The following is a 976,530-nucleotide window of genomic DNA, read 5'->3' as shown; positions in this document are numbered from 1 at the left end:
AGTTTTAAAAAACTAGCCATGCTAAGACTGTTTAATACAAGATTACAGTGAACTGAACTGTATGTGCATGAGGTAAAGGCTACAAATTATTAAAACTATAAAATAGAACAGAAAACACTGGGATAAAAAAAACTTGTCATATCCTTTCTCCAAATCCTTTGTTTGTATTTTGGGTATTTTTAGAGTTTAAGCTCTTTGGGACAGGGATCTCTTTAATATCTATCATACTGTCACTATCATACCTTAGGACACTTTACAGAAATAGCTAGACACACAAGGTATCCCCTTAGGGCACACATGCTTCTAAGACAGTGGATATTTATGTGAGGAATTGTGGAACTAATACATCTGAATTTTTCATGCATCTTTAACTCCCTTCAGCTGCACTCTGCCTACTAATCCATTTCTTCATGGACTACTTTTAACATTTCAAAACCAGAGCAGCTTCAACAGTCAGGTAATTCATTAAAAATACCACAAGTTGAACACATTCTCAGCTGACTCCAGTCAGATCAATACTCACCTCTTTGCCAAAGCCTTCCTTTAACAATAGAGACTATTGCCAGCATAATATGGGGGATAGCAAAAGACGAGAGGAAGTAGAAAGAAACAAAAAAGAGAAAAAGAAAGAAGTGGATAAAAACTGGAAATGGGGAGATATAGTGGGGAGAGAAACTGAATTTTAAATATAGATATATACAGCCCTAAGGGGGGCGGGGGACAAAAAAACCCTTTTCATTCTTTCATGCCAAACATATACAGCCGCATGGCTCAGGACAGGCAATATTCATTCTTGAACCAGAAACAGGTATAAGGTCTGGTAACAGGTGAGTTAGTAGGGATAGAAACATCAGAATACTATCAGAAGGCTAAGAATCCTCTCTTTCCAAAACAGCAAGACTTTTTGTTTAGCTCCAAGAAACTGTGATATATGGAACTTTTAGAGACATAGATTATTATGCACTGTTTAGAAAAGCTATGTTTGGTAATTTTGAATTGTTTCAATACTTCATTAGTTAGAATATTCCTCTTCCTCTGCATAATGAGCATTTGGCCTTATGATACTGAAAAAGCCTGGCTTTAAAGGTAGAGAAATATGAAAATTAATACCAATAAAAATTGTAAAACACTCCATAAATACATTTAAAATAGTCTCTACCTGTAAAATATTTGGCATATACCAAATACCTGACCATGGGATGTGGTATAATGGTCTTCATGAGATTCATTTAGGATCATTTAAATAATTCACTTGTGGCTTCACAACTTGTGGGTAAGTTGGCCACGCCAAACTCATGCTATTATGATAAAAAACTATTTGTACTGCACCATACTACCATGTATTCTCTCCCTATAAGTAAAACATGTGACAAATCCCCAATTAAAAATCAGTTTTTATAGGAAGCAAGTCATATTTGCATAGTTGGATTCTCCAGTTGATAATAAAACAGATAATAAATGCTTGAGATGGCTGATCTGGTACGGTAGCAGCCATTTCAAATATGGCCTGACTCTCAGTCCTGATACCATTCTTCCAGCAAATCCACAGCCCCAGAAGCAAGTCACGCATCAAAAACTACTCCTTCCCTCTGCTCACCTCTGTTCACACATGGGTCCTTCCACCTATACCTATTACTTCTCTCTCCATCCCCTTCCTCCACCACATCCCCAGAACCTATTCTCCCACTGCCTCCCCCAGCTCAGCCCTCTGTTCACGTCCATCCATGAGCCAAAGACTCTAAAGGTAATCAATATCTGGATTTGAATCGATCAGGAATACTCACTATTTATCTATAGAATCCCAAAATTATATCCCTAATACACGGCACAGTGATCACACTTCAAAAGTTTCTTCAATTTTGAAATATGCTACTGGTTTGGGAGATAGTCTCTCTACTTAAAACCGAGAGTAGCAGTGGAACTAGCAATCTCTCAAATCATAAAAATATTTTCACTGCACTTTCACTGTGTACCTACACAAAGAAGTTAAAATAATTCATACTAGTAATGTATTATATGTAGTCAGATTATTTTTAAATGGCTGCTGTAATGTACAGTATGGCCTTTTCAAAATATAATCTTGAGCAGTAGTCTAATTTCAAGGGTTGAAGAGTCATGCAGACTGATTGCTTTCATTTACTTTCCTGTCATTCGTGTACTGTCTGCAATTGATGACAGGATGATATTAATTACACTGGAATCAACCTCATCTATTAATAAGTTGCAAGACATAGCTTTTGAGTATGCATATGTATGTGCCTGTTCCATCTGAAATTCTCCCATTTTGGGCCTGTAAAATATTTCTTTTTAAAATTTGGGAAATGGAAGGGTTGATATGAAAAGGATCAGGAATTAATGCAAGTACTGGCAAGAGTGGGGTTTCCAGTGTACTCTGGGTAGCTTTCAACACAAAAGCTTACAATTTAACTACACTGTGCCATGCTTTTTTGAGTATGGAAAACAGGGTACCAACACTCCAACGTTCGCTAGAAGCTCAGCTGAGATTATTGTATTCTCCACCTTTTATCTGGCATCTGTTTGTAATTACAATGAGCTTTGTTTACTGTGGATAAGGACAGGCTCTAAGGAGGACCTCAAAGGTCAGTGACTAATTCAGTAAACCACGCTGCCTCTTCATGACTGCCAATTGTTCTCCTAAGTAGCTGCGTTCTCTACATTGCAGGCGACTGACTATTCATGACAACTATTCTCTTCTCTTATGAACCAGCATCTCATTGGTTACATAGTGATGGATTCAGTACTGGTGCTCAGAAACAGAAATCCAGTAAAAATTGCATTTCCCCATGTTGCCTGGTGAATTTGGAAAGATCATAAAGGGGAAAGGCCTTGCACGAAGAGGCTAAATAACCAATGCCCATCATAATAGAAATCACAGCCTGCCTTCACTATTCAAGTAACTAGCTTATGAATTCCTCTCACTATAAAAATCTAAAGTAGGAATTCAATCTGTTGTTACTGAACTCTGCATTTGATTGACCACAAGTATCTGTATAGGCACAATAAGCTATCAGGTTAAAATAATATTTCTTGCAACCACCAATATTCTCTAATCCATAACTTTCTGAAAATTTCCCCCTTTAGGTTGAAACTGTCCATGCCTGATCATCATCATAAACTGGCTACATTTATTGAAACCACTGAGTTTAAACCAGGGGAGATATGCAACATTTGGTTGCACAACACTATTACTCTACAGTTTTAAGAGTTAAGCTGCTCTTGCACTCCTGAGATCTTGACTCCATGAAGTCAATTGCAAAACTCTCATTGAATTCACTGAGGACAGGATTTCACCCTCCGTCTTGGTCATGACATCTCTTAATCACTAGTCTATTACCAGAACAGTTTCTGTGGGACTGCTCCTTTCTGACAGGCCAACAATTCAATAGTTCATGTCCTTTTTCTCCATAACATCACCAAGAACTGAAGACAGATAAATCACATGCTTTCATGAATGGCAACAATATGTATTTTCTCAAATAAAATTGACAGGTTCAATCCAAATGAGATAACAATACATTTAAAAAAACAGAAAACCATACATAAAACTCAAGAGATTGTCTAAATGATTCCTAAAAAATGTCTGATGCTAACTGAACCCATAGAAACATTGGTTACAAAAGAAGGGTCTAAAAGGCTAACATATTACAGTCTCTATTTGACAAATGAGCTTGAGTCTCCTAAAGCTGCACTATGAAGTTATACATCTCCCCCTCTCTATAGAAAAGAATTTTGGGCTGGTCCAGGCCAGACAGAGAACCTCAAACTACTTTCATTCAGTAACTTGATGTATGTTCTTAATATTCCCATGTCATGGAAGTGATTGTTTCTAAAATAGATTAATTAACTCTACATACTTATAATGGAGAACTAGCACTCTCAGGGTAAGGCATTATAATTCTATTAATACAGATAAATCAAGTATGTAAAACACACAACTCTCAGTATTTTGATGTGGAGTTTTCTCCCATTTTATCCTTTCCCCAACAAATGCACAAAATAAAATTAATGCAAAAATTATATTAAAGAAACATTCAAGTTGCAAATGAAAAGAAGCCAGGAAGAAGTCAAGAAATAAAAAGGTTAAGGGTTTCGTAAAATGCTAGTTCATTCATGTTGCACATACTATATGCAGTATTTTAAAGTGTTAGGTCAATTGTTAAGCACGTAACTTATCTGTAGTGCACAAGCTGTATGGATCAGTTCACTATAACAAAAAGTAAAGGTTGTATAGTATTTTCTGATTTTGGTGTTTATTAAAAGCAATATGTTAAGGTTGTAAAACTAAAGCATTGCTTAGAACATTCTACCTTATTAATTAACCTTTACATAGGAACAAAGATGTCAATACATGCTGAAGTCCTATGGATATTAATTTACCCTCGGAAAAAGATCACAGTGGTTTCTTCTTCATCTCTCACAAAATGTTTAATTAAAACCTTTGTAATACAACAGTCTTGTACCAAGTGTAAGGGCTACCTTAGGTCTCAAAAATATGTTGATACAAGACAAAAAAAAACTATAGGTTTTTTTTCCATTAAATAAATTAAAAACTCAAAGTTGTGGCATCAGATGAAGCAATCAGTACAGGAGGCAGCATGTCTCAGCTGAGTGCCCTAGCCACCGGGCTGTTCAATCTCTCAATCTCTCCTGCTGATACTGTTCCGTTTTAAATAAATAATGAAAGAATCATTGGAGCAGGGGCGACCGGACCCTGGGTCTCCCACCTCCTAGGTGAGTGTTCTAATCACCAGGCTACAGAGTCATTGTGATAGTTGTGCACAACAGCTCTCTTCCCCACCCCCACTGAGTCTCTCATTATTTAATCACAGTGCAACAGCTTCAGCATAGGACCAGAGATTTTAGGCTACAGGGTTTGGGGGCAGCTAAGCAGCATTTTTGTGAAAGTGACAGTTAGGTGCCTAAGTCCTTTTGTGAATCCAGCTCTTACTTCTTAGCACCTTAGGAATCTAGATAGTAGAAAATTTCTCCAACTTTTTATCAAAATCTGGGATCTCAACCACAAAGATAGGCTGTAATTTGAGTTAGTTTTACAGCCCTTTAGTCTTTCAAGATTTCCGTAATTAGTGAGTAACTATGACCTTCCTTAAAAGCTTTACAAATACATTAACACCAGGGCTATTTAGAATGTTCTGCCTTTATTTGATCAGATGGGAAGCTAGCTATCTGAATGTCAAATTAATTAAGGTGGGACAAAGATCTTTGAGCTAGGATGGAGGAAATTGTCATGTATGGAACAAACCATTATGGGTCAAATTATATTTGGCCCTGTGTGGGCAAACCCAGGGGAGAGTACCACAGCCCAGCACAATCCTGAAGGAGGCCAGCATCAATTGTCTGACTATACTGCATGGGTGGATGAGAGCTAATGGTCCAAAGCAGATGTGCCTAAGAATGATCATGGAAGGCCATGGTACACCTAACACTAGACAACACTGGAAGGAAACTTGTTACACATTTTAACCTGCTTGCCCACATCCCTCTGTGCTTCCTTCCCCTACTCACTGAACATCTCTGCCTTTTACAGACATAATTTAGCCCAAGCCTAATAAAAAGGAATAATGGATAAAAGATATCCCCAAATTAAGGTTAAATTAAAAATAAAATTCAAGTATCTATACACAAAAACAAAGAGCATAGGCAATAAATCTGAGGAATGTGGTCATGTATGTGAGAAAGTAGACAGAATGATGCCTAACATACATAAAATATGATAGGATAAATTGACAGAAATGGAATTTCATTATTTATGGATAGAATCTATGGGCCTGGGGCAGGATGATGACTCACTGGCATAGTGCTTCCTGCTGGTTGTCTCAGGAATTAGCTCTTCCAGCCCAGAGCACCCTCTGCAAGCCAGTGTCTCGCCTGCTGCTGGCCCCTCGTGTCCCTCCCAGACTCCAGTGCCCCTTTACATCAGGGTTCTGCCCCCAGCAGCAACTCACAGGCTCTGGGTCTCCCCTCCCAGGGGAACCCCCAACCCTCTATCCCCACCTTGCCTCAGTGGCTACTGCCAGTCATCATCTAGCCCCCACTCCCTGGGGCAGACTGCAGTCTGTAAATCACTTATCAGCAGGGGAGGTTGGACCAGCTGCCTTTACCTTTCTCTGGGCTGCCTCTCTGCAGCCCCAGTACCTTTTGTAGGCCTTTAACCAGGGCTGGTGCAACCATTTAGACGACCTAGGTGGTCACCTAGGGTGCTGGGATTTGGGGGGCGCCATTTTCTTCGGCAGCGACCGCGGCTGCCGGATCTTTGGCCGCCCCGGTCGCCGCTGGCATTTAGGCTGAGCGAGCTGGGGCAGGGGAGCATGGGGGGTGGCCACCTGCAGCAAGTAAGGATGGGAGCGGCATGCAGGGGAACTCCCGGCCCAGCTCACCCCTGCCCTTCCTCCTCCCTGAGCATGCTGTGGCTGCTTCACTTCTCCCGCCTCCCAGGCTTGCAGCGTCTAAGCTGATTGGTGCCGCAAGCCTGGGAGGTGGAAGAACGGAAGCAGCGATGGTGTGCTCGGGGAGGAGGCGGGGCAGGGGTGAGCTGCTTCACTTCTCTTGCCTCCCAAGCTTGCGGCGCCAATCAGCTTAGGCACTGCAAGCCTGGGAGGCAGGAGAAGTGAAGCAGTGACAGCATGCTCTGTCACGGGGTGCTCGTGCGCAGAGCAGGGGTGAGTTGGGGCAGGGGGAGTGCCTCAGGGCGGAGGATGGGGAGCTGCCTCAAGGGGGGCACTTCAGGGCGGAGGGAGGGAGCTGCCGTGAGGAAGGGGAGGGGCTCAGGGCAGGGGCACGAGGGGGGCACAAGGTGGAAGTTTCACCTAGGGCACGAAGCATCCTTGCACCTGCCCTGCCTTTAACTAGGCCTGCAGCCTGGGGTTATGCTAGGCTGGAGCTCCTCAGCTCCCTCTGCCCTTCCCCAGCACTGCTCCACCTCAGGTACCCTGCTCAGCTCCCAGGCAGCCAGGTCTTTCACTCTCAAAAGGCTAGAGAGAGTATATTTCAGCTTCTGGCCCACAGCCCTCTTATAAGGGCCAGCTGGGCCCTGATTGAGTTGGCCACAGCTGTGGCTGCTTTCCCAATCTTTCCCCCTGCCACAGCCCTCTCCCAGGGCTGTTTTAAGCTCTTCAGGGCAGGAGCGGGGTGACCACCCCGCTAAAGGGTCAATTCAGAACTTAGTTTTCATTCAGTCCATACTTAGGCAAAACTCTCAATGAAATCAATAGAACGTTCAGTAAAGATCTCAGGATATGACCCTATTGGTTAAAAAAAAAATGAAAGGGTTGGGATGCATTTATATTTAAATTATCGGTACATGTACTGACATAGAATTGCCTTTCAGAAGGAAAATGCAACAGTAAATCTTTATGAATTAATGTAATGTAGGAAAAGCAAAGTGGATGGGTGACAAACTGCCACAAATCTGACTCAAAATACATAGGGGCAGGGGTGAAGAGATCATTCTAGAACACACAAACATGATGAATATATTTGCATAAAAATTGGATATCTGTGGACTTCTTGAAATATTTGGAGAATAATTTCTTGTTCCAAAAAGTAGGAAAACATACCAGAGATATTGCAATTTTAGATTCAGCCTTGATATAACAAACAGTAAGTGGAAAGACTAATGCCATATGGAAAATATATATATTTAAATATTATACTTAAGAGTGGAGAGGTAACAATTCTTGCATTCACATTACTGAAAAGACTTCATTGAGGATAGCATGAAGTGCTTTGAAGTGATAAAGAGAGAAAGCAAAGAAGGGCAGTAACAGTAAGAAAGTTGGAAGGTACCATACGAGGAACTAGGTGAAAAGGAGACATTGCTTATACAAACCAAAAAGTATATATGAACTCTCTATACCCTTTTTCTGTTTTAAACAAACCAGGTGAAAGAGGGGAAGACTTATTCAAAGTTGACCAGGGATACATTCAAAGAAGTAATGGTCTTCACCTAAAGAAGAACAAGTTAAGATTAGATACCTGGAAAAACTTCCTAATAAGAGCTATTACTCAATGGAACAGCCTGCCAAGAGAAGCCACAGAGACATCAGAGGAAATACTTAGAGAGAGATTAGATAATACACTCAGTTTTGGGCCCCACACTACAAGAAGGATGTGGAAAAATTGGAACAAGTCAAGTGGAGGGCAACAAAAATGATTAGGTGGCTGGAGCACATGACTTATGAGGAGAGGCTGTTTAGTCTGCAGAAGAGAAGAATGAGGCGCAATTTGGTAGCTGCTTTCAACTACCTGAAAGGGGGTTCTAAAGAGGATGGATCTAGACTGTTCTCAGTGGTAGCACTTGACAGAACAAGGAGTAATGGTATAAAGTTGCAGTGGGGGAGGTTTAGGCTGGATATTAGGAAAAACTTTTTCACTAGGAGGGTGGTGAAGTACTGGAATGGGTTACTTAGTGAGGTGGTGGAATCTCCTTCCTTAGAGGTTTTTAAGGTCTGGCTTGACAACGCCCTGGCTGGGATGATTTAGCTGGGGACTGGTCCTGCTTTGAGCAGGGGCTTGGACTAGACGGCTTCCTGAGGTCCCTTCCAACCTGGTATTCTATGATTCTATACCATTAAGCCACTCACACTATTTTAGTTCTGCCTTGTAGCAACACCCTGAGCAAATTAGATATTCAGACTACCTCATCCTTCCATAATAATTGTCATTTTAGCAATCACCACAAAATCAAAGTATTAAGCTTAACTATGCCATGGTTACACCAACTGTGGGTTTCTTTATGTTCACATGCCACCCACAGAAAAGAAAATGCCTACTTACAAATTCCCGATTGAACAAACAGCACACACCAGGCAATCATTCCCCAGTCCTCTTTCAGGCCCTAATACTGGGAGCTACAGAAAGCACTTAGAACTTTGCTTCTGGGCCCTACAATTACATATTAGCCACTTATGCAAGCGTCATTAGGCACAGAAAGCTTGCCTGCATATATCAGAATCTTGGTCCAGATCATGAAATCAAAGCCCTTGCAATAAAAATATGATTGTTAAATGAAGATTGAGCAACTCACTTAGTATTGGTGACTTACATATGAAACTAAATATTCTATGTTGCCAGAATGCCTGCAGCAAAAAGAAGATAAGAGGCCGATATCTCTACAGTACCAGAATTAAGATAGCTTGTCTATCTTACTTGTGCATTCCATCCCTTTAAATATTTGGGTTTCTTTTTTAAATCTAGCTTTAGACTCTCTGAATTTGCATATAGGCCTGTGTGTTGTCTGAGCAGAGAGAAAACAGACCATAAGCTTGAGTAGGAAACTTGAGAATGATCTCTTATTCAGTGGTCCTTCACTTTATCAAGACCCTCATGCAACACATCCTGGTCCTCTCTAAGAACCTGAAGACCAATAACTATCAATTCAACTTAACTCCACAGATTTGATTATTTCTAGTAGTCAATTGGCCCATCCATGATGGAAAAATTGTCACATAAGGAGTTTGAAGAATAAGGCACTGATGTGATGTTTTGCCATAGGATATATTATTCACAGAAGCAGATATAAATGGCAAAGTATTGACAAACATGAAGCTTAATTAACTCCAATGTCTAAGAAAACTTTTCTGCTTCTAAACTGATATTTAGGTACTGGAATGTATTCATTGTCCTAAAGGCTCCATTACCCAAGCTCCAATATTTGCTCACTTAAATGTTTATTTTCCCATATTGCTTAAACACCTCTCATTATTCTCTCTTTTCCAATAATGTTGGGAGTGTAACTGAAAGGAGAATTCAATATAATTGCTCAACCCTTTATGGTAATTGCTGTGACTCTTATTTTTATGAATTTGGACAAACTACCAGCTGTCTTCAAAAGCAGAACATGATTGCACTTTCCTTTTAAGCAGGAATGTTTAGTTTAAAGACAGTCTTAGAATTATGCAGTTTGAAGAGAAAAAGAAAAGTTTGCTTTTGCTTTTGGCCGGGGGAGTTATAAGGGGACTGCATTTTTACTGCCTGTGAGGTACCAGGTTAATCTAAAAATATTAGAGTTCATATAAAGAAAATCCAGGAAGTAAAAGGAACTTTTATTCTCTCAGAAACAGTCCTGTTCCTCTCACCTTTCTATCATAGCATATAAGCTTTCTGTATGTTTTGGCACCAAAAAAGTACTTTTTTTCCCTTAAAAGCACAGGAAATTCTCTCTCATGGAATATACACTATAAAATGAAGCATGAAAATGGACTTAAATCTTTAAACAGTTAATTTTATTTTACATAAACAGCTGCTACTACTGTCAGAGGAAGCTAAATATACTGCAATTGCCATACCAAAAAATGAAAATGAGCCAAATGTGCCCTTGCTAAATACACAGTGAGATGCATGTAAATGAAGCCATCTCTCTTAAAGGCCTGCCTCCTTCCATTTGGAAGGCAGGGGTTTAAAAGTGACTTGTACCATTTAAAAATAAATTAGCTCTAAATTACGTGCTAAATACCTGGGAAAGCAAGGGTAAAAGCACCATATGCTGAGATCCCATCGTCCGTCACTAGCTAAGCAGGAGTAAGATTGGTCAGTATCTGTAGAACAGACTCCTGTTAAACACCTAAGTGCTGCAAGACATAAACTTGGGTGATGCAGTAGAAAGTACTCTTCTCCCTGAGTGCACAGGAAACCAAAGGGCCAGCATGGCTCCGGACTAGAAGACCTTTCCAGCCCTACATTTTTAACTGGAGAGATGGTTTCATGTCTCATCTAAAACACTAAGGTCCTACCTGTTTGTGGTTATTGATCCCATGACAATTTTCAGAAGGGTACAAGTATTATCCCTTGTCTCCTAGCTACATTCAAATTCAGGTAATTACTTTCTGCATAGCTACATTTACCTTGCAATTTCAATCATGTGTAATTATCAGGGGCGGCTCCAGGCCCCAGCACACCAAGCGCGTGCTTGGGGCAGCAAGCCGCGGGGGGCGCTCTGCCAGTGCCGCTAAGGCGGTAGGTAGGCTGCCCTCGGCAGCTTGCCTGTGGAGGGTCCGCTGGTCCCACAGCTTCGGAGGACCTCCCGCAGGCATGTGCTTGGGGCAGCAAAATTCCTAGAGCCGCCTCTGGTAATTATTCACTTCTTTACTTGTACTCTGTGTACCACACCTGAATGAAGTTTAGCACCTGCTGTGTTGCCTTGCTGAGGTGCAGAGATCTTTGCACAAGAGACAACATTTTCAGAAGTGAAATTCAATAAGAGTTCAGACACTTACGTTCAGTCAAAGGTGTTTAGACACCTAGCTCCCATTTCTATGGGAGTTAGGTGCCTAATTACCTTTGAGGATCTGGGCCTTAGGCACTTTTCAAAATTTTTGCCTGCATCACTGTAACAAAATGCAAACCAGAGCCTGCTGTTCATTTCAACCTGCAGCTCACCCTCTGCAGTTCAGAGCCATTTCTTCCATGACGGAGGGTAAACTTTGGTCTCTGCAGCAATGTCTAACATCCTTCCACAACAATTATCACTACTCAAACACACCTGCCATGTTATACACCAAAGGTAGTTATGTTCCTTTGGTGGGTAAAGTGATTCAAGTATAAAAACGTACTTTAAAATTCTATAAAATGTTTTGTAAAAGCAGCAAAGAATTCTGCGGCACCTTATAGACTAACAGACGTTTTGGAGCATGAGCTTTCGTGGGTGAATACCCACTTCCTCAGATGCATGTAGTGGAAATTTCCAGGTGCAGGTATATGTATGCTAGCAAGCAAGCTAGAGATAACGAGGTCAGTTCAATCAGGGAGGATGAGGCCCTGTTCTAGCAGTTGAGGTGTGAAAACCAAGAGAGGAGAAACTGGTTCTGTAGTTGGCAAGCCATTCACAGTCTTTGTTCAATCCTGAGCTGATGGTGTCAAATTTGCAGATGAACTGTAGCTCAGCAGTTTCTCTTTGAAGTCTGGTCCTGAAGTTTTTTTGCTGCAGGATGGCCACCTTAAGGTCTGCTATAGTGTGGCCAGGGAGGTTGAAGTGCTCTCCTACAGGTTTTTGTATATTGCCATTCCTAATGTCTGATTTGTGTCCATTTATCCTTTTCCGTAGAGACTGTCCAGTTTGGCCGATGTACATAGCAGAGGGGCATTGTTGGCATATGATGGCGTATATTACATTGCATCTGAGAAAGTGGGTATTCACCCACAAAAGCTCATGCTCCAAAATGTCTGTTAGTCTATAAGGTGCCACAGGTTTCTTTGCTGCTTTTACAGATCCAGACTAACACGGCTACCCCTCTGATATAAAATGTTTTGATTCTTGCAAAAAGCTATACATAGCTTTATAAAATCCCTACATGAGACTAAAATTTACTTTTTTTCATTCTAGGACTTCTGCAGTCATGGCTGGTCAGATCACAATGCACTTTGACACACCAGCAAGTACATATCTTTTTGGTTTGGCCAACCAGGATATTGGAGCTGAAGGAATGTTGTTTGTTTGTTTCTGTGGTATGGATGTTTCTTTCCTGAGACGCATGTCAGCTTGAGGTTTCTTATTATTTCCAGCAAATGAGAAGATAATTGAAACCCTTTCTGCACTACAACCATGTTTCCTGTCCCAAGAGAGATTGGGAGATCTAGTAACACAGAGGAAGATGAAAATAAGGAATCATGTGCTCAATACTCCGTGTTTAAGGCTTACCTCATATCCATTCATATTGTTGCTGCAAAGACCATTCTACCTACCCATCATTTTGACGTGTAGCACTTCTTTTTGAACCCCGCCATTGACTCCCTCTTCTGTACTGCATAAAACAAACTGCTTGTTTTGACTTTCCTGACCCTTTACAGTCAATTTCCGCCCCCCACACCTACCCACCTATCTCTCTCATTTAGTATCAAGCAGTTGATTCTTCCTCTGATCAGCCCATGTCAGCCTTCACTACACTACCCACAACAGTCTATCATGGCAGTCGTTATTGTCTCAGTGTTTCCTTGTATTCCACTCTCCCCCAACTGTTTATATCCATCCACTGTTTCTTGATCTATACTTAGTGTAAGCTCATCAAGCAAGGACTGTCTTATTGTTCTGTGTTTGTACAGCACCTAGCACAATGGGGTCCTGGGCCATGACTGGGACTCCTAGGCACTAAATAAGAGCTCATAATTAATAACAATGATAACACAGTGGTCTGCCAATGGTAGTGACAAGGTTTGTTTGTTCTGCAGACATCTGTCCAGTGAAAAATAAACTGAGATCACCACCTTGGGAACTGGTTAGATTTCTGGCAGCTTTTTGGTTGTCTAAAAAGATGGGGGATTCTCTATGGGGCCCATCAGCTTTGGAATTCAGCCCTTAGCTTAGGCTTGAGGTAGCAACTGTGTTGACCATCTGGATACACTGCAAAGTCCATCCGTAAGAGCTGGTTTTTGGGGAGGGCTGAGATAGGGGCAGACTGCATTTTTGTTTTGCATGATGGGAGTGTCATTTGTCCAAACTGAAGTATGTCACGGAAACATTGGTTTAGACAAAACTTTTCTCAGGAAAGGTTTCTTAGTTCCAGGATAGAATTTCTGGTAAAAAACACAGTGACATACATCTTAGAGTAGTTGATAATCTGGTGGTTAGGGCACTGAGAAGGGAGGCTCAAGTTCAATTCCCTTCCCTACCTGATTCTGAACCTGGGTCTCCCACATCCTAACTAAGGCCCTTACTAATCAAGCTATTGACTATTCTGGGAGTTTCCTCATCCTGCTCTCCCCTGCCCCCACAGTCCTGGGCCTGAGAAACCTTCCCAGTGAAATTTTTCCTTAAAACATCTGTTTAGATGAAATGGCATTTTTCAACAAAATGTTTTCTAGAAAATTTTTCTATCTAGGATCAAATACAAACCACCACCTAAATGTAGCAATGACAATAGGACCTGCATTTCCTATCTGTACTTTTTTTATTCCATTATTAGATACATAGTCAAACTGGTAAGGATCTAAAATGAGAACTCACATCAAGCAAAATTGCAAACATTTATGAAAGACATAGCAGGGTAGATTTTTGAAAACAAATGGCACTTGGGCACCTAATTCCCATTGTCTCTAAATGGCTATCGAAAGCCATCTGTGCTCTTGAAAAATCTATCCCAAAAATCTATTTTGCAATTAAATGGAGGGTGAGGAGAAAAACTCTTTTCCTTTCCAATAACAACAAATCAGTTGGAGCAGTAGTTTGACATTGTGAAGATAGCTTTCTGAAGAAAAAAAAGAAAAAACAGTACTGACTGTTTTTGAATGAACCTTTGGCCCTCAGGAAGCCGGGGATATTTGCAAGGCCATTTCCAGGCAGGACACAATAAATTAGAGAAACACTTTAAGGATCACTCAACAACAAGATCTGTGATCCCCAAGCATGCATAACAGAATCTGTCAACAGCAGGAGAGAGGCAGAAGATTTTCAGTGATGCCCCAGAATTGCCATTTCTATAACCTATAATTACCAAAATAATATATAGTCTATCATCAAATGCTTTTGCAGAGATAGATTTTTTTTTTTGCTCTTTTCGAAAACAACAAATTGACTGATGTCAGAAACCACAGCAGGGTGGGGTTACTGAAGCTGAGCTGTCAGTTGGCATTAACTACCAGAAACTCACGGGTCAGATTTCATTCATTTCAATATCATGGGTTGAAGTCTGAAAGTAGTCTAAATCTTTGACCCTGAGTTTCCTCCCATTCCATGGCTCTTGCCAGAGGGAGTCAGCTGCTCAGTTCCCAAAGTCAGTGCAGCATTGCAAAGCCTGCAGAAGTGCAAAGTCCTAAGAAGCCTCTTGCATTACTTGTGCCTAAAGCCAACAGAAAGTTTTTAATGATTATTTGTGTTTCTCAAGCCATCCAAACTTTAAAAATGTCACCTCTTTATTTAGATGCCCCAACTCCTAGCTTCTCAAGTCATAGCTCTGAAAGGGCATTAAGAACAGAATGCATAGCCCAATCTGTTCTTTCCAAAGGATAGCAATCTTCCTATACAACATGAGCAGAACCAGAGTCTCCTGTCAGCACAATAGCCATGCACCACAATATGCTGGTTTAATTTGCTTTACATATGGAAGATTTTATACAGTTTAAAGTGTACTGAACACAGTTCCAAGCTGCAGCTGAATTTTATGGCAAGATTTACCCAAAACATATGACTAAATGATAAAACAATAGTGCTGTTTCCGAGGTATTCATGATGGACTTAAGGTTTGATAATTTTCTTTGCATAAATAAGAACAGAAATAAGCTTGCATAGCGGAAGATGGCTGTGGGAATCAAACACAAGCAACAGCAAAATACCCATCTCAAGACTTTTGATGTGGTTTGCAAGCCCTGTTTTAAATGGTTACATATGCAATATTACAAACTAATGCTAAGTATTAAAGATACTTCTGAATACTATGTATTACACAGAGCACAGTAAAGAATCTCTGCAATGCACTGGAAAAGTCTATCAATAAACACTATACTGCAACCCATATTATTGTCTACCTTCAATATCAGCCCCAGCTCCAGCTCCTACAAATATGCTAAATAAATTTCCTAGAACAGAATGTGCACAATTTCCAGAAACAAATAAAAAGCATGTAGAGTGGCATACTATCCTAAATCTACATGCAGAGCTTCCACTGATTTTAATGGGAGTTGCATGTATAGAATGTATCCCTATAGAAACAAACAGCCACAACCCTTACACATTAATCAGAAAAAATGTTAAGGTACTGAGTGTAACTTGAACAGATAGCTATCCTAGGCTCTCGCTCATTAACCAAAAGTCAGGCACAGGGCCGGCTCCAGGCCCCAGCATGCCAAGCACGTGCTTGGGGTGGCATGCCGCGGGGGGCGCTCTGCCGGTTGCCGTGAGGGCAGCAGGCAGCTCCAGTGGACCTCCCACAGGCATGCCTGCGGAGGGTCCGTTGGTCCCGTGGCTCCGGTGGAGCATCCGCAGGCACGCCTGTGGGAGGTCCACCGGAGCCGTGGGACCGGCGAGCGGCAGAGCACCCCCTGCGGCGTGCCGCCGTGCTTGGGGTGGCGAAATGGCTGGAGCCGGCCCTGGTCAGGCAGTCCTATTCTTTAGTGTCTGTGCAGCAGCAGAATAGTTTTCATGATTCAAGCCTCTGGGTCAAAGAACTCTTTAGTCTATTGAGAACCAGAAAATGATTTGTAACCAGTTTTTGCTAAAAATAATTCTCTTTGCTACTTGAGTTGCCCATCAGGCAGTGTTACTTAGAGTACTTTATAACTGCTAGCGGTATGGTGTCTTAACAAGCCAGTGGTGAGCACTTTTAAGTTCTTCAAAAAGAAATTACTTCACAGATTCCACATCTGCTATTGTAATTTATACCACAGTGAAAAAAAGACTATCAGGGGAGGTAGAGAGAAGGATTAGTGAACCAGTGTATTACACACCAGCAACTTCATTCTCCCCACCTTCATCAACCCACTCTCTTCTCTCTTAAGTCCCTCAGTGTCCTTCTCCTTCCTCTCAATCCCTCTTTTCCTTATTTTCATTCCCTCCCCCACCCCCTAGCTCACCTCTTTGTATCAAAGACATAAATTGTAATGGGACAGGAGGCAACCAGCTCACTAGATTCAAGTTTGCCCCACCCATTTCAAAGTTTAAAGAAGCTAAAGAACAGATATTTCTCTTACTGCTCAGCTGTATTTATTTTCCACTGCCTGCAGCACTACCATTGTCCTTCAGATCTGTTTATTTTCCATCCACTGCTTGCCTAGCAGCAGCAGCAGCACAAACACAATCTAGATAGAAAGCTTTGCCCCTGTCCATCACAGCAGGAGCCATCCTCAGTGTCTATTGGGTTATGTCAACGGAGTTACAGGTGGGCAGGCCACAGAAAACAAACTACTATAGAAGGTCTAGGATTGGAACATACATAGCAGAGTCAGGCACAGAGAGGACTGGAGATGGCAGTCAGTTTCATTTGGTGGAAGAGGTTGGGAATATGGAAAGTAGTAGCAAAGAGAGGACAGTTGCAGAATTTGGGCTGGGTTAATCATAATCTCTTATAGTTGCTTTTTTGTTGTTGTTTTTACAGCTATTGTCATTCCTCCTTTTGATTCTCATGTATTCAATAATTACTGGAGAATGGCTCTGGACTCTATGAGTCATCTTCATACGGTAAGATGGATTCATTGCCTGATATTTCTGCTCAGATCCAGATTGGAGAATCCCTGTTCAGATGAGGAATGCTTATTTGCTGGCTGACCAGGCTCTCCTCCACATTTGGAGATGACAAGATTAAGAGCCTCAGGGTATGGCTACACTTACATTTGTGCAGCACTGGGAATTACAGCTGTGTTCGTACAGCTGTGTAGGGACAGCACTGCAGTGTGGCCACATTTGCAGCATTTGCAGTGCTGTTGGGAGTGGTTCATTGTGGTCAGCTATCCCACAGAGCACCTCATCCCATTTTGGCGCTGTGGGTTGTGGGAAGGGGACGGAAGGGTGCGGGTCATTCTGCTTCCTGTACCAACACCTCGTGGTGCATCGCTACAGATCCCAGCAGTTTGGCACCATTGTGAGTCTGCAGCGCGATTTCTGTTAGAAATGGAGCCCGAGCTGCTGAGGACCTTGCTGATGAATGTTGTCAGCACATCATGTTTGGCAGTGGAGCTATTCCTTCAGCTCCAAAGTGACAGTGAGGAGTCAGACGATGATATTGATTCGCCTGATGCGCAAGACACTAAATTGCTTGTGGCAGTAACAGACGTGCTCAGCACAGTGGAACGCCGCCTTTGGGCTCAGGAGACAAGCACTGAGTGGTGGGATCACATCGTCCTGCAAGTCTGGGATGACGAGCAGTGGCTGCAGAACTTTCGGATGAGAAAAGCCACTTTCATGGGACTGTGTGAGGAGCTCGCCCCCACCCTGCGGCACAAGGACATGAGATTGAGAGCTGCCCTGCCAGTGGAGAAGCGGGTGGCTATTGCAATCTGGAAGCTGGCAACTCCAGACAGCTACTGATCAGTCGCGAACCAGTTTGGAGTGGGAATGTCGACCGTTGGAATCGTGTTGATGCAAGTTTGCAGGGCCATTAATCACATCCTGCTAAGAAGAACCATGACTCTGGGGAACGTGCAGGACATTGTGGATGGCTTTGCACAAATGGGTTTCCCTACCTGTGGGGAGGGGCGATAGATGGGATGCATATTCCTATTCTGGCACCACCCCACCTTAGCATCCGAGTACATTAATCGGAAGGGGTATTTCTCTGTGGTTCTCCAAGCGCTTGTGGATCACCCTGGGCGTTTCACTGACATTTACTCAGGATGGCCTGGAAAGGTGCATGATGCATGCATCTTTTGGAACAGTGCCCTGTTCAGGAAGCTGCAGGCCGGGACTTTTTTCCCAGACTGCAAGATCACAGTAGGGGACATCGAAATGCCCATTGTGATCCTTGGAGACCCCGCTTACCCTTAATGCCATGGCTCATGAAACCGTATACAGGGAAGCTTGACAGGAGCAAGGACCGGTTCAACTACAGGCTGAGCTGGTGCAGAATGACTGTGGAGTGTGCTTTCGGCCGTTTAAAGGGACGCTGGAGGTGTCTATATGGGAAGCTAGACTTGGGGGAAAGCAGCATCCCCGCTGTTATATCCGCGTGCTGTACCCTCCATAATATTTGTGAAGGGAAGGGTGAAACATTCAGTGAGGAATGGACCTCCGAGGTTCAACGCCTAGAGGCTGAATTTGCACAGCCAGAGAGCAAGGCTACTAGAGAGGCCCAGCACAGGGCTTCAAGGATTAGGGATGCCTTAAGGGAGCAATTTGAGGCTGAAAGCCAACAATAATGTTTGGTGCCTTGCACGGGTGTGAAGTGCAGTGGTTACAATGATTTGCAGTGCCTGTTTTTCCCTTGGGGTACAGTATTTTTCACTTTCTGCAATAATAAAAACTGTTTTAAAAGCCAAGAAATCATTTATTCAAAATACAGTACATAAAAGGGCAGGGGGGTAGGGTGGTGAACTGTACATTCAGAGGTTTGAATATGTCCTGCCTGGATTGCTGTGCAATGCCTGCTGCACTTCAGGATTAATATGCTGCATGGTGATGGGGGTTGAGTGCATAGGGTAAGGGTTGTAGTTCTCAGGGCTGGTAGGTGAACGTACAGGTGTTGGGGGCAGCTGGTGGTGGTAAGAATCAGGCTGCTGGAGAAAGGTGTTTTGAGCAAACACTGGGGCACAAGGGAGAGAGCTTTGGGGGAGGGGTTTAGCTCGGTACTGATCTGCCTGCATGGCTACGAGAGACTGCATACAGTCCTTTGGCATGCCAGGAGGCTTATCAGCTTCTTTGTGCTTTTCTTGGTAGCCAATTCCTTTCTCCTGCTTTGTGTTTCCCTCCACAAATGCATTTTCTCTCTCCAGTCCTGCAGCCTCTTGCTCTCTCTGGCATACTGATTCATAACTGCTTTCACCAAATCTTCTTTGCTTTTCCTTGGTTTACACCTCAAGTTCTGTAATTTTTCAGCAGGCTGTGATAGGGCTGGAGGATTCAAGGACACTGAAAAAAACAGAAATAGAAACATTTAATACAGAGGCTGCATTGTTTATTATCACAGTAAAGGAGTTTGTAGACTATTTGTAGCATCATTTACACATAGCAAACATAGCACAGAGAGGCCACAGCAGCGAAAACATAGTGAGTAATGGGGTGAGTGTTTCTGCCGCGACTCACCTGGGAAGGGGAGCTGCTTGAGTCAGGGCTCACTGGGGTTTCTGTGCATTGGGGAAAGCAGAGAGCAGCTGGGGGAGACCTGCACTGAACACTATCCCTACATTTTCAACAGGATTTTCTACTGCCAGATATATCACTGCTGCGTGTTACCTGGGAAGAGAGGGAGGGTCTTCTACAGCAATGTGGATTCCGCCCTGGTCCTTATGCAGCTTGCCTGTGTGCAGCAATGATCCCCCCACCCCTCGCGGCACAGTGGCGCGGACGCGTTAGCCTGACTGGGACAAGGACCACGGTGGCTCTCCCTATAAACTTGCGCAAGCGCATTGCCCACGCTCTGGCTGAAACTTTTGAAGAGATTACTGAGGCTGATTACACAGACGTGATAGATCAAATCAATGGGCTATTCCACATCTAGGCATGCATGCATGCAGCCATAACCCCCCCTCCTCCTCCTTTTCTCCCAAAACATTTCCATCCTTAAAATAAAAGCTGCTTACCAGAAACCCACTCCTCTGCTTCTTCTTCACCAACAAGTTCCAGCTGCTGTGACTGGCTAGCTTCCTCCTGGCTTGAGAAGAGCTCCTGGCTGCATGCCTCCTGGGACTCCGGGGTGTCTCCCTCCACCCCAGTAGCCTCACTCTTGGCTTCCTCTACACCCTCCCCCACTTCTCCTTGCTCTGAACTCTCCATCGTGGTCCTCAGATTGGCAGTGGGGTCACACCCAAGTATGGCATCCAGCTCCTTGTAAAAACGGCAGGTCGTGGGGGCAGCTCCTGAGCGGCAGTTTCCCTTACGGGTTTTGCAGTAGGCACTCCGCAGCTCCTTTACTTTTACCCTGCACTGCAACGCGTCCCGTTCATGGCCCCTTAGCAGCAAGGACTTTGATATCTGGCCATAGGTATCATAATTTCTATGGCTGGAGCGCAGCTGTGACTGCACAGCTTCCTCACCCCAAACACTGATGAGGTCCTGCAGCTCGGAAGTGTTCCATGCTCGTTTGGGGCGTGGAGGCATGGTCACTGATTGATTGATTGCACTCCACACCTGGCTGAGCAAACAGGAAGGGGATTTTTAAAATTCCCGGGGCATTTAAAGGGCGGGTCACCTGAGCCCAGGGCAGTGGAATGTGAAACGATGAGCAGAGTGGCTGAAAAGGTATGCTGGGATACCTCCTAATACCCTGGAGGCCAATAAAAGCGCTTTTGATGGCCACACTTAATGACTAGCACTGCATCACCAGCGCTGGAATCGCTACACCCCAAGCAGAACAGGTGTACAGCCAGCGCTGCAGCCAGGGAGTTGCAGCGCTGGCCGTGCTTTGCAAGTGTGGACACAGAGTGAGTTGCAGCGCTGTAACCCCATCACCAGCGCTGCAACTCTCCAGTGTAACCAAGCCCTCATTCTTCCTTTGAGCATATGGTTTCCATTGATGTCAACAGAAGCCTCATTCATACTTCCACCAATAGAATTTGTCCTTTAAAGGGTAAACATCAATTTGTTTTCAAAACTCGTAAAACTTTCCTCATTACCAGTGTAAAGCATTATTATAAGCAACTACTTAGCTCACTGCTCCTGTAATAACATTTGCTTTGACATGCAGCACCAAAAACTGGGAAAGGTGATGCTGGACTGGTCCTTTAATTTAAATGAATTCCAAATCTTGCTGTACCAGCAAATTAGATCAGCTTTACTGCCTATCATATTTTCATCTGGAAGTTTTTTTAAAATGTATATTTTAGTTAATTTGTCATTTTCACATAACGTGTTTTTGGAAATTTTCATGTGAAGTTTTCATATCATGTGTCACTTGGACTGCATTTTCTTTGAGAAACCAAGTTTTCCAGTCTCAACCCTTAAGATTCAATGATTGTCACATCTGGCCAAAGGGCACCAAAAGTCTACAGCTAGCCTAAAAACACGCCCAACCTCCCGCTGCCCCCACCAAAATGGAAAAACATATGATGCATTTCTTTTCTGTTCTACTCAATCTACCAACATCTTTAGGTAGATAACAGATAAAGAAACTAGTGGATGATTAGAGACAAAGATTTGTATATACTCACTAGCAATGTACAATGTGAAGAAGGTCTGAAAAGCCCAGGCTATGTTCTCAGAATTGACAATTCACAGCCTCTGTGTTTACCTGGACTCCTCACTGCTTCTGGACATCCAAACAGGCATAGCCACATAAAAAACACCCTATTACACCATTCCATTCACTGATTCCTGATAGTTAAATTCAAGGTTCTGAACCCCATCTTCAAAGCCTTCTGTGGAACTGGCCAAATTTACCTGGGGAACCACCTCAACCTGTATGATCAGGGCCTCCCATGACAGCTACACTCCACTGAAACAATGGGACTATCAATTTCAAAAGGTTAAGCTGCACACACAAGAGACAGAGCATTTTGGTGTGTGGCCCACAAATCTGGAACTCCCACCTGGAATTGGTCAGAATGACCATGACCTTCAAAGCAATATGCAAAACCCACTTCTTAAAGCTATTAAATAGATTTTATATCTGATTCTGTGAAAACTCTGAGAATCTTTTTGTTCCATGTAAAATCTGATAGCAGCAGTTTTATAGAGAAAGAATATGTGAACATGTGCGCACATACTACACAAACCACATTAAAGTTGCGCAAACTGACAAGCCAAGCAATTTTAAGTTAACCGACACTCCATCCATAGCTCACACCATTCCTGTTTAAAAAAAAAAGAAAAAAGAAAAAAGAAAAAGGCCTAACAGCTCTGGAGAATGAAATATTAGCCTTAAGCTTGAAGTCCCTGGATTGTGTCTGTTTGCGTCACCACCTAAATTTCTGTGGATTTAGTTTCACAGACTGAATTTCACATTATTAGATGCATGTTTGTGTTCTGAAGTCCTTGCTTTTCTTTAAAATAAATGGTGGGGAGAATGAAGAGTAAAGTACTCCTCAAATAATAACATTAGAGAGCTGAGTCCAGAACAATTACTCTTGTATTAGAAGGAAGCCTATGAGGAGAGAAAGAAGATTTACAAATGCAGGCCGAAGAAGTGGTTAGATTTCTGCTATTGTTTTCAGGGTGGGTTTCATTCCATAAAATACAAAGTAGTTTGATTAATTAGACACATATTTGGATGTGAGTACCACTCTGCCACCTCCCTTCCCATCAAGTTCAGCCAGATAAACCCTCCAGGTCAGATCCTCAGGTGGTTTAAGCTGGTGCAGTTTCACAGGATTTAACTAGAACTATGCTGATTTCTAACAGCTGAAAATTTGGCTCTCCAGATATAAATTCAATAGTTAAAGTCTTTTAACCACAACTTTTTACAGAGAATTATAAAGTGTACAGTCCACCATCTATCCGATGTGATGTGACCCTCCACAAAAAACATAGTGTCTGATTGCTGACAGGCACAGCTGTGCTTTCATACAAATTGAGACACGATTACCTCTAAATTCAAGTCTTACATTCCAATCGGAGTGTCTCATTTCTATGCTACTCCTGAAGCTTCGGTCCACTGATGACCTACATCAGCCATTTTGGTTATTCAGTCCAAGCTCCACCTGTGAATCCTAGACAAAAATAATTTAACACTCTAGAGACAGACTAGTGACAAAATTCAAACAAACTTGAATGTCACATAAATGCTTCCTGTGCCACTCAACAAATGTCCACCATATAGATGATAACGCAATTTCTTGCAGGCCATACATTAACAAACCCAACCTAAACAATACCCGTTATGTTATTTACCTTCTCTGGTCCACCACATAATGTTACCTAGTGGAAATTATACAGAAATTGATACAGAGCGACTTTGCACCTGAACTAAGCAATATCCTTTTTTGAGCCAGACAAGTATCCCCCAAAAGTGGTTCATGCTTTCATAAAACCTGTCTGATGAGTGGAAAGGCCAGTGGGACAATGAAGGAAGAGGAAGGAAGAAAAAAAGACGTGAGAATGAATAGATAATGCATTCTAGGGGTGATCCAGAGAAAATGGGAAGTGGAGCGATAGCAAATATTGTTCTCTGCAATCCCTTTGTTTTACATTGTTCACATTTTGGAAAACAGAGGTATTTGAAAGAACTTGCACTCTGCTCTAGAATGAGTGAGCTTTAAGGGTCTCTCATTAGAGGCTCCAGTCAGGATCAGAGGCCCATTGTGCTACATACTGTGTAAAGCGAGAATCAGAAATGAAGGACTGTAAGGGATCTCAAGAAGTCTGCAAGTCCAGACCCCTGCACTGAGGCAAGACCAAGTAAACTAAGACCATCCCTAGACATACATAAAAAGACACTGAAGAGCTTACAATCTAAGATGGGCACCAATTAAATGAATGGATCTAAAAACGTGTTTTTATTCCTGACTGGTCTGGTTTGAACTGACTGTCTCTGTGATGACAGAGCACAAGGGAACACCAAGGATTATACTGGATTCATTGATTACATGAAGGTGGTCATCAATTGTAACAGTTTCACAAGTATTAACTTTCCCCTTTAATTTTTAATTTGAAGGAGGGGGGAAGTCCCACCTAAGGAAAACATTGAAAACCAGCACCCTATTCCAAAGATCACTCTACCCTTCATTTATAATTAGGGTAGGAGCAAGGTGATCCTGACCCCCTAACACCTGCTTGTGACTCCTACGTTGAAAACTCCTGTCAAACCCTTCCCTGGAGAGAAGAGCTTAGAGCAAATGAATGCTGCTCAATGTAATATTCTGCAAGGGCAGAGGCACTTTCAACAAGAAAAACCCCAACCACTTCTCTGAGCTCAAACTTTTGATTTAAAACTTTGTCCCTCTCAGCATATAAAAAGAATGAAGAGGCATGCACTGGGCTTATCTTTATCAAGAGTTCACAATGTACAGCCTTGTCAAGAACTTTTTCAGTTCCATTAGCATCCTCACCACCACAACATTTTTCCCTTCAACAAAAAATGGTGTCCAAATGTCTCAGGGTGAAATACAGTCTAGTTGCAAGGCCACAGTGTCAACATCAATGAAATAACAACACAGCCATACTAATCAAGTCATGCTGCAAGAACTGGATTCTTAGAAAATTTCCAAAAAAAAAAATTTCCTCTGTAGCACTTAGATTAATAGATTTCAAGGCCAGAAGAGACCATTAAATCATCTAGTCTGTACTCCTGTATATAACACTGGCCAAAAAATTTCATCCGGTTACCTCTGTATTGAACCCAATAACTTGTGTTTGACTAAAGCATAACTTTGTTTGGCTTCCAGAAAGGCATCCAGCCTTCATTTGAAGACATCAAGAGATGGATAATCTATCACTTCCCTTGGTAGTTTATTCCAATGGTTAATAACCTTCACTGTTAAAAATGTGTGTCTTATTTGTGAAGGAAATTTGTCTGGCTTCAGCTTGCACACACTGGTTCTTGTTATGTCTTTCTCTGCTAAATTAAAGAGCCCTTTAATACATGCTATTTTCTCTCTATGAAGGTACTTATCTACTCTAATCAATCACCCCTTGCTCTTCTTTTTGATAAGATAAACAGATTGAGCTCTAAGTCTTCCACCGTAAGACATTTTCTCCAACCCTAGTAACATTTTTGTGACTCTTCTCTGCAGCTTCTCTAATTTTTCAACATTCATTTTAAATTGCAACACCAGAACTGTACATAGTATTCCAGTATCTGCCTGACCAATTCCACAAGCTGAAGTAAAATTCACCTCCCTACTCTTAATCACTACTCACCTTTCTATTTCTACATCCAAGAATCACATATGCACTTTTTGCCACAGCATTACAGTGGGTGCTCATGTTGAGTTGCATGTTCCCGCTGACCCCTAAATCCTTTGCAGAATCATTGATTTCCCACATACAGTCCTCCATTCTGGAGATATGGCCTGTCTTCTTTTTTCTTAGATATATAACCTTGCATCTGACTGTATTTAAACATATTTTCTTTGAATAGACCCAGTTTACCATGAAATTCAGATTCCCCAGTCTGGCTCCTCATTATTTACCACTCCATCAACCTCTCTCTCATCTGAAAGTGCAGATTTTGTATTTACTTCTAGATACGTGATGAAAATGTTGAATAGTCTTGGGCCTAGTGCCGATTCTTGTAGATCCCCAGTAGAAACATTTAGTGTTAATGTTAGTAGCACATGACATTTTGATTAACAGTTAAATGCCTTTCAAAAGCCTAAGTCTATTGCGTCTACCCAGCTACATTTGTCAACCAAACTTGTAATCACACCAAAAAATGAAATCAGGTTTGTTTGACCAGACCTATTTTCATAAAACCACATTGACTGGCATTAATTACATTCCCACTGTGACTGTGTACCCCATAAGGCTTTATGGGGGGTGCTTGCAAAGGTATATATGATGTAACTGGAATAGAGTTTTGCTACATATGCCATGTAACATATCTATGTAAAGGTTATGATCTACTGGTTATGTTCATCCTAGTTGTATGCAGGCACCATGTGTGTGTTCAGAGTTATGAACATTGGCTGTATAATTGCTTGATTTCTAAGTAGCTTAGTTAGAACATTTGGTCACTTCTTGGGAAAGGAATGTGCTCCATCAGGAAGCATTTAACAGACAAAAGAACTTGGAAGACTCCAATCCACATAAGAAGTCTACCTGAGGACATTCAAGGTAGCATGTGGGTAATGGCTGCTCTCTGCAAGTCCTGAGTCATGCATGGGCAGGTGACTTGCCCATGCGGTTCCAAATCTCCATTTTGTGACTGGATTCTACACAGGGGGAGGAGGGGGTCTCCACCCACAAGAGAGAGCCTATTTAAATCCCTAGGAGACCCCTCCAAAGGAGCTTCAGATGGCTAAAGAAGGAGCCTCTCCACCTCCCACAAGATACTGAAAGGAAACTGAAACAAGGGACAGTGTGCAAGGGGTGTGAGTGATTGCTGGACCCAGGCTAAAAGGAGATTAGCCTGTAAAAGGGAGCATTCTGGAACTGGTGAGGAATTGATCTGTATTTAGTCTGATTAGACATAGATTTGCACATTTTATTTTCTTTTGCTTGGTGACTTACTTTGTTCTGTCTGTTACGACTTGGAACCTCTTAAATCCTACTTTCTGTATTTAATAAAATCACTTTTTACTTTTTAATTAACTCAGAGTATGTATTAATACCTGGGGGAGCAAACAGGTGTGCATATCTTTCTATTAGTGTTATAGAGGGCGAACAATTTATGAGTTTATAATGCGTAAGCTTTACGCAAGGTAAAACAGATTTATTTGGGTTTAGACCCAATTGGGAGTTGGGCATCTGAGTGCTAAAGACAAGCACACTTCTTTCTGTTAGCTGCTTTCAGGTAAACCTGCAGCTTTGGGGCAGGTAATTCAGACCCTGGGTCTTTGCTGGAGCAGACAGGAGTGTCTGGCTCAGCAAAATGAGGTGCTGGAGTCCTGAGCTGGCAGAGAAAACAGGAATAGAAGTAGTCTTGGCACATTGGGTGGCAGTTCCCAAGGGGGTTTCTGTGATCCAACCCGTCACACCCATACTTGAATTCTTATTGATTGAATCCCATATCAGCTTTTCCATTATTTTACCTGGGCCTGATGACAAGCTGATAGGTTGACAGGCCTATAATTCCCCAGGTCATCTCACTTGCCCTTGTTCAACACTGGCATGACTTCAACAGTCTTTCAGTTTTATGGAATCTACTTACTGTCAGTGGACAAACAGCCAGTCCTCCTGTCTGGGTCCTTCCCATCCATAGTAGACAAATGTTATAAATTGCGCATTTGATATCTAGAGTTTCATCCAGTTGTACTGAATAATGCCGGCTCTTCTGAACTCTTCTAGGCCGCTGTTCCTGAACTTCTCTGAATTCATCAGCTGACTGCATCATTGGAGAAGGGCATTGCTTTGACTTGACTGGTAGCAGCAGATCCTGACATAATAATAATCACATTCATTCAAAACCTAGGCAAACTCAATGTTTCTTCAATTATAATGAGAATTGGTGTCTTTCACATGAAGTATGATGCATGGAGGGCTCGCCTGTTTACAGCATCATTACCATTAATAAAACAGTTTTCTGATTTTGTTTGAAGACTTCATCGGTTTTCTTTCATAAAGATGGATGGTTATTCTCCAAATAGCTCAGTGCGCCTTCATTTCAAGGGTTGTATGCGTGCCCCAGAATCCTTTACTAGCTACTGCAACAACTCTTTTGAAGTATCATGGTACTAGACAAACATTTTGGTTTGTGTTTGGTCTGAGTTCAACAAAAGGGAAGAGGTGGATCTACCGAAGGAAGAAAGAAAAGGAAGGTGGTTGATACCACCCTACGTAACTCCATGGAACACAACAGGGAGCAATCACTGAAATCGATTAGTTTCTCTTTAAGGAAAAGGAGGAGCAGCTACAGGCAGGTCCTAGCAGAACAAAGAAACAAAAACATACCCGGTTGCTTGGCTATAGGAAATTGGCCATCTCCATGACATATATGTTCCATTTCTAAATGCTATGTCTGACACATTAGACTGTCCTGGAAAGAGGAATAATAAAAAAAAAAATCTTGGAAGGCATTTGTTAGCCTGGAAGGAAAATGTTCTGAAATGTACAAGAAACTTTTGTCAATAGATTTGAATGGAGGAGCAATGCAATGGTTAAATTTAAGTACATAAATTTTAGTCACACATATAATCTGTCTTTAGCATTCTGAATTAATTGCAACCTATTCAAAATCTGGTATTTTCAATTAACTGAAGCTTATTCACATCTGGCAAGCTAGCAAACAGAGAGAGAGAGAGAGAGAGAGAGACAGAGCTTAGCATTTGGACAGCCTGGGAGAGCATCAGTGTCACTCTGGGAATGTTCCTGGCACAGTAAGAGGAAAACATCAAAGACATTGCAGATTTAAAACTACCTCCAAGAGTGCAATCTGTAGTGACAGGAAATGGAAAAATCATCCTCCAAAGAGACTGTGAAGGAAGAGGCTCTTCCAAGATGATAGTGGGTTCTGCACATAAAGCTTGTATCCTGTCAGAATTCCACTAAAGGAAAATGTTGTACAGCTTTGGCCCTAGCTCAGAAGCATGTCTTCAGGGCAGCCCAGAAACCACAGGAACCAAATCAATTTTGGAAGGCATAGTTCAGTAAGGATGTCTGGTCACTTGCATGGCACATCTAATATATTAAAGGATAGGGTAATCAGGACACTAGCCTGTGACAACAACAAAAGGCTAATAAGGGTCTGAGATGGAATCCTGAAGAGCTATGAGAAGACAAAATCAACTAGAATAACTATCAGAGAGTCGTCTGAAACCATACCGAGTGTGACAAAATAATACTCATAGTAACCCAGCAGTGTCCCTTCAAAGTTTATGTTGCCTAAGCATGATTGATGGAATCAAAAGCTGCCAATAAACACAAGAAAAGCAAGACGATAGAACTTTGATACCAATGTAGATAGAAAACCTTTATAGTCCATGCACGTATTCTGTGTGCAATGCTCATGCATAATGCACAAGTGAAATTTTTCAGAGAGTACGTGTTACTGAGGATTCATAGGAAGTATTAATTGACATAAGCTTTTGATATCACAAATTCTGTGCATAGCATGGATTTTTGTAAAGTAGGGAAATGGCTTCATAAGCAGCTACGTATTCAAAGCCTAGCAGTCTGGCTATTAAGAACATACCAAAATCAATTATATTAAAATACTCACAATTAACAGATGCAGAGAGTACCAAAGTGAGAAAATTCCTAAGTAAATCTGTGACAGCAACCCTGCCTCACACACGTGGTCTATACATTTTGATACTGCACAGACATCTGAGAGGACTCTAGTGAAATATAAACACTAGATTATTCTTATTAAACATTTATATATTGCACCAGCAAAGTGTACTGAGAATGAGGACATGGGCTTTGATCCTTGTTTACATCTGAGCTGAACTTGGCGCAGCTCTGTTAAGAAGGCCAAAAATTGCCAACTTTATAGCTTCCTTATCCTGAGGCCAGCCATGGACTGATTCAGTCCCTGATGTAAATTAGAGCACATGCTGAGCTGGTCTAATTTACACACATCTGTCCATAGCCCCAAGGACCTGTTCCAGCTAGTACGGATCAGCATTAAACAGACACAAAGCAGCCATAGCAAGGCTGAGAATATGGCCCATTGTCACTGACCTAAGGATCTTACAGCCTATTCCTATATAAATTATAATATTTACTAGGGCTATCAAACAATTTTTTGAAATAATCACAATCGCAAGATTAAAAAAAAGTCTTGATTAATCGCAGTTTTAATCACACAGAAACAATAAGAATACCAATTTAAATGTATTATGAATATTTTTGGATTTTTTCTACATTTTGCAAATATATTGATTTCAATTACAACACAGAATACAGAGGGTACAGTGCTCACTTTATATTGTTATTTATATTACAAATATTTGCACTGTACAAAATAAACAAAAGAAATAATATTTTTCAGTTCATCTCATACCAGTAATGTAGTGCGAGCTCTGTCTTGCCAGTGTTCTAATGTGGTCTGCACTGACTGGCACTGAAATAGTTTGTCTTAATCTGAGTGATTTGGTGCATTACCTTAGTCAACCTAGCAATGTAAAGCTTGTCTCTTTGGCCATTCACTACCATTACCCCTACCAATACCCTCATTATATGGTCTCCATCAGAGATGGACCTAAACCATATATCTAGATGTGAACATCCCCCATATTTGAGAAGTCTGGATGCGGTTCTATCTTTGCTGCTTCATGCCATCTCTTCATCTTCAGAGAGAGACATTTACAGACTTTTTCTGCTGTAACTTGCAATCTTTTTGAAAATGCTTTCCATAGACTTAAATGAAAATGTGTTTATCTTGTGCATTGCAATACCATCATAGTGAACTTAATGACATTTTTATAACAAGGCTAATTACTATTTAAATGAACAAGTAAATGAATGACATTAATAAGTTGTGAAAGTTACTGTAGCATGTGTAGTTCTTTTCACACTGATGTCTTGGCCAGATAAAAACATTTTATAATAGTAAGTTATTAAATATAAATTGTTTTCTAAACACGTGAAATAAAAAAAAGTTAGCAATAGAATATTACACAGCCAGAGGAACTCAGGCAAGGGATTGTAGGTGACTTATGTTATCACTGATATTAATTTTTTGTTTTTCTTCATATTTCTGTCATTGTAGTTTGGAAAGAGGTCCACTGATACAGAATGTAAAGGGAACTAGTTCACATTAAATGGGATGACATTATGCTGCAATGTAACTCACTATTAATTAGGGAGAACTTTTTTGAGGTTGCAAGGGACAAAGATACCCATTGGAACAAATTCAGAGGTAATATGTAAAGTTGTCTAAAACAATCTCTCACACTTCCTTAGATATTAGTAATAGATTTAAGGGAATCCTAACTGATTTGACTTATGTGCAGGAGAGCTCTAACAAGGAGTAAGGAGATATATACTGAAGTAGCACCCATGAGCATACCTCTCCTGCCTCCTCAGCATGAAAGCATCACCATCTCAGATTCCCTTATGCACTAAATCTAGGAGAGTTTGAAACAAATTCAGACATGACTAGGAAAGGCTAGAGAGTTTGGTGCAACTTACAGTCTAAGGGCACAAGAAGAATCCATATCCTATACCAGTTTAGACTCTCTCTAGACTTAGACTCTTTTACACTCGGATTTAATTTTTTTTTTATTCCTTTAGACATGCCAGGTCAATTTTAGAGGTAAAGTGTAAATTAGAGCCCTGAATACTAACTAGACTTCTTTAGGGCTGCTTTCATTCATTCTACCGTAACATACTCCTCCTTCTGACCCCTTCATGGGTAGGCTATACTAACAGACTCTCTAACACATCAGCAGAGTGGATGTAAGTAGATCTAAGGGATTTTGAATGAAGTGGAACCTAAGTTTGTGCAGAGGTGTAGCGAATACAGACACCCAACACACTGTGCTTGGGGTGAATGTCAGACAGTCTATTTCCTGTTTATACAGACTTATTTCCTTGCTCTTTGCCCCCTGGTGGCCACTCTAAACATACAAAACTAGTACCACATCCCTCCTTCTGGGAAGGAAAGGCTGTTAAAACCTTTATCGAAACTTTACTTTAAACAACATACAACAGGAACAATATATCAAACACAAACCAAGAATAAAAAGGTCTCTGATGGACAGAGTAGACAGCCTGACCCTTCATTAGGGATTTAATCTGCCTTTACATCAGGGATTTAGTCTGACGTTATAAGACATTTGGCTATTAATCCTCTAAGCATATGCTCTGGCAGGTCTTACCAAGCTAAGAAGGTGTCAAGCTAGCATCCAAGGTAGTAGGAAGGCCAACTATACTTCTATTGCTCTAGGACAACCAGCCAAAGTGGAGGGGGCTCCACAGCTACAGGGCACAAGGGCTGGCACCCTGAGTGCACTGCTGCAAAAATTTTCTGCCAAACAAGCTACACAAAGAAAAATAAACCGGGAAACTGAGCACAGACTCATGCATCATCCTGACCAACGCTAACAACCTGGGGTAGCAAAGGTGAAAAACAGAAAATGGCTAAAAGAATAGTCCAACTATTTGTTGTAAGTCACAGCACAAGAACACTATCATCTGATCCATACATTGATACTTACATTGAGGTCACAAAAATCAATAAAAGCGAATGTCATCAGGATATGCAAAACAAGAAAAACAAAATACCTCATTGGTCAATGGGAAAGTAGAGAGACAGTATTCTTAGGAAGATCATTTGACAGTAGAGCAAGGACTGGAGTCACTGGATTCATTGTCAGGAAAGAAACAGTCCCAAGGATAGTGAGCTACGGCATTATATTACTCTGAATAGCAGTTCTCACACTTCAGATGAAATGAAGGAGAATGATTAAAATTATTCAGGTATATGCTTCCACGCAGCAAGTGGAATATCGGCAAAGGACACAGCATAACTGGAGAACAAATTGCGGCAACTGCAAACACTTTTGCATGATATTGGGTTGGAAGTGAACATGTCAAAGATGAAGTGGATGCGGAATGAGCATTGTGTAGCTGGAATCATCACTGTAAATGGGAAAGTAATCAAGGAAGTCAACAAATATATTTATCTGGGTCAGAAGTTGAACAGAGACAACTTATTTGAAGGGGAATATAGTAGGAGAAAGATGGGGTAGGCAAATTTCAACAGAATAAAGACATCTTTAATGGATGATGAACTGCCCATGAAGAAAAGGAAAAAACTATTTAACTCCACTGTTCTGCCAGCAATGATATATGGAGCAGAAAGATGGTCAACGATGAAAGCAGAGGAAGAAAAATTCACTGTCAACAAGAGAGCAATGGAAAGGCGAATGTGCAAGATATCGCTCTACGATCATATATTGAATGAGGAGATCAGAAGGCATGCAGAGATGGCTGATGTAGTGCAGGCAATGTATGATGCAAAGAGAAGATGGGTGGGTCATGTAGCTTGCAGGCAAGACAATAGGTGGACAACCCATATCAGTGACTGGATCCCCAGAGACCACAAGCGACAGCTGGGCAGACCAAAAATGTGCTGAGCCAATCCCATGACAAAACTCTTTGGCCAGAAATGGAAAGAACGTGCTCATAATGAAATGGAGTGGTGTGGCATTGACTTACGTTCATGGAGGGACAGATGAGGACAAGCTGGACAAAGGTGACTTGAATTCTCAAGCTCTTATGTAATCCTCCAGGAAAGCAGGAGTCTGTCTTTCTCTTACTGAATATCCAGATTATTCCCCAATTTTCTGCCATGGCTTGTCTGGCAGAGCAGACATTAACAATGGTTCTAGTGAGCTGATTCTCAGGCAAGCACAAATATCACATATTTCAATTCTGTTGTAGTCTGCACTCACCTCAGCACATGCTTCTGGGTTCTCAGTGCTTTCAGGCCTCTCTTCTGCCTGTTTTACGATGGGGCAGCTCTTTGCCTGTTCTGGTTGGGGTGGAGGCTTATTTTTCCATTTTCCTTTCCCTCTTTTCCTTCTTTGCAGAGACATTCTGTCTTTTACCTAACTCTTACCTCCTTGCTTTGAGACACATAGTGGCTGCTCTAAACATTCACAACTAACAGCACAGGAGTCTAATATACCACATGGTTTCTGAATTTAGCTCACTGACGCCAGACTAGGTGTTGGGGGTGATTATGCCTTTTGACACTTACTCATGTTTTGAATACTGTCAACAGTCAACCCCTTCAAAAATGCTGCCTGTAGCGGGGTGGTTACCCTGCTCCTGCCCTAAAGGGCTTAAACCAACCCTGGGAGGGGGCTATGGCTGAAGAAAGCAGCTCTAAAGGCTGGGCTGACTGGGGGAAGTGGCTGAAGCTGGGACCATGCCCCAAACAGACTCAGCTGGCCCTATAGAGGCGGAGAAGCCAGGGACAGACAGAAAGTCTCCCTCTGCCTGTAGAGCGAGATGGGCCTGGCTGCAGAGAGCTAGAGACAGGGTAGCTGAGTGGAGCAGGGCTGGGGAAAGGCAGAGTTGCTGGGGAGCTCCAGCCTGGAAAGCCCCAGGCTGCAGCCTAACATTGGGCTAATAGGTACTGGGGGTTGCAGAGGACAGCCCAGGGGTAGGCCAAGGCAGCAAGTCCAAACCCAACCTTGCCAGTGATGAGTAGGCTGATACTGCAGTCTGCCCCAGGGCGTGGGCCTAGACAATGACTGGCAGTAGCTTGGTACTGAGGCGAGGTGGGGATAGTGGGTGGGGGTTCCCTGGGGAGGGGAGACCCTAAGACTAAGGGAGCGGGTTACTGCCAGGGGGCAGCCCCCTAGTTAAAGGGGCACCAGGGTCCAGGGAGGGACACGGGGGCTAGAGGACAGGTGGATCACCGGCCTGTAGAGGGCACTCCGGAGCTGGAACAAGCTAATTCCCTGAGTCACCAGCAGGAGGTGCTGAAGGGGTGAGTCCGCACCTCTACAGGGCCATTTTGCATTTACTGAGGGTAAGTCTATGCTACCTGCCAGATCAGCAGGCAGCTATCGGTCCAGTGGGGATGGATTTTTTGCGTCTAGTCTAGATGCGATAAACTGATCCCCGAGAGCTCTCCCGTTGACTCCTGTACTCCAGCGCTGTGAGAGGCACAGGCAGAGTCAATGGGGGAGTGACAGCAGTTGACTCACCGCGGTGAAGACACTACGGTAAGTTGATTTAAGTACGTCAACTTCAGCTATGTTATTCACGTAGCTGAAGTTGCATAACTTAGATCGATCCCCTCTCCCTCTCCCTCTCCCTCCCCCCAGTGTAGACCAGGAGTTAGGATCTCTGATAATTGAAGCTCTCACTGGTTTCAACTAAATGTAAGAATGGGCATAGCTGGTATATTATTAAAGTTAGTGGTGTCCTAATGACATTCAAACCAAAATGTTTTTTTCTTACTGTCATAAACAGATAGTTAAGGGTTAATGTCTCTTTTACCTGTAAAAGGTTAACAAACAGGGAACCAAACACCTGACCAGAGGACCAGTCAGGAAACAAGATACTTTCAAATCTCAGTGGAGGGAAGCCTTTGTTTGTGTTTTTTGGGTTTGGCTTTGTTCTCTCTGGGTCCTGGAAGGAACTAGACATGCAACCAGGTTTCTTGCCAATCTCCCTGCTACAGTCTCTTATATATTCAGAATAGTGAGTATTAAGTAAAACAGGCGGTTATAGTCTTTTGATTGTTTTCTATATTTGCAAATGAGTATCTGGCTGGTAGAGTTCTAATGTGTATTTGGCTGGAAGTATTTTAAATTGTATTTCTGCTGGAGAAGGCTTTTTCTCCAGTTTCTATAAGCTGACAGACCCTGTAACTTTTACCATCTAAATTGCAGAGATAACTTACACTTTTTTTCTTTCTTTTTATTAAAAGTTTTGCTTTTTAAGACTTGTTTGATTTTTCCCCTTGTTGAGGCTCAAGGGAATTGAGTCTGTACTTAACAGGGAAGGAGAAGGGAGGGGGAGAGAAGGGGGGGACCCACCTGATTTCTCTGTGTTGTGATTCAAGGAGTTTGAATCACGGTGATCTCCTAGTGTACCCAGGGCAGGAAAGATCTAGGAGGAAGAAAGGAGAAGGGGAGAGAAATGGTTTATTCCCCTGTGTTGTAAGAATCAAGTAATTTGGGTCTTGGGGTCCCCAGGGAAAGTTTTTGGGGGGACCAGGGTGCCCCAAAACACTATATATTTTTGGGTGATGGCAGTGTATCAGATCTAAGCTGGTAATTAAGTTTAGAAGAATTGATGCTGGTACCCCAATTTTTTGGACTCTAAGGTTCAGATTGGGGAAATATACTATGACACTTACATTAAATTAATGAAGAGGGTAAATCATAAATACCTGTGTCTTTCATTAAAATATAACTGTAAAGTTATTGGCTGTATATTTTGTACAGGTTTATTTGGGATGGTCTGTATAAGCTAGACAGAAGCCACTGATAAACATTTTTTTAAAAATCTTTACTATACCCTTTTGTTAACTGAGTAAATTTGAAATTTCTATAATGAGTCAGCCATGCTAACAGTGAATTATTTTGGCAAACTGAAGTGAATGTTCATCACACACTCAAATAATGCTCACATCAAGCAATACTTCACCCACCCAAACGAACTTCCTCACTTTTATTTGAATATTAACTTTCTACTAGATCACACAAATTAGAAGAAACAATATGAAACCTATGCAGAAAATTAGAAAGTTAAAAATATGAGGGACTGGATTGTGCATGATATTCAAATTGGGACTGTGATGGGGTTTCTACCTCACAGAAGACTGGAAGGGGTTAAGATGGCCAGGTGGGCCAATTAACTCCGCAGATTTCATGTGGAGGTGGGGTCAGGGAATTAATTGGGAACAGGCTCAACTTGGAAGGAACAGATGGGGCTTCCATAAAGTCCAGAAGATGACAAAAGAAAGACTTCAGGGAAGTAGGCTGCAGTCACTCCCTACGAGAAGGGAGATGCATTAGGGGCTACAGGATAGTCCACAGTTGCTCCTTGAGAAGAAAGAGTTGTTGTTAAATATCTGCTGTTTGGACTGGTATTGTGTTTTGTTCAGACTATTGCTGTCCAAACTGATTCATAGTTTGTACGCATTTTGATTGAAAACCTATCTGCTTGTCTTGCTTAGATTGTGTTTTGGGGATTGCTGTTTTGGGGCACATCAGTACTATAACATACAAATTTGTAATAATTTTAATGATACATTTTTGTTTCTAAATTAATTTCTGTCTATATTAGATTGCACAGTGGTTAGAAAGAAAGGTTACTATAAACTGAGTCTCATTAAGAAGTAGAGAAGTAAGATATGTCTTCAACCATGTCACCAATAAGTAAAGTTACCTAAGCCTGGGGTCACCAACTTGTGCAAACATTGTGGAATAATTACAGTATTAGCCCATCTGACTGGAGGGCAGAGTATTCTCTTGCACTGTAGTGCAGCATAAATACACCATTGATTAAATCCTCTGCTAGTATAAATTGGTACTTGTCCACTGAAGCCAAGAAAGCCAAGTCAATTTATACCAGAAGAGAATTTGGCCCTATATTCTTTACAATTTCCTTTAAAAATCATATACTTGCCATATGGGTTTTCATTAGTCTAATTCATCAGCCTGACTTTTTATAGTTACACTACCGAGACAATAGCACTGAGTAATTCTATACCATTGAGTAATTCAAAATTATTAGAAGGCTACAACTATCTTCTACAAACATAGCTCCAGCACTGCATACTAATTTAAAGTTATTGGAGCACAATTTATTTTTAGGACAGATTCAGTCTTCCATATTGGAAGTCCATATATTATGTTCATTTTGATTGCTGCAGCTAATTAGCAGTTTGAGGTAAATAGAGGAGAAGCAGAAAGACAGCATATATTAACTTTTATTTACATGGCTTGAGGGAGGAAAGAATTACCCAATACTTCAATGATATTTCCATGAAGACCTAAATTAAGAAATTGATTCATGGATACATTTTAAAAGAACAATTTACAAGTAGAATTGTGCCGAATGAGTCCAAAGTAATTCAATCACCACAGAAAAATCACTGTACTGCTCACTTCAGAGGAAATGGTTATGATGTGTAATTTGATATGAGAGAGGGATCGAAATAGGAACCAAATGTCAGGGAAATACAATGTGGCTGCTGGCAGATAGATTTGGTTGAGATGGTAGCCGACAGAGCGGGCTTGGGAATGATGCCTGAAAGAAGGGAGCAGCGGGAGCTGTTCACTGGCAGAGTGAACTAGTTTTAGGAAGAAGGGATAGAGCATAAGGAACTGGAATACAGTGCAATAAAAAGGGCCATAAACAGCTGGCCTGGGGAAAAGCAGAACTAGTTAGAAGTTCGGGAGCAAGGACGGCTGATAGGGATGAAGATCATAAGAGCTGGCAGGGTGACAGTTATACTATTCCCGCAACAGAATGAGCCGTAACTAACAAGGAGAAGGAAAACGTTGCAGGGGCTTTTAACAGAAATGCTGCTGGTGCAAAGAAAGAGCATAACAAGAGATCTGGCCATAGGTGGGTATCAGCAAACGAGAATGTAAGTGGTCAGGCCTAGTGTTCAGAGTCCGAATGCCAGAGCCCAGTGTCAAGGGAGGGTCAGAGCCAGGGATTGGAATCAAAGGTCAGAACTGAAGCCAGAGTGTGAATGTCAGAGTCAAGGATTGAAACAGAACCAGGAATCAGAACTGAGGGTCAGAGCAGGAGTCATGGAAGGCAGGAGCAAGATGTAACATCATTGCAACAAAGCTGTGTAGGACAGGGTCTAGACTGGAGTGAGGGTGGGTGCAGGGCAGAACAGGACTTGGAATGATGCACACAACGGGAGACAGAGAATCTATAGACATGTCTGTTGAGCAACTTCTGATCCTCTGCAGCTGCTAGGCTTAAGAGCAGGCCACCTGATTGACTTATCCAATCTGATGACTGGGCAGGCACAACTGCAGGCCCCCATTCCTGACAGTGGGCTACAATGGGAAGTACTGCAGTGGGAAGGCAGTAGAGAAATCTGTTAGGAGAGCAGGACTCTGCTTTTGGGAGGCTGAACAAAGTCAGAGGTTTTCTATCCTTTGGAATTTCCCTAGTAATGGCCTGTGAAAAATCAGTCATTGTCAGGGACATACAACAAAGCTTCCCTACTTCATAACACTATTGAGAGGCTGAGGTAAGGCTTGGCTCAAACAGTCTCATCATTTTGAAATAAAAGAAACGATAAGTCTATTTTTGACATTGAGATTTTGCATCTGGAAAGGAATCTGGGGATCATAGTGGATCACAAGTAAATATGAGTCAACAGTGTAACACTTGCAAAAAAAGCAAACATTGTGGGATATATTAGCAGTAGTGTTGTAAGCAAGACACAAGAAGTAACTCTACTCCACGCAGGATTATTGTGTCCAGTTCTGAGCTCCACATTTCAGGAAAGATGTGGACAAACTGGAGAAAATTCAGAGAAGAGCAACAAAAATGATTAAAGATCTAGAAAACCTGACCTATGAGGGAAGATTAAAAAAAATTGGATTTGTTTAGTCTGGAGAAGAGAAGACCGAGAGGCCATGATAACAGTTTTCAAGTACACAAAAGATTGTTCCAAGGGAGAGAGAGAAAAAATGTTCTCCTTAATGTCTAAGGAAAGGACAAGAAGCAATGAGCTTAAATTGAAGCCAGGGAGGTTTAGGTTGGACATTAGGAAAAAGTTCCTAACTGTCAGGGTGGTTAAGCACTGGAATAAATTGCCTAGGGAGGTTGTGGAATCTCCATCATTGGAGATAAAAGAGCAGATTAGTCAAAAACCTGTCTGAGATGGTATAGATAATAGTCCTGCCATGAGCGCAGGGGACTGGACTAGATGACCTCTTGAGGTCCACTCCAGTCCTACCATTCTATGCTTCTGTGTAACCCCGGTTTGCTCAGGGTGGCACCTTGTTCCCCTCCAGTGGTGGAAAAGCCAGCTAGAGATGGATGAGTCTGCGACAGCCTTGGCTAAAAGAGATGCGTCTTTTAGCTCAAGTAGTAGAAACTCATGCATTAAACTCAAGAGGTCATTTCTGTTTCATCCCCATTGCCAACATTCCTGAGTGGGTCATCATTACAAGTGGAGGTACCACTAAGATAACCGTATGGGGTCATCTCAGCAAGAGCAGCACTGAGAGGTGGAGCCCATAGCAGAGTGTGGAAAAGATCCTATTGTCAGTGGTTAGCAAGTTAGCAGACTCAAACTGTGTAAATGGAACCTATGTTGATACCTCCAAAATGTGGCGCAAGGACAGAGAACAGTTTAACAAAACTGCCAAGCAGATTGTGCAGAAGTCCTTTGGGCTTTAAAAAGAAAAACTGCAATGTTTTGTATTTCTCTCTAGTTGACAGAGAGCAGTATTTGGTGCTGATAATACCAAGGTGGCAGGTTCAAATCTTGTGCGGGTCACCACTTGTAACACTGACCCACATAGGGGCATCAGCAGTGGGGATCAAACCTGGATGAACCTTTACTGCCTGAGCTAAAAGACACATCTCTTTTAATCAAGGCTGTAGCAGGCTCATCAATCTCTAGCTGGCCTAACCACCACTAGAGGGGGACAAAGTGCTGCTGTGAGCAAGCAGAGTTAGAGATAACTTATAAACCCCTGCAGCCTTATTAGCAAACTTTTTTAAAGAAGTATCCTCAAGTATATAGATGATTTCAGGTTTGCTGTACCTTTATTAGAAGACCAGTTCCATTAAGAAATCAATTTTTGGTAAGTCCCTCGAATATCGCTTAAGATAAGTTTTAATATAGTTTGTAAAGCCTTCCAGCAAAAAGGTGCTACATTAATATATTAACATCATACCCTTTCTGCTACTCATGTAGCAAGCATTTGCACAGTTCCATCTTTGCCGGTGTCTAAAATAGCCTATCTAAAGTTTTAAACTGAATTAGTTTTAAACTATTTTCCTTCTCACTCTGCTTCACATGAAAGGGATAGATATAAAATATATAAAACTTCATGCATCATCATCAGAACAATATCCAGATTCATTTTCCATTTAGCTGTTATACTCAGAGATGAAGGGGGGTTACTTACATTAATTAAAGTGGAAGTTAAATGAAGCAGAAACACTTGATAAAATGGAGAACAGCTTGTTGGGAACATCCACTATCCACTAAGATTATCATACACACCTGAGCACAGTTTTTGAAGTTTTCAATGTCAGGGCTGCCCAGAGGATTCAGGGGGCCTGGGGCAAAACAATTTTGGGGGCCTCTTCCATAAAAAAAAATTGCAATATTATAGAATACTATATTCTTGTTGGGGCCCCTATGGGGACCAGGGCAAATTGCCCCACTTGCCCTCCCCCCTTCTGGGCGGACTTGTTCAATGTTGATTTAGGTGCAGTGTATATTTTTCTCAGAATTGTTGGAAAAAATATGAAATCCCATAGGTACCACTATAAGTTTCAAAAACTGACATCACATTATGTTATCCATTTAGAGAATATCATCATGCCGTCTGATTGGGAGATAATATTTTGTAATTCTCCTCTCATGGGTTAGATATACAATAGAAATCAAAGAGCTTCAAAGCTGAAAAAGGGTCATCCCAGTTTCATGCTGCCAAATGTCCAGGGCAAACCAATTTATGAAGCCACAGTTCTCCAAATCAAGTGCAATAAATGGCAACTGTGGTCAGTGGGAGACCTCGCCTTACGCATTTTGTATTCATGCTTGCACCATACTCTGTTGAATAAGTAATAAGTTAATTATCTCAGAATGTATGCACATGTGCCTATTGTGTTCCCATTGGCTATACAAGCCATAGGTCAAACAGAAGCGAAGGTGGTTTATTCTGCAGTTTGCCTGCATCTGTGTTTGCTGACAGACTATATAAAACAACATCTTAAGAGCTAATGCAGAAGTTTACAAAAATGTTCAGAGTACACAACTGATCTCTAAAACCCCTTGGATTTTTTCCTTTTTGTATTAAAAGAAAGTTTAAAAATTGTTAACAAAATCCAAGTGGACTTTTCAGTACCCAACAAACCTACTGTCTGTCTTAAGAATGAACAATACCTAATGATTTTAACTATACTTTATATCTTAGTGACCATAACACATATGTGAGAGATGCCTCTCCAAGGGCTGCAAGTCCCTGAACTGTAGGACAGAATGCTGCTAATCAAAAGGTGCAACAAAGGATGTATTTCCACTTGGTTTCTCTGTACGCTCTCTGAAGAATAGAAGCAGTTTATCTTTGGAGCAGCTAGTCTCCAACAGCTAGTCTCCTCAAAGGCTTTATCCGATTCTGTGAAGTTGTGTGGTTTTCCCTATTTCTCCTAGAGCAATAGGTAGTCCATTCTCACCATGTTTCTAGCCAATAAACATGGATTTACCAAGAAGTTCTAACAAATGCATCTGTAACCCCAAAGGCACTAAACACATCCTATGAATCCCACTGACAAAGCACACTGGGCCAACATTGGTACAACATCACTAACTGCTATTTTCATTTGATTCAATGGAGTTACATGGGAGATTATTTGGCTCATTATAACAATTGTGAATCTGTTCCACAATATCCCCTAATCTTTGTTAGCAGATGTCTGCCTTTGGACCACATGCCGGGTATAATTCTTCCATTGCTATTTCAAGTGCATGGTGAACAATTTAGCAACTGTCTCCTCCTGTCTGAGGAGCATCTGGCACAGGCAGATGCATACTGATCTTTTCTAAGAAAGAATTGGGTATCTTTAATGAATTATGGATATCAAAGTATTTGCATTTAGAACATGGTGATACCTCCTTTATCAATATTTGCATATTTGCTTCTAGATGTTTAGCCGCCTATATGCTTTATAGGAGTTTCATAATATAAAGTAGACGTGACTGAATTTATATTGACATTAGAGAAAGAGCAGTTTCATAGTGTGAAGGTCTTTCTCAAAAAACCTCAATTTAGCTTGCAAGACTGTCTTATTCTCATCAACTATATCTGTCACCCTGAAGCTCTCATCCTACAGTGGTGTAGTTCTTGTACTCTGTGTCACTATGTATAGTTTGGAATAATGTCTCAGACTAAACCTGTCTCAGGCCGATGCTACAATTACTTTCCAGTCACTAGTCACGCAAATACCTGAAGAAGAGAACAGTGGAAATGTGTGTAGAAATTTAAAAAAACAAGACTGAATTAATAGCAAAGTTAATGTTATAAAAAACTGTTAAACACAAAAAGTGTATATATTGAAGGATTTGTATATTTTAAGCGAAGCTGATTAAACATATTCTTCTTTTGCAATTCTTCCAACCATTTTCCACAGATTTTGAAAGTGAATTTCTTTCAGCTTTTCAGTAGCTCATTCTTATGGGTGAAGGTAAACTTAATTCAGCTTTACTCACATTACTTATTTGTTCTTCATTTCCCCTCATAGTATATCATTGAAGCTATAATATTAAAGGGCCTGATCCTATGGTCATTTCAGTCAATGGCAATAATAAATAACAGTCTTTTTAAAACTCAGATTAGAAATTAAATTTGCCTAACCTGGATCAAATTCTGATCTCTCAGGTACAATGATGCAACTCCAGAGTAATTCAAACTTCTAGTGAAAAGCCAAAATAATGCCAAATTCCACAAACTTCAGTGGAATCATTTCACCTTAAACACTGATATAAATCAGAACAGAATTGGGCGCTGTGCTTCAGATCCTTCAATAAAGGATTAAATTTGAGAAATGCATAAACTGGGGGCCAGATTCTACACACCATGAGTATGTGTGTTATATCTTGGCACAATGTGTTTAACAAAACACAGTTGCCTATACTTCAATCAATTGATGGTTCCAAATTAATTAACAAATTAAAAATTCTAGATTGCCATTAATTTGTTCGTTTCTAATTAGTGTGGGGGCAAGACAATCCATGGGGGAAGGTGACTGAGAAAGTGTCTCATAACCTTGTTTCCTTAGCAATTTACACAGCAAATTAAGGTAATCTGAAATGTCAAACTTACAATATTTACTTTATTGGACTTTAGTTTCCTTTTACTCTTTTCATATTAGGAAACTCTTTCAAAACCTCTGTAGTTTCTTTGCCTCTTTCAAATCCCTCTCTCTCTACACTCTTCGGCATATATTAGATTTTAAGTTTGCTACATGAATTAATTCCTTGTGATATGGTCCCACAGTTGGCATTTTACTGATCTAATAAAACCACAATAAAAATATTGTATACAACTTAATATTGAAACCCAATTATTGATTTTTAGGGCTTAATTTTCCAAGAAAAAGGTGGCAGTATGTTTGAAATTCCTGCAACCAGAGCTCTGGCAGAGTACCAGCTAGTCAAAGGGACATACTGTTAAAACATCACATTTTCCCTCACCACTAACAGAGCCAGGAAATGATGTGTGTTTTATATATATATAAAATAGATGTCACTCAATCATCCCCCACCTTGCTAATTATTTTTATTCAACTGTTACTTTTTCAAGAACAGAGATGCCAAGGTTGAAAGCAGGACAATGGCTTCACCGTGTTGACGTCTGCTATGGTTTCAACCCTGACAGGCAGGCCATTTTTCAACACCATGATTTGGTTTCTGGGCCAAAGTGACATTTCTCTGGATTCCAGAACAACTTTGGGAAAATATTCTGATTTGAAGATGAAATCAGTGAAGAAGTCCAAATTTACACAGGTGTAATGGATATTGGAATCTCTCTGGCTCTATCTGTCCTATGATATTATCACCTGCACCATTTTTTGCTTCCATATGTTAGATGGTTTGACAGCAATCCTGACATTCTGGATTTTTGGGTTCATCAGGGAGTTCATAATGTAATCACAGTGTTTTTAAAATAAAAAATGAGGGGCTGATCTATACTTTTCCATCAACATCATTAACCTTTGGAACAGTCGCATAACATACTACAATCATATATTTGATTAATGAGGGGGTTGTAATATGTTATTTATTGAATATTTTTCTGTACATATAGGATGTCAAGCATACAGAAAGCACCAAGCAGCAAAGTAAAGCAAATCCAGAGAAAAGTCCAAAGAATGCCTTAGAGCCCCGCCTTTTCCAGTAAGATTTTAAAAAAGAAATACTTATTTTCCATTTTCCTTCAGCCTTATGAAAACAACTGGATACACGAAGAGATGGCATAAAAGAGCTTGTATCAGGAAATTGAACAGAAAAAAGTGGAAGGAAGAAAACAATGGATGACTGTGCCCTATCTTATTTCTAGGAAGTCTTCCCAAATGTCTGACACCTTCCCAAGCATTAAGGCATCTAAAGAGGCTACTTTATTCCTATCCAATAACAATTCCTTAGTGGGGATTCCAGGGGGAGGGCTTTGCCATTGACATGGCAATATCATTAAGCATAATGGCACTTTTTACCTAATCATTGAGTTTATCAATGTCAGTAAAATCATGCAACAATATTAAATTATTGGCATAAGCATGTGAACAAAGGATCTTGAGGCAATATTTGAGATATTCAAAGCAAATTATGTGAAACTTTTCACAGATTTGTGTGAAGTACTGTTTTGTGTTACAGAAAGAAGATGGAGTAGATGTGATATGTTTTGCATGCAACTTCTAAGAAGCCATTATCATATATTTATCTTGTAATTTGGTTATGTAGAATAGGCAACAAAAAAACTATTGATGCTGCATTTGCATTTAACTATGCTGTGGGATCAATAACTGTGTGGAGGGCGGGGGTGTCATATTGTGTCTTGCTTCATGGGAGACTCACCAAAATAAAGTTCCAAGGAAATCTTTTGTCTTGAGATAAGTACGCCGACTGTCAGTACTCAAGAACAATAGAAAGCAACAAAGTATGACAGCTATTACTTATTATAGAATGGTACCTAAGATATTTGTTAGATCTTAACTCAGGTGCTATTTTCTCTGTTTAATAAATTCAAGAGTGGCCTGCAAGTCTTTGGAAGTGATTTGCTTTGTAGACCTATCATACCATGTTGTATGATCTTAAATACTTACCTTTTCTGCATTCTGAAGACTGTTTTCAGTTGACTGATTAATTTCCATCACTTGGAGAAAAAGTTTAAAGAAAACTAAATTATAATATCTCAAAAATCTGGTTCTCCCCCATTCAGGATACAAATTACAAATCTTAACAATGAATTCCAAATATGAAAACTGCCATATAATTATTCTGATTAGGACAGATTCAGAACTGTTGAAAAGCGACATTTAATGAAGGGAATATGATAGAGGGCTACAAAATCATGAATGGTGTGGAATAAATATTATTTACCACAATACAAAATCAGGGTTCACACGATGAAATTAATAGGCAGCAGGTTGAAGAGGAAATACTTTTTTACACAACATATAGTTAACATATGGAACTAATTGCTATGGGATGTTGTGATGGCCAAAAGTATAAGTGGGTTAAAAAAGAACTAGATTAATTCATGGAGGATAGGTCCATCCATGGCTATTAGCCATCACGGTCAGGGATGCAAATCCATGATTGGACAACTCTAAACTTCTGAATTCCAGAAGCTGAGAGGGGAAGATGGGTGGATCTCTCCAAAGTTGCCCTGTTCTTTACTGGCCACTGTCAGAGACAGAATACTGGGCTCGAGGGACCATTGGTCTGACCCGGTGTAGCCATTCTTATGTTATTATGAAATTGATTTTAACTCAAGGCTTTATTTATTGCTCAGCAGTATTTGAAGTCTTCTTCTGAATTTGAAAAAGAACATCTATAACCTGCTCATGATGGAAAAGACAGACCAGCAGGCTCTCATCTACATGCAACAATAATCCTAAGCCATAAATTTTGAAGATATTCGAACAGCAAGAGTGATTTACCAGTATTTTGACTTTAAAAATTGCCTCTCAAATTGAAGTAAGAAGACTGTGAATGCACTGTATAGTACCATACTGAGTAAGCAGTATAGATAACAAATATGCAGTATGTCTGTTCTGATGATGAACCCAGACTGCAGAGCGATAACACCATGTAGTCTCTCACAAAGCTAAGAAAATTACAGATTGCAGCATGCAAGATTACACTGTGCTAAGCAGTGTCAAACTCCATTGGCAGTTTTCACCTGTCAAATGTGTAATTACACGAGGATTATTGTTAGAAAAAGCACAAGATCTGGATAATGTGATCTTATTACCAACTCAGTCAGCCATTCATCTGAAAACATTTAGCAGATGAATGTGCATTGGATTAAAATAAATTAGTTTTTCTCTTTTTGTGATGTGGCACCACTACTGTCCTTGTTTACAGAGATTAATAAAATCTTTGTGATACTCTTCTGATATGAAAGCCTCATCTCATAACTGGTATGGATGAGAGAACAGGCACATCAAAGCTAAGTAGTCCTGGCACACTGTGCCAACACCTGCCTGATAGCAAGACATAAGACAGCTCCCACTTCAAATTTCCTTGTAATGCTGTTTTTTAAATATGTTCTTTATATGTATTAATCTGATTACCTTAGTTTGGAAGAAGGAATGAATTATCTCATCAGTATTCAGAAACATTATCATAGCATGAAAAGGAAAACTAATACGAGGATGACTGGATTTAGGGGATTGATAACAGGGCATGAAGCCTTTTCTACCTAAGCCAACGGCTCAAATCTGGCAAAGGCCAGTAATATCAGAAATTCATTGCTCTCTGAAGGTCTGTAAAGCAACATGCATATTTATGGTGTTGTACAAATAATTGTGACTTTTCAGAGACCTGTGTGGTGATGGTCTCAGTCCAGTTTCTAATAGTTAGCTGTATATACCCAGTTACTGTTCCTTTCTTTGTCAAATTATAAAGAAAATATTATGGTAGACAATCCAAATCATTTGTAACAAGTAACTGAAATGATATACATTGTTTTGTCAGTGACTGATGGCATTATTTGGTTGTAAAGAAAGTAATAAAAATATAATGTCAACGAAAGCTATTACCAACAATAGAACCTGCATCCTTGCCAGCATTCTTAAAAGAGAGACAAAGTATCAGCAATAACTACTGAAGTCAATGACTACTCAACCCTATTTTGAGACAGGGGTAACAACTAGAACCACTCAGGAAATTTCAAGATTTTTTTTTCAAAGTTTTGAATGTCAGTGAATAAAACAGATCAACCTTTTAGCAAAAATGTCAACTCATTTTTCAGCTTGACCTATATAGCATTAACTTTTGTTAATCCTTTTTTAATCCAAGTGACAAGAAGCAGAAAACAAAAGTTCATTCGGAGCCCAACACTCATGTTTCACACCATTACATCAAACTCAAGTCACATCATGTACAAGCCACATAAAACACAACAAGAAGGGGAAGAATAAAAGAACAATGAAAATGAAAAGGTTTAACTGTGCTGTGGAGTTTTTCCTCTTCCAGTCCTCCTTAAATTAAAGAATGCACACACAGCATGTCGCCTAGTCACAGGCATAACTACCTGCATACAGGTTTCCTAGTGGTAGCCATGTTAGTCTGTATTAGCAAAAAGAACGAGGAGTACTTGTGGCACCTTAGAGACTAACAAATTTATTTGAGCATAAGCTTTCATGGGCTAAAACCCACTGCATGCATCTGATGAAGTAGGCTCTAGCCCACCAAAGCTTGTGCTCAAATAAATTTGTTAGTCTCTAAGGTGCCACAAGTACTCCTCGTTCTTTTTACCGGTATACAGTATCTATATATAATTGGCTGATTGGGATATTGCAGATGGTATTTGCTAGCTAACTTGAAGCAAGACCAGACAGATGGGATCACCCACTTGTTTCAGAAAAAGGTTTTATTACTTTAGCCGTTATTCTATCCTGCTGTCATAGATGTCATGTGTAGCCAGCTACTTTAGATCCTGCTGGATTATAATAGAAAAGCTGTTGGTCTTCATGTTTGTAAGTGTGACTTAGTCAGTAAAGTGATAATGTAATATAGCACCTTCTGCCTCCTTTTAATGTGTCAGACCCATCACTGCTTACAGTGCTGAAAAAATAGAATTTAGTTGATGATGCATAAAACAGATTACAAAGCTTGTAAGTAGATTTTAGTCTGATTTATGCATCATCAGTAATTTCATATTGCAGAATTGTTTACTGTGATGATGCAAGAGGCAACATTTCCGAATACAGCTGGATTCAGAGATTCTACATTGAGTCTGCAGGACAGATCTGAGGGAGAATCTTTTAACCTGTAAATGGAAAACGTTTGCTATGGAATCATAAGAAATAAAAAGGTTACTTTCTCCAGGTCCAAACTAAGTTCTTGTTTTTCTGCTTCTTCAGACAGTCTGACTTCCAGCAGATTATATTTGGGTAATAGAAATACCCTCCATCCCTGATGGAGGAGGATAACACTATTTGTTAAACATAATCAAAACATAATGCTCTTTTAGCCCTGATCCGAAGCGAACTGAAGTCAATGGGTGTCTATCCTTTATGGCTGGGGGCCATGGATTGGGCCCGTATATCACGTTTCAGTGTAGAAACTTAGAACATCTCAAGCTGCTATACTCAAGGCACATCATTTGTTGAAATGAAAGGGACTTCCAAGGAGCTGTTGAGGCCTTTGCTAGGTTATGAGATCTTTATGTGCACATTCTTCATGTCCCTAGCAAAGTCTTAATTCTGTTAACTGAATATGGGCTTGTTTACACAATAAATGGAGACAAAGTAACAATTTATTGTAATTCACACTTCTAGTGATTTCAGTTCAAGTCTGTGGGCTGGTCCTCACTACGGGGAGATCAACTCTGCTGCAATCCATGCAGCAGGGATCGATTTAGTGGGTTTAGTGACGACCCACTAAATCAACAGCAGAGTGCTCTCCGGGTCATCCCCAGTATTTCAACTCTCTGAAAAGAGTAAGAGAAGTCTACTGGAGAGCGTCTCTTGTTGACGCAGTACAGCAGGGCCAGATGATGACATGCTGTGGCCTTAAGCTATGTCAAGTGTAAGAGGCTCCATACCATAAAAAAAAGATTTTATTATTTTCCACAGAAAGGACACTGAAAATATAAACATGAAAGCTTTATATTTGCATATATACGAAGGCAAAGTTGTAAAAGTAGAATAATAATCTTCATTTTCAGCAGACCTCTCTGTAACGATATGACAGAAATAAATTTTATACAAATTATTTGAGCTAATTGCATACATAAGTAAAGTAGAAGTAAACAATACAATATAAAAACTACAAAATAAAAAAATATAGTAAATAATACAATTTACTAGAAGAGTTCTCAGGAGATTATTCTTCTCTGTTGGGGCATTTAAATTGTGGAATTCCTTGTCTGAATACCCAATGAGACGCTGAGAGGATATTAGATGGCAATAGAGGATACAAGAGGCAATAGAGGATATAGAATATGGATAACCCACAAGCTTAAAGCTCAGCTATTAGTGTTATTGATATGAATTACACCCAGGTAATAAGAAAACCATCAGAAAATTGTATGCAAGGTGTATTTTTCCAATATATTGATTTGTTTTTATAAACAGTTATGCTGAATTACCTAATTTTGGTACCAAAATTAGTAGCAGAAAGTTTTTATTTAAACAAGCAAAAAATGCTATATAAATCTCAATATTTATAATATATCTATACAACAAATTATTTATATATGCCAAAAACCTGTATTATTTTACCAGGATACTTCTGTGAAAGTGCTACTTTGTCTATGTTCTCACAAGAAAACAAGAGCGGATATATAATTTTTTTTACACCATGAATAAGGAAAATTATCCTTCTTTTCATAGAAAAAAAATGAAAAAATGTTTGATTAATTTTGTTAGGGAAAGACAAAGTTTATCCAGACTATATAAAATATATTTACAAATGTTTGTTCTGGATTTAATTTTTGCTATGAAAAATGAATTGCTGGAATTTTTCTTTTGTCTTACTATAAAAATACAACATATTATGCATATGATATGTGATTTATAAGTTTATATAAGACTTTTTACATAGCATACTACCTAAAATAAATTATCTTGTGTGCTCCAAATCCAGCTAGCAGAAAATCCCAGTCTTTTTTCAGGCAGACATCTCTCTTCACGTTTGCTTCTCTATCCTCTGTCTCCCCAGGACCACTAATTAATCTCGAATAAACACCTTGGACACACAGAATGACAACAAGCTATATGCATGAAAGAGAAAAAGAATTTACTAGAAAAAAGACTGGTAATCACTAGAAGGGCATTGAGAAAGTGAGAAAAACTTGTCCATATTCAAGCAAATATAATGAATATTATAGGCTTTAATAGCCTATAAATCATATATGCACATAGTTTGAAAAAACTTGCTCACCAAGTACTCAGAATATTTTGATATACATGTATATCTTCCTTCACTTCTCTCAAAATCCTCTCTTTATCCTTTGGTCAGCACTCTCTGATATCTACTGTGAAGGTTCCCGAAACTAACGAAGGGAAGCCAACACAAATTTATCCTCCTGAGGATCCACTTGACCCAAGTCCATAAAACAATCACTTGCAAACTCAGTCATGTGAAGCATGGATAGTGCATGAAGCAGAAAGCGGTGTGCACATTCAAGTACACAATTGTATGTATGTACAGATCAAAAGAAGAAAGAACACACTAAGATACAAGTAGGAACTTGGCAGGATTTCTTCATGACACTGCCATCTCCGACCTCACATTTTTCCTGATTTTAATCGGCAGTGTGATTATTTATTTAAATAGTTATGAAGGCATGGTCAGAATTTTACCAGTAGTACCTGACCAACAAAACACTGCCTTAGGAGACTGATAGCAGACTTACTCATAGAAATACTAATTTTAAAAGTGCAATTATTTTTTGTCAGCCCTGGCCTCCCACCTGTCAATAACGAACAATTAGTGAAGGGTAAGAGTAGAGTATGGGTATTTGTGTAGCCAGATGTGCATATTTTTGCTATATTTGAATGAAAATGTTTACATTTAGAGAGAATCTTCTTTTTCCCATATCTCCCTTATTTATCAACTGATTTTGATAAAATGTGAAATGGAGTCAGTTTTTTCTTTTTTAGAGGCCCCTCATATTGCTGTATCTTAGTCAGCTTATGCTTTAATCCAGCCCTGCAGCACAGGGAAGACACCGGGGTAAATCAACCTAAACTACATTGACTCCAGTAGCGTAACTCAAGTCAGCTTACCCCCATAGTGAAGACAAGCCCTGTGTGCGAACACCTCTTCTGGAGTAAGAGTGCTCTGTTTTGATATAAATTGATTTGATTTTTATTGCTGACTTAACGCTTGACATTTCTCTGTTCCATTTGCCATTTATACAGGGTCAGATGTGCCCATGGTTTTTCGCCATTCCTTCCGGTCCATGGCACAAGTTCATAGGTCTTGGAGCTCATCCTTTTCTCTTGATAGAGTCTTTTAATCATGTCCGCTGTCTTCCACATCCTTTCTTGCTGTCCTCTTCTTCTCATGCTTTCTTTGCTGGTTGTTCTTCCATTCTTTTCACATGCCCAGCCCACCTCAAACATACACTCTCCCACCCATCTCCTTTTTCACTGTTGCCATGTACATTGGATTCTTCTTTTCAGTTCTCCAGATCTCTCTCCTTTATACTTCCCAGTACACAAATACTTCTGATTCAGCTTCTCTCCTGAAACTTCAATCAACAGCTCTTCTTCCGCCTTCCTTACTTGCATAAGTTTTCTTCATGTTTACCTTCAAACAATGGTCTTCAAACATAGATGCCCACTCTGATGCCATATTTACAAATTTCTCTCTGCTGTCAGCCAAAAGGGCCAGATTGTCAGCACACATTAGTTTTTTGTGTCTCCTGATAATTAACTCCATAACTAGGAGGAAGAGAAGTGAACTCAGCACACTGCCTTGTCTCAATCCCATCGTCACATCAAAGCTCTCCAAAATTCCACTTATTGGTATCACTTTAGCTCTTGATCCTTGATACAGCTCCTCTATCATTACCATATCTTGAAGTCCCCCTCCTATCTGCCTCAATACTCCAAACAGCAGCTCCTAAGGAGCCAAGTCAGATGTTTTCTCAATATCAATAAATGCTGCATAGCAGTTATGCCCTCCATTTATCATTCTTTCAAACTTTTGTCTCATTGCAAATAATGCATCTATAGCCGGGGTCCTCAAACTGGGTGTCGGGACCCCTCAGGGGGTCGCAAGGTCATTACGTGGGGGGGGGTCACAAACTGTCAACCTCCACCCCAAACCCTGCTTGCCTCCAGCATTTATAATGGTGTTAAATATATTTTAAAAGGGTGTTTAATTTGTTAGGGGGGTCACACTCAGAGGTTTGCAATGTGAAAGGGGTCACCAGTAAAAAAGTTTGAGACCCACTGATCTATAGCACTCCTTCCCTTCATAAAGCCGTGAGTTTTCACTGACTTAAGTTACATAGAAATGGGACACTCTTAGGACTTGTCCACATGCAAAAGTTATACCACTATACTGATGTAAGCAGTGTCAGGATAAGCTCTACACTGACATCTGGTGGAAAGAATTTCAGAGAGTGTATTTGCATAGGCACGCCTACCCTATCCCAGACTGCCGAGCTGTGGGACTGCTTGGTGACAAATGACTCACCCTCAGTTGGGTGGTACTTGCTAGACAAGGGACATGGGTTCCAAAACCCAGAGAATTGAGAGAGGTTGGGGACAGGTATCTGTGCCTGGTGGTGCAGGCTCCTTGTGGAGCCAGAAGCACCAGTTCCACCCCCTCCTCTCTCCACTGTGGAATGTTAGAGTTGATTTTTTTTATTCCCTTAAGAATCTAAATACAGGTTACTGAGCTGAAATCACTTTGGGCTAATGGTGCACTAGCACTGGGGCTCCCCTACTATGAGCTGGAATCACTAAGAGCTGAAAATCACTAAAGAGCTGAAATTACTGAGCTGAGAGCACTGAGTACTGTGCTAACTAGTGGGGAGCCCAAAGCTATACTGTGGAACAGAGCCGCTGGCGGAGTGGAGCAGTTTGTGGGGACGGCTGGTGGAGCAGAGCGGCTGGCAGAGCGGAGTAGCTGTGAGACGGGTGGAGCGGCCCACAGAGCGAGCAGAGCCAAGCAGTTTGCAGGGACAACTGGAGCAGCCCACAGGACAGCTGGTGGAACAGAGCAGCTGGTGGAGCGGAGCAGTTTGTAAGGACGGCTGGAGGAGCAGAGTGGAGCGGCTGGTAAAGCGGAGCAGTTCATGGAGAAGGTGGGAGCAGAACCCACGGAGAGGCAGGGCAGTTGGCCCCGGACCACGTAAGGTGCCCCTTTCTACCCAGGCTGGGGGGTGGGGGACCTCTGCAGATAGACTCTCGAACTTTGGGGCTGCACTGACCCAGGACAGAGACTTTTGGGATTGTGGGACTTTTGGGACTGTGGGTGATTTGGGGGTTGCTGGACTCAAGAGCCCAGGAAAGAGGACACAGCCCAATTTCCTGGGGTGGGTCTTTGCTCACGGTTTGGTCTATGAACTCTAGTTGAGGTGTATTTCCCAATTTAGTGTTTGTTGTTTATCTCATGTATTAAACCTTTTCTGCTACACCGAGACTCTGTGCTTGCGAGAGGGGAAGCATTGCCTCTTTGAGGCGCCTAGGGGTGTGTGTAAGATTTTCCCAGGTCACTGGGTGGGGGCTCGAGCTGGTTTGGCATTGGGTTATTGAAACGGAACCCCTGGATACTGAACCCGGCCCTTGTTGCTGCCAACTCAGAGGGGCAGAAGGGTTACACTGGTATACTTAAAGGGTACAACCCTCCAAGTGTGGATGGAATTATATTGATATAAAGGTGCTTTATACTGGCATAATAATTCCCATACAGGGAGGGGGAATGGCTATACTGGTATAAGTCACCTTTATATCAATATAATTGTGTGCTCCCCAGGAGTTACTGTTTACACACTGGAATAACTATTTTTTTAAAAAATTGATAAAAAATCAAACCACACCCCTAACCAAAGCAGTGATACCATTGCAAAAGTGTGTGTAAACCAGAGTGTTTATGTGAACACCTGGAGAGAAATAATGAAAAAGGTGTTAATTGCAACCAATTCAGTCTCATTTACTACACAGTATGATGCTCGCAGTCCTGTGACTTACCTCACATTTGGTGCTGTGAGTCAAATCCATGGCTTTATAAATAGGGCCCTACCAAATTCACTGTCCATTCTGGTAGAATTTTTAACATCACAAATTTCATGTTTTCATGTTTTCAGCTACGTACATCTGAAATTTCACGGTGTTGTAATTATAGGCATCCTGACCGAAACAGGAGTTGGGGGGAGGTAGCAAGGTTATTGTAGGGCGGTTGCAGTATTGCCATCCTTACTTCTGCTCTGCTGGTGGCAGCTGTGCTGCCTTCAGACCTGGGTAGCTGGAGAGCGGCAGCTGCTGGCTGGGTCCCCAGCTCTGAAGGCAGAGCCACCGCCAGGAGCAGTGCAGAAGTAAGGATGGCCTGGTATGGTATTGCCTCCCTTACTCCCTTACTGCTGCTGCCTGCAGAGCTGGGCCATCAGTCAGTAGCCGCTACTCTCCAGCCATCCAGCTGTGAAGGCAGCACAGAAGTAAGATAGTAATACTGTGACCCCCTTAAAATACCTTGCAACCCCCCTGCAACTCCCTTTTGGGTCAAGACCCCAAACTGAGATATGTTGGTCTCCCCCCTTGAAATCTGTATAGTATAGGGTAAAAGCACACACAAGACTATATTTCACAGGGGAGACAAGATATCACGGTCCGTGATGCATTTTTCATGGCATGAATTAAATGAATTTGGCAGGGCCCTACTTATAAATCTTTCATGTAAACTAATGCCATCACCAGAAAAACTCACAAAAATGTCACACACACACAAAGAAACCTGTGTCTGATGTGTGAACTTTCACAATTTTAATCAAAGGGAAGGATTTTGATAAGGGAAGGTTTTTTTACATTTCTTTGGAGTGAGGGTTAAGCTACATAAAATACTGGAAATGATAACAGTTTGCCCTAGATTCAGCATTACAAGTATTACAAGTCTATCAGTTTTTATTTCTAAATAAACACAAAAAAATTGATAATTTTGCCAACATGAACAAAAGATTTTCCACCTTTACAGTTTTCAAGAATGGTAAGAGATATGGGCTGGCTCAGTTTGTGTGAAGAACAAGATTTACAATGATTATCTATTAATAGGTCTGACAGCCTCACTGGTCTGTTGGAATTGTTTTCTATTGAAGGGCTTCATCCTGCTATTACTCCATGCATCTAACTCTCACAGGGATTTGCACATCTGGAGTTGCTACAGGATAGGGATTATATTTCATAGGCCACTGTGGTTCACTTTGATTTTGAAACTTAGTTCCCCTCACAAAAACTCTTGCAGAACCTGCTGTAGTTTCACTGGACCATATTGAAGGCCCTATTTCAAGAACTTTAGTTTCACATTTTTGATTTTTGAAATCTATAAAAAGTTTAAAACAATTCTACAGTGTGTGAGGGGAGTATTTGTTTTAGCTGGGTTTTTTCCCCCCCCAACAATATTTAGCATTTTTTCTCCTACTAGTAGCAATTAGATCTGAGTGAACTGAAAAATTTAAAAACAATTTTTTTGGTTCAAACTGAATTTTTCAGTGGGGGACGGAAGGAAGACACAGGTGATTTGGGGTTATTTCCAGATGTTTACACTTTTTAAAAAAAAGAAAGGAAAAAAGCTAAACTGCTAATCAAAATGCCATTTCAAAATAAAGTCAAAAGGATTTGTTGCAAAACAACCAAAATAAACCATTTTGACTTTGAGCTGAATTCACCCCAAATTCATAAATAGTTTAGGTGACACAAAAAAATGCTTATTTTAGTGAATATATTATTTGCCATAAAAACGTTGCCCAGCTCTAGTATCAACCCCAGTGCTGTTTTGATTACCCTGACCACACTGACTTTACAAATAATACCCAGGTTCAGCTAAGTTTGGTTTTTGTTTTTAATAAAATCATGTCCTGGTAAAGCTACTGCTGTAATATAGCCTATGTTTCTCTTTTAGTAAGGAGACTATTCACAAATGCTGAAATCTAAGGGATTTTTCAACTGTTGTGCTGAGATTCAGTGACAGAATTCTTCTCTAACAAATTTTTAAAAAGGTTTCTTCAAGCAGTTTCAGATAAACAGTAATTAGATGAGGTCGTTAGTGCTTTGGCAAATAACCTGTTGGGGCCTGACAGCAGCTCTTCTTAAGAGAGAATAAAACATTCTGATAGAGTGAAATAAGAAGGAGAAAAAAAGGAAAACCATGTTAAATATTTACAACTTGTCTGCATGCCAGAAGAAAGATTGCCGGGGTTCTGGAAAAGGGCTCTTTTTCTAAATGGCTTGCTGAGCCTTCAGATAGACTCTTTCTGTCAGCATATTTCAACAGTTTTCTTTGTGAAGTCTGTCTGGAGCTAGGGGAAGAAGTACTCAAGTTGTTCTATCCTGCATCGTATGAACAGCCTTTAAAAGAAAAGAAACCCCACAACATACTATTATGTGCAATCATTTAGACAGCACTGCAAGTTTACACACCACATTCAGAATAAGATGCTTTCTCTGTGCCAAAGAGTTTACATGCACACTTCAAAAAAAGCCAAGCTAAAAAGCATGTCTATTGCACTTTTAAAAATTGCAGCAGCAACTGATGCCCCCCAACAGCAGTAATGAATAGGGACTGATGTCCCAACCACCGCTGCAGAGAGCGCATAGGTGCTGGAACTAGGGGTGTGGGGATGCTGCAGCACCCCCTGGCTTGAAGTGGTTCCCATTATATACAGGGTTTATAGTTTGGTTCAATGGCTCTCAACATGCCCACTGTAAAAATCGCTCCAGCACCCCTGAGAGAGCCTGTATCAGCTGTGGCCCCACCACTTGATTCATGTACTTCAGCTCTTTAATTCTATAAAGTCTTTCAAGCTACAGACTTTGAATCCCCTTATATTTAATTCCCAGCTTCAGTTTTCCCATGTCTCCAGCTACCTGCAGTATCCTCAAGCTTCTCCTCTGCAATCTCTAGTTCCAGTCTTCCTTCCTAGCTACAAGTTTCCAAGTTCCTGTCCTCTTTTCACACACTCTCCCTGTGCTCTGCTAGCACCTTTTCTAATGACACCTAACACTCTTCTAGCTGTTACTATAATGCCTCCAAAGGTCAGTAACCCTCCCAACTTCCAGCTTCTTCTGAAATCATACATCCTATGACATTTCACCTAGACCATAGGTTAGCGAAGCTTGACTTATCTAGCAAGAAACTACAGTTGCTGGCAAGGACTGGTTTCCATTCCCTCTTCAGAGAAAGGAACTGACAGACAACAAATCAGATTCATTTACTGGATGCTGTGAGACTTTGGGTTGAGCACAAAAGTCAGATCTAAACCTTTTGGTATTTGAAAAAAGCACAAGCACCACTGAAACAAGAACAAAACACTGGAGGCAATTTACAGCACTGATTTTTTGAAAGCAGAGGAAGTGGAAGATTTAATAATTTGTTACACTTCTCTCAGAAGCCAGTTCTTAGTCTTTTTCACAATAATTAGATCTTTGTAGTCTAGCAAAATAATTCCTGTGAATTAAGGGTGGAGGAAAGGGTCGAGCCCACAGGAATGGAGGAATGAGTCTGGTACACCATAGAAAAATTAACTGCAGCTTACCTGGGGATGGTCATAGGGACAGACACAAGCAAAGCAGCTACTTGGTGTCCCAGGTTCCTGTGCTCCAAACGCTTTTCTTCACTAGGAAATCTTATGTTTAGCTACTGTCACATTTCATGATGTCAGCTAATCATGGTTAAACAATTCTGAACTTGACTGGTCCTTGTCTACACTGGCCAATCAGTCACGGTCAGCACCATGTCAGCTAAGTCTTCCCCTAACAATTATGCTTACGCACAGTATGTCCACTGCAACCTTCATGTTGGGGTCTTTGTGCAGCTAGTTGGGGCGGGGGGAAGTTTATTGATCCTTTTAGGGGCTTCCTTACAATGTGTAGGAAGAAGGGAGAAAATCTAAAGGGATAGACAAGAAAGGCAGGATGCAGATGGGACCAGGTCAGGAGAAGATTGCTGTCTTTGTGCTTAATGGAATTGTGTGTATGTGTGTGTGTGTGTGTGTGTGTGTGGGAGGGGAATTTATACCTCATGGAGCCCTAGAGAGGCCTTCTTTTACCTGGATCGGGTCAGATGACCAGTTCTTTTACCTGGATTGGGTCAGATATCCAGTGCAGGCACTTGACATGGAAGGAATACAGTTAACAGATCAAATGTATTGGGAAAGGATGTAAGGAAAAGCAATCCTTAAGGGAGGTGAGGAAGGGTAGCTCCGAGCTCTTACATCTGGAACAGCTGTGAGCTGACACCTCTCTTCTCTTAGCCCCCTTTCACCTCATATGAGGTGAGGGCAGCAGGGTCCCAGCAGCAAGAGGGCTGAGACCTGGATGGTGATTCTGTGGAGATGATTAAGGAATGATGATGATCTGCACTCTAAGATGTGTTGCTGGTATTTTAAGTGAATAAAGTTGTGGCCTAATTAAACCACTTCCATTGCTTCCTGTCTTCTTCCAGTGTGGCAGATAATATTTCCTAGCAAAGAAAAGCTCTAACAATTTGCAGCCCCATAAGCTAAGGCTACTTCTGTGCAAAACTAATTATTTTGTTATTTTCTCTTCCCTGCTGCATTTCATAACAAATGAAAATAAGTGTTCCCTCCACTCCTATACAGAGCTGTACGACATGTTTTTCCCAAAAATAGCAAATTTATCAAAAATGCACTTTGAGGGGACCCTAAACTATTTGTGAATTTGACTTAAATAAATGGAATAATATCAACCCCCAAAAAATGTTTTTGTGATTGAGGTGGCCATGCACAAAATGGCCAGAAAAGGAGGAAGTAGTAGTAGTGCCTCCTTTAGAAGCTTTAGCTCGGTGGTTAGGGCACATACCTAAAGCAATTCCCCACTCTTGCTGATGTGAAAAAGGGGATCTCCCACATTACAGACACATGCTCTAACCTCTGAGCTATGGGATATTCTGATGTAGGAGTCTCTTCTGTTAAAGTTGTTCCACTGTATATAAGTAATTAAACAGTTACTGGAGCAGGGTCTCCCAGCTCCTGGGTGAGTGCTTAAGAAGAATAGAGTCTCTCTCTCTCTCATTGACTAATTATTTATTCAAAGTGGAACAGCTTCAGCAGGACAGACTGAGAAAAACCCACCCCAGACTACCCTATGGCCTGCAGGATTAGGCCACTATCCTGCTACAGTTCACATCCCTTCTCTGCATCAGGCAGAGTGAGGAATTAAAACCACATCCCAGCAGAGTGCCTTAGATCCTGGATGAAAACTTATCAAGGAGACACCATCACCTCCTCCCTATGAATCTAGCCCTTTAAAAATTCCCGGAAACAAAATGTTTCAGGTAGAACAAAAGATTTCCTCAACCCAAAATGGACTTTGATTCAGGAAACATTTCTGGAATTTTCAAATTTGGTTTGACCCAAACTGGATTATTTTTTAAAAATGTGATGCTGAAAATGCATCTTTCACCCAGCTCTACTGCCATATGTCCCCCTTCTCTATAAAAAATGTTCTCTGGTTGAAGCCATTGGAAAAATTCTTATTAACATAATTGGGAGCAAAACTCTGCCAACACCTCTTTAAAGTAAGTGTCCACATTGATTTAAATGGAAAGCTTTCAACTGATTTATGAAGTATGTCACAAAATGTCATTGAATTTATCTTTTTCCACAATATTCAACAAAAGTCCTAGTTTAAGTGATAGGCATTTCACATCTGTTACAGCAATTAGCAAAAGTGAAAAGGGATATCCTGGAGTATCTGGCAGGTATCATACATCCATAGTACTGACAGAGCTTCCTGTAGCCAGACATTAACAGGGTGTTGTGTTTGGTGCCCACTTTCCTGGGTCCCAGGTACTTTCAGCCTCCTGAGTCTAAACAGAGTGCACTACCCCTGGGAGAGGTTTCTAGAGACACACTCGGTGGGCAGATCCTTTGTCTAGCAACCACTTTTTGAGAGCCGAGACCCCATGATTCAACTACCTAGCCCTAATACTAGTTATAGCTACAGCAGAATTCCTGATAGCTTAAACAGACCCTCTCCTAGAACTCAAGCCATACTCTGGGTTCACAGTTTAACTTTTCAGGGTCACATGATAGGTAAAAGCAAACAGACACACAGGCAGACTTTGCACAGAATTCTGTTGTTCTTTACCTAGATAGAATGAGAAACACACACATATACACAAAAATACATCTACCTCCATTTCACTGCCACAGTTTCCTCACCACTCCGAAACAGTCTTTCAGTTCACACTCCTCTAAGAAGTCCCAGATCCTTCCTTTCCTCCATGCCCTTGGCTTATCATCCAGAACATGGATTCTCTGGTCTGGTCTAGTTCTCTTCCATCCCTCTCCCTCAACTTCTTCTGCTTCTGGTCTCTTCTCCCAATATCTGGGGAGCAAGAAATGGTCTCTTTTATAATCTCACACCCCCTTTCTCAGGTGATCTCTATTTAACCTCATTAGGTGATCAAAGTCCCTCATCAGATGGTCTGTTGCTAAGATTCAGCTCACCTGGGCAGATTGGCTGCCACACAGAAGAACTAATACTTTGTCCAAGGGTGCTTCTGTCTGAATAGAGGGTCACCAAGATGTAACAGTCCTCTCTAGTGAGTCCTGTGCCACCATCTCTTGGAATTTCAGTCCGACATGGAGATCAAAAGACAACAGAGAAGGAAGCAAGCCCCGTATTCAAAATGAAGTCTTACTTGTGTACACATGAAGAGCTCCCAGTACCAAACAGAACTAGTAAATTTTGTATAGACAGATTCCCCAAATCACCACAGCAGGAATAGGAGGTTGCTGTGTATTTGTTTCTTTAAAAATACAAAGAGAAAATGTACATTTTACAGATAACCCTTTTTTGGTAAATATTTTTCTTCAGCTTTTCAGTCTTATATAGGGATCAGAGTCTCTTACTAGTGTTAGTTTATTGAACAGAGGCATCCCCTTGAGAAAAGATTTTAGCTGTATACTGCATGGCCACTGTTAACCCCAACTACTCCCAGTGCAGTAAATCTGATTCCAAATTCCATTTTAAGGACTATTATTTGCTTTACCTCCTACCTAACAGGGTGAGGCAACAAGTCCTCCCATAAAAGAACCTAATATTTTACTCTTGCATTCAACATTTTAATGGCTAAGCCTAGTGCAAACAGAATGGCACTTATGTTAGAAAAGGCGTACCCTTTTCGTGATTCCTACATTTATATTAGCAGACCAAAGAAAAGTACCAGGACATTGTTTAAATGTGCTGTTTTTACTAAACTGTTCTTAATTAATTAGGCATTTAAAAGTCATAAAAACCTAATGCTATATATCACGATACAGGCCCGTTGTAATTAACATACTGTTTAACATTTGAGTAAAAGTGAAAAGAGAGAGATGAGATGCTAGTGTCTGGCTCATTTCAAATACAGTAAGTCAGGTTCAAGAGAGAAGAGTTTGTGTATCCTCAAGAATATTGTTAAACAATTACTAGGCTGTGCTCTTTCAACCAATTATATAATGAAGAATGTTGATGATTTCTCAAAGTAACTGTTGCTGTTTTTTTAACTCAGTAATGTGTAATAAACACACACAAACAGCTATGTCCAGTGCTGTGCCAGCTGATAAAAGGAACCATCATACACATAACTGACCATAATACAATTGGCTGTTTGCTCCAACTCCCTCTACCCCTTACTTCATGTTCTCCAACCTCTTTTCACCCACTCTCTTCCTTAGTCTTTCAATCTAGCTCTCCTAATATAACCCCAAAGCAGGATCGAAACACCAGAGCAAAAACAAAAACTTACATGACATTTGCTGATCATCATCTGTTCAGTCTGCTTGTGTGTTATATCCCTTTCCCTTTGTCTGCTTTGTCTATTTATATTGTAAGCACCACTGGGCACGAATTCTGTCTTATTCTGTGTTTGTAGAGCGCCTAGCACAACTGGGTTCAGTTCTTTCCTAGGTACTACTATAATAAACATGGGTTTTTTTTTAAATTAAGAAGCTGGAGACAGTAGGTGTGTCTATCTTTGATAAATGTGGTTTTGGTAATTGGATATGGTGTAAACACCTATGATACTAGCCATTTTGTATTGGTGAAAAAAGTAATTGCACCTTAATTCTAGGCTGAATTTGTAGAGTTTCAGCTTCTAAGGATCTTGTGATGCCTTTGTCTGCTAGATTAAAATGCCTTGTCACAGAGAAAAGTAAAACAAGATCTAATGGCTGGTGGCTAAAGCTAGACAAATTTAGACTAGATATAAGATACATTGTTTTACTTGAGATGGTAATTCATAGATTCATAGAGTTTAAGTTCACAAAGGAACATTAGGTCATTTAGTCTGACCTCCTATGCATCACAGGCCATTACATTTCACCCTGTTACCCCTCTCTTAAGCACATCTTCCAGAAAGTCATCCAGTCTTGACTTAAAAAGAATTCACCACTTCTATTGGCAGTTCATTCCAATGGTTAATCAACTTCACTGTTAAAAATGTGCCTTATTTCTAATTTGAATTTGCCTGGCTTCAGCTTTCCATCATTGGTTCTTGTTATTCCTTTCTCCACTGAGTTAAAAATCCCTTTAGTACCTGGTATTTTCTCCCTGTGAAGGTACTTATACACCATAATCAAGTCACCACTGAGTCTTCTTTTTGATAACAAGCAGATTGACCTATTATGTCTTCCTTCTCCCTTGTTGTTAATATTAATTGTGTGGGCTATCTGGTCACCATTAACCTTTTTATTGAAGACTGGAGCAAAGTAGGCTCTTGAAGCCATCAGTTATGAGCTCTCTTTCCTGGCTCAGTAGAGTATCTACACTTTCCTTTACCTTTCTCTTGCTCCTAATGTACTTATAGAACCTCTTCTTATTACCTTTTATGTATCTTGCTAGCCTTAACCTTTCTGACTTTGTCTCTACATGCTTGTGCTTTTCTTTTGTATTCCTCCTTAGCAATTTGTCCATGTTTCCATTTTTGTAGGGTTCCTTTTTGATTTTCAGGTCATTAAATAGCTCCTGATAGAGCCACATTGGCCTCATAGTATTCTTCCTTTTCTTCTCTTCACGTCAGAGTAGTTGGTAGTTGTGTGATTACTACGGTCTCTTCAGAAACTGCCCGCTCTCTGCACCTCTTTTATCCCTTAGATTTTCTTTCCATAGGACATTTTTTGAAGTCTATTGTCCTTATTCTGTTGCTCTCAGTCCTTCCTTTCCTTAGAATAACGAAATCTATCATTTCATGATCATTATCACCCAAATTGCCTTCCACCTTCAGATTCACAACCAATTCTTCCCTGTTGGTCAGAATCAAGTCTAAAATGGCTGTCCCTCTGTTTACTTCCTGCACTTTCTGGAAAAAAAAGGACCAGTCAAGTTCAGAATTGTTTAACCATGATTAGATGACATCACAAAATGTGACAGTGGCTGAAACATAAGATTTCCTAGTGAAGACAAACCTTTGGAGGACAGGAACATGGGATGCCAAGTATATCCCTATGATTGTCTCCAAGTAAACTGCAGTGAATTTTTCTATAGTGTACCAGACTCATTTCCCCATTCCTATGGGCCAGACCCTTTCCTCCACCCCTAATTCACAGGAATTATTCTGCTAGACTATAAAGATCTAATTATTCCAAAAAAAGAGTCTAAGAGCTGCCTGTGTGAGAGAGGTGTAACAAATTACTTAAATCTTCCACTTCCTCTGCTTTCAAACATTCGATGTCCTAAATTGCCTCCAGTGTTTTGTTCTTTTTTCAGTGGTGTTTGTTCTTTCTTCAGATTCCAAAAGTTTTAGATCTGACCATTGTGCTCAACCCAAAGTCTCACAGCATCCAGTAAATGAATCGGTTTTTTCTCGGTAGTTCCATCCTCTGAAGAGGGAATGGAAACCAATGTCAGCAACTGTCGTTTCTTGCTAGATAAGTCAAGCTTTCATTAACGTATGGGCTAGGTCAAATGTTTGTTTCTGAAAATCTTTACAATGTCTCATCTGGGCAGCCAGAATTTTAGGCTACGAAAATCACTACTAGCATTTGAAAATTTAGGCTGAATAGAAGTAAATCATAATTGTAAATCATATTTTCAAATGTGTATGTCAGCGTGCTCATGTTGAAAATTGTTTCCCTTTGAACTTTCATACCACTCAGCTTAGTACAGTAGTATAGCTTGCTATTAAAACAAGTACTAGCTTGTTTTATAGATAAAAGGAAAAAATCACTTAGTACTGTTCCAGACCTATGCTTGGAGGGCTGGCCCCCAGATTTGCAACTTCACCAGCCAACAGGATAGTACCATCTGTGTAAAACAAGAGCAGGTCTGCCTCTATTAACCAAGGAATGATTGCTGCTATGCTGAGACTACTCTCATTGGGTGTTGGGTGCTCCTTTTCTTCTCTTACAGCCCTATTTGAGCTAGTTTTTGTTCCCATAATTGGGTACAATTATTCAGTGGCCAATCTGAATGTAAATATCTGTCTTTACTGGAACATTTTCCAAATAAACAAATCTGCTTTTAGAATACTAATGTAAACATAGCCATATTTCCCTCCTTTCTTATTCCAAGTACAGTGCAAGAAATTTGAAATTACATCTTTAAGAAACCAACATTCTTTTGACAAATGATATATTATTTCTTCATTAACATAAGTACTCATGCATACGGTAAATCTATAACAGAATTAGCAGGTGTTTATGAATGGATATTTGCTTGTGGATACAGCATTTATGTTTAAACATGAGAGCTGCTGCATTGTTTATTTATATATCTTCTCCTGGGTTTTTCATTTCATTTAGCAATGCAGAGATTATAATTATGATTCTCCTCTTGCTTACACCACTGTAGACTGGGAGCAGCTCTTTTAAAGCCTATGCAGTTACACCAATGTAAGACTGGTATGATTGAGTGGAGAATTGAGGCCCATGTTTCTAGCAACTGTACATATGTTCACAATGCATTACAGATGCTTAATATACTTTGTTCATTTTGTGAGTATATATTTAGAGTCTTGACATACAAAATTATATACATGAATAATTCAACAAATCTCTTAACTATAATTTAGCTGAAAGCTGAAAGAATACATCATCAGCAGAGCTAAATTAACTGGGCTTTTATGACTTTTAAGATTAAATTACTGACATAAACAAGATCTGAAATTCCTCCACATAGCATACCACATAAACATCAGCAGAGCAAGAGGTTGAATATTTTCTTATACTGATTGTATGTGAGTGCAAAGATGATTTCTCAGCTATGGTCATGTCTCATTTTCATTCACAAGGATAATAAGATAATAAGGATAATAATATCGGTGTATTAAAATAGCCAATTAATTCAATTGCTGACCTTGAGATACTGGTGTGAATTTATATTAACAGGTTAGCTAATTGTCTCACATAAAAAGGATAACAAAAAAAGCAGTTTACTGAGATTCTGCTAATGCCAGTTTCCAGCAAGAAGTCTGCAGCTCACAAGAGTTGTACTTTTATTTAACTTTACCTGTCTTGCTTTTAATTGGTCCTTGAGGAACAAGTTACCAAGCAATGGATCCAGTCACCCCATAGGTCCTGTAACTAGGAGTGCAGAGTTCAGCCTTAATTCTATGCTTCATAATTAAGCAACCAAGATGAATACACATACACAGAGTGAAACACAAGATCCCTTTGTAGTTTCACATATTTCCAAAGTACATTTTGATGTTCAGTGATGTACAGGGGGCCTTTTCTTTCCCTTCTATTATATGAAATAACAGAAAGATGCAGACATTTTGAAAGCCAATGTTCTGTTGTCAGGGGCGGCTCTATGTTTTTTGCTGCCCCAAGCACTGCAGTCAGGAGGCCTTCAGCGGCATTTCTGCAGGAGGTCCGCTGGTCACACGGATTTGACGGTGGTTCTGCGGGTGATCTGCCGGTCCTGCGCCTTCAGAGTACCCGCTCCCGAAGCCACGGGACCGGTGGACCTCCCGCAGAAACACCGCCGAAGGCTGCCTGACTGCCACCCTCATGGAGACCAGCACACAGCTTCCCCCTCCCCTGGCTTGCCGCCCCAGGCACACGCTTGCTGCACTGGTGCCTGGAGCCCCTTCTGTCTATTGTATGTGTACAACATGGAAATTAAGTTAAATACCAAGCTTTTTAGGGTTTATGACAGTATTTTTTTAAAAAAACAGACCAAATCCTGCTGTCAGTTACCTCAATGTGACAATCTGGAATAAACCCACTGCCATTTCTGGAGTCACTCCAGATTTTCACTAGTGTAACTGAGTAGAATTTGGTCCATGTGGTTTAACTGTGTGTCTTCCAGTTCAGTGATTTTTATTTTCATTGTGTTTTTACAGCATGCCCCTATTTATTTTCATAATTTTTTTCATTGTTCTAATTCAATCTATACATTTCAGAGCTAGATCTAGCCTTCAAACCCCATAAATGTGGGGCTGTTGGGATCTGTAGTCTGAGCTAGGCCAAATACATATAAAGAAATTGACCCATCACAAAATTGGATCTAAGTTTAAATTTCAATTCCATAATGCTTCTCTTTGAAGTCTGTATTATTCAGGCCTGGAGTTCTAATTCACATCCATCTCTAGTTTAGCCCCTTTTAATTTTTTTTTTAGGTCCTTTAGTTTTTCTTTTATGGTGTGTTCAGGAAGTTTATTTTTGTTAAATAGTGAGTTATAAATAAGAATTCCAAACTGATTATGGACTCAAAGATAATAAAAAATATCCAGGCTGTATACCCTTCTATTTCTTGGTGATAACATGACAAATCCGCTAGCTAAAAGTAGAGGTGGGGGCACATTTATGTACCTCTCTCATACAAATTGAAAGAGTAGCATTAGTACTAGCAAAAACAGAACACATTTAGTCTTCCAGTTCCCAATATAAATTTCACTTTTTGAAGGTTTCAGAATTAAAGGCAGGAAGAAAAGATTACTCATCAAAAATGGTCCATATTATATATGTATATATGTTACAAACATATATAAAATGTGTGTATATGTAGGTACATAGATATATATATATACACACACACATGCACGGACACACAATTTTAACCTTTTAATTGTAATTGTAAAAAAAGTCCTCTGGGAACAAAGAGGCTGGTCTTGTGAAACATGAATGGCAAACTTGTTTTCTCTTAAAAATATCTTTGGCAATTCTATAGTCTTTTCTTAAGAAAATAATGCCCATCTCCAAACTATGTCTCTAATTTACAACAACATAATAAAAAAGATAAAAAAATTATTAGCAATGGAACAGACATTAAGAACGAGACAGAGAGAGAAAGAGAACGTTTGCCTTACCTAATTAAAGTTTTTGGAGACTAAGCATGCACTTTGTGTAACCTTTAGCCATACTATTCTTACCATTTTGGTTTGGGTATGTTCCAGAGTTTTGCTAAAAGAGTTTATTGTTCTTACATTTAAAAGAGAAAAAATGGTCTTTAAAGCACAGATTTAAAATGAGAGGTCTAAGGCCAACATTCCTTTTTATTACATTGCCCAAAGACTGCCTCTTTGTTGCAAAGATGATAACGCAAAAGTAGATTAGCAAGAAAGACTAACTATGCACTGTGGAATAAACAATCTGTAAATCATTATTATTATTATTATTTGTATTAACATAGTGCCTAGGATCAGTTGCTTACACATTTTCAGGGAATATTTTATGTTAAACTCTTCTAACTTAGATTATTTATATTCTTTTGCCCTTTAGGAAAACAGCAAACTTTGCTGACCATTGCTTTCAACCAATTTCATGTCTAAATGAAAAGTAACAATTACAGAAACATGGGGTGTTTTTACCCCTTTTAATGAACCATCTTCTGTTTGTGAAAAAGACAAGCTTTCAAGATACACAGAACTTCTTTTCCATATCTGGACTCAGGCTATGTCAACACTGCAGCTTATATCGATAGAACTTACGTTGCTCAGTGTGTGAATAAACTATCCCCCTGAGAGACATCAGTTACACCGACATAAGTGTCAATGTGGACAGTGCTAAGTTGGCAGGTGAGCTCTCTCTCACTAATGCATAAAATCAGTCTAAAGTTACTGTAGTTAGACTATTGCTTGTGCATACTTCGTTTCTTGCTCACCAGGAGTGCTTGTTTCCATGCACACTACAGTGCACCGTGGGTAAGTGTCTCAGTGTGCAACCAAGGCCAGCTCCAGCAATTTTGCCACCTCAATCAGCAAAAAAAAAAAAAATAAAAAAAAAAAAAAAAAAAAGACACGATCGGCTCTACCGCCGCCACTTCATTCTTCGGTGGCAATTTGGCGGCAGGTCCTTCACTCCGAGAGGGACTGAGGGACCCGCCGCCAAATTGCCGCCAGATGTGCTGCCCCTCTCCATTGGCCACCCCAAGCACCTGTTTGCTGCGCTGGTGCCTGGAGCTGGCCCTGCGTGCAACTTGCCACCATCCAGAACACTGGTTTTTGGAGAACTTTCGGCAATGCAGGGTAGGGCAGAAATGAGATGCACAAAAGTGACTGAGACTGCAGAGTCAAGTTCCCATCATGCAACTTTTTCTATCCCATAATTTTTGCACCTGTTTTGAAAATCCCACAAACCTGTATGAGACTTGCCACCATTTCTGACAGAAGCATGGGAGCTGCACGGTTCAGCACTATTGTCATGAGTGTTGCAAGAACACGAGGCACAATCCTCCAGTATTTGCAGAGCTGCAAGAAGAGCTGGGGAAACATGATGGTTTCCAGGAGAGCAGATTGCTGTGGGACATAGCAAGGACCAAATCAAGACTGTTGGTGATGTTCACAGAGTAGCTGCAAATGGTAGAGTGTTGCCTCTTGGCCCAAGAATAGAGCACTGACTGGTAGGATCGCATCATAATGCAGGCTTCAGATGACAAGAAACATCCTATTGCAGTGGATGAAATAAGGCTGCCATCCCTAGAAGCCATCAGCAAAGGATTGGAGAGTAACTCCATGAAAGGTTCATCGAGATCTGAGGAGGATTCAAGGGACATCTTTGTGTACCTATACAAACCATGCTGTATCCTCCCTCCCATCCCCCCCCCCACAATTGTACAAGGCAATGAAAAACAGATAGCAACTCTACCTCTCTTTGTTGTACTGCTACCTCTTCTAGTAGCAGTAAATTAATAAAAAGTCAGTAGCTGTGTCCTGCTAAGTTGGGGGCACCATCCCTATAATGGGAAATAAAACGTACACACTTACCCAAGTTTCCTTTCACTGCACTGGGTTCACCCAGGCTCGACTGCCAGGACTGACTGGACAATACTGGAGACAAAAATAGGTCCTGATTCACGGCATAGCTGTAACAACACAGTCACAGATCCCCCATCCTCCTCCTCCTCTAGTTCCTCAGAGGTATCCACAGTGGTCTGCAGGGTGGTGGTGGTGTCTCTGCCAGGGATGGCATGCAGCTCTTGGTTAAAGCAGCAATCTGAGGCTCAGCACTGATTCAATTGTTGACCGCCCTGACCTTCTGGTGTGCCTATCACTGTAAAAATCTGCAGAGCTAGAACCTGGGACCCATTCCATATCACCCACTTTGAGGCTTAGGCTTGGCATTCTTGAGAAAACCCTGCAAAGCTAGGCTTGGCAAGAAGTACCACCCCACACGGCGTGAGTGGCAGCCCCTCACAGCCCACTGACTGGCCGATAACAGTATGTAAGCCAGGAAGCCATGATGAGGAGCTGTCTGAGCAACAACACAGACTGCCTGCTTCTTCTCCATGCACTGCTAACAATAGGCCCTAGATACCAGCTTCAGGCCTTGGCTCATCCTTGATCTTGCTTTCCAGTTGTCTGTAACCTGGTGCCTGACCCCATCCTGGTAACCCGACTCTGCATGCCTCCTGACACCTACCTCTCCGTTTTCTCTCTGGCCTGTCTCAGACTCTAACCTCCTGGTAACCTGACCTGTCTGCCTCCTGATGCCTGACTCCCAACCTGCTCTCTGGCTTCCTGGTGTCTGACCTGGCTTGCCTCCTGCTCTGACCACTAGGTCAGACTCTTCATGTCCCAGGCATGATAGTCACAGTTCCTTCACTTTCATGCAGCACTCTTGCTGATCCCTGTCATACCCCTTCTCTTACATCCCCTGTGCAATCTAGTTGTAGATGTCACCTTTCAATGACTGGTCCATAGCTGTGTTTGCACAGCCTTTTCCCCGCACAGGCCCAGGAGATCCAGTATCTTCTTATCTACTTGAGGCCACAGCACATCTGGAGCATGTAGCTTACATGGTCAATTGGGTAATTGCTAGGGTTGCCAACTTTGGTTGGACAAATTCCTAAAAATTTCATCAGATGACATAATCTTTAATTAAAAGGTTAATCTTTAATTCCTGGAGACTCCAGGACAATTCTGGAGGGTTGGCAACACTAGTAATTGCACACAACGCTGGAGAACTGCTAGTTGTGCCCACCAAGATGGACAATAGGGAAAAGGCATTTCAAAAATTTACGGGTTTTAAGAGTGGGAGAGGGTCTCCTGATCTCCATGACCCCTGGGGATTCACAGACCTGAAGAAGAGCTCTGTGTGGCTCAAAACTTGTCTCTTTCACCCATAGAGGTTGGTCCAATAAAAGATGTTACCTCACCCACTTTGTCTCTCGAATACCTTGGGACCAATGCAGCAAACAAAAAGCAACAATGACATTTGTGTAAGAAGAATCAGCTTAACGGTGTTCAATACTTAAGTCCACTGCATTAACAGATGTCATTGGTTCAGATTATCCAGAGTTTAGTACACCTCTACCTCGATATAATGTGACCTGATATAACACAAATTTGGATATAACGCGGTAAAGCAGTGCTCCGGGGGGAGTGGGGCTGCACACTCCTGTGGATCAAAGCAAGTTTGATATAATGCAGTTTCACCTATAATACAGTAAGATTTTTTGGCTCCCGAGGACAGCGTTATATCAAGATAGAGATGTATATAGAAGTTGCGCTAGGTTGTGTTCCTTATCTCATTAATGAAAATCTTACAAGTACTTTTATTGTATGAGCCTGAGTGGAGCAAGGATACAATTTATAAAACAGTATCTATGAATGTGAAGCTGTTTTAGTATTCTGTGGATCTCAAAGTTACTCTTTTCCTTTTCACGCATTCAGCAAGACCTCCGATAAACCACCACAGTGGCAAAGCTATTAGTTAAAGGAAATGTGAACTTCCACATCATAAGGTAGGGTGTATAGGTGATCATGAAACAATTTATACAAAGATTAATTGTTACTGTAAGACAGGTAAAGCGAAAATCAATCAAGAGATATCTACTGGACAGTATTAGATTTTTATTAACAGATGTTTCTTTGAAGCAACTTTAAAAGATAAAGCTTCCCTGGAAAAAAAAGTCATCCTAAGCCATGTGTCCTTAAAAGTTTAATTTACATTTCTTGGATATTAGTGCTAACAACCTATAGTAATGAAACCATATTTCTATTTCACTAGATACTAGAGTTTCAGAAACATGAGTGTCTTACCTATGGTAAATGCAAGCACTTTATTAAAGAACAAGACTTGTGTGTTTAACTCATTCATTTAAGTCATTTCTAATTTTTTTAAAAAGTCTTCTTCCTTGCATTCTTTAGCTGGATTAGTGAAAGCAAACATGAATAATAGCAGAACACAATTACTGCAGGTTTGAAACACAGCTGCAAGCAGCCAAAAGCAACACAAAAGGAACAAGTACAGATCAAATTTCTGGAAAAAATAATTCTAACCACAGTTGAAAAGCTAATAGTCTTTCCCTGGGTCAGATTTTACCACCATAACAGAAAAATTAGTAAAACAAATTAAACTTGTACACCTGTACTTTAATATAGTAACAACTGAAACCGAGTTATTTTTAAATTAAAAATATTTACAATTAAGTGTTACCTGCCATTTTGTAATGAAACTCTAATGATACCTTGATAAAGCTGGTTTTTAAGGTGGTAAATCAGTTATCTAACTTTGCAGGGAGAAACTGCTATTCTTTTTTGGCCAATTGGTAAATCCATTTTGCCTCCTCATGGTTTAAACAGCATAAGTAAATTCATGTCTAATAAAACTCCATTATGTCTTAATGATGTGTGTATATTGTAAAAGTTACTTAATTCAGAAGAACCAATGAATTTCACAAGATTTGTTATTCATTTAGGGACAGATATCACCAATGGTAAAATCCTACTTTTTTTGAGGTCAATGTCAAAATTCTCACTGATGTCTTTGGGGCCAAGGGTTCACCTCATGAGTTGTGATTTCAACAGGACAACTGACGGAATACGGTCTTTGAGTTAGTTGATCTGTCTCCATAATCCCACTGTTGGGGCCCAGCATTATTTTTTCTTAAGAGAAAAGCTTGCAACGACTAGTCAAATAATTATACTGACTCTTTCATTAAAAGATAATTGAAATAGAGAAGGCATGAGAAACTAACACATATTTGGCACTGCTTTTAATTAATCTTTCTACTGTTGTACTTATTTTTCCATTGCTATTGCCAGGAAGGCATGAAAATGGTGAATGCAATTCTGTGTTGTAAGTACAAGAGATTTAAGGCTGAAAGGCAATGAAGCTGCTGGTGTTTGTCATTGTAGTCTCAAACATATTGTAAAACTCTTAATTGCAACACTACTGGGGCTAATATATTCTACATTGGCACAGAGTTCCACTCTCATGGAGGATTCAGAGTAGCAGCTGTGTTAGTCTGTGTCTGCAAAAAGAACAGGTGTACTTGTGGCACCTTAGAGATTAACATTTATTTCAGCATAAGCTGTAGCCCACGAAAGCTTATGCTGAAATAAATTTGTTAGTCTCTAAGATGCCACAAGTACTCCTGTTCCTCTCATGGAGGAGTTAGCAAGATTGGGGCATATGACTGTAGTTTAATTTTTAAAAGGCTCTAACTGGAGAAAAGTAATAATCTCTAATAATAATTACATGCAATATACAATGTATTAATATGCACTAGTCAACAATGCCAAAGTTAGGCACTCAAAATCCATATTTAGATAGCTAATAGGTGGCTTGAATTTGGGTTGGAATTGTAGATGGTTCAGCACCTCTGAAGTTCTAGTGACCCCTCTAGCTGCTTATAAATGGGATTGGGTGCCTAAAGTCAGGCAGCCATTTTTGAAAATGTTAGCCAATGTACAATGAATGGACCATTACTTCAAGATATTTGAGCAAAACATAAACTGAGGGCTTTAAATAGTAGATACAATTACTGATCAGCTCAATGATATTTTCCAGTGTCAGAATGATTTATTCATACGGGTTCTTATTCCATGAGACAGATTCTTCTTAAAAGAGAACAGTGGGAGGCTTAATGATTGTGGATAGCTTTGCTAATGGGTGTGTCTAAACTAAGTTTCTCTATCCAATTCTTGTAATGGAAATCAGTGTTTTGGAGAATGAAGCTGCACTGAAGGAAAACCCACACAGTATGAACATTTATTCTATCAAATATATTTCAGTAGATAACACAACACAGTGGGAGATGAAAATGGATACAACTTTCAACAGGAATATAGAGTTTCTCTCTCCTTATTTGTAGGGATCTACTGTTTACAGTATCAAAGTGAGAACTCTAGGAGCAAAGTAACAAGACTTCTCAGTTTCTGTATCAACTATTTTGTGCAATACAATTACCCTGGCACTGCAGCTGATACACTTGGCCGACGTGCTGCTCACCACATTGCAACCTGTCTACAGTATCTTGCACGACATACAGGGGAGAACTAAGAATTGAAAGCGGGTTGCTTTTTCCTCTCAGATTTGGTTAAGTAATCTAAAATAATAAACCCTTAGAGTGGCAATAGCCGTCTTTTAAGGTTTTTCCCATACATATCCAAAGCTCCTAACATTTTCCTTTCTTTTGTTCTTTAAATCTTATGTAAATTGTAAAGAGTAACTCAAATTCATGAAATGATGTGCTGCTTGTAATCAATAACGTTTGGACAACTTGTCATATTCACAGTAGTAACTTCTTGTTGTTGGCAGTATAGAGGTTCCCGTTCCTCCTCAGGAAGCTCCTACCACTTGCCTACTATTCTACCCTTCCATCTGTTATTTATTTATTTTTAAATAATGATTCCTGCTGATTCCAGCTCCAGCAGTACTAAGGGGATGCCATTAGCGAGGAGGCACTAAGAACAACCACACTTTGACCATGTTCCTAGGACTGCCTCTGCACAAGGGCTTTATTAACGTCACATCAGCACTTACCATTGCTGTGCAGTACTTTAGTGTGCTACAAACTATCGTCATTTCTAGACCATTCCCCAAACCCTTTATGACCAACCTTTGAATTTGCAAAAACAAATGAGTGCCTGTCTTGCAGCTTGGGATTCCCAAATGCCACAATTTATTTGCTGCTCTTAAACATGGAACAGTGTTGGTGAAGCCATAGAAAGTGGTGTGGGTCATGAGCATTAGGAAGGCATGTACCTGCAGGAATCTGGAGCTTTGTGAAATTTATGAACCCATTTCCTGTAAATAAGGGTCCCCATCCCACCCCTCCTGGGTGGAGTTTTTTTCCTATAAAATGGTTTTCCTAGCCAAAGTGAAGCCTGTGCAATTTGTTATAATTAGAAGGCCAAGCACTAAAAACAAGGCTAGTATGTGCCCTATATAAAACCATATGCAGCATACACATTCCCTTTTCACCAAGAGAGCTTCAATTCCTAGCAAGCCACCTAGCCATTAGGTTTACACTCTATTATCCATTTTTGCCATTAGCATCTCTACTGTTCAAAGAAGTGAGCTGTAGCTCACGAAAGCTCATGCTGAAATAAATGTGTTAGTCTCTAAGGTGCCACAAGTACTCCTGTTCTTTTTGCAGATACAGACTAACATGGCTGCAACTCTGAACCCACCATGGTAAGTGCATGTAAGTATGTCAACTTCAGTTATGTTATTCACATAACTGAAGTTGAGTAAGTTAGATCAATTTACCACAGTAGTGTAGACCAGCTCCATGTAACAGAGAATTCTGGACTTCCAGTCCTCAGCACATAGAACTAGGGAGCCCCTTTAGTCTATTCAATAAATACTGATATTATTACTTTATTTGTGGTGTACAGTATGCAGTGATAAGGCTTCTCTCTATAGACTGCATTTTAGGAGTAGAATGGGTCCTCGGGTCAGTCTGTAGAGAAGTCCCTTTGAGCTAATTCAGGATGGCTATTGATAAAGAGGAGGCACAAGCACTCTACTCTCTTATGAAGACTTCATTTTTCTTCAAATCTAAAATATCAATCAGCAGTGTAGTTGCTAGGGCACTAGATTGGGATTTTGAAAATCTGAGTTTAGCCACAAATGTGTACAGTGATCTTGGGCAAGTCACTTCACCTCTGTGTCTGTTTTTTCTTCTTCCCTTTCTTTGTCTGTCATACAGACTATGTTCTTTGGGACAGGGACTGTTTAATCTCTTACTATGTGGGGTCTACACATGGTACTGTAACACAAATAATAAGGCAACTGAATTGAAAGTATATTTCTTCTGTGGAAATGTCTATGGAAAAAACAATTTACTGTATATTGCACCCAGAAGAATACCACACCACTTTATTACCATAGGAAAAGATTATCTGCATGGCACAATTCATTTAGAAAAGAAAGTGAACGTTAATGATAAAGCCATCCACTCCTCCTATAAATAATCACGCTGCTTCCAGTATGACAAGACCAATCCGTGACACAACACATCAAAGTTGCTAAAGCCATTCGGTTCCTCTGGCTATGGCTATTGCTTCCAAGATGTACAGAGGCCAGGGTTAATGCATCTATTTTTTGCTGCCCTATTTCTCCCTTATTTTTAAATTCTTTATTGACTTCATCTCACCTTAGGCTCAAAAGATATAATACAAGATTACTTTCCAGGTGACTTCCCCGAGCTCTACTAATTAGTCGAATTCTTTCTTTGAAGCACATACAAGCCATCAGTTAAGCCATCAGTTGAATGAAAAAACACCAGGCTAATTTATGTCAGTTTTATGATGCTGTTTATTACTTTCTGTATTATCTCATTTAGAGATGAGGCTTACTGTGCACTTCAGGTAATCCATGTGGATCCTTATTCAACCAAATCAAGGTACATCAAGGTTGCATGATGTTAACCTACCATTTTGGTTCTGATGTATGGGAATGCACGTGTTTTAGGGAAATTACAGCATATAACAAAACTAACATGTCTTTATTCAACAAGTTCACTTGCAGTGGTTATATCTGCACCTCAAACACTTTAATAAGAAATGAAAGTTAGGACCTAGTCCTTGAGTGGGAATCAAAGACATGCTCAAGAGTGCATTTCTCAAGAGGCATCCAGAGCTCTGATGCACTATGTCTGATTAGAGACATAGTGTGCAGCTATCACAAGCTATTCAATTCAGTGGGATAAATATTCTTCTCTGATGAGAAAAAAAACATTTTGTATGCACAATACTGTTTGCCCATATCAGGCACATTTTATTTTTGAATGCTTCTTTTTCAAATCTGATGCAAGGAAAGGATGGTAGAAGAAGTCTCATTAATGCCTGAGCAGTTTTGATTTTTTCAATAGCCTAAGCTGACATTGTAGGCTTTCAACAGTACAACAAATAGTGGATGCAGATGTTGACACATACACGTCAAAGCAACTTTTGCCAGTTCCCAAGCACATTTTTACGCACACAGATCACATATGACCTCCCATGTTGCTCACTAGGCAGTATTATTGCTTCACAAACATTATGGGATGTATGAGTCAAGCACCAGATATGTCTGCTTAGTTCATATCCCAGATCACAAAAGAGTCAGACACTGAGAAAGATAGCCTTAGAGCTACTTCTGTGAGAAGGCAGCTTCCACACAAATCCCTCGAAAGCTAAAGTTTGATTTTGCAGAGAAGCAAATAAACAAAAATCTAGCATATATTTACAGTATAATGTTTTGGAAAACAATGAGCAACTTGAAAAGAAAAAAAATACTGAGTAATAAAATCTCATTCTCTCCCACTCCCGGCATGGAAGAAATGCAACAGCCATTGGGTTATTCCCTACTTACACTACTTCTTTCAGAAAAATAGTCGTAGTTTTTCCTTTGATTCTTAGGATGGATAAATTATTCATGGAGTTCATCAGAAGCCCTCCCAGTATTAATTCAGCAATGCAGTCAAACACGTTGTGACTGTTCAAAATTGCTGAACAGTTTTTACTGTGGACACTAAAAAAAGTGAGCCAAAAAACCCCAGTCCCCTTCAATCATCTCATAAAAAGGGTCAGAGAACAACTGCCTTGAAAAATCCAAACCAAGTCTAACACACATTCCTCACATTTGCAGCATTCCAGACACAATTAGAAGGAGAATAGAGAAGAGAATTGACCAAGTGCAGTATAAACAGCAATTACCAAAATGACAGCCAAGTTTATATCCCACGAATACATGATAAATAAGGCTATGCCAGCTAAACAAATCCATGTGAGGCAAACAAGTTCTTTCATGAGCCATGTTATCTCTATTAGAATGTTAAGAGGAGCAAGAGATTCCCTGAGCCTGAGGTCATCTGCAAGCTAAGGGAAAATAGTCATCATGGAAATAACACCTTTTTATCATCAGTTTCCAGCCAGAGAGTTTTATTCAGAATAGCCATTAAAAAAAAAAACAAAAATCAAGACCCTGTTAATCAAGGAAGGGGAAAAAAATATTCTACAAGAATATAGATAAATGTTATACTTAGTCTGAAAGCAGATCAAAGAATGGCAACAATCCTGTTTACACTCAAAAAGAATTTGCAAGACCCTATGAAGGGAATGTTTCAAAATATGTTGAGAGGATCCTTTAAAGTATTTGATGTCTGTGTAAAATTACTTTTGCAATGGGATAAAGTTGCTACCTGGTATTGTAAAAAGAGTGCTAGCCACATGTTTGGTGTCAAAATTCCCTTCCCTTCACATCAGGAGCTGGAAACTCCACTTGAAACTCTTTGGGTTTACACTATCAGTCAGAGTATTCATAGCAAATGTGTGTCCAAGGACTCCTTATGCTTTCCTCCAGTATATTCATGAAAATATTTCATTGACTAAATATTGGCCTATAATTTATGAGCTATTTGTTGCAAGTATTCAGGGTCCAAAATTCTAACTCTCTGGATTGCTTGGTAACCTGGGCCAATTCAAACAAAATATGCTTTAATACAGCCAAATGCAATGTTATGCATTTAGGAACAAGAAATGCAGACTGTACCTACAGAATGGGGAACTATAATCTGAAAAAGCAGCAACTCTGAAGAGGACCTAGGGGTCAGAGTCAGGAGCAAGCACTGGAACCTTAACAGAAGTGGGGGGGGCATGAGCCCCTCACCCCATGGCCCTGCCACTGCTTCTGCTCTCCCCACTAAGGCCCTGCCCCCTAGTCAGGCTGGAAGCTGGAGCTGGGCTGAGGTAATTGCCACCCAGGGAGCCTGGGCCACCACGGGGAGCCCCAGACCCTGCACTTGCCCTGGGTGGGGGGGCTGTGGTGCCTGAGAGCAGCCCATGTCCCCACTTCCTGGGACACACCGCCTAGGGCAGGTGGAAGGTCTGGGGCTCCCCAGAGCGGCTCCCTGGGCAGCTCTGACCACGGCCTAGCTCCAACTTCTGGCCTGCCCAGGGGGTGGGGCATTGGGGAGAAGAGGAGGAGCAAGGGCAAACCCACAGAGAGGGGTGAGGCCTCTTGGTCAGGGGCAGGGGGCACTAATGCAATCCTTGGTTATATAAATAGAGGAGTAGAGAGTTGATTTTACCTCTGTACGCAGTATGAGTGAGACCTGTACTGGAATACTGCATATAGTTCTGGTGTCCACATTTTGAAAAAGGATATTGAAAAACTGAACAAGCTACAGAACAGAGCAACAAAAATGATTCAAGGGCTAGTGAAGATGCCTTAGACTAGAGAGCATCAAAGAACTCAGTCTCTTTAGTTTATCACAAAGAAGGTAGAAGTTATTTGGTTATACTGTATCAGCATCTTCATAGGAACTAAAAGGGATCTTTTTTCTGGTTGCACAAACTAAAAGCATAAAAGAACCAATGGCTAGAAGCAGAAGCCAGGCACATTCTGAATTAGAATTAAGGCACATGTTTTTAACAGTGGGGACAATTCATCATTGGAACAAACTATGAAGGGAATTGGTAGATTCTCTATCTCTTGCCCAGACCAAAGAGAACTAGCTCACTCACTGCAAATCTAACTCAACAAACTTAGCAAAAAATAAAGACATAAATCAACTGTGAACTCTGTGGCTCAGAACCTAAATTTTCAAGACACTCCTAAGATGGTAACATGAAAATCAATTTCCTCAGGAATGTACTTCTCAGTAAGGACTATTTCAATGCCAAATTTCAACTTTCCAACCTCACTGGTTTTGGCTGTGGTGCTATTAAAACAAAACAAAAAAAATTTAAGAATAGGAAAAAATATTTCCCTGATTCATAGGGCTGAATAGTTTTTAAAAATAATCATCTTTAAGAAACAAAGCCTAGAATATTATAAATTAGAAAGTGAATGTTTCAGAAAGTTGAGTTACTAAAAATAGAGCTTAAAACTATTAATGTAATAAAGTCTGGAGCTACTCAAAAGAAAATCTATATGTTACAATTACACTTTTAAGTGTAATTCTAAAAAAGATCCTTCAGTTGGGGGAGGCCCCAGAAGCAGTACAAGGGGTGAGATTCTCACCCCCACTCTGACACCTTTATGCTGGGCAAAAGGGCCAAAGCAGAGTAAAAAGCCTCAATCTGGCTATGAAAGATAGCCTGCATCTGTCTTCCAAGGACCCCATCACAAACCCTGGGGTTTGGTGGGGTGGGGATGCAACATACAGCACTGCAGAAATTCCTGGCAGAACTAAGGCCAATTGAGCGGCAGGGTGATGCTGCCAACAGGCTGTGCATAGCTGTCTAAATTACATCAGGGACAGCTCCAGGATCAGGAGAGTGCAAGGATGGTTTAATGCTAGCTTAGATCCTCTCCCGCTGGGCTGCAAGTTCTGTGCCTCTTGCGGTACGTCTCTGTGGCTCACTTTTTCTGGCAGCATGTAGTGCACATACCCACATAGGTCCCCTAGCACCAGTATAAATAGCAGCATAGCCAGTGAGAGACTGCTCAGGCAGGTAGAGTAAAGATAGGCCTGAAGAGTGAGGGTATGTATGCATGCAAGTACATACCATACACGCTCTCTATTCGCCCAAGCCGTGCCTCCCCGTCTATACTGCTATTTTTAGCACTGCTGCTAGTTGCCCAGGTACAAACCCATCCAGACCTCCTAGGTACATACTCGGGCAGCTAACCTGAAAGGCTACCCATGTTACCCCAGCAACCCTGCTATTTAAAGAGAGCAGAGCTAGCGCATATGTCTGGCTATGGGTACGTCTAGACTACCCACCATATTGGCGGGTAGCGATCAATGGATATCGCATCTCATCTAGACGGGATATATCAATCCCTGAACACGCTCCTGTCAACTACAGAACTCCACCAGCGCAAACGGCAGTAGCGGAGTCGACAGGGAGTCCATCCCGCGTCATGAGGACATGAGGTAAATCGATCTAAGATACTTCGACTTCAGCTACTCTATTCATGTAGCTGAAGTTGCGTATCTTAGATCGATCCCTCCCCTAGTGTAGACCAGCCCTATGTGTTCCCAGCTGTAATGTAGACGTAGCCCAAGAGGTGTAGTACTGAGTCTCACCATTCATGGTGAGAAACATCTTCGTTTGTTTGTTTGGAGAGCAGGAAAACAAAAGCAGGAAGGAAAAGAAAGTGAGTAAAGAGGGAAAGCAAAGGGAAGACAAGCAGATTTGACAAAAAGCCCATGATTTTTTACTGTTCCTTAGCCTAAAATTTTTCATTGCAACCCTGGAGATAAGCTCAAAAAATTGACAGGACAGTTACAATTTATCACTCAACTTTAGAAATGCCAGGCTGCCATTTCTAAGGTTTACATAAAAACAAAGCTTTCCCCTGATTTTAATTTCTATTAGTTGCAAGTCAAATTTCATTAGTAATCTATTTCTTTTAAAACAGACAGAAAAGTCGACTCTCTATTGCCTGAGGCGAATTTGGTTCATCCCATTCCAAATTATTCTGTCCAACAAACAAATCCATAAATCCATTTTGACAAATGCCATCAGATTAAACAGTGGCCTTATGCATTTTTAGATCAAGAACTGTCCTTAGAGGAACCATGGGAGTTGAAGTTAAAAAAAAGGGGAAGAGGGAAAGCAGCTTTGAAACGTCTGAGAAAGCCACTGACGTTGCTCCTATAAAAGCAGCAGAGTTTAATCTGAAATGGTTACCACCTGGAGGAAGTTCTTCCTCATTTCATATGGAAATATAAATTCCTTCCCAACTAGGTAACTCTAATGGGTTTTAGTGTACCTGCCCCTTCAGAGAATGTCCTTCTGGCAGAGAGCTTCTCATTCTCTCATCCATACATGTGTATGGGGACAATCCCACAAATTACAGTTTCATCTCTGGGGTCAGGTGAGAAGGGAACCTGGACCTCACACCATGGGGGTTTCCCAGAATGACAGCAGTAATTCACACTGCACAGTGATGCTTCACTGAATGATCTGTGCACGTGCGTACTATGTGGGTAGCAAAAACTACAATAATGTTTTATTATTTTGGGGGGAGCTGCCTAACACTTTCCATTCTACAAGATTTATGCAACTTTTTTTTCCTGAGAGGTTCCAGCAACTCCATTGTTTGCAGCAGCCCTCGGTGATGCATGCAGCAGGGGAAAGTCCTTGGGCTAGAGAAGAGCTTTTTCTTTGTGCCATGAAATTCTGGTCAGATTTATGTGAGATGAACTTTTGACAATCTGTATTCCCTTTCTCTCATTTGCTTTCCTCAGGAAACTTGTGGCAGCATGCTACAACACACTCACTAGAAACATTCTGACGTGCTACGCCCATACCACCACCGAAAAGGGAGAGTACTGAACAATGCTAAGCACAACTGGACCACCCTCAGACCCTGCATATAGCCACAGTAGTCCCTGGTACTCCTGACCCACAGTAGCTCCTTGAACTCCTGGAGAGAGAGAGAGAGAACGTGAGCAAGCACAGGTTTGTGCACCAGGCTGCACTCCCCTCACCACTTCTTAGGGCCCCAGCTGTCTGTCTTGCCCCCACCCCACCTCCATCCCCAACCTTCTTTGCCCTCTACTGTAGTTATTTCTGTTACTCGAGTGGTAGAAGCTTTAGTGGATGCTAAAGGTTCAGAGTTCAAATTCCACTAACTATACACGAAGGAGGAATTGTTACAGTTGTATAATAAACTTTGATTTTACTCTTTTCCTTTCAATACAACCTAGTTTTTATACACAGATTCCCTATGTTAAAAGAACGTTATTTCACTTGTAAAGTGAATCACTTGAGTTGCAGGATTTAAGGTTGCCTGTGCAAAGAATCTTCTGTATTACAAACAAGGACACTAAAACTTCCTTCTTAATCAGTCTCTCCTTCCCTCTTAGTTCTTTACTGCCAGATAAAGTTACTTCCAGCTGTATCTGTGGGAAGCAAATGGTGTTATGCAGTGGCTAGCTAAAAAGTACACACCTGCCATAAACTTGAGAATATCTCAGAGGGGTGTATTGTACTGTGTTCCCAATTTGCCATGGAAAGATACAATGAAAAAAAGAATTGTGTGTCAACTACCATATGTTTTCAAGCATCTGTAATTTTGTTATATATATTGTGCAGATGTGTAATTCACAAAAACACACAGTCTGATTGCCATTTAAATTAGGGCCCCTTTACATTGCTTTGGCAGTATAAAGGGGCCTTAGGGCACAAATTACATTTACACTCATTCCAAAAGATCTTTTACACAGCCAGAACAGTCTAAAGCAGCCACAGTGTAAGTGAGAATCATGCCCACAGTATTTTGAAGGAGACTCCTGTAAGGTATCGAGAACGATTTATTTGCTCTTGTTCAATAGAAGAAAAGGGAAAAAGTTTTAATTTCCTTAAAGCAACATTTGCACTTTGCATAGAATAAGTCTGCAGATAACAGATTAGGTTCAATTCATACAAACTATGCATCGTTAAATTGTGATTATGATTCATTTGCTCACGTGGAATGCAAAGTATTCAGTGATGTGTTCCTTATCCAACACCCCATTCCCACCCCCCACATACACACACTCCGACCCCCAACAGTGAAAGCTTGAGAAAAACAGAGTGTTTTCTCTACTCATAGCAGCTGTAGTGTGTCATCCTCTGATCAGAGTAAAATATAATGAAAATAATCATTCAGCAGTAAGAAGGTGGTATCCAGTGAAGATAACTGGGAATGAAAATAGACAAAGGGCCTGATCCTGGTCCCAGTACTGTTAAGGGCCTCCAGGGCTTGGTTCTCAGATCCACTTGTGGAAGTGAGCAGAGGGAAGCTGGCTTAGATGAATCTAAGAAGCCTGCTTGCCTAAGCAGAATCTCTTGGTGGAAAAGGGATAAAACTGCCATAATGTGTTACTTCCCTCTTGGCCCCTGGCAGAAAGGGTATTCTCAAGAAAAAGAAGCAGGAGGCCTGAGCAACCCCATACCCAGCAGTTGACAGAACTGTGAGCACTCTGCATGGTGCTTATAAGAGCAGCAGAAAACGGATTTAAGATCTCTGTATGCCATACCCAAGCAAATTCCTTGCTACTAGAGATCTGCAGTGAATCAACGCCCGCCATGAATGCACAGTTTAAGCCCAGTGAAGCAGCATTTTCTAAAAGAAAGAATGTCAATTTTACAAAAGGTAACATGACTCAGTCCTGAAATCTGCCCAAAAGCGACTCACCTAGACTTCTAGAGGACTAGGTCCACATGCATGTTTCAAATAAGCTATTCCTTTTACAGGGCCAGGACTGTCTTTTTACTGTGTGTTTGCACAGTGCCCGCACAATGGGGCCTCAATCCTGACTAGCAGCAAAGAATCCTGTGGCACCTTATGGACTAACAGATGTTTTGGAGCATGAGCTTTCGTGGGTGAATACCTACTTCGTCAGATGCATGTAGTGGAAGTTTCCAGGGGCAGATATATATACGCAGGCAAGCTAGAGATGATGAGGTTAGTTCAATCAGGGAGGATGAGGCCCTGTTCTAGCAGTTGAGGTGTGAAAACCAAGGGAGGAGAAACTGATTTTGTGATTGGCAAGCCATTCACAGTCTTTGTTCAGTCCTGAGCTGATGGTGTCAAATTTGCAGATGAACTGAAGCTCAGCAGTTTCTCTTTGAAGTCTGGTCCTGAAGTTTTTTTGCTGCAGGATGGCCACCTTAAGGTCTGCTATAGTGTGGCCAGGGAGGTTGAAGTGTTCTCCTACAGGTTTTTGTATATTGCCATTCCTAATATCTGATTTGTGTCCGTTTATCCTTTTCCGTAGCGACTGTCCAGTTTGGCCGATGTACATAGCAGAGGGGCATTGCTGGCATATGAGGGAGTATATTACATTGGTGGACGTGCAGGTGAATGAACCGGTGATGGTGTGGCTGATCTGGTTAGGTCCTGTGATGGCGTCGCTGGTGTAGATATGTGGGCAGAGTTGGCATCGAGGTTTGTTGCATGGATTGGTTCCTGAACTAGAGTTCCTATGGTGCGGTGTGCAGTTACTGGTGACAATATGTTTCAGGTTGGCAGGTTGCCTACCGACTGCTATGCCTACCTTCATGCCTCCAGCTTCCATCCTGGGCACATCACACGATCCATTGTCTACAGCCAAGCACTGAGGTCCAACTGCATCTGCTCTAACCCCTCAGACAGAGACCAACACCTACAAAATCTCCACCAAGCATTCTCAAAACTACAATACCCGCACAAGGAAATAAGGAAACAGATCAACAGAGCCAGACATGTACCCAGAAGCCTCCTACTGCAAGACAAACCCAAGAAAGAAACCAACAGGACTCCACTGGCCATCACATACAGTCCCCAGCTAAACCCTCTCCAATGCATCATCAGGGATCTACAACCCATCCTGGACAATGATCCCATGCTTTCACAGGCCTTGGGTGGCAGGCCAGTCCTCGCCCACAGGCAACCTGCCAACCTGAAACATATTCTCATCAGTAACTCTAGCTCAGGAACCAATCCATGCAACAAACCTCGATGCCAACTCTGCCCACATATCTACACCAGCGACGCCATCACAGGACCTAACCAGATCAGGACCAGACTTCAAAGAGAAACTGCTGAGCTTCAGTTCATCTGCAAATTTGACACCATCAGCTCAGGATTAAACAAAGACCGTGAATGGCTTGCCAATCACAAAACCAGTTTCTCCTCCCTTGGTTTTCACACCTCAACTGCTAGAACAGGGCCTCATCCTCCCTGATTGAACTAACCTCATCATCTCTAGCTTGCCTGCATATATATATCTGCCCCTGGAAATTTTCATTACATGCATCTGAAGAAGTGGGTATTCACCCACGAAAGCTCATGCTCCAAAACGTCTGTTAGTCTATAAGGTGCCACAGGATTCTTTGCTGCTTTTACAGATCCAGACTAACACGGCTACCCCTCTGATACTTAATCCTGACTAGAGCATCCAAGTGCTACTTTGACAAATATAGATGTACCCTGTGTTTAAAAAACCTGTACAAAAGATTTATAGTTTTCCATTTTCTCAAACACAAATCCATTTAAGTTCTAGTTACCATTCACTATTTTCCCCCAAATTTTCAAAACTATTTTCTTTTCACCATCTGTACTAAATTTAGACTCTAGTTGGAGAGAAGCAAGTCTACTGGGTTCATGGGATAATTATTAAATTTAGTAAAGATTGTTTATTAGCATAAATATTATCTGTGTAAATGATACTGTACTAGTTGGTGGGGTTTGCCTAACCTTGCCACTCTCCATGTAAGCAAGTGATAATTCAGCTGGAAACAGAGGGTGGGGGGGGAGGAAGGAGCGAGGTTCCTCCTCTGTGTTGCAAGTCATTCGCTACCTTGCCCAGAGACAGGGAGTAGAGAGTCTGTGAGTGTCACTCTAAAGCAGGGGTGGGCAAACTATGGCCCAGAAGCCGCATCTGGCCCTTCAGACATTTTAATCTGACCCTCCTCACTGGGGAGTGTGGTCTGGGGCTTGCCCCAGTCTGGCACTCCAGCTGAGGAGCAGTGTTGAGGGTTTGCCCCAGTCCATGAGGCTCCCAGAAGCAGTGGCATGTCCCGCCTCTGGCTCCTATATGTAGGTGCAGCCAGGGGGTGCTGCACTCTGCCCCTGCCCCAAGCGCTGCTCCCACAATTCCCATTGGCCAGGAACCGTGGCCTATGGGAGCTGCAGGGGCAGTGCCTGCGGATGGGAAGCACCCAGAGCTGCCTGGCCATGCTTCCATGTAGAAGCAGGAGGGGGGGACATGCTACTGCTTCTGGGAGCTGCTTGAGGTAAGCATCGCCCAGAGCCTGCACCCTTGCTCGCCATGTGCCCCAACTTCTTGCTCCAGCTCTCTGAACCCCTTGGTCACAGCCTGGAGCACCCTTCTGCATCCCCAACCTCTCATTCCCAGCCCCACCCCAGAGCCCTCACTCCCTTCCACACCTCAACCCCAATTTTGTGAGCATGTATGGCCCGCCATACAATTTCCATACCCAGATGTGGCCTTCAGGCCAAAAAGTTTGCCCATCTCTGCTCTAAGGAGTGGACTGAGCAATCTTCAAAAAGGAGCCCTGTGAGCAGCAAAGCTGGGGAGAGATTTGGGCTGAATTTCCTGATTCATTTTGAGTTCCTTTTATAAATAAATGCCAACTCCCAAGAAGAGAATAAGTCCTGGCCCTCTTCAAAGTGTGAGGAGCAGCAGACACCTGAAGGAAGACACGTGTTCACAGGTAGCTAATGCAGAAACAATGATGGAGATATATGCATAAGCATAATAGAACCCAGGAGACACCAAGAGCTTGGCTACAACCTCTATCCCACTCAAGAATATGATATAATGTGTCCTACAAGTAAATGTCCATGCTCCACCCCACTTTAAGTGGCCACAGCTACAAGTTGGTTTCACTCAAGTCCATCTGAGGTTCTCTTTCCTCTGCCCTTTATTTTTCCCACACCAGGATTTCTTCTCTCAACCCTTCCTTTCTTTCCTACATTCCTTAGTCATCTTCATCTTGCCTGCTGGTCTTTCCCATCACCTCTCCATTTGTCCTCCCCCAACATTTTGAGAGATTTTCATCCACTTCCTATTGTCCTTCCACTCCTCTCTTCACCCCTTCCCCTGCCTCTGCCAGAGCTCCTCCCAATAGCAACCCCTGGATTTTTTTCCTAGACTGTAAGCCCTTCTAGAAGAACATAAATTTCCCCAAACATTAGAAAAATGTAGCAATAGACAAAAAATATGAGCAAAAAAATTCTGATTTAATGACTCCACAGAACTTTCATTCAGCTCTACATCATAGCACAAAAAACAATTCACTCTTCAGAACCACATAACACAAGGTGTGGGACATACATATCCGCAGGACTTCTTTACAAATGACTACACTGAAATCTGGTGGAATGGCATTGGAAAGACAAATGTTCATGTTCATAAAGATAGATCTGTCAGCAGAATTTGACAGTTGGCCACAACACATTGCAGTTTTGCCTGAGAGACTCGGTAGGATAAATGGGACCATGAATGCTGGCTCTGAGCCTTCTTTGCAAGCAGGTCACAGAACTGTTCCTCTAACTGCAGGATGTAGCGCCCTGAGAGCACACACCTGTAGAGTCCCATAGGGCATAATGCTAGTCCCCAACCTATTCATTCAAACCTGTCAAACTACCAGAAGAGACTGCAAGATGTCATGGGCTTGATGCCAGCAGTACACAGATCACACTCAAAATCTACTGCTCCACATCAAACAGACAGCACCATCATCCAGCTTTCCCCAGGCCCAGACAAGTCACACTTCCACATGAAGTGAAGCTGTCTGAAAAACAAAACCCAAGTAAGAGAATGGTGATTGTGGTGGGAAAAAAGTCTTGTGAGCAACTGGATACAACCATCTCACCCTCCAATGAGATCATCGGCGCTCTAGTTGTCAAAGTAGTGCATAGCCTTGGGGTCCTTCTGAACACTTCACTGCTCTTGGACACTCAAGCAGCAGCAGAAAGGCTGTTTATAATCAGTGAGAATAATGGCCAGACTTGGCCCTGTGAACACACGTTGAGCACTTACAGAGTACAGCAGCAGTGAAGCCTGCATTTGAAGACTAAAGTTACTAACACAGTGGAACTCCACAGGGTGAAGTAAGCTGCAGTCTTTCCTCCTGAGAAACATGAGGTGATTAGAACACACCAGCCTCATGCCTCATACACTGCACTGATTCCCTGTCCAAACTGGATCCAATGTTAAGTCTTGAACTTCAAACCATCAGTGAGCTGGACCCTGGCTTTCTCAGCAATCATCTCTCTCTTCATGACTACGATCTTCCATGGCAACTGTAATCATTAAGGAAGCTATTGCCAACTATGCCTAAAGTTAGAGTCACAAATGCAGGGGGACTGGGCTATCTTGTCATTTGGTCCATGGTTGTGGATTCCCTATCACTATGTTCCGAATGATATGCAGAACCCATCTCTTTACATTAACTTGCTTCCACTACCAATTCTAGAGGTGGAAGAAGGAAAACAAACATTTCAAAATGTCAGCTTCGCAGCATTACTTGACGAAAGCAATCACCTGACTGAATGGTTGTCTTAATTCAGCTCATTCAAATGGATATCAAAGAGATAGGCAGGTTAGAACTCTAGATCATATAAGGGATATATAAAATATTTACCAACAAGCAACATAGAAAATATCTTCTTCATGAAAGTTTATCTAGTGTGTAACATTGTTGAGTGTAATGGCAACTCTGGTGTTGATCCACAGCATGCTGTATTTAGTAGTTAAAAAAATAGAACTTATATAATGTGTTTTATGAGGGGGAAAGAATAAGCAAGCAAACATACTACAGTCTTCTTCAAATCAGTGGCAGAGTCAGGATTAGGACTCTGAAGGAGTTGCATCTTATTAATAAATACAAGTTTTGGAGTTTGAATACCTCATCATAACTAAGCTAGGCTAATTCAGATATTCCTTGCTATGGTCAATTTGTCTCGTGCATAATGTCATTCAAAATAAGTTATATTTGTTTTGCTTACAGCAGCTGAACTTGTATAGACATACATTTTGCCATCATCTTACCATCATAAAAGACGTCTCAAGAGATCTGCACTCACAGCTTCATGGGCTGACTGATGACACTACATGTCCCATGCAAGGGACTAGGGAAATGGTGAATTCACATTTTACAAGGAAGCTTATGAGGAAAAAAAAAGTTTCTTCCAATCACTTTTGCAATAAATATCTCCACTGTTTGAAAATATTTTTCAGTTTGCAAGAGGCACTAGTAAAACCAACTGCCTAACATTAAATCTTTAGTGGGTTAGCTATTTCAGCTTTTTCCATCATTTCCCTCATCCTTCTCCCACTTTATTTTTAATTGTAGGAATTATTTTTAATAGACCATGTGCAAGTTATATGTGGCATGACAAGAATGTTGGTTAAAGACCTGTTTTTCTTTGCGTGTGCTGGCTCGCATTATTCTAAATTTGAATTTGCTATATTTTTTTTTCCAAAAAGAGAGAAAGCATCAGAAAATAAGCCACTGTTTTAGTACACAATGGTTTTACTAGAAAATGGCTTAATCTTTAAAGAATCGTTACCTTCAGTTTAGTGAATTATAGGTTAAACTAAGGGCTTACAAAGACAAAACCAAATAATGTATCCCTAGTAAATTCACAGACAAAAAAAATTGTTAACTGGAATTAAAATGGAGAGAATGCCATAGTTATTAAAAAAACATGCATTAGAAATCTTGAGTTAAGATTAAATTTTAAACTCCTACTCTATGAAGTGGAAATACACAGTTAAGACATGGAAATAGCCTTAATTCTGCCCTGCAACAATTCCAGATTATAATTCTTCCTGTGCCTTTCATACCAAGGGCCATCCCTTGAAAACTCTTCATGTAATTCATGGCTTGCATTCATGGCCCCTATATTGTTGGATGTGTTAGTTGTGGCTCAATGGATTTTTCTAGAAGTCTGAACTTTAGACCCATAAGTATAAACATTCTTGCCAAAAAAGCATACGACTACAGAAAAGAATTTAAAATATACCGTATATACTTGTTCATAAGCCAATTTTGGAGGATAAAAAAGTGAAGCATGAAAGAGCAGGGGTTGGCTTATCAACAGGTCTACACCAAAATTTGATGATTTTAAGCTCTATTGAATTATTCAATTGAATATCTAATACATTGTCGTTTTGTTTACCTGGAGCGTTCACAGGCACGGAGCCTCTCAGTTCCCAGGGGTCACAGTTCGCCGTTCCCAGCCAATGGGAGCTGCGGGAAGTGGCAGCCAACGGGTCCTTCGGCCCGTGCCGCTTCCTGCAGCTCCCATTAGCTGGAACTGCAAACCGCTGCCACTGGGAGCTGAGGGGATCTGTGCCTGCAGACACTCCAGGTAAACAAAATGCCCCAACTCGCCAGCGGCTTACCCTAACAGGCCTGGAGCCAAAGTTTGCTGACCCCTGTTGTAGATCACTGATGATGGAACATCAATTCTGGATTCATTTCTTTAAAAATTTGCTAACATTTTATTTTTACTTAAATTGTATATTTGTTATGTTATAATTGAGATAAATGTGGTATTAATATAAATAAAACATGGATATCCATTATAAAAATTTCTCAATTCATGTCCATGTAAACAAAGCACTTAAAAACACGTGCTTCCCTAAAGTTCAATTTTCCTAATACTAGCTGTTTGCTTTTCCTAGTATTGTTCTACTACAGGACTATATTATAATTATTTTTATAGCGCATATTTATATTGATTGTAAAATAATTTATTGATGTCAATACTGCAGCCATTTGAAGTTGCAAAGACTTTGTTTAGTGGACTAGATTGGCTTGAAATGAATGCTAAATGAGCACTGCTGCAGATCTGCATGACATTTGACCCATGCATTTCACAAAATGCTACACCTTACAAGCCAATCAGAAAAATACAATGAATGATAGTACTATGAAACTGGTGTGAGTTCGCTACTGTGTAATTTGATCTCTTCATGCATTTCTACCAATGGACCTCATAAGTCACGAGCCAATCTGAAAATATAACATGCAGAATCAATGGAATCTGTAATATAAATTTAAATAGCCTATCGCCACAGACATGCCAATCTACAGGGCTGCTTTGAAATAAAGAATAATAATTTGACAGTGATAAAGCAGGTGACAGTCTCATATAACTAAATTATTATAAGATTTTCATACCCGTATTTAAAATGAACAATGGTGAAATCAAAAGAAAATGGTCTGCTTATCATGCAGCGTTCAAACTTAAAGTTGTTGAATATGCAGAAGCAAACAATAATTGCATAGCTGCTCATGAATTCTGTATAAATGAAAAGCAAGGAAGAGACTGGTGAAAAAAGAAAACACTAAAAGACATGGCAAGAAGCAGGAAAAAATGTCCAACGAGGTGCGCTTCATTTCCTGAGCTGGAGAAAGATCTCAATGATTGGGTTGTTGAATGTCGACAAAATGGGTACATCGTCATTAGAACTGGAATTCGTCTGCATACTCTGCAAGTGTTGAAAGGTGACAAATACTGGTCAGTAAAGCTGTCAGTGTTTGTTGCATCAGCAGGTTGGCGTACTTGCCTCATGAACCGTCATGGTCTCTGTCTTCATCAGCGAACAAAGATAGCGCAAAAGCTGCCGAGAGATCTGGAAGAAGAAAAATAAATCTTTCCAAAGGTTTATTATAAAACATCGAAAGGAATATGCATTTGACCTGTCACAAATAAGAAATATGGACAAAGCACCGATGACATTTGATCTCCCGAGCAACAGAACGGTAACCAGTGTTGGTGAAAAAACAGTTTAATTAAAACCACTGATCATGAAAAAATCCATTTTACGGTGGTTTTATTGTGTTTGGCCAATGGATCAAAGCTCCCTCCTGTGTTTTTAAAAGAAAAACCTTGCCTAAAAACCATGAGATTTTCTTCTGGTGTCATCGTACGTGCACACGAAAAGGGATGGATGGATAAAAGTGGGACTATTGAATGGCTGGAAAAAATGTGGAATAAGAGACTTTCAAGAAACCTGCTATGCTTGTCTGGGGCGTGGGGTGGGAAGACAGAGGGCTCCGCACATTTCCCTTGCCTGCAGGCACCACCCCCTGCAGCTCCCATTGGCTGGGAAAGGGGATTCGCAGTCAATGGGAGCTTTGCGGGAGGTACCTGCAGGTGAGGGCAGTGCCTGGAGCCCTCTGCCCCACCTTCCAGGGGCCTCAGGGAAGTGGGACCAGCTGCTTCCGGGAGCAGCGCAGGGCCAGGGCAGGCAGGCAGCCTGCCCGAGCCCCACTGCACGCTGCTGCCACCCCAGAGCTGCTCCAGGTAAGTAGTGCCAGGCCAGAGCCAGGACCCTGAACCCTTCCTGCATCCTACACCTCAACCCCCTGCCCAGAGCCCCCTCCTGCACTCCACACTTCTCCTCCATCCCAACTCCTTGCCCTGAGCCCCTTTCTGCTCATCGCATCCACTCCCACATCTCCCACACCCCAACCTCCTGCCCCAGCCCTACATTCATAGCCTTGCACATAATTTCTCCAGCCAGATGTGGCCCTTGGGTTTAATTCTGTAATAGTATACTTGTCATAAATACTGATAAGAAGGACTGAAGTACAAATGACAACACAGCTTTTCAGGGAGTAATCATAGCAAGGGTTAATATTGTGAATATATCATTAGAGTCAGAGGAGGGGCATATCCCAGAACAAAGAAATAAAAAGGCAAGAAACTAATGCAAGACAATTAGTTTGGTTAAGTAGTATATTAGTCCTCTTTGCTCCTTTGAGTGCTTACTACTGTAAAGTTAATTGTTGTTGATATTGGAAATATCAAGATTTTGTGTATTTTCATTATGAGAATATAGCCATTCAAACATATGGGGGGAGGAGACACAGACATTTTTATTAAACAAGTCTCAAAACTTTATAAACAAAAAAGTATGTAGTCTAGCCACAGGGCTACAAACATTCACATAGACGGGAATCAGGGGTCAGATAGAGAGCTGGAAACAGAGCGTGTTTGGCTTTACAGCAAAAACATGAAGGGAAAAAAAATTTGTGGTACATTCTTCCTCATCTGATGAACCACTTAAAATTATAGCTGTGGTATTTAGTGAGAATAGGTCTGCACAAAAACACCAAAGGAATAACATTCAAGAGTCCTAGTTTCTCCTGTCAAGTTCAGGCCTGCGTAGATAGCAACAGTGGGATTTTTTTTATTCTAATCCGACTAGAGTCACTCACCCATCTCTCTAAACAAAACAAGTTCAGAGTTGCAGTATTCTTTGAGTGACTTTAAAAAAAAAAAAGAGAGAAGGTCTAATGGTGCAAAGTAGTAGCAGATTAGGTTGAGGGGGTAGAACAGCAGGAAAGGAAGGAGGAGGGGGTGGGTTTGAAGCCATTCATGTTATAAATATGTCATCCAAGACATTTCCTGGGGTTCTGAAGGGAATAGGAAACCATAGATGGTAGTCAAGTGGTTTGCCATCAGAACTCCTTACCAGATGTCTGACTCTATAACGTCTAGTTTATAGAAATACATTGCACTGTATAGAGCCTTCAAATTGGATGTTCCCATGCAAATACTGAAATCCACAAAGACAACTCTGAATTGAAGGGTGGACAGTGGACACCATGAATTACAGAACTAGTTGGAACCAATTGACACCACCACTTCAGCAGACAGCACCAATTATTTGCCAGTTTACTAAAGGGATTAAGCCAGATACCAGCCCAGCTGAACTGTGGCAGGGGTGTGGGGGAAGGTGCCTTTGAGTCTCCAGTCCTCAGCCAGTTTAGCCCCCCTATATGCAGGGCCAGTTCCAGGCACCAGCAAAGGAAGCAGGTGCGTGAGGCGGCCCATCGAAAGGGATGGCAGTTCATCTGTTGTTGGGGAAGCGGCGGCAGCACCTTAATCTGTCTGCTTCAGTCTTCGGCGGTGGGTCCTTCACTCCCTGTCTTCCTGTTCGATGGCCCTTTGGCATCAGCTCAATCTGTTTTTTCCTTTTTTATTTCCCCCGCCCCACTGCTTGTGGCAGCAAAAAAGGTGGAGCCAGGCCTGCCTATATGCCATTTAGAGCAGCAAGAAATTATTCCAGCAGGCAGAGTTGCTGGAGTTCTATGCCTGCTTTTCCTCACATATCATGATCACTGGGACGAGGAGGGGATGCGGTATGTAAGTTTTGCCAAGGGGACCTATCTGGGAAAAACACCTATTTAACAGGAGAATACTGCTCCAGCTGCAGTGAAGAGAAGCTTGGCAGGGTAGCAGACAGTAGGTTATAGTAGTTGTTGAAATACAGGAGGGGACAGAAATGAGCCAAACTTTTGGGAGGCTAAGTTTCAGTATGAATTTCTACATGCAAATTCAGGGTAGCAATCAACAGAAGGGGCAACATGAACACATAAAAACCCTGGCACATACTGAAATCCAGGGTTATTCCAATATTATATGAAATCCAGTTTCATTCTTGTGATTTATAAGGCCTGAGCACTCTGTGGGAAACCAGACCTACAGTGGCAGCTCCCCTGGAAAATTCTGCAGTACTGCGCACATTAGCTGAATTATGCCAATAAAATGATTATTAGTGAAATAACAGACATTTAATATGTCATCTGAGTTTCAGGCATCCACAACCCACTGAAATGAATGAGAAAGTTCACATCTTCCCAAACGATTGTTTCAGGCTGTATAACAAAACTGAGGCTGATGTCACTTCATCAGTTAATCTTCACAACCTAAGGGCAAGGAGCCATTATTTTCAAATGAAAGTGGAGATTCTAGAACACAATACCCTGACAAATTCTGCAGCTGAGAAAACAGAGAATCCTGTTTAAAAAAAAGTAACTGAACTCAGATAAAGTAACACCATAATATCCACTGTTGTCTGTTTATTCTGTATGTTAAATAGGCTACTTGCCTATTAAATATGTATTTTACTTTCCTCCTAAGAAAATATTTTAGTAATAGGTTATCTTAGAAGGTATCACACATGTTAAAGAGTTACAGATATACTTTTTGCAGCCAAGAAGCTCGGATATTGATAGATTGTAACATTTTGGGAAGAAGGACTGTGGTTCGTACATGAGCCTCGGACTTGGGAGACCTGAGTTAAGTGTTTTGCTCAAGGTCACCCAGGAAGTGTGTGGTGCAGCAGGAACCTTAGCTTCTCTGTGCCTCAGTTCCACATCCATAAAATGGGGATTAATGGTACTTTCCTATCTCACAGGAGTATTGTGAGGATAAATACATTGAAGATTCTGAGGCGTGATGGGGGTCATATAAGTAACGGAAAGAGTGATGTGATAGTCATGCATATGCGGAGGTAAACATCATGAAACACTTTTCAAGTTCAGAATTTACAAAACTAGTTTAAACTCAGACTCCTCGCCCCAGTCCATCCCCTCAACCCCCTCTCCTGCTCACCCACCCCTTCCCCCTGGGGCTTCAATTTAAAAAGAAAATCTTTTCTAGTTGGACGGAAGACTGAGCTATACATTAGACAGAGATTAACCACGTATATCATAGTTAGGGTCAGCCACTAGTGCCATGCTAGTTTGCGGCAGATTATTTTCTATTTTTGCATTTTAATTTCTCTCTCTCTCTCTGCCTGCTCATTTTTTCACTTTCCCTTAGGTAGAAATGAAAACACACTGCTAGAACTTTACTCAAACTTTTAGACTCATGGTGATCAAGTGGGTTCAAAATTAAGCAAAATAAGTTCATCCTCCTTTCCTGCTGAGAAACTCAGACAGACTCAGTCTGTCTGCCCCTCAGCTAACTCAAATTATTTGCTTGTAGCCAGGCTCCTTCTGGGCTGTCCATCCCTGCAACATGCCTTGCACAGTGGGATTCTTTCCTTCAGTATTGGTCTTTTTGGCATCATCTGGTACTACTAACCTTTGTCTACCAGAGGTGCTCTGACTTCAGACATAGAATCTTACTTCATATTGTTCCTGCTGAATGCTTATTACCAGCTAGAATGTGGAAGTAAAAAAATCCAGGCAAGAATAATTCAGCACCACTGAACCATAACATGCAGAAACTGCTGAACCTCTACTACATACAGAAGACAGTCACAGAGTCTGAATCTTGTTGGGAACTTCCAGCTAGGGAATACTTCCTTAGACCCAATTACTGTTTCCTGAAAGAAGAAACGCCATTAATCAACTCTAATAACTGACATCTTGTCAGCAAGGGAAACAAGAGGAAGGCACATACTAAAGCAGAAATCTGTCCCTCTATGTATATATGAACTATTTTCCTATGCATGCCTAAAGGTTTACCACTAATACTGTAGTATTCACAAGGGGCACATTAAATATTATAAAATTAAAGTTGGAATTATTGGAAAATAGAGCTGAACAAAAGTCAGAATTTCCATCCTGTGGGAAATTCTGATATTCTGACATTTGTTTTAGTCCCAAATCAAGATAAAAAAATGAAACCAATATTATTTCATGGAATGAAAAGATTGACCCAATCTGAAATTAAACTGCATCTGCCTAAGGTGCCATGGGGCCTCATAGGAGTTGTAGTTAGGGTATCTTGTGCCCTCATTCTTCCCAATGAGTTGGGCTTCCTGGATAGACAACTCTCACGATTGATCTACAGACTCATAGTAATGTAAATGCCAATGCCCTGGCAAGTGACATCTTTTTCTGGCTACCTAACTTACCCCAGCAGTTTCAGGAATATCTTTCTCTGTCTTTTTCCTCTCCTAAACTATTGTGTTGCTATGTGCTATTGAACAGGTACATCACATTAGAGTGCGAGGAAAGTAAAAAATTGATTGGATGACCCGGTAAGGTCTAACTTCTATGACATATTTTGTATATCAGTCTGTTGAATGGGTAAAGAACTTTGGGATTCTCAGGATTAAAGGCACTATTACAGATGCAACCTATACACTATTGAGTAAATGCAGTCAAGTCTGGCACCAGAACCTAAGAATCTAACACTCTTATTCACTCCCAGGTGAGGAGGGGCTATGATCTCTTTGCAGATAACTTGACTGAGACAGCATGCCTCACATTTTTCTGTAGTTATCCCTCTGGCCACTGGAAGGCGGGAATGCCACAGAAAATCACTGATTAGCTCTCCTCAGTAGATCACCACCACATGTGGTATATAGGTTTGTGGATAGAAGGAAGAAAGTGAGAAGTAAGGTGGAAATTCTGAAAAAGTAAATGAAGTAAAAAACAACATTTACAAATATCCAACGAAGAGGGAAAATCTTAGTACAATTACAACCATAATGGTTCAATATGAGGCCATGAAGAAAGCAACTGAATAGAAAATCCACTGTTAAAATTCGTTTTGAGATTTGAAAAGAGAATTTTTCCACTTAATGCTCATTGATCTTCTGAGCCTAGTTTAGTAGGCTCTCTTTTTCTCTTGACATCTGAGGTTTCAAGCCTTATTTAATTAATAAAAAGCAAGGACCAAGCTTTCAGATGTCTAAAAATAAATATCTTCTAGACAGACACTTCCAAAAAAATAATCCCTGTTCATATTTTTTGCTGTTCTCATGTGAATGCTAAAGGTTACTGATTTAGTTTAAACATAACATTTTCATGGTTCATAAGAAAATCTGTATTATTTTACATTTTTGGCAACTTTCATTATTCCCCAGTGCTTCCTAGAAGTACTTATACTTTCCTGCTGGTGAGAGAGACTTTCCATGAAACATTATAAATATAGTAATTATTAATTGTGTTTTGTTTTGCTAATGTAGAGATAATATCCTAAAGGGAGTAAATCTATTCAACATGCAGCCCTGTGGCTACATTTTTCAATGTGAAATTGTTAAGTTACAAAGTAGAAATTTAAATAGGTATTACAGGTCTGGCTTTATAAGAAAGAATACTACTAGTTAACTGTAATGGCTCTTCATCTCTCTCATCTGAGAGAAGTCTGATTCAACTTCTTGGGAATTGCAAGGGAGGTTGTTCATTAGAGTGTGGTTACGCTTTGAAAAATAACTCAGAATGGAACTATGAATGTGTAGGGCCAAGGCTACGCTTTAGAGTATTGTAAATATCAGTATTTACATGAGGTATGTAGAGCGTGACAGTCACTATATATGTAGGTGCTAAGATTTACACTGTTTAGTCTTTCATCTCAAAGTCTGCACAAAGCATAGACCCTAGTTTGCTAATTCCCACCCATGTGTGCAGTGCACTTTTTCAGGACTGGATCCTAAACACACAGAGGGGAAAAACCACTCAAATGCAGCTTCCCGGCTGTGCAGAACAACATCTCATCGACACAGAACACGTTGCACAACAGTGGAGTGAAGGACAAACTATTACTCTGACAAGTACCACCAATGTTTTCAACTCAGGGGAGGAGCTGTCATGACCTCCTTTTATGGTCTTGATTGAATGGATCACTATACTACAAAGGAATTATAGAGAAGTAATAAATCTCTATCTCAGAAGAGTTGAATTGACCTCCTGAGATCTGAAGTGTGTAATGCAAGAAATCTAGAATTTAAAACAAACACTTTAGGCTTAATCTGCTTAGCCATCTCCTATTGCAAATGCCAAAGAGATGATAGTTTCTTGATCTCATACATAAAATAAAGCCTAAATTCCATGGGCCTTCATTGAACAAGACTCCCCTTGCCTCCAATGTATGTTTTACTCAATTAAAAAGGACCACAGAATTTGGACCAAAGCAGCATTTAATACTTGCTCTAACAGTGGAGTAAAAGGTCTGTTCTATTCTGTAACTGGACTTCTGCATCAATGCTTCCTCTGAAAATAGGAAGTTGCTCTTTTGACCAACAGCTCACCAAAACGGTCAGTTTTTAGAAAGATGCTGTCAGGTTAAGAAACATTAAAACAAAAAAACTAAATTTCCTTGTTTATTTCATTCTCTTATTTCATTCATTATTTGCCAGGAGTCTTACTGAAGTCAATAGAGTCAGCCTGTACTAGTAATACTGCAGGACTGGGGCCTAACAGTGTGCACAGTCTGTTTGTGTAAGGATGTGCATCAGAGTAATTTTATCTGCTGGAATTTTGGATGTTAATGAGAAAGAATTGCATGCGCAGCCAGATCTTTAGACAAGCCTCATCTCAACCACCATTTTTATCTGCACAAAAAATTACACCCACAATTTATCACTAGCAAACAATAGTACTTGTCAGCTTTTGCTTAGCAGTGCTTGGAAGTACTTTGGTTCAGGCTTCAGGCCTCAGATTGGGCCTCTGACATAAGAGTTTATATTTCAGGGCCTCATCTTACTATAGTACTTAGATGTAAAATTACCTTACCTTCTTTGCAGATATAAAATTAAATACCTGTTTATGACAACTAACATTTTTGTCTACTATTTATTGCTAGGGCAAAAAGTTTGTGGGGCACACTCCCCAGAAGAGAGGCCCATTTTAATTCCTGGTGTGTCTAAGAAAGTCTAGGTCAGTCACAGTATTACTATAGGAAATTCTCCGGATGCTAGACATTTATATCCTGAAGTACAATATTCACACAATTTAGTAGTCTACTTTTAACTTATTTCACAATTTTCTCAAAGTCTGGTAATTGAACTAGGGGATTCTTTACAAGACGGGAAGTATACAAAAAATTGTACAGAGAGAGTATTAACATATAGAGATGGCCACTGGTATGACAGTGTGGCAATTCTTGGAAGGTATACAGAGTTCCATTTGCAACTAAGAAAGGTGACAGTCCATATAGAATAGGCCTGAGAATATTTTACAGTGTGATTAGAAGTCTAGAGAATAATCTGAAAGAAAGTTAACATTAGAAAGTTAGAAAAGGGTTAGCCATTTTTATGGCCAAGTTAAACAAGTCAGCTTGCTTTCCCCACAGAGTTCCCGGGGCTTATGAGTCCTGGAATCTGGGTGAGAGAAGTCAGCTCTGATTATGTATTGTTTGTGTTGGCCATTTAAAATGACTATCACTTTTCAGATTGTTATAAAGCATAGAATTAACATCTTTACAAAGTTGACCTTTTTTCTTATTTGACTTTTTTGTACATATTTTAAATATTTTATGATTAGATATCACTTATTTCCCTTCCTCTGTAATGTCTCTCTCAGTTTGATATGGGTAGACATTTTAATAATATCTTAATGGAAATATAGGCAGTCTGCATACAAATCAACTTTTTTTAATTCATCCTCCTACATAGTGCTTAATCTAAAAGTGTAGTCAGTTATTGCAAGGGGACTAATGTGCAATTGTCATGAAACAAAGATGTAGAAGAAATTATGTCTAACTATTAAATTAAAAATTTCACATTTTCTGGGTTTTAGAAGTTTGAGTTTTTGCAAAGCTTGAAATTCTGGAAGGGCACAAGCTATAACTGGCAATCTTAATTTTGTATTAAGAAGGTTTTTTTTTTAAACAGAAAGAAATGTTTGTTGGTAGCGGTTAGTTGTAATTCTCACCTAGGTTTGCAGTTGATATGCTACTATGGCTAGGTACTAAACAAGAGACCTAGCTTTTATATAGTGCTGTATAGCAGTAGCTCTGCTATAATACAAGCATTTTATCACTGTACTCTCTTCTGAAATGGAGGCCTAGGTCACTTTTTTAAGTAGGTCTCAGTTCCTACAGTTCTGAGGAAAACAATGCCTAAATCCTTTTTCGAATCTGGGCTGAAATTATTTACTCAAGTCCAAGATGAAAGTCATTCCATACAGCCACACTGGAATAAAAGATCCGCAGCAGAGCCACAGCTGGGCCAGGTCAACTGACTTAGGCCCACAGGCCTCTGGATGTAGGGCTAAATATAGCTGTGGGAGCCTGCAAGCCCACATTTGTACACAGCTATTTTTTAACCCTACATCCTGAGCCCCATGAACCTAAGTCAACTGACCTAGGTCAGCCATGAGTGTGTGTGTGTGGAAACATGCAAAGAAACAACAGATCATCTAGTCTGACCTCATGTATGTCAGAGGCCACTAAACATCACCCAGCTACTCCTATGCCAACCCCAACAACCAGAAACAAATCAAATATTACAGCTCTCAGGAGACTAAATGATCATGTTGCACAGGGAAAAAACAAAAGGCAAAGAACTGAATCCAGATTCCTCAGCTACCAGTTGAGCAACCTACACAGTGCAAAGACAAGTTTGTGTTTACTTCTTCATAAACATAGTTATGCAACTAGTAATGTAAAGACTCCTGCCTGTGTATAAAAAGAGAGACATCTAACATTTGTTAATGTTATCCTGACTATAGATTTCGGAGGAAATCTTGTGTAGTTCTAGCTACAATCTTGTAAATATTGTCCAAGGCTCTCTTTGGACAGCTAACAGAAGTTTCCAGATCACAGGCCCTGGTTCTCCTGGGGGACTTCCACTGGGAGAGCAATACAGCAGAGCACAGACAATCCAGGAAGTTTTTGGAGTGTGTTGGGGACAATTTCTTGGTGCAAGTGCTGGAGGAACGAACCAACTAGGGGCTCTGGCTCCTCTTGATTGTGCTGCTCAGAAACAGGGAAGAAGTGGTAGGGGAAGTAGAAGTGGGTGGTAACCTGGGCAGTGGTGACCAGGAGATGGTTGAGTTCAGAATCTTCAAAAAAAGGAAGGAGAGCAGCAGAATATGTACCCTAGACTTCAGAAAAAGCAGACTTTGATTCCCTCAGGGAACTGATGGGCAGGATCCCTTGGCAGGCTAATATGAGGGGGAAAGAAGTCCAGGAGAGCTGGCTTTATTTTAAAAAAGCCTCATTGAGGACACAGGAACAAACCATCCCAATGTGAAAAAAAAAATAGTAAATATGTCAGACAACCAGCTTCGCTTAACAGAAATCTTCAGTGAGCTTAAACATAAAAAAGAAGCTTACAAGAAGTGGAAACTTGGACAGAGGACTAGGGAGGAGTATAAAAATATTGCTCAAGCATGCAGGGGTGTAATAAGGAAGGCCAAAGCACAATTGGAGTTGCAGCTAGCAAGAGATGTGAAGGGTAAAAAGAAGAGTTTTACATGTATGTTAGCAATGAGAAAGTGGTCAGGGAAAGTGTGGGACCCTTACTGAATGGGAACTTAATGCTTTTTTCCCCTTGGTCTTCACAGACAAGGTCAGCATCCAGAGTGCTGCACGGGGCAGCACAGTATTTGAAGGGGGTGAGAAGCTCTCAGTGGTGAAAAAACAGGTTAAGGACATGCACAAGTCCATGGGGCCAGATGCAATGCGTCCGAGGGTGCTGATGTGATTGCAGAGCCATTGGCCATTATCTTTGAAAACTTGTGGCGATCAGGGGAGGTCCCAGACAATTGGAAAAAGGCAAATATAGTGCTCATCTTTAAAAAGGGAAGAAGAAGAATCTGGGAAACAGACCAGTCAGCCTCACCTCAATCTCTGGAAAAATCATGGAGCAGGTCCTCAAGGAATCCATTCTGAAGCACTTGGAGGAGAGGAAAGTGATCAGGAACAGTCACCATGGATTCACCAAGGGCAAGTCATGCCTGACCAAACTGATTGCCTTCTATGATGAGATAATTAGCTCTGTGGATATGGGGAAAGTGGTGGTTGTGATATACCTTGACTTTAGCAAAGCTTTTGATACGGTCTTCCACAGTATTCTTGCCAGCAAGTTAAAAAAGTATGGATTGGATGAATGGACTATAAGGTGGACAGAAAGCTGGCTAGATCATCAGACTCAATGGGTAGCGAGCCATTGATCAATGTCTAGCTGGCAACCGGTATCAAGTGGAATGCCCTAGGGATCAGTCCTGGGGCCAGTTTTTTTTCCCCAACATCTTCATTAATAATCTGGATGAATTGCACCTTCAGCAAGCTTGCGGATAACACTAAGCTGTGGGGAGAGGTAGATACGCTGGAAGGTAGGGATAGAATCCAGAGTGACCTAGACAACTTGGAAGATTGGGCCAAAAGAAATCTGATGAGGTTCAACAAGGACAAATGCAGAGTCCTTCACTCAAGATAGAAGAATCACATGCATTGCTACAGACTGGGGACCAACTGGCTAAGTGGCAGTTCTGCAGAAAAGGATCTGGGGATAACAGTGGATGAAAAACTGGCTATGAGTCAGTGTGCCCTTGTTGCCAAGAAAGCTAATGGCATATTGGACTGCATTAGTAGGAGAATTGCCAGCAGATCAAGGGAAATGATTATTCCCCTCTATTCAGCACTGGTGAGGCCACATCTGGAGTATTGTGTCCAGTTTTGGGCCCCACTCTTCAATTTGTCCGCATCCTTCTTGTAGTGAGTGCAGCGGAGGGCAAGGACTTATGAGAAGATGCAGAAGGAAGTGGTCTTATTTAGTCTGCAGAAGCAGGGCTGCCCAGAGGATTCAGGGGGTCTGAGGCAAAGCAATTTTAGGGGCCCCTTCCATAAAAAAAATTGCAATACTATATTCTTGTGGGGGGCCCTGCGGGGCCCAGCACAAATTGCCCCACTTGCTCCGCACCCACGGGCGGCCCTGGGGAAAAAAAACCTTCTGCATCTCAGCACAAACCCAGTTTTGAGAAAACTTCTTTACAAGATATCACTGGTTCTCAGCATCAGCTAGTGCTAAAAGGCACTAAAGCTCATTAAAAGGGCTGGATAAATATTTTCTGTCAAAAACTTTCTGGATCAAAAACTAGGGGTTTTTAAAAAGCAGGAAAAAAATCACGGACAATGTCTGCTTTCCTTCAAAATTTGTTGTGGTTTTTTTTAATTGTAACGCTGAAATTAGTCTGCCAAAACCTGAATATGGTTTGAGGTTTCAGAAGTGTGGGCCAAATATTTGACTGTTTAAAGAAACAAAAATTCTGCTTAAAAAAATCCAAAAGACTTTTGAACCACCTCAGCTTGTGACCAAATGCCTGAGCCCATCCAGTCAGAGTTTTTTCCAGTTTCTGATATTCTGCTGGCTTCCTTGACTCATAATCGGTCTCCATAACTTTGGGTTCATTTATGTTAGAACATAAGAACAGCCACACTGGGTCAAACCAAAGATCCACCCAGCCCAGTATCCTGTCTACTGACAATAGCCAATGCCAAGTGCCCCAGAGGGAGTAAACCAAACAGGTAATGATCAAATGATCTCTCTCCTGCCATCCAGCTCCACCCTCTGACAAACAGAGGCTAGGGACACCATTCCTTACCCATCCTGGCTAATAGCCATTAATGGACTTAACGTCCATGCATTTATCTGTTTCCTAGAGACTGGCTCCATGGGGTCCCTCACAAACTGAAGACAGTTACTGTGGGTTTGTCTTTAGTATAGACTATGTACATAGTCCACGAACTGAGCATTTGAGCTTGTTCCAGAATCTGGGATGAGCCTATGCTGTGAAAACTGAATTGCTCAAAATAGCACATGCATGTGAATGGACAGAGGGTGCTAAAATTAAATTAACCCAGGGGTTCTCAAACGGGGGGCAGGACCCCTCAGGGGGTCACAAGGTTTTACTGGGGTCACAAGCTGTCAGAACTCCACCTCAAACCCCGCTTTGCCTCCAGCATTTATAATAGTGTTAAATATATTAAAAAAGTGTTAATTTATAAGGGGGGGTTGCACTCAGAGGTTTGCTATGTGCAAGGGGTCACCAGTATAAAAGCCTACTTTGAAGCCTCAGGGAATGCATGGGGGGGGGTCTCCCTTGGTAGGGTTGGGAAGGATATTGCTCTTCTCATGTGATCCCTCCCCCAGTGGCTAATATTAAATGAAGCTACCCTCCCCTGACATGAATCTCCCTATGGCACTGAAATTAAATATAGACTGTAATTTTGCATTTGAGAAGTGCAAAGGGACAGTAGCCCTAATGGAAAAGCTAGCAGCTTGGCTCTTCTGCAAGCCTCTAACTCCTGAATGAGCTTTAGGGTAGGGAAGGCTGTGCCTCCAAAAACAGCCTGGCCCTGCCCCCTATCCATCCCCCACCCACTTTCTGCCCCATCCTGCTCCTTGTCCCCTCACCATCTCGCAGAGACCCCCACCCCCAACCACCACCCCAGGACCCAACCCCTGCTCCCTGTCCCCTGACCCTTATCCACCACCCACCCTCTCGCTGAGTCCTGACAGACCCCTGGAACACCCACAATCCAACCCCCCCATTCCCTGTCCCCACCCAACCTCTGCCCCCTCCCTGTCCCCTGACTGTCCTCGGGACTTCCTGCCCCTTATCCAACCCCCTCGGCCCTGGCCCCTTACCCCCAGCTCCCCGCTCACCCGGAGCCTCAGCACATCCAGGAGCATCACTTGACAGTTGTGCAGCATGGCTCTGGCAGGGCCTGAGCTCCGCCCCGCTTAGAGCCACGTGGTAAGGGGGTGGGACTGCAAGATCCAGCAGGGCCTGTGCTTCCTCCACTCAGCCTAGAGCTCACAGCCCCGCCCCCCTACCATGCAGCTCTGAGTGGGGCACAGCTCAGGCCCGGGCGGAGCTATGCTGCGCTGCTGTCGAGCAAAGCTCCTACATGAGCCGAGGCTCTGGAAGAGAGGTGGGGTGAGGTGAGGTGAGGTCGGGCTAGGGCCGGAAAGGGAGCCTCAGCCATTCTCGTGGGGGCCCCTGTAGAGCCTGGGGCAAATTGCCCCACTTGCCCCCCCCTTTGGGGGGCCCTGTGTGGAAGAGAAGAGTGAGGAGGGATTTGATAGGAGCCTTCAACTACCTGAAAGGAGGTTCCAAAGAGTATGGAGCTAGGCTGTTCTCAGTGGTGGAAGATGAAAGAACAAGGAGCAGTGGTCTCCTTAGAGGTTTTTAAAGCCCAGCTTGACAAAGCCCTGGCTGGGATGATTTAGTTGGAAGTTGGTCCTGCTTTGAGCAGGGGATTGGACTAGATGACCTCCTGAGGTCTCTTCCAACCCTAATCTTCTATGTTGAAATAGAGAGCCTTCTTTCCTTCCTAAACTACAGTGTGTCACATTGTTTAAATGTGTGTCATGGTATAATTCCCCACTCTGAACCTTAGCGTCCAAAAGATGGGGTACCAGCATGAATTCCTCTAAGCTCAATTACCAGCTAGTACTTGTAGCGCTGCCACCAACCAGGAATTCCAGTGCCTGGTACACTCTGGTCCTGCCAAAACCTTGCCCGGGGACCCCCAAGACCCAGACCCTCTGGATCTTAACACAAGGAAAGTAAACCCTTTCCTTCACCGTTGCCTCTCCCAGGCTTCCCCTACCTGGGTTACCTTGGAAGATCACTGTGATTCAAACTCCTTGAATCTTGAAACAGAGAGGAAAATCCACCTTCCCCCCTCCTTCTCTCCCCGACTCTCCCTGAAAGAAAATAACCTCTCTCTCCCCCTTCCCTCCTTTCTCCCCACCAATTCCCTGGTGAATCCAGACCCCGTCCCCTGGGGTCTCACCAGAATAAAAAAAACAAATAATCAGGTTCTTAAACAAGAAAAGCTTTTAATTAAAGAGGGAAAAAAACAGTAAAAATTATCTTTGTAAATTTAAGATGGAATATGTTACAGGATCTTTCAGCTAGAGATACTGGGAATACCCTCCCAGCCTAAGTATACAAGTACAAATTAAAATCCTTTCAGCAAAATACAAATTTGAACTCCTTCCAGCCAAATACACATTTGCAAATAAAGAAAACAAACATAAGCCTAACTCACCTTATCACCTAGTACTTACTATTTTGAATCTATAAGAACCTGTATCAGGGAGATTGGAGAGAAACCTGGTTGCATGTCTGGTCACTCTCCGAACCCAGAGAGAACCACCACCAAACACTAACAGCACACCCAAAGACTTCCCTCCCTCAAGATTTGAAAGTATCCTGTCCCCTGATTGGTCCTCTGGTCAGGTGACAGCCAGGCTCACTGATCTTGTTAACCTTTTACAGGCAAAAAAAGATATGAAGTACTCTTGTTCTATTAACCCTTACTTATCTGTTTATGACAATGTGCTTTAAATGTTTTATGTTGAAGCAATGTCTTACTCATTAATACAAATAGGAGTTTTGAAATTAACCTGTGTTGGCTAAGAGCAGGCTTGAAGTATTTTTTATCTGGAATAAAAAGAATTAATGCAGACCCATTTCTCTGGTCAAAAAAGATTAAAGAAAAAAATTATGATCTATTGAGATGTTCCAGTACACTATCTGTATTCCAGATTTCTGTTTGCTAGTTAAAATGTTTCTACTGCTCTTAATTTTCTATCATTCCTTCTTTTGGGACCACTTTGTCAGGACATGTTAAAGAAGTTATGCTTATTTATTGACATTATTCAGCCTAAGCAGCAAATTCTGAACGTGCCAAAAAATTCAGACAGGTTCATTTAGATATTGTTCCTGCTTCAACATTTTTCAGTTGATTCAAATCTCATGTACACTGTGCTTTAATTTTTGAAGCCTATTTGATTTAATGTAGAATCCAAACTGAAAGTTTTACACCTCCCTCCAAAAATCATTTAATCTAATGATTGATCTTAAATGTCAAATAGCTGGAATGAAAAATCACCATTGCACATATGATATAAACTATTACAATCTACTCCTTTAGAAATGTCACTAGAGAGAAATCAGGAAAAAATCTTGGAAATAAAACAACTCAGAAACTTTACATGTTACATTCATAATGATTGCCATAACCTAGGTCATAGCACTGATGAAAAGAACTCTGTATTTAGCTTGAAATATGGTAAAAATGCAAAGAACTATCAATTTGTTAAAAATCAGTTAGCCAGAATATAGTAAACATGGAGGCCCCAATCATGGATGTTACATTGCACAAGTGGACACCCACTGTAATCTTTTGTAACTTACATGTTGAAATGTTCCCCATTAATATTATATTGTTAAAGATAAGCATGCAATAAAACCCAATTTAGTTTTCAGGTTCAAACCTCTAGGTCAAAATTTAGTTAGTAGAGGACCACTAGACAACAATTTGAATGATGCAACTAAACTTTATTTTAAAAGAAAATGATTAATTAAGCAAACAGGAATGCAACTACCACTTATACTATTTCATCTTTGAGTGTATCAGAGGATGATCAGTCCACTGACAAAAGACTGAAGTATGGCCTTATAATCATGAACCTAAACGTACCCTTCAGATGTTAATTGGAGTTCTCCCTCAATTTAGCAAGGCTACTTCTTTTATAGTACCTTTGTAATACTAATTAATATTAAACTGTCCGATGGCATAATTATATTACCACCACCTCCTTAGTGCTTCTTTACTTTACACATTATTTAAAAAACTAACATGTGCTTCAATGTCCTTTCCTATTATGAATGTTTTATTAAAATTCTTTTTGATTCCTTAAGAACACTCAAAAACCATGCTCAAACCAGTTATAACCAAGACATAACCAGGGCTGGTGCAAGGATGTTTCGTGCCCTAGGTGAAACTTCCACCTTGCGCCATCTCCCACCCCAATCCCCCACCCTGAAGTGCCTCCCCCACGGCAGCTCCCCCGCTCTGCCCTGAGGTGCCCCTTTGCGGCAGCTTAGGCGCTGCAAGCCTGGGAGGCAGGAGAAGTGAAGCAGCTATGGCGTGCTTGGGGAGGAGACGGGGCAGGGAGTTCCCCTGCATGCCGCCCCCCCCCTTACTTGCTGCAGGCGGCCCTCCTCGTGCTCCCCTGCCCCAGCTCCCTCTGCCTAAATGCTGGCGGTGACCAGGGTGGCCGAAGATCCGGCCGCCGTGGTCACTGCCGAAGAAATGGCGCACCCCCAAATCCCAGCGCCCTAGGCGACAGCCTAAATGGTTGCACTGGCCCTGAGCATAACCCTAGATGAGAGGTCGGCAACCTTTCAGAAGTGGTGTGCCGAGTCTTCGTTTACTCTCTAATTTAAGGTTTCGCATGCCGGTAATACATTTTAAAGTTTTTAGAAGGTCTCTTTCTGTAAGTCTATAATATATAACTAAACTATTGTTGTATGTAAAGTAAATAAGGTTTTTAAAATGTTTATTAAGAAGCTTCATTTAAAAATAAATTAAAATGCAGAGCCCTCTAGACTGGCCAGGACCCAGGCAGCGTGAGTGCCACTGAAAATCAGCTCGTGTGCCGCCTTCGGCATGCATGCCATAGGTTGTATACCCCTGCCCTAGGTAAAACACTTGCTAACTCTTACATTCCCATAACACTCTGTCTCCAACTTATCTCTAACTTTCTCACACTAGCAATTTCAATTTCCCATACTCCTCTATACTTAGGCTAAACCTAGCTCCAAAACCTAAATTCTACTTGTGATGGGCTAAATCACAGAAACCCCTTGGGAGTTGTCAACTGATGTGCCAAAACTACCTCTGCTCCTGTTTTCCCTGCCAGCTCAGGACCTCAGCATCCTGTCTTGCTGAGCCAGACACGCCCATCTGCTCCAACACAGACCCAGGGTCTGAATTACTTGCCCCAAAGCTGCAGACTTGACTGAAAGCAGCTTACAGAAGTGTTCTTGTCTTTAACACTCAGAAGCTCAGCTTCCAATGGGGTCTAAACCCAAATAAATCCATTTTACCCAGTATAGAGTTTATATAGGGTAAACTCAAATTGTTCACCCTCTATAACACTGAGAGATCCACAGCTGTTTGCCTCTCCTCCTCCCCAGGTATTAATATATACTCTGGGTTATTATAAATTAATAAGTAAAAAGTGATTTTATTAAATACAGAAAGTAGGATTTAAGTGGTTCCAAGTAGTAACAGACAGAAGTAAATTACTAAGTAAAATAAAAACAAAACAAAACACGCAAATCTATGTCTAATACAGTAAGAAACTTAATACAGATAAGATCCTCATCAGTTCCAGAATGCTCTCTTTTACAGATTAATCTCCTGTTAGTCTGGGTCTAGCAATCACTCAGACCCCTTGAAGTCACTGTCCTTTGTTCCAGTTTCTTTCAGGTATTTTTGGGGGTGGAGAGACTTTTTAGCCAGCTGAAGACAAAATGGAGGGGTTTCCCACAGGCTAAAACAGACTCTCTTGTGAGAGGAGACCCCTCCTCACTCCTATGGAAAGTCCAGCTCCAAGATGGAGTTCTGGAGTCACCTGGGCAAGTCACATGTCCATGCATGACAGTTTTCACAGGCAGAAGCCATTACAAGATACCATGTGGGCATGTCTCCAGGAAGACTTCTTATGTAGATTGGAGTATTCCAAGATGCATTTTTCGTTAAGTGCTTCCTGATAGGAATTAATTTTGTGAAGTGCCCATTCTCTAGGAACTGACCAAATGCTCTACTAAGATTATTTAGAAATCAAGCCATACTTGGCCAATATTCGTAACTGAGTACAAAAATGATACATGCATACAAATAGGATTAACACATTCAGTAGATTATAACCTTTACATAGATGTTACATGGCATATGTAGCACAAAATATTCTAGTTATGTCATATATGCATAAAGTATATTTCCATAAAGCCTAATGGGGGGCACAGTAACACTACTAATTTCTTAACCTAAACCACCCTGTAAGCTACCCGGAGCCCAACTGCACAGAATAAATTGCAAGATTAGGGCATAATTCCAAGCTTGGATTTTATCAGTTAACATGCAGGAAAGGATATTTGGTTTTATACAGTGATTTGCATACATATGAAAACCTCAATGTTCTTTACGAATTGAATACTTCCAGGGTTATAACTCCATAGAAAAAACCCAGCAGAAATTAAGTGCTCAGCAATAGTTAACATATAGCCTGGGATAGTTGAAGAACCTTCTTTTATTAGAAAAAAGTGTGAATTTTAGCCAGACCTACTCTTTTTAAAGGATATTAAGCTTCTCCTTAAGCAGGTTGTGGGGTACCACTGGCTTTTTTCCCCTGATGATCTGCCCAAACTTCTGAGAAAGCTCCCTTTTTTAATGCTATGAACATTGTTAGGAATGAAAGATGATACGGCATACATCAGCTTCAGCCTCCCTGAAGCTACACCTCTGTGTAGTGTTCTAGCTAAGGTCATGTGAACTCCAGACACTGGAACCATCATGTTCATGCAATCTAAATGGAAATCAGGCATGGAGAAATTGAATTGTGTTCCACTAGCACAAATTCTGCCTGTAAAGGGAACCATTGCAAGAATTGAGAGGCGCCTCCATCTGAACACACCCATGTTAGAATTCTGTCTCATCCCTGCCCCCTCCCTCAAAAGGCACATCAGCCTCTCCCAGAAGCTGATTCCTCCTACATCTCACTAGTGAGAAGTGACTCAGTTTGACCCTGCCCCTGGAAATTCTTCCTTCTCTCCCCAGGCTGCAGGGCCATTGGCTAGCTACTACATAGTGTTGGTTTATTCACCCTTAAAGCTCCCCACCCCTCTAGATTTTTCCCTGCGTCTGTGGGGAGAGACTACAAGAGGAAATGTTTTAATAAAGAACTTACTACTGAAATTCTGGACTCTGGACCTGCATCTGTTAGACTGCAGTTTCTGGCAAGATCATTCAAGCAACTGAGCAGCTACTGAATACTGTCCTTAACAGTAAAAGTCCCTGGAAGCTATAGCATAAATGCTAATTTTCAGCTAACAGACCATCTTAAGCTCTTGTAAAACTGTGAAGCTATAAATCATTTCTCTATGTGCTGTTATAAAAAGCAGTAATATATAAATTAGCATTACAGTTATAGAATTATTATGCTCCATAAATTATAGAGCAGGCCCTCTGACACACATCGCTGCAAGGCTCTAGGGTCTTCTAAAGAAACAGATGTCTCAGGGGAGATTAGAAAGTTTTTCTAAACACAAGATTTTGGGTGGTTTTATTGTGTGCAGACAAACTTGTTTTATCTTCTGAGACATCATCCAATGTAGAATGCACAAGTGGAGATATGGTTAAGGGGTGGGTAGATGCACTGTAGTTTAAGTTATGGGTGCAAAGTTCAGAGAGCCTAAACCTGGCTTGCATCTTTGACAGGAGGATGTTTATATTGACACAAGACCACAGAAGCCTGGACATGGGCAAGAGCTAATCCCTAGAGTATGAGTATTAGAAAAAGAAAAAAAACGAGTTGCACAGGTTACTGAGGTGGCTGCAGGCCAGACCCCTGCTTTTCATCATGATCCAATAATAGAACCCCCAGAGTGCAGGCTTTTCTTGCTTATCTACTTCTGCTTCATCAGCCCTGTGAGGCAGAGACAGAAGTGATGGGACTTGCCCACAGTCATAGCCACAGCTAAGAAGAGAACCTCTGGTCCCCTGATCTGTATATATTTCATATTCTATCTACTGGTCACTGATTCTTCTAAGGCAAAGTGGTTATGTGATTGGCCCAAAGGGAGTCAGCATCAAAGCCAGAATTAGAACTCTGTTTCCCCATCCTGTGGGTAGGCAGGCCTCTTCTGGTAAAGTTTACTTATGTTTTATAAATTCATTAAATACCTGACAAGGGTATACAATGAGCAACCACTTCTGATGTACACAGACACACTGACATACAGACAGTTTTAGAAACTAGATTTCCAACAAAGTCAAACATGAGGGCCTGGGGATATCTGCTGCCAAAGGGACTTTGCACTCTTCTGCAAAAATTGACTAAAAGGGAGGAGTCATTAGAAAGGAATGGGGTTCACCTGAATAAATCCAGAGATCTAATATAAAAATCTGCCACTCAGCAGTGAGCCCTTAACTGCAACTTTAACTTAGCAGTGAGTTTTTCAGAAACAGATCACCTCCTCTTACCATGATGACAGGATGCGGGTATCTGGGGAAAAAAAATAGAAATCCAATATTCCTTTTCATTTTTTGCCTTTACATTGTTAGGCAGCTGCTGAAATTCACTGTCTAATAATAGACAGTTACCTGTGTGTTCTGTATTTTCCCAACAGCTGCCACGTCCTCCGCACATTCATAATTCTCCTTTTCCTGCCACAAAAGGTAACTTCTCCACATGTTGACACTATCAAGGAAAAAGGAGACTGAACAAAATATATTTCTTACTTGAGTTCAGAAGAAATGAGGGTAAAATATAGAAGGAATGTTGCAGAGGATTATGGATTTACTTCTATCAGAAGGCTCTGTCTTAGTCTGGAATCAGTTTACTCTATAACTTTATAGTATAATCACTCAGAGCTATACACTTATTTTAACGAGTAGTGAAGCTCAGGTAAAATGTCAGTCCATAAATTTTAGTGATAGTAGCTTGACTGTGCAGTTATAGGTCTTAAAGAGCTTTCTTCACAATTTGCTAATTATTATAATTATGTTATTTTGATAATTTTATATTACTCTTTTTATAAAAGAGTACAAATAATTTTTAATTGAAGTTTTACTAGAGTTTAGGCAAAAAACATTCGGCACTCACACAGTAGCTTCCAGGAAGCGTTACTATTTAGGACAGTACTCAATTATTCATTTGCTTGACTGGTCAGACCAGAAATTGCAGTCTTCAGAAAGATACAGTCTTCCAAACAAAACAAATGAAGTGAAGATAAAAAAAAAAACAAATGAATAGGAGTTCAACAGCCCCTTTTCTAAAAGAATGTGTTTCTCCTTGCCATTCTTTGGTATTCTACTGGAAAGCAAGAGGAAGACCAAGGACAGGGTAGGCCCACTGCTCAGTGAGGAGGGAGAAACAGTAACAGGAAACTTGGAAATGGCAGAGATGCTTAACGACTTTGTTTCGGTCTTCACTGAGAAGTCTGAAGGAATGTCTAACATAGTGAATGCTTATGGGAAGGGGGTAGGTTTAGAAGATAAAATAAAAAAAGAGCAAGTTAAAAATCACTTAGAAAAGTTGGATGCCTGCAAGTCACCAGGGCCTGATGACATGCACCCTAGAATACTCAAGGAGTTATTAGAGGAGGTATCTGAGCCTCTAGCTATTATCTTTGGAAAGTCATGGGAGACAGGAGAGATTCCAGAAGACTGGAAAAGGGCAAATATAGTGCCCATCTATAAAAAGGGAAATAAAAACAACCCAGGAAGCTACAGACCAGTTAGTTTAACTTCTGTGCCAGGGAAGATAATGGAGCAAGTAATTAAAGAAATCTGCAAACACTTGGAAGGTGGTAAGGTGATAGGGAATAGCCAGCATAGATTTGTAAAGAACAAATCATGTCAAACCAATCTGATAGCATTCTTTGATAGGATAACGAGTCTTGTGGATAAGGGAGAAGCGGTGGATGTGGTATACCTAGACTTTAGTAAGGCATTTGATACAGTCTCGCATGATATCCTTATCGATAAACTAGGCAAATCGAATTTAGATGGGGCTACTATAAGGTGAGTGTATAACTGGCTGGATAACCGTACTCAGAGAGTAGTTATTAATGGCTCCCAATCCTGCTGGAAAGGTATAACAAGTGGGGTTCCTCAGGGGTCTGTTTTGGGACCGGCTCTGTTCAATATCTTCATCAACGATTTAGATGTTGGCATAGAAAGTACGCTTATTAAGTTTGCGGATGATACCAAACTGGGAGGGATTGCAACTGCTTTGGAGGACAGCGTCAAAAATCAAAGTGATCTGGACAAATTGGAGAAATGGTCTGAGGTAAACCAGATGAAGTTCAATAAAGACAAATGCAAAGTGCTCCACTTAGGAAGGAACTATCAGTTTCACACATACAGAATGGGAAGAGACTGTCTAGGAAGGAGTATGGCAGAAAGAGATCTAGGGGTCATAGTGGACCACAAGCTTAATATGAGTCAACAGTGTGATACTGTTGCAAAAAAGCAAACGTGATTCTGGGATACATTAACAGGTGTGTTCTAAACAAGACACAAGAAGTCATTCTTCCGCTCTACTCTGCGCTGGTTAGGCCTCAGCTGGAGTATTGTGTCCAGTTCTGGGCACCGCATTTCAAGAAAGATGTGGAGAAATTGGAGAAGGTCCAGAGAAGAGCAACAAGAATGATTAAAGGTCTTGAGAACATGACCTATGAAGGAAGGCTAAAAGAATTGGGTTTATTTAGTTTGAAAAAGAAGACAGAGGGGACATGATAGCAGTTTTCAGGTATCTAAAAGGGTGTCATCAGGAGGAGGGAGAAAACTTGTTCACCTTAGCCTCTAATGATAGAACAAGAAGCAATGGGCTTAAACTGCAGCAAGGGAGATTTAGGTTGGACATTAGGAAAAAGTTCCTAACTGTCAAGAGTAGTTAACACTGGAATAAGTTGCCTAGGGAGGTTGTGGAATCTCCATCTCTGGAGATATTTAAGAGTAGGTTCGATAAATGTCTATCAGGGATGATCTAGACAGTATTTGGTCCTGCCATGAGGGCAGGGGACTGGACTCGATGACCTTTCGAGATCCCTTCCAGTCCTAGAGTCTATGAATCTATGAATCTATAAAAGGTGGCTGCCTCATGTGGACCATCCTAACCTTCCATCAAATTTAGTGCTTTCTCTCCCCTCACAGCAGAGATGAAAGTAACTTAAAGGACCTACCGGTACGCCGGAGTCCTGAGCAGGGGGCGGGGCCTCAACTGGAAGGAGCAGGGCCTCAATCAGAAGAGGCATGGCTTTAAATCCCTGGGCTCTTTAAATTGCTGACAGAGCCCCAGGGCCTCCCAGCTGCCACCTCTACTCTGGGGTTCAGGCGGAGATTTAAGAGTCCTGGGGCTCCACTACCGTAGTGGCGCCTGAAGCCCCTGGCCCTTTAAATCACCACTAGAGCCCCGCCACCACTACCCCAGGGCTTTGACAGCAGGACTCGAGCGGTGATTAAAACGTCCCGGGGCTCTGGCTGCCACTACCGCCCTGGGCCCTTTAAATTGCCACTGGAGCCCCTGGCCACAACCACTACCCTGGGAGCTCTGGCAGTGGGGCTCCAGGGTGATTTAAAGGGCCCATGGCTCCCCACAACAGCCAGAGCCCCGAGCTCTTTAAATCACCGCCTGAGTCCCCAGGGCAGCAGCGGCAGCCAGGGCTCTGGCAGTGATTTAGAGGCTCCAGGTCTCCCGGCCGCCGCTACTGTAGCGGAGCCCGAGACCTTTAAATCACTGCCTGTCATAAACAGATAGCTAAGGGTTAATGTCTCTTTCACCTGTAAAGGGTTAACAAATAGTGACCTGCAACACCTGACCAGAGGACCAATCAGGAAACAAGATACTTTCAAATCTAGGTGGAGGGAAGCCTTTGTTTGTGGGTTTTGGGTTTGTGCGTTGTTCTCTCTGGGTCCTGGACGGGACTAGAGATGCAACCAGGTTTCTGCCAATCTCCCTGCTACAGTCTCTTATTTACTTTGAATTGTGAGTAAGAAAACAAGGCGGTTATAGTCTTTTAATTTGTTTTTCTTATTTGCAGATGTGTACTTGCTGGAAGTAGCTTAAATTGTGTTTCTGCTGGAGAAAGCTTCTTTCTATTGTCTATAAGCTATAAAAAAAACCCTATATATTTACCATCTTGATTACAGAGACAATTTTTATGTTTTTCCTTCTTTATTTAAAGCTTTCCTCTTTTTTAGAATCTAATTGATTTTTTGGCTCTCTTTTATAAGATTCCAGGGAAGGGAGTCTGCACTCACCAGGGAATTGGTGGGATAAAGGAAAGGGAGGAGGGAAGAAAAACCTGCTCTCGGCGTTTATCTCTGTATCTCTCTCCGGGGAAAAAGGGAGGGGGAAGGGGTGATTCAAGGAATTGAATCACGGTGGTCTCCTAGTGTACCCAGGGCAGGAAAGAGCTGGGAGGAAGAAAAGGAGGGGGAAGGGAAATGGTTTATTCCCCTTTGTTTTGAGACTCAAGGAATCTGGGTCTTGGGGGTCCCCAGGGAAGGGTTTGGGGGGGACCAGGGGGATCAGGCCCCGAAATTCCTGCTTGGTGGCAGCGCTACAGAATCTAAGCTGGTAATTAAGCTTAGGGGAATTCATGCTAGTACCCATATTTTGGATGCTAAGGTTCAAATTTGGGAATTATACTATGACACTGCCCAAGCTCCAGAGCTCCTGGATGCCTCCGCTGCCTGGGGCCCTTTAAATCGCCGGCCTGGGAAAGCCGGTACGTCATACCAAACTGTATTAGCTTACTTTCACCTCTGCTTCACAGTAAGTCCCATGTTATGGTGTAAGGGGTGGATGCTTCCCCATCAAATTATGGGTCTGACCATTGCCCACCCTGACACTGAAGTTTCCACTCTTTCCTCTGTTCTCCTAGGTAGATCCCAACCTCAGAGAGAGTTGTATGCGTAGTCCCAGGCAGGAAAGTAGATGGATTTTAGGGTCACCGATCTGCCATATAGGAATGATTAGGGGGGGTTCATCACAACTTCTCCTCTGAGGAGATTACTTTAAACAAACCCTATCAGCGTGCTTATGCCTGGCATTGACACTTGTACTGAGACTTTCTATTTAGCCCTTATCAGCATTACCAGGATCCCAAATAGAATACACCGAGCATTACTAATGCTAGCACTTGGTGATTTTGAATAGCTACCCCCACTGGTAGTAACTGATCAAAGTGGCAACCCAAACTTTCCCCAGTAAACAAGTCTAGATAAATTGCACATACACGCCTGACATCCTAAGGCAGACGCTTGTTCTTGTTCTTTGCCTGTAAGACACTCACAAGTTTGCCAAATTAATTTAAGATCAGTAGGCTCCTAGTATAAGATTTAGCATCTAGAACAAAAATAAAATCATAGATTTATGTGTAGAGGGCAAACAACATAATTACCTAATGCCTTCCTAATGAAACCACAACAAAAAGAAGTTGTGGAACTAACACAACATTTGCCACCACCACATCGTTCACTGCCCATGTGTCTTATCGCTTTCCTGTACCCTTTGGATGTCTTATCTATTTAGCTCTTTGCGGCATGGACTGTCTATTACCCCCAGCACAATGGGGCCCCAATCTTGGCTGGTGTCGAGTCACTACCATAAAAAAAAAATACAAATAGTACTAATTGCTCAGTTCAGACAACACACACTTCAGTGCCAGGGATCTTTCCAGTACAACTGAATTTACATAGAGCCTTTCATTCAGTGTATTCTCCAGATGGTAATTAAGCCTCATGAGACCCACTGTGGAAGTAGATACCTATTATACCCCTTTTACAAAAGTGGGTAAACACAGAGGGCTCTTATAGGCCATAACCACAGAAAGGGTCAGAACAGAGGGACACTGACAGCAAAAGTTCCTGGAATTATTCTTCCTTTGCTGAGGTGAAGCAGGGGAATGCTTCTAGGATCCTTGGAGGAAACATGTTCAGGAACTCCTCCTTTTTGGAACTGCAGTATGTACTCCCTTCTGGTCTTCAAAACAAAATAGGGTCCAGGACTCTCTTGCTGGGGGTGTCTAGAGTTGTAGGATGCACTACAATTTCCCTAATAAGTGAGAGAATCTAGATGTGCAAGGTGGTGGCAAAGCAAAAAGGCTCACTGTGCCCTATGAACCCTCTTGTGCACCCACAATCTGGTCCAGAGCGGTTGAAAGAGACTTACCTGTGTCATATACTCGGTTAATTTCAGAGATGTCAGGAGCCCTGATTCCCCCTCCCCTAAACTATAGTGATAACAGTACTACGAACTGCATATTGAATGCTTCCAATGAATTTCCCTCCCCCCCATTGAACTGCATGGATCAGAAGAAATTGAGAATCATGCAAGATGTTTCTTCTCCCACCCAATTCCCATCTACCATTTCCCTGTCAACCAAGTCTATTATTTTCTGCTATGACAGTGTGACTCTCTACTTACTTCTGTTGTTCCCACTCATTAGAGAAAGAAAATGAATGAAGTCTGATTTTTCAAATGAGTTCAAAAGGGCCTAAGCCTACATTTCTCACTCAGATATATAGTCCCATTCATGCATCACATCAGTAAGGGCTTGTAGAAAACTGACTCACTGGCTGGCACAGTCTCTGGTAGCTGGATGCAGCATTGAGACACCTTCCATCTAGGAGCTATTTAGCCCCTCTGATGGTCTGGTGTTTCTAATGACTCCACCCTCAAGAAAGGTCACATTCAGTCCCACCGTTTCTTGACTAACCCAAACCTCCAAAACAGTAATTCAATGACCTTACACCAGGTCTTTGGCCTAACTTTGTGCTCAGTAGTCTTTACACTCCTTATCTCCAGGTCCCTTTTATGCCACCCTCCTCAGTGGTGGGTAGGGAAACCCAGGCCTTCACTCCAGTTTCAGTTCTAATCCAGGGATCCTGTAACTGCACCTAAGATCTGCTTCTTCAAACTCCTTCTTGCCTATCTGGACTTACTTCTTACCTTGGGCTGTCTCTAGGCCCTTTTCCTGCCCGAGGCTCATTCCTTCACAGGTGCTTTACTCTTCCCCAGGCTTTGCAGAGGCTTTTCCTGATCTTGTATTGAACACCACATGTTAGAGGGCTTTCCCTTCACCCTCCTACTTCCCTGGTTCTTGTCACGCAGACAGCAAGCAGCAAGACCATAAGTCTGAAGTGCAGACAATGCGATGTTTATTGGGATTAATTTCCAATAAGTATGATTCCAGTTTCCCACCCACTTCCTGTTTGACCCCAGTTTATATACTAATATTCGCAGCTATACCTTAACCAATTATTTTACTGAAATTTAACTAATCAGTCCTAACATAGTGTAACATTATTCTCTAACCAATTATATCCCACTTCCCTAATTAACTTATACCTAGCAAAACTACATTATACAGCAGACAGAAACAATTAGAGAACCAGACAGATTAACAATAGAAAAATGGGGGCCACAAGGATAAAACAAGGGTTTCACAACCACCACCATTGATAAGTGATTTCTTGCCAGACAGGATGCTATCAAACTAAGTTTTCTTTAACCATCTTAAGATCTGTTTCTTTATCTGGTGGTAATGAGCACTATCAGGACAGGATCATTTTCCTAACAGCCCAATACCATCTTATTTCATTATAAAATAAAAGTTAAGATACTTCAATTTTTCCCCCATTGTTTGCTTAAACTAAAAGAATGAAATTTATTTATGCTTGGAGAAAACATGGCTAAGTAAAACAAAGTTCTGGCACAGCCTATTGCCTTTAACAAAAAAGGCCAAAAGACAGCAAGCTTTGATTGAAGACACAACCATGCATCAATAAAATAATTGACCTGTAACATGAGATTTAAAAATCCAGTTCTCTCTTGTGGCAGAGCTCTGACCTTGCCTCCATGGGTCCTGCACTTCTGGGCAGCTTATGCTAGCCTCAGTGGCTCACTGTGACCCTCTACATAGCCCTTCTCTCTCTAGGGCCAGGGTTACAGTCTACTGAGCCCTTTTCATCATAGGCCAGGAAGGAGGTTGGAGAGAGAACTCCCATAGTCTCTATTGTCCATGGGGGCTTATTTCAGAACAGTTTAGCCTCCTGTCCTGACTTACCCTCCCAGGAGATGTTCCTGTAGTGGTGGGTTGGGGGGAACCTGGGCCCGCCCTCTACTCTGAGTTCTGGCCCAGGGACCCTAATGGTAGCAGCTGTTGGCAGCCAACCTTTCACTGCCAGAGTTGCTACATTTCCCTAAGCCACTTCCCCACAGCTCTCCTGCTTCTCCCTTCTTCATTCTTACCTTAGGGCTCTCTTAACAATGGTTTGAGGGTGTCTTCATTAACCAGCCCTTCAGCTGCACTTCCTCTCCCCTGCCTGACTGGCGTAAGCCCTTTTTATAGTATCAGTGAGGCCTTAGAGTCAGGTGGTCACATTAGCTTAATGGCCTCACCTGACTCTTTGCAGGGTAGAGTCAGGTGTTCTCATTAGCCTGGAGCAGCCCCTGCTCTGGTCAGCCAGGGAACAGAAAACTTTGTTGTTCATTAATACCAAGTATAAACGAAATTTCCACTACATGCATCTGACGAAGTGGGTATTCACCCACGAAAGCTCATGCTCCAAAACGTCTGTTAGTCTATAAGGTGCCACAGGATTCTTTGCTGCTTTTACAGATCCAGACTAACACGGCTACCCCTCTGTTACTATACCTTCTATTTTAGTCTCAGTGCATATGGTCAGATTTGGTCTCTCCCAAGGTTAGCTGCAATGGGAGACTAATAGGAAAAGCATTCTGAACATATCTGACATAACCCATGAAAGTAAGTGCCTCTGAAAGATTCTAGGCATTGGTTAGAAAGACTTCATCACCGAAACAGCAGCGTGTTTCCACCAGAATCAGAAGGAAGCATTAGATATATTTGGTGCATGTATTCCAAATGTGAACACAGACTTTCACATGAAGCTATCAAATGGAAACCAACTGGTGAGAAAATGAGGTCACCCAAGAGAAACTAACCCTCTGAAGGGGGATGGAGGGGCAGAACACTCAATCTCAGCACCATAGAGCAAATAGAAGCAGCATAGAGAGGAATGGAAGAATAGATTTGTTCTTGTGCACCAGCATGGGCACAAGAGTCACTTCTCTATTGCTTAATTCTTGGATTGTCCTCATGGATTTTCTTTGAATCCTCTGCAATATAAAAAGATTTGTTCAAGAAGATAGGAGAAAGTTAGTGTGTGCCCATTGTTGAAGAGGACATGTTAATTCCTAATATGTTGGAAACAGTTCAAGGTTAGTTCATCTTAACAGAAATATGAGCCCTGGCTAGTTGTGATACAATGGCAGAGCAATTGCTGGTGGAACAAATGGGAAATGTTTGTAGACAACTGCACACCAATTGTTGAAAGAAGTGTATTCACCGGGTAAATTTTTTAATATAAGTTATAAAAATATAAGTTTAGATGTAGTGACAAATGAAGTCCATTAATAGTAAAGTTGAACTTCTTCATTTATTGTAACTAGCAGAGCCCATCTTACTAAAATGTCTTTATAACCAGTATATATTGCCTGGAGAATGGAACAAGTCACAGGAAAACAGTTGTGAATATGGGAATTTACAGTTTATTAACAAAGAACAAACCTATTTTGTGTCTCTTCAGTGAGTCATTCATTGTAAGATATAGATTGCAATGCAAAATGAGTAGGAGCACCCCAACTAAAGTTGTGAGCAATGGAATAATTACTAGACACATAACAGATGGCCACTGTGACAAGGGGCACATTAGTTTCATGTTTATATTAAGAAAGAGGAGGAACTCAATGGTTATGTGAGGGAGTTGTAGGAAAGAGCTCAAAAAAAGCTATGGAAAGGTGGGGAAATTGTAAAGATTTGCAAGTGTTTATTCAAGTGCCAAGTACAGTACATTGGTGAAATGTGGTAGAAATGGAAAAAGGGAGGGGAGGGAGAAACACCTGATGTAAGCATTACTGAGTTCATTTCACTAGTACAGAGTATTGATTCGGTTCATCTGACTTGACCGACAACAGCACCACCCCACAACTTGCATGTTCATTAGCATCAGTTGCACAAATGAGATTTAGATAAGAGGCCAGAGGAAGAAGATTACATGTGCAATTCCATTCAAAGTGTAAACAAAGGTGGCAGTTCATCTTCATAACAAGGATGATGAATTTCAGAAATAATTGGGACTAGGGAAGGGCTGTCAGTAATGTACTGCTACCTTTTACAACATCTTTATATTTAAAAAAACTCTGGCTATGTTTATACTGCAGAGTTAACCCAGGTGACTGGCACTCAGGTCCAGTGATTTCCCTACACCCCCCCCCCCCAGTTTTGTGAGCTAGTTACATACCAATTCAGTGACTGTTTGGAAATCTGAATTTAAACTGAAACATTAATACACACTTCAAAAGCTTATACAGTGTATGATAAAATGTGTATCTGAAAAAGTATAATAGATTTGAAAAGTATGAACATAGACTAGCTTCCTTATACAGCTGTTTTTTATGATGTCAATGCATTCATTTCGGTGATGTTGTCCAACCTAATAATTTCAAATGATGATTTGTAAGCAAAGTCTAAATGAGCTCTCCCTGACAGCTAGTGATGAGCTGGGGCTGCGGGGAAAGGTTTCAGGGCCAGATTATATTTCCATTCACACCTAATCTACCTAGGTATCTAGCAAACAGAGCTGTGTTGTCCAAGTGATAGATTTTGGCTGGGGTTGGGTTACAAACCACTCGAAGGTGGGGGGAACGAGGGATGAAATGTTGTTCTTATTGTATGAGTAAAGGGCAGTAGAACTGTAGCCTGTGATGATTTGAAGACATCGAGAGAGGGTGGGGACCTGTCCCTCTCCACTGTTTAAAGACAGAGCTGATTAGGCTCCATAGATAGTCTTTTGTTCTGTTAAGTGACCACTGCAGCTGAAATCACTGACAATCAGGTCTAAGTGCTTAGTCCTGTTGTGGGGACAGTGTTCCTGTGGGGACAGTGTTTTTGTGTAAGAGACAACCCAGACTGCACTAGCAGCAAGCGAGGTTCCTGCACTGAGAGCTCAGCTGAAATCACTGAGAGCTGGTGGAACCTCAAGAGACCAACTCGCAGAGGTCACAGTGGCAGGTGGCAGCCGAAGGTGACTGTGCAGGGCCATTGGAAACAGAGTGGTGGAGTGAACAGTGGCACAACGAACAGATGTGGCCAGAGCGAACAGTGAGCAGCTGGAGGAACAAGCAAAGTGCCTTCTTGTCCCCTACCTGGAAGGTGTACTCACGTGAAAGCACCTCTGAACTCTGAGTCTCCATTGACCAAGGACAACACCGGTGAGTGGAGTGCGGTGGAGGGAAAAGTGAGGGGCATGTTAAATAAACATTTGTTTGTTGGACTACATTTTAGTCACTTTGCTCCAGAATGCTAGATTTGTGACTGGGAATGGAAACTTATATAAATATGTTTCCTAGTAGGACAAGATTTTTAAAATGCATTATTTGCCAAGGTTGTTTTCTCACATTGTTGCTATCTTGGGAGGTCATTATGTTGGGGAGTTTCTGTACTAAACATTTTCATTATTATAATTAGTTTTTACATAAGAATGGTCATACTGGGTCAGACCAATAGTCCATATAGCCCAGTACCCTGCCTTACAACAGTGATCAAGGCCAGGTGCTTCAGAGGGAATGAACAGAACAGGTAATCATCAAGTGACCATCCTGTTGCCCATTCCCAGCTTCTGGCAAATAGGCTAGGGACACTCAGAGCATGGTGTTGCATCCCTCCCCATCCTGGCTAATAGCCACAGATGGACCTGTTCTCTAGGAATTTATCTAGTTCTTTTTATAATCCTGTTATAGTTTTGGTCTTCACAGCATCCCCTGGCAAAGAGTTCCCTGGGTTGACTTTATATTGTGTGAAGAAGTACTTCCTTTTGTTTTTTTAAAACCTGCTGCCTATTAATTTCATTGGGCGACTGCTAGTTCTTGTGTTATGTGAAGGATTAAACAACATTTCCTTATTCACTTTCTTCGCACCAGTCAAGATTTTGTAGACCTCTATCATATCCCCATTAGTCATCTCTTTTCTAAGCTGAAAATTCCCAGTCATTTTAATCTCTCCTTCTGTTTCATACCCTGATCATTTTAGTTGCCCATCTCTGTACCTTTTCCAATACATATATTTTAGGCTGAGTGACCAGATCTGCACACACTACTCAAGGTGTGGGTGTACCATGGATTCATATAGAGGCAATGTGATATTTTCTGTCTTATTATCTATCCCTTTCTTAATGATTCCCAACATTGTTTGCTTTTGTGACTGCTGCTGCACATTGAGTGGATGTTTCAGAGAACTATCCACAATAACTCCAAGATCTCTTTCATGAGTGTTAACAGCTAATTCAGATGCCATCATTTTGTATGTATAGTTGAGATTGCTTTCCCATGTGCATTACTTTGCATTTATCAACATTGAATTTAATTTGCCATTTTGTTGCCCAGTCAGCCAGTTTTGTGAGATCCCTTTGTAGCTCTTTGCAGTCTGCCTGGGACTTAACTATCTTGAATAGTTTTGTATCATCTGCAAATTTTGCCACCTCACTGTTTACCCATTTTTCCAGATGAATTTGTTGAACAGTACTGGTCCCACTACTGACCCCTCAAGGATACCACTATTTCTCTCTCTCCATTCTGAGAATGGATAATTTATTCCTACCCTTTGTTTCCCCATCTTTTAACCAGTTATTGATCCATGAGAAGACTGCCCTCTTATCCCATGATGGCTTACTTTTCAAAAGTTAATTTAAATTAAATCCTTTTTTTAAAGAAATCTAGATCTGTTATGTGTTTTGGTGTAACTTGCATTTTCCTTATGTTAAATTTGCATAATCCTAACAAAACATTTACTTTATTCATATATCTCATTGGACCTGACACCCTCCTGTAAATTCAAATACCACCCCCCATTTCAATTCCTGGGGAAACCACTGCTCAGGTCTGACCACCTAGATTACAGCTGAGCCTGGGTATGCATCCCTACTGCAAAGCCCCACCCATCTTACTGTTGTCTGTTTCTGCACTCACCCCTGTGGGTGGGAATTCCATGGTTCCTTACGCTGAAACACTGTAAGGGACTCTGTGGAAAGGCATTAGAGGACTATCAGCATTTGAGACATGTTGTCTGCATCTTCACTGCCAGTTGGGTAGCTTCCAGTGCAGAGGTTCTGCAGTCTGACTGTCCTAGGGCAAGGGTGTCAAATGTACTGCCCATAGTACAGTTTCATCTTGTCTGTAGACTTCCCAAGAATTTTCAGACTTGTCTACGTGACCCTGGAATCTGCACTATGGTGTGATTTTTAGAGTGCAACAGTGTTTTGCACTCTAACTCCCCCATGTAGACTCTGCTAGCATGCAACAGGACTATATCAATGCACATTAAAGAACAGTTAGTATGCACCAGCAAGGTTCACTCAGGAGGAATTAGAGCACAGTACACTGGTGGACTCTACAAGCTGTACCCCCATAGCCCAGATTCCGGCACAACAATCCTACAAAACCTCATGTGCAGCTGTAGAATCACTTTGATGCATTTAGCAGTCCCTGGAGAGGTATAAATCTGGTAGAAGCTGGTTCATGTCCAGACAAGGGGCAATGGCAGTGAAGACTGCTTACCTGCTGGGTAGAGAGTAGATACCCCAGCCTGGCACGTCAAAGAAAAGGAAACTTCAAATAAGTCAAGGGTGAATGCTTATTGCAGCCAGTAGACTCCCTCCTTTACATAAAATAAAAAGGGGAGAAAACACTTCCCTTCTTTCATTTCTTTATTCAGCTTGTGACAAGTGGCCCTCATCTTTTTCAGGCATTAGCCGTCACTAAAATCTAAAATAGAAGTTATTGCAATGTGGTTTCTCTATTTTTATCTTAATTATTGTTGAATATGGCGCAGGCCAAGTTACAGGGTATCAAGCCTGCCATATGAAATGAGTTTGACATCCTGTCTTACAACAAAAGGGAGGGAGACATTGGTATGGCACTTGCCCTGACCTGAAAAAAAAACTGCTGCAGGGATTTTACACAAGCTCTTGTCACAATTGCCCAGGTCCTGCCCTCATCCTGATGGACATGTGCAATATTTCTCATCCTACAGACATCTAACTGGACAGCCAGAGGACACAAATTACAGCATTTTCACTCTAATGAGAGAGCCACTATGTGAGACAAGATCACTGATCAGCAGGGATCCTAGAAATCTGTTTGCCAAGGGAAAAAATGCATAATTTGTGTTTACACAAAAAAAAATCTCTCATTTTTACATTTTGTAAAAACATATATTAACAAAATTTTATTGAAAGTACCAGTGTCATTTATTCAGTGTGCACAATCTCTCCCTCCTGTGGCGGGGATTGCTCTAACTTGCACCAGCACACAACGAAACAAGTTAGAGCCATAACTGGTAGGCAGTTCTTAACTTCTCTCCCTGCCACCACCTCCTACTCTACCAGCATCACTCCTTCTGTCTCCTGGATTGCTGTGTGCAAAAGTGGGAGCCTTCATTACTAGATGCCCCTCCAAGGCTCAGACAAAAAAAAAAAAAAAAAAAAAGAAAAAAAGTTAAGTTGTGATCCTACTTTTCCTGGTGCTCCTGAAGCAGACAGAGCAACTCTCTCCTCTGTGTATTGCAGCAGACAGTGGGGGAGGGCTACAATTTACCCCCTCTGGGCTGACAAGTAGCCCCTATCCACATGTTGGTGCCCACACACACTCTAATAGCACTGTCCATTACCCGTTTACTGGCTACAGATAGTTGATTAACTCTACTTTTCTTACCATAGACAGTAGCACCTTCTAATTTCATTTTAAAATAAATGGCTGACAGAATTCATCAAGGAACTCTAAATTTCACTGTCAGATGAATGAGATGGTAACATCCCAGCAGGGGGGGGGGGAGAAAGAGAATTTTTGCTAAGAATTTGTTGTCTGAGTGGCTCCAAAATTAGGATAGGGCTAAGTACAGTACAATTCTGAGTACAAAAAAAGATTTGTATGTGGAAAAAAACTCATTGACTCTGACAGGAACAGATTCAGGCTCTTTATATTTGACATGCTAATTTCTAGCCCAAATTAGATTATAAACCAAGAGTAATTCAAGGGAGTTACTGATAAGTCTAAAGAACAGTATTCAGCTCACTATGTAAATGAAAACTGGACTAGACATTGTACACACTGGACTTCCAGTAGTCAGTGTTTGTCACTTCTCTTCCCTCTAAATATCCATGTCAACCAAAAGTTGGAAGCTTTATGTACATGTAAGCAGTCTTAGATTGCATGTGGCGGTGAAAGCATATCAGAACCAGAACAGTATGTATTAGTTTATTCCAAATCCCCAAAACAGTAGTTAAAGATTCTAAAACAAAGTTTTTCCCTATAAAATCTGTGAAAGATTAATATCTGAAGCTAATCACACCTCAGCTCTGGTCCTCCAACATCACAAAAGCAAAATGTAAAAAAAAAAACTTAACAGTAAAGATCAAAGGGAGAAGGAGGATACATGTGCCAGCAGGAAGCCATCTTGCTCCATCTCCAGACTCTTCACTCACCTCTTCTTTTGAAGTTAAAATAATCAAAATGGGGCTCAAAAATCCCATCAGAAATGCTAACTAACCTAAAGAGGGACCTCTTTGCTTTCCATGAGAATCCAAGCCAGCTGACTCAACTAAGTCAAAGACTGAAGCAGCTGTAGTTCTGCAGAACACATCGCAACACTGAAAGAATTCCTGAGACTTGAGTGACAGGGAGATTGGATACAATTTCAATATAGATTAGCGGCCTCTCTCGGCATCTACCATGTTAAATTTCATTTAACAATTACAAAACAAAACTCTTGAATCTAAGGAGTGAGGTTACCACTCTGAAAAACAGAACAGACAAAAGCAAAGAGACAATCTGTTCCAACTCATATTGAGCTCAGACACACTGCTTCCACCATTACAGAAATTGGTCCAATAAAAATATTACTTCGCCTATCTTGACCCTCATATCCTGGAACCAACAAAGTTAAAACAAACATTGCAAATACAAAGAGCAATAAGATAATCTGGCAAACAGATTTAGGAGAAATGGCTTTGGTATGAGAATCATGAAAATACTTGTTGGGAAAAATACAAACTATTTTTCTTCAGAAGTTCCCTCCTGACATACTTCACCAGTAGCTCCTTTTACTTGATCTAGAAAGCTCAGATGGTATTAGGCTGAAAAGAGTTGGAAAGGGACAAACCCAGATGCATTGGGCCTAGTTCTCCATCACACTGAACCTTACACAGCCATTTACACCCATGCACATAGATGCTGGAAATGATTTCCATTATATACAGGGTTTACAGTTTGGTTCAATGGCTTTCAGCATCCCCACTATACAAATTGTCCCAGCACCCCTGCCCATGCAAAGTGGGTGCAAAATGTTTTCAAACTGGAGTGTTTATATTTTACATCTGTTCTGCACAGGTATAAATAACTAACTACGCAAGCCAATGCAGATTAAGGCCAGTTAAATTTCAGCTGCTAAAATTAATGATAGAATTAAAAACAGTGCCAGGAAAGTAGGAGAAATTGCCATTAAATCTTGTATCTCCATTTTTCCTGTTTTTAACCTGAACTGTTTCCCCACCCCCAGAATGGAGGGCCGTGGGGAAAGGGATGTATTAAGATAAAAGGAGATTCTCAGAAACACCAAACTGGACACTGTCTCAAGTATCCAGCTATCATAGTTATAGACTCAGACTCTAGGACTGGAAGGGACCTCGAGAGGTCATCGAGTCCAGTCCCCTGCCCTCATGGCAGGAACCGGGCGAGTTCTGCAAGGTACCAGCAGAAGTTGGCTGTTACTTGAAACCTCAAAAACCAGTAACACCATAAATAGTACATTTTTAAGTGACATTTAATATTCATCCACAATACTCAATATCTAGAAAATACCAGTGTCCTTATTAAAACCTGTCATAAACAGATAAGAAAAGTTAATAGCACAGAAGTACTTTATATCTCTGACTGTAAAGGGTTAACAACTTCAGTAAGCCTGGCTGTCACCTGACCAGAGGACCAATCAGGAGACAGGATACTTTCAAATCTTGAGGGAGAGAAGGTTGTGTGTGTGCTGTTAGTTTTGGTTGTTCACTCTGGGGGCTCAGAGGGAGCAGATGTGCAACCAGGTTTCTCTCCAATCTCTCCGATACAGGCTCTTATAAGTTCAGACTAGTAAGTACTAGGTAGATAAAGCGAGTTAGGCTTATGGTTGTTTTCTTTATTTGCAAATGTGTATTTAGCTGGAAGGAGTTCAAACGTGTATTTTGCTGAAAGAATTTTAATTTGTACTTGTATACTTAGGCTGGGAGAGTATTCCCAGTGTCTATAGCTGAAAGACCCTGTACCTATTCCATTTTAAATTTATGAAGATAATTTACTGTTTTTTCTTTCTTTAATTAAAAGCTTTTCTTGTTTAAGAACCTGATTGTTTTTTATTCTGGTGAGACCCCAGGGGACTGGGTCTGGATTCACCAGGGAATTGGTGGGGAGAAAGGAGGGAAGAGGGAGAGAGAGGCTGATTTCTCTCTGTGCCAGGATTACTTTCTCTCAGGAAGAGTCTGGGAGGGGGAAAGAGAAGGAGGGAGGAAGGTGAATTGTCCTCTCTGTTTTGTGATTCAAGGAGTTTGAATCACAGTGATCTTCCAGGGTAACCCAGGGAGGGGAAGCCTGGGAGAGGCAACGGTGGGGGAAAGGGTTTACTTTCCTTGTGTTAAGATCCAGAGGGTCTGGGTCTTGGGGGTCCCCGGGCAAGGTTTTGTGGGGACCAGAGTGTACCAGGCACTGGAATTCCTGGTTGCTGGCAGCGCTACAGGTTCTAAGCTGGTAATTGAGCTTAGAGGAATTCATGCTGGTACCCCATTTTTTGGACGCTAAGGTTCAGAGTGGGGAATTGTACCATGACAAAACCAGAGGCCAAGATTTAAAAGAAAGCTTAAAATTTACCTTCCTATATATACTTATGTCATAAACAGATAGCTAAGGGTTAATGTCTCTTTCACCTGAAGCACCTGACCAGAGGACCAATCAGGAAACTGGATTTTTTCAACTTTGGGTGGAGGGAAGTGTGTGTCTGAGTCTTTGTTTTCTGCCTGCCTGCTTTCTCTGAGCTTTGGAGAAGTAGTTTCTTTTTTCTAGTCTTCTGTTTCCAAGTGTAAGGACAAAGAGATCAGATAGTAAGTTATATGGTTTCTTTTCTTTGGTATTTGCATGAATATAAGTGCTGGAGTGCTTTGATTTGTATTCTTTTTGAATAAGGCTGTTTATTCAATATTCTTTTAAGCAATTGACCCTGTGTTGTATCATCTTAATACAGAGAGAACATTTGTACTTATTTTTCTTTCTTTTATATAAAGCTTTCTTTTAAGACCTGTTGGAGTTTTTCTTTACTTCAGGGAAATTGAGTCTGTACTCACCAGGGAATTGGTGGGAGGAAGAAATCAAGGGGAGATTTGTGTGTTGGATCGCTAGCCTGATTTGCATTCCCTCTGGGGGAATAGGAAAGTACTTTTTGTTTCCAGGATTGGGAACGGAGAGGGGGAGTCCCTCTGTGTAGTTTCACAGAGCTTGTGTCGGTATATCTCTCCAGGAGCACCTGGAGGGGGGAAGGGAAAAAGGATTATTTCCCTTGGTTGTGAGACTCAAGGGATTTGGGTCTTGGGGTCCCCAGGGAAGGTTTTTCAGAGGGACCAGAGTGCCCCAAAACACTCTAATTTTTTGGGTGGTGGCAGCAAGTACCAGGTCCAGGCTGGTAACTAAGCTTGGAGGTTTTCATGCTAACCCCCATATCTTGGACGCTAAGGTCCAAATCTGGGACTAAGGTTATTACATGGTGGCAGCGGTGGGATATAGACAGAATCCAGAAGCCAGTAGAAATATTATATTTTTCTTTTCTCTGCTAAGGGCTTTTTAGCAGAGAGAGAAGCAGTTGGTTTTAAAAGGGAACCAGAGAGAATTTTTTTTTTCTGCTCTCTCTCGCAGTTTGTGGCTTGCATGTTAAGGGTCTTTTGTCATGCAATTGCCCTCCCATTAGGAGGCAAGTACCAGCACTTATAGGCATGCAAATAAAGTGGTTTTTCTGGTTTCCCTTCATTGAACATTAGCTAGAGAGAGAAAAGGAAAATTAGCTAAAGGCACTGTTGCTAGGCAGACTTCAGGAGGCAACAGAGAACCTGCAGTTCAGAAGATAAACACCGGAGGGCACCCCAACACAAGAAAACAGGAACCATGACTTCTAAGGCAAAAATTGAGGCCGAAGAACAAATCAAAGAAGCTGAACACAGGCGACAACTGGAAATAAAACAAAAAGAGATGGAGATGAAAGAAAGAGAAGAACAGATCAAAGAGGCAGCCTACCAAAGAGAACAGGCAGCCAAAGAGGCAGCCAAAGAGGCAGCACACAAAAGAAAACTAGAAGAAGAAGAGGTGGCCTACCGAAGGAAACAAGCAGAAGATGAGTTGGCCCACAGAAGGAAGCAAGAAGAAGAGGAGGCGGCCCACCGCCGAGACATGGAAAAACACCAAAAAGAAATGGAAAAACAACAAAAAGAAATGGAAAAACAACAAAAAGAGAATGAAGAGAAGGAAAAACAGAGAAAACATGAACAGGAGATGGCAAAAGCTGGGCTGCCTGTGCCAGCCAACCCTAACAACCTGGCGCCAAATATTGCTCCACAGCACAGGAAATTTCCCACCTACAAGGCAGGTGATGACACCGAGGCCTTCTTGGAAAACTTTGAAAGAGCCTGTCTTGGGTACAGCATCCCCGAAGACCAGTACATGGTAGAATTAAGGCCACACCTCAGTGGACCTTTAGCAGAGGTGGCAGCTGAAATGCCTAAGCAGCAAATGAATGACTATAAACTTGTTCAAACCAAGGCCAGATACAGGATGGGGATAACCCCAGATCATGCCCGTCGGCGCTTCAGAACCCAAAAGTGGAAACCAGAGGTGTCATTTCCCAAACACGCCTACTACATTGCAAAAAACTATGAGGCCTGGCTAACAGGAAACAACATTCAAACCTTGGAAGAACTGAACCTCCTCATACAAATGGAGCAGTTCTTGGATGGTGTTCCTGAAGACATCACACGGTACATACAAGATGGAAACCCCAAGAATATCGCTGAGGCGGGGGAGATTGGAGCCAAATGGATGGAACTGGCAGAAAGCAAGAAAGCTACTGTCAAGGGGAACGATTACCCCAGGGGGCACACAGACCATAAACCCTACAACCGAGGACAGCCAAAGACCCCACATACCACCCAAGTAAAGCCACAGATACCCTACCCTTCAACCTCACCAGTCTCCAGTAACTCACCTCGGCCCAGTGACCCATCAGATGGAAGATGCTTTAAGTGTAATGAACTGGGACATATCAAGGCCAAGTGTCCCAAGAACACCATGCGAGTGCAATTCATTACACCACCATCACACCAAAGATCCCCAGGCCCGGATGCCTCTCAAATACCCTTGGAGCGAAGGGAAAATTTGAGAGTGGGCGGAAAGAAGGTTACTGCGTGGAGAGACACGGGGGCACAAGTGTCAGCTATCCACCAATCCTTCGTTGACCCCAAATTCATCAACCCAAAGGCCAAAGTTACAATTTACCCCTTCATGTCACAAGCTGTAGACTTGCCTACAGCTCAACTGCCTGTCCAGTACAAAGGCTGGTCAGGAATGTGGACTTTTGCAGTCTATGACAATTATCCTATCCCCATGCTACTGGGGGAAGACTTGGCCAACCAGGTGAGGCGGGCCAAAAGAGTGGGAATGGTTACACGTAGCCAAACCAGGCAAGCTTCCAGACCCATTCCTGTTCCTGAACCGTCCACAGAGGCCCCGTCTGTGTTACCAGAGACCCAGACAGAGGTAGAGGACCCGGATTCCATGCCTACCACTGAAACAGCCACAGCATCTCCAGTCCCAGGCCCGGAACTGGAACAGCAACCAGCACCAGCAAGTGCAACTACATCTTCAAACTCAACGCCAGAGGGCGCCAGCGAGCCAAAACTGGCAGAAGCAACAGACAGCCATACCCAAAAGGCTCAGCCAGAGCCTGAAATACCCTCAGGTGCACCAGCGGAGAGCGGTTCACCAGCAACGGAAACAACCCCATCACCTACATCGCTTCCAGAGGGACCAAGCCCAAGTCCACAGTCTGAGGAAGAACTGGTGACCCCAGCCTCAAGGGAACAGTTCCAGACTGAGCAGGAAGCAGATGACAGCCTTCAGAAAGCTTGGGCGGCGGCACGGAACACCCCACCGCCTCTCAGCTCTTCTAATCGATCCCGGTTTGTTATAGACCAAGGACTTTTATACAAGGAAATTCTTTCTGGTGGACACCGGGAAGAATGGCAGCCGCAAAAACAGTTGGTGGTTCCAACTAAGTACCGGGGGAAGCTCTTAAGCTTAGCCCATGATCATCCCAGTGGCCATGCTGGGGTGAACAGAACCAAGGACCGGTTGGGGAAGTCCTTCCACTGGGAGGGGATGGGCAAGGACGTTGCCAAGTATGTCCGGTCTTGTGAGGTATGCCAAAGAGTGGGAAAGCCTCAAGACCAGGTCAAGGCCCCTCTCCAGCCACTCCCCATAATTGAGGTCCCATTTCAGCGAGTAGCTGTGGATATTCTGGGCCCTTTCCCAAAAAAGACGCCCAGAGGAAAGCAGTACGTACTGACTTTAGTGGACTTTGCTACCCGATGGCCAGAAGCAGTAGCTCTAGGCAACACCAGGGCTAACACTGTGTGCCTGGCCCTAACAGACATCTTTGCCAGGGTAGGTTGGCCCTCTGACATCCTTACAGATTCAGGGTCTAATTTCCTGGCAGGGACCATGGAAAAACTGTGGGAAACTCATGGGGTGAATCACTTGGTTGCCACCCCATACCACCATCAAACCAATGGCCTGGTGGAAAGGTTCAATGGAACTTTGGGGGCCATGATACGAAAATTCATCAACGAATTCTCCAATAATTGGGACCTAGTGTTGCAGCAGTTGCTGTTTGCCTACAGGGCTGTACCACATCCCAGTTTAGGGTTTTCACCATTTGAACTTGTGTATGGTCACGAGGTTAAGGGGCCATTACAGTTGGTGAAGCAGCAATGGGAGGGGTTTACGCCTTCTCCAGGAACTAACATTCTGGACTTTGTAAGCAACCTACAAAGCACCCTCCGACACTCTTTAGCCCTTGCTAAAGAGAACCTAAAGGATGCTCAAGAAGAGCAAAAGGCCTGGTATGACAGACATGCCAGAGGTCGGTCCTTCAAGGTAGGAGACCAGGTTATGGTCTTGAAGACGCAACAGGCCCATAAGATGGAAGCATCATGGGAAGGGCCCTTCACGGTCCAAGAGCGCCTGGGAGCTGTAAACTACCTCATAGCATTTCCCAATTCCTCATTAAAGCCTAAAGTGTACCATGTTAATTCTCTCAAGCCTTTCTATTCCAGAGACTTACAGGTTTGTCAGTTTACAGTCCAGGGAGATGATGCTGAGTGGCCTGACGGTGTCTACTACGACGGGAAAAAAGAGGGTGGCGTGGAAGAGGTGAACCTCTCAACCACCCTGGAACGTCTGCAGCGGCAACAAATCAAGGAGCTGTGCACTAGCTTCGCCCCATTGTTCTCAGCCACCCCAGGACGGACTGAACGGGCATACCACTCCATTGATACAGGTAATGCTCACCCAATCAGAACCCCACCCTACCGAGTGTCTCCTCATGCCCAAGCTGCTATAGAACGGGAGATCCAGAACATGCTACAGATGGGTATAATCCACCCATCTACCAGTGCATGGGCATCTCCAGTGGTTCTGGTACCCAAACCAGATGGGGAAATACGCTTTTGCGTGGACTACCGTAAGCTAAATGCTGTAACTCGTCCGGACAACTATCCAATGCCACGTACCGATGAGCTATTGGAAAAGTTGGGACGTGCCCAGTTCATCTCTACAATAGACTTAACCAAGGGGTACTGGCAAGTACCGCTAAATGAACCTGCCAAGGAGAGGTCAGCATTCGTCACCCATGCGGGGGTGTATGAATTCAATGTCCTTCCTTTCGGCCTTCGAAATGCACCCGCCACCTTCCAGAGGCTGGTAGATGGTCTACTAGCTGGACTGGGAAAATTTGCAGTTGCCTACCTCGATGATGTGGCCATTTTTTCAGACTCCTGGCCCGAACACCTACTACACCTGGAAAAGGTCTTTGAGTGCATCAGGCAGGCAGGACTAACTGTTAAGGCCAAAAAGTGTCAAATAGGCCAAAACAGAGTGACTTACCTGGGGCACCAGGTGGGTCGAGGAACCATAAACCCCCTACAGGCCAAGGTAGATGCTATCCAAAAGTGGCCTGTCCCACGGTCCAAGAAGCAGGTCCAATCCTTCTTAGGCTTGGCCGGATACTACAGGCGATTTGTACCACACTACAGCCAAATCGCTGCCCCACTGACCGACCTGACCAAAAAGACCCAGCCAAATGCAGTTAAGTGGACTGATGAGTGTCAAAAGGCCTTTACCCAACTTAAGGCAACGCTCATGTCGGACCCTGTGCTCAGGGCCCCGGATTTTGACAAGCCATTCCTAGTAACCACAGATGCATCTGAGCGTGGTATAGGAGCAGTGCTCATGCAGGAAGCAACAGATCACAACTTCCATCCTGTCGTGTTTCTCAGCAAGAAACTGTCTGAGAGGGAAAGTCACTGGTCAGTCAGTGAAAAGGAATGCTATGCCATTGTGTACGCCCTGGAAAAGCTACGCCCATATGTTTGGGGACGGCGGTTCCAACTACAAACTGACCATGCTGCACTAAAGTGGCTTCATACTGCCAAGGGGAACAACAAGAAACTTCTTCGTTGGAGTTTAGCTCTCCAAGATTTTGATTTTGAAATTCAACACATCACAGGAGCTTCTAACAAAGTAGCTGATGCACTCTCCCGTGAGAGTTTCCCAGAATTCAGTAGTTAAAAAGTGTTCTTAAAATGTAGAAGTCTGTTAGTTATATACTTAGGAGTATATGTAAAGGCCTATGGGTTGTATTAATCTGTTTATTTTCAAGTTCTAGAAGGAAATCGCCGCCAGTGAGCTTCCCCACTGTCTGCAATTTGGGGGGCGTGTCATAAACAGATAGCTAAGGGTTAATGTCTCTTTCACCTGAAGCACCTGACCAGAGGACCAATCAGGAAACTGGATTTTTTCAACTTTGGGTGGAGGGAAGTGTGTGTCTGAGTCTTTGTTTTCTGCCTGCCTGCTTTCTCTGAGCTTTGGAGAAGTAGTTTCTTTTTTCTAGTCTTCTGTTTCCAAGTGTAAGGACAAAGAGATCAGATAGTAAGTTATATGGTTTCTTTTCTTTGGTATTTGCATGAATATAAGTGCTGGAGTGCTTTGATTTGTATTCTTTTTGAATAAGGCTGTTTATTCAATATTCTTTTAAGCAATTGACCCTGTGTTGTATCATCTTAATACAGAGAGAACATTTGTACTTATTTTTCTCTCTTTTTATATAAAGCTTTCTTTTAAGACCTGTTGGAGTTTTTCTTTACTTCAGGGAAATTGAGTCTGTACTCACCAGGGAATTGGTGGGAGGAAGAAATCAAGGGGAGATTTGTGTGTTGGATCGCTAGCCTGATTTGCATTCCCTCTGGGGGAATAGGAAAGTACTTTTTGTTTCCAGGATTGGGAACGGAGAGGGGGAGTCCCTCTGTGTAGTTTCACAGAGCTTGTGTCGGTATATCTCTCCAGGAGCACCTGGAGGGGGGAAGGGAAAAAGGATTATTTCCCTTGGTTGTGAGACTCAAGGGATTTGGGTCTTGGGGTCCCCAGGGAAGGTTTTTCAGAGGGACCAGAGTGCCCCAAAACACTCTAATTTTTTGGGTGGTGGCAGCAAGTACCAGGTCCAGGCTGGTAACTAAGCTTGGAGGTTTTCATGCTAACCCCCATATCTTGGACGCTAAGGTCCAAATCTGGGACTAAGGTTATTACAACTTATTTAGCTAACTGATGGATTTTTGGAAGCGCTGAGCGTGCACAAGGACACATTCACTTCAATGGGAGCCGCCGAACACAGAGGTTTTAACAGGCATTTTGGTGCCCAACATTAAGGCACTACAAATTTTAATCCTAGTTCACTAGAGCTGTGGCAGATTGAGGCCTAGCAGAAAGACCATGTACTAGAGTCACACACACGCTGTACTCCACCAAAAAAAATTGACAGTAGAGAAAGTCTGCTGTTTCTGGAACTGCTCCAACTCTAATTTCTAATGAGACAAGCCCCCACCCCACCTTCTCAAAAAGGAAGGCATCTTGCCCAGATTGACCATTTGTAACCAAATTTTGGGTTCATTAATGGTCAAAGATGGAAAAAACTCACTGTCTTCCAGCATATCAAAAACCAGTTGCATCCAAATCACCCCATTTAATCCACTGTACACTCCACTTACAGAAAATGATAGCGCCCCATTTACTCCACTATATTCAGAGAGTAATGGCAGATTCTTATTAAAAGAGTGAATTCACAGGTCCAATATCCAGAGACTGCCTAAAGCATGGATCCTGCAAACTATTTGCTTTAGTGTATCTTTCAGGAGTTTTGTTTGTCTGTGCTTCAAGATGTATTCTCAGTTTAAAATTTGGGTAATTGTATAACCACCATTATAATAAAATGGAGAGTGAGAACATTGCAACAGCAGACTAGACAAACTGCTAAAAGCAGCACAGAATCACAATTCCTAAGCAATAGAAAACCTTATACAAACATTCCTAAATATATATATCCAAACAATGGCTGACTATAGCCCAAGTGGTCCACACCCAGTTGTGAAATAAACATTAATAAGTTTTAGCAGCCACAAGAACTTGGAAGCAAATAATGATTTCCCCCCCTCAGGGCAGTTTATTGAAAATACACTTCATAGCAAAGGCTGAAGACTATAATGAGCTCAAGACTGGAGCTCACTTGCAGCTATAAAAAAAGCTGTAGCTGTTGTCAATGTATTTTCTTCAAATTCTACTCATAACTTCCTAGCTGAATTCTCTCTCTGTACCCACAGGCTTTATTCTGCAACCATACTTTTGTCAAATCCAGAAAACCAGCTCAAGACTTCAGAAAATATTTGCTACCCCATCCCATTTGTCTCAATACAATAATATTTTTGGCAAGAGCACAGGCATGATTGTTTTCACTAGTCCTCCTTAAGAAGGTCTGCCCAGCATAGGAAAATGACTACAAGAACAAATCCTCACTTAACTGACAACATCTGTACACTCTAATTTTGTGGTTACTTGTTCTAGCATGTTTCATTACACAGCTGAAAATGAAGGAGCTCAAGCATATTGCAGAAGGAAAACTTTTATATTTGCTGTGCCTTAGAATGGCAGCAATTCTTTGCATTCAAGTGCCCAATGGGCGGTATTTTGCATTGTAGATGAGCGGACTCACCCTTGCGGCACCTCCAGCCACAGCCCCCTCCCAGGGCTATTTTTTAACCCCTTCAGGGCAGGAGCAGGGGTCCACCCTGCTACACCCCCCCACCTCAAGAACCCCTCCACCGGTGGTTGCGGTGTTGTCTAGCTGCCCAGCTTCCTCCTCAGCGGGGCCTGCAGAGAATCCCTCTCTGCTTGCAGGCTGTCCATCTTTTAGAGCCACCTGCTTACTTCCTCTATTGTTTGGGTCCCCACTGTAGACCTCCCTGGTCCTACATGGGTCCCCACTTCCATTTGGGTTCCCACATTGGCCCTTCTGGCCCCTATGTGGGTTCCCTTTTTTAGGTGGAGCCTCTCTGCCCCAGCCCCTTTCTCTCTGGGGGCCTCAGTCTGCACTACCCCTTCCTGGCAGCTAGTCCCAGACTGAGCCTTAGCTTCTGACAGTCCCTCTCTCTGCCACAGGGGGAATGTCTCTTTAGGTGGCCTTTGGTGTGGCAGTGGAAGCACCCTTGGCGCTTTCCCCCTGTCACGGCCTTATCACAGCCTGTTTTTGTGTGGGCCCTAGCCCTTCCTTCTGGGCTAGCCCAGGCCTTGAGAGCCCTGTAGGGGCACTCTCTCCTTAGGTGTTCCCACTCCCCACAAGCTGCCCCCCCCCATTACTCTCACAGGGGGCACCTTGTCTGGGTGAGGCCTCTCTGCCCCAACCCAGTAGGGACACTCCCTTCTCCAGCATCCCCGTCGCTCACAGGCAAAACGGTCTTTAGGCTCCATACTGGCCTCCAGCCCAAGGTGCCTGACCCCCACTGCGGTCCATGCGCCCTCCCCCACAGCAGTTGAGGCAGCCGCACTTGCTGCTCAGCGAGCCAGGCCACGCAGGCTCTCCAGTAGTAGTCACTTTTAATTTTCTCCACTATCTCAAAGTCCAGGCAATAGTCCCACAGTCCTTGTCCTGGCCCCTTGTATCAGGGGCAGATTGCTGTGCCCACATTCTCCACCACATGTCGATAAGCAGACACTCCTGTGGCACCTCCTGCTGCTGACTCCTGGGAATTAGCTTGTTCCAGCTCTGGAGCACCCTCTTCAGGCTGGTGATCTGCCTGTCCTCAGGCCCCCATGTCCCTCCCTGGACCCAGTGCCCTTTTACATACAGTGCTGCCCCCTGGCAGTAACCCCTCCAATCTTAGGGTCTCCCCTCCCCAGGGAACCCCCCACCCTCTATCCCCACCTTACCTCGGTATATGGCTACTGCCAGTCATCATCTAGCCCCCAAGCCATGGGGCAGATTGCAGTATCAGCCTACTTATCACTGGCAAGGAGGGTTTGGACCTGCTGCCTTTCCCTACCCCTGGGCTGTCCTTTGCAACCCCCAATTCCTATTAGCCCAATGCTAGGCCACAGCCTGGGGCTTTCCAGGCTAGAGCTCCCCAGCTCCTCTGCCTTTCCCCAGCCCTGCTTTACTCAGGTACCTTATGTCCTGCAGCCAGGCCTATCTCCCTCTATAGCTAGAGAAAGACTCTGCTTCTGGCTTCCCTGGCCTTCTTATTAGGTCCTATTGCCCAGTTAGGGGCATGGCCCCAGCTGCAGCCACTTCCCCTAATCAGCCCAGCCTAAAAGCTGCTTTCTCCAGCCACAGCCTACTCCCAGGGCTATTTTTTAACCCCTTCAGGGCAAGAGCAGGGGTCCACCCTGCTACATGCATGATCAATATTTTTATATTTAAACCTTAGGGGCACTTGACTTTTCACACACTGAGAATAGTATGTCATTTAACTAGAGTTCAGAATGCTAAAAGTAAAGGGTTTTTGCTGCAGCTGGTGATGACAATTTCCGGTAGTTAGACTGACAAGTATGAAGAACACTAATTAAATCTAAACCACCTAAGGGCACAATCATCTAGAGATTTTATCGTGTCTTTTACAGTCTATGCAGGTGTTTCATCCTTTTCCCCATGAGTCTTCTACCCTGTAACATGAATAATCAATTGTATTTTCTCTGTGGCATTCTGCCAGTGAATGCCCAAAGTAGGCAACATACTCATGAGTGAACCTCAAAAGGATCAGAGGTGTTTTTGGTTTGGATAATCGTCCAAAAGTTTGAGGTCTTTAGTCCCATATTGAGTCTACCCATGTGACCTAAAAATCTGCCAGATCAGACATGGAAGAAATGTCTGGCACTTTTAATTTCAGAGATGTATGAAAGTGCAATTGGGAAGGGGAAAAACACTTTATTTTTCAAACCTCAACATTTTTTGTTTAAGTTTTACCTGTTAATAAAGATATGGGATTTATTTTATCTAAACCCACTAACCTTTGCCTTCCATAGGTACTTGAGCATTTCAGATTTTTTTTATTCCCATTCGGAGATAGCACAGTGTTCACTCCAGTGTATAGAATGGATACTCTATCTTGGGTAAACTGTGTAGACTGTCAGTCCTTCATCAGTTAAGACTGAGCTGATCACAACATGTCTTCCAATCTTCTCTCGCTCTGGCCATCCTTCTCCATCCTTGTCCATATCTCCTTGTTAGGAAGTCATCCCACCTCTTTGGAGGCCAACCGCGTGGTTGTTTCAGTTCTTGCAGATACCACTCAGATATCGCTGCAGTCCATCCGTTGTCACTGAGTTGGGCCACATGTCCCACTCACCACATTTTGCATTTTGGATACCCTATCTTACTATAGAAAATACCTGTGTTTCAAGAAGTTCCTATAACCATCTCCCACGGAAGCCAGTTCTGTCCTCTGTTATACAAGTACAACCTATTCAGCAGTGTAAAAAAGGGCAAGGTTTGCTTCATCATAAAGATATAGGAACTTGTTCTATTATATAAAGAACCATCTCCCTCCCAACAATCCTTATCCTCCATCCTGAATCAGTCCCAAATTTCTCTGAGATTCTGAAATGTTTGGATAAGTTTGTCACTGCAGATGTATACTTTCTGCTGAACATGCTCACCTCATGATTCTTTGCATTGGTAGGAGATATCCACAACTGTAGTGTGCCTCTTTTCTTTAAAACATAAATAAATAAGGCACGGCACTTAATAGGCCTGATCATGTTCCCCTTGGCTTCAACAGTAAGATCTGGCCCAAAGATTTGATTTAAACACTGAGGATGTAACAAATGGGCCTTCTCTTCAGCTTCCAAAGTCCCCCTGCCATACCTAGAGTTCTTTGCAGACAATGTATTTCCCACATAGAGGTGGAGGGAAAACCTACTGTCCCTCAACCCGTGGACTCGCAGTGTTTCCCTCCCTCACAGGAACTGCCTCCTGCTCCATAGAGCTCTCTGACTCAGGTGCCCTCTTTAAAACTTAATTGGGATCAGCTGACCGGGCACAGGTGCTCTGACCCTGCACCCTTTTAAAGGGACAGTGTCATCCTGTGACAGAAGGCTACACCACCTGTACTTTACTTGGTGTGAAGAGAGAATAGGAGATTTAAAATGGCTTCAGTACACTGCAGGGATCAAATGGAAGCAACAGTGCAATTTACATACCAACCAGTTAGAAGAGGTGGGCTGTAACAGGGGGGAAAAAATCAACCTGAACAAAGGGCAGTTTAATTATATATCATTGTGCAGCCTCTTGGTGGTTATTTTTCCTACCAGCTCCACCCTTCTGACCCCACAGCATGTAAGTTAAACCTTTAGGTGGTATAAAAGTCTCTTAATTTGGTGCAAAAATGCTTTCTGGGGGTAGTGGGGAGAGTTAGGAAAGATACTTTATGTTCACCTCTTACAAGTGATCCAGAGAGGGGAAAAAGAAAATGGAAGTTTGGTATTTTTTCCCCACTAAATTTGAGTCTAAGCTCTACTGCAGGTGGACACCAACATGAAGTGTGACTTCCTCATTCCCTGTATGTGTACAAAGAAATACAAAACTGCAAAGCAGAAGTCATACTACGTTTGTTTAACAAATTAAACATAGATACTCAAATGAAACGAAATGATCAGCTCTTTGTTATTGCAGTAGATCCAAACCGGTGTAAAAATCCATAGAATAAATAATCTATATAATCCTCTGGATAAAGTAATTCAACAGAATAACTTGTATAAACTCCAAGAATTTGCCTATGCTTCTACACACAACTAAGTCCTCATCTTTAACTTGAATGGCAAATACACAGGACATGCTGCCTTCTTCCATAGAGCTATGCTATGCCTGGTCAGGATTGTAGACACAGGGGTCCATGGCTTCCAAAGAGGTTGTTGCTGTCACACAGTTCTGTTTACAATTTCAGCTCCCATTTTCATAATTGATTTCTTTGCATTAATACATTCAAGCTTTACTTAACCTTTGTTCAGAACAGAACATTTTCCGTGGTATTGTGGGTGCAATAAATCCTATAGTCACACGGCAAATATGATTATTTGCTCCCCATACATTTGTTAGTACTGAAGCCCAGCCCATTTAAAGCAATCCTGAGCCCGCCCTTTTTTAAAAAAGCTAACAACATTCCCCATTCACAGTTGTGTAATTTGAATTATGGACACTCAAATTAGCTGGAAAGTAACCTTTACATTCACAATGCTGAGTCATGTCAAGCACCAGCAACTCCCACTAAGGTCAACGCGAGATGCTGAGCCTGAATAGGCTGGATCATATTTCCTCCTGAAATCAATTGACGTTTTACTATCTGCTTCAGTGAGAACAAAAGCATGGTCATAGAAAGTTTAGAAACAAAAATTGTTTTGCTATCATCGCTGCTGTAACCAGAAACTTAGTTTGCAACAAGTTCCACCTCTCAACAGCCACCTCAACTGTTTGCAAACAAAGGCAATAGGAACATGCCATCCCATGGAATAGCCATATATCTGAGCCAAGTAGTCTGACACCTAATTAAAAAAAAACCTATTGAACACTATGGGTCAGATTCCAGATTATGTACCATTTATACTATATGCAAGTGGATATGCAGAGTGTAAACCAGCATAGAATTTAGCCCCATAAGTACATGTTGACAGAGATGTACTATTCTCTTCAGTTAGCCTGTGGCTATCCTTGCTCTTTTTGTTGTTACATACAGATACCAAGAAATGCAGTACATTTTAAGAAAAGTTGGCCTTGACTTTTGGCATTTCTTTTGGTTTTTGTTTTTGTTTGGGCTTTTTTTCGTTTTTTGAGGCGTGAGCTCACACAAGGGGCTAATTTCATCTTCTGAGTTATTATTATTATTAGCTATAAGCTATTATTCTGTGCTTCCTTCATATTTCTCATAGCTCAACATTTTCAAGTCAGTTACCGGCCTTTAATACATAAACATACCAAAGAGCAGTTCTGCTTTAGCATTCACTTACCATTTGTGAGCTTTGACAGTCTCCTGGCGGACATATTGGGGCACTGAAAGCTCTTAGTACAACACACATACATAGTACAGTATGAAAGACAGAACACTTTAAATAAGGGACCCTTGTAGACTTCTCCCCTAGAGTCTGAAGCATTTTACACACACACACACACACAGCATTCTGTGCACGACAGCTCATTAACAAAGTCTGGGAAAGAGTTACTAATAGAGACTGAGCATGTATTTCCCTCAGTCTGCGCCAGTTGCTGTGTGGTAACTCTAAAACCCCTTTTCAGAGTGTTTGCCCCAGCTAAAAGGGCGGTTGTACCTGGCCCTGCAGAATAGGAGAGGTCAATAGCAGGTACAAGGGACATTTCCTTTCCTTGTGTCATACCCCCGTACAGGGCCAGGCACAGTTCCAATCCTTGCCCACTCTGCCCCTTGCAGAATTGGGGTGAGCCTCCCAAAAGGTTGTGAACATCCTCAAGTCTCACTGAACTGTAGTTCTGGGAGCTGAGCTTTTAAGATGCTCAGGCAGCCTCTCTACCCACATTGCTAGGAACTCCAAGTTGTGTTGAGTGGTATAAGAAACAGGGGACATGGCACGGCCACAGAAGCTAGCCCAAAGCAGGTGGAGCTGACACCACATTCTGCAAAGTGGTATTAATGGGGTAACTAGTGCCTGCATGCCCCAGGTGATCCCTTGGGCGTACCATCTTTCTCAGCACTCCCCCAACTCTGTGCTTTTAGCCACAATTTAACCGTAAGCAGGTGTAGCAACCATAGCACAGCCTTCTTCTAACACAGAAGTTAATGACCCACGGCTGTCTCATGTCAGCTGATTCAGGCTTTTGGGGGTCAGGCTAAGGGGCTGTAATATTGTGATGGGGAAGGGTCCTAGAACCCAGGCTCCAACTCGAGCCTGAACGTCTGCACCGCTATTTTACAGCCCCACAGCGTGAGCCCTGTGACCTTGAGTCAGCTGACACTGGTCAGCCACAGGTGTCTAATTGCTGAGTAGACATACCCTAAGTCAGTGGTTCTCAACCAAGGGTATGCGTACCCCTTGGAGTACACAGAGGTTTTTCCAGGAGGTACATCAACTCATCCAGATATTTCTCTAGTTTTACAATAGGCTACATAAAAAGCACTAGCGAAGTCAGTACAAACTAGAATTTCATACAGTTACTTGTTTATGCTGTTCTATAAACTATACACTGAAATGTAAGTACAATATTTATATTCCAATCGATTTATTTTATAATTATATGGTAGAAATAAGAAAGTCAGCAGTTTTCAGTAATAGTGTGCTATGACAGTTTGTATTTTTATGTCTGAATTTTGTAAGCAAGTAGTTTTTAAGTGAGGTGAAACTTGGGGGTACACAAGACAAATCAGACTCCTAAAAGGGATACAGTAGTCTGGAAAGGTTGAGAGCCACTGCCCTAAGTGACGTCTATGTCATGGCTCCCTGTTCTAAAATCCTGACTACAGTGGAGAAAGGAAAAAAAATCAAAGTTTTTACTGGCTTTAAAGTTTTTAAGACATTCAAAACTCTTCTCTAGTTTATGAAGAAAATCCCGATTTGCTAGAGCATTTCCAGACATTTTGATAGAAGACCCAGTCAATCAACTAGCGAGAAGGAAAACTGAATTCTCTCTCTATTTTACAGTAAATTGAATAGACACTCTTGCATAAAGCTGTTCAGCCTATTTCCTAAAATGTATCCTTCACTTTAGAAGAGTTTTAAATCCGCACAAGAATAAGGAAAACTAAGGTGGGTGAGGTAATATCTTTTATTGGGCCAAATGTTGGTGAGAGAGATGAGCATTCAAGTTACACAGAACTGAAGAAGAGCTCTGTGTAAGCTCAAAAGCGTGTCCCTCTCACCAAGAGAAGTTGGTTCAATACAAGATATTACCTCACGCACATTGTCTCTTTAATATCCTGGGGCCAACATCACTGCATATAAGGACACAAAAGGCAGACAAAACTAAGTATTTTCCTCACTGTTCTAAAAATAAAGGAGATACTTTAGAGAAGTTGTATAGCAAATAAACTAGAGAATTTCCTTTCTTTAGATTATTCTATTAATAATGCATAGGTTTTATTTATTCACCAGATGAGCAAGTGAATTTTATTTAATAGAAATACTGTATAAAGTATCAGTTATATATGGTCTATCTGCTTCACGGGCCAAACCCAGAGCCCCAGTCCACTCCAGTTAGCCAAACCAGGTATATGTGTGGTGACACAGGGAAGAAATCCTCTTCCCTAGGACACACAGCAGCTGTGGAAGCTGCTATGACAAGGCTGCTTCAGCCCAGTGACTGAAGTTTATGTAACAGGCTCAGTTCCTCACTGCCTTAACATTTCATGTAGTCACACCAACGCAGTAGGAATTCTGCTTTAGTGGCATTCTCTGCTTCTTTACATTAGTGCCAGAAATTTACACTCCCTTTACAAAGCTATACTTGACTACACAAGTAGTAAGATACAAGGGTAAAGCTCCCAGACTTACAAAAGGGGCCCATTCTGTTCAGCTAAGGGTTAGTTTTTAAAGGTGCCTAAGGATGCAGGTAGGTACATTTGAAAAATCCTGCTGGTTGCCTATATGCATCATTAAGTGCCTAAATAGCTTTAAAAATCTGGCACCAAGTGTTTCAGATATCATGGGAAAGAGCCACTGAGGCAAGCGTAGCCTAGCTCAGTGGTTTTTGAGCATTAGCCTGCTAAACCCAGAGTTGTGAGTTCAATCCTTGAGGGAGCCATTTAGGGAACTTGGGTAAGAAAGCTGTCTGAGGATTGGTCCTGCTTTAAGCAGGTGGTTGGACTAGATGACCTCCTGAGGTCCCTCCTAACCCTGATATTCTGTTCTGTAATACCTCAGAACAAAGAGCTGATTTAACACTGTAGGATGTTAACAAGTAGTTCCACTATGTCCATATATTCCAAATATCATCCTTTAGCCCCCTAAGTGATAGTTTTGTCTATCATACTTGGAAGCTCCATTCTACAAATAGTAGCACTAACTACATGTGACGGGATGCTCAACTCATTACTAGGACAGTGCTTCCTTCTTGCCATTCTGGGGATTAGCTTCATGAGGTTGATACCTCTTCCCGCAGTTGCACGGTGTCTCTCTTGTGGTCTACAGCCCCTCTCTTGTTCCACAAGCTGCTGCTGTCTCTTCATGACTATAAGTGCTGGAACTAAGGGTGCTGGTAGTGCTGTCGAACCTCCTGGCTTGAAGTGGTTTCCATTATATACAGGGTTTACAACTTGGTTCAATGGCTTTCAGCACCCCTCCTATAGAAATTGTTCCAGCATCCCTGTTCATGAGTTGGCCCTCCAGCCAGGTCACTGTGGGCATTTTCCTCTTCTGGGCACAAAAGTCTTCCTTCAGCAGTCCTAGGCACTCTTCCCATTCACTGCACCATAGTGCCACTCCCTCAGTCAGTGGCAGGAGACCCGAGAGCACCCTCTACTCTGGGTTCCAGCTCAAGGACTCTCTAGTCAGCAGCCAAGGACTGTCCCCTCCTGAAACGTGCAGCCTTTTCCTGAGCCTCTTCCCTACCTTCTAGTTCTAGAGTTGCCAACTGTCTAATTGCACAAACCCAGATACCCTTGCCCCATTCCCTGCCCCTTCCTTGAGGCTATGCACTTGCCCTGCCCCTTCTCTGAGGCCCCACCAACACTCACTCCATCCCCAGCTCTTCCCCAAACTCACTTACTTTTACCAAGCTGGGTCAGGGGTTTGGGGTGTGGGCTCTGGGCTGGGGCTGAGGGGTCAAGGTGCAGGAAGGGGCTTTGGGCTGAGCCTGGGGAAAAGGATTGGGGTGCAGGAGAGGGTGTGGGTACAGGCTCTAGGATGGAGTTTGGCTGTGGGAGGGCCAGAGGGGAACCAGGTAGTGCTATGAGGCAGTGCAGGAAAACCCAAGGGCCCTTGCGAAGGTCTCCAATATCCAGAGGCCCATCCGCTACCTTTGGAAAACACAAGGCTGGCAAAAGGCAAGACCTGTAGTTGATGGGATTCTAACCTCTGTGGGAAGCACCCAATGGATTTCTACTCCATTGCCTTCACCTGTGTGTGACTTGGTTTACACCCCAAATCCTGCAAGGCCTGACCCCCTGACCATGAAGCACAGCTTTCCCTCCCTTTCTTGCAGCATCACGTCTCAGTGTCTTTCCACATCCCTATGGTGGCTGAACATACCTTAAGATGGCAGGTGAAGTCATCTCAGGACAAAGCACTGAGACTTAGAGCCGAGAAGAGCTGGTCATTGCCATGCCAGAAGTATGCCAAAGCTTGTAGAAAATGACTTGGCTCAGCTAGTCAATAAAAGAGCCTGTCTGCATCCAGAGTGGAGGGCCACACATGGTCTGATGGTGGCAGTGTCCCGCAGCAGTCCTTGGCCAAGGCCACAAAGGCTCGCTTCTTCTGTCCCATATGAATGAAGCTCTCCATGGTGATATGTTAGTCCCTGCAGTGCCATAACAAGGGCAAGGTGAGTGAGGCACTTGTCTCGGGAATGCAAAGCAGAGGGGCACAGTTCTACCACGATCGGTGGAGGGTCCCTGAGTCCCTCTCAGAGGGAAGGACCTGCCACCGAATTGCCAACGCCGCTTCATTCATTCTCCTGTGGCAATTCGGTGGCAGGTCCTTCTCTCTGAGAGGGACTCAGGGACCCTCCACCGATCGTGGTAGAACTGTGCCCCTCTGCTTTGCATTCCCGAGACAAGTGCCTCACTCACCTTGCCCTTGTTATGGCACTGCAGGGACTAACATATCACCATGGAGAGCTTCATGAGAGGGACTCAGGGACCCATTGCTGAAGAGCCTGGAGCAAGCCCTTGCCTCGAGTGCAAAAATTCCTTGTTATGGGCTCTGAGCCTACATCTTATCTGTCTGCTTTCACTAGCAAAGATGGTAACTTGGTACCTACCCCAGTGGCCTAATGGATAAGGCACTGGCCTTCTAAGCCAGTGATTGTGGGTTCAAGTCCCACCTGGGGTGCTCTCTTCTCAGATTTATGCTTACAGCCCTTGGCTTGACAAGAAAAGGCAATTGGAAACTCCTCCAGCTGCCATGGCATGCATCCAATGAAGTGGGTATTCACCCATGAAAGCTCATGCTCCAATATGTCTGTTAGTCTATCAGGTGCCACAGGACTTTTTGCTGCTTTTACAGATCCAGACTAACACAGCTACCCCTCTGATACTTGGTAGCTACTTGGCAGCCTGTGGGAAAGTGGGCAGCTTCCTGAGGCCCTGGGAGACCCTTGAAGGCAAAGCAGGTGTCTCTCTTTTCTCACTCTCCTGCCTCCATGGACTGCAGACAAGTTGGGCTTTCTGGCTCTCTTGAGTCTCAGGGAAAGATGGCCCCCAAGCACAGCATGACTGGCAGAAAGACAAAAGAGCGACCACCACCCTCTTCTACTTCAGGAAGCCCTGCTGGGGAAGGGCCAGATGGCAACCAGGCAGCACTGTGTGGCATCGCAGGAGCACCAAAGGGCCTTTTTCAAGGTCTCTGATATCTGGAGGCCCATCCACTACTTTTGAAAAATACAAGGCCGGTGAAAGGGAAGGCACGTAGTCAATGGGATTCTAAGCTCCGCAGGCAACACCCAATGGATTACTACTCCATCTCCTTCATCTCTCAGCCATGAATACTCAAGCACAGCTGCTTTGCTGCCTACATGCCAAAACCTGCATGGACTGACCCCCTGATCATGAAGCACAGCTCTCCTTCCCTCTCTTGCAGCATCACGTCTCAGTGTTTTTCCAAATCCCTACAGTGGCTGAACATGCCATAAGATGGCAAGCGAAGTCATCCCAAGACAAAGCACAGAGCCTTAAAGCCGAGAAGAGCTGGTCATCACCATGCCAGAAGTATGCCAAGGCTTGTAGAAAATGACCTGGCTCAGCTAGTCAATAAAAGAGCCTGTCTCCATCCAGAGCAGAGGGCCATGCATGGTCTGATGGTGGCAGCGTCCTGCAGCAGTCCTTGGCCAAGGTTTCTTCCCTTCCATACGAATGAAGTGCTTTGTGGTGGGTAGCCCCTGTCTCATCTGTTCACTTTTCCCAGAGAAGATTATAGCTTGGTACCCACCCTAATGGCTAAGGCACTGGGCTTTTAAGCCAGGGACTGTGGGTTCAAATCCCACCTAGGGTGCTCTTGTCTCAGACTCTTGCTTGTGCTTACAGCCCTTTGCTTGACAAGAGAAGACAAGTTAGCAACCTCTCCAGCTACTATGACTTTGTATCTATTTGACAGTCTGTGGGAAAGTGAGCAGTTTCCTGAGACCCTGGAAGGCAAAGCAGGGGTCTTTCTTTTCTCGCTTTCCTACCTCCACGGACTGCAGACAAGTTGGGCTTTCTGGCTCTCTTGAGTCTCAGGGAAAGATGGCCCCCAAGCACAGCATGTCTGGCAGAAACATGAAAGAGCAACACCACCCTCTTCTACTTCAGGAAACCCTGCTGGGGAAGGGCCAGATGGAAACTGCTTAGTGCTGCTTGGCATTACAGGAGCACCAAAGGCCCCTTGTGAAGGTCTCTGATATCCAGAGGCCTGTCCACCACTTTTGAAAAACACAAGGCCGGTGAAAAGGAAGGCGCGTAGTCAATGGGTTTCTAAGATCTGCAGGCATCACCCAGTGGATTACTACTCCATCTCCTTCATCTCTCAGCCATGAATATACAAGCACAGCTGCTTTGCTGCCTACATGCCAAAACCTGCATGGACTGACCCCTTGATCATGAAGCACAGTTCTCCCTCCCTCTCTTGCAGCATCACGTCTCAGTGTCTTTCCACATCCCTACAGTGGCTGAACATGCCTTAAGATGGCAGGTGAAGTCATCCCAAGACAAAGCACCAAGCCTTAGAGCCAAGAAGAGCTAGTCATCGCTATGCCAGAAGTATGCCAAAGCTTGTAGAAAATGACCTGGCTCAGCTAGTCAATAAAAGAGCCTGTCTGTGCCCAGAGCAGAGGGCCATGCATGGTCTGACGGTGGCAGCATCCTGCAGCAGTCCTTTGCCAAGACCACAAAGGCTCGCTTCTTCTGTCCCATACGAATGAAGCTCTCCATAGTGAGATGTTAGCTCCCATCTCATCTGTCTGCTTTCCTCAGAGAAGAGCATGACTTAGTACCCACCCCAGTGGCCTCATGGCTAAGGCACTGGCCCTCTAAGCCAGGGATTATGGGTTCAAGTCCCACCTAGGGTGCCCTTGTCTCAGACTCTTGCTTGTGCTTACAGACCTTAGCCTGACAAGTCACTTTACAACTCCCCCAGCTGCTGTGGCTACTTGACAGCCTGTAGGAATGTGGGTAGCTCCCTGAGGCCATGGCAGGCAAAACAGGGCTCTCTCAACAGGTGTTACTCTTTTCTCAGTCTCCTGCCTCCATGGACTGCAGACAAGTTGGGCTTTCTGACTCTCTTGGGTCTCAGGGAAAGATGGCCCCCAAGCACAGCTTGACTGGCAAGAAGACTAAAGAGCGACCACCACCCTCTTCTACTTCAGGAAGCAAGAGCCAGATGGGAACTGGGCAGCGCTGCGAGATGTCCCAAGAGCAACAAAGAGCCCTTGCAAAGGTCTCTGATATCCAGAGGCCCATCCGCTACCTTTGGAAAACACAAGGCCAGCAAAAAGCAAACCCACATAGGGGAAAGAACATAGTCAACAAGATTCAAACCTGCACATGCAACACCCAATGATTTCTACTCCGTCACCTTCACCTCACATCCACGACTACACAAATGCACTTGTGCTACAGCTTACCAAGGAGAATCTGGAAGGCCTGCCCCTTTTACCATGTTTCCCCCCGCACCCAGGTATCTTCTCTGAGCCTCTCACTTGTTTTTACTGCTCTTCCCTCAAGAAGACAAAGCGGCTTTCAAGCCCCCACTGCTGGCATCCTTTGACTGGCACATGCTGCCCCCACCCTGGAATTTTGTAGCATGTCTCTGTCCCTCACATACTCTTCCTGTTTGGCCTCCACGGCCAAGCTTCCTTGTCGAGCACCCATTTGGAATGCTGATGGATGCCATGTTCAGGAGGAAGTGTTTAGACAAGAAAAATGAAGAAGTGCTGGGCTGCTTGTGAACATTGTACAAGTAAAACAGGCCTTTTTAGTCAACACTCAGCCAGGGTAAAACACACACTGCTCCCTCCTGGAGCTGTGGTTTCCTGTTACTGTGACCTACTCTTACTTGTTGCTGCCCCAGCCTGATTCAATGGTTATTACAGAGCACAAAAGAGGGAGCCTCCCTCTGATCCATTGCAATACTGCTCCATTCATTGGCCAGCAAGGTGCACTCACCTGGGCCAGATCTAGGCACCAGCAAAACAAGCAGGTGCTTGGGGAGGCACATTTCCAGGGGGCAGTATTCTGGCCATCCTTTTTTTTTTTTTTTTAACTCACATCCTCCCCTCTCACAACCTTGCAGAAGCAGAGCCATGGAGCAGCTGGGGATCCAGCATGGGAGCTGAAAACCCATGGGCCCTGTAGTTCCTTGCCTAGCTCCCTGCCTACAGAGCTAGCCCTGGAGCAGGGAAAGAAAAGACGGTTACTCACCTTTGTAACTATTGTTCTTCGAGATGTGTCGCTCATATCCATTCCAGTAGGTATGCGCACGCCGCGTGCACGTTCGTCGGAGACTTTTACCCTAGCAACACTCGGTGGGCTGGCAGGGCGCCCCCTGGAGTGGTGCCACCATGGCGTCGGTTATATACCCCTGCCGGCTCACCGCTCCTCAGTTCCTTCTTGCCGGCTACTCCGACAGTGGGGAAGGAGGGCGGGTGTGGAATGGATATGAGCAACATATCTCGAAGAACAACAGTTACAAAGGTGAGTAACCGTCTTTTCTTCTTCGAGTGCTTGCTCATATCCATTCCAGTAGGTGATTTCCAAGCCTTACCTAGGCGGTGGTGTCGGAGTGAGACGTTGCGGAGTGTAAGATCGCTGAGCCAAAGGCGGCATCGTCTCTTGATTGCGCAACGAGTGCATAGTGAGAAGTGAACATATGCACTGATGACCAGGTAGCTGCGCGGCATATCTCCTGGATGGGAATGTGTGCCAGGAAGGCGGTCGAGGAGGCTTGAGCCCAGGTAGAGTGGGCGGTGAGACGGCCAATCGGGACGTGGGCCAAGTTGTAGCGCATCCAGATACAGGACGTTACCCATGATGAGAGCCTCTGAGAAGATATAGGCAGACCTCTCATATGCTCCACCACCGCTATAAATAACTGGGGCGAGCGTCTGAAGGGTTTTGTCCTCTGGATGTAAAAGGCGAGGGCTCGGCGGACATCCAGGGTGTGAAGCTGTTGGTCCCTATGTGATGCGTGCGGCTTCGGGAAGAAGACCAGTAGAAAGATATCCTGATTAATGTGGAAGGCAGAGACCACCTTGGGAAGAAAAGCCGGGTGCGGGCGTAGCTGCACCTTATCTTTGTGGAAGATCATATATGGAGGGTCTGCCATTAAAGCACGGAGCTCCGAAACTCGCCTGGTCGATGTGATAGCTACCAGGAAGGCCGTCTTCCAGGACAGGTACAGCAACGAGCAAGTGGCTAAGGGCTCAAAGGGTGGGGCTGTGAACCGAGTCAGAACAAGGTTGAGATCCCAGGTAGGGAAAGGAGGCTTAACTGGTGGGTAGAGGCGCTCCAAGCCCTTAAGGAATCTCGAAACTATCGGGTGAGAGAAGGTGGAACTGTTCAACTCCCTTTGATGGAAGGTGGAGATGGCGGCTAAATGAACCCTTATTGAAGAGAGTGCCAAACCTTGTTCCTTGAGGTACCACAAGTAATCCAGGATAATAAGGATCGAAACAGCCTCTGGAACTAGGGAACGTTGTGTACACCAAAAAGAAAACTGCTTCCACTTGGCGAGGTATGTCGTCCTCGTGGAGGGTTTCCTGCTTCCCAAAAGGACCTGTTGAACCTGGGCAGAGCAGCGGAGCTCAGATTGGTTCAACCAGACAGTAGCCACACTGTCAGGTGCAGGGACTGCAGGTCTGGATGGTGAAGCCTGCTGAAGTCCTGCGTTATAAGATCCGGGCAGAGTGGCACTGGTATCGGAGTCGTTAGGGATAGGTCGAGCAGCATGGGATACCAGTGCTGCCTCGGCCATGCCGGCGCGATCAGAATCAGTCTGGTCCTGTCCCTGCGGAGCTTGAGCAGGACTCTGTGGACTAGAGGAAAGGGTGGAAATGCATAGAGAAGATGTCCCTTCCAGGGGATCAGGAACGCGTCCGACAGAGAACCCGGGGAGCGGCCCTGAAGGGAGCAGAACACCTGGCATTTCCTGTTCTACCTGGAGGCAAATAGGTCTATTTGGGGAAAGCCCCACTTCCAGAATACAGAAAGAAGGATGTCCGGACGGATGGACCATTCGTGGGACAGGAAGGATCTGCTCAGGCGATCTGCGAGAGAGTTCTGGACTCCCGGAAGGAAGGAGGCTACGAGGTCTATCGAGTGGGCTATACAGAAGTCCCACAGTTGCATCGCCTCTTGGCAAAGGGGGGAAGACCGTGTGCCCCCTTGTTTGTTTATGTAATACAGGGCCGTTGTGTTGTCCGTGAAAATCGCAACACAACGGCCCTGTAGATGGTGTTGGAAGGCCTGGCACGCCAAGCGGACCGCGCTCAGTTCACAAACATTGATATGCAGAGTCAGCTCTTGCAAGGACCAAAGGCCCTGGGTGTGAAGATGCCCTAAGTATGCACCCCAGCCTAGGGATGAAGCGTCCGTCGTTAGCGACACCGAAGGCTGTGGTGGGTGGAACGGGCGACCGGCACACACCAGGGAGGGTGTCAGCCACCAGTTGAGGGAGTCCAGGGTTTTTGTTGGGATTGTGATTATCATGTCCAGGGCTTCCCTGCTAGGACGATAAACTGAGGCAAGCCAAGTCTGGAGAGGGCGAATGCGTAGTCTTGTGTGCTTTGTCACGAAAGTGCACGCAGCCATGTGGCCGAGTAGGGCGAGGGTGGTACGGACAGAGGTTGTTGAGAAGGCTTGTAGCCTCTGGATGAGAGAGATTATAGCCTGGAACCTCTGTGGAGGTAGACTGGCCGTTGCAAGATTCGAGTCCAGCATGGCTCCGATGAATTCTATTCTCTGCGTAGGAAGAAGAATGGATTTGTCTAGGTTGAGGATCAGACCTAGATGGGAGAATAGGTCCTTGATGACGTTTACGTGTGCGGTAACCTGAGCCTTGGAGGTCCCTTGAATAAGCCAGTCATCGAGATATGGGAAAACGTGAACTCGACGGCAGTGGAGGTAGGCGGCGACTACTGCCAAACACTTTGTGAATACTCGAGGGGCCGAGGAGAGGCCGAAGGGAAGGACCGCAAATTGGTAGTGATGACGGTTTATCACGAAACGAAGGAATCTCCTGTGTGAGGCGTAAATTGCAATATGAAAATATGCGTCCCTCATGTCGAGAGCAGTGTACCAATCTCCGGGATCCAGGGAGGGTATAATGTTTCCCAGGGATACCATGCGGAACTTGAACTTCGTGATGAATTTTTTCAGAGCTCGCAGGTCCAAGATGGGCCGGAGGCCCCCTTTCACCTTGGGAATTAGAAAGTATCTGGAATAGAACCCTCTTCCCCTTAGGTCCTCTGGAACCTCCTCTATAGCTCCCAGCGCAAGGAGTCTCGAAACTTCCTGCAGAAGGAATTGCTCGTGAGAGGGGTCCCTGAAGAGGGACGGGGAGGGAGGGTGGGAAGGAGGGGACGAAATAACCTGAAGACGGTAGCCACACTCCACCGTGCTGAGAACCCAGCGGTCCGATGTTATCTGGGACCAAGCAGGGAAGAATGCGGCCAGGCGGTTGGCGAACTGAAAAGGATCCTGGGAGGGAATTGGTACAGTGCTCCCGAGCTCACCCTCAAAAGTTTGGCTTTGGTCCCGCCGGTGGTTTGGCGGGGCCGGAGTTATTACCCCCTTGCGGGCCAGACTGGCGTCTCCGGGGGTTACAGCCTCTCCTTCTGGAGAAGTCCTGTGTTGGCCGAGCTGATGGATAGGGGCGCTGAGGCAGTGGGCGGAAAGGTCGCCTCTGAGTCTCCGGTGTATGCATTCCTAGCGAACGCATGATCACGCGGTTGTCCTTTAAACTTTGGAGGCGAGGATCCGTCTTTTGGGAAAAAAGGCCCTGACCATCAAATGGTAGGTCCTGTATAGTATATTGCAGCTCGGGTGGTAGACCCGACACTTGTAACCATAATATGCGCCTCATAGCAATCCCGGAGGCGACCGTTCGAGCTGCAGAATCAGCGGCATCTAATGAGGCCTGGAGGGAGGTCCGTGCAACTTTTTTCCCTTCCTCTAGGAGAGCCGAGAACTCCTGGCGGGAATCGTGTGGGACTAGTTCTACAAACTTCCCTACCGACTCCCATGTATTATAATTGTATCTACTCAAGAGGGCTTGCTGATTCGCCACTGTGAGCTGGAGGACCCCCCGGAGTAGATCTTCCTTCCCAACAAGTCCATGCGTCTGGCTTCCCTCGATTTAGGCACAGGGGCTTGTTGGCCATGGCGCTCTCGTTCGTTAACGGATTGGACTACTAACGAACAAGGGGGAGGGTGTACGTATAGGTACTCGTACCCCTTGGATGGAACATATATTTGCGCTCTACCCCCTTGGCTGTAGGTGGAACGGATGCCGGGGTTTGCCAGATTGTATCTGCTCGAGCCTGTATGGTACGAATAAAGGGGAGGGCCACCCTTGTCGGAGCCTCCGCTGATAGGATGGTGACCACTGGGTCTTCCAACTCAGGAACTTCTTCCACGGGTAGATTTATATTAAGAGCGACCCAGCGGAGGAGGTCCTGGTATGACCGAAGGTCAATTGAGGGCGGTCCAGCTGTGGCCGTCCCCGCTACTGCCTCGTCTGGTGACGAAGAGGAAGAGACCTCGGGGACCAATGGGTCTTGAAGCGACTCTTGGTCCTGTGGAACGTCCTGGGGTGGGTCTTGCACGTCCGAGACCTGTGCCGGGAGATGTTCTGTACCCGCTGGAGGAGGTCTGCTCACTGTGGCCTCTGGCGCCCTATGTTCGGAGGGCCCCGAGCGCAGCGGTGGATGTGGGGCACCTTGGCTCTGATGGTAGGCCCAAGGAGTCCAAAAGGACCACTGATGAGGGTCCTGCTGATTGTCCGAGTCCCCATAGGATGCCGATCTGGCCTGGGAGGAGACTGATGGCTGATGAGATGGCCATGGCGGGGCGGAGACCGGGAAGTGATGGTCTCTGCGTCCACTGGAACCGTCCCTACGCGGTGCCGGGGAGCGGTGCCGAGAGCCTTGACGGTGCCGAGATTGCGACCAGGACCTGCGACCAGCGCGGTGCCAGGAGGTCGACCGGTGCCAGGAGCCGTAGTGCCGAGATCGGCTGCGGGAAGCCCGGTGCCGCGAGTGCTGACAGGACCTGGAGCGGTGCCGGTTGTGTCTGGACGGTGACCGGGACCTCGAGCGGTACCGCGAGTATGACTGGTACCGCGCCGGGGAATGGTACTGGGACTGCGAGCGGCCGCAGGATCGAGATTGATGGCGGGACCGTGAGCGTCTGCGGGACCTGGACCGGGACCGACAGTGACGAAGTCCCATGGTACCAGGTGAAGGAGGTCTTACAAGGGCCGGCTTGCCGGCGGATTGAGGGACCCGCACCGGCGGGGCCGGGGGTCGAGGCAGCTCAGGCTCCATTAAGGCGATCAGGTCCCGTGCCGTGGAGAACGTCTCCGGAGTGGAGGGCACGACAAACTCAACCATGGCCCGCGCCTGGTAGCTGGTAGGCACCGGACTAGACGGCTCGTCCGAGGCCAGAGTCAACGGTGTGGCGGAAGTCGACGCCGCAGCAGACCGGCCTGGCTAAGCGCTCTGACTGCGGTGCGGACACAGCAGCCACAGGAGGCTTGCGCTTCTTGCTTGAAGGTGACATTGAGCGGTGCCCGGTAGAAGCTGGTGCCGGAGAAGGTCGGTGACTCGGAGTCTTCACTGAGGAGGTATGTTCCGGTGCTGAAGAAGCAGTTGATCTCAGTGCCAAAGTCGGTGCTGAGGAGGGGGAAGTCAGCGCTGCCTCCATCAGCAACTGCTTGAGACGACCTTCCCACTCTTTTTTAGTTTGGGGCTTAAAAGCCTTACAGATCCGGCACTTATCTGTCAAATGGGCCTCGCCCAAGCATTTAAGGCAGGCTTCATGCGGGTCACCAGTGGGCATCGGCCGACGACAGACAGCGCACGCTTTGAAGCCCGGTGAGCCAGGCATGGGCCCAGTACCGGGGTCGGGGATGGGGCTAACCCCCAATCCCGTCGAACTATCTACAATACACAAACTCAACTACTAAATACACTAACTAACTACAATTAATCGAACTATATACAATATAAGAAAAAGACGAGTGAATCGCTAGGGAGGTGGAGAACAGCAAACTGCACTCCACAGTTCCAACGACCGACACGGGCAGTAAGAAGGAACTGAGGAGCGGTGGGCCAGCAGGGGTATATAACCGACGCCATGGCAGCGCCACTCCAGGGGGCACCCTGCCGGCCCACCAAGTGTTGCTAGGGTAAAAGTCTCCGACGAACATGCACGCGGCGCGCGCATACCTCCTGGAATGGATATGAGCAAGCACTCGAAGAAGAACTACATTTCCCAGCAATCCCTTGGCTGCTATCAATGGGGAAGGGAGGGGGCAGGGAGTGAGGTAGGTGTGTCATGCTGCAGCTTGCTGTGAGTTGAAAGGGGTGGCAGTGTGAATGGGGAACAAGTGTGCCCAAGGAGTAGAAGGCTTTGGCCCAGATATCCCCTTCAGAAGACATCCCCAGACTGGATTAGGGATACTGCTGTGACCTCACCTTGCAGCCCCCAAAGAAGGAATTGGGTGGACTAAAAAGACAATGCCCCTCTCTATCTGAAGCCTAGCAAGGCAGGTACGGGGATCCCACTAGAATTTAAAATGAAAAGTAAGGGAAGGAAGGCCCTGCTAGGGGACTTGGCAGCTTTAGTTACAGTACCAGGCACGTAGCAGGATTTCCACTTCTGAGCCATGGAAGCAGAAATTGACTTTTCCTTTCCAGATTTAGCTAATATTCAGAAAGGGAGTATAGCACCTGCCTTCCAGATTTGAACACCCTCAAAATTCAGGAGTGCTCAAGCTCAGTTTGGGCAGCTGTTACTTCATTTCTCCCAAATCAAATAAACTGATCCACTGTAACTTGCTGTAGCAAAAGTTGGATAAAATTGAGCAAGAAATGCTTCCCAGTGGTTTTTAGGACTGGAATTGCTATTTTCAACAGCCATTGCCTTTTTTTTTTTTTAAGTTTTATTTGTTTAAAAGGAAGACAGTGATACTGCATTGGCAAGTTTCCCATAGAAACAAAGAATGGAACGAAAGAATAATAAAAGCATCTCAACTTTTCCTCATTTATGTAGGACAGTCTTATAATATGATAATCTCCAATCACACAAGCTGAAAATTGTTCCACTTTACTGCAGTTCAGTAACCATATGGGAACATCCTGTCTGTGTTCTATGCACATCCAAAATTCCTGAAGAATGACCCGCCCTGGGAGCAAGTTACCAGTGACCCAGGGTTGGGACAGCAGGAGGGTGCAGGTTGTGGGGGAGAGCCCAGGGCTAGGGTGGCAGGGGAGTGTGGGTGGGGGTTGGGGGGAGGGCACTGGTGGAGGGTGAAAGGAGGGAGCCCAGTGCTGGAGAAGCAGGGGGTGTGGGTGGGGGGAAGCCAAAATTTTTTTTGCTTGGGGCAGCAAAAAACCTAGAGCCTGCCCTGGCACTCACACATCAAGGAATTAATATTTTCGAGGCAGACTGGCCCCAGATACTGAACACACCTTGGCTTTTCTTTTAAAAGGCTTCTTATTCCGGAGTAGGTACAATTTTCAGTTGTGCCCAGACAGATAAAAATACAGGCCATTTACTGAACAGGTGAAGAGACCAATAGGGAAAGCTGCACTGGGTGCAGATCTGGCTTTGGGCTGCTGGTGAGATATGCAATGGTGAGGAAATATGTCCACTGTGACCTGTGCTTATAGCAGTCTGGGCTGTGACCCAGTTCCTGACACCCTTCTCTACGAGATCGGACCATCACCTCTGTGATATGTCCATCTAGCCACTATAACCATGGCATTGGCATTGTCTCACACTGAAGCACAGCATAATCTGATTTCACAATCACCACAGCCATATACTTTCTTCTGTCTCCACACTTCGGCAAGTGGGGCCTTTCCTGGCCAGACGTCAAAGGTCATAGAACCATAGAATTAGAAGGGACCACCAGGATCATCTAGTCTAATCCCCTGCCAAGATGCAGGAAGTGTCATGCCTCTTATCAGCTGTCATAACATAGCTTCCCCAACAGAATGATACTTCCTGCATGGGACTTATACAAACACGCCATGCTGCTATAATCCTTCACCTTTAAAGGGGCATAATCACAATTTACTCGGCAGAATTCAGCAGGAAAAATGATCAGGTATAAGACAAACTAGTCAGGAAGCAAACAATAATCAATACTCTTCTTAGAAAAATAAAAATCATAATGTAAAATATAAAAAACAGAAATCTTACAATGACCCACCTCACCCCCCCAAAAAAAATAGCTGTCTGTCTCCCTCATATAAAGGCCAGAGAAAGGGTGGTTTCTGCTTATACAGAGTTAGATGCTATTGGTAATTTAACTTCTAGATAATCCATCTCTGTGGTAAAGTCATTCTTTGTTTATACCTGAATTCTTTTATTCTACGATGTGTCAGTGTGAGCGGCAGCTGTTTATTCTAACCACAGTCCCACTGTGGAGTGATGGAAAACCCTCAGTATCACTTTTTTGAAAAACAGTAATTCAATTTTATGTCTTTCTGAATATGTTTCATGCTATTAAGCCATTGCAGTATCCATACTTATGTTACAATTATTTTTTAGGCCATTTTTTTTCAGTATCTATCAATAAGTTTATAGGGATGTTAAAGGATTGTGCAAAAATTAATGTGGCACCTACAAGAATCATACAAGCCTTTATTGTCTACGTACTGTTCTGATAAGCAAAAATAAATGCATTACTCTATAATATCCTAACTCATATCATCTAAAAAAAAATAGTAGGGAGCGCAAATATGCTTGCTCACCCAGGGCGCTAAAATGCTCAGTTACAGCTCTGGGCAGAATGTGCAGACACCCTGAAATGTGCAGACAAGCAGTGCTTTGAGAAGGGGACTGCCAGATGCATCTCTACGGTCTAACAAGCTCCACTGTTCTAGGAAGCCCCACCCACACTGCCCTAGCACACGACTGTTAGAAAGCAGAGTCGAATGCAGTGAGCCTGCCCCACTCACCCACCCAAGATATATCCAGTATGCTGGTACTACTAGGAGAAAGAGTCGGAGGGGAACCCCTCTATTGACCCTAATGAAGAGAATCCACTGCTGGTACTTGATGGAAAAAGGGGATCCCCATGCCCTGCCTCTGTGGGACCAGGTGGGCTTCCTTGCTAGCTCCACTCCAAGTTGGGAGAACGGCCCTGGTGTGGAGGCAACGCCACAGGAGTCTTCCCTTTTCATAAAGTGCATAGGGCTTTGCTTTGTCTTAATCTGGCCCAGAGTGCAAAAACTATAACAAATGTAGTGCAGTCTGTGGCTGCGTTATTATTAATTATTATTATTATTGCCTTCCTGATGTAAGCAGAGACAGGATGAGCTCTACCCTGACATCCGGTGGTGAATTATGGGAAGTGTGGAAAGAATTTCAGGAAGTGTGAAATCTCAGATATTTGCATGGGCACACCCAGCATAGCCCAAGGCAGCCTGGGATGGTTATTTTGACAGCTCTGGGATCCCCAATTTCTTTGTTATTGGGGCAGGATAAATAAAGTGTTGCCACCTGATTATGTGAATGAGGAACTACGAGACTGCTTTATGACAGAGATGTCTCAATATAACTTAAGTGACACTTGCTAGACAAGGGACATGGGTTCCAACCCCCCCCACCACCCAGTGAATGGAGAGAGGTTGGGGGAGTGATGGTATGGGCCCCCTTTTGAGGGCCTGGAACACCAATTACATATTCTCCTCTCTCCACTGTAAAAGAGTAGAGCTAATTTTGATTCCATTAGGAGTCCATCTAGAGACTGCTGAGCTGAATTCATATTGGGTCAATGGTGCACCAGCACCAGGGCTCCCCTACTAAGAGCTGAAATCGCTGAGTGCTGTGTTAACTGGTGGGGGAGCCTGAAGACCTATCGTTAAGCAGCTGGCAGAGTGGAGCAGTTTGCAGCATGTTGGAGCAGCCCATGGAACAGTGAGCGGAGTGAAGCGGTTTGCAGGGATGGCTGGAGGAGCGGCACAGTTGGTGTAGTGGAGCTGGTCGTGGTGAAGGCTACAGCAGAACTCCACGGAGAGGCGGAGCAGTTGGCCCTGGCCCACGTAAGGTGCCCCTTAACACCTTGTGTGGACTTCCCCTCCCCCATTTCCACCCAGGCTGAGGGGGTAAAACTCTGCAGATAAACTTTTGAATTCTGGGGTGGCACTAACCAGAGACTTTCGGGTTGTTGGACTTTGGGGTGATTGGGCTTAAGACCCTAAGGGGGAAAGGACATTGCCAAAAGTACTTGGAGGTGGGTTTTTGCTTATGGTTTGTGTTATAATCCTGTTTGTGGTGTTTCTCCAATGGGATGCCGCATTGTTTCCTTCCTTTATTAAAAGGATTTTGCTTCTCTCAGAGTCCGTGCTTGCAAGAGGGGAAGTATTGCCTTCTAGAGGCGCCCAGGGGGGTGTGGTATGTAAGTGTCCCAGGTCACTGGGTGGGTGCTCGAGTGGTTATGCATTGTGTTATTGAAACAGAACCCCTGGATACTGAACCCGGCCCTTGTTGCTGCCAACTCAGAGGGGCAGAAGGGTTACACCATGAAGCAGCCAGATTCCCTCAACACTGCACAGCACTCTCTGGTGAGTGTAACCAGGGGGAGGGAGGAAACTGTGCTGGGGAAGTGGCCAACTTTCCTCTCTGTGTAGGTCACTGGTCTCCAAACTTTTGAGAGTTGTGCGCCTTCCCACCCCCATTCCCCTTGTCCATACCCCTCTGCCTCCACCTCCCTGGAGCAAGGGCCAGGAGCCGGGCTGCAGCTCCTGTGGGGGAGCAGACAGGGGGAAGGGGACTGAGGCTGGGGTCACAGCTGGGGGTGGGGCTGGGGACAGAGCCACAGCCAGGCCACGATGGGGGCAGTAGCCGGGCCCAGGACTGGCAGCCAGGGCCTCAGCTGGGTGTGGACCCATCTCGAGGCTAGGGACAGGGTCAGGCCCAGGGTCCAGGACTGCAGCTGGGTGCAGGGCTGGAGCAGAGCTAGGGGCATGGTGGGGTTAGGTGGCACCCTAGGGGAGTGTGCCCCACAGTTTGGAGACCTCTGGTGTGGGTCATGAAAGACTCACACTGAGTTCGTTCAACGCTAGTTTTAAAAACTTATTTATTAGCATCTGAATAGTACAGGAAATCCTCTAAAAGTGTTAGGGACAAAATACATACATTTTCCCTACTAATATTTTCTCTTGCATGCTTATGAGTTTATATTGTAGGTGCTTTCAGTTATATCTAGGCACAATATAACAAAAGTCATCAATGGCCAGTGGATAAATCTTGAACACCCTGTTTTATGGAAGGACATTTGCCTAATGCCCCCAGAAAGTGATGTTTAAAATGAAGGAGCCCTACTGTAATTGAAATCATATGCGCTAATGTAGTGGGTCTCAAACTAGGGCCGCCACTTGTTCAGGGAAAGCCCCTGGCGGACAGGGCCAGTTTGTTTACTTGCCACATCCACAAGTTTGGCCAATCGTGGCTCCCACTGGCCATGGTTCGCCACTCCAGGCCAATGGAGGCTGTAGGAAGCGGCGCAGGCCAAAGGACGTGTTGGGCCAGTGGGAGCCGTGATTGTCCAGATCTGTGGACGCAGCAGGTAAACAAACTGGCCTGGCCCGCCAGGGGCTTTCCCTGAACAAGCGGCGGCCCTAGTTTGAGAACCACTGTCCTAAGGTATGAATAGGAGGATTCTCATGTGCTAATCAGGAGGGTGAAGCTAGTTAGCCATTGTATAAACATGGACATGTATTTATTGCTTGAGGAATGAGCAGGACATTGTGCACCATTGCTCGTAATATATACACTTGCTTTATCTCAGGGGTTGGCAACCTTTCAGAAGTGGTGTGCCGAGTCTTCATTTATTCACTCTAACTTAAGGTTTTGTGTGCCAGTAATACATTTTAACCTTTTTAGAAGGTCTCTTTCTAGAAGTCTATAATATATAACTAAACTATTGTTGTATGTAAAGTAAATAAGGTTTCAAAATGTTTAAGAGGCTTTCCTTAAAATTAAATTTAAAATGCAGAGCCCCCGGGACCAGTGGCCAGGACCCAGGCAGTGTGAGTGCCACTGAAAATCAGCTCGAGTGCCGCCTTCGGCAACTGTGCCATAGGTTGCCTATCCCCTGCTTTATCTGTTCCCTTCTGCAACCAGCAAGATTAAAAGTGATCAATATTCTGGCATTTGCTGAAGTTGCACTGTTAGAGGGCTGTCCCTCAACCCTCCCACTTCCCTGGTTCTTGTCACACAGACAGCAAGCAGCCTGAGACCAGAAGTCCAAAGCGCAGACAATGCGATGTTTATTGGGGTTAGTTTCTAAGCAAGCATATTCTGAAGCCCTTTACACCAGTCAGGCTTAGAGTCTGTTCCCCAGTGTTCCCTGCCCAGCTGTGATGCCGCAGAGCGTTTACCCCACGTCCTCTTTCCCGGCTCTGACACCACAAAGGATTTACCCAGTGTCCCTGTTCCCTATTCCCTGTTTCCTGAGAACAAGGCCTCAGACTATCCTAGTGAGAGAAGGCCCATACACAGACGGACGTGTGAGTATGATTCTTTGTTTTATACCTCTATAACTAGCTAAGTGATAAAAATACACCTAAGTTTTTTAAGTATAGGCCTTTACACTCAGACCTGAATATCTATATTCTAACAGGCACACTCTCACATTTAATAAAATGAAACGGTCAGTTTTAAGTGGGTTTGATCCAGCTACCAGTGGATTTTTAAGTGCACTGTTATGTTTGTCATAACTGTCCTACTCAGATCTGAACCTTAGAGTTCAGAACATGAGAAGCTAGCATGAAACCTCCAAAGCTTAATTACCAGCTTAGATCCGATAGCGCTGCCACCAATCAGGAATTTTAGGGCCTGATACCCTCTGGTCCCCCCAAACCTTCCCAGGGGACCCCAAAACCCAGATTCCTTGAGTCTCACAACAAAGGGGAATAAACCATTTCCCTTCTCCCTCTTTACCTCCTCCCAGATTTCCCCGCCCTGGGGACCCTAGGATACTCCCTGCTTCAAGTCCTTGAAACACTTGTACCGAGAGATCTAATCTCTCTTCCCCCTCACCCAGAGGGTATGCAAAGTCAGGCTTAGTAAATCTAACACAAAGAGATTTTCCCTCTCCCTTCGTTTCTTAGCCTTAACCAGTGAAAAACACTTAAACAGGTCTTAAAAAGAAAGCTTTATATAAAAAGAAAGAAAAAGGACATAAAATGGTCTCTGTATCAAGGTGACAACATACAGGGTCATTTGCTTAACATAAAAAATGAATAAACAGCCTTATCCAAAAAGAATACAATTTAACACATTCCAGCAACTACACACATGTAAATACAAAAAAACAATATAAACCTATTGTCTTACTATCCTTGTACTTACAACTTGGAAACAGAAGATTAGAAAGCCTGGAGATTCCTGTGGTCACTCTCAGAGCCCAGAAAAAGAACAGACCACGAACAAAGGACTCACACCCAAACTTCCCTCCACCCAGATTTGAAAAAGTGTTGTTTCCTGATTGGTCCTCTGGTCAGGTGTTGTTTGTTACCCCCTTCCAGGTGAAAGAGACATTAACCCTTAGCTATCTGTTTATGACAATGTTGTGAACAGGAAGCGCTGCACAGGATGGAGAGCCTTTGGTCACACAATTCTTCAGTTTTCATCTCAGAGCAGTGCATATTTTAAACATGATGGCAACAAGCAGGACAATATTATTTAACGTACTGAACCACAGCCTTTAATGCCTTTTAAATAAATATACATCCCTTCTCCCAAAAAAAAAGTCTATTTTCACTCTTCTGTCTCTACAAGAGCATTATGTTCAAAGAACAAGAATGAAAGTGAAGCAAATAGATTCCCAGGGACCTCTGGTCTATGGAATTTTTCATCTGGTAACCTCTTGGTTGGAGAATTCCCATACTTAAAAAAAAGGAGAGAGAGAATTCACAAGTACTGACACGCAGCAAATACTTGGATTTTAGATGACCTAGTTATGCAACCCGTGTCCTACTTTGCTGAAACAATATGCTCCTAATTTCAAAAATGAAATTCTTAATAAAAAGTCCATCTGGATATATTTAAGAGACCCACATAAAACAGATGGGTGGGAAAGCTGGCAGTATTTTGATTTTAGCCGTATATAAACAGTCATAGCAATTTTTGTGTGTTTATTCATTGTAATAATCAAGGCATTCAGCATAGTTCTTGTTGATCCAATTAGAATGGATTTACATTAACTTAGTTGTGCTGTGAGCGTAACATTTTCTAAGTTCCAAAAAGTTCTGCTTCGGTTGGCATGCTAGTGCCTTTTGATACTCCTGCCAAATGAACAATGCCTCATACTGGGTGACTGGAAGCAAGTGTAAGAAATTCCAGAGACACCATGCAAATCTTTGCTAGATAGGTAATTTTAGACCGTATAATCGTATTTCTGTTGTAAATTAACTTCTGCAAGTACCAGATTGTGCCTCCAAGATCGAAACCCTCCCATGCAGAAGTGGGTGGGACGGGAGAAGGTCAGCTGCCTCTGCAGCATTGTCCTTCTCTGCTTTCCAGGCCACCACATGGGGTTGGGAAGTGCCTAGAGCTGAATTACCTTTCCCACAGATCCCCCACCACAGCAGGGATCCTCCTTTTTAAGAGAAGTAACAGGGGTACCAGTGGCTCAGAGTGGGGGTGGGGGAGGTGCTTGGTGTTGCCATGGCATCAAGGGGAAGAGGAAGGCATGCTGAGGGGCCGGAGCTATTGCAAAAGTATGGTGCCTCCATGTGAAAGGCCTTCACTGGCTATTGATCCCCTAGTCGGTGGCCAAGTATACTCCTAGTCTCTTAAAAGTTTTCTGAGCCACGAGACACAAATCAGAGGCCTCCTATGGGTTTGTTTTGAGACCTGAGCTCCAAACCCTAATCTAATTCTAACCTGGATCTGAAGAGGATCCTGTGGCCCATTTTTTAGTATAACTCACTGGAGTGGCAAGCACCACTTGGCATCGAATTAGTAGACTATTGTACAAATGGTTATTTTTAAACAATGGACTTTTTCAGGCTACATATCTATCTGCAACGGTGCGGCTCCCATCACCATAGTATCCCAGCACTTCTCAATCTAATGTATTTATTCTATCAGCCATGAAGTAGGGAAGCAGATGGGAAACAGGCTAGGTGAGTTGCCCAAAGTCACACAGGAATTCTGCGGCAGAGCAGGGACTTGAATTTCCATCTCTCAAACCCTAAGCTGGTGCCCTGACCACTGGACCAAGGTGGTCCTTTGAGGCACAGCATTTTTTTTAATACCCATTTCAAACATCTGTCATTTCCCCTTTTATCAGGCACTAATCTGATAAAAAGTGGTACCATCCCCATATTGGGGGATGGGTGGATGCAGAGGAGTTTTGGCTCTTACCGTTAAACAAAGCTGGGGAATTTATTCAGTTTGTCTCCTCCTACTCTTCCTTTTCCTTATGCTTGCTGTTCCGCTGCCATCTGCATCCTTTAATCCCCTCTCTCATAGTCTGACAGTTACATCTCCTCTGTATACACAGCCTAGGAGGAAAGGCAGGCAATTGTCTGAGGGGATTAAGATTTATACTGAGCAGGAGGGCTGCCTGACTTCCGCAGCCTCCTCACGTGGACTCCTGCCACCTCTTCTTTGTGTGGCACTGCTCTGAGCTGGAAGAGATACTGTATCAGTGTCAAGGCTGAGGGACAGAATAAAGAAAGATTTTGTTTTTTTTTAAATCAAAAGGGCATCAAAGGCAAATCTGGCTGGCAAGTACACATCAGTTAAAGTTGGAGTGACACTGGGTTAAATTCTGCACTCATTCATATAGTGTGAATCTGGCATAACTATTAGTGTTGTATTAGCCACAGTGAGGTTATTCAGATTTGTACCAGTATAACAGAGAGCAGAGCTTTGGCAAAGTCTAAGTACAGAGTGAGTGCAAAAGTCCAGAGGTGGGAGGCACTCATAAAAACTGAAAAGATGTGGGACTTTTAGTGTTCAATTGTCCTTTTAAAATACAGACCTTTAGCAATGGGACGTGACTTCTGTTCATTGACATGGCTACAGCCCTTTGACTGCACTGGAAACTGCACTCTTGTACTTGGGTGAAACATTTGAATCTGTGCCAGGATTTAAAAAAACAAACAAAACAAAAAGCACATTTTAAAGGCCCATCCCATCATCTTTATCTTAATGTCTCTTATAAGACAGGAATGTTATTCATGTGCCAGTATTTATACAAAAGCTTCTACTAACAAATGAAGGGTTCAAATTCCAGGTTGTTAGTGAGAATTATTCCAAGGACTCTACCTGCTGCCTGCAGCTCAGGTAGTGCTGAACTACTGCTCTGTCCTTGCTTCAGTCTGACGCAGGTGGCTATTCCCTACTGAGCTGAAGTACTTGTCTTCCCTTCCCTGTCAGTTATTCACAAAGTAATAGGCCAGGTTTGAACTTGGCTGCCCATTTCTCCCGGACCTGCTGACTTGAGAGACACAACGTTTACTTTATTTAAACCAGAGTTGTCTAGAACTAATAGGGTTGCATTGACATTTTTATTTCACTTGTCAAATGTGTGCACCTGACTCCTTAGTTATTCAGGCTCACTGGGGAGAGTTCTCCTTTTGTCCAGGAAAATGAATTTAGTGCTGATGGAAGGTACCAGATTGACAGCCTTAGAGGCTGAAGACTCCAGTTTACGTGCAGCACATACACTGCATGGGTGGCATCACTGCATGCTTTCCCACACTGCCAGGTGCTTCAAGAGATTTATGTTCAATGTTCATGGTGACAAAGGCCATGTAACCACTTGGCTGGGGAGTGACAACATCTGGGAGTGTGAAGCTAACTTACAGTAATCAGACCTATGATCCGCAAGTCACCTTGAAGTATTCCAACTGTTACTTTCATTATGCAAAAGCAAAGATCATAGACTTCCAGTTGTCATATCAGGTGTCTGAGCAAGTTTTGCATCATTTCCACTGCTTTATCTAGTCAAATTCAATTCAAACCAGGGTAGAAATCATACCATATTTTCCCTAAAGGACTACACTTTCACCCTACCCAGTTACCGCCAAGACAACGAGTAATTACTCTGGAAATCATTGCTTCCTTATTAGTGCTTGTGGTCAGGGGAGTCATTTAGTGCTCAACAAAGATGTGTGGTCAACATCTTTGAAAATCAGGCACAAGGGCCAGGTTTTAAAGATATTTAGATGACTAGAGATGCAGATAAGGTGTCTTGCGGGATGTGCTTTTGAAAGTCTCACTAGGTGCCTATCTGCATCTTTAGCCACTGAAATACCTTCTAAAAAATTTGCCCTTAGGTAGCCCGAGTTGGGCACCCAGAAGTGAAAGCACTCCTAATTAGTGAACATTTTTGGAAAACGTAGGGCCTCAACACCACTGGGTGCAAGTTGGCCCTTAGTAAAATGGAGATCATATTTCTTCTACCTCACAAGGCCATTGTGAGACTTCATTCTTTAGTGTTTGTAAAGTACTTTGGCCCAGATCCCCACAGTTAGGGGCCTAACCTTTGGGGATCTGGGTTGTTGGACAAAGAATGAAAAGTGTAAATCATCTATTATCTTCCTGTCCTGACATAGCTTTCGTCTAGCTACCATATCCTAGATCCTCCTCTACAGTCCTTATTTTGACACCATATTATGAACATAAACTGCATCTACCTCAAAGTTTCATCCAGTGCAGTTATAACCACATTACAGCTGCTATCTGCATTTTCACTTGTGCTTTCACTCTAGTGTGACCATAGTCAATTGTAATCCCTTGTATTTATAGAATTCCACTACTATTCAAGTTAGATTTTTTATACTATGGTGATGGGCACAGTGTAAGAACCTAAGTAAGACAGAAGACTAAAGAAGGTGGGTGGGATTTTTGGTGTGTTTGTTTTATTTTGGTAACTTCCTAATAATTTAAATGTTTTGGCAAAGGTTGAAATGAAATGTGTTGCTTTTGCACATGATCCTGTGAACTACCAGACAGGACTAACTTGCTACTACCACCTGCTTTGCAGTGATAATAACAGTAGGCTCTTATAAAGTGTTATTTATCCATAGAAAGTCCTAGCAAGATCAGGCCCAGTATTTCATAGCTCTGTTCTGTTTTTAACCTTACTGCACTGATTACAGCCTGCTAAGTTGCTGATAGTATTGGAACCAGGACCATTAGGGTACATCTACACTGCAATTACAAACCTGAAGCTGGCCGGTGCCAGCTGACTTGGGCTCTTGGGCTAAGAGGCTGTTTAATTGCAGTGTAGACATTCAGGCTCAGGTAGATGCCCAGGCTCCAGGACCCTGTGAGGTGGGAGGTTGCCAGAGATCAGGCTGGAGCCCGAGCCAGAACATCTACACTGCAATTAAACAGCCTCTTAGCCTGAGCCCCATGAGCACAAGCCAGCTGGCATGGGCCAACGATGGGTGTCTAATTGCAGTGTAGACAGAGTTGTAGTCTTTACAAAGATTACAAGAAAGCCTACTTACAGCTTTCCTCTGAGCTCCTGAACAGGCCCAATTTTCCCTACTGTCAGGAAACTGAGCCAACAGCTCCATTATGGGGGTATACTTTTGCCAGCTGTGGAACCTGGCTGCCTGAACAATGCCTTGCCTGGTTATTTATTACTGGCTATGAAGTAGCCTTTGGGTGTAAGGCAGACTTGGTTGCTCATCTCACCCTTTTAGAGCGTCAGGAAGAAAATGAGGAGAAAAGCCACGTGACTCTTCCCCATTCAATGCCTGATGTCCCCAAAGATATCAAATGATTTGGTCCTGCAGTGAACAGAGTGTTTTTGCATCAGTAACCCCACTTGGCAGACCATTGCACACATTTATTTTCTGCATGAAAAAGTGCTTTCTAATCCAAAATTATTTTCCCTTTACCTCTTTTGATGGCGTCTCCACTGCTTATCTCTGCCAAGTTAAAAATAGTAGCTTGAGCTGAGATGGTCTTTCCCTTTGATGAACTAAGAACTTTTAAAGTTTAAATTAAAGCTTCTTTCAGGAATCTTTTTTAAGAAGCAGGATGAATTTAGAATGTTATTAGCAAGACTTCCTACTTGCTGCTTTAAGTACTACAATAAGTTATGAAGGCTGCTACTCAGCTAATTCGATAGTAAATAAGTTAGGCAGGAAGGAATTTGCTGTTAGCAACTGGGAATCGGGACTTCTGGGTTCAGTTGCCAGCTCCATCACTAACTTACTGTACAGCCTCACCGAAGACTTAGCTTGACTTTGCCTCAGTTTACCTATCTGTAAAGTGAGCATATTGCCTACCCAGTTGGTAGGGTCTAGACAGTTTTGGCAATTTCCTGGATTTGGGAGACCTGATTGAATTAAGATTGGGATCCATTATCTTAAATGCAAAGATGATGTATTATTGTAGTCTGGGTTTGCGTGTAACCTTGCTAATGGGAAGATGTGATGTGAGGCCTGGGCATTCAAAGGATGACGCTGAAATTGTGTCAGACAATAATGGACTTTTGAGACACTAAGTGTGAAGTGGATTTCCTAGAAAATACCTAGGGAGAGATTAATGCAAATCCCCACCGCCACCCCCTGGTTATGCAAAACCCCAGCCTTTTGAAGCTGCACCCTGAGAAGTAGGTTTTTGTTTGCTAATTACCTGTTCTTGAAGATGAGATCACAGGCCCAAGCTGTATTAAGAAACAACTGAAATGCCCTGGGTCTGAATCTGAGTCAAAGAATTTGTAACCATGAAGAAAACTCACTTGAGGGTTTAGAAGGACTGACACCTACCAAGAGCATTAGAATTGGGGTGACCTCTGGTAAGATTTTTAGCATGCATGTATGTTCTTTTACTTTTAATATGTTTTCACTGTAATGCTTTCACTTTAAGAATAAATGTGCTTGCTTAGGCCTTGTCTACACTACAGAGTTTTGTCAACAAAAGTTATGCCGCTTTAATTAAACCACTGTTGCATGTCCACACTAGCTGCTTGTTTGGGCAGAGTGCATCCACACTAGCAGCTCTTGCATCGCCAGAGAGAGCAGTGCACTGTGGGTAGCTATCATACTGTAAAATGGCTTCAGGGTGTTTTGGGAAGGGTTTGCAGTGCCTCATCGGGCAGGCACAGTGTCACATGATGTAGGTGTCTCAATCCCATCATTCCATGGGCATCCTACTATGTTGCTGCTTTTCAACTGAAGTGTGTGTGTGGGGGGGAGCATGTGACAGGAAGTGTGTGTGTGGCCGGGGAAAGGCAGAAACAGAGTGTATGTTGGGGAAGTGTTTGAGAGATTGTGTTGGGGGAGAAATGTGTATGTGAGAGAGACAGAGCTTGTCTTGGGGAAGTGTGTGTGTGTGTGTTGAGGGACAATGCTGTCTCTTTAAGTTCAGCAACCAATCCCGAGGGAGGGCAACCCCCCCCCCCAATCAGCCCCTGGTTCTGCACAGCACAGCAGTCTCTCTCCCCAGCTCCTCCCTGCAGCAGCACCCCACTCTACCTGCCTGCCAATTCCACATTAATGATTCGGTGATTCTCTCTGAGTTCTCAGACAGCCTTCTCAGCTGCCAGGAGCGCCATCCTCAGCAGCTCTGTGAGATCTCCAGGCTGAGGAATGTCAAAACTTTTCAGAGCTTTGAAAGGGGAGGGACGCATGCCTGCAGGGCAGCCAAGTTCAAAACAGTGAGCAGAGCAGTCACGGTGGGCCTTGTGGGATACTGAGGAAGGCCAGTTATGGCAACATAACAAATGGTAGCATCTACACTGATGCTTTGTCACTTTAACTTTGCCGCAAAAATGGTTTATACCTCTTGTCGAGGTGGTTTTAGTTTGTTGGCAGTCTGACTTGCTGGGAATATGACAATGGAAATCAAGGAGCAGAGCAGCCTTAACATCCCAGTCAGTAGGGGAAAGAAGCAGGTCTTTGCCAAAGGGAGGTGATGGCTGAGGAGCTGAGAGCCTAGAGTGGGTGCTCTTGGAGGATCACTACCGGAGAATATGGGGGCAGTTGCCCTGAACTGTGACACATCACTTCACCCCTCTATAAAATGAACATATTGCCAACCTATTTAGAAAAGCTGGACACGCACAAGTTCATGGGGCCAGATGCATTGCATCCAAGGGTGCTGAGGGAGTTGGCTAATGTGATTGCAGAGCTATTGGCCTTTATCTTGGAAAACTCGTGATGACTGGGAGAAGTCCTGGACGATTGGAAAAAAGACAAATATAGTGCCATCTTTAAAAAAGAGAAGAAGGAGAATCCAGGAACTACAGACCGGTCAGCCTCACCTCAGTCCCTGGAAAAATCATGGAGCAGGTCCTCAAGGAATCTATTTTTAAGCACTTGGAGGAGAGGAAGGTGATCGGAAACAGTCAACATGTATTCACCAAGGGCAAGTCGTGCCTGACCAACCTGATTGCCTTCTATGTTGAGATAACTGACTCTGTGGATTTGGGGAGAGCGATGGACATGATAGCTATCGACTTAAGCAAAGCTTTTGATATAGTCTCCCACAGTATTCTTGCCAGCAAGTTAAAAAGGTATAAGTATGCCCAGTGGTCTGTGATGGGATGTTAGATGGGATGGGATCTGAGTTACTGCAGAGAATTCCTTCCTGAGTGCTAGCTGGTGAGTCTTGCCCACATGCTCAGGGTTTAGCTGATTGCCATATTTGGGGTTGGGAAGGAATTTTCCTCCGGGGCAGATTGGCAGAGGCCCTGGAGGTTTTTCGCCTTCCTCTGCAGCATGGGGCATGGGTCACTTGCTGGTGGATTCTCTGCAGCTTGAGGTCTTCAAACCACAATTTGAAGACTTCAATAACTCGGACATAGGTTAGGGGTTTGTTATAGAAGTGGATGGGTAGGGTTCTGTGGCCTGCTTTGTGCAGGAGGTCAGACTAGATGATCATATTGGTCCCTTCTGACCCTAAAGTCTATGAGTCTATAAGTATTGATTGGATGAATGGACTATAAGGTGGATAGAAAGCAGTCTAGATCATCGGGCTCAATGGGTAGTGATCAACGGCCTGATGTCTAGTTCGCAACCAGTATCAAGCGGAGTGTCCCAGGGGTATGTCCTGGGGCCGGTTTAGTTCAACCTCTTCATTAATGATCTGGATGATGGGATGGATTGCACCCTCAGCAAGTTCGCAGATGATACTAAGCTGCGGGGAAAGGTAGATACATTGGAGGGTAGAAATAGGGTCCAGTGTGATGTAGACAAATTGGAGGATTGGGCTAAAAGAAATCTGATGAAGTTCAACAGGACAAGTGCAGAGGACGGACGGAAGAATCCCATGGACTGCTACAGGCTGGGGACCAACTGGCTATGTGGCAGTTCTGCAGAAAAGGATCTGAGGACTACAGTGGACGAGAAGCTGGATATGAGTAAACAGTGTGCCCTTGTTGCCAAGAAGGCTAATGGCATATTGGGCTGCATTAGTAGGAGCATTGCCAGCAGATCGAGGGAAGTGATTATTCCCCTCTATGCGGCACTGGTGAGGCCACATCTGGAGTATTGCGTCCACTTTTGGGCCCCCCACTACAGAAAGGATGTGGGAAAATTAGAGAGAGTCCAGTGGACGGCAACGGAAATGATTAGGGGGCTCAGACACATGATTTATGAGGAGAGGCTGAGGGAACTGGGCTTATTAATCTGCAGAAGAGATGAGTGAGGGGGAATTTGATAGCAGCCTTCAACTATCTCAAGGGGGTCCCAGAGAGGATGGAACTTGGCTGTTCTCAGTGGTGGCAGATGACAGAAAAAGAAGCAATGGTCTCAAGTTGCAGTGGGATCTCAAGTTGAAGTCTAGGTTGGATATTTGGAAAAACTATTTCACTAGGAGGGTGGTGAAGCACTGGAATGGGTTACCTAGGGAAGTGGTAGAATCTCCATCCTTAGAGATTTTTAAGACCTGGTTTGACAAAGCCCTGGCTGGGATGATTTAGTTGGGTTTGATCCTGCTTTGAGCAGGGGGTTGGACTAGATGACCTCCTGAAGTCTCTTCCAATGCTAATCTTATATGGGTATGGCTACATTTGGAATTTCAAAGCGCTGCCGCGGCAGCGCTTTGAAGTGTGAGTGTAGTCAGAGCGGCAGTGCTGGGAGAGAGCTCTCCCAGCGCTGCATGTAAATCACATCCCTTACGGGTGTAGCGTGCAGCGCTGGGAGCCGCGCTCCCAGCGCTGCTGCCCTGATTACACTGACGCTTTACAGCGCTGTATCTTGCAGCGCTCAGGGGGGTGTTTTTTCACACCCCAGTTGCAGCGCTGTAAAGTGTGAGTGTAGCCAAGGCCTATGATTCTACTTTGGGGTGTTAAGAGTGATAATCTGTCTGTGTTCGCAAAGTGCTTTGGATAGAAGGTGCTAAACACAATTAACTTGTTAATGGCAGGCTTGGGGCCCCATGCAATGTGAGAGGTCAGTGATATCATGATCCAGTGTTAAAACACCCTGTAGCAATACACACATTTTCCTTTCTTTTCATTAATCACCACACATGCCAGGAAACATTCTTGTCACCACAGCATGGCCTTTGCCAAATGGGAGAGGTGGTTCTCAGGTAGGCCACACTCTGCCTTGCTCTTTCATTCTGGAGTACACACCTGGATTAGCTCAGTGTGGCAGGGCTAGACTTTCTTGAGTGGTAACAGCTAATTTAGACTCCGTCATTTTTTATGTATACTTGGGATTATGTTTTCCAATGTGCACTACTTTGCATTTACCATCAATGAATTTCGTGTTCCATTTTGTCACCCAATTTTGTGAAATCCCTTTGTAAATCTTTGCAGTCAGCTTTAGACTTAAGTAGCTAGATCAGACCCACCTCTGGGAATCTCCTCCAGCTGCAGGAGGCTCTGGACCCCAACCTCACTTCCTGCCCCCATCACTCCGCAGCCATGTGGGGGGAGGGGTCACTGCAGAGGGAGCAGCCGTGGAGTTTCTTGCAGCAGGAGGAGGTTTCCGGATCCAGCTCCAGGACCAGCCCCTGCAGGAGAAGAAAGTCCTGTCTCTCCCCAGTGCAGCTGAGCCCAGCGCACAGTAGGACCCCCAATCTGGGGCACCCCCCAGCCAACTGCGCTGGAACCGGGCAGGCCAGAGGCCCATACCTCTCCCCCTTTTAACATAGGCATAGTTATCAGCTCCCTCACTAAAAAGTGCAGCCCCTGCTTGTTTTGGTGCAGGGATGGGGAAGGGAATACAGAAGGAAGTGGATATTGGCCTAAGTTTAGAGTATATTTGTTAGGTATATCTGCCTCTCACACTCCCTCATGAAATTTGCTACCTGTTTGCTACCACCTCTGGTCCCTTGTAAGTTGGCTTTTTAAACTCTCCATTCTCCCTGAGTTAGCTCCCTCTTAGCTAAAAGGATCAATTGGGCCCTGAGCTGCTGTTTAACCCCTTCTATCCCAGGGTGGGGTTTATACACCACATCACACTCAGAGATACAGCCAGTTTGGTGGCCATCCTCCGTCGGAAAAATAAAATATAACAGAATTCAGTAATTGGGCTAGGAAAGCCCCTCTCTATGCCAGCTACAGGGACCCAGGCAGCTCAGAATTGAGGTGTTCTAGCAAAGCTATAAGGGGAGATGTGCACTAGTCTGCCCTTTCTACAGTACTTTTGATTTTTGTCCTTCACTTTCCCCAAGTCTTGAATTCAGTCATTACCAAGAAGAACAAGGTGTTAAGCTGGCTCCCAGTTGCAACAGCCATGTGATGAACTGCTGTTCTACCAGCCCAGGCAGCAGGAGTCCAACAATCATTCTGATCTGGGGATACCACGTGATGGCTTACGCTACAATCACAACTTCAGGCTGACTTTTCCTTTTCCAGTGAAATTAGTTGAAGGTATGAGAGAGGGAGCTTTGCCTTAACTAGGAGCCTCTACTACTTCCCTTTCTCTTTTACTTGTCTCAGCTTGTAGTTACTTGTTGAAATGTTACAGCCACCAGTTTTGCCAACATTCTCCTTTCACCACCCATCTATTGGTTAGGCCAAGTTTCCTTATGGTGATCAGCTACCGTTTTCCCATCTTCTATTTTACCAATCAATTAGTATCCATACACTGAAGATGCTACTACTTTTGTAATGGCTCCCTCTCTTTCAGGTGCCAATGCATAGTGGAAGGTAACCAACAGAGAAACAGATTCACTGTAGCATGACCTGGATAATAAACTATTTCCCTTCAAAGAATGCTGTCACACCAGGAATTTAATACTTCTCCATAAGGCCTGTAAGAGGGCTGTTTGATGTTAAGATAAAAAAGAGTTACCCACCTTTTGTAACTGTTATTCTTTGAGATGTGTTGCTCATGTCCATTCCATTTTAGGTGTGCGCACCCATGCATTGGCATATCAGGCACCATTGGCCCTACGCTCTCTTGGTTCCTTCTTGCTGACATCTCCAACAGAGGGGTAGGAGGGTGGGTAATGGGATGGACATGAGCAACACATCTTGAAGAATAACAGTTACAAAAGGTGGGTAACCATTTTTTCTTCTTTGAGTGCTCGCTCATTTAGATTCCATTCTAGGTGACTCACAAGCAGAATCCTCGGAGGTGGGCTTGGAATTTACCATCTTGCAGTTTGAAGCACTGCTCTGCTAAAGCCAGCATCATCTCGAGCTTGCTGGGTCAGCGCATACTGCGATGTGAATATGTGGACAGATGACCAGGTCACAGCCCAACAGATTTCCTGGATCGGCACCTGCACCAGAAAGGCTGCCAATGATGCCTGTGCCCTAGTTGAGAGAGCTATCACTATCGCTGGTAGAGGCACTTTAGCCAGTTTATAGCAGTAGCGAATGCAGGCCCTGATCCAGGATGAAATTCTCTGAGCAGAAACTGGGCAACCTTTTATCCTGTCTGCTACTGCCAAAGACAACTATGTCGACTTGCGGAATGGCTTCATTCTATCTGTGTAGAATGCCAGCACTTTCCTGACGTCCAAGCCGTAAAGTCTGAGCTCCTCATCTGATGCATGAGGCTTCAGACAGAAGACGGGTAAGTATATGTCTTGGCCCATATGAAACTGGGAGACGACCTTGGGCAGAAATACCAGGTGTGATCGTAGTTGAACCTTGTTCTTGAGGAAGACCATACAGGGCAGATCCAAGGTGAGTGCCCTGATCTCAGACACCCTGCAGGTTGAGCTTATAGTGACCAGGAAAGAAACTTTCCAGGAGAGCAGCAGGAAGGAGCAGGTAGCCAAAAACTCAAAGGGGGCCCCATGAGCCTGGACAGCATGAGGTTCAAGTCCCAAGGAGGGACAGGGTCCCGGACATGTAGATAGAGGTGCTCCAGACCCTTTAAAAGCCTTGCTGTCATAAGATGGGCAAAGAAAGACCTGCCCTGGAGTGGAGGATGCAGTGCCGAGATGGCTGCCAGGTGGACCTTGATGGAAAATAGGGACAACCCTTGAAGCTTGAGATGCAGCAAATAGTCCAAGACATCCTGCAGCAAGGCCTGCTTGGCCTGAAGCTGCCGCTCCGAAGCCCAGCACGTGAACCGCTTCCACTTAGCTACATAGGCAGTCCTGGTTGAGGGCTTTCTGCTGCCTAGCAAAACCTGTTGGACCCCGGCCAAGCATGCCTGTTCTTCTGTGCTCAGCCACATAGGAGCAAAGCTGTCAGATGCAGCACCGCCAGGTTTGGGTTCAGGAGGTTGCTTTGGTTCTGAGACAGCAGGTCTGGCTGAAGAGGGCAGTTGTTGAAAAGTCCAACAGCATACCGAACCAGTGCTGACAGGGCCACGTTGGAGCCATGAGGATAATCTCTGTCCTGTTTCACTTTTACCAAGACACTGTGGATTAACAGCACCGGTGAAAAGGCATACACGCGTGCCCTCAACCAAGGGATGAGGAAGGCATCCAAAAGGGAACCTCTATCCAGATCTTGTATGGAACAGAACCCTTGGCACTTCCTGTTCTGTCTGGATGAGAACAGGTCTACCTGGGGATTTTCCCATCTTTGGAAGATTACATCTATGACCTCTGGATGGAGAGACAATTCATGGTGAGATGAGAAAGTCCTGCTGAGCCGATCTGCCAGGACGTTCCTGGAGCTGGGTAGGTGGGCTGTGACCAGATGAATGGCAAGCCGCACGCAAAGTCCCAAAGGCTGAGCGTCTCCTGACAAAGAGTTGAGGATCTGGCACCTCCCTGCCAGTTGATGTAATACATTGTGGCTGTATTGTCCATCAGGACCTGCACCACTTTGCCTCTCAGGTGGGCAAGAATGCCTGGCAGGCCAGGCAGACCACCCTGAACTCCCTCACATTGATATGGAGGGCTAAGTCGTCCCGCAGCCAGCGGCTCTGTGTGCAGCGCTCGCCCAGGTGATCTCTGCAGAGACCAGGATTTGAGACAGGGATGGAGTCATGACGGGGACCCCCTTCGAGCACTGACTGGGGGTCCAACCACCAGTGCAGGCACAGTATGACATGGTTCAGTACTCTGACCACTTGGTCTAGAGCGTGTTTGCTTGGGGTATAGACCAGCTACGCTTGGAGAGGCCGTAGGTGTAGCCGAGCGTGGGGAACCACATTGGTGCAAGTGGCCATGTGACCCATCGGGCATAGGCAGGTGTGGGCCATACTGAGCAGGTGGTCCCCTATCACACAGATCAGTTCTGACAAGGCCTGAAAGCCTGCTTCTGGAAGAAAGGCCATGGCTCACATGGAGTCGAGAACTACCCCAATGAACTCTATGCAGTGCCACAGTGCCAGCGATCGGGACTGGCGTTGAGACAATGACCTGTGGGATGGCAATTTGTGCTGGTAGTAGGGGGACCAGCGCCTCCCTCTTGGTGAACTGCGTTGGGACGAAGGTGACCGCGACTGCAGTGCCAGAGATCGATGGCGAGCATCTGTCAACCTGGACGTAGGCTCCAGCATCCATCAGTCTGGAGGTGGAAAGCATACCGTTGTCTCAGGGGCACTCCACTGCTCCCTCAGGAGCCTTATTGGTCGGCTTGCCCTCTTGGGGAGCCTTTGCAAATGCTTGTGGCACCTGCTGCGCTAACTGCCTGGATGGAGACCTGAGCTGCTTCGACGCCTAGGAAGCACATGTTGGTGACGGTGCCATGAAGGAAGATGTTCTGGTACCACTTGCAGGACTCGGAGGAGGACCTTTTACTGGGCTAATGGCCCTCACTGGAGAAGACTGACTGCAGGGCTCTGGGGTGAGTAGACAGCCCAAGGCAGTTCCTTTGCCCACTGCCCTCTGGCCTTTCTTCACTGGTTCCAGGGAGCAGTGCTTCTGCACCTTCTTTTTCAGTACCGGTGACAGGGAGCGGTGCTGGCCGGTGCACGGTGCCGGTGTACTTTTTACTGATGCCAAGGTGCTCAGTGACTCATGCCGAGAAGGCTCGGACACTGGACAGAGGACGTACTTCATAAGGAGAGTCTGGAGCCGAATATCCCGCTCTTTTTGCATGCAGGGCCGAAAGTTCTTACAGATACAGCACTCGTCTTTGACGTGTGCCTTGCCTAAGTACTTGAGACAACTGCCATGAGGGTCACTAACAGGCATAGGCCTGATACAGTCTGCACAGGTCATGAAACCCAGAGAGCAGGGCATGCCCTGCTGGGGGAAAAGGCCCAGCTGGGACCTTAACAACTAAACTATTAATGGGTACTTAACACTAATTACTAAGGCCTTGTATATAGTTATTCTTAAGGCACAAAGTCCAAAGGAGAAAACCCGCTAGTCCTTGTCGAGCAAGAAAAGGCACTCTAACTGACCCCCCCCCCGGGGCAATAAGAAGGAACTGTGAAGGCATAGGTCTGGAGGCACCTGATATACTAGAGGATGGGCATGGCATTCAAGGGGGTGCCATAGCTGGTCCTATGGATACCGCTAAAGCAAAAATCTCTGACAGCCACACACGTGAGCGCGCACACACCTAGAATGGAATCGACATCAACAAGGACTCGAAGAATATTTAATGTGATAAGGAATCATTCGCTGTGCTTCTATATTGCACAACAGAATGAGAGTTAAGGCATTAAATGGAAATAAAGTTAGTCTTTAAATCAGTTATTCTTTAGCTCCCATTACAAGAAAGTCTTCTTGCAGCTTTATTGTGATCTTTTACATAGGCCTAGTTTTCTCTACTGCCAGGAAAGTGGGCCAACAGCTACATCATGGAGATGAAGGAGCACGGTAGGAGAGAGACTAGAATCACACATACTGGTACCTTTTCCAGACGACAACAACAGACTACCAGTCACACAATAAGCAGCTCTGGAAAGAAGGAAACCAGAAATTTTAGCCTGTCTTCACAAACTCAAGTGCCTAAAACTAGATGTCCACTTAGGCACCTAAATAAATATCACGATGTTCAAAACATGTTGAGCACCTGCAGCCTCTACTGATCTCTCACTAGAAGCTGGGTTTCTAATGTTAAGCACCCACGGTGACAAATTTCGCTTCCTTCAACTATTGTCAAAGGCAGGGAGCTGTGGCTCCATGACAGGCTCCCCTTAGCTCACAAAAATGTCCAAATCCCACATCCTTGGGTTCAGTCTACAGATTAGATGAGACTATATCTGGATGGGAAGAATTAAGAAGCAGCTGTATTCTACAGTTTATGCTCCCTCCAGGACCAAAATATATACGGAAACCCACAAAATAATTAATGCTTCTCCAAGCAGTATTAGTCTGCGGAAAATCCCTTCCCTGTTTTATACTGCACAACTGTATGCAAGATCTCAACAGAACCATGCAGCAGTGTGGGAAAAAGCTGTAAGGGATTGTGAAGAGCAGGTTGCCCTTCAGAGGTCCTGGGAGCAGAGTTCTCCTTACATGCCTTTGGGGACAAGTCCAGTGCCCCTTCTGCTGCTTCAAAGAGGAACATTCAGAGGAAATACTTTGAGGTGACCCTCTGTCCCCATCCTGCAGACTTTGCCACAGGAGGGTATAGTATGGGTTTAAGAAAGCTCAGAGCCTAGAAAGAAAACATGAAAGAAATCTAAAGCATTACAAAAAACTGGTAGATATTGATAGTAGTTTTATCAAAGGCTCTAAGGAAGAGCCAACACAGTGACTCAGCTAGGACTTTGACTTCCTATTGGGAAAGATACAAGATACTAAAAGATAGAGACCAAGTCAGTACGGGAAAAATGAGATTTTTTTTTTTACTTATTTCAGGCTAAAATGGCGGCAACCGTACCTGCTTCTCCTTTGGACTTTGCTGGTGCAGGACCCAGGAAACCTCTATGCCCCACACTCATTCACCTCTTGTTATTGATCCCTCCCACCACCTTTGATATTCACTGTATAGTTTAGCTATTGATGTTGACACATAAGAATTGGTTAGATAATTAAAATTATTCTAGATTTTGCTACAATACGCAAAAGCCCTGAACAATAGACTTCCATGGGGATAGAATCTGCTCTTTGATTGTGTTAAATCAAGCTGATAAAAACGGAGACTCTCTAGTTTATTTTTTTTCTAACATTGGAACAAGGCAACTGTGTTTTAATGTTAGTTAAATTAAATAATTAACCAGTGTTTTAATGTTCATTTTATGTGCTACTGTAGGCACTTACGCTTTATAGCCCTATGGCCACACAGTCTGACCACTGGTTTTCAAGTTGTTGATGTGATTTAGTAGTACCTTATCTGTCTAGCACATGAAGGTAGCTGTGCCTCAGATTTTCCTTTCGGCTTGATAGCTTAGTCCTGCAGCTGAACTGAAAATCTCCACCCCTTTCAGGGATAATTAAAGTCCATACTCTTTAACCAGTCTCTTTCCCTGGTTTTCAACCCCCACCCTGACAATCTCAAAATCTTCTCCCTTCAAAGTACAACAGCAACACCATCTTGTTCCATCGGAGAATAAAAGGAGCTTGCGCCTTCTCAAGTTCCAGCATCTGGCCCTCAATATTGGAGCAGGTGTCAAGTCGGACTACCAGCTCCCCCTGCTAGTGACCCCTCCTACCTCCAAATACTTCCGGCTACAAACACTTCTTTCTCAGGGCACCTCAACCAGCTCTTGTCCTTTTTTAGGTGTCTTCACAGGGCTTTCCTCTGGCTTTTTTCTGAAGTTCCTCCTGCAGGTTCTTTTTCTAAACACTTTGGCTAGAGAAACCTAGTCACTTTTACCCCTTTCCTAGTCCCCTTCCAAAGACTAAATGCAGATCTTTCTCCTTTCCTGATCCCTCTTGGACTGAGGGAAGTACTTCCTTCTATCCCTGCCCTTTTCCCAGCAAGCATGTCTGTGAGGCCTACAGCTCCCAACTATCCCTGGGAACTAAAACTCTCAGAACACATAGTGTGGGAACAGGATACTGTTGGATATAGGTCTGCCTTTAAAGGGGCCAGCACACCTGTTACAGTTCTAAACTGGTCTCTGTTCATTTTATTCTGCCCCATCCAGCTGCAGTTAATACCCAGAAATGAGGTGATCTTCGGCAAGTCAACAAAATTTGTTCTGTATTTATTTTCGGCCATGCAACTGAGTATTGAACTACATGAAACCAGGGACGTCTTGCAGATTTGGTTTGTGTTGCCATCAATTTGCATCAATTCCAAACACACACATGCTTGTTATAATCTCGCGTGTGTGTGTGTGTGTGTAAATATTCTCACACACGCACAAAAGATGCAAAAGAAAAAATATTTTCATGCGATAGAATAACCACTGAACATCTTTCTCTGAAAAATTCTTTAAATGTATCTGCTTCTGTATTTGGAAAAGGATTCAATTTGAGGACTGGATTTCTATAACACAAGTCCCTCTCACAGGATAGATTATGCTATTATTGGACCTGAGCTGAGGTTTCATCTATAGAATACAGCTGACAGCAGTTAAGTGTGACGTGGCTTTGAGATTATCTAGAATTCTTGAATTGGCTGGTTGAAGCCATTTTCCTATTGTGTCTATGCATCATATGTAGTCTCTTTTTATATTTCATTCTCTTTTCTATTATTTTTGGTTCACTTCTGCTCACAGTTCACATTTAACAACAAACACGTGCCCTATAGTTGCACACAGTCTATAAGCAGGAATCTGTCTCTATGACCACCCGCTCACAGTTGTAATGCAGTGCGACAGATTTCTGTTGTTGCAGAAGGCCTAGTTACTGGAAACTCAGATTTTTTATTTAAATGTAGTGTTCATGAAAGGAGACAGTCCGCCTGACAGCATCAGGGACTGCAGTCTTTTAGGTATCTCCAGTGGATCAAATTTTGCTCACCTTTACTCTGGTAGATATTCCTATTCATTTAATTGGGAATATGCACCTGAATAAAGGCAGGCACTTTGAAAACTACTAATAGAAAGTGCTATAGAAGAGCTAGGTATTATTAGGATCAACAGTGGGGATAGCCCCACACCACTTACATGTCTTAACCCTGATCAGGACGGATGCCCATTTACAAGAGAGAAGACAGTTCATTGCTAAAGGTGACCATGGCTTTGCTGGGTGTGTTCACCAACTATCAACTCTTTTCCCAAAGAGCACCAACCCATCCATCAGATGGTAACTTTGAGTTGCTAATGACCTGGGCTGGACTCAAACTACTGACTCAGAAGTGAATATTACAGACATGTTTTTGTGCCATGTGGACACTAGTTGAGCAGCTGCTGGAACACAAGATTCTAAAACAAAATAAAAAAATCATGGTTATCTTTTTCAATTTCAGCATCATAGGGTGTGCTTTGATTGGTTGCTTAGTTTTACGTACGTGTGTAAGAAAAAGCCCAAAGTCAAGACCCAATGAAGACAATGGATGTTTTCCCATTGACTTGCCTGGGACCAGGAGCGAACCCTGGAGCAGCCAGCACATTCTTCGGCCCACGCCACTTCCCGCAGCTCCCATTGGCCTGGAGCGATGAACCGCGGCCAGTGAGAGCCACAAGTGGCTGAACTTGTGCAAGTGGCAGGTAAACAAACTGGCCCAGCCCGCCAGGGTGCTTACCCTGGCGAGCTGCGTGCCAGAGGTTGCCGACGCCTGATTTATATTAATGGCCCAAAGCTTTCTAACTTGGGTGCCTAAAGTTAGTAGCTAAAAACCATAGTTAGACCTGATCAACATTAGAAAAGTTGCACTGCTTTAATTAAATCTTTTAAAATTGATCTTGTTATAATCTTATAAACCTCATATACAGATGTACTTGAACCAGCTTAAACCTTGCATAAATCTGTTTAGTTACACTGAGTTAAGCCAGAGTTATGTGTCTGACTTAGAAGCCTAAAGGTATGTCTACACAGCAAAAAAAAATCATGGCTGCCCCATACCGGCCAACTTGGGCTTGCAAAGCTTCGGCTGCAGGGCTGTTTCACAGATGTATAGACTTCTGGACTTAGAAACCCAAGCTCCAGGATGCTCTCACTTCACAGGATCCGAGAGCTCAGGCTCCAGCCTGAGCCCAGAAATCTACACAGCAGTGAAACAGTCCCGCAGCCCAGGCCTTGTGAGCCTGAGTCCGCCAGCATGGGCCAGCCAAAGTGTCTAGTGGCTGTGTAGGCATACCCGTAGGCATGTAGGAACCAAGTCCTATTGATTTTCAGTGAGACTAAGTCACCTTTGAAAATGCTCCTACGTAATTTAGGTGCTTTTGAAATTTTTACCCAATAATAATAATAATATTAATAATAATAAAAATCACTGACATTTATGGGGTTTATTACAATAATTATTACAACAAAAGAGCAAAAAATACTGCAATGCTTTTGCTTAGCTTTTATTCCATCATTATGGCACAGGATAGAACTTCAAGACAACATCATTGAATAAGTCTTCAGCTTCATTAAAATTAAGACTAGCATGTTTTATAAAAATCTTTTTATATGATACATTTTCCCTTATGTGAAAAAAAAATCCTCTTAAAATACTGAAGTACATTGCCACCTGCTGGTCATAAACATTTTTGCAGTTTAATAACACCAGAACTTGTGTAACAGCAACATTTAACAACGTAACATATAGTTATTCAACAAAATACATTTCCTCAAATTTTGGCACAATATTTATACAAAAAGCTGTGAACTTCTCCAAATGGCATTTTCATTTCTAAAACACTTCATGTGACTCTTCTATGAAAATACATGTAAATGCTTGCTTCGATTGCTTTGTTTTTTGTTGTTTAAAAGGAAAAGCCATATTTCTTTCTATTGTGTGCCTTATTTATTTATTTTTTTAAATTTGGATTCCAGTTCATTTTTTTAAAACAATATATAAAATCATACACCTATAAATATATATTATATATTATATACTGTATATATAAGATTGTAGTTGATCTAGAATGGGAGGGTAAATTTTTGCACTAAATCTGTGAGTTTGGTTTAGGCACAACCTTACTCTTGATTGATTAGCTGAACTGCTTCCTAACAGAATCTAAAAAAAATATATATTCTTTTATAGCATTGTATCAAATTTTAATTTTGTTCACAAACTTATATTTATAAGAAAAAATATTTGGTAAATAATTTCTCCCCTAGCTTACTACTACCCTTATAAAACATATGGCTTTTCATGTTTCATTCTATTTTAATGTTTTTTATAGGCAGTGAACAGAAGGACATTTCCCCCCTTAACAAATTGTTTAAAAGCACAGAAACCAGCTTGTGCACTTTCTATAGAATTCCAACGCATATTATGGTAACACAAGTAAGTGCAGTGATTTTTTTTTAAAGGCAGTCCTGATTGTCATTTGTATATGAACACATAATATATGATTATCATATATAACCCAGACTATACAATCATCAAAACTGCAGACATATAAATACACCTTAGCAACACCAAAGCAATAGTTTTATCTTACACACAGTTTATGCATACAAAGTTGTTAGACTGAAATGTTCATCTCATTTTTCTCTCTTAAAAGCTTGCTATGAAACAGGAACATACTGCATTTGTAAATGGACTGCTTGACAGTGCTATTTAAGATTTAAGGTGAACAAAATTTAAAAAAAATGAAATTTACTTGGTATAAAACAAAAAAGTTTTCTAATGTCACTAGTCTTTCCCTATTCAAGAGAAGCGTAGGCTTGGAGGGCAGTTCTCTGTTAAGAGTCTGATCATACAAGGGTTTCAGGGAGGGCATCTGGGTTATCAGCTGATAAAAGCTCCCAAATTTGCCACCGCTCTCTTTGCCAATCATGCCAGTCTGGCTCTGATACATTTTTATTGTTCTGATTATTGGCTGGAGTGGAATTGGTGTTACCCACTTTGTTCTGTGAGGCCTGCCACTGCTGACTGGAGGTGGATTGGTCAGTTGATTCAGCTGCTGGTCCTCCTGCTACTGTGGTCCCTGAACTTTTTTCTGGTCTTTGAAGTCTCCACAATGAGTGCACTGTTGAAGAGAGAGTTGGTCGCTGGGACAACGTAGAAGTTTGTTTTTTTGGGCCAGGATATGGGGGTGGTGGCCTCTCCTTTCTACTTATATCTTCTTGTCTCAGGTATGAAGGTTTAGCTGTTCTCGGCAAACATCCCACATTTGAGTCATGCTCTGTAAGGTCCTCTGCACTACTGAAAGTCAAATGCCGCTCAGACCTTGAATTGGACTGGTCTGAATTCCTCCTGCCACCTTCAATTTGCGAAGTACTGCAAACGCGAGACACTGGGGGATGAGGCCTACATTCAGGAATGGCAGCAGCAGTCTGACTCCTTCGGATTATTTGCTTTCCGTTATCCAATTCTGTGGCACTACCCTGCCACCGAGGCCAATTCAATGATAGGTTCCCTTGGGAAAGAGAGCACTGTCCAGGTCGCAATGAGCTGCATTCATAAATGTTTCCATATGAACCTGAAGACCAGAATGAGACAGAGAACATCAATATGACACACTGACATTTTACAAGTTACCACTGACTTATTGCATCCTATTGGCAAGGTCGGTGTTGGACCTGTATTATCTGAACTGTACCTGTTATATGAAGTTGGTGGCTTTAATACTTAGCACTGACACAATGCCATATAACTATTATACAACATTCCTGTGAGGTAAGGAGGTGCAGATGGAAGAAAAACTGAGGACAGGAAGTTAAGTGATTTGCCCACGGTATACAAGGTGTTAGTAGTGGAGTCAGGATTAGAATTCAGGCCCCCTGCCTCCAACGGCTGTGCTTAAGCCCCTAGCATACACTGCCTTTCAATTCTACTGTTCTGCTTTAAAGGAGATGAATTTCTATTACCTTATCTTGCGGCTCATTTTTAAGTGTTGTGCCTCTCTTTACCTGATATATTTGTAAAATAGTAAAGTAAAAAAACAAAATGGGAAGCAGAGGAATTGTTTAAAACTCCCTAAAGATGTGTCTAGAATGAATATCCATCATTTAAAAGCATACAAATGAAGGCCATTGATCTTATAAACATGCATGCACATGTTTAATTTTATGTACCATGAGTAGTTCTATTGGCTTCAGTTCATAGCGCATATGAACGTGCTTAAGCCTTTGTAAGACTGGGGCCTAAAAAGTATCAAAGAAATGTCATACCTGTCATTCCTTGATCTTTGGAGCCACATTTCAGTGTTGAATGCCAGGTGCCCCAGATATTGAAATGATCCTCTGGAACATCTACAGAAGAAGTAAAAGAACATGAAATGATCCCTTATAAGCACTTAATAGAAACACATGACTGGAACAATAAATAAATTAAAGGTAAAACTTTAGCCAGCAGCACAAGATAAAAGAGCAAACATACTGATAAGCTGGATTTCCTGTACACCAGAGACAAAGAGCCAAATCTTGTTCTTAATCATTTAGGCTCAAATCTTGCAATGAGATCACTATGGAGACCCATGAGCTTGCATGGAACCCACTGTAGAATTGGGGCCTTCCTTAAGTGTGTGACAAAGACCTCCCAGCAGCCAGGATTTGGGGAGGCCTAAAGATGCAGATAGATGCCTAGTGGGATTTTTAAAAAGTGCCTAAATGAATTAGGGGCATCAAACTCCCATTGATTTCAATGGGAGCTAAGCACCTAACCTGTTCAGGTGTGTTTTGAAAATTCATCTGGCCACCTGTCTGCATTTTTAGGTGTCTACAGACCTTTGAATATAATGCCCCAGATCACTATATTTCCTCAATTTACCCATTAAGTACTCAGCAATTTTGATGTGAAGAGCCTTCTGGAGTGCTGGCAGCATACCAGTACTGGAGCATGAGCTGTAGTCCTTCACAGAAATAATCAATCGAATGGAATTTATAACTTGAAAGAATGTAATCGTTACAGCTTGAGGTGCCATCTGGTTACAGAAACAAGCAGTTAGACAAGGCCTGCACTATAACCAAGTGTGGGGAACACCCCTGGGAAGATGGGAAGGACAGTGGCAGTGCAAGGATCCCTACACTGTTCTGCTAGCATGGCAGGATTGAAGAGCGATGTGTGATGAGTTTTACTTTCGTAAATGGTGGCTTCAGCTTTCAAGAGTTTGGGAAATGCTACACTCTAATGAGCACAAATGCAGCACAATGGTATGGGGGCAGCCAGCAGAGATCACAACGTGGGTTGAGGAGCAGAGCCTTATGGCCCAACTTGGAAGGGAAGATGTCAGCTGTTCATTATAAAAGTAATCTATTGCTCCATTATATTACTCTTGAAGCATAGCACTCTTTACCATTCTAGCTGCACAAGCACCATGCTCTCGCGTATCTAAAAGGTCAACAAATAGTGAATCCTCCATTATGTGGTGGGGAAGGATCCACAGGATCCTATATGGATCCAATTTTTATCACGGCTCAAGTACAGCGAGAGAAATTACACTGCTGGATAAGTAGGTCTGAAGAGGAGGAAGCGATTCTGCCACAAGGGGGAGAAACAACACACAACACGTCCTTATAAACAGCATGTGAAACAGACAGCATTCAATGAGCAAAATAAATACGTGCAGGTCCTACTTTACCTTTCCCAGCCCATGATCCAGGCGAATTCTCTCTTGATTTAGATTGCAAATGGCCAACCAACATGTATTGTTCAGGTACCTTGTACAGCTTATCTGAACTGAGGGCAACATCTTCTTGCATTGCCATCAATGACCGTTCAGACAGTACCGGTGAGTTGTTGTCATAAGGGGAGACATCTCCGCTTGAGGCTTTGTTGGAGTCCGTGGAAGAATGTCTCCCTCCCATAGAGTATGAACCTTCTGATCGCAGCATCTCAGGGCTTCTGACAGAATTTGATAAACAAACATTTGTTAAGGTACAGTATTCTGAGTCCATTAGATAAAGCTGCATTTTGACAACATAAAGAAAGGATGTGGTCATAGCTGCTGAAATGAAAACACTTTACAAGCAATACGGAGGAGACTTTTCCACAAATTTAAGGGATTAAAACTTGCCACAAAATGGCCAGCAGAGGCCAATAAACTTCAATGGATGTTGCAATTTAAAACAAAAACAAAAAACTGTACAGCTCACCCCTGGAAAAGAAACACACTGAATAGATTCCTTATATTACCTTGGCCATTTTGCCCTGATTCTGAAACACTTATGCTTAACATGAAGCATGTGGGATTATGCACATATTAAAATGTTTGCTGGATTAGGGTCTAATTAAAGTAAGATCTGGGAAAAGAGGGGTTATACATCCAGTTAGCTATGGCAAGGTAACACAAGAAACAACGAGGGGGAAAAGAAAGCAAATGATGTGAGAACATAACTTTAGTTATATGTGAGCGTCATATAATGTCTTACCTTGAATGATCTTTGTTATATTCTCTCTCTTCTTGATAGAGTTCCTGATAAAGACTTACTTAAATGGAAACTGTCATGTTTGGAAAGGTCCATATTTTCACTTAAAAAAAAAAAATCCCTTCTAGCCCTTCTAGTATAGAACAACCCTACACTAAACCAAGGTATGGACAAATAGAACATGCAGAACACTTTGGGGGTAGACATTTAATTTTCAGCTTCCAATGATTTATTAAAAACAGTTTAAAAATATGATTTGTAAAATACCTTGAACCATGTTCTATTTACTATGCTATAAACAAATAGCAAACTACTTCATATTCTTAAAAACAAAACTTCCAGATCTGTTTCACCTAAAATGATCTCATTAGTAAGTGGATGTTTACTGAACTCCAGTATTTGCTTTCACTTATGTAGTTGTGGCACTCTCTATACTTAGATAGGAAAATGAGGAGGTTATCTACTTGAACTGGAGGTTCTTTGAGATGTGTGGTCCCTATCTGTATTCCACTGAGAGTTTACATGTGCACACCATGCATCTGGAACCGGAGATTTTCACAGTAGTAGGGTCTGTTGGTCCATGCATGAGTCCTTTTCTTGCCTCCTGGTTTTGTCTGATGTGATAAAGGGCGGGGTGGACCAACCCCAGGTCTCCAATTTCTTCTCCACTGTAAATCGAAGAGATCCGCAGCAGATGGGAAGGGGGGCAGGAAGTGGAATACAGATAGGGACCACGCATCATGGCAGGTGGCCGTGGTCAAAGGCTGGGCTCTCGTGGAATGGGCCCTCACCCAGCGGGGGGTTGGGAGGGAAGGGGGAGGCAGGAGAAGGCAGTCCCAACAACTGATAGAGTGTAATACACCCCGAAATTCCCTTGTAGATTCTCTGTGAAGAGACTGCCTGCCACTTAATACTCTCAGCTATTGCAATAGACAATTTAGAAGATTTCTTGATCGGTCTCGTTCTCTGCAGGTAGAAAGCCAAGGCATGACGGACGTCGAGGGAGTGAAGTCATCATTCCTCTTCCGAGGTGTGAGTCTTCAGAAAGAAAGCAGGTAAGTGGATGGGTTGGTTCAGATGAAACCAGGGATGCAGGCACAGGGAAACTTTATCCTTATGGGAATTAGTGAAAGGAGGCTCCGCCATCATGGCCCCAAGTTCACCTACCCTTCGCCAAAGGGCGGTTTCATTAGTATCAACAGAACTAGGTTAAGATCCCACTTGGGGGGCGATAGGTTGTATGGGTGGGAAGGTTCTGAGGAGGCCTTTCCAAAACCAAGCAGTCAATAGGTGTGTAAATATAGAGTGTCCTCCCACGGTGGGGTGGAAGGCACTAATAACTGCTAGGTGGACCTTGAGAGACTTGAGGGTGAGACCCGATGCCTTCAAGAACAGGAGGTAATCCAAAAGAAGGGAAATCTCCACTTCTGGGAAAAGGACTTTCTGTTGGGCCCAGAAGGCGAAGCAGTTCCACTTGGAATGGCAGGAACACCTAGGGGGCTCTTTCCTGCTGCTTGAGAGGATGTCTTGCAATTCTGATGAAGTCTAGGGACTGTTTGGTGTCCAAAGTTGATTTTTCAAGGTTGATGCTGGAGCAGGGGTGAGTTCAAATGGCTGGACTCTGTATTGAAAGGGCTGACAGACTACCGTGAACCTCAGGAACTGTTTGTGGGCCAGATAGATGTCTTTGTGAAAATAAATGTCCTACATATCGAAAGCCGTTGCTTTCTTCTAATGACGGGATGATGGCTGCTAAGGTGACTACACAAAACTTGGGTTTGCGGATGAAGCAACTGAGATGATGGAGATCCTGGACTGATCTCCACCACCCTTCTTTTTTGGGTATCAGGAAGTAAGTTGAATAGAACCCCCTCTTGATAGTCCAGAGGAACCCATGCTATTGCCCCTCTTTGTAATATGGAGTCCACTCCAGGGTGAGGATGCTGTTGTGAGAGTGGTCCTTGAGGAGGGATTGGGGAAGGGGTTATGGACGAGGCAGCATAATGAACTCAGTCATATAACCACAATGGAGAACATTTAGCACCCGCTTGTCCATTGTTATTGCACTCCAAGCTGGTAAAAAAAAGAGTGCTAACCATCCCCGAAGGAGGTGGGGTGGTGGTATGGCAGCAGACAATGTTGCTGATGGGTCTCCAGTGTTCCTCAGAAATATCTCTTCTGTGGGGGTTGCATCTGGGAGGAGGAAGATTGCGAGGATGGTCCTGAAGAATGAGATCTTTGAGTCTTCTGACTCTTCCTTGGTGGTTTGTAAGGCCATTGATGGAAAAACTGGGAGGTTCTGTAACACTGTGCGGACTATCAGCAGATGAACTTACGTTTTGGTGCTGGTACGTAAATACCCAAGGAATGGAGTGTAGCTCTAAAATCCTTCAGGCTGTGGAGGAAATTGTCTGTTTTCTGGCTGAAAAGATGGGATTCATCAAAAGGGAAGTCTTCAGTGGTATTTTGTGAGCCACCACTCCCTCCTCATGACAATGCCCATGGCCAGTTAGCATGATGAGGTATCTGCCACATCTATTGCTGATTGGAGTGAGGTCCTCACTACCAGGGCCGGCTCCAGCTTTTCTGCCGCCCTGAGTGGGGAAAAACAAAAAGCTGATCGATGGCAGTTCAATCGCATCGTTTCATTCTTCGGCAGCAATGCGGCGGCGGGCCCTTCACTCCCTCTCTTCCTCTTCGGCGGCACTTCAGTAGCAACTCAAAGAGAGAGACAGGGACTGAGGGACTCGCTGCCGGATTCCCGCTGAAGACCTGGAGGTACCGCCCCAATACCGGACGGACTGCCGCCCCTTTGTATTGGCTGCCTCAAGCACCTGCTTCCCTCGCTGGTGCCTGGAGCTGGCCCTGCTCACTACCAGTTTCTCCGCCTCAATTATTGCCTAGAAACAGGCTCGGTTCTTTTGTGGGAGTTTCTCAGCAAAGTGCCACAATTTGCTGTAGTTCAGGAAATCATATCTGACATGTAATGCCAGATAATTTGAAATCCTGAATTGAAGGCTGGCTGAAGAGAAGACTTTGTGGCCTAAAAGGTCCAGTTGCTTGCCCTGCCGGTCAGAAGGGGCAGAGCGTGGATGCTGTTGCCCAGCCCATTCTATCGCTGCCTGGACCACAAATGAATTGGATGGGGTATGAGAACAGAAACTCAGACCCCTGGCCAGATACACAGTATCTTCCCCCCTGCCCCTGCTTTGGAGTAGGCATACATATCATTAGTGTATGCTAAATCATGCAAGCTGGCTCAAGGATAGCATTGCTGATTGGTAGAAATACTCTGCCTGACACTGATGAGTGAAGTATATCCAGCAGCTTACGCTGAGCTCCTCCAGGGGAGTGTGAATCTCTCCAGCCATTCTACGCAGGAGATCCTGGAATTGGTGGCAGTCAGCAGGAGATGGTGGGTTCAGGTGGTACTACTGGAACCGGACTGGGTGGTTCACCTTCCATTACAGGACCTAAGCATCTACTTGAAGGCACCCAAGGTGGTGAAATAGGCAAAGCCTCCCCGATGGAATGGATGGGTTCCAAGGGAGAGTATTAGCGCCAGGATCCCCCATAGAGACAGCATTACGGATCTGGAGAGCGCTGAGGAGGGTCCCACAGTGCAAGAAACAGGTGGCTCCATGGCAGCTAGAGTGAAGGATACTGCCATGATGTAGAAGGCCTCTGTTGGTACTTGTAGTGGTGGGAAGGGATGGAAAATCACTGACTCTCATCCGAGTCCACTGAAGATGTAACTTGGAGACCAGTTCCATCAGCTGTACCACTGGAGCCAGCAGAAGCATGTACACTGCCAAAGCAGGGGAGTGAGGAGTGCCTCAGATGTAGCATGTCTTGTCCTGGAGATAATGTCTCCCTGGAAGCAGAGGCTCCAGAAGACATGGGGACCTTGGCTCTCCCAGGGCAAATGCTTCCTGGGGCTCTGGTGCTTTTCCCCAACTTTCCCAGAGTCAAGGGCACTTTTTCAGTCCCTGGAACCGGAAAAGCAGCAATGGTCTTCCCAAGAGTGGATGACTCTCTAGCTCTGAGAGATGCCAGTGTTGACTGTGTGTGCAGGTCTACACTCAGTGCCAGTGGATCTGTCAATTTATGCAGCTTCTTTTCGTGCTTGTGAGCTTTAGGGTGCACTCCGTCCCCATGACTGGAACTTGTGGAAGGACGCTCTCCTTTCGTAGGCTTAGGGGAAGACTTACTGCCATGCTACATGCATGTTTCCTTACCTCCTGACTAGGCCCTAGCATTGGGTCCCTAGTGGCGGTACAGTTGGTGCTGACCTTGGATTCCATAGTTTAAGGCACACTCCTCGCAGCCTCAAACTGATGTACAGGGGATTGCCCAGCCAGGGGCCAAATGAGATCTCATGGTGACTTCCATTAGGTACTTCTGGAGATGGAGAGCTCAGCCTTCTTGGGTATGGCTGGGGAAGGACTGGCAGATACTGCACCTGGATGAAATGTGGGCTTCTCCCAAGCAGTAGAAGCAGGGTTGATGTTCATCTCTGACAGAGACGGAACACGGGCAGCAGGCACAGATTTTAGAGCTTGGGGTTTTCAGCATAATCCAGTATCCACACATGGGTACAGAGGGAAAAAGGGGAGTGTTCCTAGGGAACAAAACTCCCCAAAAAGGAACCCCCATCCTAATTCTAAAATAGCAAACTACTAAAACCTACCATAAAACCAATAAAAACGTAAAAACGTTAAAAGTAACTGTACAATTGTATATTTTTAAAGTTTGTCACATGCAAGAGGACACTAATAGTTCCAACCTAGACCATACAGTGGTGAGAACGAACTGGAGATGTGGTCGGTCCGCCCTGCCCTTTATCATCTCAGACAAAACCATGAGGCAAGCCAAGAGTGTATACACGGATGAACGGACACTAGTACTTTAAAATTCTCCAGCTCTAGATGCATGGTGTGCATGTGTAAACCCTCAGTGAAATACAAAAGGGACCATCAGTTGAAGAAGAAACCATAAAATACTTTGATGAATTTAACTACTGCCTGTGTAATTAGCAAAATTTTAATGGCCCCTGCTGTATTAGCTTCTCTCCAAAATTGCAATCTTGAATATATTACAGTTCTTAAAGTTAAATTAACAGGAAAAACACATTGTCACATACGATAAGTAATTAAATGATCATATGCTTTCATGCCTGATGTTTCAAACAGATTTTTCTTTTATTTGCTTCATTCTGAGAAAGACTTTTAAAGAAAAACATGCAAAATAAGTATGACATAGGTACATTATATGAAAGAAAGGCAGATTATGGGGTATTAAAGAGATAGTAAGAAGAATCTGTATCATTAAAGGAGGATGGGTAATGGGAATCCCTATAAAAATATCTTTTACAAGTTATGAACTACGTGAAGGAAAGAATAAGAAAAATGAATCATAGCAAACCATGCCATAAAGCACAAAGTAGAAGATGTGCTAAAACAATGACACTACTGGCATCAGATCCCAAGCTTTGAAAATCCACTAAGTTTGCCTATTAAAGACTAGTTCAAAAATACCATTTCAGATTCCAGAGCAAACATGAAATGCCATTAAGGAGCCTTGTTCATTTCCTCGAAGGGACTGATGTCCTAAATTTATGTAATGTCACTCAGATACTGCTAGGATGGCTGCATTATAAATACTACTACTACTAATAATAATAATAATAATGAATCATTCTACTCAGGATCCATTCCTATCTTCCCACTGGAATCAAGAGCCATAAAAACATAAAAACCTAGACAATATGTTCGTCTGAGCAAGGAGTGTCTCTCTCTCTCTCAATATTTTAAGGCTTCCAAAAAAGAATAATCATCATTCTCTCTTGCAAGAAGCAACTCTTATATAGTGCAATGGTGTAGCAGCATCTGAGACTGGAATGAACTCCCCCAAGAACTAAGAATCATCACAAATCTCACCATCTTCTACTGCAAATGTAAGGCACAGTTCTTTGACCTTGTCTTTTCTAACATAAACAAATAGCAACAGATACAAAGATACACACAACAAAAACAAGACACTCCACTGCACATGCCTCTTTCTTTGGGGAGAAGATGACAGAATAAACATCAGGTGACGATGTGTAGTCATACGGCTTAATGCACTACTTCAAGGCAGATATTACAGTGATGAGTGCTGTATGAAAACGTATACAGAATAAAATAGAGAATACAATCTCTAAGTATTATAGCGAAATCTATATTCCAATTCCAGTTGGAGAGGGATTGTATGACTTAACATGCAACCTTTCACCTCTATGTCACAGATTAGTATTGATTAAAAGCTAGGGCTGTCAAGCAATTAAAAAAATTAATCGCAATTAATCGTACTGTTAAACAATAATAGAATACCATTTAAATATTTTTGGATGTTTTCTACATTTTCAAATATATTGATTTCAATTACAATACAGAATACAAAATGTACAGTGTTCACTTTACATTTATTTTTATTACAAATATTTGCACTGTACAAAACAAAAGAAATAATACTTTTCAGTTCATCTAATACAACTACTGTAGTGCAATATTTTTATCATGAAAGTTGAACTTACAAATGTAGAATTATGCACAAAAAATAACTGCATTCAAAAATAAAACAAAGTAAAATTTTAATGCCTACAAGTCCGCTCAGTCCTATTTCTCGTTCAGCCAATCGCTCAGACAAAAAACTTTGTTTACATTTGCAGGAGATAATGCTTCCCACTTCTTGTTCATAATGTCACCTGAAAGTGAGAACAGGTGTTCTCACGGCACTGTTGTAGCTGGCGTTGCAAGATATATACATGTCAGATGCGCTAAAGATTCATATGTCACTCCATGCTTCAATCACCATTCCAGAAGACGTGTCCATGTTGACGGGTTCTGCTCGATAACAATCCAAAGCAGTGCAGACCGACGCCTGTTCATTTTCATCATCTGAGTCAGATGCCACCAGCAGAAGGATGATTTTTTCTTTTGGTGGTTCGGGTTCTGTAGTTTCCGCATCAGAGCGTTGCTCTTTTAAGACTTCTGAAAGCATGCGCCACACCTTGTCCCTCTCAGATTTTGGAAGGCACTTCAGATTCTTAAAGCTTGGTTCGAGTGCTGTAGCTATCTTTAGAAATCTCACACTGGTACCTGCTTTGCGTTTTGTCAAATCTGCAGCAAAAGTTTTCTTAAAATGAACAACGTGCTGAGTCATCATCCGAGACTACTATAACATAAAATATCTGGCAGAATGCAGGTAAAATAGAGCCGGAGACATACAATTCTCCCCCAAGGAGTTCAGTCACAAATTTAATTAACACATTTTTTTTAACAAGTGTAATCAGAATGGTGGCTGAAGCATGAAAGGGCATACGAATGTTTAGCATATCTGGTATGTAAATACGTTGCAATGCCAGCTACAAAAGTGCTATGCAAATGCCTATTCTCACTTTCTGATGACACTGTAAAATGAAGTGGGTAGCACTCTCTTCCGTAAATGTAAACAAACATGTTTGTCTTAGCAATCAGCTGAACGAGAAGTAGGACTGAATGAACTAGTAAGCGCTAAAGTTGTGCATTGTTTTGTTTTTGAGTGAGTGCAGTTATGTAACAAAAAAAATCTACATTTGTAAGTTGCACTTTCATGATAAAGCGATTGCACTACAGTACTTGTATGAGGTAAACTGAAAAATACTGTTTCTTTTGTTTATAATATAGAGTGAGAAGTCTACACTTTGTATTCTGTGTTGTAATTGACATCAATATATTTGAAAATGTAGTAAAACATCCAAAAATACTGAATAAGTTTCAATTGGTATTCTATTGTTTAACAATGCAATTAAAACTGTGATTCACGCGATTAATTTTTTCAATCGCCATTAATTTTTTTGAATTAGCCGCGTAAATTAACTGTGATTAATCAATAGCCCTATTAAAAACCATTATCTAAAGAGAACTTCAAACAAAAAAATCTATCATTTCCAAATATTTTTACTCTATGATGACTACTTAAAAATGGTAAACCATAAATGGTCTTAAGGAACTATTTTTATTTAGAGATAATTTAGATTTGATTCACTTTGCAGCTGGAGACCCCAAAGCTTCATCGTCATTAATGCGAAGTACAAAAATGTCAGGGAAATTATCCAAAACATCTGATGTGGTAATTAGTGCAATGTTAATGGTAATTAGCACTTCTCAATGCCCAACCCTATTACCTTTCCCTGATGTTTCATACAAGATACTCAACTCTTAAGAGAAGTGGAAAATGAGGAAACTCTGTTTTGTCTGCCTTTGAGGAGGAAAACAAAGAGATTGCTATGTCATGGCTAAAACAGAGTCAAGAAATTTTTCAGTGGCATTAAAAACATAGATGTGGAAGGCTGGTCCAGTGCATGCACCAGTTGTAGTAGCCACAGGATAATTTGCATGAGAATAAAATGTTGAAGTTGGTTTCATAGCTTAGTGTGTGAGAACAATTAATTTCTTTGAGAATGGAGCTTGTCTATTGAATTATTAAGGAATATGTAAAGTTTTCCATCCCATGGGTCCAAATTGAAATCCATACTCAAGTACATGGTCAGCAAAATCCATTAAGGAATGTGGTTATATTTTGGAGGCTCATTTTGATTAAATCTATGTAGACATCTCCCTTGTTCTCTACTAGCTCCCTCTTCTCGCAGGAAAAATAACCAAGATATATGTAGCCAAAAAAATGCTCCCATGTCTTTAAATGGAAATTATTTTCTGCAACATACCCATCCCTTAGAAACAGCACATCCCTTGCATTAACACTGAGCCAATATTCTTAGCCAAATTCTTACCCAAAAGTTTCCAATCACAGCTGAAAACATACTTGCATCAACATAAATAGCAAAGAAAAGTGAGTCTTTCATAAATCAGTTGGTAGCCAGGTAAAAGAAAAACGACAAAACATATTTCTATTCTCAGGGACATTTTAATATTCTATTTTTTAAAGTACAACAAACAGGTAGTACTGCACCTATTATCTCCTTCTGTCACTGAAAACCTTTCCTTGAGGGGTGGGAGGAGGAACTTGTGATTTGCACAAGATATCCACTGTCCCCTGCATGTGTGCATGTTGGCTGAAAAATAAGGATGCACAAGGAAAGATCAATAAGCTTTTAGAGTATTCAGTGAAGGATTTAAGAATAAACCTTCACATGCACAACGTTTTGTAACTTAAGTCTATGATGAATCAGAACATGTATCCATACGTGAACACAATCATACATCTCTATATACTAGGGGTAGGCAACCTATGGCATGGGTGCCGAAGGCGGCACGCAAGCTGATTTTCAGTGGCACTCACACTGCCCAGGACTTGGCCACCAGTCTGGGGGGGGCTCTGCATTTTAATTTAATTTTAAATGAAGCTTCTTAAACATTTTAAAAGCCTTTTTTACTTCATATACAACAATAGTTTAGTTATATATTATAGACTTATAGAAAGAGACCTTCTAAAAATGTTAAAATACATTACTGGCATACAAAACCTTAAATTAGAGTGAACAAATGAAGATTCGGCACACCACTTCTGAAAGGTTGCCAATCCCTGCTATATACCATAGATGGTGAGGTCTAACATAAAGGCATACATTGGCATACATCTGAAATCATGTGACCGTACGACACCACAGAAAAATCATTGTTAGTGGATTTTAGAAACTTACTATTTATTCTGGAAGCAACCACAATGTGCTAGGCACTTTCCACATCCACAAGATACAGTCAGTCCATCCCGTCCCAAATAGTTTTCAATTTAGGAAACTCCTAAAAAATTATCTTAAATAGCTTTACCATAAATAATAATGTTATGATTTTAAGGTCTGATATCCTGGGACCTACGAGGGCTAGAAGGAATCCTATTAGAAAGCTGGCAGTCTCACTATTCCAAATATATAAAGTTATAGCATCAAGGCACATGGGCATAGGCAGGAGTAGATCATGTATTTAACAGAGAAGAATATGAATATTTTGTGTACCATATTTATTCCGGTGAGTGGCAGGGTTGTTTTTTTTCCTGCCCTTCATTAAACACACCGCTAGATCTGTCCATCCACTGTCAATACACTTTCTATTATAGCAATCAGAGTGTTAGCAATGTCGTGTCTACTTCGGAAGCTTATGAATGTGTATGATAGGAAGAGGGCAACAGACTGGTCAAACTGCCAGCCATGATTCTGTTAAGGCACTGCAGGGTATATGTCAATGATAGTGTAATACATGTGTTGTGTTACCAAAAGCACAAGAGCACAACAAACACAAGACATGTACCAGTGGGTTACTAGGCTATAGTGCATTGAATATATTTATGTACACCTAATGGTATGTTCTCTGCAGCAGTACACAAACCTTTCTTAGAAACAGTAAAATTTTGTCTTCAGAAAACAATGTTGAAGAGGTGTAATTTCTTTGGAAGAGTCAATGTCATAGGGAGCACTCTCTGACTCCTTCAGAGAATGCAAAAGAACTGAGGAAAACTAGAATCTTTTGAACACTTCCAATGGAAAATGAAAATTCCCAGCAGGAACAGAGATCATGAAAAAACATATTACTCACGATGACTGGGAAGCTTTCCTTCTCAGCAAATAGTCCACAACATCTGGGTCAGTCTCTAACAAACTAATTAGCACTTCATTCTGTAGGTCAGGGGGAACCTACAATGAAAACAACATTAAGAAGTTAGTTGCAGAAGAATATCCTACAGTGTATTTTCATTTTTTATTATGCCCATTTTAAAACATGAGACTTGTGCATGAAAATAAAATTGTGCACAATTATATAAAATACTATGTAAATATAAGTTGATATAATAACTATGCATACATAAACTCATACATAAGAGAAAAATATATATAACACAGATGTATATAGGACTAAAAATCATCTTGTATGTCAGTGTTAAGTGACCACTATCAAGTATCTCACTGGTTTCCAGTACAGGTCTGGACAACACCTATGGATTTCAAAGGAACTACTTGTGGTAGTACAGCTCCAAAGCTCTGGTTTAAAGAACTCACATTTCCACTGAAAAAGCCAGTGGAGCTTATAAAATCCCCAAACAAATAACTGGATTTCTTTTCTTTTAGAACCTGGAAAACTAAATGTGAAATTCTATACTGGAAGGACAGAGTATTCTAGGGCGTTTTTCTTATATATTTCCCAATCCCCTTTTGTTTAGAAATGAGAACATGGTGGTTGTACCTCCACACGTGTCCAGGCTTGCACTTGCTCTCTCTCTCGTGTGTGCATGCATGGCATCTACAGAGCAACATTCCATAGATGGAGTTCTAGGTCCATAAGTCATTTCAAGGCCTCCTCTGTGACATTGTGGATATCATCCAATTCACCTTTGAATCCATATTTACGACACTGCAGCATGATGTGTTCAATGGTTTGGATATTCTCACCGTAGTTGCATGAAGGGGAGTCTTTGATTTTTTACTTCAGCATCAAGTGGCTGCATCTTCTATGGTTTGTTTGGATGCAGTTCAGTGTGGTCCAAATTCTGCGTGGCAGGTTAAAATCTGAAGGGTGGTTTGTTGGGTCAGTAGTACAGATGCTTCCCGACTTACGCAAGCGTTCCATTGTGGAACGCCTTGCATAACTTGAATTTTGCGTGTCGGAAACGTATACCCGACCATTACGCAAAAACACAAAAACAAAAAAACCTCCTATTTCTAGCTTATGGAACTTTTTCCATAAGTGAGGATTTGCATAAGTCGGGTTTGCATAACCCGGGGCGGGGGGGGCGTTTGTAATGTGCTTGTTTAGAATGGTAGATGATGTGCACACACTTTGCCATTCCCTGGCCAGATCCAGAGGCATGAGGTGGTCACATGTTTTTTTCAATTTCAGGCATTGTTAGGGTATGTTATCCATAACCGTCTGAATGGGAAGTGCTGGGTAATCTTTGGCATGTTTAAGTTCTCATGCTATGGCTCTAACTCAATGGATAGCTGGAGATTCAATGTTTGCTAATAGAGATAGCCACAGTAGAGATGCTGATTTTAAAGTTCTCATGATGATTAGCATGGTCTGATTCAGCTGCTTACCCACAAGTTGGGTATGGCAGCTTCTTGCCTACACCGATGCACAGTACTCTGCAACTGAGTACAGAAAGGCCAAGACCAATGTTCATAGCACTGGGACAGCTGATCCCCAACTTGTTCCCACTGACTTCTGAATAATGCTGATGGGAGTCTTCACTTTAGAGGCTATTTTTTGAGGTGGTCATGAAAGGTCAGTGTGTGGTCAAGAATGATACTGAGATAGATTGGTTTTGGGTCATAACGCACAGTTTCACAACAAAACAGAGTGGTTTGTGCAATTCTGTTGTCTAGGTGGAAAGTAGAGACTACTGATTTGCCTGAATTTGGTCTCAGCTGCCACTTTTGGAAGTACTCCTCCATGATCTTAATGTCAGATGTAAGGGTCACTTCAAGTTCTTTACAGATATGGGGCTGAGTTGCCAGTGCAAATCATCAGCATACACAAATTTCTGCACTATTGTTTCAGGCATATTGCTTGTGTATACATTGAAGAGTGTTGGAGCATCTACAGAGCCTTGTGCTAGCCTATTTAATCTATGAGGTATATGTACATCCTTCAGTTGCTAAGCATGCAGTTCAGCAGCCTGTGAATCCGCATGCAGGGGATCACTTTGGCCAGTTTCAGTAGCAGACCTTCTTTCTAGGCTGTGTCAAATGCTGCTGACTGATCAATGAAGGCTGTACCAGTCTTGAGTTTCACTGGAATCCTGCCTCGATGTTTGTAGTGAGGGCCAGGACCTGGTTGCAGCACATTCTTTGCAGTTGAAAACCAGCTTGCTTCTTGGGTAGGCTGGCGTCCAGTGGGCCTGATTCTGTTCAGTTATCCAATTACTTAATTTCAATGGGAGCTGCTCAGTGCTAAGTACTTTTGAAAATCAGGCCATTTATTTAGGAGCCTAAATCTGGATTATCAAAGGGGCCTAAAGAAGTTAGGTGTCCAACTTTCACTCAGGGGCACAAGTGCCACAGGGCAAAAGTGGGACTTCAGTGGTGCCTAGGCCTTGGGAACTGTGCACCTAACTCTGCTTAAAAGAGAACTGGATAAATTCATGGTGGTTAAGTCCATAAATGGCTATTAGCCAGGATGGGTAAAGAATGGTGTCCCTAGCCTCTGTTCGTCAGATAATGGAGATGGATGGCAGGAGAGAGATCACTTGATCATTGCCTGTTAGGTTCACTCCCTCTGGGGCACCTGGCATTGACCACTGTTGGTAGACAGATACTGGGTTAGATGGACCTTTGGTCTGACCCGGTACGGCCATTCTTATGTTATGCCTTAGGTCCTTTGAAAATCTCAGTCCAAAAGCCAGACTTTAAGCATCCATTTTGTTATACAGTAGCTTTTGGGTGCCTTTGATACGGCTGACCATGAAGCACTCCTGGAACAGCCAGAGTTGTTAGCAGAGAGAGCTAAGCCTTGTTTTGGAATAGCTCTTATTGAAATGATACACAGGATAATATCGTCAGGCTGCTTATCTACCCACAAGGTCCTCCCACATGTGGTGCCATACGATTCTCTTCTCTCCCTCCCTTCTGTTCAGCATTTTCAGGGGCAGATAGGGTGAGGATCTGAATATTTCTGTCTCATGTTTGTGAACGATAGCCGACTGTCTCTCCATTTCATCAGACCTGGCCAGGGCAGTTGTTGACCATCTTACACAGCACATAACTAAGACTGTGACTTGGATGATGGTAAGCTGGGTGACCGTCTATCTGGTCAAGACTGAGTTTACAGAATCATAGAAATGTAGTGCTGGAAGGAACCTTATATTGCCCCTGCACTGAGGCAAGACCAAGTAAACTCAGACCACCTCTCACAGGTGTTTGTCCAAACTTTTCTTAAATCTCCAATGACAGGAATTCCATAACCTCTCTTGGAAGCCAATTCCAGAGCTTAACTACCCTTCCAGTGAGAAAGATTTTCCTAATATCTAAGGTAAATCTTTACTGAAGCCCATTTCTTCCTGTACTACCTTCAGTGGGCCTGGGGAACAACAGATCACTGTCCTCTTTATAACAGCTCTGAACATACTTGAAGACGTCAGTCTTCTTTTCTCAAAACTAAGCATGCCCAGTATTTTTAACCTTTCCTCAAAGGTCAAGGTTTCTAAACCTTTTATTACTTTTGTTGCTCTCCTCTGGACTCTCTCCACTTTATCTACATCTTTCCTAAAGGCTTTTTAGTCTTTAAGGATAGTTAAGAGGCTGTGCCATCTTCTTTTGGACTTGGACCTCGCCACAGAGACACATGACCTATCACCTCCCAACTGAATTATTGCAATGCACTCTACATGGAGCTCAACCTTAAAACCACTTGGCAACTTCAACTGCTGCAGAATATGGCAACTTGTCTTGAGGAGGTAGCAAGGGTTCGCTCAATGGGAGCATGTTGCACTAGTACTCAAGGATCTGCGCTGGCTGCCAGTGTGTTTTCCAGGTGCAATTTACATACTGAAGTTTTATCTACCAAACTTTAAATGTGTTGGGTCCAAATTACATCAGATAATTCATTGCTCTCCATGCAATGCTGTAATGGAGAAATCACCTGAGGAACCTGAACTAACCATGTCTGGTTTGTTCGTGATGGGTGGATCTGGAAGCAGAACAGTCTCAGGGGGTGGCTACAATGAAAGACGGGCAGCTGGCCTGTGCTAGTGAACTTGGGCTTGTGGAGCTCAGGCTAAGGGGCTGTTTACTTGTGGTATAGATGTTCAGACTCAGGCTGGAGACTTGGCTCTAGGACCCGGCAGGGGGTTGGGGTGTCTCAGAGCTCAGGTTCCATCCCAGCCCGACCATCTACACCACTATTAAACAGTCCCTTAGCCCGAGCCCTGCAAGCCCTAGTCAGCTGTCATGGGCCGGCTGTGGGTGTCTAATTGCAATGTAAACATACCCTTAGTAAACTATGCAGTCTATTTCTGGCCTCAGTTTGTCAGAGTTAACAATCAGTTGATGTTCAGGTCAAGTTGCACAGTTCATTTGTTCTCCCAGGCATTTACTGGGAAATATGAATAGGATTCCTAATAGATTCCTTGGGGATGAGGGGGTGTTTGGGGAAGTATTTGGAGAGACATCATTTGTATTTCTTTGGACTATGTAGTAATTGTCATAAAACTTTAATATTTATAAATGCACTCAAGGCACAGAATGGGCACAAGCTTGAACAACAAAGGAAATACTGGTAATTGGAGATAAATAAATGCTCATTAATTAAAATAGATATAAAATCTTTGTAATAATTGTGCATGTCCATGCACAATTTTCTCTTTTGCTTACATTTTGGGTGTTTGTTTATCAGTCCTTAAATAATCAATCTTCCTTCTACAGGAGTGCCCTTTTGGAATCCTACTGCCATAATCTAGCCTTGTGACCTCTCAATTTATGTGGCCTTTGTGAACAATAGATTTGATTCTAAAGAAAATTTTAGGGGAAAGCAGAGTTTGCTTCCTCCTGCATACTACATTGAGTAAGTAACATCAAGTTGCTAATCATAAAAATATTCAGTAAACAGGACTTTGGCCAAAATAAAAAAAAGTTTGAAGTGTCAACATTTTTCCTTACAAATATAAAACTAAACAATTCCCTGAAAACTCTAATAGATTTATGGGAAGAAAAATCTATAAAATGAAAACAGCCGGCTATATAATGTATGTAGAATTTTAAAAAGGGTGAATGAAGCAACTTAAGCCTTGATCCCACAACTGGATTTAGGCTGGTGGACGTTTCATAACACCCAAGTTTTGTTTTTCTTCATGTATAACATTTTATGCAAATATAATTCAGTTGCATACGTGTGAATGATTTGCATACAACTTGCTGAGGGTAGGTCATGGAGCTGCACAAAACTTGGCAGTGGTGGTGGGAATGCATAGAGATGGAAGCTGTGAGGTTGCTGGGGCTGTTGATAATGCTGGTGGCTGCTGGGAGGAAGGTGGGTGCTAGGGTTCCAGGAGGGCAGGGGACTGTCAGAATACAAGATACATGGTGGTAGGGGCTCTACAGGTAACTAGGAATGGTGTAGCTGAGGAACCCTGGAGCTGTTATGAGGTCTCATCTTGTGCTGTCTCCCAGCTGCCCATTCTTGACTTAGATCTAGCAGGAGGACCATGGAGCAGTGTTTTTCAAACTGTGGGAACTGGCCAGTGGGAATGGGGGTGGGGGTGGGGCAGTGCTTGTGGGCAAGAGTTGCACAAATCTGCTTTGTGCCTCTGCCTGAAAGTCGGACCTGCTGCTGCCCGCTTCTGGGGTGAAGCGCAGTCCGCGATGCCAGGACAGGTGGGAAGCCTGCCTCTGCACCCCGGCTGCGCCGCTGACCAGGAGCCGCTGGAGGTCAGTCTGCGCCCCAACCCCCTGCCCCAGCCCTGAGCCCTCCCCACATTTGGAACCCCTTCCTGAACCCCATATCCCTCATCCCTGGCCCCACCACAAGCCTGCAACCCCAGCCCAGAGCCCTGACCCACTCCCACACCCCAACCCCCTGCCCCAGCCCACAGCCCCCTGCCACACCCTGAACCCCTCATTCCCAGCCCCACCCTGCTGCCCTCACCCCTGCACGCCAGCCCTGAGCCCCTCCCACACCCCAAACCCCTCATCCCCAGCTCCGTTGGGTCACGAGCATCAACAATTTTCTTCAACTGGGTTCCCAGAAAAAAAGTTTGAAAACCACTGCCATGGACAAACGGTGGCTGGTGGCCTGCGCAGTGAGTGCCATAGTGGCCTCTATCAATGACAATTGGGAACTGCAGGCAAATGCCTGCTGCCTCGCTGCAGCTGAGCTAGATATGTGAGAATTCACCTGAGATTCAGGGGTGTGTATCGGGGGTGCTAAATGCATGACACTTGGCAGCTTGGACTCCTGCACCCATGCAGAACTCCAATGGAGTCAATGGGACACGATGTGGGTGTATGAGTCTACCTACTGGGATCCAGTTGCATGACGGGGGCCTTAGTTAGGGAGTTGGAGAGCAGCAGTCTTTTATAGGCCCCTATCCTATATAACTGCACCTCTAAATCCCACTGCAATCAAAGGGAATTTGGGAACCAACATAAATGCACAATTGAGCCTGGACTGGTGGTAAGGATATCTCTACTATAGTAAATTCACTTTAGATTGCTGGTATTAATCTGAATTGCTGGAATCTGTTTTAGAAAACTAAGCATAATTATCTGGGTTCCTTCTGACAAACAGTATCTTCTTGACCCAGAAATAACTCAAAACCATTCTGAAGTCTGTGGTCTGGGCCAAATATCACATTGTTTCTATTAGATTTTATTTCACTAACCTTGCTCCACTCTCAATGCTGAAGCCAGTCATACTGTTAAAAAAAACAAACTAAACCAAAAAAATCACCCTGGCAGTAATGCACTATATGTTATATACTGTGGCTGCATGCTCTAGTCCAGCTGTTTCTCAATTTGAAAGTAGTACAAATGTCAAACAATAACTATAAACAGCAGTCCTGGCATTCCCCCACTCCCTGGGGTTTGGCTAACAATTTGCTGCTGCCTGATTGGGAATCATCAGAGTTCTGCTACAAATAAATTTACGGGTCTGTTCCCAGCAACCCAGCAACTTTGCAAAGGATACAGTGTGCTAATTTCACAGAGAACAAAAAAACATTTAATTGAACCCCAACAGTGACATTAACAAAATGAATATAGACCCATGGTGCTCCTATGAAATAATAAATACAAGACGTTTGAGACTACTAAAAACAACTACTGACATGGAACGTAGTTTCAATCCTGAAAACAGGCACAAGAAAACAACAAACCACTCTGTATGTTAAACCCTGGGAAGAGCAAAATCTCCAGAGATGCTTGTGTGCTGTACATTTCAGAATGTTTCAAACCAATATACTTTAGTCATATAAAGAACATTTGGGTAGGTATAGTTTCCCCCTGCATCCAGCTATCCATCTAGTCTGGCATTCAGATACACAGACTTTAATTTCACTCCAAAAACGGAAAAGCTACTCCAGAAAACAAAAGAAAATTATTTCTGTTTTCCCTGCACTGAGTTTAACCTTCAGATAAAAATGCTAGCACTGAAGAGATAAAGGAATAAAACTGTCACAATTAAAAGAGTCCACATGTAGGTTAGTCAATCCCTAAACCCCACCCTTTCCACTTTAAAAATCTGAATGTGTGCCTAGAGGGTTATGTGCTGAAATGTGGCTGTTCCATAAAATGTTCGTTCAGCGAAACAAAAATAATAATACTTCAACATTTGTTTTATGTAAACTTGCTGTAACAAAATCATTATTGCCAGCACTGCTCCAAGGAAGCAGCAGCTCTCACAGGAGCATAGCTCCATCATTTTTTTCCCTAGAAGGAAAAATATACCAGAAATGTTCCTGAACTGTAAAAGCAAAAGAAAAACAAATGGCTGAATGTTTCACTGGAACAAGAATAAAAAATAATGCACAGGATGTAATGGAAGGAAGTGCAGTATGAGAAAGACAGAGCAGCTCATCTGATGCTGTTATTGGACCTGGCAAGCAGTGTTTACTCTCACTTTCTCATGCCCTTCTCTCCCCAGCTATGTCCTGCCCTGCAGTATGTTCCACATTGTGTTACATTCCTCAAACCTATGCTACCACATTGCATATTTTCCTATCTTCTCTCCAGCTCCCATCTATGCTCTATCATTACAGGTCCCTTTCTTTTCTCTTCCTGTTTTGAGAACTGATCACCAGCAGTGCAATGAATGCTGCTACTTAGTTATAATGGAAAACAAAACAGAACAGAACAGAACACACAACTATTCTTACCTTTCTAAGACTTAAAAAAGTTTTCTTTTTCTTCATGACATTTCTGTGAATTTAGTCTCCTTAAAATGAAGGAAAGATACCACTGACAATTCAGACCTGCACTAGCCTGTTATTCCAGCCCAGAGGCTCTCTTAAGCCAAGATCATAAATCATACTAAACTGAGTGATAGTTTTGTAGACCATAGGAAGAAAGACAAGATGCCAGGAATGTGATTTAACTAGGCCACAACTTTATTAAGTAACACATCTGGGAACTATGCAGCAATAACTTGTCCAGTGCAGGTCATCCTTTCTTTATAATCCAAGCTTTTCTTTACAGCCCAGAATGGTGCCCTTGGGCAGAGAGAAGGGCTTATAACTAAGGCTACATTTTAGTCATGGGTATTTTTAGTAAAAGTCATGGACAAACCACAGGCAATAAACAAAAATTCACAGCCCGTGACCTGTCCATGACTTTTACTATATACCCCTGACTAAAACTGGGGGGGGGGAGGAGGGGAAGAGCAGCCTGAGTGCTGGGGGGGTGGGGGGGATGACATGGTGCTCAGCCTGGGAACCACACTGGTGCTGGGGAGGGGGAGGCCGGCAGGCTCCCTACCTGGTTCTGTGCATCTCCCCCCGCAGCAGAGAGTGGGTGTGGGAGAGGGCAGGGTGTTGGGGCATAGGATGGGGGTGAGGCAGGCTCTGGGCAGTCTTACTTGGGGGGCTCCACAGAAGCAGCAACATGCCCCTTGCTTAGCTGCTAGGTGGAGACATGGCCAGACAGCTCTGCGCGCTGCCTCCACCCCAAGTGCTGGCTTCGCAGCTCCCACTGGCCGGGAACCGCGGCCAATGGGAGCTGCAGGGGTGATGCCTACAGTCGGAGGCAGCCACGTCTCCACCTAGCAGCTGAGAAAGGGGGATGTTGTCACTTCCAGGGAGCCCTCCAGTTAAGTGCCGCCCAGAGCCCGCCTCACTCTGTCCCGTGCCCCAACCCTGCCTCCACCCACCGCCAAACTCTGCTGCTGCTGGAGGGGTGGGGTGGGGTGGCCCGAGACTGCCTAAGCTGCCCCTGAGCCAAGCTCACTGCCACTGCAGAAGTCATGGAGGTCACGGAATCCGTGACTTCCGTGACAAACCCACAGTCTTACTTATAACTTCTCCTTTTGGATGCCTAAGAACAAATAGGCTTATGCTGCACTCCTTCTGTCCAACAGTCAGCCTACTAAGAGCACCCCTCAAACCTGTCTCTCCTCAAGTCAATGAGGGGTTAGGGGCTGGCACCAATCCTTGAAGTGGCTAAAGGTTTCTCTTTCCCCTCCTGGCTCAGACAAAGGAATTTTCATTAATTGTATTACACTGCTGCATTGTTTAACTCACAACTTAATAAATAATTCAGTCCCACAAAAGCAGAAAAAATCATCTAGGAACTAATTTAGCATCTTCTTCTAGATATATAAATATTTTGTGCAGCTTAAACAAGTTTCCTTCCTAAATCTTTAGAGAACCTGATCAGTCAGGATACATTTGCCCTTATGTGCAAGAACCTTTTTATCTACCCATTTTTAATGCTTAAGCCTCATTACAAAGCTCGCTTCCTAAAGTAAGAAGATGTAGCCTGCTTACCAATTGCATTCAACCAATGCTAATCATTCCTTCATATAACGTTTGCTTAATTTATTTGAACGTAGTTCAATTCAACTTCTCGGTAACACCGTCTAGGATATCCTGACTTGAAGAGTCAAATGCAAAATCAGTTGGTGTAATATTAAGGAACATTCACCTACCATGAAAAGGGTTTCATAGTTTTCAATCATCTTTTGTACAACAGCAATGATTGCAGTACTCTCCTCAGCTCGAGCTGAACTCTGAACTGTAAATTCTTTGTCTGTAGACTTCTGCTTGTGCAACAGGTTAGGCCCAAATATCGTGGCCAGATTCAGTGATGTCATTTTGTTCCCAATAACCTAGAAGAAAAAGAATATAAATTAGGGACATGTTTTCTCTGGCTGTCCATCATTAGTTGATACTCTCTCTCTCTCTTTGACCTTAAAGAAGTTCATTGCTTCCAAAACGTTCTCCTCTCACAAAGCCCGGAAGTAGAAGAATAGGACCTAACATCTAACCACATAGCCCCAGCAAAGTTCTACCGCTTTAGGCTAATTCCATGGGGGTGGGGAGGGACAGTACTGCTACTCTTACTACTGTGCTGCTGCTGGTGGTTGCCTTCAGAGCTGGGTGCCCAGGCAGCAGCAGCCGCTCTCAGAGCCAGACGGCTGGAGACCAGCTTTCACAGGTAAGACCAGCTTTCACAGTCCGTGACACGATTTTCATCACCGTAAATTTGGTAGATCCCTAATTATTGTGTTTGTACTTTTCCACCAACTGCTAGCTGAGTGTGAAAATAGCAGTATTTTGGATGGGATTTTTAAAAATGCCTAAGTACCATAGTACTATTGACGTTCAATAGGATTTGTCCTCCTAAGCCATTTTAATGTTTGTGAAAATTCCATCCGCAGACATCCAAATATCTGATTGCACTAAAAATTGTTTAGGGTTCCTCAAGGAGCTACAGCTAGAAGCCATAAATAATTAACAATAAATAATGACTGTGTTTTTCACCCAAACACCTCAAAGCGCTTTACAAAAGTAAGTGTGTCATGGGGTGGGATCCACAAAGATACTTGGCACCTAAACCCCAGGCCTAGGTGCCTAAGTCCTGCTTTTGGCTTTACTTCGATGATCCACAAAACTCTCACTAAACACTGTGGGAACCTAAACTCACTCAGCACCAAAGTTTATAAAGTAAATTTTCTCTACGTTTCTGCCTCTAGGCTTGTGCACTGCTGTCTCCTTTAGGTGTCTGGATACCTGTACCCCACACAAGCCCCAGAGCAATTCACGACCCAGGGAAAGAGAGGCATTCGGTCATCTCCGTTGCGTGCTGGGCCTGATTCAGTAGGTGTCCTCTGCGCACACCTACTGGATTGGGTCTCATTCAAAATCTAGACGGTGGAGGCGCCCACTTTATAACATTTATTCTAGTGGTTAGAGCACTCACCTGGGATGTGGGAGACCTGGATTTAAATTCTCTCCTCTGACAGAGGGAGAGGAAGGATTAGAACAGGGGTCTCCTCTAACATTGAGCTAAAAAAATCAATGGAGGACCCTACTCCTCGGGCCATTTGATGTGGCAAGCCTAATTCCAGGAGAGGGGTTCACTAGCAGAGATAGGCACCTAAGTCCAAGCTGCAGGGAAGTGCTCATCTCTGAGAGAGGGGAGAGGCTTAGCATACACCCCTCTCCTCAGCTTCTCCCATTGGCTAGTTTAGGCAGCTCCCTGCATAGCATTCTGGCTTTTGTGGGTTGCATTCTTAGGCACTTATCTCTCCCTATTCATTGTATAAGGAGCCTGGGTGCCTAGCTCAGGCTTTCAGGGTTGCAATGTTCTTCTGTGATTTTTCTAGGTGCCATGACACTCAGCACTGCAATGTTTAAACCTCTTCATGGATCCCACTCATTATCCCAATTTTATATATGGCAAACATGAGGCAGAGAGAGGTGAACTGACTTGCCCAATGTCTCACTGCAAGTCAGTGGCAGAGTTGGAAATGAAAGGCAGGTTCTTTGACTCATATATAATATAATATAATGGGATGAAACGAAACTAGGAAAAAATTAGGCTAGATTGAATTAGCTATTTCTTAACAGCGAAGTCTATTAGGCTCTGAATCTCCCACAGGAAGTGGTGGATGCCTCATTGATTGAGTCATTTAAAAACTACAATACATAACAGTCTCAGGAATATACTGTTGTAAACAACTGGACGGCAAAGGGGAGGGCAATATTAAGTCAATTCCATCTTTAATGTTTATGATTCTAGGCTCTCAGTTTCTCATCTTTTATAAATATGTCCTTAGAGCAGGGAGTAATGGAAGTGAAAGAACATGAATGATATGAACCTACCTCCTGGCCATCTTTGTCTGTGCTGTCTTCCGCATGGCTAGCCACCGTAAAGAGGAACTGCAGGAGTCTGTGTAAGGTGTCGCAGTTACAGGGAGGTAGAAGATAAATAAGAAGCTGTAAGGTGCTTAGTTGTTCATCTGGCTCTAATACTAAGAGGAAAAAAGAAAAATCTGAGAAAAACATTGAAACTAACCTAAATGGAATGCACACACACTCTGTAATGCTCCAGCTAGAAGAATAATATAAGAAAAGAATTGTATAAGGAGTTCACTGACCATGTTTCCCATACATTTTTAAAGGTAGGTTGATACAACTTCAAATACATAGCAGTTGCACAAAATATTTCTGTTTTATTCTGTGATCCTGTCTCAGCCAATAATGGAGTTGTAGAATTAATAGTGTCTGCTGTCTCAGATTTAAATTCTGCTTAAGTTATGGAAACAAAAGTAGGGTTTGACCTAATGTGCCTTACTGTCACTTTACATATATATATATATTTATACTGGATATTGGTGGATGCATGTACAGGCATCCAGGAGAATTTTAGTTTTAAAGTATTCTATTTGAATTTATGCTTTAACCATTTTTAATTAGTTTTCTTACGACTTTCTTTCCTAGAGCATGACTGGGAAACCTGAAAAGCAGCAAGAAAGAGCACATAAATTCTGCACTGTTTGTAGTCAGTTCATACATCTAAATGCAATGTTAATCAACAGTAGAGATGGGCCTGAGACAGGATCTCAAATCTGAATCCCAAAGAAGGATCTCAGTACACATATGAGTTTGCAGCTTGAACATCTTTCTTATATGGGCTAAATTTAAACACTCAGAAATCTGGCAGAGCTTGAATTCAGATTTTCAGCTTGAGACCTCGACAGGCAGGAGTATTTTGAACCATGGTTGTGAGTCCCGTGAATTATCATGAAGTTTGAATCTGGGTGTAAAATTTGGATCTTGGGTTTTGGCCTGTGTGATGGGGTGGTGTCCAGTGGTCAGTCCACCTAATCACGTAGCTTGTCTCTTTAAGGTTTGAAAGGTCCTTATATAATAGGGGTTATTGACAGAGAGGACTCATTCCTGGGAATAGGTGGTGCTTGGGAGAAAATCTCAAGGAGACTTGTGGAGGTGGGAAGGCAAGACTCCCCTCTCACTTAACCAACTGGGAATGAGCTAGGAGAAGGGGACCATTAATGCTATTTCCTCCCTCACAGCAGGAGAAAGCTGCCAAACTCTTTGACTCTGAGAATTAGGTGGGGCCAACTACGGGAGACGTCGGCTAAGGTCGTACAGTAAGTTTAACTATTGCCTGCTCCAGGAGGACAGATGAGGATTCCTGGCTTAAGGAGTGAGTTGAAAACTGCCTGAATTACCCAGCTCTAGAAGGAGGGAGGAGGTTCCTGTCTTACAGAGAAACAGTGTCTTTTGAAGTACACCTGGTCCAGGAGGAGGGCTGCGGAATCCTGGCTTAAGAAGGGGAGTGATAACCACTTGCATTACCCAGGCTCCAAGGAAGAAGTCCTGAGGCCCAGTGCCACACCAGAGGAATAAAGAACTGTGAGCTGAGGAAGGGTGAAAAACTTTTTGTTTATGTTCATGTCAGACTGCTGTTGAAGGGACTTTGAGTACCCCAGGAGGGGACTGAACTTTCAGGTGTGCAGGCCAGCGGCTAGGCCAGGGAAGATCCAGACAGGGGTGACCGACAGGAGAAGGCGACCCAGAGGAAGGCTAGCAATCAGGCACCCCACCGAGGGCACTGGACAATGAGTTCCTTTTGGACATGTGGGGTTCACTCTGGGCCAGGGCCCCATGACAGTCTGGGTTAATTCCAGTCAATAGCTGAAAAAGTTAAAAACCATTTGTAATGCCTCTAAGGCAAAACTCCTGCAAGAGGAGGCAGGAGAAAAGAAACAATTCTTTGGCATGATTATTTTTTTTAGAGAGGAGCTGTATGTCACTGCTCAGAGGTTTGGAACACTAGAAATAATCCAAGCATTAGTGGATTAGTGGGCAGAGTGGTAACAAGTCCATGAAAAATGTGGCATAATCAATGGCTCTGTCATTTACCTCATTACTTCATAAAGACCCCAATCCAAAATTTGGATCTAATGAGGGAGATTCTTCCATCTGAGCAAGCCTTGTTCATTTTAATGTGACTCTGCATGAGCATAACAATCTGCCTTTGCTGATCCAATTACAGAATCAGGGCTTAATATATTACACGGATACCACCACCATGTATATGGTGTGTGTATGCACGTGGATAGATAGAATGTGATTTTCTATATACACTGAATAACCTCCATGTTGCTGAGAAATTTTTTTCTGTGCTCTTATCTATCCAGCATCAAAAGCAAGTAAAGCCCTTTGCAACATATGAGAAAATCCACAAATATTTGTAATGAACTGGAAGTAGAGGGGACTAGGGCTCTTAAATAAAGTGTTATTAGTGGCCTTGTGGCGCCTGTAGAACTGAGCTTGTGGAAAAACACTAAAAGAAGAGGTTGTAAAGCTCACAGAGAGTGTTGATGAAGGCGGAGTAAAGTTCTTTGGTGAGAAGTGGATCTGGCATGTCTCGTAGAAATTCTTTTAATAAAGCAGCAACATCATGGATGCTGTGTTCTTCTTCTAGCACAACATCTACACCACGGTCAAACTCTTCCCGTAACTGGAAAAAATCAGGACAAAAGAATAGTCACACCACTGCATCCTCATTAGTATAGTACATTACCTAAGAGAACATATTTTTAGATATGGATTTACCCACATTAACATTTCATGTTTGCTGTTCCTGGGAAGGATAGGCACACAACTCACACTTAGTTGCGACTATTTCCATTATTATACATAATCCCCGGTATGTGCCAGATTCATTTTTTTTAAAAGGGGAGGGTGATATTTTTGTTTTTCAATTAATTTATAGTATTCTTTTATCAAAAACAGAGTGCAAATGAACTTAATGCTCATGAAAATAAGAGAATAATATACTTGCTGGAACCAGTTATAATAAGTGTATGTAGTACTCCATACAGCCTTGCTCCATTATCCCTACTATTCAGCTCCTGTGCCCTTCAGGAGCAGAGACTATAAGTCATGCTGCATAGTGTAGCAATTTTCACAATAGGACTAAATAACTAAGAAAAGGCCAACAGTCAAATTTCTTGTGTGACTGGAGATTGCATTAGAAACCAGATGTCTAGAAGCAAGAAGCCAAGTTTGCGAACACATTGTGGCACCTTGCTCTGCTATTTCCTGCTTCTCCTAACCATTTATTTATCTTCACAAAATGATCACCATTAAAAAGTTAACAAACAGCAAAGTGACTTCATCACAGAATCTGAGTTCTAGGGTTGTTTCTAGTCACAATCAAGAGCACAAGAAATGAGCAGGTCCAGAATGGCTGGCAGCAACAGATTTGCCAAAGGGGATATGGTGAGTCCATGGGCTTGTCTACACTACCATGCAGGATCGATCTAAGATACGCAACTTCAGCTACGTGAATAGCATAGCTGAAGTCGACGTACTTAGATCTAATTACCACAGTATCTTCAGCGACTATAGACTAGTATAGACACGATAAATCGACCCCCACTGGATCGATCGCTGCCCACTGATCTGGTGGGTAGTGTAGACAAGTCCCATGTCACTTGCCCTGCCTCCTACTTATACACTGCCAATTTTGCATAGGGAGTGCACACTGAACCCTGTAAAATATTGTCACAGTCCCCTTTCCAGTATGTGTGCTACTCCAGCACCCACTGAAGTATTTTGCACGTCTTCTTCAAACTGAATGCTCCCCGTTAGTCTTGTATTCAAAACTGAAATAGTGATTTATGAAATTACGTTTTCCAGAAGTACAGTACCAAATCTTTGCTAGTATGCAGGGGAATTTCATATATTTAAATCATCCCAATGACTAATTATAAGAAAATGTGGCTCAGAACAAAAAATGAGGGCTCCTCTCCCCCCCAACCTACTTGTAGTGGGACTGAGATGTTTAAAGGAAATCACAGACAGAAGAGCAGGCAAATCACCAGGAAAGTATATCCCTGCATTGATCTTAGTCTTGAGCAATGGAAAATCATGTAAGTGTAGATGAGTGTGGAAAATGCCACATTTTCTAATGAAAATTTGGTTCAAAGGTTGACACTTTGGGAGTGTTTAAGGGCCTGGTGTAAAAACTGTGGGTCCTCCTTTCACTGTGAGCCTTGCTATTAAGTGAGTGGGCATGAAGCCTAGACCAGCCAATTTCTTCTTAATCCATTATTACACTTCCCTGTCCATGAGACCCTGCTTTGTGGGTATCATTTTTCCAGCTGACGACTTCAAGGGATTCCATTCACAAGCCAATGCCAATCCTCAGATTGTGTGGCAGAGTTACCATCGAGCATCATAAATAGAGCTGAGCGAATAACTGATTTTTTCGGTTTAATGGCCAAATAAAAAAAAAACCCCAAAAAACCCAAAGGAACCTTGTTCCGGTTTATTTAAATTAACATTTTCAAAACAAAATATTGATTTGAAATGATATTTTCAATGAACCCCACATGGTGAGGCAAAGCATTACCATTACTTCTAATAACACCACCTAGCTCTTATATAATGCTTATGGATTTATAGTACACAAAAGGTCACCAGGATGGCCTCCAAAGGGATGCTGTAATTAACAGAACATCAGACATATGTTGTCCATGGAATTATTTCAGTTTGAGATATAATACAAGAAGTATAAAAAGGCAATGTCTTTCCATTTCTCATTAAGAGATCTCTCAGACACATTGCTTTTAATTATAGTGTTTTCATCAGACTTTAGGAAACATACCTGGTAAGCATTAAAAAATGGCTTCCAACTGAGGTTTAAGAGACTACAAGTAAAATGGTTTATATATTTGCCATTGCTCTAATACTTCCTTCCCCGCTCAACAACCCAAACAAATCCACTGGCACACACATTTCTTTGTTCTTTGCAAATAAATTCACCTGAAATAGAAAACTCTCACTTCAGAAAACCCTTGTCCATCTTGTATGCAGGAAAGCCTGTGAACAGCTGTAGAAGCACAACTGAAAAAGTGTTTTGCAAAGCCTTCTACGGTACAGAAAATGGATAGAATTTTAATTGAAATCAGACCCTACATATCCCCCACTCTATCTTCATGATGACAGCATTTATTATTGTTACTGCAAAAGGTCCAGGCATTTCCATGTTGTTTGATAAAAACATAAGTTGATTTAATTAAAAAAAATAGTTTTATTTAATACAAAAATACCAATCTGTTTTGCCTTGCTAAGTTTTTGAAAGCTTGGTAAAAGGAAAAACAGGTAGTAAATGACTTTCAAAGTGGAGGTTAGCTCATTGCCTAGTTAATGACTGCCCAGCCTCTGGTTCATTCCATGGGAATGATATGATTGTAGGTTTGCACTTGCCTTTCCTTAAACAACACATATTTTGCAGTTAAAGCCTGTAGCTCAAATGGTAACTTATTTTTCCATGATTTTGCCAGTTTAGTGGGTGATCTGTAAGCTATCCGGGAAGTATAAAAATATCTAACTTCTTGGTACATAGCTCAACTCAGCTGTCAGAACTGGCATACAGGAATCTACATCTCTACGGGATATTGAATCCTGCCTTTCAGAATGCAGACAGCAGAGCTGGATTACCCACCGGAGTTCACCTTCAAGAGGACCAGCCCTGTGTCATGCAGGACCTCAGGTTTTCAGGATCTGGCTCATCCCGCTCCTTCTTTTTGCTCTTTTGTACCATATTGTTTACTTTGATACCTCCCTGTAACTGCTCTACCTCCAAATTTAGTATAACGGGTAGTGATCAATGGCTCGACGTCTAGTTGGCAGCCGGTATCAAGCGGTGTGTCCCAGGGGTTGGTCCTGGGGCCAGTTTTGTTCATCATGCTCATTAATGATCTGGATGTTGGGATGTATTGCACTCTCAGCAAGTTCATGGATGAGACTAAGCTTGGGGGAGAGGTAGATATGATGGAGGTTAGGGATAGGGTCCAGTGTGACCTAGACAAATTGGAGGATTGGGCCAAAAGAAATCTGATGAGGTTCAACAAGAACAAGTGCAGAGTTCTTCACTTAGGAAGGAAGAATCCCATGCACTGCTACAGGCTGGGGACCGACTGGCTAAACAGCAGTTCTGCAGAAAAGGACCTGGGGATCATAGTGGACAAGAAGCTGGATATGAGTCAGCAGTGTGCCTTTGTTGCCAAGAAGGCCAATGGCATATTGGGCTGCATTAGTCAGAGCTCTGCCAGCATATCAAGGGAAGTGATTATTTCCCTCTATTTGGCACTGGTGAGGCCACACCTGGAGTATTGCATCCAGTTTTGGGCCCCTCACTACAGAAGGGATGTGGACAAATTGGAGAGAGTCCAGCGGAGGGCAACAAAAATGATTAGGGGGCTGGGGCACATGACTTATGAGAAAAGGCTGAGGGAACTGGGGTTATTTAGTCTGTAAAAGAGAAGAGTGAGGGGGAATTTGATAGCAGCCTTCAACTACCTGACGTAGGGTTCTAAAGAGGATGGAGCTAGGCTGTTCTCAGTGGTGGCAGATGACAGAACAAGAAGCAATGGTCTCAAGTTGCCATAGGGGAGGTCCATGCTGAATATTAGGAAACACTATTTCACTAGGAGGGTGGTGAAGCACTAGAATGGGTTACCTAGGGAAGTGGTGGAATCTCCATCCTTAAAGGTTTTTAAGGTCAGGCTTGACAAAGCCTTGGCTGGGATGATTTAGTTAGAGTTGGTCCCGCTTTGAGCCGGGGGTTGAACTAGATGACCTCCTGAGGTGTCTTCCAACCCTAATATTCTATGCTTCTATACCTAGCAGAGGTTACAAGGCTATCCTCTGTCACCCATCCTTTAATGTGTGTGGCTGCTGGGAGGGAGTGAGAGAGTTAACTCCCAGCTCTGTCTTTATCATTGGACCCACCCCCAGGGTGCAGAATCTTTGCTTTCTCAATGTTCAGCTGACACTGGGACTTGGACGGGAGAGACCTAATTGAAATTAATAGGGGTAAGAGAGGTGATGCTTAGGAGGAGGAATTTGGGGGTTGAAGAGGTTGATTTCTCCGTATATAATTTAACATTCCGCAACTTCTGTGCAAGATATTTGTAATTTGGGTTTAATTTGTGATCATCAACTCTTTCTGGAATCTTAGATAGAACTGGCAGCCAAGAGTACTCCCCCTCCATTCAGTCAGGTGTTTGTCAATTTTTTTTTCAAACCTGAATCTTGTCACTGAAGTCTACTCAAATCCCATGCTCTACACTGCTTCTTCAGGTGTGAGATGATCCAGACTATACTGAGTTTGCTAACCTGATGAGACCTTGATACCAATTTCACCAAAGGTGAAGGTGGGCAGTTAACATTGGGCAGAGGGAGCAATTCTTATTTGACCATTTTTGAACTTGGAAAAATCAGCTTTGGTTCAAGATTTAGGTTAAAATTCTTGTTTTCGTTGAACTATTTTGCTCCTTCCTGACCAGAAGAGGACTGGGGAGCTACCATGGATAATATCCAAATACCATAAAGTCACTTCCACAAAAAGCTCTACTTTCATCAGCTCTGAGGAGGAAAAAATAATCACATTACTGGAAATTCTATAGGTGAATCATCAAAAACAGTCAAGTTCATGTAACTAAATGTCTGCTCACCTGTCTGACTCTCTTTTTTGAGCTTCCAACTCTGAATATTCCCACTGTCTGGAGACCTGCAAGCATAGCATATCAGTAGCCTGTTTCACTGTTTAAAACTCGGTCAGAAGCTGCATTGAAACAAAAGCAATCTGAGCTATGTGCATTAGTACCACAGTAGAGAATAAAAGCATCTTTTTAAACAGGTGTTTACCCAGCTCAGGAAACTTAAGGTGCCTTGGGACAAGGAGTTTATCAATTTAATAAAACTTTTGGATTACCTGACCTGCCTAACTGTAGCTCAGTGCCACTTTTTGTGCTATCTTTTCAGGAAATGTCAGTGCTACATCAACAGACAGGCAAATAGGTGGATGTTGTGGTGGCAATTTTGCTTCAAGGGGCAGCACACCCAGGAGTGATATCATAGGAAGGAGAGAGGCAGGAGAAGTGTCCACAACTAACAGGGCTGGGACACTGGGGGAGGGGCACAGAGGATAGGTCTTAGGACACTTCTGGCAGTCTGGGATTTTAGGATTCCCCCCTGGTTTTGTGTGTGCCTCTGAGTGTTTTCCTGAGGAGGCGGGAGAAGCAGGACATTTAGGCTGAGCAAGAGCTGAGACGAACTTGACCTGACGGAAGGGTGACCAGACAGCAAATGTGAAAAATCGGGATGGGGGGGTAATAGGAGCCTATATAAGAAAAAGACCCAAATATTGGGACTGTCCCTATAAAATCAGGATATCTGGTCACCCTACCTGATGGTAGATACAGCAGAGACTGGCTGGGGAGGAGGTTTTTATCAAAGGGGAAAATGAAAAGAAGTTGTACTTGTACTTTTGGCAGGCTGCTTTTTAGTTGTTAGTCAGTCTGGTCACTTAGACTGTAAGCACAATGGGCGGGGGCCTTTACGTGTTACCAGAATACAAATAATTAATATTTTGCTGCTATATGAATATTCATGAGATATTGACTCACAAGCTAGCGAACATCAGTAATCAAAGAATTTGTCAACAGGTCTCACTTTACAAGCAGGTTGTTGTTGAGTGATAAGAATTTGAGATCATAATAATAGTTCATCAAATGCCTAGGTAAATAATGTTATTACCATGAAGTGGGTTAAAATATACTATCAATGGGTTAAATATGTGTATCACACTAAACATTAAAAGAACATGTGTATATATGCTTCTCTGGGTATATAATGTTTAGCTCTACATATATGAACCCTAATAACAAATGTATCTTTCTACCTAAAGCAAAATGAAATACACTTACCATGTTTTTCTAAATGCTGGCAGCAGCTATCTACAAGCCGGGGAACCTGTCTATAAATAGGGTTCAGACTTAGTTTCTTATCCCTTGCCTTTTCTTTCTTGCTTTGAGCTTCAGCTGGCAAAGAGAGTTGTAGAGCTTCTAGCAGTCGGGACTGATTGTCATCAAGATCTGTAATAGAGTCCACAGACATTGCGCCCTGTAAAGTACACATACATGTACAATCAGTAAGGATGGAATCAACTAAACAGCTCCCTTCCTCCAAGAGCATATATAATGAAGTCTTATATATTAAATAACATACATACAAAGTGCCCTTGATTCTCCACTTCATGACACTGTTTTATACCAATGGAGTTATACCAGTATAAAACCCGTGTTCTGGAGTGGAGAATCAAGCCCACTATAAAAAGAAGCCCAATTCACTGTTACTCTGCACTTTGTGTAATCACCTACACTAGCGCAAAGAGGGTATAAAACAGTACCAAATGTTTTACCCCTGCTTTGTGCTCATTTTTACTAGTGTAATTGCATAAGTGCAGGACAGTTGTAAATCAGGCCTAATGTATGTGTATGTACATTATCTATATAAACATACACATATGTGTGTATGTGTATATTCACACTTTTTTACTGGGCGCACATCACTATTTTTTCTGCAATTGTGTAATAACCCCAGTGAAAAGGAATGCAAAGTATATTATACACACACACGCTTTATATACATAGACACATCTACAGTACTTCAGATAACTCTGCATGTATTTTTACTTTTGAGTTGTGAAGGACCAGGGATAGGCTCTCCATGGAGCTCTTTGACAATTCAGTCTTTTCTATTCTAAATATTTTTAAAACATTTAACATTTTAATAAAATCTTTAAATACATATATTTTTGAGCTAGAGGAAGGCACAAACTCCCATGCACTGAAAAAGGCTTAAGAGGTAAAACACTTCCAAAATTTGACACCTAAAAATGAAGGTCAACTATTCTCAAATACGAAAATTATTAATATCCCTATGCAGTGTTGCTGTAGCCACGCTGGTCCCAGGACATTAGAAAGACAAGGTGGGTGAGGTAATATCTTTTACTCGATGTTGGTTCAACAAAAGATATTACCTCACCTACTTTGACTCTCTAATATTTCTATAACAGTATTACATTTGATAGACTCATCCTGTTTAAATTCCTAGGCAAAAATCTTTTGGGGATACAGTTAAGCTTGTAGATCACAATTAAATTTTTTTTTAGTAAGTGTTTTAATTCCATTGACATTTATTTGCAATCTAAACGGTTTCTTAATGAATGTTAGCATAGTAATTTCCTTTTTTATTTACAGATTATTTTAAAAACATATATAAAAATATAAAAACATCTACTGTAAACATCTACTGTAAATTTATATCTACAGATGTGATGTGAAGGAATTCAGAACATGTTGTTCTATGGAACATAAGCCACTGTAGAATTCAAATCCAATACTCTGCTGGAAACTCTGGTAACCTCTTTAAATGCAAGATGTTCTGCTGACAGAGTATACAAATTCCACAACCTGCACTGGGGGAATATGTAAGCCCATAGAACCTCAGCAGTTCAGATGACAGAAGTTACTAATTCTGCTGGTACAATTCTCTATCAGTCCATGACTGAACTTTATAAATATTTCTTGCCCTTGGACAAACTTATAAAGTCCACTGGGATCTGACTGAAAATTAAAATCTTTAATAACATCTAAAATAAGCATATGACCATCTCTGAAATAGTTCTTTTTCCTGGATCTCATAGAAGACTTGTGAATAAAAGAAGCTCGAAGTTGCTAGACTGATTCTTTTTTGAGATTAAGTTTTACAAAAATAATGATAAGACCTTTCACAAAGTCAACTTCACCTCGATTTTCAGTTTCATTTCCTCAATGTCTGACTTCCCTCAATTCCTCCCAAAGCAAACAAACACACACACACACACACACACACACACACACAGATACATTAGCTACTGACCACATATGTAAACATGCATGTGGAAATGACTTTTTTTGAGGATTTTGGACACAGGGGGTGTCAAAATTGGGTTTACAATGGAGATCTTCTTTTAAAACACCAACAATGTAGAATGAGATTTTCAAAACATTCAGATTTGGCTTAACTCTGCTCCTGCTGAAGGGCATAAAGAAATTCCTATGGACTGCAATGGCAGCAGATTTCAGTTAATGCTGAGAGCTACTGAAAAACCCCACCCACAGTCACTACTGCAGATCCAGAAATACTGCTTGACATTGCCATCTCAGGAGAGTTTATTCCCCCTACACAACTTGCTTAATAAAAGAGATGGGACTGTGCTCACACTATTTAACAGAGCATTTTGGCATATACAACGTATTAACATAGGGCCAGAATCATCCCTGGCATAAGCAGGTGAAAATCTATTGAAGGCAATGGAGTTGCACCACCTAATGACAATAGCCCTTTTGGTCCACAGACATCTGTAGGATTCCATCATAAAGTTCCTACAAAGAAAAAGCAACAAAGGTGGGTCTCAGTTAGAGACTAATGACTAATGTCCATGTCCCATCGCCACCATAACTGGCATGGAGCCTGAGCTGAGAGGCCAAGGATTGACTATGTAAAATTAATCACCCGCTCATTCCTTGCAATACTCCCTCCAAGTCAGGGTTGAAGCACATTAGCAGGTGGTGCTGACAGGATTGCACTGCTGCTTTCACCTTCAATACACATTTGAACATTTACTTTTATATATTTAATGAGAAAAGAAACTTTGGGACTCCCAGAATACATTGCCCAGGAGGTAAAATGTAAGAGGCGAGTACCCAGAGTCAGTATTATGGAATGGAACAGTTTCCAATGCTTTCTCTTTTCATCTGTGATGCTGGTAAAATATCTTCCAGAAGAAAGAGTGTGGGAGTAATAGGACAAGAACACCCCTGCAAGTTTACTTCTGCATCAGAGCATGTATTTCAAAATCTGAAGTCGGGGGTGCAGTATGAAACTATACCATACTTTTCTGTAGGCCCAAGGAGTATCCAGTCAGAAGTAAAATACAGTATGTGTCTCTAGGGATGACCGGAGAAGGAGAGTGATAGGCTACTACCAAATCTGAGGAAAGCAAAACTACTTAACTATATTTAAAATATGTTTGCAACATACATAGATATTTGGAAACTTATAGAGGACTTGGCTAAAATCCAATATATAAATCTATCTATCCCATTTTAAAGGATATTGAATGAAGAAGAGACAACATAAATCAGTGTCGTTAGAACACAATCTGAAATATGGTAACAAGAGTACTATTTCGGCAACTTCACACAAAAAAACCTCCCCAAATACTTCATAGGTTTCTTGATAGTATATTTTTCATTTTCACTAAGCAGTGACTGAGAGAGGACACAACAGCCAACTTCAAATATCTGTAGACTGTTCACAACAAAGGGAAAGGAATTATTTATGGTAGAGATAGAGGTAATGAGATAAAACTAAGAGGGGATATCTAGACTGAATATTAGGAAAAACTATTCAATAGCGAAAGGCCTGAATGTGGAATAGTCTCCCACAGGAAGAGGTGGTAGCTGCATCAGTTGCAACATTTAAAAGTGGGTTAGAAAAAGCACTGGAGAATATCCTGTATGGATAACGAGGAGTCCTTGTGGCACCTTAGAGACTAACAAATTAATCTGGACATAAGCTTTCGTGAGCTAAAATCCACTTCATCAGATGCAACCTAGCTTATGCCCAAATAAATTTGTTAGCCTCTAAGGTGCCACACCGACCCCTCGTTGTTTTTGCTGATACAGACTAACATGGTTACCACTCTGAAACCTATCCTGTAAGGAACACTTCAATAATGGCTGGGGAATGGACTAGACTGACTTAATGAAGTGTAGAAGTTAAAGACAGAAGAGAAAATGTGAGGTTGTAATAGTTAATCATTCAAACACACTCTAATTAGAAAATTAGGGCTGCTTCTACTTCAACTGCTTGCCTTGGGCTACACTTTTATTTATCTCTGAGGTGAATGGTATGATATTACATCACCATGATTGTGTATTGAAACTTCAGCCACAGCACTCTGCAAGCTGAAATACTGGCTGCCATCTCTCTTGTTCATGCCAACAAGGTGTCAAAAACACAGAAAGCTAGGAACTTAGCATGGGGGGGGGGGAGAGAGACACATTTTTAGATGAAAGATTAAACCTAGGTTTCTTCTGCTCATCCCTGATGGCAGTCCAAGTGGAAATTAAATATCTCAGAGCACTTTTTGAAAAGCAGTAGGGGATGGCTCCCATCTCCTGATCAATAATTCTCTCTCTCACTAACACAGATTCCAATAACTATGGCTGAAATAACATACTACTGAATTACTGTCCCACTTACTGTAATTGTTTTGTAATACTGGAATCTAACTTATTGCTTGTTGTACTTTGGGATACATTGTATTGAATACTGCATAAAATTCATTTTTATTTTGTTAACCGTATACTTTACAGAGTCCCAGAAGGTACTTCCCCTAAAAAGATTTGATGTGGGGGAGGTGGAGAAGAGTGAAGGCCGCTGAGGATTCCTTGGGGATGTTTCTTTTTCCCTTAGATCCTCTGGTATCCCCAACACTTAGATTAGTTAGCAGGGTTTAATTTTTCTCCCGATTTTTCCACATAAAAAGGTAACGTGAGTAGCATTTATGACAGCTTGTTACAGTACCTTCTGGGTTTTTTGTAAAGAGCCCAAATTGTGACATTATTTACTTTACTGCAATGTTGCATCAGTTCAGAGCACGGCCTCAAGTTATAAAGCCCAAGGGATGAAACCCCGCAAATAAGAGGCTTATCAGATATCCATATCATATGCAGGAGCAACATTCTATTTCAATTTAGGCATTAATACTTAGATCTGACTCCCACTGACATCAGCACTAGTTGGGTCAGGTCCCAGTGCTCAAATTCTCTGGCTAGCACATGGCCTGAGGAGCTGGGCTGGGCATTACACAGATGTGAGCAGCGGAGGGAGGAATCTTCCTTTGCAAACATCATCTTCTGCACTGCATGGTGATTGCAGACACCTGTGCTGCCCCTAGACTTCTGCCCCCACCTCATGCCACAGAGTCACAGTTGTTCTGCTGCCAAGGGAGCCCTCATGAGCTGAGGCAGGGGCCTGATTTGCCACCAAGGGCCTGATTTGGATCTCACACATGGTTTATCCTACTGTTATTTTCACTAACTTTAATAGAATTGCTCCTGATTTACTCTGAGGTATGTCACATCTGAATCAAGCCATAATTATTTTTACTAGTGGATGCTAATAAATAGATTAATTAATTTCTGGTTTTTTGGACTCTAAATTAGAATATTAATACCTATGAACATCAGTCACATATGTGTAGTCCATCTACCATCACCAGTTGAAAAAAATACACAAGATCAGAACCTGCAGAACTGGACGGGCCAATTCAAACCAAAGTAGAGGAAAACTGAAAGCCTCGTATTCCTTATGGTGTTGTAATAATCATGCAGTGTCCATCTTATTCTCTCCTATCTTGTTCCCAGTTGGGAAAGAAGGCTGACTATCAAGATTACAACTTCCTCCATTAACCAGGGCTGGCTCAAACCACAACCAGCTTCATTTAAATGTGGTCAGATACCATCACGCACAAGTTTCATTTTTGGTGCTGAACAGAGTCTGAGGCCCCTGCAAGTTCCGCAAGTGTGCATTAAGCTGTTATGGGCAAACTTACCCTTCTCTTGGCACGTGGTGCTGGCTCTGGTGTATTAGGGGAAGTGGACTCATTTGGTGTTTCCGAGGTCGAGCTAAGAGATGAGTTACTGCTTGAGAGTTCTTTGTTCTGTCTTTTAGTTCCAAATGGTAAGAGAGAGGCTACAAAGTCTGACACATCTTTCTGCTCTTCTCTCTGAGAATCCTGCTTGAGTTTGTAGGCCCGGTCATTAGCAATTACTTGGGACAAGGGCATTCCAAAAGCCTGCGGTATGAATTCTGCAACAAGAATAGAATTATTTATTTGTTAAATTTGTTTCACTTTATGCCATACTTGTAAAAATAGTGATCATCCCAAGACTCTTGATGTCTTTGACAATTTTCAACTATATAACAATGTCTTTAAGGTAACAGCTCCCTCTCAGTAATAACTCCCAGATAACTATATACTAGCACAGGGGTTGGCAACCTTTCAGAAGTGGTGTGCCCAGTCTTCATTTATTCACTCTAATTTAAGGTTTCATGTGCCAGTAATACATTTTAATGTTTTTAGAAGGTCTCTTTCTATACGTATATATTATATAACTAAACTATTGTTGTATGTAAAGTAAACAAGGTTTTCAAAATGTTTAAGAAGCTTCATTTAAAATTAAATTAAAATGCTGATCTTATGCCATCAGCCTGCTCAGCTTGCTGCCAGCCTGGGGTTCTGTTCAGCTAGGTCAGGAGCAAGCTGAGCGGGGCCTGTGGCCGGGACCCCAGATCTGGGGGGGGGGGTTTATTCAGGGGTCAGAGAAGAGGGCTGGGGGTGTGGGGGGGTTCAGGGCAGAAGGTTGGGTGTGGGGGGGGTTCAGGGGTCAGGGCTGGGGGTTGGGAGGTGTAGGGAAGAAGGCTGTGGGGGGGGATCAGGGGTCAGGGCAGAGGGATGGGGGCTGTGGGGGTGCAGGGCAGAAGGCTGGATGTGTGGGGGTTCAGGGGTCAGGGCAGAGGGCAGTGTGAGTGTGGGGGGTGTACGGCAGAAGGCTATGTGTGTGTAGAGGTTCAGGGGTCAGGGCAGAGGGCAGTGGGGATGTGAGGGGTTCAAGGCAGAAGGCTGGGTGTGTGTGGGGTGCTCAGGGGTCAGGACAGAGGGCAGTGTGGTTGTGTGGGGGGTCAGGGGTCAGGGCAGAGAGCTGGGGAGTGTGAGGGATGCAGGGCAGAAGGCTGAGTGTGTGTGGAGAGTCAGGGCAGAGGGCTGGGGTGCTTGGTTTGTAGGGGTGCTCCCAGCCCCCTGCCCTGAGCCGCTCATGGCAGGGGGCTGGAAGGGATATGCCCTGTTCCACCCCTTCCCCAAGGCACCCTCCCTACCTCTCTCTGCCTCCTCTATGGAGCTGTGTGCACGCTGCCGCTCTTCCCCCTCCCCTTTGCTAGGGCCATCAGCTGATTGGTGCAGGGAGGGAAGGGGGCGGGGCAGGAAAGCACCATGCTGGGGGAAGAAGCAGGGGAGGGGGGAAGCTTGGCTGCTGCAGGACCAAGCTTCTGCCTCCTGCCCCCACAGGAGAGAGCGGTGGGTGGAGGGGCTGAATGGGGCTGGGGGCCAGGACCGCGGCAGTGTGCCACTCAAAATCGGCTTCCATGCCGTGTTTGGCACGTGTGCCACAGGTTGCCGACCCCTGTACTAGCAGCACAGTGCAGAGGAAGCATAGTCTGTGGTTAAGGCACTATAATAGGCTTGCTGGGAATCTGGATTCTGTTCCCAGCTCTGTCATGTACTCCCTAGGTGACGCTGGAAAAATAATTTCAGCCTAGTCTATACACAAAAGTTGTATAGATTTAACTATGCTGGTATAGATAAAGCAGTCTGACCCCCATGATGTGGGCGCAGCTATACTAGTATAATGGTACTTTATGTTGCTGTAGCTATTTCTATATGGATAGAGGAATAAGCAATAGTAGTATAAGGCACCTTTATACCAACATAACTGCCTCGGCACTGGGGGCTTTAACAGTGTGTGAGGGGAAAATATCATCCCCTAACCAACATAGTCATACTGGTAGCAAAATGGCATAGACTAGGCCTTAGCATGAAATTTTCAAAAGTGCCTAAGATGTTTTGGCTAAAATGATCAGCAGTGAATTGGTTAATAACACTGTCATTTAAAGTGTTGTTGTTAAGCTTTAGAGCTACGAGCCATTTTAGATTAATGGAGTCAGTTCATTTGTCTATTAGAGCTATTGGTTCAGTCCAGTTTCTTAAGTTACGTAAAATACTATGCAACTAAACAGAGTAAAATGTTTATTAAGTCTTTGAGACCAATTCATCCCTGGTGAAAATGGGTGCAACTCCACTAAAGTCATTGGCTTTGAACCCACATATATCAGAGCTGAATTTGGCACACAGACAACACAAACAGGGATGCAGAGGAAGCTATTCCAGCTTTAAAAACAAAGGACAAGCAGGAATTCCTATACATGCATTTTCTGTCACACTTTTTAGAAATACCCTGCTTCTACCAGATTTCCTATTGGGACCAAATGCCCAGCTGTATTTTGTAGAACACCTTTGTAAGTCTTAGCATTTTCACTGAGATTAACAAGGCATTGAAAAAAAAAAAAGTGTACTCCCTGAATCTTGAATTAAAGCATTATTGTATTATCATACCTAAGGTCACAGACTCTGTTTAGCTCCAGTTAGAGTCATTATCACTACACTTTAGAAGTAAAGCATGCTAAGATACAAACCAATTTAGTGACCAGACTAAGCTAAAATTGGGAAGCTGATCCACCCACATCAAGTGAGTTTGGAGGAGACTAATATACTGAAAGACATCTCAAAACAACTTGCTTTCAATTTAGAACAAGTAAAAATATCACAACAGAATATTTAAGTATTAATTAAGCCGTATGTACTGTTACTAATTCACCCCTAAATGAGATCACCTTTAAAATAATAAGATGTTAAAAATAAACACATGGTATTGTTTTGGGTTTTCTTCTGATTTTTTCTCATTTAGGGACCCCAATTTGGAGAAAACCATTTCAGGCTAAAAGTTCAACTTTAAAATGCACACACACTAACACAGACCTCCCTTCTGGTGTTTAATGGAGGACTTCATTTAGCCAATTGTTAACACCTATGGTTGTGGAGCTGTCATTCATTCCTTTCCCGATTTCCATTTCTATCCCTCTCCTGTCTCTTCCTCATTACCCCAACCCCTTTCCTGCCCCCTACATTCTCCTTCCTCTCAGTATTTCACCCGCCTGACTTTGCCTCCCTGCTTCCAAGGTTCCCTGCCTCCAAATTGTTCTCTCTGCTCCCATGGTGACCCTTACACTGTGTCATTCTACTGTATCTACAACGTCCTCCTCCACCTTCCTACTGCCTCCTTTATTCAGCTGCCCTTCCCTTTTCTGGGGAAGGTCATTAAGAAATTGGTGTTTGACCAACTCCAGCAGCCAATGAGACCTTCCAATTTTTGGCTCCCACTCAGTCATGCTTGGCATTGGGATGCGATATAGAAACAGCATCGATCTCTTGCCCAACTATCTCCTGGCTACGGAGGTCAGATGATACTTCTAGCTGTACCTTAACACTGTTGATCATGGAGTGCTACTAATCTGAATCAGTGACCTTGGCTGGTCTGGAAAGAATTGCCTTAAAATGGCTCCACTCTTTCCTGGTCACAAAAGGTACTCTGGGGCAACACTCTTCCTCCTCCAGGGCTGCCAGCTGTGGAGTTTGATTGTGTCACCCCACCTGTTCAATATGTATGTGCAGCTACTAGGGGAGATTCTCGAGAGCTACAGCTATTGTGCCATCAATAAACTGATGGTAGTCTGCCGTATGCCTTCTTCTCAGAAGATATTAGCCACTTATCTGATTTCTCAATGTGTGGCAGAGGTGGGGACCTGGATGAAAAATCAGCTGGCTTTGGTTCAGGCTAGATAAGAGGAAAGCGATGCTGGCTGGCAGTAGGAATCGCTTTAAAGAACTGGCAAAACCAGTAAGTTCCTCATTTCAAGAAATTAACCTGCCTGTTATCAAACTGGCTCACAAGCTCAAGGTCTCATTAGAGCAGGAGTAATCAGAAAATATTTTTCTTTGCTAACCAAGAGATGGTGCCCATTACTCTCAGATGCAGACCCAGCAGTTATCTATGCCTGTGTTACATCAAGGCTAGACTAGTGCAATACGGTCTACTGCAAAAAACTACCCTGAAGATCAATTGGAAACTTCAGCTTATACAAAATGTGGCCGTAGGGGGGCAACAAAGAAAGCCACCTTCATAGACATGCTTAACAGAGAAGAAGTTGCTAGCAGCTCAAAGTGGGGACCCAACATCTTTGCTAGGACTAAATTTAAATACTGTGGTACCAGGCTGTGAACCTGGGGGTATGATCTGAGCAAATCCTTTAGAAATCTGATGGACACAGGATTTGAAAAAACTGACTGGTCTATGGGAGGGTGGAAAGCTGAGATAGTTCCCTCAGAGTCCATTTGCAGCTAAGAGCTAACCCTTGTTGTTTCAGAAACAAAGATAGTCCAAGATATGGTAAATCAGAGCCATAGTTGGGAGGACCCTCTTTGTATGGACCAAATGGAGAAGCTCTTCCATTTAGCAAGGTAAGTAGACCAAATTGAAGGCTTCCTACTATTTAGCAGAACTTCCTGCACCTCCTGAGACTCCAGAGTAAACTCATTCTGAGGTTGTCAGCCTTGAAGCATCTACACTGTCAGATCAAGGGCCTTAAGGTCAGGATGAAGGAAGCGGCCCTGGTCTTGGGAGATCACATCCACACCTCTGAGGAGTGACAGCAGAGGTCTGACCAATAGTGTTAGCAGAGTCGAAAACCAACACTGACAGATTCATGCAGGGACTATCAGAATAAGGAAAGCAGCATTTTGCTTGACCTTGGACAACACTTTGAGAAGGAGAACTTGCAGGAAAGCATACCGCAGACCTTTTGACCAGGATAGCAGGAAGGTACCTGTCAGTGAAACTGGACTGTGACCTGCTCAGGAATAAAATAGATGACTTTTTTTTTTTCTTTTGTTGCAAATAGGTCCCACCTGGGGAGTTCCCCACAGCCTTAAAATGGACCTGGTCACATTTGGTTGAAGAGACCACATGGAGTGACCTGCAACAACCTGCTCAGGAGATTTGCCAGAATATTTTCAACTCCTGGAAGGTAAGCGACTCTCAGGTTGATAGAACTGGCAATGCAGGAATTTCAAAGGAGGATTGCGTCTTGATATAACTTTAACTAATGCCCCACCTCTGGCCCCTTGTTTCTTTACAGAGAACATGGCTGCTGTGCTGTCTGTGCGTACCAACAAATTCCATCCCTTGATATGTGGAAGGGCCAGCACACAAGCTAAACAATGTCCTGAAGCTCCCTGCTATTTATTTGGAGACTTAGATCCTGAGAAGACCAAAGGCCCTGAGTGTGAAGCGGACCTAAGTGAGCTCCCCAACCTAGATCCAATACATCTGTGACTAGAGTGGGTGACTGTTGTGGTGGGGCAAAAACAACTCCCTCACAAACATTTGCAGGTTCTTTGAGGACACCAGTCCAGGGAGGACAAGACCTGAGCAGTCATTTGAACTATCATATCCATGTAACAATGGGCCTGTGAGTACACCGAGATGAGACACCTGTATTTCTCTGAGGTGTAGCCTAGCATGCTGCACCACATAAGTGCACGCCGCCATGTGCCATAGACGTTTGAGGCAATTCCAAAACAAAAATGACAGGGCATGCCTTTACATCTTGAGCAATGACCCACATTGTTTGGAACCTCTGCTCCGGCAAGAAAGCCCTGGCCTCTGTAGAGTCCACGACTGCCCCAATTAATTCTGTTCTTTGAACAGGTGTTAGAATAGATTTCTCTGTATTGATTAGGAGCCCCAGCATGTTGAAAGTGGACTGAACAGTGGCTATATTGGAGAGTTCTTGAGACCTGAACCAGTCTCTCACTAGCCAGTCATCCAGGTAGGGAAACACTTGGACTCCTGATCTTTGCAAGAAAGCTGCTACTACAACCATGCATTTTGTGAATATGAGACGGCTGTTGACAGGTTGAAAGGCAGTACTGTGATCTGCCAGTGGGATCCATTGACCATGAACCTGAGAAATTTTCAGTGGCTCTGGTGAATCGCCAGGTGAAAATAAACACCCCTTAAGTTGAGAGCAGCAAAGCAATTGCTGGGACCTAGGGAAAGGATAATGCTAGAGTAGCAATCTGGAATTTTGTTTTCTTTAGGAACTTGTTTAGCTGCTTCAGAACTAAAATAGGCCTGTGATTCCCCTCTGCCTTCAGGATTAGGAAGAAACAGGAATAAAATCCTTTCCCCCTGAATGACATGGACACTTCCTGTATGGTCCCCCCAAGGAGAAGAGACTGGATCTCCTCAGTAGCACACTCGCGTGAGAGTGGTCCCTGAAGAGGGACAGGGAAGAAGTGGGAAGGGGTGATAGAAATAAATTGAAGGGTGTATCCCAGTTTCACCATGCCTCAGACCCCCTGATCTGTGGTGATACAGATCCACACACTTAGGAAGTAGTACAGGTGGTTGGCAAAAACTGAGGTGAAGAAAGATGGTAGTTTGGTAAGTGGTTGACTGCTGTCAATGACAGGTCAAAATGATTGTTTAGACTCTTTAGAGGACCAGTTTGCCAGAACTGGCAGTTGCAGAAGAGTGTGGAGGTGGAGGTGCCTCTTGTAACTTCTGCTCCTCCTTTTGGACAGGTCTTGGGAATGCAGTGAGAAGGACTTAAATAGTTATGACTGCTGTGAGAGGAATAGTTTTCTTTATGTTGCCAGTGTATAAGTCCCCAGAGACACAAGGGTCACCCTTGAATCCTTAAGGTTATGAAGTCTCTTATTTGTCTTATCAGTAAAGAGTAGGGGGCCTTCAAATGGGATGTCTTGAATGGTTTGTTACACTTCCAGGGAAATATCTGTCAACTGCAGCCAAGATGAAGATCACATAGTGATGGCGGAAGCTATAGCTTGAGCCACACATTCCATGACCAGGCTGATTAGCAATGTTGTTTTGGCAACTAATTTGTCCTCCTCCAACATCATAATGAACTCCTGATTTGTCTCACCAAAAAGCTTGTCTCTGAATTTCAAGATTTATCCCAAAGGCTGAAATCATATTGACCCAGCAGAGCCTGCTGGTTCATGATCCTAAGCTGTAAACCTCCTGTGGAATAAAGTTTCCTGCCAAACAGATCTAGACTTTGTGTTTCTTTCCCTTTCAAGGTAGAGGCATGATGTTCCTGTCTCTTTTTTTCATTGGCAGCAGCATCTACCAGGGAGTCTGTAGAATGGTGATTATAGAAGCGCTCAAATCCCTCTGAAGGGACATAGTATATTCTCTCCATGCTTTTAGCACTGGAAGGTAGGGAAGATGGAGTTTACCATAAAAACCTGACAAAGTCCAGGACAGCCCCATTAATAGGGAAAGCTACCCTAGAATGTCCCGAGCAAGCTAAAATGTCCACGAGCCTGGGTGATCTTTCCTGTACCTCTTCTGGTTGAACATCTCCAGGTACAGCCAACCCCATCAACAAGTCTTGATGAGCTCTGGAATTATTAAGAGCAGGACTAGCAGACTCAGTCACTATCTTCTCATCAGGCGATGAAGAAGAACAGACTAAGGTTTGTTGAGGAGCTCCCTTCTCCAATTCCTCCATAGGAGAGTCCCTGAGCACTCTGTCTCCCCTGCACAGCCCTGATACGGGGGAAGGGAAGATAGTGACCTTGCTGCAGATGCTCCTGGCACCTAGGTGATATAGAAGGGTGGGAAGGGAGTAGAAAGAAGACTCAAGAGGGCCACTGACATGGAGGCGGGACCCAGCTAAGTGCAGGCCATTGGTCCTTAGAGTGCTGACTACAGAGGAGCCGACCCCATTGGTACCAGGAAGACTAGCAGAGAGTCTGGAGACAGGGGGACCAGCAAGATCATCACTGGCATCCCTCTAGATGGCACCCTATAGAGAGGAGACAAGTGTAAAAGCCACCGGTACCAAATGGTGCTCTGGGGCTGAAGCCACGACTGTGGGAGAGTGCACTTACAATCTTGGTACTGAGCAAGATTCTTAAAAAGCAGGGGAAGCTGGCCCACAATCTGGCTCCCTTGAAAGCCTTGGGTGTAGAGGACACCAGAAAGGGCTCCGGAGTCTGCAGTACCAAAAAATGTATTGGTACTTCAGGGATTGGGCTCAGCAGACCTTTCCCAGGCTCCAGAGTCAGTAATCCCTCCTGAGTGACAGACGGTGTCTGGGGATGTCTCCTCTTTGAACACACCTCCAGGTCCCTGCCTCAGCTCATTGCATTCACTGTAAACTTTAAAGGCCCTGGTACCAAGACTTCGGGAGATGTATGTTGTTTCTTCTTAGGTACTGGCGATGAGAATCTGCCTCTAGACTCAGTTAGAAGAGGGAGAGCACTCTTAGCCAACTCATACTTGCTTGGTTCTCTTTCCGAGTGGGAAGGTTCCAACAGCAGGCAAAGCGCAGACTCCTTAAGCTGATACTTGAGTCTGGCAGCCCTGTTCTTTTTCAATTGGATTTTGAACGCTCTACAAATGTCACATGTCACTCACATGCACCTCTGCCAGACACTTAAGGAAGCTGGGGTGTGGGCAGCTCACTGGCATAGACTTATTACATTACTGACAGTCTTTGAAGCCAGGTATTAGTCCAGAACCAAGCCCAGTATCCAACTAGGAAACCACTCTCGAAATTTAAGATCCTAAACTTATTATATCTCAATATGTACAAACACACTACACGAGATCAAAAACTAACTCTACAGGTATCATATACACTATAAGAGGGAAGACTTGGAGATACAAAGATCAGAGGTCCAACAACTGTCACTGGTGGAGGAAGGAACCGAGGGAGATTGGGGTCAGCGTGGCCCTTTACACATGTGTCGTGGTGCCAGGGCCCAGAGGGCATTTCTGCTGCCCCGATGGATAGTGCTGAGGGAAAAAATCTCTGACAACTGTGCATGAGGTGCACACACACCTACAGTGGAATGGGCATACACGATCACTCAAAGAAGAATTAAATTCAAGAGTCTGAAGACTGGAGGCAGGGTGAAACTCTGGCTTCACTGAAGTCAGTGGCAAAACTTCCACTGACTTCAGTGGAGTGAAGATTTCACCCAAGATGTTCTCAGTGAGGGATCTGCAACTGGAACTTTGCTAGCTGGTCTAAGATCACATGGCCTTCCACCATGCTTTGATTTAGTAAGTCTTTTTCTGTGTGAAGGATTTTGATTTTTTTAAATGAAGAGTCCCTTAAGCCCTTAGTTGACATTAGTACAGAAGTGACATAATGTGTTTTTTAAAATTGCTCAGATGCTTAGAGATCACAAGAGGCACGTTTTAGAAATGTAATAAAACAAAACACAATAGGGCACTGACAAAGCCTGAAACAAAAATACTATAATAAAAAAAACTTTTTGTATTTATTATGGAACTCTTCTCTTCTTAGAATAACCCAAGGCATACTGACAACATTAGAGTTAATTATTACTGAAGCAGCCTAAGTGTAAACATAAGAAATACTTTTAAATTCACAGAAAATGTGTGGAAAATAAGCATGGAAGAAGAATATTTCCAGAATTTCTGGCTGCAAAGACCAATCAAATATTTATTCAAAGAAGTGCTTTTTCTCTAGAAATAACCAGCAATGCCCTTGGTCAAAAAAATCCACCAGGTACAGCCTTCTTGATGTTCAGGAGGCTGAATTGGGCCCTAAATGTTTACATTCCACACAGAAACACAGGCAAATCAGATAATTCTCAGTTGCTGAACAAATCAAGTTTAAAAGTTTCATGGTCCATCTCTAGTGTTTTTTGAAAGCATAAAATATTTTAAATAAAACGGAACAATCCTACTGTACCATATTCCAGAGACTTAAACTCCCACAATGATGCCACTATGCATGTACCTTCTGAATTTTATTAAGTGGTTCTAGTTTAGTGTTCAAGGAAAATACCTCACTATATGTTTTTAAGAGAAGGCTGTGGGAGAGGGAGCGAAGAATCAGCTCACTGATAAAATCTTGCAGGAGAAATCCTTTTGAGGAGGCATCTATCTCTGGAATGCAAGGGTGCACAGTCAAAGAAGGGATGCTTAAACTAACACCCATATCACTGTCTAGGGACAGATGAATGGCTCTATTTCTCCTGTCATCAAAATTAGAAGTGAATTTGTAAGGAACAGGATCTCAGCTGTCAGCATGCCAGGCATCCCATTCAGATCAACACTGACATTTTATTACTCGCCCGAACTGAGCACTCTCACTGTCAGCAGCAAAACAGAATGTTTGGAAAATGCTTAGGGACACACACAGACAACAAGAGGGATGGCCAGAGTGACTATAAATACAAGGAGGTGGAGAAGAAAAAACACTGACTACAATGTTTGGGTGGGGTGCTTGCTCTAATGTTTAGCTTTTCACATCCGGCAAGGTTTGTTGTATCCTGCTGTGATGAGTCACTCAAAGTAGTTCAAACAAACAAAAATGTACTTAAGTTTTTGAACCTTTTCCTTTTCAGTTAAATGATGATAGATGTAGCTGTCAAAAATGACAAAACACTGATATAAATCTAACTAAAGAACATGCAGTTTTCTTTTGCTGTCTGTGATGACCTTAGAAAACACTGGGACTTATCTGGCTACTGATACTTTCACTCATGCAGAAGTAATAAAAGTATATATCTATTTATATATAGATATAGATAGATATAGCTATAATCTGCTAAGTGAGTAGAACTAGATCTGATCCTGAAATATCAGTGATTAAATCACACAATACCCAGTAAAGTATGTGTTATTGTGCCCCATTTGATAGATGAAGCTAGACTGTACCTCTAGGGCACTGCGATTTGCTGAGGATAGTGCAGGGATGCACCATCTGGGAGAAATCAAGCAGAGGATGCACCTCTTGGAAAAACAATGCTTCCCAAGCCTGCTTCCCACAGTGTGCCTGCCCTTCCCTAAGGGCTAGCGCAGAGGGAGAAGTCCCCGAGGGCAGGGAGCAAGGCCCCACCTTCTCCCTTCCATCTGCTGCCCCTTTTCAGGCATTGTTCATCCCCGGGGAATCACAGAGGTAACTGTGTTTGGGCTCCTCAAAGCGCAGGATCTGCAACTGCAGCAGGCCCTGCTCAGGGGATGCTCCAGTGAAGGGAAGGCTCTTTGCACCAACATAAAGGTCAGCCATAATCTAGCCCATAACGGGTGTTCTGGAAACCTAGACACATTGCTCTACCTGTGTTATTTGCTTCCTTGCCCTAACTGTGCCCCCTTCCCAGCCCTGAAGAGAGGAGCTACTAGCCCAATCTCTTAGGCTGGGTCACTAGTCGCAGGAGAACTTGGGACAAGTAACCGTGAATGAGTGAGTGCTCGTGACCCGTTTTTGTGTGTAGTATGGCCCACATCCATAGAGCTGAGTGTTTGTTTTGTATCAGTTGCGCTATATTGGGAGACATTCTCTTTATAAAATAAATGGTAGAAAGTCTTGTCAAAAAAACATCACACAAGAGATGAGGATAACACTCTGCTCATTGTGAAGCATAAAAGAAGGGAGGTTAGCTGTGACCTGCACTCAAGTAACACAGAGACCATTATTTGGGGGATTGGCTCATTAATAGTCATCACAGTGTAATCACATCCTCACAGAGGGGAACAATACCAAGAGGCACATTTTAGTCACTGGGGCTCATATACTGCATGTGCAGTGGAGAGGAGAGCAAATCCACAAGGGAAACTATGGTGAGGACCTGCAGAGTTGGAAAGTGATTAAGCCTGATGGTGGCCCAACTCCTCCCTTGGCCACATCACCCACTCTGCTAAATATAATATACTGCTAAATATACACAGACAGCCCTTTCATGCCTCAAACCTGCAGCCAATCCACATGTAACAGCAGCAAAATGGCTTTCTAAAGGGGCAGCATTACTCCCAGTGAGTGCTTTGTGGTTCCCTTCCACAGAGTCACAGCTCAGGGCAGTGGCTATTGTTCTTGCAGGCCGGGGAGGGAGCTGCATGCAAAGCAGTGCAGGAGGGAACCCTTCTGTTCAGATGAACATACTCCACAGCTGGGGACCAGGATCCTTACGGTCTCTTGGGCCTTTGCTCACTTTTTCTACATTATTGCCTACCTATCTGCCAACTCCATCAATCCAGCAGCCTCTGAAGAAAGAAGGGAAAATGGGGACTCTGTGGCTCATATAGAACAGGAAATTTTCTCCACACATTTGTTCCCCTGTATGTTATTTTTTGCAGGAGTGGAACATATAGGCTTCTGGTATTGAACTTCAAGACAGAGTGTTTGGAAAGGGTGGGGAGGTGTTAAGCGAGACACATTTGAAACAGCCCAAAGGGGAAAAAATAAGAAATTAAAATCCATAGAATCAGCACAGAAACAGGTAAAAATGTGTAGTTAGAGTTATTATAAGTATTACAGAACACCAGGAAGTAAGTAAAAACAAGAAGGAATAAGCACAAACAATATGTTGCCCTTTGCTTGTAGTAATGATTCAGCCCTATGTAGCAAGATACATTCAAAAAAACATATCCAATAAAAAGCAAAAATTCAGCCTAAGATATGCTAACAGAATGGGAATTGTTGGCAGGTAACATGCTACAGCTAAGAAAAAAATCTGAAGAACAAATACCTTATATAGAGAAAAAAATATTCATAAGTATCTAAGCAGTACTGTAAGAGCCTGCCAGAGTCAGTGGTTGGATGAAACAAACTTATACACAACAAAGAAACATTTTAAAAGGCTAGAGTGATGAAAAAAAAAAAGATATTGTTTAAATGATTTTTTTCATAGTGAAATATGGGGAAAAGAGTAATCCTAGGGCAAGCATTTACATGTAACAAAAGTGAGAAGTTTTCTTTTCATAAGAAAGAAAGAAAGAAAAGAGGCATTGAAATAGCTCTGGAAGTACAATTCTGGAAAATAAACGTTTTTGATGGTACTATAAAAGTAATTGAACTGTTACAAAATACATAATTCATCTTTACAATCAGCTATTACACTAGAGAACAGTACACCCGCTAAAGGACAACAAGGAGATAAAATTTATTTAGGGCTTGTCTACATGGTGTGTTAGTGTGCACTAACGTGTCACACAGTGACTATCTGAGTGGATCCTGCTAAAAGTTCCCTACTGCACATTGCCATAGTACTGTGACCTACATCAACAAACACTAGGGAACTTTGAGTGTGCCTCAGCAGGGTCCACACACAGAGTGTGCCGTGGAATTTGCATCCCAGCCGGTGCACATTAATGCACTACACAGACATAGACAAGTCCTTAGACTCTCAAAAAAGCTTGAAAATAAAGATTTTCTCAAGACTATTAAAGAAGCTCAAAACCCTGTGATGGAAGATAAAATCCTGCCACACATTCAAAACTAGTTAAGAGATAGAAGACAGAGTGTAGGAACAAGTGGCCAGTTCCTTGTGCATAAGGAGTTTATGGTAAAAAATGTCACAAATCAGTTCTAGAATCAGTGTTGTTTACTATCTGTTTATTAACTAGCTTGAAAATGGGATGAATAGCAAACAGAATTTTCTCACAAAACTAAATTACTTAGTTTACTCAAGACTAAAGAAGACTGTGAGGGAAAAAAAAAACCCTAGGAAGCTGAGCAACATGGTAGGTGATTAAATTTACTGCAGTCAAGTGCAAGGTAGCACACACTGAAAGAAAAAATTAAAATATGGTTATTCTTTGTTCAAAAAGGAGAAAAGTATCAGAGTTAAATAAAATATAGGAATAAAATATCAGCGTTATGAGCACCTGAGGAATGGAGGTTGTTTGTAACTCTGAAATGTTCGTAACTCTGAACAAAACATTATGGTTGTTCTTTAAAAAGTTTACAACTGAACATTGACTTAATACAGCTTTGAAACTTCACTATGCAGAAGAAAAATTCTGCTTTCCCTTTATTTTTTAGTAGTTTACATTATGCACGTTAAATGTAAACTACTAAAAAATAAAGGGAAAGCAGAATTTTTCTTCTGTACTGTATTTGATTGTTCCCCCTCTGCTGCCTCTGTATGTGTTCAATGTTACATCTGCTACGCTTAGTGACAAACGTAAGGTTTTACTAATATTTCTTCTCTTATCACTCCAGAGTGACACTGCTGCAGGAGAGTAAGCTAGATTCTATTCTGTCAAATGAATCATCAACAGGTGTTTTTTTTTAAACCAAGTTCCAATTACAAGCAGTTAGCTCTCAAGAGCCTAAGGATTTTTGCAGGCAAGTAATCTAGTCTTAGAGTCATGCTGTTGAATGCAATAGTTTATAAAGTGTCAACTATCCACAATTCAGTGGAGGATGAGACCCCTCATTTTCCATGTACTACCAAGACCTTGTTGGATGATAGTCTTTTGGCGCAGTTGCCTCCACCTGGTTGCTGTATTCAGTGTGTGTGTAGACTGCTTCTATATGGTCCTGAATAGTTCAATGAATAGAACTATAGTCATAAGAAAAATAAAACTGAAATAAATTAATACTTCACTCTGTTGTAGCATGTAATAGTCTGCACTGCACTATAATTTGTTCAATTGTATTTTAAAACTGAATTTTGGTTATAAGAAACTCCTGGAAAAGTATGGTGATTAAAAATATGGGTAAATAGATAAGGCCAAAAGCTGGAAATTTGACGAAAGGCAAGGAAAATTAAGTGTATTTGCATTAACTTATTCAGGAAATAATGCTCATAATTTAGTTAGGCTATTGAATCACCTAAATCAATTAGAAAAACTATTACAAAAATCTTTAAAAATAAACATGACATAGGTATTTCATTTTTTTCTGAAATTTATCAGTAATCTTAATGTGATAAAGCTTAATTATAACGTTTATTCACACACGTTTCAGATCAACCTGGAGCCTTATTGATGAGTCATTAAAAAACGAACAAAACAAACTGAAACAAACATGTGCCCTTTCTAGAAATGCACAAATAGTTAAAAAAATTACACTGGCTCAGTAGCTATATTAGTTACAAAATGTCATTTCAAAGCTCCATTCTTCCAGTTAATTAGTATATCAACATTCATGTCAGAATGCTAAATGCCATTAATGCTCTTTCATAACTATAGTTTTTGATTCCAGGCCAACTTTTCTAGACCGTCTTCTAAAACAGTGACTGCAATGTTAGACACACAATTATCTACAAGCACAAAACTGTGGGTGCAACTTTAGAGTATGGTTTTAGGTGTCCTCACAAATTTGGCTATATATGTGTCACCCTGAACTTATCTGAAACTGACTGTACAGTAGCAAGGATAGTTTGCCATGTTTTAAACAATAATTTCCGCTTGCTAGGAAAAAAATATTGCTTGCGTAACAAAAGTTTATGTTGCACAGTGCAGCTAGATTATGGCAATGACAAAAAATACAATATAAAATATAGTATTTTTTCTATTGGGGAATAAATGACTAGATAATGTATTAGTTTAGGTAACACAGTCCTATTGCAGAAGATACCCATTTCAGTATACAAATTTCATAAAAATGTACAGCTATTAGATACATATGTACTTCTTTAATCTTCACTGTACCTTTATCTCTGTTTTTCTCCTTCCCTAATGAGTCCAGTTTCTTTCTTAAGGATTTTTTCCTCTTTTGTCCATCTATAAGAGAAAGAATAAGAAATATGTGAGGAGAAAGAATAGTTGAAGTAGTGTTATCCATAAACTAGAATATATACGGTTAAATTGTCAATTGCATGAGTGGGCACACTGAGAGAGGAAAGGGTATAAGGAGCCTTTTACGTGTACGTATACGTGTGTGTGTGAGTGAGAATGAGACAAATGCCAGGGACAGTCACAATCCTTGAGTTCAGGAGAGCACTGAGACTCTTTCCATTCTGTGCTCCTAAGAGGGTCTACGGAGGAGGTGGGACCATAGTATGCACATCCACCCACACACCAGTTTGCACAGTGGAAAGATCTCAAATGATATGTAAGTATTAGGTTTCAGAGGGGTAGCCGTGTTATTCTGTATCAGTAAAAACAACTAGAAGTCCTTGTGGCACCTTAGAGACTAACACATTTATTTGGGCATAAGCTTTCGTGGGGTATAACCCACTTCATCAGATGCATGGAGTGGAAAATACAGTAGGCAGGTATAAATATACTGCACATGAAAAGACGGGAGTTGCCTCAACAAGTGGAGGGTCAGTGCTAACAAGGCCAATTCAATCAGGGTGGATGTGGCCCATTCCCAGTAGTTGACAAAAAGGTGTGAGTATCAACAGAGGGAAAATTATTTTTGTAGTGACCCAGCCACTCCCAGTCTTTATTCAGGCCTAATTTGATGGTGTCAAGTTTGCAAATTAATTCCAGTTCTGCAATTTCTCGTTGAAGTCCGAATTTTTTGTTGAAGAATGGCCACTTTTAAGCCTGTTATTAAGTGTCCAGGGAGACTGAAGTGCTCTCCTATTGGTTTTTGAATGTTACAATTCTTGATGTCTAATTTGTGTCCATTTATTCCTTTGCATAGAGACTGTCCAGTTTGGCCAATATACATGACAGAAGGGCATTAATGGCACATGATGGCATATATCATATTGGTAGGTGTGCAGGTGAACGAGCCATTGACGGTGTGATTGATGTGGCTGGGTCCTATGATGGTGTCCCTTGAATAGATATGCGGACAGAGTTGGCAATGGGGTTTGTTGCAAGGATAGATCCCTGGGTTAGTGTTTCTGTTGTGTAGTGTGTAGTTGCTGGTATTTTCTTCAGGTTGGGGGGCTGTCTGTAAGCGAGGACTGGTCTGTCTCCCAAGGTCTGTGAGAGTGAGGGATCGTCCTTCAGGATATGTTGTAGATCCTTGATGATGCGCTGGAGAAGTTTTAGCTGGAGGCTGCAGGTGATGGCTAGTGGTGTTCTGTTACTGTCTTTGTTGGGCCTGTCCTGTAGTAGGAGACTTCTAGGTATCCTTCTGGCTCTGCCAATCTGTTTCTTCACTTCCCCAGGTCGGTACTGTAGTTTTAAGAACACCTGTAGGTGTTTGTCTCTGTCTGAGGGATTGGAGCAAATGTGTTTGTATTTGAGGGCTTAGCTGTAGACAATGGATTGTGTGATATGGTCTGGGATGAAAGCTGGAGGCATGAAAGTAAGTATATTGGTCAGTAGGTTTCTGGTATAGCGTGTGTTTATGTGACCATCGCTTATTTGGTACTGTAGTGTCAAGGAAGTGGATCTCTTGTGTGGACTGGTCCAGGCTGAGGTTGATGGAGGGGTGGAAATTATTGAAATCCAGATGGAATTCCTCAAGGGTCTCCTTCCCATGAGTCTAGATGATGAAGATGTAGCGCAAGTATAGTAGCGGTACAAGCTGAGGAAGCATTGTTCTAAATCAGCCATAAAAATGTTGGCATACTGTGGGGCCATGTGAGTACTTACAGCAGAGCTGCTGACTTGAAGGTATAAATCGTCCCCAAATCTGAAATAGTTGTGGGCGAGGACAAAGTCACAAAGCTCAGCCACCAGGTTTGCCATGACATTATTGCAGATACTGTTCCTGATGGCTTGTAGTCCGTCTTTGTGTCGAATGTTGGTGTAGAGAGCTTCTACATCCATAGTGGCTAGGACTGTGTTTTCTGGAAGATCACCAATGTACTGTAGTTTCCTTAGGAAGTCAGTGGTCTCGAAGACAGCTAGGAGTGCTGGTAGTGTAGGGCCTGAGGAGAGAGTCCACATAGCCAGATAATCCTGTTGTCAGGGTGCCAATGCCTGAGATGATGGGGCATCTAAGATTCCCAGGTTTATGGATCTTGGGTGGCAGATAGAATCCCCTGCTCGGGGCTCTAGGGGTGTCTCCATGTAGATTTGTTCCTGCGCTTCTTCAGGGAGTTTCTTGAGCATATAGTGCAGTTTCTTTTGGTACCTCTCAGTGGGATCAGAGGGTAATGGCCTGTAGAATTTGGTGTCAGAGAGTCGTCTAGCAGAGAGTTGCTTGAGTATTAGGTGTTATTGTTAGACAAGCAGAAAAACCAGACTCCACAATCCTACTACTTATGCCTCACCTGTAGTCATGGGGCTATATTTCAGTTACACTGATACACAGCTAATATCTTGGGGACAGGTAGGGAGAAAAACAAGACTCAAGGAAGAATACTGATAGTCATGTCAGATGGTTGCTATTTGACCAACTTCAAAAACCAGATTCATCAGACAACGAGTTTTCAATCTGTGTATGTCCAGATCAGTTCCGATGGATAAGAATTTTAGAAGAACAATTGTTTCAATATAGTACATTTAAAAAAAAAATTCTATGAGGTATTAGGCACTGAAGAGTTCATGCTGCACGGTAGGCAGGTTTCTTCTTGACTCAAATATTTCAAAAGCCTGGCTACCATTATTTTCTTAAGAATATAATGAAAAGTCAACAAAAATGACATTATAACAGGTATAAACTCAATGCTCTAGGTTAAGTTATGTGCCTGCTTTAACTTGTCACTTTTTTGTGTTCTAATATCAAAAAACTATAATAGACCTATATTGAATGTAGGCACTACTCTAGCTAGTGATTAACGCATGTTTACTCTTAACATGCTGTTTTTGTAATACACAAAAGAAAACATATACTATATTTGTTTCATTTGTATGGTAGCAAGAGCAACAAATATTGCCTCAGCATGTTTTCTTATACAAAGCAATTTCACAAAGAGGCTTTATGATTAGGGTTATTCAGCAGACATCTTACCATATAACAGTATTATTCATACTTTTTACCATTAGGTAGACAGAGCTATTTTTATGCACTTTCAAATATAAATCTGAATACCGTCCCTGTTAAGAACAAAAAAGCATAACAGATTTTAGAATAAAATGTCAAATTCTGCTCTCAGATACACAGTGTAAATCAGAAATAATTCAACTCAGGTTCAGAATTTGCCCCACATTTGGAGATATCCTCCATGTGAATTTCTTTCTTTCTTTCTTTTTTTTTTTTTTTTTTTTTTATAAATGTCTACTGATTTTGGTATCTCTACATTTTAGACATTGAAACTTCCATTCTATAATAGCGTTGCAGACAGCCAAAAGACATGCTTTCTGCCCAAATAACATTATGAAAAGGACCATATTTAGAGCAATGCTGTTTTACTCTCAATACACTCAGCTGAAAGCGGTGTCAAGCACTGGCACAAGAAATATGGGCAAAATTCTAAAAAATGCACGAGTAACACTTGCTGCACACAAAAATTCAGGATTGAACACATGCAAATGTATGTACGCACGCAAAGCCCCAATTTACACACGAGTGAGCCTTAGCTTCTACATCTTTGTGATGTGCCTTTGCAAGCTGGGACATAGTGCACAAGTTGTCAGGACCAGAGAAGGGGTTTGCATCAGAAAAAAGGACCAGTTTGGGGGGCGGGGGGAGAAAGAGAATTCAGAGAAGAGTCTTTAGCAGAGTGTATCCTTCGGGAACAGAAAGAAAGCCTTAGAATACCAGGGGAAAGTTACTCATCAGGTAGTGTAGGTCATCATCCATTCCTTTCCTTTGAACTTTAGCTATGAGTTGATGGTGGATATAAAGGAAAACCTGTGAAATGGGTTGAAGAACAAGTGGTGGGAGAACAAAGTGAAGGATATCCAACAACTTGCCTACACCCATGACATGCATGGATTCTTCAATACTACCAAAGCCCTCTACAGACCCCGCCCCCAAGGGTTAACTCTCCTTCGATCCAGGGATAGAGTCAACATTTTCAAGGACAACAAAATCAATCAATTCATGATGGAAGGAACCCTTTGAAGACCTCCTGAATCGTAACTCCAATGTTGATGAAAACATCTTAGATTTAATCCCTCAACATCCCTTCAAGGAGAACGTTAGAACCCCATCAGCACTGAACAAGATAAAGAAAGCCATCTAACAGATGAAAGGCATCTGGAGCTGACAGAATCCCTGCCAAAATCTTCAAAGGAGAAGAACTGGCTCGTCAGCTTCACACCCTAATCCTCAAGATCTGGAATTTAGAAGCAATCCCAGCCAACTTTAGGGATGCCATGATTGTGACCATCTTCAAGAAAGGAGACAAATCAGACTGTGGAAACTATAGAGCAATCATCCCATTGTCCACCTCTGGAAAGATCCTTGCCAAAATTCTCCTCAACTGACAGTTTCCCATTGCTGAGGAAACCCTTCCAGAATCATAATGTTGATTCAGACCATTTTGGAGTACCAGCAACATGATCTTGACTACCCGCCAACTTCAGGAAAGGTGCTGCAAACAACACTGACCTCTAGTCAGGGCCTTCATCAATCTCATGACAGCATTCGACTCCATCAATCATGAGGTCCTGTGGAGAATGCTCCTCAAATTTGGATGCCTGCCAAAATTTGTTGCCATCCCCCAACTCTTCCATGACAACATATCTGTGATGGTCATCAGCAATGGATCCAAAATGGACCCTTTCTTAGTCAAGACAGGAGTCAAGCAAGTCTGTGTCATCACTCCAACCCTTCTCCATCTTTCATCACTGACAAGCTCCCCTGCAGACTTGACATCCAGTACAGAATGGATGGCAAGCTATTCAGCCTCAATCCTAGACAAAGATTTTGACTAAATCAGTCACTGTAGTCCAATATGTGGATGACTGTGCTCTGTGCGCCCACTCACAATATCTTAAAAAAAAACAAGTCAACATTATCTCTGAGGCCTATAACCAGCGAGGCCTCACACTCAACAGCAACAAAACTAAAACAATGAGGAGTCCGGTGGCACCTTAAAGATTAACAGATTTATTTGGACATAAGCTTTCACGGTTAAAAAATCCCATTTCTTCAGATGGGTTTTTTACCCACAAAAGCTTATGCTCAAATAAATCTGTTAGTCTTTAATGTGCCACTGGACTCTTTGTCGTTTTTGTGGATACAGAATAACATGGCTACACTTCTGATACTTAACAAAACTAAAGTGCTCCACCAATAAGCTCCAAACCACCATCAATGGTGCCTCCACTATATCTTCCAAAATAAGAGGGATGACCGACGCACCAACCTCAGCATTTTGTCCCAAGCCAAAACCTCCTGCATTGAAGCTATGTTGGGCTGGTCATGTTCTTTGAATGCCAAACAATTGGCTCTTAAAGCAGGTCATGTTCTCACAACTGGGTCAAAGCCAATGGATGAGGAGAAGGCAAAAAAAGCACTTCAAAGAACCCTCAAAGCCAACATGAAGAAGTGCAACATCGACATAAACTCATAGGAAACCCAAGCCTTCATCCGACAAAAATGGAGAAGGATCTTGAGGAAAGGAGCCCAACATTTTGAAACCCAACAAAGAGAACAGGAATTGGAGAAATGAGAAAGGAAGAAAGAACACGCTGCAGCCCAACTCAACAGTCTAGATTCTCACCATCCACCAGGAAATGTCTGTTCCAACTTTGGTAAGATCTGTGGATCCCAGAATGGTCTCATTAGTTACCTGCAGATCCACCGATCACAACTGGCTATCATTTTATGGAAGATAATCATCCTCGAATTTCGAGGGATCACTGATCATAGATCTATCATCGGACCTATGAACCGGTACAATAGCTGAGGATCTGCCTCAAAGACAAGAAAATAAAGTGTGAAGGTTCAAGTGAGACAGATGGAAAAGTAAGACCTTTGAGAATTTTATTGAAGAATCTGATGCTAGTAGCTCTATTCCAGCCAAGGGGACGGAAAATCAATTTTTTCCCATCAGAGCACATGATTAAATCAAATATATTTAATATGTAAATAGTTTGGTAGCGATTTCTGATGCATTCATTTTGGTTATGTCAGGCATAAGGCATTCTGGAAATATTTGCAACTACTTAGGGACTCAGCACACTAAGAAAGCTTTGGAAATCTTAACCTTAACATTCTCCAGTCCACTAACAATAAATAATAATGTTTTTCATTTATGTAGCACTTTATTTAATTTCTGTATAGTGCTTTGAGAATAGAAGTAATCCTCAAAGCATTCCCCAGAAATAGGTAAGTATTATTATCCCCAAGCAAAATTTACTCATTCTCCTCACTGTAGTGCTTTGAAGATTAATTAGCTAATATCTGCACAGTGCTTTGAAAGTATAGTGCTATCTACAATGAAATATCGTTTAGTATTCTAACCTGCGGTTAGAAGGTGCTTAAACCACAAAGCAACCCCCATGCCCATCCAGCTATTATCTAGCCTTCAGCATATATCAGAGGTCGGCAACCTTTCAGAAGCGGTGTGCCAAGTATTCATTTATTCCCTCTAATTTAAGGTTTCGTGTGCCGATAATACATATTAAAGTTTTTAGAAGGTCTCTCTCTCTCTAAGTCTAAACTATTGTTGTATGTAAAGTAAACACGTTTTTAAAAATGTTTAAGAAGCTTCATTTAAAATTAAATTAAAATGCAGATCTTATCAGTTTAGTGCAGTGGTTCCTAACCTGGGATGCACGCACCCCCTTGGGCAGGGCCAGTGCAAGGATATTTTGCCACCTAGGCAAAACTTCCACCTTGCCCATCAGTTCATTGAGGGGCAAATCCCCAATGAGCCTTTATAGACCCCAGAGGCCAGCCATGCCCAGGGGCTGCTTCCCAGACCAGGTTCCTCCCTCACCGCCCCCTGAACTGCCCTGGAGGGTGCACAGCCCCCCTGCGAGCCCTCCCAACCCCACCCAGGTGGTCCTCGCTCCGAGTCCACTCACTGGCTTTGTCGGGCTTGGGCCACTGCAGCAGCTCGGCAGGGAGGAGCCACCTTCTGGAGGCACCAGAGAGCCAGTGCGTCCTGCTTGCGGCAGCAGAGAGCCCCAGCCATGGCGGAGCCGGCGTGGTGCAGGGGGCAGCAGCCCTGCAAAGGTGGCGGTGGCACTGCTAGCGGGGAGCAGTTGCGCCCTCCCACTCCTCCTGCCCAGGCTGTGGCCCGGTGCCCCCCCGGGGGTGCCTGTAGGCTGCAGTGGATGTATGTGGGTACCAGCCCCCATGCGCCCCCTGACTCCCCCCTCGCCTAGGGTTACCATATTTCAACAATCAAAAAAGAGGGGAGAGACCTGCCCTAGCCCCCATCCACTCCCTCCCACTTCCCACCCCGATTGCCCCGGTCAGAAACCCCCTCACACTCCTTGTCCCCTGACTGCCCCTTCCTGGAACCCCACCCCCTACCTAAGCCTCCCTGCTCCTTGTCCCCTGACTGCACCCTCCTGAGACCCTCCCACCCTAACTGCCCCCCTAGGAACGGACCTCCTACCTGTCCCCTGACCGCCCCAACCCTTATGAACACCTCCATCCCCAGACAGGCCCGCGGGGACTCCCATGCCCCATCCAACCACTCCCCACCCCCTGACAGGACCCCCAGAACTCCCAATCCATCCAACTCTCCCCCTGCTACCTGACTGCCCCCCGGGACTTCCCTTACCAGGCCCATGCTGGTGAGTCGCTGGCTCCACATGGAGTGCTGAGGCAGTGGGGGAGCTGCGGGAGGGGGAGCTGCGGGAGGGGCAGCGGCTGCTCACACTTCCAGGAGCCGCAGAACCCGAGTGCGGTGAGCGGGGTGTCGGGGGGCGCGCCTGCCCGGGCTGCAGACTGGTGCCCCCCGGGGAGGGGCTCCTGCAGTGGATGCATGCTGGCAGTGGGCCCCGTGCGCCCTCTGGCTCGTCCCTCGCTGCACTCAGGCTCTGCAGCTCCTGGAAGTGTGAGCTGCCGCCGCCCCTCCCGCAACAGGCTCAGGGCCCCGTGCCCCGGAGGCTCACACTCCTGGGAGCTGCAGAACGAGCATGGTGAGGGGGGAGCCAAGGGGCATGCCTGCCACCAGTATGGGGTCCTGGCCGCAGGCCCTGCTTCACCCAGCCAGCTGCGCGTGCTGAGCGGGGTCGCCAGCCGGGACCCCAGCTGGCAGCCATGTGCCAGGCAAAATCGGCACATGTGCCAAATGCCATAGGTTGCTGACCCCTGGCATATATTATCAACATTTTATTTCTATTCTCCCTTTGTCTATGATGTATTAATTTATATAATTTTAAAAGCTAAATTAAAAGAATACTAGGGTTGCAAGGTGAAGTACTTAAAAAATCAGGAAATGACAAAATAAAGTATGCCTGCTTAATTTTATTCCCATGTGCTCATGCATTATGAGAGTCATTAATTATACCACCACTTTTTTGCAGAATTCCTGCCTCAATGAGTGTGCAGGTCAGAAGGAGCACACAAATTAATCATTTGTTCAATATTTGTTATTTTGCATCTTTCTGCCTCATTCACTACCCAATTCTATGTTGTTCACTGTCCAACAATGCATGCTAAGGTCAACATTTTGAAAAATAAGAGACTAAGCCAGGCTGACTAGTCTATATTAATAAGTGATCTTTTTTATCAAAAGTGCTTTATCAAAGTCAGCTGCAATTATAGTCAATTGGTGCTGTTGGGTTTTTGGCATTTTTGAAAATCAGGTCACCTATGTATGAGTCCGTGGTTCTGAACCAAACCCACTGCAGTCAACTGGAGCCTTTCTATTGAAGTCAATGGAATTTGGACTAGGCTGTAAATAAGGTTTTAGGAACCTAACTTCAGGCTCCTGTTTTTGGAAACATGGGAAATTTATGCCTAAAAAGTGAACGTTAGACAAAATTATAAGCATCTGAAAAAATTCTGCAGACTACAAAGTTGCTTAAGCAACTTTATCTCTAGGTATCTGTGACACAGCATATCAGCCCCACACTGACGAGGCAAGGATTCAGGAGCTGCTCTGGACACAGGAAGCCTCCTCAGCTCTGTTGGCAATGCTCCCACTGGAGGGAGCATTCAAAAGGGCATGGCTCAATCTGGGCTGAACAAGAAGGAGAAAGTTGTGTACAGCAGCCTCCTGTCGAGAAGCCACCAGAACTCCAAACAGCCAGGACTGGGCCTCGCAGCCAAGGCACCGAGAGCTGAGAGTGGCGACTTGCTACTGCCAGGGGAAAGGGTTCCAGAGACAGACCAGAGAGGAGCTCGCGAGGGACCCCAAGACCTATTTATGGTGATGACAGAGACTAGAAAAAGGGTAGGAAGTGACTCACGGAACATGCATGAGAGTACAAGAGCATAGGCCATGCATAAGTCTACTGTTTTGAATGGCCCTGGGTTGGAACCCAGTGAAATAGGGTGGGCCCGGGTTCCAGGATGTTTGGGCTGACACTGGCCAGCCATAGGTGTTTTATTACAATGTAGACATACCCTAAGGGTCACATTCTGCTACTCTTACTCAGTTTGAGTAGTACTTTACTCCTCTTAGGGAAATCAATAGGTCTTTTTGAGATGATATTGTGGTTAGAAGTTGATAGGTGTTTGGCTGTGTGCGTGTGTTCCCTCTGTGTGCCACCACAGCCCTGAGCAGACAGCTTGCACGGAAGACCTTGAGCGAACCACCCAATGAACACAAGAGCTTTTAAGGAACGAAGGCACTCAGCCTGGTTTATTGTCGACAAAGCATGGCACTAGTATCCCCCAGACTCTGCCAGACCACTAATACATGTATGACCGTAACAATGGACCAGCTCAGTGAACGATGGGACTTTCCATTCCTCCCTAAGGCCAGAGGACGATACTCTGAGATACATCTTTATACCTCGATATGAACAAGTTAGTACTGCCCCCTGACGTCACTAGTTATCACCCATCATCTTGTATATGTTGGTTCGATCAAAATGTCTCTATTATGTACTGTCATCCTGACCATATCTTTTAGGAAGGGTCAGTGCATTCCTGTTATTCTTGGGGAATGTTTTTGTACCATCCTTGATATTGGGATATTCTGGTACCACTTGATATCGGGATGTGTTTGCGTAAGTACTCTGTCCCTAGCACTTCTTAGGAATGTGTATTTCTGCAATATCAGCCTTGTTCTTGCCAAATTTTGTTAGCAGGTCCTGACTCATACCAAGCCTCTAATACAAGGGCTTATGTCTTAGGCTCTCTTCCTACTACAGATAATTTTTTCACATCTAAGCTCATAGATTATATAGGATATCACAATCAAGCCTGAAGGGACTTGCCCAAGATCCTCCAGCAAGTCAGTAGTATAGCTGGGGTTAAAGTCCAGGAGTGCTTGGTTATCTGGAGTTTAGGTCATTACACTATTCAGCTTTAGCACAGCCCTCCATTATATGAAATTAATTTTTAATTAAAATAATATACAGTAAAATGATAACAGCATTAGTACCTGCCATGTTATGTTACTGAGAAAACAAACTTTCTACTATTATATGATATGATAGAATTATTCCCATCATAATAAGTTTCAAGCAATTCTAAAACAAGAATATGATCCTACCACTCCTATTATTCTTATGCAAGGTCTGTATGAATAAGCCACATGACAAGTCTTTCTCAGTAGGTCATATGCAAAGAAACTTGAAGAAAAGGAAGAGGTGCTTTTTTCTTTTATGAGCACAGAGTTTTACAGAGCCTTTCACTTATTTTAATTCTTAACTGTTTTCAACAAAGGAAATATTCTCTGTCCCTTATGGGGCTACTGAGTAAAGAAATAAACCCATTTATTTGGTATCTTTCTTTTTCTATAAGATATGTGTTTCTTGTCCATTTATGGAAGAAAACAGGGTTTGTTCTACAACAAAGAGCTATTTTCATCCAGTGCAGAGGGAATTTATCTGGGAGATAAATATCATACCCATGGCTTATTCAACACAGAAGAAGATGATAAATCTGTAATTGAAGGATATGTGATTTTTAAAAATATGGAAACAATTTAATATTTCTCTATAGGAGCTGTAAGCACGGTAATTTTAATTTAATGGACTATTACTAAACAAGTAAATTTATTTGTAAAAAAAAAAATAGGGTGGATTTACTTGAAGTGCAGTCCTACTCTGAAAAATGGCTACAAATGGTTTCATGAAGCAAGTTTGTTGTCTTATGGATTTCCATACCAAATTTGCTCATTAAAAATTATTCTGTCTCTATATGCCAGCCCTGAATACCCAGCCAGGGACCAAAAGTCTTGTGATTTGTAGATCATCACTTAGAATAAAGATTCTGAAATCAAAAGTTAATTAACAATTTGGTTGACAATGCATGAAAGAGAATAGAGTCTGCCACACTTTTCCATAGCTGTACTGTGTTTGGAGCCAGAAACTTTTCTATTGGTCACTAAAAAAAAAAAGCAGATTTGCACAGTCATTTTTCTGACCTTAATTGCACTTTAATAAATCCTCCTTGCAATGTTTATTTAGATTAATACTGTTGAAATGCAAAGTCCCCACGTAGTAGCTTTCAAAGCTCTGCCAGCTGTAACACAGATGGAAGGTGAATATTTTCATCTAGAAGGTCATGGGCTAAAGTTTTTGGGATGTGGGGCATAAAGCCATTAAAAAAATTGAAACTCTGAGCCACAGATGTCCCCAGGCTGCTTCTCCTTCTTCCCTCCACCAACACAGCCTCAGAACCCGAACTCGTTGCGTGGCCAACTTACATTCTGCACACTCTTTTGGCCTACATTGTTCTATGTTTATATTGTGTTGAGTCTAGTCCCCCCACTCTGTGCCTATTAACCTGGCACACTTTCAGACTTTCCTTTTACACTGTAGAATAGCTGTTAAGCAGATAACTGTATTTAATGCCTTTTGCTATGATCTTTCACATGTTCTGTTGAAAACTGCCCCTCAGCAATGCTAGCTTGAAATTGTTCCCTTTGGTCTGGAGGAAGGTGTTTAAGAAAAGAACCAAATTTTGCATAATTGCAGATCAGTGCCTGCTAATTCATGATATGGAATTGTAGGGTTGCCGATGAGTAAGATTTTCTCTATAGAAGATCTAGGAACTTCTGGTGTCTGTCATTTGGAGTGGACTTATATCATTGTTGTTTTCCCTGTTTGTTCACTGCATCAACTACCAGAGAGTTGGGTGGAGGGTGAGAAAATAGGAAGTTAGAGTCCTTGGTGGGATCATAATACATTTCATTGGCTCTCTTACATTTAGAAGTTATTGTGGCCCAGGCTTGCCAATGGTTTTCGCAGGTTTCATCAGGGCCTCATTGATAGGAAGGGTAACTTTGGATGGTGTCACAAAGTAAACATGGTCCAACAGTTTGTTGAGATTCTTTGACATACTCTAACATATATCGTCCTCATCACTGCATGAGGCTTCCTCTTCCATCTATGGCTGACAGCTTTTCAAACTGCCGAAAATCCATTGGCCATAGACGGAAGAGGAGGCCTCATACAGTGATGAGGAAGATATGGTAGTCTGAGGGGTAGCTTTTATCTGCCCTGGCCTCCAGATGCTCAAATGTTTCCTCCTGTTGCTGAGGAGGAAAAGCTTGAATTTCCCTAACATCTAGGAGAGTGTTGCACCGAGATGCTACAGAGCCTCAGACTGGGAGTACAGAGGAGTTCGCCTGACCTGGTTTCAAAATGGCCCAAAGGGAGTGCTTCATCATTAACAGTTGCAGCTTGATTCTCCAGATCTTCTATGCCCTGGATCTGAGGGCTAAACTCACTTCTGTGAGATATGCAACTCCCCTAAGCAGCAAATGCACTTAGTGTGTCTGCTGCTGACCAGGATCACCTGTCTATATGTGAGGCAGAGTTTAAATCCCGGCAAATAGTGTATGGCCCTCCTAGGGAGGATTTCCCTGGAGGAAATAAAACAATCTTCCAAATAGCTCCCTTTTATGGACCCAGCCACCCAGTTAGCTATAAAACCCCTGCGAATAGCTATTCTCTACTTGCTTTACCTGTAAAGTGTTAAAAGAAGTGAGTTGGCATCTGGCCAAAAGAGCCAATGGGAAGGCTAGAACTTTTAAAAATTGAAACAAGACTCCTCTTTGTCTGCCTGTGGTTGCTCTTGGAAAGAAGCAGACAGAAACTTGGAAGGAAACTTGGGCCAGGTATGAAAAATTATCGGTATCATACCTAGAAACTACTCAAGTGAAATCCCAGATATGTAAGTAGACCAGGAAATGTCTAGGAAGATGCAATTAGGTTTATCTCTTTTTATTTCTTTAAGGCTTGTGGACTCCTCTGTATGAAGCCCAAATGCTTTTGTTTTGCTTGCAACCTTTAAGCTGGACATCAAGAATGTTCTTCTTGATGCTTAATTCTTGAAACTTGTTTTTTTTAATCTAGAAATAGCCTGAGTTTCCAGATATATTTTCTTTTTGTTTTTAATAAAATTTACCTTTTTTAAGAAAAGGATTGGATTTTTGTGTCCTAAGAGGTTTGTGCACATGTTGTTTAATTAGCTGGTGGCAACAGCTGATTTCCTTTGTTTTTCTTCTCAGCACTTCCCTGTAGTGGGGATGAAAGGGCTTGAGGGTACCCCACAGGAAGGAATTCCTAAGTGCGCCTTCCCGAGTTTTGCACTTGGGTGGTGGCAACATCTACTCCTTCAAGGTCAGAGAAAAGCCATAACCTTGGGAGTTTAATACAAGCCTGGAGTGGCCAATATTAATTTTTAGAATCCTTGCAGGCCCCCACCTTCTGCACTCGAAGTGCCAGAGTGGGGAATCAGCCTTAACAGGGGCCAACTTTTGTAACTGAGGGCAATAGTGGGACTAATGTTGTGAATTGACAGGGTCACAGTGTAAAGTAGTTGACGAAACAGGAGTAAGACTATAGTCACAGAATTATTATTTTTAGATTGGAGGAGTGTCCAAAGTGTGCTAGGAATTTTCCCAAACTCAAAGGTGGGCAAAGTTCCTCTTCCAAAGAGTCCATAACACATTAGGGACTTCCGCACTGCCACTGATTTTAAGTGGAAGACATTCAAATACTACGGTGATCAGTGGCAGTATAAAACCCAAGGACACATAGAGCACCATCTCTCGTAACGGGTAATATGAAATGTCAAAGCTGTGTACAGTACTGCATCAAGACAAATTGCAGTACAAGAAAATATTTCAGTTGTGTTCACAATAAGGAGGAGCCTTGCTGCTCCAGATGACTTTAAGAGGAATACAAATTACAACTCTAAAACAGCTCTCAGCTCATTATAAACAAAAACTAAAACTTGTAACTGTCTGCTGGCTGGCACTGACTGAATAATAATAATAAAAAAGGTTTTACAAATCTTATGACTAGAAATTATATTATATTAAAATATAAATGAAAGCAGTGTTTAAAGTGACTCTCAGTTTGATCATAAGAAGATACTTAAAATATACTGAATTGATGAACACACTTATTATGTCTCCAAGTTTGTTTCAGTTCTGTGGTTTCTAGAATGAGGCTGATCTGAATACAGTTCGCTCTCTCCCTTGGAAAATCCCACAGCAGGGGTTCAGGTGGAGAAGAAAACTCCATGAGGTTTCCCTTGCAGATTTTCCTCAAATTCTTCTCTTCATGAACAGGGTTTGCTGTGAGAGAGTCTCCAAACTCTCTGGATCTTGAGAGATCTGCCAGAGGTTAGAGATTGCTTCCAAGAGCAGTTCCAATCCTCCCTTTTCTCCCTGCCTGTGGCTGCAGAGTTTCATTGGCAGAGACCCCCTCATCTGCTGTTGCTTTTGGCATCTCCCCTTAAAGAAAGAGCTTTATAGGAAAGATAATACAGCATCAGGCTCATTCCCCGCTGGTCTGATGCACATCCCACAAAACTCACCCTATTCCTTCCCTAGGTACAGATTCCTTCAGAGCTCCCTTGGGCATGGGACCCAATGAGATGGTAGTGCTTGCTGCAGGCAAGGGGGATTCATGTACAGAAGACCCCTTCTGTACACAGGTCTGGGGACACATTACAAACCCTGGCAATTTAGATATTATTCTTATGTACACTTGTTGGCATTTATTCTCTTTATCAGCATTTCATTTCAGTCATCCGTAGCATCCATCATATTAATAATGCACAAACATTATAGAATCATAGAACTGGAAGGGACCTCGAGAGGTCATCTAGCTAGTCCCCTGCACTCAAGTATTACCTAGACCATCCCTGACAGGTGTTTGTCCAACCTGCTCTTAAAAATCCCCAATGATGGAGATTCCACAACCTCCCTAGGCAATTTATTCCAGTGCTTAACCACTCTGACAGTTAGGAAGCTTTTCCTAATGTCCAGTGGCAGCTCCAAGCACCAGCGCTCCAAGCATGTGCCTGGGGCAGCAAGCCGCGGGGGGCACCCTGCCGGTCCCTGTGAGGGTGGCAGTCAGGCAGCCTTCTGTGGCTTGTCTGTGGGAGGTCTGCTGGTTGCGCGGATTCAGCGGCAATTCGGTGGTGGGTACACCGAATCCGCGGGACTGGCGGACCTCCCGCCCGCAAGCCACCGAAGGCAGCCTGCCTGCCGTGCTTGGGGCAGCAAAAAAGCTAGAGCTGCCCCTGGTAATGTCGAACCTAAACGGCCCCTGCTGCAATTTAAGCCACTTGCTTCTTGTCCTATCCTCAGAGGTTAAGAAGAACAATTTTTCTCCCCCCTCTTTGTAACAACCTTTTATGTACTTGAAAACTGTTATCATGGCCCCTCTCAGTCTTCTCTTCTCCAGACTAAACAAACCCAATTTTTTTAATCTTCCTTCACAGGTCATGATTCTAGACCTTTAATCATTTTTGTTGCTCTTCTCTGGACTTTTTCTAATTTGTCTACATCTTTCCTGAAATGTGGTGCCCAGAACTGGACACAATATTCCAGTTGAGGCCTAATCAACACAGAGTAGAGCGAAAGACTTACTTCTCGTGTCTTGCTTACAATACTCTTATTATCTCTTATAGGGTTTTTTTTGATATACAGAAATCTGTATATGGATCACACACACCTCATGAAAGCTTCCAAATTCTGGTGCATTTGCTGTTGGAATTGCTGTGGGCCATCTTTATCCTGAGGCTTTCAACTGTATTTTCACTTTACAGTACTAAAATAATTGTTGGAAAAATGACCGCACTGAGGTAATGCTAATTTCTGATTAGTTTGATAATACGGAAAAAGTTACTTCACAGACAATGTCACTGACATATATAATTCAAAAATATAAAGGAAAAAAAGGTCTCTCTTCTACCAGATCTTTTCAATAAATAAATCCATCTGTAGTCATCTTATCTTCGCTAATCAGCATTTACAGACTGAATTCAGACTTATAGCACCAACTAAAGCTCCTCCGCTAAAACTGTCCAATGAAGAAACTTCAGAAATTACTCATATACAAGGGATGCAAGAGAAATCCTCTCCAGGAATATTTAATTTATGTATTTAAGACAGATGTTTAGAAGTCACATACAAAGGTGATAGAAATAAAATTGGTATTTCAGCTAAATTACAAAGCATAATATGCACTTCAAAGTGGGAGATCTTGGCAATCAGTAAAGCAGAATATGTAGAAGAGTAGTCAAAATGCTTCTATAGATGGAGATGCCAGTGTTATTAATACAACTTCACAGGTTTCCCAAGTGTAGTATATTTATTTTTGTTTTATTCTTTGGCTTTGAAGATAAAGAAGAGAACTATAACAAACAATAGTAATTGAATAAGAAGGTCACTACAAAAAGGTCACCACACAACTATATGGATCACTTTGCAAGGACTGAGTCCACAGAGATTAATATGTCTATGATCTCAGCCCTTTCTCAGATTGTTAACTTTATGCATGACTAGTATCACCGATTACTGACAGACAGCATGTAAATATAAGCGTGTGTGCATATTTTTGCAGGATCAGGCCTACATCAAAAACAAAAGACATTTCCTCTGACTGCCTAAGTCTTGGAAGACAGGGAATGAAGAAACATAGCTCTCTCATCTGCTGTATGGCCAACACCAAAGCTTTAAAAAAAACAACAACCCACAAATCATCACTTAAAAAAGAAATAAAAATCCCTAAACCATACTTTGGAATCCTTGTAATTTGCCTTCTGCCTTTCGGATGCATTCAATTCATGTTTTCAAGCTTTTCTCCACAACCACTGATTTTTTTTTAAATGAAAGTTGAGATTCTTGTGTAAAATTCTAATAATGAAACACTAAATTTATTTTCGTTACCTTGTATCAATTGTAGATGTAGAAAATCTACCTTAAGTATTGTTAAGGAATGATGTTGGAGAGGATTTCTCGTGATTATCACGAGACAATTTCTAAAGTCAGTGGGCTCCATGCAGTTATAAAAGGTAGGTGTGCAGGGATCACTGCAGGATTAGGATGTACATGAGCACTGACCCACAAAATCCAACCTCTAAGTGAATAATAGGCAGATCCAGAATTCATGGTCATGATATAAGCTCATGCAATTCAGTTTCACAAAATGGTGAATAAACCTGTTGTATGGAAACCTGGATCATCATACGTCTATCTACATGTATATTTGGAGCATCAGTAAGATCTCTTCCTGCAGTAGCATGCCCACTGTGAGGTAAAAATAGTTCATAGAAGTCATTTTTGAAAGCTAGCAGTCCCACTCTCACAGCATACCCTGTATTTTATTATCTACATAAGTGTTCTCATGACCCTGTCAAAAAGGCCCTCTGACATCTCTATCCATTCTGTAGTTGTACGGTGCCTCGTGCAATACGGTCCTGGTTGATGACTGGTGCTCCAAGGCAATACCAAAGCACAAATAATAGATAATAATTAGAAAGACAAAGGTTCCCCTTCAGGCAATGAGGCAGAAGACATTTCTCATTGTGAATAGATAAACAGAAAGAGCTTTGGATCTAAAATGCTGAGTCTGTCTAAAATGCTAAGGCCTGAGGGCTTGACCCTATACAGTGCTGGGAAAAGTGCTGCTTGCATAAACACAAGGTTAAAAAGTGATTAGTGGGACAGGGAGAGCAGAGGAAGTCAATCTGATGAGCACGGCAGACAGTGCTGCTGCTCTGCCTTTGAGTTAGACCTGCCTAATAGTGGGAGTAAGACTTTGGCATGTAGCTAAACACCTCATAGACTCAAAGATTCATAGACTTAAGGTTAGAAGGGACCATTATGGTCATCTAGTCTGACCTCCTGCACAACACAGGCCACAGAATCTCACCCATCCACTCCTGTAAGAAACCCCTAACCTATGTCTGAGTTACTGAAGGCCTCAAATCGTGGTTTAAAGACTTCAAGGTGCAAAGAATCCTCCAGCAAGTGACCCGTGCCCCATGCTGCAGAGGAAGGCGAACCTCCAGGGCCTCTGCCAATCTTCCCTGGAGGAAAATTCCTTCCCGACCCCAAATATGGCGATCAGTTAAACCCTGAGCATGTGGGCAAGACTCACCAGCCAGCACCCAGGAAAGAATTCTCTGTAGTAACTCAGATCCTATCCCATCTAACATCCCATCACAGCCATTGGGCATATTTACCTGCTAGTAATCAAAGATCAATTAATTGCCAAAATTAGGCAATCCCATCATACCATCCCCTCCATAAACTTATCAAGCTTAGTCTTGAAGCCAGATATGTCTTTTGCCCCCACTACTCCCCTTGGAAGGCTCTTCCAGAACTTCACTCCTCTAATAGTTAGAAACCTTCGTCTAATTTCAAGTCTAAACTTCCTAGTGTCCAGTTTATATCCATTTGTTCTTGTGTCCCCATTGGTACTAAGCTTAAATAATTCCTCTCCTGCCCTGAAATTTATCCCTCTGATATATTTATAAAGAGCAATCATATCTCCCCTCAGCCTTCTTTTGGTTAGACTAAACAAGCCAAGCTCTTTGAGTCTCCTTTCATAAGACAGGTTTTCCATTCCTCGGATCATTCTAGTAGCCCTTCTCCCTACCTGTTCCAGTTTGAATTCCTTTTGATGAAGATAATGATGCCCATATCTCCTCAGACAAGCCCATGCTCCCCAGCCTGCCTTTAAAACACTGCATATTAGCAAGCAGAGCTGGCTGGAAAATGGAAATCTAAATTTTCAAGGGAAGGAATTTCCAGGAAAATTCCAACTTAGCAAAACCAAAACTACATTTTTAGCATGCCTGCCTGTCTGAAGGGCTCTTATTAATTTCACTGGTAGCAGAAAGTAAAATTCACAGCCTTTCAGGCAGGCTGCAAGAAACTGAAAGCCCAGGCTCCCTGTGTCTCCCCAGACCAACTGCCAGAGAGGCAGCTGGCCATGTGGACAGCAAGGGCACTCACCCTCCCTGCCTCCCCTCAAGCTTGGCTGCAGCTTCCCAACTGCGCACCTGTCAATTTTTCTCCCTCCTTCAAGGCAAAAAGGAAAGCTGACCAGAGCCTTCCAGGTGGGCAGCAGTCCTTTAGGTTTACCTGACAGAAAAAAAACATCAAAATTTTTCATCAGAATTTAAATTTTTCCCTGGGGAATTTAATTTTCTATTAAAAATAATTCTGACAGAAAATTCCGTACCAGCTCTGTTCACAAGTCTGACAGGTGAGGAGCAGATGTGAGCTAAATGTGAAGGATTATGCCTAGTTCTTAGCCTTTTGTCTCCATTCATAGCTTCCATTAACACTTGCTTACACTCTGCACAGGGACTTACAGGACCATAGTGCAGATATTTTTATAGGATACAAACAGGGGCAGATGGCAGCATTGATGGAAAGGTGGTCATAAGCATCTGCATTTACAGTGTATTGGTTATGCTAGCACACATGCATTAATGTCTTTAAAGTTGATGTCAATCTCAATAACTACAAATGTCAGAGTACAGTTTACTTAGATGCTTCCACTGTTTTAATATTTTAAAAATACACTATACCACAGTCAATGATTAGAACACAATGACCAAGTTGGAGCACTTACAAAAATGCAAGCAGAGATAAAAATCATTGTCACCCTCATGTTAAGGAAAATGTGTAATGAAATACAATGAACAGTAATGTAAACAAAAAACTGGTTCAAAAATCTACTCCCTGCCAAAATAAACAAAAAGCAGAGAACACATAATTCTGGATACCCATTTTTATTCATAGCTGAACAGAAATATGCTGGACACAAAATGAAGTACCACACAATAAAAGTTCTGAAAGCTAAACAATCTACCTTTGCTCCATTTTAATGACAGGGTCTTGTTTCAAAATTTATGTTTTATTCAAATAGTGCCTTGATTCAAAGCAACCTAAAATACTCAGTCACTTCATAGCTGCGTAATTCCACCCTAATTAAAAGTTCTATATTACTCCATAGTATTGATTTTCTGTGAGCCGAGATGCAGCACCTCATAGCTTGTGAAATCAGTTACCAAACATGCATGTAAAATCAGGGTTGTTTAATTTACAAGCTACTCAGCCATGTGCAGCTGCACATAAAAGAGCAAGATACGCTACAGTCTCCTTCTCGGAAATGCAGAGGTTTTTTTCCTTAGCTCTCCAAGGCAAATTTAGATGCTTTCATTAAGTCAAGATTAATTTTAATGATGATTAATTCGGTGATCTGCAGACTATATTTTATAGGTATTATTCAAAACATCAAACATGATAAACTTCCATTAGCAATCAGGCTTGCTTCCCAGTCCCCGCCCATGGTATACTACTACAGTATAACGAGAAATTTGTTCAAAAACCTGATATTATTTGCTGTAATTACTGAAGCTATTATATGCTGCACTAATTTTTGATCAAGTACATAATTAATTATGTTGATAAACATGCTTATTCTATGCAGAGGTGACACTGCAAAAATATATTGGTTGAGACAGTTCATCTTTTTTGTCATCTTGATGATATTGACAGATAGTTTGCAGTCAATTTTGGAAGAATAAGAAAATTCTACAGCTCACATTGGTACTATTCTTGCATTTTTTTCCCAGCACATTTTAGATACACTGAAATGAACCCACAAGTACAAAGTAAGCATATGGTGCTATAAGTATAATGTAAATTTACTTTGGAAAGCAATGCATGTTAAAACACAAACACTACATAAATAACACGAAGGTTCTGACACAAGCCAACAGAAGCAAGAATATTCATTGCTGAGACTGACATTCTGGTCTTAACTCAACCTGTTGCATCCAGGTATAGAAAAAATCTAAATTTTAGGCTACCATATAGGGCTCAAAATTAAAAATTGGGTATATCAATCTTTTATTTTAGTTGGAAATTGGTCCTGCTTTGAACAATGGGTTGGACTAAATGATCTCCTCAGGGCCCTTCCAACCCTGATTCTACGATTCTACGATATTTGAGTGATCAGATTGGTGCAAAAAGATGGAATTAAACACTTAAATACTTGATTCGTTTGAAGACTGGGCCCAAAACATTTGCCGTAATGCTTTCCTTGTAAAAATGAAATCTCCACATAATTATATAATAATAATAATTTTTGTTGGCTCATAATCTTAGAATGATATTGGGTTGTTAATAATAAATAATAATAGATTTGAAATAATAACCTTCTGATGGTCTTTTTTATTTTTATAACCTCTAAACTGGGTGTATCTAGTCCTTGAAATATTACATTGTGAACAAAAACAAAATTGTTCTCAGGTAGATATCCTGTGTTCCAGGTGTTTTGGGCCAGAATGCATTTTATAAATGCCTCTGCATTTAAAAGAAGGTGTTTAATGAAAACACTGACACAAGAGTAACTGAGCCTGTGCCACCCAAAAAAACACATTTCTCTAGCTGACTCAAATTTTGCACTGTTGAAGCTAAATGTATGTTCCCAAACAATCAGAACAAATCAGAGGTCAGTAGGTGGTTTATCCATTTACTTCTCTCAAACTCCTATCGGGGACTCTTTCCCCTATCCCAGTCTCAAGGATCCTCCTTACCCACTAGCCCTGGAAATCTTCATTACCTTAAAATCTTCTAGGGGTTTTGCTTAGTGGCCTGAAAATTGGTTCCATGTAGGGTGACCATATTTCCCTACACTGAATACAGGTAAAATTACTCGCATTCAGGCGAGTTCAATGGCAGTCAAACAGAACTATGCAGTATAAACATTCAAATTTAACAACAAGTTGACTGAGCCCCTGTTAAAAAGAAATACTGTGCAGTTGAATTCTTTTTATCTTCTTATCTTTAAGGCTTTAGGGCAGGCCTGCACAACATGTGGCCCGCGGAGGCTCACTGTGTGGCCCATGATGAGGAATCAAAGGGCTCTGGGCTGCCCGCAGCAACGGGGAGCCCAGAGCCCTTTAAATCCCAACCATGGCCAGGAATCAAAGGGCTCTGGGCTGCCCGCAAAGATTCCTGGCCGTGGCTGAGATTTAAAGGGCTCAGGGCTCCCCAGCGGCTGCAGGCAGCCCAGAGCCCTTTGAATCCCGGCCTCGACTCCAGCGGATGGGCTAGGGCTGGGATTTAAAGGGCTCTGGCTCCCCTCCGCAGCAGGAGCTCTGGTCCCTTTAAATCCCTGCTCCAGCCCCGCAAAGCTCTGGTTTCCCCCAGCCACCGGAGCCCTGGACCCTTTAATTTGCCCCTGACAGCTCCCAGCCACCTCTTCAGCAGGGAGCCCCTGATTGATTTAAAATCAAGTATCACCTCCCCACCCCCAACCTTCCTTTTTGGCCCACAGCTGTTTTGGTGGGGTGGCACTGGGGAAGGAGGGTTTGTTTCTGCAGGCCTGGGCTGTGCTGGGGTGGGGTGTTTCCGTGGGCCGGGAGGTTCTGGAGGGGGGGTGTTTCTGCGGGGCTGCGGGGTTTCGGCCCTCAGCTGTTTTCTTTGGAGTAATGTGGCCCTCGCCACTTTACGAGTTGTGCAGGCCTGCTTTAGGGTTCACACAGGGAGGGGTGACACACACATCCCTACCCTCCGATACACACACACACACGGTGAGGTGACACACATACACTCCTGTATACCTCTCTCACAAGGGGTGGATGACTGACCAAGCCAACTTTCCCTGCCCAATGCTCTCCACCCTCCATGCCTGGTAGGACTCCTGGGACAGACCTGCCTCTCCTGGTACCTGGTGGCGCATCTTCCAAAGGCAACACGTGTGCGTGTGTGTGTGGGGGGGGGGAGGCAGGGTCACATGCCCCTCCTCCCAGATTTCTGCCAGGGTTACCAGACTGTGGCCAGCAACAGCTTTTTGGCAATGTGAGGAAGGAAAGGGACGGGAGCTGCTTCCAGCTGTGGTGGGGGCAGAAGGGGAGAGACCTGGCCTGTGTCTTTGCAGAGCTCATCTCTTCTTCTCTACTTCCCTCCCCACTCCCTCATGGCTGCAAGCAGCTGGTCCCTTCCTGCTAGCACAATGTCAAAAGGCAACTAACAACTCCAGACTGCTGCTGGCCACCGACATAATCCAGTCGCCTTCTGTTCCCCGGCTACAGCGTGGGCAGGAAGGGGTTAAGCCCTAATGATGCATTGTGCACCAGGGCACCCGACTGCAGGGGCTTCAGCAGCCTCAGAGCCCAGGAGCAGCTCCACACTCCCTGGGGGCAGGATCCGGGGGGGGGGGGGCGGGGGCAGGTGAAGAGGGTGCTTAGCCCCTGCCCCGGGGGCTACTGTGGAGCCTGCAGGTTCAGGGCTTGAACAGGCTGGAATTCGCTTTGCCCCCCACCACTCCAGAGCTTAGCTGAGGGGTGGAGAGGCTTCCCTGTGCCAGTGCTGTGCAGGACTTTGGCACATGCAAGGCTCAGCTCCTCCTGACCAGTGCCCCGAGCCAGAGGGTCTTGGGCTTTCCTAGGGTGCCAGCCCAGCCAGAGGCAGTGGGGGAAGGAGCCGCTCAGCCGAGACCAGGAGCTGGGCTGGAGGGAGCCGCTGGTGAGCTGATGAGCTGATTGCTCTGACCAGAAGCTTGTTCTCCACACAGCTGTGGGAATGGGACGCCCCCCACCAGGGGGATATGGAGGAGCCAAACGTAACCAGCTCACAGCCAGTGCTAGCCAGAATGCAACAAGGGGCGGGGCCAGTGATGAGCTGCCAAAATATTAACAACAGGTTCCCTCCTCCTCACCCCATGAGGGGGTCATGGCCGCCCCCGCCCCCGAGACTCCTGCCCCATCCACCCCCCCACGTTCCTTGACACCCCCCCGGGACCCCTGCCCCATCCACCCCCTTCCCTGTCCCCTAACTGCCCCCTGCTGCCCCATCCAAACCCTCCTCTCATTCCTGATTGTCCCCCGGGACCCCTGCACCATCCAACAACCCCTTCTCCCTGTGCCCTGACTGCCCCCGTCACCCCATCCAACCCCTGCTCCTTCCTGACTGCCCCCCCAGGACCCTTGCCCCAGTCAATCCCCCTGTTCCCTGTCCTCTGACTGCCCCATCCCTATCCACCCCCCTACGATCCTCCAAACTCTCCTGCCCTCTTCCAACACCCCCGCCCTGCTCCCTGTCCCCTTACCATGCTGCTTGGAGCCGCGGGGCCGGGACCAGCACCGGCACCACGGGGCAGGAGCTGGGACCAGCACGAGCATCGCGGGGTCTGGGCCAGAGCCGCGGGGCCAGGACCAGCACCAGCGCCGCGGGAGCCGGGCCAGAGTCGCAGGGCCAAAGCTGGGGGCACTCGGCTGGGGCTGGGATAGGATGGGGCTAGGGGCACTCGATCAGGACCAGGAGCCACAGGGCCAGAGCCAGGGGCACTCGGCTGGAGCTGGGGCTTGGACCAGGCTGGGGCTTGGGGCGCTTGGCCAGGGGTGCCAGGCTGGAGGGAGCCGCTCAGCCGAGACCAGGAGCTGGGCTGGAGGGAGCCGCTGAGCGGGCTGCACTTCCCCTCCCCTCCATGTCCCAGCTTACCTGCCTGCTGCTTGTTTCAGGCTTCCTGCGAACATCTGATTCGCGGGAAGCAGGGGACGGGGAGGAGAAGGAGGTGGAGCATTCAGGAGAGGACGGGGAAGTGAGCTGGGGCCAGGGTGGAGTGCCGGAGCTTTTGTTAAATAAAGCCCTTATAGAACCGGTTGTCCTGGAACAACCGGTTCCAAAAGGCCTTCTAAATTTAACAGCCGGTTCCTGTGAAACAGTGCGAACCGGCTCCAGCTCACCACTGAGCAGGGCCCTGCTGACCAGCCTTGCACACTCACCCTATTGTTGGCCACAATACCCTTCCACTCCCCACTGGTGGGTGGGTGGCTGGCAAACAGGGATCAGGCCAGCAGCAGGACTCACCGGTACTGATGTGAGTGAGGCAGAATATACGGGACAATTTGCCTGTTTTTAAGAAAAAGTCGGGACACCTGCAGGAGGGCTTAAATAAGGGACAGTCCCTTGAAAAATGGGACATCTGGTCACTCTAGTTCCATAGGTTTTACGGCCTTCTCTGACCTCCAAGGTTCACCAGCTGGGTATGGAGGACTTTTGTCATGGGCGGCAGATACCATAGGCTGAGGGAAGCTGTGCCTCCCCAAACAGCCTGGCATGGCCCCACTCATCCTCCGTCCCCAGGCTCTCTCCTGCAATTCCCAGTGCTCTGCCCTGGCACAGGCTGGCTGGGAATCAGGCCAGCCAGTCTGCTGCGGGGACTCGGGGAGGCTGATGCTGGGGCCAAGCTGCCCACCCAACCTTCGGACTGTGCCCTGGCGCTCCACGGCTGGGGGCGCTGCTGCTGTGCCATGACTCAATGACCTTTCAAGATCCCTTCCAGTTCTATGAGATAGGCGTATCTCTATATAAAAAATGGGAGAGGGGTAGCTCAGTGGTTTGAGCACTTGCCTGCTAAACCCAAGGTTGTGAGTTCAATCCTTGAGGGGGCCATTTAGGGAACGGTGGTTAAAAAAAAACTGTCTAAGGATTGGTCTTGCTTTGAGCAGTGGGTTGGACTAGATGAGGTCCCTTCCAAGCTTGATATTCTATTATTTGGGCACCCAGCTCTCCAGGGGTCAACCCAGCCACCTGCTGCTGGGGCCATGGAGGTGGGGCTCTGGGTTCCTGACAGGGACAGGGAGGGGAGAGACTGCAGGCAGGAGAAGAGGGGCCAGGGTCTAACCTCCCCCAGCAGCCAGGTCTCCAGCCACCCATGACTTTTAGGCAACAGGAGGCCTATACACATCTAGCAGACTGATGTTACCTCAGTGGCTCTGGGGATGCCAGGACCATGAGCCCTTGTGTTAAGTTGCTATGGAAACCTGAGGATTTACCTAGCTACAGACTGAGCCATTTAGTGAACACATCTTTTCACTGACACCTGTGCATAAGGGTCTATGGGGAATTTCAGTTCGAGAACAAGTAAGGCAGTTGAAAGAGTACTAGTGTTCCTTGGATTGCAGCACCTGTCTGCAAATGGGAGGGGTAATGGCCACATCAAGCAATCCTCTGTCATCAAAGACAAGGGTGCTGTCAAGGCTGACCACCCTGAAGCATCAAGGAGAAAAAGTGTGGGTCACTCAGCCCCAGACTATGTTGAACTAATAAGGAGGGCAGGGGTTGTGGGCTACCACTTGAGAACTGCATCTCCCTCAAAAAAACCCAAAAAATAAAAACAAAGACAAAGCCAGACATCACAGGTAAGGAATGGATTCTCTGACCCACAGGTAAGATGGCCCACTGGTGATCAAGGAAGAAAGGGCTAAGGAGGTAACTGTTAATATTTGGAGTTCAAATACCACCTGAAATAACAGGATCTCTGAATAACATTCCCATTCCCAATCCTAACCTCACTGGAATACGAGTTTCCTCTATAACACATCTATTTTGAGCAAGTTATTAGAAAACTAATTCTATGTGCTTTTCAAATAAACCTGATACTTTAAAAAAAACCCCACAAATATTTTACTTAAGGGGTTGTATTTCCATACTGTATGGGACTCCCATAAACATCAATAAAACCGTCACCCACCTTAAATCTCTCCCTTTCTGTGACGTTTACAAAAGCTTTGACAAAAGTTAGGCCACTGGCTATTGTGCTAGTTGATATTGTTTTCTTGTACTCTCCCATCTGTGTGGCTGTATCTATCTGTTGTCTCTTATATTTAGGTTGTAAAGTGTTTGGCATTGGGACCATCTTTTTTGTAATTTATTTGTACAGTGCATAGCACAATGGGGTCTTCATCCATCATTGGGTCTCAATGTGCTACTGCAATACAAATAATAATCAGAAGAAAAAATTGCCTATAACAATATAAAGCTTTAAATTCATTTAGAGCACAGAAGAATAATGAGTGATCTGCTTATATTTTACTATCGACCTACAGATTTCTAGGACAAAGGCATTGTCCTGGACCTTCAGCAAGGTCATTTCAGCGGTGCTGCTATGAAAGCACATGGTATTACTCGTACGTTCAGCTGCAAATTTAAAACATCATCCGCTCTCTAGGTATATATAAAAAGAGAACTTATTTTTCAGTCTCAATGCAATAATCATACGCTGCCTCAGACTGTCAAAACTAATCATAAATGAAACCAATATACAAAAAGCCATTAGTCTTTGTGTGCATCGTTGTTTTATTCTCAAGTGAATTTTCAGCTTATGAAATGTGCCAAATAGAACTGTAAAGCTTGGACAAAAGCAGTATAAATGTCTCCACAATAGCCTGCTCATACAGCTCAGTACCCACACAGAAGGGCCACCTTTACAAGTGACAAAGCCACATACTCTTCATGCTCATTCAAGGTTGAAATACTAGTGTGATGCTTACTGATCATGTCCCAGTGCTCTGTGGTGTGGAGGAGTGCAAGCCGTTTCACGCTGCTGAAGAGATCTATGATAATAGTCACTTAAGCTGTCCCTGGGAGATCAGGATGTGTCATCCCTTTTTGCAGCAGTCCCTTGAGCATGCTGCAAATTCCTCTTTGCTCTTCCAAAGGAAGCTTCCTTCTGCTATTACCCTAACTTCCTCTGCACACAATTGTGGACACAACTTCTATTTCCTCCCTCTGGCACTCCACCCAACCCTTCACGTGAAAGAACTTCCAGATTCATCTAGTTTGCACAGTAATTTGAAGATGATGATTGGGAGAAGTCAGTCCTGGCTGCCATCAAGACTCTAGATTCTCACAGGGTTTATATAAGACAAGACCATTAAATTGTCTAGTCTGACCACCTGGTTAACACAGGACTTTAAATTTCACCAAGACATCCCTGTACTGAGATCAATAAGTTGTGTTTGACTAAAGAATATCTTCCAGAAAGGCATCCAGTTGACTTCAAAAGATGCAGAATCTACCAATTCCCTTGATAGTTTGTTCCAATGATTAATCACCATACTGTTATTGTTTAAAAATGTATGGCTTATTTCTAATTTTGAATTTATCTGACTTCTGCTTCCTGCCATTGGTTCTTGCTTTTCCTGCTAGATTTAAAGACTGCTTTATAGTATGTGGTATTATCTCTCCTCAATGGTGACTGTAACCAAGCCACCTCTCAATCTTCCTTTATATAAGCTAAACAGACTGAGCTCTCCAAGTTTTTCACAGGAAGGCATTTTCTCCAGTCCTTGAATAATTGTTGTGGCTCTCTCTTGCACCTTCATTTTTTCAATATAGTTTTTAAAGGACACCAGAACAGTATGTAGTATTGGGGTTACCAATGCTATATACAGAGGTAAAATCACCTCCCACCTCCTATTCACTATTCCCCGGTTTCTACATCCAAGGATTGCATTCGCTTTTTTTGCTACAGCATCGCACTGGGAGCTCATGTTGAATGCTTGTCTGCTCTGACTCCTAAGCCTTTTCAGAGTCGCAGCTTTCCAGGATATGGTTCCCCATTCTGTAGGTATGACCTGTGTTCCTTGTTCCGAGATGCATAACTTTGCACCTGGCTACATCAAAATGTATTTTATTTGAATAGACCCAGCTTATTGAGAGATCCAGATCACTCTATATATCCTTCCATCTTTGTGTCGTTCACAAAGCAACAATGATTTTACATTTACTTCCAGACAGATACTGATTTACTTGCTAAAAATACTGACTGCTGATCCCTGCGGATCCCCAGTAGAAACACCCACTAGAATCAACTATGATCCCCCCCGACAACAACTTTTTGAGATCTGTCAGTATCATAAACAGATAGTAGGAGTTAATAGAACAGAAATACTTTATCTCTTTTGACTGTTAAGGGTTAACAAGTTCAGTGAGCCTGGCTGCCACCTGATCAGAGGACCAATCAGGGGACAGGATACTTTCAAATCTTGAGGGAGGGAAGTTTGTGTGTGTGCTGTTAGTTTTTGGTTGCTGTTCTCTCTGGGTTCCGAGAGTGACCACACGTGCAACCAGGTTTCTCTCCAATCTCTCTGATACAGTCTTTTATATGTCCAGAATAGTAAGTACTAGGTAGATAAGGCAAGTTAGGCTTATGTTTGTTTTCTTTATTTGCAAATGTGTATTTGGCTGGAAGAAGTTCAAATGTGTATTTTGCTGAAAGGATTTTAATTTGTACTTGTATACTTAGGCTGGCAGGGTATTCCCAATGTCTCTAGCTGAAAGACCCTGTAACATATTCCATCTTAAATTTACAAAGATAATTTCTACTGTTTTTTCTTTCTTTAATTAAAAGCTTTTCTTGTTTAAGAACCTGATTGTTTTTTTATTCTGGGTCTGGATCCACCAGGGAATTGGTGGGGAGAAAGGAGGGAAGGGGGAGAGAAAGGTTAATTTCTCTCTGTGTTAGGATTACTTTCTCTCTCAGGGAGAGTCTGGGAGGGGGAGAGAGAAGGAGGGGGGAACGTGCATTTTCCTCTCTGTTTTAAGATTCAAGGAGTTTGAATCACAGTGATCTTCCAGGGTAACTCAGGGAGGGGAAGCCTGGGAGAGGCAACGGTGGGGGAAAGGGTTTACTTTCCTTGTGTTAAGATCCAGAGGGTCTGGGTCTTGGGGGTCCCCAGGAAAGGTTTTGGGGGGACCAGAGTGAACCAGGCACTGGAATTCCTGGTTGGTGGCAGTGCTACAAGTACTAAGCTGGTAATTGAGCTTAGAGAAATTCATGCTGGTACCCCATCTTTTGGACGCTAAGGTTCAGAGTGGGGAATTATACCATGACAGTCAGTTAGCAAGTTCTTAATTCATTTACTATGAGCTCTATAGATATTGTATAATGCTAATATTTTAAATCAGAAAGTCAAACACCTTACAAAAGCAGACTCAGGACTTTTGGTGGTGCTGCAGCAGTAGGTATCGTAGATGGTACTTCCTTTGTGCGACTGGAAAAGTGGTGTTGAAAGAGACTAGAGGAGCAAAAGAAATGTGTCCTGTTCATATTCCTTTACATAAAGGTAAAGGAAGATGGTAACATGCTCAATTTTGGGCATTACAGCTAGTGGCACCAATTGAATGGTCTAACAGTACTGTCCAGAACTGCTTGAACCGGCTCTAGTGCTTTGCTTCTACTGTGAAGCCCCTTGCTCTGTGCTCTGTCTGGGGGCAGATACCCTGTTTGCAGAATCGTGGAATTCAAGGCCCCATTTTTATGCCACTGTTGACTTTTCAGACCACAAGCCAATAGTTGTATTAGTTCATCTCCAGAATATTGGAGGGAACACTGTATGTGATGGAAAGTTTGATACATGGTTTTTATTTTGCAGCACATACACACAGAGAGAGGGTAGTTTTTGTCTCCCCAGATGCCTCTTTCATTTTGTAACATGAAATCTGAAAACTGACTACAATCAGCTGGATTGTTATCACGGTAATAACACGATCTGCCTAATTGCACTGAGATGTTTACTGCGCTGTTATGTTGCCTATGTGATTATGGTATGCAGCCACATTACCAGTAAGAAATATAATTGAGCAATTTGGGGGCAGCCAAGGGACTTATTCATCTGACTCTGCACAAAATACTGTGAAAACATCAACTAGTTTTCATACCACAGTATTGTTTGTAGACTCTACAAACAAAACATTTCCTATTTGTGATGTCATAGATTCAGTTTAGGGGAGAATCAATGGCATAGAGGAAAAAGTACAAGACAAAATATTTTTCATACTGGCCCATTTGCACAGGGCAATTTCTCCAAAAAAAGCTGGATTCAATGCCACTGAAGTCAATAGAAAGACTCTCACTGACTGCAATGGGCACTGGATCAGACCCAAAGATGCCAAGTTTATGCCTGGCCCTGAGTGGTACATAAGTGCATGTGAAGAGGGCATATGGGACCTTTCCTTCTTTATGCCCCTGCAGGGGCAAAGCACAGTGAGGCAAAGGAAAGGGCAAAGTGGAATTGAAGAGCCATGCTTTTACCCTAGCAAACTGCAGCAGCGGAGATGGCTGGTCCCAGAAGGCAGCTGACACTTTACCCTCTTAAATAAGGGCACAGTGACTGCTATTTCACAGAGCTTGAGTACGAGCTGTTTCTGCTTCAGGCACAATGGATCCTGGAGCTCCCACTAGGACTCTCTAAGATGAAGTTGTGCCTTTGAGGCAAAATAGAGCCCAAGCAGTTTTCCAGAATTAAAGTCCCTGCACTGTTTCTTCCATTCCAAACGGTGTGTGTTTAAAGTGGAAGTAGAAGATCATTAGAATAAAAAGTCCAGGCTAACTAGTTTGATCAATTGCTTCTTTACAGCTTGCTAGATCAAAGAAAGAAAGGGGAGGGGGAGGAAAAACACAAAAATAAAAATAAAAAACCCTAAGGCCTGAACCTAGTAGTCTCCACTTTGGCCCTTCTCCCAACTCAATATATTGCCATATATCATTAGTCTTCCTTTAAGGCCTTCAGCTGGCATTCAATCCATGTGACAATGCACACATCCAAGCCAAATGGAATTCTTTATGTGATTTTCATGTGACTTTAAATTGTTTACTAAAATTCAGCTACATGTAATTGTGACTACATGTAATTTTTGGTAGGAATGTCCCCAATTCTCCATGACTTTTCACAAAAAAATTGAGTGTTTCAATACATTAAACAATGAAACAAATGCGCATCGTTCAGATTTGCTAGTATGTACACAGTACAGTATTCCATTTTTCCAGGATTCTCTCAGCTGTGGTTTTTTCAGCAGCTGTATTTATGCAAGCTTCATTAGTTCCTAATTGCCCATATATTTCCTCCGTACTTATCTTGTTAAAGACCAATTACAAAAAGCATTTCAATAGTTTAGCCATTTGTGCTCAGATTACACATTGGTGGGTGCTTTATAAATACGTTGATAGTTTTTAGAATTAGCATCAATTTCATCTTCTTAATGTATTAATGGGCTTGCTTTCTCTCCATTAATTATTACATGTTATCTCTATTGCTTAAACTCCCAGATTCCCCTTTAAGTTTGGAGATTCTTTGTTCAGGACTACACAGTCACTGCCCCCAAGGAATTTACCATCTACCATAACATACTCCAGTGTTTCCATTCCCACTGATATTTGTAAAAGTCCTTCTTATTCTCCATAATCCACTTAGCTATCATTTACTTATGTTGCTGTCTTGATGTACTCTTTACTCTGCGAGCCTTAACTGTCTTTGTATATTCTTGGTTAGCTCCCTCTCTCTTCTCTATTTGCACGACAGGTTTGTTTGGTCTTTTTTAATTTCACATTTGGCCAATCTCACATGACGCTACATTGGCTGCTTCTTGGTTTTTGCATGTTCCGTTTCACAGGAATTGTAGATTACTATGCACCAAAGATGGTTACTTTAAGACTGTTAAGATATCTTTCAGACTCATGCACTTCAAAGTGATTTTATGCTTGGCTTTCTCTCCCCCTCATCCCTCTTGCATCCCTTCTCCCTCATCATACAGGACATGGAGGGTCATTGCTCCCCACTGTGGCAATCAGACCATGGAGATCCTTCACTGCCCCCCACATCTCAGGTATCTGTAAGGCCCCAGTTTAGGAAAACAGTTAAACACATGTTCAAGCCCATCCCTATTCACCAGAGCACTTATGAACAGGTTTAACTTTTACCACGTTAAGTGCATTGCTGACTAGAGATGGTCTACTGCAGGCATAGTCAATTATTTTTTGTCAAAAAGTCCAAATTTCTTGGTCAAGGTATAGTCAAGGTCCAGACTCCAGAGAAACATTTTTCACCCTGCCAGTGCCCCTGTTCAACAAACGCATTCAATGCTGTGCAAAGTACCCAAGGCCTATTGCTTATATTTTTAGTGCATTAAACGAAAAATAAAATCAAACCACTACATAACCTCCAAGAAAGACATAATAAATTACCTCCGAGACTCTGAGAAAGCACATAGCTAAAATGTCAAATAGATGGAAATATTAGTATTAAAACACTTTCAGACAACTGTTTAAGCTTTGAATTTGTTTTCAGTTTACAAGGAGTATTAATTCTGATTTTGTCAAATAAAATTATTGTAGGCATATTACCCCCTACCCAGCTTAGGGTAACTATATTTCAAGTTCCCCAATAAAGGACACTCTCAGCCGAGAGGGAGTTGGGGAGGAGGGGAAGAGCTGAAGAGGAGAGTACAGTTTGGTGGGTGCTGGAGGGGATATTTGGGTGGTGCTGGAGGGGTGTGCATGTACTGGGAGGGGTATTTGGGGGATGCAGGAGAGGTGTGTGTACTGGGCAGGGGCATTTGGGGGGTGCTGGCAGGGGTATGTGCAGCCTCACTCTTGAGGTAGGGAGCAGTGTTGCTCCCTGTCACGGTGGCAAAGCGGTTGGTGCAGCCCATCAGTCTGCACCTCTCAGCAGGCCTCTCCCCCTCCCCAGGGCAGGGAGCCAGAGCCTGGCTCTGTCACTCCTCTCAGACAGGCTCTGAGGCCCTGTGACTGGCCAGGAGGTGCATGGCAGCTCTGCTTCCCTGATAGGATGGGTGGCCCAGCTCCTCCCAACCCACCGATCACCCACCAACTTCCCACCACCCCAACAGCACCTGCTTGTTTGCCCACATGGCCCACTTGCCCCATGGGGATTACTCCTGATGGCATTCTGCACCAAAAAATTAAAAATTCTATACCAAAAAGTTAAAAATTCTGCACTCAATATTTTAAAATTCTGCAAATTTTATTTGTCAAATAAATGTGGAGGCTCCAGCATGGCACTGGGGAGCGCAGCCCATTGGCTGCACAGACGTGGGAGACCACTTTGCAGCTCCCCCTGGGTCACAGATTCAGCAGTGAGGCTGCACCCAACCCTGACATAGTGCAAGGATCAGGCCTGACCCAGAAACACACAAGAGCCCTGTCTCTCTATGCCAGGTGCACCAGGTGTGGGCAGGCAGACTCAGCCCGGCAGTATCCAAGTGTGGAGGGGCTTAGTGCAAGGGGATCCAGGTGTGAGTTGTAAGGGTTCTGTGTGGGACAATCTGGGTGTGGGCAACTCAGCAGGGGATCTGGATGCACAAGGCTTCTGAGTGCAATGGTAATTGGACTCTGCATGGGGGTCCAGGTGAAGGTGGTTGGAGGTCAGCAGGAGAGGGGTGTGATGGGGATAGAGCTCGGCAGGGGGGTCTGTGGGGAGGGGGTTAGTGGGGTTCAGTGGGGTGAAGATCCAGGTGCAGCTGGTTGGGGCTTGGAGAAGGGGCAGTGAGGCTCGGCTGGGGAGGTTCTGGGTGCGGGGGGTGAGGCTCAGCAGGAAGCTCTGGATACACGGGGGTTTGAGTGGATGGGCAGCAGCATCCCGTACAGTGATCCTTCCACCTGCAGCTGAGGAACGACGGGTGCAAGAAGTGGGGAGAGTTTGCAGAGCTTCCTGCAGCCGGGGGAAAAATCTAGGGGTGGGTCTGACACAGTCCTGGATGCTGTGCAGGGGAAGAGGAAGTATCATCCTCTCCAGCCCAGCCAGGACCAGTACCCAAAACATACTGCTGGGGAGGGTCGCATGACTGCTCTTGTGGCTTCCCTTTGCTTCCCGTCAGAAAGTCATTTTTCTGTGGGGAAGCAAAGTAATCTGCAGGGGACATAAATTCTGCATATATGCAGTGGTGCAGAATTTCTCCCGGAGTAGGGAATGCACCTGCACAAGCAGTTGCCTGGGGACAGTTGCCCTGCAGCCCGGCCCATCCATTGGCCCCCTGGTGAGGGAGACCTGCGTTGGGGAAAGGGCATGGCGCCGCATGGCTCCAACCATCGCTTGGCATCAGCCCATTTGACCTTTGCAGTCCACTCAAAGGTGTTGGTAATCTGGATTTGGCCCATGGCCCACCTATTGACTACCCTCTGGTCTACTGAATCTGAGCCTAGGGAGGAGTCAGTTGAGACCTTGTCTCTCTAAAAGTGACATCATCTGAGCAATGACAGCAGCCCCTCACTCCAAGCAGGAAATAGACGTGGGAAAGGCAAATCTGGTCTTAAAAAAAAAAAGGGAAATTTTTTTATTTTTTTTTTAAATATACTGGGGTGGAGAGGCAGGGACAAATAATCCAAGGACTTCACTCTCAGGCTGTGTTTTCACTGCAAAAAAATAGGTGCATTTTTACACTGCAGTGACTAACTTGAGCTAGCTATCTCAATGTAAAATCCCAATGGATACAAGGCGCAGGTAGTTTTTAACCTCAGTGTAACTAGTAGAGGTAAATGTCATATATACATGGACACTGGAGGAAAAAAAACTATCCAGAGGGCTGCTGTTTGAAGCACAGATTCTCCTGCCATGGTAATTTTTCATAGAATATTAGGGTTAGAAGGGACCTCAGGAAGTCATCTAGTCCAACCCCCTGCTCAAAGCAGGACCAATCCCCAGATTTTTACCCCAGTTCTCTAAATGGCTCCCTCAAGGACTGAACTCATAATGCTGGGTTTAGCAGGCCAATGCTCAAAACACTGAGCTATTCCTCCCCCTAATAATTAGAGATATACCAATCACCTAGAACTGGAAGAGACCTTGAAAGGTTATTGAGTCCAGCCCCCTACATTCACTAGCAGGACCAATTTTTGCCCCAGATCCCTAAGTGGTCCCCTCAAGGATTGAACTCACATCCTGATGGTGAAATGTTGTTTGTACAAGGAGGCAATGTGACCTAGAAGAATAAACACTGAACTGGGATTTAGGAGACCTGGGTTCTAGTTCTGGCTCTGCCAATACCCTGCTGGGCAACCATTCACTTCACCTCTTGTTCCTCAGTTTCCCACTCTGTAAAATGGGACTATTGATACTTGCCTCCCTTTGTAAAGCAGTTTGAGATCTACTACCAAAGAGCAGCATACCATTTTCTATCTTTGCAATCATCAATAAAGACTTTTCATAAATTCTCACACACATACACACACTTATACATACATACTCTTATATGTAAGTTTGTACTAATGAATGTTGTGTTTCTGTGTAAACATCAGCATAGAAATAGATAAAAGCTGTTCCCTTGTGGATTCTCAACCTGCAGTGCCCAGAGTTCACGTTCTCCAATGCCTGGTATTACCAAGTTGGTTGGTTCTCCTCACCATCTGTAGACCTTACACAGGAGCACAGGAAATTGCAGCAGGGTGGGCGTGCAGAAGCTGTAGCAACTCCACAAGGTATCACTTCAGCTGCTCACAAGGCTGCCTGCACTTTCACAGCATTCCTTGCTGGTAATAGTGAGCAAGGAACAAGAGTACTATGCAGATGCTAATTTTCCAAATGAAACATCTCAAGGTATTTGAATATTAAAATATACTCCGAAGTCCAGGATGACATTTCCTGTCTCGGTTTATATTCTTTACCACTGGAACTGCAGACAGATAATATTGCAGTGTTGGTGGTATCATTTGAATGATCTGTAAAACTATATTCATATCCCTAAATCTTTTTTTGAGAGGGCAAGGGAGCTGTGGTGGTACTCAGAGAAGCTGACTGTATCTATCTGATGACACACTCATGCAAAACTGCTCCGGTGTTGCTGGTAATTCTGGATTTATCAACCTGGGCAGGGATTTGAGGCAACTTCTGTATGTAAGATTTTAAGAAAAGTCAGGCTGATGTCTTTCATCTTGTTCATATACAGTTTATTATTTGTACTGATTAGTGGCATTTTGTGTTTTAACTTCAATCAGCTTTGATATATCAAAAAATTGGTCCTGTGGCATCCCTACGCATGTGCTGCTGCCATATTTATGAACAACATCTTGAGCTGAATAAAGCTAAAGGTGTGAATTTAGATGCTTCTTTTTATCCCTTAAACAAGTGCAGAAAACATGAAGAAAACAACAGATAAACAGGTCTGTAGATGTATAGGGTCTTCAGAGTCCACTGAAGGAAATGGTAGTCTTTCCATTGGCTTCAATAGATTTTAGATCTGATACACAGTAACAAAGACAATGCTTTACAAGGGTACACAGCATCTCAATTCTGAAATCCCCCACCTTACAGCACCCAAGGAAAAGTTGAGCTAACAGGTCAATTTTTCAAAAGCGACTAACGATTCTGGATATGTCACTGTTTCGGTGCCGAATTTTAGACTCCTCAAATGGGCCTGATTTTCAGTGAGCACTAAGAACGCACTTTCAGGGAAATAAGGACAAATTGTGGAATTACAGACCAGTCAGTTTAACTTCTGTACTCGGAAAGATAATGGAGCAAATAATTAAGCAATCAATTTGCAAACATCTAGAAGATAATTAGGTGATAAATAACAGTCAGATGGATGCGTCAAGAACAAATCATGTCAAACCAACCTGATAGCTTTCTTTGACAGGGTAACAAGCCTTGTGGATAAGGGAAAGCAGTAGATGTAGTATATCTTGACTTTAGTAAAGTTTTTGATACTGTCTTGCATGACCTTCTCATAAACAAACTAGGGAAATGCAACCTAGATGGAGCTACTATAAGGTGGGTGTAAAATTGGTTGGAACACTGTTCCAACAGAGTAGTTATCAGTGGTTCACAGTCATGCTGGAAGGGCATAATGAGTGGGGTTTCAGAGGGATCAGTTCTAGGTCTGGTTCTGTTCAATATCTTCATCAGTGATTTATATAATGGCATAGAAAGTACACTTATAAAGTTTGAAGACGGTACCGAGCTTGGAGGGGTTGCAAGCGCTTTGGAGGAGAGGATTATAATTCAAAATGATCTGGACAAACTGGAGAAGAGGTCTGAAGTAAACAGGATGAAATTCAATAAAGACCAATACACAGTACTCCACTTAGAAAGGAACAATCAGCTGCACACATACAAAATGGGGAATGACTGCCTAGGAAGGAGTACTGCAGAAAGGGATCTGGGGGTCATGGTGGATCACAAGCTAAATATGAGTCAACAGCGTAACACTGTTGCAAAAAAAGCAAACATTCTGGGATGTATTAGCAGGAGCGTTGCAAGCAAGACACGAGAAGTAATTCTTCTGCTCTACTCCAAGCTGATTAGGCCTCAGCTGGAGTATTGTGTCCAGTTCTACGTGCCACATTTCAGGAAAAATGTGGACAAACTGGAGAAAGTCCAAAGAAGAGCAACAAAAATGATTAAAGGTCTAGAAAACATGACCTAGGAAGGAAGATTGAACAAATCGGCTTTCTTTAGTCTGAAGAGGAGAGGAATGAGAGAGGACATTATAGTTTTCAAGTACATAAAAGGTTGTTACAAGGAGGAGGGAGAAAAATTGTTGTTCTTAACCTCTGAGGATAGGACAAGAAGCAAAGGGCTTAAAATACAGCTAGAGAGGTTTATGTTGGCTATTAGGAAAACTTCAGTATCTGAATCGGGTTACACAAACATCTGTCAGGGATGGTCTAGGTGATACTTAGTCCTGCCACGACTGGACTAGACGACCTCTCAAGGTCCCTTCCAGTCTGATGATTCTACGATTCTGAAAACTAGGACCTTTTAAGGTCTCTCAGTTGGATACCCATAAACTGAGGCACTCAAAATCACTAGTTACTTTGCAAATCTTGATAACTTACAACGAGGTTGTTATGATCAAGGAAAAATATAATATATGATCATGCCAAGCAGCGACCAACATACTATATTTTTCTTCCCATGTTACTGTGACATGTAGTTTGTGGTTTACCAAACAGATGTTTAAACTTTCACCCTACTAAATAGAAATAATTGATGGAGCCTTACCTTTGGGAATAGTAATCTGACAACCTAGGTCACAGTCCTGCTGCAACTGATAAAAAGCCACTTCCTGTAGTCGGGCACGCTCCAACTCCGAAAGGCTTTGAACAGGAACTGACTTCAGCCGAACACTGCGTCCTGACATGCTGTTCCACGTGAAGTCACCCTACAGGAAATCAATTGGAAAAACACAAAGCATCATATGCACAGTTTAAACAAACATATCCTTCTCTTTTATCGGTAAGAAAAACTACACAGGACCTTTTCCTCAAAAATTCACTTCTTGGATAGTCCTGACCTTTGAAATATCATCTTTGTTTTCCCAGAATCAATTAATCTATGCAAAAAACTAGGGCTGTCAAGCAATAAAAAAAAAATTGTGATTAAATCGCAACAACAACAACAGAATACCATTTATTTAAATATTTGAGGATATTTTCTACATTTTCAAATATATTGATTTCAATTACAATACAGAACACAGAGTGTACACTGCTCATTTTACAGTATTTGCACTGTAAAAAAACAAAAGGAATAGTATTTCTCAGTTCACCTAATACAAGTACTGTAGTACAAACTCCTTATCATGAAAGTTGAACTTACAAATATAGAATTATGTACCAAAAAAATTGCATTCAAAAATAAAACCATGTAAAATTTAGAGCATGCAAGTCCATTCAGTCCTACTTCTTGTTCAGCCAATTGCTCAGATAAACAAGTTTGTTTACATTGGCAGGACATAATGCTGTCCCTTTCTTGTTTACAATGTCACCTGAAAGTGAGAACAGGTGTTCTCATGGCACGAGATTTAAGTGCCAGATGCACTAAAGATTCATATGTCCCTTCATGCTTCAACCACCTTCCAGAGGACATGCATCCATGCTGATGATGGGTTCTGCTCGATAACAATCCAAAGCCAATGCGGACTGATGCATGTTTATTTTCATCATCTGAATCAGATGCCACCAGAAGAAGGTTGTTTTTCATTTTTGGAGGTTCGGGTTCTCTAGTTTCCACATTGGATTGTTGCTCTTTTAAGACTTCTGAAAGCATGCTCCACACCTTGTTCCTCTCAGATTTTGGGAGGCACTTCAGATCCTTAAACCTTGGGTCAAGCGGTGTAGCTATCTTTAGAAATCTCTTTAGAAATCTCTTCTTTGCGTTTTGTCAAATCAGCAGTGAAAGTATTCTTAAAATTAACAACATGGGTTGGTCATCATCTGAGACTGCTATATACAAAATGTACGGCAGAATGCAGGTAAAACAGAGCAGGGGACATACAATTCTCTCCCAAGGAGTTCAGTCACAAATTTAATTAACTTTTTTTTTTTAAACAAACGTCATCAGCATGGAAGCATGTCCTCTGGAATGGTGGCCGAAGCATGCAGGGGCATATGAATGTTTAGCATATTTGGCACATAAATACCTTGCAATGCTGGCTATAAAAAGTGCCATGCAAATGCCCAGTTCTCACTTTCTGGTGACATTGTAAATAAAAAGAGGGCAGCACTATCTCCTGTAAATGGAAACAAAGTTGTTTGTCTTAGCGATTGGCTGAACAAGAAGTAGGACTGGATGGACTTTTAGGCTCTGAAGTTATATATATTTGTTTTTTAGTGCAGCTATGCAACAACCAAAAAAAAAAAATCTACATTTGTAAGTTGCACTTTCACAACAAAGAGACTGCACTACAGTATTTATATGAGGTGAATTGAAAAATACTATTTCTTTTATCATTTTTACAGTGCAAATATTTGTAATAAAAATATACACTTTGATTTAAATTACAACAATACAATGTATACAAAAATGTAGAAAATCATCCAAAATATTTAATAGATTTTGATTGGTATTCTATTTTTTAACAGTGTGATTAAAACTGCAATTAATCGTGATTCATTTTTTTAATCACAATTAATTTGAGTTAATCGCATGAGTTAACTGCGATTAATCGACAGCCCTACAAGAAACCCAAAACAAAACAAAAGCCCACCACATAATATTTACCTGAAAACATTTACCTATTACTGTTGCAAAAACATTAGGATTCCTAAAGAACCCAGGGTGTGGCGTGGTGTGGAGGAGGAGAGTAACTGATTTTCCCAAGTTTCGTTTCTTTGGGCATTTAACAGCACTTTTTGTATACTCATTTCATACCGTTTTTCCTGTATAATCAATTTAACATACAGAGAATTCACTGGACTCTTTAAAATCCATGGTTTATTTTCCATAAGTGCTGATCCCTTTATGTTGGTCTGAAGAGGTTGTACCAACAAAACAAACCTCTTCCCTACATATTCCTTCTCCTCCTCATGGTATGTCATGCCTAGGTTTATGCTGATTGAATGACAAGTTTCTAAACATTTGTCTAAACAGTCCTAATCAACGTGTGTTAAAATAAATATAACTATACAACATGAAATGCTATATATTCAATAAATACCCACAGAGTTAGGAAATCTAATCAAGAGATTTAGCTATTCTGTCTCCCAGCTTTGGTGATGAATCTAAAATATTGGTCCACAGGCCAATATTTCATTATGATGAAGTAAGTAATTTTTTTTGTCAATGAGTAATAGTGAAATATACATATTTGCTTCAGGGTTAGCCATGAAATTCAAACTAAAGTTTCACAATGGAAGCAAAGTCTAAGTGGACATTTTAGTGGCATTGGGGCAGAAAGAATTCCTTTGGTTCTTGAACAAATTCTGACCAAATTAAAAACAATGGTCCAGTTGTTTGAGCTGAGACTAGATGATCACAAAGGTAATTTCTGGCTTTATAATCTCTAAATCTTGAACACACTAGTGCGAACAGGGACAGCTGCCAGTGAGCATGATGCCCACCCCGGTTGGCAGGGCTGGGGGTGGTACAGACATGCCAGAGGAGCTGCCCGCTGTGGTTCTTGGTAGAGGTTCCTGCGATTCCTGCAGCTCCACAGATATCCATAGATATGCATTTTGTATACATGCAGGACTCTACTACTAATGAGAAGTATTGACCACTATCTTCTCAGACTTCCTACAAGACTATCAAATGTAACTGTCTACTAGGACCAACTTTTGCCTCTGCAGAGACAGACCTTGGCAGTAGAACAAGAGCAGGTCTGCTATGCAAGGAGGGGAATAAGATTCTTGGGATTCACACTGTGTAAGGCACAGCTCTGTGAGTGCCTCCTGTACTGCAGACCAGGGCCATGTAGGGGAGAAGCAATGGACAGGCTAGGAAAAAGGCACATATCAACCTATTTTACTCCCATCCATATGGGGAGGCATACTTGAAGTGATCCAGCCATTGGGTGAAGTGCCTCCTTGGAGAGGCACCACAGCCAGCTACTGTGGAAGATTCCTCTCCCCCTACCCTGAGCATCTTCCAAGGACTTAGCTCAGTTACTTGCTGTTGAATATGTATACCTTACACATACATATGCATGCACACTTTACTTAATTTGTTATAAAGCGTTTGTCTACATGGAGATGTTAGTGCACAGTAAGCTATGGTGTGAATTTAAAGCACATTGGCTACTCCATACTAATGCTCCAAGTGAACACTCTTCTACACACTGAAAGTGCCCTTAGGTGGTTTAGCTTAGCACATTTCCAAGGAGCATTAAGCTAATGCACGCAAAAGGCACTCTTAGGGTATGTCTACACTTGCAGTTTTTGCGTTGAAAGTAAATCGCTGGTTTGTGTACTCGCTTAATTCCTCAAGTGTCAGAGAGTGTCAACATTAGCAGCACTTCCATTGCAGATGAGAGCAGCACCCTAGGGCACCTATCCCACAGTGCAGCTCTCTCCATTTTTACAATGGGTCTTGTGGAAAGGGGGTGGTGGTGATTGCAGGGCATCCTGGGTCCCTGCACAGCCTCCTCTCCCCAAACACTGATCAACTCCAGTAGCTAGGCATTGCTCCAAAGTTCCCAGGGCATTACAGGGGGAGGGGTTGATGTCTGTTTACCTGGCATCAAAGCAGCAGAGCTGCTGGCCAGAGTGGTCACTTGGGCACTGTGGAATATCCCCCAAGCCTAAAAGCTGTGTGAAGAGGAAGAAAATATCTTCACTTGCATATCCCCACCAAAGCATCACTGGTAAGAGTTGTACGCCTCTCGTGGAGGTCGTTTTCTTTTTGTGGTGAAACTTCTGAGTCTCAAGACTTGACAAATTCTTCAAGGGATCCAGGATTATGATTTAGGTTATTAATTGCCTACAGCAACAGATTGTGGGTTTAAAACATGTAGCAGCTGCAACCACCAGGAATCTGAGGTGTGCACAGTGTGCCGGATGTGGCCCCTAGTCATATTAGAAACTGTAAATAATAATTTTGATATAAGATTAGAATGATGATTTTATACTACAGCATTATTGTAATAGGGAATGGCTTTACTCCCTGCCATGTTTATGTTACAGGGTATACAACAAAGACTGTTACTATCAGCTGTACTTTTAATTGGTCATTTGTTCAAGTCCATTGGAGATACTTAAGATCAAAAGCAATTATGCTGGTTTGGTTTTTCTCCTGAACTACCAGTGGTTTGCTGACCGTGGTAGTGTTTAGAAGTGTATTCACTGTAAAATAATTAAATATTTTTGCACATTATAAAAATTACACTGTGGAAAACACGGCACATGCTAGATATAGTCTTACACAGTTTTAACTTTCTTTCCTTAATTACTTCTATAAACTTGGGAAACTAAGTATACAACTGCCACTATGTAAACCTTTGGCATACATTGGAAATTTATTTCAAATCCTTCCAAAATTGTTTCCAGGCCTCTCAACCATAGGAACTTTAGATTTTGACAGTTTATAGCCCCCTGACTCAGCTTTCATGTCTGTACATCTAATCCCTCTTTTCCTCACTTTCCAGTCGTTGCCATTTGTATGGACCAATAAAAATACATAAAAGAAAGCGAATAATTTCAGTACAACTTTAGTCCTACCACGTAAAATCAGTATACAGAATACTAGACATAAAATAGGAAGTGAATGAAGAATTAAGAAAAAGGAGAAGTAAATATTACTAAATGTCCATTATAGCACTAAATGAACATTAGGACCAAATCCTCTGTCCCACTAGGTACTTAAAGCTATTGTAAGTTTTTCCTTTTGGGCTTCTCCAAGTGTGCAGGAATGACTGGGTGGTGTAAAGGTGGTGTTCTTTTTTGGCATCACTCTCTCTTAGCTTCCCCTTGCATAGGGGCAATGAGGAATGCTCAGAACTCTGGGCATCCCCTGGGAGCTGTTACAAGCTGGTACAACTCAGAGCACTGGGGTGGCCCTCAATTGTGCAGGGTGCCAAACTGGCCCCAGTATAGTGGGAGATCAAGGAATGATGAAAACCCTTCTGAATGCTGAGACTGCATATTAACAACAACATGTGGGAAACTAAGGGATACTACATAGCCCAGAAACAGACCTCGTAAAAGGTCTGAAAACCAATACACTAAGCACCAGGACTCTTAATTATTATTCAGTATGAAAGTCTGACTTTACTAATGACTTCAACAGACAGGGTGAAATCCTGACCCCACTGGAAGTCAACAGCAAAAATCCGATAGACTTCTATGAAGCCAGTGTTTCATCCACAACATTTAACATCATGTTATAAACATCCTAGTACAGAGTCTCCCATTATGATCAGAGGCTTTGCAATCAATACTTTTCTTATGACATTATTACATTTTGAAGTTCTGTGCTGATATTGAATTATCTCACCCTATGGAGCTACATAAATAGTTTACCTAAACACAATACACAGACTAATATTCTGTCCATTCAGCTAGGGAAATCTGTTAGGCCATGTCTACACTACCCACCAGATCGGGGGTAGTAATCGATCTATCAGGGATTGATTTATTGCGTCTCGTCTAAATGCAATACATTGAACCCCGAATTAACGTCCGTACTCCCCCTCGGCAGGAGATGTAAGCAGGGTCAACGGGGGAGCTGCAGTAGTTGGCTTGCTGCCGTGAGGACAGCCAGGTAAGTTGAACTAAGATACTTCGACTTCAGCTATGTGAATAGCATAGCTGAAGTTGCGTAACTTAGATTGATCCCTCCTCTAGTGTAGACCAGCTCTTCGATTTGGCAAAAGATCACACTTTACAAACTATTGTTTTAGTTGTCAATTGTTTTCAAACAGTAGTTTGAATGTGACAATTTTAAAACACACACACACTCAGAGTTATCTTCCTCTTTTGCTAAATGCTCTGAACTGCCAGCTGAAATCAGATGGACACAGGATACACGTTGCTAAGTTCTGCACAGCAAGACAACATGTGTAGAATACTGGAATGTTGACATCACCCACAGAGGAGAACAAATTCACACCCACACCAGAAATACATCGCTAAGCAAGTCGACAAGACCGAGCCCCAGGGTACATAAATATCATAGTTATTGACTTTCAGTCATCATGAAAAAAAAAGTGTCCCACTAACATTAGTATAAGAATAAAGAAGGATTTGGGAACATAGCCCAGACAAGGGGAAAAGTGATTTCCCATTGTCTTTGTCAATGATTTCCCAAAGTCATCAGACAGCTCTGAGCTGTTTCTTTAAGTTTATAAGTAAAAGCATTTTCATCACAGAGGGCAATTATGGGCTAAATGCATAATTGAGAAGTTTTCGGATACGGTCCTTCCATTTCCAGACAAAACTGTTTATGATGTAAAATAGATACAGCCCTGTATCTACTATTGTTAAGCCTTAGCATAAAGATAATTCAGGGCTTCTGAAGACTCCATCTGAACCACTGGTCCCCAACCTTTTTCGTCTGGTGGGCGCCAGCCGATAAGCCACGGAGGACCGTGGCGGCCAACGAGCATTAACTGAAACGTCACCGACAAGCGGCAACGTCAACAGGCATTGCCACCAAAGTACCGCCAGCAAGCAGCGTCATCCAGAGGCGTTGCCGCCGAAAATCGTCAGCATTTTGGCTGCAATGCAGCTGGATGCTGCTGCTTGTCGGTGGCATTTTGGTGGATGCTCATCCATGGGCCAGTACGCAGGCACACTTAGACGCCCTGGCTGGTGCCATGGTGCCTGTGGGCACCGCGTTGGTGACCCCTGATCTGAACTGTCCAAATATTTGTGAACCTCTTGTCGGATCTAATATTTATTTATAACAATAAATTTCAAAACAATGAGTCAAATTCAACAAAGCTGGCCCAGCCAGGAAAGCCCATTGCAATAGATGGGAGAATTCATCTCTCCATAGGGCTTCCCCCTGCTTTGAATGGTTATTCATCATTATTATCTGAGTCACTCTTGTAACAACAGAATTGATGTTTTTCAATACATCAATGCCGATACATTATCTGACGTCATTTTTCTGAAGCTTGAACCTGGTCACATACAACTAAAGCACATACTTTACTTTCAGAACAAGAGAGAGTGGTCACCATTATGAACGTCAGTATTTATTAATCATCTCCAAACAGGGGCATCTGAGATACCATTGTTGTGTCTTTACCTTTAAAGCAGGAAAACAGCCATAGTGCCTTAGTCTACATTATCATGTCACTTAGGGGTATGAAAAAACACCCCCGAGTGACATAAGTTACATCAACAGAAGTGCCAGTGTAGATGGTGCTATATCGGTGGGAGAGTTTCTCCTGCTGACATAGCTACTGCTGCTCATGGAGGTGGTTGAGCTCTCTCCCGTTGGCATAGAGTGGCTACATAAGCAATCTTACAGCAGTACAGCTGTGCACTATACACTCATTAGTTTAGACATGGCCTTAGATCCCTTCTGTTTAGTAGATGTTGGCAAATGTTTAATTTTTAATGGCACTCTTTTGTCCATATATAATTGGATAATAGTTCTTTATTAAATGTACAAGTGGTGAAGTTTCCATTTTAAAATATTAGTAATGTGAACTCTTCAACTTCTGTGGGTTCTGGCTCACCATAAGAACACAAGAACAGCCCTACTGGGTCAGACCAAAGGTCCATCTAGCCCAGTATCCTGTCTTCCGATAGTGGCCAGTGCCAGGTGCCCCCAAGGGAATGAACAGAACAAGTAATCATCAAGTGATCCATCCCCTGTTTCTCATTCCCAGCTTCAGGCAAACAGAGGGTAGGGACACCATTCCTGCCCATCCTGGTTAATAGCCACTGATGGACCTATCCTCCATGAACTTATCTAGTTCTTTTTTGAACCCTGTTATTGTCTTGGCCTTCACAACATCCTCTGGCAGGGAGTTCCACAGGTTTACTGTGCGTTGTGTGAAGAAATGAGAAACCATATGAGAAACACGGACATAACAAATTCTGCTTGTTCAGAAATTAGCTTGAATACCTTTGTGGCCCAACACCACTGATAACGTGGTCTCAACTTTGGAGACAGTATTGGTTGGTTATTGCTGCTTGCAGAGCCAGCAGAAGATGTACACATTTTGTGGCTTAGTGGACACAGCAAGACCGGTGCCCACTTTTTTGGTCTTTAAACTTTCAGTGATGAGTAAGATTTAAACAAACAAACAAACAAAACACACAAAACCCTAAAATTAAATTTAGAATACAGAAGGGTTTGTTTCTCCTCCCTTAGTCTAATCAGGTTAATTTTAGCTATATAAAATGTGAGGCCTAAATAATCTAGGCAGTGCTACTCTAATAAATTCTCCTAAATAAATACAATCATATGTAGATCATGTTGTGTTTACAGCTTTACTTGTCCTGGTGTAGTAGTAAAACTGGAAGAAAATGTGATGCCTCAGGATCAGGAAGGCAGATATTTTAAAATAAATGTGGATAATGCATAAGGTGAGCTATTATTACTGCAACTTTGCATACAATAAGAAGTTACAGGATGGTTGCATCAAAGGCTGCATAAGAACATAAGAACAGCCCTAGTGGGTCAGACTAAAGGTCCATATAGCCCAGTATCCTGTCTTCTGATAGTGGCCAGTGCCTGGTGCCACAGAGGGAATGAACAGAACAGGTAATCATCAAGTGATCCATCCCCTGTCGCTCATTCCCAGTTTCTTGCAAACGGAGGCTAGAGACACCATTCCTGCCCATTCTGGCTAATAGCCTTTGATGGACCTATCCTCCATGAATGTATCTAGTTCTTCTTTTAACCCTATTATGGTCTTGGCCTTCACAAACGTCCTCTGCCAAGCAGTTTCACAGGTTGACTGTGCATTGTGTGAAAAAATACTTCCTTTTATTTGTTTTAAATATGCTGCCTACTAATTTCATTTGGTGATCCTACATTCTTGTGTTATGACAAGTAGTAAACAACACTTGTCTACCTTCTCTACACCAGTCATGATTTTATAGAACTCAATCATATCTCCCCTTAGCCGTCTCTTTTCCAAGCTGAAAAGTCCCAGTCTTACTAATCTCTCCTCATACAGAAGCCGTTCCATACCCCTAATCATTTTTGTTGGCCTTTTCTAAACCTTTTCTGATTCCAATATATCTTTTTCAAGATGAGGTGACTAGATCTGCAGACAGTATTCAAGGTGTGCACATACCATGGATTCATATAGAGGCAACATGATATTTTCTGTCCTATTATCTATCCCTTTCTTAATTATTCGCAGCATTCTGTTTGCTTTTTTGACTGCCGCTGCACATTGAGTGGATGTTTTCAAAGAACTATCCATAATGACTCCAAGATCTTTCTTGGAACAAGTAGTATAATCTCCAATACTACTACATTCAGTGGGGAAGAACTGGCAACCCATACAAACAGGACCTAGCTAACCTGCTTTTATCATGTGTGCGCACAATACTGCCAAAATCAAGTTTTAAAAGTCATGAGATTTTAAAATTAGTACATTTGGAGTTCTTTATTTATTTTCAGGCTTTTGAGCCTAAAGGTTCATGTTTTCAAATTTTTATCTGCAATCACCTGGATTAGAAATTTAAATTATTTAAAAAAATGAAAGCTAAGATTCTCTTGTAATCTCATGACTCCAAGAGTTGGGCCTTTAAGAAAAACATCAAATATCACAAGACTCACAATAAGATTGGATGAGTTAGTAATGTGTGTACTGCTCTGTGTACTTATATACAGGGATATCTGTGCACTGTTCACGCATCTCTATTTAGCAGAATAAATTTATAAATGAAAACAATCTGCATTTGCCAATTTAGTCCCTGCTATAACTCAGTTGCATGAAAAATGATTATATCTACACTATTCATGTCTACTTTTTCTCTTACCTGATCCATTACAATAAAATGTTGGATCACTCAACTTTTTAGCAGCCTTTGAAACCTGTAATTCAATATAAATCACTCTTTGTACTGTATCAGTGACCGCTCCCGATTCAAAACAATACTTTATGTAAAAATCTGCCATCGTTTAAAGAAATGACCTTGGGACTTAAAATAAAAATTAATTTGTTGGTCAAATGAAAAAGCTATAGTGCTAATCTATATGCTAGGGCTGGCTGGAAAACAATTCTGTGTAGTTGGGTGGGGGGGACGGACGGACTGATTCCAAAATTTGTTTTTCTTCTATGGCAGAACAAAAAGGAGACCTGAAATTTTTTGCAAAAAACAACAAGTGCAAGAGTTCCACCCCAAGCGCCTGGTAGTTCAGGCACTTGCCTGGCATGTGGGGAACCCAGGTGCCTGCTATGATTCAGGAAGAATAGAGACTTGAACCTCCCACCTCTCAGGTGAGTGCCCTAGCAACCAGGCTATTCTGGTGTCTCTTGCATTCTCATCTGCAACTTGAGAAACCTTTCTGACAACATTTTTGTTGAAACCAGTATGTTTCACAAAACCCATTGGTTTCAACAAAAGAGCATTTTTTGATTGGAAAAAGTTTCATCAATTCTTTAACTAGATCTACCGTGCCCCTACGTTACAGGTTATGCATTCCATCCAGACTGGATTTCTGCAATGCCCTGTAAATGGGGCCAATTTTGAAGATAACTGGAAACTTCAGCCTGAACAGTACATGGCTACTCACTTATAAGATGCTCCTTACGAGAAGTGGTGTATCAGTTGCTCTGCAATTGACTAGCTTCCAGTTTGTTTCCAGCTGCAACTGAACTCTGCAATTCCTCTCCGAAAGATTTTATGTTTTGCTAACCTTCAGGCCTGTTGCAAGGTCTAATTATTGCGTCAGGTTTGCCTCTGAGTTGCGGGAGTGGGAGGCTGAGTTTTGAAGAAGGCTTTTATGGTAAGGGGAGGTTTTTTTGAGTCTATTTGAGTTTCTGCTGTTATTTACGCATATTGCAATTATTTTACAACAGATGTACAGTATAGACACCTAAAACTGGTAACAGGCACACTTCATACATTGGAAAAATAAATAAATACCTCTTACGGATGAAGAATTTTTCAACTCATAGGCTACATAAATGCTCTACCCATTCATCTTTGTTTCACAGACTGTTCTCACACCTATACTGCTCATGTGTTCTCTCTCTTTCTCACATCCCCCCAATCTGCCCTGTCCTGCTAATTGATTTATAAAGTAGGAGGCTCTTGGATAACAACTGAGAATTGTAACACTCTGAGTAGTCAGTTGCAACCTTTTGACAAGGTCCCAATGTATTAAATTATTTGGCACTGCCATATCTTCTGTATTCCAATTCCCAACCACAAAAAGCAGATGCTTTAATGATTACACTGCTCAAAAAACCCCTCTCAGAGCAGAACTTAAACTGAAAATCATAACAGTGGCCATTAGCGCAAATATAGAGTGAAGGCTGATGGGCACTCACAAGTGCTCCCATTTTATCAGTTTCCCCTCATTTACGTATTGAATTAGTGCTGGCTCCTTTTGGGCTGATTTCTCCTGCATTTGGGGATCATGCAGCACATATGAAATGTCACCACTTCCGTGCTACTTGGTGAAAACATGTTTACAAAATTTTATCTGCTTATTTGCAGTTGTGGGCATGACACTAAACTAGTTTGATGGCTCACTGTACAAATATTTGCTCTGACACTAAAGCTGATAGTGTTCCTTGATTTTCTTTTCAGCATATAGTTCCATAAAAACAACATGGAAAATTAAAAATAAATACAAATAAAAACATTATACATCAGCAGGAAGTATCAAGAGAGGAATCTTTTATAAATTACCCTCTAATCTCAGGTACCTCAAATTCAGACTATGTGCCTGCTAACTCGGCTGCAATTTCATCCTTTGCTTTAAGCAGCCCATTTGTTTTGGATAGGGAGAGGGAAAATTAGCCCATAAGTTCCCAATGTTATGAAAAACAGAAACAATTGCTAGAGTTACAAGCTCCTCCAGGACTGAGCCAACAGATGAACAGCTCGTATTCTACACAACAAATCATTGCAACTAACTGGAATTTAGAGAGACATGAAGGCAGTTTAGCTAGTCTATAAAACACAAGGCTTACAGTATATAGTGTTTTGCATAAAGGAATCTTTGCAGTTATAATTGTATATTTTGGGGTTACAGAACCTTCACACACACTTAGAAAAACAATAAACTTACACAGATTTCAAAGCAGCTCAGCATCTGATTAAGCCATTTAAACAAAATCAACTGAAACATACAATGCCATCGATGGTTACATGAATTTTGCTTCTCTCAGGCTAGCTATGAAAACATGCACGATCATGAAACTAGTCTAAAAATAAAAGGTCTTTGAGAGCCTTTAGTTTGTTGATGGAATAGATTTCAGAGCTTGGTAAGTGGTAGGCACAAACTAAGTGCCAATTTTTTTCTTACTAAGCAAGAAGTGTTTGTTTTCTTAAAATTTAGCTACAGCAAATAAAAATTAAAATGCAGGAAGTTAGAGTCATCACAAACACTCCATTTCAGTTATCTCTAGCACACTACATATATATACATTTTGTTTGCTTACCCATTAACTAAATTCTGCTGTGTCTCCAGTGTCTTTTCTAATTTGATCAAGCCACACTTGGAACAAGAACTCGGATTTAGAATTTTTGTAAAAAATAATGCAGTTTTCCTGAAACTATGTATCAAGTGTCTGAGAAATAGTCCAGCTGGAGCAACTATGACTCCCACAGTCTTCTACTATCACTAATCTTAGGAAACCAAAAACAAAACAAAATAAAATAATCTTTTCATTTCTCTGCTTCAAAGTAAGCTCAGCAAGTTCAGTGAGTTATGCCATGAAGTGAGCGTGTGTGTGAGAGCGAGTGACAAGAGAGAGAGAAGCAGACAAATTGCAACTGGATTCCCTGTTTCTTATTTCAATGGGATTGTTTTGAAGAAGTACAAGGAGTGGTTAAGAAGGGGCATGTCTCCCTCCTCTCCCTCCCCCCATTAAAAAAAAATCCTTCTTCCACATGGCTGTACAAACTCATAACTGGACTGTAACTGTGCAAGCTTTCCTTATTAGGAATAGACCAAAGAATGTTGGAAGCATCTGGTAAAATCACTTTGAGCATGTTAAGAAGCATTTGATGTTTTCCCTGTCTTTCCAAGATAGATAGGTTTTTTTAAGAATTGTTTTCTAAACCTCCTCTGCCCTAACAAGCAAAACCTATACCCCAAACATCTTTTAAAAAAAAGCAACAAAGAGGCTAAATATTTTATGGTTTGCTAGGGGAAAAATTCCTTAATAAAGATTTTGCTTCCTAAATAAACTCTGTTGTATTCACAGTCTATGAGTACTATACTGCCATTTATAAAATGGAGGTGGGAGGAGGAGGAGGAGGACTAATTAAAAACAAACTCTGAATCACCAGTTATGTTGATTGCAGTTCTATTCCATATGGCAACTTACCAAATCACCATTATAAATGACATCTTTGTTTCTCAGCTGATATGACTTTAGCTCATAGAACTGCTCTCCCAACAAAAGGAAGACAGAGATTCCAGTTCACAGGGATTGGCTGATTGTATATCATCGTCAAGTTATTTGGTATTGAAATAAAAGGTTGTTTGTATGATTCCTAATCAAATTCAGAGCCCACCCCAGGCAAAGCCGCACTGTTAAGACTGTTAATGCACATCAGCAATTTCAGGGAAGAGAGAATAAAATAACATTGAAGGATAAAATGACATTTTAAAATTGTAAAAGCAGCAAAGAGTCCTGTGGCAACTTATAGACTAACAGACGTATTGGAGCATGAGCTTTCGCGGGTGAATATTCACTTTGTCGGATGCATGATATTCACCCACGAAAGCTCATGCTCCAATACGTCTGTTAGTCTATAAGGTGCCACAGGACTCTTTGCTGCTTTTACAGATCCAGACTAACAAGGCTACCCCTCTGATATTTTAAAATTGGAAACCCAGGATCCTTTAAAGTTAAAGTAAAATATTTTTTAAAAAAATCAACAACATTGGAAAAGATGGACATACACCCAAATGTTGTTAACACCATCCTCCAACACTGCCTTGAGAACACTAGAAAATTTGAAATTACCTTATTCATGCAGAACATACAGCTTCAGATTATTAGTGACCCTTTTAAAAAAAAATCCTTCTTTTTGTTGTAAAAGAGCCCTGCCCTCTGAGGAAGGCAATTTGACTATTCAGACATTGAAAAGGCAGCGCAACAGAGGCAATAATGCCTCACTGTTTGCATAGGGTAAAAGTCATCCCTGTGCAGCACCAGACCTATGCACCATTCAAGTTTCACTTCAGCCCTGTTTCATGAGGCCAAGGTACCAACATCCCACTTGAGCCCTTTGGGTATTATGCAACAAATGTAAGCTATCATTAGACAAAGAGCCAGCATGCAGTCATAATGCATATAAAACCTCAGACAGAGTATAAATCATTACATTAGAGGTGGCTCAAAATCTTCCAACAGAATGTTTTTCTGTCAGAAAATATCAATGTATTGAAATGCTCTGAAAATACTTAAGAGCTAAGGTGTAAAGGATGCTAGCATTAGAGTTACCTGGTTGCGTATCTTATGTATTGCTTTTGTTTAAAGGATATCAACATAAAGTTTATCTCTAGCTTGCCTGCATATATATATATATATATATATATATATATATACACACACACACACACACACACACACACACACCTGCCCCTGGAAATTTCCACTACATGCATCTGACGAAGTGGGTATTCACCCACGAAAGCTCATGCTCCAAAACGTCTGTTAGTCTATAAGGTGCCACAGGATTCTTTGCTGCTTTAACATAAAGTTTGACTCAGGGTAGGAGAGGAGGCTGCTTGAAAAATAATTAAGGAACTGGCTATCTTAGAAGGATGCCTGACCTCTCTGCTATACTATTAACACTAGCCTCAATCACCTTGCTCTCCACTTCTGCCCCAAGCATCTTCATGCATCCTTCCATGTACCTCTGTATGTGTGGAACATTTTCCCCAAACTTATCAATAAAGACCTGTCCTCCTTCAGAAGACCCAACCTAGGTCAACATTTTAAAATCTGCCATGCGCTTTACACTATAAACTGCTTTCCAGTAAATTACCTTTCACCTTCACTAAGTATTCTATTGTAACAGCCTATAGAGCCAGTTAGGACTGCATGGTTTTCACTGTGCTGCACACTATGGTCACTAATTCATGCACAGAAACATTAACGAGAGAAACAGAATCCTTCCATCCAAGAGCATGATCCAAAGCCCACTGAAGTTCATTGACTTCAATGGCTTTCAGGCAAGCCCTCAAAAGCATATGGTCCCCCAATTTGGTTTTTAAACGAGACTCTGTTTTATCTATAGCTAAATAAAAGCCTTTGAAACACAGCTGAGAAGTTCTAAGACCATTCAGTAAAGAAGAGTAGTATATGCATACACAAACTAGCCAAGCAACAACTTAATTCCATTGCAATTAAGGTTGAACACCAACCTTTTTGAAATATGCCCTAAAAGACTGTTTAAACCTCAAACTCAGCCAAAATCATGGAAGTTTCAACTAAATAATTTATCTCATCCTTCAGATTATTGTAGTCAATGATCACATTCCCTGCTAAGCTATATGTATGTAGTGTTTTAAATATTTCCTAAAAAGCCTTCCCCATCCAATTAATCTTTTCTTGTTAGTCTTCGAATTTTCTCCAATTTCTAGAATTCTGTTATTCAAATATCCAGAACTGAGCACAATATTCCAGCTAAGGTCATTTATAGTGGAACTATCATCTCTCTGGTGTGTATTGTGGTGCCTTTGCATACAGAGACCAATAATCACACAAGACTTTTATGCTATCAGATTTTCTATGTTGACTGCAGAAAGATAAAACAGATATGCAGTGAATCATTCAATTTAGCAACCCTTACTGAAGTGATTAACTATGAAAGCCATCATCTTCACCTTGAACTTGTAATCCAGTTACTGGAAGCTGGAAATACATCTTAACAGCAAAAAATAAAATAAAAAAATAATTAAAAAACCCCTCCTTCCTAATCACTCATAGGTTCCAAGGTATTAATACCTTTTGGCTTAAATAAAGATCCCATCATATTCAATAGTTAGCAGTCTACATGTCAAGGTATTTTTTGGAGAATGTCGCTATATCTAGATGAGTTTATCATTACATTCCTTGTTCTAGACATCATCATATTTGAGAAGGGTTCTTACACTCCAAACTGCTTTTGTTTACAAGTGGCTCCTAGCTTTCTGAAAAGTTTTCCATTTGGGGTGAACTTTTCCCAGCACAGTCTAGCCCTAAACTTTGAGCAAAATCCAACAATCCAGTTACAAGTTCTGTGAACAAGAAAGAAAATACACTTTCTCCATTATTTAGATTTGGTTCTTTCGCACTCAGACTCAAAACTATTTATCCTTAAGACTTGAAACTGAGTATGTGGCTAGACCTCGGTAAGTAAATAATATCACTTTAAAATGATTAAACTAGTCTCAAAGTTCTAAAAGTTGAAAACTTTATTTTTGTGAATGTGCACTATATAACTTTTCACTAATTTTGAATTGTGCAAAATTCCAAGAACCAGTCCAGAGCCAGAATAGGGTTGACAAACTTCCAGGATTGGCCTGGAGTCTCTCAGAATCAGCACTGATCTCCTGGTGAGTATTGAAAGAAATCCGGGAGATTTTACTAGGATATTTTAAGAAAATGACATTACGTTCTGTTGGGAAAAATAAAACCTTTGGGAATAGCTTTAGTCAGAGTTGGCAACCTTAACTCCCACTCCAGAGACGTGAAGGAGCTTATGCAAAGGGTCAACCCACTCTCCAGTGGCCTCAGGGGAATAAAAGAACAGCTTTAGAGTAGTATTGGTCTAAAAATTTCCGTCAAAGTTGTTTTACAATGGGAAACTGGGTTTGCAATTTAAAAAAAAGTGTGTGAAAAGTGCCTGCTTTCCATGAAAAAAAAAATGTATTTTGTTGAAGAAATAGACAGCTTTTGGCTGAAAACCAAATGTATTTTGATTCAAAATGGCTCTGACATGCCTCATGGGACTTGAAGTTCAAACACCTTATGCTAACATACTTCCCGAATGAGTCTGGCTCTCTGACCAGACTACTATTCCCATGATGAACCATGGCCAAGGATTCCTAGGACTTATCCCCACCCTTCACCAACAAGGAAAAGAGTGGTGCATCATTGAAGATGCAGCCTGTCCAGAAAGCCTGATCCATAGGAAAGACTGGGAGCATAATGAACCCAAACTACAACTCTCATGAGGCATGACAGCACCATTTTGAATACAAAGATTTCAATTTTTGATTTAAAAACCCACCATTTTCTGACCAGCTCTATTTCAGAGCCACCTTAGCGCTAAGTGAGCAGTGGTGCAGCTGAGGATCTGGCCTAAGGGTGCACAGGAAAACCATGATCACACTAAGTTATACACATTTAGTTCTGATGGAGTTCACAATTATTACATTCAGTCACTCATTCAAAAAAAAAAAAAAAAGCATTATTTATGAGCCCTATACAATATTAACCTTCGTGGGTTAAAATAAAAGAGTGAAAGACACCTGTGCATACAGCAGAAGCAATGTCAAATCCACTTAATATAGCTAATCAGTTTAAATGTTTACCAATTACTTGCTTTCAGAATATACACTGTCAAATTTATGAAAACTGTTAAGTAGTATATTTATATATCTTTGTAAAAAAGAGATCTTTTCTTTGAGTGTACCTCAATACCCCTCAGTCAATTGATACAAAAAAGATGAATAATGTGGACAACATTTGATTTAAACAAGTGCTGCAATGTCATCTTGGCATCAGTGAATATGCATGAGGTAGGCTGGCTTACTCTACAAGATAAAAGAATAATTTATTGAGTCATATAACTGCATACATTGTATAATAAAACACTTATTTGTCTGCTTCCAAATCAGCAATTACTGGAAAATACCTACCACCCTAAATTAAATACTGAAAATTGAGCTCAAAGTCGGTGGTTAGTTATTTACTTACTAAGATGCTTTACCATGGAATTTGCCTTCACTGTCTGCAAGAAGCACCATTATTTTTAACAGATGTCATTGTGCCCTAACTTATTGTACACCTTTTTTCACAATGTGGATAGGCATCAATGTATTTTTCATGTGTCCCAGGACACCTCTCAGTAGGAAATACTAGGATTCAGTTGATAATCTTTGGCAAACTATTTTAAATTAATAAGTGAATTTGAGAGAAGTTTTTATCTCTTAAGTAAACTTCTGCTACACTTTGGGTTGTCACCTTTCTAATTGCAGAAAACCGAACACCCTTGCCACGCCCCCTGGCACAAGTCCCGTCCCCTTTCCTGAGGCTCCGCTCCCCACTCACTCCAGCCCCCCTCCCTCCATCGCTTGCTCTCCCCAACCCTCACTCATTTTCATTGGGCTGGGACAGAGGGTTGAGGTGCAGGAGGGGGTGACAGTTCCAGCTGGGTGCGGGCTCTGGGGTAGGCCAGAAATGAGGGGTTCAGGGTGCAGAAGGGGACTCCAGGCTGGGGCAGGGGGTGCAGGCTGTGGCTGGGGATGTGGGCTAGAGGATGAGGGGTTTGGGGTGCAGGTGGGGGCTCAGAGCTGGGGCAAAGGATTGGGGTGTGGGAGGTGGTGTGGGCTCCGGGAGGGCATTTGGGTGCAGGAGGAGGCTCAGGGCTGGGTAGAGATGTGGGAGGAGGTGCGGGCTCTGAGAAGTTGCTAAGGGATGGGGTAGGAGTCTGGGGTGTGGGCTGAGGACTCTGGGAGGGAGTTTGGGTGCGGGAGGGGGTTCCGACCTGGGGCATGGGGTTTGGGGTGCGGCTCTAGCTTGGCAGTGCTTAACTCAGGCAGCTCCCAGTTGGTGGTGCTCCTGGAAGCGGCTGGCATGTCCAGTCTCTAGGAGTAGACATGGCCAAGGGGAACCATGGCCAATGGGAGCTGCGGACCCGGCACTCGGGGCAGAGGCAACGCGCAGAACTTCCCTGCCCACCCCTGTGCCTAGGGGCCGGACATGCTAGCGGCTTCCGGGGAGCTGTGCAGAGCTAGGGCACACAGGAAGCCTACCTTAGCCCCACTGCGCTGACGACCGGACTTTAAATGGCTTTAGAGCCTACATGTCCACTCAGTCCCACTTCTTGTTCAGCCAATCGCTAAGAGAAACAAGTTTGTTTACATTTCCGGGAGATAATGCTGCCTACTTCTTAATTACAATGTCACCTGAAAGTGAGGACAGGCGTTCGCATGGCACTGTTGTACCAGCATCGCAAGATACTTATGTGACGGATGCACTAAAGATTTATATAATAGAATCATAGAAGACTAGGATTGGAAGAGACCTCAGGAGGTCATCTCGTCCAATCTCCTGCTCAAAGCAGGGCCAACCCAACTAAATCATCCCAGCCAGGACTTTGTCAAGCCGGGCTTTAAAAACCTCTAAGGATGGAGATTCCACCACTTCCCTAGGTAACCCATTCCAGTGCTTCACCGCCCTCCTAGTGAAATAGTTTTTCCTAATATCCAACCTAGACTTCCCGCACTGCAACTTGAGACCATTACTCCTTGTTCTGTCATCTGCTACCACTATGAACAGCCTGGCTCAGGGCTCCCAAACTTGGTTTGTGGCTTGTTCAGGGCAAGCCCAGCCTGTGCCGCTTCCTGCAGCTCCCATTGGCCGGGAACGGCAAACCACGGCCACTGGGAGCCTTGAGCGGTCGAACCTGTGGACGCTCAGGTAAACAAAGCATTTCACGGCCTGCCAAGTGCTTACCCTGAACAAGCTGCGAATGAAGCAGGAAAGATGTGTACACAAAATGCTTAGGGATAATGTTTTAAAAAGCAAGGCCCGCTGGCACACACAAACATGAGAGCATTTTTTGCATGCAGACCTCCAAACTCTCTTTCTGGAAACTGGCCCCTTAAAATCAACACAGCTGAATGAAAGGGTAAGCAAATAGGGTGGCCACATTTACAAAGCATTTGAAGCAGAAAAACAACACCAACATAGGGGGCAGACTGAAAATCTGTTTTTGCATAAAACACAAAAGCTTTCTGATGTTCTCTTCTCTCCCTTTTACAATTTGCTGTTGCTGGTGTGCCGGCTAAGTGCCCTCTGCTCCTATTTAAACTCTCTAATAGCGAACTAACAGCTTTCTTTAATCCAATTATTTTAATCTGTCTGTGTGAGGCAGATGCAGCAGCTGCTTAGCTCCTCTTACCACTCTTATTAATACCCTAATTAAAACATGCATTCATCAGCTGAAAGACCCATTCAAACCTCTTTAAATCTTACTTTCCATTATGGCTTTATTAAGGAAAGAGCTTAGTAAAAAGAAAAAAAATCAACATCCTAGATTTTAAGAGATTGACAGTGGCTGAAAATAGGCATGCAAAGACAGGAAGCTGAAGAGGTTTGTTGCAATAGCCTTGTAACAATTAATTATCTGGAAGAAGAATACAATTTGTCTCCATGTCCTGCTGTGAGGACAGAAGAACTGAACCCTTGGCACAACAACACAGCAAAGTGTGAAAACCTCTGTCAAAGCATAACTGCATCAAATAAATAACAATTCAGTACAGCCCAATACTTCTATTAAAATATAAGACTACAAAACACTATCATTTTGGAGATTATAATAGCTATATATTTCTCATCAGCATTATGTCCTTTACTAAGAAGAGTAATTTATATATTTAGTTGATGTAATATATTTTATTTAAGATAAACCAAGATAGTAAAGCATTTAAAGTCTGCATTTTAAAGTAGCAAAATCATAATGCTGTCTATAGTTATGTAAAGTCATGATTGCTACATGCCTATAGCGCACCAGGAATGGTTATGCTGGTGTAGGCCCCATTTGCTGCTAGTCTGCATACACAGGACCAGCGTGGATTTCTGTGGGCGTTCCATGCATTGGAAGGCTTTCATCATTTGGCCTTTTGTCTATGTAAAGTATTCTCACATTCTTTAGTTTGATTAGTACACAAACATATGCAAAACAAGATCATTTAATTCCTGTCCAGAGATGGTGTTTCTGCAAAAACATATTGTTGGGCCAAATTATCTGTTGGTGTAAATTGGCTTAGCTCCATTAGCTTCAATTGGCATAGCTCCATAGGTTCATTAGCTGCTCCTTGTGGGGAGAGTCTGGGGGTCCAGGCTGGGCCGGGGGGATGGATTGGTGGGGGGGACACATGACCAGCCACATGACATCCCCTTTAGATCGTGCCCCCACCCCAGTATGGAGAGGCACCAATCGTCTATGGCAGGATGTGGTTGGGGGAGGGGGCAGAATGGGAAAGGAAGAGACGGTATAGGGGCAGGAAGAGGTGGGGTGGGGCTTTGGGGGGGTGGGGGTGGAGTCAGGGTACGGCCTGAGATGGAGCAGGGTGGAGCACTCCTGGGAAATGAGAAAGTCAGCGCCTGTGGCCCTAAGTGTTATTTACTCACATTGTTCAAACCCTGCACTGAATAAAGAAATGTTTGTTTGTTTTTTAAATGGTGTCTTTTCTGTGTCTCTTCTCACTATACTATATGAGTGCTTCAAAAAAGTTAATGAATTTTCCTCAAAAAATCCCCAGGAGGCTAGAAAGACATTTAACAGAACCATGGCAGGGGGTAAGTAAAGTAAAGATTTGCAAGTGTCCAGAAATTCTGAGATTCTCAATTACTGGCTGACCAAACTGAGATACGAAGGGTCTGATTTTTTAGAGAATCTGAGCACCTACAGTTCCCTGTGGAGCTCTGAACTTCTGAGGTGTCTCAAGCTGTGCACCAACAACATGAGAAAAACACAATTAGTGGCCACCTCCAAACATTTCAGTTTAAATTCACTGCCCGACATTACATAGGAACTCTGTGGCAGAGCCAGAAACATAACCCATTTCTCCTGGATTCCAAACCAGTTCTTTAAACAACATCCTCATTCTTTTTCGTTGTTGTTGTTCGGTCGTTTTAAACAGACACACACCTTCGTGCCTCATTCACACTTTTCAATTTGTGAAGCAAAGGAGGCAGAGATTCAACCACTGCATTCAATGCACAACTATCTCATTCAGACTCCATCCAGGAGACATAGAAATAGCCTTGAACTTTCCACTCCACAAGAATTTACTTAATTTTATTTCTGTTACTGAAAATGTCAGCTGGAGAAGAATCTATTCTTGCTTAGTGCATCGCCTGATGTAATTCCGTTAAATCTAATTGTCATCTATAGCAGTCAGGCTGGGTGGAGTCATGGACTCTATCCCTGCGAAGAAGGAAATTACAGATTGCATTCTTCAACTACTGCAGGATTATTCTCTCGTAACCACTGAGTGCAGACTCTACAGCTTCACATCCTAACAGGCTCATAATTCCCAAAAGAAAGCAACTTTACAGGCTCATTTGGGCTGGATAAGCCTCTTAATATGATAATGAAATATGCTAGGCTGTGTGCGTTTCTCTCAATTTTTAATTATGCTAATACTTCTTCTCAACCTCAGTCTATTTTGGTGCCAACCTCTGTGAAAGTAGTTCACAGCATCATTGCAATTCAACCTTAAAACTGCTTCCTGACGATCTCTGGTACTAAAGGCATGCACTGGAGTGGTATATTTGTCATTTACTTCAATGGGAGTAGGATCAACAACAAGAGCCTCTGAAGTAATAGATACAGCAAAAAATACTTTAACAAACATTAATAAAGTTTAGGCAGGGAACGTGTGTTAATCTATTATTGTGAAGCACTGTGTTGTTAAACAAATATTATCTTAAACTAGTCTCGTCCTTTGCTGCCTTCCATTGTCCTCCCACCCAAAAATTATTCCTGAAGCAGAGCTTCTGTAACCCCAGCCAGATGCTGCTTTAAGTCCTCTAAGGAGTATGCTATTGCCAATCTATATTTTGTGAAAGGGACTTTGATACTATGGTGATAGGCAGCATACAATACAAAATGGAAACAGATACCCTCTACAGAATGCAAAAAACATGGTCAATATTGCCTCATCGCCAGACAGAACAGAAAACAATAATAAGGATAGCATCCATTATTTCATACTTTCAGGAACAAAATTAATGGATTTAAAAGAAATGATGTTTCTTGGGTCTTACTTACCATTATAAAATTCCATTTTTTTCCTACTAGACAACAGGTTCTGCTGAATTTTCTCAATTTATTGGCAATGAGAAAGAGAAAGTCAGTTATAGCCTTATTTTCTTGTATAGGACTGAAATAACACTTTTTCCAGATTTCCACAGAGAACTAAAGTTTAGTGGAAAAGTGCCCAGTAGCCAGAAACATTTGGAAATCAGTTTTACTCTTTCCCTCCCAAATAGGGTCTTCTGCAAATGTGCAGAAAAGAATTGTTTCCTTTTAACAGCAGGGTGCACTCTTTTAAAATATTTATTCAAACATTCATTCCGGGGTTTGAAATGTATATGTTTCAGGAAAAAGTGTATAAATAAATCCATTATACAATATTCCAAGCTTGCATGAAAGTCTCAATCAAGACATGCTTGGTTTTTGACTCTCAAGAAAATTAGACTCAATAAGGTGCAGTCCTGCTAGGTCACATAGTGGAAAAATAGAATGGATGAGTTCACTATCATATTTTTATGATGTATTATTTATATTGTCCTGTACATAGATTGACTGTAAACAAAGGGATGGAAGCCTGTAGGGGGAAAATTTCTGCTGCACAGAACCAGAGCTACGAAGTAGGTAAGAGACAAAGGTATCAGCTATGTGTAAACTTGCATTTTCTAAGTATGAATGTGTGCCCCAAATTCCTGATTCTGTTAAACTCTTCCAGCAACTACACAAGTACGCCTAAGCTCTGTACATCATGTTTCATGCATACCTTTCCACCAGAATCTCTCTGGAAATGTGCATACTTTTGTCATTCTACCATAAGTGTGAGGTAAGAAACAATTCAGTCTGCAAAATAAATGCTTTTTAAAAAAAACTTTGGCCTGTTCAAAACACATTCCTGCACAATATTATTTATATATATATATATATATATATATATATATATATATATATATATATATATATATATATATATATATATATATATATATATATATATATATATATATATATATATGTTTTAGAAAAAAACAAAACACAAAAGCCACATAAAAGGAACTGAATCAGCTAATTTACCCTACCAGGAAAAAAAGAAAATTGAGTGGGTTATGGATTAGCAGGTATAGTATTTAATACACAAATTGCATTGTTTTCTGCTCATTTGCCACAAACAAATCTGAACTAATTTAAGAGAAATGTTGTTTAATTTAGCAGTGTTTCATCATCCTGTAAAACAAAATTCTAACATGCTGTCAGTGTACCTTTAAGAAAGTGCCATTCCATGGATACAGGAAACTCTGGCTGAAGTGAAGAGTTGAAAAAGGTTGCATTTAGTGCTTAGTTCAGGGGAACGCCTCTTTCTTAAAGGAATAGCAGTTTCCCATGTACCATGTCTTGGCTCATGAAATTATCAGCCAAACTCTTTCTGCAGCCCATGGAGATTCACAGCCTTATGTAGAGTGCTCTCTACTTAAAAACTCTGTAGGAGAGATGAACTGTAAAACACTGCTTCATGCCCTTGCTCTTAGCATACTGTGATTGTATGACCTCACTTCAACTGCTTGAGTTTGTTAAGTTAGCCTTCCCAAGAACTCCGAGTGTGTTTAGATAATTTCCCCCTATCTTTCTGACTAAAATAGTTAACTTACTCATTCTCCATTTGCTAATTACATTTTATATTCACTAAGCCTGCAATAATTCTGCTGAAATAAACATATGCGGGTATACATAACTTCTGGGAGAAGAGGGTTATTTTTGTTTGCTTTTGAATATACTCCATGTGTTCTCCATTTTCTCCTCGATCTTTTATCCTAGGAACTCAGAAATAAAATAAGGGGAATGTATTGAAAAGATAGTCAACTTGAAATTTCATCAACTTTCAGGTATGAACCTGCCCAGAGTCCTCAATTTTTGAGATTTTAACATTTTTCTATTGTTTTAAAATATTTTCTTTATTCCTGTTGTTGTGTGCAAAACCCAACACAAACAGAAAGGGAAACTGACTGAGCATCCACAGCAAACAGTAAAACTGATTATTCTCAAAGACCTACCAAACACATAGAAAAAAACAAAAGGGCGAAAAATAGAAAAAAAGATCTGTTCTTCAAATGTCGCATAGTTATTTGAGATGTTTCTTGTAACAATAGTTAGTAAAGGATTTCAGAGAACATTATGATTTTTAAGATGACAGTGCCCCTAGAACAGTGCATGTTCTTTTTTGACTCTGCAATCCTAAATCATGCTCTTCTCTCTTCGTAAGGTGCTCGAGCATATTCTAGCGGATAAAACAGAAGTATTCATCTTCACCCCCCCCCCCAACTAGAAATACTTCTTTTTCATTACAAACAAAAGATGCACAGATAGCCTCGACTGCATGTTAAATCACTTATAGCATACCTACAGCTGCTTCTGTTTACATTAACTTGGTATGAAATGCACTGTTATTCTTGAAGTAAATATTGACTGAGCAGCAAAGAGTTTTAAACACAAAATGCTTGAAAGGTCAGCTGCTACATTACAGTTAAAGAGATCACATTATTAATGAAGATGGTATTGAGCATTTCATCTGAGCATTTCATTCCATATTTTAGATATATGTCTCAATTTTACTATAAAAAAATACAGGGCTTTCGTTTTCCATAGTTCTTACCCCAGATTTGATCTCAGTTATACTAGTTTGAATCCAGTGTAATTCTATTTTAATAAATGGAGCTATTCTGGATTTATGCCTGTGTGGCTGAGGTTAGAATTTAGTCCATTGTCTTCTGAGATACTGCAGAACATCTCAAAGCTGCCAGAATTGGTATAAACTCCACCAGGTAGACACCTACCTTGCCAAGAACATTTATTTTAGGTTAGGCCCAGTTGAAAGAATTTCCATACCTTGTTGACAAATACTACAGATTTTTAAGCTTCAAAAGCCAAACAACTTCTGTCGATATGTATATGTAAAACATCAAATACACTCCCGCCCTCCACACATCACCATTGTGTCTGAGCTTTGGAATTCTATTTTGTAATTCTTGGGACTTTGTTTCCCCAATAAAATACTACACAACACTAGCATTAGCAGCACTGCCATCCTCAAGCATCCAAAAAAAAAATCAAGAGTCAGCCCCAAAACTCACAAGATATTTAAAAACAAAAATAAATGGGTTCGGTTTATTAGCCTTCTGGTTCCTCAGACTTTTGGATACATGCTTTCAGGCTTTTTTCCACAACCATGAGAGCTGAAGTGTTGTTTTTTTAATGGAAGTTAGGAGTCTCACTTAATGACCTCTCTAAAGGAACTGGGGATTTAAGGGAAAAAAACACCAAATACCAAGCTGGCAACTCTGTGTTACTATAATGTAAAGTTTTAAATATCAAATAGTCCAAAAAAATAAGGTAATTCCTGCAAAATTAACTTGGCCACCATGATAGCCTGTATCATTTTCTATTTTTGTATTCCTTCTTAATGTGGCAAGGCACCTTCTCAGTCTCCCCAGCCTCCGCTGCTTTTAACCCTGGTGAGACAGGCTTGGGTAATCTGGTCCCGCTTGGGACACAGAGGAAGTCTGTTCCTTTCCTCCACCAGTCCTTTTAGAGCATAGTTCTCCCTTGTGGGAGAGAATACTGCCTCTCTTCCTGGTGAGGCTCGCTGTCTTGCTGCTCCTAACCTCTTAGCAGCAGGGCTCCTTCTTTCTGTTCTCTCTCCCCTCCTTCCTCCCAGGGAGGGTTTAAAAAGGTCTCAGGCAGCCCTTAGTTGGAATCAGCTGATCCTAATTAACTTCAGGTAGCTCCCTCTCAGCTGATTCTAACTGATACCTTGGCAACCCCTTCTCAGCTGGACCTGACTGACCCATAGTTACCCCCCAGTTGATAGGGAGGAGGGCCTTTTAACCCTCTGAGACTGGTTTCTACCCCTCCCTTGTAGCTGTCTGGCCTGAGTTTATCACATTAAATACAAACCTTATGTGTATTATTGTTTATATTATTAATGTGTGTGATGGAAATGGAGCTGCTCTGTAATTATTTATCAATATTATACACTGATGTGGTTATTGAGCTGTTTACTGTATGATTATATTGGTTTAGTTTAATAGTGGTCTGTAAGAAAAAATAAACAGGACAGAGAGAGCAGGTCAAAACAATCCTCCCCTTAGTAAACTTTCTAGGGTTGTTATGGGACAATGGAAGACCCACTGGCTCCAAAGCCTCTGGTCTGGCTTCTGCTGATCCTACCAAACTGGTTTTGACAAGTAGAACCAAGGCCCAGGAACTGACAAGAACAAAGAAACGCTGTTTGGATTAAAAGGGTTTCTCTCTCTCTCTCAAATCGTTGTTGGGGACCCGTTCAAGGAAGTCAGACTGATACACAAGCAGTTCATTGGCCATCTTGGAACAATTACTCTCCCACAGATGCTTTTTTGCTCTTACGGTGTGGTGAGGCCAATTAGCACCCAAGAGTGTTTCTCCTCTTGGCCTATTCCCTGCTACGCCCTGGCTAAGTGTCTCTAAAAATCTGGGACCTCTGCACTCTTTCAACATCCTGTAAATGTCAGCTGGCCTGTCCACCTTTGTTCCCATAAGGGTAGACCCATCTTACGTGCCCCTCACACCTATAAATCCTGCATCCAATCAACTGGATCATAGATCTCCACCTGTTTTTATGCCCAGGCCTGTCCCATTGTTGCTGTGGCTGCCAAACCTCATACCAAAACTTCTGAGTCATTGGTGCAACTCCGTGGACCAGCTTAGGTCAGACATATCATGATGGAGGATCTGGTAGGCATCGCTCTGAACTGTCATCCCTCCATGATGGCAGAGGATATCTTGGATCCCACTTCTAGTACTACGTGTTAATGGTTGCCTTTGCTCTGCAGCACTGTCCCGAAGCGAAACCCATGAAGCCTGCCTCAGTTTCCCTCCTTCTCTGAAGGATCACTCACAATCCAGCCCACCTGTTTGTCCTTTGTCACAACCATAGCCCTCTGGCTAGCTGTTAGACACCCTTTCCCTTTTCAGGGTGCTAAGAAGTCCATCTGACTCAGGGGGTACAGTCACTGGCTAGTGACTGGTTAGTTCACTGGTTAGTTCACTTGCTCAAGGCCTTAATGGATCCTCCTGTTAGGTCTGGTAGGCCCAAGCCCACCCACTTGCTGGGTCCCAGTGGTTGGTGCCAATCTCTCAAGCCCCAGCCTGTTTTCTATTATGGTCCTCTTGCAGTGCATTCCTCAGGTTCACCTTATGGTCCTCCCCACCCCCAATTAGTTCTCTAGCTTGGACAGTTCATCAGGCCAGCCTTCTGCTGATATCTGCCCAGTTGAATATCTCTTGAGGAATAGAAGCTGCTGCTAGAGACCTCTCTACCACCCAATAGGAGGCAAAAAAAGGATCAATTACATCAAAACGATAAAATCGAAAAAGTTCTGTAAAAGTGAAGCAGAACAGGCAACTTGTGACATGTAAGAATTTTCTGTACTGTTTAGGAATGCTGGCAATTATTCCTGGTGATTTTGTTGTCAGTTAATGCAGATGGGCATTTTTCACTCCATGCTTTTACCATAGCTAATTACCATCTAACCAAATGACCATCCATCTACATCTAGTCTCACTTGCTTACTGGAGAAAACTATCCTCAACATCTAATTAGTGAATGCTTACAAAACTTTGAAATTACAAGCTACACAAAACCTCTGGCTTCATTTACATTACTATTGCATTTTCCAATGGTAACATGCCTCAACATCTAGGCTTCAGGAATCTTTATGTGGTCTCTGTGAATGAAACTGCTCATATTGCCCTTTCATATGGTGAACAATACTGTATCAGACAGATACATTTTTCTTCTGATTTCCATATTTTCCCCCTCCAGTAAAATTTGGCACTGGCTCCCTGAGTGCCGTATAGTGTTGCCAAGCACACAGTTCAACTGGGTCAGATGCTTAAAAATAGAAAGCTGTTTGGCCATGGACTGATATGTTGGGTCATCTGCTCTGACCCTTCTGAACAGATTCCTAGGAACAATCTCCACTTACGTAGCATACGTACAGCTCAGCATATCCTCTTGTGCCATTTACAAGCAGAGTGGGTAGAATGGCTGACTGACAACCAGGACCATTCCATAAACCAGTGGCGACTCACTGTGATTATAATTGGCAAAATAACATTCTTAAACTGGAACACTTTTAGTCAACTTATTTGTTCCACAGACATCCAATCCAGATTTTTTTTCTGAGTGCTGATTGGCTGCTTTAGATGCGAAAATGGCTTAAATTGTGCAGAAGTAGGAAGAGTTCTAAAGCAGGAAGTAGGAAGAGCAGAACCTGTACTCATCAGAGTATTCTAAAGATAAGTGTGACCCACTCATATAATGTTTTTTATAGCAAATTTAAAACTTAAACCTTCTCATAGACCAATTTAAGTAAGCTATTTCTTGTTCTGTATTTCCTCTGATGTCATACTGTTAAAACAGAGCAACAACAACAAAAGGAAAAATATTAGTGTGTGAGTTCAGTGACATTTTGGAAACAATACCAACCCTGGATTCTGGTATCTGATAAATTTACTTTTTAGAAGTAATTGGAAATAATTAGAAGTATCGGCAATTACATATCGGTAAGTGTAATGTCAGTACTGGGCAAAATAGCTGAAACAATAATAAAGAATAAAATTGTCAGACACGTAGAAGAACATAAATTGTTGGGCAAAAGTCAACATGGTTTCTGTAAAGAGAAATCATGTCTTACTAATCTTTGAAGGGGTCAACAAACATGTGGACAGAGGGGATCCAGTGGATACAGTGTACTTAGATTTCCAGAAAGCCTTTGACAAGGCTCTTACATAAATTAAGTTGCAAAGAATCCTGTGGCGCCTTATAGACTAACAGACGTTTTGGAGCATGAGCTTTCGTGGGTGAATACCCACTTCCTCAGATGCATGTAATGGAAATATCCAGGGGCAGGTATATATATGTGTGCTAGCAAGCAAGCTAGAGATAACGAGGTCAGTTCAATCAGGGAGGATGAGGCCCTGTTCTAGCAGTTGAGGTGTGAAAACCAAGAGAGGAGAAACTGCTTCTGTAATTGGCAAGCCATTCACAGTCTTTGTTCAATCCTGAGCTGATGGTGTCAAATTTGCAGATGAACTGAAGCTCAGCAGTTTCTCTTTGAAGTCTAGTCCTGAAGTTTTTTTGCTGCAGGATGGCCACCTTAAGGTCTGCTATAGTGTGGCCAGGGAGGTTGAAGTGCTCTCCTACAGGTTTTTGTATATTGCCATTCCTAATGTCTGATTTGTGTCCATTTATCCTTTTCCGTAGAGACTGTCCAGTTTGGCCGATGTACATAGCAGAGGGACATTGCTGGCATATGATGGCGTATATTACATTGGTGGATGTGCAGGTGAATGAACCAGTGATGGTGTGGCTGATCTGGTTAGGTCCTGTGATGGTGTCGCTGGTGTAGATATGTGGGCAGAGTTGGCATCGAGGTTTGTTGCATGGATTGGTTCCTGAGCTAGAGTTATTATGGTGTGGTGTGCAGTTACTGGTGAGAATATGTTTCAGGTTGGCAGGTTGTCTGTGGGCAAGGATTGGCCTGCCACCCAAGGCCTGTGAAAGTGTGGGATCATTGTCCAGGATGGGTTGTAGATCCTTGATGATGCGTTGGAGGGGTTTTAGCTGGGGGCTGTATGTGATGGCCAGTGGAGTCCTGTTGGTTTCTCTCTTGGGTTTGTCTTGCAGTAGGAGGCTTCTGGGTACACGTCTGGCTCTGTTGATCTGTTTCCTTATTTCCTCGTGTGGGTATTGTAGTTTTGAGAATGCTTGGTGGAGATTTTGTAGGTGTTGGTCTCTGTCTGAGGGGTCAGAGCAGATGCGGTTGTACCTCAGTGCTTGGCTGTAGACAATGGATCGTGTGATGTGCCCGGGATGGAAGCTGGAGGCATGAAGGTAGGCATAGCGGTCGGTGGGTTTTCGATATAGGGTGGTGTTAATGTGACCATCACTTATTTGCACCGTGGTGTCAAGAAAGTGGACCTCCCGTGTAGATTGATCCAGGCTGAGGTTGATGGTGCCAATTACAGAAGCAGTTTCTCCTCTCTTGGTTTTCACACCTCAACTGCTAGAACAGGGCCTCATCCTCCCTGATTGAACTGACCTCGTTATCTCTAGCTTGCTTGCTAGCACACATATATATAACTGCCCCTGGATATTTCCATTACATGCATCTGAGGAAGTGGGTATTCACCCACGAAAGCTCATGCTCCAAAACGTCTGTTAGTCTATAAGGTGCCACAGGATTCTTTGCTGCTTTTACAGATCCAGACTAACACGGCTATCCTCTGATACTTGACACCATGCAAGGCACTGCATTTAGCCGTATGGAATGGAAATCCATCAACCCCATGAAGAAACTTGCACAAATACAGACAGATATCATCTTCCTTTCCAAATGCAAACGGATGGACATCATACCAAATGGACTAAAGGTAAAAAATCCACTGCTATCTACATACTACACAGACCACAGTGAGAGATTATGTCATACTCTATCAAAAAAACTGAGGAACCACCTGATCAGCATCCTATACAGCAAACAGGAAAACATCAAAAAAGAGCTCTCCAACCTGGAGACTCTCATTAATAACCAAACTTCTATACAAACGGACTTCACTAGAATAAGACAGGAGATCTACATTACTCACTTCACCTCTCTTCAAAGGAAAAAGGACTGTAAGCTGTCTAAACTCCTACCTGCCACATGGGGCCACAACAGTGGTACCCCTAACCCACCCAGCAATATCGTCAATCTATCCAACTACACACTCAGCCCAGAAGAAAAGTCTGTCCTATCTCGGGGACTCTCTTTCTGCCCTGCCACCCCCACCAACATGATACAGTTCTGTGGCGATCTGGAAGCCTACTTTCGCCGTCTCCGACTCAAAGAATACTTCCAGGACAACACTGAACAGTGCACTGATACACGGGTGCCCTCCCACCAACAGCACAAGAAAAAGAACTCCACATGGACTCCTCCTGAGGGTCGAAATGACAGCCTGGACCTATACATTGAATGCTTCCGCCGGCGTGCTCAGGCAGAAATTGTGGAACAACAACATCGCTTGCCTCACAACCTAAGTCGTGCAGAACGCAATGCCATCTACAGCCTCAGAAACCACCCTGACATTATCATCAAAGAGGCTGATAAAGGAGGTGCCGTTGTCATCATGAACAGGTCTGACTATCAAAAGGAGGCAGCCAGACAACTCTCCAATACCAAATTCTACAGGCCACTTCCCTCAGATCCCACTGAGGAATACACTAAGAAACTACAGCATCTACTCAGGACACTCCCTACACTAACACCAGAAGAAATCAACATACCCCTAGAGCCCTGACCAGGGTTATTCTATCTGCTACCCAAGATCCACAAACCCGGCAATCCTGGACGCCCCATCATCTCGGGCATTGGCACTCTCACTGAAGGACTGTCTGGATATATGGACTCTCTACTCAGACCCTATGCCACCAGCACTCCCAGCTATCTCCGCGACACCACTGATTTCCTGAGGAAACTACAATGCATTGGTCACCTCCCAGAAAACACCATCCTAGCCACCATGGATGTAGAGGCTCTCTACACAAACATCCCACACACAGATGGAATACAAGCTGTCAGGAACACTATCCCTGATGATGCCACAGCACAACTGGCTGCTGAGCTCTGTGCCTTTATACTTACACACAACTATTTCAAATTTGATGACAATCTATATCTCCAGATCAGTGGCACTGCTATGGGCACCCGCATGGCCCCACAATATGCCAATATCTTCATGGCCGACCTGGAACAACGCTTCCTCAGCTCTCGTCCACTCACACCCCTTCTCTATCTACGCTACATTGATGACATCTTCATCATCTGGACCCATGGGAAGGAGACTCTGGAAAAATTCCACCATGATTTCAACAGCTTCCACCCCACCATCAACCTCAGCCTGGATCAATCTACACGGGAGGTCCACTTTCTTGACACCACGGTGCAAATAAGTGATGGTCACATTAACACCACCCTATATCGAAAACCCACCGACCGCTATGCCTACCTTCATGCCTCCAGCTTCCATCCCGGGCACATCACACGATCCATTGTCTACAGCCAAGCACTGAGGTACAACCGCATCTGCTCTGACCCCTCAGACAGAGACCAACACCTACAAAATCTCCACCAAGCATTCTCAAAACTACAATACCCACACGAGGAAATAAGGAAACAGATCAACAGAGCCAGACGTGTACCCAGAAGCCTCCTACTGCAAGACAAACCCAAGAGAGAAACCAACAGGACTCCACTGGCCATCACATACAGCCCCCAGCTAAAACCCCTCCAACGCATCATCAAGGATCTACAACCCATCCTGGACAATGATCCCACACTTTCACAGGCCTTGGGTGGCAGGCCAATCCTTGCCCACAGACAACCTGCCAACCTGAAACATATTCTCACCAGTAACTGCACACCACACCATAATAACTCTAGCTCAGGAACCAATCCATGCAACAAACCTCGATGCCAACTCTGCCCACATATCTACACCAGCGACACCATCACAGGACCTAACCAGATCAGCCACACCATCACTGGTTCATTCACCTGCACATCCACCAATGTAATATACGCCATCATATGCCAGCAATGCCCCTCTGCTATGTACATCGGCCAAACTGGACAGTCTCTACGGAAAAGGATAAATGGACACAAATCAGACATTAGGAATGGCAATATACAAAAACCTGTAGGAGAGCACTTCAGCCTCCCTGGCCACACTATAGCAGACCTTAAGGTGGCCATCCTGCAGCAAAAAAACTTCAGGACCGGACTTCAAAGAGAAACTGCTGAGCTTCAGTTCATCTGCAAATTTGACACCATCAGCTCAGGATTGAACAAAGACTGTGAATGGCTTGCCAATTACAAAAGCAGTTTCTCCTCTCTTGGTTTTCACACCTCAACTGCTAGAAGAGGGCCTCATCCTCCCTGATTGAACTGACCTCGTTATCTCTAGCTTGCTTGCTAGCACACATATATATACCTGCCCCTGGATATTTCCATTACATGCATCTGAGGAAGTGGGTATTCACCCACGAAAGCTCATGCTCCAAAACGTCTGTTAGTCTATAAGGTGCCACAGGATTCTTTGCTGCTTTTACAGATCCAGACTAACACGGCTACCCTCTGATACTTGACATAAATTAAGTTGTCATGGGATAAAAGGGAAGATCCTTTCATGGATTGAGAACTGGTTACAAGACAGGGAACAAAGCGTAGGAATAAATGGTAAATTTTCAGAATCGAGAGGGGTAACCAGTGTTGTTCCCCAAGGGTCAGTCCTAGGACTTATTCAACTTATTCATTAATGATCTGGAGAAAGGAGTAAACAGTGAGGAGGCAAAGTTTGAAGACGATACTAAACTGCTCAAGATAGTTAAGACCAAAGCAGACTGTGAAGAACGTCAAAAAGATCTCACCAAACTAAGTGACTGGTCAACAAAATGGCAAATGAAATTTAATGTGGATAAATGTAAAGTAATGCACATTGGAAAAAATAACCCCAACTATGGATACAATATGATGGGGGCTAATTTAGCTACGACTAATAAGGAAAGAGATCTTGGAGTCATCGTGGAAAGTTTTCTGAAGGCGTCCACGCAGTGTGCAACGGCAGTCAAAAAAGCAAACAGGATGTTAGGAATCATTAAAAAAGGGATAGAGAATAAGGCGGAGAATATCTTATTGCCCTTATACAAATCCACGGTACGCCCAGATCTTGAATACTGCACACAGATGTGGTCTCCTCATCTCAAAAAAGATATATTGGCATTAGAAAAGGTTCAGAGAAGGGCAACTAAAATGATTAGGAGTTTGGAACAGGTCCCATATGAGGAGAGATTAAAGAGGCTAGGACTTTTCAGCTTGGAAAAGAAGGGACTAAGGGGGGATATGATAGAGGTATATAAAATCATGATGAAAACCACAAAACCAAATAAATTAGTGGGCAGCAGGTTTAAAACAAATAAAATAAAGTTCTTCTTCACACAGCACACAGTCAACCTGTGGAACTTCTTGCCTGAGGAGGTTGTGAAGGCCAGGACTATAACAGGGTTTAAAAGTGAACTAGATAAATTCTTGGAGATTAAGTTGTCATAAACAGATAGCTAAGGGTTAATGTCTCTTTCACCTGAAGCACCTGACCAGAGGACCAATCAGGAAACCGGATTTTTTCAACTTTGGGTGGAGGGAAGTTTGTGTCTAAGTCTTTGTGTCTGTCTGCCTGCTTTCTCTGAGCTTTGGAGAAGTAGTTCTACTTTCTAGTCTTCTGTTTCTAAGTGTAAGGACAAAGAGATCAGATAGTAAGTTCTATGGTTTCTTTTCTTTGGTATTTGCATGAATATAAGTGCTGGAGTGCTTTGATTTGTATTCTTTTGAATAAGGCTGTTTATTCAATATTCTTTTAAGCAATTGACCCTGTATTGTATCATCTAAATACAGAGAGAACATTTGGATGTATTTTTCTTTCTTTTTATATAAAGCTTTCTTTTAAGACCTGTTGGAGTTTTTCTTCGCTTCAGGGAAATTGAGTCTGTACTCACCAGGGAATTGGTGGGAGATCTGTGTGTTGGATTGCTAGCCTGATTTTGCATTCCCTCTGGGGGAATAGGAAAGTACTTTTGTTTCCAGGATTGGGAACAGAGAGGGGGAGTCTCTCTGTGTAGTTTCACAGAGCTTGTGTCTGTGTATCTCTCCAGGAGCACCTGGAGGGGGGAAGGGAAAAAGGATTATTTCCCTTTGTCGTGAGACTCAAGGGATTTGGGTCTTGGGGTCCCCAGGGAAGGTTTTTCAGAGGGACCAGAGTGCCCCAAAACACCCTAATTTTTTGGGTGGTGGCAGCAGGTACCAGGTCCAAGCTGGTAACTAAGCTTGGAGGTTTTCATGCTAACCCCCATATTTTGGACGCTAAGGTCCAAATCTGGGACTAAGGTTATGATATAAGTCCATTAGATAAATTCTTGGAGATTAAGTCCATTAAGTCCTGTCTATTAGACAGGAGGGGTAAGAAATGGTGTCCCTAGCCTCTGTTTGTCAGAGAGTGGAGATGGATGACAGGAGAGAGATCACTTGATCATTACCTGTTAGGTTCACTCTCTCTGGGGCACCTGGCATTGGCCACTGTCGGCAGACAGGATACTGGGACGGATGGACCTTTGGTCTGACCCAGTATGTTCTTGGAAAGCACAGATCAATATCTTTGATTAGTAAGAAGGCCTGCGGTACATATCTAAAATAATTCACAATTGAAGATTATTATCCTTATATTTCAAAACAAATTTTTAACCTAAGATTGTACAGTTTAATTTGGCAAAATGAATTACAATAATTATTCTCTTACGTATTTTTTTTATTTGCCCATCGCTGTGGTATAAGCCTTTACATAGCCTAAACTGGGTTCTTTAATTATTTCAAATAAGAAGAGTGAAACACTGCTCCTCTCCAGCTGTAAAGGCAAGAATGAAGAAAGACCTAACCATTTGGCTAAGAGTCCAAGATTTCACAGTGGCGCTCACAGTGAATGTAGTTTGTAAAAGTAGATGTATCTTGCCATTCTTTTTAAATGTGGCCAAATTTATGCTTTAATGTATTTCTTTCAGAACTGACTTTCATTGTGTGAAATATCTTAATTGAGGAAGAAATATTTTAATTGAAATCCCTATTCTTAATGCATAAATAATGTATAAAACATGTTCTAACACTGAAAACTTCTGTCTTGGAGAAAAAAATTTTTTTAGCATCTTAATTCTGCACAAGTAAATACTTTCAGCTCATGGAATTCTGAATGGTTTGTGGTGGAGAGGGCACAACATGTAGTACTAACAGGAGAAATTGTTTTTAGGATTAATGCATAGCAATAAATTCTAAAGCAATGATTTGGCCATTTCTCTATTCTAGGATAAAAATAAATGAGAAGACAAAATAAAACAACTAGCAACAGCAGAAGAGATTCAGCTGTTCTAGTGAGGGAGCAGTCCCCAGAACAGCTTTTCAAGAGAAATAATTCTATCAGTTTTTCTCACAAATCTCTTGAGGGTTTTGGAACAACACAGTTGTAAAAATTCAGCATAGCAAACTTTAGACTTCAAACTTTTTTGCACATTCTCCATTTGCTAAAACCTGGTGTTTTTTGTTCGTTTGTTTGTTTGGGGGGAGGGGGGAGGAGAGGAGGGTGTTTTTTGATTGTTTAATTACACCAGCACTCTTGTCTGAGAATCTTTTAAAAGTGTGTTGGCAAGTTCTGTTATGTTACTTTTGAATGACATTCAGCCCTTATGCCTTTAACTATGATGAATGAGGCTTCAAAGTTACAGGGAAGTGCCTGCAGAGATCACAGAAGTCTTGGAGGAGACAAAAAAGGTTCAAATAATCATGTTCTGTCTCAAAATGATATACAAGATCCAAAGGCATTATATCACTAAGATGCTGTTTCCACCCAATGCTTAAAAATGAATGACGTAACTTTCCAAATGGTCTATAGAAGACTTACCCTTGACAGTTACTGATAGTTGAATATAAAACAGATTCAGATGCTAACATGTTTGCACTGGTCTTTTCTGGTAGAACTAACCAGTACAAAACACTTTCCCTTCACATTTCAGGTACTGTACTTTGAAAAAGATGGAGGGTTGGACCTTGGTCACTTGCCTCCTAGGTTTCAACATTTGCTGTACTAGTGAGTATTAGATCAGCCTGTAATTCAGTGCTCAATTCCATTGACCTTGACAGCAAGTAATATCTTGGATTTGCAAATAATGAGTGCAACATTAACACAAGTATAATTACATATGTACAGGCTTTATACAGGCAAACTTCACAGAACTAAGGATTATTAATTTTTGTAAAACACTTTGAAAAAAGTCTAAATCACGTAAGTCAGTAGTTCTCAAACTTTTGTACTGGTGACCCCTTTCATATTGCAAACTTCTGAGTGCAACCCCCACCTTATAAATAAAAACACATTTACACCATTATAAATGCTGGATGCAAAGCAGGGTTTGGGGTGGAGGCTGACAGCTTGTGACCCCCAATGTCATAACTTCCGACCCAGAGGGGTCCCAACCCCCAGTTTGAGAACCCTTGACGTGATACATATTATTACTACTACTACTACAACATCTGGAAGAAAATCCTGCTTTCTAGTGGGTTACTCTATCAGTCCTGACTGAACTGCTAAAAAGAGACTGGCATTGTAATTGAAAATCCATCCTCAGAATGCCTGAAATACAGCATAGGTATGGAATGCCATGGAGGTATGCTGAGGGAATTGGCAGCCACTCCAGGCCAAAGATTTGGATTCCTTCCCCTAAGCTCTCAAACCCCAGTTTATGTGGTCTTTACATGGGAATGAAGGGGAGGTGGCAGCACTGAATTAAACCCTAAGAGCAGGAAGGCTTGATGTAAAAATAAGCCTTCTGAGCATGACTGCAGATAGAAGGCAACTTTAAAATTTAGCAAATCACTTACACATATGCTTAATGTGACTTGTTCCATTGATTTCCATGAGGAAAGCAAGAAAGAAAGCAAGCAAGAAAGAAATTCTGTCCTACTAGTACAGAGTACTATTTTGCATGTCTGTGTATAGCAACATGTAAAAAATTACTGGATACTTGAAAAGGAAGATCTGTTCCAGAGAAAATATGACCATGGCATTAGGAAAAGAGAATCACAACTTTGCAGTTTCCTAATCTCTGCTTTTTCTTAAAAGTATACAAATATTTTCAATTCCTCTGAGACTCACTGGCTTTACATTTTAACCACAGATTGCAGCATAAAAATAGGAAGGCTGGGGATGCAGACTTAAATGGTCTTCAGTATGCACAGTGTATTTAAATCTCTATCTGCAAAATGACCTAATCCTAAATTATGGAACTGAACAGTGACACTACAGCATATTCAAGCATGTTACTGTCTCTTGTTAGTTTTCAAAGAGATAGCCGTGTTAGTCTGTATCAGCAAAATCAAGGAGGAGTCCTTGTGGACCCTTAGAAACTAACAAATGTATTTGGGCATAAGCTTTTGTGGGCTATAACCCACTTCATCAGATGCATGGAGTGAAAAAAAGTAGGCAGGTATAAATATACAGCACATGAAAAAATGGGCGTTGCCTTACCAAGTTGGGTGGTCAATGCTAATGAGACCAATTTAATCAGGGTGGATGTGGCCCATTCCCAGCAGTTGACAAGGTGTGAGTATCAACAGAAGGAAATTTAGTTTTTGTAGTGACCCAGCCACTCCCGTCTTTATTCAGGCCTAATTTGATGGTGTCAAGTTTGCAAATTAATTCCAGTTCTGCAGTTTCTCATTGAAGTCTGTTTTTGAAGGTTTTTTGTTGAAGAATGGCCACTTTTAAGTCTGTTATTGGGTGTCCAGGGAGACTGAACAGGAGACTATTGGCTTTTGAATGTTACAATTCTTAATTTCTAATTTGTGTCCATTTATTCTTTTGCATAGAGACTGTCGGGTTTGGCCAATGTACATGACAGAGGGGCACTGCTGGCATATGATGGCATATATCACATTGTTAGATGTGCAGGTGAACGAGCCCCTCATGGTGTGGCTGATGTGGTTAGGTCCTATGATGATGTAACAAGAGATCCACTTCCTGGACACTACAGTGCAAATAAGCGATGGTCACATAAACACCACTCTATACTGGAAACCTACTCACCACTATACTTACCTACATGCCTCCAGCTGTCATCCAGACCACATCATACAATTCATTGTGTACAGCCAAGCACTAAAATACAACCGCATTTGCTCCATTCCCTCAGACAGAGACAAACACCTAAAGGATCTCTATCAAGCATTTTTAAAACTGCAATACCCATCTGGGGAAGTGAAGAAACAGATTGACAGAGCCAGAAGGATACCCAGAAGTCACCTACTACAGGACAAGCCCAATAAAGAAAGTAACAGAACCGTCACCTACAGCCCCCAACTAAAACCTCTCCAGCGCATCCTCAAGGATCTACAACCTATCCTGAAGGATGATCCCTGACTCTCACAGATCTTGGGAGACAGGCCAGTCCTTGCTTACAGACAACTCCCCAACCTGAAGCAAATACTCACCAGCAACTACACACCACACAACAGAAACACTAACCCAGGAACCTATCCTTGCAACAAACCCCATTGCCAACTCTGTTCATATATCTATTCAAGGGACACCTTCACAAGACCTAACCACATCAGTCACACCATCAGGGGCTCGTTCACGTACAAATCTACCAGTGTGCTATTTGCCATCATGTGCCAGCAATGCCCCTGTGCCACATTCAGAATGAGATTGATCCTGTGGAATGTCATTCTCACCAGGCTCATGTAGTCCTCCACTTGGGCCTGGGAGCGGCTCTTGATCAGCCTGTCATCTAGGTACAGGAATACTTGCACTTGCCGCTTCTGCAGGAAGGCTGCCACAACTGACATGCACTTGGTGAACAGCCGAGGGGCCACCTAGAGGCCGAAGGGGAGGACCATAAACTGATAGTGGCTGGTGTTAACCATAAAGCAGAGGAATAGCCTGTGAAATGAGATTATGGACATATGAAAGGACACATTCTTCAAGTTGAAGGTGGCATACCAGTCCCCTGGATCCAAGGATAGAATAATGAAAGCCAGAGAGACCATGCTGAACTTCAATTTCATTAATCTCTTTAGGTTTCACAAGTCTAAAATAGGCCTGAGCCCACCCTTGGCCTTTGGGATTAGGAAATACTGGGAGTAGAACCCTCTGCCCCGAACTCCAGAGGAATCTCCTCTAATGTGCTGACTTGTAGGAGTGATTGCACCTCCTGCATTAGAAGTTGTTCATGAGAAGGTTTCCTGAAGAGGAAGGGGGAAGGTGGGTGGGAAGGCGGGAGGGAACAGAGCTGGAGAGAATATCCCAATTCTACCGTGCTCAAAATCCATTAGATAGATAATTTCATGGAGGATAGGTCCATCAGTGGCTATTTATCAGGATGGTCAGGGATGGTGTCCCTAGCCTCTGTTTGCCAGAAGCTGGGAATGGGCAACAGGGCATGGATGACTTGATGATTACCTGTTCTGTTCATTCCCTCTGGGGCACTACATTAGCCTCTTTCCAGTCATCCGGGACCTCCCCCGATCGCCATGAGTTTTCCAAGATAAATGGCCAATGGCTCTGCAATCACATACGCCAACTCCTTTATCACCCTCAGATGCAGCGCATCCAGCCCCATGGATTTGTGCTCATCTAGCTTTTTTAAATAGTCCTGAACCCTCCTCCCCATGATGTGCTGCCCAGTGCAGCAGTCTGGGAGCTGACCTTGTTCATGAAGACAGAGGAAAAAAAAGCATTGAGTACATTAGCTTTTTCCACATCCTCTGCCACTAGGTTGCCTTCCTCAATCGGTAATGGGCACACACTTTCCTTGACTTTCTTCTTGTTGCTAACATACCTGAAGAAACCCTTCTTGTTACTCTTAAGATCTCTTGCTAGCTGCAACTCCAAATGTGATTTGGCCTTCCTGATTTCACTCCTGCATGCCTGAGCGATATCTTTATACTCCTCCCTGGCCATTTGTCTAGTCTTCCACTTCTTGTAAGCTTCCTTTTTGTGTTTAAGATCAGCAAGGATTTCACTGTTAAGCCAAGCTGGTCGACTGCCATATTTACTATTCTTTCTATACATCGGGATGGTTTGTTCCTGCAACCTCAATAAGGATTCTTTAAAATACAGCCAGCTCTCCTGGACTCTTTTGCCCCTCATGTTATTCCTCCAGGGGATATATCACTCCCAGTGCTTTCCCCATATCAACAGAGCCAGTTATCTCATCATGGCATGTACAGCTCCTCCCCCGCCCCAGTTATGAATTACACAAATTAAATTAAAACAAAAACAAGTTAATTAACTACAAGAGGTAGATTTTAAGTGATTATAAGGGATAGCCAACAGATCAAAGCAGATTACCTTAGGAAATAAATAAAAAACGCAAATTGAGCTTAACACACTAGATAGGTATGATATAAATTAGCAAATTCTCACCCTGAGTGAGAAACAGGCTAGCAGATTCTTAAGACACAAGTAGCCTTGGCTTTCCCAACTTTTCTTACACAGGCTAAAGATCCTTCTAGCCTGGGACCATCACTTCCCACAGTTCAGTCTTTGTTCCTCAGGTGTTTCCTGGTGTGTTGTTGTAGTGAGCATGAGGTCCCCCCATAATGTCATTTTCCCCCTTTTATATCTTCTCCCCGCTTGCTGGAAAGCTCTTTTGCTGTGACCTGGGTCAAACAGTTCCCATTTTGTAGTGCTATATCTGAGAGGTTTCCATTATATACAGTTCCTGGGGTAATCCTTGTGCTTGTGTGCATTTCCTCAATAAACCATTAACTTTGTTTGGTCTTTTTACTGGTGTACCTGAAAGGCTGCTTGTGGGTGTTTTCAACCTCTGGACACGTTTCAACAACACATTCATAGCCATATTTCACGTACGATGATAGCACATACAATCCAATGAGATATTATTGTCTAGCAGATCAAGACTTTTAGAATGACACATCACAAGGCATACTTTGCATAAGACATATCCCAATTACTTGACAGTGGCGAATATTGGGGTGTCAGGATATTATGCCTATTAAAGGAACTGTGATGGGAAATCCCTTGGCAATGGACAGAAGAACTGACCCAGCATAACTGACACAGGCCTTGTGTCTAAACAGAAGCTGCATTTGTTTAAAGAACTTGAATTAGTTATTTAAACCAATAGAAACCTCTATGTGGTCACATATCAGTTTACGACTGGTTTACATTCGTTTACTTTATATCAAAGCTAGATCATTGTAAGTTTCAAAATAAATTTTAAATTAAATGAAGGCAGTTTGTATGAAACACCAGATCATAGTGCCATAAGACATGCCATACCAGATAAGGCCATTCTTCTACCCTGCCAATGGCTGATGATGTTAACTGGTATTTCAGAGGAAGACAAAGAAATCCCATCATACATCTAGCAAATTGTGCAACGCTGTACAAAGAGAAGAATATATTTTCCAGGACCTTGTATCTTGGATGAAAATGTAAACAAACTGACAACACAACCTTTGTAACAGATACAGTTAATAACATGCTGTCCTAATATGTTTTAAAAGAAAAAAACCCATCCAATACAGTATACTGCTTCAGAAGGGCAAAAGAAGAGAGCAGTCACAAGTGAGTTGTTTTAAAATCTATCTACAGGTGATTGACATTCTAACTGCATAGCATGTTTTTGCAATTTATACTTTTTTAAAGTCGTATTAATTCTTTTATTCTAAATATGAGACTTCCACTCTTGTCATGCCTTAGAACCATTTCTAATCATTGGCATTAAAAAAAAACCCCTAAAACTAAAACTAACAAAAAACACGCGCACACATAACCTACCACTACTGTGTTTATGTATGAAGCTGGTTTTAATTTAGTTCTTTTCTCCTCTTCTTTCAGGATTAAAGAGACCAGGAAATCAGAAAAAAGCAAAAGTATTCTAGGCATTTTCACTTGCTTTCAAGAATCCATCATTCCACTGCAGTCAATGATGCATGCTTCCATTAACTCTACTTCTTAGTGAATGCTATAGCACCCCCCCCCCGCAAAAAAAAAAAAGGAATAAAAAAGTACAACTAGCAAACAATAAAATGTTTAAAAAATATTAAAGTGCTTCTGTGTCTTTTTGTTGAAGCTAGAGCTTAAAAAGACAAGCTCTTGACACACACATATCAAGAATAATGTAATTATGGGATGTCACTTTTTACAATATATATAAAAAGAATGGAGTTCAGTATAAATTTTAACACCTAGAAAACATCTACCTCTGTTTTGAAAAAATAAGGCACAGTGCTCCAAGTTTCATAGAATGATCTTGTAAGGGTAACTTATAACTTCAAATAAGATGCAGTTAAAACAGGCGTGTGTATCATATACACAGTAAATGTCCTTTAATGAATTTGAATTGCACTATGTAATTTTATACAGAGAGAATTTGACACACACTGCTATGATGCAAACTGCTTAGAATGCAATTATGATAAATGCAGCATGAGGATTGAATCTTTGGAGACTGTTTTCACAGATTTGTTTTTGCAAATGATTTTAACAACCAAGGCCAGATCACATGCATTCCCTTGAGAATAATACGCATGTCTGAATTCCTGTTTTCTGGAACAATCAAAACTGGAGGGAAGTAAAATCAGTGGGTTAAAACCACTGGCTTCACTCACTCTTTTCCACAAGAGACCATGATTCCCACTGTGGTGATCTAAAGCTTAACGTATACATTGAAAATTAATGTAAAAGGGTTAATGATTCTTCAAAAAGCCAATTAAGGTTCCTGCAGTATTGCCAACTCTTGCGATTTTATTGTGAGACTTGTGATATTTGGTGAGTTTTTTTAAGCAACAGCTCCAGGAGGCAATGAGATTTAGCACTCATGGTTGCGGAGAAAAGCTTGAAAATGTGATCCGATCATACCCTTAAGGCTCAGAAATTAGAAGGCAAATTAAAAGAATCTGAAATCAGTTATTTTGTTTTTTAATCTCTTGATTTTTTTAAGCCAATCTTGTGATCTTTGGGACCTGACTTACTACTTTTAAAGGCTTATGGTTGGCAGTGCTGTTTATTACCCTTTAGATATACATAATCACAGGGAGTTTTATATGCTGGTGTTGTAAGTGCTAAACACACTTCACTAATCACACAAGGGCAGATTGTGGTCTGCCCTGTTTGCTAGCACAAGGGAGTAAGGAGACATAGCCCCTACCCCTTACTCCCTTAAATCAGCTACCATTACTGCTGTGTTCAATGCAGAAAGAGAAGAGCTGCTACATTCCCCCACAGAGGTGAATGGGGAGGTTCAGGGGATAGGAGGAGCTCTACCCCCAACATGCCAAGCAGCACAGCTGCTCAGCTGTTCTGATGCATTGGACAACATATGCTAAGCCAGGTATAGACCCATTACTCCCTTCCCAGAGCAGCAGGAAAGCCAGGAGGAAGACTGCAACTCTGAAAGTTAAAATCACCCACCCAGGCAATTCCTGAGCAGTGCAACACCGCTTGTCCCTTTACTCTAGGCTCGTGGCAAATTGAGGACTGAGCTCTAAAGAGAGTGGACAATTAATGAGTAGCACCTGCCCTGACCAAGAGCCAAGAACTCTTTAGTTCTAATCCCAACCCTGGCTTGGGCAATCTTAACCTCCCTATGCCTCAGATTCTCAAATGGAGATAATAATATGTACCCATAGTATGGGGGAGTTTATGAAGATTAGTTAGTCAGTAACAAATACTTAAAAGTACTTTCTTATTTAATACGATGAATGCATTATTTAAGTGCTATCTTGTCTCCATCTTGGGGTGGAGGGAGCCGAACGTCAAGGTCAAGGTCAAGGTCAAGGTCAATGGAGAGGGCCCTGTTGACTTAAATGGGATGTGGGCCCACCCAACTTTCCACACATATTTGATGAAAGGCAAGTTAGAAATATTTGCCTTTCATGTCCAAATTAACCCTTTGTACTTGCTTTTTTACCTGAAAAATTCCATAACAATTTCAAAATAATAGTATCATCCTGAAAAAGAGAAGTAGTTAGCTGCAGTTGCCTCAAAACAAGTCCTGTTTTTCCTTATCTGACCCAGTGGACACATGATCTTTTTGTATGGTTTGAGAAAAAAACAAAACCACCTCCTCATACACACATTATTTCTGACACACATGATGATTTTTTCCCCTATACATTGAAAAAAGTCTATCTGCAGGAATGCCTGCATTGAAAAAAAAAAAAAAAGAAGCAAGAAAACAAGGTTCAACTTTTTAAAAAACTGCACCTACAATTACTCCTACTCATGAAGCTCAACATTTACTAATGGAAGACAACGTACAGAATCAAATGTGTTTTTGCAAAGCACAGGTGTATAAGCCGCACAAATGAAAGAGTCAAGCTCTGTAAAATGCCAACATGATGTAGGACCCTAAGCCCCTTTTGAAAAAGTGATTTTGGCCCAGATTTCTGTAGGTGTTGCTCCACTCAGCATTGCAGCACTTAAGTCTCATTTTCAAAAGTGACTTATGCGCTTGAGAGTCTAAGCCTCACTGAAAGTCAATGGGCCGCAGGCTCTAATGTGCTGTGTCAGGAGGTAGGGTTCCTGGGGCTGATCTAATACGCTCTAACTTGCAAGTGTAGCCAAGGCCTTAGAATGGGAGACAGAGGAAGACACAGAGGAAAATGGGGCAGAAGTAGGGTGGGATAAAAAAGTCACGTTTTTCCCAGTTGGAGAAAAAGAGGGGAGAATCCCTGGGACTATCACTAAGAGAGGGAGGAAGCGCCTCCTGAAGGGAGCTGTAGAGGCACATGACAGGAAATCTATGCTCTACTGAAAGCCGTTAGAGGGCAGAACAGGCCAGCTGAGTTGTCGTAGAGATGTGAGCGGGGTAACAAGCAGGTCGGATGTCTTCTCTTACAGATAAAATGAGGAACAGAACCTACAGTTGTCCATTGAACAAACTATAGGGATAGCAAGGTAGAGGCCCCTCTATAAAAGCAAATACAATAATGAGTGCTTCAGAAATGGGGGGTTGTGTGGCATTTCAAAGAACTGTTGGTCTTTGTGATGAACAGCCTAGATGCTTCTCTGAGTCACAGTGTTTTTCAGGCTCTTATTAAGGGATTCTTATTTATTAATAAAACAAAAAGCTCTACTTTAATGCCAATTGAAGACACAACCTCCAGCAGCCAGGGACCTGTCCCCTCCTTCTCAACACAGTTTACTTGCAAAATTGTCCCTGAAACTTTTTTAAAATGTTGGCAACTATGTCTGACATTTTGATTTGCTCAGGATGCCCCTGCTTCCTTTCATTTCCTGCTATCCTCTTCCCTGCTGCTCTACTCTGCTCTGAGCGGCCTAGTGGGATGGTAAAAACCGTCTAGAATCCTGATTTCTGAAGTGTTTGGTGCCAGCATTCCAAGCTAATTTTTTTATTTGAATTCATTCTGCTGCTGCTAGTGAGATAAAGCCCACTGAAGATGGGGGAGAAAGCTTCCATTGCCTCAATGGAGAGAGCAAAACGTGAGGAAGTAAAATGGAGGAGAATATATGTGGCATGTAGCACATTGTTCATAGAAGATACTTTGAATTTTCATAAGGACAGCTGCCAACTCCCAAGCAGAAAAAGGGCAGGTTTATAGACTTCAAGTGCAAAATATTAAACTCAGTTTTTTTTCAAAGTTTGACAAAGACACGCTCCAGTTCAAGACATGCTCTAGTAAGTTCAAAGAGCTAAAAATGACACACACCGGGCTGAACTGAATTCAGTTTACAATTTATTTAAATAACTCAACTCAAAATCAATAAATCCTGGAAGACTTTTGTATCAAAATAAATATCGGAGAAGTATAAGAAGCATTACATCTATGGTCAGGAATTGATAACATAAACTGCAAACATGAAAGGAATTAGATTTCTTGGAATTCAGGCTGGGTTAAATTGTGTTATGCAGAAAATTCAAATTATCAAGTCCTGGTTTTAAAGGAACAGCTTCAACTTAACTATTGTCTCTCTCCACTTCCTTTCCTACTCCCTTGGGGTATGTCTACACTACCCGCCAGATCGGCGGGCAGTGATGAATCTATCGGGGATCAATTTATCGCATGTAGTGTAGACGCAATAAATCGATCCCCAATCGCTCTCCCATCGACTGCTGAACTCCAGCTCGGCAAGAGGCAGAAGCAAAGTCGACAGGGGAGCCGCAGCAATTGACCCTGTGCCGTGAGGACACGAGGTAAGTCGAACTAAGGCCTGGTCTACACTACGCGTTTAAACCAAATTTAGCAGCGTTAAACCGATTTAACCCTGCACCTGTCCACACAACGAGGCCCTTTATATGGATATGAATGGCTCTTTAAACTGGTTTCTGTACTTCTCCCCGACGAGAGGAGTAGCGCTGAAATCGGTATTGCCATGTCGGATTAGGGTTAGTGTGGCCGCAATTCGATGGTATTGGCCTCCAGGCGGTATCCCACAGTGCACCATTGTGACCGCTCTAGAAAGCAATCTGAACTCGGATGCATGCCAGGTAGACAAGAAAAGCCCCGCGAACTTTTGAATTTCATTTCCTGTTTGCCCAGCGTGGAGCTCTGATCAGCACAGGTGGCAATGCAGTCCCAAATCCAAAAAGAGCTCCAGCATGGACCATACGGGAGACACTGGAGCTGATCGCTGTATGGGGAGACAAATCTGTTCTATCAGAGCTCCGTTCCAGAAGACGAAACGCCAAAGAATTTGAAAACAATCTCCAGGCTATGATACAGAGTCCACAGCACAGTGCTGTGTGACAAGCGTAACGGAAAGCCAAAGAATCAAATGGCCGCTCATGGAGGGAGGGAAGGGGTACCGAGGACTCCAGCTATCTCACAGTCCCCACAGTCTCCGAAAAGCATTTGCATTCTTGGCTGAGCTCCCAATGCCTGTAGGGTCAAACACATTGTCCGGGATGGTTCAGGGTATATCTCATCAATTTACCCCCACTCTCCCCCCGTGAAAGGGAAAAAAATTGTTTCTTGACTTTTTTCAGTGTCACTATATGTCTACTGCATGCTGCTGGTAGACGCGGTGCTGCGGCACTGAGCAGCAGCATCCTCTCCCCTCCCTTCCCTGGTGGAAGATGGTACAGTGCAGAAGGACTGGTAGCCGTTGTCGTCATCAACCCGTGCGTGCTCCTGGCTGGCCTCAGGTGAGGTCGGCTGGGGGTGCCTGGGTAAAAATAGGAATGACTCCCGGTCATTCCCGGCAGATGGTACAAAACGGCTGGTAATCGTCTTCATCATAGCAACTGGGGGCTGAGCTCCATCAGCCCCACCCCTCTTTCATGTCTAAAGAAAAGATTCTGTACTGCCTGGACTATCATAGCAGCTGGAGGCTGGGCTCCTCTCCCCGCCACCGTTTAATGTCCTGCCTGGGCTATCTTAGCAGCTGGTGGCTGCCTCCCCCTCATTTTATCTCACTAAAAAGACAGTGTTTCTTATTCCTGCATACTTTATTACTTCATCACACAAATGGGGGGGACACTCCAACGGTAGCCCAGGAGGGTTGAGGGAGCAGGGAAGCAACGGGTGGGGTTGTTGCAGGGGCACCCCCTAGAATGGCATGCAGCTCATCATTTCTGCGGGATCTGACACGGAGTGACTATGCTCTCTGGTACACTGGTTCTCTAGTACACTTGCCTCATATTCTAGGCAGAATTGACTCTATTTTTAGATACAACATAAAGGAGGGAATGACTCGAGGAGTCATTCCCATTTTTGTCTTTGCGCCCCCCGCTGACCTCAGCGAAGGTCAGCCAGGAGCACCCGTAACAGCAGCAGACAGTACAGAACGACTGATAACTGTCATCTCATCGCCAATTTACAATGGCATGGCAGATGGTACAGAACGACTGATAACCGTCTCTGCTATCTTGCAAAGGCAAATGAATGCTGCTGTGTAGCGCTGCAGTACCGCCTCTCTCAGCGGCATCCAGTACACATATGGTGACAGTGACAAAAGGCAAAACGGGCTCCATGGTTGCCATGCTATGGTGTCTGCCAGGGCAATCCAGGGTAAAAGGGTGCGAAATGATTGTCTGCCGTTGCTTTCACAGAGGAAGGAATGAGTGACAACATTTACCCAGAATCACCCGCGACACTGTTTTTGCACCATCATGCATTGAGATCTCAACCCAGAATTCCAATGGGCGGGGGAGACTGCGGGAACTATGGGATAGCTACCCACAGTGCAATGCTCCGGAAATCGACGCTAGCCTCGGACCATGGACGCACACCACTGAATTAATGTGCTTAGTGCGGCCGCGTTCACTCGACTTTATACAATCTGTTTTACAAAACTGGTTTATGTAAAAACGGAATAATCCCGTAGTCTAGACATACCTTAAGATAAATCAACTTCAGCTATGCTAGTCTCATAGCTGAAGTTGCGTATCTTAGGTCAATCCCCCCCGCCAGTTTGATAGACTTTAGTTTATCTGGAATTAACCTCCATCTAGAAAAATTCCAGTGGGAGCCCCTGGAGCACACAGTCTTCATTCCCCTGGGCTGGTCAGTGTGGAATGGGGTGGAAGAAACACCACAACTCTCATGTTCTGTTGGCAGAGACTAGCACCACCATGTGGACCAAACCTGCAGAATCCTTGGACTCTCTGAGCACACAGAAGCCCACTGAGCTGGACCTCACTACGAGTCACAAAGGAAGGGGAGGTTACTTGCCTACAGAGCTATCCAACCCTTTCTTTTACTCACTACACTAGTCTAATAACCCACACACTGAAATTTTCATGCCAGCCTTTTACTTTTAAGCAGAATGACAAGCCAAATTTCACCTAGCATCAAATATGCAGACTGAATCTCTCCATTTGTTTTTGTCACCTAAAAATCACAGCAAAGCAAGGTCTGAGTGCTCTCCACTACAGAGTCCAACGGAGGGCAATGAAAATGACTACAGGGCTGGGGCACATGACTTACAAGGAGAGGCTGAGGGAATTGGGGTTGGGGTTGGACTAGATGATCTCCTGAGGTCCCTTCCAACCCTGACATTCTATGATTCTATTTAGTCTGCAGAAGAGAAGAGTGAAGGGGGATTTGATAGCAACCTTCAACTACCTGAAGCGGCGGGGAGGTTCCAAAGAGGATGGAGCTCGGCTATTCTCAGGAGTAGCAGATGACAGAACAAGAAGCAACAGTCTCAAGTTGCAGTGGGGGAGATCTAGGTTGGACATTAGGAAACACTATTTCACTAGGAGGGTGGTGAAGCACTGGAATGGGTTACCTAGGGAGGTGGTGGAATCGCCATCCTTATAGGTTTTTAAGGCCCGGCTTGTCAAAGTCTTGGCTGGGATGATTTAGTTGGTGTTGGTCCTGCTTTGAGCAGGGGATTGGACTACAAGACCTCCTGAGGTCTCTTCCAACCCTAATATTCTATGATTCACCAGAACTGGAGACAGAGATTTTAGGGAAGGGGCCGGGGGAGAGGAAAGCCCAGGGGAGCAGGGTGAGTTAATATCTTAATTCTTCCAGAACAAAACTCATCTGTTAACACTCACAGCTGACTGTCAAATCTCAACTTTTCCAAGCTGCAGTGAATGCATTCTATGCTTTATTGTTCTTGTGATAAATGTATATTTCTATTAGCAGAATATGTACAGACTGACCGTGAAATGTTTCTAGCAGTACGTACTATACTAGTTAATCAACAGAATTTACACAGTCATTCTCAAAGCACTGTACAAACATTAGTTAATCAATGAACAAAGAAACAAGGAAATGTAATGTAGGATTAATGTTTCCAGAATTATACAGAAAGTTAAAATATGCATGGTAAGAGTTTAATTTATATGTTTGATTTTACCACTTAATAAAATTTGATCCCTAAGTCATGTCATCTCTCTGAAGGTGATGTTGGGGGAGAATCAGGAAGCAGCCACTGACCCAGAGCCAGAATCTGCTTGACAGTAAACAAAGCTGCTTCAAAAGTGCTTACGGTGTGCAGGCTGTTCCCAGAACTCCATCAACAGACAGACAATTCCCTGGAATCTATTCTGGGTTAAGCAGGACGCTACTGTATTTCTGAGAGAAGTTGTTGCATGCTAAACAGGCAAAGTAAGCCCAGGAACTGGGCACACAGCAAAATTAAACATAAAGCTTAAAAAAAAGTGTGGACTCTGACCAGGTCTGTGTTATTTTAAAACAGCTCTGAAGTTCAGTCTGCTGCATCAGCCCCAACAAATCTCATACAGTAGAACCTCAGAGTTATGAACACCTCGGGAATACCTCTGAAATGTTCGTAACTCTGAATAGAACATAATGGTTGTTCTTTCAAAAGTTTATACTGAGCATTGACTTAATACAGCTTTCAAACTTTACTATTCAGAAGAAAAATGCTCTTTTTTCATCTCCACTGCTGCCTGTTGTGTACTTCCAGTTCCAAATGAGGAGTGTGGTTGACTGGTCAGTTTGAAACTCTGGTGTTTGTAACTCTGAGGTTCTACTGTATCAGACAAGAGCAACAGGACAGCACTTCAACCATCCCTCTCCAAAGTACACTAACTGTCTTGTGGGGTGGGAGGAGTAGAGCCACCTCTGTGTCAACCATGAAACCTCCCTTAGACTAGGGTACTTCCCAAAGCCAGTCAGCCCCTTTATGCTGCCACAGCGGTGTACGTGACCCATAATGGACTTGTAAACCAGGGACATAGACCCTGAGGGTTCACAGATCCAGGCAATCTATGATAAGTATATGGCCCCTATTATTGTAGTATCTGAGCACATAATCTTTAATGTATTTCTTTTTAAACACCCCTGTGAGGCAGGTATTATCCCCAAGGTCACACAGGGGCTCTGTGGCAGAGCAGGGAATTTAATCCAGGTCTCCTGAGTCCCAAGCTAGTGTCCAAATCACTGGATCATAGTTCCTTCCATTTATTGAGGAAGGTCCAAGTCAAGCAGTTCTGCTTAAGCAATACTGCATGAGGAAAGAAGTGCTCTCTCAGATAACCAGGTCCCAAACCAGTAAGTGCTTTATATGTTAGCTCTTAAATTAACCTAACCTCTTAAATTTCACTTACAAGCTGATAGCCACATGAGATCACAGAACACTGCTGTAATGAGCTCTCAATACAAAACTGCAATTAATAAGTGTACAACTGCCTTCTGCACTATTTACAACTTTCTAATGGTCTTAAGGGTAGCTCTATGCAGAGCACATGGCGTTAGTCTAGTTCAGTGGTTCCCAAACTGGGGCTCAGGGGGTTCCCAGGAAAAAAATCCCTAATGGCGGACAGGGATCCTAGGCAGCACGAGGCCAGCAGCTTGGAGCCCCATGACTTCCAAGAGCTAAGCAGATCAAAGCAAGCATATCTATCTCACTGAGGAGATTTAAACTTCAAGACTCCTTATAAGAAATGGAAAGGGAGGTGGATATTTTTTGCTGTTCTTAAAATTAAATAAGCAGCTAGCATTGTTTTTAAAATTATTATGAAAAACAAGTTTAAGCTTTGTTGTAACATGCATTGTTTGTCTGGACTGCTCAAGCCCTGAATGCTTGTGTAGGAGGAACTCTTTGGATTGGCTTCTTAAATACCTTCATGCTGTTTCACATCTGATACTCCTTGATGAACCATAGGAGCCTTGTCTTATAACAGGCTTATTCCAAGTGATACAAACTACAAAAGTGAGATCATGGAAGAGTGTTGCCGTTTTCATAATGTATACATAAGAACATAAGAATGGCCATACTGGGTCAGACCAAAGGTCCATCTAGCCCAGTATCCTGTCTACTAACAGTGGCCAATGCCAGGTGCCCCAGAGGGAGTGAACCTAACAGATAATGATCAGTGACCTCTCCCCTGCCATCTGTCTCCACCCTCTGACAAACAGGGGCTAGGGACACCATTCCTTACCCATCCTGGCTAATAGCCATTAATGGACTTAGCCTCCATGAATTTATCCAGTTCTCTTTTAAACCCTGTTATAGTCCTAGCCTTCACAACTTCCTTAGGCAAGGAGTTCCACAAGTTGACTGTGTGCTGTGTGAAGAACTTCCTTTTATTTGTTTTAAACCTGCTGCCCATTAATTTCATTTGGTGGTCTCTAGTTCTTATATTATGGGAACAAGTAAATAACTTTTCCTTATTCACTTTCGCCCACACCACTCATGATTTTATATACCTCTATCATATCCCCCCTTAGTCTCCTGTTTTCCAAGCTGAAAAGTCCTAGCCTATTTAATCTCTCCTCATAATGGGACTTGTTCCAACCCCCTAATCATTTTAGTTGCCCTTTTCTGAACTTTTACTAATGCCAGTATATCTTTTTTGAGATGAGAGGACCACATCTATACACAGTACAGACACATTTGTTGACCCCTTCAAAGAACTCTAATAGATTAGTAAGACATGATTTCCCTTTACAGAATCCATGTTGACTTTTGTTCAACAATTTATGTTCTTCTACGTGTCTGACAATTTTATTCTTTATTATTGTTTTAACTAATTTGCCAGCTATTGACATTAACTTACCGGTCTGTAATTGCCAGGATTACCTCTAGAGCCCTTTTTAAATATTGGCATTACATTAGCTATCTTCCAGTCACTGGGTACAGAAGCTGATTTAAAGGACAGGTTACAAACCATAGTTAATAGTTCCGCAACTTCACATTTGAGTTCTTTCAGAACTCTTGGGTGAATGCCATCTGGTCCCGGTGACTTGTTACTGTTAAGTTTCTCAATTAATTCCGGAACCTCCTCTAGTGACACTTCAATCTGTGACAATTCCTCAGATTTGTCACCTACAAAAGCTGGCTCAGGTTTGGGAATCTCCCTAAAATCCTCAGCCATGAAGACTGAAGCAAAGAATTCATTTAGTTTCTCCGCAATGACTTTATTGTCTTTAAGCGCTCCTTTTGTATCTCGATCATCCGGGGCCCCACTGGTTGTTTAGCAGGCTTCCTGCTTCTGATGTGCTTAAAAAACATTTTGTTATTACATTCTGAGTTTTTGGCTAGCTGTTCTTCAAACTCCTTTTTGGCTTTTCTTATTGCATTTTTACACTTAATTTGGCAGTGTTTATGCTCCTTTCTATTTACCTCACTAGGATTTGACTTCCACTTTTTAAAAGATGCCTTTTATCTCTCACTGCTTCTTTTACATGGTTGTGAAGCCACGGTGGCTCTTTTTTAGTTCTTTTGCTATGTTTTTTAATTTGGGGTATACATTTAAGTTGAGCCTCTATTATGGTGTCTTTGAAAAGCGTCCATGCAGCTTGCAAAGATTTCACTCTAGTCACTGTACCTTTTAATTTCTGTTTAACTAACCTCCTCGTTTTTGCATAGTTCCCCTTTCTGAAATTAAATGCCACAGTATTGGGCTGTTGAGGTGTTCTTCCCACCACAGGAATGTTAAATGTTATTATATTATGCTCACTATTTCCAAGCGGTCCTGTTATAGTTACCTCTTGGACCAGATCCTGTACTCCACTCAGGACTAAATTGACAGTGGCCTCTCCCCTTGTGGATTCCTGTATCAGCTGCTCCAATAAGCAGTCACAAAGTTTTTTTTTAAATTTTGTCTCTGCGTTTCATTTGATTCTAATAAAAATACTGTAACGATAAATAATTAATAATAAATAGTGTGTAATAAGCATGTCACAAAAACAAATTTTATATTTCCAAGATCACTGATTTTATAATTTATACTCAGGTAAAGGAGAAAATCCCTGGAAATATTCATTTTTAGGAGAGGGTTCGCAAGACTTGACATTTGAGTGACAGGTGTTCACAGGTTGTTAAAGTTTGGGAACCACTGGTCTAGTTTCAAAAGTGACAACTGTAAAGATACCTGTACATAGGCAAGCAAGAGAAAAGGACAAAATTTTCTCACCAAATGCATATGGCAAAAAAGTGCCCCTGGCTACTGCAGCTACCTGATTATCCATAAGCACACGTGTGTCTACGAAGCTCCTGTTTAGACAGCCAACCGGCATAGTACGTGATGGGCACATTCTTTAAGTTGGTTTGTCAATATCATCGTCTTTTCTAGCTGCTTCTCTCAGCCAACTAATAATATGTCTTATCTAACTGAGCTGCAATTTACTCATCCACTTCTGAGGCCCCATCTCAATACAAAGGCTTGGTCTTCACTGATATCAAGGTAGCTCTTTCCAGGAAGATCACTAATAAGTGATAGTTATCTCACTGTAAAATCCTAGTGGAAATAAGACATCTGTAGATTTCACAACCAGGTAAATAATACACTCCCCACCCATGTATGATCATGCCTGGTTTTTACAGATAACAAAAATAATCATTAAAACGGTACAAAATTAACTTAGCCAGCAAATCAAAGCAACGTCAGAACATGAGAATGGCCAGAGAAGCTTCTTTCTACGACTCACTGCCTCTAAGAATACACCCTTAACCTTCCATAAAAACCCTGTCAAATAAAGGGCATTTGCAATATCTTTTGCATATCTTGGATTGTAAGCTTCTCAGAGCAGAAGAGGTCTGTGAGACACCATGTTAACTTAAAGTGCTATGCTTTATAAATAATTAGCCTTAATATTAAATTATTAAAACAATAATAGCCCAGATACTCCTCAACTCTCCAAATGATTGTCAGGGCAGAGAGAGTCCTCTCCAAAATCTCTAAGGAAGGGGAAAGACTCAGACAGGATGGCTGGTATAAAGAAAGTGCTACTTTCCATGGCATAGAAATTTAAAAGGAGTGGCAGAGACTCCCATCATCAACTTAAACCATCATTTTAATTATTTTTCTGTTTTCATCAGAGTAAGCCAAGGATGAGTTGTTATTTATTTAACCCAAACAGTACTCTGTGCTCTACAAAGCTGTAAATATCGGCGGTAGGCCAAATTAAAAACAGACACCACAGTTGGGGTGTTTTTAAAACAGGAAAACACCTTCTTCTCCCCGTGGTCCTTGTTTCACTACACTGAACAAGGCAAGAACAACCCTCCATAGAGGTTCACTCCTCAAAACAGTTTTAAAGAAACCCACAACTGTGTGTCAATACATAGATTTCATAAAATAGCAGCAAGACCAGGTCCCTACTCATCTAGGGAAAGGAGAGCAGGATTTATATCTTCTCTCATCTCTATACCTCCTTGCCAAGAAAACTACATGTCCCAGCACTGTGCTCCCTTGGCTCCCAGAGAAGAGACAACCAGGAATGACTTCGAGCTTGCCTTGTCCCATACCAATGAGAGAAGAGGAGTTGCAGTCAGCATTGCTCATGGAACCCCAGTCTTGGGGGCCTAAAAGTAGAGTCAGCAGTAATGGTTTTCCACCAACACCCTCGTGAGTATGTTTTAAGAAGCAAAATCTGAAACAGTGTGGTACTGGCCCACAGATGTTCCCTCATAAGCTTCAAAGAGCTGACATACTCCATTAAAGTAGGTTTGGTCCTTGCCTTGAAGAGCTTTCAATCTAGTTCAGACATATTTAGTATAGTGGTATCAGTATGAGTTCATGGTGCGCAATAAAGTAGCAATGAACCGTTTTGAAAGGCTCCACAAAAGAGCATTTGGAAGTGGAGATTGATTGAACACGGCTTTGTTAACATAGAAAGAGAGAGCAAGGAAGCATAGGCTCCATGGTATCTGAGAATGGCTGAGCTAATTATGGCTACATACTGTTTCTCCCTACATGATTAACATTTTCACATGTGGGTAGCAGGACTTGGATTTGTTTATCAAGAGGTTTTCAAAGTGTAATTGTAGTTTATCTTTTCCTGCCAATTCTGGTCATCTGGTTTTGCAGATGGAATTTCCAGTGAGTGTCAACCCCTCTGTAGCAAAGCTCTTTTTAAAAATAGGCATTGTCCTTTTTAAATAGTGAGAACTAAGAAAATTCTTTCATTCTGACTTTACGTGTGTTTAATCTAGAGAGCTGTCATACTATCTATGCTGTTCTGGTGAGAGAGAAAACCTGCTGCCTAGCCCCTACCCACATTGAGAACAGAAGAAAGTCAAGATAGAACTTAAACGATTTCCAGACTAATAAATGTAGTCTAGCAATGTATTGTAAAGACATAACAGACCACATAAAGCTCCTGTTACGAGATTCACAATTAAAAGTGTATCTTATTTTCAACGTTGTCTGTAACTTTGTCAGAATTCCCACCTATGATGTGGACTGAGTTCAAAAGAAGACTAAGCCCCATTTAAAAATATTGCATATAGATATTAATTTAAAATCTTGAGCTGCACGATTGGGCCTGTATATCTTATTCAGGCACTCAGAAACCCATAGATCTGAATTCTGCACATGCTGAGCATATTAACTTTAATCAGAATTAATGGAGTTTGTGCAAACGGTAATTCTCAGGAGTCACAGCACAGAATCATAGAAGATCAGGGTTGGAAGAGACCTCAGGAGGTCATCTAGTCCAAATCCCTGCTCAAAGCAGGACCAAGCCAACTAAATCATCCCAGCCAGGGCTTTGTCAAGCCAGACCTTAAAAACCTCTAAGGATAAAGATTCCACTACCTCCCTAGGTAACCCATTCCAGTGCTTCACCACCCTCCTAGAGAAAAAGTTTTTTCTAATATCCAACCTAGACTTCCCCCAGTGCAACTTGAGACCATTACTCCTTGTTCTGTCATATGCCACCAAGAACAGCCTGGCTCCATCCTCTTTGGAACCCTCTTTCAGGTAGTTAAGGCTGCTATCAAATTCCCCCTCACTCTTCTCTTCTGCAGACTAAATAAGCCTGGTTCCCTCAGCCTCTTCTCATAAGTCATGTGCCCCAGCCCCCTAATTATTTTCGTTGCCCTCTGCTGGGTTCTCTCCAGTTTGTCTACCTCCTTTCTGAAGTGAGTGGCCCAAAACTGAACACAGTATTCCAGGCGTGGCCTCACCAGTGCCAAATAGAGCGGAATAATCACTTCCCTCGATCTGCTGGCAGCACTCCTACTAATGCAGCCCAATATGTCTTTAGCCTTCTTGGCAACAAGGGCACACTGCTGACTCACATCCAGCCTGCCGGGACTCCAGTGTGCCATTGAAAATACTGCCGACGCGGCAAGCTGCAGGGTCCGCGCTCCCGGGCCGGAGTACCGGCCGAGCGCAGCAAGCCGCCTGCCCCTCCCCAACCTCGCCTAGAACCCTGCCGCCGCACGCAGCGCTCTGGGGGCTGGGGCTGCACGCTCCTGTGGGGCAGCGTTTGGCTCCGTGGGGAGGGAAAACCGCTCCCCGCTCATCCGGAGCCCTGCCGCGGCGTGTGCAGCGCTCTGAGGGGTGGGGCAGGGCTGCGTGCATGGCGGCAGGGCTCCGGATGAGCGGGGAGCCTCATGGTAAGGGGTCCGGGGATGGAAGGGGGGTTGGATAAGGGGTGGGGGCAGTCAGGGAACAGGAAGCAGGGTGGGTTGGATGGAGGGTGGGATCCCGGGGGGGTGGTTAGGGGTGGGGGTCTCTGGAGGGGGGCAGTTGGGGGGGGTGGATGGCGCATGGGAGTTCCGGGGTCTGTTGGGGGTGAGGGGTGGATAGGGGTCAGGGCAGTCAGGGGACAGGGGACAGGGGGCAAGGAGGGTCCTGGGGGACAGTTAGGGTGGCGGGGTCTCTGGAGGAGGTGGTCACAGGACAAGGAGCTGTGGGGTGTTGGATGAGTCGTGAGTTCAGGGGGGGGGGCTGTCAGGAGGTAAGGGTGAGGAGAGGGGTTGGGGCAGGCAGGGAGCAGGGGCAGTTGTATGGGTCCAGAGTTCTGGAGGTCCTGTCAGGGGGCGGGGAGTGGTTGGATGGGGCATGGGAGTCCAGAGGGTCTGTCTGGGTGCGAGGGTGTGGATAAGGGTTGGGGCAGTCAGGGGACAGGTAGGGGGTACGGTCCTAGGGGGGCAGTCAGAGGACAAGGGGCAGGAAGGCTTAGATATGGGGTGGGGTCCCAGCAGGGGGTAGTTGGGACAAGGAGCGGGGGTGGGTTGGGGGTTTTGGGAGGGGAAGTCACCCAGCCCTCTGCCCTGAGCCCTGCACTCCCAGAACCCCACAGGCCCCTGCCCTGAACCCTGTACCACCCTCTGACTCCTTCACCCCCTCCCATGACCCCAGCCCTGATTCTGGCACCCCCACACATCCCCAGCCCCCTACCCTGACACCTGCACCCCCTCACATGCCCCCAGCCCTCTGCCTTGACTCTTGTACCCCCTACATCCCCAGCCCCTCCACATCCCATGCACCCTGCACATCCCCACCCCCACCCTGACCACCAAACGGGAGCTCCTGCACCCCCACTCACATTCCCACCTGCATCCCTCACACCAAATGGGAGCTGACCAGGTAAGTGCCCCCACACCCAAACCTCCTGCCCCAACCCTGAGCCCTCTCCCCCATTCTAGCTCCTGGCCAGACCCTTCACCCCCACCTCTGTGCTCGGTCCACTCCCACCCTCAGCTCAGTGCAGAGAGAGGAAAAGAATGGGCCAGAACCAGGGAGAAGGTAGGTACCCACTGTATGTGGGCAGGGCCGGGACCCCAGACCGGCAGCGGGCTGAGTGGGTCCGGCAGCCAGGATGCCAGCTGGCAGGATCTGGCGGATGGAACCCCTGAGTGGCAGTGGGCTGAACTGCTCAGCCCGCTGCCGGTCTGGGGTTCTGGCTGCCAGACCCTTCCCAGCTGGGGTCCCAGCTGCAGGCCCCACTCAGCCCACTGCCGGCCTAGGTGAACAGAACCCCAGATCAGCAGCGGGCCGGTGGCATAAGATCAACATTTTATTTTAATTTTAAATGAAGCTTCTTAAATATTTTGAAAACTTTGTTTATTTTACAATACAACACTAGTTTAGTTATATAATATATAGACTTGTAGAGAGAGACCTTCTAAAAAAAATTAAAATATATTACCGGCACACGAAACCTTAAATTAGAGTGAATAAATGAAGACTCAGCACACCACTTCTGAAAGGTTGCCGACCCCTGCTCCAGTGTATCTACCTCTCCCTGCAGCTTTGTGTCATCCATGAACTTGCTAAGGGTGCAATCCATCCCATCATCCAGAACATTAATGAACATGAAGAACAAAACTGGCCCCAGGACCGACCCCTGGAACACGCCGCTTGATACCGGCTACCAACTAGACATTGAGCCATTGATCACTACCCGTTGAGCCCAACGATCAAGCCAGCTTTCTAGCCACCTTACCCAATCCATACTTTTTAAACTTGCTGGCAAGAATACAGTGGGAGACTGTACCAAAAGTTTTGCTAAAGTCAAGATATTTCATGTCTACTGCATTTCTCACATCCACAGAGCCAGTTATCTCATCATAGAAGGTAATCAGGTTGGTCAGGCATGGCTTGCCCTTGGGGAATCCATGTTGATTGTTCCTGATCACCTTCCTCTCCTCCAAGGGCTTCAAAATGGATTAGTTGAGGACCTGCTCCAGGATTTTTCAAGGGACTAAAGTGAGGCTGACTGATCTATAGTTCCTGTAGCGAGGCGGTGAGACACCCCAGAGCCCCTCTGAGGGACAAACCTCTCCCAATCCCGCTGTGGGCGGAGCCGCTGGGTCCTGCGCTCGCCCCTCAGAGGTCACGGCGCAGACATGGAAGTATAAAAGCTGACCTGCAGAGCTCAGTAGTCCCCCAGCCACCGCCGGGACCAGACGTCTGCGGCCGCTGCCAACTGGCGCTCACACCCAGCCAGCTGAGCCTGCCTCATGCTTGCTACCCCGAGGAGGACTGGCCGAGCCTGCCTCGTGCCCGCTACCCCAAGGATGACTGGCTAAGCCTGCCTAGTGCCCACTACCCTGAGGAGGACTGGCCGAGCCTGGCCCGCACCAGCTACCCCAAGGGAGGGCCGAGCCTGCCTCTTGCCCGCTACCCCGAGGAAGGGCCGAGCCTGCCTCTGGCCAGCTACCCCGAGGAGCCGCTGAGCCCACCCTCACACACTTACCCAGAGGAGCCAATGGTGTTCGAGTCCTCGTAGCGTCACCAGCGGTCTCAGGTACCCAACAAGTGGGAGAGTGGAAGTAGCCCGGGGGCAGCCGACCCCGGTCTGGCTGCAGCACTGCCAGAGCCAATGCCAGTGTGTTGCGGCCAGGATCCCCACTGACAGCAGCGAGTTTCTGCCACCGCTAGGGCCCCGGACTGGGACGCAGTGGAGTGGGAGGGCCTGCGTCCCCCCTGCCACTCCTCCAGGGGTGGCAGACTCCCCCTCTCCCTGGCCTGAGGAGGCCAAAACCTACTATTATTGACTCAGTGTTTGTTGCCCCGCCCTGACCTAGGGCTAGGCTTAAAACTGTTGCTGCTCAGCCCTGCCTGAGGGCTGAGCATATTGACTCAGTGTTTGCTGCCCTGCCCTGACCTAGGGCCGGGCTTAAGACTATTGGTAGCAAGGCGGTGGGATACCCCACAGCCCCGCTGAGGGACAAACCGTAGCCGAGCCACGCTACACCTGGTACCAGAAGTGGGGACTCTGCCCAAATGTGGGCACGAGCCCTTGACCCCTGTGAGAAAGGGTCTGGGGGAGAGTGATCCCCCACCGGAGACGCGAACTTGGCCAAGCTCTTTGCCTTTTTGACGGAGAGCCATGAGCGACAGCAGGCGGCCCGGCTCCAGCAGCAGCAGCAGCAGCAGCAACAGGCTGCCCAGCTCCAGCAGCAACAACAGCTGGTCGAGCAGCTGGGAGCCCAGCAGCAGCAGCTGGTTCAGGACCTGACAGCACAGAACCAAGAGTTCCTGCGACAATGTTTACAACAGTGGGCGACGGCGCTGCCCCGGCCCACACATCTCCAGCCGGGAGGCAGGGACGGACGGACCCCTCGGCTAACCCCGCCCGTAAGACTGACCAAGATGGGCCCGCTGGATGACCCCGAAGCCTTCTTGGTGACATTAGAAAGGGTGGCCCAGGTCGCCGGGTGGGCCCCCGACCAGTGGGCCACCCTCCTGGCCCATATTTGACGGGGACAGCGCAAACAGCGTACTGGGGTCTATCCATGGAGGATGCCAGGGACTATACCCGGTGAAGGCAGTGATTTTGGATGCCCTAGACGTCAGCCTGGAAACCTTCCGGCAGCAGTTCCAGAGTCTCGCCTACAACGCAGGCGCCCGCCCCCGCTTGGTAGCTCAGGAGCTGAGAGACCTGTGTCAGCAGTGGCTACAGCCCGACAGGCGGAACCTCGAAGAGCTCATGGAACAAATTGTCCTGGAGCAGTTCCTCCACATCCTCCCGTCGCGAGGAAGGGCTTGGGTCCTCCGGCACCGGCCCCTGACGGTCGCGGCCACCATCACCCTTATGGAGAACTTCCTTGCAGCAGAAACCCTGGTCGGGCTGGGTACGCGGGGCCACCCTCCAGGGCTCGAGTGCCCCAACCCCAAAAGGCGGGAGAACACCCGTGCCGAGCCACGGACTCCCCCGCGGGGTCAGGGACCCCGCTATAGGTGTCCCGAGGGTCCGCCTCGACAAACCCCTGTGGGCCCCGAGACCAGAGCTAGCCGCACCCAGAGGAGTCCCGCTACGAGCCAGAAGAGTGGTTCAACCCGGCCCGGATGGTCCGAAATTGGGCCGTTTCTCCTGTGGGAAGCATGGCACCTCCAACGGGACTGCACGGAGATGGAGTGCAGCTTTGGACACGTCTGCTGCAGAGAAAACCGGGCCCAACAGCCGCAGGCTGCCAAAGTCACTGTGCCTGTAGTCATCGGGGACTGCCAGATGCGGGCCCTGGTTGACTCTGGCTGCAGGCAGACACTAGTCCGCCAAAGCCTCGGCTTCCCTGAAGACCCTCAACTGGGGATCGTCCAGCTGCAGTGCATACATGGCGACGTTCGACTGTACGCCAGTGCCCGGGTCCCACTTACCATGGACGGAGTCATGTGAACCATCGTGGTCAGCCTGGCCCCACGACTTGCCTACCCCATGATCTTGGGGCGGGACTGGCCAGAGTTTCCGGACGTCCTGAGGACACATACGCAGGATAACCCGGAGGTCACCCCCGCGTTGGAAGGGGACTGCCCCGAGGACCCCACAGAGGAGGCTGAAGAGGCAGGGATTAAGAGGCAAGAAGGCGTGTCGGATGACCTCCTGCTGACGCCCACCGACAACCCCCTGATCGACACAGACTTCTGCTGGGACCAGAGGGAGGACTCCACCCTGGGCCAGGCGTACGAACAGCTCGCAGCGGTGGACGGCACCCCAATTGATACAGCCCGGACTAAGAGCTGGCCCCACTTCGAGCTACGTCACGACTGCCTCTATCAGGTGGATCGAGATTCCAGCACCGGGGAGGTCCAGACACAATTGTTGGTGCCTCGGTGCCACCGACGAGCAGTAATGCAGCTTGCCCACGACATCCCTGCAGCTGGGCACTTGGGCCAGGAGAAGACCCTCGCCCGAATTCTGTTTCGTTTTTTCTGGCCCGGGGTGCACCAGGAGGTGCGGAACTACTGTAGCTCCTGTCCGGAGTGACAGCTGGCCGCTCCCTCATGGACAGCCCTGGCCCCCTTAATACCCATGCCCGTCGTGGAGACACCATTTGAGTGGGTGGCGATGGACTTGGAGGGACCCCTCTCGAGAAGCCGGGCCGGGTTCCTATATATTCTCGTCATCGTGGACTATGCCACCCGCTTCTCTGAAGCTGTCCCGCTCCGGAGCATCACTGCCAGGACTATTGCCGATGAACTGGTTAAGGTCTTTACCCGGGTGGGCCTGCTCCGGGAAATCCTTACCAACCAGGGTACCAATTTTACCTCCTGGTTGCTGCGGCAGGTCTGTGAACTCCTCGGGATTAAGCAGCTGCACACCTCCGTATACCACCCGCAAACTAACGGCCTGGTGGAGCAGTTCAACCGGACCCTAAAAAGCATGCTGCGCAAGTTCTCTCCAGAAGACCTGCGCCGATGGGACCAGTTGATCCCACCATTGCTCCTGGCCGTCTGCGAAGTGCCCCAAGCCTCCACCAAATTCTCCCCCTTCGAGCTGCTGTATGGCCGGCGTCTGAAGGGGCTCCTCGACTTCATGAGGGAGACCTGGGAGCAGACCTCGTCCTCAACCCAGGGCCTTCTACAGTATGTCCTCCAGCTGCAGGGCCGTCTCACCCGTGCTGGAACACTAGCTCGAGAGAATCTGAAGGCGGCGCAGGAAGCCCAGGCCCAGACCTATAACCGAGAGGCCCGGGCTCGCAAGTTCCAGCCGGGAGACCGCGTGCTGCTTCTCTTGCCCTCTACCGAATCCAAGCTCCTGGCCCGGTGGCAGGGGCCCTACGAGGTGGTCCGGAAGGTCGGGCCAGTCACCTATGAGATTAACAAGCCCAACCGCTGGAGGAAAACTCAGAGGTATCATATCAACCTCTTGAAACCCTGGCGAGAACGAGAAGGCCTCCTGATCAACCCCTGCCCCCAGAGCCTGAATTAGGGTCCCGGGCTACCCCGCCCGAGGACCCCACGACACCTCAGCTCAGGGGGTCACTAACAGAGGAGCAATGAAAACAGACTAGATGCCTCCTACAGGCATTCTGTAAGACGTTCACCGCCCAGCCAGGCTACACGACCCTCGAGCACCATACCATCCAGACTGAGCTGGGGGTGGTGATCCGAGAGTCAACTAGGCCCTTACCCTATCAGATGCGGCAGGTCATCAAGGAGGAAGTTCGGGCGATGCTAGAGCTGGACGTTATCGAACGGTCGCAGAGTGAATGGCACAGCCCCGTAGTCCTGGTTCCCAAACCGGACGGCACCCAGCGCTTCTGCATCGATTTCTGCCATGTCAATTCTATTTCAAAATTTGACGCGTACCCGATGCCACGGGTAGATGAGCTGCTGGATCGGTTAGGCAAGGCCCGTTTCCTCACGACCTTGACCTCAGCAATGGGTACTGGCAAATCCCCCTTGACCCAGCGTCCCAGGAAAAGACCACGGTCTCGGGCCTCTACCAATTCACCTGGATGCCCTTCAGTCTCCGTGGTGCCCCTGCAACGTTCCAGCGCCTCATAGATCGCCTCCTTCGTCCTCATCAAGAGTACGCAGATGATGTCATCATTTACAGCGATCGCTGGGAGAACCACCTGGAGTGTGTGGCGGCGGTCTGGCGGTCCCTACGTGCTGCAGGGTTGACCGTCAATCCCAAGAAGTGCCATATTGGGTGGCAGGAAACCACCTACCTGGGGTACGCTATCAGGAGGGGACAAGTGATACCGCTCGTGGGAAAGGTCCAAGCCCTAGCCGCATGTCTACCCCCACCCCATGAAGTGGCAGGTGTTCCAATTTCTCGGACTGGCGGGCTACTACCGGAGGCTCATCCCCGACTTCGCATCCATTGCAGCCCCTTTAATGGGCCTCCTGACTAAAACCAGTCCCCGATGGGTGGAGCAGACCCCGGAGTGTGACCGTGCCTACCGGGCCCTCAAAGACTGCCTTTGCCGCTAACCCGTCCTGTACAGCCCTGATTTTTCCCGAGGATTCATCCTCCAGACCGACGCCTCGGAAGTGGGATTAGGAGCAGTCCTGTCTCAGGAAGTGGAGGGTGAGGAACATCCCGTCATATATCTCAGCCAGAAATTATTTCCGCGAGAACGTCACTACGCCGTGATAGAGAAGGAGGCCTTGGCCGTAAAGTGGGCCTGTGATGCCCTGCGGTATTACCTTCTGGGGGCCCCCTTCCTACTTGTCACCGACCATGCCGGGCTTCGCTGGCTAGCCCAAATGAAAAATAATAATATGCAACTCATGCGGTGGTATCTGGCGCTACAGCCGTATGCTTTTACCGTCCGCCACAGGGCCGGTAAGGACCATGCTAACGCGAACTTCTTGTCCCACCTGGGGGAAGTGGATGGGTCTGACCCCAGCGGATGGGAGCCAGTCTTGAGGGGGTGGGGTGTGTAGCGAGGCGGTGGGATACCCCACAGCCCCGCTGAGGGACAAACCTCCCCCAACCCCACTGTGGGCGGAGCTGCCGGGTCCTGTGCCCGCCCTTCAGAGGTCACGGCGCAGACCCAGAACTATAAAAGCTGACGTGCAGAGCTCAGTAGGCCCCCAGCCACCGCCGGGACCAGATGTCTGCGGCCGCTGCCAGCTGGAGCTCACACCCGGCCAGCCGAGCCTGCCCTGCGCTCACTACCCCGAGGAGGACTGGCCGAGCCTGGCCCACACCAGCTACCCCGAGGGAGGGCCGAGCCTGCCTCTGGCCAGCTACCCCGAGGAGCTGCTGAGCCCACCCTTGCACACTTACCCAGAGGAGCTGATGGTGTTTGAGACCCCTGGTGACGCTACGAGGACTCAGGTACCTGACGAGGGGGAGAGTGGAAGTAGCCCGGGGGCAGCCGACCCCGGTCTGGTTGCAGCACTGCCAGAGCCAATGCCAGTGTGTTGCGGCCAGGATCCTCACTGACAGCAGCGAGTTTCTGCCACTGTTAGGGCCCCAGGCTGGGACGCAGTGGAGTGGGAGGGCCTGCGTCCCCCCTGCCACCCTTCCAGGAGTGGCAGATTCCCCCTTTCCCTGGCCTGAGGAGGCCGAAACCTACTATTATTGACTCAGTGTTTGTTGCCCGCCCTGACCTAGGGCTGGGCTTAAGACTATTGCTGCTCAGCCCTGCCTGAGGGCCTGAGCATACTGGCCCAGTGTTTGTTGCCCGCCCTGACCAAGGGCCGGGCTTAAGACTATTGGTAGCGATGCGGTGGGATACCCCACAGCTCCGCTGAGAGACAAACCGCGGCCGAGCTGCACTACAGTTCCCCAGATTCTCCTCCTTCCACTTTTTGAAGATGGGCACTATATTTGCCTTTTCCAATCATCCGGGAACTCCCCCGGTTGCCACGAGTTTTCAAAGATAACGGCAAATGGCTCTGCAATCACAAAAGCCAACTCCCTCAGTATCGTTGGATGCATTAGATCCGGACCCATGGATTTGTGCATGTCCAGCTTTTCTAAATAGTCCTTATCCTGTTCTTTCACCACTGGGGGCTGCTCAACTTCTTCCCATACTGTGCTGCCCAGTGCACCAGTCTGGGAGCTGACCTTGTTTGTGAAAACCTTGTCTGTGAAAACCAACATTAGCTGAGTACATTAGCTTTTTCCACATCATCTGTCACTATGTTGCCTCCCCCATTCAGTAAGTGTCCCACACTTTCCCTGACTTTCTTCTTGTTGCTAACATACCTGTAGAAACCCTTCTTGTTACCCTTCACATCTTCTGCTAGCTGCAATTCCAAGTGTGATTTGGCCTTCCTGATTACACTCTTGCATACTCAAGCAACATTTTTATACTCCTCTCTAGTCATCTGTCCAAGTTTCCACATCTTGTAAGCTTCCTCTTTGCACTTAAACTCACCAAAGATTTCACTGTTAAGCCAAGCTGGTCGCCTGCCATATTTGCTATTCTTTCTATACATTAGGATGGTTTGTTTCTATGCCCTCCATAAGGCTTCTTTAAAATACAGCCAGCTCTCTGGACTCCTTTCCCCCTCATATTTGCCTCCCAGGGGATCCTGCCCATCAGATCCCTGAGGGAGTCAAAGTCTGCTTTTCTGAAATCCAGGGTCCGTATTCTGCTGCCCTCCTTTCTTCCTTTAGTCAGGATCCTGAACTAGACCATTTCATGGTCACTGCTGCCCAGGTTGCTACCCACTTCTACTTCCCCTACCAATTCTTCCCTGTTTGTGAGCAGCAGGACAAGAGGAGCATGGCCTCTAGTTGGTTCTTCCAGCACTTCCACCAGGAAGCTGTCCCCAACACTCTTCAAAAATGTCCTGGATTTTCTGTGCACTGCTGTATTGCTCTCCCAGCAGATGTCACTTGGTATCTTGCAGGTATCAAGTTCACAGGGCCTGATTTTCCACTGCCTTGTATCATATTCATCTGTATAAAGCACATTTAAAATTTCAGCACTCACCCACTTTGCATGAGAGTAAATGAGTACTGTATACGTACTGCAGGATAGAGGAGAATAGGGCCCATTTTATCACAATTAGCAATTGCACCTCAGTCCAGCTTCCCTTTGAATAAGCACAATGTTATATCTGCTAAAAACTGTGCTTGCAGAAATTGTGCCTACTGACCCTGCCGTTAAGATAACTAAGCACATGGTTACACATGTAAATCAAACACTCCGTCATCTAGTGGTAGGATTTTGATTTGCAGAACGCACAGAGGGAGGCAACTTCTGAAAATGAGGGCCATAATCTGCTTTCATAAATAACATTTTTCTCTGCCCTTAAAAATGCTGAAAAACGGAATGCTGCTTATTTATAATCAAAGATTAGCATCAGCCTAGGAAATAAAGATTATTTATATTTTAAAATATGTAATTCAATCAGTATTAGAATAGTCAAACCCCTGTTCAGCGCTATTTTGAAAAAAGTCCTGCTAACTATATTGAGCCATTCAAGATGCATCAGTTTTTAAACACAACTGTAATTTCTTCAATAATTTTGATCTGGAAAAAGGAAGAGAGTTCTTCTCTTTTATATTCCATATGACAACATATGTATTTACTATTGATTATCTTAAATACGGTCAAGAGCTAGCCCTGGGTCACAAAGTGACTTGGGCAAGTCCAGTCACTATATGCTTGTGATGGGATTCCCCCATCTCCGGTAGAGAATGGGAAGAAACCCAATTAGAGACATGCTCCATGCCTGTGGGGTGATTGACTGGTTACCTCCCAGACAGAGAGGGCAGAGCTGGGTGAAGATCCATTAGACACCTGGGCCTTATAAGCAGGCTGAGGAGCTTAGGGAGGGGAGACAGCAGAGAAGAAAGGACACTTTTGCGGAATCAAAGGAAGCAAGACAGACTCTTGTGAGGAAAGTCCTGAGGGAGGACTGAGAGCAAGACAGACTTGTGAGAGAAGAACTGAGAGGGAAGTTGGTGATCTGGATGTAGCCCTGCGAAGGGGCAGAGGACCTCCTTGTTTATGGTCACTGGAACTTATAAAAACATTAGACTTTTGATACCCTGAAAGGGGATTGGGCTGGAAAAATAACCTAGCTGGAGGGGTAGGCCACAAAATGCAAACACAGAGGGTAAGCTGGAACAGTATATAGAAAACAGCCAAAAGTGGGAGCTAGAGGTGCAGATCAGTTCAATGCCATATCTTGATTGAGGGAGGTACTACACCTGAGCAGAAACAATGATAATCATCCTTTTTTAATCTCAGATTTCCACAATTATCACCATCATCAGTATTTCTATCTGTTTCATTTGACCACCTGCAAATAACTTCCCTTTTTTTTTTAAGCTGTGGCAAGACTTCCTGACATGGACTTTCGAGCTAGAAGCCTCGGTGCATTCTGGGAGCAAAAGAAAGTTGGACATGGATGGCTGAATTGGATACTGCAATACTAATAAGTTAAATAGTTTGCATTTTATTTATCTCAATGTTTGGCTAGCCAGAATTTTACAAACATACCATATGCCTGTAACTTCCTTAAATGTTGCTGCCAGCTGGCTCAATATATGCTTTGTTCAACTGATTCAATCAATCCTTTGTAATTCCATACAGTAGGGGTCCCTGGACTTTTCATTATAATGAACATGTTGATATGATTGAAGCCCAAAAGTCAAACCAAAGATTGATATGGCTCATCAAACCCACCTTTGAAAGGGACCAAATAAATCCAAAATTATCTAAAAGTTCTCCCCGATATGAGTACGCCCTACTCCAAAAATAGTATTAAAAATGTAGAAGGCTTCCTCTAAAAGACATGTCAGAACATTTGAGGAAAGTTTACATGCCTTCAAAGAAGAAAGTGCCCCTACTGTACTTGTAATCATTATCTGATAGTATTCCTTGCAAAAATATTAGGGTAGCTCAAACTATCTATTCAAAAGTGCTTTTAAATTATAATCAAAAGGAGGTTGGTTTCATAAACACCTTTCACGTTCTCAGTACCCTAAACTGCTTTCCAGGCAAAGAAATATTTACCCTTCACCTTTAACCCAAGAACTAAGACTATTAGTCAAAGCGAAAAAAATATATTTAATGAAACTTACTATTAGGACAGGTTGAATAGCAGAAGAAATATTCATTGACTATATTCAGCAAATCCTACTGGTATTCATGTAATAATACACTTACCAAGTAGTATGTGACTAACTATATGGCTGGTCGAATATTGCAAAGTAGTATTTGTCAGATGACTTAGCTGATGACCTGCGAAGTTAATCAAAATGCTACCTTCAACGACTGCTACTTGACAACTTCTATTTACACCTCTCCTGGTTCTGTTACATACTTTCCCATTCTTGCTTGACCTCAATTTTTCTTTTTCTTTCCGTTCCTGAAGACAGAATGGTCTTCAGTGTTGCTTTAATATCCTCTTTCCCTTCCTCTCTCTCTAAAACCCTTTCCTCTCTCTTTTTCCACCTGTTCTCTTTCTCCCCTGTATTCTCTCTCTTTTTCTATTCTCCCCCACAAAATGTATCTGTTCACATTTCCCTTTTCTAATATCACATCATCTTTTCCCTTCTCTCTTGCCTAAACACACCCATCCATAGACCCACTCACCCATGTGAAATTTTAACAGATACGTAATAGTCAAATGAATAAATACACCAACCACAAATGGATTGGGGACTCTACTGTTCAAGGGCAATGTGAAAGGGGGCAATCCCCATTCTTTCCTAAGTTGCTGGAAAGAGATGGTGAATGTTTTCTCTTATTATGCAGTATGGCTCCAAGCCTGTTTCCCACTGAAGTCCAAGCTTGACTTTAATGGGAGTAGGATAGGAAACATCATGGATAAAACTAGAAGGTTCGAATCTTGCTGGGGCCTGGGTAGAGCTCTCTACCTCGGACTCTCCTTACTGATGGCTCTTCACTCCTTCCTCAGTGACTCATCACTCCTCAGCACTAACCTACCTCTTCCGTCTGCTGAGGGGACCTGTTGCCTGGCTGTGTAGCTCAGGCGGTTAGAGTAGTCATCCTAAAATACAGAGGTCACAGGTACAAATCTTGCTGGATCTGGGTAGTGATCTGTGCCTCAGACACTTCTTGCTGGTGGCTCCCCACTCCTTCCTCAGTCTTCCCTTTAAATTTAAGGGTCAGAATCTTATCTCTATTACAGCAGTGTAATGTAGAATAACTGGAGTTACTCCAGATTACATTAGCGTAACTGAGATGAAAATCTCTCCTTTAAGAGTTGAGTTAATTAATGTATAAAAATCCATTAATCACTTCTAATTGCCCCACTGAAGTCATGGTAAAACTCCCACTGAAATCATTGGGAGCAGAGATAGCCCAATGCTGAACACTACCGAAATCCCACCATTAAATTCTAAATACCCCACTGTATGTTGAATATCAGGCCTGTCTGTATCTATGTATTTATACTTTTAAAAATATAGTGGATTTACATATATGGGACCTGATTCTGCAACTCCTACACTAGCAAAACTTCCACTTATGTTAGTGGAAAGCTGTGCCTGAATCACTGTAATGGTTTTCACTGAGCAAGGTCAGATGTCAATTCAAAACATAAGGCTTTCAGAATTTCCGTGCCTATCCATCCATGCAAGCCAGTTCTGACATATAACTTTGTGAGCACACGGAACTTGGAAGGGCTTGCAATGTTCTAGTCCCAACCCAACTCTCTCCAAGCAGGGTTTCATTACTCCTCATTTGCCACATAATGAACAACAAATGATAAGCAAATGATTGTTTCACAGTAATAGGAAAGAGTTTCTAAAACTTGCGCAGAATACACACAAAGTCAAAGGGAAAACAGGAAAAGCGAATCACATTTAAAAATAGTAAAAAACAAAACACCCCTGGCGCACTTTCATTCAGTTCTAACATAATTTACTCAGGCAGAGCAAGGAATGCATTTTTTTCCTTGTAAAGTATGCTTTTCGAGATTCTTGAATCCTAGCTTTCCGGTGTATAAATAGATCCCTCTCAGCTATATCCATAAAGATCATACAACCTCACTAATATGGCTGAGTTGAACAAAAGAAGAGCCATTTCTGGGTTGATCTCAAATTATGTATTGTATTTTAAAAAAATTGGAAAAGTCTTAAAAAGGGGAAGCTGAACAACTCACAGAGACTTCTTACTGTTATTTATCCTAGCATCCATAAAAAGTGTAGTTGCCTTAGCAACTGTTACATCATATTCTACATTCCTTATCTCTAAGACACAGAACTTTCTCCTAAACATACACATGCAGATGCAGCAATTAGCTATTTGAAACACATGAACTTTGGTTCTTTTACAACGTTTAAAAGGAAAGATGTGTTAGAATAAACTGATAATCCTTCTCAGTGCTGTTGCTCAGTTTATATCTTCAGAGAGATATATTTATTAAACTATTCATTTCAAACAGAAACAAGTATCTGAAACCCTGGCAACATGCAAAAGCAGCAAAGAATCCTGTGGCACCTTATAGACTAACAGATGTTTTGGAGCATGAGCTTTCAAGGGTGAATACCCACTTCGTCAGATGTCAGAGTGACAGTACCTGGAAAACTGCACACTTGCATTTTTATCAAACTATATAATTATATTTTACCAGTGCCTCTGACTATTCAAAAAGTTTAAATTCTCAGTTTCTTCTTCCCTGGCTTTACATTTCTTTCTCTGTTACTCTTTTACTACCTTAGACTTTGTAGAGAGTTCCAGTCTACATAGGTCCTTATACTGCATTCATAACTGTAGAATCTGAGCACATTCCAGTGGTTCATTAAGTGCTATGCCTAACATCTGTCATGTGTTTGTTCTCTCATCCTCTTCCCATGGGAGAAGTGCGTGCAGTGGAGTATTTTGTTTTGAATTTTTATATCTTTATACACACATACGTATATGCTTATGTCAGAGAAGGCCAGGTCAAAGAAATGCGCACTGCCCTTAAAGTAGAAGACAGTGAAGTTTGGAAGGGTACCTAGCTCCTCTGAGTGTTCATTCCATCGTCTTAGGCTGGCTGCTGAGAAAGCTCAAAAAATGCTATAGGGCAGACCACATTCTCATGAAGCAAGTCTCATGAGAGGGTTAAAAGATATTTTTCTCCACTGTGTGACCCTCCAACACCACGGATAACCTGAGAGCCACTGAAAACTGTTACATATGCCAGGACAGCACTAAAGCATCTACGTTACAATTCTGATCCCACTCAGTACTCGGACTCACTAACCAGGGATTTCACCCAAAATATTTTAGCATGTTTCCCACCCCACCTGCCATGGAGCCAAACTGGGGCTGTTCAGTAGTATTACATCTGACTTAAGAAAAAAATAAAAGAGAAAAGCTGATAAGCTTCCTGTCTACAGAAATGGGTGAGACCATTTGGCCTGACAGAAAGAGAAAAATTAAACTGTCTGAAGCTGGCAGATGGGCTATTTCTGGATACATATCGGGGCACAGCAAGTTTCTCCTCAGAAAGACGAAAAAAAAAGAAATATGTTATGCGTCATTTGCTGTAGCATAAGCTTACAGGTTATTCTCTCTGGGTATTCTTTTAAATTGTTCCTGCAATAAATACGATAGCATTACAAGAAGTGTTAATGACTTAGGCATGAAACAAGGAAATGTAAGAAAACCTCCCAAAGAAAGTTTCCCCTTCATGGTCACCTGAGCATAATTCCATTTAAAAATCAATGAAAGCCAACCGCTTTTTTATTGTTCTGCTCCTTAAAATTTCAATTCCTCCAGTTTCGTCAGAAGCGGCTGCTACTGAAAGCTAATGCACTGTAATTACCCAAGTTCCTGATTCTCTGTGAAGGTTCAGCTCTGAAGGAGACAAAAATATAAAAGCACAAGAGCAAACGACCCTTTTGCAAAGGAAAGATAGGAAAAATAGTAAGAGGCCAATATGGCTCCATCAGGAGCATTTGACTGACCCAAAAATCAAGAAGAAATCCTACAAATAGAGGAAATGTGGATAAATTGCTACAGATGAGTACAAAAGAATAGCACAAGCATGTAGGGACAAAAATCAGAAAGGCTAAGGCACCAAATGAGTCAGACCTAGCAATAAGAAGAGAATCTATGAATACATTAAAAGCATGAGAAAGATGAAGGAAAGTGTAGGTCTTCTACTTAGTGGCAAAGGACAGTTAATAATGGATGTCATCAAGAAGGCTAAAGAGTTTAATGCCTATTTTGCTTTAGTCATCACCAAAAACCTTAATTGTTTCCAGATACTAAACACAATTAATATTTACAACAAGGTGTAAGGAACACAAGCCAGTATAAGGAAAGAACAGTTAAAGAATATATAGATAAGTTAGATGTATTCAAGTCAGCAGGGCTTGATGAAAGCAATCTTGGACCAATTAGCGATTATCTTTGAAAATTCATGGAGGATGGGTGATGTCCCAGAAGACCGGAGAAGGCAAAATACAGTACCTATCCTTATAAAGGGGAGCAAAGAGGACCTCGGCATTAGAGATCAGTCACTCTAACTTCAATACCTGGAAATATACTGGAACAAATTATTAAACAATCAGTGGATAATAATATCTGGAGATATACCTATCTCATAGAACTGGAAGGGACCCTGAAAGGTCATTGAGTCCAGCCCCCTGCCTTCACTAGCAGGACCAAGTACTGATTTTGCCCCAGGTCCCTGCGTGGCCCCCTCAAGGATTGAACTCACAATCCTGGGTTTAGCAGGCCTGTGCTCAAACCCATCCCCATCATTGAAGGTTTTCAAGAACATGTTGGACAAACTTCTGTCAGGGATGGTCTAGTTATATTTAGTCGTTCTTCAGTGCATGGGAGCCGGATTAGATCATGTCTTAAGTCCCTTCCAGCCCTACATTTCTCGTAAAACTGCCTTCCCCAGATTGCAGTGAAAAATTTTACATTGAAACAAAAAATTCTAATAATAAATATAATTTAGATTCAAAAGAAAGCACTTTTATAACTGAAAGCAAAATAGAATATATTTTAAATTCTACAAATTTCCAGCTACAAGCATAAATTATCTACCAGAATATCTACAGAGTATTCTAACAGCCTTCAAAATAAAGAATCAACTCAAAGTAATATTATATACATTGTATTTTTGTAATCAAAGAACATTATACTCATATTAATGGGAAAATGCACTAAAACCATTATGTGGTAAATTTTTGTATAGTTATTGCAGCAGTTAATACAAAAGACTATAAGCTTTCTTTGATCAAACTTTCTCTTAAAAAAAATAAAAGTGTGTGTGGGGAAAATCTATTCTACTATCTATGAGCAGAATAGAACCATAGTGTCACTTGAAATTAATAGTGAATTTCCCAAGAAACTCTACTATATGTTGATAGACAAGCTGACGACTGTTGAGCACAGTGCATCATGGGATGCCAACGCAATGTTCCCATTCTCCCCTGTGACAATGTTTTGGTCCCATGAGACATTGTACAAACTTCCCAAAATACATTGCGGCAAGTTGCACTTTGGGATATTTACCCATGATGCACTGCTTTGTGCATCAATGCAGGCACTGCTAGTGAGGATGCACTTCATCGAGACAATGAGCATGGTGTGGCCTCACACAATCAACTTAATTCAGAGGCTCAAGGTCAAATCAAATAAAGTCGACTTAATTTTATAGTGTAGACAAACCCTAGGTCTGGGCTGGAAGGAAGCACCTGTCTGTTTGGGATCCACAGCGGGAATCCTCTCCTGCAGTCAGGCACCGAAGCTGTTTCTTGCAAGAAGGGTGGCAATGCATATCTAACTCTACACTAAACAAGGGGAAGGGGGCAGAAAGGGAGGCAAAGTGTTTCCTTGTTGCCACTAGCCCAGTAAGAAGGGAAATCCCAATTCAATTCCCCTCTGCCTGATGAGAAGAAATGGTTTTAACATAGATTTCCCTCCTTTCAAGTGAGAGCCCTAACTACTGGATTATAGTAGTATATCACTCTCCCTGGCCCAACACATATTTAATTATTTATATATAGTGGAATAGCTTCAACAGGAGAGACTGAGCGCCTGCACACCCACCTCCATCAGGATATCCCTTACTCTAGTGGTTAGTGCATTAAGTGGAGATATAGTTGTTCAAATCTCTTCTCCTTGGGCAAATGAGGAAACTGAACTGGGGTCTTCAATCTCCCAAGTGAGCTCCCTATAACCACTACACTAAAGTTTATAAGAGAGGCCAACTGGCCCTCGAGCTGGGACTATTTTTTCAACAGCAGGGAGGCAGAAGTGCTGTTCTTGTGGTCAGTGTTGTTCACAGCATGCAGCAGCAACATGTTGGAGCCACAGTTTAGGAGCAGGGGAACACTCGGTGACCAGCGTGCACTTCCACCTCCCCACCTAGGCTGTGGCTGTATGGGTTCCAAGTGGCAGCAGTACTAACACTGAACCAGCCACCAAGTCCACAGCAGGTGAGTCAGGTTGGGAGGCAGGCACCTAATGGGAGACAGGAAGAGAAGGAAGAAAACATCTGCAGGCATAGGAGTAAACTGCAGCAGTTGAATAGTTCCAAACTAGGGTTGCCTTGTTTTTAAATATCCACAAAACAAGACTGGGAACTGCTGAGTGCTGCAAAAAGCAATAAGAAATACTGCTGGCGAATGTAGGTGAGTCCTACTTATTATTAATAATAATATCATCAGGAGGACGGGTGGGATGAGGGTACTAAGAATATAGTCCTTTATTTTTGAAATAAAAACTTGGCAACCCTATATCAGACCCAGCACTGACTCCTGCAAGACCCATTCTAGGTATGCTCTCCCAGTTTGAAAGCAAATCATTGATAACCACTCTTTGAGTATGGTCTTTCAACTAGGGCTGTCAAGCATTTAAAAAAATTAATTGAGATTAATCACAATTAATTGTGCTGTTAAACAATAAGAGAATACCATTTATTTAAATATTCTGGATGTCTTCTACATTTTCAAATATGTTGATTTCAATTAAAACACAGAATACAACGTGTACAGTGCTCATTTTATTTTTTTTAATAGAAGTATTTGCACTGTAAAAAACAAAAGAAATAGTATTTTTCAATTCATCTAATACAAGTACTGCAGAGCAATCTCTTTATAATGAAAGTTGAACTTACAAATGTAGATTTCTGAACAAAAAAATCTGCATTTAAAAATTCTACTTCTTGTTCAGTCAACTGCTGAGACAAAAAAGTTTATTTACATTTGCAGGGGATAATGCTGCCCCCTTCTTGTTAACACTGTTGTAGCCGGTGTTGCAAGATATTTATGTGCCAGATGCACTAAAGATTTATGTGTCCCTTCATGCTTCAACCACCATTCCAGAGGACAGCTTCCATGTTGATAACGTGTTCTGCTCGATTAAAATCCAAAGCATTGCAAACCAATGCATGTTCATTTTCATTCTTTGATTCAGATGCCACCAGCAAAAGGCTGTTTTTCTTTTTCGGTGGTTCGGGTTCTATAGTTTCTGCATTGGAATGTTACTCTTTTAAGATTTCTGAAAACATGCTCCACACCTCATCCCTCTCAGATTTTGGAAGGCACTTCAGATTCTTAAACCTTGGGTCGAGTGCTGTAGCTATCTTTAGAAATCTCACATTGGTACCTTCTTTGCATTTTGTCAAATCTCCAGTGAAAGTGTTCTTAAAATGAACAACATGGGCTGGGTCATCATCCGAGACTGCTATAACATGAAATATATGGCAGAATATGGGCAAAACAGAGCACGGGACATACAATTCTTCCCCATGGAGTTCAGTCACAAATTTAATTAACATAATATTATTTTAACAAGCATCATCAGCATGGAAGCTTGTTCTCTGGAATGGTGGCCGAAGTATGAAAGGGCATATGAATGTTTAGCATATCTGGCACGTAAATACCTTGCAATGCTGGCTGCAGAAGTGCAATGCAAACAACCGGCTCTCACTTTCTGGTGACGTAAATAAGAAGAGGGCAGCATTATCTCCTGTAAATGTAAACAAAGAGCAGCGTGTCAGAGATTTACTGGATTGTATGTGAACCCGTGTTATATCAAGTCACGTTATATTGGAGTAGAGGTGTATATGAAAATGTAGAAAAACATCCAAAATATTTAATAAAATTCAATTGGTATTCTATTGTTTAACAGTACAATTAAAACTGCAAGTAATCATGATTACTTTTTTTTAGTTAATTGCGTGAGTTAACTGCAATTAATTGACAGCCCTACTTTCAACCAATTGTGTACCCCCCTTATTGTAATTTAATCTAGACCACATTTCCTCAGCTTGCTTATGAGAATGTTATGTGGGACTGTGTCAAAAGCCTTATTAAAACCAAGATCTACCATGTCTACTGCTTCCCCCCATCCATCAAGCCAGTAACCCTCTCCAAGAAGGTAATTAGGTTGGTTCAGCATGATTTGTTCTTGACAAACCCATGCTGACTATTCTTTATAACCCTATTATCCTCTAGGTGTTTACCAATTAATTATTTAATAATTTATTTCAGTATCTTCTCAGGTTTCAAAGTTAGGCCGACTGGTCTACAATTTCCTGGGTTCTCTTTGTTCCCTTTTTTAAAAGACTGTATACTCTCATTGAACTGCGAGTAGTCCCACTGACGTGGACAACTCATATTGGCTAAAATTAGGCACATGCATATGTCTTTGCAGGATTGGGGGCCTATGTTTGCGTAGCATCTGAATGGGCTCTTATCTGGTTGGTCTCTAGGTACTACTGTAATCCATGCCCACTTTGTGTGACACTCTGTCCCACCTAGAAATTGATGAGTCTGCTGCAACCTTGGGTAAGAGCCAGGTGTGACAGGTTGCTCCTCCCTCCCCTCCCCCCTGGCATACCACCCAATGTACTGGGGTCCCACTGAGCCTGCCCGTTCCTCCCGCCTGGGCTCCCTCACCCTGTCCTGCTGTGCCAGGCTCTCAAGCCTCCTCTAGCACACACACAAGTAGGGACACACCCAGCTGCAAAGGCACACAGACACTGAGATCAGCTCTGTGTGGGAAGACTCAGCTCGGGGATTGCCCAGCACTCAAGTGCGCACCTCCTTTGGGCTACAAACCCAAAATTGCATTGTCTTGCGCTGCACAGAGAACTGTACAGTGTAAGCTCATGAAATTCACACTCTCCCTCAATGTGAAGGAAGATATGTACAGCTTCCCCCCCAGTTATGAATTACACAAACTGGTTTTAGAATCAACAAAAAATAAGGTTTATTAACTGCAAAAGGTAGATTTTAAGTGACTATAAAGGATAGCAAACAGATCAAAGCAGATTACTGAGCAAATAAAACAAACAGGCAAACTAAGCTTAATACACTAAAGAAACTGGCTACAAATAATAATTTCTCACCCTAAATGTTGTTTTAAGCAGGTTACAGAATTTCTTTGGGTACAGACAGCTCTTGTTTGCAGCTTAAAGCTTCAGATATATCCTTCAGGGGCCAGACACCATTCCAAGCCCGGGTTCAGTACCCCCCTCCATTCCCTTTTGTCTTTGTTTTTTAGATGTCTCAAGCAGTCATCCTGGGTGTGGATTCAGTGAAGCAGAATCCCTGGTTAACTCACTCCCTGGCCTTAAATAGGATTTACATATGGGGGGAATCCTTTGTTTCCCAGTTGACCCTAACCCCCTTCCAGTGGAAAAATACCAGCAGTCCAAGATGGTATCCCGTACCAGGTGACATGATCACATGACCCTGCAGTGTCAAAGCAGCATCCCAGGAAGCTTCTCAGGAAGGTGGGAGATTAGTATCTTCAAAGTCCTATTGCCCTTCCTAATGCCCTTTCCACGTTGATTGCCTACCGTCTGGTGGGCGTTCCCCAGATGCAAACACTTTTGTAATTGATACATAGTCCATATTCCTAACTTCAGATACAGAAATGATACATGCATACAAAAAGGATAATCATATTAAATAAATCATAACCTTTCCAATGATATCTTACATAAAATATCTTAGTTAAGCCATATTCATATCATAATAATAACTCTATGAAGAGTAGGGGGGGTGTAGTGCCACATCTGCTCACTTTGAGCTCATGCAGTAGAGGCTCATACATTTAGCTCCAGAGCTCCCAGGTTCAGTCCCACTCAACAAAGACAGGGGTCTGTCAGTGTTACACTACCACAATACAAATGTTTAATGATAGATGAATTGGTGTAAACTGAGAGCAGAGTTTGGTCCATTGAATTAATTACTACTGAAGATACTTCAGAAATTCAAATACCAATAGGATTTGTTAAACATAAAAGAGGGAAAGAAAGGGAAAAGGTACCACAGCTGTGCTATCGTATATTAAATATCAAGTTATGATGTTGCTATAGCATCTCACTTATGAATGCATAGCAACATAACATTCTATGATCTGGCTTGATAAGTTTTCTTTCACGGTTCAGAAAGGAAATGATCTCATCACAAGCCTTCCGTAAATATTACACTCAGACAGCCATAAATTCATTGTGAAACTGTATGTGACAAATATTAATTCTTGTACATAAAAAACACCTTCAATGGGGAATATGCTGTAAATGAAATTAAAAGAAAACAATCTATTAGTAAGAGGTATGTATGTATGTATGTATGTATACTGCTGTGTAATTTCAACAATACACACAAGAATGTGCGCTTCTTAGTCCATTGGCACACACCAGAGGAATGAATGCTCGTAAAATATAAATGAAGAACTCATCTGTAGAGTTACAGCTTATATTTTAATAGCTTGCCTGTAATGAAATGACTCCAGATTTACATTAGTGTAGCTCATAGGTGAATATCACTCTTTTTAAAAAAGTCATTTTTTAAACCATAATAGTTTTCTATATGTTGTATGTTAGACAAAAATAAGCTTGTACATATTTAAGAAATATTGTGATTCCCTGCTCTCTAGAGTCTCAAATACTGCTGATGCTATTGCTTCTTCCTCCTTTTTGCTAATGAAAAGAAGTGTGTTTGAGGCCTGGTCCACACTACGCTATTAAACCGATTTTAACAGCGTTAAATCGATTTAATGCTGCACTCGTCCACACTACACTGCTCTTTAAATCGATTTCTGTACTCCTACAAAATGAGAGTAATGCTAAAATCGATATTACTATATCGATTTAGGGTTAGTGTGGACGCAAATCGATGTTATTGGCCTCATTCTTTTACAGCAGCTACCCAGAATGCACCGCTCCAGAAATCGATGCTAGCCTCGGACCACGGACGCACACCACCAAATTAATGTGCCTAGTGTGGACGCGCACAATCGACTTTATAATATCTGTTTTATAAAATCGGTTTTAGCTAATTCAAATCTATCCTGTAGTGTAGACGTAGCCTAAGTTGTCAGAAGCCCAATGCTGCTTCCCTCTTCTGCTTTGACTAATTCAATTTGACAGGTACAGTGCTCCCATTCTGGTTGGGCCTTCATAGCTAACTCATTTCAGTGAGGTCGCTGAATAGCCAGAGATTGGAACTGGCAAGCTATTGGTGGAAAGGCTAAATGTCCCATTAGCAGATCAGTGAGTCATTCTGTCCCCATTCTGTGGTTGTGTTGTAACATTAGCTTGCATTGTTTCAGCAGAATGTAACCTGTAGGTGGGTGTGTGAGTGCAAACAGTACTACCTCTAAAAACATCTTCAATTCTTTTCAGGAGTGAAAGGGAAGAGAAGTAAAATCAACAGTTGAAGGAGAAGTGTGTGTGGAGTAAGCTGAAGCAGTATAACAACAGGAGCAGTGAGGGGAGGATGGAAAAGCACTAGTAAGAAAAGCTGCGATAACAGTGGGTTTAGGGCAGCTGCATCTGTGCCAACACAGGAGACGTTGGTAACTGCAAGTACTATAGCTACATCCTTTTGGCAGAGCTTCAGATGAGAGGGCATGCTTTGAATCTTTACATTCTTTGATCTACCAGACGGCTCCCAATGTACCCCTAAAGTGGAGAGGATGACCTAAAAGGCCAGGAAAATAAAAGAGCAAATGGACTGGAACATATTATTAATTGGAGCTTATTATACTTATTAGAAATTAAAAATTTCAAGGAATTCAACTATAACTTTTTTAATTTCATGGTGGCCATTTATAACAGTTTAAACTTTTTAGAAAACAGTTTTAGACTTCACTTAATTCTGACTTATAAAAAATGCAACATAAAGACCCATTTCCGGGTTGGGCTTCAAGCGTTGATGATGCCAAATTCAAATCATTTTGAAAATACACGGTCTAGATGGGATATATGCTTTTAGCAATAATATTTTTAAAAAGCTATTAGGGGTCAGCATAACAACAGATTCACAATGAATTTGATTACTCTCTTTATTCACTGTGGACCAGTGCCCAGAACAAAAAAGAAGAGATACATTTAGGAGGATTGTCTCTAGACAGTCAAAAAATAGCTCCAGTAAGTGACAGGTGCAAGGAAAACTGCAGAAATAGGAACAATGTTGTCATACTACTTAGTCAAAACAATAGCCTCGTTTCACTATCTTCCTCACCCTGGAAAAGAAAACTTCTGCATAAATACTCATTCCTAAACAGCCCCCAGATAGCCACATTTCTCACCAACTTTGTAGATCTCTACTATAATCTAGTTCCTATAGCATAGGAAGTTGCTTGTTTTGTTTTTTTTTCATAAAGTTTGAAGTCCTGCAAATAAAGAGTATTCTCAATAGAAAGTGGTGAGATGTGTAAGAGTTATGAAGAGGTCATCAGGGCTTAAAGTCCCTTTCCCCCCACATTCCAAATCAGCAAATAAACCAAAAACAAACCTACGTTTATTTTTTTGTTCAGTGCCTGAGTTGAAAAAACCCAACCCTAGGTCTCTTTGCATGTCATATAATAGGATACGTGCCAGTCCCTATTCCTCCACTTCTCAGAGAATGTGGTAAGGAAGGGATGCTTATTCTTTCAAGTCAAGCTGTGTGTGTGGCTATGCACTCAAAATGACATTCCCATGGTGGAGACATGCACAATTTGACAACATTCAATTATGTTAAATAATCTTAAAATAGACAGAATGAGAAAAACACGCAGTGCTGTTTTTAGACTTGTTCAATAGTGCTTTTCCATAGTGTGGCTTTTTTGTTTTTTCAATGTGGGATGTATTAGTTCATGTTTTAATGGATCTGTGGTCATTTTTGGTTCCACAGCCAAGTTTATAAAAGAGTTGCAAACTCTATTCCCCGCCTCGGGGTGGTCAGCTTCCCTTTAGCATCTGGGGCCAGCTGGGAGGCAGTGGTGAGTGGTGTCAGGGCCAGCTTTAGGTCGATTCGGCCGATTCCAGGGAATCGGGCCCCGCGCCTAAGAGGGCCCCGCGCCTTAGGCACCTTTTTAATTTTTTTTTTCATTTACCCCAATCCCCGGCTGCGGTCTGCTCCGGGGTCTTCCATGGTCCCGCTCCTTTGAGCGAAGTGCCGGTAGGAGCGCGGCGCAGTCCCGCTCTTCCAGCTAGAGCTCCAGCCAGGGCGGCGGGGCTTGCTGCGCTCCGGCCGGGGCTCCAGCCAGGAGAGCGGGGTGGCGGGGCTTTGCCGCTCTCCGGCCGGGAGAGCGAGGCCCGGCGGCTTTGGCTGGAGCGCGGCAAGCCCCGCTCTCCCGTCTGGAGCTCCAGCCAGAGTGTGGCAAGCCCTGCGACCCCGGCTGGAGCTATGGGCCCTTTAAATAGCCCCCAGAGCCCTGGGGCAGTGAGGGGCTCCGGGGGTTATTTAAAGGGCTCAGGGCTCCAGCTGCCTCTGCCACCCCGGTCCTTTAAATAGCCGCTGGAGCCCCGCCTCCTCCATGCAATCCCCAGCGCTCCCACAGCTATTTAAAAGGTCCGGGGCGGGGTAGAAGGAGGTTTGGGGGCTACTTAAAGGGCTGGGGTTCCAGCTGCCTCTGCTGCACCCCCTGACCTGCCCACACCAGTCCAGCCCCCCCTGCCTGCAGCCAGCTCTGCACCCCGTGCCCACAGCCAGCCCCTGCCAAACCCCCTGTCCTGTCTCCAGCCAACCCCTGCCACACACTTCTGTGGCCCTGCTCAAAGACAGCCAGACCCACACACAGCCCTGCCCACACCAGCCCTGCACACCCTGCCCGTCCTGCCCACACCCATCCGCGCACCCCCTGCCCTGTCTCCAGCCAACCCCTGCCAGATACCCCTGCAGCCCTGCCCAAAGCCAGCCAGCCCCACACACACTGCTGCCCGCACCAGCCCTGCACACCCTGCCCTGTCTCCAGTCAACCCTTGCTGCACCCCACTGCCTGAAGCCAGCCAGTCCCGCACTCCTCTGTCTTCAGCCCTGCAAACCCCTGCTGCACCCCCCTGTGGCCCTGCCTGAAGCTAGCCCGCCTCACACCCCCTGTCTCCAACCAGCCCCACACCCCTTGCCCTACCTCCAGTCAGACCCTACCTCCAGCCAGCCCTATGTCCACTGCTGCCCTGCAGTTTCCAGGGCAGTAACCCTGCACACCTGCTTCAATGAGAGGGGCAGGGAGCAGCTGGGACCAACACATGTGCACACCCCCAGGGAGTGGCGGGGACCCACACATGTGAAACGGCAGTCATTAATAGCCAATCAACAGCATATATGATGCAATGTATATAATATATAATTTTATTATTCATATAGTTATGGAAAGTAAATAATACATGACAGAAATGAAAGGCTTTCTTTTCCACTTTTTTTTTTTAAGTCATCCCTGCCAGGGCCCCACCAAAAATGTTCGAATTGGGCCCCGCACTTCCTAAAGCCGGCCCTGAGTAGTGTGGTAGAAGATGTTGATAACTTCCACTCTGCCAGGGAGCCTTCATAACTAGGGTGACCATATGTCCTGATTTTATAGGGACGGTCCTGATATTTGAGACTTTATCTTATATAGGCGCCTATTACTCCCACCCCGTGTCCCGATTTTTCACACTTGCTGTCCGGTCACATAAAATGGGTGCCACTACCTGGGGTGAAGGCATGGCCAGGGTAGCCAAAAGAGGCACTATGGACCCCTCAACAACCTGTACTGCCTGGGTTCTTAATAGAGCTGCTTTAAAAAAAAACAAAAAAACATGTTTTCACAAACCCAAAAGAAGGTCTGCACGTTTCAAAAATGAACTATTCTTCATTTGTTCAAAAAAAAAAAAAAAAAAAAGTCAGGTTTTGATTTTTCCTGCCTTCACCCTTTTCTCTCCCCCCATTTCCTGCCTCAATGCTGCCATTATTCTGCTTTCTCCTTAGAGGAGGCCAAAATGAGGGAATGGAGAAGGCAAAACCAAAATAAAAAAAAACACAACATCCAAAAAAATCAGTTTCACCAAATTAAATAAATAAATAAATAAATAAAAATTAACATTTAAAAAAAAATTAACATTCAGTGACAAAAATCTGACACCCCTCTGCTCCAGTTAGTGTTAATCAGGCCCAATGACTATAAGTAGGCCATCAGAAAGCGAGTACTATGGCATTTTCAGCAGCTGAACTGCCATTTATTTTTATAACAATGTGCTGAGTTATGGAACTACAGATAGGAACATATACAAGCATGTGTACATCAAGACTTCCTCACAGTATTTAAGTTGGTGAAAATGGATCCATCTCAACTTTGCTCTACACGGATCATTCCCCCATGTTAGCCCACACTCCCATCATCTTCCCCCTCATTCAACTTCCACTATCCCCCGCCCCATCCACCCTCAAGTATCTTGTGTATTTGTCAAACAGCATAGAATAAAAAAACAAACATGGTATGGAACAATATAGAGGAGTAAAAACACGTTTGAAAGTGGTGCTGTAATTGATCCAAAAGAAATTGCAGAGGATTAAGCTGTGTTGTTGACTTTTCTATTCAGGTTTCCTATTTCAATATTTTTTTTTCTGAAAAAGGAGGAGAAATTTAAGCACAATAGATGTAACCACTATGTCACTTACATACGGGGGCCACGGATCCTTAGGGCTGCCAGGAACAAGTTTCGATTCTTGCTCCCAGCTCAGCACCTCATTCCAGGGATCAACCCCCATGATGCCACCGTGCCCCCCACCTCCTCACTCAGGGGATCAATCCCCTTGCCTTGCTGTGCCCCTGCCCCAACCCCTCCGGGGACCAATCCCCTCCTCTACCCTGTCCCCCACCTAGGCAGGCAGGCAGGCTCTACGTCAGCTCCTCCCAGCCCAGCTCTGCAGGCAGCAGGTGAATCCTGGGACGAGGAGGGAGCGAGTGAAGTGGCTGGGGTGGGGCGAGCGATGGAGGGAGCTGAAGAGAGGAATGAGTGGGGGCAGGGCCTGGGAGAACGGTCAGGGAGGGGCAGTGGTGTTGAGTGTTCAGCAATTAGAATGTTGGCAACCCTAAAGATGGAGTGATGACAGTACCATAAAACTGCACTTCAATGCTCACCACATTTCTTCATCTTTTAATGAAAAACAGTGATGAACAGTAACTACCTGTGCTCTTCAAGAGACTGGAAGGACTAACATATAATGCTAAAACATTGAGCGGATCCTCACGTGCTGCAAATTTCCTCAGCTGGTGTAAACTGCCACACAATTTACACCAGCTGAGGATCTGCCTGCAACTGCTTTACTTTATATAATAATTCTGAGGCATCACATGAAGTAGAAAATGTTAATTAAATGCTATTGCCAAAGTGATTTGTACATTTCATAATTTGCTCAGTCATGAAGTCTTACATGTCTGCTGCTAAAATGTGATGCATTTAGCAAACAGCTGAAGAGGCTGTCCAAAAGGGAAGGAAACAGAATGGGTCATTTAATCCATCTTCCTCTTTTCACTATACTCCCCATTGGATGGGGTGTAAACAGAGTGCCACAGCTATAAATATACCTGTTTTATACAATGAACACACCCTTTTACTGCTTATGATGAAATTTCCACAAGAAAAGAGTTAGAGAGAAACAAAGCAGCAACGGAAAATTATTTTAGTAGCAAATGTGTTCTGGTTCCTTAAAACAGTATAAGAAACTATCATCTTTTATTAAATTAAAACTGTAGTTGTATAAAGGTAAATCCTGAGTTTTGACCAAATTAATGTAGTATTTTCATTCCCTTAATGTAAGGTTTTTATCAATTATATTTGCAAAAGGAAAGCAATATATGAGTTTTCAGCTCAAGCTGATTTAACATCATATCCATCAGCTTGTCCAGATAAGTGAAAATAAGGAACTTGACAATTAATTTTTTCAAGTTGGAAACAAGCTATACAGCTAACTTCATTTTTAAATTACAAATCCTAGTATTGATATAAAGTTTGTTCTTGATATAAGGCACTATGTCATGGAAACAGTTTGATCTGTTTAACTCATATAATGAAACTTGAGGCAACAGCATTTCCAGAAACAGAAACTTAGAGAACTTTAAAATAATGCAGCGAATTCTTTCCATAGCTGGAGTGAGGTAATAAAGTAGTGTAATGTTGAAAGGACTGAAGGTTTTAACCTTCTAAAAGAACCCTTTCCAAAACAATAAAACCTTACACTAAACTAGTAATCTATTCCAGAAGCATTAAACTTTCTTGAAAGGCTGACATTCATCATCTAAAGCTCACTTAGGCCAGAGAGAAACATACACTGTAAAATTTAAATGTTCTGATGCCATTCCAGGAGAGAAAACAGTGTGTGTTTATGAGACAAGAGAAATATGTTGAAACAATAATTTCCCCCATGATCCAGTTTAGTTATTAATTTTGCGAGGCATGGAATACAAGGATCCTAATTATTGCTACTGTATTTTCACCGCTAATTAGTAGAGAGAGAGAGAGGTTGGTTTTGGCACTCTGTATGGAGGACCACAACCGATATTCCTTTTTGCTTCACAGAATGAAAATGCCATTATGCAGGCTCTCACCGCTTAAAGACAATAGAGGTTCATTTGCAACCATTAACTGTTTTCCCTTCAGATAATATGCTGTAATACTAATTTGTAAGAATCACCAATGACATAAAGCCTGATCTTACGATCCTTACTTACAAATAATCTTTATACGAGTAGTCCCATTGACATTAGTAGGGCCACTCACACAAGCCAGAATTAGAACTGGGCCCTAAAAATCTAATAAAGAGATTGAACAATCTGATAGATCTTACTTAGTGCCATACACAGAATCAGAAGTCTTTGGCAATCCAACTGGCTCACTTTCAGTCAAGGTTAGCAGCGCAAACTTGAAAAAAAAAAAAAAAGGGAGGGGAGAGAAAAAGCTCTATTCAATGCACAAATCAGTTTCTGTGGAAGCAGTTAAAAAAGAACAGAAGTCATAAAAGTAAACACGGGGGGGCGGGGGGTTTGCTAGGAACAGAGAGAGAGAGCTTCTTTTTCCGAGGGAGGGAGGAATTATTCAGCACTCAGATATCAATGTGATTACACTGTGGTATAAAAATCTTGGTGAGCAGACAGAAGAAAAGCCTATTCCGATGGGATAGAATTCCTCTGCCTCTCTATTACACTGTTTCCCTTTCTCCTGTCTTGTTTCTTACTATCCTCATCCTTCCTCTGCTTTTTACATAGTTTTTTCTCATATATAAGCATTGTCTCTTGTTTCTGCCAATCCTGATAATGTGTTATCATGAAGAAATGAAGCACTTCAGTTGGAAACAGTGCCCCCTTGTAGTGGAGGATGCACTGCATCTAAATGACTACATAACTCAGAGAAAGTTATGAAAAATGCCTGTATCTTCCGGCTTCACTTTTCGAAGAATGATTTGCTCATTAGAAGCTCTAGCAAGGCCATTCGAAAAGAGGTTCTTTCTGGATGTGGTCCTGTGGATCTTCTCCACCTTCCAAAAAAGGAAAATCCAACATATTGCAGACATTATGCCTATGATTTTTTCCCTTCTTTAAAATACTTTATCAAAAAGTTCTTGAGATTTCAGGAAGCCCTAAGCTCCTGGCTCCCTCCACCAGCCCTTTTGATTTATTGCTGTTCTTCAGGTTTAGTTTTCTGCTCTCAAGGGCACTTTTGCTGCAGGATACCAGGCTTCAGTAAGATATAAACTTGTCCAGTATATGGACAGGTTGTTGATATTTTGTTTGATGTGCACTGCATGTTCTCAGGAACCATACTGCACACACCTGATAGTGTATATAGCACATCCAAAACATCTGATAATGCTGCCTAGCTGAATTTACTTAAACGTTCATATTATACTGGTTCTACCTCCTTTCTTCTTTTTTTTCCAATCTCTTTTTTCTCTTCTTTTTCTTATGTTTGTATATCTTCCTCCAGTCCTCTCCAATTCATACTGCAAAATCTGACAACACCGGGGGCCAGATTATGGACCATCCTGTGCAATGATGCAAGGGAGTAAAAGAAGAGGTATCCCCTAATTCCACTGAGGAAATGTACTATACCACCACTTCTTCACAGAACTGCCATGTCTCCCAAAATACAGGAAAGGGGCAGGAGATTGGGAGTGGGCAGAGCCTTGACTCTGCCCCGTTCCCATGAAGCTGGTGGCATAATTACACTAGTGCATTGGAAAGGGTATGCTGCAGCAGGTCTATACCAGACGTGCTTATTCTCTCCTTAGAGCAGCAGGAAGACTGGGAAGCTACTCTAGGACAGCATAACAACATGCTACCTCTTACTCTAGGCTGCATCACAAACTAAAAACCTAGCCCTTAATTCTTAAACTGTGTGGCCAATTTTAGGATCTCAGCACCTAGTTTTTCTCATATTGACACAGCAGCTTTGTCACCATATTCACTTATGACTAAAATACAGTTCATACGTAAAGGAGCATTCATCTCTTGAGTTTCTCTCAGCGGCAGCATGCAATACCACTCTCTCTTTCTTGCCCTGGTGCCCTCTGCAGGCTGCTGGCCAACCTCGGTGGGTCTTCAGTGGCTTGGCCCTCCAGCCAACTCACAAAGTCCTAACAAACCCCTTCCAGCATATTAAAGAGTCCTATAACTAACAATCTATTTGCCTTTGCTGGGATCTTCTGCTCTGGCTCTGGAACCTTTAAACTCAGCTCTTTGTTCAGGCTCTCAAATAAGTTCTGTCCCCTTCTTGGAAATTACACCACTTTGTCTGTGGCTGGTGGGCGAACCCAGGCCCACACCTCATGTAGGATACAACCCAGGTATCCTATACACAGCAGCCACACAACTTTTGCTATGAAAATAGCGCAGCTGAAGTCAACATACTTAGAGCTACTTACCGCAGTGTCTTCTCTGCGGTAGGTCGACTGCTGACACTCCCCCATCAACTCCGCCTATGCTTGTCACTCCGCTGGAGTCAACGAGAGCATGCTCGGCGGCTGATTTATTGTGTCTTCACTAGATGCAATAAATTGACCCCTGCTATGAGGCCCCAGCAGCTCCTTTTATCTGAGGCTGCTGAGCTCTGATTGGCTGTTACCAGGCCCTCTAGTTGTGGGCGGACCAGATCTCTGTGGTTTGTAAAGATGGCTGCTCCAGAGAGTCCTCTCTAAGCAAGCTTGGCGGACCCACATTTGTTGCTCTTTTCCTCTCAGCTCAATGCTTCTTGGAATGAGGTGTACTAGGACAGTGGGGCCTCCACCAAGGAACCGCAAAGGCTGAAAACCCTCGTCACAGCATTAAAATCTCTCAGGAACAGAAGAGGCCCAGACATTCCACTAACAATATTATGTAGCCAATTTTTTTACAATTGTTAATTACAAGAATTTTTTTAAGATTTTCCCAGTTAAGCTTCCTAATGCTCAGCAGCTTTACAATGGGTGCCAGCCTCATATCAGCTTGCTTGCATTGTATAATAAAGTTATAATACAGAGACAGCACTGCAACAACTATGATGGATGCATGTGCTCTTATTAATAGTTCACGTGTTATTGGAATGTACACATTTTGGCTGTAATACCTTTAATTATAGATTATGTACTACCCAAACATCAAAATATATTCCATGTGTATGGAAACAGCTATGCCACGTTTGTCTTACTTTCACATCACCTTTACCCCAATCACTTTTTTTTTTTAAAATAGAAACAGGTTTGTATGTATAGGAATGCATCCTAGACCATAATCTTCCATTGGCTGTATGGTATACAGGATTGCCAACTCAATTTTATAGTGAGTCTCGTGATATTTTTTGTTTTTCTTCAAGACTCATCTCAAGTCCTGTGACTTTACGTGAATCTCAGCTTCCATTTAAGAGGGGGGAAAGTTTCTAGCCCTCATAGTTGTGGAGAAAAGCTGTGACCTGAGTGTACCCTATAGGCACAAAAACCAAAGGGCAAATAAAATTAACCCCAGAATTTTTTTAATCTCATAATTTTTATGTCAATTGCGTGATTTTTTGAGGCCTGACTTGATTTGCGAAGACTTGAGGTTGGCATTCCTGGATATAGAGGTGAAAAGTTTATAGTAAATTACAACCAGTAGATACTGCAGACCACCAGCATACGTTAAGTGTATCTGAGTGCACACCTTCTGTTATTGCACAGGATGCATTACGTTCCCCTTGGTTTGAAAGGTTGATGACAAGGGTCTTCTCTTTAAGGAGTTGTTAGTGGTGAAATTCATATATACAAATAAATAACTTCACTCATATGAGTGAGTACTCATGTTGATTTCAATGGGACTATTCTTGTGAGGAAAGTTAAGCATGTTCCTAATTTTCTCCAGGTTTCTCCATGACTGGGGCTTACATTCCCCGCTATAGATTTCAGAATATTTGTATTACACACACAAAAGTGTGTAATATAAGCCATTTTTACTTCAGAGCATTGTATACCAAAGCTGAGAGTAGTAAAAACTAAGAACATATAACGCTTTTAAAATTCTACATCTTCAGTTCTACACCAGCTTTGCCACTTATATTGTGTAAACATTATTAATGGTGGAGAATCAGGGGTAGTTCAGAATGTTTGAATACTCCCTCAAGTACTCCCATGAGTTCTGCTATGAATGACAAATATGTACCATGGCAGCATTTGAGGAAAATATTGTTAGATTCATAATGTCTTTAACTCTGGCAGTCAGAAATATAGAAACCTAGTATTATACAAATATATAAAACAACAGCTAATTCTCTCAAATAACTGCATAAGAAACTTTCCACTTCTTTTACTGACATGGGTTTCAGGATATCTGGAGGACCCTGATCCTCCTACACTTTCTCCCCGAGTGTGCACTCAACGGTAAATGGATGCTCTTTTTAGATTTCCAGATGCTCAGATAATACGGTAGTGATCATGGCAGAAATGAATAGATGGGCTAGATCAGTGGTCACCAACGTGGTGCCCGTGGGCACCATGGCGCCCGCCGGCGCATTTATGTGTGCCCGTCTACTGCCCAGCAGGGGAGAAAAGCTGCGGCCCCGTGCCTGACGGGGACAGAGAACTCAGGCTGCAGGCACGGTGTTCTCTGTTCGCGGCAGGTGCGGAGCACCACCTGGTGCCCAGCAGGGGAGACAAGCTGCAGCGCTGTGCCTGCCGGGGACAGAGAACTCCGGGGCTGCAGGCTGTGGGCGCTGGTGTTCTCTGTCCTCATGGCTTCTCTCCAGCTTCTCTCTTGATTCATATATTATGTAATATTAAATGTGATGATTTTCATATTATTTAATGTACAAATACAAAATAAGCCTTGAAAAATTGTTGGCACCCGTCACACTCTTCTGAAAACATGAATGTGCTACTGGCCACAAAAAGGTTGGGGACCACTGGGCTAGATGCACTTAGGATGGGATTCATGCAATGCTGATTTCCACTCCTGGTTTATATTATACAAACTTCAAGCTTCAGGTCTCACACATAATTCTAGCTCAGGGGTTCTCAAACTGTGAGTTGTGACCCTAAAGAGGGTCGCCAGTGCTGGTGTTAGACTAGGTGGGGTCCTGGGCTGAAGCCCAAGCCCCACCTCCTGGGGTGCTAGGGCTCAAGCTTTGGCTTCCCCCTTTCTACCTCCTCCCAGCGGTGGCTCCAGGCACCAGCGCTCCAAGCGCGTGCCTGGAGCAGCAAGCTGTGGGGGGCACTCTGCTGTTCCCTGTGAGGGTGGCAGTCAGGCAGCCTTCAGCAGCTTGCCTGCGGGAGGTCCGCTGGTCCCACAGATTCAGTGGCAATTCGGCGGCAGGTACGCCGAAGCTGCGGGACTAGAGGACCTCCCACAGGCGCGCCACCGAAGGCTGGCTGACTGCCATGCTTGGGGCGGCAAAAAAGCTAGAGCCGCCCCTGCCTCCTCCCCCACCACATGCCTGGGGAGGTGGGGTCAGGCAGCCTCAGGCTTCCCCTCCTAGGGTTGTGTAGTAATTTTTGTTGTCAGAAGGGGTCACGGTGCAATGAAGTTTGACAACTGCTGTTCTAGCTGTTTCAAACTCAAGCTGACCTCAGACAAGTTAAGTGTATCTTAGCACCACTCCTCCCTAAAAGCTGTGAGCTTCTAACAGGTCAGGTTTCTAGCACTTGAGAGGAATGATGGTTCAGTGGCAAGGATGCTAGGCTGAGTTCAATTTCCTGTTCTGCCACAGACTTCCTGAGGGTCAGTCATCATTCTCCCTGAGCATCAGCCACGCCCGCTCCCCATCTTCCTCCCCCCATAAAATGAGGATAATAAATGCTGACCTCTACAGATAATAATACATTCAAACACGCAAATAGCTCACCTACCATGGTAATGGGGGCCATAGAAGTACTTAACATATAGACAGAACTCTCCTCTAGAAAGACACCAAAATCTGCATCCTGCAGATACTTGAGCAACTAGTTGATACATTCTGAATGTAACAGGACTACAATTATTACTTCTGTCATAATGATATTAACCTGTGTTTGTGGTGCTAAAATTCCTACTCTGGTTAATCTAGTCTACCTACCTACATCCTCCCATAATTTCAACTCATATTATTTTTCACTTCTCCCGACAAACCCCATTGTTGAATGTTATGACCTGCCCCATCCACGAGATGGGCAAAATAATCTTTGCATATTTTGGACCAAATTAATTTGCGATCTAAATTCTTTGAAGCCCAAGATGAATTTAACCCCTTAGAGTCTTAGGGTCATTCAAGAGAAGAGTTGAACTCTGTATAAACATATTGTATGATTATTATTGTGATTTCCCTCAGCACAGAATGGAATCTAAACAAGCACATACAGTTTAATGAAAAGCTATTTCATAGTAGCTAAAGCGAAATCTCCATGTGTACTCTACAAATTACATTAGTTAATCAGAATCAAACTTAACACTGTATTTCTCTGACAAAGGTCTCTGTGGCATACAACTGCTTTAAGCATTTTAGTAAATGCATACAATTTCCAGTTCTAATTATCAAAACCATTCATGAATCTCAAAGCATTAAATGATATTTTATGACAGCAGATGGCATCATTTAGTTATTTTTAACTGTGATGCTTTGTCTGTTTACAGTACAGCATAATTTGTTTTTGGAAGGTTGGCAGATGTGATGTCAGCAAACAGTATTCCGGCCCAATGAAAAGATATGCATCAACAAAGAAGAAAACAGTGATTAAACCATCTCATTGGCCTACCTTTGGTTTAACTTCACAAAATCCTTACAATCGATATTATTTATCTCAGTTACACCTGACATTCCATGATGCATCCTAATTTTCTGATCCTGCAAGTAAGCCCCCTAGAAGCCACCAGCTGATTACATTCATATCTTGACATGATCAGTTTCAGTAATGTCTGCTTTACCAAAACATAGGAGACAAGACCTCACCTCAATGGTAATTTATGGTCTCCTTTTCCCACCTGTTCCCACTGGGATCATTAACTATTAGAACCACATCAATCTAAATTGCTTTATAATACCACATTTAAACTGCCAGTTTCTAGGTAATTCTCTTTAGAAATATTCACAACATTTTTCCTGGTTATACACAAAGCAGAGGATATAATGTGCTATTAAGACACATTTAAGAAATTTGTACGCCTCAGCCGGAATAAAAACTTTAATCTTTGCAAAAAAGAAAAGACCTTGTGAAACTGTGGGAATTAAAAATGACACTAATTCAGATTTAAAGAAACAACTGCAATTCACATAATGGTAGGAAACTGTCTCAATTCTTTGTACTCATTCATCGTTAAGATGGAAAAACAACTTATGAAAATAGGGAACTGGAGACTACGGCAGCCTCACAAGTGGCTGAAAAACAAGATCTGTTATTCAGCTTATCTTTTTGTAACTTCTCTCTTGGTATCTGACCACAATGATGTGAAAAAAGGCAAAAAGATAAACACATTTTTGTCTTTTCGAGGATAAAAACTTTGAAAGGGGGAGCAGTAAAAACAGAGAAATCTCTGCACAGTCTCAAACTGTTTTTGAAGAAATGGGGATTGAGAGAAGGGAATGAATTGGGCTATTTTCCTTTGCAGAAGAATACTAAAAACATTATGATCCATCACATGGTGTCTCTAACGTGCCCATCACTGTGGTTCCCAAGATCTCTCTCTATACATAACATAAATAGTTATATTTTTCCAAATGGGTCTGCCCTTTTTCTGCATAGTTACACAACAAAATTAATAAATAGAGTGGTTGGTGGCTGTTTTCAGCATCGGATTGTTTTCAGGTAGCCCTTTTGGAACCTGCAAGGCTTGTAAGAGTTCTGAGACATTCCTCCCAGAAATTTCTGATTGTCTGGCTATTTGGTTTGGTGTTGGTGATTCTTAGGCCAGGTCTACACTACAGACCTATATTGGTATATTACACGAGGGAGGTGAAAAATCCACACCCGAGTGACGTAGTTATGCCAGCCTAACCCCCTGTGTAGACAGAGCTGTGTTGACAGGAGGGAAGGTGGAGAGAGAAGCTCTCCCTTCGGCGTAGTAGCATCTTCACTAAAGTGCTATAGTGCTTCACTGCACGTGAAGAAAAGGAAGCCCTTAATCCTTGCTCATCAGGAATAGTTGGGATGTTACTGAAAGTTTCTACCTTCTTCAGCCTGCATGCCAGCCTGCATGCGACCAACTTGCCTGGCTCTACATAATTCTACTTTCTATTCAAGAGCAAATTCTCTCTCAACCACCAATCCTACAAACAGATATGCCAGTACACACTCTATGACCCACATGGAGTCCCAATGAAATTAATAACGCTGCCTGGATGAGCGAGGATTCACACTAGAACAGTTGTTTGCAGTAGAGGAGCCTTCATAAACTCAAATTTATGGTGAACTAGTTTCTGCTCTGTAGACTTATTTCTCTCCCCCTTCCATAAATGAAGAGAGGCTGATAATTCTTCCCCAATGTAGGACTTGAATGCCTCCCATAACATGGCCCAAGAACAGTCAGATTATAACCTGTATTTGGTATTCTGATAACATCTGTATATACCCAAGTGAAGACACTAGTTACTTGGTATGTATTTAATAGCAGCTGTATTCATAGGCTTATATGTCTTCTGCCTGTTATATGAGATCTTTAATAAAGATTTAATTATGAAAGCCAACATAGTAAAATAGCTTAGTTGCACAAGTTATGGATTTCAACAGAAGAGTGAAAAGGACTAAAGAGAGTATCAAACACTTGAATTAAGAAAAAAGATTTAAAAAAATTAAACATTTTGTCTTAATTTTTTTTCAAATCACAATGATAGCATGAAGCTCACTATCAAAGCATTTATCCTTTATCTACTCAGAGCCGGACAGGAAATGTGCTTTTTCAGCCACTCTCAGTGCATGCTGTTATACTTCTGAAAGACAAGCTAGGAAGTTTGGGGAAAAAAAACAAAAACAAAAAACCCTAAATCTCTGACATGTTGTATAACCACACTGAATTACAGGATTCCCTTCATTTTTTTTCCTCTTTGAGTTCGTCATTTTAAAGAGAGTATCAGCACTTTCTGTTTCTAAGTATTTCATATTTCTTGGTCTGATGACATATTCAGATTTTTCCCCCCCACTGTTATACCAACATGCCTGAACCCAAAATTGGAGGGACCACTTCTAAGGTACAAGGTAGTGTTCTTTACCCATTTAAACCATGTATTTTCTCCTGAGTCCAGTTTAATATGGCTACTGTTCCAAAAAAGTAATGGACAAAGATTATAAACTAAACTCACACAGCCAGTCATCCACACTGGGTATCACTACAATCATAACTGTAACCAAACTAGATAGACAACTGTATCACTTTTCAGCAGTTCTCAAACTGGGTCAGGACCCCAAAATGGGTCGCAACCCCATTTTAATCGGGTCACCATGACCAGTATTAGACTTGCTGGGACCTGGGGCTGAAGCCGAAGCCTGAGCTCCACCTCCCATCCGGGGTGGTGGGGCTCAGGCTCTAGGGTGACCAGACAGCAAGTGTGAAAAATCGGGACAGGGGGTGGGGAGTAATAGGAGCCTATATAAGACAATGCCCCAAATATTGGGACTGTCCCTACAACATCAGGACATCTGGTCACCCTGTCAGGCTCTGTCCCTCTCTCCCCTAACCTGGGGCGGCGGAGCTAAGACTCTGGCCCTCCCTCCCTCCCTCCACTTGTTGTCAGAATGGGGTTGCAGTGCAATGAAGTTTGAGAACCACTGACTTAGGTGCTTTGTTTCAGAGTAGCAGCCGTGATAGGGTAAGTCTACACTATGAGATTATTCCGATTTTACATAAACCGTTTTTTAAAAACAGATTGTATAAAGTCGAGTGAACGCGGCCACACTAAGCATATTAATTCGGCAGTGTGCGTCCATGTACCAAGGCTAGCGTTGATTTCCAGAGTGTTGCATTGTGGGTAGCTATCCCATAGTTCCCGCAGTCTCCCCCGCCCATTGGAATTCTGGGTTGAGACCACAATGCATGATGGTGCAAAAACAGTGTCGCAGGTGATTCTGGGTAAATGTCGCCACTCAATTCTTCCTCCGTGAAAGCAACGGCAGACAATCATTTCACGCCCTTTTTCTCTGGATTGCCCTGGCAGATGCCATAGCATGGTAATCATGGAGCCCATTTAGCCTTTTTTCACTGTCACCATACGTGTACTGGATGATGCTGACAGATGCGGTACTGCAGAGCTACACAGCAACATTCATTTGCCTTTGCAAGGTAGCAGAGACTGTTACCAGCCCTATTGCACCGTCTGCTGCTTTGGAAATTGGCGATGACGGTTACGAGTCATATTGTACCATCTGCTGCTGTCATGGGTGCTCCTGGCTGGCCTCGCTGAGGTCGGCCGGGTGCGCATGGACAAAAATGGGAATGACTTCCCAAGTCATTCCCTTCTTTATGTTTTGTCTAAAAATAGAGTCAGTCCTGCCTAGAATATGGGGTAAGTCTACTAGAGAACCAGAGAACACAGCCGCTCCGGGTCAGAGCCCCAGATATCCCGCAGAAATGATGAGCTGCATGCCATTCCAGGGGGTGCCCCTGCAACAACCCCACCCATTGCTTCCCTCCTCCCACACCCCTCCTGGGCTACCATGGCAGTTATCCCTGCATTCGTGTGATGAAGTAATAAAGAATGCAGGAATAAGAAACACTGACTTCTTAGTGAGATAAAATGAGGGGGAGGCAGCCTCCAGCTGCTATGATACTCCAGGGAGGACATTTATATTACTCATTAGAAGGCGGGGGGGAGAGGAGCACAGCGTCCCGCTGCTACGATAGTCCAGAATCACCATTAGACATAGGAGAGGAGCTCAGCCTCCAGGTGTTATGATGAGGACGGTTACCAGCCCTATTGCACTATCTGCCAGGACTGAATCCCCAGGACACAAAGCTTAAAGAAGGGAATGACCGGGAGTCATTCCCATTTTTGCCCAGGCGCCCCCGGCCGACCTCACCGAGGCCAGCCAGGAGCACTCATAGGATGATGACAAGGGCGGCTATCAGTCATATTGTACCGTACCGTCTGCCACCGGGGAGGGGAGGGGAGAGGATGCTGCTGTTTAGCGCTGCAGCACCCCGTCTACCAGCAGCATCCAGTAGACATACGGTGACACTGAAAAGAGGCGAGAAATTATTTTTTTCCCTTTTCTTTGAGGGGAGGGAGGGGGGTAAATTGACGAAATATTCCCTGAACCACTGGCGACAATGTTTTTGACCCTTCAGGCATTGGGAGCTCAGCCAAGAATGAAAATGCTTTTCAGAGACTACAGGAACTGTGGGATAGCTCGAGTCCTCAGTCCCCCCTCCCTTCCTCCATGAGCGTCCATTTGATTCTTTGGCTTTCCATTATGGTTGTCACACAGCACTGTGTTGAGTCCCTGCTGTGGCCTCTGTCTATCATAGCCTGGAGATTTTTTCAAATGCTTTGGCATTTCATCTTCTGGAACGGAGCTCTGATAGGACAGATTTGTCTCCTCATACAGCGATCAGATCCAGTATCTCCCGTACGGTCCATGCTGGAGCTCTTTTTGGATTTGGGACTGCATGGCCACTTGTGCTGATCAGCGCTCCACACTGGGCAAGCAGGAAATGAAATTCAAAAGTTTGCGGGGCTTTTCCTGTCTACCTGGCCAATGCATCCGAGTTCAGACTGCTTTCCAGAGCGGTCACAATGGTACACTGTGGAATACCGCCTGGAGGCCAATACCGTCGAATTGCGGCCACATTAACCCCAATCCAACATGGCAATACCGATTTCAGTGCTACTCCCCTCGTCAGGGAGGAGTACAGAAATCAGTTTTAAGAGCCCTTTATATCGATATAAAGGGCTTCGTTGTGTGGACGGGTGCAGGGTTAAATCGGTTTAACGCTGCTAAATTCGGTATAAACGCATAGTGTAGACCAGGCCTTAGTCTGGATCTGCAAAAAGAACAGGAGTACTTGTGGCAGCTTAGAGACTAACAAATTTATTTGAGAATAAGTTTTTGTGGGCTACAGCCCACTTCATCATCAGATGCATAGAATGAAACATATAGTAAGGAGACTACACCTCTACATCAATAGAACACTGTCCAAAGAATCTTACCACATTATAGGTGAAACCGTGTTACATCAAACTTTCTTTGATCTCCCAGAGTCCACAGCCCCAACCCCCTGGAGTACAGCTTTACTGCGTTATATCCGAATTTATATTATATCAGGTGGCGTTATATCGGTGTAGAGGTGTATATATACACATACAGAAAACATGAAAAGATGGGAGTTGCCCTACCAACTCTAAGAGGCTAATTAATTAAGAGAAAAAAGCTTTTTTAGTGATAATCAAGATGGCCCATTACAGACAGTTTGACAAGAAGGTGTGAGGATACCTAACATGGGGAAATAGATTCAATGTGTGTAATGGCTCAGCCATTCCCAGTCTCTCTATATTCAAGCCTAAATTAATTGCATCTAGTTTGCATATTAATTCAAAGTTCAGCATTTCTCATTGGAGTCTGCTTTAGAAGCCTTTCTGTTGCAAAATTGCCACCTTTAAGTCTGTTACTGAGTGACCAGAGAGGTTGAAGTGTTCTCCTACTGGTTTTTGAATGTTATGATTCCTAGTGTCAGATTTGTGTCCATTTATTCTTTTACATAGCGACTGTCCGGTTTGGCCACTATACATGGCAGAGGGGCATTGCTGGAGGTATATGCCTATGTTACACTCTTGCCACAGTCTTACTTCAGGCTCTTATAACTGGTTTATGGGGTGTCACTTGCAGCAGCTCCAGAAAAAGTAATTTTCTGCTCACCTCTTCTAGCACTTTGCCACAGTGACATGATGCAAAATCGAAGAACTATGTCCTCTTTTCTCCCTTCTCCCTGCTTTTAGACCTGGTGTGGGGAAAGGTGGAATGTCTCAGTATCCAGCTGTATCAGTACAAACAAAAACCAGACTCATTGACATTAACCATACAAACCAAACTGAAAGGCCTGAGAACCTTTTGGCTGGAGCCAACCGTCAATTAAGCAAATCAGAATAGAAAAGATGCTCAGCACAATCATATGTTTTTAGCTATTATACCTGTTCAACTTTCTGGTCTAAGGCCCCGATTTCCAGGACTAAACTTGTCTAGAGAAGGGCTTTGGAACTTCTGGTAAAAAACAAAAGGCTGAAACAACTGTTTTAATGCAACTATTCTCATTTTAAATCCCTGGAAATCCCACCTTAAGGATATTGTATGCAAAACATACTGCTGTACTTACCACTTGATCTGTGCATAATAAATATTATTACTGCTTATACAAACAAATGGCATTTGAAATTCTTCATAAACATATTACGGTACATTGCTATTTATAATAGGTGGGGTTACTGTTTGCGTTTTACCACTGTACTTCTTACTAAATGGTACTAGCTCCAAGCACCAAAGCCTGAACAATATTGTTACATTAAGACTAATCATGAAACCTAAACATTAAAAAAAAAAAAAAAAAGACAAAAAACAAACAAAGAACAAGTTTTGTACCTAAATCTGATCTTTCTAATGGTAGTCTGGGAATTAGAAGAAATTTTTATTGAGAGTAGATGGCAGATTAAATTACAAAAAAAGTTGTGTTTGAAAACAAAAACAGTGTTTTTCTAAGAGAATTTTCTCAGCTAGCTTACATATTCTAAACTGTTCAATATTTGTCATATAAACGTACACAGCTTTCTTACTTTCAAATTTTCCTGATGATCATCTTAACCTTATTTGATATTAATTTCACTGAATATTATAAACATATAGAGCAGAATATTTAATTTGGGGTATCCTCTGTTAGCAGTAAAAAAAAAAAAACAAACCACTTCAAAAACAAAAATCGACCACCCTTTGGTGTCTTGGACAGCATCCTAATGTCCAAAAGCCAGATAATGATCTGGTACACTGCTGTAAATTGAGAGTAAATCCAATTTAAATTGATTTATTCTGGATTTAAATAAGTGTAACAGAGATCAGAATCGGGTCGCAAAGCTAAGCGTTGAGCACATAATGGTTTCTGATCCATTTGTCTATACTTTATTTCCAGAAGCTGATCCACATTTATAAAACCAGTTGGGATACCTTCAGAAAAAACGCTGTTATACAAAACGCACATTTTATTCATATTGCAATTTAGCTGACAGAAAACTTTTAAATGTGATAATGACTGAGAAGGAAGCTTTGACTTGGGTTTTTAATTTAGCTAGTCATTTACTACCAGATAAGCGTGGGAGTCCCAGGAGACCTGTCAGGGGGCAGGGGTGTGGATAGGGGTTGGGGCAGTCAGGGGACAGCGAGCGGGGGGAGCTGTATAGTGGGCGTGGATCCGGGGGGACAGTTAGGGGTGGAGGGGGTCCCAGGAGGGGGCAGTCAGGGGACAAAGAGCGGGGCTGGGGGGTTGGATGGGTTGGGGATTCCGAGAGGGGCAGTCAGGGGGAGGAAAGTGGGAGGGGGCGGGGGCCAGGCTGTTGGGGGAGGCACAACCTTCCCTACCCAGCCCTCCATACAGTTTTGCAACCCCAATGTGGTCCATGGTCCAAAAAGTTTGCCCACCCCTGCCCTAGACACTTTTCAAAAATTTAGCCTTAATGCATATCATCCTGGCGAAGCTCCAGAAAGTAGAGAAATAGCCTGGTTACGATACCACATTTTTTAAGGGTCCACCATCCAGTTTCCTGTGTGCCTGTAAAATTCTTTGGCTGGTTTGGAGGGATTGGGCAGGTTAGCCTCAATGCAGCCCTTGTACTACCCAGCCACAGGATCCAGCTTCCACACACAGTGGCATCTTATACTTTTTCTCCCCACTGTGCACCCATGTAAGGTCAATCTTGCCCTTAGAGAATACTGTGTATGCTACTTTCACTTAAAGAAAATGATGTTATCAGTGGTAGGACCAGCACTACAACTCATTTGTTCTAGTTCCATTCTTTATTCACCACTAAGCCTCATGGCCTTCTTAATTGGCTGGAGGGCCTGATGATGAGTGATGGGAAGAACTCTCTGCCAGAGCTAAATAGGCTTTGTTCCAGTTCATTGCTTTTCTTATATAGTCTTTCATGGTATTTATATTGGAGAATCAACCAGCACTTAATAATGCCTCAAAAGAGCAACACATTTCCAGATTGCCAGTGGTCAGGTTCCTGGGTCTTTGTGCATTTAATAAGGCTGTCAAACGATTAAAAACAATTATTAAGCAGTTAAACAATAAGAGAATACCATTTATTTAAATATATTTGGATGTTTTCTACATTTTCAAATATGTTGATTTCAATTACAACACAGAATAAAGTGTACAGTGTTCACTTTATAGTTATTTTTCTCACAAATATTTGCAATGTAAAAAAAAAGAAATAGTAATACAAGTACTGTAGTGCAATCTATCATAAAAGTTGAACTTACAAATGGAGAATTTTGCACACAAAAATAACTACATTAAAAAATAAAACAAAATGTAAAACTTTAGAGCCTATAGGTTCACTCAGTCCTACTTCTTGTTCAGCCAATCGCCCAGACTAACAAGTTTGCTTACAGTTTGCAGGAGATAAATGCTGCCCGTTTCTTGTTTACAAAGTCACCTGGAAGTGAGAATAGGCATTCGCATGGCACTATTGTAGCCAGCATCGTGCCAGATTCACTAAAGATTCATGCTTCACCCACCATTCCAGAGGACATGTGTCAATGCTCATGATGGGTTCTGCTTGATAACGATCCAAGGCAGAGTGTTCATTTTCATCATCTGAACACCTGTTCTCACTTTCAGGTGACACTGTAGATAAGAAGCAGGCAGCATTATCTCCCATAAATGTAAACAAACTTGTTTGTCTCAGTGACTGACTGAACAAGAAGTAGGACTGAGTGAACCTGTAGGCTCTGAAGTGTTACATTGTTTTGGTTTTGAGCGCAGTTATATAACAAAACAAAAATCTACATTTAGATTTTTACACTTTCACGATAAAGAGATTGTACTACAATACTTGTATGAGGTGAACTGAAAAATACTATTTCTTTTGTTTATCAGTTTTACAGTAAAAATATTTGCAATAAAAATAATAATATAAAGTGTGTATTCTGTGCTGCAATATAAATCAATATTTGAAAATTTAGCAAAAACATCTAAAAATATTGAATAAATTTAAATTGGTATTCTATTGTTTAACAGCGCGATTAATTGTGATTAATTTTTTTAATCGCAATTAATTTTTTTGAGTTAATCATGTGAGTTAACTGCAATTAATCAACGGCCCTAGCATTTACCCTAAAAAAGTGACTTGACTCTAAAAAAATCAAGAACATCAAAAAGGAGCTCCAATCACAGGTGAGGGAGAATTATGAGCAATTCCAAGCAGGTACGGCCTCTTTTGGATAAAACCTTGAATTCTTATGCTAGAGATAGTAAGTACCATACACTGGCACACAGTAAGTACTAAATGACAGGCACTAATCATGGGCCCAATGCCATTATACTGCAGCTGAGTGAAGAATGCAAGGCCTTGAAAAGTCATTAACAATGCAGAAAATAAGCTTAGACTAAGGAATGTCAATTTGGTTAGGAGAAGCTAAAACAATCTTTTCTGAATAGATTTTGAGAGTCTGGAGAATACAAAGGTTTGATTTTCCTTTAACAATGCATTTCTGCTGCTATTTGTGTAGGTATTAGAACCTCTCAGCTTTTGTGAAGTGAAAACATGTCTTCCGTGTCTATTTTGAAGGCCAAGTTAGTAGCATAATATTTAGCATTTTTTTATCTCCAAAGCACTAAAAAGATGTCACCTAATACACTGACCTGCCTACACACACTGTGATGTAGCTTATTATTACCGCCAATTTACAAGTGAGGAGACTAAGGCAGAGAGGTTATGTGACTTGTTCAGTGTTCCAATGGGGAGCCAGTGTCAGAGCCAGGGCTAGAATGCAGGAGCCATTAACTACCAGTCCTGTGCTCAGACAACACCTGCTTCTCACTGTAGAAATGGGAATGTGGTTTTCAGGGTTCAAGACTACATTCCCATTCTGCTCCAAATGTTTTTAAGCAATTTTTCAGACTTGTTGGGGTGGGCTACGATATGTGAGGATGTTGTATAGGTTTTTTTATGTTAATTTCAGGGTTCATTTAAGCAACCAAATGATTAAGATTCTTTCTCCCTTGGCTGCTTAGAAACGGACTGATTTTAGTAAAGGCTACAATAAACAAAACAACAAATTTGTTTGAGGGTTCAAATGCTCAGGAAGCCTTTTGCTGTCTGTGGTTCAATCTGTTTCCTCTTGAGATGTAGTCTAATATGCAGACTTCCTTGTTACAAATTGGCGTGCATATGGAGTTTTATATTTTCAATTAGCCCTACAAAGGTTTGGGCTGGGGAGAGGTGAGGGAGGGGTGGTGGAAATATCTCCTTTCATGAAACATGGAGTTTATCAGTGGGCAAGTCATGAGCTGATTAATGTATATGCACAATGCAAGAAAACAAGAGATGATGTAAATAGGAATGGCTAGAAATAATAAGGTTTTGATACTTTATTCCGTTTCGCTTATAAAAGAAGTCACTAGAAAACTAGGGTGAACTTCATGCCCTGCTGAAGTCAATAGGAGTTTTGTCATTGACTTTAATAGTACCATGATGTTATCCCTGTGGTTTCTTAATAATTTCTGGCATGGTTTCCACATCACTGAAATGTATATACCTTTGCCTTCCTTTCTAATTAAACAAGGGCCTTGGGGAATTACTCCGGTGAAAAAAAGTTGATTCCACTACAGCAGTGTTTCTCAAACAGGTCTGTGGACTCCTGGGGTCTCCCAGAGGAATCGAAAGGATCCGTGGACCCTGCTGAGAAACTCCTCTCCTTCCCTCCCCTCCCAGGTGCGCCTCCAACATGCTGGGGAACAGGCTTGTGTGTCCTGGCTCCCTAGTGCTCCCGGAAGTGATGAGCATGTACCTGGGGCGGGGAGGCCAGAAGGTCTTCACATGCTGCCCCCACCTCGAGCACTAACTTCACACCTCCCATTGGCCAGGAAATGCAGCCAATGGGAGCTGTAGGGCGGTGCCTGCAGGCAGGAGCAGTGTGCAGAGAATCCCTGGCTCGCCCACCTAGGATGTGCCAGAGGGATGTGCCAGTCACTTTCAGGAGTGCCCCAAGGTAAGCGCCACTGCCCTTACCTTCTCCCATACCCCAACCCTCTGCCCCAACCCAGAACCTGCACCCAAACTCCCTCCCAGAGCCGGCACCCAGAGCTCACATCCCCTTCCACACCCAGATTCTCTTCCAGACCCACACCCCGCAACTCTTCCGCACCCAGACTGCCTCCCAGAGCCTGCACCCCACAACCCTCCCGTACCCAACATCGCTCCAGGAGCCTGCACCTCCTCCTGCACCCAACCCCCTGCCCCAGCCTGGTGAAAGTGAGTGAGAGTGGCGGAGAGCGAACAATGGAGGGAGCGGGGCTGGAGGGAGCAGGGGCAGGACAAGGGCATAGCCCCGGGTAAGGGGTTGGGAAGGGGGCAGGACAAGGGCTGAACAGGGGAACTTGGGGTTCCATGTAAATTTTTAAATAAAAATTGGGGTTCTTAGGTTACTAAAGTTTGAGAACCTAAAAGGAAAAGCTTGGAGAAATGTAAAGTAAGTATGTGTGTGTTGGATGTATGAAGGAGGCCACAGAAAAAGAAATAACATAAGCAGGCAGAAGATTAAAGAGGGAAAATATAAAAGATAGGGGATGGAGGAATAGCAGAGAATGGACATAAGGTGTTAACAGTGGAGAGAGGGAAAAATAGGAGTAGAACATTATAAAAAAAATAAGGAAGTGCTTCCACCTAAGTGAATGACAACATAATATACAAACATCCATCCAAACTAGCCAAAATTTGATATATATGCTTTTTTTTTTGGTTTGCTGATTGGAATTAAAAATCTTTGGCAATCCCTAACTGTGTAACAGCCTTTAGATAACAATTACCATAATTAGAGAAGCCCTGGAGCTGATAAAACTTCCACTGGGAGTTGAACTGGCCTCTGACTGACTCCAGGGCCAGAAAAGAGCAAGGGTGGTGTACTCTGACTTCTCCACCTACATCCATTTAAGTTATGCACAGAGCACTACCTCTGTGCTATGCAGAAGAAATCTTTCACTTCTGTGCTGTTTGTTACAGCTTTGAACTACACTCTGTGTGTTGGATTTCAAAGAGATATAAAAAACTATACTTTTACATACGAAAATGTGAACTCATCTTTATATGAAACATCGCCCTCACTGAAATTACACTCAGGTTGTTGATCATATCGGGTGAGATTCTAAAACCTTTATTGTCAAAATCAACAAGTATATTTGTGAAGTAAGGCACTATTCAATGTGAGCAATGGTGTCAGAATCTGGCCCACTGTAAATTCATGAATATCAGAAAGGATCACAAGATGCAGATTACAAATGCCTATTTTAGAGTAATTCTGGGAAGCATCTTCTCCACGCCCTAACCCCAACCTGATTGCTTGTTTTCACTCTTCTATGTACAAGCAGGTTCTCAGTGTATAAGGAGTTCCTTTGAATTATCTCAAAGCTTAATTAGAGAGGAAAGCAGTTTATCCAATTCCTTTATTGAACCCATCACTAAAAACAGAATTTTTTCAGTCCGGACATTGTAATACTCCACAGCAGGCGTTCTCAACCTTTTTCTTTCTGAGCCCCCAACATGCTATAAAAATTCCATGGTCCAGCTGTGCCAGGCCCAGCGTTAGGGAGTAACACAGGGGGCAATTGCCTGGGGCCCCATGCCACAGGAGGCACCACAAAGCTGCATTACTCAGGCTTTGGCTTCAGCCCTGGGTGGTGGGCTTGAGGCCCCACCCTGCAGTCCCACACTGTGGGGCTTCAGCTTTCTGCCCTGGGCCCCAGTGAATCTAATGCCAGCCATGTTTGGCGGAGCCCTTGAAACCTGCTTAGGGCCCTGCCCCCCTGGTTGAGAACCACTGCTCTACAGGTAATTAACACGGTTGCAGATGGACCAAATTCTATGTAAATTACATTGATATGTTATCAAGATAAAGTCACTGAAGTTAAATGAAGTTATTCCAGATGTACACCATTGTAACTGAGAACATCATTAATTGCTATTTATATTGCAGTAGTATCTTTTGTGTATGTATACTGTGATTAAAAACAAATAAAAGAGAGGCACCAAGTCTCAAAGCCCAGCTCAGTTGACTAAGGGCTCACAGGACTCAGGCTGCAGCACTATAAAATTGCAGTGCAGACTTTCAGCTCCAGCCAGAACCTGGTTTCTGAGACGCTGCGAGGGGAGAGGCTCTCAGAGCCCAGGCCTCAGCCCCAGCTCAAATGTCTACACTACAATTTTATAACCCTGCAGAACGAACCTGGCCTGAGTCAGCTGACCCAAGCCAGCCACAGCTGTACCACAATTTTTTTTATCGCAACATGGACATATCCAAAATATTTTAGGAAACAAACACAGAAAAAGGCTCAGTCTCTTGCTCTGCAAAGCATACCCTAAAAAAATGTTGATCCAGTGCTAACCACTAATAGGACATTGTGAAAAAAATAAAATAAAAGTCAGAATTTGCACCTATCTGATTTCCAATGAATACTAAATCGTTCTGGAGCACCTGAACTTTTATTTGAAATTAAGAGGAAAGTTCAAAGGAAGAATAATTTCCATTTCTGCAACAGCACAGAACACAGTGACAGAATTCATTTGGTGCATTAATCTTAACATTCCTTACAAGTGACTCAGGCCTGCAGGGGAAAACATTCCCACTATCTGATCAGAGATACGTCATGTTTCCCAAACAGAATGGCTGACAAAAGCGCTAGCTGCACAGTTTTACCATTCTCACTCTCTTGATACGTCTGTTTGCAGACCTCCAGCTGTTCAGAATGTCAAACAGCTAAGGAAAATAATGTTCCATATACCAGGAAAATTAAACTAGTCCACAGACAAATAATTATTATAAGCCAGAGAATTCATAAACAATTATTTAATGATTTATAATCATGATAATCCTGAGTGAAAGCTTTTTAAAGCCACAAACAGCAACAAAGTAACAGAGAAAATATTTTTTCCATAGCAATATTGGTTTAGACACTGAAAATCCATAAATACATGTTATATTGGGGCAGAACTTGAAAAAGCCACTCAACAATAGAGAATAGGAAATTTCCCTGGTGACTGGGGGAATACAGAAGGACAAGAAGCCATCAATTTTTGCGCAATTGAGCTTTCACAATTACCTGCATAAATGCTACTGTATATACTTGACTATAAGCCGTTTGTTTATAAGCCAACCCCCCAAGATAGATAAGTAAAAATAGAAAATTTTTATAACTTGTTCATAAGCCGACCCTATAATTCAGGGATCAGCAAACTGGTTCCTGGGCCATCAGGATAAGCCGCTGGGAGGCCAAGAAGGTTTGTTTATTTCATGTCCGCAGGCACGGAGGTAAACCTAAGCAAACAAAGTGTCCTGGCGTGCCAGCTGCTTACCCTGATGGGCTGGGACAGCAACTGGTGGGGAAATTTTTTTTGGCGGGGGGGGAGAAGCTGGGAGTCTGGGGAGTAACCCGTGACCACCCCCCACATGACCTCACTCCTAGCCCGGGACCCCCACACTCTCCCCATCCCATCCTTCCCACCTTAGCTGGGGCAGGCCAAGGGAGAATGTCTCTGATTCAGCTAGAGCTGCTCCGGCAGGCTGGGCAGTGCGGCCGCAGTCTGCTCCAGTGGGCCAGACCGGGCGGCACAGCCGCAGCATGTTCCAGCAGGCTGGGCCGGGCGGCACAGCAGCAGCATGCTTTGGTGGGCCAGGTGGCGCAGCCACAGCCTGCTCTGGGGGGCGGTGCTGAGCGGCACAGCTGCAGCCTGCCAGACCCAGAGCTGCAGCTGCTTCGGAGGCTGGGGGGAGAGAAGCATGGCCAGAAGTGGAGAGACTCTGGCCCCGCCTCTTACCTTCTGTCTCTGCTGGCTGTGCTGCCTCTCCTTGCGCTCTCTTTTGGGGGGAGGGGCTGCGTCCCACCTCTCCCTCTCTATACCCGTTCATAAGCCTATCCCCTTCTCTGGTGCTTCCCTTTTTTACTAAAAAAATTTGGATTGTGAAAGAGTATATATGGTAAGTATTTTTAATTAATGTTAAATTTTACAGAAGTGCTGAATATATGCAATTCTCATTAACTTTCATGGATGCTGAAGGTGGGTATCAACTGTTAAAATAAGTTTCTAGCCCCTCTAAATACAAATGTAAGTTTCATATGTGACACAATGCAATACTACTTCTTCAGTCTGCTTCCTCATGTGGAACTAAGATGAAACTGACAAAACTGGATCTGGTTTCACTGCAGCTAGTCACCCCTCTATAGGCAGCTGTGAAATTGACAGGAATCATATCAATTTCATGCTATAGCTTGCAGAAGCAATTGGAAGTGTTATATCCTTGGGGGCAGCCGGTTTAGGAAGAAATCACTTGAGGCCAGAGAGCAGGCAGATAACAAAGCTACCATTTATTTACAGACACGGAGCTCACCTAACCGGCCGAAGCTGGCTGGGCTATCCCCTAATAATCTAACTCAGTTGCCATAGGAACAAAAACCATGACAACCAAATACACAACATATTCCTCCCCCCCAATAAGAACATCCCCTAAATAAAACACACACTAGACTAGAGAAGGAGGGTAGACTGCCTCCATTCCCAGCTAAACTCTGGGGATTATTTTGCCCCATAACTGTGGGTTCACCCTAGCTAAAGATGCAGCCGATGAGGAGGCCTTCTGTCTCTAGGTGAATTACGGTGAACTTCTGGTATTGTTGCACCCAAAAGTACCATGGGCTCAGGGTCCGCAGCACGAACGGGTGAGAAGATGGTATTAGCTCGTGCTCGGCAAAGGGGTATCTCAGCCGCCAGCAGTAATGGAGGAGAACAGTCAGGAACAGGTGATTCGTGATTCGGTGTCTCACCAGAAAAGGTGAAGTCAGACCACTCAACTGAAGGTGTGTCCTGAGGACTGGCAGGACCTGACAACAGTTGATCTACATCTCGTCGCCAGGTAAGATTCTCTGCAGTCTGGACTGTGTAGGAAACAGGTCCTGTTTGAGAGATGATTGTGGCAGGGACCCATTTAGCTCTGGAAGCATAACTCTGAGCCAAAACTGGCTGTCCCGGGCTAAAGGTTCGGCCTTTTGCTCTGGGAGCCCGTCTGATGACTTGATATTGTTGCTGACGTTGCACAATTTGTCGGGGTTCAGAAGGTTTCAGCAGATCAAAGCAAGTGCGCAGCTGTCGTCCCATCATTAGAAAGGCCAGGGATGCCGTGGTCGTAGCATGAGGCGTGTTTCTGTAGGAAAGTAAGAAGGTATCCAGACGCTTTTGAATGGAGTGTTGTCCCCTTACTGATTTCAAAGCGTGTTTCATTGTCTGCACAAAACTTTCAGCTAATCCATTGGTGGATGGATGATATGGTGCTGATGTGATGTGGTGTATCCCATTTGCCTTCATAAAATTTTGAAGCTCCTGAGAGACAAACTGCTGTCCGTTGTCGCTCACAAGTTGTTCTGGCAGACCAAAACGACTAAAGAGTCCTCATAGTTTTTGGATAGTACTCTCTGTAGTAGTGGACTGCATTATAGAGACTTCTGGCAATTTAGAACGGGCATCTACGGCCACCAGGAACATGCTTCCTTAAAGGAGGCCAGCGAAGTCAATGTGAATACGTTGCCACGGGTTTTCAGGCCAGTCCCATGGGTGTAGGGGTGCCCACTGGGGTGCATTCCTGACACCCTGATATGACATACAAGCTTTTGCCTTTTCTTCAATAGCACTGTCCAATCCAGCCCACCAAAAATAGCTTCGTGCAATTTCCTTCATGCGCACTATTCCACAGTGACCGGAATGTAGCTGTTCTAACATCTGTGATCTCAGTGGTGGTGGAATAATGACACGTCTCCCCCACAACAAACAACCAGATTGGACTGATAACTCCGTCCTCCTGGACATGTAGGTAACAAGGTCAGGTGAGACCGGACAGGTTTGTCGAGATTTTCCATGCATCACCAGGTCCATAACTTAGGACAATACTGGGTCAACGCGAGTTGCCTTCTTTATCTGAGTAGCAGTGATGGGTGTATTCTCTACCTGTTCAAAGCAGAAGATTTCCTTTTGGGCCCTATCTTGATGTTTGACCACCAAAGGCAACCTTGAGAGGCCATCTGCATTGCCGTGCAGAGTGGATTTCCGATATTTGATTTCATATGTGTGTGCTGAAAGTAACAATGTCCAACGTTGCATACGACTAGCAGCTAATGGAGAAATGCCTGTGTAGGGTCCAAAAATTGACGTCAGAGGTCGATGATCTGTGAGAAGAGTAAACTTCCATCAAAACAGGAACTGATGAAACTTCCGAATTCCAAAAACAATTCCTAATGCCTCACATTCGATTTGGGCATAGTTAGTTTCTGCTTTGCTTAGAGTGTGTGAAGCAAAAGCAATAGGTATCTCTTCTCCCGAAGGCATAACGTGTGACACGACTGCTCCCACTCCATAAGGGGAGGCATCGCAGGCCAATTGTAGGCATAAGGATGGACCAAAGTGTGTTAGAACTTCAGAATTTAGCAATGCATCCTTAGCTTTGTTAAATGCAACATCACAGGCTTCAGTCCACTTCCAGGCCTTGTTCTGCCCAAGGAGCTCGCAAAGTGGTTTTAGCAGTGTGGCTAACTGTGAGATGAACTTTCCATAATACATTAGTAGTCCTAGAAATGAGCACAGCTGGCTTACATTTCGAGTTGGGGGAGCCTCCACAATAGCCTTAACTTTTGCAGGGGCCTTATGAAGACCCACAGAATCAATGATGTGTCCCAAATATTCAACGGAGGGCTGGAAGAATTCACACTTGTCTTTGTGAACTCGTAGGCCATACTCTTCCAGTCTTTGTAGGGTAGCCTCTAAATTCTTCAAGTGATCCTCTTCATTCCTTCCAATGACCAGGATATCATCCAGATAGCACTGAACTCCTGACAAGCCACACAAGATCTGGTCCATAGCCCTCTGGAACAGGGTGGGAGCAGACGTTATTCTGAAGGGTAGGCGACAGTATCGATAAAGCCCCTTATGAGTCACAATAGTCAACAGCTCTTGGGACTTTTCATCGACATGCATCTGTAAATATGCTTGACTCAGATCAGTCTTATTCAACTTTTGTCCTCCAGCCAGGCCTGCGAAGAGGTCATCGATGCGGGGAAGCAGGTATTGCTCTTCACACAACACTGGGTTGACAGTGACTTTAAAATCACCGCAAATCCGGAGACAGACATCTTCCTTCACTATTGGAATGACAGGAGTGGCCCATGGGCTATGGGTAATTGGTATTAGGACTCCATGGTGACCTGGCACTCCAGGTCTGCTTCAACTTTTGGCCTGATGGCTTATGGCACAGTTTGGGCATTCAGATATTTTGGTGGACTGTCAGGTTTAATGTTCAATGTCACAGTGATTCCCTTCATACTTCCCAGATCCTCTCCAAAAACAGCAGCATGTTTCCTTAGTATAGAGGTTAGACTGGTTTCTTCTCTAGTCATCCGGTGCACTTCTGCCCAGTTCAGCTGAATCTTCCCAAGCCAAGACCTACCCATTAAGGTTGGGTAATTATCTCTCACCACAAAACAGTGGCAATTTAGCAGCCTGTCCATTGAGCTCCACCTTAACATCAATAATGCCCAACATGGGCACAGTTTCTCCCGTATACGTCTTCAGAACAGTTTTTGTTGCCTTAAGTGGAAGATGCTGTAGATTTTCTTTATACAGTCTCGGAGATCAGCGAGACGGCTGCACCAGTGTCCAGTTCCATGCGTATAGGTTTGCCATCCAACAACGGGGTTACCCAGTATTCATGTGAGCCCACTGCCAAAGACAAAACATGCAGTGGTACTTCCTCTTGCGATGAGGTGTCACCTTGATCATCCTGGGTCTGCTCTAGGGTATGTAGGGTTCCTCTTTTTGTCGGCCAGACCACAGGCCTCTTTTTCTTTTGTTTACTGGCACACTCAATGTGTCCCTTTTTGCCACAGTGTCGACACACGAGGTCCTTACACCAGCATTCTGATGCAGGGTGAACCGGCTTACCACAGCGGTAACATTCCTGACCCTGCACAGTTTTGTGGGTGTAGATTGCCACGTACTTTTAGGGGCGAAAGAAAAATGCAGAGCTGTTATTTACCAGGCTGCACGTGGCAATAGACTGTATAGGTAAGGGATGCAAGGAGGGTCTGGGTCACGATGCAAACTGCAGGCACGCACACAACTAAAATTAATTAATTAAAAGTTTTATTGGGGATAGTTACAAGGGGTAGGGGAGCAGCGTATGATTAGCTAATAGGGTTAATGGAACTTAAAACATACAATGGCTAAAGTATTTACTATTAAACAATATTTATAAACAAAGATGCAGTAAACAATATTTATAAACACAGATGCAGCATTTAGTAATAACCAATACTTACAAATACAAACCAACTCATAACGACTGGCAAACGTAGAAACTCTGCTTAAAACACATGAGCTGAGAGAGGCTTCGAGATGATCAGGCTCGGTTACGGGTGTGCACAAGGTACACAGGATTCGTTTTTCTTTCTCCTCTTCTGCCTGCACATGGCAGACCAGCCTAAAATACCCACTATGACATCATAGAAGTGTCATAGGGGACGGGGCCCAAAAACTGTGTGTGTTCGTTTCTGATTGGTACAAGCAAAGTTTACACCAAGTAGGGGAGCAGGTGCCTGAAAGTCTGGCTTCGCCCCCAAAAGGTGAGGAAATGCATATAGTTCAGAATGCCTTTAACACTGACTGACAAAGGAAGAGGCCAGGGCAATACCGGTATGGGCAAGTCTTTTAGGATGCAGACAGGAACTTATCTTAACATGCCCCCGTGCCCTGGCCGAAATAGTTTGGCCGAAAACCTAAACTTCCGAGTCCGACTCCTCATTCCCACCTATGACGGGATGCGCTTCGGGGGTGGAAGCGATGTAGGCCGAGGCAACAAACTTGTGAATGCAGGCTTTAATGAAGGCACATCCGAGACAGAGAAGAGCGAGCCCAACCAGAAGGGACACAAACAGGGATTGGAAATAGGATTTGTAGGGCACAAGGCCAAACCAATCGAGCCATGATCAAAACTGGAAGGACTCTCATGACTCTTTGACAGTAGAGCTCAACGCTTGCAGGTCTTTAACAATTGAGGACAAATTAGGAGAAATAGAAGGCAAAGAAACACAACATTTATCAGCAAACTCGGGATATACTTCAGCAAATTTAGTACAAAATGAGGGAGATTGTAACAAATATTGAATCATTAATCTATTTTGAATACTATACTGAACAAGGGAATTTAACTGCTCATTAACTAAGGAGAGGCCTTTGGCCGTAGTATTAGCAAGCATTTCAATAGCAAGGGATTGAAACAGCACTTGATCACGTAACATCATATAACCGACAGGGTTAAAACTAACAACAGAGGAGGCGAGGGAGGAAGCTGCTGTTTGCAAACGAGTTCAAAACGAGTGGGTACTACGACGGTGTCGGTGGCTAGATGGCAAGGTATAAATACCTCCCCCCTGTAGATACAGGGTGCCAATGGTACATATACCCCGGGGGTTGGGAGGAAGCACAGCAAATGCGACATTACCGCAAATCCAAAAATGACCGGGTCTTAAGGAAGAAATTGTGGTATGGCTCCACCTATTATTGTCCACGGAGAAAAAGCTGGATGCACGATTGATACATGCAGCCTCAGCATGATGCATATGCTGGGCATGGAACAGATACGTATGTGTTATGGAGGTATAAAAGGTTCCAAAAAGAATGTTATAATTAAGACAATAAGAACAATTAAGGGGAGGGGGGGTAGGTGTAAGTAAGAGTGGGTTTAGTTTGGGAGGTATTAGCATAAGAGAAACTCCACATAGAACAATTAGAATAAGTACCCACCCAAGTAGGGGCTGGGGTTAAACTATTACCAACAAAAACCCAACAATGAGATGCTGAACTCTAATACTATCAATTAAAGGAAAGCTATGATCACTTCGACCTGAAGCATTAAGAACTGGAAACACATAAGAATTAAATTGTGAAGAACAATTATTCCAAACACTAGAAGCAGCCCATTGCTCATAGGGGGAAGAACAATTTACATTAGACAAATTAAATGAAGAAAAATTATAAACTATTGGTACAAATTGAAAGGGTAATGGATATTTAGGTGAGAACTGAGTAGAGCAAACAAGACAATCTTCTGGATTCAGCGCTGACAGGGACTGGTTTCCGCTGACCTCCTGCACCCAGTAGGTGGCGAACCATGTTTGTAGTTCACCTTCTCCTAAGGGTTCCGTGGGCAAAGATGTTGTGAGGAAGGGCAGTATAACCTGTAAAACAGAATAATAGGAGCCCTGCTCAGGGGCATTAGTTTGTTTATTAAGAACTACATTTGCTGAGCCAGTTATGAACTAGCTTGTTACCGGGGGTACTTGTAGCCACTAAGTAGGTGTTAGGGTACTTGCCGGCCCGGAGAATGGTGGTTTTTATAAGTTTTCGACGGCCAGAGGCTTGGAGTTCTGTAAGCCAGACCTGTTGGCCGATGTTAAACATGGGGGACCAAGGCGGCTTAGGTGTAGGTGAAATGTGAGGCCAGCGAGAGTAACTTTTGTTGAGTGCAATAAGTACCTGGGGTAAAAATGAGCTCCAGTTTTTTAAATCAGGGTTGGGGTTTGCTGTTCGCAACATAGTTTTAAGGACTGCGATTTTTCACTCTACTCTGGCAAGGGTCCTATTAAGTCAACTTGCCACGTACTACCTGGGGCAAAGTGTTCTGCAGCGTATTCAGAGCGCTCATATCGGGGACGATTCATAGTTTTTACCTGCACACACTGCAAGCAGGACTGAACAATGAGCTCGCACTGACTGCGGCTAACGTCAGGCTTTTGGTTAGAAAAGCTAGATAACAGGCCGTACAATTTTGTGGGTGGTAAGTGTCCCCATTTTTCGTGGAGCCAGCGCAACAGCGGGTCTGCCTATACGGCGGGATTTGCCATATGAACTTGGGAGAGCTCTCTCATTCTTTGATCAAGACTGGAATGCAGGGGGTTAGAGTCTGGTCGATGGGAGGGACAGTGCGTAACGAACCAAGGGTGAGAGAATTTACGAATTAGGGCAAAAATTTGGTCCCACAATTTAACAAAAGCTGAGGGAGAGGCTTGCTCAATTAAAATGTCTAAACAAAATTGAGAATCGATACCTAAAACAACTTGCTCGTTGGCAGAGTGGGCATTAGCAACATGTTGGGCAGCTAAAAGAACGCCCTGCACCTCGCATTCTTGTGCAGAGCAGCAGGGGGGCAGCAACTGCACATTAAAGTGATTACATGTGGAACAAAGAACTCCTGCCCTAGGGGATGGTGAGGTGCCCCCGTCAGACACAACCCAGGGATCATATTTTACTTCAATGCATAACGGTTGGTGAAGGGGGGGGGGCTAACATGTTATCGCTGGGAGTTAGGGTCCATGCCTGCCAAGCTACCTCAACCTGGAAACATAGAAGCTGCCAGGTGCGAGTAGTGCCATGAAACTCGGGTGGAGGGGTACTTGTAAGCCACGGGATTAAATGAACACATGGTCCAGACAGGGTACCTGGGATAGGAAGTTGGGACCAGTGACATGCACTGGATGCAGCCAGTAGCATTTTTCCCACTAGACCATAGTTGTACTGGGGTCCAGACAGGCGATGGGCCCAATTGTAAATAGCATTACCATGTTGCAGTACAGTGAACCCTACATGGTGTTTTGTAATAAACAAATTAATGTTGAAGGGTTCTTGGGAATTAAAACGGGCGAGGTGGGGGTTAGAGGCGAACCAGCCAGCTAGTTTCTCTAAGCTTTGTTGTGCTGATGCGTTCCATACTTCTCGGGAGCGTTTAGAAGAGAGAGAGCTTTGTACAATTTCTAGGTTAAAAATTAGCTGTGCCGGGATATATTGGCGGTGATAATTAAGGAGACCTAATAGCTGCTGAAGCTCTCGTTTATTTTGTGGAGGGGCTTCTGTCCAAGGGTCTAATACACTGGCTGGGGCTTAGGTGTGAGTGGTGGGAGTGAACTGGAGTCCCAAGAATGAGAATTGCAGGCTGGCCTGCAGGTGGCTCTTTGTTTTGTTAATTTGCCACCCATCTGCTTCTAATGCATCAATTATCATTTGGGTGGTACTTTGAACTGCTTGTGGATTGGGCCCACAAATGACAATGTCATCTACATAGGTTAGCACATGCACATCCTGAAGGGGTTTTACCTTTTGTAATGTGATATTGAGATGCAAGTGCAGGAGAATTACAGAACCCCTGTGGGCAAACTTTCCATTTATATTGGACGCCCTTAAAAGCAAAGTTTAAGATTCCTTGTGTGTCCTGGAGTGGGATTTGGTAAAACATATCTTTTAAATCAAGAGTACATGCCCACGGATTACTTGCATCGCTTAGTTGCCGCTGTATTTCGGGAATGGTGGCAGAGCTGGAAAATGCGATAGGCTTTACACGGCTGTTAGCTTGTCTGTAATCAATGACAAGGCGATGTTTAGAGGGATCGCCAGGCTTGGGAATACCCCAACCCGCAGAAAGAAAGGTGGATGCAGTGACCCTTTCTATTTTTTTTTCTTCTAGAAGCTGAGTGAGCAAAGCTTCAATAAGGGGAAGCCCTTCGGATTTTGTGGGAATAGGGGAAAATTTCTATGGCTGGGAGTTAACTACTTCGGGGGTATAGGGGGAATGATCGCCTACGGTTATAGGGAGGGCTTGCAGAATTTGATTATGCAGTTTAAATTTTTTAATATCTGAGACACCTAGCAGATTTTTTGATCCCAACAAGGCTTTTATTTTTCTTAGGTATTTTCCGTGGGCAATTTTAACCCAAACCATGGGTTTTTCTTGTACTGCATTGAGACCCTGAACAAACATAAAGGAGCCAGTAGGACAGTGGGGAACATTGGGCTCAATAATGCTAATTCGAGCTCCAGTGTCTAATAAAAAGGAAGTGGGGGTGTCACCGTTAACTAACAGGGTGGCGTATGGGCGTTCATCAGTGGGATCTTTAATTTGGGCCGGGCAGCATCCAGCCCCTATTCGTTTTTTGTCCTAACATAGTCCTCCCAATTTTTCCAGCCTAGCTGTTCGGCTACATTTTGCTGCTCTTGGTTTGACATTTTACGCAGGGCTTCTTTGGGGATCCCTTTGTTAAGAAGGAAGCCGAATAGTGCCCGTTCAGCTTTAGTTCGCTCAGGATATTTTTGGGGATTAAACTGACTTTTTGGAGGGTTTTTTGGTGGTGAATCAACTGGGAGAACAACAGGAGGGGGTGGCAGTAACAACTTAATTTTACTAACCACTTCAAATAACGTTAAGATGGGTCTGCGAACGGCCGCATGCAAGTGCAGCATGGCACCGGTGTCAGCTCCAGGGGCAGCTTCTAATGCCAAATTAACCGCCTCTGCTGAGACAGGAATTTGGGTGGGATCAGTAACGTGTATAAAGGGTGTGGCCACCAATTGCTGTTGAATAGTTAAATTAAGTGGATTTTGTATTGGATCCCACAGGGCTATGGAAGCTCCTGCAATTGCTCATATTAGATCGTGTGGAGTAACTAAAGTTCCCGGAGGGATATATAATCCTTTAAAACTGCCTTTCATTGCTAAAATGGCAGCTGCCGGGGTGGTAAGTGGCTAAATGCGATTATTTAATAAAGCGTGACCCGGGAAGCCTCGTGCCCAATTGGCCGTTTTGGCTAAGGTGCCGGCCTCCTCGCGGTCCACCAATTCTGCTCCGTGTTCTAAGGCTAGCCGCCCGACCCAAACCATGGGTGCCTCGTCGGCTTTTCGTTGCGTTTCCTTTAAAAACTCTTTAAGTTCGGCCTTAGTACGTGTTCGCAGTTCAGTAACCTGCGTGGTGTTGCCTGTTTGTGCGTCTATTTTAGTTTTAGTTATTGCAATAGGCAAAGCTTCTGCTACGGTTTCAGATTCTGCAAATTCTGGGGCTGTTGGCAGAGCTGGATACAGAGGAGTTTTAGGAGCTTCATATGGGGGTGGCAAAATTTTCCGAGAGGGACTTGGGGGGGGGGTAGTGATGGGCTCTACCTTTTCTGTCTTCTTCTCATTATTACCTTTAGGAGAGCCTGGGGCTGCCTGTTTAGCTGCAAACATTGTGCCTCCATGGAGGACAGAACACAGATCGAGGGCCTTGCATATCATGCTAAACAGGACGGTGGAAACATCCTCAGATTTACATTCATCGGGTCGCAATTTTTTGGTTTTCTTAATCAAATTTAATTCTTTTATCATTTGGCATAATAATTTATGTGCCGGATCAGCAGGTATTACCCGAGGTGGGGGAATTAATTTGGAAACGGTGCCTCCAGATTTTTTAACAATGCGGCTACATTCTCTCCAAAGTTGAGAGGGATCTACAGCACCGAGGTTTTCCACAGTCTCCGTGCACTGAGGCTGCAGGGAACAATCGGCTGGCTGACTCCTAAAGCTCGGGTGGCATTGAAGGAGGCATCCCATATCTGCCAGGGTTAATGGTACAGTATAACCTTTTAGAGTTTTGCCCGAGCCAAGAGAACAGATCCATTCTATTTTTGGATTAGTCGAATTTTGGCTAGAAAGAAGGTGAAACTGCAAATGTTGGAACTGTTCAGTTTCATTATCTGCACGATCTGCAGTGTGCCACGGGCATGGCCCAACCTCCGTGCATCCTGTTCGTGACACCATGTAGATTGCCACGTACTTTTAGGGGCGAAAGAAAAATGCAGAGCTGTTATTTACCAGGCTGCACGTGGCAATAGACTGTATAGGTAAGGGATGCAAGGAGGGTCTGGGTCACGATGCAAACTGCAGGCACGCACACAACTAAAATTAATTAATTAAAAGTTTTATTGGGGATAGTTACAAGGGGTAGGGGAGCAGCGTATGATTAGCTAATAGGGTTAATGGAACTTAAAACATACAATGGCTAAAGTATTTACTATTAAACAATATTTATAAACAAAGATGCAGTAAACAATATTTATAAACACAGATGCAGCATTTAGTAATAACCAATACTTATGAATACAAACCAACTCATAACGACCGGCAAACGTAGAAACTCTGCTTAAAACACGTGAGCTGAGAGAGGCTTCGAGGTGATCAGGCTCGGTTACGGGTGTGCACAAGGTACACAGGATTCGTTTTTCTTTCTCCTCTTCTGCCTGCACATGGCAGACCAGCCTAAAATACCCACTATGACATCATAGAAGTGTCATAGGGGACGGGGCCCAAAAGCTTTGTGTGTTCGTTTCTGATTGGTACAAGCAAAGTTTACACCAAGTAGGGGAGCAGGTGCCTGAAAGTCTGGCTTCGCCCCCAAAAGGTGAGGAAATGCATATAGTTCAGAATGCTTTTAACACTGACTGACAAAGGAAGAGGCCAGGGCAATACCAGTTTGGGCAAGTCTTTTAGGATGCAGACAGGAACTTATCTTAACAGTGGGGAGGTTCTTGTGACACTTTTTGCACCCTAGGGGATGCACCAATGTATTGCGCCTCTCTTGTAGCTAGTTCCATGGAGACAGCAATATCAACAGCCTTCTGTAATGTAAGCTGAGCCACTGTCAGTAGGCACTTCCATATAGCTTCACTGTACAGGCCACACACTAACCTGTTACGCAGGGCATCATTTAACATCTCTTTAAATTCACAGTGTTCTGCTAGCTTTTTTAAAATTGCTACAAATTGTACAACTGTTCCATCTTCTTTCGGGTCTCTTTTGTGGAAGCGATATCTTTCAGCAGTTACCAGTGGTTTGGGGGAAAAATGGGACCCCAGGACTTCCACAACGTCACTGTAAGATTTAGTCTCAGGCTTAACAGGGTGTAATAAGCTGTGTAGCAGGGAGTAGGTTTTAGCCCCTACAACACTTAAGAATATTGGCACCTTCTTGGCTTCTGTAATGTCATTTGCAATAACAAAAAGCTCAGAACGCTCAGTATACACATGCCTCTGCTGTATATTCTCATCAAAAGGTTCCAGTGGCCTGGTCAGAGTAGCCATGATTTTTAGTTTCACTTTCACAGTCAGTGCAAACAAGCAGTTTTTTTTTTTGTTTGTTTTTTTACCTTGACTTCTACTTCCTTCTGTTATGGGAGCAGCGCCGGAATCCCATCCATCATCGCCACTTGTTATATCCTTGGTGGCAGCCGGTTTAGGAAGAAATCACTTGAGAGCGGACAGCAGACAGCTAACAAAACTACCATTTATTTACAGACACAGAGCTCGCTTAACCGGCCAAAACAGGCTAGGCTATCCCCTAATAATCTAACTCAGTTGCCACAGGAACAAAAACCATGACAACCAAATACACAACAACTAACATGGCTACCCCTCTGATATAGTGCATAATCAGCTGTAACCCAAATCACAGGATGCAGACTACAAACGCTTATTCTGGGAAGCATCTTCTCCATGCCCTATCCCCAACCTGATTGCTTATTTTTACTCTTCTATGTACAAGCAGGTTCTCAGTGTATAAAGAGTTCCTTTGCATGGTCTCAAAGCTTAATTAGAGACGAAGGCAGTTTATCCAATTCCTTTATTGAACCCATCACTAAAAACAGAGGTCATTTCAGTACGGACATTGTAATACTCCATAGCAGGCGTTCTCAACCTTTTTCTTTTTGAGCCCCCAACATGCTATAAAAATTCCATGGTCCAGCTGTGCCAGGCCCAGCGTTAGGGAGTAACACAGGGGGCAATTGCCTAGGGCCCCATGCCACAGGAGGCACCACAAAGCTGCATTACTCAGGCTTTGGCTTCAGCCCTGGATGGTGGGCTCGAGGCCACAGCCTGCAGTCCCACACTGTGGGGCTTCAGCTTTCTGCCCTGGGCTCCAGTGAGTCTAATGCCAGCTATGTTTGGCGGATCCCCTGAAACCAGCAGTAACCCAAATTTAGGTGCATAAATTTAACAATACACTTTAGATCAGGGATTGGCAACATTTGGCACGCAGTCGGGTTGGTTTGTTTACTTGCTGTGTCCACAGGGTCGGCCAATCGTGGCTCCCACCAGCCATGGTTCGCCACTCCAGGCCAATGGGGGATGCGGGAAGCAGCATGGGACGAGGGATGTGCTGGCCGCTACTTCCCGCAGCTCCCATTGGCCCAGAGCAGGGAACCGCGGCCAGTGGGAGCTGCAATAAGCCGAACCTGCAGATGTGGCAGATAAACAAACCGGCCTGGCCCGCCAGGGAGCTTACTCTGGCAGGCTGCATGCCAAACATTGCTCATCTCTAGTTTAGATATTAGCATCCAAGTATTCAGACATGTTTACTAAAGTCAAAAGGCATCTAAACAAATAGTAATGGAACAGCCAGTTTACAGAAGCATGTTCCCTTTAATAACCACTGTAATTTACACTAGAAAAACCTGCAGAAGGATCACATACGACAGGTGAACTCACCTAGGAGTGATTAGGAGAACTTCCTGTGATAGCCTGGGGGAAATGTGTAGCTAGAGGGCATTACAACAGTTGGACTAAGCTGCAAAAGGTCTCCATTCCTTTTCCTATAGACCAGCTCTCCTCTTACCATCTGGCTCTCCATGGGACTTGAAGTATTTATGATTACTATTATGTATTATTTGTATTACAATAGCAACTAGGAGTCCTTAGTCTTGATGGGGGCCCCATTGTGAAGGGCAATGTACAAACACTCACACTGAAATCCTGTAAAAGCAGCAAAGAGTCCTGTGGCACCTTATAGACTAACAGACGTTTTGGAGCATGAGCTTTCGTGGGTGAATACCCACTTCTTCAGATGCATGTGGTGGAAATATCCAGGGGCAGGTATATATATGCTAGCAAGCAAGCTAGAGATAACGAGGTCAGTTCAATCAGGGAGGATGAGGCCCTGTTCTAGCAGTTGAGGTGTGAAAACCAAATTGATACAGGTAATGCTCACCCAATCAGAACCCCACCCTACTGGGTGTCTCCTCATGCCCAAGCTGCTATAGAACGGGAGATCCAGAACATGCTACAGATGGGTATAATCCGCTCATCTACCAGTGCATGGGCATCTCCAGTGGTTCTGGTACCCAAACCAGATGGGGAAATACGCTTTTGCGTGGACTACCGTAAGCTAAATGCTGTAACTCGTCCGGACAACTATCCAATGCCACGCACCGATGAGCTATTGGAGAAGTTGGGACGTGCCCAGTTCATCTCTACAATAGACTTAACCAAGGGGTACTGGCAAGTACCGCTAGATGAACCTGCCAAGGAGAGGTCAGCATTCGTCACCCATGCGGGGGTGTATTTGGTTTTCACACTTCAACTGCTAGAACAGGGCCTCATCCTCCCTGATTGAACTGACCTCGTTATCTCTAGCTTGCTTGCTAGCATATATATACCTGCCCCTGGATATTTCCACCACATGCATCTGAAGAAGTGGGTATTCACCCACGAAAGCTCATGCTCCAAAACGTCTGTTAGTCTATAAGGTGCCACAGGATTCTTTGCTGCTTTTACAGATCCAGACTAACACTGCTACCCCTCTGATACTGAAATCCTGGCCCTCCTAAAGTCAATAATAAAACTTCCTTTTACTTCAGCTTGGCCAGGATTTCACTTTTAGACAGTGTCCGATCTCCAAGGGTTTACAGTCTCAGGGCAGAACACATAGGTGTAGTACACAATGGAAAGGTTACTGGCGGAATGGAAAAAAGGGCTACCGCAATACACACACGTGGTTATATAGACTATCAACATGCAAAACATGTAGCTATACATTTAAGTTAACGAGAGAACAGAACTACTGTAATTGCCATAAATCAGTTTAGAATTTAATGTAGGTCTAGAAAAGAAACTTGTGATTCTGAGCTGTGATTTGAAGGGCAGGCTACAAGCACTCGCAAATAATTTGAGGGTGCATACGATGCCTAAGGAGCAGCATGGAAGTAGGCCCAAATATGTTGGTGGGAAAAGCAGACAAATAGGTGATGGCAACATTCATCATTGGTAGGTCAGAGGGGACAGGTCACAAAGCAGTCAGAAATAGGCAGGAAGATGCTAAATTAAAAAGCACCGTCTTGTAAACCTCAGATGGCAATTTAGTCACCTTAAAATATTCCTCAATGCCGTTATTTGAGAGTTTGGCTCTGTTCTAGTTTTATTCTTCTGAAATGATAATCTTCAATTCAGAATGATTTCCTCTACTTTATATACAACCATTTACAATTCATGTTATTCCCAGAACGTTTTTCTCCTTTATTGCAATCGGTGCCTGAATGGAATTAATCATTTTCATCCAAACAGGATTTCTCTACAATCAATCTTTTCAGTACCAATTTTAACCATGGACCAACATCTATATGAGGTAATCTACTGAGACTACCAGATAAGGATGAATTTTATTACCAATAATTTTAATTGCAACCAAATAAGTCAAATTATAAAAACTAAAAATCTTAAGGAACATAAAGCCAGTTCCTTCTACTATCAACATTATTTTTGTCTTTTGTATATGGCTAAGCATTTTGCCACTTTACGCTGCAACAGAACAGAAATGTTTACATGCATATAGTGTTCTTTAATCGTTTTGTTTCTCTTGCCCCACACATCATGTCAACAATTCCACTGCTCAAAATTTCTGCTCAAAATTTACACTCAGAAATCAAGATATACCAAACTGAAAACACAACTCCAGGATGTAAGACATTTTGCTATTCCAAGGAAACTCACACAGCTCTCTTGTGCCTGTTTCTCACACTACAGCTAATGACCTAAGACAAAAGGATGAAATCTGAGCAACTAACAATGTTTTTCATTTATCTTCAATCTGTCATTCTGGTTCACTAAGCCTTTCATCTTTTTTTTTTTGGGGGGGGGGGGTTGTTGCTGTTGAGCTTGGCACAAGAAAAGATAAAGCATCTCCAAGCCATGGCTTATTATAAGCTTTCAAGGAAAACAAGAAAACTGCCTTAATAACAAATTATATATCTGAAGCGAACAGACATTTAAATGAAAAAAGAAAGTGCAGGTACCCAGCTGGTATTCATGTTAATAATCTCCCTGTCAACAGGTAAAATAGAGAGACAACATTATAAAGTACATCTGCATTAATCAGACTATGTAGTTGCTAAGGTGATTTTCAAAAGGGCTAATTAATGCCTGTTTTACATACATAAATTATATAGATTAAAAAGCTAGTGTGTAGGTATGTGTAAATAAATTAGTTATGATGGAGTTATTCCCAGGTAGAATGCAACAAATCAAGTTTTGTCTAATGTTGTTCTAACAAAATTAAGGAAGATGAGGAGCAGAAACTTGAAGGCCTCACTCACTTGCTTCTCTTCATGTTGTCTGTGTCCCCAACAAAAGAGAGGAGGAAGAGACACTATTCTGCTCACTTTATTCTTTATTCTGCTCACTTATCCTACTGACCCTTTTTCTTCTCAGATCCACAAACAAACAAAACACAACACTGATTCACTGGTATCCGGAATAAGGTACGCCCTTATATTGTGGAAAGAAGTTCAAAATTTCAGCAGAAGGGAAATTTTGACTTTCACAGCATGTCAATTTCAAGGAAAAGAAAGCATCTAACAAAATTAAGTGGTGTTTATCCCTGATGCAACTATTTTGTACTTTTAATTACCTATCCTGCACACTGCCCAGGATCCATTCAATCCAGAGCTACTATGCATCTTTCAAACCTCTGAACAACTTTCATATATAGGATAGTAATGGTCAGACATGGAGACCGATTAGCTAGAAACCCCCACAAATAAGATTTATTTCTTTCACTAAGGCTATGGCTACACTAGAGAGCTAACAGTGGCGCTGCTGTAAGCTCTCTAGTGTAGCCGCTCTAAGCTGAAGGGAGAGAGCTCTCCCATCAACGTAATTAATCCAACCCCAACAAGCAGCTCTCCCGCCAACATTGCAGTCTCAACACCGGTACCTAGGTTGGTGTAACTTATGTCACTCAGAGGGGTAGCTTATTTGCACCCCGAGCATCATAAGTTATTCCAACATAAATAGTAGTGCAGACATAGCCCAAAACATCACACTGTTTGGTTATTCATAAAAGACAATATTCAATCCTGAAAAAGTAACTATTTTAAAGTCAGATTGTACATAACTCATCAAGGCAGAAACGCAAACCGTACATCAATATAATGTTTGGAGTTCCCACTTTTCTAATTGTCTAAAGAATCTGTACTGTATTCTGGTGGTTGGCAAAGATACCTGAACTTCAAGTCATTCTAATGTATCCTATAGTACAGTGGTCACCATCCCATCAATCGCGATCAACTGGTCAATCCTGGAGCTTCTGCCAGTCAATTGCTATCTCCAGGCCGCTAAAAGTCCCACAGTGCAGCGGGGCTCAGGCAGGCTGCCTGCCTGCCATGGCTCCATGCCACTCCCGGAAGCAACCGGGCTATTACCATGTCTCTGCAACCCTGGGTGGTAGTTGGGGGGTAGGCGGCTCCCCGTGCTGACCATACACCTAGCACCGTCCCCGTAGCTCCCACTGGCCAGGAACCAGCCAAAGGGAGCTGCAGGAGTGGTGCTTGTGGGCATGGGCAGCACATGGAGACCAGCTGCCCCCATCCCAGGGGCCGCAGAGATGTGCCAACAGCCAGCCACTTCCAGGAGCGATGTGGGGCCACGGCAGGCAGGCAGCCTGCCTGAGCCCTGCTGCATCACAGACCCAGGAGCCACCTGTGGTAAGCACCTCCCGGCCAGAGCCTGCACCCCACACCCCCTCCTGCACTCCAACCCCCTGCACCAGCCCAGAGTCCACTCCTGCACCCAAACTCCCTCCCAAAGCCCACACCCCTCACCTTCTCTCTGCACCCCAACCCTCTGCCCCAGCCCAGAGCCCCCTCCTGCACCCAAACTCCCTCCCAGAGCTCACACTCCTCACTCCTGCACCTCAATCCCTTGCTCCAGGCTCAACCAATGCACACCCCAAAGTGGAGAATGTTACACTCATTTGTGACAATCCCTGAAGGATTTTGGATCCATAAGCCACAAATGACACAAATAAAAAGTAAAACTCATGAAATGTCCAGTGGATTCTATGAGGTTAGGTGCAGTGTGCACCATATGACCTCTGAACCCAAGCTTGCACTCCTCCCAGAGCTTGCACCCCAACCCTCTACCCCAGGCTCAGCCTGAGCCCCCACACACTCCGAACCCCTCAGACCCTGGCCCAGAGTCTGCATCCCCTCCCGCACCCCAACCTCTGCCCCAGCCCGGTGAAAGTGAGTGAAGGTGGGGAAGAGTGAGTGACGGGAGGGGGCGGAATGGAGTGAGCGAGGTAGGGCCTCGGTGAAGGGGCGGGGTAGATCCTGGGTTGATCTTAAATTCAAAAAGTGATCATGTGCATAAAAAGGTTGGAGACCACTGATACAGAAGAATTGCTATAGATAATGTATGGAGAATTTTTTTTTTAAATACTTTTTCCTGTCACTCCAAGTTCTTTTCATAGAAAATATAGAAACACAGCTTTCATTGGCTGAAGAAAATGAAAAAATTATGCCAAATATTCTCCTTAATTTAAAAATAGGGGAAATTTGCAGCACTAAAAATTAGATGAGGTGCCCACAGAAAGTCTGGCACATTGCCAGAAAGAGAACTCAGGTCTCCTTACACCTCACCCTGGCTTCACCACAAGACCCTCAGCCTTGATCTGAAAGTAGTAAAACTTTGTATAGCTGCTACGGTTTTTTTCACTCTGAATTTAATTTTAAATTAACAGCTGTCAAGCTGCTGTTACTTATGTTGGAAAAGATGCTTTTTCAATAAACAATGTATTGACTGAACTGGAGCTCTGAGAACTTTAAATCTTAAATAGCTGGCAGTGATATATTTTACAGTCTCTCTACAGTCACAGCTCATCCAACATATTTGCATTGTGCATGTTCCTATAATGGTAAAGAAGCACAAACTGAGGGTGAAATCTTGGCCCCATTGAAATGAATGGGACTTTTGCTATTAACTTCAATGGGGCCAGGATTTCACTCTTAAGATTCCCATTATACTCCAGTTCACTTCTAGTTTGGATTGTCCAGCATGACTACTTTCATGCAAGATAAATGGTATCATCCTTTATCACCTTCATTGGCTTCCTCATCTCTTTGACTCCATTCCAGACTGCATTCCTGCTTTTCAAACTCCTCCAGTGACTCAGAGACCCCTGACCCTAAACCTATTTGCTCCACTGCTTGCTTACTGTGCCACCCTGGGCTTCTTTTCTGTCATCTCCCAGTGATTCACTTGGGCTGCCCCATTGGTCTAGAACGCTCTTCCTTTCTCCCTCATCCCTTCTTCATTCAAACCAAGCTATCTGCCTTCATGTGTCATTTGTGTCCTTTTCCCACACCAACATCTCTATCTACCCTTTCCCTGGAACTCCCTTCCTGACCCTGCCCATGTCTGTCATGCCATCTCCCATATGTCAGGCAGACCCTTATTAAAACTCACTAGAAGGTTCTTAAAAACTATAGCTTCTAATATATAGACCCCTCCATTCTAATATATAGACAAAAACATGGTTAGTTTCAAGATGCCTGCAATGCCTCCCAATTGCCCTCACTGACATATTGCCCATGTCCTTCCCCTCTCCTAACCCAACATGTGTTTGTCATGTCCTCTGTTCTCACTCTCATCAGAATGTAAACTCTTCTAGGCCTCATTCATTCTCATTTACACTATGGACCATTTTACACCACTTATGCCATGTAAACTGTATTCCTGTGGAAATTCTGTGACATTGCGCATGTGTAGAATTTATGTCTCCCGCAATATATCTGCTTCTCTGCAGAAAAATGATTTTCTGATAGGGAAGCCACAAGAGCAGTCATGCATCCCTCCCCAGCCGTATGTTTTGAGTGCCCAGGGCAGCCGGCAGAGAGGTAAATCACTGTGGGGCAGGACTGGGGAAGACACAGATGATGGCTTCTACCCTGCGCCAGGCTCAGGCTGCTAGTCCCAGCTGGTTTGGTGAGGACAGGACTTCCTCTTTCCTTGCAGAGCATCTGGGGACATGTCAGACCCACCCCCAGATTTCTCCCCCCGCTGCAGGAAGCTCTGCAAACCACCACCATCCGCTCCATGCTTCCTGTGCCCATCGCAACTCAGCTGCAGGGGGAAGGATCCCTGTACAGGGAGCTGCTCCCCCATCTGCCCAACCCCCACGGATCTAGATCCCATTGTACCCAGACCTTTCCGCCAAGCCTCACTCCCCACGCACCCGAATCCCCCCCAACAAGCCCCACTCCCCCTACACCTGGACCACCCCAACAAGCCACCTGCACCCTGTTCCCCACTCTACCGAGCCTCAACCAGCTGCACCTGGATCCCCACCCCACTGAGTCCCACTTCCTCAGCATCTAGATCCCTTACACACACCCAGATCCCCTTCTGAGCTCTATCCCTGTTGAGCCCCAACCACCTCCACCTGGACCCCCCTGCAGAATCCTATTGCCATTGCACCCAGATCCCTCCTGCACTCAGATCCCCCACTGAGTCACCCACACCCTCTCACCCCACACCTGAATCCCACCTGGATCTCCCTCCACATTTGGATCCTGTCTTGCTGAGCCTGCCTGCCCACACCTGGTGCACCTGGCATGGAGGGCAGGGCCCTGGGGTGTTTCTGGGGCAGGGCCAGTCCTTGCACTGTGTCAGAGATGGGTGCAGCCTTACTGCAAAGTCCATGTCCCAGGAGCAGGGAGCTGCACAGTGATCTCCCACCTCTCTGTAGCCAGTGGCCTGTGCTCCCCAGTGCCATGTTGGAGCCTCCACATTTATATGACAAAATGTACAGAATTTTGCAGAATTTTAAATATTATGCACAAAATTCTAATTTTTTTTGGCGCAAAAATTTTTTTTTTGGCACAGAATGCCCTCAGGAGTAAAATTTACATTCACTTTAAGGCAGTGATTCTCAAACTTTTGTACTGGTGACCCCTTTCACATAGCAATCCTCCAAGTGAGACCTTCTTTATAAATTAAAAACACTTTTTAATATATTTAACACCATTATAAATGCTGGAGACAAAGAGGGGTTTGTGGTGGAGGCTGACAGCTCCCGACCCTCCCTGTAATAACCTCGCGACTCCCTGAGGGGTCCCGACCCCCAGTTTGAGAACCCCTGGTGTAAGGTCACTTCACGCTGCCGAAGCAGTGTAAAGGAACTTTTGTGAAAATGAGAATCAGGCCCTTTATATGTATTCTGAAGTGTCACTCATCTATGTCACCACATAAGAAAATACATAAATACCAATAATAATAATAATCTTCCCCTCTGAGCCAGATTACTTTCCTCCCTTTCCATCTCACATGAACACCTTTGTCCATTTATCTTAAAGCATCATTCTTTGTGAAGTATTTGTTTGCTTTGTAGGAAGGAGGCTACAGAATACTGTTTGTCCTGTAATAAATGACAATGCACTATGACATTTATATTTACTTTAGTTTACTAAGAGTGTCATAGCTGTTTCTCTCTTTCTAAAATTCTCCTTCAAATTAGGCTTTTAAAAGGTAGACAATGCTACAAGAACAATAAATTAATTTGAATGCAAACACACTGAACAATATGGGGCAGAAAGCAGTTTCTGTGCTCCCAATAGTTGCAACGGGAGCTACATGGCCCTAAAGAACTTTTAATAGAAAAACATTACTACTATTATTTATTATAAAGCAGATATTTCCACAGGCAATATCCAGCCAGTCTGTCTGTCTTTGTAAAGGAGATAATAGCCTTCTTAGCAAGGAGATGCAAACAGAGCAAAAATTAAATTTCCCAAGGAACAAAGGCTCAATCTTGCAAGGTGCTGAGTGCCTGAAGGCTCTGAGTGCTGTGGTTGCTGAACACCCAGCAAAAGTTCTCAGTACCACCCAGGACCATGCCCCAAAATAACTTTCTTTAGTGCCAACATTTTTAGCATAATACTGTCTATTGGATTATGTGTTTTCTGGGAAGTGAGTGTGGTGTTCTGTCTTCGAATAAACCTTTTTAGTCATAAGCCTGAACACTGCTTTTCATGAATAAACTGTGACTTAACAGTAAAAAGCTAACTTGAATGTCAGAAATAATTGACTAGAGTTAAATAAACTCCTCAAAATGTAAAGCCCAGAATTATATGGAGTCTCTCAGCGATTGCTCCATCTCGTATTGGGACTGCGTCATCCTCAGAGCCCACCACAGCTGGTAATCCCTATTGTTTTAAGAAACAAATGAGAAAATTCCAAGCTAATGACTAAAAAATATTTTGAACGTTATGTCCATACGGATGAATATAAGAAAGATGTACATGATTGGGTGTATTATCATTGTAAAAATTACTCTGAAAATGTATATGACTCACCAAAATGAACATTTTGGGCTAGATTCACAAGGGGGACAATGAGACTAAAAAAATAAGCATGTGTTAATTTCCAGGTGGTTACAACACTCATCTGGGAGATGGGAAACCTAAGTTCAAGTCTCTGATTCAGTGATTAAGTCTTTTATACAAAGTGGAACAGTTTCAACAGGAGAAATTGAGAGCCACCCATCCCAGAATACCCCATAGCCTAAGGCAGGGGTGGGCAAAAACAGCCCACTGAATCCGGCCCATCTAACATTTCTGTCCGGCCTCCTCTGCTCCCTTGCCATCTCCAAGTCCAGGCTGCTAAAAGTCCCGCGGCACAGCGGGGCATTCAGGCAGGCTGCCTTTCTGCCGTGGCCCCATGCTGCTCGTGGAAGCGGTTGGCTCTTGGCATGTGTCTGCATGGCCCGGGGGAGAGGGGGGAGGGTGGCTCCGTGCATTGCCCCCCGCCCCCCAGCACCATCCTCACAGTTCCCACTGGCCGGAAACAGGCCAATGGGAGCTAAGGGGGTGGTGCCTGCGGGCACAGGTGGTGCACGGACACCAGCTGCCCCCCCCCCCCCACAAAAGGCGCTCTGAGACATGCCAGAAGCAGCCAGCTACAGCCGCTTCCAGGACTGGCATGGGGCTATGGCAAGCAGGCAGCCTGCCTGAGCCCTGCTGCGCCGCCAGCCGGAAGCCACCTCTGGTAAGCGCTCCCAGCCAGAGCCTCCACCTAGCACCCCAACCCCCTGTCCCAGATCAGAACCCCCTCCTGCACTCAAACTCCCTTCCAGACCCACACTCCCTCCTGCACCCCAATCCCCTGCCCCATCCCAGAACTCTCTCCTACATCCAAACTCCCTCCCAGACCCACACCCCCTCCTGCACCCCAACTCCCTGCACCAGCCCAAAGCTCCCTCCTGGACCAAACTCCCTCCCAGAGCGCACACCCCTCACCCTCTCCTGCATCCGGACACTCTGTACCAGCTAGGAGCTTCCTCCTTCACCCAAACTCCCTCCCAGACCCCGGACCTCCTCCATTAATATAGTAGAAATGTGTGGCCTGTGATGACTTACCAAAATTCATGGAGTGGCCCCCCTGCAAAAATTATTGCTCACCCCTGGCCTAAGAGTTAGGGCACTCACCTTGAAAGTGGGAAACCTGAGTTACAGTCCCCGGTCTAAATCAGGCAGAGAGGGGCAATGTGAACCTTGATATTCCACATCCCAGGTGAGTGCTCTTATTACGGGGCTACTAGGTATAAAAGGACCAGCACCATCATTTTTTGGACGGGTTATGTCATACTCTGAGCATGCCTACCAGATAGGGCCCTGCCGCAGAGATAGGTGGGGAAATGCATAGTTTGTGAATTCTGCTGGCATGAGTTAGGCACTGAGCTGCTCGGCACTGTCAGGCCGATTGTGCATGCCCACCAGCAGGGCCGTCCTTAGGATTTATGGGGCCCTAGGCAGTATTATTAAACTGGTGCCCCTATGCCGGATGGCAGCCCAAGCTCACAGCCTGGTGGGGGAGGGGGAGGAGGGACTTGACAGCAAAGGATAATGAGATGCCCAGCCCGCCTCATGGTGGCGGAGAGTCACAGTTCCCCGCAGAGACTTCCATGCACTCTCCCTCATGCAGAATGGACATGAAGAAAGTACCTAATTAAAAGCACTAAAATTTGGGAATAAAAAATGTCAGTCACAGGTTTTTTGATATGCCCTGAAGTTTGTCAGAGATTTATTTGCAAAAACTTCATAGTAAGGGTGAGTCAGCTCTCCTGCTGAATACATTACATATAATGGAATACATGATGCAGCTCTTCTCTGTTTTACATTTTCTTATTCAGTATTTCTAAGTTGAATTTAAATTTTAAATGTACTCAAATCTTAAGCCAGCGTTCCAGATTACTACATATTTAACTCACTGAAACAAAGACATTCTTTTAAATTAATCAGAGAGGTTTAGTGTGTTCATAACAATGTTCATTGCTTTTAGAAAAAGAGAACAGTAATTTACTTTGTGTGATCTCCATAACAAGAGACATGGTTATGAAATTTCCACCAACTTTAAAAAAATATGTTTCCAAAGATTTAGGTATAACAAGGATTTTGTCTTACTAAGGTACTGATTTTGCTGGATGGTTCTTTTAAAACTAGTTTGTCGGATAGTCAGAAGTAAAGAAAGGGAACTCTTTGTCCAGCTATCTGGAAGGGAAGGACTGTTGTCCCTTTAAGGGCTCTCTTCAGTGGGGAGTGGGGGGAGAGGTGGTGAAGGGATGGACAGAAAGGACAGGAAGACTTGGAAGCACTTTTTTTTTTTTAACTATAGTAATTAAAATATGTATTTTAGATAAGGGAGGTCTTTTGAAGGATTTATTTAAAAAACTCTGTGTGAAGATCCACACATTTAAGGCTAAAGATGATTGTGCATCTAAAACTCTATGCAAGCATTTTTTAGAAATGTGATTTTATAATCTTCACCAGCTCACTAATGAAATATTTTTAAAGCAAATTTTAAACTAAGGTCCTGTAGACTGACATGTTCTGTGTAAATATTACATTAATGCACAACTGTTTTTGTCAGTAAAGTCAGAAACTGACAGTATAAAAATTTATTTGGGCATAAGCTTTCGTGGACATCTGATGAAATGGGTTCTAGTCCACAAAAGCTTATGCCCAAATAATTTGTTAGTCTTTGAGGTGACACAAGGACTCGTCCTTGTTTTTGCTGATACAGACTAACAGGACTACCACTCTGAAACCTGTCAGTATATACCTTGGGGTTGGCAAATGCCTGTTAAATGGCTTTATTACCCCTTGAATGTCTCTTTAACAGTTTCAATGTTGTGCTAATAGGTCTGGCAGGCTGGAGGTTTTTTCACTTTTAACTACTAGATTCCCTCCCAAGGAAGACTCACCAGGCTAGAGCAGCCATCTGTGGGAGCCTGCAGGAAGCGTCAGAACAGGGATAGGAAAATAAGAGGGTGGACACTAAGACCCAGTGGTGCCCCAAATTTTCAGATGCCCTACGCAGCTGCCTATGTTGCCTATGCCTAAGGACGGCCCTGCCCATCAGCAAAAATGGGAGTGTCTAGGGACTGTAGAAGCTTACAGAGTTAGGCAGCAGCTGAAGCAGGGGTTTTGTGAATGTCAATGGTGCTTAAATGTTGGACTTAGGCTCCATTACTGGTATACAGCTTAATTTTCACAAGAGGTCTTATTTTGAAGTGTGAGGACTTAGCCTTTGAAATGATGGCCAAGGGTCAAGCTGGCACACAAAAATGGAAATATGGGCAGTTCATCAATACATCTGAGAACTCTGGCTAAATTAACAGATGGTTGTGCCTCAGCTTTTCTCACAAACTATGAAAAATGAAAATGTTTCTCTTGAGCAAGTGAAGCATCTTCAAACACCACCTCTCTCACTCCTCAATTCCTGCTTCCCATTTGTGTTCACTTTCCATATCTCTGAACTTTCCTTTTCCTCCTGCATCTCATGTATGTGTAAATATGCCTTCCACACTATTTCCATCACGTCACCTCTATCTGTGCTCAAATCCTAATCCCCTCTCTCCTTTTGAAGTTAACTGCAAGAGCCTCCACAAGTCTAAGCTTTCTAGCCTCCAGCATGTACACAATAGTGCTTAGTAGCAGAAGAACTCATCTGCAGGATGGAAGACGATCAAGGGTTTATAAGGAACTGTATCATCAGGGGACATTTGCAAGAGAAGATTAGGAAATGGTCTCTCAAGTATGCTGGGAAACCAGCATATCTCATCTTTATTAAGTCCAGGGCAGATAGTAAAGAATCCCAGGGGGCAGAATTTCTCTTGGCCTGGAAGGATTGTCAGCGGAGGATTTAAATGGTGCAGACTAGAACTTCCATTTGGTGCTGGGAATCTGCCAACACATAGGGAAGTCAGGATATGACCTCAGTATCTGAGCCTTAGGATTAGTTGAGCTTCTTAAGATTTTGTACAAATGCAATTGTTTTCATTGTGGTTCTGGCCTTTAATAAAACTTCAGCTTTTTTCCCCCACAAATCCATGGCATCATCATTCCACTGTGTCTTGAGGCCGTGTCTGCACTTTCTGTGTGAGCTCTTGCTCTGCTGTAGCAGTTAACTAGCAAACAGACTTATTTTCTACCAGGGAGAAACAACTAATATAGTGTTAGTACACAGCCAGGTTCCTTGAAGCATATACTTCCTTGCTAATATCATCCATGATGATGCATAGACAGAAACAATCAAAAAAGCAGATATTGTCTTATCCCACAAGAAACTTCAGTACAATAAGTACTCAATCTCCTAGGCACACTAGGTTAAATTTTCAAAAGCACATAAGGGACTTAGGCTCCTAAGTCTTGTTTTCAAATATTCTTAAGGTTCCTAAAGTGACTTAGGTGCTTTTGAAAATGTTACTCCAGCTTTATGTGTGGAGTGGGCAGAGAGCTAGGCTCTAGCACTTTTGGCAAAGAGAAGATAAAATAAGTAAGTGAATGGTGGGGTGGGGAAAGCTACTTTCTAGTTTCAAAGGAGATTTTACACAATGGATAGCAAAAACAGAATCAGAACCTGTAATGCTAACTGATGAAACTCGTAAGATTTTGCATCTATAGTAGTAATTATTATCATAGCCAATCACTAAAACATTGTGTCACTTTCACGGTTAACTGAAGTGTCTGGGAGTGAGGGAGTCTGGTCTAGGCACATTGGAGGAAGTTCTCCCAAAGCTGCTGGCTGCAGGCCACACAAGCACTCCACTCCAGGTTATCGCAAGGAGTTTACACACACCACCATCCAGTTACACTGAGTGCCCATTCCCTTGCCTTCAGGAGACCCCGCAATGTACATCAATCCCCTGCTTCCGTGGAAGCAGTGCACCTATTCGCTGACTTCAATTGAGTTCAATATTCTCCTTAGCACAGGGCAATTAGATGTGTCAATAGTAAAACCAAACAGAAGTTTATTTAGCAAAGCTTAAGTTAAAGATTAAAATAAAAGGATCTGGAAACATAAGTTTCCAGGTAAAAGATAACCATAAAATGCAATCTATAACCTACAATTATTAAGAAGTTATTTTTCTGTCTAATAAGGTAATTCTCACCCAGTGGTCAGTCTGAGCAGCACTTGTCCAATCCAGGCAGCTTGAATTCACATTTCGTGAGATACACTGATAGAGTGTCCCCTCCATAATGGATAACATCTTGTGGCCTTTTCCTTTCTTTTGTATAGTCCCAGGACTGCTGTCATAGTATAATTCCCCACTCTGAACCTTAGCATCCAAAAGATGGGGTACCAGCATGAATTCCTCTAAGCTCAATTACCAGCTTAGAACCTGTAGCGCTGCCACCAACCAGGAATTCCAGTGCCTGGTACACTCTGGTCCCCCCAAAACCTTTCCTGGGGACCCCCAAGACCCAGTCCCTCTGGATCTTGACACAAGGAAAGCAAACCCTTTCCCCCACCGTTGCCTCTCCCAGGCTTCCCCTCCCTGGGTTACCCTGGAAGATCACTGTGTGATTCAAACTCCTTGAATCTTAAAACAGAGAGGAAAATTCACCTTCCCCCCTCCTTCTCTCTCCCCCTCCCAGATTCTCCCTGAGAGAGACAGTAATCCTAGCACAGAGAGAAATTAGTCTCTTTCTCCCCCATTCCCTCCTTTCTCCCCACCAATCCCCTGGTGAATCCAGACCCAGTCCCCTGGGGTCTCACCAGAATAAAAAACAATCCGGTTCTTAAACAAGAAAAGCTTTTAATTAAAGAAAGAAAAAACAGTAAAAATTATCTTTGTAAATGTAAGATGGAATATGTTACAGGGTCTTTCAGCTATAGACACTGGGAATACCCTCCCAGCCTAAGTATTCAAGTACAAATTAAAATCCTTTCAGCAAAATATAAATTTGAACTCCTTCCAGCCAAATACACATTTGCAAATAAAGAAAACAAACATAAGCCTAACTCGCCTTATCACCTAGTACTGACTATTCTGAACTTATAAGAGCCTGTATCGGAGAGATTGGAGAGAAACCTGGTTGCACGTCTGGTCCCTCTGAGCCCCCAGAGTGAACAACAACCAAAAACTAACAGCACACACAAACTTCCCTCCCTCAAGATTTGAAAGTATCCTGTCCCCTGATTGGTCCTCTGGTCAGATGACAGCCAGGCTCACTGAACTTGTTAACCCTTTACAGGCAAAAGAGAGATGAAGAACTTCTGTTCTATTAATTCTTACTTATCTGTTTATGACAACTGCCCCATCCTTCATCTGTTGAGCTGAGCATGATCCATGTTAAAGCAATTTGTGACCAGATAGTACCACCAGTTTGTTCACTAATCGGTAATGTTGATATTATTTAAATAGTGAGCTGTATTGTAATAAGGTTTAGTATTTCAAAGTATTTCATGCTCCTGAATGTTGTTTGTTTGCGTGCTTTTACAGCTAAATGTTCCAGTTTTAAAATATACCTTCTCCCCTATTGTGTGACTGAAAGACCCACAAAAACAAGAAAGGAAATGTAGAGGTGACCTAGAGAGTGAAACTGACTATGCACAACTGCTGTCAAATGCAGAGATAGATAGAAAAAAAAAATTTTTTTAAGTATCCCCCAATCTCTTTTAGTTATAAGTCATCTTAGATACTACTTGTAAGAGTGGTAGGTATATTTTAATGCAAAATTGTGATTTTTAAGTTGTGCGCCCATTGATGAGTTGTCCATTGCTTAATAGTAGAATATTCTGCAATTTATTACTTTTATTTTTCACTCCTCTTGAGTGAAGGAAAATAAAATACTTCATACATTTTTTTTCAAAATCAGACAAAGAGAAGGTTTCATCTATCATAGTTCACTAACAAGCACAGAAAATACAAGTAGCAACTTTTCCTTCTCAAAAAATACATTAGTTCTTTGTGCTATTTTTCCCAACTCTTCACCATTATTGCTAGATTTTAAAAGGGTATCAACATACAGAACAAATTTTTTTTAATGAATGGTAAATAATCATATTTTTACAATAAATAAGTGCCCTTAGGGACTATTAGGAAAATCTTAAGAAAACAAGTTTGAGATTAAGTGTTCTTGCATCTTCTTTTTCATTAAGTGTTCTTGCAACACAAGAAAATGCGCTGATCATTTTCAGCTATTATACCTCATTTGAGTGTGGCCAATTAAAGATGCTGCCAAAAGCTAAAAGTCTCTTTCAGGGGGTGAACAAAATATGAAAAAACACACTACATAGTAATGCTGGTCTGGGCTCTGAAATCAGCTTAATATACTATATAAATCATAAAGTCTTAAGAAACTGCTCCCTCATATATAGAATATTTTATTCTAAAGTTGGGTCCAACTCACAAAATTGGAATTTGGATCCGGATATGAAGTTCCCTAAAATGTGTGTATAGGAGAGGATTCAAAACGTTGCTTCACTTGGGTTACTTATTTCAGAAGGAGGCCTAACACAAAGACTTTCAGCTGTGGAATCTGGAGTTCTGGTTCAGAACCAAATCTAATTTTTTTTTTTAAATAAAAGGAAGTGATTTTGGAAATACCAAAAGATCTTATACAATCATGAAATAAAAGTGAGCTAGATCATCTCATTAATGGATTATCTCTGCATAGGTACAAAAAAATTACAGGAGATGGGGTTTGCTGTATTTCCTTGGAAATTTGCCTTCTAGTCTCTCAGTATAACTGATAGGAGGCTTCACCCCTTACTCCTGGGAGAATTCTGTGCCACTGCACGCATGCAGAATTCTTTGCTTCCCTGCAGAAAAATGACTTTCTGTGTTCAGGCACAGGCAATCCATACAGAGGCAATATGCCTCTGCCCAAGTCAAGTCTCTTTTGGTCTCTTATCAATATGCTCCTATACAAGCTCTGCTACAAGGGGCTTCCAACAGACTTCTGTCTTTGGACTACCCTTTCCCCGAAATGGGGATTCCAAACTGCAGAAAGAAGAGTGGCTAAGCAAGAATTTACCTACAAATGATGCATAGATTTCAGTTATGATGCTACTACACAGAATAGTCAGGAAATGAGCTTCTGCAGGGCTAGAGAAAGAAAAGCACATGCCACAGTGGCTATTTTTCCACCTCCATTATTCTCAGGGCAGGATCTCTTGAATTCCAATCTCCTTTGACCCATTGCCTTTTAAAGTTTAGCAACTATTTAATTAGGATATGGTTAATACCCTGTAGCCTAGGTATAGGTATTTACTAGGTGAGGCAAAGGTATAAGTTAAAGCAATAATTCAATGAGCCTATAACCCTCAAGGCCTGTAAGACAATTAGTTTACCTATAATTAAGGCATAAGACCCAAAAAGCCTTTGCATAAGCAGCTAAGCAAGAGTAACCCTAGATCATAACATATCGTAAGATAGACTGCTCTAATGACTACACTGCTGGTAGGTAATCACAAAAGATGCTAATTTCTACCAGCTTGGGATATGTTTAGTTAGGGACATCAGCAAATGTCTGACCACAAGGATGCCAAGATAACTAATTGGCGTATATGCTAATAAGCTTGAAGTAAAAGGATTAATATCCTATGGGAGAAGGGCAACCCAGCATTAGTAAGTGAGGAACTACAAATAAGGAAAAGGGACTGAAACCACTACTGAACATGCATTAGGCATAGTAGCATCAGCATAACACATTATAAAAGCTGTATCCCAGCCGGTATGATTTGGGAGGGAGAGATGTAGCTCTTGGGACATGCCAGGATGATGGTGAGGGGAAAGATGAAGATGATAACAACTAATATATCAGGATATTTGGCTAGGCATGCTATAAGCATGTGGATGTTTAGTTCATTCTATATTATTTCTATTTACTTGCTGGGTTAGAGTTAATAAAACTATTACAGTTAGTTAATATAACTATTATAAATACAATATGATTTCAGAAGTGTGAGTGTTGCAACCGTGCACGTTGGGGCTCCCAGCTTAACAGTGATTTTGATAATATTCTGCCTAATCTTGGGCAAGAACCTACTAAAGTTCAGAATGCTAATTAGAGACACTAAATCAGTAATGTAATAATAGACAATCAATAAATCAGGCAACCTAAAATCAAAAACTGTAGTGCAATGGGGCACATTCATGCTTGCCATAACTGTAAAAGTGTAGGATCATGTAAAATAGATAAATTTATTCTGCTTCCTGAGAGTTTTCTGCGACTACAAATGAAGACAATGGAAATAGTTGCATAGTCACAGCTTTGGTCTTAGAAGAATACCAATGAAGCCATCTTCAGTTGCAGAAACGGACGGTAACTAGACAATGTTTACACTATGATGGATTTCCTGACATACTGTGAACCAGCAACATGAGTAAAGAATGACTTTGAATTTGATCCAGTTGAAATGAGCAGTAAAACTCCCTTTTACTTCAGTAGGATAAGAACAACCTTGCTGGATCAGATGAATGGTATCCTGTTTCTGACAGTAGCCAGCACCAGGTGCTTCAGAGTGAATGACCAGAACAGGTCAATTTAGAGTAATCCATCCCCTATCATCCAGTGCCAGCTTTTAGCTTTCACCAGTTAGTCCTGGGGTTTCATACCTGACCAGCTTGGCTAATAGCCATTGATGGACCTATCTTCCATGAACTTATATAATTCTTTTTTGAATCCAGTTATACTTTTGGCCTTTACAATATCCCACGGCAAAGAGTTCCACAGGCTGACTCCGTGTTGTGTGAAGAAGTACTTCCTCTTTTCGGTTTTAAAGCTGCTGCCTATTAATTTCATTAGGTGACCTCTAGTTCGTGTGTTATATGAAAGGATAACCAACACATCCCTGTTCACTTTCTCCACACCATTCATGATTTTATAGACCACATATATCCCCCCTTCATCGTCTCTCTTCTAAGCTGAAAAGTCCCAGTCTTTTTTACTTTCTTGTCATCCGAAGCTGTTCCATACCCCTAATAATTTTTGTTTTCCTTACCTGCACTTTTTCCAATTCTAATTTATCTATTTTGAGATGAGGTGACCAGAACCGCATGCAGTATTCAAGGTGTTCACATACCTAATCCCTTTCATAATGGTTCCTATTAGCTTTTCTGATTGCCGCTATACACTAAGCAGATGTTTTCAGAGAACCATCCACAATAATGCAATATATTTTTCCTGAGTGGTAACAGCTAATTTAAACCCCCATCATTTTGTATATATAGTTGCAATGTGCATTACTTTGCATTTATAAACACTGAATTTCATCTGCAATTTTGTTGCCCCCAGTCACTCAGTTTTGTGAGATCCCTTTTTAACTCTTCGCAGTCAGCTTTGGACCTAATTATCTTGAGTAATTTGGCAGAGCTAATCCCCAGATGCAGCCAGAAGGAGGCACTCCAGCAGCGAATAGAGCACCCCATAGCAGTCATGCTTTTTGATATCCACAGAATACGTCTAAAAGAAGCCCTTCATATCATATGTAGAATGAAAAAAAAACACCATTATTATTTTATAACATGGTCTGTTGTTCCAGGGCTTGATCCTGCAAGGTATCCTGTGCTACAGCCCCAGTCTGGCAAAGTATTAAGCACATGCTTGTTGCTCTGTAACAAAGCCACACATTGAACAGGAATGGTGCTAAACCTAGGAGATTCATTCTAGTTATTCAATTCTTAAACCAAGAGCTTGCACTTAGTTCTCCTTCTATTCTGTTGCCTATCATACGGTCAAATGTCACAATTAGTGATGCAAATAACTAGCCTGCTGGAAGGAAAGCTAAATGCAGGAGGGATAGGAAAGAAAAGGCTTGTAAAGCACATAGAAAAAAATTCAGTGCATGCAAAAACAACACCCAAACTTTTCAGTTTGTTCAATAGCTCAGACAATTTCACTGCTACAAAATAGCCATGAGCTAAGAGAGCATTCTGTGTAAGGACAGGCAAATGAGCATTATAATATACTACTCAATTACTGGTTATCAAATCATATAAACTGAAATCTAAATAGCCTCAATTATTACTTTCATTAATAATTCATGGAAGCTTATTACTGCCTATAAAACACGTTCAGGTCTTTCTTTAAGTGACAGCCTCCCCAGTCTTGTACAAATGGGAATATATTCCACTACTACCAGAACCCACTTTGAGGCAAAGAAACTGTAATATGCCTCAATTTTTCTGGCTGCTTTCCATGGCGCTGTGCTTCTCTGCTCTTTTTTTCTGTTCTCCATTCCCCTCCAGTCCCTCTTGCATGATTCCATTTGCGTATTTAATGATTTATATAGCACCTATAGCCTTAGCAATTAGTTATACTGCTTATATTGCCTTAAAAGGACATGTTTACATTTGTGTTTTTTTCCCCTGTGCTCACTATGTCAAAGTTGTAAGAAGCCAGCACTTATTTCCCACCTGTGTTTTAAATGTGAATGATAAAACAGTCCAAATGCTGTTTCTTACTCAATTCAGATTTTATTATATTATTTGAAGTTATGAGATAGAATATGAATCTTGGTAAGACACAGCGTGAGAACTATTCTATAATTTTCACTTAAAAGGAATTGGGGGAGGGGAGGAGAGGATTCGCTCGCTTCTTACAAACTTGACATATTCAGCACACACACATGCAAAAATTTAAACAAGTCCTTTTAAGGCTGCATAGCTTCTGTCTTAAAAAAAAACTTGACATATTCGCTGAACTGGGTTGCTAGCGCTCTCCAGCGCTCCTCGTCAAGAGTCAGGCTGTTCTCAACAACCCCATGCGAGGGGACAGAAAAGCTCCAGTCATTCCTTTGCCAGGGTGCAAGGGATGGCTTTCTGGTTGACTGATATTCCCTCCACGCAGCAGGAGCCCTAAAACAAAATAAATATGCTTTCAAACCACCATTTAAAACACATAAAAGGAAAAGAGTGTGAACTGGATTAATTACAACAATGAAGGAAGACTATTTTCAGCCCATTTTCCTTTTGGTGCAAGTGACTCTCAAACTAAATTGTTTGGTAACCGTCTCTCTTCTCTATACACATTGCCAGTAGACCAGTGGTTCTCAAACTAGGGCCGCCACTTGTTCAGGGAAAGCCCCAGCAGGCCAAGCAGTTTGTTTACCTGCCACATCCACAGGTTTGGCTGATCATGGCTCCCACTAGCCATGGTTAGCTGCTTCAGGCTAATGTGGGCTGCAAGAAGGTCGGCCAGCACGTCCCTCAGCCCGTGCTACTTCCTGCAGTCCCCAGTGGCCTGGAGCGGTGAACCGTGGCCAGTGGGAGCCGCCATCGGCTAACCCTGTGGACACGGCAGGTAAACAAACTGGCCCGGTCCACCAGGGGCTTTCCCTGAACAAGCGGCAGCCCTAGTTTGAGAACCACTACACTAGACGGTAGTCAATCTAACCCCTGGATTGCCAGCATATACAGTACTCTTACTCAAACTCAGGACCCTGACTATTATAACATGCTTTGGTATTTTGTAAATTTTGAAACGGCTGTTGATGTGGACAAGCATGTAACAATTGCTGGAGGTGAAATACACTTCCCCATTTTCCCTTCCTTGCCACATTTTTGACTCCAAGGACTAGGGTGACCAGATGTCCCGATTTTTAAGGGACAGTCCCGATATATGGGTTTGTTTTTTTTATGGGCTCCTATTACCCCCCACCCCGTCCCAAATTCTCACACTGTTCATGGGGTTTGCATTGATTCAGAATGTACACAGCACTCAGGGTACTTACACAGCACAACACAAGTCCTCTGCATGGTCTATAAATAGACTATGCATTTAAGTATTTCAAGAAGCAAGACCAATTATTTAGTATGTGTGTTATTTCACAGCTTTTAAACACTCATCACATTCCAGTGTATGGGGTTTTCTCAAAGGAAGTTTTCAAAAATAATCTTTTTCCAGTATCTATCCCCAACCCATATATGGTCTCACTGTATATAATGGGTAGGTATTGTAATGCAAATGCTTTCTAAGAAAGGATAAACTGGACTTCATTCTAAATTACCATGGACTCAAAAATAAATAAAATAAAATACATTGCATTATATTCTAGCACAACTGCCAGAATGGCACTATTCTTGTATAATTCCACTGACTACATTAGGCTACCATTACAGTACAAGACCAAAAAAGCATCTAATGCTCTGAAAATGAGAAATAGTCTTGCAATTTGACAGAGTACTGCAAATCTAGTAAGTGCTGTAGAGGTCAAATATGCATCTAATTCGCTCTTCCTTTTGGCAGGTAAAGTCTGGCACCCTGCTAGAAGGCACTTTTTAAAAGAGACATTAACGGCACAAAGAGCAAGCTATATCAATGCATAGAAAAGACTGAAAGTATGTTAAGAGACCACCCTGCCTTAACCAGGAGATCTTCAGTGATCTTAAACTCCAAAATAGAGTAATACAAATAGTGGAAACTAGGTCAAATGACAAAGGATATATATAGATATATATTATAGGTCAAATATATCTATCTATATCTATAGAGATAGATAGATAGATAGATATTATAGATATATCTAGATATAAAAACAACACAAGCATATAGGGACAAAATTAGAAAGGCCAAGGCACCAAATGAGGTTAAACTAGCTAGAGGTATAAAAGGCAGTGACAGAGCATTTTACAGATACATGAGAAGCAAAAGAAAGACAAGGGACTGGATAGGCCCATTACTAAACAAGGACAAAGACAATAACAGAAAATATAGAGATTGCTGAAATGCTGAATGCCTGTTTTGTTTTTTTTCACCAAAGAAATTAGCAGTGACAATGATTAACATAGTGAACATCAGTGAAAATAGGTAGGATCTGAGGCTAAGTAGGAAGAGAACAAGTGAAGCATTACTTAGAGAAGTTAGATGTCTTGAAGTCATCAGGGCCTGATGATACACATTCTAGAATACTTACAAAACTGCCTGAAGACATCTCTGAGTCATTAGGGATTAGTCTTTGAGAACTTATGGAAGATGTGGACAAATTGGAAAAAGTCCAGAGAGCAACAAAAATGTCTATGGGTCTAGAAAACATGACCCATGAGGAAAGATTGAAAAAATTGGGTTTGTTTAGTCTGGAGAAGAAAAGACAGAGGGAGGACATAAGTCTTCAAGTACATAAAAGGTTATTATAAAGAGGAGGGTGACACATTGCTTTTCTTAACCACTGAAGACAAAACAAGAAGCAATGGATTTAAATTTCAGCTAGGGAGATTTAGGCTGGACATTAGGAAAAGCTTCCTGGCTCTACGGGGAGTCAAGCACTGGAACAAAATAACCCAGGGTTGAGGTAGAATCTCCATCACTGGAGGTTTTTAAGAGCAGGTCGTAATACTTAGTCCTGCCTCAGTGCAGGGGACTCAACTAAATGACCTGTTGAGGTCCCTTCCAGTCCTACATTTCTGTGACTTCTATGATTTAAAGAGAGCTCTATCAGAAAATGGATTAATTTTAAAACGTCATTAAAATATAAATTGACAGTGTCCTTTTAACATATACATCTGATATTAAGACATAAAAATTATCACCATTATACTGTACAGTAATAATGTTATGTACACACAAGGGGGATAAGTTTCAGTTGCTGTGGGAACCATAACTTGTGGATGAAACATCTCAAGTATGACATTGTTTAATATAATCTTATGCTTTTAATGAATCCAAACTGGAAAACTAGGAACAGATCTATGTATGCCTTATTGTTTAGAGCAGGGGTCGGCAACCTTTCAGAAATGGTGTGTTGAGTCTTCATTTATTTACTCTAATTTAAACTTTCGCGTGCCAGTAATACATTTTAACATTTTTGGAAGGTCTCTTTCTAATATATAACTAAACTATTGTTGTATGTAAAGTAAATAAGGTTTTTAAAATGTTTAAGAAGCTTCATTTAAAATTAAATTAAAATGCAGAGTCCCCCGGAACGGTGGCCAGGACCTGGGCAGCGTGAGTGCCACTGAAAATTAGCTCACATGCTGCCTTTGGCACAAGTGTCATCGGTTGCCTACCCCTGGTTTAGAGTACTGGTATTCTGTCTCTCTGCTACACCCTCTTCCCCTGGGCATTACAGTTTTAGTACCACTTAGCAAAATGTGCAAAGGAAATAAATGCCAACATGATTTCAGGATACAACATTGTAAATATAGCATGAGCTATTTTGAAACAGTGACTCATACAAAGTGTTAATAAATTTGTAGAGAAATTGCTTGCAACTACTTTAGTTTAACTACAAAAGGGAAGAAAATTTCTTAAATGCTGGTTTTATTCAAAATCAAGATTAAAAGTGGATCTGTAAACAACTTATTCATCTGTAAATATCTGTCTTAAATAGCAATCTACCTTCTATAAGGTCAGATTACCTGGCTGTGTGTCAGTTTTCTGATGGTACAATCTACAAAAGACTCCAAGAGCTTAACGATGACTGTGAAGTTCACATTTTACTTTTGCTAAGAAATTTTCAAAGTCATTGCTAATAGATTCTGAGTTAATTAATTAACTCAGAGACTTTCAAAAGGTCTGCCCTCCCACTTCAATCTCAATCTCAGTGCAAGTGTATACATCTTTGATAGACAGTGTAACCCTCCTCCCTTTTTTCCCCTGCTTCTCCTTCCTGAGCAAGCTGTACCATTCTATACCAACATTTCAGGAGTGTGACAAGTTCACATTCGTACATTTACCTCCAGGAGGGGCCTCTCTGCCTGGACCAGAAGGATCAATGAGAACACTACCTGCACATAACTCCTTTACCCTTACTCACAAAGCCCTGTAGTCACTTCTGATCTGCTCAGGGTCACAACTTGCAGCATCATGAGTGCCCACATGGATGAGCAGCATGAGGTAGCAGTCAGAGCACCAGCTGATCCTCTGCAATCCTTCTGTAATATCTCAGATATGGGTTCCTGACAGGCAATACACCTCTCAAGATGCCAGGTCAGGCCTGCAGATGCATGCCTCCATCCCCCCTTAGATGGGATCCACTGACCTCCACACCAGCCTTCATTTCTTGGGAGTGCTGGATGCGATTCTCTCAGCCTTAGGGGTACATGGCTGCTTCTCCTCCTCCACCTTTTGGGGGAGACTCCTCATCTCTCCTTGCCTGGGCAGCATACCAGATTTTTCTCTCTATGGACGGTGGTGCAAAGGTGGAGCACTGTCTGCTGCCACAGGAAACCAGCAGCCAGGTTCCTCCCAGTGAAGGAGCAGTTTCCTTCTGCCCTGGTGGTGCTACCACAGTCCTCTCTAGCTAGATTTCTTCCTTAAACTTGAAGGTCTTTAATTAATGCATATTTTCAATTAATTCCTCATGTGTATGCTCTTCAGCCTAGCTACCTCCTTCCTTAGCTCTTACACCTGCCTCCTGAGAGATTCTACCAGTACGCACTTCTCACACAGCATGATCTCCCCCAACCCTGCTTTCTATGACGGGGAAATGCAGGCCACTCTCTACAAATCATATCAGGACCTGGGTGAGAAACCATGGGTGGGTTCTCTGTCTGAACGTAGGCGAAGGAGCCAGGAGCAAACTGGCATTGCAATGCAGCCTTTCCGAACCATAATGATTTTATTCTGCCTCCCTTCTTCAAACTCCCCTGTTAGGTAGTATGTCTTGATTTTTTTTTTTTACATCCTTTAAAAAAAAAAAAAAAAAAAAAAGCTAAGTTTTTCTGCTCCATTGCCATCCCTTATAAACATAGGCAAAGGGGAAACAGTGAAACTGTCAAAACAAACAAATGGCGGTGGGAGAGCAGAGAAGTTTATGTAATTTCTTCCAGTTACAGTCTTCTTAGATGGTACTTGTAAGTATGGTGGGTACAAAATATTAAACAGAAGTGTAATTTTCATGTTGAAAATGTTCCTTTTACCGTTGCTGGGAAAAATTTTTAATTCCTGACTTTCATACATACAGCGTGCAGGAGTTTAATTCCATTTTGTTTGATGTAGGGCAAAGAAGATTGGGGGTAGGGGTGAGAAATCTCTCCTACATGAGTGGAAGATTCCAAAATTTTAGCAGAGTGTTTTAATTTATTATTAAACAACATTTGTATTTCAATAGCTCCCAGAGACTCCTTCCAGAATTGCTGTACGAAGCACATGGAGACTAAGGGTAAGATCCCTGACATCAATGGAAAGGGGGATTTCACCTTACAGCTCTACCCAAAAGAGCTTACAGACAATGCTTCTGAGAGCTCAGAATAATCTCTCTGTTTATTTCAACTACTCCAGTTGTACATTGCACTTGGTCCCAAATTAATGAATGCTGACAGTGGGCCTCCTCCATGTATCCCCTTCTCTCTGATACACACTTTGTCAGTCTTCTCACTCTCATTGTGTCTCCCACTTCTCTAAACGTTTTTTTCCTATTCAACCGTGTCTCAATCCTCTTTTTTCACAGAACCAGGCCTGTGCTACTACCTGCTCCTCCTACACATCACACTGGGGGGTAAACTGCAGCAGTGAAAATGATGACATGTTAGTTTCATTCTTCTCTTCTTATTGAGGAAACAGCAGGTCAAACTCTGTTCTCCCTTACACTCTGGCATCCCACTATGTGCAAAAGCAGGACAACCTGGTCAGGATTCTCAACTGCTGTTGGGAAGTGTGATGAGAAGGCTGCTGAGAAAAGACAAACATGTACCTGTTCCCTCAGCCTGCACACACTGGCTTCCCCAAAAGCAGTGGAGAATCACCTCTGAGGTTCTGCTGCTCCTTCAAAGACACTTTCTCCAAAGAAGCAGCAGAGTGACACTGATTTAGACCTAAGTTCCATCTAAGCTGCGCAGCCGCACAACAGCCTAATAAGTGTCACGCAGACACTCAGGGCTGCGGCAGGAAGAGATGCTTCCCCCAGCCTTGGACCTGCCGCGGCCAGGAGTGACGTCTCTCCCCACCAGCCAAGCCCCAGAACTGCCGCAGCCAGGTAGTGAGGCACCTATCCTGCGGCCCCAGCCCAGGTGCTGCTGCAGGGAGAACAAGCTGAGCGGAGTCCTCTCTCTTCGCTGTAGACCCAGGGCAGCCTGCAACCCAAACCCTTCAGCACCACCCCAGAGCATCCCCACCCCACAGCTGGAATCCTCACCCCCCCACACACATCCCAACCCTCTGCCCCAGCCCTGAGCCCCCACCCACACCCTGAACCCCTAGGCCCCACCCCTGCCACATGAATTTTGTTACGTGCACCAATATAGTGCACATAACAAAGTTCACTCTGCACATGGGTGGGAAAAATTAGAGGGAACACTGATTAGGCATGCATGAGTTTACTCTGCTGAAGCTGTGCCTCCTGCAAAAAGCAGTAGCATACGTGTAATCCAAACCTTCATGGAAATGTCAAATCAGAATGCAGGGTGATGGGAAAATGTGGAATATAATAATAATATTTAACATTTACAAAAGATTTTTCATTTTTCACAGCACTTTACAAAGATTAGGCTGAATCTTAGAGCTGTTCTGTACTCGAAGCTCTTACTGAAATTTAGAGGCTGATTCTCCAGTGAAGCCTCACAACAACTTTCATTGAACTGTCGCCATTTTACAGATGAGTAAACTGAAGAAAGGAAGTTAAGTGATTTATGAAAAGGGCAAAAATACCTTATAAGAATATTTTAGAAAATATCACTCTTTGTGCATTTGATTATGAAAAATTCCAAGTATTTGAAGCCCCACACTGACACATTAAAAATGTAATCACCTAAATACTTTTAAAAATCTGGCCCTAGGCAGTGGTCTACATTTTTAGGCACCTAAATACCTTTACAAATATGGCCCTGTGTCCACAGCAATTCTGAAGTTTTTAAAGGAATTCATCCAAACATAAAACAAATGACTGGATTATTTTATCCCCATCTCCAGGCTCTGATATCTCATAAATATTGGTCAAATGGAATTTTGCTAACCTTTTCAAGGGAATAAACAACTGACTTTCATCGTTAGACCCAGTATGACAAATTCCAGCCCAAACAATGTTTTTTCTCAAAAAAAAGTTAGAAAAACCTGGAGAGACTTAACGTACGTGCCTTCTGAAACCACTGGGAGCAGGATAGGTCCACTAATCTGCAAAACACATGAGTAATAATTGCACTAGTTTGTTTCCAGAGTGTTATATTACTGTGTGCTACAGCCATTCTTCCCAAAGAGGAAAAAGACTCCCAGGGGAAACAATAAATACATCCAGTCAAGAGGTCACTTCCCTTTTGTCTAAAGAGCCCTGCTAATAGCTGTAAACCTTCAGGAAATAGAGTAAGCTGCTAAGTATGCTCCCGCACAGAGGTGCTTAAGCTTTATTAACCAAATTCAGACAGGATGTGTAAAAAGGTGTAAGTTCGATCTACATACACCTACTTACATTGACTCACCAACAAGTGAGCAGGACAGCAGATTAAACTAGTATCAGTAAGAGTGGGATGAAGATGGATATTAAAGCAAGGGATGACCTACAGGAGAGTAATAATACGTTTATTGATTTTCTTGCTGTGCTTCACTCTGTGTCTGAATTACACCAATTTAGACTCTAAGGGAATGTCTACACTTTGAGCTGGAGGTGTATATTCCAACTTGAAGGAGACATCCACCCTAGCTCTGACAGAGCTAGAACACTACAAATAGAGTCCACCTGCAGCACAATGAGCAGCAGAAAGGGGTTAGCCACTCCATGTATGTAGCCAGTGTCTTGAACAGGATCATACTCAGGTGTCTGGTGCTTCCTGCTGCTTGTGCTGATGTGGATACACGCTATTTTTAGCATGCTGGCTCAATAAGATGTAGAGCAGATACGTCTCCTCGAGCTGGGAATTACAACCCAAGCTGAAATGGAGACATCCCCTAGAATCAATGGGCCAGATTCAAGGTGGTTTGGGAAAGACCGTAAAGTCCATACTGGCAAGTGGGTGTAAACCTCAGTCAGTGTAGGGGAGCCAATGAACCATATAATGTTTGATATCCAAACACGCTGGTCCATACGAAAGAGAAACAAAGAGAAAGGGAGAAACTAGGATTTAACAGGGATGAAATCCATGGGGTTGCACAGTAATTACTGTAAAACCTACATTTAACACACAGATTAATGTTGGTGTTGTAGGGTTTTGACCCATCCTTCAGAATTCTATTGTAAAGATGTAATTATCAATTAAATTACATATACTAATGGATGAGGGGGATACAGAAAAATGATCATTGGCTATTACGTTTTATAGGAATTTTCCTTAAGGGCTAGCAAACATTGAACAACCAGTTCTGTCCTCACTTACATCCTTGCAGAACTGATTGTAATGAAGTTGAATAATGCTGAGAACCCAATGTATAGTGAGTATTATGATTATTATTTACTATTTGTATTACTGTAGCACCTAGGAACCCCAGTCATGTACCTGTCCCTCATTGTGCTAAGTGCAATGGAACTGATTGTTGATTATGTGACGCTGCGAGACTCAAAATAAGGCAACGTATATCCATTCAACAGTGGAACAGTTGACACAAGTATACTTAGTTACATTATAACACCTACTGTACCCCTACCAGTACCTCGTAGGTATAAGTGTTTTCGCCTGGGTGATGTAGTTGTCTATTCTCAGTAGACAGTGTAAGTGTCCCTTTTAGCTTAACTACTTCTGCAGCTACCACCATTTTTTAATGGCGTTAAATACACTTGGGGTTAAATACACTATAAATGAGATACTTATACTTAAAGGAAGAAGGATTGTAGAGAAAAGAATTTCACAAAACCCAGAGCTGAGTTAAAATATTACATGTACTGAGTGCAGCATAACACTTTTCCCTGGTCTACACTATGAGTTTAGGACGAATTTAGCGGCATTAGATCGATTTAACTCTGCACCCGTCCACCCAAAGAAGCCATTTTTGTCAATTTAAAGAGCTCTTAAAAATCGATTTCTGTACTCCTCCCCAACGAGGGGATTAGCGCTGAAATCGACATCACTGGGTCGAATTTGGGGTAGTGTGGAAGTAATTCAACAGTATTGGCCTCCAGAGCTATCCCAGAGTGCTCCACTGTGACCACTCTGGACAGCACTTTGAACTCAGATGCACTAGCCAGGTACACAAGAAAAGGCCCGGGAACTTTTGAATTTCATTACCTGTTTGTCCAGCGTGGCGAACTCAGCAGGAATGTTTCTACGCTCCCCCTATCATCTCCGTCCCTGAGGTTATCGCAGATTAGAAGGTGAAAAAAACACACATGATGACATGTTTTCTGAGCTCATGCAGTCCTCTCGCACTGAGAGGGCACAGCATAATGCATGGAGGTATTCAGTGGCAGAGGCCAGGAAAGAATTGCTGTGTTTGCTTAATGGCAAAAGTATCATGCCTCTCTAGCAATCCTGCCTGAGCCAGGTTGCTGTGTCACATGCACTCCGTGCTGTGTCAGCCTTGGGTGGGGGCATGACCGCTTTGTGAGCAGGAAGGTCATAGATATAGACATTGCATTAGGTAACTTCTGTAGCTAGAGAAAACATTCCTGTGAATTCAGCAAAGTCTGTGGCAAAAAAAGAGAAGCCCTGTAGTGTAGTGGTTATCACGTTCACCTAACACGTGAAAGTCCCCAGTTTGAAACCAGGTGGAAACAGGTTGCTGTTCCTTTTTCTGACTCCCCTCCTGCATTTTTAGTCTTAGAACAGACCGTACTGTGAAATTTTACTTTGAATTATATCAATTACGAGTTAAATAATATGGAAGCTCTCTCTAAGTAATAGTCCCGGGTTCCTTACCCTTTCAGCTGCTCTGATAAATTAACATTTTTGTTAGAGTCAGGGAAAAATTTTCATGAAGCCTTTTATAGGGACTAAATGCTATCTAGGACTCTGAAATAATCTTAATGTGGCCCATAGAGTGCAATCCTTCATTCTGGATTTGTCATTCCACAAATTGAACTGCTCCTTACTGCTGTCCAGACTTCATGAGCCATGGGAGCAAGGGACAGGCTGGGGCAGGTGCGACCACACAGTGCTGATTGCTGGGAGAGCAGCCTCCAGCTCGCATGTTATTCCAGGCAGGACTGAATCTCATGAGACGAAACTTGAAGAGAATGACCTAGAGTCACTCCCATTTGGTGCTCTAAGAGGAAGATAGCCATGCCTGTCCAGGCACCCTTGATCAACCTCACCGAAGTCTTCCAGCTGAGTGGGGCTGAGCGGATGGAGCCCCAGACCGGAAGCAGGCTCAGCCCACTTTCTGCCTGGGGTTTCAATCATCCAGGCAGGCAGCGGGTTAAGTGGGTCCAGCGGATGGGACTCTGGAAAAAAGGCGCAAAACGATTGTCTGCCGTTGCTTTCACGGAAGGAGGGAGGGAGGGGAGCCTGACAACATGTATCCAAAACTACTCACAACAAAGTTTTTGCCCCATCAGGCACTGGAAGCTTAACCCAGAATTCCAGTGGGCAGCGGAGACTGCGGGAACTGTGGGATAGCTACCCACAGTGCACTGTTCTGTAAGTCGATGCTAGCCACGGTAGTGAGGACGCACTCTGCCGACTTAATATACTTAGTGTGGACATACATAATAGACTGTATAAAATAGAATTCTAAAAAACTGACTTCTATAAAAACGATCTAATTTCGTAGTGTAGACATACCTCTAGAAATTACAGTCAGGCATTATACTGACAAATCTAGTTTTGTCTAAGCACCTCACAAGCTTCTATATTGTCAAAAAGATAATATAAGGCCTGGTCTACACTACGCATTTATCCGAATTTAGCAGCGTTAAACCGAATTAACCCTGCACCCGTCCACATAATGAAGCCCTTTATATCGATATAAAGGGCTCTTAATATCGATATCTGTACTCCTCCCTGACGAGGGGAGTAGCGCTCAAATTGGTATTGCCATTTCATAATAGGGTTAGTGTGGCCGCAATTTGACGGTATTGGCCTCCGGGAGCTATCCCACAGTGCACCATTGTGATCGCTCTGGACAGCCATCTGGAGTCGGATGCACCGGCCAGGTAGACAGGAAAAGCCCCGCGAACTTTTGAATTTCATTTCCTGTTTGCCCCGCGTGGAGAGCTGATCAGCACAGATGACCACGCAGAGCTCATCAGCACAGATAAGCATTCAGTCTGAGAATCGAAAAAGAGCTCCAGCATGGACCGCACGGGAGGTACTGGATCTGATCGCTATATGGGGAGACGATTCCGTGCTAACAGAACTCCGTTCCAAAAGACGAAATGAAAAAACATTTGAAAACATTTCCGAGGCCATGATGGACAGAGGCCACACCAGGGACTCAGTACAGTGCCGCGTGAAAGTTAAGGAGCTCAGACAGGCCTACCAGAAAACCAAAGAAGCAAACGGAAGGTCCGGGACAGGGCCACAAACATGCCGCTTCTACGCTGACCTGCATGCAATTCTAGGGGGGTCCGCCACCACTACCTCACCCCTGTCCGTGGATTCCGAGGTGGGGGTAATCTTAGCCTTGCCTGAGGATTCCCCGGAGGGGGACGATGAGGAGGAGGAAGAGGAGGACGAGCTTGCAGAGAGCACACCACACTCCATTTTCCCCAACAGCCAGGAGCTTCTTCTCAGCCTGACAGAAGTACCCTCCCAGCCCTTCCAAGCCACTGTCTCAAACAATGAAGCCATGGAAGGGACCTCTGGTGAGTGTACCTTTGTAATTATAAAACATGGTTTAAAAGCAAGTGGTTTTTAATGATTAATTTGCCCTGAGGACTTGGGATGCATTCCCGGCCAGTAAAGTTATTGGAAAAGTCTGTTAACATGTCTGGGGATGGAGCGGAAATCCTCCAGGGACATCTCCATGAAGCTCTCCTGGAGGTACTCCAAAAGCCTTTGCAGAAGGTTTCTGGGCAGGGCAGCCTTATTCCGTCCTCCATGGTAGGACACTTGACCATGCCATGCATGTAGCAAGTAATCTGGTATCATTGCATGAAAAAGGCCATGTCTACACTTACAGTTTTGCAGCGCTAGTAGTTACAGCTGTGTTCGTACAGCTGTGTAGGGCCAGCGCTGCAGTGTGGCCACACTGACAGCTACCAGCGCTGCAGTGTGGCCACATTTGCAGCACTTGCAGCGCTGTTGGGAGTGGTGCATTGTGGGCAGCTATCCCAGCATTCAAGTGGCTGCAACGTGCTTTTCAAAAGAGGGGGGTGGGGTGGAATGTGACAGGGAGCGTGGAGGAGACAGACAGAATAGATTTTTGGAGTTGACACTGTTCTCAGCTCCCTGCCTTGCAAGTTCTAAGGACTGGAAGATACACAGTGCCTACCTTCAATCATTTTAAAAGTTCTAACTCCCTTCCCCCATTCCTCTCTCATTCACTAAATGCAAATTATGTACTGCTAAATACCCGTCAGACCAGATAAGCAACTGCTCAACACGGACTTCCCCCTCCCCCTTTGCTGTGTGAGCGTGCTGTTTCTCTCTTCAAGCAAACAGCTGTGAACATTCCAAAGTAATTCCCCTGCCTGCCTCCGCTCGCTCAGCAAACAGGAGCTGTGTTTGTTTTAAATAAGTAGTTTGGCTGAACTCCGAGCTCTCCCTTTCTTCCGGTTTGTTGTGGACAAGAATTCTGGGATACCTCCTTATACCCCGGAGGTCAATAAAAGCGCTGGGGGGCATCCACACTTGCTGACCAGCGCTGGAATCCCTACACCCGAGGCTCGACCGGGTGTACAGCCAGCGCTGCAACCAGGGAGTTGCAGCGCTGGCCGTGCTTTGCAAGTGTGGCCACATCCTAAGTTGCAGCGCTGTAACCCCCTCACCAGCGCTGCAACTCTCTAGTGTAGCCATGGCCAAAGCCTAGCTGCATATGGTCCCAGTGATTGCTGGCATTCAAGCAACATCCATTCTTTATCTCGCTGTGTTATCCTCAGGAGAGTGATATCGTTCATGGCAACCTGGTTGAAATTCAGAAATTTAATTAAGGGGAGGGACAGAGATGGTTGGGCTGTTTGCCTGTGGCTTAAAAGAAATCCTTCCCTGCATATAGCCAAGCAGGGGGAGGAGTGGAGGGGGAATTGGCGCTGAGCTTTTTCGTGTTTGGCTAGCTGGGATCTTCCCTGCTACCAGCCACGCGGTGGTGGGGAGGGTGGCTAGCAGGGATCTTCCATGATACCAGCCACGCGGTGGGGGCAGGGGTAAGTGATCATCCCAGAGAATTACATGGGGGGAGGGGGTGTTCTGGTGCTGCACGTTAACAGGAAATAAGCAGCACTCAACGGGCTTTGCTTGCTATTTGGGAAAGGAGGGTGCTGGATATATGAAGGCTGCAGAAGCCGAAAGACAATGGCTTACCATGGCCGCATGCAAGCTGAATTCTGCTGCCCTGACCTGCGTCTGTGATCTCTAACATCAAAGCCGCAGACACTCAATATTAAGATGCAAAATGCGAACTTGTAATGAGATCACATGTGCTATGTAAGGAGAATAGTGTTGTTCACCATGAAAGAGTATAACAACCATTGTTCTGTAAAACGTATCTTTTTAAATACTTCTCTCCCTTTTTTCCCTCCCTCCTGCAGCTGCAAATTTTTCAAGTCTCCCTCCTCTGTCCCAAATGCTATCTCAGATAAGGCGGCAGAAAAAGAAGACGAGAGACGAAATGTTCTCGGAAATCATGGAAGTGACCCGCAATGAAAGAGCTCATCTGAATGAGCGGAAGGATGTGGTATCAAAGTACAGGAAAGATGCCAGTAACTGTGAGGACAGGAGGGACCAACGTGAGGACAGGAGGAACGAATGTGAGGAGAGGAGAGATGCTCGAGTTCAGAGGTGTAGGCAGGAAGATCAGCGGTGGCGGGATGCACCGCTGGGGCTGCTGCGTGATCAAACTGACATGCTCCGGCGTCTGGTGGAGCTTCAGGAATGGCAGCAGGATCACAGAGTGCCGCTGCAGCCCCTGTATAACCACCCTCCCAGCTCCCCAAGTTCCATAGCCTCCTCACCCAGACGTGTAAAAACGTTTGGGGGGAGGTTCCGTGAACCAGCCCACTCCACCCCAGTGGACAGTCCAAGCAAAAGGCTGTCATTATTTTGAAAAAATTTTAGTGGCCTTTTCCTTCCTTCCTATCCTCCTCCCAAACTGCACCCAGGCTACCTTGTCAGTTCTCTCCCTCTTTTTATAATGAATTAATAAAGAATACATGATTTTTAAACGAGAGAGACTTTATTTCCTTAGGAAGCAAGCAGAAATCGAAGGAGGAAGGTGGGTGGCTTATAGGGAATGAGTCAATCAAGGGGGTGGGGGCTTCATCAAGGAGAAGCCAACACAACAGTCACACCTTACCCTGGCCCGTGATGAAACTGGTTTTCAAAGCTTCTCTGATGCGCACCGCTTCCTGGTGTGCTCTTCTAATCACCCTGGTGTCTGGTTGCGCGTAATCAGCGGTCAGGTGATTTGCCTCAGCCTCCCGCCCCCCCCTTACTCTCACAGAGATTGTGGAGCACACAGCAAGCAGCAATAACAATGGGGACATTGGTTTGGCTGAGGTCTGAGCGAGTCAGTAATGTGCACCAGCGCCATTAAACGGCCAAATGCACATTCTGCCACCATTCTGCACTTGCTCAGCCTGTAGCTGAACAGCTCCTGACTACTGTCCAGGCTGCCTGTGTATGGCTTCATGAGCCACGGCATCAAGGGATAGGCTGCGTCCCCCAGGATAACTACAGGCATTTCAACATCCCCAACTGTTATTTTCTGGTCTGGGAAGTAATTCCCTTGCTGCAGCCGTTTAAACAGAGTAGTGTTCCTGAAGACGCGAGCATCATGAACCCTTCCCGGCCATCCCATGTGGATGTTGGTGAAACTTCCTCTGTGATCCACCAGTGCTTGCAGCACCATTGAAAAGTACCCCTTGCGGTTTATGTACTGAGTGTCCTGGTGCTCCAGTGCCAAGATAGGGATATGGGTTCCATCTATCACCCCACCACAGTTAGGGAATCCCATTGCAGCAAATCCATCCACTATGACCTGCACATTTCCCAGAGTCACTACCTTTCGTAGCAGCAGCTTAACGATTGCTTTGGCTACTTGCATCACAGCAGCCCCCACAGTAGATTTGCCCACTCCAAATTGATTCTCGACTGACCGGTAGCTGTCTGGAGTTGCAAGCTTCCAGAGGGCTATCGCCACTCGTTTCTCAACTGTGAGGGCTGCTCTCATCTTGGTATTCTGGCGTTTCAAGGCAGGGGAAAGCAAGTCACAAAGTTCCATGAAAGTGCCCTTATGCATGCGAAGGTTTCGCAGCCACTGGGAATCGTCCCACACCTGCAACACTATGCGGTCCCACCAGTCTGTGCTTGTTTCCCAGGCCTCAAATCAGCGTTCCACGGCTAGAACCTGACCCATTACCAGCATGATCTCCAAAGCGCAGGGGCCCGCGTTTTGAGAGAATTCTGTGTCCATGTCCTCATCACTCTTGTCACTGCGCTGCCGTAGCCGCCGCCTCCTCGCCTGGTTTTGCAAGTCATGGTTCAGCATAGACTGCACGAGAATGTGCGAGGTGTTTACAAAGTCCGTGACTGCTGTCTTGAGCTGAGCAGGCTCCATGCTTGCCGTGCTATGGCATCTGCATAGTTCACCCAGGAAAAAAGGCGCGAAACGATTGTCTACTACTTGCATGGAGGGAGGGGTAAAGCTGGACCCAGAACCACCCGTGACAATGTTTTTTTGCCCCATCAGGCACTGGGATCTCAACCCAGAATTCCAATGGGTGGGGGAGACTGCGGGAACTATGGGATTGCTCCCCACAGTGCAACACTCCGGAAATTGACACTAGCTTTGGTACATGGACGCACACCACTGAATTAATGTGCTTAATGTGGCCGCGTGCACTCGACTTTATACAATGTTTTAAAAAACTGGTTTCTGCAAAATCGGAATAATCCCATAATGTAGACATACCCTAAGTAACTGAAGATAAACAGTAGTTTCTCCCTCCATTGTCCTTTACAAGTGGAATGCTGCAAAATGAATTATACAATTTGCTCTCAACAAGACAATTTAAATACCTTCTAACAAGAAAGAGCTTTCTAACTGTTATACTCTCCAGGGACCATTCAGCCGGATATCTCTCTCGGATGTGGTGGTAGTTATGCAACTGCCATTACTTGCAGACCAATCATAATGTGGTCACTGGATAATCTTGTGGATAACTTCAAGAGAAATATTTCCAACAAGAAGTAAAGGTACAGCACATAAACCTAGCATCAAAATGAACACAAATATGTATTACAGTGTATTAGATTACATATGTAGATAAGATGTAAAAACAGACAAACGCATAACTGTAAGTTTCTCTTTTCCTAAATCAGCAACTTCTTAGCATGGGTCCTCACTAGCAAGAAAGGAAGGTATTGTTATCCAATCAATTTGTAAGTACATAGAAGACAATAGAGATATAAGGAATAGACAGCATGCATTTGTCAAGAATTAATCATACCAAACCAATTAAATTTCCTTCTATGACAGGGTTATTGTCCTAATCGGTGGGGGGGAAGGAGAGGGTTAATTGTAGATGTGATATATCTTGATTTCAGTAAGGCTTTTGACACCATCCCATATGACACTCTCACAAGGAAACTAGGGAAGTTTCTAAATGAAATTAGCATAAGGTCGGTGCACAACCGGTTTAAAGACTGTATACAATGAGTAATTTATAAATGATTCACTGTCAAACTGGGTAGATGCAACTAGTGGGGTCCTAGTTGTCTGTATGGAGTCCAGTGCTAATCAGTCCAGTGCTGTATGGGGTCCAGTGTAATATTTTCATTATTGAAATGGAGAGTATGCTTATGAAATTTGTGGATGACACCAAGCTGGAAGGAGTTTCACGCGCTTTGGAGGACAGGATTAGAATTCCAAATGACCTTGACAAATTGGAGAATTGATCTGAAAATCAACAAAGTTATATTCAATAAAAACAAATGCAAATTACTATACTGAGGAAGGAAAAAAAAAGGAATTAACAACTACAAAATGGGGAATAAGTGTCTAGTCAGTAGTACTGCTGAAAAGGATCTGGGAATTATGGTGGATCACAAATTGAATATGAGTGAACAGTGTGATGCCGTTATGAAAAAAGGCTAATATTATTCTGTGGTGTATTAACAACAGTGTATATATAAGACATACGGAGGTAATTGTTTTACTCTACATGGCACTGTGGGGCCTCAGCTGAAAACAATATAAGGTTTAGAAAATACAACCTATGAGGAAAGGTGGGAAAAAACAAAACAAAACCACAAAAAAGTGGGCTTGTTTAATCTTTAGAGAAGATGACTGAGAAGGGACCTGATAATAGCCTTCAAATATGTTCAGGGTTGTTATAAAGTAGATGGTGATAAATTGTTCTCTATATCCACTGAAAGTAGGACAAGTAGTAATGGGCTTACTCCACAACAAGGGACATTTAAGTTAGATATTAGGAAAAACTTTCTAACTACAGTATAAGGATAGCTGAGCTCTGGAATAGGCTTCCAAGAGATGCTATGGAATCCCTGTCATTGGAGATTAAGAACATGTTGGCCAAACACTTGTCAGGGATGTATAGATTTACTTGGTCCTGCCTCAGCTCAGGGAATGGGACTTAACGACCTCTCGAGGTCCCTTTCAGCCCTACATTTCTATGATATGATTCTACCAAGGTACCCCTACATTCTGGCCTGGCATCCCTTAAGGGCAGGTTGTAACTTCTATGATGCTCTTCTTTACGAATCAGCCAATACAAATCAACATGTGGGATCTGGATTTGAAGAACTGCTGAAAGTGTGTGTATATTGTGTATATATAAAGTGTGTGTGTGTGTATACATATATATATAGCCAATGCAAAGTACAAGTGTTGTGTAGCACTACATTCTGTACTAGCAGAAGGTTCCAGATGTTTTTCATGGTTAGGCCCAAGCAAGCAGCATTGCAGCAATTTGGCCTTGAGATTACAAGGCCATAGATCGATGTGGAAAGGTCTCTATTAGAAAGGAATGGTTGCTGCTTCTAAGCTAAAAAGTGGAAAGAGAGACTGCATGACACAGCTGTCTGATAAGAATCTAGGAGCAGGAATGAATCCAAAATTATCCTGATGCTGCAAACTACATTAACAGATATCATGCCTGCACTGAAGTGGTATATACCTAATAGCCATGTACTTCTGAGTTCTCCATATCTGAGCAGCTCACAACCCTTGTTCCGTCTTTTAGACACTTCCTACTTAGAATAGCTTCCTTCTCATTTGGGTTGAACCTAAGCCAGTTTCTCCCATCTTCCATCCCTATTTTTGCTAGACACAGGGAAGAGCACAGGAACTGTGATATTCATAAGTTGTCACTCTGACATATATACGTACTGGTGACAGTGCAGGCCAAGTCACATCACAGTCTCTCCTAGCATCTATTTGTATTCACTTAATAAGGGGTGATGACAAGCTGGAATCCTATGGAAGCTGGATACGAAAGCCCTCAATGAGAAAAAGTAAATACACAATACCACACTTTGCCATGTCTGAGAGAGAAAGGAACATAACTAGTGAAGGGGCTTCCCCAACCACTGACACCGAACTCTGCTGGCAAACATACAAAACCTCATTAATTATGTGGCCACTTCCCCAGTACTTACATTTTGCTCTAAAATAAATCATTTGTTATTTAAACCTAGTTTTTTCAGGAAAGCTTCCAAAGCTCAAAATGAAGCATCCACTAAAGGGAAATTTAATTGTACAAATACTAATGGCAGTGTGATATGATATAGGTGGTGAACCATTTAAAACAGAAAAAACAAGGAAACCTCTAAGGTCATGGTATAAATGAAAGGCAAGAAGTCAGGTTGTTTCATCCAGAGGGTCACTGGGATGTGAGACAGTTTGTCAAAAGAAACCGAGGGAGCAGTTAGCATTACAGAATTTAAAGTTGGCCTGTATATCCATTCAAAGACCTACAACATATCTTGGCAAGACAAGGGATGATCTAGATGGGGCTATAGTTCTCAAGGTCCCAGTGGGTTGTTTTTCCATGTACATGCATTAACATATCCCAAGTGCTTTAATCAGCTAATATTTCTCTCTGTCAAGTTTTCATCTTCAGATTCTGTTTTCACTTTAAATTGTGTTTAAATACCAAATTATTACGCACAATTTACAAAATGGCCTAGAAATTTTTTTTTTAAAAGACTGCTCTGGTAAAAAAAGGGTCCAGCCTGCATTGACATGGAGATGTACTCAGGGATGAGAGTATAAAGTTTGTATTGTACATTATCAGGGATTTGTATACGCTGATGGAGGAAAAAGAAAAACTCAGACTCTCTATTCAGTTTTATTCAGGCTTGATAAATCAAATTTAACAATGTATCCTGACAACTATTCACAATGTGTCTTTCAAATACAAACTTGAAAAATATCACTTTTCCATGTATTGTAAAATAATACATCAGGATTTGTGTGTTCTGCAAGAATACTGCACACTTTCAGAAATATAGACATTCAGGCCAAAATTTTCAAACTTGGGTGCCAGAAGTTTGGTGCCTCAATCACATTTATTCAAGTGCTTAATTTCAGAAGTTCTAATCGACTGCCATTGAAGTCAATATTGATGATAGTTTGTATAAATTACAAGTTGATCAGTAAAATTATTCTAGATTGATATCTGTTATGTCTAGGTAAATCAGTCCTGCAGTGTATAATCGGGATATGACATATATAGAATTCAGGCACTTGAAGTTATGTACCTGAATTCATATTTAGGCACCAACTAGCCTGCTTTTCAGAGATTCTGAAGTCAACAGAGCTAATCTGGTTTTACATCAAAGTAACTGACATCATAATCAGGCTCAGACTCTAAAAAGTTAGCACATTCCAAAACAAACAAAGCAACATACAAAATAATCTTTAAGAACAAACAAATCAAGTGGGTCATGAAGTGTCAGACAGTATAGGCTCCTGGTATCACTTCTAAGGTAGGACTTAGACAACTGTTAACAAAAATGCAAAATTACACTTTTGGAGCAACACCAAACTCCATTTTGTATAGTTATAACGGACACTTACACTTCTCATACAACCGCAGTAAACTTAATTCACATTGCAGTACTGTAGAATTGTTAGAGGCAATCTATAAAAAACGACTTCTTTAGTATCCATTTTCACATCAGCACTTTCTAACACCCCCTTTTTTGATTTAGTATAAAATATATGCAGGAAACCCTTTTTACTGTCTATGGTTGATAAAGTTTTACATTGCAATCATTACTATGGAAACCGTTCTTATTTTTCTTTTTTAAACCAGTTAAGCCCGATAAGGCACAGGCTCTTCCTCAAGGGAGCTTTTGGAGGTAACACTCCCATAGAGCTCGTGAATACTAACAACATGGATGTGTCAGCCAGATTTCGCTTTACAAAGGATTTTTTATTCCTTTTGTGATGAGTACATTGCATGCGCACCTTCTGTATTCCCTGGATAGATGAAGCACTTTTATTTCCATTCTTGTATCCTTAAATACCTTTAGAAAATGATGAACAAGACAAAACATGAACTCTAAATGTACCTCATCAACCCATTAAAAGTTCAGCTGGGCCATCACTATGGAAACAGGTATTGCATTCAAACACAAGAAGAGAACTGTATTTCCATGGAGGACACTAAGCAATGGATAACAACCAGAGGTACACTGGTAGTCAAAACTGAGGAAACACAAACTATGAAATTAAAGTCTTCAAGAGACTTAGCTAAGCATATCAAATAGAATTGGTTTGTTTCTTAAGGGGATACTGTCAGGTCTATTTTGACTCAAAAAGAAGATTTTGTATAAATAAGCTTTTTCAAAAGCTGCAACAAAAAAAATGCATCCTGTGTGTATATTTCTATTTCTGTTGGAATTTATAAAAAATATTCCCCTGCAGTCTCTGCAATGCATGCATTGCAGTATTGTGTTAATAAAGCATGAGACTAGGGGCTTGTCTACACTTAGGCTTTGTCTACACTGGCACTTTTGTCGCTCAAACTTTTGTCGCTTGTGGGGTGAAAAAACACACCCCTGAACAACAAAAATGTTAGCAGCAAAAAGCACCAATGTGGATAGCGTCGGTGGGAGCCGCGCTCCCGGGGATGAAGCTACCAGCCCTTGTTGGAGGTGGTTTTATTTTGTTGCCAGGAGAGCTCTCTCCCGGCAATAAAGAGTGGCTACACAGAGCACTTTACAATAGCGCAGCTGTAGCGGCACAGCCGCATCATTGTAAGGTGTGCAGTGTAGACGTAGCCTTACAGGGCTGCAACGTCATAGATGCTCTGGAGTGCTTAATGAAGATGATACCTACGCCGACAACAGGAGAGCTTCTCCCATTGGTGTAAGTTCTCTACCTCCCCGAGAGGCGGTAGCGATGTCTTTACTGGGGATTAGGTCAATATAACAATGTCGCTCAGGTGTGTGGATTTTCCACACCCCTAAGAGACCTAAGTATACCAACATTAAATTGTAGTGTAGACCAGGGCTCAGAAAGTGAAAATAACCAGCAACTAACAACAAAGAAAAATTGCACTGACTATCTAAATACTTCTATGGCACCGATCGTCATAAGAGTGAATAACTTCATTCTCCAGGCTGAAAGAAATGCAAAAACTAAACAATAAAAAGGTCGCAGCTCATGCCTGATTCCTGGGCAGGCACTGCTGACCCAGATGCAGATTTAGAAAGTTATTAAGTTCCAGAGGAAAAAAACTGAACCAAACTGATAGATAAACGCCAAACTCACAGAGTCTATTATTTTTATTTCTGTCACATCACCTTAGTATCTGAGCACCTCCCAAGCATTAATGAGTTAATCCCCAAAAACAGCTCCCTGAGGCAGGGAAGTATGTTCACAGGAAAACTGAGGCACAGAAAGGTGATGTGACTTGTCCAGAATTATATGCGGAATGTGTGGCAAAGGCTGGAATAGAACCCAGATTTCTCAGATCCCCAGCCTGTGCATTATCTACAAGGCCAACTTTCCCTCCAGGACTAAGCCTGTACTAACCAACTGTGAAAGAATCTGCTACTTGCACAGACTTCCACAACACTGTGCTTTAAGGTTCATTCACAGAGCAACGGTGTTAATGCAGGTTGGCCAAATCTCCCATTAGAGATGAAACTATACTGAGTTTCCTTTGTCACACTGTCTGGAGCAGCCCAAGACTGTGAGTGCCTACCTCAGGGCCAGGGGTGGCTCCAGGCACCAGTGCACCAAGCACGTGCCTGGGGCAGCAAGCCACAGGAGGCGGTCTGCCAGTTGCCGTGAGGGCGGCAGTCAGGCGGCAGTCAGGCTGCCTTCGGCAGCACGCCTGCAGGAGGTCCACCGGTCCCACAGCTTCGGCAGAAATTTGGCGGTGGGTACACTGAAGGTGCAGGACCAGCAGACCTCCCACAGGCAAGCTGCCGAAAGCCGCCTAACTGCTGTGCTTGAGGTGGCAAAATACATAAAGCCACCCCTGCTCAGGGCAGACTGCCAGAAAATAGGGCAGATATCCAAAACAGGTGGTGGGTTCTATAGTTAGATTTCACCCAGCCAGTAACAAACGCAAACTCCTGGATCACTGTACCAGTCCCACCATGGAGTCACCCTTGACTCTCCAGTCCAGCCTGCCACCCAGACAAACTGGACCTTGTGATAAAAGGTCAGTCAAACCAAACCACACAAGGCTGCTCCCAGTACCAAGAGACCAGTCACTCACCCCAGCTTAACTGGCACTCTAGATCCCACACCAAAGACAACGCTGGTAGCCAATTCCACAGTAAACCAACCAAAGGTTTGCTAGCCAAGAAAAGGATACGAGAGTCACTGAGAGGTTAAAGCAGGCAAAACAATTGCACAGGTGAGTCAGAGCTTACAATTCCGAATGGTGCTAGCCGTGCAATAAACAGCCAGTTTCCCAAAAGTCCCCTCAGGGTACCCAGATTGTCTCTGGGGAACTTTGCTTTGCATCTGGTACACTTCCTTGTAAGAAAACAGTCCAGAGATGCCATACCTTTCCTTGAATCCATACTTAACAGCTTCTCACAGAAAACAAGTCCACAATGTCACTACCCACCTGGGCTTTTTCTTTGATGACAGAGTGAGGAATGCATTTTGAGTCTTTGACCTCTGACACACAATAGCCACTTGCTTTAAAATAAGAACTTTCTGTTAAAAGTTCTTCATTTGCATTACACAAGGCTTATTTCTCACTTAATGGCTCGTTTAATGGATTATTTATTTACAGGGGTATACACAGCGTAAATGTTTGCTATTACTTGATAACAGGATACAGGTAAGTGAAAACAATGCAAATAACATCCCACTAGTTTTCATGAAATTTAAAAACCAAATACACTCGTATACATTTAAAAATTACTTTGATCCATACAGTCAAACTTCAGAGTTACAAACTCCAGATTTACAAACTGACTGGTCAATCACACACTTCATTTAGAACCAGAAGTACACAATTAGGCAGCAGCAGAGACAAAACAAAAACACAGAACAAATACAGTACAGCACCCTGTTTAAGCATAAACTACTAAAAAAAATTAAGGGAAAGGTAAAAAAAGATTTGACAAGAGAAGAAATCCGTTTCTGTGCCTGTTTCATTTAAATTAAGATGGTTAAAAGCAGCATTTTTCTTCTGCATAGTAAAGTTCCAAAGCTGTATTAAGTCAATGTTTAGTTGTAAACTTTTGAAAGAACCATAACTTTCTGTTCAGAGTTACGAAAAACCTCCATTCCTGAGGTGTTTGTAACTCAGGTTCTACTGTACAAATACACAAGTGAATTGACTTGGGGATTCAGCTTGAGCTGGCACCTGGTCTTATAGTGTCACAACCACATTTTACTAGAGTTCTGGATGGTTGCATGGAAGTTACGAACTCCTGTGCCTATTTGAATTGATGTCCTTAAGCTCAGCTCAGAAACAGATTTATTAAGCAATACCTCAGTAAGGACAATTCTTCAGCCACAAAGATTATAAATCTCACTGCAATGATAAATTATCCAATATAAGGGCAAGAGAAAATTCAGTGAGTTGTGTCTCATAATATCTATACTACCAAGAAGTATAAAATTCATACACATGGGCATATGCAGAGCCAAGACTACTTAGCATTTTCACTGCATGGTACAAATATTAACTAACTAATTTGAACTGAATTGTACTTTCACTCTGAAACTTTCTATGAGCTTGTGAGACACACAAGATTTTATTCTGCTCTCTGCAATAGAGGAGACCTCTCCTTCTTTCAACTTGGCTTCTCAATGGTCAGAGTCACTGAAACTTTCCATGATCGATGATACATTAATAGACTTCAGTGACCATAAATATCATTCTAAGCTTGACATACGGTTCATTGCTGAGTGGCACAATTTTAGCAGAGAAGCCACTTCCCAGTCTTATGATTTTGTAATGTGAATCACTGCTGTCAATGGGAATTCGCCCCCCAGGTGAAGAATGCGAGATTGGGCTCAATAATAATCTCAAATCATGATCTATCATTTTTCTCCAGAACACAAACAACCCACGCTTTTTCAGACAATAGGATCTGTTAATCTGTAAAAACTAGAAGCTTAGACCCAGAAAAACTGTTGCTAATTGGGCTAGCTAATCTGCTCATGCAACGTAGCTGAAAATATTCCTTGCATCCTGAAATTCTATTAATTTGAAATAGCAATGTGAAAACAGTTGAATACTCCTTTGATTATTTGAGTAATTGAAAAAATTGCTACTATCTTTTTAAAAAAAGAAGGTTCAAAATTATCATTCCACTAAGATAAATTACACTTGGGACTTACTATAACCACTGAAATAAAAGAGAGACAGACGTTTGTAGCACACCGTTCTATTGTTTCAGTCTGGGAACGGCTTCAGACACAAGACATCAGATAACATACCTTCAAACCAGAAGTACAAGCAACTCTATTTAAAAAATAAGTCTAGGATTCTGCAAAAAGAAATTCTTAAGTACTTCGACTTTCCTCAACCATGGATTTTTATTGTCCTAGTCTGAGTTTTAAAGGATCCTTCTAACTTAAATATCACATTTTTTTTTGGAAAACACTGTGTGCATAGTCAGTCTGCCCTGTGCACAGCAACAGCAGAGAGAAATATTTAAAAGCACAAAAATTACCAGAGAGTCTGTGAAGGTGACACAGCAGTTAAGTGTCGATTGACCAAAGACTGGGCCAGAAAGAAGGACATGACCCCACTGCTGAAAAAAGTCGCCTTTTCCTTAAAAAAAACCCACAGTGAAATAACTAGACTCTCTCTTTTCCTCAAGGTGAGAGAGAACACGCTTGCTCCCTCTCTGTCTCCCAAGCTAGCTGAACAGTTGGAGTTTTGCTAGCCAGGGCAGCCACCTCCAAGGCCTGCCTTCTCCTTTTATCTCTTGTCCTTCCTGGTAACTCCAGCCTCTCCCTCCAGGCTGGCCACTTCTGGCATATGTCTCAGGGCAGGGATGATTTAAGTCACTGTCTTCAGGCTTGACTCTGGCCCATTGGAGGGGTTTATACCCCCCATCACAGGAACTTAAAAACAGGTGTAGTGCCTGAAATTACCTTTAAATCATCTTTAATTGACTAGATTTAAAGTTGGCAATGACCTTTTACAAATAATGTAACTATTACAATTCTGCTTAATAAGTATTTAAGATAAAAAAAATGCTACAGCTCCATTTTTTTTAATTGCTATTAAAGATTTCAAAAGTTAATATAAATTTAAGAACAAATAGGCAGAGGCTTCCCATCCCATATCAGGGAGGTGACAATCCCCCTTTATTCAGCTCTTGTGAAACGGCACCTGGAATATTATTCAGCTCTAAACCCCCTCAATACCAGAAAGAAATTATTAAATAAGAGGGGATTCAGCAGAGAATAACAAAGATGATTAATAGGTTAATAGGACTGGCTTGGGAGGAAAGATTAAAGCATCCTACTTGGCTAGATGGCAACAGGCAAGGCGAAATAAGCATCTTCAAGTATTTACAATACCGTAATGATGTAAACACCAACTAGGGAGAGGAATTATTTGGGGTGGTCCAAATTATATAGTTAGAAAGTAATAATGGAATAAAGTTAAAACTAGAAAACAGGGTGAATGTTAGAACAATAGTGGAAGAAAAACCATTCTGACTGAAACATCAAAATTTCCCATTAGCTGACTTTTAAAAAAAACAGATGTTCCAACTAGTTGACAGGAATAAACTGTTCGCCAGTTGAAGTGTTTTTTCAGTGATAAGGCTCCAGCATTAAATTCAAAGCATAGCTGTGAAATAAGAAAATAGTTGGCAATCTTGCTCCCACTGAAATCAATAGCAAAATTCCAACCAACTTCAAAGGGAGTAGGATCAAACCCGATAACAGTCACGTGATCCGAGAAGGCAATCCCACTTTCCATATTATAATATTAGCTTCAGCTAAATAGTTACACCTGATTCTTTATGGACAACAGCACGAAGGTTACATTTTTATACCTAGCACATGCTTAGAAATATATCATGAACTTTGTGAGTTACAATGGTATTCTGTTATTTTATTCCCTTTTATTTTTTAAAGAATGGCACGTAAGTAAAGAGTCCTAATAAAAAACCAGAAATATTGTTATATAGTCCAATAATAAATATTTGTGGCTAAACAATACTGTAAGAGCACAATTTTTATTTCATATCATCATTAAGATAATCCAAGAATTTGCTTTTTTATTTAGTCCACACAACTATTTAAAATTTAAAAGAAATAGCAATAAGTGACATTCAAATAGTAGTGAGTAAGGCCTCAATCCAACAAAATACTTAAGCATGTAAAACCCCTAAAGTCAACTACTATTCACAGGCTTAAAGTTAAGCACATGCATACGTGCTTTGCTGGATCAGGATCTAAATTCTTGCTATCAGTCTGTTATCTCTCCTTTGTATTTTTCATGCAGACAATAGAGCTCAATTAAACATTAGGCCATTTAAAGGTAAATTTGATTAATTTATTGATGTTAACTTTATTTTTATAATTACATTTTCTCCTCTACCAGATGCAGAATAATTCAAACAAAACAGCACAATTACAACAGGTGTCGTTCTTGCCACTTATCTGATGTGGCTGCTTATGGAGCCTGCTTCTTTGCATGACAGCAGACCTGAACTTTATGGTGGCTGACTGCTGCCATGAAGATGGAACTAGTGGAAAACCAAGAGAAACAATAACATGGTTCTAGCTGGTAGCTTCATGGTGGGCTTACAAACATGATCGCAGGAAGCAACAGAAGTTGTAGTATGATACAAATGTTGTGTATGCAGTGTTGTTGTCACTGTGTTAGTCCCAGGATATTAGAGAGACAAGGCAGACTGAGCTAATATCTTTTATTTTATACAGAAGTTGGCCCAATACAAGATATTACTTCACCCACCTAGTCTCTATAACCTTTGTGTCTGTTTAAGAAACTTCTCCAAATATTAGTGGGGCAATTGTCCTAGTAAACAAATAGGACCCTGTATGTATCATGGTAAACAGGTACTGTATATACAGTTATCTTAACCAAAAATGTAAAAGCAAAGAAAAGAGTGAAATATGAGATTGTCAAAGGGACTGCTCATTTACTGACAGTAACAAATACTTCAGCAGATTTATTACCACTACAGAGAGCTGGAATAGATTAAAAATATTCATACAGAAGCAACCAGCTTTTAGAATCTTCTTCATTAGCTGAGTCTACTAAGTACTATCTGTGATGGAGCAATACTATGGTTGAGTGGGTATGAAAATATTTTCAGAACCGCACACTCAGTATAAAAGTACGTAACTGAAGAAAAATGCAAACACTACTTCACTCCTGAATGTTCACTTAAACTTTTCATTTAAACAAATGTGCAACATAAAAGTTGTATAATAACAACTGCTGAAATAATGTGGGGGATGAGCCCTAGTAATTGAAAGTGCCACATTCTGTCTCACAATTGGACATCAGGCTACATGGAAGAGGGTGTCCCTAGTTTTCCTAGCAGCGGAATTCCAATACTGATAAAAGTTACAGGCCCAATGTTGCTGTCACTTATACATGATTTACATCTAGGTGACTTTAACTGCAATAGAATTATTCCTGATTTACACCACTGTAAATGTGAGCATGTTCTTAATAATTCTATCTTCTGCATATGGCTTCAGGCAATAAACAGAGTGGAGACAGTTGTTTTTTTCACCCAAACAGAGAAAATGTTCCTAATAAGGCTAGTAAAAAGGAAGTGGTTTCTCAAGAGATCAGCTCTTGTAAAGTAAATGATACAAAATGGTCTTATCACATAAAATGCCGGAGAAGCAGCAAAAAAATCAGTAACTGAAAATGACTTCAAGTACTGGCAATTCATTCTTCCATTCAACTTGTTAGGGAAAAAGGACAAAATGCCAATGTAACTGTGAAGCAGAGTCGCATCACTTCTTTAAAGAACATTATGCAAGAACAGCCCAGTTCTAAAAGCTGCCTTACTAGAAGAAATGAACTGGTTATGGCTTGTGCATATTGTATTAACAAAGCTAGCTTTTAAAAACTTCCTTGTGTTAAGTTTAAAAATAACCACCTCTCACCCTTTCCTCAAAAAAGGCAGTTACCCCTCATACAAAGAAAAATCTCTAGTATTTTAACCTATATAAGTTCTTATACTGTACCCCATCATCGTGTCATCTGAGTACAGCACATTTACATAATTCTCACAACCAAATCTCTTAGTAAGCAACGCTTTCTGCTGGTTCTAAGGAGCTGCATCCTCCCTTCCCTGCACTTTATTCTTGGCAGCCAGGAGAGCTGACCAACTCCAGTGCTGTTGCACACAGTGCCGGCCTCTCACAGAGAAGGAAAGATAGAGGAAACCTTGAGGGATCCCACGGAATGCCACACCCAGACGCAACAACCACAACCCCCCTTTTTAAGTGCATCCGTATGAAAAGAAATGTCTTAAAAAACCTCCCCGACCACCCACTGCCCAAGCAAGCACTGGCCCTACTTCCTGACCCCTCACAGCTCATCAGGCCCTGGAGAGGAGCCGCTGCAGCGTTGTGCCTGTTCTCCCAGCCTGCTTGCCCGAGGGAGGGGGCGGATTAAGGAGGACAGGGACCAGTCCCCCACGCCCAGCCCCCGGAGGGGGAGGCGGCCGGCCGGCCCTGCAGAGAGCCCCGCGCGGGGCGAAGCGCTGGCCGAGAGGCCCCCGGGGGCACGGACGGGCTCGGCCCGAGCAAGGTGCATGGCTGCCCGGTTACCGCTCTCACGTGCCTTCCTCTTCCACCGGCGGCCCCAAAGGCCCGTCGCCGGGAGCGATGCTACAGGCGTGAGGGGCAAGTCACCCAGGCGCGCCCAGCCCGGGACGCTGCAGCCCAGGCAGCTCCCCGGGGAAACGGGCCGCGCCCCTGCCAGAGGGGGCCCGCGCACTCCTCACGGGACCCCTCAGCGCATCCCCCCGGCTGCAGCCCCAGCCTTACCCGGGGCATCCACTCACCGCGTAGTACAGCGCCGGCTTCTCGTTAAACACCGAGTCTCCCATGGCTGGGGACAGTCACCCCCCCGCGGCGGCGGCAGCAGGCGAGCGCGGCTGGCCCTCGCCGCCCCCTCACAGCGCCCGGGCAGCAGCAGCAGCAGCAGCAGCGCCCGCGGGCTCCAACCCCGCAGCCTCTGGCACCATCCTGCAGAGCCGCCTGCAACTTCGTGCCGCGCTCCCGCCCCTTCTGCTCCGGCCAGCCCCGCTCGGTCCCGGCGGAGCAAGGGGGGGCGGGGGTTGGTTCCTTCCGCACTCAGCGCTAGCCGGGCTTTGCAAGACAGCAGCTCCGCTCTGAGCCGGCAGCCCGGCCTCCCCTGGGGCTGGGGCTCGGCCGGGGGGCGGGAGCAGGCGGGGCTGCGCCCGCCTACACCTGAGAAAGAAGCAGGGGAGTGCAAGGGACAGTCCCTTCCCGGGATTCCCAGCCAGCGGGAGCACATTGAGCCATGGTGCAAGGAGCGCCGGAGAAAGCCCCCCTCCCTGTCTGCCTCCTGCAGCCGAAGGCTCAGTCCTGGCAGGCCCTGCTACCTTGGGAGGGGGCACCGTGGGGGGACGGCTGGAGCCCGGGAAAAGAGGCCTCGTTGCTACAGAAGGGCGAGGGGGGCAAGAGAAAGGGTTTGGCGATGCAGGATTCAGCAGACGCAAGAGAAGGCACATTAGAGGGGGGAAAACCAGCCAGGTGAGACCCACCTCAGACAGTCCCAAGCCAGACGCCAGAAGCATCTGCTTCCAGTTCAACTTGTATTTGCATGAGGGCACATCTGCCTGCACTCCATCCAGCAAACAGTGTTTAAAGGGGAGTGACAATCAGACTTTCTCCTAGAAATCAGGACTCTGGCAATCCCAGCTGGGAGCCTATTCTAAAATTTTGGAAGTATTAGTTTTAAGAGCAACTCACCCACAATTTTCAGAGTGGTACCCGTGTTTATCAGCAAAAACAACTTTTTCACCCACAATTGTAACTGAAGGAGTGCCCTTGCCCTAATGCCATGTAATTTACAATATCTATCTAGGCTTAGAAGGATTAGATTTTTATCAGTAAATGTCAATAAACGTCAGTTTCACCATACACACAGAAAACAACAAAAAAATTTCGATCAATAATCAAAATTTACATGGAGGCAAAGTAAGAAAAATGCTGCTTGAGAACTTAGAATTGGATTTAAGGCTAAAAATTGGACATATGATATTGACAGTTTGTGTTTTAATGATTATAATACTTTAGCTCTTTGAATCTCAATGTCTACTGTCATTAAATAATTATTTTCACCTCCATAACTTCCCACAACTGTGAACATTTCAACTGATAAAAATTAAATGAAAATGCTTAAAAATAAACATTGATATTCTCCATCTAAATCATACAAAAATGATACAGGGCAGCACTTTAACATCAGCTGTGTAGATCTACCCTAAAATAGACACACAAGGTGGGTGAGGTAATATCTTTTATTGGACCAACTTCTGTTGGTGAGAGAGACAGGCTTTTGAGCTACACAGAGTTCCTCAGGTCTCGATCCTGAAGAAAAAATAAATGAAAGATTTTTTTAAATGAAAAAAGATATTATCTCACCCACCTTGTCTCGCTAATATCCTGGGACCAACATGGCTACAATAAAACTGCATACCACAATGGAATAGGGCAGATTATCAAGGAATTTCACTGACCATCACCCAAAAGTCGAATGTAAATCTTGGGAAAGGAATAATCTTTTAAGATGACATTTAACATTAAATCATTTAATAAAATGACTCAAAATACATGCACATATTAATCTATTAAACTGGTATACTGTGTTCTACAGGTTATCTACAGTACTCAACAGGTTCCAGTTATAGATCTCCTATCTTCATAACTCAGATTATATTTTTAGATTATCATGAGAAAAGGATCTGACACAAAATTGTCGTGAGGGGGGAGGTGGGCCTCAACAGCTTTGTTTCTGGCAGACAGTGGAATATTTTTATTCACTGAAGGACTTCCATTTTCATCAAATTTTAAGTAATTTGTACTGCTCTTCTTCTTGGGAAGTTAGTGGGGAACTGAATAGCAGCAGAAGAAGGAAGAATGAGAGGGAGATCATTCACTAAGGGGGAAAAAATTACATTTCAAACGTCTTCACAGATATAAGGACGTCTATTAGTCTAAAACAACCCAAATTGAGATATCTGGTTTCCTGAGAAATGGTTCCCTTTCCCCAGAAAGACAAAAGAAATGTTTCTGGCGCTTTGTTATTTATTCATTATAAACTAATTTCGGTCTGGGGCATTCCATATAATAGCACATACTCTTTTTAATTGTTGCCCCTCTTCCTTTGCTGTAAGCAGATACAATATTTTGCAGCAGGAAGCCAACGGAAAGTAGATTACCAGGGTTTGGGAAGAGACTTCTAACATTCCTTACCAATGTATTGCCCATAAGCACTGCAGCTAAAACACTGGGGAAATAACTTATTAAAATGGTCACTTGCAAAAAGGCAATGAAATACACTTGTGAAGGTTAGGATTGAGCAAAGGTGAACATGTTTCAATAATTATTTGAAAACAAAAATAAATGTTGAGGAGAGAGCATCGGAGACATGGAACTAGAGGCTTCAAAAGATAAAAACCTCATAAAGGCAGATGGCGGTTTCTGGAGGAAAGAATAGTAAAGAAAAGGGAGGGGATCTTGATGATAGAGAGGGAGCATACAAGAGTGAGAAAGGACAGAGGGGAACAACTATGACAAAGAAGATTTTCAGAGGATTAAGAAATGCACAACCTTAAGAAAAGAAAGAAAGAGTTATGGTCAAAAAGCTATAAAAAGGAACATATTTCTGGAACAGTCAGACAACCAAAAAAGGTATGAATTTGAGATGCTTGTATATTTAACTATATTTTCAATCTCCACGATGTAAAAAAAAAGAAGTCTATTTAGTAAGAAACATATTTTGATTATATTCAAACTTGTTTCATATGAAAAATCTTTTGTTCAATTTCAGAAGTTTGGAGAAGTGTAACAAAAATACTTCGGAGAGAAAAGGTGGCAGAGGCAATATCTTTTATTGTTTCAAATTCTGTTGGTGAGAGAGACAAGCTTGCAAGCTTACATAGAAACAATGAGGAGTCCTTGTGGCACCTTAAAGACTAACACATTTGTTTGGGCACAAACTTCCATGGGCAAAAACCCACTTCATGAGGTTGCATCTGATGAAGTTATAGCCCACAAAAGCTTATGCCCAAATAAATTTTGTTAGGATATGTCTACACTCCCCACTTTACAGTGCGGCCATGGCAGGCCTGTGATGTGAGCAGTGTAAATATGCTTTACCGCCGGGGGAGAGCTCTCCCGGCCATTAAAAAAACCAAAACACATCCCTGAACGAGCAGTGGTAGCTTTCACTTTCGGCAATAAAGCACTGTCTATACTGGCTCTTTTCAGGGCTAAAACTTTTGTCGCTCAGTGGGGTGTTTTTTCACACCCCTGAATGACAAAAGTTTTAGCGCTGAAAGTGGCAGTGTAGACACCGCCTTAGTCTCTAAGGTGCCACAAGGATGCCTTGTTTTTGCTGATACAGACTAACATGACTACCTCTCTAAAAGCTTACATGGAGCTCTTCTTCAGGTCTGGGAAAGGTTGGTACTCACAGGGGTGAAGTAACTTACAGGACTTACCGGTACTGCCGGAGTCCTGAAGGGGTGCGGCCTCATCCGGAAGAGGCGTGGCCTCTCAAAATTTAAAGGTCCTGGGGAACCAGCTGTGGCTGGGAGACCCAGAGCCTTTAAATCAACCAGGGGCTCCCAGCTGAAGAGGTGGCTGGGAGCCCCCCAGGGCTCAGGGGCAAATTAAAGGGCCTGAGGTTCTGGCCACCAGGGGGAACCCCGAGCTTTGAGGGGCTGGGGCAGGGATTTAAAGGGCCCAGAGATTCTGCTGCGGAGGGAAGCCCGGAGCTCTTTAAATCCTGGTCCCAGCCCGACTGCCAGAGCCGTGGCCGGGGTTCAAAGAGCTCTGGGCTGCCCGCAGCCGCGGGGAACTCTGAGCCCTTTAAATCCCAGTCGTGGCCGGGATTCAAAGGGCTCTGGGCTGCCCGCAGTCCCGGGGAGCTCTGAGCCCTTTAAATCCCAGCTGCGGCCAGGATTGAAAGGGCTCTAGGCTGCCCGCAGCAGTCGGGAGCTCTGAGCCCTTTAAATCCCAGCCGTGGCTGGGATTTAAAGGGTTCTGGGCTGCTTGCAGCCACGGGGAGCTTTGAGCTCTTTAAATCCCCAGCCCTTGCCCGGCTGCTGGAGCCGTGGCCGGGATTCAAAGGGCTCTTGGCTGCCCGCAGCAGCGGGCAGCTCTGAGCCCTTTAAATTTCAGCCGCAGCCAGGATTTAAAGGGCTCTGGGCTGCCCGCACTTGCGGGCAGCCCAGAGCCCTTTCAATCCCCCCCATGGAAGTCGATGCTGTCCAGCACGGCGTACTAGCTCTTGCCGGTACACCGGACCGGACTGGCTTACTTTCACCTCTGGGTACTCAGTGTCATTGCTAAATACAAGAGGGAAGAGATTGTTTAACATAAGTAATTCAGACATTTCAATAGATAATTCAAGCTGAAATAGCCCATTAACAGTCTTCCGGTCATAGAGAGGAAAGGATGGGGGTGAAGCTACTGGGAGGTTGTTGGTGGGTTACGAATAGGGTGACCAGATGTCCTGATTGTATAGAGACAGTCCCGATTTTTCTTATATAGGCTCCTATTACCCTCCTCCCCCTGTCCCGATTTTTCATGTTTGCTGTCTGGTCACCCTAGTTACAAACTGTAATAAGCCATACATTCAGTGTCTCTTCAGACCATGATTTTTAGTGTCCAGCAAAATTTCAAATTTAAGCTCCCAGGCTCGTCTTTTGAAAGTGTTGTGCAGATTTCCACACAAAGGGCCAGCTTTCTCCAGGACACAACCAACTTCCTCCACAAACATTGTTGACATTTCACCTCCTCTACAGCAATCCTAGCAATGACAGCTTAGCTGCCTGCCTCAAATATTTGTAATACAATGGACAACCAGCAGGTATCCACCCCAAACACATTGCCAAACTCATCCATTTCGTCCTCACCCATAACAATTTTACATTCAACAACAAACACTTTGTCCAAAACATGGGTACAGCAAAGGGTACTAGGATGGCTCCCCAATATGCCATGGACCATCTTGCAGGAGAATTTCTGGACAAATGCACCATAGAAATCAATGATTTATCTGAAGTACATAGATGATATTTTCATCCTCTGGACAGATGACTTAAATTCCCTCATAGACTGCCACCACAATTTCAACCACCACCACCCATCCATTAAACTCTCTCTGGAACACTCCCACACCACCACCCACTTTTCTGGACACCATAGTCAGCTTCAACAATGGAACCCTATAGGCAACTGTATACAAGAAACCTATGGATCACCATACATACCTTCACAGATTCAGTAACCACCCCAAACACACCAAGAAATCTGTTATCTACATCCAGGCACTCAGATACCACAGAATATGCTCTGAGGATAAAGTCTGGGATATGTACCTTAACACACACAAAACCATTATCACTCTACCAGAGAAGATCATATCCTGGAATGGGCCACCCAAATACCCTAAGAGAACCTGCCTCAATACAGAAACAATCCACTCCTCCCAATCACACACCCCTAGTTGTCACCTAAACCCCATGCTGGAACCCATATGGGGGTATCATCAAACAACTAAAACCTATGCTCAGTTAGGGTTGCCACTCATCTGAGTTTTACTCAGACAGTCCATTTTTTGGCTTCTGTGTCTGGGTACCATTTAAGGTAGCTAGATTCCCAGTTTTTGACACCAAGAGTCTGGTTACTGTGCAGCAGGGGGAGGCACTGAATCATTAACCCATGCCAGCTCCTGCTCAGCTAGGGTTGCCTCCTACCTGCTCCTGCTTGGCTACAGCAGCTCCTGTCCCAGGCCCTGAGCAGAGGGAACCCAGCTGGGAGAGGAAGCGGAGACAATCCAGCAAGTGGCAGGGAGGGAGAGAAGTGAGTGATGGGGGTGGGGCCTTGGGAAGAAGAGGCTAAGCAAGGGCAGGGCCTCAAGGGAAGAGGTGGAGAAGGGGTGGGGCCTTAGAGGAAATGGGGGAGGGTATGGGTTGGGGCCTCAGGGTCCAGCTAATAGCAATTAGAAAGGTGGCAACCCCTATATTCAATGGGGACCCTATCTTTTCTGAACCTGCTCTTCAGGCCTTCCATCAGCCCCCACCTGTCCAAGTTCATCATTAGAAGCAAGCTCCCCGCAGACCAGAACACACCAAATCAAAGCCGCACCAGGCCCTTCTGGAACAACAGATGCAAAACCTGCAGACATATCTCCACTGCTAAAATGAGCACCAACCCCCAAAACACACCTTTCGAGATCCATGAGTCCTACACATGCCTATCACATGTGATAAGCGAAAGAGAGTCCTGTGGCACCTTATAGACTAACAGAAGTATTGGAGCATGAGCTTTCGTGGGTGAATACCCACTTCTTCTTGCATCTGACCAAGTGGGTCTTCAACCAGGAAAGCTGATGCTCCAATACTTCTGTTAGTCTATAAGGTGCCACAGGACTCTGTCGCTTTTTACAGATCCAGACTAACACAGCTACCCTCTGTTACTTATCACATGTGATGTACCTCATCCAGTGCACTAAATACCCCAATAGCAACTATGTGGGTGAAACCAGACAATCACTATGCTCTCGAATGAACTCAGACAGGAAAATGATAAAAGACAAAAACACCCTGTCACCTGTGGAAGAACACTTTTCACAAAGTGATCACTCTACATCTGACTTCTCTGTGTCATCCTCAAAGGAAACCTGCACAACACATTCAAAAGATGAGGTTGGGAGCTTAAATTCCTAACTTTGCTAGATACTAAAAATCATGGAGTGAATAGAGACCCTGGATTTATGGCTTATTACAACAATCTGTAACCCATTAAGAATTCCTCACAGCAGATCTCCCCTCCCTGCTTCCCTCCCCATGACTGCAGAGATGTTAATGGGGCACTTCACCTTGAATGGTCCCTTGAAAAGTGTTAACTACTTATCCTAAATAATCTGTTCCACCTTTTATTTAGCTGTGACACCTGAGTACATTTCCCAGACCTGAAGAAGAGCTCTGTAAACTCACAAGCTTGTCTCTCTCATCAACAGAAGCTGGTCCAATAAAAGATATTACCTCATCCACCTTGTCTCTCTAATATCCTGGGACCAACATGGCTACAAGATAGCTGTGTTAGTCTATATCAGCAAACCAATTAGGAGTACTTCGGGTTTTAGCCCACGAAAGCTTATGCCCAAATAAATTTGCTAGTCAATAACAGGGGTGGGCAAACTTTTTGGGCTGAGGGCCACATCTGGGTGGGGAAATTGTATGCCGGGCTGGGGCAGGGGATTGGGGTGTGGGAGGGAGTGCAGGGCATGGGAGGGGGTGTGGTGTGCAGGAAGGGGCTCAGGGCAAGGGATTGGGACAGAGGAGGGGTGTGGGGCATATGAGGGGGCTCAGGGCAGGGAGTTGGGGTGCAAGAGGGGTATAAGGTGCAGGCAGGGGGCTTAGGGCAGGGAGTTGTGGGGCAGGGTCCAGGAGGGGTTCGGCCTCTGCCGTGGCAGCCTGCCCTGTCCCCGGCCCCGTGCTGCTCCAGGAAGTGCTGCGGCCCCTGGGAGAGGGAGGGTGGAGGGCTCCACGTGTGCTGCTCTTGCCGTGCCTCCAGGTACCTCCTCCGAAGCTCCCATTGGCCACGGTTCCCCGTTTCCGGCCAATGGGAGCTGCGAGAAGCGGAGCCCTCCACCCCCCCCCCACCTGGGGGCCGCAGGGAAGTGGTGCTGGTCGCTTCTGCAGAGTGGCGTGGGGCCCGTGGCACCATGAGGGGCAATCCTGCGGGCCGGATCCAAAGCCCTGAGGGGCTGGATCCGGCCCATGGGCCGTAGTTTGCCCACCCCGGTCTATAAGGTGCTACAAGTACTCCTTGTTATTTTAGAAATACTTCAGGCACTTATTGAGACTCTTCACTCTTAATTATAAAAAAACTACTCATAACTATCACTGATTGCATCAGACATTTTCACATTAGAGGCTAGGGCTTAAAATAATGGTTTTCTAAATTTCCAGAGCAAAGTCATTGTGGGAGTAATATAAGCCATTTCACTGCTAAAATAGAATGATGGACTTTTCGCAGTAGCCACAGTGGGACTGGTGTAGGCCTTTCCCTTCCTTTCTGTATCTCTTTTCTGATTCTGCCCCATCCCTCCTACGTTTGCCTTCATTCTGGCCTCCTATCCTAAAATTAGATATCATATAGAAATATGCAATGTTTCATGCATCCATACCCCTAGCTCACCTTGTCCTAATATTGGACCGGGATAGGAAAGGTAGATCCCTGAAGACACATTTCAAACTGGCCCAATCAACAACAAAAAATTTAAAAAAGTGAAATAACATGTTAGCTGGATAATATGAAATAAATCATTTCCATAGTATTCTACAGATATTCTGCTGCTTGTTGTTTTTTAAACATCTGATGATACCACTGCTGTTGTTTCCTTGGACCACTCTGTTAAGCAGCTCCACTGTCTGCTTGGGGACTGAAAACATATGAGCACACCAGTAGAACTTTCACCTCTCCTCTCCCACCCATTGCTATACTGTTGACAACAGCAGTGAAGACTAAACAGAATTTAACTGACTCTTATTTGCTTCAAGATAGCACTTTTGAAGCTATTAGGTAATTCAAACCACTAATTGAGTTTTACAGTGCAGAGCATTAGGGATACTGGTTGTTTTTTTTTTTTAATATTTAACTGTTACCTTAGTTCTATCTCATAACACTAATGCTCTTAACCAGAAGTTAGGCAACCACACATTTGCAGTCAGCAAACAGTTGTGAAATTGTGGAGGTGTGACTGAGCATCTTAGACATAATCAACTCTCCCTCCTTCATTGTCCTTCTGACTAAGGTGCATGCCTCCTCTAGGCAGTGAGCGACTCAGGGCTTAAGAGGCTATACTAAATGAGGTCAGAGGGTAGTTCTCAGACCCACTCTATCTTTCTATTGTGGAGGTGATGTGGTTTAGTCCTCAGAGCAGTAAACAGGGCTCACCTCTTGGTTCTTCTCCCAACCCTCACTGTGTGACTTTGAGCAAATGTATTAGGTTTACTCAATGACTTTTTTTTGCTCCATCTGTAAAATTTGGGCTATAACACTCACTAGTGGGATCTTCAGGTGAAAGGCACCCAACATTATATGTCATTGTCTCCTTGTACAAACCCTTCACTTCACTAGTTATACTCCTCTTCTGTGTCATCAAAACATTAATTCCATATCTTGGAGGTTTAGCAGAAGCTTCTTTTTTGCCTGCTGGACAGTGCTCAGGAGTGATACTGTCTGCCTATTCCTTCCTCGGGGCATTGGCACATTTCTCTTCTAACCAAACTTAGTTACAGTGTATGTACATTCCGCAAAAGGAAGAGAGCTCAAAGATAATGGTCATGAAACTCAAAAACAAAGAATTAAAATGCAATTTTAGCAACTTAGAGATCAATATTTATGGGTAGTGCTGCAGAAATCCTTTGTTTTTAACAATCTATTTCTTTGTAAACAATTATAGTTTATGTGCTGGCTCATGTGAAATGCATTGGTGGTCTCCATCTAGTTCTTAATAAACATGTACCTACATCACCAAATCCACCAATACAATGCCGATGTCAAGGATTCAAAAGCTATGGAGAGTAAAGCATCATCTCATCCCTGGAGGTGCTCTCTCAATCACAATGTTGAGGAACATTTTATTAGTGAAATAAAACTCCCCCACGAAAAGCAAGTCAAAGTTCCTGCTCATGGTAGTTTCCCTACAGAAGTCCTTGCTACTTGATCTGGTGCACAGGCAGAGAATACCATTGCCACACATAGGCATCACGTGAGTCTTTCAAGATCACTTGAAGTGGGGTGGCCAACGATGCCCAAACTGTGCCCCCCCACCACAAGGCCACGCCCCCACTTTGCGTCTTTCTCCAAGATCCTGCTCTTGCTCCACCTGTTCCCAGCCCTGCTCCACCTCTTCCCTCAAAGCTCCGCCCACCACTCACTCCTCTCTGCCCCCTCCCCTCACTATCATTCGCCCTTAGGGCAGGAAAAAAGTGGGAGAGTATAGTGTATGTGTAGGTGGGTTGGTTGTGCATCAGGGTATAGTATGTGTGTGTAGTTGTGCAAGGGGTATAATATGTTTGTGTGTATGTGCAGGTGGGTTGTGCAGGGGGGCATAGTGTGGGGGTGTTGGGTGGGGGAGTGAGTGCTAGATATTCATGTAACCTGATACTCTGTGATCCCCTCTTCATCCCGCCTTCATTTATGCCCTTGCAGAGTCTGGCTTGGGGAAGTGAAGCCCAGTCCCCCAGCCCTGACCCCCAGCTGACCGGAAATTCAGTCCCCCACAGCCTGACAGGTGCCCATCCAAGAGTGCTGCCCTGGGGCACAGAACAAAGGCTGCCATTCTCCCCGCCCCCTTGCTGGGTGACCTTCCCCGTCTCCCAGGGCATTGCATGGGGGGAACACTCCACTGGCTTATTGGGCTCGCGTTTCCTGGGGGTTGTGGCTTATGCATCCCAAACATGCCCAGTCTCCCCTGTTCTGTGCAGCGCCCAAACACGCCCAGGCCCCCTGTTCAGTGCAACCTCCCCAAACACGGGCCTCAGGGAAAGAGGTGGAGTGAGGGTGGAGCCTCAGGGCTGACTAAGGGCAGTGCACAGGCGGAGCTAGAGTCTGGGCATCGGTGGTCCCACCCACATTTAGGGAGTTCCCAGTGCTCCTACACAGGGTGCAAAGGTGGCAGGCTGGCACGCCTCCAACGGAAGATGCCCCATGCCTCATCCAGCATTTGCCCCCTGCATGGCCAGCCTCTTTTATTTTGGGGAGACTTAGCCTCCACAGGCCTCTTATACATGCTGCCCATGTTGCCACACCACCTGAGGGAGTATCATTTATTTCAGCACTGCACAGGTTCTAGAGCAGTGGACAGAGGGGCAGCACTGAGCGAGCAAGCTCTATGCATCCTCAAACACAGACACTGATATTGTAACCTGGTCATTACTTGGCCCATGTACAAAGTGCGGAAAGGCACTTTGCACCCTTTGCACACCCATATAAAGTACACATATAAAGGCCAAGCAGTCTGGTCATATGTGAGCCAAGTGTGCAAGATAAGACCCCAAATTACTAATTTACGTCTACAACCATTCAGAATAAAGAACAGTCAACATATGAGAACATCACAGGTAAAATCCTAAAATAGTGAATGGGAGTGTTTCCATTGAGTTCAATAGCACTAGAATTTCACCCCCATATATTTACATTCAGTAACTACATCCCTATGTTTCCATCTAACAGATCATAAAACTCTTGTATTTGTAAGTCAGTGTATGTTGCCCTCTGTGTGATGATAAAGATTGTCATCAGTAGGTTTGGCAAAGAAATTTAATTTAGCAGACTTGTATTCCAAAATAAAGTTAAATTACTTCACATTCCTATTTGTTTGCATAATGTTCTCTGGCTCCTGAATTTGTGAAATGTCACTATAAACATCTTTAAACTCAAACTTCTAAATATCTTCTGAGTCAAGAAATCACAGTACCATGTATTTTGTGCATTGCATTCTAACTTAAATTTAGCTTTTATCTTGTAAGTCACTATAAATTGTTTATTTTTGAAAACTGAAAAGAAACACATATTAATAAGAAAATTAAGTAGGGTTGATGCACATGCATGCGTGTACTTCAATCCTTTTTGTTTCTGGAATATTCAAGGAATTGATTTTCAGTAATTGACAGTCCACTTGCAAAAATCTACTATTTAGGGGTGTGGGATTTTTTGTTTTGTTTTTTTGTTTTGTCTTCTAGTGGCTTTTTTTTTTCCCAGTTTTTAACTCTTTGAATAATAACTTCTCAGTACAAATTTGTGAAATATTTCAGCTTCATTTTGACAATATGACAAAGGTTGCCAGTCAAAATTCTCTCTCATATTTTCAGTTGGAGTTCCAAAGCACCCTTGATTAGACCAAGGGCAGATGTTAGGAGTAGAGCTAAAGGGATTTTCTTTGAGTGTTAATTACATTAGCCAAGTTTCATTTGATAAGAAAAAAAAATCTTGAATACAGCAATGCAAATAATAAGCCTGAATTTGCCACCTTTGCATTGAGGCATACTTTACTCCACAAAAGGTCCCACTGAAATTAATGAGACTACTCACAGAGCAAAGTATTGCTCCATATGAGGATGAATGGCAGAATCAGGCCCTCAGCTTTTTCCTTTTTGAATTCTTTACTTCAGGTTGCATTCACTTTAGTCACTGAGGGAATCAATCTAAAATGCAACATTTAAGTCAGGAAGAAGCTGAGAAAAATGATCAAATAAACAATAAAATAAAAACGCACAAAATATATGGAAGCAAAATAGTAGCAGAGGCCAAGAAGTAAACTTCCAGACTGAGACTTTCAAAGCTGCGTAGGGGATATGGACACACATCCAAATATCCTCAAGAGCCCTAAGGGGTCAGAGCTCTTTCATGTATTTCCTTCCCTGATGTCATCCTCTCACCTTTGCTGTTACCTTATTCCAGTGGTTCTCAAACTTTTCTGCTGGTGACCCCTTTCACATAGTGAGCCTCTGAGTATGACCCACTCCCCTTATCAATTAAAAACACTTTTTTAATATATTTAACACCATTATAAATGCTGGAGGCAAAACAGCATTTGCAGTGGAGGCTGACAGTTCACAACCCCCCATGTTATATCCTTGCGACCCCCTGAGGGGTCCTAACCCCCAGTTTGAGAATCCTCAACTTATTCTAATGCAATGCCTAAGTACCTTATTCTGTCAACACTGGTACATGTGCAGGCTGTAAATAAATACTGTCTGATCTTTTTTGTGTTAAATCTCCAAATTGTCCCCACTTTGGAAACCATTCGATGACTTTGCTTGCCCTTTCCTAACAGAAAGGGGAAATCCTGTTATAAATTCAAGGGATGTGTAGGAGCCTTCCATGTGTAAACAGATATAACAATAATACTGTTTCCAGGTGAAGAATGTATGAACAGATTTCCCAGGGAGAAAATATTGAAATAAATATCACCTGTAGTTAGGAGTGCTGCGAATAGAATGCCAAATAAGGTCTTTCCAATTCAGAGAAGCAAATTACACTTTCTGATGTTAAGATTACAGCAAATTTAGGCCCCGCCCTGCAAAGAACAAAGGGCGGGTGGGACTACTACACTCACACAGTGCCCCTTCAACAGCAACCTGGCTCCATGCAGCCAAAGGACTCCACCCAAGTGCTGTTAACTGTAGGATGAAAGCCTTATTACCAATTACTTTATTACTTAAAATAAGGTTTGGGGAGTGAGAGAACCATAATTTTGTTTCACTCAACTGATACCAAAAGAAATCACAGATGCATAACAAGCAATGAAACCCTAAAATGAAACCTTCAAATGTCTACCTAAATAGAAGGACTGCATGGTCAACAGCTAATTGATGTCTTCAGCTATTCAAAATATTTGGACCAGCATCTTAACCTACTATATGGACGTTTAACAAGGATTTGTTTTTTGTTTTTTTATTTATTTAATGTTAATCAATATTAACATCACTGTAACAAAACTATATCCTTTGGAAAATAAACTGTTGTATCATCATTACAAGATAAGTAATGAATGTTTTCATGCAATGTTGCAATTCATATTCCATTTTGTATAAAGTAATTAAGCAATGAATGGGGTAAAGGATGTTGTCACCAATAGCAGTCTTATTCCTATGTAAATAACTCACAAATGATGTCATTTTTAATCAGTTATGGATTGTGCAGGCAATGGCTGTAAATGTAATATTACTATAGTTCTCACAAGATTTGGGATAACGTAAAACAATTGAAACATTGTCCTTGTATTCTAGAAGTTAACTGAAAATTAGGTTCAAAATGTTACTCTTGGTATTAATGGCTCTTAAATCTTCCACCTTATTTCATTTACAAAAACAGATTCACATGTCAACAATTTTCTAACATATACCTCATATATTTCTTATGAACTATCTTAAATTTCTCCATCTTTGCCACTTGTCCATTCTAAGAGCTTTATATTGGCCTTCCTGCCACGGGAAGTTGCGTGCACAGATCTAGGGCAATGTTCAATTACTGAGCATTTGCCTGTTTTACTTCCTTGTGATGTTACATTAGTGAAACAGTAGATTCTTGGCCATATTTTGCCCTCAGACCACAACTCCAATTGCTAACAGTCAGACTTGCACAAGTAGACTGAGGGAATGATATGACTCTTTTTTGTAATTTGGAAATGAAAGGGACATTTTATTTAATTATATACTTGTTGGTATTTTACAGTATATGTGCATTGTTAAGTACTAAGATTCACATGACTGGGTCCTACACAAACGCTTGAGACGTCTGGCTTTATTCACTCAGGAATCCCACTGAAATGAGTGGGACTACTTTTGAGAGGAAGGACAATTTCCATGACCGAGGGTTGCAGGACTGGCTACTATATTTACTATACTATTAGTAAATTATTAAAGGAAAAAATTTCCTCCCATAGCAATTGTGAGTGGGGTTACATGATTATAAGTAATGGCAGAAAGTGTATCCACATTATTGTTTCAGTGATGTATACACTATGTCACTTACAATAATTTTCTGTCTGCAAGTCATGTTATACTATTTACCCAGCAAAGCATGATATCAAGAAAGTGAATCAAATATGGAAAGAAATGCTATTTTTTTAACCTACTGGATCATCCTGTAGGACCCCTAAAACAGGAAGATAGTGGGTTTGAGTCTCTCTTCTCCCATCTCCTCAGACGGACATAATACTTAGTTACTGATTTGAACAGTAATCAAGCCCTAATATTCCTTGGAGGGATTTCACATTGCATCCGTTAGGGATTCAAGTTATATATGGATTAATTTATAAAACTGTGTCTATTGTAACCTTTAAGCACACGATCAATAAAACACTGTAAAACTACATTTACATCAAAAAGGAAAAGGAGTTCAGTTGCTACCAGAGCAATTCTTTTTCTTATGTGCTCCAACAGCAGAACCTGAAAATCTGCCAAATCATTTGTCCAGCTTCTTTAGATTTATACATTAATTCACAAAAGTTGTGTATAACCCAATACTGCTTTTATTAAAACATTGGTAAACATAATGAAGAGAAAATACATTTGCAGAAATTTTGTTGTCTCCTACAAAAGTCATGGTAACAGTCCCTGAAAACTGCATCACCCCTGACTAATGCTCAGTACAGACGGCTGTGACAAATATGGCAATTTCCTGCAATATTCTTGGGAAACTGTATTGAATTAAATGTAATTATCTTTGGAGTTTATTGTATTAAACTCAAAGTTTCTGTATTATTGTGGGCTGGGATTGTATATAATCTTTTAAGGGGTCAGATGTGGTGGTTTGAAGGAATATATTGAACAATGTGACAGTCAGGAATGGACTTTTGGAACAAAGAATGTGAAGTGGTTCTCCTGTGGAATATCTAGGAGGAGGTGAATGCAAAAATACAGCCATTTGAAATACACCGAGAGGAATGATGAGCTATTGTCTGCTGTTCACCTGTTATATGAGTCCCAAGCTGTATAAAGGAAAGACTCAACTATTTGTGGTTGTCCTGAATCGGGTCAGTTATGAACTTGTAACCATGGGGGAAAGCCAGTGATGAGTTTTGAAGGACACACCTATGAGGCTGGACTTGAGGTGGGCTGTGGTAAGCTTTTTAGTATGTGTATAGGTTATTTTATAGGTGTTGATGTTTTGTCTGTAACGCTTTCACCTTAAGAATAAATGTGCTTGCTTACAAAGACCTGTGTGGTAAATTTAACTGCTGGCAATTACAATGTTCATAATCTCTAGAGAGAAAGTAAAGTGCTGACCTTTTAAATGGTCTGCATTGCTGGGGATATCACAGTGTGGGCAGGGAACACTGCAGCCTGGAAAAGCCCTGGTCCAGAGGAAAAGAGATGTTGGTCTCTGCCCAAGCATAAAAGTTGGTGTCCTGGGTGAACTAGGGAGAGGGAATGCAGGTGAAGTTGCCCTGAACTGTGAGAATGACCACTTCACTCCCACAGATTTCAGCCAGTGCCAACGGGGGATGAGGGATTTGGGGTGCAGGAGGGTGCTCTGGGCTGGAATTGAGGGGTTTGGAGGGTGGGAGGGGGATCAGGCTGAGGCAGAGGGTCTGGGGCATGGGGAGAGGCTCAGCGATGCAGGCTCCGGGTGGCGTTTACCTCAAGTGGCTCTTGGAAGCAGTGGCTTGTCCCTTCTCTGGCTCCTACACAGAGGCACGGCCAGGCGGCTCTGCATGCTGTCCGGTCTGCATGCATCATCCCTACAGCTCCCATTGGAGTGCCAAAGGGGGTCATTGGAGCAGGGCCATTGGAATGCATAGGAGCTGGAGGGGGGCCGTGCCACGGCTTCCGGGAGCCATGTGGAGCAGCCCCCGACCCTGCTCCCTGGCTAGAGCACCAGAGGGGGGCCATGCCACAGCTTCCGGATGCCGCATGGAGCAGTCCCCGACCCTGCTCCCTGGCTGGAGCTCTGGAGCGGGGCAAGCCCCAGACCTCGCTCTCCTGCAGGAGCTCAAGGGCTATCTTAAAACAGCTGGCAGGCCTGATCCAGCCCATGGGCCGTAGTTTGTCCACTCCTGTTCTAAATGTACATATAAACTTAAAACATGGCTTTAACTGGTGTTTGTATATTTTTTCTTTATATACAAATTAGATACAGTGCTCCTGTCAGCTAATTTCTAAATTATCTGCAAAAATCCTAGAGTTTTCAGGTGCCTAAGTCCTCCCCACAAAATCTGAAATGGTGCCTCTGGTGTAATCCATTGATTTCAGTGAATTAATACAAGAACAAAGCTGGTATAATGCAGCGGTGAATTAGGCCTCTTTTGTCTTTTGTCTTTTTCATCCTTCTCCCTGGACTGAAAAATTAAGGGAGCAAGTCTTGGAAATGGCTCTGTATATAATTTGTGTCCACAAGCAAAGCCAGAATGCAGACAGAAGAGTGCCAGAATCTTGAGAGTTGTACTGTTTATACTGAAGCCTGTATTTGCTGGCTGCAGCATTTCAAGACTGCTTCTTCCACACAACAGCTGTAAAGTATCAAGGCTCTTGCAAGCTATCCACCTATTCATCTTCAGTTAGACCAACTAGCTACAAATGCTAAAACACCACAAAGAGTTAAAGAAAGACTTTCTTCACATTAGTGAAAAGAATTTAAGCTGTTTACAAGGTTCCGGTCTCAGAGTGCTACTGCCTAACAGTACAGTCCCCATCCTTGGTATCTTGTGGTGATAGAGTTAATGAAAATCCAAGCAGCATTCCAAAGATAGCCATGCAGAATGAGAGTAACCTTAGGATTGTTTTCTTAACATCTCAACTTGCCAATGAGGCAAAATGAAGTAATGCACTCTGTCAACATGTAGCATAAATGGGATCACTTGTCCATCTGTTAGGGAAACATGTAAAAAGCAGCTATTTGATCAATGTTAGATAAAATCCAATTCAGGCACAACCAGCTTGACTTTTTTTTAATATAGTTCTTTACATTTATATCAACCAAGAAACTATTTTGAGATTACTGACGAAAAAAATCCAAGTGAGTAAAAATTGCAATTTAATGTAACTCATTTACATATCACCATCTCTTTACATACTCAGTCTTGGATTAACGTCACTGTTGATGGAATTAAAATACTGGTCAGATAATCCTTTGAGCGGTGAAAAAAATTCATTTCCATATGCTACTTCTTGTTTCAATCAATAATATATTATTTTTATTTTATAGTCGGAGGTAGCTGGATTAGCTAACCTGGTACAGATCAGACAGGTGGTCACAAATTTACTGACTGCTTCCAAATTGAATTTTGTTGATCCGGACTTCTTAGACAAAGTTTCTGGAGCCAGACTTGTCATATGAGTTACTTCCAAAAGCCTCAGGTAAATATACACAGAATTCATTTTGTTTGACAAAGTGCTTTTCCTTTTCTAAATAATTTTAAATTAATCTTGAGCAAAAACAAAAGTTCATTCAGTACATTTCATGTCTGTTGTTTTTTATCCCTTTTGGGAAGCATTTCCCTTCCACTGGTCTGCACTGCCTCTCCCTCTTCTCAACCCTCTCATCTCCTTTCTTCCATACTCTTCTTCATGCCTCCTATATACACTGTCTCCTGTACCTGTAACAGTTTCTCTTTTCTTGTCCTCCAGGGACCACCTCCCTTTCAAATCTCTCCTTAAAACCCAACTCTTCAAGCATTTTGCCTCCCTTCCTCCCATCAGTATTAATCCTCACACCTTCCCTCTGTTATCCATATATCTGGTGTTGTGACTGTCTAATTTAGGCCTGATTTACACTTAAAATTTGTACCTATATAATAACTACGTCAATTAAGGGTGTTTGGGGTTTTTTTTTTGTTTTGTTTTACTGAAACAGTTTTATAATGGATACAGCTGTACTGCTGCAAAATTCCTTATGCCAGTATAGCTTATTTCTCCTTCCTGTATGGGAACAGCCATATCTGTATAAGGCATCTTTATAACATCATAACTGTGTCAACAGTAGGATATTTGTACTGCATTAACTATACTGGTATAGTTAAAACAGTACAATGTTCTAGTGTAAACTGTAAATCCCTCAGGACAAGGACTCTCTCTTATCTCTCTCTTATCTACACTACAGCTGGATCCACGGGCAGTGATTAATACAGGGAGGCTGATTTATCACATGTAGTATAGACCTGATAAATCGACCGTCAATTGCACTAGTGTCAACTCCAGGACTGCAACTCCAACTCAATGAAAAGCGCAAGGGGAATTGACAGGAGAGCGTCTCCTGTCGACACACTGCAGTGAAGACACCGCAGGTAAATAGATCTAAATACGTCGACTTCTGCTATGTTATTCAAGTAGCTGAAGCTGCGCAACTTAGATCAATCCCTCACTCCTCCACATAGTGTAGACCAGCCCTAAGGCTTAACCATACCCCAATCTTCAGTGCAGTGAACATAAAGGTCTGCCTATGCAAATCAGATTGCAGGATTGACATCTATGTTTGTAAAGCACCACAAAAATTTCCAGATTATCACAGTAAAGTATATTTACATGTTAATGTTTGTTACTAATGGTACTATACATTACAACAACATCTTTATTTTGCATAGCATCTTTCAAACAAGAATAACGAAGCTTTACAGAGTTAAATAGCAACAAAATAAAAACAATAGCAGGGAGAGAAGTTAAAATATATGCAAGGAAACAGTATGATGTTTTCAGATAAGAGTTGAAAATTGATGGAGATTTGAAAGGGAGAAAGATGTAGCTGAGCTGATCCAAACGGCAGGAGAAACAGAAAAGATGGCTGTTGTGTCAATGGTGGTCAGAACGTTTGAACAGACAGATAAAAAGCCAGTGTGGACAAATAAAGGGGAGTGGGGCGCATAGAGTAATGTAAGGTCTAGGAGACCTTCAAACCATTTTTGAGGATTTCAAAAACTCAATCCTGGGATAGGGGTTGTATAAAATTGGATGGGTGGGGTTCTGTGGCCTGCCTTGTGCAGGAGGTCAGACTAGATGATCAGATTGGTCCCTTCTGACCTATGAGTCTATGAGTCTATGAGACTGACTGTAACAAGTTCGTAGAAAGTTCTAGAAACAAGGGCAACTATGAAGTTGATACTGAAATTACTAGGGACCCAGTGGAGTTGTTTGAGGTGGAGCTGATCGGGTTACACTCTTCTGTACCTCTGAGAAGGCAGGCAGCAGCATTTGCTTTAATAAGGGAAGAGATGAAGGCATATTTGAGAACGATCCACATAGCCTGTGGAGTCCATAGGTTCCGATATGTACTGCTCCAATTTTATTTGTTCAAGAAAAGGAGTACTGTGTGCTAGGGCCTGTAATGCCTTGCTAACTACATCTCTATATAAAACATGAAGACAACTGCAAACTAGATATCTCTGTCAGTCTCCTGGACAGGCCTCTGTTTGGCAAAGCTTGTGTGCCCCTGATTTAAGAGAAGGATCAAGCCCTGAATGTACCAGTTGTCTTGTAATATCATAGTGTCCATTTACTAAACAATAAAGCAAGCGTTGTTTGTTTTTCTGTGCCTTCAATCTCTCACCTATAAAGCTAGACAAAATCACTAAAAATAGCCACCGGGAATCTGTCGTAGACTCTTGGAAGAGCAATTCAAGTTTGCTAGTCTAAGGTCTTGTCCACATACAGTTGTACCAATAAAACTGAAGGTACTAAGTTAAACTAACAATTGAGTGGGGAGGCAGTGTAGACATGGCCAAAGTGTGTTTCTGGATTTTTTTCCAGTCTGGTCCTTTGTGGAATATTAGGGCACAGTGGTTAGTCTCATACCGAGAAGTGAAAATGGTGATACTAGGACTTCTTCTGTTCTCCTCTCTCCCCAGAGCCTTGTGCTGAGAAAGCTCTACATCTCTGTATCCCTCAGAGCTATACCTGCATGCTTTAAACAGAGTTTTGCCAGATAGTCCCAGCTGCAGTGGTGGGTCCTGGAAGAAGAGGCAGCCACTGAGATGGTGTAGCCATATACCATATTCTTTGCACTGTAAATCTCTCTCTTTATTTCTGTGTAAGGTTCCTTTTATCAATTACTCCCAGTTCAGACCCTAATATTTCAGCACTGAAGAACCATCCAAGGACAAAGTGCTTTGTTCCTTCTCCATGCACTACATAATTACACTGCACTTGTGCGATATCAGATGTTACAATGAGTGCCAGCAGTAGCATGAAGCAAGATAACCACTTAATATGCTCTAACAGTAACTTGGCAGCTGTGCTCCTGAAGGATGGTAGTGACACACAGACCTACACTCCTGCATGTCTGATAGGAAACTAACCAAAACAAAGGAGGGATTCTAGGATGAAGGGAGGAGAGTGATCTGTGTACAATGTAAACAAACAACTGGAGCCATCGGTGTAGTCTCACAGCTTAGATTGTAGCTAGACCATAACATTCCACAGGAGTATATGCATTACTCAGACCATTTTCTGTTTATTTTCTTAACAAAGGTTAGAAGGTTTTCAAGAATCTTTATAATGTTCTGGCAGGGAAGTGGAAGCAGGTCAGATCTCTAGTTATTAATCTTTCTAGTTTTAAAATGCTATAATATGATGTTGTAAACAGAATCATTAAAAATCTCTATTCAGAACATGTCCATTTATTTATGTATTGAGTTTTTAATTATTAAAAATGCTATTCAGAAGCTTTAACTTTTTAAAATCTTTTGGCACCACAAACTTTTTAGTTAAATATCATGGAATCATAGAAGATTAAGGTTGGAAGAGACCTCAGGAGGTCATCTAGTCCAATCCCCTGCTCAAAGCAGGACCAACCCAACTAAATCATGCCAGTCAGGGCTCTGTCAAGCCGGGCCTTAAAAACCTCTAAGGATGGAAATTCTACCACCTCCCTAGGGCCTGGTCTACACTACACGTTTAAATCAAATTTAGCAGCGTTAAACCAAATTAACCCTGCACTCGTCCACACAATGAAGCCCTTTATTTCGATATAAAGGGCTCTTAATATCAATATCTGTACTCCTCCCCAACGAGGGGAGTGGCACTCAAATCGGTATTGCCATTTTGAATTAGGGTTAGTGTGGCCGCAATTCGATGGTATTGGCCTCCTGGAGCTATCCCACAGTGCACCATTGTGATCGCTCTGGACAGCCATCTGGAGTCGGATACACTGGCCAGGTAGACAGGAAAAGCCCCGCAAACTTTTGAATTTTATTTCCTGTTTGCCCCGCGTGGAGAGCTGATCAGCACAGGTGACCACGCAGAGCTCATTAGCACAGATAAGCATTCAGTCTGAGAATCGAAAAAGAGCTCCAGCATGGACCGCACGGGAGATACTGGATCTGATCGCTATATGGGGAGAGGGTTCCATGCTAACAGAACTCCGTTCCAAAAGATGAAATGAAATAACATTTGAAAAAATTTCCAAGGCCATGATGGAGAGAGGCCACAACAGGCACTCAGTACGGTGCCGTGTGAAAGTTAAGGAGCTCAAAGAAGCCTACCAGAAAACCAAAGAAGCAAACGGAAGGTCCGGGGCAGGGCCGCAAACATGCCGCTTCTACGCTGAGCTGCATGAAATTCTAGGGGGGTCTGCCACCACTACCCCACTCCTGTCCGTGGATTCCGAGGTGGGGGTAATCTTAGCCTTGCCTGAGGATTCTGCGGAGGGAGAAGATGAGGAGGAGGAAGAGGAGGACGAGCTTGCAGAGAGCACACAGCACTCCATTCTCCCCAAGAGCCAGGAGCTTTTCCTCAACCTGACAGAAGTACCCTCTCAGCCTTCCCAAGCCACTATCCCAGATAATGAAGCCATGGAAGGGACCTCTAGTGAGTGTACCTTTGTAAATATAAAACATGGTTAAAAAGCAAGCGGTTTTTAATGATTAATTTGCCCTGAGGACTTGGGATGCATTCCTGGCCAGTACAGTTACTGGAAAAGTCTGTTAACATGTCTGGGGATGGAGCGCAAATCCTCCAGGGACATCTCCCTGAAGCTCTCCTGGAGATACTCCAAAAGCCTTTGCAGAAGGTTTCTGGGCAGGGCAGCCTTATTCCGTCCTCCACGGTAGGACACTTGACCATGCCATGCATGTAGCAAGTAATCTGGTATCATTGCATGACAAAGCCTAGCTGTGTATGGTCCTGGTGTTTGCTGGCATTCAAGCAACATCCGTTCTTTATCTCACTGTGTTATCCTCAGGAGAGTGATATCGTTCATGGTAACCTGGTTGAAATACGGGAATTTAATTAAGGGGACAGAGATGGCCATTCCTACTGGGCTGTTTGCCTGTGGCTGAAAAGAAATCCTTCCTTACAGTTAGCCAAGTGGGGGTGGGGGAGATTGGTGCTGAGCTTTTTCGTGTTTGGCTAGCAGGGATCTTCCCTGCTACCAACCACATGGGGGGGGGGGGGGATGTGGCTAGCAGAGATCTTCCATGATACCAGCCACGTGGTGGGGGAAGGGGTAAAGCAATCATCCCAGAGAATTGCATGTGGAGGAGATTCTGGCGCTGCACGTTAACAGGAAAGAAGCAGCATTCAACGGGCTTTGCTTGCTATTTGGGAAAGGAGGGTGCTGGATATATGAAGGCTGCAGAAGCCGAAAGACAATGGCTTACCATGGCCGCATGCAAGCCGAATTCTGCTGCTTGGACCTGCATCTGTGATCTCTAACACCAAAGTTGCAGGCACTCAATATTAAGATGCAAAATGCGACCTTGTACTGAAATCACATGTGCTATGTAAGGTGAATAGTGTTGTTCACCATGAAAGAATATAACCATTGTTCTGTAAAATGTATCTTTTTAAATACTTCTCTCCCTTTTTTCCCTCCCTCCTGCAGCTGCAAATTTTTCAAGTCTCCCTCCTCCGTCCCGAAGGCTATCTCAGATAAGGCGGCGGAAAAAAAAGACGCAAGATGAAATGTTCTTGGAAATCATGCAAGTGACCCACAATGAAAGAGCTCATCTGAATGAGTGGAAGGATGTGGTATCAAATTACAGGAAAGATGCCAGTGAACGTGAGGACAGGAGGGACGCTCGAGATGAGAGGTGGCGGTAGGAAGATCAGAGGTGTAGGCAGGAAGATCAGCGGTGGTGGGATGCACCGCTGGGGCTGCTGCGTGATCAAACTGACATGCTCCGGTGTCTGGTGGAGCTTCAGGAACGGCAGCAGGATCACAGAGTGCCGCTGCAGCCCCTGTATAGCCACCCTCCCCCCTCATGATGTTCCATATCCTCCTCACTCAGATGTGTAAGAACGTGTGGGGGGAGGTTCCGTGCACCGGCCCACTCCACCCCAGTGGACAGCCCAAGCAAAAGGCTATCATTATTTTGAAAATTTTTTAGTGGCCTTTTCCTTCCTTCCTATCCTCCTCTCAAACCACACCTGGGCTACCTTGTCAGTTCTCTCCCTCTTTTTATAATGAATTAATAAAGAATACATGATTTTTAAATGAGAGTGACTTTATTTCCTTAAGTAAGCTGTTATCGAAGGGGGAGGGTGGGTTGCTTACATGGAATGAGTCAATCAGGGTGGGGGGGGGGGTTCATCAAGGAGAAACAAACACACGCTGGCCTGTGATGAAACTGGTTTTCAAAGCTTCTCTGATGTGCACCACTTCCTGGTGTGCTCTTCTAATCACCCTGGTGTCTGGCTGCACGTAATCAGCAGTCAGCTGATTTTCCTCAGCCTCCTGCCCCGCCCTAAAGGTCTCCCCCTTACTCTCACAGAGATTGTGGAGCACACAGCAAACAGCAGTAACAACAGGGACATTGGTTTGGCTGAGGTCTGAGCAAGTCAGTAATGTGCACCAGCACCTTTAAACGGCCAAATGCACATTCTACCACCATTCTCCACTTGCTCAGCCTGTAGTTGAACAACTCCTGACTACTGTCCAGGCTGCCTGTGTATGGCTTCATGAGCCATGGCATCAAGGGGTAGGCTGGGTTCCCCAGGATAACTACAGGCATTTCAACATCTCCAACTGTTATTTTCTGGTCTGGGAAGTAATTCCCTTGCTGCAGCCGTTTAAACAGAGTAGTGTTCCTGAAGATGCGAGCATCATGAACCCTTCCCGACCATCCCACGTGGATGTTGGTGAAACGTCCCTTGTGATCCACCAGTGCTTGCAGCACCATGGAAAAGTACCCCTTGCGGTTTATTTAGTGGGTGCCCTGGTACTCTAGTGCCAAGATAGGGATAGGGGTTCCATCTATCGCCCCATCACAGTTAGGGAATCCCACTGCAGCAAAGCCATCCACTAAGACCTGCACATTTCCCAGAGTCACTACCTTTGGTAGCAGCAGCTTAGTGATTGCTTTGGCTACTTGCATCACAGCATCCCCCACAGTAGATTTGCCCACTCCAAATTGATTCCTGACTGACCGGTAGCTGTCTGGCGTTGCAAACTTCCGGAGGGCTATCGCCACTCGCTTCTCAACTGTGAGGGCTGCTCTCATCTTGGTATTCTGGAGTCTCAGGGCAGCGGAAAGCAAGTCACAAAGTTCAATGGCTAGAAGCTGCCCCATTACCAGAATGATCTCCAAAGCACAGGGGCCCGTGGTTTGACAGAATTCTGTGTCCATGTCCTCATCACTCTCGTCGCCGCACTGCCGTAGCCACCTCCTCCTCGCCTGGTTTTGCAGGTCCTGGTTCAGCATAGACTGCATGAGAATGCGTGAGGTGTTTACAATGTCCATGACTGCTGTCTTGAGTGAGCAGGCTCCATGCTTGCCGTGCTATGGCATCTGCACAGTTCACCCAGGAAAAAAGGCGCAAAACGGTTGTCTGCTGCTTTCACGGAGGGAGGGGTGAGGCTGTACCCAGAACCACCTGAGACAATGTTTTTTGCCCCATCAGGCACTGGGATCTCAACCCAGAATTCCAATAGGCAGGGGAGACTGCGGGAACTATGGGATAGCTACGGGATAGCTACCCACAGTGCAACGCTCAGGAAATCGATGCTAGCCTCGGTACATGGATGCACACCGCCGAATTAATGTGCTTAGTGTGGCCGCGTGCGCTCGACTTTATACAATCTGTTTTAAAAATACAGTTTCTGTAAAATTGGAATAATCCCATAGTGTAGACATACCTATACCCTAAGTAACTCATTCCAGTGCTTCACCACCCTCCTAGTGAAATAGTGTTTCCTAATATCCAATGTAAACCTCCCACACTGCAATTTGAGACCATTGCTCTTTCATCTGCCTAGCTCCATCCTCTTTGGAAATCCCTTTCAGGTAACTGAAGGCTGCTATCTCTTCTCTTCTGCAGATTAAATAAGCCCATTTCCCTCAGCATCTTCTCGTAAATCATGTGCCCCAGCCCCCTAATCATTTTCAATCCATTCATATAAATTAATTCAATCAATTAATTCAATTGATTTAATTAATTCACATCAACTAATTTTAAATCAATCATATACATTCATTACTTATTATTAAATGTGCAAAATATGCCACAAAGGAAATATTCTGAAGCATGTGCTGTTTTGCTTTACATTCAGAGGCTAATTCTTGTTTCTGAATCAAGTTGACATTAGCTGCCACCTCATTTATAAGTAAAATCTTATTGCTTATTCACTACTGACTCTGAAACATAACAATGCTGGTATCACATACGTAAGTGCTCTCCACTGTACATCAGAACAAAACATCAGTACATCAGTGCCTTTCCTACTGGTGTAATGGAAAATCTAGATCAAGGAGATGAACAGAGGTAGGAAAGAAGAGGAAAAGTGCAGCTACTGCTTATGACGCGCTCTCTCGTTTTCTCTCTGTCTCTCTCTTTTTTCCACTGAGGTCAGGACCAGGCATTGAACAAACAAATGTCTACTCATGAAGATCCATTCTATGATCCAAGTGCAGGGGATTTATGCCCATAACTCTCACTAGTATTACTAAAACAAGTTCTGCTCTCATTTACATGAGGATTGCATCCGTGTAAACAAGAGCAGAATTTGTCCCAATCCTAATAGTTTAAAAAAAAAAATCACACAGTAGCTAAGAAATTTTTGAAAAGCCACCATTTTTGTGCACCATATCAGGCCAACAATATGTGCCACGCTCCTGCTGCTCTACAGCATTTGACTAGCAAACGCTTTATTCTACCACTGACTCACTAGGGGGTCTCTAGTTAAATCACCTATAGTTGGAGATATACCTGTCTCCTAGAACTGGAAGGGACCTTGAAAGGTCATTGAATCCAGCCCCCTGCCTTCACTGGCAGGACCACCTAAACTTGTGTGTCTCATTTATACCTTTGTAAAATTACCCACTGACCTGTGAATTTTTATTAATTCTCCCCTTACACACAACAAGTACAGTTCATCACTTTAGGAGAGTTGTGCATGTGTATCAGAGGGTAGAATCTGGCACCATGTTTATAACTGAGATCCTTTAGAGGAAGTAGGGTGACCAGATGTCCCTATTTTGTAGGAACAACCCTGATATTTATGGCATTTTCTTCTATAGGCGCTTATTACCCTCTACCCCCGTCCCGATTTTTCACACTTGCTATCTGGTCACCCTAAGAGGAAGGATTCTCTAAAAGCACAAAACATTATCATCATCATCATCTTCAGAACGCTATACATTCCTGATGATTCTGTAAACAGCTACTCACAAAATGGAGGATGGAGAGGGAGCAAAAGAGAGAGAGTTAGTTTTGCATATCTTCAACTAGAAATACAGGGGAGGGGAAACACAGTGATTACTAAATCAATCTGATTTTCTCAACGATATCTGTCATTGTCAAGGATAAATGAAAAAATCAAGAGAGACAGAAGAATGTTCACTCTTTTAAGTGGGTATGACAAACATTAGAGGGGTAAATATTAAAAGGAGTTGACATTGTCTTGTTAACTATTGTGACAGGGTCAGGCCAGATAGCTACAGGAGAGTGTTAGAAGGCAGATATATTAGTTCCAGATTAAATAGATCCCTTTTCCCTGAGTAAGGGAACAGGGGCAGTTCCAGAACAAGCAAGAACTTGCTGGAACCAACTAAGGCAGGCAGGCTAATCAGGACACCTGGAGCAGGGCTGCCGACAGCGGGTTTGGGCCCTGGTGAAAAAAATTTTTCAGGCCCCCCAGCAAGGGAAGACTGGCTAAACAGGGCCAACGAAGCTGGGGAAGCCGGGCCCCGGACCCGCTTCTGGACCGCCAGGCCCCAGTAATTTGTACCAGCTTCCCCCTCCTCTCGTCAGCCCTGACCTGGAGCCAATTATGAAGAAACTACTAGACTCAGTTAGGACAGGCTGGCTAATCAGGGCACCTGAGTTAAATAGGACCTCACTTCAGTTTGTAGTGTGCATGCGAGGGGCTGGGAGCAAGAGGTACTAGGAGCTGAGAGTGAGAAGACATATTGCTGGAAGACTGAGGAGTACAAGCATTATCAGACACCAGGAAAAAGGTCCTGTGGTGAGATAAAGAAGGTGTTGGGAGGAGGCCATGGAGAAGTAGCCCAGGGAGTTGTAGCTGTCACACAGCTGTACCAGGAGACACTCTAGACAGCTGCAGTCCACAGGGCCCTGGGCTGGAACCCAGAGTAGACGGCGGGCCCAGGTTCCCCCCCAAACCTCCCAACTCCTGATCAAACACAGGAGGAAGTGACCTGGACTGTGGCTTCTACCAGAGAGAAAATCTCTGGGCTATTTCCTGACCCACATGGTGAATCTCTGAGGCGAGCAAATCCATCAATAAACGCAGGACCCACCAACGTAGAGGAGGAACTTTGTCACACTATCCTTTTAAAATTGCTGTATTTTAGAACTGATTTCAAATTCATTTCAACACTAGAGGGTAACTCTAACCTATTTACTTAAGCTTTTTTCCTGAAGGCTTGGATTAAGGTGAGTAAGAGATTCTTTGCTAGAGAGGTTAGAAAATTTCATCAGTTGAGAAGGAAGAGATGCGTTTATGGAGTTTTAGAATGGACATTCACTTGGACCAGGATTCAGAAAAACACATAAGCCTGTGCTTAAATCTATTCCTATTCAGGTAGCATTTAAGCAGGTCCTTACAGTTAAAAATATGTTTTAAATGTTGTCCTTGCAGGGTCCCAGAGCTCAGACTCCAGCCTGAGCCTGAATGTCTCACTGTAACTTTACAGCCCCACAGTTCGAACCCCATGAGCAGGGGCATTGGAACAATTTGTACAGCGAGAGTGCTGACAGCCATTAAACCAAACTGTAAATGCTGTATATGATGGAAACCACTTCAAGTGAGGGGGTGTGGCAGCACCCTTCGTTCCAGCACCTATGCCCATGAGCCAGTCGGCCATGGGTGTTTAATTGCTATGTAGACATACCCTTAATTCAGTCAAACATTGATGTCATCACATTCTACACTCTGTTGCCGAGCGCTCTGAATTGTCTCAGCAGCCTCTTACTAGCTCTCCCACACAGGTCTGCTAATTTGCCACAACTTTGAGATGCAGCAACCCCTCTGTTCTAGTCCTAGGCCTCTTATGAGCAGAGACCACCAAGCAAGCCTAACGGCTATGATCAGTCACTGAAATTAGACTAATCAAACATGTCATTTAGTATTTTAATCCATACTTTGAACCCACATCTCCAGAGAGGAAAGGTGAATTACTGCACAATGTTTAACCCTTTTTCTTTAATGCTAGTTTTGTTCTGCTGAAGGACTAAGATGCAAAGATGACTTACCATGCATCACTGCAGCTTTTCTCCTTATTGTCCTATTACCCTCTCTCGACTTCCCAAAAACCCAGAGCAGGAGAGTGAGGGTTTGCACAGTTTTCCTGCAATCAGACCTTGCGGGGGGGAGGAGGGAAGTTGACTTAAAATTTTTGACCAATCCTAGTGCTAAATCCAGGTTTCTCTGACCATATCTTGAGGAGGGGCTCAACAGCTTCCCTAGGTACTGTAGATTATTGCATTTCCTGACTGCTCCCATATTATTTTCCTAATATGCAGCTTGACTTTCTCTGTTTCTCTCAACTAGTTTTCATTGACTGCCCTTAGCAAGTCTCTCCTCTTCCTTTTTGTTACCATCCTTAAAAATATGATACAATTATAATATTCTTAAACTGTATTTGTGGCCCTTCTCCAAACCTATAAATACCCACTTCTACCTGTCTTTCCTATTAGAACCTGCCTGCTTTAGGTTCTTCGAGTTATCTTTGTCCTTTGAGAACTCTGGAGCACAAAACAGAATGCAGTATTCACGGTTTTACTAATGCTGTGTAAAGAGGAATGATCACCTCCCTGATTTTACAAGAGGTATAAACCTATCAATATACCTCAGAATCATACCCACCTCACTTTGAATGTGAATCCAGGAAACAGGAAAACTAATAGTTCGCACAACTGAAAACAACATGTGATTACTTTAACCCACATTATTTATAACATGCTTCTGCATTCCTAATGTAAATAATAGACAATAATATTAGACTAGGTCTCTGTGGAACAGAATTTGAGGTAATCCTGGATCAGAAATGAGGAAAAGTTGGGAACCAGGCCCAGAATGGCATTTTCTATTTTTGCAAATGCATCACTCTGAGTGATGATGTTTAATTTATCTATCCCTGTCCAGATCCTGTTCCGCACTGCTGCAATCTAACCATTCTTCTCTGGATTTTGATTGATGTTAGTTTGGCTTGGGATTTATTTTCCTCTCAATTTTATTACCTTATATTTAATGACATTGAATTTCCTCTTCGACGTCGCACAACTTGCTAGAACTCTCCATGTCCTTTGGCAGTTTCACTGCACCATAATCACAACCGTCCGTAATTTGGAATCATCATCTAGTTTAAAATTTCAAATCATCCATGAAAAGAGATAAAATATAGGATTGTCCTTCATACATATACTTGCATTAACACTGCTTGATACCTCAATATTGAACCAATTTGATCTTGATGGGAATCAGTTCTGAACTTACTCCATTTTTTGGGACAAAAAAATGTTTCAATGAATCAACAGAAAAGATTTGCCTGGCATGGTTGATTTTCTAACAACTCATGCCTCCCACAGAATATCAGTCAGATACCATCTGAATGTTTACAAAACAACTTCTTTATTTGCCACTGAATTGTACAAGATTTTAAAGTTAGGCAAACAGGTCAGCAGCTCCTTGAGGCATTTTATCATTTATGAAGAATGAAGCTCCATTCACTTTTCTCCAGCCCTCTGAAATTTCTTTTTATCATAGAAGTTTAATGGCTCCCCATCTCTTCACAGAACCCCTGAGTGCAAATCAATCATTAGGTGTAGCTGATTTAAATGTTTTGCTTATTCAAACATTCTGTATCTTACTTTATTAATGACTACATGAAATATAGTGCTTTACCTCTTCAAAACACTGTACAAACACTAGCTTGATTTGAACTTTGGGGAATGGAAGCAGAGGGTATTTCCAGTTGGGTGTCCATCAGGGAACTGATTTCTCTATTGTCCAGGCAAAGCCCAATTTTACTGACTTTAAGGCTCACTGCAAGGCCTCTGTATGCACACCAACATCTCCTGAGTAAGTGGTGAGAGAAAAAGTCTTCTTTAGTGAGTTGGAGTGTGTGTGTGTTCTATTTTCAGTTGACTTTTGTTCATTTTTTCATTTTTATTGTATGGTTTGAATACTGTCAAACATGCCCAGAAATTACTGAGCACATTGTTTACAAATAACATACAATAAAACCTGTGTAAAGCACCTACTCAAGGACAAACATAATTGCTTAACGCAGGTGGCCTTTTAATAAAGGTGGAACAGAACCAAACACGTTTGGGGATATAATCTGGGGAAGTCTCACAAAACAGAAAGTTATTTAACAGTGATGTTCTCTTCTACAGGCTTCATTATAGATGCATCATTTTATTTAGTGTTAGATCAGCTTTATGCCTCATTTATGCCACTCAAGTCTCTGTGCTTGTTCATTAGAGACTGAGGCAATGTATTTGTTAAATAATTCAGCCACCATAAACTTCTTTTTAAATAATAAAAATATTAATAATTTGCGTTTATGCCATACCTATTCTACTAGGTTTTCAAAGCACTTTACAAACATTACTTAAGCCTCACGACATCCCTGGAATGTAGGTAATCCTAGATATTAGAAGTGGTATTATTGAGTCAGGGTCTGTCTTCACAATAAAGTTAACTCAAGTTAGCCACATTCAATTTACTGTTACCAGTTTAGCCTAGTTCAAGTAAGTGGCCACACTACAAAATAACAGTGGAGCTGCTGTGTCCACACTGGTGCTGCATTCACTCATGTATGGTGCTGAAGGTTTATAAGGGGCATACCCTACGACTGATTCATTGTGCTGCAGTAAGATGAGCCCGCTTTATGAATTCTTTCCCAGTGAATTGTGGAGAACTTTTCTCTCCTTTCTGAGCACACTGGGGGAATTGTGAAAAGGCACTGGAGGACTAGCACCAGCCCTAGATCCACAATGCAGTGTGGTCACTTCAGCACCTTACAAGTTGTGCTAACTTGAGCTTTAGCGTATACCCCCTGATGGGCAACATAAAAGCACTACCACACTTGAGACAAGGGGTTTTGGGTGTGGACAGGACTCAAGTTAGGGACAACAGAGTTAACTCACATTACTTTTTGCAATGAAAACAAGCCCACAGCGTTGGGAATACAACTTCTGACTCCCTGTTCTAACCATTATACCATATTTTCTCAGGGGCCCTTTCTACTTCTGGGATGACCTGACCTTCCATCCTGGTTTTCCTCTTGCCTGTGAAATGTTTTTCTACCTCTTCCATTCCCTTAGTTACATAAATTTCATTTGGCATTCTTGTCTCAAATATATTTTCAGTTCTGTAGGTTTTAATAAGCACCATGCTCATGTTTAGTAGTTTCTCTCATATCTGATCACACTCCTTTTTGTCATTTAGAATGTGTTTGAATTTCATCTTATTTTGTTCCCAGACATTTTCTTTCTGCCCAGAAGGACACTGTGGGGAATTCACTAGAAACAGAGATGAGCCTAGCCTTGAACCTAGGTCTCCAACATCGCTCATAGGGGGCACTTTTGGTATGGAGCCAGATCCTTTGTTTCTCAGGCCCATATCTCCAATCAGAAGAGAATGTTCCCTGGCTCTGGGCATCTATGTGGAATGCTGCAGTGCATGGGTAAAGTACCTAGTCTTTGTGAGAGGTAAGACGCTGATTGCCCAACTTTCAGCACAACCTGAAAGCTGGTTCCCAAGACCAATATTATTGTTGGTTCTATACAGAATTGCTCACAACCTTTGTGGGGAGAAGATACAGCCAGAAGAAAAAAGACAAAGGAAAAGAGAGGCACTCAGATGAGAAGTAATTGTCCACAGTGACAAAGCAGGTCAGTGGCAGAACCAGAAACAGAATCTAGATCTCTCGACTCCCAGTCCAGTGCGCTATCTGCTAGCCCAGTGGTTTTCAAACTTTTTTTCTCACGATCCAGTAGAAGAAACACTTATCCCCACAACCCAAAACAATAATTTCTTTTGACTAGAGAGTTTTCATAAAATCACAATAAAGGGCAATACATGCTAGCTTTAACCACTTCAAGTCATAACTAAAACAAGACGTCGACATTACTTGTAAAACATTTTAAAATACAGTACAAATACACTAAAAAAGACTATCAGGTTGAGTTTCACTTACTTAATGTGATGTGTGGGCCTGCCTTTTCTTCATTATCTTTTCCAATCTGGATCACAAGATGAAAGCACTACCTGCATATCAGGTGTGCTGTTGAGTTGGTTTCTTTGTTTTGTTTTTAACCTTGTCAAAGTCAAAAATCCCAGTTCACGCAAGTAGGTTGTTGTGAACCGTAGCAACAGTGGAACACTAATCTTACTTAACAGTGTATATTCTTTAAAAACACTTATCCAAAATGATGACAAATTTAATTACTTATGCTGTGTTTTGAGTGTGCAACAGGTGAGTTGGAGCAGCTCTTTTTCTTGCTCAGGCATCAAGTTTAGCTCCATTATTGATTCAGGATTTTCAAAAGCAAAAGGATCTTTCACCCAGAACTTTTCCTGCAAATTTTCAACCCCCTCTGCAGGGAAGCAGTGACTAAAATTGTCAGACAAAGCAGTGAGATGTAACTGTATGAAACTTTTCATTTCATTCACTATTTCTTCACTGATGCTGTTCTCCTCAGCATGTTATAAAGGGGAAGGGAACGTGTAGTAGCTCAGATGATTACTTTTCAGTCACGCTTGTGATACTGCTAATGACTTTTGGTATGCTTTGTGATAGACCCAGGCCAGCTGGGTACAGCAGAGTAGTAGAAGGCAGATATGCTGACCACTGGATAGGCAGTTTTCTGTTCCCTGACTGACCAAAGCAGGGGCTCCTCCAGGCTAGGGTGCACACATGACTCCAGTTAGCCTGCAAAGAGTCAGGTGAGGCTGTTAGGCTAATGTGATCACCTGATTCTAATTAAGGTCCCTCTGATACTGTAAAAAAGGCTCACTCTGGTCAGGCCAGGGGAAGGAACAGGGAGCAAGAGGAAAGGAAGTGCGGCTGAAGTGCTGGGCAATGAAGACACCCTCAAGCCACTGGAAGGGAGCCCTAAAGTAAGGGTGAAGAAGGCGTTAAGACAGAGCGAAGCAGGAGAGCCGTGGGGAAGTGGCCCAAGGAAATGTAGCAACTCTGGCCGTGAAGGGTCAGCTGCCAACAGCTGCTGCCACTAGAATCCCTGGGCTGAAACCTGGAGTAGAGGACGGGCTCAGGTTCCCCCAACCCGCCACTACAGAAACACCTCCTGGGAGGGAAGACAGGCCCCTGTCAGGACAGGAGGCTAAACTGTTCTTCAATAAGCCCATAGGGACAACAGAGACTGTGGGAGTTCTCTCACCAAACTCCTTGCTGGCTTATAATGAAAACGGCTCAGTGGACTGTAACCCTGACCCTAGAGAGAGAAGGGCTACATGGAGGGCTGCAGTGAGCCTCTGAGGTTAGCATAAACTGCCTGGAAGCGCAGGACCCACGTAGACGAGGTCCGAGGTCTGCCACAGCTTGTATCTGTTCACAGCGTTGAAACAAATCATTGCCTCTTCCTTGTAATTCAGATAGTTTAAAATTGGGAAAGTGTCAGCTAGATATGACAACTTTATTAACCAACTGTCATCATCAAACAAATTTGCCAAGTTAGACTGTTTCTCTTCTAGAAAAATTTGAATCTCATTCCTGAGTTTGTACACCGTTGTAAGCACCTTGCCCCATGATAGCTACCATACTTCAGTGTGAAACAGTAAATGAGTATGCTCCGCTTGCTTCAAAAATCCTGCTGTTCAGTGAGCTTCCTTTAATGAAATTAACCATTTTCACTATCTCCTACAGTACTGCCACAGGATCAGGGGAAATGCCCTTGGACGCCAGAGCTTCATGGAGAATGAAACAATGATTCCAAACAACATCAATACCAGCTGCCTCAGATATTGTTTTCACAACTCTGCTATTTTTACCTGTCATAATTGCTGCACCTTCATTTGTAACTTCTTTGCAATTAGCCCAGTACAATTTGTATTTTCCAACTACGCAGTAACACAGTGCTTCTGTTGTATTTGTTGACAAAGTCAGATAACACAGCAAATCTCCCATAAAGTCATCTTGCCATACATACCTCACATAAACTACCAGTATTGCACAATTTGAAATATCAGTACTCTTGTCAAGTTGGATAGCAAAATCTCTGGCTGACAGTAACTGAGTAATAAGCTGGGCTTCCAAATGCTCTGCAATATCACATATTCACCAAGATATTGTGTTATCGCTGAGAAAAATACGTCTCAATTTTTCAGCAGACTTCTCATCAAAAATTGTACATACCCATGTCCAGAGATGCTGGAAGAATTATTTTTTCAGCAACTTTATGGGTTATTTTCTCTTTTGCCACATGGTATGGAACCAAATACAATGCTAGTTGTGCCTTATCATTCAAAGTCGTTGTCTGACTAAAAACTTGCACTGATAACTAATTCCCATTGCTTCCTTTGAAAATATTCAATAGTCTTATCAGTGAGTTCCCCATGTTTTGTTTCTAAATGTTTTTGAACTATGACATTTTTAAACTCTTGTTTTGCAAGCACTTCACTGCAAACACCACACTGGGGCTTTGGATTTTGGCGTGCGTTAGCACAACTGATGAAACCATATTTCAAAAAAGCATCATTACACTGACTCGTCTATGATTTGGTTTTCTTTTTTAGTAGATGGTCCAGGCAAGGTCGACATGGCAGAAGTCTGTCTGTTATTACTAGAACTTTCTGTTGCAGATGACGTACTTACATTTGTATTTTCTTCTTCAGATGTAGATGGATTTCATGACTGTTTCTGAACTTATTTTTATTACAAAACTGTCCATTTTTCAGGATGAAGGTTTTCTGATTAAGCCTCACAACTCAAGTCTCCTCAGCATTAACAAACCTGACTGTGTGGAAAGCAGTCTAGTTAGGTGATTACATTCAAAACAGCTATCTTATGTACTCGTGCATAAGAAACTCTCTGCAAACGAATAAGACGTACTGGAAGTAAGTAAAATGTCCAAATTTAAATTCTTTTCCTGTTATTTTAAAACTATAATGAAAGACATTTTCAGAGATCATGACATTTTACACTTGCAAGCGACCCAGTGCCTGATATTCCACAACCCAGTACTGGGTCGTGGCCTGTACTTTGAAAACCATTGCACTAGACTATATTGCAGACATTTTACTAAGGGAAGTAGAAGACATGGATATAATGAGATGCATATTTCCATAAATCTTCATTTTAGGAAAAGAGGGAAAATCTGCTTGGATCACAGAATGGCAACATGTTAACAGCATAGAGCACTACATCATTCATGGAAAAGGTCACCTACATCCCAGTAACTTTTTAAAGGAAGATTAGTCTTCTCTTTACAGTTAAATTAAAACATTGTAATAATACTTGCATTTCTATAGCACCCTTCAGCCCAGGATCTCAAAGTCCTTCACAGACATTAAAACTCAACACACCTCTGAAAGAAGTAAATTCACATCAGGTTGGTGGGAGGGCTGAAAACAGAACCCAAAATTTGTGGCTTCCATTCCTCTGTTTTGCTCTGATCATTAGCCCACAGATCATGTCTATGTAGCTGTTACATTGCAGTACCCAAGTACAGTGCCCTACATAATACAGGTAATATCTGATGCACCCATTGTTCTGTGTATATAAATTACGCTGGTGGTCTCAAACTCACTACAGACATAGTTCATAAAAGACGTAAAGAAGCTTCCTAAGAAGCCCATGAACATGGTTACACGGCTTCAATTATTCACTGATACGATACTGAATTGTCCAGAAAACTGTATGCACCATACCACCACTATGGCTACCCCCGACAGATAAATAAAATGCAACATCTGTTAAACCTCATTTTTTTCTAAATTAAGCTGCTGCCAAACAAACATTGCTCCAAAGGGACATAATGTATATCATGACCAGGGACATAGTGATATTCAGACTGCCTACCGAGCAAAAATCCAAGGAGTTGAGGGGATGATACAACACTGAACCCTAACCTTCCACTATCCTTTTTTAAACCAATGCAAAATTTATATCCCCACCTACCCCACTCTCTGGTGATTCTGTCCCTCTCCTTGGTTCCTCTTGCCAGTCCACTCAGTTATTGGTGGCTCTACCTGAATCCTCCCTTTTTCCCACTCACAAGTTCTGCCTGTCTCCCCAGAGGGCCAGCAAGGATCATCTAGCTAGTCTCCCTACTGCACTGGCTCTCTGCTCCCCCTCCCGCTTTTCCCCTGTAGGAAGTAGAAAAGGGAGATAGGGCACCTCCTGACGCCTGACTCCTACCCGTGAGACAGCAGTGGCTCCTGCAGGACTTACTGTTGGCCTCATGGGCCCCTGGCACTGCTGAGATAGCATCTAAAGCAAACCCATGAATCTTACAGAGATATTTCAGTAGGAGTTGAGTTTTAAGGCTGATATGGTTTTTATTCCCTTGCAGTCATTGCCATCTCTCGAAACAGTTACAGATTCAAAAGACCAACCAGGCTTTTTTTCCTATTTGTTTTATAAACTTTTTAAGTAATGACAAACTCAGTTTGAATGAGCACAACTCAAGTCTATTCAGCTTACTGAATTCTCCATGTAGACTGAGTGTGTGTGCTTACACACAGACACACACACACAAATGAAAAAGAGTGTGCATGCATATGTGGGATTTTTTACGTTAGTTCCTTCCCAGCTTGCTACTTTGTTCTAATGTCACAGCACTGAGCTTCCATGGAATACAGCCCCTTTTGAAGACCATGGACAAAATTATTATAAAAATATAACAAAACAGCCTTTAGGAAGCACATAATGATTTGCTTTATCAAAGCTGATATAAACTAAACATCTAGGTTACAGGACAGGTGAGCGTGTGGCAAAATAAGGGGTAAGCACAAGTACTCCTGTTCTTTTTGCAGATACAGACTAACATGGCTGCTACTCTGAAACCTGTGTTCTCAATGTGTTGTTGACAGAGACAACTGATGTCATTTAAGTTTAGGCTTCCTGCTAGCAGTGAAGTTTCAAAGCTGGAGGCTCCTTCAGACTGGAGCCAGGGGCTTCTGAAAAAGAGAAACAAAACTACTTGAGTCTCAGCAACTAGTCAGCCAACAAAGGCCTATAAAGCCACAACCTTGATGACTGACAGCAAAAAATGAAGAAAAAGTCTAGTGCTGTAGACAATAGGGCCCTGGGAATTACCAAGACAAGGATAAATATTTTCTTTTATACAGTTGCCAAGTTTTGTTGAAGCAAATTACAGGAAAACTGCTCTGGATTTTTAATTCAATCAATATTTTCCATGTTTTAAAGTTTCTCACTCTGATTTAGAACACAAAATTGAGATGGATATAAACGAGCTCAGTAAAACAGATATTAGCAGTGTTTTAAGAATGAAAAGATCAGAATTTCTTTGTTTTTTGTTTTTTTTTTTTGTTAATTTAAAAGTCACCAAGGTAGGCCTCATCTATATTATAAGTTGCACTGGTTTAATTAGAAGTATGTTTTTAAATTGATGTCATTAAAACAATGCAAATCCTTTTAAGCTAAAACGATATAAACCAGATTTAAATCAGTTTGAGTGTCCATGAAGTGTGTTGCACTAGCCTAACTAAATCCATTTAAAACTGATTTTAGTTTAAATCAGTGAAAAGCATAAAATACCTTTTAAATAATCCCTTCTGCAAAGGTCTCTGTCAGATGTGTAGTTCTGGCTTGCAGATGGTTCAGTTGGACCACACCACTACTAATGCTCACCTGAGAGCTATTAATGTAGCACACGCATAAAGTGCAGTTCTTCTATGAGACGCTTACTAAAAGTGGTATCTTGGGGTCCCATGTTTATTGACTCTAAGTGACTGCCATATTAAAGGTCTTTTGTTTACAAAGCAAAATATGGTTTTACTAATGGCCAGCCCCAAAATTCAATCTGGGATCTGACACTCAAGATAGGTTGACGTATCATCACTTCCTGTAAAAAATTCTGCTAGTCAGATTATGTTGCTATGTCTTTTGCAACCCTACTATCTTCAAATTATGGCCTGATATCTGTGCTACCTCACTGTTTCCAATGTCCTTTCACAGGTATGAGTGACTGGAATTTAGTAATCAATTCTGTATATGATGTCCAAGAAGGAACAGACTCCAGTTCAGATTATCCTAGCTGTGTTGGATCAGCAGGGCCAACAGAAATAAAAAGCATTAAAATCTTATTTTTCGTCATTAAGACAAGCAGTGACTAGAAGCAAGTAGCAACCACTAAAAAGTAATTCTGAACACAAGATACAAGTATTAGATCTGTGAGGTGACATCTTTACACAGTGACTTTTCAAAGAACAGTACTATGAGATGCTATGGAAAAACTGCTCCCGTTTTCTTTAGTGCAATGGAGCACCACTTTGTTTTGTTTCCTGTTCCATCAACTCTCCTACAATGGTTTCCAATTTTATTTCAGCATTGATCTGACAGAATAATGCGTACATTTCAATAGCCAACGTGACAGGATTTCTGCCATTGTACTGACTGTGTACCCTGCTTACCTGTTCTGTATTTCATATCAACTCAGAGACTAGTGTGGATCCCATAAACTTAACTCTTTTCATAAGGATCACCAGTAGAGTTGGCAGGGAGGGGCTGTGAATTTAAAATAAATTAGTAGGGCTGGCATTTCCATTTAGGCGACCTAGGCGGTCGCCTAGGGCACCAGGATTTGGGAGGGCAGCATTTTGCCACCCTCAGCAGCAATTCGGCGGCAGGCGGTCCTTCCATTCTCTGGGTCGGCGGCGGCAATTCTGCGGCGGGTCCTTCACTTGCTCCGGGACCCGCTGCCAAAGTGCCCGGAAGACCGGGAGCGCGGAAGGACTCCCCACGCCGCAGAATTGCCGGAAGCACGGAAGGACCCCCGCCGAGGGTGCTAAAAACCTTGGCGCCGCTCCTGTGAATTAGTTAAAGCACAGTAAACCCATGTGTGGAAGCTCTAATTCAAAAGTAAAGTGACCTTGTTGTACCAATTATATTAGACCAGTAAAACAAACCAGCAGGATCTTATTAAAGGGGACAAGACAAAGATGCCACATTTATTATGATAACAATTTATGACTAATAACTAATATCTTAATTCTTATACACACACATTATACCTATTACCTATACACACACACACACACACACATTCACACACACACACCCACATTCATCAGGTGTTCTGCAGTTGCTGCATAGTTACCAGTCCTGAAGATAGCTTAAGTTCACAGCTTGATTTTGCAGCTTGGGTTCGTAGCTTGTGGCAGCTAACTGGCCAGGAAAGCTGGGCACAAGGCTGAGCTGGATCTCTGTTGGGCAGGCACCGAGGTTCTTCCATGTTGGCAGCAGAATGTTACCCAGAGTTTCTCATCTCACCCTTCTATTTTATAGGCTTTAAGTTTGGATTCAAAGTCTATAGGTCTTGCTCACGCTGCCTCTGGGTTTAGATTGATTACCCATCAATTGCAGGCGTGACTTTCAGCCTTGGACCTGGCTTTGATCTTCCTTCTGTTGTCCTTTTCTTTTTAGGGTGGATGCTTCTTACTTTGTTTAGGGCTGTTGTCTAGGTCTTCAGCCGTTGGTATTTGAACTTTATCTCATCAGGACAGGCTGGGGCTGGAGGTTGATTCCATCATTCATACATACCTCATTCACACATCTAAACTAAACTAATAAGATTACAGCAGGGTTTGCAGAAATGAAGGTTGGAGGAAGCTTTTACAAAATGGAGTGAGTGTTTTAAAATGGAGTTTGAATTACAATATGGAACAGAAGTTACAGTGTAGGCAAGTGTAGTGAATGGTGAACAGAAGTTACATTAATAAAGTGAACAATTAAAAACAGTTTCATTTATCAGTTCTACAACCTCAGGTTGCTTTAGTTTAGCTCATTAGGAAAAGCTAATTGCCAGTGAACACACAGAGTTTTTTCAAGAACTGTACAAAAAGTTACTGCTTTGATACACATTTAGCCAATGGCAGATGTAGAAATGGAACCCATGTCTTCTGAGTCCTTCAACTGACCTTTCCACTGAGTCATGCCATCTCCTGACAGATCATGAGCTACTGTAGCAGCCACTGCCTGCAGTACAGGTACTCCATGACCAGGGGTGAGAGAAGATTTGATGCCACTGAAACCCATGAAGTTCCCATAGAAAGACCTTACAGACTTTGAGCAAAGTGAAAGGATTTGGTTGGGAGTTTTGAAAGGGTCCCTTAAATCCCTAGTTGGCAAAGTACTTTGGGATCCTATGAGATTAAATATTTAATGTAATTTTAAGGTACTAAACGTTTTTCCTTAGTGCATTATTCTTTATTTTTATAAATTCTACAACAGAGGTTCTCAAACTGGGGGTCGCGACCCCTCAGGGGGTCGCAAGCTGTCAGCCTCCGCCCCAAATCCCGCTTTGCCTCCAGCATTTATAATTGTGTTAAATATATTTTAAAAGTGTTTTTAATGTATAAGGGGGGGTTGCACTCAGAGGCTTGGTATGTGAAAGGGGTCACCAGTACAAAAGTCTGAGAACCCCTGTTCTACAATAATATTTGAGGAAAAGAGCAAAATCAGGGACAGTCTTGTCAGCCTTCTGCCACATGGGGAGTACGAAGTAAGATCCTGAAATCCTCTCCCTGGGCTAGCAGTACTGAGAATATTGTGTAGATAGCTCAGCTAGTGTTTAGGGCAGGGGTAGTCAATAGGCAACCGCAGGCCAAATCCAGACTGCCAGATGCTTTTGAACGGACCCTGAAAAGCTTTTTGCTTACTTATTATCATCATTATTATTCATTATTATTTTTATTTTTTAATTTCTCTGGAGTGTGAACCTTGACTATACCTTGACAAAGAAATTTGGACTTTGACAAAAAATAATAGACTATCCCTACTTTAGGGGAAGAAGAAGCACATGTACCCTACATTGCTAGTAAGTATCTCAATCTCCCTATAGCTAGTGCGTGAAACTGTATTTAGGGACGGTAGAGTTCAATTGCTCGGGAAAGAGAAATTGCAACAAAGATGTTGCCAGGGCGTGGGAGGGGCAGGTTGGGGGGAGACAGGCAGAGGTGCAATCAGTATAGACACTATTATAGAGGGACATACTACTCTTTCCAAAAAAGTGAGCTTTATAATTAGCTTGAAATATCTATTTACTTTTATCATGGGGTGACTGGCCCCTTTAAGGGATGATAGGGCCAGCCACACCTGTGTTATAATTAATTAGCAGCTTCATCATCTGAGGTGATCGTTTAATGGACACCCGGGCCTTATAAAAGGGTTGAGTGAGATCTGTCTGGAGCTGGACCTACAGGGAGTGAGTAGGCTCCTGTGGAAGGCCCTAAACCAGCTTCTGCAGAGACTGAGAAGGGGAACCAGCCAGGGTGGCTGTGCTCTATCCTAGAGCCAAAGAGAATCTCAAAGGTAGCTCAGGAAGAGGCTGAGAACGGGGTCCAAAGGATGGGCTGAAGAAAAGCCTCCAAAGGGCAGCAGAATCTTTTTGTTTGAGACTTTTAGTTGGACACTGGCTATCCCAAAAGGGGTAGTGTTTGTTTGTGACATAGATGGAGGGCTAAACCACACAACAGTGTCTGGAAAACCAAGGACTTCCATCCCAGTGAGGGAAAGTGAGGCAGAGAATGCCTCAAGAGCCGCACTTCACCAGTAGAGAGCACTATGTAGTGGTCACCCAAGGATTGCCAACTGTTTAATCGCACAAACCCAAACACCCTTGCCCCATCCCTGTCCCATCCCTTCCCAAGCCACGCCCCTGCACTGCCCCTTCTCTGAAGCCCTGCCCCCTGCTCACCCCATCTCTCTCCCTCTGTCTCTCACTTTCCCCCACCCTCACTCACTCTCATTAGGCTGGGGCAGGCAGTTGCGTGTGGGAGGGGGTGCGGGTTCTGGGCTGGGGGGTGAGGCCAAGGGATTCAGAGTGTGGGACGGGGCCCTGGACTGAGCCTGGGGCAGCGGTAGGAGTGCGGGAGGAGGTGAGAGGCTTTGGGCAGTGCTTACCTCGGGCAACTCCTGGAAGCAACCAGCGTGTCCCTCTGGCTCCTAGGCTCGGGGATGCCCAGGTGGCTCCGCGCGCTGCCCCTGCCTATGGTCACCATCCCCACAGCTCCCATTGGCCCCAATTCCCAGCCAATGGGAGCTCCGGAGTCGGTGCTCATGGCAGGGCATGGAGGCAGTGTGCGGAGACCCCCTGGCCACCCCTGCGCCTAGGAGCCAGACATGCCAGGCACTATCGGGAACTGTGCGGAGCCGAGGCAGACAGGGAGCCTGCCTTATCCCCGCTGCACCACCGACCAGACTTTTGGCCTATTAAAATCTCCCAGATTGCTTTTAATAGTCACTGCGGGATTGAGGCCGATTCCATTAGATTCCCAGCCAATCCATGAGGGCAGAGCCGTCCTTAGGATTTATGGTGCCCTAGGCGGGATTATTAAGCTGGTGCCCCCGTGCCTGTCTTGCTCTTAGCAACACAAACATAAGCTTACACTATTGGAAAACTTGCCACATGCATATTATTAAGATGAGTTTAACTTAATTAAGCACACTGTAATGCTGATGGACTAGCACTAAAGAGGTAGCACTATAGAAAAAATTCTGATTTGACAGAATGATGCAAATAATATAATTTTTTTCATTTGTCAACATTTTATTGGAAATTTATATGAAGAGGTATTGAAACAAGGATTTGTTTTTAATTAAAAGCAATCTTTCTGGCTTTTTTGGCTGCAAAATCAGTAATAATGTCATTGTATGACAAAGACAAAGTAATGTCTTGTTTGATTGCAAGAATAGCAAGACCAATCAAGTGTTCCTGACTCCTTGTAGAGCGGAGATAGTTTTTAATGAGTTTTAGTTTTGAGAAACTCTGTTCTCCTGATGCTACTGTTACAGGAATTGTCAGTAGAATTCGAGTGGCAATGTACACATTAGGATATATGTCAACAAGTTTGTTGGTATGACTAAACTGTACAATGTTCAGCATCGATTTTGCATGTGACAACACGGATGACAGTGTACTCAATTCTTCATACAGTTCACGTCTATTTAAATCAAAATGATCACTGTGCTTCAGGAGGCTCTCTAGGTCAGGGGTCCCCAACGCAGTGACCGAGGGTGCCATGGCACCCGCAGGGGCCTCTCAGTGCACCCACGTACTGGCCAGCGGACAAGCATCCGCCAAAATGCCACTGAAATTCGGCAGGATTTCAGCAGCAACGCCTCTGGATGACGCCGCTTGCTGCCGACAAGCAGCATCATCCAGAGGCATCGCCGCTGAAATGCCGCCGAATTTCGGCGGATGCTCGTCCACTGCCACGGTCCTTCATCTGGTGCCCGCCAGACGAAAAAATGTTGGGGATCACTGCTCTAGGTTCTTGCACTTTGTCATTAGTTGCTCTTGTTTTCCTATTTCGTTGAATTTGGTCCCACTCAGCCCACTGCCAGCTGAGTGAATTGAACCTCAAGCCGACAGCGGGTTGAGTGGCTCAGCCGGGGTCTCAGCCATCGGCTTGCTCAGCCCACTGCCAGCCTGGAGTTCCTTGGGTGTCCCCAGGCCAGCAGTGGGTGCTGAGTGGGGGCCAGTGGCCGGGACCCCGGTGGCAATGGTACAGCAGCCGGAACCCCAGAGCAGCAGCGGGCTGAGCTACTCAGCCCACCGTTGCATGCCATCAAAAATCAGCTCGCGTGCCACCTTTGGCACATGTGCCATAGGATGCCAACCCTTGCTCTATACATTAGTAAGGAGATGAGCATATTACAGGTGTTGGAGGGCTCTATGTAGCAGTAACAGGGCTATAGGAAAGTCAGTCAACATTTTTGTTTCTCTGATGAAAACTGGCCAACTCCCTTCCCCAAACCAAACTTGTCACAAATAATTGTCAACAACTTAATTTTCTGGTTTTGGCTAAGATATTGATTTAAAAAATATATTGAAATTGAATTCAGGATTGTTAGTAAGCATTTTTGGCGAACACATTTGTTAAATGACAATCTAAATGGCAACGCAGTACTGCTTTCATGCTTGGCTCCCTTCAGCCTCCTGGTCCAACAGCTGCAGTAGAGGAGGAGATAGGTGGAAAACTGCAGGACCCCAAAATCCACCTCGTGGGGTGCAGAGTGGCAACAGCAGCAGCAAACCCTCAGGTCCGATCACACACCAATGAGCACCACCGCCAGCCCAACAGACCATGGTCAAGTTAGCACAGCATCTGATCTCAGGGACGGGGCACCCATGGAACCACAGCAGCTCATCCTGGCCTGTGCAGCTCCCCCCAGATGAGATGGATCGCTGCCAGCCCGGGGGAGAGATGTGCTCCCCAGTTAGAGTGACCAGATCCAGATGTCCTGATTTTATAGGGCCAATCTTGATATTTGGAGCTTTGTCTTATATAGGTACTAATTACCCCCACCTAGGCTGACCAGACAGCAAGTATGAAAAATCGGGATGGGGGTGGGGGTGGGGGAAATAGAAGCCTATATAAGAAAAAGACCCAAATATCGGGACTGTCCCTATAAAATCGGGATATCTGGTCACCCTACAGATTAGCTCCTTCCCCCACCCCTTCCCAGAGACCCCAGCAGCCTCCCTCAGACTGTGCTGCATTCATGTCTCTCTAGGACCCAGCTGCCCTGCTCTTACATGCTCCACTGTTTCCCATCTGTTGGGGCTCCCAGTAGAGCAGTGCCCCCAGACCTAGTGGTGCCCTAGGCAGCTGCCTATTCTGCCTATGGCTAAGGACGGACCAGTGTGAGGGTTGGCAACCGTAGGTCACCCCTGTGACAGCTCTCTAAACGCCTCTGTTACTACATCATTCTGACTTTTCCTATATAACAAGATAGTAATGACTAGCTCAAAACTACCATGGGACAGGGCTTCTGAATAAGGCAGGAATTCTGCGAAAAAGTAGCATGTGATCAGTAATTAAAGACTGTATCATAATGCATATGCACAGAAGAACACCAAATTATAATTGGAAATATATTTTCAAAGGGCTGCTCTGCACACAGGTTTTGTATCAATTTAACTATATCAGTAAATCTATGGACATGAGCTATACTGATATAAGTACCTTTATAGCAGTGTAATTGCATCCCACAGTAGGGGTGGCACCATTTTAACTGTTTTTAAACTGTTACATAGCTAAACCAGTACAGACACTGTATTGATAAACTCTAACTTTTGATGCTGCAAACTTTACGTTATTTTAGAATACATATTTAATGTCACTTCATATTATATAGTCATATGTTTTCTTTTTAAAATGTGAAAAAACCCAAAACATTCTATAAGCAAAGAACAAACACAATGGGTGGTACAGAAGGTGCCAATGGGAAAAGAAGGGGTGGGAGGGCACCATTGTGTTAGATTCTCAGAAGCTCTTGGGCTGATCTAATTTATAGCAGTTTGCCCACTGCGGGCAACGGCTGGAAGACTCTGATCATTCCCATTCCCATCCTTAACACATGCCCATCATTTTGGGGGCTGCAGGGCTATGTACACTGCCGTCACACCATGTCTGCACTGGGGGAATTCTTTGTGGACCATTTGCACCCTCTTACATCAACAAAGTAGCAGTAAGGGGACACAGTGGTGACAGAATCTGCCCTTCTGACTTTCACTGCGCCTTATTGCTTCAAGACTTGGTACAATCTTTATAGGATAAATATTGGTGTTATAGTCAGTTCTATTATAAAAGAAGAAATAAAATTACTCGGCAGTTTGACACTCAGAATTAGGTCAGATTGCTTTCCAAAACACAATGCGCTGGATAGGGTAAGTTTTCCCAATGGGCTACCTATCCATGGTGCATCGCACTCTCCATCATTACGAGAGCTCCGTGCACTCCGCAAATACAATGAACCAAGTATGCACACACACAAATGATGTATTAACTACAGCAGATGTATGCCAATGTAACTTGAGTCGACATAAATTTGTCATGTAGATGTGGCCCGGGATTATGCTGTTGGGGAACACAGACTAATTATGAAGTACCACTTAGAGCTCCTCCACTGTAATTGTTTTATAAGGTCACCAGAGAACAGTTTCAAGGCAGAACAACGATTTTGCATCAAGTTTCAGAACTTCCCCGATCCTTTTCATGGATTCAGAGATTCCAAGGCCAAAAGGAACCATTCTGATCACCTATTCTGACTTCCTAAATAACAGAGGCCATAGAACTTCCCCAAAATAATTCCTTTTAGAAATAACATCCAATCTTGATTTAAAAATAGTCAGTGATGGAGAATCACTTCAAAGTACAAGTACCACCTACTGTTAAAAATTAACCTGCAATTTCACTGGAGATTACTTTAAGAATGTCAGCATAAAATGGGAAAAATTATAATTAATATGGAGTCTACTAAAATATCATAAAATTATATATCTTTGATGGTTTCCAAATGCATTTTTGTGGACCTGATTTATTTATATATCAGGCTTTTAAAAGAAATATTTAAAATATAAATTGAAAAAATCCAATTTTTAATATTTGCTTACATGTTTTTAAGCTATGCAGTGGTTCCTCTTCCCTCTCACTCTCTTAAGATAAAGGTTTGATCCTGCATGCCTTACTCATGTGAGCAATCTCATTAAGTTATTGAACTACTGACACGAGTAAAACATGCACGGCTTGTCCCAAAGACTTTATTAATTAGGGACCACACCTATAATCTTATCCATAGGAGTAATTTATGAGTAGTCCCAATGATGTCTATGATCTTACTACCTGAGCAGTAGTTTTTACTACAGTTGGTTAGTTTTTAGAGTGAGGTAGAAGAATCTAGTATATGATAGAAGTCAGAAGCTTCTGAATTCTGACACTGGCTTTGAATATTGAGGTCTGGTTTACACCTAAAACTTAGGTCAACCTAGCTACATCACTGAGGACTGTGAAAAATTTCACGACCCGCAGACACAGCTAGCTCTCACCTCTCCAGGCTGTGGATTTACCCCTTCCATTACTGTAATAAGCATCTACACTACAGCAGCACAGCTGTAACACCTGTAGCATAGAGATATCCTAACTTTCTTGGCCATCCTGTTGGTAGTGACTTATTTTCATTTTACAGAAAGTTTCAGAATATTTGTCTACCTCACAGGAGAATGCTCTGAAGGCACCCTTACCAGTATTGCTAAGTCTTATAAACAATTATTTGTATTTCATCTTAAAACAAAACAAAGGTTACTGAATATTTACAGTTTAAATGGTTGATATCCTGGTTTTAATTAGCTGTCTTTGACCATGGTCCCATCTAGGAGATCCTTCATTCTTTAATTCACAAGGATAATTTTACATTTGTGCAGAACCCAGCCCAAACCTGAATGACTACACTGCAAATTTATAGTACCGCAGTCCAAAACCCATGACCCTTAGTCAGCCCACACAGGCCAGCTGTGGTTGTTTTTATTGCAGTGTAGATATAATCTTAGAGACCAAGATAAGACTTAGGGTGACCAGGTGTTCAGTTTTCAACCAGAACGTCCAGTCAAAAAGGGATCCTGGCAGTTCTGGTTAGCACCACTGACTAGACCATTGACTATCCAGTTGGTGGTGCCGCACAGTGGGGCCAGCAGGCTCCTTGCTAGCCTCCGTGCTGCGTGGCTCCTGGGAAGCAGCTGGCATATCTCCCCTCTGGCTCCGATGCATAGGGGAAGGCAGGGGGCTCCGCAAGCAGCCTCCACCCCAAGCACCGCCTCCACAGCTCCCATTGGCTGGGAACCATGGCCAATGGGAGCTGCAGGGGTGGTGCCTGTGGATAGGGCAGTGTGCAGACCTGCCTGGCCACACCTCCGCATAGGAGCCGGAGCAGGGACATGCCATTGCTTTCAGGAGCTGCTTGAGGTAAGGCCACCTGGATCCTGAACCCCTGACCCCCTCTCAGGTTCCAATCCCCTACCCCAGCCCTGATCCCCCTCCTGCCCTCCAAACCCCTTGGTCCCAGTGCAGAGCACCCTCCTGCACCCCAAATCCCTCATCCCCAGCCCCACACCAGAGCCTGCACCCCCAGCTGAAGCCCTTACCCCGCCTCGCATCCCAACCCACTGCCTCAGCCTGGAGCCCTCTCCCACACTCTGAACTCCTGATTTTTGGCCCCACCCCAGAGCCTGCAACCCCAGCCGGAGCCCTCACCCCCTCCCGCAGTCCAGTCCCCGAGCCAGCCTGGTGAAAATGAGCGAGTGAGTGAGGATGGGGAGAACAAGCAATGGGTGTGTGTGTGTGTGTAGTGAACAGGGGCAGGGCCTGGGAGAAGAGGGGGGCTGGGGCAGAGCATGGGTTATCGGTTTTGTTTGAGAATAAAGTTGGCAACCCTAATAAGACCTAGTGTGTGGGGTGTGGGAGGAGGCACAGATTACCCACATCTGCAGGGTTCTTAAACATTCATTTGAAGCCTCTAGCGATTGCCAGTGTCAGAGACACAATACTGAACTAGACAGACTTTGGGTCTGATCCAGGCTGGCAATTCCTGTGTGCATTCTTCAAAGTAAGCCAATTCTGAGGCCCCAAAACCTTGACTGTCTCTCTGAATCTCTCACTCCAACAGAAAGTTTATGTTTATCCTGGACAAAGAGCAGTTAAAACAGGAATTAAAGCCACAGCTCCACTGACAGTTCAATAAACTACTAGCAAGTAGAATAAGCTTCACTCTTTTTATTACTTCAGAAAGACAAATATGTTGTTATAGTATTAGTATTTTTCTCCTTTCTGCATCAATTGATGAGGCCAGATATTTATTTAGCACAAACAGCCCCACTTCTGTCTTCTGCGAGTTTAAAGAGTTTAAAAGCTGCAGACCAAAACCAAAACCAAAACAACAACAAAGAAAGCCAAAGCAATATAGTAACCTTGTAAACTATAGCAACTGTGAAGGGGACACAAGAAAAGCCTAAGGTTGTCCTAACTAAGCCCTTTCTTCCCTGAAAATAAAGAGCTCAAGGGAGGTCACTTCCTTTGAACAAAGTGTTTCTTTTGTGATAAGGTCACTGATAAATAAAAACTCCACTAAAACACAAACAATGGCTGTTAAACTAATGGGTCCATCCTGCCCCCATAAAGTCTGAATAGTGGCTATTATACCCAGCCTGGCCACACACTGTCTCCTCTGAGATTTACTTCACATCTTGGAAGGGTAGGGGAAGAACGTGATTCCTCAATAGCCAAGAGAAAAAGGCCACAATAAAACAAATTGTGAAGGCAGGAAGGAATGAAAAAATGTCTTGAATGGTTACTGCACTAACTGACTGGATACAACAGTTGGTTTTACCTGTAAAATGCGGATAGTTGCTGACAGACAATATAAGGCAGTAGAATGTTCCAGGAAATTTCAGAATTTCCAGAAACATTCCATTAAGGACCAGGTCCTGCTGGTTGTATTCCATTGAGTAGCCTACTCTATAAATGGACCCACTGATACAAATGGGATGATTGTGGAGAAAGATGTTACTCAGCATAAGTAAGAGTACCAGTATTGGGCCCTATATATGGCTGAATGGAGCCAAAAAGAGCATGAAATGAAGCTGGATTAAATCAAACCAGTTGGCTACAGCAAACTGGTTGGGTGGAGTGGGAGGAAGAGGTTTCAGACTAATCCAAAAATATACTTTTTAAATAAAAAATACTATTAAAAGAAGCTTTTTAAAAAACCCTATATTTTTCAGTGTTCTATTATGACTTTTTTATTCTGACCACAATTTACCTAAACCATATTATATTTGCATGGGATTTTGATACATTAACTGTTTTTCGTAAAATGCATTAATATTACACAATAGATCAGGGGTCTCAAATGCAATTTACCTTAGGGCTAGGGCCAGTCCTCAAGCCCTCCCAGCGGGCCAATAGTGTCATGGAAGATGGTGTTCAGAAAAAAAAGTTTATATTGTATTTTTTATTTTGAATTTCTTAGAAATAGTAAAACTGTCATACAACTTTATACGATTCTTCGCCTGCCAGAGAGTTTTTACTGTTTGCCAGATACTTGGCAATGCTTCAGTTCTGTCAGTTTGTTGATGTTTGGCCTCAGTGACTGAGCAGTTGAAACCTTCAGGATTGCAGCAAGGTGTGCATCAGACAGTTGTGTTCGGTATTTTGACTTGTTTATATTCATTGTAGAAAAAAGTGATGCTGCCTCCATGGCTGACTCTGCCCAGCAACTAGCCAACTCTCCCCCAGCCAATGGGAGCTGTGAGGGGTGGTGCCTTCAGCAGACAGAGCCAGCAGTGTGATTGCATGGGGTCTCTCCTCCGTGGACCACCCACAGTGGGGAGGTTCTCGGGCCACAGATGGCCCGCGGGCTGGGACTTCGAGACCCCTGCAATAAATATACCATAATCTAGCTGAGTCTAGAAACTGAGCTGGTTAGGTACATGTTACAGGGGTTTTGATTTCCTGGGCTCAGCAAAATCTTACCCAATACAGGACTTTCCTCTTCAATATATAGATTTTCAAAGGATCACAAGAAAAATGTTCTTCACCCAGTTAAGAGCTGTGTGGTCATCAGAATTTCTATCCTGCAGAAAGTTTCACATTTCTGATGGTTTTTCCCCATTCCAAAGTGGAACAAAATGTTAAAAATGCAAATTTTTCTGTGGAATGGAAATTTTGGAAAAATTCTGGGCTAGATAGCAGGAATGAGCCTGATTTGCATCTGTGATTTGCATCACAGTATTAGCTTAGTGGTTTGAATATTGGCCTGCTTAAAATCAGGGTTGTGAGCTCAATCCTTGAGGGAGTCACTTAGGGATCTGGGGCAAAAATCAGTACTTGGTCCTGCTAGTGAAGGCAGGGGGCTGGACTTGATGACCTTTCAAGGTCCCTTCCAGTTTTAGGAGATAGGTATATCTCCAATTACTTTATTTTTTTTTATTTGTCAATTCCGTGGAATCTGTATTTTCCAACAGAAAACTGTTTCATCAGAAAATTTTCTCTTTTCTCTTTCACACATGCCGCTAGTCAACCAAACAGAGGTTTTGAGGGGCTTTTTTGGCAGGTGGAGAGGAGAGGAAACATTTCTACATGTTGCAGATGAGAGGAGAGGATAAATGTGAAGCTTTTTCCAAGGGGGACATATTTAAGATAGGAATCTCTTCAGAAGGAGACTTTTACTGAAGACACTGAGGCTATGTCTACACTGCACTTTCGTCGGTAAAACTTTTGTTGCTCAGGGATGTGAAAAAAACACACCCGACTGACAAAAGTTTTTCCGATGAAAAGTGCCAGTGTGGACAGCGCTTTGTCTCCCGCTGACAAAGCTACTGCCCCTCATTGGGGTGATTTTATTTTGTTCGCAGGAGAGCTCTCTTCTGCTGACAAAGAACAGCTACACTGCATATGTAACCCATTCACCTAATAGGGTCCCATAGTGGGAGCGAGGAGGGAGGAGAGAGTTTTGTCTGAGTCATTGTTGCTAGGCAGATTAAGCACTCCACATCCAGAAGCTTCTGAAATTGGGTGTGGTAGTTTTGGGTCTGCTCCAGTAGGTTCCCTGTTGCTGGGGTCAGACTCTATGAGGGCAAGCAGTCAGGGCTGCTGCTTTGCAAAGGGCCATGTGCCCTGTGTGAGTTGAGAGAGGCTGAGCCCAGTAGCAGAAAGCAGGCTGTTTTCCCTAACTCTGAAGCATTTTGCAGCAGGTTAGTGATATTGTTAACCCTCTAACAGGGAAGCCAGGGCAATGCTAATTATAGGAGGGGGACATTGGAAGGGACAAATAACTTCTTCTGTTTTAATTGTATGCTTTGAATATTGTTTTGATTTTAGCCAAACTGTTCTAGTTAAATTGTCTCAACTAGTCTGAGTCACCAACTTTTCTTTACATGCAGTAATGGGGAAAGTGTCCTTTCTATTTTGCTGGTCTCAGTTTTGTATTTTCTTGTGACAGGGTTTTCTTTAAATCTATACACTTATCTACTGGTTGGTTAATCAGTTAGCTGACTGGCTAGCAGTGATTTCAGCAGAGGAAGAGTGTGCATGGATTCCAGCTGAAGATTCCTACAAGCAAGTGGAGGGAAAATGTTGTTTTGACCAGGGGTCTCAAGCGGCCCATGTTAGCCCCCCTGACCTACCTCCAGCCCAGGAGTGGGCAAACTACAGCTGCAAGATTGCCCCCCTCGAGCCCTGTGACACTCCCTGAAGCGGCTGGCATCACGTCACTGCGGCCGGGATGGAGGGGGGGGAAGCAGAGGGCTCTGTCCCTGTGTTGCCCGGGCTTCCAGGCACTGCCCCCCACAGCTCCCATTGGCCGAGAACGGGGAACCGTGGCCAAGTGGAGCTTCGGGGGAGGTATCTGGAGGGCAGCAAGCAGTGGGGTATGACAGGTGTCTGTGCTGGATCTGGTGCTATTAAATGTTTTCTAATTAAATCTTTTACTAATTAATGATTTAGATAATGGAGTGGAGAGTATGCTTATAAAATTTGAAGATGACTCCAAACTGGGAGGGGTTGCAAGCACTTTGGAAGACATGGATTAGAATTCAAAATAACCTTGATAAATTGGAGAATTTATCTAAAAGCAACAAGGTTAAATTCAATGAAGTGCAAAGTACTACACTCAGGAAGGAAAAATCAAATGCAAAATGGGGAATAACCTGCTAGGCAGTAGCACTTCTGAAAAGGATTTGGGGGTTATAGTGGATTACAAATTGAGTATGAGCCAACATTGCAATGCATTTGCAAAAAAGAGAACTATCATTCTGGGGTTTATTAAGAGGAGCATCATATCTAAGACACAGGAGGTAACTGTTCTACTCTATTTGGCACTAGTGACACCACTGTGCAGCATCCAGTTTTGGGCACAACACTTTATGAAAGATGTGGACAAATTGGAGAGACAGTCCAGAGGAGAGCAATAAAAATGATACAAGGTTTAGAAAAAACTGATCTGAAAACAAGACTATGGAGGGGGACCTGATAACAGTCTTCAAATATGTGAAGGGAGGCAGTGATCAATTGTTTTCCATGTGCATTGCAGGTAGAACAAGTAGTAATCTGCATAATCTTCAGCAAGGGAGATTTAGGTTAGACATTAGGAAAATCTTTCCAACTATAAGGGTAGTTAAGCTCTAAAATAAGCTTCCAATGGAGGCTGTGGAATCCCAATCTTTGGAAGTTTTTAAGAACAGGTTAGACAGACACCTGTCAGGGATGGTCTAGGTCAGTAGTTCTCAACCAGGGTACGTGTACCCCTGGGGATATGCATAGGTCTTCCAGGGGGTACATCAACTCATCTAGATATTTGCCTAGTTTCACAACAGGCGACATAAAAAGCACGAGCAAAGTCAATACAAACTAAAATTTTATACAGACAAAATAAGAAAGTAAGCAATTTTTCAGTAATAGTGTGCTGTGACACTTTTGTATTTTTACATCTGAGTTTGTAAGCAAATAGTTTTTAAGTCAGGTGAAACATGGGAGTATGCAAGACAAATCAGACTCCTGAAAGGGGTACAGTAGTCTGGGAAGGTTGGGAAGTACTGGTTTAGGTTTATTTGGTCCTGCCTCAGTGTGAGCGGGGAATGGGGGGGGGAGGGAGTGGCTGGATGGTATCTCAAGGTCCCATCTGGGCTACATTTCTATGATTTCATTTAACCCTTGAAGAACACCACAGATCTTGTCTTTAGTAGATTTTGCTTTAAAACAAAAAAACAAACAAAAAACAATAAAGGGGACAATAAAGGAGATGCATATGTGAAGGCATTTGCAAAAGAAGATTGTGGTTGATTAGTGATATACAGACATTCCCCGGTTTGTGCAAATCCTGACTTACATAAAACTGGACTTACAGAAAAAGTTCTGTAAGCGCCCTTTTTTCCCCCGTAATTGTCGGAGATACGTTCCTGACTTACGCAAAACTCGACTTACGCAAGGCATTCCAGAATGGCTTCTGTACAGCAGATCCTGGAAAGCCCTAAGGATCCTGCTAAGCCAAAGATCAAGCACTGGGCTCCCTATGTTGATATATTACGCAGACTAAGGTTATGCCTACTAGGTTGACTTAAGTTACTTCAATGATTATCCACTGCTGTAATTAAACCAGTTTTGTACGTCCACACAATGCTCCTTGTGATGGCGGCGCGCATCCACTGTTGGTGATCTTGCATTGACAAGAGAGCAGTGCACCATGGGTAGCTATCCCACGGTGCAACTCATTATCATCTGCTGGGTGTTTTGGGAATGGATTGCATTGCCTCGGGGGGCAGGCTCACCATCCCATGATGCAGTTTTCTCTGTCCCATCATTCCAAGGGCTTCCAACTATGTTTTGTGCTGTTTTTCAACAACCCGTGTAAACTGTCTGAAAGCATGGATCCTGCACTGTTCTCCGCCTTGTGAGAAGCCTTATGAACACAACACGGCTGATTCTTCAGTATTTCATGATCTAAGAATCTGATACTGACACTGTGGTGTCTGTCCTCCTATGTGCCATGGAAAGAAACAATTCAAGATTGATTTTGGCATTCCAAGAGCAGCTGCACGTGGTGGACTGTTGCTATTGTGCTCAGGAAACAAGCATTGAGTGGTGGGATCACATCGTGATGCCCGTATTGGATGACAAGCAGCAGCTGCAAACTTTCAGATATGCAAAGCTACTCTTCTTGAACTGTGTGTAGAGCTCCCCACTGCTCTGCGGCACAAGAACACCGAAATTAGAGCCACCCTCACGGTGGAGAAGCAAGTGGTTATCGCTGTATGGAAGCTGCAACTCCACACTGCTACTGATCAATTGCAAATCGGTTTGGAGTTGGGAAGTCCACGGTGGGGGTTGTAGTGATGCAAGTGTGTAGGGCCATTAACGGCCTCCTGCTACGAAGGACTATGATTCTGGGCAATGTGCAGGAAATAGTGGATGGCTTTGCATCTATGGGATTCCCTAACTGCGGTGGGGTGATAGATGGCACACACATTTCATTTTTTGGCCCCAGAGCATCTTGTGACAAAGTACTTCAACAGAAAAAGCTACTTTTCTATGATTTGCAAGCGCTTGGTGGATCACCTGGGTCATTTTACCAACATCAATACAGGGTGGTTAAGAAGAGTTTATGACGCACACATCTTCAGGAACACTGGCCTATATAGAAAACTGCATGCAGGGATTTTCTTTCCAGAACAGAAGATGCCAACTGGGGATGTGGAAATGCCAGTTGTGATCCTGGAAAACCCAGCCTGTTCCTTGCTCCCGTGGCTCACGAAGCCTTACACAGGAAACCATGACTGCAGCAAGGAGTGCATCAACAGGCTCAGCAAGAGCAGAATGGCCAACTGAATGTGCCTTTGGCAGATTAAAGGGTTGCTGGTGCTGCCCTTTTGGCAGGTTAGACCTCAAGGAGGAAAATATTCCCATGGTCATAGCAGTCTGCTGTGCTCTTCATAACATTTGTGAAGCTAAGGGGGAAAAGTTTCTGCAGGGATGGAGCACTGAGGGGGATTGGCTTGTGGCTGCTTTTGAGCAGCCAGATACCAGGGCAGTTAGAAGGGCTCAACAGAGAGCTATTCAAATCAGGGAGGCTTTAAAGAAGCATTTTGACAGTGAGCCCCAGTAATATGTCTTCCTGTAATGCACTGAGACAGGCATTGTTTTTCAGCACCATTGAATGACCCTTATAATGATTGTTGTGTGAGTGTTAGTTTTACTCTGCAAGTGTGTAGCAGACCATAAAAATTTACTTATAGAAATAAAATGAATCTTTATTTAACAGCTATACAAACATTACTATTTCCTACAAGAGACATACCAATGTAGAGCACTTTTCAAAATGAGGTTCTTACAGCTGTATGTCCAGCTGTCATTGTGAAACATGTCCCTAAGCATGGAATGAATGGGGTACTGCGACAACCCAGGAACATGCGAGGAATGTGTGTGGGGAGTTTGGGGAGGGCATGGCAGGCAGTTCTCTATGGGCTGCAGAGGGAGGAAAGAACAGATGTGTTCTTGCAGCGCAGTCTGGGACCTCAGCATGTCAGTTTGGTCCTTGAGCAGCTGTATCATCTGCTTCTCCCGTTTCCTCTCCTGGCTTTCCATTCTCAGTTTTTAATTGATTGTCCCTCTGCTCGCAATCAGCTGCATCAGATGATTGCAGCTTCTCCTTAAACATATCTTCCTTATTCCTCCTGGTTTGTCTCATCAGACTGAGCTGCTCAGCCGATGTGCAGGAGACCCTCAAGGGCACAGCTGCAGAAGCTAAAGAAACAATAGACCGAGGCAGCATTGTGAATGCACTCACAGCCTTGATTCATACAAGTTAGGGACACCACTTTCTCACTTTCCCTTGGCAGGCACACAGCATGGTGAAAGCCCTAAGCATGGTGATTTTGGGCTGGGAGGAGGACAAACGGTGGGGTGGTTTCCTAGAGGGATCGCTACAAGTGCATAGGGATGCTATTCTGAATGCTGGCACAACTTTTGACAAGCGGAGGTGGTAGAAATAGATATCTTGCTCCGAGGGTAACCAAGAATGCAAGGGTGCAGCTCCTGTATGTATGCAGTTTTAGACTGGGTCCGTATGCTTCTTGCCTGCAGAAGTAATTGCTGATTTGGGGAAGAAACAAGACAGCCCTCCCAAGGAACCTTTGGCAGAGGATTGCAGAGTACCTCCAAGAAAGTTTCCTAAAGCTCTCTATGGAAGATTCCCAGGATATTCCAGTGTGCATTAACAAATTTTTCCTCAAGGCCCCCTCTGCGTAGCTGCATAGAGGAATGAAATGCAGATGCAAACAGTGCTAGTGTTAGTCATTTCTATCCCTTTTCTACCCTGTGCAAAAAAAAAAAAGGAGACCTCTGTCTCATGTCTCCTTGCAGTATCAAACCACGAGTACATACTGGGGCTCCTCTCTCCTTCATCAAGGGCACCAGAACCAGAGTGCTGGGACTGGCTAGACTCCTCAGAAGTCAAAAAGGAGGTCCTGGCTCACCACACCACTGGACGACCTTGTTGTCTGTTCCTCATCCTTCTCCAACTTGACCTCCTCGTCCACCACTGCTGCGTGTCCCTTCTGTGCCCCTTCTCCATGCCACTAGCAATTTGCCTGTAGGTATCAAAGTTCCTATGGCTGGAGTGGAGCTGCAATTATACAGCCTCCCCTCCCCACAGACACAACTTTGGTGTACTCCATGCAGGAACATGTGTGCTGCAGGGAGCCAGCATAGTCAGCTAGATAGATGCTATGTGAGCTGTCCACATGGAACGAACAGAAAGAGAAATTTCAAACATTTCCAGGGCTTTAAATCAGGAGGAGTGCATGCCTGTGTACCTGGCTGCAGGGCAGCAGAGTTCAAACTGGTGACCAGAGCAGTCAAGAAGAGCATTGTAGGACACCTCCTGGGGGCCACTTAGGGTGCAGTGATTACACTGACACTGAATCACTTTAACTTTGTTGCAAACAGCTCTAGGCCTCTAGTCAAGGTGGTTTTATTATGTCAGCGTAGCAGGAGAGTTAAATTGGTGGGAGGAGCATAGCAGTGTGTAAACCTCCACTGTTTGGTCAATGAAATCTGCCTTTTGTTGACAAAACTGTGTAGCTTAGACATGGTCTACGCCAGAAACTAAAGTTAACATTAACCACCCAATTCAGAAACACCATTGAAGTTCTTTGGCTGAGACAGCTTAAACAAATTTCCAGCTATTTTTCACCCCATCTATCAGTTTAATCATTAATTTCCTCAAAACTGCAGTAGTTCAGTACGATTTAATTTGTGTTTTTAGGATGACATTATTCTATTATATAAAGTGTTAAAAAAATTAGGAATAGATTCTGACACTCAGTAGTTTATTTCCCCAGTAGTCGCATTTGCAGTCAGGGGGGGCACTCACAAGGTAAGGTCCTAATCAACAGGCGTCAGGTTGGCAGAAACGGGTCCTAAATAAGCAAAAGTCAAATGTTATCCTCTCCATGAGCCACTGTGTACTAAGGCAAGTGCATTGCCAGCATGTGAATTTGTGATTGTTCTGCTGGAAACCCCTCAGAACAAACATGCTGTTTTGTTTGAGTTTCAGTGAAGAAATTAAGACTGAGCTAATCCAAATGTTATTTTAGCTCTAGCTAGTCTCCTATTTCACTATAATTGACAGCACCCTGTTCAGTTTGAATAGCTTTGGACTTAACTTCACAAATCTCTATGAGTTAACGACTACAGTCAGAAAATTTCAGCCGTGATCTTGTCAACTCTGACAAGCTAAGCACTTGGGGTCACATTGGACCAGTCACATTACACATTACTTCTTGCACTGTGTTGCTGGAGGCTGCTATCTTGAGCTCAAGCATGTAAGCTTTTTTTCTTCTCTTTTCCTTTGGTTTGGGGACACGGAAGGTCGGGAGAGGTGATATGCTGTTGTTTTTTTTGTTTTTTAATTTAAGTGTCTAGCCTTCATGGCTGCACAGAAAACCTTAACGATGTGATCTCCTGTAAACTGCTGGTGCAGTGATGTTCTGAAACAATACCTCTGAAAGGTGTGACCTTCCTTTGGTTTCAACAAAGAGTTATTAACTCATAAGTCAAATGATGATAATTTGAAAACACTAGTAGCTCTAGCTGGGTCCATGGCTACCGTTGCATCCACAGAAATCAAGCCCAGATGTGCACTATCACACATGTATCTCACTTGGCTGAGAACGCAGCTGGCACCTAGGATCATTCCGCCTGTCAGAACCCACAGCAGCCTCTCTGAGCACCAGGGACAAACAACAAGCCTTGTGCTAGCAGGGAGGAGTAAGGATTTACATGTTGGGGATATGGAAAGGGGAATGTAAGATTGGCAGGGAGCTGTGACACAGGGGGAGGGATGCGGGAGGACTGCCTCGACCACTTCTGCTTGGACAGGTCTGGTCTGTGAACTCCTGCTCACTCCAGACTGCAGTGGCAACATCATCCTGAGAAATCCTGGGGAGAGGAGGCATCCAGCAAGGCTGGATGTGGGGCACAGAGTGAAAGGGAAGGAGCAGTGCAGGACATTGGGCAGAGAGAGAGAGCAGAGGGGAGTAGTGTTGGATGTGGGGCAGAGAGGGGAAGTCCCTAAAATCCCTACTCCACAAAAGCCTTGGAATAGTAGGGAGGTGTAAGGAGAGATGGGGGGAGGCAGGGGCTGCTGGGAGGGGAACGTAGGGGAGCTTGGGTGGGGGGAGGACAGATATTCCTGCTTTCCAGGGTTTCACCGTAGTAATAATCATAAGTCTTCTGACACTGAACTAACTTACTGCTGTGCTGCTACGACTGAAGAATGGCATAATCAATCAGTCTCTTGTACAGCGCATATACATAGTTATAGCAGTGACTTCGTTTAGTCAGTGTCAGAAGAACTTAAGTATGATTGTTATTAAGTCGCTACCTGACTACTAAGGTGGCCACTGGTACATTCCCAAAATACAGGACAGCTCATCTTCTGTTGGCCAGGGGCCCTCTGCATCACTCCACATGGAGGCACTGCCCCACCCTTGCCCTGGCTGGTGTCCTTCTGCATCCAGAGTCTTGCTCATTTTCACTGGACAAAGTCATATCCAGCTCCTACTGAACAGGAACACTGCTTCGCAAAAGCAGAACTGTCTGGCTTCGAACTACATGAATGCCCCCCCTACTGACTTCACAATAAAAATTTCATAGCTGCTTTAAGTGTTCATTAACTAATGTGAATTTATGGTGATTACCTGCTGGAAATACCCTGGGGATACCAGCCTGGGCCCTCTCTAACCCCCCATCCCTTCTAGGAAGGCAGTGACCCCACTGACTGAAATTTCTCTCCTCTCCCCCAAGTCCTCTCAATTGTTCATTAAGAAGATAGACCTATATTACAGAATCTAGATGTCATTATCTAATGGTATGTAACTTTGAAGTGCCGTATCTTAAATAACAGGAGATGAAGAACTCTTTGCTCATGAAAGCAGAGTCCTCTTTCTTGCTAAATACAGTTGGGACATACAATGGACTTTGAAGCCAACATACCCTCCCCATTATATCCTCTACGCTGGATTAGCAGTCACCAAGTGTTCATACCTAGATTTTACAGGAAGTGAGTGTATAAATGACAGACCCTTAGAGAAGGGATTGGAATAGAGTCTCACTGACAATTATCACCTCAGGCACTAGGAGGTTGGTATAAAGGCAGATCCCATGATAACCAGGGGGGAGAGAGAAAGAGAAAGAAAGACACTGTAATCACCAATTTACCAGAACTATAACTATTAGATTTAACCCACTTAGATTGGCTGTTGCCTACCCCATATACTAGATATGATGTTATTCCATTTACCTTGGATTTAGCTGATTTAGTAATACATTTTGTTTTAAGATTTTTTTCTTTTAGTTTTTACAGTATCCAAGTATGCTGGGATAGTCGCTGTTGACCATTCTTGAAAGCAAATTTCTGACCTCTGGCAAGATACAAGAGGAGGTTAACAGGTACCTGACCTACAGCATTCACTACAAGACAAAGGGCAAAAGACCACTCCATCCCCAAGAAGTTGTGTAAACAGACTGACTGTAGTCAGTAAGGAATATGGGGAAAGACATAAGTGACAAAGTGGAGGAGGGAAATGCAAGTTATATCAGTATACATATTAACCAAGATTTTCCCCTCAAAGTATTTGGGTTGTTTCCCTGGCAGAGTGAACTGATCACTATGGCTTCCAAATGGTCAAGAAGATTTGGACTCCCAAGAGTTAACTATTTACTATAAAGTTACGCATCAGTACTAGACTACAACTCAAAATCATGTCCAAGATTAATCCAATTTCTCTGGGAAGTGAAAAGTTCCTGAGGATGATCTACCACTTACTACTCATCTTGAGAATTTAAGAGAATGTGAAAAACCACAAGGAAACATTCCAGGGACATCTACTGCTGCAATTCTGTCAATTGTTTCACAAATCTCAACTCTTTTTGAGTGGCTCTATCTGCTGGTAAGGATGAGAAACGATGTCAACCAACACTTCAGAATGATCCACAGAAAATGATCAGAAAAGCAAACCATCGTTTCAACCTGGTGATCTACAAAGAATTCCCTTTCATTTTATATTCAGTCCAGGCTGGTGCTGTCTTCTGTTTCTGTTGTCAACACTTCACTCTGTCCACAATAAATAAGGTCCCTGGTAGGAATGGCACTGAGTTATTCACTACAACTTGATTTGATAGATAGGAAAAGGCACATGAACATATACAAAGGCGTGCTTTTTCTCCTGCTTAAAGCTACTTTTTCAGCAATGGGCTGCCTATCTCTCACACAAAAGCGGTAACAATGTCATTGACCGTATTGACTCAGGGAGGGAAGCACAAGTGAAACAATTGATTGTTCTTCCAGCATATTGTTGACTGCACCCTGACACTTGCTTGTGACGAAATGGCACTATGGGGGCATAACGAGAGACTGAAAAGTCACTCAAAAGGGGAAACTTTCTTGCAACCCTTGATTTACTTCAATAATAGGATGAAACATTTCATAAAATGGTGTGGAATGCAGATAAAAAACACATATACTTAAAAAACATTCCAAAATTAAATGCTAGAGATGGCTACATCTTGTGTCAGTGATGTCATTGTCACGCTGCCCAGAGTGGTTCACAACTGTGAGTTGCAACCCCAGGACAGACTGTCAAGAGGAAGGGAAGAGACCCCAAATTGGCTGTATGTTCTATAATTAGATTTCACCAAAGTGGTAACAAGTGTGAATTCTTAAAGCATTATAAATCTTACCATGTAGTCACAGATCATTCCAGTTTATCTTGCCATCCAGGCAAGCTGGACTTAGTGATAGTTGGTTGCTGTACACCAAAGATCACAAAAGATTCAGGTTGTTTCCAGTCCCAAGAAACCAATCACTTACCCTTAGATCTCTCACCAAAAACAATACTTGTAGCCAATCCCATAATAAACTAACTAAAGATTTATTAACAAGAAAAAGAAATGAGCTATTTACAAGGTTAAAGTAGGCAAGCATATACGCACGAATGAGTTGCAGTCTAAGGTTTTAAAAGGTGACAGATGTAGTAATCTGTCAGCTCTGAATGTCTTTTAGGGCTAACCCAGGTTAACCCTGGAGAACTCTGCTTTTGTTTCATAGCTCCAGCCCTGTCAGAGTCCAAACAGCACAAGAGAGACGAAAAATTTTCATGTCAACTACTTTTCTTTCTTTCTTTCTTTCTTTCTTTCAGAATTCAAGCTGACGAGATGAACTCTATATTGTGATGTCCCACAATGGCCCATTTAGTTTTGATAAGCTTTCTTGATGAGCAGGAGATGATCCCTCCTGACAGGTTCACAGCAAACATTTTGCAGGTATAATGCAAACATTTACATATTACCTTACAGCATATGATAAATGAAATTATAAGTAAGATGAATGCATTCAGCAATTTACAAGCATTTTATAAAGTCAGTTATAAATTTGATATCCATCTTAACACATGTGAAACAGACTGATTTCCAGCAATGAATTTGTGAGTGCTCAGCTGAGGCTTAAAGCCTTGGCAAGAGCTAGCACTTGGTCTGCCAGCATTACAATCATAAAAGAAGAAGTCTTGTGGGCAGGCAAGTTTGCTCTGATGGCTAATGAATCTGAGGACCTCTCACATAGCACACACAGATAGAAGGCTACTCACTATAGATGTTGATACAGGTAAAGTAAAAGAAAGGTTTCCCTGGGCTTTCTACAGCAAAAGAAATGTTGGATGAAATTAATAAGGGCTCTCAATCAAAAATTGCATAGCACAATGTTGCTTTGATGCCAATGTCATGTCTGCCAAAATGAATGGTATCCAAACTGATGAGAAGGCAGCCAGAATCTATGCTCTTACATTAACTGCATGACACATTGGTTGAATCTGGTTGTTGTTTACCTAGCATGAGGGATCTGTCAGATCAACAAAATGTTTAGATTTATAGAGACAGTTCATTCCCTTTTCAGCATCTCTTCAAAGAGAGTAACAATGTATTCATGAGGGTCCAGGAACTTCATGGAATACGCAAACAGGAGATTGCTGTCATGAGTGATAATTTGTTGGATGTGTCTTTTTGGATACATTTGTGAACTGATTTATTGCATCCCAAAGACACTGGAGATACTGGGCAAGTGTGATGACATGCTGGCTGATTCAAGTACTGGGCAAGACACAGATGGGTTGCTGTCAGGGATTTCATCCTTAATACCATCGCACATGATGGTGATTATGTTAAGCATCTTGCAAGAAAGACAACCTATTTCTGATAGCCTACAGAAGGACAGAATGCTTCATAGGACACTGTCACACAGGGAAAGTATTCTAGTGAACCTGGTGGAATTGCGATCACCTGAATGGTTTGCTAAGATTTGGTTGATTGTTATTGGCATAGCATGTAAGGTTCCTGTACAGGAAGAAACACCAAGGCGATGAACGAAGGCATGCACAGTATCAGAACTAAATTCCAGCTATGTAATGTCTGAAGCAGTAAGAAGGCAAGCAGATGTGTATAAATGATGATGTGCAGTTATATTATCACAGAATCATGTTTGAGGAGATTGTCTTATCAATCAACTCAACGAGAGATTTACAGACAATCGTGGTATTATCTTGGCTATATCTGCACTGTCCCTTTGTGAGATGTTCCTCAATATGCGCACGCAGTTACTTCCCTAGCTCACGTTTCTGGAATTTGTACTGATTTTTTTACAGCACCTCCGTACACACACTGAATGCTTACTTGCAAGATCATCTCTGACAGTGTCACAAGTGATCTAAGAACTGAGTGACAGAGGAGTTCCAGAAGTGTGAAAGTTACTTAAGATGGCAATAACCTTCCCTGTGAATTTGTCTAATTTTAATCTCATTCCACACAATGAACAGAATCAAGAACTATACACTCAACAATGTCACAGGAAAGACTGAACCACCTGGCCATGACTGCAATAGAGCTGGATCAGTCTTGCAAAATAGATTTGAATAGACAGACATTTATGCACTCAAATGTACCCAAGATGACTAATGTTGTAATAGGCTGTTAAAAAGATGGAAAACGACATCTGAAAAAAAGCTGTGAATACAGAGCATTTATTGTATCATGCAATATTATGCATCATAACTTTGTTATTGCTAGTTGAGTATCATAAGTAATATGATTAAACTTTTTGAAATAATAAATTGTAACAGTAAATGTTAAGAAATGATACTGCTCTTTGTATTTTTTGTTGGTTAAGCTCACTTCTAAAATATCTGATACTTTCTGTTTTTTGACCACAAAAACACTTCAAGAAAAGCCTCGCTACCAATATTCTGCTACTTCAGCTTCCAGCCAGCATCATAAAACTGAAACCACAGGGGTAAAAAATAATAGCTAATCAAAAACTACTCCAAAAAAGATTTTGAGTTTGAATTTTCATCTTGATTCTTACTGCTTTTGAATGTTCTAACCCACCACACTCCGTTTTCTGAACATTTAAAAAATATAGTGTGTCAACGGTAGTAATTCATTACCTATGACAAAAATCCTCAGAACAGAGAGAACTTTCACAGCATGTGACCTTGTATTGCTTTTCTGAGACTTGTACTCCAAAAAACCTAACAGGACTCTGAACATCTTGGAGACTCAAACCTTTGAACCTTCAAGATGAAAAAATTCTAAATTAGGAATCAAAACATTTTCTGTTTCCTAGCAGAACTTTAAAAGCACACAAACACTCCATGCAATCTGTGACCTAGCTGAAAAATGGATTTTATTATCCAAGATGTCATAAAATGCCATTCCAAATGAGATATACAACATTTTAAATTAATGGAGCTTTGTCCTAAAGATATTTTTAAGAGCAAAACGTTAACACTGTTGCCATAATAAGGCTGACTCGTGGCATGTTTTGGGGGGATTTTTATATGTCTTTGGATGAGTGAATTTAACCACCCAAGAAGTGTAATAATCCCCCAGCGTCCATTCATCGTGCAGCATTTTATTGATATAATGAAATGGAAGTTATGTAAAAGAAAGACATAGGTGAGGAAGGTCAGGCCTGTGCATTTAGTGTGTATTCTTGATACCATTATGACATCACAGACAGGCAATCAGGAAGTTCCACTTACAATACATTCAGAGACATTTTCAAATAAACCTGATACAGTAAATCCTGACTGACGGCAATCCCTCTCCTCTTCTGAAATGAATCACACTCCTAGAGACCCAACAAAATTGTCCCTCTCAGCTCTTGCAGATCATTTAATGCTGAATTGTCTGGAACTATACATAACAAATGGAAATTAGGAGATGTTAATATCAACACAGATTTAGCTTAATACAAACTGTTAGAGCCAACTGTCATATTTAGCACACCTAGTGCATGAACCATTTAGCAGCTCTTCATCCTACTGCATCTAATACAAACCAGATTTATTTCCCTCATTCAGTTTGCAAGTTCACCAGATGAGTACCACACTAGGTCTGTTTATATATTTTTGGCTTTACAGCAAACAGGGATTTGGAAGGGGAAGATTTGGTGTTGGTAACGTATTTCATGGGCCTTCTATTTACACAGCCAGCAGGGAAATGAGCACTCAGGAAGGTTCTTAACGTAGGAAGTCAGATTACAAAACGCTCCGACTATTTCTTTTTAGCCAGCCAGCACTGCTGATATGGAAATGTAGGGTGACCAGACAGCAAGTATGAAAAATTGGGACGGGGTAACGGTAATAGGTGCCTATATAAGACAAAGCCCCAAATATCGAATCTGTCCCTATAAAATCGGGACATCTGGTCACCCCATGGAAATGCTGAACACACAAAATACCAACGGCTCCAGAATAGAAATGGGAAAGAGGGGACAAAAATAGAGTTGCAAGAGAGCAACAGGACCACAGCAGCAGCCACTGAATGACAACATTTGAAAATAATATGATACAGAACTTTACATTTGTACCAGATAAGTTACACTTGTAATGAACCTCTACTATGGGCTTGTCTATGCTTACAGCGGCGGGTATGAGAGGCTGGGGGAGGCTAAGCCCCCACAAAAAAGGCTGGCCATGCATATGGTTGCCAACTTTCTACTTGCACAAAACCAAACACCCTTGCCACACCCCTCCTCCGAGGCCCATGCCCTTTCTCTAAGCCCCCCCCCATCCCCCTCTCCCTCTGATGCTCACTCTCCTCACACTCACTCACTTTCACTGGACTGGCTCAGGGAGTTGGGGTGTGGGAGGGGGTGAGGGCTCCGGCTTAGGGTGCAGGCTATGGAGTGAGGCCAAGAATGAGAGGGTCTCTGGGCTGGGGGGGTGGAGCCAAGGGGTTCAGACTATGGGAGGGTGCTCTGGGCTGAGGCAGGGAGTTGGGGTGTGGGAGAGGAGTTTGGAGGGCAGGAGGGGGATTAGGGCTGGGGTGGAGGAGGGCTGAGGTCTCCAGCTGGGGATGTAGGCTCTGAGGTGGGCCTGAGGATGAGCAGTTTGAGGTGCAGGAAGGGTCTCCAGATTTGGTGGGGCTCAGGGCTGGGGCAGGGGATTGGGGCTCAGGGTTGAAGCACAGTCTTACCTCAGGTGGCTCCTAGTCAGCGGCGCAGTGGAGCTAAGGCAGGCTTCCTGCCTGTCCTGGCTCCGCATTGCTCCCCAAAAGCAGACAGCAGGTCCAGCTCTTAGGCAGGGGGACCAGGAGGCTCAGCACGCTGCTCTCACCCACAGGGACCGCCTCCCTCCCCAGCTCCCACTGACTGCGGTTCCTGGCCAATGGGAGTGCGGAGCCGGTGCTCAGGACAGGGGCAGTGTGCGGAGCCTAGTGGCCCCGCCCGTCTAAGAGATTGGCCTGCTGGCCGCTCCTGGGGCACAGCACTGTGCCAGGATAGGTAGGGACTAGCCTGCCTTAGACCCGCAGCTGTCTGGGAGCTGCCTGAGGTAAGCATCATATGGCCTAATCATGAAAAATGTTGCCTCCAGGTTTTTTGGTGTGGGGTGGTTTTTTTTGAGATAATCAATCAAGTTTACACATTGCAGTAGTGTCCTACTTTTGAATTTTCTGTGCATTTCTAAATGGAATAATGCAGCCTCCCCTCCAGCTATTACAATGCATCTGCCACACCTGTTATTTTACAGTGCTCAAGAATACTAGATGTCTTATAATAAGGGTAAATTTATCAAGGTCCCTTCCTTAAAACATGTACAGTCTAGAAAGGTAAACTGGGAGTTCACAGGTTTCTACTCCTTTAGCGCCTGATCCAAAGCCTATTGGTCCTCAGTGGGCTTTTGGTACTTAGACTGGTGAACACTGGCATGTTTTGATAGATGAGAGAAGCAAAATTAACTGAGTGTTATAAGCCATGTGGTGTTAGAAACCTTTCTAGTAGCAGAGGCTTACGTGAAATTAACATTTGGGAAGAAATTTAAAGGATTATTGTTGTATGTTTGATCCTTGTGATATGTGGATTGGGGTCCTGCATTTTTGTCAGAAACAGATTGAAGCATGTAGAAACTTGATGATGAGTGGAGATATTATTCTTGTATTGAGAAATTTGCTCAGTAGAAGGGTAATATGAATTTTGTGCATGGTTGATTTACTCTAATATGTACAATTTATTGCTTCATTTTGTGCTGTTAATGAAACTCTGGATTTTCACACTAACTACAGTGTTGGGTCAAAGGGAGAAGGGGGAGAAAACAAGCCAATGGAACATGCTTTTTACACAGCTGAGGGGAGGGGAGGATTTTGAGTCTTTTCCACTCCTGGGCCACTCCAGTAACTCTTTGAATAATTGTGCTGCCAATTAAAATGCTTCTGACATTCCTGTGTGAGGTCACTTAATGAAAACTGTATGTTAGGAATTTATTGCTAAAAGAGCAGTCATCAGCTCCACATCACAGAGCACTCACTTCTCTCTCACCTGCCCCTCCTCCTACCTTTCCAAAACTCCTGGACTGCATAGTTGGAGGTAGTAATCAATCCTCAAATGCCTTCCCTTCTAGATAAACATGAGTCCACAAACTGTGATCTCAAACAATACTTCACATAGGTAGCCCATATAGCCATGTGTGCTTGGTTTTCAGAAACAATGTAGTGATAAATAACTGTATCCACGGGTTTGCGCATCTTAGTCTCATTGTTGCTAGGGCCCCCAACTACACCACACAGTTACAACAAGTCAGGGGCCGAGGGTACAACACGCTCACCACCTGACCCAGCCACAACCCCGTTAAAAGCTTTTATTGTAGGCAGGGTCCTCATACCTGGGTTTAAAGCCCAGGCACTCTAAAGTTCTAATCCATTTGCAGGGATAATGTTACACTACAGATTTCACCTGTATTGTGAACAGGTCACATCATGTCCTTTGTTATAGTTGTAGTGTAAACCAGGCCTACTTCCTGCTTTTAGAATTAAATTCATGGTATCTGTGTCACAATATGTTGACACAGTTTCATTACCTCAGAACACGTCGAGTCAGATACTTATAAGATTTAATAGCTCACCCCTTTTTACTTAGATGGTCAATATAGCAAACATTCCATTGCAAATAGAAAAGTCAGTTATGTATGCAAGGCAAGGAATTTGCATTTAACTTGCAGAAGTTTGTGCATCCCTGATCACTCACATCATGTTTTTATTTGGGATTTGAAGTGGTTTCCTCTACCATTGTTACAGCTTTCACATGACTCTATATATTTAGAACTAGCCAAGCTCGGAAAAAAAATCTGCTTGTTAACTGCTGTCCAAAAGGGCCCAATGTAGACATAATTATTAACATCTAGCTTCCGTTATTACATTCATCCACAACAATTCTCAATGGTGCTTATTTGCTTCTGTCTAGTTCAGCCAGGACTGAGAGATATGACAATGATAATAAAAATTACAAGCTTACAAAATTACAAAGCACAAGTAAACCAACCATAAAAAGCACTCAGAGAATCACTGTGAGTATGTTGTGCTGTAGGGCAGTGCTTCTCAAGCTATCTGATGTGGGGGACCAGCAATTTTTTTTTCCAATGTGCCAGGGACCGGTGCCATATTATTATCCTATTCGATGCTCTTATGAGGAAACTTGCCGCGGACCGGCAGCTGATGGCTTGTGGACCGGCACCAGTCCACGGACCACCACTTTGAAAAGCACTGCTGTAGAAGATCACACTACAGCCAAAGGAAGTTAGTGAGTGTTGTGTGTCATATCTTTTTGTCAGAGGAAAAAAAAAAGACAAAACATGTGATGGCCCCTTAACACTGCTTAAATGGAATCAATGGAGTGACAATCAAAAGGAAATTCTAAATAGCTTGCCTGCTGCTGTTCCCAAAGGCGTTATTCTTACTTCAATTTGTAAAAAATGGGAGGGTGGGGGGTGGAGTAGCAAACTGGTTGTCTGTGACCTGGAAATGATTTTGGCTCTTCACCAACAAAGGGCCTGATCCAGCCAGGTGATGAGTGCTTCCTGGAAGAAGCTGAGTGGAGGATTTAATTCCATTGACTTAACTGTGTGTTCAGGGTACTCAACACCTGCTAAAAAGCTCTTGCTCCCCAACAGAAACTGGTGTGCAATAGTGTCTCCTCAGCAGACCAGGGATAAAAACTAAGCCAAGATCACAAGTCAAATTCAATCTGGTGCCCATTTGTGTGAGTCATAAGATTACCATGCACCTTGCAATTTATACTCCATAATCTTTGAGGATATAACTGAACACCAGCATAAACGCATACTGGCAAAATACTTTGGACAAGCTTTGCCTAGAGCCTGCTTACATTAGGCCAGTTTACACTATTAGTTCCTTAGTTTCTTGACTCTTAAGTTTGCTCCCACAAATTTTAATAAAGAAGAACTATGGTTTACCTTTTAAGAGTGAGTATTTATTACAAAGACATTTAAAACAAAATTTGGATGAAGTTTTTAATTAAGTGAATTACAATCATTTTACACACACACTACCCAATTTACTTGAAAAATATTGCACTTAGAACAATGATATTAACTGGTAGCCAATTAACATACACCTAGAATTAGCCTATCTTCAATGTTTGCCTCATACAATTCACGCAGTCAGTGGCCTCTGTTTTAAAAGCATAATATTCCTATATATCTTGTCAGGACCAATTAACAATGGCTAAATACTTTAGCTGATGCATTTTTATTAGTGTAATAACCTGTTTATTAAATTGTTTTAAATTTAAAAAAGTTTCCTTATTTTGTCTTTCTGTTGTTCATGGATTTTAAGGGCAGAGAGGATCATTATGATCATCTCGTCTGACTTCTTACATAACATAGGTCATATTTTTTTCATCCAGTTATTCAACTATGTCGTTGGATTTGGTGCAGGAAGTACAAGATGTCTCAGGCCTGGTCTACACAGAAAACGTAAGTCAACCTAGATATGTCGCTCAAGGCTACAGCAGCATAGCTGCAGCTGTAGTAGTTGTAATGTAGACTAGTGTCTATCTTATCTTGTTACCTTCTTTTCTATGTTCTACCTGTCTAATTTTTATTGTTAGCTCTTCAAGGCCTGGACTTTGTCTTCTTACATTTAAGTAAAATGTCTTGCATGCAAGTGAAACTATGTGAATAAGAAATAGGAATAAAACAACCTAAATTTGGCCAAATGTAGCCTGCTCTAAGGCCAGGAGATAAAGAGAGACAAAAGTTGTGAACTCCAGTAACATAGCTTGCTCCATACTTTTCCATGGCTTAGCCTTGATGACTAACTTTTAATCTAAATTCTCAAAAAAAAAAAGATCAGTGTAAACATAAGTAAAAAGGCAGCAAAAACTTGTTTGGTCACTAAAATCCATAGAAATTATTCTGAATACACCATGGGAGCAGATTTATTGAGTTAAGATGCCACTTTTATACTCACTTTTCAAATTAAAACTGCACTTTGGCCTCAAATTAATTCATGTCTGTCCAACTTTAGTGCACAAAAAGCTTTGCCCTAGACAGGCAGTCAATCATAATTTTTATTTAGCTTCTAGTTATTAAAAACAGACAAGGTCAAGTGCAATAGAGGTCAAGTCATTTTAATAGGGTGTTGAAAATGTTACTCTTTCTCCATCTTCTCTCTAAAGAAGGAAAACTGATAATAGAATATTATTGACAAATTGTTTTTGTTCTTCTTTCTGAAAATATGTATAAGAGCCCTGTGCTGAATTAGAAAGAGGTTTGCTTAGGGTTGTCAATAAATTCAAAACAATAATTGCGATTAATTGCACTATTAAAAAACAAGCATTCGCAAAGCACTATTGTAGACAGCATCACAGGATATTCACGTGCCAAATGCACTAAAGATTCATATGTCCCTTCATGCTTCAACCACCATTCCAGAGGACATGCGTCCATGCTGATGACAGGTTCTGCTTGATAACCATCCAAAGCAGTGCGGACCGATGCATGTTCATTTTCATCATCTGAGTCGGATGCCACCAGCAGAAGATTGATTTTCTTTTTTGGTGGATTGGGATCTGTAGTTTCTGGATTGGAGTGTTGCTCTTTTAAGACTTCTGAAAGCATGCTCCACATCTCGTCCCTCTCAGATTTTGGAAGGCACTTCAGATTCTTAAACCTTGGGTCAAGTGCCGTAGCTATCTTTAGAAATCTCACATTAGTACCTTCTTTGCATTTTGTCAACTATGCAGTGAAAGTGTTCTTAAAACAAAACATGTGATGGGTCATCAGCCAAGACTGCTATAACATGAAATATATGGTAGAATGTGAGTAAAATACAGAGCAGGAGACATACAATTCTCCCCTAAAAAGTTCAATCACGAATTTAATTAACACATTATTATTTTAACAAGTACCATCAGCATGGAAGCATGTCCTCTGGAATGGTGGCCGAAGCATGAAGGGGTATACGAATGTTTAGCATATCTAGCACATAAATACCTTGCAATGCTAGCTACAAAAGTGTGACATTGTAAATAATAAGCAGGTAGCATTGTGTCCCATAAATGTAAACAAACTTGTTTGTCTTCGCAATTGGCTGAACAAGAAGGAGGACTAGGTGGATTTGTAGGCTCTGAAGTTTTACGTTGTTTGTTTTTGACTACAGTTATGTAACAAAAAAAAATCTACATTTGTAAGTTGCACTTTCACCATAAAGAGATTGCACTGCAGTACTTGTATGAGGTGAATTGAAAACTACTTTTTCTTTTGTATATCATTTTAGAATGCAAATATTAGTAATCAATAATAATAATATAAAGTGAATACTATACACTTTGTATTCTGTGTTGTAATTGAAATATATTATATGAATATTAATATATTAATCGACAGCCCTAGTATTGATGTTATCATCCCGAAGGCTCCATACATACTCTACCCTGATATAACGCGACCCAATATAAACATATTCAAATATAACGTGGTAAAGCAGTGCTCTGGGGGGAGGGGTGCACTCTGGCGGATCAAAGCATGTTCGATATAACACGGTTTTACCTACAACACGGTAAGATTTTTTGGCTCCCAAGGACAGTGTTATACTGGGGTAGAGGTGTACATGTATCTGCACACACACATAAAAAGCCTTTAATGTTTTAACATGCAGCTCTTCCTCAGCACCATTTATTCAGTATGGCCAAACTTTAAAAGCAATTTAAATTCTGTATCTCAGCAAATACATTACTGTCAAACTGAGAAGCAGAAATGATAACACTTGATTTTCTTCTATTATCTTAATCTTTGGCAACAAACTGGAATAAAACTACTTCCAGAAAAATCTGCTACCATTCAGATACGACATAAAATAATTCATAGCAGATGCAAAGAAGATGCATTTATGTCATGATGGTTTTGAAGGAGCTTTTTCCAAGACTTTGTTTCAAAGTAAGTTAAAGAAGCTATTGGTGCATGATGAACTCCAATATGGATTTTCTCCTTGGTCTTTGCTGCATTCACCTCCCTTCATTTTTAAAACGATTGTCAAGCTAGCATTTTATTTACATTGTCATGGAGAGAAATCAGCTGCAACAATGGAATAGCAAGTTTACTGTCTGCTTAACAGATACTAAACTTTCCAAGGACCAGATCTTGGATAGCGCACCCTCTCTTAACTTTATGTATCTAAGTAGTTCGATTGATTTTGCTAGGAATACTTGTGTATAAAGTTAAGCTGGTGCATAAATGTTTATAGGATGGAGGCATAAAGTGGTAAATTGAACCTCTTCAAAAGATACTTTGGACTGAAGTTTGAAAGTTTAAAGAAAATAATTTGTTCTGAACTACTTATTTCAACAACAAACCTTTAAGAGGAAAGAATGCGACCAAAGACAGAAAAGCTATATTAAACAGTCTTTAGCTAATGACGTGTGTTCAATCTAAAACAGGAAAGAGTTTATTAATTTTACAGGCCTCCTTTCTAGTAATACACACACTCACTTTCCTAAGTATTTAACCAAAGTCAGACTAGAATACCTCTTGTGTTACACAGAATCATATAGTTCCAAACAGCGTGTCATTCACAGACAACCACTGGACTGGTTTTCTTAGGAAACATCAAATTGGTGCCAACATTTTCAGTACCGTCTTTGTTACACATTCATTAGAAAATGGAGAACATCCAGGGTTTGAATAATACAAGATACCAACACTGGGTTGACCTGGTGCCTAATGACAAAGTTCTCTACTTCCCTGGGGAAACCTTGGTTAGATACCTAATCCCAGTCTCTCATTCTTCAGATTGGAAGGGGATAAGGGTGCTTTCTTATACTGTTCAACAGTAACCCCTCTGACCACCTAACTAGCACTGATAAACTTCTAAAGGAAAGTCCGCTTCAGCTAACAAAATAGTAGCTATGATGTGGGATTTTGAGAGTGGAATATGTAAAACAGGTGAGGTGTCCCCAGTGGTTTTGAAAAGAACATGGAGGTTTCCCAGGGAAATCAAACTGAGGTTGGCAATTGCTTCTGGATTTTGTCAGTAAAAAATGCTAACTAATGTCTTCATAGGAAAGTAGATAGATTTTAAGTTTTAAATTATCACTGATTTTCGATCCCAGTATTTTTCAGCCATCACTTTGCAGTTGTGATGATTGTAAAAACTCTGTTCTCCGCACTCACACTATTTGTGCAAGTCTCATGATTTTGAGCATGACTATAGGCCTCTCATGGGACATTTGCAATAGGTCAGGATTTCTGCCCAAGTTCTACTTGAGCTGCACTCCCTGGCTCCAGAGGCTAGAGCTGGGAACCTGAACAGCAAGTGTTGGGCTGCCACCAGCAGAAGTCACCGCTCTGTTTACTGCACGTCTCTGCTGGTACAGCTAAACTAGGGCATGAAGAGCAGCAGCCCGCGGGGCATGCAGAGCTGCAGGAGCGCTTCCTACCTCCACTATTTCTCACCCCTACTTGTGTTATATTGGACTGAGGTAAAAGATCCAAGGTGAGCAATGTGCGCCAGAGTTGCTGGGAAGGAGGAAAGCACCCCAGAAGTGTATGCTGTGTCTTCTCCAGCCTACAGGGAACCAGCTCCAGCATGGCTGCACTTAGCTCATCATGCCCCACTGCTGCTAAGCTGTATAGAGGGGAACTGGGCACATATATAGTCAGGCAACAACAACAAGAGTAGAGCAGGGGCACATAGGACGAGTAGAGGCTGTTGAATGGAAGAACTGCAGGGGATAGGAGCTGAGGACAGTGCTTGGTTAGAGTAAAGTTGAACAAGTGGAATTTTATTAAACCCTAGCATGGCTCTGTCCATGTGGCTGAGTTGCTTCCACCCTAACTCTTCAGTCCCTGTTCTACTGGTGTCCCCGAAATAAAATAGTCTCTGATATCTCTGACTCCAGTTTCATGGATGATACATCTTCCCTATTTTAATATAAACAACATTGAAGACAAATAATTGACTCCCAGACCCCCATTTGTAGAAGTCTGACAATCTTTCTAAGAACTTCCTCTGCTCTTCCATACACCTCTCAAATGTGGATAAGCTTGCTACATTCCTTGCAAAATACTGTCCTAGTGCGGGGCACTTCTCCTTTACCCACTTACGCTCACTATGGGTATGGAATCCTGGCCACCTGCTCTCTCTTGTTGTCATCTCACTGCACGTACTAATGGGGGTGTTGTGCCTCCTAGGGCTTCCATCCTCTTTCTTGAGTCTTCAGCAGCACGCCCCATGTCTAAGCATCTGCCTGTGAGACTGCCTTCCCAGATCAGCTGCTCCTGCAGTTGCAGGTTTTGAGCCCAAGTGCCACAGACTATTGTGTTGCAAATCAGGAAATCTGTCATGTCCCCAAAATTGCATGTAGCAGCCAGCGTATGTAAGGCAGTAACACAGGAGTCTATCCTCGCCCCAACCCTTTGGATTGGTTTCTAGTAAAAAACCTGTGTTACTCCACAGATTCTTCTGCTCTGGGGAGCAATAGTTCCTCAGGGCTCCGAGACTGCTGTTAGGCATGGGGTGGTGGAGAGCTTCAGAGTGCTGCAGACCTATCTGCTTTGTTCCCCAGTAAGGCAAAGTAACCATAGGTGCCGACTCCATGGGTGCTCTGGGGTTCAAGGACCCATGGAAAAAAGCCACAGCTGTTTGGTGGGGCCGCTGATCAGCTGTTTGACAGCTGGTGGGAGGCACTGGGGGAGGGTGGAGAGCAGCAAGTGGTGGATGGGAGGGTGCCTTGGGGGAGAGGACAGAGTGGGAATGGGAAAAGGCAGAGTGGGGGAGGGTCAGAGTGGGTGGGAAGAGACGGCACGCGGGAGGAGTCTCAGATCAAGGGGCAGAGTAGGGGCAGGGTCTCGGGGCAGAGCAAGGATGGTGCACCCCCCAGGAAAAGTCAGTCAGCGCCTGTGAAAGTATACAGCTCAAACTTCCCTTTCCACCAGGTCCATCGCTGGGCTAGGTTTGTGTCTGCAATATCCAGGGCTCCAGGCTGAGTTCCATGGCTCATGTGGCCAGAGAACTGAGAGCTCAGATGCTGTTTCATTTGCAAAGATTGAAGTTCAACGCAGGTTAAGTTGAACTAGTGGAAGATGTCCATGTGGCTGAGCTACCTCCAGCCTAACTCCCAGTATTCCCTTTTCTACTGTTCTACATTGTACTGTTTTACATTAGTAACAGTCCTGCAGGGAACATGGGCTCTCTGATACCAGTTCCACCGATCACAATACAGGATGGAGTCCAAGGAAGATGCTGAATTGGGATGAGTGGTGGGTGTTTATTGCTTTCTCACATTTCAAGTGGAGTTTCCTGAAATACATGCATAAAAAGGGGTAATTTTCCCTAGAAGTTCAAAAAACAGAAGACAGACCAAAGAGAAGAGTGAGTTAAAAAAGAAATCCAATATTTTTAAGCCACTCATGATTTTCAAACTCATGGGCTTGGCAGTACTGTAAAACATTTATTTTCTTTTATTAAATAAGAAATTGATTGTATTGCCTGTGCTTGATTCTATATCGCATGTTTGAGCATAGTGGTAGAAATATACTACATACAGCATCAGCCATAATGTCCTGCTTTGAAATTTGGTCTCCTAGGCCATGGCTACACTAGAGAGTTGCAGCGCTGGTGAGGGGGTTACAGCGCTGCAACTTAGGATGTGGCCACACTTGCAAAGCACGGCCAGTGCTGCAACTCCCTGGTTGCAGCGCTGGCTGTACACCCGGTCGAGCCTCGGGTGTAGGGATTCCAGCGCTGGTGATCCAGCGCTGGTCAGCAAGTGTGGACGCCTACCAGCGCTTTTATTGACCTCCGGGGTATAAGGAGGTATCCCAGAATTCCTGTCCACAACAAACCGGAAGAAAGGGAAAGCTCGGAGTTCAGCCAAACTGCTTATTTAAAAAACAAACACAGCTCCTGTTTGCTGAGCGAGCGGAGGCAGGCAGGGGAATTACTTTGGAATGTTCACAGCTGTTTGCTTGAAGAGAGAAACAGCACTCTCACACGGCAGAGGGGGAGGGGGAAGTCCATGCTGAGCAGTTGCTTATCTGGTCTGACGGGTATTTAGCAGTACATAATTTGCATTTAGTGAATGAGAGAGGAGTGGGGGAAGGGAGTTAGAACTTTTAAAATGATTGAAGGTAGGCACTGTATATCTTCCAGTCCTTAGAACTTGCAAGGCAGGGAGCTGAGAACAGTGTCAACTCCAAAAATCCATTCTGTCTGTCTCCTCCACGCTCCCTGTCACATTCCACCCCAACCCCCTCTTTTGAAAAGCACGTTGCAGCCATTTGAATGCTGGGATAGCTGCCCACAATGCACCACTCCCAACAGCGCTGCAAGTGCTGCAAATGTGGCCACACTGCAGCTCTGGCCCTACACAGCTGTACGAACACAGCTGTAACTACCAGCGCTGCAAAACTGTAAGTGTAGACATGGCCCTAGTTTCTTTCAGCTTTGAACTCTCAACGACCTACATATTGTACTGTGCCCTCATTTACCTTGCAAAAGTATTTCAAATATGTGCTTCCCAAACACAAAACCACAAAGAGTGCTAAGTAGCATTCAGTAGGAAACTTCCTTCTGTGGATTAAATCTTCAAGCCAATTCTGGTGCAGATGCTGTGAAAACGCACTCACAGAAAGTGGTTCTAGACTTCCTTTGCCTCCCATCTTGTCCCATATATTATTATATTTGTACTAGAGACTGCAAGAATGAAACACCCATGGAGTTACAACATTTAAAGGAGCCATGGTTTAATCCTATGAAAAGTGAATATCTGCTTCTGAAGTTACAGCACATACACCCAAGTGCATCCAATTCTATGGCAGCTAACATTAAGACGTTTGTATTTTTAAAGCATCTTCTCATCTAAGGGCCCCAGGCTTAGATTTTCCAAAGGTGACTAATAATTTTAGGTGAATAACTAGAGATCTCTAAAAGGGGCCAGATTTTCAGACAGTGTTGAGTACCCACTCTTTGAAATTCAAGCTGCTTTAAAGGGGTATCAAGTCAGGCACTCAAAACTTGAGGTACCCAAAATCACTAGTTACTTTTACAAAATGTAGACCTCAAAGCACTTAACTAACTCACAAAGAGGTTGTCTAGTAAAAATTTATTTCTGTATGTATTAGCCCCATTTTACAGATGGGGAAACTGAGGCACAACGTAATTAACTGCACACTGTTTTTTTTTTTTAAACAAAAAAAGAATTTCTCACAAGTGGTAGCAGTCTTGAGACTTAATGTAGACAAGGTGCTGGTGGCCACCAGAGTTTTAACTGCTATGTCATCTAGTCTAGATGTGCTCCTAGTAGAAGTGGTTAAAATATGAGTGCCTGGTCAGTATTAGTACTCCAATCATTGCTTCCACCAATTACCTTCCATGTCTTATGTACAACAATCCTATTGATACAACTGTGATGGGGTGGCATCCCATCGGTACCTTCTGCTCTGTCTACACAGATTTGGAGACCTTCAGTTGTTAGATGCCTCAGTGCAGTTTATTTACAGTTTCAGTTTTTCCTCAGTTTTCTGACAAGGAGAGGAGAGTGAAGAGATCTCTCTATCAAGAGACCCTTCCTGGTTCTGGCTCTGCTAGCTTGTCTCTTTCCTCTGCACTTCCTTCCTGTGCTTCTTATACCTCCTGAATTAATGGGCCAATTTGCTCATTAGTCCTCCCCCAGCTCATTCAAATCTATTAATTAGGCCTCATCAAGTTAACCCGGAAAGGGAATTAATTGGTGTTTTAGTGACCAGAGTACCAGCCCAGCTGCTGGTTCCCAGCATTTTGTCACAATACTCCAGAATGATATTAGCCTTTTTCACGACTGCATCACATTGTTGACCTCATACAATTTGGAATCCACTATAACTCCCAGATAATTTTCAGCAGGGTTACTGCTTCTACTCTAGTGGGGTCCTAGAGTTCAGGCTTCAGCCTGAGCCTGAACATCTACACTGCCATTTCATAGCCCTCAGTCTGAGCCTCACAAGCCAGAATCAGCTGATGTGGGCCAAATGCCGGTGTTATACTGCATCATAGACATACTCTTGGAGAAACTGACAACTCTCCTGAACGTTTTTCCTCAGATTTTCTTCCCAAGAATCAAGGGCAGCTCCAGGCACCAGCGCTCCAAGCGCGTGCCTGGGGCAGCAAGCCACGGGGGCACTCTGCCAGTCACCACGAGGGCAGCAGGCAGGTTGCCTTCGGCGGCATGCCTGCAGAGAGTCTGCTGGTCCCGCGGCTTCGGCGGACTTCCCGCAGGCGTGCCGCTGAATCCGCGGGACCAGGGACCTCTCGCAGGCAAGCCGCCGAAGGTAGCCTGCCTGCTGTGCTTGGGGTGGCAAAATACCTAGAGCCGCCCCTGCCAAGAATTATTACCTACTACTTCTCTGGGTTTGTTAAAGTCTGCCTTTTTGAAATCCTTTGTCCTTATTCTGTTTCTCACACTCCTTCCATTCCTCAGAATCATGTCATCTATCAGTGTGGATTATCACAGGGCCCAGGGGCCTCAGCCAATTGGGGGTCCCGGAAAAATGGGTGTCCCCACACGTCAACCCTGCTCCCTGGCAGAAGCACTGAGCTGGCAGAATGGGGCGAATCCCCTTGCCCCGGACCCCACTCCCTGGCAGGAGCACTGAGAGGGCAGCGAGGGAGTGACTGAAGGAAGAAGGGCTAGGGAGGGGCCTCTTGTCCTGATCCAGGGCCCTACAAAACTGTAGACCACCTCTGTAATTATTTCATGATCACTTTCACCCAAATTGCCTTCAACATTCAGATTCACAACCGATTCTCCCTATTAGTCAGAACCAAGTCTAAAATGACTCTCTCCTTAGCTACTTCCTCCACCTTCTGAAACAAAAAGTTGTCCCCAGTGCATTCCAAGAACTTACTGGACTTCCTGTGTTTTGCTGTATTACTATTCCAACAATTGTCTGGATAGTTAAAGTCCCCCAGTACTACCAGGTCTTGTGTTTTGGATATTTCTGTAATTTGGTCCAGAAATGCCTCTTTCACCTCCTCTTCTTGATTTGTTCATTTATAGTAGACCTTACTGTGACAACACCACTATTTTTCTTCCCCTTTATTTTCACCCAAAGATTTTCAGCTGGTCTGCCTCACCTCCTTCTGGACGTTGGAACAAATGTATAAAGTTATGTACAAGGCAACACCTCCTTCCTTTTTTCCCTGCCATTTCATCTGAATTCACACCCACAAATAAAATTATAAATATTGAACTTCTTTAAAAATAAGAAGGGCCAACCCGTCAAACACGATTTGAGCAGCATTTTTATCTCAGTGAGGAAATCTATAGCAAAGTTGTTTTCATGTCATTTATACCAATGTGACTGAACTGGTGCAAGTTTCATGGATGCAGAGCATCCATACTAGTTACCCAGTTTCAGATGCACACAGCCCTCCTTACAAGCACTGCAGGGCCTGTGGATAAGTGTGCCTGTCCCACAATTCCTGGTACAGCTCCTTGGTGCCGATACACAATGTCTACAGAATAGGGTGCCTAGCTGCTATGCCCTCAGACTATTCATGCTGATGGTTTGTTAGAAGGTGACCAGTCTCTCCTTGAGCTGTTGCCAGACCCACTCAGGGCATACCAGCTGAGTGTTTATAGCCCTTATCTTAGGTGTCAGTGCATGAGCAGATATGGATCTTTATTATATTCTTTTCTTTATATGTCCGGTAATTATGTTTAATTGCATAGGTTCATTTTCTCTTTTCTTGTTTGGGTTTTCACCTTGGATAGGAAAACACAAGCTGTCTGGGCCCTGAGGATGCAGTGGTGGTCAGATCAACTCAGAGCAAGTGCAGTGACAGTGTTGTTGGGAACACCTTTGCACTACGACAAGAAGTTGTGTGTGGAGCTGGGAGATGTTTTATAGGTTTGCTAAGAGGTTGCCATGGTGGTTGCATCATTAAAATGCTCTTGGGTAAGCAAGACTAGACTGAGGGAAGGGGATGGGTTAGAGGCCAAGATAAACTGAGCTGCCTAATCAATAGATATTTTTGCTTTAAGCATGGATACCACAATATACTCAGGTTTTGTGGTGACAGGCATGGTTTAAGAACCTCATTAGATAAAACAGACTGTGCTTCTGGGACTGTATTTAAACTGCTATTTATTTATATCTTTTGTTTTGTTGTTTGGAGTTCTCTAATCATCTTAAAACAATAGTTTATATGGGTCCTTAATGCTACTCTGCCGTCTCATAAAAACACAACTAGCTAACTTCTTACCTAAAATATTTTCATCACAGAGGAAAGACGTGAGGAAGAAGATGGAGAAAATTACTCCCAGTATATTAAAAAACCTTTCAGAGTTTTGTTTACACATAAAATAAAAGAAGACATATAGGAAATCAGCAGCAGCATTGTTAATTGAACATGTGCCATATTTACAGCTGTTGTTAGTAACCACTTGGGGCTCTCTACCCCTGGCTGACATTAACCAGGCTCAATGTCTTTTCTTACAAGAGCACTTCATTCTGCAGCCTCACAAAGAAAGGGTGTGGAACACTCTCTCATTTTGAAGAGACTCAGCACTAAATCTTAGCAACCCTTCCTTGGAAGTTCTGAAGATTTCTCTCTCTGCTACCCCAACCACACACTCACTCCCCACATCCTGCCCCCATGTAACCGCTATTCTTAATGAACAGGACACTCTTTGAGCCACAATCCTTTAATGATCTGCATAAGTCATTACTGAACATGTTATAATGAATCTTCTGACTTGAAAGATGAGGTCCCTTTAAGGGAGCCAGAAATGTTTAACTCTACCCCATTTGCTTAATATGTAGATTTAAGGCAGAGGTCTCAAACACACAGCCTGCGCCCGCCCTCCGGCCTACCTCCAGGCCAGGAGTGGGCAAACTATAGCCACAGAATTGCCCCCCCTCGAGCCCTGCGCCGCTCCCTGAAGGGCTGGTATCACGTCCCTGTGGCCAGGGGGTAGGGGGAGAGAAGCAGAGGGCTCCGTCTGTGTGTTGTCCTGGCTTCCAGGAATGGTCCCCCCTCAGCTCCCATTGGCCGGGAACGGGGAACCACGGCCAATGGGAGCTTCGGGCGAGGTACCTGAAGGCGCAGCAAGCAGCGTGCAGAGCCCTGCGTCCCTCCTCCCCCAGGGGCCGCAGGGACATTGTTCCAGCTACTTCTCAGAGCAGGGCCAGGGCCAGGGCCACGGCTGCGGCTGGGGCTGGCAGCCTGCCCTGGCCCCGGTGTGCGCTGCTGCCACCCCAGAGCCTGAAGTCCTCCTGCACCCCACCCCCCAACGGCCTGCCCTGAGCCCCCCTGCTGCACTCCACACCCCAACCCTGTGCCCTGAGCCCCCTGCTCATCCCACACCTCTTCTGCACCCCAATCCCCTGCCCTGAGCCCCCTGCTGCATCCCACACCTCTTCTGCACCCCAATCCCCTGCCCTGAGCCCCCTGCTGCACCCCATACCCCAATCCCCAGCTCTGAGCCCCTGCTGCATCCCACACTCCTTCTGCACCCTGAGCCCCCTGCCTGCACCCCAGCCTCCTGCTGCACCTCAACTCCCTGCCCTGGGCCTCTGCCACACCCCTCATACACCCTCTGGGGCAGGGAGGGGGTAGAGTTGGGGTGGGGACTTCAGGAAAGGGATTGGAATGGGTGCAGGGAAGGGGTGGGAAGAGGTGGGGCCTCATGGAAAGGGTGGAGTGGGGGCAGGGCTGGGGGCAGTGAGGTGGGGGTGTCAGTGATGCAGCCCTCAGGCCAATGAACTAGCCCTCATGTGACCCTTGTGGTCATTTGAGTTTGAGACCCCTGATTTAGGGTGACAGCTGTTGGTGGTTAGAGTTCTCTAGATGCATGTGCATGTTAGAACTAGGCTCTGTATCTCTTAACCTAAAGACACAGTGTGATAAAGGACAAGGCAAGTTGGAACAAAAGCTAGAGCCATTGTAGTATATTGTTAACAATAAACTAATACTTTGCATACACCTATCAACCTTCAATCAAAATCTTAATGCATTTTACCCACACTAATAAAGTCTTATAATATCACTGTGAAGTGGATTTTAACCCCATTTTACAAATGGGGGAACAAAGGAACACTGAGCTTAAATTACTCGCCCAAGCTCACATAACAAGTCAGCGGAAGAGCTAAGACTAGGCTCTAAGAGTCCTGCCTTCCAGGCCTGTAATTGCTCCACTAGATGACATTTCTTTACTTTATCCTAGTGCCATGCTGCAGGGAATAAAGTGGAAAAAAAATCTGCTAATCTGTCTTGGTAGTGTTAGTCCCTGGGAGCCTGCTCCTACAGCAGGGTTTCTCAAACTGGGGTCGCCGCTTGCGTAGGTAAAGCCCCTGGCAGGCCGGGCTGGGTTGTTTACCTACCCTGTCCACAGGTCCGGCCTATTGCTACTCCCACTGGCCGCGGATTGCTGCTCCCACTGGCCGCGGATTGCTGCTCCGGGCCAATGGGAGCTGCTGGAAGCGGCGTGGGCCAAGGGACTTACTGGCCACCACTTCCAGCAGCTCCTATTGGCCTGGAGCAGCGAACCATGGTCAGTGGGAGCTGTGATCAGCCGGATCTGCAGACGGGGCAGGTAAACAAACCGGCCTGGCCTGCCAGGGGCTTTCCCTATACAAGCGGCGACCCCAGTCTGAGAAACCCTGCCCTATAGTATATACTTCATGTTTGCTTTCCAGGGGCATGTCTCCTAGCAGAATCACATCCACTATTAATATACAATGACCCACAATGTACGTATCTGATTTCTTCCACCACTCTTTTAAGCATCTAACTTTGCTAATAGTTCTGCAAAGGTGTGGAAAGAAAATTCTAATGGACACAGAAGTAGGAAGTAAAGGGACTATTGTGATAGAATGGCACCAGTCCTTCTCTAGTGAGTTCTGAAACTATCTTGCATTATAGAACCAATATGCAACCTTGCCAACTTTCTCCATTAACAAACAAACTCTTTGACATTTCAGACACCACACTTCATCCCAGGCTAGAATTTTCCAGGAACTTTGGAATACATATGTTCATATAAATACACCTCTCTAAGTCCTCCAACATGTAAAACAAAACAAGAAGTCTAAAGATTCCTCTATGGTGTGAATGTTTTTAATCCTCTTCAAAATACATGCAAGCCATTATTACAATCAGGTTAGGTTTTATTAATTGATTTTTAATTATGATGTTAAAAATAAATTATGTACGTGTGCTCCTAAGGGATGGATCTTTTAGAGAGTTTTATTATGGGGTTTTACACAGACTCTGTTGACAGCTTTTCTGGAAGTTACATTGAGCCTAAGCTTTACTATTATTTTTGCCATGTAACCATCTTACCATCTAGTGAGTTCACACATTCAGCACTGTTTTCTCTGTGTTATAATTCAATGAGTAGAGAAAGCATCAGCATCTTTAGACTATCTTATATTTATAACACACACCAACATTTTGTTTTGTTGAACCACAGACTTCACTGTAGAGATGGGTGAATCCATATAAATAAATTATGAAGCATGAAGAAATGTAGCCAGAAATGCAAAAAGAGAACCTGAAACTTCCTTGAGATTTAAAAAAAGACAAACCAAAAGACAAACCACTGTATTTTACATCCCCCACTACTCTCCACATACTTCGTGCTTTTAATTCCATCAGAGGCAGAAAACACCAAAACAACACACTTGTGTGGCATCTCCATGCTAGCCAGGACCAGGAAGTGCAGGGAATTTTATGAGAAAGCTGATTATAGTGGGTCTCAATTTAAGTTAAAGGTTCTTCAGGTAAATTCAGAAATAGTTTGGATAAAAATATGAATCTATCCCAAATGACCATCCAAACCATGAATGTTCATTGATCGTGAATGGTGATATTACACAATGGCATCATATCATGTATTATGAAAAATATGGCAGACTGAACACACTGACACCATTTAAAACAATGCTGAAAGTATCTGTGTGTCCCATTTGCAAGGAACCAGATGTAAAGACAAGTAAGTTCATGCAGTCATGGCCTTTTGGGCAACCCTAATTTCTTTCCTAGCTTCCCAGAACATCCTCAAATCCCTCCTCCACATCAGCTCATTGGTCTTTGGAGCTCTCCATTAAGAGGAGAAGACAAGTAGGCAGAATTTGTTCTTAACATTCCAAGCATCGCTAGTTACAGCACTAAGCTATTTGATTAGTAAATCCAGAGACAGCAAAGCCAATTGCCAAGTGTATGGCCCATAACTACACTACAGTACCTACAAACAAACTTAGGTCAGCATTTTTGTGCCCATCAGATGCAAACTACATTGCAAGCTCCTCCATACACATGAACAGCCATGCCTCTACCTTACAATTTAATGGTCACTGACTGTTGCCTGCTCATTTCATTAAGCCCTCATAGCCAAATGGCAATAAATTGCAATTCTTCACAAACCATTTCTTATGAATAACCAAAGTAGACTGTGAACTTTTGCGCCCCTTCATAAACACATCAGCATTTATTTACAATTCTTATTTGTATTTCTCTTGCACCTATCCCTGCTCTAGGGACCTCGCAAAACCTTAAACTCATCATTACATTAAACCAAAAGTTCAATCAGTAAAGCACAAGGTTTAAAACACACCAAGAAGCTCTACTCCCCATGGAACTCTGACCTCCACATCCCAGCATGACCTAAACAAGTGGTTCTCAACCTGCGGCCTGTGGGCCACTTGCGGCCCAATCAGCATATAGCTGCGGCCCATGTGACATCCTCAGGACCATACCTGTAGCATAGATTGTGTGGATGCAGCCCAGATAACACATAAAGAGCTGCATATGTGGCCAACAATGGTAAATAGGTTGAGAACCACTGACCTAAACACATGTTTAAAAAATCCTGAATCCTTTGTATTCAAACCTGCCTGCTCTATCAACACTAGTCCTCCCAGTCATCTATTCAAACTTTACCATTAAACATAACCATCCTGCAATATCTTACCAACCTTATCTAAAATGGCAATCTTCACCCATGGACACAGCTTACTTCATGTAACTGACATCAAAGAACCCTCCTCAAAATTTGCAGAACTCTACAACAATTACAGATGAGTAACGTATCAATCAAAAGACTATGAACATATTCCTGGGTTAGTACATTAGTCTGAAGTTATGGTGTTGCCTTTACAATATGTGGCCCTGCACATACACTGTGGCCAGGCAAAGTTGTTAACCACTTTTGTCAAGTTCAGTATATGTATTTAAATAAAATAAAAACTAATGGTAAATGTAACAGAAATGCACACTCTGGTGCAGGGCTGGATTAACCTTTTGTGGGCTTGCCGCCAAACATATTTGTGGGCCCCCAAGGAGGCGATGGAGCATGGTGTGGGGAGGTCAGTCCTCAAAGCCAGGGGCAATGGGGCATGGCATGGCAGCAGGGCTGTCACTACCTATGGTAGTGCCCTACGCAGCCCAAGCATCTGCACCCCCCCAGCAGGGGGAGTGGCTGCCCCACTGCGGGGCCAACCCTCCATGGGGGGAGTGGGGCTGCACTCAAGGGCTGCAGTGCCACTGGGGAAGGAGCTGTGGGGGGCAGCAGCAGAGCAGGGAGGCCCAGAGGATTAGCGGGGGGCCTGGTGCTGGCAGCAGGCGTCAGACCTGTCCCCCACACCCCCTGCACACACCAGTGGCAGCAGGAAGCAGAGCAACCCGGCCCCAGCTCGCTCTGCTCCCCGGCACCCAGCCCTGTCATTTGGAGGAAGGGGTCAGGCCCGCCCTTGCACTCACCGGCGGTGGTGGCGGGAAGCAAAGCAACACAGCTGGGAGCTGACAGAGCGAAGCAGGCTGGGGCTTCCCGCCACTGGTGAGTGTGGGGGCTTCTACCAGCTCCAGTACCCCCACTAATCCCACAGGTCATGTCGCTCAGGGGAGAAGGTTTGGGGAAGGGGTCGAATGGGGGCAGGGCGGGGGCAGAGCACAGGGACTAGCTGGGGATGGGGCTGGCCACTGGAGCCAGCGCCACATATGCAGCATGCAGCTGCCTAGGGCACCACGAAATTTGGTGCCCCAAATTACGTGAAGCCCTTCGCAGCTGCGTATTCTGCATATGCCTAAGGATGTCCCTGCATGGCAGAGGAGGCCCCGCTCCACCCAGCCCAGTGCGAGGGCGCTATTTACAAACTGGCAGTTGCCAGATGCACAGTGGCCCGCCTGGCCCTGTGCTGCCAGTGTCCCCCCTCCCCTCAGGCACAGGCCCATGCCATGCCACCCCCCACCTCCTGTCCAACACCCCACAGGCACCGAATCTGTGGGTGCTCCAAAGCTGAAGGCAGAGAGGAGCCCTCAGCCGGCCAAGAGGAACAAGTGATGCGCGGTAGGGAGCCAGTGGGCTGGCAGGGTCTCAGTGTGCAGTGCAACGAAGCAGGCCAGGGCCCCTTCTGAGCATAGGCCCAACACATGGCACCAGTACTGCTCTGGTGAAGAATGAATTAACCTATAAGACAGTTTAATACAAGTTGTAATGATGTATGCCAGCTGCAGAGCTAGTATCCAGTGTCTGCAGATATTATGCCATAAATTATGCATACAATTCCTCTGAACATGTTTCAGTTTCTTGAGAGTCTATTTGACACTAGCCAAATAGCAAACTGATGAGAAAAATCTTGTTTTGTTTTTACGGGCGGAAATGAAAATCCAAAATGTTCTATGCTAGCAAGTAATCTGCTTGCAGCTAGATAAATGGAACAAGACTCCCACAAGTGGTCCATGAGATATAGCATCTGAAGAAGTGAGGTTTTTTACCCACAAAAGCTTACGCCCAAATAAATCTGTTAGACTTTAAGGTGCCACCAGACTCCTCATTGTTTCTGTGGATACAGACTAACAAGGCTACCTCCTGATACTTAGCTCTCACCTACTCAATAGTTAGATCAGACCCCCTGCCACTGACCTAGAAGCTAGGTACAAATAGATTTTTAACCCAACTAAAAGCATCAAACAATGGAAATGGGGAAGCACTGAATATTAAAACATAACAGATTGTCATGGGTTAACACTCATGAGAAAACGGATTTCTCTGTGACTAATGCCCAATTTGCCTTTCTCTATATAAAGCAGATAGGCGCAAAGTGAGCTACAATGCAGCTTTCTGTTAGTCTCCATCAGTTTCTGCAGAAGCTGTTTCTGTAGTACTGTACGTTTATAAATACTCTGCATTTCACTAAATACTACTCTTTAGCTCCTGTATTGTGTGTGTTTCATTTTTTGCTTAAAAATGAAAGTTTTCTCCTCCACCCTCCTCCAGTGCAGTTAATCTCTTTAAAACCATAAATATAGCAAATTGGAATCATTCAATCGGTTGAGAGGCAGAAAATAAAATGAATTGTTTGACATTGGCAAGTTGAGTGGGCAATTGGGATAGTGACTGAGTGGAGTCCTATGTATATTGTGTGCATGATTTGGGGAGTATAAAAAAATTTGTACTCAATGACAAGCAGAAAATGAAAATAGTGTCATTGTTTCTGATTAGATTAGTTGAAGGTTTGTTTTTGTTTTTATTAGGACGGGAGGTTTAGTGAGTGACAATTGTTCTCCCCTAACTGCCACATCAGAAATCTGCTTTTACACATGTGGGTACTTACAGAGAAGAAAATGGTTGTGTTTTACATCAAATAATCTGCTTCCGGTTATTATTGAAAGTGATTGAAATGTGTGTTACCATCAAAACGTCATGCTACAATTTGTTTTACAAACGTGAAATGTAAATTTGTCTTGTCCAAGGTACAGCATGAATGAATGAAGAGGAAGTTTGGATATTTTAGGCATGATTAGTCCTGTAGCGTTTATTTGAGTATTGTTTAACAAATGGAAAGAGGGCTATATAAATAATTCCACTGTACTTCAGTATACATTGAAAAGGGCTTTATCAGAAGATTTTCTGCTTCTCACATAAAAAAAATCTTACTTTACATCTTAAGATATTTTAGTTTTAGTTTTTGTTTTTACATATAACAAAAAAGTTTAAGCGGATTTGATTATACCCTTTTTGTCAATTAACATTTTTACAGGCTGCTTTGGGATGGCTAGTTCTATTTAAAATAATTTGAAACTGAAAGACACAAACATTTTTTTAATAGGAAGAGAAGTGGTTCAGAAGGATCTTAAAATTAGAAAAACAACTTATTATGGGGGGTGTGGAGGGGAACTCAATACCTCTCTGCAGCGTTGGTCAGGAGGGTGGATTCTATATACACACACAAAAAAAAAGGGACAATTTTCTAACACAAAATTTGGAACCCTAGCCTAGAGTGAAGCTGCAGTACACATATGTAGAGGCAGAAACGAAGATGCCTGGAGAACCTACACTGCAAAAATTTAGGTGTGGAGAGTGTTTAGGCCACCTACAGGGTTTGGGGCAGCTGAGCAGGGATTTTGTGAATCCCAGTGGGGCCTGATTTAGGAGTTAGTCACTTAAAGTCCTTTTGTGATTCTAGCCTGAGTCTTTAGCTAAGGTGTTATAATTGCAAAAAAAAAAAAAAAAAAAACCCATCAAAATATGACCTGGGTGTAACTGATGCAGAGATACCCGATGCAATGGATCTGAAAGTTTTAAATGCTCCATTCGTTCCAATGGGTGTCAACTCAGATGTCAATAACGTTCCTTTAAATGTCAGCATTGTTATTTAATAAGTCACAGTCAATTAATCAGTTACTAGAAAAAGTTATCTGACTAGAGCCCCACAAAAATCTTTTAGAACAAGACTTTACAGTGCATAAAGATGGAGTTATGGGATTGGGTAGAAACCATGGAAAAGTGAGTGGTTTCACATGGCTTGCACTCAAAACCAGGAAAAATTTGAAAATTTTGAATTAGTTTCACTCTGAGTTTTGGGCGCAGCCAAAACTGCAAGTCAAAGCAAACCTCAGGAGGTATGAATCCATTTGAACAGAAATGGCGAAAAGGTTCCAGTGCATGTGTAAATTGAAGCCACTAATTTCAGCACAGCCCTCTGTCAGTTACCAAGGGGCTGTCTATACTACAGGTTATGCTGGTATAATTTATGTTGCTCAGGGGTGTGAATAAGCCACCCCCTGAGCGACTAAGTTACACGGATCTAAGCACTGGTGTGGACAGTACTAAGGCGGTAGGACTTAGCTACTGCCTCTCAGGGAGGTGATTTTCGTCTTCACCAGACATGCTACAGCGGAGCATATAGACTACCCATAAGCTTCTGTCTCAAGAGCCCTAATTGTAACAAGTGACAGTCTCATTTTGCTATCTAACAAACAGACACCCTACAATAACTTGTATAATCATGACTGTGTACAGCTCCCAGGATCACTTTAAATCCTGCGTCATCAGTGCTGCTGGTAGAATTTTACCAAGATCTGTGCTGCCTGGGATGAGGAACTTCTTAAAAATTTACTTTTATCATTAATGAAGTGTGGTTATGAAATCTCAAAAACAACAATATTTTAACGTAAATACTACTGAGCAAAAATAGCTCATTTTGTTATAATTATAGGGCAATAATTGTTCTGTTGATTTTAAATCATATGCCCTCCTCAATGAAATTACCTTAAAAACTATTGGGTAGAGCTGGTTGAAAAATTTCAACCTGAGTGTTTTTCTATCAGAAAATATTTTGTCAAAAATGAAACTTTCTGTGAGCATGTGTTGACTTTGATGCAATTTTGTTTAGGAAAAAAAATCAAAATGAAAAGTTTTAACATCAAAATGGCATTTGGAACAGGACATTTTGATTTTTTGTTTTGAAATGAATTAGTTTCTAAATGTTATACTTATAATAAAAATAAATTCAGCAAGTCAAAAATTAAACATTTTGACTGACTCCAAATTAATTAATTTTTCAAAAATTTTGTTGTGGAAAATTTGAAAGTCTGTTTTTGAAAGTCTGGAACAAAAACAAATTGTGGAATTCCCTGTGAAACAGAAAGTCCAGTTCTTGCATAGCTCTACTGATTGCATATTATTACTCTGACTAATAATAGTCTATGCTGTATTACAGACAAAATCGTAAGATTGAGGAAAAAACAAAGAAGTAAATGTAAGTTCAGATTCTCTTTTGGAATAGTAAGTCTAGTAAGTGAGAGGGCTACTGAATATTTTCCTTACCAGCAAAAAGTTTCTACTTCCACTTTTCTTTTTTTTCCCTCTTTTTATTTATTTTTCAGGTGCAGTCTGAGGCTTTGCCATACTCCTCATCTCCACTTGGTGGCATTTCAGAGCTGCTGGCTATTTAACTACAGTAGCTGGTGTGAAAAAATAAAGTTCTCATTCAACATGTTATTTTTGAATTACAGAACTATATCAAACCAAATTTCCTAAAAGATTACACCTAAACCATGCAAGCTTTATTCCGGCTGCTGTCATATAATACTGCCACTTTTGTTACCTAGATCATTTTTATCTAACTTACGTTTTCAGGATGAATACCTTTACCCTGAAATATTCCTACCTTTTAACACGTTTATGTTGTGTTAATATTAATGATCATACACACAGACTCAGAAATAGGCTTGGCAGAATTCAATTTTTTTTTAAATTTCAGTGTATAATATCAATGCTTATTTTAAAGCACTTTTAAAATTTGTAGCCATTTAAATTTTCCCAATTGTGCAAAATTATGGGCATTAAGCATTTTTTTCCTGATTTTTATCTATTTACATTTTCACGCTTGCAGGAAATCATGGGGGAGATTCAGATGATAATTATTTAATGACAGTAGACATTGAGATTCAAAAAGCTAAAACTCTATAACCATTTAAACACAAACTGTCAACATCACTCATCAAAATATACAGAGTAAATATCCTTAAACTCTAATAAGTGCTTAAGCAGGATTTTTCTTATTTTGCCTGTCTGTACATTTTAATTATTATTGATGGAAATATTTTTCATCGGTTTATGTATTTATGGTGAAATCAATGTTTATTGACATTTACTGGTAACAATCGAATCCTTCCAAGCCTACTCATAAAGCGGAAAGATTAAAATAGCATGAAATAGTTGTGTGAAACAGGGAGATCCCAAACAAAATTCAGTATGAAAACTCACTCAAACTTTCAGATTCGTCTCTAAACCAGATAAAGCGAGGTACTTTAGCACAAGTAGTCCCACTGAAGTTAGACACACACTTAATACCTTCTTGAAACAGTATCTGTGACTTGAGGTTACCTCTAGCATGAAACACAAAAGGATATTTACATTTTTTCCTTTTAAAAAAAGAGAGACGAGGTTCAAGAATAGAAATAGGATTTTCCTTTTTACAAAGAGGTAAAGATCAAAATAATTAAAATATACACAAACAGGCAGAGAGTTAAAACATCAAAATGATTTTACTCTGTGCTTAAATTTTCACTTCCAACTGGCATTGGTTAGGCAAGTGGTGAGCTGAGACATTTTCCTGCTAAGCGCTTTTTGTTCTCATCGTCATGCTCACCTGTGGCATACAGTCAGAGACCTTCACTGGAAACTCTCGGGGTTGACACTGTCTTTGTTATTTTTCTGCACAGTGCCTGACACAAGTGGGCTTTGATCCTTGACTGGAGTCCTTAGGCACCACTGCAGTACAATGAGTAATTTCAAATCGTTGCACACAGCTAAACTATTTAATTGTATAATTGTATTCTCCTCCCCTGCCCCCCACTCCCCATTAGGCTCACATGTTGCCTCCCATTTTCAACTAGATTGTAAGAGCTTCAGGGTTGGGACTGTGGCATACATTTGTACAGTGCTTAGCACAATGGGTTCCTGATTCTGATTGCACCCTCTAGAATACTGGAATAAAAATAATTTCATATTTCCAAGAAATGTGGTAAGACTAAACTTCTCACGTCAGAGGCTCTGTCTGCCTTGTACAGTACAGAGGACGCTGTCACTTCTCAGTGAATAAGACTGGTCCAATCTCTCCTAAGGTTATGGCCTCTGATGTTAAAGTACTTATTGCTTTCCACTTTGACTTCTGCTCCAGCCTTAAGCAAAATCAATTTGACATAGAGTGTTTTATAGATTTAAGACACAGGCCCAGTCAGGAGCAGCCCTAGCCATTTTCCTGGTCCAGGCAGAAGAAAATGTTTTTACCCCAACCTCCCTTCCCAGGTGGCTGAGCCCAAAAAACTCCACACACAACATCTAGAAAAAGCTGAGCAGCACAGCAGTTCAGTACCCCCTGGAAGTTGGCACCCAGGGCCATCACCCTGCTCGTCTGGCCCTAGTACCAGCCCTCTACCCAATCTTAACTAAGCTCTGACTTGCACGTGCAAATGCCCAATGTGCACCAGTCCTAGCTTGGATGTGAGCATGAGTGGCAGGACTGCACATGGTACATGCACTGCTGAAAGTTTAGGTAACAACATACAGTTCTCTAAATTTCTTAACTATGTAAACATTTATAAAGAGCAAATTCTCTCTCCAAAGTTAGTCAGCAAGGCTAACCCTCTCTTCCTGCTCCTTGCTTTGCTCTGGTATTATCTGCATTAGCACATTCATTTCAAGCAAGAACTTTATTTAAAAAGCCTCTATGTCTCACTTGGCTGACTCGTGCTTAAAACCCACTTATATGGACAGAATAATTTCTTCTCCTTTTCTACCTCTCAGCTGCTGCATTTTCCATTACAGTAGCTTTCAGTATGATAGTTTCTGTCCCTTATTCAGTCAGAATTCTCCACTCTTCCCCCGTGAGCTAAGCTCCATGTACGGTGCTCTTCTTTGTCCTCCAAGGCACTGGAATGGGGTGGAATTAGAGCATTCCATCCACAAAGGCTGCCCATTTAGAGCTCAGCAAGCAAAACATTTTGCTGATGCCATTGGAGTGAAGTCCTGGCCTTTTTCATGATGTGAGTGACTGGGCTTTCAGTGATGGCCAGTAAATCACTAAGGTCCTGATCCAAAGCCAAATTTAAGCAACTCTCTGTGTACTGAAATAAGCTTTCATTCCGGCCCTGAGGCAAACACTGCTACTATGTCTACACTACAAACTAGGGGTGCGATTCCCAGCTCGCACAGACATACTTGCTTGAGCTCTCATCTGAGCTAACATGCTAAAAATAGTAGTATAACCATGGGGAGTGGCCGCAGCACCACGGGCAAGCTGCCCTGAGTACAAACTCGCTTGTACTCCATGGTTATCCACTCAGGGGGGCTGGCCTGTGCTGCCACTGCCTACACTACCGCAGCCACACTACTATTTTTAGCATGTTAGTTCAGATGAGAGCTGGCATAAGCATGTCTATGCAAGCTGGGAATCACGCACCCCAGCTTGTAACGTAGGCCAGTCTGTAAGGGTAAGATTAAATTTACACACACAAGTAGTCATATTGAAGTCCACAGGACTACTCATGTGAGGAGAGCTAAACATGTGCATAAATCTTTGCTGGATTGGGAACTAAATACATGGAGATATATCTCATAGAACTGGAAGGTCATCAAATCCAGACCCCTGCCTTCACTAACAGGACCAAGTACTGATTTTGCCCTAGTTCCGTAAGTGGCCCCCTCAAGGGCTGATTTCACAACCTTGGGTTTAGGAGGCTAGTGCTCAAACCATTGAGCTATCCCTCCCCACCGTAATAGTTTTAGTTTTATTTTTACCTCTCAGAGGACATCAGCAACCCACAACAACAGTGACATCATAAAATAAAGAGTAGCATCTGGAACTCCAGCATATGGTATTGCAGGGGTGGCCAACCCAAGCCTGACAAGGAGCCAGAATTTACCAAAATACATTGCCAAAGAGCCACAGTAATACATCAATAGCCCCATCAAACTCCCCCCCCCATTACCCCCAGCACCTCCTGCTCGCCAGCAGCTTTGCTGATCAGCACCTCTCCCTTCCTCTCCATGCTTCCTTCCTGCCATGATCAGCTGTTTCACAGTGTATAGGAGGCTCTGGGATGGAAGGGAGAGGAACAAGGGTGCAGCAGGCTCAGGGAACAGGCAGGGGCCTTGGAGTAAAGGGTGGAGAGGTGGCAGGGCCTGGGGTTGAGCAGTGGAAAGTTGGCACCTGTAGCTCCAGCCCTAGAGTCAGCACTTATGCAAGGAGCCACATGCAGCTCCAGAGCCACAGGCTGACTACCCCTGTGCTATCACAACTCAGACATGGTTAATCCAGGGATTCCTTCCACACTTTTCAGTTCTCTCACTTGTCCAGTTGCCTTAGGCTGTGTGTGGTATACACACATATAATACATGTATACAAAATACCAGGCATGTTCATGAGGTTGCAGGTTTCTACTTCATTTGTTTCTGTAAATCAGATTATACTATTTTGGCAGTGGCAGCAAGAAGCAGTTGGTTCAATGCTACCCCATCTGCTTAGCTTTGTCATTTTGGGGTTCATTTTTGCTGATCAATATTGTCTCATTGTTTCCTTGTACTCCCCCATCTGTCTATATCCAGCTGTTGTCTCATCTTATGCTTATACAGATGCTCCCTGGGTTACGCAAACCCAACTTATGGAAATCCAAACTTACAGAAAAAGTTCCATAAGTTCTGTAAGCTTTTTTTTTTGCACATAATTGTTAGAGATATGTTCCCGACTTACGCAAAATTTGACTTACGCAAGGCGTTCCGGAACAGAACACTTGCGTAAGTTGAGGAGCTTCTGTAATGTAACCTCTCTTGGGCAAGGACTGTCTTTTTGCTCTGTGTTTATACAGCACCTAGCATAACAGGGACCTGGTTCATGACTGAGGCTCCTAGGTCCAATAGTAATAATTAATAATAATGTTAAAATATCAAGTACAAGGATGGGCTTTCTACCGCAGGGTTCAGGCAAAGTGCTTCTTACATAGCCAAACTGTATCAAATAAAAGGAATGTAAAACAGTCGAAAATATAAATAAATTCACATTGCCAGCTATTTGGGCCACAGTGACTTCACTGAGACTACTCCTGTGCTTAAAATTAAACACATGTTTAAGCACCTTGCTGAATTAGGCTCTGTATGCTCACACTTTTCTCTGTGACTTCCCATTCTTCTTCCAAGGGAAGGGCAGCAGTTTGTAAACCTCATGCTGGAGTATTTTGCAAGGCATTAAGGGCCACCTGCCAAGAAAACTCAACTTTTAACCCCTCCTTATCTTGAGTACATCTCTACAGTAGACAGAGGGGTAGTTTTCTCTCTTCCCAGACCCTCATCCCAATCAGTTTGGGCTAGGATGCTTTCACCAGAGATGAATTGTGTGAACCTACAGGGTTAGCACAGTCGCCAAAAATTATATATTTGCAAATGACAGTATTTCTGGCCACATGAATGCTAAGATTCTCTCCCATGCCTGGTAAGATGTCATTAATCATTTTAATAAGAACACAGAGTAAGCTATTTAGAATTCCCTGTCTCACAGTGTGTACAAATTAGCAAACAAAAAAAAATTGTAGCCTGTATCCCAGTGTTTCAATCAGCATATGTAGCATGTAATGAGATCTAGCTACATACCTGAGGGATTTGCATTGCTCTTCATTACTGTAGTGTCAGAGTATCTCAGGGTGAGAGATAGCTCAGTGGTTTGAGCATTAGCTTACTAAACCCAGGTTTATGAGTTCAGCCCGGGGGGGGGGGGCATGTAGGGATCTAGAGCAAAAATCTGTCTGGAAGGGGTGGTCCTGCTCTGAGCAGGAGGTTGGACTAGATGACCAGTCCCTTCCAACCCTCCTATTCTATGATCTTCTACAAAAAATAAATTGGCAATAGCAAAGTCCACAGTAGACCTCAGAGTCTTTGACTTTTCAGGTTATAAAAAGTTCTGATGGCAATTTTTGTTTGGTTTTAAAGTGGAAGAGATGGGCTGGTTGATAGTGTGAATAAAAATGAGTTGACAGTCACTTCAAATTTTAACATAACACCCATCTTTTTCCCCTCATGCTTTTAACTTTTAAGATACTCAAAAGCATACATTTGGTGGTCTGTCTTCACTGCTGAGTTAGCCCAGGCTCTTACTCTGTTGTTGCCACCAACTGCTCTCCCATCCCCATGTAAAACCCTTTCACTTGAGTTTATTAGTGCTTTCAACCTGGGCTAGGAAATTTGACTAGAAAGTTCTGCTTTCACTCAGGTTGGTAACCCAGCCACTTAGCAATGAGGATATTCAAGCACTGATAGTCCTCCAATGCCTTCTTATAATCCCCCCCCCCGCCCGCGCTCCCCCAAGAGCCCAGGACAGAAATTCTCCCACAATTCATTGGGAAAGAATCAGAGCAGTTCTGCCCATGCCACTTCCCACAGCTCCCATTCGCCAGGAACGGCAAACCATGGCCACTGGGAGCTGCAGGGGGCCGTGCCTGCGGACGGCCAACATAAACAAAGGCCTGGTCTACACTACACATTTATCTCGAATTTAGCAGCATTAAACCGAATTAACCCTGCACCCGTCCACACAATGAAGCCCTTTATTTCGATATAAAGGACTCTTAATATTGATATCTGTACTCCTCCCCGACGAGGGGAGTAGCGCTGAAATCGGTATTGCCATTTCGAATTAGGGTAGCGTGGCCGCAATTCGACGGTATTGGCCTCCGGAAGCTATGCCACAGTGCACCATTGTGACCGCGCTGGACAGCGATCTGAACTCGGATGCACTGGCCAGGTAGACAGGAAAAGCCCCGCAAACTTTTGAATTTCATTTCCTTTTTGCCCAGCATGGAGAGCTGATCAGCACAGGTGACCATGCAGTCCCAGAATCAAACAAGAGCTCCAGCATGGACCATACGGGAGATACTAAATCTGATTTCTGTATGGGGAGATGAATCTGTTCTATCAGAACTCTGTTCCAAAAGACGAAATGCCAAAACATTTGAAAAAAATCTCCAAGGCTATGATGGACAGAGGCCACAACAGGGACTCAACACAGTACTGCCTGAAACTCAAGGAGCTGAGACAAGCGTACCAGAAAGCCAAAGAATCAAATGGACACTCATGGAGGGAGGGGCAACTGACGACTGTAGCTATCCCACAGTTCCCGCAGTCTCCAAAACCACTTGAATTCTTGGCTGAGCTCCCAAAGCCTGAAGGGTCAAAAACATTGTCGCAGGTGGTTCAGAGTATATGTCGTCAGCCCCCCCATGAAAGCAAAGGGAAAAAAAAATCATTTCTCGCCTTTTTTCAATGTCACCGTACGTGTACGGGATGCTGCTCGCAGACGTGGTGCTGCAGTGCTACGCAGCAGCATCCTCTTCCCTTCCCTTCCGGATGGCAGATGGTACAGTAGGACTGGTATACATCATCGTCGTCCTGTGAGTGCTCCTGGCTGGCCTCAGTGAGGTCGGCCAGGGGCGCCTGGGTAAAAATGGGAATGACTCCAGGTCTTTCTCTTCTTTAAGTTTTGTCTAATGGAGATTCAGTCCTGCCTGGAATATCATGGCAGCTGGAGGCTTCTGCCTCAGGCTGCTCTCCCCAGTCAGCAGCATCGCACAGTTGCACCTACCCCTTGCTACCAGGACTCACAATCAGATACTTAGACCTCTGCATTTTCCTGCAAATAAAAAAATTAAGCTGCCGTTTAGAACTGTCCCCCAACATACATATCCTGGGACATTTCGTATTTTACCAGTGTCAACCAAAGGCCCACACACAAATGGAGATTCAGTCCTACCTGTGCTTCTATCCTAGTGCTTGTCATAGATTCCCATTTTCAGCTATAGGCTGAGTAAGTGCAGAATGGTGGTTCACTCTACTTTGCTGTAAGCCAACCGCCTCCCCTCCCCACTTTGAACTCTGCTTGCAGAGGCAATAAAGTCAGTGTTGTTTCTTATTCATGCATTCTTTATTACTTCATCATACAAAGGGGGAGATAACTGTCATGGTAGCCCAAGAGGAGTGATAGAGAAGGGAAGCAACGGGTGGCATTGTTGCAGGGGCATCCCCTAGAATGACATGCAGCTTATCATTTCTGCGAGATGTCTGGGGCTCTGACATTGTTGAATCTGGCCCATTACATCTAAATCGGACAAAAGAGATCACATTCATCATTGGTACAATCCCATGACATACTGAATAATGCTGTAACCAACCCCACTGCAAGGCGTCATTGCGAGTGTTGGGGTACTCCTGCAGATATTTAGTACCATGCTGTAAGTTCCATGGCTTGGAGACAAGCACTATAAGTTCTTCAAGCACTAGGCTCTAGCCCAAGGGTGGGCAAACCTTTTGGCCTGAGGGCCACATCTGGGTGGGGAAATTGTATGCAGGGCCATGAATGTAGGGCTGGGGCAGGGGATTGGGGTGTGGGAGGGAGTGTGGGGTGTGGAAGGGAATGTGGGGTGCAGGAAGGGGCTGGGGTGCAGGAGAGGGCTCAGGGCAGAGGTTTGGCATGCAGGAGGGATGTGGGTTCCAGCCCAGCACTGCTTACCTCAAGCAGCTTTGGGGTGGCAGTGGCAAACAGCGGGGCTAAGGCAGGCTCTTTTCCTGCCCTGGCCCTGCGCCACTCCTAGGAGTGGCCAGCATGTCTGGCAGTGGCTCCTGGGGGTGGGTGGGGCAGGTGGCTCCGCCGTGCACTGCCCTTGCCTGCGGGTACCATCTCTGAAGCTCGCATTGGCCATGGTTCCCTGTTCCCGGCCAATGGGAGCTGTGGGTAGCAGTGCCAGCAGCGAGGACACCGCACAGAGCCCTCTGCCCTCTCTCCCTCCCCCAGAGGCTGCAGGGATGTGGTGCCTGATGCTTCCGGGAACAGCGTGGGGCCAGGGCAGGCAGGGAGCCTGCCTTAGTCCTGCTGCGTGCCACTGCCAGCCCAGAGCTCGAGGTAAGCGGCACCAGGCCGGAGCCTGCACCCCTTCTGCCCCCCGCACCCTTAACCCCACGGGATGGCTTGACAGCCCTGATGGGCCGGATCTGGCCCATGAGCCATAGTTTGCTCTCCCCTGCTCTAGCTCTTAGCGGGTTTCCACAAATGCTCACAGATTACTAGAACTGCCAGAAACTAAAAGGTGCAATTACCCTAGGCACAATGATTAAGTTACAGCCACAATTAAGATCAAAACAATAGTTCCAAATCCAGCCCTACGGGACAATCCACTATAGGGACAGGAAGACTAAAGAATGGCATTACAGTTTCCTCTTTACGTCATCTAGCTGCACACATGCAGTTGCTCCCATGACTCCTGCTTGCCACCTACTACCCTGTGCCATCCTGCTGTGGCTACTGCTGGCATCTGCCAGCACCAGACTACTTTTCTGCACTACTCTCAGCCTTTCAGTCCCAATTTGCAGGCTACCAGTTACCTGGCCACCCCTTCACAGCCAGTAAGCAAGCAACTACTATTTTCCCTGAAGCTTGGTCCCTTCTGAATCTGACCTCAGAACTAGAAATGGTCAAAAGCTGGAATTTCCATTGCACAAGAAATTCCAAAATGCTGGGGGAGAATTTTCTTCCATTTCAGAAGCAGAATTTTCTAAATTTCCTCACAGAAGAGAAAATTTTAAAAAATCATTTTGAAATAATCAAAACATTGTTTCAAAAACTTAAAAACCAAAATTGAGCCTGAGAGCTCTTACTCTGTTGCCACCAACTGATAAGTTTCCATGAAGGTTCAACAAATAGGCATTTTCCTGACCAGCTCTTCTCAGGATGTTACTTGATTTCCTTTTCTTTAGGATGTGGATTATACTCTCCTTGCTCAGAGTTCCCTCCAGTGGCTAGACCCTTCCTCTCCAGCTCAGCTAAGGTAGAGAGAAGGTACCCAGTAATGAGGTAGCAGGTTCACAGGAATACTTTATTTGTATGGCACAACTGTGTTTTGAATAAAGTCAGTCTTAATTCACCCACTCCTCAAATGTTTGTGAGCAAGAAAGAATGGAATATTAGAATAAAATAAATTGCACATTTGCTATGAGCTTCATTTCTTAGTATCCCTACAAGTCAGTATTAGGCACTGAGGTTAATTTCAAGAAGATGATTGGCTTCTCCGAGAAATGCTGTTCTAGTGTCCCATGTGAGAGTACCTCATGTACGGGATGTGAAAGTTAAGGAATTTTAACTGACAAAGTTTCCATGGCATTCTCCTGTCACTGGCAAGGTCCCAGAGATTTCAGCACCCAAAAAAGACAGAGCTCAGGAAATGTACACCCACCAACCCAGCCTATGGACTGCGGCCGCTGCATAAGAGGAGAGGCAGCATGGTCCTGTAGACAAGAACAATGACTGGGACTCAAGAGACTTGGGTTTATTCCAGCTCATCCACAGAGCTGCTGTGTAACCCTGGACAAGTCAAGTCACCACTGTGTTTCCTGTTTCCCTTCCACCCTTTATATTCTCTATTCAGATTGCAAACTTTCCAAGGCAGGGACAGGCTCCTACTCTGTATAATGTAGAGTCCCTAGCACAATGGCACCCCAATCTCAGCTGGGGCCTTCAGGCACTGCTGTGGAATAAATAATTAACAGCATGAGCCATAAAGTACCTCAGGATCCCTGCCAGCCCTTGAAACAGTCCAGTCCTCGTGATAGGCATGAAGTTGTATTAGACACTCTCAAAGCAAACACACTGACTTTCCTTATTTCGGGGGGGGGGGGGGGGAGAGGTAATCCAGCAGAGGCCTTGGGACTTCACCAAATTTACAAAACTCTAAACCTGTAAGGTTGAGGATAGTAAGAGCATGATGTGGAGGCAGCACTCGCCCTCTCTTCCTCATTAAAAGCTATCAAAGGACGCTGCCAAGTAGTAATAACAAAAAAATTACATTAAGAATTGAATTTTTCTAAAATTACAAATATTAAGAAGCTTTGGGTGCATTTTGAAATATAGAACTCCTGCTGTAAGTGATTTTAAGAGTTCACCCTTGTAAGGCTTTTTCTGAAGCTATGTAAGAATTCCGGAGTTTGCAACTCTATTTTTAGAAGTTACCCACTTGGGATCATTTTCAAAGGAATCTACTGTAAGCGCTGAGTCTCACTCTTCACACAACCTCCTCATTCTGTCAAAGTCCCTTTCTCAAAGCAGATAAGGAAACACCACAAAGGAATTCCCCAGGAGTCTTTACGACTCTTCAGTCTGAAATGCCTTCTCTGTGAGACGGTTCTACTGCAAAATATCTCCATTTCAAGGAAATGTGCAACCTGAAAAGCAGATTATTTTCTTTGTCCTCATTATTTGCCTTTTTGGCTCACCCTGCAAGTATGATTTCTCTCTTTGCAATTGCTATAAATGATTGAACTATTGAGGATGTTATCTGTAAAGTATATGTTCCAAGATGCTGGAAAATATACTCCCTTGCCTTGTCCACTTACCCAAGTCTTTAACGGTTTTTTAAAGGCCTCTAGTACTGTGGCGTCTATACACTGATAATACAAATACATGTGCTCTAATGGCAGTATCTTTACTCCGTTGCTCACAGTATGCTTCCCCCTCCTCTGCCATGTCTTTTTCTTTTTTCCAGTATTCTGTTTTCTCTCCCACAATCTCGATAACTGTGGTCTGGTATTGAGACCGTGACGGGTTGGATCCCCGTATGGGAATGCCACTGGATATCCCACCAGTCCGGGTTTCCCTTGCACGGGGTTGCTGTGCCAGGCCCACAAGCCCCTTTTCAGCACACACCCAGGCAAGGTCGTACTCAGCTGCACACACAGACTGAAATCAGTTCTGTCTGTGTAGGAGGATTCAGCTAGGGGAATGGCCAGCACTCCGGTGCACACACCATCTGGAGTGTAAACCCCAAAATAATATTGTCTTGCACTGTATAGAGAGACCTGTATGAAGCAAGCTCATAAAAATTGCCCCCCCCCGCCCACGTGAAGGGAGATATGCACAACTTTTGTCCACCCCAGTATGAATTACACCAACTGGATTTTGGAACAAACAAGAAATTTATTAACTACAAAAAGTAAATTAAGTGATTATAAGGAATAGCAAACAGAACAAAGCAGATTTCTGAGCAAATAAAACAAAAAAGGCACCCTATGCTTAATTCACTAAAGAAACAGGTCACAAAATGTACTCTCTCACCCTAAATGAGGTTTTTGGCAGGTTGCAGAGTTTCTGCAGCTTAGAGTTTCAGTTATGTCTCTTTACAGACTAGACTCCTGTCTCAGCCCTCACTTTTCACCAGTGTAGTTCCTTTGTCTCTTCAGGTGCTTTCAGCAGTCTTCCTTCTTGGGCAGGGAGGTAATGGAGAAGAGCCCTGATTGACTTATTTCCCAGCCTTAAGTAGGATTTACATGAGGAGAGAATCCTTTGTTTCCAGTGGAAAAATACCAGCTGTGTCCAATGTGGTACTCCGTACCAGGTGATACCATTAGATGACCCTGCAGTGTCAAAGCAACATCCCAGGAAGCTTCTCAGGAAGGTGGGAGATTAGTATCTTTGAAGTCTTATTGTTCTTCTTAATGGCCCATTGAGGCTGATTGCCTACTGTCTGGTGAGCATTCCCCCAAGTACACACACAGTTGTAATTGTTATATAGTCAATATTCCTAACTTTAGATACAGAAGTGATACATTCATACAAATTGGATAAATGCATTCAGTAGATCATAACCTTTTCAAAGATACCTCACATGAGGCATCTTGCATAAAACATAGTTATGCGATATTCATATCATAGCAATATTTCTATAAATATGGGGTGTAACGTCACAGAGAATACTCTGTTTCTAAGAGGTGGAGTTTGTATTTGACCATGGTCAGGGTTGGGTAAGGTGTTCCTCAGCTTGAATCTGATTTACCAGGAAATCTTATTCTCAACCAGTCTAGCTGAACCAGCACTGTGGAGCGTAGCTGCCTTTGAAGATTATGAATAACGATAAGTCACAGTGAGTCAATTTATGTACCTTGTTGATCAGCACTAGGACTTTAAATTTAGTCTCAAAGACTGGGCAGCCAGTGGAGCTCATGGATTATTGTGTCTGTACCTGCCTGTTTGGGTAGTAGGCCTTGACTTTAGCAAAGCTTTTGATACAGTCTCCCACAGAATTCTTGCCAGCAAGCTGAAATATGGGCTGGATGAATGGACTATAAGGCGGATAGAAAGCTGGCTAGATCATTGGGCTCAATAGGTTTTGTTCAATATCTTCATTAGTGATCTGGAGGACGGCGTGGACTGCGCCCTCAGCAAGTTTGCAGATGACATTAAACTGGAAGGAGTGGTAGATATGCTGGAGGGTAGGGATAAGATACTGAGGGACCTAGACAAATTAGAGGATTGGACCAAAAGAAATCTGATGAGGTTCAAAAAGGACAAGTGCAGAGTCCTCCCCTTAAGACAGAAGAATCCCATGCACTGCTACAGACTAGGAACCGAATGGCTAGGCAGCAGTTCTGCAGAAAAGGACCTAGGGGTTACGGTGGACAAGAAGCTGGATATGAGTCAGTGTGCCCTTGTTGCCAAGAAGGCTAATGACATTTTGGGCTGTATAAGTAGGAGCATTGTCAGCAGATCGAGGGACGTGATCATTCCCCTCCATTTGGCATTGGTGAGGTCTCATCTGGAGTACTGTGTCCAGTTTTGGGTCCCACACTCCAAGAAGGATGTGGAAAAATTGGAAAGAGTTCAGTGAAGGGCAATGAAAATGATTAGGGGGCTGGAGCTCATGACTTATGAGGAGAGGTGAGGGAACTGGAATTATTTAGTGAGCAGAAGAGAAGAATGAGGGGGATTTGATAGCTGCTTTCAACTACCTGAAAGGGGGTTCCACAGAGGATGGATCTAGATTGTTCTCAGTGGTAGCAGATGACAGAACAAGGAATAATGGTCTCAAGTTGTAGTGGGGGAGGTTTAGGTTGGATATTAGGAAAAACTTTCACTGGGAGGGTGGTGAAGCACTGGAATGGGTTACCTAGGGAGGTTTTAAGGTCGGGCTTGACAAAGCCCTGGCTGAGATGATTTAGTTGGGGTTGGTCCTGCTTTAAGCAGGGGGTTGGACTAGATGAACTCCTGAGGTCCCTTCCAACTCTGATATTCTATGATTCTAGGCATTCCTGGAGGAATAACACTCTTTGTAGGAACTTCAGTTTCCTGGTAGCAACTACCTTCCCCCTTCACACTGAGTGAGACACAGCTTTCTAAACTGGAGGTGACAAATACTCTGTCAACATGGCAAAGATCCTCATGAGAGAGGAAAAAAATGTAGTCTCATGGCCAACAGGAGACATGTTTCTTGCCACCAATTCATTCTATATGTCCCAGAATGGTGAAGATTCAAATAAGACCCCAAGAGCTTCCGTAGTCAGAGGCCTTACACTGTGGGTAACTGCACTCTATCTAACTGGGAAGAATACAGTAACTGCATTTTAAAAAACATGAATTATGTTGTTTTATTCAGGGGAATTGAGAAAATGTAGAGACAGATTTTGCTGTAGAGATCATGCACTTACAAGACTTTCTACTCGTATTATTTATTTAGATTAATGCTCAAACTATGATAGGTGCTTGGACAAGATCCAATGATGGCCAACCTATAGCTAGTCTACAAGGAAAGGGAAACAGTACAAGATAACCTGTGCCTCTCTACAGAGAAGCCAGCGTACCCTGCAAGGACTGAGAGGAAGTACTAGGTAAGTACCCTGTTCTCTCTCTCATAGTACAGAGGAGTCCTTGAACTCCTGAAGGTTTGTGTAAGGCGGTCACAACTGTCCATCCATCTGTCTGGGAGGGAGGCCACATTCCCTTGCTACAAGTCCTCTGGATGAGCACAGTTCAGGGAGTGAATTAGCATCAGGGTCCCCACCACTCGGCCAGGTAATCTCACTACTGAGTCTTGGAGCCCCGGTCCCCTGACCGGACAGGGCACTAAACAGTTATGGGACTCTAGCCTACAGTCAGTATAGAGCAGCACTGTTCATAAGCCCCAGCCCTCTGGCAGGGCGAGGCAGCGAGCAGTTAGGCAGCTCTGGCCGGTATTCAGGGCAGAGCAATAATGAGTCTATTAGCTCAGGCCCTTAAGCAGGGCAGCAAAGAGTCAGGGGTTCTGGCTCCAGAGGGCCACCAACAAACGCAGGCCTCTTGGCCTATGGTGAGGAGGCTGCCAGGGATAAGGTGGCAGGGGTAGGGGCCCATCGACTCTACTGCATCCCAGCCCAGGGCCCTAACGGCAGAGTGGTCTGCCAGTGGGTCAGCAGGGAAATCCGCCCGCAACATGCTGGTTGGCTGTCAGTCAGCAACACAGCCAAATGATGATATTTGGCTCCCCTGGGCTACTTCCTACACTCTTGTTCGAGGGGGTTACCTGGGACCTGGGGCCATCATCAGTCTTACTGGGGTAAACAGCTAATGGAAGCCCCAGCAACTCCTTGATTTCTCTGGTGATCGGCAGCTCTAGCAGTCCCTCCAGATCTCAGGCACTGCAGTGGTTGCCGTCAGGGTCCGAGCTCCAGCAGCAGGTGGGAGATGTTGTTCTCCTCCGGCGGCTTCTCTACAACTGAGCTGGGGCAGGGGCCGTCGGCCTTTTATATGGTTCCTGTCCCACCACTAGGCTTCAGCAGGGTGGGTGTAGGTGTCCCAGCTCTGCCCACTGGGGAGGTGTGGGTGGGGAGGCTTGCAGCTGTCCCTCCATCCATCTCTGAGGGAGGCCACACATCCTGTTGCAGCGTGGTAGATGTCACATGTGAACCAGTTCCTTAAGGCACAATTGAGTCCTATGGAAAACATCTGGGCATGCACATTGGAGTGAAGTGATATCACCAATGCTGAAGGTGTTTTGCTACCATCTCCTCCTATTCAAAATGTGATTTATGGGAGGTAATAAACTTTTAAGCAACTCATCCTGTGATGTTTGGCTCAGTTTCCCAGAGGAATCATACATACTATGGAAACTAGGATAGATAATCTGTTTTTAAAACATGCATCTGTTTCTTACACAAAGTTTCTGGCACAAAATCTAGCTTGCAGTTAACAGATGGGTCCTTCTTGTATGGGATCATTTTGTAGATAACTTCCCTCTTAGATGGCCTCAAATGCTTTTTACTTTTCCATGAGAAAACCACTGTTTATATTCATGCTTGTCCATGTTAATGTATTTCTTATTAGGAGACAAAAAGTGCAAAATTTTAGATGTTTGATAAGTAATGTGTGGAAATGCAGTTTTCCAAGGGGTCAGTGACACCACCATCTCCAGTCAAATGAATGCCAATTCACCTGGGAGTGAGAGAAAAATTAAGATCTGCTACTCAGCAGGGAGAGTACATTTTGGGCAATGCTTATTTTTAAATGTGATATCCTGGGGTGTAGCTCCGATCATGCTAATCTGGCCTTTTAACAGCAACATAAGAAGGAGGAAGCTGACCAGACTGTCATCACAGCTGAGTCTGAATCAATGTCAGATCTTCTCTGTCTTTTTCAGGCACTCACTGGAGCAAAGCATTGCTAGCCAGATGCCTTGAAATCCTATTTACATGGACTGTGTGGGAAGCTCATCCTCCCAAGTCCTATGCATAAAGTCCATTCAATGAAAGAAACATCTAAACCTGGAAATCTTCCAAATAGGTCTCTGATATCCTTTCAATGCCTTCCTTTGATATACACAAAATGATCTATTTCCAATCTAATGAATGAAATAAATTAATAGCATCCTGCACTAGCCTGGCTCAGTAGATCAATGAAATTTAATCACTTCTGGCACAAAATTAATGTGAGGTCAGCATTTTCAGTTGGCATCCTGCCATTATTACAGAAATGATATATTCTCCTGGCAAGTAGTTGAACTTATAAAACACATAATGACAAAGAACGGAACTTGCTCTTAAGCTTTCAACGTTTTCAATTCCTAAAAATATAGGGACTGTATCAGGAGTTTGTCTTTTAAAAGAACCAGTTTTCCTATTAAATACTTGGTTCCAGCTATGGTGACTGGGAAGTAAGAGGTGGTCTCTATTTGATAGAGTGTTTTATATTGTTCAGCCTCATGGTCATCTAAAGCACTATTAATAAGAAATTTTCCTAGCTGAAAAACTTGAGCCATGTGAGAAGATCTATTTCTGATCACAACGGCAATGGCGTAACGGTTATCTGATCAACTGGACAAAGCAGAGTCATACACCCTAATCTGGAAAAGGGCCAGTGCAGAAGTTGTAATGTGTTATTCCATGATTGTCAAAGGGGAGAGAAGGATTTCAAAATGTATCTCTAGAGATTCTGTAGGGTTGTTTGGTTTTTAAATACAACTAGTCTTAAAATCAATAAAAACAAGTGTGCCCACTTAGCAAGGAACAAAGGATCAAGTAGTAGCTTTAAATGTTAGTTCTATGAATCAATGCAATGACATCAAAAGATGAAAGATGAAAATGGCTTGTTTACTGGTCCAACCATTTCAACCTCTCAAACAGCTACACGGTGTTTTTTGACTTTACTATCAAAAAGTTGACACTTGGCGTTTACTTTAGAAACACAAAATATTGAATCTAAAAACAGTTTCAGATTTGTGGGATTCTATTGTTTTTTAAAAGCTTCATTTTGATTAAGTACAGGCCACCATACTGTCTGAAAAGTTAACAGAGCAGGATCATTATTAAAAAAAAGGCCGGGCACACTAACTACGTGCTCTAATATCTAAAAGATTGCCCAGAAGTCCTCTGATGAAATACAAAGCAACAACTGGCCAACTCTAAATTCATGCACTGTAACGCTGTATGATTACGAAGAGAAATCAAATACACGAGTTTAGAAAATGTCTCTTGTACAGATAGCAGCTATAAAGACGGAGTTTACACAGGGTCTAAGGCAGAGGTTCTCAAACTGGGGGTTGGGACAAGGGGGTCACAAGGTTATTACATGGGGGGTCACGAGCTGTCAGCCTCCACCTCAAACCCTGCTTTGCCTCCAGCATTTATAATGGTGTTACATATATTAACAAGTGTTTTTACTTTAAGGGAGGGAGGGTCACACTCAGAGGCTTGCTGTGTAAAAGGGGTCACAAGTACAAAAATTTGAGAACCACTGGTCTAAGGGTTTGCTTATTTTCATTTTGCATTTTTGCTGCAGAGAGGGTTTCATGCACACTATCTGGACTTTCTTTAAGTCCTTCCACAGACCATATGCCAATGGGGATCCCCTGCCTCCAAGACCCAGGCAATACTAAGGCCATTTAAAGGGGATGTGGGAGAAGAAAGCAGTAAGGCTTTCAAACCACCCTCAGTCAGGATTATCTTAACAACCCCATCTGAGCACGCAAGCACTATTTCATCTTGTTTCTCCATCACTCAAGCCCTTGAAATCTTGACCAAGGTCTTGTAACCCATTTTCACCTCCCACACCTCAAAATGAACAGTAGTTCCTTGTGCAATTTTGCAGTTTTTGCTGTCCTTTCTTTCTATAAACACCCTTGCCACATATCCAGCATAACAAGGAAGGCATTACAATTCTTCTCTGGCAGAAGGCATAAAAACTTGTCTTGCTACCAAGCCTGGCAGGATAGCTCTCATTATGAGAGCTTGCCTACATATATTGCTTTAGTGCACACCAGCAGGAATGCACATTCTGATGCATGCTATTGCTAGCATGTTGTACAGTAACTGGCATGTGTTGACTCTGCTGGCATGCACTAGAAGTTCCCCAGTGCGCATTAGTACTTTTTGAAATGGGGCCATGTTAACATGCACTAGGGAACTTTTAAATGAGCACTTGCAGGGTCAACACAAGCCAGTTGGTACACAACACATCAGTGTGCACTAAAATTTACACCATGGCTGATGATCAAGGCACCATGTAGGCAAGATGAGAGAGTATGAAAAAGTGGCTTTAAGATAGCTATCTTCTGGAGAAAGACAAGGGTCACGTTACTGACCTAGAGACGGCTTGGTATGTCAGGACTGAATCCAAGGGTCAGAGCACAACCTGAACCTATCGCAGGTGAAATAGTTTATTTATTCATCCTAGCCTGACTATGGACCAACTTTGTTGATCTTCTCCCAGAGAAGAGGAACAGCTCTGTATATATTCTAAAATAAAGGGACAAGCTTTATTTTTGCCACTCTACAGGTAGAGTTTATTTTATTATCCCAAAACTTGGGGACTAGGTTAAAGTTTCTGTACCAGAGACAGGACAAAGGTTTGTTTAACACTCTGAGGACAGAGAAAACGGTCTATGGTGACCTTTTTCCAACCTGTTAACCCTTTTTACTGCCTGGTATTCAGCTGTTTCTGGGGATACAAAGCCAACCAGAATCAGATAGCACCTGTTGATACATCCACATTCTACTTCGTTTCATAATAAAAGTCTAGAATAAAATCATAGAGAATGAGCAATTCACTTTTCATTTTAAATCAAAACCTATCTTTTAAACAATCTATATTCCAAATCTTTGATGTAATCAGTGGAAATAGATGTGTATCTTATATCCCACTTATATGTCAAACATTTTTTCTGGCCATATCCATCAGTTATTTCATAGGATTTCAAACAAATAAAATGTCTATCTCCATGCTTAATAAGAAAAGCATGTCCTAAATTTCTCATGATCTGTGTGCCCCCCTCCCCGTAAAAAATGTGGGAATAAGTCTCCATTCAAAGCTGTAGCCAAAACTTTTACCACTCTTTAGGTAACACTGGCAATGTTAATAGAAATATATCTTTTGAATATATTGTCCAGTAGGGAAATGTTTTACTTTGTAGTATTTGGAAAAAAGAACCAATGTTGCCTATCTCAGCAGTTTTCATATGTGGCTGAAAAGTATAAAATGTATTGATGAAATTTTACTAACACCATAAAAATGTGCTTGTTACCTACCATTGTGGAAAAATTGCTTATTTAACTTTTGCTTCTGAATGATAAGATTATAATAAGGTTACTATTGAACATTAGGCTCCTGTTCGAGACAAATTTTACCTTTTTCTGCATTTGTAATGTTTCCTCTAAAATAAAGTTTATATAGTTGAGGGACACCCTGTCTCTCACGCTGATGCCTCTAGTCTACATATTCTGCAGTTTTGTATCACATATAGTGTATCCTATATATCAGTGATTCACACTAAAGTTATTAGAAAGACATCAGAGACAAAGGCTGGATTCAGATATCCAATATAGAGGAGAGGGGAAGAGAATCAAACAACAAGGGGGAGTGAGGAACCTCTAGTATTAACAACAAAAACAAAAACAAAAAAAGACAAACCAAGTCTTCCAACTCCATTAGACTCATGTCTGAAACTTTTCCTACACATAGTCCATACATCCTCTTTGCCTCCATGTTCTGGATCCCTTTCACATAGGTCTGCAATCTCCCCAGTACTCTTCTCTCTCTCCTCTATGGGGAAAAGTTAAGTTGCTCCATTTGTCCAGCTGAGGGTAAATAGGAGATCCCATTTCTATAGTCTCTCTTTCTGATGAGCACAGCAAGACCCATAATTAGGTCTTCAGCTTTCAAGTAAAGATAACTGAATGTAACAGGAATCCTTCAGGCTTTATATATGTATACACACACACACACACACTATAAGCAGGGCCTCAGACATGGTATCTGGCACACTAGGAACTACATTGCATCCGAGCACCGGAAATACTAGGGCATGACAGTCAGAAAGGCAACTTGAGACCCTTGAGTGGGAAAAAAAGAAAAGACTCTCAATCCATACACCTTGAATTCCTGATGGGATAGCTTTACACCTTTCCTATTTGAAAAGGGCCCCAAAAAGGAGAAATCATTAACAAATTCAGAGTTCAAATACTTCCACAGAAGCCTTTTCCTATTGCAAATCATGGACAAGAGATAGGCTTGCTGAAAAGATCTGAACTACATTTCCACAAGGAAGTTGGTGGGCAGGGATAAAGGAAGTGTGTGGATGTGATCAGCTCATGAATGAACAGCTGGCTGAACCTGAACCCAAGCAAGACACAGGTGATGCTGATGGGTAGGAAAAAATACGCTGAAGAGCCTGCAACCATGGTGTACTCTTGTTTGGATGAAGATACACACCCACAATTGGTCAATTCATTCCACAGTTTAGGAGTACTCTAAGATTCCTCACTGACACCGAGCTCTCACATAGCAGCATCTGCTTGGCCAAGTGACTCTATCCCATCCTAGCAGATGAAGACTTGGCCTAAGTTATTCATGTTATTAGTGACCTCTTGGCTGGATTACAGCAATGCAATATACCTGGCATGAAGCCTTCAGCACTTACAGAACTCCAACTAGTACAGAACACTGCAGTGAGTCTCCTCAACAATACAGATTACTGCAAACACATTAGACCTGTCCTCCACTCTATGCAGATTCCCACAGAATTTCAAATCAAGTTCAAGGTCTCAGTCCTTCTCTTCAAGGCACTGCATGGCTTAGTCTGAGGTGATAAAAAAGATCATCTAAAACTCCAGAATGAAGACCGTAGTCCCCAACTTTGCTCCTCTGGCACAGTGGAACTCAACAACGAGAGTAAAGCTTGTAGATCTTTCTCAAGAGGTGATCAGAGACTGTGGAATGAACTCCCTTCAAGAGCTAAGGCCCATCATAAACTTCACCTCTTTTCACTCCAAATGTGACTTTGCCTTTTCGAATAGACACACAGCAACAGTGGCATTAAAAAAAAAACCACACACTTACACCCCCAAAAAACCATGCACTACCAGACCAAGACACTCCATTGCACTCACTTCTCCCTCTAGGGGAGGATAAGAGAACAAACACCATGCAACAGATGGATAATTACACAGTTTAATGCCCTCTGCAAGGCACTCAGATACTACAATGATAAGTGCAGTATAAGATCCTATATAGAACAGAAGTGCTCGGAGGTTGGAGATGGGAACTGAAGGATAGAAGCAGCACACACTATCGTATTAACAGTTGGGAAAAGCTATTTGCACAGAGAGAGACTGATTATTCCTGGGTGGAGCCATCAAAGTCTGATGTGTCAAATGTAAGGAGCCACACTGCTTTCCCCGTATGCAGCCAATGAGAGAACAGTAGTACTGGTTTGGCTGCACAACTCTAAATTTAGGTATTTGCTCCAAAAAAAGAGCATCGGTTTTGACTGTCTGCTTGGACACCGTGGGACAATTCACTCTTTTCTATGGAAAAAAAGATTTTATTCTCAAGAACTGCTGACCCTCTTGGTGGGTTGTTCCAGAAAAGTCTCTCAACTGTGCTGTCTTCAGCAAGGGAAGGCTTGATATGGGACTCCACCAGAAGCTTTGATTTTTTAAAGAGAGGGGGAGCCAAACTCCCTGGAGATTTCCCACCTCCAACCCTTCTTTCCTCTCCTCAGATTAAGGACTGGATTCAATCAACTGGATATTTTCACAGGCATTTAATCATAATGAAAAGTAAATAAAGATTTGGCAATGGGATACAAGCTCTGCATTCTGACTTCACAGTTAACCTACAACTCATTACCAGCCCATTTAACTAGACTGTGAAGATGCCAACTTCTATCCTACTAGGATACAGAAAATTGCTAGTTACTTCCAGATGATAATGGAGAAGTGACAAACCAGAGAATTCTATACAATTAAAAGTGAAGTCTTCCAATATTACTATAGCCCTTTGAATTGCATATTACTTTAGGGCCTAATTCTGAATGTGTATTTTTATTAAAAAGTATTGAAAGGCCATTACTTGGACACAAAACATTTTGTTCTAGTAAGTGTGTCTTGATCAAGTCTAGGTCACATGAGTCAATATCTTTGCACTGTTGTCTTTAGTCTCTTTGAAGGTGGACAGGATGCCAAGCCAAGGGCAAACCACTTTGGTCATTAAGGGGGGCAAGAAGGAGAGGAAGTAGAAGCATCAGAGTCGTAGTGGCAAAGCAGCATTGTAGCATAGAATACTGATGAGCAGATTCAAGCTGCTGACTTTTGCAGTTTCTGTACTGGGAGTGTTTTGCAAATCTCTAATCTCAATTTTCATATTTGACTAATATATATGTAACCCTTCTGCCCCTCTGAGTTGGCAGCAACAAGGGCCGGGTTCAGTATCCAGAGGTTCCGTTTCAATAACACAATGCATAACTGGCTCGAGTCCCCACCCAGTGACCTGGGACACTTACATACCAACCCCCCCCGGCGCCTCTACGAGACAATACTTCCCCTCTCGCAAGCACAGAGTCTGATTGTAGCAAAATCCTTTTAATAAAGGAGGGAAACAATGCAGCATCACATTGGAGAAACACCACAAACAGGATTATAACACAAACCATAAGCAAAAACCCACCTCCAAGTATGTTTGGCAATGTCCTTTCCCCCTTAGGGTCTTAAGTCCAATCACCCCAAAGTCCAACAACCCAAAAGTCTCTGGTCAGTGCCACCCCAGAGTTCAAAAGTTTATCTGCAGAGTTTTACCACCACCCCCAGCCTGGGTGGAAATGGGGGGGCACACAGGGTATTAAGGGGCACCTTACGTAGGCCAGGGCCAACTGCTCCACCTCTCCATGGAGCTCTGCTGCAGCCTTCACCACAACCAGCTCCACTACACCAGCTGTGCCGCTCCTCCAGCCGACCCGTGAGCCATGCTAGCCATCCCCGCAAACTGCTCCACTCCACTCACTGTTCCATGGGCTGCTCCAACATGCTGCAAACTGCTCCGCTCTGCCAGCCACTTAGCGATAGGTCTTCAGGCTCCCCCATTAGTTAACACAGCACTCAGTGATCTCAGCTCAGCTCTTTAAGTGATTTCAGCTTGTAGCAGGGGAGCCCCAGTGCTGGTGCAACATTGGCCCAACGTGAATTCAGATCAGCCACCTCTAGATGGACTCCTAATGGAATCAAAATTAGCTCTACTCTTTAACAGCAGAAAGAGATGGATGTGCAATTGGTGTTCCAGGCCCTTAAAAGGGGCCCATACCATCAGGTACACACACCAGTCCCCAATCTCTCTCCGTTCACTGGGTTTTGGAACCCATGTCCCTTGTCTAGCAAGTACTACTTAATTGAGGTTGAGACATCTGTCATAAAGCAGTCTCATAGTTCCTCATTCACATAATCAGGGTGACACTTTATTCCTCCTGCCTCAATAACAAAGAAATTGGGGATCCCAGAGCTGTCAAAATAACCATCTCAGGCTGCCGTGGGCTATGCTAGGTGGGGTGGGTGTGCCAATGCAAATATCTGAAATTCCTTTCCACAATCCCTGAAATTCACCACCAGATGTCAGGGTAGAGCTCATCCTGACTCTGCTTACATCTAATAAAATAAAACATAATACACCTCTACCATGATATAACGCAACCCGATAAAACATGAATTTGGATATAATGCGGTAAAGTAGTGCTCCTGGGGGGGGGGGCGGGGTCTGCACACTCCGGTGGATCAAAGCAAGTTTGATATAAGGTGGTTTCACTTATAACGCGGTAAGATGTTTTTTGGCTCCCGAGGACAGCGTTATATTGGGGTAGAGGTGTAATAAATAGCTTTAATCACAAAATGAGCCATCTGGTTTTACCAGTTGGTTAATGGTAATATTCAGATTATAAATAATCTATGTGTTCTCCCCCTGCACCGCAATAATCCCCAAAATAATTTGGCATTATCTGAAATTTCTAGTGTAGCTTTAAATTCAGTTCAAGTTTGAAAGAGTAGGGGTTGGAAGGGAGAAATTTTAAAATGTCTTTTCACTGAAAGAAAATTAACTGAATCTGTGTGAAGCAAACAGGTTTAAACCATAGCATAAGAGATATAAAAGAGAGAATAAGTATTTTATTGCATTAAACTACAAAAAAAAAGACAAGTATCTGACAAAATGAGAACAGAAAGTTCACCCAGGCAGGGATAAAGCCCATTGTAGCCTTGGACAGTAAAAAAACCACCCACTCCTTGCTGATTTCTGCAAGGCATATTAGTGAGTCAAAAATGGGTATGTCTAAACTGCAATCACAGGGTGACACTGAAGCTTGAGCCAATATACCTGAGCAACGTTTAATCTAACTAGCTCGGGTCCTGGAGCAGTGAAACCACAACAGTGAGAGCTCCAGCTTGGGCTGCACAAACCTGCCTACAGCCCTGGATAATTACTTGTAGAGCTTGCAGTGAAGTCCACTCGTGCTGCCATGGCTTTACTATTCCAGGACCCGAGCTAGTTAGATGAAAGCTGGCTAAGGTAAGGTAGCTCAGTCACACCCTGCCACTGCAGTCTAGACAGACATTAAGAAGTGAAGTAACTGGAGTGACAAGTTGCCCATTGGTAAGTTGGTGTAAGCCAAAGTAAGCTTGAATCTTATCTCACTCCTGCTGATACAGGGTGGTGAAAATTGCACCCTCCTGCCTCAGGAAGTGCTGTGCCCTAGAGAGAGCAGGCAGAGTTTGCATTACTGTCTTCCCTCTGGAGTTCTGCTTGGGGAAGCTGTTTAATGCTGCCACGTAAGCTCAGTTAGAGCTTCTAATGGAGACCCAAGTAATAAATGAACACTGCCTCCCTGGCCAGTGCCACACACGGTGGGAAGTACTTTGGCTGTCTGCAGACCACTGGCAGAGAAGTAACTGCAGGCATCTTGTGTCACTCTGTATCCCTCTTCTGAGCAAAATTCCTGCAGCTGGGTGCTCTCTGCCCTTCATTTTACCAGCAAAGGCAGGCATACAACAAATGCTGAATCTTACATTGTCTTATCAACATGTCATTTATACAAGTACGTTACTTCTGACTTTAGCCTAGCATCTCTACTTTTGACTCTGAATCTCATTGGCTTGGTTGGTCATTTAAATAATACATATTAGAAAACGTTTGTGTTGTAATATTTTATTATTTATATATAGAAAGACCGAGCAACATCATGGATTAATACAGTCTCCTCTGGATGCAGAGCACAACTTCAAACCTCACTTGGGTCACAAAAATTAGTTTGCTGGTTTCACTCAACCGTCCTGGAGTTTCAGATCACAAAAGTCAACCCCAGTCTGCACTACTCTATCCAGTGATAACCGTTTGTTTCTTACACATCAGAATCCTGTGTAGAACTGATTGGAAAATTTTTAATTGGGTTTTTTTTTCTTCACAGCAAAGGACAAACTTTTCATGAAAATATTCACACACAAAAAGTCCTGCCTCCTAATCAGCTCTAAGCATACCGTGCCAAAAGGGATGGTTAACTGCCTTGAGGAATCAGGGCCACAGGGAGCAACTTCTGAATAAATGAGCAGTCAGAGTCTGATCCTTTACAATCTACTCTCAGCTTCCACTGATTTTAATGGGAGTCAAAGGAATGCAGAATCTTAGGAGACCAAGCCCCCAATTTTTGTCAGTGATAAGATTTTTGTTTTGCTATTGGACATTTGTTGTTTTGTTAATATGTATTTAACATATTTGGCCCCAACTGTAACCAAAGTCATGTAAACAAAAACTGGATTAAAACTGCATGGAAAAGAGGCTTCTAAGAATTTATAACTCCAGTTACCGGGCTCAATATAGGAGTGGCTGAATGCAATTTAATGGCCTGTGCTATGCAGGAAGTCAGACTAAATGAGATACTGGTCCTTTCTGGCCTTAAACTAGATGAAACTAATGTCCCTTTAGTGCAAGAGCTCTGCTTCCCCTCATTTTCTAGTTCCTTCTGCCTGAAATCTGTCCTCTTAAGTCAATGAATTTCTGGCTAGAAACTGATCAAAAGATCTGAAATTAAACATTCAGGACTTGTACAGGAGTCTAAGAATAGCATACAGAACTAAAGACAGCCTGTCTTCTCTGAAAAGTGAGAACCTATGGTGCGACAGAAATGAAAGACCTGTCCAGGATCACAGTCTCAAAGGACTGTAAAGCACTAGCACTGAAACCACAAAGTTCTTTTAACTGTTTCTTCCTGACAAGAAGAACGTTATTAAAAAATTAAAAAGCTAACAGCAGCCAAAACTGGGAGGAAGGACAGTCTAGGAATAGGGCATTGCCAAAAGCTAAGATTCTTGAGTCCAATTCCTGCCAGAAACAGTAAGAGGATAAAATACGTTAATAACTGAGGCACTCAGGAGCCATATAGGTACCTGGATAGATAAATCTGCAAAGACACAAGCAAAGTGTGTGTGCGGGGGGGGGGGAGGAATTAATTCTAAAAAGTAAATGGAGATGACAATGGTGACGATTTGTATCGTGGTAACACTTAGGAGCCGCAGTAATGAACCAGAATCCCATTGTGCTAGGTGCTGTACAAAGACAGAACAAAAAGTTGTCCAGTTTCCTTGTCTGGGACACATGGTACTGTGGCTACTACTCCATATTAGGATTGGAGACTTGTATTCTATTACTCTCTCCTCCAATGCCTTGTTGGCTGACCCTAAGCAGCTCTCTTATCTTCTGTGCCTCAGCTTCCCAATTGAGTAAAATGGAGCTTTATGTAAGAAAAGCACTATGCATTATTAACCTTGAAATTCTACCTGCTCCAAACAAGCCCTCCTCTATTCAGTTGCCTTCTTGAAGGGACTGAGAAATATCTTTCAGAAGGCATCTCTTTGTATCAGTGTCAACCCCTGGCCTAGCATGCTACATTACTAAGGTTTACTTTTCTATGGAACTCGCTACCTAGGAAAGTTTTGACTGTTTTTATTCATTTGTTTACCTAGAAAAGGTTAGATAGATGCTGCATCTGTTCTTCTTTCACTGACCCCTGCTTGTGCTTGATGCTACTGCTGAATAGGACAAATGAAAGCACTTAACCAGTACTGGAACATTTTAATTATTTGACAGAATGGCACCCTGTCTTTCAAATAAAAGCCCTCTAGAACGGACAATGGAAGCCTGGTTTGTGTTTTCATTCTCAAGGATTATTCGCTATCCTATGAAAATAAAATCTTGAAGCATGCTTTTGCTGTGGCCTTGAAAAGTTCACTGTCCTTTAGAGAAATATTGCTAATAGGTTTTTAGCTCTAACATTGAGCAGTTAAACAAAAAGATTTACTGCAATAAGTAGTAGAGAAGCGTGGTAAAAATGTTAGCACTCTTCATTATCTTTTAAATTTAAACAAAATATATACCCCTTTATCCATCTATTTTTTTAAAAACATATACGCCTAGGGCATGAACAATGAAAAAACACTTACATATCCCAGAAGATTCATTTACACCTCTGCAGTCTTGCCCCATTTTGTACTTCGTTAATCTGATGATCAAAATCACTTAAAGGTAAATAATCCAAGAAGATATCCACACATGCAGTGAGTTGCAGCGCTTTCCCATCAACAAGATGTCAGCATTCAGATCAACTGTCCATATATTGCCCAGCATAAGAGCAGCCACACATACAAATTCATATTTTATTCCTAGTGCTCATGACTAGTGTTGATGTAATCCATAAAAGGGAGACAAGAAAAGGTGGCAGTTAGGACTGCAGATAAAAAAAATAGTAAAATAAAGAGAAAATCTGAGTGTCTCACAGTTACTTGCCTCAGACACTTGTGGTTTGTGGAGACCTGCCTTCGGATGCAACCACCATTCAAATGTTAAACTACTAATAGTGCTAGAAGTAATGATGAAACTAGAGACTAAGGCCAATTCTGTCACCACTTCCTTTTAGCTCATGGAATGCCACTAACTGTGATTTCTCTCTACTATTACATCCATGTGACTGCAGTATTGTCCCTATATATAGAGCACAGGAAGATGAAGCTGTTAGGGAAAATTGGGATAATGTTGACGCAGGAGGAAAGTGTGCTTTATCAGGAAACACTTTAAAAAGGTAAGTTAAAGAGTCTACCTGAACCATCCCATTTCTTCATTGATAGCAAGGGTACTAAATTTACCACTGTAAATGGAAGATTCACATACACGTTTTCTGTAAGATTGGTAGGAAGCCTCTGGAATCCCTCTTTTTCACCTCTTCCCCAAATCTGTGCACCACAACGAGCTTCTGAAGTGAGCAGTGTTGTATGTGACTCCCTCCAGAGCACACTCGTCGCATTCCTTCTACCAGACAAAGTGGGATATGCGTTCTCCAAGATCAGGAGTAAGAGACTGAAGTCTGATCCGAAGTTAGTGCATTCCAGAGCCACTGGACTAATCTGCTAAGTGTCTCCTTTGAGCCTACCATTCCTCATCCCAGCAAACTCAAGTCTACACTTCCCGGGGTTGATGCTGCTGCAATCGATGCAGGGGGGGTCGATTTAGCGGGTCTTCACTAGACCTGCTAACTGGAGAGTTCTCTATGGTCCATTTGACTCCGGTTGCCAACTTTGCTACTTTGTCACTAGATTTAGTGACTTTTTGGTTTCCCTAGCTAGAAAATAAGTGTTAAAGTGACTACTGACCAATCTAGTGACTTTCACTGCCAATTACTGTGACATTCAGAGAAAGAGGTCACCAATAGGTATACGCACAAAATCATTCACAAGCAGCTCAGTAGTGTTAATAAAATCCATTCCATGCTCTTCTTACTACATTCTGCTGCACACCAAGTCAATGTCATTACTCTCAATTGAGCATGTCCTCAGAAGGAATCACATTCCAGGGCTTCTTGGACTGAGATCACTAAAATCTGCACGTGAGGAACAGAAGTTTGTGGAGGCTAATTAAATACTTTGCTAAAGTCAGGCACACTGGTGAGAGAAGCACATTAGCCAGGCCCTTTCTTGCTCCTCCATAGTAGGCAGCACACCCTGTGATGCAGGGAAAGACAGCTAATGAAGCGGGCTGGACAGGACAGGCAGGATAGCCAGGGGATGGGGGGGTGCATTGTGCCCTTACTACAGGATCAAAGGTGGAGCCAGCTTGATTTCAGTTCCCCTTCACTTCTTCCCCTGGCCTGGGGTTAGCTGCCCAGCTATTTTCTGAGATGAAACCCGGGAAGAATGGGGGGAGAAAAGGGAAGGGGGGGGTCTGGCTAGCGGATTTTTGTTTTTAAATCTACTTTCTTGGCTCCCTGCAGCGCCGAGCTCAGGCCAGGTGAATGCCCTCTTCCCCCTGGTTCTGGGCTCTCCCTTTCACGAACCTGTCAGCTCAGATCCAGGCTGGCAAGAAAGGGAAGCTCAGCTGAAATTAATCAACCCAGTCAACCTGAGCTGCAGTGTACAAAGCGCCCTTCCCCATGAGCGGAGGACAGTGTTGACATTCTCCAAGTATGAGGAAGAGCTGCTGACTCTAGAGGGGCCTGTTAGGTGCACATCCAGTGCTGAGAAGGATTAGTTTTATTTAACAATGTAATATTTATATACTACTGTGCTAAAAATTGTAAGTATGGTAGTTAATAAAATGACACTGACAGCCCACTAAAAACTTGGCTGTTAAAGGTCTACAAGCCTTCGCACCACTGCACTCTTTCTCCTAGTGTCTGACAGTCTGATATTAGCCTGTTTTTCAGACATGCTGAGCACCCAGAGTGCCAAGCAGAGCCAATGGGAGATTCAGGTGCTCAGCACCTCTGAAAACTCCAGCTGCTATTATTCATGAAGTCGCACCTGCTTTCTATTCAAGACAGATATTAAACTATTTACAAAAAGTTCCATGCTGAGGAGCAAGTTGGGGTGTCTAGCCTTTCCCTGGAGAACTGTTAGGTCTTAAGTTTATTTAAATTTATGGTTTTGCTGCTTGTTTATTCTAGTTAGACTAACATTTATTCTTCCACAGGTAGCAACATGTTTGGCTGTGAGAGGCGAGTCCAATGAGGGGCATTCTATCAAGTTTGCAGGTCCAGAATTCTCCCACATTTACAGGTGTTATTCAAGAATCCAGCACAATTTTAGTTTTTATGATGAGACAGCACAAATCCAGGAGCTTCTTAATTTGTAATCTCAGGAAAGAAAGAATTTTCATGTTCTTGTCTTCTCTTTTGTTTTATTTTAAAGTTACAAGCTCTTCAATTTACAAATTAGGGTTCTGATCCTGCAAACAAGTAGACAGGTGGGTAACTTTACTACCATGAATAATCCTATTAACTTCAATGGAGTTGTACATGAATAAAATTAAGCACAAATGTAACTATACATACTCCAGGATTGAAATAATAGGGTTGCTGCAGGTCATGATTTGGGTTAATTGGCAAAGCTGCAGTCTGGGGAAGGAGACTGTAAATTACATAACCTGCCTGCACTACAGCCAGCTCACAGCAGTGCTATTTAGTCCCTCACCTCCATGAGCACTAAGATACACTACTAGAGAATGAAGCAACTAAGGACTGTCATGCGAAAATGCAGCTCCAACTTGCACATGCACGAACACTGACATACACACTACTACAGCAGCAGCAACAAATTCCACACTAGAGTAGCTGACATTGTTGAACATTTTCCCTCCAAATTTGGTGCTAACTTTTTCATCCTATCATTTTTCATCAGTTTTGAGTCCTCTCTCAATTTGGCTTTCTGAGAAATTTTGAGGCCTCCCACATTTTTCCTCAGACATATTTACATGCCCTGTTTTATACCTTCACAAGTAGCATAGGGATCTGTTTCACATTTTGCATCCTCATTACACTGAGCTGCCCCAGGCAGAGAAGTAACGTGATCAAGGCAACAACAGCCCCAAGGAGGGAAGCTAAGGGAAGCGGGGGTGACATTACAACCTGACCATTCTTAGAGAGGGAGCAGAGCAGTGGTGAAAGTTCCCATTGCTTTGGGACTGCTATTACTTAGCAAGACAGGACCTGAAAAGTCAGGATTCAGCTTTGAGTGACAGGAAGTACTGAAATCTCTACAATGGACACTGAACCATTCCACCACCATGCAGCCAGTGACACATATTTCAGAGTTAGTGCAGACAGCCAGAGTGCCTATGAAGGCACAGGCAGGCACTTCCTCAACTGAAGCAAAAAAAATCAGACCTCTCCTTAGCATGACATATTGAAAGCTGTAAAATTTACAGGCAGGCACTTTAAATCCTGTCATGCTTGCAGGCTAGGGGACTCTAGAGGGAAATGAGATTCTGGGCCTAGCAGAGTCATTTTGCAGTCAGCCAGGTACACCAAGGATTGTTATACTTTTGTCTACTAGATCAGTGGTTCTCAAACTAGGGCCGCCGCTTGTTCAGGGAAAGCCCCTGGGGGGCCGGGACAGTTTGTTTACCTGCCGCGTCCACAGGTTTGTCCAATTGCAGCTCCCACTGGCTGCGGTTCACTGCTCCAGGCCAATGGGGGCTACAGCAAGCAGTGTGGGCCGAGGGACGTGCTGGCCGCCCTTCCTGCAGCCCCCATTGGCCTGGAGTGGCGAACCGCAGCCAGTGGGAGCCGCGATCGGCCGGACCTGCGGACGCGGCAGGTAAACAAACTAGCCTGGCCTGCCAGGGGCTTTCCCAGAACAAGCAGCGGCCCTAGTTTGAGAACCACTGTACTAGACTGAAAATCCCATTTGTTCTCCAGTAGGCAGACTGATCAGGACATTAAATTCTCTCTCTGCTAAGATAAATAGGTTGAGCTCCTTAGTCTATCACTAAGGCAGGTTTTCTAAATCTTTAATCATTCTCAAGGCTCTTCTCTGAACTCTCCAATTTATCAACATCTTTCCTGCAGTGTGGATACCAGAACTGGACACAGTGTTCCAGCAGCAGTTGCACCAGTGCAGAATCCAGAGGTAATATAACCTCTCTAGTCCTACTCAAGATTCCCATTTATGCATCCAAGGATCACTCTGGTAGCTCATGTTCAGCTGATTATTCACCATGACCCTAGTTTTTTTAATTATTTTTTCAGAGAGACTGCTTCCTAGGACAAAGTCCCTCAGCTTGTAATTACGACCTACAGTCTTTGTTCCTAGATGTATAGATTTATATTTAGCCATAGTAAAACGCATATTGTTTGCTTGCTTGCTTACCAAGCGATCCTGATTGCTCTGTATCAGTGACCTGTCCTCTTCATTATTTACCAGTCCCCCAATATTTGGGTCATCTGCAAACTTGATCAATGATTATTTTATGTTTTCTTTCAGGTTAACAAAGGGAGGCCAGTTGAGGAAGCATTTGACTTTAAACCAGAAGTTTTGGTAGCAGGAGCCAGGTGAGCGAGCTGAGACTGAGGGACAGTGGTTACTGTTGTTATGGTCTGCCAGCAGATAATCCACCCTCTCCCACCAGAATCCCACAGAATACCAAAAGCATTACTGAATCTGGTCAAATGCGCACTGACAATCCCAGCAAGAATGCAGCAACCAAGGTACCAAAGCATGCTATAAGCCAGTCTGACTGTGGCCAAATTGCATGTAAAACATGCTATATGCCAGCCTCAACATAGCCACTAGCATGCTGGCAGAACCTGAAAATATTCAGAATTTAGATGTTCATGGGACCATCTGGAGGACCCATATGATGTGGACCTCTACTCACTACTGGACAGTGATGTCTCCTGGAGGTTCTGGGAATTAGCTCTGCCAGGCTGATACCCCTTTCTGACAGTCAAACGCCATCACTCTCTGCAGCCCCTCTTTTGTTCCAAGAACTGCAGCCTCCTCTTCATGACTCGGCCATCTGGCCAGGTCACTACATGGTTTCTCCTTCTGGGGGGAATCAATATCTCTACTTGCCAGCAGTCTCCCCATTCATTATCCCAGGTACCACTCCTTCAGTGGCTGGCAGGGAAACCCAGATCCACCCTCTACTCTGGGTTCCAGCTCAAGGACCCTCTAGTCAGCAGCCAAGGCCTGTTTCCCTCCTGAACCTTGCTGCCTTTCCTTGAGCCTCTTCCTTACCTTCTGGCTCTCTCCACTCCTCTAGTTTGCCAGCCCCAAACTCCCTCCTCCCAGGGAGTAGCCACAAGCTACCTACCTCTATCACTTGAGCCACACCTCCCTTTTCTCAGGAGTGACTGCAGACTACTTCCATGCAGCCTCTTTCCTTTTCCAGCTTCCTCGCTTTATAAACCCAGTCCAGATCCTTCCCCAGCAGGGCTTCATCAGCCAGTTAGGCCTGAGCACTCCCTGGCTTTCCTCCAGGTGCAGCCTATAGATTAAGTTGACTAATTTATGCCTTAAGGCCTCGTGTGGGGTGGTCAGCCCACCACAGACCCTTAGCCCTGACACAATTCTCCACCAACCCAACAGGATGTTTTCTTCTCCAGGCAAGGAGGCAGGAACAAGCAGGCAACTTGCTACTCTCTGCAATATCTTTGGTGGGTAGATGTCTCTCCTTGCTGATGTTTTCACATGGCTGCCAGGGAAAACCTTTGACCTCCTAACAAGGCCTTTTTGTGAGGGTCAACAAGCTGCCCTTATACATGCACCACAGAAGGAAGCAACACAGAGCTGCTCCCTGTTGCTGTTGCCACCTGTTTCTGGCTGGCTTAAAAATAGAGCAAATATATGTCACATCCCCCCGACTTTGAGAAAATGTGTCAATGAGTTCTGACCAGGTAGAGTTGTCTTAGCCATCCATGGAACCAATACCTAATGTCTTTTGGGGCAAATCACAACCAACCTAACATGAAATTCAAAAAAGCAATGCCAAAAGTATCACACAAACATTGCATCATTCTTCCCATTTTTAATACAATTGCTGCTATTCTGCAAACATTTTGCAAAATAAAAATGAGCAAATTTAATTTCTGATGCAAAAATATTACAAGTAACTCTCCCAGCTCTATTCTGTACTGCTATAAAAAGACATTCTGACTGACTTTATATTTGTTGTTAAGATGTCAGTGTGCAGGCAGAGAAAAGTTTGGACAAATAAATGATCATAATCATTGAGGAAACTATATTTTATTTCCAGGGTTCTTTGGGATTACCACAAACAATGGAGAGTAACCAGAAACTGTATTAAGAGTAGTTCACTTTGAAAGCAGTTCTTCCAAAAAAGAATGTAACTAGCTGGGGAAAGCAAGGACAGGGAATAACCTTGTAATTCTGGTCTTTTTATGTATTTATTTTTACTGTTTTCACAGCTCAGCAAAATCATTTAATTGATACCAGTCCTGGCCTTTCACTCAGTCATCTCCCAGTGAGGGAAGTCCAGGCTGATAGTGCTGCTTTGCTGTAATGGGATTCCTCTTCAAAGGATTCAATTTGACTAGGCCACAGGCTCATATTGAACTGACCTTCCCCATCACTCATCACTGTCAGCATTAAGAGCTGTGACAACATCTGGAGTAGCAGCAGAAGCAGTATCTTGCAAATGAAAAATTCTCATTGTTTGCTTTCTTTAAGATGTTAGTTCTACATTCAACATGCTGAGATTTATTTCTTGGTCAGTATCACTTCCAGCTGATGCATTTTGACTAACCAGCTAGAGGACAGTGTACATCTGCAATGATGTCTGAAGTGTTCATTTCCTGCTTTTCCAGAGTCCAGTGTATATACAGAGATTCTCCTATCACTGCTAGTGGTTACTTCCCTCTCATCTTTCATAAAGGTTTCTGCCACAGTAAAAGCTGGCATGGTTTTTATCATTTGTGTAAAATTAGCCTACTTATAAAATCTCAAGGGGGCATGTACAAAAATCAAAAGATAAAAGATGCAATTTCTTTGTTCTACAAATAATTAACAAAGAAAAATGGACTTTCCCAAGAAATCAAACCAAATGCCAACCCAGCTGCCTAATCTCTTCAGGTAAAAGCTGGACCTTACATCGTATTCTAAGATTCAACCAACTCACTTAGGCTCTAGAGACAATTTTTCTCCATTTATTATGAATATACAAAAATAGTACTTAATGTATCAACTAAGGGGGGGGTCTAGATATAATATACCCAATTTAAAACCATAAAACAAGGCAATGAAAAGTTTATCAAACATTACAACCTCTCTCCTCTACCTAGAAACACAAACCTCACCATTGGTTCCATCCCTACATGCTACAGACAATGCACTACCATTTAAAGTCTGTCCCAATAAGAACGCTCACCTTCCAGCCTCCTCTTTTCCCAAATGGACCAGACTTCCTCTCTACTGTCCTTTCTACACAGTTCTGGTGGGGGTGCCGGGGGAAATCATACTGTTCTAGTTTAGGAAAATATGCTGGAAGGCCACCATCCTTACTGGGGCAGAGTTATGATCTCTGATATAGTAAACTACTCGCACAAAACCCAAAACCTTTATAAAAGTGCACAGTCAGCTCAGCAACACTACTGTCATGATTTCGAGCATATTGTTTTGTTGAAGATCTTTCTTTATGAAGAAACACAAATGCTAGTGGGACTGGAAAAAACCATTCCCCTTCAACATGTGAGCCCCTAATTTCAAACAGACAGACATCGGGCACATTCCTGAGGGCACATGACAATAGCCAATGTTGCACTTCTCTCATGAAGTGTTAAACAATAAAGCTGGTGCAAGAGAATTTTATTTTTTAAACAAACTTTTTTTCAAAAGTGATTTTTTTAAAGAAAATACTTTGATTTTTCCCACCAAGTATTTTAGTTTTTGACAAAAAAAAAATCATTCTCCATTTTTTTTTTGTTTTCCAAGTTTTGGTTTTTTCCTATTGAAATTTTGAAGTCTTGGCTTAGTTAAATGGTGAGGCTTTCAAAATCAAAAGCTGTTTTTTTAAAGTTCCTAGTTTTGATTCAAAAGTCTTCCAGATGCTGTATTGCAGAATGAAAGCATGATCCATCAGCTACTCGTTATGCATAAGTTTTCATGCTGTATTTTTTCATTAGTTAATAAAAAGCATAATTTTCAATGAAGCAACAACCACTAGTATCTTTGTGAGAAGTCCTTTGGTCACCCTCATTAATTAAAGCATTTCCTCTACCCTCTTTCCTCCTAATGGCCTAAATTCAGCAGAGTACTTAAGCACATGCTTAACTTTAAATATAGATTTAAGTCCTACATGCTTAAGTGCTTTGCTGAATCAGCACCCAGGAATCTAGCCTTTCCCCAGCTGTTCACAGATACAGATATGAAATGAAAAAGGTCATATTACCACTGATTTCAGTGGGATGTCCTGCTTTTCAAAAATAAATAAATATGATTCATTAACCCTAAGAAGATAAAACATTCAAAATTCAATTATCTTTTCTTCTCAGCATCTTTCATGTTTATTATGAAAAAGGATATACTATTCACTCTATAAACTGAAGTCACCATTTGTATGTACTTTGCATGTACTTGCCATCTTTCACTGCACAGTTATAATCCTGGATTAAACACCATTATTAATAGGAACCTGTTGTTCTCCCTGTAAAATGTCAGGCACACTGGTGGTGCTACATACAAATGTTAAGCAATGAAAACCATCCTTTATGCCTCCCCCCATGATAGGTACTTTGAAAATTAGTGCCATGAAAGAAAGGCAATTTAGCACTTACTGAAAATTTTCCCATTTTCCCATTCATAGATTTCAAGGCCAGGTAAGATAAGGCATTAGAGGGTGCAGGTGGTATTCTCGCCCATCTTTCCAGTGGAGGGTAAGGGCAGGGACACATGCATCCTGAAGATGAATGTCTACTTGTGCATCTTTGGGCTGGCTTTGGTTTCCTCAACCATGGAATGCTGTTCTGGGAAGGAAGACTGCTGGGAAAGAGATGGGGTCCACCTAACCAAGAGGCTACTGATACGTACTCTCACCCTTAATTCCAGTTTACCTCAATTTATTTTCTGGCTATTAGATAATATTTAATGTCCATACTAAAACATAAACAGCAATATCACCAAGGACATTTTCAATGTTAGGGAGCTGTCTGACTGTAAATAAGGAAATTTCATTATAAAGAGCTGTTGCAAATGCATACCAGCCAGCTAATGACACAAAAGTCATGGCTTTCATGCTAATTTGATTCATATTCTATTTTTAGAGAGTACTAGTTTCATAAAATACTCCAGTTACAATAATTTTATTCTTGTACATGCTGTACTGTAGAAAAAGGCTTAGGAAGACTTTAAACTTGCTTCTACGCAACAAATGGTGCAGAATGTGAAAGAAGGGAATGACATGTTGAAATTATTAAGGCAAAACTGACATTAAGTGTCAGAGGTAACTGCTAAAAAACAAACAATGTAGTTTGAAAGCTGGTTTTAAAGGCTACATTCACCAACCCATTATGAAACTGAATATTTTCTTTTCTGATGGATAAAGAGACATTCGTAAGAAACCTATATTACTTGTATATTAGAGCATGTCAGTCAAGAGCAGAAGTGGGCAAACTATGGCCCGAGGGCCACATCTGGCCCATGGGACCATCTTGCCTGGCTCCCGAGCTCCTGGCCCGGGAGGCTACCCCCAGCCCCTCCCCTGCTATCTCCCCTCGCAGCCTCAGCTCGCTCACTCCGCCACCAGCACAATGCTCTGGGTGGTGCGGCTGCGAGCTCCTGGGGAAGCACAGCTGCAGAGCCCAGCCTGACCTGGTCTCTGTGCTGTGTGGTGGCAACGGCAGCTGTGTGGCCTGGCTGCAGCCGGGCGGTGCGGCTGTAGCGCCACCAGCCACCGGTGTTCCAGGCAGCGCGGTAAGGGGGCAGGGAGCAGAGGGGGTTGGATAAAGGGCAGGGGAGTTTGGGGGAGTGGCCGGGGGCAGGGGTGTGGAACAGGGGGTTGAATGGGAATAGGGGTCTGCGGGGCGGGGCATTCAGGGGGTGTTGGGTGGGGCGGCAGGGGGCAGTCAGGGGACAGGGAGAAAGGATGTTTGGATGGGGCAGGGGTCCTGCGGTGGCCGTCAGGAATGAGAGGAGGGGCTGGATGGGGAAGCGGGGGTCCGGAGGCGGTCAGGGGTCAGGGAGTGGAGGTGTGTGGATGGGGCAGGGGTCCCAGAGGGGCTGTCAGGGAACCGGGGGTTGGATGGGGCAGGAGTCCTGTGAGGGAGGCAGATAGGAGGAAGGGGCCGGGCGACAACCCCCACCCCTAACCGGCCCTCCATACAATTTACGAAACCTGATGTGGTCCTCAGGCCAAAAAGTTTGCCTGCCCCTGGTCAAGAGCAAAGTGGCTTATGAAGCGTTGGTAGCCCAGCTGCTGGACAAAGCACACCTGCCAAAGTTACTTAAACGACAACTTGCTTTCCCATCAGCAAATACACATACGTTACATTTGCACAATTCTGTTGTCTCCTTGAGGACAATAACTGCATAAGAGGCCAAACTATAGGGAAAAGCTGTCCATTCCAACAGACACAGCAGGGATCCGTTGCATATTTTGCACTTATTCATACTATGCACAGAATTTCCATTAACAGAAATGGAAGTTCAGCACATGAATATTCACTAGAAATGATCACTGTCAGATTTGATGCCAACGCTCATTTTTAGACCAAGTCTCACAATATTTGGTGTTATTCTTAGTCCTCTCACTCTCCCCGCACCTCCCCCATTCCTGGAGTGATGGGAATATTTGAGAATCTCAGCATTTCATTAAAAAAAAAAGTTTTTAGCCTTTATTATTTGAGAAAAAAGTTTGAAGAAAAATGCACCCTAAAGGCTGAAAAATCAGAAGGCAAAAAACCCCCACAAAATGTATTATTTTAAAAAAAAATGATTTTTTTAAGCTTGATTCATGATGTTTAAATAATTGAGGTTGGCAATGTGTTGAGAAGCTATAATGCCGCCATGCTTTGGAGCAGGGACTTGAAATTTGACAGGGCAGGAATTGGTGCTAGGAACATGCCTTTTACTGATCCCATGAAAATTCACCCAAATTTGGCCAATTTCTGAGCCGCTGAAAATCTCAAGGTCACACATGCTCAACAGAGACTTCTTAAAGTTTGCCAGCTATAGTCTCTGAATAGTCTGTCTGCATGCTGACAAGACTGTACATGTGCCCCCCACAGAGCAACTGAGCATGCTCCATCCTGGGGGTGCAAAGGCTCAGCAGGATCCTTCCTGCAATTGCTCCTCGTGTCTGTTAGGAAGCTGCTATAGCATTGGGTGCCTGAACTTAGAGCTCAGAGACTGTCTCTCCTATAATCTCAGTGCTCTCACTGCTAGTACACATGCAGCGTGGTGGAAGAGTAAACAAGCAGCTTAATTTGAATGCAGACGGTTGAGGAACTAGGGGCCAACTGGGCGGGGTCAACACTGTGGAGAGGGTGAAATGGTGGCAGGACCACAGGTGAAAGAGGTGGGGAGGTTCCCCCACTTCCTCTGGCCCAGGGCCCCAGGAAACCTTAATCCGTCTCTGACAGTAATACACAGAACTTGTGTGACTCTTCTAGTGGTACAAAGGAGATCCAATCAGCAAGAAAATGTGTAATGCCACAACATTGTTGTGGTTCAGGATATGTTAACAGTTCTTAAGAGATAAATATAAGAGCCCATGTCTGTGAGTCTATAAAACACGTTTTATATGTAAGATTAAAAATGCCATTTTTAGACTGTACTCATATTAGCAAATGCATTACATTAATAAAAAGTTATGGAAAAAAAATCTCATGAAGTGACCAAAACATGTCCTTACTCTAATAATAGAAGAGAAAACTACAGCTGGCAAATTTAGAGACAATTAAGTCAGTGTTTTACAGAACTCCAAATCACTGCCAAAATAAATATTCAGATAAAAGAACCCCGCTTGCACTCCCTGCTTCCTTAATTTTGTTTTCTTTTTGCTTATTACAAATAATTTTGAAAAATAGATTACAAAAAAAAATAAATCTACAAATGTGTCTGTTGTACATTTGCACTTGATCACTGTTTTTGAGGAGGCTACCAATTGCCCAAAAAAAGACTCCAGCATTCTTCTTCCACAAGCAGTCTGTTATAAATAAAGGCCACAATATGCACAGGTCACATGAGGAAAAGGTGGTAAATTCCACAATATATGGGACTACCAGGCTCATAAAATGCCTTCCAAATGCCTGATATTTACAAAGTTCTATCAACTGATTAACAAGATGTGTGGCAATTCACCATAGTTATCAATGTCGTTTTATTTTCACTTGTTGTTTACAGCCCTATGCCATATGAAGACATTACTTTGTGGCTGAAGTGTAAATCATCTTCCCACATCTACAGGGAGATAAGCCACATTGGGCCACATTAGATCCTGACCCTGTCCAGATGCATGAGAGTGGGTAAGGGAAATGAGAGGGAAGAGCATAAGTAGCCTTTCCCACCCACGCTCCAAGGAAGCCCGGTATAGTTGCAGTCCTGGTGCTCTCTTGGGGTAAATATACACTGCAGATGGGTGCATGCCTCCTGCCTAGGGTTGCCAACCCTCCAGGATTGCCCTGGAATCTCCAGCAATTAAAAATTAATCTTTCATTAAAGATTATGTCATGTGATGAAACCAATCAAAATTGGCAACCCTACAAGTCCCGCCTGGGTAGACAGACTCATGCTATTGGTGCTCGAGCTAGCACGCTAAGAATAGCAGCGTGGACATTGCAGCATGGGTGGCAGCTCAGGTTAGCCACCCAAACGTGGACCCAGGAGTCAGACAGGCTTAGACTTGGACTGCTAGCCCAAGCCATGGCCTATGCTGCAACATCCACACAGCTATTTTCAGTGAGCTAGCTCATGCAACTATAGCATGCCATGAGTCTGTCTACACAGGCTGGGAAGCATGGTCCCACCTGCAATGTAGACTTGCTGTGACTGTAGAGCCCACACCTGTACTAGCCTTCAGAAGGTGGCTGGAGGGCCATGCCCACCTCCACACTAACCATGAGAGCTGGGGGCCTCTGCAAAGCTTGTGGACACGGCACTCTGTGACAGGTTGGTTCAGGAACTATACTCCCCAGAGCACTAGCAGGCACTGTGCCTTCTGAGCTTTCGGCACAGCATCCCTAATTATCTAGGGTTTATAGGATTCCCACCGTTGAGCATCTGTATTCCAGAGGATGCAGTATACAATAACTTTGCAGAGACTCCGCCAGACTATATAAACATTAGCTAACACCCCTCTCTTCCCCTTCTCAGGCTACAGAAGTCAATTAGTTTATCACTTTATAGCAGGGTGGGTTAATTTAAATCAAAGCTATTTAAATCACCAATTTTAATCATGATTTAAATCAGCAAGCAGGAAACCTTGATTTAAATCATCAGTTTTAACTGTTTGCATTTTTAGTTATTCTCCTAAAGACAAGATGACTCTCACTCAGTAACATGTTGATTTACAACTAAATATAGTGTAAAGGCTAAATGTGGTGCTTTTTTTGCTAACTAAGAGGATACACTATCCACTTACTTAAGCAATTATATAGCTTAACTTACATTTATTCAGATTCTTAATTTTTACATTTTTATTATGGCAGAAAATGGTGAATGATGCATTTCTTATTTACTAAATGATTATTTTTTCCTTGTAATCATTGTGTCAAGTTCTATTTAGACGAAATTTAAATTCAATTAAAATGCATAAAAACAGCATTTAGAGTTTTTAAAGTTATTATTAAATAAAATTATCTTAAATGTGCAGTATATACAAGAAAAAAGTTTGTCAAAACATGTTTTGCATTTAAAACTAACTGATTTATTAAATAAAGGAAGTATATCTGTACATAGTGAATTGAACAACTGATTGGTTTTGGTCACCATGCTCTTCAAGATTTTAGAACTAGTATCTCTCACCCTCTCACACCTCGTTTTTCTTCATAGATTGGACAAGGAAAAATCCCAATTGTTTTTTTAACTTTGTGTGAACTAGTCATTGAACTGAACTAGTTGAATAAACTGAAATGCAGAAAATATTCTCTCTGCACCTACAGAAAAGGCTACTGCTGTCAAAAGCTGGTTCTAGTTGTTTAGCCAGTGACGTCCGCTAGTTCAGTGGTTTTGCTTTCTTTAAAACTTAGCAGCAAAAATGTACTACTTAATATTATTTTCTGTATTTAATTTTAATGATTTTAATAGATTATAAGAAGTTTCTTTTCCGAAACATATATTGTCAGTTTCAAATTTAACTTCAAATAGATTTTTTTAAAATAAACCTGTATTTAAATTTAAATAAAAAAACCCTGATTTTTGTTTTTAAATAGTTGATTTTTATCCACCCTGCTTTAATTTGTGTATGAAGAAAGAGTATGGCATTTAATCCAGAATACAGTGAAGTCTGTGGCAAGTCTTACCTTTTACAGGAGTGAGATCCATAGTCTAGAGTCTAGACTGAGCTCACATGAAATTTCTGTCTCCTATGCTCCCAAGGCTCCCCGTTTTGGTCAACAGTTTCTTTGTCCTGGTCACATGGAAAATAGCTGTCATGAGAGGTCATGCTTGCAGAGGGAGAGGGGATCTTTCAGATAGCTAGGGCCATTCCTGTGGGGGGCTGCGAATATCAGCCCAGAGACCTTGCACTGGGCTCTGTATTCAGAGAGTAGCCATTGCAGAAAATAAACTGCAGGGGTGAATTTATAGGGACAGCCCTGATTTTTGGGTCTTTTTCTTATATAGGCTCCTATTACCCCCCACCCTGTCCCGCTTTTTCACATTTGCTGTCTGGTCACCCTACATACTAGACAAAGCTTTTTCAGGGTGCATGTCTTTAGTCCTAAACATCAGTTGAAATATTCAAGCCTGAAGATAATAAATGCATATGTTGCAGTGACCAAGTTTGAGTTCTGTAGGAAAGGGTGCAGTGTCCTGGCTAGCTGCAGATAGGAGCATGAATTCTTTCTATTGGGGCATTCAATTTGTAGCATTGAGGCCCCTTTGGAATATGGAATGCTATTGAACAACATGAGGACTAAACTATATGCCTTTGGGGAATGTTATAGAGAAGGTAATTTTTTCTGAGTGCTTCCTTCTTCTGCCATACTCACTTTCATCCCACTTGGACTCAGCTCCAGCCAGTTTCCCTTCACTCTGGTACTGCCCTTGGCTAGGCAGTGAGAAAACTGGGTGATAGCGCAACTGATGTCTGATGTAAAGGAGATGCAGAGCTGGATGTCATTCACATAGTGACAGGTTGTCTCAGCAGCTCCCCTAATAGAGGGAATGGCCTTAGCTACTTGAGATCCCCTCTCCCTCTGAAAGCATGACCTCTCATGACAGCTACTTATGATGTTGAATAAGATGGGGGAAGAGGATGAAATCTTGTGAGACTCCATAGGTGATGACTCTGAAAGGGCATGAACCGTTGTCCTTCCAGATTTGGTCTGAGGGGAAGGATTCAAGCCATTACAGAGCAGATTTGTCGCCTAAAGGCACATTTGAGTCCATTAACACCAACATCAACTTCCAGTTAACAATTAAACTTGAAGCTAAGTTTTATGCTAACTTTGTTTTAAAAGAATTTCTCACCTGACCTGCACATTACGTGTCATTTGACCAAGCACAATTCATTATTGCATATCCTGTGTGCCATTTACGGGTCTTTAATTGTTACTTATATTAATCTGTTTTAACTATATGTTATGTGTTAATGTCAATACCACACAATGCTTAATGGCAACTTTCTTATATGCCAAATAAACATATTAAAAAAGTTAATGGATAGTAATGTGAAAGATACACGTGGAGTAATTTACACAAAGCAAACAGATTGGTGGACTTTTACAAGAAATGTTATCTGATTCTGTGATATCCGATACGAAATAAGAGGGGAAATAACTGAAGCCAACAGGAAACAGCACTAACAACAATTCTCAAAATAAAATCTCATTTACTTAGCACTGGCCTGCATTGAATTATTTTCTTAACATAAAGATCAAAATGACCTTTTCCACAGTAATTAATAGAGTAAAGGAAGCAATCAGAGGAGCAGAAAATAATAAGTGAAGTGGACAGATGTGTGTGAAACTGAACAGTTATTCCACATTGACATTTTTAGAATATAAGAGAAAAATGTCATCCTGTTGCTAGCTTTATCTGTTATTGTGTCTTCCTGAGGGGGAAGGGTGGGGGGCATACAGTATCTCCAGGGGAAAGGGAAACATTTTTTTCCGGAGAGATACACAACATACTTTTTTTCAGTTTCTAGGCAATTCCCGCATTTTCCATTATTTCTTTTTGACCTAAACATTAATTTGTTTTCAGCATCTCTACTCTGCGTAGTAGATGAGGCTAGTTCAATGAGACTCTTGGGAGCACAAAGAGATTCTTGTTGACAAATCCCTTAAACTCAATCCTTTGTTCTGTTCCTGACAGAAAGGAAATTATCTGGGATGATATTGTTCTAGTTTTTGCAGGAAAAATGGCCACTTGTAAAAGTCTTTGGATGCATGTTTGTTCGCTGTATATATGCAAGGGAAGTAACATTTTTAATATTGTTAAATGAGAGGTAAGAGGCAGTTTTCTGTGCTACCATGAGACTCCAGGGTCCAGTTGTGGTTGTGTGTGCCTGCTGGGAGGATTGTGCATGTCTTCAAAACTAAAACCTGAACCACTTATTCTTCATAGTTATTTCAATGACTCAGAGGCTGTTTGTGTTTAGGCTACTTACCTATTATTACTCATAAGTAATAGCTCATAGTAAGCTTTGAAGCTAAAAACTCTTTAAGACAAAGAAAGGCAAATTTAATTATACTTCTGTTTGTGTTATTGTTCATGGTTACCTTCCCCTACCCCCACCCCGCCCAAAAAACCCCAACTCTCCCCCACCCTTTTAGGTAATGTTTTCAAACCTGGCTGCCTGAAGTTAGACTCATAAATCTACATGTAGGCACCTAACTAAAAGTGGTCTGAATTTCAGAAGGGCTAAGCATCCACAAATTCCACTAAGGTGCTTAATGGTTCAGGGGGGAGGAGGTAGAGGGGAAGGAAATAGTGCCACTGAAGATGGAAGCTTCTTAAATGGTGCTTACGAAAACACACCCGAAATCGTTCAACAATACAATACTGAGCAACTAAATTTGTGCAGCTGACCCCTGGGTGACAACACATCACAAGGAGTTGCATCAATGCTCATAAGTGGCTATCAAATCATCCTCTCATGCAACTGTGGACCTTAAAGAGTGATGCTCCACTAGTGTTATTGTTAGTTTTGATTTGTTTTGTTTTAAGGTGGTTAGAATTTAATTTTGAGACTGAATTTACAGTCCTCTCTCACTTCCCAATTTGAAAACAGGATCTGGGAGGTGATAATAGGTGGAGCAGGACAAAAGAGATGCAGATGTTGCATCTAACCAGTGAGAGACTTCCAGCTGCCAACAAAGGAAACCTGTTGCAATGAAGAGCATTCTCTGTGCTCCAGGAATTCAGCAGAAGAGTGCACAGCACCTCCTAGACCCTTCTGCTTGACGGAACAAACTGGCCAGCACTATTTCAAAGGAGTGCAAGCATCAACAGTACGCATACAGTTACTGCTGAGAAGCTTCCAATCTGTTATAAAGAAAAGACATACACACAAAACCCCCACTGTACTCCAGGAAGCATGTATGCGTGTATGCGCACACACGTGTATAGCATTACCAACCACAAGCATTCAAAAGCATGAATCAGGCCCCCAGAATTAGGACATTTTAAAAACTAAACAACCTTTGGATTCTTTTGTCTTTTAGTTTCTGAGCCTTTACGGTCTACTTGAGTTATGTTTTCAAGCTTTTCGTTGCAGCCATGAGGACTGGAAACTTACTTTTTATACATGAATGACAGCTGCTATTCTCACATGACTCCAAGAGCTGGGGCTTTAAGACAAACAAGTACTCAAGAGTCATGACAAAATCATGACAGGTGGTAACACCAGTGGAAAGGAGAAGGGGGGAATACCACTTTTGGATGCCCTGCTTCAGTTGCAAAAGTTTGGGGTGGGGAATATGCTTGTGTCTACTGTAGCATTAAATGTATAGCAGAGGAGGCAATAGAAAATGCTACTCTGTGCCAGACAGCTCATCTGTTTTGGTCTACTGGTAGATCGGGAGTAAAAGTGGGAGGTACTTTCACACCTCAAACCTCCCACAAATCAACATTCTGAACTGTAACAAAACCACCAGACGGAGCCAAGGTTGACTTTGCCAGTTTACGTGACATTTGTATGATACGACATTGTTTCTGAACACTCAAGAATGGGCACAAGTATGCAAACCACTCAAAACAATAAACACAAAGGTGTCAGCCAAAAGTAGAAAAAGCAAATTTGTAAAGGGCTTAATGACAAAGAGGCATAGGCCAAAGGGAGATTGATAGCAGTATTTTCAAAGTCAAGCTGAGCCTAGTGAAAAATGAATTGCTACCTCTTATAGCAAATTGAATGGATTTGCACTCAGAGCCAGATCCGCCTCACTTCTCAGTGAGAATCAGGAGTAATTCTACTGAAGTCAACAGAGTTCCAGTGCTCTGCAGAGAATCAGTTCGCCGGTCTGAGATGGCCCAGCTTAAAGTTCTGTAATTGTTTATCTAATGCTAATAAATTATTTGAGATTTGTTTCTTCAACAGGCCAGAGACAGGCCAACCTAAAAATAAGTTCTATGAAGAAAGCTACATAATTATATAGAGATCCCAGGAACTTGACAGCCCCTAGGTTGTGTTCCAAAGAGATTTTTTTCTCCTACATAAAAAAGTAATAAAATATTTTCCAAGGCTATTAGTAGAACTATGTGCATATTCCTACATGTATATGTATTGCTGTACTACATTACCAAGACTGCCTTCACCACTCTCCGATTTCCTGGAAATAATCACGAGTGTCTATTGGCTGCAGAATGGTGGAAACAGAGGAGAAAGTAAAGGCTGCACCAAGCCAGTGAGAATTGAAAACTAAACAGTGATCATTTAAAATTAGGTTTTAAGACTTGTTTGGAATAATAACAGAATGCTTCATTTTCAAACAAATCCTAAATGAAAAAGTGGCAAAACATCACTACTCATGGTCCAAGATTTCTTCTTCTCACTCCACCCCTTAACTTAAGCAAATATATTTAGTTTTACCTTCCTACAGAGTATGATAAAATTTGAAAAGCAATAGAGAAAAGTCTATTTTCTGCCTATGCCGAAGTCAACCTAAACCATGGATTTTTAATGAATATTGTTTTGTTAACACTTTCTAAAACAGAAAAAAAGTCCTCAATTTTATTCTGTTATGGAAGAATGTAGCCATCCTATATAATGACTATTTTTATGTAGCACTGGGAATCAGGTACTGTGGCTCAGAATGTTTGCTGTTACATCCTTTATGTTATAGTAGATAAACTATTTTTTGTTTGCTGGAATTGCTATTCTGAATCTTTCAATCATAAGCAATCAGAAAAATTTCTAAACTTTAATGCCACTGGTTATAAGATTACTCAACGAACAACTTACTCTTTAAGAACCCAACTCCAACTGCCATTCACCCCCCAACCTATTATCATTATTACATCCTAAAGAGTGTTAGGCACATCACAAATGCATAAGACATGTTCTAGACCCAAAGAGTTTACAGCCAAGATACAAAGATTTGGGAGAAGACAAGATACAAAGATTTGGGAGAAGAGATAAGAATTTGTGCTGAATCCTAAGTTTTTCCTCTTTTTTACTTTTATTATCATTACCAATGACTTAGCCTTATCTTCTTAATCTTTGCCTCTAAAACTCAGTTTACTGTAAACATTTAGCTTATTAAAAGACCACATGGCCATTAAAAAAAAAACATATGTAAAAACAAACCCATATACCTGAAGTTAATCCTGGCTCCACTCAAATTAATGGGAATTTTACCATTTGCCATTTGTGTGTCACATATACACCCAGAGATTACATATGTAGTTTAGACCCAGTAAATGGAAAATGCTGTACACCCCTTCCATTTGACAATTGCATCCCTTCATGACGTCTAAACCCCTCTACAAACGTCTTCTTCTTTCTCCACACTGACACAAACTCCAGTTTGACTCCCAATCTGAGTTAGGAACACCCTCTCTCATGTCACCCTGCATGACGGCATCCTCTTTTAGTTTATAACATCATATTTGAAAGGGTTATTTTTAGGGCTGTCGATTAATCGCAGTTAACTCATGTGATTAATGTTTTTGAATTAATTGCAATTTAAAAAATTATTTGCAATTAATTGCAGTGTTAAACAATAGAATACCAGTTGAAATGTATTAAATATTTTGGGATATTTTTCTACATTTTCAAATATATTGATTTCTATTACAACACTGAATACAAAGTATACAGTGCTTACTTTATATTATTTTATTACAAATATTTGCACTGTAAAAATGGTAAAAGAAATAGTATTATTCAATTAATCTCATACAAGTACTGTAGTGCAATCTCTATTGTGAAAGTGTAACTTACAAATGTAGATTTTTTTGTTACATAACTGCACTCAAAAACAAAACAATGTACAACTTTAGTGCCTACAAGTTCACTCAGTCCTACTTCCTGTTCAGCCAATCGCTAAAACAAACAAGTTTGTTCACATTGACGGGAGATACTGTTGCCTGCTTCTTATTTACAATGTCACCTGAAAGTGAGAACAGACGTTTGCATGGCACTTTTGTAGCCTGTGTCGCAAGAGATGCTAAACATTTGTATACCCCTTCATGCTTCGGCCACCATTCCAGAGGATATGCTTCCATGCTGATGATGCACATTAGTTAAGTTTGTGACTGAACTCCTTGGGGGAGAACTGTATTCCTCCTGTTCTGTTTTACCCACATTCTGCCATATATTTCATGTTATAGCAGTCTCAGATGATGACCCAGCACATGTTAGTTTTAAGAACACTTTCACAGCAGATTTGACAAAACACAAAGAAGGTACCAATATGAGATTTCTAAAAATAGCTACAGCACTCAACCCGAGGTTTAAGAATCTGAAGGGCTGTCCAAAATCTGGGAGGGATGAGGTGGGGCGCATGCTTTCAGAAGTCTCAAAAGAGCAACACTCAGATGCGGAAACTACAGAACCTGAACCACCAAAAAAGAAAATCAACCTTCTACTGGTGGCATCTGAGTCAGATGATGAAAATGAACCTGCGTCGTTCTGAACTGCTTTGGATCGTTATCGAGCAGAACCTGTCATCAGCATGGACACGTGTCCTCTGGAATGGTGGTTGAAGCATGAAGAGACATATGAATCTTTAGCACATCTGGCACATAAATATCTTGCGTCACAGCTACAACCGTGCCATGCGAACGCCTGTTGTCACTTTCACTGTAGACTGTAAACAAGAAGCAGGCTGAATTATCTCCTACCAATTGTAATCAAACTTGTTTGTCTGAGCAATTGACTGAAGTAGAACTGAGTGCACTGGTAGGCTCTAAAGCTTTACATTGTTTTATTTTTGAGTGGTTAATTTTTGTACATAATTCTACATTTGTAAGTTCAACTTTCATGATAAAGAACTGCACTCCAGTACTTGTATTAGGTGAATTGAAATATACTATTTCTTTTGTTTTTTACAGTGCAAATATTTGTAATAAAAATAAATATAAAGTGAGCACTGTACACTTTGTATTCTGTGTTGTAATTGAAATTAATATATTTGAAAATGTAGAAATCCAAAAATATTATTAAAAAATGGTATTCTATTATTATTTAATAGTGCGATTAATCACACAATTAATTTTTTTAATTGCTTGACAGCCCTAGTTATTTTGGATAAGGTAATTTCTGAAAGCTGCTGGAACAATAACATGCCTGAGCACAATTAGCCAATCAACATTTGTTCTAAATTAGAGACCTTTCTAATCTGGTATTTCATTGACTGTGAGTGTTCTCTCACTCAGTATTGTGCTCAAGAGTTTACGGGTGGGGACTTCTGTAAAAGCTTAGAAGATTCCCTCCACCCCATGCAGACCAGTTAATTTTTTGTTGAATCAAACAATGTCTTTTCAACTTGCCTCTGGACTCTGTTATTGCTCCAAACAACAAAAAAGCCATTGCTCTTCAAACTACCCTTCCTGATACTGCAGGTGAGCAGAAGTGCCTACTTTTGTATGTAAATGAAGCCTTTAGAAAGAATAACCTCTTCTTTCAGATAGCACACAAATAAACCATGCTCTTGTAGGAACAAAATATTTAATCAAAGGAATTTTTACAGATGTAAAATAAACAGAATTAATGAACAAAGAGGGTAAAGACCTCCATGTTTATGAATAAATTAAAGTGCTAAAGCCTTCTGTCACACAGAGATAAGAGAATTCTCATGTAATATGCCAAGGTATGTGGAGCAACTATGATTTTAGCCAAATTGAAAATGAACAAGAACCTCTTGAATGTATCCAAAGAAACAAACCAAACCAAAAGATCAGTATTTATGACATTTCAAGGTAATTTGGGCAGCTATATTGCTATATAGTACCAATGCTAATGTGCATTTGTAGCTAATAGGATAATGTAATGGAGTAATTAATTTATTAATTCAGCTCATTTACTGAAAGAATGAGAGCTCTATGTCAGACACATCTGTAAACCATACCCATGCTTTTTGTTTTGTGGTTGTGGCTGTGGTCACATGTGTGAAGATGTGGTCACCCCATCTCGAAAAAGATATATTGGAATTGGAAAAGGTTCACAAAAGAACAACAAAAATGATTAGGGGTCTGGAACGGCTTCCATATGAGGAGAGATTAATGAGACTGGCTTGGAAAAGAGACGGCTAAGGGAAGATATGATTGAGGTCTATAAAATCATGACTGGTGTAGAGAAAGTAAATAAGGAAGTGTTGTTTACTACTTCTCATAATGCAAGAACTAGGGGTCTCCAAATGAAATTAATAGGCAGCAGGTTTAAAATAAATAAAAGGAAGTATTTCTTCACACAACACACAGTCAACTTGAGGAACTCCTTGCCAGAGGATGTTGTAAAGGCCAAAACCATAACAGGGCTCAAAAAAGAATTAGATAAATTCACAGAGGATCGGTCCATCAATGGCTATTAGCCAGGATGGGCAGGAATGTTGTCCCTAGCCTCTGTTTGCCAGAAGCTGGGAATGAGTGACAGGGGATGGATCACTTGATGATTAACTGTTCTGTTCATTCCCTCTGGGGTACCAGACACTGGCCACTGTCGGAAAACAGGATACAGGGCTAGATGGACCTTTGGTCTGACCCAGTAGGGCCGTTCTTATGTTCGTGTAGTATTTTTGTACTTCTTTAATTTAATATTATACGAACGTTAGTATCATAATAGTAGTACAACCATAAATATTGAAGTATCATTTTCATTCTAAAGCCTCTTGTTGCTGAAAATTCTCGCATCAGCTTTCAGTCCAAAACTGATTATTTTTAAAGTAAATAAAAAATATATGTATAGTGTTGGAGTTACCTGAATGTGAAAATAAAAAGTGTTTATGTGACCGGGGTCACAGTAGGGGCCAGCTGTGGTCACTCAATTAGGGTGAACTGCAAAGAATGGGGCAGACAATCCCCCAAAAGCTCGTAGATATTCCAATACTTAGATTTAGCAAACCAGCACAAACCAGCTTCTTTATTACCTTACGGTAACTCAGAAGTCCAAACAACACAGTCCCCTTAAAGTGATCTGGCCCCAGGCCTCCGTCCAGGTACCCAAGTCAAATATGATGATTTTTGATCATCTTATTTCACCATATAAAAGAAAAGGTTCTACCAATCCCAAAGGATTGGACACATTAACTCCCAGGTTATTGAATATTTCAGATCTTACCCAAATATATGCTTCAGTCAATTCTTATTAACTAAACTAAAATTTATTAAAAAACAAAAGACAGAGAATATGGCTAGAAGATCAATATACATACAGACATGAGTTCAATCCATTGAGGTTCAGTTTTATTGCAGAGATGGTGAGCTTCGTAGTTGCAAAGATTTCTTTTAGAATTTAGTTCATAGGTTATGGTCCAATGTCCAATACCATTTCAGGGCATTCCAGCTTAGGACTGGGATTTCAGTCCTTATGGCTTGAACTTCCCCCCGATGAAGCTTAAGCAGATCTGAGATGACAGAATCAGGACCCAAGAGTCTTTTATACAGTGTTCTAGCATCCACTTGACCACAGAGTCCTGGGTAAACAATATGCTTTTGATGTAACCTTCTGTTTTCTAAACACCACCAGTAATTAAATACCACACAAATTAACATAGGGAAATTTATCCATTAATCAGTCCTTAAACTTTAAAGAGACATATAAACAATGACATTACTTCACCCAAGATTCACCTAAATGTTAATATTCCCTTTTGATCTCTGAATTAATAGTTATAGTGACAGACAGGAACTGTATGTTTACATGCTAGCATCCAAGATACACACAATTAGTATCACTTCTAATTTCTAACAATATAGGTTTGCATTTCAAAGTTATAGCTTACCTAGTCATAGAATGCCCCCTAATTACCATTTCTAACATGTCTTTAAAGGTTGGCTTTGGGTCTTCCAACCTGCAAACTGTTTAACCCTTTCTGGCCATGAGTTACATTTTGTATAAGATTTGCTGCAATTATATAGCAGTGGTAGCAATAATGATTTGCATGGCTATATTTTAATTAGACAATGTCACAGCTTAGTTCAGTTGCCTTTGTGTGCTTATGTCATGGTATATTTCCCCAATCTGAACCGTAGAGTCCAAATGTTGGGGTACCAGCATGAATTCCCCTAAGCTTAATTACCAGCTTAGATCTGATAAGCTGCCACCAACCAGGAATTCCAGTGCCTGATACACTCTGGTCCCCCCAAAACCTTCCCTGGGGACCCCCAAGACCCAGACCCCCTGGATCTAAACACAAGGAAAGTAAACCCCTTTCCTCACCGTTGCCTTTCCTAGGATTTCCCTCCCTGGGTTACCCTGGAAGATTACCATGATTCAAACTCCTTGAATCTTAAAACAGGGAGGAATGTCCCTTCCCTTTCCCCTTTCTCCCTCACCCAGAGGCAAAACAGATTCAAGCTCCGTGAATCTAAAACAAAGGGATTCCCCCTTCTCCCCTCCCTCCCTGTTAAGTACAGACTCAATTCCCTTGAGCCTCAACAAGGGGGAAAAATCAGACAGGTCTTAAAAGCAAAACTTTTAATAAAAAGAAAGAAAAAAGTAAAAGGTGTCTCTGTACTTTAGACGGTAAAATTTATAGGGTCTGTCAGCTTATAGAAACTGGAGAAAAAGCCTCCTCCAACAGAAATACAATTTAAAATACTTCCAGCAAACTACACATTTGCAAATACAGAAACAATCAAAAGACTATAACTGCCTTTCTTACTAAAATACTCACTCTAAAAGACTGTAGCAGGGAGATTGGCAAGAAAACTGGTTGCACGTCTAGTCCCTTCCAGGACCCAGAGAGAACAAAGCAAAACCCAAAAAACACAAACAAAAGCTTCCCTCCACCGAGATTTGAAAGTATCTTGTTTCCTGATTGGTCCTCTGGTCAGGTGTCCGGTTCACTGTTTGTTAACCCTTTACAGGTAAAAGAGACATTTACTCTTAACTATCTGTTTATGACAGCTTAGACTACTGAAAACAAGCTATGATATGTATAGTATGTATGTTTGAAGAGACTGGGTACTGTGTGTTTTTTGTAGAAATTTGGTTTTGAAATAAACTTTTAGAGGCTTAAAAATAGCTCACTGAATATAAATGAGCTATGTTACAATAACCTCAAATCGTATACTGAGATTTGCATGGGTGGCTATTTGAATTTGTGATCATTCAAATGCAGGAAAAGGTGAAAGTAGTGAGAAGGGCGACCAACGCCAATGAAATTTACATAAACTCTGCTGAGTTTGGATTGTCTGCTCATCTCCCTTTACCTACAACAAGCATTAGCCATCATTCTCCTCCTGCCCCCCAATTTATGTCCCACACACTGGTTTAGAAAATTTAAACATGAAATTTCAAGTAAAAAACCCCAAACTCAGATAGTGACAAAGCAATTGAGCAACCACATAATGAAATAAACTGCAGTCATAATAATTTGCAACTGTAGAGGGTGCGCAGTTCATGTGCTCTTTGGTGCATAAATATGTCTAATTATTCTACTCCATCACTATGGTATCTGAGGACCATAAAGTCTATGAGCCAGATTCTCAAGTGTGGAGCAGCCACTTTGCACAGACCACAAATGTAATCTAGCCCTAAACACAATTTAACTGATGCACAAAGTACAGGAAAACATAGGGTAGTGTAGAGTTAATGTAGTGGCACATATACCACGCTCTTTTCCTAGTGCAGAAGGGGAAAGGGGTCCTACTGTCCTTAGCTGCATTTTCACTCTGCAGTTTTTGCAGCCAAGTTTAGGAGTCAACGAGAAAAGAGTATCAGCCCTCCATTCAGCAGCAGCAAGATCAAGGCAGTGCAAAGGGAATTCTAAGCCACTTTTGCACACACGTGCACATACACACACACATGCTCTGAACAGTCTAGCCACACCCCAAAATCTGGCCCTCTTTGTACAGGTACAATTGTGAGCAAACCTCTACACACATATTAGCATCGTCATTAAAACAAGGTACATCTGGAGCTGGTGCACAATAAAGTCATGGTTTATAATTCTGAACTTCAGAATCAATTAAATCTCTAGATGCTTGCCACTAACCTGGCCAAGAGATACTTTATTAATATATATTACATCATTGTTAGGAAGTCCCAAACTCTGAGAAGTGCACACACAAACATGTATCTGGGCAAGAAGGCAATGGTATAAGTAGTGAAGTTCCAACAAGATTTCAGACACATGGGGACATACACCCTGATTCAGCAAACTTATGCACATACTTAACTTTTCCCCCTGCAGACCATCCCATTGACTTAAATGGGATTACTTAGATAATAAGATGAGGGAAGTGAATCAGTCTTTGTAGGGTCAGAGTCATACAAAATTTCATACACACAGAAGCCAAGAGAATTTTGCGAGTATGGAACACATTGCTATACCAGGTGTCACTTGTGGCGACAATCCACAGATGATGATACCATTAGCCCAGGACACAGAACCCGAATCTGCTTTAGATGTCTAACATTTGATAAAATGTTACACAAACAGGAGCAGCAGCTGTTCGAGCTGTATTATCTATGGCCTGGTCTACACTACACAGTTAGGTTGATGCAAGACAGCTTACATCAACCTAGTTGTAGATGTGTCTACATTAAATTTTCGCTCCTGCTGATGTAAGAGCCCTGCTACACTGATTTAACAACATCACCTCCCTAAACAGCATAGAGTCAGGGTTAATGTGGTTAGGGCGATGCAGTGACAGTGTACACACGGCATTACTTACATTGACTGTTACTGGCCTCCAGAAGCTGTCCCACAATGCCCCACACTGACTGCTCTGGTCACTGGTGTGAACTCCACTGCCCAGGAGTCAGGTGGACAGAAGCCTCCTCTCCCCTTTAAAGCCCTTTAAATTTTTTAAATTCCTTTTCCAGGTTGCCTGGCTTGGCGAGTACACCCAGCAGCTCTTCCTTGTTGCATGTAACTGCCCAGCTGACCATTCCAACTACATGTTGCAGATGTGGTCCTGACAGGAGCAGACAGGAGGTACTGGATCTCCTGGGCCTGGGGGGAGAAGAGGCTGTGCAGGCACTGCTCCGATCCAGTCATAGAATGTGGACCTCTATGAGCAGGGGATGCATGAGAAGTGCTTTAGAAGGAACCAGCATCAGTGCCACATGAAAGCCAAGGAGCTCTGGCAGGCACAGCAGAAGGCCAGGGAGGCCAACAGTCTATCTGGTGCACAGCCACAAACCTGCTGCATTTACAAAGCGCAGCAAGCCGTCCTTGGTGGAGACCCACCACCACCACCCGCAAGAGCACTGTGGATACTTCTGAGGAGCCTGAGTCACTGACCCCTTGCCATGAACAGCAAGGCGGAAGACGTGGATGAGGAAGAGGAGTATGGAGGATAGGCAACCGGAGGATCCAGCTGTGCAGCAAGCCAGGACAGATCCAGGGGTAGAAAGTATGCAGTTTCCTTTGAAATTATGGATGGAACCAAAGTAGCCGGACACATCTGCTGATTTACTCCTTTTTACTTGTACTAAAGATGTAGTGAAACCACCAAGAGAGGTAGAGTCACTATCTGCTTTTAATTCCCATCTAAAGTTAGGCAGAGGAGGCCACATGGAGCAGTTTGTTTATGTGCACCAGGATGTCCTGTGAATCTTCCATAAAGATCTCCATAGAGAAACTTTCATGGAGGTTCTCTGCAATCGTCTGCCAAAGGTTTCTGGGGAAGGCTGCCTTATTTCTTCCACCACGGCTGGACATTTTCCCATGCCACTCAAGCGATTACTTCAGCTGGTACCATTGCAGTACACAAGCTAGAAGCATCCGGACCCAGGCAGCCTCAGGATGCCAGTAGCAGCAGTGCTTGCTCTGCCTCTGTTACCCTCAGGAGTGAAATATCAACTAAAATCAACACTGCCTGTGGAAAACAGTGACAGTATTGAGTTCCATTGCCCTATACAGCCATATTTATGCCTCATTTTCCCAATTCATCACCCCCAAGGGCCATACTCTCACTGGGGATGTTGCTGTGACTGGCTCCAGGCTATATCAATCCCAAGGAGAAGTGAGAATATAGTGCTTACAACTTTTGGAGATCAAGGAGAGTGAGTTTAGTATCCTAAGTTTTGACTTCCATTATGAATACACTGACAATGGTACTTCCATGTGTTGTATCTGCAGCTACTGCCACTGTGGCCTTCAGGGTATCCCCCTCCACACCCACGGAACACCTGAGCCAGATGAGGAGAAAGAAGAGGATCAGGGATGACACGTTCCAGGAGATCTTGCAAGCCTGTGCTGCATCACAGTGTCATAAACAGATAGCTAAGGGTTAATGTCTCTTTCACCTGAAGCACCTGACCAGAGGACCAATCAGAAAACCGGATTTTTTCAACTCTGGGTGGAGGGAAGTTTGTGTCTGAGTCTTTTGTCTGTCTGCCTGCTTTCTCTGAGCTTTGGAGAAGTAGTTTCTACTTTCTAGTCTTCTGTTTCTAAGTGTAAGGACAAAGAGATCAGATAGTAAGTTATATGGTTTCTTTTCTTTGGTATTTGCATGAATATAAGTGCTGGAGTGCTTTGATTTGTATTCTTTTTGAATAAGGCTGTTTATTCAATATTCTTTTAAGCAATTGACCCTGTATTTTGTCACCTTAATACAGAGAGACCATTTGTATGTATTTTTCCTTTCTTTTTTATATAAAGCTTTCTTTTAAGACCTGTTGAAGTTTTCTTTACTGGGAAATTTCAGGGAAATTGAGTCTGTACTCACCAGGGAATTGGTGGGAGGAAGAAATCAAGGGGAGATCTGTGTGTTGGATTTGCTAGCCTGATTTTGCATTCCCTCTGGGGGAATAGGAAAGTGCTTTTGGTTTCCAGGACTGGGAACGGAGAGGGGGAGTCACTCTGTTTGGATTCACAGAGCTTGTGTCTGTGTATCTCTCCAGGAGCACCGGGAGGGGGGAAGGGAAAAAGGATTATTTCCCTTTGTTGTGAGACTCAAGGGATTTGGGTCTTGGGGTCCCCAGGGAAGGTTTTTCTGGGGGACCAGAGTGCCCCAAAACACTCTAATTTTTTGGGTGGTGGCAGCAAGTACCAGGTCCAAGCTGGTAACTAAGCTTGGAGGTTTTCATGCTAACCCCCATATTTTGGATGCTAAGGTCCAAATCTGGGACTAAGGTTATGATATGGTGGCAGTGGTGGGATAGACAGAATCCAGAAGCCAGTGGAAATATTTTATTTTTCTTTTCTCTGCTAGGGGCTTTTTAGCAGAGAGAAACAGTTTGGTTTTAAAAGGGAACCAAAGAGAATTTTTTTTCTGCTCTCTCTGGCAGTTTGTGGCTTGCATGTTAAGCAAGAAGCCATTACCAGACTGTTAAGGGTCTTTTGTCATGCAATAGCCCTCCCATTAGGAGTACACAAGTACCAGCACTATATGCATGCAAATAAAGTGGTTTTTCTGGTTTCCTTTCATTGAACATTAGCTAGAGAGAGAAAGGGAAAAAGCATTGTTGCTAGGCAGACTTCAGGAGGCAACAGAGAACCTGCAGTTCTGAAAATAAACACCAGAGGGCACCCCAACACAAGAGAACAGGAATCATGACTTCTAAGGCAAAAATTGAGGCCGAAGAGCAATTCAAAGAAGCTGAACACAGGCGACAAATGGAGATGAAAGAAAGAGAAGAACAAATCAAAGAGGCAGCACACAAAAGAAAACTAGAAGAAGAAGAAGTGGCCTACCGAAGGAAACAAGCAGAAGAAGAGGCAGCCCACCGCCGAGACATGGAAAAACACCAAAAAGAAATGGAAAAACAACAAAAAGAGAATGAAGAGAAGGAAAAACAGAGAAAACATGAACTGGACTTGGCAAAAGCTGGGCTGCATGTGCCAGCCAACCCTAACAACCCGGCGCCAATTATTGCTCCACAGCACAGGAAATTTCCCACCTACAAGGCAGGGGATGACACCGAGGCCTTCTTGGAAAATTTTGAAAGAGCCTGTCTTGGGTACAACATCCCCGAAGACCAGTACATGGTAGAATTGAGGTCACAGCTCAGTGGACCTTTAGCAGAGGTGGCAGCTGAAATGCCTAAGCAGCAAATGAATGACTATAAACTTTTTCAAACCAAGGCCAGATACAGAATGGGGATAACCCCAGATCATGCCCGTCGGCGCTTCAGAACTCAAAAGTGGAAACCAGAGGTGTCATTTCCCAAACACGCCTACTACATTGCAAAAAACTATGAGGCCTGGATAACAGGAAACAACGTTCAAACCTTGGAAGAACTGCACCTCCTCATACAAATGGAGCAGTTCTTGGATGGTGTTCCTGAAGACATCACACGGTACATACAAGATGGAAAACCCAAAGATCTCGCTGAGGCGGGGGAGATTGGAGCCAAATGGATGGAACTGGCAGAAAGCAAGAAAGCTACTGTCAAGGGGAACGATTACCCCAGGGGGCACACAGACCATAAACCCTACAACCGAGGACAGCCAAAGACCCCACATACCACCCAAGTAAAGCCACAGACACCCTACCCTCCCACCTCACCAGTCTCCAGTAACTCACCTCGGCCCAGTGACCCATCAGATGGAAGATGCTTTAAGTGTAATGAACTGGGACATATCAAGGCCAACTGTCCAAAGAACACCATGCGAGTGCAATTCATTACAACACCATCACACCAAAGATCCCCAGGCCCGGATGCCTCTCAAATACCCTTGGAGCGAAGGGAAAATTTGAGAGTGGGCGGAAAGAAGGTTACTGCGTGGAGAGACACGGGGGCACAAGTGTCAGCTATCCACCAATCCTTCGTTGACCCCAAATTCATCAACCCAAAGGCCAAAGTTACAATTTACCCCTTCATGTCACAAGCTGTAGACTTGTCTACAGCTCAACTGCCTGTCCAGTACAAAGGCTGGTCAGGAATGTGGACTTTTGCAGTCTATGACAATTATCCTATCCCCATGCTACTGGGGGAAGACTTGGCCAACCAGGTGAGGCGGGCCAAGAGAGTGGGAATGGTTACACGTAGCCAAACCAGGCAAGCTTCCAGACCCATTCCTGTTCCTGAACCGTCCACAGACGCCCCGTCTGGGTTACCAGAGACCCAGACAGAGGTAGTGGATCCAGATTCCATGCCAACCACTGAAACAGCCACAGCATCTCCAGTCCCAGGCCCGGAACTGGAACAGCAACCAGCACCAGCGATTGCAACCCCATCTTCAAACTCAATGCCAGTGGGCGCCAGCGAGCCACAACTGGCAGAAGCAACAGACAGCCATACCCAAAAGGCTCAGCCAGAGCCTGAAATACCCTCAGGTGCACCAGCGGAGAGCGGTTCACCAGCAACGGAAACAACCCCATCACCTACATCGCTTCCAGAGGGACCAAGCCCAAGTCCACAGTCTGAGGAAGAACTGGTGACCCCAGCCTCAAGGGAACAGTTCCAGACTGAGCAGGAAGCAGATGACAGCCTTCAGAAAGCGTGGGCGGCGGCACGGAGCACCCCACCGCCTCTCAGCTCTTCTAATCGATCCCGGTTTGTTATAGACCAAGGACTTTTATACAAGGAAATTCTTTCTGGTGGACACCGGGAAGAATGGCAGCCGCAAAAACAGTTGGTGGTTCCAACTAAGTACCGGGGGAAGCTCTTAAGCTTAGCCCATGATCATCCCAGTGGCCATGCTGGGGTGAACAGAACCAAAGACCGGTTGGGGAAGTCCTTCCACTGGGAGGGGATGGGCAAGGACGTTGCCAAGTATGTCCGGTCTTGTGAGGTATGCCAAAGAGTGGGAAAGCCTCAAGACCAGGTCAAGGCCCCTCTCCAGCCACTCCCCATAATTGAGGTCCCATTTCAGCGAGTAGCTGTGGATATTCTGGGCCCTTTCCCAAAAAAGACGCCCAGAGGAAAGCAGTACGTACTGACTTTAGTGGACTTTGCTACCCGATGGCCGGACGCAGTAGCTCTAGGCAACACCAGGGCTAACACTGTGTGCCTGGCCTTAACAGACATCTTTGCCAGGGTAGGGTGGCCCTCTGACATCCTTACAGATTCAGGGTCTAATTTCCTGGCAGGGACCATGGAAAAACTGTGGGAAACTCATGGGGTGAATCACTTGGTTGCCACCCCATACCACCATCAAACCAATGGCCTGGTGGAAAGGTTCAATGGAACTTTGGGGGCCATGATATGAAAATTCATCAACGAATTCTCCAATAATTGGGACCTAGTGTTGCAGCAGTTGCTGTTTGCCTACAGGGCTGTACCACATCCCAGTTTAGGGTTTTCACCATTTGAACTTGTGTATGGTCACGAGGTTAAGGGGCCATTACAGTTGGTGAAGCAGCAATGGGAGGGGTTTATGCCTTCTCCAGGAACTAACATTCTGGACGTTGTAAGCAACCTACAAAGCACCCTCCGACACTCTTTAGCCCTTGCTAGAGAGAACCTAAAGGATGCTCAAGAAGAGCAAAAGGCCTGGTATGACAGACATGCCAGAGAACGTTCCTTCAAGGTAGGAGACCAGGTTATGGTCTTGAAGGCGCAACAGGCCCATAAGATGGAAGCATCATGGGAAGGGCCATTCACGGTCCAAGAGCGCCTGGGAGCTGTAAACTACCTCATAGCATTTCCCAATTCCTCACTAAAGCCTAAAGTGTACCATGTTAATTCTCTCAAGCCTTTCTATTCCAGAGACTTACAGGTTTGTCAGTTTACAGTCCAGGGAGATGATGCTGAGTGGCCTGACGGTGTCTACTACGACGGGAAAAAAGACGGTGGCGTGGAAGAGGTGAACCTCTCAACCACCCTGGAACGTCTGCAGCGGCGACAAATCAAGGAGCTGTGCACTAGCTTCGCCCCATTGTTCTCAGCCACCCCAGGACGGACTGAACGGGCATACCACTCCATTGATACAGGTAATGCTCACCCAATCAGAACCCCACCCTACTGGGTGTCTCCTCATGCCCAAGCTGCTATAGAACGGGAGATCCAGAACATGCTACAGATGGGTATAATCCGCTCATCTACCAGTGCATGGGCATCTCCAGTGGTTCTGGTACCCAAACCAGATGGGGAAATACGCTTTTGCGTGGACTACCGTAAGCTAAATGCTGTAACTCGTCCGGACAACTATCCAATGCCACGTACCGATGAGCTATTGGAGAAGTTGGGACGTGCCCAGTTCATCTCTACAATAGACTTAACCAAGGGGTACTGGCAAGTACCGCTAGATGAACCTGCCAAGGAGAGGTCAGCATTCGTCACCCATGCGGGGGTGTATGAATTCAATGTCCTTCCTTTCGGCCTTCGAAATGCACCCGCCACCTTCCAGAGGCTGGTAGATGGTCTACTAGCTGGACTGGGAGAATTTGCAGTTGCCTACCTCGATGATGTGGCCATTTTTTCAGACTCCTGGCCCGAACACCTACTACACCTGGAAAAGGTCTTTGAGCGCATCAGGCAGGCAGGACTAACTGTTAAGGCCAAAAAGTGTCAAATAGGCCAAAACAGAGTGACTTACCTGGGGCACCAGGTGGGTCGAGGAACCATAAACCCCCTACAGGCCAAGGTGGATGCTATCCAAAAGTGGCCTGTCCCACAGTCCAAGAAGCAGGTCCAATCCTTCTTAGGCTTGGCCGGATACTACAGGCGATTTGTACCACACTACAGCCAAATCGCTGCCCCATTGACCGACCTGACCAAAAAGACCCAGCCAAATGCCGTTAAGTGGACTGATGAGTGTCAAAAGGCCTTTACCCAGCTTAAGGCGATGCTCATGTCTGACCCTGTGCTCAGGGCCCCGGACTTTGACAAGCCATTCCTAGTAACCACAGATGCATCTGAGCGTGGTATAGGAGCAGTGCTCATGCAGGAAGCAACAGATCACAACTTCCATCCTGTCGTGTTTCTCAGTAAGAAACTGTCTGAGAGGGAAAGTCACTGGTCAGTCAGTGAAAAGGAATGCTATGCCATTGTGTACGCCCTGGAAAAGCTACGCCCATATGTTTGGGGACGGCGGTTCCAACTACAAACTGACCATGCTGCACTAAAGTGGCTTCATACTGCCAAGGGGAACAACAAGAAACTTCTTCGTTGGAGTTTAGCTCTCCAAGATTTTGATTTTGAAATTCAACACATCACAGGAGCTTCTAATAAAGTTGCTGATGCACTCTCCCGTGAGAGTTTCCCAGAATTCAGTAGTTAAAAAGTGTTCTTAAAATGTAGAAGTCTGTTAGTTATATACTTAGTAGTATATGTAAAGGTGCATGTGTTGTAGTAATCTGTTTATTTTAAAGTTCTAGAAGGAAATCGCCGCCAGTGAGCTTCCCCACTGTCTGCAATTTGGGGGGCGTGTCATAAACAGATAGCTAAGGGTTAATGTCTCTTTCACCTGAAGCACCTGACCAGAGGACCAATCAGAAAACCGGATTTTTTCAACTCTGGGTGGAGGGAAGTTTGTCTGAGTCTGAGTCTGAGTCTTTTGTCTGTCTACCTGCTTTCTCTGAGCTTTGGAGAAGTAGTTTCTACTTTCTAGTCTTCTGTTTCTAAGTGTAAGGACAAAGAGATCAGATAGTAAGTTATATGGTTTCTTTTCTTTGGTATTTGCATGAATATAAGTGCTGGAGTGCTTTGATTTGTATTCTTTTTGAATAAGGCTGTTTATTCAATATTCTTTTAAGCAATTGACCCTGTATTTTGTCACCTTAATACAGAGAGACCATTTGTATGTATTTTTCCTTTCTTTTTTATATAAAGCTTTCTTTTAAGACCTGTTGAAGTTTCTTTACTGGGAAATTTCAGGGAAATTGAGTCTGTACTCACCAGGGAATTGGTGGGAGGAAGAAATCAAGGGGAGATCTGTGTGTTGGATTTGCTAGCCTGATTTTGCATTCCCTCTGGGGGAATAGGAAAGTGCTTTTGGTTTCCAGGACTGGGAACGGAGAGGGGGAGTCACTCTGTTTGGATTCACAGAGCTTGTGTCTGTGTATCTCTCCAGGAGCACCTGGAGGGGGGAAGGGAAAAAGGATTATTTCCCTTTGTTGTGAGACTCAAGGGATTTGGGTCTTGGGGTCCCCAGGGAAGGTTTTTCTGGGGGACCAGAGTGCCCCAAAACACTCTAATTTTTTGGGTGGTGGCAGCAAGTACCAGGTCCAAGCTGGTAACTAAGCTTGGAGGTTTTCATGCTAACCCCCATATTTTGGACGCTAAGGTCCAAATCTGGGACTAAGGTTATGATAACAGAACGAGAGGATCTGCATCAGAGAACTGGAGGATCACCTTTGCAGACAGAATGAAGAAGGAAAGAGTGGCGAGGAGAAAGGCCCAGGAGCCCCAGCAGGAAAAGAAGAGGGAGATGCTACAGTACATAAAGGGAACATTGCACAGAGTCAGAATCTTGCATAGGAAGAGGTAATTAGTGGCTCTGCACACCTGCTACACAATGGCCCCTGCAGTGGATTTCCTGACTCCAAATTGATACGTGACTGACCAGTAACAATCTGGTGTTGCAAGTTTCTACAGTGCAATCACCACTCGCTTCTGAATAGTCAGTAAGGCTCTGATTTTGGTGTCCCTGAACCATAGGGCTGGGGCCAATTCGGCACACAGATCCAGCAGTATGGCCTTGCTCATTCAAAAGTTCTGCAGCCCCTGCTCATCATCCCAAACCTGCATGACAATGCGATCTTTTTAGTCAGTGCTTGTTTCTTGAGCCCAGAATCAGCCCTCCACCATCACCAGCTGCTCTATGAATGCCACCAACAACCTTGAATTGTTTCTTTCTATGTCCCACAGCAATCTAGTCTCCAAGGAATCATCATGTTCCCCAGGGCCCACCTTGCAGCTCGCAAATACTGCAGGATCATGCGCCCTGTGCCTGCAACATGCATGACAATAGTGCAAAGCTGTGCAGGCTCCTTGCTTCTGTCAGAGATGGTGGACACTGAGGAGAGACGTGAGTTTGTGAGGATTTTTGAAAAGAAGGCATGAAATATTACAGGATGCAGATGAAATTATGGAATGGAGAACAGTGTATTATGGGAAATTGACCCTATGCGTCCAGTCTCCGCTGCACAACTCATTTCAATCCCACAAGACAGTGCAAAAACTTCCCAAAACACCGCCCTGGATGGTGATGAGTTGCACAGTGGGGTACCTGTCTATGGTGCACTGCTCTCTGCACTGACACAAGCACTTCTTGTAGTGTAGACATGGCCTATGTTCAACAGGCTATTTTGTTTGAGGAACAAGAAGAATGCTCACCTCATAGAATTATGGTTTATTAATTGTTATGGCTTGTTAGGTCAGCTCTGGCTCTAATGAATTGTCCGTAAGAGAACAAGCTATAATTTACGCAAAGTCATCCTTTGTGGGTTTAAATATTTTACTGTAAAACGTGCTACAGTCTACACATTTTCAACTGTTTCCTCTAAACTAGGTCATGATTAATAAAATGGTACATTGGGAAGGAAACAAAGCTGACAAATCCAAATGACCTCGTACTAAGCATGTTTGAAGGCTAGAAGGCGACATACCTTAGGTCATGTTTTGCATTTTAATGTGGAGCCAACTAAGCACATTAACATCTGCAAGTCACACCACTGACGCCTGTATCCATACATTAACTACTGTTAAAACTTGTTAGAGTCCATAAACAGCTGCTTATCAGAAATAAACCGATTTGTCAAGAATGATTGAAATGCATGTCTGAGCAGCTGAGTTAGACAGAATGGTTTCTGGTGGAAGACTTATTCTTCAAGGGAAAAATCCTTCTGTGAAACCAACTCCCTACCTACCACCTTCTATTTCCTCCTCTCTTCTGAAGCTATTCCTATAAAAAAGATAAATAAAGCATTTGGCACTCATTTCTGCATCCAATCTGCTGCTGCTTTTCTCCTCTCTTTTTTTTTAAATGGACCCAGTCAAGCTAATTTTTTTAACTCAAGAGATGGTGATGGTAGAAGTGGATATTTTGGAAACACAAGACAAAAAAAAGTTACTTTTGTAAAGAGACAGAGAATGTGGTAGTGCTTGGAGTAGTAAACAGAGCGGGATATTAATTGGCACAAGCTGACACCAAACAAAAATAATGTGTTCTCCAAGAAATACCTAATTTGCTGTGCAAAGTGCCAGATATGTGAGAATCTCAGACCTTTACAGTTATTCATCCATGAAGACTACTCTATTGCATTTCCTGTTTGCACAGTTATGGAAACCTCTCTTAGAACACATATTAGAATGTCCCAGATTTTGAATCAAACATACTTCAGGATTAGGAGCCAACTTTAAAAAAATATTAAAAAAAAAGAACTCTAATCCTTTAAAAAAAATCAATTTCTAAACAGAGAAATTTGGATATGGCTGCCACCGAACAAAGAACAAAAGATGAAACGCCCAGACTCCTCTTTCCCAGCAAATTGCCTCCTAAGAAACAGTGGGTTTCAGTTGTGTTTCCTTTTAAGTAGCATCTTATATCTATGAAGAAAGAGGTAGCAAGGAGATTTGTTCCTCTCTTTGGAGGAATCTTAATAGCTTCTAAAAAAAATCTTACTGTCACCCAGATATTACAATGGCCATCTTTTTATGCATATGGAAATAATTTCACAAAGTCATTTTTAAAAGCCACAATCCAAACAAAACAATAACCAGCCTGCCATGTAGATTTATATCCTGTTCTGTTCCTTTACTAGGAATGTGGCTGAACTTTATGCAAGCATTGCCAAAGCAAGGTTTACATTCCTGTTCTATACAGCTGGATGCCCATGCGGCTGCTGCCAGGATTGAGAAAGGGGAAAACCAACTAAAGCTTGGGTTGCCGGCTATGCAGCAGTCAGCATAACTCAATGCCATCAGTTCCATGAGAGGAATGCTAATGAGCAAGCTGGCACCATAAACTTGTTCCTAGGAAGCAAACTAACAACAGGGAGGGAGAAGGACTGAATGCTCACGCTTGAAATCTGGTTATAGAGTATGAACAGCAACATCTAGGGTTGATTTTTAATATCCAAATATAGTTAAATTCAGAGCGGAATAACATGATCACTATAAGGAATCTTAATATCACAGACAAACAGAAATGCCATCAACCTGACTGTATGGCCTTGCTTTGCTCAGCCAAACAAAATAATGAGAAAGGGTGGGTTTGTCTATGCTACAGATGCTTCAGCGGTATAGCTACGATGCTGCAGCTGTGACACTGTAATACCATATTGCAGGCACTTGCTAAAGGGTTTTTTTCTGTAACTGTAGTTAATCCACTCATTGAGAGGGCATAGGCAGGTCAATGGAAGAATTCTTCCGTCAACCCAGCAGTGTCTATACCAGGGCATAGATCAGCTTAACTTTGTCTCTCGGGGATGCAAATTTTTCCATACCCCTGAGTAATGTAGCCAGCTTGACCTAAGTTTTAGGTGTAGACAAGGCTTGTGTGAGTGAATGAATGAATCGACAAGGTGATCTTGCAATCAGACCCACATGTCCTTAGTGAAGCTCACCAGAGTTTAAGTATAGGGACAAGTGACTGCCTACACAGACCTGAATCAGAATTCCAGTTCTACATAAGGTCTCTTGGCTGAACAGAGCTAGGAAACTCCCCAAGGTACTGTGCTAAACTTTGAACAGCAAGGTGGCTGTGACAGTACCTCCCGTAAGGCTTTACGAAAATATGCTTAGAATGTGTTTTATGCTATATATGCCATGTAGCATATCTCAAAGGTTATGATCTACTGAATGTATTAATCCTATTTGTATGCATGTATCATTTTTGTATTCGAAGTTATGAATGTTATGAATGTTGGCTGTGTACTGGCTGAATTCTAAATAACCTTAGTAGAGCATTTGGTCAGTTCCTGGAGAAAGGAATGTTGAAATTAAGTAGCTAATCAAGAAACACTTAAAGAACAATGGATCTTGGAATGCTCCAATCCACATAAGAGGTCTACTTGAGAATGTTCAAGGTAGCATGTAAACAATGGATGCTACCTGTAAAGACTGAGAGTCATGCATGGACATGTGACTTGCCCAGCTGACTCCTAAACTCCATCTTGGAGCTGGACTTTGCATAGGAGTGAGGAGGGGGGTCTCTACCCACAAGAGAAAGTCTATTTAAACCCCTGGGAGACCCCTCCATTTGATCTTTAGCTGGCTAAAAAGAGAGCATCTCCACCCCCCAGGATACTTGGAAGAAACTGGAACAAAGGGCAGTGACTGCAAGGGGTGTGAGTGATTGCTGGACTCAGGCTAAAAGGAGATTAGTCTGTAAAAGGGAGCATTCTGGAACTAGTGAGGATCTTACCTGTATTCAGTTTGATTAGACATAGATTTGTTTGCATTTTATTTTATTTTGCTGGGTGACTGACTTTGTTCTGTCTGTTACTACTTGGAACAACTTAAATCCTACTTTCTGCATTTAATAAAATCACTTTTTACTTATTAATTAACTCAGAGTATATATTAATACCTGGGAGAGCAAACAACTGTGCATATCTATCAGTGTTATAGAGGGCGAACAATTTATGAGTTTACCTTTATACAGAGTAAAACGGATTTATTTGGGTTTAGACCCCATTGGGAGTTGGGCATCTGAGGGCTTGTCTACATCAGAAAGTTGCAGCGCTGGTGAGGGAGTTACAGCGCTGCAACTTAGGAGGTGTACACATCTGCAGGGCACCACCAGCGCTGCAACTCCCTGTTTGCAGCGCTGGCCGTACTCCCGTTTTGTCTCGGGTGTAGAGGATCCAGCGCTGGTGATCCAGCGCTGGTAATCAAGTATAGTCACTTACCAGCGCTTTTCTTGACCTCCGTGGAATAAGCAGGTATCCCAGCATACCTGAGGAAGCCTCTGGTAATCAAGCTGGTCTCCTTCCCCGGCTTGCTCTCGCGTTCCCCGAACCTCGAGCAAGCAGGTCTCCTTCCCTGCGGTTTGCTGGGTGGTTCCAGGAACGCGAGAGCAAACCGGGGAAGGAGACCAGCTTCGCCGCGGTTTGCTCTCGCGTTCCGCGAACCACCCTGCAAACCGCAGGGAAGGAGACCTGCTTGCTCGGGGGTTCGGCGAACGCGAGAGCAAACCGGGGAAGGAGACCAGCTTCGCCGCGGTTTGCTCTCGCGTTCCGCGAACCACCCTGCAAACCGCAGGGAAGGAGACCTGCTTGTTCGGGGAACGCGAGAGCAAACCGCGGCGAAGCTGGTCTCCTTCCCCGGTTTGCTCTCGCGTTCGCCGAACCCCCGAGCAAGCAGGTCTCCTTCCCTGCGGTTTGCAGGGTGGTTCGCGGAACGCGAGAGCAAACCGGGGAAGGAGACCAGCTTCGCCGCGGTTTGCTCTCGCGTTCCCCGAACAAGCAGGTCTCCTTCCCTGCGGTTTGCAGGGTGGTTCGCGGAACGCGAGAGCAAACCGCGGCGAAGCTGGTCTCCTTCCCCGGTTTGCTCTCGCCTTCCCCAAAACCCCTTGAAGCCGCCCAACAGCGCTGCAGTGTGGCCACATCTAACACCACTTGCAGCGCTGGTTGCTGTAAGTGTGGCCACTCTGCAGCGCTGGCCCTATACAGCTGTACTAATACAGCTGTAACAACCAGCGCTGCAAAATTTTAGATGTAGACATGGCCTGAGTGTTAAAGATAGGAACACTTCTGTTAGCTCCTTTCAGGTAAACCTGCAGCTTTGGAGTAAGTAATTCAGACCCTGGGTCTTTGTTGGAGCAGACGGGAGTGGCTGGCTCAGCAAGACAGGGTGCTGGGGTCCTGAGCTGGCAGGTAAAACAGGAGCAGAGGTAGTCTTGGCACATCAGGTGGCAGCTCCCAAGAGGGTTTCTGTGATCCAACCCGTCACAGTGGCAAAGCCCAGCACTGCTGGAACAATCATTCTAGACAGGAAAGACTTGCAGTCAGGAGATGGATTTAGTTCCCAGCTGTGGCACAGATTTCCTGTGTTGCTTTGGTCAACTCACTCAGGGCCATACATTTAAAAGTATTTAAGGCACCTAAAGATAAAGATAAGAACTTTCGCAATCCTAGCAGGTGCCTAGGTGACTAACCCTCAATGATTTCAATGAAAGTTAAGCACTTCGGCACTTTTGAAAAATCTAGTTTTCCATCTGTACAATTGAGATAATACTTCTTTTGACCATCTTATCTATTTAGACTACAAATTATTCAAGGCAGGAACTGTCTTTTGTTATGTGTTCAGAAGACACCTAGTACAATCTCAACAGGGCCCTAATAAGTGCTACCATAATACAAATAGATAATAATGGGACATTAGTCCTGAATGGATAGTAGTACACGGGTTGGCAGGTTCTAGCAGAAACCAAACAGTCATGGCAATGGTGGGTTCTCTCTTAATATGTAATCTTTCAACCAAGCTAGAATAAAAATGGTATGATTCTGATGACACTACATTACATATGCACTTAACTTTACACAATATGAGAAGTGTCATGGAAGTTGCTGGGGCTACTGTTAGTTAAGTTTTATGCATGTACATAAGTCCATATTAGATTATATCCTAACTTTCTAAAGAAAAAATGACACACATTCTGTTATGGAGTGGAATATAAAAATGAAACCTAGATATTAAACATATGAAATATTTTCCCTTTATATTTAAGGAATAACAATTATTTTTACAATACATATGAAGTTCTACACTTGTGTACCTAAGACAGTATAAAATGATATGATTCTGATATTGTATTGTGTTATTTCAGAAACAGCACATGATCATGTGAAAAACACTGATCGCTAATGCATGTGCAAAAGAGGGTCCCGTTAAGGTTGCACAATCTACTTTGACTTTGTCATTTCCACATTTTTGATGCTTTGCTTTAAACCTTTGTGTTCTTTTAACATTCCGTATATATTCGATCATAAGCCAGTTCGTTTATAAGCCGCCACCCCCAAGATGGAAATTTTTTATGACTCATTCATAAGCCGACCCTATAATTCAGGGGTCAGCAAATTTTGGCTCCCGGGCCATCAGGATAAGCCCCTGGTGGGCCGAGATGGTTTGTTTACCAGGCACAGATGTAAACTTAAGTAAACAAAGTGTTCCAGCCCGCCAGCAGCTTACCCTGATGGGCCAGGACAGCAACTGGTGAGGAAATTTTTGGGGGGGGAGAGAAGCTGGGGGTCAGGGGAGTAACTCCTGTGACCACCCCCCACATGACCCCACCCCTAGCCCAGGACCCCCACATTCTTCCTATCCCATCCCTTCTCACCTTAGCTGGGGCAGGCCAGGGGAGGATGTCTCTGGCTTGGCCAGAGCTGCTCCGGCAGGCTGGGTGGCATAGCCGCAGCCTGCCAGCTCCGGAGCTGCAGATGCTTCGGAGACTGGGGGGAGAGCAGTGTGGCCAGAAGTGGAGAGACTCTGGCCTCTTCCCTTCTCACTCTGCTGGCTGTGCTGCCTCTCCTTGCCCTCTCAGTTGAAGGGGAAGGTGCTGTGTCCCTCTTCTCCCTCTCTATATCCGTTCATAGGCCGACCCCCTTCTCTGATGCTTCACTTTTTTACTAAAAAAAATCAGCTTGTGAACGAGTATATACGGTAGTTTGTGTATAAGAATAAATAAAGACACCGTTCAACACACGGCAAGTCCAGAACTATGTCTAGAATTACTATCTTAAGTGCAGGCATCATCCCCCATCAAGTTGAAGGCTGTGAATGGGAAAATAAATGAAGAATATTTTTAAAAATAGTGATAAAAGGGAGCAACAAATAAAATACTTGATACTAGAAAAGAGCAAAAATAATCTAGAGACTATATAGATATGGAAACAGTTAAATGAAACTAGACTTGAGTTATATGTCTGCTGTACAAGCTATTCTAGGTATGGCAAGCACTTCCGTTCCCTGCCTACGGACCCGGTCTGCAGCTAGACATGTGCAAGAGTTGTTCCCTTTCAGCCTCTGTTACTTTCAGAAGAAAGTTATCAGCTAAAATCACCACCGCCTGTGGAAAATGGTTCCAGTATTCAGTTCAGTTGCCCTATCTGCATACAATCATGCCCGTGAGCTACTCCCCACAAACTTGTTATCCCAACTTAGCCCACCTCCCTCCCACCTTCTCACCCCACCCCCGAGCCATACTCACCTTTGGAACTGCCGCTGTGCTCTACGAATCCCCAGGAGAAGTGAGAATGTAGTGCTTGCTACTTGTGTATATCAAGGGGAGTGAGTTCAGTATACCAAGTTTCCATTTATATTGTGAAAACACTCACAAGAGTACCACTGTGCATTGTATTTTTTGCAACTGGAAATGTGGACTTGAGGGTCTCTCCATCCACACAAGTGGAGCAGCTCAGCCAGAAGAGCAGAAGAGGACACAGGATGACATGTTCCAAGAGATACTGCAAGCCTCTGGTGCTTCGGATACCGAGCACAGGACTTGGAGGATCACCCTCATGGACAGAATGGACAGGGATAGAGTGGAGAGGCAAAAGGCACAGGAAAAGGAGAGAGATGTGCAACAGAGGATGCAAGCACTTCTCAAGCAGCAAAAAAACATGTTGGAGACTCTTGTTGACCTTCAGGTTCAACAGACCCATGCTCGCCTCCCTCTGTAGTCCATAGAGAACTATATTCCAGGACCTCCCCTACTCATCCCACCAACCCACATTCCATGTGGAGGCCGGGGCCACTGCACTAACCTAAGCACTGCATCCCAGAGAACTGTATGGACAATCACAGCTGCACATTCACTGACCTGTGCGAGGCACGGTTGGTGTATGTGTTTGTGAAATTGAAACGACTGTTCTGTCCCCTTCAAAGGTTCTTTTCCCTCTATTTACAAAGATTCATTCTGTTATGTCTGTTTGCATAGGTTTGGAATAAAAGTCTATTTATTGAAACTTAATTCATTTTTATTAGTTCACAAAATATGCTGGCTGGATCTGATATTATTCACAGATAATAACAATAGGAAAAGCTATGTTTAGTCATGGGTATTTATAGTAAATGTCATGGACAGGTCACAGGCAGTAAACAAAAATTCATGGCCCATGACCTGTCCATGACTTGAACTATATACCCCTAACTAAAACTTGGGCCAGTGGGCCGCGGGTGCTCTGGGGGGGGCGGGGGTCTCAGGAGTGTGCTGTGGGTGCTGGGGGGGACAGGCAGTGGTGCACGGCCTGGGACCCCTGCTGATGCTGGGTGAGGACAGTTGGCCAGGCTGGCCCACTCGGCTCTGTGTGGCTCCCCAGAAGCAGACGGCATGTTTCTGCATAGGGGGAGGGAAGGCCATGGAGGTGCCGCACATCACCCCACCACAAGCACTGGCTCCACAGTTCCCATTGGCTGTGGTTCTGGCTGCTGGAGCACCTGCAAATTTTTCTCCATGGGTGCTTCGTGAGCCAGGGGAGTAAGGCTGGGTCTCCCAGGATGACTATTGGCATTTCAATATCACCAATGGTAATCCTCTGGTCTGGAAAGAAAGTCCTTGCTTGCAGGCTTCTGAACAGGCCTGTGACTTAAAGATGGGTGTGTCATGCGCCTTTCCTGGCCATACCATATTAATGTCAGTAACAGCAATTCCATTGATATACTCTGTGGCAAAGTGGTGTAGTGCCAAAATAGGTATATGTATGCATGCCATCTATTTCCCCACTGTAGTCCGGAAACCCCATTGCTGCAACACGACCCACTATGTCTTGCACATTGCCCAAGTCACAGTCCTTTGTAGCAGGATGCTATTAATGGCCCTGCACACTTGCATGACAGCAACCCCAACAGTGGATTTTCCAACTCCAAATTGATTCCCGGTTGATTGGACTCAATCTTCCATTCCAAGCTTCATACAGTGATTGCCACTTGCTTCTCCACTCTCATTGCAGCTCTCGTTTTGGTGTTGCTGCGCTGGATTGCTGAGGCGAGCTCTGCACACACTTTCAGGAATGTGATGTTGCACATCCAAAAGTTCCGCAGCAACTGTTCATCATCCCAAACCGACATAAGGATGTGATCCCACCGGCCATTGCTTGTTTCTTGGGCCCAGAATGAGTGCTCCACCATCTTCAGCTCCTCCATGAATAACAACAAGTACCTTGAATTGTTTCTTTCTATGTCCCACAGCAAGTTAGCCTCCAAGGAATCGTCTTGTTCCCTGCAGCTCTGCAAATACTGCAGGATCAGGCACATTTTGTTTGCAACACTCATCATCCTGCAATGCTCATTATGAAGAGCTGTGCAGGATCCATGCTTCTCACAGAGATGGTGGACACAGGTTTGCGAGGGTTTTTGAAAAGAGATGCAAAGCATTATGGGATACAGATACTATTATGGGATGGAGAAAACTGCATCATGGGATGTTGAAACTATGTTCCCAGTCATCTCTGTGCAACTCATTTGCCCCCAGGAGGCATTGCAAACCCTTCCCAAAACACTGTGCGCTAGATTGTGGCAAGATGCACAGTGGACTAGCTACCCACAGTGCACTGTCCTCTGCACTAATGCAAGCGCTGCTAGTGATGATGCAGACCGCCAACACAAGGAACATAATGTGGACATGCAAAAGTGATTTAATTACTGTGGCGGCTGTATATCAATGTAATTTAGGTCAACTTAATTTTGTAGTGTAGACTTGTCCCAAGACTTTAAACTAGAACCTAATACAATAATTAGCATAATTGTTTGGGGAAAAGAAGCATCTCTGTTGGCTTTGATAAAAGAGAAATTCATATCTCCTCTTCACAACAGATGTCAAAACCCCACAAGAAGGAAAAACAATATCTCAAGTTGAGTCCCCCTGAGATTACGTACAAGGTCAAAGCCTTAATGTTCTTCAGCTCTTGAATCTAGGTCAGACAAGAAAAGTTAGACCCTTCACTGTAGTCCTTCTGTTGTAACTACACTTCAGTTTGATACTTGTTAGTCTTCTCTGAGACATATAAACAATAAATTCTGCACGCTTCCTGTACTTATCCATGAAAAGCTTTTTCTTTTACCTCCATTTCTCCTTTTTAGTTTACAGTTGGCTTTTTGTTGTTGTTGTTTTCATTTGGTCAGTTTTCTGAAGATCAAGCGGGAAAGGCAGTGCTTCATTACAATTGTACTGTCTTCCTTTTAAACTTACCGTACTTAAAAAAAAAATTAGAAATGAGAGACATTTACACTCCCAATTACCCACTTGTATTAGATATTCCACTCTCTCTGTATCCTTAAGTCCTTATGATCCTGGAGTGTTACAAGTCTTAAAACTATGTTTTCATGGTAAGTGTAACTATAATGGGAATTTGTGTAGTTGGGAGTTAGGTCACAATAGCCTTCCATCAGAAATAAAGCAGGAAGCGAAAGAGCAAGTAGGAATGTTTGGAAACCAATTATTTTAGGCCTACTCAAAAAAAGAAGATATACTATTATTACAATCACACTAAGAACTACTCACAATAATCACAATGATTCAGTATGTAAGGCTTTTTTCTCCACCATGGCATTTCTGAAAGCTATTTTGACCTTGGAATTTGAGCTTTGTCTTGGCTTTGCATGGCTATGCAACAGCAGTGCAATTATGATAAGTACTGAATTTGAATTCACAAGTGATCTCAAAGAACTTCTACAGTTACTCCTAATAGGAAATTCAAATTATGGGATGATTTTAATACCTAGTACAACTATAACCATCAGATTAGTGAACTTCAAACCTTCACAGGCGTCAGAATCAGTATTAATGTAGTATCTCAGAACAAAGTTGTAGTTTTTCCCTCTACTGCTAGCCTTTAGCTACCAGTCTGACCTGTTACACACAGGCCAATTGCCTTTTTCCTCAGGCCGTAATAACAGCTGTGAGCTAGTGCTGACATGTTCCCATTTCATTCTTCCACATAAAGATGGTGTATTATTTGTAAGAACAACTGCTTGACTAGAACTGTAGCAGGGCTGGGGTAAAACATCTAAAGAGAAAATTCAAACTCACACTAAAGACTCACATTTGAACTCTCTCTGGATTGGGTTTTATTGCAGCGGTTCTGGTTTAATCCAAACTGACACTCATTTGTCAAGAATCTCTGGCTGCACTTCCTTCCAGACAATTCTACTAGCAGTAAACTCAAATACACTAGAACAAAAAGAGTGCAAGTCGTACAAGTAGCTCCTCTAATTCCTCATATCATCCTTCCTTGGCTTTCGGTCAATATATCCCCTTCTCTCTCTTTTTAGGTGAGGATCCTAAATAGGCTCCATGGCACTTAATTACTGACAATCTAGTAATGCCTCCCTTAGCTACCTCTCATTCCTGGCTGGGAATTAATGTCATCAAGCCTCAAACTATGGTTCGGCTTGGTGGGACATTTCCCTAGGGATGCTACTGGGACAGGACTTCAGAGTGTGTAGAAATTATGGGGGTTACCCTGTCACAGAATGCTTAAACATGATGTGAACATGTTGATCCCAGATGTTCTCTCTGCAGAGGATGACAGGAATATTAAACTATTTCGCCACAGCATAATATACTGGAAAATCAGTTTTGTGATGCAAGATATGAGAAGTGTGAAGCAGTAGCCACATGCTTGCTACATTCCAATTCTGATGAACTCACATCTGGATTAAACCATTCAGTAGTTTGTCCCTGGGGATGGTTGCTCACTTTCACATCTGAAACCATAAGGGTCTGTCTTTGAAACTGGCTGCACTATTCTGAATAATAGCAACTTCAGATCAATCTTTCCTTTTCAGAGGTATAATAGTTGGAAAATAAAATGAGCTACAGTAGCACACATTTTTCAGTTTCTGGACTCTTAGTTGGCTTTGATACTCAACAATGTCAAATAAAAAACGTTTTGCAAAATTATAAATCAATAATTTTAAAAATCCATTCCCCCTCGAGTGTTAATGTGACCTGCAAGTCTAAAGAATTTTCTTTCTGTAAGATTTACTGACAAACTACTATATGTTGATACCAAATGTTTAAACCTGACCAGGGAAAAGCAGTTGAAGGGTTTGCACCTCACTGTATATGACACATGTTTTAGTCCATGTTATGAGCTGCAAAGAGAACTCTGCAATGTTTTCAGTTGAGGTCTATAGGGTAACGATTAGTACAAGAGTTCAAACAAATAATGACTCACAGGGTTAGAAAACGGTCCTGGGAACAATCTCCATGAAGTGAAGAATGACGGTAGTACTTTCTTGCTACTTCCTGAAGTATGCATACAGAGGAAGTTAAAATATAAAATGAATGTATGTATTCAGTTCAAAATGAGCAGCCAGGTTATTTATGGGTTTCATCACGCACTACAATTCTTACTGTTTAAATTATGATTATTATATATCGGAAAGCACTATCATGAGGAAGTGCTTACAGAAGTAAGTTCTGCTTTTCCAATTTTTTTTAAGATAACAATTCTTATTGCATTATTGTGTACACATTTAGCAAACTCTAAAGGGTACCTAACTTTCTCTGGCTGCATGCACTGTGCCACTCTTGCCAAATTTACGTTCGACTATGCCAAATTCAGCCATGTACTAGTGCAATAATCAGCCTAGTCCACAGGGAAAATGAGGTGCTATCAAGATGGATTAAACAGTAGTGGATTCAGGCTGGTTGTCCGAGAAACCTCAGAAATCTCTGTCAGCGCGTTTCACTGTGAAAACCTGGGCTGCTCACTAAACATGCTCATGGGAGGGCAGGTATCAGTTAATATAATTGTTTTTAAAAACAAAAGAATACATATTTTGAAATAAAATGTTACTGAATTTTCAGGGTGAAATCCTGGTCCCATTAAAGTTATTGCGAAAACTCTCATTGATTTCAAAGGAACCAGATTTCACCCATACAATTTCAGCAAAACAAAAACCCCAGTGTGATGGATTTGCAGGCGGTACAGGGCTCCCAATGGTAGGGGCTGCCAACTTGGCCACATACCACTTAACAGCCCCCATCCCCGCCACCAACCATGTAAATGGTGCAGGGATGTTTTCACAGTAGTGCAGCACAGGGAAAATGAAGATAGTTTACTCACTTATCATTTCCAGAATACAGAGTTTAGTTCAGGTTACTTTACTCCTCCCTTTAAAAAAAAACAACAAAAAACAGCACAACAGTCTTCAGACCTAGAAAGTCACCTGCTTTGCTCAGGGGTCCTGTGGAGGAGATTTGTTTAAAATTTGTGTTACTTCCTAGGAAGAGTGGGGAGGAGAGATTTCTGCTTTGGCTGAGAGAAAGCAGCTTTCAAGCATCCTTAAAATCCAAGCCAGTGAAACATATAAAAAGGGTCACCTGTCTTTAGATAAAGATAGGGACAGAAGAACTGCTCGCACGAGACTCTTTGGGTATGCGCACACTGAAAAAAATAAAAATTAAAAAAACTCGCAGCAGTGAGTCTCAGAACTTGGATCAGCTATAGGACTTAAAATAGCAATGTAGACATTTGCACTCCACTCTGGCTGGAGTTCGGGCTCTGAGATCAATCCCTCTCAGTGGGTTTCAGAGCCCAGGCTCCAGTCCGAATGGGAATGTCTGCATTGCTATTTTGATCCCAATAGCACGAGCCCCACGAGCCTGAATCAGTTTACCCGGGCTCTGAGACTCATTGCTGTGGGGGTGGGGGTTACAGTATTGATGTACCCTTCCTGAACAGAAGTCTAGACAGGAAGCTTGTGAGAGAAGAGATTGGTTATATTTGTTCTGCTTTTGAGTCAAACGGTTGTTACACCATATGATAGGAAATACAGCCTGTGACTCAGCCACCTTGATTTTTAGTGTTGTGTAGCACTATGAAAGCTGTAAGCAAACCTGAAACCCCAGATTAGGTATTTCTTCACTTGGATTTTTGGGTAGTGTTTGTTGAACTGGGCCTGAGCTGCAACATTATAGAATACCCACATGAACACTGTGTTAAACTGGAGCTAAGGTTAAGTACATATTAGTCACTTAAGGGTCGGAACATTATAGTGGCATTGTAATTGTCCCAAAAACAGGCACTATACACACAGGAAATCCAGAGTTAAACTTACACTTAAAAGATACCCGAACATATTAAAGTACAGAATTCCATAATTAAGGAATCCAGTCTTTATGGCATCTGGTAATGACACCATGCAATAACCATACTTTAGTGCCCCATAGTTTTTGTGGTGACAGACCACACCAAGACTGCTGTTTAAAGCCACAAGACACTTTCTCTTTTTTTCTTTTTCCCTCATGGGTCCTATTTTGATGAGCAGAAAGCATGTGTTTTTCAATCATGTTAATTTAATGTGACAAACAGCCCTGTTAAAATGCAGACTAAAATGTGTTAGCAGACAGCATTGCCGTCTAGAGGAAAGACTAGACTAGAGTATGTCTACACTACGCGCCAGATTGGTGCGCAGCGATCAATCCAGCGGGGGTTGATTTATTGTGTCTAGTCTACATGCGATAAATCGATCCCCGAGCGCTCTCCCGTCGACTCCTATACTCTACAGCCGCAAGAGTGGCAGTGGAGTGGCAGCAGTTGACTCACCATGGTGAAGACACCACAGTAAATCGATCTAAGTATGTCGACTTCAGCTACGTTATTCACGTAGCTGAAGTTGCGTGATTTAAATTGATCCCGCGCAGTGTAGACCAGGCCTAGAACACAGCCAACTAACATGGCTTCAAATCTCAGATACATCCATGTCCACGCTAGGCTTTATGAAATCCAAAGGTGGATCCCGGAACAGCACCCTGGAAAGAATCTCAGCATCTTCCCAATCCCAGCAACAGGGCAGGAACTATGCTTTTCATCAGAGTTTCTAGGAACCTCACTAGTGAGTATTTGCACAATTTTTTCACCATTGGCTAGTAGGTCTTTAGTAGAATGCATAAAGTGCAAAAAGACAATGCTTATAGAAAGATTATGATCATGGACAGAAAAGGCGATTGCACTAGCACAACAATATCATGGAGATGGTAACAGTCACACACCAAGTAAGGTTATAGATTCTATTACAAGCCCAATTCCTGCCTCACCTCCCTGCCCCATTAAAATCTTGCAAAAAGATAAAAAGAGAATGTTGGTTACAAAATTGGTAGGTAAAGGTCTGCAGCAGCAAAGATCTGACTCAGAGATTAATCAAACAAGCTCTTTTTTAAATGACACATTTAAAATGACATTTTAAAAAAAGTTAACTTCATAAAACTTGAAAAATTATCCTTTTTTTTATTGCTATCACATAGGTGAATCCAGGTACACCTCTACCTCAATATAATGCTGTCCTCGGGAGCCAAAAAATCTTACCGCGTTATAGGTGAAACCGTGTTATATTGAACTTGCTTTGATCCAGCAGAGTGCGCAGCCCTGCCCCCCCCCCCCCCCCCCGGAGTGCTGCTTTACCGCCTTATATCCAAATTCGTGTTATATCGGGTCGCGTTATATCAGGGTAGAGGGATATATGTAAATTTATATGCCTGCCAATTCCTGTTTTCAAGCTATTATAGTCATGCTGTAGTCTATTCTACCACATTTCTGAAATTTAGTCAAAATTATAAATTATCAAAGAGTGAATTAGGAACATCATAATGACATGACAACTTTTACAAGGTGGTTCAGACCCATGTATACTATACAATTTACCATGGTGCTGATGTGCTTTAACAAGAATGGCCAAATAGTCTCACCTGCAGGTTGTACCTCAATTAATATCATAGGCAATATATCTGAACTTTAGGAATTAACTTATTCAGCATGCAAAGGATTCCTTAGTAGTTAAAGATTCAAACCAGTCACCTAGATACCCAAGTCACATTCCTCTATTGACGAATGGGGGTAACTCCATGATGAATATAGCTATGCTGGGAGGGGTTATCATTGCACTAGCCATATGGCACGTATGACTATAAGTTGCAATCCTAGTTAGTTCTATTCTATATGCTAAATAGATTGTAGTTGGAGTTCCTTCATGAATCCTAAAAAAGGTGGTCAATTTAACTAGATGAAGTGGTTAGATTAGTAGGTAGTTGGATTTTAAGAAATTATTTGCTTTATTATTATATTTGGTACCTTACAAGGCGATGAAGAAGTGTGTTTACTGCAAACTCTACTTTAAGGACACTTTTTAGTTTTACCTTGTGATTATCTACTACACAATTGCACTTTTTCTAACATACAATCTGTATAGAAATTGTTCTATTGAATCAAGTAAAAGTTACAAGGGAAGCGTCTAATAAACATCAGTGAAACTTGCCCTCATATCAGAAGTGACTTTCCTTATCAAGACTGGCAGGAAGAGCCATATTACTTATACAGTACTATTAAAAGATACAAGGGCAACAGTGGAACAAGCTGCCAATAGGATTTGTGGAATTACCAATTCAAAAGTATCTGGACAATTCACTATTATAGATGCGTCAAAGAAACAACAAATATTGCAGGCTAGATGACACCCAAATACACTTTCCATGGATAGAATGACTATGGATAGAAGCTCTCAAGTATCAGTTTTCAATTTTGTTATTTTGGGAACGAGAAGAGCTCCATGAAACATTTACTGCAGTGAAATTTTGTCTGATAAAATCTTTAAATTCTGTAAATTTTCTTCATAGAAGAGGCATTCTATAAAGCCACTAATATGTACATAATAATAAGCTATATACAGCCTGACTTGGATTTAGTCAGAAGTTTTATGAAAGAATGTTATTAAAATCTGCTTGCAAAACAATTCCACTACAAGAAGTCCAGTAGAGCACATCTTCTGAAAAGCCTGTTGGTCAGAGATGCAAGTTACAAGGCAAGTGACCCATCTTCTCACATGTGTGTGAAACGCCATGCACTCTTATGAGCCAATAAAAAATATTAAAGCTTGTTTGCTTGAAAAGGGCAATATTCAAAATGGACTCCATTTCAATGAAATGGTGAAGAGAATAATAGCACTCTAGTAACACAGCTTTTCAACAAAGCCTCATCATGCAAGTACTCCACTTCCTCAGGACGAGGATAATGGGAACTGCCTCTATTGTGGAGATGATATACAATCAGCTCACAGGGCACCCACCTCCACAACTTTTTAAAATACATATAGTATGTTGACTAGCAAGCATCTGTACTTGCACCTGACAAACCCTGATCCTGCAACTTCATTCATATTATTTCTTGGTTCCATTCATGTCAATGGGACTATGAATGTTAGTAAAGTTAAACACATGCATGAAAGTTTGTAGTCTTTAGAACTCTTTGCAGAGTAAGGGTCTGTGCTTGCAGATTCCTTTGCAAAATCAGGCCCAATGTGTGTAAGCGCTGGTCCTTGATCAGACGGGGCCAGCAGGCAGAGAAAGAGGAGAGTGACAGTGACCAGGTAGGTAATATGACCTTTCTGGACAAAAGATTTTGCTTTCTAGTTTGTTTGCTGCTTCACTTATCTGTTTACTGCTGCTACTTTTTTTTTTTAACACCTAAAAGTGTGCTACCACTGCTCTTTACAAAGTATTCAGCTATGTGTTTCAGATAAAGATTCAAAGTCTTGGTTATTTTGCTTAACCTGTGAATATCATTTGAGAATGTTCCGTGATGGGAATTATTCAGATTTTATTTTATTTTGTAAAGGAGGAAGAGTAAAAGCAGTGAAAATGAGAAAAGGTGTTAAACAGAGGGTGTATTTATTCATTCTGTTCTTATAACCAAGTCCGCTGTTCTGAAGTTGCTTAACAACAGAGCTCAGAATGTCAGAGGAAAATGCTGGAAGAAACAAAATAATTATTTGATATTTATATTATTGTAGTACCCAGAGGTCCCAGTCAGGACTGGGGGATTGCATTCTGCTTTCTGCTATTCAAATTCATACACTAGATTCAAGATCAGTCTGCTCACAGTTATTCTGTATTTACTGGTGTAACTCAAGCTCAAAGGGATCAGAATTCAGCTCTTTGGCCTTAAAGAGACTAAGGAGGTGAGACAGTGATGAAATTAGGAAGAGCGAAAGTCACAGTTCCAGAATCTTTTTTTCTGGGTTCCTGTAAGCTAACACCCTGTCCTAGTGTACTGTGTTGCAATATATGATAAAAACAACTAAAAATGTTTTAATCCACCAAAGGCATTTTGGAATGGTAGGACACAAGCAGCTTCCATTTCCCTATGCAATGGAATGTCTTCATAAGATCTGAAATTCTGATTCATAAAGGTAAAAAAGTCGGTTTCTTTTTAATTCATTTGCAGAAGACAAAGAGAAAAATACAAGCAAAATAAATTAAATCCAAAAAATGCTCTCCATTGCAAAAAACTCAATTCAGTTAAGAATTTAAGGAACAAACCACTTTTAGCTGCTTGGCAGATTCTTCTAAGTATCTGTTCAGAAGCAAAGTTTCTCCAGATACCTTTGAAGGTTAACTGGAGTCTAGTAGTTTTCTATAGCTGTTTGTGAAATATAAAGGTTTATATTTTCAACAATGATTTTGTATGTGTTGCATTTTACTACAGTCTTTCTGAGATCTAAAGGGCAGAATAACAAAAACCCACAATATCCCACCGCATCCATGAATATATTCCAGCTTCACAAAAGGAGCAGCACTCATTTCTACCACAAACAGCTCTTCAAAGGCCATATAGACTCCTCTCTGGAAAATTACTGCTGCAGGCCCAGGAAACTCTGTAGTTCCAGCAGCAGAGTTTTCTCCTGATTGTCCCATGGGGATTACTAGGAAGAACTTTTCCTTCTCCTTAGAGTGACCAAATGTCCTGAATTTATAGGGACAATCCTGAATTTGGGACTTTTTCTTATATAGGCTCCTATTATAGGGTTACCATATATCTGGATTATCCCTGACATGTCCAGATTTTGGGGTGTTAAATAGCCGTCCAGGAGGACTTTGTAAAAATCTAAAAAGGTCCGGGATTTCCCTCCCAATGCAGAGCGCGGTGCAGCTGACAGAGCGGCGGGGCCGGATTGAGCTGCTCGCATCGGGCCTCCAGCAGCCAAAGCCACTCCCCTGCTCCCCCCTCCCCGCCAGCTTCAGCGTGCTGCACCAGCAGCACTCTGGGGGGACTGGGCTGTGCAGCCCGGTAAGGGAACTGGGGGGTTGGAGAAGGGGCAGGGGGTCCCAGGGGCCAGTCAGGGGACAGGGAGCAGGAGGGGTTGGATGGGTCGGTGCTTCCGGGGGAGGAGGGGGCTGTCAGGGGGCGGAGGTGTGGAGAGGTGTTGGGGCAGTCAGGGGACAGGAAGTGGGGGGATTGGATGGCCCAGGGTTTCTAGGGGGGCCTGTCGGGGGCAGGGGTGTGGATAGGAGTCAGGGAAGTCAGGGGACAATTAGGGGGTGAGGTCCTAGGGGGGAAGTTAGGGTGGGGGGGTCTCAGGAGGGGGCAGTCAGGGACAAGGAGAAGGGATGCTTAGATAGCGAGTAGGGTCTTAGGGGGTGGTTAGGGGCAGGGGTCCCAGAGGGGGCGATCAGGGGACAAGGAGCAGGGGGGGTTGGATGGTTAGGGGTTCTGTAGGGGGCAATCAGGGGGCAGGAAGGGGGAAGGATTGGATAGAGGGCAGGGCTACCCCCCCATGGAGTGTCCTCTTTTTTGAAAGTTCAAATATGGTAACCCTACCTATTACCCCCCTCCCCCCATCCCAATTTTTCACACTTGCTGTCTGGTCACCCTACTTCCCCTTGTAATTGCAAGGGCAGCAATGCCCATTTCACCCACAGATGGATCAGATCTGTGGTGAAATCCTGTGGATCTCACGATACCAGCAGAGGGCAATGCACAGCCATGCCTCAACTTCCATCACAGCACTATGCCTCCTAGCTAATTACTCTGCGTAGCTCATAAGTTTCTCTTTTTCACCAACACAAGTTGGTCCAATAAAATATATTATCTCACCCATCTTGTCTGTCTTTTACCATCCCAAGTAGTTCAAATATGTGAAGGGGGAGGAAATTTAATATAATGTTGACAAGGTCTCTATAGCTTTGAGAGCAGATAGTGCTGCAAATAGCAGTCTAGCTCTGGCATATACCCCAAACTGCTTATCCTTGACCGCTGCAATGCAACTGAACAGGGGTTTCCCTGTGATTGTGACTGGTGAGGATGCCCCTATTCCCTCTATTTGCATGCCTCCACCACTCCATTTGTATCTACTTTGCACCCTTTATAATGGAAGAGGAGGAAGTGATCCTTTATATTTCAAAAGCATAAAAACAGAGTACAAATAATTGGCAACATTTCTTGGAAGTTTTTCCAATGATGATCTGATTATAATGGAGCGTGAGGGCTTACTTAAAACAAAATTAAAACGGGAATAACAAAGCTTTTTGCAACAGGCAAGTTACTAACCAGTAGTTAACCAGCATTTTAAGCACAATCAAAAGGAGACAAGATAGATATTACTGACTTTTACATCTGATGTTCTGCTTTTAATCTGAACCTAATTTTAAAAATTCATCCTTCATTCCCATTTGCCTCATCAATAAATGTATTCCAATATTACAAATATTGCATTTCTGTTGCCCTTTCCAGGCTGAACACCAGCCTCTGTGGTAAAACAAAGAGAAGGCTGGCTTTTATTGCTTTTGTTTAAAGAATACTGCAACGGCATCCTGTTTGTTACTATTCTAACTGCTGCAGCAATTTGTAATGTAATGGTTCAGAGTTATTTGCAGGGATTGTGTATCATATGCTGTATATCGCCTAATAAGCAGCTATTATTAAACACATATACAAAGTAAAATGAAACAGTCAAAGCATTTCAATTTTGTTTTAAAAAAAAATCAACCAAAACTTTTAACTAATTTCCTTTATTCCAGTCTGTCTGTTACTAGAGGGTCTTTTGAAAGATAAAAACCCTGCCTTGAAATTCTTAAAATGACTCAGTTTCAGTGTTAGCTCCACTCCCAGATTCTCTTACAAACACACTAAGGGGTGAAGAAAAGAACAGCAAAACCTGGGAAAACACATTCTTTGTCTCTGCTGCTTGCAGCTTAGTTACTGGAGGTGAAGTCTTGATCCCACTATGTCGATGGCAAAACTCCCATTGATTTTAGTGAAGCCTGGAAGTCCTCAGACATGGCACACAATCCAATTAACCACTCCTGGACCCCTGTTTCACCCATCTGGCAAATTCTCGGGAATTGTTTTTGTTTTTCAAGCTGATCAGCCAGGAAAAATATAACCCTGCAACATCTGGCTGTGGCCAGACTTTTAAACAAAGACAAAACCCAAGATAGACAAGAAATAGAAACTGATACACTGGGAGGGGGAAAAGAGTGAAGGGAAAGAGTATAACAGAAACATTTGGTTCACAGTTTAGGAGTTGATCATGGACACTCAGGGTGAGGAGTTATCTGCCTCCCTCTTAGCTGGTTGAGTTAGTATATCCTCCAGAATTAGGAAAAAGAAAGACCAACTATGTGTTAGTAAATTCCTAGATTTCAGCATATGGTGTTGGTGCCCATGACAGCTACACTGATCAGGATGGTGAATACACTGCTTCCGGAACACTCAAGTAAATTCTCAAGTGTCCAACACACTGACAACCATGTCCCATCAAAACAATTTTCCAGCTATCTATATGAACAATTCCCCTCAATGTGAGAAGAGTCTGTTCTGTTGCTATTAATAATCGAACTAAAGTCTTGAAGACTCATTGTCAATATTTTGTGCAGTCCAGACCAACTCAGTAGCCACAATTTCTTTGACTTCCTTCCATACTCTCTTTTAACAACTTTACATAATATATATATATTATCATAGCTTTTCCTGACCTCTTTCATGCACTTTGGACAATATGTGTGTCAGTTAAGGGAAGGGGATTAGCACAAGATTGCCGGCTACAAAATGTGAATTAATGTAGCATTTCTCAGGAGTGTGAAATACTGTCTCAGGGTTACTAATTTACCAGGTAACATTAGGAAAGCCTTAACAGTAAATTCCTACTAGTATATTAACATATTGTACTGGAATGCAGTATAGGCAACAAAAGACTCAAAGAAACAATTTGAAATCCATAAATGCACCAGCTTTCCATCCCAAATGAATCTATTTATTCTTTTATGGGAACATCTGCTGAGGGAAAGAGGATTTGGCCTTTTAGAGTTGTTCTTTTAGTCAATGCAAATACTTCTTACTTGACACACGCTGGCATAATATTGACTAGTGACTGCCTTACAAATAGAAATGGAAAGGGAATGAAAAATGAAATAATTTGTGATTATGGAGCAATTTATTTAATTACAGTAATGGAAAATTAGCTATTTGTGATATTTCTATTCTAATACTGAAAAGGTATACAGAGAAACTAAAGTGGGGCAGATTTTCACCCCATGTAAGTACTACATTTACACTGAGCTATTGAAAGTGGAAATATTATTATTTTACATATAACGTTGTTCAGGTGTGATTTTCCAACACTTGTAGTTAGTTTGGAAATAACAGACACTTTCACAAAAAGTGATAGAGAAAAAAATATTTAAGATTGTGCTGTTTAAATTTTAATTTATTTTCAATTCAACAACATACATATTTAAACCATAAATCAGTAAGCTGGAAGTATTCCTAAATTACTAATCAAGAAGCAATAATAGCTTACAATTTCATTTTTTTCATCCATAATAAAGTGATAAAAACACTAAAGCCAATCATTTATTTATTTCCTTTTGATGAGTTTTATTTATGCTAACAGAAGTTACACACCAAGCATATGTCAAGAGGATAATACACCCCAGTTAACCACCCATGGGTCTTACCTCTTTATTTTTAAAGCAATCCACACAGCATGCATCTGTTTTTTAAAAATTCCTAGCCTTAGCAGATGAGAAGATTATAGTCTGGTCACATTTTGAAGACAATTGATGTAGTGATGTCTGCCTGAGTCTGCAGAGAGCCTGAAACAATAAATATGTCAGAGAGGGGTGAACTGCCCCCACTCATTTCAGCAAGTTAATTGTGAAGTCTATTAATGGACAAATTAAATTTCAACTTTGAAATTTCACTCTGATGAAAGCATACAAAGAGAGAAAACTTATGAAGAGGCCAATCCTGCTTTGGCATCTTAAATGGCTGGGACTTGTGAAAATAACATTTTTTTTTCAGTTTGACTTCTAGGCCTGCAAGATTAAATCATATGACTGTCCCCTTGATGTGATCTGAGCAGCTACATGTTGTGCAGTGCAAAGCAGATAGAGCAGACTTTTTTAATTAAAAAGGCATGAAGTGTTCCTGAACTCTTTTGCACCCTCTTGTCAGTGGTACAAAGAAATCAAATTTTGCAACAACTACTCATTTAAGAAGAGGAAAAAGCCAATTAGTTGGGAAGTAATCTTGTCTAGGAAAAACTATTAAAGTGTTTTACAGAAGGTCTGCACAAAATCTGTACTTCTTACAATTAGCTATTAGTGTACTTGACAAATACTCCATGAGATAGGAACTGTTTAGTTAGAAAACAAGTACGTTTTTGTTTTCAGAAATATTGCTGTGCAGCAACTTATAAAGATGAAATTTGGAGTAGGAAGAGGAGGAGGAAGAGAGAGGACCTATCACAATCATCCAAGTTCCTTTCATGCTCATTCTCAATCCTCTGAGGCAAAACATTCATCACCATTTAGAAATAAATGCTTTTGCTGTAAAACAAATTGAGATGTTTGCCTCATCAGGGCAAGTCTACACTTAAAATGCTGCAGCCACTACTTCTCCCATCAGTGTAGTTATTCCACCTTCATGAGAGGTGGCAGCAATACCCCGAGTGACATAGTTACATAGAAGTATGTTTATAAGAGTATGGAAAAAGAGCTTGTGAAATACCTCTTCTAACATCTCAAAAAGGCAATGGTATAAGGACATAGTAATCCATACAATGAGAGTAAGTTTAAAGACACAGCTATCAGACTGTTGCCTATGTGCAGTCATAATTGTCTTCAGTTTAAAGTCCATGTCCCTGTTAAAAGGACTAAAAATAGTATTACAACTAGGGACAAAGATGTTCTAAACATAAACAGTTTATAAATTGGTGTTATTTCACATCAGTTCTGCACCTTCATCATAGGCACTTATACACAATGGAATGTTAGTACCATGCAGAAACTCCATATGAAGTGCAGGACACCGTCCTTGGTTTGCTTAATTACTCCTGAAAGAAGGGAGATATTGATTTGTGATTCCTTTCTCTGTCTAAAGTACCATCAGATTACTTTCTGGGCAATTTCCAGGAATTTAAACTCCCCATTATGACCAAATACATATTTTCTTAGGGTGGAACTGGAGTTAGGACAACGAGAAGTGCTTTTAAATATCCTAAATTTAAACGATAAACAATGAACTACAAGTATGTCTACACTGCAATTAAAAACCTGTGGTTGTCCCATGCCAGCTGATTCTGGCTCCTGGTATTCAGGCTAAGGGCCTGTTCAAATGCAGTGTAGACATTCAGGTTTGGGCTAGAGCACAGGCTCTAGCACCCTGCAAAGCATCTACACCACAATTAAACAGCCCCTTAGCCTGAGCCTGAATCAGCTGTCATAAACCAGCTGCGGGTGTCTAACTGCAGCGTAGACATACCTTAAGAGACCTGTCACAGTTTCTTCCCAGAAGTGTACAGCAGCAATGCCTGGAGTGGCCTGTGTAGAACTGGCTGACAGACTGTTTTTTGTGACATGCTCTAACACCACAAGAAAGGAAATTTAAGTTTCAAATTCACAGAATGCCTAACGACCTCAACTTTTTGGTCAGTCTTCCAGCTTGTCATAACTAGATTAGGGACATATAAACATCATTTATAAAGAGTGGTAAGCTAGTCTCTGCATGCAGTAAAGCAGAAGAAATGTATGGTTTGTGGTTTTTGTCTATGTCACATCTGAGACATATTAAATCCATAACTCAAACCCAATTTGGTTAGATTAAATTACCAATGTAAAACCAGTCAGAGAAATGATAATGTGTGTGTGCACACATGAAAAGTCCTGCAAACCTTCCCTCCACCTCACCCACACATAATATAAAATCCAACACTACATTGTGGGCAAATGTCTGTGTTACTATGGGCAGGTGTGTTGTTTTTTCATCCAAGTGTTGCTCTCTTGAAAGTTTTGAATTAATGAGTCTGAGCTTTCAATTGGGCTGACCACTATTCTGATTCTAACCTATTTCTAGGTAACAGGTTAAATGGCATGATACAGTGACCCTTTGACTGTCAGGGGACAAATATTAATCCTAGTGAATAAGAGGGATATTTTCAAAAACACATGGGGCAGTTTGGCATGCAACTCTCAACTCTCATTAAAAACTGATGGGAGTTGGGAACCTAACTCTAGGCTTACCTAACTCTTACCTAACTCTGGGCTTCATCAGTATTATCTTCACTTTACAGAAGGGTAAACTAAAGCAGTAAGAAGTAATGTGATCAAGGTCAAACAACAGGGGTTGTGCTGGGAATGAATTCTGTCACTGCTTGGTATGAATTTGTCACTGCTTGGTAAAACATGGCAACTGTGGAACAGCCCACAGCAACATAAAGGTTTAGGGTAGTCCACAGGCACACCACAGGCAAATCTGAGCTGCCAGACGCTTTTGAACAGACCCCAAAATCTTTTTATTTATTTATTACCATTATTGTTATTATTTTTGTATTATTTTCTCTTTTCACACACACACATACACTTACATATATATAAGAGTTTATCACTAGCATGGAGTAAAACCAATTGACTAATGACATTTTATCTGAAAGACCAGCCCAGTGCCCTTTAAACATTACACTGGAGAATTGTTTGTATTTACTCAAAAAGAAGAGCTACCTACTGAACCACTAACACTCCCTCCTGTAGCATCTGAGGGTTTCTTAGAGGTCTCCCATACAGATACTGACCAGGTCTGACCCTGGTAAACTGGTGACATCTGATCCAATCATAGCACAAGATAATATGCTTAGTCTCTTGCAGCTGCCAATATAATGTTTCACAAAAAGCAAGGACCAAATCATATCCTCAGAGACAAGGACATTATATATGTATATGTAATGTATTGTGATAAAGTTCCTCCTCTACCTTGGTGGGTCCTGCGCTTATTGGCAGATTTGCTCACCTCAGTGATCTTCCCCTCTCGTGGAACCCACAGTTTGGGTCAACTCCTCCTGTGTCTGATCAGGAGTTGCGAGGTTTAGGGAAACCTGGGCCCACCCTCTACTCCGGGTTCCAGCCCAGGGCCCTGTGGATTGCAGCTGTCTATAGTGCCTCCTGTAACAGATGCATGACAGCTACAACTCCCTGGGCTACTTCCCCATGGTCTCCTCCAAACGCCTTCTTTATCTTCACCACAGGACCTTCCTCCTGGTGTCTGATAATGCTTCATTGTCTGATAATTCCTCAGTCCTCCAGTAGCACACCCTCTCACTCTCAGCTCCTTGTGCCTCTTGCTCCCAGCTCCACATACATGCTCCTTCTCCTCTGGCTCCTCCCTGCCTGACTGGAGTGAGCTCCTTTTTAAATCCAGGTGCCCTGATTAGCCTGCCTTGATTGGCTGCAGGTGTTCTAATCAAAGTAGCTATCTCCACTGCCTTCTAGAAAGATCTTAATTGGCTCCAGGTGCCTTGATTAACCTGGAGCAACTGCCATTTGGTTACCAGGGTACTAGGGATTTGTTTAGCCTGGGGCTAACATACCTGTTCCTCAGTACTTTACTGTAGTCATCTGGCCTTGCCCCATCACATATCCCCGCCCCCGCTCAACACCATAGGGTTGGGCAACTTGGGACGCCAGGCAGTGTGCTTGTGAAAGACCATCAGCGTTGCCGTGGTGGCATCCAGCCCTGTGCCATATGCAGAACTGGAATGGTTGGAGGGATAAGAACCACCTGGTGACCCTTGCATTCTTTTCCTTATTTCTCTGCATCCACTGGAGGGGTGCATGGTCCGTCACAAGAGTAAATCGCCGGCCTAAGAGGTAATAACGCAGTGTTTCCATGGCCCATTTGACAACCAGGCATTCTCTCTCGACTACTGCATACTTCTGTTCTCTTGGGAGCAGCTTTCTGCTTAGATAGAGGATCGGGTGTTCTTCTTCTCCAATCATTTGTGACAGAGCCGCCCCCAACCCCACGTCAGAAGCATCTGTCTGTAAAATAAATTCCTTGGTAAAGTCCGGGACTATGAGTATGGGGTCATTACAGAGGGCCGTCCGAAGGTCTAAAAATGCCCCCTCTGCTGCGTCGGTCCACTTCACCATGTCTGGACCTCCAGCCTTCACCAAGTCCGTTAGAGGACTTGCCCTACCAGCGAAGTGGGGAATAAAACGTCGGTAGTAGCCTACCACACCTAGGAACGCACGGACCTGCTTCTTTCAGGTCAGCTGGGGCCAGTTTTGAATCGCCTCTAGCTTATTAGTTTAGGGCTTCACTATACCCCTTCCTACAATATATCCCAGGTACCTAGCCTCTGCTAGTCCTATGGCACATTTAGCAGGATTAGCGGTGAGGCCAGCCCGCCTTAAGATGCGTAGTACTGCCTCAACTTTCTCCAAGTGGGTTCCCCAGTCTGGCATATGGATGATCACATCATCTAGGTATGCAGCTGCATAACTAGTATGGGGGGGCAGCAGCTTATCCATGAGGCGCTGGAATGTAGCTGGGGCCACATGTAACCCAAAAGGGAGGACAGTGTACTGGAATAGCCCATCTGGGGTGGAGAACACTGTCTTTTCTTTAGCTCCTTTGGTCAGGGGAATCTGCCAATACCCTTTCGTCAGATCCAGTGTAGTCAAGAATCGGGCACTACCCAGTTGGTCAACCAGTTTGTCAATGCGTGGTATGGGGTATGCATCAAATTGGGATACTTCATTCAGTCGGCGAAAGTCATTACAGAATCTCATGGTACCATCAGGTTTGGGCACTAGAACGATTGGACTGCACCACTGACTGTAGGATTCTTCAATAATGCCTAATTCTAACATTTTCTTTACTTTGGCCTTGATTTCTTCTCTTTTGGCTGCTGGGATTCAGTAGGGTCTCAGTGTTACCTTGGCTTCAGGGATCGTGCGGATATGGTGATAGGTCTCAGTCGTCCACCTCGGTTTTGTAGAGAACACATCTCAGTTGTGATTAATCATGTCGGCTGCCTCGATCTTTTGGATTGGCGTCAAGTCGGGTGATATCTTCACTTGCTCATGTAAGTTATCCTCCTGGGGAAGGGTCTCCTGGGTGACTAAGCATGCCTCTCGATCATGCCAAGGTTTTAGAAGATTGATGTGGTAAATTTGCTCCAGTTTCCTGTGGCCTGGCTGCCGCACCTTATAGTTTACCTCTCCCACGGCTTCAAACACTTCATAGGGTCCCTGCCACTGGGCCAACAGCTTGCTTTCTGCTGTGGGCACCAGGACCATTACTCGATCCCCCGGTTGAAACCGTCGAAGCTTTGCTTGGTGGTTATAATGGGTCCGTTGGGTCTCCTGTGCTTTCTCCAAGTGTTCCCATACAATGGGTGTAACTCGGGCTATCCAATCCCACATCTGTAGTACATGCTCAACTATGTTCCTTCCGGGATTTGGCTCCTCTTCTCAGGCTTCTCTGGCTATATCCAATATGCCTCGGGGTGGCGCCCATATAGTAGCTCGAACGGAGAGAAACCTGTGGAGGCTTGTGGAACTTCTCGGATGGCAAACATGAGGTAAGGCAATAGGGTATCCCAGTCTTTCTCATCCCGGCTCACCACTTTCCTGATCATGGCCTTGAGGGTCCTATTGAACCTTTCTACAAGACCATCTGTTTGTGGGTGTTATACAGAGGTCCGTAGCGCTTGTACATGGAGCAATGAACAGAGATCTTTCATCAACTTGGAAACGAAAGGTGTCCCTTGATCAGTCAGTATCTCCCTGGGTAGCCCAACCCGGGAAAAGATCTGTATTAGCTCCTTAGCTATTGTCTTGGAAGCTGTGTTGCGTAAGGGGATGGCTTCCGGGTATCAGGTTGCATAGTCTAGTACAACCAGCACATGTTGGTGGCCCCGAGCTGTCTTCTTTAGGGGCCCAATCAGATCCATGACTATGCGTTCAAATGGTACCTCTATTATTGGAAGAGGTATCAAAGGGGCCCGTAAGTGTGGGCGAGGGCTATGTAGCTGACACTCTGGACAAGAGGTGCAGTATCATCTGGCATCTTCATGTACTCCTGGCCAGAAGAACCTCCGCAGGATCCTGGCCTGGGTTTTCTCTACCCCTAAGTTTCCTCCAAACAGGTGACTGTGGGCGAGGCTCAATATGGCTTTTTGATGTTTTCATGGCACCAGAAGTTGATGTATCTCCTGCTCCTGCATTTGTACCACATGGTACAGGAGATCTTTCTTCACTATAAAGTAGGGTCCTGGACCCCGGACCTTCCCCTCCACTGGTATCCCATCTATCTCAGCCACCTCTTTCCTGATGTTATCATATCTAGGGTCCTCTGCCTGGTCCCGTCCGAAAGTCTCTCTCCCAGGACTAACCTGCCTGAGGTCCCAGGGGCCGGCTTCTGCTTCTTCCAACGGCTCGTTGCCATCACGGCTGGGGCCAGCCTCTGGCTCACCTTCCATGTTGGTAGTTTCTCTGATGGCTGCTCATATCCATCTCCTACTAGAGCAGTCTTCTGTCCCTGGGTCAGGATCCGGGTTCCCAAAGCCTTCACGGCCTTCCTGTCTTTTTTTGTCTTCCGGGCCTTTTTGGGGGCTGAGAATAGATCCTGAGAAAACTCAGAAAACATTGGGGGTTGACATTCCCCCAGTGATGAGACGCTGCCAACAGGGTCTCCACCTCCCTCCAGCCTTTCCAGGGGAAGTAAATTATCAGACCCTGGATAGTCCCTCCCAATAACTACGGGATACGGGAGTTTAGGAACTACGCCCACTGTCACCTTAATGGGGTTCCCCTGAACCTCTATCTCCACTGGGATGGTGGGGTAATGGCTCATGGCCCCATGCACACATGTCACTGCTACGTGTTTGGCTTGCAGCAGCTGGCTACTTTTTACCAGCTTACCCGATATAAAGGTGATAGCACTCCCCGAGTCCACAAGTGCTGTAGTCTCTGCTCCATTTATCTTCACCGGCCTGGTGTAGTTATGCGACGCCCACAAGGTGGATAAGGGAGCATGGGACCTCCCAATCCCCCAAGTTGCATTGCACAGGCTCCTCGGTGCTGGGACACTGTGCTGCTATGTGTCCCCACTCCCCACATGCATAACATTTATAATTGTTTCTAATCCTTCTCCTATCATGTGGGCTAGGAGGGTTAGTCCCAGGGTTCCTCCCACTCAGGCCAATCCCTTCCTTCTGGAGTCTCTGCTGGTTTTCAGTCCCCCTCTTCCTCCAGCTAGGACTCCCCAGGGGTTTGGCTGTCCCACTTTCCAGGGTTGGGGTTGGGTGTTTGCTACGAAAAGGGCTTTCCGTGGGTAGTCGGGTCAATTCCCTGGCTGTCATGCATTTTTCTACCAGCGTGATCATCTCGTCATAGGTGGACGGATCGTTCTGGCCTACCCATTTGTGGAGATCTGGTGGCAGTGCCCTCATGTACCGGTCCATGACCAGAACCTCTAGCATCTCTTCCGGACTCCGGGACTCTGTTTGCATGATGCGAGATGGATGAGATCATACAATTGGGACCGCGGGGTTTTGTCTTCCTGGTACCTCCACTCATGATACCACTGGGCCCGCACTGCGGTCGTTACCCCAGATCTGGCCAGGATCTCTGCCTTCAGCTGGGAGTAGTCTGCTGCAGCCTCTTCAGGCAGATCATGGTAGGCCTTCTGGGCCTCCCCACACAGAAATGGGGCAAGGATGCCAGACTACTGATCTCAAGGCCAGGCCTCCTGTAGGGCTGTCGTCTCAAAGGCCAGAAGGTATGCCTCTACATCATCTTCCCTCATCATTTTCTGCAGCCAATGGCTAGCCCATATGAGCCGTGTCCCATCATGGCCACGGTTCAGTTCTGTAAGGGTCTTTACCTGGTTTACCAGTTCCCACAACATAGCTCGGTCTTGAGCAGCTTGGTCCATCAACAGGCGATTAGTCTCTTGCTGCAGCCACACTGCTTCTTGCTGGGCGGCTACCTGGACACGGGTAGCCTCCTGCTGGGCCGCCGTGGCTTGTATCAGTGCCCACACTACGTCATCCATTGTGGTGACAAAATAAATTAACTCCCTCTCTCTTTTTTTTTTTTAAATCACCCTCCTTCTTCCGCCGTGCTGTGCACACCAAAAATCCCACCCCTCACACCAGTTGTGACAAAGTTCCTCCTCTATCTTAGTGGTTCCTGCGCTTATTGGCGGATTTGCTCACCTCAGTGATCTTCCCTTCTGGTGGAACCCACAGTCTGGCTCAACTCCTCCTGTGTTTGATCACGAGTGGGGAAGTTTGGGGGGAACCTGGGCCCGCCCTCTACTCTGGGTTCCAACCCAAGGCCCTGTGGATTGCAGCTGTCTATAGTGCCTCCTGTAACAGATGCATGACAGCTACAACTCCCTGGGCTACTTCCCAGGGCCTCCTCCAAACACCTTCTTTATCCTCACCACAGGACCTTCCTCCTGGTGTCTGATATAATGCTTGATTGTCTGATAATTCCTCAATCCTCCAGTAGCACACCCTCTCAGTCTCAGCTCCTTGTGCCTCTTGCTCCCAGCTCCTCACACGCACTCCTTCTCCTCTGGCTCCTCTCTGCCTGACTGGAGTGAGCTCCTTTTTAAATCCAGGTGCCCTGATTAGCCTGCCTTGATTGGCTGCAGGTGTTCTAATCAAAGTAGCTATCTCCACTGCCTTCTAGAAAGATCTTAATTGGCCCCAGGTGCCTTGATTAACCTGGAGCAACTGCCATTTGGTTACCAGGGTACTAGGGATTTGTTTAGCCTGGGGCTAACATACCTGTTCCTCAGTACTTTACTGTAGCCATCTGGCCTTGCCCCATCACAGTGTGTATGTATGTATCTATCTATATGTATGTGAGTTGCAGCAATGTCAATGAGGACAGAATTTGGCCTAATTTTGTTGTTTTTTTAAAAAAAGTAAAAATCTAAAAGATTAACAGGATTATTTGATAGCCAAATAATTCAAGTTTAATATTAAATAAAAATAGCCTTTGCTTTCATATGTGAGCCTCAGCGTTAATCCATCTTTAATAATTTCTCCTCTGTAGTACACATAAATAAATATAATTTTCCTGGAAGTATAGACACATTCATATAATCCCACTTTTAATTCCCTGCATTTATCTATGGTTCCAAAGCATAGTATGATCTTTGAGAACAGTTATTCCACATTAAGAGCTTGGCTACACTTGCGAGTTAGAGTGCATTAAAGCAGCCCCTGGCGCTCTAACTCATGACGGGTCCACACTGGCAAGGCATGTAGAGCACCCCAGACTATGTGGCTGGAGCACTCCTGGTACTCCACCTCGACAAGAAGCATAACGCTTGCTGCGCCCCAACTGGTGTGCTGCAGCGCTAGTGTGGATGCCCTGGTCTATTAATGTGCTCTGATCGGCCTTCAGAAGCATCCCACAATGCCTGTTCTAGCCACTCTGGTCAACACTTTGAACTCTACTGCCCTGCCCTTAGGTGACCAACTGTCAGACCCGCCCTTTAAATTCTCTGGGAATTTTGAAAATCCCCTTCCTGTTTGCTCAGCCAGGCATGGAGTCCTCTCAGTGAATCCTTCCAGGTGACTATGCCTCCCCGTGCCAGGCGATCCCCAGTATGGAGCAATGGCAAGGTGCTGGACCTCATCAGTGTTTAGGGGGAGGAAGCTTTCCAGTCCCAGCTGCGCTCCAGCCATAGGAATTACAATACCTTCGGGCAGATATCAAGAGACATGATGGAAAGGAGCCATGACCGGGATGCACTGCAGTGCAGGGTTAAAGTGAAGGAGCTGCGGAATGCCTACTACACAGCCCACAATGCAAACTGCCGCCCCAGTGCTGCCCCTGCGACCTGCCGTTTCTACAAAGAGCTGGACGTGATATTGGGAGCGACCCCACCTCGACTCCGAAGACTGCCATGGACACTTCAGAGCCCAGTTCAGCAAGGCAGGAGGAGTAGGAAAGTGGGAGCGAGGGTGCTGAGGAGAAGGGAGACAGCCCAGCATCCCTAGATGCATGCAGCCAGGAGCTGTTTTCAAGCCAGGAGGAAGGTAGCCAGTCACAGAGGATGGTGCTTGGGGAGGAATAAACACAAGAGGAGGTGCCTGGTAAGTGGCTTTTATTTTGGGAAGGAAGTTATTCAGTGCAGGCTCTTGGGGCGAAAATTAGGGCTGCATGCATGCCTAGATGCAGAATAGGGCGCTGATGTGTTCTCTCACATCGCGGTAATTGGCCTCAGTGATCTCTTCAAAGGTCTCATGAAGGAGTTAGGCAATCCGCTTGCGTGGGTTCCTTGGCAGAGCTCCTGGGCTTCTTGTCCCAGTCAGGCTAACATGTCTGCACCACTGTGCCATGAGGGGCGGGGGAACCATTGCTGCACGCCGGCAACCTGCATATGGGCCAGGGCAGAAGCTGCATTGTAGTAGAAGACCCTCCCTTGCACCCCAGGTCACCCTCAGCAGTGAGATATCTTCCAGAATGAACTCATCCTGTGGAAAATGTGGGCACAGTGTTCAGTACAGCAAAATTCTACATTACATGTAACTGGAAAGCTTATCCCCGCAGCTGTTGGCTCTCCCCAAGGCACAGAACCCCAGAGGCCAGTACGTCCATGAAACAATCAGTCACCCTTGCCCCTGTGCTTCCTCACTATTTTGGGGCTCCTGTGGGTTATGTGCGTTTGCTTTGGGATGGGCAATTTCTGCTATCGTGTAGACTGTGCTTGTCTTTAAGTATGGCCGAATCATTGCTCTGTCTGGTGTGAACAATGCTGCCTCTGTTAAGTGTTGCATTTTGGCTTTACAGATGCAACCTTGAGATTCCAGCTGTCCTTGTTCTCAATGGCCAAAAGACTCCAAAGAATCAGGAAGCGGCCACGTAGAAGCAAAGAGGATATGCTGCATGAAGTCATGCAGCAGTCCCTTAATGAAAATAAAAAAGTGCAAGAGTGGCGGAAGAGTGAAAGGAGGGTCCGCCAGCAGAATGCGGATCACCGGCACCAAAGCACAGAGCGGCTACTAAGCATCATGGAGCCCCAAGCAGACTCAATACAGGCACTTGTAGCAATGCAGGCAGAGCACTTCAGCGCCCCCCACCCAGCAGCCCTTGTCCCAAAACTCTTTCCCTTGTGCCCCCATGTCACCTACAACCCACTTTCCCCAACATCCAGGTTCTTATCGCCACCAGTTGCCTCTAACACCTGTAACTTTGCCACCCAATCCTGCATACTATGACCCTTACCCACCGCACTCAACCCTCATCATCATGCATTTTAGCCAGCCTGAAGTGCAGCAGTCATTGCACAGCACTCTAGACAGGAAGGCTAAGTATAACAGGACATACATAAATCTGTGATTGTCCCATTTCCCACCCCACACCTTTGCCCTTTCTGTTTCCCAAGCAGTTGTGTTTCTTTTCAATAAATGAATTTTATTTTCAATAAATGAATTTTTTGGCTTTGAAAACTTTCTTTATTATTGCATTAAGTAAAAGATACCTTAGCCCAAGAAAGCAACAGGCACTGCAAGTCAGTGTATCATACTTAGCAAACACAGATTCCTACTAACATTGGAACCACTGCACTTCACTGCCATTCAGGGCACCAAATATTGCTGGTGGCTTTCAGCCTCAAATTGTTCCTTCAAGGCATCCCTAATCCTTGCAGCCCCACGCTGGGCCCCTCTAATAGCCCTCCTCTCTGGCTGTTCAAATTCAGCCTCCAAGTGTTGAACCTCCGAGGTCCATGCCCGAGTGAATCTTTCACCCTTCCCTTCACAAATGTTATGGAGGGTACAACATGCATATATAACTGTGGGGATGTTGTCATCGGCGAGGTCCAGCTTCCCATACAGACAGCACCAGCGGCCCTCGAAACAGCCAAAAGCACACTGCACAGTCATTCTGCACCGACTCAGCCTGTTGTTGAACCGCTCCTTGCTGTTGTCAAGGCTCCCTGAATAGGGTTTCATGAGCCTCAGAATGAAAAGGTAAGCAGGGTCTCCAAGGATCACAATGGGCATTTCAACTTCCCCTATGGTGATTTTCTGGTCTGGGAAGAAAGCCCCGGCTTGCAGCTTCCTGAACAGGCCTGTGTTCTGAAAGATGCGTGCATCATGCATCTTTCCGGACCAGCTTGCATTAATGTCAATGAAACGCCCACGGTGATCCACAAGCACCTGGAGAATCATAGAGAAATACCCCTTCCAATTTATGTACTTGGAGGCTAGGTGGGCTGGTGCTAGAATTGGAATATATGTCCCCTCTATCGCCCCTCCGCAGTTAGGGAAACCCATTTGCGCAAAGCCTGCCACAATGTCATGCAATTAATGATGCAATTAATGGCCCTGCAGACGTGCATCAACACGATTCCAATGGTTGACTTTCCCACTCCAAACTGGTTCCCGACCAATCGGTAGCTGTCTGGAGTAGCCAACTTCCAGACTGCAATAGTCACCCGCTTCTCCACCGTCAGGGCAGCTCTCAATCTCGTGTCCTTGCACCGCAGGGTGGGGGCGAGCTCAGCACACAATCCCACTAAAGTGGCTTTTCTCATGCGAAAGTTCTGCAGCCACTGCTCGTCATCCCCGACTTGCATGACGATATGATCCCAGCACTCAGTACTTGTTTCCCGAGCCCAAAAGCAGTGTTCCACTGTGATAAGCAGTCTGAGAATGCCACAAGCAATCTCATGTCATAAGCATAATGCGACTCGACATCGTCAGGCTCCTCACCATCAGTTTGTAGCTCAAGGAGTAACTCGACTACCATTCATGACATGCTGGCGAGACCCATCAGCATATTCCTCAGCAGTTTGGGATCCATTCCTGCAGACCAAAAGGGAAGACAGAGCGCGCAGTACAAAAAATGTTGAAAGGTGGCGCCAAATGTGGACGGAAGCACATGGATTGCTGGGATGCAAAGCGATGCATCATGGAGCACTGAGACAGGACCCAGAATGCCCTGCACCCCGTCGCCCCCTTCCCACAAGCCACAGCGCCAAAATGGGAAGAGGTGCTCTGTGGGATAGCTGCCCATAATGCACCGCTCCCAATGCCATGGCAAATGCTGCAATGTGGCCACACCAGTGCGCTTGCAACTGACAATGTGAACACACAGCAGCGCTCTCTCTGCTGCAGTCTCCAAGGGCTGATTTAACTCACAGCGCTCTACATCTGCAAGTGTAGCCATGCCCTAAGTGAGAGGGCTAATTCAAACACTTCAGTACAAACATTCTGGGTTCTGTTCAGGGAACACATTTTCATTTCATAATCAAATACCTTCCCCCCTACCCTCTTGAATACAATTGCTCTCAGAGGTCAAAAGGGGCCTGTAGGCCATACCATGGTCACTACTGAGATCGGGGAAGATGGGGACAATAAAAAAAAGTTACTCAGGAACCTACTTACGGCTTGGCAGCTATGCAGAGAAAATCTGAAAGAGCTGTCCTTTCTTTATGTTTTTACATTTTCTTTCCTGACCTATCTAGCAACTAAGTCTCCTAATTTGGTAGCAAACTTCTCACTGTGTTTGTTTCTTTGATTACAATCCAAACAAACTGCTTTCATGCAAGGAACTGTGTCATAGCACAGTAGAGCCACCATCTGCATATTTCTGAGACGATGCAACCTGCATCCCAGATGTCTTCTGTGTGTGCACTGTAAGAGAAGATTACACAAGCAGAAATAGGCAAAGGATTAGGGGATGGCCAGCAAACAAGAATTCTGTTTCATGAAAAAAATTGAGGTTTTGACATTTGTTTTTGTTCTGCACTGAAACAAAAACAAGGCCTTTTGACAATTTTCATGAAAAAAACATGAGAGAGAGAAAAACCCCAGATTCAGAGCAGGGACTTGATCCTGGGTCCTCCACACTGTACAGGAGCGCCCTGACTATCAAGCTATTATTTATTTTTGCTTTCTCTGCTTTTGAACAGAAATTCCATCCTTAACCTAAGAACCTTTCCCAACTAAAGTTTCATTGACACAGACATGTTTCCACAAAATTGTTTTAGTTTTAATGAATTGGCATTTTCTGATGGAAAAACCTTAAATCGAAAAATACTTGACCAGCTCTACAAAGGATAGTCACTTTGGATTCACAGTCACAATGCACACAGAGTAAGTGCGGTTGGCATCAATATCAGGATGTGGGTTGATTTCAGTCCAGGGCACTGATTACTACAGGGAGAAAACACACACACACACACACCTTCTTTTAGCTGTGAAGATCTTACACACAGATATTGAGAAATGACTGAAGAGAATCTTATTATCCTATGGATGGAAATACAGAAATTCCAAAGAACTCAAGACGAACCAAAGGAAAATGGCATCCAAAGAGATAAAAAGTTCCAGCTGCCTGTTGACCACATGAGAAATCCAGAACAGCTCCCAAGCTGCAAAAACAACTGTTCAAAGGAGTGTGCCAAGCATCCAGATGCTGCTGCTGGCAGAGCAAACATATCTTCCATAGGTTGATAGCATATGGACATGGGGGCAGATATCCAAGAGCTTAAGCGTAAGGGAATAAGTGGCAGCTCATCACCCAATTTGTATCCTTTCCTATAAATAGGTGTTTAGAAATGATTTTTAAAAGCTTTAAATCCTTTGGAAATGGCCATTTTAAAATATTAAAATAAAAAGATGTTTGAACTGTATTTAGAGCAGGATGGGCACTCCTTCTGCTTATGCCACACAGAAAGTGATACAATCAGTGTATTTTTCTTTGTAAACTCCTCATCTGCATATTAATCCCTCTCACTGGGATTTATTCTTAAAACATTCCAGATCCCCAAGCAGCTTCCAATAGCCACTTTTTAAATCAACTCATGTCAGAGAAAGATTTTCTCCTCTGCCCCTTCACAAAAGAAAAAAAATTATACCTGGTGAAGGCGCAGGATAGATTAGACTCAGCCCTATGACAGTAACAGCCTTTCTATAAATAAATATGTAACAAAATTAAAGTATGACATCTGGCAGTCCTTCAAAATAATGGTTTCAGATGTTTTCATGGCTTTCACTGAGCCCTTAGTGGACTCATGGGATCAAAGCTACCTGGCTCTACCTGGAAGGATATGAAAAATAGTCCCAAAAGGATTTTAAAATTCTCTAAGATAGTCCTAAAAATAGTTTGTGACCTATGGGAAACATACATAACAGGGAAACATTTTATAATAATTCTTACTCTCATTTATAATTTCTTGCATAAGTCTTCATGTCCTTTACCCAGAAGCAATTCAGCTATCTCAAGGTAATGCTGCTAAAATCTTTCACCCTGCCATCTTGTGTTTCATTTTTTTTCCTCTCACACTCACGCTTAAGATATACAACAAAGAAGTTTTTAAAACAGGCTAAATGAAGGAAATAAGATGAAACAGGAAATGGGTTTTCTGTAACTTTTAATAATAGAAACAAATATGCTAACATCTAATCAGGGTCCAGAGCAGGAAAAAAAAAAAAAAGAGGGTCAGAGAAGACTAAAATTAAAAAAATATATATGAAACCCTTCTGCCCATCTGAGTTGGCATCAACAAGGGGCGTGTTCAGTATCTAGGGGTTCTGTTTCAATAACGCAATGCAAGACTGTCTCGAGACCCCATCCAGTGACCTGAGACAATTACATACACACACCCCTGGGCACCTCAAAGAGGCAATACTTCCCCTCTCACAAGCACGGAGTCTGAGTGTAGCAAAATCCTTTTAATAAAGGAGGGAAACAATGAGGCATTATGTTGGGGAAACATCACAAACAAGATTCATAACACAAACCATGAGCAAAAGATCTACCCCCAAGTAAGTTTGGCAATATCCTTTTCCCCTCAGGGTCTTAAGTCCAACAACCCAAAAGATCACCCCAAAGTCCCAAAAGTCCAACACCTCAAAAGTCTCTGTCCCTGCAGCCCCAGAGTTCAAAAGTTTATCTGCAAAGTTTTACACACATTACCACAACCCGGGGGGAAAATGGGGTGGGAAGGGGCGCAGGGGTATTAAGCGGCACCTTATGTGGTCAGAGGCCGACTGCCCCACCTTTCTGTGGGGTTCTGCTGCAGCCTTCACCACGAGCCGCTCCACTCCACCAGCCGTCCTGTGAGCTGCTCCAGCTGTCCCACGAACTGCTCCACTCTGTCCCGCTTCACTCCACTCCCCGTCCCATGGGCTGTTCCAACAGTCCTGCAAACTGCTCCGCTCTGACCCACTTTACTCCACTCCCCGTCCCATGGGCTGCTCCAATTGTCCCGCAAACTGCTCAGCTCTGCTTCACTCCACTCATCATCCCATGGGCTGCTCCAACCGTCCCACAAACTGCTCTACTGTGCTAGCTGCTTAGCAATATATCTTCAGGATCCCCCACTACTTAAAACACCCAATGATCTCAGCTCTTTCGTGGATTTCAGCTTGTAGTAGGGGAGCCCCAGTGTTGCTGCACCATTGGCCCTAAGTGAATTCAGCACAGCAGTCTGTAACTAGACTCTTAATGGAATCAAAAATTAGCTCTGCTATTCAACAGTGGAGAGAGAAGATGCAGTTGGTATTTCAGGCCCTCAAAAGGGGCCCAAAGCATGAAGCACAAATACCTGTCCCCAACCTCTCTCTACTCACTGGATTTTGGAACACATGTCCCTAGTCTAGTGAGTGCTACTTAGTTGATAGTGAGTCCCTCTGTCATAAAACAGTTCCATTGGCCTTGATTCACATAATCAGGGTAACAACACTTTATTATTCCTGCCCCAATAACAGAGAAACTGGGGATCCCACAGCAGCCAAAATGACCTTTGGGTGGCTGTGGGCTCATGCTAGGGTGGGTGTGCCTATGCAAACAAGACCAGCCCCTGAAGTTCTTTTCCACAGCTCGCCACAGTTCACCACCAGATGTCAGGGTAGAGCTCATCCTGACTCTGCTTACATATGTATGTAATTTCAACTGTACATAAGAGGTTCAGATTCCATCTAGGGGTCAAGACTTAAATGATGTGTCAGAGGAGGGCCCATGAAACTTCTAAAGCCCAATGAGGGTGAAGGGTGAGTATTAATGCACATTAAAAGCACATAATGTAATCTCTGGAGTACAAAGAGTATACCAAAGATTTCTGAATGAACCCTACTCTCAGTAGGAAATATCTACAGAAACAGACCAGAGATAATTAGAAGTTTTGATTAACTGGTATATGTTTATATCTGTATATGTTTATATCAATCATCATCAGTCTGCAAACTCCATTCTGTTTTGTGAACACCATTTTGATTGTAAACTGCCATGTGCTCTTTACTTTTGTACTGTAACCTTTATCTTGGGTTGGGACATCTAGGAGATGTTAGGATAGATCCTTATACCTAGCAGAGGATCTAACAATGGGAAAGCCATCAGGAGTCCTCAGTCTTGGGCAGGGATCGGCAACATTTGGCCCACGGCCCACCAGAGTAAGCCTCCTGGCAGGCCGGGCCAGTTTGTTTACTTGCTGCATCCGCAGGTTCGGCTGACTGCGGCTCCCACTGGCCACGGTTCACCACTTCAGGCCAACGGGGGCTGCGGGAAGCGGCGCAGGCTGAGGGATGTGCTGGCCGCGGCTTCCTGCAGCCCCCATTGGCCTAGAGTGGCAAACCACAGCCAGTGAGAGCCGTGATCGGCTGAACCTGCGGACGCAGCAAGTAAATAAACCGGCCCGGCCCGCCAGGAGGCTTACCCTGATGGGCCGCGTGCCAAATGTTACTGATCCCTGTCTTGAGGATCCTTCATTCAAAAGGATCCAACCTAGAACAATAGTCCAGTGGAAATATTTTTCCTAGTCTAGACCCCCAGCTAGGAGGCTGGAGTTAGGCAATGATTACCTAACAGGGGATTTTGAATCTACTTGGAGGGTCACCTAAGTAAAGGGCCAGAACTCTATTTCAAGGATGGATCCTGTGAGCAAAAGTGTTCTCTCTCTCTCTCTCCAATCAGCCGTTGGTGGTCAACAAGAAGACTGAGCAGGAGGACTCTGAAAGGACACAAACCAAAACCATTGGAGTGATGAAGACGTGAAAGGGGGGGGTTTGCTTACACATTTGTTATTTTTCCCTGTAGTTCCAATTCTTGTGCTTTGTCTATCAGTAAAATGTGTCTGGTTGAGAAGTTCCTTCTGCATAATCTCTGGTGTTTCCTTAACTGTCACATGATCCCCAAAGGATTCAACCGTAAACCAGAGTACCTACAAGCATGAAGATATGAGGAGGGTATGCTTAAACTATTGCAGGCTTAGGGCAGAGGGACCAAGGGGTCCCATATCCCAGGAAAGGATGTGTTGTCAAAGAGCATGTCAAAGAGGCGGACTAAGACAGTATCTGGATGGTGTTCAGACCCAGTAAGCTTAAAGGCACCTGAGATCCAACGGTTGAGTCCATTGCAGCAGCCTAGTGTCCAACCATAAGGGGAGCTCAACCAGGGCTGTAACAGAAGTAAAAATTATTTTGAAATATCTTAATATTCCAGATGCAGTCACAATTATTCATGAGTGTATGCTTTTTGGCTGGTATCCTGATTGTCATATATGACATGAGGAAGATAATTTCAGTGAGCAGAAGTTCACCATCTCTTAAACTCTTCTGCAAACATAGGCTCAATAATTATACATATGTTCCTAACCAGATAGGAAAATGTATATAAAAAGTGAAACACTAAAACACACAGATGTCCTGAGCCTCTTCCAATAGATAAGCAGTATGATGATGTTTCCCAGATTTTGACTCTACTTTTTTTTAGTCCTGTGTTCTGTTACAAGTAGCCATTTGCTACATGTTAAATTATGTCACCTCATGTTATGTCATCCAACATGTTAAATAAGTAAATTTTGTTCATATCGGTACATTTGCTTTCAGATCAGAGGCTGAAAGTCCAGTCTGATGTTTTATTAGACAAAAATGGAGCCAATCCCAAGACAAGCAGGTGATTTTTCTCAATTCACATTACTTCACAATGGTAGCATTTTCCACCTGTATGTTTCTGTTCAATACCTATGATACCATTCAAAGTCTGAACAAAAGAAAATAGAATGAAGATATTGCCTGATACTATTTATTTTTATAATTAAGGAAGTATTTGTTTAATTTCAAAGGCCAAATGGGTTTGAACAGGATAGGCAATCGGGAGTATGGCGTTTATTAATCAGTTTGTTGATAATACTGGCTTAAAAGTCATGGGAGCTTTACTGTTTAAATATTTAAGCCAAATGTGTTATTTTTAACAGTGAGCCTTCTGATTACATTTTGATATGTTTCACCACCAAATTTTCAAAATTTGTTTTCTATATTGCACCTGTTAAGTACTCACATGAGCAAATCAGTAATTATGTATGAAAACTGTGCACATGAAGTTCAAATTGCATTTGCAATTAAATATTTCCATACGTACACTTATACTTTCGGGAGAAACACAGAGGCACAGTTTTGAAAAGATAAAGATTTCCAACTAAACTATGTAATTTTCACCAGTTGAGGATCTGGCTCCATGTGTTCAAAGGAAGATAGGGCAAATTAACATGCTAACTGTACATTTGCTATTAAGACATTTTATTATTGTGCTTGAAAATGAGAATCGCAAGTTCCTCTAAATAAACCACAAGTGGTTGGGCTAGACACAGGAATCACTTGGTGAAATTGTATGTCTCTGCTATGCAGGAGGTCAGACTAGATGGCCAAAAAGGTCCCTTCTGATCTCAAATCCTATTATTTTGTCATAGAACACAGATGAACTAGAAAAACATACAGGGAAGGTTTCATTGTGCATACATGTTGGAAAAATGATAAATAGCTTAAAAATTGAAATACTTGCTACTGGAACAATAAAATGTTTTGTTTTAAATGTTCACTTTAGTTTTCAATAGTCTCATAACAGCAGATCCCAGCCAGGACGGGTATTGGCATAAATCTGTTAATTTGTAAAACAGTTTATTTAGTGGTTAAGGACTTGATGTCTCCATTGTGCGTTTTAGTATGTACTGTTGACATGGATTGTAAAAATAGCTTTATTTTCTTTGGCTATAAACTCTTTGTATGATGAAGACCAAGCTACAGATAATGTGGCAACTGAATTTCCTCTCATAATTACCTCAGTGTTAAATACCCCAAAGGATGTGGTGAAACACAAATGAAAATTATCAGATATTTTAAATGAATGACCTAAATTGGAAGGAGAGGGGAGGCAAGGGGGATGGGATTCCAGCATAGGCACTGTTTTCACCACACATTCTGGCAGAAACTTCCACTGCTTTCATATTCCAGTAGTCTCTGTAGGAACTGCCTCCATTATTTTCAAATAGCCACAAACACTGCCTGCCCCTTACATTTGTTGTTCTCATTACAAGCCCAGCTATTCAGAAAGCCTACCTACTGCAGTCCAAAATACAGCTTTATTAAAATCCACACTCTTAGGACAAAATGTTGCTTTCCAGGGGATACATAGCCACAGAGCTCACAAAGGTTTAACACATTAGCAGAGAAACTATCAGACCTGTTGAATTCCAGCAGGTCAGCTCTTCATTAAAAATTGCTTTTGCTGGTGATATTCTTAGACATAGTGGAACGGAAAATAAGGTACCTCTCTCAACTCCCCAACAGAAGAACGCTTGACTGAAGTAAGAACGCCATCACCTGTTACTGGATTATCAATGGTTTGAGATGAGAGTGGTCCATTTCATTGGAGAGAGGCAGCCCAAGTGCTACTGGAGTGTTGAAGAGGCAGAAACTACACACCAGAAAGATCAACAGGGCAAACTTCAAAAAATTCAGATTCAAGATGGGGATGATCTGCAAACCAGAAAATAATCCAGTTTGCTATCTCATAGCTGTTAGCTCTGCAATGCCAGCACAGAAGTAAAAGCTAGCAGAGATTTGTTGTCATATCTAATGTCAGCAGATATCGCTGTGAATACAGACATAGGGACCAGATTTGCTGAGTAAGAAGATGTCATCTTCATAGTCCTTTTTGGAATCACCTTCTAAAAGTCCTTTGTTCTCACTACTTTTGCTTTCTCCTCCTGCCCTTCTCAACTCCAGCATTATTGTAGAGCCCGTTCTCAGCAACACCTAGAGTTAAATATTAATACATTACCCTATGTGATGTTATCTCATTAAAATGTGACCATGCAAACTATTGTTGCTACCCCGTTATATAACTGCAATGGATCTTATACAAGTATGACACATGGCCAGAAAGGGTTAAGCAGCTTGCAGGCTAAATAACCCAAAGCCAACCTTTAGAGACATATTAGAAGAGTATGTGAGTGGTAATTAGGACCATTCCATGCTAGATAGGTCTGCATTTCAAAGTTCTAGCCTATGTAGTTAGAAATTAAAGGTGATACTAATTGTAGGTGTTTACTTATATCTTGTATGTTACCATGTAAACAGACAGTTCCTGTCGGTCACTGTAGCTATTGATTCAGAGATCAAAAGGAAATATTAATGTTTAGATGAATCTGGGGTGAAATAATGTCGTTGTCTATATGTCACTTTAAAGTTTGTGATAGGCTGCCTAATGGATAAATTGCCTTATGTAAATCCATGTAGCTAATTACTGATGATGCTTAGGAAATAGGCCCACTTCAAAGTATCCAAGATTGCCTGTTTTTCACCTAAGGACTCCAAACTGTATAAAGATGCATTGGGTCCCAATCCTTTTTATCTCAGATGCTTTGTGCAGGGGAAGCTTAAGCCACAAGGCTGAGATCCCAGTCCTGATTGGACCATCCTGAATATAAACATTGAACTATAATCTATGAACTAATTCTGGAAGAACTCTCCGCAACTACAAAGCTCACCATCTGTGCTATGAATCTGAATCTCAGGAATTGTACTCATGTCTGTATGTATAGCCATCTTTTAACCAAAACTCTCTCTCTTTTCTTTTTTAATAAATTTTAGCTGAGTTAAATAAGAATTGGCTGCAAGTGTGTATTTGAGTAAGATCTGGAATATTCATTAACCTGGGAGGTAGTGTGTCCGATCCTTTGGGGTTGGTAGAACTTTTTTATTATGATGAATAAGATTTTCAGTAATCCTCATCATATTTGACTTGGGTGTCTGGGTAGAGGCCTGAGGCTGGGTTACTTTAAGGGAACTGTGTTGTTGGCTTCTGGGTAACCAGTGAGGTATTATAGAAGTTATTTTGTACTGGTTTGGTAAATCTAAGTATTGGAATTTCCACTAGCTTGGAGGACTGTCTGCCCCATTCATTGCAGTTCACCCTGAGTGACCTCAGTTAGCTCCCCTGGGACTCTGGTCACACCCTATTTAAAAGTGGAGGTTCCAAGCTTTCAGTTAGCACACAGCATTTTAGTTCTAGCTCTAGCAACCCTAAAATAGTCTCAGAATTGAAGCTGAACTAACCCATGCTTACACAGTGCTATGTCTACCTCAAGTGTCTGGGCCACATAAAGGATTACCACGCTGCACAGTCATTCTGCTAACAAACCCAGGCCTCTAAGTTCAGGTGGTAGATGCTCATTCTCTTGGATCCAGAGGTCCCAAGTTTGATCCTCATCATCAATGACCCACCCAGGGGCCCGATGCAACAAAAATATTATGTTAATCAGATCACAAAACCCTGGCTATTGAAATGGCTACTCATCCCTCAGATCAGCTGTGCTATTTGACTCCTTCTTCCACTTATCACCACACAACGAGGCAGTCACCATGTTTGCTGCCTTGTTCTCTGTCTCTTCACCCTCTCAAAACTCCATCCCTTCTCTGATCTCTGTCCTGAGTATCTTTCACCTATATCACTGCAACCTCTCCCACCTCCTCAATTCCTATTTTGTTCCCTTCCAGCCCACTTAAATCACCACCTAAACTTCTCAACTTCTCCTTCCCCATTTGGGCAATGTTTCTCCATTCACTGGTGTCCTCTATTCCCTCACTTATAAAGGCCAAGCTTAATTACTCATCCTTGTTATCAAGTCTCTGCATAACTCTGTCTAATGCCTACATCCATGGTCCCATTTCAGAGCACTTCCAACTCTTCCCTGATCCTAATTAATTTCACCTCACTTCCCCCTTTGCTCCTTCCACTTGAAGTTCTCTCCCTTGTACTGCAAGCACACTTCTTTCAGATCCCTCATCAAAACACGTCTTTCACAAAGCCCACATATACTAAACCATCTCAGTGAAAAATGCTCTCATCTTTTCATAGCTGAAAAACCAAAACCACACATTACTCTATGTATCCAACTTCTCTAGCAATAGTTTTCTAGTTGATTTGTCAGTATTGCGAGGATTTTAGAATCAAGGCTAAGGAGGAAAATTAACCTGAGGTCACCACAAATTCCCTCCAGAAGAAGGAAAATTGACCTTCATTATTACTTTTTACAGATTTCTGATTCAGCTTAATGGGAGATTTCTGGAAATTGGACTGTTTATTATTGGTTATTTGTGTTGCACTAGCACCTAGGTGCCCCAATCGTGGACCAGCACTCTATTGTACTAGGTGCTGTACAACCAGAATGAAAACGGTCTCTGCCCCCAAAGAACTTACAGCTTCTCTTGAAATTAGCCCTCTAAATCTTTTTCATAAAACTATTGGAATTACTTAGCTCCTAGTGCCTGGTTGGACTTCAGTGAGTGTGCTGCATCAAGAATTCACTGATACATCCGGGAGACTGTCTTTTTGGGAAGTTTTTCAAGGGGGCAGTTGTGGAGGAGGGCTAGCTCAGTGGTTTGAGCATTGGCCTGATAAACCCAGGGTTGTGAGTTCAATCCCTGAGGGGGCTATTTGGGAATTAGCCCTGCTTTGAGCAGGGGGTTGGACTAGATGATCTCCTCAGGTCCCTTCCAACACTAATAATCTATGATACTCTATTCTTCACAATTTGTAATATTCTTAAGTTTTAAAATAGTATTTCTGTTTCTAATTATTTTGAATTGTGTGTATGTTTGGGGAAGTTATTGATTTCCACCCTGTTATCAAAGCATGACTATTAAGCATGTCAACAAGTCTGCGAATTGGCACTATGCTCCCCCTAGTGGCTGACTAGTACTTGGAGCAACAGAAGAAAAATATTGGAGGGTCATTTAAAACAGTCTTAACATCGGCAGCAAAGCATGGGGTTTATTTAATATTCAGAAAATGGAAGACAATCCCTACTACATAACAAAATTACAGTTTAAAGGCAGGTCAAATATCAAGTTTTCAGTACACTGTTCAGCAGTGTACTTTTAATTCTGTCAATTTAGGATCCTGTAATAATGATGCATTTTTCTGATTGTCTATTTAGACTGTAAGTTTTGGGGGGGCAGAGACTGCTGTAGCCTAAAGTTACCTGATCTGGGAGGATATCCTGGACAATTAAAAGTCGGGGTCTGAGCTCCTCTTAAAGGTCTAGCTCTTCCTGTGACAGGGTCTCAGTTATTTAATGAAAGCTGATTCCTGCAGCATATGAATCTTGAGAAAGCCAAATACATCAGATAGTGTGTGGTATACACAACAACCGCCACCACCTTTTGAGATGAGATAAAAATATTTACAGCTTTCATATCTCATTTCCTTTTATTAAATTGGGTATTTCACTTAGAAACTAAAAACACTGCTAAGTACCGTATTTGTCAAGTAGTAAAAAATATTGCTGTGTTTAGAAAGCAGTCTAATCACAGAGTGGTTTAAAGATTAATTACAATTGTACTGAGTATATTTTTCCACCTCTCCTATTGTTCAACCAAAAATATCCTCTTCAATGAAAACCTTTTGAAGTAATGTTTAATGTCCTTTTTAAAAGTAGTTGCTTATTTATGAGAGACATTTGTTTACATTTAGTCATTACGTTTGTTATCCCTTCTTGGAATTACTTTGCTTTGATCCTATTTCTCATAGCATTATTACCATCCAAGTTAGTGTATGCACACTGAGAGGGAATGAGACTTGACTTGAGGTTTTTCTAGGTCACCACCAGGAATTAAGCTTAATAAATTGTAATATAATATTGCAAATTAGATACATTTAAGGGATTAATCACTTCTACATGCATCATTTTCAATGATGTGACAAAAACAGAAGAATGCATTAGTATAACCAAAGGATCATGTAAGGTCTGCTTTCCAGGATGAGCTGTATATATAGGCAGAGATTTCAAAGGCAACTAGGAAAGTTGATGTAGATTTCCTCCATTTATGGCATATTACTATATTGTAAGGATAAAAGAAAAGGGAAAAGTTTTGGAAGGAAAATAAACCCTCAAGCTAAGTTTAGGTAACCTCTAACTTAACTCTTCCTTTGGACAGGTTGTTCAGTTAATCGCCCTCTGCAAGGTTTCGTGCTCCTTCCCCTGAAACATGGTGCTGACCACTGTCAGAGACAATATTCTGGACTAGATGGAACACAGGGCTGATCTAGCTGTTGTGACACTGAGCCAAAAAGGGTTAAGCAACCAGCAGGCTAAAAAGTGATCCAATTTCAATCTTGAAGAATATATTAGAGAAGTATTGAAATGATAAGCAGGGCCACTTCTTGTAAATCGTTATCAAAGCCACGTTAAATGGTTGAGGGTTCTGTACTCTTAGAGAATTGTAAGTAAATACTAATTGTGTTTGCCTGTGTTTACCTAAATCTTGTTAGATGTTAACAATGTGAACTAATCAGCTTATACATGCTAAATTTCTTTTCCTGTCAGTTACTATGTTCTATTGATTCAGAGATCAAAAGGGGATATTAGCAATTAGGTGAAACGTGTGGTGCAATAACATGATTGTCTTTATTTCTCTCTGAAGTTTGTAGTAAATTACCTGTGAACCTTTGAATGGTGAATTCCCTTATGCTAATCAATGTAACTAATTACCTGGGTATACACAGGAAATAGGAATTGGCTTCATAGTAACAATGTATATTACCTGTTCTTCATTGAAGGAATGCCCACTGTGTTATCTGTGTCAAGAACCTACTGTAGCCTGCCAGAGATCTGCAAAAGAACTCTAGGGCCTGATTCTGTCATCTCAAGTCTGCTTGAACCTTGTCAGGGGAGGTTTGACTCGCAAGACTGAGGTCTCCAGCTGTAGTCTGGATTACCCTGCTACTTTAAATGGAAGAAATTAAACAGACTCTGCACATGGACTGCCTATTTGGACTATAACTTTATGAACTGATTCTGGATGGATTTTTTACAACCCAGCAGCACACCATCTCTGCTATGAAACTGACCTAAGAACTTTATGCATATCTGTATGTATAATGATCGTTTAACCACAGTATTCTTTTTCTTCTCTTTTTTAATATATCTTAGATTAGTTAATAAGAATTGGCTGTAAGAATGTATTTGGACAAAATCTGAATTATTCATTGACCCGGTGGGCAATGTGTCCGATCTCTTAGGATTGGAAGGATTTTATATATAGTAAATAAGATTTTAAGTAATACTTACCATATTTGACTTGGCTGTCTGAGTGGGAGCCCAGGGCTGGATTGCTTTTAGGGATCTGTATTTTTGGCTTCTGGATAATCAGTAAGGTATTGTAGAAGCTGTTTTGTTGCTGTCTTGGTGAATCTAATTATTAGAATAAACCAACAGTTTTGGGGATCGTCTACCCCATTCTTTGGGGTTTTCCCTGATTGCGCAATCTGTGAGGCCCCCTCCAGTAAGCACAGTCATAGCCCTCATTTAGACTATAAAGTTATACATTCTGAATCACTAGAAGTAATTTTCCCATTGGAAATCTGGGAATGTTTTGGTTTCCAGTGTTATAACACTTCCTTTTATAGACTTATTAATTCACAAGTTACAGGCCTTAAACCTGTCATTATTCTAGGATTGTATTTTGCCTGTTCTGCCCCTCAAGCCAACATAATTTCTCAGCCCTGGGTGTGTAATTCCCCATTTGGGGGAAAAAAGAATATTTTTTCCTGAACAAAGGGTAAAAAGGGTTTTTTCAGTAATTAAACAGAGTCTGTTTAAAAAAAATAGTGTCATTTTACAAATAAGAAATATACACTGGTTTCCTTCACTGTAAGTGTATCCTGTAGCATTTGTTGTAAATATTTACGCACACTTTGCCATAAAAATTAGGGACGAGGAAAAAAATGTAGTAGGTAGTATGACAAAGTTCCTCCTCTACCTTGGTGGGTCCTGTGCTTATTGGCGGATTTGCTCACCTCACAGATTCACCCTGTGGGTTGGGAAACAGCCCAGAGACCTTCCTCCCTGGGAGAAGCCACAGTCCAGGTCAATTCCTCTTGTGTTTGATCAGGAGTTGGGAGGTTCTGGGGGAACCCGGGCCCACCCTCTACTCCAGGTTCCAGCCCAGGGCCCTGTGGATTGCAGCTGTATAGAGTGCCTCCTGGTACAGTTGTGTGACAGCTACAACTCCCTGGGCTACTTCCCCATAGTCTCCTCCCAACACCTTCTTTTTCTTCACCACCAGACCTTCCTCCTGCTGTCTGATAACGCTTATACTTCTTAGTCCTCCAGCAGTATGCCTACTCACTCTCAGCTTCTTGCACGCCTTTTGCTCCCAGTTCCTCGCACGCACTTCCTCTCCCCTGGCTCCCTTTGGCCTGACTGGAGTGAGTCCTTCTATAGCATCAGAGGGGCCTTAATTAGAGTCAGGTACTTAACAGCCACACCTGACTCTTGGCAGGTTAACTGGAGTCAGGTGTTCTCATTAGCCTGGAGCAGCCCCTGCTCTGGTCACTCAGGGAACAGAAAACTGCTTATCCAGTGGCCAGTATATCTCCCTTGGACTACTCTGCTGTTCCCAACTGGCCTGGATCTATCACAGTAGTTATTTAACATATCGTTACTTCTTTTAGCCCAAGTGGCTAGCCAAAAATTCAGAATCTTGCTGATTGTTCCAGTTAGGAGAAATGTGGTCAGATGCCTTTGATACAAAAATGTTTATTTACAAGGAAAGTATAAAGCAGTGGTTCCCAAACTTGTTCCGCCGCTTGTGCAGGGAAAGCCCCTGGCAGGCCGGGCCGGTTTGTTTACCTGCTGCATCCACAGGTCTGGCCAATCATGGCTCCCACTGGCCACGGTTCGCTGCTCCAGGCCAATGGGGGCTGCAGGAAGTGGCACGAGCCAAGGGACATACTGGCCGCCGCTTCCAGCAGCTCCCATTGGCCAAGAGCAGCAAACCGGGTTCACTGGGAGCCGCGGTCAGCTGAACCTGTGGATGCAGCAGGTAAACAAACCGGCCCGGCCCGCCAGGGGCTTTCCTCGCACAAGCGGCAAAACAAGTTTGGGAATGGTCTTGTTTCCTTGAACACAAGAAGAATCAAACAACAGAAGCCAGTTTCCGTGTTTACAGCCCCAAACCTCTTTTAGCCAGCACCTCTCAAAAGCCTGTGTCTGTCGCTTCCCTTACACACACACACACACACACACACACGCACAAAGTTCTCTGTCCACATAATTCTAATTCCTGGGCAGACTTGCATATGCTTTTTATTTTAGCTGGGAGTTGCTTTAATATAGCTGAGCTGTTTCTTACAACTATCTTAAATGAAGGGTGGCAGTTACACCCAATGGCTTCAATGACATTTTGCCCAACCAATATCAATATTTTGTGAATCTCTGGTGGTCCTCAAATTTTTATGAAATGTCTGATTTTTGAAAAGAGCAATTAATTTGTTTTATATTTATTATTTCTATGTTATTTTTTGTAATAATATGCATCTTTTACTGCTATTTTTTTATATTTTTTTTGATGTACCGATTTTATGTTTACTATACCATGGTAATAGAAAGGTAAATAAAATAGATATAATATCCAAAGTGAGGTTTGCTAGATTTTTAATGTGATCTGCATTTTGTCTATGGAAATGCTTTGGAAAACTTCAAACAACTGAAGAGTAACTCATTAAAGAACCAACTTTTTCCTTCTCTTCAGTGCCATGATAAAGTTTACTTAATGTGACCATTTCAAAATTCATCAACTCCTGTCTCCTCTACATTCATGTGGGAGAAAAGTCAAGACTCAAAGGCACTTTAGAAAGGAATAGTAAACATACAGAATTTTTAAAAACATGGAAAATGAGGGGATGTGATGTTCCTTTCAATGTTCTACAGTTCCAAATGTACGTTCTTGTTATGAAATTATGTTTCTTTAAATCATTTATAACCGAAAGTAGTACTATTATCTCTTCCAAACAGAAGAATGGTTCCTATGATCAACCCCCCCACACAAAATCCTGGGCATAGTGGAGAATCAAGACCTAAAAGTATAATCATAGGATCCATTCCTCTCTTTGGAAGAGATTGGCCCCTCAAAAGGCAGCGGCTGAAGAGGCCAAGGCTGAGATAGAGCAGATCCACGTCTTGAGTTTGGAGTTGTCTTACAATCCAAGCCAAATATAACAATGTTTTAACTCCAAACAAAAGCTAATAATAGTGTCTGATCTTAATTTACAAATCAGCATTTTTAAACACATTTTTGAAACCTTACCAGGACTGAAAGATTTATCTACAGAAGCTTGTCATTGACCACAAGTCTGTACAAATAAATTCTTTTGACACTTGCACCAAAATGGATTTAGCAGGTACTATCCTAAGAAAAGAATCACTCTGCAGCCCTGTAAAGAGGAACAACAATGTTCAAAAGGTCCTATTAATTACCAGCAGCCTTGTTTGTATATATAGGAAGCAATCAATAAATGGCCTCTGAAAAGGGGCAAGTTATCCCCTTCCTCTCCCCCTCCCCCATTTTCTATGGTTTAAAACACATATACACAGTTCAGCAAAATTCTTGTGTATAGGATTTTTGAAAGCACTCAGCACTGAAACCAATGCTTTGACTTTAATGGGAGGACTGAATGTTTTAAAAACCCTATCTGGGCATCAGAGTTTATGGTTCACCTTGATAATGCATGGATACAACTAGACTCAAAGGGAATGTCTACACTAAGAAATTAGTTTGATTTAATAGAAGTCAATTTTTTAGAAATTGATTTGATACTATCGTTTGTGTGTGTCCCCACTAAGCGCATTAAGTCGGTGGTGTGCATCCACAGTACCGTGGCTAGCGTCAACTTTCAGAGCGTTGCACTGTGGTAGCCAGGGGCAGCTCCAGGCACCAGCACGCCAAGCGCGTGCCTGGGGCAGCAAGTCACGGGGGGCGCTCTGCCGGTCACCATAAGGGCGGCAGGCAGATTGCCTTTGGTGGCATGCCTGAGGAGGGTCCGCTGGTCCCACGGCTTCAGCAGACCTCCCACAGGCTGCCGTAGAATCTGCGGGACTGGTGACGTCCCGCAGGGAAGCCACCCAAGGCAGCCTGCCTGCCGTGCTTGGGGCGGCAAAATACCTAGAGCCGCCCCTGATGGTAGCTATCCCACAGTTCCCGCAATCTCCGCCCCTCACTGGAATTCTCGGTTGTGCTCCCAATGCCTGATGGGGCAAAAACATTGTCGCGGGTGATCCTGGGTACATGTAGTCAGCACCCCCCTCCCTCCCTCTGCGAAAGCAACGGCCAAAAATCATTTCTCACCTTTTTTCCTAGGTTACCTGTGCAGACGACATACCACCGCAAGCACGGAGCCTGCTCAGCTCACTGTCATTGTACGTCTCCTGGGTGCCGCTGACAGATGCAGTACTGCAGTGCTACACAGCAGCAGCTCCTTGCCATTGCAAGTTGGCAGAGATGGTTAGCAGTCATACTGTGCTATCTGCTGCTGTCTCCTGGTTGCTCCTGGCCTGCCTCGATGAGGTCGGTCGGGGGCGCCTGGGCAACAATGAGAATGACTCCCCAGGTCATTCTCTTCTTTAAGTTTCGTGTAATGGAGATTCAGTCCTGCCTGGAATATCAGGCAAGTCTAACAAAGAACCAGAGAGGCAAATGGCCGCTCTGGGTCAGAGCCCCAGACATCCCGCAGAAATGATGGGCTGCATGCCGTCTAGGGGGTGCCCCTACAACTACCGCACTCTTTGCTTCCCTCCTCCCCCATCCCTCACAGGCTACCTTGGCAGTTATCCCCTCATTTGTGTGATGAATTAAGAATGCACGAATTTGAAACAACACTGACTTTATTGCCTCTGCAAGCAGAGATCAAAGGGGGGAGGGGAGGGCACTTGGCTTACAGGGAAGTAGAGTGAACCACCACTCTGCACTTGCTCAACCTATAGTTGGATTGCTCCTTACTACTATCCATGCTTCATGAGCCATGGGAGCATGGGGTAGGCTGGGGTAGGTGTGACCACGCGGTGCTGCTGACTGAGAGAGCAGTCTGAGGCAGAAGCCTCCAGCTAGCATGATATTCCAGGCAAGACTGAATCTCCATTACACAAAACTTAAAGAAGAGAATGACCTGAAGTCATTCCCATTTTTGTCCAGGCACCCCCAACCGACCTCACTGAGGCCAGCCAGGAGCATCCACAGGACGACAACGACAGCTGCCAGTCATACTGTACCGTCTGCCGTCCGCAAGGCAAGGCAACGGGATGCTGCTGTGTAGCACTGCAGTACCGCATCTGCCAGCAGCACCCAGGAGACATACGGTGAGAGTGAAGAAAGGAGAGAAACAATTTTTTGCCGTTGCTTTCACTGAGGGGTGGGGGGAGAACTGACGACATGTAACCAGAACCACCCACGACAATGTTTTTGCCCCATTAGGCACTGGGAGCTCAACCCAGAATTCAAATGGTTGGCAGAGACTGTGGGATAGCTGCGGTCGTCAGTCGCCCCTCCCTCACTGAGAGCAACGGCTGAGAATTGTTTTGCGCCTTTTTTCCGCGCAGACGCCATAGCACAGCAAGCATGGAGCCTGCTTAGATCACCACGGCAGTTAAGAGCACTGTAAACAGCATGCACATTATTCTGCAGCATATGCAGCACCAGAATCTGCAAAGGCAAGCGAGGAGGCAACGGCAGCGACAGCAGGGCAGTCCTGAGAGTGATGAGGACATGGACAAAGACTTCTCTAAAAGCGTGGGCCATGGCAATTTGTCCATCCTGGTGACAATGGGGCAGGCTCATGCATGGAATGATGATTCTGGGCCTAGGAAACAATCACAGACTGGTGGGACCACATAGTGTTGCAGGTCTGGGATGATTCACAGTGGCTGCGAAACTTTCGCATGCGCAAGGGAACTTATGGAACTTTGTGACTTGCTTTCCCCTGCCATGAAGCGCAAGAATACCAAGATGAGAGCAGCCCTCACAGTTGAGAAGCGAGTGGCAATAGCCCTCTGGAAGCTTGCAACACCAGACAGCTACTGGCCAGTCAGGAATCAATTTGGAGTGGGCAAATCTACTGTGGGGGGCTGCTGTGATCCAAGTAGCCAAAGTGATCTTTGACCTGCTGCTATCAAGGGCAGTGACTATGGGAAATGTGCAGGCCATAGTGGATAGCTTTGCTGCCATGGGATTCCCTAACTGTGTTGGGGTGGTAGATGGAACCCATATCCCTATCTTGGCACCGGAGCAGCAAGGCAGTGAGTACATAAACTAAAAGGGGTACTTTTCAATGGTGCTGCAAGCACTGGTGGATCACAAGGGACGTTTCACTAACATCAACATGGGATGGCCGGGAAAGGTACATGACATTCGCTTCTTTAGGAACTCTGGTCCGTGTCAATGCCTGGAGCAATGGACTTATTTTCCGGTCTGGAAAGTAACCATTAGGGATGCTGAAATGCCTATAGTTATCCTTGGGGACCCAGCCTACCCTTTAATGCTATGACTCATGAAGCCATACACAGGCAGCCTGGACAGTAGTCAGGAGCTGTTCAGCTATAGGTTGAGCAAGTGCAGAATGGTAGTAGAATGTGCCTTTGGACGTTTAAAGCACGCTGGCGCAGTTTACTGACTTGGTTAGATCTCAGTGAAACCGATATTCCCATCGTTATTAGTGCTTGCTCTGTGCTCCACAATATCTGTGAGAGTAAGGGGAGATGTTTATGGCGGGTGGGAGATTGAGGCAAATCGCCTGGCTGCTGATTACTCGCAGCCAGACACCAGGGTGATTATATGAGCACAGTAGTGCGCGGTGTGATCAGAGAAGCTTTGAAAACCAGTTTCATGACTGGTCAGGGGGCTACAGTGTCAAAATTCTGTTTCTCCTTGATAAAAATCTGCCCCCTTGGTTCACTCTACTTCCCTGTAAACCAACTGCCCTCCCCTCCCCCCTTCGATCACCGCTTGCAGAGGCAATAAAGTCGTTGTTCAAAATTCATGCATTCTTTATTACTTTGTCACACAAATGGGGGGAATAAGTGCCAAAGTAGCCCGGGAGGGGTGGGGGAGGAGGGAAGCAACTGGTGGGGTGGTGGAGGAGGGAAGGACAAGGCCACATGGCACTTCAAAACTTATTGAATGCCAGCTTTCTGTTGCTTGGACAGTCCTCTGGGGTGGAGTAGTTGGTTGGCCGGAGGCCTCCCAACCGCATTCTTGGGCATCTGGATCAGGAGGCTATGGAACTTGGGGAGGAGGGCGGTTGGTCACACAGGGGCTGCAGCAGCGGTCTGTACTCCTGCTGCCTGTTCTGCTCAACAATACGCTGGAGAATATTAGTTTGATCCTCGAGTAGCCTGAGCATTGCTTCATGCCTCCTTTCATCACACTGATGCCACATCTCCTCTCGCTGGTCCCTTCTGACCTCTCGCTCGTCCCTCCTGTCCTTGCGTTCATTTTGTACTTTCCTGCACTCTGACATTGTCTGCCTCCATGCATTCTGCTGGGCTCTTTCAGTGTGGGAGGACAGCATGAGCTCAGAGAACATGTCATCATGAGTGCATTTTTTTTGCCTTCTAATCTTTGCTAGCCTCTGGGATGGAGACAATATAGCGAATGTTGAAACATGTGCAGCTGCCAGAGGAAAAAAAAGGGAGAGTAGTACTTAAAAAGACACATTTTAGAGAACAATGGGTACACTCTTCCACGGTGAACCAAGCTGTTAACACAGGGGTCGGCAACCTTTCAGAAGTGGTGTGCCGACTCTTCATTTATTCACTTTAATTTAAGGTTTTGCGTGCCAGCAATACATTTTAATGTATTTTAGAAGGTCTCTCTCTATAAGCCCATATATTATATAACTAAAATGTTTAAGAAGCTTCATTTAAAATTAAATTAAAATGTTGATCTTACGCTGCCGGCCCACCTCAGCCTGCTGCTGGTCTGGGGTTCTGTTCACCTAGGACGGCAGTAGGCTGTGCGGGGCCAGCAGCCGGGACCCCAGACCAGCAGCGGGCTAAGCGGCTCAGCCCACTGCCGGTCTGGGGTCCCGGCCCTGCCCACATACAGTGGATGCCTACCTTCTCCCCGGTTCTGGCCCATTCTCTTACTCTCTCTGCACTGATCTGAGGGTGGGAGTGCACTGAGCACAGGGCTGGAGATGAAGGGTCTGGCCAGGAGCTAGAATGAGGGAAGGGGCTCAGGGTTGCGGCAGGAGGTTTGGATGTGGGGCACTTACCTGGGCAGCTCCCATTTGGTGTGAGGGGTGCAGGTGGGAATGTGGGGGGTGTATGCAGAAGCTCCCATTTAGTGCTCAGGGTGGAGATGGGGACCTGGGGGGTGCAACAGTCAGGATGAGGGGGGGTGCATGGGGTGTGGGGGGGCTGGGCATGTGGAAGGGGTGCAACAGTCAAGGCATAGGGCTGGGGGCATGTGAAGGGGGTGCAGGGGCTGGGTATGTGTGGGGGTGCCAGAGTCAGGGCTGGGGTCATGGGAAGGTGAAGGAGTCAAGCAGAGGGCTGGGTGTGTATGAGGGGGGTACAGAGCTCAGGGCAGGGGCCTGGGTGGTGTGCGGGGCTGCAGGGCTCAGGGCAGAGGGCTGGGTGTGTGTGACGGGGATCAGGACAGAGGGCTGGTGTGTGTGTGGGGGGTCAGGTCAGGGCAGGACTGCCCCCACTTCTTCTCTGTCTCCACTGGGAGCAGCGAGCACGCTGACTCTGCTCCTTCCCAACCCCCTCCCTCACTAGGGCCATCAGCTGATCGGCCGGCAGGGAGGGAGGGACGGAGAGGCGGAGGAGGGGCAGGAACCCAGCACACTACGGGAGGAGGCAGGGGAGCCAGCAGGACCAAGCTTCTGCCCCCTGCCCCCGTGGGGTGGGGGGAAGTGGAGGGCAGAGAAAAGTGGGCCGGGCCAGGCAGGGCAGGATTTTTAATGGCACACTGCTGCCTGCTGGGACTCTGGTAGGCAGCAGTGTGCCATTAAAACTGAGCTCGCGTGCCATACGTTGCTGACCCCTGTGTTAACATTACATAGCACGTGTGCTTTCTTTACAAGGTCACATTTTGACTCTTATAGTGAGGGCCTGCCGATTTGGTGTGAGAGATCACACATGCAGGGCTGGTGGAGCAACAGAATTTGGCTTGTAGGCAGCCATGGTAAGCCACAGTCTTCTGGCTTCTTTAACCTTCAAAACATGTGGGAATGGTTTCAAACAGCAGCGCCCTCATGTACCATACCAAGCACCCGTTGAGTCGGCCATTTAAAAGGGGCTGTGGTTTTCAGGTTAACGTGCAGCACAAACCCAACTAAAGTCCTCCACCCGACCCTATTCTCTGGGATGATCACTTCACCCCTCCCTGCACCCCATGGTGCACAGAAGGGATGATTTCTGTTCAGACACAGGCAAATAGCCCAGAAGGAACAACCGCCTCTGAATGTCTCCTTAATAAAATTCCTCTATTTCAACCAAGTGACCATGAATGATATCACTCGCCTGAGGATAACACAGAGAGATAAAGAACGGATGTTGCTTGAATGCCAGCAAACACCGGGACCATACACTGCCAGGCTTTGTTATGCAATGATTCCAGACTATGTGCTACTGGCCTGGCATGGTAATGAAGGACAAAATAAGGCTGCCCTCCCCAGAAACCTTTTGCAAAGGCTTTGGGAGTACATCCAGGAGATCTTCACTGAGATGTCCCTGGAGGATTTCCGCTCCATCCCCATACACGTTAACAGACTTTTCCAGTAGCTGTACTGGCCGTGAATGCATCCCAAGTCTTCAAGGCAAATTAATCATTAAACACACTTGCTTTTAAACCATGTACAATATTTACAAAAGGCACACTCACCAGAGGTGCCTTCGCCGCCTTCAAGGTCCATGAGCCTGCCTTGGGTGGGTTGGGAGGGTACTGGGTCCAAGGTGATAAACAGTTCCTGGCTGTCGAGGAAAACGTTTTCTCCGCTTCCTTGCAGTGTGGTAACTTCAACGTCCTCTTTCTCTTTATCATTCCCTAAATCTGTATCCCTGTTGCACGAGAGTCCATTGACAGAGTCAAAGCACAGAGGTGGGGTAGTTGTAGGGACACCCCCTAGAATGGCATGCAGCTCATCATAGAAGCGGCATGTCTGGAGCTCTGCCCCAGAGTGGCCGTTCAGCTCCTTAAGTTTTACGTGGCACTACTGCGGGTCCCTGTTATGGCCTCTGTCCTTCATGCCCTTTGAGATTTTTTCAAATATTCCAGCATTTCATCTTTTGAAACGAAGTTCAGATAGCACAGATTCAACTCCCCATACAACAATCAGATCCAGCATCTCCGGTTCAATCCATGCTGGAGCTCTTTTGCGATTCTGGGACTCCATGGTCACCTGTGCTGATGAGCTCTGCATGGTCACCTGTGCTGATCAGCTCTCCAGGCTGGGCAAACAGGAAATGAAATTCAAAAGTTCTCGGGGCTTTTCCTGTCTATCTGGCCAGTGCATCAGAGTTGAGAGCGCTGTCCAGAGCGGTCACAATGGAGCACTCTGAGATAGCTCCCGGAGGCCAATACCGTCAAATTGCATTCACATTACCCAAATTCGACCCAGCAGGGTTGATTTCAGCACTAATCCCCTCATCGGGTAGGAGTACCGAAATCAATTGTAAGACCTCTTTAAGTCGACAGAAATGGCTTCATCGTGTAGACGAGTGCAGGGTAAAATTGATCTAATGCTGCTAAATTCGACCTAAATTTGTAGTGTAGACCAAGGCTAAGAGTGACAAAAAAAATTCCTGAGTAAAATGCCTCCACCCAAGAGCCTGATTCTGATCTCACTAGTGGAACTCCATTGTCAATGGTATTCCAGTTTACACCTGTATAGGTGATCAGAATCAGACTCCAAATTGTTTTTAGCATATGAACAATGAATTCTTTTAAAAAATAATTTAGCACCTAGTTAACCCAGCAATTGATGGACAAATATACCAGCACTATGCCACTGTCAGGTCCTCCTTATATAAATAGCTACAACATGAGATCCTGATGGATCAACCTATTAGAATCCAGTAAACATTCATCAATAGATTGCCATTAATATTTAAATAGGTTAAATTTGAGGGCTAAACATAGTCATGTACTTAAAGGGACCCTATCAGTGCAGTAGAGTTTTGTTATTTCAGAGATAAAAGCATATTTATATACACTCCCAATATTACATCATGAAAGCTATTTAAATTTCAGTATCATTTCACTATTTTAGGCTAAGTATGCAGATATGGAATATCATTCAGTTTAACAATTCCCATTTCAAGATAATTGTTTGTGGACTGGGTGAAACATCATTGAAGCTCGTGTGTGTAACCGCCACCCTTCATTTTAAATAGCTATAAAACGGTTAAGGTTCCTTTATAGTAGTCCCCACCTCACACAAAGGGCACATGTATGTCCACACAAGAATTAGAACACCGTGGGCAAAGGGCTTTGCTGGGTATTATTTTGGGTAAGGGTGTGGGTGGAGTGGGGAGAACACAAAGAAAAAAAGCCAGACGCAGCCTGGAGAAGCACCTTGTGGGTCTGGTTAAAAGAGGGTTGAGGCTGTAAGCAAAGAAACAGTTTCCTGCATTTTCAGTTCCTCTGTGGCCAAGGACACAGGACTGTCTGTATTCTTTGTAAACAAACAATAGTGCCTCAGGAGTACATGATTATTGTTAATTAAATGGTGGAATGGAGAATATATTAAAATTCACTCCTGAACTTGTTTTCAGAATTAGAAATGATTTTTTACTAGAATCAGTCCATTTCCTTACTCTCTCTCCTAAGCTCTCTAGGGTTATTTCTACATTGGTAACTAAACAAAAAAACTTTTGTCTTTCAGAGGTGTTAAAGAAACACCTGCCCAAAAAAGACAAAAAGTTTTGCCAATGACAAGCACCAGTGTGAACAGCGTGTTGTCCTGCTGACAAAGCTAACACTGCTCATTGGGGGTGAAAGTTTTTGGAAGTATTTTGTTGGCAGGAGAGCCGACAAACAGCAGCTACACTGCACGTCTTATAGCAGCATGGCTATAGCGACACATTTGTGTCGCTAAAAGTTGTGTAGTGTAGAAATAGCCTAGAACCCAACAGTTACATACATCAAATGTGTTCAGGGTGGTAAAACTGTATTTGCACAGAAAAAAATGTTGAAAGAAATCAAATATGATGCTCTGTTAGCTTTGCATGGGCATCCAAAAGAGTGGAGTGCAAGGCTTCCAAAACTTTCTAGTTCACAGTAGAGTCTAGACCCTGTTTTAAATAAAACAAAGTACATTTAAATTTGCACCCTAAACTACATAATACTATCCCTTTAAGTAAGTTTCACTTGACAAATGCAATAACAAATATAAACAAAAGCACACATTGTCTCTATTAGCTACATTTTTGACAGTTTTAACTGTAAAAATATAAAATCTTATGCTGTTCAACAGCAAATGATTAACTTTTCACACTTTCAAAACATCTGCTCTTTGTTGTACTCCTTGCTAATGTACTTCAGGAAAGTTAGGAGCAGTGATGCCTGCAAAATAAACTGTTGTTTGGTTTTGTTTTTAAAATACTGGTGCTGTGGCTTAGCCCTCAAAACAAAACACTTCTTCTGCCCTTCAGGGGCTTCTCTTCAGCCCACCCTCTGTATACTGTTTTCAGCACTTTTCTGTGCTATCTTAGAGAGTTCTTCCCCTGCTCCAGTAAATAGCACTCACCCTAGGCTGGTTCCCCCTAAGTACAGAGCCTCTTGCAGACCGTTTTTGAATATATAATTCTTGACGTCTGATTTGTGTCCATTTATTCTTTTGCGTAGAGACTGTCCAGTTTGGCCAGTGTACATGACAGAGGAGCATTGCTGGCACATGATGGTATATATAACATTGGTAGATATATAAGAACATAAGAACGGCCATACTGGGTCAGACCAAAAGTCCATCTAGCCCAGTATCCTGTCTACCGACAGTGGCCAATGCCAGGTGCCCCAGAGGGAGTGAACCTAACAGGTAATGATCAAGTGATCTCTCTCCTGCCATTCATCTCCACCCTCTGACAAACAGAGCCTAGAGACACCATTCCTTACCCCGTCCTGGCTAATAGCCATTAATGGACTTAACCTCCATGAATTTATCCAGTTCTCATATATAGATATAGATACCAATTGGAATATATCTCTACCAATGTGATATATGCCATCATGTGCCAGCAATGCCCCTCTGCATAATGGCATATATCACATTAGTAGAGACATATACCAATTGGTGTCTATATCTATATATGAGAACTGGATAAATTCATGGAGGTTAAGTCCATTAATGGCTATTAGCCAGGAGGAGGTAAGGAATGGTGTCCCTAGGCTCTGTTTGTCAGAGGGTGGAGATGGATGGCAGGAGAGAGATCACTTGATCATTGCCTGTTAGGTTCACTCCCTCTGGGGCACCTGGCATTGGCCACTGTCGGTAGATAGGATACTGGGCTAGATGGACCTTTGGTCTGACCCAGCATAGCCGTTCTTATGTTCTTATATATCTACCAATGTTATATATGCCATCATGTGCCAGCAATGCTCCTCTGTCATGTACACTGGCCAAACTGGACAGTCTCTATGCAAAAGAATAAATGGACACAAATCAAATGTGAAGATACCATTCAAAAACCAGTCAGAGAACACTTCAGCCTCCCTGGACACTCAATTTCAGACCTAAAAGTCGCAATCCTTCAACAAAAAAAACTTCAAAAACAGACTCCAACGAGAAACTGCAGAACTGGAATTAATTTGCAAACTGAACACCATTAAATTAGGTTTGAATAAAGACGGGGAGCGGATGGGTCATTACACAAATTAAAAACTATTTCCTCATGCTAATTTTTCCCCTACTGTTACTCACACCTTCTTGTCAACTGTTTGAAATGGGCCATCCTGATTATCACTACAAAAGTTTTTCCCCTCCTGCTGCTAACAGCCCACCTTAATTGATTAGTCTTGTTAGAGTTGGTATGGCAACCCTTATTTTTTCGTGTTCTCTGTATATGTGTGTGTGTGAGATTATTATACACACACACACACACACACACACACACTGTGATGAGGCAAGGCCAGATGGCTACAGTAAAGTACTGAGAAACAGGTATGTTAGCCCCAGGCTAAACAAATCCCTAGTACCCTGGTAACCAAATGGCAGTTGCTCCAGGTTAAATCAAGGCACCTGGGGCCAATTAAGATCTTTCTAGAAGGCAGTGGAGATAGCTACTTTAATTAGAACACCTGCAGCTAATCAAGGCAGGCTAATCAGGACACCTGGATTTAAAAAGGAGCTCACCGCAGTCAGGCAGGGAGGAGCCAGAGGAGAAGGAGTGTGTGTGAGGAGCTGGGAGTGAGAGGGTGTGCTTCTGGAGGACTAAGGAGTACAAGCATTATCAGACACCAGGAGGAAGGTCCTGTGGTAAGGATAAAGAAGGTGTTTGGAGGAGGCCATGGGGAAGTAGCCCAGGGAGTTGTAACTGTCATGCAGCTGTTACAGGAGGCACTATAGACAGCTGTGATCCACAGGGCCCTGGGCTGGAACCCGGAGTAGAGGGCAGGCCCGGGTTCCCTCCTAACCTAACCTCCCAACTCCTGATCAGACACAGGAGGAGCTGACCCACACTGAGTTCCACAAGAGGGGAAGATCACTGAGGTGAGCAAATCCGCCAATAAGCACAGGACCCACGAAGGTAGAGGAGGAACTTTGTCACACAGTAGGAAGATATCTATCTATCTTCCTACTGTATTTTCCACTCCATGCATCTGATGAAGTGGACTTTAGCCCATGAAAGCTTATGCCCACATAAATTTGTTAGTCTAAGGTGCCACAAGTACTCCTCGTTCTTTTTACTCCGCAGACTGATCTCTCTCAGCCCTTCTGTGAAGCCCAGGTGTCCATTAAGCTTTCACCTGACATGCTTAGTTCTACCCCCTTTAGGCTGGGAGGCAGCTAATTAATTATGGCACAGGTGGGGCCTAATCTCCATTTGTAGGAGCCAGTCACCTTCTAAAAGGTCAACTAACCAACCTCTGGCAAATTAATCTAAATAGTGGTAGTTTCTTTTACCTGTGAGGAATAGTCTCTTTCCTATCTCCAGGTTGCCACAGAAAAGTAATTAAAATTTTTTTGAAGCTATCCAGTGTGATTACAATTGTCCAATAGCACAAAATGGCTGACTGGGACACTCAAAATGCAAATAAATTGCCTCTCTTTTGATCAATGGTTGGATGAAAATTAACAAATCATTCAGATAACTATAAATGAAGATTTTTAGAAGGCCAATGACCAGACCGTGGCACATTTCCTTACACACTTCCATGATTTGAAATATCTAAGGCCTGGTCTACATTGGGGGCGGGGAAATTGATCTAAGATACACAACTTCAGCTATGAGAATAGCGTAGCTGAAGTCGACGTATCTTACATTGACTTAGATTGACTTACTTTGAGTCCTCGCCGCATGGGATTGACGACTGCCACTCCCCCGTCAACTCCGCTTCCGCCTCTCGCCCTGGTGGAGTTCCAGAGTCGACAGGGAGTGTGTTTGGGGATCGATTTATTGTGTCTAGACGAGATGCGATACAGCGATCCCTGATAGATCGATCAGTATCCGCCGATCCAGCGGGTAGTGTAGACACCTAGCAGCCTAACATACAGCTAGCAGCCACTAGCCGGAGAACTAAAACCTATTAGCCTACCTCCCAGAACCCACTTCCAGCTGCTGAGAATGGAGTGAGTGCCAAGGTTCTTATCAGGGCTCTGCCTCATATTCTGTTGGGAGGCTTAATCTTTCACGCCAGCCTCTATCTGGTGGATGGGATAAGTATGAAGCTCTCTTAACCCCATCTTGCTGCAGGAAAGAAAAAGACCTCTATCTCTTCACCCTCAACCTGTGACTCTCCTAGCTCATGTGGGCTGATGGGTCTCCACTATTCTGCCTGGGCCTTTCATTTTTCTGGTGCTCCTCCCCCATGAATACTTCAGTACTAGCTTTCACTTCTGCTCCTGCCCTTTCAGAGGGGACAACAAAGTTAAAACTGACAAGATTTTTGACTGCTGTCACAGGGTTCTAAATCGCAGCAGGGAATTTCAGGTTAACTCTTGTGCTGCTTGGCAAAGATGTGAGCAGTAGAAGACCCTGGAGTTGTCGGACTGGAGAAATAAGAAGACAGAACTGTCTCAGTTCACACTTGGATTATCACTGCAATCAAAAGGGCTAGAAACTTTTGTTTTTAAATGAACACTTAAAATTCTGCCAAAGACTGGTGGTGTAATCCTTTCGCTCATTAGGGGAAAGCATGCAATCAAATCTTTTTTTAAATCTTGGTTACATTTTTCCAAATAACAGAATAAAAAACATCAGAATAACTTTGATTAATAATGGAACATTGTGAAAAGAAGGAATCCTCCCATTCTGCTCAGCAGCAATGAAGATAACCAGATCTAATCTAAGGATATTTAAGCACTGCTACAAGCAATATATGACTCATAACATGCCTGTCATCGAAAACTGTTTAAAATACAGCCTGGGTTAAATAAACAAAGACTGATCATGACTGTAAGCAGCAGTGTTCAGCTGGGTTCAGTTGCTGCATGTACAAAAGTCTTGTTGGATGAATATTCAAACAATGCATTCAGCTCCATGACCTTGGACTCTGTTAAAGAAAATTCCATGAGATCTCAGAGGTCTGATCTTCCACGACCTCCCTGGAAGGGAAGTTTGAGAACAATTTTTTTGAAAGAACAATATGAATAGACAGTAAGAGAAACTGAAAAATTTTAAAACCAGACTGAAGAAAAGTTGTAAAATTAATAAAACTGGAAAACAATGAGGGAGAAACTTCAATAAAGTGAAATCGCAGTATGCTTATGGGGGGGAAATGAAACAATTGCAGAATCAAAATAAAGTCCATTATGTGTGCCCATTAGGAAAACTTGTTAAACCTAGATGTAAAATGCCATGCAGATGATGTAGACCCATGCTGCAGTAACATCAGTGGAGACTAAAGTATATTACAAAATGTGTATACTACTATTTAGGATATATGTTTCACAAGGGTGCTTGCGAGAAAATGAACGTTTTAAACTCAGTTGTGATCCTAAAATAAAAGGTGCTACAGAAATGCAAAATGAGAACAGGCACAATTTCCTTCACTGCTATAAAGCTCAAACTGTGACAAGTCTTAGTTACAATGACAGAAACAAATGCTGCGAGTGCTTAAAGTACATCTGGTACAGAGAAAGACTAGCAAAAGAGAAGTCCCCTTGATACTGCACCTACCTTTGTCTTATAACCATGGATTCAATTATTGCAAACATCTGTACTGGAGATCTGGTGACCACAAGAACAGTTCATTGACTGGCCTCTTGAGTATGAAGATTGTGGATCTCACAGGAAAGCTAGACAAACTTCTAGAGAGTAATGAGGAGCTGCCTGTGATCATATTTGAATTAATTATACAGAGGAGGTGTAATACAGAAAAAAAGAGAGAAATTGAGGTTGAGGATACAGAAAGCTAAATGACTTCTTTGCATCAGGTCTTCACCACAGGGGATGTTGGCGGGGAGAACTATGACAAAACTACTCTTTTTAGATAATAAAGATGGTGTCCTGTTGCAGGTTCCTGGAAGAAATATGTAACATTGGATACTACACTGCAATTAACAACCTGCAGCTAGCCTGTGACAGCTGACTTGGATTCATGGGGCTCAGGCTAAGGGGCTGTTTAACTGCAGTGTAGACATTCAGACTCAGGCTGGTGCTCAGGCTCTAGGACCCTGTGAGGTGGGAGGGTCCCAGAGATCAGGCAGTTGCCCCATCGCCAGCACCCAGCAGCTGGAGGTATGTGTATCCCTGTCTCCGAATGCTGGGAATTGGGCTGTACTCCCATCACCCTCACTGTATCCTTCCTCGTCTCAACTGCACCCCTATCCCTCACCCCATCATTGCATCCCTCTCCATCCCAACCCCCCCCGCACTGCCCTCACTGCATCTCTCCCCATCCCAACCCCCACCACACCCCCATCCCCCTCACTGCATCCCTCCCTATCCCAAACCCCCACACCCACATCCCTGTTACTGCATTCCTCCCCGTCCTAACCCCCCTGCACCCCCATCAGCCCATAATTGCATCCCTCTCCTGTCCCATCCCATTCTGCCCCCCACACCTACCTATTCCAGCCCTGTACCCCTTACAGTGCTCTCCCATCCATCCTCTCCACCTCCCAGAACTGCCACCCCCATGTCCTTCACCCCCACACCCCTGCACCCCATTCACCTTCATACACTGCTGCACTCCCATTATGTCCCTATATACCCCTGTGCCCCCCACATCCTCAGGCACCTGTAGCCTTCTGCCTCTCCCTGAAACCCCATTCACGGCACATACCCCCCCACACTCCCTCCTCTTACCTTCATTGCCCCCTCTCACCCCCATCTTGTTCTTGTCCTTGGCCTCTTTACTTCCCCATCCTCTCTCCTCCACCCACTCCCCCATCTTTTCCCCTCTAGTTCACCCTCCTCCCTTCCCAGCGGGGTGATTTAAGCAGCCTGTGGTGGGGCAGTTGCCCCACCCCCATGTGAGAGGGGGCTAGAGTAGGCCAGAGAGTCTGCGCAGGCTGGCAGCGAATCAGGAAAGGGCTTACTGAGAGCCAGTCAGGGCCAAGACTGGAGACAGCCAATCAGGGCTCAGCTTGGCCATATATAAAGGCTGCCCAGAAGCGCATCAGGTGGTCTGTCCCAGACCTTCATGGGGGAAGATCTGTCTCCAGAGAAGAAGACTAGCACCTGGGACAGCGCAGTGCTGGGCAGGCTCGGGGGAGTAGAAGGGAACTTCAGTTCTTACCTGCCACGCTGCAGGCCCTGAGGGAAGGGCCTAGCTGGTGCAAAGGGGCCAAAGGGGAAGTGGCCCCGGGACAGATGGACAAGTGGAGAGAAGGAGGGCAGGGAGGCTGCCACTAAAGGGTCCCTGGGTTGGGACCCTCTTCCCCCTCCCCCGTGTACTGCACCTGGCCATGCAGTAGGGTGGCTGAAACAAACTGCAACTGGCCCTTGAGACAAGGGGCCAGACTTTAGAGGTTGGGGTTGGCCACTGGGGCCAGTGCAAGGACTGTTAGAGATTCACTGATGAAAATGTGGCCAAAAATATAGTTGGGCCCTAATTCACTGATGGTCTCAAACTGGTGTTGGAAGCCATCAGAGAGCCTAGCAGGAAACTGAGGACAAGGAATAATGTGCATATTACATCTGACCTACCCTAACAGTTGTCTCTGTGCTTCCCTGGAATACTATGCGTCACCAGCTTAATACATTCTGGACCACCATACTAGAACAGAAGCCAGTGATCAGAACTAGGCTGAAAGTATCATGTTCTGAAGGGGAGTGGGGAAGAAGACACTAGAAGGAAGCTAGTTTAAACTAGGCACTTGTTGAATGCACCCTCATAGCCTGGCTAATGTTTAAGCACATACTGCTGAAGTAGGTGGAATTGTAATGATTTCATTTGCAATTCACCAGTAACAAAGCCATGCAAAACAAAAGTAATTGCAAAAGATACCACATGCACTTTCAATTAATCTATATTTACACACTAATGTATATAATTTAACAAAGTAATTCAGTTGGTTCATGGTCAGTCATTACCTCTTCAGGATTTCCAACAGAACATTCACACGTGAACTAAGCAGAAAAAAAGGCAAAGAATGAGAAAGTCCTCTTACTGCTAGCATTTTGACTATTTAAAATTGCATTTGATATAATATATTTGATATAACAAACTACATTAACCATGTAACATTAGTGTTCTCTTAAGCACTCTAAAGTCAGGATATGGTGTTAAAGTTGGATACGCAACCTTCACGCTGATCTCATTATGAGGCAATCTTTAACTACATGGTCACACTGAATTTCTCAAATAAAATATTATGCATATTTACCTACAACTTTAAATATTTAAGTATAGCATCTTGTACTATTGGAATACACAGAGTAGTACAGAGACAACCAGTCTATGAAAGGCATTTGCAAAAAGTACATAGTAAAACCAGTTACCCAGCATTTTCTACATACTAAATCTTCACTAGTACTTTCACAATTATTGACATACATAGCCAACCTAACTCTGCAGCTAAATTACCTTCATAGCGAATGACTTAATTCACCAATTTCTACCCAAGGAAGGCTGAACTGTGGTCAAAGAGGATTATTTCCTATGTTATAGTACCAATGCATCAGAAGTTTTTAAGCCAACTTAATAAACGTAAGTTAAAGACAACTTTGGGAGAAAACTTGCACTTCTGAGCCTCCTCGAATGTGCAGTCGATAGTGAGTTTCCATTTTTATACATCTTTCTTATATACCACTGAGCTGCCAAAGCTCAACTGTGAAACACAATGTGGAACAAAGTCTGCCAAATGAGGGACATACAAAAAGTATTCATGCAAGAAACTCAAAATTATGTGGGATTGACTCCTTGAGTTTAAATAATTTTTAAAACTTCAGTTACAAAGTTCTTTATTTCTGATGCAAATAATTTTCAACATTAAAAGTGAGAGGACATCAAATTTATGTAGAAAGCAGATAACAGACTAAAATGAGTGATGTTTCTTGAAATGAGGGACAATTGAGATATATGCTTCCAGACAAATAAGATTAAACAGCAAAAATTTAGAGCGTAAAGAGGGTGTTTTCATGTGAATTTTGATACTCCCATAGACTTTCAGTCTATGAGGTCCAGGAAGGTATTACTATATTGACTCATTATCATAATTCTGTCATCCATGACATGCACAAAACTGAAATTATTCTCATCTTTAGTTAACTGTTTGAAAATAGCAACTGTAGAGGGAAAAACAGAATCTGTTTTTATATAAAAGTTATGGAAGGGGATAAAGTAATTTAATGCCTAATGTGAAAGGCATGTCACATGTCACCTTCTAAAACGCTGCAAGCTAAGAAGTGAAATTTTATTAAAATTAATGTTTAAAGTCAAATTTACATAAGTTAAGAGGGATGGTACTGTACATCTTTAGTCAGGCTTGGGTTATGAGGGATTAAAAGTATCGGTTACAAGGTTCACGAGGTACATACATATCAGATAACCAGCTGTCATAAACAAATAAGTAAGAGTTAATAGAACAGAAGTACTTCATATCTCTTTTGCCTGTTAAGGGTTAACAAGATCTGTGAGCCTGGCTGTCACCTGACCAGAGGACCAATCAGGGGACAGGATACTTTCAAATCTTGAGGGAGGGAAGGTTGTGTGTGTGCTGTTAGTGTTTGGTGGTTGTTCTCTCTGGCGGCTCAGAGGGACCAGACGTGCAACCAGGTTTCTCTCCAATCTCTCTGATACAAGCTCTTTTAAGTTCAGAATAGTGAGTAATAGGTAGATAAAGCGAGTTAGGCTTATGGTTGTTTTCTTTATTTGCAAATGTGTATTTGGCTGGAAGGAGTTCAAATTTGCATTTTTGTTGAAAAGATTTTAATTTGTACTTGTATACTTAGGCTGGGAGGGTATTCCCAGTGTCTATAGCTGAAAGACCCTGTAACATATTCCATCTTAAATTTACAAAGATAATTTTTACTGTTTTTTGTGTCTTTTATTAAACATTTTTTCTTGTTTAAGAACCTGATTGTTTTTTAATTCTGGTGAGATCCCAGGGGACTGGGTCTGGATTCACCAGGGAATTGGTGGGGAGAAAGGAGGGAAGAGGAAGAGGAAGAGAGAGGCTGATTTCTCTCTGTGCCAGGATTACTTTCTCTCAGGAAGAGTCTGGGAGGGGGAAAGAGAAGGAGGGAGGAAGGTGAATTGTCCTCTCTGCTTTGTGATTCAAGGAGTTTGAATCACAGTGATCTTCCAGGGTAACCCAGGGAGGGGAAGCCTGGGAGAGACAATGGTGGGGGAAAGGGTATACTTTCCTTGTAGTAAGATCCAGAGGATCTGGGTCTTGGGGGTCCCCAGGAAAGGTTTTGGGGGGACCAGAGTGTACCAGGCACTGGAATTCCTGGTTGGTGGCAGCGCTACAAGTACTAAGCTGGTAATTGAGCTTAGAGGAATTCATGCTGGTACCCCATCTTTTGGACGGTAAGGTTCAGAGTGGGGGGATTATACCATGACACCGGCATAGACTCAGATTGGGGTGAGGGAGTTTTTAAAATGTCAGTGGATAAGTGGGCTCAGGTATGCCACCTATGGAATATATTTAGAGTCCAAATAAGTATATGAGTGGGGTGCATCCCCTGGTTCATCAGGGAAGGAAGTGGGTTATTTCACTGGCCAGTGGCCTCAATTACTCGACCTGGTACTGACAGTGTCCCATGATGTGTTCTGTGTAGATGTCTCTGGACTACCTGATGGTGTTGGACACCATCAGCTGTCTCATGAGCCGGACGTACTGTTGACCAACTCTGCATGCTCTCAGCACCGGCTTGTTGTGGGGGTCCCACACGCCCAGGGTTCCCATGACCAGGACGTAGATCTGGACCTTGTAGCCCTGGGCTCTCATAGTATCGGCCAGCGGGGTGTAATTCAACACCTTCTGAGCTCGGACCTCATGGAAGGCCGGTGAAATGTTTTCAAATGGCACCATGATGTCTACCATGAGGACCGTCTTCTTTTCTGCATTGGTCACGACAATGTCGGGTCGCAGTCAGCTGTCTGTTCCAGGAATGGCGGAGTCAACAGCGATCTTCTCCAGGGATGGCAGGATGGCTTTCACCAGCCAGGGCCAGCTCCAGGCCCCAGCACGCCAAACGCATGCCTGGGGGAGGTACACCGGAGCCGTGGGACCAGCGGACCCTCCGCAGGCATGCGGGAGGTCTACTGGAGCCGCGGGACCAGCGGACCCTCCGCAGCCACATCTGCGGGACATCCACTGGAGCCGCGGGACCGGTGAGCAGCAGAGCGCCCCCTGTGGCATGCCGTCGTGCTTGGGGTGGCAAAATGGCTAGAGCGGCCCTGTCACCAGCTGGTTCTGGATGGCGTTGTGGCGGTGCTGCCAGGCTCCGGAGTAGTGCTGGCATCCACACAGGACGTGGGGCAGGGTCTCGTTGGAGTAGCTGCACTTCCTGCAGCGCTTGTCCTGGTTGCCATAGCAGACGGCTCTGTTGAGGGGTACACAGCTGAGTCAGGCCTGCTGGATGAACCACCAGTCGGTGAACCTGGTGAAGCTGCCCCCGGGGAGGAAGTGGTTGCTGGCGTCCCACTTGCTGGGCACCTCAAACACCTTGCCCTGGTCCAGCTTCCACTTGAGGTTCGCAGCGTAGTGGCAGCAGATGGCATCTTTCAGGGTCCTTTCCAGCATCGTTCTGGCAGTTGGGTGACTATGGTGTGATCCAAGGTCTTTATGAATGGCACCAGGACTCCCAGCTCCCCTCACACCACTTCCAGCGGCAGCTGATCCTCTTTTCTAGGCGTTTCGAGGCATTGTGAGCGAGGGACTAGAGAGAGGACTGGTCTCCCCCTTCTCTCCCAAATTCAGCTTCCAAGGAGCCACTGAGGTAAGTGGCGATATCCTGCAGAGAGGGGGCCCTGGCCATGCATTTCCTGACCACATCCCGTACAGCTTCCTCCATGATGCTCCCCACCATCAAGTCCGGGCACACCAGGAGGCGGAAGGCGTGGGTGATCAATACCACATCACACAGGTCGCCCATCCAAGGTATGTTGGTGCCACCCTGCCTGTGGTAAATGTCAATGATGTTGGTGCTGGCCCTCTGGAGAAGGTAGAGCCATTTCCTCACCAGCGGCCTGATGGTGCTGTCGGCCTTTTTCAGGGGCACCTTGGCTATGGCCAATCCCCCAAGGACGAAGAAGATGCAGGGGATCAGGAAGGTATTGAGGGCGTTGATCTTTTGCCAGGGGGTGAGAGCAGGGAGGAGTTGATTTGGGCCACATCCCGCAGGATCTCCGCAATGGTGTCTTCGGGGGTCTGTCGGATGCAGACTCCTGTGGGTGTGCCCAGGTGCTTGGTATACCTCTTCCTCCTCGAGGCCAGGTACTACACCTCCATAAGGCCAAATGTTGCAGTACATTTAGATCAGGCATATTATATTGTTGAGCTATATGTATTTATGAATTTAATGATTGCAAGTAGCAGGTAGGATATGAGGCTCACCGTATACATTTTGGATTTCTTGTTCATTCAGTTTGTTCGATTAAGCTGTGAGGAAGCAGCACTTTCGAGTGAACATTATTTATTCCTGACAGAATGCCCAATCACTGTTTCTATGCTGGTTCGTCATGTTCAGTAAATATAGGCCTGATCCAAAGACTATTAATAACAAAAGAAGTTTCTCAGTTGACTTCAGTGGGCTTTTAGATCATTCCCCAAAAGATCAGGAAGTCTGTGGACTACTCAGCTAGAATAAAGCACGTGGTGCTCACACACAAAATATTAGCTAGAGAACTACACGGAGGCAGTCATGAGTCAAAGTTTAGCATTATACCTGGAGGTGCAAAGTTACAGGACCTGACTGTGATCTCTTAAATAACTATTAACTCCAAATATGAAAATTTACACATTTTTTTAGAAATATTTGTTATTGTTTCACTATTACTGTAAATGTGAATAGGATTTTTATCTTTCTTCACCAACTGTCATACTAGTACTTCCCAGCAGGAGTTCCCATTAGAGTATGCAGATTAAGACCAAAGTAATACAGCTCCCACAACTGTATGAAGAAATAAGGTAAACTGCTTTAAAAAAAAAAGTGTTCATAATTCACATAGTCAAATGGAAACCTTATCAGAGTCCTAATCTACATCATTGCATTGTCTAGATAGCTTCTTATTTCACTGGTCAGTTACTTTAACTTTAAATAAAAAAGCTCAGTAAAAATACTATCCTTTGTATTTTAGAGTAAATAAAATTTATTTTTTATATTATGGTTCTCATTAATGATAAAATGTATTGCTATTAGTATTCCTTGTATTTCTGTAATCCCTTTCTCCCCCCACCCCCGAGTCCCAGTCACGGACCAGGACCCATTGTGCTAGGTACTGTACAAACACAGAACAAAAAGATGGTCCCTGCCCAGTGATCTCACAATCTTGTTTTATAGCTCCTACTCAGCCAGGGCTGCCTTCTCCCTGTTTTGGGCAGCTGCAGCTCCCAGCACTGGCTCCGCAGGTGAGTCCTTCCCGCTCCGGGCAGAGAGGACGTGGGGGGAGAAGGGAAAAGCAGCAAGCAACAGGGAGTAGGGGGAAGAGGCTTGAACAGTGGTCAGGGCCTCAGGGGAAGGGACAAGGCAGTGACAGACAGATGGACATGCAGACGCTGTACGTTAGGACTTTGGGTGGAATCTCAGCCCCTCCCCAACCCTGACCTGCCAGGGTGGATCCAAAACCTGAGGAGATGGTCCAGTGAGGGGGCAGCCCCAGTTACTCATGGAGGTTGGAGACACCCTATCCCAGATACAGTGAGGGAGGCAGCTCTGCTCAGCATCCAGACCTGGTTACTCAGAGTAGCCCTGCCCCTGAGTCCATGCTGCCTGGAATCTGGAATACACAGGGGTACCCCACCCTCCCACCCCAGTGCCATCTCTGGCAGATTTTGCCCTTCAGACCTCTGTGGCAGCGTGTAACTGACATCATCATGCAGCGATGTGGCCAGGAGTGGCACAACCATGTACTGCAAATGGAATTCCACACGAGGTGTCTTTGTACCTTTGGTTTCATTATTTCTGTAGGTGCAACTGAACCCATGCACACCCACTCTTGCTGCCCCTGGACATACACCCTTAGCAGCAAGATGTTCTATCACCCCTCTAACTCTCTTACTTGCTTTCCCCAAAGCATGGTCACCCATTCAGTCTTCCAAGGATTCCGTTTGAACAGACTCACTCTCACCTGCATCCAGTCACACCCAGTGTGACACTTTGGGGCTCAAACCAGACCAGTGAGGGGTTATGCCATCACTTGCCCTGCAATACTGCTGTGGCTCACAGTTAGGGGTGACCAGACAGCAAGTGTAAAAAACTGGAACGAGGGTAGGGGGTAATAGGTTCCTATATAAGAAAAAGCCCTCAAAATCAGGACTGCCCCTATAAAATCAGGACATCTGGTCACCCTACTCACAGCCCTGACACCAACAGGCAGCATACAAGCATGCAGGTCACCTCTGGCTTCCACCACCCAGTTTGCAGAGTGACCCCAACACCTTCCCAGTCTCAAATTTCCCCAAAGCCATCTGTCAATGTGACAATCTGCTGAGGTTCCCAGATTTGCAAGGTACTGTGTTACCCTGACACACCAGGTTGTCTACTTTGCCAGCAATCTCTTCAGGACTCTGCCAGTCCAAACTACTATGCCTTGCAGGTAACAAACAGTGAACCCCAACTCCTAAGTTCCCCAGAGACATCTCTCTGCAGTGTCCAGCCCACTCCTGGAGCATTCACAGAAATTAAGTTTGTAGCTCCTTTAAAGAGACAATACACTGCAGATCATTAATTTAACTGGAGTCTGACAAACACTCTTATTTCAATCACAGCACTGATTTGGTTTACAGTAAAACAAGTTTATTTAACAAAAGGAGATATATTTGGCATGACCTAATCCTCAGGAATGAGAGGATAGAAATGATTATAAAACAGCCAAAAATAAATACACACTTCTAATACTAAAACTTAGTCTCTGCAAATTACAATCTGTGCCTAAGCAGGTTTCTCACCTATAGTCAGATCCTAGGGACTTCAGTCCCTTTAGATGAAGGGCCCAACAGTCTGTGATTTCAAGAGCTCTGGCCTCCTGAATCCCCTTTGAGATGTATTCTTTGAAAAATAAACCCAAAGTTTCAGTTTCATGTTGGGATGTAGATGCAATGATGTCTTGTCCCCCACTTGTTAATTTGATAGCTTTGTTTACCTTGGATGATAGTGTACCTACATTGTCTTTGCCTGATCCCAGGCTGGTCAGACAAGCAAATACACATTCCTTTGTCTAGGGCAGACTGGGCTTATGCATTGCTTGCCAAACATTTTAAGAACATAATCCTATCATATACTTATAACTCTTAGTACACAGCCCCCATACATACCTACACAAGAATATTAATGTTAATTTTTCAATTATTTGTATTATATTCCCCTTTTGGGTATATATCATGACAACAGCGTATTAGGTGCAGTGAGTACATCAGGCCTCACAAGAGTTGCTGACACAGAGTACTGACCCATCAATGGCTTCTGTGTAACACCCTTGGCTTCATTTGACCTCCAACTGAGTGACCTTCTAGCAGAATGTGTCTCTCTCTCCAGGCCACCTTCCTTGTTCTAGAATTTCCCGCTCATAAGTATCTAGGGAGTTCAGTGATATCCGATGCTACTCGAATAGTGTATCAAGCTCACAGATGTGATTGTGAATTTGGTATGTTATTTGCTCATTTTTGAATAAGAAGTTATGTTACAGTGGATTTGATACACTGAAAACATAGTTAAGAGATTTGCAAGGAAGCTGAACGTCATCCATTTTTTGCCAATTCAATTGTGCTTCATTTCTTTTTTGAAACAGCTGGACACTTTTTATGTTGCAGGAAACACCTCTTTCTCTTCTGCTTTGAGAGATGCCTTGACACAGAAGACAGCCAAGATCAAACCTTGTTGATAAACATGTACCTTACTAAGAAAAAAGAAAAAAAGCATATTATGCAGGTTTTTTCCTGGCATGGCACATGGAAATTTTTTAATGTTTAAGGTGGAAATCCATCAACCTCATCAAAAAACTCACACAGATACAGAAAGACATCATCTTCCTCTCCAAGTGCAAACGGATGGACATCATACCAAATGGACTGAAGGTAAAAAATCAACTGCAATCAACATGCTACACTGACTATGGTGAGAGACTGTGCCACACACTCTCAAAGAAACTGAGGAACCATCTGATCAACATTCTGTACAGCAGACAGGAGAAGTTCAAGAATGAGCTCTCAAAACTGGAGAGACTCATACAAAAGCAACTTTCCACACAAACTTTCACACGGCTGGACTTTACAAAAATGAGACAAGCCATTTATAATGCACACTTTACTTCCCTACAGCAGAAAAAGGACAGTAAACTATCTAAACTCCTACATGCCACAGTGGGCTACAACAGTGGTACCATTAACTCACCCAACAATATTGTTAATCTATTCAACTACACACTTAGCTCGGCAGAAGAGTCTGTCCTATCTTGGGGACTCTTTCTGCCCCACCACTCCCACAAACATGATGCAGTTCTGCGGTGATCTGGAAGCCTACTTTCACCATCTCTGACTTAAGGAATATTTTCAACACACCACTGAATAGAGCACTGACCCACAGGAATCCTCCTACCAACACTACAAGAAGAAGAATTCTGTGTGCATCCCTCCTGACAGTCGAAATGACAGACTAGACTTCTACATAGAGTGCTTCCACAGACGTGCACAGGCTGAAATTGTGAATAAACAGCATCACTTGCCCCATAACCTCAGCAATACAGAACACAATGCAATCCACAGCCCCAGAAACAACTCTGACATTATAACCAAAGGGGCTGACAAAGGAGGTGCTGTAGTCATCATGAACAGGTCAGATTATGAACAGGAGGCTGCCAGGCAACTCTCCAACACCACACCACATTCTACACCACTGTCCTCCGATCCCACTGAGCGGTACCAAAAGAAACTATACCATCTGCTCAATAAACTCCCTGCTATAGCACAGGAAAAAAATCTACACAGACACATCCTTAAAGCCCCGACTAGGGATATTCTGCTACCCAAGATCCACAAACCTGGAAACCCTGGACTCCCTATCATCTCAGGCATTGGCACTCTTACAGCAGGATTATCAGACTATTTGGACTCTCTCCTCAGACCCTACACTACCAACACTCCTAGCTATCTTCGAGACACCACCGACTTCCTGAGGAAATTACAATGCATTGGTGATCTTCCTGAAAACACCATCCTTTACACCAATATTCCACATGATGATGGACTACAAGCTTTCAGGAACAGTATCCCTGATGAAGCCATGGCACACCTAGTGGCTGAACTTTGTGACTTTGTCCTCACCCACAACCATTTCAGATTTGGGGACAACTTATACCTTCAAGTCAGCAGCACTGCAATGGGTACCCACATAGACAACAGTATGTCAACATTTTTATGACTGACTTAGAACAACACTTCCTTAGCTCTCGTCCCCTAGCACTCTTACTCTACTTATGCTACACTGATGACATCTTTATCATATGGACCCACAGGAAGAAGGCCCTTGAAGAATTCCACCTGGATTTCAACAATTTCCACCCCACCATCAACCTCAGTCTGGACTAGTTCACACAAGAGATCCACTTCCTGGACACTACAGTGCAAATAAGCAATGGTCACATAAACACCACCCTATACTGGAAACCTACTGACTGCTATACTTATCTACATGCCTCCAGCTTCCCTCCAGGACCCATCAAACAATCCATTGTCTACAGCCAAGCCCTAAGATACAACCGAATTTGCTCCAATCCCTGAGATAGAGACAAACACCTATAAGATCTTTATCAAGCATTCTTAAAACTACAATACCCACCTGGGGAAATGAGGAAACAGATTGACAGAGTGAGACGGGTACCCAGAAGTCACCTATTACAGGACAGGCCCAACAAGGAAAATAACAGAACACCACTGGTCATCACGTACAGCCCCCAGTTAAAACCTCTCCAGCACATCAACAACGATCTACAACCTATCCTGGAAAACGATCCCTCACTCTCACAGACCTTAGGAGGCAGGCCAGTCCTCACTTACAGACAGCTCCCCAACCTGAAGCAAATACTCACCAGGAACTACACGCCACAGAAACAATAACCCAGGAACCAATCTCTCTAACAAACTCCGTTGCCTACTCTGTCCCTATATTTACTCTAGTGATACCATCAGAGGACCCAACCACATGAGCCACACAATCAGGGGCTCATTCACCTGCATATCTACTAATATGATATATGCCATCATGCGCCAGCAGTGCCTCTCTGCCATGTACATTGGCCAAACTGGACAGTGTCTATGTAAAAAAATAAATGGACACAAATCAAACATCAGAAATGGTAACATATAAAAGCCAGTAAGAGAACACTTCAATCTCCCTGGACATTCTATAACAGACTTCAAAGTAACTATACTTCGAAAAAAAAACTTCAAAAACAGACTTCAAAGAGAAACTGCAGAGCTACAATTCATTTGCAGATTTAACACCATTAATTTGGGCTTGAATAGGGACTGGGAGTGGCTGGCTCACTCCAAAAGCAATTTTCCCTCTCTTGGTATTGATACCTCCTCCTCAATTTTTGGGAGTGGACCACATCCACCCCGATTGAATTGGCCCTGTCCACACTGGTTCTCTACTTGTAAGGTAACTCCCTTCTCTTCATGTGTCACGGGTATATTTATGCCCGTATCTACAATTTTACTCCATACATCTGAAGGCGTGGGTTTTTTTCCCCACGAAAGCTTATGCCCAAATAAATCTGTTAGTCTTTAAGGTGCCACCTTAAAGACCTATTTTTCCACATAGAAATGCTTCAAAGAAAAGAAAAACCCCAGAACTGACTATGAGATTATTCAAGCAATGAATAAGATGTCCAACATTCTTATTAGTTTCTCAAAGAAAAGACATCTTATCGCACAGATCAACTATCTCTGTGGAGCTATATGGTTATATGCCTTCATCTGAAACAAAAGAGCACATTTTATAATGCCTGAGGGAAGCCAAAAATAAACGTACTATCTGCAGAAGACTATCACTTACAATAATTGTAACTCAGAGTGGCAAGTTACCTGACATTGCTGGAACCACCGTCCTCGGTTCCAGAAAAATGTATAGGGCTAAATTCCATTCCATGTGCCAAACCACTGGGCGGACTTAGTCCAGAGCATTCTGCAGGAGCCCACGGGTAGGGGAAAGGAATCCAGTCCCCTCAGGCCATGGAAAGACAGTGTAGCCACTGCAACTGCCATTGTAATCCTGGGAGCGGAATGATGGAGTCCCACTGCTCTTGTGTCTCTGCCTCCATTCAGCAGTGGATTTAACCAGCCACCTCCAAAGCCTTCTGCAAATGAAGCACCATAAATACTAGATGGTATTGTGCAAACAGTCCACTCTATATGAGGTCCCAAATTCTGCCTCTCTCTCATGTAGTGGAACTTCTCTGTTTCTGCTGCGTCTGGAGCCCTCTGCAGCTGTGGAGGGGCAGGCAAGCTCTACCCAGCAGAAAGCAAGACGATATCATGGTTTGAAGTGAGTTTTCATTTTGAAGCCCTCTTTATCAGGATTCCAAATGAGCCACCCTTCATGCTCAGCTCAATGTCACATTCAACATTGCTTGGTTTTCGAAACAGACAACGAGTAACGGCTCCATGAAACAGTTTGAAAAACATAGAACTATAGCATAATACACCGTTGAGCTGTAACATCACACTGAGTTACCATAAACAGAATGAGATTTCAAAGAACAGATCTAGAAAGACAAACACAATTGCTTTTTTTGGATGGAACTGCAAAATTAAGCCAGGCACTGCACTCTTCACTCAGTCAAAATTCCCATTCACCTTCAGGGATAGAGTATCTGTCTCTTAGTGGGTAAAAAGGAATACAGTATATATATTTAGAATTTAGTACTACATTAATACTGTCTCAGGAAGTATTTCTTGAAAAGTAATTTCCAATTGGCTCAGATAGGAATATTGTCAGAAACTGAAAAACAACTGAAAATAAATAGTGATGATAATGAGCAATTTAATGTAACATGTTGTGGTAAAATTTCTCATGCCACAAGAATGACTGTTAGACCCAGCCTTAACATTGTCAATGATCATCAGCAAGAGGGAGCAAACAATACATTAATGACATCTGCAAAGGATACAAAACAAGAAGACGATGAAGTCAGAACATGGGAATTATGGGCAAAAAATAAGATTCTTCTGGGAAAAATGAATACACCCAATAATAAATTTAAAAAAACTTAAAATAATGCTATTTTCCAGTAAGTATTTCTGTAAGGTTGTAAGAGATCTAAGGTAAGATTTTCAATAGCACCTAAGTGACTTAGGAGCCTAAATTCCATTTTCAAAAGTGACCTAAGACCCTATGTTATTTAGGTGCTTTTGGAAATCTTACCCCTAAATATGACTGTGACAGATATAAAGCCAGGATTATTGAAGGATTGTGTAATAATGTGCCAGTCAAGAATGGACTTTTGGGAAAATAAGTGTGAAGTGGTTTTCCTGGGGAATATCTAGGAGGTAAATGCAAATTTCCCACCTCTGCTTATCCAAAAATCCAGTCTTTTGAAGCTATCTCCTGAGGGGACTTTTGTCTGCTGATCACCTGTTACATGAGGCCAAGATCAGGGACCTAAGCTGTACAAAGAAAAGACTGAGCTGCCCAGCTGGTTGCTCTGGTTCTGAATTTGAGAGAATTATGAACTTGTAACCATAGGGAAAACCCAGTTGTGGGTTTTGATGGACTGATTCTTCCAAAGCCTGATGATGGAGTTGGAGTGATCTCTGATGAGCTTTTCAGCATGTATGTAGGTTCTTTTATTGTTTTAATGTTTTATCTGTAATACTTTCTCCTTAAGAATAAATGTGCTTGCTTAGAAAGGATTATGTGGTAACTTGTAACTGCTATCAATTACACTGTTCATACCTTCTGAAGAGAAAGAAAAGTATAGACACTAGCCTGTTTAGGCAGTCTGGCTTGCTGAGGATATCACAGTGTAGACAGGGAACTGTGCAGCTGAGAAAAACTACAGTCAGGTCTGTTTGCAGCAGTAAGCGATGATCTGTCTGATCATACAGACAGCCTTTGAGTGTATCCCCTAAGCCTTAAGTAGCATGCCTGGGTCAATCAGGGAATGTGGCAGGCTCTGCTAGCAGGGGCCTCTGTGGGTGGGACATACAGCAGTTCTTCAACCTGTAGAACTCGCAGGCTGCTGTTCCCTACTTCACCAGGGCTGTCTGGTGGTGGTGTGGACACAGCAGCTGCCCAGGAGCCAGAAGACCTGGGTCCTAGACCCACGGATCCTCACAAAAAGAGGAGATGAGAAGGCTGATTAATAAGGACTGAGGAGATCAGGCTTGGGACTTCACTCTACAAATACTTGAAGGGTGTCAACACCAAGCAGGCAGAAGTGTTGTTTAATTGGTATTAAGAGTAATAGAATAAAATTGGGAACAGGAAAATTTAAACTAGATGGTCAGAAAAATTGCCTTGCAGCAAAACATATTAAGTATAGTACGTTGTCTCAAGAACCTGATGGAAACCTCATGAAATGAGACATTTAGGATTAGACAGGAGAAGATACTAGAAATTTATTGTAGGGAACATGCTTACATTTGCAGAGAAAGAGAGACAGGATGACTTAATAGGTCTTTTCCATCTCTAACTTTAGGATTTCATGAATGGATACAAAAGCAAGCAGCGAGGAACAGAGGTCTATACACCTTGATTGTATAGCTAAGATGAAAGAAAATGGGGAGAAGGAAAAAAACAAAACAGGAAATAAGCAGCTAAGCAAAGTAATCCTAAGGTTGAGAAATATACTTGTCTAAAGATCCTAGCAATTAAGATTTTGCTTTAATGTGGGCAAGATCTTTTGTCAGATCAATTTCATACACTATATTGGAAGCCACCCCCATTTTATAGAACTTTTCAAAAGAATGCAGACTTGCTGAGATTACTGAAGAGGGGGAAAAGGCATGGAAAACCTCGTTGTCTACAAAACATATTTTGGAAGCTCAAAACAAAACAGTGGTAAATCATGAACAGTGCTACTTTTAAATAGAACTGTGGAAGCACATACTTCAGCAAGTCAATCTGGTTTTTTTCTCTCTAGGCTGTGTGGCCCATATTTCCCAAATTCTGTTTAGTTTAACTTTAGCTGTTCCCAATTACATAACTGTCACCATTACCTTGTAAATGTCAAGGTCAATCTGAGATTAAATGTTGCTGTGTAATATAAAGTAGACACCTCTATGCATTGTCATACAGTAACTCCTCACTTAAAGGCGTCCTGCTTAACGTTGTTTTATTGTTACCTTACTGAACAATTAGGGAAAACACTCATTTAAAGTTGTGCAATGCTCCACTCCTTGTTTGGCTGCCTGCTTTCTCCACAGCTGGCAGCCTCCCTATGCCGCCCACCTGCCAGCAGACCTCGCAGATCAAAGCCTTCCCCCTCCTCCCGCACTCTTCTGCCCGAGGCAATCAGCTGGCTTGCGGCTTGGAGGCAGGAGGGAGGGGGGAGAAGTGAGAACTCAGCAAGCAGGCTCCCCCTCCCTCCCCGCCTCCCGAATGCCACAAGCCAGCTGATTGTCCCAGGCATGGGAGGCGGGAGGGGGAGCCTGGCCAAGTCCTCGGTCCTCCCTCTTGCCCCGGGCAATCAGCTGGCTTGCCGCATTCAGGAGGCAGGGGAGGTAGGGGGAGCCTGCGCACCAAGTCCTCGCTCCTCCCCCCTCCCTCAAAAATGCCGCAAGCCAGCTGATTGTGCCGGGCAGGAGGGAGTGGGAAGGAGCGAGGACTCAATGCGCCTCCCCTCTCCCTTCCCTGCCTCTCGAACGCGGCAATCAGCTGGATTGTGGCATTTTCAAGGCAGAGGGGAGGGGGGAGGAGCGAGGACTCAGCACACAGGCTCCCCCTCGTTGCAGCGTTTAGAAGGGGGGCGAGCCAAGACACAGCCTGTGAAGTAAAGCGGGAGGAGATGGGGGGGAGAAGATGGGGAAGAAATTTATAGGGGAAACATAACTACAACTTTAAGTGAGAAGTTACTGTATTATCACACTTTTTCCCTCCCTTTATACCTGCTGAAATTTTCAGTTCAAAACGCAGCTGAAGAGATCTTTTCTCCCTTTCATATACCTTTGAATTTCTTTTCTCCTCTCTGTGCTGTTTCTCTCCAATTTTATTTTTTGCCTCTTTAAAACATTTTGGATGATGGTTTGAATGAAGGTCATACAAAATGAAGCTGCCATTATACACCCAGAGTATAGTTATGTTGGGTGTTTAGGAACACTCTCTCCAAATAATACTTCACACCTCTTGAAAAAAGGTAGTTTTGGCACTTTGTTGATTAAACCTGCCCTGAGCACAAAGAGATAAGGTAAAATAAACAAAAACCACAAGAGCTGCACGGAAAATGGTAATTCCATTTTGTAGTGCATTTCAATATTTGGTTTAGTTCTTATGTGAAACAAACTCCAACAATTTGAAGATTCTCTAAAAGAGGAATGGAGTCCTGGCTCCAAGGCAGGCTGCCCTAGAATGGTGGACCCTGGATGCCCTAGTAGGTGGGCTGCTGAAGAGCCAGGCAAGTTAGCTAGCAGGAAACCAGGCAGGTCTTGAAACCTACCCAGCAGTCAGAGTTCTATCAGACCCCTGGCTAGGTTCCATCAGAACTTTGCTTAAATTGAATAGTCTCCATAAAACATTTCAATTTTGACAAATCAGAAAATGTGGAAGGGAAAAAAAGTCATCAGAATTTTTCCAACCAATTCTAAAAACACACATATATTGTTTTTACATTTGTGCTACCACCAATTCAGCTGCAAAGCAACTATGGGAGATTTCCCCAAAAATGCTAGCAGAGAAGAAGTCTCTGAGAACAATAAGATGAGAGACATCTCTCAACACAGGCCTTCCTCAGATAAGCATTGTTTCTCCTGCACTGCAGTAATTCAGACATATGCAGTTTGAAATGTGACTGAAATGAGGGAAGATGGAGAGTTGTAATCCTATAGTGGCAGAAATGAGGTTTCCTTTTATTTATACACAAATTATGTTTATTTCCACCATTCAATATTATATCAAGCTGCCAAATATGAGGGACCTGATTTTCTCCTGCCTTATACCTTCTGGAGCCATTTATTCTTGGGTGTAAAAACTTGGGTGTAAAAAATTACCAAATCATCATTTGTGTGTAAGCATTTTTTTTTATTATACCCATTTTACTCAGACAAGGGGCAATGCAGGGGAGATCAAGACCAAGAATGATTAAAATCAATACCATCCTAGTCAGATTACATTCTCAATAGCACCCTCAAAGGGACTGTCTTTCACTAGTGTCTCTCCCTTCCTCTGCCCCCACAGGGAGTTATCAATAGGAGTGTCTAAGATAGAAAAACCTGTTTTCAAGCACTACTGTAGCTGCACCTATATTAACACTACTATAGATCAAGCTTTAGGCCAGGGGTGGCCAACCTGAGCCTGAGAAGGAGCCAGAATTTACCAATGTACATTGCCAAAGAGCCACAGTAATACATCAGCAGTTCCCATCAGGCCCGTTCCCCCCCAACCTCCAGCATCTCCTGCCTGCCGGCAGCCCTCCTGATCAGCACCTCCCCCTCCCTCCTGCCTGCCGCAATCAGCTGTTTCGCAGTGTACAGGAGGCTCTGTGACGGAGGAGGGAGGAGCAAGGGTTCAGCAAGGGAGGGGTGGGAAGGGGTGAGGGCCTTCGGGTAAGTGATGGAGTAGGGCAGGGCCTGGGGTTGAGCAGTGGAAAGTTGGCACCTGTAGCCCCAGCGCCAGAGTCAGCACCTATGCAAGGAGACGCATATTAACTTCTGAAGAGCTGTGTGCGGCTCCGGAGCCACAGGTTGGCCACCTCTGGTTTCGGCATTCTGGTCTTTATGACGTAGTGCGAAAATGCCTGAGCCTGGATACTAATGTCAGTATAGTTGCACACGTGCTGGAAAACAGGTAGGAAGTTCTGTTGTGCAGGCCATCATTAGAAGGGAGAGGGAGCTCATCAGCCGGATTGTCACCATTTCTGTTGACGGAAGATTTGTGCAAACAGAGGAGTCTTACATTGTACTTTGAAGGAATCAAAACATGGCATTCATGCTGACCTTTTCCAGCAGAGCTGCACAACAAGGTACCCTTTAACATGAACACATTGTCACCAGCAAGCCGCATCTTCAGCCCTGCCAAATACAGCTCACCTGTTGGTCCCCATATTTTTGAACTTGAGGAGAGGGAGAAGACGCACTGAGGTAGTCAAACTGCAGCTCATTAAGAACTTTGAAGATGAGTGACAGGACGTTGTACTGGATTCAGTACTCAGTAGGAAACCAGTGCAAAGCATCATTATTCCCAGACACTTTGTGTTGCCAGCTATAAGAATTAATGAATAATGACAGTACATGCATCCGACAAAGTGGGTATTCACCCACGAAAGCTCATGCTCCAATACGTCTGTTAGTCTATAAGGTGCCACATGACTCTTTGCTGCTTTTACAGAGCCAGACTAACATGGCTACGCCTCTGATAAACACCAGTACAGTACACATCTTAATGATTTCGCATTAAAACTATTGATAAAGCACTTGCTGATGTTTTGCTACTTGTGTCATGTTACCTTAGGGAATATACAACATTACAAAACATTAGCTCAGGGGTCGGCAACCTACGCCACGCGTGCCAAAGGTGGCATGCGAGCCAGTTTTTAATGGCATGCCAAGGTCCCAGCCGCCAGCCCCACTCAGCCCGCCGCCAGCCTGGGTGAACGGAACCGCAGGCTGGCAGTGGGCTGAGCAGGCCGGCAGCTGAGACCCCGGCTGGCAAGGGGCCAGCAGACGGAACCGAAATCCAGTCAGAACCCAGAGCCGGCCGATGCTGGGGCACAGCACATGGCGCACTCCCAGCTGGGGGGCGGCTGCTGGCTGCCGGAACGCTCTTGCAGGCTGGCGCTGGCGGCTGAAGCAGCAGGCAGTCAGGCAAGTGAAAGGGGCCGGCAGGAGGCGTGGTGGAGGTGTCCACGTCCCAGCCTGTCCTGCTGCCCCTCTCTTGCCACTGTGGCTGGACACCAGGGCACAGCAGGCACATGCCGTCCCTGCGGCCCATGGGGGAAGGGAATGGCAGGCCAGAGGGTCTTCTGCAGGGCTGGCTTCAGTGTTTTTGCCGCCCAGAGCAGCAAAAAAAAAAAAAAAAAAAAGCCGCGGCTTCAGTCTTCGGTAGCTTGTCCTTCTCTCAGTGAGGGACCCGCCGCCAAAGAGCTGGACATGCCCCACCCACTGTTGGTCACCCCAAGCACCTGTTTGCTGGGCTGGTGCCTGCAGCCGGCCCTGGTCTTCTGCCGCCACCCCCCATTTGCCTGCAGATGCAGTGCCCCCACACAGCTGGCCCACAGCTCCCTTGGCAGAAACAGAAAAAGCATGGGGCAGGGACCCATCAGCCATCCAGGTAACCTGGCCACAACCGAGACTGCCCCAGGCCAGCCCCAAGTCCCCGTCCCCCTGGGAATTCCCCCTATACCCACCAACCTCCTGCCCTGAACCCCTCATGCCACCCAACCCTGACTCCTACAACCCCCATGCTCCCAGCCCTGACTCCTGCACCATCCACATCCCCACCCCCTGCCCTGATCCCCCCGCACGTCAACCCCCTGCTCTGAGTGTTCCCCCACACACATCCCAGCCCCTGAGCTCCTCCCCCCACCCGGAGGAGGGTTGTAATACGACAATACCTGTAAGAAATTTAAGTTACTTTTACCCCTGCTGGAACCCCAGACCAGCAGTGGACTGAGTGGGGCCAGTGGCAGGCTGAGAGGCTCAGCCCGCTGCCAGTCTGGGGGGCTGGCGGCCAGCCGGTGTCCAGACTTCCGACCCCGCTCAGCCCACTGCTGGCCTAGGGTACAGGCAGCCAGCCCAGGGCTCTGCTCCTGGCCTCAGCCACTCCCTGCCGTGGCACACATTGGAAAACTCAGCAAGGAAAAGGATCACACTAAACTGATAAGATCGGCATTTTAATTTTATTTTAAATGAAGCTTCTTAAATATTTTTTAAAACCTTATTTAGTTTAAATACAACAATAGTTTATTTACATAATATAGACTTATAGAGTGAGACCTTTTAAAAATGTTAAAATGTATTGCCGGAATGCAAAACCTTAAATTAGAGTGAATAAATGAAGACTCAGCACAGCACTTCTGAAAGGTTGCCGACCCCTGCATTAGCTAATATGAGAGTCACAGTTAGGGGAAAAAAAAAATTCAGATCAAGGATCAAAGTGGTTGGTTGCCTTAGCAACACAGGGTGACAGGGGAAAGAAGGGCACAATTTTCCCCAGTTTTGATGGGGAAGAAATTTATAGGGGAAAAAAGTTACTTAAACTGTACCTACAATATCTGTGTATAAATGTGGTTGTCATCATAATCCCATTCTTATTTACTTATCATCTGGTGTTATTATGATAAGGATATTATAATAGAGACCCATGTCCCCTGATTATACACAAGGCTGAAGACTATCTCTTCCTGCTCTCTGAAAACTATTTTTAGGCCCAGTCTGCACTACTATTTTCACCAAATTTGTAACCAGTTCCTGGCATGGTTAATTCTGTTACATTGGAGGGTGTTGGTGGCTGCCAGGAAGCCTGTCTTTGATCTAGGAGCAATCGCAGACCGCATTGAAGCTTATAGGCGCACTAGCCACCTTTCAATGAGGCTAAATGAGGGAGAAATTAAATGTCCCTTTGTTTAGAGACATCTGAAACAGAAGCCACCACATAAGTCACTGGACCATATAGGAAGATCAGAATAAGAACTAAATTAGGGATCATAAGAAGGGTTTCCCTGGGTGAGTGCAAATGCAGGGGTTGGGGCACTGATGGTGAAGTGTCTGTGTGCCCCCAGGTGCTGACTCCATGGGTGCACCAGGGCTGGAGCACCCACAGAAAAAAAAATAGTGGGTGCTCAGCACCCACAAGCCACCCCGCCAATCAGTTGTTTGGCGGGCTCTGGCAATCAGCTCCTTCCCACCTCCCCCAGAGCCTCCTGCTCACCACCGAACTGTGCAGTGGCAGGCAGGAAGCACTGAGGGGAAGGGGTGGAGCGGTAGCAGGAAAAGGCAGAGCTAGAGTGCGGTGCTTGGGGGAGGGGACAGAGAGGGAATGGAAAGAGGTGTGGTGAGGACAGAGTCTCAGAGGAGGGGGCAGGAAGAGGTGGAGCAAGGGTGGGGCCTTGGGGGAAGGGGCAGAGGGGGACAGAGCCTCAGAGCCAAGCAGGAATGGAGCACACCCAGGAAAGCTGATAGCTGGCAGCTGTGTGTGTGTCAGAAGCAGACAGGAGAAAGCCAGAGATCTGTGAGTGTGGCCCTGGAAGGAAGCCAAGAGAGAGATTCTTTGGGGCATGAGATTAGTTGGAAAGCAGGGTTGGATTTCTGAACAAGAAAACTATCTCCTGATGTTTGATTCTTATTGTATTCAGGGAAACAGTACTTTGTGTACATTCTTTGTAAATCAACAGGACTGCATGAAAGAAACATCTGACTCACATCAGTTTGTCCTTTAACAGAAACAACCCAGCCAAGCTCCAGATATTGGCTAACCACTCAGACCAATGGGCAGCAATATGCAGTAAGCATGGTAACCTTAGTTTTTCACCTGGGGTTGGCAAAGGGTTGCCTTCCTGTAACTAGTTCAAAACTCTTCTTTTTAACTTTGTGCAATGTAGAAAGGATTTCCCAGCGGGTGGTGGGCAACCAGACCTCGTAGTTAGAGCCAGAGTTCACAGAATGCCAGTCATGAGACAGGAGTCAAGAGTTGGTTAGGTCAGGATACCCAAAGGTCAGAAGCAAGAGACAAACTGGAGATCAGAACCATGAGTTGGGAACCTGAGTCAGGCTGGTCAGAATACCAGAGGGTCAGAGGTGGGAGACAAAGAGGTTGGGAACCACAAGGCAGATGCTATGAGTCAAGCCAAGGAAGCAGGAACAGGACCCTCTAGTCTAACCACACCCATGAAATCCATTTGGCCAGTTTTCCTTCCTCCAAGCTGTGTGAATGCATTATTAGGACATCACAGAGTGCAGGTGCAGGTCTGTGCCTGTTCTTGAAGTACCCTACCCCATGCTGAGAAGGTGAGAGAGAGCTGCCTAGATATTCCCATAACGTACTGGTACAAAGCCTGGTTAAGCAGCATGTTAGACCTTGTTGACACATGCTGTGGCATGGAGGGTACATGAAACGACACATGGCAGTGAAAGGCATTGGCAGGAGGGGAAGAAGAGGGAAAGGCTCAAGCAGTGGGGAGCCGCCAGAGCCTTCCTCCTGCCTGACTCATTCCAAGCTACCAGAGCCTTTCCCTGTGATAAGGAATGGCTCCAGCAGCTCCCTGAGGCAGAGAAAGGCTCTAGGAGTTGGGACCTGCCAGAGCTTTTCCCTGCTGTCTTCCCCTGCCAGAGCCTTTGCCTGCTGTTAGAGTCTTTCACTGTGGTAGGGAAAGGCTCTGGCAGCGCAACACTACACTGCTAAAAATAGCAGAGTAGACCTGGGAGGCACTGCCTGGGTGTATAGAGAGTCATGTGGATTATATGCCCTAAAGTTCTAGCACAGGGGTGGGCAAATTTTTTGGCCCAAAGGCCACATCTGGGTGAGGAAACTGCATGCAGGGCCATGAATGTAGGGCTGGGGCAGGGGGTTGGGGTGCGGGAGGTAGTGTGGTGTGCGGGAAGGGGCTCAGGGCAAGGGATTGGGGTGCAGGAGGGGTGTGAGGTACACCAGGGGGCTCAGGGCAGGGGATTGGGGTGCAGAAGGGGTGCGGCAGGGGCTCGGGGTGGGGGGTTGGGATGCAAGAGCGGTGCGGCACAGGAGGGGTTCAGAGTGCAGGCTCTGGCCTGGCACTACTTACCTGGAGCGGCTCCGAGGTGGCAGCGGGGCACCATGTCCCTGCCACCCCTGGGGCCGGGGGTGAGGGAGGGCAGAGGGCTCTGCGCGTTGCCCTCGCTTGCGGGTACCTCTCCTGAAGCTCCCATTGGCCGTGGTTCCCCGTTCCTGGCCAATGGGAGCTGTGGGGGGCGATGCCTGCAGGCGAATGCAACGTGCGGAACCCTCTGCCCTCCCTCCCTCAAGGGACGTAGTGCCAGCTGCTTCCGAGAGCACTGGAGGGCCCGCGGCACCACGGGGGTGGCAATCCCACAGGCGAGATCCAAAGCCCTGATGAGCCGGATCCGGCCTGTGGGATGTAGTTTGCCCACCCCTGTTCTAGCCTGTCTGTACCCTTCTCAACTAAGCAGTGTCTCACGGTCTACAACAGTATTTATACTCACACTGGGGGTGTATGCAGTGTCTATAGCATACACAGCTCCGTAAGTGTAGACATAGCCTAAGATGCAAACACACAAACATGGTCAAACCATTGAATGTTGTGATTTTTATCTGACAAAATACAATCTGTAACAACTGCATAGTTGTACCATAGTGTAGAGTAGAACAGGGGTCTTTCTTTGGGTCATAGGGAATGTCAACCCCAAGACACACATACACCCACACGCACATATATTAAAACAACCAAATGCACTTAACTTCTAAACAGGATGTTATTATGAGGGTTAAGTCTTTCCATATATACATAAATGCTTTCAAAAGAAATTACATTAGATTATGGTCCAAAGCTTGGCCAGAATTCATTTAAAACAGTAAAAAAAAAAAAAAAAGAAACTTTTCTTCATGGTGTAGGAAGAACAAAAACATATCACCAAAATATTATGAAATTTAAGAAATTACTGAAGATCTGTTAACCTTCAGGCAACTATATGCCATTTGATTTTCCTCTTGATCTTTAAACTTTCATATAACCTGTGAGCATCAGCTTTTCCCACTCCTTAAAGTGACTGTAAAACTGACTGCATCTCTTCTAAAAACAAGTGAAGGTGAAATATCTTGGATAACATATCCAAAAGAGTCTATTGTGAAGAAGGTCTTTGAGAACACAATTCTGAAAGATTTATTCAATAAATTAGAAGTACTACCTCCTACGGGAATCAAAAGACGTAACAGAATGAGAAACATTTCCTGTAAGAGAAATATTTTTAGCTCTTTCAGAGAGAGAGAGAGAGAGAGAGAGAGAGAGAGAGGCAAATAAAAACTGAGGAGAACACTGCCGACTTGTTTCTCACCAAATTATTCTCAAAGGGGGCAATTAAATTGAAATAATATTTCAGAGACACAGAATGCCAGTGCTGCAAACCACTGTTTAATACAATAATGGCTGAACACACACTGATAACTAGAAATTAAGAACTGAAAATAGCATAGAAAAAGTGGTTTGAAACATTGCAACCTCTGTCTTTTACAGCAATGTTTATGAAGGTTCATTCATTGTGACATCACTGTGAACCACATTCAACAAATCAGTTGTATATTTTGGAGCTGCATGATCTTTGTATGCAAATTTAGGATTATATCGTTTTAAATCAAATTTAACCCATATTTACAAACATGTACTTTACACCTTTGGCATATAGTCTCAACTTCTGTACGAATGTGCATCAATGCTCACTTAAATCCTCACACACTGAGCTGACATTCAAGTGTATCCCTTTGTGACAGTCTAGGAAATCTGTCTACGTAAAACTTATTACCTCACCGCTTTGTCTATATCTTTTATTGGACCAACTTCTGTTAGAGAGAGATACACACTTTCAAGCTCCACACAGCTTTCCCAGACCTGAAGAAGAGCTCTGTGGAGCTCGAACACCTGTCTCTTTCACCAACAGAAGTTGGTCCAATAGAAAATATTACTAGTTTGTCTATCTCATATCCTGAATCCAACACAGTTACAATACTTAAAACATATGTAAAACTTACCAATTTGATTGATTTTATTATTTACTCCCTGTATCATGTTTATCAAACAAGCCATTTGCTAACACATGTGACCCTATCTTGACAGATGTTACAGGAACATCAAGACTCACTAAGATTTGACTGGTCTACTTCCACCATACAATGAGTTGGCTATAGAAGGTAGCAGAGCTAAAATAAACCAATTTTTTCATTCTGAACTTCAGGCGCATGATAACCAAAAACAGATCACCTGATGGGGTACCCTGATCACCTAAAGGGGCTTGTAGACTGGCCAAGAGGATCACATGGAGACAACCGGGAGAAACTAGTTTCAGGGTCTAGGCAATAGGACAGCAGATTTCCAGGGCTGAGGGGTCTCAGACATGGGTCAGCACCTTGAGCACGTGCCTAGCGATGCAGAACCAGAGATACAGAGCCTAAACTTTGCTCTGCCCCAGGAAGCCAAGAGCCCATGAGGATTCACTATTTTGATCCAGTACAACCATCTGGTGGATGTCCAGCAGGGGAAGCGCATCACAGTTCCAACACCTCTCAAAAGGCACCATTATCCGACCAATTATTGGATCTTGCTTTCTCTCAGCCACAGTGGAACATACACCTACCTTGCAGTAGATGTTGTAGGTAATGCAAGGAAAAGTTAAAAACTTAAAGGAAAAAGCAGGCCAGGTATTTGTATAGACATTAATCATTGTTAAGGGAAAAAAATAGACAGAAGACCAATAGTAATGGCTTTGAAGATCTATGATAGAAAGAAATCAACAAAAAGAAACCCATGTATTATTCCAAATATCTTTGTCTTCAGTGGGACTTCTCACTTAAAGTAAAGGATATCCTTAAATACTTTGCTAGTTTAAGATCAGAGTGCTCTACACCTTGCAGGATTGAGCCCTGAATATCAGCTTCTGGCTAACAAGAGTTGTGTAATTTGAATCCCAGTTTACCTCCCCTGTCCCTCCTTTAGTTGCTGTTAAGCAGGAGTAGCATTTGACTTCTTCTCCTCACATCCTAACCTCCTGGTTTAGTCAAAAAAGAATGTAATTCAGGAAGTGCACGAGTTACATTTCAAAATAGCAGTGTTGTTCCAACCACACCACACATCCTTTATGTTCTAGGATATTACACTACACATTAAAGGGAACCCGGCAAAATAAAAAAAAAAAAGAGTTGGCTTGTGCTTTTTTGGCACCAATTTTTTAATAATTAAGAGGAAAAACTGAAAAACCTGTGACAAAAGTGTTTGTTTTTTTCAGTTTTTTTAAGGATAGAAATTCAGGTCTTCTACACTGTGGCAACTGGAGAATGATTAATACCATGACACCACAAGAGAGTTGTGGAGCAGGGGTGGAGCACCCCTCAAGAACTGGGGAAGTCAGCGTCTCTGCTGGTGAGCATGTCGTGTGTTTTAGATTCCCTTCTGCGGTGACCTACAGAGGCTATAAAATGCTACAGCAGCCACCTAGGGAGCATTGCCTCTTCAGCTCTGGCTGTAGCCATCTATGCTTGTAGCTCTGGAGATCCTCAGTTCAATCCTCAAGAGAGAAGTTGTCACATTAACACCTTTCTAATTCCAATGCCTGATGAAAACTTTGGAGAAAGAATACCTTTGCTACAGATTCACTAACCCATCTTTGATTTTTCAAAATAAGGAAGCTGCAGAATATTTAAGACACAAACATATGCCTTTCAGGCCTTCTTTATGAATGATCAAAGAATACAAAACAAGAATTCTCCATGCTCCTCTTTTTGCAAATAAACTATAAAGGAGAAGCTTTTTTATTTAGAAATTTTGCACAGAAGCTGCAGTGTGACAGGAAGTAGAAAAACTATTGTAGAAAAACCTTCCCCAGTCTAAACATTTTTTTTAAAACAGAGTCTAAACATCATGTGCAATGTAATCACTAATGCTTAAGGATCTCATCCTGCAAACTCATATTCATGTGAATAGCCCTTACTCAACTTGAGTTGTCCCATTGACTTCAGAGATACTATCCACATGAGGCCCCAAGGAAATATACACCTGTATCATAAAAGGACCCTCATTCCAATTACCAATAGTATTAAGTTATAGAAAGCTTTCTAATGAAATATTGTTTGCTCTTTTTCTATCTTGATATTTCTGTGCCCCATCCCAGTCAGTATAGTTTTTAATTTCTGAGCACTAAGCTTAAAAATACCATTTGCCTACCCAGCAAGCAGCGGCGGCTCCAGACATCAGTGCAGCAAGCGCGTGCCTGGGGCAGCAAGCCACAGGGGGCACCCTGCCGGTCCCTGCGAGGGCGGATTCGGCAGCCGCAGGACTGGCGGACCTCCTGCAGGCAAGCCGCTGAAGGCACTCTGCCTGCTGTGCTTGGGGCAGCAAAAAAGCTAGAGCCGCCCCTGCCAGCAAGGTGAGTAAGAAATGCTGGCAAGTGAGGGGGAAGATAGGGGTGATGTTATCAAAGTCTACAGAATTAAGCTTTTAAAATATTAAGGGACTGATTTTCAATTGTGCAGAGCTCCCACTGACTTTAACTGGATTTGTGGGTGTTCACATCTTCTGAAAATCATGTCTTAAGTTATCCGCCCTTATGATTTCAAAGATGAATTGTGAAATAATTAAACTAAAGCAGCGTTGTCCTCCCAAGTGTATAGACAGGCAGCTTCAGTGCCCCAGCTTTTGTTCATAGTTTTGCAAACCAGCAGCTTGCAGTGACATTAATGATCCCCTAGTTTATTGCTCAGCTTCTTTTCAGAACCTTACCCAGGCAGTAGGGAAACTGACAAAAATAATGCCAGTTTTCACTTTGTTGCTGCTTGGAAAAGCTCTAAGCAGCAGTAGAGTGCACTGGAGCTATTCATGATGGGGGGCCATCCAAAATGAACAAGAATGTTGAATTAAGTGTCTCTCACAACACCCAGGAGGAAGAGTAGGGGAGCTGATTCCCCAGCTTGATACAGTACTCCAGAGCCTTTGGAAAAGGAGTGGGGAAAAGAGTTCCTCTTCCTTCCCAACATCCAGAAGGGAAAATAGAAGGGCTTCCGATGTAAGAAGCATGCACTGATGTGTTGCCACTACTTTAACAAGAGTTTTTACAAAACAGTGCATTGGCTAAGGATGCTTACACTGTTTATTCCTGAGTAATAGACACAGTACATTAGCAGAATGATCAGGCTGTAATTTGAATTGTGTAGCTCAGGGGTCGGCAACCTTTCAGAAGTGCTGTGCCGAGTCTTCATTTATTCACTCTAATTTAAGGTTTCGCGTGCCAGTAATACATTTTAACGTTTTTAGAAGGTCTCTTTCTATAAGTCTATAATATATAACTAAACTATGGTTGTATGTAAAGTAAATAAGGTTTATAAAATGTTTAAGAAGCTTCATTTAAAATTAAGTTAAAATGCAGAACCCCCAGACTGGTGGCCAGGACCCAGGCAGTGTGAGTGCCACTGAAAATCAGCTCGCGTGTCGCCTTTGGCACGTGTGCCATAGGTTGCCTACCCTGGTGTAGATCTTGTAGGAGAACCTTGGGCTGTCCTCCCATCCAACTCATCACAGCAAAAACACGCTAGAAAGACACAGGTATGAAAAATGGAAGCTTCTCCACCACAGCAAAACAAAACAGATACATTTCATACTGTGGTTTTCAATTCTAATATTAAGTGCAGAAGAATAAGCAGCAGACTTTACATAAGTTGACAGTTAAGAAAAATTCAGTTCTGAATACTGCTAGACTTTTCAGTTTGCAAATGTATTTCAGTCATTAAAAAGATATATACCTTCTGATGTAGCAAACAAATAAATCCTTAACTTCTGTGGGACTAGTTTAAGTAAAGTTTTTGCAGAATTGGGGCCTTAGGTAATCATCCAAATATTTATACGACCTTTTCAAAAGTATTCAGTTTACTTAAAAACAAACATCATTTATATGTAAAATATTTACTAAATAGAAAAAAATAATTAAAAACAAGACTTTTTTTTGGTAAGTGAAAAACAGGAATTTTTCTTTAAGAAATTTCTTAAAAGCAGAGCTGACATCTGAAAAGAAACTAAGGAACACATCTGGAATTTTTCCACTGTCTTCAGTACAACCAGGATTAAGCCCTTATTTAAATAGGTCACATATGAGCAAGGAAAGACTTCTTGTTGTGGTTTTACAGAAATACAAATAATACACAATAAATGCTCCACTTAAAGATATTCTCTTAGTTATAAAACTTTCTTATTCATCCAGTTACTATCAATGCACCTGGAAAGCAAGAGTAGAGAAGTAAAAAAGAGATAAAGTTCCTAGAGAATTGCAGGACTCTTCTTTACACCATTCCTTCAAATCCATTAGAATCTTGTAGCAGAATCAAGACCATTTAAAGCCTAATAACTTTACATGACTTGGTTAGCATAGTTTACTATTGAAGCTTGAAATCCCACACGTAACTTTGATTTTTAAAGTCATTAGTGAATGTCAAATTGTGCAAAGCTACAAGTCAACCTTCAGAAATCATTCCAGAGAGGGTCTATTTATAAAATGCCAAAGCCAAATAACTGAAATAAAAAGGTAACACTATCCTTAGCTCAGCCTCACATGCATAATTATTACAGAGAACTTTGAACAGTGGGTGATTCCACATATAGCACGTTCTGTAAAGTCTGAATAGAATTGGGCAAGTCATTCTTATCCAGCTGTTCGAGTGACATGAGGATATGAAGATCTGACACATGGGTTTCCACACATATCATGGCAGCCTAGTTTCACAGGGGCTCTCTGCACATCTGTACACAGCTGGGATTTGGAGAAGATGCAGGGTATCCTTCTCCAGGTTATTTTTTTTTAATACCTACCATTTGATTTGAAGACAGATCCTCTAATTGCCCATCTGCTTCTCTTTCCCCACCTGGCAGCATGCGTCATGGAGACTGGAGCAAGCAGCTATGGGAACTGCTTGGCCAAAAAGATAAGAAGAAAAGAGATTCTTCTTACATATTTCTCCTCAGGGGCAGTGCTGGAGGGGAGAGGGGCTTGTGGAGCTATCGCCACCCCAAAATTTGCCTTAGGCTCTGTCATAAACAGAAGGACTTCATATCTCTTTTGCCTGTAAAGGGTTAACAAAATCAGTGAGCCTGGCTGTCACCTGACCAGAGGACCAATCAGGAGATAGAATACTTTCAAATCTTGAGGGAGGGAAGTTTGTGTGTGTGCTGTTAGTTTTTGGTTGTTGTTCACTCTGGGGGCTCAGAGGGATCAGACGTGTAACCAGGTTTCTCTCCAATCTCTCTGATACAGGCTCTTATGTACTCAGAATAGTAAGTACTAGGTAGATAAGGCGAGTTAGGCTTATGTTTGTTTTCTTTATTTGCAAATGTGTATTTGTCTGGAAGGAGTTCAAGTTTGTATTTTGCTGAAAGGATTTTAATTTGTACTTGTATACTTAGGCTGGGAGGGTATTCCCAGTGTCTATAGCTGAAAGACCCTGTAACATATTCCATCTTAAATTTACAAAGATAATTTTTACTGTTTTTCTTTCTTTAATTAAAAGCTTTTCTTGTTTAAGAACCTGATTGTTTTTTTTATTCTGGTGAGACCCCAGGGGACTGGGTCTGGATCCACCAGGGAATTGGTGGGGAGAAAGGAGGGAACGGGGAGAGAAAGGTTAATTTCTCTCTGTGTTCTGATTACTTTCTCTCTTAGGGAGAATCTGGGAGGGGGAGAGAGAAGGAGGGGGGGAAGGTGGATTTTCCTCTCTGTTTAAGATTCAAGGAGTTTGAATCACACTGATCTTCCAGGGTAACCCAGAGAGGGGAAGCCTAGGAGAGGCAACGGTGAGGGAAAGGGTTTACTTTCCTTGTGTTAAGATCCAGAGGGACTGGGTCTTGGGGGTCCCCGGGCAAGGTTTTGGGGGGGACCAGAGTGTACCAGGCACTGGAATTTCTGGTTGGTGGCAGCGCTACAAGTACTAAGCTGGTAATTGAGCTTAGAGGAATTCATGCTGGTACCCCATCTTTTGGACACTAAGGTTCAGAGTGGGGAATTATACCATGACAAGCTCCCTGCAGCAGCCACCACTCTCCTGCCTCCCAGCTCTGAAGGCAGAGTGGAGAGAGCTGGGGCTGCTGGCCGGTTACCCAGCTCTGAAGAGGGCAGTGCTGCCACCAGCAGCAATGCAGGAATAAGGCCAAGCAAGGGGTGGGGAGCCCAAAAGCAGCCACCCAGCTCATGTCCCTGCCTGCTGGGGCGCACCACCCAGGGCAGGTGGAGGGTCCGGGGCTCCCCATAGCAGCACGGACTGACCCGTTCTGGCCTGGATGCCTGGGCCCCATCCCCCACGGTCACTGCTCCACAAGGGCTCTGCCTCTGGTGGCAGTTACTAACTGGGAGCAGTCAAAGAGCAATAGGGAGCTGAGGAGCAGTTACAGCCCCAGCCAGGGTGCTGGAACAATTTTTATAGTGTGCGTACTGATGATGGAAACCATGGAAACCATGTATTTGGTTTTTTGTTATTACTACTTCAAGCCAGCACCTCCAGTACCTTAGTTCCAGCACAACTGGCCCCGGCCAGGGGGTGGGGTCTTGGGGAGAAAAGAGGAGGAGACAAGGCCGGAACTTGGGAAGAGCAGGGGCAGGGCCATGGAGAGGAGCAGGACATCATAGCAATGGGGGGCACAGCCCCACCAATTTTCTGTCTAGCCACCTCAGCCTCCCCACCAGGAAGAGGCTGGCACCACCCCTGCTTCTCCTCTAGAAACGCTTCAGTGTGTAGCCCAGCTGTTTTTACTGTGCACATGGGGAAATATTTGGACCTCTACCTCAGGTACTTACATGGCCCTCATCACCATAGTATCAGAGCACTTCACCATCTTTAATGTCTTTGCCCCCACAACTTTCATGGGAGGTAGGGCAGTGTTGTTAGCCCTACTTTACAGATGGGGAACTGAGGCCCAGAGATGCTAAATGACTTGCTCAATGCCACACAGGAAATCTGTAGAGGTGGAGCAGGTCTTCCAAGTCCTAGGTTACTGCCCTAAACACTAGACCATCATTTTCCTCTGAACACTTATCAAAAAGTATAATTATATCAAAGACATAGGAGTAAAATTAATATAAGAAGTATTTGTAATTCATTTATAATCCTAAAACTAATAAATTGGAAGTATATATATAAAGCATCCATGTACAGTTTTAGCCTAAAGCAGAGTTTTTAACAGCTGAGTAAACGCTTATCCATTATGAACTTCCTTTTTCCATCTGACATAACTATAGATGTGCTACAAGGGATGGTGATAATTTAGATTCTGTACCTTTTAAAGTTACAGTATTATAAATAATTACCTCATGTTGACCATTTCAGATCATTCTACTCTAACACGTCAACCAACTTATTTTGCCACAGTGATGGTGTTGCACTATAAAAGCAGAATTCTTTATTTCCCAGCCTAGGGATAAGGCTTTAATTAATAAGGAATGGATATGAAATAATTAAATAGGTTATTTATAAACATGATTTTCTGATGGTACTAGGTTGAATACCCATTACAAGAGCTGAAATAGAATTAATGACTGTACATAGAAGTTTTACTAATGTATTCAATGGGAAGACTACTTGCATACATTTTTTAAAGATACAAATTACAGTTATTTACATTTTTAATTATTGCTGACTATATGGGTGAGTAATTAACATTTGCACAGCACATTGACAATATAAAGTGCTCTGTAACGGTCAAGTATTACTATTGTATGGGAAGGATCTTCACATAACCCTGCCACCTCATTCACTTCAGTTTTCACATTCAAACTCCACGCCAACATGCTTATTAGATACAACCTATCATAGCTCTACATTTCCAGCATTCATCCATAGCAAATGCTCTGGCTATGGTTGAAAAGAAACTTTCATTCCAAGTCCCTAGTCATGCCAGGGGTTTCACATAGACTGACCCTTGCACTCTCACAGAGCTGTAGTAAGCCTCAGAAGAGTCTGCTCAGGGGGCCGCACACATGTATTTCCTTAAAGGACTGGGGCCTAAACTTGTATTTTGAACTGCTGGAAACTTCCTCAAATCTCTTCCTTTGCACTGAAATTTCATGCATATTGTCTCAGCCTTATGGTGAATTAAATTTAAAAAAAATATAAAAGTGTATCATTAAACACATATATATCTGTTTCTCTAAAAATCTGCCCTTGCCAGAATGACTTCCTCAAAGTGTAAGAGATTACCTACTAACATACTCATTTTCTTAACCTCATAAATGATAGTTATAAATAGAGTATTCAAATTTCATGGAATCAAATAAAAACCTGGAAAAGAACAGCACTGTAACAAACAACATATGAAACCATATTGGGTTTAAAATCAACTAAAGGTCCCATGTTGTAAAATTCCACATGGTAAAGAGCTATAAGACAACTAATGAATGAAAAAGTGATTTATTTATTTAAGAATGCTAGATACACACCAACACTGTCAATCCCCCTTGCTCTTTAGTTTGCAGACTAAGGAACACATCCAGTGCTGTACAATTTCACCACACATTGCCTCCATTTTGCAAAGAACTCCATGAAGACATCTCTCCAGCCACACACACTGATTTCACTAGGGATTGGTGGTAGGGTGACCAGACAGCAAGTCTGAAAAACTGGGACAGAGGATGGGGAGTAATAGGCACCTATGTAAGAAAAAGCCCCAAATAACTGGACTGTCCCTATGAAATCAGGACATCTGGTCACCCTAATTGGTGGGGATGCAAGGATCTGCCTATGTAGAGCTCTTTGCAGATGGAGGACCACGGGCTGCCTAAATCCTGGACGAGGTTAAGCAATCACTGAATGAAAATCACACACCTTAATTATCCTAGAAAGTGTTATTTACCAGTTCTGAACTCATCATGACAGGGCACATGCATTCCTACCCTTAATGTATGCTGACATTAAAGTCCAGATTACCTCGTCCAATATTTCACTGTGTGTGTTTTTGCTACTGAAACTACTACTCCCATAAATTTTCTTTGATATCTACTTAATGTAACTCCTATATAATTTAAAATGTGTTTACATGTAAAAAATTCTTAATAACTTCTGACCAAAACTTTCAATGTTCCTATTCTCCAAACCATGCATTAAATCCCCAGTCTCCTTTACATCAAGTATACAGCTCTTTGTCACCATACAGCATTGATAGATGTTGAGAGCTTTTATGTTTAGTGTTATATTTTGCTCTTACAACTATCTTCTATTCCTCTGTCATGATAGTTTTCAGCTTCATTTTGAACCACAAATCATACTCATATTAAGCATTTTACTTAAGAATTCTACATCAGTACTAGAATGATGGATGAGATTTCATTAACTGCTATAGAAATGAGAGACAAGGTGGATGAGGTAATATCTTTTAGTGAACTAACTTCTGTTGGTGACAAGAGATAATCTTTCTATTTTATACAAAGCTCTTCTTCAGGAGTGGGAAATGTACCTTATAACTCTACCTTGTTGTCATTATGGAAGAAGGTTACCTTCTAATTGCAATTTGAATGCATCAAAAAAATTAACCACAAATAATTAACAAAATAAAAACTGTACCAAAAATAGAAGGGCTAACTTGTGCCACATTTAAACGTAAGTAGTTTACAGCTATACTTTATCTTCAAACCAATTACAATCAACAAACAATGTCACATTATTTTAATAGCGCTGTCAACCAGCTATAACTACAGAACATAAGACATAAACTAAACCAATAAATATTTGCATTGTTAAATTAGATTTGTTTTGGAATGCAGTGGCTACTCATGTGGCTCAAACACATCTATGTGGTCAGATAAACTGAGATCACCGGGTGTGCGCATTAAAAATAATGTGCCTATCTTGTTAGAAGCCACTACATATTCAAGTTTATGAGGTGTTAGAGTGGGAGGGGAGAGTTTTATGTGCCCAGTACAACTATATATGGAATTAATCTTAGAAACATCAAATACAAAAGTTTATCCTGCCAACAAAGCAGATCGAGTTTAACTTTAAAACCCCTGTATTCTTTAAAGAAATATCTGTGAAAAAGTGTATGTGTTTTTTGAAGAGTGCACAACAATTAATATCTACAGCTATCCGTAAGTATTTATAATTCTGTGTGTGTTTGTTGTTTCTGTGTTTGTGCACATATGCTTGATTCTTGTTTGTTTCTACTACAAACGCGAATAAGAGAATTACTAGGACCAGACTTCAGAAATATGTGACTGATCACATATTTCAATTCTTAAGGAACATACAGCAAGACCCATGGACACGTCCCCCCTCCCTCGCTTTCCCGGACTCAGCCCAGGCTGGAAAGGCAGCGTACAGCCAGCCACTCGGAACTCTCCTTCAGTGCTCTAGGTGCACTCTGTCGGCCAAACCTGTCAAGTGCTCTCCCGTCCTCACTGACAGATCAGGAAAGGCACCTGCTACAGCCATGGGATTCTCCTCGGCCACACAACTCCTCCTTTGACCTCTAACAACAGCAGCGGCAGAAGCCAAATGCCCCTAGTATCTGACTAACGCAAACCAGGAGCTCGTGGATAGCTCAGCAACCTGGGAAGAGAGAGATGAGCAGGGACCTTTCCCAATGTGCAGAAGGAGCGGAAGGGATGGGGGGAGGGAGACCCACCCCAGCAGGACCAAGGGAGCCTGCCCTCAGAGCAGAAGGGACCTGAGAAAGTTGGGGATTCCCGGGGGCCCTATCCCGAGGGGAGGGTCCATCCTGCCACCTCTCTCGGCCCAGCTGGCTGGGGGGACTCTCGCGCTGAAGGGGAGCCCTACCTCGGATTTCCACACGATGTAGGAGGAGGGGTGGCTGCTGGGCGCCTGCTGCCCCTTTCTCTGCTGGAGCCACTTCCTCGGGGAGAAGAAGATGCTGTTGGTGCCGGCGCCGCCGCCAGGGGCGCTGAGGGCGGAGGCGGAGGGCGTGCGCGCCAGGAAGGGCAGCTCCCAGGCCGTGTTCCTCTTGCCCCGGGGGCTGGATTCGTACTCGAAGTGGAAGCTGCCCGAGGGGGACTTCTCCAGCGGGGTGCTGGGGGTGGAGAGCGAGCCGCAGAGCGGGCCGCCCCCAGGGCGCAGCAGGGCGCGGGAGGAGAAGGCGGCCAGGCACTCCGCCGAGGGGCCGCCAGCCGCCCTGGCTCGGGGCGTCCTGGCCGGGGCGTCCCCCTCCTCCCGGCTGTAGCTGCCGATGATGGCTGGGTCCAGGCTGCGGGTCTGGCGGAGCCGCCGCTTGGAGAGGCTCTTGGAGGAGGCGGCGGCCGGGGAGGAGCAGGAGAAGACGCTGTTCAGCAGGCTCTGGGCGGACATGGTGGCGGCCGCCCCGAGCGGAGCGCTGCGGGGAATGGCTGTGTGTCGGGGGCAGGAGGGCGGGTGTCCTCCCCGCCCCTCCGGGCGAGCGAGCAGGCGAGCGCCGACTCCGGGTCCCGGAGCGGGGCGGTCAGCGGGTGCCCGCGCCGCGCGCGGCTGCTGCTGCAGATGTGGAGTCCGCAGGGGCCGATCCCGGCGCCGGCAGCGGGAGGCTCATGCTGGCCGCAGGGCGCCCTGTGTGCGCTGAGGCTTTGCAGCCGCCGCGGTCACTGCGCCGGGGGGCGGGCGGGCGCGGTGGGTTAGTGGCGAAAATGGGAGAGAAGGAGGCAGCAGCCGCGGGAGCTTTTATCGCAGCGCTCCAGAGCCTGCCAGAGTCACTCCCCCCGCGGCAGCGATGCGCACGGGATCTGCCCAGTCCCCTCCGTACGCGGCGGGAGGGGAGGGCAGCCGGGTGTCCTGCGGCTGCCTCCCCCGCCGGGCGCACCCCGCATCCCCAAGCGCCGCTCCGAGCGCAGCCGGGTGAACTACTGGGGGACGAAACGAGGGTGGGAGATATCCAAAGGCGGCTGAAACTTTCCCGGGCATGAGACCATCAGGGAAGTACATGGCCACATGAAGAGGACCCCCTCCCCCAATCGCTGCCTGTCGGAGTGGGGGAAGGAGGTGTTAATAATAGGTCACCCTCGCCCTGGGGCAAGTGCCCCTCCCAGCGTGTTGTTTCGCTGGTTGTAGTCCCTTGTCAGCTATCCCACAGCTATTTGGTTTCATGGCAGGATGTTTACACATATTGAATCGGGGCTTGAGCCGACCCAGGATTTCATTACACGTCCTCTTCGGGATAAGCACAGCTTGCGTTACACCTTCGATTGTTATGCAGGTATATGAATGATGGTTATTGCTCATGAGAGTCGGGGACTAACACAATGGCGGGGCCAGGTCTGACAGAGCAGCAGGTGCTCTGCAAACTTGCACGCCATCCTGCCGCTCGCCCCGCAGCTGCTCCTGCCGGGGCCTGCCCAGAGCCCCGGGCCCGGACTATCGGGTGGATCTCCTGTGTGGGATGCCCGCCGCCTGACTTTCTCGCTGGTTTATGCTCCGACTGGCAAACGCAGTGACCGGAGCTTTGTGCAGACTGACTTTTTGTGATATTGGATTTGTCACTTATCTTCTGCTGAACCTATTTCAACCTAGGGGGGAGTAAAATGAAGTATCAGCAAAGAGCACTCGATTTAAACTTATTTCCCAGTATTTTGCTAGAATTTTGTTATATTGGAAAGTGCATTTGCTTCAAAAAGGTTTTTGTGGATGTTCAAAAACATTTTTTTTTCCAGCCTTATTCTGTCTCGTGCCTGATTGGAGAAAGCTCTGTAAATCATTCATATCAAATCACTTGGCATATTCCCATCTGATTATAATCTGTCATAAATACTACTATAGAGCATAATTTTGCAGAATGTTTATACATTTCCATTATAGTGCTGTTCCTTCAGCCTTGTTTTCAGAGACAGCCTCAGGGAATGGCTAAAGTAATAGGCAAAGCGGCTTCTATTTATATGGGTCAGATCCTCAACTGGTGTAAATTAGTGTAAATCCTCTGCTTTTTGAGTTTTTTTTCCCATCCTGTACCAACTGAAAAGATTCTTCTGTTTTGTTTAACCAGAAAGAATACTATATTGAGTTCAGACTCTGCTTCCTCTCTGACAAAGTCCAGCAGAATAACAGCACTTAGAAGAGACATCTGACAAGAGTCCATAAGGATGGCATGGGGGAAGAGCAAGCATTATTATAGTAATCAAAAATAAAGACATATGTGTTTTTCCACATGGTTAAGAGCAGCAAAAAAGGCGGGGTTCAATATATCTAGGGTCACTCTTGACAAATAACGAATCCAAACAAATAACTAACCCCACCCAAAACCCTAGGAAAACCAAACACTCCCTTCACAGGCAGGACTTCCCCACTCCCAGACTGTGTACAAACAAGGACATCTTTATTAAGGGAAAGAGAACACAGTCATACACTTGGAAAAACACAGCAACATAACATAACATAGATACACACACACACACACACACACACACACACACACACACACACACACACACACACACACACACACACACACACACACACACACACACACACACACACACACACACACATATGTATGCAAATAAAGAGTAAAATACACTTCCCGTTCCAGCAATCCATCTAACGCCCATCTCACCCACCAGTGAGAATGTTTCACAGGTATTAAAAGTGCCTGGACCATACCACCTGTAATAACCTTAGTCCCAGATCTGGACCTTAGCGTCCAAAATATGGGGGTTAGCATGAAAACCTCCAAGCTTAGCTACCAGCTTGGACCTGGTACTTGCTGCCACCACCCAAAAAATTAGAGTGTTTTGGGGCACTCTGGTCCCTCTGAAAAACCTTCCCTGGGGACCCCAAGACCCAAATCCCTTGAGTCTCACAACCAAGGGAAATAATCCTTTTTCCCTTCCCCCCTCCAGGTGCTCCTGGAGAGATTCACAGACACAAGCTCTGTGAAACTACACAGAGGGACTCCCCCTCTCCGTTCCCAATCCTGGAAACAAAAAGTACTTTCCTATTCCCCCAGAGGGAATGCAAAATCAGGCTAGCGATTCAACACACAAATCTCCCCTTGATTTCTTCCTCCCACCAATTCCCTGGTGAGTACAGACTCAATTTCCCTGAAGTAAAGAAAAACTCCAACAGGTCTTAAAAGAAAGCTTTATATAAAAAGAAAGAAAAATAAGTACAAATGTTCTCTCTGTATTAAGATGATACAACACAGGGTCAATTGCTTAAAAGAATATTGAATAAACAGCCTTATTCAAAAAGAATACAAATCAAAGCACTCCAGCACTTATATTCATGCAAATACCAAAGAAAAGAAACCATAGAACTTACTATCTGATCTCTTTGTCCTTACACTTAGAAACAGAAGACTAGAAAAAAGAAACTACTTCTCCACAGCTCAGAGAAAGCAGGCAGGCAGAAAACAAAGACTCAGAGACACAATTCCCTCCACCCAAAGTTGAAAAAATCCGGTTTCCTGATTGGTCCTCTGGTCAGGTGCTTCAGGTGAAAGAGACATTAACCCTTAGCTATGTGTTTATGACACGCCCCCCAAATTGCAGACAGTGGGGAAGCTCACTGGCGGCGATTTCCTTCTAGAACTTGAAAATAAACAGATTAATACAACACATACACCTTTACATATACTCCTAAGTATATAACTAACAGACTTCTACATTTTAAGAACACTTTTTAACTACTGAATTCTGGGAAACTCTCACGGGAGAGTGCATCAGCAACTTTATTAGAAGCTCCTGTGATGTGTTGAATTTCAAAATCAAAATCTTGGAGAGCTAAACTTCAACGAAGAAGTTTCTTGTTGTTCCCCTTGGCAGTATGAAGCCACTTTAGTGCAGCATGGTCAGTTTGTAGTTGGAACCGCCGTCCCCAAACATATGGGCGTAGCTTTTCCAGGGCGTACACAATGGCATAGCATTCCTTCTCACTGACTGACCAGTGACTTTCCCTCTCAGACAGTTTCTTGCTGAGAAACACGACAGGATGGAAGTTGTGATCTGTTGCTTCCTGCATGAGCACTGCTCCTATACCACGCTCAGATGCATCTGTGGTTACTAGGAATGGCTTGTCAAAATGCGGGGCCCTGAGCACAGGGTCCGACATGAGCGTTGCCTTAAGTTGGGTAAAGGCCTTTTGACACTCATCAGTGCACTTAACTGCATTTGGCTGGGTCTTTTTGGTCAGGTCGGTCAGTGGGGCAGCGATTTGGCTGTAGTGTGGTACAAATCGCCTGTAGTATCCGGCCAAGCCTAAGAAGGATTGGACCTGCTTCTTGGACCGTGGGACAGGCCACTTTTGGATAGCATCCACCTTGGCCTGTAGGGGGTTAATGGTTCCTCGACCCACCTGGTGCCCCAGGTAAGTCACTCTGTTTTGGCCTATTTGACACTTTTTGGCCTTAACAGTTAGTCCTGCCTGCCTGATGCGCTCAAAGACCTTTTCCAGGTGTAGTAGGTGTTCGGGCCAGGAGTCTGAAAAAATGGCCACATTATCGAGGTAGGCAACTGCAAATTCTCCCAGTCCAGCTAGTAGACCATCTACCAGCCTTTGGAAGGTGGCGGGTGCATTTCGAAGGCCGAAAGGAAGGACATTGAATTCATACACCCCCGCATGGGTGACGAATGCTGACCTCTCCTTGGCAGGTTCATCTAGCGGTACTTGCCAGTACCCCTTGGTTAAGTCTATTGTAGAGATGAACTGGGCACGTCCCAACTTTTCCAATAGCTCATCGGTGCGTGGCATTGGATAGTTGTCCGGACGAGTTACCGCATTTAGCTTACGGTAGTCCACGCAAAAGCGTATTTCCCCATCTGGTTTGGGTACCAGAACCACTGGAGATGCCCATGCACTGGTAGATGGGCGGATTATACCCATCTGTAGCATGTTCTGGATCTCCCGTTCTATAGCAGCTTGGGCATGAGGAGACACTCGGTAGGGTGGGGTTCTGATTGGGTGAGCATTACCTGTATCAATGGAGTGGTATGCCCGTTCAGTCCGTCTTGGGGTGGCTGAGAACAATGGGGCGAAGCTAGTGCACAGCTCCTTGATTTGCTGCCGCTGCAGACGTTCCAGAGTGGTTGAGAGGTTCACCTCTTCCACGCCACCGTCTTTTTTCCCGTCGTAGTAGACACCGTCAGGCCACTCAGCATCCTCTCCCTGGACTGTAAACTGACAAACCTGTAAGTCTCTGGAATAGAAAGGCTTGAGAGAATTAACATGGTACACTTTAGGCTTTAGTGAGGAATTGGGAAATGCTATAAGGTAGTTTACAGCTCCTAGGCGCTCTTGGACCGTGAATGGCCCTTCCCATGATGCTTCCATCTTATGGGCCTGTTGCGCCTTCAAGACCATAACCTGGTCTCCTACCTTGAAGGACCGATCTCTGGCATGTCTGTCATACCAGGCCTTTTGCTCTTCTTGAGCATCCTTTAGGTTCTCTCTAGCAAGGGCTAAAGAGTGTCGGAGGGTGCTTTGTAGGTTGCTTACAAAGTCCAGAATGTTAGTTCCTGGAGAAGGCGTAAACCCCTCCCATTGCTGCTTCACCAACTGTAATGGCCCCTTAACCTCGTGACCATACACAAGTTCAAATGGTGAAAACCCTAAACTGGGATGTGGTACAGCCCTGTAGGCAAACAGCAACTGCTGCAACACTAGGTCCCAATTATTGGAGAATTCGTTGATGAATTTTCGTATCATGGCCCCCAAAGTTCCATTGAACCTTTCCACCAGGCCATTGGTTTGATGGTGGTACGGGGTGGCAACCAAGTGATTCACCCCATGAGTTTCCCACAGTTTTTCCATGGTCCCTGCCAGGAAATTAGACCCTGAATCTGTAAGGATGTCAGAGGGCCAACCTACCCTGGCAAAGATGTCTGTTAGGGCCAGGCACACAGTGTTAGCCCTGGTGTTGCCTAGAGCGACTGCTTCTGGCCATCGGGTAGCAAAGTCCACTAAAGTCAGTACGTACTGCTTTCCTCTGGGCGTCTTTTTTGGGAAAGGGCCCAGAATATCCATAGCTACTCGCTGAAATGGGACCTCAATTATGGGGAGTGGCTGGAGAGGGGCCTTGACCTGGTCTTGAGGCTTACCCACTCTTTGGCATACCTCACAAGACCGGACATACTTGGCAACGTCCTTGCCCATCCCCTCCCAGTGGAAGGACTTCCCCAACCGGTCCTTGGTTCTGTTCACCCCAGCATGGCCACTGGGATGATCATGGGCTAAGCTTAAGAGCTTCCCCCGGTACTTAGTTGGAACCACCAACTGTTTTTGCGGCTGCCATTCTTCCTGGTGTCCACCAGAAAGAATTTCCTTGTACAAAAGTCCTTGGTCTATAACAAACCGGGATCGATTAGAAGAGCTGAGAGGCGGTGGGGTGCTCCGTGCCGCCGCCCAAGCTTTCTGAAGGCTGTCATCCGCTTCCTGCTCAGCCTGGAACTGTTCCCTTGAGGCTGGGGTCACCAGTTCTTCCTCAGACTGTGGACTTGGGCTTGGTCCCTCTGGAAGCGATGTAGGTGATGGGGTTGTTTCCGTTGCTGGTGAACCGCTCTCCGCTGGTGCACCTGAGGGTATTTCAGGCTCTGGCTGAGCCTTTTGGGTATGGCTGTCTGTTGCTTCTGCCAGTTTTGGCTCGCTGGCGCCCTCTGGCGTTGAGTTTGAAGATGGGGTTGCACTTGCTGGTGCTGGTTGCTGTTCCAGTTCCGGGCCTGGGACTGGAGATGCTGTGGCTGTTTCAGTGGTAGGCATGGAATCCGGGTCCTCTACCTCTGTCTGGGTCTCTGGTAACACAGACGGGGCCTCTGTGGACGGTTCAGGAACAGGAATGGGTCTGGAAGCTTGCCTGGTTTGGCTACGTGTAACCATTCCCACTCTCTTGGCCCGCCTCACCTGGTTGGCCAAGTCTTCCCCCAGTAGCATGGGGATAGGATAATTGTCATAGACTGCAAAAGTCCACATTCCTGACCAGCCAGGACATTCCTGGACAGGCAGTTGAGCTGTAGGCAAGTCTACAGCTTGTGACATGAAGGGGTAAATTGTAACTTTGGCCTTTGGGTTGATGAATTTGGGGTCAACGAAGGATTGGTGGATAGCTGACACTTGTGCCCCCGTGTCTCTCCACGCAGTAACCTTCTTTCCGCCCACTCTCAAATTTTCCCTTCGCTCCAAGGGTATTTGAGAGGCATCCGGGCCTGGGGATCTTTGGTGTGATGGTGGTGTAATGAATTGCACTTGCATGGTGTTCTTGGGACACTTGGCCTTGATATGTCCCAGTTCATTACACTTAAAGCATCTTCCATCTGATGGGTCACTGGGCCGAGGTGAGTTACTGGAGACTGGTGAGGTTGAAGGGTAGGGTATCTGTGGCTTTACTTGGGTGGTATGTGGGGTCTTTGGCTGTCCTCGGTTGTAGGGTTTATGGTCTGTGTGCCCCCTGGGGTAATCGTTCCCCTTGACAGTAGCTTTCTTGCTTTCTGCCAGTTCCATCCATTTGGCTCCAATCTCCCCCGCCTCAGCGATATTCTTGGGGTTTCCATCTTGTATGTACCGTGTGATGTCTTCAGGAACACCATCCAAGAACTGCTCCATTTGTATGAGGAGGTTCAGTTCTTCCAAGGTTTGAATGTTGTTTCCTGTTAGCCAGGCCTCATAGTTTTTTGCAATGTAGTAGGCGTGTTTGGGAAATGACACCTCTGGTTTCCACTTTTGGGTTCTGAAGCGCCGACGGGCATGATCTGGGGTTATCCCCATCCTGTATCTGGCCTTGGTTAGAAAAAGTTTATAGTCATTCATTTGGTGCTTAGGCATTTCAGCTGCCACCTCTGCTAAAGGTCCACTGAGCTGTGACCTCAATTCTACCATGTACTGGTCTTCGGGAATGCTGTACCCAAGACAGGCTCTTTCAAAATTTTCCAAGAAGGCCTCGGTGTCATCACCTGCCTTGTAGGTGGGAAATTTCCTGTGCTGTGGAGCAATAATTGGCGCCGGGTTGTTAGGGTTGGCTGGCACATGCAGCCCAGCTTTTGCCAACTCCAGTTCATGTTTTCTCTGTTTTTCCTTCTCTTCATTCTCTTTTGTTGTTTTTCCATTTCTTTTTGGTGCTTTTCCATTTCTCGGCGGTGGGCCAACTCTTCTTCTGCTTGTTTCCTTCGGTAGGCCACCTCTTCTTCTTCTAGTTTTCTTTTGTGTGCTGCCTCCTTGGCTGCCTCTTTGGCTGCCTGTTCTCTTTGGTAGGCTGCCTCTTTGGCTGCCTGTTCTCTTTGGTAGGCTGCCTCTTTGATCTGTTCTTCTCTTTCTTTCATCTCCATCTCTTTTTGTTTTATTTCCAGTTGTCGCCTGTGTTCAGCTTCTTTGATTTGTTCTTCGGCGTCAATTTTTGCCTTAGAAGTCATGGTTCCTGTTTTCTTGTGTTGGGGTGCCCTCCGGTGTTTATCTTCTGAACTGCAGGTTCTCTGTTGCCTCCTGAAGTCTGCCTAGCAACAGTGCCTTTAGCTAATTTTCCTTTTCTCTCTCTAGCTAATGTTCAATGAAGGGAAACCAGAAAAACCACTTTATTTGCATGCCTATAAGTGCTGGTACTTGCCTCCTAATGGGAGGGCTATTGCATGACAAAAGACCCTTAACCTGCAAGCCACAAACTGCCAGAGAGAGCAGAAAAAAAAAATTCTCTCTGGTTCCCTTTTAAAACCAACTGTTTCTCTCTGCTAAAAAGCCCTTAGCAGAGAAGAGAAAAATAAAATATTTCCACTGGCTTCTGGATTCTGTCTATATCATCCCACCGGCTGCCACTCATGTAATAACCTTAGTCCCAGATCTGGACCTTAGCGTCCAAAATATGGGGGTTAGCATGAAAACCTCCAAGCTTAGCTACCAGCTTGGACCTGGTACTTGCTGCCACCACCCAAAAAATTAGAGTGTTTTGGGGCACTCTGGTCCCTCTGAAAAACCTTCCCTGGGGACCCCAAGACCCAAATCCCTTGAGTCTCACAACCAAGGGAAATAATCCTTTTTCCCTTCCCCCCTCCAGGTGCTCCTGGAGAGATTCACAGACACAAGCTCTGTGAAACTACACAGAGGGACTCCCCCTCTCCGTTCCCAATCCTGGAAACAAAAAGTACTTTCCTATTCCCCCAGAGGGAATGCAAAATCAGGCTAGCGATTCAACACACAAATCTCCCCTTGATTTCTTCCTCCCACCAATTCCCTGGTGAGTACAGACTCAATTTCCCTGAAGTAAAGAAAAACTCCAACAGGTCTTAAAAGAAAGCTTTATATAAAAAGAAAGAAAAATAAGTACAAATGTTCTCTCTGTATTAAGATGATACAACACAGGGTCAATTGCTTAAAAGAATATTGAATAAACAGCCTTATTCAAAAAAAATACAAATCAAAGCACTCCAGCACTTATATTCATGCAAATACCAAAGAAAAGAAACCATAGAACTTACTATCTGATCTCTTTGTCCTTACACTTAGAAACAGAAGACTAGAAAAAAGAAACTACTTCTCCACAGCTCAGAGAAAGCAGGCAGGCAGAAAACAAAGACTCAGAGACACAATTCCCTCCACCCAAAGTTGAAAAAATCCGGTTTCCTGATTGGTCCTCTGGTCAGGTGCTTCAGGTGAAAGAGACATTAACCCTTAGCTATTTGTTTATGACACCACCTCACTCATCCTCCAAACCCCACTCATAGCTGGGATCAGGGATTAGTAGTAGAGTGTCTGTGTCTGAATATTTATCTCTAGTCATAAGAAAGGTGCTTGTCTGGAACCGCAACTACCTACCCCATCTTAGTGATTCAACTTTATTAAAGTGCTGGAAAAGCAGGACATCATGGTAGTGTACTCAGTTCTGTTCTCTACATCTTCTCTCAACATTGTAATCAGCCTGCATTGCCTTTTTCAGCAAGCCTCCAAAAAAGGGGAGCCAAGAGCACTTAGGACCTCAGCATAGAATCTCTACTGCTTGAAAATTAGCTCTTTGCCCTCTCAAGCCTCTCTGGGAGCCCACATCCTATGAAATCTAAGTTCATGTATAATTATGCTGACTAGAGGAATTTTTTCCTTTTAGCAGTAGAGGGAGTAGAGAGCTCTTTCCCCTCTGAAGCTTTTGGCCATTAGACTTACAGACAGAAGAGGCACATCAGCCATCCATCCAGGACCGGCGCTAGGGGTTTGAGCGCCCTAGGTGGACGGCAATTTCGCAGCCCCACACGCTGGTCCCGCGGCTCCGGTGGGGCTGCCACAGTGGTGCCTGTGGAGGGTCCGGTGCTCCGCGGCTCCGGTGGAGCTGCCGCAGTCGTACCTGCGAGAGGTCCACCGGAGCTCTGCAAGGAGCCGACCGTCCGCAGGCAGGACTGCGGTAGCTCCACTGGAGTCGTGGACCAACGGACCCTCCGCAGGCACCACTGCGGCAGCTCCACCGGAGCCATCTGCTGCCCCCTCCGGCAAAACGGTGCCCACCAATTATTCTGGCGCCCTAGGCGGTTGCCTAGGCTGCCTAAATGGTAGCGCCAGCCCTGCATCCACCTTCAAATTAAGGATTCTCTCTACACTATGTTTTTCAAGTGCTTTGTCCAGTTTTTTTTTAAATTGTAAGATGTAGCTTCTCCCACTTCTCATGAGAGACTGTTCCACTGCTTAATTATTGCACTATGCTAGTTACCCCCTAGTTAACATTGCAGTGAAGGTTCTATTTAAAGCTAAATTTTGCATTCTAAGTAATGCTTTCAGTGAGGTCTCATGCAGGTATAGTAACTCCTCACTTAATGTTGTAGTTATGTTCCTGAAAAATTCGACTTTAAGTGAAACGATGTTAAGCAAATCCAATTTCCCCATAACAATTAATGTAAATGGAGGGGTTAGGTTCCATGGCAGCTTCCTCTACTCTGCAAGCACCAGGGGCGGGGGCCTCAACTCTCAGCCCATCCACTCCACCACTTCCCCCAAGCCACCACCCTTGACCCACCTCTTCTCCCTTTACTTCACAGGCTATGTCCTGGCTCCTCCCCACCCCTTCTAAACGCTGCAGGCCAGCAGGCTTGCACATTTGGGAGGGAGGGGGAACCTGAGCGCCTACTCCTCACTCCTCCCTCCCTCCTGCCTCAAAAATGCCACAAGCCAGAAGATTGCTGCATTCAGGAGGCAGGGAAGAGAGAGGGGAGGTGCGCTGAGTCCTGGTTCCTCCCCACTCCCTCCTGCCCGGACAATCAACTGGCTTGAGGTGTTTTCAAGGGAGTGGGGAGGAGCGAGGACTAGGCACAGGCTCCCATTCCTGCCCACTCCCCCCCCCCCGCTCCTGCCCAGGGCAATCAGCTGGCTTGTGGCATTCGAGAGGGAGGGGGAGCCTGCATGCTGAATCCTCACTCCTGCCTGCAAAACGTTGCAAGCCAGCTGATTGCCCCAGATGTGGGGGGGAGAAGGGGAAGGTGGAGATTTGCTGGGTGTGCCAGCAGATGGGTGCTGCTGGGGGGGGGGCGGGGCTGACAGCTGTGGAGAAAGCAGGGAGCCAAACAAGGTAAGAGTGGAGCATTGCACAACTTTAAATGAGTATATTCCCTAACTGATCAGCAAGGTAACAATGAAACAACATTAAGCAGAAGGACTTTTAAGTGAGGAGTTACCCTACAAGCTAACATCTGAATGAGCTCTCCCTTGCCACCTAGTGATGAACTGGGGTGTGGCAGACGGACAATTTCCTGCAGTATATTACTAAATGAAGTTTACTGAATTATACTTGATTTAATTCTGTTAATAGATTTGGAGTCCGTTGTATTAAAATGCAACTGCATATGTGTTGTTATATATATTTTCATGGGAAGGGTAAATAGGAGAACAGCAAGAGATGATTAGGCAAATTAACTGAGGTTGTAACCTCTTCAGAGAAACCACCCCCATGGAAATGTATACATGTACTTGTTCAAACTGGTTTCTCCAGGGACCAACAAAGGAAAGATTTTTTGGATAAATATCTTAGTTTTAAACTGGCACATAGCCTTCTTCCTGATGCAGCAGACAGACCCTCAATCCTTAAGGTAAGGGGGTTGGAAGGACTGGTCCTGCCAGAATCCTTATTAGGGTTGGGGTTAATTCTGGTAAGCTTATTGGCATGGGGGTAAGTTATTTTATTGTTTTTCATGTGTTTTCTCTGTAATGCTTTTTACCTTAATAATAAATTAGACTTGCATAGAAAAAGCTGTGTTGTAACTTATAACTGTAGCAATTCTCCTTGTTAACCATCTCTGAGGAGAAAACAACCAAGCGCCCTTAGGCAACATGTCTGTGCTGGGAAATACACAGTGAAGGCAGGGAACTGTGCAGCCTGGAAATACTCTGGTCAAAAGGAAGAGAGGTGTGGGTCTCTCTACCCAAGAGAGGTGATAGCCAGGGGAGCTGGAAGCCTGAGAATGGGTGCCCTTGCTGGATTATGGAGGGAAAATACACAATGCTTAATTTGAAATGAAAAAGGGCCAGGGCCAGGGCCAGCTCCAGGCACCAGCCCAGCAAGTGGATGCTTGGGGCGGCCCACGGAGAGAGGTGGCACTTCTGGCTCTTCGGTGGCAATTTGGTGGTGGGTCCCTCCCTCTCGGAGCAAAGGACCTGCCGCTGAATTGCTGCCAAAGACTGAAGCGGTGGCGGTAGAGCTGATTGTGATCGCAGCTTTTTTTTTTTTTAACTGCTTGGGGCAGCAAAAACCCTGGAGGCAGCCCTGGCCAGGGCTCCAGCATCTGTTTAACTTTCATAATTCAAGCAGCAAGCCCAGAGGAGCCGGGGCTATGAACTGCCATGCCCAGAGCTTCTGGAGCTCAGTCTTGGCAAGCCCTGGCACAAATTAAGCACTGGAAATACAGATGCAGTTGCCTTGCACCGTGACATGGGGGGAAAGACCTCAAGAGCATACCTTATTTGCATAGACACACCTATTTTGCCTAGGTAATCATCAGACAGACCCGCTTTGTCAAAGTGATCAATTTTGGCTGTTTTGGGTTAAAATTCACTTTGGTCTTGAATGCATGGTTAATTCAATGTTGTTATCCTCATTGAATGAGCAAAACTGTACTTAATATGCCCTAGTGTGTGTGTGGGGGGCGGGGGGAGTCTCCCTAACTTCAACCTCATTCACTAAGCAGGGGATAGTGATGAAAAATTCAAGTGAAAGTTAAAAGGGGTGAGTATTTGGTCGTAAAGTCTTTGTTTAAAGAACCCCAGTTACAAAAAATTGATTTTTTCCTTCCTATGTTTAAAGACAGATGATAAGATTCAATTCAATGTATCTGCTCAATGGTCATTAGAGCTGAAATCACTGATCAGCTGTGGGTATAGTTTTGTGATGAAAAATAACATGCAGGATGTAGAAGTGAGTTTCCTCACTACCTACTGAAATCACTAAGAACTGGGTTATGGGAAGGAACCTCAGAATTTGATACTGCAGCTAGAGGCAAATGCAGCAGAGACAGTAGTGAGCAGTGGCAAATGCAGCAACAGGTGGCAGCAGGGACAGCAATGAGAAGCAAAAAAGTTTGTTGCAACAAGCAGTGACAAACAATAGTGACAGTAGTGACAAGCAGCAAACGTGTTAGTCAAGCCCCCCTTCATGTGTGAGACATGAACCCATGCAAGCGTACCCTTGAATTGTCTGACTTTGCTGACTGCAAATAGCTAGCTGCGCAATGGCACGGAAGAGAGTGGTGTATTAAAAGGACATTCCTCCATCAGACTTTCACACCATTATGTGAGAAGTTAAAGCAAAGGACACTGCCCAAGATTCTGCTGGGTTGGTGTTTAGTTATGGTTTGCATACTTTTGTATCACTGGTACAGTGTTTTCCCAAATTAATGCTGAATTCCTTCTGCTCTTAATAAAAGTTTTCTTTTGTTATACACAGACTCAGTGCTTGTGAGTGGGGAAGTATTGCCTCTTAGAGGCAGCATGGGATAGTATTTAGTTCTTTACCCAGATATCTAGGTGAGGGGTGGCACTATTTAGGCTTTGTAATGTTAAGAGGAACCCTTTCCCAGGGCTCCCGCGGCTATTTAAAGGGCCAGGGCAGTAGAAGCAGGCTCACCCTGGGGTAGAAGGGGGCTGGCTCTGAAGGCTATTTAAAGGCTGGGGCGGTAGAAGCAGGGGAGCCCCGGGCCCCTGCAATAGCTGCTGAGCCCCAGGCTGCTGCTGCTACCCCGATGGGGAAGGGAGGAGGAGGGGGCACTTACTGTACAGGGTGGGCTGTACCTGCACACCCTGCCCACAGCCAGCCCTTGTCTCCAGCCAGCCCCGCACCCCCCCTTTTTTAAGTTTCTTTTTTTTTTTGTTTAGTATTCCCTGCTGGGGCCCCACCGAAAATGTTCCAATTGGGCCCCACACTTCCTAAAGCTGGCCCTGGATATTGAACCCAGCCCTTGTTGCTGTCAACGCCACCTGGCTGAAGGGTTACACATGTTACCAAGAAGAAGGTCTAAAATGTAAAATATGAATACTTATTTGACCGTGGTTTTGGAGCTGCATGACACAATGTTAGCAATATTGGAACCCCTGTGCGTTGTGCAAACTTCTTTACAGAGCTGCAGCTATCAGCTCTCTTCCTCTCCCCGTCCTCCAGACTTATCAAGGAACATTATGGGGACAAGAGAAGAGAGAGGAGTAGAGATGCTGGGAATTGAAGCTGTATCCTGCTTTCCCCAGTTATCCTGTGGGAAATGCACCTGGACATCATCAGCCAGAGAATCCAGTTGTAAAATGCAGCCTGAATCCCCTCACATACCCTCCCCAATACTCCATCACTGGGAAAGGGCTGCCTTACTGTTCCAAGGGTGGGGGGAGAAGGCACAAGTTGTTTCCCTTTGCACCTGTCCACAAAGTGGGGAAGGGGTCCTATGGTTCCATTTCCCCTATTCAAGGCTTCCCTGTATACTATATGCCTATCTCCAGTGAGTGATCCAACTCTGGATCGCCAGTCACAAGTGCCAGTTTAGCAACTCACAGATGGATCATGAGAATCATAGGCCACATCTACTCTACAAAATTATGTTGACTTAACTTACGTCGACATACTGCCACCCCAGTTATTAAATCACTCGTGTGTGTTCAGGGCCAGCGCTTCCATTTAGATGACCTAGGCGGTTGCCTAGGGCACCAGGATTTGGGATGGCGGCATTTTGCCGCCCTCGGCGGCAATTCGGCGGTGGAGGGTCCTTCCACGCTCTGGGTCGGTGGCGGCAATTCTGCGGCGGGTCCTTCACTCGCTCCAGGACCCGCCACCGAAGTGCCCCAAAAACTGGGAGCACGGAAGGACGCCCCTCGCTGCAGAATTGCCACCAACAACTGGGAGCGCAGAAGGACCCCCGCCTAGGGTGCCAAAAACCCTGGCGCCGCTCCTGTGTGTGTTCACCTGCAAACTCAATCATGTGAAGCATGGATAGCACATGAAGCAGAAAGTGGCGTGCACACTAAAATACATAACTGAACATATGCACAGATAAAAAAACCCCACTAACACAGGGGTCAGCAACCTTTCAGAAGTGGTGTGCCGAGTCTTCATTTATTCACTCTAATTTAAAGTTTCACGTGTCAGTAATACATTTTAACATTTTTAGAAGGTTTCTTTCTATGTCTATAATATATAACTAAACTATTGTTGTATGTAAAGCAAATAAGGATTTTAAAATGTTTAAGAAGCTTCATTTAAAATTAAATTAAAATGGAGAGCCCCCTGGACCGGTGGCCAGGACCAGGGCAGTGTGAGAGCCACTGAAAATCACCTTGCATGCCGCCTGTGGCACCCATGCCATAGGTAGCCTACCCCTGCACTAACACTTAAGAAAACTAGTAGCGAAGGCAGTGATTTCCCTACACCCCCCCTGAATTTCCCAACATCCCCGCCCTAGTTTTGTGAGCTAGTTACATACCAATTCAGTGACTGTTTGGAAATCTGAATGTAAACTGAAACATTAATACACACTTTAAAAGCTTATACAGTGTATGATAAAATATGTGTATCTGAAAAAGTATAATAGATTTGAAAAGTATGAACGTAGACTAGCTTCCTTGCTTCCTTATACAGGTGTTTTTTATGATGCCAGCGCATTCATTTCGGTGGTGTTGGCCAACCTGATAATTTCAAATGATGATTTGTAAGCAAAGTCTAAATGAGCTCTCCCTGACAGCTAGTGATGAGCTGGGGCTGCGGTGAAAGGCTTCAAGGCCAGATTATATTTACATTCACACCTAATCTACCTAGGTATCTAGCAAACACAGCTATGTTGTCCAAGTGATAGATTTTGGCTGGGGTTGGGTTACAAACCACTTGAATGTGGGGGGAATGGGGGATGAAATGTTGTTCTTATTGTATGAGTAAAGGGCAGTAGAACTGTAGCCTGTGATGATTTGAAGACATCGAGAGAGGGTGGGGACCTGTCCCTCTCCACTGTTTAAAGACAGAGCTGATTAGGCTCCATAGATAGTCTTTTGTTCTGTTAAGTGACCACTGCAGCTGAAATCACTGACAATCAGGTCTAAGTGCTTAGTCTTGTTGTGGAGACAGTGTTCCTGTGGGGACAGTGTTTTTGTGTAAGAGACAACCCAGACTGCACTAGCAGCAAGCGAGGTTCCTGCACTGAGAGCTCAGCTGAAATCACTGAGAGCTGGTGGAACCTCAAGAGACCAACTCGCAGAGGTCACAGTGGCAGCCGGCAGCTGAAGGTGACTGTGCAGGGCCATTGGCAACAGACTGGTGAAGTGAACGGTAGCACAACGAACAGATGTGGCCAGAGCGAACAGTTAGCAGCTGGAGGAACAAGCAAAGTGCCTTCTTGTCCCGCACCTGGAAGGTGTACTCACGTGAAAGCACCTCTGAACTCTGAGTCTCCACTGACCAAGGACAACACCGGTGAGTGGAGTGCGGTGGAGGGAAAAGTGAGGGGCATGTTAAATAAACATTTGTTTGTTGGACTATATTTTAGTCACTTTGCTCCAGAATGCTAGATTTGTGACTGGGAATGGAAACATATAAATATGTTTCCTAGTAGGACAAGATTTTTAAAATGCATTGTTTGCCAAGGTTGTTATCTCACATTGTTGCTATCTTGGGAGGTCATTATATTGGGGAGTTTCTGTACTAAACATTTTTATTATTATAATTAATTTTTACATAAGAATGGTCATACTGGGTCAGACCAATGGTCCATATAGCCCAGTACCCTTTCTTACAACAGTGGCCAATGCCAGTGCTTCAGAGGGAATGAACAGAACAGGTAATCATCAAGTGACCATCCCCTGTTGCCCATTCTCAGCTTCTGGCAAACAGGCTAGGGACACTCAGAGCATAGTATTGCATCCCTCCCCATCCTGGCTAATAGCCACAGATGGACCTGTTCTCCAGGAATTTATCTAGTTCTTTTTATAATCCTGTTATAGTTTTGGTCTTCACAGCATCCCCTGGCAAAGAGTTCCCTGGGTTGACTTTATATTGTGTGAAGAAGTACTTCCTTTTGTTTTTTTAAAACCTGCTGCCTATTAATTTCATTGGGTGACTGCTAGTTCTTCTGTTATGTGAAGGATTAAATAAAATTTCCTTATTCACTGTCTTCGCACCAGTCAAGATTTTGTAGACCTCTATCATAGCCCCATTAGTCATCTCTTTTCTAAGCTGAAAATTCCCAGTCATTTTAATCTCTCCTCCTGTTTCATACCCCTGATCATTTTAGTTGCCCATCTCTGTACCTTTTCCAATTCCAATATATATTTTTTAGGATGGGTGACAAGATCCGCACACAGTATTCAAGGTGTGGGCATACCATGGATTTATATAGAGGCAATGTGATATTTTCTGTCTTATTATCTATCCCTTTCTTAATTATTCCCAACATTGTTTGCTTTTGTGACTGCTGCTGCACATTGAGTGGATGTTTCAGAGAACTATTCACAATGACTCCAAGATCTCTTTCATGAGTGTTAACAGCTAATTCAGATGCCATCATTTTGTATGTATAGTTGAGATTGCTTTCCCATGTGCATTACTTGGCATTTATCAACATTGAATTTAATTTGCCATTTTGTTGCCCAGTCACCCAGTTTTGTGAGATCCCTTTGTAGCTCTTTGCAGTCTGCCTGGGACTTAACTATCTTGAATAGTTTTGTATCATCTGCAAATTTTGCCACCTCACTGTTTACCCATTTTTCCAGATGAATATGTTGAACAGTACTGGTCCCAGTACTGACCCCTCAAGGATACCACTATTTATCTCTCTCCATTCTGAAAACTGATAATTTATTCCTACCCTTTGTTTCCAATCTTTTAACCAGTTACTGATCCATGAGAGGACTGCCCTCTTATCCCATGATGGCTTACTTTTCAAAAGTCAATTTAAATTAAATACATTTTTTTAAATTATTTTTTTTTAGAAATCTAGATCTGTTATGTGTTTTGGTGTAACTTGCATTTTCCTTATGTTAAATTTGCATAATCCTAACAAAACATTTCCTTTATTCATATCTCTTTTATATATCTCATTGGACCTGACACCCCCCCTGTAAATTCGAACACTCCCCCTAATTTCAATTCCTGGGGAAACCACTGAGCGAAGGCATTATATGACTGAGCGTGCGGGACTGTAAACAAAAGTCTACACTGCTATTGCATCAACCCAATTATGTCAACCATAATTCTATGCCATTCGGGGAGATGGTGTTACTAAACCAGTGCAGAGAGGCACTTACATTGGCAGGAGTCAAATTTATGTGAAGACACTTTCACAGCGAGGTCGACACAAGGCAGCTTACATTGACTGAACCCTGTGCTTTAAACTCAGCTCAGCAAGTAAGGTTTAAACACAATTAGCTTCCACAAAGCTGAACATGATTTGTCCTGATCTATGTTGACTATTATGCTACATCCTGTCCAGCATTTTATCATCACAAATGTTCACAACCGTGTTCAGATGGCAACGTTTTGTAATGGAGACCAAGCCTGAGACTTCAACTGACATGTATGTCTCTCTCTAATCGAATATAAATTGCACTGCATATATCTTTCATTGCCTTCAGTCATAAACAGGAATCTTGCATGTTTCCTATCCAGACTCGTTGGATCTTTCATTAGCCACTCTTTATTTCAGTTTTTGCTTCCTTCTTTAGCCCATCTCCTCGCTTGTTACAACCTGTTAACGTAATGACATTAAAGCACCCAAATTTTCCTTTTTTCCTGCCTGCTGTTTACTGCATGACTAAAATTTTGAATGTGCTGTATTTATTAACTCCTACCTCTGCTAGCTACTATTTGAGTTTACTACTCAGCACTAACCTCCACTCAGCTCAAACTCCATTACTGCAGAGTATGAAAAGTTTACCAGACACGTCCCAGCTGATAACCATTTTTACCCACAGTGGCATTTGTAAGTTGCTGAGAAATGTACTGAGATTCCTATCAGGTTGCTGTTTTTGGCCATTGTTCTTTTGCATGACTCTCTGGTAGTAGATATCTGATAAATTTGAAGACCAGCTCCCTTCTACCTGCTTGGTGAATGAGCTTTTTTATTATCTTTTCATCCCACCCAGACCCTCCTGGTAATTGAATGTCATTACTATTCCTATCCTTCCCCTAGCCCATTGGCAGTTAAGACAGGTTTCTCTGATATTCTACCCTTTCTCTCATTTCCAGTATATTTATCCTTCTGTGCCACTATTATTAATTATATTATTTATTAGTATTTATGTTGCACTAGTGCACAGAGCACCAATCAGGATCAGAGCTCTGTTGTGATAACACAAGGATGCATGTCTTGCTCAGAAAAGCTAATATTTTCAGGCCCAGACCCTGACACTGTTTTCATAGGGGCAAAGCCCTGCATGCATGAGGAGCTATCTTGACTTCAACACTGGTGTCCACCCACACAGAGGCAGTTGCAGAATCAGGGCCTTAGACAATGGACATATGAGGCACGTGGAAAGAGACACACTCGAATAAATACAATGATATGGTCTGTGTTATTTTTTTTAAAAGGCTATAAATGAAGTAGATGCCAAGTTTCTGCATTCCCTTCCCTCCTCCCCCAACCTAACCATTGTTTGGTATCTGATGTCTGATAGGTTTCATGACAGATGTGGGTTTTGAGGAGGGATTTGAAGGAAGAGATTTACGGATTACTTTAGAAAAGGAGTTCTATGCGTAAAGGGCAGTGTGTAAAAAGATGTGTGGAGGTTTGTGTGAGAAGCTGATAAACAAGCAGATAAGGCTGGTATTGTCAGAACAGAGGGTCTGGAGGCAATACAATAAAAGACCAAAGCGAACAGTTTTAGTGACTGTCTTTGCTGCTGCTTTCTCAAGAAACAGTAATATGACACTGATTGCTGGTTATGCTGATAATATGGCACGATTGCTGGTTATGTTGCTGCCCACGGGGTTTTCAGTGGCAGCCTAGGACTATGTCTACACTACAAAGTCTATGAGTATATAGCCCCTATTGTAGACGCAACGTATGCCAACAGCAGGAGGAGTTCTGCTGGTGTAGGAACACCAACTCCCTGAACAACATTAGCTATGCCAGCAGAAGAACTCTTGTGTGTCTACACTGTGCGGTTTGTTGGCACAGCTATGATGCTAAGGAGTGTGGGTTTTTCACACCTCTGACCAACACAGCTATGCCACTATAAATGTAGAGTAGGCCTAAGTCTAGAATCTTTAATAAATTATTAACAGCAGCACAGGCAATGGAGCTCCAATTCACATTTGGAAGGTTATCTTAACATTTGTAAAATGAAAGCTTAAATTGTGCAAGAATTATTACTTGGGTCCCCTGCTCCAGAAGGAATGTTTACTATTTGCCCTATCTTAATCTTAATGTCTGAACTCATCCTGTTGCTATCTTGTTCAATAATTGACCGGCCACTCTGAGTTTGAAGATACTTCCTTCAAGTTTTAAAAAGTATATTTAAAAAAAATAGTAGTAGAATTAATATGGATTACTAAAGCAATGGGATCACGGAGAGAGTTATTCTGAGGAATGAATGAAGTTAATTGTTATGAAGTGTAGTTGTTAATTGTCATCAGTTTCATTCCGAATCAGCTTCAGTCCCCACAAATGGAGTTTTGCCCTGGGCCATGCTGCAGGCAGACCTAAGAAACCACTGTCCTCCTGCTTAACTAAAGATATATTTTCTCGAGGCCCTTTGGCTACCATAATTCCAGCCTGCATGTGCCACAGGATCCCAGAATTTGCCAATTGTTATTGTTTTAAGTCAAAGCCATATCTGAGTTCTATCAACACAAAACGATATCTTAAACCAGTTAATTACTATTTTTAAAACTCATATAACCCAGAGCCAGCCGAACCTAACATATAATGTATTACTTTAAAAATGTATTACTTAAAACTGTCAGAACTGAAAAATCTTTACTGTGTATTGGCACATGAATGACATTTTCAAAAGGAGTTAACCAAATATGAATGAGAAAAAATCTAGACTAAAGCTAAGAAAACCTCAATCTCCGGAAACCTTTAAAGAGTCAGTATAAATATTGTATAGATCCTACTACACTCACTATTGTGCTAGCAGGCTGCTCAGGCAAGTTTTGGAGGAATTATTGTGCTGTACAAAATTTTCAGCAAATTGTGATAAGACTAATGCCCCAGTTTGATGAATTCAGAGTTAGTAAGAGGTTGAGTTTTGGTTGGTTGGTTTTTTAAGTTACTTGAGAAGAATTTAAAAACAAAATGTTTAAAAACTCATCACTAGAAATGTACCTACTTACGCCAGCAGTAATTTTTGCTCATAGTCACTACAGAAAATGAATGAAACGTCGCTACAAAATATGAACTTCTTCATTTCGCAAACTGAACACAGATCTTCCTGCTACTGTGACTAAAACCTTGTTAAACTTAATTTAAAAGTTAATTGGAAAGAAAATGACAAAGGAGTTGCATCCTTTCATTACTGCTGTACAATGTATCAAAATGGGCTCAAGTATAATTAAAAATATATAGTTAACTTATTTTTTCCTGCTTCTTTCTTACATTAGAAACTTGAGTCTTACATTAGAAACATTAAGTCTTGAATTAATATGTTTTGTCAGAGGACCAATTGGAGGACTGGAGGTTTTAAATAAAACAGTGAAGTCACAATAGGCTGATACCTAAGATGTAGCTTTCCTAGTCCTCAGCTGAAGAAGGAAGGGTTGTTCAGTTTGTAACAGAGGCCTTATGTACATCATGGCGTAAGTGGTAGCACACATCACCAGCATAGAAGTGTTTTTACCACCATATTGTCTAACCCTGTTTGGAGCTGCCACTCAACAGAGGTGTGCTCTGAAAGCAAGACTTCAGAATTCTGTTCCCGTTGGCAAGTGGGTGAACATAATGTCCATGCAGGATAGTAACCATGTCCCAGATCCTCAAAGGTGTTTGGGCTCCTCACTCCCATTGAAATCATTGAGAGTTATATGTCTAAATACCTTTTGAGCATCTAGGCTCAAATACCTTTCAATTTTGTTAATGACTTCAATGGGAACAGGACTGGGCCATCCCAATAACAAAAGATTTGGACATGACTGGAACTGCAGCTGATTGCAGGACCCTGGCTCCCTCCACAGTCCTTACATTTACTCACTCCTGACCTGGCTCAGAACTCCACAGGTAAGTAGCTATGGAACCTCCTAATGTCAGCAGACTTCACTCAGACCAGCAGTTCTTATCGGCTAGAGCCTGATCCATAAGGACATTATATTTAAAAACATAAATTCTTTATAAATAGAGATACAAATTAATAGTTAAATGAGATAAACAAGGAGCTGAAACGATTCTGGCCCCCACATAACATTTTTTATTATAGATTGGATAGAGCCTTTCAGTAATCAGCTTTACACTCCAAATCAAACACTCCCAACATATTACACTATTCACACAAGAGGTTCAGATGAACACATAACTCTAACAGGAAATTAAGTCTTACTAACCAAAGAAAAGAGTTAAATGAAACTGCAAATACAAACTCATAACAATATTTCTCTCAAATGCCATTTACTGTGATGTGTTCCCTGAATCACCAGCAGCGCATGCCAAACCTGTGGGGAAAAAAACAGAAATTGAGCTTCTTTTTGGCTTAATTGGCTTGTGAGCTGTTTGTTGGCTAGTTTTTTGTTTATAGCTTGTTGCTTGTTTGGCCTGTAGCTTGTTGCTTCTTTTTTTTGATTGGCTCCTGGCAAGCAGGGGCAAACGGGGAAGGGGGGGAAGTCAGGGATTCACAGTGGGCCCACGACACTGCACCCAGGGGGGTCTAGTCACATAGAGTGTTGGGGTTCTTAGGGATTGGTTTGTTTTGGCCTTGTTTTGAAATGGGATTAGCTTGATTTTTGGTTTATTGTGAAAGTCGGGGTGCTTATTTACTGCATGAAAGTTGGCAACAGTGGCACACACAATTGTGTATCACACACATGAAACTGGCTATAAGCCACCATGTCATGGAGTGAATGGTCCCCTCTCAGGATCTGCTTTCACAGTCCCTCCCTTAAACTGACAACATTGTCTCAGCAGAACGGAGCTGTCTGCCACTAAGGCCCCACCTAAACCTAGTCCTAGTTTTTAGATAAATTAGACCCTCACCTATACAGAGCAAGCAACCGTGTTTAGCAACTGTATTTAGTTAAAAATTGCTGGATAGTGTGTCAAGAGCCAAACTGTGTTATAGCCAGGTTTTATTAGCCCTGGTACAGAGGTAGCTCGCACTGGCCATGTCCATCCTGACTAACCAAACCATGCTTTTGCCCAATTAGCTACATGCATAAACTATGTTACCACACAGCTGCTTTGTGTACCCAGTGGGACCGTAGCTTGTGACATGATTAGGGGCAGACAGTCAGCCCATAGCTATAGTGTGTTTAATCTGAGTTCACCTAGCACGTGCTTCCCTAAGTGGGGTCTTAGAAACAGTCTCTGACTGCAACAACAGCTTTGGGGACCCGCTTCCAGCCAGTGCAACGCCGCAGCTCTCTCTGTTCTGGGTCACAGAAAGCTCTGAGCATGAGGCGGGGGCCGCACACTGGGCACCCGCATTGCGACTGGGCCCCGGAACACAGATATGTGTGTGTGTGTAAGTGTAAAACTGGGGAGGGAGGAGCAGCTCGGGCCAGAGGGCGGCGGTGAGTCCCTGTCACGGGGCGGGGCGGGGCCGGCCCTACGGGTACCTAGTTCCGGGGAGCAGAGACGGAACTGGCTGGCCCAGGCGGCTGTAGGGCCCTGGAAGCACCGATCTGCCCCGGCCCTGCGGGCTGGCTCCTGCTCGGCCCCTCCACCGGGGCTGGAGCCGCCGCCTCCCGCGGCGCGTCAGCCGCAGCCGCGCCGATGCCACGTGGGAGGCGGAGGAGCCGCCGGCGGCGCCGGCTTGGAGCCCCGGGGCTCCCCCAGGCGCAGGGGGCGCTGCTGGCGGGGCGCCGAGAGGCGGGAGGCTCCCGGGAGCGGGCGGGGCTCGGCCTGCCCCGCTGGGCCCCGCGGGAGGAGGTGCTCGGCGGCGCCCAGGGAGAGCTGGGCCTAGCGGCGCTGGTCCCCGTCCCGCCCGGTAGCGCGGCGGGGCCTGCCGGGGTCTCCCACCCGTGGGCCGCCCCCGTCCCGCTCCTCGCCCCGCTCCTGGCCCCGCCGGCTCCCCGAGCGCAGGGCAGTGGCCTGCCCGCCGCGCTGGGCATCTTCCGGGAGCTGGCCGGGCTGGCGCGGGAGCCGGGGCCCGCGGGCAGCAGGGCGGGGGCGGCGCCGCGGCTGAGGACCGTGTACGTGAACCCCAGGTGGCTGGAGCGGCAGGCGGCCTTGGCGGCGGCCCCGGAAGGCCCAGTCGGGCCGCAGGGCCCGGAGGCTGCGAGCGGCTCGCCGGGGTCTCCGCCCACCACCCAGGGAGAGCCCTGCCCGGAGGCAGCGAGTCCCTACGTGGGGCTGCGGAGACCCCTGGGCTACCAGCTGGCGAAGGCCACCAAGGAGCGGATCTGGAGGGGGGAGTTCATTGACCTGTTCTCCTTGCTCCACACAGAGCTGGCCCCGGAGCACGAGCCTGGCCAGGGGCTGGGGGACACGCTGGACCAGTGGGTCTCCGCCTTCCTGGTGTACGCCAGTGTGCTGTGTGAGAAACACCCCAACAGGTGTGGGGCCATGTTCAAATACCTGGATGTCATCCGCAAATTCCACGCCACCTACGGCGGCACTTCCTGGCTGCACTACGACGAGGACTTCAGGCGGCTGGCGGCTAAGGACCCCACCATGGCCTGGGGGGATGTGAACTTGAATCTGTGGATGAAGTGGATGGCCCCATTGAAGCCATCAGCAACCAGGCAGCCGCAGGCTGTGGGTGACCAGCAGGCTCCACTGCGGTCTCAAAATTCCAGGACAGATGATAAAAGTCAGGTGTGCCGGGCTTGCAACAGTGGCACGTGCTCCCATGCTGTCTGCGCATTAAAGCAGAAATGTACAAGATGCCAGGGGCATCAGGGTGCTGCCCATGCATGCTGTGCATCCAAAGGGGAAGAGGAAGGAGGGCAGATTGAAAGACCACAGAAAGCAGAAGAGCAGCAATGCTCAGAATGTCACTCGAGTTGAGACAGGGCCTCACTCCTAATAGTCTAGAGATTTTTTTCAGACAGATAAACAGACTATTTGGCTAAAAAAGTCAACTATGGATTCTTAGTTGACTGATGCAGCATGGTTTAGGGTGTAAACAAAGCTCCAGCAAGTTAGAACAGAACACTTAATACAAAATGTGCTCCCTACTTGTATTCATTTTTTGTACATGCTACTACCCAACAGAAATTAGTTATTGATACTGTTGTAATGTTAAGGCCCCATCTCCCAACAGTCTGTTTTTCCTCTTTGTGAAGAATATGTTGCTTCCCAAGGAATCCCAGGTGTGTGGGAAAGAAAACCAGAAGACCTCTGATTGTTTTAAATATGTTCTTGATGATAGAGTTATTCATATACAAAACAGAATGTGCATGAGATTTTGCTGTTGTCATTTTGGGAGGTTTTGGCATCTCCAGGTGGGGTAAAAGATAAAAGCTGGTCAAGAATGCACGTCAATGCAAGTGAGATAAACCAGAGTTTTGGTGGGCCACTGCTGATGAATAGAGGATTCAGGTCAAACTCAGGATTCAACAGATGAAATCCACAAGAGTTTTAGCTTGCCTTGTGCAAAAGCACAAGAAGAAGGCCTTGTCTACATTGAGGTTTTGCCATTATTACAGTCAGGGTGTAACTGGACTGGTGCAACCCCTAAGGTATACCTGGTGGAACTTATTCCATTTGAAGCAGGGAGGGGCTCTTCCACCAGTACATATAGCAGTGCTGTCTGTGTGCATGAGGGGTTGCACCTGTCCAGTTATAATAATGACTGAAATGAAAGCAAATCCCCAGTATGTACAAGGTCAAAGACTGAATATTGAGTCTCGGGTCAAATGTATGCTAGTTGAAAGGCTTTGTTAATGCATTCACTGTTATTTTTTTTAATTGTTTTGAGGACTGTAGGAGGCAAACTAATTTTTGGTCCGTCCTTTTGGATTCTTGCTATTCTATATTGTATTTTCCTAGTGACTGGCACAGACCTGTTAAAGGGTGGGACTGTAGTCGCATGATCTGGAGATAGATAATTTTTCTAGAATTGCAAGTATTTAGTCAGTCACTAAGTCTTGTGTTTTGTACCATATCAAAAACTGGTTTGTCTGAGCCAACTGCAAAAACAGTAGAAATGGGTGCCATAGAATGTGTACCAAATAACAAGTACTATAATAGCTCCCAGTGCAGCTATTGTGGCGTTAATACATTTTTGTAATGATAAGCATAGAGTATTATGCAATTTGTTCTGACATCTCTCTTTAGACTTCTCATTTCTGAAATGTAGCAGATCAGTTTTTATTTCACTGCAGATCTTGCCATGTGAGTACTCTAAATATAACATTAGACATATTTTTCATCCTGTTAGAGATTGGATTTGCAGTTTGTAATCTTAATCAGACTCTTTAAGTCTGTTAAAGGTTATTCTAATTATTAGTACTGGGCATGGAACAGCTGTTGTATTAATCACCAGAGAGTTTGATCCTCTTCCTGTTGAAGACAGTGGCAAAACTCCCTCTGATTTCAACAGGACTAGGATTGGGCTCAAATTTGCAGTGTTTTCCTAAGAATTTGAGGAAGCTGTCAGAACTTACTAGCATATCCAAAGTGTTAAATGTGTGTGGGAGGATTCTTTTAAATGGGTTCAGAGAAACAGTTTGTATTTTACGGTAAGGGCTTGCCTAAAATGAAAAATTGTATCCACCTTAACTATAATGGTAGTTAACTCTACCAGTGTAGTTAAAGCAGTATAGCTGCCCCTAGCATGAATGCAGTTGTATTAGTATAAAAGAGCTTATACCAGTGTAGCTTCCCATGAGGAAATAATCTCTCATACTGCTGTAACTGCATCCACACTGGAGCACATACAGGTATAACTATTTCAGTTTAAAAAAAAAAATAGCATTCCTAACTGAAATAGCTATGCCAGGATATCTGTTATAGACCAGACCTAAGTTAGTGTGAGGCTTCCATGGCAGGGCACTGATGAAGGCACAAAAGTGTCATGGAGTTGCTTTCCTTATGGGTGACTTGCAAAGGAAAACATTTTTTTCCTGAGCTATTTATTGCTCCTTTATGATGTATAAAGATGGTCTCCAAGAAATAAAAGTTGTGTTGTCTGTTTGTGCTGGAAGACTATAGAACTAAACGGAATAGTAACATCACATTAAGCTTAAATCTTTTTTTCATTCTTGAATGACAGAAGGGGATGCTGTCTTCGCACAGGGAGCTTTCTCCCAGCTGTTTGTTTGAATATTTCTTTTCTTTTTTTTGCTTTATAAAAACAAAACAATAAAAAAATTCAGTTTTAAGCAGTGTGACTAAACATTCTTTCCTTTTACAATTAAAGGTTGTGGAAACTACATCTTTGATTTCAGTTTCTTGTAATGTTTTATCCCCCTTAGTTCTCCTGTTCTACAGAAGGTTGATCACAGCTAGAACAAAATCAAGACTTGATATTTCTAATGTAAAAATTAGAAAACTTAAAAAAAACACTTGAGGCACTCTTTACTTCATAAGGAAGCAATCAAGAAACAATTTTTAAGGGCTGGAGTGAGAAACAATATTTTGGTATTGGACTCGATAGCATCAGTGCGTCAAACTTTTTTGTCAAGATTAATTTTAGGTAATTCTCAATTTTTTTTTTAATACCACATTCAAGGAGAAAGCTAGTTGGAAGGGCAGTCCAGCTAAATTGGTGAGTTACATACTATAACTGACTAACTCTTAAAATTTAAATGTGTGTGCATTTGTTAAATACAGAATTTTTTATAGGTACCAACAGCCTGACTTCATTGTTGTTTAAGTGGAGCTCAGGTATTCTAATGCATCCATTTACCTCTGTTTTTACTACATTGCATGCTCTGCTAAAGAAGACATAGGAGATTCATTTTACCCAACCAGCAGTTGTAGCAATGGAGTACAATCAAGCCAATTTGTTGGACAGTAGGAATACTTGCAGTGCAGCATTTGACACAGACTGTCCAAAGAGGGCAAAGATTCAGGAGGGTGAATGAGTTGAGCTGCCTTTGCATAAAGTCTGAAACAACTTCCAGAAGAGGAATCCTACTCTAAAATGCTGCATAGAAAGTATAAGTTAAAGTGAATATTGTAATTACCAGATAGTTTGTCCCTTCTCATTCAAGCAATTTTGTGCTGTTCTAGGTCCTTAAAAGATCACACCTGAATATTTCAAAATCTGTGAACTACACTTATTTTAAAAAAGATTTCAAATATTTGTCTTTATTAATTTTGCCATTTCATGAAGAATATCTGCAACAACATATACTGAGTTGAAATAATACCCTACATTCAATAGATCAGCAGCTGTTGATAGTTTTATAAGATTCACACAACGTTTTCTCTCTTTTTCCTCTGGGGGAAAAGAACCATTAACTTCCATTGGCACCTTCAGAGAAGCCATAAGACAGTCATACATACCTCGCTTTTTCTCCACACATAGAGATAACAAATTATTCTGTCATGCATCTCAATAGTATATCTAGCATTGTAAATATCAGGTTATGAATGGTTATTGTCTGGTGCCAATGAAAGTTAGATTAGACGGATCATGGCTTAATTTTTTTTTTTCCAGTGTTCTGTTTTTCTCTCCCCCTCAATTCACATACTGGGACATATGATCAAGGTGATAATAGTATTAGGTATCAGAAAATCAACCATTAGCTGTTCTATTTTCCCATTCTTGGTTGTCACAATATTATGCACTAACTTGAAATGTTTGTAAATTCATATTAAAAATGTTTGAGACCTCATCTAAAAAAATTTCTTTTATATAAAAATGTCATGCTCAACTTTTAGCCTTAGACTCATTTTTTGTTCTCCCTTGTGCTGCCATGTCCCCTTTAATTGCCTTCTGACCCTTTGTGTTTTTGGTTTTTCATTGTGATGGTGCAGCAGAACCTTTTTGTGCATAGAAGGAAATTTTCCTAGGATCATCTACAGAAGATACTTTTGGACATGGAGCTTTTGTTTCCTTGGAACTTGGCAGTGTGTTTTACAAGGGTTTCCTGAGTGCAGTAACTGTTCTGGGGACAGATTCTCAGCTGGTGTAAATTCACCTAATTCCAGTGACTTTAGGAGCTGTTTATACCACCTGCGATCTACTTCCTGTTGTCCAGAAGTTGGTATGACTTAGAGTTGTGCTTGGATAATTCATGCTGTACTTGAGACAGTAACACTTTGAAAGTCCAAAAATAGGGCCTCCACAAGTACTCCAGTAGTCAGTGGATCACCTAGTACTATAAAATCCAATTGTTAATTTTATAGCTCTGCAACTGAAAAGGCTTGTTTTAATTAAATGCGTTGTCCAGGTGCTGAGGATTACCATATTTGAATTTCATATTTTCCTGTTCTTTACCCCCCTTTTCTTCCTGCTTGTGTTAAAATTCCTCTACTCAGCAATCATGTCTCCCACCCATTGCTACTGCTGCAGGTGCTGACTGGGGAAATGGTTGTTAACATTGATGCTATTGTGACAGGATCCCTGGGGTGCAGCCTGGAATTGTGAAGCTGTGCCCCCTTAACTCTCCCGCCTGGGCTGTCTCTCATAATGCCTTGCTAGTGACCATCAGCAAACTCCTCCACACCCAGCTATATTGCATGAATGTTCACAGAGCCACTCATGAATCACACACAGGCATCAGAGCCAAATCACCCCCTGTTCTCAGCACTGTACCCCAGGAATATACTGTCTTGCACTGCTCAAGATGAGTAGTGAAACTTTATTAATTGGCTCTCCACTTTATCAGTGGAAAGTGGCTATACACCAGTCTTTGTAAAATCTGAGCAGATTTGCCATGGACTTCATACAAACTAACTGGTAGAGATAAACAGTTAAACAAATTTATTGACTACAAAAGATAGATTTTAAGTGATAGGCAAAAAGTCAGAGTTAATTACCAAAAGAAAAAATATAAGCATGCAGTCCAAACTCTCAACCCTGTTAAACTGGGCAGCAACTAGATTAAGCAGTTTTTCTCACCGCTCTGGATATTGCAGTCCTTAATATACAGATTTGTCCTTTAAAGCTGGGCCAGTCTCCTCTGTTGGAGTCTTCAGTCTTCTAGTGTCCCTGTTACTTGCATCATACGTGGGGGCAGGAGAAAAAGTCAAGCATGTGGCCACTGTGTCTGGTTTATACCCTCAGTCCATGTGCTTGGAAAACACAAGTTCAGGCATGTCTGGGTGAGTATTGCTGAGTCTCCAGGCAAAGTTGTGTGTGGGTGAGTCATTGAATTGTAGCTTCCTTGCTGGAAATGGCTGTTGATGGGTTGTTTCATACCCCACCCAGGCACTGGTTACTTTCATTGCTGTTGCCTCTGGCGAGCTAATATCTGGCTGAATCCCCAACTTACAGCATGTTTTAGTGACAACCATACAACATAATTCTCATAACTTCATATGTGTTAATGATATGGATAGACAAATGACTTTCACCAGATTGTAACCTTTCTCTTGATACCTTACAAGGCATGCTTTATATCAGGGGCCAGCAACCTTTCAGAAGCAGTGTGCCAAGTCTTCGTTTATTCACTTTAATTTAAGGTTTTGCATGCCGGTAATACATTTTAATGTTTTTTAGAAGGTCTTGCTCTATAAGTCTATATATTATATAACTAAGCTAGTGTTGTAAAATAAACAAGGTTTTCAAAATGTTTAAGAAGCTTCATTTAAAATTAAATGTTGATCTTACGCCACCGGCCCACTCAGCCCGCTGCAGGTCTGGGGTTCTGTTCACCTAGGCCAGCAGCGGGCTGAACAGGGCCTCCAGCCGGGACCCTGACTGGCAAGCATCCGGCAGTCAGATCCCCAGACCGGCAGCAGGCTGTGCAGGGCCGGTGGCTGGGACCCTAGACCGGCAGTGGGCTGAGCAGCTCAGCCCATTGCTGCTCAGGGGTTCCATCCATTGGCTTCTGACAGCCGGGATCCCATACAGTGGGTACCTACCATCTCCCTGGTTCTGGCCCATTCTCTTCCTCTCTCTGCACTGATCTGAGGGTGGGAGCGTGCGCTGAGCACAGAGCTGAGCGTGAAGGGTCTGGCCACGAGCTAGAATGAGGGAGGGGGCTCAGGAGATTTGAGTGTGGGGCACTTACCTGAGCAGCTCCAATTTGGTGCGAGGGGTGCTGGTGGGAATGTGGGTGTGTGTGTACAGAAGCTCCTGTTTGGTGTGAGGGGTGGGGCTGGGTATGTGGGGGGTGCAAGAGTCAGGGCAGAGGGCTGGGGGCATATGAGGGGGTGCAGGTGTCAGGGCAGGGAAGAGGCTAGGTATGTGTGGGGGTGCCAGAGTCAGGGCTGGGGTCTTGGGGGGGCAGGTGAAGGAGTCAAGCAGAGGGCTGGATGTGTATGAAGGGGGTACAGGGCTCAGGGCAGGGGTTGGGGGGGTGGGGCTCAGGACAGGGACCTGCGGGGGTGGGCTCAGGGCAGAGGGCTGTGTGTGTGTGGCAGGGGTCAGGGAAGAGAGCTGGGTGTATGTGAGTGGGGGTCAGGGCTCAGGGCAGAGGGCTGCGGAGTGTGTGAGGAGGGGGCAGGACAGGCCAGGGGGCTGGAGGGGATATGCTCAGGGCCGGTGCAAGGAAGTTTCGCTTAGGGCGTGAAACTCCCACCTTGCCCCCCCCAGCCCTGCGGCAGGTCCCCCCTGCCTCCGCCCTGAGGCGCTCCCCCATGCGGCAGCTCTCCGCCCTGGGGACCCATGCAGCACCTCCCCACTCCAGCTCACCTCTGCTCCATGTCCTCCCTGAGCACGCTGCCCCCGCTCCAATTCTCCTCCCAGGCTTGCGGCGCCAAACAGCTGATTGGCACTGCAAGCCTAGGAGGTGGGAGAAGTGGAGAAGCGACCGTGCGCGTGGGGAGGAACTGCTGTAAAAAAAAAATTGGGGGCACAGCTTTTTGGTGCCCCCAAATCTTGGCGCCCTAGGCAACTGCCTAATTCGCCTTAATGGTAGCACCAGCGCTGTATATGCCCCTATTCCACTCACCCCACTGCTTCTCTGCTTCCGCAGGGAGCAGTGAGTATGCTGACTCTGCTCCTTCTCAACCCCCTCCCTTGTAAGGATCATCAGCTGATCTGCCGGCAGGGAGAGAGGGATGGAGAGGCGGAGGAGGGGCAGGAACCCAGCACACTACAGGAAGAGGCAGGGGAGCCGGCAGGACCAAGCTTCTGCCCATAGGCGTGCGCAGCACATTTCGTTAGGGTGTGCACCCAGGGAGCCCTGCCCTAGCCCCGCCTCTGCCATGCCCTAGTCCTGCCCCCGCCCTGCCCCTATCCACTCCCTCCTACTTTCCGCTCCCTGACTGCCCCCCTCAGAACCCCCAACCCCCCCGCTCCTTGTCCCCTGACTACCCTCTCCTGGGACCTCTGCCCCAACTGCCCCCAGGCCCCACCTCCTATCTAAGCCTTCCTGCTCTCATTGTCTCCTGACTGCCCCCCTAGGACCATACCCCCTACCTGTCCCCGGACTGTCCCGACCCTTATCCAAACCCCTGCCCCAGAAAGATCCCTGGGACTCCCATACCTATCCAACAGCTCCCTGCCCCCTGACAGGACCCCCAGAACTCCTGACCCATACAACCCCCCCGCTCCCTGTCTGTCCTAACCCCTCTCCACGTGCCTGTCTCCTGACAGGTCCCCCCACCCAGAACTCCCAACTCATCCACCCCCCCAGCTCCTTGTCCCCTGACCACCCCCTCCAGAGACCCCCCACCCTAACTGCCCCCCCAGGACCCTCCTTGCTCCCAGTCCCCTGACTGCCCTGACCCCTATCCACCCTCCGCCCCCTGACAGACCCCGGGACTCCCATGCCCCATCCACCCCCCCTGCTCCCTAACTGCCCCCTCCAGAGACCTCCGCACCCCTAACCACCCCACCCGGGATCCCACCCCTTATCCAACCCACACTGCTGCCTGTCCCATGACTGCCCCCAGCCCTTATCCAACGCCCCCCCCCAGCCCTGAACCCCTTACCATGAGGCTTCTACCAGCATGTTCTGCTCCGCACAGAGCCAGACACGCTGCCCTGCTGGAGCGCGCAGCCCCGTCCCTCAGAATGCTGCGCACGCGGTGGTATGGCTCCAGAGGAGAGGGGAAGGCGGGGGAGAGGCCGGTGGCTTGCTGCTCTCGGCCTGGAACTCCGGCCCAGGAGCACGGACCCTGCGGCTTGCCGCGCGGGGAGAGTAGGGCCATTTGCCCACCCCTGCATCAGGGTGTGCCTGGACACACCCTGTGTGCACACCTATGCTTCTGACCCCTGCCCCCACAGGGGGGAGAGGAGAGTGGATGGCAGAGAAGAGCGGGCTGGGCAGGATTTTTAATGGCATGCTGCTGCCGGCTGGGACTCCGGCAGGCAGCAGTGTGCCATTAAATATTGGCTTGCATGCCGTCTTTGGCACGCGTGCCATAGATTGCTGACCCCTGCTTTATATGCAAGATCACAATCATATATAAATGAGGCATATGGGGGCTACTGGGTGCTCCCCAAGATATAGAATGTCACAGCTATCATCAGTGACACTTCTGCTGGAGAAACATCGGGTAAGAGCAGCACAGGTGTTCCTCAAGGGTTATGGAAAACACATGGCCTTACTTCTGCCTCTGAACTTAACTATCTCCAGTATTTGTTTCCCCCTGAACTTGCTTAACTCAGCCCTCACAGCCTCCTACTATCCTCAACACTTAGTTACTTGGCACTTCTACTAACTCCCATTCTGTCCATGGGAATGACTGGCCTTTTCCCTTATGAACACTGAAGTTACCATACCTTTGGTTAGTAATCATCCCAGTTGTGTGCACAGCAATTTTTTCTTTGCTAAGTTTCACCAAATATAATGGGATCTCTAGTTGGAAATACTCTAAAATGCTCAGGACCTAAGCTTGCATTAACTGACTTGCTTGGGAGAATCAGCACCATTACAACGTTATGGGATTCTGAAGTAGACAAGCAGGCCCAAGCGCATGTACTGCTTGAGATAACTCCAAATAGTTTTTCTGATTTCTAGCAAGATAGAGAACGTGTTTCACAACACCAAGCCTCTTGCCTCTGGTCTGCAGAATACACAAGGACAGCTCTAGGCACCATCAAAGCAAGCACGGGCTTGGGGCAGCCCATTTGCAGGGGTGGCAGGGATCCAGTATGGGAGCTGACAACCAACAGTGGGCTCTGGGAGCTGTAGTTCCTTGGTTAGCTCCCTGCTTATAGAGCCAGCCCTGGAGCAGGGAAAGAACTACATTTCCCAGCATTCCCTTGGCCACTACCAACAGGAAATAGAGGGAGGGAGTGAGGTAGTTGAGATATCATGGTGCAGTGTGCTATGAATGGAGAGTTGCACTGTGAAGGGCAGGGATACCATATTTTAACATTCAAAAAATAGGACACTCCACGAGGAGGGAGGATAGCCCCACCCTGCCACCATCCACTCCCTCCGACTGCCCCCCACAGAAACCCCAACCCATCCAACCCCTGCTCCCTGTCCCCTGATCACCCCCTCCTGGGAGCCCTGCCCCTAACTGCCCCCCAGGACTCCACCCCCTATCGAAGACTCCCTTCTCCTTGTTCCCAATTGCTCCCTTGAGACCCCCCCCCAAATTCCCCCATAGGACCCCACTCCCTACCTGTCCCCTGACAAACCCCTGGGACTCCAATGCCTATCCAATGACTGCTTGTCCCCTGACTGCCCTCCCGAACCCTGACCCATCTAACCCCCCCTTCTTGCCCCTGACTGTGTCGCCAAACCTCCACCCCATCCAACCCCCCCTGCTCCCTGTCCCTTGACTGTCCCCCCTGGAATCCCCTACCTCTTCTCCAACCCCCCAGCCCCCTTACCGTGCCGCTCAGACCAGTGTGTCTGGCTCCGTACTGCGCCAGACACGCTGCTGCATACATGCTGCCATGCTCTGCCACGGAGCCACAGCCCCTCCTCCCCCACAGCACCTGCCTTCCAGATTTGAACACCTCAAAATTCAGGAGTGCTCAAGCTCAATTTGGGCAGCTGTTATTTCATTTCTCCCAGATCAAATGTACTGATCCACTGTAACTTGCTGTAGAAAAAGTAGGATAAAATTGAGCAAGAAATGCTTTCCAGTGGTTATTAGGACTGGAATTGTTATTTTCAACAGCCATTGCCTTTTGTTTGTTTGTTTGTTTAAAAGGAAGACAGTGATACTGCATTGGCAAATTCCCCATAGAAACAAAGAGTGGAACAAAAGAATAATAAAGGCACCTTAACTTTTCCTCATTTATGTAGGACAGTCTTATAATATGCATCCAGATATCCTCCTATCACACAAGCTGAAAATTGTTCCTCTTTACTGCAGTTCTGTAACCATATGGGAACCAATCCTGTCTGTGTTCTGTGCACATGTAAAATTCCTGCTGAATGACCTGCCCTGGGAGCGAGTTACCAGTGACCCAGGGCTGCGGTGGAAGGAGGGTGCAGGTGTGGGGGGGAGAGCCCAGGGCTGGGGCGGCAGGTGCAGGTGTGGGGGGAGAGCCCAGGACTGGGGTGGCAGGAGGTGTGTGTGGGGGGCAGTGGTGGTGGGAGGGAACGGGGGAGCCCAGAGCTGGGGCGGCAGGGGTTGTGGGAGGAGGCGAGGGGGAAGCCCAGGGCTGGGGCAGCAGAGGGTGCGGCGAGGAGCCCAGGGCTTGGGGCGGCAAAAAACCTAGAGCCTGCCCTGAGCATACAGAGGGAGAATTAAGATAGCCAAAGGGATTTGTCTTTGAGCTAGCTGATAGTGTCAATTGGCTAGAAGAGTGAGGTTACAGTAAAGGCAGCATCAATATAACGGAGTTTCTTCACTGTAAAAACACCTCTAGTAACTTCTACCCAAAGTATTTGAAATTAATTGTGAGCATTTGAAAAATGAAATAATATTGACATTATCCTGACCTGACTGATAAAGTGACTTGTCTTATCATCCTCTCTTTAGCTGAATGAGCTGTATCTGGAGAAACCTCTGCTCGCCAAACACTTGACTCCAGAAAAGTGATAACCTTTGAGCTCTAATATGTGGGGGTGAGGAGAGTACCATATATGATTTAGATGTGGCTTCAACTGCTATTCTAAAGTGCTCTTTTTTTCTTTCATACTGGAGCTTGTTTTGTGTCAGGGCCAACAGGTCAGGAGTCAGCTGAAAAGATGTCAAATCTAAGCTTTGCTATCCCTGCTTTTGCACAAGTAGTACTTTGAGCTAGCTCAACTGTGAGTGATGTTTTGTGGTGCTCTTCTTTCCTCTTCTTTGCCAGTCAGGGTAGAAAAGTATGTATAGGGCTAGATTCTATTCCTCTTCGCATGAGTAAGTGTTTATAGGTTTGGACTTTAGTAAAGCAAAGCATTATAAAGCCTGCAAAGCATTAGTCAAGCCAGATAAAACACCCATCTTTAGTGTATGCACTGGCATCAGACTAATCTCCTTTTGGGGCATAACGCACTTCCATTTGGTTTTCATTGTTTTCTTCCTGGAAAATACTGTTTATCATAGAACTTATGGCATCTTGCTGTTCTGCACGTTAGTGGGCATTTCGCAAAGGGATAGATGAGATTTTTAAAAATGGGACTTCTTTAATAATTAAAACTGAATATTTTTTAAGTTGGCCTGTTTTCTATATTTGATCTTTGTTTAATGGACCCTTTCCACGTCCTATGCCCCAGCACAATATTTCTGTGTTCTAACATAGCAGGGGAATGTTTACATCCAAACAGAATATTTTCTTTTTCTTTTTTTCCCAATTGCAAACAGCTGTAGCCATAGAATGCCTTCCACTCCACTGTTTAATTTGATTCTCAATTTTAATTCCATTTAAAGGCTCTGGAATGAAATTGTGTATTTAAAAAGACTTCTACCTTGTTTAGGTGAATTACTTTAAGCTAGTATTGGTGGATAATTCAGTCAGGATGTGGAAAATGTCCTTTGCCATTTAACAAATGAGGTGCCAAAATTCTAGAGATTCAACATGTAAGAATGACCTGCGTGGTAATAAATACAACTAAAAGTTGTGGTACTGATGTTTGTTGTGGGGCATACTTGCCCCCATATCATCCTCTGCTGCTTGAGTGTGGTACTGCAGGCATTCCCTGCTTGAGTTTCCTTCTGCAAAATAGGTTTCCTCTGCTCTCCACCCACCTGTATGTTGGAGATGTACCTGAGCCCTAGGGCCAAGTCACAAACAAAACTTAACCCCTTCTACAGTAGCAAAAATCCAAACAAGCTAAAGATTCTTCTGACCTTTGGGGCTTCTCTTCAGTCCAACCTCTAGGCCCAGTTCTTAGCCCCTTTCTAGGCTACCATTAAGACCTGCATGCTGTTTGTGAGGGGGGCAGGTGTGAGCTACAGCAGCAAATTATTGTGAGACACTCCAAGAGTCTCTCTGACTCTGGGCTAGAGAATTCAGCCCCCAGGCTGGTTTCCCTAGTGCACTCTGTTCCTTGTCACCTGCCTTGCTCTAGTAAAGGGCAGTGGGCCCCAAACTGATTCGCCAGTGTACCTTCCTGCAGACCATAGCTCAGTATCTCCCACAAAAGCCTACCCATTGCCTCTGCTTCTAACCCCTGACTGAGTGCTCTCTCCTTTTTTAAGGCCTAGGTCTCCTTTAAACTATCACCTGACCCCCTTAGCTCTACCTCTCAGGCTGAGAAGTAGTAGCTAATTAATTATAGGACAGACATGCCTGGTCCCTTCTCCCCTTAAAGGGACTGGTCACCCTGAGACAATATTATAAGTTCTAACCATCAGCTATTTCACACTGTGAGGTGCACCCAGCTGCTCATGAACAAAACATGGCTAATTTTGTATTTTAATCAGAAGTTGAGCTAGTAGTGAAATCTTGGGGGTTAACTTCCAAGGACCTGCTTAGGGAATTCATCCGTGAGAGATCTCTCTGTAGAAAAGGCCACAGGACCTGCCCCAAATTTGGAGGACTTCATTGATTTGTGTGGAGGCCTACTGTTTTTGCACTGGGCCTGGGCCATGGTACTACCCCCTCTAGCTCCATGGCAGTATGGCTACATTGGACTGCACTATTTCTTGCCTATAGTTACCCTTGGGGAAGAGAGGCCTTCATGGAATGGATAAGACAGTGCAAGCCTATTTGTAAGAGCAGAAACATAAGAATGTAAGAATGGCCATATTGGGTCAAATGATCCATATAGCCCACTATCCTGTCTTCTTGCACCTGTTGCAGCAAAACCTCTGTCTTTAGGGGGATGCGGGTGAATCATAACATCCCTGAAGACAAAAGTTTTGTCGTTCAATTGCCAGTGTAGACATAGCCTCAGAGAGACACAGCTCTGAGTCACAATTCCTCCCATCCCCTCCCAGGGTAAGGTGGTGTGGTTGTAAATTACTTACATGGTAAGCTCTTTGGGGTAGGAACAGACTTTTTGTGTTATGTTTTTACAGTACTTAGCATAGTGGAGTCCTGGTCCAGGATTTGGGCTCCTAGGCGCTATGGTAACCAAACAGACTGAAACATTAAGGAGAATTTTTGTTGCAGGAAAAGGGTGTAGCTCATTCTGAATAAGACGATGTTGCATTTTAGGCCTGAGTCTTGCTGTTTATAACATGCAGGCATACTCCTGTACCCGTGCACATCCCTATTGAGGCTTTCCATAGGCACAGGAGTCCACTCTTGCATTGTAAATTGCAGGAGTGGAGTCTTATTGTCTGCTATCCAGGAAGCTGTCTTGGTATGAAAGATCAGTGGTTTTTAACTCACCCTTGCCCTAAATGTGATGATGACTAAAATAACTGGAGGCTGTGAGAACGATCACACAAACTACTGTCTGTAGTTGTGAGGAGCTGAGAACATCCTGCTTTGGTATGTTCCTTTCCTTCTCACAAATATATAGAACTATACATTAAGTTTAAATAAATACATTTTTTTAATTATCTGAGCAAAAAAAGGTCTGAATAGTTTTCTTAATATCCAAATAACTGTTTTTCCTATGTATGTAATTTAGAAATGTCCCAGTGGAGTTTCCTCATGCTTCCTCTTACTTTATTTCCACAGCAATATCAGAGCTAAATGCCATTTAGAAGTTCTATCCTAAAGGCAGCCTCCCTTGATATCAGACTCTTAGTGGACGAGGATGTTGCATGTGCTGGTTGCATCACTAGTGACAGGTCTTCACAGTCTTAAATTACATTTTGGGCAAGCACCAAATGAACTGCATCGTGTGTCATAGATTTACCACCACTACTGTAGATACGTGAGCCGTAAATTGCTTAAGCTTCCGGGATTTGTTATCATGCTAAACTAGATAATTTGAAAGTGGATGACAAAATAGATCATAGACAGTTTCTAAGAGTGGGAATCATTTGAATACTCTCTTGCTGCACATCATCCAAATATCCCAGAAAGACTTTCCACTGCCAGAAAAATGTTTATTACATTTTAAAACAGGATACATCTTTCTAACTGTATGTGTTCATGTTGGTGTCAATTAGTTTTCTATATACTAAATATAAACCTTTCTTACCTGGGTAGCAAAAGTCATCATATTCTGCTGAGACAATAATGTAACTTCTCTTTGCCACTGTTAGCTTTCATAATGCACTGAAGCTCAGAATCAATACTGAGTGCTTTTATTGTGCAGAATTTTAATAGATAGTTTTTGAGTTAGGAAAACGTATCAGCATGTTAAATAGATTGTAGTTCTAGGCAAAAAAAATTAGTTGGAACTTGCTGCAGTTTTGAATTGTGAGAATTCTATCTGAGAATAGCCATCTCTCATGGGAAAAAGACAGGAAAGGATAAATGAAATAAATAAGAGAATTGGGATGGAAATCATGAGTTACCAGCAACCCAAAGTGGAAAGTGGAATACAACTGTTTATCTTAGAATGTGTGCATGTAGTAGACATACTTTTCAAATCTAGAGAGCATACACACAATCTATCCATTCTTTCCATCAACTACCTTTATGCCATTATCTAACTAAAACAATTAACATTTGTATTTTCAGATAGCACAAATACTTTAATAGGATAATATATTTTGTACCTTATAACTAATGGGAGATAAACTGTAGTGATATATTTAGGTGGTTAAATCTGATGGATTGATAATTTTGATCCTTTCCACACCCCACTTTAAATTACACCTTGTATGCTGACTAGCTGGTTACTTTGTTGTCTAGTGGAAAATATACAAACTTGGTAATTTTGCTGTTTGATCTATTCTCTCATTTAATAAACTCAGTGTTATAGTTAGTCAATACATGGACAGCTTCTGATACTTATGAAAAATAGGGGTAAGAGATTCTCAGTGTAAGCGAAGAAGAGTTAGATATTTAGGACCAGATCCTGGTCCATGAAAAGTCTCCTTTGTGTTGTTCAAAGGTTGGATGAGGATTAATTTAGGACTTGTCTACACTTACAGCACTGCACTGGGGCAGCTGTGCTGCTGTAGCGCTTAGTGAAGACGCTGCCTATACTGTTGGGAGAGCTTCTGCCATTGATGTAGGTACTCTACCTCCCTGAGAGGCGGTAGCTACATTGAGGAGAGCAGCCCTCCTGTTGACACAGCATGATCTACACTGGCAGTTAGGTTGGTATAACTGCATCACTCAGAGGGGCAGATTTTCCACTCCCCTGAGCAGCATAGGTATACCAACATAAATCTAAAGTGTAGACCAGAGTTTAGTGTGGGAGACATCTTGGTTGATGTGAGTAATTGCAGCTAGTCCTACACAGCTCTCATGGTTCCTCTCCAACATAAGCGATTTACTAGAGTGAGAGAACATGGCTAGAGCATAATCTAATGATCACTTGTGACATAAAGGCCCAGTTTCAAGCAAGCATAATTTAGAACAGCCCTGAGGATCAGGGTAGGGGCAGAAATTTGGCATGTCACTCCTTCCCACGTGTGCTGAGCTCATCTAAAGTACACCTGTAGCTTTCTGTAGAATTTTGCGTCTTAGAGCCACACAGTGGAGGAGGAGGGAAGATAAGCTACAACGGTGGTGCCTGGAGACCTTACACTTTTGGTGGCCAAAAAGGAGATGCAGTGACTACCAGGACTGGCTCCAGGGTTTTTGCCGCCTCAAGTGGCAGAAAAAAAAAAAGCCGTGATCACAATCAGCGGCAGCTCCACCGTGCTGCTTTCTTCTTCGGTGGCAATTCAGCGGCAGGTTCTTCCTTCCAAGTGGGACCGAGGGACCTGCCGCCAAATTGTCGCTGAAGAGCCCAACGTGCCGCCCCTCTCCGTTGGCTGCCCCAAGCACCTGCTTCCTGAGCTGGTGCCTGGAGCCGGTCCTGGTGACTACTCCTGACATACTCAGCAGAAGCCCTTGTACACCTTTGGAAAAAGCATGGCATTCACTTCCCAAGCACAACCCTCTAGTTGCAAACTGCCGCATGAGGTGGATGGAGACATTGCCACATACCTACACTATCAAAGCAAGCCCTCTCTGGGATAGCACTGCTGTCACTGGAACTCACTCACCCCCACTCCACACCCAGAGAATGCAGGTATTATAGAGCACGGGGCAACACGCTTTTTTACTTCAGTAGGCAAAGCTTATTCCACATGCCAGGGGCTCCTTCCACCCCTCCATTCCACCTCACTAGCTCCCTTTGTTGCACCTCGTGTCCCCCTCTATTTCAGGGACTCTGCAATCCCACCAACTTCTTCCTTCATGTCAAAGGCTCTTAGTAGCCTCCTTATCCCCCTTTTCACCAAAATCAATAGGGTTCTGCCCAGTGATACCTTGAACATTCCCAGAAATTTTGGAATTGATCAAATGGGGCATTCAAAAGTAATCATATTACAAACAGACAGACAGACCAAAGAGAGCAATGTAGACCTGTGAGTTGCATGTAGGACCTCACTTCACTCAGCCAAGTATTAGAGCTGGATGAAAAACTGGACAACATTTTGGCAAAAAAATGACCTTTTTGGGAGGTCAAAATTCCGGATTTTGGACATGTTCAACCAGTCCAACATATTGTAGCTGCTCCCTGCACAAGAGAGGCAGCCATAATTCAGCTCTTGGACTTGGGCTTCACAGAAATCTCAAAGGTAAGGTGAATAACGGGAGTGAAGATGGTCAGGAGACGCTAAGGGTATTTAATATTGTAGCCAGTCTTTGTTTCCTCAGCCAGGACTATCAAATCATTAAATAAGCTCCTTGCCAAGCTCTGGCTGCATACTACAATTGCTGAGAACCATCCCAATTTTGCCAACCTACACAAACTTGTATGCTTTATGGACCTTGGATTGAAGGCTACGTAGACCTTGTGGCTAAGGAAAAATAGACAGGATTCCCTTTTTGAGCAAACCAATTGTGCTCCGTTACTGTGGCTGCTGTTGAGTAATATGAGGCATGCCTTCTTTCAACAGCAGGGCTCTTTCTTCTACAGTGCTGAAGGTTGACACAATGGTCTTGTCTACCCTAACGAAATTTGGCATGTGATATTGCTGTTTGGTCCCTTAGCCTGCTTGTAACACCACAGAGCCACATGCAAAAGTGCTTTCAGTGGTGCACAGTGTCAGGATCACACCTGTCTTTGGATTCGATTTGCTTTGAGCAAAGCTAGCCCCCATGTGGTCCTTCACCAAGCTAATCTCTGCCAGTGCAGTGGCTGCGTACTGGGGAATGAATTATGTCACAATAATCCCACTTGCACAAACAGTCCTCCCGTTACCGATCCATAGTGCATTGGTCACTTCTTAGCTACTACTGCCAAAGAGCTTCAGACATGGACCAGGACCCCACAGTCCTAGGCACTGTACAAACATAGAACAAAAAGTCAGCCCCTGCCTCAAAGAGTTTACAATCTAATCTTTGACATCCTATGGGATCTTGTGTCTGCATTGTACCACAGAGGGCCAGCGCTTGCTGGAACCCACTTACTTGTACAAATAGCGCTTGCAAATATTTGCCTGATATTTTATCAGCATCAATTTCTTCCACGATAAAATTCTCATAAATTTGTAGTAACTTAACCATGCCTTAGAGGAATACTTCCTGCGAGTTTATTGCCAGGAGCATGTATGTGGGCACTGGTGACTATAAGGAATGATGAGGTAATGCAATCTCATCTGAACTCTCTCAGATGGAACACCCTGGTCTACACGAGCACCTTGATAAGCAGGGCCCCACTTGGTCTGGCAAGCTCTTACATTTCAGAAGGCAGTCTAGAGAAACTCACACCAAGAACAACAAGAAGAACAAAAGAAGCATACAGCAACTTTGTGAAGGGCTTTATTTTTCGTTTTAAATGAACCTCATCAAAGATGAATCTCTGAAGTACATCACTGAGATGCAAACTAAGACAATATTCAGATCTGAAACTAGACAAAAAAAGTCTATCATGGTGGGTTCAACATGTCAAAGTAATGAGATGGGGGACAAACCAAAACCCAGCTCCAAATACCCCCCGTATTTTGAGGGATTTGATATCCGTAATCTAGGAATCATCTCTACCAATAGTGTATTAGACATTTGCTTCACACCAGGCTCTCCTGAGGGGCTAGGTGTTGGTTCGATAAAGGTATCACATCACATCTTCCTTCTGTATTCTTTCAAGAACTAATACAGGAACACAAACATAATCCTGTTGAATTGCTCTTTATAAAGAAAGCATTACTAAAGAAATCTCATTTTAAGGTTCATTTAAAATCCGACACTTTTAAAATCCCATTCCTACTGTCTGATTTGTGATGTTCCATGGCAGGATCAGTTGATTGTACAACATTTTACTTGTGAAAATAAAGTTAATATATTTGTCTTAATAAATGCTGAAGAACTTTATTATTTGTACTTTAAAAGCTACTTAAATTACCAAATCTATTGTGGAATAGTTTTAAACTACAACTGTTTTTTAAATAAAATGGGCAGCTCATCAGCTGAGGTATGATCCAAAGCACAGTGAAATTAATGGGACTTTTTCCATTGACTTCATTGTGCATTGGATCAGGTCCTTGGTATAAACTGGCATAGCTCCATTGCCTATCTGGCCTGTTGTCTTTAGCAACTAATGCAATAAACAGCACTTTTCCAAGGGCCCAAAGAGTGAGTTCAGGTTAAGGTCACATGATTAAAAGGGTTATTTGATCCTTGGGAAGATGTTAACCAAACCTTTCAGGAACTTTTGGTTGGTGGGATAATTGAAAATAATAAAACTATCCACTTGCAAACACTGAAATGGCAGACGGATGCACCTTGAAAGAATAAGAGGAGAGACTGAGATTCTTTAGTCCAAATAATTAGTCCAAAATAGATGATAAGAGAACAAGATTGGAGACAGATAGAAAATGTATGGTCAGCAGATAACTATTTCACAAGGTAACCATAAGCCAGTGAGCTAGCATATCAGCCCATCTGCGAAAGAACATGCTCTAGCAAAAGAATCATAATGTCAGTCTCCTTTGTTTTCAGGGCTTCAGTTTCAGTTCTTCAAAGTAAAAGTATTTAGCACAAGTTCAAAATCTCAGTCATGTCCTCTCCTCCTTGACCCAGGGTCTTCTACAGGAGCTTATTTATTCCCTGCAGCTCTTGCACTCCTTCCTAAACTGCTCCAAAGCCATCTAGATTTAAGCTAGGAGCTAAGGTAAGCCTCTCTTCTCCCTTCTTTCTCTAGCATGGTTCTTGCAGGATTACACCCACCAGGCTATCTACCTGGGAGGTGCATAGGAACTGAATTCTTTCTTCTGATCTATGGACTCCAGTAAAAACCTTCCTACTCCCTCCAGTTCAAATGAGTTACTAGCTGGCTTTTATGAGGACCAGATGATATGCAGCTATCACCAGATCCCTTGCCTCACAGTATCAGATGGCAGGGTGCTGGTGTGTGGTAATGCCAGGTTAGACCCAACTACTTTAAAGGGCCAATCACCCTGTGACAGTAACATTGCAGCATAGATGGCTTTCTATACTGTAGCATAAACTTTTGTACTTCTGCAGCGCTTGAATGTCAGAAGTAGTGACTGTCACATAAATGGGAAGCATGTCAACCTTCACTAACATGAATGGGCATGGTTCACACTACTTAAGTGTGTCCTTCTTATCTTATCTTTGGTAGCTTGATTGGCCCTGACCAAAAAGGTTAGAGGACTTGGTCCAGATAAAAAATAAGTGTGGAATGGCTCAAACTACCCAACGCTTACTAACTAAGGCATTGTTGCTCCTGCAAACGCTTAGATAAATGCTTCTCCTTAAACATGTGAGTAGTCTACTTGAAGTCACAGGAACTACTTGTGTGCTTAAGGTTAAGAAGTGACTTAAGTGTTTGCAGAAGAGGTGTGTAATTAATTACCAACATAATCATAGGTGCTGACTTCCCTTCTTTCCCCATGGTGCTCAATCCCCCCGTCTGCCTCTGGCCCTGCCCCCATTCCAACCCTTTCCCCAAAGTTCCCACCCCAACTCCACCCCCTCCCTGCCCCTATTCCAACTCCTTCCTTAAATCCCTGCCCAGCCCTGCATCTTCCCAGCCTCCTCCCCTAAGCGTGCCACATTCCTGCTCCTCCCCATCCCTTCCAGAGCATGCTAATGCTGCCAAACTGCTGTTTGGCGGCAGCCAGGCAGGAAGCACTGAGAGGTAGGGGGAGGAGCGGGTATGCCGCATGCTCTGAGGAGGTGGAGGAGGTGGGGCGCAAGGTATGGGGAATTTAGCTGCTGGTGGGTGCAGAGCACCCACTAATTTTTCCTTGTGGGTGCTCCAGCCCCGGAGCACCCATGGGAGTTGGCGCCTATGAATATAATATAGTCTAACTATAAAAACTAGGGTGACGGGCAGTTGCATATAATCTCTGAAATCACCGAAGGCATGCAAAGAAGGTCCTTACACCTTTAACTAGCTATGGAAACAGCTGACATGGATGGGGCCACAAGTCCCTTTTATAACCAGGACTCCAAATATTCAGGCATCTCTACACTACAAACTTTGGTCCACACAAATTATATCAGTGTAAAGCTTGTGTGCAAGCATGCTTGACTGCTTGCACGTGCTTCATGTACTCACTAGGAGTGCTTGTGTTGATGCAAAGTGAAGTGCACTATGAGTAGGTATCCCAATGTGCACATGCCACCTGTATCGAGGTGGTCACCCGCTCCTGGCCTGAAAGAGTTAACAACAGCCCTGGGAGAGGGCTGTGTCAGGGGAAAGCTGGGCTGATTGGGGGAAGCAGCCTCAGCTGGGGGCCACGCCTCAATCAGGGTCCAGCTGGCCCTATAAAGGCCAGTGAAGCCAGGAGCTGACACAACCTCTCTCTGCTTTCAGAGAGCATGGGGCCTGGCTACTGGGAAGCTCAGGGTACCTAGAGTGAGGCGGGGCTGGGGAAAGGCCAGAGGGGCTGAGGAGCTCCAGGCTGGCACCTCCCCAGGTTGCAAGGGCTTGTCCAAGGCCCCATGGAGGTATTGGGTTGCAGGGAAAGGCAGCAGATCCAAAAAACTCCTTGCCTGTGATGAGTGGCTTATACCGCAGTCTGCCCAAGGGAGTGGGGGCTAGTTGGTGATTGGCAGTCTACCCCTTGCTTTACTGTTTTAGGAAGTTGTTCACTGGCCACCTTAACTGAATCTTTCCTTAGTGCTGTCATCATGCCAGCAGGTGAAGAATGACAGTTAAATATGCTTTCAGCAGACTGAATGAATATTGTTGGTGTTTCCCACTAGATTGGATCCCAATGAGAAAAATATCCTAGTTGTTATGCAGCACTCAACAGGCAGCTATTATATCTGTGAGGCAGTTGCCTCTGGGATGGAGAGCAGAGGTGGAGTGGCTCTCTGCTGAGTTTGAACAGCTAGACACAGGGGCCATTAGAAGATCTCCGTGTGGAACTTGAAATAGCACTTTAATGGTCAGCCAGAGCAATGTGCTTTGCTGGACTGTGCTCTATCTAGCCCTGAAGTTTTGGGGGCTTTTAGGAATTGTGTAGGGCTTGGTGTACATATATGAATATCACACTGTCTTTTAATGAACCCATGAATTATGTGGTGCTTGCTGTTCATGTATAATTAAAAAGCGACAAAGAGTCCTGTGGCACCTTATAGACTAACAGACATATTGGAGCATGAGCTTTCGTGGGTGAATACCCACTTCATCAGTCTATAAAGTGCCACAGGACTCTTTGTCGCTTTTTACAGATCCAGACTAACATGGCTACCCCTCTGATACGTGACATGTATAATTAATACACTGTGTTTTTCACTGAATTTATGAGCTCTGAGGTCCTGTTCTACTACAAGTAAAGTGTACTGTGAGGAATGCTAGGCATCCTGCAGTCTATGTTATGAAGTAATAAAGGTAAATTTAATTCCAAAAAATAAAAATTTATTGTGTAATAAAGTGCAAAACTGTGCAGTTAAAAAAATACAGTGCAAACTCAAAATCAATTACCAGACCGAACTTTAAAAGAGTAGGGTAGAAAATGTTCCTGTCCATTTCTGCCTAACACACACCAGTTACGGTTCTCACAGGTCACTGTATGTGAAGCTGTGGTTGTCCTGACTGTCCCCAAATGGTAGGGGTAGAGATGTGGCCCATGATGCCCCATGAAATGTTGCACTGGAGGGTGGAGGGAGCTGCTGAAATGGTGTTCTCCATGGACTGCAAAGTGAGGCGAGCTCATTACCGTTGAACTTGCAGGTCAAGAAGAGTCTGCAGCATTTGTGCTTGCAGCCTGGGAATCCCCATTACATCCTGTTGCATCTCCATCTCCTTTTGCTGCTGGGACTCCTGGGCCTTTCTTCTGCCCGATCATTCCTTCTCCAGGTTGTCTGCTGGATTCACCCTCCAGACCCTCTTTCACGGTCCAGTGCAGTTCTTGCTTGCAGGAAATCAGTGAACATGTCCTTCTTAGTCCACTTCTTTCTCCTCCTCATCAGGATCAGGCATCTGCAGGTATGTAGAGGGTAACCCTCAAGGTCTCAATGGCAGCAGCTACAGATAAAACAGACAGATGTATCATTGTATGTACAGTCACAATGGAAAGTGTAAAATAAGTTTCAGAACCTCTCTTCTTTTATTCCCAGATTCATAGATTCATAGATTCTAGGGTCAGAAGGGACCAATATGATCATCTAGTCCGACCACCTGCACAAAGCAGGCCACAGAACCCTACCCATCCACTTCTATTACAAACCCCTAACCTATGCCTGAGTTATTGAAGTCTTCAAATTGTGGTCTGAAGATCTCAAGCTGCAGAGAATCCACCAGCAAGTGACCCATGCCCCACACTGCAGAGGAAGGCGAAAAACCTCCAGGGCCTCTGCCAATCTGCCCCGGAGGAAAATTCCTTCCCGACCCCAAATATGGTGATCAGCTAAACCCTGAGCATGTGGGCAAGACTCACCAGCCAGCACTCAGGAAAGAATTCTCTGCAGTAACTCAGATCCCATCCCATCACCAACCACTGGGCATACTTATCTGGCGATAATCAAAGATCAATTGCCAAAATTAGGCTCTCCCATCATACCATTCCTTCCATAAACTTATCAAGCTTAATCTTAAAGCCAGATATGTCTTTTGCCCCCACTACTCCCCTTGGAAGGCTGTTCCAGAACTTCACTCCTCTAATGGTTAGAAACCTTCGTCTAATTTCAAGTCTATGAGTTTTGAATAAGACATGTTTGTGATACTTCAGCAAAACGCCACTCTTCAGCTCTCCCAATGGTGAGTATGGCCTGCCATGGACAAGGTGGAAGGGGTAATGAGGAGGGAATTATTCAGCTATGTAAATCAATAACATTTCGGCCCCTGTTTCCATGGACATGAATAGGGCAATGGCACTGAGCATGGGCACTATTTTCCACAGGTGGTGGTGATTTTAGCTGATATCTCATTCCTGAGGGTCACAAAGGCACAGAGTACACAACTGCTGCTTGCATCCTGAAGCCACCTGGCAATGGTACCTGCTGAAGTCATTGCAGAGCGGCGTGGGAAAGGGTCAAAAGAAATAAGACAGCTAAAATCTTAGGGAAAGGATTGCAGAGGACATCTCAGGAGGACACAAGGAACATCCCTGTGTACTTATACAAACTGCTCTACATGACTCCCTGTGCCTAACCCTACAGGGGGATGAAAAGCAAATAACTCTACCTCTGTTTGTTGTACCGTTGCCTCTTCTCATACTAGTAAAACAATAAACAGTTGATACCTGTGTCCTGCTAACCTGGAGTTGAGCCAGGTGCCATCTTCACATTTAAACATTGTAAGGGAGAATGCATGCACACACTTACTTAAAGTTCCTTCCCCTGCATTGGGCTCATCTATGCTCAGCTAGTGGGACTGGCAAGACTGCAGTGAAGCCTAGAAAAGATCCTGGCTCACAGCATAGCTAGACCTCCCCCGCCATCTGCACTGCATCAACAGTATATCAACCATGGCTTAACGCCATTTGGAGAAGTGGTGTTACTGCATTGCCATAAATGGGCACTTACATCAGTGGGAGACAAATCTGAGTGTAGACAAGTGCACAAATAGGTTGACGCAATGTAACTTACATCAAACTAACTTTGTAGTGTAGACCAGGCCTCTGTGTCATGGGCTCATACTTGTACAGCTCCAACGGGCACCACTTCCAAAAAGGTTCCTGCAGCTCAGTAGCATCAGAGGCATACTTGGAAATATACAGAGGCCACCATGTAGAAGAACATTCTTTGTTGTGAAAAAAAGAGCCACCATCGATTTCTCTACTAGCAGATCTTTTAATATAAGAAGCCAAATGTCAGGAATAATGTTGGTTGGCATATGCTTCTACAAAATAAAGGTCTTCTTGCAAATTATTTTCACAAGAAATCAACATTTGTTTTGCCAGTATTTATCTTAGTTACAGTAACATCAGTTATACAGAGACAATCTCATTTTTTGGGAACCTTATTGCATGTTTACATGGCACTCTGAAAGCAACCCAGTGCATTGCATGAGGGTGAATGTATATACTGGCAAATGATAATTGTGGCAGATGTTGTGTATGAAATAAATAATTGAGGACAGTTTTATGTTACTGCTGAATGGATTAAATAGCCAGGCCACCTTGAGGAAAATGAAGGCAATAACAGCCTTTACTGACTGTACTTTGTGAAGGGGAGATTGAATGTACAGTAACTCCTCACTTAAAGTCGTCCAGGTTAATGTTGCTTCATTGCTGATCAATTAGGGAACATGCTCATGTAAAGTTGTGTAATGCTCCCTTCTAATGTCCTCCTTATGAGGAAATTGGATTCTCTTAACATCATTTGGCTTAAAGTCGCATTTTTTCAGGAACATAACTACAACGTTAAGTGAGGAGTTACTGTAGTATGTACCCAAGTAGTCAGATTCTAATATCTAAACTGTATTGTTAAATCTATTCACCTAAATTTAGGTTATTCCTGATTATGTACTCTATGTATTATATGACTTTTAAAAACTAACTTTATATTTGTGGATAATCTAAGCACTATACCCAGATGTACAGACACTCTTTTCCCAGTCTATGTATTATAAACTTTTTTACATGATTTAGCTGTGTTACTGTTCCTTTGTTCTACCAAAATTCAGGTTCATTTACCATGAGTTTTATTTTTTTTCTCAGCAGAGAATGTTAGCACACTGTAGCCTAATCAACTGCTACTTTCTTTACTTCAGGTTAGTGCCATCTTGGATAACACTTTCAGACAAAATCCACATTCTGCATCCTGTTATAATTCAGGCCAGTTGGCAGCCTTCTTTGTGAAGAAGTAAGGAATAAGACCATATTGAGGAGGAAATTGCAGCATGTCCTAACAATGGTTTGGTTGTAGCGATGGTAACTGAGAGGGCAGTAGAAGGAAGCTCCCATCACTTTACCCATTTATAGATGAGCAGGCTTCAATGTTTACAGTTCTGAAGACCAAACCTTCAAACCCACAAAGCAGTTAATAAAAGAAACCCTAATAAATCATAATAGCCCCTGTTATTCCCTATGTTAAAAACAAAGTTTAAAGTTTTCTTAAATCACACTAAGCAGATTTATCAATAAACATGTTAGACATGAGGGTATGAAATGACCAAAGTGTTTGGCCAGCATCAGGCCATTCTCAGTGTTTGAAATCACACATTAAATTATGTGGCTGTGAGGTGTTGATTGGCTTTGGTAATTCATTGATAAGCGTTCAGAGACTGGTGGTATTTCTGTTCAGTTTCCAACTTTTAAATCATCACAGAAATTATATATTTGCCCCTCATTTGGTTTTCCTAGACTCTAGCTACTGGCAAACTTCAGTCTTCTTTTCAACCATGTTCCTGCCCTGCTAACGCGAGTGAAGCAGTGCCAGGTTTTGTAAATATCCTTCTCAAAAGTGTGACAAAGTCAGATCTGACGGTTATAAGAGAGTGATGGAAGCCAGATATATCCGTCCCAGAAAGTCCTTTCCCCCTATGAATTGAAAAGAGGTTACTTCAGGTTAATTGGAGACACCTGAATCCAATTAAGGGCTGCCAATGACCTTTAACCCCTTTCCCCCTCCAGTCGTCCTTCTCCTGAGAGGAAGGGGGAATGAGAAACAAGCTCTAGCAGTAAAAAGAGGGTCCTCCTAGGTGGATAGCTGTTCTTCTCCCTATAAGGAAACAACCAACTTTACTTCTGTTTGGGGAAGGGCTGGCAACCAGAAGCCAGCATAATAAGTCAAGGCCCCAGGGATGGAGGAAGAAAATATATTTCTTATGTGTTGTGAGTCTGGCTTTTTTGCTTAAGAGAACTACTTGGGCCTACCCGTAGGCCTACCTTGTAAATATTTGAAAAAAACAAAACCAAAACCAAAGTGAAGAATTGATTTACTCCAGCCCCCCACTGCCAGAGGGGAGAAACTCTGAGACTGACAAGGCCAAAGAGATGCCTTGTCACAATGAGCATTTTAATCTCTTCTTCAGACCCCTTGTTTTTATTCTTTGTTATTTCTGGATATGTACAATAAATAAATCCAGTCGTTGTACTCAATAGCCAAGACTAGTCTACTGAAGAACAGCGTGGTCTGTATGATCCAAACAAACCTGAACACCTTTAGGCTATTTGTCTGACATTAACAACTGACTTCAATAAATAAAACTGACAATATAAACAAAATGTTATGGTTAGATGGTTTTTTTAACATAAAAATTTGTAAAATGGAAATGCTAAGGCCATCATTTGGATATCAACTATAGTTTTAATATGGCATGAGGAATGAACCACTTAGCTTCTACTAACATCACTGATCACATACCCCACCTTCTCAGTATATAGGCTAGAAAAATATTTTCTGGGAGTGTAGAAAATGATCTACATTTTTTCAGATCTGATTACATATAACAGAAAGACAAATTTTCCTAGTGAAAGCATAATAATAATAGTAGTAAACAAGGAATATGCACTTTTCTAGCAACTGTTAATTATGGATTTCAGTGTGCTTTACAGACATTAAGCAATTAAACCTCGGAATAGCTGTGTGAGGTATTTAGGTATTATCAATATTTTACAGATGGGGAAATGGAGACAGAAATGTAGGCTGGTTTGCTCAAGTTTGATGCAGAAACCATATTAGTAAATACAGGTGAAATCCTGATCTTACTGATATTAACAGAAGTTTTGCTCTTCATTGGCATTGGGATTTCACCCCATATTTCTTGATGCTAAGTTCTGTGTCTGATGGGTTCCCTGGGGTGCAACCTGGAACTGGGGTACCATTGAGCCCTCTGTCTTACCAACTTGGGGTCCCTCTCACACTGTGATAAGCTGAAAACCTCTCTAGGTCCTGCACTTACACAACCATCCACAGGCAGGGACACACCCAGCTGAGTTACATGAATGCTTCTCCTAGCCACTCATGAACTAACAATAGAGAGGCTCCAGCCAATTACCCTAGCTCCCCAGCCTAGGGCCCACAGAGCTGTATTGTCTTGTCCTGGTCAGAAGCCTGACCAGTGTAAATTTATTACCCAGTCTGCCACTTCTACAAAGGAAAGTGGATGTGTACCAGCTTTTGTACACTGAGCAGACTCACCAATCACTTCAAGCAAAACATATTGTTTTAAGTAAAATATAAAACAGATTTATTAACTACAGAAAGATAGATTTTAAGTAATAAGTGTACAGATCAAAGTTGGTTACTTAAGAAATAAAACAAATCGGCAGTCTTAGTTTTATAAACTAAACAGTATTTGAATCAAGCAGTGTCTCACCCTGATGGTATCGTTCCTTAATACACAAGCTGCGTTTCTCCTTTCTATCCTGGGACCACCTCCTTGTTCAAAAACTTTGTCCTTCAGACTTATTTCCAGGTGTTGAGTTGTGGAGGGAGTGAGGCCAAATGTCACTTCCCCTCCTTTATAGGTTCCTCCAGCTTGCTGGAAAGATAATTTGCTATGATGTGAGACAAGAAGTCTCCATTGTCTACATGCTCTCTCTGAGAAGTCTCCATTGTATACAGTTCCTAGGGTAATCCTCGTAAGTGTGTATTCCCCTTAATGGGCCATCATCAGTGCCTGGTTGCCCCATTGTTGTATCTGAAAGGCTGGCTGTGGGTGTTTTCACAACATATTTCCGTAACATACACACAACACAACTTCATAACTCCACATAAAAGGATAGCACATACAATTCAACAGGATATTAATATTTAACAGAGCAAGACTTTAAAAATAATACCTCACAAGGCATACTTTGTACAATATATATCACAATTATATGACAGTGTTGCTTTGGGGTACAGAGTGTCACACTGTGCTTTAACAACTAGTAATTCTCTAACTTCTTCATTTATTTATTGGACAACTTTAAAAGAGAAAGATCCTCTCCCAGGCCCACCTTCCCTCCCAACCTCCAATCCTTCACTGGTTGGTTTTCAAGCTATTTCTGTCTGTGGACTACCCGGGAGGGCTTCATATTTTATTGGTAAGCAGCCATGGCAATCAATGGAAGAAGGCTATCTTTCAAACAGAGGCCAGTTTGAACAGTGTTTGAGAGAGAACCAGAGAAAGTCTGTCCCACACTAGCGACAGGATTTCAGATGCCATTTTCTCCCATGTCCACATCATGTGCTACATCACTGCAGTTGCACTGCTCTTTGTGCACTTATCCTATGGTTCCCAGCACATATCTCCTGTCAGAGATTTCAGAAGGCCTGGGAACCAAAAGGCAATGTGGAAGAAGAGGTCCAATTCCCACAATTGTCTGGGAATCTCCCATAATTCCCCAGAAACCAGCACTTTTTCCAGGTCTTTTTCTCAACATGGAAGCTAGGATGAATGCCTCAGCTGTAGCTTTGAATGGTAGCCACAAGGTATCTTTGTGGCTCCAATGAGGTAGTGGGGTTTACTCCAGCAGTATCTGCAAAGAGCAGAGATCAAGACCAGCACAGAATTATTGCTGGAACAAGCATGCCAACCTCAAACTATGGCATAGCTGCATATAGGCATTTTTAAATGATGATGTGTACTAGATGGAGTGCTGCTTTTGGGTCAGGGTCACAACCAGAAACTGCTAGACCAAATGCTTTGAGAGCCAGGATGAACATTAATATCTACATAACTACTGACTGAGGAAGGAGACATTGACAATTGCCCTTAGAACTGGCCATCTTGCATAGTTACTTGTCTGTAGGGCACCAGTATGGGTCTGTAGAGCCCAGATATTATGCAAAAATAATCATACTTGCATGAATGTTTGTAAATAGTGAATAAAACACATATTTGCAGTATTCAGTCTGTTCTATTATCAACCATTACTGTGTATTTGGAGTATATCTTCAGTGCAGCTGGTTGCATAGTTACAGGATTCCATATAGTGTAGCCAGTGCATAGTGCTTAACGGTTTGAAAATGAATCTGGAAAATTTCCCAAGGTATGCATTTGCCTTTCTAATACACCTCAGATGATGAGAATGAACAGGGAGGCACTCAGAACAATAAATAACAGTGCTGGACTATTTTATTTCTATAGAATAACTTTCTCCTGCTCAGACATGTACGCACACGCACCTCCCCCACAATCTGGCATATATTGAATAAAGCATCTGTATGCTAGATATACATAGATGAGTTTGAGTTGCTGGTAAACCATCTGCAGAACACACCACAAGCTGGTTGTTTGATTTGGGGTGAATTAAGAGAAAAGGTTACTGAGAGGGAGTGGGAGGAATGGGGGGAAAGAAAGTTCACAGCTCAGTTAAGAAACCTTGGAGTAAAAATTCTTTTCACTGCTCTTATCTCCCTCCTTCTCAAGTTTCTTTGTTTTTCCCCAGATGTAACATAAAAGTTGTGCCAAATAGTAATGAGACCACTTGGTTGCAATCCCAGACAGTCATTTTTCAAGCAATTTTTCTTGGTTTTAGTTCCACCAGTCACCTCATACTTATGTTTTAAAGGTTGATTACTTTGGAGTATTTTGATGGATCAGGTATTTAAATTCTTGCACATTTTTAGAGATATGCACAGATAAAATATTTAAAGATAGAAATATGATTTAAAGTGGAAGTTGTCCCTTTAAACCTCCTGGCCAGATTTTATGCTGATTTATGCTAACCCACTGATTTGAATAGGATTGCAGGGCTTTAAATCAGTGCAAGCTTAATGGTTATAGTTCAACTTTCTCTTTCTAGTTCGTAGCCATTAATATAAGCAAAATGAAAGCACAGGTAAAAGGACTGAGCTCTACAGGGACACTATTCAGTGCTTCTCTCTCCACTATGTTGGCAAAACTCCATCTTCTCTGTTTTGTTCTGTTGCCAATTTTATATTCTTTCCCATGGTCCAAGCAGGATCCCTGCTGCCTTTAGTTTAACTGGTCCATTAAATGGAACAATATCAAAGCCTTCCTGAAAATCTAGATCAGTCATGTTGTATGCATTTCCCGTTACCCAATTCATCTGTAAATTTCTCCAAAATATACATATGCATTTAAAGCCAATGAGATTAGTTAGATTGGCTCTTTCTATTAAATTTGCATATTTTCCCTAATCTTAAGGCTTTAGGCCAGTGGTCCCCAACACCATGCCTGCGGGCACTATGGTGCCCGCTAGGGCATCTATCTGTGCCCGCGTATTTGCTGGTGGACAAGCATCTGTCGAAATGGCACCAAAAAGCGGCAACATCAAGAGGCATTGCAATCGAAAAGCTGCCGAAAAGCAGCTTCTACACCTGTTTAGTTAAATTGGTACACAAATTGAGTGTATACAAGACTTTAGAGCGGGGATGTCAAACTCATTGGAGGAGAGGCCAAGAGTCCATATTTAAATGTGATCCAGGGAGTGAGATATAATTTCTGGACTTCATAGTTCCCTCACTCCACAGTAAATCTCCCACTCATATCAGTAAATTTGCTCTGGGATTAAAAGGACAATATAGTCTTTATACAGTAACTAAACTTTTTCTTTCCCCAACAACGTTTCATTCAGTATCACTCTCTAAAATAAAATTTTAAAAAATCTCACTTTTAGGCCACTGCTGCTTCTGCTTCTTTCCCTTTTGTTAATAAGGGTTGCGAAGGGTTGTATGGGAGAATGAAGAAAGGCAGCTGGGAGAAGAAAAGGAGCAGCTTGAGGAGAAAATTTCACATTTTGAAACTTTCTCTTCCCCTGCCAAGTGCCAAGCTCCCCTTTCTGGCACAAAGTGAGGACCTGAAACATTTATTTTACCCACTTTTTATGGTATAAGCCATGCTGGAAACTGCAATATTTTTGGCATTTTTTTCTGCAGTAGCAATCGAGTTGAAAGTGAATGGTGGAGCCACAAACTGGTCTTTTCCCTTCTAATTCTCTGTGAGAAGGACAAAGAGGGCGGGGCTCCACTCTGCAAACTTGTAGCTTCGTGTTCTCTGTGAACACAGAGTATCTTCCACATGGAGGTCTGCTATGTGCCACATCAGCTCCTTGCCTCCTTTGGATAGCATGGCCCCTGCAGGAACCATGGTGCCAGGGCCCTGACTCACATTTGCACCAGAATCACCTTCACATTGTGAGGTTCTAGGAGGATGAAGTAAGTGTTAAGATATTAATGATTCTTTATCTGCAGTAACTTGCCCCAACTTCTCCCACTAGAGTGACCAGAAGTCCCAATAAAACTGGAGCTATACCGATATTTAGGCATTTGTCCCATTTTTTGCTACACTGGCGAGACCCCCGCTATGTGTCCCGATATTTTCTTCCTCTCATCTGGTCACTCTGTCTCCCACAGATTTGGATGGGGTTGAAGAGAAAGTGGCATTATCGGAAGATTAGAAACCAATAGTATTAAGCCTATGATGTTGCCTACAAATGCTGCTCTTAATTTAAGACCTTTATTTTTAATTTATCTATTCCAGTAATTAAAGATGTGGCCTGCCCTAAAGGAGGTTCCAGATGAAGCTGCGGCCAGCTAACTTTCCCTTGAAAGGATACGGATACAGCCAGCCAATCAAGAATAGACAGTCAAGCAGTAAATCTTCTAAAACAAAAGTAATATTTATTGAAAAGTGAGTGATTACAGTGAAAGAGTAGAGATATAATAGAGTTACAGTTAAACTGGTTAAAAAGGGAATGAAGCGGCGCAGCAAATAAAAAAGCAACACTACAATAACAATTTCAATTAACTCGATGGCATATGACGGTAGAATCATTCACTTAATACTCTATACCAGTGGATGGCACTCCCATTTCAAGCTTGGATCCCTGGACACAGGATCCCTTCTGCACTTATTTGACGGGGACCACAGGACGATGACCTTTGTTATTTCAAAACCAAATTTGTATTGACCAATTAAAGGAACATTTTCCCATTCACAACTAAGTGCATGCCAAGTTTCAGTGTTTAAAACCAAAATTAGTTTGGGGCTAGCCAAGACAGAAAGGGTCGGGGGGGGGGAGGAGGGGGAGTGAATCTGAAAACAAACAAACAAAAGAGTTTTTTTTAATGTTTAGATAACTCAGAAGAGGCTTAGCAGGCATTTGTGAAACTTTCCAAAAGGAAAAAAAAAACCACTTAATCATGTGTGGGCTAAATCAAGCATGTAAAATGTCAAACCCTTTAGGAGAAAATTATAAGCCACTGAAAATGGGGATTTAGAATAAGAGTGCCATCTCAACCTTAACTATACCATTGCTTCTCCAGTGCTCTAATAAAAATAGATGAAGTTAAAGAACAGTCTCCTCAGTGTGAGCTTTTGCCCATTCAATTTGTGTAGAAGTGATTCAGAGTTACGTCATGTGAGAGAAAGATTGTCAAGAGTACTGCTTGAAAAGATATCTTCATTACACTGGCATTGTAAGGGATTTTTCGCTAAGGGTTGCTTTGAGACCCCTGTCACATAATCTTCCCAGAAATTGCACAAGTCAAGGACTACCTGTGTTGGAGACACCCAAACTTTCTTTTTAAAATTCTAAAACATATTTCAGTGGTACTGTATATCATGATTTTATTGGAGCCTCATTTTGTCTGATTTGTTCAGTCTACATGTATTGAAGCCAAAAGACGAATGGAATGCACTGACTGGGTGACCCCACAGCATAAAAGTAATTATACAATATGTTGTGATTTTAAAACGATCTTTGGATGGTCTTTTATACTTTGGATTAAGCAGTTGGCTATGTGGTGTGCAGCCCACGGTCTCAGTAGGAATAAGACACCAAGGAAGTCCCAGGCTCAATGTCTAAATTAAAACTGCCCAGTAATGATTTGATCACATGCCTAATTTATAATCTACTGAGTGTGTTCATCCTATTTGTTTGCATGTATCATTTCTATGTCTGGAGTTAGGAGAAAAAGATATAAACTTGTGTTACTGATGTAAACATGTTAAGTGTAAGCCATTAAGAGTGCTTCACAATCAATGAACTGCGAATGGATTTGCTTACCTGGAACCCTTCCTATGTACGTGTGTCTTCCATCTACTAGGTAATGAAGAAGGAGGTCTTACAGTGACATGTGATCATGTCACCTGAACTGGAATCCAACTTAAACTGTTCCTTTTCCATTTAGAAGGAGGGGTGGGAAGCCAGGGAGACAAAAGATTCCTGCCTTGGGCCAAAGCTATAAGAGGGAGTGGAACAGAACAAAGGGGGCTGCAGTCATGAGAAAACGTCTAGTTACCACCTGAGTTGCAATTAACAAGGATAGTACCAAGGGAAATGAGTGGGCCCAAAGTAAGAAGGCGTCTAGTCTGTGAAAGAAGCTTATTGGAACATCTCTGAGGGTGAGATTTACCTGTATTCAGTTACTTAAATTAGGCTTAGACATGATGTTTTGTTTTATTTTACTTGGTAACTTACTTTGTTCTATCTGTTATTACTTAAAACCACTTAAATCCTACTTTTTATACCTAATAAAATTGTTATTTATTAATTAACTCAGAGTATGTGATTAATACCTGGGGGAGCAAACAGCTGTGCATATCTCTCTATCAGTGTTATAGACGGCAAACAATTTAGGAGTTTACCTTGTATAAGCTTTATACACAGTAAAATGGATTTATTTGGGGTTTGAATCTCATTGGGAGCTGGGTGTCTGGGTGCTGGAGACAAGAGTACTTGCTGAGCTCTCTTCAGTTAAGTCTACAGCTTTGGGTGCGTGGTTCATATCCTGGGTCTGTGTTGCAGCAGGCAAGTGTGTCTGGCTCAACAAGACAGGGTTCTGGAGTCATAAGCTATCAAAGAAAACGGGCTGAGAGGTAGTTTCAGTGCATCAGGTGATATCTCCAAGGGGGTCTCTGTGACTGAACCCGTCACACAAAAAGGGGAAGTGCCTTGCCTAAGGTGTGACAGTTCTGAGGGTGCCCAGGATTGTAAGTCATCTTGTTAGCTCCCCTGCCACCAGTGTTAGTGAGACTCAAGATCAGCGCTTTGTTTAATACTGCAATACTAAGATATAATTATAGCGAAAACAAGAATAAGTTTATTTTCAAAGATTCAAGAGATAGTGAGTAAGGATAATGAAAACAAGGGGTTACATATAAAACAAAATCATAGCATGCCTTCTAGAGACTAAATTTAACTGAACAAGCCAACCTCCTGTTAGCAGCTTATATCACCCCAGATGTCTTCTGCTTTTTCAACGAAATCTAGCTGGGATCCCATTTTCATGAATGTAAATGTACTGCACATTTACTTCTTAGGCCCAGGATGAGGGGGTATCTTCCTTACCTTCTACTTATAACTCCCAAAATTCATTGTCTGTACTCAAAGACAGTATAATCCCTGTGGCTTGCTTTCCTATGTGCTGCCCCATTGACTTCACATTCCTTTGGTAATTTAGTATGTAAATGTGCAACCATTGTGTTAGCTTATAGTTCTTAGTTTACATCCAACGGAAAGGAGGGTGAATAAACATCCCTTGTCTGACAGGAAACCTGTCTGTCCACTTCTGTTGTAATACAAAATCTAAGAACATATTTTTAGTATACATACATACCTCCTGACATAGTATCAGTATATACATTTCACAATGATATCAATGACCAGTCTAACCCTGGCTTTCATTTAAGACTTCACATGATTTTCTCTGGCAAATCACAATCATGATATTCTTGTAGCCTCCTTGATAGTTAGCACTGAGGGCTTCTTAGGGTCACACAAGTTCTGTTCCCAACAGAGCTGGGAACAGAACTCAGGCCTCCTAAATCCCAATCTAGTGCTCGGTCCTTTTACCCACACTACCTCCCTCAGTGATGAGTGCCATAGAAAAGCCTCTGAGGAAATTAATACTTCTGTCTTCAGAGCAGGGTTTGAATAGTGTGCAGTAAATAAGGCCTCAGGCCATACATTCAACAATGAGGAGAAAACGAAATATTGAATAGCTGCTCATTAATGCAGCACCATCCATCTTGTGCACTGAGTGAAGCAGAGGTCCAGTGGGAAAACATAGTATGTAGTTACAGACTGCAGCATAATACATACATCTATGGGGGTTAAATTAAGATTGCACCAGCAACCTTAATTCTGGCATTTCCTAACTTCTAAGAGCTTGACTTTGAAACCTTAATAAAATTCTTTTAGGGTTTTTGTGTTCAATTTCCACAGTTTTTAGAAAAGCAAAATGAAAAAACAGAAATTCCATCATGGGGCATCACATGGGTCATTAGCAAGGTTAGAACCTTCAGATCCACCACAAACACCTCTTCCACTTGATAACAACTTATTACTGCTTATCAGTTAGCTTCTCTTTGTGGAGTAGCACTAGAAGGGGAAAGGACCCTTTTCCAGTGGCTTTCACAGATATTTGCTGACAACAGAGGAATGGTGAGACTCAGGAATCTTGGATTCTATTGGCTCTGGTGTGCTCTACTGGGCACAGACTCTGCTGCCCTTTCCACTCAGGCTTCACTCCTTCAGCCGGACCCTTCAAACTTGTCCCAGTCCTGTCTCTTCTCCTTGTTCAGTCCCTTTTTCCTTGCCTACCCAGTCCCAGTCTCCACTCCTCAAGTGTCTCATCCTAGGCCCAGTCTCCTTGCCCAGCCAATCCTACTCTCTCTCTTCAGGTTTTTCTGTCTGAGTCCCAATTTTCCCCCCTCTTCATTCCTAGTTTCCCCCTCTCCTCACTCTTCCCAGTCTCACTCTTTTTGCCCAGTTAGTTCTAGTTCTCCCGTCCTGACTCCTCCTATGACTGGTGTCTCCTCTCACTGGCTCCCAGTCCCCGTCTCCATCCCAGGCTCCCCATCCAATCTCATTCTCTCCCTATACCCCAACCCTGGACCTTTGTCCCAGTTTCTTTTCCCAACTAGTTCCAGTTCTTTCTCTGCACCTCAGCCCCTTGTCAGATACATCTCCCTCCCACCCTCCTTCTTCCTCATACTGCTTCCTAGTCTCAGTTTTCTTGTCCAGCCTGTACCAATTTCCACCCTCCTCTCAGGTCTTCACCCAATCTCAGTGTCCTGTCCTCACCCCCAGTCAATTGGCTACCAGTTTTTCCTCAGACCCCACTTTGCTCACTAGCTTCCAGTCTCCTCTGGGTCTCAGTCTCCTTGTCCACCCAGTCCCAGTCCCAGTCTTCCCCCAATTCCGAGTCACAGTTTTTCTCCCCCAGTGTCCCAGTTTACCAGACTGCTTGTCTCAACCTACTCTTTCCATCTCCCTCTGGTCTGGGTTTTGTCTTTTCTGCATTCAAGTCAGGCAGCTTCCTCCTCCATGCAGCCTGGATCCCAGTAGGGGGGTTATTGAGCACACAGGAGACACAGGGTCCTTGTTCTCAGTTCCAGTGTCCTGCCTCACCCTGGGAAACAGCAATTACAGAGAAAGTCCTGTTAGCCCTGGGCTGGAGCATGCTCAGTCACTCAGTGTGGATTGCGCATGAGTAGTCCAGTCAGCGCCAGGAGCTGTAAGAGGCTCGACCATGCACACTGAAGATGGAATCTTCAGACATTTTAGCTGCTAAAATGAAGACATCTCTACTGAATATGTGCACACTGCAATTTTTTAAATGCTTATAACTTGGCAAAATGTAGGCAGATGTTTTCACAGGGATGGCAAAAGGCACATCCCTGACACAACAGTCACCCCCTTGCTGCCAAATTTCAAGTCCCTGCTCTAAAGCATGGGTGCACTAGAGCAGCTGTTCAAAGAAAATGCCACCCTAGTCCTAGCCTTGTTCTCAGAAGCAGCTGAACTATTTTGTCTGAAATTTTCCAAAACAATTCAGCCTGAAGCAGAGACCCAGCATGTAAAATTTCAGACCAAACTGTTCAAGTTTGGCAAAGTTATATGTAACTGAAATGGGAAATGTCAGGAAACCTTAATAACAGGCAGAGATACCACATACACTCCTGTTACCCCACCCCACTATAATAAATGGAAATGGAGCCCTTACTTCCAGAGTTTCCCATGGCTTTATGTATGGTACAATAGTGATTGCCCTTTTCATATCTCTTAATTAAATTATAGAAAAACAAGAAGTACACTTTGTATAAGTAATGTCAGGATCTCTCTGTAGAGCTGTATCCTGAAAAGAACAAGTGCCTCACCTTCTTGGGTAAAGGTTTATGGAGCCATTGTAAACAGCTGAAATTAGTGTAATTAGCAGGGCTGAACCTAAAGGAGATTTGAAAGGAGCAAATTTCCCCTTAATAAAATGAATTAGTTTTTATGTTGTAAAGGGAGATTGCAGAAGCAAAAAAGAGTTTCTCCTATTAAATGTTTACTGTCTGAGCCTTGCTAATGATCGTCTCAAAGAATTTAGAAGTTGATTCTCTCCTCCCGTTCAAGTCAATGGCAAAATTCTTATTGGCTTCAGTGGGAGCAAGATTAGCCTTTTACTTGCTTATACATGGGGATATAATTTTCTTTATATATAATATTGCGAATCAGCCTGATATTAAATAGTACCAGTCATGTAATATTTCTGAAAAGCTGTACAATGATTATTGTTGAAGGGAAGTTTTTTATGAGTTGTGCTTTGATGCTCACTATGGAGTCTGCGGCTCTGACAGCTTGATGTCTCTGTTCAGTTCCTTCCAGTGACTTAACCGAGAGGGGACAGAAGTATTGAAAGCATGAGTTATTATACTGGTGGGAAGATTTGCATGATTGGATTATGAAGGATTAAAACGGCGAAAGGAGAGGGAGAATGGGACTCTGTCAAAAATGGTATACCTGTTTCTGAGTAATCGATGGAAGCAAATGATCTTGATTTCTTATGGATCAAATCTCTAACAGGTAAAACACAAGATGAGGTAGTAGTTGATGTCTGCTACAAACCATTAAATCACACTGGAGAACAGGATGAGCAGATTCATAAGCACTTATCATTAAGGGGTAGGGAAAAAACTCTGTAATATTGGGGGACTTCAATCTGAGCAATATGCCAGAGGTCTTCCAGGACTACACTGTCCCTGGAATTATCTTGGACAAGTCTGTCATTCCCGTCTATAGTGGATCAACACCATTACTAGAGTTCCTTTTGCTCCTGATGTACTTAAAGAACTCTTTATTGTCTTTAATTCGGTGGGGCATGGAGGTCTCCTTTTCTCCTTTGACTTCCCTTATCAATTTTCTACAATTCCTAGCTTCTAATTTATATTAATTGCTATCAACCTCCCACTTTTTTTCCCATCTGTTATACATTGCATTTATTTTTTACAGCTGCTTTCACTTCCCTATTAAGCTAGACTGTTTTTGTTTGTTTGGGTTTAGTTTTTTTAACCATTGTAGTCTTCTTTCTTGATTATAGGATTGTGGCTTCTTGGGCATCTAGTAAATTGTTCTTAAACCATTCCCAATTATCCTCACTTTTTTCTGTTTAAACTCTATTTCTCAGTGGATTTGGCTCATAATTGTTTCAGCTTTGTGAATTGGCCCCTTTAAAGCACCAAGTATTTATATTACTGGTTGGCACTTCATTACGTTTGCACATAACAGATATAATCATGCAATGGTCATTTTTCCCCAAGCAACCACTAATTTTAGTTCTATGATCAATTTTTCTTGATCTGTCTCTGGCAAAAGGAGGTAGTGGAGGAATCCTGCTGGGGAAGAAGCAGATGTAAGAGAAGCTTTGCAGGGGCCAGGAAAAGGAGCCAAGAAGCAGATGACAGAGGCAAAGCATAAGAAGTTATTAGTTTGGAAATTTATTTATTGAACTTTCTGTTGCCCTGAAAGGGGCATGGATTTTATGTGACTTGGCTGGAGGCCTGAGCCACAAAAGACACAGTGAGAGGCAGTTGGCTTGCAATAGGCACAGGAGCGGAGGATAATGGCAACCTCACGCACTGACACAAGGGGGCATTATGGTGGCAAACCCAACCTATCATAACCTACATTAAATCGATTAAAATCTGGCTTTCTGGTAGGTCTCGAAATGTAATTGTAAATGGGGAATCATTAAATGAGTGTGTTTCTAGTGGGGTCCTCCAGGGATTGGTTCATGGCCCTATATGAACCATTTAATATTTTTAGCAATGACCTGCACAAAAATATAAAATCATGCTGATAAGTATAGATGAAACCTAGATTTGAGGAGTGATGAAGAGGGCAGGTCACTAATACAGTGTGATCGGGATCGCTTTGTAAGCTGGGTATAAGCAAACAATATGTGTTTCAATAAGGATAAATGCAAATGTATGCATCTAGGGACAAAGAAAGTAGGCCATACTTATATGGTGGGAGATGCTATCCTAGGAAACAGTGACTAAAAAAGACTTGGCTATCATGTGGATAATCAATTGAACCTGAGCTCTCAGTGCAGTGCTGTGGCTAAAAGAGCTAAGGTGATCCTTGGATGCATAAACAGGGAATATTGAATAGGAGAAGAGAAAGCATAAGAGCATAAGAACAGCCATACTGGGTCAGATCAATGGTCCATGTAGCCCAGTATTCTATCCTCTGATAGTGGCCAATGCCAATGCTTCAGAGAAAATGAACAGAACAGGCAATCGAGTGATCTATCCTCTGTCATCCACTCCCAGCTTCTGGCAATCAGAGGCTAGGGACAGCCAAAGTACTGGGTTGTATCCCTGACCATCTTGGCTAATAGCCATTGATGGACCTTAACTCCATGAACTTATCTAGTTCTTTTTTGAACCCTGTTATAGTTTTAGCCCTCACAACATCCCCTGGCAATGAGTTCCACAGGTTGACTGTGAATATATTACCTCTGTTATTTGGTACTGGTGTGATTGCTATTGTGCAGTACTCATGTGTACAATTCAAGAAAAAGATGAAAAATTGGCCAGGATTCAGAGAAGAGCCACAAGATGGATCGGGAAACACATCTGTTTGTGAGAGATTCAACGAGCTCAAAATATTTTGCGTATTTAGCTTATCAAAGAGCAGGTAAGGGGTAATTTGATCACAGTCTACACGGCCAGAGAAATTTTGTAATACAGGGCTCTTCAATCTAGCAGACAAAGCTATCACAAGATTCAGTGGCTGAAAGTTGAAGCTAGACAAATTCAGTCTAGAAATAAGGGCACATTTTTAACAGTGAGTATAATTAATCTTTGGAACAACTTATCAAACTTTTTGGTGGATCATGGATTCTTCATCACAGGAAAGTTTAAAATCAAGATTGGAGGTTTTTCTAAAAGATATGATCTAGTTCAGTGGTTGTCAACATTTTTTCCTTTGTGGACCTCTAAAAAATTTTGAATGGAGGTATGGACCTCTTTGGAAATCTTAGACATAGTCTGTAGACTCCCAGGGGTCCCGGGTCTGCAGCCCATGAGTTGAAAACCACTGATCCAGTTCAAACAGAAGTTAATTCAGGAAAGTCATTTGGCCTGTCTTATACAGGAGGTCAGCCTAAACTATTACAATGGTTCCCTCTAGCCTTAAAATGTATGAAAGCTACAAAATATGGATTTACAGGTAGTAATACAGGCTCTGAAATAAAAGCACTCGGAATATTTATCCAAAGTTCCACAGGTTTTGGAGAGCTGTTTCTTCATCACATTGTGTCTTTTCTGTGTGGGGCCAGTGAAGATGCAGAAAGGCCAAGGGATGAGCCTAGTCGCACAACCTGGTATCTACAGGAAAACCTGACCCAAACCCCACTGATTTCTGGCTCAATGTGGGTGCGACACTTCACCCCATATTTTTCATGGTTGTAGATTATGATCTGATTATGACATAATTATGATGCAATTTGTACAAGATGAGTCATGTAAGGTGTCACTGGAAAAGTTATAATTTGCTGAATATGACTGTCTTATTTGTGTATATGTATAATTTTGGATCTAAAGTTATGAACATTGACTATGTATCTATATTTCAAATGTAGGTTTCAGAGTAGTAGCCGTGTTAGTCTGGATCCGCAAAAAGAACAGGAGTACTTGTGGCACCTTAGAGACTAACAAATTTATTTGAGCATAAGCTTTCGTGGGCTACAGCCCACTTCTTCGGATGCATGGAATGGAACATATATTGAGGAGATATATATATACATACAGAGAGCATGAAAAGGTGGGAGTTGCCCTACCAACTCTAAGAGGCCAATTAAGTAAGGGGAAAAAAAACCTTTTGAAATGATAATCTAGATAGCCCAGTACAGACAGTTTGATAAGAAGTTACAGGGTTTAGCTGATTGCCATATTTGGGGTCAGAAAGGAATTTTCCTCCAGGGAAGATTGGCAGAGGCCTTGGGGTTTTTTTTTTTGCCTTCCTCTGCAGTGTGGGGTATGGGTCACTTGCTGGAGCAGTCTCTGCACCTTGAAGTCTTTAAACCATAGAATATCAGGATTAGAAGGGACCTCAGGAGGTCACCTAGCTCAACCCCCTGCTCAAAGCAGGACCAATCCCCAACTAAATCTCCAAATCACCCCTTCAAGGATTGAGCTCACAACCCTGGGTTTAGCAGGCCAATACTCAAACCACATCCCTCCCCCTTTGATTTGAGGACTTCAGTAGCTCAGACATAGGTTAGGGGTTTATTACAGTGGGTGGGTGAGAGTCTGTGGCCTGCGTTGTGCAGGAGGTCAGACTAGATGATCGTAATGGTCCCTTCTGATCTTAAAGTCCATGACTCTATTTAAAAAAAATAAAAAAAAAGCTTAACCCACACCTGGTGAGCCTTCCTGAGAATGCTCCAGACAGCCTGTAAGTAATGGCTGCTATTACTCAGCAGGGCATGTGACCAGACTACATGACACTGATCTCCATTTTGGGTACCTGTATTTTTCCACAAACTGGGCAGGTAACTGTTTGTGGAACAAAGAATTCCCGCCATATGTTAAAGCTATACAAAGTGGGGTGTGACATCATCAGGGGGCCTCACTCCCCACACAAGAGAACTTCTGAAAACACCTGAGGAACAAAGATTGGAGGACTGGGGGAAGTGCTGGCCTCAGGCTAAAAGGATTTCTAACCAGTATATGGAAACCTGGTGAACTGCTTGTACCATCAGCCAGGGTGAGAAATTGCTAATTCATATCCAATCTATCTAGTATTTTAGGTTTGGTTTGTGGTTTTGTTTATTTGCTAAGTAATCTGCTTTGATCTGTTTGCTATCACTTATTATCACTTAAAATCTATCTTGTTGTAGTTAATTAACTTGTTTTATGTTTTAATCTAAACCAGAGTGCCTTTGATGGAAGTGTCTGGGGAAGATCTCAGCTTGGTTTAAAACAAGCGTATTGTGCATATTCCTCTCCACATTGAGAGAGAGTTGAACTGGGCAATAAATTCACACTAGTCAGCATCTTAATCAGGGCAGGATGGTACAGCTCTGAGGTCCTAGGCTGAGGGACTGTGGGTTATTTTGGCTTCAGCCTCTCTATTGTTGATTCATGCAGTGGCTGGCCAAAGCTTGCATGCAACTGCAACTGGGTGTGTCCCTGACTGTGTGAATGCTGGTGGGAGTGGTCTATAGCCTGTCACTGTAGCACAGTGCTGAGAGGGAGTCCAGGCTTGTGAGTCAGAGGTAACCCAGTTCCGGATGGTATCCTGGGGGGAACATAAGAACATAAGAATGGCTTTACCGGGTCAGACCAAAGGTCCATCTAGCCCAGTATCCTGTCTACCGACAGTGGCCAATGCCAGGTGCCCCAGAGGGACTGGACCTAACAGGCAATGAACAAGTGATCTCTCTCCTGTCATCCGTCTCCATCCTCTGACAAACAAAGGCTAGAGACACCATTCCTTTCCCATCCTGGCTAATAGCCATTAATGGACTTAACCTCCATGAATTTATCCATTTCTCTTTTAAACACTGTTATAGTCCTAGCCTTCACAACCTCCTCAGGCAAGGAGTTCCACAAGCTGACTGTGCGCTGTGTGAAGAACTTTCTTATATTTGTTTTAAACCTGCTGCCTATTAATTTCATTTGGTGACCCCTAGTTCTTGTATTATGGGAATAAGTAAATAACTTTTCCTTATCCACTTTCTCCACATCACTCATGATTTTATATACCTCTATCATATCCCCTCTTAGTCTCCTCTTTTCCAAGCTGAGAGTCCTAGCCTCTTTAATCTCTGCTCATATGGGACCTGTTCCAAACCCCTAATCATTTTAGTTGCCCTTTTCTGAACCTTTTCTAGTGCCAGTATAAAACCTGTCACAATGGGGCCTCTCTCTCCATGTTTCTCCCAGAATCCCATCAATGGCAGCATGGTTTTCCCTTTTGTCACTTACATTATTCCCAAACCTTTTACTCTCTGTCTCTTCCCATTGTGTATGCAATGTTAATGTAGCCATGTTGGTCCCAGAATATTAGAGAGGCCAGTGGGTGAGGTAATATATTTTATTGACCCAACTTCTATTGGGGGGAGAGACAAGCTTTTGAGCCACACGGAGCTCTTCTTTTTCCTTTCCCTGGCCTGGAGAAGAGCTCACTGTGGCTCGAAAGCTTACTTTTCCCATTATTGGCTTATTAATTCTATTGTTACTATCACACCTAGTACTGTGACCCTGTGCCTGAAATAGTGTCGCTGGTCTCATTTACCAGCCTCCTTTTCCTCTGTTAAATTCCTCTTTAAAACCCTGTTCTCTGAACAATTCCTTCTCCCTCACATCTTCAATATTCCTCCATTTGTAGTCCTATTTTATTTGTGAAATCCCTTCAACTGGGAATCTTCCAAATCTGTTTGTTAAATGCTAAGTAAAGTAAAATAAAAGTAAATAATCTCATCAACAGAAGCCCAAAGAACAACCTCAGTTATTTAAATATCATTTGATAACCTAGGTTTCAGATAAATTAGGGAATTGAACTCACAGAAGATATGGGACAAGACTCTGTTTCAGATAAGAGGGAGCTTCAAATGATTGGGGTAAGGATAATTAAAGTTGCATTTGAAAAACTCATGAGAAAAATTGAAGAACTATGGAAGGAGAGATTATTTTCAAAAGTGCCTTCAAATCATCTGTATAGAACAGTTTTAAATGAAAAATAAACACTTCTTTTTACAATGTCACCTGAAAGTCAGAACACGTGTTCTCATGGCATTGCTGTAGCCGGTGTTGCAGGACATTTATGTGCCAGATGTGCTAAAGATTCATATGTTCCTTCTTGCTTCAACCACCATTCTAGGGGTCATGTGTCCATGCCGATGGTGAGTTCTGCTTGATAAGAATCCAAAGCAGTGAGAACTGACGCATGTTCATTTTCATTATCTGAATCAGATGCCACCAGTAGAAGGTTAATTTTATTTTTTGGTGGTTTGGGTTCTGTACTTTCCACATCAGAGTGTTGTCCTTTTAAGGCTTCTGAAAACATGCTCCACACCATGTCCCTCTCAGATTTTGGAAGGGACTTCAGATTCTTAAACATGGGGTTGAGTGCTGTAGCTATCTTTAGAAATCTCACACTGGTATCTTCTTTGCATTTTGTCAAATCTGCAGTGAAAGTGTTGTTAAAATGAACAACGTGCTGGGTCATCATCCGAGACTGCTTTAACATGAAATATATGGCAGAATGTGGGTAAAACAGAGCAGGGGACATACAGTTCTCCCCCAAGGAGTTCAGTCACAAATTTAATTAACACTTTTTTTTTTTTAATGAGCATCATCAGTATGTCCTCTGGAATGGTGGCTGAAGCATGAAGGGGCATATGAATGTTTAGCATATCTGGCCCATAAATACCTTGCAACGCCGGTTACAAAAGGGCCATGCAAATGCTTGTTCTAGGGTGACCAGATCACCCAGGTCAAATATCGGGACGTGGGGGCGGGGAGAAGGGGAATAAAATGGCGGCAGAGAGGGAAAAAAATAACAACCCACCCCCGATTCCTCCTCCCTCCGCAAGCGCTGGAGGGAGGCCTGGGAGACTCAAGGGAGTGCGGGGCCGGGGTGAGTGTGAGTCCGGCCTGGCCCCAAGCAGGCAGGACTCAGGTGCGGTACCTGGAGGGAGAGTAGGGGATGGCCTGCGAGGCCAGGCGGCAGCTGTTCTCCCCACTTGGGCAGCGGGAGTCGGGAACAGCCGCTGCTGCAGCTCCCACTGCCACAGGGGGAGGAAGCGGCCGCTGGCCAAGCTCGGCGGCTGCGGCTGTGGCGCCTGGGCCCGAAGCCCCCGAGCCTGGGCCTGCTGCGGGGACCCAGCGCACATGTTGCTCCCAGCCCCTGGCCAGTCGCATCTGGGCTGACTGCCCAGCTGGTGCAATCCTGCGGGCGGCCCCAGAGTGGGAGCAGCAGGCCCCAGCCCCCACATCCCACTCGGGTCCCGCAGGGGAATGAACAGGGCTGGAGTGCCGCTGCCTCCGCCGAGGGATTGCACCAGCTGGGCAGCGAGCCCAGATGCGACTGGCCAGGGGTTGGGTGCAGCGTGCGTGCTGGGTCCCCGCAGCAGGCCCGGTCTCGGGGGGTTCAGGCCCGGGAGCCAAAGCTGCAGGCACTGAGCGCTATGTGCTTGGCCACTTCCTTCCCCCGCGGCAGTGGGAGCTGCAGCTGCGGCTGCTCCCGAGTCCGGCTGCCCACGTGGGGAGAACAGCCGCCGCCTGGCCCCGCGGGCCACCCCCTACTCTCCCTCCAGGTACGGCACACAAGTCCTGCCTGCTCGAGGCCAGGCTGGACTCACACTTATCCCGGCCCCGTGCTCCCCTGTGTCTCCTGGGTATGGCGTGCTTGGCAAGAGGCGGGGATTTGGGGAGGGAGCCAATGGGAGGAGGGGGCGGAGTCGGGACGGGGGAGGGCGTGAGCCCTTCCGAGCTCCAGAGCCTTTGCTTGTTTGTCCAGTGTCCCGACCTAGCATTGGTCGGGACGCGGGACAAACAAGCAAATATCGGGACAGTCCCGATAAAATCGGGACGTCTGGTCACCCTAGCCTGTTCTCACTTTCTGATGACATTGTAAATAATAAGTGGGCAGCATTATCTCCTGTAAATGTAAACAAACTTGTTTGTCTGAGTGACTGACTGGACAAGAAGTAGGACTGAGTGGACTTGTAGGCTCTAAAGTTTTACATTGTTTTGTTTTTGAGTGCAGTTACGTAACAACAAAAATCTACATTTGTAAGTTGCATTTTCATGACAGAGATTGCACTACAGTGCTTGCATGAGGTCAACTGAAAAATACTATTTTTTAAATCATTTTTACAGTGCAAATATTTGTAATAAAAATAATATACACTTTGATTTCAATGACAACACAGACTACAATATATTTGAAAATGTAGAAAAACATCCAAAATATTTAATAAATTTCAGTTGGCATTCTATTGTTTTAATTTTTTTTAAATCACGATTAATTTTTGAGTTAATCACATGAGTTAAGTACAATTAATTGACAGCCCTAATTCATTTATAAATATGTTCTTTAAGTCACTGCCTCACACATTTGTTTTCTCTTTGTGGGGTATTTTAGTGCAATATCTAGAGGGACAAACATCCATCTCAGGCTTATGTTGTGCAGAGTGAAACTAGCCATATAGTGAGGGGGAAGCTTTAGCAGGATTGGCATCCATGTTTCTTGTTAGGTTCATAAAGGGATTATATACTGATACACTCAGCAATCCACACTGTGCACAACAAACATATACCTTTGTTTTCATGTATCTCAGATGATTTTGACCTTTCTAACCATGGGGATCTCAGCAGGGGGAAAACATTTTTCCAAATGATTGAGACAGATCACGAATCACTGACGAATATGAGCACTTTCCTAGTTCAGGAAAAAAGCCATTTTCAGAATGAGGTTAACAACAAAATGTATGCTACAGGGGAACAGTGCTTCATAGTGAGGAATGAGCAAATGTATGATTGAGGTTTTTATGAAGTGCTTACTACTTACAGTACAATGTGTTACTATCAGATCAATTGAGGTAAAAAGATATGATGTGCAACTGTGCAAGTTATGGTGAGACTGTGCTGCAGAAGCTCCAAAATTGCAAACGGGAACACATACACCTCTACCCTGCTATAACACGACCCGACATAACACGAATTTGGATAAAATGCGGCAAAGCAGTGCTCTGGAGTGGGGCAGGGCTGCGCACTCTGGCGGATCAAAGCAAGTTCGATATAACATGGTTTCACCTATAACGCGGTAAGATATTTTGGCTCCCGAGGACGGCGTTATATCGGGGTAGAGGTGTACATGTAATAAAATACAAATGTGAAGGTTTCAATAACATTAATTTGGTTACGTTTCACAGGAGTAGAATTTTCAATTGTTGGTAGTGTTAAATGTATAAATTAATGTAACTATATGCACTGTCTCTCTAGTTAATGGACGTTAAATTTTGGCAATTTAATTTTGTGGTTTTGAAAGTTTTTGTTTATATAGTATGAAGTTTGTTCAGTTTTTCTTTATAGAGTTATTTGTAAGACTGTCTTTGGTCATATATACCGTTATTATATATTTCATGAAAATTTATTTTAATTTATAATCTTAACATAATTATTTTCCTTTTTGTTTAGTGTTGTGGATTCCTCTATGACTATCTTCACATTACAGGTGTAATCTGGATAATTTAGATTGTCAAGAACAGATGCTGATTTTTTTTGAATTTTTGACATTACAGATGAAAATAACAAAATTGCCTAAGAACTGCAGATACAATAGTGAAGTTAGCACTAGCATCATGTTGGCGGGCCTTTTAAGGGTAACGAGGTTCAGCCACACCCCTGTGGGATTAGGGGCCCCTTTCCTGATCAACTGGGTGATTTCTATACAAAGGGCTGAGAACACTGTTTGCGGGAAAACCTGCAAAGGCAGTGTGAAAACAAGGAGTCTTTGTGGCGCCTTAGAGACCAACAAATTTATCTGGGCATAAGCTTTTGTGAACCCACTTATTCAATATATTAAATACCTGCGCCCATATTTTCCACTGCATGCATCTGATGAAGTGGGTTTTAGCCCACAAAAGCTTATGCCCAAATAAATTTGTTAGTCTCTAAGGGCACGTCTACACTACAGGATAAATTCGAATTAGCTTAAACCGATTTTATAAGACAGATATTATAAAGTCGATTGTGCGCGTCCACACTAGGCACATTAATTCGGTGGTGTGTGTCCGTGGTCCGAGGCTAGCGTCGATTTCTGGAGCGGTGCACTGTGGGTAGCTACTGTAAAAGAATGAGGCCAATAACGTCGATTTGCGTCCACACTAACCCTAAATCGATATAATAATATCAATTTTAGCGTTACTCCTCTCGTTTTGTAGGAGTACAGAAATCGATTTAAAGACCCCTTTAAATCGATAGAAAGAGCAGTGTAGTGTGGATGGTGCAGCGTTAAATCGATTTAACACTGTTAAAATCGGTTTAACAGCGTAGTGTGGACCAGGCCTAAGGTGCCACAAGCATGTTTCCTTGCTTTTGCTGACACGACTAACAGGGCTACCACTCTAAAGGCAGAGTGAATTAGCTGGTGGCTCTGCTGGAGGCTCCAGGGAAGGAGCCAGGGACTGACAAGCAGCCCAGGAGGGACTGGGACCGAAGAGGCGGCTGAAGAGGAGGCAGCTGGGCCGCCAGCTCCAGCGGACGGTGACTGGCACAGCATCTCCAGAAACGCTCACTTCGCACCACACGTCAATCATGCAGCCGGGGGAGCAACACCCGCTCCGCGCCCACGGCGGGGCCCCTCCTCTGCGGCGCGGGGCCCCGGCCGGGGGGCGGGGCTAGCTCAGGTCCCATCCCCGGAGGGGGCGGGGCTTCTCCACGCTTCGCCATGACGAACAAATGACCGCGCGGGGAATGAGATTGAAGTTCCAGCGAGGCGAGCGCGTTCTCTGCTTCGAGCCCGACCCCACCAAGGCCCAAGTGCTCTATGATGCCAAGGTGATCCGCCGGCCGCGCGCGCGCCGCTCTCCAGCCCCGCCCCCCGCCGCGCCGCGCCGCGGCCTCCTCCCCCCCCTTCGCGCCGGGCCCGCAGTCGGCGGAAGTGGTTGCTCCGCCCAGCCGCGCGGTGGGGGGGGGGGGTGTGAGACAGAGACAGGCCCCGCCCCGCCCCGCCCCGCGGGGTCTGGCCCAAGGGCTGCTGGTCCCTCCACCCCCTTTTCCTGCTGGCTCCAGGCGGGCGCCCCGGCCTCTCCCGCCGAAGCCTCGGGCCGGGCCGCCTCTGCCCCGCCCCCGGCGCGGTGCAGCGTCACACCGGGGCCTGGCTGCTGCCGCGGCCCGACCCCGCCAGGGGGCAGCAGCCCCCGCTGCCTTCCGGCCGCCGCCGCGCTGAGCCCCGCGTGCTGCTGGGCCCCTTTCCCCGCCGCGCTGATCCGGACCCGCAGGGGTGTCCGGGCGCCCAGCTCCCCTGGGCGTTAGTCGGGGTCCGGCACTTCAGTACCTTGGAGCACCGGGGCCTGAGGCCGCCAGCGAAGCGCTTCGCCTGCTCCGGGCTGTGTCCCCCCCTGACTTAGTTAACATCCTTCCCCGGGCGGATGTGCTCGGCATGGGAGACGGTGGCAGCTGTGTGGGCTGCCAGGCACGGGCTCGCTCGCTCGTGTAATAAAAGCTGTGAGCGAGGAGATCCCCCCGCCACAGCAGGGCTCTTCGTATCCTAGAAACAGGAGCGGTGTGGACGGGCCTGGGCCAGACACACGCCCACCCGCAATTCCTTGTGCACCTGCAAAATAGTCTCGGATACTTGCAAAATAGTCTGCACTCTAGAGTTCAGGCCTATGAGCCTTTAATAGGTCCAGTACTGTTAGGGAGCCCTCCCTGCGAAAAGCATCTTAAGTTTGGACTTCAAGTCAAAGGTGCAGTTGAATTAAGCAGAAACAGAGTGGGTAAAGTGGCAGTGTGTGAAGAATTACATAGTGTTGGCTAAGTGGTTGATTTCTAGGCATTCTGACTTTAAAAAAAAAGGTGTAAAAAAGAAATGTAAATTTGGTTTTGGGTGTTAACTAAGTAACATTGAAACACCCTTACCTCCTAACTCAGGCTGTGTAATGGTGCAGATTCTTGTCTTTCCAGTTTCAGGGACTTCAGCAACTTTGATTTTTTTTTCATGACACTCAAAGGATAATTTGAAACCTTTAAGTCCAATTTTAATTTCTGTGATACAGGACTTTTCAGTTTCTCTCTTTGAAGACTGCCCTTTTAGTTGCTATAAGAACATCCAGGCGCATGTCTGACCTGCTCGCTTTAGAGTTTCATTGGGATAGTTGCCTGCAGGAACTCCTTAAAATGGGTGTTGCAGAGTTGTGTATTATTTTGTTAATGCTCCCAAATGTATTTGCAAAAGATATAGAAAAAACAAAAAGACCCATTCTCTTCTGTGGCCCTTGCTCCTTAGCTGGATCACAGCTCCTGTGATGGACTGTGTTGATTTAACTGGTGAGAACACTGCAGTGCATCACAGATGTGTTACAGGTCTAGTGAGGGAGCCAGGCCCATAGAGGAGAATGCGGGCATGAAGCACCTGAACTACACAAGGCACTGCAGCAGCACGGGTGGATACAAATTAATGCTGACCTGAAACAAAATGTTTTGGTTCAGTTCCGCAAACCAAAATATTTAAACGAAACTGAATGTTTAGTTTCTAATTTCCAGTGGAAAATAGAAAAAATTCAGCAAAATTGAAATTGTGGAAGTTGCATTTTATGCCCAAAAAAACCCAAACAGAAAATTCCAGGCCATCTCTAGTTAATATAATTGATTTGATTATTGTGAGCATTGTGGAAGAGATGAGGTTTTTCAAGGGATTTTCCTAAGAAGCACTATATAACACTCCTGATATGTGTGGTGTGTATGTTGAGTGTGTATTTAAGTTTTATGTGAGGCACAATTGTCCAGACTAGATTTTAAGTTATTTGATAAGATTTAAGGCAATCCTTCAATCTTCTAGATTGTTTAGTTTTTTGGTAGATATCAAAGTGAAAGTACTTTGAATTCAAGTCTGTTTATATGAGTAGGTGGAATTGCGGTACTAAATGGAATAAAAGTGCACTCTGTGAGGGGCTATGGCTGTATTAGCTTTTAGTATCAAGAATATCTCCATTCTCAAAATCTGCCGTGTTATTTCACTTGGAGTTCAGTTCAGACATTCGCAAAGCATTGTTCTCTTAATTCTGCAGTTTGGCCCTATGTGCTGTTCACGAGAAGAGCGTTCAGTAGTTTTAACTAAGCATTTGGTCTTCGTTCTGTACCATAATGTTACTGGTTAGTCTCCTGTACCGAAGGTCTGCAGAAGCAACTCATGAAGGAGATAAGGCGGCTACTTGTCCAAATGTGCAAATCCACAGTGTTCCATCCCTCTTCTTCAGAGCACTTTTTGGGATGGATAAGAAATGAGGATAGGGCAGGGCCCATTGGTAGTCTCTTCAGTGTCTAGATCTCAGGTCAGTACACAAACATCGTCTATCATCTTTGCTGCTCTTAGTAGTTCCATGGGCTCAGGAGACGGTGCATGATTTCCTACAGTATGGATGTTCAAAGGCAATTCATTAGGTTTCCATTTACTCATAATTATCCATTCCTTTCTTGCGCCCACAAACCCATTCCCTAAACACTTATTTCTATAGAAAGTGCACTGTAATCTTTGTATCATGCCACATTCTTTGTTTTCTTTTTCAGATTGTTGATATTGTTGTTGGAAAAGATGAGAAGGGCAGAAAGATTCCAGAATATCTGATCCATTTTAATGGTTGGAACAGAAGGTGAGAATATACAGTGCACCATTTTATATAAAAAGTTTTTGTATTTACAAAATCTTTTCAGTGACATGCTGTAGCCTACAGGATGGCGTAGGGTAAGAAATAAGTAGAAGTTAGGTTTTGGGCCTAAATTAGCATAAGAGTAGAGGAGTATGGGAAGTGGAAGTTGCTAGTGTAAGGAAGTTGGAAATAGTGTTATGGGTAGGACCCTGCCAGTTTCACAGCTGTGAAAAACACATCACAGACCGAGAAATAAGCCCTTTCCCATGAAATCTGATCTCTCCAAAATCAGCTGGACTGGGGAGGGACAGGGTATGTCTTTCCCCTGCACAGCTGTTATCGGAGGGAGGTCAGACCCACCTCCAAGGCAGTGCAAAAGTGAGGTGTACCACCCTCACTTCTGCGGTGTAGCAGCCCCAGTTCTGGGCTCTAGGCGTCCGCCTCTTGCGGCTCTTGCCAGTGCTTGGGGCACCTGGGCTGGGGGCTGTTATCGCTGCCCGCAACTCCTGCCATGGCTCTGGGCTGCTGCTCTCCCTCCCACCCCCCGGCAGCACCTGCTGGGGCTAGGGGCTGCCCAGGCTTCATCCAGAGCTCAGAGACCTAGGCTGGGGACTGCCACACCCTGCAGCTCCAGCACCTGCAGGTCCTGCCCAGCTCGCCCTACCCCCTCATTCCCTCCATGGCTCCTTCTGGGCCTCGGGGCTTCCACTCCTTGTAGCTCCTGCCTGTGCTTGGTGACCTGGCCTGGGAGTCCACAGCTCCATCCACCGCAGCTCCTGCCAGACTCAGGGCTGCCCTCCCACCCCCCCTGTGGCTCCTGCCCAGGCTCAGGACCTTGGTTGTGGGCTGCCACTCCCTGCAGCTCCAGTTGGGACTCGGGACTTTCACTCCACACAGATCCTGGCTTCCGTCCCCCTTTCCCTCCCTGGCTTCTGGCCAGGCCCAGGACTGCCGTCCCCCATGGCTCCAACTGGGGCTCGGGGTGCCCTGGCTCAGGGCTGCTGTCTCCCAAGGCTCCTTTGTGGGCTTCTGGCCACCCAGGCTCGGGGATTCTGGCCCTCTCTTCCTGGCTCCTGCCCAGGCTTGGTGCTTCAGCCCCTGCGGCTTCTGCTGGGGCTCAGGGCGCCCAAGTTTGGGGCTTCAGCCCCCACAGCGCTTGCTGGGGCTCAGGGCTTCCACCCTGTGGCTCTGCCAGGGCCAGGGCCCCCATTTTTGAAATTTTCTGGGGTGCCTAGGCATGGGCCCCATGAGCCCATGCCTTGATCCATCACTGGCCCTGACTAGCTTCCAGGAGCCCCTGGTTGGGGCACTCCCAGCAGCACTGGGGCGATCGCATCTACTTCCACCTCCAGGAGCCTCCTCCAGCTGCAGGAAACTCCACAGCTGTGGCCTTCAGAGATGGTCTCTGAAGGCAACACAGAAGTGAGTATGGCAATCCTGCAACCTCCCTACAACAGCTTTGGGCCTCATCACAATCCCCTTTTGGATCAGGACCCCCCCCGAGTTACAACACAGTGAAATTTCCAGATGCAAACATCTGAAATTGTGAAATTGACCAATTTTAAGATCCCAGGGACATGAAATTGACCAAAGAGAACCTTGATTTTGGTAGGACCCTAGTTATCAGAAAGTAAGAGTTAGGAAGGATATGGCCCAGGGTTATGATACCATTATGTTTTGGTTATAACTGGTTTGAGCAAGGTTTTTAACGAGTACTTTTAAAAGTTGTGAATGTTTTATTAAAATACTATCTATATTGATAATATGGGAAAGACGTTGACGCGGATGTTAATTTAAATGATGTGTAATATAAAGAGCCAGTAAGAAGGTAGTGGGAATATAATTATGGAAAAGGATAGTTTAAAGTTACTTAGCATTATAAATGAGTATAAAAGGAGTAACCTTGCTAAATTTCAGGAGATCTCCAATTAACATAAAAATGGCACTGTTAGGTTCCAGGGTTATAAAGCTATATTTCTCTCTGTTGTTGTACTGATTACCCATTGATAATTTGAGTGTAATTATAATTGTATTATTTATATTAATTGGGAACATTTCAACATAAAGATTACTATACCTCATAGGAAGAAATAATACTATAATGAAAAAGGAGGACTTCAGTTATCTTTATTTTGTGAATACTTTTAATAAATGCTTTCTTTGGGACTAATTCATTTATGTTGACGTATTGGTTTATGGCCCTGGTGTAGTTGGAAACTCAAACTCTATCTCTGTCATAATCTGAGTTGCTTGATGGTGAAGTCTGGAAACATTCTGATGTTGACAGAATATTCCTTAACATTATCTTGTTGCTTCAAGTACTGCAACTTATAAAGTTAAGGAGAAAGGCTGTGTCTCTCTCTCTAATTTAAAAGGAAAAATAAAGCCAAAGGATGGTGCAAAAAGATGCAAGTCTACATCATAGTACCATTTAATTCCAGATTTTGCTTCTAAAAGCACGAAAATATTACTTTGTAGATGACTGTAAATCTACATTTGTCATTCAGTGTTTATTGGTAAAGTCAGTTTCTATTTATTAACATTTTTTTCTTTTGCCCTGTATTCAGCTGGGATAGATGGGCAGCTGAAGATCATGTTCTTCGTGATACAGACGAAAACCGCAGATTACAACGTAAATTGGCAAGAAAAGCTGTAGCTCGCATGTAAGGAATACATTTATCTCTTGCCTTCAAATCTGTTTTTGGAGAAAGAACCCATATGTCTGTAATACTTGCTAACCTTTTATGGCCGCAGAGAAGAACAGGGTGTCAGGAGTATAGTAAATGTAAAAACATTGATGTGTCCACCACCGAATATTGTCCCTCAATTAAATTATCATTGAAATGATAAATACAATCACAAACATTCATTGCCTATGCATATTTTATTCTTGCTTTTGCATATAGCATTGCTTCTTACGCTTTTGCAGCAGTAGTAAACAAGTGGAGTAATGACAGATTGAACAATTCACTCAAATTCTTCTTTAGGAGAAGAAAAGGAAGGAAGAAGAGACATTGTCGTCTGCCTGGTGTTGACTCTGTGTTAAAAAGCCTTCCTGCTGAGGATAACGATGAGAGTAGTGAAAATTGTAAGTTGTCTTCTCTTTGATTTGGTGACTACACTTGCGTCATGCTATTTACAAAATTAACTTATTAAACTACTGTAGCATCTCAATTTTACAAACTTCAATCTTCTGAACAACCAGTTATATGAACAATTTTTCCCGAATAGATGGGGAGAGGGGGGACACACATAACGAAAGTAATGTTGATGAGGAACAAGTTGACATCCCTTCACATTCTGATGCCTTCATTGTGTTGATAATCACTTTGCAGTGATTTGAAGGACAAGAAAACAATGCAGGGCACCATACTGTAATGTATCCTGTATCTACTGTAAATTGAGATGCTCAGTTTTATGAACTCGATCCTCAATTCATTCATAAAACAAGTTTTACTGTAATTGTGCAAACTGAACAATCTGATTTGCTACTGGGTTTGGTATTATAGGCATGTAATAGCACTGGCTAGAATGTTAATATAACCATATGAAATATATTAATATGTTTTGTATAAAAAATGAGCAGATGTTACACCAAGATATCCTTCTCCTCTCCCTACCCTTGAGGCAGACAGTACTCTTTGCTTCACCCTCATTTAACTCTTCTGGGCACTCTGGCCCAGATTTTTAAAGCTATTTAGGTGTTGCTGCTCTCAGCATGTCAAAATCTAACTGACTTAGGAGGCTAAATCTCATATTGAAAAAGGGATTTAGACATGTAGTTGTTGCGATGCAGAGAACAGCAACACCTAAATATCTTTAAAAATCTGGCCTCTACCCTTTGATCTGAGAGTAGTGTTGCTCTGTCTGGCCCCAGCCTCTCCTGTCGTCCATGCCTTGCTTGCGCAGTTACCATTTTGGCTTGTCCTGATCTTCTGGGCAACAGGATTTTTCCCTACCTGCATGGTAAAGAGGTCTGTTTCTTGCCTCCAGCATGCTGGTGGTTGTTCCTGGCCTCTTTCTCCTATCAGCCATCTAGTCCAGGGCATTCTTCCAGTAACTTTAAGGTCTGTTTGTATTGTTTTGCAGTGTCAACGCTTCATTAGTATGCTGGCCTTTGTCATTCCTCTGATTCAGACATCTTTACACCATTGTTATTTACCACTTTTTCATTTCAACATTTGGTATAACTTGTTCACAACTTGCATTTGGGCATATGAAAGTGATATTTATTTAAAAGCTTTTTCTTCTTTTTGCCTTTTTAAGCTGAATACTGTAACCTTTTGCTTACAACGAGAGTCCAGTGAAAATTAAGAGCTACTGGTTGTTGAAAAATTTTGTGAATTTGCATATATTGGGGAATGTTCATCATTTAAAGTTGATATATGAACATTCTGTTTGTTTGAGTTTCCTAACTATTGCACACTAAAATACTTACAATATTCCTTCAGCATTTCTAGTTTATACCTCATTACAAAAAACAAACCAAACAGCCTTGAATTAAATGTTACAAAGTGAAAAATTGTTGGGTATGAATCTCTGTCCAATATAATATGCAGAATAAATTTGCATATTTATTTCTCTCTTAAACAGCTATAAGTAGTTCTTCTGATGACAGTGATGAAGGAACGGATGAAGAAATAAAAAGTGAAGAAAGTGACATTGAAGAGAGGACTGACATGGTATATTCCTATGAGCTCCCTTGATTTTAATAATACTTACTACTTTGCATGATTGAAAACTGGGAAAATTGAGACAGGTTAAGTGAATTAATTGCTCAAGGCCATGCAGCATGTAGTCATAGGGCCAGGACTAGGGGTATGGCTACACTTGAAACTTCAAAGCTCTGCCGCGGCAGCACTTTGAAGTGTGAGTGTGGTCGCAGCGCCAGCGTTGGGAAAGAGCTCTCCCAGCGCTGCACGTACTCCACATCCTCATGGGGTTTAGCTTGCAGTGCTGGGAGCCGTGCTCTCAGCGCTGCGGCACTGTTTACACTGGCGCTTTAAAGTGCTGTATCTTGCAGCGCTCAGGGGTGTGTTTTTTTCACACCCTTGAGCGAGAAAGTTGCAGCGCTGTAAAGTGCCAGTGTAGCCAAGGCCTCAGACTCATGATTTTTTGACTCTTAATAGAGATCTTATTGTAGTAGAGCTATTCAGACTCCTCGAAGATGTTTTATTCCTTTAGATGGCGTTGCTCTCAATACAAAATGTATTAAGTTAGATTTGTTCCTCTTGTTCTATTTCCACTCTTAAGGTCTGCCAGCAAACAGCACTACCCGGATTTATAGTTAGTGTAAAACGTTACTAGTCTCCTCAGGTGAAGCAGATTCTAATGCCATCAGGATTTTAATGGCTGATGTACAGAGTTTCTTTAAAGAGGGTCTGCCAACTCAGATTAGGTTAAAATTTAGACCTATTTGTAAGAATCTAAGACCAGTAGAAATATTTCCACTGTACAAAAACGTCAGTGGAAACAGGTGTGTGAAAGCTGTTTATAATCTAAACACTGCAGGAGAGATCATTTGAAAGTGAAATTGGTTATAAACAAACAAAAAGTGGCCTAATTGATAATTTAATTATTATTAAATTAAATTTAATGTGAATGAGCAAAAAGCAAACAGGAAAACAGTGAAAAAACATAGAATTTTTAAAACAGGACTTTCAAATAAATTGAAGGTGTTACTGGTAAGAAACTACATTGTGTACTGTTACATGTATTTTACCATACAAGTAATTAGATTCAGTTTCTATTTCGCAGAAATTTTAAAATTTTGATCTAGTTTTGCCTAAAATACTACAGTAATTAACTAGTAACACTAATCATTTTTTCTTACACCGATTTGTGCTGTTGCAGAAAGAAGAACAAGAGATTCACAGTAAAAGGGATATGGAAGAAAGAGCGATAAGTATAGAAATTCCTGAAGTTTTGAAAAAAAAGCTTGAAGAAGACTGTTATTATATTAACAGAAGAAAACGGGTATGATTGGCTAAATGAGGGAGAGTATAAGAAAAAATACCTGAAGGCAGTCAAAATTTGTGCTTGCATGTAGTGATTTCCATTATTTTAGCTAACTTGCTTTCATAGCAGAACTTCTAAGATTTCAGGGGATAAGGCTTCTAAATTACTAGAGTACTGAATTAACAATATATTAATCTGTAAAATGGGGGTTCACATCTTTATTTGGTTTTGTTTTAGGAAACTTGGAATAGAACATTAAGCTAATCCCCTTCTATCATATTTATATGTTCCCCAAAACTGGACACACAAGGGATTGAGCAAAAGTATAATTTAAGGAGCAAATTTGAAATATATGTATAAAATTTTGCTGAATAGGCTTGTTAATTAGGCTAGGCAGTGGGTCACAAGTTAATGTTGTGGCTCATTGCTTAAATCCATAATTGTATTATTTGACAGTCATCAAATTGTCTCTTCAGCTAGTGAAACTGCCTTGTCAGAGAAATATAATAACTATCTTGGAGTCATATGTGAAGAATTTTGCCATTAATGCAGCGTTTTCAGCTAATGAAAGATCTCGACACCATCAAATGACTTCACATGTCAACATGAACCTTCATTATGTCCCACCAGAAAAGAAGTAAGTCATGTCTAACATTTGTTTGGGTGTAGAGGAAGAGCGGATTTGAATTTCAAGCCCAGGTTTTAGGTGTGTGCTTTTGTGCCCATCCATATACAGTGGACTCATACCCCAGTGTATAAGACAGCACAACAATATCAGGACAACTTTATGATTAGAGATGAGAAAATTACTCTTCTCCAAAGAGTTGATGTTGGAATTGTTAATAATACAGGGATGTTACCACAATACTAATTTAACCATAAATTCCTTTATTAAGTCCAAAGGCCAAATGGTATTTTATACAATTGCTCCGAACATACCTAACAGCCCAAAGTATGAGCAGTCACTGCACCCAAACACAACAACAAAGCATTCATAAGCATGCGATCAGTATACTTACAGATAGTTTCCCCTACATTTGGCATTCTCATCCTGGTGTTCTTCAGCATGATTAGGTAGGGTCTGACAAAGAACCCTCAAATTGATAGCTTTTTATACCCTTCAACAAACAAATGATGTCATAGCTATTACTACTTTAGCTACCAAACAATTTGAGACAGTTCACCCTTATTTCCAGTCTTAATCCAGACAAGATTTACAGCCTCCTTTTTCCCCAAGGCCTCTCCTTCTTGCTGACCAGTAGCTTTTTTTTTGTTGCACCTGGGTTCACATGGGGCTTTACTTTTTAAAATAATACTGGTCTGTGGGATGGACTCCTTTTTGAACAGATTCTCTCTTATTTAAAACCATCTGCAGTCACCCCTTTTGGTCAGAGGTCCTCTTTTTAGAGACTTCACCTTACTTTATTAGTTATTCTTTGAACCAACATCCTCCCTAGTTAATTTCTTTTGGCCTTAGATTATTACTTTCAAGACTTTCTTTCTACTTGCTAGTTAGGTCCTCTCATTACAGCACATGTATTTCCTTAACTGAATTTAAGCTAACTAATTATTTCATATTTATTCTACATTTACATTACAATAAAACATCATTCTCCCCTTCTGTCACATAAGTCAAGGCTTCTATTTTAGTCATTTTGTTAAGAATTTCTGTATATATGGTGCATTTTCACCTCTGCATGACAAGAATCTAATTTTGAGCACTAAGAGTTACCTATCTTCCACTGCAGGGGCTGGTGTGAGACACCCCCTGCTGAAGTAAAGTTAAACTTTGAGCTTTATGAGTTGACACCTGGTCAAGTTATAGGAGCACAAACTCCAAAAGTGCAGGTGTATCACAAAATGCCTTCAGAGGACACCAGTTACAGGCAAGTCACTTTCTTGTGTGATTAGGCTGCCGAATGCTCTTAATCTCAAGCATCACTATGCAGTGAAGATAAATGTGTGTAGTGTAGTGATAAAACCATCCATCCATGGCATGTTTGTGATATTTTTTGAAGCTTATGATCCCTCCTGCTCTGGGGTTAACTCCTCTTAAAGTAACAGTCTGAATGGATGGGCTGTCCTATTTCAGGCTAGCATTGGGGTGTAGTCTTTAGTCCTTTTAAAAAAACAAACAGACTTGAATTTGTTTTGTCACATTCTGTTTTAGCAATTCAGAATTGTCTGATTCCCTGCAGTGCTTCAGTTTGTACTATCATGTATCATTCAGTGTTTGACAGGATAACGATACTTAGGTTCTTTTTGCAGTACAATATCCCAAACAAGTGCTTATCATGAGACATCAGACATAGGAACAGAGAACTAAATGTACTTTTTTATTAATTTAAACTAGTGTATCTGTACTAATTGAGACTATTAGATTTTTGAATGTTGATTTAAATAAAATAAATTACAGCTAATGGGAACTGTGGGAAGCACCAGGCCAGCAAGTCTCTGTTGCCCGCTGTTTCCCACAACTCCCGTTGGCCGGGAAGGGCGAACTGCAGCCACTGGGAGCTCCGAGGGGCCATGCCTGCTGACGGTCAATGTCAGCAAAATGTTTTACTGCTCGCAATCAGATTACCCTGATGGGCTGCATGCAGCCCGTGGCCCGCTGGTTGCCCACCACGGCTGTAAGTAGTAATTTCAAAGCAACAATTCCAGGACACACTGTCACTTACAAGCAAATTAAGGTCAAGGGATTATCTGCCACCTAAATTAGAGAAACTTCGTCCTCCTTACTGTTCACAAAGAGTCAACTAAATAATGAAATGGTATGCACTGTTTGAAAAACAGTGCTTTCCCAAAAGCTGTATTCCTTTGTCCTTTCTCTCCCATACTTTCACACCATTCTATGGTCTGTTTATGTGAATTTATAGGTATTTCCTTTGGTGTCTTTATTAATGGGAGTGTCCCAGCTTTTCACCCAGATTAACAACATCCATGTGAGATAGAGTTGCCCTATTTTGTAGACTAGGGGTGGGAAATTTTTGGCCCAAGGGCCACATCTGGTTGGGGAAATTGCATGCAGGGCCATGAATTTAGGGCTCGGGCAGGGGCCTGGTGTGCAGGAAGGCTCAGGGCAGGAGGTTGGGGGGCAGGAGGAAGTGCAGAGTGCGGCAGGGGGCTGAGGGGCAGGAGGGGTGCAGCAGGGGGGCTCAGGGCAGGGGTGTAGGAGGGGTGCAACAGGGAGTTGAGGTGCAGGGTGCAAGAGGGTTCGGGGTGTGGGCTCTGGCCCAGCGCTGCTTTTCTGGAGCAGCTCCAGGGTGGCGATAGCCCACAGCAGGGCTAAGACAGGTTTCTTGCCCGTCCTGGCCCTGTGCCGTGCCACTACCAGAAGCGTCAGCACCATGTCCCTGTGGCCCTTGGGGGAGAGGGGAGCAGAGGGCTCCATGCGCTGCCCTCGCCTTTGGGTACCTCCCCCGAAGCTCCCATTGGCTGCGGTTCCCTAACCTAGAACTGAATCCTCCTCTCTCTCCTTTTCAACCTTTTCTCTAGTGTTGAGTTATGTAAAGAAATGGTGGATGGACTGAGGATAACCTTTGACTTCATTCTTCCATTGATTTTGCTCTATCCCTATGAGCAAGCACAGTTTAAGAAGGTGACTTCATCCAAATTCTTTCTTCCAATCAAAGAAAATGCAGCAAACACTAACAGGTAAGTTGGATAGACTCTGAATTGAGTCATGAGGCAGTAAACACATTATTTTGTTGAGCACTGAAATACATTTTGAAATAGGTAGGGTGATTAATCATAACAGTTGCTTTTGTATTTCAGAATCGCTTTTATAAAATCTTGAACTCTTTCTTCCAACCATTTGTTTTTGTGGGGTTTTTTTGTCCTGGTTTGGAATTTTTGTTGCAGCCAGAAGGTTAACGTAACCTTGGAAAGAAATTAAGGTGGAACTAAGTGGTATAGAAGGAAACTGAAAAATTGGGAATAGATTAAGGTTTACATTTGTTTAATTGGTGTAAAGGGCTTCAACACTAGAAAAATAAATACTTATATTTGGGGAACTCAACATTTTAAATAATAAGCCACATTGTCCCCCAATTTTCAAAAGGAGACTTTAACCCTAATTTGGAAGATTATTTAGCTAGATCCGAGAAGACAGGATTTTTTTTTTTTTTAAACCTGGAGGGCTGTTCTCTTTTATAATTATATGAGAGGCTTTCTCCTCATTATCCAGAAATCAGGAGGAGCTATCCCCGAGTCCACCTCTGCTGAATCCACCAACTCCTCAATCCACAGACAGTCAGCCTACAACAGGAGAGCCAGCAACACCCAAGAGGCGTAAAGCTGAGCCTGAAATACTACAGTCTCTGAGGCGTTCTACACGTCATACATCGAACTGCGACAGGTTGTCAGAAAGTAGTGCATCTCCACAACCTAAACGACGGCATCTCGATACGCCCGCTTCAATGCCAAAACTGTTTTTGCATCTGGAAAAAAGTAGGTTTCAGTTTTATGATATTACTGTAGATCACAACACCTTTGTGGGCTGCAGAACAAATATGTTTGTCTTGAGTAGTTCCTTATTGTCATATTAACCTTTTGCCTCTAATTTTTTATGTACAAATGGGAAATCTGTAGCAACTGTGGGGGAGTTTTAAGCAAGTAATGGAAACTGGGCAGAGAATGACTTTTGTGAGAATCATAGGAAAGACTTGGAAGTAGGTAGCACTAGTAGTGGAGAGGTGAGTTTGTAGTAAAGGGAGAGCCAGCTAAGTGAGAAGACTCTGAGTGGTGACTGGCCTACTGTCACACAGGAGCTGCAGCTGTGGCACATGGTAGAGAAGAGGAGATGAAGCTGCATGCTGGGGTTGTGAAGAGGTAACCTTTTAGGAAGTTAAGGGAGAAGAGCTGGTCAGTATGTTCAATTTGTTTTGGTAAGGGCAAAGCACTTCTGAAGTACTGGAATGTTTTTGTTTGCCAGCTTTTTCCAGTGTGCTAAATTATACATACTCTTTCCAGTATAAGAGTTTGTTTTATGCACAGAAGAGTTTCTGTTCTGAAACTTCTTACATTTCCAACACATTATAAAGAATCCATTCATTGCCCAGTATGAAGGATCCTACCTTACTCTTGTCCCTCCCAGCCTCCCCTTTAAAAATAAAAAAATATATATATCCATGATGTCAGAAATAGGAACTGTAAATTGAGTTGAAGAAAAACTTTTTCTCCCCTCTCTCTGTCCTGTTCACTGATTACTTTTGTCCTTTTTAGCTAAAACCTTCTATATTCTGTATGGCTTCTAAACTAATAATAGGTACGCTTCATTTTATGCCACTTTGTGGGCAACAAATGAAACTTTTTACTTATTCACACTTTCACTAGTAGAGGGCATCTCATAGCTCATTACACTTGATAGATGTGTTATTGTTCTTGTTGGCTGTCCCAGGTGATTCCTCATCCCACTGATGTGGGCCGGGGGGGGAGGGTGTCCACTGGGACTAAGTATTCTTGGCAGATTTTGACTAGTCTGGGAACTTGGGGGTGGGGGAAAAGAGCTGCAGACTAATACTTGCCCAGTGTTCTGGAGTTTCTGCTGGCTGGCTGTAGGGTGAAGTGCTCTGAGTGTCTGGGGTCTGTAATAGGCAGCCACAAATGGCTCTGTGCCCACCAGATGGAAGGCCACTTGGATTGCTCTGTAAGACACGCTGGGTGAATAGGTTTACAAGGATTTGTCTGAAGTGGTTGGTTTAAAAACTGGTTGCCTGGCTTTCACATGATGTTCAGCAGCTTTGAAAATCAGGCCAAAGGTTTTCAATTGAGCTTTCCGGTGTGGGGGGGATAGCTCAGTGGTTTGAGCATTGGCCTGCTAAACCCAGGGTTGTGAGTTCAATCCTTGAGGGGGCCACTTAAGGATCTGGGGCAAAATCAGTACTTGGCCCTGCTAGTGAAGGCAGGGGGCTGGACTCAATGACCCTTCAGGGTCCTTTCCAGTTCTAGGAGATAGGTATATCTCCATTATTAATTAAATTTCTGATGGTTGAGTGGCGCTCACAGGAACAGTTCTTTTTAGTTCAAGTCTGCACAAACTGCCTCATTCACATTGTCCACGCACATGTGTGACTTTTCTGACCTTGTAATTCATTTAATTCAGACATTTAAATGAGATTTGATCATCTGGAAAAATTACTCTAAAAACGGATTCCGTGTTTGTCATGGTATAAACCCCCACTCTGAACCTGAGCATTCAAAAGATGGGGTACCAGCATGAATTCCTCTAAGCTCAATTACCATCTTAGTACTTGTAGCGCTGCCACGAACCAGGAATTCCAGTGCCTGGTACACTCTGGTCCCCCCAAAACCTTGCCCGGGGACCCCCAAGACCCAGTCACTCTGGATCTTAACACAAGGAAAGTAAACACTTTCCCTCACCGTTGCCTCTCTCAGGCTTCCCCTCCCTGGGTTACCCTGGAAGATCACTGTGATTCAAACTCCTTGAATCTTAAAACAGAGAGGAAAATCCACCTTCCCCCCTCCTTCTCTCTCCTTCTCCCAGACTCTCCCTAAGAGAGAAAGTAATCCTAACACAGAGAGAAAGAAAAAACAGTAGAAATTATCTTTGTAAATTTAAGATGGAATATGTTACAGGGTCTTTCAGCTATAGACACTAGGAATACCCTCCCAGCCTAAGTATACAAGTACAAATTAAAATCCTTTCAGCAAAATACAAATTTGAACTCCTTCCAGCCAAATACACATTTGCAAATAAAGAAAACAAACATAAGCCTAACTCACTTTATCTGCCTAGTACTACTTATTCTGGACATACAAGAAACTGTATCAGAGAGATTGGAGAGAAACCTGGTTGCATGTCTGGTCACTCTCAGAACCCAGAGAGAACAACCACCAAAATCTAACAGCACACACAAACTTCCCTCCCTCAAGATTTGAAAGTATCCTGTCCCCCGATTGGTCCTCTTGTCAGGTGACAGCCAGGCTCACTGATCTTGTTAACCCTTTACAGGCAAAAGACATGAAGTACTTCTGTTCTATTAACTCCTACTATCTGTTTATGACAACGTTGTTGTCTGTCCCAAAGAAAAATTATGGAACAGGGTCATAAAGTCATCATTTTTCAGAATAAAAATGCAAATCTGCTCTTTTTTTTTTAATATAAACGACAGAGTTCTTGTATATATTCAGTCATATAGGTAGGACCCTACCATATTCACAGCCATGAAAAATGCGTTACAGACCATGAAATCGAGTGTTGTCTCCCCCCCCCAATGAAATCTGATCTTTTGTGTTCTTTTAGCCTATACTATACCAATTTAATAGGGGAGACCAGAGTTTCTTAAATTGGGTGTCCTGACCCAAAAGGGAGTTGCAAGGGGGGGGTCACAAGGTTATTTAAGTGGGGGATCGTGGTATTGCCACCCTTACTTCTGCACTGCCTTCAGAACTGGGTGTCTGGAAAGCGGCAGCTATCGGCTGGACGCTCTGCTCTGAGGGCAGCGCACTGCCAGCAGCAGCGCAGAAGTAAGAATGGCAAAGCCAGACGGTGCCTCCTTACTTCTGCACAGCTTTCTTCAGAGAGTGGCTGCTGACTGAGGGCCCAGCTCTGCAGGCAGCAGCGCAGAAGTAAGGGTGGTGATACCATGCCATGCCATCCTTACTTCTGTGCTGATGCTGGCAGCAGACTGCCTTCAGAGCAGACCTTCTGTCCAGCAGTCTCTGCTCTCTGGCCACCTGTAGCAATGCCAGAAGTAAGGGTAGCAGCATCGCAACCTCCCCTACCCCCCACTTCAACAATGACCTTACAACCCCCCCAACTCCTTTTTGGGTCAGGACCCCTTATGATTATGCCCTAAAATTTCAGATTTATATAGCTGAAATCATAAAACTTACAATTTTTAAAAATCCTATAACTGTGAAATTGACCAAAATGGACCCTGAATTTGGTAGGGCCCTACATCTAGGCATACTTTATTTTTATCCCTGGTGAATCAACACAGTTGCGGGAGTGAACTGGATACTTTTCTGGTTGTTTTATAACTGGAATTATTGATAGTTCCAGTGGTAGGACGATCTGTGCAAAACTCGTTGTCTTCTAATTATTTCTCCTGTTAGACCACTGCCTCTCCAGTAAAGGCAACTAAAGACAGCTTTTTAGTCTTTGAGCAGTGATAATAGAACCAGAAAGAAAACAGCTGGACTTGAACATCGCGATTGAGTTTGCAATGCTGTCTGTTAGAAAACACTTGTAAACCTGAACAAATTTGATCTGGAAATTTATTTGGACACGACGCTTTCACAATTCTCCAATATGACTTCTACAAAGTAATTTGTTTTTCTAGCATTGACCCTCTTCTAAAGTATTGCAAGAATGTTTCAGGGCTGAAGGCTGAAAAGCCAATAAGTGGGCTGGGGGATTGGACCAAGCCCTGGAACTCTTCTCGCTTAAACCCATCTGCCCCACTTGCCGTCCCCCTTGATAACTTTACACAAAAGCTGCCAACTTTACTGATTGGTGCAGGTCAGAACTGAAGGGGCAATAGTGTTTTGTTTTTGTGTTTTGTGGACAGATTTGATAAACTCGTAATAGGTGTTTTGCATATTCAGTTTTGCATATTCAGTTTGTTCCTATGTTTAAAATGTTAAAGGTTTTAGCAGCAGGGGTTGACTCTCTTTAATAGCTGCATAAGAAACTGACCTTTCTAGCTGAATGAAATAAACGCCACATTTAATGGATCTTTGTGTAAAGTATTTTTCTGTTCACTTTTTGAAGAAACACCAGTCCATAGTGGGTCGTCATCACCTATCACTCTGACTCCTAGCAAAGAAGGGAGTGCAGTATTTGCTGGCTTTGAAGGTAGAAGAAATAACGAATTCAATGAGGTAACAGCTATGCTGAAGAGGCATCTCCACAATTGGTGCCCCAAACTGATGTTAGATTTATGTGGAAAAACTTGGGACCCTGTAAAATGCAACATTTTTTTAGCAAGGCAGTAGCATCTCTATAGTTCAGAGTAAAATAGTAGTTTCATTACTTATTGGTTTATATGCTTAGTTTCCAGTCCACCCATCACCCTGAAGACTTCTTTTCCATTCTTTGGCCAAGTTGGCTTTTTGTCTGTCCAACATTTACTTTAAAAATGAAGTCACTTTGAAGAGTGTGTGTGTGTGTATGTGTATGTGTATATATATGTGTATGTGTATGTGTATATATATATATGTGTATATATATATAATATAAAAAAACACAGTAAAACCTTTAAGCTAAATACTTCTTTTAAAATTACTACTCTGAGAAATTAGTATGACTGGGAAAAATGGAGCTACTATACTTTTTTTTCTATGTACTGATGGAAAAAACAGCATTCTGTGTTTCTGCTGTTAACTCTGTAGCACTAGGTACGTAACAAAATGCTTATTCCTAGGACTGTGCTGGCATTGGTTGGATAGGCTAATGTACAAGACAATCAGGAGTGCGTTTGTGTTAGGAGGCATGGACTCTACAGTATTATAGTGTGTACAGCGAAGCTTTGAACAGTGTTAAACAGCCTTTTTAACATCAAACAAGAAAGTTAAATAAAAGGAGGAACGTAAGAAAATATTTTAAAAAAATCTGATTGTCTTCTAATCCAGATTTCTGTGTGAATTAAGTCAGGCTATAGGCTATACTACTTTTGATCACACCTTGATATATTTTTCTAACCAGAATGTTGTATTTAGGTGTTGTCTTGGAAACTGATGCCGGAGAACTATCCCCAAAGCGATCAGCCACCTCCTCCCTCTTACATCTATGGATCTCAGCATTTGCTGCGGATGTTTGGTAAAACATAACCCTTGTTTTATGAAACACACATCTGTATGCTGTACATCTAAATTGATGGTTTTACATTACTGTTTTAATTTTTTTCCAATAGTGGCCTCAGGTAAATTTGGATCATAATTTAAAACTATTAGGTCCCATGTGCACTTAGAGAACAGCCATTTAAAAAAACTTGGTATATCTCACAGTGGTATCACAGCATTGCAAAATGGAAATTTTTGTGTTTAATGCAGTTGTCTAGTTGCAGTAAAATATTTTGAAAAATGTGCATTAGATTTTAAATACACTTTAAAAAAATTTCTTTATATGAGCATTTAAAATCTGCCTGTTGGGTATTGAAGCCACAGACAGAGTTCTGAGCTCACTTTGCTAGCTTTGTAGCTGTTACACTGGAGATAATATTTTTATATATATCTGCAGTGTATGTCAAGAAACAGAAGTAATAGTATTAACTTCCTCATTACATTTATGTACAGTAAGTGTTTTGTGGTGGTGATTGTAAATACTTTTAGAAGAGAAGCTGCTAGGAGAAAGATTTTTATATTCCTCTTTGATGAGTATTAAGTCAAATATAGGGTGAAAGCAATTAAACTGTTTAAAATGTAGACTTAAGTATTTTTGTTTATTTCTCTGTTTGTTTACAGTTAAACTTCCAGAGATACTGGGGAAGATGTGCTTTCCTGACAAAAATCTAAAAGCTTTGGTAAAGCATTTTGAACTGTTCTTGAGGTAATTTGACATCCTATATTACGTGCAAAAATGATGAGGTAATATTGGCCTAAGCTTTCCAGGATAACTAGTGATTTTGGATGCCTTGATTTTTGGGTGCCTGATGCGATACCCTTAAAGGCCTGTTTTTTTGTGTTTTTGTTTTTCTTTCGTTCTTTCTTCCAAGAAGCTCTGATTGCCATTGAAGATCAGACTCCTTTAAGGCATGCGATTGGGAATGCAAAAATCACTAGTCATTCTTGACAATTTAGGTCATTGACTTCATCTGGTGTAACTGCCAGAGCAAATTATTGTCCTTAAACTTTGTCATAACTTTTGTTAAGATGCTTCTGTAATTGATAGACTCAGTGGGGAAGCAGAACTGTAGTCTATGATGGGCATATAGTGGTTCAGAATTATAGCACATAAAGCTTTTATTATTGACCACCAGACACATAATATCCCATCTATCTTGGCCTGGAAATAAATTTTATAAATGAACATTAACTTACATCTGCACAGCTTGCACTGAGGTCATAACCTGAAGATAGGGAAGTAACACAGATACAACTGAGGGAAGAAATTTGGTCCCCAGAACCTTTGTTAAAGATGTTAACTTATTAAAAGGAAAGAACCAACTTGTATTTTAGGTCCCAACACAAGTTTGCCAAGGTTGAAGCTATAAAAATCTTGTAAACTGAATGTACTTGGTCAGGAAGGCATTGAAAGAAAATTAATAAACCTCTTTTAATGTCACATTGTGTGTGTCTTCAAAGTAGTCACACATTGAAAAGTGATTATGTGGAACTAATGTATCAGAAGATGTGTAAGGTTATCATGTCTATTTAGTTTATGAACATATGAAATGATTTTTTTTTGTGTTGATTGTTTATTGAAAATAAAACCAATCCTAATTGTTACAGTTTATCACAGTATAACTTTAAAGCGTATAACTACAGTTCTGGTGAGTCAGTTTTTTGATCACTTTTTTTTTATTTGATAAGACCTTCCAATGGTAATCAACATTTACTTACCATAATATGCTTGTAACAGGATCACCATTATTCAGCAGTTGGATATTGTTTTTGCTTGGATTGAATATTATTTGATGCTTAAGATGCAAGGTGTTAGTTTATTGCCTTGCTGTATCTCAAGTGACCCGTGTCTGGATGACAGCTCCGCATTTCCATAATATGTACATATCTGCATTTTGTTAGATAGTAGCCTTGAAAGATTATCACATACACTTATCAGGCAAGGCACAATATCTCTGTGCATATCCTTGCCATTGGGCAAAACATTTACAGGTATTTTACACGCAAGTTATGGAGCGGGAAAAAATTGCTTTTCACAAGTAGCTAACTAGAATTTTTGCCAAACCCTTTAGTCCATATCTATCTTAGACTTCCATCAAGTTATCATGCTGAAATTTCTACTCTTAATCACTAACATGATACCTAATTATAGATGTTGCTGAATTATTTCAAGTTTTAACTTGTAAAAATAAACTTTTCTTGTTGGTTTGTAGTGATGGTTGAGCAGAACTTTTTGCTTAGTATTTCTTTCATCTCTCTCTCATATTGCATAGTTTCTGTTGCTGTCCCACTCAGTCTTCTGTATATGGGTTCAGTCATCGAAGTGTCTGAGCACCTCCTGACTGTTTTTAAAGATAAAAATAATATCCTTGACCCTATACCCTTATTTGAAAAGTTTTTGGGTACTATATTGATATCAAACATGTATTTGTGTCTTTCTGCCATCCCTAGACTACTGGTAGTCTGAAACCTTTGCTTAACAAACATGGCATCACTGAAAAGTGCTTTCATTTTTCAAGGTTTACATACTGTCATTCTGCTTTTAAAGACACTCCCAATTTTATATTGAGAGTGCAGTAGCCTATAATTGACTAAATGCATTGCTCCTGAAAATCCTTTCATTTGGCTTTCAATCCAAGTCCATTTTAACTTGTTTTATTACATTTTAAGGCACTAGATGATAATGGCCTTCATATGTGATAGAGCTTTTATCACAGTGTATCTTAGCCTATCTGTTGAGGTTAGAGACAGCAAGCTGATGGCACATTCAAATTGTAACTCAAAATCTTAGAAAAAGGCCTCCAACTATTTTTCTGGATTATAAAACTCTTATTACTATAGTCACTACTCTGTGTTACAAGTTTTTAAAGAAAACTAATTGTTTCATGGTGCTTCCTAAATAATTTTTGTGATGTGCTTTCTAAACCAAGGAGAGTGATGCTTTTTTAATTCTATCCCTCTCTTTTATACTGAATTACGATTTTTATAATCTGTAGACCGAAGGTGGACAAACTACAGATCCAGCGCTTCCTTGAGCGGTGCAGGGCCGGGGACAGAGCAGGCATGCAGGGAGCCTGCCCTGGCCCCGATGCATGCCACTGCCACCCCAGAGCCTGAACCCCTCCTGCACCCTAACCTCTTGCCCTGAGCCCTCTTGTGCATCCCCCACCTCTCCTGCACCCCAGCCCCCTTCACTGAGCCCCTCTCCTCTTCCCCAATCCTTTGCCCTGAGTCCCTTCCTGCACAGCGCACCGCCTCCCACACCCTGCACTCCCTCACGCAGCCCAGCCCCCTGCCCTGCATACAATTTCCCCACCCAGATGTGGCCCTCAGCCCAAAAAGTTTGCCCACCCCTGCTGTAGACTGTTGGAAGTATTGGTTTTTAATTTGTGGGCACCTCTAAAGGAGAGTTTCTTAAATGTAGCTCTTGCTGTAGGAGAGTCTTACTCCTATTTTATTTGAATTTCTGACAATTTCTGTAAAATAGATTCTGAATTTGTGCTGTAATTGTCCCAGCAGGAAGGACCATTAGCTTTATTAGCCAGACACTAAACTGCTTTTCTTAGCAGGTATGCGAGCATCTATTAAGCAAGGATATTTATAATCCAAAGTAGTTCAGTGGAGTTTTCTCCCTAGAGCAGTTGTCACCAACCAGTCGACAGTGATCAATCAGTCAATCTTAGAGGATCTCCCAGTTGATTGCAGTCTCCAGTGGGGCTGCCGCTGAGGCAGGCTCCCTGCCTACCCCAGCCCCACACCGCTTCCAGAAGCGGCCAACATGCCCCCGGGGGGGGTGGGGGGAACAGAGGTCTCCCTCTGAGTGCTGCTCCTGCCTTCAAGCACCGCCCCTGCAGCTTCCATTGGCTAGTTGAGGGGAGCTGTGGCCAATGGGGGCTGCAGGGGCAGTGCTTGCATAAAGGGGTAGTGTGCTGAGCCACGTGCCCCCTCCTCCAGGGGCCCCGGGGTTTGTTGGCCCCTTCTGGGAGTGGCGTGGGTCCAGGGTAGGCAGGGAGCCTGCTCTAGCAGCAGCCATGCTGCGCCACCAACCAGGAGCCACCGGAGGTGAGTGCTGCCTGGTGGGAGGCTGCACCCTGTCCTAGACCAGTACAGGTTCGAGTAAGTTTTTGATCGAGTGAGGAAAATGAAAATGTGACAGATTGAAAGTTCAAAACCATGTGGCCGTTTATTGATGGGGGATAAGTTGCAACTTGGGCTGGGGAGGAGCGCTTTTACCAACTAACAATACTATTAGAACGAGAATATTTACACAACTTGAAACAATCTATTTACAACCAACAACAGGAAACCAAATGATCTGTGATTAACTGCTCACCAGAAATTAGAGCAGATACACCAAACTGCGTAAACTATATACATTAACCAAATATTGTAAAGTACAACAATTAACCACAATAGCCATCAATACAACAATTTGACTTTCATATACTATATACATAACTTGGTACCAAGTAAAAGACGGGAAAAAGGAAGAAGCTAAGCAGACAGAGTATTTACAGCAATTAGAATGCATATACCACACTCCAGGCGCAGCTAACCAGCAACACAGACACCAAGGGCAGGACGAATTGGCGGGAAATAATCCATAACGACACGACCCGAGCCGGCTAAATCCGCAGGAAACCCTTCTGGCTGAAAGGGTGATCAGGCCTTCCAGCTAACATGCGGATACTCCTGCAGATTTTGGCGCGAGACATGGTTTTATTCGAAGGCTCTTACTCGTGTCAGCATCTGATTGGTCCCTAGCTTCTTCACCTTCCAGGTTCTGAGCTGGAGCCCTCCACGTAAACAGGATCTGCACATGGCACACTACCCTTATGCACATGGCACGCTGGTATTTTTGCACAGGGCACTAGCCTGACCCCTAGGTGATCAGTCAAAAAGAGCAGGAAAATGCACACAGCACTATAATGTAGCACACCGCACTATGGTGTTGCACATGGTACCAGTGTGACCTTTTGACCGACAATTGGCCAAACAGATGCCGTGTTTGAGCATAGGCTTTAGGGCTGCAACACACCCCAGACCTCATCTGTCTCCCAGAGCCATTACCCCATATCCCCTCCTGCACCCTGAACCCCCTCCTCTTCCCCAAGCCTCAGCCCTGACCCCCCCAGAGCCAGCACCCTGTACCCCCTCCTACACCCCAACACTCTGCCCCAGCCAGGAGCCCCCTTCTGCACCCGAGCTCTCTCCCAGAGCTTGCACCCTTCACCCTCTCCTGCACCCCTGCCCCAGGCTCATCCCAGAGCTCCTTCCCACACTGCAAACCCCTCCCAAACCCCAACCCCTTACCCCAGCCCAGTGAAAGTGAGTGACGGTGGGAGAGAGTGAGCAGCGGGGGGGATGGAGTAAGTGGGGTGGGACTTTGGGGAAGGGGCAGGGGCATGGTAGATCCTGGATTGCTCTTAAAGTCAAAAAGTGATCTTGGGCGTAAAAATGTTGGAGACTACTGCCCTAGAGAATATAATTTGGAAAAACTCAGAACTTCAGAACCTTAATTTTAAAGGTAAAAATAACTATTTTTAAAATTGTCAAATTAGTCCTTAACAAAGGAGAAATTGAGTGAAGAGAACTTAACTCTTTAGGTTGGCTTTCTCCTCATATTGTATATGCTAGCAGTCCTCTAGATGACTAGTGACTATACAGTAAGGAGTCTCTTTTCCCTCTCCCCTGCACTTGGAGTGAGATTTATTTTGCCTTTAATAAATAGGAGCTGAGTTTGTTAGAGACAAGTAGCCTACCCACCTGACGACAGTTCAGTGAACATCTTGATGAGAAGCTGCACAGTTCAGAATGGCAGGTTGAAGTTCTCTCCTTTTTTCTTTAAATTGTGGCTGATAGAAGGGAGGAGATCTACACTGTCCATATAGTATAACAGTGTTCCTAACCCCCCTTTTAACTAACCAGTATAGATCAGGCATAAGTAGTTTACTATTACACTGTTGGCATGAACCATGTTTAAGTTTTATTTAAGAAAAAAATCAGTTAAACATTTTGATCTCTAGTGTAGACAGGGATTTAATCTCTGAATTTTAGAGAGATGAGTTTAGTGTTTAAGTTTATAGTATCACTTAAGTCTCTGGGCTATTGCAGTTTGTCCTGAATTGAGAAACTTTCTTTGATATACCACTTTTGTCTGGAAGCTTATTTTACACTACATTTACTCACAGCCTGATGGATGTTATAAATGAGATACTGCTCTGTAATACTTCTCAGTCAAACATCAGATTGCTTCTGGACATGACTGATTTCAGTTTTTCAGAATAAATATATTGTAGTAAGAAATATAGAAAATATACACTGTTTTTTCATTAAAAGAACAGCGTACCCATTCTGCTCAGCAGAGCAGTTTTACAGACTGTATTGAGCATTTCTTCATGTACCGTTGAGAAATGAGTTTTAAGTACAGTACTCTTTTTGAAAATGTTCAAATTAAAACTGGCACTTGAGAAAACACTGACCCTGAGTCCTAAACAGTTCAAAACACTTGCTTTAAGAAGGTAAAACTGGGTTGCAATTGAGGCTAGTGCCTAACTTGCCATTTCTTGGTTCTGATAATAGTGAGAGTAATCTATCAGTAATCCCTTCCAGTCCTACGCTTCAGTGAATCAAGGCAGCTTGGGTCAGGGGCGGCTCCAGGCACTAGCACGCCAAGCTTGTGCTTGGGGCGGCAAGCCGCGGGGGGCGCTCTGCCAGTCACCGTGAGGGCGGCAGGCAGGTTGCCTTCAGCAACATGCCTGCGGAGGGTCCGCTGGTCCCGCGGCTTTGGCGGACCTCCTGCTGGCTGCCACCGAATTCGTGGGACTGGGGACCTCCTGCAGGCAAGCCACCAAAGGCAGCCTGCCTGCCGTGCTTGGGGCGGCAAAATACCTAAAGCCGCCCTTGGCTTGGGTTAAAGTGGTCATGAAACAGTAGAGTTCATGATTCTATGGTAGGAGGGAAAACAGCACAACAAAGATAATAGATTTCAAGAAGGTGGACTTGAGCAAATTCAGGAATTTGGTAGGTCAGATCCCATGGGAAGCAAGTCTAAGGGGAAAAACAGTTTTTCAGAGAGACATTATTAATGACACACACGAGCAAACTATCCCACTGCACAGGAAAGATAGGAAGTATGGTGAGAGACCCTCCTGGCTTAACAAGGAGATCTTCAATCATCTGAAACTCAAAAACGAAGATTGGTAGAGGGCAAATATAGTGCCAGTCTATAAGGGGATTACAGATCAGTCAGTTTAACTTCAGTACCTGGAAAGATAATGGAGCAAATAATCAAGCAATCAATTGCCAGACACCTAGAAGATAATAAGGTGATAAGTAAGTCTGGATTTGTTAAGAACAAGCTGTGTCAAACTAGCCTAATAGTTTTCTTTGACAGGGTAAGAAACCTTGTGGATAGGGGGGAAGTGGTTGATGTGCTATATTTTCACATATATATATTTAGGGAGTACAGTTATAAAGTTTGAGAACGTTACCAAGCTGGGAGGGGTTGCAAATGCTGTGGAGGATAGGATTGTAATTCAAAATGATCTGGACAAACTGGAGAAATGGTCTGGAGTAAATAGGATGAAATCCAATAAGGACAAATGCAGAGTATTCCACTTCGGAACAGTCAGTTATACACACACAAAATGGGAAATGACTGCCTGGGATGGAGTGCTGCAGAAAGGTATCTGGAGGTCATAGTGGATCACAAACTAAATATGAGTCAACATTGTAACACTGTTTGCTTTTTTTTTTTTTTTTTTGCACATCATTCTGGGATGCATCTGCGGGAGTGTTGTAAGCAAGAAATAATTCTTCCACTGTATTCTGTGATGATAAGGCCTCAGTTGGAGTATCATGTCCAGTTCTCGGTGCCACATTTCAGGAAAGATGTAGACAAATAGGCAAAAATCCAGAAAGCAACAAAAATGATTAAAGGTATGGAAAACATGACCTGTGAGGAAAGACTGAAAAAGACAGGGTTGTTTAGTCTTGAGAAGAGAAGACTGAGGGGGAGGGACAAGTTTTCAAGTACATAAAAGGTTTTTTACAAGGAGGAGGATGAAAAATGGATCTTGTTAACCTCTGAGGATAGGACAAGAAACAGTGGGCTTAAATTGCAGCAGTTGAGGCTGAGGTTGTATATTAGGAAAAACTTTCTGTTAGGATAGTTAAGCATTGGAACAAATTGTCTAGGGAGGCTGTGGAATTTCCATCATTGGAGGTTTTTAATAACAGGTTAGACAAACACCTGTAAGGAGTGGTCTAGTTATTACTTAGTTCTGCCTTAAGTGCAGGGGACTGGGCTAAATGACCTGTTGAGGTCCCATCAAGTTCTACATTTGTATGATTTTTATCACTAGGTTCATAGAGGTATGTGCATATTTGGTGACACTGAAATTAGGTCTGTAAGATTGGTCATGTCCTACACAGAACCAGGAGAAGAGGTGACTTGAGAGAGATGAGATTTAGTATGAGACTTTATTTTTCCATAACCATCTGATAGGTAGCATAACCTATGAGAGGCAGATTTTTCTTGCTTAACATTGTTCTGAGATATGAAGGCTATTGCCACATAAGCACAATTAATGAGGGGAAATTTTAATTTCTCTAGTAGATCCATGTGTCCAAGAATTCTCACCCTTGGGACTTCATAGTTCTGGAATGGCACTGGGTGTAACCCCCCCAGCTCAAACCTTTTCTGACCTAGTGAATTTAAGATAGTGGATGCTGGTGCAGGAACTCCTTTTATTCACAATGTACAGTAGCACGTATCATCTATGACAGCTATCTCAAACCTTCCTGCCACATACCATGGGTATAGTGTAAGAATTCCCCCCCATCCCCCGGTTATGTAATTTCAGTCTATTTTTAATAAAATATGCTATTGGGCTGTAAACTTTTTGGAGCAGATGTCACAGATTTCTGTCTGTCATGCGAGGCACCTAGCATACCTTGATATGCTGTTTAAATAATAGAAGATGGTATTAGTGTGAGCTTCCGCACCCATTTGCCATAATTCTGATCTAGAGCAGCCACCTCTCAAAGAAAAGGGTAAGTTCACGTTCTTTCCTCCGATATCCTTGGTATCTGTCAGTAAAAGGTACCAGTTGTAATTAATCTTCTGTGTTGTGGACACGTCTCTACTGGAACTGGTCTTTCAGTCAAATCTATTTGTTTCATGTAGGTCCTTGAACAGCTTCCAGAAGACTACAGCTATTCACCATTCCTCTTATTCACTACTTTTCTTCTATTTATTCATTAGGATTTAGAGAAAAGTATGTTAGTTCCTAAAATGACACTTCTAAAAAGTTCCAATAAATGTATCTTTGCGAGTCCAACGTGTGGCTTTTCAGATTATAGGAAAGTGCTTTCCTAGTAGTCCATAGCTTTTTCTATTAGAATCTAATAATCTTATTAAAACTCAGTAAATCCTGTAGGCGGCTATTTCATTGCATCCCTTAAAGCTTTCTTTTAAGAATATTTTAAAGCAGCTTACTTCCTGTACTGCCGGTCTGAAACCTTTTGTATTATGGCAGTAAAGAATTTTATTTCTTTTCATACTTTGAATATTTTCCAGGTAGAGAGTAACGTCAATATTTGACAAAAGTATACATGAGTTTAATCTTATGAGACCAATGAGCAAAATCTTGTGTGTGATTATTTTCTGTTGAAAATCAAAGTTGTTGCAAAAGATGTGACTTTACGAAAAATGTCCACTGGATTGTGCAGCCATCCTATTTCTAGAAGTAATAAGTAATTTTGTTACTCATTGTAGTAGTCGGTTGTGTCCACTAGTCTGTGCTAATGTGCAATTAATGTTAAGCAGTTGTGCTACTAGAAGCTTCATACAAGTGTGATAAGGTTACAGATTTCAGATATTCAGTTGATAAATGTTTAATGGAATATTTTGTATATTTTAAGAAAAGATGTTTGCTACTGAGCTGGGAAGATGAGGTGAGTTGAAATATTCTGAGATAAGAGCTGGTTAAAAGTGGTTATTTAACAAATGTGAACTCTGTCAGGAGCCTGGTTCTGTTGCTGTTTCTCATGTTGAGTAGTGCTTTATTCTCGTGAATAATCTCTCTAATTTCAGTGTAAAAACTCTGATTAAAGTTTTAAGTAAAGGCAAGTGTTGTAGAGAACTCCTTTCCGTGGTTGCTGTAGTCTGTTTCTATTTAAAATGAAAGATAAACTTCTGAGTTTTTAGTAATTAATGTATTTCTGTTTAAATTTTGATTGCCTTATGTGTAGAATCTTCTTTTTCAGTATTCTTTGCTGCTTCAGGTTTCTTAATATACAAGATCAAAAGAAATTACTTATTTAAGGGGAGCTTAGGGAGGAGTAAGGTTGGAGAAATGTACAGTTTTTTTATACATTATACGCTGAACATCATTGGTACCACTTTCATCTAGATCGTATATACTGAAGTATTTATTATACTAAATTTACTGACTGCAGTTCTGGTTTCTAACAGATAACTCCTGTCCAAGAGCCAAGCACAATGGGGCCAGATTTCACATTTGTACATGGGTAGGGAAGCAATGAAAAAGTATGGCTAATAGTTGGAAATACTAAGTGATAAAAACTTTTTTATTTTTTACAGGGATTATTTCTGAGAAGGAGGGGTTTTGTTTTGTTTTTTTACTAAACTTGTCCATTCCCAAACCCTGGTTTCATGTGCATGTGTCCCAGAGAAGGGAGAGCTTGTCAGTTTTAGTAGCTCTTTCCTCAAGCATTGGTGGCTGCACCATTGCTTCCTGGGCTTAGCTCTCCAGGCTACACTGCTTGGGTCTCCCTCATGTTTCTGTATCAAAGCTGGGTTCCAGATGAGGCTTCCAACCCCCTTTTTTTGCATGGCTTCATGGAAGAGTGAAGGGAATGTTCACTGTAAGCCAGGTAACTTCCTCTTATGGGGAGAGCTGGAGAACAAGAGGCAGGTCACAGCAGAACAAGGAGACAACAAAATGTCACCCTGCTGCAACAAAATGATGCATTTTGTGGCATCTTGGAAAAATGCCAAATTAAGTGGCCGTGGAACTGCAGTGTCTACAAAAGAACAAGTATGTGTGGAATCAGGGCCTGCCCTAGACCAAATGGTACCCCAGGCAAGGAATGTCTTCGGTGCCCCCCCGTTAAACTTTTGAGTACCTTATTTGTTATCACAGTTGTAGTCCGTTTCATGACTTTGATGCACTATTTGCATCCATTATTTATTCCTATCATATGAGATGATAAATTTGCACACTAGGATCTGTAAATCTATATTTATCATGCAATGTATAAGCAAATAAAATTTAATTTCCTCTAAGTTTATAGAAACTTTTTAATTTTAAGAATAACTGAAATGTACTAACATCAAAAATTGAACAGTGCACCAACATTGGGTGGACCCCAGTATTAAATAATATTACAGTGGACCTTAGAATGTTAACCCTAGTCCTCTAGTTCAGAAGGTCATTTTCTTGCCTTAGCCCTCATAAACTGAATCACAGCATCAGAGAGATCCAGAGATTGGCCAGTGGCATTTTCAAGCGGTAAAATAGCAAGCGATGTCAGTCTTGTTGGCAATCGTCGATCAAAGATATGTTTTAATGAGCATGAGTTTTGAAAAGCTGTGCTCATCACTTCCGACTCTGACTGGCACCATGAGCAGAATCCTCAAAGCTATCCATACATTAGTGTCCTTCAGTTCTGTATCTTGAATGAATTGGAGAACTTGGAGTGGCGAGTGCCGCTCTGTGTCAAAATGTAACAGGTGTTGTCTGGTTTGACACAGAGGTCTTTATCATTGACATCTGAATATTCCCCACGTGTCAGTGTCTGATGAAGGACCATACAATTGTTCAAGAGTGTTTTACAGTATACTGGAGCTTATTACGGTCATAGAAAACTCCCCAGGTCTTACTGTGGTGCTTCATTTATCTGAACCTTTCTTCGGTGGACACTTGAGCAGTGTCAGTGAGCAAGCAAAAAACTCTCGAATTTTTCTTTTGAGTTTCCCATTACCTCATCTCTTCCCCCATAACCAAACTTTCTCTTCTTCCAATGAATACGAGTTTTCTTGAAGACCAGCTGAACTCGTAAGTTTTCCACCATTTCTTTGCCAACAGTGATGGCATCTTCAAATCCATTGTCTCTGTAGGCCACAACAAAATCAAGGCAACTTCTCATCAAAGTAGTAGCGGTTGTCATGTCCATTGACTGAGTTTGTAATGCCTTACTTGGAACAGGATATCATCCAAACCACAGTTGAGACCAGAAATTTGAAGTCAGTGATCTGGTTTGGCTAGCTTTGTGCCTTGTTGAATTCTGGCCTCAGCTTTACTCGACTGCACCAGTTCCATCCAGGCATTGTAAACCTCAGTCACTTGGTAGCTCACTGGTCTTATGCTGTCAATGTGGCTTTCCCAGCAAGAGCCACTTATCAACTTCATGGTCAGATTTGTAACGTCTGTGAGGATCTTCCATCTGATAGTTGATGCTGAAAACAGGATATTTATCCTTTGCAGTACTCTGAAGAGAGATACTGAATCTAAAGATAACAACACTGCATCTGACACAACTAGGCTGAGAGAATGGCAGCTACAAGGCATGAAAGAAAGCTCTTGGATTCAGCACAAGGACCTTTGTCTGGATGCCACTGTTTCTTCCTTCATGTTCATGCCATTGTTGTAGCCTTGACCACAGCAGTCCTGAAGCTTTATTTTATTCAAAACATTGATAAACAGTTCTGCTAGGTCTTTTCCAGTACTCATCCACAGACAGGAAACAGATAAAGCATTCGTTTACTTGGCTATAGCCTTCCTCCTCAACAACAAATCTTACTGTAAACATCTTTTCACAGTGTCTAATATCAGGAATGCAGTCCATTATTTTGGTGTAGTACTTCATTTTGCTGAGCTGCATCAAACACCTTCCTTGCCATAAGGTCATTCAATTTGTTTTGAATAATTTTGCTGCAGTAATGGTCCATAGCTTCTTTACAAACTTCTATACATAGGTGCTCACGCATGACATCATCGTATTTCCCCAGGAGCTCTACCAAACTGAGGAAATTAGTATTATGCTCAGTGAACAACTTATCTGGCGAGCCCTGGAAAGCCAAATTATTTTTTGCCAGGAAGAGGATAATTGAGATCAGGCGCTTGAGCACATTCCTCCAATGCTGGGTTTCTGTATTAATGTTGCATAGGTTTTCTGCATCTGTGCATTTATTCAGCTTGAGTCTAGAGTTGACAGACATCCATTTGGCGTAAGCTGTAAAATTGTTAGGTGACTTTTCATGTTGCTTCAGAGAGTCAGCTAAATTATGCCAGCGATTGTAATCGGAAAGTGCAAGCAGTGACTTGGCATTCTTGTCAGTTATTTTGTAACAAAACCAGAACGTTTTGTCCGTTGATATTGAGTAGCTAACACCAATTCAGTTTCTCACCATTCTCAAGCACTCTTTCAGTGCGACTTAGAGAAGTGTTGCTTCTACTCATTTGCTGGTAATGTTATATTCTCAATTTTTTTTTCTTGGCCTGTTCAAAATTGTATTATCATTATCAGCAACGTTTGGATCACTGACCATAAAGCAGAATCTAATGTATTGATTGTAGTGTGCAGGTTTTTCTCACTACCGTTTGTCGTCATGCAAGGCTAATTCTTTATTGTTTCTCTCCTTTTCATGTAAACTAGATTCTTCTTTGTCATCACTCTCCTTTACAATGCCAGGAAAACTGGATGATTCTCCATCACTTTCCTCATATTTCATTCCTTATCTTCAGGTAAAGCTGTTAATTCCTTAGTAATAGGACTTCCATTATTTACACTTTGCTCCTCAATTTCTTCTGCCCTGGGACAATCGGTATTGCCTAAAGCCTGGTCTATGTTCTGCTTCAGATGTTCTCCCATCAAATTTGCCTGTTGCTGCAAACTGGATTACAGTTGAGCTTTTCACTTCTTCTACTGAACTCCTCAAGGCTTCTTTGGGGGCATCTATTATTTCTTACAGAGGAAAACAGACAATGGTAGGGAGCAAAAGTCTATGTTCCGCAGCCTTAGAAAGTCATCAAACGTGTTAAGCATGGCAAGAGAAGTACCAGTATTTCTGTTATATTGTTGTGTAGATAGGTGTTTTGATAGATATCTCTGGCATTTCTGTCTTCATGTCTTAAAACACAAGTATACTTTCACAATTACACAATGAAACAAGGATCACAATATTGCAGTTGGGCTCTCATTTTCCTTCAGTTCGCTGACTTTTATATCTCGCTGACTGACTGGCGAATCCCCACCCCTTATATACTCGCAGGGGCATGGCTGACAACATTGTAGGAGGTTTGAGGAAAGTGTATTTCTCAAAGTCTGGAAGGTTCCATGAGATTTTTACAAAGGTCCAGAACGTTGTAGAAGATTAGTGAAAAATGAATCCACATATGGAATACCTGAAACATTTTACTTCAAACAGTCTATTTTCCCTTTTGTCACTAACAGCAAAAAGAACACCCGAGCCCAGCACCCCAGGTGATTGCCTGGCTTGCCTGGCCCTAAATCCATTCCTGTGTGGGAGTGACGGGTCAATGTCTGTGTGTGAATTAAAAATCCATGGAAGAAGGGCTAATTCTGAAGCACTTAGAGGAGAGGAAAGTGATCAGGAACAATCAGCATGGGTTCACCAAGGGCAAGTCATGCCTGACTAACCTGATTGACTTCTATGAGGAGATAACTGGGTCTGTGGATGAGGGGAAAGCAGTGGATGTGTTATTCCTTCACTTTAGCAAAGCTTTCAATACAGTCTCCCGCAGTATTCTTGCCAGCAAATTAAAGAAGTATGGGCTGGATGAATGGACTATAAGGTGGCTAGAAAGCTGGCTAGATCGTCGGGCTCAACGGGTAGTGATCAACGGCTCCATGTCTAGTTGGCAGCCGGTTTCAAGTGGAATGCCCCAAGGGTCAGTCCTGGGGCTGGTTTTGTTCAATATCTTCATTAATGATCTGGAGGATGGCGTGGATTGCACTCTCAGCAAGTTTGCAGATGACACTAAACTGGCAGGAGTGGTAGGCTGGAGGGTAGGGATAGGATACAGAGGGACCTAGACAAATTAGAGGATTGGGCCAAAAGAAACCTGATGAGGTTCAACAAGGACAAGTGCAGAGTCCTGCACTTAGAACGGAAGAATCCCATTCACTCTTACAGACTAGGGACCGAATGGCTAGGAAGCAGTTCTGCAGAAAAGGACCTAGGGGTTACAGTGGACGCGAAGCTGGATGTGAGTCAACAGTGTGCCCTTGTTGCCAAGAAGGCTAACGGCATTTTGGGCTATATAAGTAAGGGCGTTGTCAGCAGATCGAGGGACATGATCATTCCCTTCTATTCGACATTGGTGAGGCCTCATCTGGAGTACTGTGTCCAGTTTTGGGCCCCACACTCCAAGAAGGATGTGGAAAAATTGGAAAGAGTCCAGTGGAGGGCAACAAAAATGATTAGGGGGCTGGAGCACGTGACTTACGAGGAGAGGCTGAGGGAACTGGGATTGTTTAGTCTGCAGAAGAGAAGAATGGGGGGGGATTTGATTTGATAGCTGCTTTCAACTACCTGAAAGGGGGTTCCAAAGAGGATGGATCTAGACTGTTCTCAGTGGTACCAGATGACAGAACAAGGAGTAAAGGTCTCAAGTTGCAGTGGGGGAGGTTTAGGTTGGATATTAGGAAAAACTTTTTCACTTGGAGGATGGTGAAGCACTGGAATGGGTTACCTAGGGAGGTGGTGGAATCTCCTTCCTTAGAGGTTTTTAAGGTGAGGCTTGACGAAGCCCTGGCTGGGATGATTTAGTTGGGATTGATCCTGCTTTGAGCAGGGGGTTGGACTAGATGACCTCCTGAGGTCTCTTCCAACCCTGATATTCTATGAATGCTCACAGGAGGACAGAAAATGGGATTATACTTACTTTCAAGGGTGTAAGCTGACGGTTTTATTGGATATCCAATAAAAGCTATCTGTGTAGAGCTACAGATTCCATTTAAAATAAATATGGGTGAAAGTACATAGTAGGCAGAGGTGGTGTCTGTTACAGTTGCGAAAACATTTCTACAATATCCCCTTGTTTTCATATGCTTATTTCCTGAAACTTTTGTTTTGCACTGAAATTTTCCATACATAGTCTCTATCCCAGCTGTTTTTTTTGGTGATGCTTGAGCAAACTCCTTCAATCTCCTTTAGATTTGAAAGTATGAGAGGAAAGGCTGTGTTCTTCACTGTGTGTGTAAGACTTTAGCACCTTTTAAGCTTTGAAACTTGTGCATGAAGGACTATGTACATCAGCACATGCTTTGCTAAGATTAAAAAACGCTTTGAGAATTGCACAGCCTATTTTACTGCATCTTTAAACCTAAGTCTTTGTCCGATTTTAATCTGTGTGCTTTCTTCTCAGGTTTCTAGCCGAATACCATGATGACTTCTTCCCAGAGTCTGCTTATGTAGCTGCATGTGAGGCTTACTACAGCACCAAGAATCCTCGGGCAATCTACTGAAGCTTTTACTGAACAATAAATCTGCTGTACATAGCCCATGGTTGTTGCTGCTTTGCCACATAGCTACGAGGTGAAGATGAAATGGAATTTGAATGGCCTTTTTCAGATAGGAAAAAAGGAGTCGCTTCTATGACTACTGGATTCATTAGCAGAGATGGACCACTTCTTGTTTCAGAGCCATGCAAAGATTGCATTCTGAATTGCTCCAAGTGTTGCATGTAAGCTGCACTTCTAGAAGAAGCCCTGCACTGATTTCTAATGCATAGGACTGCATAAAGTTCTTACTAAGAAGTGGGGGTGGGGGGAAGCAGGTGCATTAGCAGTGGGACGCTTTCATGAAAACAATTACCTCATGCTGTCTTTCATTTTAAAATGAACTGTTTTCAGCATGAAAAGTAAAACTGGCTTCACTCTCGTGTAAGAAGAATGCATAACTGGCATCCTGTGGATTTCGTGTCACACACAGAACCCACACTTCATTTTGTGAAACAGTCATGGCAGGAAGGAGTGCTGCATATAGAGGAAGAATTGCATAGCGATTTTATTGTCATGGTCTGTGACTCAAGGAAGTAGTTTTCTGTGGCTTAAAGCAAGCAACATTTTTCATTTTTCTTTTTAAAAAGCATCTGTCTTTCCCATAGTAGGTTGCCACAGTTACAAGTGCAGACCTCACCAGTGATTCATCTTATCCATGTCTGTGAATGATTCCTAAAGGCATTAAAAAACAGGATGTTCTAACAGGTTCTCACAGAGTAAGCATAGAGTGAATAAAGTGACAGTAGTTACTTTGGCAAACTTTTTTCTTAATAAAGAAACTGGTTGATAATTGAAGGTGTGATATTTGGGTGGATGATCTCAACAACAGGGTTTTGTTTGGGCTTTCATTGTATATTTTCACTAAATATTATTATGTAGAGAATGGGAGGTGGGAGTTGTGACTGTAAAAATGGCACCTTTTTGTACAATTTCTGTCCGTAAAGCAGAGGCACATCTTAGATTTCCACTGACAAATTTTACTCTCTTTAACACTGCAAAACTCATGCAGCTGTGTGAGAATGAGCTGGATTCTGTTATCCATCATCCCTCTGACAATACATACTTGGCAGAATTAACTGTTTATCTTGGGTACTTCCATTTCTGTGAGTGCCTCACAATCATTAATGTATTTATCCTCACAACACTCCTGTGAGGCAGAGAGGTGCTGTTATCCCCATTTTGCAGATGGGGAATCTGAAGCAGAGAGAGGAAAATGACTTGCCCAAAAACACAAGAAACCTGAGCAGGAAATTAAACCTAGTTCTCCCATGTCCTGGGCTAGTGCCCCAATCACTGGTCAGTCCTTATTCCCTTGAAGCACCCCAATTATAGAACGATTGCCTGTGGTTCTGGAGCCAAAAAGAACCCACTTGAACTTGCAGGTCTTGGAGTTAGTAAAACCATCTCTTTCCATGTAAATCACAAATATATTCTGTAAGAAGTAACCCAGATCTGAAGAAAGAGCTTGGTGTAAGCTTGAAAACTTCTTCAATTGACCCAACTGCTGTTGGGGTGAGAAAGATATTACTTCACCCACCTTGTGTCTCTAATATCCTGTGACGAACATGGCTACAATAGCACTGCATTACCAATTAATGTCACTTGTCAAGAGTGGAATGGCATGTTCGAGCCTTGAACTGAAAAGGTAGAGATGACCTTGGTTTTAGTGAATGAGAGACTGCAAAAGGAAAAACTTCTACAGAGTCTTAATGTCAGGGTAGCTGCACTCATTTTGGATCCATACCAAGATGAGATTTGGAGACCCTTATTTCTAAAGATTCATTTAGTGGTGCTATTTTTTTAAATTGTATTCCTGTAGTACCAAGTTTCGCAGGCCATAGTCTCCATTCCAAAACTAGAGATTCTGAATCTACAGTACAAGCTGAGTAGTTCACGATCCTCTTTAATATGGAACACTCCTGTCATAAACTTGATATAGCAGGTGGTAAATACCATTCAAATATTAATGTCTAACAAGATATTAAGCTTAGAATATCGCTGAAACTCCATCCTTAATCCTCTCCATTGTGGCAGAGTGTTTTTTCCCTGTCAATGCCTAAGAATAAGAGGGCAGGTTGAGAGTAGAATTTAAACGTTATTGCATGGTTATGTTTAACTGTAACAGTGACATTTTTATGCATGCCATGACTATTTATTAATGTCTGTATTCAGTTTGCTCAGTGATTTGAGAAGCAGTTTAGGTAGTACCTACATGCATTGTGCCTTGTTCAAACCAGTTGTATGAACTCATTTTCATGAGTAACCAATTTTCCCCCATCTTGCTACCTCTACACCATTAGATATAAAAACAGACTCTTGCATCCTATAAATCTGCTGCAACATGTGTGAGCCTGGTCGAAATATTCATTGATTTGTGTTGAGTATAACACTAAAGGCAACCTGCAAATCTTCCTACAAAATTTCTTCATCTAGAGCAATATGTTTATGAGCACTCTGCCACATTACCAGATTCCTCAAATGGAGCAGAGAGACTTGCAGGCTATCTTTTTATACCTATGGTTTAATTATAGTGGTACTGAAGAAGCTGCTATAGGTGAAGGTTAGTGAGCATTTTGGTTACTTATAATATGTGTTGTAGGCTGCTTTTTAAAAAGAAAATCCTCCCAACAGAAACACTTTGGTTATGTTTAGATCTCACATGTGTGGCTGAGTAGGAGGTAGTTTTACTAATTGTTTGTTTTTAATCAAAGTTTAAGATGGATTTTATACTTTTTACTGTGGGTAAGTGACTAGTGCACAGTTATCTAATTACTCTGGCATTAAATATCTGCTGTTTTTTAATAAAAAAATTTTTGAAATGTACAATTGATATAAACAGCAGCTAATTGGATATTTCATAAGGCTTTTACTCAGTGACAGATGGATGATATGACACACACAATATATATGCAGTATTGCCAATCTCAATCATTCTGAAGTCATGAGTTATTCCCCAAAAAGGCGTGAGATTGGTTTACAAAGCATGATGTTTACCTTTTGGTTTTTTGAGTCTCTAAGACATACATGGGTCACATTTTCACACTTTTCTTTGCAACTATGAGTGTTAGAAACTTTTTTGTTTTTTAAATAAGAGCTGAGATTTTCAGCTAATCATGAGCCTCCAAGAGCTGGGACTTTAGGAAAGTATCACAAGATTGGCAATAAAATTGTGAGTTAACACTGCATTGTTGCAGTATGCCATTAAATTCAACACACACTCTTTGCAGTTTTTCTGATGCAAACAGATGTGAGACGTAACTCAGCTTCCAATAGGAGTGTTTTTCAGATAAGAAGTAGTTGCTTAAACAAAATTGTACTGTATATACTGGTCTACCTATGCCAAAAGGATATATCTATAGTTTATGGAGCAAATAATACGTTTTTATGATTTAAAGTTGCTTGCAGTGAATATTAATGTCTAGCAGAAAATGTATAGGTAAATACTATATCAGCACAAAATTATACTTCTTTAGAAAGAAGGAAATGATGACATTGTGACACTTCTGAGTCACTGACATAGTGGTGATATTGTTCATATTGCTCCTGACTCCCTCCTGAATATTTCAATTTCTTTTGCTTATAAGAATAAGGGGAAAATAAGTTACCTAATGGTATTGTCTTAATCCTCTTATTACTGAATCCAGAAGAGACAGGAACTAACTTGTTCTTTCTATCACTGACCAAGCACATACTATGTACATCAACAGTTCAGGCTGACTTGAGGCCCTGTAGTTGCTTGTGGCTAATGGTATTTGGATCCTGTTAGTTACAGAGCCCCATTAATTATAAATCCTTTCTCTGGCCTTGCACCAAACTTGTTATTACAGATGTCCATTTGTATCACCATATTAAACAAGAACAACCAAAAAGACAGTGTTTCTAAATGGAGGACAAAGGCTGACATGAAAAAAATAATGCCCAGAACTTGGAAGAAGCATATTGTTTGCCAATTTTGTCTGTGCAAATAACTGGGTAATTTATTGTTCGCAGGAAGAAGCAGCTCTGTGTAGCTTGAAAGTTTCTCTTTCACCAGCAGAAGTTGGTCCAATTAAAGATTACCTTACCCACCTTGTCTCTAGGTAATTTATTGTAAATGTACATAAATATTTAGAAGGACTGTAAAGGAAAACTTGTGACTGGGATAGGGGGAGGGGAAATAAGATCAGTCCTACAGATTCAACTGCAATTCCTGACAATGAGGTGTAAGATGCAGAAGATGGTGACTGGACGCATTTTGGCCAGATAGCAAGTATGAGGTCTTGGCTACACTGGCACTTTACAGCGCTGCAACTTTCACACTCAGGGGTGTGAAAAAAACACACACACCCCGAGCACTGCAAGATACAGCGCTGTAAAGCCTCAGTGTAATCAGTGCTGCAGCGCTGGGAGCCGCGCTCCCAGCGCTGCAAGCTACACCCGTAGAGGATGTGGTTTACGTGCAGCGCCGGGAGAGAGTTCTGTCCCAGCGCTGGCGCTCCGACCACACTCACACTTTAAAGCGCTGCCGCGGCAGCGCTTTGAAATTTCAAGTGTAGCCATACCCTGAGTGTCTTCAAAAAGTCTACTATTTTATCATCATCTGGGATAGACGATAAAGCCAAGGGTTCATATGATTCAAAAACTCTTGAAACTGCTGTACAACTAATGGGCATTTTTATTATTAACCATAGATAACATCAGTGATTTGGGGAAGGGCAAATGTAGTTCCAGTCTTTATGAAGGTGAAAAGGGACTCAGCATCATATACACATTGTGCTGAAATTCATGTGAAATTCACACTTTGTACCAAAGATCTAGACTCCCCTTTTTTTTTAAGATGGTCCTTTGGTTCTTGGTTAAGTAATGCTTTCTGTTTAAAGCTGTTTTCAAATTGGGTTTGAAACTGCTGCAAGTAACAGAAGTAGTCAGTGCCAGAAAATGTCAAAACACCAGTACAGCTTTCTCAGGGTATATCTACACTGCAGCTAGGAGAAGCCTTCTAGCCCAGGTTCGTTGACTTGTGGGAGCAGGGTTCAAGCTGGCATGCTTGAAAATAGCAATGTGGACATTACGGCTTGGGCTCTGAAGCCTGTGGAAGAGATGGTTTTGGGAGCCCAAACTCTGCTCGAGCTGCAACATTGAAGCACCATTTACACAGCTATTTTCAGAGTGCTAGCACAAATCTGGGGCGGGGGGGGGCTTCCTTCCAGATGCAGTATAGACATGCCTTTAGAGGCCAATTTCATTCAGGGCTTGTGTGTCAGCTGGAGAAGGTGAGGAAATGGTGGCAGCCAAGATGAGGAAACTGAATGAGTGAGTCAAAAGGAGGTGTAAATTATGTCTACGTGTGAGGGGGAAGAAAGATTGATGAAGACTTCACTAACTATGCCTGCAAAAATGCTGGGGAAGGGGCCCCTCACTGTTCAGAAATGCAGTGACCGCATCTGCAAACCCCACATGTAAAAGATGATTTCCATGTGGGGATGCTAGAGGCATCCCTGCTGCTTCTGACAAAATGTAAGACTTACCCATTAGAACAAGATATCTTTCTGGGATGGGAAAACTGCTGTTATTCTAACAAAAGTGCAAAGGGAGATTAGAGTTTCCACCTGAGATTTGGGCTCCTCAGTTGAGGGTTAAATTGAACACGCACACAGATCGCACACTGTTTGAATGTGTGCTTGTGTCAATAATTAAAGCGTGCTTCCTCTTTCATAGGTAATAATCAGTTTGGGGTTCAGTAAAGGAAAGTGAATTCCAAGTTCCATCATATTTTTATTACTGTGAAAATGGAGATGAAGGATTAAAACTGTAAATGAAGGAAGCTTGTTTCCAAAGGGGCTGTTCAAGTGTTGAAAGGGAAATGGTTTAACCTAGTTTTTTAAACAATAATAGTTTAACACAGGGGTTCTCAAACTTCATGGCATCGCAACCCCCTTGTGACAACAAAAATTACCACATGACCCCGGCTTGAGGGAGAGGGGGCTGGAGCCTGAGCCCTAGGTGGGAGTGGAGCTCAGGCTTCAGCTTCAGCCCTGGGTCCCAGCAAGTCTAATGCTGACCCTGGTGACCCCATTAAAATGGGGTCTTGATCACTGTGTTCCCAACCCACAGTTTGAGAACCACTGTGTAAAAAGATCTGAAAACCAAAACAACTTTTGGACCTCTCATGTCCTTATCTCTGTTTTATGGCAGAAGTGGGAGGCAGCTCAGATTCTCCATATGTATTGCAATGCCACAAGCCTTGCTAATTTCTAGAGTGGAAAGCATAAGAGAGAGGCTAGAAATCTGGTCAAGGTTATAAAACAATTTCCTTCTCACCTGTGTGAGAACCCCATTTTCATGAATTTTGGAGTAGGTGTATTTTTTTCTTCCAAGTCACATAACATGGAGTGTGTTTTTTCTGCTTTAGTTGAAGAATGTAAGGGTGTAGTGATCAACGGCTCGATGTCTAGCTGGCAGCTGGTATCAAGCGGAGTACTCCAAGGGTCGGTCCTGGGGCTGGCTTTGGTCAACATCTTTATTAATGATCTGGATGTTGGGATGGATTGCACGCTGAGTGTATTTGCAGATGACTCTAAGCTGGGGGGAGAGGTAGGTACGCTGGATGGTCCAGAGGGATAGGGTCCAGAGTGACTTAGACAAATCGGAGGACTGGGCCAAAAGAAATCTGATGAGGTTCAACTAGGATAAGTGCAGAGTCCTGCACTTAAGACGGAAGAATCCCATGCATTGCTACGGGCTGGGGACCGACTGCCTGAGCAGGAGTTCTGTAGACAAGGACCTGGGGATTATAGTGGACGAGAAGCTGGATATGAGTCAGCAGTGTGCCCTTGTTGCCAAGAAGGCTAAAGGCATATTGGGCTGCATTAGTAGGAGCCTTGCCTGCAGATTGAGGGAAGTGATTATTCCCCTCTATTTGACACTGGGTGAGGCCACATGTGGAGTATTGCATCCAGTTTTGGGGCCCCCACTACAGAAAGGATGTGGACAAATTGGAGTCCAGCGGAGGGCAATGAAAATAATCGGGGTGGTGCACATGACTTACAAGGACAGGTTGAGGGAACAGGTTATTTAGTCTGCAGAAGAGAAGAGTGAGGGGGGATTTGATAGCAGCCTTCAACTACCTGAAAGGGAGTTCCAAAGAGGATGGAGGTCAGCTGTTATCAGTGGCAGATGACAGAACAAGAAGCAATGGTCTCAAATTGCAGTAGGAGTGGTCTAGGTTGGATATTAGGAAACACTATTTCACTAAGAGGGTGGTGAGGCACTGGAATGGGTTACCTAGGGAGGTGGTAGAATCTCCATCTTTAGAGATTTTTAAGGCCTGGCTTGACAAAGCCCTGGCTGGGATGATTTATTTGGTGTTAGTCCTGCTTTGAGTAGGGGGTTGGACTAGATGACGACCTGAGGTCTCTTCCAATCCCGCTCTTCTGTGATAATATGAAGTTAATTAGGCCAAGCCTACATTAAAAACATAGGTTGACTTAGCTGTGTTGCTGAGGGCTGTGCTATACATACACCGCTGACTGACAGAGTTAAGCTGGTGTACGTTGACAGAAGAATTCTGTCAGCCTAGCTACCACCTGCTAGGGAGATGCTGTAACTACAGTGATGGGAGAACCTCTCAATGCTCTGTAGGGAGAGTCTGTACTGAAGCACTGCAGCTGGCAGTGCTGACATGTAGCTTGACAGTTATGTGTACAGAGGTAATTTGGACAAGAGAAAATGCAGTAGCCAATCAGAATAGAAAGACTTGCAAAATGTGGAAATCCAAATATTCTGGCTGTAATGTTATCCAGTTACAGTACAGAGATTTACATACTGTGTGGTTACTACGAAATAACAGCATAATGATGATGCAAATGGGACACCAATAGACTCATAGACTCTAGGACTGGAAGGGACCTCGAGAGGTCATCGAGTCCAGTCCCCTGCCCTCACAACAGGACCAAATACTGTCTAGACCATCCCTAATAGACATTTATCTAACCTACTCTTAAATATCTCCAGAGATGGAGATTCCACAACTTCCCTGGGCAATCTATTCCAGTGTTTAACTACCCTGACAGTTAGGAACTTTTTCCTAATGTCCAACCTAAATCTCCCTTGCTGCAGTTTAAGCCCATTGCTTCTTGTTCTATCATTGGAGGCTAAGGTGAACAAGTTTTCTCCCTCCTCCTGATGACACCCTTTTAGATACCTGAAAACTGCTAGCATGTCCCCTCTCAGTCTTCTCTTTTCCAGACTAAACAAACCCAATTCTTTCAGCCTTCCTTCATAGGTCATGTTCTCAAGACCTTTAATCATTCTTGTTGCTCTTCTCTGGACCCTCTCCAATTTCTCCACATCTTTCTTGAAATGCGGTGCCCAGAACTGGACACAATACTCCAGTTGAGGCCTAACCAGCGCAGAGTAGAGCGGAAGAATGACTTCTCGTGTCTTGTTTACAACACACCTGTTAATGCATCCCAGAATCACGTTTGCTTTTTTTGCAACAGTATCACACTGTTGACTCATATTAAGCTTGTGGTCCACTATGACCCCTAGATCTCTTTCTGCCATTCTCCTTCCTAGACATTCTCTTCCCATTCTGTATGTGTGAAACTGATTGTTCCTTCCTAAGTGGAGCACTTTGCATTTATCTTTATTGAACTTCATCCTGTTTACCTCAGACCATTTCTCCAATTTGTCCAGATCATTTTGAATTTTGACCCTGTCCTCCAAAGGAGTTGCAATCCCTCCCAGTTTGGTATCGTCTGCAAACTTAATAAGCGTACTTTCTATGCCAACATCTAAATCGTTGATGAAGATATTGAACAGAGCCGGTCCCAAAACAGACCCCTGCGGAACCCCACTTGTTATACCTTTCCAGCAGGATTGGGAACCATTAATAACTACTTTGAGTACGGTTATCCAGCCAGTTATGCACCCACCTTATAGTAGCCCCATCTAAATTGTACTTTCCTAGTTTATCTATAAGAATATCATGCGAGACCGTATCAAATACCTTACTAAAGTCTAGGTATATCACATCCACCGCTTCTCCCTTATCCACAAGGCTCGTTAGCCTATCAAAGAATGCTATCAGATTAGTTTGACACGATTTGTTCTTTACAAATCCATGCTGGCTATTCCCTATCACCTTACCACCTTCCAAGTGTTTGCAGATGATTTCTTTAATTACTTGCTCCATTATCTTCCCTGGCACAGAAGTTAAACTAACTGGTCTGTAGTTTCCTGGGTTGTTTTTATTTCCCTTTTTATAGATGGGCACTATATTTGCCCTTTTCCAGTCTTCTGGAATCTCCCTCGTCTCCCATGATTTCCCAAAGATAATAGCTAGAGGCTCAGATACCTCCTCTATTAACTCCTTGAGTATTCTAGGATGCATTTCATCAGGCATCTAACTTTTCTAAGTGATTTTTTACTTGCTCTTTTTTTATTTTATCTTCTAAACCTACCCTCTTCCCGTAAGCATTCACTATATTAGACATTCCTTCAGACTTCTCAGTGAAGACCGAAACAAAGAAGTCATTAAGCATCTCTGCCATTTCCAAGTCTCCCGTTACTGTTCCCCCTCCTCACTGAGCAGTGGGCCTACCCTGTCCTTGGTCTTCCTCTTGCTTCTAATGTATTGATAAAAAGTCTTCTTGTTTCCCTTACTCCCATAGCTAGTTTGAGCTCATTTTGTGCCTTTGCCTTTCTAATCTTGCCTCTGCATTCCTGTGTTATTTGCCTATATTCGTCCTTTGTAATCTGACCTAGTTTCCATTTTTTATATGACGCCTTTTTATTTTGTAGGTCACGCAAGATCTTGTGGTTAAGCCAAGGTGGTCTTTTTCCACATTTTCTATCTTTCCTAACCATCGGAATAGCTTGCTTTTGGGCCCTTAATAGTGTCCCTTTGAAAAACTGCCAACTCTCCTCAGTTGTTTTTCCCCTCAGTCTTGATTCCCATGGGACCTTACCTATCAGCTCTCTGAGCTTACCAAAATCCGCCTTCCTGAAATCCATTGTCTCTATTTTGCTGTACTCCCTTCTACCCTTCCTTAGAATTGCAAACTCTATGATTTCATGATCACTTTCACCCAAGCTTCCTTCTACTTTCAAATTCTCAACGAGTTCCTCCCTATTTGTTAAAATCAAGTCTAGAACAGCTTCCCCCCTAGTAGCTTTTTCAACTTTCTGAAATAAAAAGTTGTCCGCAATGCAGTCCAGGAACTTATTGGATAGTCTGTGCCTCGCGGTGTTATTTTCCCAACATATATCTGGATAGTTGAAGTCCCCCATCACCACCAAATCTTGGGCTTTGGATGATTTTGTTAGTTGTTTGAAAAAAGCCTCATCCACCTCTTCCACCTGATTAGGTGGCCTGTAGTAGACTCCCAGCACGACGTCACCCCTGTTATTTACCCCTTTTAGCCTAACCCAGAGACTCTCAACACTTCCATCTCCTATGTCCATCTCCACCTCAGTCCAAGTGTGTACATTTTTAATATATAAGGCAACACCTACTCCCTTTTTCCCCTGTCTATCCTTCCTGAGCAAACTATACCCATCCACACCAACATTCCAGTCGTGTGTATTATCCCACCAAGTTTCAGTAATGCCAACAATGTCATAGTTGTATTTATTTGTTAGCACTTCCAGTTCTTCCTGCTTATTACCCATACTTCTTGCATTTGTATATAGGCATCTAAGATACTGGTTTGATCTTGCCTCCCAGCTTTGCCCTGACCCTCCTTTCTCTCTGCCATTATAGCCCATGCTCCCTCCTGTTTCTGACCCATCTCCCAGGTCTTGTTCCCCACTTACCTGTGGGGTTTGCTCACCTGTCCCCGTCAAACCTAGTTTAAAGCCGTCCTTACTGGGTTAGCCAGTCTGTGCGCAAATAAGGCCTTTCCCCTCCTCGAAAGGTGAACGCCATCTCTGCCTAGCAGTTCCTCCTCGAACAGCATCCCGTGGTCGAGGAAGCAAAAGCCCTCCTGGCGACACCATCTTCGCAGCCGGGCATTCACCTCCACGATGCATCTGTCTCTGCCTGGGCCCCTACCTTCGACAGGAAGAACCGAAGAGAATACCACCTGCGCTCCAAACTCCTTAACCCGTACTCCCAGAGCCCTGTAGTCACTCTTGATCTGCTCAGTGTCACACCTCACAGTATCATTTGTGCCCACATGGATGAGTAGCATGGGGCAGTAGTCAGAAGGCTGGATAATCCTCGACAATGCCTCTGTAACATCTCGGATACGGGCCCCTGGCAGGCAGCATACCTCCTGGGATGAACAGTCAGGGCGACAGATGGGTGTCTCCATCCCCTTCAGCAGAGAGTCTCCAACCACCACTACCCTACGTTTCTTATTATCAGTGGTGGCAGAAGACCTCCGAGCCTTAGGGGTACAAGGCTTCCCCTCCTTAACTGTTGGGGGTGATTCCTTCTCTTCTGTATCAAGAAGAGCATACCGGTTATCTATTACCACAGCAGGAGAGTTCGCAGCAGGGGTGGAGCACTGCCTGCTGCCAGAAGTAACCAGCTGCCAGTGTCCACCCTGAGCCATCTCCTCCTCCACTGGTGTGTCAGTAGTCCTGTGAACTGGGACAGCTACGTCAGCTGTCTCCACATGGATACTGTCCAGGAATTGCTCATGGATACGGATGTTCCTCAGTCTAGCCACCTCCTCCTGTAGCTCTCCCACCTGCTGCCTGAGAGATTCCACCAGTAGGCACCTTTCACACTGGATGCCACCCCCAGCCTGGATATCAGTAAGTGGAAATTGCAAGTTACAGTCTTTGCAAACCCACACCAGAATCTGGGTAAAAGCATCCATGCTTTGGTGCTCTGTCTGGCTACAGGCGCAGGTGGAGGAGACAGAAGCAGTGCTGCCACAGGTGTTGCGGGTCCTCCTAACCATCGTAAGCCTCCCTCTGTCAAACTCTCTCAAATTCCTGTCTGCAGCTCCCTGTCCGCTCTGCTCTGCTTTAAACAGAAAGGTTTTGGATGTGGCTTGGTTTATAGGTTCAGGGGACCAATGGGTCACAGATGAGACCGACAAGGGACCCCCACTCCCTTCCTACTCCCCTTCCAAACTCCCTTGCGAAACTCCCTGTTAGCAGCTCCTGTTCGCTTGTGCGCAGCTTTATAAAGCCCTGGCCTGAGTGAATGCCCCGCCCACTAGATATTAGATATTGCCCCGCCCATTAGATATTGCCTAATTGATTTGTGTAGTCATGCAGTAATAATTATACAGCATCCCTACACCTAGACCAAAGTTCTATTTTGGTATAATAATATTCAAATGGAAAAATGATACATCTGGTCAACCTACGGTGTATAGCTTAATGTTGATGATATCTTGATGTCTGTCAGTGCTATGAGAGGAATATTTTTTATGTTTAGAATAACTGTGGGCGGATGTGTGGCTAGAAGCTTTGAGGTGAAGTGTATTTATTTTTTACTTACTCTTAAGTGCTGTCAATAAGTTACTACTTCTGTTTCAAGCTTTTATAATATATCATGAACATGCAGGTGTTGACATTTCTCTCTCCTTCCTAATTTGGAAACAGATAAGATGAGAAGTGAAGTACAAGATTTCCCCTGTTAGTAAAATTGATTTGTGTGTATATCTATTTAAATATGTAAAGGCATGCAGTTGTCATTATAGTGAGTCATGCTGTATCTGAGTTCTGTGTCATTGTTTTTAATTAAAACATTTATTTAGAAGACTAATTTAGGAGCTCAAAAATATTTCCAACCAATGAGACTAAGCTCTCATTTATGATGTAAAATGCTTAAATAAGTAGTAAGGTAGTCATGGTATAGGTACTTAGAGGCACGTAAGTTGATGAGTTGTAGGCAACATGAGTTCACAAACATGTGCCAAACTTAATTGCTTTCTTTGATTTAATTACAATTTCAATAGATAAAGGACATAACCTAGCTAGATTTCTGTAGAGGTTCAATAGGTTATCACATGGGAGTCTAATTAAGCTGAAATGATATTGTTTGAATAAACATAATTTTGGTTTTTAGTACAAAATTGGCTGAACAACAATAAATAGAGAACAATTATAAATGGTAAGATAGCAAAGCGGGGCTCAGCAAGCACAGCATATTGGAACTAGTATTGTTAAATTTCTTAAGTGATCTGGAATAATAACAGAAGTAAAAACTGTACATTAATCAGATTCACAGATGCTACCATATAACAAGTGTTTTCAAAGAAAGTGCTTGTTAGAGACAGACTACGGAATGTGTTAATCCAATTTAGAAAAAATGAGAAACACGGAGATGATTTTTGAGAAATGCAAGGCAATTTTGTAAGCTAAGGTAACACTAATGTTAGTAGCCATTGGAGTCGATAGATTACTGCTTTTGCCAGCTGACAAGAATACGTGTTCTATAACTCTGCCTCATGTCATGTAATAGGCCAGGCAATTCAGCTCAGGCTTTAACAGCAATCTTGTGTGTCACACTCTTTTCCTCAGAAATAGAGCTGGCTGGAGGACAACAATTAAAGTAAGCAACAACTTTTGTAATTTGTTTTCATGCTACATTGGAGTGAAAGACAAATCTTTTCAATATTTTCACAAAACAGAATTGTGTTGAAATGTCCATTCTCATATGGCCAGGCCAGGTTTTCAATTTGTATCTTGGCGTTCCGCTCTCTCTCTCTCCCTCTCTCTCTCCCTCTCTCTCTCCCTCCCTCCCTCTCTCTCTGGAAGCGACCCAGGAGTTCACCCTGTACCTCAAACCTTCCCATTGAAAACTTCATCCAATTCGATGCAAGTCCGGCAAAAAGAGTAAATGGAACAACCTGAATCCCTCATTGTGGAAAAGGACTTTTCCACAAAACTGGAGGAGAAGGTTGCTGCGCTTCCAAATTTTCTGAAAACAAGTGATATTGCAGATAAATTTGAGAAGGAGAAATCCTCCACATTGATGTATGTGGCAGATGTTAGGGGCTTAGGATTGTACAATGGACTGCACAAAATGTAGATCAAGCTGCTAAACAAAGCCATCCAAACTTTTGAGATTATTGTCACTTTACAAGAAATCAAAGGACTGGGAAACCACTGACCATTATTTGTGCCCTTGGGCAAGTCACTTAATCTTTCTGTGCCTCAGTCCATCTGTAAAATGGGGATAACTACACTTCCCCACCTCATAGGGATATTTCTAAAAATTGTGAAGTGCTTGGTCACTATGATGTGGGTGAGTGTTGGGAGATACAGGTACAATAGATATTTAGATACTTTTTCCAAATGAAACAGGAGGCAAGCTGTGAAAGAACTGAAGTACACGTACAAAAGTGTGGCATTAAGGCATTAAGATAAAAAAAAAAACCCACACCCCAACCCTACTTGACAGTCCAAGCATGGAGGCCAACTGAATTGGCACAGAATGAGTTACTCCCTATAAGCGCTCCCTTTCAGTGCAGGGGTGGGAGCATATTGATGGATGAGCTTGCAGTATCTTTCTTTAAAGAAAAAAAGGGTGTAATAATATGAAATAAAAATTGCTCCTGCAACACACACTTCTGCTTTTGGAGGTGGAAAAAGGTGAGCGCACACACTGCTGCTCTAGCTGACACAGCAGTTGCATTATGTGGGTTGGGATGCTTTTACATAATGTAGCATGGACACAAATTCAAAAGGTTCTCTTTAAACACCTTCAACTCAAACTATTAAAACATGATCTCTCTTTATTTTTATGCAAAACACTGTTTTGGAGAGATTTTGGTCTGTCTCTCATTAGCACAATATTTTCTTTTCCACTTCCTGTTTGTATGTTATGGTCATTTTTTATGTTTTCCCCATGCCTTTCAAATTATTAGGATTAGAAGAAAGCTACACCACTTTAGAAGTCCCTGTAAGTTTTCAAAATGACTGAGCATTTTTCTGTTTACGACTATTGGCTTGTTTCACATCTTCTGGTGAATGTGGCATGCAGATGAGCCATGCTGCACGTAGGGTGGGGAAGTGACTTGTACAGTCAGGATCCCTGGGGAAAGAGCAGTTTGCTGGATATGCAAAACTTCTGAAAATCAATCTCTTTATTTAAGGTTTCTAAATGCAGAGTTAGATGCCAAATTTAGCTCCCTCCCCTTCCCATTTTTGAAAATGTCTGCCAATAAACTTATATGTAGTTTTTTTTTATGATTGAATGCACAACCCACAACATAAAGGTAGAATACTCTTTAATCAATAGCCTGTAAAAATTAAAGAAAAATGTTAGATGGAAAATGTTACATTGGGGTGTGCAGTTGTAATTGTTCTTTGTTTTATGCAGGAGCATAGTCATGGGTGGTCCTGGGTTGGCTGTGAGCACTCATGACTGCCTAAATCTGAGCAGGGTGTAGTACTGATAGGTGTAGTCCTGAAACTATTGCTAATAATTAAGCAGGAGTGATTTTCAACAAAGTGGATGACCAACTGTCTACCATGGAGAAAGAGTGGACTTTATTTTGGGATTCTACCACAGAGATTCCTGGAGAACAACTGGGACAAAAGAGAAAAAAAAACAATGCTGGATTACACATGATAACTTCCAATTATGGAGGAGAAAAAAAAGTGCAGTGCTGATGGGAAGGTCAGAGGCAAGTCAGTGAGGGCAGGAGGAAATGGGTAGTAGATGAAAAGAAGCTTCTTGAAAAAGCAGTGAAGAAGGCTTGTTAAAATGATCATAATGACTGGTGAAATAATATGGCGCAGTGCATTGAGGAAGCCACTGAAAGACATGACCAGAAATCAGAGTTTGAAGGCCTTAATTGGACATCTCTTCTCATGGCTTCTGCCAGTTAAGGACAAAAATGGAGAACACTGCCAGGATATTGATGCACAACTTAGGCACTGGTGTGAGCATTTTTGTAAAATAATGAGTGGATACCCACCAGAATGTAAACTACAACTTCATCCAAAATGAATCCTGCAGAAAGCAGCTTGGTGTCACTGTCCACAGCATCACTTCCTCTAAACATTTTCTGAAATCATAACCCACCCGGTACTGACAATATTTCATCTGAACTGCTTAAGAGTGTAGATCTGGACTTAGTTCAATGGATTCATAGAGTTGTCTTAAAAGTTTGAGGAACTGGACACTTTTTAGAAGATTGGGAAAGGGGGGGCTGCGTCTTCCCTTTTTTCAAAAAAGGAGAGAGAACGGCTTGCTCAGATCATAGGGAATTAATGATGCTGACAGTCCCAGGGAAGGTGTTTATGATCATACCATTGAGCCAACTGAAATATTGTCTCAAATCAAAGAAGAGACAACTAGTGTGTGCACAGGTGATCTACAATCCATGCAATTTATGCTGTGTGGAATGTTACTGAAACACAAGTATAGCAACAAAAGGTAGTTAATACACTTTATCAACTTTGCAGCTACTTTTGACTCAGTGGGTCAAACAGTACCACGGATACTTTTATACTAGTATGGGGTGTCTGAGCACTTAGTGTGCCCAGGGCAGGAAAGGTACCACACTACATTTAGCTGTAGGCAGGCCAATGGATGAATTAGGCTGGTTTTCAGTATAAGCAGAAGTGCACCAGGGATGTTTCTCTCACTTACCTTATTAATATTCTAATAGACTATCTGATGACAAGGCTGATTGAGGCCAAAATAGGAAGTGTGAAATTTTGAGATTTGTCTTTAGAGGATCTCAAGTATGTGGATGATATTACCTGATTCTGAGAGGCTACTGACCAACTACAGCTAATGCTGAAAGAGCAGTGAAAAATTGCAGAATCTATGCGTCTTAAATCAGTGGTGATGAAACCCGTCTTCCATAAAACAGAAATCAATGACCTGCCAGCACTGCATATGGATAGTAATGACACTGAATGAGTGAATAGTTGTATCTATCTGGGTAGTCAGTTGACAGCAGGAGGTTCTATAACTGAAGTAATCATGTCAGATTGGTCTTGCATCAGTGACATTTCAGCATCTTCAAAGGCCTCTGTTTAGATGGTGGGATGTCTGTGCGACAACTAAGATGTAAGTATTCAACATGGTAGTAACGACAGCTCTGTTACATGGAGCAAAAACCTAGCTGTTAAAAATAGCTGAGGAGAGAGCCTAAACAGTTTTCACTGTCCAAAGTTATGGTATATTTTTAACATCCATTGGTTTGATTTCCTCACAAATGAAGGGCTTCTTAGACACTTCCAGCAAGTTGCAGTCTTGCATCACTTGAGAACAAGATGACTGCAATGATGGGGTCATGTCCAACGTGCAGAAGAAGGTACGCTTTGACAGAAGGCTTTTAGGGCTGAAATTAAAGGAAGCAAGAGTATGAGCCAACCACAAATGAGGTTGGAAGATGCAATTTTGAGGGATTTAAGAAGCCTAAATCCTCCCATACTGACTCTTGCCGAAGGAAGAAAACTTCCAAGGGATTGTTCAAGCTGATAGTCAATTCTACATGCCACCATGGCTACATTGTAGCCATGTGAATATGCTGCTACTGTAGTACTGCCAATACTCCTGAGCATTTCTCAGGCACTGTCATAATATAATTCCCAATTCTGAACCTTAGCGTCCAAAATATGGGTACTAGCATGAATTCCCCTAAGCTTAATTACCAGCTTAGATCCTGTAGTGGTGCCACCAATCAGGACTTAGAGTAGAGTGCCTGATAAACTCTGGTCTCCCCCAGCACCTTCCCTGGGGACCCCAAGACCCAAATTCCTTGAGTCTCACAACAAAGGGGAATAAACCATTTCCCTTCCCCCTCCTCCCCTCCAGGTGTTCCCTCGCTGGGCTCCTGGAGAGATATACAGATTCAAGCTCCGTGAATCTAAACAAAGGGATTCCCCCTTCTCCTTCCTGCTCTCTTTCCCTTCTCCCCACCAATTCCCTGGTGTACACAGACTCAGTTCCTTTGAGCCTTAACTAGGAGAAAAAAATCAGACAGGTCTTAAAGCAAAGCTTTTAATAAAAAGAAAGAAAAAAGGTAAAAGTTTATCTCTGCAATTTAGATGGTAAAAAGTTACAGGGTCTGTCAGCTTATAGAAACTAGAAAGAAGCCTCCCCCCCAGCAAAGTACAATTTAAAATACTTCCAGCAAACTACACATTTGCAAATAAAGGAAAACAAATAAAAAGACTATACCGCCCCTTTCTATACTCACAAAATTGGAATAGAAGATTAGAGAGCCTGTAGGTACGTGTGGTCACTCTCAGAGCCCAGAGAGAACAAAGCAAAACCCAAAAACCACAAACAAAGGCTTCCCTCCACTGAGATTTGAAAGTATCTTGTCTCCTGATTGGTCCCCTGGTCATGTGTTTGGTTCCCTGTTTGTTAACCCTTTACAGGTAAAGGAGACATTAACCCTTAACTATCTGTTTATGACAGGCACCTGAAATCCAGGATGTATTGACACTTTGGCACATAAGAAAGCTATGCTCTAGCAGCTCTGCCTTGTCATTTTGAGCAAGCCTGTGCATGTGCCCAGTTTGGCAAGTGAAGCCCCACATCCAGCACACCAGAGCCAGAAAGAGGGCAGGGTGCGGTGTTGTGGGCGGGGCCCTAGCTGTGTGCAGACACACAAATCACCTGCTGCTGTGGTGGGCTCCTCCAACTTGGTGAGCAGTGAGAGCCAATGGGCTGGAGCAGGGAGCTAAACCCTGCCCCCAGGGACAGGAGTACTGCTATGCGGTGAATGCCTGGGGCTTGCTGTCCAATTCCCCTCCCCCTAGGATCTTCCTTCCACAATGGCCTCACATCTCCCCCTCAGAGAGTGGGCTTGTCCTCATGCACACAGGGGAGGGGGGAGGTGCCTATCCACCCTGTGCATCTGGAGAGCCCTTCCCCACAGAGCTGGAATTCCGGTCACTCCCCCCACCCAGCTACAGAATCACCCTCAGAGAGAGCCGACACAGACCCCCCTCCTCCCTGTGTGGGTGTTGGGGCAGCTTCTCCACCTCATGGGGCCCACGCCTTATTTTGCACTCCCAAAGGCCATAGCTGTGTGTACCAGGGGAAGGCATCTCCTCCAGTCAGAGAAGTTTCTCTTGCTTCTTCTCTACCTTAGACCCAGGGAGTTGGGCGATCTTGGATCAGGTGGCCAGTCTGTGCTACCGCATCCACACCATTATTTTTAGTGCGCTAGTTTGAGTAGGGTTAGTGTGAGTCTGTCATTTACCATCCACCATATGTTAGGGCCCACCCAAGTTTCCATTCCTCGCTACATCACTGGTTCTATGTGGTGTGTATTACTTTACAGCCTATTTAAAAAAGAAATCCAAAATAATCACTATATTTTGGCCTGCCACAAAATATATTAACATTTTGCACCCCTTCTATATATTTCTTAAAAGTATGTGTAACAGGACCATGTATTTTGTTTCCACAAATCTCTCAGAACAAAGCCGATTTGTGTGGTGGTGGTGGTGGTTTTTTTTAAATATTTAGGGTTGAATGAACTGTGTGTAAGGTAGCTTGTTAATGTTATAGAAAAGCTTTGGTGCTGACTAACTGCAGTCAATAAGGGTCTTTTAACGCAACTTCTGGTGTCTTGCTTGAATTGCAGTTTCACCTCTAGTTATAAAAGATTGCTGCTGGGACTGTCAGTTTGAGTAATTTCATGTGCTTTTTAGGCCTGCAGCTGTTAATGGACTTCAGGATCACCAGTTTGATAAATAATTCAGCCTTGAGCCATTTTTATTGCAGTTTCATTTTTCATATTTTCCTTCTCTGTACTGATCGTATCAAATCTAAGTCTGCTTTAAATTTAATTAAGTGTCTGGGTTTGGCAGGGCAACATGGTTTCCTAACCTATAGGAGTCTTACAATACAACAAAGAAGCTTAATTCATACACTTGCTGTAAAAACTTCAGATTTCTTTAAGCTGAAATGACAGGCTTTTCACATTTAAGCCCTGAGTTAAATGGCTGACTTAAAAGTTTGGCTGTATTGTGTGAATAAGGAAATGATAAGTATCCAATTTATCAGCACTGTGAAATGTACTTCACATTTTGTAAATCATTTTGCTAACTTATTTGATTTTCATCTAAAATAGCAGTTAAAATGGGATGATGACCAGATGAATGCTTAATATATTTTAGTTAATATGATCTGTATTTTTCAAAAGAACTACAGTGTTCCATTTTCTAAAATTATAAATTGTGGCCTAATCTTCAGACAACCACATCCTTCCATTCCAGGCCCTCCCATCTTGTCATAACTCTTGATCCATATTGTGAAAGTGGGCCTTCAATTTTTCACATAGACTGCATTGGTGTTTTAGTTTCTAATGACATCACTGCATTAAACCACCTGAAGCCAAAAATGATGTATAATTTAGACATAAGCCATATCTACACTACAGAGTTAAGTTGATGTAAGTTATGTTGATGATCATAAACCGCTGTAATTACATTGCTTATGCATGTCCACACAATGCTCCTTGTGTCAGCAGAGCATGTTCACAGTTGGTGCTCTAGCACTGACAGAGAGACCAGTGGACTGTGGATAGCTATCCCACTGTGCAAATTGCCACCTTCTCTTGCTAGGAGTTCTGGGAATGGATTGCAGTGTATCATGGGCGTGGGATCACAACCCAGGATGCAGTTTTTTCTGTCCTATAATTCCAAGGGCTTCTGACATTTCATGTAATTTTTCAACTGCTCCTGTAAACTTTGCGTGCGCCATCTCTGCCTGAAAGCATGGATCCTGCACTGCTCACCAGTCTTGTGATAAACGTTATGAACACAATGTGGATGATCCAGCAGTATTTCATGAGTTGGGAATCTGAACAGGAATCCATGATGCCTGCCCTGCTGTGCACTATGGAAAGAAACAATTCAAGATTGATGTTAGCATTCACAGAGCAGCTGCGCATAACGGACCGTTGCTATTGGGCTCAGAAAACAAGCACTGAGTGATGGGATTGGATTGTGATGCAGGTATGGGATGATGAGCAATAGCTGCAGAACTTTCGTATGCACGAAGCCACCTTCCTTGAACTGTGTGTGGAACTCACCCCTGCCCTGTGGTGCAGGGACACCAACATGAGAGCTACCCTCACAGTGGAAAAGCAAGTGGTCATCACTGTGTGAATGCTGCCAACTCCAGACTGCTACTGGTCAGTTGCGAATCAGTTTGGAGTTGGGAAGTCCATTGTGGGGGTTGCAGTGATGCAAGTGTGCAGGGCCATTAATCGCCTTCTGCTATGAAGGACTGTGACTCTGGGCAAGGTGCAGGAAATAGTGGACGGCTTTGTGGCAATGGGATTCCCTAACTACTTCTCTGTGGTATCGCAGGTGCTGGTGTATCACTGGGATCATTTCACTGACATCAGTGTGGGGTGTCAGGGAAGGTGCATGAGGCACACATCTTTAGGAACACTGGCCTGTATAGAAAGCACCCTGCAGGGACTTTCTTTCCTGACCAGAAAATTCCAATAAGGGATGTGTAAATGCCCATAGTGATCCTGGGAGACCCAACTTACCACTTACTCTGGTATATTATGGCTCATGAAGCCTTATACCAGAAACCTTGAAAACAGCAAGGAGCACTTCAACCTCAGGCTCAGCAGGTGCAGAATGACCATAGAATATGCATTTGACAGGTTAAAGTATTGGCGGTGCTGCCTTTTTGACAGATTAGACCTCAACGAGGAAAAGATTCCCGTGGTTTTAGCAGCCTGCTGTGCTCTGCATAACATTTGTGAAGCCAAGCAGGAAAAGTTTCCCCAGGGGTGGAGCACTGAGGTGGCTTGCTTGGCAGCTGATTTTTGAGCAGGCAGATACCAGGGCTATTGCGGGCTATTTGAATCAGGGAGGCTTTGAAGCAGCATGTTGACAATGAGTCCTGATAATGTCTTTGTGTAATGCATTCAGGCAGGTATTGTTTGTTTGCCACTTTGAATGACACTTGTAATGATTCCTGCCTGAATGTTAATTGTAGTATGCAAATGTGCTGATTGCTATTGTGTGTTAATTTCTGTTGCAAGCACAGTATATATGTCACAATAAAGAATCATTATCTTTGTAAGATTAAATTTTTATTAAACAGAAATACACAGAGTAACACTTCTTACAAGGGCTATGACTTTCATGAATTTTTATGAATTTCAGCACTCTCTGAAATGAGGATCTCACAGCTGTGTGTAAATCCAGCTGTCATTATGGAAAATGTCTCTGGGGTACTGTGATGGGCTGGGAACATTTGGGGAATGTCTGTGGGAAGTTTGGGGAGGGCATGGAATGCAGGAGGAATTGAGCATGGGTGTGTTCCAACTGCAGTGCAATCAGGGACCTGAGCATCTCTGGTCCTCCATGAGCTTTATCATCTGCTTCTGACCTTCTATTATTCGCTCCTGCCCCTGTCTCCTCTCCTGGCTATCCATTTCTAATTTTTCATATATTTTCTTTCTCCATACTGAAGTGATGATCAGATGATTGTTGCACTTCTTGAAACATGTCCTCCTGGCTTCTCCTCATTCACCTCCTTATCTGCTACAGGTGCTCTTCTGGTGTGTAGGAGCTGATCATCAAGGGCTCATCTAGAGAGGCAAAAGAAATAATATACAGAGTCAGTATTGTGTGTGCATTCCATACACCTCTTTCTCATTTTCCCTTGGAAAGCATGTAGCACATTCAGAGCACTAGACATGGTGAGTTTGGCCTGAGGGTTGTGGGAGAGAGGTGCAAGATGGGACAAAGGGTCTGTGTGGTTTCAGAGTGCATCAGTACAAGCGCCTAGGGGCACTATTCTGAATTCTGGCATGGTTTTCCACAGGAAGGGGAGATCTAAGCTGATATCTCACTACTGAGGGTAACCAAGGCTGCAAGAGTGCATCTCCTGTATGCGTGTGGCTGCAGACTGGGTCCATATGCTGCTGGCCTGGGTGCTTGTTTGGTTCCTGCAGAAGTAATTGCCAATTGACGCAGCAAAGTTCCCTACAATGGAGGAAGAAACAAAGTAGCTTTTCCAAGGAAACTTCAGCAAGGGATTGCAGAGTATCGCCAGGAAAGTTTCCTAGGCCGTCACTGCATAGCTGCACAGGGGAATGAGAAACAGATGCAAACATTACCTAGTGTTTCAGTCCCTTCTCCCACATGCACCATGTAACCAAATAAAGGACACCTTTTACCTCACGTAGCAATACTGTTTCAAAGCAAAATAAGTACTTATCAGAGCTCCCTGCTTCTGCTTTAAGCACACCATAGCCACAATGCTGGGACTTGCTAAACCACTTGGGGGTCCAAAAGAGGTCCTGGCTCACCGTGCCACTGGACGAGCCTCTTGCCTATCCCATATCCTCCTCCAACTCAACCTCTGTGTCCACTACTTCATCCTCTGCGTTGACTCATGGGGATCTTGACAGTGGAGTCACCACCAACGATGGCATGCAGCTCCTTGTGGAAGCGGCATGTTTTCAGCACCGCACTAGAGTGATAGTTGTCGTTCCTTGCCTTCTGGTATGACTGCCTGCCTCAACTCCTTGATCTTAGCACAGCACTGCTGTGTTTCCCTTTTGTGCCCCTTCTGATTGATGACACATGCAATCTGCCTCCTCTATCCAGAGATCCATCAACTCCAGTGGACTTCAGGTGGAACTCGTTTGCTGTGGAAAGTCTGCATGGTCACCTGGGAAGATGCAATGTGAGCTGCCCACGCCAAGCAAACAGGAAGTGGAATTTAAAAAATTCTGGGGCTTTAAAGTGGGAGGGGCTCATATCTGTGTACCTGGCTGCAGGGCAGCGGAGTAGAAACTGCTGACCAGAGCAGTCACAATGGGCATTGTGGGACACATTCTGGAGGCCACTTGGGATGACATAAAGCAAGCACACTGTTTACGCTGACACTGCGTGGCTCTAACTTCATCGCAAAAAGCTGTATGCTGTTCATCAAGGTAGTTTTATTATGTCGGCTGAGCAGGAGTGTTAAAATGGCAGGAGGAGCATTGTTGTGTGTACACTTCCACTGGTTTGCCGATGAAACCTGACTTTGTTGACAAAACTGTGTAGTGTAGGCAAGGCCTTAAAATCATGATTTCCCAGGTATGAGTCCCCTTCCATTTCAGAAAAATTCTTTCACTTTTTAATTATCTCACAAAACTACTAATTAATCTATGATCAGAAATGAAACACAACAGTGTGCATAAAAAATACAACAAGCCAATGTAGTCTGTCCTATCTCATCTTCATCCTATTAGCCCCAGCAAGATGAGTTACACAACAGCACTGTTAGCATCATTTTCTTGGACCAAACACAGTCACAGATGTCCTGTCAAGATACCCAGCTTTGTCTCTTTGCTTTAGTAACAAACACAATAAGATTTGTTAATCACCATTGGTTTCTATTCTATAATGGTTATTGGCCTTTCTTCTTCTTTTGCTATACTGATAGCACATTGACTCTTCATCTTCCTTAAAGTCATCAAGATGCCATATATTTGTTTTTCTCTCCTTGAAAGATCCAATATATGGATATATCTTTACTGTAGACTTAACTCTAGTTATCTACACTCAGGTTACTCTTCTTGAGTTAGCCTAGCATGAGTGAAAGCACAGAGCAGTCACAGCCACATTGTGAAACAATACTTGTTGGTGTGTCCATTCTGGCTCTGTTTTCAGTCGTTTGTGCATTGCTAAGACTGGAGGCATATTCCATGGTTCTTACAGCTGCAGAAACTGAGCCACTCTACAAATTCTCTTGTATTGGGCAGAGGTGGTGGAAGTTCTGGGAAGGTATGAAAGTACTAGCAGCACTTTAATGGTGCTAGCCTGCATGCACACTATAAAATGGTCATTTTAGCAGCTAGTTTAGCAGTTAACGAGCAACAAGTTGTGCTCATTAAAGTTTTAGACTATGCCCCTGATGGGCTAGTCAACTTTAGCTAAAAGCACTAGTGCACTTGAGTTAAGGGATTTTATGTGTGGATGGGAGTTGACTTCGTGGCAACTCTTGAATTATAACTTCTTAAATTTGCAGTGAAGACAAGCTTTATACCTTCCTATATCGCATTCTTGCTGGCTTTTGCGAGTGAGGGGCGAAACTCAGAAAGCTTGGAGGTTCTGTCTGTTTCAGCATCCAGAGATTTGGCTACTTTGGTCTGGAAATCTCACATGACTGGGTTTTTTTCATATACTTCCTTGTTTCAGTTGGGCTGAAAATATATATATGAGGGTGGTGTCCAATATTTTGGTACTTCACATTCTGAGCCATAAGGAAATGTGACTTAGTGTGATAAAAAAGAAATGCACATGTTTGGAAGCAGTTCTACTTCAGAAGTGACAGTGTGTTTGTTTTGGAGCTGTGAAGTGTGTTAGTATGTTTGAGAGTATTGATGTTTGGATGGTATTGCATGTGTCATGATTTGGCTGGATGGTAATAGCACAGTAACAATTCAAACAATAAACTTCACATGGATACTATATTGAGGGCACCATAGAGGTGACTAAATCAAAAGTAAATACAATTGTATTGCTGCATAAACTAATCTTGTAAAATGTGTTTTGTCATAAGATCAGAGAGCTATTTAAAGATCCAGTCTCCACGTGAATTTTCATGAGAGAGGACTCAGCTCCTAAGGCATTAGTGTCTCCTTTAATGCTACTGCAATTGTGCTGAATATAGTTGCACATTAAAATCATAACCATTAGACCCATGCAGGGAAAATAGCCTTATTGGGTACTTCACTTTTAATCTAAACACATGCCTCTTTTTGATCCTGTAGGTGTTTAACTGGGAATTTTAGTTCTATGACTTATTATATTAAAGATGAACAGCCTAATGATCTGTAGATGCCACCAGCTCATCTAACACTGCAAGATGATCTATTACAGAGAGATATAAAAGCTTGGCCAGAAGAATACAGTGTGTTGACATTGTCTCTTTCTTGAAGTGGAAGGGTTTGCTATTAAAATGTGTGGGAGAATGGGATAGTGCCAAAGTAGTATCTTTGGCACAAAACCAACAAGTTTTAAGCAAACTTCCATACCATGGAGGCACAGTAAACATTTTCTCTTTTGATGGAACTGTAGGCACAGATTTCAGCTTCCAGTAACTGAAAACGCTGAACAAAAAGATAATCCCAAACAATGCAGTCATACACAAAGATGTGCTGCTAAATTTAAATCCATAAATACTCATTTATAAGAACAAGATACAAAAGACAGGAAGAAATTGATTTGAAAGATGAGAATTGGCAGAACTGTTCTGTAAAGTGCCATAATGAATAAGAACTGCCACTCAAAACAGAGAGTGAGCAACCAGATATTTAATGTCCACTTTACCTCTGTTTTTTTTAAGTCCTGTGGGCAGTAGCTTTGCTTTTCGTTTCCACACAATTCTAAAGTGTTTAATACCAAATGTTAAGTGCTTTTCCCAGATGCTATGGTGACTCCTAAGGAGTGAAAAGAATTTGTCCTGTTTGCAGAACTTGGCTTACACACTTGCATCCCTGGGAAATCATTTTGTACATACATGATTTTGCAAAAGGAAGTTATGCGGGGTCAGAGTTTAGTTTAGCTACAAGAATGAGGAGTTGTATTTGTGAGAATTTATCTGCGTGCTTTCAGACATCTTTGCTGCAAGCAAAAGCTTTTATTTTAGACCCACATTTGCATAATATAATTGTGATGGGTTCAGTCACAGAGATTCCCCTCAAGACTGTCACTCAATGAGCTGGGCTACCACTGAGAACACCCCTCTTTCCAGAACAGGTGCCTCTCCACTCCTGTCTTGCTGAGTTAGACACTCCAGTCAGCTCCAGCACAGACCCAGAGGTTGGACACTCTCTACAGTTCACTGAAACTGAAATTCACTCAGACCAGGGGCTTCTCAGTTAACAGGGACTTTACCAGCGCCCAGTGTTCAGCCTTTCTGGAAGCCTGAACCCCTAATTAATCCATTTTACTCTGTATAAAACTTATATAGGGTAAATTCAGAAATTGTCTGCCGTCTATAACACGGATAGAGAGATATGCACAGTTGTTTGTTCCCCCAGGTATTAATCACTTACTCTGGGTTTACTAATAAACAAAAGTGATTTTATTAAGTATAAAAAGTAGAATTTAAGTGGTTTCAAGTAATAACAGACAGAACAAAATAAGTCACAAAGCAAAATAAAACAAAACATGCAATACAAATAAGCCTAATACATTAAGAAACTGATTACAGGTAATATGTCACCCTCAGAGACATTCCAATAAGCTTCTTTAACAGATTAGACTCCTTCCTAGTTTGGGCCCAATCCTTTCTCCTGGTACAGTCCTTGTTAGTTTCAGCAGATATCTCAGGTGGTAAGCAGGGATTTTCTCATGACTGGCAGCCCCTTTTGTCCTGCTCCCCTCCCCTTTTATAGCTTTGGCACAAGGTGGGAATCTTTTATCTCTATGGGTCTCCACCCCTTCTTCTAAATGGAAAAGTACCAGATTTAAGATAGATTTCATTATCAGCTGACATGTCACATGTCAGTGTAAGACCCTTAGTCTCCATTCCCCATGGGCTGGCCCACACGTACACAGGAAGGCTTTCAAGTAACTAAGACCATTTATAACTGATTGTTTATGGAGCACCCTTAATAGCCTCCACTTAATATGTTCACATCTGAGATACAAGTTTATATCTTATTCTCCTAACTCCAGACATAGAAATAATACATGCAAACAAATAGGATGACCACACTCAGTAGATTATAAGCTTTGTAATGATACCTTACAAGAGACCTTTTGCACAAAGGATATTCCAGTTACATCATATTCACATTCATAAGCATATTTTCATAAAACATATGGAGTGAAACATCACAATAATATTCTATGTATTGTTGCATCCAGTTGTTATTCCATTTTTATTTACGTAATATTTGCACCTCAGAAAATGCCACATCATGAAAGATAAGCTAGAAAGAAATGATCTCAACATCATAGCAAGATCCTTCTCTGATCCTTCTGCCTGTATCCTTTGCTTGGTCATACATTTCCAAGGCCTGTGTTTTGCAATTAAATTCATGGCAAGCTGAGAGCTTCAGATTTTAGTTTTAAATGTTGTGTTTTGTTTCATCCTTTTGTATCTGTGTGTGTGACCTACAAAGTGATTTGAAGCTCTCTTGCCTGCCTTTATTAAAAAACAAAACAAAACAAAAAAACAGGAACAAACTTTATCACCACATTTTTATTTCCTTTGTGATCTAACTCCAAGTCTTGGGCTGTGTATACATTGACCATTTTGGTGAAATCTCCCATTGTTGCACTATATCAGTGCAGCTATCATGATGGTTAGAATGTTGGGAACATTAGTGTAGATAGGGTTTGGGCATTCTTGCCACTGGATCTGCGAGTCTGGCTTTGATTAGGGTTAGACAATACAGTAATAACATCTGACTCCTATCCACACTAATGTGCCTGCTCTTGCTGCTGCTAGTGGAGCTGTACAAGTGGTACATGCAATGGTGGGAGATTTCCCGAAATATGTCAGTGTAGTGGCAGCTTCATAGGCCTACGTGATGGTTCTCAGGGTTCCCAGAACCGTGAGATACCTTGTTACCACCTGCCTCCAATATGAGAGAGTCTTGCCTGTGCCTGGAGGGTGCCAGCTCCTTAACATCACCAGCTTTTCAGCTACTCAAGCACTCTCCTGTGGGCTATGCCAGCCCAGCCCCTGCCACTGACTTCTCAGAAATCCCAGATCCTCTGTCCCAAAGAAGCAGTGTGCCCCAGTTTACCAGATTTACGTTAAATCACCACACCTGTAAACCGCACAGAACTTGTGAGCACTTATAATAAAACAAAAATAGATTCACTTAAGAAAGGTTAAAGGTATAACTAGAAATGAGAGAAACTGGTAGAAACAAAGAGTTACAATACAAACCAAACTTAAAAAACACAAACCTGGGTCTCCGCTTATGAATAATTGCCTTTCCTATCTAATAAAGTAGGGGTCCCCACCCCGCAAGTTCAATGTGTTGCAGGGTTGGCTGGTTTCACAAAAAACAGGATCCAAATCTTTATGTAAAGATCTCTGCTCCACAAGGGTTTTCTCAGTGAATGGATTCAGAGGACTTCTCCTCTGTGTTATACTGAAACAGTCTTTAGTGCCTATTTATATAGAGGGGAAACCTGTCTATGTTCCTTTCTTCCCTTGACGTGGTTTCATTTGTTTGCAGTTGCCTCTGATGGTTTTCCATTGGAAATCTTAGTGTTGTCCAAGGCTAAACAATTGAGCCCTGCATTGTATCACTAGCTAAACAAGGTGAGATGACAACTTGCTCCTGCCTCAATGAGCTATTACCGAGACACATTATCCCCTGGTGACTAACCTTTATTCCATGTCCATAAAATATACTTTCAATATAAACACATTATTCCTTAAATGCTACCCATACACGCATCGTACAATGATTGTGCATCTTGACAAGTTATGAGCTTCCCGTAGATACCTGATGTAAGCAGAATCTGAATGAGCTCTCCCCTGACATCTAATGGCGAGCTGTGGAAAAAGACTTCAGAAGCTGATCTTGTTTGCATGGACACACACACCCTGCCTAGGTGCTCAGCATGATGGGATTGCTTGCCCAAATGATCACTTGTGGCTGGTGTTGGATTCCCAGTCTCCTTGTTATTGTGGCAGGAGTAATAAAGGATTGTTATCCTTGTTGTGTGAACTGAGGCCAGCAGAACTGTACTTGACATACCCCAATGGAGGGATTTGCCCTCAACTGAACAACACTCACTAGGCAGGGGACGTGGGTTCCAAAACCTAATGAGTGGAGAGAGGGTGGGGATGGGTATTTGTACTGGGTGCTAGACACCATTTGACTCTTCCTTTCTCCATGGTATAATAAAAGAGTTTATTTAGACTCAATTGAGAGTCTTGTTACATGCTGCAGAGCTGAAATCACTGATACCTTGGTCTAAGTATTAAACCTACTTTGGGACAGTGTCTCTATTGCAAGAGAATGTTCACCAGCAATAAGGCTCCCCCACTAACAACTGAAATCACTGAGAGCTGTGTTAAGTGTGTGTGTGGGGCCCCTGAGTGGACAGCTGGTGGAAAAACATGGCAAGAGGCTAACAGGATGGCTTGTGGAGAGGCTCAGCAAGTGGTCAGAAGGTGGAGAAGTGTGGCAAGCAGCCAGCAGAGAAGCTGGTGGAAAGGGCCAGAGCAAAGCCCTGCAGAGGCGTGGCAATTGGCTGTTGGGTTGACGAGCAAGTGCCCGAGCAGTGCAGTGTGTAAGGTGCCTCCTTACCCTCCCCACCTTCCACACATGGTCGAAGGTGAACTCTGTGGATGAACCTCTGAACTGGGGGTTCACTGGGACAGCAACTGTGAGTGGGGTACAGAGAAGGGACAGGCACTTTAAAGGGACTTTTGGGTTGCTAGACTCAAGAACCTGAAGGGAAAAGGACACTGCCCAACTTACTTGGGTGTGGGTCTTTTGCTCATGTTTATGTTTATCAACCCTAGTTGCCGTGTTTTCCCAAATTAATGCTGAGTTACTTCCCTCCTTTTATTAAAAGTTTTTGCTGCACTCAGACTCTGTGCTTGTGAGAGGAGAAGTATTGCCTCTCAGAGGTGCCCAGGGGGTGGTGTGTAATTGTCCCAGGTCACTCGGTGGGGGCTCAAACTGGTTTTGTGTTGTGTTGTTGAAAAGGAACCCCTAGATACTGAACCCAGCCCTTGTTGCTGCTGGCTCCACCTGGCAGGAGGGTTACACTTACATGTTACTCTTTATGGATAAATATCCTCTAAGATAAGTTTTGTGTAATGAGTTTGTCAGGTCTGAGATAAGAGTTGTTTGCAAAGAATAGACCCTTTGCTAAGGAGCTTTTGTATCACACCTTGAGAGGCGTTCAGGAATTTCAATCACAAGCTATCCAGATCCAAAGGGCAGAAGGAGAATAATTGTCTTTGTTTGTTGATGGGAACAAAGGAATAGCAAATCTGAATTGTTTCTGGAAGGCCAAGCAGAGTGGATAGCAAATTACATCAATAGCTTCTCCTATCTAGAATGATGGAACATGGCTCATGTAAATTACAACTAGAGACATTAAAAATAAAAGGTAGGTTTGTGACAATTATTATTATGGCTTGAGTTTTATGATAGTGCCTGGTAGATTCCTGTTAGGTTTAGGATCCCATTGTGCTACACAAAGACATAGGAAAGCAGGGACCTGACTCTAAAAGATAATGGGCTATGAGTCTGATTGACTGGTAATTCCTATGCTTCTGTAGAACTTTTTTAGAAAGCTCAGGTCAGCAGAGTTTGACTGTAAAATAACGGTTTTAGAAAAAGAGGGACTGAGAAAATGAAAATGGTTTGTGCCTATTTTTACCCTTTTATCCGTCTTCAGTACAGAGACCTGTTTTATTACTTTTGTGTAATTTTATATAGGTTTTGGGGGCAGTTAGCAGACATGGCATACTGTTGGTTAATAATGACATGGTTTTTCTTCAATATTAATTGTCCTGGTCCTAACAGACTTCCTTTTTGGATCAAACACATGATATTTGGGAGTTTGAATATAACTTCAATAAATTCCATTTTAAGCCCCCCGATTGCTGCAAAGGTCTAAACAAGCTAACAATGCCCCTTTTGCATGTGTACTGACCTGATAGGCTAATAATTCATCCCAAAACTTTTGTGAACCAATGGAAAAAAGTATTGGGAAGTTGAATTTTAGAGAAGCCATGAAGATATATTCCATTTTGTTTAGCCTTCTGCTATATTCCTAATGTAGTCAGTGATTTATCTGTGAAATTCCTAATGGGTCAAGAGGAGAGCTAAACACATCATGAAGACATCAACCAAGATAAATGGCTTGTCACATTATCCATCTGTTAATGAAAACCACAGAAAAACATACTGAGCGAGGAAAAGTACATTCTATGGCTGGGAAGCTATTGAAGATTTAGTGCCATGGAACAAGTAGCTTAGAAAAGAGATTTCCTAGGCTTTGCCATATACAAAAAAAGGTCGATGCTTTAGCTTTTATTTTAAGCTTCAGGGGTTACCAGTATTATTTCTTGATTCTTTATAGTCCATTCTCCATATGTGGAACAGCTAAGAAGTGTATCTTCTTTTCCTTCTGCTGGGATGGCACAGGGTTTTTCCTTTGAAACCAGGTTTTTCCCATGATCTAAGTCAAATACAAGCTTTTAGTTAATGAAAATGATTCCCCCCTCTTCTAATTAGTTTACTGAGACCAATATGTTCAAAGCTGACTGAGACAAAACAGAGACAAAATCAAAAATTTTGGGTGCCTCCATTTTTTGCAGTGCCGAAATGAAAAACCCTAAAGGGAGCTATTAAGAAAGAGAGAAAGAAAAACTGGGCACCTGAAAATCAGAGTGGGTAGTGTCTCATTTTGGGCAACCAAAAGTGGAGTCACCCAAAATCACTGTTGCTTTTTGAAAATCTTGGTACATAGGTCTGGATTTCTCTAGGAATATTGCAACCAGAGCCAAGGAGTGGAAGAATTAAGCCATCTGCTACACAGGTATAGCTTCAAATGACAGTGAAAATTCCCTCTTCAAATGCATTCCTTTCTTTAGCCGTCTTAAAACTAAAAAAAAGAAAAAGAAAAAGAAAAAGAAAAAAAACGTTGCATTGGCTGTAAAATGCATTGCTACTGTAACTCCATCATGACAGAGGTTAGACCTGGGGATGTTCAGAAATGTAAAAGCCTGTTTAGATAAATGCTGCACTTACACACAACAATTCTTACAACAATAATGCTGTTTGAAAATGATAGAAAACACTTAGGGAAGATACAGTTTTATGAAGTGTATGAATCATCGGTCTTTTGGGGAGCTAGCTTATACCTTCCTTCTGCTGATTCTGCTCTAATATTCTGATTTAATTTCTGGCCCATCCTCTGGAGAGAGGGCTTAATAATCACAACCTTGAGAAGGCATTGTCAGTGTTTCAAAAGAGAGCAACCAGAGTTATGGAGGGGAGAACAGATTGTTCCCCATCACTGCAAGCACCCTCTGTAGCTGATCTGAGAATAGCAGAACTGCCAGTCATGTGGTGACTAGACCTGACCTGCGAAAGTAACTCTGGCAAGATGTTTTGTTTGGGGAAACTGATGGCCCAGGAAGAAGAAGTAGGTGAACGCCCCATGACTAATTTTGATATTGTAGTCCGTCCTTTGGAAAGGTCCTTGGCGCACAATTCTGTCTGTATATGGGTTAGAGAGAGAGCACATTTTTGGATGTAGTCTAATTGGCTAAAGGTCCCTTACATGCATCAGGATATTATGAATAGAGTACCTTCTGATTGCTACAACTATCCTAACAATTGATTTTTATCTGTAGATAGGGTTAGTACTGCCAAGGAATTTTCTTGGCCCAGCTGCAATTTTGTCAGCTGGTTCTTTAAAGACTAGTCAGGCTTATCTGCATCTCTTTGGTCCATCTATCTCTTGGTGTTACATGTGTTTAGATTACTGTGATTAGATTTCTTATGGGTTTTTTTGCACTCTGCTTTCATTCCTGACTGTAAGTAGGCCATGATGAATTCACTCTGAGGTTGGATCATATTTAAAGACATATCTGTTTCTTTCTCAGTGATGTTGTAAAAACAGTCAATATGATACTAAAAGTTATTTCATATTTTATTATTTACATATACTGTTTATTTACCATTTTGCTTCGTTTGGACAATGAAAACTGCTCAATTGCTTTTACTTTCTGGTTCTCAAGCATTAGCATAGTCCTGCAATGTTTAGGCGGCACATGGTGTGGAGGGAATAATTAAATCTTAACAGTGCTGGCATCTGGAAAATAAAATTAAGGCATGCAATAAAAACATCTCTTGATGAACTTCATAAATATTTTAAAATGAAATTTAAATGTGGGTCTACATTAATGTGGGGTATCAGATTTCAGAAGACATTTGGATTTACTCTGAATTTTTAGGACCTTATCCAAAGTTTAAAATCAATAGTAGTCTTTCCCTTGACTTCAGTGGGCTTTGAATAATGCATTTCATGGAGATTTTGGTTATTTTTATTTGATTGAGCATAGAAAACATAATCTCCCTACATCCAGTTTTCTGTTCTGGTCTGTCTGGTGCTTCTCTTCAATTCCTTTCTAAACACCTTTAGCTATTTAAGAAGCTTTTCACTCTTGGAGAAGGGAAGAACCAAAAGTGAGCAACTGTCTATCATCCTGTTGAGATGCAAGGAAAAGAGACAGATTCTAAAATCTAGTGATGAAAGCTTAAGGGCTGGTCTACACTGAAAAGGTAGCCTGGCATAGCTACATTTTTCAGGAGTGTGAAAAATCCACCTCCATGAGTGATGTAGTTAAACTGACCTAACCCTAGGTGTAGCTAGCACTAAGTTGATGGAAGAATTCTTCTAGCTACTGTCTCTTGGGGAGGTGGATACCTACAGTGACAGGAGAGCCCATCTTGTTGCTGGAGTAAGTGCGTACACTGAAGCACTATAGGTCTGGAGAAGGAAACCGGAGTGTTTAAATTAAATACAAAGTGGGACAGATTGTTAAGCAGAAGGGATTCACATATGTTGAAGTGGGCAATAAACAATCCTACAGTGGTGGGACAATGGAGGATTAGTAGGCAGCAGGGTATGTTACAGGGTGTTGGAATTGGCCATAAAATCAGTGTCTCTGTTAAGTTCATAGTTGTTACTGTCCAGCAGAGTTATAAATGTAAGCTCCAGCCTTGTCTTTTGAAGGCATTGTGCAGATTTTATTTGAGAACAAGAACTGAGAGGTCAGATATAGAGTGATCATCCTATGAAAAGTATTCACCCACAGGTAATAGGTTGTAGTTTTTTTTAATATCATTGTTCTGTGTGAGTTCATTCAAGAGTGTTTGTTTGTTCTTCTGGCCTTCAGACAACCCCCCCTCCCTCCAGTCTCACCAAGCTTATTCTCCAGTCTCACCAAGCCCCTCACAGACCAGGACACACCAACTCAAAGTGGCACCAGACCCTGCCAAAATAACAGATGCTAAACCTGTAAACATATTTCCACTGCTACAATGATCAATATCCCATCCAACACAACTTTCCAAGAATCTTACACATGCGTGTTGCAACATGTGATGTACCTCATCCATTGCACCAGATGCCCCAATAACAATGATGTGGCTGAAAACAGACAATCACTATGTTCTGCAAGGGGAACTATGCCTACAAAGAGAGCTTCACTTGTGTAAGCTTTCTTCTCGAATTACTCCAGTGACACTTTGGGAGATACGATAATTAAATACAATCTCAGAATTGGTTGGGTAGTGGAACCTGAACTGAAAGAAGAAAAAGGGCTCCCATCTGGTAGCAAAGAGTGCATCCCCAGTGGCAAGGACTCTGTTCAGGGTCCTATCGGCTATTAGTTCCCCTCCACTGAAGAACCTGCACCACTGGCAGGGCTTTTTGCTGAAGCCATAGAGGACAGCAGCAGAGCTGAGCAAACTCTCTGGTGAGGCTCCTTCTATCTAGCTACTAGATAAAGCTAAAATCACTGTGGCTGGCCTGGGTGGTGGAGATTGAGGACAGAACCAGGCAGCACTCTCCAAAGAACTGGAACCAGACCTCCCCAAGTGCACCTCAGGACTCTAGGAATACACTACCCACTGATGTGAGTTGGGTTTAGTGCATGGCAAAGGGAGAAGAGAAGTAGGAAAGAGACAGTTGTGTATTGGACATTAGAAACAGAGTTAATGCACTATTGCCAAAGTCACTATGAGAAATGATTTATTTGTCATTTAAATACATATATTGTTGATGTGTTCAATTTCCTTGTAATAAAATGTCCATAAGAACAGCCATACTGGGTCAGACCAAAGGTCCATCTAGCCCAGTATCCTGTCTTCTGACAGTGGCCCAATGCCAGGTACTCCAGAAGGAATGAATGGAATGAGTAATCATCAAATGATCCATCCCCTGTCTCCCATTCCCAAGTTCTGGCAAACAGAAGCTAAGGACATCATCCTGGCTAATAGCTATTGATGGACCTACCCTCCATGACTTTATCTAACTCTTTTTTGAACCCTCTTATAGTCTTGGCCTTCACAACATCCTCTGGCAAAGAGTTCCACAGGTTGAATGTGTTGTATGAAGAAATACTTCCTTTTGTTTGTTTTAAACCTACCGCCTATTAATTTCATTTGGTGATACCTGGTTCTTATGTGATGGGAAGGAGTAAATAACACATCCTTATTTACTTTCTCCACACCAGCAATGATTTTATAGACCTCTATCATATCCCGCCTTAGTCGTCTCTTTTCCAAGCTGAGAAGTCCCAATCTTATTAATCTCTCCTCATACAGAAGCTGTTCCACACACCTAATTATTTTTGTTGCCCTTTTCAGTACCTTTTCCAATTCCAATACATCTTTTTTGAGATAGGGCGATCAGCCCTACACACAGTATTCAAGATGTGGGTGTACCAGGGATGTATAGAGAGGCAAGATGATAGTCTCTGTTATATTATCTATCCCTTTCCTAATGATTCCTTTTTTGACTGCTGCTACACAACTATCCATGACTCCAAGATCTCTTTCTTCAGTGGTAACATCTAATTTAGACCCCATCATTTTATATGTATAGTTGGGATTGTTTTCTAATGTGCATTATTTTGTAGTTATCAACATTGAATTTCATCTGCCATTTTGTCACCCAGTTTTGTGAGATCTCTTTGTAACGCCTCTCAGTCTGCTTTGGACGTAACTATCTTGAGTAGTTTTGTATTATCTGCAAATGTTGCCACCTCACTGTTACCCCTTTTTCCAGATAATTTATGAATATGTTGAACAGTACTGGTCCCAGTACAGATCCGTGGGTGACACCACTGTTTACTGCTCTCCATTCTGAGAACTGATCATTTATTCCTACCCTTTGTTTCCTATCTTTTAACCAGTTACTGATCATGAGAGGACCTTCCCTCTTATCCCCTGACAGCTCACTTTGCTTAGGAGCCTTTGTTGAGGGACCTTGTCAAAGGCTTCCTGAAAATCTAAGTACACAGTATTCACTGGATCACCTGTGTCCACATTCTTGTTGACCCTTTCAGAGATATCTAGTAGTTTGGTGAGGCATGTTTTCCTTTTACAAAAACCATGCTGACTGTTCCCCAACAAATCCTTTTTATCTGTGTGTCTGATAATTCTGGTCTTTACTATAGTTTCAACCAATTTCCCTGGTACTGAAGTTAGGCCTGTAATTGCTGGGATTGCCTCTGGAGCCTTTTTAAAAAATTGGGGTCACATTAGCTATCCTCCAGTCATCTGATATGGAAGCTGATTTAAATGATAGGTTACATACCATGGTTAGTAGTTCCACAATTTCACATTTGAGTTCCTTCAGAACTCTTGGGTAAATGACTTATTACTGTTTAGTTTATCAATTAGTTCCAAAACCTCCTCTAATGACACCTTAATCTGGGATGGTTCCTCAGATTTGTCACCTAATGTCTCAGGTTTGGGAATCTCCCTTATCCTCAGTTGTGAAGACTGATGCAAAGAATTCATTTAGTTTCTCTGCAATGGCCTTATTCTCCTTAAGTGCGCCTTTAGCTGCTGGTTGTTTAGCAGGGTTTCTGGTTTTGATGTATTTGTGACACTACACCCATATTTGTCATAATGACATTAGGATATGATTATGGCATAATTATGATGCATTTTGTACAAAATGAGTGATGTAAGGTGTCACAGCAAATCATAACTTTTCCAGAATGTTTATCCTATTTGTATGCATGTATCATTTTTGTATCAGAAGGTATGAATATTGACTGTGTATCTGTATTTCAAATGTGCTTACTCTGGAAAACACTGTCAGCTAGCCTTTCAGGTACAACAATGAAGAAGCTAGACCATGCTGATGGCCCATCAGCAAAGACAATGGACCATGGAAGAACTTAGCCTTCCTGAGAATGCTCCAGCCACCCTGTAAGTAATGGGTGCTATGATTCAGCAGGGCATGCAAGGGCAAGTGACCAGACAACATGATATCGAACTCCATTTGGATACTGCATTTTTCCACAAACTGGTCTGGGAACTGAGTTTGGAACAAAGGGTTCCCGCCATATGGTAAAGCTATACAAGGTCATCATCTAGTGGCCTCACTCCCCACACAAGGACATTCCTGGAAACACCTGAGGAACAAAGACTGAACTGGGGAAGTGCTGGTCCCAGGCTAAAAGGATTTCTAGCCTGTGTATGGAAACCTGGTGAACTGCTTGTACCATCAGACAGGGTGAGAAATTGCTAATTCATATCCAATCTATCTAATATGTTAGGTTTAGTTTAAATTTTTGTTTACTAGGTAATCTGCTCTGATTTGTTTGCTATCACTTATAATCACTTAAAATCTATCTTTCTATAGTTAATAAACTTGTTGTTTTGCTTTATCTAAACAACTTTGCCTTTGAATGAAGTGTGTGGGGAAAAATCTCAGCTTGGTTAACACAGGCTTGCTGCATATCCTTCCCACATCGAGGGGAAGGTGAACTTTATTAAAGAGCTTACCTTGTCAGATCCCTATGCACTGTAAGATGGTATAATTTTGGGTTTATACTCCAGTGGGGGATACAGGCCTCAGGAACTTGGAAATTGGCTGTCTGTCTTTGAGTGGCTTAGGTAAGTACTCAGGTAGCTCAGTTTGGGTGTGTGGCACCACCTGCCAGAGTTTATGCTCCCTTATATTTTCCTCAATAGGATTTAACTTCCACTTCTTAAATGATGCCCTTTTGCCTCTAACTGCTTATTTTACTCTGTTGTTTAGCTACAATGGCACATTTTTGGTTCTCTTACTATTTTTTTTAAATTTGGGGTGTACATTTAAGTTGAGCCTCTATTATGGTGTCTTTAAAAGCTTCCATGCAGTTTGCAGGAATTTCACTTTTGGCGCTGTACCTTTTAATTTCTGTTTTTGTGTAGGGTCCCCTTTCTGAAATTAAATGCTACTGTGGGCTGCTGTGGTGTCCCCCTGCCCCAACAGGATACTATATTTTATTATGTTATGGTCATTGTTACCAAGTGGTCCAGCTATATTCACCTCCTGGACCAGATCCTGTACTCCATTTATGACTAAATCAAGAATTGCCTCTCCTCTTTTGGGTTCCAGGACTAACTGCTCCAAGAAGCAGTCATTTAAGGTATCAAGAACCTTTCTCTGCATCCTGTCCTGAGGTGACATGTACCCAATCAATATGGGGATAGTTGAAATCCCTCGTTGTTGAGTTTTTTATTTTTATAGCCTCTCTAATCTCCCTAAGCATTTCACAGTCACTATCACCGTCCTGGTCAGGTGGTCGGTAGTATATCCCTACTGCTATATACTTTTTATTCAAGCATGGAATTTCTATCCATAGAGATTTCATGATACAGTTTGGTTCATTTAAGATTTTTTTACTTCATTTCTTCTTCTTTTTTTTCCCCCACATATAGTACCACTCCCCCATCAACATGACCCGTTCTGTCCTTCTGATATATATTGTACCCTGGTATTACTATCAAGTATCAGAGGGGTAGCCGTGTTAGTCTGGATCTGTAAAAGCAGCAAAGAATCCTGTGGCACCTTATAGACTAACAGACGTTTTGGAGCATGAGCTGGTATTACTGTGTCCCATTTTATTATCCTCATTCCACCAAGTTTCTGTGATGCCTATTATATCAATATCCTCATTTATTTCAAGGCACACAAGTTCACCTATCTTATTATTTAGACTTCTAACATTTGTATATAAGCACTTACTTAATTCATACACAGACAATATTTCATCACTTGCAAGCACTATTTCAGAGTGTAATGGAATATACTCCTGTATTCACACCCTACATACTATTGTAATAATCTTCGTAGAAGATATGCCTTGTAAGGTATCATTTGAAAACTCATAATTTGTTAGTCAGTATTGTCCTGATAAAATGTGTGGTACCACTGTACATCAAGTTATAAGAAGTTGTATGATGTCGATTGCATGTTCAAAACTCACTTAGCATCAATCTGATCAAACAGGCTTGTCTTGAACAAAGGAGTGTACGTTTGCCTTAATTTGCATTTAACAGAGTCACCAAGCAGGAAAGAAAAGCATGGAATCTCAGACAGGCTGGAAGGGAATATCCTTCCACATAGATTTTGTCTCCTAGTTCCCAGCTGGAAATGTTTTTAAAGAGGAGGACTGAAACGAAGAAAAGAAAGGAAAACATCCCAGGAATCCCCCTGGTCTATCTTTGGTTTCACACCTTAGAAGACAAAGAAAAACAGCCATTTTTGGAGGAAGGGTTCTGAGCTGAAGATGTTTGGTCAGTAGCCTTACTGGAAAAATGTGATGAGAAATTTAGCTTGAATCTGATATAGTTTGTTAGGCACTAGTAAGCGTTTTACCTTTATTTTTGTTGTAACCATTTCTGACTTTTGTGTCTCATTACTTATACTCAATTAACATCTATCTCTTTGTAGTTAATAAACTTGTTTTATCTAATCTAGTGTGTTCAAGATGAACTGTCAGGATAACTCCATTTAAAATAATCTAGCATATTATTCCCTTAAAGGAATAATGGATTTAATATATTTGGACTGGCCTGGAGAGGGCTCGTCAGTACAGGACATACCTTTTTGGAAGAAAATCTGGGACTGGAATTATGTTGGGGTCTCCCTGCAGTATAACCAACGCTGGTGAGAGCTAGGATGTGACTGGCAGGCTGCAGTTACACACAAACACTCAGAGTGTGACTTGCATGCTGGAAGTCTGTTTGTGAGTGGCCCAGGTGGGAGCTACTTTGTAAGGCACCAAGGTTGCAGGGCAGAGATGACACAACCTCCCTCCCTCCACTAGTCTGGATTGTACCACAGTATATCAAATTTAGGGAAAATATTTGGCCATCTCAGAGGCTCTGGGTGGGGTCTAAACCATTTGTTTTAATTTTAAAGCAAATCCTAGCTCTTTGAACCTGGTTCCTGTTGTTGCCAGCATCCCCTTGCAGAAGTATTACACTTATGTCAGGTATTACATCTTCAAAATGCCATACAAATATGAATGAATCTAACTTTCCCCACCTGTAGAGGGATGTTGTGAGGACTAGATGTTTTGTCCAAGGTAGAGAATGAGCCAGTGGCAGAGGCAGGGGTTACTTTTTGGAAGTGCTTGTGTCAGGGTTCTCTCCCCCACTCTGAACTCTGGGATACAGATGTGGAGACCCCTATGAAAGACCCCCTAAGTGTATATTCTACCAACTTAGGTTAAAACTTCTCCAAGGCACAAATTCCTTTCCTTGTCCTTGGATGGTATATTGCTGCCACCACCAAGTGATTTACACTAAAATTCAGGGAAGGGTCACTTGGAATCCCTATACCCCAAAATATTCCCTCAAGCCCCTTCACCCCCTTTCCTGGGGAGGCTTGAGAATAATATACCAACCAGTTGCCTTAGCAATGTGAGCACAGACCAGACCCTTTGATCTCAGTGTCCTGAAGACAATCAGGTTCTTAAAAGAAGAACTTTATTTATAAAGAAAAAAGTGAAAGAATCACACCTGCAAAATCAGGATGAAAGGTAACTTCTACAGGGTAATAAAAAGATTTAAAACACAGAGGATTCCCCTCTGGGCTCAGTTTCCAAATTACAAAACAGGAATGAAACTACTTCTTTAGCATAGGGAAAATTCACAGCCAAACCAAAAGATAACCTAACACATTTCCTTGCCCTACTCACAGTTTCTGTGGTTTTAGACGGTATATATTTCAGGAAATATTGGACCTGCTTGAGTTCTCCCTCCATCCAGAGAGGGAACAACCCACAGAACAACAAAACAAATCCTTGCCTCAAGGATTTGAAAAGTATCTTCTTTCCTCATTGGTCTTTCTGGTCAGGTGTCAACTAAGTTATTTGAACTGCTTAACTCTTTATAGGTAAGACAATCCAGTACAGCTGCAAAACATACATAAAGGTCGCTACCCTTCCCTCCTATATTCATGACAGCTTGGATCTTAGTCTCTGTGTCCAGTCTACCAGAGCCACACTGCCTCTTCTATGCAAGATTCTTGTACTGACAAAGCTGGCAGATTTACCTTGCCAAGAAGCGGACAAAAAAGGCCTTTATTAATTCATTCTTTCTGCAATAACAAAGGAAGTTGTGGATTCCATCAACTGAATCATTCCACAAAGAAAAATTGGTCTCTTCGTTCCTGCCAGCTACTTACTAAAAATAAACTATTCATGGTTGTTTATTAAAATGCAATCATGAAGTACTCCCTTCTGTTCTGTGCTTCCACATTAATAAGCAAGATATTAACTAAATCATCAAATGCCTTTCTACATTGCAAGAGCTTGCTAATGAATGTGAAATTCCATTTGTAACAAAATGTGGAAAATTATCAAAAATAGTGAATACATTTAGAGAACAATGGAATGAAGCTGTTTATATCAGCATTTCATAAGCACAGAAGTAGTTTGCAATTTGTAAAAATTCTTTTATCAGTTGTTCATAGTCTTTGGAAATGGGTTCTTTAGAAAGCTGCTCAAGGGCTTACACACAGAGTGTAGTAATTTCTTTTTTTTAATGGTGTTACATAATTTTGTTAAAGTAGAATTCACACTCCATAACATGTCAATGGGTGTTTTAGAAATGTCCAGTAGATTGAGGTCCCAATTCAGGAAAGCATCCAAAGAACTGCATCTTCAACACCCTCCTCCCTTCTGCCTCTATGCCCTATCTCTGGGAGATCTCATTCATAAATAGAACTTGAGCTTTCATCTTCATGCTAATGACTTGCAGATTTATCTCCCTCGAAGATTTACCTCTGGACATGTCTCCTTCTGCTCAAACTAAAATATCAGCTTTTCTTCTCAACATCTCCTCATGGATGTCCAGCTGTCAGGTAAGCTAGCCTTGGCCAGAACAGAATCTTAATATTTCCATGCTCCCTACTTTGTCAGTCACTGTGGACAACACCACCATCCTCACTTTCAGTAGGCTCGTAACCTGAATATCTCTCTTGACTCAATTTTCTCTCTAGATTCTCATATTCAGGCTATGTCTATATCTTGCTGCTATTTTCTGTGTAGCATTTCAAAGACTGACCTTTCTTCCCCATCTACACAGCTAAATCTTTTGTCCAGGTCTACTTATCTTGTATCCCAATTTACTGCAACCTCTTCCTCTTTTATCTTAGCAATAGTCCATTTTATACTATTTATATCCATTCAAATTTCTGCAACAAAGATCATTTTCATAAATCCCAAGGCCAGAAGGGACCACTGTGATCATCTAGTTTGACTTCCCGTATAACAAAGGCCATATAACTTGCCAAAAATAATTTCTAGAGCACAGCTTTCAGGAGAACATCCAATCCTGATTTAAAAAAAGTTGTGATGGAGAATCCACCATGGGTTAGTTATCCTCACCATTATATAATTATGCCCTATTTCCAATCTGAGTTTGTTCTAGATTCAACTTAAACCATTGGATTATGTTATATGTTTCACTGCCATGCTGAAGAGCCCATTATTAAATATTTGTTCCCCAGGTAGATATTTATACACTGTATTCAAGTCATCCTTTAACCTTCTCTTTAAGCTACAGTGATAGACTCAAGGAGATCAATCTATTTAAGGCATGTTTTCTAATTCTTTAATTCTCATGGCTCTTTTCTGAACTCTTTCCAGTTTTATCAGCATCCTTGAATTGAGGGGAACCAAAACAGGACACAATATTCCAGCAGCAGTTCCACCAGTGCCAAATATAGAAGTAAAATCACCTCTCTACTGCTCCTCAAGATTCCCTGGTTTATACATCCCAGGATCACATTAGCTCTTTTGGTCACAGAGTCTCATTGGGAGCTCATGTTCAGCTGATTATCCACCATAACCCCCATGTTTTTTTCAGAATCACTGCTTCCTGGTATAGGATTCACCATTCTATATGTACAGCCTACATTATTTGTTCCTAGATGTATATATTTACATTTAGCCATAGTAAAAAACACATTGTTTATCTGTGCTCAGTTTACTAGGTGATAAAGATCGCTCTGTAGTTTACCAGGTGATAAAGATTGCTCGGTATCAGTGACCAGCCCTCTTAATTATTTACCACTCCCCAAATTTGTGTAATCTACAAACTTTATCTGAGGTGATTTTGTTTTCTTCCAAATCATTGATAAAAATGTTAAATTCCATGGGGCCAAGAACCAGTTCCCATGGGAAACACACCCACTCAAAGACAATTTGCCATTTACAATTACATTTTGAGACCTATCAGTTAGCCAGTTTTAAATCCATTTAATGTGTGCCATGTTAATTTTATATCATTCCAGTTTTTTAATCAAAATGTTGTGCGGTACCAAGTCAGGCTCCTTACAGAAGTCTAAGTATATTATGTCAACACTATTACCTGTATCAACCAAACTTGTAATCTAATCAAAGAAAGATACAAGTTAGTTTGACAGGATCTATTTTACATAAACCCATCTTTATTTGCAGTAATTATATAACTCTCCTTTAATACTTTATTAATTGAGTACCGTACCAACCATTCCATTATATTGCCCAGGATCTGTGTCAGGCTGACAGACATATAATTATCTGGGTCTTCCCATTTATGCTTTTTAAATATTGACACATTAACTTTCTTCCAGTTATGTGGAACTTCCCCAGTAGTCCAAGACCTACTGAAAATAAACATTATTAGTCCAGATTAGGCCATTTCACCCTTTCTTTGCATCCCTCCACTGGCTACCCATCCTCTACTGGATCAATAACACATGACTTGCCTTCACCTTTCAGGTCCTTTCATGATCAATCCCTGTGCTAGCTGTCATCTGTTACACAATAGCGAAATGCGGAGTCTGTCTGTGTTCTGTGTATGATGCCAGTTTTGATTGCCCATTTAAATATTTTTTCAACAAGAACCTTTGCATTTTCTCTCCACCTGCCCCTTTTTGTCTGGCAGAAATATCCTTTAAATAGCTGCAAGGCCACCTCATTCTCCTCTCTTAAATCTTTCTTTTAAACTCTTCCCTTCTGTGATGCCTGTGGAAAAAAAAATCTCAACAATTGGTAAGCAGCTGGTCTGTTGTGACCACTTCTTATCATGCTGACCTGCACTGACTCCTAGTTCCCTTGTGCTGCTGCTCCCCCAGTCCCTGCCAAATTTGTTTGTTTGCATTCACCTATTACGCATAGTCTTATCCTCAGATTGTACACTCTGTAGGGCAGGCACTGTTTCTTTGTTATGTGTTTGTACAGCACCTAGCACAGTGGGGCCCTGGCCGTCCGCTAGTGGCTACCATGGTGCAATAATCATAATGAACCTCATATTTAGGGAAGCATTCAAACACATCCTTAACTTTTAAACATGTGTTTAATTCCCATTGAATTCAATGCTACTTAAGCAAATGCTTAAAGCTAAGCATGTGCTTTCTTGACTCTAGGCCTTAGATTGTAGCCTCACAATCTAACGAGCTGATCAGATGATGAACATAAGCACATGCATTAGGATAGCATAGATTACACAATGTAATCGAGAGTATTACTATTCAATTACTATTGACATTTCTATGGTACCTGTTATTGTAATGTGATTACCCATAATAATTCCTTACATTGCTATAGCATCTTCTATCCTACAATCTCAAAGTGCTTTACAGACATAAAAGGCCATGTTCTATGAGAGGCTGAGAATTTTGGGAGCTGCAGGATTAAACTCTAAATAATTACTTACTTTAAAAAAATAAATAAATAAATCTTGGCTTGCCTGTTAACAGAGTTAAATTTGAGTAGGGAAAAGGTTTCAAGTTTGTTCCATTTATGCAATTTTATGATCATTTTTGTTCCTAATTTCTGAAAATAGAGATTGTTCAGTTGGTATCCTGATACTGCCTGGGTCACGTACCCCAGCACTGTGACTTCAGGACACTGAGGCACTGCTTTGGAAGCTCGTTCCTTCTCATTTGTGAACAGCCCTCGATGCAGCTGATTGGCTGCTACAGATAGAGCAACATACTCCCAATGTCTCAGTGTTATGTAATTGTACTGCAGTAGTTCTAAGGCAACAGTGATAGGTGCCATGCATATGCACAGTAACAGACCGTTCTTGCTCTTCTCCAAATAGACAAGACAGACAAAGGAAGTATATCTCTGTCTTATAGTTGAGGAACTAAGACACAGAGACTTAGGCTATGACTACCCTGCCCCACTGTTCACTGCCCCACTGTTCACACTACAGGTGTGTGAATAGTGTGCACCAAAGGGCTGCATTGTAACTTCCCCTTGTGGACACTGCAGAGGTGAACTAAAAGGATCTTAAACTGGTTCACATTTACATGGTCCTATTTGAAGGGGATTACATGGATGCAAGTAGGAGCCTTTTAGTTCATGCCTGCACAGGGAAGTTACAGTACAACACTTTAGGGTGCACTTCTATTCACATCCCTGTAGTCTGACCTGTGGGGCAGTGTACACAAGCCCTAAGTAACTTGCCCAATGTCTCATAGGAGTTCTGCTGCAGAGCTGATGATTGGATCTAGATCTCCTGAGTCCTAATGCAGTGCTTTAGCCACAAGATGATTCTTTTACTCACGTATGTTCCCTTTCCTTCCCAGCCTTGATAATTAAGCACTTTCAGTGGAGAAAATGTTGGGGAACTTGGTATCAACACTCACCTCACCCTTTTCTTTTGTTTAGCAGTCTGTATTAGGGAGAATCTAGAAGTATTCAACTTATGGTGACAATAGTGATAGGCTGAGAAGTCTACCTGATAATATTCCTTTGTACCAGAGATGTTTTCACCACAACCATATTAGGCAGGGCCGGCTCCAGGTCACAGCGCGCCAAGCGCGTGCTTGGGGCAGCACGTCGAGGGGGATGCTCTGCCGGTTGCTGGGAGGGTGGCAGGCGGCTCCGGTGGACCTCCTGCAGGCGTCCCTGCGGAAGGTCCACTGGGTCCACGGCTCCGGTGGAGCATCCGCAGGCACGCCTGCGGGAGGTCCACCAGAGCCGCGGGACCAGCGGACCTTCCACAGGGAAGCCTGCGGGAGGTCCACTGGAGCCGCGGGACTGACGAGCGGCAGAGCGCCCCCCACGGCGTGCCACTGTGCTTAGGGAGGAGAAATTGCTAGAGCCGGCCCTGATATTAGGCAACAGAACCAGAAGGAGAGTGGCTGTGTGATCTGAATCCTTGATGCTGGAGCACTTAGATGATCTATCTCGTTCAGGTTCTTATGCAGCAAAGTACTTCAGTGCACATTTTTAAGTTTGTAACTCCAACTGATATCAATGGGACTAATCATATAACTAAAATTGGGCCAATACCTTGCTGGATCATGACCTAAAGCAGGAGTAGAAGTAGTCAGTGTGGCCACTTGTGTAGGTGTGTCATAGAATCATAGAATATCAGGGTTGGAAGGGACCTCTGGAGGTCATCTAGTCCAACTCCCTGCTCAAAGCAGGACCAATTCCCAACTAAATCATCCCAACCAGGGCTTTGTCAAGCCTGACCTTAAAAACTTCTAAGGAAGGGGATTCCACCACCTCCCTAGGTAACCCATTCCAGTACTTCACCACTCTCTGAGTGAAAAAGTTTTTACTAATATCCAACCTAAACCTTCCCCCACTGCAACTTGAGACCATTAGTCCTTGTTCTGTCATCAGATACCACTGAGAACAGTCTAGATCCATCCTCTTTGGAACCCCCTTTCAGGTAGTTGAAGACTGCTATCAAATCCTCCCATATTCTTCTCTTCTGCAGACTAAACAATCCCAGTTCCCTCAGCCTCTCCTCGTAAGTCATGTGCTCCAGCCCCCTAATCATTTTTGTTGCTCTCCGCTGGACTCTTTCCAATTTTTCCACATCCTTCTTGGAGTGTGGGGCCCAAAACTGGACACAGTACTCCAGATGAGACCTCACCAATGTCGAATAGAGGGGAATGATCACATCCCTCAATCTGCTGGCAATGCCCTTACTTATACAGCCCAAAATGCCATTAGCCTTCTTGGCAACAAGGGCACACTGTTGACTCACATCCAGCTTCTCGTCCACTGTAACCCCTAGGTCCTTTTCTGCAGAACTGCTTCCTAGCCATTCGGTCCCTAGTCTGTAACAGTGAGTGGGATTCTTCCGTTCTAAGTGCAGGACTCTGCACTTGTCCTTGTTGAACCTCATCAGGTTTCTTTTGGCCCAGTCCTCTAATTTGTCTAGGTCCCTCTGTCTCCTATCCCTACCCTCCAGCTTATCTACTCCTCCTCCAAGTTTAGTGTCATCTGCAAACTTGCTGAGAGTGCAGTCCACGCCATCCTCCAGATCATTAATGAAGATATTGAACAAAACCGGCCCCAGAACCAACCCTTGGGGCACTCCACTTGAAACCGGCTGCCAACTACACATGGAGCCGTTGATCACTACCCATTGAGCCCGACGATCTAGCCAGCTTTCTATCTACCTTATAGTTCAATCATCCAGCCCATACTTCTTTAACTTGCTGGCAAGAACACTGTGGGAAACTGCATTGAAATCTTTGCTAAAGTCAAGGAATAACACATCCACTGTTTTCTCCTCATCCACAGACCCAGTTATCTCCTCATAGAAGGCAATTAGGTTAGTCAGGCATGACTTGCCCTTGGTGAATCCATGCTGCCTGTTCCTGATCACTTTCCTCTCCTCTAAGTGCTTCAGAATTGATTCCTTGAGGACCTGCTTCATGATTTTTCCAAGGACTGAGGTGAGGCTGACTAGCCTGTAGTTTCCCGGATCCTCCTTCCCTTTTTTAAAGATGGGCACTACAGTAGCCTTTTTCCAGTCATCCGGGACCTCCTCCGTTCACCATGAGTTTTCAAAGATAATGGCCAATGGCTCTGCAATCACATCCACCAACTCTTTTAGCACCCTTGGATGCAGAGCATCCAGCCCCATGGACTTGCGCTCGTCCAGTTTTTCTAAATAGCCCCGAACCACTTCTTTCTCCACAGAGGGCTGGTCACCTTCTCCCCGTACTGTGCTGCCCAGTGAAGCAGTCTGGGAGCTGACCTTGTTTGTGAAGACAGAGGCAACAATATCATTGAGTACATTTGCTTTTTCCACATCCTCTGTCACTAGGTTGCCTCCCTCATTCAGTAAGGGGCCCACACTTTCCTTGACTTTCTTCTTGTTGCTGACATACCTGAAGAAACTCTTCTTGTTATTCTTAACATCTCTTGCTAGCTGCAACTCCAAGTGTGATTTGGCCTTCCTGATTTCACTCCTGCATGCTCAAGAAATATTTTTATATTCCTCCTGGTCATTTTCCAGTCTTCCACTTCTTGTAAGCTTCTTTTTTGCATTTAAGATCAGCAAGGATTTCACTGTTAAGCCAAGCTGGTCGCCTGCCATATTTAATATTCTTCCTACACATCAGGATGTTTTTTTCCTGCAACCTCAATAAGGATTCTTTAAAATACAGCCAGCTCTCCTGGACTCCTTTCCCCCTCATGTTATTTTCCCAGAGGATCCTGTCCATCAGATCCCTTAGGGAGTCAAAGTCTGCTTTTCTGAAGTCCAGGGTCCATATTCTGCTGCTCTCCTTTTTTCCTTGTGTCAGGATCCTAAACTCTACCATTTCATGGTCACTGCCTCCCAGTTCCCATCCACTTTTGCTTCCCCTACTAACTCTTCTCTGTGAGCAGCAGGTCAAGAAAAGCTCTGCCCCTAGTTGGTTCCTCCAGCACTTGGAGCAGGAAATTGTCCCCTACACTTTCCAAAAGCTTCCTGGATTGTCTGTGCACCGCTGTATTGCTCTCTCAGCATATATCAGGGTGATTGAAATCTCCCATGAGAACCAGGGTCTGCGATCTAGTAACTTCTGCTAGTTGCCAGAAGAAAGCCTCGTCCACCTCATCCCCCTGGTCTGGTGGTCTATAGCAGACTCTCACCATGACATTCCCCTTGTTGCTCACACTTCTAAACTTAATCCAGAGACTCTCAGGTTTTTCTGCAGTTTCATACCGGAGCTCTGAACAGTCATACTGCTCTCTCACATACAATGCAACTGCCCCACCTTTTATGCCCTGTCTGTCCTTTCTGAACAGTTTATATCCATCCATGACAGTACTCCAGTCATGTGAGTTATCCCACCAAGTCTCTGTTATTCCAATTACATCATAGTTCCTTGACTGTGACAGGACTTCCAGTTCTCCCTGCTTGTTTCCCAGGCTTCTTGCATTTGTGCATAGGCACTTAAGATATCTCGCTGATTGTCCCTCTTTCTTGGTCTGAGACAGGAGTTCTCCCCTCTTGCACGCTCCTGCTCGTGCTTCCTCCCGGTATCCCATTTCCCCATTTACCTCAGGGCTTTGGTCTCCTTCCCATGGTGAACCTAGTTTAAAGCCCTCCTCGCTAGGTTAGCCAGCCTGCTTGCGAAGATGCTCTTCCCTCTCTTCGTTAGGTGGAGCCCGTCTCTGCCTAGCACTCTTCCTTCTTGGAACACCATCCCATGGTTGAAGAATCCAAAGCCTTTTCTCCGACACCACCTGCATAGACATTCGTTGACTTCCACAATTGGACACTCCCTACCCAGGCCTTTTCTCTGCACCAGGAGGATGGATGAGCACACCACTTGCGCCTCAAACTCCTTTATCCTTCTTCCCAGAGCCACGTAGTCCGCAGTGATCCACTCAAGGTCGCTCTTGGCAGTATCATTGGTGCCCACGTGGAGAAGCAGAAAGGGGTAGCAATCCACACATGCACACTCAAAGGTATGTTCATGCTAGTTTTTGTGGATGGAAGCTATCTTATGTGAGATATTGAGTGTGCAGGGATTGATTTAAATATATAGAAAGAACTGTCTTGTTAAAAATGTCATCCATATCTTTTTTAAAAAAAAGGTGGTGGTTGTTGACAATAAAAAATGTTCTATTCTTTCCTCAGGAACCAATCAATTCCATAAATTATATTTTAAAATGCTTGTCAATTCCTATAAGGCAATTAGCAGACTTTCCAATTGGCCTTTAAAACCTTTCACAATTGGAAGGCTATGAAATGCAGGTATTGTTACAAACAATGAAAGTGACAACCTGGGCTTCTGATGCACAGTTTGTGGGAGAAACATATTTTGCTTTGAATGGAAGTACTTTTATTCTTCTAAGGAAGCCGACACCAGAACTAAAATGTCTTTGGTTTAATTTTTTTAAATTCATAGCTTGTATAATTTCTCCAAAGGGAAATGTACTGCACTGTATGTTCTATTGCTTTAGAAGGAAAAAAGGGCACTTACAGTACGAAAGAAACTGAAAGAGAAGTTATTGGCTCAGCAGTTTATTCCCTATCCATCAATGCTTTTGGTTGTCAAATGCAATATGTTTTCAGATCTGTTCATTTGTTCTGTGCTTCAATACCATTTTCTATCATTTGTCAGTGTGGTTCGAATATTTTGTGAATTACTCAGTTACATGTGCTAACCTTACACTGAGAAAAAGGAGTTTAATAAATGTTCCTTAGATAAAGGTTAAACAAAATCTATATCTTAAGAAAAGGTGAAAAATCAATGTTAGAGGGAAAAGGACAACAGTCATCTATCTTTCATTTGAAAAAAGCTAATTTTTTCTTTTATCTCAAAAGGCATATGGAGCTTTCATAGATTAATTAGAAGTTGAAATGTGTTTATTACCTCCTTTTTGCTTGATCAGACTACCTTGACCTGCTTATCTCCTCTTTTAGATGAATTTCTTCATGAACAGATGAAATGCTTGAAAAAATGTACTATGCAAGTTGGAATAACTTTGTAAATCACTTTATTTAGGACCCTCTTTCCATATATTTTCTTGTGGTGAGGAGAAGGGGCATTGCTGCTGATTAAGGGTCAAATTCTGAACTCCTTATTTATTTTGAGTAATACATGGATCGAATAGTCATATTTTTTCAATAGGGCTGCATATGGAGTAAATTATTACTCAACATGAGTGAGGGGAGCTCAATCTGTCCTTTGTAGGGATACTTTTATGCAAACTATCTTTGTTGTTTAGGAATCCATCTGTTCACTCCTCACCTGAAGTCATACTCTTCATCTGTATGCAACCTAATAATTATAACAATTAACGGTGTAGTTATAAGCAGAGGATAAGCAGAGGATAATGAAGTCATTTGAGGAGTAAGTGCCAGTCAGATTAACTCTTCTGAAACTAAGATCTAGTTTCATGATTGTCCATAGTCATACAGAATTGGGTAAAGAGATACAGACAGTACAATGTATTAACAGGAATTACAGAATAATCTCACTAATTACCACTTTGCTACACCCGAACGCTTCAGAACATGCACAGAAGGGCTAGTGGCCTATCCCCACTTCTCAAAAATTTAATAGAACATGCTCTAATGAGGTCCTGTGTTACTAAAATCCCATTATTGTTACAAAATATACTACATTACATTTACGGGTAAACTATTATTCAAACTAAACTAAACTGAGCAAAGTACACTTACGATGTATCCTGCTTAGCCAGTGAGGGGCACAGTTCTGCCCCCATTAGGTGAAGTGTGGTGCATTCCTTCCAGAGTAATCAACCTGAGTGAGGATGACAGAGCTAGGCACTGAGTCACAAATTCAGTACTTGGCAATGGGTCTGCCAGTCTATGATTACTGCAAATTGGCCAGGTGCTTTGATATTTCTAAAAATAAAATAGTCTAGATTTTCAACTGTGTTTTAGCGAATCATTATGAAAAAGTACTCCTCTGCTTTATTAACCCAAAGATGCTAATTTAGGGCTAGGCTGTGACTTTGTCACAAGCCCTGAGTGAGGACAGCATGCTGCTGTGCTATCCCATGAACACGTTAGGAACTAGATCATGACTCAGACAACAGTATGGTCTCTGCTCCCCCATTTGTTCTGGGATTAGGAAAGGGCTGAGACGGCCTAGAATGAACCACATCCAGCACAGATTTCCTCCTCCAACCTGCTCAACTACATATGCGGTGCAGAGTCAAGGCTTTATCTCCTTCTTGCTCAACTGCATGGGAGGCCAGGAGTAGACACCACACGATGCTGCTTTTCCCACAGCATTGTGATCTATGATATGGGTAGCCCATGAAGAGGAATAAAAGGTAATACTTGTGAACGTCCACATTTTAAATAGCACAGTGTGCTGTCCATGGTGCTATAGCTCAAGCTGTGCTAATATTTCCATGATCAACTCTGGTTTATACATGTTCAGGTTTGGCTCTCTCACACTATTCTGGGCACAGACTTGGCATGCGAAATCTTAATCTGTCATGCAGGTTCTTTAATGCTAGATGTGGGAATTTTCTTTTAAAATTATAAAATTGTCAAATACAAGTGCTGAATTTTTTCCTCCACTCACAAAATTCAAAGTAAGGGGAGAACTAAAACCACCATACTCTCATTGATATAATTTGACCATGTAGTTCAATAAGAGAAATTTAACCTCAATTCCAGTGCAGTTATATGTAAAATTTGTCTGCAAAGCCAATGGAATCATGTTTCCCTTAGTTACTTCATTGATTTCCCTCAACATTGTGTACTCTATAGCCTCTCCCAGATCAGGAAAATTAGTGTCTTCTGCTATTGAGAAACTCAGGCAGTAGTTCAAACTAGAGGAACACTTTAGCTCCTTGGAGGTGTCCTGTGAGGTTTGCAGGTGAACTCATGTAAACTGTAAGTGACTCATTTTTTTTTACTGATGAGATAGGAGCGATCTGGGCTCTAGTTCTGGGCCTTGCTTTATAACTTTGGGCAAATCATTGCTCCTCTCTGTCTCATTTCTCTTCCCACCCCTTTCTCTGTGGTCCCATTTAGATAGCAGTCTCCTTGTCTCTTAATGTTTGTACAGTGTTTCCCCCAGTAGAGCCCCAATAGCAGTACTTCAGTATTCAGCAGTAATTCAAATACTAAACAATAAGAGAGAACTCAAAAGGCATTGAACAACCTTTTTTCACCAGACTAGCAGAGTTAAAAAGAAGGAAATGTGAAGTTTTATATCACTAGCATAATGAAGATGTTCTGACCTGCACTTCGTCAGTAACACCCCTAAGAACCCATGCATACGATGAACAGGATGGGTGACTGTGACCCTAAGAACCACTAAATGCCAACTGGCAAAAGGTCACTGTTCTGCAACAGCAACTCCTATCAGGCTCGACAAAGTCACAATAGCACAAGCACACTGCTTTCACAATATTTACCCTAAGGGGTCATGTGAGTGTCTAATGAAAGCTTAAGCCATACCAATCCTCCTTATTATTGCATGATAGATGTACGGGTGATATTTAAGAAGTTGTGTATTTGTTCTGGAAATGTGTTTAGGATTTGTGTCCCAGACACGTTTGGCAAGCTGGTTTTGCCAAACAAAGGGATGTGGGATCACCTGCCTTGGTTCATGTGTAAACTAAGCAATATAATGCTAGCACAAAGAGAACCCCATTTACATGTAAAAGTCAACAAGAAAAACAGGTGGTTGGGGGATGTGAAACAGAGGAGTATGGGAGACATCTTGGATCCAGAACCCCAGGAAAGAAACCACAGGGAATAAAAACATCACAGACTGACATGTAAGCAGAGAAGATCCTGGGCACAAGAATGTGCTTTTGGAAAATGCTTTCCTGAGCTCTCTTAATTTAGAAAGAGAAGAACTTTATTTTTCACTTTAATACAGTCACTTTCTTAAGTTCTCTGCAACTATGAAAATAAGCTTTTGAAGACTACCTGTGAATGAAAAACTCATTAATTTAGTGTAAACCTTGTAAATCCTGACTATCATCAGGAAAGCATTTCAATGCATAAAATAATTTCTTTGAGAAACATTTCCCATTTGATTTATATTTTTAAAAGAAAATTGTAAAACCAATTTGACTAATTAAAAAGGTATTTTCTTTTCTTTATCTGTGAGGAAAAGATAAGGGTTCTTTCTGTATTTTGTTCCATGTTGTTGCATAATATGAAAACTACAAGGTTTTCTGATGTCCGGTATATGATACCTTTTTGTTTCCCCCTTTCATTCACAAAGTGTACTCTTCTTTTATTCACAAAAGATAATGAAAATCTAGATAAGAGCAGAAATAAAGGAAATTGTACCAGAAGCAACTTCAAATTTATTCTGTTAAAGACTGTATCCACTGGCACCAACTTTAATTTTTTTAAAATAAAAAAAATCTCGATACTACATAGCTATCTGAGTTAATTGACGTTTCTGTGGGGCTCATTACCTTAATGTTTGTGATGCTCAATATTAAAAGTACTTCATTTACCTCTTGATACAACTCTTCTGCCTTCTTCTGATAGTGGTCTCTGATCTTGGAAGGGTGTTGATGGATAATGTCATCAATGCAGTCTAGACAGGACTATTTGTTTTTGCAGTCCCTTCTATTGGTGAAGAGTTGAGTTCAGTCTGATATCCTAGAGAATTTGTTCCATAGGTGTGTATTTTGACTTTGGTTATAATGAAACCTTGTTTCTGACCCTACTGAGTGCACTGGTAGGGAGAAGAGAATGTCATGGAGATAATTAGTCCTTAGTCCTTCTGAGGCTTTGAAGACAAGGCTTAAGATTTTGAAATGGATCCAGAATTTGAATGGTAGCCAGTACAGAATAAGCATGTGTCAGTCCCAAGGATAGTGAATTGTAATAGTCTAGTCTGGAGGTGAAAAGTATATGAACTGGTGTTGCTGGGTTGAGAAGCAATAGAAATTATTTCTAGTATGTCATCACATTTCCCTGATTATCCAGGAGCACTGTAAAACACTGTAAAAACTCTCACCACTGGTGGGATGAGAAATCTTCTATGAATGGTGAAGTCAAGTTTTCATCTCATTCTTCAGCGCTGTTTGCCTCCCAGCCAGTATCACTTCTGTCTAATACGAAAGCTACAAAGTTATTCTGATGTGTCAGGTGCATATGATACCTTTTGTTTCCCCCTTTCATTCACAAGTTGTACTCTTCTATTATTCACAAAAGATAATGGGTTGAGCCAGGTGGCCCTTCATGCAGACCCTACTATACTCAGATGTTCTGTCATTAGGGGAATCACATTGTCCACACTGATTAAGAAGGTGATGCAAAGGTGAATGTTGTCCATGTGCTATTAGCACCCAGGATAATAGTTGCACACACATTGTTGCACCACACAATGTGCCTTAGGGTATGACTACTCTAGTAGTGGGAGATGATTACAGCATATTAGGCATATCCAAACTAGCTTTGATCAAGCTAGTGCACTAAAAATAGCAGTAAAACCTCAGCAGCAACACAGGCTAGGTACCCAAGTATGCACCAAGGTTCCCAGATGGGCTTATACTCTTGGCAGGTAGCCTGTGCTGTTATCTGTGTTGCTGGTGCTTCAGTGTCACTGTGTATTTTAATGAACTAGCTCAAGCAAACAAGCTCAGGTGTCTCTCTCTATGTGTTGTAATCACACCTCCATACTGCAGTGTGGACACACCCTCAAAGGCCTCATTTAGATGCTGAAGAGGAAAGCTTATAGGATTGACCAATGCAGGACTCCAAGGGCTCTTGGAGTGGATTGGCCATGGGTATTGTCTTTTCTTCACTAATTATTTTACATACATGATATTGCTGCAGTTGCAATCAGCAGAGATGCTTGACTTGGTGCTTAAATGAAAAGGAGGCTTTGTCAGGGTATCCTGTGAGAGCCCTGAAACTCAATCTTGCCCAGTCTGAAACAGCCTGAAGTTGTTTACCTTGCAGACATCCTGAAAAGCCTATATTTTATCAAGTTTCTTGGGACGACAAGGGATATAGATGAGAGTTGGTAGGCTCAGGGAGGATGGAGTATTGTAATGCCTCTTTCGGTTGGATATTTTGCTATGTGGTAAGCAGAAGGGATGAACAATGAGCTGAACTGGTATTTGTTGTGTTAAGTAAGGTTTTGCAAAAGGTTTCTATAATGTGGGAGAGCTATATTTTCCTTGTCAGTTATTCATCAAAATACATAAATCATTTGTTTACTGTTGTTTTTCTTGTATCAGCACAAAGGATCTGATCTGCTGCTCTGCGTGTAGAAATTTTAGTAACTCTAATTGGAAATTCACAAAGAGTACAGCTGCATGAGAAGGCCCCCACCCCTCCATGAACGCTGGCCAATTAAAATGTATGCAGATTTACAAAGAATGAGCCCAATTCCACAAGCATTGAAGCATGTATGTAACTTTACTCTTATGAGTCCTCCCATGGACTTCAGTGGAATTATTCATGTGAGTAAAATCACACATGCGTGCTTTTTCAGGATCGGATCTTGTGTATATTTCACAGTCGTTATTAGGTGTCGTGACTATATTAGGGAAATTGCTCATTACCTAAAATCATTTTTACAATATTGTTAACAATAATCTACTATATTTTTAAGTAAGGGAGAGATTTTGTAAGGCACAAAGGGAAGGTAAGCACCAACTCCTTTTTGTGCCTCTGAAAATCTTCTAAGTTATCTAACATAGATCTACTGCTTCTTTCCTGATGCTGAAAAATCCAAACTACACTAAATAAAGAACTCAATCCTACTCCCATTAAAGTTAATAGGAGTTTTATTATTTATCTTCATGGAGTTAGGACTGGATCAAAAGAAGCAGAACATCTGAGAAATGTGTCTGTAGAGAAATCATATGTTTTCTCATAAACTTCAAACTAAATGGGCTTTATCTAGAGACTCTTACATATGTGTGCCACCAGACCTCATTTAAAAATAAACAGACATCTCAGTAAGTTCTTTCCAAAATTGTCTGGTCTTACTTTATATCCAGATACATAAAAGCCTAAGTGGGAGGGAGGTTTAAGTGCATTGAAAATGGAATGATGTCTTTGTTTTTCCTTCAACTTCTTCCAACTGTAATACAGACAGGCAGATACAACTTTTCGTATGTTAATCAGACTCTGGTGTTCACCAGTCACTTATTAAAGACCAAAAACTCCAGTCACTTAAATGGCTGACCATGAAATACCATACATCATGAATGATTTCCAATTCAATGGGAGTTTTGGGTACCATGGAAGTGCATCATTAGCACCAGAGATGAGACTGAAAGAATAGCGTGGTTGCACTTTTGGTGCCCTAAGATCCCATCAGTGACCTGCTGCAATTAACTCCAGTTCTCAGTGGGATAACTGATCATTTGAATAATGTATGGAGCTTGTAACAAGCTGGCCTTCTCCCCAGCTCACAGAGGACCCACTGCCACACCCAGAATCTCTTTCCAGGCAGTCTTATTTCTCCAAATATAGGCAAACACAACAAAACAGTTTTTCTGCCCATCCTGGGCTATGGCTTCCAGGGTTTATTCATCTTTATCTTTTAGTCCTTCCATGCTCTGTTCACTGAGCACTGCCAACAGGGCTTTTCTCCCTGGAGATCCTTTTTTTTCTCCAGCTGGTTGCCACTGTCTCCCCTGCCAGAGGACTCTGGCAGTCACTCCCAGGGAATTTCCTGCTTTTGGCCTGTTTCCCTATTCCCAGGGAGTCAACATTGAGAACCCCAAGTCAACACCGAGAACCCGAAGTCTGCTTTCTCTGCCTCTTTCCCAACTAACTCTCAGATGTGATTCACCCAGGCTTCTCCCCAGGGAGCCTTTTCTTATAGCTAGTTGATTGTGACCAGACACAGATATACTGGCCTTGCTGTCTCTTAATGGCCCAGTGCCACCCTGTGACAGAGCTCCTTGTTGCTAGCTAAATAAACAGATAATATAAGAAAAGGTTCTGGATAAGAAGTTCAGTTTAATGAGACAACTAGTGAATGTTTTACTCCAGATAATTTTTCTAAATTGGTTTTGCCAACTTGAATCAGTCCAAGGTAGGGTTTTCTCTAGGATCTATCACTGTAGATTGAAGTATTCCATGAATGGAATGAATACATCTTTAAGGGGGAGATGTGGAGTTTGGGGAGGGGAAGGATTATTAAAAGTAAGTCTGAATATTTTATTCCCATCTGTTCCTGCTTGATACTATTTATATTAAAGCAAATTTGGATGTATAATATTTTCATAAATAATAGAAGAGCCATAGTTCCTTAAAGTGTGTTCTGAAATGCACTCATATTTATTTTGACATTCAATATAAAAAATGTCAAAACTGATGCAATGCGCTTATTTTAGATGTGGTCTGAAGAGAGAACACCAAGTGCAGTGCAGCTAGAGAGAAACGAATTTCTTCAGACAGCAGAGAATGTGGGTCACTTTCATTTTAGGTTGAAGTGGTGAAGGACAAGACCTTAGATCAAGAATTGGGGAACAGGAAAGATAAAGAGACTTTACATCATTTTTATATCTCCTGTATTCTGGGGATGAGAACAGCCTTCAGTGTAATTTATAGTAGGCCCTGGGGCTTCTGTAATTTACACTTTGCTGCAAGAGTTCTCCATCAGCATAGACTAGCTGGAGCACAGTGGTCACTGATCACTCCCTTATTCTGTGTTTCTTATGGTAGATGCTATGGTACCCAAGTCATGGATTGAGACCCCACAAAAAGGCAGTAGCTACCCCAAGTAGTTTACAGTCTGAGTTTAAGACTAGAAACAACAGCAGGATATAAACAGGCTGATAGAGAGTACAAGGAAACAATGAGCCATCAGTCAGCATGATAGGCGCTGCACTACTTTGAATAAAGTAAGGAGTCTCTCGCTCTAAAGGAGATAGATTCATAGTTTACATCCTATCTGTCTGTTTTTTTTTAAATAGACATACTCTGCCACAGTCAGAGGCCTTGTCCATATATTTAATATAAATGTTTATCTTTTCTACTTTAGAAGTCATCTGGATGTTCATGTTGTTGTTACCAATGGAGCAGTATCTGAAGATAAGCCTTCCCTGAAAAACTTTCATCTTCTTTGAAAAAAGGAAAAATGAATGTTTTGTGACTGACATGATTTGGAATTTTTTTTTAAAAAGCATACATATCTCTGACCTGTTTTAAAAATCTCCTCCTGTTCTCCACAGTGCTGAGTCAGAACTGTTTGAAGGTGCACTTCTTTGTGTTTTCTTGTAGGTGGTATTGTTATGTATTGTAAGCGTTTGAATGTTAATGCTCGTGACAATGAAAGACTGGTAGCAGTAGCTAAGTGTAAGTGTTGTGTGGTCTAACATTGCGCAGTGCTTTCCCATTGGATCTCCGACAATCTCATTTCTACCTTGCTGTTCTAATCTTGGATTTTCTGAACACAGGCTGGCAATCTTTGGCAAACTGTTCAGTAGGCCTGTGATGTGATAAACCCAACAGGTGCTTGGCCGAAGCCATCAAATTCATTTCACTAGTTTCAGTTAAAAAAACAAGGCACTTCAATAGTATCAAGTGACCTTGCATATGTTAGCACATACAGGCACAGCCCTGGGATAATGACACTGGTACAAGATGAGTAAATCAAATAAACATTTATTTTTATTACTTAAAAAGGGACACAGAGGCAGGTCCTCTCCTGCTGTTACCAAAACCTTCCCCTTCCTACTACAGGTAGGATGAATAGACCCCTCTGAAACACGGGAGTTACTTCTTGACACTGGAGTAACCACACTTTTTAGGGGCTGTCTGTGTGTGCTCCAAGAAACACCCACTCATTCCACCAGTACAGTAATTCTGCTACATGTGTATGGCTTCTTTCTAGTGTAAGCAAAGCCAAAAGACAAAGACTGTGCAAAAGCTAATTGATAGAAAGGATAGCCCAGTGGTTAGGGCATTCATTTGGGACTCCTGAGGTCTGGGTTCAATTCTCTGTTCTACACCAGACTTTATGCATGACCTTGTGCAAGTCACTTAGGCTATGTCTACACTGTGAGCTGGGGCTGTGATTCCCCTGGCTGTACACAGATGGTAGCATGAGTATAAATAGCAGTAAAGCTGCAGTAGCATGGGTAGTGGCAGTGGAGGCATGGCTGAACTGTGCTGAGTACAAACCTGTCTGAAACTGATGGGTATGTTCTCAGCACAGCTCAGTCATGCCTCTGCTTGGCTATTTATACTCATGATTAGGGCTCCGGCTGCCCCAGGGACCACCCAAGCAGCAGCCAGTGTGGCTGGCCCCATTGCCACTCCAGCAGTGGCCGGTGCAGCTGGCTGCAGGGTCACTCGAGTGGCTGGCTGCAGAGCCACTTCATTCAATGTAGTCCATAATCACAGAATCCCAGACTAGGTGGGCTTTTGGCCTGTTCTTGTATACTTGCCTCTGTCTTTTGATTTTTGATATTGTAAATACCTGAACTACTTTAACATCCTCCTTGAAATAATCCCATTTATATATGCCTGTAGACACTCGAAGTATGAGGTTGCGTATATCCTGATTTCTGTAAACAGAGAATCCTCTCCATATTTCTTCCACTGCTGAATTACATAAAGAAATCTATGTTTGCTGTGTTGTATCTGTGTTAGTCCCAGGCTATTAGAGAGATAAGGCGGGTGTAGTAATATCTTTTATTGGACCAACTTCTGCTGGTGAAACAGACAAGTTTTTGAGCTACACAAAGCTCTTTTTCAGGTCTGAGAAAGGTACTCAGAATGTCCTGGCTAAATACAAGGTGTGCCAGTTTATTTAGCATAACTAATTATCACATATTCTAAGGGACTGTTCTAGGTGAAGTGACCTGTTAACACCTCTGCAGTCACAGGACAAAAAAAGGGGGTTAATGGCTTACAGATTGTTGTAATAAATCATCAATCCAGTGTCTTTATTAAGACCATGATTTTTAGTGTCTAGCAAAGTTATCAATTTAAGCTTCCAAGCTTTGCTAACAGATTGGAAAAAAGTAACCTCTTGTGGGTTTTAAAAATATGTTTATATATATTTATGTGGCTCAACATTTTTGACACTGTCCTGGATATTTGATGGGAAGTCTACAAACCTGAATATCAGGCTGAATATCAATACAGATCCTGCTTCTGTTAAAGAGAAAACCTCAACGGCTTCTCTGATAGTCATTGCCTCTGTAAATCACTCAGGGCACATGACCTCTTAAGCATATCTTGTTTCTAACTAGCAGAAAGATGAAATTTGATTGGCCTTCAAGCACTTACTGCCACTCTCCTCCCAGTCTCTTACACAAACACACAATCCCTTTTCTAGCTTTTTTCCCCTCTCTCCTGCTGGTGCACTGACAAAGTAACTCTAGCTTGCACCACCATTCTCCTTCTGAAAAGAACCAAAAACAGGACTGCGTTCTTAGGAAGAGCAAGAATAGTTCTACCCTTGGAAAGAACAAGTTTATTCCTGTTCTTTATCATGGAGAGGGACTTTGGCGAAGAGAGAAATCAGCAGACCCTCTGCATTTCCTGGGACATCAGCAAGGTCACATATGAAGAAGAAGAGGAGCAGTTTTGCCCGTGAGTAATAACAATGAATTCTGTAGCTTCCTTTTTATGATTTTCACAGGATTCACAACATACTGAAGACACATTAGTAGATCTGAGAACCGTTCCTGAGTTACATAAGGGAATAACAAAGCACATTTGACACTTTGCATTCATATATGTAAGTGTATTAGATGGCCAAGAGCACAGTTAGAGGATGATCTAGGTAGAGGAGAACAATGGACCATGTATATCCCTGATGGTTTTCATTTGTACACATGCAGACCTTCCAATGAAATATAAAATGTTTAAAAGTAATTTAGAATGAAGGAAGATAAAGCTAGATACTACAGTTTTTGAAATAGCAGACAGAGCTGCTACAGGCTATGTTATTGTCCGAATACAGATTTTTATTTTTTTTAAAGGATTGGTTGAAAGTCTATATTTTCAAAAGATCCACACACCCCTGCAGTGTAGGCTAGTTGAGAATAACTATTGTTACCTAAATATTGTATCTTTCAGTATTAAAGCCCAGAATATGAATTTATTTGTGTGTGTGTGAGAGAGAGAAAGAGAGAGAGAGAGGATTTTGACAGTATATCTTAGCCTGATGCAATGGCAAAGTCAAGTTTTTCTCATGTTTTAATCTTTTAAAAAGAGCAATCTAAGCAGAATTTCAGTAGTAATTGGTGATGTCTCTTTTGATCAGTATACAAATATTGAACTCCAGCAAACTCTTCTAAAGCTGTTTGACAATACACAATCATATTCAAAAGCCTTTTAAAATCAATAATATATATATTAATGGATGCAATTTTTAAATAAAGTGGACATCTTTCAGATATAGAAGTTGTCCCATGAAACTGGATATTTCACAGCTCTGCTAATGGTGCCATCTATTTTCTACAGGTATGTCCAGCCCTCCCTCATCCCTGATGGGCACTGGAGGCCTGGAAAAAAGCAGAAGTACTGCAGGTTCACTTAGAGTAATAAGGTTTGGGGAGCAAAGAACCTGTGCAAGGGATCTGCTCCATCTATAGGATCTGGGACAGAGCTCAGTAGGGTCTCCCTGTGACTTAGAGGGAGTGATGGGGCTGGTTGATCAGCTGTTATGCATATCCAGCAGCCAATGCCCTCACCCTTTCAGAGGAGAGGGATACTGCAGCCCTGAGGCTACAGTATTCACTGCAAAGCAGCACTGCGATGATTCAACCATCTTTGTGGAGGAGACATTTTTTTTCTCCTGTCATTCAGTGCCATCCCTTGTGACAAGATTGTGCATGCAAGCTGGACATTAGAACTAGAATGTACCCTTCTGCATTTATGACTGTACAGGATCACTGATCCTTGGCACTGATTTGATCTCAATTCGCTCTTAGAGCAGCTGCAGAGTTCTAAGCTGCACCAACTGCAAGGAATCTTTCCAGTAATGGATCACCAGAGCTTGAGTTCTTCAGCCGTGCCCCTTTCCCCCACACATCCTTTGTGCAGGGTGAGAGAGTGTGGTATGAACCTGCCAGATTTCCGTCCGTCCCCCTCTCTCTCTCCCCCATGCCCCGCAGGAGGAATTCTCAATTGGCTGGATAAGACAGCTCTAAGGCAGCTTTTCATTGTTCAAAAGGACCAAGTCTCTGGCCCTTTGCATTAAGAATACTGAGTACTGAAGCTCACAGAAAACCAGGCATGATCAACCCATATTGTGTGTTTAAAAAAATAATTTGAAAATATCACTCTCTGCTGTGGACATTATACCAGCAGAAAAAGAAGCTGAACTCAGATTTGTGCAAATTATTCACTCAAGTCTCCCATACTGTTATGCATATTGTTTAGTCATTCTCTTTAGAAGAAAGAGAAGGAGAAGTAATAACAAAAACAGGAACAAATTTCAAAGTCAAACAATCATAATACAGTAAAACCTTTTTTATCCGGCATACTGGAGGAATGGGGTGGGTGCTGTGAAGTGAAAAATTCCAGTTAACTAAGAGGGAGGGATTTGGGGTGTGGGAGGAGGCATGGGGGAAGGGGTTGGGGTGTGGGAGGGGGTGCAGGGCGCCAGATCTGGGCAGTGATCACCTCGGGTGGATTCCCACAAGCGGCGGCGACCTGTCCCTGCTGCTCCTAGTTTTGTCCAGCTAGTGTTGATTTTATTCACTTTGTACATGGATGGAAATTCAGTAGCTGTGTGATCTTCACATGATTATTTATACACAATTTGTTAACTAATCATACTGATTATAAGTGATCTGTGTACATGGTAAAGATGTAATTTTTGCTTTACACATGTTTATAGTTTCCCATAAATATACTCTATTTAGAAAAATTGCAGGTTGCTTTCATCTCATTTTTGATGTAAGTATCTACTTTATTGAAGGGAATGGGCCTGAGGTGCATTGGGCCAAATCCAAAGAAGTGCAAAGCACCTTCAACTTCCACTGAAATGAATGGGAATTAGAGGTACCCTGCACATTTCACTGTCTGGCCTATAGTTTAAATCTGGATATGGCCTCTCCCAGAGTTCATGAAGATGTTTATTCCATATGTTTATATTTGGGCTAATTTCTATTATGGAGCAATTTCATTATAAAAGCATCCTAATGGAATGTCTTCAAAATGTGATCACCTCTCCTATATAGTCATGTATGCAATATGGAATTGCTAAGAAGCATTTAAAAAGGTTTTCTCTCTCTTTAGGGGCAAGGACTGTCATTTTACTACATCTGTACAATGATCAAGAAAAATGGGGTCCCAACTTGGTGGAGTCCTCTATTATTATAGTTAATAACAATAGATTCGATAAAAATAATAATAGATTCAAAGTTTGTTTTCAGGTAACAATCATTCCAAAGATGCTTTTGTACAATGAAGACAAGATTGTACAAAAGAGAACATTGTGGAGATGTTGCATCGTATATCAAGGATAAATAAACTTATTCTGAGGTCCACAAGAAGGTAAGAAGTCAACCAGTTGAAAGTCCTGTTTAAAGATAATAGGGATGACATAATGGTAGGGGTTTGGTCACACAGACCCCCTTGGGACTGTTACCCAATGTGCTGAAACTACCTCTGAGCCCATTTTCCACTGCCATCTTGGGACTTCAGAACCCTGCCTTGTTAAGCCAGACATGCTAGTCTTCTGCAACACAGATCCAGGTCTCAAAGCTTCAGACTTTAACCAAAAACTGCTCAGCAAGTCGCCTATCTCCAGCTCCCAGACCCCTCAGCTCCCAATGGGTTCCAAACCCTCCAAAAATCTGTTTTTACTCTGTATAAAGTTTATACACAGTAAAATCATAAATTGTCTGCCGTCTATAACCCTGACAGAGCGAGATGCACAGCTGTTTGCTCCCCCAGGTATTAATCACTTATTCTGGGTTAATTAATAAACAAAAGCTATTTTATTAAGTATAAAAGGTAGGATTTAAGTGGTTTCAAGTAATAACAGACAGAACAAAGTAAGTCACCAAGTAAAATAAAGCAAAACACACAAGTCTAAGCCTAATACATTAAGAAACTGATTACAGGTAAATCTCACCCTCAGAGACTGTCCAATAAACTTCTTTCACAGACTAGACTCCTTCCTAGTCTGGCCCCAGTCTTTTCCCTTGGTACAGTTCTTGTTAGTTCCAGCTCAGGTGATAACTAGGGGATTTATTATGACTGGCAGCTCCCTTTGTTCTGTTCCACCCCTTTTTATAGCTTTGGTACAAGGTGGGAATCTTTTGTCTCTCTGGATCCGCACCCCTCCTTCTAAATGGAAAAGCACCAGGTTTAAGATGGATTCCAGTACCAGGTGACATGGCTACACGTCCTGTGAGACCCCAAGACTCCATTCTCCCTGGCTTGACTCACACAAACACAGGAAGGTTTACAAGTAAACAGAGCCATTTACAACCAATTGTCCTGGTCAGTGGGAGCCATCAAGATTCCAAGCCATCATTAATGGCCCACACTTTGCATAATTACAATAGGACTTCAGAGTAATACTTCATATTTCTAGCTCTAGATACAAGAATGATACACACATACAAACAGGATGAACACACTCAGTAGATTATAAGCTTTGTAATGATACCTTACAAGAGACCTTTTGCATTAAGCATATTCCAGTTACATTATATTCACACTCATTAGCATATTTCCATAAAACATATGGAGTGCAATGTCACGGTGCACTATAGACAACCAAGTCAGAAAGAAGACATGGATAAGGCATTTCTAAAACAAATAACAGAAACATCTAAAACACAAGACTAGGTAGTAATGGAGAACTTTAATTACCCACACCTCTGTTGGAAAAACAATACAGCAAAACACAAAATTTACAATACAATGTACTGGGGACAACATTTTTTCAGAGAGTATAGGAAGTAACCAGGGAGACAGCCATTTTATACTTGATTCTGGTCAACAGGGAGGAATTGGCAGGAAATCTGAGGGTGGGAGGCAATTGGAGTGAAAGTGGTCATAAAATGATAGATTTCATGATTCTAAGAAAAGGAAGTAATGAAAGCAGCAGAGTAAGGACACTAGACTTCAAAAAAGCAGCCTTTAACAAACTCAGAACACTAATAAGTAAGGTCCCCTGTGAAGAAAATCCAAGGAAAAAAGGAGTTTAGGAGACTAACACTCTAAGGAGACACTATTAAAAGCACAGCTGCAAACTATCCTGATGCAAAGGATAGAAAGAGTAGTTAGAGGTGAATATGGTTCTACCAGGAGCTCTTTAATGGCCTGAACTTTAAAAAGTAATCCTACAAAAAATGGAAACATGGACAAATTGCTAAGGAGGAGTAGGAAAGAATAACGCAAGAATGGAGGGACGGAAGCAGAAAGGCTAAGCACAAAACAAGTTACACATAGCAAGAGATATTAAAAAACCCTTTCTTATTGCTTTTTAATACATTGGGAGCAAGAGAAAGATGAAGGAAAGAGTAGGTCTTCTACTTAGCAGGAAAGGAGAGGTGATAACTAATAGCAGCAATATGTCAGTGTTTAACATAAACAGTGTTGTCACTAAAAAAGTTAATGGGGACCAGATACTCAGCACAAGTAATATAAACAACAAGGGGAAGGAATGCAAGCCAAAAGATGGAAAGAACAAGTTAAAGAATATTTAGATAAATCAGATATATTCAAGATGGCAGGGCCTGGAGAAAGTACTTAAGGAAGTAGCTGAAGCAATCCCAGAACCGTTATCAATTATCTTTGAGAACTCATGGAGGAGGGTGAGGGCAAGCATAGTACCTGTCTTTAAAGGTGGGAACAAAGAGGACTCAGGGAATTATAAATTAGCAGCCTAACTTTGATATCTGGAAAGATAGTGGAACAAATTATGCATCTGGATGGATTGCTCAGTGGTTTGAGCATTAGCCTGCTAAACCCAGGGTTGTGAGTTCAATTCTTGAGGGGGCCATTTGAGGATTGGTCCTGCTTTGAGCAGGAGGGTTGGACTAGATGATCTGTTGAGTTCCCTTCCAACCCTAGTAATCTATGATTAAACAATCAATTTGCAAGGACCTATAGGGTTATAAGCAACAGCCAGCATGGATTTGTTTAAAAACCATCATGCCAAACTAAGCTAAACTCTTTCTTTGACAGGCTCACTGGCCTAGTGGATTGGGGGAAGCAGTATACATGACATATCTTGATTTCAGTCAGGGTTTTGACCTGACAGCTCCACCTGACATAGTCATAAGGAAACATAGTCTAGATGGAATTCCTATAATGTAGGTGAGCAACTGGGTGAAAGACCTTACTCAGACAGTGGTTCACTGTGAAATCACTGGGAGAGTATATTTAATGGAGTCTTGCAAGAGTAAGTCCTGGGTCCTGTAGTATTCAATATTTTCATTAATGACTTGAATAATGGAGAGGAGAGTATGCTTATAAAATCTGTGGATGACACTAAGCTGGGAGGGATTGCATACACTTTGGAGGACATGACTAGAATTCAAAACTATCTTGAAAAATAGGAGAATTGGTCTGACATCAACAAGATGAAATTTAATAAAGAAAGTGCAAAGTACTTCACTTAGGAAGGAAAAAATAAAATGCACAGTTACAAAATAGGGAATAACTGACTAGGGAGTAGTACTGCTGAAAAGAAGCTGGGAGTGACAGTGGATCACAAATTGAATATGAGTCAACAATGGGATGCGATTGTAAAAATAGACTAATATCATTCTGGGGTGTATTAATGTAAGTGTTGTATGTAAAACACAGGAGATAACTGTCCCACTCCACTTAGCACTACTAAGGTCTCGTGTGGCATACTGTGTCCAATTCTGGGTGTCACACTTTAGGAAAGTTGTGGACAAATTTGGCGAGAATCCAGAGAGGGGGAAAAAAAAAAGATAAAAGAAAACCTCATCAATGAGGAAAGGTTAAAAAAAACCTGGCATGTTTAGTCTTGACAAAAGAAGACTCGGAGTGGCGGGGGACCTGATAATAGTCTTAAAATATGTTAAGTGTTGTTATAAAGAGGCTGGTGATCAATTGTTCTCCATGTCCACTGAAGATAGGGCATGAAGTAATGGGCTTAATCTACAGCAAGGGAGATTTAGATTAGGTGTTAGGGAAAACTTTATAAGTGTAGCTAAACTCTGGAATAGGCTTCCAAAGGACGTTGTGGAATCCCCATCACTGGATGTTTTTAAGAACAGGTTGGACAAACATCTGTTAGGGATGGTCTGAGTTTACTTGCTCCTGCCTCAGCGCAGGGGGCTGAACTTTATGGCCTCTTGAGGTCGCTTCCATTCCTGTGATTCTATCATTTTAAAGTCTGCTGTACCCTTAAAAATAAATATTGATAACTATTTGTCATAGGGCTGTCTTTCTTTCCTTAAAACATAGTTGGTTACCTTATTCATCACAGTGGTTTTGTCTGAGAAGTTGAAGTTTGCTACAATCTGTGCTTGATCCTGTGAGGCACTGTGAAATCAATGGAAGTAAAGGGCTCTCAGAAACTTTCAGGATTGGGGTTCTGGTAGAAATTTGTTCTGAAGACCAGCTCAGCCTCAAAAAATAGCCTTTGTCTGCTTTTGTTTATCCAAAAAAGTGATTGCTACGTAATTTTTGTTTAAACTAGGTAGCATGCTAAAAGGTGTCAGATTAACAACTGTAAGAGTGAAGTCCTATATAGATCAACAGAACACATACAGTGGAGGGGAGATCATCTTTTGGAGGGAAGAGTGTGCTTATAAAAATTAATTTAATTCAGCACTTGGTGTCTGTAAAGAGACTGCCATTTGTGATGGGGGGCAAGATGGCTTAGGGAACTTGTGATGTGGTCATTTGTTCACTAGGAGCAGCGTTGAGATAATAAATTTGTTACTGTTTAAGAATGAGAAAATTTGTCTAAGTCACCAAGAAATTTTCATTCTCTTAGGGAGATGGTTCCATAAATTCAGTAGCACAGAAGTTTTTTGTCTTGGCATTAGAGCTAGATGCAAAGAGATCCCATATTGGTTTCCCAAAAGTCCGGACTATGCTGTCAAACACCCTCTGGTGGAGACTCATCTCCTCTTGATCCATACTTTTGCAGCTAAGCCAAACTGTGTGATATTCATTTTCCCTTTGATATGCAAGGATTGAACTGACATAATGTTTATCTTGGCCTACCTGAAGGTTGTGACTTGCATTTGTTATGAGTTCAACTGTGGGCCCCCTTGTCTGTTTGTGTATTTCATGGCAGTAGTGTTGTCTGTGAACACAAGTGTGTCTGGTGTTTAAGGTAAGGAGGAGTGCCTGAAGGGCTAGGCGAATTGCTCTCAGGTTCAGAATGATTTGCAGTGTAGTGAGATTCCATCCACGAGCACTGACTTTGTATCATGTATACAAGTGTGCGCTCCCCATCTCTCCAAATCGGAATCTGTCGTTATGGTGTGTCATAGTATAATTCCCAAATCTGAACCTTAGTGTCCAAAATATGGGTACTAGCATGAATTCCCCTAAGCTTAATTACTAGCTTATAGAAACTAAAAAGAAGCCTCCCTCCAGCAAATACCATTTAAAATACTTCCAACAAACTACACAATTGCAAATAAAGGAAAAGAAAATAAAAAAGACTATACTGCCTTTCTACCTTTTTACTCACAAAATGGGAATAGAAGATTAGAGATCCTGTAGGTACGTGTGGTCACTCTCAGAGCCCAGAGAGAACAAAGCAAAACCCAAAAAACACAAACAAAGGCTTCCCTCCACCGAGATTTGAAAGTATCTTGTCTTCTGATTGGTCCTCTGGTCAGGTGTTTGGGTCCCTGTTTGTTAACCCTTTACAGGTAAAAGAGACATTAACCCTTAACTATCTGTTTATGATATGGTGTCTCTCTGTGACTGTACCAATTGTATATGCATGAAACGAACATGCCTAGAAAACACAATAGTACTTCATGCAAGAGTGTGGATGGTGAAGGATCTTGTATATTTGCTCCAGAATCCACGCCTGCCAGTCTTTGGAGAGTGGCCCTGGGGAGTGTGGTGTCCAGCTAACCCCCACATGTTCTGTTGCCTGGGTAGAGACTAGCTGGCTTTTCTTGAGACTGATTTATATACCCATGTTACTGAAGAGTGTGTACTGACAGTTGTGTGTCCTTGACTGAATGAGCTGTTTGTCAGAATGTTGTAAAGAAAAGCGTACAGATGTCCCTGTTTCTAACATAGGAATGTCAGTCTTGCCAACAAGACTTATGTGCATACAACTGCAGGAAGTGGCAGTGCCAAAAGAGAGGGCTTTGTACTGCATAGGATGCAAACTTCAGGTACTATCTGTGGCCTGGAAGGATAAGGATGTAGAAACATGCCTCCTTTAGGTCCACTGAGGTTAGGAAATCTCCCATGGTGGACTGAGTGCTCTCTGTTTTGAACTTGTAGGAGTGAATCAACTTGTCGAGTGTCTTTAAACCCAGGACCACCCTGTCCTCCTCCTGATTTCTTTGGAGTATGGAGTATCAACCTTGATAGCTATCCTGGTCTGGAACAGGCAGTTTGGAGGAGGTGATCAATTTGCCTAAACATAGCCTTCCTCTTGGATGGGTTGAGGGAGAGGGGAGACATCTGGGGCACGTAATCCTTTTGAATTCTAGGGCATAGCCCTAGCAAATGATGTCTCACCCATTTGTTCATAGTGGTGGTAAATCAGATGTGAATGAATAAGAGACATGCTCCCTCAGGGGAATGTGGGAGGGAGAATGGCAGAGGTTGCTTTTGGGGCGATCCTGGCTTTACCTCTGTCATAAACAGATAGCTAAGGGTTAATGTCTCTTTCACCTATAAAGGGTTAACAAACAGTGACCTGCAAACACCTGACCAGAGGACCAATCAGGAGACAAGATACTTTCAAATCTCATGGAAGGAAGCCTTTGTTTGTGGGTTTTGGGTTTGGCTTTGTTCTCTCTGGGTCTTGGACGGGACTAGAGGTGCAACCAGGTTTCTGCCAATCTCCCTGCTACAGTCTCTTATCTATTCAGAATTGTAAGTAAGAAAAGATGGTCATAGTCTTTTAATTTGTTTTTTTTTCATTTGCATATGTGTACTTGCTGGAAGTAGCTTAAATTGTGTTTCTGCTGGAGAAAGTTTCTTTCTATTGTTTATAGTTAAAAGACTCTGTAACTTTTTACCATCTAAAGTGCAGAGATAAACCTTTTACTTTTTTCTTTCTTTTTTATTAAAAGTTTTGCTTTTAAGACCTGTGTGATTTTTTTCTCCTAGTTAAGGTTCAAGGGAATTGGTCGGGAGAAGGGAAGGATAAATTTTCTCTTTGTGTTAGATTCACGCAGCTTGAATCTGTATGGCCTCTGGGTGAGGGGGAAGGTAACACTCCTCTCGGTGTGGTGATTCAAGAAGTTGAATCAGGCGATCTCCTAGTGTTCCCAGGGCGGGAAGGAGCTGGGAGGAAGAAGGGAGGGGGAAGGGAATGGTTTATTTCCCTTTGTTGTGAGACTCAAGGAATTTGGGTCTTGGGACCCCCAGGGAAGGTTTTTGGGGGAGACCAGAGTCTATCAGGTGCTCTACTCTAAGTCCTGATTGGTGGCAGCCTATCAGATTTAAGCTGGTAATTAAGCTTAGGGGAATTCATGCTAGTACCCATATTTTGGACGCTAAGGTCCAGAATTGGGAATTATACTTGACAACCTCATGTATTCTTAGAGACTCTGGCACCTCTCTTACCATATCTGTATGAAGCTTCATATCCCTGGAAGGGCTCCTAGGGCAGAAAGACAGCTTCAAACTCTCTTCTGAGTTTTATTTATCATTAACAAAGAAAAGAGATTTTTTGTTTTTTGTCTGGTGCTTTAGAAGTGGCTTTTTCTCTTAGTCTCCAAAAAGTTTCTTTCCCAAGTATGGGTTGCTACCAAAACCTGTTTGGCAGAAATATCTTCCTTCCATCCCCATAGCCATAATATCTACTTGTTTCAGCACTGGACACCATCCATCTGACCTGAAAGCAGGCAGGTGTCTGAAACTAGGGCAGATGTTTGGGAAATTTTCTTTAAGGAGGACCCCAACTCCTCAGCTCTTTTCACCTTTGTTAGGATGTCAGAGAGCAGGGGCTTCAAATCAGCCAATACTGCTCTGGTGAAAAAAGTGGCCACTGCTGAAGTTCTGAGGGCTGCTGTGGCCACTTCATAGCCTCTGTGGAGGACTGAGTCCACCTTTTCATCATTGATATCTTTGGGTAGGAAGTCCCATTCGATGACTGTGTCCTCAATGAGGATTGACAAGACTGCATCCATTTGAGGTAGAGCTATCAAGAATGCTTTCGACTGGTGGACATTGTAGAATTTTTGCTCAGATACTTTGCCTTCACTGGGGTTTCCCACTCCACCTTTGCAACCTTAAGCAGGGCGGCTGGGATGGAAATGTAAGGGCCAGTTTTACAGTCTATTCGAAAATATTTTCAAGTATTTTCTGTGTCTTTGACCTCCTCCTCATACTTGTCCTTTCCATCCAAATGCTCAGGGAAGATACCAAGAAAAACAACTGCCTTTCTCAGAATAGATTAAAAAAATGTACAGGGAATAAGAGTTCCAGGGATCTTCTTGGGTTTCCTTTGCCTTGGATTCTGAAAGTTTATCCTCTTCTGAGGAGGAGTGACTAGACTTAGAGGATTCTGTTGCTTTACGTCTGTTTGTGAGCTTTACTCTGCTTAGAGGGAGGGCTACCAGGAGAGAAGGCGGTGGATTTGTAGTCATAAGAGTCCAAGGAACAATACCTATTCCTGTACTTTATACCCTTATGTCTTCTGGTGCTTATGATCACCTCATGGGGCTGAGAGAAGGAGGAAGATACAGATCCTTGGATAAACTGTCTCTCCTATGACCCCTTAGGGATCTGTTCCTGCACTTTTTGGATCCTGTTTTCTCCCACATGAACTCCAGGGAGAGGGGGAAGTGGATGAAGAATGGCTTCCTGTATCTCCTTACTTCCATTGGATGCTACTGGGCTGGGATGACTCTAATATGGCCACTGAGCAGGCAGTGCCAGGAGCCTATTGTAAAATGGCTGCCTGTGGAATGTGAGCTCCTTGTGCCAAAATGGCTTCTGTAACCCTGCTACAAAGGGAAGAGAGAGCACTGACAGGGAAACTAAAGAATGGAGAGGGTGACCTGACTGCAGCACACCCAGGGTATGTGTGTCCCCTGGCTACACATGTAGGCCCCTGTTGGCTGGTAGAGGGGAGGAGGGAAGGTAACCAGGCCCTCTGGGGATTTACCCTGCACTGGATATAGTGACTGGAGCAACTGGGGCCTCCACTTTACACCCTCTGGGGGTGAAACACCCAGTGATGGAGTCTGGTCCATGTCAGTAGCCAGAGATTGAACCCTCAAGGCCCGTTCTTCAGCACCTTGCCTTTCTGGGACTCTTCCTTTGTCCATAACTGCTGCTGTGCTGTTCTTTTGGGGCAGGCTGGCAGCATGGTATGGTAGGAAGACTGGAGAAGCAGAAGGAACACTTTTCCACTTCAATACACTTTTGCCAAGGATGCTGAGCACAGGGTACAGACCCTGCCCTTTTACTTCTTTTTCAGCCATTACCAGGGACTAGTTTGGGGGGAGAGCATGATAAAAGGCCTCATAATTGCCTACAACTCTATAGGGTACATTAAAATAGCCAATAACCTCAACCTTCAAAAACAAATAAATGGAGAGCTGAGGAAAACAGGACCTGGAAAAAGAAGAAAAAAAGTAATTGGGTGATGGACAGCATACAGTAGAACAGATTCTTAGCCTGCTTCACCTTTGGCGGCAGAGAAAATTCTGGAGAGGCTCTTCAGCTGTAGGAGGTATCTGGCAAGTCCACCTAGCCAATCAAAAGCATCTGACTGTGCCGCCTATAATATGGGGGAACTGAAGAACCCATCCATATTGAAATTTTGGACCCATCCTCCACAGTCAGAATTTGTTTAACAATAAAAATAATTAAATATAAACATATCTTTCTCTGAACTTCTTGAGGATCCATAGCACAAATATGGCATCAACTATGCTCTTCTCAAGCTTGAATCCATACTGATCAGTCCAAACTGCTTATCTCATAGACTCATAGACTCTAGGACTGGAAGGGACCTCGAGAGGTCGAGTCCAGTCCCCTGCCCTCATGGCAGGACCAAATACTGTTTAGACCATCCCTAATAGACATTTATCTAACCTACTCTTAAATATCTCCAGAGATGGAGATTCCACAACTTCCCTAGGCAATCTATTCCAGTGTTTAACTACCCTGACAGTTAGGAACTTTTTCCTAATGTCCAACCTACATCTCCCTTGCTGCATTTTAAGCCCATTGCTTCTTGTTCTATCATTGGAGGCTGAGGTGAACAAGTTTTCTCCCTCCTCCTGATGACACCCTTTTAGATACCTGAAAACTGCTAGCATGTCCCCTCTCAGTCTTCTCTTTTCCAGACTAAACAAACCCAATTCCTTCAGCCTTCCTTCATAGGTCATGTTCTCAAGACCTTTAATCATTCTTGTTGCTCTTCTCTGGACCCTCTCCAATTTCTCCACATCTTTCTTGAAATGCGGTGCCCAGAACTGGACACAATACTCCATTTGAGGCCTAACCAGCGCAGAGTAAAGCAGAAGAATGACTTCTCGTGTCTTGTTTACAACACACCTGTTAATGCATCCCAGAATCACATTTGCTTTTTTTGCAACAGTATCACACTGTTGACTCATATTAAGCTTGTGGTCTACTATGACCCCTAGATCTCTTTCTGCCATACTCCTTCCTAGACAGTCTCTTCCCATTCTGTATGTGTGAAACTGATTGTTTCTTCCTAAGTGGAGCACTTTGCATTTATCTTTATTGAACTTCATCCTGTTTACCTCAGACCATTTCTCCAATTTGTCCAAATCATTTTGAATTTTGACCCTGTCTCCTTCCTCTTCTGAAAAGTTAACTCTTGTCTCACCAGAATCATGTGAGCTTCTGGGAGCAATGATGTGAGAGCTGGAATCTTTTGTGTCTGCTACCTTGGAGAATTGCTCCAGGACATGGATTCTAGGATATATTTGGGAATGAAAGCCAAACACAACTGAGCTAAAATGGGGGCACCCTTTAGAAAAAGAATTGGCATGAAGGAAGGCTGAAAGAGCTGGGTTTGTTTAGTCTGGAAAAGAGAAGACTGAGAGGGGATATGACAGCAATTTTCAGGTATCTAAAAGGGTGTCATAAGGAGGAATGAGAAAACTTGTTCACCTTAGCCTCTAAGGATAGAACAAGAAGCAATGGAGATATTTAAGAGTAGGTTTGATAAATGTCTATTTGGGATGGTCTAGACAGTGTTTGGTCCTGCCATGAGGGCAGGGGACTGGACTAGATGACCTCTCGAAGTCCTTTTCAGTCCTAGAATCTATGGATCTATGAATATAGGACTGAGTTGCATGTTGAGCTCTGTGGGTCAGTTGGCTTAATGTGGAAGTGGACAATTCTGCAAACAGGCATGAAATTCCATCAGAGTGTAAAGTGCCAGTGCTCCTGGGCCCAGCCCTAATCATGGCACAGCAACTACAATCTGAATATATTTTAAATTAGAAGTGTTCTTGAGTCTTGCATGGAATTTGGATTGCCCACTGACTTGCTGACATGATTTCCCATTTCTCCCTGGTTTGTTTTGCGCTCTTGTGCTTGATCATACAAGGCCACGATAAAGATAGAATTTGCCAGGTGATGAATAATGGTAAACTCATACTAAAACAACTGTTGAGGGTCTTGGTCACTGCTGTATCCATAACTCTGCCAGATAGACTGATATAACAATATGGTTTTATGGTTTACACTCAACTTCTATGGCTGCCTTTCAGTTATATTACTTTACCCCAGCTGCCTAACATACATTAAAATGATCCTTCAGCTACAGTGATTATATTCTGACCTTTTAAAGCTTACTGTCAAAGTAAAGATTTTTATCCTGTATTACAGATAATTGCTGACTGAGCTTAATACAATCCTCCCAGTGCACTGAAACAGAAGGGTCTGTGATTTCTGGGATAGATCAAGTAACTTGACTGGTAAAAGCGGCGGGGAGAGAAGCTTATGGTAACTGGATCTTTGCTATTTGGTGTATTTTAGGTTTCCTACTTAGGTGCAGTTTGTAGTCTCTGCTCACAAGCCTTGATGGACTGCTTTGGATTGTAGCTGTCTGTGATGTACGCTAAGACACCAACATTTAAGGGCAGATTTAGGATTTTAGGGGCAAAAAGGCTGTCTGCTACTAAGCTTCTTAATCAATGAGGTTAGAGAAGGAATAGAAGGTGCATTAACCCCATGCACCAACCTCCATTTTAATAACCCTTTTTCCAGTAGCCATACCATGTATATGGCTCAGCAGGTGTTTCAAATGGAAAAGAAATTTGATAGAAACCATGGCACATTGATCTGTCTGCTGCAAGTCTATTGGAGCAGTGTAAGTTTACTCACCACCCACAGTGCCCCCTTCTTGAAACTTCCTTTTTCTTCTGCACTGTCAGCTCAAACAGCTTTTCCACTGCCATGCACATCAACTATAAGCTTAGGGTGTCCTTGTTCCCCTGCCTGGTATCCTCTAACATTCCCCAATCGACCTGAGTGTTTATGACTTGAACCCAGAGGCCACCTCCCTCCATAGCCATCCTCTGTTGAGGTCTCCATTCAAGAACCTGTCTCCCTTATTACAGCACTGCCTACTGTCTCCTAGACCTTATGTCACCCACTGTTTCATCATGGAAGAAGAGTGCTCCCCCAGTTGTGAGGGGAGTCCTCTTTTATAGGGGTTTTTCTTTCAAGACCCCTCTTAACTGATAGGCACCCTCCTATTCCTTAATCAGATTGTACATGGGGGTACTCCCTCCTGGGTTTCCTCTCTCATTCAGCTTGCATAGCCATTGTAGCTCCATGACTCCTTACACTGTCCAGAGAAATCATGATGGGGAGACTATATCTGCATGTTCCGGAGCTCTTGCTAAACTCACTTTATCATCTCAGTCACAAACAGCAGGTCAGCCATGGTATCCACCTCTCTCATGGTTATCACCTTCTGCTGCTCTAATGTCACTGCGTTGTTGCAGGATCTGCATGACTTCCTCCATGTCCAAATTGCTCCCCCATTCCTACTCCCAGGGGGCGATCCGTCTCGTGTCAGTTTCTGTTACTCTATTCAAGATGGGAAACCCTGTCCTCAGTCCTCCTTCTTTGTTGGATGGGGACCCAGGTCCCACTTGTCACATGCCTCAGTTACCCTTTTGGCTATATAAATCAGTCTTGATTCAGACTTTACCTTCAGAAACTCCTTGTTTGGGAGGAGTTTATTCATTAATAGCCAATAAACTAGCAAAAGACATAGTCCCTGGCCTTAGTTTCCTCTTCACAGGAGTCATCGTCTTCTTGTTGTCTTCTCTCACAGGTAAACTGCTAGCAGCCCCCACTTAACTGCCATAGCTGCTCTGCCTCCAGCCACGCTGGGGTTTAGTCTCTTGTTTGCTATTCCTCACTGGAGAGCTTGTCTCTTAGTTAACTGCTCCCTCTCCAGGGTGTGTATCTCTTTGTTAACACACTTCATCTTCTTACTCCCTTTACAAGAGTCAGGATCAAACTGTTATCAGAGGGGTAGCCGTGTTAGTCTGGATCTGTAAAAGCAGCAAAGAATCCTGCAGCACCTTATAGACTAACAGACGTTTTGGAGCATGACTGTAGGCTCTCTGGTCTAGAGACAGATACCAGCTCTCTTCCTGGAGCTTACTGACAGGAGCTCCCCACTGTCTCCCTTCCTCAGGGACACCAACCATTCTCTTGGTTCAGTCACTGTTCCCCCGGAGGCCTACTCCTTCTCCTGTGGGTTCCTCCAGCCAGCAACAGCCACAGGGCTTCTCTAGACAGTGATTCTCCCCTCCATTGGGCAACTTCCTCTTTATACTTTCCTGGCAGTCTCCTAACTCAGCTTCTCCATTTCTAATTAGCCAAAGGGGCACCGCCTCAGGGCTGCCCGGGGGGGGGGGCTGCCCAGAGGTGAGGGGGGGGGCGGCAAGTGGGGTAATTTGCCCCAGGCCCCAGGCTCCGCAAGGGCCCCCATGAGAATGGCTGAGGCTCCCGCCCCAGCCCGACCTCGCCTCTGCCCCTCTCCCGGAGCCTCAGCGCATCCAGGCCCATCCCTGCACAGCTGCACCGTGGCTCCGGCGGGGTCCCTGAGCTCTGCCCCGCTCAGAGCCGCGTGGTCAGGGTGTGGGGCTTCGAGCTCCAGCGGGGCCTGAGCTCCCTCCGCTCAGCCCGGAGCTCGCAGCCCCGCCCCCTTACCACGCGGATCTGAGCAGGGAGCAGCTCAGGGACCCCGCCGGAGCCACGGTGCAGCTGCCGAGGGAGGCTGCTGGATACACTGAGGCTCCAGGAGAGGAGGGAGCTGGGGGTAAAGGGCCGGGGCTGGCTGGCTAAGGGACAGGGAGTCCCAGGGACAGTCAGAGCACAGGGAGATGGCAGAGGTTGGGGGGGTGGCCAGGGGACAGGGAATGGGGGGGTTGGATTATGGACATTGTGGGGGTCTGTCAGGACTCAGTAGGGGGTGGATAGTGGTCGGGACAGGGAGCAGAGGTGGGTCCCTGGGGGTGGTGGGTGGGGGTCTCTGGGGGACGGTGAGGGGACAAGGAGAAGGATGGGTCGGGGATTCTGAGGGAGGCAGTCGGGGGGCAGGAAGTGCGGGTCAGATAGGAGGCAGGGCCAGGCTGTTTGGGAGGCACAGTCTTCCCTACCCTAAAGCTCATTCAGCAGATTGAGGCTTGCAGAAGAGCCAAGCTGTTAGCTTTTCCATTAGGGCTACTATCCATTTGCACTTCTCAAATGCCAAATTACAGTCTATATTTAATTTCAGTGCCATAGGGAGATTCATGTCAGGGGAGGGTAGCTTCATTTAAAATTAGCCACTGGGGGAGGGATCACATGAGAAGAGCAATATCCTTCCCAACCCTACCAAGGGGGACTACCCCCCTTCCCTGCATTCCCTGAAACTTCAAAGGGGTTAATTCAGTGGTTCTCAAACTTTTATACTGGTGACCCCTTTCACATAGCAAACCTCTGAGTGCAACCCCACCCTCTTATAAATTAAAAACACTTTTTTGTATATTTAACACTATTATAAATGCTGGACGCAAAGCGGGGTTTGAGGTGGAGGCTGACAGCTCATGACCCCCAGTAATAACCTCGTGACCTCCTGAGTCGTCCTAACCCCCAGTTTGAGAACCCCTGGGTTAATTTAATGTTAGCACCCTCTGTCCATTCACATACATGTGCTATTTTGAGCAATTCAGTTTTCACAACATAGGCTCATCCCAGATTCTGGAACAAGCTCAAATGCTCAGTTCATAGAGTATGTACATAGTCTATACTAAAGTCAAACCCATCGTAACCGTCTCCAGTTTGTGAGGGACCCCATGGAGCCAGTCTCTGGGAAACAGATAAATGCATGGAGGTTAAGTCCATTAATGGCTATTAGCCAGGATGGGTAAGGAATGGTGTCCCTAGCCTCTGTTTGTCAGAGGGTGGAGATGGATGGCAGGAGAGAGGTCATTTGATCATTACCTGTTAGGTTTACTCCCTCTGGAGCACTTGGCATTGGCCACTGTTGGTAGACAGGATACTGGGCTGGATGGACCTTTGGTTTGACCTAGTGTGGCTGTTCTTATGTTCTAACCTAAATAAACCCAAAATTATGGAGACCAATATGAGTCAAGGAAGCCAGCAGAGTATCAGAAACCTGGAAAAATCTCTGACTGGATGGGCTCAGGCGTTTGGTCACAAGCTGAGGTGGTTCAAAAGTTTTGGATTTTTTTTTAAGCAGAATTTTTTTATTGTTTCTTTAAACAATCAAACACAGCAAGCAGAAAATATTTGACTACACACTTCTGAAACGCCAAACTGTATTAAGGTTTTGACAGACTAATTTCAGCTTTTCAATTAAAAAAACACAACAAATTTTGAAGGAAAGCAGACATTGTCCGTATTTTTTTTCTGCTTTTTTTAAAAACCCCGAGTTTTCAATCCAGAAAAAGTTTTGATGGAAAATATTTGTCCAACCCTTTTAATGAGCTTTAGTGCCTTTTAGCACTGGTTGATGCTGAGAACCAGTGACACCTTGTAAAGAAGTTTTCTCAAAACTGGGTTTGTGCCTAGATACAGAAGGTTTATTTTTCCCAGGGCCGCCTGTGGGTGCAGAGCAAGTGGAGCAATTTGTGCCGGGCCCCGCAGGGGATCTTTTGCCAACATTTCCTCTTAACCTATTACATTTCATTAGCTCATTGGCTCAAAAGATTAACTCAAAACACTTGCATTTTCAGTATTTGTTTTTATTCCTGTAGGGCCTAAAGGTTGCAACTATGATCATTGCCTGAGTGTGCTATGAGCTGCATAAACTTATAGTAAGAGGCAGTTCTGGTTGCAAAGAGCTAGCATTCTAAACAGAAGAAGCAGAGAGAGGAAGTAGTATTGCCATCTCTATTTTCAGATGGGGAGCTAAGGCACAGAGAAATTAAGCAACCCCTTCCAAGGTGACACAGGAAGTCAATGGCTGATGCTGGAACTGAATGCAGATCTCCCAAATCCCAATCCAGGGCTTTTCCCATGAGACTAACCCTATTCTCTTAGTTTAATATTTAAATGCTAATGATACAGCACATACAGAGAGCACGCTCACTTTTACTGACAGATAGGGTGATCAGAAGGCAAACGTGAAAAATCGGGACGGGGGTGGGGTGTAATAGGAGCCTATATAAGAAAAAGACCCAAAAATTGGGACTGTGCCTATAAAATTGGGACATCTGGTCACCGTACTGACAGACTACATAAATTCAAAGGATATAACACATGTAGCAACAAAATGTTAGTGTTATCCTTTTTATTATGAGCAAAATCAACACTAGAGGCCAACTGAATATTTACAAGCCTGACTTCTCAAACTGTATTCCTAAATACCAGGTGGAGTATGGTAACACAGGCTTTGCACTCCCAGACCTTGTAAACACCATTGTAGAGGCTACTTTTGAAAACCTGATACAAAATGAATGGGGTTAAAAAGCATGTGATTTAGTGTAAACCAACAAAAGCCAGCAAACCCAGAGTTGAAATCTGAGCTAGCAAGATTGTGAAACATAGATTTTTAGATCCTGTCTTGTTTAGTTCCTTCCCGCTTTTTTACAAAGGACTTTGGCAGAAAAATATTCTTGATAGATTATCTACTTGGGCTGATGATTCCTGTCCCTGCCAGCCAAGGAAGGGGAATAGAGATGTTAACTGATATATTCTTTCTACAGAAATCCTGCCAGTATTTCTCAGTAGGGTTTTTAAGGTAGGCACATTCTGGAGCACACCTTGCTGCTACTGTGAACAGGAAGAATGTGCACCTTAGCTGTTGACTGGAATATATTTATTGGTTGGCTGGGAATCAGGAAAGGTCCTTTCTCCCCACATACAAAACCACAGTCCAGGCTCCATTTGACATGTGGGTCTTAAGCACTATGTAGTGATTCTTTGGTGCTTATGCATGGGGAAAATGGTTTTTATAGCTTCTCTTCCTTTGCAGTGCCCTAGAAAAAAAGAATTTATCCCTGTGACATCACATGAGGAATAAATATAAGTTTTTAAAAATTGTGATGTCATGCTAGTGTTGCTGGTAATTAGGCTGAGCCAGATCAGATGAATTATAAAACACAAACCTTCAGCCAAGACAAACTGATCCCAACATTTTTGAAATTCAAAGAGTTTCATTTTTTTAAGTTCCTTTAATTTTAGCATTTCTTGAGCAAGGAGAGAGCGAAATGGGATGAGAGTGAAGAGGCTGGGAAGTCAGTGTCTCAGTAAATGTTCGTGCTCAGGGAAGGTGCCCTATTGAAAGCCCTTGTGAGGGAAGCCCTTAGTTATTCCACTGAACAACAGCCACAGAGTACGTGTCCCTGCACCATCCCATCAACATACCTGTCTGGTGTCCAAGAACCCACCTTAAGGAACCAGGTGGTAGTTTGGATTCTTTGCCCACTCATTTCTTACCCACTCTTTGCGGGGATTACTACCAGACATGATTTTGAAATGTGGACCTGTGACTAGGCAGACAGCTGATTTCATAGGACCACCAACTTGCCATCACATGGTAATTTACTACCAGCCCGGGCTGGATTTGTACTAACAACCTAGAGTTGAAAGGCTGTGTATCCTGTGCCGCATCAGTCCCTTGATTACCCATTTCCAGGCAATCTTTATTTTTTCACTGGATGGCTCGAGTCAGACCCTCGGTATTTGTTTTAATAATTTTCTGTCTTTAATTTACAGTTTGCTCCTGGCATCCATCCTTCCCATGTATTCTCTAAAAGAACACTAGCTCGCTGAATGTTAAAAGCAAACATTTTAGTGGCACACCCCCACAGTTTTCAAAGGCTGAACTTTTGTTTCATCTGTGATGTTATACAACCCTATTTCCATGGCAAATGCACAGCCACAGGCTTGTCAAAATGCATGGTCTATTTAGCAAAATTGTTGAGACACATAAATGCCATATGCAATCTCCTATACTCTATAAATATGTTTTTAAAAACTGTGTTTTCCTGCTCTGATTAGGTCTGTCTTTTGGGCACTTCAATGGATGTATTCAGTATCAAAGAGTGATTCCAGCCTTGCTCTCCTTAAATAAGAATACATAGTTCAGAAACAATCATAGTACCCTTTTATATTTTTCCTCTATCTTTTATAATCCTCCATTATAAGTGGTATTTGTTCCCTTCCACCCACACTTATTTATCATGTATTCAGAAGCTTTTCCTATTGGGTTGTATAAGGTACCAGTAATTCACACACCTGTTTGCACTTGAAGATAGAATAATACTATTTTGAATCTCAAACACATTTTATCAGCGAGTCTCAAGTAGCTGTGTAACCACCAGATACCAAAGCCCCTCAACTCTGCAGCAGCCAATATGACAGGCAAGTGCCCACATAGTCATTGTACACATGAGGTGACAGAAACAGAGGGATGTGTCTAAGGAAAGGGAAGGAGACCTCCTACCTGATGAAGTGGCAGAGAGCCAAGAGAAGGCATGTACAGATGAAGTTTTGTGGGTCTCTGCCCCACCCCTAGAACTCGAAAGGAGCTCCCTTCATTGCCAAGGAGGGGAAGGGAGAAAGACAGCAGCAGACAAGGATGGATTAGGCATAGGTACCATAGGCCCATGCTTAGGACCCCAGCTCTGAGTCGAATGATGAGTAGAACTGATCAAAAAATGGTTTGTTTTTTCCCTGTGGAAAACTTCAACTTTCGGCAGAAATTCAAAACATGAAATATTTTGTCTGAAAACAAATATTTCAAAGTGGAAATACCTCCACTTCAGTGGTCACAGGCCTTTGGCCTGTATGCCTGTCAGTGTGGCATTCAGCACCTGCAATGCCTGCAAGCATAGGGGCCTGAGGCAATGAGGGGGCTCCATGAGAGTCAGATCTGGCCCACAAAGGCCTTCCTTTTGTCCCACCAGGCGTCAGTTGCTCAATTCGGCTCCCCACTTCCCCACTGGGGGCTCTGCTATATGGATGGCTGTGCTACCTGGCTCTTGCTCCACCCCAGCCTCCTGGTGGTTCCGGCACCTGCGCTCCGCTGCCTGGTCCTGGCTGCAGTGGTCCCATGCTGACCTGTCTCTGAGCACCACCCTCCACCAATTTGAGAGACGCTCTGCAGCTGAGAGGAAAAGGGGCCACCTGGCAGCCCAGGAGCACAACGACCAGAGCTGCCAGAGCTTAGGGCCAGCTGGAACCAGGTATCAGAAGCCCACAGTGGGGAGCAGGAATGAACAGCTGGCATCCAGCAAGCCAATCAGAAGGCCCTAGGCAGCAGCCCCTGAAGGCCATCATCCAAGCCAGCAGCTGCTAGTGCTAGGCCTGGGAGGGGGCTGCTCAGTGGTTGGTCTCCACAAGCTTCTGCACCCTGGGACTGGGCAGGGGCATGCAAGCGCTGGAGCTACTGGAAGCCCGGCCCAGGGTGTATCCAGTGATGGAGCCAGAGTTAGAGTAGCACAACCACCCAGACAGCAGAGCCCCCCTCTGGGAACAAGAGCTGGGCACAGGCATGGGGAGGTGGGAATGGGATGAGCTCTAGGAGGAGTCATTCCCTGCTTCCCTGGGCCTCTCCCAGCTCCTCCGTTGCCCCATCTTCCTCCCACCACCCGCTCCTCTCACTCAGGAGGTACACTGGCAGGGGCTCCAGAACTGAACTTTGTAGGGGGGCCCCAGAGGACAAACACCACCTCTGGTCCATTTCCCAGTCCTGTCTCTTCCCTATTCCATCGCAGTGCCTCAACCTAATGAACCCTGCCCTCCCTAGCTCGTCATCCCAGTTTCTGCACTAGGTTCCTTGTTCCAGACTCCTTGCCCAGTCAGTCCCAGTCTCCCCTACAATCTCAGTCATTTTGCCTTGCTCACAGTCCACCCCTATGCCCATTTATGCCCCACAACTAGCTCCCTGTCATAGTTTCCTTGCCCAGCCAGTTCCAGTCTTCCTCTGCCATCCTGGCTTCTCATTTGATATCAGTCTTCCCCCTGCCCTGCAATGGTGCCACATCCCCACCCATTTCTACCGGTCTCCCCCCTCAAATGTCTTATCCCAATGTACTCTCTTTACAACCCACTCCTTCCTCTAGGCTAGCGCTTGTCTCCTCTGCTTTCAAGTCAAGTGGCCAGGCTGCCTCCTCCACACTGCCTGGGCTAGGCACCAGCAGGGAAGCCTGAGAGTACAGGAGAGACAGGATCCGGGCTCTCACTTATGGTGCCTGGTGCCACAGCACCCTGCACTGGCCAATTGGAGCTGTTGCAGGGAAAATCCTGCTCAGGTCCCTGAATCCCTGTGCTGAAGCATGCTCAGTACAGATAGACTCATTGGAGAATTCAGGCGCCAAATTCTAACAAATCTATACTGATCATGTCCAAACAGAGATTCTATATGTCTAGGAACTTGGCCACATTTTGATGCTTTTTTCATGGAACAGCAAAGGGCACATCTGACATCATGGCAAACCTTCTACCAAATTTCAAGCCCTTGCTGTAAAGGCTCTAGAGCTTCTCAGTGAAATGGTTTTCACAATTTTTTTCAGCATGGACACAATAACATACTTTTCCCTAATCTCATTCTCAGAAATAGCTGAATGGTTTTAGCTGAAACTTTCAAGCAAAATTCTGAAGGCAGATACCCAGTTTGGAAAATTTCATCTGAGTTAAAGTTTGGCAAAGTTATAAACAACTGAAAGGAGTCGTATAATGGCAACTGTTCAGCATCTTAGCTACCAATTATCGGGGTAGTCGTGTTAGTCTGTATTCACAAAAACAACACAGAGTCCAGTGGCCCCTTAAAGACTAACAGATTTATTTGGGCATAAGCTTTTGTGGGTAAAAAAACCTCACGTCTTCAGATGCATGAACTGCTACCAACTGTGCCTATAATAATAAAGGTCATACAGCAAATTAATCATCATCATCAGTGATCCCTCGAGGTCAAGGATGATCTCTTTCACAGGTTTTATTTTTCATGGGTCCTTTGGTGACTGAGGAGTCCAATCCTTGAGCCACAGGCTCGTTGGCAGACATTGCAGGTGGTGTTGGAAAACATGACTGGGCCATGATTGCTGCGTGACAGTTGTCTTTCCTTTCTTTTCTGGTGTTTTTCCACAACCAGGGCAAGGTGAATTCCCTCAAAAGTAGATGTTCCCTCTCTGACAAGTCTTCACCAGTTATCCCTATTATGGGCTGCTGTCTCCCAGTGTATGGTGTCGATTCCACATCTCTTGATGTTTATCTTGCAGGTGTCTTTAAAGTGTTTCTTTTGGTCTCTCCATTTCCTTTCTCCTTTGGTGAGTTGGGCATACAGCAGTTGGTTTGGCAAGCATACATCAGGCATGTGCACACAGTGTCCGCACCACCTCAGCTGGTGCTGGATAATCAGGGCCTGAACACTGAAGATGTTGGCCTCTGAGGACACTGACAGCAAACTAGTGACAGAGCAAGGAACAGATGTAAGGAGTCCTGACTCCATGTTTCTTACTCTGATAACTAGACTGCACCAAATGACACAGACATGCTTGCATAATTTGGGGGTGGGGAGTGGGGTTGTTAAAGATACATAAAAAATTAGAGGTTAGTCTGAACTGGAATTTTGGATCTGAACTCTCCCACCTCATGAATGTGAGGAAATTTCCACTTAGAACCAGAGCCAAACTTCACGCTTGGGTCTTTCTCTAGAAAAATTAAAAAGTAGCTGGCTGATGTGGGAACATGCACAAAGCAGTAGTATTCAAGGGCAGAAAATCTATAAAGAAAAATTTGAGAGAAAGTGGAAATTAAAGTAGGGCAGGGAGGCTGGAAAGTTTCTTAATATTGCCATTAGTATAGACTTTCTGGCTAATCATCCTCCTCTCAACTTACCAGAAGCAGAGCTACTGGCATGTGGTGCTCTGCAAATGGCTGCACTGCAGTGGCATTCATATAGCTGTACACATTGTAAGGGGTGGACAGCTGTTCAAGGTACTGTTTTGCCAGCTAGCTAGACATCTTTGGGGAATCTCCAACTGTTGTTATGCAGAGAGAAGGAAGAGAGAGAGAAAATAGTTTAATAATTTTCCTCACTTCTTCCCTTCTAAGCCTTGTTCTCGGTCACTGAGACAGTCAACCAATGATCTTTATGTACCCTTTGTTATCTACTCTTATAGGCAGTCCCCAAACATTGCCTGACTCATTAGGGCTGCATAAATACTGCAGGGAGAAAGAAGCTGAGAAAACATCACAAATACTTCATGAATTCTAATGTGTCATTTCATGTGACCATGTTTTAAATAAAATTCCTTTTTATTTATGTTCTCACAAGCTTTTATATAGTACAGCTTTGTTTGTATGAATGTTTCTGGAAAATGAATTTAGGGTGCATAGCTGACCAGAAAATATTAGATTTGCTTTGCTTTGCATACTGGCTATTTCAAGCGTTAGCTCCTGAGTGCTGAGACTAGACTGGTGGATCTGTGTGTGAGCAGACAGACAGACACACATAACTAACTGAAATCAAATGGTGTTTGGAAAAGGATATGTCCTTTCTGGAAATAAGTCAGTGACCGACGATCATGTTATTGAGAAGAAATGTATTAGTTCTTAAACGATTCATCCCTATTATGCTCCTCCTCCAGCTCTGTGTCCTGTTCTTTCCCACCATTACTAGCCATGTGTTCTGGCATTTGGTAATCAAGGAGGAGTTCCTGTATTTAAATGAAAAGCATCCTCCAGTATTGTATCATTATTTGGAGAGGCAGATAAGTCTGTTGGTAGAAACCCTAATGTATAATTTCAGACTCTACCTGAGGATTTAGTAGTGTGACCCCCCCATTAATGTTAAGGGACTGAAATCTCATATAAGCTTTTGAAAATGTAGAGATCTGTATTCACCTCCATACTGAAGCCCTGTGTGGAGTAGAATACGTGTAAGAAATGGCCATCGTGTGCTGCTTTCCACACATTTTGACTGTTGCCTTAGGCCATAACTGAGGAAGAATTAAGAACTAGTTCCAGCACCTTTGCCTCAGGAGGAGGGTCAGCAAACTGAATTCTGCAGCCCCCAGCCTCGGCACACCCCACAGGCTCCAGTGGGGCTCAAGCCCTGTGCCTTAGTATGCCCTGTGGGGCTCAAGCCCTGAGCCCAGGTGACCCTCCCTTCGAGCCCCACCTCATAACTGAAGCCTGGAGCCCTGAATGAGAGGAGACCGTGGAGGCCTTCGGGAAATATACTTTGAGAATCTAGTTCATCCTCTATGTTTCTGGCTTGCTTCCTTCTCTCATCATCTGAGACGACTATAACAGAATGCTGGTAAAACAGAACTGGAGACATACAATTCTCCCCCAAGGAGTTCAGTCACAAATTTAATTTATTATCAGAGCTGGAGCTGTGTTAGTCTGGATCTGTAAAAAGTGACAAAGAGTCCTGTGGCACCTTATAGACTAAGAGAAGTATTGGAGCATAAGCTTTCATGGGTTATCCACTTCGTTAATTTAATTAACGCATTTTTTTTAATGAGCATCATCAGCATGTCTTCTGGAATGGTGGCCTACGCATGAAGGGGCATATGAATTGTTAGCATACCTTGCAATGCTGACTACAAAAGTGCCATGCAAACGCCTGGTCTCACCTTCAGATGACATTGTAAATAAGAAGGTGGCAGCATTATCTCCTGTAAATGTGAACAAACTTGTTTGTCTGAGTGAGTGACTGAACAAGTAGGACTGAGTGGACTTGTAAGCTCTAAAGTTTCACATTGTTTTGTTTTTGAGTGCAGTTATATAGCAAAAATCTACATTTGTAAGTTGCACTTTCATGCTAGAGAAATTGCATTATGGTATTGTATGAGGTTAATTGAAAAATACTGTTTCTTTTGTTTATCATTTTTACAGGGAAGATATTTGTAATGAAAATAATATAAAGTGATCAGTGTACACTTTGTATTCTGCATTGTGATTGAAATCAATACATTTGAAAATGTAGAAAAACATCAAAAATATTAAATAAATGTCAATTGGTATTCTACTGTTTAACAGTGCGATTAAAATTGTGATTAATCGCAATAAATTTTTAGCTGCAATTAATTTTTTTAAGTTATTTGTGTGAGGTAACTTCACTTAATGGACAGCCCTAGTAATAATGGATATTTCCTGTAAGGAAACAATTTAGTTTTTCCAAAGTTTATAAGAACTTGTGGCCAATTTCAAGAACAGGTGCCAAAAGTTAGGGTCCAAAATCCTTATTTATGTGGCCTCGTTTTCAAAAGGGCTGAGCAGCCCGTAACTCCCACTGAAGTGAGAGCTCAGCACTTCTGGAAATCAGGCTCCTGTGAAAATCTTGACTTTGATATTCAGGACAGTAGCACACAACTATGGTTTTGTTAAACCAGTGGAGGACTGAGAACAGAGTTAAGTGAGAGGCTATTAGCTGATTTATCTAGAAGACTCACTGCCACAGGATTTACAGAGGCAAACAGCTTAGGAAGGTGTGTGCTACACACAAAGTTGCCATGGTGTCACTGTAAGTGTTGTAATAGAGTCTTTCATGGGTTAGATAGCCCAGTGTTTAGCACACCTAGTCCTCCCTCATGGTCGGCCAGGCTTACAGTCATGATCCTCCTCTACTCAGAGGAACAGTGAGGAGTACAGGTGGTTCAAGTCTCTCCTGTAGTGGGGACAGAGGTAGGGGAGTGTGGGCCCACTAAGCCCCAACCCAGGGCGCAAGGAGGGTCAACAGTGTATGGCTCCCAAAGATGCCTTCTGAGTTACCTAGGGTTACCATACATCCAGATTATCCTGGACATGTCCAGATTTTGGGGTGCTAAATAGCCGTCCAGGAGGACTTTGTACAAATCTAAAAAAATCTGGGATTTCCCTCCCAATGCAGAGCACGGTACAGCTGCCAGGTAGCTATGTCAGGCAGCAGTTTACTACAATAGCAGTTTCCTACAGTCCATTATATATTGGTGACTGCTACTGGTAGCACATTCCTACGTGGAGCACTTTAATACACTTTAATGCACTGGCTGGGTTGAGCCGCTTGCATTGGGGCCTCCAGCAGCCAGAGCCCCTCCCCTGCTCCCCCCTCCCCCACAGCCTCCACGGGGGAGCGCAGCAGCATGTCCATGTGGAGCAAGACATGCTGGTCTGAGTGGCATGGTAAAGGGGCTGGGGGGTTGGATAAGAGGCAGGGGCTCCCAGGGGGCAGTCAGGGGACTGGGAGCAGGGAGGGTTGGATGGGTCAGGGGTTCTGGGGGGGCTGTCAGGAGGCGGGGGTGTGGATAGGAGTCAGGGGACAGGTAGGGTGTGGGTACTAGGGGGCAGTTAGGGTGGGGGGTCTCAGGAGGGGGCAGTCAGGGACAAGGAGAAGGGGATGCTTAGATAGGGGGTAGGGTCCCGGGAAGGCAGTTAGGGGCAGGGGTTCCCAGAGGGGGCAATCAGGGGACAAGGAGCAGGGTGGGTTGGATGGGTTGGAGGTTCTGTAGGGGACAGTCAGGGAGCAGGAAGTGGGAGGGAGTGGATAGGGAGTGAGGTTACCCCCCCATGGAGTGTACTCTTCTTTGAAAGTTCAAATATAGTAACCCTAGAGTTATCCTCCCTGAGTCACTTCCTACCACTGCATTCCTCTCCCAGCTTTCAGCCCCAACTATGCTGAAAAGAAAAGGTAAACAACCATCAGCCCCTACCAGGCTCATCATACAGTCTTATTCCTCACAGAGGCTTCTCCTGCAATCTTGCCAGGCCCCTTCAGGGTAAGGCTGTCCTCCTTCCCATCCTCTCCTTTCTGAGCTGGGCTGCTCTCTTTGCAACCCCTTCTCCAGTTGCAGCATGCTCTGGAGGACTGGAGGAGTTGGGCTACTTGGGCCCAGTACCATCCTTTAACCCCTTCCAGCCCTGTGTGGGGTTTGTACATCCCATCACAGATGTGATTTTAAACTAATTTAATTAAACCAAAGCAGCTCTCTGTGTGAATACCCTTACACCAATTTAAACTTGACTTGTTTAAGATTCAGAAATCCTTGCTAAAATTCTGACTTTTGGGATTAAAAATGATCTTTTATATAAATCAGATTGATTAAATCAAGATTTGGCACATATGACATAAGAAACTTCTGTAATACTATTCATTTAGCTAACAAACCTAATTCTACTGGTGACCCCACCCCCATTCCATTAATGACAAGAAAAGAATCTGGTCAGGTGGAATGGGATTACTTGTTCTCTTTCCATTAGTTTTGTGGATAGGGAGTGAGGTTACCCCCCCATGGAGTGTACTCTTCTTTGAAAGTTCAAATATAGTAATCCTAGAGTTATCCTCCCTGAGTCACTTCCTACCACTGCATTCCTCTCCCAGCTTTCAGCCCCAACTATGCTGAAAAGAAAAGGTAAACAACCATCAGCCCCTACTAGGCTCATCATACAGTCTTATTCCTCACAGAGGCTTCTCCTGCAATCTTGTCAGGCCCCTTCAGGGTAAGGGGCCTGACTTGTACTGGTTTGACTAGCACCTACACATTTATAAGTGCAAGATAAAGTCATAAATATCAAACCTATATATAAATACCCAAACTAGTACCAATTTAACTAAATCAGTTTTTAATTTGATTCAAGTTAAATCAGTGCAACCTGTATGTGTGGACATGGCCTATGTTTCAAAAAAGCGTATAAATATGAACAAGAATAGCACACATAGTTTTAAATTATTTTAGCTAACGTAAAGGCTATCAATCTTCATGCTGTGGGGTATAAACTAATCACCTGCTATGGTAAGGAAGGACTCTTTCCACATTTAGGTCTATTACAGGTGTTTAAAGCCTTCTGAAATAGCCTGTATCACCAAATGCCAAAGAGAGGCTACTGAACTAAATGGATCATTGGTCTCTTTCAATATGACAATTATGGTCTTATGTAAAACATAACAATATTATCCTGATACTGGGACTAAAGCAAAACTAATGGAAAGAGAACAAGTAATCCCATTCCACCTGACCAGATTCTTTTCTTGTCATTAATGGAATGGGGGTGGGGTCACCAGTAGAATTAGGTTTGTTAGCTAAATGAATAGTATTACAGAAGTTTCTTATGTCATATGTGCCAAATCTTGATTTAATCAATCTGATTTATATAAAAGATCATTTTTAATCCCAAAAGTCAGAATTTTAGCAAGGATTTCTGAATCTAAATCGATCAGAGCAGGAGATCGGGTCATGTTCAGTTTTGGAATCTTAACATCGGGAAAACATCCTTGTGAGCTGTTACTGAATTCTTACTGAAATAAGAACTTCCATTTGGGAACTATGACGACTTTATAGATTTTTTTTAAATGAGGCAGTAAAATCCACCTGCCCCATATACTTTTTAGGGTTTATTGAATTAAACTGCCTATCTTACTTTCTTTGGGCTGATCTACACTCCCGCTTAAGTCAACGTAATTTACGTTGCTCAGAGTGTGAAAAAGATACCCCCCCTTGAGTGACTTAAGTTACATCGACCCAAATGCTGTCCACACTAATGACATAGCTGCCACCGTTTTCCATGGGGGAGTAATTATGCCAATGGGAGAGCGCTCTCCCATTGGCATAGCATGTCTTCACCAGATGTGCTACACCAGTGCAACTGCGCCAATGTATTGCGGTAATGTAGACTTGTTCTTTGTTTGTGAGTAGCAAATTCATATATGGAACCAGAGATTTTGAATTTCCCGATTGCCATGTATTTGAAGTCTCAACCATAAAGCTGCATTAATTCTGAATTTTAGTGCTGAATTATAAAATATGGCTTAATGAACCCCTGAGAACCCCTGAGGCACCTAACTGAGAAATGGGAGCCAAGTTCTGTTATGAATGCTTCTTGCTTCTCCACATCATGTGCTGTAGTAAAGTGGTCATCATGGGGTTAACTGGATTACCCAGAGTATTAGGGATGGAGACATCTTCCTTCCACTCCTCTCTTCTTTTGGTTTGTCACTGGGTGTTCTCTCTCCCACCACCCTCCCCTAGTTGTCCATGAGGCTGTTAAATAAAGCAGGAATTTGCAGTTTTTAATCCTGTGGGTATAGTGTTATTTTGGTTGCATTGAATTATCCTTTGACAATATGAGCTAACCTTCACTGCACTGCTGCCTGTTTCCCATGCCCCAGCAAGGCCCCTACCACCACCTTAACTCTTCCTGGCTCTTCTGAGCAGGCAAGAGGCCTTACGCTCCCACCCCACCTTGAATGAACTGCAGGCTACTACTCTGTTGCTCACCCCACCAGGGGCATGAGATGCTTGCACGTTACTTGCTAGCAATGCATTAATGTTTACAATGCAATCAGAGGTGTGACTGAAGCATGTGTCCATATATGCAAGCTGGCTTTGAACTAGCTAGCTCAAACAATATCAGTGAAGCTACAGCAGCCCAGGCTGCACCAACCCATGATCCTGGGTATGTACTTGAGTGGCTAGCCTGTGCTGCTGTCCATGCTGCTGTAGCTTTAATGCTATCATTATTCCAGCTAGCTAGATCAAAACTAGCCTAGGTACATCACCACATGCCACAGTCACACCTCGGATTGCAGTGTAAACATACCCTAAAATGCATTACTAGCAAGTAAGAAGGGCAAACATCTCTACATCAAATTAAGTAAATATTACTAGTGTTAGTTCTTCTTCCACTCAGCAACTGTTGTGCGACATTTCCTCTACTTGATTTATGGGAAGGGTTGGGTCATAACAGACATGCAGTTAATGGAGGGTGGAGTCAGATTATAAATCCTAACAGCCCTTCCTCCATACCCTCACTCCCTCTTCCTAATCAAAAGCTTCTTAAAAGCCAGTTCTAGTCCCCCAAACTAGTTGGTGTTTAAAGTATGTAATCTCTAAGATTAAAAGCAAATTTTACTAACAGATTATTGTTTTGAGCTCCCTTTCGCTAACCAGATACACCTCAGGGGAAAATAATTATTTAGCATTATAGCATCAGTCCCACAACTCTCCACTGGTTTCTTCCTCTATTTCACACATATTTTATCATTTTAGCCAGAGCATTCCTCACCCCAAAATCTGAGCAAAACAACCTACCCCCTATGTACTAAAGCTCATAAGCTTCTCCGGGCCAGTTTAGTTCTGCCTGCCAGTAGGGAAAGTGATTCATTGGAGCTCTGCAATGCAGTTACAGCTGACTGGACTTTACTTGTCATAATATCCTAGTCTCATAGACTCTAGGACTGGAAGGGACCTCGAGAGGTCATCGAGTTCAGTCCCCTGCCCTCATGGCAGGACCAAATACTGTCTAGACCATCCCTAATAGACATTTATCTAACCTACTCTTAAATATCTCCAGAGATGGAGATTCCACAACTTCCCTAGGCAATCTATTCCAGTGTTTAACTACCCTGACAGTTAGGAACTTTTTCCTAATGTCCAACCTAAATCTCTCTTGCTGCAGTTTAAGCCCATTGCTTCTTGTTCTATCATTGGAGGCTAAGGTGAACAAGTTTTCTCCCTCCTCCTGATGACACCCTTTTAGATACCTGAAAACTGCTAGCATGTCCCCTCTCAGTCTTCTCTTTTCCAAACTAAACAAACCCAATTCTTTCAGCCTTCCTTCATAGGTCATGTTCTCAAGACCTTTAATCATTCTCGTTGCTCTTCTCTGGACCCTCTCCAATTTCTCCACATCTTTCTTGAAATGCGGTGCCCAGAACTGGACACAATACTCCAGTTGAGGCCTAACTAGCGCAGAGTAAAGCGGAAGAATGACTTCTCATGTCTTGTTTACAACACACCTGTTAATGCATCCCAGAATCACATTTGCTTTTTTTTGCAACAGTATCACACTGTTGACTCATATTGAGCTTGTGGTCCACTATGACCCCTAGATCTCTTTCTGCCATACTCCTTCCTAGACAGTCTCTTCCCATTCTGTATGTGTGAAACTGATTGTTCCTTCCTAAGTGGAGCACTTTGCATTTATCTTTATTGAACTTCATCCGGTTTACCTCAGACCATTTCTCCAATTTGTCCAGATCATTTTGAATTTTGACCATGTCCTCCAAAGCAGTTGCAATCCCTCCCAGTTTGGTATCGTCCACAAACTTAATAAGCGTACTTTCTATGCCAACATCTAAATCGTTGATGAAGATATTGAACAGAGCCGGTCCCAAAACAGACCCCTGCGGAACTCCACTTGTTATACCTTTCCAGCAGGATTGGGAGCCATTAATAACTACTCTCTGAGTACGGTTATCCAGCCAGTTATGCACCCACCTTATAGTAGCCCCATCTAAATTGTACTTTCCTAGTTTATCTATAAGAATATCATGCGAGACCGTATCAAATGCCTTACTAAAGTCTAGGTATATCACATCCACCGCTTCTCCCTTATCCACAAGGCTCGTTATCCTATCAAAGAATGCTATCAGATTAGTTTGACACGATTTGTTCTTTACAAATCCATGCTGGCTATTCCCTATCACCTTACCACCTTCCAAGTGTTTGCAGATGATTTCTTTAATTACTTGCTCTGTTATCTTCCCTGGCACAGAAGTTAAACTAACTGGTCTGTAGTTTCCTGGGTTGTTTTTATTTCCCTTTTTATAGATGAGCACTATATTTGCCCTTTTCCAGTCTTCTGGAATCTCCCCTGTCTCCCATGATTTCCCAAAGATAATAGCTAGAGGCTCAGATACCTCCTCTATTAACTCCTTGAGTATTCTAGGATGCATTTCATCAGGCCCTGGTGACTTGCAGGCATCTAACTTTTCTAAGTGATTTTTTACTTGCTCTTTTTTTATTTTATCTTCTAAACCTACCCTCTTCCCATAAGCATTCACTATATTAGACATTCCTTCAGACTTCTCAGTGAAGACCGAAACAAAGAAGTCATTAAGCATCTCTGCCATTCTCAAGTCTCCCGTTACTGTTTGTCCCTCCTCACTGAGCAGTGGGCCTACCCTGTCCTTGGTCTTCCTCTTGCTTCTAATGTATTGATAAAAAGTCTTCTTGTTTCCCTTTATTCCCATAGCAAGTTTGAGCTCATTTTGTGCCTTTGCCTTTCTAATCTTGCCTCTGCATTCCTGTGTTATTTGCCTATATTTGTCCTTTGTAATCTGACCTAGTTTCCACTTTTTATATGACGCCTTTTTATTTTGTAGGTCACGCAAGATCTCGTGATTAAGCCAAGGTGGTCTTTTGCCACATTTTCTATCTTTCCTAACCATTGGAATAGCTTGCTTTTGGGCCCTTAATAGTGTCCCTTTGAAAAACTGCCAACTCTCCTCAGTTGTTTTTCCCCTCAGTCTTGATTCCCATGGGACCTTACCTATCAGCTCTCTGAGCTTACCAAAATCTGCCTTCCTGAAATCCATTGTCTCTATTTTGCTGTACTCCCTTCTACCCTTCCTTAGAATTGCAGACTCTGTGATTTCATGATCACTTTCACCCAAGCTTCCTTCTACTTTCAAATTCTCAACAAGTTCCTCCCTATTTGTTAAAATCAAGTCTAGAACAGCTTCCCCTCTACTAGCTTTTTCAACTTTCTGAAATAAAAAGTTGTCTGCAATGCAGTCCAGGAACTTATTGGATAGTCTGTGCCACGCGTTTTTATTTTCCCAACATATATCTGGATAGTTGAAGTCCCCCATCACCACCAAATCTTGGGCTTTGGATGATTTTGTTAGTTGTTTGAAAAAAAAACATTTAAGTAAAAAATGTTAACATTAATCATCAGTTGCCAGACTCATTAGACTATATAAAAATGTTAGTGTCTAGGTTTTTGGGGGTTTTTTTTGTATTGGTTGAATTACTTCCACCTGTATAAAGTAAGTCTATATTCCAGTAGTGCTTGCAGACCTAGGGCCAATATTATTTTATTAGAAACTAAACGGGCGCATTCAGACTTGTTTTAATCATATTGAGAAAGAAACATTTCTTTTATTCAAGCATTATCTTGCACAGAAGGAATATATATCCCCAAATAAACTTCTCATTTCTTTATTTCTCATTTTCTTACTTTTCTCAGTACTAGTAGACAAAAAATAGCTTAATAGTTCCCCCAATGAGAATGTTTTTTCCCCAAGTCATTTGCTGTGTATAAACTGAAATCTTTGGAAAGGGAAATATGCTTTCAGATCATTAAAAATGGTTATATTATTGCTTTTGCAGTAACCAAGAGACCACACTGTTAAAGATCGATGTATATCTGAATATATTTAATAGCGGATTGTAGGCAGGGGCAGCTCTATGTTTTTTTCCTCCCAAAGCATGGCTGTCAGGCAGTCTTCAGTGGTGTTTCTGCCGGAGGTCCGTCCTGGTCACACGGACTCGATGGCAGTTCTGCAGGTGATTTGCCGGCCCTATGCCTTCGACTTACTCGCTGCCGAATTGCTGCCAAAGCTGCATGACTGGAGGACCTCCCGCAGAAACCCCGCCAAAGGCTCCCTGACTGCCACCCTCACAGCGACTGGCAGCCCACCCCCCATGGCTTGCCGCCCCAGGCACGCGCTTGCTGCTCTGGTGTCTGGAGCTGCCCCTGATTGTAGGACACTAGAGATTATTCCAACACAAAACCAGTCAGGAAACAAGATTAGGAGCTCTTTGAGACACTGATGTGTATTTTTAAGAAACCTAGGAAATTCCAAAAGATTGGAGGACGGCCAGTGTAGTTCCTACATTTAAAAGGGTAAAGGTGAGATCACTCAGGGAACTATAGACAGATTAGCCTGAAGCTAAGGTAAAATAATGGAATAGTTAGTTCAGGATTCTGTCAACAAAAATATACTTAGTCAGCATGGTTTCACAGAAGGTAGCTCTTGTCAAACAAACCTGTTTGGGTTTTTTTTGGACAAGATTACAGATCTGGTTGCTAAAGGCAAGTGTGTTGATATAGTGTACCTGGATTTCTCCAAGGCTTTTGCCTTTGTACCACATGACACTTTGATTAAAAAACTTGCTTTATATGGAATTAACAGGGCACTCTAGCTCACTGGCAGCTCTCCAAATGTAGCTATTAATGAGGAGATACCACCGACTGGGGCCATTTCTAGCCAGATAGTGCAGGGATTGGTTCTTGGTTCAATGCTATTTAATATTTTTATCAATTATCTAAATGATAATATAAAATATTTACTGGTAAAGTTTACAGGTGACACAAAGATTGGTGGTATAGTAAATAATGATCAGGGCAGGTTACCATTCCAGAGTGATCTGAATCACATGGTTAAATGATCACACTCCAACACAGTACCTTTTAATATAGCCACATGAAAAGTAGTACATGTGGAAACAAAGACTGCAGATTATACCTACATGCTGGGAGATTCTGCCTTGGAAATCAGTGGCTCAGAGAAGGACTTAGAGGGCATCATAGATAAGCATCTCAACAGAAGCTCTCAATGCAATGCAGCAGCATAAAGGGCTAATGTGATCCAGGGAAGTGTAAATAGGGGACTGTCAGTGATCTTGCCTTTGTATGCAGCATTGGTAAGATTGCTACTAGAATACCATGTCTAGTTCTGGTGTCTGCACTTCAAGAAAGGAAGTGGAAGTACTGGAGAGAGTTCAAAAGAGGCCACAGAAATGATCCAGGGGCTGGAAAACGAAGCTTATGATGTGAGGTATAAGATAAGGTGGAGAGGTGACTCAATCGCTGTGTCTAGGTGCTTACATGTGGAAAAGATAGCTGATAGTGGGCATGGTTTTCAGCCTTGCTGACACAGGCAGAACAAGATCCAGTGTCTGGAAGTTGAAGTTAGATAAGTTCAACCTTGAAATAAGCTGCAATTTCCTAGCTGTGAGAGTAACTGGAACAGTTTAGCAGCAGAGGCACTGGGCTCACAATCACTTGGAGCCTTTAAAATAAGATTAGATGTCTTTTCTAGAAGACTTGCTTTAATCTAGCTTCTGTGGTTTCTGTGTGCAGGGGAGGGTGAAAGCGGCAGGTGCTAGGCTGGATGGTTGTGATGGTCCCTTTTGGTTTTATAATCTGTGAATCTATGAGTCCCCCTGTTCATTCCCTTCCTTCATGGGCCTTGAGGAGAACAGGATTGCCTGCTTTGCCCTCAATATTCTCCAAACACATGCAGTGCTGCCTTAAGACAATGACTAAAATCATATCCCATGCTTCAAGGCTTTAACTGGTTCCCTGCAGGGAGCAGCAAGGTTCCTACCCCCTCCCCTGCACAATTTGCCCAGAGGTATTCTAGGGTTGTGGGAGGTGATTGTTTGTTTTTTTTTTTGCCTTCCTCTGGAGTGACAGAGATTTGGCCATAGCTGGAGATGGGACACCAGTTGGAGAAGACCAGCACTCTTAGATAGTATAGGTTAATCCTCTTTTTTAGATGCCTGGCTGGTGTGTCTTCCTCACATGCTCAGAATCAAACCGATCACCAGATTTCGTGTTAGGAAGGAATTTTTCCCCAGGACATGGGGTGTTTCGCCTTCTTCTGAAGCATGGATCATGGGGCATGGATCGCTTGTTGGGATCATCTGGGCATATCTCACTTAGTTAATTCCCTGCCATTGCGGTGGCCCCAGGCATTGGTGAATCCTTAGTCTCTCCTGTTCTCTGCCTATGGTAAACCTAACAGTTTAGTCTCCTGAGGACTGAAAATCTTTAGTCTAACTAAAGTAATTGAGCTCAGTATCATAGTGCATGGGTGAAATGTAATGGTCTTTGATATACAGGAGGTCAGACTACATGATCTAATGGTCCCTTCTGGTCTTAAACTCTATGAAATCTATGAAAAGCTCAAGACGAGAGCACTCCTTTGAGAAAGTCCAGCTCCTGAATGCACATTACGAGGGTAATTAACCAATGGAATACATTATCAGTAGACATGGTAGATTCTTCATCACTTGGAATCTTTATATCAGAATTAGCAGTTTTGCCACTGACTTTAGTTAGATTGGAGTTCACCCTGACTGTTTTCTGAAAGATATGCTCTAGTTCATCTACAAGTTATTGGATTCTATGCAGAAATTACTAAGTGAAGTTTTATGGCCTTTTTTACATAGGAAGTCAGCTAAATGAGCATGACCAACCCTCTGCACCCTTATAATCTCTAACCTCTTAACACAGCAGTTTGTGCCTATTCTGCAGTGGGGTTTTTTTTTTGCACTTCTATGACACCTTCCATCTGAGGAATTCAGCCTGGTTTACAGACATCAATGAAATTAGATGGTATGCCTAATAGTTTAGACTCCTGAGGACTTAAAAGTTTTAGTCTAACTAAAGTCATTGGGCCCCTGATGGTGTATCCACCCCACACAAGGCAGAAGAGGTTAAATTAGGTCAATTAACTTGATAGGTTGCACCTGGGGAAGTGCGAGGGATTGAAAGGCTAATTTATGATCAAGTCCATCTGGGCAAAGGCAACTGAGCTTGTGTGACATTTTCTGATTAAAATATAACCATGCAAATCATTATTGCTACCAATTATATAATTGCAACAAATATTATACAAAATATAACTCATGGCCAGAAAGGGTTAAACAGCTTGCAGGCTGGATGACCCAAAGCCAACCTTTAAAGTCATGCTGCAAAGGTATGCAAATAGTAATTAGGGCATTCATGCTAAATAGGCTAGAACTTTGAAATGCAAATGTATGTTGTTAAAAGTTAGAGGTAATATTAATTGCGTGTGTCTTAGATGTGACCTGTCTGTCACTATAGCTAGTAATACAGAGATCAAAAGGGAATATTAACATTTAGATGAATCTTGGGTGAAGTAATGTCATTTTCTATATGTCTCTTTGAAGTTTGTGATAGATTGCCTAATGGATAAATTGCCTTATGTTAATTTGTATAACTAATTACTGGTAGTGTTTAGAAAGCAAAAGGTTGCATCATATGCCTATTGTTTACCGAGGACTGCATGGTCAAGTGGATGCTAAAACACTGTATAAAAAGACCTACCTGGGTCCTCATTCTGTCATCTCAGATCTGTTTGAGGCTTCGTACAGGCAAAGTTTAAGCCATAAGGAATGAGATCCCAGTCCTAAGATGGAATGCCCTGAAATGGTATTGGACATTGGACTATAACCTATGAACTATTTGTGAAAGAACTCTTTTCAACTACAAAGCTCACCATCTCTGCTATAAATCTGAACCTTAAGAATTGAACTCATGTCTGTATGTATACTGATCTTTTAACAATACTCTCTCTTTTGTTTTTAAATAAAGTTTAGTTTTGTTAATAAGAATTGGCTATAAGTGTATATTTGGGTAAGATCTGGAATATTTATTAACCTGGGAGGTAATGTGTCCAATCCTTTAGGATTGGTAGAACCTTTTCTTTTATATGATGAAATAAGATTTTCAGAAATCTTCATCATATTTTACTTGGGTACCTGGATGGAGGCCTGAGGATGGGTACTTTAAGGGAACTCTGTTACTGACTCCTGAATTACCAGTGAGGTAATTAAGAAGCTGTTTTGTGTTGGCTTGGTAAATCTAAGTATTGAAATATCCACCAGCTTTGGAGATTGCCTGCTCCATCCTTTGCAGTTCACCCTAATTGAGTGACCTCAGCTGGCCCCCACTGGGACCCTGGTCACAGCTTGTGTAAAGCCAGCAAGCTGAGAACAGAAGGAGGCAGCAGGGGCAGTAGTCTGCAGTCACTTCCTTTGAGGAGGGAATTTGGGCTGGTAAACAGCGGGGAGGGGGGAACAGAAGATTGTGCAGAGAAGCAGGAAAGAGTCCAGGGAAATAGCAATAGGGTGTGGGAGCAAGTAGACTGGAGTTGTTAGACATAGAGTAGCTGTACTGGAACTTGGAGTAGTGGGGAGGCCCAGATTCCCCTACCAGCTGTGGGGAAAGCGGCAAGGACCTGACCTTGGCTTGGAAGACAGTCTGGCACAGGTGAGGACAGCTGATCCAGTGGGACTTTGAACCTCGGAATTGAAAAAAGCTGTAGTGACCTGGTCGGAGGGCCAAGCCATGAAGATGGAGCAACTGAGTCATGAAGAGAGAGAGTGCATCCTGAGTCGCAGAGAGAGAGGATATGGGATGTGTGAACGAGAGTTGGGAAGAGAATTCAGCTTGGGTGGAGCTAATCCTCAGAGCAGCCCATGACACCTTGCTACCGTAATACAAATAACGAATAAAATAATTATAAAGGAATGCTCCACTGCTGTAAATTGTCTCACAATGGCAGGATACGGTTACAGGCTCACCGCAGTATGTAACTCCCCAGTCACACAGTCCCCTGTTCTTTAGAAAAGCCTGTCTGCTTTCCCTAATCTTTGCTGTACCAACTGTTCATAACAAGAAGGTTCAACAGCAGGGGGCAGATCTTCCATAGCCATAGCCATAGCTCCATTAACCAGCTGACGGTCTGCTCCCAGGTTAACAAATCACTGTTGGGCAAGGCAGTAGGGAAAGGACAAAAACAGGCCTGAAGCAATGCTACTTTGGCAAAAATAGACCTGAAGCAATGCTACTTTCACAGACAGATATGATAGGGATGATATTTGAGAACAGAATTTAAGCAAAACCTCCTATCACAAGAAAAGAGTTAACACAATAATGTAAATATGTTGGAAAGGCTGCATTAGTGTCACTTCCCATAGCACAGACTTCAGAGAGAAAGAGAGAGGAAGGTGCTGCAGGGAAAAAAGTGTTAAAATGGCTAGGAAAAATAAGCTATTAATTGATCTTTAGCAATATTTTAAAACTAAAATGGACATGCTCAAGTTCCATAAAGATGCATTCATTCAAACAGAACAGCAATTCATTGCTTTATAGTTTGCTTTTCCTTATCAGTACACATGGTTCCACCTGGCCCCAGAGGTCTATTTCATAGTTATATGCCTGACCTGATGCACAATTAATATAGAGAGAGAGTGTGTACTGCAGCTGACCTGCATAATCTTCTTGCTAAGGACTCACAGGTCAGGATGATCTTCTGAATTGCCAGTTTATATAACACCACTGACTGGGGCTCTGAAAGGCTTTTAAAATTCATTTACAGTTTAGGAATGAGTCATATTGCTTTTTCATTTAATGTGGAGAAAAAAAATGCCTAATGACTTCCTTTGGGATATTATCATGTTCTGATGGAGGAACTGTAAAATGTATTCATGCTGATGGTGCATATGTATTTTCTGATCTTCTTACTTTGGGGTAAACATAAAATTCCACTGGAGGGCAGTGAATATTCTTCCATACCCACAGCAGTCATGGGCGAGCCATTCCTCCAAAACTGTTACTAGAAAAGGAAATTTCCAATTTGTTAGAAAAAGAAGACCCTGACATATATAACCTTGTATATAACAATACTGCTCCAAACAAACATTTCTATTAGAATAGATATTGGCATAGCAAACACCAATAAATGTAAACCAATTACTTGTGTACATGTACATATATAACAGTGCTAAGCAAATTTCTGTGTATTTATTGGCACAACATTACTACACTGGAAACACTGATGTTACCTGGTATTGGGTAACAATTCCTTTTCTTAGACTCATAGACTTTAAAGTCAGAAGGGACCATCATGATCATCTTATCTGAACTCCTGCATATTGCAGGCCAAAGAACCTCACCGACCCACTCCTGTAATAGACCCCTAATCTCTGGCTGAGTTTCTGAAGTCCTCAAATCATGATTTAAAGACTTAAAGTTACAGAGAATTCACCATTTATCCTAGTTTAAACCTGCAAGTGACCCATGCTGTAGAGGAAGATGAAACCCCCCAGTTTGACCCAGGGGAAAATTCCTTCCTGTCCCCACATATTGCAATCAGCTACACCCTGAGCATGTGAGCAAGAGCTCAATATCCAGGTTTCTTAACCAGAGGCTAACCTCTGCATGAAGGGAGACTAGGCATTGTAAACTGCCCCCCAGATGTCTAATTAGGTACTCTTCTGCCACGAGTTATTGTCTGCAACGCTGCCCCATGGTTGCAGTATGGAGAAGAAACCAGGCCAAGCAACTCTGGACAAACCAGAGAGTCACCTGATGAGTCAGGTCCAAGATCTGTGATCAAGTGGACAGGGAGCAGGTGCAGCAATGGACTCCTGAATTTAATTAGTTTGTGAGATTTTCTTTCCCACAAATGCTTCTACTCTATAAGAATACAGTTTTCAGCTCCCTGGTGATGCTGATCATCTTGGTGTAATGCAAAGACCAGTGGCATTCTTGTCCAGGAAAGCATGAGCTCCTATAGCAAAGAGGTGTTGAGAGATCAGCCATGGTGTCACACCCTTGTCTTCAGAAGTGGGATGCTTCTCCTGAATACAAGCAGACCTTCAAACTGGTGCTGACTATTGTTTCCTGTCTGAAAATGGGGACATTGGTCAACCAGAGATATAATAGCTTGCAGATGTAATAGTACTGGCATCTTGTCAAAGCTCTGGCACATACAAACTGGAAGTTGGTATCTAATTCAAGCAGCCACTAATAATACAAGTAGCTGAATTCAATAAGGTAAGAGTGGCAGCTGTGCCCTCCATACTGCAAAGCAGTAGTCAGCTGGAGAACACACCAGGACCAATACAGATGTATAAAGGACTTAAGGATCTGCTCCCGAGGATGGAGGGTCCCAATCGTTTTCATATCAAGGTAATATGGGAAGAGATCTTTATTTTCAGGTGTTCTAGCTGAGGTAAATATGTCAGGCTATGTTGGAGTTTTACTCTTAAATATGTGCCAAGTGGCTGAAATAGCAGTAATGGTCCTTGTACACAGATCGAGATGGGTCCATTTAGCAAGACAGTTGTTTAGATGAAAAGTAGTTGCCACTGTCTTGATTTCATTAAGAATTAGTCTCCATTGTGGTAAGTAAGTGGTGAAAATGTCCACAGCTTGGCTGAGATTCCCTTCAATCATATGGATATCATTTCCAACGCCAGCAGTACAGATGTTATCAGCATACACATACTTCTCAGCATGTTTCAAGAAGGCCGTATGTGTGTATATTGAACAAAAGGGGAGCTAAAACTGACCCTAGTGAAAGGCCATTGAGGAGATGTTTCAGGCAACTAAATTTTCTCCTGGGCTTGCAGGATAAGACTTTGGTTGCTAATCATTCCTTGGATGAACTGCACTATCAGTCTACAAGGGATAACTTTCAGCAGGTTGCCATAAGCCGGACATGCCAGACAGTGTCATAGATTGCTGTCAGATCAATAAAAACAGCACCAACTTTCTTTCCTGATTCATGTGTTTTTTATATTTTGAATCAGACAAAGTATCTGATCTTGAGTGCATCATCCCCTCCTGAATCCAGCCTAAACACAAGGTAGCTGGGGAACAACTGCCTCATTAATCCACATTAGAATTCATCTCTTCATCAGCTTGTAGGTAACAACAGAGAGATCCGTGGGTAGCTCTTTGGTCTCTCAACAGTTTCCCTGGCTTGGGAACAGCTATGTTTGCTCTGTGCCAGTCTTTTGAGATGCTGCAATCCTGGGTACAATTCAGAAATCAAAGCAGCCAGCTTTTGGTGACTGGCCCAAAGTGAGAGAGAAACTGATTGTGGAGGTTATCTAGACCTGGGGGCCTCGTTATGCTGCAACTGACATATAATGAGGTTGAGCTCCTGATCAGTAAAGGAGCCAGCAGGTTTGTGTCCCCACTTGGGGCCTGCCATTTCTCAGAAGCCATCATTTTAAGTACATGACTGAAAACTTTACCTGCATTAGGAGCTCTGCCATTGGCCACCGGCAGAGATGCAGTGGAGTTTGCAGTGACTAGGTATGCCCTCTTGTTCAGACTAGAATCTCCTCTGTCTATTTAATATCTTGCCAGGCATTGTGGCTGGATTGTGTGAAGTTCAGTTTGGAAACAGATTCTTTCAGTTGCTCATGCGTGGTTTGATGTAGAAGGTGGAAAAGGTCTCTACTTCTGACAAAAACCTCCTCTTTGTTCTTGGTGGATATGAGACCTGACGACTGTGAAGAAACACAAGCTGAAGTGGTATGGCCATGTAACAAGAGCATCTGGACTATCAAAGATCATCCTCCAAGGGACAGTGCAGAGGAAGAGAAGAAGAGGTAGACAGAAGAAGAGATGGATTGACAACATAAAAGAGTGGACAGGAATGGACTTTGCGGAGACTCAAGCACTGACGCACAATCAGCAGGATGGAGACAATTGGTTGGTTGTTCATCAGTAATGGTGCCCCAATGACCAATGCGGTTATGGGTGTGAGATGATAGTCTGGTTGTATCGGATGATCATCCGGAAATTATTTGTTGATGAAATACCCAGAGTATCATTTTCTTTGCAGCAGCCAGAACTTTATCACAGAAAACTTAGTAGATGGAACTGTTCCAAATATCTAATTCTGGGCCTTTACCCACAAAAGACTCCACCTCGAATTGAAACAGATGCCTCCATTCTGCAAAGTTTTCTGGAGGCCACATGTAGTTGGAATTTGGATACCCATTGTGATCAGGCATAGCTGATGCTGGGATCTAGGAAACAGATCAAGCACTTTGCGCTTTATGACCACCGAAAGGAGTTGCCCAGTTATAGAAAAGGTGAAGTCAGGAGAAGAAACTGAGGTCTGCCTTTTGCCATAGGAAGGGAGTGGCTGCTTAGGATCATATAGAAGCTGCAGGTTGACTGTCTATGCCCACTCCTCTAGCCTTATTCAATCCACATAATCATCCGCAGGGGGAATGGTCTGAATTAAAACTGCAGAAGACTAAGGGTTCTGAGAAGACGGTAAGAAAGGAGTCAGACAGTTGGAAGATGAAGGTTTGTAGACACTGATAAGAGTCAGGTCCTTCACTTTTACAGCCTACCATTCAATAATCATGTGGACCTGCTGCTGCTGCTGAAGTTTCTGGAATGCTTTCCCTAACAAGGGATGCCATTCCATACTGCCTGTGATGGAGATGAGGCACAACAGCAAAGCCAGGAATTGGTAGATGAGTGTCAGTAGTAGAATGTGTTTCCTGAAGCAGGATGATGTGTGCTTCATGGTCTATGGCCAACTGGAGGAAGATATGGAGGAAGTGGCCCTCTTAACCACTGAGGGCAGGTCTGCACTAGAAGTGCTGCATCTGCATAGCTGCACTGATGCGACTGTAGAGCATCTGGTGTAGACACCGTATGCTGACAGGACAGTGCTCTCCCGTCAACATAATTTCTCTACCTCTGCAAGAGGAGGAAGCTGTGTTGCTGGGGGAGCATCTCCCACCACCATAGAGCTGGTGTCGACAGTGCATAGATCGCTGTAACTTGCGTCGCTCTGGGAGGGTGTTTCTTTTTCACACCCCTGAGTGTCAGTTAGATCAACTGAAGTGGTAGTGTAGACCTGCCCTGAGATTCCCTCAATATTGCGATACAACACCTTGAAAGCAGACCCCAGTGATAAGGTTTGTAATGCTAATGGGGACCAATTGGATGATGATTCCGTCAGGCTGTATTTGTCTTTCACTTTTTACAATGAGAACTTGAGCTTACATTTTGCATTTACAACGAGGAGTACTTGTGGCACCTTAGAGACTAACAAATTTATTTGGGCATAAGCTTTTGTGGGTCTGATGAAGTGGGCTTTAGCCCATGAAAGCTTATGCCCAAATAAATTTGTTAGTCTCTAAGGTACCACAGGGACTCCTCGTTTTTTTTGCTGATAGAGACTAACACGGCTACCAGTCTGAAAGGTGTCATTTTGCATTTAATGTACTTTAGCTTTGCTTTTCGCTGCTTGCAGGGGATGCCATGTGAAGGCAGTAGACTTCCAACTGATGTACTACAACAAAGAGAACCTGTGCAGCACTTGCTTGTAAATAACCTATACTTGCTGTCTGGAACACAAACTAATGATTATTTTTTAAAAGGGTAAACAACAAAGGAAAAAAAACTGATGCATGTGTTTCTTGATTCAACTCCTTACTTCATATTTAAATTTTTTAAAGAAAAAGATTTAAGCAGAGATGGGTTTAATATCAAAGTGCTATAGCCACAATCTAAACATTTTGCAAGTTCAGGATAAAGGCTAAACTACCTGGAGGCTACATGGTTTTGTGGTAAAGGCACTAGCTTGAGATGCAGGAGGACTGACTTCTATTTTTGGCTCTGCCACAGACCTCTGGCATGACTGTGGGCAAGTTACTTAATCTTTCTGTCTCTCTCTTCCCTCCACCCCCATTCCCAATCTGTAAAATAGGGATTATGATTTTGTCATATCTACTTACATTGTAAGCACTTTATGGCAGGGAGTGTTTTCTTTCCATGTGCCTGCAAAATCACAATGAGCCCCTGAATTTGTCTGAAACCTATACACAATACTGCAATATGAATTAAGAAGAATAATTCAGAATTGTTTGAAGTAGTAGCAGTTTTTGAACATACAGCTTTTAAAATGATATATTCATATTCCAAATTCATACAGTGCTAGTGAGATGCTCACTGAGGTAATGATCAAAGACTGGTAATCAAAAGTATATTTTGTATTTGCAATCTTGAGAAAAAATATTTACACATAATCATCATCTGTGTTTATAACTATTGTATGAGAGATTTTATTATCCTCCATGCCCAAGAAAAAAGCTTGAGAAGAGACCACATTATCAGGGCAGAGTTGTAAGTTATTTGACCCCCTATGAAACAAGACGCCATGTCTGCTTATACTGGGACTGGAGGTAGAAATGGGGGTACACTATATACTCTGCTTTTGAAAAAAATGCAGTGTGAGAGTGACCGTATTAAGCATAAGGACACAGCAGGTTATACAAGCAGTTTTCACTGACACTATGCTTTAGTATTTGCAATCCAAGAAACGGCATTTTCCAGCTTTCTACAGTTGAAGCCAATTTTTTTCTTCTATGATTTCATATTTTGCAGTCACTGTGTGTCTGTGTTTCCATGTGCAGGTATTTGCAATTGAAAATTAGGTAGCTGAGTGCACAAATGCCCAAGCTATGTTTTCAGTTTGGGGGTTTTGTAGAGTCAAATGGGCACTCAGGAAAAATTAGAAACTGGTTTGAATGATTGATTATTACATTCCGAAAGTATATCAAGTCAGCTGTCTCTTTGTTAAACCACAATAAGTACCATTAGAAAATATATAACATGGAGCCTAATGAACTTTAAAGTAGAACATACTAAGGCCATATTGCTGAAATTGCGATACCATTTGGAGAGTGTCTTTCTGAAGACTACTTAAGGTTTAGTTTAATTTTATCAATGGTGATAGCATACTTCACGCACTCAGGATTGCTGGTTGCACACAAAAATACTATGGGTTAAACAATTGTATCATCAGTAATTTCCTTCATGATAGGAATACAATCAAACCAAATTTTGGAAAGAGGCATAGACCATAAACTGGACTGAGTTATTCTGGTACAAAATAAGGCAGTCATTTAGACTGCTGTGTTCAAGAATGACTGTCAAAAGGGGCTGAAGAGGCAACTAAATTATTCAGGACTTTGGGAGTAAGTAAAAAGTGACATCTCAATAGCTTCAAAAAAAAAAAAGAAAGAAAGAAAGAAAAATTAAAAAACGGATGGAGTTGCTCAAACTAGGGTGACCAGATGTCCCGATTGTATAGGGACAATCCCGATATTTGGGGCTTTGTTTTAAATATTTCCCCAAATCCCCCCCTCCATCCCCATCCTGATTTGTCAGCATCTCTATCTGGTCACCCTAGCTCAAACTCAAATGGAGGATATAGCATGGAACTGGAGCCAGATTCTCAGAAGCCTAACTACCTTTGAAGATCTGGTTCTTAGTTCATACAGCTAAAGATAATGGGCCTTATTCTTCACTCTTGCCCTGCACCACATGTAGTCATTTATTCCAGTACATTCTGGGTAGGAACCACTGTCATTCTGACTTTGTCCTGGTGTAATTGATTGCACAAGGTGCAGGGCAATGGAGATTTAGGCCCAATATATGCAATTTATTACTAATCCAAATTCAAGAGGAAAGGACTGGAGCTGAACAGAGCACTACCACACAATACAGATTGAACAATTTAATTATATGGAAGGTTGCTGGAATACAAAACAAATAGCCAAATTAAACAAAAGGGGGAAAATAAGGTCAACCAGAGGGATTTAGACAGCACTTCAGATAAATAATTCAGATATAATGCAGCCAATAAGTATTAAAGTGTCCTTAAACCTATGGCTAAGCAATTCTGACAAAGTCTGAAAAACTCTGACCTTCCTGCAGAAAAAGCTTCTTTAAACTAAAAGTCTATATGTTACATGAATGAAAGCCTTCTGGAAACAATAATGCATGCTGAACATGAATATGTTAGCCACGAGGATGTTGGCTAATATAAGATGGAACAGAAAAAGTCTTCACTGGAATCTTATTACCAATTTGTTTAGTATCGCTTGTCCCCTTGAATTAAATATTTTTGAAGGTTAATGTGCTACTAAAAGACTGGGAGGCTGATACTAAATACATGTGTCTTGTTTAAATACTGCATACAAAGAATGAATTTTAAAGCAAGGAAAACAGTGAACTGATCTATGTTTATTTTAGTGGAAAGCTATATCCATGCGTAAAATCTACAAGTATCCCCAAACAGGGCTGGCTCCAGGAACCAGCGAAGGAAGCAGGTGCTTGGGGCGGTGAATAGAAAGGGATGGCACTCCATCCGTTGTTGGGGCGGCTTGTCTAGGTCTTTGGTGGCGGGTCCTTCACTGTCCTCTTCGGGGGCACTTCAGTGGCAGCTCAATCAGATTTTTTTTTCTTTGCCGGTTGGGGCGGCAAAAAAGCTGGAGCCAGCCATGTCCGCAAAGACCCTTTGATTTATTCTAAAATTAAGAAACTTGATTTGGCAAATTTCTTAATTTTAGAATAATTAAAGACTACATTTCGATCTACGAACCACACAACACCTGTGAGCTTCTGGGATGATGCAGATCACAAAGCCCAGGCTAAAGCATATGAGACCTAGGGACAAAGCATTCTCTATCAGAGGATCCAGCTATGGAACAATCTCCCAGACAAGTTCAAGAGAACCAGAGTCTGACTATCTTTAGGAGATGTTGCAAAGCCTTCCTTTTTGAGAAAACCTTCCTCTCACAGGTTACACTCACATCTCAAACACTCTTTTATTCCGAACACTCCTTACAGCTCCCCTCTACCCTCCCAAACAAGAAAGAAAAATTACCCAAAGCAGAATTTTCACTCTGAAAAGGGAGAAGTGCCAGAGACTCCATGAAATTCATTAGGGACTTTGCTATTACTTTTGATTTTTATATAGAATGCGCTCAGATACTATGGTGATGGATGTTAGTATAAAACCCTAAGATAGCCAGATGTATTAAACATGCTGATGTGGCATGGGGAAAAGCCAAAGTTCTCCACTTAATTCAGGCAGTATTTGCAGAGATTTTTATATAAAGCTAGCAATATTCTCAAATCTGATTTACATGTTAAAATAGCAGCACTCAGTTTTCAGCACATGCGAAGCCTCTGTCTCCTGAGAGAGTCACAAAACAATCTCATTAAGAATCATACTGAAATGTCATGACAATGCTTTAATTGTGACATTGCTTCATTACGTGATGTGGCGTTACCATCCCTTCTTGAGGCAACATCATGCACTGCTGATATTCTTTCTTCCCTATACTGGTAGCTGAGAGAAGAGGTCTCTCTTGTGACCTCTTTGAAGGAGAAGAGAAAGCTCCCCTTCTCCTGGCTACAGAGAGAGAAGGAAGCAAGCTAGCAACATAGTTGCTAAACTAGATTCTCATAGTGTATTTCCTGAAACTGGATGATGACCCTGCACATAGGGTGACCAGATGTCCTGATTTTATAGGGACAGTCCTGATTTTGGGAGATTTTTCTTATATAGGCACCGATTATCCCCCAAACCCCTGTCCCAATTTTTCACACTTGCCCTCTGGTCACCCTACCAGCACTTGTTGTTTAAGAACACTTTCACTGAAGATTTGACAAAATGTAAAGAAGGTACCAATGTGAGATTTCTAAAGATAGCTACAGTACTTGATCTAAGGTTTAAGGATCTGAAGTGCATTCCAAAATCTGAGACGGACGAAGAGTGGAGCATGCTTTCAGAAGTTTTAAAAGAGCAACACTCCAATGTGGAAACTAGAGAACCTGAACCACTAAAAAGGAAAACCAACCTTCTACTGGGGGCATCTGACTCAGATGATGAAAGTGAACATGCGTAGATCTCCTCTGCTTTGGATTGTTATCGGGCAGAACCCCTTATCAGCATGGATTCATGTCCTCTGGAATGATGGTTGAAGCATGAAGGGACATAAGAATCTTTAATGCGTCTGGCACATAAATATCTTGCGACGCCGGCTACAACAGTGCCATGTGAACACTTGTTCTCACTTTCAGGTGACATTGTAAACAAGAAACAGGCAGCATTATCTCCCGCAAATGTAAACAAACTTGTTTGTCTGAGTGACTGACTGAACAAGAAGTAAGACTGAGTAGACTTGTAGGCTCTAAAATTTTACATTGTTTTATTTCTGGATGCAGTTTTTTTTTACATAATTCTACATTTGTAAGTTCAACTTTCATGATAAAGAGATTGCACTACAGTACTTGTATGAGGTGAACTGAAAAATACTATTTCTTTTGTGTTTTTATAGCACAAATATTTGTAATAAAAATAAATATAATGTGAGCACTGCACACTTTGTGTTCTGTGTTGTAATTGAAATCAATATATTTGAAAATGTAGAAAACATCCCAAAATATTGAAATAAATAGTATTCTATTACTGTTTAACAGGGTGATTAATTTTGCAATTAATCACAATTAATTTTTTTAATCATTTGATAGGACTAATTATTACCTCTTAATTACTGCCTTCCAATATCTAAGAAAATGACCAACAAAACTGGCATCACAGTCTAACCCTTATAATTAGGGTACATCCAAATTCACAGCCATGAAAAATGCATCACTGACCATGAAATGTGGTCTCCACCCCTGAAATCTGGTCTTTTGTGTGCTTTTTACCCTATACTATACAGATTTCATGGGGGAGATGAACATTTCTCAAACTGGGGGTCCTGACCCAAAAGGGTGTTGCAGGGAGGTCACAAGGTTATTTTAGGGGGTATCGTGGTATTGCCACCCTTACTTCCGCACTGCCTTTAAAGCTGGGTGGCCGGAGAGCGGTGGCTGTTAGCCAGGCACCCATATCATGCCATTCTTATTTCTGTGCTGCTGCTGGCAGTGGCTCTATCTTCAGAGCTGGGGACCCGGCTAGCAGCCGCTGCCCTCTGGCCATCCTGTTCTGAAGGCACCGCTACCACCTGCAGCAGCACAGAAGTAAGGGTAGTAGTACTGCAACCCCCCTACAATAACTCTGTGACCCCCCCACACACAATTCCTTTTGGGTCAGGACCCCTACAATTACAACAGCATGAAATTTCAGATTTAAATAGCTGAAATAATGAAATTTGCTATTTTTGAAATCCTATGACTGTGAAATTGACCAAAATGGACTGTCAATTTGGTCAGGCCCTACTTATAATAAATGGAAATAGTTATCTTGAAACACAGCCAGCAGTCAGTTTCCATTGTGCCTCAATGGAAGATGATACCATGGATCCACTGCACCAGCTTATTTAATCAGGTATCAGTTGTACTATTGTTAGAATGAGTAGATGAATATTCCATTGAAAAAATGAGGTTTATGGTGTTTACCTATCACATTTAATTATGTAAACACTTAATTTCTGCTTTGTTTGTATGCTATTTTTTAAAAGACTCAGTCATTGCATTTTTTCTCCCATAACCCATTTGGCGGTGGAACACAAGGAAAAAATGTGCCCAGTTCTTTCTCTCTTTGCAATGAACTAGTGACTAATTTATTTGTCTTTAAGACCTATTTGCACACCTATGCGTGCATATTTCATATGTATACAATGAGATAAAGCACATTGTTTTCTGGATTTGGGGTTTAATTAAGCCCACTGAATTTCAGCTCGTAGGTTACAGGGAGAGTCACTGGATCACTCACACTTCTGTGGGTTGTGTTTTGTTGTTAAAAACCATGAAAAATTTCAACAGTTGTTCAACCTTTGAAAACAGAGGTTACTTACTGCATCAGTCTAGTAATATACTCCATAGAAAGTAAATTGTTTCCTTTGGGTTTTTTCCTTCAGTCATACAGACAGGCTTCACAGCTGAGTATAATGACAAATACTGTATGTTCACCTTCAGGCCACTGCGTTATTTGCTGGTAACTGAATTTCCTGATGCTGTAGTTATACTGTGAAATGTAGATATGCTATGCCATTTTCTCCGTACAGTGGGCTACCTTATGTCAGTTTATATTTATAGGCAACTTTCTAAAGTCAATGCCCCATGAAATGGGTAGAAATGCATGTAGATTCATTGTTCAAAATAGCAAAACATGAAGAATGTTTGCATTGTTTAAAGAAATGACAAATAGCTAATACAGTAACACCTTGCTTAATGTTGTAGTTATGTTCTTGAAAAATGCTACCTTAAGCAAAACAATGTTAAGGGAATCCAATTTCCCCATGATTATGAAGCTAGGTTGAGGTGGTGAAGTTAGAGGGTGCATCCCAGGGAATGCCTTACTGCTAAATGATGAAGTAGCATTCGGCTGAGCCCTCAAGGGTTAACATATTGTTGTTAATGTAGCCTCACACTCTACAAGGCAGCATGAATGGAGGGAGGGGAGACAGCATGGCAGACAAAGACACACACTCTGTGTGTGGGAGAGACAGAGATGTGCATTGTCACTTTAAATACTCCCAGCTATCTTCAAGACACCACTGACTTCCTGGGGAAACTATAATCCTTTGGTGATCTTCCAGAAAACACCATCCTAGCCACTATGGATGTAGAAGCCCTTTACACCAACTTTCCACACAAAGATGGACTACAAGCCATCAGGAATAGCATCCCCGATACCGTCATGGCAAACCTGATGGCTGAACTTTGTGACTTTGTCCTCACCCACTACTATTTCAGACTTGGGGACAATTTATACCTTCAAGTCAGTGGGATTGCTATGGGTACCTACATGGCCTCACAGTATACCAACATTTTTACAACTGACTTAGAACAACACTTCCTCAGCTCTCGTCCCCTTACACCCCAACTCTACTTCTGCTACATTGATGACATCTTCATCATCTGGACCCATGAGAAGGAGGCCCTTGAGGAATTCCACTAAGATTTCAATGATTTCCACCCTACCATCAACATCATCCTAGACCAGTCCACACAAGAGGTCCACTTCCTAGACACTACAGTGCTAATAAGCGATGGTCACATAACCACCACCCTATACTGGAAACCTACTGACTGCTATATATACCTATATGCCTCCAGCTTTCATCCAGGCCACATCACATGATCCATTGTCTACAGCCAAGCTCTAAGATACAAACACATTTGCTCCCATTCCTCAGAGACAAACAGAATCTCTATCAAGCGTTCTTTAAACTGCAATACCCACCTAATAAAGTTAAGAAACAGATTGACAGAGCCAGAAGGGTACTGAGAAGTCACCTACTACAAGATAGGCCCAACAAAGAAAGTAACAGAATGCCACTAGCCATCACCTACAGTCCCTAGCTAAAACCTCTCCAGCACATCATCAAGGATCTACAACTTATCCTGAAGAACGATCCCTCACTCTCATAGATTTTGGGAGACAGGCCAGTCCTCACCTACAGACAATCTCCCAACCTGAAACAAATACTTACCAGCAACTAAAACACCAACCTAGGAACCAAACCCTGTCCACGTATCTATTCAAGGGACACCATCAGAGGACCTAACCACATCAGCCACACCATCTGTGGCTCATTCACCTGCACATCTACCAATGTGATATATGCCATCATGTGCCAGCAATGCCCCTCTGCCATATACATTGGCCAAACTGGACAGTCTGTATACAAAAGAATACATGGACACAAATCTGACATCAGGAATCATAACATTCAAAAACCAGTAAGACAACATTTCAGTCCCTCTGGTCACTCAGTAACAGACCTAAAAGTGGCAATTCTTCAACAAAAAAACTTCAAAAACAGACTCCAATGTGAAGCTGCAGAACTGGAATTAATTTGCAAATCAGATCCCATCAGATTAGGCCTGAATAAAGACTGAGAGTGGTGGGGTCATTACAAAACCTAAATTTAATTTCCCCATTACTAATTTCTCCCTACTGTTACTCACACCTTCTTGTCAAACTGTCTGTAATGGGCCACCCTCTTACTACTTCAAAAGTTATTTTTCTTCCCTTGGTATCCTGCTGTTAACTGATTTATCTCATTAGACTGACCTCACACTTGGTAAAGCAATACCCATCTTTTCATGTATTTCTACCTGCTCCTGTATTTTTCACTTCATGCATCTGATGAAGTGGGCTCTAGCCCACGAAAGCTTATGCCCAAATAAATGTGTGAGTCTCTAAGGTGCCACAAGGACTCCTTGTTGTTTCTGCTGATACAGACTGACACAGCTACCACTCTGAAACCTGTCACCACATTGCCTTTAAAAAGATCAGGAACTGCAGCCAGCTCTCTCCATCCTGAGCCCTGTACTGTTCCCCTGCCCCTGCTCTATATGGAGATGGGGTAAGCAGGGTGCAGGAGCAGGGGGAAGAACGTTAGTTCTCCTCTTCCCCCCTCCCCTGCACAGCAAGCAGGAGGCTCCTGGGAGCAGCTCCAAGGCAGAGGGCAGGAGCAGCACATGGCAGCGGGGGGAGGGACAGCTGAACTTCTGGCAATTGATAGCCTGCTGGGTAGCTGCTGCACAGGAAACATAGGGGAGCGGGGAGCTGATAGGGGGGCTGCCAGTCCACCCTGGTTCCAAGTCCCCACCAGCTATTTCCAATGGGCTGCTCCTCCTGCAAGCAATGGACAAAGCTGGCGGCTACCAAACGTTATAAGGGAGCATTGCACAACTTTAAATGAGCATGTTCTCTAATTGATCAGCAACGTAACAACGAAACAGGGATGTTAACCAGGACGACTTTAAGTGAGGAGTTACTGTACAGAAAATGGCCTGCTAAAAATTCAATACCTCTCTGTCATTATTCCTTCATTTCAGTCTATAGTGCTTATGAGGCTAGTGTGCCACTAGGCAAGAGTTTCATTTCAGTATGAAATGGATCACTGGAATGGACCATATGTCCAACATCATGAGAAATTTATAGCAATCCCCATAGAGGATGTCGCTTGATTTGCTCATCCATTGGTCTGTAATGTACACATGTTGTGCATTAATTGTATTTTGGGTCTGGGATGATAGAAAGTTTGCTATGGACATTCATGCAAGTGTACTGTTCTAAATTTTCAGTTTTTAGATGCTCATCCTTTTTTTCCCCCTTGGGCTTATTGGGTTTGACTGTTTTTATATCCTCATTTGTTAATGATATTTATTCGTTGTGTTCTGTGTTTCTGATATCTGAATAATATAGTGCACATTATAGGATAGCTATAGACCCTAATCCTTTATTGCCCACACACCACAGTTGATTCCAATAGGAGTTTTGCATGCAACAGAATTGGGCCTTACACTTGCTCTTCCTCATTCTGACAGTACAATCTATAGAGTCCTGATCTTCTTGGGGAAAGATGCCATCCAGAAAGAGCTGATGAGTATTTTATGGCTCACATTACTAAGTACATTGAATTGCAGAAGGACACCTTTACTGAAGATTTGGAGGAAGTCTTATAGATCCTTCCCATCTTTAAGTTTTTAATAGATTGTGTGGCCCGTGGCTCTACACAAACAAAGCCTGAGCTTTCTTTTTGATCACTGAATTATACATTTAGTCACATGCCAAAAGGGGCTTTCACTTGTCCAAGTGTCTGTAGTCAGGATTATGGTCTGGTCCTTGTGCTGCCATGGAGGGCTTTAGCTCCCTTGTCTTATCTTTCTCCACTGCTGCTGATTCAGTTTTCTCTCCTGTGTCGCCATCCTTTAGCAGCTACAGCACCTTAAAGCATGCTCACTTACGGACACCTGGAGGAATGGCTTGCTAGTTAACAGCTTGCTCTAGAATTATTACATTAGCATGAAGTTTTCTTGGGGTGCCCAGAACCAAGGATGACCTTGTTACTTTTATGGCTTAGCAAAAGAGAGTCTTTCTAAGGTTAAGTAGGTGACAGCTCCCACTTACCCCAGTCTGATAGCTACCTTAGGACTCTGCCAGCCTTTACTTTGCCTTGCAGGTAACATTTGGTGCACCTCAGTCCCCAAACCCCCTTGAAGAGTATGGCTTTGTGGTATCCAGCCCGTCATTCAACACTCACAGTAATTGCAGAACATATTTTAAATATTTTTATTAAAGCTAATGTTAAAATGATCTAATACATAGATTAAGGAAAGAATGTCTATACATCTGGGTATAATGCATAAATTATCCAAAAGTATAAAATTTGGTTTAAAAGTCATAACATTCATATAGTACATAAGCTGCAATATTCCAAATTAAGGTTAATAAATTTAATAATACAGTAAAAATATTAGCATCCAAATATCCACATAGCATCACTTATAAACATTTTAAGTATCAGAGGGGTAGCCATGTTAGTCTGGATCTGTAAAAAAACAACAGAGTCCTGCGGTAATCACATGCGTCTGACAAAGTGGGCATTTACCCACGAAAGCTTATGCTCCAATACATCTGTTAGACTTTTAGGTGCCACAGGACTCTTTGTTGCTTTTTATAAAATTTTTAGTAGCTTGTGGAAACAAATATAGCAATGATTGTAGATTGTCCCTCAGTAATTGAGAATTTAGGATAGGTTTTCCCTCAGTAAATACAATCCATCAGAGAAGTATTTCAGTTACTTTCCCCGACTTTGCTTCTCAATGGCACTCCTGCTACTGTCGATGTCTGGTGATATATTCTAAACAGATGTCCCTTGACCACCTGATGGTGTCTGACATCATGAGTTGGCTCATCAGCTGAGCGCAGCGCTGACCGATTCTGTATTCCCACAACACTCGCTCATTACTGGGATCCCGCCCAGGACTCTGATAATCAGCATGTGTGTTTGAACCTCATAACCCCTAGCTCTCAAGGCATCAGCCAAAGGGGCATATTTCTCCACCTTTTGAGCTTGGGTATTGTGGAAGGCCAGGGTCCTGTTCTCAGAGAGAACGGTGATGTCCACCATGATGATCTTCTTCCGTTCCTCTTTAATGATGATGATGTCTGGTCACAGTTGGCTGTCCATTCCAGAGTTCAAGGCAAGCTTCCCCGTAAGTGGTGGAATAGTTTTGACTAGGTGATCTTGGATGGCATTGTGGCACAGCTGCTGGGCTCTGGAGTGGGGCTTGCAGCTGCATAAGACATGGGGTAGCGTCTCATTGGCATAGCCACACTTTCTGCATTGCTTGTCCCAATTTCCATGGCAGATGGCTCCCCATTCAGTGGGATGCAATTGAGCCGGGGTATCTGGATGAACCTCCAGTTGGCAAATCAGGTGAAACTACCCCTGGGGAGAAAATGGTTGATGGTGTCTCATTTGCACATCACCTTGAAGACCTTGCCCTGCTCAGGTTTTTATCTCAAGTTTTCCATGTACTGCCAACGGATGGCATCCAGCAGGGTCCTCTCCAGCATAGTTCTACCTCTTAGCGTGATGACTGTATGCCCTGTATTCTTGGCCTGTGGCAAGACTCCTAGTTCCTGATGTTCCTTGTATCATGTACAGTGGCAGCTGATACGCTTCTCCAGGCATTGTGTAGCATTGCAGGCACGAGTCTAAAGTGAAGCAAAGTCTCCCCCATCTCTTCCAAATTCGCCTTGCAAGGAGCCGCTGAAGTAAGTGGTGACATCATGATTGGAGGGGATCCTGGCAATTTGCTTCATGATGACATCATGCATAGCACTCACTGCGATGTTCCTTGCTATGGCATCTGGGCACATCGGAAGGCGTAAAGCATGAGTGATCACCGCAGTGTCACATAGATCATGCATTCAAGGGACATGGGCACTGCCCTGCTTGTGTGAGATGTACACCAGCTCATTACTGGCCCTCTGGGGAAGAAACATCCACTTCTTCATTAGCTGCCTTATGATGTTGTGCATCTTGTTGAGGAATTCCTTCACCACGGCAGATCACCTCAGGCAAATGAAATACAGGGGATCAGGAAGTTGTTCAAGGTGTTGATCTGCCAAGGTGCTAGTAGGGAGGAGTCAATCTTGACCACATCCCATAGGATCTCCACAATGGTATCCTCAGGTGTCTGCTGGACACGAAAAACTGTGGGGGTGCTGAGATACTGGCAGTCTTGCCCATCCTCAATTAAAATTAATGGATTCACCTTGGATCTGAAACAGTCTTACCTGGACCAAGTCCCTTCTACTGCCATCAGTATGGAGGGATGTGCACTTCCTAGAATTGAAGCAGAGTCCCATCCAGTTGGCAGCCTGGCTGGTGACATTGAGCATTTGTTGGAGACTCTCAGGGTTGTCTGCTCTGCATGTCCCTAAACCTCTGACTGATGGAAGCTGGGAATGGATGACAGGGGATGGATCACTCAACAATTGCCCTGTTCTGCTCATTCCCTCTGAAGCATCTGGCACTACCCACTGTCAGAAGACAGGATACTGGATTAGAAAGACCATTGGTTTGATCAGATATGACCAGTCTTATGTTCTAATTGCCAAGTCTGCTGCCTCCAAAGAGGTAGTATACACAGCAGCTTACTTGATTCAACTAAGAATTCACAGTTATGATAAAACAAAAAGATGTTTATTAACAAAGATAGAGATTCAAGTGATACAGAATAAGGGTAGTAGAAACAGATATGGTTACAAATGAAATAGAAGTGTAACACACTGCTAAGACACTAAACATAACCTTGACAGGCTAAAATCTTTGTCTCAGATAAGTATCTCACCTACAGTAACCTCTCAGCATCACCAACCCTCTGACCCAGGATACAGCTTTCATGAACACAAAAAGCATTCCCCTTTGCTCCCTCAGCGAAGGCCCCCAAAGGGGTTCTCTTATCTCCTTGTTATAGTCCAGAAGACCTTTTTGCAGATGCCAGGCTGTTTTTCTCACCCTTCTGTTAATTTGCTTTTCCTGTTGACAATATGCAAATGAAGCTTGCTTTGTGTTGGCTTTTCCCATGCGCTATTTGCCTCAGAGACCAGGGCAGACAGGTAAATCAATATTTCAAGGAAAACCTTGTTTCTCAATTCTGCCTGGTTTGCTTGGTTTACATATGTTTTCAGTATAAATATACAACTTCTTAATCGTTACCTGTACATGTATCACACAATGATTATGATGACCAGTATGATATAAGTTTTCATTTGATACCTTAAATGACATTCTTCATAGATAAATACCATGACATCAATGTGTTAGGTGTAGTGAGTTTGTCAGGCCTGATAGTAGTTGCTGTTCCATGACAGTGAATGCTTTGCCAGTTGGCTTTGAGAGGTTCTTAGGGTCACAGTTAGACATGCACACTTCCAACTCAGCATAGACCACTTTCAACAAAGTCAAAATATATTATGCTCAATGAAAAAGACTGTGAAAAGGAAAAATGTGCATCATGGATGTGAAAGAAAAAAATCCATCTTGATTTATAGTCTTCCTGGGCTTGTGTGTGTCTGGGGTGGGGGAAGAGAAGGAGGTAGCTAAAGAGGTACAGCTGGACGAAGTCCAAAAGTCTACATAATATTAAATGATGCTGTCTGCATTTATACAGTGTCTGGAAATCCCTGGAGTCATTTCAGTATTGCTCCCTGTCACAGAAACGTGTGCTGTAGAAGGAACAAATTCGGCATTGTGCTTTTACGTAGTTACAGTAGTACTGTGCACATTCCTAGGCAGTCGTACGTTAACATTTCCAGCAACAGGAAACTGAAGTGCATCGGGCATACAACCTTAAAGAAGACTAAGAGTCAGATTCTACTACCCTTACTCTTTCTAAATAATACCTTACTCCCCAAGTAATTCCATTAATTTTCAATAGGGCAAGTCACTTGCTCAACACGAGTAAGACTGGTACAAATCCAGCCCAAGAAATAAACTTGGGTAAAATCCTAGCGCTATTGAACTCTCTTGAAGTTTTGCCATTGACTTCAATGAAGCCAGGATTTTAGACACTTATTTATATTGCTGCTTATTGCAGGTACTCCACAGTCCTGAAAACCTTGAAATCCTGGATTTAATGAAGTCAATGAAAAAATTCCCATTGACTTCAGTAGGGCCAGAATTTCATCCTTGATGTTTGGATCAACCGGCATCTTTTAAAGGAATGCTCATCTTATCCCTTAGTTTTTTTTGTTTGTCTGCACCATGTGCTCTGCTGTGTCTTAAGATACTTTACATTCCTCATCAGCTGAATTACAGGGGGAAAAAATTAAAAAAGCTAATATTCCAAAGGCTTGTAATTAGGTTCATTTTGATGCCTGGCAAAGCTGGAAGTATCCAGGTTTGTCTCTCTAAGGTACTTACCTTGCCCCATTACCACAGGAGCTGAACACCTCCATTATGTAATCTATTTGTCCACAAAGCAGCCCTTTATGGAAGGGAAGTGCTATTATCCCATTTTACACTTGAGGAACAGAGAGACTGAGTGACTTGCCCAAGGTCAACAGTGACAAGCGATTTAAAATGGCTCGATTTTTCAAGTCCTTGACTCGAGGCAAGTAAAAAAAGCCTGATTTTCAGATGGTGCTGAGCACTCCCCCTCTGAAAATCAGGCTGCTTTAAGGTGTTAGGCAGGCACCCAAAATCACTAGCCATTTGTGAAAATTATGTCCGAAGGGACTTGCCCAAGGTCACGCCGGAAGTCTGTGGGAGAGAAGGGAACTGAGCACAGATTTCCCATATCCTAGGCTCAAATACCAACCACTGAACTGTTCTATTTTTCAAGCAAACTTTTACCTAGTGAGCCATCTCCCAACAATTAATTGGACTCTAGCCTAAATGAAACCAATAGCAATTAACATAAACTATATCAAGTAAAATGGAAGCTGGAGGACAGAAAAATAATTTGAAGAGCAGGTAACCTAAAATAGAAAAACATATAATACAAAATTCTCTAAGTGTATCAGAAGTGGTACCTGTGACAGAATCAGTGGGGTTGTTGAACCATTAGGGAGTCAAGGGAACAAAAAGGGAAACTAAAGACGTTGCAGAGAAGCTAAATTATTTCTTTGCATTCATTTTCACCAGAGATGATGTTGGGAGATGGCTCGTTTTTCCTGCTAATAAAGATGAATCACTATGAGACTGAAGTGTCCAAAGAAGACATGCTGGAACCAATTGCTATATTAAACAATAATAAATTTAAAAGGAAGACTGGATAGTATTCAGTCAAGAGTGTTTTAAATCCTTACTTCTTCCATCCCAGGACATCCCATTCACTGTTAAAGACTAGGGACTGAATGGCTAGGAAGCAGTTCTGCAGAAAAGGACCTAGAGGTTACAGTGGATGAGAAGCTGGATATGAGTCAACAGTGTGCCCTTGTTGCTAAGAAGGCTAACGGCATTTTGGGCTGTATAACTAGGGGCATTGCCAGCAGATCGAGGGATGTGATCATTCCCCTCTATTTGACATTGGTGAGGTCTCATCTGGAGTACTGTGTCCAGTTTTGGGCCCCACACTCCAAGAAGGATGTGCAAAAATTGGAAGAGTCCAGTGGAGGGCAACAAAAATGATTAGGGGGCTGGAGCACATGACTTATGAGGAGAGGCTGAGGGAACTGGGATTGTTTAGTCTGCACAAGAGAAGAATGAGGGGAGATTTGATAGCTGCTTTCAACTACCTGAAAGGGGGTTCCAAAGAGGATGGATCTAGACTGTTCTCAGTGGTCCCTGATGACAGAACAAGGAGTAAGGGTCTCAAGTTGCAGTGGGGGAGATTTAGGTTGGATATTAGGAAAAACTTTTTCACTCAGAGAGTGGTGAAGCACTGGAATGGGTTACCTAGAGAGGTGATGGAATTCCTTCCTTAGAGGTTTTTAAGGTCAGGCTTGACAAAGCCCTGGCTGGGATGATTTTGCTGGGAATTGGTCCTGTTCTGAGCAGGGAGTTGGACTAGATGACCTCCTGAGGTCCCTTCCAATGCTGATATTCTATGATTCTGTGAATACATCCATCCCTGATCTGGCTCCAACCTCTACATCAGGGTTTTGTAGGAACTTTGGCCTGAAGTCGATGAGTTACTAACAAAAACACACAATATTACTAAATCAGTTAACAGTACAGTAGCAAATATAGGATAACTGTAAGAGAAGTGCTGGGGCGTGATTGTGGAAATTATAGACTAGCAAGTCTTACTTCAGTACTAGGTAAATAGGTTGAAATGATCATTAAAGTGCATTATAAAACATCTACAAGAAGATGAAGACATGACAGGCACAAATCAGCACGGCTTCTGTAAAGGAAAATCATGCCCCCAATCTACTAATATTTTTTGAATGTGTCAACAAAGTAGCAGACAAAGAATTGGCTGACATAATTTATTTGGACTTTTGAAAACACCTTTGACAAAGTCCCGCACATGAGGCTATTAAGGAAATTAAGTAGTCACAGGGGACAATTAAAATCACTGTAAAGGATTGGAAACTAGCCAAGGGTTAGAAAACAAGGAGCAGAAATAAATGCTCAGTTTTCATCATGGCAAAAGGTGGGATGATTCAAGGATCCATAGGAAGAATGGTGTTTCATACATTTATTATGGATGGTAAAATTTGCAGATGACAGAAAATTACTTAAATTAGTCCAAATTGGAATATTATCAATTAATGGCATGCCTTCACCTTGAATACTGTGCCCAAATTTTGTTGGTGGATGTGGGTGTGTGGTGCCAGTGGCGGCAAGGGATCTCTTTTGTTGCCTCAGCATTTCTCCCTGGGGGGTGGGAGAAAGGTGCTGGATTAAATCAGTCTGATTTGCAAGGCAGACCTCAGGGAAGGCTCAAATAGTTCTCTAAAAAAAAAAACCCACAAAAACAACTCCCCCCCCCAAGGAAGTACATCTCCTTGCCCACACTGGAGCACTGACTTATTATGCTGGCTTCCAGTTACCAGCACTGCCCCAAACAGAAGAAAACTCAATGTTTCCCCTATTGGGAAGAGAACAGCCTGCCACCTAGAAGAAGCCTTTTCTCCTTGCTGCCCTGGGCAGAGGGCTGGGAGGCCCGAGAGCAGCCCCTGTCCTCTGCGCCTCCCCCCTGGGGTATGCTATCCAGGACAGGTGGAAGGTTTGGGGCTCCCCTCAGCAGCTGGGGTGCCCTGTGTGGCTCTTACTATGGCTCCAGCTTCTGGCCTGGCCAGAGGACAAGACCATGGGGAGAAGAGGCAGAGTAGGGGGCAGGGCCCCATGGCAAGGGCAGTTAAGGCTCATCTCAGCCCCTCTACCAGGAAAAGGCTGGCACCACTAGCAGGGTCTGTGCTTTGGGATGGGAGAGCTGATCACCTCTCTGCACCTGCCCAAGGTAAGTGAGGAGCCTAAATACCTTCCAGGCTCTGGACCAGAGAAGCTAAGGCCCAGATCTACAAAGGGACTGAAGTGTAGTGATGCTGGGCATTGCAATGCCTAACGTTCAGGCATTTAGATAATCACAGGAACAATACTGCAATCCATAAAGCCTAAGGGAGGTGCCTTGGTTCCTAGACAATGCACCAGGAGAGAGAGGCACTTAAGAATGGGATCCACAAAAGCTAGCATGCTAAGTGGAGTGCTGCTTAAGCTAGCTAATGGGAGATGATGAGGATGTGTGTCCTAGGCCCCTCCCCTCTCATGGAGATAGGTTCCTAAGTTCAGGCTGCAGGGAGGCACTTATGTCTGCTAGTGATCGATGATTGGGAACCCTTCTCCTGTAGTCAGGTGGCTTAGATAACTAAGCCATTTTTTGTGAGAATGAGTTAGGTTCCTGCCTCAGTCCTCACAAAACAGCTGCAGGAGGAGCTGCTCACCTTAAAATTTGTAGCCTAGTGGTTAGAGCACTCACCTGGAATGCAGGAGACCGAGATTCAGTCTCCCTCTCTACTTGAGTGGGGTACAGGATTTGAACAAGAGTCTCATCTTTTAGCAGTTTGTGCGACTCACTGATCTATGGGATAGTCTAACATAGGGAGTCCCTTAGTTTTTCCTATTGAAGCTGTTCCATTTTGAATTAAATAAAGCATGATTAGGCCAGAGAGAAACAAAGTGAGAATGACTCTGTAGCCTGGTAGTTTAGGCACCTATTTAGGAGATAGGAGAGTCAGGTTCTAGTCCCCCTACTCTAGTGCCTAATTTGCAATGAAAGAGGTGCTGGGGCTGAAGCAATATTTTACATTCACATCTGTTTCAGCAAGCCCAGAGGTGCTGGGGCTATGAACTGTCAGGTGCTAGTGCTCAGCCCTGGAAAGCCTCAGCAGAAATTAAGCACTGCTTTGCTCTAATGACTCTTTAATTATTTAGACACAATGGAAGGGCTTCAACAGGAGAGACCTGGGGAGCCCCCACATCAGAATATCCCATATCTCATTGGTTTGAGTATGCTCTTGAGTGGGATGAGAGCTTTAACCCTGGGCTAAAAGTTTAAGGTGGGCAGTGGCATGACCACAGGCCAGATTTTGAATAGGAAGTTGTCCAGCAGGTGGCCTCTGGATACACCTACCGGATTGGGTGCAACAGGTGAGACAGGCACTCTTCTGCTGCCTCTCTCCCCCAGTTCATAGATTGCTCTGGGAGATAGGCCTCTGGATGCCTAGAGTGAAGCAGCAGTGCACATACGCAAAGATAGAAATGTAGGTGCCTAGGGAGCTTGTGCAGCAAAAATTTAGGTGCTGAGTGAATTTAGGCACCTATGTTGCTAGATTGCAGCTGACTGAGGGTTTTGTGGATCACAGTGGTGCCTAAAACTGGGCTGCCTAAGTCTGATATTTAAGCACCTAAGTCCCTTTGTGTCAGGTCAGAATTGAGAACCTGCTACTGCTATGACCATAAGCAATACAACCTGTATTGGTCAACACCAATTGACGGGCGGCGGTTAATTAACCCAGAAATGTCAGAAAGTACTAATGGCTTCAGGCAGATGAGTGCCTGAGGAGGTCAGTAGAACCCTTGATGGAGGAAATGCCATCAAAAGGTTGATGAGCAAATTCACTCAGTGTTTTTGCCCATGATATCCACACAGGACAGATTGGTCACTTCAGCTGTGGCTGATAACCAATGTAGGATTGGAGCCCCCAAAGGCAAGCAGATGGAAGATCTGTGCACTGGCAGCTCCTGCAGAGGAGCTGGTTCCAAATGTATTCATGCCCATCCTTCCTTTGGTCCAAACCAGTGAAGTCGAGAGGGGGACGCTGACTCATGGGCAAAGCAGTACCTCCATATCAACTGCCTAGGCTATTGAAGCCACATCACATGGAAAGGACACTCCATCCTTTCTGGTAGCTTCGATACAACACAGAAGGTAGCAGTTAGAGGTTATAAGCTCTCACTTGATTGGCATAGAGGAAGGTGCCATGGGTCATCTTCAATGGTGGGAGGAATCACTGCATTCCATTGGTCAGCCACCCCCTGTCAGAAAGCTGGGCAGCTCCCAGACAGTGAGGTGCCAACCCCCCCACAGCTGTTTGCTATTGGGGTGCATGGAGCTAGACCAAAAGTTGAAAGGCAGATGGAAACCTTGCACCTGACAAAAATAAGAAACCCAGAACTTTCCGGCTTGGAAGATAGACTGTCAGGACCATGTGTCCAGGACTGACAAACGATTATGACCTACAATACACGAACAGCATACGGAAGTCATCTTTGATAGACTGAGCTTTACAAACTCAGTGTTGACATTGCAGCACTACAGGAAACAAGCCTTGCAGATGCTGGTTCTGTCCAAGAGACCAATTACACCTTCTTTTGGCAAAGCAAAAGCAACGAAGAAAATCATCTCCATGGTGTTGGTTTTGCTGTGAGAAACAAGTGGGTAAAGCTCCTAGAAACACCATTTGGGAAGTCAGAGAGTATCATCTCACTTAAACATCAGATAACCATCGACGCTGTGAACATCATTAGTGCTTATGCATCAACACTCAATCTAGCCCCAAGGAGAAGAACGCTCTTTGCATCAAGTCGTCCAACTGAGCAACTTTTCGTCCTTGGTGATTTCAATGCAAGAGTTGGCACAAACAACAACTCATTGTCAGATTGCCTAGGACATTTTGGCATTGGCAAGATGAATGAGAATGGCCAAGGACTTCTTGAATTCTGTGCTCAAAATCAAATGTGCATTACCAATTCATATTTTACAGGAAAAGATAGCCACAAAGCGTCGTGGAGACATCCACGATCAGGCCACTAGCACCAAGTAGACGTTGTTGTCATCAAGAGGAAAGACCTACCCTTAGTGCAGAACACTTGCATGTTTCACAGTGCTGATTGTGAAACTGAACACTCTTTGATTATTAACAAAGTGAAGATTACAGCCAAGAAACAATATAGAGCAAAACCTAGGAGCAAGCCCCAAATCAGTGCCATTAACATCAAAAACCAGACTGACAAACTGACAATATCCTGGACAATCCTTATGGAATTAAGATAAACTATACTGAATTAAGATAAACCTCATTGAATTAGGTTGATACCTTTGGGATCCACAGTGTTAAAAATGCAGTTGCATGTATGTTCTTGTGGAATTTCATGTAACTTCTCTAGGAGGAAGTGGGTGCTAATGTAATTTGTTTGCTTATCAGCCCTTTGAAGCCATCCCCTGATAAGGTCTACATATACTAGTGCAAACTGGATTCTCCAGGGACCAATGGCTAAAAAAAGAATTTTGAATAAAGAGCATGGTTTAAAACTGGCTCAGGGCCTTCTTCCTGATTCAGCAAATGGACAGGACCCCTGATTCATGGAGGGCCTAATCCTTAGGGAAGGTTGGAAGGATTGGGCCTATTGAAGCACCATAAGACTAGGTGCTTGTTCTGAGGTGAAGCTGTGATGAACTTGACACCACAAGGAAACTCCTGGGGAGTGGTGTTGATGGACTGCTCCTGCCAGAGCCCATGTTAGGGTTGAGGTGATCTCTGGTTTGCTTATTAGCAAGGGTGTATATCCTTTTATTGTTTTGAATATGTTTTCTCTGTAGTGCTTTTGCCTTAAGAATAAAATAGGCTTGCAAAAAAAGAGCTGTGTGATAACTATACCTGAGGGCAGTCACTGTTAGTGTTAACCATCTGTCATAAACAGATAGTTAATGGTTAATGTCTCTTTTACCTGTTAAGGGTTAACAAACAGGGAACCTGAGATACCAGAGGACCAATCAGGAAACAATATACTTTCAAATCTCGGTGGAGGGAAGCCTTTGTTTGTGTTTTTTGGGTTTTGCTTTATTCTCTCTGGGTCCTGAAAGAGACTAGATGTGCAACCATGTTTCTTGCCAATCTCCCTGCTACAGTCTCTTATATATTCAGAATAGTGAGTATTAAGTAGAAAAGGCGGTTATAGTCTTTTGATTGTTTTCTGTATTTGCAAATATGTATTTTGCTGGAAGTATTTTAAATTGTATTTTTGCTGGGGGGAGGCTTCTCTCTAGTGTCTATAAGCTGAAAGACCCTGTAACTTTTACCATCTAAATTACAGAGACAACTTTTACTTTTTTTCTTCCTTTTTATTAAAAGTTTTTCTCTTTAAGACCTGTTTGATTTTTTCCCCTTGTTGAGGCTCAAGGGAATTGAGTCTGTACTCACCAGGGAATTGGTGGGAGAAAGGGAGAAAGAAGGGAGGGGGGGAAAGGTGGAATCCCTTTGTTTTAGATTCACGGAGCTTGAATCTGTCTATCTCTCCAGGATAGCCCAGGGAGGGAAAGCCTGGGAGGGGGAGAGAAGGGGGAGAAAAAACCTGATTTCTCTGTGTTGTGATTCAAGGAGTTTGAATCACGGTGATCTCCTAGTGTACCCAGGGCGGGAAAGATCTGGGGAGGAAGAAAGGAGGGGAAATGGTTTATTCCCCTTTGTTGTGAGACTCAAGGAATTTGGGTCTTGGGGTTCCCAGGGAAGGTTTTTGGGGGGACCAGAGTGCCCCAAACACTATATTTTTGGGTGGTGGCAGCTTATCAGATCTAAGCTGGTAATTATGCTTAGAGGAATTCATGCTGGTTCCCCATCTTTTGGACTCTAAGGTTCAGATTGGGGAATTATACCATGACACCATCTCTGAAGAGAAAGCAAGTAGGCCTGCTTGGGCAGCCTGTCTCTGCTGGAAATAACATAGTGAAGGCAGGAAACTGTTCAGCCTGGAGATAGGTGTCTCTCTCCCTTCTGGCTGGGGGGGTCTCATCTCCAGAAAGGTGATGGCTGGGGGAGCTGGAAGCCTGAGGGTGGGTGCCCTGCCTGGCCCACTGAGGGGAAATACAGGTGCAGATGCCTTGAACTGTGATAGGCAAAAGAGGTCATACACCACAGTGCATGTTATAAGAGTTGGCTGCTTTGCCTGCTGCCTACTAGAGTATGAGTTGAGTCCACCAAATGGCTTTTACTTTATAAACTCTGGTTAGACTCTGATAATGGTGCCAAAGAGGAAAAGTCAGTTATTTGAATTGACCATCCTCCCCCAGACAATTAATGAGGGAAATATAAAGCTATTCTCATCTCTAACCGGGAGAACAAAGAACACTAGTCTTGAACACTTCTGTAAAGTGATACAAAGGGAGCTGTGGGGTTCCTCAGGCTTTTTTCTGCTGAAACCTATAGCTGTGCCTACACTATGATTTCCCACTCTCGCCACCACTGGCTCAGCTCTACCTATTGTAGCAGTTGTGGAAGTGTTAGTGTGGGATATGTTTTTTAGGAACACAAATCACAGGGGAGGCAAGAATTATCAGCATATTTTAATCAGGGGTGGTAAAGCTAATTTTAATATATTTCAGCTTTTAAAAAATATTGTACACAAAATATTTTGGGATCAGGTTAAAGAATTACAGAGCACTGGGTCCAGATAGATTTTAAAACCTCTAAAGGCCATGAGGAAACAACCAGTGTGTGACATTGCTATTTCAGTCGATAACATGAGAAGTTAGACCACCTACTGCTTGCACATTGGCACTATTGTAACCCAAATCCTGCAAAAAAAAAACAAAACAAAACAACCCACACATAGCTTAGAAAAGTAAGAACTCTGCTTTTGTATCTGTTTGGTTTCAAATGATACACTTTATTTGAAGTTTTATCAAATGAAGATTATGGTGTTGATATTCAGCAAAGCTGAGTTAGATGCATATGGAACTTAGTTTTTAGAAGGTCAATTTAACTATTTCACTACTGAACAAAACATACAAGGAAGTAGAAGGACAGTCATTTGCTGTTCTGCACACTCTACCGTAGGCTGGTCTATGTTATAAAATGTCTTCATGTTCAAACAGTCATGAAGAGCTGAGTTAGCTGACATGATAGTGGCCACAACAGCTGGCAGCATGTAGAACAGGGCAAAGTATTGATAGGCTCCCATCAGCTAACTTGATTCTCATCAATCCTATTTGGTTATGATAAAAATCCCTAGTGGAGACGAGCCCACAACTGCCGTCTCATTTTGTTGTCATGAGTGGGCGGCACTAAGCACCATCAATTCCCCCCCTCCCCACAATCTGCCCATTGAGTACAGGAGACCCAGAACTGAGGCATTTGATCATTCCTCCAAGCATTTGAGCTTGTTTGTTTCCCCCTCTAAGAAAGGGGAGGTCAGACTGATTTACCTTCCCTATATCAGGGACTAGAGTTTTGTACAAGCAAGAGAGTGCAGGCCTAAGAACTCTGGTCTAGAGACATTGCAACTCCAGGTCAGAAACTTATGCCCAGGAGTTGAATACATAGAGTGAGAATTTCAGTGTACCGGTTGTGCCTTCTGGAAGAAGAAGCAGAGTTTCCCCAGTAAATATCTATTTAATCCTTAAAATGGGTCTCCAAGCTTTGGAGAGTAGACCAGATCCTATTACAGGGGTGGGCAAACATTTTGGCCTGAGGGCCACATCAGGGAATAGAAATTGTATGGAGGGCCATGAATGCTCACAAAATTGGGGTTGGGGTGCAGGAGGGGATGTGGGCTCTGGGATGGGGCTGGGGACGAGGAGTTTGGGGTATAGGAGGGTGCTCCAGGCTGTGACAGATGGGTTCGGAGGGTGGGAGGGGGATCAGGGCTTGGGCAGGGGGTTGGGCTGTGGGGAGAGGCTCCGGGGTGTGACCCCCAACCCAGCACCCCCCAGAGCAGGGCTGAGATGCGTGGTGTGACCCCAGACCCGGTGGCCCAGCCAGAGCGGGACCGCACCACATGGCTCGGTCCCCAACCCAGCGCCCTGTCCGGAGTGTCGGAGTGGGATTGAGCCATGTGTTGTGGCCCAGGCACCGACCCTGTGCCCCGGGTGGAGCAGGGCCACACCGCGCGGCTCGGCCTCTGATCCAGAGCCCCAGCTGGAGCAGGGACAAGCCGCTTAGTGTGGCTCAAAGGCTGGCTTAAAACAGCTCATGGGCCAGATCTGGCCCACTGGCCATAGTTTGCCCACCCCTGTCCTATTAACTGTCATGTAGCTCATAAGTTTTTCACAAAGATTGACTGCTTTCATTTCCATGTTTGAACCCCAAACTAGGAGAGCTTTGCCTATCTAGTGGCTTCAATGCAAAAGGTTTATAGAACTCTATTTCCTGGATAATTGCTTCTTCCAAATCCTGGGACAAATTCCTCCCTGGTGCGGCTTCTTTGTAGTCAGTGGAGTTGTACCAGGGAAGAAGTCCGACCTTTTAAATTATAACAAAGACCCTTAGCAGAATGTTATAATTTATCTTTAATTTTCATTACAAAGCACTTCGAGATTTTCAAACAATTAAATCAATGGCTGCATTGCACATACAATTTAGGGCATGAAAATGAATACCATATTAATACAGACTACTAGAAATGTACAAGGGAGCCAAGTTACAGTTGCTATGGGAACCATAACTTTGAATTACATTACTTTTGTGCAGTTAAAATCTCAGTATTAAGATTGCATTATGGTTTCTTGCTCTGAAAGCAGAATTTATTTTAAATATGTACCACTTGCCTTTTTGGTGAACAAAAACAGTGCTAAGATGTGTATATTTGCAAATAGAAAGAAGCTTTCAATTCTTTTTGATTTTTTCATAGTAAAATTTATTTTTCTACTATATTTCCGCTAGCAGCAGTAACCTTGCCAAAATGACCTTTATTGTTAACAGTAAGAATAACACATGACTTTCACTGTTGGTGGTCATTCAGTGGCAGAAAATCATGTAAAATATTGATATAGAAGGTGTCACCAGGTGACCAGATTCTTTTTCTTGGTTTGCAAGTAAAAGGTCAATCTTAGGAAGACAGTAGACAGTATTTGGTCCTGCCATGAGGGCAGGGGACTGGACTCGATGATCTCTTGAGGTCCCTTCCAGTCCTAGAGTCTATGAGTCTATAAGACATGCTGTAGTGTTAATTTTTGCTTAGGCAAGGTTCTGGTAGAAGCAGATTGTGGGTTGAGGGGGCTGTGTGAGCAGCAGAAGAGCTTGTTCTCTGCCTTGGTCTCTGACTGGAGTCAGTTTTTGAGGCAGCGTTGCTCTCTGGGAACCATGCACTGAATGAGTTGAAATGTCTCAAAGGAGGGATTGCCTGCATATTGTTTCAGCTTCTCAGTCCCAGGACTGCATTTTACATTTTACCAAAATAAGTTACACTTAGAATATACCCAGACTCCATGTCACTGATTTCTCCTCCTCTGGGAAGCTGATTTGCAAGGCCTTAAATGTGCTACCATTCAGCAGAAGGGTAATGCTGGCTTCAGACTGAGACACTGCTGTCAGAAGAAGAGGCAACCAGATGATACACCGATAGGCAACATAATCTAGTGTAGGGGACCAAAAGTTAGGAGACATTCTGGTTTTGGTTCTACTGATTCATTGAGTGATCCTGAGCAAATAATTTCCTCTTTTCTTCCATTTCCCCATCTTTCTGTGTATGTATAATATTTATGTATGTTACAGCACTGGGATTTTGAAAATGTGGGCTATCCCACTATGTTGCCCACTCTTCCCTCTCTCGCAGCTGTAGTTCATAGTGAGTTGGACAGAGTTGTGGGACTGAATGGTCAGGTAGTGGCCATCCAATTGTCTGGGATTACAGTAGATGGCATGTCATGGTTTCCTAGGAGTGTACTATTGGAGAGATGTAGACCCTGCTATTGGAGAGATGTAGACCTCTTGTTTGAAATAGGAATGGCTATCTGGACACCATATTGATGAGCTGCCAGTGGCACACTAAGTGAACATGCAGCTTGTGTGCCAACATGCCTCAGCTGCTCTCTCTTATTTTCTGATCTCTAGGGAGTCCACCAGTATTAGTATCTCTTGGCTTGCACCTGCCAAATCCTTGACAAGATTGTGATCCCCAAAATCAGCCTGAGTTGCCCTCACCCAATATGAAAGGATGCTGATCCTGCATGCCACTCCCATGCCCATCCTTTTCTGTGTGCTCCCTTCCTTTGGTACTTGCACTCTCTGCACTCATCCAGCCCAACTCATTTGAAAACTTCATGCACCCCTCACTCAAATATCACTTATGTCCTGGAACTAGCACTCATGCATATTTCCCCACATGCAAGCAATAGAAAACAGAGCTTTCTGTGTCCAAATCAAACTTATATTATTGTTGACTGTAAGTAAAGTTTCATTACTGTAATATTAATGGATGCCGGAAGCTGGAATACACTCTTTTCCTGGCAAAGATGTACTTTTCAAGGAGAATTCAGCATCTAAAAGATTTCCAATCATAGCATGTAAAGTAAGTCAAAAGAAGTCATTTCAAAGAATATCTTTTGATTCAATATGCTTTTTCCCTGAAGGTTTGATCAAGTTAACTGGTCGCATGAATTGTTACCTATTGCAGGAAGAGATGCTAAAAACTTCTGCCTGTCAATTCATGCAGATATACAGCATAATCTAAAAAAGCATGTGCAGTAACTGACAGCAATGAATACTGAAACAGATGAAAATCATGAATAATTCAGTAAAGTGAGAAAATCACAGCTGAGAATTAGTTCACAGGTTGTCCTATTTGCACTTCCTATAAAGGAGAAGAATTAATTACAGCTGGAACTTTTCCTGTGAGCTTCCACTTAATTAGGGAAAAGCAAAGGATGATGGTGAGATCACAAGTGCCTAAGAGCAATTGTACTTTTGAAATCTTTAAATATAAAATCCAGTGACTGGGAAGGAAAACCCACTAAAATGACATCTCTGTAACTGAACGGCAAATATTCATTTTCTCTGAAGTATATAGTAAACTTGACATAGAATGATTGGTTTGCCACAGAAGCTGAAATGCAAAACAGATGCTACTGCACAGACTAAACAATCTGGTTAGCTCAGCAAGGGCCTGGTGCAAAGACAACTAAAGTCCAATGTAAAGAGTCCCAGTAACATCAGTGGATGACAGATCATGCTACAGCCTGGTTCTTTGTGCATTTCTTATTACTGGTAATATTATGGAGAGGAAAGATCCACTCCATAATTCAGATTGAAGACAACTTCCATAATATAGTCCTATATTAGTCCCCCTATCACTTTGGCTTGGAAAATCAATTTGGCCAGAAAGTCATTCTATTAGTTTGTAGAAAGCTTGAGGAGAATTTGTCAAATTGGTTTTGAATTGCAGATTATCAAAAATTTACCCTGATTTTAATTTTTCATTTGTGTGTAATTTTTCTGTCTCTCAAACATACAAACTGCTACTTACTGTCCCTGCAAACTTTTCAAATAGTAAAATCTCCCTGAAAACATAGGTACCAGCTATAGCCGTGAAAGCAGGTTTCAAAATTAATCTTGTATTGTTGCTCTGGAAAGACTAGGACCCAATCCTGCTCTTATTGATAACTTGGGCTTGGGCTAGTTACTTCAGTGTTTTCAGGCTCTGGCACTGTGTGTGTGTGTGGACATGTTGTCCTTTGTCACCTGGCTGCAGTTTAGGAACAGGTCAGAGAACTGACAACACTGCATGGATCTCCTTCTTCTTCATCTTTGCCGGAGCAGGAGTCATTAAGGAAGTGTGCTGACATAGATCTGTACCTGACTGAGACAAGTGCAAGTCTGGCATATCAGACCAATCTCCTAGCCATTCTGTCCTCCATAAGACCTGGTCAGATTCAGAAATCCAGCTTTTAAATCAGACAGGAAAATAAAATATACAAAATGAGCTTGGAACTAGCATCTTGTGCAGTAATGGCCAAAGCTTTGGAAACACCCACTGTAGCTTTAATTAGGAAAGAGGTGCCAGATTCTGCAATCCTTACTCCTACAAGCAGTCCTTCTTTATTTATGTGAGTAGTTCCAATGGTTTCAATGGGACTTGTCAAATGAGGAGGGACAACTTGCCTGAGAAAAGGTTGCAGGACTGAGTCCTGGCAGTGTAGATTAGTTTGCTGGGAGATGCGATCAATGACAGAATATGAGGATCGAAAGAATGCTATAACCGTACTGATTCACGCCACTAGCAGAAAGATTTTCTTACAGTAATTACTCTCATTTGCACCCTACTTAATACTGAAAGGGAACAAATCATTACTATTGTATAAAATTGTAGGCTGCTAAGATAAGGCTGGTGTGAATATCTTAGGGCCATATTGATACACTTACTCATACAAAACAGTACCTTACATCTAAACTACCCCCACTGAAGTCGATAAGACAGCTCACTCTCAGTCTGAGTAAAAAGTCTTACAATCTAGTTCCCAGAGCCAGCACTAGGCATAAGCAGCCTAAGCAAATAGTGAAGGCCCCATGCAGCTCCAGGCCCCCCTCCCATGAATTATTAGTGTTGGGGGGAGGAATATTCCTGCTTTGTGCCCCCAATGGGTTAGCATTGCACTGCTAGTCCCTAATATTTTGGCACGAACTGAACTGAAAAGGACCCTTTTAGTGGGTTCCTTAATGAAAAAACAAAAGAATCTTCATTTTGGACAGAGTAATTGTGCAACTCTCTTTTGAGGTTACTTGTTAACATGAAGTAAGAGCTGAAATGTAACCAATGGAATAAATGAGATGGTGACCAATAAGAACACGATAGATGGTTGGAATAGGGTCTTGCTGCTCTGCCCACCAGTGTGTCAGAACAAAGATATTGCCTTTGGCGGCTGATGAATTGACACTATTGTGACTCTCTGTACCTCAGGGGAACACCCTACACCCCCATGTTCATCTTTATAAAATGATTGTGTGGTATCCAATGCAAAGTTTGTCATTTTGGGTGCCTAGGGAAGGCTCATAATGCACTGAGCATGGTTGTTATAGTGATATTATTGTAATTGTTACAGTAATGCTATAGTAAGGTTATAGGTTATAATTTCATGTATATAGCTATGAGGCTGAAAATGTATCCTCGTGGCTTAAAATAAGCCCAGTCAAAAACTCTCCAAGAGCAGAGATGCAGTTCACAGCTCATTAGGGCAGGTATGGGACAAGCCTCACAGGAACGAAGGATGCTGGCCTAGGCAGCAACAAAAGAATCTGTTGGACTCTCAAGAGAGTCACTCCTCTTTCTTCGGTCAGTTTGTTACCGCGATGAGGTAATGCTCACCTGCATCCGAATGGGGGGCAAAGCCAAGTGGGAAGAAAGGACATGATAAAAGAGAGAGAGATTTGCCATGCTCCTCCTCTGTCTTCCACCCACATCTATTAACACCACACCAAGGGACTAAAGTGCTGATCCAAGGGGAGAGCCTGGCTGAAGAGTAACCAGCCAGCCTGTGGTGAGAAGCATCTAAGTTTGTAAGGATGTTGAAAGTGTTAAGATCAGCTTAGAATAAGTTTTGCTTTTATTTCATTTGACCAACTCTGACTTATGTTTTGACTTATAATCACTTAAAATCTTTCTTTATAGCTAATAAATCTGTTTGTTCTACCTGAAGCAGTGCGTTTGGTTTGAAGTGAGGCAGAGACTCCCCTTGGAATAACAAGCCTGGTATATATCAATTTCTTTGTTAAATCGCTGAACTCATATAAACTTGCAGCATCCAGGAGCATAACTGGACATTGCAAGACAGAGGTTCCCAGGGTTGTGTCTGGGACTGGAGATATTGGCTAGTGTCATTCGGTTGCACAATCCAAGGAGCAGCTTACATGCCAGAGGATGTGCATGAACAGCCCAGGAGTGGGGATTCTCACAGCAGAGCAGGGTAAGGCTGGCTCCCAGAGTCAAGGATTGGAGTGACCTAGCAGATCACCGGTCCAGATAACACCAGAGGGGAATGTCACAACTATAAACAGTGCAATTGAGATAGGTAAAGGCGTCAACCACACTGAAGACCCAGTTTATGAAGAAGCTGTAGATAATCTTCAGTGGTTTCGGACTGAGGCTTCTTATAACATTTTTTTTCAGCCACAAGCTGAATATTAATTAAAGAGACATTTGTGTAATACAGTTTCCATTTCCTGATATGCAATCTTGACTGTACTTAGCCTAAATGGTACAAGTTAGTCATTTAATGAGAGATTTTGCCCATAAAATGTACTTTCCACAAGCACTTGTTAACCAAATAAGCTATTTCACAGACATAGAAAAGCACCTGATTGACACACACTGTGCATTAAAGGAAAGACTCATCCTGGGAAGCTTTCAGTAATATGGCATTGAATACTAAGCTGTAGAAAGTGCAAGGAACAGAAATAACTGGCTTCTTTAGAAGAATACAGAGCACCTCGATCATTGTGATGAAAAGAACAGCTCAAGATATCAAGATGGATGATTTTTTCTTGTTCAAATAGTGTTGCTGGCATTTGTGTTCTAGGCTTCAGAGGTATTGCCTCCATAATGTAACAGGAAAGCAAGCTTTAAAAGACTGACACCGAGATACTGCCCATGAAGGCTCTTTGGATAATGCCCTACCTCCCTCCACTTCCCTCACAACCACTCTCGATAGCCCTCTTCTCCAGCTGACCTTGCTTCTGCATATTCACATGTTAATGCTTGAAAGAGCTGCTGTGCTGCCTCTAGCTTTGTTGCAGCAATGTACTGCCTCCTTCACTAATGTGTGTCATTGTGTATATGCTGTCATTGAACAGGCTCTGACTCACTGCTGTGAAGAGAATAGAAATGGCACTCTAATATTATGGTGCATTGAGCTAGAGCAAGGAGTTATCTTTTTCATTAAAATTCAGCACATAATGATTGTTAACATTATTATTCATTTGCAGTTCTAATTACCTAAGCATCTTCACATCCATGATTTTTTTTTGGCTCTTCCATATATTCCTAGATCTTTGTGTCACTTCTAATTCTGAGAATATCAAAGATTTTTAAATATATATATTTGTAATCCTTCCTGAGCACAAATAAGTTAATGCTCTGTAAACCCAAAAGGAATGCAGCCTAACAAGATATGTAGGGTAGGATTTATTTCAGTATAGTTTTCAACCAGTGAATCTGCGCTTTCATTGCAGTAGAGAAAGAAAAGCTGTTATTTTGGAAAAACAACAAACATAAGCAAATGAATACTGCAAATGTTCTTCTGGAGTTTCAGTCATTTTCTAGATACAAACTTAAAAAAAACCCAACAATTATTGCTGAATGTAATTCACTTTAAAGTCAGTTGCTCCGGCTAGCTCACCCTTTTGAGTACTTTCATTCCATTTATTTCTGTATACAAATCTGGTACATTTACTTAGTGTAGCTGAATTTTAGATGATTGGACAATATCTCCCCTAATTAGACCCTTTCAAAATTAATTATTATTATTCTGTTATAAAAGAATATTCATCTTCTGTAAAATCACTACAGTTTCCTTAGTTACAGTACATCTAATGATTTACAGTTTAAAAAAACATTAGTTTATGCTGCTGGAATTCTCTTGAGTTATAGGGAGAAAAAGGACAACATCACAAAATAATTTTACTGTGTAATCTGCTAGATATGCATCTTATTTAGCAGTTAGCGCTTTAGCTTTTTTCTCTCCCCACTCAATGTTTGACCTCTTAACCAGCCTCTGGTTTTTCCATCTTAAGTTTGAGAGCTAGTGACAAATTGAAAAGAATCTGAAAATGCTAAGTTCTTTCCATTTTAGTAATTTTAGATTTGAAAAGTAATTGAAATTTGTTTGTATAGCAAGACCCTTTATACCTCTTAGATAAGCTGGAAATGTTAATATGTCCCATTTTTCCTACTCTCCAAGAATCTGATCAGTAGTTTTTCCATCTCTGCATTTGGGATCTTTAGAGACTTCCCTCCACCCTGTCATTTTGCAGTAGTCATTTAAGTACAGTTTCCTCCTACTCTTTTGATTTTTGAAGTACATGAAACATTCCAGTATCCATGGAAAGGTTATTACTGTAACTCTGTACAAGTTCTCTTCCTCCTCCTGTAAAACACAATTGATATTGCTCTGTGAAATGCCTGTGAAATGTGTCATCTCTCTCACACATCTTGTCTATTTTGAACCATAACTTCCATGATTAATCAGAAAGAGGCCCAGAGCAGAAAACAGCAAGGGAGACCAGTCTGTCAGTGTTCTCTTGTTAGTCATAAGGACATACATTTTTTTCTTTGGACAGAGTTTCTAAAATCCATGCAATTGGCTTAGATGTAATTCCCTGGATATATAAAGATATTATTTTAAACAGTGGATAGTTCAGCAAAGCCACTTGCATGGACTTTAGAAACTCCACCCAAAGAAAAAAATGTATGTCTTATGACTGACAAAAGGACTGGGGGAGGTTGGTGGGGTTACAGCAAGAAAAAGGGGTTAGGGTTCTAATCCTGGTTTTGGCACTGGTTTGCTGCATAACTCTTAGTCTGTTATGCCAGGATTTTCAGACATGGTCTATGACTTTGGGTGCCTCATTTTGAGACACCTTGAACCTGATTTTTCAGAGGTGCTGAGACCTGCATGTCCCTTGATATGGATTTTGTGGTTGGCCTCTTAACGCTAGGCTCTACTTGCCTCAAGATAGCCATAAAAAATCAGAGATTATTTTAGATAGGATGACCATATTTTCGCAAAGGGAAAATGGAACAGTCCCAGGCTGGCCTGAGCCCAATCCTTCTCCCCCTCCCCTGCACGGAGCTGGCCCAAGCACTCCCTGCCTCTCACTGGTACAGGGCTGGGCTGAGGTTCCCCCTACCCCCAGGGCCAGCCCTAAGCCCCGTCCCCCAACACCTGGGGCCAGCCCGAGCCCCTGCCCCCTGTGCACAGGGCCTCCCAAGTCCTCCACCTCCCGCCTCTGCAGGGCCAGCCTGCATTCCCTCTCCCCACTAGCACCCAGGGCCAGCCCGAGTCCCTCCGCCACCCACCCACAACCCCTCTTCGCCCCATGTGGGTTAGCTGGTCCTCCGAACTCCCCCCACTGCCTTGCCATGCACAGAGCTGGTCCTCTGAGCCCTCCACCCACATCTCCCCCTCCCACTGCCCCCTTCCTCCCTTGTATGGGGCTGGTCCTCCATGCCCCACCACTGCAAGCCCGCATGTGGCACAGTCTGAGGCCCCCCTCTAGCCTTGTGCAGTGCCACCTGAGGCCCCCCTCTTCCTCCATGCATGCAGGGTGGACTGGTGGGCCCAAGCCACTCTCCCTAGCCCTCCCCCCAGTGCTGAGCTGGCGTTGCCTCCCCCTCCCCATTCCTCCTCCATCAGTTGGCAAGAGCAAACAGGACAAATGCCCAGTTTTGTCAAAAAAGTTGGAATGGCTGGGACAGGACCTAAAAAAGGGACTGTCCTGGCCAAAACTAAACATATTGTCACCCAAATTTTAGAAAAATTTGACTTAAACCTCTCTGTACCACCTTTACCCATCTATAAAATGAGTATGACAATCCTAACCTCATAGATGTGTTATGTGTCCTTAATGTAGTCCTCTTGAGATTTGGAGTTATTGTTAGATTGTTTAAGGTAGAAACATTGCAATGTTCTGCAGTGTGAACAGCCTCAAACCATGCACACATGAGTTCAGACCATGGGGGAACTGGGGAAATGTTTGTGATTTTTAAAGAAAATGTGTTCATGGTATGTACTACGTATTCACTGTATATAAACATTCTACAGACACTTATATATGACAGGTGTCAAAAGATGTCCTTAAGGTCTAAAAGGACACCTATGTTCCATTTTGTTTGGCTCCAACGATGTTCTCTTGGTGAGTATTATTATACCTCCCTCTACTTACAGATGTCGACAGCCTCCACCCTTCAAATCACTTCCCAGTGCACAGAGTGAAAAATAAGTCTTCTTCAGTGGTTTCTGCTGTCTGCACTGATTTGCAACCTGTGTGAAAACTCTTGGGTATTTTTTTAGAGCCCCAAACCAACATTCTACTGTTGAGGATTGTAAATTCAACTCCATGAAGCAGAGGTGAAAAACACAGAATTTTTAGGCTAGTAGTACAAAGTATAAAGGACCAGAGGAAGTGCAAGCCATCTGGGACCTTGGAGGGGAGTGATACAGAGGAAAGAGAGGATATTTTGGTTATGGAAGTGAAGGCAGCACAGGGAGCAGAAGCCACCCAGAAGATTCTGTCTAGAGGAAACATGGCAGTGAAGGGAGTGGATTGAGGGAGTCTGATCCATTATTATAAAAAAGACATAATTGTCCACTCTGGGGATTTTACATCTTCCTGGCCACCATCAGAGACAGGACTCTGGACTAGACTGATCATTATTCTGATCCAGTGTAACAGTACATACTGTACATTCTTCTGTCCCTATTTTGAAATCAGGCGTATAATTCCTTCTCAGAATTTTGGTGCTCATGTAAGCAAACCTAGCTTTGTTCTGATGCTTTATGAGATCACCGGAGACCATCAAAGGGATTATACTGCCATAGTTCAGATACCATTATTTGATGACTACCAGCTGTAGGCCTTGGGGGGAGCCCTAACTATAAGTAAGAGTATGAAGCAGAATAGGCTTTGGCTGAACCGCTTAGGTGGTACCCAAACACATCAACCCCTTGTAAAGATAAGGAGGGGATGACAGTGTAATGGATGAGGAGGTTTTGTATTAACTAGCAGGTACGAAATAACAAATAGCATACAGAATGTAATACATAATTTAGTTGTATCAATGTATACAAGGAGAGTAGGAGGGGCATCTTTGTACTGATCTAGGGGACAGCATCATGTTATGTTGATTGAGTAGGTACCTTGTCGCAGGCTTACATGTGTTAGTGTACCTGTAGATCCTATGGGGCACTAGTACTTGCTTTGTCAACAATACATTTGGCCAAGTGCCCTCTTTACCAAACAGAGCCTCTAATCTTCCTTTATGAATAATATAGAGGTCTGTTAAGTCAGCAAGCTGCACTTTCTGCTGGGGCGAGTAAGCAGGAGCTCCTGAAATCAGCAGTGCTAGCAGCAAAAGCAGCATGAACAACATATATCTCTATCTCCATATGTCTCAAACCCAAGTTACTGAATGAAAATAAAGATAAGGAACTTGAACCAGACATCAAAAAGACACTCAAGAGGAACTCTATTTGCAGTGTGATTTTGAATTGTTAAGTAACATCAGGAATTAGACTAATCAATGGTATCTAACTTTTTTAGAGAAAGAGATTTTTAGTGTAACATGGAGAAAACAGAAAGGAGGTATTGTGAGCTAACTGATTTTAAACGAATCCTATAGAAGCTGATAACCAATTTAAATGTTACTGTAACCCTTTGTTTTCAAAACTATGATGGATATTGGTCAGCTTTGGTTCACCCATTAACAAAAGCAGAATTTTGTTTTCAAGAGAAGATTCTCTAATAAAAAGGTCTCTTTCACATTTCATATCTTAAAGAGAGCTCAGAATTTTAATTACATTTTTTAAACAGGTAAAGTTACTAAGTAATTCCTCCTAACAATCCTACTTTCCTTTTCAGTAAATGGTAGAATAACCACTGACAGACTGAGTTCCACTGAGGTTTTTATACCATCCTTATTACCGTAGTATCTAAACATTGTCCACAAGTACATAAAGCAACACGACTATAATCTGTTACATGTGGTTCTTTTTTCCCCCCACTCTCACAGCTGGAAATTTTGTAGAATTAAAAAAAAACACTGTGCCATGTGTTTATATTAGGGAAGGCAAGGTCAAACAAGTGAGCCTTTTAATGGAAATAAAATGGTGAGGTGGTGAGGATTGTGATTCTTCATTCATTCTGCAATCTCGGACTGGGTCTCAAGAAAATTCAGTTTCTTGCACCAATGAACAGTACCCTTACAATGTTCCATTGTGCCTGAGGACTGTTTTCATGCTGGAGGTCTAGGTGAATTTAGGTGCCCTGGGTCCATGGAGGATCTTGAAGTTAAGGATTAAGACCTTGAACTTGAGTTGCTATTCTATGGGAAGCCAATATAAGGAGCAGAGGACTGGTATGATGTGATTGCTGTAGCCCTTGTTCCTGAGGAGACATGCTGCAGCATTCCATACTAGGTTGGTGTTTGCTTAGGGTTGATGGCTTCATGCCCACTAGATAGTATTGTTGTATGGCCAAGAGGTGACGAAGGTATGTATTAGTGAAGGCAGGTCAACATTCACCAGGATGGGAGTGCATTTCTTTTTCAGCTACAGATGATAGTCGTGCCTAGAAGTAATATGTTTTATGTGACTTCTTAGCAGCACCAAGGAGCTGAGGGTTATTCAGAGACTGTGGATTGACATGACCAGTTGTTACCTGCATACATCTTCAGCCAAACAAGGTTGCATCTGTCTGCAAGCTCCTCAGAGTGTTTTCTTTTGCCATCCAGCATAATCTGTATTTTACTCAGGTTCTGATTTAATCAGCTGTTCTTCATCTGTGAGCTGAACTAGTCCAACCACTAAGGGTATGTCTACAAAGGAGCTGGAAGGTGTGAATTCTAGCTCAACAAGACATAGGCCATGTCTACATCTAAAATTTTGCAGCGCTGGTTGTTACAGCTGTATTAGTACAGCTGTATAGGGCCAGCGCTGCAGAGTGGCCACACTTACAGCAACCAGCGCTGCAAGTGGTGTTAGATGTGGCCACACTGCAGCGCTGTTGGGCGGCTTCAAGGGAGGTTCGGGGAATGCGAGAGCAAACCGCGGCGAAGCTGGTCTCCTTTCCCGGTTTGCTCTCTCGTTCCCCGAACCCCGAGCAAGCAGGTCTCCTTCCCTGCGGTTTGCAGGGTGGTTCGGGGAACGCGAGAGCAAACCGCGGCGAAGCTGGTCTCCTTTCCCGGTTTGCTCTCGCGTTCCGGAACCACCCTGCAAACCGCAGGGAAGAAGACCTGCTTGTTCGGGGAACGCGAGAGCAAACCGCGGCGAAGCTGGTCTCCTTTCCCGGTTTGCTCTCGCGTTCCGGAACCACCCTGCAAACCGCAGGGAAGAAGACCTGCTTGTTCGGGGAACGCGAGAGCAAACCGCGGCGAAGCTGGTCTCCTTTCCCGGTTTGCTCTCGCGTTCCCGAACCACCCTGCAAACCGCAGGGAAGGAGACCTGCTTGCTCGGGGTTCGGGGAACGCGAGAGCAAACCGAGAAAGGAGACCAGCTTCGCCGCGGTTTGCTCTCGCGTTCCCGGAACCACCCAGCAAACCGCGGGGAAGGAGACCTGCTTGCTCGGGGGTTCGGGGAACGAGAGAGCAAACCGGGAAAGGAGACCAGCTTCGCCGCGGTTTGCTCTCGCGTTCCCCGAACAAGCAGGTCTTCTTCCCTGCGGTTTGCAGGGTGGTTCGGGGAACGCGAGAGCAAACCGCGGCGAAGCTGGTCTCCTTTCCCGGTTTGCTCTCGCGTTCCCGGAACCACCCAGCAAACCTCAGGGAAGGAGACCTGCTTGCTCGGGGTTCGGGGAACGCGAGAGCAAACCGGGGAAGGAGACCAGCTTGATTACCAGAGGCTTCCTCAGGTATGCTGGGATACCTGCTTATTCCACGGAGGTCAAGAAAAGCGCTGGTAAGTGTCTATATTTGATTACCAGCACTGGATCACCAGCGCTGGATCCTCTACACCCGAGACAAAATGGGAGTACGGCCAGCGCTGCAAACAGGGAGTTGCAGCGCTGGTGGTGCCCTGCAGATGTGTACACCTCCTAAGTTGCAGCGCTGTAACTCCCTCACCAGCGCTGCAACTTTCTGATGTAGACAAGCCCTATATAGTCATACTAGAGCTGATCAAACTAGTGCACTAAAAATAGAAGTGTAGCTGTGGCAGCAAGACCAGTGAAAGAGACTAGCTGCCTAGGATGGAATGTATACCTTCCAGCTCTAGTGCTGACATACTCAATGGCAGATTAGTGATAGGGGTATTGTTGTACGATGTGAATAACTATGAGCTGCCACAATGAATGACAATGAACAGTCACTGGGACAGAAAAAGAATGTGAGAATGACTCTATAAGCTGGTGGTTAGAGCCCTCACCTAGGATGTGGAAGGTCAAATTAGTGAATAGTTTCTAGTCAACTGAAACTGTGTATTAAGCAGATATATTCAGCAGTGCAGGTGATCAGACTAGATGATCATAATGGTCCCTTCTGACCTTAAAGTCTATGAGTCTATGATAGTTTATCTGCAAAGTTTTGCTCACCTCTATTCACAAATCTTTGGTGAACTGTCCTGTAGTGTCCAATACATCTTTAGGTGTGTATGAGATGAACTCAAGGAAAGAAGGTTGCTTGTTTGCTGGCCAACTGATGGAGATTGGATTCATACAGCTTGAAAAGTATTTTCATATGTGGTTGCTTAGGTCCCAAGCCTAGAAGTTATCATGCTTGCAGCAGTCCACCTGTGCACTCAGTAGAAATGGCAGGATTAGAGGCTTTATTAGCTACCTAATTTGAAAAAAAATGCTTTAAAATAATAGTAGATGTAGTGTATTATAAATTACAATGAAAATGTTTAGATAACACATCCCAGTTAATATTTAATACATTCATATCTTTAATACATTCACATCATTAAACAATCACTAATAACTGGCCACTTAATTAAAATGTTAACCCTGTGTAATGGAGCCTAAAAATGGCTGGGTCTGAGTGCCATCAGTAGCAATGGTTTGTTCTTAGTGATTCACCCACATCCAATGCAGCCATTTCTGTGGTGAACTTCTTATTGTTAAATGATCTTCCTTACACATATTAGTGAAGGTTGTCTTTATTCAGTGCAGCATGGCTTTACTTAAAAAAACAACTAAAACCAATCCTATTAGTATGTGTCTTTGAGAGCAAAAGTGACCACTTAACAAATCCCTACTCACTTCTTATGATAGAAAAGAAAGCAAAGTTAGCAATTAATGTAATATTACACTCATTAAAACCTGCTGCAGTTTAATTTAAACAGACCTAACAAAATGGCTGCTATTTCATTTTTTGGGTAAATATAATAGAGTGCCTTTTGTATTGCTTAAAAGGAACTATTGACAAAAGCTATTTTCTGCACTTATGTGGCATTTAGTGAGCATATAGAATACAGTGTTGTTCGAAAAGTGCTGACTGTAAATGAGAGAAGTTTTTACATATCTGATCTCCTGTGTGCTTTGCTTTTCTTATAACATACAGCATGGCATTTTTGAGATTTCTGTTAAAATACCCAATACTAGTAAAAGGCTTTTCATTTCAGACTAGATACAGTGCTGAAAAGAGATGTAGGGTAATGACTGGGACAACAGTCATCCTTCACCCACATAAGCCTCCTAGTCCTTCTGATATTTTAGAGAAACAGTTGATCTTCAGACATTAATGAATTTGATTAATAAGGGAGAAGGCATTCCAGGGGATTGTGTCTTTACATTCCTGTAGATAGATGTCAGTACATGACGAAAAATATTTGCCTGAAACCATCATTCAGAGAAGGTCAGCTTTTTGGCTCTG

At 43.2% G+C, this 976,530-nt stretch overlaps 3 protein-coding genes and 1 non-coding gene across 12 annotated transcripts; 2 read left to right on the top strand and 2 right to left on the bottom strand.

Annotated features, from left to right (window-relative positions):
• The first annotated feature begins 149,559 nt into the window (after window positions 1-149,559).
• Window positions 149,560-149,632, top strand: TRNAR-UCU (transfer RNA arginine (anticodon UCU)). The gene has a single exon. It is a non-coding gene; the product is annotated as a tRNA-Arg (tRNA).
• Window positions 149,633-157,181: 7,549 nt separating this feature from the next.
• LOC127043345 (serine/arginine repetitive matrix protein 2-like) lies at window positions 157,182-158,381 on the bottom strand. The gene has a single exon (XM_050937364.1). The coding sequence runs from the start codon at window positions 158,379-158,381 to the stop codon at window positions 157,182-157,184; it is 1,200 nt and encodes a 399-aa protein (XP_050793321.1).
• A 28,245-nt stretch (window positions 158,382-186,626) lies between these two features.
• Window positions 186,627-718,850, bottom strand: ARHGAP6 (Rho GTPase activating protein 6). Of its 4 annotated transcripts, none has more exons than XM_050963496.1 (13): window positions 718,263-718,850; window positions 283,651-283,810; window positions 244,629-244,700; window positions 229,058-229,314; window positions 223,317-223,512; window positions 222,063-222,118; window positions 216,904-217,054; window positions 214,390-214,538; window positions 212,211-212,390; window positions 202,179-202,276; window positions 190,821-191,083; window positions 189,412-189,492; window positions 186,627-188,720 (listed from the first exon to the last, which is right to left on the bottom strand). In XM_050963496.1, exons 1-13 carry the CDS (start codon window positions 718,785-718,787, stop codon window positions 187,993-187,995), a joined length of 2,916 nt encoding a protein of 971 aa, XP_050819453.1. In that variant the 5' UTR covers window positions 718,788-718,850; the 3' UTR covers window positions 186,627-187,992. The 4 variants fall into 4 exon arrangements, with proteins under 4 accessions (XP_050819453.1, XP_050819463.1, XP_050819472.1 ...); XM_050963506.1 differs by lacking the exon at window positions 718,263-718,850 and adding an exon at window positions 457,960-458,260; XM_050963515.1 differs by lacking the exon at window positions 718,263-718,850 and adding an exon at window positions 296,456-296,616.
• A 74,532-nt stretch (window positions 718,851-793,382) lies between these two features.
• On the top strand, window positions 793,383-829,452 carry MSL3 (MSL complex subunit 3). 6 transcript variants are annotated; one of them, XM_050963919.1, is made up of 15 exons: window positions 793,383-793,527; window positions 796,258-796,340; window positions 798,905-799,000; window positions 799,325-799,425; window positions 800,931-801,019; window positions 802,191-802,313; window positions 802,772-802,932; window positions 804,044-804,181; window positions 805,794-805,952; window positions 806,485-806,747; window positions 811,036-811,145; window positions 811,983-812,082; window positions 812,727-812,811; window positions 825,792-825,880; window positions 828,527-828,614. In XM_050963919.1, exons 1-14 carry the CDS (start codon window positions 793,429-793,431, stop codon window positions 825,838-825,840), a joined length of 1,656 nt encoding a protein of 551 aa, XP_050819876.1. In that variant the 5' UTR covers window positions 793,383-793,428; the 3' UTR covers window positions 825,841-825,880; window positions 828,527-828,614. The 6 variants fall into 6 exon arrangements, with proteins under 6 accessions (XP_050819876.1, XP_050819856.1, XP_050819885.1 ...); XM_050963899.1 differs by lacking the exon at window positions 825,792-825,880 and having other exon boundaries at window positions 793,384-793,527; window positions 828,527-829,452; XM_050963938.1 differs by lacking the exons at window positions 793,383-793,527; window positions 825,792-825,880 and adding an exon at window positions 794,202-794,464 and having other exon boundaries at window positions 828,527-829,452.
• Window positions 829,453-976,530: the final 147,078 nt, after the last annotated feature.

This window comes from Gopherus flavomarginatus, chromosome 1 (assembly GCF_025201925.1).
Source record: "Gopherus flavomarginatus isolate rGopFla2 chromosome 1, rGopFla2.mat.asm, whole genome shotgun sequence".
Lineage (NCBI taxonomy): Eukaryota > Metazoa > Chordata > Testudines > Testudinidae > Gopherus > Gopherus flavomarginatus.
The sequence above is the reverse complement of the archived record's forward strand: the minus strand, read 5'-3'. Positions and strand labels throughout refer to the sequence as shown.

Bases quoted from the DNA above. Each gene is read 5' to 3' on its own strand.
- MSL3 (XM_050963899.1), top strand. From the start codon at position 793,429: ATGACCGCGCGGGGAATGAGATTGAAGTTCCAGCGAGGCGAGCGCGTT. The intron at 796,341-798,904 runs GTGAGAATATAC...CCCTGTATTCAG, and splicing joins TTTAATGGTTGGAACAGAAG to CTGGGATAGATGGGCAGCTG. The intron at 801,020-802,190 runs GTATATTCCTAT...GTGCTGTTGCAG, and splicing joins TTGAAGAGAGGACTGACATG to AAAGAAGAACAAGAGATTCA.
- ARHGAP6 (XM_050963496.1), bottom strand. From the start codon at position 718,787: ATGTCCGCCCAGAGCCTGCTGAACAGCGTCTTCTCCTGCTCCTCCCCG. The intron at 283,811-718,262 runs GTAGGGCTCCCC...GATTTCCTGTAG, and splicing joins ACATCGTGTGGAAATCCGAG to GGTGACTTCACGTGGAACAG. The intron at 214,539-216,903 runs GTGAGCTTTACA...TTTTCCTCTTAG, and splicing joins CGCCTTCATCAACACTCTCT to TATTAGAGCCAGATGAACAA.
- LOC127043345 (XM_050937364.1), bottom strand. From the start codon at position 158,381: ATGGTTGAGTTTGTCGTGCCCTCCACTCCGGAGACGTTCTCCACGGCA.